At 49.3% G+C, this 1,130,564-nt stretch overlaps 2 protein-coding genes, 1 long non-coding RNA gene and 1 other non-coding gene across 6 annotated transcripts in view; 2 read left to right on the top strand and 2 right to left on the bottom strand.

The window, feature by feature from the left end:
- LOC140385322 (TGF-beta receptor type-1) overlaps positions 1-126,378 on the top strand; it is a 151,745-nt gene extending 25,367 nt beyond the window's left edge. For 2 of the 3 annotated variants that reach the window (XM_072467381.1, XM_072467383.1), the window contains exons 2-9: positions 60,134-60,379; positions 69,751-69,993; positions 85,959-86,189; positions 87,733-87,900; positions 88,263-88,419; positions 89,547-89,671; positions 90,051-90,181; positions 122,368-126,378. In XM_072467381.1, coding sequence (XP_072323482.1) covers positions 60,134-60,379; positions 69,751-69,993; positions 85,959-86,189; positions 87,733-87,900; positions 88,263-88,419; positions 89,547-89,671; positions 90,051-90,181; positions 122,368-122,493 — 1,427 coding nt within the window. In that variant the 3' untranslated portion in view covers positions 122,494-126,378. Of the gene's footprint in view, positions 1-46,454; positions 46,499-60,133; positions 60,380-69,750; positions 69,994-85,958; positions 86,190-87,732; positions 87,901-88,262; positions 88,420-89,546; positions 89,672-90,050; positions 90,182-122,367 lie in introns of all 3 variants that reach the window. The other variant, XM_072467382.1, reaches the window with a different exon arrangement.
- A 29,649-nt stretch (positions 126,379-156,027) lies between these two features.
- LOC140385324 (collagen alpha-1(XV) chain-like) lies at positions 156,028-687,684 on the bottom strand. The gene is given in 42 exon segments (XM_072467384.1): positions 156,028-157,777; positions 188,985-189,097; positions 225,357-225,554; positions 226,667-226,708; positions 226,804-226,863; positions 226,946-227,074; positions 233,464-233,528; positions 233,739-233,883; positions 242,836-242,964; positions 244,262-244,290; positions 257,842-257,931; positions 270,465-270,507; positions 272,932-272,973; positions 273,116-273,184; positions 273,921-273,980; positions 274,678-274,731; positions 279,701-279,736; positions 279,863-279,937; positions 302,946-302,999; positions 311,884-311,919; positions 356,772-356,846; positions 364,909-364,944; positions 373,782-373,844; positions 380,923-380,958; positions 391,589-391,666; positions 411,259-411,396; positions 417,177-417,221; positions 419,557-419,619; positions 425,082-425,231; positions 435,983-436,045; positions 438,528-438,608; positions 442,277-442,339; positions 454,326-454,352; positions 454,796-454,957; positions 537,206-537,232; positions 596,563-596,666; positions 611,052-611,232; positions 622,704-622,802; positions 622,908-622,982; positions 675,982-676,134; positions 676,136-676,530; positions 687,216-687,684. Coding segments are annotated over 42 exon segments (4,143 nt in total). The 5' UTR covers positions 687,556-687,684; the 3' UTR covers positions 156,028-157,557.
- Positions 687,685-719,270: 31,586 nt separating this feature from the next.
- LOC140385325 (uncharacterized) lies at positions 719,271-949,779 on the bottom strand. The gene is made up of 3 exons (XR_011933336.1): positions 949,518-949,779; positions 949,318-949,397; positions 719,271-719,363 (listed from the first exon to the last, which is right to left on the bottom strand). It is a non-coding gene; the product is annotated as an uncharacterized lncRNA (long non-coding RNA).
- LOC140386111 (U2 spliceosomal RNA) lies at positions 853,514-853,708 on the top strand. The gene has a single exon (XR_011933579.1). It is a non-coding gene; the product is annotated as a U2 spliceosomal RNA (small nuclear RNA).
- Positions 949,780-1,130,564: the final 180,785 nt, after the last annotated feature.

The raw sequence follows: 1,130,564 nt of genomic DNA, 5'->3' as shown, positions 1-1,130,564 counted from the left end.
TGGGAAGGAGAGAATGATGTGCTTTCTGGATCAGCTGGAATTTACTAAGGTGGAGGAGCAGGAGAGGGCGGGACTGGGAGCACAGATTGAGACGGAGGAAGTAGTGAAAGGGGATTGGGAGCATGCAGGCGGGGAAGGCCCCGGGACCAGACAGATTCCCAGTTGAATTCTATAGGACTTGCTGGCCCCGCTACTGATGAGAACCTTTAATGAGGCGAGGGAAAGGGGCAGCTGCCCCTGACTATGTCAGAGGCAACGATATCGCTCCTCCTAAAGAAGGAAAAAGACCCCGCTGCAATGCGGGTCCTATAGGCCTATTTCCCTCCTGAATGTGGACGCTAAGATTCTGGCCAAGGTAATGGCAACGAGGATAGAGGATTGTGTCCCGGGGGTGGTTCATGAGGACCAAACTGGGTTTGTGAAGGGGAGACAGCTGAACACAAATATACGGAGGCTGTTGGGGGTAATGATGATGCCCCCACCAGAGGGGAAGTGGAAATAGTGGTGGCAATGGATGCCGAGAAAGCATTTGATTAGAGTGGAGTGGATTATTTGTGGGAGGTGCTGAGGAGATTTGGCTTTGGAGATGGGTATATCAGATGGGTACAGTTGCTGTATAGGGCCCCGATGGCGAGCGTGGTCATGAATGGACGGGGGTCTGATTATTTTCGGCTCCATAGAGGGACGAGGCAGGGATGTCCTCTGTCCCCGTTATTGTTTGCACTGGCGATTGAGCCCCTGGCCATAGCATTGAGGGGTTCCAGGAAGTGGAGGGGAGTACTCGGGAGGAGAAGAACACCGGGTATCTCTGTATGCGGATGATTTGTTGCTATATGTAGCGCACCCGGCGGAGGGGATGCCAGAGATAATGCGGATACTTGGGGGAGTTTGGGGATTTTTCAGGGTATAAATTGAACATGGGGAAAAGTGAGTTGTTTGTGGGTGCATCCAGGGAAGCAGAGCAGAGAAATAGAGGATTTACCGTTGAGGAAGGTAACAAGGGACTTTCGGTACTTGGGGATCCAGATAGCCAAGAATTGGGGTACATTACATAGGCTTAATTTAACGCGGTTGGTGGAACAGATGGAGGAGGACTTCAAGAGATGGGACATGGTGTCCCTGTCCACTGGCAGGTAGGGTGCAGGCGGTTAAAATGGTGGTCCTCCCCGAGATTCCTTTTTGTGTTTCAGTGCCCGCCCGGTGGTGGTCACGAAGGCTTTTTTCAAAAGAATCGAGAAGAGTATTATGAGTTTTGTGTGGGCCGGGAAGACCCCGAGAGTGAGGAGGGGATTTTTGCAGCGTAGTAGGGGACGTGGGGGCTGGCACTACCGAGCCTAAGTGAGTACTACTGGGCTGCCAATATTTCAATGGTGTGTAAGTGGATGGGAGAAGAGGAGGGAACGGCGTGGAAGAGATTGGAGAGGGCGCCCTGCAGGGGGACTAGCCTACAAGCTATGGTGACGGCACCTTTGCCGTTCTCACCAAAGAAATACACCACAAGCCCGGTGGTGGTGGCTATATTGAAAGTTTGGGTGCAGTGGAGACGGCATAGGGGAAAGACGGGAGCCTCGGTGCGGTCCCCCGATAAGAAATAACCATAGGTTTGTTCCGGGGAGAATGGATGGGGGATTTGGAGCATGGCAAGGGGTAGCACAATTGAGAGATCTGTTCGTAGATGGGACGTTTGCGAGTCTGGGAACGCTGACGGAAAAATATGGGTTGCCCCAAGGGAATGCATTTCGGTATATGTAACTGAGGGCTTTTGCGAGGCAACAGATGAGGGAATTCCCGCAGCTCCCGACGCAGGAGGTGCAGGATAGAGTGATCTCAGAGACATGGGTGGGGGATGGTAAGGTGTCGGACATATATAGGGAAATGAGGGACGAGGGGGAGATCATGGTAGATGAGCTGAAAGGGAAATGGGAAGAAGAGCTGGGGGAGGAGATTGAGGAGGGGCTGTGGGCTGATGCCCTACGTAGGGTAAAGTCATCATCCTCGTGTGCCAGGCTAAGCCTGATACAATTTAAGGTGTTACACAGGGTGCATATGACTGGAGCACGGCTCAGTAAATTTTTGGGGGTAGAGGATAGGTGTGGGAGATGCTCGAGAAGCCCAGCGAATCACACCCACCTGTTCTGGTCATGCCCGGCACTACATTTTGTTTTGGGTGGGGGTGGCAAAGGTGCTTTCGAAGGTGGTGGGGGTCCAGGTCGAACCAAGCTGGGGGTTGGCTATATTTGGGGTTGCAGAAGAGCCGGGAGTGCAGGAGGCGAGAGAGGCTGATGTTTTGGCCTTTGCGTCCCTAGTAGCCCGGTGCAGGATATTGTTAATGTGGAAGGAAGCCAAACCCCCGGGTGTGGAGACCTGGATAAACAACATGGCAGGGTTTATAAAGTTAGAACGGATTTAGTTCGTACTAAAGGGTTCGGCTCAAGGGTTCACCAGGCGGTGGCAACCGTTCGTCGACTACCTCACAGAAAGATAGAGGAAATGGAAAAGAAGACAACAGCAGCAACCCAGGGGGGGGGGGGCGGGGGGGGAATCGGACGGACTCTCAGGGATGTTATTGTATATGTATAGGCACTTGTTTTAGGTAATGTATATTGGACTGTTGGATTGTATCTTTGGAGAATATTTATTTTTGACAAGGCAGTTGCCATTTAGTTTGGTTTTTGTTTCTGTTCATATATTATTTATTTATTTGTTTAAAACTGGCCACTGTTATTTATATTGCTTTATTGTTGTTTAAAAGAAACACTACGTACTGTTATGTTTGGCCAAAAAATTTTGAATAAAATATATTTAATAAAAAAATAATAAAATATATATTTGATTTTGAATTAGGCTTCGAAGTAAAAGTTCCAATTGTTTGATATGTCAACCAGTGCCAGTGTTTACCATTGTTAAATCTGGTTTCTTAGTTTGGAAAGTCTCAGAAACTCAAAAGATCTTCTAGTCTGCTGACAACCTATAAAATCCATAATATGGATGTTGTGTCCCCAGAACCTGAATTTCTAAAAGAATATCAATATAAAACCTCCTTATAAGGGCTGAAGGCACTGGATACTGCAGAGGCTATGGGCCCTGTAAATATTCCGGTGCTAGTTCTAAAGACTTGTGCTCCAGAATTAGCTGTGCCCCTAGCCAGGCTATACCAGCACAGCTGCAAAAAACTTTGTGTTACACCGCAGAATTGTCATTACAGCAAATAGAATTTACCATATTAAAACATTAACATTTAGCTTAGTACAATGTGATCATTCACACAGACATGTGAATATTAAGGAGCAGGTTGAGGATTGAACCCCTCGCCCTGGTTTTGGATGCATGGCTAAAGCACAACAAAGTTTTTCATAAATTTACAGTACCCAATTCATTTTTCCAATTAAGGGGCAATTTAGCTTGGCCAATCTACCTATCATGCACATCTTTGGGTTGTGGGGCAAAACCCACAAACACGGGGAGAATGTGCAAACCCCACATGGACAGTGACCTGGGGTCGGGTATGCACCCGCTGCTAACCACTGTGCCAACGTGCTGCCCAAAGCACAACAAAGTTGAGGTGATGCTAATAAATGTAGACTTAATACTTAAGGCCTTTTACATTTCATTGCCGTTTTTCCAATTTCTTACCATTAATAATTTTGGATGTCATTGAGATTGTGACTATGGTTGTTGGTGTCAACCTGCTCTGCCAATAGTCTGTCACTCAGTTGGAAATAAATGTGTCGCCCGTTTCAAAGAACTTCTGTTTGAAGTATCTTTTCCTTAAGTGTGCATTTATGTGGTACTTGTATAAGGTGCCCGAGGACATGCTGAATCTAAAACCTAGGAGGCTGCTACAAGACAAGTAATTCAGGTTTAAGGCTGACTGTTAAATTACAGTTACGTAACACATGTTGTGTCCACATTAACATCTTGATATTTGGTTTTAAATGGCAAGTTAAGATCATGCATTATACGAGGTTGAAGTTGGGGCATTGTGATGCTGATGTAGCTATGTTGTGTCTGACCCAGGCACAATATGTCCGAACTCGGCTATTGCAGGAACATTGTGTAGGAAGAGAGGCTACACATTGTTCGAAGTTATGGAGAAAGTGAATTGGAGAATTGTGGGAGAAATAGTATCAAGGTGTATAGAATCATTAGAATCTGCGTGGGTTTCCTCCGGGTGCTCCGGTTTCCTCCCACAGTCCAAAGATGTGCGGGTTAGGTGAATTGGCCAATGATAAATTGCCCTTAGTGTCCAAAATTGCCCTTAGTGTTGGGTGGAGGTGTTGAGTTTGGGTAGGGTGCTCTTTCCAAGAGCTGGTGCAGACTCAGTGGGGCCGAATGGCCTCCTTCTGCACTGTAGATTCAATGATAATCTAGGATTAATCTAGGACAAAGGTTCGGCACAACATCGTGGGCCGAAGGGCCTGTTCTGTGCTGTATTTTCTATGTTCTATGTTCTATGTTCTAATTTACAGTGCAGAAGGGGTCCATCGAGTCTGCACCAGCCCTTACGAAGAGCACCCTACTCAAGCCCACATTTCTTCCCTATCCCCCCACTTAACCTTTTTGGACACTTAAGGGCAATTTATCATGGCCAATCCACCTAACCCGCACATCTTTGGACTGTGGGAGGAAACTCTGAGCACCTGGAGGAAACCGACGCACACAGGGAGAATGTGCAGACTCCGCACAGACAGTGACCCAAGCCGGGAATCGAACCTGGGACCCTGGAGCTGTGAAACAACTGTGCTAACCACTGCTACCGTGCTGCCCTGGAGGACTCGGCTCTCGTATGGAGGACTAAGCTCTCAAATATAAGTGGCAGAGAGATTAGAGTTGCCTGAGGCACCAAAATTAAAAGTAGTCGTCGGCTTTGAAAATGGACAGAAACAACTTGCAAGTGAGGACAGATGGGGTGTGGTAGAGACCCCAAAGTGGTATCTGCGGGATTTTCTGTTTCAACGCGTAAGTACTGATTCCCTCTTTTCTTTGTATGAAGTTTATTATTTATGGTCAAACACCTGGAGCAATCTTCTGAATTTACATAATATTGGGAATACCTGTGTGTGGTGAACGTATTGCTGCTACAATTCACCACTGCATTGTGTTGTATTATGTTGATGCCCTTGTGGGCTCTCCTGTGGCTCTGACCCCTCGGGGCTGGTATATAAATCTGCAGTCTTTAGGTGGCACTCTGTGCAGAGCAGTTGCAGGCAGGCACAGATCTAACTTATTAAAACCACTGTTCACTTCTACTAATCGTCTCGTGTGAATTGATGGTTGCATCAATTTAATAAGCTAAGATATCGCAATGGAAGCCGCCCTCAAACCTGATCGACTGGAACTCGACCCACAGGCAGCTGAAGCCAAAAGAATCTTTTCACACTGGCTCCGCTGCTTTGAGGCCGACCTCGCCGCCTCCTCCTCCCCTGCTGTCACCGAGGCACAGAAGCTGAGTCTCCTCCACGCCCGGGTGAGCCACAGAATCTGTACTAATCGAAGACACGACCACGTATGCAGACGTGGACGCAATCCTGAAAATACATTACGTGAGGCCGGTGAACGAAGTGTTCGCGCGGCATCTCCTCACCACATGTTGTCAACACCCCAGGGAATCGCTGGAGGAATATCTACGCGACCCGAGGGTACTCCCTCGAAACTGCAACTACAAGGACGTCACGGCCTCGCAGCACTTGGAACTCTCCATCCGGGACACCTGTGTGGCTGGAGTCCAGTCCAGCTATGTCAGATAGCGCCTGCTCGAAAAGGGCGCCCTCGATCTAGAAGAGATGGTAAAACTATCCACCTCATTAGATGTAGTCTTCCAGAGTCTAAATGCTTTCCCCTCCGACTACGCGACTTCCTCATGGGCGCCGCAGGCGTGACCATCACCCGACCCGAGGGTGTCCCAGGCCTGTGCCGCGTGGCTGCCTGCCCAACCCGGGGGGCTGCCTTACTATTTCTGCGGTCAGAACCAGCACCCCAGGCAGCGTTGCCCAGCTCCGAACGTGACCTGCAGCGACTGCGGCAAGACAGGACATTTTGCCAAAGTCTGCTTGGCCCGACCCAAGTTCCGAACTCACAGGCCCTCGACCCCAGCGTGGCTGCATGCCTGCCAGTAACGCCCCCTTCTGACGCGTCATCTGCCTCGTGCTGTCCGTGGGGGCCGCCATCTTAAACCCGACCCGACTCATGGGGCCGCTATCTTCAATGCCACCCGACACGTGCGACCGATGGGGGCTGCCATCTTGGGACCACGCCGTCTACACGCAGCTTGGCGCTGTCACTCTCGACCAGTCACGGCCCAAGCACCTCAAGAACTCCTTGATGACCGTCCGGGTCAATGGGCATGAAACGCCCTGTCTGTTTGACTCTGGGAGCACGGAGAGCTTCATCCATCCGGACACGGTAAGGCGCTGTTCCCTCCAGATTTCCCCCGCATCCCAAACAATCTCCCTTGCTTCCAGATCACATTCAGTGCAGATCCGGGGGTACTGTGTCACGAACCTCGCGATACAGGGCGCCGAGTACGCCGATTTCAAACTCTATGTCCTCTCCTCTCTCTGCGCGCCTCTCCTGTTAGGACTGGATTTCCAGTGCAACCTCAGAAGCCTGACCCTGAAGTTCGGCGGCACCCCACCCCCTTTCACCATATGTAGCCTCGCGACCCTTAAGGTCGCCCCCCCCCCCCCCTCGCTCTTTGCGAACCTCACCTCCGACTGTAAACCCGTCGCCACCAGGAGCAGGCGGTACAGTGCCCAGGACAGGACTTTTATCCACTCGGAAGTCCAGCGGCTCTTGAGGGAGGGGATTAACGAGGCCAGTAATAGCCCCTGGAGAGCCCATGTGGTGGTCGTCAGGACCGGGGAAAAGAACCGGATGGTTGTAGACTACAGCCAGACTATAAATCGTTACACGCGATTCTATGCGTACCACCTTCCCCGCATAGCGGACATGGTTAATCAGATTGCACACTTCCGGGTTTTCTCCACGGTAGATCTGAAGTCCGCATACCAAACGGGCAGCACGGTAGCATTGTGGATAGCACAATTGCTTCACAGCTCCAGGGTCCCAGGTTCGATTCCGGCTTGGGTCACTGTCTGTGCGGAGTCTGCACATCCTCCCCGTGTGTGCGTGGGTTTCCTCCGGGTGCTCCGGTTTCCTCCCACAGTCCAAAGATGTGCAGGTTGGGTGGATTGGCCATAATAAATTGCCCTTGGTGTCCAAAATTGCCCTTAGTGTTGGGTGGGGATACTGTTATGGGGATAGGGTAGGGTGCTCTTTCCAAGAGCCGGTGCAGACTAGATGGGCCGAATGGCCTCCTTCTTCACTGTAAATTCTGTGATACCACCAGCTTCCGATCTGCCCGAAAGACCGCCACTGCACTGCCTTTGAGGCAGACGGCCGCCTCTTCCACTTCCTCATGGTCCCCTTCGGCGTCACCAATGGGGTCTCGGTATTCCAAAGAACGATGGACCGAATGGCTGACCAATACAGGCTGCGGGCCACGTTCCCGCACTTGGATAACGTCACCATCTGCGGCCATGATCAGCAGGACCACGACGCTAACCTTCAGAAGTTCCTCCAAACCAAACCACCCAAGCCGTCAATCTCCCCTACAACAAGGAGAAATGCGTTCTCCGCACAACCCGACTAGCCATCCTCGGCTATGTCGTGGAAAACGGAGTCCTAGGGCCCGACCCCGACCGCATGTGCTCCCTCCTGCAACTCCCCCTTCCCCACTGTCCCAAGGCCCTGACGAGATGCCTGGGGTTCTCTTCATATTATGCCCAGTGGGTCCCCAACCATGCGGACAAAGCCCGCTCACTTATCGAAGCCACCATCTTTCCCCTGACGACTGAGGCCCGCCTGGCCTTCAGCCGCATCAAGGCAGACATTACGAAGTCCGCGATGCACGCGGTGGATGAGTCCATCCCCTTCCAGGTGGAGAGCGACGTGACGGATGTTGCCCTGGCTGCTACTGTTAACCAGGCAGGCCCGTGGCCTTTTCCCGTACCCTCAGCGCCTCCGAGATTCGACACTCCTCTGTCGAGAAGGAAGCTCAAGCCATTGTGGAAGCTGTGCAGCATTGGAGGCACTACCTAGCCGGTAGGAGGTTCACCCTCGTCACCGACCAACGGACGGTAGCCTTTATGTTCAACAACACACAGTGGGGCAAGATCAAGAATGATAAAATCTTGAGGTGGAGAATCGAACTCTCCACCTATAATTACAATATCGTGTATCGTCCTGGGAAGCTCAATGAGCCCCCAGATGCCCTGCCCCGCGACACATGCGCCAGCGCTCAAGATGACCGACTTCGGACCTACCACAATAGCCCCTTGTCATCCAGGGGTCACCCGGCTCCTCCACTTCATCAAGGCCCGCAACCTGCCCCACTCCACCGAGGAGGTCAGGGCCATGACCATGGACTGCCAAGCCTGCGCAGAGTGCAAGCTGCACTTCTATTGGCCAGACAAGGCCCACCTGGTGAAGGCATCCCGCCCCTTTGAGCACCTCTGCGTCGATTTCAAAGGGCCACTGACCGCAACGTGTATTTTCTCAACGTCGTTGACGAGTACTCCCGTTTCCCCTTTGCCATCCCATGCCCCGACATGACCGCGGCCACTGTCATTAAAGCCCTGCACAGCATTTTCACCCATTTCGGTCTCCCCATTTGCATCCACAGTGACCGGGGCTCCTCATTTATGAGCGATGAGCTGTGTCAGTACCTGCTCGGTAAGGGCATTGCCTTGAGCAGGACTACCAGCTATAACCCCTGGGGAAACGGACAGGTGAATGAAAATGAATGAAATGGAAATCGCTTATTGTCCCAAGTAGGCTTCAAATGAAGTTACTGTGAAAAACCCCAAGTCGCCACATTCCGGTGCCCGTTTGGGGAAGCTGGTGCGGGAATTGAACCGTGCTGCTGGCCTGCCTAGGTCTGCTTTAAAAGCCAGCGATTTAGCCAGTGTGCTAAACCAGCCCCATGTGGAGAGGGAGATGGGAGAGGGAGAACGTGACGGTATGGAAGGCCGTCCTTCTGGCCCTACGGTCTAGAAGTTTCCCGCTGGCAGGAGGTCCTCCCCGACGCGCTCCACTCCATTCGGTCGCTCCTCTGCACAGCCACGAACGAAACCCCTCATGACCGTCTATTTGTCTTCCCCAGAAAATCCACCTCCGGGGTCTCACTTCCATCCTGGCTGACAACACCAGGGCCTGTCCTCCGGAAGCACGTGAGGAGCCATAAGTCTGACCCCCTGGTCGAGAGGGTCCAGCTCCTACATGCCAACCCTCCGTATGCCTACGTGGCACACCGTGACGGCCGACGAGATACAGTCTCCCTCCGGGAGTGGGTTTGATTTTAAGGTGTATACCAGGGGAATTTTAATTATTCATGTCATTTCTCCAGATGAAAAAGGTTTGAAGGCACGTAGTGAACAAGGGAAGGTTTTAAAGTATCCATGCATTTTTCAGATCAAAGGAAGAGTTAAAGTTAAAGATAGTTTGGCAGTCCCTCGAGATCAAGGGTTTCCTGTTTCTACTCTGGTTCATTGGATTTATCAGCCATTTCAGAACCCAATGTGTGACCTGCAAACTCTGCCACATGTGGGGCAGGATGTGCTTGGAGGGTCGAGGAGATGGCATTTTGGAGGTTTGTGTGCTTTCTCTGACACCTGGACTTTGCTGCTGCATGTTCCTGATGGGTCTCTTGCTATGTTTGGTGCCTTCCCGAACAAGCCGTCTCTATTTTGGGTTGCTCACGAGCCAGAGACTCCTATGAGTCGGAAGGAATGAACATACAGTGCAGAAGGAGGCCATTCGGCCCATCGAGTCTGCACCGACCCACTTAAGCCCTCACTTCCACGCTATCCCCATAACCCAGCAACCCCATCCAACCTTTTTGGACATGAAGGGCAATTTATCATGGCCAATCCAATGTTTTGACATCCTCACCGGCTGCTTTTGAGGACGGCCCGAGAGCATATCTGCTGTACTTGGGTGTTTTCTCCTTTACTTCAGGAGTCTTTGGGACGCATACAATTAAAATGTCCTGTCATGAGGTATTCAAATAGATTTGGAGGATTTGCCTAGTCAGATGCTAGTGGGGAAAATCCCCAAGGAACAGGTCTCTGCCTTCAGAAGATAACTGGGAAACTAAGAATTTAAATTAATTCCTGGGAGCTGTGACACCCCTTTGGTTCTGCGGGAATTGAATGTTGCGGGATATTTTCAGTTGCCAACTGAGAATTGGAATATCTTTTAAAAATGTATTGGTCTCTACTGAGATTGTAACAGCTCTCTGGGCAGCATGGTAGCACAGTGGTTAGCACAGTCGCTTCACAGCTCCATGGTCCCAGGTTCGATTCTCCGCTTGGGTCACTGTCTGTGCGGAGTCTGCACGTTCTCCCCGTGTCTGCGTGGGTTTCCTCCGGGTGCTCCGGTTTCCTCCCACAGCCCAAAGATGTGCAGGTTAGGTGGATTGGCCATGACAAATTGCCCTTGGTGTCCAAAAAAGGTTAGGTGGGGTTACGGGGATAAGGTGGAGGTGTGAGTACAGGGTGGAGATATGGGTTTAGGTAGGGTGCTCTTTCCAAGGGCCGGTGCAGACACGATGAGTCGAATGACCTTGTTCTACACTGTAAATTCTATGATTCATACCGATGATGTGGGAACACAGCTAGATTAATCATTTAGTTGTATTGCAGTGTAACATCTGGTGCTGGATTTGAATACATCTTGGAATGATGGAGGGAATGTCTTCCCCGCCCCGACCACAAAATATTGATGGTAAAGACTTGGCAAGTGTGTGTTTAAATCTGAAGTACAATATGGAAGTTGGGTTTTATGTTAGCTGATTTTGTTAATGGTTCTCACAGATAGAACATAGAACAATACAGCGCAGTACAGGCCCTTCGGCCCACGATGTTGCACCGAAACAAAAGCCATCTAACCTACACTATACCATTATCATCCATATGTTTATCCAATAAACTTTTAAATGCCCTCAATGTTGGCGAGTTCACTACTGTAGCAGGTAGGGCATTCCACGGCCTCACTACTCTTTGCGTAAAGAACCTACCTCTGACCTCTGTCCTATATCTATTACCCCTCAGTTTAAAGTTATGTCCCCTCGTGCCAGCCATTTCCATCCGCGGGAGAAGGCTCTCACTGTCCACCCTATCCAACCCCCTAATCATTTTGTATGCCTCTATTAAGTCTCCTCTTAACCTTCTTCTCTCCAACGAAAACAACCTCAAGTCCATCAGCCTTTCCTCATAAGATTTTCCCTCCATACCAGGCAACATCCTGGTAAATCTCCTCTGCACCCGCTCCAAAGCCTCCACGTCCTTCCTATAATGCGGTGACCAGAACTGTACGCAATACTCCAAATGCGGCCGTACCAGAGTTCTGTACAGCTGCAACATGACCTCCTGACTCCGGAACTCAATCCCTCTACCAATAAAGGCCAACACTCCATAGGCCTTCTTCACCACCCTATCAACCTGGGTGGCAACTTTCAGGGATCTATGTACATGGACACCTAGATCCCTCTGCTCATCCACACTTTCAAGAACTTTACCATTAGCCAAATATTCCACATTCCTGTTATTCCTTCCAAAGTGAATCACCTCACACTTCTCTACATTAAACTCCATTTGCCACCTCTCAGCCCAGCTCTGCAGCTTATCTATATCCCTCTGTAACCTGCTACTTCCTTCCACACTATCGACAACACCACCGACTTTAGTATCGTCTGCAAATTTACTCACCCACCCTTCTGCGCCTTCCTCTAGGTCATTGATAAAAATGACAAACCGTAACGGCCCCAGAACAGATCCTTGTGGTACTCCACTTGTGACTGAACTCCATTCTGAACATTTCCCATCAACCACCACCCTCTGTCTTCTTTCAGCTCGCCAATTTCTGATCCACATCTCTAAATCACCCTCAATCCCCAGCCTCCGTATTTTCTGCAATAGCCTACCGTGGGGAACCTTATCAAACGCTTTGCTGAAATCCATATACACCACATCAACTGCTCTACACTCGTCTACCTGTTCAGTCACCTTCTCAAAGAACTCGATAAGGTTTGTGAGGCATGACCTACCCTTCACAAAGCCATGCTGACTATCCCTGATCATATTATTCCTATCTAGATGATTATAAATCTTGTCTCTTATAATCCCCTCCAAGACTTTACCCACTACAGACGTGAGGCTCACCGGTCTATAGTTGCCGCGGTTGTCTCTGCTCCCCTTTTTGAACAAAGGGACCACATTTGCTATCCTCCAGTCCTCTGGCACTATTCCTGTAGCCAATGATGACATAAAAATCAAAGCCAATGGTCCAGCAATCTCTTCCCTGGCCTCCCAGAGAATCCTAGGATAAATCCCATCATATTACGATTTCCCCTTCTTCAAAGCTTTGACAAAAGGGTCACCTGGACTCGAAACGTTAGCTCTTTTCTCTCCCTACAGATGCTGCCAGACATGCTGAGATTTTCCAGCATTTTCTCTTTGGTTACTTATAGCTTTGTTGATTTTAGAACATTTTAGTGTGATAAAAGTAAAAGATTGTTCACATTCTACCATTTACTGCTCATTACAAAATGCTCTCTTTATTTATGCTTCCCTGCCGCTACCACAAAATATTGATGGTGAAGACTTGGCAAGTGTGTGTTTAAATCTGAAGTACAATATGGGGGTTGGGTATTTTATGTTAGCTGATTTTGTTAATGGTTCTCACGAGTACCATTTCCCCTTTTTTAAAAAAAAAAAGAAGAATCCTGGACTCTTCTGTCCTTGCAAATTACCACCCACCTCATCTGGGCAGAAATATCCTCCAACTAAATACTTGGAAGACCAAATTCATTATCTTTGGTGTCCGCGACATATTCCATCCTTGCTATTTGAGGCTGAACCAGACAGCTCTTGAGCCTTTGTGACATACTTGACCCTGAGATAAGCTCCCAACCACACATCGTGCCAAACTGTGATAGCATATTTCCATCTCCACAACATGAAACTCTTCGGGGTCACTTGCTGTGGATACCCTCAGCCATGTCTCCATTATCCCGAGACTTGAACTTTTCCAACAGAGCTAGTTGACCTCCTATCATCCACTCTCCATTAATTTGAGGTCAAAACACTGCTCTGAGCATGTTTTGTTCACCTGTCATTCCATGCTCACTAACCACATTGGCTTCTTGTTAAGCAATACCTTGATTTTAAAACTATCATCATTGTTTTCAACCCCTGAAGGCACCTGCGCTCATTCAATTCTAACCTCTAATCTTTCAACATTAGCAGCCAGGCTTTCCACCCTAAGCTCTGGATTTCCCACTCTGCGTCACTACCGCTCTTTTCCTTTAAGACACTCCTTAAAAAACCATGTCTCTTTGACCAAGCTTTTGACCATCTGATGTGATTACATGGATTGGTGGAGGTACCGAACAGCGCCTTGTGTTTTACTCCTTTAAAGACAGTACACATGCAAGTTGTTGTTTTACGTCACAAATGCTATTCTTGTGTATTTATTTACTCGATTGAATAAGATGTCTTCATTAGTGATATCACTGAAGTGATAGTGGAGGTGGGGCTCTCGTTGCACTTCTGCATTAAGGAGTCAATGGTTTCTTTCTTGATTTTAGAAGAAAAAGGAATAATTTGAGTAAGTAATAAACACCAGACTTCCATTTCCTTGTATCAGTGGTATTGTCGTTTCAGTACTTGGCTCTGTGCTGTAGAAATATCCAGTCAAAACGTGGCCCCTTGTTAATATAAAAACTACAAATTCAGTGGAAAGTATTTATCCAAGTACCAGTTATTTGATTCAGCTGAACCTAGCAGTGTTATAATTTGGTTCTGTACTGTATATCAATTTCTGTATTGGAATTCATATTGAATATGGGACAATATTTGGAGTTAATCAGTTTCCTGAGCAGGGATTGTGAAGTTCATTTGATAAAAGTTGTCTCGCTTTACAGTGCAGTCCTGGTCTGCAAAGTGTTAGCAGCTTTCATTAAGTTCCATTTATTGTTTAAATAGTGTGTTTACTTGGTCCTTTGAAGTCCTGAAATCTCAGTAAAAGTACGTGGTTAAGACTTCATTTACATTGTAAGAACTGTGGATGATTAGGCAGTTATGCTCCCATAGACTTGGACATTCTTTTTCCTATACCACTACTTTACCATCAGATAGCTAACAAGTGGGGGTTATGGCATTGCTGTTTCAGCCCATTCTGCACCCTGAAACTAGCAAAAATGAGACCATCAAACTGCAGTACAATACATCTTGTCAGGGTAGAGTGGATGAGACTCAGCAGAGTTGACCGCTGGCTCGGGCAGGATGGAAGATGGTCACATACCTAGGAAAGTTCTGTCTGGAGAGGTAGCCAGAGCCAGGCAACTAGCTGAATTCCCAAAGCTCTACTTAACATGAAGTATGACGTGAAGGCCCTGAACATTGATTTATGTACTTGGGAGATACTGGCTTGCAACAGAGAAAAGTGACAATGTCGCCAGTGGGCTGGCACACATCTCTGTGATGAGTGGCTGCAGTGTCTTGGCAACTGACACCAACGTCACAAACAACAGCTCATCAACAGCACCTCATGCAGCAGTTATGACAGAGCCCACCTCTCCCAGATGGTCCTCTTCAGCCAGTAGTAAAAGTGCACCACATGAATTACCCCATCTTCTGCATGTCCATCAACTTGCAGAGGTGACAGAATGCTGAAGCCAAAACTGTAGTCATTAGTCATTTTTCATAAATTCATAGAATTTACAGTGCAGAAGGAGGCCATTAGGCCCATCGAGTCTGCACCGGCTCTTGGAAAGAGCACCCTATCCGAGGTCCACACCTCTACCCTATCCCCATAACCCAGTAACCCCACCCAACAATTTTGGACACTAAGGGCAATTTATCATGGCCAATCCACCTAACCTGCACATCTTTGGACTGTGGGAGGAAACCGGAGCACCCGGAGGAAACCCACGCACACACGGGGAGGATGTGCAGACTCCGCACAGACAGTGACCCAAGCCGGAATCGAACCTGGGACCCTGGAGCTGTGAAGCAATTGTGCTATCCACAAGGCTACCGTGCTGCTTTATATGATGCTTTAAACATTTGCTGCTTTATATAAATTGTTTTCCATCTTTTGAGCTTAAAATGGAAGTTTTATTTGGTGATTCGATCACTTTGTTCGGTGTGGGATAAATGATTAAAGCAGCCTCAAAGAATGAATGTGTATTTATACGGCTCAGAATAATTCAGCCACTTTAGTTGATAAATTAGTTTTGAAATTGCATGCCTGTTATGTATGCAAATAGCACAGCTAATTTATGCTGTATAAATTATATTAATATAATTTGACTTTTGAAATGTCACATTTTGTAATCTTGTGTGTCAATTCTTTGGTATTGATGGTTGATGCAGTAGCGCAGGCATTTCCTAACTCAAGCTTGCGACCTGCGAACGGGTGTCAGGAGGGTCCGGCGTTCCTGATTGTGGGAAGAAGAGCCCAACCACCACGACCAACTTTCAGAATGCCAGCCGTCCCACGCATGTGTGCCCCCTCAACAGTGCACAGGCCTGAAAAGGAAGTTTGAAAAACACTGCAATAGAGCACCTCAAATCTGGCTGTCCAAAGTGCAGAGTTGTCCAAAAACCAGACATTTTTGGAATGTGCCATGCATTAACTTGAGTGAAATTAAAAAAAATCCTACCTGATAATTTGGCCTGGTGTTGCATTAGCAGTGTGGCTAGCATCTGACTATCCCCTTTGCTTGTGCACCGGTATATTTTTGCGCACCAAGCCACCCTTGACCTTGTTTGACCCGAACCACCTGATCCACAATCTTTCAGGATCTGAAATTTGGCATAACCTCGGTCCTGTGGTTGCTGGTTTGGAAACAACCTGTAGCTCTAAGGAATCAAAAGGCTCTATTTTTACTATGTACCCTGTGCATGCTGTCCCACAGTGACTTGCATTCAGTTTCCACCTGTACATTAAAATCCAGTTCTACCTTTCTAATGTCTCTCTTCACCATGAACCAGTTTCTTCCAGCCAAACAGTCAGAAGGACTGAAACGGTTAGATTTGATCTGCTCCACAAATGCTGTATCCATACCACCAATTCCAATCTCTTTGGCCACTGTTTTGGGTTATATTTGTAACCGCAGTATCTGAGTTTATAGCCCTTTCCCCCTCTATTTACAGATTGCTTCTCCTACATCACCTGCTCTTGCGTCAGCTCGTCTGCTACTGAAACCTTAATTTATGCCAGTATGACCTCCACCCACAGCAATTCCAATGCTTTCCTGGCTGACTCATCATCCTCAGCTCATCCAAAACTCTACTGCCTGTATTCTCCAGCTATCTTGCAATGCCTTGTTCACCCACCATCCTGTCTTCACTGATCTCTCTAGGCTCTCAATTACATTTAAAATCCACATATTAAAATTTCGCATCATCTCTATGAAATACCACAGTACTATAATTCACCTTCCCAGGTATTCCATTTTTTCATTCTGGGCCCATTTGTACATCCCTTCACTTCACCATTGATAACCTTGCATTTGGTTGCCAAGGTCTCAAGCTGAGGAATTCATGGTGTTAACACCGCCACTGTTCCACTTTCTTCTCCACCATTTATTATCTCTTCCGCCTCTCCCCACCACAGGATTTCTCCTTTTGGTGCAGCATCTACTCTTTCGATTGTTCATCTGTGGGTATTTTTCAATATTAATGGCACCAATGTAAGTGCAATCTGTTTTGAGCTGGCTCCCTGCTGGAGCAGCTCGAGACTAATCCAATTGCTGCCTCCTCTGCCCAAGCACAGTATCTTCCTTTATTGCGTATATTTACTTCACTTAAGCTATGTGCCCAGGTCTACCTCTTTACCAGCGCCCTTGACTACCTCATTGCTGCCAGATTATCCATCGACATCAACTTGAATGAATCAAAATGTAGTTTTTGTTCTTTGATTGTTGGTGATGAATGCGTGAACACAAAAATTAGGAGGAGGTTATTCGGCTTTTTTGAGCCTGCTCTGGCATTCTATAAGATCTGATTGTGGTCTTCACGATACTTTCCTGTCTACCTCCAGAACCCTCGACTCCCTTGAATCTATCCAACTCTGCCTTGAAGGCAGCATTTATTATCCATCCCTAGGTTGCTGAGTCCATCTAAAGCCAGCCAATGCATGTGAGCCTGAGGTTGTGCAAAGGCAGGTCCAGATAGGAGTAGAAGGTTACCTGCCCGAGTGAACCACAAGTTTTCAAAAAAAGGGCAATCGGATATGAAAATTTGCCTGGTGAGATTTGAACTTGTGACCTCTAGTTTGCTATTTGGTACCATAACTACTACACTGCCATACTCGACCGTTTCCAGATCAAAATTGGGAAGACCTTTGTGATCATCCCCAATTCCTGCTGTGAACCATATTTCCGTGACCCTGTTCCCATCCCTAACTACTGTCTTGGGTTCAGCCAGACAGCTTGCAATATAGGCAATTTATTTGACCCTGTTCCTTTCCCTAACCACTGTCTTCGGTTCAGCCAGACAGCTTGCAGTATAGGCAGTTTATTTGACCATTCACTATATTTCAGACTACATTTGTTCATTATGAAACCTATCATATGTGCGTTTAACTCCTCCAGACTTGAGTAGTCTCGCCCTGCCCTTGCTGATTTCCTTCTTCGACATGCATAAACCCCAACTTGTTTTCTGAAATTTAGAATACCCAATAATCTTTTTCCAATTAAGAGACAATTTAGCGTGACCAATTCACATACCCTGCACATCTTTGGGTTGTGGGGGTGAGACCCACGCAGACACTGGGAAAATGTGCAAACTCCACATGGACAGTGACCCCGGGGCTGGGATCAAACCCTGGTCCTTGGCGCTGTGAGGCAGCAGTGCTAACCACTGCGCTACCGCAGTGGCCGCCAGAAGTTGCCTATTCGAATCCGTATTTAAAAACAAAATGTCACAGACCTTTTCTTTTGTTCTTCCTCCCACTCTCTCCTTTCACTTATTCAAATCACATTGCTTTCCCAAATTTCTTCTGTGCTGATGAAGGATCATCGACCTGAAACATTAAATCTGTTTCATTCCACAGTTGCTGATTATTGCCATCAGTTTCTGTTTTTAATTTAGCTCATTACTGTTTGTGGAGCTAATATGCAAATTGATCTTCAACAGTGGCTGCACTTCAAAATAATCTTAGCAGCTATGAAGTGTTTTGCAACATCCTGGGAACCTGACGTGGTAAATCTATGTTTATGCACTTTCTGACGAGTGCTGCTTGAACTAAATAACCATGAAATTGTCAAAAAAAAGCATCAACCCTTCATTTAGTTATCAAAGCAATAGTATATTTACTCCTCCAACTTCAAAAATGTGGCTTACTGTTTCTAACTTAGCCCCAGGAGAAGCAGCAGAGGGTAAATTAAGCCAGATGTGTTTTGATGAACAGTGGGTGCTGTCCTAACATCTGACAAGTAAGCAGTGGACATAATCTGTTAATTTGACTGGGAAGAAAGGCGGAAGAGGTGAGGAAGGGGACACCAGGTCACCTCCATTCACTTTCCAGCAGAATTCACTGGATAATAAGGAATAGGAGAAACATTATTTCTTTCTGTAGCCCTGGAGTACAGTGGTGCCCACTGGCTCAAATCGGAGTGCAGCAAAGAATATAGTTTCAGCTTTGGATCAGTCTAGTGTGCATGGCTCAGTGAGGCATCAAGACAGTATTATCTAAATGCAACCTTGTAGTCAATGCACCTCAGTTTTAATTGGGACTCGCTTCCCAATCAACTGCTGCTTCCAAGTCACTTTTTTAAAAATAAATATATTTTATTAAAGTTTTTCGATCAAACAAAAATTTCCCATTCTACAACTTTGTAATAATATATACATTGATCGTTTAAAAAAAAAAAAAAAAAAAATAATATGCTAACTAACGGCAACTGCCAACAACAAAATAAGGTTTAAGGTGAGAGGGGAGAGATTCAGAAGGGCCCCCTTAGCAGCAGCAACCCAGTTAACCCTCTCTCCTTCCCCCTCCCCTTCCCCGCCGGCGCCCACATTTCTTCGTGTGTGTCCCCCCCCCCCCCCCCCCCCCCTTCGAGGGGGAAGAAAATTTCCCCCCAAATCGGATTCACAGTCCCTTACCACCACCTCACTACTTCATTTCAAACACACTTTCTCCAATCTGGCCCAACCTCTCTTCAATAAATGTCCACGCCTCTTCTGCCGTCTCGAAGTAGTGGTGTTTACCCTGGTATGTAACCTACAGTCTTGCCGGCTGCAACATTCCGAACTTCACTTTCCTCTTGTGGAGCACCACGTTGGCCCGATTGAAACTCGCCCTCCTTCTCGCCACCTCTGCACTCCAATCCTGATACACGCGGATCACCGCGTTCTCCCACCTGCTATCCGTGTCTTTTTTGCCCATCTCAGGGCCATCTCCCTGTCCTCGTAGCGGTGGAATCTCACCACTATTTTTCGAGGTATTTCTCCTGCCTTTGGTCTTCTCACGAGGACTCTATACGCTCCCTCCACTTCCAGGGGGCCCGTCGGGGCCTCCGCTCCCATTAAGGTATGAAGCATCGTGCTCACATACGCCTCAACGTCGGCTCCCTCTGCCCCTTCGGGAAGACCCAAGATTCTTAAGTTCTTCCTCCTCGAGCTATTTTCCAGGGCTTCCAGTCTCTCCATACACCTCTTATGTAGTGCCTCGTGCGTCTCCGTCTTCACCACCAAGCCCTGTATCTCGTCCTCATTCTCGGCAGCTTTTGCCTTCACTCCACGGAGCTCCATCTCTTGGGTCTTCTGCACCTCCTTTACCCCCTCAATCGCCTGCAGCATCGGCGCCAGCACCTCCTTCTTGAGCTCCTCCACACATCACCGGAGGAACTCCTGCTGTTCCAGGCCCCATACCATCTGGCCTCCCTCCACCGCCATCTTGCTTCTCACTTCCCTTCTTTGCCGCTGCTCCAGACGATCCTCCGCAATCTGGCCACTATTAACTCTTCTGTCCATTCACATCCGGGGGGACTCCCTTCTATGTTGCCTCACAGTGGGTTTAGCCTTCGAAAATTGCCGTTGGGGCTCCCGATAAGAGCCCAAAAGTCCGTTAAAACGGGAGGTGCCGAAACGTGCGACTTAGCTGGTCATCGCCGCACCCGGAAGTTCCCCAAGTAACTGTTTTATCTGAACAGTAAGCAGTTTCTTGTTTTGAGTTCAACAGACTAGTTTAGAAAATAGTGTGTCGCTCCGCAAACTGCACATCTTAGCACTCATTTAAACTAATGCACCAGGGGCATGGGAACCTGGATTGTAGTTTTAGGGTAAGGGAGAATGAGAGTATAGAGGTCAGGAGCACAGATTTGACGTCGCAGGAGGGGGCCAGTGTTCAGGTAGGTGGTTTGAAGTGTGTCTACTTCAATGCCAGGAGTATACGAAACAAGGTAGGGGAACTGGCAGCGTGGGTTGGTACCTGGGACTTCGATGTTGTGGCCATTTCGGAGACATGGATAGAGCAGGGACAGGAATGGATGTTGCAAGTTCCGGGGTTTAGGTGTTTTAGTAAGCTCAGAGAAGGAGGCAAAAGAGGGGGAGGTGTGGCGCTGCTAGTCAAGAGCAGTATTACGGTGGCGGAGAGGATGCTAGATGGGGACTCTTCTTCCGAGGTAGTATGGGCTGAAGTTAGAAACAGGAAAGGAGAGGTCACCCTGTTGGGAGTTTTTTATAGGCCTCCTAATAGTTCTAGGGATGTAGAGGAAAGGATGGCGAAGATGATTCTGGATAAGAGCGAAAGTAATAGGGTAGTTATTATGGGAGACTTTAACTTTCCAAATATTGACTGGAAAAGATATAGTTCGAGTACAATAGATGAGTCATTTTTTGTACAGTGTGTGCAGGAGGGTTTCCTGAAACAATATGTTGACAGGCCAACAAGAGGCGAGGCCACGTTGGATTTGGTTTTGGGTAATGAACCAGGCCAGGTGTTGGATTTGGAGGTAGGAGAGCACTTTGGGGACAGTGACCACAATTCGGTGACGTTTACGTTAATGATGGAAAGGGATAAGTATACACCGCAGGGCAAGAGTTATAGCTGGGGGAAGGGCAATTATGATGCCATTAGACGTGACTTGGGGGGGATAAGGTGGAGAAGTAGGCTGCAAGTGTTGGGCACACTGGATAAGTGGGGCTTGTTCAAGGATCAGCTACTGCGTGTTCTTGATAAGTATGTACCGGTCAGACAGGGAGGAAGGCGTCGAGCGAGGGAACCGTGGTTTACCAAGAAGTGGAATCTCTTGTTAAGAGGAAGAAGGAGGCCTATGTGAAGATGAAGTGTGAAGTTTCGGTTGGGGCGATGGATAGTTACAAGGTAGCGAGGAAGGATCTAAAGAGAGAGCTAAGACGAGCAAGGAGGGGACATGAGAAGTATTTGGCAGGAAGGATCAAGGAAAACCCAAAAGCTTTCTATAGGTATGTCAGGAATAAGCGAATGACTAGGGAAAGAGTAGGACCAGTCAAGGACAGGGATGGGAAATTGTGTGTGGAGTCTGAAGAGATGGGCGAGATACAAAATGAATATTTTTCGTCAGTATTCACTCAGGAAAAAAATAATGTTGTGGAGGAGAATGCTGAGCCCCAGGCTAATAGAATAGATGGCATTGAGGTACGTAGGGAAGAGGTGTTGGCAATTCTGCACGGGCTGAAAATAGATAAGTCCCTGGGGCCTGATGGGATTTATCCTAGGATTCTCTGGGAGGCCAGGGAAGAGATTGCTGGACCATTGGCTTTGATTTTTATGTCATCATTGGCTACAGGAATAGTGCCAGAGGACTGGAGGATAGCAAATGTGGTCCCTATGTTCAAGAAGGGGAGCAGAGACAACCCCGGCAACTATAGACCGGTGAGCCTCACGTCTGTAGTGGGTAAAGTCTTGGAGGGGATTATAAGAGACAAGATTTATAATCATCTAGATAGGAATAATATCAGGGATAGTCAGCATGGCTTTGTGAAGGGTAGGTCATGCCTCACAGACCTTATTGAGTTCTTTGAGAAGGTGACTGAACAGGTAGACGAGGGTAGAGCAGTTGATGTGGTGTATATGGATTTCAGCAAAGCGTTTGATAAGGTTCCCCACTGTAGGCTATTGCAGAAAATACGGAGGCTGGGGATTGAGGGTGATTTAGAGATGTGGATCAGAAATTGGCTAGCTGAAAGAAGACAGAGGGTGGTGGTTGATGGGAAATGTTCAGAATGGAGTTCAGTTACAAGTGGAGTACCACAAGGATCTGTTCTGGGGCTGTTGCTGTTTGTCATTTTTATCAATGACTTAGAGGAAGGCGTAAAAGGGTGGGTGAGTAAATTTGCAGACGATACTAAAGTCGGTGGTGTTGTCGATAGTGTGGAAGGATGTAGCAGGTTACAGAGGGATATAGATAAGCTGCAGAGCTGGGCTGAGAGGTGGCAAATGGAGTTTAATGTAGAGAAGTGTGAGGTGATTCACTTTGGAAGGAATAACAGGAATGCGGAATATTTGGCTAATGGTAAAGTTCTTGGAAGTGTGGATGAGCAGAGGGATCTAGGTGTCCATGTACATAGATCCCTGAAAGTTGCCACCCAGGTTGATAGGGTTGTGAAGAAGGCCTACGGAGTGTTGGCCTTTATTGGTAGAGGGATTGAGTTCCGGAGTCAGGAGGTCATGTTGCAGCTGTACAGAACTCTGGTACGGCCGCATTTGGAGTATTATGAAGTATTAATGCTTCTGGTCACCGCATTATAGGACGTGGAGGCTTTGGAGCGGGTGCAGAGGAGATTTACCAGGATGTTGCCTGGTATGGAGGGAAAATCTTATGAGGAAAGGCTGATGAACTTGAGGTTGTTTTCGTTGGAGAGAAGAAGGTTAAGAGGAGACTTAATAGAGGCATACAAAATGATCAGGGGGTTGGATAGGGTGCACAGTGAGAGCCTTCTCCCGCGGATGGAAAAGGCTGGCACGAGGGGACATAGCTTTAAACTGAGGGGTAATAGATATAGGACAGAGGTCAGAGGTAGGTTCTTTACGCAAAGAGTAGTGAGGCCGTGGAATGCCCTACCTGCAACAGTGGTGAACTCGCCAACATTAAGGGCATTTAAAAGTTTATTGGATAAACATATGGATGATAATGGCATAGTGTAGGTTAGATGGCTTTTGTTTCGGTGCAACATCGTGGGCCGAAGGGCCTGTACTGCGCTGTATCGTTCTATGTTCTATTTCAGAGCAGTAGTTCCTGTTAATCTGCAGCAATTTCTTTCCTCATAAATGGTGCACTTTGTCTGAAGAGCTGTCTTGTCATCTATTTCTGGGAAATAAGATTTGCTTCACACGCAATCTTTATTTCTATTTTAAGCTAAGCATTGCCCTGCTCGCTGTACTACTGGTTAGTTGATGGTGGTGCTTAAGTACATCCCCAGGCTTCATCCATGTTGTTTCTATCCTTTGTCTGCTTGATGTCTTTTTGTTCTGAAGCCAGTGAACAAGGGATAGATAAGCCACATTGATATCCTGTGTTTGAATTTCTGTCACACCAGTGGCATGATACTTAGACACTTCCATCTGTCACATTCATAACGTTGTCAACCCTCATCTCGGGGTCAGACGTTTGTGGGTTCAAGTCCTACTCCAGAAGAGCACAAAATCTAGCCTGACACCCGAGGGGAGTGATGTGCTATTGGAGGTGCCATCATTTGGATGAATTGTTAACTGAGGCCTTGTCTTTCCCCTTGGGTGCATGTATTAGAGCCGGTGGCATTATTTTCAAGAGTTTGCCGGGTTTTCCTGGTTACCTGGCCAATATTTATCCTTCAATGAATATGACTAAAACAGATTATCTGGTTGTGATCATGTTCCTGATTGTGGGGCCTTGCTGTGTGCAAATGCTGCCATGTTTCCTAACAGTGGCTATACTTCAGAAGTATCATCCTGGAATTCGGGAAGAGACTTAATAAACACGAGACGTTTTATTTTTGGGGGGTCTAAAATGATGGTTACTTATGATTTGGAAATTGTATTGGTAAACCACAGCTCATCATAGTATATGATGGGAGCGGTGCAGTGGTTAGCACTGATGCCTACGGCACTTGAGGCCCCATGTTCAATCCCGGCCCCGGGTCACTGTCTGTGCGGAGTTTGCACGTTATCACCATGTCTGCATGGGTTTCCCCTCCACAACCCAAAGATGTGCAGGTTCGGTGGATTGGCCACGCTAAATTGGCCCTTAATTGGAAAAATAATAATTGGGTACTCACCTAGTGTATGATATTCACTTAGTGGCTTTTAGAAAAAGCCTAGTCACCTATCCTCACTTAATTTTCAGTTCAGCTTTTGTACATCAGACTGAAATGTGGGAATTATCAGTCAGACTACAGATATTTATGATGTTTTTTCGTCTACTCCTTTCATAACTGCATTGAAGGAATGTTAGGTTCATTTTAAAAATTGATGCTCCAGACTTGAATGTCCTACTTCTGTCAGTCACTTTGTTCAACTTCTTAATACCTGTGCTCTTTGTCCTGCTCCTTCCGTTTTCACAACATTAGAATATATTTTAATCTCCATTATTCAAACTTGATTTTTTTCAATTAACTTTGGTGAAAATCACTACAAATCTTGATCCTTCTGCTCTAAATTTGTTAACCTTTTAAAGTAAGATTGCTGAGATCTGTTACAAAATTCAGATCTCCAATGTTTTTAATTTTGATCCTTTTATGTGAAATAAAAGATGCTTACTGATGTCTAGTTTCCTACATCATTTCTCAGTCTTGGGTGATAATGCCTCAACAATGAGCCTGTCTTGAAATTCGCAGTGTGTCTCTCACTAGCTGTTTTACTGCATCGTGCAGGATGGAGCACCTGGCCCTCTGCTTCGGAGACACGGTTGCCAGGAAATGGCGCTCTTTAATTCTTTGTTCTTATGCTTTTATTTTAAAGGGGGTTTTGACAAATGAAAATGCATCTTTTTGCAACTCTAAACTTTTCCAGATAATAGATGCATTTCTTTGGGAGTTTATGTTTACAGGTATCCTTTTTAATTGACCACTTTACAACATTTGAGGGAATGAATTTTATGTTTAGCAAAAACTGCATACTCTTCATTTTTCTAAGCACAGTTTGGAGATCGGGACTTCTGAAAACAATGTTTTTTGTAATGTTGAATCTTATTTGAAAAATATTTTTCCAATTAAGGGGCAATTTAGCATTGCCAATCCACCTTGAGTAGCTGCAGCTGCTCTCTGTCTCTGAGTGCTGGCTGTTGCTGACTTGCCTGCAGGGAGGGAGAGGGGACAACAACAACAACAGGAAGGTGGGTGCAACAACAAGGAGTAAAGCCCCTTTGTACTGTTTGTTTGCTGGGCCCCTCCCAGGCTGAGGGCCCAGCCCTGCCCAGTTCTCCCCAACTGTCAGGCCTTCCTTATTCCATCTGGTGAGCTTGTTCTGGGACGGGGTGATCGAGTGGTTGTTGGGCCCCTCCTGGGTTGAAGATCCCATACACCAGGGAGGAGATCGGTTCCATTGGATGGTCGTTCCAGGGTGGAGCACAGGCTGTATTTTGCTGAGCCCTACTTGGGCCGAAGACTTCTTTAAACCAGCGTCACTTACCTCAGTGTGGTGACCTAGGGTGGAAGCACAGTCTGTGTTTTTTTTTTTTTGCTGGGCTCCCTTCTGGGCTGAAGATTCCCAATCCTCCCACCCTCCAGCTTCACCCGGAGTCTCGGGAGTCTCTCCCCTCGGGCACCATTCCATCTACGGTGCCCCACCCTCCTTGTTGCTGACCTCCTCCAACAGTGCTCCTTGTTCTCTCTTCCCTTTGCTCCCCCGTACACCTAACAAGGGGGAGAGTATGTCATTCCACCTCGCTCTTCCCCTGACAACCCCCTTCCCACTATCTACTTCACAAATTAAATTCCAACACGACAAAGCCCACTTTATGGTGGGCTGGCATGTGCCCTGTGGCCACTCCACCTATGCCAGTGGCGGGGCCGTCCAGAGCCACCTATGCGGGGGTGGTAGCCTCTTCGGCCTCCACTGCTCCCGCAGCCCCGCCACCTTTCCGGTTGCTGACCCGAAAGCTGGGCGTAAAGTGCTACGCTCACCCCACTGTCACCATAGAGGCGTGCGTTTGCGCGATGGTCGGGGTCCTCGGCCATCGTGGCCGCCTCTCGAATGTACGGGAAAGTAGTGTTCTTCCTGAGGGCCGAGACGGCGGTTCACCTCGCCCTTGAAAAGGGGCTTGTGGTGGGCGGGACCTACATGGCTGTGGACCCTCTTGAGGCCACTGCCGAGCGGGTCATATTGCCCAATGATCCGCCTTGCCTCCCTACCGAGCTCCTCCTCCCCCACCTCCAACTACTGGGGGAGGTTCGTTCTAAGGTAGCGCTGCTCCCTCGGCCTGAAGGACCCCCCCCCCCCCCCCCCTCTGGCACATCTACTTCCGGCGCCAGGATTTCATCCACTTGGCCTTGGAGGATATATTAGAGGGGAAATTAGAGTCTCCGGTCGGCTGCCGGAGTGGAGGAGGGAGGGCATCCACCAGGCCGCAAGGCCCGAAAGAAGGCAAGGCGGGGATCAATTGCAAATACCCCCGACCCCATCAGCCTACCCCTACGCCACGGAACTCTGGCCTGGGAGTCACTGCATACACTCGTGCTCATCCCGGGCCCATTGAGGCCTTCGCGTCGGTTACCGGGCCCGTCGTCGTTTTGGCGCAGGTCAGCAGTGCTCCCAGGTCGGCGCAGAAGACTGCAATATCTTGAACCCGGGGGGGCAAAGTGTTGAGGGAAGGGGGGTGGGTGAGAATGGAGATTTCTTTGGCGCAGTGCACCCCCACGCAAGCGGTGTCACTCAAACAAAGAACAAAGAACAAAGAAATGTACAGCACAGGAACAGGCCCTTCGGCCCTCCAAGCCCGCGCCGACCATACTGCCCGACTAAACTACAATCTTCTACACTTCCTGGGTCCGTATCCTTCTATTCCCATCCTATTCATATATTTGTCAAGATGCCCCTTAAATGTCCCTATCGTCCCTGCTTCCACTACCTCCTCCGGTAGCGAGTTCCAGGCACCCACTACCCTCTGCGTAAAAAACTTGCCTCGTACATCTACTCTAAACCTTGCCCCTCTCACCTTAAACCTATGCCCCCTAGTAATTGACCCCTCTACCCTGGGGAAAAGCCTCTGACTATCCACTCTGTCTATGCCCCTCATAATTTTGTAGACCTCTATCAGGTCGCCCCTCAACCTCCTTCGTTCCAGAGAGAACAAACCGAGTTTATTCAATCGCTCCTCATAGCTTATGCCCTCCATACCAGGCAACATTCTGGTAAATCTCTTCTGCACCCTCTCTAAAGCCTCCACATCCTTCTGGTAGTGTGGCGACCAGAATTGAACACTATACTCCAAGTGTGGCCTAACTAAGGTCCTATACAGCTGCAACATGACTTGCCAATTCTTATACTCAATGCCCCGTCCAATGAAGGCAAGCATGCCGTATGCCTTCTTGACTACCTTCTCCACCTGTGTTGCCCCTTTCAATGACCTGTGGACCTGTACTCCTAGATCTCTTTGACTTTCAATACTCTTGAGGGTTCTACCATTTACTGTATATTCCCTACCTGCATTAGCCCTTCCAAAATGCATTACCTCACATTTGTCCGGATTAAACTCCATCTGCCATCTCTCCTTGGGGGGAGGGGGGAGAGGGGAGGAGGAGGAAAGAGAAACATCATGACCCCCTTCCCCCCCAAAAAGCGGAGCTGGTGGCATCCCGACCCATGCCCCTCGACATTACACCGCGACCCTGGAAGAGATTAGACTAAGTCTATCATCTGTCAACCTTGAGCTGTCACAGCCCCCAGAGCAGGACGCCTCAGGGCCAGATGCGAGCGAGACCCCCGAGAGTCCGTCCCGCCTGGTGCCATTTTGCACCCCAGCGATGTTCCTTTTTACAAGGCCGGAGGGCTGTGACGGCTCCCTGACCTCTGGGTCATTGGGTGGTGGGGGCGAGGAGCGCCTCCCCTCTCCATCCCAGCCTCCAACGCCGGCAGATCCCATCTCCACCCCGGAGCTTTTCCCGGTACTGTTCCCAGGTCTATCTGGTGGCCCGGAAGTCGCAAGAGGTGGGGGGGAATCTGAGTCGCCACCTCCCTCTGGCCTGATACAATTAGAGGATTCTGCGAGGAACCTGTCGACAATCAGGGCAGACCCAGGGCTGCTTGAGTGTGGTGGATGGCACCATACCACCAATGTGGCGGAGGACTCGATCCCAGACGGCGACTACCTGGAGGAGGACGGTGGCGCAGTGGGGGGCACGAGGGATGATTTTGGGTCCATCAGCAGCGAGATGGTGGACTTCCTCGTGGCCGACACCGAGTTGCCCCATATCCCACGAGGGAAACTCCGGGATTTTCTGCGTGCAAACCGCGGTCGCCGAAACAGAGTGCAGCTAGCCCTCGACCTGTGGTCGGACTTGGAGCTGCTCTTCCCACGCCTAGGTTAAAGAGGCAGGAGACGTGGACGCTTCTGAGCAGTGCTGGCAGAAATTTCTCCTTGTCAGGCTCCTGCTCCTTCTGAGCACTGAAAAGGTGAAGGTAGCACTTTACTACTGGCATGGAGGTGACCATAGCCAACCTCAACATTAACGACAGCAGGGACGCGCTCCGCAGGTTCCAGAACTTCTCAGTCCTCCGCGACGGAATGTATGCGGCTTGCTTCCTGCAAGAAATCCACACGCCCCGGGAGACGAAGCCACGTGGCTCCTGGAGTGGCGAGGGAGGGTCTACATGAGTCACCTAACCTCGCGTTTAGGCGGGTGGCTAACTTGTTGGCCCCACATTTTCAGCCGGAGATCTTGGGGGTCAAGGAACCAGTGCCAGGCCGGTTGCTGCACTTGACAGTCCGCAAGGAGGTCGAGGTACTTACTGAATGTCTACGCTCCCTAGGCTGGCCAGCAGCAAACTACTTTTGTTGCTAACTTTTGGTTGGCTCTTAAATGTTGCCCGTTGTATCTTTACTTAATTTGCTCTGTTTCTATAACTTTTGCTCTAGAGTCGCCAGGTATCTTTCTGATACCGCCACGAGGTTCAAGTTCAAGTACTGATCAATAACTCAACACACCAGTTAGTAAGATTCAAATCAAAACACATTTATTATACACAGTCAGTCGCTACTCATGCATTATTTCTACTTAATAAACTATCTCTATCACTATACTTAGCGCTGGACTGGCCCACCACGTAAGGGGAACAAATGGCCTTTCGTTCAGGTCCTGAGTCTGCAGGATTCAAAGCTGGTATGGACTGGTAGCTAGGAGCGCCTATCTCGTAGCGAGCGTTGACTGGAGACTTAATTGGTTGCTGCGGCAGCTTAGACAGGTCACTCACAAGGGTTGATTCGCCGCTGAGTGACCCTGCCAAGAAGACCGATTTGAACTTGGGGGCTCTACTTTATAGTCCCCAGGGACTTCCCGCCCTTCGGGGCGGACCCCATACCTGGTTCCAAGTGATTGGACTGCGTTCCGATCACTTGGATCGATTTCTTCAATGCTAGAGTTGTTCCCTGATCGCTGGGTGGTCCCTGAGTGTCCGTTGGCCTTCCTTTGTCTTGGCTCCTACTGGCGCCGAGGAGTCTGGCTTGGCCTTATTCACCTGAAAAGTGTATCAATTGTGCCTGGGAATCGATCATTATTATGCAGATGGCTGCTGGTTTCAGTGCTGTCTGGTTTTTGCAAGTTCCAATACACAGGATTTCTGCACTTGCTGGTTTTTGCCTGTATTGGCTGAATTTCCCTTTAGTCTTTGCGGTTCTCCATTTTAAGTCGGGAAGTGGCCAAACTAGGTGGCTACACTTTCTTCGAACAAGTGTCCACCATCGCCGTGGGCGAGTGCTTCTTCCTGGGGGGGATTTTAATTGCACCCTCGGGGCAAAGGACCGCCTTGGTACCCAGTGCAGCTCTCGTGCGGTGGTGAAGTTAAGGAACCCGGTCGGGTTCTTTGACTTGGTGGACGTCTGGAGGACTCTCCATCCTGACTCCAGCGACTTCACTTTTGTGAGGCCTGGGGTTGGAGCGTCCAGAATCGACCACATCTACATTTCAAGGGTGTACCTGCCCCGTGTCCCGACAGCCTCTGTGCAGCAGGTGCAGTGCTCGGACCACCGTCTCGTGTGGGCGGGGCTCGCCATGTCTCGTGCTCAGTCGCGGTCCGCGTACTGGCATTTTAACAACCTGCTGCTGGAGGACGAGCGATTCCTGGACATGTTTCGTCACTTCTGGACTGGCTTCCCCTCTTGAGGCTATGGTGGGATGTGGGCAAGACTCGCGTGCCCATCTTCTGTCAGAAGTATGCGAGGGGGTCGGCAAAGGCAGAAATCCAGGGTCGAGGTGTTGGTAAAGGAGGTGCTCGACCTGGAGTCACGTCTCGGTCAGTCCGATGAAGACCCGGCCCTGCGGCTGGTGTACAGAGAAAAGAAGTTCTGATTAGTAAGTTTGCAGATGACACAAAGTTTGGTGGAATTGCGGATAGCGATGAGGACTGTCAGGTTACAGCAGGATTTAGACCGTTTGGAGATCTAGGTGTACAGGTCACTGAAAGGGGCAACACAGGTGGAGAAGGTAGTCAAGAAGGCATACGGCATGCTTGCCTTCATTGGCCGGGGCATTGAGTATAAGAATTGGCAAGTCATGTTGCAGCTGTATAGAACCTTAGTTAGGCCACACTTGGAGTATAGTGTTCAATTCTGGTCGCCACACTACCAGAAGGATGTGGAGGCTTTAGAGAGGGTGCAGAAGAGATTTACCAGGATGTTGCCTGGTATGGAGGGTATTAGCTATGAGGAGCGGTTGAATAAACTCGGTTTGTTCTCACTGGAACGAAGGAGGTTGACGGGCGACCTGATAGAGGTCTACAAAATTATGAGGGGCATAGAGTGGATAGTCAGAGGCTTTTCCCCAGGGTAGAGGGGTCAACTCCTAGGAGGCATAGGTTTAAGGTGCGAGGGGTAAGCTTTAGAGTAGATGTCCGAGGCAAGTTTTTTTTACACGGTAGTGGGTGCCTGGAATTCGCTGCCGGAGGAAGGTGGAAGCAGGGACGATAGTGACATTTAAGAAGCATCTTGACAAATACATGAATAGGATGGGAGTAGAGGGATACGGACCCAGGAAGTGTAGAAGATTGTAGTTTAGTAGGGCAGCATGGTCGGCACGGGCTTGGAGGGCCGAAGGGCCTGTTCCTGTGCTGTACTTTTCTTTGTTCTTTGCTTGTAAGGACGCGCTGTGGGACCTGCAACTTGTCGGGTCCAGGGGCGCATATGTGTGGTCGCAGATCCAGATCCTTACGGACATGGACTGCGGCTCCCCCTTCTACTCGCTGGAAAAAGGTGCGGGGTCCGTTAGCAGCTCCTTGCTGCTGGCCGATGAAGGGTTCCCTGTCTCTGATCCGGAGGAGATTCGGGCCCAAATCCAAAGCTTCTACAGCGCTCACTTCTCTCCGAATCTGTCCAACAAGGATGCTTGTAGAGTTTTGTGGGAGGACCTGCCACAGGTCGGCCCGGAGGGCACCGGTAGGCTTGATACCCCTATAAGCCTGGGGGAGCTGACTGGTGCCCTCGACAGCCTGTCCAGGGGCAAAACCCCCAGGGCTGGATGGGCTGACTGTGGAGTACGTCAGGGCATTCTGCGATGTCCTGGGGAGCGACTATGCGGGGGTCCTGGAGGAAAGTATCACAACCGGGAAGATGCCCCTCATGGCGCAGAGCCACCATTACCTTGCTGCCAAAGAGGGGGGATCTCCGCCACCTTAAAAACTGGAGCCAGGTCTCCCTCCTCAGCACAGATTACAAGATTTTCACCGAGGCAATGAGTTTGCGCCGTGCGTGCTGCTGGACCACATGATCCATCCTGACCAGTCCTACATGGCCCCGGGCCCCACAATCCACGGCAACATCCATCTGGTCCGGAGAAGGCATTCAACAGGGTGGATCACGAATATTTATTCGGGACTCTGCAAGCATTCGGGTTCGGGACGCAATTTGTCGCACCGATCAGACTTCTGTACACTACCGCACAGTGTCTCACCGCAGAGTGTCTCATTAAGGTTAACTAGTCCCTGATGGCGCCCCTCCGCTTTGAGAGGAGTGCGTCAGGGCTGCCCTTTTGTCTGGCCAACTTTATTCTATTTGCGTGTAGCCTTTCCTGTGCTGCCTCCGGAGGAGGCCGTCAGGACTGCTTTTGCGCGGGCCGGGCATTGGGGTCGTCCTTTCGGCTTACGCTGATGACGTGCTCCTCATGTTCACTGACCCTGCTGACCCCTGTGGAGGATGCGAGAATGCCAGGCTGTGTACTCCGACACATCCTCTGCCAGGATCAACTGGGCATAATGTTCCGGACTCCTGGTTGGTCCGTGGCAGACGGACCCCCTCCCAGAGGAGCTTGGGCCTTTCATCTGGAATAGGACCAGTCTCCTTTATTTGGGAGTCCATCTTCGCCCGGCTGAGGAATCCTGGCCGGCTAACTGGCAGGAACTGGAGACCAAGGTCACCGACCGCTGGCTTGAGGCGCTGGACAGGACTGGTCCGAGTGCTGTCTTGCAGAGGTCAAATTCTTGTCATAAACCAGCTGATAGCCTCCATGTTGTGGTACCGGCTGGTCACTTTGACCCCTCCCCCTGACTTTTTCAAGAATATCCAGAGAATGCTTGTCGAGTTCTTCTGAGACAAGAGACTGCACTGGGTCACTGCTGAGGTTCTGAGTCACCCGCTTAGGGAGGGCGGCCAGGCACTGGTGTGCCTTCGCACCCAGGTGGCGACCTTCCGCCTTCAGACCCTGCAACGATATCTTTACGTTGAGCCCCCTCCACGATGGCGTGCACTGGTGACGCATTTCTTCCGCCAGGTGCACGGCCTGAATTATGACGTGCAGCTCCTGTTCATAGATCTTCAGGGTCTTCATTACCCTCTGCAGGCGCTGCCCATCTTTTACCAGGATCTGCTCAAAAGTCTGGAACATGGTCGCCTTGCACCGCAGCTCTCCCCCCCCCCCCCCCCCCCCCCCCCCCCCCCCCCCCCCCCCAAATCAGGGGTGGTGGCTGTCATTAGGGAGCCGCTGCTCAGGAATCCGCACCTCCACCAATACCATTTCAAGAGAAGAGGCTGGCGGAGAAGAGAGCTGTGGCTGCCGGGGTGACCAGGATCAGGGACGTGCTGGCTAGTGGAGGAGTGGGCTGGATGACACCTCATGAGTTAGCACAACGTGCAGCGGTGGACGTCCGGCTTGCAGCCAATGCTATTCGAGACCTCAGAACGGTCGTGCTCGGACCCGATGGCACTCGTCGTTTGGAGGATGCGCAGGTGTGTGGTGGTATCCCGTCTGGGCGAACCCCTGCCCGGATGGAATTCCATATTGGCCCCAGGTCCCAAAACCTCCCTCGGGGGCTGGTGCCCCACAATCCTAGCCGCCTCGCGGAAATACCCTCCGTGGCTTTTTGCACTGCGCGGAGGGGTTTCCTGTATGGGCTGCTGCTGCACACCATTCACCTCCTTACCGTCGCCTGTCGTCCAGACACCATGGCGTGCCTTGTTGCCGTCCGGTGGCGGAGGTCTCCACTGGAGGTCCCTCTATGGAAGAGACCTCCCCCTCAATCTTGGGACCTGGGGTGGAGGGTGTTGCATGCAGCAGTGCGGTACAATCACCGATTGCACCGGTTCATGGACTTCCAAGAAGCCTGCCATTTTTGCAGCCTTGTGGAGTCCGTGGACCATGTCAGTGTTACATGTTTTAGGCTGCACTCCTTTTAGTTTTCTAACCAATCTTTTGCTGGAGTTTTGTTTGCACTTCAGCCCCACGCTCCTAATCTATGGGAACCCGGTGCGGAGAAGGGCAGGGAAGGCGGAGGACCCCATTGTGAACCTGCTCCTGGGCTTGGCGAAGCACACCATTTATAGGTCCAGGCAGCAGGCAACCGAGGGGGTCGTCCGGCCAGACTGTCTGCCCCTCTTCCGCAGCTACATTCGTGGCCGGGTGTCCCTGGAAAGGGAGCATGCAGTGTCCACGGGCATTATTGAGGCGTTCCGTGCCCGGTGGGCACCGCAGGGGTTGGTGTGCTTTATTGACCCCTTTAACTGACTCTTTGATGTTTTTTAACTTTCTGCTGATCTTTGTTATGTTCGGGCAGTGCCCCTAACAGGAGCGGCCCTTTTTTGCTTTGTCCCTCAGTTTGTCTTTTTTTCTGTTTTGTTGGTGGACCTCAAAAGAGTGGCCAATCCACCTACACTGCAACTCTTTGGGTTGTGGCGGTGAGACCCACCCAGACACTGAGACTGTGCAAACTCGAATCCCGGTTCTCGGCACTGTGAGGCAGCAGTGCTAACCACTACCACAGTGGTATGTTGAATACATGTGGTTAAAGAAGCACCATCCAAAGCCAAGACTTATCTTTTGACTTTCATCCTTATTATTTCTCACCCTACCCCCCCCCCCCCCCTCTGTTTTTGTCTGTCTTGTGTGTGTATTAGCTTGTTAGCCAGTTGTTGTTACTGCATGCTTCATGATAGTTCTTGGTATAAATAAACAGTAATCGTGTTTACATTTACAAATCTGGTGACTGTAATTATTGGGCAGCCAAGGTCCAAAGACTACAGGAATTTTTGTAAAAATTATGGCTTAATTCACTTATCACTCTGGGATGCGTGAGGCTGGAATTGACTGTGTACTTGCCGTGGGTGTTGTGACAGCATTAACAGCTTAACAGAGGGTAAGTATTTTGAACACTGATAAGCACGTGGATTGGATTGTCGAAGGAAACCTGTAATAAAGAATAAATTAATTCCTCCACTGCTGTGGAAAAGGACAGCGAAGTACCTCAGAAATTTGAATAGCAGGTTAAGCAAGCCACTGGGACTGTTTCTGGGGAAGGTGGGACCTGTTCAAGGGGGACAGTCTACATCTGAGCCAGTCTACATCAGAGCGGGACTAACATCCTTGCTAGTGGGTTTGCTAGTGCTGTTGGAAGGAGTTTAAGCTGATTCGGTAGGGCGAGGGGACACAGAACAGGAACACAGTGGATCTCAGAAAAACAATAGAGTCCGAGGTAACACAGCGGTAGTAAGTTTCAGGAGAGAAAACAAGATTAAATGGCCTGTACTTTAATGCCCGGAGTATTACAGGAAAAACAGATGAGTTAGGCCGAGGGTTGACACGTAGGATTATGATATAGGTAGCCATCACGGAGACGTGGTTGAAGGAGGGGCAGGACTGGCATCTCTGGATACAGATTCTTCAGGAGAGAATGGGCGGGGGGGTGGACAAGAGGAGGAGGCATTGCACTATTAGTTAAGGAGTCAATTACTGCAGGAAGGAGAGATGATATCTTGGAGGTGGTATTAAATGAAGCTTTGTGGGTAGAGTTTAGGAATAAAAAATGGTCAGCCCCATTGCTAGGTGTTTATTATCGACGCCCAGATAGTCAGCAGGAAATTGAGGAGCAAATGTGTGTGTAAAAATAATAATCTGGTATTTATATTGGGTGATTTCAACTTTCCTAACATTAACTGAGATAGTCATTGTGTTAAGGGCTTAGATAGAGCAGAGTTTATAACATAGCTCAACATGTGGAGGGTCCAAGAAAGGATGGTGCAGTGCTGGACCTAATTTTGGGAATGAAGCTGGACAGGTGGTTGACGTGATGGTGGGGGAGCATTTTAGTGATCGTGACCACAGCAGGGTACAACTTAAGTTTGTTATGGACAAGGAAGTAGACAAATTGCAGAAAAATGTCTTGGATTAGGGGGGAGAGCAGACTTTAGTAAAATAGGGCAGCACGGTAGCACAGTTGCTTCACAGCTCCAGGGGCCCAGGTTCGATTCCCGACTTGGGAAGTTTTTTTTACACGAGGTTAATAGGTGCCTGGAACTCGTTGCCGGAGGAGGTGGTGGAAGCAGGGACGCTAGTGACATTTAAGTGACATCTTGACAAATACATGAATAGGATGGGAATAGAGGGATACGGATCCCGGAAGTGCAGAAGTTTTTAGTTTAGACGGGCAGCATGGTCGGCACAGGCTTGGAGGGCCGAAGGGCCTGTTTATGTGCTGTACTTTTCTTTGTTCTTTGTCATAGAGAAGGACAAGGTTTTGGAGGTGTAGGCAGGCTTAAAAGTGGAAAAATTTCCATGTTTGGATGAATTGTGTCCCCGGTTGCTGTGGGAGGTGAGGGAGGAGATTGCAGGGGTCCTGATCCAAATTGTTAATTCTTCGCTGACCACTGGCGAGGTGCCAGAGGACTGGAGAACTGCGAATGGGGTCCGACTATTTAAGAAAGGCTGTCGGGATAATAACAGGAACTACAGGCCAGTGAGTCTCCACGTCAATGGTGAGGAAACTGATGGAGAAAATTCTGAAGGAGTCTATCTCCACCTGGAGAGGCAAGGTTTGATCGGGAATAGTCAACATGGCTTTGTCAGAGGGAGGTCGTGCCTAACAAATTTGATAGAATTTTTTGAGCACATGACTCAGTGTGTAGATGAGGGTAGTGCAGTTGATGTAGTTTACACTGATTTCAGCAAAGCATTTGACAAGGTCCCACATGGGAGACTTATAAAGATGGAACATGGGATACAGGGGAACTTGATGAGGTGGATTCAAAACTGGTTGAGCTATAGGAAAGAGGGAGGGTGATGACAGATGGCTGTTTTAGTGACTGGAAGTCAGTGTCCAGTGGTGTACCCGGGATCTGTGCTGAGTTCCTTTACTGTTTGTCATTTATATAAATGATTTGGATGCAACCCAGTGGTTAGCACTGTTGCTTCACAGCTCCAGGGACCCGGGTTCGATTCCCATCTTGGGTCACTTTCTATGCGGAGTCTGCACGTTCTCCCTGTGTCTGCGTATGTTTCCTCCGGGTGCTCCGGTTTCCTCCCCCAAGTCCCAAAAGATGTGCTTGTGAGGTGAATTGAAAATTCTGATTTCCCTTAAATGAACCCGAACAGGCGCCAAAGTCTGGCGACTAGGGGATTTTCACAGTAACTTCATTGCAGTGTTAATGTCAGCCTACTTGTGACACAAATAATGATTATATAGTCATCTTATAATAATCCTATTATATGATAGTTTGCGGATTATGCAAAGATAGGCCGGGTGGTTAACGATGAGGCTGAGAGTCTTTTGTTACAAGAAGATATAGACGGGATGGCCAAATGGGTAGAAGTGGCAGGTAGAATTTAATCTTAAAGTGTGAGGTGTTACACTTTGGAAGGACCAATTTGACGAGTAAATATTCAAGGAATGAAATGAAAATCGCTTATTGTCACAAGTAGGCTTCAATGAAGTTACTGTGAAAAGCCCCCAGTCGCCACATTCCGGCGCCTGTTCGGGGAGGCTGGTATGGGATTGGGACCACACTGGAAAGTCCTGAGGAACAAAGAGACTTTGACATGTTTGTAAATAGATCACTGAAGGCAGAAGAGCATGTTAATAGGGTGGTGAAAAAGGCATATGGTCACTTGCCTTTATCAATCGTGGCATAGATTACAAAAGCAAGAAAGTCATGTTGGAGTTATATAGAACATTGGTGAGGCCACAGCTGGAGTACTGTGAGCAGTTCTGGTCGCTAAATTATAGGAAGGATGTGAATGCACTAAAGTGGGTGCAGAGGCGTTTCACCAGGATGCTGCCTGAGATGGAACAATTTAGTTCTGAAGAGAGGTTAGATAGGCTTGGGTTGTTTGCGCTGGAGAAGAGAAGACTGAGGAACGACCTGATCGAGGTGTACAAGATTGAGGGGTGTGGCTAGGGAACAGCTGTTCCCCTTAATTGAAGGGTCGGTTACGAGGGGACACAAGTTCAAGGTGTTGAGTGGGAGGTTCGGGGGGATTTGAGAAAAAAACTTTTACCCAGAAGGTGGTGACAGTCTGGAACGCACTGCCTGGGAGGGTAGTAGAGGTGGGTTGCGCCTCATCCTTTAAAAAAGTACCTGGATGAGCACTTGGCACGTCTTAACATTCGAGGCTATGGGCCAAGTGCTGGCTAATGGGATTAGGATTGGCAGATCGGGTGCCTTTTGTGCGGCATGCAGACTCGATGGGCCGAAGGACCTTTTCTGCACGGTATTTTTCTGTGATTTCACACTGCTACTATGCAGTGGCTACATGAGTGGTATTTTCCACTAACCGGATACTGACTGCTGACGTCGGGCTTACTACATAATTGAGTCATGTTGTGTATGAATTTCAGTGCCAATGCAATGCCAGGTACATAGGCCGGATGCATCAATGATTGGTTGAGCGAATCAAGCAGCATGTTACTTTGGTTATTCATAGTACACAGATCGTAGTCAACAAGCCCATGTTTGAAAAACAAAGAACAAAGAACACAGAAATGTACAGCACAAGAACAGGCCCTTCGGCCCTCCAAGCCCGTGCCGACCATGCTGCCCGACTAAACTACAATCTTCTACACTTCCTGGGTCTGTATCCTTCTATTCCCATCCTATTCATGTATTTGTCAAGATGCCCCTTAAATGTCACGATCGTCCCTGCTTCCACCACCTCCTCCGGCAGCGAGTTCCAGGCACCCACTACCCTCTGCGTAAAAAAACTTGCCTCGTACATCTACTCTAAACCTTGCCCCTCTCACCTTAAACCTATGCCCCCTAGTAATTGACCCCTCTACCCTGGGGAAAAGCCTCTGACTATCCACTCTGTCTATGCCCCTCATAACTTTGTATACCTCTATCAGGTCTCCCCTCAACCTCCTTCGTTCCAGTGAGAACAAACCGAGTTTATTCAACCGCTCCTCATAGCTAATGCCCTCCATACCAGGCAACACTCTGGTAAATCTCTTCTGCACCCTCTCTAAAGCCTCCACATCCTTCTGGTAGTGTGGCGACCAGAATTGAACACTCCAAGTGTGGCCTAACTAAGGTTCTATACAGCTGCAACATGACTTGCCAATTCTTATACTCAATGCCCCGGCCCATGAAGGCAAGCATGCCGTATGCCTTCTTGACTACCTTCTCCACCTGTGTTGCCCCTTTCAATGACCTGTGGACCTGTACTCCTAGATCTCTTTGACTTTCAATACTCTTGAGGGTTCTACCATTCACTGTATATTCCCTACCTGCATTAGACCTTCCAAAATGCATTACCTCACATTTGCCTGGATTAAACTCCATCTGCCATCTCTCCGCCCAAGTCTCCAGACAATCTAAATCCTGCTGTATCCTCGGACAGTCCTCGTCGCTATCCGCAATTCCACCAACCTTTGTGTCGTCTGCAAACTTACTAATCAGACCAGTTACATTTTCCTCCAAATCATTTATATATACTACAAAGAGCAAAGGTCCCAGCACTGATCCCTGTGGAACACCACTGGTCACAGCCCTCCAATTAGAAAAGCATCCCTCCATTGCTACTCTCTGCTTTCTATGGCCTAGCCAGTTCTGTATCCACCATGCCAGCTCACCCCTGATCCCGTGTGACTTCACCTTTTGTACTAGTCTACCACGAGGGACCTTGTCAAAGGCCTTACTGAAGTGCATATAGACAACATCCACTGCCCTACCTGCATCAATCATCTTAGTGACCTCCTCGAAAAACCCAGAACAAAATGTCTGTTGTTACATGCGATTCTGCGATTGGACACCACTTGTTTTTTTTTCCACATTCAGAGCTGACTTGCCAACCAATCAGCACTCTTTATTTTCTTTTCTCCAGCAGTAAACATTGTTGTGATAGTTTGAAATTCTGCATTCTTGCATTTGTCCTGATGACAAAAGAGAACGCTTCAGCAACATGTCTCTCTCTTCAACAATCTTCTGAAAGTTACCTAATTATTTTTATTTGGAGGGATTGCTGTTGATGTTCTTGAAAATACCTGTTCCACTCTGAACTTCCATTAATAATGGCTAGGGAAGGCCCTTTGGACAATGTAACATCTGACTTTTCTCAACGATATATTTGATTGGCTTGGCTTGCCCGGGGGGGGGGGGGGGGGCGATAAAAGCTGACTTAAAAATTTTGAACTTTTATTTAACTATACCTGGTAAATAACATGCACGCGTACTCTGGAATCCTTCCGCCTTCCTGTGTTTGACTGTCTCTGTCTGTGTCTCTGTGTTCATAGATCATAGACTATACAGTGCAGAAGGAGGCCATTCAGCCCATCGAGTCTGCACCGGCCCTTGGAAAGAGCACCCTACTTAAGCCCACGCCGCCACCCTATCCCTATTACCCAGTGACCCCACCTAACCTTTGGACACTAAGGGGCAATTTAGCATGGCCAATCCACCTAACCTGCACAGATAAAACTGGAGCACCCGGAGGAAACCCTCGCAGACATGAGAGAGTGCAAACTCCACACAGTCACCTAAGGCCAGAATTGAACCCGGTCCCAAGAGCTGTGAGGCAGCAGTGCCTGCCACTGTGCCACTGCTGTTTTTGTCTGTGTCTCAAAGAGAATAATTAAGACACATTGGTAATAAATTTTGCAAAATTAGGCGAGCTAAGTAATTAAGATTAAGTCAAATCTGAATTTTTAGAGATGTTCCAAATGTAAAAATTGTTGTGGCAAAAGCTATCCATACATCAAAGCCGCTGCCAACTGCTATGCTGCAAGGCAGGTACTTTTTTGAATGATGCAGTATTTCAAGGGAATAAGGCTTGCTGTCTTAATGCTGTTATTCTAATCTTTCTGTTAAAATATTGGAATAATTGGTCTCCTTAGTTGTAATGGCACCTTCAGCGCATCAAGTTCATGCAGGCTCTTTGTAGAGCAATCAACAGTCCCATTCCCCCAATGGCCCTGGAAGTTTATTTCAATCAATTCACCAGGCAATTTCCTTTTGAAATAATCAGTTGTCTCCCTTTCTGCCAAATTCATAGGTAGCTGATTCCAGGTCAGTACTACTCTTCATTCTTAGTGTTCTTCCTCACAACCCCACTGTATCTCTTGTCCAAAACCTCTGTCCTCTCACCCTTCTATGATCAGCTAATGGAACAGCTGTAGCCATCTGGGATGGCCACTTACAAAGAAACATGGACATTTGCAAAGACTCAAGGGAAATATGGCCAATACAAGATTCAGGCAGGCTCAGAGCCTAAATGTATATTTGTAAGCAGAGAACCAGACAGTATTGCAACCCCCAGCCGATTTGTATTCTAATGACCCATTTACCTAAGACAAAGGACTGGTACTCGGGTATCCGATACAATTCCAGACACATCTGCGCCACTCCCTTTACTCGGGAAGCATAAACAGCAAGGTCAATGACTGCTTGGGACACGCCCAGCCATCAAGGCACCGGCCCCTTTATTGGCTCAGATCGAAGGCAGTGATCGAAGTCTGCCGAATTCTGTCGAAGTCCAAACCTAAGGACTGCCCAAAAGAGCGTGAAACCCCCCAAGGATAAAGAGAGACACTGCCATGTGTTCGATCTCTTTTGGACCTGGCGCTCTGGCAACGTCTATCTCCAACTGTAGCACCACGACCAGAAGCAAGTCCAAGTTCGACGCTCACTACCAGACGGATGAGCTAAGCTGAACCGCAGTTACTTCTCCAGACCCAGCAGATCCAGATTTGAGCAAAGGCCACTGTGCCTCTGACCTAAGCTGGGTGCCTGAAGTACGTACAGGTTGTCATAGTGTTAGGTGTAATTTAGCTCGTACAAAGAACAAAGAAATGTACAGCACAGGAACAGGCCCTTCGGCCCTCCAAGCCCGTGCCGACCATACTGCCCGACTAAACTACAATCTTCTACACTTCCTGGGTCCGTATCCTTCTATTCCCATCCTATTCATATTTGTCAAGATGCCCCTTAAATGTCCCTATCGTCCCTGCTTCCACTACCTCCTCCGGTAGCGAGTTCCAGGCACCCACTACCCTCTGCGTAAAAAAAACTTGCCTCGTACATCTACTCTAAACCTTGCCCCTCTCACCTTAAACCTATGCCCCCTAGTAATTGACCCCTCTACCCTGGGGAAAAGCCTCTGACTATCCACTCTGTCTATGCCCCTCATAATTTTGTATACCTCTATCGTGTCGCCCCTCAACCTCCTTCGTTCCAGTGGGAACAAACCGAGTTTATTCAATCGCTCCTCATAGCTTATGCCCTCCATACCAGGCAACATTCTGGTAAATCTCTTCTGCACCCTCTCTAAAGCCTCCACATCCTTCTGGTAGAGTGGCGACCAGAATTGAACACTATACTCCAAGTGTGGCCTAACTAAGGTTCTATACAGCTGCAACATGACTTGCCAATTCTTATACTCAATGCCCCGGCCAATGAAGGCAAGCATGCCGTATGCCTTCTTGACTACCTTCTCCACCTGTGTTGCCCCTTTCAATGACCTGTGGACCTGTACTCCTAGATCTCTTTGACTTTCAATACTCTTGAGGGTTCTACCATTCACTGTATATTCCCTAACTGCATCGTAGTGTTTATGTTGCATGTATAAGTTAATCTTGTGTGTCAATGAAGTATTATTGAACTTGAACTAACTAATTGGCTGTTGGGTCTTTGATCGATATCCGGTTGAACCTTGTGGTGGTATCATTTGATACCTGGCGACTCTGAAAGCAATATAATATCAATATCTAGACAAAAGAAGGGCAACCTTATTGACTGCCATACTTATAGCGGGTAAATATTGCAACACAGCTTTACTTTGTCTACCTTATACCTGTCATAATCCTGTACAACCCCAAACAAATCACTCATTCTCCTTTGTTCTAACATAGAGAACCCCAACTTCTTTTGTAGCTAAATTCCCTCATTCCAGGAAATGCCCACCGTCCAAGGACCCTCTCTAATCCGAACTGAATGCAGTGTTCTATTTGTGGCTTAACCAGTGTTATACGGTTCTGCATAAGTTCTGTGCTCTTAATAATAATAATCTTTATTGTCACAAGTAGGCTTACATTAACACTGCAATGAGGTTACTGTGAAAAGCCACGAGTCGCCACATTCTGGCACCTGTTCGGGGTACACTGAGGGAGAATTCAGAATGTCCAATTCACCAAACAAGCAAGTCTTTCGAGACTTGTGGGAGGAAACCAGAGCACCCGGAGGAAACCTACGCAGACGTGGGGAGAAGGTGCAGACTCTGCACAGACAGTGACCCAAGCTGAGAATCGAACCTCTGACCCTGCCGCTGTGAAGTCACTGCTACCATACTGCCCAGTAGCTCTATTTATATGACCCAAGATCTAAATGCTTCGCTGAGATAGAATATTCTTTGCCCTGCCGCCTTCAAAAATCTATTCACCTTCACTCTCCGGTCCTTTTTCCTTGCACACTCTTTACAATTGTGCTATTTAGTCTATCTTCCCCCTCCTGCCAAAATAGATCACCTCCTATTTATCTGTTTAAATTCTAATTGCCACCTCCCTGTTCATTCGGCTAACCTATCAATGAAAAGCGGGCAGCATAATCAAAGACCCTTCCCACCCGGCTTATTCACTCGTCCAACATCTTCCATTGGGTAGGAGATACAAAAGTCTGAGGACACGCAGGAACAGACTCAAAAACAGCTTCTTCCCCGCTGTTACCAGACTCCTAAATGACCCTCTTATGGACTGACCTCATTAACACTACACCCCTGTATGCTTCACCCGATGCCGCTGTTTGTGTAGTTACATTGTGTACCTTGTGTTGTGCTATTATGTATTTTCTTTTTATTTTATTTTCTTTGACTTGATCTGTTGAGCTGCTTGTAGAAAAATACTTTTCACTGTACCTCGGTGCACGTGACAATAAATCAATCCAGTCCAAAGACGTGCAAGTTAAGTAGAGTGGACATGCTAAATTGCCCTTCGTGTCCAAAAAGGTTAGGGTTATTGGGTTATGGGGAGAGGGTGGAAGTGATGGGCTGAATGGCCTCCTTCTGCACGATGTTCTATGATCTATGATCTCCTATGAACCGTCCTCTGTCTCCCACAAGTTTGGTATCTTTGGAAAATTTTCCTCTATCCCAATAGGTAAGCCATTCAAAAAAAGCAGTTGTCCTAGGATTGGCACTTGAGGATCATCTCTGTCTTTCAGAACGGAAGATCTTAGACAATCATTTGCCACGATTTGCTGTTTTCTGTTCTTAAGTCAGTTTTTTTAATGCAACCTGGCACTGATCCTAGTTTTGTTCACCAACCTTTTATGTGGCACTTTATCATGTGCTTTCTTAAAATCCACGTAGACCACATTCACTGCATCCTCTGTTACTTGTCAAAATATTCAGTTAGATTAGTCAATCACGATCTATCTTTTGCAAATCTTGTGCTGATTCTTGATAAACTCAATCTTGTCAGGTGCCAGTTGATTTTATTTTTTTGATTGTTTCTAAAATTGGCCCCACCACAGATGTTAAATTGATTGGCCTGAAGTTACTTGCACTGTCTTTACACTCGTTCTTGAATAAGGATGTCACATTTGCCACTCTGCACTGTTCTAGCAGTTCCCATGTATCTAGGGAAGGCTGTGAGATTGTGACAAACTCTTCGCTATCTCCATTTCCACTCCATTTAGCAACTTTGGATCTGGTCCAAGCTACCCAGACCAGGCAACCTATTCACTCTTATGCATAGTCAGCCTCTCTGATAGGTCCTGCCCATCAATTTTCATCCCATCCATTACCTCTGCTTCTACTGATTTGTTGTCAGCATCCTCCCTTAATAAACACCAATGCAAAGTACTTATTGAATATTCTCATCCCGCCCTGTATCTCTAAGCTTATAACACCCTCTTTGTCTTTAATAAGATCCATCTGTATCTTACGACTCGCTTACTCTTTGCATGCTCGTGGTTATGTATCTGCAATACAGCCGCTACATCACAAAGAGAATGCAACAAAACAAAAGAGTCTGACGCAAATTGATAAGTGTTTATTGTAAATTGGGTTTGGCTTGAAGGTAGGGATGTGGGAGCTAGCTCTTGTGTTTTATATTGTAATCTGGAGCTTCACTGGTACACTTTTACCTCCTCCCCCCCTTCTGTTTCTCCAGTATGTTGTCATGGTGTTCATTTCCCAGCTCCGATTACCTAACTAACTGTGGATAGATTAAGGCGGAGTTGATGTGTCTGGTGAAAACAGTTACCCAGTTATGGGCCCCAGTTAATGAAATGTCTCTACCGTTGAAACTCCGCAAAGAACACCAGTGTGTTTGTATTAGTTGACACGCTTGTTTGTACAAAGCTATATATATCAGGCACACCTGCAGTGTCAGAGAAGGCAAGAATTGTAAACTGGCTTTCTGGTGTTGAATTTTGTGTTTTTTATTTGTTTACGACTTGTTTATATGATTTAAACTTTGGCTCCGAATTTGTTAGAGTGAGCATCTCGTCGCATGGCCCACTTGCTAGATTTTGTTTTGCCCATGCCCTTCAAATTGTCCTGCACATTGCTCGAAATGTGGCTGAGAATGGTGAGGCCGACATGACATCTAGACCCACGGTGCACAATGGGTTCAGCATTCTATCTCGAAATAGGATTTATGAATAGAGAAAGAAAACAAGGAACAACTGCGAAGAAGATAGAGTAAATTGCAGTCAAATTAGCTACAGAACAATAAATAAAGGGGAACAAAATCAAAAGGAAATTAAATACTTCAATTCTAGTAAAAGCACCTTCTTTAAACTCTTATTTTCCCAGCAAATTCTGATTCATTAAAATAACTGCACTAGAAATTTACTTTGTTTCAGCTAATCATTTTAAAAAGAATCCAGAGGACAGCACGGACGCGCAATGGTTAGCACTGCAGCCTCACGGCCCCAGGTTTGATCCCGGCTCCGGGTCACTGTCCGTGTGGAGTTTGCACATTCTCCGTGTTTGTGTGGGTTTCGCCCCCCCCCCCCCCCCCCCCCCCCCCCCCCCCCCCCCCCCAAAAATGTGGTTAGGTGGATTGGCCACGCTAGATTGCCCCTTAATTGGAAAAAAATGAATTGGGTATTCTAAATTTATTTTAAAAAGGAAAAATAGAATCCAGGCTTGTGTGAGACCAGTGATTACAGACTACATTTTCTAGTAAGTTATTTACTAATGCAAAATGTTGCTCTACCTTGTTAGATAAATTACATACAATTGCAATCAAACATATGGATCAATGAAATGTTATTGTGGCACAGTATTGTTACAGGCTCATGGTTGGATGGATGAATGAATGAGTCAATATTCTGGATAACTGGTTGTTGCACTTTTTGCCTATATAAATGGCCTATTTCAAGTTCAATTAGCATTAATCTGGTTTTATCCTGTGTTGTCTCAAAGGTGCTAATTTGTGTTTGGCTTTGATTCTGAAGTGTTGACGGCGTTGTTTGTATCTTGCTGAATGATTGTTATGAATTTGTAAGCCTGTCAATGAGTGTCAACAGGTCTGCTTGTCGAGGGGATTACAGCTTTGCTTTGCCTGTCTTTATTCAGCATCAAGCATGTTTTTGAGCAGGACAACAGAGTAAGCCTGGAAGGTGAGTTCATAGTGTTTTTGGATCACTTTCTTTTTTTATGTAATAAATTTGCAGTACCCAATTCTTTTTTTCAATCAAGGGACATTTTAATGTGGCCAATTCACCTACCCTGCACATCTTTGCATTGTGGGGGGTGAGACACGCGCAAACACTGGGAGAGTGTGCAAACTCCACACGGACAGTGACCCAGAGCCGGGATCGAACCTGGGTACTGAGCGTTGTGAGGCAGCAGTGCTAACCACTGCACCGCCATGTCACCCTGGATCACTTAAAGTAGCATGTTCTCAAACTAACCAGAGGGCAAGCTATCCTCAACCTGATGATAGGCAATGACGCAGATTTGACTAATGACCTTGTAAAGAAAGTCTTTTGGTAGCAGTGATCATTACATGATTGAACTTCACATTCAGTTTGTGGAGAGAAAAGTGGGTGTAAGACTGGTATCTTAACCTTGTGATTGCCATTATTTAAATGTATGAGGAGAGAATTGGCAAAAGTGAACTGGGAAAATAGGTTAAATGGTATGACAATTGAGAAACAGTAGCAGACATTTAAGGAAATATTCCATAACTAAGCAAAGATATATTCCATTGAGAAAAAGACCCTAGGAGAATGATGAACCGTCCATAACTCGAATTTAAAGATCGTATCAAAGAACAAAGCATATTATCAAAATGATTAGAGTTTGCTCTAAGGTGCAAAGGGATCTATAGAGTATTGATCATCCTATTTAAAGAAGGATGTATATGCATTGGAAGCAGTTCAGAGAGATTTACCAGAAAAATACCTGGAGTGGGTGGATTGTCTGTGGAGAAAAGATTATCAAGCTAGGCTTGTAACGCTGGAGTTTAGAAGAGTAAGAGGTGACGATATTGAAAGATGTGAGATCCTGAGGGGTCTTGACAGGGTGGATGTGGAGAAGACGTTTCCTTTTGTGGGAGAATCTAGAACTTGGTCAGCCTGGTAGCACAAGTGGATAGCACTGTGGCTTCACAGCGCCGGGGTCCCAGCTTCGATTCCCTGCTGAGTCACTGTCAGCGGAGTCTGCACGTTCTCCCCGTGTCTGCGTGGGTTTCCTCCGGATGCTCTGGTTTCCTCCCACGGTCCAAAGACGTGCAGGTTAGGTGGATTGGCCATGATAAATTGCCCTTAATGACCAAAAAGGTTAGGAGGGGTTATTGGGTTACGGGGATAGGGTGGAAGTGAGGGCTTAAGTGGGTCGGTGCAGACTTGTGCACTGTATGTTCTATGTTCTACGGATGGCTGTTTAAAAATGAAGGATCACTCCTAGAAAACAATGAGGCAAAATTCTTTCACTCTGAGAATCCTGAATCTTTGGAATGCTCTTCCTGAAAAGGCGGTGGACGCAGTGTCTTTGAATATTTTTAAGGCAGGGCTGGATAGATTCTTGGTAAGCAAGGGGGATAGGTTATTGGGGGTAGGCGAGAATGTTATGGGCCAGGGTTTAGAGAACCCCAAAGTGTATCATGGAGTTCACCTGACCCACAACTTTTAATAGATTGTGGTATGGGGAGCACACAGCCCACTCTACAGGTGTGGTACAGCAGAAATGGAAAGTATTTTTTAAAGCAAAACAATGTTTATTCTATGAACTCAAGTTAACCTTTTTAAAACATACAGTGAACAAATTAGCAACCATTAATTCAAATATAACCCCCAAAGAATACAGCACTAAATAATTCTTAACTTCCCAAACAACATCCAGAAGACACAAGAAATGCCGTTTTAACAGAAGCACATTAGGTTTGCATTCACTACTGAGAACATTTATAATTCAGAATTCACCAAATGATCGAGATAATCTTTTCATGGCAGAGAGATCAACAGTACACCTGTCTGGCTTCAGCTCCCAATACTGAAAACGAAACTAAAACACGCCCTGCAGCAAACAGAGTAAAAAGCTGACAGACAGCCCAGCTCTGCCCACACTCTGACATCACTGATGAACACCCATTTCTTAAAGGTAAATTTCTTAAACACCCATTTCTTAAAGGTACTCTCACATGACACCCCCCCCCCCCCCCCCAAAAAATAAACTATCAACTTCAAGATGGTTTCCTTTCTCACCTTTTCACTATCCTTTAAGAAATGCACTCAGTAAATATACTTTTTTGTTTAAAAAAAAACACATATGCAAACAGGTACAACAATAAAGTCCATTTTTTTCTTCTTCCTCCAACTGGAATCCGTCTCGATTGACATTCTTTGAACAAGAAGCTCTCTGCACGATCCGTCCATTTCTCTATGCCTCGGCATTTCTCTTTAAAGTCAGAGACTTTAGTTCAATCTGATCACAGAGTCCCTTGTAATTCTCCAACACAGGAGCATTGCTTATCACAGCTTTCAGGCAGTCAAATGCCTGTTGAAAGTCCGCTGTCCACTGAAATTTCGACGTCTCTTCAGCAAGTCCATCAGTGGAGCAATCATGCTACAAAACCTTTGCACAAATGTTCGATCAAATTCACTCATGCCAAGAACTCTCATTATTTCCCTTCATCTTGAGGGTATCAGAAAACTCCTCAATAACTGTTGATTTCACATCCCGTGTGACCATTCGACCCTGTCCAATTGTTTGGCCAAGGAAAGTGACTTGGGCTTTTCCAAATTCACTTTTGGCTAGGTTTATCACCAAACCCGCCCCCTGAAGTCGATCGAATAACTCCATCAGATGTTTTAAATGTTCTTTCCATGTCTGCTGAAAATTACCAGATTGTTGATGTATACCGCACAATTGGGTAATCCTGAAACAAATTTGTTAGTTAACCCCATTGAAATGTGACTGGGGCGTTTTTCATGGCAAATGACATAACTTTGAATTGGTACATACCATCTGGAGTCACAAAAGCTGAAATCGCCTTCACCCTTTCGGATCAAGGTACCTGCCAGTAACGTTTAAGTAAATCCATTTGGAAACAAAAGCTGATTGTCCCACTTTCTCAATGCAATCCTCCAAATGTGGGATAGGATAAGAGTCCGTTCTTGTAACTGCATTAACCTTTCTATAGTCCACACACAATCGTTGGGTACCGTCTGGTTTAGGCACCATCACTATTTTTAAGCATACTCTCAATCTCTTTGTTAACCTGTGCCAACTTTTAAGGGTTAAGCCTATATGGATGTTGTTTGATTAGAACAGCATTCCCCACATTGACATCATGTATAGCCATTTTAGTACTTCCCAATTTATCTCTACAAACTTGCCCATGTGATATCAATAACTCTTTGTCGCCAGTTCATTTTTCCTCTGGAAGGTAACTGAACAATTTAGCCCAATTTTTAAGAACATCCGCGTTTTTCAATTTAATTTGAGGTATGTCAAATTCACAGTCATCTGGATTTGCTTCATCACTGAGTTAGAATCATTAAAACCTCCTCCTTTTCTCTCCTTCCCTTTCAAAGTACATTTTAAGCATATTCACATGACACACTCGGTGAGTTTTCCTTCTATCTGGTGTTTATACCACAATTCACCTCACTTAATTTCCTTTCAATCTGATAAGGTCCACAAAACCTTGCTTTTCAAGGTTCACCTACCACTGGTAACAACACTAAAACTTTATCTCCACTGGCAAAACTACAAACTTTGGATTTCTTGTCCACGACCCGTTTCATCCCACTTTGTGCAACTTTTAAATGTCTAACCAATTCACCTGCTCTATTTAATCGTTCCTTAGAATTTGACACATAATCCAATAATATAATTTCTGATTTCTCACCAATTTTTCCTTAATCAATTTAAGTGGTTCTCTTGCCTCATGACCAAAAATTAGTTCAAAAGGACTAAATTTGGTTGACTCATTAGGTGCATCCCTAATTGCAAACAGTACGAATGGAATTCTTTTAATCCCAATCCTCTGGATAATCTTGACAATCAGCCCTCACTATTGTCTTTAATGTCTGATGCCACCTTTCTAACGCTCCCTGCGTTCTGAATGGTATGCAGTTGATTTAAATTGTTTTATTCCTAAGCTATCCATGACTTCTTTGAATAACCTCGAGGTAAAATTTGATCCTTGATCCGATTGTATTTCTGTGGGTAGTCCATATCTAGCAAGGAATTTAAGTAACTCCTCCACAATCCTTTTAGCTGTAATATTACGTACTGTGTTGCTAACCTTTGGTTCAATTGGCTCTGTTTTATAACCTTTGCTCTAGAGTCGCCAGGCATCTTTGTGATACCGCCACGAGGTTCAAGTTCAAGTAATGATCAATAACTCAACACACCAATTAGTAAGATTCAAATCAAAGCACATTTATTATACACAAATCGCTACTCATGCATAAACTCTACTTTCTAAGCTATTTCTATTGCATACAGGCCAATACTTAGCTTCGGACTGGCCCACCAGATCAGGGGAACAAATGGCCTTTCGTTCGGTTTCTGAGTCTGTGGGATTCAAAAGCTGGTATGGACTGGTAGCTAGGAGCGCCTATCTCGTAGCGAGCGTTGACTTGAGACTTAGCTGCTTGGAGGCCGCTGGACAGTTCACTCTCAGGGGTTGCTTCGCGTTACTGAGTGACCCTGTCAAGAAGGACGATTTGAACTTGGGGGCTTTACTTTATAGTCCCCAGGGGCTTCCCGCCCTTCGGAGGGGACCCCGTACCTGGTTCCAAGTGATTGGACTTTGTTCCAATCGCTTGGTTCGATTTCTCCAATACTGGAGCTGTTCCTTGATCGTTGGGCGGTCTTTTAAGTGTCCGTTAACCTCTTTTGTGTTGGCTCCTGCTGGCGCCGAGGAGTCTGGCTTGGCCTTGTTTACCTTAAAATGTTTTGATTGTTCCCGGGGATCGCTCATTGCTATGTAGATGGCTGCTACATTACTATGCAGATGGCTGCTTGTATCGATGCTGTCCGGGTTTCTGCAGAGTCTAATACACAGTAAACTTGCACCTGCTAGTTTTTGCCTGTGTTGGGCTGAATTTCCCTTCAGCCTTTGCGGTTCTCCATTTTATGTCTGGAAGTGGCCAACTCCAGTGGCTACAACTGGAATGGCCTCTGGAAACCTAGTAGACACATCCATTATAGTCAAAAGATATTGATTCCCACTTTTCGTTTTTGGAAACATCCTATGCAATCAATTAGGACCATTGTAAAAGGTTCCTCAAATGCTGGAATGGGTATTAAGGGTGCTGGTTTTATCACTGCTTGAGGTTTCTCTATCACTTGATATGTGTGACATGATTGACAAAATTTAACTACATCTTTATGTAGTCCAGGCTAATAAAAATGTTTTTATATTTTAGCTTGAGTTTTCCTTATTCCCAAATGACCTCCCACTGGTACCTCGTGCAACTCGCAACACCTCCTTTCTATACCCTACCGGCAATACTACTTGATGAACTTCTGCCCACTTTTCATCCACCTGCATATGTAAAGGTCTCCATTTTCTCATCAAGACATCACTTTTACGGTAATAACACTCTGGTATACACTCAGATTCCTCTTCCGTGTATGCTTTCTGATACATCCGTTTTATTTCTATATCTTTTTGTTGTAACTCTGCCAATTTTCCAAAACTAAAAATATCTGCCTCATCCTCCACCTGTTCTTGTTCTTTTTCAACCATCTGACCAAAAATCGTTTCTGGTAATTGCATTTCAACTTCATCTTTACTGTTTGATTTCTCCTCTTGGCTTGACCTGTGACTTTGTGACCTTGTTACTACACAATCCGCAAAAATCCCAGGATATTCGTCCTTCAACACCTCAGTTGTCTGATTCTCCACTGGCTTATCAACCACCGTAGTCATCACTCCCACCTGCGATCCAGCTATATCATTACCCAAGATCAACTATTCCTAGACAAGATAGTTTCTCTATTACACCTACTACCACTTCATCACTCTTCACTGGACTTTCCAACCTTACCTTATATAATGGAACACCACTCCTCTCACCCTGAATTCCACATATCACCACCTTTTCTGACACCATTCTTCCCAAACTACATAATTCCTCATCTCTTACCATTAAAGATTGACTAGCCCCTGTATCTCTTAAAACTGTGACTTCTTTACCTGCTCCTCCTGATACACATGAGTAAACTTTACCCACACAAGTAAACTCTTTAAAGACATCTGGCACCTTCTTATCAATTACCTCTTGATCAGGCTGTACAATCTTTTGCACCTCCTTCGCTTCACTTGGGCTTTCCTTTCCCACTTTAACAAACCCCACTGTTTTATCTTGTTTTACCACATCAGCCTTCCCAGTGCTTTTCTTCAACCACCAACACTGTGACTTTACATGTCCTAGTTTATTATAGTGAAAACATTTGAAACTTTTAATTTCTTTTCCACCCTCCTGGATTTCTATTTTAATCTGAGGCACACTCTTCTTATTATCCCTCATCAGATCACCTTTACCACTTGAGTATTTCTCATGTCCCCAGTTTCTATCCCTCACAGGTTGAAACTGATGTTGGAAACCAAGCTTTGATTTATGAACTAATTCATAAAAATCTGCCATTTCCACATGAGTTCTCACTACATCTGGAATTGAATTTTTAAACTCCTCCAAAAGCATAATTTCTCTGAGAGCTTCATGCATTTGGTTTTTTTCAAAGCCCTTATCCACCTATCAAAATTACTCTGTTTGATCCTTTCAAACTCCATGTATGTTTGACCAAATTCTTTCCTTAAATTTCTAAACCTTTGTCTGTAGGCTGCAGGCACTAGTTCATATGCACCTCAGATGGATTCTTTCACCTCCTCATACGTCCAGGATACCCCCTCCGGTAGTGGTGCAAACACTTCACTAGCCCTACCTACCAGCTTTGTTTGAATCAGTCATACCCACATGTCCTGTGGCCATTTCATTTGTTTAGTCACCTCAAATGAAATGAAAAAGGCTTCCACCTTCTTCTCGTCAAACCTTGGCATTGCTTGGACATATTTAAATACATTCCTACCAAGCCTTCGACCATGACGCTCTTTCTCACTATCCTCATCACTATCAACGAACTGTACATTTCCCTTTACGTCTGCCAATTTTAACTGACTGTCATGTTTCATGGCCATTTTTTGAAGTTCAAACTCTCTCTCTTTAGCTTTTTCCCTGATCTGTATCTCTCTTTTTCTGCCTGGGCTATTCTTTCTGTTTCTTTCTTCCCTCTCTCTCTTTCTTTTTCCTCTCTCTCTCTCTCTCTCTCTCTCTCTCTCTCTCTCTCTCTCTCTCTCTCTCTCTCTCTCTCTCTCTCTCTCTCTCTCTCTCTCTCTCTCTCTCTCTCTCTCTCTCGTATTCAAGCTGCTTTAATTCTTTCTCATGTTCCATTTGTTTAATTACTATCTGAATTTTTGCCATTTCCAATGATTCAAACTGTATCTCAGACAACTTTAAATGCTTAGCCACCGCCAGAATTACCTCATCTTTTCGCATTTTGTCAGGTCATGTTAACTGCAATGTTTTTGCCAAATCTAACAGTCTGCTTTTAGTCTCTGTCCATAAGGTACTGCGTGTGACCGTCTCCATCCCCAAAAACTTCAGAACCTCTGAAAGAGCCATTGTCCACCACACACTCCCTACTTAAACTGAATAATCACGCCAGAAAAGCAACCACAAAATGCTCACTCCTCACTGTCTTTAAGTTCACTAAGCCAAGCTAATAGACTTTTATCCCCCTCGAACCCCCAATTTGTTATGGGCCAGGGTTTAGAGAACGCCAAAGTGCATCATGGAGTTCACGTGACCCACAACTTTTAATAGATTGTGGTATGGGGAGCACACGGCCCACTCTACAGGTGTGGTACAGCAGATGTGGAAAAGTGTTTTTTATAGCAAAACAATGTTTATTCTATGAACTCAAGTTAACCTTTTTAAACATAGTGAACATCTTAGCAACCATTAATTCAAATACAGCCCCCCAAAGCATACAACACTAAGTAATTCTTAATAACTTGCCAAACAACATCCAGAAGACAAAATAAACACCTTTTAACAGAAGCATATTAGATTTACATTCACTACTGAGAACATTTATAATTCTGAAATCACCAAATGATCAAGAGATAGTCTTTTCATGGCGGAGAGATCAACAGTACACCTGCTCTGTCTGGCTTCAGCTCCAACACTGAAAACAAAACTAAAACACCTTGCAGCAAACAGCCTAAAACGAAAGTAAAAAGCTGAGACCGCCCAGCTCCACCCACGCTCTGACATCACTGATAAATACCCATTTCTTAAAGTTTCTCTCACATGACAAGTAGCAGAGTTGAGGTTGAACATAGAACAGATTAGCACAATATAGGCCCTTCGGCCCACGATGTTGTGCCGACCATTTATCCTAATCTAAGGTCAACCTAACCACCACCCCTTCAATTTACTGCTGTCCATGTGCCTGTCCAAGAGTCGCTTAAATGTCCCGAATGACTCTGACTCCACCACCTCTGCTGGCAAAGCATTCCACACACCCACCACTCTGTGTAAAGAACCAACCTCTGACATCTCCCCCTGTACCTTCCTCCAATCACCTTACAATTATGTCCCCTAGTGACAGCCATTTCCACCCTGCGGGAAAGTCTCTGGCTATCCACTGTATCCATGCCTCGCATTACCATGTAACCTCTATCAAGTTACCTCTCTCCCTCCTTCACTCCAGTGAGAAAAGCCCTAGCTCCCTCAACCTTTCATCATAAGACATGCTCTCCAGTCCAAGCAGCATCCTAGTAAATCTCCTCTGCACCCTCTCCAAAGCATCCGCATCCTTCCTATAATGAGGTGACCAGAACAGGACACAATATTTCAAGTGTGGTTGAACCAGGGTTTTATAAAACTGCAGCAAAACCTCGTGGCTCTTAAACTCAATTCCTCTGTTAATGAAAGTCAACACACCATACACCTTATCAACCTGGGTGGCAACTTTGAGGGATCTATGTGCGTGGACCCCAAGATCCCTCTGTTCCTCCACACTTCCAAGAATCCTGCGGAGGTTGCTCTCAGATCAGCCACGATATTAAAAGGCGGAGCAGACCCGCGGAGCAGAATGGCCTTGTTCTGCTCCTTGTTCATAGGTTAAAGGAAAACATGTATAATATAGCAAAGATTAATGGTAAGCCAGGAGATTGGACAGTTTTTCTAAATCAGCAAACCATAGGTGGGATTCTGCGGGAATCGGCGGGGTGGGCAACTCCGGTGCCGAGGAGTGGCGTGAACCACTCCGACGTCGGGCCGCCCCAAAGGTGCGGAATCCTCCGCACCTTCATGGGCTAGGCCGGCGCCGGAGTGGTTTGCGCCGCGCCGGCTGGCGGGGAAGGGGCTTGGTGCCACCCCAAACGGTGCTGAAGGGCCTCCGCTGGCTGCCACGAGATGGCGCATGCACGAGAGCGCCAGCGTGTGCTGGCGTCATCCCAGCACATGCGCAGGGGGGGTTCATCTCCGCGTTGGCCATCACGGAGGACCACAACAGTCGACGCGGAAGAATAGAGTGCCCACATGGCATGGCGCCGGGGAATTCGGCAGCCGGCGGGGGCGGGATTCACGCCGCCCCCCCGGCGATTCTCCGACCCTGCCGGGGGGGGGGGTCGGAGAATTCCGCCCCATATCTTTTCGAAGAAAAGCTATGTAGAAATATTAAAACAAATGGTATGCGCATTTAACAAGGAAGAAAGTAAATACAATTAGTGTTTGTCCCTTAGAGGGTGAGACTGGAGAATTAATAATGGGATCGAGGGTGAGACTGGAGAATTAATAATGGGATCGAGGGTGAGACTGGAGAATTAATAATGGGATCGAGGGTGAGACTGGAGAATTAATAATGGGATCGAGGGTGAGACTGGAGAATTAATAATGGGATCGAGGGTGAGACTGGAGAATTAATAATGGGATCGAGGGTGAGACTGGAGAATTTAATAATGGGATCGAGGGTGAGACTGGAGAATTAATAATGGGATCGAGTGAACCAGAAAATTGAAGCATTTTTGCTGTTTGTTGTCACTGTAGAAGACATGGAAAAAAACCACATCAAGAAGACTTGAAAATCATGCGGTAAAATGGAGGGAGGAACTCCAAATAAGGGGCAATCCATCTAACCTGCACATCTTTTGGGTTGCGGGGTGAAACCCATGCAGTCACGGGGAGAATGTGAAATCTTCACACAGACTGGGATCGAACCCGGGTCCTCAGTGCCATCGGCACCAGTGCTAACCACTGTGCCACCGCTCCGGCCATGAGGAGTTTTTTTCTGTCAAGATCATTGGTATGTGTAATTGTCTTCCCCAGAGTGCACAGGGGGCTGGGTCATTATGCTGAAGTCGGGAGTTAGATCTTTGATCAGCAAAGGAGTCTAGGGTTATGGGGGTAGACTGTTAAGGCCACAATCCGATCAGCCATGACCCTGTTGACTGATGAAGCAGGCTTGAGGTCTGAATTGGCCTACTCCTTCTAATTCGTGCTGAATACCTGTTGTCATTGCTGAGCTTCAGTGGCTCCTGTTTGACATGCATGACCCAGATTCTCACTATCATCTCGCTCTCCATGACCTTGCTGCTCTCTATTTGATCTCCTGCAGTTTGTGCATTCACCTTCCATTCCTCTGGTACTGATTAGCTCTTCCATCTGTAATTACTGGATTCTGTTCTTTCTTCCTATTAAAAGGCTTTCTCTGATCATATTTTATAGCCCGTCCAAATCTCCTCTTTTCAACTTTTTCCTCTTGACTAAGTGGCAAATGCCATTCACGCCGCACATTTGGCAAGCAATAACCATCTCCAACAAGAGAGAATCTAACCATCTCTTTGGCATTCATTAGCATTACCATCACTGAATCTCCCATTACCAACAAGCTGGGATGTTTACTATTGACCAAAGCCTGAATTCAACCAGCCGCATAAATGCTGTAGGTACATAAACAGCTAGGGGCTGAGAATTTTCCAGGGAGTAATTGACTCACTGACTCCGAAAGCCTGTCCATCATTTACAAAGGTGCAAGTCAGGATTGTGATAGAATACTCTCCACTAGCATTGCTGCCTCACGGCGCCGAGGTCCCAGGTTCGATCTAGGTCACTGTCCGTGTGAAGTTTGCACATTATCCCCATGTTTGTATGAGGTTTCGCCCCCACAGCCCAAAGATATGGCAATTGGCCATGCTAAATTGCCCCTTAATTGGAAAAAATGTATTTTAAAAAAATAATACACTCCCCTTCCCTGGAAAGAGTGCTGTTCCAACAGCACTCCATGTTGAAACTTTCCAGGACCAAGAAGCCTGCTTGATGTGCACCCCATTCACCACCTTAAACATTCAATCTCTTGTGGGAGCAGTGTGTACCATATGCAAGATGAATTGCAGCAACTTGCCAAATCTTCTTCGACAGCACCTGTGATCTACCACCGAGAAAGACGAGGGCAGCGGATGCATGGGAACACTGCCACGTGCAAGCAAGCTCCTCTCCACACTACACGCCATCCTGACTTGGAGCTATATCATTGTTCCTTCACTGTTATTGGGTTAAAATCATAGAATGTATAGTGCAGAAGGAGGCCATTCGGCTCATCGAGTCTGCACCGGCCTTGGAACGAGCCCTCATCTCCACCCTATCCCTATAACCCTAGGGTGGGTTTTTAGACACTAAGGGGCAATTTAGCATGGCCAATCCACATAACGTGCACGTCTTTGGACTGTGGGAGGAAACCGGAGCACCCGGAGGAAACCCACGCAGAAAATCCTGGAACTCCCTCCCTAGCAGCACTGGGTGTGCCTACATCTTGGGCACGATAATGGTTCAAGAAGGCAGCTCAGCACCATGTTCTTCAGGGCAATTGGGATGGGCAGTAAATACTGGCTTAATGATAGACCCACATCCTGTGAAAATAGAGGAAACTTTGAAACTAATTAAATTTGAAACTTTTAAATTGAATAGACATTTATAAAACTTCATTTCAAAATGAAAATGATGTGCTAAAAAGATTGTATGGGTGGCTTAACTGTTTACTTGATGAAGGGCTGTAGTCTGGCACTGCAGCTGTCACCTGCTTGTAGTTTTGTGGCTGTTGTAGTGCTTACTTCCTATGACCTTGAAAACTAGTGTTATTGTGTCTTTGTAGTTTGGGGGCAGAGTGTTTATTCTATTAGCTTCGTTATAACTTAAGGACTGTTGGAGCGATAATGCTTTTAGTTCTGGGGTGCAAAATGGTGAGGATAGTGTGTGTTGCAGTAGTTTATGTGACTTGATATGCAGAGTTTACGCTTGTCTCTAGTTTTTGATATCAGGTCTGCGTTGTATATTGACCGACTGCTTCAGAATCCACAGAATGAAGTGTCTTGGTTAGGGGATGAGATCGCAATCTATGGAAGGGAGACTTTTTTTGTGCATTCCTTTGAAAAAATAAAAATTGAGCAGCCCGATGGCGCAGTGGTTCGCACTGCTGCCTCATGGCGCCGAGGTCCCGGGTTCGATCATGGCTCCGGGTCACTGTCCGTGTGGAGTTTGCACATTCTCCCTGTGTTTGCGTGGGTTTCGCCCCCACAACCCAAAAATGCCGGATAGGTGGATTGGCCACGCTAAATTGCCCCCTAATTGGGGAAAATTAATTGGGTACTCTAAATTTATTTTTAAAATAAAATAAATAAAAACAATGCCATATGCATGATTGTGAGCTGGAAAATTGAAAGAAAATGTGGGTTTAAGCTGAAGAGAAAGCGGCTGATAAAACCGACAGCTTCTAAAGAATGAATATGCCTGAAGAAAAATATGAATGGAGAAACAGGCGGCAGAGAAAGTAAAATCTTGCTGAATTATTTAATTTTAATGCATTTTAAGAGCTAGAAGTTTGTGAAAAAATAACAGAATTAGCATTTTTGGAAATAGCCAGGGTAAGTAAGTAACGGTAGTTCTAATTTTATTTTTCTTGTACATCATTTGAGTGCTGAAAATGTGATGTCAAATGACTTAAAAGTTAGACTCGGATCTACAGTATTTGTGTTTTATCTAATGTCTATGCAATATATAATATGTGCTCTGTGATTGGCCTATGCAATACGTTGCTACCAAAGTTTAATGTATATTTTTATCAAATCTTAAACAGGTTACATTGAATGTTCTAAGTGCTGGTGAGAATTTAAATTTAATTTATTTGACTGAATTAGATTTTGAGATACTGTACATTTGCCATTGACCTGTGTGCCACTGACATTTAAGACTATCTTTTCACCTAGACCAACTTGATTAACACTGGTTCTGATATTCCTAAACGTGTACTTAATCCATGTTTATTTATTTATTGCCGATTCGTATTTGGAATTTGAGGCCTAATTCCTAAATGATTAAAATTTATTCTCTTTACTGTCCCAAATTCTACAAAAATCCTTTTCTCTCAATCTACCTTAAAGTGGTGGATTAATTTGAATTAATGAAAGCTGATGCATATCTCTTGATTTCAGCTTGTGTTCAGTAACTACGGATGCTAAAGAATAATTATTGTGAATGGATAGCTTGGGGGACATCGTCCTCTAAAACAGTCATCTGTAATATCCAATATTCTGGATCCAAACTTGAATGATTCATTGTGCAAGTTATGTGTGGACATTGTCCCAGGAGGACAATCTAGAAGTTTCCCGACAGTTATTGCCAATAGTGAACTACTTTTATAACTGATCATTTGTTGCTTGTTTTCTCTCCTAGGATTGAAGTGTTTCTGCTCCCACTGTGCTTCAAATAACTACACCTGTGATACAGATGGACTCTGCGTGACCACTGTCACTAGCATAGAAAATCGAATCGTGCGCAGCAAAATGTGTGTTTCAAGTGCTGAACTGATACCTCCAGATAGGCCATTTCTTTGTGCTCCGTCTGTAAGTGATGCTGTATCGAGTCATTGCTGTAATTCAAATTTCTGCAATGATTTTGATCTTCCTGTGCCAACCAGAGGTAAGATTCTGGGTGGATATTTGCATGTTTTCTGTGGAAGCATGAAATAGTAGTCTAATTTTAAAAGGTGATGTAGAGTTTACTGATTTTTATGTAGGGTATGCAGGGCTCCAATGAAAGGTCATCAACGTCCCACAGATGCCGAACGACCTGAGTTTTTTCGTTTGTTTTTGTTTCAGTTTTCCATCATCTGCAGTGTTTTGCTTTTGTACAGAAACTGCATAGGAGCAAAGGCCGCAGGAGCATGCGTAGGCCATTTAAGCCCTTTTCAGCCTGCTCCACTGTCCAATAAGATTGTGGCTGATCTGGCTGTGGTCCCATCTCCATTTTGCCACCTGTGCCCCTTAACACTCTTGTACAGTAAAAATCTGTAACTCTGCCATGAATAGATGTAATGTCCTGGCCCCCACTGCATTCTGAGGAAGAGAACTTCACGGACTAATGACCCTTTCTCCTCGTCTCCATCTTAAACAGTAGACCTCAAATCTGTATCACGGTGGTTCTAGTCTTTCCCACAAAGGAAACATCCTCCAGGTATCTACCCTATCAAATCCTCTCAGGACCTGATATGTTTCAATAAGATCACCCCTCGTTCTTCTAAACTCCCAAGTGGAATAGGTTCAACCTTACTTCATAACAAAGGCCCATCATCCAAAGAATCTGAACTGCTTCTAACCTCCATCTGCATAGAACCTTAGTTAGGCCACACTTGGAGTATAGTGTTCAATTCTGGTCGCCACACTACCAGAAGGATGTGGAGGCTTTAGAGAGGGTGCAGAAGAGATTTACCAGAATGTTGCCTGGTATGGAGGGTATTAGCTATGAGGAGCGGTTGAATAAACTCGGTTTGTTCTCACTGGAACGAAGGAGGTTGAGGGGAGACCTGATAGAGGTATACAAAATTATGAGGGGCATAGACAGAGTGGATAGTCAGAGGCTTTTCCCCAGGGTAGAGGGGTCAATTATTAGGGGGCATAGGTTTAAGGTGAGAGGGGCAAGGTTTAGAGTAGATGTACGAGGCAAGTTTTTTTTACGCAGAGGGTAGTGGGTGCCTGGAACTCTCTACCGGAGGAGGTGGTGGAAGCAGGGACGATAGTGACATTTAAGGGGCATCTTGACAAATACATGAATAGGATGGGAATAGAGGGATACGGACCCAGGAAGGGTAGAAGATTGTAGTTTAGTCGGGCAGCATGGTCGGCACGGGCTTGGAGGGCCGAAGGGCCTGTTCCTGTGCTGTACATTTCTTTGTTCTTTTTGTTCATAGCAATCTTCCAGATGTAGTCTCATTAAGGCCATGTACAGCTACAATAAAATGTCTCCTGTTCTAGTCTGCTCCGCTTTACAACAAATGTCAACATTTTACTTGCTGTCCTAATCTTTTGCTTTCCCTGCGTACTAATCTTTGTGATACCTGCACCAGGATACCCAGATCGTGTGGCCAATCAGTTCTTGGCTTGTGCTGCACTCAATCATCTTGCTTTTCCTCCCCTAACTCCATCAGCATTACCCTCTATTGTCTTTGCCCTCAAATACTTATCTAGCCTCCCCTGAGATGTATTTGTACTATTGACTTTAACCACTCCACCTGCACATTCTCCACTCCACCTGCACATTCTCATCACTCTTTGGATAAAGGAAGTTTTTTCTGAATTCTCGATTTGAATTCTTGGTGACTATCTTGCATTGATGACCTCTTAGTTTTGCTCTTCTCCACAACTGCAACCACTATCTCCAGATCTACTATCAACATTTTGATTATTTTAAATGCATCTATTAGGCCATCCCTCCGCTTTGTTTCCAAAATAGCCTGTTCATCCTCTCCTGATAGGAATGCCCTTACAGTTTTGATATTATCTGTACAAACCTTTTTTTGTACTTTATCCAGTGTCTCTTGTACTCTATATAATATGTACACAATGATTTGGAGTGGTCTGACCAAGCTTTGATAAGACGTTTAGCATGACGCCATTATTTTTCAGTTTGTTCCTCCAGAAATAACAAGAATGCCAGTTTTTTTTTTTATAATGGCCCCGCTTGTCCATGCCGCCCAGTTTCTACCACTAAGCTAGTTTTCTTGTAATTTGTTGCAGTCCTCCTGCCTGCACATGCACACAATTTGGTATCGTCTGGAAATTTAGATAGTGCTTTTAAAATCCCTTCAGTGCAGAAGGAGGCCATTCGACCCATCGAGTCCGTACCGACCCTCTGCCTCTGAAAGAGCACCGTATCCCACACCCCCATCCTATATCGTACACCATAACCCCACCTAACCTGCGCATCCCTGGACACCAAGGGGCAATTTTATCATGGTCAATCCACCTAACCTGCAAAAGTTTGGACTGTGGAAGGAAACCGGAGCACCCGGAGGAAACCCCCACACACACAAGGAGAAAGTGCAGACTCCGCACAGACAGTCACCCAAGGCTGGCATCGAACCCGGGTCTTTGGCACCGTGAAGCAGCAGTGCTAACCATGCTGCCCCAACATCCAAGTTGTTGATACAATTTGTGGAGAGCAGTGGTCCTAACGCTGATCTTGTAGATGGCCCAAAGTTGTTCAACAAGATTAAATGGGTGTGATTTTTATTTGTTGTAGAGGTTCCAGTTCATAAAATATTTTCTGGTTAGTATTATTATTTAAATCTCCTGGCTTTTCCAATGGGACCACATGGATGAGAGCTTATAAACCAAGTTTGCAAATGGTTGTTAGCTAGGGTTGTTCTATCTAACCTTGTCCATTGCATTTATTCCCCTCATGTATTATTGATTCACATCTTTGATTGAATTAATGTTTATGGTGTGTAGTTTGGTTTGCTAAACATTCTGCATATTTTAACTTGGGTCTTAATACCACCACTCTGTCACTTGATGTAGTAGGTGCATCTAATGATTGGAGCAGATCAGGGCAGTCACCAGGTGGTTTGCTTCTGGAATGTTGTAGCTCAAAACATATTACAGAAATCATGACAAAAATTATTCAAATATTTTAGTTTTGCTAAATAATTTTACTACTTGATTGCTAACCAGACAGGAACTAAAGGTAACCATAAACCCAAAATCCGCTCCTTTGACCTACAATAATTTCTATAAACTCTGGTGATGTCCAACACAATAAGTGTTGTGGAATATGTTTTTTCCTTTGTTAGGAGAATGGAGTCCACGCAGGACAGGTTTTGCATGGTCCGCATCTTGTTCATAAATTGCAGGACCAAAAATATTAAGTTAGCTATTCCATTGCAACTTTAACCTCTTGAGTTTCATGCACAGAAGTGTGGAAAATACATCAGATTCCAGCAGATGTACACATGGCGTCTGGGGGGAAAAAATGAAGCTGATCAAGGACACATGGAGGGTTAATCCATTGCAGTATTTTAAGTTTTTCCCATAAGATACAGTGGCATTCAATGATCATACAAGTTCATTTGATTTATATTGTACCAAGCCTCCGAGTTGCAGCTGGGAATCTGCTTCAAGACTGGAGCAAGATATTAAAAGCAATTTTTTTATAGTTCCAATTGGACCCTACCATTGGAAAAATTGCAGGGCAGCAAAATGTTATTCACAACGGCAGGCAATATAGAATCGGCTGATTTCATATCATGTGTTTAGCAAAGGGAATAATTGATGGGGAAATAAAATGATTTCTATAATTAGTAAAATCTGACTTCCGGGTGTGGCGATGACCAGCTGAGTCGCACGTTTCGGCAGCTCCCGGTGGAACGGACTTTTGGGCTCTTAATAAGAGCCCCAACGGCAATTTTAACGGCTAAAAGTACTGTGCGGTGAACCAGAAGGGAATCCCCCCTGGATACGGATGAAAAAATGAGGAAGGTGGCCGGATTGCGGTGGATCCTTTAGAGCAGCGGCAAGGAAGGCAAGCAAAAACCAAGATGGCGTCGGAAGGTGGCAGTTTAATATGGGGCCCTGAACAACACGAGTTTCTGAAACGCTGCGTGGAAGAACTCAAAAAGGAAATGAAGAAGGAGCTGTTGGCCCCGATATTACAGGCGATCGAAGGGCTAAAGGAGGATCAAAAGACCCAGGAGCGGGAGCTTCGGGTTGTGAAGGCAAAGGCTGCCGAGAATGAGGACGACATACAGGGCCTGGTGGTGAAGACGGAGATGCACGAGGCACACCATAAACTATGTGTGGAAAGGCTGGAGGCGCTGGAGAACAACGCGAGGAGGAACAACCTAAGGATTCTTGGTCTTCCTGAAGGTGCGGAGGGAGCGGACGTCGGGGCATATGTGAGCACGATGCTGCACTCGTTAATGGGAGCGGAGGCCCCGGCGGGTCCGCTGGAGGTGGAGGGAGCATACCGAGTGATGGCGCGAGGACCGAGAGCAGGAGAAATTCCTAGAGCCATAGTGGTGAGATTCCTCCGTTTTAAGGACAGAGAGATGGTCCTGAGATGGGCAAAGAAAACTCGGAGCAGTAAGTGGGAGAACGCGGTGATCCGCGAATACCAAGACTGGAGTGCGGAGGTGGCGAGAAGGAGGGCGAGCTTTAATCGGGCCAAGGCAGTGCTTCACAAAAGAAGATAAAATTCGGAATGCTGCAACTGGCAAGACTGTGGGTCACATATCAAGGGAGGCACCACTACTTTGAGACGGCGGATGAGGCGTGGACTTTTATCGTGGAAGAAAAATTGGAATGAGCGGGTTATTTAAAAAAAAAAAAAAGAACGTTTGAAACAAAGTGGTGGGACGAGTATGGGGGGCGAAGAGGGGGGTAAAAAGGGGGGAAAGAGGAGTTTTATGTTATTAATCCTGCGATGTGGTAACTTTTCTTTCTTCCACAGGAGGTGGCGGGGGGAGGAAAGGAGGTGGAGGAGATGGGGCGTTGGCCATTGGGGGCGGGGCCAAGGGGGAAGCGCGGGCTCGGTTCACGCGCTATGATAATCATGGCGGGAATAGGGAAGCAGGAAGGAGGGGGCGTCGCACGGTGCGAGCCGAGGTCACTGGGGGAAGCCGAGGTCGGCCAGTTTGCTGACTTCTGGGAGCAACATGTGGGGTGTAACTACGCTAGTGGGGGATCTAGCGGGGGGGGTGGGAGGGGGGAATTATTGGGCTGCTGCTGCTGGGGAGAGGGGGGAGCTGGCATGGGGTGGAATGGGCGGGGGGGGCACCGTCTGGGGGGGACGCAGCTGCGTGGGAACGGGGTGAGGAGCTGGAAAAAGGGGATGGCTAATCGACAAGGGGGGGGGGGGGGGTAAAAAGCCCCCCAACCCGGCTGATCACGTGGAACGTGAGAGGGCTGAACGGGCCGATAAGGTGTGCGAGTACCTGTGCCCTCTTTAAGAAACTTAAGGCAGACGTGGTTATGTTACAGGAAACGCACTTGATGCTGATAGACCAGGTGAGACTACGCAAAGGTTGGGTGGGGCAGGTGTTCCATTCGGGGCTAGATGCGAAAAACGGGGGTGGCTATATTAGTGGGAAGCGGGTAATGTTTGAGGCAAAGACTATAGTGGCGGATAGCGGGAGCAGATACGTGATGGTGAGTGGCAAACTACAGGGGGAGACGGTGGTTTTGGTAAACGTATATGCCCCGAACTGGGATGATGCCAATTTTATGAGGCGTATGCTAGGACGCATCCCGGACCTAGAGGTGGGAAAGTTGGTAATGGGGGGAGATTTCAATACGGTGTTGGAACCAGGGCTGGACAGGTCGAGGTCCAGGACTGGAAGGAGGCCGGCAGCGGCCAAGGTGCTTAAAGATTTTATGGAGCAGATGGGAGGAGGAGACCCGTGGAGATTTAGCAGACCTAGGAGTAAGGAGTTTTCGTTTTTCTCCTATGTCCACAAAGTCTATTCGCGAATAGACTTTTTTGTTTTGGGAAGGGCATTGATCCCGAAGGTGAGGGGAACGGAGTATACGGCTATAGCCATTTCGGATCACGCTCCACATTGGGTGGACTTGGAGATAGGGGAGGAAACAGAAGGGCGCCCACCCTGGAGAATGGACATGGGACTAATGGCAGATGAGGGGGTGTGTTTAAGGGTGAGGGGGTGCATTGAAAAGTACTTGGAACTCAATGATAATGGGGAGGTCCAGGTGGGAGTGGTCTGGGAGGCGCTGAAGGCAGTGGTTAGAGGGGAGCTGATATCAATAAGGGCACATAAAGGAAAGCAGGAGAGTAGGGAACTGGAGCGGTTGCTGCAAGAACTTCTGAGGGTGGACAGGCAATATGCGGAGGCACCGGAGGAGGGACTGTACAGGGAAAGGCAAAGGCTACACGTAGAATTTGACTTGCTGACAACGGGTACTGCAGAGGCACAGTGGAGGAAGGCACAGGGTGTACAGTACGAATATGGGGAGAAGGCGAGCAGGTTGCTGGCCCACCAATTGAGGAAAAGGGGAGCAGCGAGGGAAATAGGGGGAGTGAGGGATGAGGAAGGAGAGATGGAGCGGGGAGCAGAGAGAGTGAATGGAGTGTTCAAGGCATTTTATAAAAAATTATATGAAGCTCAACCCCCGGATGGGAGGGAGAGAATGATGGGCTTTCTGGACCGGCTGGAATTTCCCAAGGTGGAGGAGCAGGAAAGGGTGGGACTGGGAGCACAGATTGAAATAGAGGAAGTAGTGAAAGGAATTAGGAGCATGCAGGCAGGCAAGGCTCCGTGACCGGATGGATTCCCAGTTGAATTTTACAGGAAATATGTGGACTTGCTCGCCCCGCTATTGATGAGGACCTTTAATGAGGCAAAGGAAAGGGGACAGCTGCCCCCGACTATGTCAGAGGCAACGATATCGCTTCTCCTAAAGAAGGAAAAGGACCCGCTGCAATGCGGGTCCTATAGACCTATTTCCCTCCTAAATGTAGACGCTAAGATTCTGGCCAAGGTAATGGCAATGAGGATAGAGGATTGTGTCCCGAGGGTGGTCCATGAGGACCAAACTGGGTTTGTGAAGGGGAGACAGCTGAATACGAATATACGGAGGCTGCTAGGGGTAATTATGATGCCCCCACCAGAGGGGGAAGCGGAGTTAGTGGTGGCGATGGATGCCGAGAAAGCATTTGATAGAGTGGAGTGAGATTATCTGTGGGAGGTGCTGAGGAGATTTGGTTTTGGAGATGAGTATGTTGGATGGGTGCAGCTGTTGTATAGGGCCCCAGTGGCGAGTGTGGTCACGAATGGACGGGGATCTGCATACTTTCGGCTCCATAGAGGGACAAGGCAGGGATGCCCTCTGTCCCCATTATTGTTTGCACTGGCGATTCAGCATTGAGGGGTTCCAAGAAGTGGAGGGGAGTACTTAGAGGAGGAGAAGAACACCGGGTATCTCTATATGCGGATGATTTGTTGTTATATGTAGCGGACCCGGCGGAGGGGATGCCAGAGATAATGCGGACACTTCGGGAGTTTGGAGAATTCTCAGGATATAAACTGAACATGGGGAAAAGTGAGTTGTTTGTGGTGCATCCAGGGGAGCAGAGCAGAGAAATAGAGGACTTTCCGCTGAGGAAGGTAACAAGGGACTTTCGTTACTTGGGGATCCAGATAGCCAAGAATTGGGGTACATTGCATAGGTTAAATTTAACGCGATTGGTGGAACAAATGGAGGAGGACTTCAAGAGATGGGACATGGTATCCCTGTCACTGGCAGGGAGGGTGCAGGCGGTTAAAATGGTAGTCCTCCCGAGATTCCTCTTTGTGTTTCAGTGCCTCCCGGTGGTGACCACGAAGGCTTTTTTTCAAAAGGATCGAAAAGAGCATCATGGGTTTTGTGTGGGCCGGGAAGACCCCGAGAGTGAGGAAGGGATTCTTACAGCGTAGTAGGCATAGGGGGGGGCTGGCATTACCGAGCCTAAGTGAGTACTACTGGGCCGCCAATATCTCAATGGTGAGTAAGTGGATGGGAGAAGAGGAGGGAGCGGTGTGGAAGAGATTGGAGAGGGCGTCCTGTAGGGGGACTAGCCTACAAGCTATGGTGACGGCCCCATTGCCGTTCTCACCTAAGAAATACACCACAAGCCCGGTGGTGGTGGCGACTTTGAAAATTTGGGGACAGTGGAGGCGGCATAGGGGAAAGACGGGAGCCTTGGTGGGGTCCCCGATAAGAAAAAAACATAGGTTTGCCCCGGGGAGAATGAATGGGGGATTTGGAATATGGCAAAGAGCAGGAGTAACGCAACTGAAAGATCTGTTTGTGGATGGGAAGTTCGCAAGTCTGGGAGCGCTGACCGAGAAATATGGGTTGCCCCAAGGGAATACATTCCGGTATATGCAACTGAGGGCTTTTGCGAGGCAACAGGTGAGGGAATTCCCGCAGCTCCCGACGCATGAGGTGCAGGACAGAGTGATCTCAAAGACATGGGTGGGGGACGGTAAGGTGTCAGATATATATATAGGGAAATGAGGGACGAGGGGGAGATTATGGTAGATGAGCTGAAAGGGAAATGGGAAGAAGAGCTGGGGGAGGAGATTGAGGAGGAGCTGTGGGCGGATGCCCTAAGTAGGGTAAACTCATCGTCCTCGTGTGCCAGGCTAAGCCTGATTCAATTTAAGGTGTTACACAGGGCGCATATGACTGGAGCACGGCTCAGTAAATGTTTTGGGGGTAGAGGATAGGTGTGCGAGATGCTCGAGAAGCCCAGCGAATCACACCCACATGTTCTGGTCATGTCCGGCACTACAGGGGTTCTGGATGGGGGTGACAAAGGTGCTTTCGAAAGTAGTGGGGGTCCAGGTCGAACCAAGCTGGGGGTTGGCTATATTTGGGGTTGCACAAGAGCCGGGAGTACAGGAGGCGAGAGAGGCCGATGTTTTGGCCTTTGCATCCCTAGTAGCCCGGCATACTGTTGATGTGGAAGGAAGCCAAGCCCCTGGGGGTGGAGACCTGGATAAATGACATGGCAGGGTTTATAAAGCTGGAACGGATTAAGTTCGTCCTAAGGGGATCGGCTCAAGGGTTCACCAGGCGGTGGCAACCGTTCGTCGAATACCTCACAGAAAGATAGAGGGAATGGAAAAGAAGAAGGTAGCAGCAGCAGCCCGGGGTGGGGGGGGGGGGGGGGGGGAGGAACCAGAAGGACTCTCAGGGTTGTTAATATATCTGTATAATATGTATAGGTCGTTGCTATAAATTATTGTATATTGGACTGTTAAATCATATTTTTGGAGAGTGTTTATCTGAGACAAGGCAGTTGCCTTTTAGTTTTAGTTTTTGTTATATATTATTTATTCTTTGTTTATAAAACAGGTCATTGTTATTTATACTGTTATATTATTGTGTAAAGGATCCACAATGTACTGTGATGGTTGACCAAAAATTTTCAATAAAATATTTTTTTTTAAAAATTAGTAAAATCTAGGACAGTTCAGACTGCTTAACTTTGTAATTCTGTTTGTGCATTATTCCTAGTGACTCGAGCAGAGCCCCCTTGGTTAAATTTGGGACCTGTGGAATTGGCAGCAGTCATCGCTGGACCAGTTTGTGTGGTTTGCATTTTACTGATGGTGGCCTTCTATTTTTTTCATAATCGCGCGGTCATTCATCATCGTGTTCCTCATGAAGAAGATCCGACCATGGATCATCCATTCATTTCCGAGGGCACCACTCTCAAAGATTTAATTTATGATATGACCACTTCTGGATCTGGTTCAGGTAAAGCTGGAATTTTATATTACAAAGAAGGGTGGATTGTGTGTGTTTGGGGGGGGGGGGGGGGTTGTTGCTTACATAATTAAACGTTGTGGGTATCGTCCTTAAATAGAACTGAGATTTTGACCTTCCATTTGTTTTTGGCTAGCTAATTACTGACTAATCTATGCATTTCCAGAATTTTCTGCTTTATTTCCAGTTTTCTATTGTATGTTTACATTATGACTTGATGCGGCATTGTTTTACACTTCAAAGTTTGGCAGTCTTTTTACTTCCGAGTTGTTTTTGAAATAAGTTTTGCCGTGTATTTGTGATGAATTGAAATAGTTAATACTTTAGCTCCTTGTCAGCAGCAGATCTAATTGTGAAAATGGGTACAAAATGGACAGACTGGTGGCAAAGGCCAATACCAGGCATTCAAAATGTCCCCAGCTGAGTTTTCTCTCTCTCTCTCTCTCTCTCTCTCTCTCTCTCTCTCTCTCTCTCTCTCTCTCTCTTCCCTCTCCCCCCCGCTCTCTCTCATCCAATTCTCTAAACTGAGTTGGTATCACAAGGAAAAAAAAAGACCAGTCAGTACAATGTTGGTTTGGAATCTCAGTGTTATCACAGCAGGCACAACTTCCAAACTGGATGTCATGGCCCTTCATGACGGCAGCCACAACAATATGTTATGTTCTGAGCACTCAGGACGAAAGAACATGAAGTAGATTCATGTGGGATGAATGCAAATAACAACGCAGGTTTATTGAATAGTTGTTTACTCAGCAACGGCTGCAAAGGCTTGGTCTAGACTGAGACGGGCCTCTGAAGCAGCCAATGATGTCACAAACTATCATAGAATTTACAGTGCAGAAGGAGGCCATTCAGCCCATCGAGTCTGCACCGGCTCTTGGAAAGAGCACCCTACCCAAGGTCAACACCTCCACCCTATCCCCATAACCCAGTAACCCCACCCAACACTAAGGGCAATTTTGGACACTATGGGCAATTTATCATGGCCAATCCACCTAACCTGCACATCTTTGGACTGTGGGAGGAAACCGGAGCACCCGGAGGAAACCCACGCACACACTGGGAGGATGTGCAGACTCCGCACAGACAGTGACCCAAGCCGGAATCGAACCTGGGACCCTGGAGCTGTGAAGCAATTGTGCTATCCACAATGCTACCGTGCTGCCTATCACATGACTAGACTCTTAAGGTGACCACGCACCAACACTACAGCAACCCCAAATATATAAAATCCATCCCCCTTTACTTCTAAAGTCCCATAGCACTTTTACATAACATCAAAACATATATACAAGGACAGGAAATGAATCATTGCACAGTAATAATACAGTTAATAGGAAAGCTGATTTGGTGGGCATCTATTCAACACTGGTTGTCTGCGTACTTCAGGGATTTGGTTGTTCTTGACGTTCGAGGTACTCTTCGGGTCTTAAGAGGATGTCTCTACGCTAGAAGACATAAGTCTCCTTTGCAGAAGGAAGACTGGTAGCAGCAGGGGGTTCTTCTGCCATCTCTTTCCACTGATTGACCAGAAGTTGCAGTTATATGATCTGGCAGTATAGATGGCAGTTTATGGAGGTAATTCTGGCATACACTGTACTGGCACATTGCGTATAAATAACAATTTATCTGCGTGTTGGCTCCACACTAGTTCATCTTCACTTTGTACTGTATAGGAGACGGGGCCAGTTTGATTCAATACAGGTGCAGGAACGGGTAGCACAAATGGGGATAGCACAGTGGCTTCATAGCGCCAGGGTCCCAGGTTCGATTCCCCGCTGGGTCACGGTCTGTGTGGAGTTTGCACATTCTCCCCGTGTCTGCGTGGATTTCCTCCGGGTGGAAGTGAGGGCTTAAGTGGGGTCGGTGCAGACTCGATGGGCCAAGTGGCCTCCTTCTTCACTATGTTCTATGAACCCAATTCTTGCTGGCGGTATAGCTGCGTGCCAAATTTTCCTTGTCAAAAACAAGCTTCTTTTGGAATTACCTTCTCTTTTTACAATTTGCACCTGCTGATTGCGTTCTACGATCTCCGACGTCTCCTGCAGTAAATGTAGATCAAATGTAGTTTTCTGTTTCCTCTTCAATAGTAGTAAAGCTGGGTAGTTCTGAGTAGTCGACTTTGTGGTATTGTGATAAGTCTCCAAGAAATTGTCCAGGCAGTGCTTTAATGAGCTTGGGGGCTTTCAGAGCATGCGTCATGGGCTGGACAAACCTTTTCAGTTAAACCATTCTTGGATGGGTGGTAAGCTTCTGATTTTGTGTTGGATATCACTCCTCTTTAGATAGTCCTCAAACTCATAAGCCATGCATTGTGGACCATTATCGCTCCCAATTTGTTCTGGTTTCCCAAATCTGGCAAAAATCTCTTTGAGCCTTTCGATGGTATGTTTCGCTGTTGTTTAGATTGGGACCACCTTGGGACATATGGAGTGTGCATTTATGACCGGCACGAACATGCGCCCCTTGTATGGACCTGCAAAATCAATGTGTAGACGTTGCCATGGCATTTTAGGTCACTCCCATGGATACAATGGGGACAACGGCGGTGCGTTCCTTATCTGTGGACATGACTGGCACAGTTCTGCTTTTTATTTGATCTGGGTGTCGATTCATGGTCAACAGAAGTAGCTCCTCACCTGTTCCTTCATTCAAACTATACCTGGGTGTCCTTCATGCAATTAATTATTACACAACACTCATCCGCCCTGTACATTCAACTCTAGTTTTCTGGAAACATAGGCCTTTGATGCCTATGTTCCTGCTATCTTCCCTTTTTAACACCCATTTCCAGTACCTTGCCCACCAAGGCTTCATTTTTGGTCTGGTGTTGGACCTGAGCTGCAGTCACTGGGAGTATTCTATCTGTGAAAACTAGAAGAGATTTTCACGACTGGATGGTACTTGACCAGGCAAATGTGAACAAACATCTGCATTGGTATGAATCTCTGACAATACTTGACCTTGTGGGAATGTGCAGATAATATTAAAGACCACCATTGCAGTCTGCTTTCTGCCAACATTCTGTTATGTGGCCCCAAAATAGTTAAGGGCCTGGTCTTTCCTCTCCTGAAGGTAATGTGTGACACCCCAACTTCACAGTGAGGCATCACAGTCAAGTTATAACGGTAACTTCGGGTTGAAATGTACCATTGTGTCTGACTTCTTCAGTCCTCCTTCAACTGACTGACATGCTTTTTCACACTCTGGTGTCCATTGCCATGCTTGCTTTATGCACAACAAATTGTGTCATAGTTTAAGCAGGATCACTAGATTCAAAACAAATTCCCAATAATATTTAATTAACCTAAGAATGATCTTTAAAAAAAAAAAAAAAAAAAATTTTAATTGAAGTTTTCACGAAATATCAACAACAAAATGAAAAAGGAACCCAATAGAATTAAATGCAAAATAAAACAACCCCCGTGCCCCCCTCCCCCTATACATAAATAATAAATTAACACCCCAAATTAACACACAGCAAATATATACACCCCCTCAGATCCCCCAGTGTAGACAAACAAAAATAAAATAGAAACACCCCCCCCCCCCCCCCCCCCCCCCCCCCCGGGATTGCTGCTGCTGACCATTGTCTACCGTTCTGCCAGGAAGTCCAAGAACGGTTGCCACCACCTGAAAAACCCTTGCACTGACCCCCTTAAGGCAAATTTCACTCTCTCCAATTTCATAAACCCCGCCATATCGTTGATCCAGGATTCCACACTTAGGGGCCTCTCATCCTTCCACTGAAGAAGAATCCTTCACTGGGCTACCAGGGACGCAAAGGCCAGAATATCGGCCTCTTTTGCAACCTGCACTCCCGGCTCCTCTGCAACCCAAATATTGCGAGCCCCCAGCCCGGTTTGACCCTGGATCTACCACCCTCGACACTGTCCTTGCTACGCCCTTCCAAAACTCCTCCAGCACTGGGCATGCCCAGAACATATGGGTGTGGTTTGCCGGGCCCCTTGAGCACCTAACACACCTGTCCTCACCCCAAAAAAACCGGCTCATCCTTGTTCCGGTCAGGTGTGCCCTGTGCAGCACCTTAAACTGTAAGAGGCTGAGCCTCGTGCATGAAGAGGAAGAGTTCACCCTCCCAAGGGCATCTGCCCACGTCCCCCCCTCGATCTCCCCCAACTCCTCCTCCCACTTACCTTTCAACTCCACCACCAAGGCCTCCTCCTCCTCCTGCATCACCTGGTAAGATGCCGAGATATATCCCCCCCCCCCCCGGGAGAGCACCCTGTCCTGTACCATATGTGGCAGCAGCAGCGGGAATTTCTCCACTTGCCGCCTGGCAAACGCCCTTACCTGTAGATACCTAAAGGTGTTCCCCGGGGGGGAGCCCATACTTCTCCAGCTCACCCAGGCTCGCAAACCTCCCATCCACAAACGGGCCCCCCAACCTTCTTATCCCTGCCCTGTGCCACCCCGAAAACCCTCCCATCTATTCTCCCTGGGACAAACCGGTGGTTCCCCCGTATTGGGGTCCACACCAAGCCCCCCCCCGGTGCTGCAACCACTGCCCCCAGATTGAGGGTAGCCGCCACCATCGGGCTCGTGGTATACCTCATTGGAGGGAGCGGCAGCGGCGCCGTTGCCAGTGCCTCCAGACCCGTACCCTCACGATGCCATCCAACCTCTTCCATGCAGCCCTCTCCATCGCCCACTTGCGCACCATCGCCACATTGGCGGCCCAGTAGTACCCACAGAGGTTGGGCAGTGCCAGCCCCCCCCCCCCCCCCCCCCCCCCCCCCCCCATCCCTACTCCGCTCCAGGAACACCCTTCTCACCCTCGGAGTCCCTCGCGCCCACACAAACCCCGTTATGCTCCTGTTGACCCGCCTAAAGAAGGCCTTCGGGATAAGAATGGGGAGGCACTGGAACAGGAACAAAAACCTTGGGAGCACCGTCATCTTAACTGACTGCACCCTACCCACCAGGGACAGCGGCAATGTGTCCCACCTCTTAAACTCCTCCTCCATTTGCTCCACCAGCCTTGTGAAATTAAGTTTATGCCGGGCCCCCCTGCTCCTGGCCACCTGGACCCCCAAATACCTGAAGCTCCTCTCCGCCCTTTTTAGTGGGAGCTCGCCAATCCCCCTCTCCTGGTCCCCTGGGTGAACCACGAACAACTCGCTCTTCCCCATGTTGAGCTTGTACCCTGAGAAATCCCCAAACTCCATGAGGATCCTCATTACCTCCGGCATTCCCCCCACCGGGTCCGCCACATATAGCAGTAAGTCGTCCGCATAGAGTGACAACCTATGCTCCTCCCCACCCCGCACCAACCCCCTCCAGTTCCTCCACTCCCTCAGTGCCATAGCCAGGGGTTCAATCGCCAGTGCGAAGAGCAGGGTGGACAGGGGACACCCCTACCTCGTCCCTCGATGCAACCGAAAGTACTCAGACCTCTTGTTCGTGGCCACACTCTCCATCGGGACCTCGTACAACAGCCTAACCCACCTGACTAACCCCTTCCCAAACCCGAACCTCTTCAGCACCTCCCACAAGTACCCGCACTCTACCCTATCAAAGGCCTTCTCAGCGTCCATCGCCACCACTATCTCCGCCTCCTCCCTCGCCGGCATCCTAATAACGTTCAGGAGCCTCCGCACATTCGCGTTCAACTGCCTCCCCTTCACGAACCCCGCCTGGTCTTCGTGGATGACCTGCGGCACACAATCCTCAATTCTCGTGGCTACGACCTTCGCCAGCACCTTGGCATCCTGGTCTAACTTTCCCCCAAAGGTTTCCTGAAAACCTTTCTGAACAGAAAGCAGTGATTGCAGCTCTGCAATCTGCTTCTGCCACTTTGCGTGATCTAAGGTGCTTTGTCTTTATTCTGTGGTGGCAGCATGGAGTGCTCTTAATGCTGCCTTGAGATCACTACACTGTTTCTGTAAGGCCTCTACCTGTTTTTCTGTCTCTTCTCTTACCAGGACTGCATGTTGCGTGTCCTGATAGGCCTTTTCATATTGCGACTGGAAACTGCTTAAATGCGCCAGACCAGACTGGTGAGCCCGTTTGGCGTCAGCCACCTCCATCTTTTGCTGACAATTTCCTCAATTCTAAATTCTCTTTTTCTACTTCACTTACATCGACCTTACTCATCCGATGTATGCCCTCAACTTCTTTGCGGAGCGTCTTGACGACCTCCTCTGTGCCTCGCAATTGTGCCAAACAGGACACAATTGCCATCGGCTTGCGAGCTTTTCCCAAGCTCTTTTTGTGAATCTCACTCAGGTTCTCCCACCAAGTATGTCCTATACTCCCGGGACCTGATTCCTTGTTATCGCAGAAATCATTCCACAGGGGCCATCCTTTCCCCTTGAGATATTTCCGGATTTCCTCCTCCCAAATGGCACACTGTCCCACTCTACTGCTGCTGGTCGCTGCAACCGCAAATTCCTCCGGGTTCATGAGGTGCTGCATTGCCATCTTTCCTATCCGACTGCTTCTTTAAAATTTGGAACGGGGGCTAAGGCGGTGTTGTAGATAGGGGTACGGCTTTCGCTACTTTGCGAAAATACAGACTTCCGACAGTTTTAACGCAACAAAAATCTATCAGTTTTACCTTATAGCCCTGTTAGTTACACACTTCTGAATTATGGGTATTGATCAGAACTGCTTGAACACTTGTGGTTTTCTGTTTCCAATTGGGTTTCTAATTCAAATTTCTTGGGTTCTCCTGGAGTGGTTTTCCACTTCTAGATCGGGTCCCGTCAGGATGTCGCCAAAATGTTGCTCGTTTTAGCCTTAGTTTAATTACTCTTGTTCTGTCACCGTTGCTCTTGAGTCGCCAGGTATCATTCTGATACCGCCACGTGGTTCAAGTCTGAGTAATGATCAATAATCCAACACACCGCTTAGTAAGAGGTAAATCAACGCACATTTATTATATACAGTAATCAATACTTGTACATTAATTCTACTTCTAAGCTACTTCCTACAACTAACAGGCCAATACTTAACTTTGGAAATGGCCCACCAGGACCGGGAAACTAATGGCCTTTCGTATGGGTTCTGAGCCTGCGGGATTCAAAGCGGGTACAGGTCGATAGTCAGAGGTGCTGAAGTTGTAGCGAGCGTTGGGAGTAAGACTTACAATTCAAGCGGTTGTTTCAGAGGGTCAGCAGAAGGCAGCAGGGGTTGCAGTAGGGTGAAGAAGGACCGATTTGAACTTGGGACTATATTCTTATAGTCCCCAGGGGCTTCCCGCCTTTCGGGGCGGACCCTGTACCTGGTTACAAGTGATTGGACTTCGTCCCAATCACTTGGTTCGATATTCTCCAATGCTGGAGTGATTCCTTGATCGATGGGCGGTTTTGGGGTGGTCATTCACCTCTTTGTGTAGGCTCCTGCTGCCGAAAAGTCTGGATTGGCTTTGTGTGTCTAATTTGTTGCACATTGTTCCCGGGGATTGCTGCTTAATATTCTGATGGTCGGTGTGTTGTTATGCTGATGGCTGCAGGTATCGATTCTGTCTGGCCTCCCCAGAGGCGAATACACAGTTTTACCTGCAGCTGCCTGTTTGAGTCCTGTTGGCTGACTTTCCCATCAGCCTCTTCCGTTTGCCATTTTAAATCTGGGTTTGGCCATTCTAATCGGGAGTTAGCCATTTTAACTGGCTACAGCCCTCAATTCTACAACGTCAAAGACGACCTAATGCTACTCCACGTCCATGGACGACACCACCTCCAGTACCAACGCCCCCGACGGATTCATCACTACATTCAACAGCCATCTTATATTATTCATGATCTGCCTGCCCTTCACGAAGCTCGTTTGACCTTCTGCAACCACCCCCGGGACACAGTCCTCCATGCTCCCCGCCAAAAACTTAGCCAAGACTTTCACATCCGTGTTCAGTAGTGAAATGGGTCTATACGACCCACATTCCGCCGGATCCTTCCCTTTTTGGGGGATTGGTGTGATTACTGCCTGCGTCGTTGGCTCCAGCAACTCCCCCTTCTCCAGTGCTTCATTAAAATCCCCAACAGATGTGGTGTCAGGTCCGTCGCAAATTCCTTCTAAAATTCTGCCAGGTGCCCACCTGGCCCAGGGCCTTTCCCCGACTTCATGCCCCTGATATTATCCAGCACCTCCCTCAGCCCCAGGGGCTCTGCAAAGCCTGCCTCTTTGCTTCCTCCACCTGTGGAAATTCCAGCTCGTCCAGAAAACGACACACATCCCCCTTCTCTTTCCCCCGGGTCCGCCTCGTAAAGTTGCTGGTAGTACTCCCTAAATGCCTCATTCATCTTTCTTGGCTCTGACACCTCATCCCCAGCCCCGGTCCCTATCTTCAATATTTCCATGGACGCAGCCTGCTTCTGCAGCTGATGAGCCAGCATGTGGCTCGCCTTCCCCCCCATACTCATTTACACCCCCCCCCCCCCCCCCCTTGCCCTACACAGTTGCCCTACCGCCCTCCCTGTTGCCAGCATGTCAAGCTGCCCCTGCAACCTTTTCCTCTCCAATTCCTCCACAGTGGACACTCTAATATTCCCTGTCCACCTCCAGTTTCTCACTCACTAGATGATCATGTTCCGCCCTCCTTTCCTTATCCCAATGAGCTGTGAACAAAATAATTTCCCCACGGACCACTGCCTTCAGTGCTTTCCCCAAAAATGGCTGCCGACACACCTCCATTCTGATTCAACTGCACATACTCCTTAATCGCCGCCTGTACCTTATCACAAAAACCTCCACCCACCAACAACCCCGAGTCAAACCTCCACCCCAGCCTCTGCTCTCGTCTCGTTCTAAACCGAATCTCCAGCCTGTGGGGTGCATGGTCCAAGATAACTATCCCCGCATACTCTGCCCCCTCCACCCCAATCAAAATCTCCCGACTCACTGCAAAGTAGTCAATCCTCGAATACACCTTATGGGTGTGTGAAAAGAAGGAATACTCCCTTCGTCCTGGGTTCTGAAAGCGCCATGGATCCACCATACCCATCCTCTCCATAAACCCCCCCCCCAAGCTGCCTCGCCATTCGTACCCTTCCCATCGACCTGGGGCTCGGCCTACCCACACTCGGCTCCAGGACACAGTTAAAATCTCCCATGATCAACTGGTGCGTGGCCAAATCCGGGGTTGTTGCCAGCAACCCCCTCATAAAACCCACATCATCCCAATTTGGGGCATACACATTTACCAACACAAGTGGTGCCCCTTCCAATACCCCACTCACAATCCCATATCTCCCACCCGGATCGCTCACCACCTTCGCACTCAAATCCCATTTTTGTGCTCATTAAAATTGCCATCCCCTCGATTTAAAATCAAACCCCAAGTGAAAAACCTGCCCCGACCAACCCCTTGCTTAACCTAACCTGGTCCTTCACACACAGGTGCTTCTCCTGCAGAAAGACCACCCCCACTTTAAGGCTCCTGAGGTGCGGGAACACCCGATCTTTTAACCGGCCCATTCAGTCACCGGATGTTCCATGTTACCAACCTTACCGGAGGCTTGCGCCTCCAATCCCTTCTACTGTCCGCATCTTCCCTACTTAACTCCCGCCCCCTTAATTCCACCCTATACCTAACCCATCCCAGATTGCCCCTTTCTCTGCCCTTGACCATGTCATCTCTCAGCCCTTGCCACATCGCAGCAACCTCCCTACCCCTCCACTCGGCCACCCCTCTTGGCCTTCATCCCCACTACCTCACTTCCATTCACCAGCATAACCTGCTAGCGTGGCTGCCCCTGCCCAAAGCACTTCACAATGCCCCCCCCCCCCCCCCCACTCAACTCCAGGAAGAAGGCTCCCTGCTGACCTTATTTATACCAAAATATAATCACTTGTAGCAGAATAGCCCTTTGTGTTATATTGGTGAGCAGGTGTTGAGATTCAGCCGCAACATTCATTTCCGGGTAGGCTTGCGATAGATCAATCTTGCTGAACATCTGTCCTGCCAGGCCTGCGAGCAAATCTTCAATCAATGGTAGTGGATCCACACACACAACTGGATTGATGGTTGTTTTGAAATCTCTGCAGTCTCGTCCTACTTCCAGGCAGAATACGAATTGCCCAGGCATAAGTGGTGATGGGTTCTAAGGCTCCTGTATCAGCAAGTTTTATTAGTTTAGAGGGCTGGTTTAGCACAGTGGGCTAAACAGCTGGCTTGTAATGCAGAACAATGCCAGCAGCGCGGGTTCAATTCCCGTACCAGCTTAAATGTGGCGACTAAGGGCTTTTCACAGTAACTTCATTGAAGCCTACTTGTGACAATAAGCTATTATTATTACTACCTTTGGACAAATGACATAGGGTATTGCTTTTGCCTTGCAACTCTTGGGCTGGCTGTTTTGTTCGATCTTAAGTGCCACCTGTACTCCTTTCATAGATCCCAGTGTATGTTCATACACTACTGTATTTCTGTTAAGATGCTCTTCTAGATCTGTTCTGGAATCAACTAACGTGTCTGCAATACTCCAGTTCAACTTTATCGTCTCTGGCCAAAAGCGACCAAAGAGCGCTCGAAAACTTTGTCGGACAACAGAGCTCCGCAGTTAGCCCACTTAACTTTATTTTGACTATGATGCGTCCTCTTAACTGCTTCCTTGGAACAAGTCCTCGGGTGGCTTTTATGGTAGGTGATTAAAGTTTTAGGAAAACGGCAGCCTCCCTCCACCGTATTGACCTCCAATTTTATTGGCTGACCATTTTAGTTTTGGAACTACTGCCATGGGAGTGTCCCTTTAAGATAGTACATTTAACTTCAATTTCGGGTCAAATTACATAAGAATATAAGAACTAGGAGTAGGCCATCTGGCCCCTCAAACCTGCTCTGCCATTCAATAAGAACATGGCTGATCGTTTTGTGGACTCAGCTCCACTTACCCGCCCACTCACCATAACCCTTAATTCCTTTACTGTTAAATATCTATTTTTGCCTTAAAAATATTCAATGAGGTAGCCTCAACTGCTTCACTGGGCAGAGAATTCCACAGATTCACAACCCTTTGGGTGAAGAAGTTCCTCCTCAACTCAGTCCTAAATCTGTTCCCCCTTATTTTCAGGCTTATGTCCCCTAGTTCTAGTTTCACCCACCAGTGGAAACAACATCCCTGCTTCTATCGTATCTATTCCCTTCATAATTTTATATGTTTCTATAAGATTCCCCCCCCCTCCCCATTCAAAGTTCTTCCAAATTGTTGTGTTGTATCTTCATTGTTCTTCTTTTTCTTTTCCACATTAAATTATTTAGGTGGAATTCATTTTGTTTTTCAGTTGTGTCCTGTTTCTTTCTGTGGACCTTCTTTTCTGGAGCAACAAGTTTATTCCTTCAAGCTTCTGCTGTGTGGCCAATTTTGCCACCGGTTTATCATTTGCTATCTTTGCTCCAGTAATCAGCCTGTGAATGACCTGTTTTGCACAGCCATGGCACACCTGTTGCTAGGTAGATGTTTCTGTAGGCGGTAGCCATTTTATGGACCTTGTGTCTGCTGCAAGCTGAGAAGCCTCCTTAGCAGCAACTCCATCAAAATGGCTATCTGAGGTTGTTTTAAGAACTAAATTTTGTTCAGTTAACAATCTCTGCTGTATGTCCTCATTCCTTAGCCCACAAACCAGACGGTCTCTAATCGTACCAACCAGAGAGTCACCAAATTCACAATATTCTTTCTAACCTCACGAGTTCTCATATCGAGCTTTTAAATACCATGACTTCACTTCTTATTGTTTAGCAGGAGAAAACCATGGTTCATCCAAAACTACATCACGGATCTTAAACTTATACAAGGAACATAAACTAATCAAGAAACTTTAATCAAGGATAGTCAGCATGGCTTTGTCAAAGGGAGATCGTGACTTAGAAATTAGATTTTTTTTTTTTAAAGAGGAGGTGACTCGGTGTGTAGATGAGGGAGGTGCAGTTGATGTAGTCTACATTGGCTTCAATAAGATTTTTGACAAGGTCTCCCTGTGTTCCACAGGGATCAGTGCTGGGACCTTTGCTCTTTGTAGTATATATAAATGATTTGGAGGAAAATGTAACTGGTCTGATTAGTAAGTTTGCAGACGACACAAAGGTTGGTGGAATTGCGGATAGCGATGAGGACTGTCCGAGGATACAGCAGGATTTAGATTGTCTGGAGACTTGGGCGGAGAGATGGCAGATGGAGTTTAATCCAGGCAAATGTGAGGTAATGCATTTTGGAAGGTCTAATGCAGGTAGGGAATATACAGTGAATGGTAGAACCCTCAAGAGTATTGAAAGTCAAAGAGATCTAGGAGTACAGGTCCACAGTCATTGAAAGGGGCAACACAGGTGGAGAAGGTAGTCAAGAAGGCATACGGCATGCTTGCCTTCATTGGCCGGGGCATTGAGTATAAGAATTGGCAAGTCATGTTGCAGCTGTATAGAACCTTAGTTAGGCCACACTTGGAGGCGAGTGTTGAATTCTGGTCGCCACACTACCAGAAGGATGTGGAGGCTTTAGAGAGGGTGCAGAAGAGATTTACCAGAATGTTGCCTGGTATGGAGGGCATAAGCTATGAGGAGCGATTGAATAAACTCTGTTTGTTCTCACTGGAACGAAGGAGGTTGAGGGGCGACCTGATAGAGGTATACAAAATTATGAGGGGCATAGACAGAGTGGATAGTCAGAGGCTCTTCCCCAGGGTAGAGGGGTCAATTACTAGGGGGCATAGGTTTAAGGTGAGAGGGGCAAGGTTTAGAGTAGATGTACGAGGCAAGTTTTTTACGCAGAGGGTAGTGGGTACCTGGAACTCGCTACCGGAGGAGGTAGTGGAAGCAGGGACATTTAAGGGGCATCTTGACAAATATATGAATAGGATGGGAATAGAAGGATACGGACCCAGGAAGTGTAGAAGATTGTAGTTTAGTCGGGCAGTATGGTCGGCACGGGCTTGGAGGGCCGAAGGGCCTGTTCCTGTGCTGTACATTTCTTTGTTCTTTGTTTGTCTCGCATGGGAGACTGATCAAGAAGGTAAGAGCCCATGAGATCCAGGGAAATTTGGCAAATTGGATCCAAAATTGGCTTAGTGGCAGGAGGCAGAGAGTGATGGTTGAAGGTTAGTTTTTGTGACTGGAAACCTATGTCTAGTTGTGTCCTGTAGGAATCGTGCAAATGGTGCTGGGTCCCTTGCTGTTCGTAGTGTACATGGTCTAGACGTGAATGTAGGAGCTATTGTCAGTTAGTTCGCAGGCGACATATATTGATGGTGTGGTAAATAGCAAGGAGCAAGGTCTTAGATCACAGGACGATATAGACGGGCTGGTTAGATGGACAGAGCAGCGACAAATGGAATTTAACCCTGAAAAGTGTGAAAAATTATTTTTGGGATGGCTAACGAGGCAAAGGAATATACAATGAACAGTAGGGCCCTTGGAAGTAAGGATCAGAGGGACCTTGGTGACCTTGGTGTGCATGTCCATAGATTCCTGAACACAGCAGGACAGGCAGAGTAGATGGATAAGAAGGCATATGCAATACTACCTTTATTAACAAGGCATTGAATACAAGAACAGGGAGGTTATGTTGGAGCTGTATAAAGCGCTGGTTAGGCCCCAGCTGGAGTACTGTGTGCAGTTCTGGTAACCACACTAGGAAGGAAGTGATTGCGCTGGAGAGGGTGCAGAGGAGATTCACCAGGATGTCACCTGGGCTGGAGCATTTCAGGTGAGACTGGATAGGGTGGGGTTGTTTTCCTTGGAGCAGAGAACACTGAGGGGGGGACCAGATTGAGGGTATAAAATTGAGTGGCATAGATAGGGTGGTTAGGAAGGAATTTTTCCCCTTGGCAGAGAGGTCAATAGAGTTAGGGTAATGGGCGGGATATTTTGAGGGGATGTGAGGGAAAGCTTTTCCACCCAGAGGGTGGTTGGAATCTGGAACTCGCTACCTGAAAAAGTCGTGGAGGCGGGAACCCTCTCAACATTTGAAAATCGCTTATTGTCACAAGTAGGCTTCAAATGACGTTAGTGTGAAAAGCCCCTAGTCGCCACATTCCGGCGCCTCTCCGGGGAGGCTGGTACGGGAATTGAACCGTGCTGCTGGCCTGCCTTGGTCTGCTTAAAAAGCCAGCTATTTAGCCCAGTGTGCTAAACCAGCCCCTTTTAAGGATGAGATGAGCACTTGAAATGCCATATCATAAAAGGCTGTGGGCCAAGTGCTGGAAAATGGGATTAGAATAGTTAGGTGCTTCATGGCCAGTATGGACTCTGTAGCCATCTGGGATGGCCACTTCCCGATTACAAAATGGACACTTTGCAAAGATTGCAGGGAACATGGACAATACTGAGAAAACAAGCAGGTTCAGGGTTTGTCTGCATATTGGAGCCGCAGCTCCCAGACGAGACCAAAACTGTAGGCCCATTAGCATACTAATGGCCCATCTCCGGGAACAGAACAGTAACATTTGAGTAACCGATACTAAGGCAGACACCCCGGCGCCAGAGGAGACCAGAACAAAGCAGGCCAACGGCCACCTAGGACACGCCCAGCCATCAGGGCACCCACCCCTTTATTGGATGAAATCGATAGGAATGATCGAGAAACAGCCCAATGGATGTGGGCCAAGTTCAAGGCCCACCCAAAAGAGCGCGAAGCCCCTTTGGGTATAAGAAGGAGCCCCCAAGAGAGAATCGTTCTCTTGGACCCGGCTCTCACCAAGGAGAGACCTGTCCACCAGCTGCACCAGAACAAGTAAGTCCGAGGTCAACGCACGCTACCAGACAGATGACCTTAGCTGTTATCCCGTACCAGTTCCACCCCAGCAGTCTCCAAACCGAACAACGGCCATTGTTCCTCTGACTGAGTGGGCGCCCAAAGCTAAGTATAGGCTTTAGCAGTAGTGATAGTTTAGTCTGTAGTATTTGTGCATGAGTATATTTAACTGTGTGTGTAAATAAATAAGCATTTGACTTTGAACTAACTAACTGGTGTATCGAGTCTTTGATCAGTATTCGGTTTGAACCTTGTGGCGGTATCGAAAAGATACCTGGCGACTCTAAAGCAAACGTAATTAGACTTGAGGAAGGCGACCATATTGACCGCCATATTCCGAGCCAACGAAAGAAATAAACATTTAGCAACAACATGATGAGCTGAAGGACCTCGTTCTGTGCTGTTTAAAAATTCTCTCACTCTGTGACTCTACATGTTGGTGGAGCTCTCTAACAACACACTGGCTTTGGAGATGAATGTAGTTGCCATCAGCATATATCTAAGCTGACCCACATCTGAAAATTTAAGCTTCAGATTTAATGCTGTCTGGACAGAGCTGTGTCCACCTCCAGGCTCAGCTGGTTCTGTATTTTTATTTTACACTTTTCAATAAGTGCAGCTTTACTTGGCCAAGATCTGGTAATGGATGTAACTGTTAGCAACTTTGAGGTTTTCTTTCCTAGAGGTAGATACAGAAGAAGGGATTTGGAAAGTTGGTGGTAAAAAATGGAAATGGCTTTGAGTGAACAAGATTAGAGGAGTAGATACACCAAGGCGAGGGTGAAATCTAAGAGTGGCCGCGATTGTAGAACACTCATACTTGTCATTTCAGCATGGCATCAACCATTGTTTGAAATGAAAAGCCCATTCTGAGTACAAAGAACCATCTTTGTGGGAAGTGAACATATCAAAACTAGTACCCAAATAATTCAGTAATGCTCTAAATACTGCATATTTTGATCTTGAGCTTTTAAATATTTCAACTAAATGTTACACCAGCGGTTTGTAGCTATATTTTGATGAGCTGCTGCACTTGTCTCACATTTTAAGTTAATGGTGAAACTGTTACCGAGGTAACATTGATGCTATTGCATGAAAGTTGGTGGAACTGTAAAGAATAAGAGAGAGAAGTGTTATTAGTCCAATGTTAGTGAGCTAGTTTGATGAAAACAAATGGGATATCTGACACAAACATTGCTCAGTCTATTGTGTTGCTTAATTATTAACTGATTATTCCTCCCTGTATTTCAGGACTGCCTTTACTTGTGCAAAGGACAATTGCAAGAACAATTGTACTGCAAGAAAGTATAGGTAAAGGCCGGTTTGGAGAAGTCTGGCGAGGGAAGTGGCGCGGTGAAGAAGTTGCAGTAAAAATCTTCTCTTCTCGTGAAGAAAGGTCATGGTTTCGTGAAGCAGAAATCTACCAGACTGTAATGTTGCGTCACGAAAATATTCTTGGCTTTATTGCAGCAGATAACAAAGGTACTAAACTATTTTCATTTGCTGTTCCAATACTGAGTTACTAAATTGGTGGATTGACCATGATTTTTTTTGTAGCTGTAATGGTTTGTTCCTTAATGTAAGAGCAAGTCTTTAATTTGGGAGCATATGTATTTTGATGTGATGTCCTGATGAGAATGAGGGATAAAGAAAACCCTACCATTGGTCTCTCACTGATAATTGACAAATGATTAATGAGCAAATTAATTTCTAATTTGAAAATAATCTAACAATAATCTAGTTTCAGAATTGGGAGTTCCAAAATTGAGTTTTTTTTGGTTCGTAAGTTGACTTTGGCTCTTTCATGTAATGCATCTAGACTTTGCAGAACATCTTTGATTAAAATTTTCAGAGGTTTTTATCGACATGGTGGCATAGGCATGTACTATGTACTGAATGAAGAGCCGAGAGAATAAGTTCCTTCAGTTCTTCATTTACATATGACATTGTAAATTTGGTAACTCATAGAATTTACAGTGCAGAAGGAGGCCATTTGGCCCATCAGGTCTGTACCGGCCCTTGGAAAGAGCGCCCTACCCAAGGCCACACCTCCACCCTATCCCCGTAACCCAGTAACCCTACCCAAACTTTTTGGACACTAAGGGCAATTTAGAATGACCAATCCACCTAACCTGCACATCTTTTGGACTGTGGGAGGAAACCGGAGCACCCGGAGGAAACCCAGTGGGAGAACGTGCAGACTCCGCACAGACAGTGACCCAGGCCAGGAATCGAACCTAGGACCCTGGAGTTGTGAAGTAACTGTGCTAACCACTGTGCTACCGTGCTTATGGGTGCTAATAGGGAGGATCTATTTGTCAAAAGCGTTTTAATGATACAGGCGCCACTCTGTCGCAGGGTTTGGATAAGGTGAGGGAAGCAATGACTAGATATTAAACATTGAAAGAATATAAAGATTATTTAATGAGTGGTATTTAATTAGCCAAATTACTAGGGATACATTGGATGCTATTTATTGTGTCCAATCATTGCAGCACAGAAATCAGTAATCTGAAGAGGATGTTGAGCTGTATCAGCCAATTAGAATATTTGTCGAAGGCAGTCATACTGAAGTTCTATATCACTCGTTAGGCCATGCTGTGAGTGCTATGGCAATCTTCTTCTTTTGGTTGCCAAAACACAAGTGAAATAACCATGTTTTGGAGTTAATGGATAGGGCCATGAAACCTAGTACAGAAGGCTGCTGAACAGTTAACGGGGAATATTTCATGCAAAGAATGCCTAAAAGTTCCACAGTGGTGGTAGAATCTCTGAAATTATTCAAGATGGTTGGATGATGCACTGAGGGGGACCGTATTGTTTTGTGGAAGATTAAGCTAAATAGCTTTTTTTTTAAACCAGCACTTGTCTTCACAAAACGATTTGGTCCTGCATAAAACCACAGTTAAAGTGCCTATTTTGCATTTCAGTCACTTTTACTAAAATTAAACCCTTGCCTGTTCACAATCACAACCTTGGTGTGGCTATGTTACGATGTACTGTCATTTTCTCCTCCTGCCATCAGACAATGGGACCTGGACACAATTGTGGCTGGTATCAGATTATCATGAACACGGCTCCCTGTTCGACTATCTGAACAGGTACACCATTACTGTGGAAGGAATGATTAAACTGGCACTTTCCACAGCCAGTGGACTTGCACACTTGCATATGGAGATTGTTGGTACACAAGGTAAGGGAATGAACTTGTATTTGTTACAAATTTTCTGTGCCCAACAGAATCAGGATTTCCCTGGGCGGATTTCCCTTTCTGTTTTAAAAGCACAAGTAAACAAAATAAGCAGGTGCTTTTTTTTTATAAATGAAAAGGACATCCTTAGTTATTCTGTGTATTTGAAATGCTACCAAAATCCATAATGCATGCTTTTATAAATATGCATGACTGGTGCAGCAGCAGGCCTCTAGTATCGTCATTCTTGGTGAATATTTAGAAAGCATCTGTATAGAATTTGTCCAGTTGCCCAAAGAAACTTGCAGGTGTATTTTTTTAAAACTCTGTTTGCATTCTAATGTGATAACCTCTCCTTTCTATAGGAAAACCTGCCATTGCTCACAGAGATCTGAAATCAAAAAACATTTTAGTAAAGAAGAATGGAACTTGCTGCATTGCAGATTTAGGATTGGCAGTAAGGCATGATTCAGCCACAGATACAATTGATATTGCTCCAAATCACAGAGTGGGAACAAAAAGGTAAAGCATGTTTATGTGCACACATCTATGTTCTATATGACTCGATGGGCCGAATGACCACCTTCTGCTCTGTATGGATTCTATAATACTGTCTTTCTCTGAAGACTGCTATTTTCCCATGTTCCACCTCATTGGTTATTTTTTTAAATATTTGTATCATCTGTGGGGTTACTTACAGATAGATAGGGACTGTGTGGTTACTGTTTACTGCAGTCTTTGGTGGTTGCATCCAGCCTTTTATACCGCAAGCTTTGGAATTCTCCAAATAAATGTCTTCACTTTCCTCTTCCTTTAAGACTCTCCTTAAAACTTACTACTTTAGCTTATTCTCTCAATTTTTTCTCCTTTGCCCAATGTCAATCTTTGTCAGACTAGACTCCTGTGAAACTTCACAGGATGTTTTCCTAGATGAAAAGTGCTATATAAGTGCAAGTTCCTAACCTACGGTGTCCATCACTATAGTGCAACAGATTTACAGTGGCAAACAAATCGAAGGACTGGGCTCCGGATTAGTCATACAATATGTTCAAATGCATACTCAGCTTCTCCCTGACTGGCCTCCCTCTGGCAGCTGGAAGGAATGCTAAAATTGCTGCTTTGAAAATCCTTTTGCACACCGTTGGTGGTTGCATCTTTGATCTTTATTGGTCTAACTTCCATTTTATGAACTCCATCCTATTCATCCCAATGCAATTGGCTCAAACATTAGTCGCAAATACAAATTTTGTCCTTCCTTTTGAAACTCATTCTGTTCTCTTCCAGCTGCAAGTGCAAGGGAGATAATCGACCATTTGAGCCACCTGTATAGCTACAGAAAATAATATACATTCCTCTAATATCATTCCTTGGAACTACTACTTGTGGTCCCCCCCCTCCCCCAGCCCTAATTGTTCTATGATAATGCAATTGCCTTCATTCCCTTTGTCAACATCCTCGTCTGCATCAAGATGTGATCCGCCCACCCATTAAATTTTATTTTGCACCTTACAAAGTAAAAAGGAGCATTGAATTCCCCAAGTAAGTGGGGTGAAATTGCTTGGATTTCTTTTAAAAACCTATCTACAATAATGATGGATTTACAGTAATGCGTTCCAGCAGTCAACAAGTCTTCTATTTCTTTTTTACAGATACATGGCTCCAGAAGTCCTTGATGATTCTATAAATATGAAACATTTTGAGTCTTTTAAAAGGGCAGATATCTATGCTATGGGCTTGGTATTCTGGGAAATTGCACGAAGATGTTCAGTGGGTGGTAAGTAAAAACAATCCAGACAATGCTGAGACGTGGGGGAGTGTGGAGCTTTTCGACATGTCCCATTGTTGGCACTGGGTAACTGAAATGGGATGTTCCCTTTCCAGGCATAAACACTCCTCACCATGAGCAAAAAGTAGGATTGTGTAATGGAATACTATGCTATGGCCTCGCTATTCTGCTCTTTATGCATGATCATGATGTAACTTTGGCAAGGCTGAATAAGAATTCAAAAATTTAGACTAGCCTTCAGGATGCATGTAATCGCCTATTTTTCCCTCTTTGCCATTTCCTTACATTACAATAGTTTGTGACTCATGGAATGTGAAGTGTACATTTTCTTTTAAATAACCTAGTTGCATTTGAACTGATGGTTTAGGTATTCATGAAGACTATCAACTGCCTTACTATGATCTAGTACCATCGGACCCTTCAATTGAGGAAATGAGGAAAGTGGTGTGTGAGCAGAAGCTAAGGCCAAACATTCCTAATCGGTGGCAAAGTTGTGAGGTAATACTTGTGAATTTCAGTGATTACATTTAAATTCTTAACTGTTTAAGCAAGCTCATCCATCTGTTAGAGGTGAAAATATTCACACGTAGGCCTATTTGAGTGAGTAAAGAAGCAGTTTATTATATCAGATCTGGGAGAAAGATTTGGACGCTCCGCAGTTTCGCAATACTCTTTCTCACTTGAGCTAAGGTTCACATTGAGTTAATATACAGATTCAAGGGGCGGAATTAGTTGCATTCTCATTTACATACAATCAATCAACTATCTTCGCGTCACAATTCATTACATGTAGTCAATCAATTTTCTTAACATCCCAGTTATCACATATATGGTTAACGTGGGTGTTGTCTTAACCGCCCCTAACTTCATGCAAAAGTCACTCAAGACTAACATAAGGATATGTCCTGTCTGCAGCTGGGGACCTTGAGCTATTAAGGATACATTGTGCTCCTTGTTCTGTGAAGCTATTATCAGCGGTTGTTGAAATACTCCCTATAAATACTCACGCCTGGTTCTCCTGAGGTAGTTTAGACAGTTTGTAACTTATTGTTCAGGAATGTGGTTAGTTCAGCCATTTTGTGTCTTTAGTATTGCCATCTTAGCTAACAGCCATTTTGTATCCTTTCTGATATTAACAAGCATTGTGTATACACTATCTATTCCTCCAAATTGTCTCTTCTAAACAGGCATCTAAGCCAATGAGTACCTTTGGTCTCAGCAGGACTATTCAAAAGTAATATCGGAGCAAAAATGTAGTTACAGAGCCAACTATAATTATATCATAGTCCAGTATCAGAAAATGTCCCCCAACACATCCATGCTGCATGAATCAAAAGATTCCATTGGTAGAAGATCCACTGTTTTAATTCCCCCCCCCCCCCCCCCCACCTTTTGTTCATGAAAGACCTTGTTCTGAACTACAGCCTTTTCGCCTGTCACTAGCGCTTTTGGTTAAATGTTGTTTTTCTTCGCAATCTAGTTTCAGAAAGTTAAAGTCGTAAACCTGTAAGCTTAATATGACATCGCAACGGGTTTAATTTTTAGCACTCTAACTTGAAAGCCCTTAAAATGCTGCCATTTAAATTTTACCGAAGTGTAAGCTGAAGGCTGGGATTTTCCAGCCCTGCCTTGGGGGATGCAGCTGCAGTGGCCCAACCTACTTCCATTGACCTGCGGTGAAACCAGACAACCCTGGTGATTGGCACGGCGGGAAAACCCTGCCCAAAGACTAAATCTATTAGATCCTTGTTGCAAATCTATTGGATCCTGGCTCAGAGGTTTCAAAGTATGAACCCCTCATTCCAATATCCAAACATGTGTTGCTTCTACATCTGTGCAGTCTGAAAATGTGTCTCACTTTTGTCTGATTTCCAGCATGCGCTAGTCAATCTTAGTCTGAGCGTTTCCTTCTTGTCATGTGAGAGTACCTTTAAGAAATGGCTGTTTATCTGTGATGTCAGAGTGTGGGTGGAGCTGGGTTGTCTCAGCTTTTTACTTTCGTTTTAGGCTGTTTGCTGCAGGGTGTGTTTTAGTTTCGTTTTCAGTGTTGGAGCTGAAGCCAGACACAGCAGGTGTACTGCTGTTCTCTCTGCCACCAAAAGATTATCTCTTGATCAATTGGTGAATTCAGAATTATAAATGTTTTCAGTAGTGACTTTAACCTGATGTGCTTCTGTTAAAGCTTTTGTTTTTAAGTCGTATGGATGTCGAAAGGAAAGCTTAAAGGATTACTTTGTGTTGTAGTCTTTGGGGGTTGTATTTGAAGTAATGGTTGCTAAGATGTTCACTATGTTTTTAAAAAGTTAACTTGAGTTCATAGAATAAACATTGTTTTGCTTTAAAAAATGCTTTCCATTTCTGCTGTACCACACCTGTGTGATCCCCATACCACTTCTATTAAAAGTTGTGGGTCAGGTGAACTCCATGATACACTTTGGGGTTCTCTAAACCCTGGTCCATAACATTCTCAAGTCGGCATTGGCTCTGTATTTGTCCAGCCAATTTTTAAAAAAAAAAATTCTTCTACAAGTTGTATTGCAATCTGGTCTAATTAAGAGAAAACATGGAGAACCATGCCCAGAAGTACAACTTAATGGGCGCAATAAAAACAGAAAAGGCTGGAAATACTCTGCAGGTCAGGTATTGTAAGGGTTGTTTAATATGTCTCATTAGAAGCTTTAGAGGCTTGTACTGTAGTGCTTATTGCTAACACACTACTTTGTACAAATGTAAAAGCCCAAACTAAGAGCTAATTTCATGTTGACTTCTTGACGCACTTTCCATATAACTCAGTCTCTCTTGCCTATTGTCATACACCTCTCTACATCATACTGTGGGCAACTCTGTTCCCCAGTCCCACATTAACCCTTGTTATGCCGAACACTCTTCTAGGCCATCACCCCCCAACCCAACATATTTACCTATGTGTCCCGGCTCCTCAAGTCTCTTCAACCTATATAAATTCAGATGGTCTGGACACTGTCAATTCCTCCTGATCTGGTTCTGGTCATATTTGGAGAAGTGGTGGGCTCACTTGCTTTGGGTGAGTTTTGTTTGCTTGGAGTTAAAATCATAGTATTCTGTGTTTCCAGCACTGGGTTGTCTCCATCTGCTACGCTTGTATGTATAATCGGGGGTTGGCCTTTTCTGCCTGATTGTGCCTGCTGGGGTATATAATCAGGTATGATCTTGGTAAATCATCGTCTCTACAGGCAATGATGCCCCCTTTATCAAGGTCTCTGATTATGTCAAATGTCTCTTACATTTTTATGTAACTCGGGCAGATTTATAGTATGGTACCTCCTATTGTCAGCAGAAGCCAGTCTTTGTCTGTTGGCCTGTTCTCACTCTTGAACCTTCCAGTAGTAGTCCTTGTCTGCCAACCCTCTGATTCATTTTGTTGATAGCATTGGTGTGATGTTTCTTCTGATGGGGCCAGTCCACATCGCAGAGGGGTGGATTTGTATGTTAAAAGTGCCATTGGAAAGTCTTTGTTTTTTTTCTCAATAGGGTTTTAATGGTGCGGATGCCTCTTTCTGCCTCAGTTTAATTGTGAATAACTTGGGGAGCTGGTACGGTGCTGAAAACTAGAACTGCTGGCAAATTGAGTGAATTGTCATTATCAAAGAACAAAGAACAAAGAAATGTACAGCACAGGAACAGGCCCTTCGGCCCTCCAAGCCCGCGCCGACCATACTGCCCGACTAAACTACAATCTTCTACACTTCCTGGGTCCGTATCCTTCTATTCCCATCCTATTCATATATTTGTCAAGATGCCCCTTAAATGTCCCTATCGTCCCTGCTTCCACTACCTCCTCCGGTAGCGAGTTCCAGGCACCCACTACCCTCTGCGTAAAAAACTTGCCTCGTACATCTACTCTAAACCTTGCCCCTCTCACCTTAAACCTATGCCCCCTAGTAATTGACCCCTCTACCCTGGGGAAAAGCCTCTGACTATCCACTCTGTCTATGCCCCTCATAATTTTGTAGACCTCTATCAGGTCGCCCCTCAACCTCCTTCGTTCCAGAGAGAACAAACCGAGTTTATTCAATCGCTCCTCATAGCTTATGCCCTCCATACCAGGCAACATTCTGATAAATCTCTTCTGCACCCTCTCTAAAGCCTCCACATCCTTCTGGTAGTGTGGCGACCAGAATTGAACACTATACTCCAAGTGTGGCCTAACTAAGGTTCTATACAGCTGCAACATGACTTGCCAATTCTTATACTCAATGCCCCGTCCAATGAAGGCAAGCATGCCGTATGCCTTCTTGACTACCTTCTCCACCTGTGTTGCCCCTTTCAATGACCTGTGGACCTGTACTCCTAGATCTCTTTGACTTTCAATACTCTTGAGGGTTCTACCATTCACTGTATATTCCCTACCTGCATTAGCCCTTCCAAAATGCATTACCTCACATTTGTCCGGATTAAACTCCATCTGCCATCTCTCCGCCCAAGTCTCCAGACAATCTAAATCCTGCTGTATCCTCAGACAGTCCTCATCGCTATCCACAATTCCACCAACCTTTGTGTCGTCTGCAAACTTACTAATCAGACCAGTTACATTTTCCTCCAAATCATTTATATATACTACAAACAGCAAAGGTCCCAGCACTGATCCCTGTGGAACACCACTGGTCACAGCCCTCCAATTAGAAAAGCATCCCTCCATTGCTACCCTCTGCCTTCTATGGCCTAGCCAGTTCTGTATCCACCTTGCCAGTTCACCCCTGATCCCGTGTGACTTCACCTTTTGTACTAGTCTACCATGAGGGACCTTGTCAAAGGCCTTACTGAAGTCCATATAGACAACATCTACTGCCCTACCTGCATCAATCATCTTAGTGACCTCCTCGAAAAACTCTATCAAGTTAGTGAGACACGACCTCCCCTTCACAAAACCGTGCTGCCTCTCACTAATACGTCCATTTGCTTCCAAATGGGAGTAGATCCTGTCTCGAAGAATTCTCTCCAGTAATTTCCCTACCACTGAAGTAAGGCTCACCGGCCTGTAGTTCCCGGGATTATCCTTGCTACCCTTCTTAAACAGAGGAACAACATTGGCTATTCTCCAGTCCTCCGGGACATCCCCTGAAGACAGCGAGGATCCAAAGATTTCTGTCAAGGCCTCAGCAATTTCCTCTCCAGCCTCCTTCAGTATTCTGGGGTAGATCCCATCAGGCCCTGGGGACTTATCTACCTTAATATTTTTTAAGACACCCAACACCTCGTCTTTTTGGATCACAATGTGACCCAGGCTATCTACACCCCCTTCTCCAGACTCAACATCTACCAATTCCTTCTCTTTGGTGAATACTGATGCAAAGTATTCATTTAGTACCTCGCCCATTTCCTCTGGCTCCACACATAGATTCCCTTGCCTATCCTTCAGTGGGCCAACCCTTTCCCTGGCTACCCTCTTGCTTTTTATGTACGTGTAAAAAGCCTTGGGATTTTCCTTAACCCTATTTGCCAATGACTTTTCATGACCCCTTCTAGCCCTCCTGACTCCTTGCTTAAGTTCCTTCCTACTTTCCTTATATGCCACACAGGCTTCGTCTGTTCCCAGCCTTTTAGCCCTGACAAATGCCTCCTTTTTCTTTTTGACGAGGCCTACAATATCACTCGTCATCCAAGGTTCCCGAAAATTGCCGTATTTATCTTTCTTCCTCACAGGAATATGCCTGTCCTGTATTCCCTTCAACTGACACTTGAAAGCCTCCCACATGTCAGATGTTGATTTGCCCTCAAACATCCGCCCCCAATCTATGTTCTTCAGTTCCCGCCTAATATTGTCATAATTAGCCTTCCCCCAATTTAGCACATTCATCCTCGGACCACTCTTATCCTTGTCCACCAGTACTTTAAAACTTACTGAATTGTGGTCACTGTTACCGAAATGCTCCCCTACTGAAACATCTACCACCTGGCCGGGCTCATTCCCCAATACCAGGTCCAGTACTGCCCCTTCCCTAGTTGGACTGTTTACATATTGTTTTAAGAAGCCCTCCTGGATGCTCCTTACAAACTCCGCCCCGTCTAAGCCCCTGGCACTCAGTGACTCCCAGTCAATATTGGGGAAGTTGAAGTCTCCCATCACCACAACCCTGTTGTTTTTACTCTTTTCCAAAATCTGTCTACCTATCTGCTCCTCTATCTCCCGCTGGCTGTTGGGAGGCCTGTAGTATACCCCCAACATTGTGACTGCACCCTTCTTATTCCTGATCTCTACCCATATAGCCTCACTGCCCTCTGAGGTGTCCTCTCGCAGTATAGCTGTGATATTCTCCCGAACAAGTAGCGCAACTCCGCCTCCCCTTTTACATCCCCCTCTATCCCGCCTGAAACATCTAAATCCTGGAACGTTTAGCTGCCAATCCTGCCCTTCCCTCAACCAGGTCTCTGTAATGGCAATAACATCATAGTTCCAAGTAGTAATCCAAGCTCTAAGTTCATCTGCCTTACCCGTAATGCTCCTTGCATTAAAACATATGCACTTCAGGCCACCAGACCCGCTGTGTTCAGCAACTTTTCCCCGTCTGCTCTGCCTCAGAGCCACACTGTCCCTATTCCCTAGTTCTCCCTCAATGCTCTCACCTGTACCCACCCCCCTGCCATACTAGTTTAAACCCTCCAGTGTGACACTAGCAAACCTCGCGGCCAGGATATTTATGCCTCTCCGGTTTAGATGCAACCCGTCCATCTTATACAGGTCACACCTGCCCCGAAAGAGCTCCCAGTGGTCCAGAAAACGGAAACCCTCCCTCCTACACCAGCTGTTTAGCCACGTGTTTGTCTGCTCTATCTTCCTATTTCTAGCCTCACTGGCACGTGGCACAGGGAGTAATCAGACACCACTTGGATGCTATGACTCAAACAAGTTCTTCAAGGACCCAATGGCTGCGGCTGCTGCAGAAGCTCTGTACCTGTGCCAGGTTGTGCAGAAATATTGCCAACTGGTTGACCATTTGGAGGTCTGGAAGGGATGATGGGATTGGGAACTCACTATTGCCTTTGTTTTGTCTGGGTCTGCCAGGATGCGTTTTGTGGTCATCGTGTGTAACTGCTTCACTCGATCCATCAGGAGAAATAGTCAATCATGATGAAGGACATAAAAGGACCTAACACTAATAAATTATAGGAGATGTAAGAAGAGGATCTGTGTGAGAGAGCTCCCAGAGATTCGCCACACTCCGGCGCCATCTTGGTTTTGGAGCACATAACTATTTGCATCTGTACAAAGTATAAATTTGCACCTGTACAAAGTATAACTGAAACTAAGAACTACACGCCGACTTCTCGTTGACTCTCCCCATACAACTCTTGTCTCCTGTCATGTGTCTCTACATCCTACTGTGGGCAGTACTATTCTTCAATCTCACATTGGCACTTGCTGTACTGAACATCCTTTACCCAGCGGGTAGCATCTGTGGAGAGAGAAACCGGATTAAACTTTTAGGCCAATGACCTTAATGAGTGCAATCTTTGGTTGTGTAGTTGGTTCCTGCTACTTTGAAATCTCTCAATACAGGAAACTTCCCACTCATTGAACAAATTATCCAAGCAAGCTTGCCTGCCCATCTTGCTGATGTCACATATGGAAGTTGAGGGGCGACCTGAAGTCGCGTCTCGGTCAGCCTGATGAAGACCTGGCCCTGCGGCTGGTGTACAGAGAGAAGAAGTTCTGTTTAGTAAGTTTGCAGATGACACAAAGGTTGGTGGAATTGTGGATAGCGATGAGGACTGTCAGAGGATACAGCAGGATTTGGACCGTTTGGCGATCTAGGTGTACAGGTCCAAAGGTCACTGAAAGGGGCAACACAGGTGGAGAAGGTAGTCAAGAAGGCATACGGCATGCTTGCCTTCATTGGCCGGGGCATTGAGTATAAGAATTGGCAAGTCATGTTGCAGCTGTATAGAACCTTAGTTAGGCCACACTTGGAGTATAGTGTTCAATTCTGGTCACCACACTACCAGAAGGATGTGGAGGCTTTAGAGAGGGTGCAGAAGAGATTTACCAGGATGTTGCCTGGTATGGAGGGCATTAGCTATGAGGAGCGGTTGAATAAACTCGGTTTGTTCTCACTGGAACGAAGGAGGTTGAAGGGAGACCTGATAAAGGTCTACAAAATTGAGGGGCATAGACCGAGTGGAGAGTCAGAGGCTTTTCCCCAGGGTAGCAGGGTCAATTACATGGGGGCATAGATTTAAGGTGCGAGGGGCAAGGTTTAGAGTAGATGTACGAGGCAAGTTTCTTTACACAGAGGGTAGTGGGTGCCTGGAACTCGCTACCAGAGGAGGTGGTGGAAGCAGGGACGACTGTGACATTTAAGGGGCATCTTGACAAATATATGAACAGGATGGGAATAGAGGGATACGGACCCAGGAAGTGTAGAAGATTGTAGTTTAGCCGGGCAGCATGGTCGTCACGGGCTTGGAGGGCCGAAGGGCCTGATCCTGTGCTGTACTTTTCTTTGTGCTTTGTTGTTCTAGATAAGACCACCACATTGAAAGTAATTGTTATTCAACATTGAAAGGGGATTGCCAATGTATAGTAATTGCATTTGGCTCCATTTGTATATTCCTGACGACTAGACTAATGTTTAATACTCTATTAGGGTAGCTCGGCAGTAGTTCTTGAAACATTTTGAGAGGTTGGATTTCATCGAAAATCTAGAATCTGCAGCTCACAGCACAAGATTGATTCTTCAAACATGTTTGCTTTCTGACCACTGAGGTCTTGTGAGTAGTAATAAGGTTTGTGATCATTTAATCAGAATACTTTCACCTTTTCCCCAGTCAATCACACTTCTGACGTGAATCCGAAACCATCTTTTTTTGGTACCAAATGCAAAACATTATACAGAAATAGTCACCTAATCATCAGACAGAATTATCTGGTTAGGAGGCTATGTTCTCCCGCCAGAGCTGAATTGCACCTAATTTGTGTTCCCATGAGGAGCACAAATCAGGAAGCAATTTCCAATCCTTAGCCATGGAAATTTTTTCATGGTGTGGATTAGAACATAGAACATAGAACGATACAGTGCAGTACAGGCCCTTCAGCCCACGATGTTGCACCGAAACAAAAGCCATCTAACCTACACTACGCCATTATCATCCATATGTTTATCCAATAAACTTTTAAATGCCCTCAATGTTGGCGAGTTCACTACTGTAGCAGGTAGGGCATTCCACGGCCTCACTACTCTTTGCGTAAAGAACCTACCTCTGACCTCTGTCCTATATCTATTACCCCTCAGTTTAAAGCTATGTCCCCTCGTGCCAGCCATTTCCATAGGCATGACCTACCCTTCACAAAGCCATACTGACTATCCCTGATCATATTATTCCTATCTAGATGATTATAAATCTTGTCTCTTATAATCCCCTCCAAGACTTTACCCACTACAGACGTGAGGCTCACCGGTCTATAGTTGCCGGGGTTGTCTCTGCTCCCCTTTTTGAACAAAGGGACCACATTTGCTATCCTCCAGTCCTCTGGCACTATTCCTGTAGCCAATGATGACATAAAAATCAAAGCCAAATGTCCAGCAATCTCTTCCCTGGCCTCCCAGAGAATCCTAGGATAAATCCCATCAGGTCCCGGGGACTTATCTATTTTCAGCCTGTCCAGAATTGCCAACACGTCTTCCCTACGTACCTCAATTCCATCTATTCTATTAGCCTGGGTCTCAGCATTCTCCTCCACAACATTATCTTTTTCCTGAGTGAATACTGATGAAAAATATTCATTTAGTATCTCGCCTATCTCTTCAGACTCCACACACAACTTCCCATCCCTGTCCTTGACTGGTCCTACTCTTTCCCTAGTCATTCGCTTATTCCTGACATACCTATAGAAAGCTTTTGGGTTTTCCTTGATCCTACCTGCCAAATACTGCTCATGTCCCCTCCTTGCTCGTCTTAGCTCTCTCTTTAGATCCTTCCTCGCTACCTTGTAACTATCCATCGCCCCAACTGAAACTTCACACATCATCTTCACATAGGCCTCCTTCTTCCTCTTAACAAGAGATTCCACTTCTTTGGTAAACCACGGTTCCCTCGCTTGACGCCTTCCTCCCTGCCTGACCGGTACATACTTATCAAGAACACGCAGTAGCTGATCCTTGAACAAGCTCTACTTATCCAGTGTGCCCAACACTTGCAGCCTACTTCTCCACCTTATCCCCCCCAAGTCACGTCTAATGGCATCATAATTGCCCTTCCCCCAGCTATAACTCTTGCCCTGCGGTGTATACTTATATACCTTTCCATCATTAACGTAAACGTCACCGAATTGTGGTCACTGTCCCCAAAGTGCTCTCCTACCTCCAAATCCAACACCTGGCCTGGTTCATTACCCAAAACCAAATCCAACGTGGCCTCGCCTCTTGTTGGCCTGTCAACATATTGTGTCAGGAATCCCTCCTGCACACACTGTACAAAAAACGACCCATCTAATGTACTCGAACTATATCTTTTCCAGTCAATATTTGGAAAGTTAAAGCCTCCCATAATAACTACCCTGTTACTTTCGCTCTTATCCAGGATCATCCTCGCCATCCTTTCCCCTACATCCCTAGAACTATTTGGAGGCCTATAGCAGACTCCCAACAGGGTGACCTCTCCTTTCATGTTTCTAACCTCAGCCCATACTACCTCGGAAGATGAGTCCCCATCTAGCATCCTCTCCGACACTGTAATACTGCTCTTGACTAGCAGCGCCACACCTCCCCCTCTTTTGCCTCCTTCTCTGAGCTTACTAAAACACCTAAACCCCGGAACCTGCAACATCCATTCCTGTCCCTGCTCTATCCATGTCTCCGAAATGGCCACAACATCGAAGTCCCAGGTACCAACCCATGCTGCCAGTTCCCCTACCTTATTTCGTATACTCCTGGCATTGAAGTAGACACACTTCAAACCACCTACCTGAACACTGGCCCCCTCCTGCGACGTCAAATCTGTGCTCCTGACCCCTCTACTCTCATTCTCCCTTACCCTAAAACTACAATCCAGGTTCCCATGCCCCTGGTGCATTAGTTTAAATCCCCCCCCCAAAGAGCACTAACAAATCTCCCCCCCACCCCCCCCCCCCCCCCAAAGGATATTTGTGCCCCTCAGGTTCAGATGTCGACCATCCTGTCTGCATTGTTAATGGTCAGCCATTTTGAATGGACTGCCTGATAGCAAGGTCCCATGACTGGGCCCTCACCTCTTGGGAAATTTTTGGGTCACTTCCAGTCTGGACTGCTCTCTAGCTTCACGATTAAAGTCCAACAGATTTGTTTTGAATCACTAGCTTTCGGAGCACTGCTCCTTCCACAGGTGAAATCCTCATTTCATCTGAGGGAGGAGCAGTGCTCGGAAAGCTAGTGATTCGAAACAAACCTGTTGGACTTTAACTTACTGTGCTCACCCAGTCCAGCGCCAGCATCTCCACATCTCTAGCTTCCAGACAAGGGTCTCTCTTCTGGGGGATTTCCTGATAGGTGTTTCTCTTCTGGGGGAGGGTCTGACGGGTTTTTCTCTTCTGGGGGGGGGGGGGTCTGACAAGGGCCTCGTTCTGGGGGGTCTTCGCAACAGGGGGTCTGTCGCCCTTCTGGCGGGCGACCAGATGGGGATCTCTGTGTTGGGTCTCTTTATTTGGGGGGTTTCGGCACTCTTGCATTTTGGGTGGAGGGTGGCCCTCTGACGGACCTGGGGATTAACTTACCCCCTTGGTCCACCGAGTCAAATACATGTTTGTCAGGACCAGCACCAATTCTCTCCCACGTGATTCCCGGCTCAGAGGACCTGGCGAATATGGTGCCCGGCCTCTCACTAGCACAGGACACGAACCTCGATCTCAATGCCAGGGGGGGGGGGGGGGGGGTTTGCTGGAACCTATCTCGTTTTCTCCACAAAAGCCGAATTCTTCGCCACATCGGGTATTCTGCTACTGGTGGCGTGAGGTGGAGAATTCAATCCAGTATCTCGAATGTGAACTTTTTAAAATAATGATCACCTATATAATGGTGGTGTTCTTGCGCTAAATAGAATGTGTCCTCAATTACATTTACTTTTTCTGTTACTTTCCATCCATTGACAATAAATGCATATCTTGCAGCATGAGATATGTATTGGACTTGGGCATTGTAATGGGTAACAGTGGAGTTTCTGGCACTTGACCAGATGTAAACTTCTAAGTTATCGCTTCTTGTACAATTCAGTGCGGGCAGGCATCACAAGTTTCCAATAATTTGTACTAACCTTTGTCATGTTGACAAAAAAACTTAAATCTGAAGGCTTGTAGTAAACTGAAAAACTTAAGTACAACCCTATCTTTGAGTGTTCCAGCGTTTATTTCCCAACCCAGCACTGTTTTTAGGTCATTGAAAGTTCATGTTGCTCTTATTTCTCTTCATCGTGAATGCTTGTAAGTCGGTATAGGGGAAAGTGTCTAATGATATCCAGATTTATGAAAGCTGCCGACAAGTCTAGCCTTTTATTTGACTGTTAGCTGTTACTTGGGATCTGAAGCTTATTTTGAGCAGTGTGATAGCTCTTTAAACCTATAGGTCTGTGATTTTAAGTTTCTCTCACTTGTGGGATTACTTAGCAGCTCTACTTTTAAATTTGAACCATCTCATGAAATGGAAAAAACAGTGACACTGACTTCACACTGGAGATTTGGCTGATCCAGGTGTCTAAAATGTTTATTTTCATCTGGTTATCTTCAATATGTTGGCTAGCTTTCTGTTTTCTCTCTTCTGGTCTAAAAGCTGGAGAATACCGTCCAAACAAATTTTCGTTCATGATATATTTTTCTTATTTGGGACTCCTCCAATGCAATGTTCTGATTGTAGCTCTTCTTTCAAGAATTATTTGATTTCCAGAAAGGCCAATTTTGAATCATTTAAGCATCACCAGTAGCAATCCGTGCCACAGCCACAAGTTAGAATGTCCTTTATTTTGGTTGTGTAGAGAATCAATCTCACCTCATTTGTATTCCTCACATTGGTTTATCCCTCTGGTTGTTTTAGTCATCTCAATTAATATTGGTTGGAGTGTGTGTTAGTTGTAGACCTCACTTTTGCTTCTCTCTTTCCCTATCCAGCCCGTTCGGCAACTTGAGTGTTTTCAGCATTGAACTGAAGATCAGTAATCCGTAAGCCAAGGCAGCCTTGCTCGCACCATAACACTTGGCAAGCTTTCTGCATTAAAGTTCCCTTGGGCTCATCTGGCATAATAATGGGACAGTTTTGTTGCCAATTTATGCTTCATGGTTCTCAAAATTAGTGACGTAGAAAGCGGAGGTTTATCTTCAGGCTAATTACTTTTTGGAAATGTGATGGTTATTAGAAGTCATTTGCTGGACTGGAATCCCGATTGTCTCCAAATTTCAATGTGGGTTTAGATGTAATGTAATGGACCAAAAGTAAAAGCCCTGCTTAAAATATCGATTTAAGGAGTGGAGAGAAAGAACATTAGAGGTTACCCAGAGAGCAGGATGTGTCTGGAAGAGGGATTGAGGCAGTTGTCACTGCAATTTTGGAACCACCAACGTGATGGAAGGTGCATGGGTAAGAGAATCCCTGTTGGTCCATCGGGGAGGATTTATGCCTGGTGGTGATAGAAGGGGAATATGGGAGAGGAAAGATGGGAATTGGAGTGGTGTGGGAAGATGACAGTCTGGTTCGTGGGAGATGGGGAGGGTAACCTTTAGGTGAGAGCCTGAGAAAGATAGTTGAAGTTTCAGATGCTCTACTGGCCAAAGAAAAAGCCATCCCAAGCCTCTGGCCTCAACTACCTTGGTTAGTACATCTGAAATCAGGATGTGGCTGTATGTGTGGAACATTTAAAATATTAGTTAAGATTCTGATTTCAAAAATTGCAGTTAAATATTGTCCTATGGTACGTATCTGCCATTGCCAGTTAGGTCAGTATGTTTAGTTAAATCTGTTAAACATGCTTATCAAGGAAATGTACTCTGCTTTTTTCTGCACAAACTATCCTTTTTAATTTAATCACCCATTTTCCCTAATGCGTTTATTTATTTTTTTTTTAGAAAATATTTTATTGAAGCATTTGTAATTTTCACAGTTTAACACATTGACATTTCTTAAACAACCACGTGGGCCGACACACGCAAAAGACCTAAAAAACAAAGAAACAATGTCCCCCTACTACCCCTGTCCTATTCCCTAATTACCAGTGTACTGAGTTCCCTGTCCTTATCTAACACTGCCATGCCTCCTGTTTCTCCCCCCCCCCCCCTTTTTTTACTGCTGACATTCCATTTTCTTTCAAGAAGTCGATGAACGGCTGCCATCTCCGGGCGAACCACTGCATTGATCCCCTCAAGGCAAACTTGATTTTCTTTTCCAGGCTGAGAAACCCTGCCATATCGCTGACCCACAGACCTGACTTCCGGGGCTCCGAGTCCCTCCATCCCAGCAAAATCCGTCTACGGGCCACCGAGGAGGAGAAGGCCAGGACATCGGCCTCTCTTTTCTTCCCCCCCTCTCCTCCTTGGCCCCCGATCATCCGATGCCCCAAATATTGCCAGTTCTGGACTCTGAGTTACCCTCCCTTCCAGGACTTCAGACATTACGTCCGCAAATCCCTGTCAGAATCCCCTCCACTTCGGACATGCCCAGAACATATGTACATGGTTGGCCGGGCTATCCCCACACCGCCCACATCTGTCCTCCACCTCCTCAAAGAAGCTGCTCATCCGGGCTACCGTCATGTGGGCCCTGTGGACCAGTTTGAACTGGATCAGGCTGAGTCTGGCACAGGACAAAGATGAATTGACTCCAAGACTTTTTCCCACTTTTCCATTTCCAGCTCCTCTGCCCACTTCCGCTTCAACTCCCTGATCCATCAACTCCTTGTATATCTCCGAAATCCTCCCCTCTCCAACCCCAGTTTTTGACATCACCTTATTCTGTAGACCCCTCAGGGGGAGGCGAGGAAAGCTTAGAACCTGCCTTTGTACAAAGTCCCGGACCTGAAGGTATCGAAACCCGCCTGGTAGCTTAAACTCCTCCTAGTACCTTCAAGGTCAGAAAGCCCTCGTGGATAAATAAAACCCCAAATCTCTCGATCATTGCCAGCTGCCACCTCCTGAAGCCCCCATCCAGCCTCCCCGGGACAAACTGGTGAATGTTCCAAATCGGAGACCACACTGACTCTCCAATCCCATGTGCTGCTTCCATTGCCCACACCCCCCCTTAGGGCTGCCACCACCACAGAACTTGTAGAGTGCCGAGCCAGCGAGAACGGCAGGGGAGCCGTTAGTAAAGCCTCCAAACTCGTACCCTTGCAGGATGCCGTTTCCACTCGCTCCCAGGCCGACCCACTTCCTGACCATGGATATGTTGGCCACCCAGTAATAATTAATGAAGCTTCGGAGGGCCAGGCCCCCCTTTCCGCGACCAAGAGTGCCCACACACAACCTGTAATCGGCACGTTTATTTTTCTAAAACCAGCCTTTGGGACAAAAATCTGACTGCATTGAGAAAAGAGCAGTCTTGGGAGGACTGTCATCTTTCCCATCTGCACCCTTCCCGCTAGCGTCAGTGTGAGCATGTCCCATCTATGGAAATCCCTTTTCAGTTGGTCGACGGCTTTGCCCAGATTTAACTTGTGGAGCTGTCCCCACTCTTTCGCCACTTGAATCTCTAAATATCTAAAACTCCCCACCACCACTTTAAAAGGTAACTCCCTCAGTCTCCTTTCCTACCCCCGCGCCTCGATCACAAACATCTCGCTCTTTCCGTATTCCCCCGCCCCCGCTCACTATCCTATCCCCCGCCACGCACTCGATGCTCCAAGGGCCATTGCTAAAGGCTCTATGGCCAGGGCAAACAGTAATGGGGAGAGCAGGCATCCCTGCCTTGTCCCTCTCCCGAGATAAAAATATTCTGACCGGGTTTGGTTGGTTCTCACATTTGCCACCGGGGCCTGATATAGCAGCTGGACCCAATCCACACATTCCTGCCCGAACCCAAACCTGCCTAAAATATCCCATAAGTATGTCCACTCCACCCAGTCTAAAGCTTTCTCCGCGTACACGGCTACTATCGCCTCATGCCCCACGGCTGGCATCATGATAACATAAGAGACCGTCTAATATTGGACGTCAAGAGCCTGCCCTTCACAAATCCCGCCTGATCCTCCCCGATTACCACTGGGACGTAGTCCTCTATTCTGGTGGCCAAGATCTTTGCCAGTAATTTAGCATCTACATTTAAAAGGGAAATTGGTCTCTGATCCACAGCTCTCCTGGTCCTTGTCTCGCTTCAGGATGTGAGAGATTGATGCCTGTGATAGCGTTGGGGGAAGCACTCCCAATTCCTTGGATTCATTGAAAGCCTTGACTAACAGCGGCCCCACTAGCCCCCAAAACCTTTTATAAACTTCCACTGGGAATCCGTCAGGTCCCGGGGCCTTACCCAATTGCATTGCCCCCAATCCGTCTATCACCTCCCCGAGCCCAATTGGGGCCCCCCAAGACTTCCACCAGCTCCTCAACTGCCTTCGGGAACTCTAGCCTCTCCAGGAATTGGTTCATTCCCTCCTCCCCCGCAGGGGGTTCTGACTCATATAAACGACTATAGAATTCACGAAACACGTCATTAACCGCCCCCGGGTCCCTCACTACTTTAGGGCAGCACAGTAACATACGTGGCTAGCACTAGCGCCAGGGTCCCCGTTTCAATTCCCTGCTGGGTCACTGTCTGTGCGGAGTCTGCACGTTCTCCCATGCCTGCGTGGGTTTCCTCCGGGTGCTCTGGTTTCCTCCCTCAGTCCAAAGACGTGCAGGTTAAGTGCATGATAAATTGCCCTTAGTGTCTGAAAAGGTTAGGAGGGGTTATGGGAATAGGGTGGAAGTGAGGGCTTAAGTGGGTCGGTGCAGACTCGATGGGCCGAATGGCCTCCTTCTGCACTGTATGTTCTATGCTCTACTTTCCTCCTCACATCTTTAATTTTCCCTATTTCTCTCTTGCCGTCTCCTGCTTCCTCAGCTGATGTGCCAACATCCTGCTCGCTTTCTTCCCATTTTCATATACTGCCCCTTTTACCCTCCTCAGCTGTCCCTCTGCCTTGCCTGTGGAATGGAGCCCAAAATCCATTTGAAGTCCATTTGAGCTCCTTCAGACCGCTTCCAATGCCTCCCACACCACCCCAGCCGCGGTCTCTCCCGTGTCGTTGGTTTTTATATACCCCCGAATGGCCTCTCACTCGCTCACATATCCTTTCTTCTGCTAACAGCCCTGCATCTAGCCTCCACTGTGGGCGCTGAGAATTTCCCGTGTTCAGCTGTAGGTCTAGATAATATGGCGCAAGGTCCGATACTACGATTGCTGAATACTCTGTGTCCACCACCCCCGCTAACAATGTTTTGCCCAGTATTAGAAAATCGATCCTGGAGTACGTCTTGTGCACATGAGAATAGAATGAATATTCCTTGCTCCTTGGCCTCTCAAATCTCCATGGATCAACACCTCCCCCATGTGATCCATGAACCCCCGCAGCAATTTCGCCATTGCTGATACTTTCCCCGACCTAGAACTCGACCGGTCCATCCTCTGATTCAAGACCGTGTTAAAATCACCCCCCATAACCAACCGGTATGAGTTGTGGTCTGGGATTTTTCACAGCATCTTCCTAACAAATGCAACATCATCCCAGTCTGAGGCATATATATTTACCAACACCACTGCCATTCCCTCCAGTTTCCCGCTAACCATAATACATCTGCCTCCCGGGTCTGTCTCTATTTCCCCCACCTCAAACGCCACCCTTTTGTTAATCAGGATGGCCACCCCCCTTGTTTTAAAGTCCAATCCTGAATGGAACACCTGTCCGACTCATCCCTTTTTCAGTCTAAATTGATCTCCCAGCTTCAAGTGTGTCTCCTGTAACATGGCCACGTCCGCCTTTAACTGTCTGAAGTGTGGGAACACACGGGCCCATTGATCGTCCCATTCTGGCCACGACCATTCCACATAACCAGTCTGGTCCGGGGGGCCGTGGGGGGCTCTTCTCCCCCTCCCCTGTCGATTAGCCGTGACCTTTCTTAGGCCAGCCCTTAGCCCATGGGCCGCACCTCCCCAGATCCGCCCCTCAGCAGCAACCGCCATCTAGTCTCCATCTCCAGCCTCCTGGAAGTCCCCTAATCATCAGCATTTTCCCCTTCCCTCCCTACCCCGTCCCTTTTCAGCTCACCCCCCACTTTGCTCCTGTGAACAGCCAGGTAGCTGTGGAACCCCTGGCACCTAGGATTCTACCACCTGCTGGATCTTCAACCCCCAACTTTCAACATAAGTTTTCAAAACAATAGGACCAAACACAGAAAGCAAACGAACCATCCACTTAAGGTCTAGGCTCAACGGCCCACCCCTCCCCCTTTACAACATCTCATCAATCCTATCACCTTCAAACAGAGCACCAAACAATGGAAGTGAAACCAAACAGGATAAATGGAAAGACAGAAAAAATTATGCATGCAAAAACTCACCGATGTCTTTCCTTCCTAGAACATCTCAATTTGAAAACTTTTCTTCACCCCCCACCCCTCCATTTTAATCTTTTTTACAAATACAAAAAAAAGGAAGAAACTGCACCGTGGCACATACACTAAAAGGTCAAAGTTAGATAACTCCGAGAAATCCATCTCTTCCCGGTCATCGCAACTCAAGTTACAGTGCACCACAGAACCTTTTGATTCAAATCGCTATCGACCAGTTTTTTCAGCCCATATGGGTCCCCCAGGTTGTTGTCTTTCATAAAGATCGCCACTTCTCCGGCGAGCCAAAATATCGTTCCCGGTCCTCGTAGGTTACTCAGACGGGCCGGGTAGAGCAGTTCAAATTTTATTCCCTTCGCATACAGGGCCGCTTTAACTTTATTAAAACTCACCCTCCTCTTAGCAAGTTCTGCTCCCAAGTCTTGGTAAACCCGGATCTCAGCTTCTTACCATACGAACTGTTTTGTCAGCCTAGCCCATCTCATGATGTGTTCTTCGTCCAGGAATCGTTGCAGCCTCACACCATCGCCCTCGGGGGCTCACGACCCTGAGGCTTGCGCACAAGTGCCCTGACCACTTCCAATGGCCTGTCAAACGCCTCTGCCCCCGTCGTTTTCTCGAACATCTTCACAACATGCGCACCGGCATCCAATCCTTCCTTTCCCGCTGGCAGACCGACAATTCTGCCTGCAGGAACGATTCTCCAGGTTTTCCACCTTTCCCAGTAGTCGCTTTGCCGATCTTGTAAAATGCCAATTTGCAGTGCCATCCCAGTGGACTGCTTCTCTTATTCTGTCGCCTGCTCCTGTAGCTTTTGGATGGACTGTCCCTGGGCCGTCACGGTCACCTCCATCTGGTCGACAGCCTCCTTAATCGAGGCTACCACCTTGGTCAGGTCCTCCGCACACTCCTTATGGTGCCGGGCGAACTTCTCATCCAGGTATTTGACAGAAATCTTTGGATCCTCAGTGTCTTCAGGTGATGTTCCGGAGGACTGGAGAATAGCCAATGTTGTTCCTTTGTTTAAGAAGGGTAGCAAGGATAATCCAGGGAACTACAGGCCAGTGAGCCTTACGTCAGTGGTAGGGAAATTACTGGAGAGAATTCTTCGAGACAGGATCTACTCCCATTTGGAAGCAAATGGACGTATTAGTGAGAGGCAGCATGGTTTTGTGAAGGGGAGGTCGTGTCTCACTAACTTGATAGAGTTTTTCGAGGAGGTCACTAAGATGATTGATGCAGGTAGAGCAGTGGATGTTGTCTATATGGTCTTCAGTAAGGCCTTTGACAAGGTCCCTCATGGTAGACTAGTACAAAAGGTGAAGTCACACGGGATCAGGGGTGAGCTGGCAAGGTGGATACAGAACTGGCTAGGTCATAGAAGGCAGAGAGTAGCAATGGAAGGATGCTTTTCTAATTGGAGGGCTGTGACATGTGGTGTTCCACAGGGATCAGTGCTGGGACCTTTGCTCTTTGTAGTATATATAAATGATTTGGAGGAAAATGTAACTGGTCTGATTAGTAAGTTTGCAGACGACACAAAGGTTGGTGGAATTGCGGATAGCGATGAGGACTGTCAGAGGATACAGCAGGATTTAGATTGTTTGGAGACTTGGGCGGAGAGATGGCAGATGGAGTTTAATCCGGACAAATGTGAGGTAATGCATTTTGGAAGATCTTAATGCAGATAGGGAAAATACAGTGAATGGGAGAACCCTTACGAGTATTGAAAGTCGGAGAGATCTAGGTGTACAGGTCCACAGGTCACTGAAAGGGGCAAAACAGGTGGGGAAGGTAGTCAAGAAGGCATACGGCATGCTTGCCTTCATTGGCCGGGGCATTGAGTATCAGAATTGGCAAGTCATGTTGCAGCTGTATAGAACCACACTTAGTGTATAGTGTTCAATTCTGGTCGCCACACTACCAGAAGGATGTGGAGGCTTTAGAGAGGGTGCAGAAGAGATTTAGATCATAGATCATAGAATTTACAGCGCAGAAGGAGGCCATTCGGCCCATCGAGTCTGTACCGACTCTTGGGAAGAGCACCCCACCCAAGGTCAACACCTCCACCCTATCCCCATAACCCAGTAACCCCACCCAACACTAAGGGCAATTTTGGACACGAAGGGCAATTTAGCATAGCCAATCCACCTAACCTGCACATCTTTGGACTGTGGGAGGAAACCGGAGCACCCGGAGGAAACCCACGCGCACACTGGGAGGATGTGCGGACTCCACACAGACAGTGACCCAAGCCGGAATCGAACCTGGACCCTGGAGCTGTGAAGCAATTGTGCTATCCACAATGCTACCGTGCTGCCCACGGATATTGCCTGGTATGGAGGGCATTAGCTATGAGGAGCGGTTGAATAAACTTGGTTTGTTCTCACTGGAACGACGGAGGTTGAGGGGCGACCTGATAGAGGTCTACAAAATTATGAGGGGCATAGACAGAGTGGATAGTCAGAGGCTTTTCCCCAGGGTAGAGGGGTCAATTACTAGGGGGCATAGGTTTAAGGTGCGAGGGGCAAGGTTTAGAGGAGATGTACAAGGCAAGTTTTTTACACAGAGGGTCGTGGGTGCCTGGAACTCGCTGCCGTAGGAGGTGGTGGAAGCAGGGACGATAGTGACATTTAAGGTGCATCTTGACAAATACATGAATAGGATTGGAATAGAGGGATACGGACCAAGGAAATGTAGAAGATTATAGTTTAATTGGGTAGCATGGTTGGCACGAGCGTGGAGGGCCGAAGGGCCTGTTCCTGTGCTGTACTTTTCTTTGTTCTTTGTATGTAACCAACCGATCTATCGACCATTGAGCCGACAGAGCCGGACCTGGCTTCTCTGCCATTTGCAGCCACCAAGCTCAGATCCACACTTCCAACCAGCTTTTGATTCCTTCTTTTGCGATTACTTTTTGGGTGTAATTCCATAAGATAGGGGTCGGCGCCTTCTCCTCCTCTCACTTTTATCCACTTATATTAGAAAACATTTCGCCGAAATTCCAGCTCAAAAGTCGTCAAAAAACCAAGAGCGGGAGCTGCTAAATGTGCGACTGTTCACAGCATAGTCGCCACCGGAAGTCCCCCTAATTTATTTATGTCTTTTTTTAAATAAAAGCATCTTTTTATTGATTTTCATGCTGTGAAGGGAGCAAGGAAACTGCAATACAGTCATCCATTCCGCTCCCTCTCCCTGCTGCAATTATACAAGACATTATACAGAAAGAAAACAGTGAGCTCAACAGTCGACAGCAATCAATTACTTGAAGAAAGAGGCAAATGGTAGTCATTTACAAAACAATTTTCAGTTGAACCCATTATGACACATTTGATCTTATCCAGATATAATAAGGACCTCAAGTTTTCTAACCAGGATGGAGCACTGGTTGGCTTGGGGGATTTCCAGGTTAATAAAATCTGCCTAAGAGTTATTAATGAAGCAAATGCAATAACATGTGCTTCAATCTAAGTTAAACTGGTCAGTGTAGATGAGATTCCGAAAATGGCTACTAAAGGACCGAGCTCTAGGTCAATGTCCAGATTATTGAAGTGTGTTGAAAAAGATGACCAGATGCTGAACTACTTTGGACAGGATCAGAAGATGTGGTCAGTGGGGGCGAGCAAACATCTGTCACAGTTGTTGGACTGTATTGGGGGGGTGGCTGCTGATTCTGGCTTTGGTAAAGTGAATTCTATGCAGAACTTTAAATTATTGAATTTAGCTTAACTGAGCACAGGAGACCGTGGAGTTAATCCTCCCACCTGTCGTCAGTGAGACAGCCAAGGTCAGCCTCCCAGTCCACTCTTACTTTCTGGAGAGGGGAGTGCCCAGAGGATATCATGAATTCATACAACTTTGAGATAGAACCACTACTGGCTTGGGGCACAGACAAAATCCACTCCGAAAAAGTACTTTGGGGCGGGGGGGGCGGATTGAGGAAAGGATAGCTAGCGTGACAGGGCAAAACCACAGTCCTGAAAATAGCAATAGGAATTGGGTAAAATGAATTTAGAACATAGAACATTACAGCGTAGTACAGGCTCTTCGGCCCTCGATGTTGCGCCGACCTGTGAAACCACTCTATTGTCCATATGTCTATCCAATGACCATTGAAATGTCCGAGTCCACTACTGTTGCAGGCAGGGCATTTCATGCCCTTACTGAGTAAAGAACCTACCTCTGACATCTTCAATGCCAGGAGTATACAAAATAAGGTAGGGGAACTGGCAGCATGGGTTGGTACCTGGGACTTCGATGTTGTGGCCATTTCGGAGACATGGATAGAGCAGGGACAGGAATGGATGTTGCAGGTTCCGGGGTTTAGGTGTTTTAGTAAGCTCAGAGAAGGAGGCAAAAGAGGGGGAGGTGTGGCGCTGCTAGTCAAGAGCAGCATTACGGTGGCGGAGAGGATGCTAGATGGGGACTCCTCTTCCGAGGTAGTATGGGCTGAGGTTAGAAACATGAAAGGAGAGGTCACACTGTTGGGAGTCTTCCAGCGGCCTCCAGATAGTTCTAGGGATGTAGAGGGAAGGATGGCGTAGATGATTCTGGATAAGAGCGAAAGTAACAGGGTAGTTATTATGGGAGACTTTAACTTTCCAAATATTGACTGGAAAAGATATAGTTCGAGTACATTAGATGGGTCGTTTTTTGTACAGTGTGCGCAGGAGGGTTTCCTGACACAATATGTTGACAGGCCAACAAGAGGCGAGGCCACGTTGGATTTGGTTTTGGGTAATGAACCAGGCCAGGTGTTGGATTTGGAGGTAGGAGAACACTTTGGGGACAGTGACCACAATTCGGTGACGTTTACGTTAATGATGGAAAGGTATATAAGTATACACCGCAGGGCAAGAGTTATAGCTGGGGGAAGGGCAATTATGATGCCATTAGACGTGACTTGGGGGGGGGGAATAAGGTGGAGAAGTAGGCTGCAAGTGTTGGGCACACTGGATAAGTGGAGCTTGTTCAAGGATCACCTACTGCGTGTTCTTGATAAGTACGTTCTTGATAAGTACGTACCAGTCAGGCAGGGAGGAAGGCGTCGAGCGAGGGAACCGTGGTTTACCAAAGAAGTGGAATCTCTTGTTAAGAGGAAGAAGGAGGCCTATGTGAAGATGAGGTGTGAAGTTTCAGTTGGGGCGATGGATAGTTACAAGGTAACGAGGAAGGATCTAAAAAGAGAGCTAAGACGAGCAAGGAGGGGACATGAGAAGTATTTGGCAGGTAGGATCAAGGAAAACCCAAAAGCTTTCTATAGGTATGTCAGGAATAAGCGAATGACTAGGGAAAGAGTAGGACCAGTCAAGGACAGGGATGGGAAGTTGTGTGTGGAGTCTGAAGAGATAGGCGAGATACTAAATGAATGTTTTTCGTCAGTATTCACTCAGGAAAAAGATAATGTGGAGGAGAATGCTGAGACCCAGGCTAATAGAATAGATGGCATTGAGGTACGTAGGGAAGAGGTGTTGGCAATTCTGGACAGGCTGAAAATAGATAAGTCCCCGGGACCTGATGGGATTTATCCTAGGATTCTCTGGGAGGCCAGGGAAGAGATTGCTGGACCTTTGGCTTTGATTTTTATGTCATTGGCTACAGGAATAGTGCCAGAGGACTGGAGGATAGCAAATGTGGTCCCTTTGTTCAAAAAGGGGAGCAGAGACAACCCCGGCAACTATAGACCGGTGAGCCTCACGTCTGTAGTGGGTAAAGTCTTGGAGGGGATTATAAGAGACAAGATTTATAATCATCTAGATAGGAATAATATGATCCGGGATAGTCAGCATGGCTTTGTGAAGGGTAGGTCATGCCTCACAAACCTTATCGAGTTCTTTGAGAAGGTGACTGAACAGGTAGACGAGGGTAGAGCAGTTGATGTGGTGTATATGGATTTCAGCAAAGCGTTTGATAAGGTTCCCCATGGTAGGCTATTGCAGAAAATACGGAGGCTGGGGATTGTGGGTGATTTAGAGATGTGGATCAGAAATTGGCTAGCTGAAAGAAGACAGAGGGTGGTGGTTGATGGGAAATGTTCAGAATGGAGTTCAGTTACAAGTGGAGTACCACAAGGATCTGTTCTGGGGCCGTTGCTGTTTGTCATTTTTATCAATGACCTAGAGGAAGGTGCAGAAGGGTGGGTGAGTAAATTTGCAGACGATACTAAAGTCGGTGGTGTTGTCGATAGTGTGGAAGGATGTAGCAGGTTACAGAGGGATATAGATAAGCTGCAGAGCTGGGCTGAGAGGTGGCAAATGGAGTTTAATGTAGAGAAGTGTGAGGTGATTCACTTTGGAAGGAATAACAGGAATGCAGAATATTTGGCAAATGGTAAAGTTCTTGGAAGTGTGGATGAGAAGAGGGATCTAGGTGTCCATGTACATAGATCCCTGAAAGTTGCCACCCAGGTTGATAGGGTTGTGAAGAAGGCCTACGGAGTGTTGGCCTTTATTGGTAGAGGGATTGAGTTCCGGAGTCAGGAGGTCATGTTGCAGCTGTACAGAACTCTGGTACGGCCGCATTTGGAGTATTGCGTACAGTTCTGGTCAACGCATTATAGGAAGGACGTGGAGGCTTTGGAGCGTGTGCAGAGGAGATTTACCAGGATGTTGCCTGGTATGGAGGGAAAATCTTATGAGGAAAGGCTGATGGACTTGAGGTTGTTTTCGTTGGAGAGAAGAAGGTTAAGAGGAGACTTAATAGAGGCATACAAAATGATCAGGGGGTTGGATAGGGTGGACAGTGAGAGCCTTCTCCCGCGGATGGAAATGGCTGGCACGAGGGGACATAGCTTTAAACTGAGGGGTAATAGATATAGGTCAGAGGTAGGTTCTTTACGCAAAGAGTAGTGAGGCCGTGGAATGCCCTACCTGCTACAGTAGTGAACTCGCCAACATTGAGGACATTTAAAAGTTTATTGGATAAACATATGGATGATAATGGCATAGTGTAGGTTAGATGGCTTTTGTTTCGGTGCAACATTGTGGGCTGAAGGGCCTGTACTGCGCTGTATTGTTCTATGTTCTATCTGTCTTATATCTATCTCCCCTCAATTTAAAGCTATGTCCCCTCGTGCTAGACATCACCATCTGAAGAAAAAGGCTCTCACTGTCCACCCTATCCAATCCTCTGATCATCTTGTATGCCTCAATTAAGTCACCTCTTAACCTTCTTCTCTCTAACGAAAACAGCCTCACGTCCCTCAGCCTTTCCTCATAAGATCTTCCCTCCATACCGGGCAACATTCTGATAAATCTCCTCTGCACCCTTTCCAATGCTTCTACATCCTTCCTATAATGCGGCGACCAGAATTGCACGCAATACTCCAAATGCGGCCGCACCAGAGTGTTGTATAGCTGCAACATGACTTCATGGCTCCTAAACTCAATCCCTCTACCAATAAAAGCTAACACACCGTACGCCTTCTTAACAACCCTCTCAACCTGGTTGACAACTTTCAGGGATCTCTGTACATGGACACCGAGATCTCTCTGCTCATCCACACTGCCAAGAATCTTACCATTAGCCCAGTACTCAGTCTTTCTGTTATTCCTTCCAAAATGAATCACCTCACACTTTTCTGCATTAAACTCCGTTTGCCACCTCTCAGCCCAGCGCTGCAGCTTATCTGTGTCCCTCTGTAACTTGTAACATCCTGTCCACAACTCCACCGACTTTAGTGTCATCTGCCGATTTACTCACCGATCCTTCTACGCCCTCCTCCAGGTCATTTATAAAAATGACAAACAGCAATGGCCCCAAAACAGATCCTTGTGGTACACCACTAGTAACTGGACTCCATTCTGAACATTTCCCATCAACCACCACCCTTTGTCGTCTTCGAGCTAGCCAATTTCTGATCCAAACTGCTAAATCACCCTGAATCCCATGCCTCCTATTTTCTGCAGTAGCTTTACCCTCATCCACCTGTTTGGTCACCTTCTCAAAGAGCTCAATAAGGTTTGTGAGGCACGACCCACCCTTCACAAAACTGTGTTGACTATCTCTAATCAAAGTATTCCTTTCCAGATGATTATACATCCTAGCTCTTATAAACATTTCCAAGATTTTGCCCACAACAGAAGTAAGACTCACTGGTCTATAGTTACCGGGGTTGTCTCTACTTCCCTTCTTGAACAAGGGGACAACATTTGCTATCGTCCAGTCTTCTGGCACTATTCCTGGAGACGAAGATGACTTAAAGATCACAGCCAAAGGCTCAGCAATCTCCTCCCTAGCTTCCCAAAGAATCCTAGGACAAATCCCATCCGGCCCAGGGGTCTTATCTATTTTCACACTTTCCAGAATTGCTAACACCTCCTCCTTATGAACCTCAAGCCCTTCTAGTCTAGTAGCCTGAATCTCAGTATTCTCCTCGACAACATTGTCTTTTTCCTGTGTGAATACTGACGAAAAATATTCATTTAGCACCTCTCCTATCTCCTCGGCCTCCAAGCGCAACTTCCCACTACTGTCCTTGACTGGCCCTACTCTTACCCTAGTCATTCTTTTATTCCTGACATATCTATAGAAAGCTTTAGGGTTATCCTTGATCCTACCTGCCAAAGACTTCTCATGTCCCCTCCCGGCTCTTCTTAGCTCTCTCTTTAGGTCCTTCCTAGCTAACTTGTAACTCTCGAGCGCCCTAACTGAACCTTCATGTCTCATCTTTACATAAGTCTCCTTCTTCCTCTTGACAAGTGTTTCGACTGCTTTAGTAAACCACGGTTCCCTCACTCGACCACTTCCTCCCTGCCTGACGGGTACATACTTATCAAGGACACGCAGTAGCTGTTCCTTGAACAAGCTCCACATTTCCATTGTGCCCATCCCCTGCAGTTTTCCTCTCCATCCGATGTATCCTAAGTCTTGCCTCATCGCATCATTATTGCCTTTCCCCCAGATATAACTCTTGCCCTGCGGTATATACCTATCCCTTTCCATCACTAAAGTAAACATAATCGAATTGTGGTCACTATCAACAAAGTCCTCACCTACATCCAAATCTAACACCTGTCCTGGTTCATTACCTAGTACCAAATCCAATGTGGCCTCGCCTCTCTTTGGCCTATCTACATACTGTGTCAGGAAACCCTCCTGCACACATTGGACAAAAACGGACCCATGTAAAGTACTCGAACTATAGCGTTTCCAGTCAATATTTGGAAAGTTAAAGTCCCCCATAACAACTACCCTGTTGCTTTCGCTCCTACCCAGAATCATCTTTGCAATCCTCTCCTCTACATCTCTGGAACATTTCGGAGGCCTATAGAAACCCCCTAACAGGGTGACCTCTTCTTTCCTGTTTCTAACCTCAGCCCATACTACCTCAGGAACAACCTCCTGTATACTGGAGCTACAATTCAGGTTCCCAAGCCCCTGCTGAACTAGTTTAAACCCTCCCGAAGAGCATTAGCAAATTTGTCCATAATTTCGCTAAAACTCGCAAAGTTTCCATCTACAAACAGGTCAGCGAAATATACAAATCCCTTCCCACTCCACAAGGCAAACGCTGAGTTGAGCATAGAGGGCAAGTTGTTGTAAATAGAGCCGAGTAGGGAAGGAGCGGAAAACAAAATGTTGACAAAATTATTTCCATATTCTTAAAGTGGCTATCACAACGGAGTTTGACATGAATTTCGAGGGGGAGAAGAGCACAGACTAAGGCAGGAAGAGGGGATGAGTAGTTGGAATGTGTCTCCATAAGGCACCAGTTCGGGCTGGGGTTATGACAACACGAAAGGATTCTATGGATATTGGCTGTCCAGTAATATGATAATTTAGGAAGAGCTTGACCACCAATGCGTCTTCCCCCTCTGAAGTATCGCTCTGGGCTTGAGGGGATCTGCCCACCTGTAAGAATACCAAAAAATTATTTTGGTAGGAAGCTGGGAAGCCATTGGAAAGGAAACGAGAATCTGGGTGGAATGATCATTTTTATAGAATGAATTCTACCAGCTAAAGAGAAAGGAAGACTATTCCAGGGGTGCAAATCCACCTTAATTTTGGCAACCAGGCTCCAGTAATTTATTCTATGATGGGTCAGAAGCGAATGAGCTATGTTGATGCCTAGGTAATGAAAGTGGGCACCAGATATGGAATGACAGAGCACCTGGGGAGAATTTGCTTGGCGCTGGAGCGAACTGGAGGAAACTTGCTTTTGTCAAAGGTTCATTGTCATTGACACAGGGAATGGGCTTTGTAATATATAAAAGGAGGGGCAGGGGCAGCAATACCTTGGCTAGAACTTTTACATCTGCATTTGGAGAGAGAGGCTGATTAGGCTTGTGTTAATGTAGAGGGTAGGGACCAATGAGAAATTGACCCATGAACATGCCTAGCAGCAAGGGCGCAAGTCGAATGGAGAAACTTTTGTAAAAATCAATAGGGTAGCTGCGAGAACATGGTGCTTTACTGCTCTGCATCAACTCAATACAATTGTTATTTCATCTAGGCACAATAGGTCATATAAGTCTCTACTCCTGTTCATATCTACAGAAGGGGTCACTAACTATTTTGGAATTTAGCCATTGCCGAACCATCTGGAAAAGATTGGATTTATCGAGGTTACAATAATCGGAAGCGAATGTCAGATTGATCTAGGAGGGATTGGTAGTGAGGTTATGAGAGGCATCATGTATCTGGGAAATAAATTGGGAAGCAGACTGGCGCCTGAGCTTTGTGCCAATAGGCGACCAGCTTTGTCCCCGTGTTCATAAAAAGCTCCCTTTGACTGTTGTAGCATGCAGGCCACTTTATTGGTGGAGAGTTAATCAAATTGAGTCTGGAGCTTTAGCCTGTCTGAAAACAACTCTGGGGTGAGAACAATGGAATACTGCTGACCTATTCTTAAAATGGAGTCCACCAATTGTTTGTTGTTTCAATTTTCATTGTTTGTTGTTTCAATTTTCTTTGTTTGATAGAAAATGCATTATGGGAGATTGTTTCCTTGAATGACTGCCTTAAGGGTCTCCCACAATAATGAAGGGGTGGTGGAATCAGATTTTTGTTTTATTGAAGACGTCTAAGCTGATGTATTAAAAACTTGGCAAAATTTCCTGTTCCATAATAGGGTTGTATCAAATCACCATAGAGGTCGACCGTTAGCCTTGGGCGTAAGAAACCAGCCCAGGGAATGAGGCACGTGGTCTGATATGACTGTGGCTGCGTACTCAACGGCTCTTGCCACAGGGTGAAGAGTTTTATCGAAGAAAAAAATCATCAATACATGAATAAGCATGGTGGACATAAATAGGAGAAGTCTTTCGTGCCAGGATGTAGGAAACATCAAGGGTGCACCCTTCCCACTTGGGTCATGAAGGAAGAGAGAGCTTTGGAAACACCAGAAAGGGCAAGCGTCTTACAATTTAAGCCATCTAATTTGGGTTCAGGACACAATTCAAATCCCCTCCAAAGATTAGATGATGGGTGTCCCAAGTTGGGGAGGGAGGATAGTGTCATGCCATCTGGAGGCATCGACATTGGCCAAGACTACCAGGGTTTGAAGAAGCGTGCCGCTAACTGTTGTGTAACATCCTTCAGGGTCTGAGATTACATTTGAGGGTGAGGACTGGACCCCCTTTTTTATCAGAGTCTCTGTTCCCCTTGCCTTGCCTTTAAAGCTAGAGTGAAAAACCAATCATGCTTTGCATAATCTGGCGTGATCTAGAGTACGAAGATTCTTTCCTGAAGGAATGCCACTTCTGTGTTGAGGTTTTTGAGATGTGCAAGCACCTTGGAGTGTTTTACTGGGCCATTTAACCCCGTAACGTTCCATGTAACTATTCTAATTGAGGGTCCCGTACTGCCCTGAGCTCCGATGCTAGCCATGACTGTGGGAGAATTTTACAAGGGTCAACAAGTGGAGATGGTAAGGAATCAAAGCCATGTGAGTCTATGGCATAGTGAGAATGGTCAGATGTAGAGAAAATTCTGGTTCCTGTCAACACATCACACTTCCAAACTGCTGGAACAGAAACTAAACCGAGAGATGAGAATCGTATAACTAAAACAAACCATGATTCAAATCCTAAACCTGTCAACAAAAAACAGGACAAGAGGCAGGTCTTTTATCTTGTAGGGAATCCATTAACTAATCAACCTTATTCTTCTGAAGAAGAAACAAGAAAAAAACAGTACTACTTAATATGTCATTAGACAGATGCTTCTTCTAACCACGTAGTGGGAACAATGGTGTAAAACTGAGCATGTCCTTGATTCAAGCATATTAAATGGCCAATACAGGTATTGAAGGAAAGAAGACACATTGAAATTATACGATAACCAGAAACAGAGAGCCGCCAATTGAATAAGCCCTTAAAGAGTCTGCCTCGTCTGGTGCTTTGAGGAAATGGTCTTTTTCATTTAGTGATTCAAAGTCAGGTCAGGTGGGTCATCCCAAAGCCAATTCCTTTTTTTGTTCAGTATGGACTTGATGCTGTTTGAATGCAGCTCGCTTAGCCAGCTCCGGGGTCATGACTCAATATATCCTGATAGGGTGGCCTCTGTAGCTGGGATTGCGGTGTTCTCTGGACCATCAAAATCCAGCTCTTTGTCTTTGTGGCTGTGGAACTGGGCTACGATGGCTCGTGAGGAGTCACCAGGGCGAGGTTTTGACCAACAAGTGCGGTGGGCCCAGTCCAAGTCTGGAGACTCGGGGAAAGAGATTTTTTTAAAGATTGAATATAAATTGAGTAGGGGTGCGACCTTCAAACCTCACAATTCATCCGTGACGTTTGGGCTGGTTCTGCGTATCATCCACTTTATTCCGCAGCGCCATATTCTCTACTCACTGCAGGTAGCTCAGGCTCCAATGAGCTGATCCTGTCGCTGTGGTCCAAGAACGCCATGTCCATATCAGTGATGATGCAGGCGTGTGAGTCAATAGTGGAGTCTAGGGAGGATCAGATGTGGCTTGTCACCTTCTCCAGTGAATTTTTCAGCTCCAGAGCCAAACGCGATCAGGATTTTGCTAAGCGTGTTAGATGTTAGAAACACGGGAGAGGTGCCTGCCATCTTAGTTGCGTCAGGATCGGCAGAGGTATTTCAATTAAAGTTTTCTGGCTAACATACTTGTTTTGGCATTTTTAGCAGAAGTTTGCTGGTTACTCATTTATAACTATTTTCATGGTCTCTTTTACGGTGCCAATAAAGGAAGAAAAGGCGAGAATGCCGGGGGGGAAATATCACTTGTGCATGCTTCACCTACATCATGCAACCGGAAGTCCATTTATTATAACTTTTTAAGAAATGTTTTTTAAAAATTTCCAGTTGAGGGGCAATTTTAGTGTGGTCAATCCACCTATGCTTCACATCTTTGGGTTGTGGGGATGAAACCCACGCAAACACTGGGAGAATGTGCAAACTCCACCTGGACAGTGACCCAGGACTGGGATCGCACTGGGTCCTCAGTGCCATGAGGCAGCAATGCTAACTACTGTACCACCATGCCGCCCTTGTCCATTTATTATAACTTGAGAATGAAAAGCCTTCATTTTGATGTGGAGGTTTGCAGTTTGTTTTCTATCTACAAAATAACCTCTTCTAACCCTTGTGTAACAACTACTACATTGTAAAAATTGTCTTGATTTTCCTCTTTCTTTGATTCCATCAAAGAAGCGAAGAATCCTGAATTAGGGAAGAGTATCTTTGCTGTACAGCAAAAACAGTTTTAAAGGAACTGCGTCCCGAGATTGCTTGATTTAAACGATTCCTTTCTCATTAAGGGTACAAAGAATGAGAAATATTTCTAACTCGCATTAATAATTTTGTAACAAGCCACGCTCCACTAAATTACTGGGGAGCATGAAGAAGAAACCAGACGGAAGTGAGTGGTAACAATTTTTGAGCATTTGAAAATGATGGCATAATATGTTCAGATGCATTCTATGTTTTGAACAGTAAGAACCTTCACTAAATTTGCTTCAGGATGTTTCCGGTTTAGACCCAGTATGCATAACCTTGATCACATTTTGTTTAACTTGGTCGTGTCTGCCCCCTCTCCTGTACTTCGATTTATGAAATAGGACCTATATAGCTTGATTGAGAAATCCAGTTGATACCAATGTTTTTCAATCTCTAGATGTTGCTGTTAAATCCAGTCTGCAGTAGCTAGGTATGGTGTGAATATATTTTTAACCTTTCAATCTCTTTATAGGCTCTACGTGTAATGGCCAAAATCATGCGTGAATGTTGGTATGCCAATGGAGCAGCCAGATTAACTGCTCTGCGGATCAAGAAAACGCTATCTCAGCTCAGCCAACAGGAAGGCATAAAAATGTAGACACTGGTGCAGTCCAGAGAACCAGTTGACAGGATGATAACTGCACTTGGATTACAGTTTTATGGAAGGGATTCTTGTTCTACCTCATCGAGGAAGCAGAAGATGGATCACACTGCCTGTACCACCATAGAAATTGCACCAAATTTTATACAGTACATAGGAAATTTCCACCCTGCCTAGCTCTCAAATGGACACTCCGGTGAGGTCCACTCTGCATTGAACACCACCTTCCCAGGACATTGACATGATATCTTACATAGCTTAGTTTTTTTAATTAACATTTTAACTTGATAAACAAAGACGTTTTATTATTGGTCTTAACTGTAGAAAAGCTGGAACACTTATAGCCTTTACCAACACTGCCCCAGTGTATTGGAGAAACTAATAATGGGGCTGGTCCCGCAACTGAATGAAATTTAAGTGCAAAATACAGTATTACACACAATTAAAGGGTACTCTTCATCCAAGGTTTGGATAATAGTTTCAATGCTTAGGAATTCAACTATTAGATTATAATTTTGCTGCCTTGCTATTTGTTTTTTTCACCTTGCGCACTGAAGTCCTAGCTTTGAGTCAGGATTACTTTACAGTTGGTTTGAAGGATTGTTCATTCCATTATGTATGAATGGCTACAAAAGTAACTCTGAAGCAAAATTGAGGTACAGTTGTATAACTGTTATTATATTTTTGTTTGGGGGAGTGAGTGGAGGGAGGAATTGTACAACCAGTTCCGAAACAAATGCAAATATATCACCCGCAATTGTCAGAGCTTTCATAAAACTGTAACCTGCATCATGGATAGTTCCCACTTAAAAGATAATAAAGTCCATAAGTTAGTGATTTTAGTTAATAGGTACAACTTTAGGTTTCAGTATTAAATAGTGTTTGCACGCAGCATCTTTACATTTTTTATATGTATAAATGCTGATTTCAGAGTGCATGCCAGGCACACACAGCTCTCCTTCAGGAGCACATGGGAGAGAATTGTGGGAAGTGTGGTTGTGGTATTCCAATATAGGCCTCCACTGGCTGTGTTTTGGATAGGAGCTGCCATTCTAATGAAAACTTAAAGTAGTGTAGAAAGTGCTTGTGATTTTATAACTTTGGCTTCTTGCTGCTAAGGCTCTGTATTGGCGGGGGGAGGGGTGGGTGGTATTTACTCATGTCTCATCTTAATTTGGTTTGTGCTGAGGAATACAAAACTGTATTTGAGTTACTAGCCTAAAATCCACCCAAGTATTTTTGTCCATTGATATGTAATGTAGCAAATTCCTTTTAATAAAATCCAAATAGTTATGCGTTTTTCAAAATTAACACTAAACTAATTGATTGTAGCCAGAAAGGTAATCTAAGTACCCTACAGGGAGCAATCTTGTCAGTTGGTCTCCTTAAACTGTTTGCAGTGAGCATTAATGACCCCTTTGACAACTTATCCAGTGCATTACATTTTTAATGTATTTTATTAGATTGTTTTTAACGTGAAAAGATTTATCATTGTTTTCAGTTTATAGGTGCAATTAAAATCAAGCTTGTTTTTGTAACTTTGAAGTTGAAATAATAGCAACTAAAATGAGTTTTGTATGGCCTGGATTTTTAAGCTTTTGAAAGATCATACATTTTGCAGGACAAACATATCGGTGAGAAAAAAGTTCGTGCAAAATTTTAATTGAATGGGATCAAAATTTATCCACAAATTATAATATCTTTTTCTAGACTTTATTTCTTTTGACCAGTTACCTGTTTTTCTTTTGTCTTGCAAAAGCTTCCATGCATTTTTTTGAAAAAATGAGTTGATGGCAAGGGGGAGGATGTTTAAGGACAATGTGCATGTCCAGAGTAGCTGTTAGATATCTTTTCCTCTGGCAGTTCTATTTATTCTAAAGAATTTCCATAACTTTGTATCTTTCAATAAAATCTCAATGGCCTTGGCCCAAGGTGCTACAATGCAATATAAATTGGTGGTCTGTTACCTTCCACAAAATCCGCAGCCCAGGCTGCTGTGCCTCTTTATTTGCACCAAAATGCCATTACGAGCCTTATGATCTTGCACAGTTAATATGTCTGCGATGAGTGAGTTCTGTGAAGCACATGTGAAGATCTAACACAAACTGGCTATCTGCTACTTGGTTCTCCTGAAGTACTCGATTAACCAAACCCCTGTTGTCTTTATTTGATTTGTAAAGGAGATTTTGGATTAGTTCCAAGTGAAAAATATTAAACAGCAATTCACAGCTTTCTGGTGCACTTTTAGAAAAAGCTGCATATATTGAAATTGGTGGGTTTACTTTGTTGCTTGAAATCAAATATAAAAATTTGGCATCCCAACTTAAAATAAACTAGGGTGGGATGTTGGTATTAAAGAGACTTTAGCAAAATTGGTTTGTCACAATTCAGCATGTGTTGATGTTATTATTTTAATTCAGCAAAGATTTAGTAATGTAAAGCATTTTATATTGCTACATTAATTGGAACCACTGTATAATTAATGAGGCTAGTCTAGCTTTTAGTTTTAACTTAGTTTATATACAATTATGTATTTAAAAATGATGCATAGAGCGCAGGGTAGAAATGTTTTTAATTTTTTAATATCACTAAACTATAGTGTGAGATTTAATTGCACAGTGACAAACCTGATAGAATGTGTAGACAAATAACCATGTAGAAAGTGTTGGCTTTAGCTTCTAACCCGAATAAATCCAGGTTCTTTCACGGTACTTAAGCTGAAAGTGTGTAGTTTCCTGGCTGAAAAAAGTGTTATAAACGCAAGTGGTGAAGGCACTTGAATGAAGTGGCATAACTGCTGCTAAACCCATAGATAAAATGCAGAGTTGCTTTGTTTTGAAGAATTCTCATCAGTCATTCCTGTTGTAAGTAATCACTGAGCATATTGTCATAGGTCTCGTGTATAGTACAGAAAAGCATCTTTTAATATATTGAGTTTTGTGTGTTAGGCTTATGAACACAGTCCAAAAGAGCACCTCCCTGTAAAACCATAATAATTACTGTCATCTTTAGCATGCTAAATGTTCATATTGGAAGTGCTAGCTTATTACTATATGGAATTTGCCCAGGACGACTCGAGGAAAGTACAAATGATTAACTGCTTCATATGTTATGTTAGTGTTAAGTTCTGAAATGCTGTTGGATGAGCTTTTTGTGTTTGAGTGCCATGACCTACCTTTCAGGACAGTCCCATTTTCTATTACACTTTGCCATGTAGCTCTTCAGTCAATCTGGGATTACATTCATTCTACAATCAAAGCATACAGTTGAATTTATGTAATTTTGCGTTAAATTAAAGATACCTCCGGAATGACCAAGTTATATTTACCTCACTGTGTGTGTGTATGTGCGCACGCGCGTGTGTGTTTGTGTGCGCTAATAGTTTCAATAACTGAGCAGGTTTGCAAACTCATTGATTTATATCAAATATGGATGCTGTATTAATTTTGAAAAGTAAAAATCCTGCATCTGTCCATGGTACTGAAGTGTCTTGTGTATGTTTTGCGCCTGGCTTATTGTATACTAGATTGTATTCTTTGTACTGTTTGTATAAAATTGCTGATCCAGGAAGTATCTATGCTGCTCTTGCAATGTTTTTCCTCCAGAAGCACAGCTTTGCAGCTAGTGTATATGGAAAAAGTGGAGATACTGGAGTGAGTAAATAGAGATTTGTGCATTCAAGTTTATCTCCTCTCTTCCCAAAATTTCATAAATTATGTAATACCCATCCCCTAAGTCTTAAGATCACGTATAGTCTTTGTACAACATGCACAGTGAAGATGGTGATGCTAAATACGGAATTAAATGGATTATTGAAAGTATTGGCATTGTATGATGCATCTAATAAAACCAGATCAAAATAAAGTATTCCTCTTCATCTGAGTGAATAGTGAATGGTTTTTTTCCCCCGCCCCTCCTTCTCCTTCCAAGAAAAAGTGTTAAGTTGGTAGCTTGGTGCTTTTGACCTATTTTGATAGCCACAGTATGCCAATCCTAGTGGGGGAAAAATCTAAAGGCACTTGCTTAAAAATATGCATAAAATGTTGTGCTATAACACATTTTCCAAAATAAAAAATGTTCTGCTCCTCCATGCAGCAACTTAATTTATGTAGAACCTTTAATATACATACTGGTGCTTGACAAATGTGTGCTTTTTGAGTGAGTTTTACATCCAAGTACAACTGTGCAATTACTACGTTTGAGAGGGAGAGAAGTGTGTGAATAAGTAAGAATTTATATTCTATCCCCAATTACTTTTACTGCTGTGAAGCACGATCAGTTTCTTGTCTACCATTTCATCTTTCCTTTTGTTTGTTCTTCCTAAACTTCAAATATACCACCATGGGGGTGGCACGGTAGCACAATGGTTAGCACTGTTGCTTCGCAGTGCCAGAGTCCCAGGTTCGATTCCTGCTTGGGTCACTGTCTGTGCAGAGTCTACACGTTCTCCCTGTATCTGTGAGGGTTTTCCCTGGGTGCTCTGGTTTCCTCCCTCAAGTCCCGAAAGACATGCTTGTTAGGTGAATTGAACATTCTGAATTCTCCCTCTGTGTACCCGAACAGGTTCCAGAGTGAGGCTTTTCACAGTAACTTTATTGCAGTGTAAGCCTACTTGTGACAATAATAAAGATTATTATTAATAAAGATTTATTATTATTGTTTAGGCTGTTTTGTTTCTGCATTTCCACTGCAATGAAATTACAGGCTAACTTATTAGTTTCTATGACTTCCCAACTGTGGAATTCAATATGTCCATATTTTTCCGCTTTGTATAATTTAACGGTGTATAAAGCCCAAGATTGAACTGCCTTTTTTCACTTTGAATCCTGTGTCTTACATTGTTGTCTTTTGTTTTAGATTCTATTCTTTTGTAAATTTTTTACAAATGAACTTGTGCTAGTCATGGTTTTTTTGTTATTTCGTTTTATTCCCCCTTTGGGCTCCAAGGATTAGAGAAGCTACTTCCTGGGGGGGGGGGGGGGGAGGCACGGAAACGGTTCTAAATTTAGAAGGAAGCCATTTAGATGTGAAATCAGAAAGCACAGCTTCATTTGAAGGATGGTAGAAACGTGGAGCTCTCTTTCTGCAAGTAGTTCTGAATAGTGAGCCATTTGAAATTCTTAAAGCTGAGCGGGGCAGACTTTTATATGGTAAAGGTATCAAGAGATATGAGACAAAAGCAGGAAACTGAAGTATGGTACAGGTCAACCATGTTCTAATTCAATAAATGGGGTTAAGTGGCTGAATGTCCATATCCTGTTACCTATCCTATCCGAGTGGGCCATTTGAGTAAATTATAATGTACCCTAATCTACTTCCTTCTCCATGTATTCTCTCCCCACTTCAACCTTTCCCCCGTGCTTATGATCTCATTAATGTACATTTATAGGATGTAACTTGTATGTTTGTTGGCCAATCCTCAGTCTTTTTTGTAGTCTTTTGTTGAGCATTGTGTTAGGTGGTCCCCCCCCCCTTCTTACTCTCCTGTATTATTAATCGTTTTCTGGAGATATCTGTGGAAGATCTGCAAAGAAATGTAGAAGGATTTCCTGCACAGGAAAAATATATTTTGCCCATTGCGTCTGTACCAGCTGGTTAAAGAATTCCATCTTTGGTCTTGATGTGGAGCCATATCCAAGTGTTTTTGAATGTGCTGAGAGTTTCTGCTCTACCATCTTACCAGCTAGTTAGTTCCAGAGTTTTAGGTACCTGAGGATTCAAGTGGCAAGGAACTGGGGTCAGCTTCATAAATTAAATTTGGGCAGGGTGATTGAGCAAATGAAAGGGGACTTCTGTCGGGGGGGGGGGGGGGGGGGGGGTGCTCCCACTGTCATTGACGGGGTGGGTTCAGACTGAAAATGGCAGTCCTCCCGAGATTGCTGTTCGTCTTTGTGTCTTCCAATTTTCATCCCTACAGCATTTTTTAGGAAGATGAATGCGGTGATCTTTGGTTTCGTTTGGGCTGGGAAAGCCCCGAGGGTGAAGAAGGTCCTTCTTGGGTGGGGGGAGAGGGCTTGGCCCTTCTGAACTTTATTAATTACTACTGGGTAGCTAATATAGCGATGGTTAGGAAATGGGTAGTGGGGAAGGGGTGGCATCTTGCTTTGCTAATGGCACCACTGCCGGTTACTTGCTTGCTTGGCACTCCAGAAACCCAGTGGTAGTGGCAGTGTAGCCACGTAAAATGGCTGCGTTCCGATTGGGACTCGGGGTCAAGGGCCGCCCCGGGAGGCGGGAAGCCCCTGGGCCCTATAAAAGTGAGGGTCCAAGTTCAGATCTCTCTCTCCTCTTCGCCTGCTCGAGACCTTCGGAAGAACAACAACCGGCAACAGTAAGTTTGAATCCAGCGATCGCTATCCGGTAGAGACACCTAGCCACCGACCTGTAGCAGCCTTTTGAATCCCGCGGGCCAGATCTGATTGGACAAGCCATTTGTTTCCCTGACCTGGTGGGCTCTTCCCAAGTTAAGTATTGGCCAGTAGTGATAGGTTTATTATATAGAAAGTAGTATTAAGGTATTAATATTGCTTGTTGTATATAATAAATGACCGTTTTAATCCTTACTAAGTGGTGTGCTGTATTATTAATCATAACCTGCACTTGAACCACGTGGCGGTATCATAAAGATACCTGGCGACGCGTGAGCAAAGGTGACGTAATCAGAGCCAATAGACTAAGGCTAAAAAGAGCAACATAATTGGTGACATCCTGACAGGACCCGACTTAGAAGTGGAAAACCACTCCGGGAGAACCCCAACATTTGAATTAGAATCCAATCGGAAACAAAACAAAAAAAAAACCCACAAGTGTTCAAGCGGTTCTGGTTAATAATTCACAATTCGGAAGTGTGTGTATGCATGCGTAACTAACAGGGTTATAAGGCAAAACTGATAGATTTTTTTGTTGCGTCAAAACTATCGGCAGTTGGTATTTCGGAAATTAGCGCAAGCCGTACCCGCATCTACCACACCACCTTAGCCCCCTGTTCCAAGTTCGAACGTAACGAGCAGATAAGAGAGAGCCATGCAGGCAATGCAAGCGATGCAGCGCCTCATGAATCCCGACGATTTTACTGTCGCACCAGTCAGCAGCGTAGGAGCGGGACAGTGTCCCGTTTGGGAAGTGGAAATCCACAAAATTCTGCAGGGCAAAGGATGGCCCATAGAATCATAGAAGTTTACAGCATGGAAACAGGCCCTTCGGCCCAACCAGTCCATGCCGCCCAGTTTTTACCATTAAGCTAGTCCCAGTTGCCCGCACTTGGCCCATAACCCTCTATACCCATCTTACCCATGTAACTATCTAAATGCTTTTTAAAAGACACAATTGTCTAAGCCTCCTACGCTCCAGGGAAAAAAGTCCCAGTCTATCCAGCCTCTCCTTATAACTCAAACCATCAAGTCCCGGCAACATCCTAGTAAATCTTTTCTGCACTCTTTCTAGTTTAATAATATCCTTTCTATAATAGGGTGACCAGAACTGCACACAGTATTCCAAGTGTGGCCGTACGAATGTCTTGTACAACTTCAACAAGACGTCCCAACTCCTGTATTCAATGTTCTGACCAATGAAACCAAGCATGCCGAATGCCTTCTTCACCACCCTGTCTCCACCTGCGACTCCACCTTCAAGGAGCTATGAACCTGTACTCCTAGATCTCTTTGTTCTATAACTCTCCCCAACGCCATACCATTAACTAAGTAGGTCCTGGCCTGATTCGATCTGCCAAAATGCATCACCTCACATTTATCTAAATTAAACTCCATGTGGATTTCTGCAATAACGACTCGGATCCTGGAAGTATAGGGCATACTTAGTGGGAGAACCTGAGTGAGATCCACAAAAAGAGTTTAGCAAAAGCGCGCAAGCCGATGGCAATTGTGTCCTGTCTGGCACAATTGCGAGGCACCGAGGAGGTAGTCAGGACGCTCCGCAAGGAAATAGAAGGCATACATCGGATGAGTAAAATCGATGTATGCGAAATTGAGAAAGAGAACCTGGAGTTAAAAGGGAAATTAGCAGCAAAAGACGAAGAGGTGGCTGACGCCAAACGGGGTCACCAATCTTGTCTGGCGCACTTGAGTAGTTTCCAGTCACAATATGAAAAGGCTTATCAGGACCTGCAGCGTGCAGTCCTGATAAAGAAAGAAACAGAAAACCAGTTAGAGACGCTCCAGAAACAACGCGGTGATCTCAAGGCAGCCTTGAGAGCGCTCCATGCCACAACCACGGAACAAAGGCAGAGTACTTTGGACCATGCAAAGTGCCGAAAGCAGATTGCAGACTTGAAAGCACTGCTTTCTGTCCAAAAGGGATTTCAAGAAACCTTTGGGGAAAGTTTAGACCAGGAAGACGGCCCTGATTGGGAAGAATTGCAAGAGACAGCGCAGAGATATGTTCAGGGAGCATGTGCGCAGGGAAAACCCCAAAGGAGGAGAGCATCCCCACCCCCCACACAACAGATAATACAGGCTCCCATGAACCCTGTAACAACCCACCGCACCGCCACAGCAGACGAGGCGGAGGTCTTATATTCCACCCCCTCACAGTGACCCAATTACGGGACGAGTGGGCCAAAATCACACCGTTCCTCCCCGCTTCAGACCCACACCATTTCTTTGCCATCGTCAAACACCAGGCGACCATGTACGGCCTGGATGAGAAAGAGCAGGTAAAGCTCACGGTCCTCAGCTTAGACCCATCGGTCGCAGCAGCCCTTCCCGACCCACAGAATGTAGGAGGAGGCACCCTTGCAGAAATGCATACCGCGATCCTGGATGCGATCGGGTACAACCGGGGCGACCCTGTAGACGACCCCCGCAGAGGGGGAGATCAGGTGGATGAGCTGAAGGGAAAATGGGAAGAAGAGCTGGGGGAAGAGATTGAGGAGGGGTTGTGGGCTGATGCCCTACGCAGGGTAAACTCGTCGTCCTCGTGCGCCAGGCTAAGCCTGATACAATTCAAGGTTTTGCACAGGGCACATATGACCGGAGCAAGGCTCAGTAAATTTTTCGGGGTAGAGGATAGGTGTGGGAGATGTTCGGAAGCCCAGCAAACCACACCCACATGTTTTGGTCATGCCCGGCACTGCAGGGGTTCTGGGTGGGGGTGGCAAAGGTGCTTTCGAAGGTGGTGGGGGTCCAGGTCGAGCCAGGCTGGGGGTTGGCTATATTTGGGGTTGCAGAAGAGCCGGGAGTGCAGGAGGCAAGAGAGGCTGATGTTTTGGCCTTTGCGTCTCTAGTAGCCCGGCGAAGGATATTGCTTACGTGGAAGGAAGCCAAACCCCCGGGGCATGGAGACCTGGATAAACGACATGGCAGGGTTTATAAAATTAGAACGGATAAAGTTTGTGCTAAGGGGTTCGGCTCAAGGGTTCACCAGGCGGTGGCAACCGTTCATTGACTACCTCGCAGAACGCTAAAGGAATGGGACGGTAACAGCAGCAAACCCAGTTGGGGGGGGGGGCCTCGGGTGGGTTTTCAGGGGTGGTGTTTTGTACAGTTTTTTGTACTTGGTTATGTATGTTGGATTGTTTGATTTTATTATCTGGAGAGTTATTATTTTTGTTATGGCAGTTGCCATTTAGTTTATATATTATTTATTTACTTGTTAAAACGGTCACTGTTATTTATATTGTTTTACTGTTGTAAAAAGGGAAAACCTTTGTATTGTATTTGCTTGGCCGAAAAATTTGAATAAAATTTATTTTTTTTTAAAAATGAAAGTAGTGCTCACCGGGTCAGGGAATGAAGACAACGCAGTTATGTGATCCTTCACGCTAGGATCACAAGGAGGGTGTGTAGCCACCTACGTTGGCCAACTCCCGATTTAAAATGGCCAACGGCAAAGGCTGAAGTGAAATTCAGCCAACACGGGCAGAAACCAGCAGGTGCTTGTTTCCTGTTTATTAAACCTCTGCAAAAGCCCAGACAGCATCGATACCAGCGACAATCAGCATAATAATGTAGCAGCCATCTACATATTAATGCGCAATCCCTGGGTGCAATTGAAACATTTGGGATAAACAAAGCAAAGCCAGACTCCCCAGCGCCAGCAGGAGCCAACACAAAAGAGGTTAACGGACACCTCAAGACCGCCCATCGATCAGGGAACCGCTCCAGTATTGGAGAAATCGAACCAAGCAATTGGGACAATGTCCAATCACTTGGGACCAGGTACGGGGTCTGCCCGAAAGGCGGGAAGCCCCTGGGGACTATAATATGCAGATGATACAAAAAGGAGCTAAGAGAAGAAGGCTATGGACTACAGAAATGTGGCAATTGGAATTTGGGGAGGACAAACAACACAGAGGAATATAGAATAAACGGCAGAATTCTGAGACTTGTAAAGGAATAGAGGGATCTTGGAGTGCATATTCACATATCCCTGAAGGTAGCAGTACAAGTAAATAAAGCATGAAGGATATAATTGACGATATTATGGGCCAGGGTTTAGAGAACCCCAAAGTGTATCATGGAGTTCACCTGACCCACAACGTTTAATAGATTGTGGTATGGGGAACACACGGCCCACTCTACAGGTGTGGTACAGCAGAAATGGAAAAGAAATTTTTAAAGCAAAACAATGTTTATCCTATGAACTCAAATGAACCTTTTTGAAACAGCAACCATCAATTCAAATACAACCCCCAAAGGATGCAACACTAAGTATTTCTTAATAACTTCCCAAACAACATCCAGAAGACAGAAGAAACATATTTTAACAGAAGCACATCAGGTTTACATTCACTACTGAAAACATTTATAAGTCTGAAATCACCAAATGATCAAGAGATAGTCTTTTCATGGCAGAGAGATCAACAGTACACCTGCTCTGTCTGGCTTCCTCTCCAACACTGAAAACAAAACTAAAACACACCCTGCAGCAACCAGCCTAAAACGAAAGTAAAAAGCTGACAGACAGCCCAGCTCCACCCACACTCTGACATCACTGATAAACACCCTTTTCTTAAAGGTACTCTCACATGACACCTCCCTCCCCTCCCCCCCCCCCCAAGAAAAAAAACAAACCATCAACTTCAAGATTCATTTTTCACCATTCTTTAGGAAATGCACACAGTAAATATACTTTTTAGTTTCAAAAAACAATGCACGCAAACAGGTATAATAATATAGTCCATTTTTGTTCGTCTTCCTCCAACTGAAATTGCTTCTGTTCATCACATTCGTGACAAAGCAGCGGCTATCGCGTTTTCTCGTCCTGCCACATGTACTATTTTTAAATGAAATGGCTGTAACAATAAACTCCAGTGAAACAGCCTCGCATTGTTATTCCGGAATCGATCCAAAAACGTCAACAGATTATGATCAGTATATATAACGGTGTCAGACGGATTGCTGGTCACATAAATGTGAAAATGTGGCAAAGCCAGCACCAAACTCCTTCTCCTTCTCAATCGTGGAATACTTTTCCTGGTGAGAACTCAATTTCTTTGAAAAATTACCAATAGGCCGCTCTAGCCCTTCGTCGTCATCTTGTAGAAGCACCGCACCTACGTCCACATCACTCGCATCAACAGCCACTTTGAATGGTTTTGTATAATTTGGGATGACTAACACAGGAGCAGTGGTTGACACAGCCTTCAGGCCATCAAATGCCTGTTGACACTCCGCTGTCCACTGGAATGTGTTACACTTCTTGAGCAAGTCCATCAGTGGAGCGACCACACTGCTAAAATTGGGTACAAATTTCTGGTAAAATCCACTCATACCAAGAAATCGCATTATTTCCTGTCGTGTCGGGGGTATCGGAAACTCCCCAATAACTTTTGTTTTCACATCCCATGGGACCATTCGACCCTGTCCGATTGTATGGCCAAGGAAAGTGTCTTGGGCTTTTCCAAATTCACTTTTGGCTAGGTTTATCACCAAACCCGCCTCCTGAAGTCAATCGAATAACTCCATCAGATGTTTTAAATGTTCTTTCCATGTCTGCCGGAAACTTACCAGATCGTCTATGTATACCACAGGCAATTGGGTAATCCTGAAACAACTTTGTTAGTTAACCGTTGAAATGTGGCTGGTGTGTTTTTCATGCCAAATGGCATAACTTTGAATTGGTATATACCACCTGGAGTCACAAAAGCTGAAATCTCCTTCGCCCTTTCGAATAAAAGGTACCTGCCAGTAACCTTTAAGTAAATCCAGTTTGGAAATAAAAGCGGATTGTCCCACTTTCTCAATGCAATCCCCCAAATGTGGCTTAGGGCAAGAGTCCGTTCTTGTAACTGCATTAACCTTTCTATAGTCCACACACAACCGTTGGGTCCCGTCTGGTTTAGGTACCATCACTATGGGCGAGCTCCATTGTCTGCAACCAACTTCAATTATGCCATTTTTAAGGTTACTCTCAATCTCTTGTTAACCTGTGCCAATTTTAAAGGATTAAGTCTGTATGGATGTTGTTTGATTGGAACAGCATTTCCCACATCTCCATCATGTATAACCATTTTAGTACTTCCCAAGTTATCTCCACAAATATGCCCATGTGATATCAATAACTCTTTCAGGTCAGTCTGTTTTTCCTCTGGAAGGTAACTCAACAATTTATCCCAATTTTTAAGAACATCCTCGTTTTCCAATTGAATTTGAGGTATGTCAAATTCATAGTCATCTGGATTTGGTTCGTCACGGAGTTAGAATCATTAAAACCTCCTCCTTTTTCTCTCCTTCCCTTTCAAAGTACCTTTTAAGCATATTCACATGACACACTCGGTGAGTTTTCCTCCTATCTGGTGTTTTTACCACATAATTCACTTCACTTAATTTCCTTTCATAGAACATAGAACATAGAACGATACAGCGCAGTACAGGCCCTTCGGTCCACGATGTTGTACCGAAACAAAAGCCATCTAACCTACACTATGCCATTATCATCCATATGTTTATCCAATAAACTTTTAGATGCCCTCAATGTTGGCGAGTTCACTACTATAGCAGGTAGGGCATTCTACGGCCTCACCACTCTTTGCGTAAAGAACCTACCTCTGACCTCTGTCCTATATCTATTACCCCTCAATTTAAAGCTATGTCCCCTCGTGCCAGCCATTTCCATCCGCGGGAGAAGGTTCTCACTTTCCACCCTATCCAACCCCTTGATCATTTTGTATGCCTCTATTAAGTCTCCTCTTAACCTTCTTCTCTCCAACGAAAACAACCTCAAGTCCATCAGCCTTTCCTCATAAGATTTTCCCTCCATACCAGGCAACATCCTGGTAAATCTCCTCTGCATCCGCTCCAAAGCCTCCACGTCCTTCCTATAATGCGGTGACCAGAACTGTACGCAATACTCCAAATGCGGCCGTACCAGAGTTCTGTACAGCTGCAACATGACCTCCTGACTCCGGAACTCAAGCCCTCTACCAATAAAGGCCAACACTCCATAGGCCTTCTTCACAACCCTATCAACCTGGGTGGCAACTTTCAGGGATCTATGTACATGGACACCTAGATCCCTCTGCTCATCCACACATCCAAGAACTTTACCATTTGCCAAATATTCTGCATTCCTGTTATTCCTTCCAAAGTGAATCACCTCACACTTCTCTACATTAAACTCCATTTGCCACCTCTCAGCCCAGCTCTGCAGCTTATCTATATCCCTCTGTAACCTGCTACATCCTTCCACACTATCGACAACACCACCGACTTTAGTATCGTCTGCAAATTTACTCACCCACCCTTCTGCGCCTTCCTCTAGGTCATTGATAAAAATGACAAAACAACAACGGCCCCAGAACAGATCCTTGTGGTACTCCACTTGTAACTGAACTCCATTCTGAACATTTCCCATCAACCACCACCCTCTGTCTTCTTTCAGCTAGCCAATTTCTGATCCACATCTCTAAATCACCCTCAATCCCCAGCCTCCGTATTTTCTGCAATAGCCTACCGTGGGGAACCTTATCAAACGCTTTGCTGAAATCCATATACACCACATCAACTGCTCTACCCTCGTCTACCTGTTCAGTCACCTTCTCAAAGAACTCAATAAGGTTTGTGAGGCATGACCTACCCTTCACAAAGCCATGCTGACTATCCCTGATCATATTATTCCTATCTAGATGATTATAAATCTTGTCTCTTATAATCCCCTCCAAGACTTTACCCACTATAGACGTGAGGCTCACCGGTCTATAGTTGCCAGGGTTGTCTCTGCTCCCCTTTTTGAACAAAGGGACCACATTTGCTATCCTCCAGTCCTCTGGCACTATTCCTGTAGCCAATGATGACATAAAAATCAAAGCCAAAGGTCCAGCAATCTCTTCCCTGGCCTCCCAGAGAATCCTAGGATAAATCCCATCAGGTCCCGGGGACTTATCTATTTTCAGCCTGTCCAGAATTGCCAACACCTCTTCCCTACGTACCTCAATGCCATCTATTCTATTAGCCTGGGTCTCAGCATTCTCCTCCACAACATTATCTTTTTCCTGAGTGAATACTGACGAAAAATATTCATTTAGTATCTCGCCTATCTCTTCAGACTCCACACACAACTTCCCATTCCTGTCCTTGACTGGTCCTACTCTTTCCCTAGTCATTCGCTTATTCCTGACATACCTACAGAAAGCTTTTGGGTTTTCCTTGATCCTACCTGCCAAATACTTCTCATGTCCCCTCCTTGCTCATCTTAGCTCTCTCTTTAGATCCTTCCTCGCTACCTTGTAACTATCCATCGCCCCAACTGAAACTTCACACCTCATCTTCACATAGGCCTCCTTCTTCCTCTTAACAAGAGATTCCACTTCTTTGGTAAACTACGGTTCCCTCGCTCGACGCCTTCCTCCCTGTCTGACCGGTACATACTTATCAAGAACACGCAGTAGCTGATCCTTGAACAAGCTCCACATATCCAGTGTGCCCAACACTTGCAGCCTACTTCTCCACCTTATCCCCCCCCCTCAAGTCACATCTAATGGCATCATAATTGCCCTTCCCCCAGCTATAACTCTTGCCCTGTGGTGTATACTTATCCCTTTCAATCTGATAAAGTCCACAAAACCTAGCTTTTAAAGGCTCACCTACCACTGGTAACAATACTAAAACTTTATCTCCAATGGCAAACCTACGAACTTTGGATTTCTTGTCCGCTACCCGTTTCATCACATTTCGTGCAACTTTTAAATGCTGTCTAACCAATTCACCTGCTCTATTTAATCATTCCCTAAAATTTGACACTTAATCCAATAATGTAATTTCCGATTTCTCACTCACCAATTTTTCCTTAATCAATTTAAGTGGTCCTCTTGCCTCATGACCAAAAATTAGTTCAAAAGGACTGAAGTTGGTTGACTCATTTGGTGCACCCCTAATTGCAAACAGTACGAATGGAATTCTTTTATCCCAATCCTCTGGATAATCGTGACAATATGCCTTCAACATTGCCTTTAATGTCTGATGCCACCTTTCTAATGCTTCCTGCGATTCTGGATGGTACGCAGTTGATTTAAATTGTTTTATTCCTAAGCTATCCATAACCTCTTTGAATAACCTGGTGGTAAAATGTGAGCCTTGATCTGATTGTATTTCTGTGGGTAGTCCATATCTAGTAAAGAATTTAAGTAACTCCTCCAAAATCTTCTTAGCTGTAATATTATGTACTGGAATGGTTATCCCCCTCGAGCCCCTAATTTGTTAACGCCCAGGGTTTAGAGAACCCCAAAGTGTATCATGGAGTTCACCTGACCCATAATGTGTAATAGATTGTGGTTATGGGGAGCACAAGGGCCCACTTTACAGGTGTGATGCAACAGAGATCTAAGAGTATTTTTTTTAAAAAAAACAATGTTTATTTTTGAATCCAGTTAACACTTTATAAACCCACAGTAAACATCTTAACAACTATCAACACCAATAACCCCCCAAAAATACAGAACTCAATAAGTAACTCTTAATCTTTCCTTGCAACATCCATAAGACAAAAGACCCTTTTTACAGAAAGACATCAGGTTTAACATCTCTACAGAAACAGATATTTTTAAATCACCAAATGATCTGGAGACAGTCTTTAGATTGCAGAGAGGGAGACTACTACACCTTCTTGCTGTGACAGCAGCTATCCAGTTCTCAAAACGAAACTAAAAGACACTGTAGCTGCCTGCTCAAAAACGAAAGTGAAAGACAGACAGCCCAGCGCCACCCACACTGACATCACTGCAGCCATCCGATAAACACCCATTTCTTAAAGGTACTCTCACATGACAGGAGAATATGCAAACTCCACGCGGACAGTGACCCAGGGCCGGGATTCATACCTGGGTCCTCAGCGATGCAGTCCCAGTGCTAACCACTGCGCCACATGTCACCCTACATTTCATTCTTCTTAGGGGAACAATACTTATCAAAGTGCTTCATCACAAATGGGTAGTTGGGGAGGGGTCGGTGTGGGAGCGAGTGGAGGCGACACCTTGCAAGGGCACGAGTCTGAAAGCTCTGTTAACAGCACTTCTTTCATTCTCGCCGGCTCGTTACTCCACAACTCCAGTGGAAGTGGCAGCCCTGAGAGTGTGGGGGCAATGGAGGCAATACATGAGGCTGGAGGTATGGTCACCGATCTGTGATAATCACAGATTTTCTCCGTGGGGGCTGGACGGGGGCTTTAGGAGGTGGAAACGGCAGGGATTGAGAGATTTGGGGATCTCTTCATTGAGGAGGGTTACCCGAGCCTGGAGGAGCTCGAGCAGGAGTTTGTGTCACCGGGTGGGAACGGATTCCGGTACTTGCTGGTACGGGGTTTTGTCCGGAGGCAAGTTCCTCGCCTCCCTCTAAGGTGATGTTCAAAACAGGGGTTGGGGAGGGGAGGGTCTCGTAAATATAGAAGGAACTGATGGAGTGGGAAGGGGCTCCAATAGGGGAGGTGAAGAGGAAGTGGGAGGAGAGTTGGAAGTTGGGCTATGGGAAAAGGCCCTGAGGAGAGTCAATGCATCCTCGTCATGTGCCAGGCTTAGCCTGATCCAGTTCAAGGTGGTCCACAGGGCTCATATGACTGTGGCCCGGATGAGTAGGTTTTTTGAGGATGTGGAGGACAGGTGTGGGCGATGCGGGAGAAGTCCGACGAATCATGTACATATGTTTTGGGCATATCCGAGGGGATTTTGGCAGGAATTTACAGATGTCATGTTAGAGGTCCTGGAAGGGAGGGTGACTCCGAGTCCAGAGGTGGCAATATTTGGAGTGCCGGAAGATTCAGGAGTCCAGAGGGGAAGAGAGGCCGTTGTTTTGGCCTTTGCCTCCCTGGTGGCCCAGAGACAGATTTTGCTGGGATGGAGGCACTCGGAGCCTTCAAAGTCGGGGGTGTGGGCCAGTGACATGGCAGGGTTACTTAGACTAGAGAAAATTAAGTTCGCTTTAAGGGGTTCATTACAGGGATTTGCTCGGAGGTGGCAGCCGTTCATCGACTTCTTTAAGGAAAACTGACCGTCAGCAGGGGGTTGGGGGTGGGGGGAAGGGGGTGCATGGAAGTGAAGAATAAGGGCAGGGAATCTAATATATGGGTAGCTGGGAGTTAGGACAAGGGGAAGTAGGGTATGATATTGTGGGTTTTCTGCGTGTGTTGGACCGCTCTGTTATTTAGAATGTTAAAATTATAAATGCCTCAATAAAATATTTTCTGAAAAAAAAGTGCTTCATCACTTCATCAAATTTCTTGCAATCCTCCTCATTATCAAACACAAACGAGATGTACAATTCGAGTGCTTGTGGACCTGCCACTGTTAACAGCAACGCAATTTGCCTTTCAATCGGCTGGGCCTGTAGGTCCACGGCCGCAACATAACGTTCAAACTGCTGTTTCAACAGCCGCCAGCTCTCCCCTAAGTAAGAAACTGGTGGGGGGCCCTCAGTCCGTTCATCTCGAGCTTCAGCATTTTCTTCCGCGTTGGGTCGCCTCAGATTGCAGTTCACCAGACCGGTCTTCCAGCCTAATACCTAATGTTGTCACTGGCATCGCTATCTTTAAATCTTCATCACTTATGATGCCATGTTGTGTTTGGTCCTTTGTACTTCACAAAGGAACTCACCAAACACTTCAACTTGTCCAAACCAGAATCTTTTATTGAGTCCCGTGTGGTAAGATTAATGGGAGAACTACCTCATCCCACCAGCCAACCAGCAATGAAAGCAGTCGCAAGTAACAAGCAACAGCATGCAAAAAATGGAAGCGAAAGTGACTGGTATCACAAATATGGCATTCTTGGACATAGGCCTTTCAAAGACACAGGACGAAGTGTAAGAGACGCAAGACGACGGCAAGCAAACCAGGCTCTGACAAGGTGGGCAACAACTCGAAAGAATGAGATCTGCGTACAGGAAATGGACACGTGCCTGGCACAGCATGTAAATGGACACTTCAGTAAAACTTGCTCACTGTACCAGCTACATATAATGAATGTATAAAGTGTAATGTTTAATATATTACCTGTAAGAAAAATTATCTCAATGTCTTGTGAGGAAGAGTATATCTGTGGTGGTATGCCTATGGGCTATATCATAGTGTGTGACCTCCAACCAGCAGGTGGTGGTACAGATACACCATGCGGTCTCTGGACCAAGGTCATGTGATCTGTGACTCGCCATAAAGGGAGACACATCTGGCCATCTGGAGAAGAAATTGAGGGGGTAATAAGATGTACATATGAATGGTCAGTGCTAAGGGCAGTGGGTAGCACCAGGTCCGATTCCCGGCATGGGTCACTGTGTGGAGTCTGAACGTTCTCCCTGTGTCTGCATGGGTTTCCTCCGGGCGCTCCAGTTTCCTCCCACAAGTCCCAAAAGACGTGCTGTCAGGTAATTTGGACATTCTGAATTCTCCCTCTGTGTACTTGAACAGGCGCCGGAATGTGGCGACTGGGGCTTTTCACAGTAACTTCATTGCAGTGTTAATGTAAGCCTACTTGTGACAAAAAGATTATAATAAAGAACAATACAGCACAGGAACAGGCCCTTTGGTCCTCCAAGCCTGTGCCGACCATGGTACCTGCCTAAACTAAAACCGTCTGCCCTTACGGAGTCCGTATCCTTCCATTCCCACCCTATTCATATATTTGTCTAGATGTCCCTTAAATGCCGCTATCGTACCTATTATTATTACTGGGTGCAAGTTCCAGAGGAGTGGTTAGCAGGTTCCTTTTAACGTGCTCTGTAACAGATTGCTATCTTACCACACAAGACTCAATAAAAGATTCTGGTTTGGACAAGTCGAAGTGTTTGGTGAGTTCCTGCCATGGTGAGTACAAAGGACCAAGGAGGCCAAATCACTGAGTATCTTTAAGACAGAGATAGATAGGTTCAAGATTAATAAGGGGATCAGGGGTTGTGGGGAGAAGGCAGGAAAATGGGGATGAGAAACATATCAGCCATGATTGAATGGTGGAGCAGACTCGATGGGCCGAGTGAGCTAATTCTGCTCCTATGTCTTATGGTCTTGTGGACCAAACACAACAACTTCCATAACATTACCCTGACTGAGCCTTTTATTTGCTGAAGACTTGGTGCCCCCATCTTTTGTAGATTAGGAGCAGCGTCTTCATTCAAATGGTTGGTGAACTTGCAAACTGGCCAATATCACTTGATGAGTTAAGAAACGTCAGATAAAGCTGATCTCAATTCGGGCTCACAGGGTCAGGGCGGACAGAGCAGAAATGGACAGATTGGATCGGGAAATTCACCGGATAGACGAGGAGCATGCGGGGTCCCCAGGGGAGGACCTACTCAGGGAGAGACGGAGATTGCAGGCGGAACTGGGGGTGCTATCCACGAGTAGGGCCATGGAACAACTTAGGAAGGCGAGGGGAGTGGAGTATGAGCATGGGGAGAAAGCCAGTAGATTGCTAGCGCAGCAACTCAGGAAGAGGGAGGCGGCCAGGGAAATAAAGAGAGTGGTTGATGGGGAGGGGAGCAGAGTGGAGGACCCGGCAGGACTCAATAAGGTATTTCGGGACTTCTATAGTAAGCTGTACACTTCAGAACCCCCGGAAGAGCCGGAGGAGATGAAAAGGTTCCTGGAGGGACTAACCTTCCCAAAAGTAGGCAGGGGACTAGTGGGCGGGCTGGAGGCCCCGATTAGAGTGGAGGAGGTATTGGGGGGCCTAAAGGCCATGCAGTCGGGGAAAGCCCCGAACCGGATGGATACCCAGTAGAGTTTTACAAGAAGTTCTCGGAGATAGTGGGACCGGTCCTGACAAGGGTTTTTAATGAGGCAAGGGACAGAGAGACCCTGCCACCGACGATGTCGCAAGCCACCATCTCGCTGATACTGAAGTGGGACAAGGACCCGGAATACAGGCAGGTCTCCCTGATCAATGTGGATGCCAAGCTCCTGGCCAAGGTCCTGGCGATTAGAATTGAGGACTGCGTAGCGGAGGTGATTGGGGACAATCAGACAGGGTTTGTGAAAGGCAGGCAGCTGACAGCTAATGCTGACATTGCTTAATGTGATCATGATGCCCCCGATGGGCAAGGGGCTGGAGGTAGTGGTGGCAATGGACGCTGAGAAGGCCTTCGACTGGGTGCAGTGGGCTATTTGTGGGAGGTGCTTGGACGGTTTGGGTTTGGGGAGGGACTGGTTAATTGGGTCAAACTATTGTACCAGGCCCCAAAAGCTAGCGTTAGGACGAACAGGATAATGTCAGATTATTTCAGACTACACCGCGGGACCAGGCAGGGGTGCCCACTCTCCCCGTTGCTGTTTGCGCTGGCCATAGAGCCGTTGGCGATGGCGTTGAGAGCTGCAAAGGGGTGGAAGGGAATGACTAGGGTGGGGGGGGGGGGGGTGGGGGTGGAACATAGGGTCTCTCTCTATGCGGACAACCTGCTCCTGTACGTGTTGGACCCACTGGCCGAGATGGAAAATAAACTGGAAACATTGAGGAAGTTCGGCCGGTTTTCAGGGTACAAATTAAATATGGCCGAGAGTGAGATGTTTGTGCTGCAGGCAAGGGGCCAGGAGAATAGACTGAAGGAGCTGCCATTTAGGCTGGTGGAGGAAAGTTCCCGGTACTTGGGGATACAGGTGGCACGAGACTGGGGCCGGTTGCATAAATTAAATTTGACTAGGGTGGTGGAACAAATGAAGAGGGAGTTTCGGAGATGGGATGCACTCCCGCTGTCACTGGCGGGGAGGGTGCAGACTGTAAAGATGACAATCCTCCCTAGATTTCTGTTCATCTTCCAGTGCCTCCCGATCTTTATCCCACGGTCCTTCTTCAAAAGGACTGGCAAAATTATCATGAGCTTTGTCTGGGCGGGAAAATCCCCGCGGGTGAGGAAGGTGATGCTTGAAAGGAGCCGCAGAGAGGGGGGACTGGCATTGCCGAGTCTGGTCAATTACTACTGGGCGGCTAACATAGCCATGATAAGGAAGTGATGGTGGGTACGGGGTCTATCTGGGAGCGAGTGAAGGCGGCTTCGTGCAGGGGCACCAGTTTGGCAGCCCTGGTCACGGCACCCCTACCGCTGTCGCCGGCCAGCTACTCCACCAGCCCAGCCCGGTAGTGGGGGTGGCCCTGCGGATATGGGGCCAGTGGAGGAGGCGTGTGGGGGTGGGGGGTGGGTGCGTCTGTCTGGGCTCCAATATGTGATAACCATCGATTCGCCCCCGGGAACATGGATGGAGGGTTTCGAACATAGCGGCGGGTTGGGGCGAGTTTGAGGGCGTTGGAGGAGAAAGCTGGGCTGGAAAGGGGAAATTACTTTAGGTACTTACAGATGCGGGACTTTGTACACAGACAGGTCCCATCCTTCCCACGCCTCCCGCCAATAGGGATCCAGGACAGAATAGTCTCTAGAGGAGAAGGAGGGTAGAGTCTCCGATATCTAAAAGGTGCTCATGAAGGCGGTAGAGTCCCAGACGGAGGAACTGAAACTCAAATGGGAGGAGGGGTTTGGCGGGGTGATGGAGGACGGGCTGTGGGCAGAAGCCCTGAGTAGGGTAAACTCAACCGCAACATGTGCCAGGCTCGGCCTGATTCAATTTAAGGTCGTTCACTGGGCCCACATGACGGTAGCTCGGATGAGCAAATTCTTTGGGGTAGAGGACAAGTGCGCTAGATGCGTGGGAGGACCAGCGAACCATGTTCACATGTTTTGGGCATGTCCTAAGCTTAGGGGGTACTGGGTGGGATTTGCGGGGTCATGTCCCGGGTGCTGAAAACAAGGGTGGTGATGAGTCCAGGGGTGGCCATTTTCAGGGTTTCGGAAGACCCGGGAGTCCAGGGGGAGAAAGAGGCAGTTGTTCTGGCCTTTGCTTCCCTAATAGCCCGGCGGCGGATACGGCTGGCATGGAGGGACTCAAAACCCCCGAAGACCGAACTATGGCTTTCGGACATGTCAAGTTTTCTGGGTATGGAAAAAATTAAGTTCGCCTTGAGGGGATCTGTACTGGGGTTCGCCCGAAGGTGGCAACCATTCATCGACTTCTTCGCGGGAGAGTGAACGTCAGCAGGGGGGGGGGAGCAAGAGGGGGGAGGGGGGAGATTAGAGTAGAGTAGGAGGGATAGATAGACAGGTAGTGTCTAGGGGAGAGGAGCGGGCATGTGCAGTATGGTTTGATTGAAGTATTGGTTTTATATTGATGTTTGCACATTTCTGTTATCTGTAACTGTTTACAATGCCAAAAAATACCTCAATAAAATTGTTTGTTAAAAAAAAGAAGGGCCAGATAATTGACCTGACAATGTGTGTTTTTTGTCCCCCAAGAGTGCATTTGCAATCCTAATGTTGTTCTCTGGGTACGTTTAATATTTTGTCCTATCTGTACAATTTCATGATGTTCCCTCAGTTTAAATTTTACCACCTCACCCGGAATGCTGTGGTGCATAAAAATGAAATTTAGGTTGGAGTTGCTCTTTTTATCAGTTTGTCAAGTTAAAAGAAACCAGAACATGAAAGATAATCTCTCTTTTAGCTGCTTCAAACAGATCATGGTATTTACTGGCTGTTGTCGGTTTGCTCTCTTGCCTGAAACTCTTTACACGTCTCATGCCTCAACATACCTTTATTTATGTCCTTATTCATCAGAGATCAGTAGTCACTTCTCTAACTCTCTGAAAATGATCTTGGACACCAATTTGGTTCAAGTGAACTCTGCTTCCATTCTTTGCTTAAATTCTGTGCTGTACTCAACCTCTCCTTCACCATTAGATTATTTAGATTTTCTCTCTCCTTGAATTACATCATCTTCTGGAGGCTCCTCTCGTGTGTCAAACCATCCTTTGCATGTCATAAATTTCGACAATACCAAGCCCTTTTCTGCTCCAAGAGCTTTTGTCATCCCATCTTTTTTGTTTCATACATCCGCCAATAGACATGAATCCCACACTGAGCTCACAATGACACCAGGATATTTTCTTTTCAATTAATCCTGAGGTGTCACTGGCAAAGCCAAAATTTGTTGCTGATCCCTAGTTGCCCTGAGAATGAGCAGGTGTGTAGATTTGATGCATTCGAGCTGCTTCTAGGCCATTTCAGAGGTAGTTGATAGCCAAACATGTTGATTTAGAACTGAGTCTCGAAAAGGCCATATCGGACAAGGAAAAGCAGATTTATTTTCCCAAACGATATTGATAGAAACATAGAAAATAGGTGGAGTAGGCCATTCAGCCCTTCAAGCCTGCACCTCCATTCAATATGATCGTGGCTGATCATGCAACACACCATCCCACTCCCGCTTTCTCTCCTTACCCCTTGATCTCTTTAGCCGCAAGGGCCATGTCCAGATCCCTCTTGAATATAATCAAACAAACTGGTCCCAAAAGCTTTCTGTGGTGGAGAATTCCACAAGTTCACAACTCTCTGAGAGAAGTTCTTCCTCATCTCGGTCCTGAATGGCTTATCCCTTATTCTGAGGCTGTGACCCCTAGTTCTCGATGTCCCCATCATCGGGAACATTCTTTCTGCATCCAGCCTGTCCAGTCCCATCAGGATTTTATATGTTTCTATGAGATTCCCTCTCATTCTTCTAAGCTCCAGTGAGTACAAACCCAGTCGATCCAGTCTTTCTTCATACGTCTGTCCTGCCATCCTGGGAATTGGTCTGGTGAACATTCGCTGGACACCCTCAATAGCAAGATTGTCCTTTCTTAAACTAGGAGCCCAAAACTGCACACAATACTGAAGGTGTGGCCTCACCAAGGCCCTGTATAACTGCAGCATGACATCTCTACTCCTATACTAAAATCCTCTCGCTATGAACCTGCTGTACCTGCATGCCAACCACCATGACACATCGGTCTCGTTGCACTTCCTCTTTTCCTAATCTGCCACCATTCAGATAATAATCTGCCTTCCTGTTTTTGCCACCAAAGTGGGTAACTTAACATTTACCCACATTACATTGATTTGCCAAGTATTTGCCCACTCACAAGCCTGTCCACGACACCCTGCAGCCTCCTTTGCATCTTCCTCACAGCACACTGGCACCCAGCTTAGTATCGTCTGCAAATGATGAACTCGTTCACTGATTTTATGACAATCCAACAGTTTCAACAAAGAACAAAGAAATGTACAGCACAGGAACAGGCCCTTCGGCCCTCCAAGCCCGTGCCGACGATGCTGTCCGACTAAACTACAATCTTCTACACTTCCTGGGTCTGTATCCCTCTATTACCATCCTATTCATGTATTTGTCAAGATGCCCCTTAAATGTTACTATCGTCCCTGCTTCCACCACCTCCTCCGGTAGCGAGTTCCAGGCACCCACTACCCTCTGTGTAAAAAACTTGCCTCATACATCTACTCTAAACCTTGCCCCTCTCACCTTAAACCTATGCCCCCTAGTAATTGACCCCTCTACCCTGGGGAAAAGCCTCTGACTATCCACTCTGTCTATGCCCCTCATAATTTTGTAGACCTCTATCAGGTCGCCCCTCAACCTCCGTCGTTCCAGTGAGAACAAACCGAGTTTATTCAATCGCTCCTCGTAGCTAATGCCCTCCGTACCAGGCAACATTCTGGTAAATCTCTTCTGCACCCTCTATAAAGCCTCCACATCCTTCTGGTAGTGTGGCGACCAGAATTGAACACTATACTCCAAGTGTGGCCTAACTAAGGTTCTATACAGCTGCAACATGACTTGCCAATTCTTATACTCAATGCCCTGGCCAATGAAGGCAAGCATGCCGTATGCCTTCTTGACTACCTTCTCCACCTGTGTTGCCCCTTTCAGTGACCTGTGGACCTGTACACCTAGATCTCTCTGACTTTCAATACTCTTGACTGTATATACCATTCACTGTATATTCCCGACCTGCATCAGACCTTCCAAAATGCATTACCTCACATTTGTCCGGATTAAACTCCATCTGCCATCTCTCCGCCCAAGTCTCCAAACAATCTAAATCCTGCTGTATCCTCTGACAGTCCTCATCGCTATCCGCAATTCCACTAACCTTTGTGTCGCCTGCAAACTTACTAATCAGACCAGTTACATTTTCCTCCAAAACATACTACAAACAGCAAAGGTCCCAGCACTGATCCCTGCGGAACACCACTGGTCACAGCCCTCCAATTAGAAAAGCATCCTTCCATTGCTACTCTCTGCCTTCTATGACCTAGCCAGTTCTGTATCCACCTTGCCAGCTCACCCCTGATCCCGTGTGACTTCACCTTTTGTACTAGTCTACCATGAGGGACCTTGTCAAAGGCCTTACTGAAGGCCTTTGACAACATATAGACAACATCCACTGCCCTACCTGCATCAATCATCTTTGTGACCGCCTCGAAAAACTCTATCAAGTTAGTGAGACACGACCTCCCCTTCACAAAACCATGCTGCCTCTCACTAATACATCCATTTGCTTCCAAATGGGAGTAGATCCTGTCTCGAAGAATTCTCTCCAGTAATTTCCCTACCACTAAAATAAGGCTCACCGGCCTGTAGTTCCCTGGATTATCCTTGCTACCCTTCTTAAACAGAGGAACAACTTTGGCTATTCTCCAGTCAAACAAAGAACAAAGAAAAAAGAAATGTACAGCACAGGAACAGGCCCTTCGGCCCTCCAAGCTCGTTCCGACCATGGACATCACCTGAAGAGAGGGAGGATCCAAAGATTTCTGTCAAGGCCTCAGCAATTTCCTCTCCACCCTCCTTCAGTATTCTGGGGCAGATCCCATCAGGTCCTGGGACTTATCTACCTTAATATTTTTTAAGATGCCCAACACCTCGTCTTTTTGGATCTCAATGTGACCCAGGCTATCTACACCCCCTTCTCCAGACTCAACATCTACCAATTCCTTCTCTTTGGTGAATACTGATGCAAAGTATTCATTTAGTACCTCGCCCATTTCCTCTGGCTCCACACATAGATTCCCTTGCCTATCCGTCAGTGGGCCAATCCTTTCCCTGGCTACCCTCTTGCTTTTTGTGTACGTGTAAAAAGCCTTGAGATTTTCCTTAACCCTATTTGCCAATGACTTTTCGTGATCCCTTCTGGCCTTCCTGACTCCTTGCTTAAGTTCCTTCCTACTTTCCTTATATTCCACACAGGCTTCGTCTGTTCCCAGCCTTTTAGCCCTGACAAATGCCTCCTTTTTCTTTTTGATGAGGCCTACAATATCTCTCGTTATCCAAGGTTGCCGAAAATTGCCTTATTTATCCTTCTTCCTCACAGGAACATGCCGGTCCTGAATTCCTTTCAACTGACACTTTAAAGCCTCCCACATGTCAGATGTTGATTTGCCCTCAAACATCCACCCCCAATCTAGGTTCTTCAGTTCCCGCCTAATATTGTTATAATTAGCCTTCCCCCAATTTAGCACATTCACCCTAGGACCACTCTTATCCTTGTCCACCAGCACTTTAAAACTTACTGAATTGTGGTCACTGTTCCCGAAATGCTCCCCTACTGAAACCTCTACCACCTGGCCGGGTTCATTCCCCAATACCAGGTCCAGTACCGCCCCTTCCCTAGTTGGACTGTCTACATATTGTTTTAAAAAGCCCTCCTGGATGCTCCTTACAAACTCTGCCCCGTCTAAGCCCCTGGCACTAAGTGAGTCCCAGTCAATATTGGGGAAGTTGAAGTCTCCCATCACCACAACTCTGTTGTTTTTACTCTTTTCCAAAATCTGTCTACCTATCTGCTCCGCTACCTCCCGCTGGCTGTTGGGAGGCCTGAAGTAAACCCCTAACATTGTGACTAGACCCTTCTTATTCCTGATCTCTACCCATCAATTAGGCCAGTGGGCCGACGAATGGCAGATGGAGTTTAATTTAGATAAATGTGAGGTGATGCATTTTGGCAGATCGAATCAGGCCAGGACCTGCTCAGTTAATGGTATGGCGTTGGGGAGAGTTATAGAACAAAGAGATCTAGGAGTACAGGTTCATAGCTCCTTGAAGGTGGAGTCGCAGGTGGACAGGGTGGTGAAGAAGGCATTCGGCATGCTTGGTTTCATTGGTCAGAACATTGAATACAGGAGTTGGGACGTCTTGTTGAAGTTGTACAAGACATTGGTACGGCCACACTTGGAATACTGTGTGCAGTTCTGGTCACCCTATTATAGAAAGGATATTATTAAACTAGAAAGAGTGCAGAAAAGATTTACTAGGATGTTACCGGGACTTGATGGTTTGAGTTATAAGGAGAGGCTGGATAGACTGGGACTTTTTTCCCTGGAGCGTAGGAGGCTTAGGGGTGATCTTATAGAGGTCTATAAAATAACGAGGGGCATAGATAAGGTAGATAGTCAACATCTTTTCCCAAAGGCAGGGGAGTCTAAAACTCGAGGGCATAGGTTTAAGGTGAGAGGGGAGAGATTCAGAAGGGCCCAGAGGGTCAATTTCTTCACTCAGAGGGTAGCGAGTGTCTGGAATGTGCTGCCAGAGGTAATAGTAGAGGCAGGTACAATTGTGTCTTTTAAAAAGCATTTAGATAGTTACATGGGTAAGATGGGTATAGAGGGTTATGGGCCAAGTGCGGGCAACTGGGACTAGCTTAATGGTAAAAACTGGGCGGCATGGACTGGTTGGGCCGAAGGGCCTGTTTCCATGCTGTAAACTTCTATGATTCTATATAGCCTCACTGCCCTCTGAGGTGTCCTCCCATAGTACAGCTGTGATATCCTCCCTAACCAGTAGCGCAACTCCGCCACCCCTTTTACATCCCCCTCTATCCCATCTGAAACATCTAAATCCTGGAACGTTTAGCTGCCAATCCTGCCCTTCCCTCAACCAGGTCTCTGTAATGGCAACAACATCATAGTTCCAAGTACTAATCCAAGCTCTAAGTTCATCTGCCTTACCCGTAATACTTCTTGCATTAAAACATGCACTTCAGACCACCAGACCCGCTGTGTTCAGCAACTTCTCCCTGTCTGCTCTGCCTCAGAGCCACACTGTCCCGATTCCCTTGTTCTCCCTCAATGACCTTCTGACCTATTGCTCCCGTGCCCACCCCCCTGCCATACTAGTTTAAACCCTCCCGTGTGAGACTAGCAAACCTCGCGGCCAGGAAATTTATGCCTATCCAGTTTAGATGCAACCCATCCTTCATATATAGGTCACACCTGCCCTGGAAGAGCTCCCAGTGGTCCAGATAACGGAAACCCTCCCTCCTACACCACGTATTTAGCTGCTCTATCTTCCTATTTCTAGCCTCACTGGCACGTGGCACAGGGAGTAATCCCGAGATTACAACCCTAGAGGTCCTGTCTTTTAACTTTCTGCCTTGCTCCTTGAACTCCTGCTGCAGGACCTCATGCCCCTTCCTGCCTATGTCGTTAGTACCAATATGTACAACGACCTCTGCCTGTTTGCCCCCACCCCCCTTCAGGATGCCCTCTACCCATTTGGAGACATCCTGGACCCTGGCACCAGGGAGGCAACATACCATCCTGGAGTCTCTGTGCCCCTGACTATAGAGTCCCCTATTTCTGCACTTTGACCCTCCTTTCTGAACATCAGAGCCAGCCGTGGTGCCACTGCTCTGGCTGCTGCTGTTTTCCCCTGATAGGCTATCCCCCCCGACAGTATCCAAAGGGATATACCTGTTCGAGAGTGGGACAACCACAGGGGATTCCTGCACTGACTGCCTGCCCTTTCTGGTGGTCACCCATTTCTCTGCCTGCACCTTGGGTGTGACCACATTTATATAACTGCGATCTATGACGCTTTCCGCCACCTGCATGTTCCTAAGTGCATCCAATTGCTGCTCTAACCGAACCATGCAGTCTGCGAGGAGCTCCAGTTGGGTGCATTTTCTGCAGATGAAGCCATCCGGGACGCTGGAAGCCTCCCGGACCTGCCACATCTCGCAGTCAGAGCACTGCACCCCTCTAACTGACATTGCGTCAATTAATTAGTAAATTAAAGTTAAAAGTTTTAAAAAAATTTTTTAAGTTACTGTTAACTATCTGTTTCCTAGCACTAGATTTCTACTATAAATGTGAAAGCTAAATATAGTACTCTCCGATCTCTGGCTTAGATACCCCTCTAAATTATAATTAAATAATTATGTTTAATTAGTTACCAATGCTTAATTTTTTTAATTTAGTGTAGATTCCCAACCAGCCACTCATGTCGCAGCTTTTCTGTGATGTCACTTCAGTCCCCCCCCCCACACACACACAATTTGAAAAGGTAATAAAAGTAAAAATGAGTAAAGATCACTTACTTACCTTCTGAGGATCTCAGATGTTCTCAGGTTCTCTCCCTGCTGATTAAAAGTTACAGGCCAGAAGAAAGAGAGAGAACAAAACAGTAGGGAAAAAGCACCTTCTCTCACTCTTCACCGAATTACCTCACTGCACCAAATTACCAAGTTTCATATTCTCACTCTGTCTGTGTCTCACTCACTCAGGCTGTGTCTCTTTGACCTGCGCAACGCTTACTAAGTGCGCTTTCTGTCTGTCTTTTATACAGACTTTAGGATGACTCACTTAAACTTCAAAGAGAAGAATACAATGTGTACCTGTGTGCCCCTAAACAGGCCTCAGGTGACTTCATGGTCACTTTTTCTTTTACCGATATCAGATTTGCTTTCAAATTGAATTTGAAATGAAAATCGCTTATTGTCACAAGTAGGCTTCAAATGAAGTTACTGTGAAAAGCCCCTGGTCGCCACATTCCGGCGCCTGTTCGGGGAGGCTGTTACGGGAATTGAACCGTGCTGCTGGCCTGCTTTCAAAGCCAGCGATTTAGCCCTGTGCTAAACATTAAATTCTCAAACTGTCATGGTGGAATTTCCACTCATGCTTTTTGGATTTTTAGTCCAGAAACATTCTGATATTTGCATGTTTTTTGAAACCTCTGAAATGTCATCTAATAGATCCACCCATCCTTTGCCTAAACAATAATGAATAGATTTTCCGTTACCAGTTCAGGGGAGATATCCTCTATAATGTGAAAAGGACAGTGATTATTGTAATTGCTATTATGGCTCAGGTATCAAAGCTTGCCAGTTTATGACGTGGCTCTCCTGACACTGAACTTTATTTGGCTAGAAGTGCAGATTGGAAAATCACTCCAGTAGGTTAGCATATTGCTGATCAAGAAGGTCAACACCATTGAGGACAAGACATCCCATCCGCCACCTTTAACATCTACTTCCTCCATCACCAGCTCACCATGTCTGCATTGTGTACAATCTACAGGATGTACTAATTCAGAATGTCTAAATTACCTAACAGCACATCTTTCGGGACTGTGGGAGGAAACCGGAGCACCCGGAGGAAACCCTTTCAGACACGGGGAGAACGTACAGACTCCACATAGACATGACCCAAGCCGGGAATCGAACCTGGGACCCTGGAGCTGAGAAGCAACAGTGCTACCCACTGTGCTACCATGCTGCCACTTAAACAAGGAGATATCGTTCGGATACTAGATCCAAATGGTGGATGGCCGGAAACTGCAAAGGTTATGAATGTAGTTGCACCACGTTCATACGTTGTTCAAACAAAAGCTGGAGTGATGTACAGAAGGAATCGAAGAGCTTTACTCAAAATCAAGAATCCAGTTCAGGGGCGTCATTCTCCAACCACCCGCCGGGTCGGAGAATGGCCGTTGGCTGCCGTGAAACCCGCCCTCGCCGAAGTCTCCGGTACCGGAGATTGGGCGGGGGCAGGAATCGGGCCGCGCCGGTTGGCGGGACCCCCCGCTCAATTCTCCGGCCCGGATGGGCCGATGTCCCGCCCAGAAATTGCCTGTCCGTAAATCCACCGTGGGGGCACCCCCGGGGTCAGATCGCCCGCCCACGCCGCCTGGTCCCGCCGGCGTAAATCAAAGCTGGTATTTCCCGGCGGGACCAGGCGGCGTGGGCGGGCTCCGGGGTCCTGGGGGGGGCGCGGGCGATCTGACCCCGGGGGTGCCCCCACGATGGCCTGGCCCGCGATCGGGGCCCACCGATCCGTGGGCGGGCCTGTGCCGTGGGGGCACTCTTTCCCTTCCGCCTCCGCCACGGCCTCCACCATGGCGGAGGCGGAAGAGACTCGCCCCACTGCGCATGCGCGGGAAACTGTCAGCGCCCGCTGACGCTCCCGCGCATGCGACGCATTTCCGCGCCAGCTGGAATGCCATTTCTGCCAGCTGGCGGGGCAACAAACGCCATTTCCGCCAGCTGGTGGGGCGGAAATCCCTCCGGCGCCGGCCTAGCCCCTCAATGTTGGGGCTCGGCCCCCAAAGATGCGGAGCATTCCGCACCTTTGGGCCGGCGCGATGCCCGTCTGATTGGCGCCGTTTTTGGCGCCAGTCGGCGGACATCGCGCCGTTGGGGGAGAATTTTGCCCCAGATTCCAGACCTAGCTCCAACACAACCGGACTCAATGTTTTGTAATGTTGAATTTCCAACAGCATTTTTGTCTACCATGACACACGAACAAAGGACAGTTCAAATAATACCCAGTGTGCATAATAAGATCCACAAGGATAAAAAAGAAGCCTAATTGTCTGAATTTGTAAAGAAATAACCAGCTACTCCGTAATTGTGATATTATGCTCACTCAAATGACATTGTAAATGCCAGATACATATTCCCATACATGTATGTATGAAATGTTTGAAAATGTTTCAAACATGTTCAAAGAAAATGGAATGTGACATTATGTTGAATGTCTAGTACATAAAGGGTTAATGTAATATCATAATCGACCAGTAGATGGAGTTGGAGAGCAGACCCATAAAAAGGAATGCCTCTCAGGCTTCTGGGAGAGAATGTAGAGAAGGCGAGAGTAGGTTAGAGAGACAAGGAACAGAGCAAAGTACAATGCAGACATCTTTGGGCGGGTGAGCATGATAGTGTGCATGAGACAAGTGTTAGTATAGTGTAGATTGTAGTTTAGTTAGAATATTGCTTGCTTTAGGAAAATTGTTCGAACCTGTATATTAAGTAGTGTAATAAATTTAGCTTTGTTTATTTGACTTAGTTTTTTGTGGTCTTTGTGTACACTGCAAATCCATCCGGAGTATAAGCAACACAAAGAACACCACAGAGTGGACCAATTAACATTGAATTGCATTGTCAGACTCGCTGGGCCGAGCGCCGAGAGACTCACGGCAATTCCCGCTCGCTACCACACTTAGACATTTTTCCAAAAATGTGTGCCATGTGACAGTGGAGGTCTGATTTTGGTTCCTCTTTGCATTGTGCCAGTTTCATTACAAAGAAGCCCTACATGAAGACCTCATCATTCAGGTGCAGAGAATTTGCCATGTACTCCCTACAAAAACCTACCCCCGCCACACCTCCCCACGCTCACCCGCCCAAAGATGTCTGCATTTCTAGACAATTGAACAATGAGGTGATTAATACTAAAATCTCTCAAAGTCAATGTGATATCCATGATGTTCTTTCCTGGGTGCTTGTTTTCTATCTGTCTGTATTAAATTTAATCCTTGATGGTTATGCCTACTTGCATAGCTTCTCTTGCAAGTCCCAAACTCTCTCCTCACATATAAGAGATCTTATCTGGGATGGATCATCTAGGCTCATTTGTCATGGAGCTCACCTTCTGAGATCATGAGCAGCATTGCCTCCATGAATCAAGTAGATCATTTTGATTAACTAACCAGACATAAGACTGTGTAAAATCCACAGCTAGATTCCCGATTACCCACACTTGGATAACCCAATGTTGATACTGGCCTAGGATAATCCTCCAATGTCCCTGAGCAACCAGCTTCTTGGGTCTCCTCCTCCCTCGGTGAGACGGCCATTTACCAACATGGAAAGTCCAGAACAACTTTCTGATTTCCGCACTGGCACCATCCGACTGCCAGCAGCTGAGCTGGGGAAACCAAGTGCCAGGGTCAGTAACTTGTTTAGTTTGTTACAAAACTAAAGTAAATAGAATCATCTGTGTAAAGATCTTACATTATGATATTCTGTGCTAATACTGACTGTTGCAACAGGACTCAAACAAAAATGTGGCAACTCATTGAAAGCATTCATCCTGAAATGTTTTGACAATGCCAGGTTGGTATAAACCAATTACATACCAAGCACAGGAAACTCCTTCCCTACTCTCCAGCATCCCATCATACATCAAAATCATATTTCAATAAAGAGACAGGAAAGAGACATACAAAAAATGTATTAAGTTTATTCAGCGTGTGAAACATCCTTCATTTCAATACATTCTGATTCAGACAATTGATTCATATATTAAAAAGTTGCAAACATTACTTTACTGATCTAGTAGTTGGATTCCATTGACTAAATCTGCAGTGTACATGGACTAAATGTGAAGTGTAAAAGAGCTCATTCTGCATTGTGAATGAAATAAACTTGGATGAAATCTGTACTGTCCATGGGCAACATGTACATTGTTACTTGACTAATGTGTACTTTAATGGGCTAATCCTGTATTGTAAATGGACTAATGTTTCAATGTCGGTGGATTCAATCTGTATGGTAAATGGACTGAATCTTCAGTGTGAATTGATTAAATCTGCGATGGAAGTGAGTGTGCTGAAAAGCTCTAAGGTTTGAACTATTTAAACATGAATTTGCTGTGAAATTGTTACTAATATCCTATCACATTTGTTTTATTAAAATAGGGAGAACGTTTAAATCTACTGAGCTGCAGGAAAACTGCATCGTATCAAAACCAATTAAGCAACTGGACGGGTCAGCTTTTTGCATAGGTGGGCTACTAGTAGAAAAGTCCTTCTGCAAGCCACATGATATCCAGAAAGCCAAGGTAGATAAATTGCTGGTGACTTGATACCCACAGCTGGCAGGTGAAGCTGTCCGCTGCCTGCTCACATCTTGGCAGTATTGATGGGCAGAAGCAATAAATACCAGGGTTGTTACTGCTGAGTAATACTGTTCTCAGAAATATTCCAAGAAAGGTGTTAAAAAGATCCCAGTTAAGGAAAAACAGCACTGTTAATTGTGCATTAAGATACTTTACTACGATATCATTATGCGGGGTTTAGTAGTAAGAATGCATGGATTTACATTGTACATTGTGTTAAAAAAAAGTTTGCGCACTGCATTTTTTGAAACATACTGATGTACAAATCACACAAAAAAGTCTTGATTCTTTGCTAAAGTAAAAGTATCCTTCATTGCAGAGCTTGGATTCAAAGACGAGCATTCCCAATGAAACATGATTGCAGTGCATTCGCCAATGGGCAGAAAATCTTGATCACCTAATAAACACCACTGGTGGGCAAGGCTCGGCAGTGGGTAGGTACAAACAGGCATGTTACCCCATTGTTCCAACTAGGCCTTGCTTTGTAACATGCTCAAGGTAAATCAAATGTGCTTCTAAATACGATCATCTTAACAGCAGTCTCATTTAAATTTTCACAAGCACCAAAATACCAAAAAACGTGATTGAGGAACTGCATGAGAGCAGTTCTTTAGAACAAATACAGTTTGTTTTTTATATTAAAAAAAAAACAGCCCATGCAGATTTTTGAGGTATGTCATCTTTGGCTTCCATTTCTGCTAACTTTCTGCAAATTGACAATCCTGTTAGAAAGCGGTATTTACATTGTCCCCACATTAACATATATATAGAATCTAACAGAATGCAACCCTTAACTGGTTTTATGATGAGATTGTAGACGCGCTATAATTCCAAACTTTTCATGTGCAGGCTCTTATTTTCTCCTCCTGTGGTCATGGAAGTAGCTGTTCTCAATGCAAAGCACGATGAAGTTATTTGCACAGTTATACGAGTGCTGATCCAGGAGCTTTCCCCTCACAAGTGGGGATGCATTTCCAGTGAGCGTCATGTCTGTTGTCCGCCATGCCCCGCAGTAGTTTGTTGTCACTCGGCCTCCCCTTTCACTGGACCCATGCCAGATTATTTTGTGTGGCCTTGGAAAAGAAAAAGAAAATTGCAGAAGAATTTTAGTTCATGGGGTGTTAGTGATGTGTAACACAATCATGCTGATTTCATATGAGACGTTAAACCGAGTTCCTATCTGGTCTCTAAGGTGGATAAAAAAGATCCCATGGCACTGTTTCAAAGAAGAGTGGGGTGGGGGGGTGAGGAAACTGTTCCCAGTGTCTAGCCCCATATTACCCCTAACCAACAGCATCTAAAACAGATGAAATGATCATTTATCACATTACTGTCTCAGGGAACATAGAATCCCTACAGTGCAGAAGGAGGCCATTCAGCCCATCCAGTGTGCACCGACCCTCTGAAAGAGCACTTTCCCAGGCCCACTCCGCTGCCTTATCTTTTGGACACTAAGGGTCAATTTAGCATGGCCAATCCACCTAATCTGCACATCTTTGGACACTAAAGGGAAATTTAGCGTGGCCAATCCACCAAACCCGCACACCGTTGGACAACAAAGGGGAATTTATTTATTTAAAAAATAAATTTAGAATACCCAATTCTTTTTTTCCCAATTCACAATTTAGCGTGGCCAATCCATCTACCCTGCACATCTTTTTTTGTGGGGGTGAGACCCACGCAGACATGAGGAGAATGTGCAAACTCCACATGGACAGTGACCCGGGGCCGGGATCGAACCTGGATTGAATCCGGCGCCCCACTGTGCCTCCTACTAAAGAAAAATTTATCATGGCCAATTCACCTAACCTGCACATCTTTGGACGCTAAAGGGAAATTTATCTTGGCCAATACACCTAACCTGCACATCTTTGGACTGTGGGAGGAAACCGGAGCACCCGGAGGAAACCCACGCAGGCACGGTTTAGCTCAGTGGGCTAGACAGCTGGTTTGTAATGCAGAACAAGGCCATTGGCGCTGGTTCAATCACTGTACCAGCTTACCTCAACAGGCACCGGAATGTGGCGACTAGAGGCTTTTCACAGTAGCTTCATACTTGTGACAATAAATGATTATTATTATTATGTGCAAACTCGACACAGACAGTCATCCAAGGTTGAAATCGAACCCGGGTCCCTGGCGCTGTGAGGCACTGTGGTGCTAACCACTGTGCCACCATGCTGTGTGCAGATTGGTTACTGCATTTCCTACACAGTACAAGAATATCTACACTTTAAGAAAAGTATTAATCATAATTCAGATAGATTGAGTGCAGTTATGATAAATGACAAAGAGAGTCTAATACTAAACTATTTAAATTGGGCAAGGCCAATTTCACTAAGCTTACATGTGATTTCACATAAGTGGATTGAAACAGCTACTTAAAGGTAAATCAGTGTCAGAACAGCAGTCAGCGAAGTCGGTGGAGAGGGTTCAGAACAAATATGTTTCCAGAAGGACTTCCGGTGGCGGCCATGTGCGGGTAGTCACGTTTTCGGCAGCTCCCGCTGCTAACCGACTAATGGGCCCTTTCAAGGAGCTTTGACGGCCCCTTTTCGATGCAAACCGGCAGGCAAATGGCGCTAGAAGGCTCCCACAGCAGTTTATGGAGGGGACCAGGAGCAGAAACGACCAGCGAGAAGCGGCAGGAACTGGCACGGGATGAGAAGATGACAGCCGGCTTGGATCAGGCAGCGTGGGCCCAGTGGTCGCAGGAACAGCAGGAGTTTCTTAGTAGCTGCTTTACTGACCTGAAAACGGAGATGCTGGCCCCAATAAAGGCCTCTATGGAGAAAATGGTTGAGACCCAGAAAATGCAGGAGAAGGCGATCAAGGAGATTGAGAAAAAGGTCTCAGATAACGAAGCCGAGATACTGGGCCTGGTCGTCAGGGTGGAGGCACACTACGCCCTACACAAGAGGTGGCAGGAGAGGCTGGAAGACCTTGAAAACAGGTTTAGGAAGCAGAACCTGCGCATTCTGGGCCTGCCTGAGGTTGCGGAGAGGTCGGACGCGGACGCATTCGTGACCACATTATTGGGGTCCCTGATGGGGCCAGAAGCATTCCCTCGGCCCCTGGAACTGGATGGGGCACACAGAGTCCTTGCAAGGAAGCCCAAAACGAATGAACCACCGAGGGCCATGGTTCCGCCGCTTCTCAGATAAGGAACGAGTCCTGCGATGGGCTAAAAAGGAGTGGAGCAGCAGGTTGGAGAACAACGTAATCCGCATCTACCAAGACCTGGGAGCAGAACTGGCCAAGAGGCGCGCTGGATTCAACCGGGCTAAGGTGGCTCTCCACAGCAAAGGGGTGAAGTTCGGGCTGCTGCACCCGGCGAGGCTGTGGGTCATGTATCAAGATCACCACCATTACTTTGATACACCGGATGAGGCGTGGAATTTCATTAAGCAAGAAAAGTTGGACTCGAACTAAAGGACAGCCACACTGGGACGTTACTCTGTTGGGGATGGTAATGTGGCGGTATCCACCTATATTAAAGGCTGATCAGAACTGATTTTATATTAAATCATATATTCACTTTATATTAAAAACTGATCAGAGCTGATGCTATATTAAATCAGTGGTGTGCCTCAGGGATCGGTGCTGGGTCCACTGTTATTTGTGATTTATATTAATGATTTGGATGAGAATTTAGGAGGCATGGTTAGTAAGTTTGCAGATGACACCAAGATTGGTGGCACAGTGGATAGTGAAGAAGGTTATCTAGGATTGCAACGGGATCTTGATCAATTAGGCCAGTGGGCCGACGAATGGCAGATGGAGTTTAATTTAGATAAATGTGAGGTGATGCATTTTGGCAGATCGAATCAGGCCAGGACCTACTCAGTTAATGGTATGGCGTTGGGGAGAGTTATAGAACAAAGAGATCTAGGAGTACAGGTTCATAGCTCCTTGAAGGTGGAGTCGCAGGTGGACAGGGTGGTGAAGAAGGCATTCGGCATGCTTGGTTTCATTGGTCAGAACATTGAATACAGGAGTTGGGACGTCTTGTTGAAGTTGTACAAGACATTGGTACGGCCACACTTGGAATACTGTGTGCAGTTCTGGTCACCCTATTATAGGAAGGATATTATTAAACTGGAAAGAGTGCAGAAAAGATGTACTAGGATGTTGCCGGGACTTGATGGTTTGAGTTATAAGGAGAGGCTGGATAGACTGGGACTTTTTTCCTTGGAGCGTAGGAGGCTTAGGGGTGATCTTATAGAGGTCTATAAAATAATGAGGGGCATAGATAAGGTAGATAGTCAACATCTTTTCCCAAAGGTAGGGGAGTCTAAAACTAGAGGGCATAGGTTTAAGGTGAGAGGGGAGAGATTCAGAAGGGCCCAGAGGGGCAATTTCTTCACTCAGAGGGTAGTGAGTGTCTGGAATGGGCTGCCAGAGGTAGTAGTAGAGGCGGGTACAATTGTGTCTTTTAAAAAACATTTAGATAGTTACACTTGCATACAAAATGATCAGGGGGTTGGATAGGGTGGACAGTGAGAGCCTTCTCCCGCGGATGGATATGGCTGGCACGAGGGGACATAACTTTAAACTGAGGGGTAATAGATATAGGACAGAGGTCAGAGGTAGGTTCTTTACGCAAAGAGTAGTGAGGCCGTGGAATGCCCTACCTGCTACAGTAGTGAACTCGCCAACATTGAGGGCATTTAAAAGTTTAGTGGATAAACATATGGATGATAATGGCATAGTGTAGGTTAGATGGCTTTTGTTTCGGTGCAACATCGTGGGCCGAAGGGCCTGTACTGCGCTGTATTGTTCTATGTTCTATGGGTAAGATGGGTATAGAGGGTTATGGGCCAAGTGCGGGCAACTGGGACTAGCTTAATGGTAAAAACTGGGCGGCGTGGACTGGTTGGGCCGAAGGGCCTGTTTCCATGCTGTAAACTTCTATGATTCTATTCTATTCTATGTATTTAACCCTATATTAAAAACTGATGAAGTCCATTATCGGTAAACCATTACTTATCGCAATAATGTTTTTAATATGTATTACAGACATTATCTTTGTAAGAGTCCAGATGCAGTGAACCCATTAAGTCTTGTCGCCTTGTCTGGAAATAAGCTCTGCCAACTTAGGATATCACTTGTAGAGGGCCTTGCCACTATGGGGCTACTGCTTGGAAAAAGACCTTGCCAAGAAGGGAGGCTGGTGATTTTCTGGAGATAGCTACCGGATAGCCTCGTATCTTTAAAACAGGTGCCTTGCTGGACCTCCTTAGAAACCAAGGTCTTGCCGACCAAAAGAGAAACTGTTCTTTGTCTCAAAATAACTGGGGAGTCAAACTCCCTAAGAAAAGGATATAAATATTTAAGCAAAGGCTGCGAAAGTTGGAGTTTCGCTTGGAGAGCTGTTTAGGATATTACTGGGTGTTTATTTGAGTAAGCTGTTATCTCGACTCGTAGAGTTCTGCTCTTGATTGAGTGTCGAACTCCGAGACTGCTAGTCGTTGTAAGTATGAACTGTATATAGCTTAAGCAATTATGTAGTTAAGGAGTTCACAGGCTAACTCATCACATATCCTGTAATTGTCAAACTGTATCATTTATCAAAACACTTGTATTACCCTTTTTTCTTTAAATAAATTACGTGTATATTTTACCATGCAGATCCGTGTCTATTTTAATAAATAAGAGTGCCATTTAATGAAGACTCATCATATTCTCACCCTTTGAGGCTATCGGAAGGTTCACTTACCCATGCCTGGCTCTCAAGAATTCGAAATATTTAGTTGAAGTAAAGGAAAAGATAGCAATCTAAGTTACAGTCTATCCTGTACACTGAAGGTAGTGAACGCAAGGCACATTGTGTATACTATAATTAGAACTCCCATATAGCGAGTCTTACTTTAGATATTCACAAGACCTTGTCTGGTAGCTTACAACCTCGACTACTCAGGAAGATCTTAGATAGAATACTCCTCAACTGTCACAGTAATTGCCGAGTAGTCGGAGGCAGCGACATTATGTTGTATCCTCTTATTTTTGTTTGTTCCCTGTTTCTTCGGCCATGTTTTTGGCTTTTGTAGAACTCGGCCGCAGAAGGAGGAGGGGGGCCCTACACGTGGGGCTGCTCTCCTGGCAGCTAGGGCCGTGTCTTTGATGGGGACAGGTTTGCGCCTCGGATTGGCTGTTTGTTTTGCTGGGGGGAGGGGGCGGAAAATGTTCTTTGGGGGCCGTTGAACCTGATAAGTTGGACTTTCTGTAGTGAGGGAGGGGCCCGCAAAATGAGGCATCTAAGTAATCGGAGACAGAGGCGTGAGCGGCCGGGGTCAGCATGGGTCAGCTGACTCACGGAAGTGTAATGGGGGGAGAGCCAGTGTCAAGCGGGTGCTTGCCTTGGGGGTTTAGGATCACGGGGTTGCTGGGGGGAGGGGGGGGGGGGGGATGCTGCTTGGCTGACAGAAAAGGTGCCAACTCGGGGGAACAGAGGGAGAGTCGGGGGGGGGGGGGCTCCAATGGGAGGGCTCGAGTAAGCGGGGGACGCGGGCTCGTGGCTTGCCGAAAAAGGGAGATGGCTAATCAGCAGGGGAGAGGGTGGGGGGGGGGGGGGGGGGGGGCTAGCCCCCCATCCAGGCTGATTACGTGGAATGTGCGGAGCCTGAATGGGCCGGTCAAGAGAGCCTGCGTGTTCTAGCACTTAAAGAGGCTAAAGGCAGACGTAGCCATGCTACAGGAGACGCACCTAAAACGTGTGGACCAAACAACATTGAGAAAAGGGTGGGTGGGCCAGGTGTTCCATTCGGGGCTGGATTCAAAGACCAGAGGAGTAGCAATCCTGGTCAGCAAACGGGTGGCTTTTGAGGCAGGGAGTATTGTGCCTGACAAAGGGGTCAGATACATAATGGTGAGTGGGAAACTTCAGGGGACCCGGGTGGTGCTAGTGAACGTTTATGCCCCGAACTGGGACGACGAGGTATTTATGAGACGCACGCTGGGTAAAATTCCAGACTTAGACTCACACAATCTGATTATGGGGGGTGACTTCAATACAGTTATAGACCCTGTACTGGACCGGTCAAACCCCAGGTCAGGGAAGCGACCAGCGGTGGCTAAAGAACGGAGGGAATTCATGGAACAGGTGGGAGGCGTAGACCCGTGGAGATTCGCCCAACCGAGGGTGAAGGAGTTCTCTTTCTGTTCCCATGTCCATAAAGTCTACTCCCGTATAGATTTCTTTGTGATCCCCAGGGTGGAGGGGACAGAATACTCGGCCATTGCAGTCTCCGATCATGCTCCACACTGGGTGGATTTGCGTCTTGGGGGAGAGAGAAGTGAGCCCCCACTATGGAGGCTAGATGTGGGGCTGCTGGCAGACGACGAGGTTTGTGGGCGGATAAGGAGGAACATCAAGAATTACCTGGAAATTAATGATACGGGGGAGGTAACGGTGTCCACGGTGTGGGAGGCCCTGAAGGCAGCTATCAGAGGGGAGTTGATCTCTATCAAATCTCATAGAGAGAAGAAAGAAAGAGCGGAGGGAGAGAGGCTAGTCGGGGAGATACTCAGAGTAGACAGGAGCTCCGCGGAGACCGGCCAAGAGGCGCACTGGATTCTACTGAAAGAGCGCCGGAGGCTGCAGGCGAAATTTTACCTGCTGACCACTGGGAAGGCGGTAGCACTTCATGAGGCAATTCATGGACCAACTGAGGTTCCCAAAGGTGGAAGAGAATCTGGTGGAGGGACTGGGGGCCCCGATAGAGCTGGAGGAGATGGAGTTTAGGGGACATGTAGTCGGGCAAAGCCCCGGGGCTGGATGGCTACCCTGTAGAATTCTACACGAAATTTTCGGAACTGCCCACTCCTGCTAAGGACCTTCAATGAGGCCAAAGAGAGAGGGACCCTCCCCCCAACAATGTCACAGGCTTTGATTTCACTCATCCTCAGATGAGAGAAAGATCCGCTACAGTGTGGATCTTATAGACCGATATTGCTTCTGAATGTAGACGCCAAACTGCTGGCCAAGATCTTAGATGCTAGGATTGAGGACTGTGTCCCTGGGGTGATAGGGGAGGATCAGACAGGCTTCGTCAAGGGCAGGCAATTGACATACGGAGGCTCCTAAACATCATCATGATGCCATCAGAGGGAGGGGAGGCAGAAGTGGTGGCGGCAATGGACGCGGAGAAAGCCTTTAGCCGGGTGGAATGGGAGTACCTGTGGGAAGTGCTAGGAAGGATTGGATTCGGTGACGGGTTCATAGGTTGGGTCCAGCTACTCTACCAGGCCCCAGTGGCAAGTGTATGCACCAACAGGGTGAGGTCGGAATACGTTAGGCTCCACCGGGGGACAAGGCAGGGGTGCCGCCTCTCCCTGTTATTATTCGCCCTTGCAATAGAGCCGCTGGCTATAGCGCTGCGGACTTCAAAGAACTAGCGGGGGTTGGTTCGGGGGGGGGACATCGATGATCTGCTCGTGTATATTTCAGACCCACTAGAGGGGATGGGGGAGGTCTTGCAGATTCTGAGGGACTTTGGCAATTTCTCGGGGTACAAACTAAACGAGAAGAAAAGCGAGATGTTCGTGATCCAAGCTAAGGGGCAGGAAAAGGGACTGGGAGAGCTTCCGCTGAAGTTGGTCGAGAAGAGCTTTCGGTACCTTGGGATACGGGTGGCTCGAAAGTGTGATGCCCTCCACAAGCTTCATCTATCTCGGCTGGTAGAGCAGATGGAGGGGGACTTCAAAAGGCGCTGCCGAACCTTTGCAGCTACTATTGGGCGGCTAACATAGCCATGATTAGGAAATGGGTATTGGGGGAGGGGTCGACGTGGGAGCGGTTAGAGGCGGCCTCATGTAAAGGTACCAGCCTAGGGGCACTTGCAACAGCACCACTGCCATTCTCCCCGGCCCGCTACTCCTCTAGTCCGGTGGTGGTGGCGGCATTAAAGATCTGGGGTCAGTGGAGAAGGCACAGGGGGGGTGGAGGGAGCCTCAGTCTGGACCCCGATACGCAACAATGACAGATTTGTCCTGGGCAGAATAGACGGAGGGTTTCAAGGCTGGCATAGGGCAGGCATTAAAAGGATGGGGGACCTGTTCATAGACGGGACCTACCCCAGCCTGAAAACGCTGGAGAAGAAATTTAGTTTGCCCCCTGGAAATGCTTTCAGATACCTTCAGGTACGCGCCTTTCTGTAAAAGCAGGTGGTATCATTTCTGCTGCTACCCCCACGCAGGATACAAGATAGGGTGGTCTCCAGCACCTGGGTAGGGGAGGGGAAGGTTTCAGACATTTACCGGGAACTTCAGGAGGCGGAGGAAGCCCCAGTGGAGGAGCTTAAGGGCAAATGGGAGGAGGAGCTAGGTGGGGAGCTGGATGCAGGCCTGTGGGCAGACGAAACAGGGTTAATTCCTCCTCATCATGTGCCAGGCTTAGCTTAATCCAGTTTAAGGTGATCCACCAGGCACACATGACGGCAACCAGGATGAGCAAGCTCTTTGGGGTTGAGGATAAATGTGTGAGGTGTGAGGGAAGCCCTGCAGATCATGTCCATATGTTCTGGGCATGCCCGGCTTTTAAGGGATTCTGGCCGGGATTTGCTAAGGTAATGTCCAAGATCTTAGGCACGCGGGTGGTGCCAAATCCAGAGATAGCGATTTTATCTAACGTAAGTGGATAAAAGTGAGAGGAGAAGAGGGCAACTCCAATCCTATGGAATTACGCTCAAAATGTAATCGCAAAAGAAGGAATGAAAAGTTGGTTGGAAGTGTGGATCTGAGCTTGGTGGCTGCAATGGCAGAGAAGCGAGATCCGGCCCCGTCGGCTCAATGGTTGATGGATCGGTTGGTTATATACCTGGATTAGAAGTTCACCCGGCACCGTCAGGAGTGTGCAGAGGACCTGACCAAGGTGGTAGCCTCGATTAAGGAGGCTGTCGACCGGATGGAGGTGACAGTGACGGCCCAGGGACAGTCAATCCAAGCTACAGGAGCAGACGACGGAACAAGAGGAGCCGTCCATGGGATGGCACTGCACATTGGCATTTTATAGGATCGGCAAAAGCGGCTGCTGGAAAAGGTGGAAGACCTGGAGAATCGTTCCCACTTGCGCGCAAGCCCCAGGGTCGTGAGCCCCCGAGGGCGATAGTTTGAGGCTGCATCGATTCCTGGACAAGGAACGCGTCATGAGATGGGCTAGGCAGACAAAATGGTTCATATGGTAAGAAGCCTAGATCTGGGTTTACCAAGACTTGGGAGCAGAACTTGCTAAGAGGAGGGTGAGTTTTAATAAAGTTAAAGCGGCCCTGTATGGGAAGGGAATAAAATTTGGACTGCTCTACCCGGCCCGTCTTTGGGTAACCTACAACCGGGAATGATATTTTGGCTCGCCGGAAGAAGTGGCGATCTTTATGAAAGACAACAACCTGGGGGACCCATAAGGACTTTAAAAAAAAGAGAGAAAACTGGTCGGTAGTGAATTAAATTAAAAAGTTCTGTGGTGCACTGTAACTTGAGTTGCGATGACCGGGAAGAGAAGGATTTATCTGAGTTATCTAACTTTGTAACTCTGACCTTTCAGTGTCTGTACTAAGGTACAGTTTCTTCCTTTTTTCTGTGTTTGTAAAAAAGAAAAAAAGGGAAAAACAAAATGGAGGGGGTGAAGAAAAGTTTTCAAATTGAGATGTTCTAGGAAGGAAAGACATCTGTGAGTTTTTGCATGCATAATTTTTTCTGTCTCTCCATTTATCCTGTTTGGTTTCACTTCCATTGTTTGGTGCTCTGTTTGAAGGTGATGGGATTGATGAGATGTTGTAAAGGGGGAGGGGTGGGCCGGTGAGCCTCGACCTTAAGTGGATGGTTTGTTTGCTTTCTGTGTTTGGTCCTATTGTTTTGAAAACTTATGTTGAGAGTTGGGGGGCAAAGATCCAGCAGCTGGTAGACTTTTAGGCATCAGGAGTGGAGCTGCTAGGCTAGCTGGTAAGGCTGGCTCACGGAAGCGAAGTGGGGGGTGAGCTGAAAAGTGCCGGGGTGGGGTGAGGGGATGGGGAAGGGGGTGGGGGGTACTGCTGACGATTAGGGGACTTCCAGGAGGCTGGAGATGGGGACTAGATGGTGGTTGCTGCCAAGGGGCGGATCTTGGGAGGTGCGGACCATGGGCTAAGGGCTGGCCTAGGAAAGGTCATGGCTGATTGGCAGGGGAGGGGGACGAGAGCCCCCCCCCCCCTCTCCGACGAGACTGGTTGCGTGGAATGTTCGTGGCCTGAACAAGCCATTCAAACTGGTCAAGTGTTCGCACACTTGAGATAGTTAAAGGCGGACGTGGTCATGTTACAGGAGACACACTTGAAGCTGGGGGATAAATTTAGACTGAAAAAGGGATGGGTCGGACAGGTGTTCCATTCAGGATTGTGCTGTGTTATGTTATTTGGAATAACACAAGCTGCCACTTGATGCAGTTTTGAGTAAAAGATGCTTCAGACTTTGAAGTGAGTTCAATGTGTTTTATTGAACTATTAGCACAGTTCTCAATGAGTTCAACTCTCATCTAAATGTAGTAATTCAGTCTAACTGATCCAGCCTTGCTCTAAGCCACTTGCTGGGGTGTGATGCTGAGGATACTCCTTGTCTCACTCTGGAGATGTTGGTCTGTGGAAAGAGGTGGGGTGTGAGTGCCTCATCCCTTTTAGAGTGAGATACCACCCCTGAGTGTCCAGACTGCTCATTGGTCGTGTCCTATTCTATGTGTTCATTCGCTGCATGTTTGCATATCATGACAGATTGGACTTTAAAACTAGGGGGGTGGCCATCCTGATTAACAAAAGGTGGCATTTGAGGTGGGGAAAATGGAGACAGACCCGGGAGCAGATTTATTATGGTGAGTGGGAAACTGAAGGGAATGGCAGTGGTGCTGGTAAATATATATGCCCCAAATTGTTAGGAAGATGCTGTGAAAAATCCCGGACCTCGACTCGCACCGGTTGGTTATGGGGGGTGATTTTAACACGGTCTTGAATCCGAGGATGGACCGGTCGAGTTCTAGGTCGGGGAAAGTATCAGCAATGGCGAAATTGCTGCGGGGGTTCATGGATCACATGGGGGAGGTGTTGATCCATGGAGATTTGAGAGGCCAAGGAGCAAGGAATATTCATTCTATTCTCATGTGCACAAGACGTACTCCAGGATCGATTTTCTAATACTGGGCAAAACATTGTTAGCGGGGGTGGTGGACACAGAGTATTCAGCAATCGTAGTATCGGACCTTGCGCCATATTATCTAGACCTACAGCTGAACACGGGAAATTCTCAGCGCCCACAGTGGAGGCTAGATGCAGGGCTGTTAGCAGAAGAAAGGATATGTGAGCGAGTGAGAGGCCATTCGGGGGTATATAAAAACCAACGACACGGGAGAGACCGCGGCTGGGGTGGTGTGGGAGGCATTGGAAGCGGTCATCAGAGGGGAATATATTTCAATTCAGGCCCATAGGGAGAGGGCTGAACGGGCGGGGATGGACAGGCCAGTAGAAAGCTTGTATGTGGATAGGAAATATGCAGAGTGTCCGAATGAAGGAGCGTCAGAGACTTCAAATGGATTTTGGGCTCCTTTCCACAGGCAAGGCAGAGGGACAGCTGAGGAGGGTAAAAGGGGCAGTATATGAATATGGGCAGAAAGCGAGCAGGATGTTGGCACATCAGCTGAGGAAGCAGGAGACGGCAAGAGAGAAATAGGGAAAATTAAGATGTGAGGGGGAAAGTAGTGAGGGACCCGGGGGCGGTTAATGACGTGTTCTGTGAATTTTATAGTCGTTTATATGAGTTGGAACCCCCTGCCGGGGAGAAGGGAATGAACCAATTCCTGGAGAGGCTAGAGTTCCCGAAGGTAGATGAGGAGATGGTGGAAGTCTTGGGGGGCCTAATTGGGCTCGGGGAGGTGACGGATTGGGGGCAATGCAATCGGGTAAGGCCCCGGGACCTGACGGATTCCCAGTGGAATTTTATAAAAGATTTTGGGGGCTAGTTGGGCCGCTGTTAGTCAAGGCTTTCAATGAATCCAAGGAGTTGGGAGTGCTTCCCCCAACGCTATCACGGGCATCAATCTCTCTCATCCTGAAGCGAGACAAGGACCAGGAGAGCTGTGTATCGTGGAGACCAATTTCCCTTTTAAATGTAGATGCTAAATTACTGGCAAAGATCTTGTGTCCTGGAGGTAATAGGTGAGATCAGACGGGATTTGTGAAGGGCAGACACCTGACGTCCAATATTAGACGACTCCTCAATGTTATAATGATGCCAGCCGAGGGGCTGAGGTGATAGTAGCCATGGACGCGGAGAAAGCTTTAGACTGGGTGGAGTGGACATACTTATGGGATATTTTAGGCAGGTTTGGGTTTGGGCAGGAATTTGTGGACTGGGTCCGGCTGCTATATCAGGCCCCGTTGGCAAATGTGAGAACCAACCAAACCCGGTCAGAATATTTTAATCTCGGGAGAGGGACAAGGCAGGGATGCCTGCTCTCCCCATTACTGTTTGCCCTGGCCATAGAGCCTTTAGCAATGGCCCTTAGAGCATCGAGTGCGTGGTGGGGGATAGTGAGGGGGGGGTGGGGGGGTGGAGCACAGGATTTCTCTCTATGCGGATGACTTGCTGCTTTATGTTACAGACCCGGTGGAGGTACTGGGAGAATTTAGGTGATTTTAAGGCTACAAGCTGAATATGGGAAAGAGCGAGATGTTTGTGATCGAGGCGCGGGGGTAGGAAAGGAGACTGAGGGAGTTACCTTTTAAAGTGGTGGTGGGGAGTTTTAGATATTTAGAGATTCAAGTGGCGAAAGAGTGGGGACAGCTCCACAAGTTAAATCTGGGCAAAGCCGTCGACCAACTGAAAAGGGATTTCCACAGATGGGACATGCTCACACTGACGCTAGCGGGAAGGGTGCAGATGGGAAAGATGACAGTCCTCCCAAGACTGCTTTTCATTTTTCAGTGGCTTCCAATTTTTGTCCCAAAGGCATTTTTTAGAAAAATAAATGTGGCAATTACAAGTTTTGTGTGGGCGGGGAAAACCCAAGAGTAAAGAGGGCACTCCAGGAGCGGGTCGCGGAGAGGGGGGCCTGGCCCTCCCGAGCTTTATTAATTATTAATTATTACTGGGCGGCCAACATATCGATGGTCAGGAAGTGGGTAGGGGGGAGAGGTCTACCTGGAAGCGAGTGGAAGCGGCATCCTGCAAGGATACGAGTTCGGAGGCTTTACTAACGGCATCCCTGCTGTTTTCGCCGGCTCGATACTCTACAAGCCCTGTGGTGGTGACAGCCCTAAGGGTGTGAGGGCAATGGAGGCAGCACATGGGATTGGAGTGGGGTTTCCGATTTGTAACAACCACCGGTTTGTCCCGGGGAGGCTGGATGGGGGCTTCAGGAGGTGGCAGCTGGCAGAGAGCAAGAGATTTGGGGATTTATTTATCCAGGAGGGCTTTCTGACCTTGAAGGCACTAGAGGAGGAATATGAGCTACCGGGCGGGAATGGGTTTCGATACCTTCAGGTCCGGGACTTTGTCCGGAGGCAAAGTCTTCCCTCGCCTCCCCCCGAGGGGACTACAGGATAAGGTGATGTCAAAAACTGGGGTTGGAGAGGGGAGGATTTCAGAGATATACAAGGAGTTGATGGAGTGGGAGGGGGCCCCGATGAGGGAGGTGAAGCGGAAGTGGGACGAGGAGCTAGGAAGAGAGCTGGAAATGGAAAAGTGGGAAAAAGCCTTGAAGAGAGTCAATTCATCCTCGTCCTGTGCCAGACTGAGCCTGATCCAGTTCAAAGTGGTCCACAGGGCCCACATGATGGTAGCCCGGATGAGCAGCTTCTTTGAGGAGGTGGAGGACAGATGTGGGCAGTGTGGGGGTAGCCCGGTGAACCATGTACATATGTTTTGGGCATGTTCGAAATTGAGGGGATTCTGGCAGGGATTTGCGGACATTATGTCAGAAGTCCTGGAAGGGAGGGTAACCCCGAGTCCAGAACTGGCAATATTTGGGGCATCGGAAGATCCGGGGGCTACCAGGAGGGGGGGGGGGGAGGGATGCCTGATCCTGGCCTTCTCCTTCCTGTGGGCACGGATTTTGCTGGGATGGAGGGACTCGGACCCCCCCGAAGGCAGGTGTGTGGGTCAGCGATATGGCAGGGTTTCTCAGCCTGGAAAAAAAATCAAGTTTGCCTCGAGAGGATCAACTCAGGGGTTCGCCCGGAGATGGCAGCCGTTCATCGACTTCTTCAGGAAAATTGAACATCAGCAGTAAGGGTGGGAGGGGGGAGGGGAAGAAAACTGGAGGCATGGCAGTGTTAGATAAGGACAGGGAACTCAGTGTACGGGTAGTTAGGAAATAGAGCTAGGAAATAGGAAATAGAAACAGTTGGGGACATTGTGTTTTTAGTTTTTTTTACATGTGTTAAACTGTGAAAATTGCAAATGCTTCAATAAAATATTTTCTAAAAAAAGAAAGCATTGAGGTGTGTGGGAAATGCATGAGTGAGATTAAAATAGGAAGGAGGCAGTTTAATATGGGGCCCTGACCAACAAGAGTTCCTGCGGCGTTGCGTGGAAGAATATGACAAGTGATTGACGGGCTAAAGGAGGAGCAAAAGACCCAGGAACAGGAGCTTCGGGTTGTGAAGGCAAAGGCTGCTGAGAATGAGGACGACATACAGGGCCTGGTGGTGAAAACGGAGATGCACGAGGCACAACACAAAAGGTGTGTGGAAAGGCTGGAGGTGCTGGAGAATAATGCGAGGAGGAAGAATTTAAGGATTCTTGGTCTTCCCGAAGGTGTAGAAGGGGCGGACGTCGGGGCATATGTGAGCACGATGCTTCACTCGTTAATGGGATCGGAGGCCCCGACGGGCCCGTTGGAGGTGGAGGGAGCTTATCGAGTTATGGCGCGAAGACCGAGGGCTGTAGAAATTCCTCGAGCCATAGTGGTGAGATTTCTCCGATGTAAGGACAGAGAGATGGTCCTCAGATGGGCAAAGAAAATGCGGAGCAGTAGGTGGGAGAACGCGGTGATCCGCGTATATCAGGATTGGAGTGTGGAGATGGCGAGAAGGAGGGCAAGCTTTAATTGGGCCAAGGCGGTGCTGCACAAACGGAAGATTAAATTTGGAATGCTGCAGCCGGCAAGACTGTGGGTCACACATCAAGGGAAACACCACTACTTCGAAACGGCAGATGAGGCGTGGACATTTATTGTCGAGGAGAAACTGGAGTGAGCGGGCCATAAAAAGAACGTTTGGGACAAAGTGGGGGATGAATATGTGGGATGAAGGGGGGGAAAAGTGGGAAGAGATGACTTCCCAAGTTGTTAATCCTGCGACCCTGTAACTTTTCTCTCTTCCCCATGTCGTGGGGGAGGGGGGGAGGGAGGATGAGGAGCTGAGGGCGCCGGCCATTGGGGGCGGGGCCAAAAGGGAAGCGCGGGTTTTGTTCCCGCGCTATGGTAATCACGGCGGGAACAGGGAAGCAGGACCTCGCACAGTGAGAGCCGAGGTCACGGGGGGAAGCCGAGGTCGGCCAGAGTTTGCTGACTTCTGGGAGCAACATGGGGGGTGCAATTACGCTGGTTTGGGATCTAGCGGGGGGGGGGGGGTTAACTGGGTTGCTGCTGCTGGGGAGAAGGGGGAGCTGGTATGGGGGGGGTGGTCGGGGCGGGGGGGGGGGCGCCGCTTGGGGGAGATACGGCTACGTGGGAACCGGGTGAGGAGCTGGATTGAAAAAGGAGATGGCTAGTTGTCAAGGGGGGGGGGGTAAAGAGCCCCCCAACCCGGTTGATGACGTGGAATGTGAGAGGGCTGAATGGGCCGATTAAGAGGGCACGGGTACTCGCACACCTAAAGAAACTTAAGGCAGATGTGGTTATGCTTCAGGAGACGCATCTGAAGCTGATAGACCAGGTCAGACTACGCAAAGGATGGGTAGGGCAGGTGTTTCATTCGGGGCTAGATGCCGAAAACAGGGGGGTGGCCATACTAGTGAGGAAGCGGGTAATGTTTGAGGCAAAGACTATAGTGGCGGCAGATACGTGATGGTGAGTGGCAAATTGCAAGGGAAGGCGGTGGTATTAGTGAACGTGTATGCCCCGAACTGGGATGATGCCAACTTTATGAGGCATATGTTAGGACGAATCCCGGACCGAGAAGTGGGGAAGTTGGTAATGGGTGGAGATTTTAATACGGTGCTGGACCCAGGGCTGGACAGATCGAGGTCCAGGACCGGAAGGAGGCCGGCTGCAGCTAGGGTGCTTAAGGACTTTATGGAGCAGATGGGAGGAGTAGACCCCTGGAGATTTAGTAGACCTAGGAGTAAGGAGTTTTCGTTTTTCTCCTATGTCCACAAAGTTTATTCACAAATAGCTTTTTTTGTTTTGGGAAGGGCACTGATCCCAAAGGTGACGGGGACGGAGTACATGGCTATAGCCATTTCGGATCATGCTCCACATTGGGTGGACCTGGAGATAGGGGAAGAAAAACAACAGCGTCCACCCTGGAGAATGGACATGGGATTATTGGCAGATGAGGGGGTGTGAGGTACTTGGAGCTCAATGATAATGGGGAGGTACAGGTGGGAGTGGTCTGGGAGGCGCTGAAGGCAGTGGTTAGAGGGGAGCTGATATCTATTAGGGCACATAAAGGAAAGCAGGAGGGTAGGGAAAGGGAGCGGTTGTTGAAAGAACTTCTGAAGGTGGACAGACAATATGCGGAGGCACCGGAGGAGGGACTGTGCAGGGAAAGGCAAAGGCTACATGTAGAATTTGACTTGTTGACTACGGGTAATGCAGAGGCACAATGGAGGAAGGCACAGGGTGTACAGTACGAATACGGGGAGAAGGATACAGGTTGCTGGCCCACCAACTGAGGAAAAGGGGAGCAGCGAGGGAGATAGGGGGGGTGAGAGATGAGGAGGGAGAGATGGAGCGGGGAGAGGAGAGAGTGAATGGAGTGTTCAAGGCATTTTACGAAAGATTATATGAAGCTCAGCCCCCGGATGGGAAGGAGAGAATGATGTGCTTTCTGGATCAGCTGGAATTTCCTAAGGTGGAGGAGCAGGAGAGGGCGGGACTGGGAGCACAGATTGAGACGGAGGAAGTGGTGAAAGGGATTGGGAGCATGCAGGCGGGGAAGGCCCCGGGACCAGACGGATTCCCAGTTGAATTCTATAGGAAATATATGGACTTGCTGGCCCCGCTACTGATGAGAACCTTTAATGAGGCGAGGGAAAGGGGGCAGCTGCCCCCGACTATGTCAGAGGCAACGATATCGCTCCTCCTAAAGAAGGAAAAAGACCCGCTGCAATGCGGGTCCTACAGGCCCATTTCCCTCCTGAATGTGGACGCTAAGATTCTGGCCAAGGTAATGGCAATGAGGATAGAGGATTGTGTCCCTGGGGTGGTTCATGAGGACCAAACTGGGTTTGTGAAGGGGAGACAGCTGAATACAAATATACGGAGGCTGCTAGGGGTAATGATGATGCCCCCACCAGAGGGGGAAGCGGAGATAGTGGTGGCGATGGATGCCGAGAAAGCATTTGATAGAGTGGAGTGGGATTATTTGTGGGAGGTGCTGAGGAGATTTGGTTTTGGGGATGGGTATATCAGGTGGGTACAGTTGCTGTATAAGGCCCCGATGGCGAGCGTGGTCACAAATGGACGGGGGTCTGACTATTTTCGGCTCCATAGAGGGACGAGGCAGGGATGTCCTCTGTCCCCGTTATTGTTTGCACTGGCGATTGAACCCCTGGCCATAGCATTGAGGGGTTCCAGGAACTGGAGGGGAGTACTCAGGGGGGGAGAAGAACACCGGGTATCTCTGTATGCGGATGATTTGTTGCTATATGTGGCGGACCCGGCGGAGGGGATGCCAGAGATAATGCGGATACTTGGGGAGTTTCGGGATTTTTCAGGGTATAAACTGAACCTGGGGAAAAGTGAGTTGTTTGTGGTGCATCCAGGGGAGCAGAGCAGAGAAATAGAGGATTTACCGTTGAGGAAGGTAACAAGGGACTTCCGGTACTTGGGGATCCAGATAGCCAAGAATTGAGGTACATTACACAGGCTTAATTTAACGCGGTTGGTGGAACAGATGGAGGAGGACTTTAAGAGATGGGACATGGTGTCCCTGTCATTGGCAGGTAGGGTGCAGGCGGTTAAAATGGTTGTCCTCCCGAGACTCCTTTTTGTGTTTCAGTGCCTCCCGGTGGTGATCACGAAGGCTTTTTTCAAAAGAATCGAGAAGAGTATTATGAGTTTTGTGTGGGCCGGGAAGACCCCGAGAGTGAGGAGGGGATTCTTGCAGCGTAGTAGGGACAGGGGGGGGCTGGCACTACCGAGCCTAAGTGAGTACTACTGGGCCGCCAATGTTTCAATGGTGTGTAAGTGGATGGGAGAAGGGGAGGGAGCGGCGTGGAAGAGATTGGAGAGGGCGTCCTGCAGGGGCACTAGCCTACAAGCAATGGTGACGGCACCGTTGCCGTTCTCACCAAAGAAATACACGACAAGCAAAGCGGTGGTGGCTACATTGAAAATTTGGGGGCAGTGGAGACGGCATAGGGGAAGGACGGGAGCTTCGGTGCGGTCCCCGATAAGAAACAATCATAGGTTCGTTCCGGGGAGACTGGATGGGGGATTTGGAGCATGGCAAAGAGCTGGGGTAGTACAACTGAGAGATCTGTTTGTCGATGGGACGTTTGCGAGTCTGGGAGCGCTGACGGAAAAATATGGGTTGCCCCAAGGGAATGCATTTCGGTACATGCAATTGAGGGCTTTTGCGAGGCAACAGGTGAGGGAATTCCCGCAGCTCCCGACGCAGGGGGTGCAGGATAGAGTGATCTCAGAGACATGGGTGGGGGATGGTAAGGTGTCGGACATATACAGGGAAATGACGGACGAGGGGGAGATCATGGTAGATGAGCTGAAAGGGAAATGGGAAGAAGAACTGGGGGAGGAGATTGAGGAGGGGCTGTGGGCTGATATTGTAGGGTAAACTCATCGTTCTCGTGTGCCAGGCTAAGCCTGATACAATTTAAGGTGTTACACAGGGCGCATATGACTGGAGCACGGCTTAGTAAATTTTTTGGGGTAGAGGATAGGTGTGCGAGATGCTCGAGAGGCCCAGCGAATCACACCCACATGTTCTGGTCATGCCCGGCACTACAGGGGTTCTGGGTGGGGGTGGCAAAGGTGCTTTCGAAGGTGGTGGGGGTCCGGGTCGAATCAAGCTGGGTGTTGGTTATATTTGGGGTTGCAGAAGAGCCGGGAGTGCAGGAGGCGAGAGAGGCTGACGTGTTGGCCTTTGCGTCCCTAGTAGCCCGGCGCAGGATATTGTTAATGTGGAAGGAAGCCAAACCCCCGGGTGTGGAGACCTGGATAAACGACATGGCAGGGTTCATAAAGTTAGAACGGATTAAGTTCGTGTTAAGGGGTTCGGCTCAAGGGTTCACCAGGCAGTGGCAACCGTTCGTCGATTACCTCACAGAAAGATAGAGGGGATGGAAAAGAAGTAGACAACAGCAGCAACCCAGGGGGGAGGGGGGGGGGGGGTGGAGGAATCAAACGGACTCTCAGAGATGTTATTGTATATGTATAATATGTATAGGTATTTGTTATAGGTAATTGTATATTGGATTGTTGGATTGTATTTTTGGAGAGTATTTATTTTGGACAAGGCAGTTGCCATTCAGTTTTGTTTTTGTTTATATATTATTTATTTATTTGTTTAAAACTGGCCACTGTTATTTATATTGCTTTATTGTTGTGTAAAAGAAACACTACGTACTGTTACGTTTGGCCAAAAATCTTGAATAAAATATATTGATAAAAAATAAAAAGAAATAGGAAAGCAAAGGGCGAGCATGAAAAATATTGACAAATAGGATCAGGGAAACTCAAAGACAGAGGGCTAAATGATAATTAAGGAAAGAGAGAGGCTGATTAGAGATCAAAAATAAGTTATGCAAGGTGGCAGAAGACATGGACATGGTTCTTAATGAATACTTTATGTCTGTCTTCACAAAAGAGGGGGAACAATACATTGGGCACAATTTAACTAAATGGGAACAAAGTCCCATAGCGAGCACATTTATCCGCATGTTTCCCGGCTCTCGCAGCGCTGAGAAACACCCCTCTTTTTAATGTGCCCCTAGTTAGATGTGAGGCCTCAGCGGGGAACTTGCAGCCGAGGCTACACATAGTCCCGTTTTGAGCACTGAGGGGTTCCGTTCGCCAGTACTTCTGAGTGTAGCGAGACATCGGGACACCATTTATAAATGACACGACCCCGGCATTTCCGGTGGCGGCTATGAAGGAGCAAGTCGCACATTTGGTGGTTCCCGCTCGGGTCGGACTTTTGGACCATTTCCCCCGATTTTCTACCGGATGAACTGTAAAACTGAAGACAGAGGCAAATGAGTTCCCACATCGGTGCATGGAGAGAAGGACTAGAAGTGCTCATAAAGGCAGAAACAGAAAGACAGAGAAGGCTTGGGCTGAAGCTGCAGCGGGAGACAGCATGGCGGAGGACCGGACCTCTGGTTTGTCGACCCAGTGGTCAATGGAGCAGCTGATGCAAGTTATTCAGGAAGGCTTTGTTAAGCAGAAACGGGACTGCTTGGACCCGATAAAAGAGTCGATTGAGCGGCTGGAGCTTAGATTGGACGCCCAAGGTCGGGTGATCCAGAAGGTGGAGAAGGCGCTGGCTGAGCAGGAGGAACATCAAACTGCGGTGGAGTTGGAGGTGGGGATGCTGTGAGACCAGCAGAAGAAGCTCCTGGAGAAGGTGGAGGACCTAGAGAATAGGTCTCACCGGCAGACCTTGAGAATCGTTGGGCTCCCGAAGGGGTCCGAACGGGCAGACGCTGGGGCATACATCGCAGACATGTTTGAGAACCTGCTGGGGGAGGGGGCATTCTCCCGGCCCTTGGAGGTGGACAGGGCTCACACAGCACTCGCGAGGAAGCCACGAAAGGGAGACCCCCGAGGGCAATGGTGGTGACATTCCACAGGTACTTGGATAAGGAGCGCATTCTACAGTGGGCCAAGCAGACACGGAGCTGTAAGTGGGACAATAGTATCCTGCGGGTCTACCAAGACCTGAGTGTGGAGGTGGCCAGGAGAAGAGCAGGCTTCAACCAGATTAGGTCGATCATTTTTAAGAAAAAGGTGAAGTTCGGACTGTTGTATCCGGCCTGTCTCTGGGTCACGTCCGGGGAACAGCACTTTTATTTTGAGTCGCCTGAGGACGCGCTGGACTTTGTGAAAAGGAAAGGACTGGTGGTGGACTGAGAACTTTTGAACTTGGCTGCAGCGTTCATGTTTTTAAAAAAAATTTGTTTCTCTGTTCTTTAAAAAAAAGTTTCTCGTTTTTCGTTTTGTGGAAGCTTTTTGTAATGCCTTCTGTATTGATTTGGGACCAGTGGCAGAACTGAGTGAGTTAAGGTTTTAATTTGCACTGTTGGGGGATGGGAGTGTGCTTGTTTAGATTTTGGTGTTTTTCTGTTGGGCAATTGTGTGGGGATTGTTTGATGTTGGAGTATGGTTGTATGAGCGGGGGTGGGGGTGGTGGGTGGGTGGGGGGGGTGGGGAGAAGCGCAGTGGGGGGGGGTGCATATGTTCGGTTTATCAATGGGGTTGGGTTACAGAGTGTTGTTACTAGGGGGGGGGGGGGAAATGTTCTGCTGACGAGGGAGGGACTTGGGCCAAGGGATAGAGAGGAGGTTGGGGGTAGAGGCTGCCTGGGGGCGGGCCGGTGGAGGTGCGGAGCATGGTCTGGAGGCGGGCCCAAAAAAGGGGATGGCTGATCAGTGAAGGGGGGGGGCAATGAGCCCCCCAACCAGGCTGATCCCCTGGAATGTTCGAGGCTTAAATGGACCCGTCAAGAGGGCATGTGTGTTCGCACATCTTAGGGGACTGAAGGCGGACGAGGTAATGTTGCAGGAGACGAACCTTAAGAGTAACTGACCAGATTAGATTGAGGAAAGGCTGGGTCAGTCAGGTCTTTCACTCGGGACTGGATTCAAAGACTAGAGGGGTCGCGATCCTGATCAATAAGCGGGTGGTGTTTGAGGCGGGTAGAATAGTTATGAATGTGGGAGGTCGGTACATTATGGTCAGTGGGAAACTGGAAGGGGTGCAGGTGGTATTAGTGAATGTATATGCGCCAAATTGGGATGATGTGGAGTTTATAAAGAGGATGCTGGGGAAGATACCGGACTTGGACTTGCACGGTTGGTCATGGGAGGGGACTTCAACACAGTTATTGGACCTGGCTTGGACCGGTCAAGCTTGAAAACGGGCAGGGTGCCAGCAATGGCATGGAGCAGATGGGGGGTCGGATCCATGGAGATTTGGGCAGCCGAGGGTGAAGGAGTTCTCCTTCTACTCACACGTGCATAAAGTGCACTCCTGGATTGATTTCTTCATTCTGAGCAGGGCCTTACTGACAGGGGTGGTGGACACGGGGTACTCGGCGATCACAATCTCAGACCATGCTCCGCACTGGGTTGACCTGCAGGTTAGTAAAGACAGTAACCAGCGCCCGCACTGGAGGTTAGATGTGGGACTTTTGGCTGATGAAGGGGTGTGCGAGCGGCTGACGAAATGTATTCAGAACTATCTGCAGGTCAACGATACGGGGGAAATTTCAGCAGCGATGGTCTGGGAAGCACTGAAGGCGGTGGTCAGAGGGGAGCTCATCTCGATCCGGGCCCACAGGGAGAAGGTGGACAGGGCAGAGACGGACTGACTGATTAAGGAGATACAGATCGATAGGAGGTATGCGAAGACCAGAGAGACAGGGCTTTTAAGGGAACGGCGGAGGCTATAGGCGGAGTTCGGCTTGTTAACCACAGGGAGGGCGGTGGAGTAGTTGAGAAAGGCGAGGGGGGCGATCTATGAACATGGAGAGAAGGCCAGCAGAATGCTTGCACAGCAGCTTAGAAAGAGGGAGGCAGCCAGGGAGATAGGGAAAGTAAATGACGGAGATCGGAACCTGGTTGGAGATTCAACAGGGATTTCCCACTGACCAGCAGGGGTGAATAAGGCGTTTAGGGATTTTTACAGTAGGCTGTAAATATATAGGTCCTTTTATAGGTCGGAACCCCCAACGGGGCCGGAGGGGAAGAGATAGTGGAGGGTCTGAAGGCCATGCAGGCGGGTAAAGCCCCGGGGCCGGACAGGTATCCAGTGGAGTTTTATAAAAAGTTTCCTGGGATATTGGGGCCGGTGTTGATGAGGATGTTCAATAAGGCAAGGGAAAGAGGGGTGCTGCCCCTGACGATGTCACAGGCCACAATTTCGCTGATTCTGAAGCGGGACAAGAATCCGGAGCTGTGTGGGTCCTGCAGGCCGATATCCCTGTTGAATGTGGACACCAAACTATTAGCTGGGAGGGTGCAGACGGTGAAGATGACGGTCCTCCCGAGATTCCTGTTCGTGTTTCAATGTGTCCCCATCTTTATTCCGCGGTCCTTTTCTAAACGGGTCAACAAAGTGATCTCTGGCTTTGTTTGGGCGGGCAAGACCCCGCGGGTAAGGAAGGTAATGCTTGAGCGGAGACGGAGAGATGGCGGGCTGGCGCTGCCAAATTTTAGTAACCATTACTGGGTGGTGACAATAGCCATGATCAGGAAGTGGGTGGTGGGGGAGTGGTCGGCATGGGAGTGTATGGAGGCAGCTTCATGTAAGGGCACCAGTTTGGGGGCGTTGGTAACTGCGCCTCTGCCGTTTTCACCGGCACGGTACTCCACCAGCCCTGTGGTGGTCGCGGCCCCGAGAGTCTGGGGCAATAGAGGAGACACGTGGGAGCAGAGGGAGCATCGGTCTGGTTCCCAATCTGTAATAATCACCAGTTTGCCCCGGGAAGTATGGATGGGGGGTTCCGGATATGGCAGAGAGTAGGGATTGAGAGGATAGGGGATATGTTTATAGAGGGGAGCTTTCCGAGTATGAGTGCGCTGGAGGAGAGGTTTGGGTTGGCGAGGGGAAACAAATTCAGGTATCTGCAGGTGCGGGACTTCCTACGTAAACAGGTGTCAACCATCCCACTCCTACCGCTAAGGGGGATTCAGGACAGGGTAGATTCCAGAGGGTGGGTAGGAGAAGGGAGCATCTCAGACATTTACAAGGAGCTTATGGGGTCAGAGGAGACGTAGGCCGAGGAGCTGAAACGCAAGTGGGAGGAGGAGCTGGGAGGAGAGATAGAGGATGGTCTATGGGCGGACGTGTTGAGTAGAGTCAACGCGTCCGCAACATGTGCCAGGCTCAGCCTGATACAATTTAAGGTTGTTCACCGGGCTCACATGGCAGTGGCCAAACAAGCAGATTCTTTGGGGTGGAAGACAGGTGCGCAAAATGTGCGGGAGGACCAGCGAACCAGGTCCACATGTTCTGGGCATGTCCGAAGCTTAGGGGATTTTGGCAGGGGTTTGCAGATGTCATGTCCACGGTGTTAAAAACAAGGGTGGCGCTGAGTCCAGAGGTGGCGATTTTCAGGGTGTTGAAAGACCCGGGAATCCAGGAGGAGAAAGAGGCAGACTTTCTGGCCTTTGCTTCCCTGGTAGCCCGGAGACGGATATTATTAGCTCGGAGGGACTCAAAGCCCCCGAAGTCGGAGACCTGGCTATCTGACATGGCTAGCTTTCTCTGTTTGGAGAAAATCAAGTTCGCCTTGAGAGGGTCACTGTTAGGGTCACCCGGAGGTGGCAACCGTTCGTCGACTTCTTTGCGGAAAATTAATCGTCAGCAGAAAGGGGGTGTGTGTGGTTAATTTAGCTTAGAGTAGGGGGTTAATAAATGTGGGACCTGTAAGGGAGGGAGACGGCTTTTGCACTATGTTTATAGTTTCATGTACATTGTTTATTGTGTTGTTGTGTTGTTGTTATAACACCAAAAAAACCTCAATAAAATGTTTATTAAAAAAAAAAAGACACGACCCCCGACACCTCCACAAGCCCCAACAAACTATGGGTGGATCCGCAGGCCCCCGCATCCCGCAACACCTGCGGAGGGCATTCCGGCCCCATCGCCACCATGTGGAAAATAACAGCCTGTCACCCTGGCAGTGCCCTGACAGCTAACAGTGCTACTGGGCACCTTGACAGTGCCAGGGTGGCACCCAGGTGGCACTGCCAGGGTGCCAGGTGCTAGGATGCTCAGGTGGCACCAGCAGTGCCAGGGTACCACCTGCCCAAAGGGCATGCATGTGGGGGCCTCCAATCACCTGGGATTCCCCCACAAATGTCCTTCTGTGCGGTCCCTGTTGGTGGAGGCCTGTACTGAATGGCACTCACACGAGGTTTCCGAGGCGAAGGAGAAAGATCCCACGCCTCAGGTACCTCGGGAATCTGCATATCAATGTGAGACCAGTTGTCTCACTGTGATATACACCTTTTCCTAAAGGTGATCCTGCCCACAATGGGAGGATTTACATCACAACAGGGTGTTGCGAACCGGGTAGATCCCAGGAGCAGGATCTCCCGGCTTCTATCGGCCATGCTGCGCAGCTGCAAGCTGTTTTTCGGCCGCAGTGTAGCCGTAATATCACGGCCATTGTATGCAGTAAACATGGTAAGAGTGGAAACATGAAGGAGTTTAGCATCTTTGAAAGTGAATAAATCACAAGGTCTGGATGACATGTATCCCAGGTGGCTAAGAGACGCAAGGGAGGGCATTCTACAGTATCTGACTATCTTTTTCCAATCCTCTCTGGTCACATGTATAGTTCTGGAAGACTGTACCATTGTTCAAAAAATGAAGTTGAGATAGACTGAAGGCTGTTGTGTTCTGTGATCTTATCTGGTAATGATTCTACAGAACTGCTGGTGACTTAGCCAGAATGATGATTTACTAATGCACACGTGGCTAGGCAACGATATGAATCTTATGCAGACCAAGTTATTACAGAGTTACTTTAGACTCTCCTGGAACTACCCACATGCGCGACTGTCCTTACAACCTTCTGCTGGTAGCCTTCTGCTATAGCCGGATGTCATCTGACTGATGACTGATGCCACCTGCTGGTGGGAGGTCACACTACTGAGTACATGCAATATTCTCTACTGGCTATCACTACATCCCCCTTCCTTAGGAGATATTGATATTTGTGTACAAACATGATTACCATTTTTCTATATTTGTGATATGCAGAAACAATATAAACAAATTTAACTAGGGTGTCCAAGGACATGAGATGCAAGGTCAGTGTCCCTCACGGGATCGCCTCTGTGATCACTTGGGCTGTTGCCAGCCTTTTTGAAGACTGGTTTGCATATCCTCTTTACAATGTGCCTTTGGAAGGCATGTTTCTGTGATGGCCACACATATGCCACCAGCTTCTTCTTTTTTCATTTCTTCCCACAATGCTTCATTGTATGTTTTCTGTCTCTTCTGTCTTTGGCTTGTCAATCATAACATCAACTTCTTCTCTTTTGTTTTTGTCAGTGGGATGAGCTAGCTCTCCCAGTCTTCTCCTCTTCCTCTTTTTTGTTTTAACAATTATCTTGCAAATTATTTTCTTTTTATGTTTGGGTTTGGCAATCCCTGTTCTAGTGCTGGTCTGCACCCTGTGCATAGAAGTATGCGGATTCTCAGTTGGGACCTGTGGAGCCTGTGTGTCTCCAAGAGATTGTGTGGCCGCGCCCAATTCTGCACCCTCATCTGGAGGTTGGAGTGTCTCGCTCACTGGTGCCTGGGTGGAAGTCACATCTGTAACATCAGGTGCTGTCCCTTCTTGGCTTGCTGGAGCAACGATCGATGGCTCCGCATCACTAGAAATGATGATGCAAACATTCTCTGACCCGGCAGATGTAGGTGATGGGTCATCCTGGCCTTGCTCTAGTATATAGTGTGATCCGTCAAGCTGCATAGTGATAGTCATCAGCTCCTCCAACTCAACTTCCAGTGGAGAAGCCTCGGAGATCAGGGAGTTGTCTACCGGAACCACGTCAGAGGCCTGAAATGATTTCCCAAGTGCCTCTGGAGTAAGCTTCTTCAAGACTGGTTTTATGTTCAGTGCTATTACTTCATCATGCCCTCGAAACCATCTTATTCGCACTTTATCATTGTCCTCCGCTGATTCACTCTCGGAGTTGTCATTTTCTTCAACATATTCATGTTCATCGTATGTGTCCTCATAATCTTCATCATCAGAGTTAATATCGTCATAATCATTCATCATCAATCTCCTTGTACTCATCATCAATCTCCTCGTACTCACCATGAACATCCTCGTACCCATCATCATCATTTTCTGTGAAGTCTAAAACTGCTTGTGGAAGCATGCAGGAATTGACCTATTTTAAAATCAGCAGCGAGTCATGTTGCAGCACTTCCATCTGATATTCCATGTTTCGGAACCTCAGGGGGAGAGAAGAAATTGAAAAAAGAGTAATGTAGCACAGTGTTCGTGACTGCTTTATGGGTATCCTGCGACTGGTTCAATCTAATGGTTTGTATTGTGACATTATTTTCATGCTTCCAGTGAATATGGCAGCCTGTGCACCCCGTAATTGTAAATACAAAGAAGCCTGCCCCATCAGGCTGCCACGCCATCTGGGATGTTTTTATGAGCATTTAATTCGTGAAGCACTCATTCGACTCAAACTTGAACTCCAGGGAAACCTCATTGGTTGTCCAGGATCCAAAAGGTGTATTGCAACGCCCTTTTATAATGGGCTCATCATGGTTCTGTATCATGTGGCTGAGCCTGTCCTCATTTTCAAAGACCGATAACGGGAACTCTGCAGAATCCTTCGGGTTCTCCATTACCACCTCTGGCTGAACTTCCTCCACTTTCACTATTGCTCGTATCTCATCAGATAATTGAGCTACTGTATCTGGCTGCGAGTTGGTGTTGGCTCGCTGACTGGGATGTAACAACCGCTCTACTAGGTTCAGAGTCTCACATGCACTAGGTTAGGCACCCGTTTTGTGTCCACAATGGAGAATAGTATGACGTGTTTTCTATTGTGGACCCATGCTTCTCAGTCACATTCCCCCAACGTCTCAAATTCATTCCTACTGTAGTCGACTAACGTTCTTGGCCGTTTTACGACTGTCGGCGGCACTCGCAGGTCGTGCAGATCACCCACACTGAGGAGGTTTTCCTTTGCCCCAGTGTCAAGTTTGCATTTTATCAGTGTGTCATCAACATCACTGCAATGGTCCACCTGCTTTCGAAGGTATCAGCTAGATTAGAACTGTCCATGCAATTGGTCATCAGAACTTCTTTCTCGTCCATTTTCGGACTCATCGTCTTTGGTTGAGATTAAATCCATGAAAAATAATTAATCAAGGGTCATCTCATTAACTGCATTTATCGACTCTATCTGGTCGACTGATCTACTTTGGTCCACTGTAGGACACACAAAACGCTGTCTTGCAAAATGACCAACATGGCCACACCTGGAACAAACTTTTCCAAAGGCCGGACATTGCCGTGGGCCATGTCGATTGCCACATTTCTGGCACAAGATGGCTGCTCCTGTCTGCTGCTTAAAATGGCCGCCCGCACTGAGACCACGTTTCTTTATGACGTGTGTCACAGCACTAATGGCACTGGCGGCTTCCTCTATGTTGGCACCAAAATGCTTCGAGCAGAGTGCGCTAATTTGATGTGCAGCTAACTCACTAGCATGGCAAATCTTTACTGTTTGTTCCAATATCAAATCTTCTTCCCGCAGCAACCTCTCACAGAGTTTATCATTTGATATGCCAAATACAATTTGGTCGTGGATCATTGAAGATTTCAGACTGCTGAAATTGCAGGACTGGGCCTTCAGCCTCAAGTCAGTGACAAAACTGTTCAAAGATTGGCCCGGTTTCTGGTATGCGTACGAAAAATGTATCTCTCAAATGTTTCATGCATTTTGGGGGAGCAATGCCAATCAAAGTACCCAATGACTTAATTGTATTTCTTGCTCTCCTCTTCATTATCAAAAGCAAATGCATTATATATTTCAATTGCTGTGGACCCGCCACCGTGAGCAGCAACGCAATTTGCCTTTCGTCAGGTTGTGCCTGCAGGCCAAGGGCTGAGACATAGAGTTTAAACTGCTGTTTGAAGACACGCCAATTTTTGTTGAAGTTACCCGATACTTGAAGCTGGTGGGGTGCCTTTAAACCTTCCATCACGAACTTCAGTGTCATTTATTGAGCTGAGTCGCCAATGGTCGCAGTTCACCAGGTCAGTTCTTCAGCCGATTTAACTTTCAGTTCAAAATTACTGTCAAATCTTCAACACTTCTGATACTATGTTGTGTTCCATGATCTTGTATAGCAATTATTCTACAGAACTGCTGGCGACTTAGCCCGAACAATGATTTATTAATGTACATGTGGTAAGGTAACAATACAAATCTTATACAGACCAAGTTATTACAGAGTTACTTTAGGCTCTCCTGGAGCTACCCTTATGTGCGACTGGCCTTGTGTATGCCTTACAACCTTTTGCTGGTAGCCGAATGTCACCAAACTGTTGAGTTATTCCACCTGCTGGTGGGAGGTCACACTGCTGAGTACATGCAATATTATCTGCAGGCATATCACCACAAAGGCCGGTCAGTCTAACCTTGGTGGTGGTAAATTATTTGATAAAGTTCCAAGCAAGAGTATTACCTGTCATTTAGAAATCAAGGATGGCCAGCATGAATTTGTAAAGCAAAGTTTGTGTCTGACTAACTTAACTGAATTTTTTCAGGAGATAACAAGATGGGTTGATGAGGGGATCATGTTTGGAACATGGATTTTCACAAAGCTTTTGAAAAGGTTCCACATGGGACACTGAAACAAGGGAAAGGGGAAAGCTGGATCCAAAATTGGTTCAGTAGCAAGGGCAGTGTTCATGTGATAAGAACATGGTTTTCAGTTGAGTTTTGTAGTCCTTAGTACGAGGTCCTTTGTTATTTGTGGCATATTATCAATGAATTGGCATTAAATATAGAAAGCATGTTTAAGAAGTTTGCAGATGGTACAAAATTATTTGTGTGGAAGAACTCTGTAAATGCAGGAAAATATCAATGGACTGGTCGAGTGGGACAGAAAAGTGACAAACTGAATTAAATCTGGAGAAGTGTAAGGTAATGCATTTGGAGAGGGAAAATAGAGCAAGGGAATATGCAAAAAATTATAGTATTCTGAGAGGAGTAGAGGATCAGAAATACCTTGACGGTTTGTCCAAACTTCTGAAGGCCGCAGGACAGGTAGAAAAAGTGGTTAAAAAGGCTTCTGGGATACTTTTCTTTATTGACAGAGGCATAGAATAGAAGAGCAGGGAGGTTATGCTGGAACTGTATAAATACTGGTTAGATTACAACTAGATTACTCTAGTTGTACTCCCCCTGGCTCTAGCAGAAGCCCCCCCCGACCAGCAGCACACATGTCAGCAAACTATGGCGATGTTGGACATTTTCCGTATCCCCTCTCTGTCCCTCATCAGCCACAGTGCCTGTTTCATGATTTTTAAAAGTGCAAGTGAACCTCGCTATCAGGAATTGAAATGAAATGAAAATCGCTTATTGTCACAAGCAGGCTTCAAATGAAGTTACTGGGAAAAGCCCCCAGTCGCCACATTCGCCTGTTCGGGGAGGCTGGTACGGGACTTCGGCCCATTGGAGACAGAGAATCGCAGAGGCCCTGGAGAATACCAGGTCAGGCCCACTAATGATATGGCAAGGGTGTTTACTGCAGGCTGGAACGCATTGACGCCGCTGTCAGGGTGACGGAGAATTGCGTTTTGGCGTGAAATTGGCGACCGCTGTGATTTCGGTGTCGGAACCGATTCTCCACCCAATTGCATTTCCCGATTCCGGCGTCGGCCAACAGAGAATCCTGCCTTTGGTGTGTAAATATTTGAGGGTCTAGATAAGGGATACGAAAGACCTAATTCCCGTTTGCAGAGCAATCAATAACCAGAGGGCATAAATTTAAAGTAATTGGCAAAAGATCAGAGGGGATTTGAGGAGAATTGAGGGTGGTGGTCGAGGCAGAAACCCATACTGCTTTTAAGTACTTAGATATGCACTTGAAGTGCCATGGAGGGCCATGGAGCAAGAGCTGGAAATTCAGATTCGGCCGGATGGCTTTTTCAACCAGCACAGAAATAATGGACCAAATGACCTCCTTTTTCTTGCAAATTGTTCTGTATTTCTATGTTTTAAAGGTACCTATTGGCTGGACGGCAATTTGATATATCCTACGGCTGGGAACAGTGCTACATAATTGCAAATCCTTTTTTCCATATTTCCATACAGAGAGAATTTTGCAAAATGTTTCTTGGGTGAGCAGAGACTTACCAGGAAGAATCTTTCATGATGTTTCGACCATCAAACGAATAAATAGGAGTGTCTCTGTTGAAAGTAGCATGGCTTTTAAAGATGGACTCCCAACTGTCAAAAAGCACTTCCCCCTGTGAGAAAAAAGACCAGGAGTTTTATTAATTCATAGAAATAAGCTGGTGTTTCAGTCAGAGTGCATTCCACTGACAGGCATGAGCTGACATTTCCTTTACGCTCTGGGACAAAACAACTCAATTAGATCCTGACAGGAACAACGAGGGTATCTGGAGTTAACAGCCAAACATGAAAGTAAGATTACGGAGCGATGCAAGACATTAACAGTGAGAAGTTAGTCAGTATTTGGAGCGTGAGTAAACCATCTGAATCTTCAAGCCAGCCGTCCCATTCAAAAAGATTATGGTCAAACATTGCGGAATACATGGCCTAACAGTCAATTATGTCACAAACTACCATCACATTTAACCAATCCCTGAAACGCTTTGACTGTAATCTGCATGGATTTTGTAACTGGACGTAACATACTTCAGTGTAACTGAAGCAAGAGAAGTCTGAAGGGTAAATTGTGCACTCCTAGGCTGGGCCCCACCACGTGGGTTGCATCAGGCCAGCCAAAAGTCCACTGACTTTCGGAGGGACTGGAAGACCCTGGTGACAGGCGGGTTTGGAAAATCCTGCCCCTAGCTTCTATCTCCATCCTATCTTCACTCTGAGTGTCATTCCATGTCGGACGTGTAGCTTTGATCACATTCATTTTATAGTGCTGCAATCTCCATTTATAGTAAACTTGGATACCAGGGGCGCGATTCTCCGACCCCCCCCCCCCGCCGGGTCAGAGAATCGGCGGGGGCTGGCGTGAATCTCGGCCCCGCCGTGTCCCGAATTCTCCGCTACCAGAGAATCGGCAGGAGCGGGAATCGCGCCGCGCCGGTCGGCGGGCTCCCCGCTGGCGATTCTCCGGCCCGCGATGGGCCGAAGTCCCGCCGCTGTCGACCCTTGCCAGCCGGCGTAGATTGAATCACCTACCTTACCGGCGGGAGCAGACGGCGTGGGCGGGCTCCGGGGTCCTGGGGGGGGGGGGGGCAATCTGGCCCCGGGGGGTGCCCCCACGGTGGCCTGGCCTGCGATTGGGGCCCAACGATCGGCGGGCGGGCCTGTGCCGTGGGGGCGCTCTTTTCTTCCGCCTTCGCCATGGTCTTCACTATGGCGGAGGCGGAAGAGACCCCTTCCACTGCGCCTGTGCGGGGATGCCGTGAGCGGCCGCTGACGCTCCCTCGCATACATCGCCCGGCGAAGTCCTTTCGGCGTCGGCTGGCGTGGCGCCAAAGGCCTTTCCTGCCAGCCGGCGGGGCGGAAATCACTCCGACGCGGGCCTAGCCCCTCAAGGTGAGGGCTAGGCCCCTAAAGGGAGAATTCCACACCTTTGGGGCAGCCCGACGCCGGAGTGGTTCCCGCCACTCCATTACGCCGGATTCCCCCGCCCCGCTGGGTAGGGGAGAATCCCGCCCCAGGTATCTTCATTTACCTCAAAAATTATGAAGTCCTAGCTCACTCATCGTATAACCAGATGGGTGCTGTATATCTGGTATAATTACATAACCATCAATTTATCTCAGCATTAATCTCTTGTTTATACACAGGGAATAGCTAAATGGTCACCTTTGCCAAGCAACACTTAATCTCAGTCTGTGTGCTGAATAAAACTCAGATTAGCCTTCTCTAATCGGTAATTTGAGTTGGGTACACTTTAAGCTGCCTAAAACCGTTGTTCTGTAAATACTGACAAGAACATGAGGATAAGAAGCAATAGGGGAAAGAAATAATCTCATTGTTGTACCATCAATTCACTGCAAGACGATAAGAACGAGTGAACAGAGGCTTTATTCACCGAGAACGTGCCTGTGTGAGATCAGTAACAATGAGTGCCGCCCACTATATACAGTGCCGGGGGGCGGAGCCAGAGGCGGAGCCCACCGGGGCTCCTGTACAATACATGGTCGTAGATCGTATTACTATTTCCTGGTCATAAGCCACAGTACTCTTCAGATAGGGTAGATCGTATTACCATTTCCTGGCCATAGGCCACAGTACTAAACAGACAGTTTATACTATGGTGAATACATTCACCACACTCATCTAGCCTACCTCTTTTTCTCAACCATGGTTCTTCTGGTAGCATTATCATCCCTGAGTCAGAAGATTATGGGTTTGAGTCCCACTCCATGGTTTAGATTACTTGACATTCCAGTGCTACTACAGAGTACCACACTTCCATTGATGCCATTTTGTGGATAATGCCACCATTTTGAAAAAGATGGGGGCGAGTTCTCCCTGTTGTCTTAGCCAACATTTATAACTCAGTCTCTATCACTAAACAGATGATCTGAACCTTTTTCCCATTGCAGTTTCCGGAGTCTTGCTTTTGCAAATTGGCTACCACACTCCCTTTTAAAAAATATATATTTTATTCCAAACATATTCGAAGGTCAGAAACATAAATAAATCAAAGAACATTTTTCACACCAAACAGATCATAGTTTGTGCAAGTTTTACTCCCTTTTCACCCCTCCCCTCCCTCCTCCACAACGAACAATTCCTCAAACATGGTCATGAACAGTCCCATCGTGTCTCAAAGCACTCCGCTGATCCCCTCAATTTGAACTTCAGTCTTTTCCAGCCGGAGAAAGTCATTCATGTCCCTCAGCTAGGTTGCCAACCCCGGTGACGTTGTCAACCGTCATTCCAACAGAATCCTTCACCGGGCAACAAGAGAGGCGAAGGCCATAAGGCCAGCCTTCCTCCCCTTCAACAGCTCCGATATTTCCGTTACCCCACAAATCGCCACAATAGGGTCCGGCCAGGCCTCTACCCCCACAATCTTAAATAATGTCCCAAAGACTCCCTCCCAGTATCTCTCCAACTTGTCACAGTCTCAGAACATATGGGCATGATCTGCTGGCCCTCGTCCACACTTCTCACACTTGTCTGTCACTCCCTGGAAGAACCCACTCATCCTTGCCCGAATCATATGCACCCTATATGCACCTTGAACTGAATCAAACTCATCCTCGCACACAAGGAGGTCAAGTTCACCCTATGCATTGCCTGATTTCACACTCCCCAACCTATCTCCCCCCCCCCCGCTCCGCCAGCCACCCGTATATATCCCCATTCCTACACTCCCCTTCCACATCTGAGAGCAGCAACCGCTCCAATAAGGAAAACTCGGCAGCTTGGGAATCCCTCTCCATTCCTTCCACACACAGTCCCTCACTTGCATATACCTGAACTCGCTTCCCTACGGAATGTCCACCCTCTCCCTCAGCTCTTGCAGACTTGCAAACCTCTCCCCCAGATATAAATCCCTCGCCCTCACCAGCCCCAACTCTCTCTACTTCCTGTACATACCATCCGTCTCCCCCAGTTTAAACCTATGGTTTAAACGGTGTCAGCACTGGTCTCTCCTCCATCCTATATTGTCTCAACTGGTTCCACCCCCTAATCGTGGACTGTACAACCGGGCTCTCAGTTTATCTCCTTGGTGACAACGGTAGCGCTGCCGTCACCTTGGCCCTCAGGCTGGACCCCCTACAGGATTCCTCTTCCATCCTAACCCCCTCCTTCGCATCACCACTTCACTTTTTCTGCATTCGCCGCCCAATAATAGTGCAGCAGATTCAGTAACGCCATTCTGCCTTTGCCTGTGCAGCAGGGCCCTCTTCACCCTATATAAACACCAAAATCGCTGCATCCAGTTTCTGGAAAAAGGCCCTCGAAATGAAGACCGTCTGGAATACAAATAGGAACCTTGGCAGAACATTCATTTTTACCACCTGGACCCTCCCTGCCAGTGTCAGGTGTAACGTATCCCATCTCCTGAAGTCCTCCCTAACCTCCTCCACAAACTTTGTCAGGTTCCATTTGTGCATCGTCGCTCATGCCCCCGTCACCTGATATCCCAAATACCTAAACCTGTCCCTGGCAACCCTAAATAACAATACCCCAAGATTGGCTCCCTGACTCGCCGCATTCACCGGAAACACCTCACTCTTTCCGACATTCAGCTTATAGCCCGAGAAGGCCTCGAACCTCTCTAGTATGTCCATAATTCTCCCCATACTTTCCAATGAGTCCTATATGAACAGCAGCAGGTGGTCTGCGTATAGCGACACCTGGTGTTCCCTTCTCCCTCTCACAATCCCCTGCCACTCTACTGACCACCCTAAGGTCATTGCCAAGGGCTCTATTGACAGCACAAACAGCAGTGGCCACAGCGGGCACCCCTGCTTCGTTTCCCTGCGCAACCCAAAGCTCTTTTTTAAAAGTTAAAATACACAATTTGTTTTCCAAATAAGGGACAATTTAGCGTGGCCCATCCACCTATCCTGCACATATTTTGGGTTGTGATGGTGAGACACACCCCAACAAGTCCTTCCCCCTCTTCGGGATTAGTGTGATCGACGCCTGAGTGTCTCCAGCAGCTCCCTCTTCGCCAGCGCCTCACTAAACATCCCCAATAAAAGGTGGCGCCAATTCTGTCATAAATTCCTCATAGAATCTGCCGGGTAACCGTCCGACCCAAGGCCTCCCCTGACTTCATCCCTTTTATGCTATCCATCACCTCTCTCAGCCCCTCCAGTGCCTACCTCCTCTCCTCATCCAGTGCCTGCCTCCTCTCCTCATCCAGCTTTGGGAATTCCAGCTCATTCAAAAGCTGCCCCCTATCCCCTTCCTCACCACCCGGATCAGCCCTATATAACTTCTCATAGTATTCCCTGAATGCCTCGTTAATCTCGGACACTACCTGGTCCATACCCTCAGAACTTCCCCGGATATGGCCTCTCTCCATAGCTGCTGGGCTAACATGTGGCTTGTGTTCTCTCCATATTCATACTGCAGCTCCCTTGCCCTCCGGAGCTCCCCACTGCCTTCCTTGTAGTCATGATGTGGAGATGCCGGCGTTGGACTGGGGTGGGCACAGGAAGAGGTGTAGGAGCTGAGGAAGGATCTGCGCTCCAAAAGCTAGTGATTCGAAACAAACCTGTTGGACTTTAACCTGGTGTTGTAAGACTACTTACTGTTCCTCGTAATCAGCATGTCAAATTGCCTCATCATATCTCTCTGCCAACCCCTCCTTGGTGGGGACATTTGGATATTTCCTGTCCACCTCGACTATAGAACATAAAACAGTACAACACAGTACAGGCCCTTCGGCCCACAATGTTGTACCGATCATTTATCCTAATCTAAGATCAACCTAACCTACACCCCTTCAATTTACTGCTGTCCATGTGCCTGTCCAAGAGTCACTTAAATGTCCCTAATGACTCTTGACTCCACCACCTCTGCTGGCAGTGCATTCCACACACCCACCACTCTCTGTGTAAAGAACCTACCTCTGACATCTCCCCTGTACCTTCCTCCAATCACCTTAAAATTATGTCCCCTCGTGACAGCCATTTCCACCCTGGCGAAAAGTCTCTGGCTATCCACTCTAACGATGCCTCTCATCACCTTGTACACCTCTATCAAGTCACCTCTCTTCCTTCTTCGCTCCAGTGAGAAAAGCCCTAGCTCCTTCAACATTTCTTCATAAGACATGCCCTCCAGTCCAGGCAGCATTCTGGTAAATCTCCTCTGCACCCTCTCCAAAGCATCCACATCCTTCCTATAATGAGGCGACCAGAACTGGACACAATATTCCAAGTGTGGTCACCGGCCCGTTCAATCCCTGTATTTTCCATGTTACGAACCTGACCAGAGGCTTGCGCCTCCATTCCCCTCTACTATCCGCCATCCTCCCCTTCCAATTCTGCCTCCTTAAATGTTGGCCTAACCCGGGCCCATCCAATATGGCCCCCATCTCCGACCATGACCCCGATCTGACTCCAACACTACCATGTTGCATCCCCTCTACGCCCCAACCCTTCCCCTACTTAGCCAACCCCCGCGCACACCGCCCCCTACACCCCCCCTATCCCCCCACCCCCCGCTCACCTCCGTTCACCAGCATTACCTGCCAGCATGGCAGCTGCTGCTTAAAGTTACTCCGATCTAACTCCTACCCAACCACTCCCCCACCTTTCCCTCCTAGATCTGTGCAAAGGGCGCCCTGTGGACCCCACCCTCGCCCACACAAACAAAGACAAATCCAAAACCACAGGTCACACCCTCCAAAGAAAAAAACCCCACAAACTGCAGGGGGAGGGGGGATGCAATTGCCCCCTTACAAACGGGAGGGTTTAAACTAGTATGGCAGGGGGGTGGGCATGGGAGCAATAGGTCAGAAGGTGAGAGCATTGAGGGAGAACTAGGGAATAGGGGCAGTGTGGCTCTGAGGCAGAGCAGACAGGGAGAAGTTGCTGAACACAGCGGGGCTGGTGGCCTGAAGTGCATATGTTTTAATGTAAGAAGTATTACGGGTAAGGCAGATGAACTTAGAGCTTGGATTAGTACTTGGAACTATGGTGTTGTTGCCATTACAGAGACCTGGTTGAGGGAAAGGCAGGATTGGCAGCTAAACGTTCCAGGATTTAGATGTTTCAGGCGGGATAGAGGGGGTTGCAAAAGGGGTGGCGGAGTTGCGCTACTGGTTAGGGAGGATATCACAGCTGTACTACGGGAGGACACCTCAGAGGGCAGTGAGGCTATATGGGTAGAGATCAGGAATAAGAAGGGTGCAGTCACAATGTTGGGGGTTTACTACAGGCCTCCCAACACCCAGCGGGAGATAGAGGAGCAGATAGGTAGACAGATTTTGGAAAAGAGTAAAAACAACAGAGTTGTGGTGATGGGAGACTTCAACTTCCCCAATATTGACTGGAACTCACTTAGTGCCAGGGGCTTAGACGGGGCAGAGTTTGTAAGGAGCATCCAGGAGGGCTTCTTAAAACAATATGTAGACAGTCCAACGAGAGAAGGGGCGGTACTGGACCTGATATTGGGGAATGAGCCCAGCCAGGTGATAGAAGTTTCAGTAGGGGAGCATTTTGGGAACAGTGACCACAATTCAGTAAGTTTTAAAGTGCTGGTGGACAAGGATAAGAGTGGTCCAAGGGTGAATGTGCTAAATTGGGGGAAGGCTAATTATAACAATATTAGGTGGGAACTGAAGAACATAGATTGGGGGCGGATGTTTCAGGGCAAATCAACATCTGACATGTGGGAGGCTTTCAAGTGTCAGTTGAAAGGAATTCAGGACCAGCATGTTCCTGTGAGGAAGAAGGATAAATACGGCAATTTCCGGGAACCTTGGATAACGAGAGATATTGTAGGCCTCGTCAAAAAGAAAAAGGAGGCATTTGTCAGGGCTAAAAGGCTGGGAACAGACGAAGCCTGTGTGGAATATAAGGAAAGTAGGAAGGAACTTAAGCAAGGAGTCAGGAGGGCTAGAAGGGGTCACGAAAAGTCATTGGCAAATAGGGTTAAGGAAAATCCCAAGGCTTTTTACACGTACATAAAAAGCAAGAGGGTAGCCAGGGAAAGGGTTGGCAAGGGAATCTATGTGTGGAGCCAGAGGAAATGGGCGAGGTACTAAATGAATACTTTGCATCAGTATTCACCAAAGAGAAGGAATTGGTAGATGTTAAGTCTGGAGAAGGGTGTGTAGATAGCCTGGGTCACATTTAGATCCAAAAAGACGAGGTGTTGGGTGTCTTAAAAAATATTAAGGTAGATAAGTCCCCAGGGCCTGATGGGATCTACCCCAGAATACTGAAGGAGGCTGGAGAGGAAATTGCTGAGGCCTTGACAGAAATCTTTGGATCCTCCCTGTTTTCAGGTGATGTCCCGGAGGACTGGAGAATAGCCAATGTTGTTCCTCTGTTTAAGAAGGGGAGCAAGGATAATCCAGGGAACTGCAGGCCGGTGAGCCTTACTTCAGTGGTAGGGAAATGACTGCAGAGAATTCTTCGAGACAGGATCTACTCCCATTTGGAACAAATGGACGTATTAGTGAGAGGCAGCATGGTTTTGTGAAGGGGAGGTCGTGTCTCACTAACTTGATAGAGTTTTTCGAGGAGGTCACAAAGATGATTCATGCAGGTAGGGCAGTGGATGTTGTCTATATGGGCTTTAGTCAGTAAGGCCTTTGACAAGGTCCCTCATGGCAGACTAGTACAAAAGGTGAAGTCACACTGGATTAGGGGTGAGCTGGCAAGGTGGATACAGAACTGGCTAGGTCATAGAAGGCAGAGAGTAGCAATGGAAGGATGCTTTTCTAATTGGAGGGCTGTGACCAGTGGTGTTCCACACGGATCAGTGCTGGGACCTTTGCTGTTTGTAGTATATATAAATGATTTGGAGGAAAAAGTGACTGGTCTGATTAGTAAGTTTGCAGACGACACAAAGGTTAGTGGAATTGTGGATAGCGATGAGGACTGTCAGAGGATACAGCAGGATTTAGATTGTTTGGAGACTTGGGCGGAGAGATGGCAGATGGAGTTTAATCCAGACAAATGTGAGGTAATGCATTTTGGAAGGTCTAATGCAGGTAGGGGATATACAGTGAATGGTAGTACCCTCAAGAGTATTGAAAGTCAGAGCGATCTAGGTGTACAGGTCCACAGGTCATTGAAAGGGGCAACACAGGTGGAGAAGGTAGTCAAGAAGGCATACGGCATGCTTGCCTTCATTGGCCGGGGCATTGAGTATAAGAATTGGCAAGTCATATTGCAGCTGTATAGAACCTTAGTTCGGCCACACTTGGAGTATAGTATTCAATTCTGGTCGCCACACTACCAGAAGGATGTGGAGGCTTTAGAGAGGGTGCAGAACAGATTTACCAGAATGTTGCCTAGTATGGAGGGCATTAGCTATGAAGAGTGGTTGAATAAACTCGGTTTGTTCTCACTGGAACGACGGAGGTTGAGGGGCGACCTGATAGAGGTCTACAAAATTATGAGGGGCATAGACAGAGTGGATAGTCAGAGGCTTTTCCCCAGGGTAGAGGGTTCAATTACTAGGGGGCATAAGTTTAAGGTGAGAGGGGCAAGGTTTAGAGTAGATGTACGAGGCAAGTTTTTTTACACAGAGGGTAGTGGGTGCCTGGAACTCATTACCGGAGGAGGTGGTGGAAGCAGGGACGATAGTGACATTTAAGGGGCATCTTGACAAATACATGAATAGGATGGAAATAGAGGGATATGGACCCAGGAAGTGTAGAAGATTGTAGTTTAGTCGGGCAGCATGGTCGGCACGGGCTTGGAGGGCCGAAGGGCCTGTTCGTGTGCTGTACATTTCTTTGTTCTTTGTTCTTTGTTGATGCTCTTTAGCAAACAATCACGATGCCTAAATCACCCCACCGGAGAAAGAGCACTCACCCTCCGCCCCCCACAATACCCGCTTCTTTCGATCACTGTTGTTCCAACTTCTCCATCTCCCATCAACGTTCAGTTCTCCTCTGGCATTTCAAACTAGTACTCCTGGCATTCAAAAGTCACCCACAGTTATGCCAGGAACAGTACTCCAAACTGGATGTGCCAACGGTATAAAAACGCTTTGGCCTTGTTGAACCCCGTGCGCCTTTATGCCAGCTCCGCTTCAATGTCCTGATAGACATGCAAAGGTCGCCCAGGAGCCCCAACTCCATCTCCAATGCCACCACCCAATCACTGTGGTTGGACATCACCTTCTCCATCTCCTGGATCTGCGACCCCTGTGCCTCCAGACACTTCCCGACTCTCTCCAGCGACCCTTTCAGGGGTTCGACCAACCTTCCTGCTGGCGGAATTCATAGAATTTACAGTGCTGAAGGAGGCCACCCGGCCCATCAAGTCTGCACCGGCTCTTGGAAAGAGCACCCTACCCAAGGTCAACACCTCCACCCTATTCCCATAACCCAGTAACCCCACCCAACACTAAGGGCAATTTTGGACACTAAAGGCAATTTATCATGGCCAATCCACCTAACCTGCACATCTTTGGACTGTGGGAGGAAACCGGAGCACCCGGAGGAAACCCACGCACACACGGGAGGATGTGTAGACTCCGCACAGACAGTGACCCAAGCCGGAATCGAACCTGGGACCCTGGAGCTGTGAAGCAATTGTGCTATCCACAATGCTACCGTGCTGCCCCTACTCTCTAATAAACACCATCTGCTCCATTTGGGTTTTCCAGCCTGCGACAATACTTCACAGGACAACCCTTCCCCCTCTGCCATCTTCCCAATTGTTACTGCGCCACAGGTCTCCTCCAATTCCTTGGCCAGGTCTTCAACCTTTTTCTGCCGGGTCTGATAACCAGCAGACATACCACTCACAGGGGGAACTTCTCCTCCACACCTTCAACTACACTTTCCTGTCGAAATTCCCCCACTGTTGGGTAAAAAGAGTTCAAATCAACGGCTTCAAGCCGGAGCTGCACTGTGTGGATGCCAGTCCATGGACGCCACCGGACGTCCCGGCTGCTACATTGCCAACCAAGAGTGGCTGCACTAAAAGCCGTTTTAGCTCAGTTGGAAGGTCATCTGGTTTGTGATGCAGAGCAAGGCCAGCAGCGTGGGTTTAATCTCCATACTTTCTTCTCAACCTTGTCCCTCACCGGTAGTTAATTGGCTGTAAAGCACTTTTGGATGTCCCAAGGCTGTGAAAGGCATTCTTTTTCAAATGATTTTATGCCTTTCACAGCCTTGGGACATCCTAAAGTGCTTTACAGCCAATTAACTACTTTTAGTAAAGCAAGAAAGTCACCATAGTCCCAGATGACCATAGGCTGCATTTCCCTTTGAGAGCGAGTGCTGACTGTAGGGATTTAACCTGAGGGTCACTGCACAATGAGAATCTGGTGGGAATCTCATTGTTAGATTGGAAGAAAGGAAAAAGAATGTTGGATTCCATGCTGTGGACCTGCTTTGAACCTGAATACCCTATCCAAAGTTACTGCCAAGCTCGCATTGTATTTCCAACTCTGTCAATGGATCCATTTCATTTCTTGAATTCTGTAATCCTTCAAGCAACCCTACATTCAATTTGCAGATAGTCTATATGTCAATAAAGTTTAAATATAATATTGTTAATCCATGTGTAACTCCAAAATCATCCTTTCCTCAGTTCACCTCTTGGATTTACCAGTAAATTTGAATAATAGGGCAACCAGTTTGGGAATGTCAGTGTCTTCATCAATGCTATTGAATAAACACCATGGCAGTGAAGCACAATCCTTTAATAATCCAATTTTCACCAACTGATAGTCTAATTACCAAATTTATTTCATGTCAATTGCCAACCTCCAGCAAAACTGTGACTCCTCTGAATTCATCAGTCTGACTTTGTCCTTAGTGAATTCTAATAAACATTGTGGACCTTCTAATCTTATTTAATCATGCTTCGAAGCAACTTGTGTTGGCAATTGAAACTTTGTATTTGAAAAGTTTTATGTTGCTTCTTCAGTTTGTAATATGTTGGGAACGACTTGAGCAGCTGCATTTTGTTCATTCATGTGTATCTGAGAGAGAACACAAGAACATCAGAAACATGACTAACTTAGAGGATTGAAATGCGCCGTCCACGTGTGATCTTACCTGGCGGGACCTCGACGTGTATCCATCCGGGGGCGGCCTGGTGGGGGGTGAGGGAAGGTCCGACCCCGGGGGGAGCCTCTGCTGTGGCCTGGCCCGCGATCGGGGCCACCGATTGGTGGGCCGGCCTCTCACGCAGGGGGCCTCTTTTGTTGCGCGCCGGGTCCCTGTAGCCCTACACCGTGTTGCATCGGGGCCAGCGCGGAGAAGGGAGCCACCGCGCATGCGCAGACCTGCGCTGCCCATTTGACGCCGGCATCAGCAGCTGGAGCGGCATGGGCCGCTCCAGTGCCGTCCTGGCCCCCTGTAGGGGTCAGAATTGCTGCTTCTGAGGGCATGTTGACGCCGTAGTGAAATGCGACAGCCTCAACACTTAGCCTCAGGATCAGAGAATCCCGCCTCCTGCCTTCCCTGCTGTATTATGCCCCGGCAACATGATGTCACGATGGTAGGGTTGAGAACAGGACCTGACCAGCAGGGACCTGGTGAAATAAATCAGCCGGGGGGACATGCAAGTAAGCACATGCCCGGGAGGAGGGGGGGGGGGGGGGAGGGGGGGGGGGCCCAGTCATCACGATTCGCTGCTGTAATCCCCTCATCTCCTCTTTGGATAATTTGCCAATGATCTTAAACTGTACTCAGGCCAGTGGAAAAAGTTTCTCCTTGCTTACTCAATCAAAACACCTCATAATTTCGAACATTTCTATGAAATCTACTCAGAACTTTGGAAAACAATCCCAGATTCTTTAGCCTCTCCTTATAATATTATTCAAGTAAATTTCCTGAGAAGTCTTTCCAAGGCCTTCTAAAACAGTGCTTTCCACAACTGAACACAATACTACAGTTAAAGCTCAGATGATGAAAAATCTAGGGCTAGATTCTCCGTTCCTGAGACCACGTCTTATCGCTGGGGCAGGATTCATGGACTTCCACGACTGCTCTGGACCTGGACTGATTCAGCGACCGTGGAGGGGTTAGCACCGGTGCCATGTGGAACACAATCGATTCCAATGGGAAAGGGTGCAGGGTTCGGCAGGTCCATGATTAACACTCAGGAGGCTGACAAGCTGCAGCCACATATACACATTACAATCCCCACACACACTCATCCCAGCCAACAAGATGGCACTTGTTGGCCTGGAGCGCTCCCTCCCACTGATGGGTTGGCTGGGGCCAGAGGGCACCTACGACCCGTGGTCCTAGGTTCACAGTGGGCAGTCAACGGGGTGAGCAGCTTGGTGGGATGCTCCATGCCCGTCCACCGCAACCTCACAGCCGACATGATATGCCAAACAGCATTTTATCGAATTTACAGTGCAGAAGGAGGCCATTCGGCCCTTGGAGTCTGCACGGCCCTTGGAAAGAGCACCCAACTAAACCTCCTCCACCCCATGGAACAGGTGTAACGGCACCTGGGGGGTTCTCCCAGTCCATTGGAGATCCCCGGGTAGTCGGGCACTGGATAGGGTGACACCCTGGCACTCTCTCTGGCAGCCAGTCACCTTGGCACTGCTGGCCTAGATCATGGATCATAGAATTTACAGTGCAGGAGGAGGCCATTCGGCCCATCGAGTCTACACCAGCCTTTGAAAGAGCACACTACTTAAACCCACACCTCCACCCTCTCCCCATAACCCAGTAACCCCTCCTAACCTTTGGATACTACGGGCTATTTAGCATGGCCAATCCACCTAACCTGCACATTTTTTGACTGTGGGAGGAAACCTGAGCATCCAGAATATGTGCTATAATCCATGCATTCATGAGAAGGGGGTGCATTTTATTTAGACACCTGGGGTGAAATTCTCCCCCAACGGCGCGATGTCCGCCGACTGGCGCCAAAGACGGCGCCAATCAGACGGGCATCGCACCGGCCCAAAGGTGCGGAATGCTCCGCATCTTTGGCGGCCTAGCCCTAACATTGAGGGTCTAGGCCGACGCCGGAGGGATTTCCGCCCCGCCAGCTGGCGGAAATGGCGTTTGTTGCCCCGCCAGCTGGCGCGGAAATGCGGCGCATGCACGGGAGCGTCAGTGGCCGCTGTCAGTTTCCCGCGCATGCGCAGTGGGGAGAGTCTCTTCCGCCTCCGCCATGGTGGAGGCGGAAGGGAAAGAGTGCCCCCACGGCACAGGCCCGCCCCAGGACCCCGCCCACGCCGCCTGGTCCCGCCGGTAAATACCAGGTTTGATTTACGCCGGCGGGACAGGCAATTTCTGGGCGGGACTTCGGCCCATCCGGGCCGGAGAATCCAGCGGGGGGTCCCGCCAACCGGCGCGGCCCGATACCCGCCCCCGCCCAATCTCCGGTACTGGAGACTTCGGCGGGGGCGGGATTCACGGCGGCCAACGGCCGTTCTCCGACCCGGCGGGGGTCGGAGAATGACGCCCCTCTTATTTTGTTTATATGTAAAGATAAAAGTCGCCATAGTCCCAGTTGACTAGAGGCTGCTTTCCCCTTTTGAGGCAAAGAGCTGACTGGTAGTAATTCAACCTGAGGATCACCACACCTCAGACGAGGGGCAAGGTAACCTCAGGCAGGTACAGGAATTGAACCCATGATGCTGGCCTTGCTCTGCATCACAAACCAGCTGTCTGGCCAAGTGAGCTAAACCAGTCCGCTATAGAGAAGCTGACTGGAGCCGCAGTGGGATGACGGGTGGATGGTTGGTGTGGTAGTGGGTGATAGGGTTAGATTAGTACTAACTGGGATTGTGGATAGTCCCCCAGTTAGAGCTAATTGTATTGGGCTTTTATTTTGCTTTTTTTTTTTGTTGCTTTGAAATTTTGAGAATCCATGCTGGTGACCTTTGAAGGCCTGGCTAGACCATGTATCCTGAAGAAGATTGGGTTCCTTGTGATTCTTTTTAGTAGTTTGCATTTTAAGAGCTCTTGGTGTAGGGGTACACGAGTGTGGTTAGTTAATCATTGTTCTATTTGTTGAAGTGAGAGACTGTATGCTATGCCATGCGTTGTTGGAGCCCTTCTTTGGTTTGGGGGTAGGCTTGATGGGGGAATTAGGTGCCCTCCTCTGTACAGCCACTATACAGTAGCTTCCTGAGTGCCCTCCTCATTGTGGTTGGGTAAATAAGGGAGAGTCAGTGCTTTTATCTCGCTTGAGGCAATGTTGCTTCATCCCTTAGCAACCTTCTTGTGATAACACACAGTGCAGGTCTGTGTCTATTGGGTTTTCCAGGTGTTCTTCTTTCGGGCCGGGGGGGGATTTTTCTCTTCACCTGAGTGAGCAGCGTACCGTTATAAGCTGTGTTTTGGTCCACTGGATTATGGGGGGGGGGGGGGGGTTCCCCTTATCGATTGGAAGGGGGGGGGGTTAGGGGAGTGGGAATTGTCCCCCCTCCCAAGATGCCAAATTATTGGGTATCTTGACGATTCTCCTTCTCTTCGGTGGTGGGGTGTCCTCGATCGAGATTGATGTGATTATTCTAATGTTGGTGGGGTTGGCGCACTGCCCTGGGTGTGGTCAGTAAGGTGCAGGGCTGGCTGGGTGTTGGGTCCTGACATGTGCTGCGTGCTCTGGGGGTACTGAATCCTTTGCGTCCGGGTGTGCTGGACTAGGTGTTTGGTATCCTGTTGCCTCCTTATGCTTGGAACATCCCTTCTCGAATGCACTTATTAGGGACATCCTGAGAGGTTGAGTTTTTGATGTGCTCTGAAAATCCTTGGTTTATTGACACCTAAGTGCATGAGGGCATCGGGCTGAGCCGGTCCTGTACTGTACGCGCCCAAACCCCCACCACCACCATGGTTGGGCCGTTCCCTTGTCTGAATGAGCAGCTTTTTCTTTTCTTCATAGAATCTATGGCACGGAGATAGGCCCTTCAGTCCAAACAAGTCCATGTCAACCAAAAAGCCCATCTAAGCTAACCCCATTTGCCTGCATCTGGCCCATATCCCTCTAAACCTTTCCTATCCATTGGGCCTGCACCGGAGGAACATGGACTTATGGTTGTACCTTGGTCCTCTTTTATCCACAGACCTTTTGCTCTTGGTAGTTCTACCTTATTTATCGTGTCTCGATTTAATATGTTGGGAGGCACTGACCATAATCTGAGTCTCCAGCTGCTGGTCCTCTCTATATAAATATGTAGAATGTACTATGCCTGAGGTTGGGATTATGTTACGTTCTTTGGTACATTTAAAATATCCTTTTAGAACTGGGGTTCTCACTTATTTTCTTTGTTTTTTTTGTTGTGATGGGATTTAAGAATCCGTGAATGGCTCCTCGGGAGGGGAGCCTCTGGTATTTTTGGAGTTGAGGGAGATATATGTTGGTGCCTGCCCGAACATGGTGCGAAAAACCTATCCTGAATTCTTGTGGTCATTACGAACAATCGCCATGTGGGAAGGTGTGTTATTTTATTTCTTTTCATGACCTTATCCTCTCCTTTGTTCTCTGGAGGTGCGTAGAGAGGCTTCTAGTTGATTCTAATGATTATACTGAGCCAATTATACTGCTGTTCCCCTCTGTATCCATGTACGTTGAGCCTTTTTAAAAAACTGAGCTATACCAATCCTATGGTTTTGTTGCGTTATTTGTTCAAATGAAAAACTTCAATAAAAATACTTTCAAAAAAAACATTGGCACAAGAGCAAACCATTTCCATTTTTTATTTCCGATTCCCAGTATTTTGCTTTCTTAGTAATTTTATTATCTTAAAATTAGACTTTGCCTACCTCGGAGGAAAATCAGGAAGTACTTTTTAACACATGTAATAATAATAACCTTTATTAGTGTCACAAATAGGCTTACATTAACACTGCAATGAAGTTACTGTGAAAAGCCCCTAGTCGCCACATTCCGGCGCCTGTTCGGTACACAGAGGGAGAATTCAGAATGTCCAATTCACATAACAATACATCTTTCGGAACTTGTGGAAGGAAACTGGGGTACCTGGAGGAAACCCATGCAGGAACGGGGAGAACGTGCAGACTCCGCACAGACAGTGACCCAAGCCAGGAATCGAACCTGGGACCCTGGCGCTGTGAAGCAACAGTGCTAACTCCTGTGCCACGTGCCGCCCCATTTGGTACTCTCTCAGCCCAATAGGCTTCAAATGCTGGGCAAATGGGGTTTTCAAGGCTGAAATTATTAGAAAGCAGTGGTCATGTATCTCCGCCCCGTTTTCGGCAGGTAGCAAATCCAGTGGGGGTGGAGAATCCCATTGGAGTCCCCAAACGGCTTTCACCATGGTGGGATTTCCCGTTCTTGTTGTCCCCATCCCCTGCCAATGACATAATGGAGTTCCAGCCATCAAAGGTCAGGAACCCCATTACCATACATTTAAATATCAGCAGTGGGCTTCCCCGCTGTGTCTCATCTTCCCATCTCAGAATCCCTCCCCTGCACCGGCTTGCTGATGTGACATCATGTCGGTGGGATTTACAGCAGCTTTTGCTAAATGGAGACTTGGCAAAGCCCCACTGGGGGACCCACAGTTTAAAAAAATATATATATTTTATTCAAATTTTTCGGTCAAACAAAGACAGTACAAAATTTTCCCCTTTTGCAACTTTAAAACAATATAAATAATGATGATGACCGTTTTTTTTTAACGAATAAATAATATACAAACTAGACGGCAACTGCCAGCAACAAAAATAAAAACTAACCAATATCCAAAATAATAAAGTCACAAAAACCAATATAAATAACTCATACACAAACACCTGTACAAAACCCCTGAGGGCCCGGAGGGCATCTCCCGCACCTATCCTCCACTCCAAAAAATCTACTTAACCTTGCTCCAGTCATGTGCGCCCTATGTAGAACCTTGAATTGTATCAGGCTGAGCCTGGCGCATGAGGACGAAGAATTTACCCTACTTAAGGCTGCCCACAGCCCCTCCTCAATCTCTTCCCCTAGCTCCTCTTCCCATTTTCCCTTCAGCTCCTCCACCATCGTCTCCCCCTCGTCTCTCATTTCTCTGTATATATCTGACACCCTACCCTCCCCCACCCATGCCCCCGAAATCACTCTGTCCTGAATCTCTTGCGCCGGGAGCCGCGGAAATTCCCTCACCTGTTGCCTCGCAAAAGCCCTCAGTTGCACATATTGAAATGCATTCCCCGGTGGCAACCCATATTTTTCTGTCAGTGCTCCCAGACTCGCAAACGTCCCGCCTAGGAACAAATCCTTCAATTTCACAATCCCTGCTCTCTGGCAAGCTTTAAATCCCCCATCTATCTTCCCCGGGACGAACCTGTGGTTGTTCCTTATCGGGGACCACACTGAGGCACCTGTCACTCCCTTATGCCGTCTCCACTGCCCCCAAATTTTCAGCGTTGCCACCACCACTGGACTTGTGGTGTATTTCTTCGGGGATAATGGTAAAGGCGCCGTCGCTAATGCTTTTAGGCTGGTTCCCCTACAGGACGCCATCTCTAGTCTTTTCCACGCCGCTCCCTCCCCTTCCCCCATCCACTTGCATACCATTGATATGTTGGCGGCCCAATAATAGTCACTTAAACTCGGCAGTGCCAGTCCCCCCCTATCCCTACTATGCTGCAGGAACCCCCTCTTCACTCTTGGGGTCTTCCCAGCCCACACAAAACTCATAATGCTCTTAACCACTTTCTTGAAAAAGGCCTTTGTAATCATCACAGGGAGGCACTGGAACACAAAAAGAAACCGCGGAAGGACCACCATTTTAACCGCCTGCACCCTACCCGCCAGTGACAGGGGCACCATGTCCCATCTCCCAAAGTCCTCTTCCATCTGCTCCACCAATCTTACTAAATTAAGCTTATGCAAGGTTCCCCAGTTCCTGGCCATCTGGATCCCTAGGTACCGAAAATCCCTTGTTACTCTCCTCAATGGCAAATCATCTATTCCCCTGCCCTGTTCCCCAGGGTGCATCACAAACAGCTCACTCTTCCCCATATTCAATTTATATCCTGAAAATTCCCCAAACTCCCTGAGTGTCTGCATTACCTCGGGCATCCCCTCCCCTGGGTCCGCGACATACAACAACAAATCATCCGCGTATAATGACACCCGGTGCTCTTCTCCTCCCCTAAGTACTCCCCTCCACTTCCTAGAGCCCCTCAGCGCTATGGCCAGTGGCTCAATTGCCAACGCAAACAGTAACGGGGACAGAGGACATCCCTGTCTTGTCCCTCTGTATAGACGGAAGTGGTCAGATCTTTGCCTATTTGTAATCACACTTGCCACCGGGGCCCTGTATAGAAGCTGAACCCATCCAATAAACCCCTCTCCAAATCCAAATCTCCTCAACACTTCCCACAGGTAATCCCACTCCACTCTATCAAATGCTTTCTCTGCATCCATCGCCACCACTATCTCCGCCTCCCCCTCCGGCGGGGGCATCATCATCACACCCAACAGCCTCGGTATGTTAGTGTTCAATTGTCTCCCCATAACAAACCCCGTTTGATCCTCGTGAACCACCCCCGGGACACAATCCTCCATCCTCGTCGCCATCACCTTGGCCAGAAGCTTGGCATCTACATTCAGGAGGGAGATAGGCCTGTAAGACCCGCACTGCAGCGGGTCTTTGTCCCTTTTCAAGAGCAGCGATATCGTCGCCTCCGACATTGTCGGGGGCAACGTCCCCCTTTCCTTGGCCTCATTAAAGGTTCTCGTCAGAAGCGGGGCCAGCAGGTCCACGTATTTCCTATAAAATTCCACCGGGAACACATCCGGTCCCGGGGCCTTCCCTGCCTGCATGCTCCCAATCCCTTTTACCATCTCCTCCACCTCAATCTGTGCTCCCAGTCCTGTCCTCTCCTGCTCCTCAACCTTCGGGAATTCCAACTGGTCTAGGAAGTGCATCATTCCCTCCTTCCCTTCCGGGGGCAGAGCCTTATACAGCCTCTCATAAAATGCCTTTAACACCCCGTTCACCCTCTCCGCTCCCCGTTCCATCTCACCCTCCTCGTCCCTAACCCCTCCAATCTCCCTCGCCGCCCCCCCTCTTCCTCAGTTGTTGGGCCAGTAACCAGCTCGCCTTCTCTCCGTACTCATACTGCACTCCCTGTGCCTTCCTCCATTGTGCCTCCGCCTTGCCCGTGGTCAACAAACCAAATTCCGTGTGCAACCTTCGTCTTTGCCTGTATAGTCCTTCATCCGGGGCCACCGCACACTGCCTATCCACCCTCAAAATTTCTCTCAACAATCTCTCCCTCTCTTTGCTCTCTTGTTTCCGCTTATGGGCCCTTATGGAAATCAGTTCCCCTCTGACCACCGCCTTCAGTGCTTCCCAGACCACTCCCACCTGAACCTCTCCATCGTCATTAATCTCCAGACACCTTTCGATACATCTCCTTACCCTTACACACACACCCTCGTCCGCCAACAATCCCATATCTAATCTCCACAGTGGGTGCTGTTCCTTTTCCTGTCCTACTTCCAGATCTACCCAATGTGGGGCATGGCCTGAAATGGCTATAGCCGAGTACTCCGTCCCGGCCACCTTCGGGATCAGCGCCCTTCCCATGACAAAGAAGTCTATCCGAGAATACACCTTGTGGACATGGGAGAAGAAGGAGAACTCTTTACTCCTAGGCCTAGTAAATCTCCAGGGATCCACTCCTCCCATCTGCTCCATGTAGTCCTTAAGCACCTTGGCCGCTGCCGGCCTCCTCCCGGTCCTAGACCTGGACCGGTCCAGCCCTGGATCCAGCACCGTGTTGAAGTCTCCCCCCATTACCAACTTTCCCGCCTCCAGGTCCGGGATACGCCCCAGCATACGCTTCATGAAGTTGGCATCATCCCAGTTCGGGGCATATACGTTCACTAGAACCACCGCCTCACCTTGCAATCTGCCACTCACCATCACGTATCCACCCCCACTGTCCGCCACTAGGGTCCACGCCTCAAACAATACCCGTTTCCCCACTAATATTGCCACCCCTCTATTTTTCGCATCCAAGCCCGAGTGAAATACCTGTCCCACCCATCCTTTTCGTAATCTGACCTGATCCGCCAGTTTCAGATGCGTCTCCTGCAGCATGACCACACCTGCCTTTAATTTCTTTAGGTGCGCAAGTACCCTTGCCCTCTTAATCGGCCCATTCAGCCCTCTCACGTTCCACGTGATCAACCGGGTTGGGGGGCTCTTTACCCCCCCCCCTCGTCGACTAGCCATCCCCTTTTTAGACCAGCTCCTCACGCGGTTCCCCAACGGTGTCCTCCCGTCCCGACCATCCCATCCCGTAGCAGCTCCCCCTTCCCCTTAACAGCAGCAATCCAGTTACCCCCCTCCCTCCCCGCTAGATCTCCCTCTAGCGTGATTGCTCCCCCCATGTTGCTTCCAGAAGTCAGCAAAATCTGGCTGACCTCGGCTTCCCCCGTTTATCCTCAGCCTCCCATTGTGTAAGGCTCCCTCCTTCCTGCGCCCCCTTTTCCCGTCACAATTACCATAGCGCGGGAGCAAAGCCCGCGCTTCCCACTCGGCCCCGCCCCTAATGGCGCAGCTCCCTCTCTCCTTCCCCCTCTCCTTCCCCACCGGCGCCCACAGTTCACCGTAACCCCTCCCCATCGAGGGGAAAGAGAAATTTCCCCCCCCTTCCGATTCCCAGTCCCATGCAATCACACCACTACTTTATTACAAAAGTTCTTGCTCTCTCCAGTCTAGTCCAGCTTCTCCTCTTCAATGAATGTCCACGCCTCTTCTGCCGTCTCGAAGCAGTGGTGTTTCCCTTGATGTGTAACCCACAGTCTCGCCGGCTGCAGCATACCAAATTTAACTTTCTTTCTATGGAGCACCGCCTTGGCCCGATTGAAACTCGCCCTCCTTCTCGCCACCTCTGCACTCCAATCCTGGTACACGTGGATCACCGCGTTCTCCCACCTGCAGCTCCGTGTCTTTTTCGCCCATCTCAGGACCATCTCCCTGTCTTTATAGCGGTGAACCCTCACCACTATAGCTCGAGGTATTTCTCCCGCCTTCGGTCTTCTCGCAAGGACTCGATACGCTCCCTCCACTTCCAAGGGGCCCGTCGGGGCCTCCGGTCCCATTAAGGAATGAAGCATCGTGCTCACATATGCCCCGACGTCCGCTCCCTCTGCACCTTCGGGAAGACCCAAAACTCTTAGGTTCTTCCTCCTCGAGCTATTTTCCAGGGCTTCCAGCCTCTCCATACACCTCTTATGCAGTGCCTCGTGTGTCTCTGTCTTCACCACCAGGCCCTGTATTTCGTCCTCATTTTCGGCAGCCTTTGCTTTCACGCCACGAAGCTCCAATTCTTGGGTCTTCTGCGCCTCCTTTAGCCCCTCAATCGCCTGCAGCATCGGGGCCAGCACCTCCTTCTTTAGCTCCTCAACACATCTCCGAAGGAACTCTTGCTGTTCCGGGCCCCATACCAAACGGCCTCCCTCCGGCGCCATCTTGCTTCGTGCTTCCCTTCCTTGCCGCTGCTCCAGAGGATCCTCTGCAATCCGGCCACTATTATCTCCTTTCTCCATGTACATCCGGGGGGATTCCCTTCTATTTCACCGCACAATGGGTTTAGCCGTCAAAAATTGCCGTTGGGGCTCCCAATAAGAGCCCAAAAGCCCGTTCAAACGGGAGGTGCCGAAACGTGCGACCTAGCTGGTCATCGCCGCACCCGGAAGTCCTGGGGGACCCACAGTTAAGTACATGCCCCAGCAGTGATAGGTTATGCCCTGACACTGCCCCATGGCTCCGCCGGGAAGGTGAGCTTCCTTTGGGGAGATCAGTGGGGAAGGTTCCTTTGTCCGTGCGTGGGGCGGGGTAGGGTGCAGTCCCATGCTCGTGTGTGGAGCCGTGTACATGGGGTGGGGCTTTACGGGGGAGGGGGCGGTGTCTCCATGTCTATGGGGGGTGATCCTTTTTGTTAGATCAGGACAGCGGTTTGGGGCAGGCTTATTTAGAGCCCACCCCGCCAGCGTGACATCATGGGACTCGAGGCTTTGATTTTTTAAAATTTTGTCTAAGTGTCACCCAATATGGTGGGAAAGGCCAGCAGTGGAGCCAGCGGACACACACCCCGTTTCCCACCTGAGTTGACACTGATTTTTAAAATGATCAAGTTCCACCCAATGTTAGTGTTTCAGGATGGAACTCAAGAAAGGTCATTGAACTAAAATGTTAACTTTGGGTGCGATTTACTGGGACATAAACAGAGTCCCGTTTTGGGCGCGTTTAGCCGGGTGTTTCTCGGCACCTGCAGTGCCCAGAAAGACACCGTTATTTAACAGGGCTTTTTTTTTACCTTGGCGAGGAACATCCCACTGATCAGCACTTGCCTCATTTCCTGCATTGACGCGCTCAACTCACCAGTACAGGAAGAGTATTTGCGGATCGGGGCGCCATATTTAAATGCAGCCCTGATCTTTCGACCTTCCTCACCATGGCCTTCCAACCTTCCACTCCACCCAACTTACCTCTTAGGGGAATCCTCGAGCTACCTCTCACCCTCTCTTAAGGGCAACGCACTCCAGGGCCCGATCCTTGGCATGGGCACTTGACCCCCAAACTCCTTGGCACTGCAACCCTGCTACCCTGGCAGTGCCCCTGTCATCTTGGGTGCCAAAGGGCCAGACTGGTAATGTCCAGGTGCCAGTGGGAGCGCCAGGGTACCACCCTGCGCAGAGCCCGACCACCCTAGGTCTCTAATGACATTAGAAAGACTCCTCGCAGATCGGGGCACCATTTTATCCAGCGGCCTCGATCTCTCCCGCCCATGCTCTTTTGACCCCCTAACCCCACCCTACCTTAAGGAAGCCCCAGGGAACAGCACTTCACCCTACCCCCCTGTACTTGGCAAGACTCCCCCCTCCATCCCCCGAGAGCAACCTCTAGCAGCGCCAACATGGGCAACCTGGCATTTCCAGCATAGGCGGGAGAGATGTGTCACTTGCACATTAGTCTATGTACAAACTACACTTTATTGATCCAATGTACTATGGAAAAGACCCATTGTTTTTCTCATTCCAGCACTTGTTAATATTTTGCACGTGTAACAACTGGCACTGAGTCTTACAAGCAATGAATGCAATTTGGAGCATGGAGCCACAGTCGGCCTCTCTCAAGATCACTTTGTAACCTCTCCATTACATTTGTAAACATACCATTTGTAGGTTCATGCTTTATTTTGCTTAATGAGTTCCACAATTTATCTTCATGCCTAAGTCCATCTCTTACTAGTTCGCTCACTTTGTTATTTCTTATTCAGATTAGTTATGCCACTAGGCAAGTAAGCAAGAGGCTTGGACTAATAATCTAGATAATTGGAGTTCAAATCCTACCAGGGCAGTTTGAAAATTTGAATTCCATTTGTTTAAACAGAGAAATAGAAGTAACCAAGTAGTTAAAAACCCAACTGGTTCACTAATGTCCTTTAGGGAAGGAAACCAAACATCCTTACCTGGTTTGGCCTATATATGATGAGAGCATCATGATTAGGCATTTCCAACCAACACCAAGGATTTTGTGGAAGATGATTCTTGGGTATTGTGTGTGGATAGTCTGGGTCATGTTGACATCAAAAAGGAGGGTGTATTGGGTGTTTTGAAAGACATTAAGGTAGATACGTCTCCTGGGCCGGATGGGATTTATCCCAGAATACTGAGGGAAGCAAGGGAGGAAATTGCTGGGATCTTGACTGACATCTTTGTATCCTCATTGGCTACAGGTGAGATCCCAGACTGGAGAATAGCTTATGTGGTACCGCTGTAGCAGGGATAATCCAGGAAACTGTAGGCCAGTGAGCCTCACATCAGTAGTAGGTAAATTATTGGAGAGAATTCTCAGCGACAGGATTTATATCCATTTGGAAACAAACGGACTCATTAGTGATAGACAGCATGGTTTTGTAAAGGGGAGGTCGTGCCTCACTAACTTGATCGAGATTTTTGAGGAGGTGACAAAGATGATTGATATGGGGAGGGCGGCGGATGTTGTTTACATGGACTTCAGTAAAGCGTTTGACAAGGTGCCACATGGCAGACTGGTACAAAAAGTGAAGTCACACGGGATCAGAGATGTCAAGGTGGATACAGAACTGGCTCGGTCACAGAAGGCAGAGGGTAGCTGTAGAAGGGTGTTTTTCTGAACAGATGTTTGTGACTAGTGGTGCTCCACTGGGATCGGTGCTGGGGACTCTGTTGTTTGCAGTATACATTCATGATTTGGAGGAAAATGTAGCTGGTCTGATCAGTAAGTTCGTGGATGATACCAAGGTTGGTGGAGTGGCAGATAGTGTTGAGGATTGTCAAAAGATACAGCAGGACAAAGCTAGGTTGGAGACTTGGACAGAGAAATGGCAAATGGAGTTTAATCAGGACAAATGTGAGGTCATCCATTTTGGTAGGTAAAACATAGAGGCAAAATATATAGTAAATGTCAAAACTCTTAGGAATATAGAAAGTGAGAGAGATCTGGGCATACAGGTCCACAGATCTTTCAAAGTGGCAACACAAGTGGACATGGTAGTCAAGAAAGCATATGGAATGTTTGCCTTCATTGGACGGGGCATTGAGAATAAAAACTGGCAAGTCATGCTGCAGTTGTATAGAACCTTGGTAAGGCCGCACATGGAATATTGCACACAATTCTGGTCGGCACACTACCAGAAGGATGAGGAGGCTTTGGAGAGAGTGCAGAGGAGGTTTTCCAGGATGTTGCCTGGTCTGGAGGGTGCTATGCGGAGAGGCTGAATAGATTCGGACTGTTTTCATTAGAAAGATGGAGGTTGAGGGGTGACCTGATGTTAAGTAATGGGTTGAGAGACATTCCAATTAGTTGTCTTATTTATGTTAAGTATTCAATAATTGACACTGATATGTAAAGGGGCTTCAGGTGGCCTTTGTGTCAGGTGATGTGATGTTAGAGTTTTGTGCAGAGTCTGTTGAAGTAAATTAAAGGTGTTTGTGGAAAAGGAGCAGAATCGTTGACTCTTTATACAACAGCAGCTAAACAATTAACACATGGTAGCAGAGGATGGTTGCTGTGCAAATGTGAAGGATTGAAAGATACACTTTTCCAGACCAAACCAAGGAGTGAGTGAGAAGAAAAACCCCCCCAAAGATATATGGCTGAACCTAGGATAAAGATGGCTGGATATGACTAAACCCCCTTATTGTACTGCGTATTGCGTGCAGTTCTGGTCGCTGCATTATAGGAAGGATGTGGAAGCATTGGAAAGGGTTCAGAGGAGATTTACCAGGATGTTGCCTGGTATGGAGGGAAGATCTTATGACGAAAGGCTGAAGGACTTGAAGCTGTTTTTGTTTGAGAGAAGAAGGTTAAGAGATGACTTAATAGAGGCATACAAGATGATCAGAGGATTAGATAGGGTGGACAGTGAGAGCCTTTTTCCTCGGATGGTGATGGCTGGCACGAGGGGACACAGCTTTATATTGAGGGGAGATAGATATAGGACAGATGTCAGAGGTAGGTTCTTTACTCAGAGAGTAGTAGGGGTGTGGAATGCTCTGCCTGCAACAGTTGTGGATTCGCCAACATTAAGGGCATTTAAATGGTCATTGGATAAACATATGGATGATAATGGAATAGTGTAGATGGGCTTTAGAGTGGTTTCACAGGGCGGCGCAACATCGAGGGCCGAAGGGCCTGTACTGTGCTGTAATGTTCCATTGTTCTATTGTACGACCAATGGAGAAGTGCAGTAGTTATGTGGACTAAGGTAACTGCCTTGGAGAAGAGAAAACAAGGTATGGCATTGGCTCTTTCTCTATCTTATGACAGTAAAATCTGGAGCAAAGTGTTTTCTGAGCTGGAATTGGAAGAGTTAGACTCAGAAGAAGGTCTGCAGACTCTAGTACATTATATGGATAAGATTTATAAGAAGGATGACTTGTTAAGTGCGTATGAAGCATGGTCGGATTTTGATAGGTTCCGGAAAATAGAAGATTTCTCCATTGAAGACTATACAATGGAATTTGGCAGACTATATAAAAGGCTGCAGAAACACAACCTGGAATTTCCACAGTGTGTGTTGGCTTTTAAATTACGTGACTATGCTAGAGTGAGCAACATGGATAGGCTCCTGGTTTTGACAGGAGTCCAGTTTGCGGAGAAGAATACCTTATTCGATCAGATGACAGAAGCTTTAAAAAAGTTTCTGGGGAAACATTCGATCGGGACCCGGAAATTATGAAGACAGAAACCAAGTTAGAACCTACTATAGGAAGATGAACCCCAGAAATGCACGGGGCATGATAAATCGATGTTTTCGATGTGACTCTCAATACCATTATGCTTTCAACTGTCCAACACGTTATAGTAGAGTGTTTGAAGCGACACATGACACGGAAGAGTCAGAAGAGGAAAAAGATAGTGACCAGAAAGAAGGCATTGTCTATTAACATGTAGTTTTACACTGGTAATGAGGGTGTTGGTTGCAGAATCCTTCAATTGTGCTGTATTGGACAGTGGCTGCACATCTACTGTGTGTGGAATTGACTGGTTAAAATGTTACCTGGACTCCTTGAATGCTGAAAATTATAACAAGGTTAAGGAATTTGAATGTTCCGCAGGTTTCAGATTTGGGGATGATAATACTCTGAAGTCGCTGAAAAGAGTGGTGATCCCTTGCAATATTGCCGGAGTGAATCATTTCATTAGTACGGATGTTGTATCAAGTGAGATACCTTTGCTTCTGAGCAGACCGTCGATGAAGAAAGCACACATGAAACTGGATATGGAACAGGATAAGGCAACAGTTTTTGGAAAGACGGTGGACTTACAATTTACACAGTCGGGACACTATTGTATTCCATTACTGCCAAATAATATTTCAAGTGCAGTTGTTAAGGATTTGTTAATGGCAGTTGAAAATGGGACTTTAGCTGATAAAAAGCTTGTTGTATTAAAACTGCATAGGCAATTTGTGCATCCGTCTCCTCAGAGGCTGAAACATTTATTAAAGGATGCAGGGATAAGGGATGAAGACTATACTAAGCTAATAGAACAGGTTAGTGATCGCTGTGAAGTTTGTAGGAAGTACAGAAGGACACAGGCACAACCGTTAGTAACCCTACCTTTGGCCAGGGATTTTAACAACATTGTGGCCATGGACATTAAGATCTGGGATAAAGCCAATAATATATTTATTTTGCATTTTGTAGATTTAGCAACCAGATTTAGTCAATCAATGACTGTACGAAGTAAAGAAAAGAGAGTAATTCTGGATCAAATCGTGGAAAAATGGATCGGGGCAGGAATGGGCCCACTGGCAAAATTCCTTACGGACAATGGGGGAGAATTTGCTAATGATGAGTTTAGGGATGTGTGTGAAAACGTGAATATCACAGTTCTGAATACGGCTGCAGAAAGCCCATTTAGTAATGGTGCGAGTGAAGGAAACCATGCGGTAATAGATTACATGCTCCAGAAAACTTTGGCTGATAGACCAAACTGCAAGCTAAATTCAGCTTTAGCATGGGTGGTACATGCAAAGAATTCATTGCAGATGGTTGGGGGCTATAGTCCCTATCAATTAGTGTTTGGTAGAAATCCTAAAATTCCATCCATTTTGAATGACCAGCCTCCAGCTTGGGAAGGGACAACAATTAGCTCTGCCTTTGCTGAGCATTTAAATGCATTACATAGCAGTAGAAAAGCTTTTTTGGAAGCAGAAGTCCCTGAAAGAATCCTTGCGCTGGTCAAGGAGACACAGCCTGAGTGAGTGAGACACAGACAGAGTGAGAATTTGGTAATTTGGTGCAGTGAGGTAACCAGGAAAGGTTAATCTAATTTTGTTGTTTTTCAGTTAAAAGTGAAGTGTAGATTAGTGTCTGATTGGCTGAAGCTGCCCCCACCCTAATTGCTGAGAGGCAGTGATCTGGCAGTCACCTGAGGCCTGTTAAGGGGCACAGAGGTACACATTGTATTCTTCTCTTTGAAGTTTTAGTGTGAGTCATCCTAAAGTCTGTATAAAAGACAGACAGAAAGCGCACATTAGTAAGCATTGCGCTGGTCAAGGAGACACAGCCTGAGTGAGTGAGACACAGACAGAGTGAGAATTTGGTAATTTGGTGCAGTGAGGTAATTCGGTGAAGAATGGGAGAAGGTGCTTTTCCCGACTGTTTTGTTCTCTCTCTTTCTCCGGGCCTAATTTCGGGAGCCGTTCGGAGGAGGAGGAGCAGTCTCTGTGAGTATAGAAACCTAACGGTAACTTCATTTTCCAGTTTTTCCCGCCAAAAGTGACGTCAGAGGGAAGCTGTGATATGATTGGTTGATAGCAAATCTGCCCCAAATTTTAAAAAAACACAGCTAAACTCGTAAACGTAAATTAAACTAATTAATTAATTAGTGATGGCTGGTCAGGTGATGTGCTTGAGCTGCTTGATGTGGGAGCTGGCAGATCCCATTGCGAGCTGCAGCGACCACATCTGCAGTAAGTGTTGGCTGCTCGAAGAGCTCCGGCTCAGAGTTGATGAGCTGGAGTCTGAGCTTCAAACACTGAGGCACATCCGGGAGGGGGAGACTTACCTGGACACTGTGTTTCAGGAGGCAGTCACACCTGTCAGAGTAAGTAGTTTAAATCCTGCCAGTGGCCAGAGACAGCAGGGTGTGACTGCAAGTCAGGCAGGTAAAGGGAACCAGCAGTCAGGAACTCAGGAGCCTCAGCCCGTGACCCTGTCCAACAGGTATGAGGCACTTGCTCCCTGTGTGGATGGCGAACAGGGCTGCAGGAAGGATGAGTCAGCTGACCAAGGCACCATGGTTCAGCAGGCCATTCAAGGGGAGGGAGTAAATAGGCAAGTTGTAGTTGTAGGGGATTCTATTATCAGGGGGATAGATAGTATCCTTTGTGAGCAGGATAAAGAGTCCCGCATGGTATGTTGCCTGCCCGGTGCTAGGGTGCGGGACATCTCTGACCGGCTTGAAAGGATACTGGAGAGGGAGGGGGAGGATCCAGTTGTTGTGGTCCATGTCGGTACCAACAACATTGGCAAGTCTAGAAAAGAGGACCTGTTTAGAGATTATAAAGAGCTAGGATTCAAATTAAAAAAACAGGTCCTCAAGGGTCATAATCTCCGGATTACTGCCCGAGCCACGTGCAAATTGGCATAGGGAGGCAAGAATAAGGGAAGTTAACACGTGGCTGAAAGAGTGGTGTGGGAAAGAGGGGTTCCTTTTCATGGGACACTGGCATCAGTTTTGGGACAGGGGGGACCTATACCGTTGGGATGGTCTCCACCTGAACCGAGCTGGGACCAGTGTTCTGGCGAAAAGAGTAAATAGGGTGGTCAATAGGACTTTAAACTAGAGATTGGGGGGGGGAAGGGAAAGTCAGGGAACCAAGAGGTGAAGTAATCAGTGGGAAGCGTAGCTGCTTTGGAATACAAAAAAGCACAAAAAGATAGAACTCAGGAGAGGTTACGATAGTCCCCATCCCACAAAATATGACAGTGCATGGAAAGGCTCAGTAAACCAAGGTCCACCACACTAAGAAAACAAAAAGGGACGGTCAATAGAGAATTAAAGGTGCTATATTTAAATGCGCGCAGTGTACGGAACAAGGTAGATGAGCTTGTGGCCCAGATTGTGACTGGCAGGTATGATGTGGTAGGCATCACAGAGACGTGGTTGCAGGGGGTTCAGGACTGGCATTTAAACATCCAGGGATTCACAACCTATCGAAAAGACAGAGAGGTGGGCAGAGGGGGCGGGGTTGCCTTGTTAATTAGGAATGAAATTAAATCAATAGAACTAAACGACATAGGGTCAGGTGATGTGGAGTCTGTGTGGGTCGAGTTGAGGAACCACAAAGGCAAAAAAACCATAATGGGAGTTATGTACAGGCCTCCTAACAGTGGTCAGGACCGGGGGCACAAAATGCACCACAAAATAGAAAGCGCATGTCAGAAAGGCAAGGTCACAGTTATCATGGGGGACTTCAATATGCAGGTGGACTGGGTACATAATGCTGCCAGTGGACCCAAGGAAAGGGAATTCATTGAATGTTTACAGGAGGGCTTTTTGGAACAGCTTGTGATGGAGCCCACGAGGGAACAGGCCATTCTGGACTTAGTGTTATGTAATGAGCCAGACTTGATTAAAGATCTTAAAGTAAGGGAACACTGAGGAGGCAGTGATCATATGGTAGAATTCAATCTGCAATTTGAAAGAAAGAATGTCGAATCAGATGTAAAGGTGTTACAGTTAAATAAAGGTAACTACAGGGGCATGAGGGAGGAACTGACGAAAATCGACTGGGAGCAGAGCCTAGTGGGAAAGACAGTAGAACAGCAATGGCAGGAGTTTCTGGGAGTAATTGAGGACACAGTACAGAGGTTCATCCCAAAGAAAAGAAAGGTTATCAGAGGGGGGATTAGGCAGCCATGGCTGACAAAGGAAGTTAGGTATCAAAGCAAAAGAGAAAGCCTATAATGTGGCAAAGAGTAGTGGGAAGTCAGAAGATTGGGAAGGCTACAAAAACAAACAGAGGATAACAAAGAGAGAAATAAGGAAAGAGAGGATCAAATATGTAGGCTAGCCAGTAACATTAGGAATGATAGTAAAAGTTTCTTTAAATACATTAAAAACAAACGGGAGGCAAAAGTAGACATTGGGCCGCTCCAAAATGACGCTGGTAATTTTGTGATGGGAGACAAGGAAATAGCTGAGGAACTAAATAAGTACTTTGCGTCAGTCTTCACAGTAGAAGACATGAGTAATATCCCAACAATTCAGGAGAGTCAGGGGGCAGAGTTGAATATGGTAGCCATCACAAAGGAGAAAGTGCTAGAGAAACTAAGAGGTCTAAAAATTGATAAATCTCCAGGCCCAGATGGGCTACATCCTAGAGTTCTAAAGGAGATAGCTGAAGAAATAGTGGAGGCGTTAGTTATGATCTTTCAAAAGTCACTGGAGTCAGGGAAAGTCCCAGAGGATTGGAAAATCGCTGTTGTAACCCCCCTGTTCAAGAAGGGAACAAGGAAAAAGATGGACAATTATAGGCCAATTAGCCTAACCTCGGTTGTTGGCAAGATTCTAGAATCCATTGTTAAGGATGAGATTTCTAAATTCTTGGAAGTGCAGGGTCAGATTAGGACAAGTCAGCATGGATTTAGTAAGGGGAGGTCGTGCCTGACAAACCTGTTAGAGTTCTTTGAAGAGATAACAAATAGGTTAGACCAAGGAGAGCCAATGGATGTTATCTATCTTGACTTCCAAAAGGCCTTTGATAAGGTGCCTCACGGGAGACTGCGGAGTAAAATAAGGGCCCATGGTATTCGAGGCAAGGTACTAACATGGATTGACGATTGGCTGTCAGGCAGAAGGCAGAGAGTTGCGATAAAAGGTTCTTTTTCGGAATGGCAACCAGTGACGAGTGGTGTCCCGCAGGGTTCAGTGTTGGGGCCACAGCTGTTCTCTTCATATATTAACGATCTAGATGATGGGACTGGGGGCATTCTGAAAAACGGTATTTGATGGCTGTACATTATGCCTCATGGCTAAGTTTGCCGATGATACAAAGATAGGTGGAGGGGCAGGTAGTATGGAGGAGGTGGGGAGGCTGCAGAAAGATTTAGACAGTTGAGGAGAGTGGTCCAAGAAATGGCTGATGAAATTCAACGTGGGCAAGTGCGAGGTCTTGCACTTTGGAAAAAAGAATAGAGGCATGGACTATTTTCTAAACGGTGACAAAATTCATAATGCTGAAGTGCAAAGGGACTTGGGAGTCCTAGTCCAGGATTCTCGAAAGGTAAACTTGCAGGTTGAGTCCGTAATTAAGAAAGCAAATGCAATGTTGTCATTTATCTCAAGAGGCTTGGAATATAAAAGCAGGGATGTACTTCTGAAGCTTTATAAAGCATTAGTTAGGCCCCATTTAGAATACTGTGAGCAATTTTGGGCCCCACACCTCAGGAAGGACATACTGGCACTGGAGCGGGTCCAGCGGAGATTCACACGGATGATCCCAGGAATGGTAGGCCTAACATACGATGAACGTCTGAGGATCCTGGGATTATATTCATTGGAGTTTAGGAGGTTGAGGGGAGATCTAATAGAAACTTATAAGATAATGAATGGCTAAGATAGGGTGGACGTAGGGAAGTTGTTTCCATTAGCAGGGGAGACTAGATCCCGGGGGCACAGCCTTAGAATAAAAGGGAGTCACTTTAGAACAGAGATGAGGAGAAATTTCTTCAGCCAGAGAGTGGTGGGTCTGTGGAATTCATTGCCACAGAGGGCGGTGGAGGCCGGGACGTTGAGTGTCTTTAAGACAGAAGTTGATAAATTCTTGATTTCTCGAGGAATGAAGGGCTATGGAGAGAGAGCGGGTAAATGGAGTTGAAATCAGCCATGATTGAATGGTGGAGTGGACTCGATGGGCCGAATGGCCTTACTTCCGCTCCTATGTCTTATGGTCTTATGGTCTAATCCGCAGAGCTTTGAGGCATAATGTACAGCCATCAAATACCGTTTTTCAGCAAGGAGACATAGTATACTATAAGAGAGACAATTTTAATGATGGAAAGGCCCAGGGAAGATCATAGGCATGGATGGCAAAACAATTATTTTGCAACATGGCAATCAAACTGTTAGGGTACATTCATCAAGGATAATGGGTACAGATTACAAATTTTCAAATTTAGACAGAGCAGACAGACATGATAAGGAACCAGAGTCATCTGGTACACACGTGTTACAGAACTATGAGGACCAGTTAACTGATATAGACAGGGTTTCTGTAGAGGAACACAACACTTCTGATGATTTAGAACAGGCCATTTTTCCGAAAGGACAACTACCAAAAGTTGGTACAAAAGTGACATACTTGTCTGAAGGGTCTCGTCAATGGAAGGATGCAACTGTTATTAGTAGAGCAGGGGAGGCCACTGGAAAGTATAAACATTGGTTGAATGTACAGCATTCAGGGGAGGGAGTCAAGACCATGGATTGGGAAAACCAAGTTCAAAAATGGAGGGCACAGAAACGCAGTGCCAGTTCAGATAGCACATTGGATAGTGAACAGGTCTGCAGGAAAAGGTCGAGAACTATTGAAAGGACATCCCACAGCAGAAGGGAATGATCAAGCAGTACCAGTACAGAATGAGATACCAGGCGGTATAGGGGACGTAGTTTATCAAGGTCTCGGAACATGAGTAAGACTACAAATACTAATAGGAGTAGAAGCCCACATGCACGTGAAATTTTGGTGGCTTCCAATAAGTTAGATGAAAAAGTTATCAAAGATGCCAAACAGCAAGAACAGCAAGTAAATTTGGGGCATACACAGAAGTACCAGATAGGGGACAAAGAGCTCTATCCCACAGATGGATTTGCATGGAAAAAGTTCTTCTGGATGGAACTTATAAGGCAAAGGCCAGGCTTGTAGCGAGGGGATTTGAAGAAAACTTAGAAGATCAGGATTTAAGGGTAGATTCAACTACGGCAGGAAAGGTTATTTTAAAGATCTTCTTGGCTCTATTAGCCACAAGGGCATTGGAATGCAAATCTATAGATATAAACGCTGCCTTCTTGGAGACATTTTTCTCCGTCCTCCTAAAGAGGCAGCTAATACAGAAGGGGTACTCTGGAAGTTGAACAAATGTGTATATGGATTAAATGATGCGTCTAGAATCTGGTATTTTTCGGTAAGGTCAGTTTTGTTAAAGTTAGGCTGTTGCCAGTTGAAAGCAGAACCGGCACTGTTTTACTGGCACTATAAAGGAAATCTTTCTGGTATCTTTATGATGCATGTCGATGATTATTTGTGGGGTGGGACTAGTGATTTCGAAGCTATTGTAATCTCTGGTTTGAGGAAAGAATTCAGGGTTGGAAGTCAGGCTGGTGCATTTAAATATATTGAACTGGAAATCGGACAGACTAAGTTAGGGGCAACTTTACGTCAGCAATCTTATTTGGAAAGCATCAGCCCAATAGCAATGAGCCGTGGTTGGGTTTCACAAAAAGACGCAATGGTTTCAAAGGTGGACAGAGGTCAGAGGTAGGTTCTTTACGCAAAGAGTGGTGAGGCCGTGGAATGCCCTACCTGCAACAGTAGTGAACTCGCCAACATTGAGGGCATTTAAAAGTTTATTGGATAAGCATATGGATGATAATGGCATAGTGTAGGTTAGATGGCTTTTGTTTCGGTGCAACATCGTGGGCCGAAGGGCCTGTACTGCGCTGTATCGTTCTATGTTCTATGGAAAAAGAGCAACTGCGAAGTTTAATTGGGCAACTGGATTGGTTAGGTAGCCAGACTAGACCGGACATGAGTTTTGATGTCTTAGAGTTGAGTACAAAAATGAATGATCCCAAAGTGGAAGACATAATAAGAGCAAATAAAGTGTTGGTCAAACTAAAAATGCAGGAGTGTGTTTTGAGGTTCCAGGTTATGGTGACCTTAGGCACTTGAAACTCTTAGTTTGCAGTGATGCGTCCTATGCAAATTTATGTGATGGGGTTTCAAGCGCAGGAGGTTTTATAATTTTCCTTTTGGGGAACAATGGTAAATGTTGCCCTCTTGTGTGGGAAACAAAGAAAATAAGGAGAGCGGTCAAAAGCACTTTGGCTGCTGAGACGTTAAGCCTTGTAGAGGCGGTGGATATGGCTTTTTATATATCTCAGATATTGACAGAAATTTTGGGATTAGGCGATTTGGGTAATATACCTATTGAATGTCACATGGACAATAATTCCCTGTGGGAAAATGTGCACTCTTCAAAAAGTGTCGATGAAAAAAGGTTAAGGATAGACATCGCAAGTTTGAAACAGATGTTGGACAGAGGGGAAATAGCAAAAATTAAATGGGTTGATAGTAGCTATCAATTATCAGACTGTTTTACAAAAAGAGGGGCGAGCTCACAGAAACTTTTGGATATTGTTAATGAAGGGCGCCTGTTTCTGTGACTGTTTTTTTCTTCTTCCAAAAATAAAAAAAAAAGAAGGGGGGAAATTGCGTGTGTGTTTTTGAGTTTCTTGTAATTTTCTTTTCACCTAATTATTTTTTTTCTTCAAGGAAGGGGAGACTGTTAAGTAATGGGTTAAGAGACATTCCAATTAGTTCCTTATTTATGTTAAGTATACAACAGCAGCTAAACGTATAACACCTGATAGAGGTCTACAAGTTTATGAGAGGCATGGGTAGAGTAGATTGGCTGGCACTCTTTCCCAGGGTGGAGGGGTCAGTCACCAAGGGGCATATATTTAAGGTCCGTGAGTTTAGAGGAGATGTGTGAGGCAGGTTATTTACACAGAGGGTGGTGAGTGTCTGGAACGCGTTGCCAGGAGAGGTTGTGGAAGCAGATACGTTAACGCCATTCAAAAGGCACCTCGACAAATACATGGATAGGATGGGTATAGAGGGATACGACACTAGGAAGTGCTGAGGGTTCTGGCCAAGGGTGGTATCATGATCGCTACAGGCTTGGAGGGCCGAAGGGCCTGTTCCTGTGCTGTATTGTTCTTTGTTAACACCCACCCATCCCAGGAGCTCCTGCTGCCATCTTGGGCCTGATTTTAACCCTGTGCGTGGATAGATTTTGAATTAGTTAAAATCAGGCCCTATGATCAATAAATCTATATTTTTTGTATTTGTTCATGGGATGTGGGCACTTCTGGCTAGGTCAACATTGACTGCCCATCCCTAATTACCCTCCAGAAGGTGAGGAGAACTATAACCTACAATAAGGTAAAGAAGAAAATTCCTCATTGACTCCCTCAGGCAGCAATGAAAAGGATTTGAGAACTTCTTTGAAATGCTAAGTTATTCTTGAGATCACCATCTCTAATTATGTGTCAATGAGCTCAAATAAATTTGAAAATAAATATTTTTCAGTAAATGTAAACATCACTTTTTCCCCTTAATATGTATAATGTTACTTTGGTTACAGTGAGTCAAATATGTATTCAAGGGTATGCGCTTACCTTTAAGTTGACAATTGGCATGTTTAATCTGTCAACTTTCCTCACCACTGTGTATAAATCCTGTAGCTGAGAGGAAAGAAAGGCTCGGTACGTTGCAATTGAGCCCATCGCTCGAGCTTGCTGGAAGCATTGCAAATCAGCCCCGCGTATACCCCGCATGTTGCCAGACAGGGGCGTGTTTAAGGCGACCAAGTGTAACTTAGGAAACAGGAAAAAATGTTTGAGTTAAAATATGCAATAGTAAATCCCTGACCCAAAGAAGTGACCAACAATCTCTCAAAAATAAGCACGTTTTTTCACTTTGCCTTAAGTCGCACTGAAGTCTGTTTTCAAGCTAGTGCTTCCTGTGAAACACAAAGGTGTGGCTCTTCCTCGGGGATTTCTCCATAGCAATGAAATGATCTAAACCACTATCTACACACCAATCCCTGGGGATTTCACCACCTTGTGCCAGGTTTTGGCAGAATATTGAGAGGGCACTATCCTTTGTGAACTTGAAACTATTACACACAAACTTCACTCTCATGAGTAAAGCAAACCTGGCAGCTAACTCCATACAGTGACGTGACTGAATCAAAGAAGGATCATTTACCCAAAGACACATTGCTGTTGGGAAAGCCCCATGCTGCCAATCAAGCATAGCATGTAACCAAAGCCTCTTCCATGATTTCCTATCTGGATCCTCTGATCCTCAATATATTTGGCTCTGGAAATAAAAGTGAAGTGTCCCGAGAAGGGTCACATCTCGTGGTAAGCTGTGAGTGATGGATCAGTTTGAGGATGTAAGATTAATGGGCGGCATGGTAGCACAGTGGTTAGCAATGTTGCTTCACAGCACCAGGCTCCCAGGTTCGATTCCCGGCTTGGGTCACTGTCTGTGTGGAGGCTGCACGTTCGCCCTGTGTCTGCGTGGGTTTCCCCCGGGTGCGCTGGCTTCCTCCAAAGGTGTGCTGTTAGGTAATTCGGAGATTCTGAATTCTCCAAGTACCCGAACAGGAACAGGAATGTGGCGACTAGAGGATTTTCACAGTAACTTCAGTGTTAATGTAAGCCTGCTTATGATAATAATAAAGATTATATTAGATATTATATTATAATTATCAATCTCAACTATGTTGTCGGTCATTATTGATGTGTCTGTAGGTTGACTTGTTCATTGAGTAGGTACTATAACATCCACAATGAGCGGATGTTAACCTCCTCTCCATTTTCTGTGCTGTGACACATTGAATCAGCTATCGGTCAATTTTCGGAATTACAACCGATTTCTAGCACTCTGAGCGGCAACGTCAAGAAATAAATAAACTTACCGCTGGCTTCTGATCATTTATTGTTGGGAATGTGTTTGATGCCTGGTGTACAAAAAGAAACACACACAAGTCATAAACATAGGAGGGTTCCCTTGTTTCATTATAACTTAAAGGGCAAGTTAGAAGTTTGTACTTACTGAGATAGCGTTAAATGAACGGACTGGTTCATCCGCGGGAGCAGGAATGAGATCACCAAGCTGGTAACAGAATCACAAAAAACGACTTCAAACACTTATCTAACAAAAACTTGAGAATTGGAGTTCTGAATTAGAAACTTACCTGGAGCTTTCTCCAACCATTGTAAACTCGAATGTAAAGGTCACCCCGATCTGTTATGTAGCCCATGGAACCTTCAGACACTGAATAGGTTGACTTGTGCATAAGTTCCATGTTGTTGAACACTCTCACCTATTCAGCACATGAAAGAAACAAGGTTAGATACAGTCCACCATAGTAAATAAAATTATCTTGTAAGATGGAACTTAAATAAGAGAATCTTTAGGGAATTAAAGATAATTTCATTGAAGTTTCTTGATAATAATACTACAAAGGAGGCGGCAGTGGTTAGCACTGCTGCCACACTGCACCGAGGACCCGGGTTTGATCCCGACCCTGGGTCACTGTCATAGAATCATAGAAGTTTACAGCATGGAAACAGGCCCTTCGGCCCAACCAGTCCATGCCGCCCAGTTTTTACCATTAAGCTAGTCCCAGTTGCCCGCACTTGGCCCATAACCCTCTATACCCATCTTACCCATGTAACTATCTAAATGCTTTTTAAAAGACACAATCGTACCCGCCTCTACTACTACCTCTGGCAGCACATTCCAGACACTCACTACCCTCTGAGTGAAGAAATTGCCCCTCTGGGCCCTTCTGAATCTCTCCCCTCTCACCTTAAACCTATGCCCTCTAGTTTTAGACTCCCCTACCTTTGGGAAAAGATGTTGACTATCTACCTTATCTATGCCCCTCATTATTTTATAGACCTCTATAAGATCACCCCTAAGCCTCCTACGCTGCAGGGAAAAAAGTCCCAGTCTATCCAGCCTCTCCTTATAACTCAAACCATCAAGTCCCGGTAACATCCTAGTAAATCTTTTCTGCACTCTTTCTAGTTTAATAATATCCTTTCTATAATAGGGTGACCAGAACTGCACACAGTATTCCAAGTGTGGCCGTACCAATGTCTTGTACAACTTCAACAAGACGTCCCAACTCCTGTATTCAATGTTCTGACCAATGAAACCAAGCATGCCGAATGCCTTCTTCACCACCCTGTCCACCTGCGACTCCACCTTCAAGGAGCTATGAACCTGTACTCCTAGATCTCTTTGTTCTATAACTTTCCCCAACGCCATACCATTAACTGAGTAGGTCCTGGCCTGATTCGATCTGCCAAAATGCATCACCTCACATTTATCTAAATTAAACTCCATCTGCCATTCGTCGGCCCACTGGCCTAATTGATCAAGATCCCGTTGCAATCCTAGATAACCTTCTTCACTATCCACTGTGCCACCAATCTTGGTGTCATCTGCAAACTTACTAACCATGCCTCCTAAATTCTCATCCAAATCATTAATATAAATCACAAATAACAGTGGACCCAGCACCGATCCCTGAGGCACACCACTGGTCACAGGCCTCCAGTTTGAAAAACAACCCTCTACAACCACCTGTCGTCCAGCCAATTTTGAATCCAATTGGCAACCTCACCCTGGATCCCGTGAGCTTTAACCTTCTGCAACAACCTACCATGCGGTACCCTGTCAAAGGCTTTGCTATAGTCCATGTAGACAACGTCTACTGCACTGCCCTCATCTACCTTCTTGGTCACCCCCTCAAAAAACTCAATCAAATTTGTGAGACATGATTTTCCACACACAAAGCTATGCTGACTGCCCCGAATCAGTCTCTCAGAATCCTGTCTCTCAGAATACCTTCCAGCAACTTACCTACTACAGACGTTAGGCTCACCGGTCTGTAGTTCCCAGGCTTTTCCCTGCTGCCCTTCTTAAACAAGGGCACAACATTCGCCACTCTACAATCTTCAGGCACCTCACCTGTGGCTGCCGATGATTCAAATATCTCTGTTAGGGAACCCGCAATTTCCTCCGTAGCCTCACACAACATCCTGGGATACATTTCATCAGGTCCCGGGGATTTATCTACCTTGATGCGCTTTAAGACTTCCAGCACCTCCTCCTCTGTAATATGCACACTTCTCAAGACATCACTATTTATTTCCCTTAGTTTCCTAACATCCATGCCTTTCTCCACCGTGAATACCGATGAGAAATATTCATTCAGGATCTCACCCAACTCTTGTGGCTCTGCACATAGATGTCCTTGTTGACCCTTATGAGGCCCTACTCTGTCCCTAGTTACTCTTTTTCCCTTTATGTATCTGTAGAAGCTCTTTGGATTCTCCTTTGCATTATTTGCCAAAGCAATTTCATGTCCCCTTTTTGCCCTCCTGATTTCCCTCTTAACTCTATTTCGACAATCTCTATACTCTTCAAGGGATCCACTTGATCCCAGTTGTTTATGTACGTCATATGCCTCCTTCTTCTTTTTGACCAGAGTCTCAATATCTCGAGTCATCCAGGGTTCCCTACTTCTACCAGCCTTGCCCTTCACTCTAAAGGGAATGTGCTTACCCTGCACCCTGGTTAACACATTTTTAAAAGCCACTCATTTACCAGCCGTCCCTTTGCCTGCCAACATGTGGAGTTTGCACATTCTCCCCCATGTCTGCGTGGGCTCACCTCCAAAACACAAAGATGTGCAAGATAGGTGGATTGGCCACACTAAATCGCCCCTTAATTGAAAAAAATGAATTGGGTACTCTAAATTTATATTTAAAAAAATTAAAGAAAAAGAACAGCCATAAGGGATTTTGATCATAGAAGGAATGAGTTGTTGACACAAAAAGAAGCCATTTTGAAGCGTTATCACAAAAAGAAAATTAAAAATATTTGAGTGTGGAAAATGAACTTAAAAATTAAGATAAAAGCAAATTACTGAATCTGAAACAAAAACGGAAAATACTGGACAATCTCAGCAGGTCTGAGAGCGTCTGTGGAGAGAAGGGAGCGGCCGTTTCGAGTGTGGATGATGGGAACTAATGTTTCAAGTCTCATCGAATTTACAATGCAGAAGGAGGCACTGCCCTTGGAAAGCGCACCCTACTCAAGCCCACGCCTCAACCCTATCTCCGTAACCTAGTAACCCTACCTAACCCTTTGGATACTAAGGGGCAATTTAGTATGGCCAATCCACCTAAGCTGCCCATCTTTGGAATGTGGGAGGAAACCGGAGCACCCGGAGGAAACCCATGCAGACACGGGGAGAATGTGCAGACTCCGCACAGACAGTGACCCAAGTCGGGAATTGAACCAGGACCCTGGTGTCGTGAAGCAACAGCGCTAACCACTGTGCTACCATGCCGCCCAAAGTTTTGACAAAGAGTCATCTGGACTTGAAACGTTCACTCCCACCTCTCTCACAGATGCTGTCAGACCTGCTGAGATTGTCCAGCATTTTCTGTATTTGTCAAAAATTAAGATACCCCCTACAGTTAATGAAGGAGACAATTGCATTTTGAACCTGACTGAAATATTCTTTGTAGAGTTTACAAATGAGAAATGTACAGACATGTGGGACAATAAGGTTCAAGAGCTGAAATTGGACGAGTGTTTTTGAAGACTGGGCTTGAAAATTCACCTGTTCACAACAATGAGGAATCTTCTCTGTAGATGGAATTTTGGACTATAATCATTGCAAGTAGAAAATCAAGGGTGGGCAAATGAAGATTTGACCTCTGATAATAGCTGGAGCTGAGGAAAATTTGCCTGAGGATTGTGGAATACTTACGTGTGGTCCCAACTGAAGTAAATAACTTTAAGATTAATGTGTCTTACAGAGGATTCTTGGGGCAAGTAATAAGTAAACCCAAGTGTTAATTTAATCGTATTTGCTTTGTTTAATTTTTAAAAATGCAACAAAGTTTGATTGGTTAATAAAAAGTCGAATCTTGTGGCGTAGTTCTATTGGCTAAAACATGTTTTTTGGATTTCTTTTTGATATATTATAATCCCTAGCCAGATCGTAGCAACCGCTATAAAATAAAGCAGATGGGATCCTGGGCTTTATAAACAGAGGTACAGGGCAGACTCTTGTGACAGTGATGTGGTTCTCAGCCACAGACTTGAGAGCCAGCGAGACCTCCCATGTTGCCTCTTTCGAGAAGACCTGCCATTTCTGTGTCCCTCAAGCAGTTAACAGGCCAGCGACAGACCGTCCTTGGAATCAAGGACTCCATCAGCAATGCCACCCTGGCTGCTGTCAGGACTACACCCGCCTGAGGCCTCAGATCGAGGAGGGACACACACATAACTTAGGAAAGGGGTGGCAGGTTGGAGATTGTGGGAAGGAGAGTTGGCAGCAAGGACAAGATGTGATTTTTAACTCCTCCATCCCCCTCAGTCAAGCCTCCCTCCCTGGCAGTTCATAATCAAACATGGCAAGCTCCTCACCCGCCACTGGGTTTATGCAAGCAGTGGTGGATGAAGTCCTACTTTATTGCTTCAACTGGTAGTGGGGTGGGAATGGCGTCCACAAACCTTCTTGCCATGGACTGAAATAAGGTGTATGTGGGAAGGTGACAGGGTTCCCACCCACCACTTTCCTGCCTGATTAAATGCCCCCATTCCCTCTACACCAAACTTACTCACAGAGTGAAAAAGCAAGGAAGCTATCTGAAACCTTTGTAAAAATCTGGTCAGCTTCCAATTGGAGCATTAGCCCATTCCGCGTACTGCATCATAATGGGGATATTATGGCCGTGGAGAGATTGCTGACAAGATTTAAATAGAATAATAGCAGGGCCTAAATTTTCATGTTTGGGATAATTCCTGGCACTGCAAACCCAATTGGCAAAAAGTGCCGGGATGGTTTGATAGTTGGCCAATAGATGCCGGGTGGCATTGATCAGGCGTCAACACGGCTAATTGGCTTCTTAAACTCCCTTAACCACGTGAGACTGGGTACTGCCCATTGTGGGCGGGATCCAGATCGCAACTTTTTGTGAGATCTGATTAGATCTCACAAGGTGTAATGGCCATCGGGAATCCCGGAGGGGGGCTGCCTCTCCTGGGATCTACTGGCCGCGTTCCGCTCCAATTCCGGCGGACGCAGACGGTAAATCGTGCCCGTAATCATTTTTTGGGCTTGGGGAGGTTCTCACTGTCAAGCCCATACTTAGAAATGTTTTCAACAGTGGGGAGCTGAAGTCGCTGGGGAGACTGGCTCCTCAGGGATCAGGGCGCCATTTTGAAAGTGTGCCAGATCTCTGTGTGGACCTGAGGTCCACCCACAATCCCCACCAACAGGTAGTGTCACCCCCCCGCACACATGGGTGTCTTGTTATGCTCTAGGCATAGCATAAGCGGCCTCCTTGTGGTGCACTTGACAAAGGAAGGTTCAGACGTGGAGATAACTTCAACACGTTTGTTAAACTATTTACACTTCTCCTACTCGGGTTCGCCACTACTGCTAATCCTTCTATAGCTACTCAGACTGACGAACCAGTCTGCTACAATCCACGTGGTGGGTGTAATATTGAATCAACCCTGTGTCCCTCCTCACTGACTGTCTCCACTGGAAAGAGGAAGATCATGTGTATTGTGTCCTTTATATATGGGTTGGTGTAATGTCCTCCTGTGGTCGTGTCACCTCGGTGTGTATCGTGAATGCCCATTGGTCGTGTCCTATCTAACTGTTCTATTGGTTGAGTGTCTGTGTGTCATGTCTCTGGTGCTCCCTCTCATGCCTAGCTAGTCTACATGTATTTACATTAACCCCTTGTGTCTTTACAGTGATGCATATCACCACAATGGGCAATACCCCCTCCCCCCCCGCCCCCCCCCCCCCCCCCCAAGTGAGGACACCTCACTGAGGGTCCCCTCCCCATTCAGGCCACCCCACCCCCTTTTTCCCCACCCTTTCACGACCCCCACCCTTCACCGCGCCCAATCTTTATTAGGCCCCTTCATGCCCACCCTTCACCCGCCCACCCTACATACCCCACCTCATTCCCCCTTTCCATGCGCATGGGCCCTCTCAGGCCCAGACACTCACCAGTACCATCTGCCATCCTGGCACCGTGCCGGTGCCTCTGTCAGCGCCACCCGGGCACCTTGGGTGCCCGGGTGGCACTGCCAAGGTCCCAGGCTGGCAGTGTCAAGGTGCTCTGTCTCCAACCACTCATGGTTTTCAATGGCCTGGGAAACCCCCAAGGTGCCATTAGGCCTGATTCACGAAGACTAAACAGCGGCAGGTCCAGGCACACTGGCGAGGCCATTAGTTCCTGGGCCCGAAGAGAATCCAGTGCAGACATATTTAAATAAGCCTAATGGTGAGATCCAGATTGCAACGTCTCACGAGGTTCGGTGAATCTCGCGAGACTTCTCAAACGTCGAAAATCTCGTGAGAGGCCTCTTGCAAGATTCATCGGTCACATTGCGCCACCTCTCTGTTTCTCTCCACATATGCTGCCAGACCTTCTGAATTTATCCAACATTTTCTGTTTTTATTTGCAATTCTATGCTCCTGGCTCAGAACCTGGCTCATAAATGTTGGTAAGTCATGGTTCCTGCTCTCCAATCATTTTCTTCTTTTTCCACTTGAATGAACTGTACTCTTACGGACACAGAAGTCACACACTCCACCGCTCGCTATTATTGTTTGTGCTGTTTAGTTCACCATCATTTGTTGTTGCTCCTTTAACTTACTGCACTGCCAATGCCTCCTTGTCCTGGTGGTCCTGCTGGTCCGGGAGGTCCGGGAAGTGCAACAGCTGCAAAGAACCCATATACAAAGTGAAAATTGGTTTTCTGTTAGGAAATGTGCAGTGTTGCAGCAAGGAGTTCAACTGGTGTTTTAAAACTTCTCAGAGTTAACAGTGGTCATAAACTGGCACTCATGCATCAAGGCCTTTTGTGGATACCAGCAGATCTTGAATTTTCAATTCCAATAATTACCAACAAACACTTCAGTGTGGGCTCACCTGATCCGAAGATTCCTGGAATTCCTGGAGGTCCAGGGGGCCCAGGTCGACCTCTTGCACCCACAATACCATAGCCCGGCGGTCCTGGAGGGCCAGGTATTCCTGGCGGCCCCAATGGTCCGACAATGGATTCACCCTTGGGTCCCTGTGAGGAGGAAGAAAGTGGAACACGGTTAAGAAAATTGTGGGAGGCACTGAAGGTGGTTGTTAGAGGGGAGATTAGTTCTTTCAAGGCACACCATCTCATTAGATGCGGAGAAGGCAGTTGATAGGGTGGAGTGGGGCTATTTGTTTGAGGTTTTGGGGAGGTTTGGCTTTGGGCTTAGATTTATATCTTGGATCCGGCTTTTGTCCAGTGCCCCCACTGCGAGCGTCTACTCAAACGCTCTAAATTCAAACTACTTCCAACTGAAGAGCGGCACGAAACAGGGGTGTCCACTGTCCCTGCTATTGTTTGCCTTGGTAATTGAGCCTCTGGGTATTGAGGCCATCTATGAAGTGGAAGGGGACAGAGAGAGGGAGGGGAGCACAGGGTGTCATAATATGCGGATGACTTGCTGCTGTGTGTGATGGACCCTCTCTCTAGTGCAGAGGAGATAATAAGAACATAAGAACTAGGAGCAAGAGTAGCCATCTGGCCTCTCGAGCCTGCTCCGCCATTCAATGAGATCATGGCTGATCTTTTGTGGGCTCAGCTCCACTTTCCGGCCCGAACACCATAACCCTTAATCCCTTTATTCTTCAAAAAACGATCTATCTTTATCTTAAAAACATTTAATGAAGGAGCTTCACTGGGCAAGGAATTCCATAGATTCACAACCCTTTGGGTGAAGAAGTTCCTCCTAAACTCAGTCCTAAATCTACTTCCCCTTATTTTGAGGCTATGCCCTCTAGTTCTGCTTTCACTCGCCAGTGGAAACAACTTGCCCGCATCTATCCTATCTATTCCCTTCATAATCTTATATGTTTCTATAAGATCCCCCCTCATCCTTCTAAATTCCAACGAGTACAGTCCCAGTCTACTCAACCTCTCCTCGTAATCCAACCCTTCAGCTCTGGGATTAACCTAGTGAATCTCCTCTGCACACCCTCCAGTGCCAGTACTTCCTTTCTCAATCAAGGAGACCAAAACTGAACACAATACTCCAGGTGTGGCCTCACTAACACCTTATACAATTGCAGCATAACCTCCCTAGTTTTAAACTCCATCCCTCTAGCAATGAAGAACAAAATTCCATTTGCCTTCTTAATCACCCGTTGCACCTGTAAACTAACTTTTTGCGACTCATGCACTAGCACACCCAGGTCTCTCTGCACAGCAGCATGTTTTAATATTTTATCATTTAAATAATAATCCCTTTTGCTGTTATTCCTACCAAATTGGATAACCTCACATTTGTCAACATTGTATTCCATCTGCCAGACCCTAGCCCATTCACTTAGCCTATCCAAATCCCTCTGCAGACTTCCGGTATCCTCTGCACTTTTTGCTTTACCACTCATCTTAGTGTCGTCTGCAAACTTGGACACATTGCCCTTGGTCCCCAACTCCAAATCATCTAGGTAAATTGTGAACAATTGTGGGCCCAACACTGATCCCTGAGGGACACCACTAGCTACTGATTGCCAACCAGAGAAACACCCATTAACCCCCACTCTTTGCTTTCTATTAATTAACCAATCCTACTACTTTCCCCTTAATGCCATGCATCTTTATCTTATGCAGCAACCTTTTGTGAAATGAAATGAAAATCGCTTATTGTCACAAGTAGGCTTCAAATGACGTTACTGTGAAAAGCCCCTAGTCGCCACATTCCAGCGCCTGTTCGGGGAGGCTGGTACGGGAACCGTGGCACCTGGTCAAAGGCTTTCTGGAAATCCAGATATACCACATCCATTGGCTCCCCATTATCTACCGCACTGGTAATGTCCTCAAAAAATTCCACTAAATTAGTTAGGCACGACCTGCCCTTTATGAACCCATGCTGCGTCTGCCCAATGGGACAATTTCCACCCAGATGCCTCGTTATTTCTCCCTTGATGATAGATTCCAGCATCTTCCTTACTATCGAAGTTAAGCTCACTGGCCTATAATTACCCGCTTTCTGCCTACCTCCTTTTTTAAACAGTGGTGTCACGTTTGCTAATTTCCAATCAGCCGGGACCACCCCAGAGTCTAGTGAATTTTGGTAAATTATCACTAGTGCATTTGCAATTTCCCTAGCCATCTCTTTTAGCACTCTGGGATGCATTCCATCAGGGCCAGGAGACTTGTCTACCTTTAGCCCCATTAGCTTGCCCATCACTACCTCCTTAGTAATAACAATCCTCTCAAGGTCCTCACCTGTCATAGCCTCATTTCTATCAGTCACTGGCATGTTATTTGTGTCTTCCGGCTGTGAAGACCGACCCAAAAAACCTGTTCAGTTCCTCAGCCATTTCCTTCTCATCCTCGAAAGGACCAATATTTACCTTAGCCACTCTTTTTTGTTTTATATATTTGTAGAAACTTTTACTATCTGTTTTTATATTCTGAGCAAGCTTACTCTCATAATCTATCTTACTCTTCTTTATAGCTTTTTTAGTAGCTTTCTGTTGCCCCCTAAAGATTTCCCAGTCCTCCAGTCTCCCACTAATCTTTGCCACTTTGTATGCTTTTTCCTTTAATTTGATACTCTCCCTTATTTCCGAACATATCCACGGTCGATTTTCCCTCTTTCTACCGTCCTTCCTTTTTGTTAGTATAAACCTTTGCTGAGCACTGTGAAAAATTGCTTGGAAGGTTCTCCACTGTTCCTCAACTGTTTCACCATAAAGTCTTTGAACCCAGTCTACCTTAGCTAGTTCTTCTCTCATCCCATTGTAATCTCCTTTGTTTAAGCACAAAACACTAGTGTTTGATTTTACCTTCTCACCCTCCATCTGTATTTTAAATTCCACCATATTGTGATCGCTCCTTCCGAGAGGATCCCTAACTATGAGATCATGAATCAATCCTGTCCCATTACACAGGACCAGATCTAGAACCGCTTGTTCCCTCGTAGGTTCCATTACATACTGTTCTAGGAAACTATCGCAGATACATTCTATAAACTCCTCCTCAAGGCTGCCTTGACCGACCTGGTTAAACCAATCGACATGTAAATTAAAATCCCCCATGATAACTGCTGTACCATTTCTACATGCATCTGTTATTTCTTTGTTTATTGCCTGCCCCACCATAATGTTACTATTTGGTGGCCTATAGACTACTCCTATCAGTGACTTTTTCGCCTTACTATCCCTGATTTCCACCCAAATGGATTCAACCTTATCCTCCATAGCACCGATGTCATCCCTTACTATTGTCCGGATGTCATCCTTAAATTACAGAGTTACATCCTTACCACCCACTCTGTCCTTCTGAATAGTTTGATACCCTCAGATATTTAACTCCCAGTCGTGACCATCCTTTAACCATGTTTCAGTAATGGCCACAAAATCATAGTTGTTCACGATGATTTTCGCCATCAGCTCATTTACCTTATTCCGAATACTACGAGCATTCAGGTAAAGTACACTTATGTTGGCTTTTTTACCTCTATTTTGAATCTTAACACCTCGATCAGTAACCTCTCCTAAGTTATATTTCCTCTTGACTTTTCTCCTAATTTTCCTTGTCGTTGAACCCATATCTTCATGTAACAACCTGCCGCGTCGCTTACCATTAATGTTTTTACTTCCCGTTTTATTCCTTTCAGTATTACTGGGCTTATTCACTGAGCTCCCCTCAGTCACTGTACCTTGTACTGTTGCCCTTTTTCATTTTTGACTATGGCTTCTCTGCCTTACACTTTCCCTCTTACTGCCTTTTGTTTCTGTCCCTGTTTTACTACCTTCCAACTTCCTGCATCGGTTCCCATCCCCCTGCCACATTAGTTTAAACCCTGCCCAACAGCTCTCGCAAACACGTCCCCTGGGACATTGGTTCCAGTCCTGCCCATAATGAAGCTACTTGAGAGGTTTGGCTCCTTTTCGTGGCACAAATTGAACCTGGGTAAAATGAATGCTTTCCGGTGAATCTTCCAGTGAGGGGTGTCAACTTGGGGAAGTTTCCACTCGGCCAGGTCCAGTTTTCGTTATCCCCATCATTAGAGAATCCCGCCCGATGTGTCTCAAGTGAGTTGTTCATGTCAGACAAAATGCTCCTTCCCTTTCACTGACCACATGTCCCTTGTCTTGCAGGATCCCCATCTTTTGGGGCTGGGCCATCCGGAGCCATTCACCCCGCCACCAAGAGATTAGGTCACCATCGAGGCGTCACAGCTATGACCTGCACCTTCCACCAGCACAGAGACGTGCACCTCGGTGGCCGCCATTTGTGGACAGGCTTCTGGGGCACAATCTGGTGAGTACCACACAGTTGCTTATGCACATCAGGTGGAGGCAAGAGGTCTGCTGTATCCCAGAGGCAGTCAGAGGTCTGCTGTATCCCAGGACACAGCTGGGTCCCAGTCAGATGCCGAGCCTCTGGACAAGATTATTCCAGAACTGAAGCAGATGATAGGACGGAGCCGTGACATTGTGGAGGGGATGTCAGCGACATTCCAGCGAGTGCGCAGCTAATTGGAGGAGGCCCAAAGGCGATGGGCACAGGAGATGGTGCCAACAATTCATGGCATTGAGGCCAACACTGCTAGGCTGGCAACCGCAGGGGAAAACCACCTATGGTCATGAGGATAACCCAGTGCTGAAGCCCAATGCGTGCGCGTTTGACTGTTGGCTGCTGCCTCCGTGATGCTGACGCTTCTAGAATTCAGGCACAGTGTTCAGTCTTCAAAGTTTGATTGAAAGGTTATAATAATAATCTTTATTAGTGTCACAAGTAGGCTTACATTAACACTGTAATTTCATAGAATCTACAGTGCAGAAGGAGGCCATTTGGCCCCTCGAGTCTGCACCGGCTCTTGGAAAAAGAATCCTACCCAAGACCACACCTCCACCCTATCCCCATAACCCAGTAACCCCACCCAACATGAAGGGCAATTTTGGACACTAAGCAATTTATCATGGCCAATCCATCTAACCTGCACATCTTTGGACTGTGGGAGGAAAGCGGAGCACCCGGAGGAAACCCACGCACACACAGGGAGAACGTGCAGACGCCGCACAGACAGTGACCCAAGCCAGGAATCGAACCTAGAACCCTGGAGCTGTGAAGCAATTGTGCAAACCACTATGCTACCGTGCTGTCTAATGAAGTTACTGTGAAAATTCCCTAGTCGGCAAACTCCGGCGCCTGTTCGGGTACACAGAGGGAGAATTCAGAATGTCCAATTCATCTAACAGCACGTCTTTCGGGACTTATGGGAGGAAACCGAAACACCCGGAGGAAACCCACGGAGACACGGAGAGAACATGCAGACTCCGCACAGAGAGTGACCAAAGCCGTGAATCGAACCTGGGACCCTGGCGCTGTGAAGCAACAGTGCTAACACGTGTATCATGCCGCCCATAACCAAAATCACCATCTGAAACATGGCACATGTACCCACTTGTACCGACGAGAAGCCACTTGCGAATATTCTGTTTATTGAACGGTCAACAGTAACAAAGGATTGAAAGTCCACTACTTAACATTCCACATATCACACTAACCATTAAACAACAAGGAAACATCACTGTTCCATATTGGTATCAATACAAACCCTTATCAGCTAATTTTCACAAAAGAAACACATGGGGAGCGATTCACACGACGCCACTCCGACGCCGGCGCCGATTCTCCGGTCACCGGAGAATTGGCGCCGGCGCGGTTGGCACGGCGCCGGTCGGGGGCCTCTCTACACAGCCCCCTCCCGGCGATTCTCCACTCAGGATGGGCCGAGACAGGATCACAAGTGAACGGCGCCGGCGGCACCTCGGCGTGCATGCTGCGGAGGGTGGCTTGGTGGGGGGTGGGGGGGGGGGGGGGCGGGGGGAATCCGACCCCGGGGGGGGGCCTCCACCGTGGCCTGGCCCGCGATCGGGGCCTACCGATTGGTGGGCTGGCTTCTCCTGGTGGTGCCTCTTTTACTACAGGCCCCTGTAGCTCTCTGCCATGTGACGTAGGGGCCGGCATGGAGAAGGCACGTAGCGCGCTTTCGCCGGTCGCAGCGCGCATTTGCAGACCCGCGGCGCCGGTTTGGTGCCGGTATCAGCAGCTGGAGCTGCGTGAGTCACTCCAGTGCAGTGCTGGCCCCCTGTACGGCGCAGGATCGCTGATCCTGGGGGCATGTTGACGCTGTCAGAAAATGCGACATCGTTTACAACGGCGTCAACAATTCTCTGGATCAGAGAATCTGCTCCTGGGGTGGGATTTTCCTGTAAATGATGCCGAAATCGGGAAATGCGATTAGGCAGAGAATAGCTTCGCGGCAGGCACCTCAAAAACGGCATCACTGCCTTTCACTCCGCTCGCAAGGTAGACACCATTTGCATATCATTCGTGGGCCCGACCCTGTAGTCTCCGGAGCCTCTGATAGGCCCAGATTCCGACGGCATGGTTAATTTGTGCTTTTAAATATCGTGAAACCAGCGTGGCGGCTTCAGAAGGAGAGCGAGGGGTACGGAAGGTGTCCAACATTGCCATAGTTTGCTGACAGTTATGCTGCTGGCTGGAAGCTTCTGCCATGGCTTGGGGGAGTAATGAGGGGTGGCCAGGAGGTGGGTTGTGGGGTCGGGGTGGACCGGCACGGAGCACCATTGCCGCAGCCAGCAAGGCAGCAATGTAGCTGCGCACACGCTGACTACCCGCTGTGAACTTAGTGCCACGGCCCGTCTGGGTAGGCCACCCCCACTGGGTGTCCTCTGGCCCCCAGTTGACCCATCAACTGTATGGGTGCACTCCAGCAGAACCAGTGCCATCATTTTGGCTGGGATGAGTGTGTGTGGGGAGTGAGGTGTCTATATGCGGTTGCAGCTTGTCAGCCTCCCGAGTGTCAATCATAGACCCGTTAGATCCCACACCATTAGAATCGATTGTGTTCCACGTGGCACCGGTGCTAGCACCTTAATAGTAGCAGAATTTGTGCAGGTGCGGTGCTGGTTTTTGTGTCGCGAAAGTCCACTGATTCTCCAGGATGGATTTGTCATTGGCCGACTCCGAAATCGCGAAATGCAATTGGGCGGAGCATAGCCTCCGACTCCAAAATCGCGGTATGCGCCAGTTTGACGCCACATCGGCACCCGAAAATGACGTAAGTGCATCGCTCGCTGCACGCCGTTTAAGCACAGATGGCATATCATTAGCGGGCCTGACCCTCTATTCTCCGCCGCCAAGTTATTTTTTTCCGCAATTTAGCGTGGCCAATCCACCTAACCTGCACATCTTTTGGGTTGTGGGGGTGAAACCCACGCAGACACAGGGAGAATGTGCAAACTCCACACGGACAGTGACCAAGGGCCGGGGTCGAACCCGGGTCCTCAGCACCATAGGCAGCAGTGCTAACCACTGTGCCAACATGCCTCTCCCAAAAGATTACAAAAAGGTAAAAAGTGAGGAACCTTTTGGTCTGCAAGATATTTCTGGGAGGACACAAAAAAAAGAAAATAAAGAACAGTTAAAAAGGAAATTGGAAAAAAATTATTTACAGAAATTTTGGCATAGAATCCATAAATTATTTCTAAAAGGTGTTCATGTAGATTGTGCCATCTCAGAGTTGATAGGCCAAATGGTTGTTTCCATGAACAAAGAACAATACAGCACAGGATCAGGCCCTTCGGCCCTCCAAGCCTGTACCAGTCATGATACCAACCTTTGCCAAAAGCCTCAGCACTTCCTTGTGCCGTATACCTCTTATACCCATCCTATCCATGTGTTTGTCAAGATGCCTTTTGAATGCCGTTAATGTATCTGTTTCCGCAACCACCCCGGCAACGCATTCCAGGCACTCACCACCCTCTGCGTAAAACATCTGCTTTGCACATCTCCTCTAAACTTTACTCCACGGACCTTAAACCTATACCCCCTGGTGACTGACACCTCCGCCCTGGGAGAGAGTGCCTGCCCATCCACTCTATCCATACCTCTCATAATCTTGTAGACCTCTATCAGGTCACCCCTCAACCTCCGTCTTTCTAATGAAAGCAGTCTGAGTCTATTCAGCCTCTCCACATAGCTGACACCCTCCAGACCAGGCAACATCCTGGTAAACCTCCTCAGCACCCTCTCCAAAGCCTCCACATCCTTCTGGTAGTGTGGTAACCAGAATTGTGCGCACTATTCCAAGTGCGGCCTTACCAAGGTTCTATATAACTGTAGCATGACTTGCCAGTTTTTATACTCGATGTCCCGTCCAATGAAGGCAAGCATTCCATATGCTTTCTTGCCTACCTTATCCACTTGTGTTGCCACCTTCAATGATCTGTGGACCTGCACGCCCAGATCTCTCTGAATTTCTATATTCCTAAGAGTTTTTGCCATTTACGGTATATTTGCCCTCTATGTTAGACCTACCAAATGCATTACCTCACATTTGTCCGGATTAAACTCCATTTGCCATTTCTCTGCTGAAGTCTCCAACCTAGCTTTGTCCTGCTGTATCTTCCGACAATCCTCAACACTATCTGCCACTCCACCAACCTTGGTGTCGTCCGCGAACTTACTAATCAGACCAGCTACATTTTCCTCCAAATCGCTTATGTACACTACAAACAACAGAGGCCCCAGCACCGATCCCTATGGAACGCCACTAGCCACAATCTTCCATTCAGAAAAACACCCTTCTACTGCTACCCTTTGCCTTCTGTTACCGAGCCAGTTCTTTATCCATCTTACCACCTCACCTCTGATCCCGTGTGACTTCACCTTTTGTACCAGTCTGCCATGAGGCATCTTGTCAAAGGCTTTACTGAAATCCACGTAAACACCATCCACTGCCCTCCCCCTCATCAATCATCTTTGTCATCTCCTCAAAAACTCGATCAACCTCCCCTTCTCAAAACCATGCTGTAACAATGTACGTTATCTCACAGGTACAGGGCATTTAACATATTTAATACTGTTAGGTTCTGTCATAATGTACATTTTACTGCATAACATTAAGGATAAGAATAGGTTTATTTTGAAACTACTTACCACTGGCCCAGGTCTCCCATGAGGTCCAATGGGCCCTGGGGGCCCAGGGGAATGTGACAGGAACAACCCGCTGCCTGATTCTCCCTTTTCCCCTTTTTGACCCATTGCACTAGAGTCTCCTTTTTCACCCTTTATAAGTCAAAAGACAAAAACATTTTAAGATGGTTACTAAAGATGAATGCAGTTTACAAACGAATGGTTGCAAACATCGAAATAACCCATAGTCAAACTGTCAAGTGACATCAAAGATGTGAAACTATTTCTACGTAGACAAAATCATTTTGTTTATGGCAAGACAAGCATATCGCAGAAAGCAGAAGGCATACATTCAAACAACATCACTAAGATTGGTAAACTTGTCGTTGTGGGGTCAGCACAGTGGGCAGGTATAGCCTGGATATACAGGCCTTGAATATTCTAAAGGTCCAGCAGGCACAAGTGGCTGGATTCTCCATCGGCAGGGTCCTCCATTTCGCCGACAGCGCACTCACGGCCGCGGATTTCCCGACGGCGTGGGAGTGCCCACAATGGGAAACCCCACTGGCCCACTGTCGGGATGGAGAATCCCGCTGCCCGTGGGGGCATGCCATACCAGAAAACGGGTGCGGCGGGGCGGAGAATCCCGCTGCCGGCAGGGGCACGCATCACCAGAAAATGGGTACGGCAGGACGGAAAATCCCGCCCATGGTCTTCCTCCAGTAGACTACAGAGGTCCACAACCATCTGCACCTTGGGGCACTGCTCTTCAGACAAGTTAAAAAAGATGATCCTCTGTAAAATGGGCGAGGCCTTCTCTTGCTTCTGCTGCTGTCTTCCCTGTGGCCCACTTTTTAAGCTCACACATCAAGGACCTAACTCCCTCTTGCTTTTACTCCAATAGCCAGCAGAAATAATTTACCTCTCATTTTTTAACCAAGGCATATCAAAAGCACAACCTTAAGCAGACAGTGATCCATGAATTGCAGGCACAATGAACAGAGGGATGCTTTTTTTACTCAGATCAAATTCCTTTGAACTTCAGCACAATGATTTTTTAGCAGCTTGGTGAACTTGCTGACCTGTGTGAAACCTATGATACACCACTTAAATAATATTGGGGTCCTAATTGCATCACAGGACCCTGATTTACATTCATTAGTCTCCCATCTCTGCGAGAGACTTGTCGAATCTAATCCTTACTACCCGTAACATTATGAGGCCAGGAATTCAATCGTTATGGGATGAATCCATTTTGAGGATTTAGCCCCATACCTGATCCTTTATTTGCGAGTTGGTGGTATTTTTAAAAAAGCACAAATCAATGACTCTTGCAATTCAGAGCTAAATGAACATTTCATGGCAAGACGAACATTCCTGTAGGTAATGAATACTAATCAAAACAGTGGTGTGGTTATAACATTTCATTGGAAAATAAATAGTTACTTACTTTCAGGCCAAAGTATGGTGAATAAGGACCTGAAAAAGTAAAAGTCGAAATGAAATTTGCTACCAAATTATAAAGAAAATGAGTAAATATTTTGCTAGATATCTATGGGTCCATTATTTTGAAGACTGTCTCCAGAATTGTAACATTTCCATTACATTGAAACCTCTTTATGACACAGCCATTGGGAGCTGCATCAAAGGGGTACGTTGTTATAGTGATTGTCACGTCACAGATTGTATTAAGCTGTGAGCTCTGGGGGCGATTCTCCCAAATGGAGCCCAAGTATTTGCGCCGTCGTGAAAGCTGTCGCGTTTCACGACGGCGCAAAACGGGCACGGGGACGACCGATTCTGGCCCCCACAAGGGGCCAGCACGGCGCTGGAACGGTTCACGCCGCTCCAGCCTCCCTTCCCAGCACCAAATGGGCACCGCGCCAACCCGCGCATGCGCAGTTGGGCCGTGCTTCTTACGCGCGCCGGCCCCGACTCAACATGCCGTCGGTGTTCAGTAGTCGGCCCGCCGATCGGTGGGCCCCGATCGCTGACCAGACCTCATAGGAGGCCCCCCCCGGAAACGGAGCCCCCCCCCCCCCCCCCCCGCACAGGCCGTACCCCGACCGTTCGCGCAGAGTTCCCGCCGGCAGCGACCAGGAGTGAAGGGCGCCGGCGGGACTCTGTCGTATCTGCGCGGCCGCTCGGCCCACGTGGGCCGGAGAATCGGCGGCCCCGCCTATTCCAGCAGCCCGTGGCCGTGCTGCGCCACACCCGCCGGCGCAAATGGCGCCAATTCTCCGCACCTTGGAAAATCACGCACCGGAGTCGGGGCGTCGGGGCGCGGTTGCGCCGATTCTCCGTCTGGGCTCGGAGAATCGCCCCCCCCCCTATATGTTGTTTTAAATATATAAAGGGATACAGTTAGACCGAGAACTATCCGATAGGTTAACCAGAAACATTACAAGTGATATTAATCAAAAATCAGGTAACTACAGGCAAGTTGGCTTAACATCTGTCATTGGGAAAATGTTAAGAATCTATTATATAGAAAAATTTTTTTGAAATATTTTCATTCAAATTTTTACATATTTTCAACAAAACCGCCCCCTTACAGAAAAGAGATAAACAAAGAACCCATAAATAGACATCTTACAACTACATCACAAATTCCCCCAATATACCAACCAACCATTAAGCAATAATAAACACAGTAGAAAACACACCCGGGTTGCTGCTGCTGCTGACCACCTCCTAACGCCCCACTAGAAAGTCTAGGAACGGTTGCCACCGCCTGAAGAACCCTTGCAAAGACCCTCTCAAGGCAAATTTTACCCTCTCCAATTTAATGAACCCTGCCATGTCGCTGATCCAGGCTTCCACACTCGGGGGCCTCGCATCCTTTCACTGTAGCAGAATCCTCCGCCGGGCTATCAGGGACGCAAAGGCCAGAATACCAACCTCTTACGCCACCTGCACTCATGGCTAGTCCGATACCCCAAATAGTGCTAACCCCCAGCTCGGCTTAACCTGGGTGTTCACCACCTTAGACATCGTCCTCGCAATACCCCTCCAGAACCCATCCAGCGCCGGGCATGCCCAAAACATGTGGGTATGATCTGCTGGGCTCCGCTGGGCTCCTAGAGCACCTCCCACATCTATCTTCCACCCCAAAGAACCTGCTCAGCCTCGTCCCTGTCATATGCGCTCTGTGAAGAACCTTAAATTGTATCAGGCTAAGCCTGGCGCAAGAGGATGAGGAATTAACCCTACCCAGGGCGTCCGCCCACGTACCCTCGTCTATCTCCTCCCCAAGCTCCTCCTCCCATTTACCCTTTAGCTCCTCCACTGAGGTCTCCTCCTCCTCCTACATTTCCTGGTTGATCGCCGAGACCCTGCCCTCTCCAACCCACACCCCCGAGAGCACCCTATCCTGGATCCTGAGTGCTGGAAGCAGCGGGAACTCCCTCACCTGCCGTCTTATAAACGCCCTTACCTGCATGTACCTGAAGGCATTTCCGGGGGAAGCCCAAATTTTTCCTTCAGCGCCCCAAGGCTCGCAAACGTCCCATCTAAAAACAGGTCCCCCATCCTTCTAATACCTGCCCTGTGCCAGCTCAGGAACCCTCCATCCATTCTCCCCGGGACAAACCGATGGTTCTCCCTAATCGGGGACCAAACCGAAGCCTCTACTGCACCCAAATTTTCAAAGTCGCCGCCACCACCGGACCCGTGGTGTACCTAGTCGGCGGGAGCGGCAGCGGTGCTGTTACCAGTGCTCCCAGACTCGTGCCCACACAGGACGCTATCTCCAGCCTCTTCCATGCCGCCCCCTCCCCCTCCATTACCCACTTGCGTATCATCGCCACATTGGCAGCCCAGTAATACCCACACAGATTAGGTAACGCTAACGCTCCTCTGTCCCTACTCCGCTCCAGAAACACCCTTCTCACCCTCGGGGTCTTTTTCACCCACACAAATCCCATGATGCTCCTACTAACCCGCTTAAAAAAGGCCTTAGGGATCAGGATGGGGAGGCACTGGAATATAAAAAGGAACCTCGGGAGCACCATCATCTTCACCGACTGTACCCTACCCGCCAAGGAGAGTGACAGCATATCCCACCTTTTAAACTCCTCCTCCATCTGCTCCACCAGCCTCGTCAAATTGAGCTCGTGTAGGGCCCCCCGGCTCCTGGCCACCTGGATCCACAGATACCGAAAACTCCTTTCCGCCCTCTTCAGTGGAAGCTCGTCTATCTCCCTTCCCTGGTCCCCTGGGTGTACCACGAAGAGCTCACTCTTCCCCATGTTGAGCTTATACCCGGAGAAGTCCCCAAACTCCCTGAGGATCCGCATCACCCCACTGGGTCTGCCACATACAATAACAGGTCATCGGCATACAACAAAACCCGGTGTTCCTCCCCCCCCCCCACAGTTCCCAGAGGTACCCCCACTCCACCCTATCGAAGGCCTTCTCCGCGTCCATTGCCGCCACTATCTCCGTCTCCCCCTCCACTGTAGGCATCATGATTACGTTAAGGAACCTCCGCACATTGGTATTCAGCTGCCTTCCCTTAACAAAACCCGTCTGGTCCTCGTGAATCACCCCCGGGACACAGTCCTCAATTCTGGTGGCCAACACCTTTGCTAACAGCTTCGCATCCACGTTGAGGAGAGAGATTGGCCTATACGACCCATACTGTAATGGGTCCTTGTCCCGCTTCAAGATCAGCGAGACCAGCGCCCTGGACATGGTCGGGGGTAGGGCCCACCCCTCCCGGCACCCCCCTCCCTCGCCTCACTGAAAGTCCTCACTAATAGAGGGCCCATGTACTTCCGGTAAAATTCCACCCATCTGGCCCTGGTGCCTTCCCCGCCTGCATACTCCCCAGCCCCTTAGTCAGCTCCTCCAGCCCTACCGGTGCCCCAAGCCCAGCCACCTGCTCCTCCTCCACCCTAGGGAACCTCAGTCGATCCAAAAATCGACGCATCCCCCCCTCCTCCGTCGGGGGCTCAGATCTATACAGCCCCTCATAAAAGTCTCTGAATACCCCATTTATTCCCACCGTACTCCCGCACCGTGTTCCCCCCTTTATCCGTAACTCCCCCAAACTCCCTCGCTGCCTCCCGCTTCCAAAGCTGGTGTGCCAACATCCGGCTAGCCTTCTCCCCGTACACATACACCGCCCCTTGCGCTTTCCTCCACTGCACCTCTGCCTTCTTGGTGGTCAACAGGTTGAACTCGGCCTGGAGGCTTCGTTGCTCCTTGAGTAGTCCCTCCTCGGGGCCCTCTGCGTACCTCCTATCCACCCTTAAAATCTCCCCCACCAATCTCTCCCTCTCTCTCCTCTCCTTCTCCTTGTGGGCCCTAGTGGAGATTAGCTCTCCCCTAATCACCGCCTTCAGCGCCTCCCAGACCACCCCCACCTGCACCTACCCATTATCGTTAGCCTCTAGATAGCTTTCAATACACCCCCAGATCCGCCCGCTCACCTCCTCATCCGCCAGCAAGCCCACATCCAGGTGCCACAGCAGGCGCAGGTCCCTCTCCTCCCCTAGCTCCAGCTCCACCCAATGCGGGGCATGGCCTGAGATGGCTATGGCCAACTACTCCGTGCCCTCCACCCTCGGAATTAGTGCCCTGCTCATAACGAAGAAGTCTATCCGGGAGTAGGCTTTATGGACGTGGGAAAAAAAAAGAAAATTCCCTGGCCCCCGGCCTGACAAACCTCCATTGGTCCACTCCTCCCATCTGGTCCATAAACCCCCTCAGCACCTTGTCCGCCGCCGGCCTCCTACCCGTCCTGGGCCTGGAGCGGTCCAATGCTGGATCCAGTACCGTGTTGAAGTCCCCCACCCTCCATTATCAAGCTCCCGGCCTCCATGTCCGGAATCCGGCCCAACATGTGCCGCATAAATCCGGCATCGTCCCAATTCGGGGCATACACATTCACCAAGACCACCCGCACCTCCTGCAGCTTACCACTCACCATCACATACCTACCTCCATTGTCTGCCATGATGTTCAGCACCTCAAATGACACCCGCTTCCCCACCAAAATCGCCACCCCTTGATTCATTGCGTCCAACCCCGAGTGGAAAACCTGCCCTACCCACCCCTTTCTCAGCCTAACCTGGTCTGCCACCCTCAAATGCATCTCCTGGAGCATGACCAGATCTGCCTTCAGTCCCTTCAGGTGCGCGAACACACGGGCCCTCTTGACCGGCCCGTTCTGGCCTCTCACATTCCAAGTTATCAGCCGGATCAGGGGGCTGCCCCCCCCCCCCCCCCAATTAGCCACCCTCTTTTCTAGGCCAGCCACGTGCCCGCTCCTCCCGCACTCTCCATTCCCCCCAGCGGCAGACCCCCACCCCGACTCTCTCCGAGCTCCAGCTCACCATTGGCCAATGCAGCAGCAACCCAGTTCCTCCCCTCCCTCCCAAGCTAGGTCCCCCACTAGCTGCATTGCTCCCCCCATAGCACGCCCGTAAGTCAGCTGACTCCTGCTGACCCCGGCGACTTCCGCCACTCCATTGACCCCCCCAGTATGGTAGTCTCCCTCCCCCCCCCCCCCCGCCCCCCGCCTCCCGCCTCCTGTCCATCAGCGGGCTCTCCTCTTCACCACAGTCCTTCCCCCCCCCGGGAAAAAAACACGCTTTCCATCAGTCCGGCCCCGCCCTCTCTGGCGCATCTCCCTTTTGCGGCCTAATCCCAGCTCCCCCACCTCGGCCCTCCCATCTCCCCTCCCCCCAACAGGGCCCTGCCCTTCCAACCACCGACGCCCACACTCTCACAAAACCCCCCCTTCGAACCAATTCACCCTACCCCACCCAGCACCCAAGGAAACAATGCAGAACAGAACATCCCCCAAAGCACAGTAACCACAGTAGCCCCCCGCGACCTCCCCTCACAACCGACCTCAGTCCGTGTCCAACTTGTCGGCCTGAATAAAGGTCCACGCCTCCTCCGGCGTCTCAAAGTAACGGTGCCGGTCGTTAAACGTGACCCACAGTCGCGCCGGCTGCAGCATCCCGAATTTCACCCCATTCCGATGCAGAACCGCCTTACCCTGATTGTACCCGGCCCTCTTCTTGGCCACCTCCGTGCTCCAGTCCTGGTATATACAGACCTCTGCATTCTCCCACCTGCTGCTCCGCTCCTTTTTTGCCCATCTTAGGACACACTCCCTGTCCACCAAGCGGTGGAACCGCATCAATACCGCCCATGGCGGCTCGTTAGACTTGGGCCTCCTCGCCAGGACTCGATGGGCCCCATCCAGCTCCAGGGGCCTCGGGGAGGCACCCGCGCCCATCAATGTGTTCAGCATCGTGACCACATATGCTCCAGCATCCGACCCCTCCACTCCCTCCGGGAGACCCAGAATCCACAGGTTCTTCCTCCTCGACCGATTCTCCATGTCCTCGAACTTCTCCTGCCATTTCTTATGCAGCGCCTCGTGCGCCTGCACCTTCACCGCCAGGCCCAATATCTCGTCCTCATTCTCCGAGGCTTTCTGCCGCACCTCCCGGATCGCCGCCCCTTGGGCCTTCTGGGTCTCGAACAGCTTGTCGATCGAAGCCTTAATCGGCTCCAGCAGCTCTGCTTTCAATTCCGTAAAGCAGCGCTTGAGAAACTCCTGCTGCTCTTGCGCCCACTGCGCCCACGCTGCCTGGTCTCCACCCGCCGTCATCTTGGCTTTCCTCCCTCGCACATTTCGCTGCACCAGAATTACTTTTTTCACCGCTCCACTCCTGGTCCAATCCATACGGTGCCGGGGAAATCGTACTGTCACCTTCCCACACTGGGAACCGTCGAACAAATGGCGCGGGGGCCCCTCAAAGAGCCCAAAAGTCCGTTTCTGGCGGGATCTGCCGAACGTGCGACTTAGCTCAGCATAGCCGCAACCAGAAGTCAATAGTCCGTTATAAAGGATGTAATAGCAGAACATTTAGAAATACATATTATATTCAAGCAGAGTCAGCAGAGTAGTGGGGATGGTCAGGAGGTGGGCTGTGGGGTTGGAGTGGACGGGTATGAGGTCGAGCAGAACCGGCGCCATCTTTTTGGATGAGATCGGTGCATGTGTGGGGAGTGTAGGTGTACGCGAGGCTGCAGCTTGTCAGCCCTGAACATGAGCAGCATGGACCCGACGATTCTCCCACTGTTTTACGTGTGTTCTGTGGGTGTTTTACGTGGCGCCGGTGCTAGCCCCTCACCAGTAGCGGAATCGGTGCGGGTGTGGCGCCGATTTTTCCATCATGGAACACCATGGATCCTCCGTTGCACTTAGACGCAGGAGCGGGGAATTCAGCCCACTATTTTTGTGGCTGAAACAAAAATAGTGGGAAGGCAAATGGTGAGGGTGTCACAGGGTCTACAGCGAGATATAGACAGGTTAAGTGAGTGCGAAAAACTTGGCACATGGAATATAATGCAGGAAAATATGAAGTTATGCACTTTGGTAAGAAGAATAAAGGTGTTATATATTATTCAAATTGAGAAGGACTGAAGAAAACTGCAGCACAGAGGTATTTGTGGGTCCCTGTGAATAAATCACAAAAAGCTAATGTGCAAGTTTAGCAGGTAATCGGGAAGGCAAATGGAATGTTGGTTTTTATTTCAAAGGGAATGAGGTCTAAAAATAGGGAGATCTTGCTAAAGCTATACAAGGCACTAGTTGGACCATATCTGCAATACTGCAAACAGTTTTAGTCCCCTTACATAAGGAACAATATACTGGCATAGTGGAGACAGTTCAGAGAAGGTTCACTAGGTTGATCCCAAGGTAGAGAGGGATTTTCTTATGAGGAGACGTCGAGTAGATTGGGCTTGTATTCTTTGGAGTTTAGAAGAATGAGAGGTGTACTTCCGGTGGTGGCATGTAGGAGAAGGTTGCACACTAGGTAGCTCCGATCGGGGTACTTGTTCTTTTTAGTCCTTTTTCCCAAGGATTTTGGTGAACGAACTCGGCCCGTCTCAAGCTTCAGTGAGCCCATCAAGGAAAGAATGTCGAAATCTCAAAAATAGCTGGTGGAAAGAAAGTTGCAATGAAAATCCTTTGATGGATTTGGGGAGAGGGAAGATGGTGGATACAACTCCAGCGGGTGTGGCCACTCCTACCACAGCGGATATACTGACGGGGGTACTGGCCTCAGAGTTTGAGAAGCAGTTTGGGAAGAACTTCTGGAAACAAGAGTAGGTGATGTTGAATACCCTCAAAAAGTCGATTGAGGAGATGCTTGGTCGATTCGAGAGAAGGTGGAGAAAACCTTGTAGTTCTGCAACATCTGTGGCAATATTTTTGCTCAATATTGTATCAACGTCTTCTTTAATGTACAATGCAACTCCATTTCCGGGTGGGATCTATCACAGCTTACTGGGGGAGGCAAAGGGCAAAATAGCTGGGGCCTTAACCGATATCTTCACATCCTCTTTGACCACAGGCGAGGTTCCAGAGGACTGAAGAATAGCCAATGTTGTTCCCTTGTTTAAGAAAGGAAGATTGGGCACAGAAATGGCAGAAGGAGTTTAATCAGAACAAATGCAAGGTAATGCATTTTGGAGGATCAAATCTAGGTATGAATTATATTATAAATAGCAGAACCCTCAGGAACATTAACATACAGAGGGATCTGGGTGTGCAGGTCCCTAAAAGTGGCAACACAGGTGGCCAAGGCGATTAAGAAAGCATATGGCATGCTTGCATTCATCAGCCGGAGCATTGAGTCCAGGGGTTCAGAAATTATGTTCAGCTATATAAAACCTTGGTTAGGCCACATTTGGAGTACTGCGTGCAGTTCTGGCCACCACATTATCAGAAGGATGTGGAAGCTTTGGAGAGAGTGCAAAGAAGGTTCACCAGGATGTTGCCTGGTCTCGAAGGTGAAAAATGAAATGAAAATTGCTTATTGTCACAAGTAGGCTTCAAATGAAGTTACTGTGAAAAGCCCCTAGTCGCCACATTCCAGCGCCTGTTCGGGGAGGCTGGTACGGGAATTGAACCGTGCTGCTGGCCTGCCTTGGTCTGCTTCAAAAGCCAGCTATTTAGCCCAGTGTGCTAAACCAGCCCCAGGTGTTGGCTATGAGGAGAGTTTGAATAAATTAGGATTGTTTGGAAAGACGGAGGCTAAGGCAAGACTTAATAGAGGTCCACAAAATTATGAGAGGCATAGACATAATGGACAGTCTGATGCTCTTTCCTAGGGTAAGATAATCAAGTACTAGGGGACTTAGGTTTAAAGTACGTCGGGAAAAGTTTAGAACAGATGTGTGGGCAAGGTTTTTACACAGAGGGTGGTAAATATATGGAACGTGCTGCCTGGGGAGGTGGTGGGAGCAGGTATGATAGCAGCATTTAAAGGGCATCTAGACAAATATATGAATTAGGGTGGGAACAGAAGGATACGGACTCCGTGAGTGCATGCGGTTTTAGTTCAGGCAGGTACCATGGTCGGTGCAGGCTGGGAGGGCCGAAGGGCCTGTTCATGGGGTGCATTGTTCTTTGTTCATTGTTCTGTCAATCACAGCCCACTACTAGAAAGTTATGATTGGCATGCAGTTAATGGATCTGCGGGGTTGAAACACAGGTCTCAGCAGGTCTCCTTCGAAGAATGGACACATGCTGTAATTGTTTCCACTACCCCTGTCTAGACTGCTCTCTAGCTTCCAAACAGGGATTTCTTTTTTTTTGGGGGGGGGGCCGTCTGTGGAGTGGGGGGTGATGCACCACATGACGGGAGGGTGGCTCAAGCTGGACCGGATTGTGATTCCGCACACCATGCACAAGCTGGTCCTCGACCAACTACACGAAGGCCATCTGGGGGTCGAGAAGTGCAGACGGAGGGCCCGAGAGGCGGTATACTGGCTGGGCATCAGTGATGATATTGCCAATATGGTGCTCAACTGCCCCACCTGCCAAAGGTTTCAACTGGCGCAGCCTCCTGAGACGCTTCAGCCCCATGAGCTGGTGACGTCCCCCTGGGCGAAGGTGGGTGTGGACCTTTTTCACGCGCTTGGCAGGGACTATGTAATCGTCATTGATTACTTTTCCAACTATCCAGAGGTCATACGCCGGCACGATTTAACATCGTCCGCTGTCATAAGGGCCTGCAAAGACACCTTCGCTCCCCACGGCATTCTGATTACTGTCATGTCGGACAATGGGCCCTGTTTTGCCAGCCAGGAATGGTCGTCCTTTGCTGCTTCATATGGCTTCACACACGTGACATCCAGCCCTCTGCATCCCCAGTCCAATGGAAAGGCGGAGAAGGGCGTTCACATCGTCAAGCGGCTCCTCTGCAAGGCTGCTGCTGCCGGATCGGATTTCTGCCTAGCCCTGCTGGCCTATCGCTCGGCCCCACTAGCCACTGGCCTCTCACCAGCCCAGCTGTTGATGGGTCGCGCCCTCAGGACCACTGTGCCATCCATTCTGGTCCCCACAACCAACCATGCTCCGGTACTACACAGAATGCAACAGCAGCGCGTTCGCCAGAAGATGGCATATGACACACGGGCAACTGATCTTCCCGCCCTGGCGCCTGGAGACAACGTCCGCATCCACCTACCAGATGGTGGCTGGTCAGCACCTGCCGAAGTTCTCCGACGCGTGGCTTCCCGCTCGTTCCTGGTTCGCATGCCTGATGGCTCCACTCGTAGGCGCAATCGCCGGGCTCTTCGCCTACTTCCACGCTCGCTACGGGAACTTACACCGACACCGCGCCCTCCTGTTGTTCCTGATATCGACTTTGTGGAGCTTCCTGCCACCATGCCCCTTCCGTCGTCGCCCGTGGCCAGGCCCATTCCTCAGCCGGTGGATCCAGACCCACCCTTGAGGCGGTCAACCCGAATTCGTCGCCCACCTACGAGACTGGACTTATGAGCCTGTTTGTACATTGAACTCATAATACCACTGTATTAATATGTCTGTTCTTCCTTGTCATTACAGGAGTTTGTTTTTGTCATTCAACATTTCCCCGTTCTTTGTTTATGGTTCCATCTCGTTGTTATGTCGCACCCGACATCGCCCCTTGTATATAGTTTAGCCCCATGTACATGCCGTAGATATTGCACACACACACATCCAGCTGCACTCAGTACACATCTCTATTTCTAACCACATAGGCACATGTTCTTGTACAAAAGGGGGATGTCATGATATTCAGGTAAACATCATAGCACATACATACTGATGGACAGATCAACGGACCAATCAACACACACACAACACCACAGCCAATCACAGGCAAGAGCATACACAGTACAAAACAGGGAACACAACACTTCCTGAGCATTCCAGCAGGAGACAGCTCAGGGCACAGAGCTCATAGCAAGCCACTCAGACATCCACCATGTGCTGAGTGCCACTACAAGATAGCATTTGGAATAGGTCAACAGATTCTAGGTTTATGATTGAATCTCAGTAACCAGTTTACCACTGTAAATAAATGTTAGCAATAAAACTGAGTTGTACCATTCGCAACCGTGTTGGTTCGTCTGTGTAGCAGAGTACCCAACACATCAAGGGGGTCCCTATGGAGGGTCCCTCCAGTTAGGAGGTCTCTGTGGGGGGGGGGGGGGGGTCCCCTCTAGTTAGGAAGTCCCTGTTGGGGGGATCCCTTTAATTAAGGGGTTCCTCAAGGTAGGGGGTCTCTATGGGGGGGGGTCTTCCAATTAATGGGGTCCCTGGGGGATCGTCCTATTAAAGTGGTCTGGGGGTGGGGGGGGTGTCTTGCATAGGAAGGGTGGGCAGGTAGTGCATTGTGTGGGGGGGGGGGTTGGCCGTCAGATGGACCATGGGGGCAACTACACTGAGGGGTTACCCCCCTGGCCCACTGCAAAGTACACCATGTCACGGCCACACTGGTAAACACCTGGGGCGACATTCTCCGACCCCCCGCCGGGTCAGAGAATCGCCGGGGGCTGGCGTGAATCTCGCCCCCGCCGGTTACAGAAGTCTCGGGCACCGGATATTTGGCGGGGGCGGGAATCGCGCCGCGCCGGTTGGTGGGCCCCCCCGCTCGATTCTCCGGCCCGGATGGGCCGAAGTCCCGTCGATAAATTGCCTGTCCCGCCGGCGTAAATTAAATCACCTACCTTACCGGCGGGACAAGGCGGCAGGGTCCGGCTCCGGGGTCCTGGGGGGGGGGGGGGGGGGGGGGGCGCGGGGCGATCTGACCCCGGGGGTGCCCCCACGGTGGCCTGGCCCGCGATCAGGGCCCACCGATCCGCAGGCGGGCCTGTGCAGTGGGGGCACTCTTTCCCTTCCACCCAGACTCCCTCCACTGCGCATGCGTGGGAAACTGTCAGCGGCCGCTGACGCTCCCGCGCATGCGCCACCCGGAGATGTCATTTCCGCACCAGCTGGCGGGGCAACAAAGGACGTTTCCGCCTCCGGCGTCGGCCTAGCCCCTCAATGTTGGGGCTCGGCACCCAAAGTTGCAGAGCATTCCGCACCTTTAGGGAGGCGCGATGCCCGTCTGATTGGCACCGTTTTGGGCGCCAGTCGGCGGACATCGCGCCGTTTCCGGAGAATTTCGCCCCAGAAGTGATCCGCGCCCACATGGGAACCATGTGGAACCGGCTCAGGGGACTGGAGAATCACGGAGGGCCGGAGACTCTGGTGCCGGGCCCATTAAATCAATTTATTTACGTCCTCCTGTTGGCAAGCGGTCGTGAACCTCAAGCCCGGCGCCAGCAGAGGGTCAGAGCATTGTGTTCGGATCAACGCCAGGCGCCGATCCTGATTTCCCCCCCCGAAGCCCGATACTCTATCCCATCAGGAAATGCACTTCGGGCGTCACAGGGCGTAGAATCCAGCCCAGAATCTTTCACGCCCTTCTGAGAGATTAGGTGGAACTACAGTTTGACATCTCATCGTAAAGAGACATTGGTGAAACACTGCTGTCTGATATAGGAGGGATATCAGAGGTAGGTTCTTTACCCAGAGAGTAGTGGTGGCATGGAATGCACTGCCTGTGGAAGTAGTTGAGTCGGAAACATTAGGGACCTTCAAGCAGCTATTGGATAGGTACATGGATTACGGTAAAATGATATAGTGTAGATTTATTTGTTCTTAAGGGCAGCACGGTAGCATTGTGGATAGCACAATTGCTTCACAGCTCCAGGGTTCCAGGTTCGATTCCGGCTTGGGTCACTGTCTGTGCGGAGTCTGCACGTCCTCCCCGTGTCTGCGTGGATTTCCTCCGGGTGCTCCGGTTTCCTCCCACAGTCCAAAGATGTGCAGGGCAGGTGCATTGGCCATGATAAATTGCCCTTAGTATCCAAAATTGCCCTTGGTGTTGGGTGGAGGTGTTGAGTTTAGGTGGGGTGCTCATTCCAAGAGCCGGTGCAGACTCAGGGGGCCGAATGGCCTCCTTCTGCACTGTAAATTCAATGATAATCTATGATTAATCTAGGACAAAGGTTCGGCACAACATCGTGGGCCGAAGGGCCTGTTCTGTGCTGTATTTTCTATGTTCTATGTTCTATGTTCTATGCTGTCAATGTGGATTGTGTACTCAAGTCTCTGAAATCAAACTTGAGCCCACCACCTTCTGACTCAGGCAAGAGTACTGTAACTGAGCCATGGTTGAGCGATACTGAATATTCACATGTGTGCAATAATAGTGAGATTTCCTATCATGAGTGGACATTGCATCAAATATCAGGGTCAATTCCAACCTTGCCTGCCTGCCTAAATGCTGTGGTGAGGGCCTGAGCCATGCTGAAAACCAGGCCTCAGTCCAACATTGCCTGGGTGACGCTTTGGCACTCACGGACAGCTGGCCAGTTGTGGAGGGAGGGCATTTGTTGGCTTTAATGTGAAGGCAAACTGGACATTTTATGTCACATTTACGGTTGTACAGTAGCTGCCACAGCAAAACTACTCTCACAGAGCAGTCAATAAAACTTCTCCCTATAAAACATGGTTTATAACCTTTTCATAGAAGTTTACAGCATGGAAACAGGCCCTTCGGCCCAACCAGTCCATGCCGCCCAGTTTTTACCATTAAGCTAGTCCCAGTTGCCTGCACTTTATAGAGAAAACAAAAAGAATCAGTCACAATGCAGCAAAATGGAGAGCGATACCTGGCAATCCTGGTGTGCCCTGTTCTCCTTTTTCACCTTTGCTGCCAATCGGGCCAAGTAGTCCAAAAGAACCTTTTTCTCCCTTCAGTCCTTTGGAAAATGAACGGTTGTTTATTATATGTTTCAGGAAGTCTTAACAGAATATCACCACTAAACTGCTTGAAACTTGTTCACCCCTACCCTGGTTTAGAAACCAGGTGGTGCAGTATTATCCAGGTATGTTGCTTCCGCCACACACCGTGAGCACTGCTCCGAGAGGGGCAACGCCTATGTTTCTAAAGGGAAACACATCTTTACAATAAAAGGTTGCCAAAGTGGGATAATTTTGCAAAAAATTGGAGGATAACATTCCAGAAATATATATGTCACATTTGACTTTTATAATCCGTAGAATTACAAGATGTTAATGTGTGTGACACAACAACCAACTTGATTACTTTTCTGCCAGTAGCAGATCAGTCATCTCATTGCGTTGTGCAGCTGTGTGCTTTCTGATGCTTGTTTGGAGACATGTCAGAGCAAGCAGCTGGCCTACACGAAAGGTTAAGAGACGAGGAAACTCCTGCTGCTGCCTTAATCACATTCCTAGAGGTTTAAGGTTATTATATTATAGCAGATGATGACTCAATGGGACAGATGCTCCAACAAGTTTTACAGACAATCTGCTCAGCCTTTGATAAGCTCAGCTCTGCTGTTCAATTGTTCAGGGTTGTTGCAGCACCGATAACATTGACATCAATGGCTTTGAATATAAAATACATCTTTAGGAAATGGCACAAGATGTGTAATGTTGCCTCCAGAGGCATTCTGCGGGTGTACGGTCATTTCCTGGGTGTGCTGTGTCGCTGGTTGCTTCCAATGTGGCCTCCACAGCATTTCAGCAGGAAGACTTTGAATTGATGCTATCCTGATACCATACAGCTACCTGGCTGATGTGACACTGGGTACCAAATTTTGGCAAAGCCCATCGTTTGTATTTGTTCATCACGCTTCAACATTCTAGTATGTAGCAGAAAGTTGGGCCCTAGGCTAGGATTAGTCAGTCACCTTTTTAAACCTTTTCTATTGCCAAGCGTCTGGAAGTGTTCAGGAGTCTTTTGGGAGGTGCTGCGGTGAGTTTCTGGATTTGTCAAGACTGTTGCTGCACTCTCATGATGTGGAGACGCCGGCGCTGGACTGGGGTGGGCATAGTAAGAAGTCTCACAACACCAGGTTAAAGTTAAACAGGTTTATTTGAAATCACTAGCTTTCGGAGCGCTGCTCCTTCATCAGGTGAAGTGGAGGCAGATTCACAATCACAGCTTTCATAGGAGAGACACAATTGTAAGAGTTATCTTGCCTGACGAAGGAGCAGCGCTCCAAAAGCTTTTGATTTCAAATAAACCTGTTGGGACTTTAACCTGGTGTCGTGAAACGTCTTACTGCATTACCATGGCAGGGGGCTTGTCAGCGGACAGAAGGAGGAGCAGGTAATCTGTTCACAAAAACACTGCAACATTCACGGGGGCAGCAGGGGCTGTGCATCTGGGTCTGCCGCATGGAAAGGTGATGGCCTTCACCATGAATGCCTCCAGTGCTGCATTCTTCACTTTGGAATCTATCTGTGGCATGATATTCAGTTTGCCATAACTTAAAAATTGCAGCAGTATTGTTCAATGCATATTCCTTTCAAAAGGACAGTCTGCATTTAAGAGGAACAGCCTGGCTGCGCGCCCTGTATTCTAAAGTGCCACAGGACTCCCCTAACGTCCGGGCGGCGAGGCTCCTGGCAGCATTAAGGAAAAGAGAGCAGTGTGGCTCCTGCCTGATGTTGTTCTTGTCCATCACATTCTGAGAGGGTACAGGCAGCTCACGAATTCTGACCCCTTCACCCAAAAAATAAGGCTATCCAATTTCTGTTCCAAGGCTACTTTTAAAATCAATAGACTTCCACATGTTGTTAAACTGAAACTGGCCAGCCCCACATTTTAATGTCATACTTCACATTACTTTGATTAGGTTTCTTATCCACGATAAAGTTTATGCTGCACAACTTATTTTATGCGGCATTTTTAGCATTACTTTAATCCAATTGCCATCAGCAAAATGTAACTTACTCTAAGTGTAGCCTTCCTCATGTTCTACATGTTTATAGCCTTCACAACCAAATTCAACCCTAGGGACACTGTCGCTTTAAGCACTTGGAGCCATGTATGACTATATAATTCTGGTTCTCATTCTTGATGAGAAAGAACACAAGATCCAATGTGAGAAAGAAAACAGAGGGCAGGTTTGTACAAGTCTTGCATTCTAAGTATGAGGAGACAAACCAGGGGATTTAACCATCCCTTTTCATTCTTTCATCCTCCACATACCAGTGATGTTATCAACATGGTAACTGTTGTGTTATGCTGTTTCGAATAACACTACTTGATGCAGTCTTAACTAAAGGATGCTCCAGACTCTGAAATGAGTTTAACATGTTTATTGAACTATTAACACAGTTCTCAAATGAGTTTGACTCTCTGCTAATCTAACTGTAGTAACTCAGTCTAACTATACCAGCTTGCTCTCAGCCACGTGCTGGGGTGTGATGCTGCTGATCAACCCTCTCGATGTGTGTCTGTGGAAAGAGGCAGGGTGTGAGTGCCTCATCCCTTTTATAGTGTTTATGTCATGCACCCTTGTGGTAATGTCACCTGAGTGTCCTGTCTGCCCATTGGTTGTGTACTATTCTGAGCGTTTATTGGTTGCATGTTTGCATATCATGACAGGAACAAGTATTGTTGGAGAAAACCCTCTGATCTGAATGATAAAGGCAGCTTGAAACACAGCTGCACCAGAAAACTTGTCACCTTGGATGTCTGAATCATAGCATTCATGGTTGTTAAATGTATGTTGGCTACTTCAATCTGTTTCTCTGTAGATAGTCATCTGTGTCAGAACCCTCAGTATTCCAGCCCCTGATGCTCCCTTCTAAAGAAGAGAACAAGAGGGACATTCTGCAATTCAGTGTGCTGATCTCTTTTTTTTTAATGGTATTAATCCAGATACATGTTCTCATTATGAGAAAGGAATTACCTAAATTTAACAAATGTTTTGTTTTCTCTTTGTAAAATAGAAGCACTTGTAATTTAATACAGAAGTCTGTTAAAGTCACCCCACAGAGAGCATGTTAAAAGCACTCGGCCCAGAGACTGTTACACTCACTCCTCCCAGAGTCTGTGACACTCACTCCGCCCAGATTCTGTTACACTCACTCCATCCAGAGTCTGTTAAACTCACTCCGCCCAGAGTCTGTTACACTAACTCCGCCCAGAGTCTGTTACACTCACTCTGTCCAGAGTCTGTTACACTCACTCCGCCCAGAGTCTGTTACATTCACTCCGCCCAGAGTCTGTTACATTCACTCTGTCCAGAGTCTGTTACACTCACTCCGTCCAGAGTCTGTTAAACTCACTCCGTCTAGATTCTGTTAAACTCACTCCGTCTAATTTCTGTTAAACTCACTCCGTCAAGAGTCTGTTAAACTCACTCCGTCTAATTTCTGTTAAACTCACTCCGTCTAGAGTCTGTTAAACTCACTCCGTCTAATTTCTGTTAAACTCACTCCGTCTAGAGTCTGTTAAACTCACTACGTCTAATTTCTGTTAAACTCACTCCGTCTAGATTCTGTTAAACTCACTCCGTCTAATTTCTGTTAAACTCACTCCGTTTAGAGTCTGTTAAACTCACTACGTCTAATTTCTGTTAAACTCGCTCCGTCTAGAGTCTGTTAAACTCACTCCGTCTAGATTCTGTTAAACTCACTCCGTCTAATTTCTGTTACACTCACTCCGTCCAGAGTTTGTTACACTCACACTGCCCAGAGTCTGTTACACTCACTCCGCCCAGAGTCTGTTACACTCACTCCGCCCAGAGTCTGTTACACTCACTCTGCCCAGAGTCTGTTACACTCACTCCGCCCAGAGTCTGTTAAACTCACTCCGCCCAGAGTCTGTTAAACTCACTCCGCCCAGAGTCTGTTACACTCACTCCGCCCAGAGTCTGTTAAACTCACTACGTCTAATTTCTGTTAAACTCACTCCGTCTAGATTCTGTTAAACTCACTCCGTCTAATTTCTGTTAAACTCACTCCGTTTAGAGTCTGTTAAACTCACTCCGTCTAGATTCTGTTAAACTCACTCCGTCTAATTTCTGTTAAACTCACTCCGTTTAGAGTCTGTTAAACTCACTCCGTCCAATTTCTGTTACACTCACTCCGCCCAGAGTCTGTTACACTCACTCCGCCCAGAGTCTGTTAAACTCACTCTGCCCAGAGTTTGTAACACTCACTCTGCCCAGAGTCTGTTACACTCACTCTGCCCAGAGTCTGTTACACTCACTCTGCCCAGAGTCTGTTACACTCACTCTGCCCAGAGTTTGTAACACTCACTCTGCCCAGAGTCTGTTAAACTCACTCTGCCCAGAGTCTGTTAAACTCACTCCGCCCAGAGTCTGTTACACTCACTCCGCCCAGAGTCTGTTAAACTCACTCCGCCCAGAGTCTGTTACACTCACTCTGCCCAGAGTCTGTTACACTCACTCCGCCCAGAGTCTGTTAAACTCACGCCGCCCAGAGTCTGTTACACTCACTCTGCCCAGAGTCTGTTAAACTCACTCTGCCCAGAGTCTGTTAAACTCACTCTGCCCAGAGTCTGTTAAACTCACTCTCTCCAGAGTCTGTTAAACTCACTCTGCCCAGAGTCTGTTAAACTCACTCCGCCCAGAGTCTGTTACACTCACTCTGCCCAGAGTCTGTTAAACTCACTCCGCCCAGAGTCTGTTACACTCACTCCGCCCAGAGTCTGTTACACTCACTCCGCCCAGAGTCTGTTACACTCACTCCGTCCAGAGTCTGTTACACTCACTCCGCCCAGAGTCTGTTAAACTCACTCCGCCCAGAGTCTGTTAAACTCACTCCGCCCAGAGTCTGTTACACTCACTCCGCCCAGAGTCTGTTCAACTCACTCTGCCCAGAGTCTGTTAAACTCACTCCGCCCAGAGTTTGTTCCAATCACTCCGTCCAGAGTCTGTTACATTCACTTCCCGCACAGTGTCTGTTACATTCACTCCGCCCAGAGTCTGTTACACTCACTCCGCCCAGAGTCTGTTAAACGCACTCCGCCCAGAGTCTGTTACACTCACTCTCTCCAGAGTCTGTTACACTCACTCTCTCCAGAGTCTGTTACACTCACTCCGCCCAGAGTCTGTTACACTCACTCCGCCCAGAGTCTGTTAAACTCACTCCGCCCAGAGTCTGTTACACTCACTCTGCCCAGAGTCTGTTAAACTCACTCTGCCCAGAGTCTGTTAAACTCACTCTGCCCAGAGTCTGTTAAACTCACTCCGCCCAGAGTTTGTTCCAATCACTCCGTCCAGAGTCTGTTACATTCACTTCCCGCACAGAGTCTGTTACATTCACTCCGCCCAGAGTCTGTTAAACTCACTCCGCCCAGAGTCTGTTAAACTCACTCCGTCCAGAGTCTGTTACACTCACTCCGTCCAGAGTCTGTTACACTCACTCCGCCCAGAGTCTGTTACACTCACTCCGTCCAGAGTCTGTTACACTCACTCCGTCCAGAGCCTGTTACACTCACTCCGCCCAGAGTCTGTTAAACGCACTCCGCCCAGAGTCTGTTACACTCACTCTCTCCAGAGTCTGTTACACTCACTCTCTCCAGAGTCTGTTACACTCACTCCGTCCAGAGTGTGTTAAACTCAGTCCGTCCAGGGTCTGTTACACTCATTCCATCCAGAGTCTGTTAAACTCATTCCGTCTAATTTCTGTTAAACTCACTCCGTCTAGAGTCTGTTTGTTATAACCTGCCTATTGACGATTGTCTGGGGACTAATGACTATCCCACAATCCTATGGGAGTATGAACTTCCCCAATGAGGGGGCGGAGAAACTCCTACTATAAATAAGCTGGCCAGTCCAGGAACCAGGAGGAAGGAGAAGGTAGCAAGGGAAGTTACTGCCACTGTTATGTATATATTGTTATAGTAAATAAACGTTATTATTTTGTATCCTTAAAACTCGTGCTGGATTCTTCGGGGCCCTTACAAAACTGGCGACGAAGGTAAAAGTGAATAGCTGTCTACACTGCTGAAGCCACCTCCCTGGATTTTTGTTGGATACAGGTTGGAAGTTGTTTTCTATTATACCATGCCTCTGTACGGACGTTTGGATGTTTTTGATGCTGCGCTGGAAAGCTGGAACCAGTACACACAACGGATGCGTTACTATTTCCCGGCAAACAATATCACTGAAAACGAGCGCCAGGTGGTCATATTGCTCACCGCCTGCGGGCCGCATACGTTTGGGGTGATTAGGAGCCTTACGTACCCAGTTGCGCCGGACACCAAAACGTTTGACGAACTTGTGAATATAGTGGGGCAACACTTTAACCCAACCCCGTCCACGATAGTCCAGCGTTACCGGTTTAATACCGCTGAGAGGACCCCTGGAGAATCCCTTGCTGATTTTTTTTATCCAGGCTACGCGGGATTGCGGAATACTGTGACTATGGTGAGACCTTGTCAGAAATGTTACGTGACCGTTTGGTTTGCGGTATTAACAATGCGGCCACCCAGAGAAAGTTGTTAGCGGAGCCAACATTGACTTTTCAACAGGCAATACAAATAGTCTTGTCCCGAGAGAGCGCAGAGCGAGGAGTACAGGAGCTACAGGGAATGGAAGTGCATGCCTTGGGGCGCAACCCTTTCCGCTCAAAAACGTCCCCCCGCACTCCTGCGGTACCTTAGGCGAGGCAACGACCAGACCGACGCCAGTGGCCATTGGACATTCCTCCCCGAAGGGAGCCTTCTCCAGAGCCAATGGATGAGGAGCCATGTCCGTGTCAGACTTGTAGGCGCCGACCCCGTCGCGGACGGCGGTCCTGGGGACGCCAGAGGCGCCGTCGTTCCGACCGAAACTGGGACCAGCCCAGGGGCCGTAACTGGGACCAGCCCAGAGGCGGTACCTTCCATGTGGATGAACCTGCGGCGACCACTCCTGAGGATGTGGAGACGGAGGACGACTGCCTGCAGCTGCATTGTGTGGCAGCTCCCCGTGTGGCCCCCATTAAGGTGGCAGTACGGGTCAATGGCCACCCGCTGGAGATGGAGTTGGATACTGGCGCAGCGGTCTCCGTGATCGCCCAGAGGACATTCGACCGCATCAAGCAGGGTATACAGACCCTTACATTAACTGACTCACAGGCCAGGTTGGCCACCTACACGGGGGAACCACTGGACATTGCAGGAACTACAATGACCCCTGTTGTCTATGGACGCCAGGAGGGGCGTTTCCCACTTATCATAGTGCGTGGCCATGGGCCCAGCCTGTTGGGTCGGGACTGGTTGCGCCATTTGCGGTTGCAATGGCAGCACATCCTCCAAACAGTTTCTGGAGGGTTGACTGAGGTGCTAGGACGATACCCAGAGGTATTCCAGCCTGGTTTGGGGAAAATAAAAGGGGCTGTAGCCCGTATCCAAGTTGAACCAGGAGCAACGCCGCGCTATTTCTGGGCGCGCCCAGTGCCTTACGCTTTGCTCGAGAAGGTAGAAGGGGAGCTCACTCGTTTGGAGAGTTTGGGTATTATCAGGCCCGTCCGTTTTGCTGACTGGGCAGCACCAATTGTACCAGTAATGAAGCCAGATGCCACAGTTCGCTTGTGTGGCGACTATAAACTTACAGTGAATACAGTTTCCCGACTCGACCGATACCCAATGCCTCGCATAGAGGATCTCTACACGAAACTTGCAGGCGGACTCTCATTCACAAAATTAGATATGAGTCACGCCTACCTGCAGTTGGAGCTGGACCCTGCCTCCCGACCATATGTAACAATTAACACACACCGGGGCCTGTATGAATATACACGGTTGCCCTTTGGAGTATCCTCTGCCTGCGCAATTTTTCAATGTGTTATGGAGGGCATTTTGAGAGGTTTACCACGTGTGGCTGTCTATCTAGATGACGTGTTGATTACAGGGACGTCGGAGCAAGAGCATTTGGAAAATCTGGAGACTGTCCTTAAACGCCTTTCGGAGGCTGGAGTCCGTTTACGTCACACAAAGTGCGTATTTCAGGCAAAAGAAGTAGTCTACCTAGGTTATCGGGTGGACCGCGAGGGTCTGCACCCCGTCGCAGAGAAGGTGCGTGCAATTCAACATGCCCCCACCCCGACTGACACTTCGCATCTTCGTTCTTTTCTCGGTCTTGTAAACTATTACGGGAAGTTCCTCCCCAATCTGGCAACTACGCTGGCCCCCTTACACCTGCTGCTAAAGAAAAATCGCACCTGGGTTTGGGGTCAGCCGCAAGAAACCGCTTTCCGGCGGGTAAAGCAACAATTGTCGTCGTCTGGGTTACTAACCCACTATGATCCGGGAAAGCCTTTGCTCGTCACATGTGATGCATCCCCGTATGGTATTGGGGCCGTCCTGTCCCACAAGATGGAGAACGGGGCCGAGCGACCGATAGCTTTCGCCTCCCGCACATTGACTGCAGCGGAGAAAAAGTACGCGCAGATCGAGAAGGAGGGCCTGGCAGTGGTTTTCGCGGTGAAACGCTTCCACCAGTATGTGTACGGCCGCCATTTCACTATCGTGACTGATCATAAGCCCCTGCTGGGACTCTTCAGAGAGGATAAGCCAATACCGCCCATTGCTTCTGCACGGATCCAGCGCTGGGCTTTGTTGCTTGCTGCATATGAGTATTCTCTGGAGCACAAACCAGGTACGCAGATAGCAAATGCCGACGCACTGAGCCGATTGCCTTTATCAACCGGCCCCATGTCGACCCCCACGACCGGTGAGGTGGTCGCAACCCTAAATTTTATGGACACCTTGCCTGTCACGGCATCACAGATCCGTGAGTGGACCCAGACGGAGCCAGTCCTGTCAAAGGTTCGGCACATAGTCCTGTATGGTGGGCAGCATAGACAGCTCCCAGGCGAGTTGCGGGCATTTTCCTCCAAGCTGTCAGAGTTCAGCGTGGAAGACGGCATCCTCTTGTGGGGGACGCGTGTGATTGTCCCGGAAAAAGGCTAGGAGCTGATATTATCAGACTTGCACAATGGGCATCCGGGCGTGACCAAGATGAAAATGTTGGCCCGGAGTTATGTCTGGTGGCCAGGCCTCGACACCGACATTGAGAAGGTGGCCCAAAACTGCTCCATTTGCCAGGAGCATCAGAAGCATCCGCTGGCCGCGCCCCTACATCACTGGGAATGGCCAGGGCGGCCTTGGGCACGCTTACATGCAGATTTCGCAGGCCCTTTTCAGGGATCCATGTTCCTTCTGCTAATTGACGCCCAGTCCAAATGGCTGGAGGTGCATAAGATGCAGGGGACAACGTCCTGCGCAACAATTGAAAAAATGCGTTTATCATTTAGCACGCATGGCCTCCCCGAGGTGCTGGTCACGGATAATGGCACTCCATTCACGAGTGAGGAGTTTGCTAGGTTTACAAAGACGAACGGCATCCGCCATATCCGCACTGCCCCTTACCACCCGGCTTCAAATGGGTTGGCAGAGCGTGCAGTGCAAACATTCAAAAGAGGCCTAAAGAAGCAGTCTTCCGGATCAATGGACACGAGACTGGCTCAGTTTTTGTTTACGTACAGGACCACCCCCCATACAGTGACTGGGGTAGCTCCCGCAGAACTCCTAATGGGCCGGAGTCTTCGCACCCGCCTTAGTATGGTCTTCCCGGACATTGGCGCAAAAGTACGCCGCACACAAGAACGGCAGGGACCGGGATTGTCTCGGCATCGTCCGATTCGGCAGTTTGCGCCCGGTGACCCAGTATTTGTGCGGAATTTTGCTGGTGGTGCCCAATGGGTTCCTGGTGTAATCTTTCGCCAAACGGGCCCTATATCGTACCAAGTGCAAGCCCAGGGTCGTCTCCAGCGAAAACATGTAGACCACGTCCGGTCCAGAAGATCTTCCCCGCCCCCGGAGCTCAGTTCAACAGCGGCAAAGACCAGAAACAAGGGAAGGTAGTCCTCCAAATCTTCCACTGGTGCCTCACTCGAAGCCTGCACAGGTTGTGACGGGACCGAATGGGGATAGAGACGCTGACATGACGGAGGCAGCAGACTCTGACTCCGAGATGGAGATACAGGATGAATCAGAGGGGGAATCCTCGGGTCCACAGGCCGTGGATGTACAACCGCGCCGTTCATCACGGAAGCGCCGGTCTCCGTCTCGTTATACGCCGCCTGATCCAGCGCCGCGTGCAAATGGCGTCCGGCCTGCGGCCAAACGAGTTTGACGCCTTCCTTCGCCAGGGCCTACGGTGGATTCCTTGGACTTTGGGGGGGAGGGATGTTATAACCTGCCTACTGACGATTGGCTGGGGACTAATGACTATCCCACAATCCTATGGGAGTATGAACTTCCCCAATGAGGAGGCGGAGAAACTCCTACTATAAATAAGCTGGCCAGTCCAGGAACCAGGAGGAAGGAGAAGGTAGCAAGGGAAGTTACTGCTACTGTTATGTATATATTGTTATAGTAAATAAACGTTATTATTTTGTATCCTTAAAACTCGTGCTGGATTCTTCGGGGCCCTTACAAAACTGTTAAACTCACTCCGTCTAATTTCTGTTAAACTCACTCCGTTTAGAGTCTGTTAAACTCACTCCGTCTAATTTCTGTTACACTCACTGCGCCCAGAGTCTGTTACACTCACTCTGCCCAGAGTCTGTTACACTCACTCCGCCCAGAGTCTGTTAAACTCACTCCGCCCAGAGTCTGTTAAACTCACTCCACCCAGAGTCTGTTAAACTCACTCCGCCCAGAATCTGTTAAACTCACTCTGCCCAGAGTCTGTTAAACTCACTCTGTCCAGAGTCTGTTAAACTCACTCTGCCCAGAGTCTGTTACACTCACTCCGTCCAGAGTGTGTTAAACTCAGTCCGTCCAGGGTCTGTTACACTCATTCCATCCAGAGTCTGTTACACTCACTCTGCCCAGAGTATGTTAAACTCACTCCGTCCAGAGTCTGTTAAACTCACCTCGTCTAGAGTCTGTTAAACTGACTCCGTCTAATTTCTGTTAAACTCACTCCGTCTAGAGACTGTTAAACTCACTCCGTCTAGATTCTGTTAAACTCACTCCGTCTAATTTCTGTTACACTCACTCCGCCCAGAGTCTGTTACACTCACTCTGCCCAGAGTCTGTTACACTCCGTCATATTTCTGTTACACTCACTCGGCCCAGAGTCTGTTAAACTCATTCCGTCTAGATTCTGTTAAACTCACTCCGTCTAATTTCTGTTACACTCACTCTGTCCAGAGTCTGTTACACTCACTCTGTCTAGAGTCCGTTACACCCACTCCGCCCAGAGTCCGTTACACCCACTCCGCCCAGAGTCCGTTACACCCACTCCGCCCAGAGTCCGTTACACCCACTCCGCCCAGAGTCCGTTACACCCACTCCGCCCAGAGTCTGTTACACCCACTCCGCCCAGAGTCTGTTAAACTCATTCTGCCCAGAGTCTGTGAAACTCACTCCGCCCAGAGTCCGTTACACCCACTCCGCCCAGAGTCCGTTACACCCACTCCGCCCAGAGTCCGTTACACCCACTCCGCCCAGAGTCCGTTACACCCACTCCGCCCAGAGTCCGTTACACCCACTCCGCCCAGAGTCTGTTACACCCACTCCGCCCAGAGTCTGTTAAACTCACTCTGCCCAGAGTCTGTGAAACTCACTCCGCCCAGAGTCTGTTACATTCACTCCATCCATTCCACAAAAAAGCTATTTGGCGCACTCCATCCATTGCTCAATGAGCTTGTTAGATATACATTTCATGTTTGATTATCGTATTGTGGATACCTATCCCAAATGCCATAACCTCTTGATCTAAAAGTTATCTCTTCACAATTTTTCCTCTGAAAATAATAAGCAGTGCTGTGATATCGTTGTCACTATCCTCAGTATGTATTCATCCAGCTCCTATTAAAGGTGTTAATTGATACCAAAACTATTACATTCCCTGGGAATTATATTGATATCTCTGGGCGATTTTCTCCGGCCATGCCTGCCTGGCGGCCGGAAATTACCGCTCAATGTCAATAGACCTTTACATGGTCCCATCCGCCCTGTGGCGATTTTACGGCGGGCGGGGCGGAAGAATCCAGCCCTCAATCTTTCATCGCCCAGCCAGACCAATGATTCTAACAACCATGATCCCTGGATGAGATTCATATGATTGATTGCCTTTCAGAGTAAATGTCGCTCAATATGAATAGAATTGGAACAATGGGGTAGATGAGGCAAATTAAAAACTGTATAAGACTAAGTCCGATGGATGTTGAGCATTGTTGATGATTGGGAAACATGACCCCAGAAGCTTGTTGAGGCTGAAAATCTGTGTGCTGTATGGGTGAGGAAAGCGCCTGATCAGGGTGGAGAAGAGTCTTGGAAGGGACAGTCTCACAGGGTGCTTCTGTCCTATTAGACAATGGCATGCTGATTTTATGTAGAGGTTGAATCAGTGAGTGAGATATGTTCCTGCTTACATAAATGAAATTCCATTCAATTCAATGGAGTCAATTGTAAGTAGTTGCAAAGCTGAGCACAATAACTTACCCAGTGAGTTATAGTCCACTTGCTCTTCCAACTGACCATTTACCTGATAGGAAAAGGGATGGAAGAGAGAACATGCCAATGAAGGCAAACTGCATCACACCACAAGACCAGTTTGCAAACACACTTGGTAAATGCAGATTTCCATTTTATAACGTTAAGGTCAAAAAGCATCACAAAGTTGTTTTAATCGCACCTTCTTTTGCTCTAAAGAACCTAAACCCTTTATTAACAAAATAACCTGAGTCAAATTCAGAACCGATTTACGTATAATAGTTTATAAGTAGCATAATACATGGAGAGATTTGCAAGTTTAGGATCATACATGTGAATCTTCTTAACTGCGCAGCTGAATGAGAAATATTTTTCTCAATTGAGAACTTATGTGCATTAGGAGACACTGGAGAATTGTTAGACCAGTTACGTGTTTATACAGACACTGCTGTACGGCATATCTCTATGTACCAGAAACTGCACAATATACAGCCCTGTCATCACTCAGTTAGGTGTGCACTCAGGCATCACATTACACAAAACAATAAACCACCTTACAAGTGCCATGCATCATGCCAGAAACATCTTTTTTTTACGTTTCATGCTCTTTTTCAAGGTCCATTGACAAGATTTTTCACATTTCTGATAAAGGAGCCTCTGAAAATTGCTCTTGTTCTGTCTCTCACGCTGAACTGCACCAACATGAAGATTGCAGTGAATACATTGTGAATACAGTTGTGATAGTGAGCCTGTTGGTGACAATATCACTGGGTTGATGGTTGAGCTCAATGGGAACTTCAATGGGGAAATGAAATATTTGCAGGGTTAAGGAAATAGAGGGGAAGGAATGGGACTAATTGGACAGTTCCTTCAAATAGTCATGTTGGACGACAGGGATCTCACCTGTTGGCTAGAGAGCCAGGGAGAGCTCCGTGTCATCTTCTTTAGAGAAGCCACACTGCATTATGTGCCTCTCAGGCACTTAAGTGGCCAGTACCAGGCCTTCCGGACCCGGGCCAGAAATCCCACCCCCAAAGAGGTGCCAACCAATCAAGGCCGGCAGCTGTCATTGCAGGGGGTTGTCAGCAATGCAACAATTGAGATGCCTAGAATTGCCAGCAGACTCAGGCCACAGGTGAGTGAGGTCGGGTTGGGGATCGCGGGTGGGAGGGCACCTGACAACAAGGGAAGGGGGTGGCTCTCAGCCTTAATGTCTTTGAACATGGGACTCCCCCATGGGAGCTCACAAGAAGCCGTGTTTGTTATTTTGGGTTTCCTGTGTGGCGACTGCCTCGCCCACTGGCATTTGTGGCTGTGAGATGAGCTCCTTAAGTGAGTATTTACTGCCTGCTTCAGGGCCTCAACCAGCGGTGGGGCAGGAAGACCATCCACGAGCCGTCCTGCCCCAAACATAATTCAGGCAGGAGGCAGGAAGGTGGCTGCATATCCACCTGACACCCTCCTACCTGATTAAATGTCCTGCTGCCTCCAAAAGGCCTTGGGAGTAGGCATTAAATTCCAACCGACGAACCTCTGTGGCACAGCGGTTAGCACTGCTGCCTCATAGCGCCAGGGACCTAGGGGTTCAATTCCGGCCTTCCATGACTGTCTGTGTGGAGTTTGCACTCTCACCGTGTCTGCATAGATTCCTCCGGGTTTTCCGGTTTCCTCCCACAGTCCAAAGATGTGCAGGTTAGATGGATTGGCCATGATCAATTGCCCCTTAGTGTCCAAAGATGTGTAGGTTAGGTGGGGTTATGGCAATAGGGAGGAAAAGTGGGCCTAGATAGGGTGCTCTTTCAGAGTGTAAGTGTAGACCCGATGGTTTGAATGGCCTCCTTCAGCACCGTATGAATTCTATGATTTTATTCTATGATTCTAACTGCTTGGCCTCCTTCTATGCTGCACAAATTTATGAATGGCTGAAACAGACGCAAGTCATTGAACTAGCCTTTCTCAGCTCACAATGCTGCCAACCCAGTCACTGGACCTACAGAGATTTGTGAGCTAAACATTTGCATCAAACACTGTTATTCTGCAGCTTTTTTTGGTTGTCATGTAGGAAAACAAGAATGTTAGACGACAGAAAATGCCAATGAAACACATGCAGAAACTGGGACTTGTAAGGCACACTAGCTAGATTACTATCTCTCGTGCATCCATTTTATGAAACAGTTCAACTCTTCATTACGGTGTTAAAGCACAAGACATCAAGTGTGTGATCAGTCCACTGCTGTTACTTATTTAAGGCTGGGCTGCAATTTTGAAACAGGAAACGAACATACTTTCAAAGCGTTAAAATTTAAGCCCCGGCATTTAAGAAAAGACAGGCAGAAAGAAAGAGGCTTCAGTTACGTTAAACAGGGAAGAAAGCAGAAGAGCTATCAACCCATTGAAATTCCAGTTGTCGAATGGGATCTTAAATACCAGCTTTCAAATTACGGTATGTGATCAGGTGATTCTTCATTTCACTTACGGGCATTTTGCAGTGAGGTCTGGGAGGAACTGGAAAAACTGTCTATTCAAAGTTGGAGGAAAATGAATTGTAAATAAAAACAGGCACATAATGAAACACATGTGAATGATAAAAAAAAAGCAAAAGACTACAAAGGCAAAAGAAGAACAAGAATGATGAATGATCGATAATACAAATAACTTACCCCTTTTATATTGAGGATTGGACCAGGTGGTCCAGGAGGTCCTGGAGGTCCTGGTAATCCAGCAGGGCCCTAAAAATGGACATAGATCATTCAATTCTCAGTGATACTATCTCTTTTGTGAACTTTCTAAATTGCATCCACATAATTGAGTTCATTCAATTATCGATTAAAGCACAGTGTTAACTTCAGGACATTTATTGCAGATTTTCAGTTTTCCTCAAGAAGGTGGTGGGCCATCTTCTAGAATTGCTGCGATCTGTGGGATGAATGTTAGGTAGGGAGTTCCTGGATTTTGACACAGCAACAATGAAGGAACGGGCACCCAAACAAGATGCTGTGACTTTGAGATTGTGCTGCTCCTATGAACCTACTGTTCTTGCCTTGGGTTGTGCAGGCCATGGCTATTGAATATGCGGTTGAAGAAGTTGCTTCAGTGCACCTTGCAGACAGCTGTGGATTAAATGTTGGGAGTTGCAAGCAAGATCAGAGCAGATATTGAGGTTCAGGTTATCCACGGATTAAGGACTGAGGTAAGAGAAAGCATTTTTACCTGGCAGCAATGATAGTTTAAAGCAATTCCTGTATTAAACTGGGCAAACAAGGATAGTAGATAAAATGATTTCAAAAAGGAACGAGCTATTGAGCTTCAGCTCCCTCCGAAGAGTGCAACAAACTGTCTGATATTGTACAAATTAAGCACCAATTAAGTACTGCATGCAGAATGTTTAAAGGACATTTGGGAAAGCAGAAGGAATCCATTAGAAAACATTTGCTACAATATTTAGATTTACATTTGTGCACATACCAAAAGTGTTGTTGTAGGTTCACCTTTCTGACCCTTTCTGCCATTTATTCCTGGACGACCCTACAAAGAACGCATCAAAAAAATAATTATTTATATTTTACAACATTTTCATTTCTGGCCTCCAATTTTGTAGTATGGATATAAGAACATAAGAACTAGAAACAGGAGTAGGCCATTTGGCCCCTCAAGCCTGCTCCACCATTCAATGAGATCATGGCTGATCTTTTTTGGACTCCGCTCCACTTTCCGGCCCGAACACCATAACCCTTAACCTCTTTATTCTTCAAAACACTATCTACCTTTATCTTAAAAACATTTAATTAAGGAGCCTCAACTGCTTAACTGGGCAAGGAATTCCATAGATTCACAACCCTTTGGGTGAAGAAGTTCCTCCTAAACTCAGTCCTAAATCTACTTCCCCTTATTTTGAGGCTATGCCCCCCAGTTCTGCTTTCACCCGCCAGTGGAAACAACCTGCCCGCATCTATCCTATCTATTCCCTCCATAACTTTATATGTTTCTATAAGATCCCCCCGCATCCTTCTAAATTCCAACGAGTACAGTCCCAGTCTACTCAACCCTTCCTCGTAATCCAACCCCTTCAGCTCTGGGATTAACCTAGTGAATCTCCTCTGCACACCCTCCAGCGCCAGTACGTCCTTTCTCAGGTAAGGAGACCAAAACTGAACACAATACTCCAGGTGTGGCCTCACTAACCTATACTAATATATACATATACTCACTAATATATACTTACATGTCTACCAGGAAGGCCAAATTCTCCTTTAGTTCCAGGATGTCCCATTGGCCCCTAAAAAGAAATTTGCAGTTATGAAATTTTTGAGTAGTATTGAAGCTCACTTTCACTTGTTTTAAATGACAATACCAGAAACAATTTCCTATTGCATTAGTGGCAATAGAAACACTATTTTGTTTTACAAGGATATGTCTGCCAATACTGTTTCGAAACACCAAAGCGCAGATCCAAATTGTTTGCCTTCAACTACTCTAGCTTCATCTTTGAAAGATGTGCAAAATATTCTTGATGCAAAATCTGGTATCATTATGTGTAATCAAACAGGCAGATACCTCCAACACTGGAATGCTGCCTCAATGCTGCATTGAAAGTTTTGCGTTGGAGTGGGGTTGAAATTCACTGACCCAAGCAACTGACTGTAACCTGGACAGATATCTCCTATTGGCTCAGATTAGCTGTTTCAAGCTACAGCCTCACTCCAGTCTCAGTTTAATCTAACAGAAACCCTTCAATCAATCAACTTTTAACCATTCCCTTGGGTGACAATTAACTTGCACTTACTACAACCAGAGGAGGTTTTATCATGGACATTTCTTTATGGCAGCTTGCCAGGCAACTTCAGCATTCAGGTAAGAGTCAACCACATTGGCGTGAGGACAGGAGTTAAATATAGGCCAGGCAGGGTAAGCACCTGTCCCACAGCTTCATGGTCACTCTTACAGATACACAATCACTTATTTCCAGATTTTTAAAATGGATACAAATTCTCCAACTCCCATTTCCAGTAACGTAACCAATGCACCAGAATACCTTCATTTCTTCTATTTCCCGTGACCTGCCAATGGGATTTCCCATTGTGGCCACCCCACGCCGCCGGGAAACCGACAGGCGTGGGTGTGCTGCCGGCGCAATCCCACTGAAAGTGTCCACTTTTAGACAGGATGATGTGGATTGTAAGTGGACAGGTTAGATTTTTTAAGGTAATCTATTTCCTCTTAGGTCTGAGTTTTAGGATATGAAGATGCTGGCATTCAGAATCTTTAATGCATTTTGTTTAGTAATGGAGCAAATGCCAGAACTAAACTGCGATAATTCTCATATCAGGTACCGGAGTTTACCAGTACTGCCCATATGGGTGAGCATGGGGCGGTACTGTTGGGAGAATTAACTTGTGAGAGTTCTTACATGGCTTGTCACTGGAACGTGGCAGAACTAATCTAACTGAGGCTGTGAAGCATTTATACGGAATTGCTAAATCTACCCTGTCATTCTTTTGAAATGGGAAGTTGTTCCTTTTAACCAAGCATTTGGCATCAGTTGTTATTAATCCTTCTGTGCTCTAACCGTTCAATAGGTCCATGAACGTAACAAGATAAACCAGCTGAGATATATGCTTTTGCATTGGAAACCACTACCATACAACAGGAGACAGATTTTGATTCTAACTGTAAGATTTTGAGGTAATGGAAAGGAAACAAAAGTCATAGAAACAGAGGGCGCGATCCAATGGCCACACTGCACTGGAAGAGCAACTCGCTGCAGCGCAGTGTGGCTGATAAAAGCTGGGAGACACCATTCCCGAGATCTACCTGGCTCGGAAGGCCTCGCTGTCGCGATGTAATCCCTCCCATTATGGGCAGGATCACGCTTTGGCAAATCTGCATATTACAGCAAGACAGTCTAATGTGCAGATTCCTAAGGTGCATGAGGTGTTGGGTTCCATCCCTGTCACCTCAGAGACATCAGTCGAGCGCTGGTCCCCAGACAGAATGGCGCCCTTGGGGGTCGCCCATTGGATCGGAGCCCCCCCCAACCCAGCTGCATGGCCTTTGGGCAGGGTGGTGCCCTGGCACTGCTGGCACCTTGGCAATGCTACCAGGGTGCCAGGCTGGCACCTTGGCAATGCTACCAGGGTGCCAGGCTGGCACTGCTGGTGTTTAGCTGTCATTTTCTGTGCGCGTGCAATCAGGCCAGGTGCCCTGCCTCGGGCTGGGGTGGGGGTGGGGGGGTTGGGGATCACTTCGAGGGCCTCGAAGATCGGGAAGCCATTTTTAAATGGCGTTCCGATCTCTCACTACACTGGGGAGTTCCAGCAAACAGAGCTCCCAGTGTGTAAAACAGGGCTATGTGCCTCGGCAACACATTCCCCGTTCAGGCTCCTTATACAACACGAGTCGTTGAATAGCCATGTGTTTCTCGTAGTGCAAGTGCCGGGAAACAGGTGGCTAAATGCGCTCGCTATGGAACTTTGTTCCCTTTGGCAGCATCTCATCTATACAAACTACATAGGAGAGTATTGAGCCCATCATGCCTATGCTGGTTGTGAATTCCTTTTTTAAAATAAATTAAGAGTACCCAATTCATTTCTTCCAATTAAGGGGCAATTTAGCATGTTCAATCCACCTACCTTGCACATCTTTGAGTTGTGGGGGCGAAACCCAAAGATGGAGAATGTGCAAACTCCACACGGACAGTGACCCAGAGCCAGGATCAAACCTGGGACCTCGGCGCTGTGCTGCCCTGGTTGTGAATTCCTAACCCTCCCCCCCCCCCCCCCCTACATAAACTCGCCCCACCCTCTTCACACACACACACACACACACACACACACACACACATACACACAAGACAGATGAACAAAGAGGGGAGAAGAAGGATGTAAAAATAATAATGATAATATTAATGATAATAATAATTTTAAAATATAAAGTACCCAATTCATTTTTTGTCCAATTAAGGGGCAATTTAGCATGGCCAATTCATCTACTCTATTCATTTTTGGGCTGTGGGGGTGAGACCCATGCAGAATGTGCAAACTCCACACGAACAGTGACCCGGGACCGGGATCGAACATGGGTCCTCGGCGCCATGAGGCACCAGTGCTAAGTGCCCCCTCATGATGGTAATAATAATGAAAAATAATAATCTTTGTTTCAGATGGTTGCTTCCAACACATTTCTTCAACTTAGGCTTTAAGTTTGAGGTTTTCAGTGAAGATTCATTCAGGTCTCTGTACAACTATGCAACTTTTCTGGAGAAAACACGAGGGAGAGAGAAAGAGCAGCTTCTTTCCTCTGAGTGTCCAAGACTACAGCTGCTTCCCCTGGCTCTCTTAAAATCACCCCACTCAGACAGGACCCAATCACCGCCTGTTATCGGGCAGAATACGGCCTTTTGGCCAATTCATTGGCCACCAGCCAATCAAACGAACCGAGTCCCACTGATCTTTCGGGTGCTGAAAAGTCTGAGTTCTGGGGCGAAATTCTCCGGAAACGGCGCGATGTCCACCGACTGGCGCCCAAAACGGCGCAAATCAGACGGGCATCGCGCCGCCCCAAAGGTGCGGAATGCTCCGCATCTTTGGGGGCTGAGCCCCAACCTTGAGGGGCTAGGTCGGCGCCGGACAAATTTCCGCCCCGCCAGCTGGCGGAAAAGGCCTTTGGTGCCCCGGCAGCTGTCGCAGAAATGACATCTCCGGGCGGCGCATGCGCAGGAGCGTCAGCGGCCGCTGACGGTATTCCCGCTCATGCGCAGTGGAGGGAGTCTCTTCCGCCTCCGCCATGGTGGAGATCGTGGCGGAGGCGGAAGGGAAAGAGTGCCCCCACGGCACAGGCCCGCCCGCGGATCGGTGGGCCCCGATCGCGGGCCAGGCCACCGTGGGGGCACCCCCTGGGGCCAGATTGCCCCGCGTCCCCCCCAGGACCCCGGAGCCCGCCCGCGCCGCCTTGTCCCGCCGGTAAGGTAGGTGGTTTAATTTACGCCGGCGGGACAGGCATTTTAGCGGCGGGACTTCGGCCCATCCGGGCCGGAGAATCGGGGGGGCGCCAATCAGCGCGGCGCGATTCCCGCCCCTGCCGAATCTCAGGTGCCGCAGACTTCGGCAACCGGCGGGGGCGGGATTCACGCCAGCCCCCGGCGATTCTTCGACCCGGCGGGGGGTCGGAGAATCTCGTCCCTGCTGTCTGAAGTGTGCATAGTGTTCTGTTTTGTACCTTTTGAATTCCTATATTCCCCTGCTCAACTTAAAGATATGGATCACAGAGGATGGTGAGTGCCTGGAACGCGTTGCCAGGGGAGGTTGTGGATGCAGATACATTAACGGCGTTCAAAAGGCATCTTGACAAATACATAGATAGGATGGATATAGAGTGATACGGCACAAGGAAGTGCTGAGAGATTTGGCCATGGGTGGTATTATGACTGGTACATGCTTGGAGGGCCGAAGGGCCTGTTCCTGTGCGGTATTGTTCTTTGTTCTTTGATAACAACAAAAATAATTCACCTGAGGAAAGAGCAGCGCTCCGAAAGCTAGTGACATCGAAACAAACCTGTTGGACTTTAACCTGGTGTTGTAAGACTTCGTACTGAACAAAAATAAAGAAAGGGGAATAAGGGAATCAACAGGAAAGGTCCTTGCATTCCTATTTGCTCTATCAAAACCCCTTGCAATTTTGAACACCTCTATTAATTCTTCACTTAATCTATGTTTGAGCACAACCCCAGTTTATCTAACCTCCATACATTATTGAAGTCCAACATCCCCAGTACCATTCAGGTACGTTACTTCTGCACTCTCTCCAAATCTCACGATTGATTTGAAGTGCCAATAAGGAGAGGGAATTGCAGTGAATTACTGGTCAAGTATCCTTTATCTGTAAATCCAAAAACTGAACATATCCAGGATCTGCTCTTTGTTTCAACCTCATTGACCTATGGCACAGGAAGTCTAGTTGTTTGTCTACACTGTTTAACTTGTGGCTTTTGTGGTGAACATGTCAAAAAGAAACTCATTACACGTAACTTGTATTAATTATTCAGCAATACATCATACTTTTCCAGTCATTTTGGTTACTTTAGACTATAGCTTAGGCTATTGCAATGTAAGTTTATATGCAGGATCAAAAAACCAAAATGATGTGAAATCCGAAATGCAAACGGCCCCGAGGGTTTCGGATAAAGGATACTCAACCGATAGTTTGATGCATGCAGCAAAACAAGGCCTAGAGCACAAAACATTTCCTACCAGAGGTCCAGGGGGGCCCAGTGGGCCTGGTTGACCCTGTAAGAAAAGTAAGCGTATTCAATAGATTGTTCAATAGCTAGAAGTTGAAAGGAACAAAAAGTCTTGGATACAAGATTACTAATGTACAAGTAAAGATGTCATCCTCCTTTTCTCCATATCTACCTTTTGACCTTTTGATCTTATGGCCATGAGAGATCCATCTGCAGCAACAACTGCTCCAGGCTCGCCCTTTTCACCCTGTAGATGCAGTAAAAGAAAACATTGTTTATTTTCCTTAATTTTTGAAATAAATTTAGTGTACCCAATTATTTTTATCGCCCTATCCTGCACAACTTTGGGTTGTGGGGGTGAGACCCACAACCACAATGGACAGTGACCCCGGGCCTGGATCGAACCACTGATGCTAACCACTGTGCCGCCCAAAAGAAAACATTGTACCCAGTTTATTAACTGAATGCAACCGTGCTGCCTGTGCCTAATACATGGAGCCCAGTTCCACACCCACACTGCTGACAGGAAGGAGAATTAAAGGGGTGAGCAAGGACAAGAGATAAAGCAAAGGAGCTAGACACAATAATAACTTACAGATCAAAGGAGAAGGAAATAAAAGTGTACCTTACAGCACAATAGCTCGGAGTGTGGAATGTGAAATGAAGAAATAGCCTTGATGCCTTGTGCAAAGTAAAACACCCACACATCTTGCGTGCTCATGCAAGAAAGCCTGAGGAGCCATTGTTTCCTCTTACTGAGCAGACCTCACCCCCTTTGTCTGGGACAAAAACTGAATTACCACATTTATGATGGTGAACCTAAAGAAGCCACTGCAAGTGAACATCTCAGAAAATCATTTGGTAGTATTCTGCTGAAAACTCCTCATCCAAACGTTTCAAAACAATCCAAGTGTTCTGTATGTACTCAAATCCTGCGTGTATATTCAGATCCAAGGTGATTCAGATTCGGGTTCAATAGTATCCATTCAAGTATACATATGTAGTTGGATCTATTATTTAGATTGAATTTACAAACGTAGATCAATTGGAACCACTGTACATATTTGAATCCATGCATATGATCTAAGTCTGTAGGTAGAACCAAGATTGCTGATCCGTATTCATATTCACATTCTACACTCAACCACCATATATATAGGTTCATTGTATATGTCTCGATGCACATTACAGAGTTATATTCACACTATACAGTCACAGAATGGTTATAGTACAGAAGGAAGCTATTGGGCTTATTGTGTCCATGCAGGATCCTTGCAAGAGCAATTCACCAAGTGCGACTTTTTCCATAAAGACAAGTCATGATTGCCACTCAGGGGTCATGGAGGCCATTAGAGCCCCGCAGGTGATTGGGGACAGGGTAGGGCAGCACCCTGACACTCCCCTGGGCAGTGCCAGCTTGGCACTGTCAGGATGCCTGGTTGGAAATTCCAGTGTGCCAGGGGCACTGTCCGGATGCCAGGCTGGCAGTGTCAGGATGCCTGGGTGCCAGATTGGCACTGCCAAAGGTTAGAGCGTGAGGGGGCCATGTCTATGAAAGGGGTGATGAGAGGCGTACGAAGGGTGCCAGGGTGAAGGAGATGTATGAAGGGGCCTCATAAACAAAGAACAAAGAACAAAGAAATGTACAGCACAGGAACAGGCCCTTCGGCCCTCCAAGCCCGTGCTGACCATGCTGCCCGACTAAACTACAATCTTCTACACTTCCTGGGTCCGCATCCCTCTATTCCCATCCTATTCATATAAAGGTTGGGGGATGAAGGGAGGTGTCCTGAAAGGGGGTGGGAGGAAGCCTGAAAAGAGTGGGGGGGCTCAGCAACCCAATAGCGAATCCTTTGATTTTCAACGCTTCTACACACTTTCGTTTTTTAATATCTTTAATCTTTTAAAAAAATATTATAATTTTAACCATCACACACCCACCCAGTAACAAACCCCAGCCAACATGGCTTACACAAACAGGACCTCCTTCCCGAGCCCCCCTTTCCACTGGACTTCCTTGTGCGGGATTCTCCGACCCCCCCGCCGGGTCGGAGAATCGCCGGGGGTCGGCGTGAATCCCGCCCCCGCCGGCCTCCAAATTCTCCCACCCCCCCATAAACCGGCGTGGTGTGTGTTGCGACGCCCGCCTCGGAGAATCGTGGGGTCCGGCGTGACTCAATGGGCCCCGGGGCCGTCCGAAATCTCCGGCCCGCGATGGGCCGAAGTCCCGCCCGCCTGTAGACAGTCCCGCCGGCGTAAATTGGAGTTAGAATAAAAGAACAAAGAAAATTACAGCACAGGAACAGGCCCTTCGGCCCTCGCAGCCTGCGCCGATCCAGATCCTTTATCTAAACCTGTTGCAAATTTTCCAAGGATCTACTTCCCTCTGTTCCCCGCCCATTCATATATCTGTCTAGATATATCTTAAACAATGCTATTGTGCCCGCCTCTACCACCTCCGCTGTCAAAGTGTTCCAGGCACCCACCCCACCACCCTCTGCATAAAAAACTTTCCACGCACATCTCCCATAAACTTTCCCCCTCTCACCTTGAAATCGTGACCCCTTGTAATTGACACCCCCACTCTTGGAAAGAGCTTGTTGCTATCCACCCTGTCCATACCTCTCATAATTTTGTAGACCTCTATCAGGTCCCGCCTCAACCTCCGTCTTTCCAACGAAAACAATCCTAATCTACTCAACCTTTCTTCATAGCTAGCACCCTCCATACCAGGCAACATCTTGGTGAACCTCCTCTGCACCCTCTCTAAAGCATCCACATCCTTCTGATAATGTGGCGACCAGAACTGCACGCAGTATTCCAAATGTGGCCTAACCAAAGTCCTATACAACTGTAACATGACTTGCCAACTCTTGTACTCAATACCCTGTCCGATGAAGGCAAGCATGCTGTATGTCTTCTTGACCACTCTATCGACCTGCGTTGCCATCTTCAGGGTACAATGGACCTGAACTCCCAGATCTCTCTGTACATCAATTTTCCCCAGGATTCTTCCATTGACCGTATAGTCTGCTCTTAAATTAGATCTTCCAAAATGCATCACCACGCATTTGTCTGGATTGAACTCCATCTGCAATTTCTCTGCCCAACTCTCCAATCTATCTATATTTTGCTGTATTCTCTGACAGTCCTCCTCGCTATCTACAATCTTAGTATCATCTGCAAACTTGCTAATCAGACCACCTGTACCTTCGTCCAGATCATTTATGTATATCACAAACAACAGTGGTCCGAGCACGGATCCCTGTGGAACACCACTAGTCACCTTACTTCATTTTGAGACACTCCCTTCCACCACTACTCTCTGTCTCCTGTTGCCCAGCCAGTCCTTTATCCATCTAGCGAGTGCACCCTGAACCCAATATGACTTCACTTTTTCCATCAACCTGCCATGGGAAACTTTATCAAACGCCTTACTGAAGTCCATGTATATGACATTTACAGCCCTTCCCTCATCAATTAACTTTGTCACTTCCTCAAAGAATTCTATTAGGTTTGTAAGACATGACCTTCCCTGCACAAAACCATGCTGCAAATCACTGATAAGTCTATTTTCTTCCAAATGTGAATAGATCCTATCCCTTAGTATCTTCTCCAACAGTTGCCTACCACTGACGTCAAGCTCACAGGTCTATAATTCCCTGAATTATCCCTGCTACCCTTCTTAAACAAAGGGAGAACATTAGCAATTCTCCAGTCCTCCGGGACCTCACCCGTGCTCAAGGATGCTGCAAAGATATCTGTTAAGACCCCAGCTATTTCGTCCCTCGCTTCCCTCAGTAACCTGGGATAGATCCCATGCGGACCTGGGGACTGGTCCACCTTAATGCCTTTTAAGCACCTTAAAACTTCCCCTTTCCTTAAAAAAAGCACCTTAAAACTTCCCCTTTCCTTGTGCCGACCTGACCTAGAATATTTAAACATCCATCCCTAGCCTCAACATCCGTCATGTCCCTCACCTTGGTGAATACCGATGCAAAGTACTCATTAAGAATCTCACCCATTTCCTCTGACTCCACGCATAAATTCCCTCTTTTGTCTTTGAGTGGGCCAATCCTGTCTCTAGTTACCCTCTTGCTCCTTATATACGAATAAAAGGCTTTGGGATTTTCCTTAACCCTGTTAGCCAAAGATATTTCATGACCCCTTTTAGCCCTCTTTATTGTGCGCTTGAGATTTGTCCTACTTCCCGATATTCCTCCAAAGCTTCATCAGTTTTAAGTCGCCGAGATCCTATGTATGCTTCCTTTTTCATCTCAGCTAGTCTCACAATTCCACCCATCATCCATGGTTCCCTAATCTTGCCATTTCTATCCCTCATTTTCACAGGGCCATGTCCTGCACTCTAATCAACCTTTCCTTAAAAGACTCCCACATTTCAAATGTGGATTTACCCTTAAACAGCTGCTCCCAATCCACATTCCCCACCTCCTGACGAATTTTGTTATACTTGGCCTTTCCCCAATTTAGCACTCTTTCTTTAGGACCACTCTCGTCTTTGTCCATGAGTATTCTAAAACTGTGATCGCTATTCCCAATGTAATCACCGACTGAAACTTCAACCACCTGGCCAGGATCATTCCCCAATACCAGGTCCAGTATGGCCCCTACCCGAGTTGGGCTATTTACATACTGCTCTAAAAAACTCTCCTGGATGCTCCTTACAAATTCTGCTCCCTCTACGCCTCCAACACAACATGCGTCCCATTCAATGTTGGGGAAGTTAAAATCTCCCATCACGACCACCCTATTGCTCCTACATTTTTCTATAATCTGTCTACATATTTGTACCTCTACTTCACGCTCGCTTTTGGGAGACCTATAGTAAAGTCCCAACAATGTTACTGCACCCTTCCTATTTCTTAGCTCTACCCATAGTGCCTCAGTGCTCGAATCCTCCATCGTGCCCTCCTTAATCACAGCTGTTTTATCATCTCTGGCCAGTAATGCAACTCCTTCCCCCCTTTTACCTCCCTCTCTATCCCTCCTGAAGCATCTATACACTGGGATATTTAGTTGCCAGTCTTGCCCTTCCCTCAACCAAGTCTCCGTAATACCAATAACATCATATTCCCAGGTACTAATCCAAGCCTCAAGTTCATCTGCCTTACCTGCCACACTTCTCGCATTAAAACAAATGCACCTCAGACTCCCTGTCCCTTTGCGTTCATCATCTCTTCCTTGTCTACTCTTCCCCTTAGTCACATTGAGTTTATTATCTAGAACCTTACTGGCTTTAGTTGCAGCCTCTTTACTGACCACTAACTTCCTAATCTGGTTCCCATCCCCCTGCCACATTAGCTTAAAACCTCCCGAACATTGTTAGTGAAAGCACCCCCTAGGACATTGGTTCTAGTCCTGCCCAGGTGTAAACCATCCGATTTGGAATGGTCCCACCGTCCCCAGAACAGGTTCCAATGTCCCAAAAATCTGAACCCCTCCCTCCTGCACCATCTCTCAAGCCACGTATTCATTCCGACTATTGTTGAATTTCTACTCTGACTGTCTCATGGCACTGGTAGCAATCCTGAGATTACTACCTTTGAGGTCCTACTTTTTAACTTATCTCCTAGCTCCCAAAATTCTGATTGTAGGACCTCATCCCATTTTTTACCTATATCGTTGGTGCTTATATGCACCACGACAACTGGCTGTTCACCCTCCCCCATCAGTATGTCCTGCAGCCGATCTGAGACATCCATGACCCATGCACCCGGGAGGCAACATACCATTCGGGAGTCTCGTTTTCGACCACAGAAACGCCTGTCTACTCCCGTTACGATTGAATCCCCTATGACTATTGCTCTGCCGGTCTTTTTCCCACCCTTCTGTGCAGCAGAGCCAGCCACGGCGCCATGAGCCTGGCTACTACTGCCTTCTCCTGGTGAGTCATCTCCTCCAACAGTATCCAAAACGGTATACCTGTTTTGGAAGGAGATGACCACAGGGAACACCTGCACACTGCCTTCCTGCTCTTTCTTTGCCTTTTGGTCACCCATTCCCTGCCTCCCTCACCAATCCTAATCTGCGGTGCGACCAACTCACTGAACGTGCTATCCACGACCTCCTCAGCATCGCGGATGCTCCAAAGTGAGTCCATCCGCATCTCCAGAGCCGTCATGCGGTCTAACAGGAGCTGCAGCTGGACACACTTCCCGCACATGAAGGAGTCAGGGGCATCGGCCGCATCCCTGAACTCCCACATTGAGTACGAGGAGCATAACACGGGTCTGGGATCTCCTCCCATTTTTACACTTTACCGTAACTGATTACAAATATAATATCAAATAATGAATAAGTGAATCGAATAAAGATTTTACTTACCAATTACAATACTTACCAAAGCACGAAGAGTTAAATTTCTCCCAATTGCCAATTGGAGCACTTTCCTGACCAGCCAATCAGGTCACTGCTTTGCTGTGACGTCACTCATCAAGTTAAGTTTTAAAAGTTTTTAAAGAAGTAAACTTACCTTCCCGACAGACCCCTGGCCACTGCTCCCGCCGAAAATCTGAAGGTCGCTTCTCCGGCAGCTGTGTCCCCGCTGCTCTCCTCGCGCTCTTTCACTGTGTCCCCACCGCTCTCCTCGCGCTCTTTTACCCTGCGTCCCCGCCGCTCTCCCCGCGCTCTTTTACCCTGCGTCCCCGCCGCTCTCCCCGCGCTCTTTCACTGTGTCCCCGCCGCTCTCCTCGCGCTCTTTTATTCTGTGTCCCCGCCACTCTCCTCGCGCTCTTTCACTGTGTCCCCGCCGCTCTCCTCGCGCTCTTTTACCCTGCGTCCCCGCCGCTCTCCTCGCGCTCTTTTATTCTGTGTCCCCGCCACTCTCCTCGCGCTCTTTCACTGTGTCCCCACCGCTCTCCTCGCGCTCTTTTACCCTGCGTCCCCGCCGCTCTCCTCGCGCTCTTTTATTCTGTGTCCCCGCCGCTCTCCTCGCTCCCTTACCAGAGGGACCTGGCGGCGCGGGTGGCCTCCGGGGTTATTGGGGGGTCGCGGGGGTTCTGGCTCTGGCATGTGCCCCCACGGTAGCTTGGCCCGTGGTCGGGGCCCACCAATCTGCGGGCGGGCCTGTGCCGTGGGGGCACTCTATTCCTTCCGCACCAGAGGCCGTGGTCATCCACCATTCCCGGTGCGGAAGTGACTCCATGTGCGCATGCGCGGGGATGAAGTCAGCAGATGCTGATGCTCCCATGCATGCGCGGACACGTGCTGGCCGGCAGAGTCCCTTCGGCCCGGCTGGCGTGGCGCCAAGCCCCTTTCCCGCTGGCTGGCGGGGCGCAAACCACTCCGGGGCTGGCCTAGCCCCTGAAGGTGCGGAGGATTCCGCACCTTTGGGGCGGCCCGATGCCGGAGTGGTTCACGCCACTCCGTCCTGCAGGGACCCCCCCCCCCCCCGCCCCGCCGGGTAGTGGAGAATCCTGCCCCCTATCTTACCCAACACTCTCTCCACCCCCCCCTCCACCGCCCCCTGCTGACAGCTTAATGTCTCTCGAAGAAGTCAATGAACAGCTGTCACCTCCAGGCAAGCCCTTACAGCGATCCCCTCAACGCGAACTTGATTTTCTCGAGCCTAAGAAACCCTGCCATGTCGTTAACCTATATCTCGGCTTCGGGGGTTCCGAGTCCCTCCATCCTAGCAGGATCCGTCTCCGGGCCACCAGGGAGGCAAAGGCCAGAATATCGGCCTCTCCCACCTCCTGGGCTCTCAGTGCTTCCGAAATGCCAAAGATCGCCGCCTCTGGATTTGTTACCACCCTCACCATTAAAACTTCTGACATAGAGGGCGAAATTCTCCGTTATCGGCGGAAAGTCCGCCGATCGGTGCAAAAAACGGCGCAAATCCCACTTGCGTCACGTCATAAAAATGGGACGATAGTCTCCGGCCCGAAATGGGCTAGCAGCGACGTAACGGGATCCGCGCTTGCGCAGTGGTTCACGCCGTGCAGCGTCATACGCGCTGCACGGCGTGACGGCTCATAAGGCCGCGCAGCTCCCCCCCACCCGACCAGAACACCCGACCGCAACACCCGACTGGATGGCTGGCCGTCGCTCAGCCCCGAGGTTCGAGTCACGCGATGTGGAGGCGCTCCTGGACGCGGTGGAGCAGAGGAGGGACGCCCTGTATCCCGGGCACGGCCGCAGAGTTGCCCCACGCCAGCCGGCGTCTGTGGAGGGAAGTGGCAGAGGCCGTCACCGCTGTGGCCCTGACACCACGGACAGGCACCCAGTGCCACAAGAAGGTGAACGACCTCGTCAGAGCAGGCAGGGTGAGCCTCCCCCATATCCCCCCTCCCCCATATCCCCCTCCCCCATATCCCCCATATCCCCCCTCCCCCATATCCCCCATATCCCCCCTCCCCCATATCCCCCCTCCCCCATATCCCCCATATCCCCCCTCCCCCATAGCCCCCTCCCCCATATCCCCCCTCCCCCATATCCCCCCCTCCCCCATATCCCCCCCTCCCCATATCCCCCATATCCCCCCACCCCCATATCCCCCATATCCCCAAGTGAATCCAGCCCTAACCTTAACCTCTGCAATGCACGCGCAACCGATGGCGTGCATTCATATACCTGCCTAACACTGTTGCCTTTTACCCCTGCCACCACCCGCCCCCCCCCACAGGAGAAGTGCGCACACAACAATAGGGAGCATGTGAGGACTGGAGGAGGGCCCGCTGATGAGAGGCCACTGACCGTACACGAGGAAAGGGCCCTGGAACTGGCTGGCGGACCTGAGGACCGGGAGGTTGCTGATGCAGAGGTCGGGGGCCCACGAGCAAGTGAGCCACCAACAGCCCGTCCCCATATCCCCCCTCCCCTATATCCCCCTCCCCCGTATCACCTGATCACTGCCTGATGTCTAACCATGCATGCTTCATTGTGTATCGCAGGACCAAACGTCCAGGCACCCATCTCCGCAGATGCACACCGCCCGCAGGATGCCCCTCGGAGACCACAGGAGACGGAGAGACCCGCACCCTCCAGCATGCGACGCCCGCAGGATGCCCCTCGGAGACCACGGGAGACGGAGAGACCCGGACCCTCCAGCATGCGACGCCCGCAGGATGCCCCTCGCACACCACGGGAGACGGAGAGACCTGGAGCAACAGGGAGACGACACCCCCGTCACGTGCGGGAGCGACCACCCAGCGATGAGGGGAGCAGCCACAGGCCCCCGTCACATCCGAGCCAGGACACCACTACCCAGGACACCACTATCCAGGACACCCCTACCCGGGACACCACTGCCCGGGACACCACTACCCAGGACACCCCTACCCGGGGCAGCACTACCCGGGACAGCACTACCCGGGACAGCACTACCCGGGACACCCCTACCCGGGACACCCCTACCCGGGAAGACGAAATACCGGACAGTGACTCAGAGTGGATGGGTGGAGACGAACCCCCACCCCAAAGTGCCATGGAGTCAGAGTGGGACGAAGAGCACGACACAATGCCACTGCTGTCACCAACACCCTCCACCATCGCAGAAACACTCACCACGGTTGGGCACTTTAGTGATGAGGCGTCTGGTACACTCACTGGTGCGCACAACACAGCCGTCCCGGTACAGCAGGTGGAGGTAGGAGCAGCAGAGGGACCGGGCGGTCGGAGGGCAGCCCAGGCCAAGCGAACATCTGCTGCCCAGATGGATCCCGGGTTCCTGCAGTTACCACACCCACACATAGATCCGATGCAACCACCGTCACGGAGACGAGCGAATAGGGTGACGGGTGGCTTGCGGCGGCTGCGGTCGCAGGTGGAGGAGTCTACCCGCGTCCAGGAGCTGGGAGTGGTCCCGGTCATGCGTGCCACCCAGGCTGACACCGCACGGGTGGCGTCCGCGGTGGAGGCAATGGGTGCGACGGTGTCAGACATGGGGAACGGTTTGCGAGGCCTGGGGCCTTCCGTGCAGGCGGCGTCTGTGGCCCAGGAAATGGCTGCCCTCTCACAGGAGGCCATGAGCCAGTGCCAGCGCCAGATGGCAGAGGCGCTCAACGCCATAGCCCAGTCTCAACAGGCCATGGCCCAGTCTCAGCAGGCCATAGCCCAGTCTCTGCAGGCCATGGCCCAGTCTCTACAGGCCATGGCCCAGTCTCAGCAGGCCATGGCCCAGTCTCAGCAGGCCATGGCCCAATCTCAGCAGGCCATCGCTGAGGGCATCGGCGCCAGTGGCCATGTGCGAGCCGGCGTCGCACTATCACAGACAGGGTTTGACAACCCCCTGGGCTCCATGGCTGCAAACCTGCAGACCCCTGTCGATACCAGCACGGGCCTCCAGGACTGGCAGCGCCAGATGTCGGGGGCGCGTCGGATGGCCAGTCCGTTCGCATCCCCCACCCATGTAGAGGCCTGGGGGCCATCGGGCACCCCGAGGGAGGAGGAGGTGGTGTGGTCCGTCCCGGCTCCCTCTGTAGGGGAGGTCCCGGTACACCGCGACACCTCGGACTCCCCCCCCCCTTCCGTCCCAGGTGCATCGGGTGGGCAACGGGCAGGACAGGCTGGCAGCTCGCCATCCCAGTCGCCCGGGCCGCAGCCTGGCCCATCTAGGCCAGGACGCCACAGGAAACGGCTGCCAAAGGGATCCAGTGTCAGAGGGCAGGAATCACAGGAGTCCACCTCCAGTTCTGCTGTACCGTCTGGGGAACCACGTAGACGTAGTCAAAGGGCCCGTAAGGCCAAACAATTAGACACTGAGTAAGTTGGCACGGGTGCAGGGCACAGATGAGTTTTAGGGGCTAGGGCACGTGCATGAACTCCTTTGGTTATTAAAGTCAATGTTACACCTACCGAAGCTGCCTTTGTGCTCTGTCCAAAGTGTGCGGGCGTGTCATGTACGTTGAGCGCAAGTGTGTGTGTGACGGGTGGTCTTACCTCAGCCCCAGGTGAGTCTGCCCCCTTCCCCCTGGGCCGCCATCAACATCCCCCGGGCAGAGGACGGGACCGTGCGCTGCAGTGTCACAGCCGCATGCAGGGATGGTCCGGGTGGATGGTGGTACTGTGGCCATGGGTCAGACATAGTCCAACGATGTAGAGCCAGGAGCTCATCGCAGGGCGGGTTGTCATCATCCTCCATGGCCTGCGATAGACACGCGTCCACCCGCAACTGGGTGAGCCCGGCCCGTTGTGCCGCCGGTGGATCGGCAATTGGGGGGGGGGTGGTGTGCATGCGGGTGGGGTGTGTGGGGTTGGGGAGGGGGGTGAGGGTGCTGGGTGGGTGGATGGGTGGGGGGTGTGGGTGGTCGGCTGTTGCCATGGTGTGCGGTCTGTGGCCATACTACCCGATTCCCACGCCCATCTAGTCAGTGAAGCGGGCGGCTATCAGTCTGTCCCGTGCCCGCTGGGCCAACCGGTAACGGTGGACAGCCACCCGCCTGTGTCTACCGCGTCTGCCCTGACCATTGCCCCCATCCCCCTCATCTGGGGAGGACTGCGCCTCTTCCTGCTGCTCCTCCACTCCGCCCTCCTCTGCCTGCGGCACATCGCCCCTCTGCTGGGCTATGTTGTGCAGGACGCAGCACACCACAATGATGCGGCCGACCCTATCTGACCGATACTGGAGGGCGCCCCCAGAGAGGTCCAGGCACCTGAAACGCATCTTCAGCACGCCAAAGCACCTCTCGATCACTCCCCTTGTCGCTACATGGGCATCATTGTAGCGGTTCTCCGCCTCATTGCGTGGCCTCCGTATAGGCGTCATCAGCCACGATCGCAATGGGTAGCCCCTGTCGCCCAGCAACCAGCCCCTCAGCCGGGGATGGCGTCCCTCGTACATGCCGGGGATGGATGACCGCGACAACACGAATGAGTCGTGTACACTGCCTGGGTGACGGGCGCAGACGTGCAGGATCATCATGCGGTGGTCGCAGACCACCTGTACGTTCATCGAATAGGTCCCCTTCCTATTAGTGAACACGGCCCTGTTATCTGCAGGTGGCCGCACGGCGACGTGCATCCCATCGATCGCGCCCTGGACTATGGGGAACCCGGCAACGGCAGAGAAGCCCACGGCCCGGGCATCTTGGCTGGCCCGGTCCACGGGGAAGCGGATGTAGCGGTGCGCCATGGCATAAAGGGCATCTTTCACTGCCCGGGTGCACCGGTGCACCGATGTCTGCGATATGCCGGACAGATCCCCACTCGGTGCCTGGAATGACCCCGTTGCATAAAAGTTCAGGGCCACCGTAACCTTGACGGACACGGGGAGAGGGTGTCTCCCGCCAGTGCCACGCGGTGACAGGTGTGCCAGCAGGTGGCAGATGTGTGCCACGGTTTCCCGGCTCATCCGGAGTCTCCTCCTGCATTCCCGGTCCGTGAGGTCCTGGTATGACTGCCGGGGCCGGTACACACGGGGCGCCCTCGGGTGCCTCCGTTGCCGTGGGGCCGCGACGTCCTCCTCCCCCTCCTCGTCCTGTCGGTCAGGTGTCCCTCCAGCCTGGGCGGCTGCCGCCTGCCCCTCTGCGGCAGCCTGCGCCGCCTCTCTGGCACGCTCCTCCTCCTCCTCCTCCTCATCCAGGGCAACACAGACATGAGCGGCTGCCACCACGGCGGCCAACATCGCTGGCTGGTCTGAAAACATGACGGCCTGGTGGGGGGGAGGGGAACGACGACATGTCATCATTGCCCATATCCCCTCCTCCCCCCAGCCAGGTGGCATGGACCGCATGGGTCCAACTGTTGGAGGCTGGCACCTGGCCAGGTGGACCAACTCATTTGCCCTCCCATCACCCTCCTCGGCACGGACCCCCTCCCCAACCTCCACCCCGGCACGGACCCCCCCCCAACCCCCAACCTCTACCCCAGCACGGACCCCCCCCCAACCTCCACCCTGGCACGGACCCCCTCCCCAACCCCCAACCTCCACCCCGGCACGGACCCCCCCCAACCTCCACCCCAGCACGGACCCCCTCCCCAACCTCCACCCCAGCACGGACCCCCCCCAACCCCCAACCTCCACCCCAGCACGGACCCCCCCCCCCCCCCAACCTCCACCCCGGCACGGACCCCCCCCCCAACCTCCACCCCGGCACGGACCCCCTCCCCAACCTCCACTCCAGCACGGACCCCCCCCAACCACCAACCTCCACCCCAGCACGGACCCCCCCCCCAACCTCCACCCCGGCACGGACCCCCTCCCTAACCTCCACCCCAGCACGGACACCCCCCCAACCCCCAACCTCCACCCCGGCACGGACCCCCCCCCAACCTCCACCCCAGCACGGACCCCCCCCCAACCACCAACCTCCACCCCAGCACGGACCCCCCCCAACCTCCACCCCGGCACGGACCCCCTCCCCAACCTCCACCCCGGCACGGACCCCCCCCCCCCAACCTCCACCCCAGCACGGACCCCCTCCCCAACCTCCACCCCAGCACGGACCCCCCCCCAACCCCCAACCTCCACCCCGGCACGGACCACCCCCACCAACCTCCACCCCAGCACGGACCCCCTCCCCAACCTCCACCCCAGCACAGACCCCCCCCCAACCCCCACCCCGGCACGGACCCCCCCAACCTCCACCCCGGCACGGACCCCCTCCCGGCACTCCCCCGGAGCACAGCCTATTCTAACCACCCCCCCCCCCCGCCGCACACACACACACACACAAGTCGAGACACACCTCTCCTCACGCAATCAGTCTGCGGCCACGCCATTTCCTGCCCAGAGCCAACCCCTCAGGCCGTCACTCACCTCCTCGCTGGTCGGCGTGAGCCTGGAGCACCGGGTCACGCCGATGAAAAGGAGGTTTGATTCACGTCAACGTGAACGGTCATCACGTCGACGGGACTTCGGCCCATCCGGAAGGGAGAATATCGGCAGGCCGAAAATCGGCTGCCTTGCGCAGACCCGTGACATTCTCCGCGGCAGCGGCGCCATTAACGCCCCGCCGACTTTTCTCCCTTCGGAGACTTCGGCGGGGGCGGGGGCGGGATTCACGGCGGCCAACGGCCATTCTACGACCCGGCGGGGGGTCGGAGAATGACGCCCAGAATCATTGATTCTACAGTGCAGAAGGAGGCCATTCAGCCCATCGAGTCTGCACCGGCCCCTGGAAAGAGCACCCTACTTAATCCCACACATTCACCCTATCCCCGTAACCCAGTAACCCCATTTAACCTTTTTTTGACACTCAGGGCAATTCAGCATGGCCAATCCACCTAACCTGCACAGTTTTGGACTGTGGGAGGAAACTGAAGGAGCCGGAGGAAACCCACGCAGACACTGGGAGAACGTGCAAACCCACACTGACAGTGACCCAAGCCAGGAATCGAACCTAGGACCCTGGAGCTGTGAAGCAACTGTGCTAACCACTGTGCTACCGTACTGACATGACCGTCAGCAAACCTCTGCCAGAAACATGCCCAAAACATATGGACATGGTTCGCAGGTCTCCCGCACAGCGCCCCCATCTATTCCCCACCCACCCCCTCAAAGAACCTGCTCACCCGAGCCCTGTGGACCAGCTTGAATTGTATCAGGCTGAGCATAGCACACGATGACAATGCATTGACTCACCTCAGGGCCTCCTCCCATAATCCAGCTCCAACTCCCCACCCAGCTCTTATAGAACATAGAACAGTACAGCACAGTACAGGCATTTCGGCCCATGATGTTGTGCCGACTATTTATCCTAATCTAAGATCAACCTAACCTACACCCCTTCAATTTACTTCTTTTTCCCACTTTCGCTTCACCTCCCCTATCGGGGCACCCTCCCACTCCATCAGTCCCTTTTAGATCTCTGAAATCTTCCCTTCCCCTACTCCTACTCTCGACACCACCTTATCCTGTAGCCCCTAGGGCGGCAGGTGCGGGAAGATCGATACCTGTCTCTGCACAAAGTCTCTCACCTGCAGATACCGGAACCCATTCCCACCTGGCAGCTCAAACTCCTCCTCTAACTCCTCCAAGCTCGGGAAGCCCTCATCAATAATCCACCTCCAAATCTCCCAATCTCCACCTGCTGCCACCTCCGGAACCCCCCCATCCAGCTCCCCCCGGAGCGAACTGGTGATTATCACATCTCGGTTCCCACATTGACGCTCCCTCCAGCCCCATATGCTGCCCCCACTGTCCCCACACCCTTAGGGCTACCACTTCTACTGGGCTTGTGGAGTACCTGGCCGGCGAGAACAGCAGAACAGTGCCCCTAAACTCGTGCCCCTACATGAGACTGTCTCCACCCGTTCCCAAATTGACCCCTCCCCTGCTTCTACTCACTTTCAAAGAGAAATGGCTTTTAGTAGGTTGTAATTGATGGGGTAATAGCTTCCAGACAGCCAGGTGTCTGGATTGTTTATTTTTAGTTGCCTTCCTGCTTGAATGCATTTAACGTAACCTGCCTTGAAGTCAACCACAATGTTTAAGAACAGCTAGGAGATCAGTTCTCTTTTTCGCCGTTCTTTTGATGAGGAAAGGAACTTTCAATCATCGCTAGAGTACTTGAGAAGGGGTTTAAAGCCTTGTGATATGTTTTGGCTTTCTATGAAGCCTAGGACACTTGTAACAGCTGCTGTTTGCAACACCTTTCATTGAATTTACAGTGCAGTAGGAGGCCATTTGGCCCAACAAGTTTTGCACTGTCTGCAAGAGCCCCCTACCTACCCCACACCTCCACCCTATTCCCACATCTCCATCCTATCCCCGTAACCCCATCTAACCCAACCTTTTTGGTCACTAAGGGCAATTTAACATGGCCAACCCACCTAACCTGCACATCTTTGGACTGTGGGAGGAAACCGGAGCACCCGGAGGAAACCCACGCAGACATGGGGAAAATGCGCAGACTCCGCACAGACAGTGGCCCAAGCCAGGAATCAAATCTGGGACCCTGGAGCTGGGAAGCAACGGTGCTAACCACTGTGCTACCGTGTTGCCCTTCTTTCTGAGGCAGCAGGTTTATCATAGAATTTACAGTGCAGAAGGGGGCCATTCGGCCCATCGAGTCTGCACCAGCTCTTAGAAGGAGCACCCTATCCAAGCCCACACCTCCACCCTATCCCCATAACCCAGTAACCCCACCCAACACTAAGGGCAATTTTGGACACTAAGGGCAATTTATCATGGCCAATCCACCTAACCTGCACATCTTTGGACTGTGGGAGGAAACCGGAGCACCCGGAGGAAACCCACGCACACACGGGGAGGATGTGCAGACTCCGCACAGACAGTGACCCAAGCCGGAAACGACTGGAAAGTGAAAAACCAGTGATTTTTCACTGTTTCCACCTGGACTGCTCTTTAGCTTCCAAGCAGGGGTGACTGATCTCTGTTGGGGGAATCTCTGATATGGGGAGGGTCTCTGATATGGAGATCTCTGATATGGGGAACTCTGATGGGGGAATCTCTTTTGAGGGGCCTCTGATGGGGAATCTCTGATATGGGGGTCTCTGATATGGGGGTCTCTGATATGGGGGTTTCTGATATGGGGATTTCTGATGGGATCTGATATGGGGTCTCTGATATGGGGATCTCTGATATGGGGGTCTCTGATATGGGGATTTCTGATGGGATCTGATATGGGGTCTCTGATATGGGGATCTCTGATATGGGGGTCTCTGATATGGGGGTCTCTGATATGGGGATTTCTGATGGGATCTGATATGGGGTCTCTGATATGGGGATCTCTGATATGGGGATTTCTGATGGGATCTGATATGGGGTCTCTGATATGGGGATCTCTGATATGGGGATCTCTGATGTGGGGGTCTCGGACGTGGGGATCTCTGATATGGGGATCTCTGATATGGGGCCAACCGGCGCGGCGCGATTCCCGCCCCCGCCGAATATCTGGCGCCGGAAAATTTGGTAACTGGCGGGGGCAGGATTCACGCCAGCCCCCGGCGATTCTCCGACCCGGCGGGGGGGGGTCGGAGAATCTCGCCCGAGGTCTCTGATATGGGGATCTCTGATATGGGATGGCTGATATGGGGGTCTCTGATATGGGGATCTCATATATGGGGATCTGATATGGGGATTTCTGATATGGAGGTCTCTGATAAGGGGAGCTGATATGGGTCTCTGATATGGGGATCTCTGATATGGGGATCTCTGATATGGGAATCTTTGATATGGGGATCGCTGATATGGGGTCTCTGATATGGGGATCTGATATGGGGATCTGATATGGGGTCTCAGATATGGGGTCTCTGATATGGGGATCTCAGATATAGGGTCTCTGATATGGGGTCTCTGATATGGGGACCTGATATGGGTTCTCTGATATGGGGATATCTAATATGGGGGTCTCTGATATGGGGTCTCTGATATGGGGGTCTCTGATATGGAGATCTGATATGTAGAGTCTGTGATATGGAGGTCTCTAATGGGGTCTGATGTGGGGGTCTCTGATATGGGGATCTAAGATATGGGGATCTCTGATATGGGGACCTGATATGGGGATCTCTGATATGGGGACCTGATATGGGGTCTCTGATATGGGGACCTGATATGGGGTCTCTGATATGGGGATCTCTGATACGGGGATCTGATATTGGGTCTCTGATATGGGGGATCTCTGATATGAGGGTCTGTGATATGGAGGGTCTGTGATATGGAGGATCACTGATATGAGGGTCTCTGATATGGGGATCTCTGATATGGGGATCTCTGATATGGGGGTCTCTGATATGGAGAGTCTGTGATATGGGGGTCTCTGATTTGGGGGTCTCTGATATGAGGGTCTCTGATATGGAGAGTTTGTGATATGGGGGTCTCTGATATGGGGGTCTCTGATATGGAGGATCACTAATATGAAGGTCTCTGATATGGAGAGTCTATGATATGGGGACCTCTGATATGGGTGTCTCTGATATGGGGGTCTCTGATATGAGGGTCTCTGATATGGAGAGTCTATGATATGGGAATCTCTAATGGGGGTCTGATGTGGGTGTCTCTGATATGAGGGTCTCTGATATGGAGAGTCTGTGATATGGGGGTCTCTAATGGGGGTCTGATGTGGGGTCTCTGATGGGGGGGTCTCTGATATTAGTGTCTCTGTTTGGGATCTGATGGAGGTGGGGAGGGCATTATTTATATCGTGGGATCCCTCCAATGACTCATTTGCATCCTCCCACCGTTGTGGTGTGTAGGTCGCTGACGCCGTCGGCAGCATCAGAATGGGTCCCGTTTTTAGCTCGATGCTCAATTCTCCGCTGCACCAGGAAACCCGCCGCCAGTGGAGGAGGATCCACCCGATGGCCTATATTTAGATCTATGCTGTTCATTCAGATCCATGTTATACATGTTACATATTCAAATTTATGGTACAGATATGGGTGTGAAAATTAAGGTCCAACATAGCGAGCCAATGCTGGGGGCAGGAAGGGGTGGGGTTGCTAGTTCTGTTCTGTTGGGTAGAGTTGGCAGGGTAGAGCCATGGAAACATGATGAGCTTTGATTCAGAAAGAAGAAAAGCAAATCCTGGCATTGAAGGCAGAAAAAACACACGAACATCCACAAAGGGCTGTTCAGTAACTAATGGTACATACATCCATGCAATGAGTCGCCGGAATGGGGTAGATGAGCTGAGGGTACAGATAGATACTTGGAAGTATGATATAGTTATTACTGAAACATGGCTGAAAGAATGGCAGGAATGGCAACTCAACATTCCAGGTTACAGAATTTCCAGATGTGATGGGGGTTGTGGGTCGAGAACCAATCATTATTGTGAGGAAGGATGATAGGCCAAAATGATCATCAAACAAGGCTACATTGAACTGAGGAACAAAAAGAAGCACCACTGGCAGAATTTGATGGACTCTCAAATAGTCAGAATGATAGAAGAGCAAATATGTAGGTAAATTGCTGAGAAGTGTGGAAACAACAGGGCAGTAATAGTCGGAGATTCCAACTACATTAACATCAAATGGGATGAAGACAATGTGAAAGGCATAGAGGGAGCAGAAATCTTCAAAGGCACTCAGGAGAAACATTTTAGCCAATATGTACCATGCCAAATAAGAGAAGGGGCAGTGCAACATTTAGTTTTAGTGCATGAAGCTGATCAGGTAAAAGTGGCAAAGGTATCAGTGCGAGAGCATTTTGGTGGAAGTGATCATAATTCAGTGAGATTTTGTCTGATTATGAGAAAGGACAAAGATGGTCAAAGACCAAAGTTACAAAGCTGACACGTGGGCCGGGATTCTTCGCTGGGTCAGAGAATCCCCGGGGGCAGGCGCGAATCCCGCCTTGCCTCCTCGACGCCGGTTGCCTTATTCTCCGGTGCCGTTTTTCGGGCAGCGGTGGGATTCCCGCCATGCCGGTCGAGGGCCTTTGACAGCGGCCCCCCCGGCGATTCACCGGGCCCCGATGGGCCGAGTGGCCGTCCAGTTTTGGCCAGTCCCGCCGGCGTGAATTACTCACCTCACGCACGGCAGGACCTGGCAGGTAAGTCTGCGGGGGCAGTCCTGGGGGGACGGGGTGGGGGTGGGGGGGGTACGCCCCACGGTGGCCTGGCCCGCGATCGGGGCCTACCGATCCCGTGGGCGGGCTGTTTCCGTGGGTGCCTTCTTTCCTCCGCGCCGGGTCCCTATAGGGCTCTGCCATATAGCCCGGGGGCCGGTGCAGAGAAGAGAACCCCCCGTGCATGCGTGGAAATATGCCGGGCAGTCCGCACATGCGTGAGATCACGCCAGCCGTTCCTGTCTAATCCTGTTAGAATTTTATCAGTTGCTATGAGATTCCCCACTCACTCTTTTAAACTCCAATGAATATAATCCTGACAGATTTAGTCTCTCCTCATATGACAGTCTCGCCATCACAGGAATCAGCCTGGAGGACCTTCACTGCACTCCCTCCATAGCAAGAAAATCCTTCCTTAGATAAGGACATGTGCCTTCATTCGCTGAGGCATTGAGTTTAAGAGCAGGGAGGTTATGCTGGAACTATATTAAACTTTTGCTAGGCCACAGCTAGAGTATTGCGTGCAGTTTTGGAATCCACATTATAGGAGGGATGCGATAGCACTGGAAAGGGTGTAGAGGGGATTTACCAGGATTTTGCCTGGACTGGAGAGTCCTAGCTATGAAGAGAGATTGGATAGACTGGGGTTGTTTTCCTTGGAGCAGAGGAGACTGAGGGAGAACATGATTGAGATGTATAAAGTTATGAGGGGCATAGATAAAGTTGACAGGAAGAAACCTTTCAACTTGGTGGAGGGATCAATGACCAGGGGATAGAGATTTAAGGTAAGAGGCAGGAGGTTTAGCAGAGATGTGAGGATGTGGGAATCTGGAACTCACTGCCTGAAAAGGTGGTGGAGGCAGAGACCCTCATAACATTTAAAAGGTATTTAGATGTGCGCTTGCGATGCCAAGCCATACAAGGCCAAGTGCTGGAAAATGGGATTAGAATACTTTGGTGGTTGTTTTTGACCACCGTAGATGTGATGGGCTGTAGGGCTTTCTCTGCACTGTAAACCTCTATGATCTCAATGTCCAATGGAATATAGGAAATACAGAGATGAATTTTAAAAAATAATTTGAAAGGCAAGTAAAATCAAGAGAAATCCAAAGATGCTGTCATAGAATCATAGAATTTACAGTGCAGAAGGAGGCCATTCAGCCCATCGAGTCTGCACTGGCCCTTGGAAAGAGCACCCTACCTAAGCCCACACCTCCACCCCGTAACCCAGTAACCCCACCTAAACCTTTTGGACACTAAAGGCAATTTAGCACTAATTTAGCTTTATAGATACATAAAAGAAAACTAAGGGAAGAGAGGGCAGAGTACAGACTAAAAAAGTAACATTTGTGGAGTCAGATGCCATGGACATGGTTCTGAATTAACATTTTGCAACTGTCTTCATAAAAAAGGACAATGCAGAGTGTTAAGAAGGGTGTGTGAAATATTGGATGGTATAAATATAGTAAAGAATGAAATATTTTAGTATTTTTCAAAATTGATAAACCCCCATCAACCCTGGATGAAATGTATCACCAGCTGCTAACAGAAGCAATTGATGGAAATATCTGAGGCTCTGACCATCATTTTCCAATTTACACCAGCTATCAGAATGGTACTATCGGGAAGGACGATTAATATTGCAACAATGTTTAAATAGGGAGGAAGGGATAGCCTAAATAATTACAGGCCAGTCAGCCTAGGAAGTGGGGTGGACAAAGTATTGGAAAAAGGAATGAGGGACTAGTTAATTTGTCAGGTAGAAAGGCGTGGATTAATCAAGGACAGTCAGCATGGATTTGTTCAGGAATTTGTCTGCTTAACATCTTTGAATTTTAATTGGGCTTTTGACTAGATCCCATGTGGGACGTTGGTGAGAAAAGTAAAGGCTTGTGAAATCTAAGGAAAAGTAGAAATTTGAATCCAAAATAGGCTCGGTGTCAGGAAATGTGTACGAGTATGTTTGCTGTTTTCAGTGGGTTTCCTCAGTACAAGGTATCGCATTTGCGAAGGACAAACTAGGGACGGGAATACACAATTAATGGTCAGATACTGAGAAATGTAGAGGAACAGAGGGACTTTGAGTGCACGTCCACAGATCACTGACTGTGGCAGTCCAGGTAGATAGGTGGTTAATAAGACACAGGGGTAATTCCTTTATTTACCAAGGCATAGAATATAAGAACAAGGAGGTTATGCTAGAACTGTTTAAAACAATAGTTACACCACAGCTAGAGTACTGTGCACAGTCCTGGTCACCACATTATAGAAAATATGTTGCTTGCAGGAGAAATGATTCAGAGGTGATTTACTGGGATGTTGGAAGAAGTAGAAAATTTTAGCGATGAAGAAAGATTGGATAGGTCGGTATGTTTCCTTTGGAGCGGAGAAGGTAAAATACAATTGAGATGTATAAAATTGTGAGAGGCCTAGGTAGAGTAATGTATATATTTTTTTAAATTTAGAGTTCCCAATTATTTTTTTCCAATTAAGGGGCAATTTGATGTTGCCAATCACCTAACCTGCACATCTTTGGGTTGTGGGGGGTGAAACCCACGCAGACACAGGAAGAATGTGCAAACTCCACACAGTGATCCGTGGAGGTGTAGTAATATATAAGGGGGAGCTGATTTTCCTCAGCAATAAGTCAACACACTTTTCTGTCACTGATTGCCCCCCCCAACCTAAACCATGTTTTGTGCCTGCAGGAAGTGAAGGGACAGAGCTCTGACCTGCTCAACTTGTGGTTGGCTGCTTTGGGATGTCCACCGCTTTGGAATCAAACTTTAAGCTATGAAGAAAAATTGGATAGGTCGGGTAATTCTAAGTAAAAAAAAATAGGGCTGGATTCTCCATTATTAGGGCTATGTCCACACGTCGGCGTCAAAACGGTAGAGTTTTACTCCCGAAAACCCTGAATCAAAGGGACACGAATTCCCAGCCCTTCAGGGGGCTTGCATTGCAGGGACCCGGAGTAGATTTCGCATCTTTTGCTGCAGATACGGGCCCCTGCACTTCCGGGTCGAAGGCCACGCATGCGCACGGTGGCGGTCCCCAGCGGCCGCGCTGTGCTCCATGACGGACTCGGACCTAGACCCACTATACTGAGTTCGCAGCCGCCATGCGAGTATCCCGACCGGCTGGAGTTCCACGCCATCGGGACTTCGGGTGGTCGGGGGAGGAGGACGGCAGAGCAGGCCTCTGGCAATGGCCGCTGGCGGCGCGGTGTACTCCCCGAGTACGCCGCTTTTCGGGGCCTGCAGAATTGGTGAACCGCCGCTGGATTCTCCGCACCTGCGCCAGCCGTGATTTCGGTGCAAGGGTGCGGAGAATCCAGCCCATGTTTTGTTTAGAATAAATTTAGAGTACCCAATTCATTTTTTCCAATTAAGGGGCAATTTAGTGTGGCCAATCCATCTAGCCTGTACATCGTGTGGGGGTGAAACCCACACAAACACGGGGAGAATGTGCAAACTCCAAATGGACAGTGACTCAGAGCCGGGATCGAACCTGGTACCTCGGTGCTGTGAGGCAGGAGTGCTATCCACTGTGCCACCGTGCTGCCCCTTCTAAGCAAAAAATATAGTTTTACAAACAATCTTTCTGGGCCAATCAATATTTTAACATGTGGAATTGTTCCAAAACCTATATCAATATGAGCAGCCTTGGCTATGCATACAATCAAATACAAAGGCTGAGAAAGATCGACATTATTAAATCACTAAATACATTCAAGTAGATAGCCCTTAATAGGTCACTAAACCTTCAACATTTATTACGATAGATGACTTCCCAAAAATAAATAATGTTTGATTTGAAATACCTTTATTCCTGGAAAACCAGGGATACCAAGGTCACCTTTGGGTCCTTTAGGGCCCTGAAAAAAGAGGATAAAACCACACTGTTAAAAAAACTTCACCCACAATGAGCGCCAAATTTGTGAAAGGTATTTATTATTAATCAATAAACATTTTTTTTTAAATGGGCAGCTGCTTATTTCAAATGGTGAATCTGAGCTATCAAATATGGACCATATAATTTAGTATAGCATAAAAATCAAAGCCATCCTTGCCCCCTTTCCTACCTATGTCGTTGGTACCAATGTGGACCACGACTTGGGGCTGCTCCCCCTCCCCCCTAAGGACCCGGAAAACACGATCCGAGACATCACGTACCCTTGCACCTGGGAGGCAACATACCAAACGTGAGTCTCTCACGCTCCCACAAAATCTCCTATCTGTGCCCCTGACTATAAAGTCCCCAATTACTAATGCTCTGCTCCTCTCCCCCCTTCCCTTCTGAGCAACAGGGACAGACTCCGTGCCAGAGGCCCGTACCCCATGGCTTACCCCTGGTAAGTCCCCCCCCCCACAAGTATCCAAAGCGGTATACTTGTTTCTCAGGGGAACGACCGCAGGGGATCCCTGCACTGACTGTTTTTTCCCAGTCCCTCTTACAGTTACCCACCTATCTCCAATCTTTGGTGTAACTAATTCCCTGAAGCTGCTATCTATGACCCCTTCTGCCTCCCGAATGATCCGAAGTTCTTCCAACTCCAGCTCCAGTTCCCTAACTCGGTCTTGGAGGAGCTGGAGATGGCAGCACACCATTTGAGTGTGAAAGGGTGAGAGTACGTGTGTCCATCTCGCTCTCAGTTCTCACTCACCCTCACCCACTATGCCTGTTGGTATGTGAGGGTTGGCGTGAAGGAGAACCCTGAGACAGGGAGTGTGCCAAACACACACTTTCCCATCCATATCCCTCACCACACACACACACACATACGCCCGCCCATACACAAGCACCATACACACACACCCACACATACACCACATCCCCATACACAAGCACCATACACACACACATACACCCCCCACAAACACCATACGCACACACATACACCCCCATGCACACACACACCACAGAAACCACACACAAACACCGCACACATACACACACCATACAAACATACACACAATCACACAGACACGCACGTGCACATACGACACTCATGCATGCACGCACTCACACATACACACCTCACACACATGTACAGCACACTCACACATACACACACCACACACAAACATCCCCCCCCCACACAAACACATTTTGTTTTCATACGCGGGGACATAGTGATTCATTATAGATGTGAGATGATGTAAGTGATAGATCTTAATGTAGGGCAGGATACTACCATCTGTAATTATCTTTTTAACAACATTTAGAGTACCCAATTCATTTTTTTTTCCAAGGGGCAATTTAGTGTGGCCAATCCACCTACCCTGCACATCTTTGGTTGTGGGGGCAAAACCCACGCAAACATGGGGAGAATGTGCAAACTCCACACGGACAGTGACCCAGAGCCGGGATCGAACCTGGGACCTCGGCGCCGTGAGGCAGCAGCGCTAACCACTGCGCCACCATGCTGCCCGTACCATCTGGAATTTGAACCAACCAGAGTACATGGAAAAGAGACCAGCAAAGGGGACCTTGGAGGAATCAGGTGTGTAGGTGCCAAAAGTGTGGATAAGAGTTTGGTAGCAGTAAGGATTTGGTAAATAACATTAGTTAGGACTAATAGGATGTGGGGTTCGAAGCAAAACAGTGGGTTGAACTAAATGTCAAAATGTTCCATGGTCTGCTTCAACTTTAGTGAGCAGGGGAGTGGAGGAGGGAGGGCAGGTTGCAAATTGACGGTTTTGCTCTTCCAAATATTCTCTGGAGGAATAATTAGGAGGAGGTGTCTGAAGGCATAATCAAAGGCAGATTTTAGGATATTTTGCAGGAGAGAGATAGCAAATGGTTGAGATTTTAAAAGAGTATTATAATGTGCAGCTGGAAGGAAGGAGGAACTCAATGGAGCCTGAAGTCTGTGGAATGTGCCATAGGCCGTGTGTTATTTGACCAGTTCATCCTCTTCCCCGCTTGTGTATTCTCTGTCTGCCTTTCGTTCCACCAGCTGCTTCGGGCGTCGCTATGGAATTTCCTGCCTGGGTCGTCTCCACCTTTCTACCCCACATCCACCTACCCCCCCATTCCCCCGGCCCAGCAGCACCCCCCCCCCCCCCCCCAACCCAACCTCCATCCTGAGCCCTCCCTCCAGTCTGTTACAATCTTCTTTAACCAAGCTTTTGACTGAGTGTTTTGATCATTCCTTGCTAATATCATTTACTTTTGGTTCAATGTCCCATTTTCTTCTGTGAAGCACAGTGGGCTGTTTTGTTACATTACAAAGGTGCTGTATAAACATAGGCTGCTGTTGACATCATAATTTGCCATATAGTTAACTGTTTATTATTGTCTGTACGTTAGATTGAAAAACAAAACAGGTTTACTCCAATTCAATCCTTCGGCAAAAGATATCAAAATGAACTAGCACCACCTTGAAGGGTAGTGAGCACTGGATTATAATGATGATGTGTGAATTTGGATCTACTTTCCAGTCAGGGTTAAGAACTGTCACATTAAGATCTGTAAATTCCAGCACCGTTTCTGTCAACCTTGTCTCAGTATTCGTGCTCTCATCTCTGAGTCAGGTTATTCATCTAAGTTCCACGCCAGGGCCTTGAGTACATAAAGCAGTTGATAATCCAATGCAGCTTTGAGGCAGTACCGAACTGTCGGAGGTGCCTAATTTTGCTGAGATGTTAAATGGAGCCCTATCTGTCCTCTCAGGTGACTGTTAAAGATCCTACGGGCAGTATTTCAAGAAAGGCAAGGCAGCTTTCCCAATTTCTTGATCAATATTTACAACAGAAACCCGGGTTCGGATCCCGGCCCCGGGTCACTGTCCATGTGGAGTTTGCACATTCTCCACATGTCTGCGTGGGTCTCACCCCCACAACCCAAAGATGTGCAGGGTAGGTGGATTGGCCACGCTAAATTGCCCCTTAATTGGAGAAAAAAATAATTGGATACTCGAAAAAAATTTTAAAAAGTTCTCAACATTTACAACAGAAGATCTGGGACTGATAAACATTCCCGGGGATGAGTTCTGGATTGGGAACTCAGAAGTGGCTGTTGCGGGATTGCGGAGGAGATTTTTAAGCGAGGCAGCAAATTAAGAGTTCCCGGCCTCATCCAATAAAAGATAGTTCTGCAATTAGGAGGGTCAATGGGATCACCTGAAGCTCAGGGTAGCTGGCACCCTACCCTGGAGAGGTGGGTGCTGCGATTGTGGGTGGTTGGCTGCAAGGGTGCTTCTAGGTGAAGGTGATCTTTGAAGACATGGAAGACAGGGTGGCATAGTGGTTAACACTGCTGCATCACAGCTCCAGGGGACCAGGTTCAATTCCGGCCTTGGGTGACTACCTCTGAGAGTTTGCATATCCTCCCCGTGTCTACATGGGTTTCCTCCGGGTGCTCCGGTTTCCTCCCGCAGTCCAAAGATGTGCATGTTAGGTGAATTGGCCATGATAAATTGCCCCTTAGTGGGTTTACTGGATTATAGGGATAGGGTGGAGGTGTGGGCTTAAGTAGGGTGCTCTTTCGAAGGGCCAGTGTAGACTCGATGGGCCAAATGGCTTTCAGCTGTCAGACCAGCACTGTGGAGACCAAATCTCTCTACAGGATGGCCTGGCACTGCCTTTGCAACTTAGAAGTCACATATTAGGCTGCTTTGCAAAATGTGTGAGGAGCACCTTCAATAGGCACTTCAATTGGCCTAATTGGCTGTTGCCACATGGGTAGCTACGACAGCCCAAAAATTGGCTTGCTGAAAATAAGCTGGAAATAGGAACATGCTGGCAAAGCGACAAGGCGGTGGTGACATCCCAGGCTTGTGTTACGCTCCTCGTGCTCAATGTGGGAGTTCAGGAATGTGGCCGATGCCCGACTCCTTCATGTGCGGGATGTGTGTCCAGCTGCAGCTCCTGTTAGACCGCATGATGGCTCTGGAGCTGAGGATGGACTCATTTTGGAGCATCCGCGATGCTGAGGAAGTCGTGGATAGCACCTTCAGTGAGTTGGTCACACTGCAGATTAGGATTGGTGAGGGAGACAGGGAATGGGTGACCAAAAGGCAGAGAAAGAGCAGGAAGGCAGTGCAGGTGTCCCCTGCGGTCATCTCCCTCCAAAACAGGTATACCGTTTTGGATACTGTTGGGGGAAATGACTCACCAGGGGAAGGCAGTAGTAGCCAAGCTCATGGCACCGTGGCTGGCTCTGCTGCACAGAAGGGCGGGAAAAAGACTGGCAGGGCTATAGTCATAGGGGATTCAATTGTAAGGGAATTAGACAGGCGTTTTTGTGGTCGAAAACTAGACTCCCGAATGGTATGTTGCCTCCCGGGTGCATGGGTCAGGGATGTCTCAGATCGGTTGCACGACATACTGAAGGGGGAGGGTGAACATCCAGTTGTCGTGGTGCATATATGCACCAACGATATAGGTAAAAAACGGGATGAGGTCCTACAATCAGAATTTTGGGAGCTAGGAGATAAGTTAAAAAGTAGGACTTCATAGGTAGTAATCTCAGGATTGCTACCAGTGCCATGAGACAGTCAGAGTAGAAATTGAACAATAGTCAGAATGAATACGTGGCTTGAGAGATGGTGCAGGAGGGAGGGGTTCAGATTTTTGGGACATTGGAACCGGTTTTGGGGGGGGGGGTGGAACCATTACAAATCGGATAGCCTACACCTGTGCAGGACTGGAACCAATGTCCTAGGGGGTGCTTTTGCTAACACTGTTCTGGAGGTTTTAAACTAATGTGGCAGGGGGATGGGAACCAGATTAGGAAGTTGGAGGTCAGAAATGAGGCAGCAACTAAATCCAGTAAGATACTAGATAATAAACTCAATGCGACTCAGGGGAAGAGTAGACAGGGAAGAGATGATGAACGCAAAGGGACAGGTGGTGTGAGGTGCATTTGTTTTAATGTGAGGAGTGTAGCAGGTAAGGCAGATTAACTTAGGGCTTGGATTAGTACCTGGGAATATGATGTTATTGGTATTACTGAGACTTGGTTGAGGGAAGAGCAAGACTGGCAACTAAATATCCCAGGGTATAGATGCTTCAGGAGGGATAGAGAGGGAGGTAAAAGGGGTGAAGGAGTTGCATTACTGGTCAGAGATGATATAACAGCTGTGATTAAGGAGGGCACGATGGAGGATTCGAGCACTGAGGCAATATGGGTAGAGCTAAGAATTAGGAATGGTGCAGTAACATTGTTGGGACTTTACTACAGGTCTCCCAAATGCGAGCGTGAAGTAGAGGTACAAATATGTAGATAGATTATAGAAAAATATAGGAGCAATAGGGTGGTCGTGATGGGAGATTTTAACTTCCCCAACATTGAATGGGACTCATGCAGTGTTTGAGGCGTAGATGGAGCAGAATTTGTAAGGAGCATCCAGGAGAGTGTTTTAGAGCAGTATGTAAATAGCCCAACTCGGGTAGGGGCCATACTGGACCTGGTATTGGGGAATGGTCCCGGCCAGGTGGTTGAAGTTTCAGTCAGTGATTACTTTGGTAATAGCGATCACAATTCCGTAAGTTTTAGAATACTCATGGACAAAGACGAGAGTGGACCTAAAGGAAGAGTGCTAAATTGGGGAAAGGCCAAGTATAACAAAATTTGGCAGGAGCAAGGGAATGTGGATTGGGAGCAGCTGTTTAAGGGTAAATCCACATTTGAAATGTGGGAGTCTTTTCAGGAAAGGTTGATTAGAGTGCAGGACAGACATGTCCCTGTGAAAATGAGGGATAGAAATGGCAAGATTAGGGAACCATGGATGACGAGTGGAATTGTGAGACTAGCTGAGATGAAAAAGGAAGCAGACATAAGATCTAGGCGACTTAAAACTGATGAAGCTTTGGAGGGATATCAGGAAATTAGGACAAATCTCAAACGCACAATAAAGAGGGTCATGAAATATCTTTGGCTAACAGGGTTAAGGAAAATCCCAAAGCCTTTTGTTCGTATATAAGGAGCAAGAGGGTAACTAGAGACAGGATTGGCCCACCCAAAGACAAAAGAGGAAATTTATGCGTGGAGTCAGAGGAAATGGGTGAGATTTTTAATGAGTACTTTGCATCGGTATTCACCAAGGAGAGGAATGTTGAGGCTAGTGATGGATGTTTAAATACTCTAGGTCAAGTCGGCATAAGGAAGGGAGAAGCTTTGGGTATTCTAAAAGGCATTAAGGTGGACCAGTCCCCAGGTCCGCATGGGATCTATCCCAGGTTACTGAGGGAACAAAGAACAAAGAAATGTACAGCACAGGAACAGGCCCTTCGGCCCTCCAAGCCCGTGCCAACCATGCTGCCCGACTAAACTACAATCTTCGACACTTCCTGGGTCCGTATCCCTCTATTCCCATCCTATTCATGTATTTGTCAAGTTGCCCCTTAAATGTCACTATCGTCCCTGCTTCCACCACCTCCTCCGGTAGCGAGTTCCAGGCACCCACTACCCTCTGCGTAAAAGACTTGCCTCGTACATCTACTCTAAACCTTGCCCCTCTCACCTTAAACCTATGCCCCCTAGTAATTGACCCCTCTACCCTGGGGAAAAGCCTCTGACTATCCACTCTGTCTATGCCCCTCATAATTTTGTAGACCTCTATCAGGTCTCCCCTCAACCTCCTTCGTTCCAGTGAGAACAAACCGAGTTTATTCAACCGCTCCTCATAGCTAATGCCCTCCATACCAGGCAACATTCTGGTAAATCTCTTCTGCACCCTCTCTAAAGCCTCCACATCCTTCTGGTAGTGTGGCGACCAGAATTGAACACTATACTCCAAGTGTGGCCTAACTAAGGTTCTATACAGCTGCAACATGACTTGCCAATTCTTATACTCAATGCCCCGGCCAATGAAGGCAAGCATGCCGTATGCCTTCTTGACTACCTTCTCCACCTGTGTTGCCCCTTTCAATGACCTGTGTACCTGTACTCCTAGATCTCTTTGACTTTCAATACTCTTGAGGGTTCTACCATTCACTGTATATTCCCTGCCTGCATTAGACCTTCCAAAATGCATTACCTCACATTTGTGAGGGACGAAATAGCTGGGGCCTTAACAGATATCTTTGCAGCATCCTTAAGCACGGGTGAGGTCCCGGAGGACTGGAGAATTGCTAATGTTGTCCCTTTGTATAAGTGATTTGCAGCATGGTTTTGTGCAGAGAAGGTCATGTCTTACAAACCTAATAGAATTCTTTGAGGAAGTGACAAAGTTAATTGATGAGGGAAGGGCTGTAGATGTCATATACATGGACTTCAGTAAGGCATTTGCTAAAGTTTCCCATGGCAGGTTGATAGAAAAAGTGAAGTCGCCTGGGGTTCAGGGTGTACTAGCTAGATGGATAAAGAACTGGTTGGGCAACAGGGGACAGAGCGTAGTGGTGGAAGGGCGTGTCTCAAAATGGAGAAAGGTGATTAGTGGTGTTCCACAGGGATTCGTGCTCGGACCACTGTTGTTTGTGATATACATAAATGATCTGGACAAAGGTATAGGTGGTCTGATTAGCAAGTTTGCAGATGATACTAAGATTGGTGGAGTTGCAGATAGCGAGGAGGACTGTCAGAGAATACAGCAAAATATAGATAGATTGGAGAGTTGGGCAGAGAAATGGCAGATGGAGTTCAATCCAGGCAAATGCGAGGTGATGCATTTTGGAAGATCTAATTTAAGAGCAGACTATACGGTCAATGGAAGAGTCCTGGGGAAAATTGATGTACAGAGAGACCTGGGAGTTCAGGTCCATTGTACCCTGAAGGTGGCAACGCAGGTCGATAGAGTGGTCAAGAAGGCATACAGCATGCTTCCCTTCATCGGACAGGGTATCGAGTACAAGAGTCGGCAGGTCATGTTACAGTTGTATAGGACTTTGGTTAGGCCACATTTGGAATACTGCATGCAGTTCTGGTCGCCACATTACCAGAAGGATGTGGATGCTTTAGAGAGGGTGCAGAGGAGGTTCACCAGAATGTTGCCTGGTATGGAGGGTGCTAGCTATGAAGAAAGGTTGAGTAGATTAGGATTGTTTTCGTTGGAAAGACGGAGATTGAGGGGGGACCTGATTGAGGTCTATAAAATTTTCAGAGGTAAGGGACAGGGTGGATAGCAACAAGCTTTTTCCAAGATTGGCAGTGTCAATTACAAAGGGTCACGATTTCAAGGTGAGAGGGGGAAAGTTTAAGGGAGATGTGCGTGGAAAGTTTTTTACGCAGAGGGTGGTGGGTGCCTGCAACGCTTTGCCAGCGGAGGTGGTAGAGGCGGGCACGATAGCATCATTTAAGATGCATCTCGACAGATATATGAACGGGCGGGGAACAGCGGGAAGTAGATCCTTGGAAAATAGGCGACAGGTTTAGATAAAGTATCTGGATCGGCGCAGGCTGGGAGGACCGAAGGGCCTGTTCCTGTGCTGTAATTTTCTTTTCTTTGTTCTAGTATTTCCATTCACGCCTCCAAACCTCAGAAGAAAGATTCTGACCCCTGGACATTCACTTTATTGCTACTTGTGGGAACTTGTACTCAAATTGGTTGTCGACTTTCCTACATTACAAGAATGACAACACTCCGAAAATCAATTAGTTGGCTGAGGTGCAGTTTGGGACATCCTGGTATAATGACAAGTTCTGTGTACATGCAATTCTTTTATTCATTTCAGCTGTGAAAGTTCAAAGTGTTAGCTGACATTCCAAACTAAAATGTGTTGACAAGACGAAAACAAAATAAAGAAGCAGTGAATCCACTGAATCATCAGTTTTGAATACAGTTAAGTTTGTAATTAAATTAAAGAGGGTCTTACAGGAAATCCGGCCTGACCAGGCACACCTTCTGATCCCTGACGCAAAGACAAAAAGACATTTTTTAAAACATGCAAAACAGCTGAAGACCCAAAAGCAACTTCAAGCATTGCATTTGAAGCATTAAAAAGGTACTCAAGGAACAGTGGTAACATGCAATGCACATGCAGATCACCCACGTGTTGGCTTTTTACATGCCATGGTTAGTATCTTTGCAAGGTCACTGTGTACCTCCGGCTTCTAACACTCACTGGTTGGGTTGTCATGCCATTTTCTGATGACTTGCAACCCATTTCTGATGATATGGAGGCCATGGGCAGACTTCTGAGTCTGCGTTATCTTTCAGTGAGACCAGCAACACAGGCACAAAATCCTGTGAGAATTGGGAAACGTGATTCTTGCCAGCGAGATCGTGTTTCCCGATTTTCCCTGCCCCCTTCCTGATGACGTAAGGAGGTTCTCACCCTTACATTTTAACACATTTTAATATTATTAATGAGGAGAATAGCTAATGGTTACCGCTGTTTAAGAAAGGTAGCAGGAGTAATCCTGGAAACGAGAGACCGATAAGCCTCATAGAATCATAGAATTTACAGTGCAGAAGGAGGCCATTCGGCCCATCGTGTCTGCACCAGCTCTTGGAAAGAGCACCCTACCCAAGCCCATGTCACCACCCTATCCCAATAATCCAGTAACCCCACCCAACACTAAGGGCAATTTAGCATGGCCAATCCACCTAACCTGCACATCTTTGGACTGTCGGAGGAAACCAGAGCACCCGGAGGAAACCCACACACACACGCGGAGAACGTGCAAACTCTGCACTGACAGTGGCCCAAGCCGGGAATCAAACCTGGGACCCTGGAACTGTGAAGCAAGTGTGCTAACCACTATGCTACCAGGCTGCCTCAGGTTGGTTGTAGGTAAATTATTAGAGAGAATTCTTAGGGACAGGATTTATACTCATTTGAAAACAAATAGACTCATAAGCGATAGGCAGCATAGTTTTGTGAAGGGGTGGTTGTGCCTCACTAATTTGATCGTGTTTTTTGAGGAGATGACAAAGATGATTGATGAGGGGAGGGCGGTGGATGTTTACATGGACTTCAGTAAAACCTTTGACAAGGTGCCTCATGGCAGACTGGTACAAAAGGTGAAGTCACACGGGATCAGAGGTGAGGTGGTAAGATGGATACAGAACTGGTTCGGTTACAGAAGGCAAGGGCAGAAGAAGAAGGGTGTTTTTCTGAATGGAAGGTTGTGACTAGTGGTGTTCCACAGGGATCTTTTCTGGGGACTCTGTTGTTTGTAGTGTACATAAGCGATTTGGAGGAAAATGTAGCTGGTCTGATTAGTACGTTTGCGGATGACACCAAGGTTGGTGGAGTGGCAGATAGTGTTGAGGATTGTCAGAAGATACAGCAGGACATAGATAGGTTGGAGACTTGGGCAGAGAAACAGCAAATGGTGTTTAATCCAGACAAATGTGAGGTAATGCATTTTGGTAGGTCTACAGAGATGGGAAATATACCGTAAATCATAAAACTCTTAGAAATCTAGAAAGTCAGAGAGATCTGGGCATGCATGTCCACAGATCTTTGAAGGTGGCAATGCAAGTGGACAAGGTAGTCAAGAAAGCATATGGAATGCTTGCCTTCATTGGATGGGGCATCGAGTCAAAGAATCTTGGTAAGGCCGCACTTGGAATATTGCGCACAATTCTGGTCGCTACACTACCAGAAGGATGTGGAGGCTTTGGAGAGGGTGCAGAGGAGGCTTACCAGGATATTGCCTGGTATGGAGGGTGTTAGCTATGTGGAGAGGTTGAATAGACTCGGACTGTTTTCATTAGAAATACGGAGGTTGAGGGGTGACCTGATAGAGGTCTAAAAGATTATGAGGGGCATGGATAGAGTGGATGGGCAGGCACTATTTCCCAGGGTGGATGGGTTGTCACCAGGAGGCATAGGTTTAAGGACCGTGGGGCAATGTTTAGAGGAGACGTGCGAGGCAGGTTTTAAAAAAAAAAAAAAAAACATTTTATTGAAAATTTTTGGTCAACCATCACAGTACATTGTGTATCCTTTACACAATAATATAACAGTATAGATAACAATGACCTGTTTTATAAACAAAGAATAAATAATATATAACAAAAACTAAAACTAAAACTAAATGGCAACTGCCTTGTCTCAGATAAACACTCTCCAAAAATATGATTTAACAGTCCAATATACAATTATTTATAGCAACGACCTATACATATTATACATATATATTAATAACCCTGAGACTCCTTCTGGTTCCTCACCGCCCCCCCCCCCCCCCCGGGCTGCTGCTGCTGCCTTCTTCTTTTCCATTCCCTCTATCTTTCTGTGAGGTATTCGACGAACGGTTGCCACCGCCTGGTGAATTCTTGAGCCGATCTCCTTAGGACGAACTTAATCCGTTCCAGCTTTATAAACCCTGCCATGTCATTTATCCAGGTCTCCACCCCCGGGGGCTTGGCTTCCTTCCACATCAACAGTATCCTGCGCCGGGCTACTAGGGACGCAAAGGCCAAAACATCGGCCTCTCTCGCCTCCTGCACTCCCGGCTCTTGTGCAACCCCAAATATAGCCAACCCCCAGCTTGGTTCGACCTGGACCCCCACTACTTTCGAAAGCACCTTTGTCACCCCCACCCAGAACCACTGTAGTGCCGGACATGACCAGAACATGTGGGTGTGATTCGCTGGGCTTCTCGAGCATCTCGCACACCTATCCTCTACCCCAAAAAATTTACTGAGCCGTGCTCCAGTCATATGCGCCCTGCGTAACACCTTAAATTGAATCAGGCTTAGCCTGGCACACGAGGACGATGAGTTTACCCTACTTAGGGCATCCGCCCACAGCCCCTCCTCAATCTCCTCCCCCAGCTCTTCTTCCCATTTCCCTTTCAGCTCATCTGCCATAATCTCCCCCTCGTCCCTCATTTCCCTATATATATCTGACACCTTACCGTCCCCCACCCATGTCTTTGGGATTACTCTGTCCTGCACCTCATGCGTCGGGAGCTGCGGGAATTCCCTCACCTGCTGCCTCGCAAAAGCCCTCAGTTGCATATACCGGAATGCATTCCCTTGGGGCAACCCATATTTCTCGGTCAGCGCTCCCAGACTTGCGAACTTCCCATCCACAAACAGATCTTTCAGTTGCATTACTCCTGCTCTTTGCCATATTCCAAATCCCCCATCCATTCTCCCCGGGGCAAACCTATGGTTATTTCTTATCGGGGACCCCACCAAGGCTCCCGTCTTTCCCCTATGCCATCTCCACTGTCCCCAAATTTTCAAAGTCGCCACCACCACCGGGCTTGTGGTGTATTTCTTCGGTGAGAACGGCAGTGGGGCCGTCACCATAGCTTGTAGGCTAGTCCCCCTACAGGACGCCCTCTCCAATCTCTTCCACGCCGCTCCCTCCTCTTCTCCCATCCACTTACTCACCATTGAGATATTGGCGGCCCAGTAGTACTCACTTAGGCTCGGTAGTGCCAGCAGCCCCTATCCCTACTACGCTGTAAGAATCCCTTCCTCACTCTCGGGGTCTTCCCGGCCCACACAAAACTCATGATACTCTTTTCGATCCTTTTAAAAAAAGCCTTCGTGATCACCACTGGGAGGCACTGAAACACAAAGAGGAATCTCGGGAGGACTACCATTTTAACCGCCTGCACCCTCACTGCCAGTGACAGGGATACCATGTCCCATCTCTTGAAGTCCTCCTCCATTTGTTCCACCAATCGCGTTAAATTTAACCTATGCAATGTACCCCAATTCTTGGCTATCTGGATCCCCAAGTAATGAAAGTCCCTTGTTACCTTCCTCAGCGGAAAGTCCTGTATTTCTCTGCTCTGCTCCCCTGGATGCACCACAAACAACTCACTTTTCCCCATGTTCAGTTTATATCCTGAGAATTCTCCAAACTCCCGAAGTGTCCGCATTATCTCTGGCATCCCCTCCGCCGGGTCCGCTACATATAACAACAAATCATCCGCATACAGAGATACCCGGTGTTCTTCTCCTCCTCTAAGTACTCCCCTCCACTTCTTGGAACCCCTCAATGCTATTGCCAGGGGCTCAATCGCCAGTGCAAACAGTAACGGGGACAGAGGGCATCCCTGCCTTGTCCCTCTATGGAGTCGAAAGTAAGCAGATCCCCGTCCATTCGTGACCACACTCGCCACTGGGGCCCTATACAACAGCTGCACCCATCCAACATACTCATCTCCAAAACCAAATCTCCTCAGCGCCTCCCACAAATAATCCCACTCCACTCTATCAAATGCTTTCTCGGCATCCATCGCCACCACTAATCAAATGCTTTCTCGGCATCCATCGCCACCACTATCTCCGCTTCCCCCTCTGGTGGGGGCATCGTCATTACCCCTAGCAGCCTCCGTATATTCGGATTCAGCTGTCTCCCCTTCACAAACCCAATTTGGTCCTCATGGACCACCCTCGGGACACAATCCTCTATCCTCATTGCCATTACCTTGGCCAGAATCTTAGCGTCTACATTTAGGAGGGAAATAGGTCTATAGGACCCGCATTGCAGCGGGTCCTTTTCCTTCTTTAGGAGAAGCGATATCGTTGCCTCAGACATAGTCGGGGGCAGCTGTCCCCTTTCCTTTGCCTCATTAAAGGGCCTCATCAGTAGCGGGGCGAGCAAGTCCACATATTTCCTGTAAAATTCAACTGGGAATCCATCCGGTCCTGGAGCCTTCCCCGCCTGCATGCTCCTAATTCCTTTCACTACTTCCTCTATTTCAATCTGTGCTCCCAGTCCCACCCTTTCCTGCTCCTCCACCTTGGGAAATTCCAGCCGGTCCAGAAAGCCCATCATTCTCTCCCTCCCATCCGGGGGTTGAGCTTCGTATCATTTTTTGTAAAATGCCTTGAACACTCCATTCACTCTCTCCGCTCCCCGCTCCATCTCTCCTTCCTCATCCCTCACTCCCCCTATTTCCCTCGCTGCTCCCCTTTTCCTCAATTGGTGGGCCAGCAACCTGCTCGCCTTCTCCCCATATTCGTACTGTACACCCTGTGCCTTCCTCCACTGTGCCTCTGCAGTACCCGTTGTCAGCAAGTCAAATTCTACGTGTAGCCTTTGCCTTTCCCTGTACAGTCCGTCCTCCGGTGCCTCCGCATATTGCCTGTCCACCCTCCGAAGTTCTTGCAGCAACCGCTCCCATTCCCTACTCTCCTGCTTTCCTTTATGTGCCCTTATTGATATCAGCTCCCCTCTAACCACTGCCTTCAGCGCCTCCCAGACCACTCCCACCTGGACCTCCCCATTATCATTGAGTTCCAAGTACTTTTCAATGTACCCCCTCACCCTTAGACACCCCCCCCTCATCTGCCATTAGTCCCATGTCCATTCTCCAGGGTGGGCGCCCTTCTGTTTCCTCCCCTATCTCCAAGTCCACCCAATGTGGAGCGTGATCCGAAATGGCTATAGCCGTATACTCCGTTCCCCTCACCTTCGGGATCAACGCCCTTCCCAAAACAAAAAAGTCTATTCGCGAATAGACTTTGTGGACATAGGAGAAAAACGAAAACTCCTTACTCCTAGGTCTGCTAAATCTCCACGGGTCTACTCCTCCCATCTGCTCCATAAAATCTTTAAGCACCTTGGCTGCTGCCGGCCTCCTTCCAGTCCTGGACCTCGACCTGTCCAGCCCTGGTTCCAACACCGTATTGAAATCTCCCCCCATTACCAACTTTCCCACCTCTAGGTCCGGGATGTGTCCTAGCATACGCCTCATAAAATTGGCATCATCCCAGTTCGGGGCATATACGTTTACCAAAACCACCGTCTCCCCCTGTAGTTTGCCACTCACCATCACGTATCTGCCCCCGCTATCCGCCACTATCGTCTTTGCCTCAAACATTACCCGCTTCCCCACTAATATAGCCACCCCCCTGTTTTTCGCATCGAGCCCCGAATGGAACACCTGCCCCACCCAACCTTTGCGTAGTCTCACCTGGTCTATCAGTTTCAGGTGCGTTTTCTGTAACATAACCACGTCTGCCTTAAGTTTCTTAAGGTGTGCGAGTACCCGTGCCCTCTTTATCGGCCCGTTCAGCCCTCTCACGTTCCACGTGATCAGCCGGGTTGGGGGGCTTTTTACCCCCCCCCCCTTGTCGATTAGCCATCCCCTTTTTCCAGCTCCTCACCCGGTTCCAACGCAGCTGTGTCCCCCCCCCCCAGGCGGTGCCCCCCCGCCCATCCCACCCCATACCAGCTCCCCCCTCTTCCCAGCAGCAGCAGCCCAATAATTCCCCCCTCCCACCACCCGCCCCGCTAGAACCCCCACTAGCGTAGTTACACCCCCCATGTTGCTCCCAGAAGTCAGCAAACTCTGGCCGACCTCAGCTTCCCCCCGTGACCTCGGCTCGCACCGTGCGACGCCCCCTCCTTCCTGCTTCCCTGTTCCTGCCATGATTATCATAGCGCGGGAACCGAGCCCGCGCTTCCCCCTTGGCCCCGCCCCCAATGGCCAACGCCCCATCTCTTCCACCTCCTTTCCTCCCCCCACCACCTCCTGTGGAAGAGAAAAAAGTTACCACATCGCAGGGTTAATAACATAAAACTCCTCTTTCCCCCCTTTTTACCCCCCTCTTCGCCCCCCATTCTCGCCCCACCACTTTGTTTCAGACGTTCTTTTTTTTTAATAACCCGCTCATTCCAATTTTTCTTCCACGATAAAAGTCCACGCCTCATCCGTCGTCTCAAAGTAGTGGTGCCTCCCTTGATATGTGACCCACAGTCTTGCCGGTTGCAGCATTCCGAATTTTATCTTCTTTTTGTGAAGCACCGCCTTGGCCCGATTAAAGCTCGCCCTCCTTCTCGCCACCTCCGCACTCCAGTCTTGATATTCGCGGATCACCGCGTTCTCCCACTTACTGCTCCGAGTTTTCTTTGCCCATCTAAGGACCATCTCTCTGTCCTTAAAACGGAGGAATCTCACCACTATGGCTCTAGGAATTTCTCCTGCTCTCGGTCCTCGCGCCATCACTCGGTATGCTCCCTCCACCTCCAGCGGACCCGCCGGGGCCTCCGCTCCCATTAACGAGTGCAGCATCGTGCTCACATATGCCCCAACGTCCGCTCCCTCCGCACCTTCAGGAAGACCAAGAATCCTTAGGTTGTTCCTCCTCGCGTTGTTCTCCAGCGCCTCCAGCCTTTCCACACATCGTTTATGGTGTGCCTCGTGCATCTCCGTCTTCACTACCAGGCCCTGTATGTCATCCTCATTCTCGGCAGCCTTTGCCTTCACGACCCGAAGCTCCCGCCCCTGGGTCTTTTGCTCCTCCTTTAGCCCTTCGATCGCCTGTAATATCGGGGCCAACAGCTCCTTCTTCTTTTCCTTTTTGAGTTCTTCCACACAGCGTTTCAAAAACTCGTGTTGTTCAGGGCCCCATATTAAACTGCCACCTTCCGACGCCATCTTGGTTTTTGCTTGCCTTCCTTGCCGCTGCTCTAAAGGATCCACCGCAATCCGGCCACCTTCCTCTCCTTTTTCATCCGTATCCAGGGGGGATTCCCTTCTGGTTCACCGCACAGTACTTTTAGCCGTTAAAATTGCCGTTGGGGCTCTTATTAAGAGCCCAAAAGTCCGTTCCACCGGGAGCTGCCGAAACGTGCGACTCAGCTGGTCATCGCCGCACCCGGAAGTCGCGAGGCAGGTTTTTAATGCAGAGGGTGCTGAGTGCCTGGAACGTGTTGCCAGGGGAGGTTGGGAAACAGATACATTAACGGCATTCAAAAGGCATCTTGACAAACACATGGATTGGATGGATATAAGGGGATATAAAACCCTCAGCACAAGGAATTGCTGAGGGTTTTGGCAAAAGTTGGCATCATGACTGGTAAAGGCTTGGAGTGCCGAAGGGCCTGTTCCTGTGCTGCATTGATCATTGTTCTTGAGCCCTTCCACCACATGATTCCCCCTCACTTAATAATTGTACCGGGCATGATCGGGAGCAGTCCATGGCACTGCCCCCAGCAGTGTCTTCAGTGCCCCTAGCCTCTCTTCATAGCTCAAATGATCCATCCCAGTCAACATCCTGGTGATTCTCCTCTGCATCCTCTCCAGTGCAATCCTTTCCTCCGATACTGGAGCTGTGGCCTCACCAAGGGGGTGATTCTCCAAGCCCCACGCCGTGCCGGAGAATCGCCGCAATCGCGCCACGACGCCGGCACGCGATTCTCTGAGGTGTGGGGAATCGGCACCATTTGCACCGGCGCGTTTGATGCGGCACTGGCCGCGGGCCGTTGGAATCGGCCCGGATGGGCCGCGCGGATACGACAGAGTCCCACTGACGCCGTTCACCTCTGGTCGCTGTCGGTGGGAACTCTGCCTGAAGGGTTGGGGGGGCGGCCTGTGGGGCGGGGATAAGCGATCCTTCACCGGGGCGGACTCCAATGGGGTCTGGCCCGCGATCGGGGCCCACCGATCGGCAGGCCGGCCTCTCTCTCTCTCCTCCCCCCCCCCCCCCCCCCCCCCCCCCCCCCCCGCGGGCCTACTTTCTTGCGAGGCGGGCCCCTGAACACCGACGCCAAGTTGAGTTGGGGCCTGCGCACTGAAGACGTCCCCCGTGCATGCGCAGGTTGGCGCGGCACCCATTTGGCGCCGAGAAAGGAGGCTGGAGCAGCATGAACCGCTCCAGCGCCGTACTGGCCCCTTGTGGGGGGCCAGAATCCACCGAAGAATAAAGATAGATGGGTGTCGGTGAGAGGGGCTGGGAGGAAGCAGTCAGTACAGGGATTCCCTGTGGTCGTTCCCCTTAGTAACAAGTATACCGCTTTGGATACTGTGGGGGGGGGGGGGGGGCGACTTACCAGGGGTAAGCCATGGAGTGCAGGTCTCTGGCACAGAGTCTGTCCCTGGTGCTCAGAAGGGAAGGGGGGACAGGAGTAGAGAATTAGTTATTGGAGACTCCATAGTTAGGGGTTAGATAGGAGATTCTGTGGGAACGAGAGAGACTCGCGGTTGGTGTGTTGCCTTCCAGGTGCCAGGGTGCGTGATGTCTCGGATCGTGTTTTCGGGATCCTCAAGGGGGAGGGGGAGCAGCCCCAAGTCGTGGTCCACATAGGTAGGAAAAGGGATAGGGATGTAAGGCAGGAATTCAGGGAGCTAGGGTGGAAACTTAGATCTAGGACAAACAGAGTTATTATCTCTGGGTTGTTTCCCGTGCCACGTGATAGTGAGATGAGGAATAGGGAAAGAAAGGAGTTGAATGCGTGGCTACAGGGATGGTGCAGGAGGGAGGGTTTCAGATTTCTGGATAACTGGGGCTCATTCTGGGGTCGGTGGGACCTCTACAAACGGGATGGTCTACACCTGGACCAGGGGGGGTACCAATATTCTGGGGGGGGAAATTTGCTAATGCTCTTCGGGAGGGTTCAGCAGGGGCTTGGGAACCTGAATTGTAGCTCCAGTATACAGGAGGTTGAGAGTAATGAGGTAATGAGTAAGGTTTTAAAGTTGCAGGAGTGTACCGGCAGACAAGAAGGTGGTTTAAAGTGGGTCTTCTTCAATGCCAGGAGCATCCGGAATAAGGGGGGTGAACTTGCGGCATGGGTTGGTACCTGGGACTTCGATGTTGTGGCCATTTCGGAGACATGGATAGAGCAGGGACAGGAATGGTTGTTGCAGGTGCCGGGGTTTAGATATTTCAGTAAGCTCAGGGAAGGTGGTAAAAGAGGGGAGGGGTGGCATTGTTAGTCAAGGACAGTATTACGGTGGCAGAAAGGACGTTTGATGAGGACTCGTCAATTGAGGTAGTATGGGCTGAGGTTAGAAACAGGGGTTTTCTATAGGCCTCGGAAAAGTTCCAGAGATGTAGAGGAAAGGATTGCAAAGATGATTCTGGATAGGAGCGAAAGCAACAGGGTAGTTGTTATGGGGGACTTTAACTTTCCAAATATTGACTGGAAACGCTATAGTTCGAGTGCTTTAAATGGGTCCGTTTTTGTCCAATGTGTGCAGGAGGGTTTACTGACACAGTATGTAGATAGGCCAACGAGAGGCGAGGCCGTATTGGATTTGGCACTGGGTAATGAACCAGGACAGGTGTTAGATTTGGAGGTCGGCGAGCACTTTGGTGATAGTGACCACAATTCGATTACGTTTACTTTAGTGATGTAAAGGGATAGGTATATACCACAGGGCAAGAGTTATATCTGGGGGAAAGGCAATTATGATGCGATAAGGCAAGACTTAGGATGCATCGGATGGAGAGGAAAACTGCAGGGGATGGGCACAATGGAAATGTGGAGCTTGTTCCAGGAACAGCTACTGGGTGTCCTTGATAAGTATGTGCCTGTCAGGTAGGGAGGAAGTGGTCGAGCAAGGGAACCGTGGTTTACTAAGGCAGTCAAAACACTTGTCAAGAGGAAGAAGGAGGCTTATGTAAAGATGAGACATGAAGGTTCAGTAAGGGCGCTCGAGAGTTACAAGTTAGCTAGGAAGGACCTAAAGAGAGAGCTAAGAAGAGCCAGGAGGGGACATGAGAAGTCTTTGGCAGGGAGGATCAAGGATAACCCGAAAGCTTTCTATAGATATGTCAGGAATAAAAGAATGACTAGGGTAACAGTAGGGCCAGTCAAGGACAGTAGTGGGAAGTTGTGCTTGGAGTCCGAGGAGATAGGAGAGGTGCTAAATGAATATTTTTCGTCAGTATTCACACAGGAAAAAGACAATGTTGTCGAGGAGAATACTGAGATTCAGGCTACTAGACTAGAAGGGCTTGAGGTTCATAAGGAGGAGGTGTTAACAATTCTGGAAAGGGTGAAAATAGATAAGTCCCCTGGGCCAGATGGGATTTATCCTAGGATTCTTTGGGAAGCTAGGGAGGAGATTGCTGAGCCTTTGCCTTTGATCTTTAAGTCATCTTTGTCAACAGGAATAGTGCCAGAAGACTGGAGGATAGCAAATGTTGTCCCCTTGTTCAAGAAGGGGAGTAGAGACAACCCCGGTAACTATAGACCAGTGAGCCTTACTTCTGTTATGGGCAAAATCTTGGAAAGGTTTATAAGAGATCGGGTGTATAATCATCTGGAAAGGAATAATTTGATTAGAGATAGTCAACACGGTTTCGTGAAGGGTAGGTCGTGCCTCACAAACCTTATTGAGTTCTTTGAGAAGGTGACCAAACAGGTGGATGAGGGTAAAGCAGTTGATGTGGTGTATATGGATTTCAGTAAAGCGTTTGAGAAGGTTCCCCACGGTAGGCTACTGCAAAAAATACGGAAGCATGGGATTCAGGGAGATTTCGCAGTTTGGATCAGAAATTGGCTAGCTGGAAGAAGACAAAGGGTGGTGGTTGATGGGAAGTGTTCGGACTGGAGTCCAGTTACTAGTGGTGTACCACAAAGATCTGTTTTGGGGCCACTGATATTTGTCATTTTTATAAATGAGCTGGAGGAGGGCGTAGAAGGATGGGTGAGTAAATTTGCAGATGACACTAAAGTCGGTGGAGTTGTGGACACTGCGGAAGGATGTTACAAGTTACAGAGGGACATAGATAAGCTGCAGCGCTGGGATGAGAGGTGGCAAATGGAGTTTAATGCAGAAAAGTGTGAGGTGATTCATTTTGGAAGGAATAACAGGAAGACAGAGTACTGGGCTAATGGTAAGATTCTTGGCAGTGTGGATGAGCAGAGAGATCTTGGTGTCCATGTACATAGATCCCTGAAAGTTGCCACTCAGGTTGAGAGGGTTGTTAAGAAGGCATACGGTGTGTTAGCTTTTATTGGTAGGGGGATTGAGTTTCGGAGCCATGAGGTCATGTTGCAGCTGTACAAAACTCTGGTGCGGCCACATTTAGAGTATTGCGTGCAATTCTGGTCACCGCATTATAGGAAGGATGTGGAAGCATTGTAAAGGGTGCAGAGGAGATTTACCAGAATGTTGCCTGGTATGGAGGGAAGATCTTATGAGGAAAGGCTGAGGGACTTGAGGCTGTTTTCGTTAGAGAGAAGAAGGTTAAGAGGTGACTTAATTGAGGCATACAAGATGATCAGAAGATTGGATAGGGTGGACAGCGAGAGCCTTTTTCCTCGGATGGTGATGTCTAGCACGAGGGGACATAGCTTTGAATTGAGGGTAGATAGATATAAGACAGTAAGACAGACCTATCAGAGGTAGGTTCTTTACTCAGAGAGTCGTTAGGGTGTGGAATGCCCAGACTGCAATAGTAGGTTTCACAGGTTGGCGCAACATCGAGGGCTGTAGGGCCTGTACTGCGCTGTAATGTTCTATAATCAGTCATCCCCGTGCCCGTTTCGCACCGTCGTGAAACGCAAACGCTTGGGTTCCATTTTGGAGAATCGCCCCCCAAATTTTTGTACAGCTCCAACATAACCTCCCTGTTCTTATAATGTGCCACAACTGATAAAGGCAAATGTCCCATTTGCCTTCTTAAACTACCCTATTAACCTCTGGACAAGCACCCCAAGATCCTTCTGTTCCTCTGAGCTTCCTAGTGTCCAGCCATTCGCTCAGCAGCTACCCACGACTATCATTTAAATTCGTAGGTAGCACAAAGTATATGTTTGACTATGCTGCATCAATGGGCCGAATTCTGAGCCCATGTTATCCGTCAGTAAGAATGCCCCCCCCCCCCATCCCCGATGAATATACAACAGCTGCCAGCGTGATTTTACACTGATGCGATTTACAACAGCTGTATAAATGAGAACCCGGTGAACTCACCTCTGAATAGGATATCGGAGGTGAGCGCCCAGGTAGCCATTACCAACCAGGCTGCCAGTTGCAGAAGGGACAGCAGAGAGGACCCGGATAAGTTCAACTTGGGGTCATGGGGGAGGGGGGGGATGTGGGGGGAGTTGGTTGTTCAGTATCAGCATCTCAGGGACGGGGTCACTCGCAGGCCTCTGTGGCCCTTCATGGCTATGAGCCTCTAGGTTTAAAGGTGGCTGGTGTGCAGGCAGCGCTTCCAGGGTCCTCCTTGCTGGGATATCACCGCTGCGGGATTGGCCTTCCAGAGTAGCAGCTGGAAAGTAGGTGCCGAGCAGGTGAATCCATAAGGTCAGCGCAGGGGGCAACTGAGAGGTTCCTGGATGAGGTCCCATGAGATGCCAGCTGCATGGGCAGAATGGGGAATCTGTCAAGGGGTGTTTTCCAGCTTCCCGAGGACTGAAGACCCTCACACAGCGGGGAGGGCGCCTGCAGTTAGAATGAACCCCCATACTCAGGTAGCACTGTGAAGACAGGACATGAGATTTATGGAAGTTCCAGGCCACTGGTTATGGAGGCCAGGCTGTCAGCAGAATTATGAGAGGTATGGACAGGGTGGATAGCCACAAGCTTTTTCCAAGAGTGGGGGTGTCAATTACAAAGGGTCACGATTTCAAGGTGAGAGGGGGAAAGTTTATCATAGAATTCTTACAGTGCAGAAGGAGGCCATTCCGCCCATCGAGTCTGCACCGGCTCTTGGAAAGAGCACCCCACCCAAGGTCAACACCCCCACCCTATCCCCATAACCCAGTAACCCCAACCCAGTTACCCCACCGAACACTAAGGGCAATTTATCATGGCCAATCCACCTAACCTGCACATCTTTGGACTGTGGGAGGAAACCGGAGCACCCGGAGGAAACCCACGCACACACGGGGAGGATGTGCAGACTCCGCACAGACAGTGACCCAAGCCGGAATCGAACCTGGGACTCTGGAGCTGTGAAGCAATTGTGCTATCCACAATGCTACCGTGCTGCCAAGGGAGATGTGCGGGGAAAGTTGTTTTACGCAGAGGGTGGTGGGTGCCTGGAACGCTTTGCCAGCAGAGGTGGTAGAGGCAGGCACGATAGCATCATTTAAGATGCATCTAGACAGATATATGAACGGGCGGGGAACAGAGGGAAGTAGAGCCTTGGAAAATAGGTGACCGGTTTAGATAAAGGATCTGGATCGGCATAGGCTGGGAGGGCCAAAGGGCCTGGTCCTGTGATGTAATTTTCTTTGTTCTTTGTCAGGGATTAGTGTGTGGGTGGTTGGCTAGTCAAGTTGGAAGGCTCATTTAATTTGCAGCGGATGAGAGCTGGTGGAATGAAGGTGCCCTCTCAGGATGAAGCTGACATGCTAATTGTAGTCTTCGCACTCCACAAGGGGAAGCCAGGTACCTAATCAGCTCCCTGAACCTTCCTTTACACGTTAATTGTGCCAGTTTGGTCTGCATTGCCACTCAAAATTGGCACCCAATTGTTAACCCTTTGGAAGCCTAATGCCCAAACATTGAACTCCATGGCTCATAATCACATCGACATAAAAGAAAGGTGTGGCTCCCGATACAAGGCATTATGGTGAATTCTCTCATCAGTTATCTTGTTTAAGGGAGGATGGGAGTAGGTGTCTTGCTTCCCTGTAAGGTTAGAAAGCAGGTCCATTGAATGCACTCAACCGTCCATACTCTTCGCCCCTGGGGGTCATGCGGTCTGCAGAGGTTCTCAAAGGACAAAGTACTTTATTCAGGACGAGTTGAGAGGGGCAACTGTGAGGAAGAGGCTATTGTGTGATAGGGGAGAGAGCGAGGCTCAGTGGGCAGGCGCTCACATAGGTGGATTGTTCAGATCCTGAGAGGGCTGCGGGTCAGGCCATCGTCAGGATTACTCATTGCTCACTTTGATGTTCTCCTCTTTTCAGTTTTTTTATTCTGGAAAATCATGGACCAATCAAGCTGGCAATTCTTTTTAATGCGAATGACCAGCAGCAGAGACATCGACTTGTCACTGCACAAGGCCAGGACCAGCGCCCGGCTGAGGAGGGGTAGGCAGGGTCCCTTAATCTTCCAGTGGCAGGGCCACAGTTAGCGGAGTCTTGGAGGCGACACTCCCAGTCACGGGTATTCCGATGTAGGACTTCCTGCCTCCAGATGTCAGAGATCCAGTGCCGGATAAGATTGCATCTGTCCAGGGGGATGGTTGACCTATGCAAGAGTTTGCACCACATGGACTGGGAGATCACCCAGTGCCTGTGGCCCTGCAAGATGCTGCCGCTCTGAACTTCGATGCCAGTGGCTCGTTTCAATGTTGAGCAGCATTTCCCAGTCAGCAATACACAAGTGTGTAGTAAGGGAGGTCACTAATGCACTACATTCGAGGGTCCACATGCACATCAACTTGAACCAGGACCAGGCAAGCCAGAATGTCAGGACATGAACTTTGCCTGCATAACTGGCATGCCCGGGGCAGAGTGTCACCGACTTCACCCACATGCCTCTGTGTTCCCCATGACAGCATGAGGTACCATATCTGAACTGCAAGGGATACCACTTCCTCAATGGCCAGCTTATTTGTGACCACAAATGTGCATATACAGGTGTGTGTCACACCTCCTTTGATGAGGAGGATGACGAGGACGGAGAGGAGTAACCCTTGGAGAAGGAGGAGGAGGAGGAATGACCTGGAGCAACGGTTAGGGTCCGTGTGGGTCACAGGGCTAGGGGAGCCTCGTTAGTCATACAGGGAGCACAGTCGCACAGTGGGTAGCACTGTTGCTTCACAGCTCCAGGGTCTAAGGTTCGATTCCCGGTTTGAGTCACTGTCTGTGTGAAGTCTGCACGTTCTCCCTGTGTCTACATGTGTTTCCTCCAGGTGCTCCGGTTTCCTCCCACAAGTCCCGAAAGACGTGAGCTGGAATTCTCCGATCCCGTGGCCAAGTTCTGACGCCGGCGTCTAAAGCAGCGCAAGCCACTGTGGCATCAACGGGTCTCCAGGTATTCACCCCTTCCTAGGGGTCTAGTACAGCGTCTGAGTGGTGTTCGCTGCTCCGGTGCTCGAAAGCCGGCGCGCCACGGCCGGTGCGAGTCCACGCATGCACGTGGGTTCCAGTCTCCGCCCCAACCCCCGGGCAATATGGCGGTGCCCTACAGGGGCCCGGCGCGGAGGAACATAGGCCCACAATGGAATTAGCTCGTCCGCCGATCGGTAGGCCCCGATCGCGGGCCAGGCCACCGTGGAGGCCCCCCGCGGAGCCGGATACCCACGCCCCCCCACCAGGACGGCCTCTGCAGCCAGAACTGCGAGGTCCCCCTGGGTGGGACCATACGTAACCCACGCCAGCGGGACACGGCCAAACTTGACCCGTCGAGGCACGGAGAATCGCCGGGGAGGGGGGCGCTTTCATCATGCCCCGACCGGCGCGGTGGCGACCCCACGGGCAGTGGAGATTCGGCACCGGAGAATCAGCGGCCCGGTGTCGGAGTGGCGTGGCGCGATTCTCCGGCCCAGGGGCGGGATTTATCCTTGGGGGGTGGCGTGAATCCCGGCTGCCGTATTCTCTGGTGCCGGTTTTCAGGCGAGGGCGGGGTTGACGCCATGCCGGTTGTGGGCCGTTGGCAGCGGACCCCCCAGCAATTCTCCGGGCCCCGATGGGCTGAGCGGCCGTCGGTTTCTGGCCAGTCCCGCCGGCGTGGATTCGACATGGTCCCACACAGCGGGACATGACAGGTAAATTGGCTGGGGCGGTCCTCGGGGGGCGGGGGGGGGGGGCGGAGGGATCCGACCGCGGGGGCCCCTCATGGTGGCCTGGCCCGTGATTGGGGCCCACCGATCTGCGGGCGGGCCTGTGCAGTGGGGGCACTTCTTCCTTCCGCGCCGGTCCCTGTAAGGCTCTGCCATGGCTGGCGCGGAGAAGAAACCCCCCTGCTCATGCGCCAGAATATGCCTGCATGCACGGGATCACGCCGGATCTTTGGCGCATGTGCAGACACGAGCAGTCCCTTCGGCACCGGTTGGTGCGGCGCCAACCCCTCCACCGTCCACCGCTACTTTCCGTCGGCCCGACGGCAGAGTGATTCGCTCCGTTTTTGACGCCGGCTTCAGGCCATCGCGCCGATTGCGGAGAATCCCGCTGGAGGTGTCAGGTAATTTAGACATTCTGAATTCTCCTTCTGTGTACCCGAACAGCCGCCGGAATGTGGCGACTAGAGGCTTTTCTCAGTAACTTCATTGCAGTGTGAACGGAAGCCTACTTGTGACGCTAAAGATTATTAGATTATTATTAGATTATTAGATTGATGCTTGGTTTGGTGATGAACAGGACTAGGATGTGGCGTCCTGTTCCAACATGGCATCTCAATTCTTCTCACAACTGTGGGGCCTGCAGGAGGTCATTGACATAATTGCTCCATTCATGGGCAGGGCACTAAAGTGACTGACTGGATGCTGCAGGAGAATGATGATGATTTGCAGTGAGGACAGAGCGATACTCATCTTAACTCTGTGAAATGGCTGGCGGCTGCCTGACAGAGAGCTGAACACAGCTTGTCACTGAACAGGGTAATCTAGGAGTCCACATAGGCAGAATAACACATCTCAGTTGGTACTGCCTTCTCCAAGGTCAGAGGTCCTGGTATGTTTTGCCACCTCTTAATGAGGTGGACAGACTCCAGCACTTTCAGTCAATGGCATCCTCATAACTAGAGAATTCTGGCACATGTGGGGGGGGGGGGGGGGGGAAACAGGAAACATTCCATGGAAGGGGGACTGGGGGGTGTTGGGCTAGGGAGCCTGCATCGGAGGCGACTTGGAACTACAGCATTGTTAGGGAGGAAGCAGCGAGTTTGCGGGGTGGTTTGCGAAGCATGGCGCTCCATCATGACAACGTGGAGACTCTTTATGGGTGAATATACGGTGAATTTTCCCACCATTGGTGTAGTGGGGTTCTCCCCAGTTTTCTAACCTGGGAGTTTTCTATGGGCCTCCAAATAGTTCTAGGGATGTAGAGGAAAGAATGGCGAAGATGATTCTGGATAAGAGCGAAAGTAACAGGGTAGTTATTATGGGAGACTTTAACTTTCCAAATATTGACTGGAAAAGATATAGTTCGAGTACATTAGATGGGTCGTTTTTTGTACAATGTGTGCAGGAGGGTTTCCTGACGCAATATGTTGACAGACCAACAAGAGGAGAGGCCACATTGGATTTGGTTTTGGGTAATGAACCAGGCCAGGTGTTGGATTTGGAGGTAGGTGAGCACTTTGGGGACAGTGACCACAATTCGGTGACGTTTACGTTAGTGATGGAAAGGGATAAGTATACCCCGCAGGGCAAGAGTTATAGCTGGGGGAAGGGCAATTATGATGCCATTAGACATGACTTGGGGGGATAGGTTGGAGAAGTAGGCTGCAAATGTTGGGCACACTGGATATGTGGAGCTTGTTCAAGGAACAGCTACTGCGTGTTCTTGATAAGTACGTACCGGTCAGGCAGGGAGGAAGGCGTCGAGCGAGGGAACCGTGGTTTACCAAAGAAGTGGAATCTCTTGTTAAGAGGAAGAAGGAGGCCTATGTGAAGATGAGGTGTGAAGTTTCAGTTGGGGCGATGGATAGTTACAAGGTAGCGAGGAAGGATCTAAAGAGAGAGCTAAGATGAGCAAGGAGGGGACATGAGAAGTATTTGGCAGGTAGGATCAAGGAAAACCCAAAAGCTTTCTATAGGTATATCAGGAATAAAAGAATGACTAGGGTAAGAGTAGGGCCAGTCAAGGACAGGGATGGGAAGTTGTGCGTGGAGTCTGAAGAGATAGGCGAGATACTAAATGAATATTTTTCGTCAGTATTCACTCAGGAAAAAGATAATGTTGTGGAGGAGAATGCTGAGACCCAGGCTAATAGAATAGATGGCATTGAGGTATGTAGGGAAGAGGTGTTGGCAATTCTGGACAGGCTGAAAATAGATAAGTCCCCGGGGCCTGATGGGATTTATCCTAGGATTCTCTGGGAGGCCAGGGAAGAGATTGCTGGGCCTTTGGCTTTGATTTTTATGACATCATTGGCTACAGGAATAGTGCCAGAGGACTGGAGGATAGCAAATGTGGTCCCTTTGTTCAAAAAGGGGAGTAGAGACAACCCTGGCAACTATAGACCGGTGAGCCTCACGTCTGTTGTGGGTAAAGTCTTGGAGGGGATTATAAGAGACAAGATTTATAATCATCTAGATAGGAATATATGATCAGGGATAGTCAGCATGGCTTTGTGAAGGGTAGGTCATGCCTCACAAACCTTATCGAGGTCTTTGAGAAGGTGACTGAACAGGTAGACGAGGGTAGAGCAGTTGATGTGGTGTATATGGATTTCAGTAAAGCGTTTGATAAGATAACGGCTATTGCAGAAAATACAGAGGCTGGGGATTGAGGGTGATTTAGAGATGTGGATCAGAAATTGGCTAGCTGAAAGAAGACAGAGGGTGGTGGTTGATGGGAAATGTTCAGAATGGAGTTCAGTTACAAGTGGCGTACCACAAGGATCTGTTCTGGGGCCGTTGCTGTTTGTCATTTTTATCAATGACCTAGAGGAGGGCGCAGAAGGGTGGGTGAGTAGATTTGCAGACGACACTAAAGTCGGTGGTGTTGTCGACAGTGCGGAAGGATGTAGCAGGTTACAGAGGGACATAGATAAGCTGCAGAGCTGGGCTGAGAGGTGGCAAATGGAGTTTAATGTAGAGAAGGGCGAGGTGATTCACTTTGGAAGGAATAACAGGAATGCGGAATATTTGGCTAATGGTAAAGTTCTTGGAAGTGTGGATGAGCAGAGGGATCTAGGTGTCCATGTACATAGATCCCTGAAAGTTGCCACCCAGGTTGATAGGGTTGTGAAGCAGGCCTATGGAGTGTTGGCCTTTATTGGTAGAGGGATTGAGTTCCGGAGTCATGAGGTCATGTTGCAGCTGTACAAAACTCTGGTACGGCCACATTTGGAGTATTGCGTACAGTTCTGGTCACCGCATTATAGGAAGGACGTGGAAGCTTTGGAGCGGGTGCTGAGGAGATTTACCAGGATGTTACCTGGTATGGAGGGAAAGTCTTATGAGGAAAGGCTGATGGACTTGAGGTTGTTTTCGTTAGAGAGAAGAAGGTTAAGAGGAGACTTAATAGAGGCATACAAAATGATCAGGGGTTTAGATAGGGTGGACAGTGAGAGCCTTCTCCCGTGGATGGAAATGGCTAGCACGAGGGGACATAGCTTTAAACTGAGGGGTAATAGATATAGGACAAAGGTCAGAGGTAGGTTCTTTACGCAAAGAGTGGTGAGGCCGTGGAATGCCCTACCTGCAACAGTAGTGAACTCGCCAACATTGAGGGCATTTAAAAGTTTATTGGATAAGCATATGGATGATAATGGCATAGTGTAGGTTAGATGGCTTTTGTTTTTTGACTTCCCATGTCGGTGCAACATCGTGGGCCGAAGGGCCTGTACTGTGCTGTATCGTTCTATGTTCTAACCGGAACTGACACTTTGAAAAAATATGGTAAGATTCCGCACAATGTCTGAATGCATTAACCCAGCAGAAAATCAGCTCAGTGGCTGCACTCCATCACCACATTTCTTGTGAAGGCACCGAACAAGCACATCGACTCTGACAGAACATGCAGAGATGAAGTCAAAGTGTCAGAAGGTATGCACAAACCTCCAAACTCAACACCTGACTGACCCTTTAAACCCTGTATGTGGCAGAGTCTGGGTTATCTCAGAATTGGAACAGTAGCAAGTGATCCTCGCTCCCGAGGAACTGCCTGAGAAGAAGAATGTTCAACTTCAACATCAACCCGATTTGCCTTGAGATTCATCGTAGCAATCAATCTCCATCAATCAGGCTGTAACAGACCCAGACATGATGTAAGAAAAGCCCCAGCGGTGGGAGCTTTGTAAACAATGCATCCAAATAACACCCATCTTGCCATGTTTCAAAATAGCGTACCCTGAAGTGTTATTTTCTGAAAAACAAAATCTATCTGCATCTTTAATAATTGAGACTGATTGCTGGAAGGTTGATCAAGCTTTCACTGCTGACAGTTGTGTCCTTCAAAACTCTCGTCTACAACAGACAGTTGCTTCACAATAAAGAAGACCCAGTCCAGTCTGCATTAAAGAGTTGCATAGTGCTCAGACAATTCTCCAGTGATTGATACATCAGTCATCCATTGTCCCTGCCCATAATTGTCAGCTATGGAACTCAATAATAAAATGGAGAACAGCTTGTGCGTAGCAGCAGTGCAGGTCAGGCTTGGGAGTGAACCCAAAGCAAGGAAGGCAGGAGGTAGATGAGCCTCAATAGGAAGCTGGAGACAATGGGGTTGTGGACAGGTTGTCCGAAAGGAACAGGCTTGAGGCAGAAAGGCAACTGAAGATGAGGAAAATCCTCTTTTCCCTTATGTCTTGCTGGCTGCAGTGACAGAAAGAAGTTGGCAAGGGACTGACATGGTAAAGGTATCCCATCGAACATGTGTGTTTTTGTAACCCGAGGAAGGAGCTGCGCTCTGAAAGCTACCGATTCCAACAAACTTTGTTGGGACTTTAACCTGGTGTTGTAAGACTTCTTACTGTGCTCACCCCAGTCCAACGCCAGCAACTCCACATCATGTTTTGGTAAAGTGTAATTGCCAATGCTCAACCAAGGGATGGCACAGAGAAAATAATTATGCACATACAGAAGATAAATTAGAGAGTGAGGAATTGATACGTATTGGGAGTGTAAACCTACGATAAACAATTCTGTAAACTTATTGTAATCCATGCTTTGTTAAAACCTCCTGGGAATCACATGATGCAGCTGTTCCGCGTTGTTCAAATCGCATTCAGCTCTGAATGCTACAGTGGCTCAGCATCCTACTGGATCAAATTACCCTCCTCACAGCACCAGTCCAGTCAGTAATCAATCTTTATTAGTGTCGCAAGTAGGCTTACATTATGACTACAATGAAGTTACTGTGAAAATCCCCTAGTCGCCGCACTCCAGCGCCTGTTTGGGTACACTGAGGGAGAATTCAGAATGTACAGTTCACCTAACAAGTATGTCTTTTGGGAATTGTGGGAGGAAACCGGAGCACCCGGAGGAAACCACACAGACACGGGGAGAACGTGCAGACTCCACACAGACAGTGACCCAAGCGGAAACCGAACCTGGGACCCTGGAACTGTGAAGCAACAGTGCTAACCACTGTGCACCCTTATACACTGTGATTCAAAATACGTGATTGGAGGTAGAAGATGCTGTGAGGAGTTAGAGGACAAGGGTCGAAGGTTATAATTTTTCTTTTTGGTTCCGGATCATGTGTGGAAAGAGAAGTGATTTATACAGTCATCATCTTACGGGACACCTTTGATCTGCTCATCAACATAAAGTAGGTTTCGTGACAATCTCTTAAATATGGTCAGGGGTAGACACAAGAGACTCACGCCTTTACAATCTGCTGAATGGTCACTGCTGCAGTTGTTAAAAAAGCATTGAGCAGAACACTGAGGTCCAAGTTATCTTGTTGGTGGTAAATTCAAAGGATTCTGTTCGAAAGGATTGCAGCTCAGACCATCAGCACTACAAGTTCTAGCCTTATTTCTGCTCTGTGCTCTCTGCTTGCAGTGGGGGATTGGAGTGTGCTACTGTCATTTTAAAAGGCCCCGAGGGAAAAACAATGGTCTCCTCAAAAATTGGATGAAGAGAAGGGAATTTTTCATTTCGACCAGGGGTCCCAGGTTTTCTTTCTATGCTTATTACCCTGCAGGTTTTATCCATTAAGATGAAGGAGGGTGGGGAAATCGTAAACAGTGCAGATGTGAAAAAGCCCTGTGCAGAATATATTGGCTTGGGACATTTGGGAAACTTGGACTCAATCGCTGCGGACACGGGTGGTGAACCCGTCGCTACGGGCACGGGTGTTGAACTCGTCGCTACGGGCACGGGTGTTGAACTCGTCGCTACGGGCACGGGTGTTGAACTCGTCGCTGCGGGCACGGGTGTTGAATTCTGTTTTCCACGACATAGCCGCGGATGGCTAGTCGGGTTGTGCGGAAAACGCATTTCTCCTTGTTGCAGGTGAGATTGAGGGCTTGGGCGGTTTGGAGAAACTTCTGAAGGTTAGCGTCGTGGATCTGGTGATCATGGCCGCAGATGAAATGAATGAATGAAAATCGCTTATTGTCACAAGTAGGCTTCAAATGAAGTTACTGTGAAAAGCCCCTAGTCGCCACATTCCGGCGCCTGTTGGGGAGGCTGGTCCGGGAATTGAACCGTGCCGCTGGCCTGCCTTGGTCTGCTTTCAAAGTCAGCGATTTGGTGACGTTATCCAAGTACGGGAATGTGACCCGTAGCCCGTACTGGTCAACCATTCGGTCCATTGTTCTTTGGAACACCAAGACCCCATTGGTGACGCCGAAGGGGGCCATGAGGAACTGGAAGAGGCGGTCGTCTGCCTCAAAGGCAGTGTAGTGGCGGTCTTCCGGGCGGATCGGAAGCTGATGGTATGCAGATTTCAGGTCTACCGTGGAGAAAACCCGATAGTGTGAAATCTGATTAACCATGTCCGCTAATACTGGCCTCAATGATCCCCTCCCTCAAGAGCCGCTGGACCTCCAACTTGATAAAAGTCCTGTCCTGGGCACTGTACCGCCTGCTCCTGGTGGCGACGGGTTTACAGTCGGAGGTGAGGTCCGCGAAGAGCGAGGGAGGGGCGACCTTAAGGGTCGCGAGGCTACATACGGTGAGAGGGGGTAGGGGTCCGCCGAACTTCAGGGCCAGGCTTCGGAGGTTGCGCTGGAAATCCAGTCCTAACAGGAGAGGAGCGCAGAGATTGGGGAGGACATAGAGTTTAAAATCGGCGTACTCGGCGCCCTGTATCGCAAGGTTCGCGACACAATACCCCCCGGATCTGCACTGAATGGGATCCGGAAGCGAGGGAGATTGTTTGGGATGCGGGGGTAATCTGGAGAGAACAGCGCCTTACCGTGTCCGGATGGATGAAGCTCTCCGTGCTCTCAGGGTCAAACAGACAGGGCGTTTCGTGCCCATTGACCCAGACGGTCATCATCGAGTTCCTGAGGTGCTTGGGCCATGACTGGTTGAGGGTGACAGCGCCGAGTTGCAGGTAGCCGGCGTGGTCGGAGGTAGCGGGGTGGTCCCAAGATGGCGGCCCCCGTCGGTCGCACGTGTTGGGCGGCGTTGAAGATGGCGGCCCCCAAGAGTCGCACATGGCGGGCTCGGTTGAAGATGGCGGGCAAGATGGCGACCCCCATGAGTCACACATGTTGGGCAGAGTTAAAGATGGCGGCCCCCACGGATAGCACGAGGCGGATGACGCGTCGGAAGGGGGCAGTACTGGCAGGTACGCAGCCACGTTGCGGGGTCTGCGGGCCTGTGTGTCTCTGATTCGGGCCTGCGATTTAGGAGCTTTGAGTCGGATCAAGTAGACTTTGGCAAAATGTCCTTCCTTGCCGCAGTCGCTGCAGGTCGCGTTCTGGGCCGGGCAACGCTGCCGGAGGTGCTGGTTCTGGCCGCAAAAATAGCAAGGCGGCGCCCCGGGTTGGGCAGGCAGCCGCACGGCACAGGCCGGGGACACCCTCGGGTCGGGTGACCACGAGGGACTCGTGTGGTCGGAGGGGAAAGCATTTAGACTCTGGAAAGCTACTTCTAAGGAGGTGGATAGTTTTACCGTCTCTTCTAGGTTGAGGGCGCCCTTTTCGAGCAGGCGCTGTCTGACATAGTTGGACCGGACTCCAGCCACATAGGTGTCCCGGATGGCGAGTTCCATTTGCTGCGAGGCATGTTCGGGGAGGCTGATACGGCTTTATCAGCAAGTTATAGCTTCAGATTTTCGGCGGGGGCAGTGGCCAGGGGTCTGCCGGGAAGGTAAGTTTACCCTTTAAAAACTTACCTTGCAGGAGAAGCAGCCTTCAGATTTTCGGCGGGAGCAGTGGGTCTGTCGGGAAGGTAAGTAGCTGGGAGAAATTTAACTCTTCGTGGGTTGGTAAGTATAGTGATTGGTAAGTAAAATCCTTATTCCTTTCAGTTATTCATAATTTGATATTATATTTGTAATTAGTTAAGGTAAAGTGTAAAAATGGCAGGAGATCCCAGACCCGTGTTATGCTCCTCGTGCTCAATGTGGGAGTTCAGGGACGCAGCCGATGTCCCTGACTCCTTCATGTGCGGGAAGTGTGTCCAGCTGCAGCTCTTGTTAGACCGCATGACGGCTCTGGAGCTGCGGAGGAATCACTTTTGGAGCATCCGCGATGCTGAGGAGGTCGTGGATAGCACGTTCAGTGAGTTGGTCACACCGCAGATTAGGATTGGTGAAGGAGACAGGGAATGGGTGACCAAAAGGCAGAGAAAGAGCAGGAAGGCAGTGCAGGTGTCCCCTGCTGACATCTCCCTCCAAAACAGGTATACCGTTTTGGATACTGTTGGGGGAGATGACTCACCAGGGGAAGGCAGTAGTAGCCAGGCTCATGGCACCGTGGCTGACTCTGCTGCACAGAAGGGTGGGAAAAAGACTGGCAGGGCAATAGTCATAGGGGATTCAATCGTAAGGGGAGTAGGCAGGCATTTCTGTGGTCAAAAACGAGACTCCCGAATGGTATGTTGCCTTCCGGGTGCACGGGTCAGGGATGTCTCAGATCGGCTGCAGGACATACTGAAGGGGGAGGGTGAATAGCCAGTTGTCGTGGTGCATATAAGCACCAACGATATAGGTAAAAAACGGGATGAGGTCCTACAATCAGAATTTTGGGAGTTAGGAGATAAGTACAAAGGTAGGACCTCAAAGGTAGTAATCTCAGGATTGTTACCAGTGCCACGAGACAGTCGGAGCAGAAATTCAAGAAGAGTCAGAATGAATACGTGGCTTGAGAGATGGTGCAGGAGGGAGGGGTTCAGATTTTTGGAACCTGTTCTGGGGGTGGTGGGACCATTACAAATCGGAAGGTCTGCACCTGGGCAGGACTGGAACCAATATCCTAGGGGGCGCTTTTGCTAACACTGTTTGGGAGGTTTTAAACTAATGTGGCAGGGGGATGGGAACCAGATTAGGAAGTTAGAGGTCAGTAAAGAGGCAGCAACTAAAGCCAGTAAGGTACTAGATAATAAACTCAATGTGACTAAGGGGAAGAGTAGACAGGGAAGAGATGAAGAACGCAAAGGGACAGGTAGTCTGAGGTGCATATGTTTCAATGCGAGAAGTGTAGCAGGTAAGGCAGATGAATTTAGGGCTTGGATTAGTACCTGGGAATATGATATTATTGGTATTACGGAGGCTTGGTTGAGGGAAGGGCAAGACTGGCAACTAAATATCCTAAGGTATAGATGCTTTAGGAGGGATAGAGAGGGATGTAAAAGGGGTGGAGGAGTTGCATTACTGGTCAGAGATGATATCACAGCTGTGATTAAGGAGGGCACGATGGAGGATTCGAGCACTGAGGCAATATGGGTAGAGCTAAGAAATAGGAAGGGTGCACTAACATTGTTGGGGCTTTACTACAGGCCTCCCAAAAGTGAGCGTGAAGTAGAGGTACAAATATGTAGACAGATTATGGGAAAATGTAGGAGCAATAGGGTGGTCGTGATGGGAGATTTTAACTTCCCCAACATTAAATGGGACTCATGTAGTGTTGGAGGCATAGATGGAGCAGAATTTGTAAGGAGCATCCAGGAGAGTTTTTCAGAGCAGTATGTAAATAGTCTAACTCGGGAAGGGTCCATACAGGACCTAGTATTGGGGAATGATCCCGGCCAGGTAGTTGAAGTTTCAGTCGGTGATTACTTTGGGAATAGCGATCACAATTCCGTAAGTTTTAGAATACTCATGGGCAAAGACGAGAGTGGTCCTAAAGGAAGAGTGCTAAATTGGGGAAAAGCCAAGTATAACAAAATTCGGCAGGAGCTAGGGAATGAGGATTGGTAGCAGCTGTTTAAGGGTAAATCCACATTTGAAATGTGGGAGTCTTTTAAGGAAAGGTTGATTAGAGTGCAGGACAGACATGTCCCTGTGAAAATGAGGGATAGAAATGGCAAGATTAGGGAACCATGCATGACGGGTGGAATTGTGAGACTAGTTAAGGTGAAAAAGGAAACGTACATAAGATCTAGGCGACTTAAATCTGATGAAACTTTGGAGGAATATCGGGAAACTAGGAGAAATCTTAAACGCGCAATAAAGAGGGCTAAAATGGGTCATGAAATATCTTTGGCTAACAGGGTTAAGGAAAATCTCAAAACCTTTTATTTGTATAAAAGGAGCAAGAGGGTAACTAGAGAAAGGATTGGCCCACTCAAAGACAAAAGAGGGAATTTATGCGTGGAGCCAGAGGAAATGGGTGAGATTCTTAATGAGTACTTATCATCGGTATTCGCCAAGGAGAGGGACATGACGGATGTTGAGGCTACGGATGGATGTTTAAATACTCTAGGTCAAGTCGACATAAGGAAGGGGGAAGTTTTGGGTATTCTAAAAGGCATTAAGGTGGACAGGTCTCCAGGTCCGGATGGGATCTATCCCAGGTTACTGAGGGAAGCGAGGGAAGAAATAGCTGGGGCCTTAACAGATATCTTTGCAGCATCCTTGAGCACGGGTGAGGTCCCGGAGGACTGGAGAATTGCTAATTTGTCCCTTTGTTCAAGAAGGGTAGCAGGGATAATCCAGGGAATTATAGACCTGTGAGCTTGATGTCAGTGGTAGACAAACTGCTGGAGAAGATACTGAGGGATAGGATCTATTCACATTTGGAAGAAAATAGACTTATCAGTGATAGGCAGCATGGTTTTGTGCAGGGAAGGTCATGTCTTACAAACCTAATAGAATTCTTTGAGGAAGTGACAAAGTTAATTGATGAGGGAAGGGCTGTAGATGTCATATACATGGACTTCAGTAAGGTGTTTGATAAAGTTTCCCATGGCAGGTTGATGGAAAAAGTGAAGTCGTATTGGGTTCAGGGTGTACTAGCTAGATGGATAAAGAACTGGCTGGGCAACAGGAGACAGAGAGTAGTGGTGGAAGGGAGTGTCTCAAAATGAAGTAAGGTGACTAGTGGTGTTCCACAGGGATCCGTGCTCGGACCACTGTTGTTTGTGATATACATAAATGATCTGGACGAAGGTATAGGTGGTCTGATTAGCAAGTTTGCAGATGACACTAAGATTGGTGGAGTTGCAGATAGCGAGGAGGACTGTCAGAGAATACAGCAAAATAGAAATAGATTGGAGAGTTGGGCAGAGAAATGGCAGATGGAGTTCAATCCAGGCAAATGCGAGGTGATGCATTTTGAAAGATCTAATTCAAGAGCTGACTATATGGTCAATGGAAAGAATCCTGGGGAAAATTGATGCACAGAGAGATCTGGGAGTTCAGGACCATTGTACCCTGAAGGTGGCAACGCAGGTCGATAGAGTGGTCATGAAGGCATACAGCATGCTTGCCTTCATCGGACGGGGTATTGAGTACAAGAGTAGGGAAGTCATGTTACAGTTGTATAGGACTTTGGTTAGGCCACATTTGGAATACTGCGTGCAGTTCTGGTCGCCACATTACCAGAAGGATGTGGATGCTTCAGAGAGGGTGCAGAGGAGGTTCACCAGGATGTTGCCTGGTATGGAGAGTGCTAGCTGTGAAGAAAGGTTGAGTAGATTAGGATTGTTTTTGTTGGAAAGACGGAGGTTGAGGGGGGACCTGATTGAGGTCTACAAAATTATGAGATTTATGGACAGGGTGGATAGCAATAAGCATTTTCCAAGAGCGGGGGTGTCAATTTCAAGGGGTCACGATTTCAAGGTGAGAGGGGGAAAGTTTAAGGGAGATGTGCATGGAAAGTTTTTTTACGCAGAGGGTGGTGGGTGCCTGGAACGCTTTGCCAGCGGAGGTGATAGAGGCAGGCACGATAGCATCATTTAAGATGCATCTAGACAGATATATGAACGGGCGGGGAATAGAGGGAGGTAGATCCGTGGAAAATAGGTGACAGGTTTAGATAAAGGATCTGGATCAGCACAGGCTGGGAGGGCCGAAGGGCCTGTTCCTGTGCTGTAATTTTCTTTGTTCTTTGTCAGGGATTAGTGTGTGGGTGGCTGGCTATCCAAGTTGGAAGGCTCAATTAATTTGCAGCGGTTGAGAGCTGGTGGAATGAAGGTGCCCTCTCAGGATGAAGCTGACATGCTAATTGTAGTCTTCACACTCCACAAGGGGAAGCCAGGTACCTAATCAGCTCCCTGAACCTTCCTTTACACGTTAATTGTGCCAGTTTGATCTGCATTGCCACTCAAAATTGGCACCCAATTGTTAACCCTTTGGAAGCCTAATGCCCAAACATTGAACTCCATGGCTCATAATCACATCGACATAAAAGAAAGGTGAGGTAGATGTGGCTCCCGAAACAAGGCATTGTGGTGAATTCACTCATCAGTTATCTTGTTTAAGGGAGGATGGGAGTAAGTGTCCTGCTTCCCTGTAATGTTAGAAAGGTTGGAACGATTTGCAAGCGGAGGTGGTAGAGGCAGGCACAATAGCATCATTTAAGATGCATCTAGACAGATATATGAATGGGCGGGGAACAGAGGGAAGTAGATCCTTGGAAAATAGGTGACAGGTTTAGACCATAAGACATAGGAGTGGAAGTAAGGCCATTCGGCCCATCGAGTCCACTCCACCATTCAATCATGGCTGATTTCAACTCCTTTTATCGCTCTCTCTCCATGGCCCTTAATTCCTTGAGAAATCAAGAATTTATCAACTTCTGTCTTAAAGACACTCAACGTCCCGGCCTCCACCGCCCTCTGTGGCAATGAATTCCACAGACCCACCACTCTCTGGCTGAAGAAATTTCTCCTCATCTCTGTTCTAAAGTGACTCCCTTTTATTCTAAGGCTGTGCCCCCGGGTCCTAGTCTCCCCTGCTAATGGAAACAACTTCCCTACGTCCACCCTATCTAAGTCATTCATTATCTTGTAAGTTTCTATTAGATCTCCCCTCAACCTCCTAAACTCCAATGAATATAATCCCAGGATCCTCAGACGTTCATCGTATGTTAGGCCTACCATTCCTGGGATCATCCGTGTGAATCTCCGCTGGACCCGCTCCAGTGCCAGTATGTCCTTCCTGGGGTGTGGGGCCCAAATTTGCTCACAGTATTCTAAATGGGGCCTAACTAATGCTTTATAAAGCTTCAGAAGTACATCCCTGCTTTTATATTCCAAGCCTCTTGAGATGAATGACAACATTGCATTTGCTTTCTTAATTACGGACTCAACCTGCAAGTTTACCTTTAGAGAATCCTGGACTAGGACTACCAAGTCCCTTTGCACTTCAGCATTATGAATTTTGTCACCGTTTAGAAAATAGTCCATGCCTCTATTCTTTTTTCCAAAGTGCAAGACCTCGCACTTGCCCGCGTTGAATTTCATCAGCCATTTCTTGGACCACTCTCCTAAACTGTCTAAATCTTTCTGCAGCCTCCCCACCTCCTCCATACTACCTGCCCCTCCACCTATCTTTGTATCATCGGCAAACTTAGCCAGAATGCCCCCAGTCCCGTCATCTAGATCGTTAATATATAAAGAGAACAGCTGTGGCCCCAACACTGAACCCTGCGGGACACGTGCGGGACACGTTTTAGATAAAGGATCTGGATCGGCGCAGGCTGGGAGGGCCGAAGGGCCTGTTCCTGTGCTGTAATTTTCTTTGTTCTTTGCTCTAATACAATGTAATGCAATACAATGGTGAATGGTAGCAGTAATACATTCACCACACCTCCCACCTCCTCCTCCCATTTATGCCTCAGCTCCTCGGTCTGCGTCTCCTCCGCCCCCATGAGCTCCTTGTAAATATCCGAGACACTTCCCTCCCCCACCCATCCTCTAGACACTCCCCTATCTTGGATCCCCCTTAGCGTCAAGAGTGGAAAAGATAGCATCTGGCTGCGCAAAAAGTCCCGACCTGAATATACCGGAATTCATTCCCCCTCGTCAACCCAAACTTGGCCTCCAGCGCCCTCAAACTCGGGAAACTCCCTTCCAAGAACAAATCTCCCATCCGCTCAATCCCCGCCCTCCGCCATACCCGAACCCCCCGTCCAACCTCCCCAGGGCAAACCAATGGTTGTCACATATCGGGGACCAGACCAATGCTCCCGTTGCTCCCACGTGCCTCCTCCACTGTCCCCAGATCCAAAGGGCCGCCACCACTACAGGACTGGTGGAGAAGCGTGCCTGCGGGAACGGCAGAGGCGCCGTCACCAACGCCCCCAGACTGGTACCCCTACATGAGGCTGCCTCAACCCGTTCCCATGTTCAGCATGTGTAGTCGACCCCAATCCCGTGCCACTTGTATTCCCAGGTACCTGAAACTGTCTCCAACTAGCCGGAACGGCAACTCTCTCAGCCGGTCTCCTTGGCCCCTCTCCTGAACTACAAATATTTCACTTTTCGTCATATTCAATTTGTACCCCGAACACCGTCCGAATTCCCCCAGGGTCGCCATGATTCCGTCCATCCCAGAGGGAGCACCCCTGTCTCGTCCCGCGGTGCAATCTAAAATAGTCAGAAGTCGTCCTGTTTGACCTCACACTCGTCTCCAGGGACTGATATAGCAGCCTGACCCAGTCGATGAAACCCACCCCAAATCCAAACCGTCCCAGCACCTCCCATAAGTAGTCCCACTCTACCCAGTCAAACACCTTCTCCGCGTCCATTGCCACCACTACCTCCACCTCCTTTCCCTCCGGGGGCATCATGATCACATTTAGCAATCTTCTTATATTCACCACCAGTTGCCTACCTTTAACGAACCCTGTTTGATCCTCCCTAATAACACTCGGCACACAATCCTCAATCCTAGTGGCCAATAGCTTTGCCAGCAGTTTAGCATCCACCTTAAGAAGGGAGATCGGCCTATAAGACCCACATGACTCCGGGTTCTTGTCCCGTTTTAGAATCAAGGAGATGGTAGTCTGCAACATCGTCTGGGGCAGCACCCCTCTGTCCCTTGCCTCATTCAAAACATTGTCCAGCAGCGGCCCCAATATCCCGGAGAACTGTTTATAAAATTCTACCGGGTACCCATCCGGGCCCGGGGCTTTACCTGACTGCATGGCCTTTAAGCCCTCAAATATCTCCTCAGCTCTGAATCCCTACCCACTTTTGGGAATGTCAGACCGTCTAAGAAGAGTCTCATCCCCTCCGGCCCTGCGGGGGGCTCCAAGCTATAGAATTTGCTGTAAAAGTCCTTGAAAGCTCTGTTCACACCCGCCACATTTCCTACCAAGTTACCGCCTTCATCCACCACTTTGCCTATTGCCCTAGCCGCCTCCCTCTTTCTGAGCTGCTGGCTTTCTCTCCATGTTCATATACCGCACCACTCGCCTTTCTGAGCTGCTCCACTGCCTTACCCATGAACACCACCCCAAACTCCGCCTGCAGCCTCCTCCGTTCCCTCAAGAGCTCCGCACTCAAGGTCGCTGCATACCTCCTGTCAATCTGCAGGATCTCCGCTAACAGTCGGTCCGTTTCTGCCCTGTCCGTCTTGTCCCTGTGAGCCCGGATTGAAATCAGCTCCCCTCTCACCACTGCCTTGAGCGCCTCCCACACCACCGCTGCTGAGACTTCCCCCGTATCGCACACCCCTTCATCCACCAGCAGTCCCACATCCAGCCTTCACTGCGGGTGCTGGAAACTCTCTTCACTCACCTGTAGCTCGACCCAATGCGGGGCATGGTCGGAAAAGGCGATTGCCGAATACTGCGCATCCCTACTCAGTATAAAAAAATCGATCCGGGAGTAGACCCTATGGACGTGCGAAAAAAAGGAGAACTCCTTCCCTGTCGGCCTGCCAAACCTCCACGGGTCGACCCCCCCCCCCCCCCCCCCCCCCCCCATCTGCTCTTTGTCCATTGCTGACACTCTGCCCGTTCTTGAGCACGACCGGTCCAGGCCTGGATCAATAACTGCATTGAAGTCCCCTCCCATAACCAGCTTGTGTGAATCCAGGTCGGGTATCTTCCCCAGCACCCTCTTTATGAAATCCGCATCATCCCATTTTGGCACATATATGTTGACCAGGACCACCTTCCTCCCTTCCAGCTTACCGCTAACCATAAGGTAGCGACCTACCCCATCCGAAACAATACTCCCCACCTCAAACTGCACCCGCTTGTTCATCAGAATCGCAACCCCCCTGGTCTAGAATCTAGCCCTGAGTGGAATACCTGACTAACCCAGCTCTTCCTCAATCTAATCTGGTCCGCTACCTTCAGGTGCGTCTCCTGCAACATTATCACGTCCGCCTTTAAAGCCCTAAGCTGCGAGAACACTTTTGCCCTCTTCACCGGCCCATTTAGCCCTCTAACGTTCCACGTGACCAGCCAAGTTGGGGGGCACCGAGCTCCGCCCCTCCCCCCACTTGCTGGTCAGCCATCCCCTTTCCTGGGCCTGCCCCAGCCCCTGCCCCGCGCCTCTGTAGCCTCGTCTCCTGGCAGTGCCCATCCCCCATCAGCCGAACAACCTCCCCTCCCTCCCCAGCAACAACTCTCTGTAACCTGATTGTATTCACACTCCCCACTGTGCTCCCGCAGACTATCTCACCCAGCTAGCCCGGTGGCCCACGGCTCCGGCGCCAGCATGTCTCCCACCTGCCTACCTGCTCTCCCCCCACCCATCGAAACCATTGCTCTCATCAACCCAGCCCCGACAACTGACCAGTTTAAGAAACAGGCGCCAACCAAATTCAGTATAAAGAAAAACAAAGCCAAACTCTCGCCATAATACAGATCAAAGTAATACTACTCAAAATAATACAAAGTCAAAAATCCCCACCACTATCCCCCTCACAACACAGAAAACCCACCGAAATCGAATAATTCTTGAACTACTTTCCCCTTCTTAAACAAAACACAATTATTTGAAGAGAAAAGCCAAGAACGAAAACGAACAAACGAATAGATCAGTGCAAACAGCATTTAAAACAAACAGGAATAACAGTTTCTCAAACTTAGAGCAGGATGTTCTCAAGTTGGCACCAGTCCTTTCCTCCTGGAGAACTCCATTGCGTCCTCGGGTGACTCAAAGTAATGATGCTGGCCCTCATGCGTAACCCAAAGTCGCGCCGGATACAACATTCCGAACTTAACCTGCTTCTTGAACAGGATCGACTTGACTTGATTAAAGCCTGCCCTCCTCTTGGCCACCTCCACGCTTAGATCTTGGTACACCCAATGTTGTCCCACTTGCAGCTCCACGTGCGCTTGGCCCACTGGAGAATGCGCTCCTTATCCAGGTACCTGTGGAACCTGACCACCATTGCCCGAGGGGGGGTCTCTCCTCGCCAGCGCTCTGTACGCCCGATCCACCTCCAACGGTCGGGGGAAAGCCCCATCTCCCAGCAGCTTCTGGAACATGTTCGCTACAAACTCCCCGGAATCAGCCCCCTCCGGGAGGCCAACAAACCAACAATCCAAATCCTCTACCTGTTCCAGCAGCCTTTTGTGCCGGTCCCTCAGCATCCCCACCTCCATCTCCACCGCCGTCTGGTGTTCCTCCTGTTCAGCGAGCGCCTTCTCCAGTTTCTGGATCATCCTGTCCTGGGCATCTAGCCTCCGCTCCATCCTCTCCACCGTTTCCTTAATCGGGTCCAGACATTCCCGTTTCTGTCTTGCGAAGCCTTCCCGGATAACCTGCATCAGCTCCTCCGTTGATGGTTGGGCCGAAGCCCCAGGGGTCTGGACACCGGCCATCTTGTCCGCTGCTGCAGCCAACACCCAGCTCGAGCCTGTCTTTTTGTTTCTTCCCTTTCGATCCCTTCGGGCTCTCGGTTCCATAAACCAATATATACACCAGACTCTTGTTCACTGCTTCTTCAAGTTCAGCGCTTAGAAATGCAAAAAAAGTCAGGGGGAAAGGTCCGAATGTCTAGCCAGAGCTGGAGCCACCAAATGTGCGACCTACTCCCTCATAGTCGCCACCGGAAGTCGAGGTCCACATTTTCACCACCCATTGTTTGGGGAAGTGTTTTCCTGACTGTCCTGGCTCTATCCTATAAAAGATTTATTTCGATCGACTCGTCAATTCCTTTCAATATCCTAAAAATCCTGGTAACATGCTGGTGAATCTGTAATGAGTTCTTTTCAAGGCCTATATATTCTTTCTAAGACACACTGGCCAGAAATCTACACAGAGGGCGGGATTCTCTCACCCCGGGCCGGGTCGGAGAATCGGCAATCGCGCCGTTATTTTACCCGACGCCGGTCCGACGCCGTTCCGCCATTCTCTCAACCGGCGAGAACGGCGTCATCGTGAACCGCGCCGCATGGAGAATCTGCCAAGGGAACAAGTCCAGCGATTCTCCGGGCTCCCGTGGATTCTGCGGCCCGTATGGGCCGTTCTGGGGTCACGCCGGCGCTGTTCACATCTGCAACTAAAAATTGTCAGCCAGTCGTGCTGGCCGACGGTGCGGGAGAGGAGGTGAGCGGCCGGGGCTTGGGGCGAGCGGGGAGGTGGCCTCCATGTTCGGGGGGGGGGGGGGCCTCCATGTTCGGGAGGCGGTGAGGGGGGGGGGCCTCCATGTTCGTGGGGGCAGTGGGAGGGATTGGGGAGGGGGCATCCATGTTGGGGGGTTGGGAACGACATGCCAGCCAGCCTGCCATGGCAGGGCGGTGCCAAAGCCACTGCCGCCATTATGGCGGCCAGGCTGATGGGCACTGGCCCCAGGCATTGGCTGCCCGCACGGCCCCGGGCCTTGCCCATGGGTGGTGGACCCCCCAGGGGCAGACCTCCCAACAGCCAGCAACCATTGGTGGAAGGGGCGGGTCCGCACCCATGGCAGTGAGGGCATAGCCATCCAACGATAGCGCTATCAGGAGGGACGGGCAAAACTGGGCAGAGCATGGAGGGTGTGGGCAGGGGTCTGGGTGCATGCGTGGCTGTGGCGCAATCAGCCAACCAGGGCAGGCATGTAGCCCATGGCACATGGCTGTAGAGGGAGCCATGCGCCATCCCTAAACATGTTTTATACCCCCCACCCCGTGCAGATCATTATGTTTGGGCATCAGCCAGCGATGTTGGCCGCCGTGGCGGGAGCCACTGCCCTGCATGTGGCCCTGTGGCAGCGTCGGCGCAGGTGGCTCAGAGTGGCTGCTGCAGCGGCGGCTGCAGCAGAGGGACGGGCTGCCGAGGGCCAGGTGGCACCTGCTCAGGCTGCAGGGCTGCCCGCCCGACGCAGGAGGAGGCCAAGGTGGACGATGACCAGAACAACGAGAGGGAGGCACAGGATGAGGATGCCAATGTGGATGAGGAGCAGGCGGAAGAGGAGGAGGAGGAGCAGCAGGTGGTGGTGGTGCCAAGGCGCCGGAGGCGCCCCATGAGGCCAAGTGTGTACTGGCGTCACATGTCCTTCGAGGACCTGCCGGACAGGGCATGCAGGAGGAGACTGAGGAGGAGTTGGGAAACGGTCGCCCATATCTGCCATCTCATGGCACACCTGGCACCGCATGGCACTGGGGGAGGCCATGCTCTCCCGGTGGCCATCAAGGTTATGGTGGCTCTGAACATTTTTGCAACAGGGTCGTTCCAGTCGCCGAGTGCGGACCTGGCCGTCATCTCCCAGCCATCGGCGCACCGGTACATCCATGCAGTGACTGACGCCCTGTATGACATCGCGGACCGGTACATACAGTTCCCAGTGGACCGCACCCACCAGAATGCCCGGGCAGCGGGATTCGCAGCCCTGGCCAGGACACCCATGGTACAGGGGGCGATTGATGGGGTGCACGTTGCCATGTGGCCACCAGCTGAGAACAGGGACGTGTTCATGACCAGGAAGGGGTCCTGCTCCATGAACATTTAGGTGGTCTGTGACCACCGCATGAGGATCATGCATGACTGCGCCCAGTACCCGGGCAGTGTACATGCCGTATTTATCCTGGCACAATCGTTCATCCCCGTCATGTTCGAGGAATGCCCTCCCCCGGCTGAGGGGCTGGTTGCTGGGTGACAAGGGTTACCCATTGCGGTCGTGGCTGATGACAAAGAACGAAGAACAACAAAGAACAAAGAAATGTACAGCACAGGAACAGGCCCTTCGGCCCTCCAAGCCCGTGCCGACCATGCTGCCCGACTAAACTACAATCTTCTACACTTCCTGGGTCCGTATCCCTCTATTTCCATCCTATTCATGTATTTGTCAAGATGCCCCTTAAATGTCACTATCGTCCCTGCTTCCACCACCTCCTCCGGTAGCGAGTTCCAGGCACCCACTACCCTCTGCGTAAAATACTTGCCTCGTACATCTACTCTAAACCTTGCCCCTCTCACCTTAAACCTATGCCCCCTAGTAATTGACCCCTCTACCCCAGGGAAAAGCCTCTGACTATCCACTCTGTCTATGCCCCTCATAATTTTGTAGACCTCTATCAGGTCGCCCCTCAACCTCCTTTGTTCCAGTGAGAACAAACCGAGTTTATTCAACCGCTCCTCATAGCTGATGCCCTCCATACCAGGCAACATTCTGGTAAATCTCTTCTGCACCCTCTCTAAAGCCTCCACATCCTTCTGGTAGTGTGGCGACCAGAATTGAACACTATACTCCAAGTGTGGCCTAACTAAGGTTCTATACAGCTGCAACATGACTTGCCAATTCTTATACTCAATGCCCCGGCCAATGAAGGCAAGCATGCCGTATGCCTTCTTGACTACCTTCTCCACCTGTGTTGCCCCTTTCAGTGTCCTGTGGACCTGTACTCCTAGATCTCTTTGACTTTCAATACTCTTGAGGGTTCTACCATTCACTGTATATTCCCTACCTGCATTAGACCTTCCAAAATGCATTACCTCACATTTGTCCGGGTTAAACTCCATCTGCCATCTCTCCGCCCAAGTCTCCAAACAATCTAAATCCTGTTGTATCCTCGGACAGTCCTCATCGCTATCCGCAATTCCACCAGCCTTTGTGTCGTCTGCAAACTTACTAATCAGACCAGTTACATTTTCCTCCAAATCATTTATATATACTACAAACAGCAAAGGTCCCAGCACTGATCCCTGTGGAACACCACTGGTCACAGCCCTCCAATTAGAAAAGCATCCTTCCATTGCTACTCTTTGCCTTCTATGACCTAGCCAGTTCTGTATCCACCTTGCCAGCTCACCCCTGATCCCATGTGACTTCACCTTTTGTACTAGTCTACCATGAGGGACCTTGTCAAAGGCCTTACTGAAGTCCATATAGACAACATCCACTGCCCTACCTTAATCAATCATCTTTGTGACCGCCTCGAAAAACTCTATCAAGTTAGTGGGACACGACCTCCCCTTCACAAAACCATGCTGCCTCTCACTAATACGTCCATTTGCTTCCAAATGTGAGTAGATCCTGTCTCGAAGAATTCTCTCCAGTAATTTCCCTACCACTGAAGTAAGGCTCACCGGCCTGTAGTTCCCTGGATTATCCTTGCTACCCTTCTTAAACAGAGGAACAACATTGGCTATTCTCCAGTCCTCCGGGACATCCCCTGAAGACAGTGAGGATCCAAAGATTTCTGTCAAGGCCTCAGCAATTTCCTCTCCAGCCTCCTTCAGTATTCTGGGGTAGATCCCATCAGGCCCTGGGGACTTATCTACCTTAATATTTTTTAAGACACCCAACACCTCGTCTTTTTGGATCTCAATGTGACCCAGCCTATCTACACACCCTTCTCCAGACTCAACATCTACCAATTTCTTCTCTTTGGTGAATACTGATGCAAAGTATTCATTTAGTACCTCGCCCATTTCCTCTGGCTCCACACATAGATTCCCTTGCCTATCCTTCAGTGGGCCAACCCTTTCCCTGGCTACCCTCTTGCTTTTTATGTACGTGTAAAAAGCCTTGGGATTTTCCTTAACCCTATTTGCCAATGACTTTTTGTGACCCCTTCTAGCCCTCCTGACTCCTTGCTTAAGTTCCTTCCTACTTTCCTTATATTCCACGCAGGCTTCGTCTGTTTCCAGCCTTTTAGCCCTGGCAAATGCCTCCTTTTTCTTTTTGACGAGGCCTACAATATCTCTCATTATCCAAGGTTCCCAAAAATTGCCGTATTTATCCTTCTTCCTCACAGGAACATGCCGGTTCTGAATTCCTTTCAACTGACACTTGAAAGCCTCCCACATGTCAGATGTTGATTTGCCCTCAAACATCCGCCCCCAATCTATGTTCTTCAGTTCCCGCCTAATATTGTTATAATTAGCCTTCCCCCAATTTAGCACATTCATCCTCGGGCCACTCTTATCCTGGTCCACCAGTACTTTAAAACTTACTGAATTGTGGTCACTGTTACCGAAATGCTCCCCTACTGAAACTTCTACCACCTGGCCGGGCTCATTCCCCAATACCAGGTCCAGTACCGCCCCTTCCCTAGTTGGACTGTCTACATATTGTGTTAAGAAGCCCTCCTGGATGCTCCTTACAAACTCCGCCCCGTCTAAGCCCCTGGCACTAAGTGAGTCCCAGTCAATATTGGGGAAGTTGACGCCTATACTGAGGCCACAGACCGACGCGGAGACCCGATACAGTAAGGCCAATGCAGAAACCAGGGCTGTGATCGAGAGGTGCTTTGGCCTGTTGAAGATGTACTTCAGGGGCCCTCTAGTCCCATTCGGAGAGGGTCGGCCGCATCGTTGTTGTCTGCTGCGTCTTCCACAATATTGCCCAGCAGAGAGGTGATGTGCTGGAGGAGGAGGAGGGGGCTGAGCGGGAGCCCGTGGGAGGGTTCCCCTCTACAGATGAGGAGGATGGGGATGAGGGGGGCAACAGACGCGACATGGGGGCTGGATATGGACGGGAGGCTGCACGACGCCACCGGCTTGGCCAGCGAGCACGCGAGGCATTGATCGCCGCGCGTTTCACCAACTAGGGAGGTAGAGACTCCCTGAGCCGGGGCACTGGCACCACCGTACTGCCCCACCTCACCACCCAGCACCACCACCACCCGACAACCTTAGCTCCCACACCACCACATGCACAGCACCCTCCACCTGCAGCACAACGGGCTGGTCTCACACGATTGCTTCTGGAAGCGGGTGTGATCAATGCCATGGTGAATGATGACAACCCGCTCTGTGATGGGATGTGAGCTCCAAATCGTTAGCCAATGTCTGACTCATGGCCACAGCTACACCCTCCACCCTGTACGCGTTCCGGACACTCCATCACATGGACATGTTGAGTAGCTGGCGGCAGTGTACCGAGGACGGCGGGGGGAAGATTTACACACAATTGGTATCATCGTTCCACCGACCTTTGAGCACAGTGCCACTCAGTCCCCTTCACGACCCCGCGGGCACCGGACAGAGGCATCTTGCATTGGTGTAAGACTGAGTTTAATTGGAACGGTAACTATACGGTAACTACCTAGCCCCTATAACTATTCCGTGCCCTGCACCCGTGCCAACTTACCCGGCCACGGCATCTCTCAGGGGTGTGCGCAGCCCATGTGGGTCAAATGGGGGTTCTTGCACCCCTCCTGTGGGGGTAGGGGGTATACAACATGTTTAGGGATGCCGCATGGCCCCCTCTACAGCCATGTGCCATGGACTACATGTCTGCCACGGTTGGTTGTTTGCGCCTCAGCCACACATGCACCCAGACCCCTGCCCTTCCCGCCGTGTTACTGTCACATGTGTGGGCGATAGGGGTTGGGTGGTGCCAGGGGCACGTCTCGGTGTACTCACCCTGGCTACCCTCGTCAGGTCCTGCATCTTCTTGTGGCACTGTTCACCCGTCTGTGGGGTGTGCCTCACCGCACTTACGACATTGCCCACCTCACGCCAATTCCGCTGGACTGTGCTGGCAGGGTGCCGGTGGCCATGTCTAGGGCACAGGATCGCCCTCCTCTCCTCGATCGCGTCCAGCAGCGTCTCGGGTCATGGTCCCTGAACCTCGGGGTGGCACGGCGGACGGCGGCCATTTCGCCGGTCTCGGGGCCGTGCGCCGCTCGCGTACCTTTTATGCGACGCGCCTGTGCTGGCCCCTTTTGCGGGCCAGAATTAGTCCTCGGAGCGGCCCGTTCACGCTGTCGTAAAACGCGACGGCGTGAACACTCTGTGGGATTAGAGAATCCCGCCCAGTATTTCAATTGTGGTCTCATCAAGGTTTTGCAAAGTTGTAGCAAAATTTCCTTCTCTTTACATTTTTGCCCAGTATTTCTAAATACTAAATTCCACTAGTTAGTTTGATTGATTCTGGATGGATTCTCTGGCTTCCCAGCCGCGTGTTTCTCAGCAGAGAGCCTCTCGTTGGCGGCGGGTTTCTCTCCTTCTCAATGGGAGTTCCCATTGAAGCCAGGCCACGCTGCCGGGAAATTCGCGGGCAGGGTTGCGCTGCCAGTGGAACCACAGAATTGTATCGCCAGCGAATGGCCCGAGAATTACATACGTATTAGGAGCAGAAGTGGGAAATTCAGCTCTTCAAGCCTGTTTCCAGCCTTTTTTTGTACCTGATCATCGATTTCAGTACATGCCAATTATCTCCACTCTCTGCCTTCCTAGCCGAGTCAATCATTTGCTTTCCGCTCTATGTGCGTTAATTTTATGTAGAATCCTCTTAAGTGGAACCTTATGGAATGCCTTCTGGAGGTGCATAAAAACAACTTTCCCTCTTACAAGGCATTTAGTCACTGCACCGAGTTAGATGAGGAATCAATGAAAATAGACTCAGCAGGGAGAATTTGGCTATAGAACCAAAACACTAGGCCTGCAGCTCAGATAGACCCAGGACTCCTGCTCTGCCTTGTGGGAGGATCTTCAGTTCACCTTTTGCAAGCAGAAAGGTATAAGATTCGGGGTAGCTGCTGATGGGGGGAGACCTGGTAAGAGCAGACAGGAGTCAAATGATGGACGTGGGGCCCACCTAGGGAGTGTATCTAGGCTGAGAATGTATCTTGGTTTCCTGAAGTGCTTTAATAAGATTGTTACATGGAGCACTGAGGGCCAGAGTTGACAACCCTCTCAGGGTGTTCTGATGTGGATTTAACTCTTCCCAAGCAGACATGAGGCCCACCTGCAGATCCTGCTGAGGGCCGTGCCCCAGAAGTATTAGAATGATGGGTTGCAGGCAGAGACAGAGTGCTTGAGGTCAGTCTCCGAGCTGCAGGCCATCACAATATGGGCCTGTTCGGTCAGGCGCTGGTCCTGAAGCCCATGGAGCCTCTGTTTCCTGAAAAGAGCGGGAGGACAGTGGGCGGGAACCAGAGCATTAGCAGCCCAGAATGTTTCTGTAGTTCTTCAGTAAGCCATTTTTCTCCTCCCAGCTCTACAATGATAAGATTCCAGTGGGCAGAAGGCCTAAGAGATCACCGCTGGAGGCTCCAGAAAGGATAGATTAATCAGCTGGACACTGCTGAGAAAAATCATATTGGAATCCTTGAAAGGATTATCAACAGTGAACCAGCTTTATCCGCGCTAGCTTTGTACGATGCTGGAGAATCAACTGTGGTTTGAAAGGTCAAAGAAACAACGGGTGGGATTCTTCGACCCACCAGCCCCATTTTCTAGCGCGGCTTGCCCCGCCGGCAGTGGGATTCTCCATTCCCGCAGCCGTCCAATGGGGTTTCCTATTGTGGGCCAACCGACATCGGACTCGAAACGTTAGCTCTCTTCTCTCCATACAGATACTGCCAGACCTGCTGAGATTTTCCAGCATTTTCTGTTTCGTTTCAGATTCCAGCATCCGCAGTAATTTGCTTTTAACCTTCTGGTGCTTTGGCTAAGCCATTTACTCAATGCAAATCAAACCATGGCATCTTGTGCTTTGTAAATCGGGGAACTGTGTTGTGTAATGCATTTTCCTCACTTACAAATTGTGGGGAAGCAAATTATGTCCCCACCTACCATGGTGTTGGGATTTGTGTTCCTTCACCCTTGCATTGGCAGGCCACTGTGAAATCTCATTCCATCCTCTGCCACCCAATTTCAGAGCCCTAGCTTTATGTATCCAACTTTCAACATTCTACAATTTGGACTTCCCAATATATTAATCTAAGGAGATTGAAATAGATTAGTTAGCTCAACATTCATTTTCAAAGCTGGGCCAGAACTGTCCTTGTATCTGTTCCATATAAAATCAGATCAAAATTTTCTTTGCTTTAAGCAGAATGACACATTTCTGCTTAGGACCACTTATCAGAAGAGACAGTCAACAGGACCAGGAGCAAAGTACAACAAAGTCACATATTAAGTTCAATAAATTCAATTAATACAGTAATTCAATTCATGAAGTTAGCATGATACATTCACTATAACACAATCAAGTCCCATCCTCCTGCTTTACCAAAGATGCAATTGTGAGTCAATTCTTTTTAATGTAGGTCAATGTAATCAAGTTTAAATTGCTTGATTCGTTTACTTAAAAGTTGAGTTTCCCCTGTATACTTTTTTTCGAAGCAGCTTGTTCAGCCAGTTTTATGTTTAACTGGCGGTTACTCAATCCCAGGAGGTCAGGGGAAAAAGCATGGTTAAGTGGAGTCAAAGTGGCTTCACGATGGGTCAGTCGTTGATGGAAGATTGGAACTCTGACAATCCCTGTTTGCTGGACTCAGCAATTTGATATCTGAGCCAGGTAGGTCTAGAGTACATCATGGTAGTGCTTTTGATTGGCCAGCTTGCTAAGAAGTTGGGATATTACTGGGGACTTTGATGCCAGTGTTTTAATGGGTAGAGTATAACTGGTGGGAAGCTTACCCATGTTTTGTGCGAACAGTGTTGGCCCGCCTGGTTGGCTTGACAGCTGAGATCTCTAACCTGCACTTATAATCACTGGATATAGTAAGAAGTCTTACAACACCAGGTTAAAGTCCAACAGGTTTGTTTCAAATCACTAGCTTTCGGAGCACAGCTCCTTCCTTCACCTGAGGAAGGAGCAGTGCTCCGAAAGCTAGTGATTTGAAACAAACCTGTTGGACTTTAACCTGGTGTTATAAGACTTCTTACTGTGCTCACCCCAGTCCAATGCCGGCATCGCCACATCATCACTGGATATAGTTATGTAGATTTCGGAAGATCGCATAATCCTATTGGGTGAGCAGAAATTTACCTGGGTGGATTTCATAACAGTTTGGGCTGAAAATGCGCTCTCACATTTTTCAGAGTGTCAAGGCACTCAGTACTCACCCACCAAACACTTATCTTCCAGTTTGAGGAAGGCAGCAATGTAGATTTGTTTTAGTTTGAACCAGGAATGCTTAGTTATGAGCTGCATTGGAGGGGAAACAATGCTGTACATGGCTGGATGGAGCAGATCTACATCAGGCGCAGGGCCAGCTTTAGCAAGAAGATGAGGCAGGAGGGGACATCCCCAGTCCTCTGACTTCAATTCCCTCCTTTCTGCCTATGGCAAATATTGATCAAATTTGTGCTGGAATTCTCTATTTATGGGGTTCTGGGTATACTCTGAAGATCCTTCAGGCTGCTTTTAAGGCAGGAAATTTGGATGCATTTCTCCCCAAAACAACAGCTGGATCATGGCACAATCAGATTCCTGTTGTGGATTGTCAGGGATTCAGCAGGAGGTGGGAAGACGCTGTGTCTTTCATCTCTTTCATGAAAAGATAAAACAGACTTCAGTTCCTCTTAAATGAAACCCAAGCTCAGTTGACTTCTATTTTTCATCTGAGGACATTGACAAAGAGTACTGGGTCCACTATGAATATACATTTACAGCTATTGGAGATCTTGGGAAAAGACATTTTCAATTTTACTTTAGATTATTAACTGGATCACAATACTCACCATTTCTAAAATTGGGGTGGTAGCCCAATGCTAGTGTGAGACAATGCTAAATTCATTCGTTACTGACCATTGTTAATCTCTCAGATAGGAAATTCTTATCACAAGATTACAATCATTCCAGTCAAAGTGAAAATTTACAGCGCAAAAGACAATCACTGGCAACCCAGGAGATAGTTGAATTCCGTTCAAGTTCAGGTATCCTTCGGTATCATTTATCTGTAACTGGAACATTGAATCACAATAGAACAGGATGAATGGGAAATGGAATCTTACAAAAGTAGAAAACCTTCAAAGACTATCTCAGGATGTTGCAGCACTCACCTCGTGCAGCAACATGACAGGTCCTGGAGGGCCTGGCGGTCCTGGTTTACCAACAGCATCTTGACCACGTTCACCCTGTGTCAATAAAGAAATAAGTCCTGCTTTGTGAAATAATCCATGACATAACTGTCGACAAGCAATTTATTTTCAATGGCTTTAGCATCTAATGCAAATGTGGTTTTCCTTTGTATTTGATGTGGAATAAAGTTGATCAAGTTTCCTTGTTACGTTTGGTTAGAACCTAACAGACAATTCCCACATCTACACTTCAATTTACTTCTCTTCCTTCTTTGCATTGTGCCATTAGGGAGCTGTTTTCCCTGGTTGAAAGAAGTAGCTGCTATAAAAGACAACAGACTTTCACCGATGTATGGACGCGTTAATGCTTCTTCTTGATGCAGAAATGAGTAGACTTTGGTCTGGGCCCGTTGTTTTACCTCAGCTCAAGACCTGTGCGTGGCCCAGTTGAGGGTCAATAGAATTTTACCCTTGGGCCTCAACAGCATACTCTGTAGTAAGTGCTCACTGTCCCACAGGCACTTTATCCGAGTGAAGATTTCAGTTGGCTGTTCAGTTCCGGGAAGGTTGTAACAGGCTATGGGATGGAGGTGGGAGGGAGGGGGAATCATAACTCCTGCAGTCTCCAGATCCAATGGATGTTCTTGGGCATGAATGGCGGAAGCACATCATGTCTGTCAACACTCCACATGGGATGTATCCTTGCAATGTTAGATTGTAATCGTTCAATAGTCTCAAATATGGTAGCAGATTGGAATATCTCTGTGCCATCGAGCACTATTTCAAGGTAAGTAGAATATCCAGGTGATTCTTGAACTGTATTTATAGAACTGGTTCCGGGTTAGCAGCCAATCATAAAATGCAGGAAATACTCAGCTGATCAGGCAATATCTTTTAATCTGATGAAAGGTCATCGACCTGAAATGTCAACTCTGTTTCTCCCTTGCTGCCCCAATCTTCTGAGCATTTCTAGCATTTGTTGTACTAACTTCAGATTTCCAGCATCGCAGTAGTTTACATTTGCATCAGCAATTAGGTGTGAAGGTATACCCGCTGCTGCAATGACACCTGTGGTGAACATATACCAAAGCACTGCCAGTGGCAACTGTTGTGTTATGCTTATTCATGTAGCATAAGCTACTTCCTTGATGTATGCTGTGATAAAGGAAGGTTCAGACTTGGAGATCGGTTTAACACATTTATTGAACAGTTAACAATTCTCCTACTTGAGTTCGACTCTCCTGCTAATCTTGCTATAGTAACTCAGTCTAACTAACCAGTCTGCTCCAAGCCACGTGGTGGGTGTGATGCTTCTGATCTGCCCCTGTCCTTCTCTCCATGTGTCGCCTGTGGAAAGAGAAAGAGCATGTGTGCCCTGCCCTTTTATATATGGGTTTTGTAATGCCCCCTTGTGATTGTATCACCTCTGGGTGTCTTGACTGCCCATTGGCCGTGTCCTATTCTGTGTATTCATTAGCTGTATGTCTGCATGTCATGATGTCTCTGGTGCTCCCTCTAGTGTTTACTTAGTTGTAGTGTATTTACATTAACATTTACAGTGATGCATATCACCACATCCCCCCTTTTTCGTGTTACATATTTTCTGTACAGTGTTAAAGAAAAATTGAACAAAATAGGTAGATAAGTGATGAAATGTACAAGTTATGATGACAGTGATGATTACACAATACCAAATAATATTTATGAGTCCATAGTTTATGAATTTATACGGTCGAGTGGCTTTCTTGTTTTGTTGGTGAAGTGGTGATGTTGATGCTGTTATGTCCTTGTGAACGCCGAACGCCATCAGTGTTCTGGTGTTTACATAAGCAAGATGTCATCAAGAGGTGTTCAAATGGTCAAATCACTTTGTTGTCTGATTTGGACTCTTTTTTTTTCTATGCTGGTGGTAGCGATGCAGTATGTCATCTGTGTTGTCCGACCTGGACTGTTTCTTGTGATTGCGGTATGGATGCAGTACGTCATCTGCCTTGAAAGCTGTTTGCTTGTATGTAGTGGAGCAAACTTGAATCGGTGAGATTTGCTGTCATGCCATGGTGTGGCTATACTCTTGCCAGTGTTAGGAGCTGTGCTGTTACATTGTCCTTCATATGCAGAGTTGTACCATGTCGTACCAGTCGTTGTTCTAGCATCGTAGTCATTGCTGTTATTGACGTGCTTGTTGTTGAGTTTGTTGCCTCTGGTATGCTTCTTGTTGTGTCTGTTGTTGTTTTTGTAGGTTTTGTTGTTATGTTTGTTGCGCTCAATGACCACACCAAGTGGCAAATTCAAGCCCTTCACTAAGTTACTTGTGTCAGTGTCCTTTGTGGCATCTGCTGTTTCATTGAGCGTGCCGTCTCTGATTCCTCGGCGCTCCCCGTCTGGAGTCATGTCCGGTTCACGAGAATCATCTTTGGCTTGTCGATGCTCCCTGTCTGGAGTCCTTTCTGGTTCACCTGAATCAGCTTTGGTTTCTTGACACTCCCCGTCCGGAGTCATTTCAGGTTCACTTGAATCATCGGAGGCGTCACTTGAATCATCTGAGGTGTCTTGATGCTCCCCGTCCGGAGTCAAAACGTTCAGGAATGCATATTCCTGTGGAGAGGCTCGAGTGGATGAGGTTTAAATTAACGTGGTGTCACTGGAGTCACTAGTAACCTCACTTTGATTGTCGAGTGCCTCTGTACATACTAGCTGAGATCTGTCAGTCTCGCTGAGATGTCGCACATCTTGTATGGGAATTGTGAAGCCTTTTTCACTTGTCGCACATACAGTGGGTAGACCTTCAGTGTCTTTTTGTCGGTTAGATGAGCTGAGTACACTGTCAGAGTCTTCTTCTGGTGGCTCAAATAAGCTGGGTAGACGGTCATAGTCTTTTTGTTGTTCATGTGAGCGTGGTAGACTGTCATAGTCGTCTTGCTGTGCACTTGAGCGTGGCAGACTTGCATCGTCTGCTGCTGATTGCTCAGATAAGGTTGCTAGACCTTCATGGTCTTGTTCATGCAAGGACTGTGCTTTGGGATCTTGCGTTGCTTCCATTGTGGAGTCTGGCAACGAGCTCGCTGTGGAGGCTTGTATCGCTCTTTCGGTGGAGTCTGGCATCGTTCCCTGTGTGGAGTCATGCAGTGGTCTCGCTGTAGAGTCGGTCTGTGCGCTCTCAACGGAGTTGTGCAGTGGTCTCGCTGTGGAGTCTTTCTGTGTTCTCTGTGTGGAGACGTGCAGTGGTCTCGCTGTGGAGTCTGTCATCGCTTTCTGTGCGGAGTCGGGGACTCTTTGTGATGCATGGACCACTCTCTGTGTGGAGTCGGGGACTCTTCTTGGTGTGTGGAGCACTGTTCGTGGTCCGTGGACCACTGGTGTGGCGTCAGGCCGCTCTCTGTGAGCTTGTACCGCTCTCTGTTTCTTGGCTTCAGACCGCAGCAGAATTCTGTACTCATAAGAACATAAGAACTAGGAGCAGGAGTAGGCCATCTGGCCCCTCGAGCCTCCTCCACCATTCAATGAGATCATGGCTGATCGTTTTTGGACTCAGCTCCACTTTCCGGCTGAATACCATAATCCTTAATCCCTTTATTCTTCAAAAAACTATCTATCTTTATCTTAAAAACATTTAATGAAGGAGCCTCTACTGCTTCACTGGGCAAGGAATTCCATAGATTCACAACCCTTTGGGTGAAGAAGTTCCTCCTAAACTCAGTCCTAAATCTCCTTCCCCTTATTTTGAGGCTACCCCCTTAGTTCTGCTTTCACCCACCAGTGGAAACAACCTGCCCACATCTATCCTATCTGTTCCCTTCATAATTTTATATGTTTCTATAAGATCCCCCCTCATCCTTCTAAATTCCAACGAGTACAGTCCCAGTCTACTCAACCTCTCCTGGTAATCCAACCCCTTCAGCTCTGGGATTAACCTAGTGAATCTCCTCTACACACCCTCCAGCGCCAGTACGTCCTTTCTCAAGTAAGGAGACCAAAACTGACACAATACTCCAGGTGTGGCCTCACTAATACCTTATACAATTGCAGCATAACCTCCCTAGTCTTAAACTCCATCCCTCGAGCAATGAAGGACAAAATGCCATTTGCCTTCTTAATCACCTGTTGTACCTGTAAACCAACTGTTTGCGACTCATGCACTAGCACACCCAGGTCTCTCTGCACAGCAGCATGTTTTAATATTTTATTATTTAAATAATAATCCCTTTTGCTGTTATTCCTACCAAAATGGATAATCTCACATTTGTCAACATTGTATTCCATCTGCCAGACCCTAGCCCATTCACTTAGCCTATCCAAATCCCTCTGCAGACTTCCAGTATCTTCTGCACTTTTTGCTTTACTACTTATCTTAGTGTCGTCTGCAAACTTGAACACATTGCCCTTGGTCCACAACTCCAAATCATCTGTGTAAATTGTGAACAATTGTGGGCCCAACACTGATCCCTGAGGGACACCACTAGCTACTGATTGCCAACCAGAGAAACACCCATTAATCCCCACTCTTTGCTTTCTATTAATTAACCAATCCTCTATCCATGCTACTACTTTCTCCTTAAAGCCATGCATCTTTATTTTATGCAACAACCTTTTGTGTGGCACCTTGTCAAAGGCTTTCTGGAAATCCAGATATACCACATCTATTGGCTCCCCGTTACCTACCGCACTGGTAATGTCCTCAAAAAATTCCACTAAATTAGTTAGGCACGACCTACCCTTTATGAACCCATGCTGCGTCTGCCCAATGGGACAATTTCCATCCAGATGCCTCGCTATTTCTTCCTTGATGACAGATTCCAGCATCTTCCCTACTACCAAAGTTAAGCTCACTGGCCTATAATTGCCCGCTTTCTGCCTACCTCCTTTTTTAAACAGTGGTGTCACGTTTGCTAATTTCCAATCCGCACTAGTGCATTTGCAATTTCCCTAGCCATCTCTTTTAGCACTCTAGGATGCATTCCATCAGGGCCAGGAGACTTGTCTACCTTTTGCCCCATTAGCTTGCCCATCACTACCTCCTTAGTGATAACAATCCTCTCAAGGTCCTCGCCTGTCATAGCCTCATTTCCATCAGTCATTGGCATGTTATTTGTGTCTTCCACTGTGAAGACCGACCCAAAAAAACCTGTTCAGTTCCTCAGCCATTTCCTCATCTCCCATTATTAAATATCCTTTCTCATCCTCTAAAGAACCAATATTTACCGTAGCCACTCTTTTTTGTTTTATATATTTGTAGAAACTTTTATTATCTGTTTTTATATTCTGAGCAAGTTTACTCTCATAATCGATCTTACTCTTCTTTATCGCTTTTTTAGTAGCTTTCTGTTGCCCCCTAAAGATTTCCCAGTCCTCTAGTCTCCCACTGATCTTTGCTACTTTGTATGTTTTTTCCTTCAATTTGATACTCTCCCTTATTTCCTTAGATATCCACGGTTGATTTTCCCTCTTTCTACCGTCCTTCCTTTTTGTTGGTATAAACCTTTGCTGAGCACTGTGAAAAATCACTTGGAAGGTTCTCCACTGTTCCTCAACTGTTTCACCATAAAGTCTTTGCTCCCAGTCTACCTTAGCTAGTTCTTCTCTCATCCCATTGTAATCTCCTTTTTTTAAGCACAAAACACTAGTGTTTGATTTTACCTTCTCACCCTCCATCTGTATTTTAAATTCCACCATATTGTGGCGTCGGGATGTCGTCTGTGCTGGGCTGAGGATCCTCAAATCCGAAGAACTCATCCATGTCTGTGTCGGATGCTTCATTGTACAACACATCTCGTTGCGGTTCGGATTTGGTACTGAGGTCGCCACGTCCAATGATGAAATCATCTTCCGAGTCGTAGTCTTCAAGGACCGTATCATCACTTTTTATGTCGGAACTGTCATTGTGCTCGCTATGTCCAAGGAAGAAATCAACGTCTGAGTCGTGGTCTTCAAGGACTAAATCATCTCTTAGGGCGGTGCTAGCTGCTTGTTGCAGGGTTCTGTGGAGGTTACTTTCAGCTACTGGTGGAAGTTCAGGCATTCTAGGTGAAAGAATGGTGTTTTCTAGCTTAAAAATATTTTTTCACTATTTTTGGGCATTTCCCCTTTAAGTGGGCGTGGTACTCTGACACCATGATGCTTGTGACGTAGAGCGTAGCAATGGATTGCGCATGCGCAAATCGCTTTTCCTTTGCTGTGCGCTCTTTGCACAACTGCGCAAGCGCGGCTTCTCACACATGTGCAAAACACTGTTTTGCTGGTTCGCGTCTTCTGGGGAACTGCGCATGTGCGGCTCCTTTCTCAAGATGGCTGCCAATCAAAATTGCCATTTGCTGCAGTTGCAAGCCTACCTTTGGTTCGTGGTGAGTATAGACGCCAGTTTTACCGATTTCTTCTGTTGTGTTTACCTCGCAGTGGTTTTCAAACTTGTCCAGGACTGTCTGGAAGTCTCTCTTGCCTTGCCCTTTGGAGTACCTGAAGGAGTTGAAGGTTTCTGTTGCACTTTCCCCTGTAGAAGGTTTATCTTCTCAGCATCGGCCACGCCATCTAGGTCAGATGCTACCATGTAAATCTCAAATCTCTGCTTGAATGCACGCCAGTTGGCACTGAGATTGCTGTGGTATCTGAGCTGCTGAGGATCCGGAATCTCGATCCTCTTGCCTGGGTGCTGTTGCTGGTAGTCACGGATCTTTTGGAGTTGAACTATATAGATTCAACAGGCACTCACTGGTACCATGTTGTGTTATGCTTCTTCATGTAGCATAAGCTGCTTCCATGATGTATGCTCTGACAAAGGAAGGTTCAAACTTGGAGATAGGTTTAACACATTTGTTGAACAGTTAACAATTCTCCTACTTGAGTTCGACTCTCCTGCTAATCTTGCTATAGTAACTCAAGTCTAACTAACCAGTCTGCTCCAAGCCACGTAGTGGGTGTGATGCTTCTGATCTGCCCCTATCCTTCTCTCGAAGTGTCGCCTGTGGAAAGAGAAAGAGCACGTGTGCCCTGTCCTTTTATATATGGGTTTTGTAGTGCCCCCTTGTGGTAGTGTCACCTCTGGGTGTCTTGACTGCCCATTGGCCATGTCCAATTCTGTGTGTTCATTAGCTGTATGTCTGCATGCCATGATGTCTCTGGTGCTCCCTCTAGTGTTTACTTAGTTGTAGTGTATTTACATTAACCCCTTGTGTATTTACAGTGATGCATATCACCGCAGCAACAGTGGCCAACTGCTTCCTCATCGTTTCGGCCTCCAACCTTCCCGGTCTGCTGCCCAATGGTCAGGGTGCTATGGAGCAGCAAAGAGTGGAATCCGGCTCATGTAGTGTCACCTCCACTTGTCCAGGTGATGTGATCCCCTGAGCTACCACCAGGCCAAACGTGGTTTCCTGTTAATTGCTTGGGCAGCCAATGGACTTTATCACACAATACAAGTGGTGGTGGCATTTCTCTCTGCTTTGGGTCAAGATGTTCGTAGTTCAAGTCCTGATTCAGAGGCTCCAGCACATAAGCCAGGCTTCCCCTGTTTCACAGGAATGTTTTATTTAAAAATAAATGCCATTCCTCACTTTGGCTGGTGGCTGTCAGGCTCACTGAGTTTCCGGAGTTTGGCCAGGCAAGGTTCCATCCTGCTTATCGGTGACCAATTCCTGGTTGGGGGGTTTTACAACAGGAATTAGGTGCGGAATTTTCATATTTGAATGACGAACATCTTAAAAATAGGAAGCATAAATTTAGGAATATGACCAATACCTGTGCAGGGCGATGTACGGCATTCCAATCCTAAATTTTGCACCCATCTTATGATCTTTTATTCCTTTTATTTGTATTTATTTTATTTTCATGTATTTAATGATCTGTTGAGCTGCTTGCAGAAAAATACTTTTCACTGTACCTCGGTACACGTGACAATAAACAAATCCAATCAGAAACCGGCCCAACATATGCCAATTTTCAACCTTTGTTTTAGCATGTGCCTGCTGTTCAAAGTGTTGAAAAAGAACATTTATGGCAGGTGGGGGTGTTGGCAGGGTGGGGGTAAGAGAGACCACACCCTGAAGTCATGAATGGTGCTATTCAAATGTAAGTCCGTCCTCCTGCCTAATAATTGGGGTTGCAACTGATATAAATGGCAAAATCTTACCTTAAGTCCTTGTTCACCTTTCTCGCCTGTTGGTCCCTGCGGAGGTCAAATCATTGAGTGAGAACAGGTTATCACAATTTGTATTCAAAGTTGAAAGTTGAGGGGGAGGGAGGGGGTAGGGGTGATTCCAGTTACTCACTGCTTGCAGCACACCAGCGAGAGAGCCTGTTGGCCTGAGAATCCAAGTGGGGTACAGTACACCCCATAACATAGATGGGTGGGGGGAGAGGGGGGGGGGGGGGGGTGGGGGGCTTCAGGACAAGCAGATGGCCTGAAAGTGACATTCTTAAAAAAATAACCAGGGTTTAAGGCTTTGATCTGAGACAATGATCTCCTTCCCCGATGATTTTTCAGCTATGGAGGGGGCGGGACTCTCTGATCCTGAGGCTAAGTGTTGACACCGTCGCGTTTTACGACGGTGTCAACAGGCCCCCAGGAGCAGCGATCCTGCATCCTACAGGGAGCCAGCACGGCACTGGAACAACCCACGCAGCTCCAGCTGCCGATACCAGCTCGTTGCCTTCTCCGCGCCTGCCCCAAGGCAACATACCGGAGAGCTACAGGGGCCCGGCGTGGAGCAAAAGAGGCCCCCACCAGGAGAAGCTGGCCCGCCGATCAGTAGGCCCCGATCACGGGCCTGGCCACGGTGGAGGCCCCCCCACCCGGGGTCGGATCCCCCTCCCCCCCCCCCCCCCCACCAGGCCGCCCCCCGCAGGATGCACGCCGAGGTCCCGCCGGGTAGGACCACATATGAACGGCGCCGGCGGGACTCGGCCCATCCTGCGCGGAGAATCGATGGGGGGTGACCGGAGAATCGGCGAACTGGCTTTGCGTGAATCATGCACCCCCCACCCCCCCCCAACGATTCTCCGTCCCGGCCCGGGGTCAGAGAATCCCGCCCAGGATTTCTTCCGCACTGGTACTTACACTCATTGCTTCATGAGAACTGGGTTCTTTCCTACCTATTCCACAAACTCTGGGAGTGGGGACGGGGTAGTCCAGGGAGGCTACGGGTGGGTACAATCCCCATGATTTTCAGGACCATCGGGATGACTGTAATAATAATAACAATCTTTATTGTCACAAGTAGGCTTACATTAACACTACAATGAGGTTTACTGTGAAAAGCCCCTAGTCGCCACATTCCGGCGCCTGTTTGGGAGGGAGAATGCAGAATGTCCAATCGATCTAACAGCACGTCGTTCGGGACTAGTGGGAGGAAACTGGAGTACCCGGAGAAAATCCACCAGACATGGGGAGAATGTATCAACTCCACACAGACAGTGACCTAAGCCGGGAATCGAACCTGGGACCCTGGCGCTGTGAAGCCATAGTGCTCCCCACTATGCTACCGTGCTGCCCTTCTCTGCCTGGGCTGTTATACTGAATGTCTTATTTCAGCCAGGTGAGTGGAGGATTACCAGATTACCTGGTGCCACGTGACCAGAATCAATCACCAAAACAGCCCAGCAACAATATAGATGGAGCCAAAGAAAAAGGGATCTGGTGGGCGTTAGCTGACAGCCCCAGTGATGCCCTCAGCATTGCTGGAGGCTAGAACATGGCCAAGAGGTACACGGTGGACATCGATCAATTTTGAATGTGCATCCACAGTGATTAGGTACATCGCCCTTGAAAAGGCCCCTCAAAATCCACATGGACATGGGACCATGGCCGGCATGGCAAATCCCATGGGTGAAGTGGAGCTGCTGAGGGAACCTTTTGGTGTTCCTGGCACCGTGTGTATTGCATTGCTAACTTCTTGATATCTGCATCTATTATGGGCCACCACACATAGCTTCAGTCCAACATTTTCAGTTTAGAGTGGAGGTCTTGTAAGATCGTCCCTTGGCTGCACTCAGGAACTCCACAGCATGATGCCATCCACCTCGCCAAGTTCGGCCATTCTTGTGGTAAAAGGCGCAATGCTGGGCCCCGTGCAGCACTATTGGTGGACCCTGGCTAATAGTGGGTCTGTCTGTGTCCATGCCTTTACTTGGGCCACCATCACAGGTAAAGAGTCCATGAAGTGTAGGCTAGCGATCACTTGTCTGACTCGGTCGGCGTTGGCATACTGGTGGGCAGAGAGAGGCAGCTGAGGCCGCCTGCATTCGGAATCTTCGTCCCAGGGTGATGTTCCAACACGTACTCATATGCCGCCAAGAGCAGAGCTCAACAACCCTAATAGGGGTTTATGGTCTGTATAAGCTGTGAACAAGAGTAGGGCCGATCAGGGACAGTGGAGCGAACTTGTGCCTAGAGTCTGAGGAATTGGGGAAGCCCTAAATGAATACTTTGCTTCAGTATTCACAAAAGAGGGACCTTGTTGCTCATGAGAACAGTGTGAACCAGTTTAATAGACTCGAACTGGTTGATATTAAGGAGGATGTGCTGGAAATTTTGAAAAGTATCAGGATAGTCCCCTGGGCCTGATGGGATTAAAGATAGTCAGCATGGCTTTCTGAGGGGCAGGTCATGCCTCACAAGCCTCAGTGAATTCTTTGAGGATGTGACGAGACACATTGATAAAGATCGGGCAGTAGATGTGGTGTATATGGATTTCAGTAATGCATTTGATAAGGTTTCCCATGGTAGGCTCATTCAGAAAGTTAGGGGGCATGGGATACAGGGAAATTTGGCTGTCTGGATACAGAATTGGCTGGTCGAACAAAGACAGCAAGTGGTAATGGATGGAAAGTATTCCGGCCTGGAGGTTGGTGACCAGTGGTGTCCCGCAAGGATCTGTTCTGAGACCTCTGCTCTTTGTGGTTTTTATAAATGACTTGGATGAGGAAGTGGAAGGACGGGTCAGTAAGTTTGCCAATGACAGAGTTGGTAGAGTTGTAGATATTGTCGAGGGCTGTTGCAGGTTACAACAGGACATTGACAGGATGCAGAGCTGGGCTGAGAAGTGGCAGACGGAGTTCAACCTTGATAAATGTGAAGTGATTCATTTTGGAAGGTCGAATTTGAATGCTGAATACAGGGTTAAAGGCAGGATTCTTGGAAGTGTGGAGGAACAGAGGGATCTTGGAGTTCACATACATAGATCCCTCAAAGTTGCCACCCAGGTTGATAGGGTTGTTAAGAAGGCATATGGTGTGTTGGTTTTCATTAACAGGGGGATTGAGTTTAAGAGCCGCGAGGCTTTGCTGCAGTTTTATACAACTCTAGTTAAACCACACTTGGAATATTGTGTCCAGTTCTGGTCGCCACATTATAGGAAGAATGTGGATGCTTTAGAGAGGGTACAGAGGAGAATTACCAGGATGCTGTCTGGACTGGAGGGCATGTCTGATGAAGAAAGGTTGAGGGAGCTAGGGCGTTTATCACTGGAGCGAAGAAGGCAGAGAGGTGACTTGATAGAGGTGTACAAGGTGATGAGAGGCATGGATAGAGTGACTTTTCCCCAGTGCGGAAATGGCTGTCACGCGGGGACATAATTTTAAGGTGATTGGAGGAAGGTATAGGGGGAAATGTCAGAGATAGGTTCTTTACACAGAGAGTGGTGGGTGTGTGGAATGCACTGCCAGCAGAGATGGTGGAGTCAGAGTCATTAGGGACATTTAAGCGACTCTCAGACAGACACATGGACAGCAGTAAATTGAAGGGGTGTAGGTTAGGTTGATCTTAGATTAGGATAAATGGTCGGCACAACATCGTGGGCTGAAGGGCCTGTACTGTGCTGTACTGTTCTTTATTCTATGTTCTCTGTATGTCCATAAACATACTGACAAATCGGTTTACTCCGAAAACCAGCGGCAAGCCTTCTTTCTTTATTTGAGTGGAATTTTGCTCTGCTGCCGCCAAAGTGGGTGAAGCGAACGCAATGGGCTGTTCTGTACCATCGCTCATCCGGTGTGTCAGGATGACCCCAATGCCATATGGCGAGGCGTTGCATGTTAACAATAAAGGTTTTAACAGGTCAAGTGCATCAGCAGATGTGACAGTTGTTGCTTTACTTCATCGAACACTGTCTGTTGTGGAGGGTCTCAAAACCAACATAGAATAGAATTTACAGTGCAGAAGGAGACCATTCAGCCCATCGAGTCTGCACCGGCTCTTGGAAAGAGCACCCTACCCAAGCTCCACACCGCCACCCTATCCCCATAACCCAGTAACCCAACCCAACACTAAGGGCAATTTTGAACACTAAGGGCAATTTAGCATGGCCAATCCACCTAACCTGCACAACGTTGGCCTTTCTTTAACAACTGGTGCAGTCGGCCAACACCGTTGCCAAGTTTGGGGTGAACTTGCCATAATAATTTATAAGGCCCAAGAAACAGTGGAGTTTTGTTCGATCCTTTGGCATGGGTGCCTGCCAGATTGCACCTACCTTATCGTCCACTGGGTGTAACCCGTTTTTGTCCATCATGCAGCCTAGTAGACCACCTCGCTCGTGTGGAATACGCACTTTTCACGCCGTAGGTGGACCCCGACTGCCTCGAATCGACGTAGCACGTCTTCTAGGTTTTTCACGCGATCCCGGTCGGAGGAACCGGGGATCAATACGTCATCGAGGTAAACCGCTACCTGTGATAATCCTTGGAGGATAGTTTCCATCACTTGTTGGAATATGGCACATGCTGAAGAAACTCCGAATGGCAGCCTAATGTACTCATACAAATCCTTGTGTGTGTTGATGGTTACATATTTCCGTGAGGTCGGGTCCAGAACTAATTGAAGACAAGCATGGCTCATGTCGAGGTTGGTGAAGGTACGCTCTCCGCTGAGCCCGTGTATAGATCCTGGGCACCGGATAATGATCCGAACAGGTTGCTCGATTGATTGCCATGTTGTAATCTCCACAAAGGCCGATGGAACAATCAGGCTTCATTACCGGCATGACCAGCGCAGCCCAATCCGCGAACTGCACCAGGCAGATGATTCCCATCCACTCCAGGCGGTCCAATTCTGCATCGACCTTGGGTTTCAAAGCACAGGGGATGGGGTGGGCCCGGAAATACTGTGGCTGTGCCTCTGGGTCCACTGAGATCTTAGCCATGATGTGGAGATGCCGGCGTTGGACTGGGGTGAGCACAGTACGAAGTCCTACAACACCAGGTTAAAGTCCAACAGGTTTGTTTCGATGTCACTAGCTTTCGGAGCGCACACGAGTGCGGCCTCAACCGGGACCTGGGATTCATGTCGCATTACATTCATCCCCCACCACCTGGCCTGCGAAATCCTATCAACTGTCCTGGCTTGATACAATTCACACCTCTTTAACCGGGGGTTACCCCATCTCTGGATCTGTAAAGATTTAATCACCTGCTAATGGTCGCATTCCAAGCATTGTTTGGCATCTTTGAATTTGTCTATATATATGTTTCTGGAACATACCTCTTCATTCAACTGAGATCTTGGTAGAGGTCTCCAAGATGGTGCCAAGTCCTTCTAGGAAAACCCCCGGGGAGCATGCCAATACTGCATCAGGCCTGTTGAGGTAATATGGCACACTTGCTGTCAGTCCAGCCTGAGGCGTTTCAGCCAATCATGCCCCAGCAAATCTGGACCCGAACCTTCCACTACCACCAATGGTAGCTGTACGAACAATGCCCTGTATTTCACGGTGACTTCCGAGGTGCCCGCGATCCCCAATGATTCCCCCGTGTATGTCGCCAGCGAGCATCGGTGTCTCGCATATGCCTGAGCGGATTTGGTCGTAAGTGCAGCGATCACTGAGCCACAGCTCCATTTGTATTGGGAAAACATTAATCCGGACCGTCACTTGGGTGGGCCACCCATGGTGCAGAGATGCAGTAAAGGTGGTGGGCCCCTCCAGCTGGTCGTCAATGAATTGTGTCCGCCCTCTGGGGTGATCTTCGAGGTAGTGGCAGTGGGCGGGAGGGCTTTCTTGTGGGCTTCTACTAGTACCGGTGCGTTCATCCCGTATGTTGGGGGTCTCCGGTGTGGGGAGGTACAGTGTCCCTCGCTGGGAATGTGTTGCTGTTTGTCCTGGTCTCCTAGAGTGCATCCCCAATGGCGGGAGCCTGGAAGTACAGGACAGGAGAGTAGCCTCCTATAGGGTTATAACAGTACCATCCCTGGAAGTCGCTACAGCTGTGTTATTTCCTGTTAGCCACATGTGGTCGATTGGAATAAAAATGTTGTCAATTAGGAATCCAGATGTGGACTACTGGGGATCCAAATGTAATGTGGTCAATTGCCTTTCTGATTAGGAAATAAAAGTAATCGGGTGGGGGGTGCGGGGGGGGGGGGGGGGGGGGTGGAAGTCGGGGGAGGGCGATGACAATGGCTAGAAAAATTAAACTCTGGATCAATCACATGGGATTTGGACGTGCCAGCATGTGTCCTTGGAAGGTTAGTCTTTATTAGCTCAAATGGCTTAGTCCCAAGTATGGCAACGACCAACAATACCTTTGCGACACCAAACACATTTTGCAATGTAAGTAGAAAATTCAGCCAGATTGTTGAACTGTATTTGTCAATCAACAACAATCTGTTTGTTTTAAACATTTATAATCACTGAAAAGGTTATTTCCAAATGATTCTGCTTTGTAAATTCATTGCACCGTTGTGCACCAATCCTTCCTATGTATCCCCAATTCATGCATCTTCAAAATAAGGCTGTTTATTTGTGTTGCAACATGGGGAGGGGGGCGCGGGGGGGGGGGGGGGGGGGTGCAGTCTCAGTCTGCTGCTGCACTCTAGTGAACAAGTTGGCTTGGCACAAAGTCACAATACTGTGCAGTCCTTAACCAATTGCAAGTTCTTGTATCCACAGTACCTATCATTTAGCAACTGTTCCCTCTGGAAAACGCATGTCTGACGATCCAGTGAATGATGAAGATAATTGGGAAATTTCAATAACTGAGGGTGAGATTCTCTGGCTTCCCCACGGCTTGTTTCTCTGAGGTGGGAGGCGGCCCGTCGTTGGCACAGTGGCGGGATCTGCTGGTCCCCCCACTGTCAATGACATTTCCTATTGAATCCACTCCATGCCGCCGCGAAACCCACGGCATGGGCGCGCAGTCAGTGGGACCAGAAGATCCCACCAGCATGAACTACCAGAAGATCTTGCCCTGAGATTCCCATCATCAAATGAACCCAAGAGACACTGGAGAATTGAAAGTATGCGAGACACCACTGGATGGACTATCTGACTGGTAAACTGACATGATACCCTGTGAAAATTGGCAGAGATATGTTGTGCCAGATTTGCATCCCATCTAATTTTCGAGTGGGTTTTGTACTCAAACGTGTTTACAGTTCATAGATCATAGAATCTACAGTGCAGAAGGAGGCCATTCGGCCCATCGAGTCTGCACTGGCTCTTGGAATGAGCACCCTACCCAAGCCCACACCTCCACCCTATCCCCATTACCCAGTAACCCCACCCGACACAAAGGGCAATTTTGGACAATAACGGCAATTTAGCATGGCCAATCCACCTAACCTGCTCATCTTTGGACTGTGGGAGGAAACCGGAGTACCCGGAGGAAACCCACGCACACACGGGGAGGATGTGCAGACTCCGCACAGACAGTGACCCAGCCGGGAATCGAACCTGGGACCCTGGAGCTGTGAAGCAATTGTGCTATCCACAATGCTACCGTGCTGCCCATTTCATTGGCTTCCAGCAATGTAACTTATATATCCAGAAAATTTCCTGGTATCTACACTACTATGAAAGTCAATATTCTAACTGGCACTTCGAAAATGGATACCCAGGAAGTCACTTTTACACATGCCTAAATGATAGAAACTTGGGGTAAAAAGGCAACTGGAATGCAGTGAGAACCAATCTGTCCCAGGAATTGGAATCAGTGGCAAAACTGTAATGGAACAATGGGCTGCCTTTAAAGAAGAGTTTGGTTCAGTTCAGTCGAGATGCAGTCCCTCAAGGTGAAAAGGTCGGGAAAACAAAGCCAGAGCTCCCTCAATGACCAAAGCGATAGAGAGCAAGATGAAGAAGAAATACAGATGTCAGTTTTTAAAAATAAATTTAGAGTACCCAATTCATTTTTCCAATTAAGGGGCAATTTAGCGTGGCCAATCTATCGGCCCTGCACATCTTTTGGTTTGTGGGGGCAGACACGGGAAGAATGTGCAAACTCCACACTCCCAGGGCTGGGACCGAACCTGGGACCTTGGCACCGTGAGGCAGCAGTGCTAACCACTGCTCCACCGTGCTGTCCTATACAGATGTCAGGTTAATAATACAAGTGAGAATCAGGCAGAATACAGCAAGTTCAGAGGGGAAGTAAAAAAGGAAATGAGGTTCAAGCCCCAACCTAGACATAACCGGGATGACATACGAGTCAGTACTGAGGGAGTGCTTCAGTACACTGAGTTAAAACTGAGGTGTCTAACCTCTAAAGTGCCAGTGAAATATCCCATGGCACTTGTTCAGAGTGGCAGGGAAGCTCTCCCCATGGCCCTTGCCAACACGTTACCCTCTCCCAACATCACTAAAATGGATTACCTGGTCATGATTGCCTTGCTGTATGTAGGATAATAATAATAATAATATCTTGCTGTGCACAATTTGGTTGCCGCATGTCTTACATTACAACAATGCAGACACTTGAAAAGTACTTTATTGGCTGTAAAGAACTTTGAGGCATCCTGAGATTATGAAAACATATAAATGTGCACTTTCCTTTCTTGTAATACTTTGGAATTGATCATCTCTATAACAAAGACACACAAAACTTACGGAATTGCTCTAAAATGTCCTTACAACAAATTGAATGCTTGGGATCTCGGGAGCAATGGGGAGGCTCATAAGAACCAACTCATAGCGCAATCCAGGAATTTGCCTTTTCTATACAGAAGTAGTGGTGCTGTATGTAGTGGGCTGTAAGTGTTGAAACCGATCATGCAAGAAAAAATGAACCACTAACCACAGATCCTGGTAATCCAGCCTGCCCGATTTGTCCAGGTTGACCTGAGGTACCCGGAGGTCCCTGAAAAACAAATTAGACACAGTCATCAGGGTGCTCTGTTCCTTATTTTAGGTTCATTTTTAAACAAAGAGTAAAGATTATTCGATGGCCTCGATCAATGGGAAAGCAGGCTGTGTTGGATCTTTCTTTGCACACTGACTGGTACGAGCCTGTCAGAACAAAGAACAAATAAAAGTAAAGCACAGGAACAGGCCCTTCACCCCTCCAAGCCTGTGCCGACCATGCTGCCCGTCTAAACTAAAATCTTCTACACTTCCTGGGTCGGTATCCCTCTATTCCCATCCTATTCATGTATTTGTCAAGATGCCCCTTAAATGTCACTATCGTCCCTGCTTCCACCACCTCCTCCGGCAGCGAGTTCCAGTCACCCACTACCCTCTGTGTAAAAAAACTTGCCTCGTACATCTCCTCTAAACCTTGCCCCTCGCACCTTAACCTATGCCCCCGAGTAATTGACCTGTCTACCCTGGGGAAAAGCCTCTGACTATCCACTCTGTCTATGCCCCTCATAATTTTGTAGACCTCTATCAGGTCGCCACTCACCTCCTTCGTTCCAGTGAGAACAAACCAATTTTATGAAACCTCTCCTCATCGCAAATGCCCTCCATACCAGGCAACATCCTGGTAAATCTCTTCAGCACCCTCTCGAGAGCCTCCACATCCTTCTGGTAGTGTGGCGACCAGAATTGAACACTATACTCCAAGTGTGGCCTAACTAAGGTTCTATACAGCTGCAACATGGCTTGCCAATTCTTATACTCAATGCCCCGGCCAATGAAGGCAAGAATGTCGTATGCCATCTTGACTACCATCTCCACCTGTGTTGCCCCTTTCAGTGACCTGTGGACCTGTACACCTAGATCTCTCTGACTATCAATACTCTTGAGGGTTCTACCATTCACCGTATATTCCCTACCTATATTAGACCTCACATTTGTCCGGATTAAACTCCATCTGCCATCTCTCCGCCCAAGTCTCCAAACGATCTAAATCCTGCTGTATCCTTCTTAATCGTTTATTGTCACAAGTAGGTTCAATGAAGTTACTGTGAAAAGACCCTAGTCGCCACATTCCGGGGAGGCCAGTACGGGAATTGAACCCGCGCTGCTGGCCTTGTACTACATTACAAGCCAGCTGTTTAGCCCACTGTGCTAAACCAGCCCCAGTATCCTCTGACAGTCCTCATCGCTATCCGCAATTCCATCAACGTTTGTGTCGTCCGCAAACTTACTAATCAGACCAGTTACATTTTCCTCCAAATCATTTATATATACTATGAACAACAAAGGACCCAGCACTGAACCCTGTGGAACACCACTAGTCACAGCCTTCAAATCAGAAAAGCACCCTTCCATTGCTACTCTTTGCCTTCTATGACCTAGCCAGTTCTGTATCCATCTTGCCAGCTAACCTCTGATCCCTTGTGACTTCACCTTTTGTACCAGTCAGCCATGAGGGACCTTGTCAAATGCCTTACTGAAGTCCATATAGACAACATCCACTGCCCTACCTGCATCAATCATCTTTGTGACCTTCTCGAAAAACTCGATCAAGTTAGTGAGACACGACCTCCCCTTCACAAAACCGTGCTGCCTCTCGCCAATATGTCCACTTCTAAGTTCATCTGCCTTACCTGTTATACTTCTTGCATTAAAACATATGCAGTTCAGGCCACCAGTCCAGCTGTTTTCAGCAACATCTCCCTGTCTGCTCTTCCTCAGAGCCATACTGGCCCTATTCTCTAGTTCTCCCTCAATTTTTTCACCTTCTGACCTATTGCTCCGGTACCCACCCCCCTGCCATACTAGTTTAAACCCTCCCGTGTGACACTAGCAAACCTTGTGGCCAGGATATTTATGCCTCTCCAGTTTTGATGCAACCCGTCCTTCTTTTACAGGTCACACCTGCCCCGGAAGAGCTCCCAGTGGTCCAGATAACGGAAACCCTCCCTCCTACACCAGCTATTTAGCCACGTGTTTCACTGCTCTATCTTCCTATTTCTAGCCTCAGTGGTATGTGGCACAGGGAGTAATCCCGAGATTACACCCCTTGAGGTCCTGTCTTTTAACTTTCTGCCTAGCTCCCTGACCTCCTGCTGCAGGACCTCATCCCCCTTCCTGCCTATGTCGTTAGTACCAATATGAACCACGATCTCTGCCTGTTTGCCCTCCCTATTCAGGATGCCGGCTACCCGTTCTGAGAAATCCTGGACCCTGGCACCAGGGAGGCAACATACCATCCTGGAATCTATTCACGTCCACCGAAGCGCTGATCTGTGCCCCTGACTATAGAGTCCCTTATGACTATTGCTCTTCTGCACTTTGACCCTCCCTTCTGAACATCAGAGCCAGCCGTGGTGCCACTGCTCTGGCTGCTGCTGTTTTCCCCTGATAGGCTATTCCCCCCCAACAGTATCCAAAGCGGTACACCTGTTTGAGAGGGGGACAACCATAGAGGATTCCTGCACTGACTGCCTGCCCCTTCTGGTGGTCATCCCGCTGCCCTTTTCACAATGCTAGTCACAGGCAGGAGAAAATTCCCTGGATCGAATGCTCATAAAGATCTGTCAAGAAATTGTGGGAACCCAGTTCCTAATTTAATGCTCATTCCAAGGATATCAGAACAACCCTTCACACAGGGAGCTCTGCTTATTTCATATTCAGAATGGGAAATTACAATGCAAAGTTTTAATCCTTTTTTAAAAGTGTGATTCTGAAGATTGAGCATTGCTGGTAAGGAGAGTATTTGTTGCCTTTCTCTTGTTTCCCTTGAGTAGATGATGGTGGGCCTTCACCTTGAACCTTGTGGTGAAAATACTGTCATTGTGTTTTTTGATGTAGAGTTCCAGGATTTTGACCCACAAATGATGAAGGGATGGTGATATATGTCCAAATCAGGATGGGGTGCGATTTGAGGAGGTACTTGGTGGTGGTCATGCACTGGCTTCCGATGTACTTCTAAGTGATAGAGGTTGGATGTTTGGGTGGTGTTGCCAAAGAAACTGGGACCTTACCTCAGTGCATCCTGAAGACTAGTGGCCACAGCAGCCATGGTGTACTGGTGGTGGAAATGGTGGAACTCCAAGCTGGAGGTAGGAATGAGAATTAAGTGAACATTGTCAAGGACAATGTCAAACTTCTTGAATGTTGTTACAGCTGCAACATTCCAAGGCAAATAAAGTGTATTTCATTAGGCTCCTGACTTTAGCTTTGTAGTCAGGGGAAGGGCTTTGGTATGTCAGAGGTGAGACACTTGTCACAAACTCTGAAGGGCAGGATTTATTTATCCGAAGCTACCTGAGATAGAAGGTCCCTAACAGTGACACTTCCTAACAGGGGTGAATGCAATCAACGGGCCATCAAGTTGTCTGACACTCACATGTCTGCTTGGTTGCCAGATCAAGAGAGGCTGCGATAGCTGCCTGGGGCCCTGTAATTTTATACAATCATACAAATAATGATGGACAGGCAAAGACTCACTGGTCCATCTAGCTTGTCCAACACAATTGTGATTCCTTGCACTTCAAATATATGCCCTCCCTTCACATTTAAGAGTTATATGATCTCCTAGGATCGGCAGAAAGCGGATTAAAATCAGGCCAATTGGGGTTAATAAAAAAGTGGTAAGTTCTTCTCAAAGCTAGACAGCCATAGAATTTAAATTCTATGGATTTTTCTGCCAGATCTCTACTGCTGTTCATTATTGGCGATGGATGGGTTTTCTCTTATTAACAACACCTTGGGAGATTCTCTTCTTCAAGAAGAATCTGACAGAGCAGGAATTCCACCTTAGCCCTCTACGTCTGGCTCAACCACAGCACCATTAGCCGTGGATAGGCTCATTTCACATGCATGGCAGACTCATGGCAAGGTTCCCATGGTAGCACAGTGGGTGGGTGGCACGGTACCACAGTGGTTAGCACAGTTGCCTCACAGCAACAGAGTCCCAGGTTCGATTCCCGGCTTGGGTCACTGTCTGTGCGGAGTCTGCACGTTCTCCCTGTGTCTGCGTGGATTTCCTCCGGGTGCTCCGGTTTCCTCTCACGGTCCAAAGATGTGCAGGTTAGGTGGATTGGCCATGATAAATTGCCCTTAGTGTCCAAATAGGTTAGGTGAGATTATTGGGTTATCGGGTGGAGATGTGGGCTTAGTTGGGTGCTCTTTCCAGGAGGTTGAATGACCACCTTCTGCACTGTAAATTCTATGATTCTATGAATGCAAGCAAGGACACTCCAGTCGAAATGCACCAAGCAGAATCAGAAGGGGCAATGAGGGATGGAAGTGTCTTGATTAGGGGAACGTTCCCACTGAAGGCCTTGGACAAGGTCAAGGACTTCTATAGGTGTCTTCATGGCTGACTGGAGGGAGAGAAGGATATTAGGGGAAACTCAAGGCCTTTGTCTCTGCTTCCTGAAACCAATTGCCTGCTTCAGAGGTGGTAACTGCAGTAGAAGGGAGGAAAACAGTTGGAGCCTCAGGACTTGACCCTCTCTCCACATATGCATGGCCAGGGGTGGTTGCAGTGCAAGTAGGGGAGGCACACCCACCGTCTAAATTTTCAAACTTTCTTCACTGTAATCCCACGCAATGTTAGCTGGAATTGCAGAACAGAATGTCCAGCCCCTTTCTGCAGCTCTTTTAATCTGCAGGAATGGGCCGAAAAATATTTTTGAAGGAAACATCCATGATGGGAAAGGATGGAAAGTCCAATTGAGCGAAGAAGAAAAGAGGCTGAGGGAGTATACAAAGTGGAAGGTTTTGAGAAGGTGAACAAAGACAGACGTGACATGAGAAAGCACTGGAGAAATGGAGCAATTTAAGTCTATACTTGATATTAATAATCTTTATTAAAATAATAATAATCTTTATTATTGTCACAAATAGGCTTAAATTAACACTTTAATGAGTTACTGTGAAAATCCCCTAGTCGCCACCCTCTGACACCTGTTCGGGAACACTGAGGGAGAATTCAGAATGTCCAATTCACCTAACAGCACGTCTTTCTGGACTTGTGGGAGGAAATCAGAGCACCCGGAGGAAACCCATGCAGACACGGGGAGTACATGCAGACTCCGCAAGCCGGGCAGCACGGTAGCACAAGTGGTTAGCACAGTTGCTTTACAGCTCCAGGGTCCCAGGTTCGATTCCTGGCTTGGGTCACTGTCTGTGCGGAGTCTGCACGTTCTCCCCGGGTGCTCCGGTTTCCTCCCACAGTCCAAAGATGCGCAGGTTAGGTGGATTGGCCATGGCAACTGCTCGGCCCGGGACCGCAAGAAACTTCAGAGAGTCGTGAACACCGCCCAGTCCATCACATGAACCTGCCTCCCATCCATTGACTCCATCTACACCTCCCGCTGCCTGGGGAAAGCGGGCAGCATAATCAAAGATCCCTCCCATCCGGCTTACTCATTCTTCCAACTTCTTCCATCGGGCAGGAGGTACAGAAGTCTGAGAACACGCACGAACAGACTCAAAATCAGTTTCTTCCCCACTGTCACCAGACTCCTAAATGACCCTCTTATGGACTGACCTCATTAACACTACACCCTGTGTGCTTCACCCGATGCCGGTGCTTATGTAGTTACATTGTATATGTTGTGTTGCCCTATTATGTATTTTCTTTTATTCCCTTTTCTTCCCATGTACTTAATGATCTGTTGAGCTGCTCGCAGAAAAATACTTTTCACTGTACCTCGGTACACGTGACAATAAACAAATCCAATCCAATCCATTAGTGTTCAAAAAGGTTAGGTGGGGTTACTGGTTAACGGGGACTTGGGTAGGGTGCTCTTTCCAAGGGCCGGTCCAGACTCGATGGGCTGAATGGCCTCCTTCTGCATTCTATGATAACATGTACAGCTTCAAATCAAACCAATAGAGACAGCTTTTCACAAGATGGAGTCTTGGAATGATGAAGCCATAGTGATAGTGAGGGAGATGCAGAGATAGATAGTAGCAGGAGAGATCAAGTGGGGGTAGGAGTTGGGTTTGGGCATTATAACAGAACTCTTAAAACTGAACCTAAAGTTACCATCAGAAAGGTTAATGGATTCAAAGGTCATGTCAGGTAGATACTGCTGAGAGCCAAAGGCAGTCCATGTGAATTTGGCAACATTTGCTGAACTCTTGCCCTCAGTCAGGTTATATACTTTCTTCTTAAACATACAAGATAGAAACAGAGAATTCAGAAACTTCCTCCGCAGAGCCAAATCATGGCCAGAGGCAACAGTCACATTGTGACAGTTGCCATAGGAATGTTTATAGAGAAATATTTTTAGTAAAATAGGACCTAAAGCTGTAGACAACAGGAAGCAGGATTTGCGGATAGCAAGTGCGCGCCATTACCACAACTCAGTAATAGGTAAGCAGTTTCATGTCGAAGGTAGCCTGGATCCCGGAGTGGGATGAATCTTAAGTCCAGGCTTTTTGGGCAGGGGAGGATCAGGTGGGTGTGGGATTTGGAGGTTGGGGCGCAAAACTGTTGGGTTGGGGGTGGTTACCATCTTGTGGGGGGGGGGGGTTACCATCTTGTGGGGGGCTTGCCTTGTGTGCATCGGGGTGAGCCCCCAAATGTGATATCCCCCCCCCCGCAACACACACATTTGTTCATGTTTTCACCTCAGATGTTGGATAAGCAGCCTTCCCATTCTCGTCCACCCTCCACTGCCCAGTGTACCAAGGCAATGGAAGTGGAATGAGACCCTTAACTGCCACTCAGTTGGGCAGTTAAATGGCCTCAATAGGCCTATGGGCAGGCAGCCTAGTGGATGCCTTACCCACTCACTGTGTTATGGAAATGGGTTGGCGGTAGGCAGGAAGGAAGGTGGAGGGCTGCAAAATCCAGCCGTGATTCTCAGTATTCTTTGATATTTTCATTCTGACTGTTCAAGGTATGAATGTACAGGAGAAGAAAAAAACCATCACAGCCCCTAGTGCTGCCAAATCGGTGTTGCTGGCTGAATAATAATTGGATCTTCAAAATGCCCAAGGAATGAATTGTGATCTTCTATATTTGCTCAGGTGGCTGCAATGAGGAGAAAATGGGGTTAAGAAACATTTCTCAATTGGGCTGAACTTACTTTTTCACCTGGAGAACCTGGTTCACCCTTTTCACCCTAAAAATAAAGAGAGAGCCAGTCAATTTGTTGAACTAATATTTGAGGCCTGCTACATAACCTGTGAATCAGCTTTCTGAGACTCAACAGCAGTGCCAATGCATGTTGGGAAAGTCATAGAACTTAGAACATGCAGTGCAGAAGGAGGCCATTCGGCTCATCAAGTCTGCATCGACCCACTTAAGCCCTCACTTCCACCCTCTCCCCACAACCCAAGAACCACTCCTAACCTTTTTGGTCACTAAGGGCAATTTATCATGGCTAATCTACCTAACCTGCACGTCTTTGGACTGTGGGAGGAAACCGGAGCACCTGGAGGAAACCCACGCTGACCCGGGGAGAACATGCAGTCTCTGCACAGAGAGTGACCCAACGGGGAATCGTACCTGGGACCCTGGTGCTGTGAAGCCACAGTGCTAGCCACTTGTGCTACCGTGCTGTCCTCAATCCTGTCCACAGTATTACTCAAGGGCCTTGCATCTAATTGCGCTGGGTGAATCTGTGCTTGCAATCCCTCACACAGGGACTAGGTTCATTCACTCTTCTCTGGGCGATAGACGAGGTCAGTGATTTTCCCCAAAGGAAGGATACATAGGATCAGAAATGTTGTGCCTGCCTAGTGGTTATGGTGTTGGATTAGAAGCCCTGAGATTATGGATGGGGTTTTCCAGCTGTTCGCGCCTGATCTTCTGCTCCCGTTGACGCCGAGCCCCTGCCGTAGGATCCCTGGCGGCGGAGGGGGAAAACAATGGGAAACTCTGTTGGCAGTGGCATAGAACATAGAACATTACAGCGCAGTACAGGCCCTTCGGCCCTCGATGTTGCGCCGACCTGTGAAACCAATCTAAAGCCCATCTACACTATTTCCTTATCATCCATATGTTTTTCCAATGACCATTTAATTGCCCTTAATGTTGGTGAATCCACTATTATTGCAGGCAGGGCATTTCACACCCTTACTACTCTCTGAGTAAAGAACCTACCACTGTCATCTGTCCTATATCTATCTCCCCTCAATTAAAAGCTATGTCCTCTCGTGCTAGCCATCACCATCCGAGGAAAAAAGCTCTCACTGTCGACCCTATGTAATCCTCTGATCATCTTGTATGCCTCAATTAAGTCACCTCTTAACATTCTTCTCTCTAACAAAAACAACCTTAAGTCCCTCAGCCTTTCCTCATAAGATCTTCCCTCCATACCAGGCAACATTCTGGTAAATCTCCTCTGCACCCTTTCCAATGCTTCCACATCCTTCCTATAATGCGGCGACCAGAACTGCATGCAATACTCCAAATGCGGCCGCACCAGAATTTTGTACAGCTTCAACATGACCTCATGGCTCCGAAACTCAATCCCTCTACCAATAAAAGCTAACACACCATACGCCTTCTTAACAACCCTCTCAACCTAGGTGGCAACTTTCAGGGATCTATGTGCATGGACACCGAGATCTCTCTGCGCATCCACACTACCAAGAATCTTACCATTAGCCCAGTACTCTGTATTTAGGACTGGAAAATCCCACTGGTGGGCCGCCTCCGCCGTCACAAAACACACCACGAGGGATGTGGAAAATCCTGCCCGTTAAGTTTCTAATTATAGTTTACCAGTTTATAATTGTAAGTTGTGCAACTGAATGCAATAAAGCTGGTCATGTGTTTGCTGGTACCCAATGACTGTGACAGCTCCTGGATTATTATAAAAACTAGGAAAGGAAATCTTCTACACCCAAACTGCAGGCCAACATTATGACATTGAATTTAATGGGCAATAACTCCTGCCAGTGTTGTCCACATCACAAGCACCAAAACAAACTTGGACCCACTAAACTTCATTCATTGAAGCCATTTCACGCTGGCCACTATGCAGTAGCAACATGAGTGGTATTCTCCACTAACACAATGCGGCCGTCAAACCAAAAAGACATTCTGCCTATCACACAAATCAGTCATGTGGTTACATGAATTTCAGTGCCAGTGTGATGTTTGGTATGTCGGCTGTATATCCCAATGACTGGTGGATCGTATCAAACAGCATGTCCCTCGGGCTGCTTACAACAGGCAAAGTACTGACAGTACTAAAACAATCCAGGCTCACAAAACTCACAACATGGAGTGAGATCTTCCACTGTTCACACTGGCGGATCTGCTGGTCCCACTGCTGGCGCACCCTTGTGTCATAATATCCACTCATGTATATAATGAGATGCAGACAGGCAATGATTGACACACAGGATGACCAGTAAGCACACAACACAGTGCAGCCAATCACCAGACAGGACACTACCACTATAAAGCCAGAGGGCACTAGGTTTCCCGTTCTCTCGGGACCCAGCCACTGAGACAGTCAGAGTCCATGAGCTAGCAAACACCATGCGGTAGCTAATACGTCTGGTCAGGCTACTACAAGGTCTCCAGTCAGTTCAGTATAGTGTCTACCCACAGCGGAATATGTATATCAGTTCTATCGTTGAATAAAACAGTGTTGGATCTTCTCCAGTGTTAGACGTCTGTTTCTAGCTTCCCTGCATCGAGTGCAGTCCACATTGAACATACCTGCCTAACACATCACCCTGGTGGCGAGGAGTGGATTCAATGGGAAATCCCATTGACAGTGGAAGGACCAGAAAATCCCGTCACCAACAAATGGGGTGGCCAGAGAATCTCACCCATAGTGTCCAACATCTGATGTGATTCTTCAATTAGACAACATTTGCTGAACATCTGCTCAGTGGGTAAGAATGACACTGACAACTTATCTGACAATTTATCAGTTGGGCTCGAGGTGTGGCTAAATGAAGTGTGCTGGAAGCTGCCTATGTTCACACACAGGACCCTGTCCTTTGTCCGCACATTGCACCTTTTTCAACTAAATAAAATCATGTAGGTACATTCACTGGTTCATTCCCAATGGTTAACCTGGTCATAACAACATACATATGTCTGTGTAATTTTAAAATATCATTAGGCCTGACTTTAACTTTGTGTAAGTGAGTGGATTGTGAGTGAGTTAAAATCTGTCCATTGACTCGCTATGGATCTGACGATTAGAGTAACTAGCCCAGCTGTCTTTGTTTCTTAATCTATTCATTTGATACAAACGTCACTGGCTCGGTCAGCATTTGGTATTCATCCGAATTGTGTTTTAGAAGGTGGTGTTGAATCCCTTGCTTGAACTGCTGCAGTCCATGTGGTATACCCATATAGGAGCAAGAGTAGGCCATTTGGCTATTTGAGCCTGCTCTGCCAATTGACAAGATCATGGCTGGTCTGACTGAGGTCCCAACTCCATTTTCCGATCTGCCCCCCATAACCCTTGACTTCCTGGTCTGTCAAAAATCTCTCTAACTCAGCCTTGAATAAATTCAATGACTCAGCCTTCACTGCTCTCTGGGGAAGTGAATTGCACAGACTATTGCCCTTCTGAGAGGAAATAATTCTCCTCATCCGTGTCTTAAAAGGAAGACTTTTTAATTTCAAACTGTGCCCCTCGTTCTCGTCTCATCCACAAGAAGAAATATCTTCCTGGTATCCCTCCAACGAAGTCCCCTCAGGACCTTATATGTTCTTATATGTTTCAATAAGTTCAACTTTCATTCTTCAAAACTTTAATGAGTATAGACCCAACTTGTTCAACCTTTCTTAATAAATCCTTCATCCCAGGAATCAGTTGAGTGAACCTTCTTTGAACTGCTTCTCACGCATTTAAATACTTTTTCATATAAGGAGGAAAGCTGTACACAGAGGTAGTTTCACCAGTGCCATGTACAACTGCAGTAAAACGTGCCTACTTTAATGCTCCATTGCCCTTGCAATAAACACCAACATTCCTAATTTGCCTTCCTAATCACATGCTGTACACATTGACTAATTTTTTGTGATTCATATACAGGGCGCCAGATCCCTCTGAGTTCTGCAATCTCTCTCCATTTTAATAGAATACTGCCTTTGTATTCTTCCTACCAAATTGGACAAACTCATATTTTCCCACATTATACTCCATCTACCAAATATTTTCCCATTCACTTAACCTATCTACATCCCTTTGTAGGCTCTTTACCTCCTCTTCAAACTTACTTTTCAACCTATCTTGGTGTCATCAACAAATTTAACTACCATACATTTGATCCCACAGTGCTGTTAGGGAGACAATTCCAGGAATTTGACCCGGCGACAGTGGAAGAATGCTAATATGATTCCAAATCAGGATGCTGTGTGACTTTGAGGGGAATGTGCAGGTGGTGATGTTCCCATGTATCTGCTGCCCCTGTCCTAGTAGGGTCTACTCATTTGTAAGGTACTGCTGAAGGAGTCTTGGTGAATTACTGCAGTGTATCTTATATAAGGTGCACTGATGGGGAGAGTGTATGTTTCAATTAGTGGATGGGGTGCAGATCAAGCTGTTGAGCTTCCCGAGTGCTGTTTGAACTGCACTCATTGAGGCAAGTGGAGAGTATTCCATCACACTCTCAGCCTGTGCTTTATAGATGGAGGAAGGGCTTTGGGGAATCAGGAGATGAGATACTCAGCGCAGGATTCCTATTTAAAAAAAATATATTTTATTAAAGTTTTTCGATCAAACAAAGACAAAAATTTCCCATTTTACAACTTTGTAATAATATATACATTGATCATTTTTGAAATAAATAATATGCTAACTAATGGCAACTGCCAACAACAAAATAAGAAACAACAGAAATAGTAACTAAAATAGTAACTTCGTAAAATCTAATATAAATAACTAATATATAAACACACACATAAAAACCCCTGAGGACCCAAATGAGTCCTCCCCCTGGGTTGCTGCTGCTACCTTTCCTATTTTCCCTTATTGCTCTGCGAGATAGTCGAGGAACGGTTGCCACCGCCTGGTGAACCCTCTTAGTGCGTACTTTATCCGCTCCAATTTTATGAACCCTGCCATGTCGTTTATCCAGGCCTCCACGCCCGGGGGTTTAGCTTCTTTCCACATAAGTAGAATCCTTCGCCTGGCTACTAGGGACGCAAAGGCCAAAACATCGGCCTCTCTCGCCTCCTGCACTCCCGGCTCATCTGCAACCCCAAATATAGCCAACGCCCAACCTGGTTCGACCCGGACCCCCACCACCTTTGAAATCACTTTTGCCACACCCAACCAAAACCCATGCAATACCGGACATGACCAAAACATGTGGGTGTGGTTCGCCGGGCTTCCCGCGCATCTCCTGCACCTATCCTCCACTCCAAAAAGTCTACTCAGCCTTGCTCCAGTCATATGCGCCCTGTGTAGAACCTTGAATTGTATCAGGCTGAGCCTGGCACGCGAGGACGAAGAGTTTACCCTACCTAGGGCATCTGCCCACAGCCCCTCCTCAATCTCTTCCCCCAGCTCCTCCTCCCATTTTCCCTTCAGCTCCTCTACCATCGTCTCCCCCCCTGCATTCCCAGGTGGCAACCCATATTTTTCTGTCAGTGCTCCCAGACTCGCGAACGTCCAGTCTAAAAACAAGTCCTTCAATTTCGCAATTCCTGCTCGCTGCCAAGATTTAAATCCCCCATCTATCCTTCCCGGGACGAACCTATGGTTGTTCCTTATCGGGGACCGCACTGAGGCACCCGTCACTCCCTTATGTCGTCTCCACTGCCCCCAAATTTTCAGAGTTGCCACCACCACTGGGTTTGTGGTGTATTATTTCGGGGAGAACGGTAACGGCGCCGTCGCCAGTACTTTTAGGCTAGTTCCCCTACAGGACGCCATCTCCAGTCTTTTCCACGCTGCTCCTTCCCCTTCCCTCATCCACTTACATATCATTGACACGTTGGCGGCCCAATAATAATCACTTAGACTCAGCAGTGCCAGTCCCCCTCTGTCCCTACTGCGCTGCAGGAACCCCCTCTTTACCCTTGGGGTCTTTCCAGCCCACACAAAGCTCATAATACTCTTGTCCACCTTCTTAAAAAAGGCCTTTGTAATCAGTACAGGGAGGCACTGGAACACAAAAAGAAACCTCGGAAGGACCACCATTTTAACCGTCTGCACCCTGCCCACCAATGACAGGGGAGCCATGTCCCACCTCCTAAAGTCCTCTTCCATCTGCTCTACCAGTCGTGCCAAGTTAAGCTTATGCAAGGTTCCCCAGTTCCTGGCCACCTGGATCCCTAAATACCGGAAATCCCTTGTTCCCCTCCTCAACGGTAAATCATCTATTCCCCTGCCCTGTTCCCCGGGGTGCATCACTAACAGTTCACTCTTCCCCATATTCAATTTATATCCTGAAAATTCTCCAAACTCCCTGAGTGTCTGCATTATCTCAGGCATCCCCTCCACTGGGTCCGCGACATACAACAACAAATCATCCGCGTATAATGACACCCAATGCTCTTCTCCTCCTCTAAGTACCCCCCTCCACTTCCTAGAGCCCCTCAGCGCTATGGCCAGTGGCTCAATTGCCAACGCAAACAGTAACGGGGACAGGGTATATCCCTGTCTTGTACCCCTATATAGTCGGAAGTGGTCAGATCGTTGCCTATTTGTAATCACACTTGCCACCGGGGCCCTGTACAGGAGCTGAACCCATCTAATGAACCCCTCTCCAAATCCAAATCTCCTCAGTACTTCCCACAGGTAGTCCCACTCCACTCTATCAAATGTTTCCTCTGCATCCATCGCCACCACTATCTCCGCCTCCCCCTCTGGTGGGGGCATCATCATCACCCCCAACAACCTCCGTATATTAGCATTCAATTGCCTCCCTTTAACAAACCCCGTTTGATCATCATGCACCACCCCAGGGACACAGTCCTCTATCCTCGTCGCCATCACCTTGGCCAAAAGCTTGGCATCTACGTTCAAGAGGGAAATAGGCCTGTATGATCCGCACTGCAGCAGGTCCTTGTCTCTTTTCAGGATCAGCGATATCGTCGCCTCCGACATCGTCGGGGGTAGTGTCCCCCTTTCCCTAGCCTCATTAAAGGTTCTCGTCAGAAGTGGGGCCAGCAGGTCCACGTATTTCCTATAGAACTCCACCGGGAACCCATCCGGTCCCGGGGCCTTCCCTGCCTGCATGTTCCCAATTCCTTTTACCACCTCCTCCACCTCAATCTGCGCTCCCAGTCCTGTCATCTCCTGTTCCTCAACCTTCGGGAACTCCAGCTGGTCTAGGAAACGCATCATTCCCTCTTTCCCTTCCGGGGGTTGAGCCTTATATAGCCTCTCGTAAAATACCTTAAACACCCCGTTCACCCTCCCCGCTCCCCGTTCCATCTTTCCCTCCTCGTCTCTAACCCCTTCCGATCTCTCTCGCCGCCCCCCTCTTCCTAAGTTGTTGGGCCAGCAGCCGGCTCGCCTTCTCTCCATATCCATTGTGCCTCCGCCTTACCCGTGGTCAACAAGTCAAAGTCCGTGTGCAATCTCCGTCTTTCCCTGTATAGCCCTTCATCTGGAGCCTCCGCATATTGCCTATCCACCCTCAAAATCTCCCTCAACAATCTCTCCCTTTCTTTACCCTCTTGTTTCCCCTTATGGGCCCTTATGGAGATCAGCTCCCCTCTAACCACCGCCTTCAGCGCCTCCCAGACCACACCCACCTGGACCTCTCCATCATCATTAATCTCTAGGTACCTTTCAATACATCCCCTCACCCTTACACATACCCCCTCGTCCGCCAACAGTCCCACATCTAATCTCCAGAGTGGGCCCTGTTCCTTTTCCTCTCCTACTTCCAGATCTACCCAATGTGGGGCAAGATCTGAAATGGCTATAGCCGAATACTCCGTTCCTGCCACCTTCGGGATCAGTGCCCTTCCCAGGAGAAAGAAGTCTATCCGGGAGTACACTTTGTGGACATGGGCGAAGAAGGAAATCTCCTTACTCCTTAGCCTAGTAAATCTCCAGGGATCAACTCCTCCCATCTGCTCCATAAAGCCCTTAAGCACCTTGGCCGCTGCCGCCCTCCTCCCGGTCCTAGGTCTGGACCGGTCCAGCCCTAGATCTGGACCAGTCCAGCCCTGGGTCCAGCACTGTGTTGAAGTCCCCCCCCCATTACCAACTTTCCCATCTCCAGGTCCGGGATGCGCCCCAACATACGCTTCATAAAGTTTGCGTCATCCCAGTTCGGGGCATATACATTCACCAGCACCACCGCCTCACCTTGCAATCTGCCACTCACCATCACGTATCTACCCCCACTGTCCGCCAGTATGGTCTTCGCCTCAAACAATACCCGTTTCCCCACCAGTATTGCCACCCCTCTATTTTTTGCATCCAAGCCCGAGTGGAATACCTGTCCCACCCATCCTTTTCTTAATCTGACCTGATCCGCCAGTTTCAGGTGCGTCTCCTGAAGCATGACCACGTCTGCCTTTAGCTTCTTTAGGTGCGCAAGTACCCTTGCCCTCTTAATCGGCCCATTCAACCCTCTCTCGTTCCACGTGATCAACCGGGTTGGGGGGCTCTTTACTCCCCCCTCATCGACTAGCCATCCCCTTTTTTAGACCAGCTCCTCACCTGGTTCCCATGCACCCGCTTATCCCCCCGACGGCGTCCTCCCGTCCCGACCATCCCATCCCGTAACAGCTCCCCCTTAGCAGCAGCAACCCAGTTAACACCCCCCCCCCCTCCCCCCGCTAGATCCCTCTCTAGCTTAGTTGCTCCCCCCATATTGCTTCCGGAAGTCAGCAAACTCTGGCTGACCTCGGCTTCCCCCGTTTATCCTTAGCCTCCCATTATGTGAGGCCCTCTTTTCCCGCCACAATTTCCATAGCGCGGGAACAAAGCCCGCGCTTCCCTCTCGGCCCCACCCCTAATGGCGCAGCTCCCTCTCTCCTTCCCCCTCCCCTTCCCCACCGGCGCCCACATTTCTTCGTGTGTCCCCCCTTCGAGGGGAAAGAAAATTTTCCCCCATCTGATTCACAGTCCCTTACCACCACCTCACTACTTCATTTCAAACACTCTTTCTCCAATCTAGTCCAACTTCTCCTCTTCAATAAATGTCCACGCCTCTTCTGCCGTCTCGAAGTAGTGATGTTTACCCTGGTGTGTAACCCACAGTCTTGCCGGCTGCAACATTCCAAACTTCACTTTCCTCTTGTGGAGCACCGCCTTGGCCCGATTGAAAGTCGCCCTCCTTCTCGCCACCTCCGCACTCCAATCCTGATACACGCGGATCACCGCACTCTCCCACCTGCTGCTCCGTGTCTTTTTCGCCCATCTCAGGGCCATCTCCCTGTCCTTGTAGCAGTGGAACCTCACCACTATTGCTCAAGGTATTTCTCCTGCCTTTGGTCTTACGAGGACTCGATACGCTCCCTCTACTTCCAGGGGGCCCGTCGGGGCCTCAGCTCCCATTAAGGTATGGAGCATCGTGCTCACATACGCCCCAACGTCCGCTCCCTCTGCCCCTTCGGGAAGACCCAAGATTCTTAAGTTCTTCCTCCTCAAGCTATTTTCCAGGGCTTCCAGTCTCTCCATACACCTCTTATGCAGTACCTCGTGCGTCTCCGTCTTCACCACCAAGCCCTGTATCTCGTCCTCATTTTCGGCAGCTTTTGCCTTCACTCCACGGAGCTCCATCTCTTGGGTCTTCTGCGCCTCCTTTAACCCCTCAATCGCCTGCAGCATTGGCGCCAGCACCTCCTTCTTGAGCTCCTCCACACATCACCGGAGGAACTCCTACTGTTCCAGGCCCCATACCAACTGGCCTCCCTCCGCCGCCATCTTGCTTCTCACTTCCCTTCTTTGCCACTGCTCCAGAGGATCCTCCGCAATCTGGCCACTATTATCTCTTCTGTCCATTCACATCTGGGGAGACTCCCTTCTATGTCGCCTCACAGTGGGTTTAGCCTTCGAAAATTGCCGTTGGGGCTCCCGATAAGAGCCCAAAAGTCCGTTAAAACAGGAGGTGCCGAAACGTGCGACTTAGCTGGTCATCGCCGCACCCGGAAGTCTCAGCGCAGGATTTCTAATCACTGATCTGCTCTTGCAGCCACAGTATTTATATGGCTGGTCATGTTTGGTTTCTGGTTAATGGTAACCCTCAGGATTTTGAGGGATTATTAACCTGTGAGTATTGAATAGTGTTTGAAACTTTTCATCTTGCAGTCATCAGGGCAAATGCAAGAATGGCATATTTCAAATGGTCACAATAATTTAAACCACAAGAAAAAAGGGTGCTGATTGGTTCACAAGTCGTCTTCGATTGGCCGAGACATTCCCATGAAGAAAGCAAAAGGTCCCCACAAGCTCTAATTCAAAAAATGTGCAAGGCTTGCACGTATACCTTTTGTTTGCAGAGAACATATCCCTGCACATGACTGGGTAAGTTACTACGATGGTTTGAAATTTGGCACTTGTGTTTTGTCCTGATGAGTGCAAGCCTCAGTAAAATTTCTCTCTTCTCAGCAATGTTCAAATACTAGTTTGCTGCAATTGGCCATTGCAAACAACCACAGGTTTTATCTGTACTTCAGAGGATCTTTTGTGGGAGCGCGGTGGCAGAAAGCTCACGGAAATACATGGCCATATATTTTTTAATTGAAGTATGTATAGGTCACCAGAAAAGCATTTCATTAATCCACCCGAGTTTGTAAAAAAAATACAAATATTGGGAATAGTTTTCTAGATTATAAGTCATGTACACATTTAAAATTCTTACTGGGGACCCCGGACGTCCTGAGGATCCAGGGGTTCCAGGTATACACGGTAGTCCAAATGCACCAGAGCTTTCCATATCCTGTTGGGATAGAGTGAAAAGAAGACAAGTTAAAAAATGCCCGATTAAAAAGAAATAAGTGAAAATGTAAGCAGTGTAACTTTAAAATACCAAGCACATTTTTTCTGCACCTGAGATGCAAAATCAAACCTGCTCCAATTTTGCTTGCAGTAGGCATTGTAGAATTTCTTTTTAATTGATTCCAACATCTTGGGAAACATTGGAAGAGGTAGAGGCTATTCAGTCCATCAAGATCATTCCACTATTGAATTACATCATGGCTGATCTGTACCTCAACCTGTATCCTTGTCTTCCTCCATCTCCCTTGGTATCCTTTTTTAAAATAAATTTAGAGTATCCAATTATTATTTTTCCAATTAAGGGTCAATTTAGCGTGGCCAATCCCCCTAACGTACACATCATTGGGTTGTGGGGGTGAAACCCACGCAGACATGGGGAGAATGTGCAAACTCCACACGGACAGTGACCCAGGGCCAGGTTTCATACTCGGGTTCTCAGCGCCGTAGCAGCAGTGCTAACCACTGTGCCACGTGCCGCCCCTTGGTATCCTTACCTAACCAATATCAATTGGTTTTTATCTTGAAAATATCAGTTGGGGGGCACAGTGGCACAGTGGTTGGCACTGCTGCCTCACGGCGCCGAGGGCCTGGGTTTGATCCCGGCACCAGGTCACTGCCTGTGTGGAGTTTGCACATTCTGCCCATGTCTGTGTGGATCTCACCCTCACAACCCAAAGATGTGGATTGGCCACGCTAAAGTGCCCCTTAATTGGAAAAATTAAACAAAAATGAAAATGACAATTTACCCAGTGTAGCGCACAAAGACTCCGAGAGACGAATAGAGTGAAGTCGATGAGGCTTTATTAAGCGTGACTGTTTCCCCCGCAGTTCGGTAGTAGACTGCCTGCGGGGGAGGACTCCAGGTACTTATACTCCGCCTTCAGGGCGGAGCTAGAGGTCAACTTCCAACCAGGACCCGGGATCTGTCAGCCAATGACATCATGGCTTCACAGTCCCACATGACTCCTAATGCATACTACCACATTCACCCCTTGTTAAAAATGAACCCGGCTGAGCAGGAACTGGCGCAGCTTGTCACTCATGAAAGAGGACCCCCCTGTCGCTGTGGACATATGCGGGGCAACCGAGCAGTGTGAATATGGTGTTCAGGGCTTTAATGACTGTGGCCGCGGTCATGTCAGAACAGATGCTTCGCATGGTGGTAAGGGTTTACAAGGCTGGTCCTGGGAGGAAAACTTTCACATGGTATAACAGTATGTACAAGGTTTTTTTTTTTGTTTCAAACTATTTACAGTAATCGTCAGGAAAAGACAAAATGTTCTCGTTAAAAGTCCACAAAGTCCACATTGTACTGTTAGAGCGATGCCACGAGTCGGTCGGGCGGTCTGGTCGTCCGTGTCGATCGCCTCGGCCCCGGTGGTGGTGGTGGTGCTTGTTTCAGTGTTGTCTTCTCCGGGAGCCTTAGGTTTCAGCTTGGGCTTTATTCCTGGTCGGGCCTGGGAGGAGGGCTGATCCTCCTGGGAAGGGGGCGGTCGCGGGGTGCGGCGGTGGCAGGAAGGGGGGGGGGGGGGGGGGGTTGGGTGATTGGTGTCGGGGGGGTGTGTGTGTTGCCGGCGGGCACTAGATCTCGCAGAGAGACCGTGTCCTGTCGGCCGTCGGGGTACTCCATGTAAGCATACTGCGGGTTCGCGTGAAGGAGGTGAACCCTTTCGACCAACGGGTCCGACTTGTGCGCCCGCGCGTGCTTTCGGAGCAAGATGGGTCCTGGGGCCGCCAGCCAGGTCGGCAGCGACGTTCCAGAGGAGGACTTCCTGGGGAAGACAAGGAGGCGCTCATGAGGCGTTTGGTTAGTGCTAGTACACAGCAGTGACCGGATGGAGTGGAGGGCGTCCGGAAGGACCTCCTGCCACCGTGAAACTGGGAGGTCCCTGGACCGTAGGGCCAGTAGGACGGTCTTCCAGACCGTGCCGTTCTCCCTCTCTACTTGCCCGTTCCCCCGGGGGTTGTAGCTGGTCGTCCTGCTCGAGGCTATCCCGTTGCTGAGCAGGAACTGGCGCAGCTCGTCACTCATGAAAGAGGACCCCCCTGTCGCTGTGGACATATGCGGGGCAACCGAACAGTGTGAATATGGTGTTCAGGGCTTTAATGACTGTGGCCGCGGTCATGTCAGAACAGGGGATGGCGAATGGGAAGCGGGAGTACTCGTCCACCACATTAAGGAAGTATATGTTGCGGTCGGTGGAGGGAAGGGGTCCTTTGAAATCCAGACTAAGGCGTTCAAAGGGGCGGGAAGCCTTAATCAGGTGCGCACCATCCGGCCTGAAAAAATGCGGTTTGCACTCTGCGCAGATGTGGCAGTTCCTTGTGACTGTACGGACCTCCTCTAAGGAGTATGGGAGGTTGCGGGACTTGATAAAGTGGTAAAACCGAGTGACCCCCGGGTGGCAGAGGTCCTCGTGGAGGGTTTGGAGGCAGTTAATTTGTGCGTTGGCACATGTGTCGCGGGATAGGGCATCGGACGGCTCGTTCAGCTTTCCGGGACGATACAAGATCTCGTAGTTGAAGGTGGAGAGCTCGATCCTCCACCTTAAGATCTTGTCGTTTTTGATTTTGCCCCTCTGTGCATTATCGAACATGAAGGCTACCGACCGTTGGTCCGTGAGGAGAGTGAATCTCCTGCCGGCCAGGTAATGCCTCCAATGTCGCACAGCTTCCACTATGGCTTGGGCTTCCTTTTCCACTGAGGAGTGGCGGATTTCTGAAGCGTGGAGGGTTCAGGAGAAAAAGGCCACGGGTCTGCCCGCTTGGTTAAGGGTGGCCGCTAGAGCTACGTCGGAGGCGTCGCTCTCGACCTGGAAGGGGAGGGACTCGTCGAGGCGCGCATCGTGGCCTTTGCGATATCCGCTTTGATGCGGCTGAAGGCCTGGCAAGCCTCTGTCGACAGAGGGAAGGTCGTGGTCTGTATTAGGGGGCGGGCCTTGTCTGCGTACTGGGGGACCCACTGGGCGTAGTATGAAAAAAACCCCAGGCAGCGTTTCAGGGCTTTTGAGCAGTGCGGGAGGGGAAATTCCATGAGGGCGCGCATACGTTCGGGGTCGGGGCCTATTATCCCATTGCGCAGTACGTAGCCCAGGATGGCTAGCCGGTTGGTGCTAAAAACGCACTTGTCCTCGTTGTACGTGAGGTTCAAGGCTTTAGCGGTCTGGAGGAATTTTTGGAGGTTGGCGTCGTGGTCCTGCTGATCGTGGCCGCAGATGGTTACATTGTCGAGATACGGGAACGTGGCCCGCAACCCGTGTTGATCAACCATTCGGTCCCTCTCTCGTTGGAAGACCGAGACCCCGTTTGTGACGCCAAATAGGACCCTTAGGAAATGGTGTAATCGCCCGTCTGCCTCGAAGGCTGTGTACTTGCGGTCACTTGGGCGGATGGGGAGCTGATGGTAGGCGGACTTGAGGTCCACGGTGGAGAAGACTTTATATCGGGCAATCCGATTGACCATGTCGGATATGCGGGGGAGAGGGTACGCGTCTAGTTGTGTGTACCTGTTGATGGTCTGGCTATAGTCTATGACCATCCTTTGCTTCTCCCCTGTCTTTACTACTACCACCTGTGCTCTCCAGGGACTATTGCTGGCCTGGATTATGCCTTCCTTTAGTAGCCGCTGGACTTCGGACCGAATGAAGGTCCGGTCCTGGGCGCTGTACCGTCTGCTCCTAGTGGCGACGGGTTTGCAATCCGGGGTGAGGTTTGCAAACAAGGACGGGGGTTGCACCTTGAGGGTTGCGAGGCCGCAGATAGTGAGTGGGGGTATTGGGCCGCCGAATTTGAAGGTAAGGCTCTGTAGATTGCACTGGAAGTCTAATCCCAGTAATGTGGGGGCGCAGAGTTAGGGAAGGACGTAGAGCCTGTAGTTTTTGAACTCCCTCCCCTGCACCGTTAGGGTAACTATGCAGAAGCCTTTGATCTGTACGGAGTGGGATCCTGCAGCTAGGGAAATCTTTTGTGCGCTGGGATGGGTGGTCAAAGAACAGCGTCTTACCGTGTCGGGGTGGATAAAGGTCTCCGTGCTCCCGGAGTCGACTAGGCATGGTGTCTCGTGCCCGTTTATCAGCACCGTTGTCGTCGTCGTCTGGAGTGTCCGGGGCCGAGCTTGGTCCAGCGTTATTGAAGCGAGACGTGGTTGTAGTAGTTGAGCGTCTTCTTCGAACCCCGTGGAGCCGTCGACACTGGGGTCCGTTGTTGCCGTCCAAGATGGCGTCGGGGTTGAACAAAATGGCTGCCCCCATGCATCGCACATGGCTGGGGGTTCACAAGATGGCGGCGGGGGTGGACAAAATGGCCACCCCCATGCGTCGTACAGGTCTGGGGTGGTCTAAGATGGTGGCGCCCTTCCCTCCCCTCGTGGTGGCCGGGACCCAAAATGGCTGCGCCTGCGGGTCGCACATGGGGCGCTGGGGGGGTTGGGGAGCGTTAGGAACGCGCGGGGCTCCCTCATCTCTGGGGACAGCGGTGGTCGGGACCCAAATTGGTAGCGCCGGCGGGTCATACGTGGGGCGCGGGGGGGGGGGTTGGGGGGCGTTAGAGCCGCGCAGAACTCCCTCTTCTCCGGGGAGAGCGGTGGTCGGGACCCAAAGTGGTAGTGCCGGTGGGTCATACATGGGGCGCGGGGGGGGGGGGGGGGGGGGGGGGGGGGGTTGGGGAGCGTAAGCGGCGTGCAGGGCTCCCTGTTTTCCCGGGACCGCGGTGGTCGGGACCCAGAGTGGCCGCGCCTGCGGGTCGTACATGGGGCGCAGGGGGGGTTGGGAGCGTAAGCGGCGTGCAGGGCTCCCTGTTCTCCCGGGACAGCGGCGACCTCGCGGGACCGGCACACAACCGCAAAATGGCCCTTTTTCCCGCAGCTCTTGCAGATCGCTGCGCAGGCCGGGCAGCGCTGCCGGGGGTGTTTCGCCTGGCCGCAGAAATAGCAGCGGGCGCCCCCGGTGCGACTTGGCGTTTGGACCGCGCAAGCCTGTGGGGTGTCCGGGGGGGGGGGGTGTGGGTTTGTCGCGATGGGTACGTATGGAGCCCAATGGGCTGCCGCGCGGTGGGGGCCGTAGGTGCGGGTATTTCGCGCGGCCACATCTAGGGAGGCTGCTAGGGCCCGTGCCTCTGAGAGTCCTAGCGACTCTTTTTCGAGAAGTCTTTGGCGGATTTGGGAGGAGTTCATACCTGCCACAAAAGCATCGCGCATTAACATGTCCGTGTGTTCATTTGCGTTCACCGACGGGCAGCTGCAGGCTCGTCCCAAAATTAGTAGCGCGGCGTAGAATTCATCTATCGATTCTCCGGGACTTTGCCGTCTCGTTGCGAGTTGATAGCGAGCGTAGATCTGGTTTACTGGGCGGACATAGAGACTTTTTAGTGCTGCGAACGCCGTCTGAAAATCCTCTGCGTCTTCGATGAAAGAGAAAATCTCCGTGCTTAACCTCGAGTGCAGGACCTGTAGTTTTTGGTCTTCTGTGACCCGGCCGGTGGCCGTTCTGAGGTAGGCCTCAAAACAAGTCTGCCAGTGCTTGAAAGCTGCTGCCGCGTTCACTGCGTGGGGGCTGATCCTCAGGCATTCCGGGATGATCCTGAGCTCCATAGTCCTTTTTAGTCACGCTTAATAAATTGCAGCGCACAAAGACTCCGAGAGACGAATAGAGTGAAGTCGATGAGGCTTTATTAAGCGTGACTGTTTCCCCCGCAGTTCGGTAGTAGACTGCCTGCGGGGGAGGACTCCAGGTACTTATATTCCGCCTTCAGGGCGGAGCTAGAGGTCAACGTCCAACCAGGACCCGGGATCTGTCAGCCAATGACATCATGGCTTCACAGTCCCACATGACCCCTAATGCATACTACCACACCCAGTATCTGTAGCCTATTGGGGGAAAGACTATCAAAGTGTGACAGACCTTTGTTACCATCATCTGTATAAACTAGGTTAAGTCCTTATTATGACCAGTAACTAGGGTGCCCAACAAATTGGCATGATGTATTTTGCATGTGGATGAAAAGAATTAGTATGCTTTTTGTTTTTATGTGTTGGTTGTCTCCTCATTTTCAACCTACACCGCTGACTAGCAGCAATGTGAAAAAGAGAGCCAAATGTGTAAGCCTCTCCCTGTCAATACACAGCCTTTCCATCAGCAAGGCCTCCATCAGCAAGGTGAGCTTCCTGTGGGACACATGGAAACTGGGTCCTCGTGGCCTCAGGCAAACGTTTCAGAGGAACTCGGAGGTTGTCTGGCTCCCCAGGCATGGAAACATGCCCACAGGCCCACAGGCATGGAAACATGCCCATAGGCCCACAGGCATGGAAACATGCCCACAGGCATGGAAACATGCCCACAGGCCCACAGGCATGGAAACATGCCCATAGGCCCACAGGCATGGAAACATGCCCACCGGCATGGAAACATGCCCATAGGCCCACAGGCATGGAAACATGCCCACCGGCATGGAAACATGCCCTGACACTCATGAACAAAACTACCAGCTTTTTATAATAATCTTTATTGTCACAAGTAGGCTTACATTAACACTGCAATGGAGTTACTGTGACAATCCCCTAGTTGGCACACTCCGGCACCTGTTTGGGTGCACAGAGTTCTCGTACCAGCCTCCCCGAACCACGTTCCCGTAGCAGCCTCCCCGAACAGGCGCCGGAATGTGGCGACTTGGGGCTTTTCACAGTAAGTTCATTTGAAGCCTACTTGTGACAATAAGCGATTTTCATTTCATTTTCATTTCCGAGGGAGAATTCAGAATGTCCAATTCTCTTTCGGGGCTTGTGGGGGGAAACCGGAGCACCCGGAGGAAACCCATGCAGACACAGGGAGAACGTGCAGACTCCGCACAGACAGTGACCCAAACCTGGAATTGAACCTGGGACCCTGGCGCTGTGAGGCAACCGTGCTAACCACTGAACTACTGCGCTATGGGCAAAGGCTCCATTGCCTTGTGTGTGCCTCAGGAGAGTTGAAAGCTAAGGGAGTAAAACCTTGACAAAAAAGCTGAAGTTGAGCCCAAAGAAAGACGGATGTCTAAATATGTCATTTTATTGGTAACAAAGATGGTGCCAAACTTAGTGCCTTACATTTCTTTATATTCCGCCTTGGAGAGATTTCTCCAGGTCTAAATCTATGAACACACTGGGCTGCCTAAACACCAGGATTCCCCATTTTGACCTCCCCATTTAAAACAAAATAAATTTTTGCAGGATGTGGGCACCGTTGACTTGGCAAGCATTTACTGCCCATCCCAATACCTTCGCAGAGGAAACGCGTGAACAATGTGTAGGGCTCATGGTAAGAAATTTGCTGCTCTCAATGATAGAACCCCCCCCCCCCCACCCTCAACAAATGTTTCAGAAAATATTCCCTCCATCCACCTCTCAGCTCAAACAGGGCCAGTTAACCGTATCTATGCTCCAAGGCTGTGCTCCACTACTACACAGACAAAATGAGGCATTTGACACAGCTTTCAGCAGAATCACTAAGGCAACTAATCACTTTACCTACTGCGGGACTTAGACACAGAGAGAGCCCTTCTGCCTTGGACATCATGGCTTGGGAAAGAATTTTGAAAATGGACAAAGACTGCTTGAGCATTGCTGCTACCATGTGCTTTTTGTAACAAACATCTTCTGTCAGAACAAACCATGCCAAGATCAAGGGGTTGGCAGCAGCCCGGATCAGATTGTCACCAGAGCTAACTCTCCAAACAGCATTCTCAACACACACAGATACCACAGTGCTGATTGTGTTACTGATCACACCCTGCTGTAATAATAATAATCTTTATTATTATCACAAGTAGGCTTACATTAACACTGCAATGAAGTGACTGTGAAAATCCCCTAGTCGCCACACTCTGGTATACTTTCCAGGTACACTGAGGGAGAATTCAGAATGACCAAATTACCTATCAGCATGTCTTTCAGGACATGTGGGAGGAAACCGGAGCACCCGGAGGAAACCCACGCAGAGTTGGGGAGAACGTGCAGAATCCGCACAGACAGTGACCCAACGGGGAATCGAACCTGGGACCCTGGCACTGTGAAACAACAGTGCTAACCACTGTGTTACCGTGACTGTACACTCACGTGAGGATGCAACCTTTTCATGCAAAGCAGAAATGATGTCCTTGTATCACCATCAGCCATATGGCCTACCCATGTAAGACCACTTCAACACTCACCCACCTCAATACCCACCCACTTCAACACTCACCCACCTCAATACCCACCCACTTCAACACTCACCCGCCTCAATACCCACCCACTTCAACACTCACCCACCTCAATACCCACCCACTTCAACACTCACTCATCTGAGCACTCACCCGCCTCTATACACACCCACTTCAACACTCACCCGCCTCAATACACACCCACTTCAACATTCACCCACCTCAATACCCACCCACTTCAACACTCACCCACCTCAATACCCATCCACTTCAACACTCACCCGCCTCAATACACACCCACTTCAACACTCACCCACCTCAATACCCACCCACTTCAACACTCACCCGCCTCAATACACACCCAGTTCAACATTCACCCACCTCAATACCCACCCACTTCAACACTCACCCACCTCAATACCCACCCACTTCAACACTCACCCGCCTCAATACACACCCACTTCAACATTCACCCACCTCAATACCCACCCACTTCAACACTCACCCGCCTCAATACACACCCACTTCAACATTCACCCGCCTCAATACACACCCACTTCAACACTCACCCACCTCAATACCCACCCACTACAACACTCACCCGCCTCAATACACACCCACTTCAACACTCACCCGCCTCAATACACACCCACTTCAACATTCACCCACCTCAATACCCACCCACTTCAACACTCACCCACCTCAATACCCACCCACTTCAACACTCACCCGCCTCAATACACACCCACTTCAACATTCACCCACCTCAATACCCACCCACTTCAACACTCACCCGCCTCAATACACACCCACTTCAGCACTCACCCACCTCAATACCCACCCACTTCAAAACTCACCCATCTGAGCACTCACCCGCCTCAATAACCACCCACTTCAACACTCACCCGCCTCAATACACACCCACTTCAACATTCAACCTCCTCAATACCCACCCACTTCAACATTCACCCACCTCAATACCCACCCACCTCAACACTCACCCACCTCAATACACACCCACTCCAACACTCACTCATCTGAGCACTCACCCGCCTCAATACCCACCCACTTCAACACTCACCCACCTCAATACGCACCCACTTCAACACTCACCCACCTCAATACTCACTCATCTGAGCACTCACCCGCCTCAATACACACCCACTTCAACACTCACCCACCTCAATACCCACCCACTTCAACACACACCCACCTCAATACCCACCCACTTCAACACTCACCCACCACAATACCCACCCACTTCAACACTCACCCACCTCAATACCCACCCACTTCAACACTCACCCACCTCAATACCCACCCACTTCAACACTCACCCGCCTCAATACACACCCACTTCAGCACTCACCCACCTCAATACCCACCCACTTCAACATTCACCCACCTCAATACCCACCCACTTCAACACTCACCCGCCTCAATACACACCCACTTCAACATTCACCCGCCTCAATACACACCCTCTTCAACACTCACCCACCTCAATACACACCCACTTCAACACTCACCCACCTCAATACACACCCACTTCAACACTCACCCACCTCAATACCCACCCACTTCAACACTCACCCACCTCAATACCCACCCACTTCAACACTCACCCGCCTCAATACCCACCCACTTCAACACTCACCCGCCTCAATACACACCCACTTCAACATTCACCCACCTCAATACCCACCCACTTCAACACTCACCCGCCTCAAGACACACCCACTTCAACATTCACCCACCTCAATACCCACCCACTTCAACACTCACCCGCCTCAATACACACCCACTTCAGCACTCACCCACCTCAATACCCACCCACTTCAACATTCACCCACCTCAATACCCACCCACTTCAACACTAACCCGCCTCAATACACACCCACTTCAACATTCCCCCACCTCAATACCCACCCACTTCAACACTCACTCATCTGAGCACTCACCCGCCTCAATACACACCCACTTCAACACTCACCCACCTCAATACACACCCACATCAACACTCACCCACCTCAATACACACCCACTTCAACACTCACCCACCTCAATACCCACCCACTTCATAGAACATAGAACATAGAACAATACAGCGCAGTACAGGCCCTTCGGCCCACGATGTTGCACCGAAACAAAAGCCATCTAACCTACACTATGCCATTATCATCCATATGTTTATCCAATAAACTTTTAAATGCCCTCAATGTTGGCGAGTTCACTACTGTAGCAGGTAGGGCATTCCACGGCCTCACTACTCTTTGCGTAAAGAACCTACCTCTGACCTCTGTCCTATATCTATTACCCCTCAGTTTAAAGCTATGTCCCCTCGTGCCAGCCATTTCCATCCGCGGGAGAAGGCTCTCACTGTCCACCCTATCCAACCCCCTGATCATTTTGTATGCCTCTATTAAGTCTCCTCTTAACCTTCTTCTCTCCAACAAAAACAACCTCAAGTCCATCAGCCTTTCCTCATAAGATTTTCCCTCCATACCAGGCAACATCCTGGTAAATCTCCTCTGCACCCGCTCCAAAGCCTCCACGTCCTTCCTATAATGCGGTGACCAGAACTGTACGCAATACTCCAAATGCGGCCGTACCAGAGTTCTGTACAGCTGCAACATGACCTCCCGACTCCGGAACTCAATCCCTCTACCAATAAAGGCCAACACTCTATAGGCCTTCTTCACAACCCTATCAACCTGGGTGGCAACTTTCAGGGATCTATATACATGGACACCTAGATCCCTCTGCTCATCCACACTTTCAAGAACTTTACCATTAGCCAAATATTCCGCATTCCTGTTATTCCTTCCAAAGTGAATCACCTCACACTTCTCTACATTAAACTCCATTTGCCACCTCTCAGCCCAGCTCTGCAGCTTATCTATATCCTTCTGTAACCTGCTACATCCTTCCACACTATCGACAATACCACCGACTTTAGTATCGTCTGCAAATTTACTCACCCACCCTTCTGCGCCTTCCTCTAGGTCATTGATAAAAATGACAAACAGCAACGGCCCCAGAACAGATCCTTGTGGTACTCCACTTGTGACTGTACTCCATTCTGAACATTTCCCATCAACCACCACCCTCTGTCTTCTTTCAGCTAGCCAATTTCTGATCCACATCTCTAAATCACCCTCAATCCCCAGCCTCCGTATTTTTTGCAATAGCCTACCGTGGGGAACCTTATCAAACGCTTTGCTGAAATCCATATACACCACATCAACTGCTCTACCCTCGTCTACCTGTTCAGTCACCTTCTCAAAGAACTTCAACACTCACTCATCTGAGCACTCACCCGCCTCAATACCCACCCACTTCAACACTCACCCACCTCAATACACACCCACTTCGACACTCACTCATCTGAGCACTCACCCGCCTCAATACACACCCACTTCAACACTCACCCACCTAAATACACACCCACTTCAACACTCACCCACCTCAATACACACCCACTTCAACACTCACCCACCTCAATACCCACCCACTTCAACACTCACTCATCTGAGCACTCACCCGCCTCAATACACACCCACTTCAACATTCACCCACCTCAATACCCACCCACTTCAACACTCACCCACCTCAGTACCCACCCATTTCAACACTCACTCATCTGAGCACTCACCCGCCTCAATACCCACCCACTTCAACACTCACCCACCTCAATACCCACCCACTTCAACACTCACCCACCTCAATACCCACCCACTTCAACACTCACTCATCTGAGCACTCACCCGCCTCAATACCCACCCACCTCAACACTCACCCGCCTCAATACCCATCCACTTCAACACTCACCCACCTCAATACACACCTACTTCAACATTCACCCACCTCAACATTCACCCACCTCAATACCCACCCACTTCAACACACACCCACCTCAATACCCACCCACTTCAACATTCACCCACCTCAATACCCACCCACTTCAACACTCACCCGCCTCAATACACACCCACTTCAACATTCACCCACCTCAATACCCACCCACTTCAACACTCACCCACCTCACTACCCACCCACTTCAACACTCACCCACCTCAATGCACACCCACTTCAACATTCACCCACCTCAACATTCACCCACCTCAATACCCACCCACTTCAACACACACCCACCTCAATACCCACCCACTTCAACATTCACCCACCTCAATACCCACCCACTTCAACACTCACCCGCCTCAATACACACCCACTTCAACATTCACCCACCTCAATACCCACCCACTTCAACACTCACCCACCTCAGTACCCACCCACTTCAACACTCACCCACCTCAATGCACACCCACTTCAACACTCACCCACCTCAATACACACCCACTTCAACACTCACCCACCTCCATACACACCCATTTCAACACTCACTCATCTGAGCACTCACCCGCCTCAATACCCACCCACTTCAACAGTCACCCACCTCAATACCCACCCACTTCAACAGTCACTCACCTCAATACCCACTCGCCTCAGCGCTCAGCCGCCTCAGCGCTCGCCCGCCTCAGCGCTCGCCCGCCTCAGCACTCGCCCGCCTCAGCACTCGCCCGCCTCAGCACTCGCCCGCCTCAGCACTCGCCCGCCTCAGCACTCGCCCGCCTCAGCACTCGCCCGCCTCAGCACTCGCCCGCCTCAGCACTCGCCCACCTCAGCACTCGCCCACCTCAGCACTCGCCCACCTCAGCACTCGCCCACCTCAACATTCACCCGCTTCAACACTCAGCCCTTCAGCAATCACCAGTTCAACAAATAGGTGTTCAACAATCGTCCAACATAACAATTCAGCTCAATGGGGCAGCACGGTTGCGCAATGGGTTAGCCCTGCCGTCTCACGGCGCCGAGGTCCCGGGTTTGATCCCGGCTCTCGGTCACTGTCTGTGTGGAGTTTGCACATTCTCCCCGTGTTTGCGTGGGTTTCGCCCCCACAACCCAAAAATGTGCAGGGTAGGTGGATTGGCCACACTAAATTACCCCTTAATTGGAAAAGAAAATGAATTGGGTACTCTAAATTTAAAAAAAACAAGAAAAACAATTCAGCTCAATAATTACTAGCCCAACATTCACCAGCTAAACAATCATCCACCTCAACATTTTTCAGCTTTACAATTTTCACGACAGACCCCACTTTAACAATCGGATTTTCGAAGAAAGATCACTGATGTTATTCACCTTCTCTTTAAAAGGTGAATTTTAGCAGTCTGTACGCATCACTTCCAATCAGATATTCCTTCTGTTTAGATGGTAAAGATGGAGAGAGTTCAAATAATATTTTAAATGTGGGCTACTCGAGTCCAACTTCTCTGGAAGTTTTTGATCAAGTACTTGTAAAGCACAAAGGAAAGTTTCCATTGAACTAAAATTAATCTTTAGCGTCTCGTCTTTCTGAAGAGAGATATTGGAAAACTTTGAAATGGGAAATGTCACCATACTCTAAAGAGAATGGCCTTGCCTTCATAGGGATTTTCTTTCCTGTAAATTATTCTTTATGGAGGATGGAGGTTAAGTTTGCCTTGAGTATCTTATATATAATAGCCAGTCTATTTGTTTGTTGCCAAACTTCTCCGAAGTCCCTGGGCCATCTCAGCCAAACTTGATGGGATGATATGTTGGACCAAGGTATATGTAGCAGGGGAGCTTACAGCGCACTACCTGCACCCCCTTTGGGTGGCCTTTGACCTCCTAGCAGGGGACCCTGCAGCCCTACCTACACTGTGTCGTCACTGAAACTCAGACATGCTTCAACCAACCTTAACCAAACATACCAAGAAGGCAACAAAGTTACATCATAGATCCCTGGTTTGCTTCCAGGTTTCAACTTTTTTCTCCGATTTCATTATCTTCAGGTAAATTATGCACTGAGACACTAGGGGGCGGATTCGCTGGTGGTGGGATTCTTTGGTCCCGCTGGCATCGCAACCCCGCACCCCCCCCGGGTTCCCCAGTAGCACGGGGTGAATCAATGAGAATTTCCCATTGACAGCAGCGGAACAGAGAATCCAGCCAGCAGCAAACGGCACGCTGCCTCCCACTACTGAAATATACGTGGCTGGGAGGTTGGAGAATCCCATCCTTAATGTTTCAACAAACACTGGAAATGCAGAGAGTGACAATGAAAATGCAGAGAGATGTTGCATTGGACACTGTTTTTGAAATATTCAGAGTATTAACATTGAGGAAATAGATGTCAATTCCTGGCTTGGGTCACTGCCTGTGTGGAGTCTGCACGTTCTCCCCGTGTCTGCGTGGGTTTCCTCCGGGTGCTTCCAATACATTACTTCATAGAAACATTTTTGTGTCAGATTTTCAGTTTTATTACCTTACTTATTGGGTAAATATCCCAGTTATTGATTCATGAAAACATTTTCTTTGTTGTAAATCATATTTTTAACTTCCGGCACTTTATTTCCTGGATGTAGGACAGCACGATAGCATGGTGGTTAGCACAATCACTTCACAGCTCCAGGGTCCCAGGTTCGATTCCCGGCTTGGGTTACTGTCTGTGCAGAGTCTGCACATTCTCCCCGTGTCTGCATGGGTTTCCTCCGGGTGCTCCGGTTTCCTCCCACAGTCCAAAGATGTGCAGGTTAGGTGGATTGGCCATGCTAAATTGCCCTTAGTGTCCAAAATTGCCCTTTGTGTTGGGTGGGGTTACTGGGTTATGGGGATAGGCTGGAGGTGTGGGCTTGGGTAGGGTGCGCTTTCCAAGAGCCAGTGCAGGCTCGATGGGCCGAATGGCCTCCTTCTGCATTGTAAATTCTATGAAATTCTATATAGGAATGGTACCTCAGCTTGTACAAATGTAAAAATAAAACCAAATTTAGGTGTCGGAGAGTGTGGTGCAAAGAAAAACCTGGTAGATTATCAAACTGTCAACGTGTAGTCCAAGCACACCAGTCGCAAAAAGGTGAACTAACTAATAGAATAGGTCCAGTGCTGAAAAGTCAATCAGGCAAATTCTAATTCAAGTGGCGGTTATTTCCTGTTTTGTGCAGTTGCTTAAGACCAATTTCACCCCTACAAAGCACAATAAATTCCTCGGAGCTGCTGTGAGTCTGTTGGAAGGGCATTGGAGACTCCATTCACGTGCAGTGACGGGGTTCCTGATGCACTTCATGCTGGATAATGGCAGCAAAGCAGAAGCAGCTCTGAGAATTTTACCAGTGTAATATCAAGTCTTGCAAATGGGGTGTGAGATTCTGAGCAAACTGTCTCTGAATGTCAAAAAGGTCAACTTTTGTCAAGCTTAGGCGACATCATAATAACTGCTGATACTTTGATAGTGTAGATAAGTGTAGAGATCAAGGTGCCTTTTAATATCTGTCAGTTAACTCTTATGCATAATACGCAGTTGACGCATAGCAATCCGGATCTTCAGGAATGCAGAACCCTGTCTGATTTTCACTCCCTAATTACTGAATGCCCAAAACTACTGCTAACAAAGCATACTCATAAAATCAAATCCAGAATGTTTTGGATGGGTTTTTCCAGACCCTCCTGTGGGTGGGATATTCTGGTCCCACAGAAGTCAATGGAGATATGAATGTCTCGCCTCATCCACTACAGGGGAACCCATCGTGGTGGGGCCAGGGAGACCCTGCCATTGTATGAAAGCAAATTACTGCGGATGCTGGAATCTGAAACAAAAGTGAAAATGCTGGAAAATCTCAGCAGGTCTGGCAGCATCTGTAGAGAGAGAAAAGAGCTGACGTTTTGAGTCCGACGACTCTTTCTCAAAGCTCCATGAAAGGATCAGGGCTTTGACATAGAGTCTGCATCGTGTCACCGAGGCAACATCTATTTTTCTGTTGGTTATATATTCTCCGTCCGTTCACGGCAGCGGGGATTCTCTGTCTGTTCACGGCAGCGGGGTTCCCCGTCCGTTCACGGCAGCGGGATTCTCCGTCCGTTCACGGCAGCGGGGTTCCCCGTGCATTCACGGCAGCGGGGATCCCCGTCCGTTCACGGCAGCGGGGATCCCCGTCCGTTCGCGGCAGCGGGGTTCCCCGTGCATTCACGGCAGCGGGGATCCCCGTCCGTTCGCGGCAGCGGGGTTCCCCGTGCATTCACGGCAGCGGGGATCCCCGTCCGTTCGCGGCAGCGGGGTTCCCCGTGCATTCACGGCAGCGGGGATCCCCGTCCGTTCACGGCAGCGGGGATCCCCGTCCGTTCACGGCAGCGGGATTCTCCGTCCGTTCACGGCAGCGGGGTTCCCCGTGCATTCACGGCAGCGGGGATCCACGTGCATTCACGGCAGCGGGGATCCCCGTCCGTTCACGGCAGCGGGATTCTCCGTCCGTTCACGGCAGCGGGGTTCCCCGTGCATTCACGGCAGCGGGATTCCCCGTGCGTTCACGGCAGCGGGATTCTCTGTCTGTTCACGGCAGCGGGGATCCCCGTCCGTTCACGGCAGCGGGGTTCCACGTGCGTTCACGGCAGCGGGGTTCCCCGTGCATTCACGGCAGCGGGGTTCTCCGTCCGTTCACGGCAGCGGGGATCCCCGTCCGTTCACGGCAGCGGGGATCCCCGTCCGTTCACGGCAGCAGGATTCCCCGTCCGTTCACGGCAGCGGGGTTCCCCGTGCATTCACGGCAGCGGGATTCTCTGTCTGTTCACAGCAGCGGGGATCCCCGTCCGTTCACGGCAGCGGGATTCTCCGTGCATTCACGGCAGCGGGATTCTCTGTCTGTTCACAGCAGCGGGGATCCCCGTCCGTTCACGGCAGCGGGATTCTCCGTCCGTACACGGCAGCGGGGTTCCACGTGCGTTCACGGCAGCGGGGTTCCTCGTGCGTTCACGGCAGCGGGGTTCCACGTGCGTTCACGGCAGCGGGGTTCTCCGTCTGTTCACGGCAACGGGGATCCCCGTCCGTTCACGGCAGCGGGATTCTCCGTCCGTTCACGGCAGCGGGGATCCCCGTCCGTTCACGGCAGCGGGATTCCCCGTCCGTTCACGGCAGCGGGATTCTCTGTCCGTTCACGGCAGCGGGATTCTCTGTCCGTTCACGGCAGCGGGATTCTCCGTCCGTTCACGGCAGCGGGGATCCCCGTCCGTTCACGGCAGCGGGATTCCCCGTCCGTTCACGTCAGCGGGATTCTCCGTCCGTTCACGGCAGCGGGGTTCCACGTGCGTTCACGGCAGCGGGGATCCCCGTCCGTTCACGGCAGCGGGGTTCTCCGTCCATTCACGGCAGCGGGGATCCCCGTCCGTTCACGGCAGCGGGATTCTCTGTCTGTGTTTTGATTTTGATTTTTGATCTGTGCTGTAACCAATCTATCATTCTATGTGCATGACACTGTTTCTAACACACAATGCACGTCCTTTGATTTTTCCTCCTGTGGAAATACAGGCTTCAAGCAAGCTCAGTTTCAAGCGGATATTGGAACACGTTTCATCTGCAGATAGAAAGAAGAGGGACAATTTTCCTCTCTTCGTCTACTGGTACCCTCATGTACCGTCAGTGGGAAATGGAGGAAATATGGAGAAAGGAAAATATGCTGGCTCATTGCCCAATGTCACTTCTAGGACTTCCTATTGGATGTCAGATAATACATCTGTTCAAAATTATTAACCATAAATGATGGAGTACGGTAGTCCTTGGACGTGTGACACCATGGACTGCCGCAAACGGAGTCGAAATGTAATTCGGAATCAGTTTTTCCACAGGAACAACTTTATAAATGGGGACTGGTTCCTGAACTAAGGCCCTATTTTCACAGAATAGTGAAATGTTTTAAGTAATTTGCCCTTCTTGCAGTTGGGAAAGGCAGGACATAAAGGAACATAACAATTGATAAAGACCAACAGTTTGCTGGCATGGCGTGTAGTCGAAAAAGGGTGTCAATTTATAAATGTTGTAAATGGCATTCATTGAAACTCGAACATTGTAACGTTGAGGATTGCTGTGGGTGCCTTACTGTTCTATTTCCTGTCTTTTGTGCTCCAGCAACACTGAGCATTCATGTGGAGAGGGGACGGAACTTGAGTTTACCTAACCTTCCATGTAGAACTTAGTCAAATGCCTTTTAGATATATGGACCGGGATTCCCCGTCCGTTCACGGCAGCGGGATTCTCTGTCCGTTCACGGCAGCGGGATTTTCCGTCCGTTCACGGCAGCGGGGTTCCCCGTCCGTTCACGGCAGGGGGGTTCCCCGTCCGTTCACGGCAGCGGGGTTCCCCGTCCGTTCACGGCAGCGGGGTTCCCCGTCCGTTCACGGCAGCGGGGTTCCCCGTCCGTTCACAGCAGCGGGGTTCCCCGTCCGTTCACGGCAGCGGGGTTCCCCGTCCGTTCACGGCAGCGGGATACCCCGTCCGTTCGCGGCAGCGGGATTCCCCGTCCGTTCACGGCAGCGGGATTCTCCGTCCGTTCACGGCAGCGGGATTCCCCGTCCGTTCACGGCAGCGGGATTCTCCGTCCGTTCACGGCAGCGGGATTCCCCGACCGTTCACGGCAGCGGGATTTTCCGTCCGTTTACGGCAGCGGGGTTCCCCGTCTGTTCACGGCAGCGGGGTTCCCCGTCCGTTCACGGCAGCGGGGTTCCCCGTCCGTTCACGGCAGCGGGATTCTCCGTCCGTTCACGGCAGCGGGATTCTCCGTCCGTTCACGGCAGCGGGATTCTCCGTCCGTTCATGGCAGCGGGATTCCCCGTCCGTTCACGGCAGCGGGATTCTCCGTCCGTTCACGGCAGCGGGATTCTCCGTCAGTTCACGGCAGCGGGATTCCCCGTCAGTTCACGGCAGCGGGATTCCCCGTCCGTTCACGGCAGCGGGATTCTCCGTCAGTTCACGGCAGCGGGATTCCCCGTCCGTTCACGGCAGCGGGATTCTCTGTCCGTTCACAGCAGCGGGATTCCCCGTCCGTTCACGGCAACGGGATTCCCCGTCCGTTCACGGCAGCGGGATTCCCCGTCCGTTCACGGCAGCGGGATTCCCCGTCCGTTCACGGCAGCGGGGATTCTCTGTCTGTTCACGGCAGCGGGATTCTCCGTCCGTTCACGGCAGCGGGGATCCCCGTCCGTTCACGGCAGCGGGATTCTCCGTCTGTTCACGGCAGCGGGGATCCCCGTCCGTTCACGGCAGCGGGATTCTCTGTCTGTTCACGGCAGCGGGATTCTCCGTCCGTGAATGGCAGCGGGATTCTCCGGTCCCACTGCAGTGAATAGAGATTTGGCTATGTGCCAAATTCTCCGTCTTCACTTGCAGCGGTAATGGGGTGGACTCGCAACGGGCAAATACGGCCATGCATTCAACTGTAATCCCAATCATTTAAAAAAAATTAGATAGCCACCAGCCCAACAACCTTAGAAACACATCTAGTGAATTACCTCAAATCCAATGTTGAAACCACCCCTGATGGGTGGTCCAGGAGGTCCTGGAAGTCCTGGTGGACCCTGTTGCCCTGTGCTTCCAGGCTGACCTGGGGGTCCTGGAGGCCCTGCTTTGCCATTATCTCCAACTTCTCCCTGCAAAGGAACAATATTACAAACTTTATGGATGGTCATGCTTTTTACCCATTCAAATTTGCCTTATCAAATTATAATTCTTCTTCAATATAATTCATTTTTCTTTTCAGTGAACAGGGAGGGAGGAAAGAATGATGAATTCAGAAGCTCATGGAATGAAGATCTTTGTTTTCTCTCCCATTTTCTGGATACCAAACATTTCTGCTCATGAGTCAATACAGTGGGAATTTCAACTTGTAGCTTCATAGAACATAGAACATAGAACATACAGCACAGAAGGAGGCCATTCAGCCCATCGAGTCTGCACCGACCCACTGAATCCCTCACTTCCACCCTACCCCCGTAACCCAATAACCCCTCCTAACCTTTTTGGACACTAAGGGCAATTTAGCTTGGCCACTCCACCTAACCTGCACGTCTTTGGACTGTGGGAGGAAACCGGAGCACCCGGAGGAAACCCACGCAGACACGGGGAGAACGTGCAGACTCTGCACAGACAGTGTCCCAGCGGGGAATCGAACCTGGGACCCTGGCGCTGTGAAGCCACAGTGCTAGCCACTGTGCTACCGTGCTGCCACTTGTTCACTTCTACAAGTCACCTTGGAAACTGCATTTATTCTGCCCAAAGAATCTTTGAAAGCAGACCAGTGCGGTGAAAGCAAATTATGAGCGGAATTTAGGCTTCAAGACTAATATAGTCACACTTATCTTGTGGCCTTTTATTTTCAATAAGCCTGGCGAGCATAATGCACACCTTGAGATATGGATGTTGGTCAACTGGTTTGCAAAAGAACAGCAAAATACAAAGGAATGCATTAAAACTAATTAAAAAAACAACTTTCATTTGTAAAACATTTTCATGGCCTCAGGATATCCCAAAGTGCTTTACAGTCAATGAAGCACTTTTCAAAATGTTGTTGGGGTAAGGATCAGCCAATTTCCTGATAGCAATCTCCCACAATCAACACTGAGATAACGACAAAGATAAGGGATGGGATTCTCTGACGCCCGAGGTCAGAATTGGGAAACGCGATTGGGCGGAGAATCGTTTCTGACGCAGAACTCGCAAAGGGTGCCGATTTGACACCAAATTGCAATTCTCCATCACCTCGACAGCGGCGTCGTTAAAATTTGTGGCCAATGAGGGAGAGAGAGGAGGAAGGACACAGAGAGGGCCAGGCAGTGACGGGAGGCAAGAGCCGTGGGGCCGGGGTGACCCCCCCATGGGACGGGGCAGTGTTCAGGCACGGACCTCCATTGCCGCCACCTGGAAGGCAGCCATCTTGCTGCGCACCCCACTGCCTACCCACCTTGGCCCCTTGTTCTGCAGAGTGACACCGGCCGTTTGGGTGCTCCTGGGTGCCCTGCCCCCTCCCCCCTTACCCAGCCGACACCTGCCAGGGCATCAGGTAGCCGACACAGGGAAACAGCCACTGTAGACCCTAGGAGAGTACTGGGCGGGGGCCGCATAGCTGCGGCAGTGCCAGCCGATAGCACCCCTGGCATTAGGGGCAGGTGCCAGGGTCAGAGGCCCCCACGGTGCCTGGCACTGACGGGAGCAGGGGTGGCAGGATGTGGGGGCTCGGGGAACATGCAGGGTCGGAGCCCACAGTGCCAACCAGGGCCATCGTGTAGCCCGTTGGACAAGATTTGGCACGGGAGAATGCACCATGCTAACATGTCAGTCTTTCAACCCCTGCTGAGAATGGATACTGGAATTCAACCAACTGCCCTGGGTTGGCAGTAACACCGGGTCTGGACCATGGGATGGAGGGTGATGACAACCGCTCAGCGATGAGCTCTGGTCATTCGCATTGTTTGCACGGTAGCACTTTCCATCAGCCACCTCGGTGATTCCTGCATGTGAGCTGGTCATTCCATCACATGGTGCCATCGGATCCCTGGGGTGACGGTGGTGGGATGGTCGAGGGGAGGAATCCAGGCCACCCACAATGTCCGTCCACTTCCCTCCACCACCACCCGGCCGCACCCCCTCTCTGGCCAGCTCAGACCAGCCCACTCTCACACCCATGTGACAGAACACCAAGGCAGGTTGTAACAGAGTGAAGAGGTGTTTAATGTGCATTAATAATCTTTATTGTCACAAGTAGGCCCACATTAACACTGCAAGGAAGTGAAAATGCCTTAGCCGCCACAATCCGGCACCTGTTCGGGCACACAGATGGGAGGTGGGATTCTCCGACGCTCCCCGCCGGGTCGGAGAATTGCCGGGGGGGGGGCCGTGAATCCCGCCCCTGCCGGCTGCCGAATTCTCCGGCGCCGGGGTTTTGGCGGGAGCGGGAATCGCGGCGATTCTCCGGCCCACGATGGGCCGAGTGGCCCCCCGTTTTCGCAACCACAACAGGTCCTTACCGGCTGGACTTGGCTCCACGGGCGGTTTGCAAAGTCCTCAGGGGGCGCGGGGGGGGTCTGGCCCCGGGGGTGTCCCCCCGGGGCCTGGCCCGCGATCAAGGGGCCCACCGATCCGCGGGCGGGCCTGTGCCGTGGGGCACTCTTTCCCTCCGCACCGGCCGCTGTCAACCTCCAACCTTTGCCATGGCCGGTGCAAACAGGTGCGGCCGTTAGGACCCGGGCACTGGGAGAATCTCGTGAACACAAATTTAAATGAGCCTAATGGTTCATTTGAATATGCACATCTGGATCATGCCCAGTGAGGGCGAGATCCAGATTCAGATGTGTTGTATGATTTCATTACATCTCATGAGGCGTTTCGAGCATTGCAAATCTTGCAAGAGGCCTCTTTCGAGATTCAAAGGCCTCGTCTCGATACCAAGTCAGGCGCGATGAGGTTCTGAAATCACGGCCCATGCTTTCAGGGCATGTTGTTGACTTGAAAAGACTGTCCTAAGCCTGAGATCATGCTTTCAGGGGCATATTGAAGAGGCTGACCTGTAGCTGAGATCATGCTTTTAGGGGCATATTGAAGAGTTAATCCTGGGGCTGTACGGGCCATTTAAGAAAGCTCTGCATGGTATGCTAGTCTTGGTCCAGGTTTTGGGCAGGGGAAGGCCTCGCTGGGCTGTGAGGTTTGTGCATAGTAAGGTGTGCAGGGTGGGGCCAAGCAATTAAGATATTTGGTCCTGGGGGGTTCAAGTCATGGTATTGTGAGGCACAGGACACAGTAATAGTCAGGGGAGGAATCTGGATCCTCTAAGCCAGTAGCTGAAAGGTCTGGGGGTTACTGGATGGTCTCATAATAAGGGGGGGCGGTCCTGAAAAGTAAGGGAGCATGTAGCCTCAAGAAGGGAAGGGATCAAGTCGACAAACGGAATGAGGACATCAACATTGAATGGATCAGGGGAGAACAGGGATATCAATATGGATAATGATTCGGTCAAGGGTAATGGGGAGGCTGCATTGTGAGATGAGGCATGAAATTTAGGAGGAGATGACTATGGAAGAGGCTGGGACCTAGTTTATGCTAGGTCTGCAGGGAGCTCACATTACTCCTACATTTTGAGCAATTCCCAGGTGCCAGAGATATTTGAGGGACCTTGGCCCTTAGAGGATTAGCTCCTTGGTAATAGGGGGTACAGCCCAGAAGATATGGCTAATGACGCACGTTCGTTGGCCATTGTATATCTGAGGAGATAGACAATGAAGCACATTCTTATACAAGGTCCTTAATAGAGCAAACTATTGGCTTTTTAATGATGCGTTTCTGATGTTTGGCTTGGCCAGGCAGGTCTCTCCAATGCTCATCATAGACAGTGACCCGCATCATTGTTTTTTGCTGTGCCCTGCACAACTCAGCGCAGCAAAGGGGGTTGTGTTGCTAGGACACACACACAGATGTCTCCTCGGACAAGGAAGACTTGGAAGAGGTTGAATCTGAAGAGCCACAGGAGGATGCCATTGCATGGGCACAATGTGGGCAGACATGCCCGTGACAACCTCATAGCTACAAGATTTCAGGAGAAATAACATAGAAACGTAGAATTTATAGTGCAGAAGGAGGCCATTCGGCCCATTGAGTCTGCACCTGCTCTTAGAAGGAGCACCCTACCCAAGCCCACACCTCCACCCTATCCCCATAACCCAGTAACCCCACCCAACACTAAGGGCAATTTTGGACACTAAGGGCAATTTAGCATGGCCAATCCAACTAACCTGCACATCTTTGGACTGTGGGAGGAAACCGGAGCACCCGGAGAAAACCCACGCACACACGGGGAGGATGTGCAGACTCCGCACTGACAGCGACCCAAGCCAGGAATCGAACCTGGGACCCTGGAGCTGTGAAGCAATTGTGCTAACCACTATGCTACCGTGCTAACCTAAACATGAAGACAAGTTTTCACGATCAAGGTTCTCTTCAGGCTTTGAGGCAGGGGACATAACAAAACCCTCATTGGTATCTCCAACATAATCAGGAAAGGTCATCAAGCTCACGATGAACATGGAAGCAGCATAATTCATCTTTAACCCGAACAATGTGCTCACCCTTGGAAGCCGCTGTAGCCGAGTGAAATGTTATCGCTGTGCAATGTAATCAGCACTCCACTAGCACATATCCTACAGCAACTACACATAGTGCAGACCGTTCAACATGGCATCAAACAGCCAGTGAACATGACAGTCCTTAAACGGTTGAAACACATTGCACACATGGATGCACTCATACTAGTCTGACAGCAGCTTAGCAAGGTGGCACTAGCAGGGAAAACATTTGATAATGGTTAGCACCTAACCGTCTCAAGAGGAAACAGCATCCGGACAACCCCATCTCTCCGAAAGCCAGCTCTCATAACTAAATAATGCAGAGGCCTCATCTTCCTACTGCACCCCAATATGCCTTTGGACATCAATTGACAATGAGCTGTTACTTTGTATCATGCACACAAAGCTGCGAGTTTTGTTCACAATATCCTCAGAGTGGCTCAGCTTGACTGTCAATTGATTATTTACAGTATTTACCCTGCATTCGTCAAAGGCCTGACAAGTCTGCATCCTGCATTGCCTTGGCATTTGGGAGAGACATGGTCCAGACAGTATTTACACAGCAGGCAATGATAGCTTCTTCTTTTCACGGACCCTGCTGAGCACACAAGAGATGTGCTGAAGAATCTCTTTCATAGCATTACACTCCTCAACATTGTCCATCCCACAAATCAATCCTTTCTCTCTACCCTAATTCATTTACCCTGTTGGAACACATCACATCATTCATCCTTTTTCAGCAGCGCAAGGTGGTCCTTATTTTGGTGGCCAGGGGTGCTAATCTCCTTGGCGATCTCCTCCCAAGCAGGCATGGTCAGGTGTTCCCATTCCGAGGCAAGAGGACCACTCTCCTTTCCTGGATGGCCTGGAGGAGAATCCCCAGGGAGGCCTCCCTGAATCATGCAGCAGAGGATCTGGTTCTGTTTGGTGCCATTGAGAAGCAGGATGAAATAACACACCTGGCCAGCAGTGAGTGAATGTTTGTGAGGATGCTATTTAAATATGGGGCAGGGAACCTTGGACCCATGAGGGTGGACGAATCCCTGTCCACGCCACCACAAGATTTGACAAGCTCCTCGCTAATGCATAATTAATGAGCTGAAAAACGGAAGATAGCACAGACTATCCTGATCCCCAGGAATCATGCTGACTTTCCTGCCCACCACCACATTTCATCTCAGGATGGAAAATTCTATCCTACATGGTTGACTGTTAATGCCCCCTCAGCTGGCACAGCAAGCGACCCGGTCATACCAACAACTGCTCTCAGGGCAAATAGGGATGGCCAATCAATGTAATGTTTTAAAGGTAAAATTTACCTTTGCTCCCTGTAGACCAGGCAGACCAATCCGACCTTGATCACCCTGCAAACAAATACATGACATTGATTTTTCTTGCGTAAAACGGAAAGTTGCAATTGATTCCAAAATCACTGAAGAGGCACAAAAAGTGTTATTATGAGGCAGCACAGGCTATCTTCTATGTAACAGTCCCAATTACACAATGGTAATGAAGAACTAGCCCACTGGGATTGAGAAATTCTTCGGTTGAACTGATGATCATCAATTGTGCAGTCAGCTTGCTAGGCTCTGATTCACAGCTTCATGTGAGAATCTTCATTTTGTGTGGGAGTACAGCATGTTTACACGTTGTTGGCTGCATTCGCCCCTAAAAATCTTCAATAATTTTTATTAGCTGCAAGCCTACTTAAAGCTTTGGCCAATTGACTCAAAATGAGCAATAATTCTGCACTGTAAATTCTATGACAATGTCTATTCTAGCTGTTCAGAATTTTCTGAAACAATATATGTGCTAATGCCTTCCGTACAAATTGACGGTGCTGCATTAATAATAAGACTCATTACAAATGACATACAATTAACAATCATCAAGGTGAATGCAGCTAAAATATTTTGCAAAACCAGGAGAATTGAATGTTGTGTGTGGGTTAAGTGTTTGTTCTTCTGCAGTTTAGCAATTTGCAGTAAACAAACACCACTGGAGCCAATCCCTTTTCCTAACACACCATTTGCTGTCTCACAGTTGGACAGGCATGAACTGCTGTGTGAGAGCAGACAAAAAGACAACAGCAGTGATGTGTACTCTCAGCCAACCAAGGGAACAGCGCTTTTTTGCATTCTCAGGAATGATTGTTCAGTAAAATTCAGAAAAATAAGCACACCACAAAGGAAATGAACACAATTGAAAACATATGAATTGCTGATGTGCTTACTTGGGCAATGCAAAATAGAAAATTTTCAATATGGCCGACATGGTGATACCACAGAGGATGAGGGTGAACTAACGAAATGATAGGCAACAAAGTCAAACTAAAAATAAGGATGATGTGGAGATGCCGGCGTTGGACTGGGGTGAGCATAGTAAGAAGTCTTACAACACCAGGTTAAAGTCCAACAGGTTTGTTTCGATATCACTAGCTTTCGGAGCGCTGCTCCTTCCTCAGGTGAAGTTACACAGATTCACCTGAGGAAGGAGCAGCGCTCCGAAAGCTAGTGATATCGAAACAAACCTGTTGGACTTTAACCTGGTGTTGTAAGACTTCTTACTAAAAATAAGGAGGAAAAGGTGTTGATGGAGGAAGAGGGGTGGAATTTTCAAAAAACAGGCTAAAAGGTATATGGGGTGCAAAGGATTACTGCAACAAAAATTAAAATATGGATACGTTTCAACTAAATGGGAACACAAACCCATAGCGAGCGCGAGTGGTCGCGTGATTCCCGGCACTCACAGCTCCGGGAAACACAAGGCTAGACAACGCCACTCATGTTAGATAAGGGGCCTCAGCGTGGAACATGCAGCAGAGGCATCAAATAGCCCTGTTTGCTACACTGCGGAGCTCCGTTCACAGAACTCCTCAGTGTAGCGAGAGATCTCCAAGGCCCCCCCCCCCCAAGCTCTATGGGAGGGTCCCCGGCCCCTCCAACACCTGCACAGGGCACCCCCAGCCTAATCGTCAGCACACAACAAATGCCATCTTGGCAATGCCAACCTGGCAGTGCCCCCACCAGTGTCACCTGGGCACCTTGGCAATGCAAGGCTGGCACCTAGGTGGCACTGGCAAGGTTCCAAGGTGGCACCAGCAGTGTCAGGGTACCATCCTGCCCAAAGGCCATGCACCTCGGGGCCTCTGATCCCCTGGGGGACCCCCACAAGTGCTGTTCTGGCTTGGCCCCATTTGTGGAGACCAGCACTGAAATGCACTCGCCCGAGGTTTCCGAGGAGAAAGGGAAAGATCTCACGCCTGCACAACAGGAATCTACACATTAAAGTGAGACTAGTTGTCTTGCTTTAATATGCAGATTTTCTGAAAAGTGATTATTACATTGTAATGTCTCGTGAGATCGCGTTGGATCTCGCGAGGCATTTCGCGGGTAGATCCTGGGGACGGTCTCCCAGCTTTTATCGGCCATGTTGTGGCACAGTGAGCTGCTTTCTGGGCGTGGCATGGCCATTGGATCGCGCCCTATATGTTTGTTTCAGTATCACACTTGCAAGAGTGATTAGGGATGAAATTGGAAGTGTAAATGCATAAATGTGATGAAGTAATTGAATATGAAAGAAAACAGCAGAATTATATAATGGAATGGATTTTTTTTAATGGACGTTCTTTGCAGAGGCAAGTGAATTGGACACCCTAGACCAAGCAGTGAATGACTTCACAATATTTGCAAGACTTACCTTTTGTCCTTTTGTCCCTGGTTCACCAAGAGTCCCATCCACTCCTGGTGGTCCCTTTGGACCCTAGAAATGATTAGTAACCAATGAATGGATTGCAGGAGAACTTAAACTTAATCTAAAGGCATGCTTTTACATGAAACCAAAAGCCTTTGCGATGTGCACTGTCATATATACCCAGATGTTCAATGCTGTGGAAACTGATACTGACAAAAATATTTGCCTAGATGTTGCTGTTGCACAAGCTTTGATTTGATAGGAGCTATGTACCAGCAATAAAATCACTTATTAGCATTATTTTGTCTTTCAGGACCACTTTCATCTCTTGATGATTTATATAAATAGTGATAGCATAGGGCCATCACTGGGTTTGTGCCAAATGTAGATGAACCCCACAACAGGCTTGTGCAAGTAGTGTTTGAGGCTGCGGTTGGATCACAAAGTCACTGCATGATGCATCGCTGGACAATGTCAACGTATCTGGGGATTTGTCAGAGCCCCAAACTAACTCTGTGGCCATCAAGCGCTGGAATAAGTAGTTGACAAATCTGTTTGGATAATAAACAAAATTAGGCCACAAACATATTAAAAAGAAGGAAATTACCAACTTCTTGACAAGATGAAATCTGCATCCACCATCAAAGTAAGGGCAGAATGAAGGGCTATGTTTGGAGGTTTTTCTTTGCCCATAGAATAATACGACTCACGAAACAGGATTCCGGCTCATGCAGTAAACACAGATTTGCCGAGTCAATGAAGTGAGACTTGGAGCTATTTCTGGCTGTGGAAGAGATCACCTCGTAAAAGCAGTAGGCATCTTGTATTGCTAATGAGGAGCACAGTGGTTTCCTGGAATGTTTTAATAACTATGGAGCTTGGAGAGGAATGCTCCTTTCTAATTGGCCTGGTTTTGTATCTCACCACCCTCCTCATGAGGGAGATTACATGGCTCTGGATGGATGTGGAGTGTCTGTAACATCACAATTGTGTAGGACAGGCTGGGTGGACCAGGAGGCCTTTGACTGCCCATTATTATTTTTATGTCCGTCGATCACCCGCAGTAACCCAATCTTCTGAAGAGGTTAATAAAAAAAAGAGAGAAATAGCTCCACAGGTTAATTTAGAGGAGAAAATGCTGGGAAATTCCTTTCTAACCCTCAGTTAAATCCAGCCAGATTAAGAACGCCATTGTTACACACCCAGCCACTGCAGCACAAGATGCCCATGGGTGGGACAGTCTTAAAAAGTTCTAAAAAACAAAAGGCTGATTTGGGGGTCTAAAGCTAAAAGCCATGTTGGTTTCACACCTCATTAAGGTTATGAAGTTGAATTATACATAAATTATTCTTTTAAAAAAAATAAATAGAGTATCCAATCCTTTTTCTTTCAATTAAGGGGCAATTTAGCGTGGCAAATCCACCTATCCTGCACATCTTTGGGTTGTGGGAGTGAGACCCACGCAGACATAGGGAAAATGTGCAAACTCCACACGGATTGTGACCCAGGGCCGGGATTGAACCCGGGTCCTTGGCACCATGAAGCAGTAATGCTAACCGCTGTGCCGCCGACAGAAATTATTCTTAAAAGATATTTGATTGTCAGCAGTATTCCATTGAACAAGTGGGACATGTGCCAGCAATAACCGAGAGCAATTAGTTATTTGCAGTTAACTGTTTCAATTTTTGTAAAAAGCAGATTTCAGCATGGACCATGTTTCACTGATCAAGCTGCTTTATGTCATTGCACAAGCCAAAGGCGGATTATGCCAAACTTGCATAATCCACCAACAGTTCAAGTCAATCTTCCCCTTTTAATAATTGCACACAAAGGTGCTTCACTTTGTGTACAGTGCCAGCGAGTATCTTCTCACGGAAGGAGCTGCATGTCTATTGAAAGCCACAATGAATGAAACCTAATGCTCGATCTGGACTGTGTAGAATACTCTTCACTGATTTTTACATTGAAGGGGATAAAAAAAGGTACAAGAACAGGTGCTCCAAAAACAAAATCCTAAACCATGTTTGGACTTGAGCTATGAGTGATTTCAATCATGAGCAGTGATAAGTGACTAATAAATAATTCACAGAGCAGGTTAGGTGTAATGGGATGAGACCTGAGGTACTTTATGTGGGGGGTACATACAGGCTATATCTATTTACATCTGATACTAGTCTGAGGGGTTATGAAATAATGAAAACTTTCAGCTTAGCTGGAATTCCACTACTTCCTACGTCCAGGCCTTGTGGTGGTGAAGAGTGTAAACAAAATGGGTAAAATCTCCATCCTGCTGTAATTCTACTTACTTTGTGCATTGATGTAGTTTCCAGTAGCCATTTTTCAACCATTGGTCTTTTGCTTGTTGTTCAATATTTTGTTTTTTCTTAATTCTGAACCTATTACTATCACTAGGCTTACCTATGGGTAGTTTGAAAGAAGAGGACCCGTGGGTGGAGGTGAGGGGCGGGGAGAGATATCAAACAAGCCCAGCAGTTCCAAAGGTGTTCTGTACCACCCAACAGTACATACACATCTAGAACTGTGGCCAGAATACACTTTGGCAGATGGAAACTCTTTAATTCCCCAAAGTAGGCTGCTACTTCCAATATTAGGATGACTAACCGGAATGCTGGATGCTTCAGAAGCACTTAGTCACATACTTTCAGTGGTATTAAAGAGGGAATTCCAGCGTGACAAGAGCCAGCATGGTCTGATTTGCTGTAACGAGTGTAGCCATCTAAGATTGCTACCTGCAAAGGACCATGGGAATTATGGCCAACCCAGGACTCAGACAGATACACAGCCTATGTGTATCTAAAACACAGGTAACCAGACCTGACCGAAACCCCCGCTCGTTTACATTTTAATGGCCCATTTACCCAGGACAATAGAACTCCAATCAAGCAACCAGTACAGCCACAGACTGATCGGCACCACTCCCTTTACTCAGAAAGCACAACTGCCAAGGTCAATGACCGCTAAGGACCCGCCCAGCCACCAAGGCACCCGCCCCGTTATTGGCTGAAATTGAAGAGACTGATCAGAGCCCTGTCGAACTATTGGGTCCAAGGTTAAGGACCGCCCCAAAGAGCGCAAAATCCCAGGGGGGTAAAAGAGAGCACAGCCATGTGTTCTGTCTCTCTTGGATCCGGCCTGTGCCTAACCCAATTGCAGCAGGAACAGCCAGCTAAGTTCAAGACCAACGATCGCTACCTGACGGATGAGCCCAGCAGAGACAGAGCCACTTTCTTCGAACCAGCCAAGTGAAATCCAGATAAAGGCCTTTCTCCATTTGCACAGTGCTGGTAGCCCTGAAGTTAAGTATAGGTTATTGTAGCTGATAGGTGTAGTTTAACTCATAGAATTTCATAGAATTTACAGTGCAGAAGGAGGCCATTCGGCCCATCGAGTCTGCACCGGCTCTTGGAAAGAGCACCCTACCCAAGGTCAACGCCTCCACCCTATCCCCATAACCCAGTAACCCCACCCAACACTAAGGGCAATATTGGACACTAAGGGCAATTTATCATGGCCAATCCACCTAACCTGCACATCTTTGGACTGTGGGAGGAAACCGGAGCACCCGGAGGAAACCCACGCACACACGGGGAGGATGTGCAGACTCCGCACAGACAGTGACCCAAGCCGGAATCGAACCTGGGACCCTGGAGCTGTGAAGCAATTGTGCTATCCACAAGGCTACCGTGCTGCCCCTAACATCTAGATGTTAACAACTCGTTGTAGATATTGTGTTTGCATGTTGAGATAACTCTTGTGTATGTAAATAAACCATCTTTTGAACTAACTAACTGGTTGAGTGGTCATTTGATCGATATAAGGGAAAGGCTTGTGGTTCACCGAGATACATAAATAAAGCAACACTAGCACCAGGATACCTGGCATTTCTGCAATCTCTGACACGCCTACCTGGCAATGACTTTTGGGAAATGCATACACTCGCTCCAGTACAACCGAGTCAGATGTAGATCCAAGCTCAAAACCAGCTCAGAAAAACACAGCCTCCACCAGCGACCATCAACTGAAGGGTCAGGTACTGGGCTACTACATCACTGTTATATGGAATCATGCCTGTACCTTGATTTCTTTTTGGGTCTATATCTTCTTTGTCCCCTGTCCTTCCAACCTCAGCAAAGACTGATAATGGAATTTTAAGGCTTTCAAAAGCTTTGAGAACTTATGTCACCCGATGAATACACTCCCTTTTAATTATCCTCATCTCAAATTTGCCTATAGTTTTCGGCCCCAACCACTCAGACGTTCACATCATCCAAACAAACCTGTATCATTAATGATGCCAATCATTTCCATTTGAGTTTATTATAAAGCTGCTCATCACCTGTCAGCTCTAAACTCTGGCAAAGGAGGAAGATCCAGACTGGTGTCTTCGAAAAATGGAAAGAATTGACATCTTCAGTGCTCCATTGACGGAGCTACAAGAATGGCATTGCAGTGTATCAGCACTGGACTGTGAGCTAATGAAGGGTTGTGTAACATGAAGGGGCCTGAGGTGAAGGAATTTTGAGAATTGAAACATTCCTGGTGTGCACATAATAGGCAAGAGCAACCTCTGTAAAAAGGCCAACACTTCCTCAGAACGTAAAGATTCAGGCAGAAATCCATGGTGCTGGGGAACTGGAAAGTTAACCAGAAACTTTATTAACTTTGAAACGGCAATAGAAGGGCAAGATGAGAAATTGAACACACAAGCTGGACACCAACAGATCTGCGAGAAGAAGGAAAAGTGGATCTGGAGTAATAGTAACTGATCAGGCACATTTGAGGATGGTGGCTGCCACTGAACAAATAGGGAGGGATTAAAGGGAAGTAAAGATTGGCTGATGTTGGGTGGTGGGTGGAGGGATGGAGGAGGAAGAGAAATACTTTCTGTTCAAAAAGTATTTCTTCATATTTTCTCCTAAAATTAATTAGTCTGATGTTCTGAAAAATAGTGCAGACATCCAATTGGACAATACTACAAGGTTAACATACATCATTGCTCAAGATGTATATATGAGTATACTTATGAGTATGTTTAGTTAAGTATGAGTATACTTAATTTAGTTTAATGATATTACCCTTTGTGATCTTATACGTATGAGCACAAAGCAACATTCCCTCCCTCAATTCTACCTCCGAGATGTAACTGCACCTTTTTACATAACACACTAGCATTTTGCCAGGTTAATGCAGAACGCATGCATCATATAGAAGAATAGCCAACAATACAGAATGTTAAGTGTCAGAAACAGGCTGATTTCTAAAAAATTAAATTTTTAAAAACTGCCTCTTTAGCCTGCTTATATAATCAAATTGGAAGTGCGAATGAATCTGAACAAGCCAGCTGAATACCTCACCAGAACCGCTAACTTCCTCATCAAATACCTGTAAAATGTTAAAGTCAGAGTACATCAATGTAACAGGCGAGTGCTATCAGGTTCTGATCAGAAAGAAAAGCAGTAAAAGGAAAGCAAATTAACAGATATGAAAAATGGGAATTGGTATTTACTTACTGGCTCACCCGATTTACCCACTAGTCCAGGTTGACCCGGGGGCCCACGTGATGCTGGGGAGCCAACAATGTTTGGATTCATCAATTCTGATTGAGCAGAGATACCTGGTGGTCCTGGCAATCCTGGAGGGCCAGGTGGCCCAGGGAGACCCTAGAAAACAGAATGGCACACAATAAACTTGTAGTATGGGAGCCAGTCGTTATGATACTGGACTAACAATCCGGAAAACACGAGTCGATAATCACACCATGGCAGTCTGAGAACTTGAATTAAGCTTCAAAAAACAAAAACGAAATCAGCAAACAAAAAGCTGATAGCATGGAGCTGTTGAATTAAATTGGCAACTAGTTCAATAACATGTCAGGAAGTCTGAGCCCTTACCGGTCTGGCCCCATTGTGACTCTCTTAACTGCTCTTTGAAGTGTCCTAGAAAGCTACTTAATTGTATGAACTGCAACCCGTGATTCAAGAACACAGCCCCCACTACTTTCCCGGTTAACTGAGGAATGGGCAATAAATACTGGCCTTGCTAGTCATGCCCATGTCCAGAATGATTGAAAGCAAACTAAATAATTTATCCCAGCTAGTAACTTCCGGGAGGAGAAGTGACGCACATTCAATGCAAGATCAATAATATAGTAAAGATTTAGAAAGGCAGAAGAGTGTGGCTGATCCAATTCAGTTTCCGGTCAATAGTAATCCCCAGGATGTTGATACTGGGGCAATTAAGTGATGGTAATGCCACTGAATGTCAAGGGGAGATGCTTAGATTCTCTCTTTTTGAAGTTGGTCGTTGCCTGGTACTTTGAGGTATGAATGTTACTTGCCACTTATCAGTCCAAGTTCAAAGGCATAGGGTGCGATTTTCCCACCGTGCCAGGCGTGAAGGGTGAATAGCGGGAGAGCCTCAAGTTGGACTTCGCATCAGGAATGAGACCTCACGCAAGTCACAACTCACAGCGCCCAGTACGATCTGGATCATGCCTACGCTGGGTGCGATCCAGATAACGATATTTATATGCGGCAAAAATATCCCAATGCCGTATTCACCTGGTGCCGGGGGGTCAATGCCACACCTGCGAGGCCTCAACCAGGCGCCGATTAGTACTGATTTCCACATGGCACCTCAGGGTGGGGGGGGGGTTCCTGCAGGCCAATAGAGCCCCCCCCCCCCCCCAGTGGTTGGGGATAGGGCAGGGTAGTACTCTGGCACTCCCCAGTACCTTGGCACTGCCAGTTGGCACCCTGGCAGTTTCACTAGGGCACCTGATTTGTACTGCTAGGTTGCCAGGGAACTGCCAGGGTGCCGGCTGGCAGTGCCAAGGTGCCCAGATTCCAGGTTGGCATTCTCAAAGGTGGGGGCCTGGGGGGTTGAGGAAGCTGGAGGATGGTTGCGGAGGTGAGAAGCAGTCCTGAAAGCGGGAGTTCCTGAAAAGGGGGGACCAGTGTAGAGATAGCGACAACCTTTTGCCCCGATCTGTGAGGAGCCTGTCCTGTGGGCAAGTTCAAAGTGTGGCCTCTGTGGTGATGTGCGTCACTGTAAATACATGTAAGCTAGACAGACACTAGAGGGAGCACCAGAAACATCACACACACACACTCAACCAATAGATAAGTTAGATGGGAGGCGACCAATGGACATTCACGATACACAAGGAGGTGACACGACCACATTACACCAACCCATATATAAAGGACACCACACACATGATCAACCCTTTTGGCCAGTGGAGACAGTCAGTGAGGAGAGGCACAGGGTTGATTCATTATCACACCCACCATGTGGAAGACAGCAGATGGTTAGTCAGTTTAGGTAGCTACAATAGGGTTAGCAGTAGTGTTGAAGTCAAGTTATAAAAGTGTACACAGTGTAAATAAATGAGTTGAAGTTATTTACACGTATCGACCTTCCTTGACAAATGCAACACAAGGAAGCCGCTTATGTTACAAAGGAAACATAACAAAACAGCCTCAACGGGGAGAAAGTCCGCAACACCCTAAAACCCCCCAGCTAAATGCCATTGAATAACGGTGTCAATCTTGGCATTGCAGCTGTCCTGAAACACCCCGCCAAACGCACCCAAAACTGAAATACTTCCGGTGAATCACATCCATGCAATTTCAAATTAGAATTTTAACCACAATAAGTCAGTTTTAAATTGCATTATTTTAACTAGTTCCACTTGAACATTATATTGCACTTTGCCGCAGGAATTCTGTTTTACCACCATTTCATGCCTGACAAGCGTGGCATTACTTGTCCTGATTGCTAGCATTTTGGAGAGGCCTCCCCGCTCCCATACCCTCCGATTCCCCGACCCTCTCCTGCCCTCCCACCCGCCCACTTTCTGGCTCCCCTACCATCTTATTCCCTACTCTTCCACTCCCCTACCATCCCATTTCCGCTACCCTCCCGCTCGCTGATCCTCCCGCTCGCTGGCCCCCCCGCTCGCTGGCCCTCCCGCTCGCTGATCCTCCCGCTCGCTGATCCTCCCGCACGCTGGCCCTCCCGCTCGCTGGCCCTCCCCCTCGCTGATCGTCCCCCTCGCTGGCCCTCCCCCTCGCTGGCCCTCCCGCTCGCTGGCCCTCCCGCTCACTGATCCTCCCCCTCGCTGATCCTCCCGCTCGCTGGCCCTCCCCCCCGCTGGCCCACCCCCTCGCTGGCCCACCCCATCGCTGGCCCTCCCACTCGCTGCCCCTGCCCCTCGCTGACCCTCCCGCTCGCTGACCCTCGGCGCTCGCTGACCCTCGGCGCTCGCTGACCCTGGTGCTCGCTGACCCTGGTGCTCGCTGACCCTCGGCGCTCGCTGACCCTCGGCGCTCGCTGACCCTCGGCGCTCGCTGACCCTGGTGCTCGCTGACCCTCGGCGCTCGCTGACCCTCGGCGCTCGCTGACCCTCGGCGCTCGCTGACCCTGGTGCTCGCTGATCCTCCGCCTCGCTGATCCTCCCCCTCGCTGATCCTGCCGCTCGCTGATCCTGCCGCTCGCTGATCCTTCCGCTCGCTGATCCTCCCGCTCGCTGATCCTCCCGCTCGCTGATCCTCCCGCTCGCTGATCCTCCCGCTCGCTGATCCTCCCGCTCGCTGATCCTCCCCCTCGCTGATCCTCCCCCTCGTTGATCCTCCCGCTCGCTGATCCTCCCCCTCGCTGATCCTCCCCCTCGCTGATCCTGCCGCTCGTTGATCCTCCCGTTCGCTGATCCTCCCGCTCGCTGATCCTCCCCCTCGCTGATCCTCCCCCTCGCTGATCCTCCCGCTCGCTGACCCTCTCGCTCGTTGATCCTCCCGTTCGCTGATCCTCCCGCTCGCTGATCCTCCCGCTCGCTGATCCTCCCCCTCGCTGATCCTCCCGCTCGCTGACCCTCTCGCTCGTTGATCCTCCCCCTCGCTGATCCTCCCGCTCGCTGATCCTCCCGCTCGCTGATCCCCCCGCTCGCTGATCCCCGCGCTCGCTGACCCTCCCGCTCGCTGAACCCTCACGCTCGCTGACCCTCCCGCTCGCTGACCCTCCCGCTCGCTGACCCTCCCGCTCGCTGACCCTCCCGCTCGCTGACCCTCCCGCTCGCTGACCCTCCCGCTCGCTGACCCTCCCGCTCGCTGACCCTCCCGCTCACTGACCCTCCCGCTCGCTGACCCTCCCGCTCGCTGACCCTCCCGCTCGCTGACCCTCCCGCACGCTGACCCACCCGCTCGCTGACCCTCCCGCTCGCAGATCCTCGCGCTCACTGACCCTCCCACTCATTGTCCCTCCCATTCCTCCCACTCACTGATCCTCCCACTCGTTGATCCTCCCACTCAATGACTCCCCCACTCGCTGACCCTCCCACTCGCTGATCCTCCCACCCGCTGATCCTCCCACCCGCTGACCCTCCGACTCGCTGACCCTCCCACTCGCTCATCGTCCCACTCGCTGATCCTCCCACTCGCTGACCCTCCCACTCGCTGATCCTCCCACTCGCTGATCCTCACACTCACTGACCCTCCCATTCCTCCAACTCGCTGATCCTCCCAATCGCTGATCCTCCCACTCACTGACCCTCCCAATCACTGATCCTACCACTCACTGACCCTCCCACTCGCTGACCCTCCCACTCCTCCCACTCGCTGATCCTCCCACTCGCTGATCCTCCCACTCGCTGACCCTCCCACTCGCTGACCCTCCCACTCACTGACCCTACCACTCACTGACCCTCCCACTCGCTGACCCTCCCATTCCTCCCACTCGCTGATCCTCCCACTCGCTGATCCTCCCACTCGCTGACCCTCCCACTCGCTGACCCTCCCACTCGCTGATCCTCCCACTCACTGATCCTCCCACTCACTGACCCTCCCACTCACTGACCCTCCCATTCCTCCCACTCGCTGATCCTCCCACTCGCTGATCCTCCCACTCGCTGACCCTCCCACTCGCTGACCCTCCCATTCCTCCCAGTCGCTGATCCTCCCACTCGCTGATCCTCCCACTCGCTGATCCTCCCACTCGCTGATCCTCCCACTCGCTGACACTCCCAGTCGCTGACACTCCCAGTCGCTGACCCTCCACTCGCTGAACCTCCCACTCGCTGAACCTCCCACTCGCTGACCCTCCCACTCGCTGACCCTCCCATTCCTCCCACAGTCGCTGATCCTCCCACTCGCTGATCCTCCCATTCCTCCCACAGTCGCTGACCCTCCCACTCGCTGATCCTCCCACTCGCTGATCCCTCCGACTCGCTGATCCTCTCACTCGCTGATTCTCCTACTCGCTGCTCCTCCCACTCACTGACCCTCCCACTCCACCAACTCCTCCCACTCACTGACCCTCCCACTCCTCCCACTCATTGACCCTCCCACTCCTCCCTCGCACTGATCTTCCCAATCGCTGATCCTCCCACTCGCTGAAACTGCCACTCGCTCACCCTCCCACTCGCTCACCCTCCCACTCGCTCACCCTCCCACTCGCTCACCCTCCCACTCGCTCACCCTCCCACTCGCTCACCCTCCCACTCGCACACCCTCCCACTCGCACACCCTCCCACTCGCTCACCCTCCCACTCGCTCACCCTCCCACTCGCTCACCCTCCCACTCGCTCACCCTCCCACTCGCTCATCCTCCCACTCCCTGACCCTCCCACTCCCTGACCCTCCCACTCACTGACCCTCCCACTCACTGATCCTCCCACTCACTGACCCTCCCACTCACTGACCCTCCCACTCACTGACCCTCCCACTCACTGACCCTCCCACTCCTCCCACTCATTGTCCCTCCCATTCCTCCCACTCACTGATCCTCCCACTCGCTGATCCTCCCTCTCGCTGATCCTCCCACTCGCTGATCCTCCCACTCGCTGACCCTCCCACTCGCTGACCCTCCCACTCGCTGACCCTCCCACTCGCTGACCCTCCCATTCCTCCCACTCGCTGACTCTCCCACTCGTTGACCCTCCCACTCGCTGACCCTCCCACTCGCTGACCCTCCCACTCGCTGACCCTCCCACTCGCTGACCCTCCCACTCGCTGACCCTCCCACTCGCTGACCCTCCCACTCGCTGACCCTCCCACTCGCTGACGCTCCCACTCGCTGACCCTCCCACTCGCTGACCCTCCCACTCGCTGACCCTCCCACTCGCTGACCCTCCCACTCGCTGACCCTCCCACTCAATGACCCTCCCACTCCTCCCACTCATTGTCCCTCCCATTCCTCCCACTCAGTGATCCTCCCACTCGCTGACCCTCCCACTCGCTGACCCTCCCACTCGCTGACCCTCCCACTCGCTGACCCTCCCACTCGCTGACCCTCCCACTCGCTGACCCTCCCACTCGCTGACCCTCCCACTCGCTGACCCTCCCACTCGCTGACCCTCCCAATCGCTGATCGGCCCAGTCGCTGATCCTCCCACTCGCTGATCCTCCCACTCGCTGACCCTCCCACTCGCTGACCCTCCCACTCGCTGACCCTCCCACTCGCTGACCCTCCCACTCGCTGACCCTCCCACTCGCTGACCCTCCCACTCGCTGACCCTCCCACTCACTGACCCTCCCACTCACTGAACCTCCCACTCACTGAACCTCCCACTCACTGACCCTCCCACTCAATGACCCTCCCACTCAATGACCCTCCCACTCCTCCCACTCATTGTCCCTCCCATTCCTCCCACTCAGTGATCCTCCCACTCGCTGACCCTCCCACTCGCTGACCCTCCCACTCGCTGACCCTCCCACTCGCTGACCGTCCCACTCGCTGATCCTCCCACTCGCTGACCCTCCCACTCGCTGACCCTCCCACTCGCTGACCCTCCCACTCGCTGACCCTCCCACTCGCTGACCCTCCCACTCGCTGACCCTCCCACTCGCTGACCCTCCCACTCGCTGATCCTCCCACTCGCTGATCCTCCCAATCGCTGATCCTCCCACTCACTGACCCTCCCAATCACTGATCCTACCACTCACTGACCCTCCCACTCGCTGACCCTCCCACTCCTCCCACTCGCTGATCCTCCCACTCGCTGATCCTCCCACTCGCTGACCCTCCCGCTCGCTGACCCTCCCACTCACTGACCCTACCACTCACTGACCCTCCCACTCGCTGACCCTCCCATTCCTCCCACTCGCTGATCCTCCCACTCGCTGATCCTCCCACTCGCTGATCCTCCCACTCGCTGACCCTCCCACTCGCTGACCCTCCCACTCGCTGACCCTCCCACTCGCTGATCCTCCCACTCACTGATCCTCCCACTCACTGACCCTCCCACTCACTGACCCTCCCATTCCTCCCACTCGCTGATCCTCCCACTCGCTGATCCTCCCACTCGCTGATCCTCCCACTCGCTGACCCTCCCACTCGCTGACCCTCCCATTCCTCCCAGTCGCTGATCCTCCCACTCGCTGATCCTCCCACTCGCTGATCCTCCCACTCGCTGATCCTCCCACTCGCTGACACTCCCAGTCGCTGACACTCCCAGTCGCTGACCCTCCACTCGCTGAACCTCCCACTCGCTGAACCTCCCACTCGCTGACCCTCCCACTCGCTGACCCTCCCATTCCTCCCACAGTCGCTGATCCTCCCACTCGCTGATCCTCCCATTCCTCCCACAGTCGCTGACCCTCCCACTCGCTGATCCTCCCACTCGCTGATCCCTCCGACTCGCTGATCCTCTCACTCGCTGATTCTCCTACTCGCTGCTCCTCCCACTCACTGACCCTCCCACTCCACCAACTCCTCCCACTCACTGACCCTCCCACTCCTCCCACTCATTGACCCTCCCACTCCTCCCACTCATTGACCCTCCCACTCCTCCCTCGCACTGATCTTCCCACTCGCTGATCCTCCCACTCGCTGAAACTGCCACTCGCTCACCCTCCCACTCGCTCACCCTCCCACTCGCTCACCCTCCCACTCGCTCACCCTCCCACTCGCTCACCCTCCCACTCGCTCACCCTCCCACTCGCTCACCCTCCCACTCGCTCACCCTCCCACTCGCTCACCCTCCCACTCGCTCACCCTCCCACTCGCTCACCCTCCCACTCGCTCACCCTCCCACTCGCTCACCCTCCCACTCGCTGACCCTCCCACTCGCTGACCCTCCCACTCGCTGACCCTCCCACTCGCTGACCCTCCCACTCGCTGACCCTCCCACTCGCTGACCCTCCCACTCGCTGACCCTCCCACTCGCTGACCCTCCCACTCGCTGACCCTCCCACTCGCTGACCCTCCCAATCGCTGATCGGCCCAGTCGCTGATCCTCCCACTCGCTGATCCTCCCACTCGCTGACCCTCCCACTCGCTGACCCTCCCACTCGCTGACCCTCCCACTCGCTGACCCTCCCACTCGCTGACCCTCCCACTCGCTGACCCTCCCACTCACTGAACCTCCCACTCACTGACCCTCCCACTCAATGACCCTCCCACTCAATGACCCTCCCACTCAATGACCCTCCCACTCCTCCCACTCATTGTCCCTCCCATTCCTCCCACTCAGTGATCCTCCCACTCGCTGACCCTCCCACTCGCTGACCCTCCCACTCGCTGACCGTCCCACTCGCTGATCCTCCCACTCGTTGACCCTCCCACTCGCTGACCCTCCCACTCGCTGACCCTCCCACTCGCTGACCCTCCCACTCGCTGACCCTCCCACTCGCTGACCCTCCCACTCGCTGACCCTCCCACTCGCTGACCCTCCCAATCGCTGACCCTCCCACTCGCTGATCCTCCCACTCGCTGATCCTCCCACTCGCTGATACTCCCACTCGCTGACCCTCCCACTCGCTGACCCTCCCACTCGCTGACCCTCCCACTCGCTGACCCTCCCACTCGCTGACCCTCCCACTCGCGGACCCTCCCACTCGCGGACCCTCCCACTCCTCCCACTCATTGACACTTCTATTCCTCCCACTCACTGATCCTCCCACTCGCTGATCCTCCCACTCGCTGATCCTCCCACTCGCTGATCCTCCCACTCGCTGATCCTCCCACTCGCTGATCCTCCCACTCGCTGATCCTCCCTATCGCTGATCCTCTCATTCGCTGTTCCTCCCACTTGCTGATCTTCCCACTCGCTGATCTTCCCACTCACTGATCCTCCCACTCACTGATCCTCCCACTCACTGATCCTCCCACTCACTGATCCTCCCACTCGCTGACCCTCCCACTTGCTGGTCCTCCTGCTCCACCAAGTCTCCCCAACACCACCCCTGCAGCTCATTGCCCAACCTGCTCCCGACCTTTCTGCTCATTGCTTTTTTTTAATCACAGAGAGCGTTCAGGAGAGGGGAGCGGCAAACATGAGGGAACAGGCGAGGGAAGAGGTGACCAGAAGAGTAGGGAAATGGGAGGGTCAATAGTGGAAGTGTGTAAAAAATCAATTTAGGTTTAGATTGGGTTGTGAACAGAAGTCAAGCATCTGCTCTCGATGCAGTTCAGTTAAAGATCTGTCTGTAGACAGACTAGCAATTTCTTTCCAAAAGTTCAGAGTTAGTTGGTTCCTGGAAATCAAACTATGAAGACAGATTCTGAAGACTGCATTGTTCTGACAGGATTCAGGTCTATGTCTTAAATCAGTCTCAAAGAACATCTCTTCAGCAAGAATGTGTGGTCTGCTAACGATATTTAAAAGTGGATGTTGACCTGAGATTGGTTTGCATTGTTTAAGGAGTTTGTATTGTTTATGGTGTAATTGTAAGCTATTTTCTTCTGTAATGTTAAAGATATTTTAATACTGTGTTGGTAATAAAGTTTGTTTTAAGATACCATATCCTGATTTATAAGAAATCACTCCTGGAAAGAGGTAGCCTTTCCTCACAGTCTTACAAAATTAAAATAAAATATTGGGGTTTCTATCCCGTATCCTCGCCATTGGGGCCTGGTCCTCCCGGTCATAATACAGGACATACCTGGGCATTTTTCAAATTGCCGATGTTGGAGCTGTACTGAAACAGTTTGGCTCGGGGTGCAGCAAGTTCTGAGCACAAGTCTTCAGCATTATTGCTGGAACATTATCAGGGCCCATAACCTTTGCAGTGTCCAGTGCCTTCAGCCGTTTCTTGATATCACGTGGGGTGAATAGAATTGGCTGAAGACTGGCATTTATGAAGCTGGGGACCTCAGAGGAGGGAAAGGAGTAATATCATTTGTTTTCAAAAAGCAATGTAAATCAGAAGACTAATAATACATGAATCTTTTCATGACTATGCTTCTGATGACAGGAATGCATACTGGGAAAACATGTACGACTTTCATCCTTCCTACTGCCAGCCAATTCCTGTCCTGCACAATAATGCAAAGTCAGGAACTGACGAATAAAGGAATAAAACGATTTGCAGATGTGAGGTTACAAATGACAGTGCAGTGGTGGTTAGGGGCCTGCTTGCTCCAATGGGTTGAAGGCCTTTTGGATATTATTGTTCTGGTTCTTCATCCGCAACCCTTCCTGCTCACACCCCAACTTACTCCACAAAGTTGCTGGCCCCTGACAACTGAGTCAAGTATATTAAAGGAGGGAGGGAAGAGAACCCGAAGGAAGCAGAGAGCGAAGCATGCGGACAAAAGGGGGGAGGACCATGCAGCTGCCTCTGCCCCTAACAATAAAAACTAAAAGCTCTAACAGAAAGAAGCGGAGCACAGTACATGGCACCCAGGGTACAAAGCAACACTAAGGGGGAGTCTAAACTACCAACGAGGGAAGGGGGGCGGATCTCATGTTAAAAGCATTGTAAATATTAGAAACAAACTTCTTTGTAAATATCAGATACACTTGAGCTGTTACTCTGTAAAAACTGGAAAATACCAATAAAAGTATTTTTTAAAAAGAGTATGTTCAAGAAGGAGGTTGATAGATTTCTACAAATTAAAAAACATCAAGGAATCTGGGGCCTCTGCAGGAAAATGGTGTTGAGGTAGATCAGCCACAATTTCATGAAATGGCGGAGCATGCTCGAAGGGCTGATTGGCCTCCTCCTGCTGCTTTTTCTCATGTTCTACTGTTCTCATGCCATACATTATTCACAAATGCCAGCAACCTGCATTAATGGCACAGTCTCATCCCAAATATTCAAACGTCCCTCTCAATGCTCCTCCTGAATCCCGGGACCTTTTCCCTCCCAACATACCATCTCAATTCCCACCCATTTTGGGCCTCAATCCCAAAGCTCCCAAATCTATAGCGCTTCATGGCCCCAGGTCATAATCCTTTTCCCAGTATTCCAAAAAACTTTCTATTCAATGTTCCTAGACATCCTGAATCTCCCTGCTGTTCAAATTACTGGTTTAATCTGGGAAACTGTGGGCAGAAAGGCTTGTTAAACACTAACATGGGCCAGAAACAGAGCAGTCGCACATCAGCTCCGATTCGCAACCTGCCCCCATCACTACTGAGGCTGTGAAATTTGGCAAATCTGCCATTTTTTTGTCAGAGTAAGATACCCACTCGTATTATCTCTGTGTCGTCTTCACTATCATCGAAACCAGAACCTTCTACACCAAGGATCCTCTGCAAGGAAAGAAAAATAATGCGATCAAAAGCTGGATTTGACAATATTTCCATCATCTATAGTATCAACTTCCCTCTGGCATGATTTGCTTCATTGTCCGATTTTATTTAATTTATTGATATTTATATAGTTTTCATGAGGAAGCATCCCAGTGTGTGATCCCTGCTTTTACATAGTGGTGACATAAAGTTCCATATTGAAGACTCCCCGGCTGGCTGGACTTTCCACTAGCTGCTTCCACACCCAAATCACTAATATGACCCTACTCTTTCTTTGTGCATCTCAACTTGTTCCACCCCCACTTGTCTCTCTCTTAAAATCCTCTTTTTCTACTGCACCCTCTATAAGCTTATTTTCAAGTATCTCACCGAGATATCCACACTGCCTTCCTTTCTGATCCTCTGTGATGATTGGCTCCTCATCTTTGGCGATTGCAATTCACAACTCACCCCCTCTCCTCTGACTTCAGCGTCACTGTGTCTCCCCTTAACTTGTCCCTCCTGCTACGAACAGGGGAGAGATGGGTAGAATGGTTCCCCAATGCACAATACAAAGAACAAAGAAAAGTATAGCACAGGAACAGGCCCTTCGGCCCTTCAAGCCCGTGCCGACATGATGCACTAACTAAAAAAAATTTCATGCCCTTACTCGGTTCATATCCCTCCCTATTCATATATCCATCCAGATGCCTCTTAAAGGTTGCTTATGTGCCTGCTTCCACCACATCCTCTGGTAGCATGTTCTAGGCACTCACCACTCTCTGCGTGATAAACCTACCCCGCACATCTCCCTTAAACGTCCCCCTCTCACTTTGAACCTGTGCCCCATTGTAATTGACACTTCCACCCTTAGAAAAAGCCTCTGACTATCTACCTGGTCTATGCCTCTCATAATATTGTCTATCAGGTCTCCCCTCAGCCTCCATCTTTCCAGTGAAAACAATCCTAGTTTATTCAATCTCTCCTCAAAGCCAACACCCTCAAGATCATGCAACATCCTGGTGAACCTTCTTTGCACTCTCTCCAAACTTCCATGTCCTTCTGATAATGTGGTGACCAGAACTGAACGCAGTACTCTAAATGCGGCCTAACCAAGGTTTATGTAGCTGCAACATGATTTCCAAACTCTTGTACTCAGTGCCCCGACTGATGAATGCAAGCATGCCATATGCCTTCTTAATCACCTCGGCTACTTGTGTTGCCACTTTTACGGAACTGCACGCCCAGATCTCTCTGTATGTTAATGTTCCTAAGGGTTCTGCTATTTACAGTATAATTCATACCTCGATTACATCCTCCAAAATGCATCACCTCGCATTTGTGTGGATTCAACTCTATCTGCCATTTCTGTGCCCAAGTCTCCAATCTATCTATATCCTGTTGTATCCTCTGACAATCCACGGCACTATCAGCAACTCCGTCAATCTTCGTGTCATCTGCAAACTTACTAATCAGACCGCCCACTTTTTCCTCCAGATAATTTATATATACTACAAACAACAGAGGTCCCAGCACTGATCCCTGTGGAACACACTAACTGCAGATCTCCATTCTGAAAAACACCCTTCCACCGCAACTCTTTGTCTTCTACAACCAAGCCAGTTCTGCATCCATCTGGCCAGCCCATCCCGAATCCCATGTAATTTTAGTTTTAGTGCCAGTCTGCATGTCAAATGCCTTACTAAAGTCCATATAAACTACATCCACAGCCCTTCCCTCAACAATTTTTTTTGTCACCTCTTCAAATAACTCAATCAAGTTGGTGAGACATGACCTTCCCCATACAAAACCATCCTGCCTGTCACTAACTAGTTCATTTTCCTCCAAATGTGCATACATCCTATCCCTCAGTATCTTTTCCAAATGTTTCCCCATCACTGATGTCTAGCTGACCGGCCTATAATTTGCTGGATTGTCCCTGCTTCCTTTCTTAAACAAGGGAACAACATTGGCTATTCTCCAGTCCTCTGGAATGTCGCCTGTGGTCAAAGAGGATTTAAAGATATCTGTTAAGGCCCCAGCTATTTCTGCCCTTGCCTCCCACAGTAACCTGAGATAGGTCCCATCCGGCCTCGGGGACTTATCTACCTTAATGCAATTTAGGATACTCAACAATTCCTTCTTTGATATATTGACATTCTCCAGAGTGTTCACACACCTATCCCTGACCACAAGATCCGTGATGTCCTTCTCCCTGGTAAATACCGAAACAAAGTACTCATTAAGGATTTCACCCACTTTGTTCCACGCATAACTTCCGTCCATTGTCCTTAAGTGGGCCTACCCTTTCTCTTGCTACACTCCGGTACCAATGACCTAACTTTCATTTGAAGAAAGAAAATCTTTTATTAAAGCTTCCATTTATGTGGCATTAATAATTATTAGTAAATTCACAAAAACAGAGTTATACATTGGGAGAAAAAGTATGGCCACATAATCAAGGCCCAAATCGTTCACAAAATTGGTACCCATATTTACTCACAGGTCTGTGTTTTCGCCCAGGTGGACCAGGAAGGCCAGGTGAACCAGGAGGACCTGGTAAACCAGAAATCCCAGGATCGCCCTGAGGAGAGAACGGGGTGATAATCAACCACAACATGAAATATTTTACTGAAATCAAGGTCACATAAACTCTAGAACAGGAAAATCTGCCCCATTAGCTCACCACAAGCACATCGGGCGATATTCGCCGACTCCCCGCCGGGTCGGAGAATTGCCGGGGGACGGCGTGAATCCCGCCCCCACCTGCTGCCGAATTCTCCGGCGCTGTGTATTTGGCGGGGGCGTGAATCGCGCCACGCCGGTCAGCGGCCGCCGGCAGCGGCCTCCCCGGATATTCTCCGGCCCGCGATGGGCCGAGTGGCCGCCCGTTTTCGGCCAGTCCCGCCGGCGTACATTACACCAGGTATTTGCCAGTGGGACCTGGCTGCGCTTGCGGCCTCCGGGGTCCTTGGAGGGGATCTGGCCCCAGGAGGTGCCCCCACAGTGGCCTGGCCCGCGATCGGGGTCCACCGATCCGCGGGCCGGCCTGTGCCGTGGGGGCATTGTATTCTTCTGCATCAGCCGCTGCGGTCCTCCGCGATGGCCGACGTGGAGATGAACAACCCCCTGCGCATGCGCTGGGATGACGCCAGCACACGCTGGCGCTCCCGCGCATGCGCCAACTAGCGCCGGCCAGCGGAGGCTCTTCGGCGCCGGTTGTCGTGGCGCCAAGCCCCTTCCCCACCGGCCGGCATGGCGCAAACCACTCCGGTGCCGGCCTAGGCCCTGAAGGTGCGGAGGATTTTGCACCTTTGGCGCGGCCCGACGCCGTAGTGGTTCAAGCCACTCTTTCCCACCGGAGTTGCCCACCCCGCCGATTCCCGCAGAATCCCACCCAATATCTTTCCACCTGGAATCCTTTGAATTTCTCATGCACATAAAACATTTTTCCGAACTGTTCTGTGGTTAGGAAACCAGCTGCTCAGATTGTAACTGTGAATAATTAGGATCAAAGTGCGTTCTTGCCTCTTTGGTGAAATAACACTTATTATGAATTTGAGTCCATTTACTCCTCACAGTATTGCCTAATTGTGGAATCTTTTCATCAAAGTATAAATTTCATGGGATGCATTGTGTTTGACTGTTGCTGGAGATGGTACCTGAGGGGCATCAGCTTTCTTGGAAGGGAGGTGAGCTATCTTTCCCAACGGGATATAAAAATCAGATGGGAAGTGTGGAGCATTAGAATCATAGAATCATAGAAGTTTACAGCATGGAAACAGGCCCTTCGGCCCAACCAGTCCATGCCGCCCAGTTTTTACCATTAAGCTAGTCCCAGTTGCCCGCACTTGGCCCATAACCCTCTATACCCATCTTACCCATGTAACTATCTAAATGCTTTTTAAAAGACACAATTGTACCCGCCTCTACTACTACCTCTGGCAGCACATTCCAGACACTCACTACCCTCTGAGTGAAGAAATTGCCCCTCTGGGCCCTTCTGAATCTCTCCCCTCTCACCTTAAACCTATGCCCTCTAGTTTTAGACTCCCCTACCTTTGGGAAAAGATGTTGACTATCTACCTTATCTATGCCCCTCATTATTTTATAGACCTCTATAAGATCACCCCTAAGCCTCCTACGCTCCAGGGAAAAAAGTCCCAGTCTATCCAGCCTCTCCTTATAACTCAAACCATCAAGTCCCGGCAACATCCTAGTAAATCTTTTCTGCACTCTTTCTAGTTTAATAATATCCTTTGCATTGTAAGATAACTGTTTGTCAAACTGTTCTGAAGTTTGCTTAGACTGCCAATGATGTCTCTTTACATTGTAGGAGCATTTATCTTTAACTTTTGCCTACCGGGGAGAAGAGCTAGACAATTTAAGGTATCACTGGGCTATTAAATGCGAGACGACCTTGAAGAAATGGGCAGTTTAGTCATTCATATAAAATTACATCGAAGAGGGAGAAATCATGTGGCTGCATTTTCGCGAGCTCATCTTTTAATCCTTGTTTATATCCCTGCGCACATCTCTTTTCTGTCTTATTTCGGTTTGCATAAATTTTTGGTCAATGTTTCTGTGCATTTGAGTCGAGGCAATGTTCTTATATATCCTCGTTGATTTGTGGCGGCTGAGGGGAGTTGAGGCAAGTCAACCACATGACCCAAACCAACCACGTGGTGTTCAGCCTGTCCATCATCCTAAGTACCTGTGGGGAGAAAAGGTAAAAGACCGGGCCATTGGGTGACACGGTGGCACAGTCGTTAGCACTGCTGCCTCTGACGTTAAGGACTCGGGTTCGATCCTGGCCCCGGATCACTATCCGTGTAGAGTTTGCACATTCTCCCCTGTCTGCCTGGGTCTCGCCCCCACAACCCAAAGATCTGCAGGTTAGGTGGGTTAGCCACGCTAAATTGCCCCTTAATTGGAAAAATTATAATTGGGTACTCTAAATATATTTTTTAAAAGATGCGGCCTTTCCGGGCCCACACCAAGGCCAATCTCAGTGTGGCTAGACCGTGGGGGTGTGAGGCTTCACCAGTGAAACAGAAATGCCCGAGCCACCGCCGGAGCGACAGGTTCCATTCACCCCCCACCGACCACACCAGAAGGTGAACTCAACCTCGCCGACCCACGAGACCAGACCGGCCCATGTACAACCCCCCCCCCACAGTGAGCCTGACACTGCCACCATCATCCATGACTCCTCCGAAGGTAACCACTTATCTTACGTAAAGCCAGCCCTCCCATCCAAGAGCAACCGCTGACCCAGGAAGCAGGGAAAATGCACCTGTCTGAAGGTGAGACTTAAATTACATGTCTTTAAGTACCCCAGCGTACTCCTGGCGAACGTCCAAGCGATTGAGAACAAGCTGGATGACCTCAACGCTAGAATTACCTCACGAGAGAGAAGTGAGGAACTGCTGTGTGCTCTCTTCACCGAGACATTGCTTTTATTTTCCTCACACTATAAACAAAGGATAACCAGGTTGCCACTCCGTAGGTTACTTAACCAGTTGTCAGAGTTTATTTACAGAGGTGTTGCTTGCTCACAGTCTAAGTTGGGAGTAGAGGGAAAATCTCCCAAGTGCCTCTGATGATGTCACCATATAATCATGTGACACACTATACAGAGGGTATTGGTCACAATATATATCAGTTATGATACCAGATTAATGATCCAGTGAATAGAATTCAAAGCCCGCCAAGGTATTTTCAAAATTTCAATTCACTTTTAGTTTGCGAGATCCAGCAGGGCTGTGAAACTATCATGAAAAACCACTGATTCACTACTATCATCCAGGAAAGGAAAATTGCCTCGCCTATTCAGTCCGGTCTATGTGACTCCACCTCATATCAATGTTGTTGACTTTTAATTGATCTCTGAAGGTGCTCGCAAGCCACTCACGAGCATCATATTGCTACCAGTGGTCCAAATAGAGGGCTCATTCAGGACAAGGAGTGATGGTTAATAAATGCTGGCCTTGCCAACAACATTTACATCCCCCACCGAGAGTTAATTTTTAGAACATCTCCTGTTCTCATCCAAGGGCATCAAATCTGTGGTAATTCTTATCTCCATTGGCCTTTCCTTCCTCCTGCAACATGCAGTTTTTCAAAGCCCAATTGGCATCACCACTTCCAGATTCATCCTTTCCTTTCTATTATCTGCTTCAAGTTTGGTCATGTCTTGCCCCCATGGATCCTTCTTTGAAGCTGCTCGACAAAATGAACCATTAGATGTACCTTCGCTCCTTTGAGTCCTGGATCGCCTTTTGTTCCTCTAAATCCCTGAGATCCTTCTTTACCCTGAATTTAAATAAAAATAAAGATACATTTAAAAAACATATTTATTTAGAACATAGAACAGAGAACATAGAAAAATACAGCACAGAACAGGCCCTTCGGCCCACAATGTTGTGCCGAACCTTTGTCCTAGATTAATCATAGATTATCATTGAATTTACAGTGCAGAAGGAGGCCATTCGGCCCTTTGAGTCTGCACCGGTTCTTGGAAAGACCCAAGGTCAACACCTCCACCCAACACTAAGGGCAATTTTGGACACTAAGGGCAATTTATCATGGCCAATCCACCTAACCTGCACATCTTTGGACTGTGGGAGGAAACAGGAGCACCCGCAGGAAACCCACGCACACACGGGGAGGATGTGCAGACTCCGCACAGACAGTGACCCAAGCCGGAATCGAACCTGGGACCCTGGAGCTGTGAAGCAATTGTGCTATCCACAATGCAACCGTGCTGCCCTTAAGAACAAATTAATCTACACTATATCATTCTACCGTAATCCATGTACCTATCCAATAACTGCTTGAAGGTCCCTAATGTTTCTGACTCAACTACTTCCACAGGCAGTGCATTCCATGCCCCCACTACTGTCTGGGTAAAGAACCTACATCTGACATCCCCCCTATATCTTCCACCATTCACCTTAAATTAATGTCCCGTTGTAATGGTTTGTTCCACCTGGGGAAAAAGTCTTTGACTGTCTACTCTATCTATTCCCCTGATCATCTTATAAACCTCTATCAAGTCGCCCCTCATCCTTCTCCGTTCTAATGAGAAAAGGCCTAGCAAACTCAACCTTTCCTCGTAAGACCTACTCTCCATTCCAGGCACAATCCTGGTAAATCTTCTTTGCACCTTTTCCAAAGCTTCCACATCCTTTCTAAAATGAGGCGACCAGAACTGTACACAGTACTCCAAATGTGGCCTTACCAAAGTTTTGTACAGCTGCATCATCACCTCACGGCTCTTCAATTCAATCCCTCTGTTAATGAACGCTAGCACACCATAGGCCTTCTTCACAGCTCTATCCACTTGAGTGGCAACTTTCAAAGAAGTATGAACAGAGACCCAAAGATCTCTCTGCTCCTCCACATTGCCAAGAACTCTACTGTTAACCCTGTATTCCGCATTCATATTTGTCCTTCCAAAATGGACCACCTCACACTTTTCAGGGTTAAACTCCATCTGCCACTTCTCAGCCCAGCTCTGCATCCTATCTATGTCTCTTTGCAGCCGACAACAGCCCTCCTTACTATCCACAACTCCACCAATCTTCGTATCGTCTGCAAATTTACTGACCCACCCTTCAACTCCCTCATCCAAGTCATTAATGAAAACCACAAACGGCAGAGGACCCAGAACTGATCCCTGCGGTACACCACTGGTAACTGGGATCCAGGCTGAATATTTGCCATCCACCACCACTCTCTGACTTTTATCGGTTAGCCAGTTCGTTATCCAACTGGCCAAATTTCCCACTATCCCATGCCTCCTTACTTTCTGCATAAGCCTACAATGGGGAACGTTATCAAATGCCTTACTAAAATCCACGTACACTACATCCACTGCTTTACCTTCATCCACATGCTTGGTCACCTCCTTAAAGAATTCAATAAGACTTGTAAGGCAAGACCTACCCCACACAAATCCGTGCTTACTGTCCCGAATCAAGCAGTGTCTTTCCAGATGCTCAGAAATCCTATCCTTCAGTACCCTTTCCATTACTTTGCCAACCACCGAAGTAAGACTAACTGGCCTGTAATTCCCAGGGTTATCCCTCGTCCCTTTTTTGAACAGGGGCACGACATTCACCACTCTCCAATCCCCTAGTACCACCCCTGTTGACAGTGAGGATGAAAAGATCATTGCCAACGGCTCTGCAATTTCATCTCTTGCTTCCCATAGAATCCTTGGATATATCCCGTCAGGCCCGGGGCTCTTGTCTATCCTCAAGTTTTTCAAAATGCCCAACACATCTTCCTTCCTAACAAGTATTTCCTCGAGCTTACCAGTCTGTTTCACACTGTCGTCTCCAACAATATGGCCCCTCTCATTTGTAAATACAGAAGAAAAGTTCAAGTTCAAGAGTTCAAGACCTCTCCTATCTCTTCAGACTCAATACACAATCTCCCGCTACTGTCCTTGATCGGACCTACCCTCGCTCTAGTCATTCTCATATTTCTCACATATGTGTAAAAGGCCTTGGGGTTTCCTTGATCATACCCGCCAAAGATTGTTCATGCCCTCTTAGCTCTCCAAATCCCTTTCTTCAGTTCCCTCCTGGCTATCTTGTATCCCTCCAGCGCCCTGTCTGAACCTTGTTTCCTCAGCCTTACATAAGTCTCCTTTTTCCTCTTAACAAGACATTCAACCTCTCTTGTCAACCATGGTTCCCTCACTCGACCATCTCTTCCCTGCCTGACAGGGACATGCATATCAAGGACACGTAGTACCTGTTCCTTGAACAAGTTCCACATTTCACTTGTGTCCTTCCCTGACAGCCTATGTTCCCAACTTATGCACTTCAATTCTTGTCTGACAACATCGTATTTACCCTTCCCCCAATTGTAAACCTTGCCCTGTTGCACGCACCTATCCCTCTCCATTACTAAAGTGAAAGTCACAGAATTGTGGTCACTATCTCCAAAATGCTCCCCCACTAACAAATCTATCACTTGCCCTGGTTCATTACTAAGTACCAAATCCAATATTGCCTCCCCTCTGGTCGGACAATCTACATACTGTGTTAGAAAAGATTCCTGGACACACTGCACAAACATCACCCCATCCAAACTATTTGATCTAAAGAGTTTCCACTCAATGTTTGGGAAGTTAGTCACCCATGACTACTACCCTGTGACTTCTGCACCTTTCCAAAATCTGTTCTTAATCTGTTCCTCCACATCTCTGCTACTATTGGGGGGCCGAGAGAAAACTCCTAACAAGGTGACTGCTCCTTTCCTATTTCTGACTTCAACCCATACTACCTCAGTAGGCAGATACTCCTCGAACTGCCTTTCTGCAGCTGTTGTACTATCTCTAATTAACAATGCCACCCCCCACCTCTTTTACCACCCTCCCTAATCTTATTGAAACATCTATAACCAGTGACCTCCAACAACCATTTCTGCCCCTCTTCTATCCAAGTTTCCGTGATGGCCACCACATAGTAGTCCCAAGTACCGATCCATGCCTTAAGTTCACCCACCTTATTCCTGATGCTTCTTGCGTTGAAGTATACACACTTCAACCCATCTCCGTGCCTGCAAGTACTCTCCTTTGTCAGTGTTCCCTTCCCCACTGCCTCACTACACGCTTTGGCGTCCTGAATATCGGCTTCCTTAGTTGCTGGACTACAAATCCGGTTCCCATTCCCCTGCCAAGGAGTACTCCATCCCGAAGAGTACTAGAAAGCCTCCCTCCCAGGATATTGGTGCCCCTCTGATTCAGATGCAACCCATCCTGCTTGTACAGGTCCCACCTTCCCCAGAATGCGCTCCAATTATCCAAATATATGAAGCCCTGCCTCCTACACCATTCCTGCAGCCACGTGTTCAACTGCACTCTCTCCCTATTCCTAGCCTCGCTATCACGTGGCACCAGCAACAAACCAGAGATGACAACTCGATCTGTCCTGTCTTTTAACTTCCAGCCTAACTCCCTAAACTCGTTTATTACCTCAACACCCCTTTTCCTACCTACGTCGTTGGTACCAATGTGCACCACGACTTCTGGCTGCTCGAGGGGCCCCCTTAAGGATCCTGAAGACACAATCCGAGACATCCCTGGCCCTGGCACCCGGGAGGCAACATACCTTCCGGGAGTCTCGCTCGCGACCACAGAATCTCCTATCTATTCCCCTAACCATTGAATCTCCTACTACTATTGCATTTCTATTCTCCCCCCTTCCCTTCTGAGCCTCAGAGCCAGACTCAGTGCCAGAGACCTGGCCGCTAGGGCCTTTCCCCGGAGGTCACCCCCCCAACAGCATCCAAAACGGTATACTTGTTTTGAAGGGAAACGGCCACGACGGATCCCTGCACTGTCTGCCTGTTTAGAACATAGAACGATACAGCGCAGTACAGGCCCTTCAGCCCACGATGTTGCACCGAAACAAAAGCCATCTAACCTACACTATGCCATTATCATCCATATGTTTATCCAATAAACTTTTAAATGCCCTCAATGTTGGCGAGTTCACTACTGTAGCAGGTAGGGCATTCCACGGCCTCACTACTCTTTGCGTAAAGAACCTACCTCCGACCTCTGTCCTATATCTATTACCCCTCAGTTTAAAGCTATGTCCCCTCGTGCCAGCCATTTCTATCCGCGGGAGAAGGCTCTCACTGTCCACCCTATCTAACCCCCTGATCATTTTGTATGCCTCTATTAAGTCTCCTCTTAACCTTCTTCTCTCCAACGAAAACAACCTCAAGTCCATCAGCCTTTCCTCATAAGATTTTCCCTCCATACCAGGCAACATCCTGGTAAATCTCCTCTGCACCCGCTCCAAAGCCTCCACGTCCTTCCTGTAATGCGGTGACCAGAACTGTACGCAATACTCCAAATGCGGCCGTACCAGAGTTCTGTACAGCTGCAACATGACCTCCTGACTCCGGAACTCAATCCCTCTACCAATAAAGGCCAACACTCCATAGGCCTTCTTCACAACCCTATCAACCTGGGTGGCAACTTTCAGGGATCTATGTACATGGACACCTAGATCCCTCTGCTCATCCACACTTCCAAGAACTTTACCATGAGCCAAATATTCCGCATTCCTGTTATTCCTTCCAAAGTGAATCACCTCACACTTCTCTACATTAAACTCCATTTGCCACCTCTCAGCCCAGCTCTGCAGCTTATCTATATCTCTCTGTAACCTGCTACATCCTTCCACACTATCGACAACACCACCAACTTCAGTATCGTCTGCAAATTTACTCACCCACCCTTCTGCGCCTTCCTCTAGGTCATTGATAAAAATGACAAACAGCAACGGCCCCAGAACAGATCCTTGTGGTACTCCACTTGTAACTGAACTCCATTCTGAACATTTCCCATCAACCACCACCCTCTGTCTTCTTTCAGCTAGCCAATTTCTGATCCAGATCTCTAAATCACCCTCAATCCCCAGCCTCCGTATTTTCTGCAATAGCCTACCGTGGGGAACCTTATCAAACGCTTTGCTGAAATCTATATACACCACATCAACTGCTCTACCCTCGTCTACCTGTTCAGTCACCTTCTCAAAGAACTCGATAAGGTTTGTGAGGCATGACCTACCCTTCACAAAGCCATGCTGACTATCCCTGATCATATTATTCCTATCTAGATGATTATAGATATTGTCTCTTATAATCCCCTCCAAGACTTTACCCACTACAGACGTGAGGCTCACCGGTCTATAGTTGCCGGGGTTGTCTCTGCTCCCCTTTTTGAACAAAGGGACCACATTTGCTATCCTCCAGTCCTCTGGCACTATTCCTGTAGCCAATGATGACATAAAAATCAAAGCCAAAGGTCCAGCAATCTCTTCCCTGGCCTCCCAGAGAATCCTAGGATAAATCCCATCAGGACCCGGGGACTTATCTATTTTCAGCCTGTCCAGAATTGCCAACACCTCTTCCCTACGTACCTCAATGCCATCTATTCTATTAGCCTGGGTCTCAGCATTCTCCTCCACAACATTATCTTTTTCCTGAGTGAAAACTGACGAAAAATATTATTGATGAAAGTATCTCGCCTATCTCTTCAGACTCCATACACAACTTCCCATCCCGGTCCTTGACTGGTCCTACTCTTTCCCTAGTCATTCGCTTATTCCTGACATACCTATAGAAAGCTTTTGGGTTTTCCTTGATCCTACCTGCCAAATACTTCTCATGTCCCCTCCTTGCTCGTCTTAGCTCTCTCTTTAGATCCTTCCTCGCTACCTTGTAACTATCCATCGCCCCAACTGAAACTTCACACCTCATCTTCACATAGGCCTCCTTCTTCCTCTTAACAAGAGATTCCACTTCTTTGGTAAACCACGGTTCCCTCGCTCGACGCCTTCCTCCCTGCCTGACCGGTACATACTTAACAAGAACACGCAGTAGCTGATCCTTGAACAAGCTCCACTTATCCAGTGTGCCCAACACTTGCAGCCTACTTCTCCACCTTATCCCCCCCAAGTCACGTCTAATGGCATCATAATTGCCCTTCCCCCAGCTATAACTCTTGCCCTGCGGTGTATACTTATCCCTTTCCATCATTAACGTAAACGTCATCGAATTGTGGTCACTGTCCCCAAAGTGCTCTCCTACCTCCAAATCCAACACCTGGCCTGGTTCATTACCCAAAACCAAATCCAACGTGGCCTCGCCTCTTGTTGGCCTGTCAACATATTGTGTCAGGAAACCCTCCTGCACACACTGTACAAAAAACGACCCATCTAATGTACTCGAACTATATCTTTTCCAGTCAATATTTGGAAAGTTAAAGTCTCCCATAATAACTACCCTGTTACTTTCGTTCTTATCCAGGATCATCCTCGCCATCCTTTCCTCTACATCCCTAGAACTATTTGGAGGCCTATAGAAGACTCCCAACAGTGTGACCTCTCCTTTCATGTTTCTAACCTCAGCCCATACTACCTCGGAAGATGAGTCCCCATCTAGCATCCTCTCCGCCACCGTAATACTGCTCTTGACTAGCAGCACCACACCTCCCCCTCTTTTGCCTCCTTCTCTGAGCTTACTAAAACACCTAAACCCCGGAACCTGCAACATCCATTCCTGTCCCTGCTCTATCCATGTCTCCGAAATGGCCACAACATCGAAGTCCCAGGTACCAACCCATGCTGCCAGTTCCCCTACCTTATTTCGTATACTCCTGGCATTGAAGTAGACACACTTCAAACCACCTACCTGAACACTGGCCCCCTCCTGCAAAATCAAATCTGTGCTCCTGACCTCTGTACTCTCATTCTCCCTTACCCTTAAACTACAATCCAGGTTCCCATGCCCCTGCTGCATTAGTTTAAACCCCCCCAAAGAGCACTAACAAATCTCCCCCCCTGGATATTTGTGCCCCTCAGGTACAGATGTAGACCATCCTGTCTGTAGAGGTCCCACCTTCCCCAGAAAGAGCCCCAGTTATCCAGAAATCTGAATCCCTCCCACCTGCATCATCCCTGTATCCACGTGTTTAACTGCTCTCTCTCCCTATTCCTCATCTCACTATCACGTGGCACGGGCAACAACCCAGAGATAACAACTCTGTTTGTTCTAGTTCTGAGCTTCCATCCTAGCTCCCTGAAAGCCTGTAAGTTTGTTTTCTTTCCCCTGACTGTAACCCAGCTATTCTTGTCCTGTACCTTGGGTGTGGTTACCTCCCTGTAACTCTTCTCTATCACCCACTCTGCCTCCCGGATGATCCGAAGTTCATCCAGCTTCAGCTCCAGTTCCCTAACACGGTCTTTCAGGAGCTGGAGTAGGGTGCACTTCCCGCAGGTATAGTCAGCGGGGACACCGGTGGTATCCCTCACCACTCACATCCTACAGGAGGAGCATGCAACTGGCCTAGCCTCCATCCCCTCTTACCTTACAGAATATAGATGCCCTGTGGACCAACTGGACCTCCGCCCTCCGACTCTGCTCCCAGTCAGCTGCACTCTCTGTAAACTCCTGGCTCCCTTCTCGCTCTTTGCGGAAATGTAGGAAACAAAATGAAAGGAGCACCTTACTCCCTCCTCACCTAACTCCCTCAGTCACCAAACTCTCACTATAGCACTCAAAATGCACCAAATTCAGCACTCAGTGGGATAGAATCGTCTGCACCTCCGTCCCATACCCGTAACCCACCAACCCCACCCGACCCGTTTGGTCGCTAAGGGCAATTTATCATGGCCAATCCACCTAACCTGCACGTCTTTGGACTGTGGGAGGAAACCCGGAGGAAACCCACGCACACACGGGTCAGTAAAATTGCTGAAGAGGAGCTTTAAAAAGGACCCCTATCAATGCCTGATTTAACCAAACTTCAAACAGTTCTTTACAATGAAGAATGTACCCATCACTTCATGACACTGGAGGAATTCCAGATGTCAGTGGTTAGCACTGTCACTTCACAGCTCCAGGGTCCCAGGTTCAATTCCCGGCTTGAGTCACTGTCTTTGCGGAGTCTGCACGTTCTCCCCGTGTCTGCGTGGGTTTCCTCCGGGTGCTCCGGTTTCCTCCCACATCCAAAGACGTGCAGGTTAGATGGACTAGACATGCTAAATTGCCCTTAGTGCCCAAACGGGTCGGGTGGGGTTGGTGGGTTACGGGTATGGGACGGAGGTGCAGACTATTCTATCCTAAGTATTAGAGATCGCCCTGGGCGAGCAACAAATATTCGGGACCCCCAGAAAATTATACCATCCTCAAGACTGAGCTCGGCTTTCTTAATCAGATAGTGTTTCATTTCTTCAGAGGGTTGCCCTCGGACTCCCCCATTCAGGATAATGGGGCTGGATTCTCCGCCATCGGGATGCTCCCTTTTGCCGGCAGACCGGGTTTCCCAGCAGCGTGGGGCTGCCCCACAACGGGAAACCCCATTGACCTGCCGGCGAAATGGATCAGCCCGCCAGCGTGTAGAACCAGAAATCAGGCATTGATAGGGGCCCTTTTTAAAGCTCCTCTTCAGCAATTTTACTGACCCGTGTGTGCGTGGGTTTCCTCCCACAGTCCAAAGACGTGCAGGTTAGGTGGATTGGCCATGTAGGAGAATCCAGCCCATGTACTTCAGTTTAAACAGAGTTGAATCTTTTTGCGACCAAGCCTTAATTTGCCTTGCGGACATCAAAATTTTGCATCTTCCAGGGCTGGTAAAGGGGCCGGGCTTGTGGGAAGTGACACAAAGCATCAGCGCTAGATATCCAGGTTGCAGGGTGGTGCTCTAAAGGATATTCATAAGCTTCAAGTAACAGGGCCCAACACTGTATCTGGGTGGAGGCAATAGGGGAACAATTCCCCCTATCAAGTCAATACTTATCCTCTTTGAATAGTCCCAATAAGGGCTTGTGATTGGTTACTTTTATGAAATGCCTATAGTAGACATATTGATGGAACTTTTTTAACACCAAACACAACCACCAAGCACTCTTTCTCAATTTGAGAATACCTTCACTCGGCATCCAAAAGAATCCTGGATGCGATAGGCCTTTCCGTTTCATCTTTACAGCGGTGGGAAAGTACCGCCCTAAACCCATAAAGAGTTGTGTCACATGTCCGAATGAGTTTCTTCTCAGGGTCGAAATGGGCCAATACCGCAATTGTCTAATTTAGCCTTCACCTGTGGTGCCTCCCAAGACTATCTTTGATACTTCCGTAGTAGGGTATAGGGTAGTAGGGTAGGCTACAATGCAGAAGGAGGACACCCTGCCCACCTAGTCCACATCGACCCGCCCCCCCCGAAAGAGCACCTCACCAGGCCCACTTCCCCTCCCCACCCCCGTAATCCCACCCAACCTTTGGACACTAAAGAGCAATTTAGCATTACCAATCCACTGAACCTGCACATCTTTGGACTGTGGAGGAAACCAGAGCACCCAGAAGAAACTCACACAGACATGGGAAGAATGTGCAAACTCCACTCGACTCTATCACCCAAGGTCAGAATTGAACCCGGGTCCCTGGCGCTGTGAGGCAGCAATGCTAACCACTCTGCCACCCTGCTGCCCAGAAAATAAAGTCGCTGCAGTCCCAGATGACCATAGGTTGCTTGGCCCTAGAGGATGAGAGCTGACTGGTGCTGATTTAACCTGAGGATCACCACACCTCAGGCTAGAGGTAAGGTTGAGAAGGAAGGATTTTAACTCCGTGATGTTTCTTGAAGTTGGTGCTTCCTTGATGGCCTTTACCGTGTCTTCTTTTTTATCCATCCAAAGCCAAGTAAGTCACTTCATTTGCTTGAAAACACATTTTCCTTTCTTCAGGTGTCCCCAGCCATTGAGAATCTCTGCAAGACCTCTTCTAAATTCACCAGCTAAGTTCCTGTTCTGAAGTCCCCATGGCCAGGACATCATCCAAGTACGCCACATTGGGTAACCCTTGGGGCCAATTCTCCATGATCTGTTGGATTATGACACATGCTGATGAGACCCTGAAGGGCAAGTGAATGTATTTTTTACACAGAGGGTAGTGGGTGCCTGGAACGCGTTGCCGGAGGAGGTGGTGGAAGCAGGGACGATAGTGACGTTTAAGGGGCATCTTGACAAATACATGAATAGGATGGGAATAGAGGGACACGGACCCCAGAAGTGTAAAAGATTTTAGTTTAGACGGGCAGCACGGTCGGCACAGGCTTAGATGGCAGAAGGGCCTGTTCCTGTGCTGTACTTTTCCCCCATCATCTGGCCTGCGAAATCCTACCAACTGTCCTGGCTTGACAGAATTCACACCTCTTTAACCTGGGGTTACCCCATCTCTGGATCTGTAAAGATTTAATCACCTGCTAATGCTCGCATTCCAAGAATTCTCCGCTCATCGGGATTAATTTTCCCGCTGGCATTGCACCCCCGCCAGGGGGTTTCACAGAAGCATAGGGTGGTTTCAATGGGAAATCCCAGCGCCAGCGAATGGTGTGCGGCCGAGAAACATGCGGCTGGGGAACCGGAGAATCCGCCCGTGACCTCCTTATTTTTCTTACCCAAATGTAATATCTCACGCTTATCTCTCTATATCAAAATTTTTTTATCAATTATATGCCCATTCTGTATGTTTATTATCAACACAAACTAAGGTCCTCTTTATCTTCTTTACCACTGTCACACACAGTGCCAGTCATTCCAATGGCATAATCACCATAATGACCAGTATCCCAGATGCCTCTCCTGTGTTGTTCCCTTTCCCAAATGTTATGACCATGCAGTCTCCCCATCAAACAACATCTGCCACTTGTCAGCCCAATTCCCTAATCTATACAAATCTCCTGCTTTGCTTCACTGGGTTCATGTTATCTTCAGCTTCCTGGTTCCAATCATTAGAATGCATAGACCATTTCAAATCCTAACTCCATCATTAAATGGTTACGCAACCAATAATGAGTCCATGCTCATCCTTGGAACACCTAGTAACCCTCTTACTCCATTCTCAAGCAGTTCCATCGCCAGCAGCTTTCTCTTTCAATTAATTTCGGATCCACTCCACGTTCCAACACGTACTCCACCATCTCATGGATCATATGCTCCTGCGTCACAGTGTGAAATGATATGTGAAAATCTAAATACAGATGAGAAATGTTTGACTTGGCCCAAACCAGGGGTGAGGTCACTAGTGAGTCCGCAGTACCTGCCCAAAGGTCATATAAACAGTACCTGAGCTGTTTTCACACCTAAAACTGCATGCTGGAAGATCAAGAGTAGGAGGAAAATGGTAAGAAGCGTTCTTGATGCTTCGCTCCCCACATAAATTCCCCCTCCTTGGCTGTTTATGGAATATATGCTCCTGGTCCTTTTAAGACTACTGGTTAGGCCTTTCAATGTCTGATTCAATTGGATCTAGTATGCACTTTGCCTATTCGCACATGAGTGTGACAATCAGTGTTCTACAAGCAGCTTAGAATCCCAGTGTACAGGTTTAGATACTCTTCCGTCTGGGCAGGAGTGCTGGGCATTCATTTGAAGGCTTGCCTGAAAATTGAATCAGGTATACTTTGGTGTCGGGGGGGTGGGGGGGAATGTTCAATATACTAACCCGATGATTGGCTTCTGGTTACCAATTTTACAAGCGGATTGCAGGTGAGCAGAAGTTGATAATGGTTCCATTATACATCTTGTGAGTTTTTCTCGAAGTATATTATCAATTTGGAGAAAAACAAATTCTGCAATAAGAACCTTTGTCACGTGGAGCTCTGTTATGGAGCATCAAACCAAAACATTGATCCGTTAGTGTTGTGCACTATTTGTATTTTGTCCCGGCTAACCACCTTCTGGATAATGACTGAGATAAATGAAACACTTACAGGCAATCCATCTTTTCCAGGTACACCCTGTAACAAGAAAGTACAATTAGAAAAAGGCGCTACACTGTCAATCCTATTGAAAGTACATAAAATATTTCTTTAAGGCCAGTGACACAATGGTTAAGCATTTTTGCCTTAAGGTTTTGATCAAAGTTCAGATTTCAGCAGAGATAACACGGAATATGGTACTATGTAAATGCTACGGTAGCAGATTGTTGGGGAGTTTCATTCTGGCCCACTAATATTTGAGTTGGCCACTCAACAGTGCAGCCCGTATCAGTTGGCCAGCATCCCTATTGGCCACCACAAACCCCCTGGTGTACACTGCTCTAAAGTAGCAATTGAAACGTGGCTATACAGTTTGACAGACGTTAGGATACTTTGACCACAGGGATTTCTTTTATCCAAGGTTAGTTAAACAACAGAACAAGCAACACAGTGGCATTAAAATCCACCATTAATTTACTCACTTGTTTACCATCTTTTCCAGAAGGACCTGGTGGGCCCCTTGGCCCTGCTGGGCCAGGTTCTATAGGATTAACTTCTCTCACTGTGGGAAGGCTGGGAGGGCCGGGGATTCCAGGTTCACCTTTGTCACCCTTGAATCCAGGAGATCCTAGTCCATTTTCACCCTATATATAAATCAACATCAGTATTTAAATAAGACAGGGGCTAACTGGCCAGAAGCAGCAGTAAATATAATTTCCATAAAAATAATAAAATATATTAGTGATAAGATAATAAAAGACAAGTTCCACCGACTCCAGCAAGTTCTCACCACCAAACAAATCTTCCCCTCGACATCCCTGTTACCATTCCGCAAGGACCGGTCCCTCCGGGATACCTTGGTCCATGCATAGGCTTAAGTAGGGTGCTCTTTTTAAAGGTTGGTGCAGACTCGATTGGCTGAATGGCCTCCTTCTGCACTGTAAATTCTATAATCTATGGTCTTGTCCATTACCCTCAACCCCTCACCCTCTTACCACGGCACTTTCCCATGCAATCGCTGAAGGTGTAACACCTGCCCCTTTACCTCCTCCCTGTTCACCATCCAAGGGCCTAAACACTCTTTTCAGGTGAAGGGCTTCACTTCCACCTCCTTCAATCTAGTCCAGTGATTTTCAAACTGGGGGTCGCAACCTGCGATGGGTCACTGAATAGTTTAACATGGGTCGCCAAAAGGTCACCAAAATGATGTCAAATACCGTCTGACCATGTTTACCGTTTTCTCTCTGGGTAAATTCTCACTGCGTTACTGTGTATGACCGCGGGAGGCTGATTAAAAAGCCGGTGCAGTGGACTTCCTTGTCTCTCTGGACCAATATGTAGTTGGGCACTTTGCAGTGATAGACCTGTAAAATTCTCTTTGGGTGGCATTTCCTGCTACTGTGCGCAACGTGAGAATCTGTATTATTTCTTGAGTTCAGTGTGGTATAATTTCTTGATTTCAGTGTATCGCTGACCAACCCAGTGTGTATTTTATCATTCTGTCAGTTAAGCTGGACATACAGCCTCCTCCACCCCTACACGCCCCTATGTCCACCCCATCCATTTCCGAATTGTCTCTCCACACCGGGGCTCTTGTCCTTAAAGGACGCATCTTTTTTTGATCACGTTTTGAGTGTACTTTCCCATCCGAGGCCGTGTTAGGTTTTGATCGCCAGGACATGACGTTGTTAAAACTGTGCAATACTGAGTCTATTAATCTTTCCAGCGCTTGAATGCAATTTTCCAAATGAGAGCAATGGGTGTGAAGAAATAAAATAGTCAAATAATTCTGCGTTACACCCTTTAGCAATGTGTCAGGGTAGAGCTCTCGTTTAAGGTGAAACAGCTGCTCAATTTACAAATTTACATTCAATGATACAGAAGTGCCAACAATGCGTGACTTTTTAACAGTAATTATGGAAAACATTTTGAGAATGTGGTGTGGGTCGCAATAGTCGGCTATTCCATAAAAGTGGGTCGCTCGAAAAAAAGTTTGAAAAACACTGACCTAGTCTATTGCATTCACTGCTCCCAATGCGGTCTACGCTACATTATGGAGAGACTAAATGCAGACTGGGTGACCGCTTTGCAGAACACATTTGATCAGTCCACAAGCAGGACAAGCAGGACCAGACCTTCCTGTCGCTTGCCATTTAAACTCACCATTCTTTTTAAAAAAAAAAAATTTTCTTCTCCTTTTTCACATTTTCTCCCAAATTTACACCCACCAACAATAAACAATAATCAGTAACAAATATGTCAATCCCCATATCAATAACAACGATCCCATCCTCCCACCAAACCCCAAACATTACCCCGCATGTTCACATAAATAAATGACAAATAGTCACCATTAACACACACAGCCCCCCACCCTCCCACCCACACGCCCCAACTGATGTTCAATGTTATCCAGTTTAAACTCACCATTCTGCTCTCCTGTCTACATGTCTGTCCCCACGCCAGCCGCAATGGCCGTGTGCCTTGGCCACTGATGCCATCAGCTGCCCAAACCCTGGGCTGCATGCACCGGACTGTCTAACAGTGTCATTGTTTGTGTTTCCCCGACAGGACAAGGCCGTGCACATCCACCGGAGTGGGAGAAGACTGGAGGGGGATCACCAGACCTGCGTCCCGTCACCGTGTCCGAGCAGAGGCCGCTGGACGTGGTCGGCGGCCCGGAGGAGAGAGGTCGCAATAGTTGTGGATCCTCATGACACGTGTGCCTCCCCCAACCCCCCTCACCCCACCCCCAACCCCCCTCACCCCATCCCAACCCCCCTCACCCCACCCCTACCCCCCTCACCCCACCCCAACCCCCCTCACGCCACCCCTCATCCCCTCACCTCAGACCTCACCACATCACGACTCACACCCATCCGGCTGTCTAACCATACATGTCGTCTTGTGTCTGACAGGACCTGCCAGAGATGGGCCCGGCCCATCCGGAGCACCCTGCCCCCAGCCAGTGCCAGAGCGGTGCCCCCCGGATGGCAGAGCACCGACAGGGAGAGCAGCCAAAACACCAGCCGTCTGCCTGAGACTCAGAAGACCCCAGAGTTCGGGTCAGAGGAGGACACGGACTTTCCGTCACTGACATCTCCAAAACCCTCCACCATCTCAGAGACTATCACCTCGGTTGGGCACACTAGTGAAAAGGCTCCTTTTGCCCAGGTGCAGGCCGGCGTGGCACACACAGAGGGAGGTGATCCAGTCCTGAAGGGATGTGGCCCACTCACTGGCTGATGTGGCACTGACCCTCAGGGTGGTGGCACAGTCGCAGAGTAATGTGTTGCAGTCCCAGACGGAGATGGCCATTCCCTATGCTCCATGGCCGCTAACGTTCAGACCCTTGTCGATACGAGAGCGTGCCTCCAGGACTGGTGGGGCTGGCTCCAGTCACACCCCCGTCCCATGGAGAAGCCCAGAGGCCATCGGGCAACACGAGTGAGGAGGAGGTGCTGGGGCCTGTGCCCGTTACTCCTGCAGAGGTGGTGCCAGAACAGCGCAGCACCTCGGACTCCTCCACTACTGTCCCTGGTAAATCTGGTGGGCAGCGGGCAGAACAGGGTGGCACCACGCCACCCAGGGCGCCCGAGCAGCCGGGCCCATCCAGCTCGGTCGCCCCAGGAGACATAAGCCAATGGGGACCCTCTTCGCAGGGCAGGAGTCACAGCAGTCCGCCTCTATTCCTGCTGTACCGTCTGGGGAACCACAGAAGTGTAGTGGTAGGACCCATAAAACTAGAAAGTTACCAGTTTAGTTGGCACGGGTGCAGGGCACAGTTTAGTTATAGAACATAGAACATAGAACAATACAGCGCAGTACAGGCCCTTCGGCCCACGATGTTGCACCGAAACAAAAGCCATCTAACCTACACTATGCCATTATCATCCATATTATAGGGGGCTAGAGCACAGATTGTATATATTTGTTCACAATAAACACATGTTTATGTGGGCAGCACAGTGGTTAGCACAGTTGCTTCACAGCTCCAGGTTCGATTCCCCGCTGGGTCACTGGCTACACATTCTCCCCGTGTCTGCGTGGGTTTCCTCCGGGTGCTCCGGTTTCCTCCCACAGTCCACATATGTGCAGGTTAGGGGGATTGGCCATGGGAAATTGCCCTTAGTGTCCAAAAGGGTTAGGAGGGGTTATTGGGTTAGGGTGGAAGTGAGGGCTTAAGTGGGTCGGTGTGGACTCAATGGGCCGAATGGCCTCCTTCTGCAATGTATGGTCTATGTTCTATGTTTACACTGTTAAAACCAGACTTGGTGCTCTGCCTGATGGGTATGGGGGTTGGGGTGGTCAGTGCTGGCTACTGGGAGTGGGGGCGGTGGGGGACGGATGAGGCCCATTGGTGCACCGCGTAACCCGCCCCAGCACCTCCTCCCCAGCTATTCGACAGGGCCATATGATGGACTGGCCAGCTCGCATGCAGGGATCACCCAGGTGGAAGGTGCTACTGTGGGCATGAGTCAGACATTGTAAGACGATGTGGAGCACCCAGTACTCATCCTCCGCCCCATGGGCCACAGCCGCTGTCACTGCCAATGCAGTGCCCCCAGCTCGTAGGGTGGGTATATAACGGAGGGGGTGTGCATGCGAGTGGTTTGGTGGTGTGGGACGAGAGGGTGTTTGGTGGTGTGGGAGGAGAGGATGTTCGGTGGTGTGGGAGGTGAGGGTGTTCGGTGGTGTTGGAGGTGAGGGTGTTCAGTGGTGGGGGAGGTGAGGGTGTTCAGTGGTGGGGGAGGTGAGGGTGTTCGGTGGTGTGGGGGGTGAGGGTGTTCGGTGGTGTTGGAGGTGAGGGTGTTCAGTGGTGGGGGAGGTGAGGGTGTTCGGTGGTGTGGGGGGTGAGGGTGTTCGGTGGTGTGGGAAGTGAGGGTGTTCAGTGGTGTGGGAGGTGAGGTTGTTCGGTGGTGTGGGGGGTGAGTGTGGTCGGTGGTGGGGGAGGTGAGGGTGTTCAGTGGTGTGGGAGGTGAGGGTGTTCGGTGGTGTTGGAGGTGAGGGTGGTCGGTGGTGTGGGAGGTGAGGGTGGTCGGTGGTGTGGGAGGTGAGGGTGTTCGGTGGTGTGGGAGGTGAGGGTGTTCAGTGGTGTGGGTGTTCGGTGGTGTGGGAGGGGAGGGTGTTCAGTGGTGTGGGTGTTCGGTGGTGTGGGAGGGGAGAGTGTTCGGTGGTGTGGGAGGGGAGGGTGTTCGGTGGTGTGGGAGGTGAGGGTGTTCAGTGGTGTGGGTGTTCGGTGGTGTGGGAGGGGAGAGTGTTCGGTGGTGGGGGAGGTGAGGGTGTTCGGTGGTGTGGGAGGTGAGGGTGTTCGGCGGTGTGGGAGGTGAGGGTGTTCGGTGGTGTGGGAGGTGAGGGTGTTCACTCGTGTGTGAGGTGAGGGTGTACACAGGTGTGGGTGGAGAGGGTGTTCAGTGGTGTGGGAGGTGAGGGTGTTCAGTGGTGGGGGAGGTGAGGGTGTTCAGTGGTGTGGGGGGTGAGGGTGTTCAGTGGTGTGGGAGGTCAGGGTGTTTGGTGGTGGGGGAGGTCAGGGTGTTCGGTGGTGGGGGAGGTCAGGGTGTTCGGTGGTGTGGGAAGAGAGGGTGTTCGGTGGTGGGGGAGGTGAGGGTGTTCGGTGGTGTGGGAGGTGAGGGTGTTTGGTGGTGTGGGAGGTGAGGGTCGTCGGTCGTGGGGGAGGTGAGGGTGTTCGGTGGTGGCGGGGTCAAGCCTCTGGGGGTGGAGTCGAAGCAGTGTCTGAGGACGGGCTGGACTGGTTGGGGGAGGGTAGGAATAGGTCGTTCGTGGGCGGGGCATGTTCATTTGCTGCTGCAAGCGAGGTGTGGTGTGAGTGGTTGTTCTGTGTGTCAAAAGCTTGTTTATGTGAAACTATGCAGACTTGCCATTGGGATAAGTGATTTTATATACGGAGGGGCTGACTTTATCAGAAATGGAGTATGGTCCTGCAAATTTGGGGGAAAGGAATAAGCTGGGGTTGTATAGGGATAGCATGACCTGCTTACCTACTACAAATTCTGTGGCGTGTACTGTCTTGTCAAAGCAAACCTTGCTTTGCTTCTTGCGTGTCCCAAGCCTAATAGCTGCAGCAAGCTGGGCCACTTTTACACTCTCTATAATCTGTTGAACTGCTTTCTCATGGGTGAGGGCGGTGACTGCGGGGCTGGCCAAATCGAGTCCTGACAAATATTCTGTCCCTTTCATGGGTCGTCCGGTCATGAGGGTGTGGGGGGTGTATCCTGTCGACGTGGATACCGTGTTCCTTATGAACATCAGTGCAAAGGGGAGAACTGTGTCCCATGTGCTATTGTGCTGTTGCACCATTTTCCTGAGGGTTGCTTTTAAAGTCCTATTCATTCTTTCTACTATTCCGCTGGATTGGGGGTGGTATGCAATGTGCAATTTCTGTTTGATTCCGAAAAATGTGAGGACGTTTTTCATCACTTGTCCTGTAAAATGTGAGTCTTGGTCGGACTCTGTGCTAGGGGGAAGACCCCATCTTGTAAAGATGTGCTGTGTGAGGATCTTGGCTGTCGCTTTAGCCGTGTTCGTTCTGGATGGAAAAGCTTCCACCCATTTTGTGAAGGTGTCGATGACCACCAACACGTACTTAAAACCATTCTTGCAGTGGGGTAGGGGTCCTATATAATCAATTTGCAAATTCGTCCAGGGGCCGTTAACGGGGCGGATGTGACTAAGCTGACCTTTCCTTGCATATCTGTCTGGATTGTTCTGGGCGCAGATTAAACAGTTTTCAATGTAGTGCGTTATATTGACAAATAATTTGGTTTCTGTCCTGACTGGGGACCACTAAATACCTTCTTTTAAAATTACACCGTCATGTGTTGTCAACATGTTCTTGTATTTATCATAGGGGGCTGGGAAGTTTCCTTTTAAAACTTCCCTGAGCTTCTCATCTTTTTGGGTCTGTGCTAAATCCTGAATCAGGAATGTGAGACCTGAACCGCGTGTACTGGTGCACTCTCGGGAGGATTCCAAAAATGACCGTGTCTGGAACCTGCCTTTGTTGGGGCGTCTGCCTTAATGTTACCAGGGGGGGAAGAACGATGGTGGCTACGAACTTTTATAATGCCATATTTCCGATCTTTTGCTGTCTTTAGGATATGCTGGCGTAATGGGGCTGAGGGTAGGGGTTTTCCATCTGCGGAAATTAAACTTCTAGATTCCCACAGGGGTAGGAATTCTGTCAAACTATTACAGACAGAAAGACTGTCGGAATGTATGTCGTCTGGGGTCAGGAACGAGTCGGGTGCTCTACAATATACGCTACGGCTGCTAGTTTTGCTGCCTGTGAGCCTAAATGTCCGGGCAATTTTTGTATATTTCTTCTAATGCGCGTCCCTGCGCGTCCTCTACATATATACCGCAACCGGTAATCCTTTTTCCGTTCAAAACTGTGGAGGAGCCATCCACATAAATACTAAGGGGTGCGCCAATGGCTGTGGGCTGGGGTGTCTGGGGTGTAGTACCTGGTTTCGGGGGAGCTGACTTTGGTACAAAGGGTCCTATGTTGTGTTTGGTGGAGATGATTTTACATTCATGTGGGGTGCCGGCATCGTGTAAATTGTCTGCGAGGAAAGTGTGTGTTTTTGTCCTCTTTGCTGTAATTTTTCCTCCCCTGTAAGAGAAGGGTCCATCGGGCTGCGCAAATTTGGCTGACTGTGCCGTCCTTTAATCTACCATCAAGTAGGAGTTGTGTTGGGGTGTGCTCAGTTAAAATGGTGATGGGGTTGAGTCCTGTAATGTCGGCGAAGTATTGGACTGCCACAAAAACTGCAAGCAGGTGCCTTTCGCAGTCAGAAAATCCTTGCTCAACTGGATCAAGTACTCGTGAGGTGTGTGCGACAGGGCCTAAACAATCATGTCTTTCCTGGAGGTGCACGGCCGAAAGGGTTCAGTCGGTGGTTGCAACTTCAATTGCGTACGGGGAGAGTGGATCTGGGACCTGTAATACGGGGGCTGTGCTGAGAGCTCGTTTTAATGCATCCACGGCATCGGCTTGCTTCTTTAGAAGTTCGGAGAGGGGGGCTGGCTTTGCGGAAAAACCGTCGATGTGATTCCTACAGTAGCCAACCAGTCCTAGAAATGACCGGAGGGCTGTGACATTATGGGGCAGGGGTAATTTGACACTTGAGTCGATTCATTCCTGCTCGATCTCGCGTTTGCCATGTGTGATTACTGTTCCTCGGTAAATCACTTTTTCTTGTAGAATCTGGGCCTTTTTGGGGTTCACTTTACATCCAATTTGTTGAAAAAGTCCTAATAGTTCGGCGAGAAGCGAAATGTGCTCTCCCTTAGTGTCCATCTGCAGTCGCAAATCATCTACGTACTGCACCAGGCAATCGGATCGGGAAAACTTGGCTAATTCAATCACCAGCTGTCGGTGGAAAACGGAGGGGGAGTTGTGGAAGCCTTGTGGAAGGCATGTCCATGTCCATGTATATTGCTGTCCCTGGAAGGTGAAAGCAAATTTATATTGGCACGCTTTATCCAATGGAATGGACCAAAAGCCGTTGCTAATGTCCAAAACCGAAAAAAATGTTGATAGGAGTCCCTGTTTTAGCATTGTCTCGGGACTTGTGACTATCGTGGGGGCTGCTATGTTATGTTTCTCGTTGTGTTTGTTGTTGTTCTTGTAGACTTTGTTGTTGTTCTTGTTTCTGTTGTGCTTCTTGTGGATTTTGTTGTTCTTGTTGCGCTCAATGACTGTTCCGTGTGGATAATTCGAGTCATTCTCAAAGTTATTTGTGTCAGTGTCCTTTGTGGTATCTGATGTTTCATTGAGCGTTTCTTCTTGAGGATTGTGTGAATGATCTGATGTTGCATTGATCTTTGTGACATCACTCCTTTGTGGTTGATGTGATTCCACTTTGATTCCTTGGTGCTCCTCCTCTGGAGTCATTTCTGGTTCACTTGAATCATCATTGATTTCTTGGTGCTCCACTTTTGGAGTCATTTCAGGTTCATTTGAATCATCTTTGATTCCTTGGTGCTCCTCTTCTGGAGTCATTTCTGGCTCATTTGAATCATCATTGATTTCTTGGTGCTCTACTTTTGGAGTCATTTCAGGTTCATTTGAATCATCATTGATTTCTTGGTGCTCCTCTTCTGCAGTCAAAATCTTCAAGATTTAATTTTCTTGTGGGTAGTTTAGAGTAGATGAGGTTTTAATTGACGTGGTCTCACTGGACTCGAGAGTAGTTTCACTTTGATTGTTGAGTGCTTCTGTACATACGAGCTGAGATCTGTCAGTCTCGCTGTGATCTTGCACATCTTGTATGGGAATTGTGATTTCTTCGTCACGTGTCTCACACACAGTGGGTAGACTTTCATAGTCTTCTTCTGGTGGCTCAAATAAGCTGGGTAGACGTTCATAGTTTTTTTGTTGTTCACGTGAGCTTGGTGGACTTTCATAGTCTGCTGCTGGTTGCTCAGATAAAGTTAATAGACTTGTGTGTCCAGGAAGCTTTTCTAACACAGTATGTAGATTGTCCGACCAGAGGGGAGGCAATATTGGATTTGGTACTTGGTAATGAACCAGGGCAAGTGATAGATTTGTTAGTGGGGGAGCATTTTGGAGATAGTGACCACAATTCTGTGACTTTCACTTTAGTAATGGAGAGGGATAGGTGCGTGCAACAGGGCAAGGTTTACAATTGGGGGAAGGGTAAATACGATGTGGTCAGACAAGAATTGAAGTGCATAAGTTGGGAACATAGGCTGGCAGGGAAGGGCACAATTGAAATGTGAAACTTGTTCAAGGAACAGATGCTATGTGTCCTTGATATGTATGTCCCTGTCAGGCAGGGAAGAGATGGTCGAGTGAGGGAACCATGATGACAAGAGAGGTTGAATGTCTTGTTAAGAGGAAAAAGGAGACTTATGTAAGGCTGAGGAAACAAGGTTCAGACAGGGCGCTGGAGGGATACAAGATAGCCAGGAGGGAACTGAAGAAAGGGATTAGGAGAGCTAAGAGAAGGCATGAACAATCTTTGGCGGGTAGGTTCAGGGAAAACCCCAAGGCCTTTTACACATATGTGAGAAATATGAGAATGACGAGAGCGAGGGTAGGTCCGATCAAGGACAGTAGCGGGAGATTGTGTATTCAGTCTGAAGAGATAGGAGAGGTCTTGAATGAATACTTTTCTTCTGTATTTACAAATGAGAGGGGCCATATTGCTGGAGCGGACAGTGTGAAACAGACTGGTAGGCTCGAGGAAATACTTATTCATAGAATTTAGAATTCATAGAATTTACAGTGCAGAAGGAGGCCATTCGGCCCATCGAGTCTGCACCGGCTCTTGGAAAGAGCACCCTACCCAAGGTCAACACCTCCACCCTATCCCCATAACCCAGTAACCCCACCCAACACTAAGGGCAATTTTGGATACTAAGGGCAATTTGAGCATGGCCAATCCACCTAACCTGCACATCTTTGGACTGTGGGAGGAAACTGGAGCACCCGGAGGAAACCCACGCACACACGGGGAGGATGTGCAGACTCCGCACAGACAGTGACCCAAGCCGGAATCGAACCTGGGACCCTGGAGCTGTGAAGCGATTGTGCTTGTTAGGAAGGAAGATGTGTTGGGCATTTTGAAAAACTTGAGGATAGACAAGTCTCCCGGGCCTGACGGGATATATCCAAGGATTCTATGGGAAGCAAGAGATGAAATTGCAGAGCCGTTGGCAATGATCTTTTCGTCTTCACTGTCAACAGGGGTGGTACCAGGGGATTGGAGAGTGGCGAATGTTGTGCCCCTGTTCAAAAAAGGGTCTAGGGATAACCCTGGGAATTACAGGCCAGTTAGTCTTACTTCGGTGATAGGCAAAGTAATGGAAAGGGTATTGAAGGATAGGATTTCTGAGCATCTGGAAAGACACTGCTTGATTCGGGATAGTAAGCACGGATTTGTGAGGGGTAGGTCTTGCCTTACAAGTCTTATTGAATTCTTTGAGGAGGTGACCAAGCATGTGGATGAAGGTAAAGCAGTAGATGTAGTGTACATGGATTTTAGTAAGGCATTTGATAAAGTTCCCCATTGTAGGCTTATGCAGAAAGTAAGGAGGCATGGGATAGTGGGAAATTTGGCCAGTTGGATAACGAACTGGCTAACCGATAGAAGTCAGAGAGTGGTGGTGGATGGCAAATATTCAGCCTGGATCCCAGTTATCAGTGGCGTACCGCAGGGATCAGTTCTGGGTCCTCTGCTGTTTGTGATTTTCATTAATGACTTGGATGAGGGAGTTGAAGGGTGGGTCAGTAAATTTGCAGACGATACGAAGATTGGTGGAGTTGTGGATAGTGTGGTTGTTGTCGGCTGCATTGAGACATAGATAGAATGCAGAGCTGGGCTAAGAAGTGGCAGATGGAGTTTAACCCTGAAAAGTGTGAGGTTGTCCATTTTGGAAGGACAAATATGAATGCGGAATACAGGGTTAACGGTAGAGTTCTTGGCAATGTGGAGGAGCAGAGAGATCTTGGGGTCTATGTTCATACATCTTTGAAAGTTGCCACTCAAGTGGATAGAGCTGTGAAGAAAGGCTAGCGTTCGTTAACAGAGGGATTGAATTTAAGAACCGTGAGGTGATGATGCAGCTGTACAAAACTTTGGTAAGGCCACATTTGGAGTACTGTGTACAGTTCTGGTCGCCTCATTTTAGGAAGGATGTGGAAGCTTTGGAAAAAGTGCAAAGGAGATTTACCAGGATGTTGCCTGGAATGGAGAGTGGTCTTACGAGGAAAGATTGAGGGTTCTAGGCCTTTTCTCATTAGAACGGAGAAGGATGAGGGGCGACTTGATAGAGGTTTTGTAAGATGATCAGGGGGATAGATAGAGTAGACAGTCAGAGACTTTTTCCCCGGGTGGAACAAACCATTACAAGGGGACATAAATTTAAGATGAATGGTGGAAGATATAGGGGGGATGTCAGAGGTAGGTTCTTTACCCAGAGAGTAGTGGGGGCATGGAATGCACTGCCTGTGGAAGTAGTTGAGTCGGAAACATTAGGGACCTTCAAGCAGCTATTGGATAGGTACATGGATTACGGTCGAATGATATAGTGTAGATTAATTTGTTCTTAAGGGCAGCACAGTAGCATTGTGGATAGCACAATTGCTTCACAGCTCCAGGGTCCCAGGTTCGATTCCGGCTTGGGTCACTGTCTGTACGGAGTCTGCACATCCTCCCCGTGTGTGCGTGGGTTTCCTCCGGGTGCTCCAGTTTCCTCCCACAGTCCAAACATGTGCAGGTTAGGTGGAGTGGCCATGATAAATTGCCCTTAGTGTTGGGTGGAGGTGTTGACCTTGCGTAGGGTGCTCTTTCCAAGAGCCGGTGCAGACTCAATGGGCCGAATGGCCTCCTTCTGCACTGTAAATTCAATGATAATCTATGATTAATCTAGGACAAAGGTTCAGCACAACATCGTGGGCCGAAGGGCCTGTTCTGTGCTGTATTTTTCTATGTTCTATGTTCATGGTCTTGTTCATGCATGGACTTCGCTATGGAGTCTTGCGTTGCTTCCATTGTGAAGTCTGTCAACGATCTCTCTGTGGAGGCTTGTAGCGCTCTCTCTGTGGAGTCATCGCTATCTGTGTGGAGTCGTGCAGTAGTCTCTCTCTGGAGTCAATCTGTGCACTCCCAACGGAGTCGTTCAGTACTCGCTGTGTGGCATCGATTTCTTCTTAGGTATTTGACAGGTTGCTGTCATCCAATGTATCGACGATCTGCCATTGCATCATGGTATTGGATTCATCTACCATGAGTAGAGCCGTGTTGAGCTTTTCAACCGTGGCACTGATGCTTTTAGGATCATCATAACCGAATAACTCAGCCATGTCTGAGTAGTATTGTTCGATAAACAAATCATCTTCTTTTGTTTCGGATTTGTCTTCGTGCTCTTCATGTTCATTGAACAAATCATCTTCTTTGGTTTCGGATTTGTCATTGTGCTCTCACTTCGGGTGGTGAAAACTGCTTGTTCCAGGGTGCTGCGGAGATTATTTTCAACTGCTGGTAGAAGTTCAGGCATTGTTCTGTCTTTCGAGGTGAAAAGATTGTGTTTTGTAGCTTTAAAACTCTTTTTTTCAATTTTTGGACATTTCCCCTTTCAGTGGGCATGATCCGGGGCCTCTGACGTCACGACGTTTTGCGCCCAAAACGGCTTTTTTCAATTGCTCCTGCGCGGTTGCTGTTTCCTGCGCATGCGCAGACCCAGAGTTGCGTCTTTTGTTCCCTGGAGAGTTTAAAATGTGCTCAGGCGCCATTTTAACTGCACCAGACCCGTGGAAAAGAACTTTTTTGCTGTTTTTTTTCTTGTTAAAAACTTTAAGTTATTTTTTTCTTGCGATCTGCACTTGTCAATCCCGATTTCCAGCATTAAACCTTTTTGGCCTGATGAGTGTTTGAGTTTCACATCACTGTGCAATTTGGTCTCTGAGCATTGAATGTCTTGAAGCAGCATTGTTACTGGTGTTACAGTAAGCTTCAATTTTTTTAAGTAACACTTTTAATTTGGTGTTGTCTTCACCTTTCAAGTAATTAAAGCAGTTATTGATTTCTCTAGTTTCATGTCCTGCTCGGAGAAGTGCTATTTTCATTTCTTCTGAGGCCGCACTCAACTCATTAGCTATGATATGCACTTCGAACGTTTGTTTAAAGATTTTTCATCTGTGACTTAAATCACCTGTTGTTTTCAGCTGCAGTGGAGTTCCAATGAGTTGCATCGACTCCGCTAAGTCTCCCCACGTCCGAGTTTTCTTCTGTTTTCGATCGTGCTTTGTCTGCATCTTGTATAACTTTTCTAGTAAGCGTTCTGAAGTCACCTGATCCTGGTACCATGTATTACTCCTTGTGTCTGAATAAAGCTCGTAGTCTTACAGTTGAAGTAGAAGCTTTATTTCTGTGAGTTTGTTCTCTCTCCAGCGCTTAGACTATGTTACATCTGAGCAGCCTGTCTGAGTCCTGGTCACCAGCTGCTGTTCCTGTGAAGAGAGAGAGGCTACTTCCTGTTTGTCGATGTACATCTCTGGTGCTCCCTCTAGTAGTCACTTAGTTATAGTGTATTTACCTTAACCCCTTGTGTACATACAGTGATGCATATCACGACACGCGACACACTCATAAACACATGTTTCGCAGACTAGGGGGGAGGAGGGTCATTGGCCAGGGGCAAGGACACCACCATACCACACCCCCTCACCGTACACACCACCTCAAATCCCACACCACTGAACACCCTCTCCTCCCACACCACTGAACACCCTCACCTCCCACACCACTGAACACCCTCACCTCCCACACTACTGAACACCCTCACCTCCCCCACCACTGAACACCCGCACCACGGAACACCCTCACCTCCCACACCACCAAACACCCTCACCTCCCACACCACCGAACACCCTCATCTCCCACACCACCGAACACCCTCGCCTCCCACACCACCGAACACCCTCGCCTCTCACACCACCGAACACCCTCGCCTCCCACACCACCGAACACCCTCACCTCCCCACACCACCGAACACCCTCGCCTGTCACACCACCGAACACCGTCGCCTGTCACACCACTGAACACCGTCGCCTGTCACACCACTGAACACCCTCACCTCCCACACCACCGAACACCCTCGCCTCCCACACCACCGAACACCCTCACCTCCCCCACCACCGAACACCCTCACCTCCCCCAACATGGAACAACCTCACCCTCCCCACCGCTGTTCACCCTCACCTCCCCCACCACCGAACACCCTCACCCCCCACACCACCGGACAGCCTCACCTCTCCCACCACCGAACACCCTCACTTCCCCCACCACTGAACACCCTCACCTCCCACACCACTGAACACATTCCCCGCCCAGACCACCGGACACCCTCGCCTCCCACACCACCGAACACCCTCGCCTCCCACACCACTGAACACCCTCACCTCCCACACCACTGAACACCCTCACCTCCCACACCACCGAACACCCTCACCTCCCACACCACTGAACACCCTCACCTACGACACCACTGAACACCCTCACCTCCCACACCTGTGACCACCCTCACCTCTCACACCAGTGAACACCCTCACCTCCCCCACACTGAACACCCTCACCTCCCACACCACTGAACACCCTCACCTCCCCCACACTGAACATCCTCACCTCCCCCACACTGAACACCCTCTCCTCCCACGCCACTGAACACCCTCACCTCCCACACCGCCGAACACCCTCACCACCGAACTCCCTCACCTCCCACACCACCGAACACCCTCCCCTCCCACACCACTGAACACACTCCCCTCCCACACCACTGAACACCCTCACCTCCCCCACCACTGAACACCCTTACCTCCCCCACCACTGAACACCCTCACCTCCCCCACCACTGAACACCCTCACCTCCCACACCACCGAACACCCTCACCTCCCACACCACCGAACACCCTCACCTCCCCCACCATCGAACACACTCACCTCCCCCACCACCGAACACCCTCCCTTCCCACACCACCGAACACCCTCCCTTCCCACACCACTGAACACACTACGCTCCCACACCACCGAACACCCTCTCCTCCCACACCACTGAACACACACACCTCCCCCACCACTGAAGACCCTCACCTCCAACACCACCGGACACTCTCCTCTACCACACCACCGATACACCCTCTCCTCCCACACCACCAAACCACCCTCACCTCCCGCACCACCGAACACCCTCACCTCCCGCACCACCGAACACCCTCACCTCCCACACCACCCAACACCCTCACCTCCCACACCACCGAACACCCTCACCTCTCACACCACCGAACACCCTCACCTCCCACACCACCGAACACCCTCACCTCCCACACCTGTGAACACCCTCACCTCCCACACCTGTGAACACCCTCAACTCCCCACACCCCCGACCATCCTCACCTCCCACACCAATGAACACCTTCACCTCCCACACCACCGAACACCCTCACCTCCCACACCACCGAACACCCTCACCTCCCACACCTGTGAACACCCTCAACTCCCCACACCCCCGACCATCCTCACCTCCCACACCAATGAACACCTTCACCTCCCACACCACCGAACACCCTCACCTCCCACACCACCGAACACCCTCACCTCCCACACCACCGAGCACCCCCACCTCTCACACCACCGAACACCCTCACCTCCCACACCACCGAACACCCCCACCTCTCACACCACCGAACACCCTCAACTCCCCACACCCCCGACCATCCTCACCTCCCACACCAATGAACACCTTCACCTCCCACACCACCGAACACCCTCACCTCCCACACCACCGAACACCCTCACCTCCCACACCTGTGAACACCCTCAACTCCCCACACCCCCGACCATCCTCACCTCCCACACCAATGAACACCTTCACCTCCCACACCACCGAACACCCTCACCTCCCACACCACCGAACACCCTCACCTCCCACACCACCGAGCACCCCCACCTCTCACACCACCGAACACCCTCACCTCCCACACCACCGAACACCCCCACCTCTCACACCACCGAACACCCTCACCTCCGAACACCCTCACCTCCCCCCACCACCGAACACCCTCACCTCCCACACCACTGAACACCCTCACCTCCCCCACCACCGAACACCCTCACCTCCCACACCACCGAACACCCTCCCCTCCCACACCACTGAACACACTCCCCTCCCACACCACTGAACACCCTCACCTCCCCCACCACCGAACACCCTCACCTCCCACACCACCGAACACCCTCCCCTCCCACACCACCGAACACCCTCTCCTCCCCCACCACTGAACACCCTCACCTCCCCCACCACCGAACACCCTCTCCTCCCCCACCACTGAACACCCTCACCTCCCCCACCACCGAACACCCTCACCTCCAATACCACCGGACACCCTCCTCTCCCACACCACCGAACACCCTCACCTTTCACACCACTGAACACCCTCACCTCCCACACCACCGGACACCCTCACCTCCCACACCACCGAACACCCTCACCTCCCACACCACCGAACACCCTCACCTCCCGCACCACCGAACACCCTCACCTCCCACACCACCAAACACCCTCACCTCCCCCACCACTGAACACCCTCACCTCCAACACCACCGGACACCCTCCTCTACCACACCACCGATACACCCTCTCCTCCCACACTTCCGAACACCCTCACCTCCCACACCTGTGAACACCCTCACCTCCCACACCTGTGAACACCCTCACCTCCCCACACCCCCGACCATCCTCACCTCCCACACCAATGAACACCTTCACCTCCCACACCACCGAACACCCTCAACTCCCACAGCACCGAACACCCTCACCTCCCTCACCACGGAACACCCTCACCTCCCCACACCACCAAACACCCTCACCTCCCACACCACCGAACACCCTCACCTCCCACACCACTGAACACCCTCACCTCCCACACCACTGAACACCCTCACCTCCCATACCACTGAACACCCTCACCTCCCACACCACTGAACACCCTCACCTCCCATACCACTGAACACCCTCACCTCCCACACCACCGATTACCCTCACCTCCCACAGCACTGAACACCCTCACCTCCCATGCAACTGAACATCCTCACCTCCCCCCCCCAACGAACACACTGGCCTCCCACACCACCGAACACCCCCACCTCTCACACCACCGAACACCCTCACCCCCCACACCACCAAACATCCTCACCTCCCTCACCACCGAACACCCTCACCTCCCAGACCACCGACCAGCCTCACCTCCCCACCACCGAACACCATCATCTCCCACACCACCGAACACCCTCCCTTCCCACACCACTGAACACACTCCCCTCCCCCACCACTGAACACCCTCACCTCCCCCCCACTTAACACCCTCACCTCCAACACCAGCGGACACCCTCCTCTACCACACCACCGAACACCCTCACCTCTCACACCACCGAACACCCTCACCTCCCATACCACTGAACATCCTCACCTCCCCCCCCCCCATCGAACACACTCACCTCCCACACCACCGAACACCCTCACCTCCCTCACCACCGAACACCCTCACCTCCCTCACCACCGAACACCCTCACCTCCCCCACCACCGAACACCCTCACCTCCCACACGGCCGAACACCCTCTCCTCCCACACGGCCGAACACCCTCACTTCCCCCACCACCGAACACCTTCACCTCCCCCACCACCGAACACCCTCACCTCCCACACGGCCAAACACCCTCTCCTCCCACACCACCGAACACCCTCACCTCCCCCACCACCGAACACCCTCTCCTCCCACACCACCGAACACCCTCACCTCCCACACCACTGAACACCCTCACCTCCCCCACCACCGAACACCCTCTCCTCCCACACCACCGAACACCCTCACCTCCCACACCACTGAACACCCTCACCTCCCACACCACCGAACCCCCTCACTACCCACACCACCGAACACCCTCTCCTCCCACACCACCGAACACCCTCTCCTCCCACACCTGTGAACACCCTCACCTCCCCCACCACTGAACACCCTCACCTCCCCCACCACCGAACACCCTCACCTCCCACACCACCGATCACCCTCCCCTCCCACACCACTGAACACCCTCCCCTCCCACACCACTGAACACACTCCTCTCCCACACCACCGAACCCCCTCACTACCCACACCACCGAACACCCTCCCCTCCCACACCACTAAACACACTCCTCTCCCACACGACCGAACACCCTCACCACCCACACCAGCGAACACCCTCTCCTCCCACACCGCCGAACCCCCTCACTACCCACACCACCGAACACCCTCCCCTCCCACACCACTGAACACCCTCACCTCCCGCACCACCGGACACCCTCACCTCCCACACCACCGAACACCCTCACCTCCCACACCACCGAACACCCTCTCCTCCCACACCGCCGAACCCCCTCACTACTCACACCACTGAACACCCTCCCCTCCCACACCACTGAACACCCTCACCTCCCACACCACCGGACACCCTCACTTCCCACACCACCGAACACCCTCACCTCCCACACCACCGAACACCCTCACCTCCCACACCACCGAACACCCTCACCTCCCACACCACCGAACACCCTCACCTCCCACACCACCGAACCACCCTCACCTCCCGCACCACCGAACACCCTCACCTCCCACACCACCCAACACCCTCACCTCCCACACCACCGAACACCCTCACCTCCCACACCACCGAACACCCTCACCTCCCACACCACCGAACACCCTCACCTCCCACACCACCAAACCACCCTCACCTCCCACACCACCAAACCACCCTCACCTCCCACACTCCCCAACACCCTCACCTCCCACACCACAAAACCACCCTCACCTCCCATACCACCGGACACCCTCACCTCCCACACCACCGAAGACCCTCACCTCCTACACCACCGAGCACCCTCTCCTCCCTCACCACCGAACACCCTCACCTCCCCACACCACCAAACACCCTCACTTCTCACACCACCGAACACCCTCCCCACTCAAACCACCGAACACCCTCACCTCTCACACCACTGAACACCCTCACCTCCCACACCACTGAACACCCTCACCTCCCACACCACCGAACACCCTCACCTCCCACACCACCGAACACCCTCTCCTCCCCCACCACCGAACACCCTCACTTCTCACACCACCGAACACCCTCCCCACTCAAACCACCGAACACCCTCACCTCTCACACCACTGAACACCCTCACCTCCCACACCACTGAACACCCTCACCTCCCACACCACCGAACACCCTCACCTCCCACACCACCGAACACCCTCTCCTCCCCCACCACCGAACACCCTCACCTCCAACACCACCAAACCACCCTCACCTCCCACACCACCCAACACCCTCACCTCCCACACCACCCAACACCCTCACCTCCCACACCACCCAACACCCTCACCTCCCACACCACCAAACACCCTCACCTCCCACACCACCAAACCACCCTCACCTCCCACACCACCGGACACCCTCACCTCCCACACCACCGAAGACCCTCACCTCCTACACCACCGAACACCCTCTCCTCCCTCACCACCGAACACCCTCACCTCCCCACACCACCAAACACCCTCACTTCTCACACCACCGAACACCCTCCCCACTCAAACCACCAAACACCCTCACCTCTCACACCACTGAACACCCTCACCTCCCACACCACTGAACACCCTCACCTCCCACACCACTGAACACCCTCACCTCCCACACCACCGAACACCCTCACCTCCCACACCACCGATACACCCTCCCCTCCACACTACCGAACACCCTCACCTCCCACACCAGTGAACACCCTCACCCCCACACCACTGAACACCCTCACCTCCCCCACCACCGAACACCCTCACCTCCCACACCACCGAACACCCTCACCTCCCTCACCACCGAACACACTCACCTCCCTCACCACCGAACACCCTCATCTCCCACACCACCAAACACCTCACCAACCCCACCACCGAACACACTCACCCCCCACACCACTGAACACCCTCACCTCCCCCACCACCGAACACGCTCACTCCCACACCACCGAACACCCTCACCTCCCTCACCACCGAACACACTCACCTCCCTCACCACCGAACACCCTCACCTCCCACACCACCGAGCACCCTCACCTCCCTCAGCACCGAACACTCTCACCTCCATCTCCACCGAACACCCTCACCCACCCCACCACCAAACACCTCACCAACCCAACCACCGAACACACTCACCCCCCCCACACCACTGAATACCCTCACCTCCCAGACCACCGACCAGCCTCTCCTCCCCACCACCGAACACCCTCACCTCCCACACCACCAACCATCCTCACCCCCCACACCACCGAACACCCTCACCTCCCACACCACCGAACTCCCTCACCTCCCACACCACCAAACACCTCACCAACTCCACCACCGAACACACTCACCCCCCACACCACTGAACACCCTCACCTCCCCCACCACCGAACACCCTCACTCCCACACCACCGAACACCCTCACCTCCCTCACCACCGAACACACTCACCTCCCTCACCACCGAACACCCTCACCTCCCACACCACCGAGCACCCTCACCTCCCTCAGCGCCGAACACCCTCACCTCCATCTCCACCGGACACCCTCACCCACCCCACCACCAAACACCTCACCAACCCAACCACCGAACACACTCACCCCCCCACACCACTGAATACCCTCACCTCCCAGACCACCGACCATCCTCTCCTCCCCACCACCGAACACCCTCACCTCCCACACCACCAACCATCCTCACCCCCCACACCACCGAACACCCTCACCTCCCACACCACCAACCATCCTCACCTACCACACCACTGAACACCCTCACCTCCCACACCAACGAACACTCTCCCTTCCTCCAACCAGCAGCGACAGCGATAGCGATAGCCCCAGCACACCACGCTACGATTACACCCCTGCACCAGGCCCCACTCCCAGAGACTCCGAACACGATTCCAGCGACCCCTTCAAGATAACGTACATTAAAGCCCCTGACCCAGACCCACCGCCCGACATTTATGGATTGCCCCCTACCAGCTCCAACCTCGACACGAAACACTGGCACCGAGATAATTCGTACAGACTCATCCAGAATGATGAGATGGACCCCAATTCGCCCCAAGCAGCTTTGGCACAGCTACTCCATTCATCAGTATGGCAACCGGAAGAAGATGATGACTTAGAGTCTGTCTCCCACCAGATGAACCCCATTGCGACTCTGTTCGCTATAGAGCAATGAGGTGTCCAGATGATGGAAAAAAGGAGCTGATGGAGATTTACGGTGTCCTTTCTGATGGAACCTGCACTATTTTTGTTATGTTTGTGTGTTACGTGAAATGTTTGTTACTGTAAATGTTGAATGTTGTTTGTCCACTTAAAGATTTTCATGGCCCTATGCCACCACTCTTTTAACGCCCACTGGCAGTTAAAGGAACTAGATTGTCGGCAGACAACCGATCATAACTACTCTCCTGATTTGAAGGTAATCACGAGAAGCAACATCCACGGCGAACACAAATTCTTACCATTCTTGTCCGGTCGCACAGGTAGTGGAGAAACGGCACTGGTCCCCGCCCTGCATGAGGACCCCCATCTGGTCAGCTACGCTCGGGTAGTGCACATACGGCACTGGTCATCGTCCTACCCGGGGATTCCACCCATTCTTACCCGCCGCGGCCCATACGCACCCCATTCGGAACTTTTGGTTCAAAACCCCTTTGTTTGTTTTACGGCGACCCTTAGGTTGCTCTCCATATGCTATTTACATCCTCAAACACTGGGATGGTACGCTCACTGCATCAATCGCACAGGCTGCGAGACGGCTCGCGCTGTGACAGTATTTTCTTCTGGGATGTCTTGTCCCAAAATATTTGGTTTAAAAAAAAAAATGAGGGAGTCACAATTGGTGACCAATTATAATGAATAATTCGTAATAAGAGGACAGACAAACATACGAGATCTTAAGCAAGATAATAGCAGATATTATGCTTGTGTCCACAGAAATCCAGAACCACAGATGCAACAGGATGACCGCGGAAGAAAGAAGAGGACATGAAGACAAACATCATGCTCTACATTTGGATCTTCGCGGGATCACTCCAGTTGCGCGCGGACGCGATCCCCCTGACCCCTACCACACAGGCCGTGAATGTTTCCCATCCCTGCCATACATTACACCCAGAGACAGTAACTGACACACCAACCTGGTGTGACAAGTTCATCACCTGGTATTCCCTGTCCTACATTGTAGAAGCACTACTAGTTATTGCAATACACTGCAGTGTCATCCAGACATGGAGACTTAGGAAATGGCGAAGGAAAGCCTCCTGCACTCCGGTATATACCTTCAGACCCCCTATTTTCGGACTTCAGCAAACCCCCCACTCTCTTTAAGTGAATTAAAGTGCATCGATTTTTTTTGTTTGTTTGTTCTAATAAAAAGATGTAAGACTCTGTGCTTGACTGCCAAGCTACAGAGACCGGTATTGCTGCTACTGTATAGTTTATAATGTTGTAAATTCTTTTACTTGACTAAGGATAGTTTAGATTAAGAATAGATAGAGGTTCCCGTGTTTTTATTTTGTAATGCATGAATGTCATAGAGCCCCGTAGAATTTTATAATAATGTGTGTCGATAAAATAATTTAGGTAAAGTTCCAATCCATAGGATAGAGTAGAGTAGAGCCTGTCCCTGCTTACGGGTGCTCGACTTAGGAAGAGAACAAAGACGATGCAGTAATATGATCCTTCACGCTTCGCGTTGAGGATCACAAGGAGGGGGTTGGCCACTTCCAGAATACAAATGACGCTCGCAAAGAATATAGGGAACAGTGGACAATGCCAGAAAACAGGCAGGCACTGATCCTGAATATATATTTGGGAAAAATCTCCCAGACGGAATTGAAACTATGGGTAAATTAGCATATTGATGGCCCACCTCCGGGAAACAAAGGAATGACACTCAGGTAACCTATACTATTGCAGACATCCCGGCGCCAGTTCCCCAACCGAAAAGCACAAACAAAGCAAGGCCAACGGCTACCTAAGACACGCCCAGCCACCAGGGCACCCACCCCTTTATTGGTCAATATCGATAACAGTGATCGAGAACAAAGAACAAAGAAATGTACAGCACAGGAACAGGCCCTTCGGCCCTCCAAGCCCGTGCCGACCATGCTGCCCGACTAAACTACAATCTTCTACACTTCCTGGGTCCGTATCCCTCTATTCCCATCCTATTCATGTATTTGTCAAGATGCCCCTTAAATGTCACTATCGTGCCTGCTTCCACCACCTGCTCCGGTAGCGAGTTCCAGGCACCCACTACCCTCTGCGTAAAAAACTTGCCTCGTACATCTACTCTAAACCTTGCCCCTCTCACCTTAAACCTATGCCCCCTAGTAATTGACCCCTCTACCCTGGGGAAAAGCCTCTGACTATCCACTCTGTCTATGCCCCTCATAATTTTGTAGACCTCTATCAGGTCTCCCCTCAACCTTCTTCGTTCCAGTGAGAACAAACCAAGTTTATTCAACTGCTCCTCATAGCTAATGCCCTCCATACCAGGCAACATTCTGGTAAATCTCTTCTGCACCCTCTCTAAAGCCTCCACATCCTTCTGGTAGTGTGGCGACCAGAATTGAACACTATACTCCAAGTGTGGCCTAACTAAGGTTCTATACAGCTGCAACATGACTTGCCAATTCTTATACTCAATGCCCCGGCCAATGAAGGCAAGCATGCCGTATGCCTTCTTGACTACCTTCTCCACCTGTGTTGCCCCTTTCAGTGACCTGTGGACCTGTACTCCTAGATCTCTTTGACTTTCAATACTCTTGAGGGTTCTACCATTCACTGTATATTCCCTACCTGCATTAGACCTTCCAAAATGCATTACGGCCCAATTAATTGGGACCAAGCCTAAAAGCGCACGAAGCCCCTCCAAGTATAAGAAGGAACCCCCACAAGAGATTTGTGCTCTTAGATTTGGCTCTCAAAGCGGAGAGACCCGTCCACCAGCATCACCAGAAGCAAGTAAGTTCAAGGTCAACGCTCGCTACCAGACGGACGACCTTAGCTGTTCTGTATATCTTCGAACCCAACAGCCTCAGATCCGAACAACGGCCATTGTTCCTCTGACTAAGTGGGCACCCAAAGTTAAGTATAGGCGTTAGCGTTAGAGATAGTTTAGTTTGTAGTACTGTTGTGCATGAGTAGATCTTACTGGGTGTGTAAATAAATAGTATTGACTTTGAACTAACTAACTGGTGTATGGACTCTTTTGATCAGTATTCGGGTTTGAACCTTGTGGCGGTATCGAGAGATAGCCGACGACTCTAAAGTAAACATAATTAGGATTAAGGAAGGCGACCATATTGACCGCCATATTTATAACCAGATAAACAGAGCAACAATGTACGTTTGTTGGATCTCATATGACTACAACTTCTTCCTGCTCATTTTGGTCACCCAGGTATGGAGTAACGGCACTAATCCCCACCTGAGGCCCCCAGAATTATCCAGGGCCGGTCACCCCGAAGTTAAGTAAAGGTCATCTTAGTTATTAGGTATAGTTTAGTGCGTAGCCGTGTGTATCATTGCGCATAGAGATAAGTCTTGTGTTTATTAATAAACTGTCTTTTGAACTAATATACTGGTTGTGTGGTCATTTGGTCAATATAAGAAACAGCTTGTGGTTCACATAGAAATAAAGAAGTCAACACCCCATGTCCCGCTCATTATACCCCTCCCCATCATCCTCCTCGTCTAACGAGGCCTGCCCTTCATCCTCATCCTCCTCCAGCACATCACTACTCTGCTGCGCAATGTTGTGGAGGATGCAGCAGACCACCACAATGCGGGCGACCCTCCTGCCCTCGTACTGGAGGACCCCCTCAGAGTGGTCCAGGCACCTGAAGCGCATTTTCAGGACCCCAAAGCACCTCTCGACCACACCACTGGTCGGACAATGGGCATCATTGTAGCAGGTCTCCGCGTCGTTCTGTGGCCGCCGTATCGGCGTCATCAGCCATGACCGCAACGGGTAACCACTGCCGCCCAGCAACCAGCCCCATAGCCAAAGGGGGGGGGGGCTGTCCCTCAAACAGGTTGGGGATCACCGAGTGCTCCAAGCTGAAAGAGTCATGTACACTGCCCAGGAATCGGGCGCAGACGTGTAGGATCCGCATCTGATGGTCACAGACCACCTGAATGTTCATGGAATGGTAGCCCTTCCTGTTGGTGAACAGCGGCTTGTTATCCGCCGGTGGCCACAGGTCGTCGGCAGCGAAGCCCACTGTTTGGGCACCCTGGTGGGCACGGTCCACAGGGTACTGGATGTACTGACCCGCCTGGGCATGCAGGGCGTCGGTGACGGCACGAATGCACCTGTGCGCCGATGCCAGACAGGTCCCAACTCTGCGACTGGAATGGCCCCGTCGCGTAAAGGCGTTAGCGTTACCTTGACGGCCACCGGGACCGGCTGTCCTTCCACATACCCATGCAGTGCCAGGTGTGCCATCATGTGGCAGATGTGCCACACTGTCTCCCTGCTCATCTGCAGTCTCCGTCTGCATGCCTGGTCCGGAAGGTCCTCAAAAGACATGCAGTCGCGGTAAATGCGTAGCCTAATCCGGCGCCTCCTTGGCACCTCCTCCTGCTCGTCCTGTTGAACGGCTGTCACCTGCCCCTCTGCAGCCCGCTCCTCTGCTGCAGCCTCCGCTTCCTCTCTGAGCCGTCCCCTCTCACGCAGCCACAGGGCTGCATGCAGGGCAGCGGCCATGGCCACGGCGGCCAACATCGCTGGCTGATGTCCAAAAGCCATAATTATCTGCAGGAGGTGAAAGGCAAACATGTAATCATGGCGCATACAGCCGTGCCCATCCAGGTACTATGGACTACACAGTGGCCCCGATTGTCACTGCGCCACCCAACCATGCATGCACCTTATCTCCACACTCCGGCCCCGTCATTGCCCCCGGTCCTGGTGCCCATCCCTACTGCCAGGGGCACCGTTGGATGGCACTGCCCTCACTGGGGGCTGCCGTCGGCGTGGCCCTGGGTGGTCCCCACGTGGGTGTTGCCGGTTGGGTTGGGTGGTGGGGGGGCTGCACCCAAACGGCCAGGCTGCACCCAAACGGCCATTTTCACTGCATGCACCCAGAGACCAGGGTGGGTGGTCAGCAAGATGGCTACCGTAATGGCGGTTCGTACCAGGGCACCACCCCCTGCTCTGTTGGGGGCTCCCCAGCTGCTCGGCCTGTTCCCTGCCCCCCACCCCCCCACCCCCAACACCATTAATGTATCTGCTTCCACAACCTCCCCTGGCAACGTGTTCCAGGCACTCACCACTCTGTGTAAAAAACCTGCCTCGCACATCTCCTCTAAATATTCCCCCATGGACCTTAAACCTATGCCCCCTGGTGACTGACCCCTCCACCCTGGGAAAGAGTGCCTGTCCATCCACTCTATCCATGCCCTCATAATCCTATAGACCTCTATCAGGTCAAAATATTGATATTGAGGGCAGGAGCCCAACGGACTATGTGGCCCAAATGCTGGTCAACTTAGTCGGGAGAGACAGCTTCCCCAAGCTGCCAGAGATCGACAAGGCACACTTATCGCTCCGACCGAAGCCCAAGGCTGGGGGCCAGCAAAGGGCAATAATTGCCAAATTACATCGTTATCAGGATCGGGAGAAGATCCTGCAAGGCAGACGAAGTAAGCAGTTGGGAAGGACATGGAGTACGAGTGCACCAGGGCATTGGAGCAGACCTGGCAAAACGCAGGGCCGAGTTCAACCAGCCAGAATCGGCCCTGTAGAAGAGCAGAGTGAAATTTGGAATGCTGTTCCCAGCCAGGCTCTGGGTCACGTTCCAAAATAAGGAATATTATTTTAACATCGCGGCAGAGGTGGACAGGTTCGTATGGACGAACGGCCTGGACAAGGGGCAGACAAGACAACGTTAAGGATGAAGCAGAGGAGGAAAATGAGAAAAAGAATAAGATGGACTGATACTGTGTTTGTGCGGGACAGTACTGCCTCACTTTGAACAGAACTGTCAGACCCCAGGGAAGGGCGCGGGCAGCGGAATGCAGAAGAGGGTGAAGAGGAGACAGAGGGAACAGCTATCTGGTGGGTATAGGAAAGATCAGCCCCGAGAGGGGGGCCACCACACTAGCGGGGAAAGATAACGCTAGGAAGCATGATAGCAAGGGTGCCGTGGCGCGGAGCGTCTGGCGCACGGGGGACCACAGGGGCAGGGATGGGGAATGTAAGGGGGGAGATAGGGAGGGGGGACATGGGGAGGGGGATAGCAGGGGGGACAGAGAGGGGAAGGGGAAAAAAAGGAAAATACAAGTGTGAACAGTGTCAGGGAGGCCCGGCAACCCCACCCACATGTTCTGGGCCTGACCCAGACTTGTCGGGTTCTGGACAGCCTTATTCGAGGCGATGTCCAAGGTTGTGGGGTTGGTGGAGTAACGGCATTTCCCCCGCCCTACCCGGGGACCCCACACGTTCTTCGCCTGCCGCGGATCATACGCACGTCTCTCACCACTAATTCCTCCTTCCCTCTGATCCCCTCGATCTGGAATGGCTACCTACGGTACCAAACACTTGGGCAACCTTTGCCCCACACCCCACTGTTTGGTTGTGGGACGGACAATGTATTCAGTGTCTCAGGTTACAACTCAGCCTCTACTTCACTCTCCTACAGAGGTCCCTTTGGACCCACCCCACAGGCTATTTGCACTAAGCAACCCGACGGTGAATGCTGCTGTGAAGGATTCGGGCTGATTCGCTTCCCTCCCTCCTCAGGTCAGACCTCTGTGTTCCTGGGGTGAAACTGTATACAGCTGGCTGCCTTGGAGTTCGGCTGGTTAAGTCAGACCTCAACCTATATACAGTTGGGTTAAGAAGGGGGTGGTCGAATACAAGTTCCAACCACTCCACGCCTCAGCCAAGAGAAAGCTGTGTTGGGTTTGAACGTGTTTAGATGAAATGCAGAAAGGGGGGGGGATCACAGATGGTGACAGTATGATAGAATGAATGCAGACATTAGGCGTGCGATAATAACAGAAACTATGTTTGGTCCCCCAGGACGCCCGGAGACAGCAAGCCCAGGATGTCAGCCGGCAGATGCAGAAGGCACAGCCAGAACTTGGTGGGATGATCCCTGGGATCAGGGCTCTGACCTTCGGAGACACCCCATTGTTCCACTCCGTTGATCCTGTTTACCTTGATCTACCTCATCATCCTCACGGTCCAATTCTATAGGTGGACAGCAGAGATCACATAACGGCAAGACATGGGACCTATGTTTACTGCAAATATCATTTAATCCAGCCAGGCCAACGATCCCCGGGGAATGATACTTGTTTTGCACTGAGTATCCAGGTTGTCTTGTATATGACCTTTGTAGAACTGTAAATTCTTACGGCCAGCCTGTTTATATTGATCTGCACTACCGTCTGTATGTTCTGCAGTTTGTCCGGACTGTATTCCTCCACTTCTTACATACAGTGCAGAAGGAGGCCACTCGGCCCATCTAGTCTGCACCGACCCACTTAAGCCCTCACTTCCACCCTATCCCTGTAACCCAATAACCCCTCCGAATCTTTTTGGTCACTAAGGGCAATTTATCATGGCCGATCCACCTAACCTGTACGTCTTTGGACTGTGGAAGGAAACCGGAGCACCAGGAGGAAACCCACGCAGACACGGGGAGAACATGCAGACTCTGCACAGACACTGACCCAGCGGGGAATTGAACCTGAGACCCTGGTGCTGTGAAGCCACAGTGCTAATCACTTGTGCTACCGTGCTGCCCAAAGTGTGCTTCTGTTTCAATATTGTCTTACCTCTGCATTAGACTGCCAATTGTATCTTACAGTAAGGACACTTCCATTTCCCTGACCGTATTAGGTCCGTTATGGGATGTATATTTATATTTGTCATTGTTATTCGTGTATTCTGTATTAGGGAGTTGTGCATGTAGAGTTAGGGTCCTACCTGCGGACAGGTGACTGGGGATGCAGGGCAGGTATTGGTCCGAGTGTGTGTTCCACCACGTGTCGCCTTAAGGATCGGGAGGGGGAATCTGTGGACTTATGAAATGGCCGCCCCCAAAGACATAATAATATAATAATTGCTTATTGTCACAAGTAGGCTTCAATGAAGTTACTGTGAAATTGAATCCGCGTTGCTGGTATTGTTCTGCATTACAAGCCAACTGTTTAGCCTTCTGTGCTGAACCAGCCCCCTCATTGGACACCACATGGATACGCACGGACTGCAGCTTGCAAATGTTCAAAGGCTGCAGGCCAGATGGTGTCTCGGGACATAGTGGTTGAATGCAGGAGGGGGCCATTTGCAGGATGGCCGAGAGGGGTGTTGAGGGGGGTGCGGGGGGGGTGTCCACACATGCGTCATGGTGATGCGCAATTAAGCAGGGTCTCACTTGCTCGCCTACCGCAATGGCACAATCACCAATAAATGCTAATGACGTGTGACAGTATCATAATATGGAAAGCATAGCAGCAGCTCAAATCAGGGAATACGGGCTGTTCAAAAATGGGCCCACTTGGCTGTGAGTTTCATCTCTTTCTAACTGTATGGAAGTGTTGGATCCTTGCAAGTGGGCCTATGCCCCAGTCCCCAGCTTATAGAAATCATTCTGTTACTCACTCAGTGCGTGAAACTAACAATTCACTTCCTTTCTGTGCCTAACATGAGTAATAATAAACAAAGTGCGTGAAACTAACAATTCACTTCCTTTCTGTGCCTAACATGAGTAATAATAAACAATGCTTTCTGACTCAAATTCTGCAGGGAATTCTGGCTGATAATTCCCGAAAAACATCTGTTTGCAATTGCAACCCTGTTTCTCATATCTGTTCGACAAGAGTGGCCCTGATTCAGAAGCTCATTTACCATTCAAGTAAACGCAGGTTGGTGAACTGTGAGGAGGATGCAAGGAGGCTGCAAAAAGAATTTGGATGGGTTTGGTGAAATTTGAAGATGTCCACTTTGGTAGGAAAAAATAGAAAGGTGGGATATTTTTTGATAGAGACTGGGAAATGTTGTTCTTCAGAACGACCTGGACGTCCTTGTACACAAATCACAGAATGATAATGTGTTGGTATAGCAAGACATTAGGAAAGCAGTTCATAGGTTAGCTTTTATTACAGAGGGATTAAAATGTAGAGTTTAGTCTCACTGCAATTGTATAATGCTTTTGTGAGGTCACATCTGGGCCAGGCGTTTACAGCCCCTTCCGCATGGCGGATACCACGGTCCCATCAAAGTAGACGGTAATTTAAATGACCTGTCACATCCACTGTGGGGGAGACACGCAACGGCCAGACTTTAAAATTCTGGCCCTGGAGTTCTGTGTATAGTTTTAGTCTTCTTACTCAAGGAAGGACATACTTGCCTGAGAGGAAGTGGAACAAAGATTGACTGATTCCTGGGATGAGGGCATTGTTCTATGAAGCGAGATTGAGCAGGTTTTGGTTTCTGCTCCATGGAGTTCCCTGCTCAAAGCTCACACGTAGGGCAGGATTTTCTATGTGTGGTGGTGGAGGCAGCTCACAATTGGCTGTCAGCATGGTCTTCCAGTCCTGCCGATGTCCATGTGGCTCACCTCTCTCCTTCGGCAGGACCGGAAGATGGCTGAAAAATCCCATCCATAGGTTATAATTTCATTGCTTCCTACAGTACATCTCGTCAAGGAGACCCAATCTGTCCACTTTGAAGTTGGCTGTGATTCTCAACAGGGGCAACCAAAAACTCACTGCAGATTGAAGCTTAGCTAATTCCCAATCATCTTGCAGTACGGGGACAGAATCACAAGTAAAGTGCTGAAAGGTTATTTGGCTTAACAGAAGGTCAAGAATATATAGTCAGCATGAGGTTATTAAACGTTGCTGTTTATATCTGATAGCTGGGGTTGACAATTAGTGGGGTTGACAACCAAAAGTGGTATCACTCTTACCCAAGTTCGAAAGTCAAGGTTGAAGTTGCATGTTAGACACTTGAATACATAATCCAGACTGTCACTATAGGGAAGGAAGAGATCAGCCATGATCTAATTGAATGGCGGAGCAGGCTTGAAGGGCTGAATTGCCTACTTCAGCTCCTGATTCCTTTGTTCCGAAAGCGTGCTGCATTGTCAGAGGTGTCATTTCTTTGATGTGATGTCAACCCCAGATTATTCTTCCTCGGACATATAAAAATCCTAAAGCATAATTTGAAGAAGCTCAGAGGAGGTCTCCTCAGATTCCTGGCCAAAGCTTATCCCTCAAATAAAGGATGGGAGATATGAACTCTTCAGAGGACGGTAATAGCTTTTTAAATGTGCTTATAGTGGAGTTTGATCAGGATCCACTGAATGGACAGAAAGACAATGAGTGGGTTAGATCAAGGGAAGAAAATCAGAAATTAAAAGTGTTGCTAAGTGCAGTTTGAGAGAGAAAAATAGCCAAGTATGGACATTGGAAACAAAGACACAACAGATTTGTCCTGGCAACAATTGAAAAGGAAAAATTGAAAGTGGAATCAAAAGAAGGCGAAGAAAAATCGGATGTGTGGACAACATTGAGACATGGAGTGATGGAAGCTTGAAAAGCCACAGAAGAAGAAAAATTATGCCATAGGCCCCAAGAAGTCTATGGTGAAAACAAACAAATGAATATCAGTGCAAGTACTGCTTTCCATTATCTCACGGTGGACCTATCGCAATGCTGTTTGAGGGACCTTTCTGAATGTAAACAGGTTGTGTTTCCTACATTAGAACAGTGAGTCTGCTTCAAAAAGCATCCACTGTAAGGGGCTTTGGGTCTTGAGGAAACACACTAATGTGGAAACACATTAATGTACGTTTGTCCTTTCTGAGGTCCCAAAGCTGCACATTTTTCTGCAGCCAGTTATCCTCCTTCAATAAATTTGGGCTGCTTCCTGTGATTTTTTTAATTGTAACTCTCCTACCAATTTTCTGCACTGAGTCTTTTCCCCAGTCGGTGCAGAGATACAGTTAGTTTTCTGGTGGCGTTCGCGAGCGGAGCGGCCGCGGGAGAAGCTCCCGCCGGTCCGCGATAGCGACATCTTTTGTGAGCTCACATCATAAAAGACCGCATTTTAAAAAAAATGTTAACTTCTCCGGGGTCAGCCCTGCCTCCTTCGCCCTGTTTCACGGAGCTGGAGGGTTGGAAGGGCGGGAGAGGAGAAACTGGTCCCGGTGGGTTCGGCGGAGCGGCTGCAAGTGGAGGAGGAGCGGGGATCGCGACTTTGTTCCCGAAGACACAACCTGAAAGCCGAAGGGCTCAAAGAGCACAGAGAGATTTTTTTCCCCCCCTCTCTCCTGAAACCCTGAAAGGAGCAGTGGGGGTGGAGCCAAACGGAGGCCGAGGCTTCAGGCCCAAAACCAGGGCGTGATGTAGGTGAGATATCCCACATCGGATGGCTCCCGCCTAGAATATGGTAAGAAGACTGAAGCCCGGTCCCAGGGAAATTCTGGAGGAATGCAAGAAAGAAGAGAAAGACATTTTCAAGAAATTTGAGATTGAAGAAGGAACGGTGAAAAAAAGCAAAAGGAAGAATAATAAGCCGTTAAAGGATGCGAAAAGCAGCGTTGAAGAAGGGAGGAAACGCGGGTTCGCTGTTGAATGAGAGGGCCAGCAAAAGTGCTGATAAGATGGCGGATGCAGGCCCGCGTGGTGGGGCCGCACTACTTCCGGTGGAGAAGATGACCGAGGTGATGGCGGTGGAGCTGGAAAAGCAGTTTGTGAGGCACATGGAGGCTTTGAGGAAGGAGATGGCGGTCACATTGAAGTCATTGGTGGAGGAGACAATCGCCCTGGTGAGAGTAGCTGTGGCAAAGACATAGGCCGAGGTGAGAGAGCTGGGCAAGAAGATGAAGGAAGTGGAGGAGGCCGTGTCGCAGCACAGCGACCAGCTCACCTCGATGGGGGACGAGCTGCGGAGGGTGGTGGAGGTCAACGGAGGACTCCGAGCAAAGCTCGAGGACTTGGAGAACCACTCGAGGCGGCACAATCTGAGAATTGTGGGCTTGCCCGAAGGGACAGAGGGTCCAAGGCCAACAGAGTACTTTGCTAAGAAGTTGGCGGAGCTGATGGGGGAGAATGAGAACCCCTCCTGGTATGAGCTGGACGGAGCTCATCGGTCATTAAGGCCGAAGCCCAAAGAGAATGAGCCGCCAAGAGCAGTAATTATCTGTTTCCATAAGTACTGCATGATCAGCCACCACCATCTGGAAGCGTACTCTTTTGCTGACCATTACTGCATGAAGGAGAAGGTGTTCAGCTGGGCAAAGCAGAAGCGCGAGGTGCAGTGGGATGGTGCTGGAGTTCGGATCTACCAGGACTTGACGGTGGAGTTGGCAAAAAGACGAGCGGCGTTCAGGCGAGTGAAGGCGGCACTGTACAAAAAGGGGGTGCAATTTGGTATGGTATACCTGGTGAAGCTGAGGGTGACGTATGATGCCAAAGGCTTTTATTTCGAGACAGTGAAAGCGGCTGAGGCATTCGTGAGGGCAGAAGGCTTGGGACAGACGTGAGGAGCGGAGCTGGAAGAGAGACTGTGGACTGTGATTGGGGAGCTGGAAAATGTATAAATGCTATAACTTTCTTTTTACTGATGTGTATTGTAATTTACTTCTCTTCACATTGTGACAGAGTTCAAGTTATTGGTTGGGTTGATTGGCATTCTGTGTTGCGACGGTTATATCTTAGTTTGGTGAATTGTATGGGTTGGATTGTTGTTTTTCTTTCTCTAGGACTAGGTGGGAGGGGACGGTATATCTTGGCGGGGGTGCCACCCGCGCTAGCTAACTAAAGTCATCTAGTGAACGGAGGTGAGGTGAGAGGAGGGCTGCGGACATTGGAGCGTGATTAGCAGGTTTCGATGGGCCTACGAGGCGAGCGAGGGGATTGATGCTGGGAGATGTTTTTTCAAGAGGAAATGTAGGGGGGTTTTGTGGGAGGTGGGGGAAGGGCCCGGTGGTACGATGATGGTGGATAAGAAGGGTGAGGAGAGTGAGAGACCCCCAGTTAGGATAGTCACGTGACCCGTGAGGGGGTTAGGAGGTCCGGTCAAGAGGTGCTTGCGCATCTTCAAAGTTTGAAAGCCGATGTAGCAATGCTGCAGGAGACTCACTTGAGGGTGAAGGCCCTAAAAAGGGCTGGGTTAGTCAGGTGTTTTACTCCGGATATGACGGAAGGGCTATAGGGGTAGCGGTAATGGTCAGCAAAAGAGTACACTTCCAGATGGAGGTGGTGGTGGCAGATCAGGGGGGTAGGTATGTGATTGTGACAGGGGCGCTGGGGGGGGGGGGGGGGGGGGGGAATGTTAGTGGCACTGTTAAGTGTATACGGCCCCAATTGGGACGATGTGGGATTCGCAAAGAAGGTGTTTGGGGTCATCCCCGACTCGGACACACACAAACAGATAGTGGGGGGGGGGGACTGGAACTTGGTGCAGGAGTCATGGTTGGACAGGTCACAGCAGCACTCGCTGGTCCTGTCCCGGGGGGGGGGGGGGGGGGGGGGGGGGGGGGTGAAGGCGTTGGCTGGGCTAATGGTGGAAATGGGAGGGGTGGACCTTTGGAGGTTTCTGCGTCCGAGGGAACGGGTGTGCTCATTTGTTTCAGCGGTCCACAAGGTATACTCGCGGATCGACCTTTTCGTGGTGGGGAAGGCTTTGCTGGCTGGAGTCAAGAGGTTGAAATACTCGGCAATTGCAGTGTCAGATCACGCATTGGGTGGATATGGTGCTGGAGAAGGGGGTAGCGCAGAGGCCGGGGTGGAAACTGGATGTGGGGCTTTTGGGGAACCAAGTGTTCTGTGAGAAAATTGAAAAGGTAATTAAGGAATATGTAGGTTTCAACTGTACGGGTGAGGTGTCGAAGGCAGTTGTCTGGGAGGCTCTAAAGGCGGTGGTGAGGGAGGAGATGATTTTGTTTAATTCCACGGTGGACAAAGAGGAGAGGTTGGAGCGGCAGAGGGTAATAGGTGAGATGTTAGAGGTAGATAGGAATTATGCAGAAGATGGGGACCCCTCAAAGCTGGAAAAGCGGAAGGAACTGCAGGCGAGCTTTGACCGACTATCTACCAGGAAGGCGGTGCGCCAACTGCTATGAGGAGCGGTTGAATAAACTCGGTTTGTTCTCACTGGAACGAAGGAGGTTGAGGGGAGACCTGATAGAGGTCTACAAAATTATGAGGGGCATAGACAGATTGGATAGTCAGAGGCTTTCCCCCAGGGTAGAGGGGTCAATTACTAGGGGGCATAGGTTTAAGGTGAGAGGGGCAAGGTTTAGAGTAGATGTACGAGGCAAGTTTTTTATGCAGAGGGTAGTGGGTGCCTGGAACTCGCTACCGGAAGAGGTAGTGGAAGCAGGGACGATAGTGACATTTAAGGGGCATCTTGACAAATACATGAATAGGATGGGAATAGAGGGATACGGACCCAGGAATTGTAGAAGATTGTAGTTTAGTCGGGCAGCATGGTCGGCACGGGCTTGGAGGGCCTGTTCCTGTGCTGTATATTTCTTTGTTCTTTGAGAAGAGCAAGGGGTGGCAGTTTACGAACATGGAGATAAGTATGCTAGCAGGTCAGCTCCGGAGGGAAGCAGCGGTAAGGGAAATTGTTCAGGTGAGGGACAGGGCAGGGAAGTTGGTGGTGGCTCCGGATCTGATTAACAAGGGTTTTGAGGAATTTTATGAGAGCTTGTACAGGTCAGAGCCACCTGGGGGAGACCGGGAGATGCAGGAATTTCTAGATGGGTTGGAGTACCCGATGTTAGGGGAGGGGGACAGGGCTACATTAGAAGGAGCGATAGTGGAGCAGGAGATAAAGGATGCGATTGGGAGGATGTAGTCGGGGAAGGTGGCAGGGCCGGAGTGTTTCCGGTAAAAAGTTCAAGGATAAGCTGGCACCCCTGATGGTGGGGATGTTTGAAGAGGCGATAGGGAAGGGGGTGTTGCCACAAACCTTGCGGCGGGCATCGATTTCCCTGTTGCTAAAAAAAAGATAAGGATCCGACGGAGTGTGGGTCGTATAGGCCCATATCACTTCTGAATGTGGACGCAAAAGTATCGGCGAAGGAACTGGCGGGTAGGCTGGAGGAGTGCCTCCCGAAGGTGATAGGTGAAGATCAGACGGAGTTCGTGAGGGAGGCAGCTCTTTTCAAACGTTAGAAGGGAATTGAACGTCGTGATGGCACCGGCAGAGGGGAAGGAAACAGAGGTGGTTGTGGCATTGGACGCTGAGAAGGCGTTTGACCGGGTAGAATGGGGGTACTTGATGGCAGTTCTGGAGTGGTTTGGGATTGGACCAAGATTTGTGAACTGGGTAAAACTACTATATAAGGAGCCGAGTGCGAGTGTCCGCACAAACAACATCAGCTTGAGATACTTTTCTCTCCACCATGGGACTAGGCAGGGATGTCCTATGTCCTCCCTGCTGTTTGCACTCGCGATTGAGCCATTGCCCATCGCATTAAGAAGTTTGGGGGTATGGAAAGGGATAGTGCGGGGGGGGACAGAACATAGGGTGTCCTTATATGCCGATGACTTGCTGATATACGTGTCGAAACCGAGTGTGTCGATCGGGGGAATATTGGAGCTGCTTAGAGTGTTTGGGTCTTTCTCGGGGTACAAACTAAATCTAGATAAGAGTGAGTATTTTGTGGTATCTCGGCCGGGGGTGGGGGGGGGCTGCCATTCCGTAGGGCAGGGACTCACTTTAGGTACTTGTGGAGGGGGGGGGGGGGGGCTCCGCATGTACAACATTTCTAGTTTGCTGGAGAGTGAAAGTTGATCTGGCAAGGTGGGATGGTCTTCCTCTGTCACTGGTGGGTCGAGTACAGGCGGTTAAAATGAACGTGTTGCCGCGATTTCTGTTTATTTTTCAATGCCTGCCGATTTTCCTGCCAAAGGCTTTTTGCAGAGAGATTGAGGGAAGGATTATGTCGTTCATATGGGGAGGGAAGGTGGCCAGCGTCAGAAAGGTGCTGCTACAGAGGGGAAGGCAGGCAGGGGGTTTGGATCTTCCGAACTTGATGTATTACTACTGGGCGGCAAATGTGGAGAAGGTGCGGAGCTGGGTCAGAGGGGTTGATTCCCAGTGGGTCAGAATGGAGGAGAGTTTATGCAGAGGGTCGGGACTGAAAGCACTAGCAACAGCGCCGCTCCCGATAGCCCCAGGGAGGTACTCAGGGAGTCTGGTAATAATAGCTTCATTGAGAATTTGGAGGCAGTTTCGCCAACACTTCGGGTTGGGGGCAGGGTCAAGGGAAATGCCGATTCGGAGGAACCACAGATTTGAGCCAGGGAGGTGGGATGGAAATTTTCGGAAATGGGAGGAGAAGGGGATTAAGACACTAATATTTTTTCTAAGAGGTTAGTTTGCAGGACTGAAGGAGCTGGAAGCGAAATATGGGCTGGAGCAGGGGGGAATGTTTAGATACATGCAGGTTCGAGATTTTGCCAGAAAGGAGTTACAGAGCTTCCCGGTGGAGCCGGCCTTCACATTGCTGGAGAAGGTGCTGACAACAGGGGGACTGGAGAATGGGGTTGTGTCAGCGGTTTATTTTGGAAGAGGAGAAGGCACCAGGGATCAAAGCAAAGTGGGAGGAAGAGTTGGGAGAGGGTATGGAGGAGGGGTTCTGGTGTGAAGTGCTCCGGAGAGTGAACGCCTCCACCTCGTGCGCGAGGTTGGGGCTGATACAGCTGAAGGTGGTATATTGAGCACACCTCACAAGGGCGAGGATGAGCCGATTCTTTGAAGGAGTAGATGATGTGTGTAAATGTTGTGGGAAGGGGGGCTCGCTAATCACGTTCATATGTTTTGGTCCTGGCCAAAGCTAGAGGATTACTGGAAGGAGGTTTTTAGGGTAATTTCTAAAGTGGTGCACGTGAAACTGGACCCGGGCCCCCGGGAGGCCATATTCGGGGTGTCGGACCAGCCAGGGTTGGAAACAGGTGCGGAGGCAGATGTTGTAGCCTTCACCTCGTTGATCACTTGAAGGCGGATCCTAATGGGTCTCCAGAGCAGCCTCTCCACCCTGTGCCCTAGCGTGGCGGGGAGACCTGTTGGAATTCTTGACTCTTGAGAAGGTTAAGTATGAGTTGAGGGAAGGATGCAGGGGTTCTACAATTCATGGGCATTATTAATTGTGCACTTTCAAGAACTGGATAACAATGAATATTAGTTGGGGGGTGGGTGGGAGGGTTGGGGGGAGGGGGACTGTGTGTGTTAATGATGACTATGGGTGATTCCGGATTCCTTTTTGTCATTTGTTTATGTTAACATGCGGGCTAATGTTTGGGGTTTGGTGGGAGGATGGGATCGTTGTTATTAATATGGGGATTGACATATTTGTTACTGATTATTGTTTATTGTTGGTGGGTGTAAATTTGGCAGAAAATGTGAAAAAGGAGAATAAAAAATATTTTTAAAAAAAAAAGATAGTTAGACGACTGACAGTCAACAGCAGCTACCAGGTCACCGGTACATAGAACATAGAACATAGAAAATACAGCACAGAACAGGCCCTTCGGCCCACGATGTTGTGCCGAACCTTTGTCCTAGATTAATCATAGATTATCATTGAATTTACAGTGCAGAAGGAGGCCATTCGGCCCTTTGAGTCTGCACCGGCTCCTGGAAAGAGCACCCTACCCAAACTCAACACCTCCACCCAACACCAAGGGCAATTTTGGACATTAAGGGCAATTTATCATTGGCCAATTCACCTAACCTGCACATCTTTGGACTGTGGGAGGAAACCGGAGCACCCGGAGGAAACCCACGCAGACACGGGGAGGACGTGCAGACTCCGCACAGACAGTGACCCAAGCCGGAATCGAACCTGGGACCCTGGAGCTGTGAAGCATTGTGCTATCCACAATGCTACCGTGCCGCCCTTAAGAACAAATAAATCTACACTGTATCATTTTACCGTAATCCATGTACCTATCCAATAGCTGCTTGAAGGTCCCTAATGTTTCCGACTCAACTACTTCGACAGGCAGTGCATTCCATGCCCCCACTACTCTCTGGGTAAAGAACCTACCTCTGATATCCCTCCTATATCTTCCACCTTTCACCTTAAATTTATGTCCCCTTGTAATGGTTTGTTCCACCCGGGGAAAAAGTCTCTGACTGTCTACTCTATCTATTCCCCTCATCATCTTATAAACCTCTATCAAGTCGCCCCTCATCCTTCTCCGTTCTAATGAGAAAAGGCCTAGCACCCTCAACCTTTCCTCGTAAAACATACTCTCCATTCCAGGCAACATCCTGGTAAATCTTCTTTGCACCTTTTCCAAAGCTTCCACATCCTTCCTAAAATGAGGCGACCAGAACTGTACCCAGTACTCCAAATGTGGCCTTACCAAAGTTTTGTACAGCTGCATCATCACCTCACGGCTCTTAAATTCAATCCCTCTGTTAATGAACGCGAGCACACCATAGGCCTTCTTCACAGCTCTATCCACTTGAGTGGCAACTTTCAAAGATGTATGAACATAGACCCCAAGATCTCACTGCTCCTCCACATTGCCAAGAACTCTACCATTAACCCTGTATTCCGCATTCATATTTGTCCTTCCAAAATGGACAACCTCACACTTTTCAGGGTTAAACTCCATCTGCCACTTCTCAGCCCAGCTCTGCATCCTATCTATGTCTCTTTGCAGCCGACAACAGCCCTCCTCACTATCCACAACTCCACCAATCTTCGTATCGTCTGCAAATTTACTGACCCACCCTTCAACTCCCTCATCCAAGTCATTAATGAAAATCACAAACAGCAGAGGACCCAGAACTGTTCCCTGCGGTAAGCCACTGGTAACTGGGATCCAGGCTGAATATTTACCATCCACCACCACTCTCTGACTTCTATCGGTTAGCCAGTTCGTTATCCAACTGGCCAAATTTCCCATTATCCCATGCTTCCTTACTTTCTGCATAAGCCTACCATGGGGAACCTTATCAAATGCCTTACTAAAATCCATGTACACTACATCCACTGCTTTACCTTCATCCACATGCTTGGTCACCTCCTCAAATAATTCAATAAGACTTGTAAGGCAAGACCTACCCCTCATAAATCCGTGCTGACTATCCCTAATCAAGCAGTGTCTTTCCAGATGCTCAGAAATCCTATCCTTAAGTACCCTTTCCATTACTTTGCCTACCACCGAAGTAAGACTAACTGGCCTGTAATTCCCAGGGTTATCCCTAGTCCCTTTTTTGAACAGGGGCACGACATTCGCCACTCTCCAATCCCCTGGTACCACCCCTGTTGACAGTGAGGACGAAAAGATCATTGCCAACGGCTCTGCAATTTCATCTCTTGCTTCCCATAGAATCCTTGGATACATCCCGTCAGGCCCGGGGGACTTGTCTATCCTCAAGTTTTTCAAAATGCCCAACACATCTTCCTTCCTAACAAGTATTTCCTCGAGCTTACCAATCTGTTTCACACTGTCCTCTCCAACAATATCGCCCCTCTCATTTGTAAATACAGAAGAAAAGTACTCGTTCAAGACCTCTCCTATCTCTTCAGACTCAATACACAATCTCCCGCTACTGTCCTTGATCGGACCTACCCTCACTCTAGTCATTCTCATATTTCTCACATATGTGTAAAAGGCCTTGGGGTTTTCCTTGATCCTACCCGCCAAAGATTGTTCATGCCCTCTCTTAGCTCTCCTAATCCCTTTCTTCAGTTCCCTCCTGGCTATCTTGTATCCCTCCAATGCCCTGTCTGAACCTTGTTTCCTCAGCCTTACATAAGTCTCCTTTTTCCTCTTAACAAGACATTCAACCTCTCTTGTCAACCATGGTTCCCTCACTCGACCATCTCTTCCCTGCCTGACAGGGACATGCATATCAAGGACACGTAGTACCTGTTCCTTGAACAAGTTCCACATTTCACTTGTGTCCTTCCCTGCCAGCCTATGTTCCCAACTTATGCACTTCAATTCTTGTCTGACAACACCGTATTTACCCTTCCCCCAATTGTAAACCTTGCCCTGTTGCACGTACCTATCCCTCTCCATTACTAAAGTGAAAGTCACAGAATTGTGGTACACATGGGTAAATGTTAATGGTGAGCATTGTCAGGTTATGCCCATAGCTGATGCCTTTTCAAACGTACCCTTTCAACAGGGGTCACTGGCAGGGCTGGAGCCCAGCATACGTCATTCATGTCGAGATGGTTCTACAGAGATTACTAGGGTAGGGTTGACCACCCTCGAGGTCCACTTCTATTGTCCTCCTGCAGCAACTGACAGCAGAGGGTGAGGAAAAGTCAATGCAAGAATTAGCGCCACATTAAATTCAAATAGGATGTGATTAAAGCAGAGGCTTCCACTGTATCGAACTGTGGATTATCACAAAAGCTGTCAGCAGATATTTCCACTTCTCGCCCCATGAACGTACATTAGAAATTCTCCTCTTGTACCTTCACCACTTTTTATTCATCAAATAGAGTTATTTATAACGCAGGGGCTTGATCAGTTTCTGTTGTTGGCTGAGGGGGATTGGGAGGAGTGCAAACAGAGCAAGTCAGTGCCCTCTTTGCATTTCAATGAGAGTCGACCGTTACATTGGCAAACTGAGCTGAGCCTCAGGGTCTTCTGTCTGCATGCCTTCCTGTGTCCCCAGAGTACCAATGCAACTGATCACACTATCTTGCATTAACTAGCACGATGTGATGCCCAGGAAGACATACAGTGATTTGAATTGTTTGTCAGAATATTCCACTTTATTTGACCGACTTTGAATGTAAGGATTATCGATAAGAGTGAATCAGGGAATGATCAAATGAGTGGGGTTTATGTCAGGAGCCAGGTATAGAGCTGGATATAAAAGAGAAAGAAAGGAAGTACTTGGATTAATATAGCACCGCTCACTTCCTCAGGATGCCCCAGAGCACCTCACTGCACTGGTGTAAAATAGGGACATGCAGCAGCCAATTTATGCACAGCAAGCTCCCACAAAAGGCAATGTTATAAATGACCACATCATTGGATGTTGGGGCCACCTCAACTCTTCTCTGAATTCAGCCATGAGACCTTTCACTGTCAGCTGAGAGGGCAACCAGAGCCTCAGTTCAATGATTTAGCCAAAAAAGGGCACCTATGCAATGCAGCACTCCCTCGGTACTATTGTCAGCCTAAATTATAGCACAGTGGTTAGCACTGTTGCTTCACAGCTCCAGGGTCCCAGGTTCCATTCCTGGCTTGGGTCACTGTCTGTATGGAGTCTGAACGTTCTCCCTGTGTCTGTGAGGGTTTCCTCCGGGTGCTCCGGTTTCCTACCACAGTCCAAAGATGTGCTGTTAGGTGAATTGGACATTCTGAATTCTCCCTCAGTGTACCCGAACAGGCGCCGGAATGTGGCGACTAGGGAATTTTCACAGTAACTTCATTGCAGTAAGCCTACTACTTGTGACAATAATAAAGATGATGATTATTATTATTAGTTTGCGCTCAGGTCTCAGGGTGAGCTTGAACCACAACCATCTGACTGGTGAGTGCTACCACTGAGCTAAAGGCATCAAAAGCAAAGACATAATGTGGTGGGCAGAGGCACTGGCATTGACTGTGTTGGAGAACATGAGTTCTGGTATCTAGGGACTGACTCTCAACAGCTGCTTGAAAAACTTTGAATATTGAAAAAAAATGTCACTGCCAATTTTTTTGCTTGGCTAGAAAGATTAAATTAAGGGGTATCTGCAATCGTGCTGCTGAATTGTCTCTTATACCATTCTTCCACAACACAACACGTTTCTGCAATACAGTGTTTGTTGCCACCAGAGGGAGCTCCATCCATTAGTCACAGTGAGACATTTACTGGACTCCGAGAGCCACTGGATGGAGAACACTGGTGTTACAGCACAATATTCAATATAGATATACCGGAGTCTTTTTATTCTTAACACACCAACATCATATTCTCAAGGAAAAGAATGCTTAACAGCATTAGAATAGGTTAGAATTGATACAACAATCTCTGCAGTAATGCCCCATTCACCAAGGCTGAAGCAGTGTTTTTCACAGTAACTTCATTGCAGTGTTAATGTAAACTCACTTGTGACAATAAAGATTAATTTTATTATAGAAATCCCTCTAAGCATTCCTTGCACTCTTCTTTGTCCTACCATTGGAGCCTTGAGCGAAGAGTGCTTCGGTCTGCCAGGGATCCATGGTCATCTCAGGGCAACACATTGGCACAGCAGTTAGCACTGCTGTCTCTCAACTTCAGAGATCCAGGTTCAGTTCCAGCCTTGGGTCACGGTCTGTGTAGAGTCTGCACGTTTTCCCCGAGTCTGCGTGGTTTTCCACCGGGTACTCGAGTTTCCTCCCACAGTCCAAAGATGTGGAGGTTAGATGGATTGGCCATGCTAAATTGCCCCTTAGTGTGCAGGTTAGATGGGGTTATGGGGATAGGGCCGAGGTAGAGTGCTCTTTCAGAAAGACGGTGCAGACCCAATGGGCCAAATGGCCTCCCTCTGCACTATAGGAATTCTAGATCACATACTGGAAGTAAAAAGGGGTGAATTTAAAACAGTGGGCAGCACGGTAGCACAAGTGGATAGCATTGTGGCTTCACAGCGCCAGGATACCAGGTTCGATTCCCCGCTGGATCACTGTCTGTGCGGAGTCTGCACGTTCTTCCCGTGTCTGCGTGGGTTTCCTCCGGGTGCTCCGGTTTCCTCCCACAGGCCAAAGACGTGCAGGTTAGGTGGATTGTCCTTAGTGACCAAAAAGGTTAGCAGGGGTTGTTGGGTTACGGGAATGGGGTGGAAGTGGTGGGTCGGTGCAAACTCAATGGGCCGAATGGCCTCCTTTTGCACTGTCTGTTCTATGTATGTATTACCATTACTGATTCACTACCCCCTGCTGGGCACACCGTTCCTTCCAAGGAATCACTTCACAGTCAATGAGGCACTTTTGAAGTCAAGTCACTATTGTGGTGCTGGGAAATGTGCAGCTAATCTGCACGCAGCAAGTTCCCAAAAACATTCGCCAAACAGCGAATCGGTTTTAGTGATATTTTGTCCCTGTTGGTTGGGGGATAAATACTGGCCTGGACAACTAGCTGAGATATTCCTATTTGAAATAGTGCCAGGGGATTTTTGACATTTAAAAAAAAAATTCAGTTACGGGATGTGGGCGTCGATGGTTATGCCAGCATTTATTGTCCATCCCTAGTTGCCCTTCAGAAGGTGGTGGTGAGCTGCCTTCTTGAATCGTTGCAGACCCTGAGGTGTACATACACCCACTGTGCTGTTAGGGAGGGAATTCCAGGATGTTGCCCCAACAGCAATGAAGGAGCGGCGATATATTTCCAAGTCAGGGTAGGAAGTGACTTGGAGAGGAATCTCCTGATGGTGAGGTTCCCAGGTATCTGCTGCTCTTGTCCTTCTAGATGATCATGGGTTTGGAAGGTGCTGCCTAAGGGACCTTGACGAGTTCCTGCAGTGCATCTTTAATAATAATAATACTCTTTAATAATCTTTATTATCGTCACAAGTCGGCTCACATTAACACCGCCACATTCCGGCGCCTGTTTGGGTACACAGAGGGAGAATTCAGAATGTCCAATTCACCTAACAGCACGTCTTGCGGGATGTGTGGGAGGAAACCGGAGCACCCAGAGGAAACGCACGCAGACACAGTATTAATATGGCTAGTCCAGTGCAGTTTCTGATCAATGATAACCCCCAGGGTGGGGGGGATTCAGCGATGGTAATGCCATTAAATGTCAAGGGGCGATGGTTAGATCCTCTCTTGTAGGAGATGGTGCGAATGTAACTTGCCACTTGTCAGCCCAAGCCTGGATATTGACCAGGTCTTGCTGCATTTGGACATGGACTGCTTCATTATCTGACGAGTCACGAACAGTGCTGAACATTGTGCAGTCATATGTGAACCTCCCCACTTCTGATCTTACGATAGAAGGGAAGTAATTGATGAAGCAGCTGAAGATGGTTAGGCCTAGGACACTATCCTGAGGAACTCCTGCAGTGATGTCCTGGAGCTGAGAGGATTGGTCTCCAACCACCAGAACCATCTTCCTTTGGGCCAGGTATGACTCCAGCCAGTGGAGAGTTTTCCCCCTGATTTCCATTGACTCCAGTTTTGCAAGGGCTCTTTGATGCCATACTTGGTCAAATGCTGCCTTGATGTCAAGGGCAGTCACTCTCACTTCAGCTCTGGCATTCAGCTCTTTTGTCCATGTTTGAACCAAGGCTGTAATGAGGTCAGGAGCTGAGTGACCCTGGTGGAACCCAACTGAGCAGCCATGAGTAGGTTATTGCGGAGTAAGCTTGATAGCACTAGTGATGACTCCTTCCATCAATTTGCTGATGATGGAGAGTAGACTGACAAGGCGGTAATTGGTTGGGTTGGATTTGTCGTGTTTCTTGTGTACAGGCCACACCTGGGCAATTTTCCAAATTGCCGGGTAGATGTCAGTGTTGTAGCTGTGCTGGAACAGCTTGGCTAGGGGTGCGGCAAGTTCTGGAGTACAAGTCTTCAGCACTATTGCCGGGATATTGTCAGGGCCCATAGCCTTTGCAGTATCCAGTGCCTTCAGCTGTTTCTTGATATCACATGGAGTGATCGTATTGGCTGAAGAACATCATCTGTGATGCTGGGGACTTCTGGAGGAGACCGACATAGATCATCCACTCGGCACCTCTGGCTGAAGATTGTTGCTGGGCTCCTCCATTATTGAGGAAGGGGATATTTGTGGAACCTCCTACTCCAGTGCGTTCTTTAATTGTCCACCACCGTTCATGGCTAGATGTGGCAAGACTGCAGAGCTTAGATCTGATGCATGCATTGTGGAATCGCTGAGCTCTGCCTATGACTCGCTGTTATGCTGTTTACACCCAAGTAGACTTGTGTTGTAGCTTCACCATTTGACACCTTATTTTTAGGTATGCCTGGTGTTGCTCCTGGCATGCCCTCCTGAACTCTTCATTGAACAAGGGTTGATGAGCTAGTTTCCAGTGGAGCATAAAGCAGTGCATATAAAGTAACTTACCTCAGGGATTCGCGGCCCAGTGTCCAGGGAGCAGTCTTGGACAGCGGAGCATCGGGCAGTAAGTATAAAGTAACTTACCTCGGGGATTTGCGGCCTAGTTCCAGGCATTGGACTTGGAGGAGACGAGTATCAGAGCTGAGAGTATAAAGTAACTTACCTCAGGGATATGTGGCCTAGTCTCTAGGAAGCGGACTCGGAGGGCCGGAGTATCAGAGCTGTGAGTATAAAGTAACTTACCTCGGGGATTTGTGGCCTAGTCTCCAGGGAATGGATTCGGAGAAAAGGTGTATCGGAGCTGTGAGTATAAAGTAACTTACCTCAGGGATTTGTGGCCTAGTCTCTAGGAAGCGGACTCGGAGGGCCGGAGTATCAGAGCTGTGAGTATAAAGTAACTTACCTCGGGGATTTCATTGAAACGGAACCCCCCCCCCCCCCCGCCCCCGCCCCAGGAAAAAGTAATGTGACAGTAAAACTGACCTGATTGGCTGGTAGGGAATCTGCACTAAAAATACATCACAAACGAATGAATTAACTAAGTTGAGATGGCTGGGCAGACGAATGTGCTGTAGCTGCATGATGTGTGAGCTGGTAGATCCCACTGCGAGCTGCAGTGACCACATTTGCATTAAGTGTTTGTTGTTCGAGGAATTTCAGCTAATAGTTGATAAGCTGGAGTCAGAGCTTTGGACACTGCTGCACATCCGGGAGGGGAAGTATTATGTGATGTTTGGGTGTTCTGGATCACATACAGGTCACCAACACTTGAAACAGTGCAACACTATTTTATTGAATCATTAACTGTTTAAACATACCAGACTGTGGGTGAATACGATACTAGCTTGAACTAAAGACCTTGGCCTTGTCCCAACCAGTCGATGCACTCAGCACATGGTGAATGTCTGTGTTACAGGCCGAGAGCTCTGTCCTCCTAGCTAGCGGGAACTCTGATGAGCGGGAACTCTGATGCCCCCTGTCTTTATAATGCGTGCGCTCTCACTGGTGATTGGCTGCGGTGTTGTGTGTGTTGATTGGTCCCACTGTGTGTCCATCAGTGTGTCTGCACCATGATATACTGGTGTATATTATGACATCCCCCTTTTATAAAAAATGTACCTGCGTGGCAATAAATAGTGTATGGTGAATGTTCCTGACTACGTGTGCGCAAATTATTTACAGGACTATGTACATGAAAACTAAGCTATTTACATGGGAAGGTGCCTGGAGCAGAAGAATAACGAGGTGAACACTATATACAAACCACTTGAACGATTAAACGGAAGCCCAGAACAAATCAGAAAGTCCGTAAGTCCACAAAGTTCACAAATTAAGTCTCTGAGGTGGGCGACGAATTCTGGATGACCGCCTCAAGGGTGGGTCGGGAGCCGCCGGCTGAGGAGCGGGCTGGACTGCGTCAGTATGAGGAGGATGCAGAGTGACCGGAATCTCTGCATAGTCCAGGTCAGGGACAACAGGAGGGCGTGGCAATGGTTGAGGATCACGTAGCGAGCGTGGAACGAGACGAAGGGCACGGCGATTGCGGCGCAGAATGGAGCCATCCGGTAGACGAACCAGGAACGTCTACCTGGTGAATGGTGAAGCTACAACACAAGTCTACTTGGGTGTAAACAGCATAACAGCGAGTCATAGGCAGAGCTCAGCGATTCCACAATGCATGCATCAGTAGCCTTGTGGATAGCGCAATTGCTTCACAGCTCCAGGGTCCCTGGTTCGATTCCGGCTTGGGTCACGGTCTGTGCGGAGTCTGCACGTCCTCCCCGTGTGTGCGTGGGTTTCCTCCGGGTGCTCCGGTTTCCTCCCACAGTCCAAAGATGTGCAGGTTAGGTGGATTGGCCATGATAAAAAAATTGCCCTTAGTGTTGGGTGGGGTTACTGGGTTGTGGGCATAGGGTGGAGGTGTTGACATTGGGTGGGGTGCTCTTTCCAAGAGCCGGTGCAGACTCGATGGGCCGAATGGCCTCCTTCTGCACTGTAAATTCTATGAACGAGCGGGGAGCCACCTGCCGAAGAACCACAGCGGTTGCAGACCAGCCACCACCCGGAAGATGGATGCGGACGTTGTCACCTGGAGCCAGAGCAAGGAGATCAGCTGCACGGGAGTCATGAGCCGCTTTGTGCTGTGCACGAGACAGCTGCATTCGTTGAAGGACCGGAACGTGGTCGAGGTCTGGGACATGAATGGACGGCACCGTCGTCCTCAGGGTGCGACCCATGAGCAGCTGGGCTGGCGACAGGCCAGTGGGCAGTAGGGCCAAGCGATAGGCCAGCAAGGCAAGGTAGAAATCGGACCCAGCATCGGCAGCCTTGCAGAGGAGCCGTTTGACTATGTGGAGGCCTTTCTCCGCTTTGCCGTTGGATTGGGGGTACAGGGGACTGGATGTCACATGCACAAAGTTGTACCTCCTGGCAAAGTTGGACCATTCCTGCCTTGCAAAGCAGGGGCCATTGTCCGACATCACAGTGAGTGGGATGCAGTGTCGAGCAAAGGTGTCCTTACAGGCACGGATGACTGCAGACGATGTGATGTTGTGTAAACGTACCACCTCCGGGCAGTTTGAAAAGTAGTCTACAATCAGGACATAGTCCCTGCCCAGCGTGTGGAACAGGTCGATGCCCACCTTGATCCAAGGGGACTTGACCAACTAATGGGGCTGTAGGGTCTCACGTGGTTGGGCCGGCTGGAAGCGTGATAAGTGGGGCAGTTGAGCACTGTGTTGGCTATGTCGTCATTGATGCCGGGCCAGTACACTGCCTCTCAGGCCCGTCGGCGGCACTTTTCCACGCCAAGATGGCAACCGTGTAGCTGTTCCAAGACGAGCTGGCGCATGCCATGCGGGATGACAATGCGGTCCAGTTTCAGGAGAACACCATCTACTACTGCCAGATCATCTGTGACATTACAGAACTGCGGGCATTGGCCCTTGAGCCACCCGTCCGTTAGGTGGCGCATGACATGTGGTAGCAAAGGGTCAGCCGCCGTCTCGCGGCAAATTTGGACGAGGCGTTCCATCCATGGCAGGTAGATTGGAGGCCACGAACGCCACATGGGCGTCAACCTGGCAGACGAATTCCGCTGGGTCACACGGAGTGTTGACAGCCCTGGAGAGAGCGTCGGCAATCATGAGGTTTTTGCCTGGGGTGTATACCAGCTGGAAGTCGTATCGCCGGAGCTTGAGAAGAATACGCTGGAGGCGAGGTGTCATGTCGTTCAAGTCTTTCTGTATTATATTGACCAGCGGGTGATGGTCGGTCCCGACGGTGAATTGAGGAAGACCGTACACATAATCGTGAAACTTGATGGCACCGGTGAGAAGGCCCAGGCACTCCTTTTCTATCTGCGCGTAGCGCTGTTCCGTGGGGGTCATGGCGTGTGACGCATATGCAACGGGGGCCCATGATGAGGCCACATTGCGTTGCAGGAGCACTACCCCAATGCCGGATTGGCTGGCATCGGTCAAAATTTTGGTCTCTTTTGCTGGATCAAAGAAAGCTAAGACCTTAAAAAGCTTAAAAGCTAAGTTCTCTCCATTCGCGCTCATGGGCAGGAAGCCATTGGAAGTCTGTCGTCTTCCTGACCAGGTTCCTGAGGCGAGGTTAGGGATGAACGTCCCTAAAAAATTGACCATGCCCAGAAATCGGAGGACCGCCTTCTTGTCCTCTGGCGTTTTCATGGCTGAGATAGCAGCCACCTTGTCCGCATCCGGCCGCACACCCAACTGGGAGATGTGGTCCCCTAGGAACTGGAGTTCCGTCTGACCAAACGAGCATTTGGCTCTGTTGAGGCGTAGGCCCTGCTCACGTATGCGTTTGAAAACGCGCTGGAGGCGACTGACATGCTCAAATGATTATGTCGTCGACATAGACGCGAATACCTTCAATGCCTTCCATCATTTGTTCTCATTCAGCAGAGGGCAGTAGAGCGGAGCTGCTGATTGGTGTATGCAAATTTCCCCCACAACAGCCATTGTGCTCACCCTAACTTGAAGGTGTACCTGAGCAAGAGACCCTAGCTGTTCAAGTGAAGACAAGCATCCAGCAGAGGGCAGTAGAGCGGAGCTGCTGATTGGCTGTTGCGGGCAAATGTGCTCACCCTAACTTGAAGGTGATTTGTGGAGAAGCTGTTGTCAAGTGACACTTAAACCCGAAAAACCAACTGCTGTAAAGATCAAGAGGATGCTCGAGGGCAGGTAGAAGTAGAAAGAAGTTGAACCGTGACGTCACGGCCTGCAGGCAAGGGATTGGCTGGTGACTGGCAGGAGGTTTTCTTTTATTTTCCCTCAGGTGTTATCGTGCAGGGGTTGCTGAATGAGTGCTTGCTGAGAAGGAGAGTGAATAACAGGTAAGCGCTTTGTTTCTTTTACTTTTTTTATCTAGAGGGGATGGCAAGGAAAGTAGTGCAATGTTCCTCCTGCAGAATGTTTGAGGTGAGGGACCCAGTCAGTGTCCCTGCTGATTTCATCTGTGGGAAGTGCACCCATCTCCAGCTCCTCAGAAACCGCGTTAGGGAACTGGAGCTGGAGTTGGATGAACTTCGGATCATTCGAGAGGCAGAGGTGGTAATAGATATAAGTTTCAGGGGTGTAGATACTCCGAAGAATAAAGATAGATGGGTGACGGTGAGAGGGGCTGGGAGGAAGCAATCAGTACAGGGATCCCCTGTGGTCGTTCCCCTTAGTAACAAGTATACTGCTTTGGATACTGTTGGGGGAGTGGGGGGGGGGGGGAAAACTTACCAGGGGTAAGCCATGGGGTACAGGTCTCTGGCACAAAGTCTGTCCCTGTTGCTCAGAAGGGAAAGGGGGAGAGGAGTAGAGCATTAGTCATTGGAGACTCCATAGTTAGGAGGATAGATAGGAGATTATGTGGGAACGAGAGAGACTCGAGGTTGGTATGTTGCCTCCCAGGTGTGATGTCTCGGATCGTGTTTTTGAGATCCTTAAGGGGGAGGGGGAGCAGCCCCAACTCGTGGTCCATATAGGTACCAACGACGTAGGTAGGAAAAGGGATAGGTAGGAAAAGGGATAGGGATGTAAGGCAGGAATTCAGGGAGCTAGGGTGGAAACTTAGATCTAGGACAAACAGAGTTATTATCTCTGAGTTGTTACCCGTGCCACGTGATAGCGAGACGAGAAATAGGGAGAGAGAGGAGTTGAACACGTGGCTACAGGGATGGTGCAGGGGGGAGGGTTTCAGATTTCTGGGTAATTGGGGCTCATTCTGGGGTCGGTGGGACCTCTACAAACGGGATGGTCTACACCTGGACCAGAGGGGTACCAATATCCTGGGGGGGAAATTTGCTAATGCTCTTCGGGAGGGTTTAAACTAGTTCAGCAGGGGCTTGGGAACCTGAATTTAGTTCCAGTATACAGGAGGTTGAGAGTAGTGAGGTCATGAGTAAGGTTTCAAAGTTGCAGGAGTGTGCCGGCAGGCAGGAAGGTGGTTTAAAGTGTGTCTTCTTCAATGCCAGGAGCATCCGGAATAAGGCGGGTTAACTTGTGGCATGGGTTGGTACCTGGGACTTCGATGTTGTGGCCATTTCGGAGACATGGATAGAGCAGGGACAGGAATGGTTGTTGCAGGTGCCGGGGTTTAGATATTTCAGTAAGCTCAGGGAAGGTGGTAAAAGAGGGGGAGGGGTGGCATTGTTAGTCAAGGACAGTATTACGGTGGCAGAAAGGACGTTTGATGAGGACTCGTCTACTGAGGTAGTATGGGCTGAGGTTAGAAACAGGAAAGGAGAGGTCACCCGGTTAGGGGTTTTCTATAGGCCTCCGAAAAGTTCCAGAGATGTAGAGGAAATGATTGCAAAGATGATTCTGGAGAGGAGCGAAAGCAATAGGGTAGTTGTTATGGGGGACTTCTTTCCAAATATTGACTGGAAACGCTATAGTTAGAGTACTGTAGATGGGTCCGTTTTTGTCCAATGTGTGCAGGAGGGTTTCCTGACACAGTATGTCGATAGGCCAACGAGAGGAGAGGCCATATTGGATTTGGTACTGGGTAATGAACCAGGACAGGTGTTAGATTTGGAGGAAGGTGAGCACCTTGGTGATAGTGACTACAATTCAATTACGAAAGGGATAGGTATATACCGTAGGGCAAGAGTTATATCTGGGGGAAAGGCAATTATGATGCGATGAGGTAAGACATAGGATGCATCGGATGGAGAAGAAAACTGCAGGGGGTTGGCACAATGGAAATGTGGAGCTTGTTCAAGGAACAGCTACTGCATGTCCTTGATAAGTATGTACCTGTCAGGCAGGGAGGAAGTGGTCGAGCAAGGGAACCGTGGTTTACTAAAGCAGTCGAAACACTTGTCAAGAGGAAGAAGGAGGCTTATGTAAAGATGAGACATGAAGGTTCAGTTAGGGTGCTCGAGAGTTACAAGTTAGCTAGGAAGGACCTAAGGAGAGAGCTAAGAAGAGCCAGGAGGGGACATGGTCTTTGGCAGGTAGGATCAAGGATAACCCGAAAGCTTTCTATAGATATGTCAGGAATAAACAAATGACCAGGGTAAGAGTAGGGCCAGTCAAGGACAGTCGTGGGAAGTTGTGCTTGGAGTCCGAGGAGATCGGAGAGGTGCTAAATGAACATTTTTCAATCAGTATTCACACAGGAAAAAGACAATGTTGTCGAGGAGAATACTGAGATTCAGGCTACTAGACTAGAAGGGCTTGAGGTTCATAAGGAGGAGGTGTTAGCAATTATGGAAAGTGTGAAAATAGATAAGTCCCCTGGGCCAGATGGGATTTATCCTAGGATTCTCTGGGAAGCTAGGGAGGAGATTGCTGAGCCTTTGGCTTTGATCTTTAAGTCACCTTTGTCTACAGGAATAGTGCCAGAAGACTGGAGGATAGCAAATGTTGTCCCCTTGTTCAAGAAGGGGAGTAAAGACAACCCCGGTAACTATAGACCAGTGAGCCTTACTTCTGTTGTGGGCCAAATCTTGGAAAGGTTGAAAGAGATAGGATGTATAATCATCTGGAAAGGAATAATTTGATTAGAGATAGTCAACACGGTTTTGTGAAGCGTAGGTCGTGCCTTACAAACCTTATTGAGTTCTTTGAGAAGGTGAATGAGGGTAAAGCAGTTGATGTGGTGTATATGGATTTCAGTAAAGCGTTTGATGAATTTCCCCACGGTAGGCTACTGCAGAAAATACGGAGGCATGGGATTCAGGGTGATTTAGCAGTTTGGATCAGAAATTGGCTAGCTGGAAGAAGACAAAGGGTGGTGGTTGATGGGAAATGTTCAGACTGGAGTCCAGATACTAGTGGTGTACCACAAGGATCTGTTTTGGGGCCACTGCTGTTTGTCATTTTTATAAATGACCTGGAGGAGGGCGTAGCAGGATGGGTGAGTAAATTTGCAGATTACACTAAAGTCGGTGGAGTTGTGGACAGTGCGGAAGGATGTTACAAGTTACAGAGGGACATAGATAAGCTGCAGCACTGGGCTGAGAGGTGGCAAATGGAGTTTAATGCAGAAAAGTGTGAGGTGATTCATTTTGGAAGGAATAACAGGAAGACAGAGTACTGGTAAGATTCTTGGCATGTGGATGAGCAGAGAGATCTCAGTGTCCATGTACATAGATCCCTGAAAGTTGCCACCCAGGTTGAGAGGGTTGTTAAGAAGGCTTACGGTGTGTTAGCTTTTATTGGTAGAGGGATTGAGTTTCGGAGCCATGAGATCATGTTGCAGTTGTACAAAACTCTGGTGCGGCCGCATTTGGAGTATTACGTGCAATTCTGGTCGCCGCATTATAGGAAGGATGTGGAAGCATTGGAAAGGATGCAGAGGAGATTTACCAGAATGTTGTCTGGTATGGAGGGAAGATCTTATGAGGCAAGGCTGAGGGACTGGAGGCTGTTTTTGTTAGAGAGAGAGAAGAAGGTTAAGAGGTGACTTAATTGAGGCATACAAGATGATCAGAGGATTAGATAGGGTCGACAGTGAGAGCTTTTTTCCTCGGATGGTGATGTCTAGCACGAGGCGACATAGCTTTAAATTGAGGGGAGATAGATATAGGACAGAGGTCAGAGGTAGGTTCTTTACTCAGAGTAGTAAGGGCGTGGAATGCCCTGCCTGCAACAGTAGTGGACTCGCCAACACGAAGGGCATTCAATGGACGATAAGGGAATAGTGTAGATGGGCTTTAGAGTGGTTTCACAGGTCGGCGCAACATCGAGGGCTGAAGAGCCTGTACTGCGCTGTAATGTTCTATGTTCTATGATCCTGTGGAACACTTCTGAAGCAGATATGATCCCAAACGGCATCCTGTTGTAACAATATCTGCCAAAGGAGGTGTTAAATGTACACAGTTTCCTGCTGGATTTGTCGAGCTGGATTTGCCAGAATCCTTTCGAGGCGTCGAGTTTGGTGAATAGCTTGGCGCGAGCCATCTTGCATGTGATCTCTTCGCGCTTGGGAATTGGATAATGCTCCCTCATGATATTGTGATTCAGATCCTTGGGATCAATGCAAATTCTCTGCTCGCTGGAAGGCTTTTTTTTCCTCACACACCATGGAACTGAGACCCAGTCGGTTGGTTCCGTAACTCTGGAGATCACTCCTTGGTTCTGGAGGTCCTGCAGCTGCTGCTTGAGGCGGTCCTTAAGGGGTGCTGGGACCCTGCGAGGTGCATGCACCACAGGCGTGGCGTTCTGTTTGAGTAGGATCTTGTAAGTATATGGGAGCGTGCCCATGCCTTCAAAGACGTCGCGGTGCTGGTCGATGATGGCGTCGAGTTGCGCCCTGACGTCAGCGTCCTGGAAGGCAGACATGTCATCAAGAGAGAGCACGAGTGCACTCTCTGAACGAGGTTCAACAGCTTGCATGCCTATACACCAAGCAGAGAGTCTTTCGAGGAGCCCACGATCTCGAAAGGAAGGATGGCTTTGCGTGACCTGTGCGTCACTTGCTAGCAAGAATGACGTTGCCATTATAATCCAATAGCTGGCAGGCTGATGGAAGGATGGCTGGTTTGACACACAGGCTTTGGAAGTCAGACCACACCATGAGATTGGCGGAGGCACCAGTGTCCAGGCGGAATCATATTTGGGACCGGTTGACCATCAGGGTGGCACACCACTCATCGTCTGGATCGATGCTGTATACTGACAGCGGCTGGTGTGTTTGCTTCGGGGACAGCCTGTTTTTCGTTACGACAACGACTCGAAAAGGCGCCTTCGGGTCCTCGGTGTCACTGCTGTGTGGGAGGTCCGCATCGGACTCGGTGACCATGGATTGAATTGCCCGAACATTCCTGCGAGGCTGGCTGAAGCGATAAGAATTGGTAGGCGGAGCTGCTCGGCAGAAGGCAGCATAGTGGCCAAGTCTGCCACATCGTAGGCATTGTCGAGATTTGGCAGGGCATTGCTGCTATAAATGGGCGGAGCCACAGTTGCCGCACGTCGTGATGTCAGCACGTTCGCTGCGCCACCGCGCATGCACGGTGCGGTCATGCATGGTGCGCGCCTGCACATTACGTTCCTCCACGTCGCCGTCCCCTCGTTTGCTGCATTTTGGAGTCCGCGAAAAGCGCGCGAAATGGCCGCCCTCATCCAGACTGAGGCCCTGGAGGTGCTCAATCACTTGGACCCATTCTGCCTCGTGGGGACCTTGCCGCGCCGTTTGTATATGGGAATATTGACACGTGGCGTTTTCATGTAAGACACAGGTCTCGATGGCGGTCGCTAGGGTGAGTTGCTTTACTTTGAGGAGCTGCTGACGTAGGGGGTCCGACTGAACACCGAAAACGATCTGGTCACGTATCATGGAGTCGGAGGTGGGCCCATAGCTGCAAGACTGCGCAAGGATGCTGAGGTGCGTGAGAAAGGATTGGAAAGGTTCATCCTTACCCTGCAAACGCTGCTGGAACACGTAGCGTTCGAAACTTTCATTCACCTCTACGCTGCAGTGAGTGTCAAATTTGAGGAGAACCGTCTTGAACTTTGTTTTATCTTCATCATCCGCAAAGGTGAGAGAGTTGAAAATGTGGATGTCATGGTACCCGGCCGTGGAGAGGAGAAGAGCAATCTTCCTGGTATCCGAGGCGCCCTCCCTGTCTGAGGAAGCGCTGTTTGAAAATCTTCCAATTGGCCCCTAGGTTGCCGACGATGCGGAGCGGTGGCGGCGGGCAGATGTTGTCCATGTTGCAGGATGACGGAATGCTGGTGGAAGGCAGATCACTTGCAGGTAGGTCTAAGAAGTGCTAATATCCCTCAACTCCTGGTATCATGATGTGTTGGGTGTTCTGGATCACATACAGGTCACCAACACTTGAAATAGTGCAACACTATTTTATTGAATCATTAACTGTTTAAACATACTTGAACTGTGGGTGAATACGATAGTAGCTTTAACTAAAGACCTTTGCCTTGTCTTAACCAGTCGATGCACTCAGCACATGGTGAATGTCTGCGTAATAGGCTGTGAGCTCTGTGCTCCTAGCTAGCTGCAACTCGAATGAGCGGGAACTCTGATGCCCCCTGTCTTTATAGTGCGTGTTCTCTCACTGGTGATTGGCTGCGGTGTTGTGTGTGTTGATTGGCCCCCACTGTGTGTCCATCAGTGTGTGCCTGCACCATGATATACTGGTGTAAATTATGACAATCTGGACGCTTTGTTTCAGGAGGCAGTCACACCCCTTGGATTCAGTGGGAGGCGGCGGTGCAGATGCCAGCTCTGCCCCCGCCACCTGGTCACTGGAAAGCCCCGAAAATAACTCCGGAAACAGGTCCGGGATGGTAGCAGTGTGGAATGCCTGCCCATCGTTCCAAAATTTACTTCAAAAAGGGAAGATGTCATAATATCCAATCATGTATATAATCAGATGCAGACAGGCAGTGATTGACACACAGGATAACCAATGAACACACACAACACATAACAACCAATCACCAGACAGGCCACCACCACTATAAAGCACACAGGGCATTAAGACTCTCTCTCTACAGGACACAGCTACTAAGATAGTAAGAGGGCACAAGCCAGTGAGCACTATCACCATGAGGTAGAGAGTTAGTCTAGTCTGGTCAAGCCAGTAGGAGGTTATCAGTTAGATTGATAGAGTGTCAACTCACAGCAAACTATGTACAGCAATCAGGAAGTTCAAGAAAACAGTGTTTGACCATCTCCTGTGCCAGAAGCCTGTTTCTAGCACTGCATCCAGTTGCAGTCAACATTGAACCAAGTTACTTAACACATCATGGTACCAGAGTGCTATTAATCCTAACGAACCTACCTCGAGTGCACCTGCAACAACCAGCAAGCAGCCATCCAGCGGCATGGAGAACGTCCAGCCTCCTCCGCAACTCCGGAGCCAACTGGAAAGTCTTCAAACAAAAGTTCCTTCTGTACATAGAGGCCTCCGACCTCGAGGCAGCATCGGATGCCAGAAAGATCGCGCTGTTTCTGTCGACTGCGGGGGATCACGCCATCCACATCTAGAACTCGCTTACGATTGCCGATGTCGAAGACAAGACAAAGAAGTTCAAGACAGTTCTGCTGAAATTCGACAGCCACTGTGACATTGAGGTGAATACGAGCTTTGAACGGTACATCTTCCAACAGAGGTTTCAGGGTAAGGATGAACCTTTTCAGTCCTTCTTGACCCATCTCCGCATCCTAGCGCAGTCATATAATTATGACTCGATGACTGATTCCATGATCTGGGATCAGATCATTTTCGGGGTCCAGTCCGACTCCCTGCGGGAGCAGCTCCTCAAAATCAAACAGTTGGCCCTCTCCTTCGTCATTGAAACGTGCGTTGTTCATGTGAATGCCAGAAATCGCTACTCCCGCATCAGGGCGGTAGAAACTGCAAAACTGACCTCCCACAAGGCAGAAAGGGTGCAGGCCATACCAAAAATGCAAGGCCTGAGCATAGAGGAGAGTGGCCGTTTCGCGTGCTTTTCTCGGGTCCACACGCATGCGCGCCACAACCGGGTGGACGATGAGGCCAAAGACCCTGAGGCGCATGCACGGACGTCGGCCGACCGCACTGCGCATGCGCGATGGCGCACAGAACGTGCTGACGTCAGCGTCATGACGTCTGAATTGTGGCTCCGCCCATTAAAAGCGGCAATGGCCAGCCAACGGCAGGCGATGTCTACAGTGTGGAAAGCCTGGCCTTCTGCAGATCCGCTCCACCAAACAACAGCCAGCGATCCCAGCTGCAGTGCAGACTTGTCCGCTGCGTACAACAAGGCATGCTGGATTCTGATCCAGACAGCCCAACGGACCCTGATGCTGACTGCCTCGAGTCTCCATATCGGGTGGACATCATCACCACACGCGAGTGGGTCTCTACCGTGCCTGCCAACCGCCTTTCAATCCTGAGTGTGGATCCCGACGACGAGTGGTGTGCTGTCATCATGGTCAACCAGTCTCACATCCGATTTAAATTGGACACTGGCGCATCTGCGAACCTCAGATCACAGTCGGACCTCGACAGCATCCAACACCAACCTAGCATTCTTCCACCAGCCTGCCAGCTCCTTGACTACAATGGTAATGCCATAGCTGCCAGTGGGTAGTGTCAGCTAGGCGTCTCTCACAAGGCAATCAAGGTAACGTTGAGATTCGTGATTGTCTGGCCTGACAAGGCATCCCTGCTCGGTGCTCGCGCATGCAAACTCCTAAATCTGGTACAGCGAGTTCATGCCATATCCTTGACACCGGCAACGGCCACGCCCAATGAGAATCTCCAGGCTGAGATAGACGACATTCTCACACAATACCACGGTGTGTTTGATGGGATGGGCACGTTCCCATATCGCGACAAGATATTGCTCAAGCAGAATGCCACCCCAGTCATCCATGCACCACGCCGGGTGCCGGCTCCTCTCAAGGGATCGTTTGAAAACGCAGCTACGACAGCTCCAAGACCAGGGCATCATCTCAAAAGGTCACGGAACCCACTGACTGGGTCAGCTCCATGGTCTGCGTCAAGAAACCCTCTGACGAACTTCGCATTGATCCCAAAGGCCTGAATCGCAACATCATGAGAGAGCACTACCCGATCCCGAAGCGTGAAGAATTAACATGTGAGATGGCTCACGCCAAATTTTACCAAGCTGGATGCCTCCCGTGGCTTCTGGCAAATTCAACTGGACGAGTCCAGTCGGAAGCTGTGCACTTTTAACACTCCGTTCGGCGGGTATTGCTCCAACCGCATGCCTTTTGGTGTCATATCAGCTTCCGAAGTATTTCATCGCATAATGGAGCAAATGATGGAGGGCATCGAGGGGGAGAGAGTCTCTGGACGACGTGATCATCTGGTTCACAACGCCCAAGGATCCCATTGCTCGCCTCAAAACAGGTTTTCCAGAGGATTCATGAAAATGGCCTCCGGCTCAACAGGGCCAGTTGCTCGTTTGGGCGGTCCCCTATCAAGTTTTTAGGTGACCACATTTCACAGCAAGGTGCACAACCGGATGCCGACAAGGTGCTGGCAATCAATGCATTAAGACACCAGAGGACAAAAAGGCGGTCCTCCGCTTCCTCGGGATGGTAAATTTTCTCAGAAAATTCATTCCCAACATGGCACCCACACCAGGGCCCTCCGGCATCTCGTTAAAAAGTTGACAGTGTTCCAGTGGCTTCCCGCACATCAAGCGGAGTGGCTTGAGCTGAAGGCAAAGCTCACCACAGCTCCAGTACTGGTGTTCTTTGACCCAACCAAGGATACCAAGATATCCACAGACGCAAGCCAGGACGGCATTGGGGCGATGCTCCTCCAGCGAGAAGACTCCTCGTCCTGGGCTCCAGTGGCATATGCCTGCAGGGCCATGACTCCGACCGAACAACGGTATGCCCAGATCAAAAAGGTGTCTCTGGGTCTCCTGACAGGAATAGTCAAGTTTCAGGATTACGTATACAGTCTGCCGAAGTTCACGGTGGAAACAGACCACAGGCCTTTGGTCCACATAATCCAGAAGGATTTAAATGACATGACACCTCGGCTGCAGCGAATTCTTCTTCGTCTCCGCCGATATGACTTTGAACTCGTCTACACACCGGGCAAGGAGCTGATCGTCACGGATGCCCTATCCCGATCCATCACCATGCCGTGTGAACCGGGTGACTTCATTCGCCACATCGAGGCACAGGTGCAGATGTGTGCCAGCAACCTCCCAGCCACTGATGAACGAGTTGTCCAGACATGCGAAGAAACTGCCAAAGAACCTCTACTGCAGCGCGCGATGCAACACCTTGCCCATGGCTAGCAAAAGGGGCAGTGCCCCCAGTTCTTCAACGTTAAGGACAAGTTAACGGTTGCAAGGGGATCCTTCTTAAGCTAGATAGAATCGTCATTCCCAAAAGCATGCAAGCCATGGTGCTCAGACAGATCCATGAGGGTCACCTTGGGGGGTCGAAAAATGTCGACGCAGAGCTCGGCAGGCAGTCTACTGGCCTGGCATCAGCCAGGACATTGCCAACACGGTCCTCAACTGCGCAACATGCCAGAAGTTTCAACCAGCTCAGCCCAAGGAAACACTGCAACAGCACGAGATTGTGACTTCTCCGTGGTCCAAGGTGGGGCTAGACCTCTTTCACGCAAATGGGCGCGATTACGTGCTCTTGGTCGACTACGTCTCCAGCTACCCGGAAGTGGTGAAACTGTCGGACCTCACATCCAAGTCAGTGATTAAAGCCTGCAAAGAGATGTTTGCCAGGCACGGCATACCACTCACAATAATGAGTGACAACGGTCCATGTTTCTACAGCCAAGAGTGGTCCGACTTTGCACGATCCTACCACTTCAGTCACATCACATCCAGTCCCCATTACCCGCAATGAAACGGGAAGGCCGAAAAAGGGGTCCATATTGTCAAGCGGTTGCTGTGCAAGGCTGCAGACTCAGCCTCGGACTTTAACCTGGCGCTGTTGGCATACAGGGCAACCCCTCTGTCGACTGGTTTGTCTCCGGCGCAGCTGCTCATGAACGCAACCTGAGGAATGTTCCAGCCATCCATGTTCCAGACCTTGACCGCCTCATGGTGCTGCAGAAGGTGCAGCGATCCAGGTACCAGCAGCATATCACGTGATGCTCATGCCAAGGATCTACCTGGCTGGCTCCAGACAATGTTGTTCGTGTCCAGTTGCCTGAGGAGGTTGGTCAGCCCCAGCTATGGTCATCAGGCAGGCTGCCCCCAGGTCCTTCTTTGTCCAAATGGCTGATGGCTCCATTCTACGGAGCAACAGGAGGGCGCTACGAAAAGTTCCCTGCCCACCGCCTGGCCGCACGTCATCATGCCTCCTCCGGAGATCTCGCACCACGAGACCACCGACATGGCAGCAATCCCGCCTGTCCAAGTGCCGGCGTCCCACCCTCCGCCTCTGAGGCGATCGACAAGAATTCGTCGCCCGCCACAAAGACTGAATCTACAGACTTAAATCTTGTAAATTTTGTTCAGTTTGCACTGTATCTGCACGATAGACACCAAAAGACATATGAGCGGAAGTAAGGCCATTTGGCCCATCGAGTCCACTCCACCATTCAATCATGGCTGATTTCAACTCCATTTACCCGCTCTCTCTCCGTAGCCCTTAATTCCTCGAGAAATCAAGAATTTCAACACCTTCCCATGTACATATGTTCATTCACTCACCACTTGTATATAATCATGTATATATATCGCCACGTTCCAAAATTTACTTCAAAAAGGGAAGATGTCATAATATCCAATCATGTATATAATGAGATGCAGACAGGCAGTGATTGACACACAGGATAACCAATGAACACACACAACACATAACAACCAATCACCAGACAGGCCACCACCACTATAAAGCACACAGGGCATTAAGACTCTCTCTCTACAGGACACAGCTACTAAGATAGTAAGAGGGCACAAGCCAGTGAGCACTATCACCATGAGGTAGAGAGTTAGTCTAGTCTGGTCAAGCCAGTAGGTTATCAGTTAGATTGATAGAGTGTCAACTTACAGCAAACTATGTACAGCAATCAAATAAAATTCAATAAAACAGTGTTGGACCATCTCCTGTGCCAGAAGCCGGTTTCTCTGTTCACTGCATCCAGTTGCAGTCAACATTAAACCAACTTACTTAACACATCAGCAGTTGTCGAGGATTCACCCCTACAATCCAAAGATGTGCAGGGTAGGTGGATTGACAATATCTTTTTATTAAAACAGTAAAAATATATACAAGGCCAAACGGTACAAACACTAATTTTGTGTTGGAGAAACACGGTACCCTCCCCTCAGTACCAACGTACGGGGAGGGGCGGTGGATACTCTGATCATTAAAAACAGTTCACAACACGTTTCTACAAAAAACAAATGGCACAAGCACTAAACCTTGCGCCAGATACCCTGGTGGGGAGAGGGGGGAAAGGAGGGTGGTGGGGAGGGAGGGAGTCGGAGTGTTGGTGAAGGGGGGGGGGGGCAAATAGGGCACTGCCTGAAATATCTGTAGTGGCAGAAAAACAAAAGAACCTTCAATTATGATGTGCCAGATTCCAGGAGACCCCCAGAGGGGGTGAGGAGCGACATAGTGTCAGGCACGAGTGAGACCCGCACCCCGCTACAGAGCGTCCCGTGCACCCTGCACTCCCGACACTGGGCGGCTGACAGCCTTCGGACAGTCGCCCTCCAGGCCCGATTCCTCCACCACACAGTGTGGCGGGTGACACGGGCCCACCAACCAACTCAGGGGCTGCCTTGATCCCGCCACCGGGATCATCGACCGGCGGGATCTGCTCAGGCTCCTCCCGGAGTCCCGGTCCGGTCCAGTGTGAGGTGGTGGTGCAGATGCCTGCTCCGCCCTCGCCGCCTGGTCACTGGAAGGCCCTGAAAATAACTCCGGAAACAGGACCAGGATGGTGGCAGAGGTGCCCGAAGACAGCGGTTGGGACAGAGGGTCTTCAAACCATAACCCGCTAAGAACCGAAGAAGCAGAGGGTTATCGCTGACCCCCTCCCCCTGAGAAATTGATCAAGTCCGGGGTGCGAAATTGTACTGGGTGGAACGGACCCTCTCGGGTCCCGTCCGACCCCAAAGCACCCTGCCTGGGGGACAGCGGCAGCTGCTGGGATTTCCTCACTATCCCCCCCGTCTCTTTTCTTTCGGGGACTGGGCGTGACATCAATGGAAAAGAACCTGGATTGACGCCGTTTGCGGGGGGAGGATCACACACCGGGGCAACCTCTATCTCTGGAGGCTCCTCCAGGCAGACTCCTTGTCCCTCAATGCTTCTCTCCAGAATTTGTGGCAGGGACAGAGCACCCTCTGATTAGAGGTCACACACCTCACTACCGCCACCCACAGGGGCCTGCGCAGAAGTGTCGCTGTGCCCGGCATCCAATGGCGAAATGTCACCGGGCTGAGGGTGTTGCTGGGGTGAGTCGTAACGGCTGCACCCGGGTCAGTAGCCAGGGGAACTGGGTCAGTCAGGGTCAGAGGGGCCCAAACCTGACTGCTGACGAATGGTTCTGCTGGTCTTCCTCTCAGCCTTCCGGCCACGGGGCTGGCCCCTCACCTCCACGACAGTGGAAGTAGAGGGGGCGGCGGCACCATCAGCGGCAGTGTTAGAGGTGGGGCAATTTTTCCTAATATGTCCCACCTTCTTGCAGGTGTGGCACCGCACGCCCCCCGCGGACCAGAAGGTGCGATAGGTTTTGTCCCCAAAAGGAATCTCAAAAGTCCCTTCCAGGGCCTCCTCCCGGGCCAGGCAAACAAAGACCTGGCACCGGAATGAGAAAATATGCTTGAGGGTGGGATCTTTGAGGCCGAGCGGGAGCGGGATCACCCCTGACCGTACCTCACCCAGTTGATGGAGGTGGGTGAGGAGGAGCTCCGTGGGAATAAAAGGCGGGATATTACAGAGGATAACTCTCTCGGCTGTGTCCTCCAGCGGGTCCACCGCCAGGTAGATCCCGCCAACCGTGAGCCCTTTTTCCAGGGCGAGGTGGACCGCCCGCTCAGCTCTCAAAAAGACAGCTTTGCCATACACCTGCGAGGCTGCAACTATGGCTGAAGGGCCAACAACCTCGCCATAGCACAGACGCAGCCTCGATTCACATGGTGGGGTGGGCGTAGCACTTTACTATAAGTTTTGTGGGGTGAAACGGTGACCTAACCCCGAACAGTGGGGAGGGTGGAGGGCACCACTGCTGTAGAGGGTCCCACCACCGGCGTAGGCAGCGTTGTTGCCATCATGGTCAGTGGTGGACAATGGGGGAGAAAGGAGAGGGAGAGTGTAACTGAAGGGGAGGAGTGAGGGGGGGGGAAGGCACAGGAGGATAGGGCACAGGGGATCAGACCGCAGTGTGCCTCGAGTAGTTTATTGGATAAACATATGGATGATAATGGCATAGTGTAGGTTAGATGGCTTTTGTTCCGGTGCAACATCGTGGGCCGAAGGGCCTGTACTGCGCTGTATCGTTCTATGTTCTATGAGTACAAGGGAGGGAGGAGCAGGAAGTTAAGGCACAAAAAGACAGGCCGGTGCCGAGGAAATTCTTGTGGGCTGTTCCCCCAAAAGGACTTCAATCCAGCAGCGGGTGGGTGTGTGAGGGACAGGGCCTTCAGCCCAGCAAGGGCCCAGCAAAACAGTCCACGGATATTATCCCATCTCAGCGTTATCGGCAGATGAAAACAAGATAAAGTCCAGCTGCACCAACCTTCTTCTCCTCTTCGTCCCCTTCCACGTGTTGCAGCAACCTCCTGTTTGCTGGGAGGCCTCAGGCCCGAGGGCTCTGTAGGTGAAACAGGCAGCAAACTGCAAACAGTCCCAGCTCCAAGGGCCCTGTAAATGGAACCTAGCAAACAGTCCCGGCCCCTCCTCCTCTCCTTCTGCTGCAGGCTCTGGAAATGCAGGGAGGCAGGCAGTGTTTCAATCCAGTCCCAGGCTGGAACTCTATCCACTCCAGGCCAAACCTTCACCTATGAAGACTGCTTTGCCTCTCTTGCAGCTCCCTGTAACATCTGTTGAGCTTCAGATAAACCAGGCAGCAGCAAATGTCATCCTCCCGCTCTCCTTTCTCCTTCATCCAGGCAATTCAGCAACCACCAGCTCTGGACACAGCAGCAAACAGAGCAACAGAGAGAGCAGCTGCAGCCACCCAAGGTGAATTGGCCAACCTAAATTGCCCCTTAATTGGAAAAAAATAATTGGGTAGTCCAAATTTATTTTAAAACAAGGTTCAGCAAAAAGCTTCTAAAACTAAAATCAAAAGAGCTAAGATGACCTACAAAAGGAAAATAGCAGAAAACATAAACACTGATACTAAAATCTTCGATAAGTAAAAAAAAGAGGAAGAGAATAGCTCAAGTAAATGTTGGTTCTTTAGAGGACGATACTTGTGAGGTAATAATGAGGACCACAGAGATGGCGGAGGCACTAAACCAATACTTTACCTCTGTCTTCATGGTAGAGGATTTTTGTGAGGTCCACAAAGAATCCAGCACGAGTTTTAAGGATACAAAGTAATAACATTTATTTACAATAACATATATATAACAGCAGCGGCAACTTCCCTTGCTGCACACTCCTTCCTGTTGGTTCCTAAACTGGCCAGCTTTATTTATACTAGGAGTTTACTAATGGTTTCTCCACCCCCCTCATTGGGGAAGCTCATACTCCCACAGGATTGTGGGATTGTCATTAGTCCCCAGCCAATGGTAAGTAGGCAGGTTATAACATCCCTCCCCCCCAAAGTCCAAGGAATCCACCGAAGACCCTGGCGAAGGAGGGCGTCGGACTCGTTTTGCCGCAGGCCGGACACCATTTGCACGCAGCGTGGATCAGACGGCGTGTAACGAGACGGAGACCGGCGCTTCCGTGATGAACGGCGCAACGGTTGTACATCTACGGCCCGTGGACCCGAGGATTCCCCCTCTGATGCATCTTGGAGTCAGAGTCTGCTGCCTCCGTCATGTCAGCGTCTCTATCTCCATTCGGTTCTGTAACGATCTGCGCAGGCTTCGAGTGAGGCACCAGTGGAAGATTGTGAGGACTACCTTCCCTTGTCTCTGCGGCTGTGGAAATGAGCTCCGGGGGCGGGGAATCTTTTGAGGGGATAATCTTCTGGACCGAACGTGGTCTACATGTTTGCGCTGGAGACTACCCTGGGCTTGCACCTGGTAAGATATAGGGCCCGTTTAGCGAAAGATTACACCAGGAACCCACTGGGCACCACCAGCAAAATTCCGAACGAACACTGGGTCACCGGGTGCAAACTGCCGAATCGGCCAATGCCGAGAAAATCTCTGTCCCTGCCGTTCTTGTGTGCGGCGTACGTTTGCGCCAATGTCCGTGAAATCCATACTAAGGCGGGTGCGAAGTCTCCGGCCCATTAGGAGTTCTGCGGGAGCTACCCCAGTCACCGCATGGGGGGTGGTCCTATACGTAAACAAAAAGCGAGCCAGTCTCGTGTCCATTGATCCGGAAGAATGCTTCTTTAGGCCTCTTTTGAATGTCTGCCAACCCATTTGAAGCCGGGTGGTAAGGGGCAGTGCGGATATGGCGGATGCCGTTCATCTTCGTGAACCTCGCAAACTCCTCACTCGTGAATGGAGTGCCGTTATCCGTGACCAGCACCTCGGGGAGCCCATGCGTACTAAACGACAAACGCATCTTTTCAATTGTTGCGCAGGACGTTGTCCCCTGCATCTTTTTCTCCGCTGCAGTAATATGCGGGAGGCGAAAGCTATCGGTCGCTCTGCCCCGTTCTCCATCTTGTGGGACAGGACGGCCCCAATACCATACGGGGATGCATCACATGTAACGAGCAAAGGCTTTCCCGGATCATAGTGGGTTAGTAACCCAGACAACGACAATTGGTGCTTTACCCGCCGGAAAGCGGTTTCTTGCGGCTGACCCCAAACCCAGGTGTGAGTTTTCTTTAGCAGAAGGTACAAGGGGGCCAGTGTAGTTGCCAGATTGGGGAGGAACTTCCCGTAATAGTTTATGAGACCGAGAAAAGAACGAAGATGCGAAGTGTCAGTCGGGACGGGGGCCTGTTGAATTGCACGCACCTTCTCTGCGACGGGGTGCAAACCTTCGCGGTACACCTGATAACCTAGGTAGACTACTTCCTTTGCCTGAAATACGTAAACGGACTCCAGCCTCCGAAAGGCGTCTAAGGACAGCCTCCAGATTTTCCAAATGTTCCTGCTCCGACGTCCCCGTAATCAAAACGTCATCTAAGTAGACAGCAACACGTGGTAAACCTCTCAAAATGCCCTCCATAACACGTTGAAAAATTGCGCAGGCAGAGGATACTCCAAAGGGCAACCGTGTATATTCATACAGGCCCCGGTGTGTATTAATCGTTACATATGGTCGGGAGGCAGGGTCCAGCTCCAACTGCAGGTAGGCGTGACTCATATCTAATTTTGTGAACGAGAGTCCACCTGCAAGTTTTGCGTAGAGATCCTCTATGCGAGGCATTGGATATCGGTCGAGTCGGGAAACTGTATTCACTGTAAGTTTATAGTCGCCACACAAGCGAACTGTGGCATCTGGCTTCATTACAGGTACAATTGGTGCTGCCCAGTCAGCAAAACGGACGGGCCTGCTAATACCCAAACTCTCCAAACGAGTGAGCTCCCCTTCTACCTTCTCGAGCAAGGTGTAAGGCACCGGGCGTGCCCGGAAATAGCGCGGCGTGGCTCCTGGTTCGACTTGGATATGGGCTACGGCCCCTTTTATTTTCCCCAAACCAGGCTGGAATACATCTGGGTATCGTCCTAGCACCTCAGTCAACCCTTCAGAAACTGTTTGGAGGATGTGCTGCCATTGCAACCGCAAATGGCGCAACCAGTCCCGACCCAACAGGCTCGGCCCATGGCCGAGCACCACGATAAGTGGGAAACGCCCCTCCTGGCGTCCATAAACAACAGGGGTCATTGTAGTTCCTGCAATGTCCAGTGGTACCCCGTGTAGGTGGCCAACCTGGCCTGTGAGTCGGTTAATGTAAGGGTCTGGATACCCTGCTTGATGCGGTCGAATGTCCTCTGGGCGATCACGGAGACTGCTGCGCCAGTGTCCAACTCCATCGCAAGTGGGTGACCCGTACTGTCACCTTAATGGGGGCCACACGGGGAGCTGCCACACAATGCAACTGCAGGCAGTCGTCCTCCGTCACCACGTCCTCAGGAGTAGTCGCCGCAGGTTCATCCACATGGAAGGTACGGCCCCTGGGCTGGTCCCAGTTACGGCCCCTGGGCTGGTCCCAGTTTTGGTCGGAATGACGGCGCCTCTGGCGCCCCCAGGACCGCCGTCCGCGACGGGGTCGGCGCCTACAAGTCTGACACGGACATGGCTCCTCATCCATTGGTTCTGGAGAAGGCTCCCTTCGGGGAGGAATGTCCGACGGCCACTGGCGTCGGTCGGACGTTGCCTCGCCCAAGGTACCGCAGGAGTGCGGGGGGACGTTTTCGGACGGAAGGGGTTGCGCCCCAAGGCATGCACTTCCATTCCCTGTAGCTCCTGCACTCCTCGTTCTGCGTTCTCTCGGGACAATACTATTTGAATGGCCTGTTGAAAAGTCAATGTTGGCTCAGCTAACAACTTTGTCTGGGTGGCCGCATTGTTAATACCACAAACCAAACGGTCGCGTAGCATTTCTGACAAGGTCTCACCATAGTCTCAGTACTCCGCAATCCTGCGTAGCCTGGATAGAAAATCGGCAAGGGATTTTCCAGGGGTCCTCTCAGCGGTATTAAACCGGTAACGCTGGACTATCGTGGACGGGGTTGGGTTAAAATGTTGCCCCACTGTATTAACAAGTTCATCAAACGTTTTGGTGTCCGGCGCAGCTGGGTACGTAAGGCTCCTAATCACCCCAAACGTATGCGGGCCGCAGGCGGTGAGCAATATGAGCACCTGGCGCTCGTTTACGGTGATGTTGTTTGCTCGGAAATAGTAACGCATTTGTTGTGCGTACTGGTTCCAGCTTTCCAGCGCAGCATCAAAAACATCCAAACGTCCGTACAGAGGCATGGTATAATAGAAAACAACTTCCAACCTGTATCCAACAAAAATCCAGGGAGGTGGCTTCAGCAGTGTAGACAGCTATTCACTTTAACCTTCGTCGCCAATGGTAAGTAGGCAGGTTATAACAAGGATAATAGAACATTTCTCCAAACTACAGTTAATGCAGAGGAACTTGGTGAATAAACTTCAAGAGCGAGACAGTATTCTTAGGATTTCATAGAATTTACAGTGCAGGAGGCCTTTCGGCCCATCGAGTCTTCATCGGCCCTTGGAAAGAGCACCCTTCACCCTGTCCCCGTAACCCAGCTAACCTTTTTGGACACTAAGGGCAATTTAGCATGGCCAATCCACCTAACCTGCACATCTTTGGACTTTGGGAGGAAACCAGAGCACCGGGAGGAAACCCACGCAGATACCGTGCCGACCAGGTGAGTCAACCTGATGAAGGAGCTGCGCTCCGAAAGCTAGTGATTCCAAACAAACCTGTTGGACTTTACCTGATGTTGGAAGACTTCTTACTGTGGTTTTATGAAGGGTAAGCCATCCTTGACAAATTTGCCTGAGACGAGCAGCACGGTAGCACAAGTGGATAGCACTGTGGCTTCACAGCGCCAGGTTCGATTCCCCGCTGGGTCACTGTCTGTGCGGAGTCTGCACGTTCTCCCCGTGTCTGCTTTGCCCTTACAAAGTCAAGCTGACTTTCCCTAATTAGCCCTTCCCTGTCTAAATGCCTGTAGATCCTGTCCCTCAGAATACCTTCTAACAATTTACCGACGACAGAAGTAAGGCTAACCATCTATAGTTCCCAGGCTAATCCCTAATGCCTTTCTTAAACAAGGGCACAACATTTGCTACCCTCCAATCTTCAGGCACCTCTTCTGTCACTGTCGATGATTCAAATATCTCAGCTAGGGGGCCGGCAATTTCTTCCCTGGCCTCCCACAACATCCTGGGACACATTTCATCAGTTCCCGGGGATTTATCTATCTTGATGCGCTTTAATACCTCCAGCACCTCCTTCTCTGTAATATGTACACTCCTCAAAACATCACTTTTTATTTCCCCAATTTCCCTAACATTCGTGCCTTTCTCAACAGTAAATACTGACGAGAAATATTCATTTAGGACCTCTCCCATCTCTTGTGGATCCGCTCATAGATGACCTTGTTTATCCTTAAGAGGCCCTACCCACTCCCTAGTCACCCTTTTACCCTTTATGTATCTGTAAATGCTCTTTGGATTTTCCTTTGCCTTATCTGCCAAGACAATCTCATGTCCCCTTTTTGCCCTTTTGGTTTCTCTCTTAACTCTCCTCCGACAAGCCCTATACTCTTCAAGGGATCCACTTGATCCCAGCTGCCTATGCATGTCATATGCCTCCTTCTTCCTTTTAACCATGGCCTCAATATCCCGAGTCATCCAGGGTTCCCTCCTTACCAGCCTTACCCTTCACTCTAAGAGGAATGTGCTCACCTTGAACCCTAGTTAACACCTTTTTGAAAGATTCCCACTTACCAGCTGTCCCCTTGCCGGAAAAGGCACCCCCAATCAACTTTTGAACGTTCCCACCTCATGCCCTCGAAATTGGCCTTGCCCAAATTTTAAATTTTAACTTTTGGGCCAGAACTATCATTCTCCATAGCTATCTTAAAACTAATGGAATTATGGTCACTGTTCCCAAAGTGATCCCTCACTAACACTTCGGTCTCCTGCCCTTCCTTATTCCCCAAAGGAGGTCAAGTTTTGCCCCCTCTCTAGTTGGGCCATCCACATACTGAATGAGGAATTCTTCCTGAATACATTTCTCTCCATCCAAACCCCTAGTGCTATGGCTGTCCCAGTTAATGTTGGGAAAGTTAAAGTCCCCAACTATTACCACCCTGTTTTTTCGGCAGCTATCTGCAATCTCCTTACACATTTGCTCCTCAATATCACGCTGATGTTTTGGGGGCCTATAGTACAGTCCTATCAAAGTGATCTCACCCTTCTTATTTTTCAGTTCTACCCATATAGACTCAGTGGGCGAACCCTCGGATATATCCTCTCTCTGTACTGCCGTGAAACTGTCCCTAATCAAAAACGCAACTCCCCTTCCTCTCCTATCTCCTGGTCTATCTTTCCTATAGCATCTGTACCCCGGAACATTGAGCTGCCAGTCCTGTCCCTCCTTTAGCCAAGTTTCGGTAATAGCTATAATATCCCAGTTTCATGTACCTATCCATGCCCTGAATTCATCTGCCTTGCCCGTTAGGCCTCTTGCATTGAAATAAACGCAGTTCAATCCGTTTCGCTGTCTCCCACTTTTCTCCTTACTGACTTTTGCTTCTATCCTCCCTTTACTACCCTCATATAAAAGTAGAGAAGTGTTGTTGCAATTGTATAGGGTGCTGGTGAGGCCACACCTGGAGTATTGTTTCCATTTGGATTTGAAACCAGGAAGAGATCAGCCATGATCTGCTCGAAGGCGAATTGCCAACCTCTGCTCCTAATTCCTATGTTCCTATCCCTGGCTCGGTGGTAATGGTAAAGTGAGGCATATGCCGGGCCATGGGGATGCAGATTGTGGTTGAATACAACTCCGCTGCTGTTGATGCCCACAGTGCCTCATGGATGCCCAGTCTTGAGTTGCTAGATCTGTTCGAAGTCTATCCCATTTAGCACGGTGGTAGTGCCACACAACACGATGGAGGGTATCCTCAATGTGAAGACGGGACTTTGGCTCCACAAGGATTGTTCAGTGGTCACTTCTACCATTACTGTCATGGACAGATGCACCCGCAGCAAGCAGGTTGGTGAGGATGAGGTCAGGTATGTTTTTCCCTCTTGTTGGTTCCCTCACCACCTGCTGCAGTCCCAGTCTAGCAGCTATGTCCTTTAGGACCCGGCCAGCTGGGTCTATGGTGGTACTACCGAGCCACTCTTGGTGATGGACATTGAGGTCACCCACCCTGAGTATATTCTGTGCCCTTGCCACGCTCAGTGCATCCTCCAAGTGGTGTTCAACATGGAGCAGTACTGATTCATCACCTGATGGTGGTGTAGCCGCTTAAAATGGCTAACTCCCGATTAGAATGGCCAAACCCCGATTTAAAATGGCGAACGGAAGAGGCTGATGGGAAAATCAGCCAACAAGACTCAAACAGGCAGCTGCAGGCAAAACTGTGTATTCCCCTCTGGGAAGGCCAGACAGAACCGATACCTGCAGCCATCAACATGACAACACACCAGCCTCTGCATATTAATCAGCAATCCCCAGGAACAATTGATACAAATTGGACACACAAAGCCAACCCAGACTTTTCGGCGCTAACAGGAGCTGACACAAAGAGAGGTGGATCCCTCGATCAAGGAATCGCTCCAGCATTGGAGAATATCGAACCAAATGATTGGGACCAAGTCCAATCACTTGGAACCAGGTACAGGGTCCGCCCCGAAAGGCGGGAAGCCCCTGGCGACTGTAAGGATAGAGTCCAAGGTCAAATCGCGCTCTTCCCCTTCGTCTCCCGGCTGCACCCTTCTTCACTCTCTCCATCCTCTCCGCACCCTTCGAGACCCTTCTGTTGACCTTCTACAACAGCCGAAAGAAACAGTAAGTCTTACTCCAACGCTCGCTACGAGATAGACATTCCTGACTATCGACCTGTATCAGCTTTGAATCCCGCAGGCTCAGAACCCATACGAAAGGCCATTTGTTTCCCTGACCTGGTGGGCCATTTCCAAAGTTAAGTATTAGCCTGTTAGTTGTAGGAAGTAGCTTAGAAGTAGAATTAATGTATAAGTATTGATTGCTGTATAATGAATGTGCGTTGATTTAACTCTTACTAAGCGGTGTGTTGGATTATTGATCATTACTCGGACTTGAACAATGTGGCGGTATCAGAAAGATACCTGGTGACTCAAGAGCAAAGGTGACAGAACAAGAGTAATTAAACTAAGGCTAAAACGAGCAACAGTGGTCCATACGTGGAAATCAGCAGGAGGTTTCCTTGCCCATGCTTAACCTGCTGAAGCCATGAGACCTCATGGGTGCCACCACTTCTGCTGGGTCTGTCTCGCTGGTGAGACAGGACATACCCAGGAATGGTGATAGTGGTATCTGGGACATTATCTGTAAGGTATGATTACGTCAGGCTGTTGCTTGCTTGGTGGTCCGTCTGACTTCATTCCTTTTTCGTGTTTTCGTAGCGGTTGAATATAACTGAGTGGCTTGCTAGACCATTTCAGAGGGCATTTAAGAGTCACCCAGGTTGCTGTGAGTCAGGAGTCACATGTAAACCAGGCCAGATAAGGATGGCAGATTTCCTGCCCTTAAGGGCAACAGTAAACCAGATGAGTTTTGTGACATTCGTTTCCTGATCGCCATTAGACTTGTAATTCCAGATATTGTTGTTGAGTTTAAATTCCACTATCTACCATGGTGGGATTTGAACCCCAGATCGTTATCCTTGGTCTCTGAGGATTGCTATTCCAGTGACAATACCACTATGCCACCGTCTCACCTGAGAGGGTGGATGAGACCTTGGCTTAGATTAATCAAACCAGATAGAAAATGAAAAGAAAGGTATACAATTCTTCGAGTGGCCCCATGGTCTTCTCCTGGATGGTTTGCAGTCAGGTCCCAGAGCTTAGTCTTCAGGGCCAAAATGGAGACTGACACTCCTGTCAGTGATTTCGAGTTTGAGCAACCACCAGGCAATTCCCATTAAGCCTGTACAACTGGCTGCCGGCTTCTTTGATAAATGTTGATTCATTGAACTCCGAAAAATGAGGGTCTGAGACAGATTATCCCCTACAACAGAAGGTAACTTATAATGTTAATCAGGATTGCTGTCGTTATTTTTAGTCCCTGAAAGGAATGAAGAAGAATTTTAAATTTTTTCCCGCCACCTTGACAGGGTTGGTTTTTTTATCTGGCTTTGTCCTCCCCCCAAGAGATTACTGGGCTCTGGGAGAGAAGTGTGATGCATATGGCGACTGTCTGGATCAGTACGCTTTTAACTGTGCATCATTGTTCATTTGTACAAGAGTCCTTTTCCCAACTGTCCAGCTTACTGTTTATTCAGCAATCTCTACAAAAGTGAAGTGTCCTCTTTTTCCTCTCTCCAAACTGTTCTAATGAAGCACAACACGCAGGTGAAGAACAGTTTCTCATCTCCCGACTGGACACTTTACAGCTTTCTGGCTGTAATATCCCGCACGGGACTTGCAGGGTGGGAATTAAAGTGCTGGTGGACAAGGATAAGAGTGGTCCTAAATTGCTAAATTGGGGGAAGGCTAATTATAACAATATTAGGCAGGAACTGAAGACCCTAGATAAGGGCGGATGTTTCAGGGTAAATCAACATCTGACATGTGGGAGGCTTTCAAATGTCAGTTGAAAGGAATTCAGGACCGGCATGTTCCTGTGCGAAAGAAGGATAAATACGGCAAATTTCGGGAACCTTGGATAACGAGAGATATTGTAGGCCTCGTCAAAAAGGAAAAGGAGGCATTTGTCAGGGCTAAAAGGCTGGGAACAGACAAAGCTTTGTGGAATATAAGGAAAGTAGGAAAGAACTTAAACAAGGAGTCAGGAGAAGGGTTTAGGTACATGCAGGTTCGGGATTTTGCCAGGAAGGAGATACAGAGCTTCCCAGAGGAACCGGCCTCCACATTGCTGGAGGAGGTGTTGACGACAAGGGAACTGGAGAAGGGGGCAGTGTCAGCGGTGTACGGAGCTATTCTGGAAGAGGATAAGGCACCACTGGAAGGGATCAAAGCAAAGTGGGAGGAAGAGCTGGGAGAGGTTATAGAGGAGGGGGTCTGGTGTGAGGTGCACCGGGGAGTGAATGCCTCCACCTCATGTGCGAGGTTGGGGCTGATACAGCTGAAGGTGGTATATAGAGCGCACCTCACGAGGACGAGGATGAGCCGATTTTTTGAAGGAGTAGAGGATGTGTGTGAGCGTTGCGGGGGGGGGGGGGGGGGGGGGGAGCCTGCGAATCACGTTCATATGTTTTGGTCCTGTCGAAAGCTAGGGGAGTACTGTAAGGAGATGTTTCGGGTAATTTCCAAGGTGGTGCGTGTGAAATTGGACCCGGGTCCCCAGGAGGCCATATTCGGGGTGTCGGACCAGCCAGGATTGGAAACGGGAGCGGAGGCAGATATCATAGTCTTCGCCTCGTTGATCGCCCGAAGACGGATCCTGCTGGGATGGAGAGCAGCCTCTCCACCCAGTGCCCTGGCGTGGTGGGGGGACCTGTTGGAATACTTGACCCTTGAGAAGGTTAAGTTCGAACTGAGGGGAAGCTCGGAGGGGTTCTACAAGTCATGGGCACTATTTATTATTCACTTTCAAGAACTGGATAACATCGAACATTAGTTGGGGGGGGTGGGTGGGGGGGTGGGGTGGGGGGGAGAGGGGCTGTGTAGATTAAGGGTGACTATGGGTAATCCCTGATTCCTTTTTGTCATTTGTTTATGTAAACATGTGGGCTGAGGTTTGGGGGTTGGTGGGCGGATGGGATCGTTGTTATTATGGGGATTGACATATCTTGCTGATTATTGTTTGTTGTTGATGGGTGTAAATGTGGGAGAAAATGTGAAAAAGGAGAATAAAAATATTTTTTTTTTAAAAAAGCAAGGAGTCAGGAGGGCTAAAAGGGGTCACGAAAAGTTATTGGCAAATAGGGTGAAGGAAAATCCCAAGGCTTATTACATGAACATAAAAAGCAAGAGGGTAGCCAGGTTGGCCCACTGAAGGACAGGCAAGGGAATCTATGTGTGGAGCCAGAGGAAATGGGTGAGGTACTAAATGAATACTTTGCATCAATATTCACCAAAGAGAAGGAATTGGTGGATGTTGAGTCTGGAGAAGGGTGTGTCGATACCCTGGGTCACATTGAGATCCAAAAAGACAAGGTGTTGGGCGTCTTGAAAAATATTAAGGTAGATAATGGGATCTATGGGACCTGATGGGATCTACCCCAGAATACTGAAGGAGGCTAGAGAGGAAATTGCTGAGGCCTTGACAAAAATCTTTGGATCCCCACTGTCTTCAGGTGATGTCCCGGAGGACTGAAGAATAGTCAATGTTGTTCCTTTGTTTAAGAAGGGTAGCAAGGATAATCCAGGGAACTACAGGCCGGTGAGCCTTACGTCAGTGGTAGGGAAATTACTGGAGAGAATTCTTCGAGACAGGATCTACTCCCATTTGGAAGCAAATGGATGTATTAACGAGAGGCAGCATGGTTTTGTGAAGGGGAGGTCGTGTCTTACTAACTTGATAGAGTTTTTCGAAGAGGTCACAAAGGTAGGGCAGTGGATGTTGTCTATATGGACTTCAATAAGGCCTTTGACAAGGTCCCTCATGGCAGACTGGTACAAAAGGTGAAGTCACATGGGATCAGGGGTGAGCTGGCAAGATGGATACAGAACTGGCTAGGTCATAGAAGGCAGAGAGTAGCAATAGAAGGATGCTTTTCTAATTGGAGGGCTGTGACTAGTGGTGTTCCGCAGGGATCAGTGCTGGGACCTTTGCTGTTTGTAGTATATATAAATGATTTGGAGGAAAATGTAACTGGTCTGATTAGTAAGTTTGCAGTCACAAAGGTTGGTGGAATTGTGGATAGCGATGAGGACTGTCAGAGGATACAACAGGATTTAGATTGTTTGGAGACTTGGGCAGAAAGATGGCAGATGGAGTTTAATCCGGACAAATGTGAGGTAATGCATTTTGGAAGGTCTAATACTGGTAGGGAATATACAGTGAATGGTAGAACCCTCAAGAGTATTGACAGTCAGAGACATCTAGGTGTACAGGTCCACAGGTCACTGAAAGGGACAACACAGGTGGAGAAGGTAGTCAAGAAGGCATATGGCATGCTTGCCTTCATTGGCCGGGGAATTGAATATAAAAATTGGCAAGTCATGTTGCAGCTGTATAGAATCTTGGTTCGGCCACACTTGGAGTATAGTGTTCAATTATGGTCGGCACACTACCAGAAAGATGTGGAGGCTTTAGAGAGGGTGCAGAAGAGATTTACCAGAATGTTGCCTGGTATGGAGGGCATTAGCTATGAGGAGCGGTTGAATAAACTCGGTTTGTTCTCACTGGAACGACGAAGGTTGAGGGGCGACCTGATAAGAGGTCTACAAAATTATGAGGGTCATAGACAGAGTGAATAGTCAGAGGCTTTTTCCCAGGGTAGAGGGGTCAATTACTAGGGGGCATAGCTTTAAAGTGCGAGGGGCAAGGTGTACGAGGCAATTTTTTTTACGCAGAGGGTAGTGGGTGCCTGGAACTCGCTACCGGAGGAGGAGGTGGAAGCAGGGACGATAGTGACATTTAAGGGGCATCTTGACAAATACATGAATAGGATGGGAATAGAGGGATACGGACGCAGGAAGTGTCGAAGATTTTAGTTTAGACGGGCAGCATGGTTGACACAGGCTTGGAGGGCCGAAGGGCCTGATCCTGTGCTGTGCTTTTCTTTGTTCTTTCTTTGTTCTTTTGATTATCTTCCCTGTAGGCCTCAGGGAGTATGAGCTCCCCTGCTGAGGGTCGGGGGATCTCCACTAACCATCTTATGAAAGGTCGGCCAGTAAGGCACCGACCAGAATAGGAACCCAGTAGGGATCCACCGGGAAGTGTGTATGCCGTTACTGTAAATAAATCAAAGTTATTTATTTCACTCGGTGTGGCCAACCCGTGTCCTTATAAAACTGACCTCAACACTGAGTTCAATCACTTTAGATCTGTTAGACAGCAATTCAGACGAGATGCTGAGAAGCAGTGAACCGATGCTTTAATAAGCTAAATATGTGCCGACCTGTAGCTCCTCCCGCACTGCAGGGCTGACCCAGGTCTACAGGCTTTATACCTCCACAGCTGGGCGGAGCCACAGGCTGAGCCAACAGTACAACAGCAACAACCAATAACAGAACAGCAATAACAATCTCTACAACAGTGGAGATAACAATACTAATAGAACAGTAGAACATATATACAACAGCCTTACGTAGCCATACGTGGCTCATTACAAGATCCTAGTCTCTGAGGAGACTAAACTGCTATTTTCTCTCAGAGGCAGATACTGGTAGCCAAGGATGGCTGCCTCAGAGCCACAGGGAATGGAGGATGCGAGGCCTGGTGCCCAATGAGTACACAGCTGGTGGATGAACTGCACTCTAGAGTCAGTCCACCTTTCTTCTGTCATATTCTCAGGCAATGGGGCCCTTCTCACCTAATAGAACATAGAACTGTACAGCACAGTACAGGCCCTTCAGCCTACGATGTTGTGCCGAACTAGCCTGAAACTAAGATCAAATCAACCTACTCCCAATCATGCTAGTGCACTCCATATGCCTATCCAATAACCACTTGAAAATTCCTAAAGTGTCCGACTCTACTACCATAGCTGGGAGTGCGTTCCACACCCCAACCACTCTCTGAGTAAAGAACCTACCTCTGACATCCCTCCTATATCTTCCACCATGAAACTTATAGTTATGCCCCCCTGAAACAGCTACATCCACCTGAGGAAAAAGTCGCTGAACGTCCACTCTATCTATCCCTCTCATCATTTTATACACCTCAATTAAGTCACCTCTCATCCTCCTTCGCTCCAATGAGAAAAGCCCTAGCTCCCTCAACCTTTCCTCATAAGACCTACCCTCCAATCCAGGCAGAATCCTGGTAAATCTCCTTTGCACCCTTTCCAATGCCTCCACATCCTTCCTATAATGAGGTGATCAGAACTACACACAATACTCCAAATGTGGTCTAACCAAGGTCTTGGCATATCCTCACGGCTCTTAAACTCAATCCCCCAGTTAATAAATGCTAACACACTATAGGCTTTCGTCACGGCTCTATCCACTTGGGTGGCAATTTTCAGAGACCTATGGACATGAACTCCAAGATCTCTCTGCTCCTCCACATTCTTTGTTAACCCTGTAATCCGCATTCAAATTTGTCCTACCAGAATGAATAACCTCACACTTATCAGGGTTAAACTCCATCGCCACTTTTCAGCACAGCTCTGCATCCTATCAATATCTCTTTGCAGCCTACAACGGCCCTCCACATTATCCACTACTCCACCAATCTTGGTGTCATCATCAAATTTACTAACCCAACCTTCAACTCCATCATTCAAGTCATTGATAAAAATCACAAATAGCAGAGGACCCAGCACTGATCCCTGTGGTACACCGCTGGTGACTGGGCTCCAGGATGAAAATTTACCATCTATCACCACCCTCTGTCTTCTATGTGATAGCCAGTTACTGATCCAATCGGCCAAATTTCCCTCGATGCCATGCCTCCTTACTTTCTGCATGAGCCGACCATGGGGCACCTTATCAAACGCCTTACAAAAACCCATGTGTACAACATCAACTACTCTACCTTCATCCAAGTACTTAGTTACCTCCTCAAAGAATACAATCAAACTTGTGAGGCAAGACTTGCCCCTCACAAATCCGTGCTGACTATCCTGGATTAAGCTGTATCTTTCCAAATGATCATAAATCCTATCCCTCAGGACCCTTTCCAATAATTTACCTATGACCGAAGTGAGACTAACTGGCCTATAATTCCCAGGGTTATACCTACTCCCTTTCTTGAACAAGGGGACAACATTCGCCTCTCTCCAGTCATCTGGCACTATTCCTGTAGACAGTGAGGACATAAAGATCAAAGCCAAAGGCTCTGCAATCTCATCCCTCGCCTCCCAAAGAATCCTAGGATATATCCCATCAGGCTCAGGGGACTTATCTATCCTCAGGCTTCTCAAAATTTCTAACATATCTTCCTTCCGAATATCTACCTCCTCCAGCCTACCACCCTGTATCGCACTATCCTCCTCAACAACATGGCCCCTCTCCTTTGTGAACACTGAAGTAAAGTATTCATTTAGAGCCTCTACTATATCTTCAGACTCCATGCACACGTTCCCACTACTGTCCTTGACCGGCCCTAACTTCACCTTGGTCATTCTTTTATTCCTCACATAAGTGTAAAAAGCCTTGGGGTTTTCCTTGATCCTACCCACCAAGGACTTCTCATGCCTCCTCCTAGCTCTCCTAAGCCCTTTCTTGAGCTCCTTCCTAGCTATCTTGTATCCTTCAAGTGCTCTAACTGAACCTTGTTTTCTCACCCTTCTTCCTCTTGACAAGACATTCAACCTCTTTTGTAAACCATGGTTCCCTCACTCGACCATTTCCTCCCTGCCTGACAGGGACACACATGTCAAGGACAGACAGTATTTGCTCCTTGAACAAGTTCCACATCTCAATTGTGCCTATCCCTGACAGTTCCTGTTTCCATCTTATGCTCCCCAATTCTTGCCTAATCGCATCGTAATTACCCTTCCCCCAGTTATAAACCTTGCCCTGCCGTATGTTCCTATCCCTCTCCATTGCTATAGTGAAAGTCACCGAATTGTGGTCACTATCTCCAAAGTGCTCTCCCACAACCAAATCTAACACTTGGACTGGTTCATTACCCAGTGCCAAATCTAATGTGGCCCCGCCTCTTGTCGGGCTATCCACATATTGTGTGAGGAAACCCTCCTGCACACACTGGATAAAAACAGCCCCATCCAAACTATTCGAATTATCGTGGTTCCAATCAATATTTGGAAAGTTAAAGTCACCCATGACAGCTACCCTGTGACTACCGCACCTATCCAAAATCTGCATTGCAATCTTTTCCTCCACATCTCTGTTACTGTTTGGGGGCCTATAGAAAACTCCTAACAAAGTACCCGCTCCTTTCCTATTTCTAACTTCAGCCCACACTACCTCAGTAGACAGATCCTCCTCAAACTGCCTTTCTGCAGCCATTACACTATCCTTGATTAACAATGCTACTCCTAATCTTACTGAAACATCTAAACCCTGGAACCTCCAACAACCATTCCTGCCCCTGTTCTATCCACGTCTCCGTAATGGCCACAACATCGTAGTCCCAGGTACCAATCCATGCTTCAAGCTCACCAACCTTATTCCTGATACTCCTCGCATTGAAGTAGACACACTTCAAACCACCTTGATGCCTGCAGGTCCACTCTTTTGACCTTGGTACCTTCCTTAGTACTGCACTACCCACAACTTCCTGAACTCCAGCAACGCTATCTCCTGGACTACAAATCAGTTTCCCATCCCCCTGCCAAATTACTTTAAACCCCCCCGAAGAGCTGTAGCAAATTTCCCTCCCAGGATATTGGTTCCCCTCTGGTTCAGGTGTAACCTGTCCTGTTTGTACCGGTCCCACTTTCCCCAGAATGTGCTCCAATTATCCAAGTAATTGAAATCCTCCCTCCTACACCATCCCTGTAGCCACGTGTTTAACTGCACTCTCTCCCTGTTCCTCACTTCGCTAGCACGTGGCACTGGCAGCAAACCAGAGATGACAACATGGTCTGTCCTGGCTCTCAGCTTCCACCCTAGCTCCCTGAATTCCTGTTTTACATCCCTGTCCCTTTTCCTACCTATGTCGTTGGGACCGATGTGTACCACGACTTGTGGCTGCACTTCCCAGAGGTGAACTCAGCAGGGCCACTGACTGTGTCCCTCACCTCGAAAATCCTGCAGGATCATTGCACTGCCCGCTCTGTTATCCCTTCCATTTATCCACTTGACAATTACAGAGAGAAAAAAAAAGCTTACCTGATTTTCACACTCCCCGCAGGTTAGAAGGTTTCAATACTGCCCTCATCCATTGCTGTTCCATTGTAACCACCTACACCTCCTCAGGACTCATCTTTTTTTCCTGAACATATTCATTCCCAGCCACTTTTGACTTGCACATTATCACTTGTGTGTCACTCAATCATCTCTGCCCTCTCCTTCCCCTTTGTTCTTCCCACGCACAGCTGCACAACTGCCCACGCCCCGCCTCAAGTTGCCTGGCTCTGCACTTCGAAGCTGTTCATTTATTAACATCTTTCAGTTTTGATGAAAAGTCTTCAACCTGATAACTCTGTTTCTCTTCCCTACACATGCTGCCGGAGTTGCTGAATATATCCACTGTTTCCTGTTTATCTCTGACTGTTTATGTTTCAAACCCTGTGTGTTTCACAGTGCAACGTGTAACAGGTAGGACCCAGGCATTACTGAGCAGAATTTACAAATCCCAATACAAGTGCAGAGCCTAGTTTGCTGGCAACATATACCCCAGCTTTGTCAGTTTCATATCTATTACATTTTAATATATGGTATTAAACATCCACGTACCTTACTTCCTGCATCACCCTGTTCACCCTAAACAAGAAGAAAACAATTCTTGTCAGCTGGAAAATCCCATCAGATCAGCCAATATATACTTATGTAACTTGTAGCTAATGTCAATTCATGGCCCCGACTGCAAAATAAATGGTCTCCCAATAGGGAGGGATACCCTCGCACAGGAAGGTGATCATACAACAAAGGCCTTCGTACGCAGAGACACTTTTACAGAGGCACACTTATATAGCAAGACCCTCACAGTGAAACTTTCATAGAGAGAGAACTCAAGTCAGAACAATTCTCATAGTGAGAGGCCCTCATAGAGTCCCTCACACAGAGACCCTCACACAGGGACCCTCATAGAGAGACTCCTACAGAGAAACCCTAAGAGAGAAAGACCCTCACACAGAGACCCTCACACAGAGACCCTCATACACAGAGACCCTCATAGAGAGACTACTACAGAGAGACCCTAAGAGAGAAAGACCCTCACACAGAGCCCCTCACACAGAGCCCCTCACACACGGACCCTAACACAGAGACCCTCACACAGAAACCCTAATACACAGAGACCCTAATACAGAGACCCTCACACAGATACCCTAATACACAGAGACCCTAACAGAGACCCTCACACAGAGACCCTAATACACAGAGACCCTCACACAGAGACCCTCAGACAGAGACCCTCAGACAGAGACCCTCACACAGGGACCCTCACACAGAGACCCTATACACGGAGATCTTCACATAGAGACCCTAATACACAGAGACCCTCACACAGAGACCCTCACACGGAGACCCTCACACTGAGAGCAACATACAGAGAACCTCACACAGAGACCCTCACACCAATACCCTCATACAGAGACCCTCACACAGAGACGCTAATACACAGAGACCCTAATAGAGAGACCCTCACACAGAGACCCTAATACACAGAGATCCTCACACAGAGACCCTCACACAGAGACCCTAATACACGGAGACCCTCACACAGAGACCCTCACACAGAGACCCTCACACAGAAATCCTAATACACAGAGACCCTCACGCAGAGACCCTCAGACAGAGACCCTCACACGGGGATCCTCACACAGAGACCCTAAAACATGGAGATCTTCACACAGAGACCCTCACACAGAGACCCTCACACGGAGTCCCCCACACTGAGAGCCTCATACAGAGACTCTCACACAGAGACCCTCACACAGACCCTCATACAGAGTCCCTCACACAGAGACCCTCACACAGAGACCCACACACGGAGACCCTCACACAGAGACCCCCACACAGAGACCCTCACACAGAGACCCTCACACAGAGACCCTAATACACAGAGACCCTCACATAGAGCCCTCACACAGAGACCCACACACAGAGACCCTCACACAGACCCCCTTACACAGAAACCCTCACACAGAGACCCTCACACAGAGACCCACACACAGAGACCCTAATACACAGAGACCCACACACAGAGACCCTAATACACAGAGACCCTCACATAGAGACCCTCACACAGAGACCCTAATACACAGAGGCCCTCACACAGAGACCATCACACAGAGACCGTAATACACAGAGACCCTCATACAGAGACCATCACACAGAGACCCTAATACAGAGACCCTCACACAGAGATGATCGCACAGAGATCCTCATACAGAGACCCTCACTCAGAGACCCTCACACAGAGACCCACATACAGAGACCCTCACACAGAGATCCTCATACAGAGACCCTCACACAGAGACCCTCACACAGAGACCCTAATACACAGAGCCCCTCACACAGAGACCCTCACACAGAGAGCCTAATACACAGAGACCCTCACACAGAGACCCTCACACAGAGCCCCTCACACACAGACCCTAACACAGAGACCCTCACACAGAGACCCTAATACACAGAGACCCTAATACAGACACCCTCACACAGAGACCCTAATACACAGAGACCCTCACACAGAGACCCTCACACAGAGACCCTAATATACGGAGACTCTCACACAGAGATCCTCACACAGAGACCCTCACACAGAGACCCTCACACAGAAATACTAATACACAGAGACCCTCACACGGGGACCCTCACACAGAGACCCTAATACATGGAGATCTTCACACAGAGACCCTCACACAGAGACCCTCACACAGAGACCCTAATATACGGAGACCCTCACACAGAGATCCTCACACAGAGACCCTCACACAGAGACCCTCACACAGAAATACTAATACACAGAGACCCTCACACAGAGACCCTAATACACAGAGACCCTCACACAGAGACCCTCACACAGAGACCCTCAGACAGAGACCCTCACACAGGACCCTCACACAGAGACCCTAATACACGGAGATCTTCACACAGAGACCCTAATACACAGAGACCTTCACACAGAGACCCTCACACGGAGACCCTCACACTGAGACCCTCACACTGAGAGCCTCATACGGAGACCCTCACACAGAGACCCTAATACACAGAGACCCTACTACAGAGACCCTCACACAGAGACCCTAATACACAGAGACCCTCACACAGAGCCCCTCACACGGAGACCATCACACGCAGACCCTAACACGCAGACCCTCACACAGAGACCCTAATACACAGAGACCCTCATACAGAGACCCTCAAACAGAGACCCTAATACACAGAGGCCCTCACACAGAGACCCTCACACAGAGACCCTAATACACAGAGACCCTCACACAGAGGCCCTCACACAGAGACCCTCATACACGGAGACCCTCACACAGAGATCCTCACACAGAGACCCTCAGACAGAGACCCTCACACAGAAATCCTAATACACAGAGACCCTCAGACAGAGACCCTCAGACAGAGACCCTCACACGGGGACCCTCACACAGAGACCCTAATACATGGAGATCTTCACACAGAGACCCTCACACAGACACCCTCACACGGAGACCCTCACAATGAGAGCCTCATACAGAGACCCTCACACAGAGACCCTCACACAGAGACCCCCACACAGAGACCCTCACACAGAGACCCTCATACAGAGACCCTAATACACAGATACCCTCACACAGAGACCCTCACACAGAGATCCTCACACAGAGACCCTCACACAGAGACCCTCACACAGAAATACTAATACACAGAAACCCTCACACAGAGACCCTCATACAGAGACCCTAATACACAGAGACCCTCACACAGAGATCCTCACACAGAGACCCTCAGACAGAGACCCTCAGACAGAGACCCTCACACAGAAATCCTAATACACAGAGACCCTCAGACAGAGACCCTCAGACAGAGACCCTCACACGGGGACCCTCACACAGAGACCCTAATACATGGAGATCTTCACACAGAGACCCTCACACAGACACCCTCACACGGAGACCCTCACAATGAGAGCCTCATACAGAGACCCTCACACAGAGACCCTCACACAGAGACCCCCACACAGAGACCCTCACACAGAGACCCTCATACAGAGACCCTAATACACAGATACCCTCACACAGAGACCCTCACACAGAGACCCTCAGACAGAGACCCTCACACAGAGACCCTCACACAGAGACCCTCACACAGGGACCCTCACACGGAGACCCTCACACTGAGAGCCTCAGACAGAGACCCTCACACAGAGACCCTCAGACAGAGACCCTCACACAGGGACCCTCACACAGAGACCCTAATACACGGAGATCTTCACACAGAGACCCTAATACACAGAGACCCTCACACAGGGACCCTCACACGGAGACCCTCACACTGAGAGCCTCATACAGAGACCCTCACACAGAGACCCTCACACAGAGACCCTCATACAGAGACCCTCACACCGAGACCCTCACACAGAGACCCTCACACAGAGACCCTAATACACAGAGACTCTCACACAGACATCCTCACACAGAGACCTTAATACACAGAGACCCTCACACAGAGACCCTCACACAGAGACCCTAATAAACAGAGACCCTCACACAGGGACCCACACACAGAGACCCTAATACACGGAGACCCTCACACAGAGGCCCTCACACAGAGACCCTCAGACTGAGACCCTCACACAGAAATCCTAATACACAGAGACCCTCAGACAGAGACCCTCACACAGAGACCCTCACACGGAGACCCTCACACTGAGAGCCTCATACAGAGACCCTCACACAGAGACTCTCACACAGTGACCCTTATACAGAGTCCCTCACACAGAGACCCTCACACAGAGACCCACACACAGAGACCCTCACACAGAGACCCTCACACAGAGACCCACACACAGAGACCCTCACATAGAGACCCTCACAAAGAGCCCTCACACAGATATCCACACACAGAGACCCTCACACAGAGATCCTTACACAGAGATCCAAATACAGAGCCCCTCACACAGAGACCCTCACACAGAGACCCACACACAGAGACCCTCACACAGAGACCCTCACACAGAGACCCTAATACACAAAGACCCTCACATAGAGACCCTCACACAGAGACCCTAATACACAGAGGCCCTCACACAGAGACACTAATACACAGAGGCCCTCACACAGAGACCCTCACATAGAGACACTAATACAGAGACCCTCACACAGACCCTCACACAGAGATGCTCGCACAGAGACCCTCATACAGAGACCCTCACTCAGAGACCCTCACACAGAGACCCACATACAGAGACCCTCACACAGAGACCCTCATACAGAGACCCTCACACAGAGACCCTCACACAGAGACCCCCACACAGAGACCCTAATACACAGAGACCCTCACACAGAGACCCTCACACAGAGACCCTAATACACAGAGACCCTCACACAGAGACCCTCACACAGAGACCCTCACACACAGACCCTAACACAGAGACCCTAACACAGAGACCCTCACACAGAGACCCTAATACACAGAGACCCTAATACAGACACCCTCACACAGAGACCCTAATACACAGAGACCCTCACACAGAGACCCTCACACAGAGACCCTAATACAGAGACCCTCATACAGAGACCCTCACACAGAGACCCTAATACAGAGACCCTCACACAGAGACCCTCACACAGAGACCCTCACACAGTGACCCTAATACAGAGACCCTCACACAGAGACCCTCACACAGAGACCCTCACACAGAGACCCTAATACAGAGACCCTAATACACGGAGACCCTGACACAGAGATCCTCACACAGAGACCCTCACACAGAGACCCTCACACAGAAATCCTAATACACAGAGACCCTCACACGGGGACCCTCACACAGAGACCCTAATACATGGAGATCTTCACACAGAGACACTCACACAGAGACCCACATACAGAGACCCTCACACAGAGACCCTCATACAGAGACCCTCACACAGAGACCCTCACACAGAGACCCCCACACAGAGACCCTAATACACAGAGACCCTCACACAGAGACCCTCACACAGAGACCCTAATACACAGAGACCCTCACACAGAGACCCTCACACAGAGACCCTCACACACAGACCCTAACACAGAGACCCTAACACAGAGACCCTCACACAGAGACCCTAATACACAGAGACCCTAATACAGACACCCTCACACAGAGACCCTAATACACAGAGACCCTCACACAGAGACCCTCACACAGAGACCCTAATACAGAGACCCTCATACAGAGACCCTCACACAGAGACCCTAATACAGAGACCCTCACACAGAGACCCTCACACAGAGACCCTCACACAGTGACCCTAATACAGAGACCCTCACACAGAGACCCTCACAAGAGACCCTCACACAGAGATCCTAATACAGAGACCCTAATACACGGAGACCCTGACACAGAGATCCTCACACAGAGACCCTCACACAGAGACCCTCACACAGAAATCCTAATACACAGAGACCCTCACACGGGGACCCTCACACAGAGACCCTAATACATGGAGATCTTCACACAGAGACACTCACACAGAGACCCTCACACGGAGACCCTAATACACGGAGATCTTCACACAGAGACCCTAATACACAGAGACCCTCACACAGAGACCCTGACACGGAGACCCTCACACTGAGAGCCTCATACAGAGACCCTCACACAGAGACCCTCACACAGAGACCCTCATACAGAGACCCTCACACCGAGACCCTCATACAGAGACCCTCACACAGAGACCCTAATACACAGAGACCCTACTACAGAGACCCTCACACAGAGACCCTCACATAGAGACCCTCACATAGAGCCCTCACACAGATACCCACACACAGAGACCCTCACACAGAGACCCTTACACAGAGATCCAAATACAGAGCCCCTCACACAGAGACCCTCACACAGAGACCCACACACAGAGACCCTCACACAGAGACCCTAATACACAGAGACCCTCACATAGAGACCCTCACAGAGAGACCCTAATACACAGAGGCCCTCACACAGAGACCCTCACATAGAGACCGTAATACACAGAGACCCTCACACAGAGACCATCACATAGAGACACTAATACAGAGACCCTCACACAGACCCTCACACAGAGATGCTCGCACAGAGACCCTCATACAGAGACCCTCACACAGAGACCCTCACACAGAGACCCCCACACAGAGACCCTAATACACAGAGACCCTCACACAGAGACCCTCACACAGAGACCCTAATACACAGAGACCCTCACACAGAGACCCTCACACAGAGACCCTCACACACAGACCCTAACACAGAGACCCTAACACAGAGACCCTCACACAGAGACCCTAATACACAGAGACCCTAATACAGACACCCTCACACAGAGACCCTAATACACAGAGACCCTCACACAGAGACCCTCACACAGAGACCCTAATACAGAGACCCTCATACAGAGACCCTCACACAGAGACCCTAATACAGAGACCCTCACACAGAGACCCTCACACAGAGACCCTAATACAGAGACCCTCACACAGAGACCCTCACACAGAGACCCTCTCACAGAGACCCTAATACAGAGACCCTCACACAGAGACCCTCACACAGAGACCCTAATACACGGAGACCCTGACACAGAGATCCTCACACAGAGACCCTCACACAGAGACCCTCACACAGAAATCCTAATACACAGAGACCCTCACACGGGGACCCTCACACAGAGACCCTAATACATGGAGATCTTCACACAGAGACCCTCACACAGAGACCCTCACACGGAGACCCTAATACACGGAGATCTTCACACAGAGACCCTAATACACAGAGACCCTCACACAGAGACCCTGACACGGAGACCCTCACACTGAGAGCCTCATACAGAGACCCTCACACAGAGACCCTCACACAGAGACCCTCATACAGAGACCCTCACACCGAGACCCTCATACAGAGACCCTCACACAGAGACCCTAATACACAGAGACCCTACTACAGAGACCCTCACACAGAGACCCTAATACACAGAGACCCTAATACAGACATCCTCACACAGAGACCTTAATACACAGAGACCCTCACACAGAGACCCTCACACAGAGACCCTTATACACAGAGACCCTCACACAGAGACCCTCACACAGAGACCCTAATACACAGAGACCCTCACACAGAGACCCTCACACAGAGACCCTAATACACGGAGACCCTCACACAGAGATCCTCACACAGAGACCCTCAGACAGAGACCCTCACACAGAAATCCTAATACACAGGGACCCTCAGACAGAGACCCTCACACGGGGACCCTCACACAGAGACCCTAATACATGGAGATCTTCACACAGAGACCCTCACACGGAGACCCTCACAATGAGAGCCTCACACAGAGACCCTCACACAGAGACCCCCACACAGAGACCCTCACACAGAGACCCTCACACAGAGACCCTCACACAGAGACCCTAATACACAGAGACCCTCACACAGAGACCCTCACACAGAGGCCCTCAGACAGAGACCCTCACACAGGGACCCTCACACAGAGACCCTAATACACGGAGATCTTCACACAAAGACCCTAATACACAGAGACCCTCACACAGAGACCCTCACACGGAGACCCTCACAATGAGAGCCTCATACAGAGACCCTCACACAGAGACCCTCACACAGAGACCCCCACACAGAGACCCTCACACAGAGACCCTAATACACAGAGACCCTCACACAGAGACCCTCACACAGAGACCCTCAGACAGAGACCCTCACACAGGGACCCTCACACAGAGACCCTAATACACGGAGATCTTCACACAGAGACCCTAATACACAGAGACCCTCACACAGAGACCCTCACACGGAGACCCTCACACTGAGAGCCTCATACAGAGACCCTCACACAGAGACCCTCACATAGAGACCCTCATACAGAGACCCTCACACCGAGACCCTCATACAGAGACCCTCACACAGAGACCCTAATACACAGAGACCCTACTACAGAGACCCTCACACAGAGACCCTAATACACAAAGACCCTCACACAGAGCCCCTCACACAGAGACCCTCACACGCAGACCCTAACACAGAGACCCTCACACAGAGACCCTAATACACAGAGACCCTCACACAGAGACCCTCACACAGAGACCCTCATACACGGAGACCCTCACACAGAGACCCTCACACAGAGACCCTCACACAGAGACCCTCACACAGAAATCCTAATACACAGAGACCCTCAGACAGAGACCCTCAGACAGAGACCCTCACACGGGGACCCTGACACCGAGACCCTAATACATGGAGATCTTCACACAGAGACCCTCACACAGAGACCCTGACACGGAGACCCTCACACTGAGAGCCTCATACAGAGACCCTCACACAGAGACCCTCACACAGTGACCCTCATACAGAGTCCCTCACACAGAGACCCTCACACAGAGACCCTCACACTGTACCCTCATACAGAGTCCCTCACACAGAGACCCTCACACAGAGACCCCCACACAGAGACCCTCACACAGAGACCCTCACACAGAGAGCCACACACAGAGACCCTCACACGGAGACCCACACACAGAGACTCTCACATAGAGACCCTCACACAGAGCCCTCACACAGAGACCCACACACAGAGACCCTCACACAGAGACCCTTACACAGAGACCCTCATTCAGAGACCCTCACACAGAGACCCTCACACAGAGACCCTAACACAGAGACCCTCACACAGAGACCCTAATACAGACACCCTCACACAGAGACCCTAATACACAGAGACCCTCACACAGAGACCCTCACACAGAGACCCTAATAAACGGAGACCCTCACACAGAGACCCTCACACAGAGACCCTCAGACAGAGAACCTCACACAGAGACCCTAATACACAAAAACCCTCACACAGAGACCCTCACACAGAGACCCTCACACACAGGACCTCACACAGAGACCCTAATACACAGAGGCCCTCACACAGAGACCCTCACACAGAGACCGTAATACACAGAGACCCTCACACAGAGACCATCACACAGAGACCCTAATACAGAGACCCTCACACAGACACTCACACAGAGATGCTCGCACAGAGACCCACATACAGAGACCCTCACTCAGAGACCCTCGTACAGAGACCCTCACACAGAGACCCTCATACAGAGACCCTCACACAGAGACCCTCACACAGAGACGCTAATACACAGAGACCCTAATACACAGAGACCCTCACACAGAGACCCTAATACACAGAGACCCTCACACAGAGACCCTCACACAGAGACCCTAATACACAGAGATCCTCACACAGAGACCCTAATACACAGAGACCCTCACACAGAGACCCTCACGCAGAGACCCTAATACACAGAGACCCTCACACAGACCCTCACACAGAGACCCTCACACAGAGACCCTCACACAGAGCCCCTAATACAGAGACCCTAATCCACAGAAACCCTCACACAGGGACCCTCACCCAGAGACCCTAATACACAGAGACCCTCACACAGAGACCCTCACACAGAGACCCTCACACAGAGACCCTCATACACACAGACCCTCACACTGAGACCCTCACACAGAGACCCTAATACATAGAGACCCTCACACAGAGTCTCTCACACACACAGACTCTCTACAGAGACCGTCACACAGAGACCCTCACACAGAGACCCTAATACACAGAGACCCTCACACGGATACCCTAATACACAGAGACCCTCACACAGAGAACCTCACACAGAGACCCTAATACACAGAAACCCTCACACAGAGACCCTCACACAGAGACCCTCACACAGAGACCCTCACACACAGACCCTCACACTGAGACCCTCAAGCAGATACCCTACTACACAGAGATCCTAATACACAGAGACCCTCAGACAGAGACCCTCAGACAGAGACCCTCACACGGGGACCCTGACACCGAGACCCTAATACATGGAGATCTTCACACAGAGACCCTCACACAGAGACCCTGACACGGAGACCCTCACACTGAGAGCCTCATACAGAGACCCTCACACAGAGACCCTCACACAGTGACCCTCATACAGAGTCCCTCACACAGAGACCCTCACACAGAGACCCTCACACTGTACCCTCATACAGAGTCCCTCACACAGAGACCCTCACACAGAGACCCCCACACAGAGACCCTCACACAGAGACCCTCACACAGAGAGCCACACACAGAGACCCTCACACGGAGACCCACACACAGAGACTCTCACATAGAGACCCTCACACAGAGCCCTCACACAGAGACCCACACACAGAGACCCTCACACAGAGACCCTTACACAGAGACCCTCATTCAGAGACCCTCACACAGAGACCCTCACACAGAGACCCTAACACAGAGACCCTCACACAGAGACCCTAATACAGACACCCTCACACAGAGACCCTAATACACAGAGACCCTCACACAGAGACCCTCACACAGAGACCCTAATAAACGGAGACCCTCACACAGAGACCCTCACACAGAGACCCTCAGACAGAGAACCTCACACAGAGACCCTAATACACAAAAACCCTCACACAGAGACCCTCACACAGAGACCCTCACACACAGGACCTCACACAGAGACCCTAATACACAGAGGCCCTCACACAGAGACCCTCACACAGAGACCGTAATACACAGAGACCCTCACACAGAGACCATCACACAGAGACCCTAATACAGAGACCCTCACACAGACACTCACACAGAGATGCTCGCACAGAGACCCACATACAGAGACCCTCACTCAGAGACCCTCGTACAGAGACCCTCACACAGAGACCCTCATACAGAGACCCTCACACAGAGACCCTCACACAGAGACGCTAATACACAGAGACCCTAATACACAGAGACCCTCACACAGAGACCCTAATACACAGAGACCCTCACACAGAGACCCTCACACAGAGACCCTAATACACAGAGATCCTCACACAGAGACCCTAATACACAGAGACCCTCACACAGAGACCCTCACGCAGAGACCCTAATACACAGAGACCCTCACACAGACCCTCACACAGAGACCCTCACACAGAGACCCTCACACAGAGCCCCTAATACAGAGACCCTAATCCACAGAAACCCTCACACAGGGACCCTCACCCAGAGACCCTAATACACAGAGACCCTCACACAGAGACCCTCACACAGAGACCCTCACACAGAGACCCTCATACACACAGACCCTCACACTGAGACCCTCACACAGAGACCCTAATACATAGAGACCCTCACACAGAGTCTCTCACACACACAGACTCTCTACAGAGACCGTCACACAGAGACCCTCACACAGAGACCCTAATACACAGAGACCCTCACACGGATACCCTAATACACAGAGACCCTCACACAGAGAACCTCACACAGAGACCCTAATACACAGAAACCCTCACACAGAGACCCTCACACAGAGACCCTCACACAGAGACCCTCACACACAGACCCTCACACTGAGACCCTCAAGCAGATACCCTACTACACAGAGATCCTAATACACAGAGACCCTCACCCAGAGACCCTCACCCAGAGACCCTCACACACACAGACCCTCACACAGAGACCCTCACACAGAGACCCTCACACAGAGACCCTAATACACAGAGACCCTCACACGGATACCCTAATACACAGAGACCCTCACACAGAGACCCTAATACGCAGAGACCCTCACACAGAGACCCTCACACACAGACCCTCACACAGAGACCCTCACCCAGAGACCATCACACAGAGATCCTCATAGAGAGATTCCTACAGAGAGACCCTCAGAGAGAAAGACTCTCGCAGAGAGACACTCATACAGCGATCCCCATACATAGAAACCCTCATATATAGAGACTCTCATACGGAGAGACTCACATACAGAGTGACTTTGACACAGAGATCCCATACATAGAAACTCTCATAGACTCTCAGACAGAGAGACTCTCATACAGAGATCTCCATGCATAGAAACCCTCACACGTAGAAACCCTCATACATAGAATCCCTCTTACAGAGAGACCCTCAAAGAGAATCACTCACGTAGAGAGACTCTCACTATAGACCCCCACACATAGAAACACTCATACAGAGAGACCCTCATACAGAGAGACTCTCATACAGAGAGACTCGCATACAGAGGGACTCTCATACAGAGATTCCCATACAGAGAGGCTCTCATACAGAGATCCCCATACAGAGAGACCCCCATACAGAGATCCCCATACAGAGATCCCTATACAGAGATCCCCATACAGAGATCATCATACAGAGATCCCCATACAGAGAGACGCATACAGAGATCCCGAGACAGAGATCCCCATACAGAGAGAACCCCTTACAGAGATCCCCATACAGAGAGACCCCCATACAGAAAGACCCCCATACAGAGAGACCCATACAGAGACCCCCATACAGAGATCCCCATACAGTGAGACTCTCATACAGAGAGACTCTCATACAGAGATCTCCATACAGCGATCCCTATACAGAGATCCCCATACAGAGATCCCCATACAGAGAGACCCTCATACAGAGTGACTCTCATACAGAGAGCCCCTTACGTAGAAACCCTCATACAAAGAGACCCCCATACAGAGATCCCCATACAGAGAGACTCTCATACAGAGATCCCCATAAAGAGAGACCCCCATACAGAGATCCCCATACAGAGACCCCCATACAGAGAGACCCATACAGAGATCCCGATACAGAGAACCCCATACAGAGATCCCCATACAGAGATCCCCATACAGAGATCCCCATACAGAAACCCCATACAGAGATCCCCATACAGAGAGACCCCCATACAGAGATCCTCATCCAGAGATCCCCATACAGAGAGACCCCCATACAGAGATCCCCATCCAGAGATCCCCATACAGAGAGACCCATACAGAGATCCCCATACACAGAGACTCCCATACAGAGACCCCCATACAGAGATCCTCATACAGAGATCCCCATACAGAGAGACCCCCATACAGAGAGACCATACAGAGATCCCCATACAGAGATCCCGATACAGAGACCCCCATACAGAGATACCGATACAGAGATCCCCATACAGAGAGACCCCCTTATAGAGATCCCTATACAGAGATCCCTATACAGAGATCCCCATACAGAGATCCCCATACAGAGATCCCCATACAGAGAGACCCACATACAGAGATCCCCAGAGAGACCCCCATACAGAGATCCCCATACAGAGATACCCCCTTACAGAGATCCCCAGAGAGACCCCCATACAGAGATCCCCATACAGAGACCCCCATACAGAGAGACCCCCATACAGAGACCCCCATACAGAGATCCCCATACAGAGATCCCCATACAGAGATCCCCATACAGAGACCCCCATACAGAGAGACCCATACAGAGATCCCCATACACAGAGACTCCCATACAGAGATCCTCATACAGAGAACCCCATATGAGAGACCCCCATACAGAGAGACCCATACAGAGATCCCCATATAGAGATCCCTATACAGAGACCCCCATACAGAGATACCCATACAGAGATCCCCATACAGAGAGACACCCTTACAGAGATCCCTATACAGAGATCCCTATACAGAGATCCCCATACAGAGATCCCCACATACAGAGATCCCCAGAGAGACCCCCATACAGAGATACCCCCTCACAGAGATCCCCAGAGAGACCCCTATACAGAGATCCCCATACAGAGACCCCCATACAGAGAGACCCCCATACAGAGACCCCCATACAGAGATCCCCATACAGAGACCCCTATACAGAGATCCCCATACAGAGACCCCCATGCAGAGATCCCCATACAGAGATCCCTATACAGAGAACCCCATACAGAGAGATCCCCATACAGAGATCCCCATACAGAGAGACCCCCTTACAGAGATCCCTATACAGAGATCCCTATACAGAGATCCCCATACAGAGATCCCCATACAGAGAGACCTCCTTACAGAGATCCCCAGAGAGACCCCCATACAGAGACCCCCATACAGAGAGACCCCCATACAGAGAGACCCATACAGAGACCCCCATACAGAGAGACGCCCATACAGAGATCCCATACAGAGAGACCCCCATACAGAGAGACCCATACAGAGATCCTGAGACAGAGATCCCCATACAGAGAGAACCCCTTACAGAGATCCCCATACAGAGAGAACCCCTTACAGAGATCCCCATACAGAGAGACCCCCATACAGAGAGACCCCCATACAGAGAGCCCCATACAGAGAGACTCTCATACTGAGAGACTCTCATACAGAGATCTCCATACAGAGATCCCTATACAGAGATCCCCATACAGAGATCCCCATACAGAGAGACTCTCATACAAAGAGACTCTCATACAGAGATCCCCATACAGAGATCCCCATACAGAGAGACACCCATACAGAGATCTCCATACAGAGATCCCCATACAGAGAAACCCTCACACAGAGAGACTCTCATACAGAGAGACTCTCTCACAGGGAGACCCCCATACAGAGATCCCCATACAGAGATCCCCATACAGAGAGACCCCCATACAGAGACCTCCATACAGAGATCCCCATACAGAGATCCCATACAGAGAGACTCTCATACAAAGAGACTCTCATACAGAGATCCCCATACAGAGATCCCCATACAGAGAGACACCCATACAGAGATCCCCATACAGAGATCCCCATACAGAGAAACCCTCACACAGAGAGACTCTCATACAGAGAGACTCTCACAGAGAGACCCCCATACAGAGATCCCCATACAGAGACCCCCATACAGAGATCCCCATACAGAGATCCCCATACAGAGAAACCCTCACAGAGACTCTGATACAGAGAGACTCTCATACAGAGATCCCCTTACATAGAAACCCTCATACAGAGAGACCCTCATACAGAGAGACCCTCAAGAAGAGAGACCCTCATACAGAGAGACCCTCATACAGAGAGACTCTCATACAGAGAAACCTTCATACAGAGACCCTCATACAGAGAAACCCTCATACAGAGAGACCCTCATACAGAGAGACCCTCATACAGAGAAACCCTCATACAGAGAGACCCTCATACAGAGAAACCCTCATACAGAGAGACCCTCATACAGAGAGACCCTCATACAGAGAGACCCTCATACAGAGAAACCCTCATACAGAGAGACCCTCATACAGAGAGACCCTCATACAGAGAGACTCTCATACAGAGAAACCTTCATACAGCGACCCTCATACAGAGAAACCCTCATACAGAGAGACCCTCATACAGAGAAACCCTCATTCAGAGAAACCCTCATACAGAGAGACCCTCATACAGAGAAAATCTCATACAGAATCACCCCGTAGAGAGACTCTCATATGCTGAATTTGGGTGCAGTTGAGTGCTATCGTGAGAGTTTGGTGACTGAGGGAGTTAGGTGAGGAGGGAGTAAGGTGCTCCTTCCATTTCATTTCCTACATTTCCTCAAAGAGTGTGAAGGGAGCCAGGAGTTTACAGAGAGTGCAGCTGACTGGGAGCAGAGTTCCAGTTGGTTCATAGGGCAGCTACATTCTGTCAGGTAAGAGTTGTTTGTTTGTTTTTGTTTTGTTGTTTGTTTTTGCTTTTTGGGGGCAGCAAGCTATCGTTGCATCATTGAGCAGAATCACCAATTTTAGAGGGTTCACTTGAGAGAGTAGAGGCATTACGTATAAAGAATTTTAAGTGTCTAATGGGTGTTTAATCTTTTTTTTCCTTTTAAATCTCTTTGGGAATTCAGATCAGAGGGGATGGAAGCTAGGGCAGTTGAATGCTCCTCCTGTAGGATGTGGGTGGTGAGGGACACCACTAGTGTCCCCACTTACTACACCTGCGGGAAGTGCACCCAACTCCAGCTCCTCGGAGACCGCATTAGGGAACTGGAGCTCGATGGATCCGGGAGGCAGAGGGGGTGATAGAGAGGAGTTACAGGGAGGTATCCACACCCAAGGTGCAGGACAAGAGTAGCTGGGTTACAGTCAGGGGAAAGAAAACAAACAGGCAGACAGTGCAGGAATCCCTCGTGACCGGTCCCCTTCAAAACAAGTTTTGGATGCTGTTGGGGGGGCTGATTCTCCGGGGAAGGCCCTAGCGGCCAGGTCTCTGGCAGTGACCCTGGCTCTGTGGCTCAGAAGGGAAGGGGGGAAGAATAGAAATGCAATAGTAATAGGAGACTCAATGGTTAGGGGAAGGATAGGAGATTCGGTGGTCGCGAACGAGATTCCCGGAAAGTATGTTGCCTCCCGGGTGCCAGTGTCGGGGATGTCTCGGATCGAGTCTACAAGATTCTTATAAGGGAGGGTGAGCAATCAGAAGTCGTGGTGCACATAGGCACCAATGACATAATTAAGAAAAGGGATGAGGATCTTGTGGTGTTGGGCGTTCTGACACACAGATGAGCCAACACAGTTGTATTTGGTACAACGCTGTTTTATTCAAACTTACTATCTACAGTTTTGTCTTGATACTCTGCACGTGGGGACTCCCTGTCTGTGATGTTAAAACAGGTCTTGTCGTTGTCCTTGTCCCCAGATCTACTGCCCACCAGGTGTCGTGTTTGTCCTTTTATACTGTCCCTGTCTTTGTCTGTGATTGGTTGTGGTGTTGTGTGTTCTGATTTGTCTGTTGGTGTGTCTATCATGATGTGTGTGTTTGAATATCATGACATCCCCCCTTTTTACAAATATATGTGCCTACGTGGTTATAAATATAATCGTGTCGTGAGTGCATCTAAGAGTGTGTGTGTGTGTTGTGTACAGCATGTGCATATGACGTAACTATTTACATGGGGCGATGTCGGGTGCGTCATGCTAACGAGGTTGTACCATAACAAAACATGAATGCGGAAAAAAAAACTTTGAATAGTGGTCTGATCAAACGATATCTGGAACGATAAACAACAACAGGTTATAATACAGTAGTGTTTAACTTTTTAAACGTATGAACAGTGTTATAAGTCCAGTCTAATGGGTGTGCGACAAATTCGGGTTGACCGCCTCAAGGGTGGGTCAAGAACCACCGGCTGACGTGCAAGCCTGGCCATGGGTGGCGATGGAAGGGGCGTGATCTGCGGCAGCTCCACAAAGTCATCCTCGGAAGCCTGTTGAGGATCCGGCGTGTGTGTACAGTGTGGTTGCGAGCGTGGAAGTCGGCGAAGGGCGCGCCGATTGCGGCGACGCACTGAACCATCCGGCATGCGTATCAGGAACGAGCGGGGAGCCACACGTCGGAGAACTTCGGCCGGTGCTGACCAGCCACCATGCGGTAGATGGATGCGTACTTTGTCTCCGGAGGACAGGGGGGGAAGGTCCATTGCCCGTGTGTCGTACAGACTCTTCTGGCGATCACGCTGCATTTGCATCTTACGAAGAACCGTATCATGGTCCGTTGTTGGTGCCAGGATGGATGGCACCGTCGTCCTGAGGGAGCGACCCATCAGGAGCTGTGCTGGCGAGAGACCCGTGGCTAGCGGAGCCGATCGATAGGCCAGCAAGGCGAGGTTAAAGTCCGATCCGGTAGCACCCGCCTTGCAGAGGAGCCGCTTGGCAATGTGAACGCCCTTCTCTGCCTTCCCATTCGACTGTGGATGTAGAGGGTTGGACGTCACATGAGCGAAACCATATGCTGCGGCAAAGGACGACCATTCACGGCTGGTGAAAAAGGGTCCATTGTCCGACATGACAGTCATTGGAATGCCATGGCGAGCAAATGTTTCCTTGCAGGCCCCAATGACTGCGGACGACGTCAGATCATGTAGAGGTATGACTTCCGGGTAATTGGAATAGTAATCTATAATAATGATGTCATCTCTGCCGAGCGCGTGAAATAGGTCAACACCCACCTTCACCCAGGGGGACGTCACCATCTCGTGTGGTAGAAGCGTCTCCGGAGGTTGCACCGGCTGAAACCTCTGACAGGTTGTGCAATTGAGCACCATATTGGCTATGTCTTCATTAATACCCGGCCAATATACCGCCTCTCGGGCCCTCCGTCTGCATTTCTCGACTCCCAAGTGGCCTTCGTGTAGTTGATTAAGAATCATCTGGCGCATGCTGTGCGGAATGACAATCCTGTCTAACTTCATAAGGACCCCGTCAATGTTGGTAAGGTCATCTTGCACATTATAAAACTGCGGGCACTGCCCTTTGAGCCACCCTTCCGCCATGTGGCACATCACTCGCTGTAGAAGGGGGTCAGTCGCTGTCTCTGCGTGTATGCGGGCCAGACTTGGGTCGTCAGCCGGCAGATTTGCTGCTGTCAGAGTAACGTGTGCCTCAATTTGACAGACGAACCCCTCCGCCCCGGATCTGGTGGTGTACTCACTGCTCGGGAGAGCGTGTCCGCCACGATGAGATCCTTCCCCGGAGTGTAGATCAGTTCGAAATCATACCTCCTGAGTTTAAGTAAGCTGCGCTGGAGGCGAGGGGTCATGTCGTTCAGGTCCTTGTTTATTATGTTGACCAGTGGTCAGTTTCGACTGTGAATCGTGGAAGACCATACACATAATCGTGGAACTTGTCCAATCCAGTTAACAAGCCCAGGCATTCTTTTTCTATTTGCGCGTAGCGCTGTTCCGTAGGGGTCATGGCTCGTGAGGCATATGCAACCGGGGCCCATGGCGACGTGCTATCTTTCTGCAAGAGTACTGCTCCAATACCAGATTGGCTGGCATCCGTTGAGATTTTATTGGGCGAGCCGTGTCGAAGAACGCCAACACTGGTGCCGTGACCAGTTTGTGCTTGAGCTCCTCCCATTCCAGCTGGTGCGATTGTTGCCATTGGAATTCTGTTGATTTCTTCACGAGATGGCGCATAGCCGTTGTATGAGAAGCAAGGTTGGGAATGAACTTCCCAAGGAAGTTGACCATGCCCAAGAATCTTAGGACAGCCTTCTTGTCAGCCGGCCGTGGCATGGCTGTGATGGCGCTAATTTTGTCTGCATCGGGACGGACCCCTGATTGTGAGATGTGGTCCCCGAGGAACTTCAGCTCAGTCTGGCCAAAAGCACACTTGGCGCGGTTGAGACGCAGGCCATTTTGTCGTATGCGGGCGAAGACGCGTCGTAGACAACGCATGTGCTCCTGCGGAGTGGTGGACCAAATGATGATATCGTCCACATATACACATACCCCTTCGATGCCTTCCATCATCTGCTCCATGATTCGGTGGAAAACCTCAGATGCCGAGATGATGCCAAATGGCATCCGGTTGTAGCAGAATCTGCCGAAAGGGGTGTTTAAACGTGCATAGCCTTCGGCTGGCCGGGTCCAATTGGATCTGCCAAAATCCTTTGGACGCTTCCAGTTTGGTAAATATTTTGGCTTGGGCCATCTCGCTGGTGATTTCCTCTCGTTTGGGGATGGGATAGTGTTCCCGCATAATGTTGTTATTTAGATCTTTAGGATCTATGCATATGCGGATCTCGCCAGAGGGCTTTTTTACACAGACCATGGAGCTGACCCATGGCGTGGGCTCCGTGACCCTGGATAGGACCCCTTGGTCCTGAAGAGCCTGCAGCTGCAACTTGAGGCGGTCTTTGAGTGGCGCAGGAACCCTGCGAGGTGCGTGAACGACTGGGATGGTGTCCGGTTTGAGGCGAATCTTGTAAGTGTGTGGCATTGTCCCCATGCCTTCAAATACCTCCTGGTTGTGAGCAAGGAGGGAATGGAGATTTGCGTGGAACTCAGCATCCGGGAAGTCGGATATCTCATCTGGAGAGAGAGGCATAATGCGCTGTACCAGGTGAAGGACCTTACACGCCTGTGCGCCCAGTAACAAATCTTTTGATGAGCCAACAACTTCGAAGGGGAGTGTGGCCGTGTGCGTTTTGTGAGTTACCTGTAGCTGGCAAGAACCCATGGACGGGATGACGTTCCCGTTATAATCAACCATCTTGAGCCGGGATGGCGTGATGAGTGGTTTAACTTTCATGGCCTGGAATTCAGAATATGCAATCAGGTTGGCGGATGCGCCGGTGTCCAGACGGAAGGTGACGTGTGATCGGTTGACCGTTAGGGTGGCACTCCACTCATCGGCCGGATTGATGGCGTTGACCCTGTTTACATCGATGATGGAAACCCGGAAGGCATCCTGGTCATCTGCATCATTTAGCTGGAAGTCTTGATGCGTGGGCTGGACGGTCCTGACATGTCTGCGAGGTTGTCGGAGATGTGTAGGATCCATGGGTTGAGCCGCACGACAGTAGGCAGCATAGTGGCCCATCTTGCCACATCGGAGGCACTGTCGGTTTTTAGCAGGACATTGCCCTTTTAAGTGTACAGCTCCACAGTTGCCGCACGTCATGACATCACGGCGTTCGTTGCGCCACTGCGCATGCGCAGTGCGATCTTGCATTGGGCGCGCCTGCGCGGTGCGTCCCTCGATGTTGCCGTTGGTTTTGGCGCGCACAAGCGCGGGAGACCGCGAAAAGCGCGGGAAGCGGCCGCACTCGTCGGGGCCGCGGGTCGGGAGATAATCGATGGCCTGGATGCGTTCGGCGTCGTGGGCAGCCTGGCTTGCCGATTCGACGGCTGGGGACCCCCTCCGTGCCAATTCAGACGCCTGAAATCGGACAAAACGGCTGGTTGCATTCTCGTGGAGGACACAGGCTTCCACTGCAGACGCTAAGGTGAGGCTTTTGATTTTAAGAAGCTGCTGGCGTAGGCCACTGGAGGCAACGCCAAAAACAATCTGGTCCCTGATCATGGACTCTGAGGTGTTGCCATAACCGCAGGACTGCGCTAGAATTCGGAGGTGCGTCAAAAAGGGTTGAAAAAGCTCCTCCTTACCTTGCAGGCGTTGCTGAAAGAGATATCTTTCAAAACTTTCATTCACTTCAACATTAAAGTGCTGGTCTAGCTTGAGAATGACTGTGTCATACTTGGATTGGTTTTCGCCTTCTTCGAACACCAGTGAGTTGAAGACGTCGAGGGCGTGCTGACCTGCGTAGGAGAGGAGCATTGCAATCTTTGTTTCGTCCGAGGCACTCTGTTTCTCGTTGGCTCTGATGTACAGGTCGAATCGCTGCTTGAAGAGCTTCCAATTGGTACCAAGGTTCCCCGCGACTTGCAACGGCTGCGGTTTATTGGTGAGGTCCATGTCCAGAATGGCAGGTATCGATCCACTCCTGTACCATGTGGTGTTGGGCGTTCTGACACACAGATGAGCCAACACAGTTGTATTTGGTACAACGCTGTTTTATTCAAACTTACTATCTACAGTTTTGTCTTGATACTCTGCACGTGGGGACTCCCTGTCTGTGACGTAAAAACAGGTCTTGTCGTTGTCCTTGTCCCCAGATCTACTGCCCACCAGGTGTCGTGTTTGTCCTTTTATACTGTCCCTGTCTTTGTCTGTGATTGGTTGTGGTGTTGTGTGTTCTGATTTGTCTGTTGGTGTGTCTATCATGATGTGTGTGTTTGAATATCATGACAGATCTAAAAAGTGATTTTAGGGAGTTAGGTTGGAAGCTAAAGAGCAGGACAAGCAGAGTAGTAATCTCAGGATTTCTACTGGTGCCACATGCTGGTGAGGCAAGGAACAGAGAGCGAGTGCAGCTGAACACGTGGCTACAGGGCTGGTGCAGAAGGGAAGGCTTCATATATGTGGATCATTGGGATACCTTCTGGGGAAGGTGGGATCTGTACATGAAAGACGGATTGCACCTAAACTGGAGGGGCACCAATATCCTGGGTGGAATGTTTGTTAGAGCTCTTCGGGAGGGTTTAAACTAGTTTGGCAGGAGGATGGGAATCAGAGCTAAGGATCAGAGGATAGGGTAGCTGTTGAACAGGCAGAAATAGTATGCAGTGAGTCTGTGATGAAGGATAGACAGTTGATAAGACAAAGTTACACTCAGTGGAATGTGTTAAAGTGTGTCTGTTTCAATGCAAGGAGTGTCAGGAATAAGGAAGATGAACTTAGAGCAGGGATCACTACTTGCAACTGCGATGTTGTGGCCATTACGGAGACATGGATTTCACAAGGGAAGGAATGGTTGTTAGATGTTCCGGGGTTTAGATGTTTTAAGAAGAATAGGGAGGGAGGTAAAAGAGGAGGGGGAGTAGAACTGTTAATTAGGGAGTGCATCACAGCTGCAGAAAAGGAGGTTGTCGAGGAGGGTTTGTTTACTGAGTCAGTATGGATGGAAGTTAGAAACAAGAAAGGAGCAGTCACTTTATTGGGAGTTTTCTATGGACTCCCCAATAGCAGCAGAGAGAGATGGAGGAACAGATTGGGTGGCAGATTTTGGCGAGGTGCAGAAGTAACAGAGTTGTTGTCATGAGTGACTTCAACTTCCCTAATATTGACTGGAACCTCCTTACTGCAAATGGTTTGGGTGGAGCAGATTTTGTCAGGTGTGTACAGGAAGGATTCCTAACTCAATATGTCGATAGGCCGACTAGGGGAGAGGCCATATTGGATTTGGTGCTTGGCAACAAACCAGGCCAGGTGTCAGATGTCTTGGTGGGAGAGCATTTTGGTGACAGTGACCACAACTCCTTGACCTTTACCATAGTCATGGAGAGGGATAGGAACAGACAGTATGGGAAGGTATTTAATTGGGGAGGAGAAATTATACTGCTATTAGACAGGAGCTGAGGAGCATAAAGTGGGAACATTTGTTCTTGGGGAAATGCACAACAGTAATGTGGGGGTTATTTAAGGAGCACTTGCTGCGAGTGCTGGATAGTTTTGTCCCACTGAGACAAGGGAGGAATGGTAAGGTGAAGGAGCCTTGGATGACAAGAGAAATGGAGCTTCTAGTCAAGAGGAAAATTGAGGAAGCAAGGAACTGGCACGGCTCTAGTGGGTTACAAGATAGCCAGGAAGGAACTCAAAAATGGACTTAGGAGAGACAGAAGGGGGCATGAAAAAGCCCTTGTGGGAAGGATCAGGGATAGTGGAGGGAACTTGCGCCTAGAGTCTGAGGAGATAGGGAAGGCCCTAAATGAATATTTTGCTTCAGTATTCACGAGAGAGGGACCTTGTTGCTCATGAGAACAGCGTGAATCAGGTGAACAGACTCAAACAGGTTGATATTAAGAAGGAAGATGTGCTGGAAATTTTGAAAAGCATCAGGATAGATAAGTCCCCTGGGCCTGACGGGATATACCCAAGGTAACTACGGGAAGTGAGTGAGGAGATTGCTGCGCCGTTGGCGATGATCTTTGCGTCCTCACTCTCCACTGGAGTAGTACCGGATGATTGGAGGGAGGCGAATGTTGTGCCCCTGTTCAAGAAAGGGGAAATCCCTGGGAATTACAGACCAATCAGTCTTACGTCTGTGGTGAGCAAATTATTGGAAAGGATTCTGAGAGCTAGGATTTATGATTATTTAGAAAAACATAGTTTGATTAAAGATAGTCAGCATGGCTTTGTGAGGGGCAGGTCATGCCTCACAAGCCTCATTTGAATTCTTTGAGGATGCGACGAGACACATTGATGAAGGTTGGACAGTGGATGTGGTGCATATGGATTTCAGTGAGGCATTTGATAAAGTTCCCCATGGTAGACTCATTCAGAAAGTTAGGGGGCATGGGATACAGGGAGATTTGGCGGTCTAGATACAGAATTGGCTGGCCGAAAGACAGCGAGTGGCAATGGATGGAAAGTATTCCGCCTGGAGGTCGGTGACCAGTGGTGTCCTGCAGGGATCTGTTCTGGGACCTCTGCTCTTTGTGGTTTTTATAAATGACTTGGATGAGGAAGTGGAAGGCTGGGTTAGTAAGTTTGCCGATGGCACAAAGGGTGGTGGAGTTGGAGATAGTGTTGAGGGTTGTTGCAGGTTACAACAGGACATTGACAGGATGCAGAGCTGGGCTGTGAAGTGGCAGATGTAGTTCAACCTGGATAAATGTGAAGTGATTCATTTTGGAAGGTCGAATTTGAATGCTGAATACAGGGTGAGAACAAACAAAGAACAAAGAAATGTACAGCACAGGAACAGGCCCTTCGGCCCTCCAAGCCCGTGCCGACCATGCTGCCCGACTAAACTACAATCTTCTACACTTCCTGGGTCCGTATCGGGGGCTGGGGGGGTTTAAAGGCAGGGGGCGTCATTCTCCGACCCCCTGCCGGGTCGGAGAATCGCCGGGGGCTGGCATGAATCCCGCCCCCGCCGGTTGCCGAAGTCTCTGGTACCGAAGATTTGGCGGGGGCGGGAATCGCGCCGCGCCGGTTGGCGGGCCCCCCCGCTCGATTCTCTGCCGATGAAGTCCCGCCGATAAATTGCCTGTCCCGCCGGCGTGGATTAAACCACCTTTTGAACGGCGGGACAAGGCGGCGTGGGCGGGCTCCGGGGTCCTGGGGGGGGCGCGGGGCGATCTGGCCCCGGGGGGGTCTCCACCATGGCGGAGGCGGAAGAGACTCCCTCCACTGTGCATGCGTGGGAAACTGTCAGCGGCCGCTGACGCTCCCGCGCATGCGCTGCCCGGGGATGTCATTTCCGCGCCAGCTGGCGGGGCAACAAAGGCCGTTTCCGCCAGCTGGCGGGGCGGAAATTCCTCCGGCGCCCGCCTAGCCCCTCAATGTTGGAGCTCGGCCCCCAAAGATGCGGAGCATTCCGCACCTTAGGGGCGGCGCGATGCCCGCCTGATTGGCGGCGTTTTGGGCACCAGTTGGCGGACATCGTGCCGTTTCGGGAGAATTTCGCCCAGGGTTCTTGGAAGTGTGGAGGAACAGAACGATCTTGGGGTCCATGTAGATATATCCCTTAAATTTGCTACCCAGATTGATAGGGTTGTTAAGAAGGAGTATGGTGTGTTGGCTTTCATTAACAGGGGGATTGAGTTTAAGAGCCATGAGGTTTTGCTGCAACTTTATAAAACCCTGGTTAGACCACACGTGGAATATTGTGTCCAGCTCTGGTCGCCTCATTATAGGAAGGATGTGGATGCTTTGGAGAGGGTACAGAGGAGAATTACCAGGATGCTGCCTGGACTGGAGGGCATTGTCTTATGACGAAAAGTTGAGGGAGCTAGGGCTTTTCTCACTGGAGCGAAGAAGGCAGAGAGGTGACTTGACAGGTGTGTACAATGTGATGAGAGACATGGGCAGGATTTTACGTCTGGGGACTAAGTCATGACGCCCGACGGAAAACGGTTGAGAATCACTCTGGACTTTTTCCTTGAAGATCCGGGGTGATTCTCTGTTTTCCAGGGGGCTAGCAGGGTCCCGGCGAGCGTCCCACAGCTCAGGCTGCCGCGGGGCCCTGCTAACCAGACCGTGCGGACGCGCATTCGGATCCGCGCATTCGTGGCCGCAAACGGATCCGCGCATGTGCGCGGCGGCCCACCTTGGCGCGGGCGCCGCCGACATGGCAAAGCCCACAGCGGGCCCACGCGGAGGAAGGTAGGTCCCTCCCAAATCACGATGGTCTACCGATCAGTGGCTGAACATACGGAGACCCCCATGCATAGAAACCACCACACAGAGAGACTCTCATACAGAGACCCCCATACGTAGAAACCCTCAGACAGACTCTCAGACAGAGGGACTCTCATATAGAGATCACCATACGTAGAAACCCTCAGACAGACTCTCAGACAGAGGGACTCTCATACAGAGATCCCCTTACATACAAACCCTCATACAGAGAGACTCTCATACAGAGATCCCCACAAATCAAACCCTCGTACATACAAACCCTCGTACAGAGAGACCCTCATACAGAGAGGCTCTCAAACAGAGACTCTCATGCAGAGATACCCATACATAGAAGCCCCATACAGAGAGACTCTCATACAGAAATCCCCATACGTAGAAACCTTTGTACAGAGAGACCCTCATACAGAGAGGCTCTCATACATAGAGACTCTCATTCATAGAGACTCTCATACAGAGAGACCCTCATACATAGAGAATCTCATACATAGAGACTCTCATACAGAGAGACCCTCATACATAGAGATTCTCATATATAGAAACTCTCATACATAGAGACTCGCATACAGAGAGTCCTTCATACAGAGACCCCATCCATTAAAACCCTCATACATAGAGAGTGTCGTACAGTGTCCCCACACAGAGATCCCAGTGTTTACCAGACTGATTCCAGGGATGGCAGGACTGTCATATGAGGAGAGATTGACTAGGTTGGGTTCGTTCTCGCTGGAGTTCAGAAGAATGAGGGGGGATCTCGTAGAGACTTATAAAATTTTAACGGGACTATACAGGGTAGATGCAGGGAAGATGTTACCAATGATGGGTGTGTCCAGAACCAGGGGTCACAGTCTGATGATTCAGGGTAAACTATTTCGGACAGATGTAAGAAGACATTTCTTCAGACAAAGAGTGGTGAGCCTGTGGAATTCATCACCACAGGAAGTAGTTGATACTAAAACTTTGAATATATTTAAGAGGCGGCTGGATATAGCACTTGGGGAGAGTGGGATCAAAGGCTATGGAGAGAAAGCAGGATTAGGCTATTAAGTTGGTGATGCACTATCAATTACGACGAGGCGAGAGTAGAGAGTAATCGAGGCTTTATCAAGCAGAGATGTGTAGCCTCCTGCAGCTGCTGCTGAAATGGCTGCAGCTCGGTGAGCACACACATTTATACTCCGCCTACTGGGCGAAGCCAGCAGGCAGGGATCTACCCCCGTACAGGAGCCTTACCGTATTATATCTCGTATGTGATCTATACAACAGTGGTGACTATGACAGTTGGATGATCAGCCATGATCGTGATGAATGGCGGAACAGGCTCGAAGGGCCAAAAGGCCTCCTCCTGGTCCTATCGCCTATGTATGTATGCACTTTGGAAGGAGGAATTTAGGCATAGACTATTTCTCAATGGGGAAATGCTCAGGAAATCAGAAGCACAAAGGGTTTTGGGAATCCTTGTTCACGATTCTCTTAAGGTTAACATGCAGGTTCAGTCGGCAGTTAAGAAAACAAATGCAATGTTAGCATTCATGTCAAGAGGGCTAGAATACAAGACCAGGGATTTACTTCTGAGGCTGTATAAGGCTCTGGTCAGACCTCATTTGGAGTATTGTGAGCAGTTTTGGGCCAAATATCTAAGGAAGGATGTGCTGGCCTTGGAAAGGGCCCAGAGGAGGTTCACAAGAATGATCCCTGGAATGAAGAACTTGTCGTATGAGGAACGGTTCAGGACTCTGGGTCTGTACTTGTTGGCGTTTAGAAGGATGAGCGGGGATCTTATTGAAACTTACAGGTTACTGCGAGGCCTGGACGTGGAGAGGGTGTTTCCACTTGTAGGAAAAACTAGAACCAGAGGACACCATCTCAGACTAAAGGGACGATCCTTTAAAACAGAGAAGAGGAGGAATGTCTTCAGCCAGAGGTTGGTAAATCTGTGGAACTCTTTGCCGTAGAAGGCTGTGGAGGCCAAATCACTGATTGTCTTTAAGACAGAGATAGATAGAAGGGGGGTGGTGAGAGTCCCCGAGTTAGGATAGTCATGTGGAACGTGAGGGGGTTAGGAGGTCTGGTCAAGAGGTCAAAGGTGCTTGCGCGTCTTAAAAATTTGAAAGCCGATGTAGCAATGCTGCAGGAGACTCATTTGAGGGTGAAGGACCAGGTGAGACTTAAAAAGGACTGGGTTAAACGAACAAAGAACAAAGAAATGTACAGCACAGGAACAGGCCCTTCGGCCCTCCAAGCCCGTGCCGACCATGCTGCCCGACTAAACTACAATCTTCTACACTTCCTGGGTCCGTATCCTTCTATTCCCATCCTATTCATATATTTGTCAAGATGCCCCTTAAATGTCCCTATCGCCCCTGCTTCCACTACCTCCTCCGGTAGCGAGTTCCAGGCACCCACTACCCTCTGCGTAAAAAACTTGCCTCGTACATCTACTCTAAACCTTGCCCCTCTCACCTTCAACCTATGCCCCCTAGTAATTGACCTGTCTACCCTGGGGAAAAGCCTCTGACTATCCACTCTGTCTATGCCCCTCATAATTTTGTAGACCGCTATCAGGTCTCCCCTCAACCTCCTTCGTTCCAGTGAGAACAAACCGAGTTTATTCAATCGCTCCTCATAGCTTATGCCCTCCATACCAGGCAACATTCTGGTAAATCTCTTCTGCACCCTCTCTAAAGCCTCCACATCCTTCTGGTAGTGTGGCGACCAGAATTGAACACTATACTCCAAGTGTGGCCTAACTAAGGTTCTATACAGCTGCAACATGACTTGCCAATTCTTATACTCAATGCCCCGGCCAATGAAGGCAAGCATGCCGTATGCCTTCTTGACTACCTTCTCCACCTGTGTTGCCCCTTTCAATGACCTGTGGACCTGTACTCCTAGATCTCTTTGACTTTCAATACTCTTGAGGGTTCTACCATTCACTGTATATTCCCTACCTGCATTAGACCTTCCAAAATGCATTACCTCACATTTGTCCGGATTAAACTCCATCTGCCATCTCTCCGCCCAAGTCTCCAGACAATCTAAATCCTGCTGTATCCTCAGACAGTCCTCATCGCTATCCGCAATTCCACCAACCTTTGTGTCGTCTGCAAACTTACTAATCAGACCAGTTACATTTTCCTCCAAATCATTTATATAGACTACAAAGAGCAAAGGTCCCAGCACTGATCCCTGTGGAACACCACTGGTCACAGCCCTCCAATTAGAAAAGCATCCCTCCATTGCTACTTCTGCCTTCTATGGCCTAGCCAGTTCTGTATCCACCTTGCCAGCTCACCCCTGATCCCGTGTGACTTCACCTTTTGTACTAGTCTACCATGAGGGACATTGTCAAAGGCCTTACTGAAGTCCATATAGACAACATCTACTGCCCTACCTGCATCAATCATCTTAGTGACCTCCTCGAAAAACTCTAGCAAGTTAGTGAGACACGACCTCCCCTTCACAAAACCGTGCTGCCTCTCACTAATACGTCCATTTGCTTCCAAATGGGAGTAGATCCTGCCTCGAAGAATTCTCTCCAGTAATTTCCCTACCACTGAAGTAAGGCTCACCGGCCTGTAGTTCCCGGGATTATCCTTGCTACCCTTCTTAAACAGAGGAACAACATTGGCTATTCTCCAGTCCTCCGGGACATCCCCTGAAGACAGCGAGGATCCAAAGATTTCTGTCAAGGCCTCAGCAATTTCCTCTCCAGCCTCCTTCAGTATTCTGGGGTAGATCCCATCAGGCCCTGGGGACTTATCTACCTTAATATTTTTTAAGACACCCAACACCTCGTCTTTTTGGATCACAATGTGACCCAGGCTATCTACACCCCCTGCTCCAGACTCAACATCTACCAATTCCTTCTCTTTGGTGAATACTGATGCAAAGTATTCATTTAGTACCTCGCCCATTTCCTCTGGCTCCACACATAGATTCCCTTGCCTATCCTTCAGTGGGCCAACCCTTTCCCTGGCTACCCTCTTGCTTTTTATGTACGTGTAAAAAGCCTTGGGATTTTCCTTAACCCTATTTGCCAATGACTTTTCGTGACCCCTTGACTCCTTGTTTAAGTTCCTTCCTACTTTCCTTATATGCCACACAGGCTTCGTCTGTTCCCAGCCTTTTAGCCCTGACAAATGCCTCCTTTTTCTTTTTGACGAGGCCTACAATATCACTCGTCATCCAAGGTTCCCGAAAATTGCCGTATTTATCTTTCTTCCTCACAGGAACATGCCGGTCCTGTATTCCTTTCAACTGACACTTGAAAGCCTCCCACATGTCAGATGTTGATTTGCCCTCAAACATCCGCCCCCAATCTATGTTCTTCAGTTCCCGCCTAATATTGTTATAATTAGCCTTCCCCCAATTTAGCACATTCATCCTCGGACCACTCTTATCCTTGTCCACCAGTACTTTAAAACTTACTGAATTGTGGTCACTGTGACCGAAATGCTCCCCTACTGAAACATCTACCACCTGGCCGGGCTCATTCCCCAATACCAGGTCCAGTACCGCCCCTTCCCTAGTTGGACTGTTTACATATTGTTTTAAGAAGCCCTCCTGGATGCTCCTTACAAACTCCGTCCCGTCTAAGCCCCTGGCACTAAGTGAGTCCCAGTCAATATTGGGGAAGTTGAAGTCTCCCATCACCACAACCCTGTTGTTTTTACTCTTTTCCAAAATCTGTCTACCTATCTGCTCCTCTATCTCCCGCTGGCTGTTGGGAGGCCTGTAGTATACCCCCAACATTGTGACTGCACCCTTCTTATTCCTGATCTCTACCCATATAGCCTCACTGCCCTCTGAGGTGTCCTCTCGCAGTATAGCTGTGATATTCTCCCGAACAAGTAGCGCAACTCCGCCTCCCCTTTTACATCCCCCTCTATCCCGCCTGAAACATCTAAATCCTGGAACGTTTAGCTGCCAATCCTGCCCTTCCCTCAACCAGGTCTCTGTAATGGCAACAACATCATAGTTCCAAGTACTAATCCAAGCTCTAAGCTCATCTGCCTTACCCGTAATGCTCCTTGCATTAAAACATATGCACTTCAGGCCACCAGACCCGCTGTGTTCAGCAACTTCTCCCCGTCTGCTCTGCCTCAGAGCCACACTGTCCCTATTCCCTAGTTCTCCCTCAATGCTCTCACCTTCTGACCTATTGCTCCCATGCCCACCCCCCTGCCATACTAGTTTAAACCCTCCCGTGTGAGTTAGTCAGTGGGTTAGTCAGGTGTTTCACTCCGGATTTAATGGAAGGGCTCGAGGGGCAAAAGAGTATGTTTCCAGATGGAGAATGTGGTGGCAGATCAGGGGGGTAGGTATGTGATTGTGACAGGGGCGCTGGAAGGGGAGTTAGTGGCGCTGCTAAGTTTATATGGTCCCAATTAGGACGATGTGCGATTCACAAAGAAGGTGTCTGGGGCCATCCCCGACTTGGACACATACAAATTGATAGTGGGGGAGGGACTGGAATTTGGACAGGTCACGGCCACGTTCGCTGGTCCCATCGGGGGCGAAGGCGTTGGCTGGGCTAATGGCGGAAATGGGAGTGGTGGACCCTTGGAGGTTTCTGCACCCGAGGAAACGGGAGTACTCGATTTTCTCAGCAGTCCATAAGGTATACTCTCGGATCAACATTATCGTGGTGGGGAAGGCTTTGCTGGCTGGGGTTAAGGGGTCGGAATACTCGGCAATTGCAGTGTCAGATCATGCTCCACATTGGGTGGATATGATACTGGAGAAGGGGGTAGTGTAGAGGCCGGGGTGGAAATTAAATGTGGGACTTTTGGGGGACCAAGGGTTCTGTGACAAAATTGAAAAGGTAATTGAGGACTATGTAGGTTTCAACTGTACGGGTGAGGTGTCGCGGGCAGTTGTCTGGGAGGCTCTAAAGGCGGTGGTGAGGGAGGAGGTGATTTTGTTTAAGGGCAGGGTGGACAAAGAGGAGAGGTTGGAGTGGCAAAGGGTAATAGATGAGATGTAGGTAAATAGGAGTTATGCAGAAGATAGGAACCCCGTGAAGTTGGAAAAGAGGAATGAACTACAGGCGAGCTTTGACCGACTATCTACCAGGAAGGCGGTACGCCAACTGAGACGAGCAAGGGGTGCAGTTTACGAGCATGGAGATAAGGCGGGAATATTAGCAGGTCAGCTCCGGAGAGAGGCAGCGGTAAGGGAAATTGTTCAGGTGAGGGACAGGGCAGGGAAGTTGGTGGTGGCTCCGGATCTGATTAACAAGGTCTATGAGGAATTTTTTGAGAGGTTGTACAGGTCAGAGCCACCTGGGGGAGGCCGGGAGATGCAGGAATTTCTAGATGGGTTGGAGTACCTGAGGTTAGGGGAGGGCGACAGGGCTACATTAGAAGGAGCGATAGTGGAGCAGGAGATAAAAGATGCGATTGGAGGATGCAGTCGGGGAAGGTGGCAGGGCTGGATGGGTTTCTGGTGGAATATAGAACATAGAACATAGAACAATACAGCGCAGTACAGGCCCTTCGGCCCACGATGTTGCACCGAAACAAAAGCCATCTAACCTACACTATGCCATTATCATCCATATGTTTATCCAATAAACTTTTAAATGCCCTCAATGTTGGCGAGTTCACTACTGTAGCAGGTAGGGCATTCCACGGCCTCACTACTCTTTGCGTAAAGAACCTACCTCTGACCTCTGTCCTATATCTATTACCCCTCAGTTTAAAGTTATGTCCCCTCGTGCCAGCCATATCCATCCGTGGGAGAAGGCTCTCACTGTCCACCCTATCCAACCCCCTGATCATTTTGTATACCTCTATTAAGTCTCCTCTTAACCTTCTTCTCTCCAACGAAAACAACCTCAAGTCCATCAGCCTTTCCTCATAAGATTTTCCCTCCATACCAGGCAACATCCTGGTAAATCTCCTCTGCACCCGCTCCAAAGCCTCCACGTCCTTCCTATAATGCGGTGACCAGAACTGTATGCAATACTCCAAATGCGGCCGTACCAGAGTTCTGTACAGCTGCAACATGACCTCCCGACTCCGGAACTCAATCCCTCTACCAATAAAGGCCAACACTCCATAGGCCTTCTTCACAACCCTATCAACCTGGGTGGCAACTTTCAGGGATCTATGTACATGGACACCTAGATCCCTCTGCTCATCCACACTTTCAAGAACTTTACCATTAGCCAAATATTCCGCATTCCTGTTATTCCTTCCAAAGTGAATCACCTCACACTTCTCTACATTAAACTCCATTTGCCACCTCTCAGCCCAGCTCTGCAGCTTATCTATATCCCTCTGTAACCTGCTACATCCTTCCACACTATCGACAACACCACCGACTTTAGTATCGTCTGCAAATTTACTCACCCACCCTTCTGCGCCTTCCTCTAGGTCATTGATAAAAATGACAAACAGCAACGGCCCCAGAACAGATCCTTGTGGTACTCCACTTGTGACTGTACTCCATTCTGAACATTTCCCATCAACCACCACCCTCTGTCTTCTTTCAGCTAGCCAATTTCTGATCCACATCTCTAAATCACCCTCAATCCCCAGCCTCCGTATTTTTTGCAATAGCCTACCGTGGGGAACCTTGTCAAACGCTTTGCTGAAATCCATATACACCACATCAACTGCTCTACCCTCGTCTACCTGTTCAGTCACCTTCTCAAAGAACTCAATAAGGTTTGTGAGGCATGACCTACCCTTCACAAAGCCATGCTGACTTTGTGAATATTATAAAAAATTCAAGGATAAGCTGGCACCCCTGATGGTGGGGATGTTTGAAGAGGTGATAGGGAAGGGGGTGTTGCCACAAACTTTGGGGCAGGCATCGATTTCCCTGTTGCTAAAAAAAAATAAGGAACCTACGGAGTGTGGGTCGTATAGGCCCATATCACTTCTGAATGTGGACGCAAAAGTATTGGCGAAGGTACTGGCGGGTAGGCTGGAGGAGTGCCTCCCGAAGGTGATAGGTGAAGATCAGACGGGGTTTGTGAGAGGGAGGCAGCTCTTTTCAAACGTTAGAAGGGTATTGAAGGTCGTTATGGCACCGGCGGAGTGGAAGGAAACAGAGGTGGTTGTGGCATTGGACGCTGAGAAGGCGTTTGACTGGGTAGAATGGGGGTACTTGATGGCCGTTCTGGAGCGGTTTGGGATTGGACCAAAATTTGTGAACTGGGTAAAGCTACTGTACAAGGAGCCGAGGGCGAGTGTCCACACAAACAACACCGGCTCGAAATCATAGAATCATAGAATTTACAGTGCAGAAGGAGGCCATTCGACCAATCGAATCTGCACCGGCTCTTGGAAAGAGCACCTTACCTAGGCCCACATCTCCACCCTATCCCCATAACCCAGTAATCCCACCCAACACTAGCCAATTTTGGACACTAAGGGCAATTTAGCATGGCCAATCCACCTAACCTGCACATCTTTGGACTGTGGGTGGAAACCGGAGCAGCCGGAGGAAATCTACGCACACACGGGGAGAACATGCAGACTCCGCACAGACAGTGACCCAAGCTGGGAATCGAACCTGAGACCCTGGAGCTATGAAGCAATTGTGCTAACCACTATGCTACCGTGCTCTCCACCTTTCTTTTCTCTCCATCGTGGGACTAGGCCGGGATGTCCTATGACCACCCTGCTGTTTGCACTCGCGATTGAGTCGTTGGCCATCGCATTAAGAAGTTCCGGGGTATGGAAAGGAATAGTGTGAGGGGGATAGAGCATAGGGTGTCCTTATATGCCAATGGCTTGCTGTTATACATGTCGGAACCGAGTGTGTCGATAGAGGGAATATTGGAACTGCTTCGGGTGTTTGGGTCTTTCTCAGGGTACAAACTAAATCTAGACAAGAGTGAGTATTTTGTGGTGTCTCAGTCGGGGGTGGGGGCAGAGGTGGGGGGGGGGGGGGGGAGGGGGGGCTGCCATTTTGTAGAGCAGGGACTCATTTTAGTACCTGGGGGTGAAGGTTGCCTGGGAGTGGGGGGGACTCTGTAGGTACAACATTTCTAGTTTGGTGGGGAGAGTGAAAGCTGATCTGGCAAGGTGGGATGGTGTCCCTCTGTCACTGGCAGGTCGGGTACAGGCGGTTAAAATGAACTTGTTGCCGCGGTTTCTGTTTATTTTCCAATGCCTGCCGATTTTCCTGCCACAGGCTTTTTTCAGAGAGATTGAGGGAATGATTACTTCGTTCATATGGGGAGTTCATATGGCCAGAGTTAGAAAGGTGCAGCTACAGAGGGGAAGAAGGCAGGGGGTTTTGATCTTCCAAACCTGATGTATTACTACTGGGCAGCGAATGTAGAGAATGTAGAGCTGGGTCAGAGGGGTTGATGCCCAGTGGGTCAGAATGGAGGAGAGTTTGTGCAGGGGGTCGGGATTGAAAGCACTAGCAACAGCGCTGCTCCTGATGGCCCCGGGGAAATACTCAGGCAATCCGGTAATAATTGCTTCATTGAGAATTTGGAGGCAGTTTCGCCAACACTTCGGGTTGGGGGCAGGGTCAAGGGAAATGCCGATTCGGGGGAACCACACATTTGAGCCAGGGAAGTGGGATGGAAATTTTTGGAAATGGGAGGAGAAGGGGATTAAGACACTAAAAGATTTTTTTCTCAGGGGTTGGTTTGCAGGATTGAGGGAGCTGGAAGCGAAGTGTGGGCTGGAGCAGGGGGAAATGATTAGATACGTGCAGGTTCGAGATTTTGCCAGAAAGGAGATACAGAGCTTCCCAGTGGAGCCGGCCTCCACATTGCTGGAGGAGGTGCTGACAACAGGGGGACTGGAGAAGGGGGTAATGTCAGCAGTTTACGGAGCAATTTTGGAAGAGGAGAAGGCACCACTGGAAGGGATCAAAGCAAAGTGGGAGGAAGAGTTGGGAGAGGGTATGGAGGAGGGGTTCTGGTGTGAGGTGCTCAGGAGAGTGAACGCCTGAACCTCGTGCGTGAGGTTGGGGCTGATACAGCTGAAGGTGGTATACAGAGCACACTACACGAGGATGAGCCGATTCTTTGAAGGAGTAGATGATGTGTGTGAACGTTGCGGGGGGGGGAGGGGTGCTAATCACGTTCAAATGTTTTGATCCTGTCAAAAGCTGGAGGATTACTGGAAGGAGGTTTTTAGGGTAATTTCTAAAGTGGTGCACATGAAACTGGACCTGGGCCCTCGGGAGGCCATATTCGGGGTGTTCGACCAGCCAGGGTTGGAAACGGGTGCGGAGGCAGATGTTGTAGCCTTCGCCTTGTTGATCGCCCGAAGGCGGATCCTGATAGGTTGGAGAGCAACCTCTCCACCCTGTGCCCTGGCGTGGCTGGGGGACCTGTTGGAATTCTTGACTCTTGAGAAGGATAAGTTTGAGTAGAGGGGAAGTATAGAGGGGTTCTACAATTCATGGGCATTATTCATTATGCACTTTCAAGAACTGGATAACATTGAACATTAGTTGGGGGGGTGGGTGGGAGGATTGGGGGGAGGGGGGCTGTGTGTGTTAATGGTGACTATGGGTGATTCCTGATTCCTTTTTGTCATTTGTTTAGGTGAATATGCGGGCTATTGTTTGGGATTTGGTGGGAGGATGGGATCGTTGTTATTGATATGGGGATTGACATATTTGTTACTGATTATTGTTTATTGTTGGTGGGTGTAAATTTGGGAGAAAATGTGAAAAAGGCGGAAAATAAAAATATTTTTTAAAAAGACAGAGATGGATAGGTTCTTCATTAATAAGGGGATCAGGGTTCTGGGGAGAAGGCAGGAGAATGGGGATGATAAAATATCAGCAATGATTGAATGGCGGAGCAGATTCGATGGGCCGAGTGGCCTAATTCTGCTCCTATGTCTTATGGTCTTATACTTAGAAACCCTCATACAGAGAGACTCTCATACAGAGAGACCCTCATACATAGAAACCCTCATACAGAGAGACTCTCATACAGAGACCCTCATACATAGAAACTCTCATACAGAGACCCTCATACATTGAAACTCTCATACAGAGGGACCCTCATAGTGGGAGATCCTCACACAGAGATCCTCATTCCGAGAGACCCTCATGCAGAGGCCCTCATACAGAGGAACCCTGATGCAGAGACCCTCATGCACAGAGGCCCTCATAGACAGAGACTCATATACAGAGACCCGTATACAGAGACCCTCATCAAGAAACTCCCATAGACGAAATCTCATACAGAAAGACCCTCATACAGAGAGACCCTCCTATTTGGAGATCCTCCTATTTAGAGACTCTCATTCGGAGGGACCCTCATAATGATAGACCCTCATTCAAAAAACCCTCATTCAAAGAGACCCTCTTGGAGAAAGTTCCTCCCTAGCTGTCTTTGAGCTAATAACATTATTTTAAAAATTTATTTATGGGATATGGGTATCGCTGGGTCAGGCTGGCATTTATTGTTTATCCCTAATTGCCCACGAGAAGGTGGTGGTAAGCTTCCTTCTTGAACTGCTGCAGTCCATGTGGAGTAGCTACATCCACAGCATTGTTAGGGAGTTCCATGATTTTGACCCGTGATAGTGCAGGAACGACGATATCTTTCCAAGTCAGGATGGTGAGTGGCTTGGAGGGGAATTTCTAAGTAGTGGTATTCCCAGGTATCTGCTGCCTTTGTCCTTCTAGATGGTAGTGGTTGTGGGTTTGTAAGGTGCTGTCACAGGAGCCTTGGTGAGTTCCTGCAGTACATCTTATAGATGGTACACACGGCCGCCATTGTTCGTCAGTATTGGAGGGAATGAATGTTTGTGGAAAGAGTGCTAATCAAGCAGCACCTTTGTCCTGGATGGTGTTGAGCTTCTTGAGTGATTTTGGAGCTGCTCTCATCGAGGCAAAGGTAGAGTATCCCATCAACCTCTGACTTGTACCTTATGGATGATGGACAGGCTTTGGGAAGTCAGGAGGTGAGTTACTGACTCCAGGGTTCCTAGCCTCTGATCTGCTCTAGTAGCGACAGTATTCATATAGCTGGTCCAGTTCAGTTTTGGTGAATGGTAACCTCCCCCCAGGATGTTGATAATGGGATATTCAGCGATGCTATTGCATTGAATGTCAAGGGCAATGGTTTGCGTCTTTCCTGTTGGACACTTATTGCCTGCCCCTTATGTGGTGCAATCTTACTTGCCATTTGCCAGCCCAAGCCTGGATAACTTGTACATAAGGGGAAATTTAGTGTGGCCAATCCACTTACCTGCACATCTTAGGTATACCGCTTTGGATAGTGTTGGGGGGAATAGCCTATCAGGGGAAAACAGCAGCAGCCAGAGCAGTGATACCACGGCTGGCTCTGATTTTCAGCAGGGAGGGTCAAAGCACAGAAGTCATAGGGGACTCTATAGTCTGGGGCACAGATAGGCGCTTCTGTGGACGTGAAGGAGACTCCAGGATGGTATGATGCCTCCCTGGTGCCAGGGTCCAGGATGTCTCCGAAGGGGGAGGGCAAACAGGCAGAGGTCGTTGTACAAATGGGTACTAACGACATAAGCAGGAAGGGGCATGAAGTCCTGCAGCAGGAGTTCAGGGAGCTAGGCAGAAAGTTAAAAGACAGGACCTCTAGGGTTGTAATCTCGGAATTACTCTCTGTGCCACGTGCCAGCCTCCCGTCTCAGCCTCCCCGAACAGGCACCGGAATGTGGCGACTAGGGGCTTTTCACAGTATCTTCATTTGAAGCCTACTTGTGACAATAAGCGATTTTCATTTTCATTTCAGTGAGGCTAGAAATAGGAAGATAGAGCAGCTAAACATGTGGCTAAACAGCTGGTGTAGGAGGGAGGGTTTCCGTTATCTGGGCCACTGGGAGCTCTTCCAGGGCAGGTGTGACCGGAAAAGAAGGATGGGTTGCATCTAAACTGGAGAGGCATAAATATCCTGGCCACGAGGTTTGCTAGTGTCACACGAGAGGGTTTAAACTAGTATGGCAGGGGGGTGGGTACCGGAACAATAGATCAGTAGGTGAAAAAATTGAGGGAGAACTAGGGAATAGGGCCAGTATGGCTCTGAGGAAGAGCAGACAGGGAGATGTTGCTGAAAACAGCGGGACTGGTGGCCTGAACTGCATATGTTTTAATGCAAGAAGTATTACGGGTAAGGCAGATGAATTTAGAGCTTGGATTAGTACTTAGAACTATGATGTTGTTGCCATTACAGAGACCTGGTTGAGGGAAGGACAGGATTGGCAGCTAAACGTTCCAGGATTTAGATGTTTCAGGCGGGATAGAGGGGAATGTAAAAGGGGTGGAGGAGTTGCGCTCCTGGTTAGCGAGAATATCACAGCTGTACTGCGGGTAGAGATCAGGAATAAGAACGGTGCAGACAGAATGTTGGGGGTTTACTACAGGCCACCCAACAGCCAGCGGGAGCTAGTGGAGCAGATAGGTAGACAGATTTTGGAAAGGAGTAAAAGCAACAGGGTTGTTGTGACGGGAGACTTAAACATCCCCAATAATGACTGGGACTCACTTAGTGCTAGGGGCTTGGACGGACAGAGTTTATAAGGAGCATCCAGGAGGGCTTCTTAAAGCAATATGTCGATAGTCCAACTAGGGAAGGGGCTATACTGGACCTGGTATTGGGGAATGAGCCCGGCCAGGTGGTAGAGGTTTCAGTAGGGGAGCATTTCGGGAACAGTGACCACAATTCAGTAAGTTTTAAAGTGCTAGTGGACAAGGATAAGAGTGGAGAAGGATGTGTAGATAGCCTGGGTCACATTGAGATCCAAAAAGACGAGGGGCGGGATTCTCCCCTACCTGGCGGGGCGGGGGGTCCCGGATATCTCTGCACCTTTAGGGGCCAAACCCTCACCTTGAGGGGCTAGGTTTGCGCTCCGCCGGCTGGCGGGAAAGGCCTTTGGCACCACGCCAGCCGGGGCCAAAAGGTCTTCGCCGAGCGACGCGGGTCCGCGCATGCGCGGGAGCATCAGCGGCTGCTGACGTCATCCCCGCGCATGTGCAGGGGAGGGGGTCTCTTCCGCCTCCTCCAGAGTGAAGACCATGGCGAAGGCGGAGGAAAATGTTTGCTCCCATGGCACAGGCCCGCCTGCGGATCGGTGGGCCCTGATCGTGAGCCAGGCCACCGTGGGGGCACGCCTCGGGGCCAGATCGCCCAGAGCCCCCCCCCAGGACCCCGGAGCCCGCCCGCGCCGCCTTGTCCCGCCGTTCAAAATGTGGTTTGATTCACGCCGGCGGGACAGGCATTCCAGCAGCAGGACTTTGGGCCATCGCGGGCCGGAGAATCAGCGGGACCCGCTGACCGGCGCAATTCTCGCCCCCGATGACCGGCGCGGCGCGATTCCCGACCCCGCCGAATCTCTGGTGACGGAGACTTCGGGACACGGCGGGGGCGGGATTCACGCCAGCCCCCGGCGATTCTCCGACCCAGCGTGGGGTCGGAGAATCTCGCCCGAGGTGTTGGGCGCCTTGAAAAATATCAAGGTAGATAAATCCCCAGGGCCTGATGGGATCTACTCCAGAATACTGACGGAGACAAGAGAGGAAATTGCTGAGGCCTTGACAGAAATCTTTGGATCCTCACTGTCTTCAGGTGATGTCCCGGAGGACTGGAGAATAGCCAATGTTGTTCCTTTGTTTAAGAAGGGTACATAGAACATAGAACATAGAAAATACAGCACAGAACAGGCCCTTTGGCCCACAATGTTGTGCCGAACCTTTGTCCTAGATTAATCATAGATTATCATTGAATTTACAGTGCAGTAGGAGGCCATTCGGCCCTTTGAGTCTGCACCGGCTCTTGGAAAGAGCACCCAACCCAAACTCAACACCTCCACCCAACACCAAGGGCAATTTTGGACACTAAGGGCAATTAATCATGGCCAATCCACCTAACCTGTACATCTTTGGACTGTGGGAGGAAACCGGAGCACCCGGAGGAAACCCACGCAGACATGGGGAGGACGTGCAGACTCCGCACAGACAGTGACCAAAGACGGAATCGAACCTGGGACCCTGTAACTGTGAAGCAATTGTGCTATCCACAATGCTACCGTACTGCCCTTAAGAACAAATAAATCTACACTATATCATTTTACCGTAATCCATGTACCTATCCAATAGCTGCTTGAAGGTCCCTAATGTTTCCCACTCAACTACTTCCACAGGCAGTGCATTCCATGCCCCCACTACTCTCTGGGAAAAGAACCTACCTCTGATATCCCTCCTATATCTTCCACCTTTCACCTTAAATTTATGTCCCCTTGTAATGGTTTGTTCCACCCGGGGAAAAAGTCTCTGACTGTCTACTCTATCTATTCCCCTCATCATCTTATAAACCTCTATCAAGTCGCCCCTCATCCTTCTCCGTTCTAATGAGAAAAGGCCTAGCACCCTCAACCTTTCCTCGTAAGACCTACTCTCCATTCCAGGCAACATCCTGATAAATCTTCTTTGCACCTTTTCCAAAGCTTCCACATCCTTCCTAAAATGAGGCGACCAGAACTGTACACAGTACTCCAAATGTGGCCTTACCAAAGTTTTGTACAGCTGCATCATCACCTCACGGCTCTTAAATTCAATCCCTCTGTTAATGAACGCGAGCACACCATAGGCCTTCTTCACAGCTCTATCCACTTGAGTGGCAACTTTCAAAGATGTATGAACATAGACCCCAAGATCTCTCTGCTCCCCCACATTGCCAAGAACTCTACCGTCAACCCTGTATTCCGCATTCATATTTGTCCTTCCAAAATGGACAACCTCACACTTTTCAGGGTTAAACTCCATCTGCCACTTCTCAGCCCAGCTCTGCATCCTATCTATGTCTCTTTGCAGCCGACAACAGCCCTCCTTACTATCCACAACTCCACCAATCTTCGTATCGTCTGCAAATTTACTGACCCACCCTTCAACTCCCTCATCCAAGTCATTAATGAAAATCACAAACAGCAGAGGACCCAGAACTGATCCCTGCGGTACGCCACTGGCAACTGGGATCCAGGCTGAATATTTACCATCCACCACCACTCTCTGACTTCTATCGGTTAGCCAGTTCGTTATCCAACTGGCCAAAATTCCCACTATCCCATGCCTCCTTACTTTCTGCATAAGCCTACCATGGGGAACCTTATCAAATGCCTTACTAAAATCCATGTACACTACATCCACTGCTTTACCTTCATCCACATGCTTGGTCACCTCCTCAAAGAATTCAATAAGACTTGTAAGGCAAGACCTACCCCTCACAAATCCGTGCTGACTATCCCTAATCAAGCAGTGTCTTTCCAGATGCTCAGAAATCCTATCCTTCAGTACCCTTTCCATTACTTTGCCTACCACCGAAGTAAGACTAACTGGCCTGTAATTCCCAGGGTTATCCCTAGTCCCTTTTTTGAACAGGGGCACGACATTCGCCACTCTCCAATCCCCTGGTACCACCCCTGTTGACAGTGAGGACGAAAAGATCATTGCCAACGGCTCTGCAATTTCATCTCTTGCTTCCCATAGAATCCTTGGATATATCCCGTCAGGCCCGGGGGACTTGTCTATCCTCACGTTTTTCAAAATGCCCAACACATCTTCCTTCCTGACAAGTATTTCCTCGAGCTTACCAATCTGTTTCACACTGTCCTCTCCAACAATATCACCCCTCTCATTTGTAAATACAGAAGAAAAGTTATCGTTCAAGACCTCTCCTATCTCTTCAGACTCAATACACAATCTCCCGCTACTGTCCTTGATCGGACCTACCCTCGCTCTAGTCATTCTCATATTTCTCACATATGTGTAAAAGGCCTTGGGGTTTTCCTTGATCCTACCCGCCAAAGATTGTTCATGCCCTCTCTTAGCTCTCCTAATCCCTTTCTTCAGTTCCCTCCTGGCTATCTTGTATCCCTCCAGCGCCCTGTCTGAACCTTGTTTCCTCAGCCTTACATAGGTCTCCTTTTTCCTCTTAACAAGACATTCAACCTCTCTTGTCAACCATGGTTCCCTCACTCGACCATCTCTTCCCTGCCTGACAGGGACATACATATCAAGGACACGTAGTACCTGTTCCTTGAACAAGTTCCACATTTCACTTGTGTCCTTCCCTGACAGCCTATGTTCCCAACTTATGCACTTCAATTCTTGTCTGACAACATCGTATTTACCCTTCCCCCAATTGTAAACCTTGCCCTGTTGCACGCACCTATCCCTCTCCATTACTAAAGTGAAAGTCACAGAATTGTGGTCACTATCTCCAAAATGCTCCCCCACTAACAAATCTATCACTTGCCCTGGTTCATTACCAAGTACTAAATCCAATATTGCCCCTCCTCTGGTTGGACAATCTACATACTGTGTTAGAAAAGCTTCCTGGACACACTGCACAAACACCACCCCATCCAAACTATTTGATCTAGAGTTTCCACTCAGTATTTGGGAAGTTAAAGTCACCCATGACTACTACCCTGTGACTTCTGCATCTTTCCAAAATCTGTTTCCCAATCTGTTCCTCCACATCTCTGCTACTATTGGGGGGCCTATAGAAAACTCCTAACAAGGTGACTGCTCCTTTCCTATTTCTGACTTCAACCCATACTACCTCATTAGGGTGATACTCCTCGAACTGCCTTTCTGCAGCTGTTATACTATCTCTAATTAACAATGCCAACCCCCCATCTCTTTTACCACCCTCCCTATTCTTATTGAAACATCTATAACCAGGGACCTCCAACAACCATTTCTGCCCCTCTTCTATCCAAGTTTCCGTGATGGCCACCACATCGTAGTCCCAAGTACCGATCCATGCCTTAAGTTCACCCACCTTATTCCTGATGCTTCTTGCGTTGAAGTATACACACTTCAACCCATCTCCGTGCCTGCAAGTACTCTCCTTTGTCAATGTTCCCTTCCCCACTGCCTCATTACACGCTTTGGCATCCTGAATATCGGCTACCTTAGTTGCTGGACTACAAATCCGGTTCCAATTCCCCTGCCAAATTAGTTTAAACCCTCCCGGAGAGTACTAGAAAACCTCCCTCCCAGGATATTTGTGCCCCTCTGGTTCAGATGCAACCCGTCCTGCTTGTACAGGTCCCACCTTCCCCAGAATGTGCTCCAATTATCCAAATACCTGAAGCCCTCCCTCCTACATTCCTGCAGCCACGCGTTCAACTGCACTCTCTCCCTATTCCTAGCCTCGCTATCATGTGGCACCGGCAACAAACCAGAGATGAAATCTCTGTCTGTCCTGGCTTTTAACTTCCAGCCTAACTCCCTAAACTTGTTTATTACCTCCACACCCCTTTTCCTACCTATGTCGTTGGTACCAATGTGCACCACGACTTCTGGCTGCTCACCCTCCCCCTTAAGGATCCTGAAGACACGATCCGAGACATCCCTGGCCCTGGCACCCGCGAGGCAACATACCTTCGGGGAGTCTCGCTCGCGACCACAGAATCTCCTATCTATTCCCCTAACCATTGAATCTCCTACAACTATTGCTTTTCTATTCTCCCCCCTTCCCTTCTGAGCCCCAGAGCCAGACTCAGTGCCAGAGACCTGGCCGCTAGGGCCTTCCCCCGGTAGGTCATCCCCCCCAACAGCATCCAAAACGGTATACTTGTTTTGAAGGGGAACGGCCACGAGGGATCCCTGCACTGTCTGCCTGTTTGTTTTTTCCCCCTGACTGTAACCCAGCTATTCTTGTCCTGTACCTTGGGTGTGGTTACCTCCCTGTAACTCTTCTCTATCACCCCCTCTGCCTCCCGGATGATCCGAAGTTCATCCATCTTCAGCTCCAGTTCCCTAACACGGTCTTTGAGGAGCTGAAGTTGGGTGCACTTCGCGCAGGTATAGTCAGCGGGGACACCGGTGGTATCCCTCACCACCCACATCCTACAGGAGGAGCATGCAACTGGCCTAGCCTCCATCCCCTCTTACCTGACAGAATATAGCTGCCCTGTGGACTAACTAGATCTCCACCCTCCGACTCTGCTCCCAGTCAGCTACACTTTCTGTAAACTCAAGGCTCTCTTCTCACTCTTTGCAGAAATGTTGGAAACAAAATGAAAGGAGCACCTTACTCCCTCCTCACCTAACTCCCTCGGTCACCAAACTCTTACACTCAAAATGCACCAAATTCAGCACTCAGTGCAAACAAGGGTAGCAAGGATAATCCAGGGAACTACAGGCCGGTGAGCCTTACGTCAGTGGTAGGGAAATCCCTGGAAAGAATTCTTCGAGACAGAATCTACTCCCATTTGGAAGCAAATGGACGTATTAGCTAGAGGCAGCACCGTTTTGTGAAGGGAAGGTCGTGTCTCACTAACTTGATAGACATGATGTAGAGATGCCGGCATTGGACTGGGGTGAGCACAGTAAGAAGTCTTACAACACCAGGTTAAAGTCCAACAGGTTTGTTTCTAACACTAGCTTTCGGAGCACTGCTCCTTCACCTAAGGAGGAGCAGTGCTTCGAAAGCTAGTGTTAGAAACAAACCTGTTGGGCTTTAACCTGGTGTTGTAAGACTTCTTACTGTGCTAACTTGATAGAATTTTTCGAGGAGGTCACAAAGATGATTGATGCATGTAGGGCAGTGGATCTTGTCTATATGGACTTCAGTAAGGCCTTTGACAAGGTCCCTCATGGCAGACTGGTACAAAAGGTGAAGTCACACGGGATCAGGGGTGAGCTGGCAAGGTGGATACAGAACTGGCTAGGTCATAGAAGGCAGATAGTAGCAATGGAAGGGTGCTTTTCTGATTGGAGGGCTGTGACCAGTGGTGTTCCACAGGGATCAGTGCTGGGACCTTTGCTCTTTGTAGTATATATAAATGATTTGGAGGAAAATGTAACTGGTCTGATTAGTAACTTTGCAGACGACACAAAGGTTGGTGGAATTGCGGATAGCGATGAGGACTGTCTGAGGATACAACAGGATTTAGATTGTCTGGAGACTTGGGCGGAGAGATGGCAGATGGAGTTTAATCCGGACAAATGTGAGGTAATGCATTTTGGAAGGTCTAATGCAGGTAGGGAATATACAGTGAATGGTAGAACCCTCAAGAGTATTGAAAGTCAAAGAGATCTAGGAGTACAGGTCCACAGGTCATTGAAAGGGGCAACACAGGTGGAGAAGGTAGTCAAGAAGGCATACGGCATGCTTGCCTTCATTGGCCGGGGCATTGAGTATAAGAATTGGCAAGTCATGTTGCAGCTGTATCGAACCTTAGTTCTGATTGGAGGGCTCGGACCAGTGGTGTTCCACAGGGATCAGTGCTGGGACCTTTGCTGTTAGAACATAGAACATAGAACATTGCAGTACAGGCCCTTCGGCCCTCGATGTTGCGCCGACCTGTGAAACCACTCTAAAGCCCATCTACACTATCCCCTTATCGTCTATATGTCTATCCAATGACCATTTGAATGCCCTTAGTGTTGGCGAGTCCACTACTGTTGCATTTCTCGCCCTTACTACTCTCTGAGTAAAGAACCTACCTCTGACATCTGTCTTAAATCTATCTCCCCTCAATTTAAAGCTATGGCCCCTCGTGCTGGACATCACCATCCGAAGAAAAAGGCTCTCACTGTCCACCCTATCCAATCCTCTGATCATCTTGTATGTCTCAATTAAGTCACCTCTTAACCTTCTTCTCTCTAACAAAAACAGCCTCAAGTCCCTCAGCCTTCCCTCATAAGATCTTCCCTCCATACCAGGCAACATTCTGGTAAATCTCCTCTGCACCCTTTCCAATGCTTCCAAATCCTTCCCATAATGCGGCGACCAGAATTGCACGCAATACTCCAAATGCAGCCGTACCAGTGTTTTGTACAGCTGCAACATGATCTCATGGCTCCGAAACTCAATCCCTCTACCAATAAAAGTTAATCACTTCTTAACAACTCTCTCAACCTGGGTGGCAACTTACAGGGATCTATGTACATGGACACCGAGATCTCTCTGCTCATCCACACTGCCAAGAATCTTACCATCAGCCCAGTACTCTGTTCGTAGTATATATCAATGATTTGGAGGAAAATGTAACTGGTCTGATTAGTAAGTTTGCAGATGACACAAAGTTTGGTGGAATTGCGGATAGGGATGAGGACTGTCAGAGGATACAGCAGGATTTAGATTGTTTGGAGAATTGGGCGGAGAGATGGCAGATGGAATTTAATCCGGACAAATGTGAGGTAATGCATTTTGGAAGGTCTAATGCAGGTAGGGAATATACAGTGAATGGTCGAACCCTCAAGAGTATTGATAGTCAGAGAGATCTAGGTGTACAGGTCCACAGGTCACTGAAAGGGGCAACACAGGTGGAGAAGGTAGTCAAGAAGGCTTACAGCATGCTTGCCTTCATTGGCCAAGGCACTGAGTATAAAAATTGGCAAGTCATGTTGCAGCTGTATAGAACCTTGGTAAGGCCACACTTGGAGTATAGTGTTCAATTCTGGTCGCCACACTACCAGAAGGATGTGGAGGCTTTAGAGAAGGTGCAGAAGAGATTTACCAGGATATGGCCTGGTATTGAGGGCATTAGCTATGAGGAGCGGTTGAATAAACTTGGTTTGTTCTCACTGGAACGACGGAGGTTGAGGGGCGACCTGATAGAGGTCTTCAAAATTATGAGGGGCATAGACACAGTGGATAGTCAGAGGCTTTGTCCCATGGTAGAGGGGTCAATTACTAGGGAGCATAGGTTTAAGCTGCGAGGGGCAAAGTTTAGAGGGGATGTACGAGGCAAGTTTTTTACACAGGGCAGTGGGTGCCTGGAACGTGCTGCCGGAGGAGGTGGTGGAAGCAGGGACAATAGTCACGTTTAAGGGGCATCTTGACAAATACATGAATCGGATGGGAATAGAGGGATACGGACCCCAGAAATGCAGAAGATTCTAGTTTAGACGGGCAGCATGGTCGGCACGGGCTTGGAGGGTCGAAGGGCCTGTTCCTGGGCTGTACTTTTGTTTGTTCTTTGTTGTGGTGGTGAGACCCATGCAGACAATGTGCAAACTCCACATATACAGTAACCCGGGGCCGGAATCGAATCCAGGTCCTCGGCGCCGTGAGGCATTATTGCTAACCACTGCACCACCATGGCATTCCAGCTGAATCACTTCTTAACAAGAAATGGAATATATCCATTTCACTAAACGTTCTCAACATATTGGGCGGGATTCTCCCCCAACCGCCGGGGCGGGCTGTACCGGCGCCGAGGAGTGGGGTGAACCACTCCGGCGTCAGGCCGTCCAGAAGGTGCGGAATCCTCCGCACTGGCTCTTAATTTATACACAAAAGATGAACAAATTAATAATCAGAACCCGCCTGAACATGCTGCTTCATCTGCAAAAACAGTATTAGTCCCAGTATGTGCTAATGCACTATTTGTTTTTATTAAAGTTTGATTTTTAAATTGTGTAAAATCCAATCCCATTTTATTCTGCAGTTCAGAAGAAAACATTAAAATCATGGGTTCATCTGAAATTCAGCAAAAACAGGCTCTTGAAGATATCCTTTTATACAATAACAACAAAGCAACACCATGTCAACCTTCCAGAGAAAGCCAATTTGATTGTTGTAAACTGAGAGTGCGGTTAGTGAGGGAAATGGAAAGTTCAGTTTCGCATGTGGAGAGAGGAATGGAAGGCGGGCCAAGTGTGATGAGGGAGGTGAGGAAAATATTACAAAATGTCTGGGTGGGGGAAGATGTGTAGTACTGGCAACACTAATCTGGTGGGCATGGAGAGAGTTGTTTCTACTTGTTGATGAATTATTAACAAGACAGCTGAGAACGAGGATTCCTACTCGAAAAATGAAGGAGGAAGTTGGACAATATGTTTTTCCTACAGAAGGGAAATTCGAAATGGAGTGTTTTATCACAAGAGATTTTTGGAGTAAAGATAGAAACATCATTTAAAAACGGGAACTAGATCAACATTTGAAAATTAAAAAATAAAAGAATACATGGAAAGGTATTGGGATTAGAAACTACAGTTGAGACTTCCGGGTGCGGCGATGACCAGCTAAGTCGCACGTTTCGGCAGCTCCCGGTGGAACGGACTTTTGGGCTCTTAATAAGAGCCCCAACGGCAATTTTAACGGCTAGAAGCACTGTGCGGTAAACCAGAAGGGAATCCCCCCTGGAAACAGATGGAAAAAGGAGTGGGAAGTGGCCAGATTGCAGTGGATCCTTTGGAGCAGCGGCAAGGAAGGCAAGCAAGAACCAAGATGGCGACGGAAGGTGGCAGTTTAACATGGGGCCCTGAACAACAAGAGTTTTTGAAATGTTGCGTGGAAGAACTTAAAAAGGAAATGAAGAAGGAGCTGTTGGCCCCGATATTACAGGCGATCGAAGGGCAAAAGACCCAGGAGCGGGAGCTTCGGGTCGTGAAGGCAAAGGCTGCCGAGAACGAGGACGATATACAGGACCTGGTGGTGAAGACGGAGATGCACGAGGCACACCATAAACGATGTGTGGAAAGACTGGAGGTGCTGGAGAATAACGCGAGGAGGAATAATTTAAGGATTCTTGGTCTTCCTGAAGGTGCAGAAGGAGCAGACGTCGGGGCATATGTGAGCACGATGCTGCACTCGTTAATGGGAGCGGAGGCCCCGGCGGGTCCGCTGGAGGTGGAGGGAGCATACCGAGTGATGGCGCGAGGACCGAGAGCAGGAGAAATTCCTAGAGCCATAGTGGTGAGATTCCTCCATTTTAAGGACAAAGAGATGGTCCTTAGATGGACAAAGAAAACTCGGAGCAGTAGGTGGGAGAACGCGGTGATCCGCGTATATCAAGACTGGAGTGTGGAGGTGGCGAGAAGGAGGGCGAGCTTTAATCGGGCCAAGGCGGTGCTTCACAAAAAGAAGATAAAATTTGGAATGCTGCAACCGGCAAGACTGTGGGTCACATATCAAGGGAGGCACCACTACTTTGAGACGGCGGATGAGGCGTGGACTTTTATTGTGGAAGAAAAACTAAGCGGGTTATTAAAAAAGAACGTTTGAAACAAAGTGGTGGGGCGAGTATGGGGGGCGAAGAGGGGGGAAAAAGGGGGGGAAAGATGAGTTTTATGTTATTAATCCTGCGATGCGGTAACTTTTCTCTCTTCCACAGGTGGTGGTGGAGGGAGGAAGGGAGGTGGAGGAGATGGGGCGTTGGCCATGGGGGGGCGGGGCCAAAAGGGAAGCGCGGGCTTTGTTCCCGCGCTATGATAATCATGGCGGGAATAGGGAAGCAGGAAGGAGGGGGCGTCGCATGGTGCGAGCCGAGGTCACGGGGGGGAAGTCGAGGTCGGCCAGAGTTTGCTGACTTCTGGGAGCAACATGGGGGGTGTAACTACGCTAGTGGGGGATCTATCGAGGGGGGTGGGAGGGGGGAGATACTGGGTTGCTGCTGCTGGGGAGAGGGGGGAGCCGGAATGGGGTGGGGTGGGCGGGGGGGGGGCACCGCCTGGGGGGGGACACAGCTGCGTGGGAACTGGGTGAGGAGCTGGAAAAAGGGGATGGCTAATCGACAAGGGGGGGGTTAAAAAGCCCCCCAACCCGGTTGATCACGTGGAATGTGAGAGGGCTGAACGGGCCGATAAAGAGGGCACGAGTACTCGCACACCTTAAGAAACTTGGGCACTTGAAACTTATAGACCAGGTTAGACTACGCAAAGGATGGGTGGGGCAGGTGTTTCATTCGGGGCTAGATGCGAAAAACAGGGGGGTGGCTATACTAGTGGGGAAGCGGGTTATGTTTGAGGCAAAGACCATAGTGGCGGATAGCGGGGGCAGATACGTGATGGTGAGTGGCAAATTACAGGGGGAGGCGGTGGTCTTGGTAAACGTATATGCCCCGAACTGGGATGATGCCAATTTTATGAGGCGCATGCGAGGACGCATCCCGGACCTAGAGGTGGGAAAGTTGGTAATGGGGGGAGATTTTAATACGGTGCTGGAGCCAGGTCGAGATCCAGGACTGGAAGGAGGCCGGCTGCAGCCAAGGTGCTTAAAGATTTTATGGAGCAGATGGGAGGAGTAGACCCGTGGAGATTTAGCAGACCTAGGAGTAAGGAGTTTTCGTTTTTCTCCTATGTCCACAAAGTTTATTCGCGAATAGACTTTTTTGTTTTGGGAAGGGCGTTGATCCCGAAGGTGAGGGGGACGGAGTATACGGCTATAGCCATTTCGGATCACGCTCCACATTGGGTAGACTTGGAGATAGGGGAGGAAACAGAAGGGCGTCCACCCTGGAGAATGGACATGGGACTAATGGCAGATGAGGGTGTGTGTCTAAGGGTGAGGGGGTGCATTGAAAAGTACTTGGAACTCAATGACAATGGGGAGGTCCAGGTGGGAGTGGTCTGGGAGGCGTTGAAGGCAGTGGTTAGAGGGGAGCTGATATCAATAAGGGCACATAAAGGAAAGCAGGAGAGTAGGGAACGGGAGCGGTTGCTGCAAGAACTTCTGAGGGTGGACAGGCAATATGCGGAGGCACCGGAGGAGGGACTGTACAGGGAAAGGCAAAGGTTACACGTAGAATTTGACTTGCTGACAACGGGTACTGCAGAAGCACAGTGGAGGAAGGCACTGGGTGTACAGTATGAGTATGGGGAGAAGGCGAGCAGGTTGCTGGCCCATCAATTGAGGAAAAGGGGAGCAGCGAGGGAAATAGGGGGAGTGAGGGATGAGGAAGGAGAGATAGAGAGGGGAGCGGAGAGAGTGAATGGAGTGTTCAATGCATTCTATAAAAGATTATACGAAGCTCGGCCCCCGGATGGGAAGGAGAGAATGATGTGCTTCCTGGACCGGCTGGAATTTCCTAAGGTGGAGGAGCAGGAGAGGGTGGGACTGGGAGCACAGATCGAGATAGAGGAAGTAATGAAAGGAATTAGGAATATGCAGGCGGGGAAGGCTCCGGGACCGGATGGATTTCCAGTCGAATTTTATAGGAAATATGTGGACTTGCTTGCCCCGATACTGATGAGAACCTTTAATGAGGCGAAGGAAAGGGGACAGCTGCCCCCGACTATGTCAGAGGCAACGATATCGCTTCTCCTAAAGAAGGAAAAAGACCCGCTGCAATGTGGGTCCTATTTCCCTCCTAAATGTAGACGCTAAGATTCTGGCCAAGGTAATGGCAATGAGGATAGAGGATTGTGTCCCGGGGGTAGTCCATGAGGACCAAACTGGGTCTGTGAAGGGGAGACAGCTGAATACGAATATACGGAGGCTGCTAGGGGTAATGATGATGCCCCCACCAGAGGGGGAAGCGGAGATAGTGGTGGCGATGGATGCCGAGAAAGCATTTGATAGAGTGGAGTGGGATTATTTGTGGGAGGTGTTGAGGAGATTTGGCTTTGGAGAGGAGTATATTAGATGGGTACAGCTGCTGTATAGGGCCCCGATGGAGAGCGTGGTCACGAATGGACGCGGGTCTGCGTATTTTCGGCTCCATAGAGGGACGAGGCAGGGATGTCCTCTGTCCCCATTATTGTTTGCACTGGCGATTGAGCCCCTGGCAATAGCATTGAGGGGTTCCAGGAAGTGGAGGGGAGTACTCAGGGGAGGAGAGGAACACCGGGTATCTCTTTACGCGGACGATTTATTGGTGTATGTGGCGGACCCGGCGGAGGGGATGCCAGAGATAATGCGGATACTTGGGGAGTTTGGAGAATTTTCAGGATATAAGCTGAACATGGGGAAAAGTGAGCTGTTTGTGGTGCATCCAGGGGAGCAGAGCAGAGAAATAGAGGACTTACCGCTGAGGAAGGTAACAAGGGACTTTCGCTACTTGGGGATCCAGATAGCCAAGAATTGGGGTACATTGCATAGGTTAAACTTAACGCGGTTGGTGGAACAGATGGAGGAGGACTTCAAGAGATGGGACATGGTATCCCTGTCACTGGCAGGGAGGGTACAAGCGGTTAAAATGGTGGTCCTCCCGAGATTCCTCTTTGTGTTTCAGTGCCTCCCGGTGGTGATCACGAAGACATTTTTCAAAAGGATTGAGAAGAGTATCATGAGTTTTGTGTGGGCCGGGAAGACCCCGAGAGTGAGGAAGGGATTTTTGCAGCGTAGTAGGGATAGGGGGGGCTGGCGCTACCGAGCCTGAGTGAGTACTACTACTGGGCCACCAACATCTCAATGGTATGTAAGTGGATGGGAGAAGAGGAGGGAGCGGCGTGGAAGAGATTAGAGAAGGCGTCCTGTAGGGGGACTTGCCTACAAGCCATGGTGACGGCGCCGTTGCCGTTCTCACCGAAGAAATACACCACAAGCCCGGTGGTGGTGGCTACTCTGAAAATTTGGGGGCAATGGAGACGGCATAGGGGAAAGACGGGAGCCTCGGTGTGGTCCCCGATAAGAAATAATCATAGGTTTGCTCCGGGGAGAATGGATGGGGGATTTGGAACATGGCAAAGAGCAGGAGTAACACAATTGAGAGATCTGTTTGTAGATGGGACGTTTGCAAGTCTGGGAGCGCTGACCGAAAAATATGGGTTGCCCCAAGGGAATGCATTCCGGTATATGCAACTGAGGGCTTTTACGAGGCAACAGGTGAGGGAATTCCCGCAGCTCCCGACGCAGGAGGTGCAGGACAGAGTGATCTCAAAGACATGGGTGGGGGACGGTAAGGTGTCAGACATATATAGGGAGATGAGAGAAGAAATGGGAAGAAGAGCTGGGGGAGGAGATTGAGGAGGGGCTGTGGGCTGATGCCCTAAGTAGGGTAAACTCATCGTCCTCGTGTGGCAGGCTAAGCCTGATACAATTTAAGGTGTTACACAGGGGGCATATGACTGGAACATGGCTTAGCAAATTTTTTGGAGTAGAGGATAGGTGTGCGAGATGCTCGAAAAGCCCAGCGAATCACACCCACATGTTCTGGTCATGTCCGGCACTACAGGGGTTTTGGGTGGGGGTGACAAAGATGCTTTCGAAGGTAGTGGGGGTCCAGGTCAAACCAAGCTGGGGGTTGGCTATATTTGAGGTTGCAGAAGAGCCGGGAGTGCAGGAGGCGAGAGAGGCCGATGTTTTGGCCTTTGCGTCCCTAGTAGCCCGGCGCAGTATCCTGTTGATGTGGAAGGAAGCCAAGCCCCCGGGTGTGGAGACCTGGATAAATGACATGGCAGGTTTTATAAAGCTGGAACGGATTAAGTTCGTCCTAAGGGGATCGGCTCAAGGGTTCACCAGGCGGTGGCAACCGTTCGTCGAATACCTCACAGATAAGAGTGGTCCGAGGATGAATGTGCTAAATTGGGGGAAGGCTAATTATAACAATATTAGGCGGGAACTGAAGAACATAGATTGGGGGCGGATGTTTGAGGGCAAATCAACATCTGACATGTGGGAGGCTTTCAAGTGTCAGTTGAAAGGAATACAGGACAGGCACGTTCCTGTGAGGAAGAAAGATAAATACGGCAATTTTCGGGAACCTTGGATGACGAGTGATATTGTAGGCCTCGTCAAAAAGAAAAAGGAGGCATTTGTCAGGGCTAAAAGGCTGGGAACAGACAAAGCCTGTGTGGCATATAAGGAAAGTAGGAAGGAACTTAAGCAAGGAGTCAGGAGGGCTAGAAGGGGTCATGAAAAGTCATTGGCAAATAGGGTTAAGGAAAATCCCAAGGCTTTTTACACGTACATAAAAAGCAAGAGGGTAGCCAGGGAAAGGGTTGGCCCACTGAAGGATAGGCAAGGGAATCTATGTGTGGAGCCAGAGGAAATGGGCGTGGTACTAAATGAATACTTTGCATCAGTATTCACCAAAGAGAAGGAATTGGTAGATGTTGAGTCTGGAGAAGGGGGTGTAGATAGCCTGGGTCACATTGTGATCCAAAAAGACGAGGTGTTGGGTGTCTTAAAAAATATTAAGGTAGATAAGTCCCCAGGGCCTGATGGGATCTACCCCAGAATACTGAAGGAGGCTGGAGAGGAAATTGCTGAGGCCTTGACAGAAATCTTTGGATCCTCGCTGTCTTCAGGGGATGTCCCGGAGGACTGGAGAATAGCCAATGTTGTTCCTCTGTTTAAGAAGGGTAGCAAGGATAATCCCGGGAACTACAGGCCGGTGAGCCTTACTTCAGTGGTAGGGAAATTACTGGAGAGAATTCTTCGAGACAGGATCTACTCCCATTTGGAAGCAAATGGACGTATTAGTGCGAGGCAGCACGGTTTTGTGAAGGGGAGGTCGTGTCTCACTAACTTGCTAGAGTTTTTCGAGGAGGTCACTAAGATGATTGATGCAGGTAGGGCAGTAGATGTTGTCTATATGGACTTCAGTAAGGCCTTTGACAAGGTCCCTCATGGTAGACTAGTACAAAAGGTGAAGTCTCACGGGATCAGGGGTGAACTGGCAAGGTGGATACAGAACTGGCTAGGCCATAGAAGGCAGAGGGTAGCAATGGAGGGATGCTTTTCTAATTGGAGGGCTGTGACCAGTGGTGTTCCACAGGGATCAGTGCTGGGACCTTTGCTGTTTGTAGTATATATAAATGATTTGGAGGAAAATGTAACTGGTCTGATTAGTAAGTTTGCAGACGACACAAAGGTTGGTGGAATTGCGGATAGCGATGAGGACTGTCTGAGGATACAGCAGGATTTAGATTGTCTGGAGACTTGGGCGGAGAGATGGCAGATGGAGTTTAATCCGGACAAATGTGAGGTAATGCATTTTGGAAGGGCTAATGCAGGTAGGGAATATACAGTGAATGGTAGAACCCTCAAGAGTATTGAAAGTCAAAGAGATCTAGGAGTACAGGTCCACAGGTCATTGAAAGGGGCAACACAGGTGGAGAAGGTAGTCAAGAAGGCATACGGCATGCTTGCCTTCATTGGCCGGGGCATTGAGTATGAGAATTGGCAAGTCATGTTGCAGCTGTATAGAACCTTAGTTAGGCCACACTTGGAGTATAGTGCTCAATTCTGGTCGCCACACTACCAGAAGGATGTGGAGGCTTTAGAGAGGGTGCAGAAGAGATTTACCAGAATGTTGCCTGGTATGGAGGGCATAAGCTATGAGGAGCGATTGAATAAACTCGGTTTGTTCTCACTGGAACGAAGGAGGTTGAGGGGCGACCTGATAGAGGTATACAAAATTATGAGGGGCATAGACAGAGTGGATAGTCAGAGGCTTTTCCCCAGGGTAGAGGGGTCAATTAGTAGGGGGCATAGGTTTAAGGTGAGAGGGGCAAGGTTTAGAGTAGATGTACGAGGCAAGTTTTTTACGCAGAGGGTAGTGGGTGCCTGGAACTCACTACCGGAGGAGGTAGTGGAAGCAGGGACGATAGGGACATTTAAGGGGCATCTTGACAAATATATGAATAGGATGGGAATAGAAGGATACGGACCCAGGAAGTGTAGAAGATTGTAGTTTAGTCGGGCAGTATGGTCGGCACGGGCTTGGAGGGCCGAAGGGCCTGTTCCTGTGCTGTACATTTCTTTGTTCTTTTTTTTGAAAGATAGAGGCAATGGAAAAGAAGAAGACAGCAGCAGCAGCCCAGGGGGGGGAGGAACCAGAGGGATTCTCAGGGATGTTAATATATAAGTATAATATGTATAGGTTGTTGTTATAGATAATTGTATATTGGACTGTTAAAACATATTTTTGGAGAATATTTATCTGGGACAAGGCAGTTGCCATTTAGTTTTGTTTTTTGTTTTTGTTTATATATTATTTATTTCTTGTTTATAAAACTGGCCATTGTTATTTATATTGTTATATTACTGTGTAAAGGATACACAATGTACTGTGATGGTTGGCCAAAATTTTTCAATAAAATATTTTTTTAAAAAAAGAAATTACAGTTGAAGTTGTGCTGGACCAAATGGCCACCTTGTGTACTGTAATTTATTTTTAGATACTGGAGCAACAACTGTAGCTCACTGAGCATGCCAGTGCTAATAACTTCTGGAAGGTAAATAAAAGTTATGGGGCACGATTCTCCACTCCCACGCCAGTTGGGAGAATCGCCAGGGCCGCCAAAATATCCGGGGCCGCCGGTCCGACGCCCTCCCGCGATTCTCCCATGCGGCGGGAACGGCCCGGTCAAATTTCGCGGGCCGCAGGCCGGAGAATCGCCAGAGACACTGAAAATGGCGATTCTCCGGCACCCCCGCTATTCTGAGGCCCGGATGGGCCGAGCGGCCAGGCCAAAACGCCGGGTTCCCCCCGGCGCCGTCCACACTTGGTCGCTGCAGTCGTGGGCGGTGTGTGACCGCTGGGGGGGCGGCCTGTGGGCGGACGAGGGGGGATCCTGCACCGGGCTTCACCTGCAATGTGGGGTGGCCCGCGATCGGTGCCCACCGATCGTCGGGCCGTCCTCTCTGAAGGAGGACCTCCTTCCTTCCGCCGCCCCGCAAGATCCGTCCGCCATCTTCTTGCAAACTTAGAGAGGACGGCAACCACGCATGCGCGGATGACGTCTGTTATGCGGCGCCGGCCGCGTCATCTATGCGGCGCCGCTTTTACGCGGGCGACAAGGCCTGGCGCGGGTAGATGACGCGGCCCCGATACTGGCCCATTGTCAGGGCCTGAATCGGTCGGGACCGGGGCCGTTCCGCGCCGTCGTGAACCTCGACGGCGTTCACGACGGTGCGGCCACTTCGGCGTGGGGGTGGAGAATTCCGCCCATGGTGTGAACAAAGGACAAAGAACAATACAGCACATGAACATATGGGGCGGAATTCTCCGGAAACGGCGCGATGTCCGCCGACTGGCGCCCAAAATGGCACCAATCAGACGGGCATCGCGCCGCTCCAAAGGTGCGGAATGCTCCGCATCTTTGGGGACCGAGCCCCAACATTGAGGGGCCAGGCCGACGCCGGAGGATGTTCCGCCCCGCCAGCTGGCGGAAATGGCCTTTGTTGCCCCGCCAGCTGGCGCGGAAATGACATCTCCAGGCGGCGCATGCGCGGGAGCGTCAGCGGCCGCTGACAGTTTCCCACGCATGCGCAGTGGAGGGAGTCTCTTCCACCTCCGCCATGGTGGAGACCGTGGGGGAGGCGGAAGTGAAAGAGTGCCCCCACGGCACAGGCCCGCCCGCGGATCGGTGGGCCCCGATCGCGGGCCAGGCCACCGTGGGGGCACCCCCGGGGGTCAGATCGCCCCGCGCCCCCCCCGGACCCCGGAGCCCACCCGCGCCGCCTTGTCCCGCCGGTAAGGTAGGTGATTTAATTTACGCAGGCAATTTATCGGCGGGACTTCAGCCCATCCGGGCCGGAGAATCGAGCGGGGGGTCCCGCCAACCAGTGTGGCGCGATTCCCGCCCCCGCCGAATATCCGGTGCCGGAGACTTCGGCAACCGGCGGGGGCGGGATTCACGCCAGCCCCCGCCGATTCTCCGACCCGGCGGGGGGTCGGAGAATGTCGCCCATGGTCTCAACCTCCGCCACATAGTGGAGTCATTGATTGATTATATTTTAACATAAAGGGCGAGAGCAAGCTTTATCTTTCCTATTTAGTGGTCTGCTAAGCTCCAACAAAATTACTTGTGTACCAAGTGGGAAATTAGTATCATGTAATATAAATCAGGGTTAATGTGGTCTCATGGATTCGCTTCAATCACTTAGAGGAATTTTTCACATTTTTGTCCTCGAATTGGCATGGATGCTTAGTCTGTTTTCTTCACCTCTCCCAAGAGAATACGTAGCTCTGGGATGGTGATGTGGGTGGATTATATTGTGGTGATATATTGTGATATACTATGATGATATTTTGTGATATTTTATGATACTGTGATACAAGGTGATGATACTGTGGTGCACAAGTCAGCACAACTGTATGGGACAAATTGGATGGATAACTGGTCTTCTGTCCATCATTTTAGTATGTTCTGGCACTGTGTGCACCTCCCACTGCCTTGGGAAAGCGGGCAGCATAACCACAGACCACTCCCGCCCGGATTATTCTTTCTTCCAACCTCTTCCATCGGGCAGGATGTACAGGAGACTGAGAACATGCACAAACAGGTTCAAAAACAGTTTCTTCCCCGCTGCTCCTAGACTCCTGAATGACCCTCTTATGAACTGAACTGATCTCTCCACGTATTGTCTCCACTGAGTAGTGCTACACTCCAGATGCCTTCTATGTGTCTATGTATTTATACTGTGTTTTTATGTATACCCTATGTTTTTCATGTATGGAATGATCTGGCTGGACTGTAGACCGAACAATACTTTTCACTGTACCTCGGTACACGTGACAATAAACCCAAATCCAAATTTCTGCTTCTAACCAGAGAGAATTAAACTTTCATCATGGCTACTGTCCAATTGCCAATCACAGCAAAGCAATGTCTCCATTCTTTGTAACAGATTCAGAACTATGCATTTTTTTACAAGTTGGATTTATTTCTTAAGATCCCACACCCAGTGAGCCATGAGAAGTTTCTGGTAAAACACACACAAACAATATTGGCCCACCATTATCAATCCATCTACCCATATAAATTGATAACCCTTCCTGATAGCAGAGTGTGCAGCTCGTGGAATTTAGGTCTTGTTCCTGATAATCTGGAATTTAGCAGAAGGCAACTCATTTCAAACATTCTCAGTTCCCAACAAATGTGAAAAGTAATCTGCTTTCATAAAAAACAGATCTAGGCCTCCCCTATCCACCCGCAATATTGTTCTTCCAATTCTCAGGTTAATAATTTACCTTTGTGCCTTTCTCGCTGTAAAGGTCTTCACTTCCAGATCCAATTTCTCCTTTAGGACCTGGCAGGCTGTGGTCATCCTCTGCACCGCTTTGGCCAGGAGACCCTAGATACAAGCTCAATTCAGTAAATTAACATTAAAACTTGTATGAAGGGGAAAACATTAGCTCTCATGTCACAGTGATTTTTCTTGGTAAATTTTTTTAAAAGATCTTTTTATTGGCATTTTCAAAATTATATACATTGCTGTTTGTTTTCATTTATTGTACAGTACAAAAAGGCTTCTTCTCAGGTTTATCTATTTACAGACTGTTTTATTCCAAAGTAATGAACAAAGAGTAATTCCCTGGTGCAACTAGCCCCACGGATACTTAAAAAAAATATATTTTTAGTAAATTTTCAAATTTTAACAATTAAACATATAAAGCACATGGGCGCGATTCTCCACTCCCACGCCGGTTGGGAGAATCGCCAGGGCCGCCAAAATTTCCGGGGCCGCCGGTCCGACGCCCTCCCGCAATTCTCCCAAGCGGCGGGAACGGCCTGGTCGGGTTTCGCGGGCCGCAGGCCGGAGAATCGCCGGAGACACCCAAAATGGCGATTCTCCGGCACCCCCGCTATTCTGAGGCCCGGATGAGCCGAGCGGCCAGGCCAAAACGGCGGGTTCCCCCCGGCGCCGTCCACACCTGGTCGCTGCAGTCGTGGGCGGTGCGTGAACGCTGGGGGGACGGCCTGTGGGGGGTCGAATGGGGGGATCCTGCACCGGGCTTTACCTGGAATGTGGGGTGGCCCGCGATCGGTGCCCACCGATCGTCGGGCCGTCCTCTCTGAAGGAGGACCTCCTTCCTTCCGCGGCCCCGCAAGATCTGTCCCCCCATCATCTTGCGGGGCGGACTTAGAGAGGACAGCAACCACGCATGCGCGGGTTGGCGCCGGCCAACCCGCGCATGCGCGGATGATGCCCGTTATGCGGCGCCGGCCATGTCAAATATGCGGCGCCGCTTTTACGCGGGCGACAAGGCCTGGCGCGTGTAGATGACGCGGCCCCGATCCTGGCCCATTGTCAGGGCCTGAATCGGTCGGGACCGGGTCCTTCCGCGCCGTTCACGACGGCGCGGCCACTTCGGCGTGGGAGTGGAGAATCCCGCCCATAACATTTACAAAATAAAACCTCCTAACCCTTCCCCAACAAACCCTCCCCCACCTTGCCCCTAGCAGTTGGCGTCAACCAGCTCCTCAAAATGCAATTAAAACAAACCCCATCTCAGTAATAACTTCGTTGAGAATTTGGAGGCAATTTCGACAGCAATTCGGTTTGGGGGCAGGGACAAGGGAAATGCCGATTCGGGGAACCACAGATTTGAGCCAGGGAAATGGGTTGGAAATTTTCGGAGATGGGAGGAGAAAGGAATTAGGACACTAAAAGATTTGTTTCTTGGTGGTTGTTTTGCAGGATTGAAGGAGCTGGGAGCAAAGTATGGGCTGGAGCAGGGGAAATATTTAGATCATGCAGGTTCGACACTTTGCCAGAAAGGAGATACAGTAGAGCCGGCTTCCACATTGCTGGAGGAGGTGCTGACGACAGGGGGACTGGAGAATGAGGTAGTATCGGCAGTTTACGGGGCTATTTTGGAGGAGGAGAAGGCGCCGCTAGAAGGGATCAAGGCAAAGTGGGAGGAAGAGTTGGGAGAGGAATGGAGGAGGGGTTCTGGTGTGAGGTGCTCCGGAGGGTGAACGCATATACCTTGTGTATGAGGTTGCGGCTGATACAGCTGAAGGTGGTGTATAGAGAGCACCCTACAAGGGTGCGGATGAGTTGGCTCTTTGAGGGGGTAGAAGATGTGTGTGAACATTGTGGGGGTGGCCCGCAAACCACGTTCATATGTTTTGGTCCTGTCCAAAGCTGGAGGATTACTGGAAGGAGGTGTTTAGGGTAATCTCTAAAGTGGTGCACGTGAAACTGGACCTGGGCCCTCGGGAGGCCATATTCGGGGTGTCGGGCCAGCCAGGGTTGGAAACGGGCGCGGAGGGAGATGTTGTAGCCTTTACCTCGTTGATCGCCCGAAGGCGGATCCTGTTAGGGTGGAGATCAACCTCTCCACCCTGTGCCCTGGCGTGGCGGGGGGACCTGCTGGAATTCTTGATGCTTAAAAAGGTCAAATATGAACTGAAGGGAAGGATGGAGGTCTTCTCCAATTCATGGGCATTATTCATTATGCACTTTTGAGAATTGGATCACATCGAACATTAGAGGGGGTTGGGGGCTGGGAGGGTTGGGGGAAGGGAGACTCTATGTGATAATGGTGACTATGGGTGATTCCTGATTCCTCTTTGTCATTTGTTTGTGTTGACATGCGGGCTGATGTTTGGGGTTTGGTGGGAGGATGGGATCGTTGTTATTGATATGGGGATTGACATTACATTCGTTACTGATTATTGTTTATTGTTGGGTGTAAATTTGGGAGAAAATGTGAAAAAGGAGAATAATTGTTTTTAAAAAAAAAAACCATCTCTTGTGGAACCCCTCACTCGCCCACCTCAGAGCAAATTTCACCGTCTCCAAACACAAGAAATGTATTAGATCCCCCAGCCATACCGAAGCACAGGGTGGAGAAGCTGACATCCACCCCAACAGGAACCACGTGCGAGCGATCAATGAGGCAAAGGTTAAAACATCTGCCCCCGCTCCCACGGATCTTTTGTTGGTAACACTGCAGCACCGTACAGGGTAGCATTGTCACAGACTGCGGGAATATATTATAGGGCGGGATTCTCTGATCCTGAGGCTAAGTGTTGACGCCGTTGTCAACGCCGTCGCGTTTCTCGACGGCGTCAACATGGCCTCAGGAGCAGCGATTCTGACCCATACAGGGGGCCAGCACGGCACTGGAGCGATTCACGCGCTCCAGCTGCCGGTCTCCGGCAGCAGATGGGCGCCACGAGTCGGCGCATGCGCAGTGAAACCGGTGCCAACGCGCGCATGCGCAATGGGCCGGCGTGATTGCCGCGCATGAGCAGGGGCTCCTTTCTCCGCACCGGCCCCAACGCAACACGGCGTAGGGCTACAGGGGCCAGCGTGGAACAAAAGGGGCCCCCAGCCCGAGAGGCCGGCCTGCCGATCGGTAGGCCCCAATCGCGGGCCAGGCCACAGCGGAGGTGCCCCCCGGGGTCGCATTCCCCCCCCCAAGCAGGGCGCTCCCGGATGCACCCACGCCAAAGTCCCGCCGGGTAAGAGCAGGTGCGAACGGCGCCGGCGGGACTCGGCTTTCTTTGCGTGGCCGCTCGGCCCATCCCGAGTGGAGAATCGCCGGAGGGGTGCCAATCGCGCCGGCGCTAATGCCGCCGATTCTCCGCTCTCTGGAGAATCTGCGGACCAGCGCCGGGGAGCGATTCCAGTGCAGCATCTCGAAAGCAAGGTGCCCTCTCCCTTGTCTGCTGAGACATCTTTTCAATCCTTCCATAGATGTGAAGGCACTATGACATACAAGTTATTGGGTTTTTATAGAGCTCAAAATCTATATGGTGTTATGGAACAGATTGGGGAGAGTTAGCTCTGAAGTTATCCACCACTGGGAATTTTCCTTGCCTTCAGTCTGTTTGTTATAGACTAATTGATGAAGGGTCAACATCACCCATCTGGGCAGCACGGTAGCATAGTGGTTAGCACTGTGGCTTCACAGCGCCAGGTTCCCAAATTCGATTCCCGGCTTGGGTCACTGTCTGTGCGGAGACTGCACCTTCTCCCCGTGTCTGCGTGCGTTTCCTCCGGGTGCTCCGGTTTCCTCCCACAGTCCAAAGACGTGCAGGTTAGGTGGATTGGCCATGATAAATTGCCTTTAGTGTCCAAAAGGGTTAGGATGAGTTATTGGGTTTGGATCCAATGTCGGAAAAGGTCCATGGGCTTTATTCTGTCTGGCAGGGTGAGTGCAACAATAACCCTCACTGGGGGTTTGGGTATTCAGCATCCAGCAGACCTGCTCCTCAATATGGGAGGGGTGTGTGCCCAAGGCACTGACCCCTCAGCAAGGTTCAGAACCATAGTATGGCTGAGGATCTGACAGCACTGAGATATGCAAGCTCCCATGTCCATGAGTCCCACCTGCACCAGGATGGGCTTTAACAAATGTGCTCAAACAAAAAGAACAAAGAAATGTACAGCACAGGAACAGGCCCTTCGGCCCTCCAAGCCCGTGCCGACCATACTGCCCGACTAAACTACAATCTTCTACACTTCCTGGGTCCGTATCCTTCTATTCCCATCCTATTCATATATTTGTCAAGATGCCCCTTAAATGTCCCTATCGTCCCTGCTTCCACTACCTCCTCCGGTAGCGAGTTCCAGGTACCCACTACCCTCTGCGTAAAAAACTTGCCTCGTACATCTACTCTAAACCTTGCCCCTCTCACCTTAAACCTATGCCCCCTAGTAATTGACCCCTCTACCCTGGGGAAAAGCCTCTGACTATCCACTCTGTCTATGCCCCTCATAATTTTGTAGACCTCTATCAGGTCGCCCCTCAACCTCCTTCGTTCCAGTGAGAACAAACCGAGTTTATTCAACAGCTCCTCATAGCTTATGCCCTCCATACCAGGCAACATTCTGGTAAATCTCTTTTGCACCCTCTCTAAAGCCTCCACATCCTTCTGGTAGTGTGGCGACCAGAATTGAACACTATACTCCAAGTGTGGCCTAACTAAGGTTCTATACAGCTGCAACATGACTTGCCAATTCTTATACTCAATGCCCCGGCCAATGAAGGCCAGCATGCCGTATGCCTTCTTGACTACCTTCTCCACCTGTGTTGCCCCTTTCAATGACCTGTGGACCTGTACTCCTAGATCTCTTTGACTTTCAATACTCTTGAGGGTTCTACCATTCACTGTATATTCCCTACCTGCATTAGACCTTCCAAAATGCATTACCTCACATTTGTCCGGATTAAACTCCATCTGCCATCTCTCCGCCCAAGTCTCCAGACAATCTAAATCCTGCTGTATCCTCAGACAGTCCTCATCGCTATCTGCAATTCCACCAACCTTTGTGTCGTCTGCAAACTTACTAATCAGACCAGTTACATTTTCCTCCAAATCATTTATATATACTACAAACAGCAAAGGTCCCAGCACTGATCCCTGTGGAACACCACTGGTCACAGCCCTCCAATTAGAAAAGCATCCCTCCATTGCTACCCTCTGCCTTCTATGGCCTAGCCAGTTCTGTATCCACCTTGCCAGTTCGCCCCTGATCCCGTGAGACTTCACCTTTTGTACTAGTCTACCATGAGGGACCTTGTCAAAGGCCTTACTGAAGTCCATATAGACAACATCTACTGCCCTACCTGCATCAATCATCTTAGTGACCTCCTCGAAAAACTCTAGCAAGTTAGTGAGACACTATTTGCTAATGACTTTTCGTGACCCCTTCTAGCCCTCCTGACTCGTTGCTTAAGTTCCTTCCTACTTTCCTTATATGCCACACAGGCTTCGTCTGTTCCCAGCCTTTTAGCCCTGACAAATGCCTCCTTTTTCTTTTTGACGAGGCCTACAATATCACTCGTCATCCAAGGTTCCCGAAAATTGCCGTATTTATCTTTCTTCCTCACAGGAACATGCCGGTCCTGTATTCCTTTCAACTGACACTTGAAAGCCTCCCACATGTCAGATGTTGATTTGCCCTCAAACATCCGCCCCCAATCTATGTTCTTCAGTTCCGCCTAATATTGTTATAGTTAGCCTTCCCCCAATTTAGCACATTCATCCTCGGACCACTCTTATCCTTGTCCACCAGTACTTTAAAACTTACTGAATTGTGGTCACTGTTACCGAAATGCTCCCCTACTGAAACATCTACCACCTGGCCGGGCTCATTCCCCAATACCAGGTCCAGTACCGCCCCTTCCCTAGTTGGACTGTTTACATATTGTTTTAAGAAGCCCTCCTGGATGCTCCTTACAAACTCCGCCCCGTCTAAGCCCCTGGCACTAAGTGAGTCCCAGTCAATATTGGGGAAGTTGAAGTCTCCCATCACCACAACCCTGTTGTTTTTACTCTTTTCCAAAATCTGTCTACCTATCTGCTCCTCTATCTCCCGCTGGCTGTTGGGAGGCCTGTAGTATACCCCCAACATTGTGACTGCACCCTTCTTATTCCTGATCTCTACCCATATAGCCTCACTGCCCTCTGAGGTGTCCTCTCGCAGTGTAGCTGTGATATTCTCCCGAACAAGTAGCGCAACTCCACCTCCCCTTTTACATCCCCCTCTATCCCGCCTGAAACATCTAAATCCTGGAATGTTTAGCTGCCAATCCTGCCCTTCCCTCAACCAGCTCTCTGTAATGGCAACAACATCATAGTTCCAAGTAGTAATCCAAGCTCTAAGTTCATCTGCCTTACCCGTAATGCTCCTTGCATTAAAACATATGCACTTCAGGCCACCAGACCCGCTGTGTTCAGCAACTTCTCCCCGTCTGCTCTGCCTCAGAGCCACACTGTCCCTATTCCCTAGTTCTCCCTCAATGCTCTCACCTTCTGACCTATTGCTCCCGTGCCCACCCCCCTGCCATACTAGTTTAAACCCTCCCGTGTGACACTAGCAAACCTCGCGGCCAGGATATTTATGCCTCTCCGGTTTAGATGCAACCCGTCCTTCTTATACAGGTCACACCTGCCCCGGAAGAGCTCCCAGTGGTCCAGATAATGGAAACCCTCCCTCCTACACCAGCTGTTTAGCCACGTGTTTATCTGCTCTATCTTCCTATTTCTAGCCTCACTGGCACGTGGCACAGGGAGTAATCCCGAGATTACAACCCTCGAGGTCCTGTCTTTTAACTTTCTGCCTAGCTCCCTGAACTCCTGCTGCAGGACCTCATGCCCCTTCCTGCCTATGTCGTTAGTACCAATATGTACAACGACCTCCATTGAGAAAGTGGCCATTCTCATGCAAAGCCACATGCAGCAGCGCTCAGAGTGGATCAGAAGCAGCGCACTGACACTAACAAGATGCATGCTACATTCTGTGGCATGGCCTGGTCAGTGGCGCTGATACGGCACAGAGATGGTTAGAGGGTATGCCAACTGGTAGCTCCCTCCAGCTATTTGAAGCTAAGGACTGAGGTCATCACCAAGGAATTTGAGGGCAGCACACATCTTGGGGTAGTTGGGGGGCCATCATCATCCAGGATTGCCTGCTCCCCTCGCTGAAGTACCATGGATGCAGCAGGGCCCCTTGACAGAGGCTGCCCCTGTAAAATTTCCACGGTATCAGCCTGTGGAGATCCCAAAACTGGCAGCTGCACGACAAGTACGACTGCCATGTGTGTCATGATATCCACATTAACATATCATGGTGCAATCACACACACACAATGATGGACAGGTCGCTGGACCAACCAACACACAAACAACATCGCAGCCAATCACCAGTGAGAGCACACGCACTATAAAACAGGGAACACCACAGTTCCCACTCATTCTACCAGGAGATAGCTCAGAGCACAGAACTCACAGCGCAGAGCACAGAGCTCACAGCGTGCCACTCAGACATACACCATGTGCTGAGTGCCTCACCGAGATAGTGAAAGGGTTGGGTCCACAGGTTAGCTGGTGAAGCATGAACCTCAGCCAGCAGTTATTAGTTGTTATTGTTTAAGACAATAAAACAGAGTTGTACCATCTGCAACCGTGTTGGATCATTTATGTATCGGAACACCCAACACGACATGATACCAGTAGTGGAAGCTAGCCAGCGACTGTGAGACCTACCTGCACCCTTTCAGAAATCCGCCATCCTGCTCCATGGAAACCATCAGCCCGCCGCAGCCACACCGAATCGCTGGAAATCTTGGCATCAACTGGAAGCTGTTTAAACAGCGCTTCCAGCTCTTCCGAGAAGATACAGACAGGGAGAATGCATTGGACACCAGGAAGATTGCCCTCCTCCTCTCCACGGCGGGGCAACATGCCATCCACATCTACAACTCCCTGGCATTCACGGAAGGCGAGGACAAGACAAAATAAAAGACGGTGCTTCTAAAGTTCGATGAACACTTCAGCGTGGAAGTTAATGAGAGCTTCGAGGGGTACCTTTTCCAGCAGCGCCTGCAGGGTAAGGATGAGCCTTTTCAATCTTATTTGACACACCTCCGTATCCTCGTGCAGTCTTGCGGCTATGAGGCCACCTCCGACTCCATGATTCGGGATCAGATAGTTTTTGGGGTCACCTCGGACACCCTATGCCAGCAGCTCCTCAAAATAAAGCGCCTCACCCTAGTGACTGCCATCGAGACCTGTGTCCTCCATGAGAACGCGACCAGCCAGTACTCCCAAATCCAGGCGGCCGACTCGGCATGGCAGGGGTCCTACAAGGCGGAGCGGGTCCCGTCAATCAAGTTCCTCCCGGCCCACGGCCCGGACGAGGGCGGCCATTTCACGCGCTTTCCGAGGCCTCCCGCGCTTGTACGCGCCAAAAGGGGGGACGTCGACGCAGAGGGACGGGATGCGCAGGCGCGCTCTACGCAGGACCGCACTGTGCACGCGCGGTGGCGCAACAAACGCCATTACGTCACGATGTGCGGCAACTGTGGCTCCGCCCACTTAAAGCGGCAATGTCCGGCCAAAGCGCGACAATGTCTCCGCTGTGGCAGGATGGGCCACTACGCTGCCTGCTGTCAAGCAGCACAACCTGCCCACTCTCAACAATTCCGCCAGCCTCGCAGGGACGTACGGGCCATTCAGCCCCCATACACTGAGTCATATCCGGACAACATGCAGACCAGTGATATCGATGACCGGGAACCCTTACGCGTTGCGGTAATAAACAAGTACCGGATGTCCCCAAGTCGGAACCACCAGCCGCTGCCAGTGCACAGCATTGATCCGGGTGATGAGTGGTGTGCCACCCTTACGGTCAACCGATCACCGATCATATTTCGCTTGGACACTCCGCAAATCTCCTTGCATGGTCAGCATTCCAGACCTTGAAGGTTAAACCACCGATTCTGCCATCCCACTGTCAGCTGGTTGACTATAACGGAAACGTCATCCCGGCCACGGGGTCCTGCCAGCTCGAGGTTACACACAACTCACATAAAGCCACATTGTCTTTTGAAATAGTTGGATCCTCGAAGGACTCTCTGTTAGGCGCACAGGCGTGCAAGATCCTCCACCTCGTTCAGCGGGTACACACACTGTCTCCAGAAGGCACATCCGATTTTCCGGATGCAGACTTTAGGGCGCAGCTCCACTCACTCCTCGCGCACAACCAGGAGGTTTTCGAGGGCATGGGCACACTGCCCTACACGTATAGAATACAGCTCAAACCGGACGCCACCCCGGTCATTCACGCACCTAGTAGAGTCCCAGCACCACTCAAGGACCGCCTCAAGCAGCAGCTGCAGGACCTGCAGGACCAAGGAGTGCTTTCCCGGGTCACGGAGCCAACGCAATGGGTCAGCTCCATTGTGTGCGTCAAGAAGCCCTCCGGCGAGCTCCGGATCTGCATCGACCCAAAAGATCTGAACAACAACATTATGAGGGAACGCTACCCCATACCCAAACGAGAAGAAATCACGAGCGAAATGGCTCGGGCAAAAATATTCACCGAGCTTGATGTCTCAAAAGGTTTTTGGCAGATTCAACTGGATCAGTCCAGCAGGAAGCTGTGCACTTTCAAACCTCCATTTGGCAGATACTGCTACAATAGGATGCCGTTTGGCATCATCTCGGCCTTCGAGGTGTTCCATCGCATCATGGAACAGATGATGGAGGGCATCGAAGGGGTACGTGTCTATGTAGACGACGTTATCATCTGGTCCACCACACCACAGGAGCACATCAGTCGTCTCCAGCGTGTCTTTGCACGGAGACGAGATCAGGGCCTGTGCCTCAACCGAGCCAAGTGCTCTTTTGGCTAGACTGAGCTAAAGTTTTATGGGGCCCACATCTCCCGGTCAGGGATGCGGCCGGATGCCGACAAAGTGGCAGCCATCGCAGCCATGCAGCAGCCGGCAGACAAGAAGGCAGTGCTGCGCTTTCTCAGGATGGCCAACTTCCTGGGGAAGTTCATTCCCAACCTTGCTTCGCACACGACTGCTCTTAGCCACCTGGTCAAAAAGACAATGGAATTCCAGTGGCTGCCCGCACACCAGAGTGAATGTGAGGAGCTCAAGGTCAAGCTCACCACCGCCCCGGTACTGGCGTTTTTCGATACCACTCGGGATACAAAGATCTCAACTGACGCCAGCCAGTCCGGCATTGGGGCGGTACTCCTCCAACGGGACGACACCGCATCATGGGCCCCGGTCGCCTATGCCTCGCGCGCCATGACCCCCACAGAACATCGCTATGCGCAGATTGAAAAGGAGTGCCTAGGCTTGTTGACCGGCATAGACAAATTCCACGATTATGTGTATGGTCTTCCGCAGTTCACTGTGGAGACCGACCATCGCCCCCTGGTCGGCATCATTCAGAAGGACCTCAACGATATGACGCCTCGCCTCCAGCGCATTCTGCTCAAGCTCCCTCCGGAGGTATGACTTCCAACTTGTCTACACCACGGGGAAGGACCTCATCATCTCAGATGGTCTGTCCAGGGCGGTGAATACACCGCCCGACTCGGAGGAGTTCGTTTGTCAGGTCGACGCACAAGTAGCCTTCACATCGGCCAATCTGCCGGCCACTGACGCACGTCTAGCCCACATTCGCCGTGAGACTGCGGCTGACCCCCTTCTACAGCGTGTAATGCGCCACATGACGGAAGGGTGGCTCAAGGGGCAGTGCCCACAATTCTACAATGTCCAGGACGACTTGGCCGTCATTGATGGTGTCCTCTTGAAGTTGGACCGGATTGTGATCCCACACAGCATGCACCGGCTTGTCCTCGAACAACTGCATGAAGGCCATCTCGGAGTTGAAAAGTGCAGGCGGAGGGCCCGAGAAGCTGTGTACTGGCCGGGCATCAGCGACGACATCGCCAACATGGTGCTCAACTGCCCCACCTGCCAAAGGTTTCAGTTGGCGCAACCCCCTGAGACACTTCAGCCCCATGAGTTGGTCACGTCCCCCTGGGCGAAGGTGGGCGTGGACCTCTATCATGCGCTCGGCAGGGGCTACATCACTCTGATTGACTATTTTTCAAATTATCAGCAGGTTATATGTCTGCATGACGACATCATCAGCTGTCGTCCGGGCATGCAAAGAAACCTTCGCTCGTCATGGAATTCCGCTCACCGTCATGTCTGACAACGGGCCTTGTTTTACGAGCCAAGAATGGTCTTCCTTTGCCACTTCATACAACTTCACGCACGTGACGTCCAGTCCCTTGCATCCCCAGTCGAATGGCAAGGCGGAAAAGGGCGTCTACATCGTGAAGCGGCTCCTCTGCAAGGCTGCTGATGCCGGATCTGACTTCTGTTTAGCCCTGCTGGCCTATCGCTCGGCCCCACTTCCACGGGCCTCTCGCCAGCCCAGCTGTTGATGGGTCGCACCCTCAGGACCACTGTGCCCTCCATTCATGTTCCTGAACCCGACCATGCTCCAGTACTGCGAAGGATGCAACAACAGCTTGCTCAGCAGAAGGTGGCATATGACGCTCGGGCAACTGATCTTCCTGCCCTGACGTCCGCAGACACCTACCGGAGGGTGGCTGGTCGGCAACCACCAAGGTTCTCCGCTGCGTGATTCCCTGCTCGTTCCTGGTTCGCATGCCTGATGGCTCCATTCACCGGTGTAATCGGCGGGCCCTTTGTCTGGTTCCGCGCTCGCTACGAGATCATGCACCGGCGCCACGCCCTCCTGTTGTCCCTGATGTCGATTTCGTTGAGCTTCCTGCCACTCTGCCTATTCCTCTCTCGCCCGTGGCCAGGCTCATTCCTCAGCCGGCGGATCCTGACCCACCCTTGAGGCGGTCAACCCGAATTCGTCGCCCACCTGATAGACTTGACTTTTGAACCTGTCAGCACATTGGACTCACTGAATTGTTTTACAGTATTGTTAACGTGTTTCTTTCTTGTCGTTCCAGAAGTTCTCTCTCGTCGTTTGCTGATCGCACTTGTTTTGTTATTGGTACAACCTCGTTGCTCTGTTGCACCTGACACCTTCCTCTGCATATAGTTTAGCCTCATGTACATGTTGTAAATATTGCATACACATACTCAGATGCACTCAGTACACACTTATATTTATTTGCATGTAGGCACACATCCTTGTGAAAAGGGGGGATGTCATGATATCCACATCAGCATATCATGGTGCAATCACACACACATTGATAGACAGGTAGTTGGACCAACCAACACACACACAACATCACAGCCAATCACCAGTTCACATGCCCTATAAAACAGGGAACACCACAGTTCCTGCTCATTCTACCAGGAGATAGCTCAGAGCACAGAGCTCACAGCACGCCACTCAGACATACACCGTGTGCTGAGTGCCTCACCAAGATAGTGAAAGGGCTGGGTCCACAGGTTAGCTGGTGAAGCACGAACCTCAGCCAGCAGTTATTAGTTGTTATTGTTTAAGACAATAAAACAGAGTTGTACCATCTACAACCGTGTTGGATCATTTGTGTATCGGGACACCCAACACGACAATGTGCACCTCAGCCACAAGCGGAAATAACTGAGTGGGCTGCCTCCCGCTTATCTGAGGCCACTTGGGGATCACAGCATTAAAAATGTCTGAGAGCGGAGCCCATCACATCATGCTGAGCACTGTCAATTTGCTGGTGATAAAAGCGAAAGTTTGTTCCTCCTCCCATAATAAGAGAATAAAAATACAGCAAGTTTATTCACAAATATCAGATACCAACACTAATTCCAGCTTTTATCACAGACCACAAAATGCAATGTCTTCCCAACTTGTTCAAATTAATTCCACAGCTCAATGCAAACTTGGGCCAATACATAAGGATTAGGAGTAGACACCTCGAGCCTGCTCTGCCATTTGATAAGATATTCACAGATCTGATTATGATCTCAACTCCACTTTCCTGTCTAACCCCTTGGCTCCTTTGTCAATCAAGAATCCATCTAACTCTGCTTTAAAAATGCAAATGACCAACTTTTAAAAAATAAATTTATAGTACCCAATTATTTGTTTTTCCAATTAAGGGGCAATTTAGTGTGGCCAATCCACCTACTCTGTACATCTTTGGGTTGTAGGGATGAGATCCACGCAAACACGGGAAGAACGTACAAACTCCACACAGACACATTGCCAGCTTTAAAATTTGTTCCATACCTGAACCCCTAAGAGCCCCAAGTAAATTGAAACACAAAACTAACAGAGTGACTTCCACCTGGAATCTATCCTGACAGTGCGGCACAGCGGCACAATGCTTATTTAGCACAGCTGCCTCACAACAGCAGGAACCCATGTTCAATTCCGGCCTTGGGTGATAGCGAGGAGTTTGCACATTCTCCCCGTGTCTGCGTGGGTTTCCTCCGAGTGCTCCGGTTTCTTCCCACAGTCCAAAGATGTGCAGGTAAGGTTAAGGGTTTAGGGCAGGGAAGTGGGTTTGGATCAGAGGATTGGTGCAAACTCGATGGGCCGAATGGCCTCCTTCTGCACAGTACGAATTCTAAATAGCATTTCCTGGAACACCACATGTGCAGGGGTTTCGGAATCTTGTTGTGAAATATTGTTTTATGGGTGCAATATTTCAATCCACCATCAGGGGAGGGTTATTTTGTAGAACTTCCACTTGATTGCAGCCAGCAGAACACCAGAAGCATTTCCCTTGATTTTCTTCTTAATTCTTACCGTCAAATGCAAAATCTGCCATGCACCAGCACAAATGGGAAGTTTTTTTTTTTAAAAACCTTTCAAAATATTCCCTGATATGTTTCAGAGTTGTTACCAGGCAGTGCCTGCTTGATACTGCTGAAAATGGATTTATCACAAATTTAATCATAGGTCCAATCCAACACTCGAGGAGTAATCCGATTTTAAATGACTTTTAAAAACCATTTGCTTGTTACATTGGGAGAGTCAGTCAATTAAAAAGAATATTCCAATTTTTTACTGAAATATTCCTGTTAAGTCACCTTGCCTCTGGAGCAATCAGCTTAATTTGAGGAATTTCCTTGAAGACTTGCAGACAGCAGAATCCTGTGTGGATGGGGGTTTAAGTGGAGCAGTTTTGTGTGCGGAGCTGGCTTCCAGAGCACGGTTTCTAATCTAATGGAAAAGATCATGGAAGCCTGAGCTGAGTGTTCATGTACCTTGCACTGGAAATTCCCACATTTGTTAAACCAGTTAAGTCGATTTTGGCCAAATTACACCAAAATAAAATTTCAGATCAACAATGCCATAAAGTATGCAGAGCTCTGCTTTCAGCTCAGCAGTCAGGAACGCTGAGGGAAGACATCATTGTTCCTGTTTTCCAGCAGTGCCTTGCAACAGCAACAGGGAGTGTTAGAACTATTGTAAAGATACAATAAGAAATACCATTTTTGGAATCAAGACAAGAAAATGATTACTGTCGTACCTGTTGTTGCCTTTACTCCAATGTCTACTTCTTGAAGTGGCATTTTTCCCGAAGTGCCTGATATAATCACATCCTGGAGTACAGATTCCCGTTGTCCGGAGAAACCCTCAATTCCCTCGGTGACAGAAGCTTCAGTTGGTGGCTCTTTGACTGGCTCACTGAGCAAATAGTCATCAATTACCTAAAAGTGCCAAAAAGTGTCAGCAATAGAACATCGAACATTACAGCGCAGTACAGGCCCTTCGGCCCTTGATGTTGCGCCGACCTGTGAAACCACTCTAAAGCCCATCTACACTATTCCCTTATCGTCCATATGTCTATCCAATGACCATTTGAATGCCCTTAGTGTTGGCGAGTCCACGACTGTTGCAGGCAGGGCATTCCACCTGCATCAATATCTTCTTCTTCATTTCTTTCTCATATCTTCCACCGTATTTGTCTGTTCCTATGTCCAGTTTGTCCTGGAACAGCTCACTAACCTCAAGGCTATAGCTTGAGGGGCACCACACCCATGAAGCACAGCTGACCATTGGAAACTCTTACTGCTTGTCACAGACCTACAGGAAGTATTTACAGATCGGTTGATGATCAACCTGTTTGGTCACATTAATAAGCACAACTTCTGCGGCCATCAAGTCCTGAAGTGATACTTGAACCCAGAACCACCAGCTCGGACACTACCCACTGTGCCACAAGACCCTCCCTCCATTAATATAGGTGTCTCAAGAATTGAAATCGATGGGCAAATTAATTCTGAGGCTGACGAGGCAGGGGATGAGGGGGAAGCAGGGAGGAGGTATTAGGTGGGGCGAACATTACAGAAAGGGTGTAATTGCTCTGGAGAGGGTGCAGAGAAAAACAGAAGAACATAAGAACATGAGAACTTGGAGCAGGAGTAGGCTATCTGGCCCCTTGAGCCTGCTCCATCATTCATTAAGATCATGGCTGATCTTTTTCTGGACTCAGCTCCAGAGCTATTAGAATGTTGCCAGAGCTGGAGAATTGTAGCTACGCGGAGAGATTGGAGAGGTTGGGGTTGTTTTCATAGTCATAAAATTTACAGTGCAAAAGGAGGCCAGTAGGCCCATCGAGTCTGCACTAGCCCTAGAAAAGAGCACCCTGAAGTGTTGGGTACTCTGACACACAGACGAACCAACATGGTTGCGTATGGTACAACGCAGTTTTATTTCATTGAACTATAAACATAGTAAACTCTGGTATTCAGCACATGGTGAACCTCTGAGTGGCTGGCAATGAGGCCTGTGCCCTGAGCCCTCTCCTGCTCGAGTGCCCAGGAAGTGTCGTGTTCCCTGCTTTTGTACTGTGTATGCTCTTGTCCGTGATTGGCTGTCGTGTTGTGTGTGTTGATTGGTCCGTTGATCTGTCCATCATTATGTGTGTATGTATGTGCTGTGATGTTCACCTGAATATCATGACACACCCTACTTAAGTCCACACCCACTCCCCCATCCCCGTAACCCCAGCTAAACCTTTGGACACTAAGGGGCAATTTAGCATAGTCAATCCACCTAACCTGCAAATTTTGGACTGTGGGAGGAAACTGGAGCATCCGGCGGAAACCCATGCAGACACGGGAGAAAGTGAAAACTCCACACAGTCACCCGAGGCCGGACTGTGGGAGGAAACCGGAACACCCGAAGGCAACCTATGCAGACACGAGGACAAGGTGCAAACTCCACACAGTGCGGGGGGTTGCTGCCCGGGCTGGGCACAGTAGCAGGTAGTGACTTGCTGCCAAGTTTGCAGACTTGGGATGTACCCCTCGGGATCGGGGTGGCCTGACTCAGACTGCTATGCTGCAGTCTGACTTCACAACGCACCCTTTTGATACTACTTACAGGCTCCTGGCTGTTCACACTGCTAAGTGCTGCCTGTGTCCTTTAAATGCTCAGAAGGACTCTGGTCTTCTGGGAGCCCACCTAAGCTGCCTGTTATAACCTGCCTGCTTACCATTGGCTGGGGACTAATGACAATCCCACAATCCTGTGGGAGTATGAGCTTCCCCAATGAGGGGGGGGGGGGGGTGGAGAAACCATTAGTAAACTCCAAGTATAAATAAAGCTGGCCAGTTTAGGAACCAGCAGGAAGAAGTGTGCAGCAAGGGAAGTTGCTGCTGCTGTTATATATATATGTTATTGTAAATAAATGTTATTACTTTGTATCCTTAAAACTCGTGCTGGATTCTTTGTGGCCCTTACAAAACTGCCCCTCTGGGTACCCTCACACCCAAGCTGTATCATCAAGGGCCAGGTGTTGACACTCCTCAGAAGCGCTGCCCCATTGCAAAGGAAGCAGGGGATCAGCAGAGCTCGCCCCAACCAGAGGACACCTGCACACATCCTTTAGAACCGTCCCTGGTTCTATGTCCCTCTCAGGGTTGAAGTGACCCCTACCCCTACTGATCACCAGCTGTCTCCTCCTGGTGAGACTGGCAGCACTGACTGCCACCACCTCCCAGGCAGTTTTTAGGAGGGCAGGCTCGAGTCTGGGAAAGAGGGTGTCCTTCCACTCCTCACTGGCATGGAAATGTGGGTCCACCTCGGACTCCCAACCTCGAGGGGTAAGGTCTTCTCTGAGCCATCTTGGTGGCTGCATTGAGTGTGTGGTAAACAGAGCAATTAAAAACAGCCCCAGCTGCCAAGCACTTTGGCGTTAACTCCAGCTCCAACGGTTAGAACGCCCGCTGGGCCCGGAATTGCTTGGAATTCGCACCAGCAGAGTGCTAGTCCATTAGCATCTCCTGAATTGCTCCACAAAATGGGAACATACGTGACATGCAATTCAGTCACTTTTTAAAAATTTCTTTATCAGAGTTAGAAATCTCTAATCCAGTTCCTTGCCTGCTCCAAAAATCAATTCAAATTGAATCCAATTCATGGTCCCCACAAGAGAGACATACCATATCCAGGCACCATATCCAGGCATGACACCTGACTCACACTCATCATAGCCAATAGGCCGAGAAGCGATACAATTCAGCCACTTAGGACACGTCGAATGATCTTGTCGCACCCAACTCTGTGACGTGATGAGGCCGTTAAATCTCGTGAGGGGCCTCTCGCGAGATTTGCGATGGTCAGAATGCCTCATGTGATCTATGGAGATCTCGCGAGAACAGATCTTGTGAGATGTCGTGATCTGGATCCATCCCTCACCGCGTGAGATCCAGACTAACATTTTTAAATGAGCCATTAGGTTTGTTTAAATATGTCGCTGCCTGTTATTTAATGGAGTCTCGGAGCCTTTGTTCCGAGGCTCGGGAACAAATGCCTGAGCCTGGAAGACCTCACCATGGCGCTGTTTAGCACTGGTCCACATAAACGTGGGCCAGGCGTTCCAGTACCTGGAGTGGGGGTCTCCCAGGCCATCAGAGGTCCCTGGATGATCAGGGTCTGGGCAGGGTGGTATCTTGGCACTCCTGTTGCTACCCTGGCACTGCATTCCTGGCACCTTGGCACTTCCACCTGGGCATCCTAGCAATACCACCCTGCTGCTGACAGGGTGCCTGGTGGGCACTACCAGGGATTGGGCCCAGAGGCGCCCTCCCTCTGGGGTCAGGGGGACTCAAGAACCCCCTAAGAGGTAAGTTGGGGCAGTGGGGACTCTGGAGGCCGTGGTGGAATGTCCCAGTGAGGTCAAGAGATCGGGGTGGCATTTAAAAATGGCGTCTCGATCTCTTCCTGCACTGACGAGCAGTTGCTGAGAAATATCCCGCGTTAAATCGGTTCCTTAAGTCTCCCAAATGGAGAATTTTGCCCATTGTCACATGAAACAACAACAGCTACTCATGAAAAAGAAGTTTGAACTGAACAACAATGAAAATTGGAAATCATTTGCTTGCTTTCAAGCTCAATGTATTAAATTAAATAGCGGTTTGTTTAGTATCGAGGATCTGTGGGAAAAGGAAATGGAGGTATCTCGAGGGCAGATGCTGACAATCGTTCATTTAAAATGTCAATAATTAAAAGTCAGAACTGTACATGTTGCTGACCAGAATATAAAATGTAGACTGTCCTTGAATTTGTGGCTCTCCTTGTACTTTGTCGCATCCAATCACTAATCCCAATGCCTCTCAGAGCTACATTCAACATATGTTTTCCTACTATGTTAATACATACTCGTCAGCTTTTATGCTGAATGAAAGACTATAAAAGTTCTCCTTTGTAATCACTTTCTTTTCTCTCCCCATATATATTCGTTCAAACATTCATTGACCACATTTAAGCTTGCATCAACACTGCAAATTATTGGTTGGCACAAGAGAACTAAATGTGAGAATAAGTGGGGCTGTGCAGCTTTAACCGTTCTCTAAATTAGCTACCAATTAGAAGCCTTCCAGGCATATGACCATCAGGCAAGCCGAACCATATAGCGTGATGATGGGGTGATTTAGCTAATCACAAAGAGCCTCACTGTAGCTGTACCCCGTGCTTTATACACAGTCAGCTTTGTTTTTCAATTGCTGGCAACATTCTTTTCAAAGCCGAGTTACTTAAGCTGCAGTCAACGAACGCAACTGGTCGGGATGGTGAATCCTCCGTGAAGGGAATCTGCAAAGGGTTATTTGTTGGACATAACTCTCTGAACAATGGGTTTCCCCATTTATTCGGGACCTAATCTCACAACGTAGCATGGGAGAAATGTATCTGCCTGTAGCTTTACGTTTTCATTTTTAAAGTCAACCAGCTTAAATCCTTACTTCACCCGACGCGCTGAAAGAATTTATTTATTTTCAGCGTGTGTAGTAATCACCAAGCCAGGCAATAACCCCCGCATTGGCTAAATGGAGCTCACTGAGCCCTCCGCTGAATTCTGTCAGGGAGAGTCTTCAATAATGTGAGTTATTGTTAGGGTTCACCACAGCTGCAGTACTGGTTCCCTGCAAGCCCCACTTGGTCCAATTTGGTGCACAGAAGCCTTGGCCAGGCTGAAAGAAATTAAAACAAAATACTACAAACGTTAGAAATCTGAAATAAAAACAGACTGAAATAAAAACAGTAAAATAAAGGAAGATAGGAAGAGTTTTTTCAATATATAGAAGGTAGGAGAGATTCAAAAATAGACATTGGACCACTGGAAAATGTGGCTGGAGAAGTAATAATAGGAGGTAAAGAAATGGCAGACGAACTGAATAGTTACTTTGCATCAGTCTTCACGGTGGAAGACACCAGTGGAATGCCAGAGCTCCAGGAGAACCAGGGGGCAGAGGTGAGTGCAGTGACCATTACTCAGGAGAAGGTTCTGGGGAAACTGAAAGGTCTGAAGGTGGATAAGTCACTTGGACCGGATGGACTACACCCCAGGGTCCTAAAAGAGATAGCTGAGGAAATTGGGGAGACATTGGTGATGATCTTTCAGGAATCATTGGAGGCAGGAAGGGTCCCAGAGGACTGGAAAGTGGCAAATGTAACACCACTGTTTAAGAAGGGAGGGAGGTAGAAGACGGGAAATTATAGGCCGGTTAGCCTGACTCGGTCATTGGTAAGATTTTAGAGTCTGTTATTAAAGATCAGGGGCGTCATTCTCCGACCCCCCGCTGGGTCGGAGAATGGCCGTTGGCCGCCGCGAATCCCGCCCCCGCCCCCGCCGAAGTCTCCGGTACTGGAGATTGGGCGGGGGGCGGGAATCGGGCCGCGCCGGTTGGCAGGACCCCCCGCTCAATTCTCCAGCCCGGATGGGCCGAAGTCCCGCCCAGAAACTGCCTGTCCCGCCGACGTAAATCAAACCTGGTATTTACCGGCGGGACCAGGCGGCGTGGGCGGGCTCCGGGGTCCTGGGGGGGGCGCGGGGCGATCTGACCCCGGGGGGTGCCCCCACGGTGGCCTGGCCCGCGATCGGGGCCCACCAATCCGCGGGCGGACCTGTGCCGTGGGGGCACTCTTTCCCTTCCACCCCCGCCACGGCCTCCACCATGGCGGAGGCGGAAGTGACTCTCCCCACTGCGCATGCGCGGGAAACTGTCAGCGGCCGCTGACGCTCCCGCGCATGCGCCGGGAAACTGTCAGCAGCCGCTGATGCTCCCGCGCATGCGCCGCATTTCCGCGCCAGCTGGCGGGGCAACAAACGCCATTTCCGCCAGCTGACGGGGCGGAAATCCCTCCGGCGTCGGCCTAGACCCTCAATGTTGGGGCTCGGCCCCCAAAGATGCGGAGCATTCCGCACCTTTGGGGCGGCGCGATGCCCGTCTGATTGGCGCCGATTTGGGCGCCAGTCGGCGGACATCGCGCCGTTGGGGAAGAATTTCGCCCCAGATCGCGAAGTACTTGGAAGTGCATGGTAAAATAGGACTGAGTCAGCACGGCTTTGTCAAAGGGAGGTCGTGTCTGACAAATCTGTTAGAGTTCTTTGAGGAGGTAACAAGGAAGTTAGACAAAGGAGAATCAGTGGACGTAATTTATTTCGATTTCCAGAAGGCCTTTGACAAGGTGCCGCATAGGAGACTGTTAAATAAGTTAAAGGCCCATGGTGTTATGGGTAAGATCCTGGCATGGATAGAGGATTGACTGACTGGCAGAATGCAGAGAGTGGGGATAAAGGGGTCTTTTTCACGATGGCAGCCGGTGACTAGTGGTATGCCTCAGGGGTCTGTGCTGGGACTACAACTTTTTACAATATACATTAATGATCTGGAAGAAGGAACTGAAGGCACTGTTGCTAAATTTGCAGATGATACAAAGATCTGTAGAGGGACAGGATGTATTGAGGAAGCAAGGGGGCTGCAGAAGGATTTGCACAAGCTACGAGAGTGGGCAATGAAGTGGCAAATGAAATACAATGTGGAAAAGTGTTAGTTATGCACTTTGGAAGGAGGAATTTAGGCATAGACTATTTTCTAAATGGTGAAATGCTTAGGAAATCAGAAGCACAAAGGGACTTGGGAGTCCTTGTTCACGATTCTCTTAAGGTTAATGTGCAGGTTCAGTCGGCAGTTAAAAGGCAAACGCAATGTTAGCATTCAAGTCGAGAGGGCTAGGATACAAGACCAGAAATGTACTTATGAGGCTGTGTAAGGCTCTGGTCAGACCCCATTTGGAGTATTGTGAGCAGTTTTGGGCCCCGTATCTAAGGAAGAATGGGCTGGCTTTGGAAAGAGCCCAGATGAGGTTCACAAGAATGATCCCTGGAATGAAGAACTTGTCGTATGAGGAACAGTTGAGGACTCTGGGTCTGTACCCGTTGGGAGTTTAGAAGGATGAGCGGGGATCTTATTGAAATTTATAAGATACTGCGAGGCCTGGATAGAGTGGACGTGGAGAGGATGTTTCCACTTGTAGGAAAAACTAGAACCAGTGGACACCATCTCAGATGAAAGGGACAATCCTTTAAAACAGCGATGAGGAGGAATTTCTTCAGCCAGAGGATAGTGAATCTGTGGAACTCTTTGCCTCAGAAGGCTGTGGAGGCCAAATCACTGAGTGTCTTTAAGACAGAGATAAATAGGTTCTTGATTAATAAGGGGATCAGGGGTTATGTGGAGAAGGCAGGAGAATGAGGATGAGAAAATATCTGCCATGATTGAATGGCAGAGCAGACTCGATGGGCAGAATGGCCTAATTCTGCTCCTATGTCTTATGGTCTTATAATCAGGAGGTCTGATGGCATTTATTGGAGAAATAATAGGCAGAGTTTTACAGGTGGCTGGAAGGGGATGGAGGCTAAAATTCCCTGGGTGGTATTCCTGATGCCAACCCTCTCTCCTCAAACTTTCCACAGTTTTACATGAGGGCGGGAGGAGCAGAGCAGCTGAGACCTATTGCAGCTCACCAACTGTGTCCCTCAAAGGGCCACGCATTAGTGGCCCAGTCACCCCACCCAAACCTTTGGACACTAAGGGGCAATTTAGCATGGCAATCCACCTTACATGCACATCTTGGACTGTGGGAGGAAACAGGAGCACCCAGAGGAAACACACCCAGACACAGGGAGAACATGCAATCTCCACACAATCATCAAGACCGTTATTAAACGCAGATCCCTGGTGCTGTGAGGCAGCAGTGTTAACCATTGTGCCATCGTGCCGTCCCTTGGCCTCATGAATTGCACCCCCCCCCCCCCGGCTGACGTTGGTGGGAATAAAGAGCTGCTGGCATATGCAATTGGCCATCAGCTCTCAAAGGTGAGACTTCCTTCTAAGTTAGAGGCAGAAGTTTTGCCTTAAGGCAATTAATGCTGCTGCCAGTATCAAACTGCTGTGTGGAAACCATAGGGATAGTGACAGGCTCCCCTCAACATTTTAGTGAGGAGGTTGGGGGTGGCGGGGGGGAGGGGGGGGCCATGATGCCCCGTAAAGTCCAGCCCATGGCATAGAAGGCAGGAGTGTTTAAATAACAAATGGGATTGTCGTGCTGGGCAAAAGGAAGTGTTTCTATATCTGTCCCATTATTATCTCATTTACACTTCCAATAAATTTTGGTGTTTGCAATCTAGGAGAAAGATCATCAGTGGACATTAAAGAAGGTTTTTTTTTTCCTTTTCTTTGAATATTTCTGTTCATCAAATATAAAAATGGGAAAGAGGCTGTTTGTTGACAGTCAAGCATCATCCAATTGGATAATGATTCATTTTGCTTTCCAATTGGTGTAGGAAGGCAGTGTGTCACAAAGGTGGATGTGTTGGCCAACTAATGTCTGGTCTGTGGGGCAAATCATGTGATGAAATCACCAGGAATACATGTAACGACAACCCTAGTCGCAACCGAAAGTAGGAACCTTTAGGATTATTTTTGCTATGCTTTCTTATTCCTAGCAAGCAGTCCCCACTTATATATATCAGATTTGCACTGTTTCAGTGTTGCTTTTAAGCTGTCTATGTCTCTGGTGCTGTCCATCATTAAATTGTTTTCCAGTTGTCAATGCACCTAAAAGATATTCTTCAGGATTTGTTCATAAGAGATTTATAGCACATGACCTGAGCACAATAGCTGTGCCTTCATGCGCATCACCTCTCTGCAGGCATGTCAGCTTTCTTAAGAAATTTAGTGTCAGGGATCTTGACTCATTGTCTGATCTTCAATAGTTGTCTTCGTCAGCTTAGGTGAAGCTGATTCCATTTATTAATGTAATATAAATATGTAGCTCAGGTTTCATTGTTCCAAGATCATTGGAACAGCCGCCTTTTAAACTCAGACCCATTGTTTATTTCTTTACTTATCTGCCTATCACCCCTTTTGCCTTGTTCCATCATCCTTTCTAATCACTCCTGCCTTTCATCCTGTAAAATACCTTCCTTTTTGTTCTTTAATCCCTTCTCTGCTCTGGACTTGCTTCAAACCTGTTATATCTGTAATATTTTCCAATTCAGACTTAGGTTTGTCAATCTGAAATGTTTAAACTCCATTTGTCTCGCCACCAATGGCGAGTATTTCCAGAATCATCTGCTTGTTTCACATTGACTGGATGTGCAGTATTTTGCCATTTTTATAGTTTGTTTTTCCTTTTAATTTGTCTGTAGATATTCATGGGATGTGAGTGTCACAGGCAAGATCAACACTTGTTGTCCATACCTAACTGACTTTGAGAAAGTGGTGGTAAGGCACCTGTAATGTTCTTGTCAGATGGCCTGATTTATTACAAGAACACTTGTAGCTAAAGCTATAAACGATTTATTAACATTAACTGTGGGTAAACTATACACAAGCCAACTGATCAAAAACAGCAAAATCATGCCAAGCAACCTCTCTCTTCAACTTCCTCCAGCCAGTCTGAGGTCAGGGTGAATTACAACACAATCAGGATATCACTATATCCTCTTTCCTTTGAAAGAATAAATTAATATATTATCATCAGTATATTAGAATACAGGAGGGAGATAGGGAACCTAATGGAGTGGCGCAGCGATAACAATCTATCTCTCAATGCCAGCAAAACTAAAGAGCTGGTCATTGACTTCAGAAAGCAAAGTACTGTACACACCCCTGTCAGCATCAACGGGGACGAGGTGGAGATGGTTAGCAGTTTCAAATTCCATGGGGTGCACATCTCCAAAAATCTGTCCTGGTCCACACACGTTGACGCTACCACCAAGAAAACACAACGGTGCCTATACTTCCTCAAGAAACTAAGGAAATTTGGCATGTCCACATTAACTCTTACCAACTTTTCCAGATGCACCATAGAAAATGATCTACAAAATGATCAGAGGGTTAGATAGGGTGGACAGCGAGAGCCTTCTCCCGCGGATGGAAATGGCTAGCACGAGGGGACATAGCCTTAAACTGAGGGGTAATAGATATAGGACAGAGGTCAGAGGTAGGTTCTTTACACAAAGAGTGGTGAGGCCATGGAATGCCCTACCTGCAACAGTAGTGAACTCGCCAACATTGAGGGCATTTAAAAGTTTATTGGATAAGCATATGGATGATAATGGCATAGTGTAGGTTAGATGGCTTTTGTTTTTTGACTTCCCATGTCGGTGCAACATCGTGGGCCGAAGGGCCTGTACTGCGCTGTATCGTTCTATGTTCTATGTTCTAAAGCATCCTATCTGGCTGCATCACAACCTGGTATGGCAACTGCTCGGCCCAAGATCGCAAGAAACTTCAGAGAGTCGTGAACACAGCCCAGTCCATCACACGAACCTGCCTCCCATCCATTGACTCCATCTACACCTCCCGCTGCCTTTGGAAAGTGGGCAGCATATTCAAAGACCCCTCCCATCTGCCTTACTCACTCTTCCAACTCCTTCCATCGGGAAGGAGATACAAAAGTCTGAGAACACACACGAACAGACTCAAAAACAGCTTCTTCCCCACTGTTACCAGATTCCTAAACGATCCTCTTATGGACTGACCTCATTGACACTACACCCCTGTATGCTTCACCCGATGCCGATGTTTATGTAGTTACATTGTGTACCTTGTGTTGCCCTATTATGTATTTTGTTTTATTTTATTTTCACGTGCTTAATGATCTGTTGAGCTGCTCGCAGAAAAATACTTTTCACTATACCTCGGTACATGTGACAATAAACAGAATCCAATCCAAATCCAATCCAATATTTACAAGTGATATCATGAGCCTATGAGTCTAACAGGATTAATATTTTTTTAAATTTTGCCGCATGAAACACCAGCAGAACACACAAAAAATGGTGCGGGAATCACCGGGTCTGTGTTGGACACTCGCAGGACTGACAAGCTGCAGCCGCGCTTATGGAATATACACCCCCCCACACACACACACTGATCGCAACCAAAAAAGTGGTAGACCGTCCACTCAGCTTTTTTAAATAAAGCTGCTCCTAGGAAGGAGCAGCGCTCCAAAAGCTAGTGATATCGAAACAAACCTGTTGGACTTTAACCTGCTGTTGTAAGACTTCTTACTGTAACTATCTAACAGATGGGCACTGCAATTTGAAGATTGGGGAAAAAACTGGTATTGGTACTATGCAGCTGTCAAAATTGTCATAAAAAGCCAAATGATTCATTAACATCCTTTGGAGAAGGAAACCTGCCATCCCTATTGTTCAGGAACAAAATCATGACACAGCCCTACTCCACCCTAATTAACTGGATGTGTCAGCAAGCTGGGGGCTTAACTGTAAGAAGAGTTTGAGCCACAAAGGTCAAAGATAAATTTAAAGAAATAGAAATGAAACTCCACAACAGAACAGTAATCTTCTATTGTCACTCACAGGGCTCGGAGTGATGTGCTGAATTTGGGGTTTGATGCCTCCCTGCTCCTGTGGAATATATTGGCCACTGCCATCACCGCTAGCGTCTCCAGAAGATCCCTGTGGAAAAGCATTAAATATTGAAAAAGAAAAATTTGTTAGATCAAATAAAAAAGCGTTAGATCAGTCTTGAGGGGGATACAAAGAAATGGAAAGTTTACTCACATCAGGTTCAACCTCATAACATTGTTCTTCGCTGGCGCGTGGGTCTGATTTAATCGTCAGTTCTTGGATGGACCCCTGGAAAACATGAAATAAGATTAAAGATTTCAACAGTGTTAAACTGAAAATCCAGAGTGCTGGCATGACTGATTTCTGTACTTGCTGTTTGCATATCTTCACCATCCTCCCTTGGAGACTAGCGTGAAAGATTCACAGACTGATGTGAACACCGTTACACGATGGTGACCATCATGATACCAGTTATACCCCCAGCTGGCACGCTAGTTAGTCCAATACAGTTAAAGGGTTTTTCTCCATTCTCACAACTGATAGTGAGCTGGGGTGTGGTGGAATCTCCCATCCCCACCAGATATGACCTAGTAATCAGAGCTGGACTCCAGTGTTCACTTGGCAAGACTGTCCGGAGTAGCATTTGAATCTTGCACTTTCTGAATCAGAGACCGGAATACTGGGCTGGATTCCCCAGTCCCCCAGCCATGTGTTCCTCGGCCGCACGCTGGAGGTAGGATTCTATGTTCCCACCGCATCAGGAAATCCACTACCATTGGGGGCAGCAGAGAATCCAGCATCAGGCAGAAAATGGAATCTATGCCGATCCAGTTCCGATGCTCTGGTCCACCACTGGCCTTGGGATCAAGGTTCGTGCCCCGCGCCAGCAGGAGGATGCAAATGGGTCATTACGACCCATTTGCATTCTATTAACGGGCCAGGCACAATATTCTCCGGGCCCTCATGATTCTCCAGTCCTCTGGGTCAGGAGTCACGTGGCCCAGAATTGGTGCAGGTCTTGACAAGCGTGGCTCTGATGCAGTGGACCTGGCGGTGGGCCAAGGGCGTAACACTTGAAGGGAATTGCCCCTAAAGTTCATCGGAGAGCCACCTTCCCCCCACAATGCAAGAACAGCCCCCCCCCCCCCCAGACCACCTAATTAAAGAACCCCCCCCCCCCGAACTCCCTAATTAAAGAGACCCACCCCAGAGACCCCCAAGTCAAAAAGACCTCTACCAGAAGAGAAAAACCCCTGTATGGAAGACCCCCAGAAGCGAGATCACTGTCTGGAAACTAGTGAGCAGCCCAGACAGAAACTAACAGAAAGCACTCAACTCTCTTTGATGTGGCCCAGCAAGTGTCAATTAAAGCTGGATCTTTATAAACATCACAGCTGACTACTTCAAAGCCGCTCATGCAATGAAGAGAGATGAACAGGGCAGCACGGCAGCACAGTGGTTAGCACTGTTGCTTCACAGTGCCTGGGTCCCAGGTTCAAATCCTGGCTTCGGTCACTGTCTGTGCGGAGTCTGCATTTTCTCCCTGTGTCTACGTGGGTGTCCTCCGGTTTCTCCGGTTTCCTCCCACAAGTCCCAAAAGACGTGCTGTTAGGTAATTTGGACAATGTGGCGACTAGGGACTTTTTGCGATAACTTCATTGCAGTGTTAATGTAAGCCTACTTGTGACAATAAAGATTCTTATTATTAAATGAAACCATACAGACAGCTAGGGCTGGATTTTCCGCCCCCTGAAACTGAAATCGCCTTCGACAACAGGGCGGAGAACGGTCGTCTCTTACTTCCTCAGGGTTCCCTTCGGCGTCACTAACGGGGTCTCGGTCTTCCAAAGGGAGATGGACCGAATGGTCGACCGGTACGGTTTGCGGGCCACCTTTCAGTACCTAGACAACGTCACCATCTGCGGCCATGATCAGCAGGACCACGCTGCCAACCTTGCTAAATTCCTCTGCACCGCCACTCTCCTCAACCTCACCTACCACCCCTCACTGTGTGCGGCCTCGCGGCCCTAAAGGTCGACCCACCCTCCCTTTTTGCCAATCTAACTTCGGATTGCAAACCCGTTGCCACCAGGAGCAGACGGTACAGCACCCAGGACAAGACCTTCATCAGGTCCGAGGTCCAGCGACTGCTTCGGGAAGGCATCATCGAGGCCAGCAACAGCCCCTGGAGAGCTCAAGTGGTAGTCGTTAAAACTGTGTACCCCTTCATTCTTCCTCACGTAGTGCTGTGAACCCCTTCATTCTTCCTCACATAGTGCCGTGAACCCCTTCATTCTTCCTCACATAGTGCCGCAAACCCCTTCATTCTTCCTCACATAGTGCTGTGAACCCCTTCATTCTTCCTCACATAGTGCCGCGAACCCCTTCATTCTTCCTCACATAGTGCCGTGAACCCCTTCATTCTTCCTCACATAGTGCCGCAAACCCCTTCATTCTTCCTCACATAGTGCTGTGAACCCCTTCATTCTTCCTCACATAGTGCCGCGAACCCCTTCATTCTTCCTCACATAGTGCCGCGAACCCCTTCATTCTTCCTCACATAGTGCCGCGAACCCCTTCATTCTTCCTCACATAGTGCTGTGAACCCCTTCATTCTTCCTCACATAGTGCCGTGAACCCCTTCATTCTTCCTCACCTAGTGCCGCGAACCCCTTCATTCTTCCTCACATAGTGCCGCGAACCCCTTCATTCTTCCTCACATAGTGCTGTGAACCCCTTCATTCTTCCTCACATAGTGCCGTAAACCCCTTAATTCTTCCTCACATAGTGCTGTGAACTCCTTCATTCTTCCTCACATAGTGCCGTGAACCCCTTCATTCTTCCTCACATAGTGCCGCGAACCCCTTCATTCTTCCTCACATAGTGCTGTGAACCCCTTCATTCTTCCTCACATAGTGCTGTGAACCCCTTCATTCTTCCTCACATAGTGCTGTGAACCCCTTCATTCTTCCTCACATAGTGATGTGGACCCCTTCATTCTTCCTCACATAGTGCCGCGAACCCCTTCATTCTTCCTCACATAGTGCCGCGAACCCCTTCATTCTTCCTCACATAGTGCCGCGAACCCCTTCATTCTTCCTCACATAGTGCCGTGAACCCCTTCATTCTTCCTCACATAGTGCCGCGAACCCCTTCATTCTTCCTCACATAGTGCCGCGAACCCCTTCATTTTTCCTCACATAGTGCTGTGAACCCCTTCATTCTTCCTCACATAGTGCCGCGAACCCCTTCATTCTTCCTCACCTAGTGCCGCGAACCCCTTCATTCTTCCTCACATAGTGCTGTGAACCCCTTCATTCTTCCTCACATAGTGCTGTGAACCCCTTCATTCTTCCTCACATAGTGCTGTGAACCCCTTCATTCTTCCTCACATAGTGCCGTGAACCCCTTCATTCTTCCTCACCTAGTGCCGCGAACCCCTTCATTCTTCCTCACATAGTGCTGTGGACCCCTTCATTCTTCCTCACATAGTGCTGTGAACCCCTTCATTCTTCCTCACATAGTGCTGTGAACCCCTTCATTCTTCCTCACATAGTGCTGTGGACCCCTTCATTCTTCCTCACATAGTGCCGCGAACCCCTTCATTCTTCCTCACATAGTGCTGTGGACCCCTTCATTCTTCCTCACATAGTGCTGTGAACCCCTTCATTCTTCCTCACATAGTGCCGTGAACCCCTTCATTCTTCCTCACATAGTGCATGAATCAGTTTTTTCCACCTGAGAAAGTAGACAGTTTATGACCTCATCTGAAAGCCAGCCTCTCCAACAAAAATACACTCCCTCAATCACTGCAGTGAAGTGGCAGCCAAGGTTCTGAGCTAAGGACTTCCGGGTGCGGTGATGACCAGCTGAGTCGCACGTTTCGGCACCTCCCGTTGGAACGGACTTTTGGGCTCTTATTAGGAGCCCCAACGGCAATTTTTGACGGCTAAAACCATTGTGCGGTGAAATAGAAGGGAATCCCCCGGATATATATGGAGAAAGAAGAGAGTAGTGGCTGGATTGCAGAGGATCCTCAGGAGCAGCGGCAAGGAAGGGAAGCACAAAGCAAGATGGCGGCGGAAGGAGGCCGTTCGGTGTGGGGCCCGGAACAGCAAGAGTTCATGTGGCGCTGCGTGGAGGAGCTGAAGAAGGAGGTGTTGGCCCCGATGCTACAGGCGATTGAAGGGCTAAAGGAGGCACAGAAGACCCAGGAGTTGGAGCTTCGTGATGTGAAGGCAAAGGCTGCTGAGAATAAGGATGAAATACAGGGCCTGGTGGTGAAGACAGAGACGCACGAGGCACTGCATAATAGGTGTGTAGAGAGGCTGGAAGCCCTGGAGAATAACTCGAGGAGGAAGAACTTAAGAGTTTTGGGTCTTCCCGAAGGTGCAGAGGGGGCGGACGTCGGGGCATATGTGAGCACATTGCTTCACTCGTTAATGGGACTGGAGGCCCCGACGGGCCCCTTGGAAGTGCAGGGAGCAGATCGAGTCCTTGCGCGAAGACCAAAGGCAGGAGAAATACCTCGAGCCATAGTGGTGAGGTTTCACCGCTATAAGGACAGGGAGATGACAGGTCCTGAGATGGGCGAAAAAGACACGGAGCTGCAGGTGGGAGAATGCGGTGATCCGCGTGTACCAGGATTGGAGTGCGGAGGTGGCGAGAAGGAGGGCGAGTTTCAATCGGGCCAAGGCGGTGCTACATAGAAAGAAAGTTAAATTTGGAATGCTGCAGCCAGCGAGACTGTGGGTTACACACCAAGGGAAACATCACTACTTCGAGACGGCAGAAGAGGCATGGACATTTATTGAAGAGAAGTTGGGCTAGACTGGAGAGAGAAAGAGTTTCTGTATTAAAGTACTGGGGGGATTGTATGGGACGGGGAAGGGGGAAGGGGGGGGGAAATTTTCTCTATTCCCCTCGTTGGGGGGGGGGGGGGGGTATGGTGAACTGTGGGCGCCGATGGGGAAGGAGAGGGGGAAGGAGAGAGGGAGCTGCGCCATTAGGGGCGGGGCCGAGTGGGAAACGCGGGCTTTGTTCCCGTGCTATGGTAATTGCGGCGGGAAAGGGAGCGCAGGATAGAGGGGGCCTTACACAATGGGGGGCCAAGGATAAACGGGGGAAGCCGAGGTCAGCCAGAGTTTGCTGACTTCTGGGAGTAACATGGGGGGAGCAATTACGCTAGAAAGGGATCTAGCGGAGGGGGTGGGGCGGGGTGGTCGGGACGGGAGGACACCGTCGGGGGGACAAACGGGAGCGTGGGAACCGGGTGAGGAGCTGGTCTAAAAAAGGGGATGGCTAGTCGACATGGGGGGGGGGGGGTAAAGAGCCCCCCGGCCCGGTTGATCACATGGAATGTGAGAGGGCTGAATGGGCCGATTAAGAGGGCAAGGGTACTCGCACACCTAAAGAAATTAAAGGCAGATGTGGTCATGCTACAGGAGACACATCTGAAACTGGCGGATCAGGTCAGATTACGTAAAGGATGGGTGGGACAGGTATTTCATTCGGGCTTGGATGCGAAAAATAGAGGGGTGGCTATATTAGTGGGGAAACGGGTAGTGTTTGAGGCAAGGACCATAGTAGTGGACAGTGGGGGTAGATATGTGATGGTGAGTGGCAGATTACAAGGGGAAGCGGTGGTTCTGGTGAACGTATATGCCCCGAACTGGGATGATGCAAACTTCATGAAGCGTATGCTGGGGCGTATACCAGACCTGGAGGCGGGAAAGTTGGTAATGGGGGGAGATTTCAACACGGTGCAGGATCCAGGGCTGGACCGGTCCAGGTCTAGGACCGGGAGGAGGCCGGTAGCGGCCAAGGTGCGAAAGGACTTCATGGAGCAGATGGGAGGAGTAGACCCCTGGAGATTCACTAGGCCCAGGAATAGGGAGTTTTCCTTCTTCTCCCATGTCCACAAGGTGTATTCTCGGATAGACTTCTTTGTCCTGGGAAGGGCACTGATCCCGAAGGTGACAGGGACGGAGTATTCGGCCATAGCTATCTCGGACCATGCACCACATTGGGTAGATCTGGTAGTAGGAGAGGAAAAGGAACGGCACCCACTCTGGATATTAGATATGGGACTGTTGGCGGATGAGGGGGTGTGTGTAAGGGTGAGGGGATATATCGAAAGGTACCTGGAGATTAACGATGATGGAGAGGTTCAGGTGGGAGTGGTCTGGGAGGCACTGAAGGCGGTGGTCAGAGGGGAACTGATTTCCATAAAGGCCCATAAGGGGGAACAAGAGAGTAAAGAGAGGGAGCGATTGTTGAGAGAAATTTTGAGGGTGGATAGGCAATATGCAGAGGCTCCGGATGAGGGACTGTACAGGGAAAGACGAAGATTGCACACGGAAGTTGACTTGCTGACCACGGGCAGAGCAGAGGCACAATGGAGGAAGGCACAGGGAGTACAGTATGAGTACGGAGAGAAGGCGAGCCGGTTACTGGCCCAACAATTGAGGAAGAGAGGGGCGGCGAGGGAGATAGGTGGGGTGAGGGACGAGGAGGGTGAGATGGGACGGGGAGCAGAGAGGGTGAACGGGGTGTTTAAGGCATTTTATGAGAGGCTGTATAAGGCTCAACCCCCGGAAGGGAAGGAGGGAATGATGCACTTCCTGGATCAGCTGGAATTCCCGAAGGTGGAGGAGCAGGAGAGGACAGGATTGGGAGCACAGATTGAGGTGGAGGAGGTGGTAAAAGGGATTGGGAGCATGCAGGCAGGGAAGGCCCCGGGTCCAGATGGGTTCCCGGTGGAATTTTATAGGAAATACATGGACCTATTAGCCCCGCTTCTGACGAGAACCTTTAACGAGGCCAGGGAAGGGGGGGACGTTGCCCCGACGATGTCGGAGGCGACGATATCATTGCTCCTGAAGAGGGACAAAGACCCGCTGCAGTGCGGGTCTTACAGGCTTATCTCCCTTCTGAATGTAGATGCCAAGCTCTTGGCCAAGGTGATGGCGACGAGGATCGAGGATTATGTTCCAGGGGTGGTTCACGAGGATCAAACTGGGTTTGTTAAGGGGAGACAGTTGAACACTAATATACGGAGGCTGCTAGGTGTGATGATGATGCCCCCACCAGAGGGAGAGGTGGAGATATTGGTGGCGATGGATGCTGAGAAAGCATTTGATAGAGTGGAGTGGGATTACCTGTGGGAAGTGTTGAGGAGATTTGGATTTGGAGAGGGGTTTATTGGGTGGGTTCAGCTTTTATATAGGGTCCCGGTGGCAAGTGTGATCACAAACAGCCAGAGATCTGATTACTTCGGTCTATATAGAGGGACAAGACAGGGGTGTCCCCTGTCCCCGATACTGTTTGCGTTGGCAATTGAGCCACTGGCCATAGCGCTGAGGGGCTCTAGGAAGTGGAGGGGAGTACTTAGGGGAGGAGAAGAGCACCGGGTGTCATTATACGCGGATGATTTGTTGTTGTATGTCGCGGACCCAGTGGAGGGGATGCCCGAGATAATGCAGACACTCAGGGAGTTTGGGGAATTTTCGGGATATAAACTGAATATGGGGAAGAGTGAGCTGTTTGTGATGCACCCTGGGGAACAGAGCAGGGGAATAGATGATTTGCCGCTGAGGAGAGTAACAAGGGATTTTCGGTACCTAGGGATCCAGATAGCCAGGAACTGGGGAACCTTGCATAAGCTTAATTTAGGAAGATTGGTGGAGCAGATGGAAGAGGATTTTAGGAGATGGGACATGGTGCCCCTGTCATTGGCGGGCAGGGTGCAGGCGGTTAAAATGGTGGTCCTTCCGCGATTTATTTTTGTGTTCCAGTGCCTCCCTGTGATGATTACCAAGGCTTTTTTCAAAAAAGTGGATAAGAGCGTTATGAGCTTTGTGTGGGCTGGGAAGACCCCAAGAGTGAAGAGGGGGTTTCTACAGCGTAGCAGGGATAGGGGGGACTGGCACTGCCGAGCTTAAGTGATTATTATTGGGCCGCGAATATATCAATGGTATGCAAGTGGATGGGGGAAGGGGAGGGAGCGGCGTGGAAAAGACTGGAGATGGCGTCCTGTAGGGGAACCTGCCTGCAAGCATTAGTGACAGCGCCTTTACCGTTCTCCCCGAAAAAGTACACCACAAGTCCAGTGGTGGTGGCAACATTAAAAATTTGGGGGCAGTGGAGACGACATAAGGGAGCGACGGGTGCCTCAGTGTGGTCCCCGATAAGGAACAACCACAGGTTCGTCCCGGGAAGGATAGATGGGGGATTTAAATCTTGGCAGCGAGCAGGAATTGCAAAATTGAACGACTTGTTCTTAGACGGGACGTTCGCGAGTCTGGGAGCACTGACAGAAAAATATGGGTTGCCACCTGGGAATGCATTTCGCTACATGCAAGTGAGGGCATTTGTGAGGCAACAGGTGAGGGAATTTCCGCAGCTCCCGGCGCAAGAGATCCAGGACAGAGTGATTTCGGGGGCATGGGTGGGTGATGGTAGGGTGTCAGATATATATAGGGAAATGAGAGATGAGGGGGAGACGATGGTAGAGGAGCTGAAGGGTAAATGGGAGGAGGAGCTGGGGGAAGAGATTGAGGAGGGGCTGTGGGCAGATGCCCTAAGTAGGGTAAACTCTTCGTCCTTGTGTGCCAGGCTCAGCCTGATACAATTCAAGGTTCTACACAGGGCGCATATGACGGGAGCAAGGCTGAGTAGATTTTTTGGAGTGGAGGATAGGTGCGGGAGATGCGCGGGAAGCCCGGCGAACCACACCCACATGTTTTGGTCATGTCCGGTATTGCATGGGTTCTGGGTGAGTGTGGCAAAAGTGATTTCAAAGGTGGTGGGGGTCCGGGTCGAACCAGGCTGGGGGTTGGCCATATTTGGGGTTGCAGATGAGCCGGGAGTGCAGGAGGCGAGAGAGGCCGATGTTTTGGCCTTTGCGTCCCTAGTAGCCCGGCGAAGGATTCTACTTATGTGGAAAGAAGCTAAACCCCCGGGCGTGGAGGCCTGGATAAACGACATGGCAGGGTTCATAAAATTGGAGCGGATAAAGTACGCACTAAGAGGTTCGGTTCAAGGGTTCACCAGGCGGTGGCAACCGTTCCTTGACTACCTCGCAGAACGATAAGGGAAATGGAGAAGGTAGCAGCAGCAACCCGGGGGGGAGGGGAGGGCCCACGCGGGCCCTCAGGGGTTTCCTATAGTTGTTTGTATATTAACTATTTATACTGGCGTGTGGGATTTTATTGTCTTGGAGAGTTATTATTTTGTTGTTGGCAGTTGCCATTTAGTTAATATATTATTTATTTGTTAAAAAAAACGGTCATTATTATTTATATTGTTTTAAAGTTGTAAAAAGGGGAAAATCCTGTACAGTTCTTGTTTGACCGAAAAAAATTTGAATAAAATATATTTAAAAAAAAAGATTCTGAGCTAAGGTTTGGAGTTGGATTTGAACACACAACCATCTGATTCCAAGATGAGGGAGACAAGGCCGACAGGTGCATTTAAACTGTATTTTCACCTTCTGACCATGATTGTACCCTTGCCATGGGAGATAGGTTTAGCTTTGTGTACAGTAACTGTGCTATTATGCTATAAACAAGAGAGTCTCTTTTTAGGGAGTGTGATGTGATGTTGCACATCTAGCTCGTCGAAGCTGGTTCATAATGTCACTACAGATTCCAACATGTTCTTGAAAACTGGTCAACATTTTGCTCATTGGTGAGGTAGGAAAAGAGACAGTTAGGGTCGGAGGGAGTAGGAGGTGAGAGGGTCTATGTCCAAAAACCTTTGAAGGTGACAAGACAAACTGATCATGCCATTAAAAAAGAGATCCTGGACTCCATAAATTGGGGCATTGCATTGGAGAGGAAGAGTGTTATACTCAGACTCTATAAATCAGTGGCAAGGTCTCAGTTGATATTCCGCACAGGTACTAGACTCTATGAAGGATGTCAAAGCCTCGCAGAGTGTGTAGACAAGAATTATACCTGGAACTCAGTATCTAAAAGCTTAGCAGAGACAGAAACCCTCAGCTCATTTCAAAGGGGTCTGAGGGCGGCACGATGGTGCAATGGTTAGAACTAAGGACTCAGGTTCGATCCCGGCCCCGGGTCACTGTCTGTGTGGAGGTTGCACATTCTCCCCGAGTCTGCATGGGTCTCACTCCCACAATCCAAAGATGTGCAAGTGGATTGGCCACGTCAACTGCCCCTTAATTGGAAAAAAAAGGAATTGGGCACTTGAAATTTATTTTTTAAAAAGGGGTCTGGATATTCACCTCAAGTCTCATCACCTCCAGTTTTATGGACCAAGTGTTGGAAAATGGAATTAGGCTGGGTGGCTTGTTTCTCCGCTGGCATCAGAGATGAGCAGGGTAGCAGAGACAGAAACCCTCAGCTCATTTCAAAGGGGTCTGCTTTTGGTGATGTAAATTTTCCCACATTTTCTAAATATCTGAAAAGAAGGAATGTGCAGGAGAGGGGTGGGGAGTGGCAGTGCGTCAAATGCTCCTTAGGAGAGCCAGCCTTCACAGGGTGGGTTGAATGGCCTTCTTCTGCACTGTAATGTTTCCCTGAGGAACTTCAGTTTTTGGAGATGCTGGAGAAACTGAGATGGTTCTTTGAGCAGAGGAGGATTCGAGGGATAGATGATTAGGAGTTTAGATAGAATCAATGAAGCCAAACACTTTCCACTTGCAGAAAGATCAATAGCAAACAGAAGGCACACAATTAAGATACCATAGAATTGCTGCAGTGCAGAAGGAGGTCCTTTGGCCCCTCGAGTCTGCACCAACCCTCTGAAAGAGTACCCTACCCAGGCCCACTCCCCTGGCCTATCCCGTAACCCCCATAGCCTCACCCTAACCTGCATATCTTTGGACACATTAAGGAACAATTTATCATGGCCAATCCACCTAACCTGGACATCTTTGGGCCATGTGAGGAAACCAGAGCACCCGGAGGAAACCCACGGAGACACGGAGAGAAAGTGAAAACTTCACAGTCACTCAAGGCCAGAATTGAACCTGTGTCCCTGGCGCTGTGAGGCAGCAGTGCTACCCACTGTGCCACCATGCTGCCCTACTTGGTAAAAGAGCGAGCGGGGACATAAGGAGAATGATTTTTGTACAGCAAATTATTCTGAGCTAGAATGCACTGTCTGAATGAGTGGTGGAAGGAAGTGCAGTGATAATTTTCAAAAGGGAATTTGACATATGCTGGAAAAGGAAAACTTAAAACAGGGCATTTGTAAGCACATCTTCTCATCCACACTCTTATTTTTACTCGTTTGGGGAACATTAGTGGAAGGATTCCCGAGCTGATTATCAGCCCATTGAGCCATATTATGACAGTTCCTTCCGTTGCCAACATGTCCTGACATTGGACTGGAACCTGGAACTCCTGATCCAGAGGTAGGGATTGCACCACAAGGCCTTCTGGTAGGGCTATGGCGAAGGAGCAATGGAAGTTGGACTAATCAGACAGCTTTTTCAAAGAAGTCAGACAAGATAGGCCTAGGTCTCCTACTCGTGGAAGATCCTTGACCAAGAAAATTGAAATTTGTGAGTTAAGAGTAAAACTGGATTGGCATTAACCATTCATCTTCCACTGATCCAAAAAACGATTCTTCACTAAATTCTTCCTCATTATCTGAACCGTTTTACATTGAGTTCAGTTGGTACAAATCTTTCACTGCTCCCAGCAACCGACCCAGCCAATGTTAGCGAAACATCTGTCCAGGCACAGCTGCGACTTCCTCTTTTAAAGAAACCACAACAAGATGAGGATGAAGCTGTGAGTCTGAGGGAATCTGAGCTCGCCCTTGCTCAAACAAGTTTCCACAGAAACCTCACTAATGTTTACCCAACACAAGCAGCAGCCATGACAGGACTCGGAAACACTTGCCTGCAGAGTGCAGTGGACAAACCAGACCCAATGCTGAGCTAAATTTGGGCCAAGTCAGTGGTTTGGACAAGTACTTCAAACAAACAGCCAAACCAATAGCACAGGAACAGGCAGAAAACAGTGATCATACTGTAGTGTAAAACTAAAATGGTACTTTCTGTGAAGAAGCTTAGTAGTTTTCAGCTTTTCTCTGTTGTAAAATAATTTTTACTGGGTAGCAAAATTGTCCCTTAATTGGAAAAAAATAATTGGGTATTCTAAATTTTAAAAAAAAGTAAAATAATTTTTACAAGTAATTGTTTTGGTCAGGACAAATTGTATTCAGGAAGTGGCTAATCATGTTCTTCGAATTCCAAATTGCATTGAATTACTAGGTTGAATTTTATGTTCGGGTCAGAGGGCGCGATTCTCCGATAATGAGGCAGAGTGTCTGCGCTGTCGTGAAAGCCGTTGTGTTTCACGACGGCGCTAAACGGCTGTGGGCACGATCAATTCATACCCAGAAAAGGGGCCAACAGCGGGGCTGCAAGAAACGCAGTGGGCGTGGCGTCTGACGGCGGCGTCATCGCGCGACGCCTGGCTGACGCCGCGCCGCATCATTTAAAGTGCGCGATCCACGCACAGAGGACCCGAACGATCAAGATGGCTGAGCCCCGCCGTGCCGCTCCCAGGTTCAGGGACAGTGATCTGGACACACTGCTGGACGCTGTAGAAGAGCGCAGGGCCATCTTGTGTCCAAGACGTGGGCACCGGCAACCAGCTAGCACTGTGAGGCACGGCTGGCATGAGGTGGGCACTGCAGTAAGCGCTGTGGGGCACACCCCCCGGTCTGGAGCTCAGTGCCACAAGAAGCTCCACGACCTCACGAGGGCTGCCAGGATAAGTACCCCGAGGGTTCCCCTGGGCCATACCCCACCCCAACCCCGCCCATCACGTATCGCGGCCCCCCCTCTGCCCATGCAGGGGGGGTGGGGGGGTTGGGGACACCACGTTGTACCCGACCCACATGGGCAACACCCCCGCCTGAGAGCTGCCATGGCGTGGTGCCCAGGGCACCCCACCCAGTCATAATGGTGACAACTTCTGCACTGTAGATTCTGTGATCTATGAACACCTGTGCGTCTTGATGCTGACCGCCTAACCGCAGAGCGGGTTGTCACCATTCAACATGGCACTGATCACACCCGCTGACACAAGCAACTGTGTTAAAACATTCACGATGTGCAGCAGGTGTAAGGTGCTGTGAAAGTGATGGTGGTAGGGTTGTGCGATGTGCGGGAAGTGGGGGGTGCTGGGTGGTGCGGTTGTGCGCGATCCGTGGTGCAAGTGCCTAGCTCAGTGATGCCCTCCCCCTAGTTTGTGAAACATGCAGCGATCAACGCCTCGCGTGCTCACTCTCCTAGCCGGTGTCGTTGTGCAGCCTCCCGGCCATATCCCGCCCCCAGGTTGTGTCTGTGCCCCCCCCCACCCCCCCATCCTCCTCCTCCTCCTCATGTGCAGAGGTGTCGCCCTCATCGGGCTCCCCATGTGCATCCTCCTCCAGGACCTCGCCCCTCTGTTGGGCAATGTTGTGCAAGACGCAGCAGACCACAACTATGCGCCAGACCCTGTCGGGGTGGTACTGCAGGGCCCCTCCAGAGCTGTCCAGGCACCGGAACCTCATCTTCAAGAGGTCAAAGCACCTCTCCACAACACCGCTGGTCGCTGCATGGGCCTCATTATAGCGTGTCTCCGCGTCGGTCTGTGGCCTCCGTATAGGTGTCATCAGCCACAACCGCAACAGGTAACCCCTATCGCCCAGCAACCAGCCCCTCAGCCGGGGGGAGGGGTCCCTTGAAAATAGCAGGGATGAACAAATGAGCTAGTATGAATGCATCATGCACTCTGCCAGGGTACTGGGCGCACACGTGCATAATCTTCATGCGATGGTCGCAGACCACCTGAATTTTAATCTGTTCAGGAAAACGTCCCTGTTATCCGAGGGTGGACAAATGTCGACATGCACCACATCAATAACTTCCTGGACCATCGGCATCCCGGCCACGGAGGCGGATCCTGCTGCCTGGTCAGACTGGTCTGCGCGGTCCTCCGGAAAATCTATGTATCTGTCGGCGATGTCATACAGGGCATCGGTGACGGGCCGGATGCACCGGTGCACCGATGCCTGCGAGATTCCAGAGAGGTCCCCACTCGGCCTAGAAGGACCCCGTTGCAATGAAATTGAGGGCAACCGTGACCTTGACAGCCACCGGGGTACATGTCCGTCCCCCGTTCCATGTGGTGCCAGGTGTGCCACGAGGTGGCATATATGTTCCATGGTCTCCCGACTCAATCAGAGTCTCCTCCTGCATGCCGTATCTGGAAGCTTCTGGAACGACATGCGGTCCGGTACACTCGAGGCCGCATGGGGCGCCTCCGGCGCCTTGGCACCACCACCTGCTTGTGCTCCTCTCCCTGCGCCCCATCAGGATCCGAATCATCGGTCTCCGCATGCCCGACGATGTGGTGGTCATTGTCACCCTCCGCCTCCTCATCACTTGTCGGGCGGGAGGGCTTGCAGCATGAGCGGCTGGCTCGGGGCCCTCTGCAGCCAGTCCCTCTGAAGCTCTGCGCAGGTCAAGGAGACACAGCCGGAGTGAGACACATCCAGAGTGGGAATTGGAACTTGGTAATTTGGTGCAGTGAGGTAATTCGGTACAGAGTGGGAGAAAGTGCTTTTCCCCTACTGTTTTGTTCTCTTTCTTCTGGCCTGTAACTGTTAATCTGCAGGGAGAGAACCAGAGAGCATCCTGGGAACGTAAGTGATTTTTATTTATTTTTTTACCTTTTCAAATTGTGTGGGGGGGCTGGGAAACTGGAGTGACATCACAGTAAAGCTCTGATCTGATTGGCTGGTTGGGAAGCTACACTTCATTAAAAAAATTAAGCATTGTTAAACTGATTAAACATAATTACTGAATTACTTAATTATAATTTAGAGGGGTATCTAAGCCAGAGATTGGAGAGTACTGTATTTAACTTTCATATTTATAGTAGAAATCTAGTGCTAGGAAACATATAGTAACTTTTAAAAAAAATTTTAAAATTTAATTTACTAATTAATGGATGCAATGTCAATTAGAGGGGTGCAGTGCTCTGACTGTGAGATGTGGCAGGTCTGGGAGGCTTCCAGCATCCCGGATGGCTTCATCTGCAGAAAGTGCACCCAACTGGAGCTCCTCACAGACCGCATGGTTCGGTTGGAGCAGCAGTTGGATGTACTTAGGAGCATTCAGGTGGCGGAAAGCGTCATAGATAGTAGTTATATAAATGTGGTCACACCCAAGGTGCAGGCAGAGAAATGGGTGACCACCAAAAAGGGCAGGCAGTCAGTGCAGGAATCCCCTGTGGTTGTCCCCCTCTCGAACAGGTATACCCCTTTGGATACTGTCGGGGGGGAAAGCCTATCAGGAGAAAACAGCAGCAGCTAGATCAGTGGCACCACGGCTGGCTTTGACGTTCATCAGGGAGGGTAAAAGCGCAGAAGAGCAATAGTCATAGGGGACTCTATAGTCAGGGGCACAGATAGGCGCTTCTGTGGACGTGAAAGAGACTCTAGGGTGGTATGTTGCCTCCCTGGTGCCAGGGTCTAAGGTGTCTCCGAACGGTTAGCGGGCATCCTGAAGAGGGAGGGTAAACAGGCAGAGGTTGTTGTACATATTGGTACTAACGACACAGGCAGGAAGGGGCATGAGGTCCTGCAGCAGGAGTTCAGGGAGCTAGGCAGAAAGTTAAAAGACAGGACCTCTAGGGTTGTAATCTCTGGATTACTCCCTGTGCCACGTGCCAGTGAGGCTAGAAGTAGGAAGATAGAGCAGCTAAACGCGTGGCTAAACAGCTGGTGTAGGAGGGAGGGTTTCCATTATCTGGACCACTGGGAGCTCTTCCGGGGCAGGTGTGACCTATATAAGGACGGGTTGCATCTAAACTGGAGAGGCATAAATATCCTGGCCGCGAGGTTTGCTAGTGTCACATGGGAGGGTTTAAACTAGTACGGCAGGGGGGTGGGCACCGGAGCAATAGGTCAGAAGGTGAAAGCATTGAGGGAGAACTAGGGAATAGGATCAGTCTGGCTCTGAGGCAGAGCAGACAGGGAGATATTGCTGAACACAGCGGGTCTGGTGGCCTGAAGTGCATATGTTTTAATGCAAGAAGTATTAAGGGTAAGGCAGATGAACTTAGAGCTTGGATTAGTACTTGGAACTATGATGTTGTTGCCATTACAGAGACCTGGTTGAGGGAAGGACAGGATTGGCAGCTAAACGTTCCAGGATTTAAGTGTTTCAGGCGGGATAGAGGGGGATGTAAAAGGGGTGGCGGAGTTGCGCTACAGGTTAGGGGGAATATCACAGCTGTGTTACGGGAGGAAACCTCAGAGGGCAGCGAGGCTATATGGGTAGAGATCAGGAATAAGAAGGGTGCAGTCACAATGTTGGCGGTTTACTACAAGCCTCCCGACAGCCAGCGGGAGATAGAGGAGCAGATAGGTAGACAGATTTTGGAAAAGAGTAAAAACAACAGGGTTGTTGTGATGGGAGACTTCAACTTCCCCAATATTGAGTGGGACTCACTTAGTGCTAGTGGTTTAGACAGGGCAGAGTTTGTAAGGAGCATCCAGGAGGGCTTCTTAAAATATGTAGACAGTCCAACTAGGGAGGGGGCTGTACTGGACCTGGTATTGGGAAATGAGCCCAGCCAGGTGGCAGAAGTTTCAGTTGGGGATCATTTCGGGAACAGTGACCACAATTCAGTAAGTTTTAAAGTGCTGGTGGACAAGGATAAGAGTGGTCCTAGGGTGAATGTGCCAAATTGGGGGAAGGCTAATTATAACAATATTAGGCGGGAACTGAAGAACCTAGATTGGGGGCGGATGTTTGAGGGTAAATCAACATCTGACATGTGGGAGGCTTTCAAATGTCAGTTGAAAGGAATTGAGGACCGGCATGTTCCTGTGAGGAAGAAGGATAAATACGGCAAATTTCGGGAACCTTGGATAACAAGAGATATTGTAGGCCTCGCCAAAAAGAAAAAGGAGGCATTTGTCTGGGCTAGAAGGCTGGGAACAGATGAAGCCTGTGTGGAATATAAGGAAAGTAGGAAGGAACTTAAGCAGTTCGGAGTCAGGTGGGCTAGAAGGGGTCATGAAAAGTCATTGACAAATAAGGTTATGGAAAATCCCAAGGCTTTTTACACATACATAAAAAGCAAGCGGGCAGCCAGGGAAAGGGTTGGCCCACTGAAGGATAGGCAAGGGAACCTATGTGTGGAGCCAGAGGAAATGGGCGAGGTACTAAATGAATACTTTGAATCAGTATTCACCAAAGAGAAGGAATTGGCGGATGTTGAGTCTGGAGAAGGGTGTGTAGATAGCCTGGGTCACATTGAGATGAGGTGTTGGGCGTCTTGAAAAATATTAAGGTAGATAAGTCCCCAGGGCCTGATGGGATCTACCCCAGAATACTGAAGGAGGCTAGCGAGGAAATTGCTGAGGCCTTGACAGAAATCTTTGGATCCTCACTGTCTTCAGGTAATGTCCCGGAGGACTGGAGAATAGCCAATGTTGTTCCTTTGTTTTACAAGGGTAGCAAGGATAATCCAGGGAACCACAGGCCGATGAGACTTACGTCAGTGGTAGGAAAATTACTGGAGAGAATTCTTCGAGACAGGAGGACTCTGTCTATGAGGGGCATAGACAGAGTGGATAGTCAGAGGGTAGAGGGGTCTATTACTAGGGGGCATAGGTTTAAGGTGAGAGGGGCAAGGTTTAGAGTAGATGTCCGAGGCAAGTTTTTTTACACAGAGGGTAGTGGGTGCCTGGAACTTGCTACCGGAGGAGGTGGTAGAAGCAGGGACGATACTGACATTTAAGGGGCATCTTGACAAATACATGAATAGGATGGGAATAGAGGGATACGGACCCAGGAAGAGTAGAAGATTGTAGTTTAGTCGGGCAGCATAGTCGGCACGGGCTTGGAGAGCCGAAGGGCCTGTTCCTGTGCTGTACATTTCTTTGTTCTTTGTTCTAGGATCTACTCCCATTTGGAAGCAAATGGATGTATTAGCGAGAGGCAGCACGGTTTTGTGAAGGGGAAATCGTGTCTCACTAACTTGATAGAGTTTTTCGAGAAGGTCACAAAGATGATTGATGCAGGTAGGGCAGTGGATGGTGTCTATATGGACTTCAGTAAGGCCTTTGACAAGGTCCCCCATGGTAGACTGGTACAAAAGGTGAAATCACACAGGATCAGGGGTGAGCTGGCAAGGTGGATACAGAACTGGCTAGGTCATAGAAGACAGAGAGTAGCAATGGAAGGGTGCTTTGCTAATTGGAGGGCTGTGACTGGTGGTGTTCCGCAGGGATCAGTGCTGGGACCTTTGCTGTTCGTAGTATATATAAATGATTTGGAAGAAAATGTAACTGGTCTGATTAGTAAGTTTGCAGACGACACAAAGGTTGGTGGAATTGCGGATAGCGATGAGGACTGTCAGAGGATACAGCAGGATTTAGATTGTTTGGAGGCTTGGGCGGAGAGATGGCAGATGGAGTTTAATCCGGACAAATGTGAGGTAATGCATTTTGGAAGGTCTAATGCAGGTGGGGAATATACAGTGAATGGTAGAACCCTCAAGAGTATTGAAAGTCAGGGAGATCTAGGTGTACAGGTCCACAGGTCACTGAAAGGGGCAACACAGGTGGAGAAGGTAGTCAAGAAGGCATACGGCATGCTTGCCTTCATTGGCCGTGGCATTGAGTATAAGAATTTGCAAGTCATGTTGCAGCTGTATAGAACCTTAGTTAGGCCACACTTGGAGTATAGTGTTCAATTCTGGTCGCCCCACTACCAGAAGGATGTGGAGGCCTTAGAGAGCGTGCAGAAGAGAGTTACCAGGATGTTGCCTGGTATGGAGGGCATTAGCTATGAGGAGCGGTTGAATAAACTCGGTTTGTTCTCACTGGAACGACGGAGGTTGAGGGGGGACATGATAGAGGTCTACAAAACTATGAGGGGCATAGACAGAGTGGATAGTCAGAGGCTATTCCCTAGGGTAGAGGGGTCAATTACTAGGGGGCATAGGTTTAAGATGCGAGGGGCAAGGTTTAGAGTAGATGTACGAGGCAAGTTTTTTACACAGAGGGTAGTGGGTGCCTGGAACTCGCTGCCGGAGGAGGTGGTGGAAGCAGGGACGATAGTGACATTTAAGGGGCATCTTGATAAATACATGAAGAGGGTGGGAATAGAGGGATATGGACCCAGGAAGTGTAGACGATTGTAGTTTAGTCGGGCAGCATGGTCGGCACGGGCTTGGAGGGCCGAAGGGCCTGTTCCTGTGCTGTACTTTTCTTTGTCCTTTGTTCTTTGTTCTCTGCTGCAGCCGCCGCTCCAGCTGCTGCGCGGAGCCACGTTCGTCGGCGGTGCCGAGTGGCCACCTGCAGGGCAGCCCCTCCCGCCATGGCGGCAAATATTGCTGGATGGTGCGCAAACATGACGACTTACACGATTGGGGGGCTGGGGGGGGGGGGGGGGGGGGGGAAGGGGTTTGAGAAGGAGAGACAATAACATGTTTAATGATGGCGCTTTGACATCTCGACTGCCAGGGCCTATGGGATACATGGGTGTCCCGGCTACCTTGTACCGCTGCAGACAGACATGCAACCTTCGCCCTGCCCACAGTATCCGTCCACCACCCACTTACCCCGTCCCCCCTCATTGAGGCACCACTTGCCTCGGCCCATCAGCATGACCTGCATTGGAAGCATGTCTTCGCCACCGTCCTGCCATGGATGGCTGGCTGGCATGTCGCTCCCACGGGTAACCGTGCCCGCCCTCACCCACCACCCCAACAGCATAGTGGCATCATTTCCTCAAACCCCTCCCCCTTCCTCCACCCCCTCTCCCTTCCTCCACCCACTCCCCCTTCCTCCACCCCCTCCCCCTTCCTCCACACCCTGCTCCTTCCTCCACCCCTCCCCTTCCTCCACCCCCTCCCCCTTTCTCCACACCCTCCCCCTTCCTTCACCCTCTGCTCCTTCCTCCACCCCCTCTCCCTTCCTCCACCCCCTCCCCCTTCCTCCACCCCCTGCTCCTTCCTCCACCCCCTCCCCCTTCCTCCACCCCCTCCCCCATCCTCTACCCCCTCTCCCTTCCTACACCCCCCTCCCCCTTCCTTCACCCTCTGCTCCTTCCTCCACCCCTCCCCCTTCCTCCACCCCCTCCCCCTTCCTCCACCCCCTGCTCCTTCCTCCACCCCCTCCCCCTTCCTCCACCTCCTCCCCCATCCTCTACCCCCTCCCCCTTCCTACACCCCCTCCCCCTTCCTCCAACCCCTGCTCCTTCCTCCACCCCGTGCTCCAACCCCCACCCCCCTGCATTGCGGCATCCTTCTCTGAGACCCCTCCCCCCCCCCCCCCCCCCCAGTACTGGCCGTGGACACCACCTCCTGCTGCCTACGGTGATGCCGGCTACTCACCTCCTTCCTCCACATCGTCAGCCAGACGATGGGTTCACGCCGTCGGGACTTCGGCCCATCCAGGCCGCTGAATAGCGGGGGGCCCGGGGAATCACCGTAATTAGTACCTCAGGCGATTCTCCGGCAGGTGCGGCACCAATCTCGATGAAGCCGTTCTTGCCGTCTGGGAGAATGGAGGAACAGCGTCGGACCGGCGACGCAGGAAACAATGGCGCGAATGGCGATTCTCCCATACGGCGCGGCATGGGAGAATCGCGCCCAGAGTGTCTGCACCCTCAGTGTAAAGGTTGCGTGCAAGCCTGTCTCAATCTATTTGGTTGGCTGTGACAGCCATTAAACAACTGTCAGGCCACCAGATGTGCCAGTCAGTTGATCGCTTGTCCCAGCAGTGCCACCAGGAGCAATGACCACTGCTGGAACTGCAGATCATTCTCATAGAGGACATGCAGCAATGAAGCTGGACCTAAAATGTAAATGCCAGAGCACTGCAGGCCCTGGTGTATTGTGTTTGGTGGGGGGATCAAGATAGACACAGGGGCCCGAAAATAGGGTCAGATCTCTGCTTGCCCAGCCACTTCATATATTTGTGTATGTCCTACGTTTCTTTCATGTATGGAACGATCTGTCTGAACAATACTTTTCATTGTAACTCAGTACACATGAAAATAAATCAAATTGGGGCTGACCTTCCCTCACTGTGGGGAAAATCCCAGTAGTGGTGGGCCTCAACTGGCCCACAACTGCATAAGCTGTCCGGCGCCTCGCCCACCACTGGCACCACTGGCAGAATCGCAGCAGGGATGGCGGGGGCCAGGTAGGTGTTGGGCACTATTTTACGGAGTCTTCCTGCCTACCAGCCCAGCCCCAGGGGGTGGGTCATACAATTCCAGCCAGGAGGTGAGGGGCAATAATGTCTGCTTTCGGAGACAAGGGCAGAATCTTACTGAAATTATTTTAAAATACGGGCTAGGACCATTTCCAGATCCCAACCTCAATGGTGTCTGAGGTCCACCCGCCAGTGTAATCTTCCCGGAGTGGACAATAGCAGGATCCCTCCACGTTTGTTGGCTAATTAAGGACAAAGGGGGCTTGTGGACCCCACAGGAAGCTCAGTGACTGTACCTATAGCAGGCTGATGCCTGCCACTCCAAAATGAGGGTATTTAAAAGAATTGCCAGCGATTCCCTGTTCTGCTAATGCTAGGCTGCATCCAGGCACCTGTTGGGCTTTGGCCTCATTAGGGGCCCTGTCGACCTTCAGGAAAGTCCTGGCAGTGTCACAAATTTGTCCCCCAAGTGGACACTGAATTGATCCTATCAGACAACTGGTGTATTGTCAAACTACGACATTGGCCTTCCCACAGCTATTATGCCAAGACCTAGGTGGTGCAGGGGTCGGGGTAGGAGTTTATTGTTCTGTAGCTCTCATCATTTCTATCGCGTCACTGGTGGGATTGTGGATTTATTTTAATGTTGTTCTGTATGTGCGTGTCTGTGTGTGAGAGTCAGTGCAAACTTGATGGGCCAGCCGAATGGCCTCTTTTTGCCCTGTAGGGATTTTATGAACTATGATCTGCTGATAATTGCCAATAATCGATTAATTGTTGCTGGGTGGGGAACCGGCGCTGGTGTGATCCCAACTCCAGCAAGATTGGTCGGAAGCAGTAAGGTAGATGACCCAACAAGCAAATTTCAGAAACCTTGCTCTTTTGCCTCCAAAGCTGTCTTCACATGCCTGACAGCTTTCTGCCAAAAGACATACAGCAACTAATCTTCAAGACCCCAGAAAATCTATATGAAGTGAACGATCAGTTAATGCGTTTTTGATGGTTAATGGTGTTGTTGGTTGGGTCAGAATGTTGGCCAGGGCCATGGGGAAAAGTCCACTCTCCTCTTCAAATAGAGCCAAGAAATATTTTGCATTTCTGAAAGGGTTCAACATATGGGGCGAAATTCTCCGGTATCGGCGCGATGTCCGCCGACTGGCGCCCAAAACGGCGTAAATCAGTCGGGCATCGCGCCGCCCCAAAGGTGCGGAATGCTCCGCATCTTGGGGGGCCGAGCCCCAACCTTAAGGGGCTAGGCCCGCGCCGGACGAATTTCCGCCAGCCTTTGGTGCCCCGCCAGCTGGCGCGGAAATGACATCTCCGGGCGGCGCATGCGCGGGAGCGTTGCGGCCGCTGACGGCATTCCCGCGCATGCGCAGTGGAGGGAGTCTCTTCCGCCTCCGCCATGGTGGAGACCGTGGCGAAGGCGGAAAGGAAAGAGTGTCCCCACGGTACAGGCCCGTCCGCGGATCGGTGGGCCCCGATCGCGGGCCACCCCCCAGGACCCCGGTAGGTGGTTTAATCTACGCCGGCGGGACAGGCATTTTAGCGGCGGGATTTCGGCCCATCCGGGCCGGAGAATCGCGGGGGGGGGGGCCCGCCAACCGGCGCGGCGCGATTCCCGCCCCCGCCGAATATCCGGTGCTGGAGAATTCGGCAATCGGCGGGGGCGGGATCCACGCCAGCCCCCGGCGATTCTCCGGCCCGGCGGGGCGTCGGAGAATCTCGCCCCTGATCTGAAAGTTGTCGAGCTGGAATTTCCACAGGAAAATCTCTCAGGGATGGCCAACAAATACTGACCTTGACAGTGATGCTCACAGCTCATAATAAATAAAAAAGAAATGGGTCATCAGAAACCCTGGAGAAATGGTGCAAACCATCAGGAGTACCTTAAGCCCAAAGGATCATCTTATCCTGACATGCCTTGGCTAAACTAAGACTCCCTCATTTCACGATGTGCAGGTTAGGTGGATTGACCATGTTAAATTGCCCTTTAGGGTGAGGCTACAGGGTGGGAGATTGCACCAAGGAAAGGGGGTCTTTCGAAGGGTCGGTGCAGGTTTCATGGGCCAAATGGCCTCTTTCTTCATTGTAGGGCGTGGTAGTCTCTGTAGAGGTATTACGATACCTGGTAATGCTGGAACACCATAGGTAGATATTGTATGTTTCCTATTGGTCAAGCTGTATGGTAGCACCGCCCTGCAAGGTGGGGTATAAGAGCCCGTGCCGCCCCAGCAGCCTTCTTTCTGTACCTGAGCTGCTGGGGAAAACATCTAGCAGATTAAAGCCTTCTGTTGGACTACAGTAGTAGTCAGCACGGTAGCACAAGTGATTAGCACTGTGGCTTCACAGCGCCAGGGTCCCAGGTTCGATTCCCTGCTGGGTCACTGTCTGTGCGGAGTTTGCACGTTCTCCCCGTGTCCTGCGTGGGTTTCCTCCGGGTGCTCCGGTTTCCTCCCACAGTCCAAAGACGTGCAGGTTAGGTGGATTGGCCATGATAAATTGCCCTTAGTGTCCATAAGGGTTGGGAGGGGTTATTGGGTTGCGGGGATAAGGTGGAAGTGAGGGATTAATGTGGGTCGGTGCAGACTCGATGGGCCGAATGGCCTCCTTCTGCACTGTATGTTCTATGTAATCTATGTACAACCTCGCTTTAGTGGTCATTGATCGTGCATCAATTTAATAAGCTATATTTAAAAGGATGGAGCTGCGAATCAAGCCGGAGTGTCTGCAACTCAGCCCCCACGCAGCGAACTCAGCGGCAACCTTCAAGCACTGGCTGGCGTGTTTTAAAGGATATCTCGGAACGGCCGAAAACACATCCACGGGAGAACAGAAATTGCAAGTCCTGCACTCAAGGGTGAGCCTGGAAATTTACACCCTCATCGAGGACGCAGACGACTTCGATGCAGCAATGGAGCTGCTAAAAGGACATTATGTTCGCCCGGTAAACCAGGTCTACGCCTGACATCTGCTAGCAATGAGGCGACAAATCCCTGGGGAATCGCTGGAAGAATTCTACCGTGTGCTCCTGCTGTTGGGGAGAAACTGCAGCTGTCCGCAAGTTTCGGCGAGCGACCACACAGAACTCTTGATCCGGGACGCTTTCGTGGCAGGTATGCTGTCCTCCCAAATCCGCCAGCGATTGCGAGAAAAAGACACCCTAGGCCTCAAGGAGGCACGGGCTCTTGCAGGCTCCCTGGATGTGGCCTCCTAAAAGGCCAGCGCTTACGTTCCCGACCACGCGGCAGCCCCCTGGGCAGCGTGGAACCCTTCCGCAGCCGATCCCGAGATATCTCCCATCCCCCCACAAGCTTGTGCTGCAAGGCGGCCTGGCAACCCCGGGGGGCCCCACTGCTACTTTTGCGGGCAGGTCAAGCACCCCCGGCAGCACTGCCTGGCTCGCGCATCCACCTGCAAGGGATGCGGTAAAAAGGGCCACTTCGTGGTGGTAGGCCAGGCCCGTGCGGTCGCCGTGGTCTCCGGTGGCGAATGCGGACCGCCACCACAAACCTCTCCACGGTCCCCATGCAGCCAGCGGGCGCCACCATGTTCCTCCTCCAGGGCCACATGCGGCCCCCGGGCCCTGCCATCTTGTCTCATGGACGCCACGTTCGTTGGATAGGCGCCGCCATTTTGTGAACCCCCAGCCATGTGTGACCAATGAGAGCCGCCACTTGGATGGACTCCCAGGACCCCAGCTCGGCTGACTGCTCACCGCCCGAAGAGAACACTCAACTGCTGCGATTAGCGTCGGTGACCCTGGACCAGTCCCGGCCTCGAACACTCTCAACTGCTACAACAACAGTACTAATCAACGGGTACGAGACGTCCTGCTTAATCGACTCTGGGAGCGCGGAGAGCTTCATACACCCCGACACGGTAGGGCGCTGTTCTCTCCTCCTCCACCCCGATAATCATAAAATCTCCTTGGCCTCCGGTTCCCACTCAGTAGAGATAAAGGGGTTTTGTGTAGCAAACCTCACGGTCCAGGGAAGGGAGTTTAAAAATTACCGGCTCTACGTCCTTCCCCACCTCTGCGCAGCCCCACTCCTAGGTTTAGACTTCCAGTGTCATCTCCAAAGTCTAACTTTCAAATTTGACGGCCCTATACCCCCTCTCATTGTCTGCGGCCTCACGACCCTCAAGGTCGATGCGCCTTCCCTGTTTGCGAACCTCACCCCAGATTGCAAACCAGTCGCCACCAGGAGCAGACGGTACAGTGCCCAGGATCGGTTCTTTATAGAACGATACAGCGCAGTACAGGCCCTTCGGCCCTCGATGTTGCACCGAAACAAAAGCCATCTAACCTACACTATGCCAATATCATCCATATGCTTATCCAATAAACTTTTAAATGCCCTCAATGTTGGCAAGTTCACTACTGTTGCCGGTAGGGCATTCCACGGCCTCACCACTCTTTGCGTAAAGAACCTACCTCTGACCTCTGTCCTATATCTATTACCCCTCAGTTTAAAGTTATGTCCCCTCGTGCCAGCCATTTCCATCCGCGGGAGAAGGCTCTCACTGTCCACCCTATCTAACCCCCTGATCATTTTGTATGCCTCTATTAAGTCTCCTCTTAACCTTCTTCTCTCCAACGAAAACAACCTCAAGTCCAACAGCCTTTCCTCATAAGATTTTCCCTCCATACCAGGCAACATCCTGGTAAATCTCTGCACCCGCTCAAAAGCCTCCACGTCCTTCCTATAATGCGGTGACCAGAACTGTACGCAATACTCCAAATGCGGCCGTACCAGAGTTTTGTACAGCTGCAACATGACCTCCTGACTCCGGAACTCAATCCCTCTACCAATAAAGGCCAACACTCCATAGGCCTTCTTCACAACCCTATCAACCTGGGTGGCAACTTTCAGGGATCTATGTACATGGACACCGAGATCCCTCTGCTCATCCACACTTCCAAGAACTTTACCATTAGCCAAATATTCCGCATTCCTGTTATTCCTTCCAAAGTGAATCACCTCACACTTCTCTACATTAAACTCCATTTGCCACCTCTCAGCCCAGCTCTGCAGCTTATCTATGTCCCTCTGTAACCTGCTACATCCTTCCTCACTGTCGACAACACCACCGACTTTAGTGTCGTCTGCAAATTTACTCACCCACCCTTCTGCGCCTTCCTCTAGGTCATTGATAAAAATAACAAACAGCAACAGCCCCAGAACAGATCCTTGTGGTACGCCACTTGTAACTGAACTCCATTCTGAACATTTCCCATCAACCACCACCCTCTGTCTTCTTTCAGCTAGCCAATTTCTGATCCATATCTCTAAATCACCCTCAATCCCCAGCCTCTGTATTTTCTGCAATAGCCTACCGTGGGGAACCTTATCAAACGCTTTACTGAAATCCATATACACCACATCAACTGCTCTACCCTCGTCTACCTGTTCAGTCACCTTCTCAAAGAACTCGATAGGGTTTGTGAGGCATGACCTACCTTTTACAAAGCCATGCTGACTATCCCTGATCATATTATTCCTATCTAGATGATTATAAATCTTGTCTCTTATAATCCCCTCCAAGACTTTACCCACTACAGACGTGAGGCTCACCGGTCTATAGTTGCCGGGGTTGTCTCTGCTCCCCTTTTTGAACAACGGGACCACATTTGCTATCCTCCAGTCCTCTGGCACTATTCCTGTAGCCAATGATGACATAAAAATCAAAGCCAAAGGTCCAGCAATCTCTTCCCTGGCCTCCCAGAGAATCCTAGGATAAATCCCATCAGGCCCCGGGAACTTATCTATTTTCAGCCTGTCCAGAATTGCCAACACCTCTTCCCTACTTACCTCAATGCCATCTATTCTAATAGCCTGGGTCGCAGCATTCTCCCCCACAACATTATCTTTTTCCTGAGTGAATACTGACGAAAAATATTCATTTAGTATCTCGCCTATCTCTTATTAGGCCAGAGGTCCAAAGGCTACTGAGGGAAGGAGTCATTGAAGCTAGCAACAGTCCCTGGAGAGCTCAAGTAGTGGTGGTAAAGACCGGGGAGAAGCATAGGGTGGTCATCGACTACAGTCAGACCATCAACAGGTTTACGCAGCTGGACGCGTACCCTCTCCCCCGCATATCCGACCTGGTAAACAGGATCGTGCATTACAAGGTCTTCTCCACGTTGGATCTTAAGTCCGCATACCACCAGCTCCCCATCCGCACTAGTGACCGCACTAGTGCCTTCGAGGCAGATGGGCGGCTCTACCACTTCTTAAGGGTTCCCTTCGGTGTCACTAACGGGGTCTCGGTCTTCCAGCGCACGATGGACTGAATGGTTGACCGGTACGGTTTACGGGCAACATTCCCGTATCTCGATAATGTCACCATCTGCGGCCACGACCAGCAGGATCACGACACCAACCTCCGAAAATTCTTCCTGACCGCAAAGATCCTTAACCTTATGTAGAGGGCAGCACAGTAGCCTTGTGATTAGCACAATTGCTTCACAGCTCCTGGGTCCCAGGTTTGATTCCAGCTTGGGTCACTGTCTGTGCGGAGTCTGCACATCCTCCCCGTGTGTGCGTGGGTTTCCTCCGGGTGCTCCGGTTTCCTCCCACGGTCCAAAGATGTGCAGGTTAGGTGGATTGGCCATGATAAATTGCCCTTAGTGTCCAAAATTGCCCTTAGTGTTGGGTGGGGTTACTGGGTTATGGGGATAGGGTGGAGGAATTGACCTTGGGTAGGGTGCTCTTTCCAAGAGCCGGTGCAGACTCGATGGGCCAAATGGCCTCCTTCTGCACTGTAAATTCTATGATAATAATTTTTTAAAAATAACAAGGATAAATGCGTGTTTAGCACCGACCGCCTAGCCATCCTCGGCTACGGAGTGCGAAATGGAGTTATAGGCCCCGACCCTGAACGCATGTGCCCCCTTATGGAGTTCCCCCTCCCTCACTGCTCCAAGGCCATGAAGCGCTGCCTAGAGTTTTTCTTTTACTCTGCCCATTGGGTCCCCAACTATGCAGAAAAGGCCCGTCCCCTGATCCAATCCACAGTTTTTCCCGTGTCGATAGAGGCCCACCAGGCCTTCAGCCGCATCAAAGCAGAAATTGCAAAGGCCACGATGCACGCTATCGACGAGTCCCTCCACTTCCAGGTCGAGAGCGACGTGTCTGACGTAGCTCTGGCGGCCACACTCAACCAAGCGGGCAGACCCATGGCCTTCTTCTCACGTATCCTCCATGCTTCCGAAATCCACCACTCTTCAGTCGAAAAGGAGGCCCAGGCCATAGTAGAAGCTGTGCGACATTGGAGGCATTACCTGGCCGGCAGGAGATTCACTCTCCTCACTGACCAACGGTCGGTAGCCTTCATGTTCAACAACACGCAGCGGGGCAAGATCAAAAATGATAAAATCTTGCGGTAGAGAATCGAACTCTCCACCTATAATTACGAGATTCTGTATCGCTCCGGCAAACTCAACGAGCCCCCAGGCGCCCTATCCCGAGGTACATGTGCCAGCGCACAAGTAGATAATGCACAGCGGGGCAAGATAAAAAAACGATAAGATCTTGCGGTGGAGGATCGAACTCTCCACCTACAATTACGAGATCTTGTATCATCCCGGGAAGCTAAACGAGCCTTCTGCTGCCCTGTCCCGCGGCACATGTGCCAACGCACAAGTGGACCGCCTCCGTGCCCTCCAAGAGGACCTCTGCCACCCGGGGGTCACTCGCTTTTTCCACTTTATCAAGACCAGCAACCTGCCCTACTCCATCGAGGAGGTCAGTGTGGTGATGTGCATCACTGTAAATACATGTAAGCTAGACAGACACTAGAGGGAGCACCAGAAACATCACACACACACACTCAACTAATAGATAAGTTAGATGGGAGGCGACCAATGGACATTCACGATACACAAGGAGGTGACATGACCACAGGGGGGCAATACACCAACCCATACATAAAGGACACCACACACATGATCAGCCCCTTTTGGCCATTGGAGACAGTGAGTGAGGTGAGGCACAGGGTTGATTCAATATTACACCCACCACGTGGAAGACAGCAGCTGGTTAGTCAGTTTAGGTAGCTACAATAGGATTAGCAGTAGTGTTGAACTCAAGTTATAAAAGTGTACATAGTGTAAATAAATGAGTTGAAGTTATTTACACGTCTCGACCTTCCTTGACAAATGCAACACAAGGAAGCCGCTTATGTTACAAAGGAAACATAACAAAACAGTCAGGACAGCCACCAGGGACTGCCAAATCTGCGCGGAGTGCAAACCGCACTTCTACCGGCCAGAGAAAGCGCACCTGATAAAGGATTACCGTCCCTTTGAACGCCTCAGTATGGACTTCAAAGGCCCCCTCCCCTCCACCGACTGCAACGCGTACTTCCTGAACATGATGGACGAGTACTCCCGGTTCCCATTCACCATCCCCTGCTCCGACATGACCGCAACCACCGTCATCAAAGCCCTCCATAGCATCTTTGCACTGTTCGGGTGCCCCGCTTACATACATAGTGATAGGGGGTCCTCCTTTATGAGCGACGAACTGCGTCAATTCCTGCTCAGCAAGGGCATCGCCTCGAGCAGGACGACCAGTTACAACCCCCGGGGTAACGGACAGGTAGAGAGGGAGAACGGAACGGTCTGGAAGACCGTCCTACTGGTCCTACAGTCCAAAATATCCCAGACTCCGGCTGGCAGGAAGTCCTCCCGGACGCCCTCCACTCCATCGGTCACTGCTTTGTACCACGACCAACCAAACACCTCACGAACATCTCCTTGTCTTCCCTAGGAAGTCCTCCTCTGGGACCTCGCTCCCGACCTGGCTGGCAGCTCCCGGACCCATCCTGCTCCGAAAACACGTGCGGGCGCACAAGTCGGACCCGTTGGTCGAGAGGGTCCATGTTCTCCACGATAAACCCCAGTACGCCTACGTGGCGTACCCCGACGGCCGACAAGATACGGTCTCCCTACGAGACCTGGCCCCCGCCGGATCCCCATGCACACCCCAGCCACCAGTCCCACCCTCCCTCCCACCGGTGCATCTTACAGGAGAATCGGTCCTTCCGCCGGCCCAGTATAGGCCCCCCCCACCCACCGACACACCCCGCTGACGCTCCCTTCCCAGGTCAACTGTTTTCCCCACCAGCGCCGTCTAGGGGTGTTGAAGCTGCCACAGAGATCGAGGCCACGCTCCTAGAGTCACAGACGCCCGAGCCTTCACCACCATTCACCACCAAAGCTTTGACGATCACAGAGGACGACCAGGGCCCCCGATCGACTGATTGCTTCATTTTAAAGTGTATATAGTTAATTGTGAATCTGTAAATAGTTACAAAACGCTGTACGGAGGCATTACGGTACCTCCATAACTATAATTTCTAGCACGTTACCATGTTGTAATATCAAGCCACCACCCCCGGCGGACTCCTTTTTAACAGGGGGTGAATGTGGTAGTCTGTGTAGAGGTATTACGGTACCTGGCAATGCTGGAACACCATTGGTAAATATTGTATGTGTCCTATTGGTCAAGCTGTATGGTAGCTCCGCCCTGCAAGGCGGGGTATCAGAGCCCATGCCGCCCCAGCAGCCTTCTCTCTGTACCTGAGCTGCTGGGGCAAACATCTAGCTTATTAAAGCCTTCAGTTGGACTACAACGTCGCTTTAGTGGTCATTGATCATGCATCATAGGGATTCTATGATCTGATGACTCTGCAATTTTCTAATTGCTAAGAACTGTTTTGAAACAATGCCAGCCTTCACAATTAGCACTGGCTCCTTCTTTCCTATTGATGAATTTTGCGGTAATTCTAGGCCCTAATTATCGAGTCAAAACTTATCAATCAAACCTACCAATTTGTCCTGTAGTTTAACTTAACTTCCTAGAGTTTTAACTGAATTCTAATATTTTACATTTGCTTTTTTCTCTCATTCATAAGATATTTTGATCACTGTTTCCTATTTCTCTCTTGCCAAATGCCATAACATAATTCCCACTGTCTAAACCAGTCGAGTTGGAACAATGAGGGTACATTTCCACAGAGGTTCTCCTTGTTGGTCCATTCAGTGTAAAAGCTATGGGAAAATGGAAAAGTGATCATGGATGAGCAGGAGACTCCTCATCAGTCACAGCTCTACACCCAAAATGTTGCTGGTCAGGATCCCACTGGACCACAGCCACCGATGGGGATGCTTTCTTCATTAGGAATACTGTAGGATCAGCTTGAAGAGGGCTGAGTGTTATCTGAGGAAAGACATGAGAATCAAGGGCATCACTTTGCTGGATCCTCCCAACGCCCCAACTTACCTCTCAGGGGGTCCTCGGGCCCACCCTCACCCCACCTCAAAAGGGCAGGGCATCCCCGGGCCTGGTCCCTGGCACGGGCAACCTGGCACCTGAGCAACTTGGTACTGCCAGCCTGGCAGTGCCACCCAGGCACTCTGCCAACGTGCATGAGTGGCAGTGCCAAGGTGCCAGGCTAGCAGTTCAAGGTCTTGTTAGATCTTGTGAGGCATTCTGAGTGTCGCAAATCATGCGCGAGTGGCATGATGAGACCGTTTGATCGCACCCGTAGAGTTGTACTCACAGCATAGTTTTGCTGATTCAGTGAAGTTGATACTAGCCACCAAAATGTCGAGTGAGAAGTTAAAATTGTAAAAATCTGAAACAAGTACCCAACTCGCCTCACTCAAATGCATCTACCTCCATTTTAATTGTAGTTCGAGGAAGGTGACAAATCTGTTCTCAGGAGGCAAATTTATGGTTGAAACCGTAAGAAATTGCATTCCTTCATTTTAATAGGATTTCTATTTTAAACCCATGTCACAAGAACATAAGAAATAGGAGTAGGAATGGGCTACGCCATGGAACATGATCATGGTTGATCTTCTGTCTCAACTCCATCTTCCCACCCTTATTCCTCATGTCCCTTCAGCGACAGCGGCCCCCCTGGCAATTCTCCGGGCCCCGATGGGCCGAGCGGTCGTCGGTTTCTGGCCAGTCCGGCCGGCGTGGATTGGACATGGTCCCACACGGCGGGACCTGGCTGGTAGGCCGGCTGGTGCGGTCCTTGGGATGGGGGGGGGGTACGGGGGGGGGATCCGGCCCTGGCGGGGTACGGGGGGGGTTCCGACCCCGGGGAGCCCCCACGGTGGGCTGGCCCGCGATCGGGGCCTACCGATCTGCGGGTGGGCCTGTGCCATGGGGGCACTCCTTCCTTTTGCGCCGGCCTCTGTCGGGCTCCGCCATGGCCGGCGGGGAGAAGACACACACCCCTATGCATGCGCTAGAATATGCCGGACGGTCTGCGCGTGCACGGAACCACGCCGGCGGTTCTGCGCATGCGCTAACTAGATCCGGCCCTTCGCCGTCGGTTGGCACGGCGCCAACCCCTCCGCCGCCGGCCTAGCCCCAGGAAGTGCGGAGGATTCCGCAACGTCCGGTCGGCCCGACGCAGGAGTGGTTCGCGCCGCTTTCTATGCCGGCGTCGGGCCATCGCGTGGATACGGTAGAATCTCGCTGTAGCAATCTGAATAATTAAGCAGTAAATACATTATCTCATGGGATCAGAAATCCAAAGATATCCAACGTTTTGAGAGGAGAATTTTCGAATCTCAAAATGACCTGTGTTCTAGATTCCCAGCCAAGGAAAACCTCCAGTGTCGACACTATCAAACCCCTTTTGAACCTTGTATATTTCAATCAGATTGCCTCTCATTCTTCAAAATTCCAGTGTGAATAATGTGCTCAATTTACTCTGCCTTGCATCATAGGCCAGCCCTCAAATTCCAGGAAGTCTATAGACTATAGTCTATAGACTATTGAACCTTTGCTGTACCACCTCCAAAGCAAGTATATCCTTCCTTAAATATGGAAACCAAAATGTACTCAGTTCTCCAGGTGTGGAACGGGAATGTTGCTGGTTGGACTAGTATTTTTGCACATCCCTAATTACCCTTGAGAAGGTGGTGAGCTCACTTCTTGAACTGTTGTAGTCCATGTGGTGTAGGTACACCCACAGTGCTGAGAATGGAGAAAATTCCAGAATTTGACCCAGTGACAATGAAGGAACAGTGATATAATTCTGAGACAGAATAGTGTGTAATTGGAGGGAGAGCTTGCAGGTGGCGGTATCTCAGTGTGTCTGCTACCCTTATTCAGTTAGGTTGTGGCTTTGGGAATTACAGTCAAGGGAACCTTATTGTAAATGGTACACACTGCTGGCAATTTGTGCCGATGATGGAGGCAGTGAATGTATAAGGTGGTATCTCGACTGCCAATCATGGTGAGAGTTTTCCATCACACTCCTGGGGCGAGATTCTCCGACCCCCCGCTGGGTCGGAGAATCGCCGAGGGCTGGCGGGAATCCCGCCCCCGCCAGTTGCCGAATTCTCCGGCACCGGATATTCGGCGGGGGCAGGAATCGGGCCGCGCCGGTTGGCGGGCCACCTCGCGCGATTCTCCAGCCCGAATGGGCCGAAGTCCCGCCGCTAAAATGCCTGTCCCGCCGGCGTAGATTAAACCACCTACCTTACCGGCGGGACAAGGCGGCGCGGGCGGGCTCTGGGGTCCTGGGGGGGGCGCGGGACGATCTGGCCCCGGGGGGTGTCCCCACGGCGGTCTGGCCCGCGATCGGGGCCCACCGATCCGCGGGCGGGCCTGTGCCGTGGGGGCACTCTTTTCCTTCCGCCTTCGCCACGGTCTCCACCATGGCAGAGGCGGAAGAGACTCCCTCCACTGCGCATGCGCGGGAATGCCGTCAGCGGCCGCTAACGCTCCCGCGCATGCGCCGCCCGGCAATGTCAGTTTCGCGCCAGCTGGCGGGGCACCAAAGGCCTTTCCCGCCAGCTGGCGGGGAGGGAGTCAGACCGGCGCAGGCCTAGCCCCTCAAGGTTAGGGCTCGGCCCCGCAAGATGCGGAGGATTCTGCCCCTTTGGGGCGGCACGATGCCGGACTGATTTGCGCCGTTTTTGGCGCCTGTCGGCGGACATCGCGCCGAATACGGAGAATTTCGCCCCTGATTTGTGTCTTACAGATAGTAGGTAGGATTTGGGGACTCAGGAGATGAGTTATTCACTTCCGTATTCCCCAACCTCTGACCTGCTGTTGTAGCCACAATATTCATAAGGCTAGTCCAGTTGAGTTTCTGGTCAATGGATGTTGTTGGTGGAGGATTCAGTGATGATAATGCCCTGAATTTCAAGGCAAGATTGTTAGATTCTCTCTTGTTGGAGATGGTCATTTCCAGGCATTTCTGCAGCATGAATATTATCAGCCCAAGCCTCAACGTTGTCCAGATTTTGCTGCATGTGGGTACAGATTACTTCAATATCTCAGGAGTTGTGAGTGGAGATGAATACTGTGCAATCATCAGTAAACATCCCCACTGCTGATCTTACAAAGCAGGGAAGGTCATTAATGAAGCAGTTGATAATGGCTGGACCTGGACTTCCGGGTGCGGCTATGCAGAGCTAGGTCGCATATTCGGCAGCTCCCGCTTGGAACGGACTTTTGGGCTCTTTTACAGGGCCCCCACGGCATTTGTTTGACATTTCCCGGTGTGGGAAGAAGGCTGCAGCATTCCCCTGACAGTGTCCCCCAGGAATGTTGTGTCTTTTGGCTATCAGACCCGGCAGAAACAGTGAAAGATTTGGCTTGAGCAGCAGCAGTAGACGAGGGCCTCTTCCAGCATGCAGGCGGGGGAAGGGCAAGCTTAAAGCTGCAATCTGGCTTGACTCTATCAAAGGTGAATTCTAGCAGCAGAGGGAACAACTGTGAAAAGATCTACCAGGGCCATTGAAGAAGCAGGGACGAGGCTTCTGGTGGCGGCCATGGAGGAGTAGGTCGCGCATTCGGCAGCTCCCGCCTGGAGCCGACTCTCAGACCTTTTTCAGGAGTTTCCATAGACCTTTTGGGGCAGACTGGTGAAGCAAACACTGCCAACTTCTATGAAACGGACCAGAAGTGTAACGGCCAAAGGAGCGGCACTGGAGCAACGGGAGAAGCGAGGGAAAGAAAACAAAATGGCGGCAGCCAGGGATAAAGGGGAGCTGCAGGAGTTCATCAAGCGCTGCTTCGAGGATCAGCGCGAGGAGATGCGCAAAGAGATGTTGACGCCAATGCTTTCGACAATTGAAGGACTCGGGATCACGCAGGAGGCCCACGAAGCTAAGATCCAGGAGGTACAGAAAAGAGTCAGTCAGAACGAGGACGAGCTCGTGGGCCTGGCGGTGAGAGTGGAGCAGAACGAGGCGCTACACAAGAGGTGGGCGGGAAGACTCGAAGACCTGGAGAACAGGTCGAGGAGAAAGAATCTGCAAATCCTGGATCTCCCTGAGGGAGTGGAGGGGGCTGATGCCGGGGCATACGCGAGCACGATGCTCGAGGCGATGATGGGCAGGAAGGCCCCTTCGAGGCCGCTGGAGTTGGACGGGGCACATCGGGTGCTGGCGAAGAAGCCCCAGGCAAATGAGCCGCCAAGGGCGATGGTGGTGAGGTTCCACTGGTTCATGGACAGAGAGCGGGTCCTGAGATGGGCCAAGAAGGAGCGGAGCAGTAAGTGGGACAATGCAGAGATCCGAATATACCTGGACTGGAGCAAGGAGGTTGCAAAGCGGAGAGCGGGTTTCAACCGGGCCAAAGCGGCGTTGTACCGGAAAGAAGTGAAATTCGGAATGCTGCAGCCAGTGCGACTGTGGATCACATACAAGGGCCAACACTATTACTTTGAAACGCCTGAAGAGGCGTGGACCTTTGTACAAGCCGAAAAGTTGGACTCTAACTGAGGGTTTGTGAGGGTGGGGGGGTTGTTTTGGGGTTTGATGTGTGATGGTTGTTGTATATAGGGGGTCAATCACGCGCAGGAAATGTTACATGGGCTGGGGGAGAGAGACAAGGCCGCGACAGGAGCTGCGCCAGAGGGAGCGGAGTGGGCTTTGGAAAGCGCGGGGTTTTTTCCCGCGCGCGGGAAGAAAGGCAGGAAGGGGAACGAAGGAATGCATATGGATTGGGAGACTCCCACGCGGGAGGTCAATGGGACGGCGGGGGAAGCCGGGGTCAGCAGGTGTCAGCTGACTTACGGGAGTGACATGGGGGGAGCAAGAAAGCTAGACAGGGGTCTAGCGGGGGGGAGGGGAGGGGGGGGAAGGGGGGGGGGGGGTAAAAGGGTTGCTGCTGCACTGGCCGAAAGGGAATGGGACACAGAAGAGGTGGTCGGGACGGGGGTCCCCCCTCTGGGGGACTGGACGGTGAGGGAGGCGTGGACACGGTTCTGGCCCAGAAAAGGAGATGGCTAGTCGGCGGGGCGACGGGGTGTTGAGAGCCCCTCCAATCTGGCTGATAACGTGGAATGTGAGGGGCCTGAATGGGCCGGTGAAGAGGGCTCGAGTGTTCGCGCACTTAAAGGGACTGAAGGCGGACGTGGCCATGCTCCAAGAGACACATCTGAAGGTGGCGGACCAGGTCAGGTTAAGAAAGGGATGGGTAGGACAGGTATTCCACTCGGGACTGGACGCGAAGAATAGAGGGGTGGCAATATTGGTGGGAAAGCGGGTGTCATTTGAGGCCAAGACAATTGTAGCGGACAATGGAGGGCGATATGTAATGGTGAGTGGTAGGCTGCAAGGGACGTGGGTGGTGTTGGTAAACGTATACGCCCCGAACTGGGATGATGCAGGATTCATGAAGCGCATGTTGGGGCGCATTCCGGACCTGGAGATAGGAGGCCTGACAGAGGGGACTTCAATACAGTGTTGAATCCAGCACTGGACCGCTCCAAATCAATGACTGGAAAGAGGCCGGCGGCGGCCAAGGTACTTAGGGGGTTTATGGATCAGATGGGGGGAGTGGACCCATGGCGGTTTGCAAGGCCGCAGGCCAGGGAATTTTCTTTCTTCTCCCATGTACACAAAGCCTACTCCTGGATAGATTTCTTTGTTCTGGGTAGGGCGCTCATCCCGAGGGTGGAGGGGACGGAGTATTCGGCTATAGCCATTTCGGACCATGCCCTGCACTGGGTGGAACTGGAGCTGGGAGAGGAGAGGGACCAACGCCCGTTGTGGCGGCTGGATGTGGGACTGCTGGCGGACGAGGTGGTGTGTGGGAAGGTGAGGGGGTGTATCGAAAGGTACTCGGAGGCCAACGACAACGGGGAGGTGCGGGTGGGGGTGGTATGGGAGGCGTTGAAGGCGGTGATCAGGGGAGAGCTAATTTCCATTAGGGCTCAGAGGGAGAAGACAGAGGGTATGGAAAGGGAGAGGTTAGTGGGGGAGATTTTGAGAGTGGACAGGAGATATGCAGAGGCCCCGGAGGAAAGATTACTTGGGGAAAGACGACGGCTCCAGACGGAGTTTGACCTGTTGACCACAGGGAAGGCGGAGGCACAGTGGAGGAAAGCGCAGGGGGCGACCTACGAGTATGGGGAAAAGGCTAGTCGGATGCTGGCACACCAGCTCCGTAAGAGGATGGCAGCGAGGGAAATAGGGGGAGTCAAAGATGGAAGGGGAGCCACGGTTCGGAGTGCAACGAAAATAAACGAGGTATTCAAGGCCTTTTATGAAGAGCTGTACAGATCCCAGCCCCCAGCGGGGGAAGAGGGGATGAGACGATTCCTAGATCAGCTGAGATTCCCGAGGGTGGAGGAGCAAGAGGTGGCTGGTTTGGGGGCACCAATTGGGTTGGATGAGCTGAGCAAGGGTTTGGGGAGCATGCAGGCGGGGAAGGCCCCGGGACCGGACGGCTTCCCGGTGGAGTTCTACAGGAAGTACACAGACCTGTTGGCCCCGCTACTGGTGAGGACCTTTAATGAGGCAAGAGAGGAGGGGACCCTGCCCCCGACAATGTCGGAAGCGACAATTTCTTTGATCCTAAAGCGGGACAAGGATCCACTGCAATGTGGATCGTACAGGCCGATCTCGCTCCTCAATGTGGATGCAAAGTTGCTGGCAAAAGTGCTGGCCACGAGGATCGAGGACTGTGTCCCGGGGGTAATCCACGAGGACCAGACGGGATTTGTAACGGGCAGGCAACTAAACACCAATGTGCGGCGGCTCTTAAACGTGATAATGATGTCATCGGAGGAGGGAGAGGCGGAGATAGTGGCAGCTATGGACGCGGAGAAGGCCTTTGACCGAGTAGAGTGGGAGTACCTCTGGGAGGTGCTGCGTAGGTTTGGGTTCGGGGTAGGGTTTATCAATTGGGTTAAGCTCCTTTACAGAGCCCCGATGGCGAGTGTAGTGACGAACCGGCAGAGGTCGGAGTACTTTCAACTGTACCGAGGGACGAGGCAGGGGTGCCCCCTGTCCCCCCTGTTGTTCACATTGGCGATCGAACCATTGGCCATGTCATTGAGGGAGTCTAATAAATGGAGGGGGGTGGTCCGAGGGGGAGAAGAGCATCAGGTGTCGCTATATGCGGATGACCTGTTGCTGTACGTGGCGGATCCAATGGTGGGGATGGTGGAGGTCATGCAGACTCTTAAGGGAGTTTGGGGAGTTTTCGGGCTATAAGCTCAATGTAGGGAAGAGTGAGCTCTTTGTATTACAGGCAGGGGACCAAGAAAGAGGGATAGGGGACCTACCGCTGAGGAGGGCGGAGGGGAGCTTTCGGTATCTGGGGATCCAGATAGCCAGGAGTTGGGGGACCCTACATAAACTGAATCTGATGAGGTTGGTGGAGCAAATGGAGGAGGATTTCAAAAGATGGGACGTGTTACCGCTCTCGCTGGCGGGTAGAGTGCAGTCGGTCAAAATGGTGGTCCTTCCGAGGTTTCTGTTTGTGTTTCAGTGCCTTCCCATCGTGATCACTAAGGCCTTTTATAAGACAGTAGGCAGGAGTATTATGGGGTTTGTGTGGGCCCGAGAGTAAGGAGAGGGTTCCTGGAACGCAGGAGGGACCGAGGAGGGTTGGCGCTGCCAAACCTGGGGAGCTACTACTGGGCAGCAAATGTGGCGATGATCCGCAAGTGGGTTATGGAGGGAGAGGGGGCGGCATGGAAGAGGATGGAGATGGCGTCCTGTAAAGGAACGAGCCTGGGGGCGTTGGTGACGGCACCGCTGCCGCTCTCGCCAACAAAGTATACCACGAGCCCGGTGGTGGCGACAACGCTAAGGATCAGGGGCCAGTGGAGACGGCACCGGGGTGCAATGGGAGCATCGGTGTGGTCCCCGATCAGGGGTAACCACCGGTTTGTCCCGGGGAAGGTGGACGGGGGGTTCCAGAGCTGGCATCGGGCGGGGATTGGAAGAATGGGGGACCTGTTCATCGACGGGACGTTTGCGAACCTAGGGCACTGGAGGAGAAGTTTGAGTTACCCCCGGGAAATGCCTTTAGATATATGCAGGTGAGGGCTTTTGTGAGGCGACAGGTGAGGGAATTCCCGTTGCTCCCGGCACAAGAAGTTCAAGATAGGGTGATCTCGGGTGTATGGGTCGGGGAGGGCAAGGTGTCGGAAATACACCAGGAGTTGAAAGAAGAGGGGGAAGCGCTGGTAGAAGAGTTGAAGGGTAAATGGGAGGAGGAGCTGGGGGAGGAGATCGAGGAAGGTCTGTGGGCTGATGCCCTAGGTAGGGTTAATTCCTCCTCCTCGTGTGCCAGGCTCAGCCTGATACAATTTAAGGTGGTCCACAGAGCGCACTTGACGGGGGCGAGGTTGAGTAGATTCTTTGGGGTAGAGGACAGATGTGGAAGGTGCTCAGGGAGCCCGGCGAACCATGTCCATATGTTTTGGTCATGCCCGGCACTGGAGGGGTTCTGGAGAGGAGTGGCGGGAGCAATATCTCAGGTGGTGAAAGTCCAGGTCAAGCCAAGCTGGGGGCTAGCAATATTTGGAGTAGTGGACGAACCGGGAGTGCAGGAGGCGAAAGAGGCTGGCATTCTGGCCTTTGCGTCCCTAATAGCCCGGCGAAGGATCTTGCTAATGTGGAAGGAGGCGAAGCCCCCCAGCCTGGAGGCCTGGATAAATGATATGGCTGGGTTCATAAAGTTGGAGAGGATTAAGTTCGCCTTGAGAGGGTCTGCGCAGGGGTTCTACAGGCGGTGGCAACCGTTCCTAGACTATCTCGTGGAGCGTTAGGGGAAGGTCGGTCAGCAGCAGCAGCAACCTTGGCGGGGCGGGGGGGGGGGGGGGGGGGTATATCCTGGGAGGGCGGGGGGAGGGGGGTCTGCCTGGGAGGGTGGATGAGCAAGAGATAACATGAAGGGTTGGGGAAACTGGCACGTACGGGTGAGGGCCAGTGTACAAAGCTGTGTAAATATATCATTTTGCCATGTGTATATCTTGCTCTGCGCGATTTCTCGTTTTTTTTGTTACGGGGGTGGGGGGGGGGGGTTATTGTTTGTAAGGGAGAAAAATTGTGTTAAAAAACTTTAATAAATATATTTTTTTTATTGGGACAAGGGGTTGCTGCAGCATATTGGATACAGCAAAGACAATAGGTGCTGACAGCATTGTGGCTGTAGGGCAAAAGACCTGCGTCCCTACTCCTGCCCCTAGCCAAACTGTTCCAAACTGGTTACAGTCACAATGACATCTATGCGACTATGTGGAAAATTGTTCAGATGTACCCTACCCACAAAAAGCAGGAAAATCCCAATCCAAATGCAGGACAAATAATCCAGCCAATTACCACTCCATCAGTTTACTCTCAATCAGCAGCAAAGTAATGGGAACGGTTGTTGACAGTTCTATCAAATGGCACTTACCCAGCAACAACTTGCGTAGTTTGGGTTTTGCCTGGACTACTTGGCTTCTCGCCTTATTATAGCCTTGGTCCAAACATGGACAAAAGAGCTGAACTCAAGAGGTAAGGTGAGAATAACTGCCGTTTCAGCAAAGAAGGATGAAGGTAGAAGGGTTTGATTAAGAAGGGGAAAGTACAGTACGGAAGGAAGCTTGCAGGGAACATAAAGACTGACACTAAGAGTTTCTATAAATATGTGAAGAGAAAGAGATTGGTAAAGAGAAATGTAGGCCCCCTACAGACAGAAACAGAGGAATGGATAATCAGGGATAAAGAAATGGCTGAGCAATTGAATACATACTTTGGTTCTGTCTTCACAAATGAGGACACAAATCAGATCCCAGAAATGTTGGAGAGGGAAGAACTGAGGGAGATCAACATTAGTAGAGAAATGGTGCTGGGAACATTGATGAGATTGAAGGTGGATAAATCCCCAGAGCCTGAGAATCTGCATCCCAGAGTGCTTAAGGTGGTGGCTCTGGAAATAGTGGATGCATTGGTGGTCATCTTCTGGGATTCTATAGACTCTGGAACTGTCCCTGCAGATTGGAGGGTAGCTTGCGTCACTTCGATATTCAAAAAGGGAGGTAGAGAGAAAGCAGGGAATTATAGACCTGTAAGCCTAACATCAGTAGTGGGGAAAATGTTTGAATCCATTATCAAGGACTTTATAGCGGAACATTTAGAAAGCAGTGGCAGGATCGGGCAGAGTCAGCATGGATTTATGAAGGGAAAATCATGCTTGACAAATCTGTTGGAATTCTTTAAATATGTAACCAGTACAGTCAGTTGACAAGGGGGAGCCAGTCGATGTGGTATATTTGGACTTTCAGAAAGCATTTGACAAAGTCCCGCAGAAGAGATTATTGTGCATAATTAAAGCGCATGGGATTGGGGGAAATGTATTGAGGTGGATAGAAAACTGGTTGGCAGAGAGGAAAAAAAGAGTAGGGATTAATTAACAGGTTGGGCGAGTGGGCAAATCAATGGCAGATGCAGTATAATTTGGATAAGTGTGAGGTTATTCACTTTGAAGCAAAAACAGGAAGGCAGATTACTACCTGAATGGTTGTAAATTGGGAGAGGGGGGTGTGCAGCGGGACCTGGGTGTCCTTGTGCACCATTCGCTGAAGGTAAGCATGCAGGTGCAGCAGGCGGTAAAGAAGGCTAATGGTATGTTGGCCTTCATTGCAGGAGGTTTCGAGTATAGAAGAAGGGATGTGTTGCTGCAATTGTACAGGGCCTTGGTGAAGCCACATTTGGTGTGCAGTTTTGGTCTCCTTCTCTGAGGAAGGATGTTCTTGCTCTCGAGGGAGTGCAGTGAAGGTTTACCAGACAGATTCCAGGGATGGCGGGACTGTCATATGAGGAGAGATTGACTAGGTTAGGATTGTTCTCGCTGGAGTTCAGAAGAATGAGGGGGGATCTCATAGAGACTTATACAATTCCAACAGGACTAGACAGGGTAGATGCAGGGAAGATGTTACCAATGATGGGTGTCCAGAACCAGGGGTCACAGTCTGAGGATTCAGGGTAAACCATTTTGGACAGAGATAAGGAGATATTTCTTCACACAAAGAGTGGTGAGCCTGTGGAATTCATTATGTTATGGGCCAGGGTTTAGAGAGCCCCACAGTGTATCATGAGTTCACCTAGAACATAGAACATTACAGCGCAGTACAGGCCCTTTGGCCCTCGCTGTTGCGCCGACCTGTGAAACCACTCTAAAGCTCATCTACACTATTCCCTTATCATCCATATGTCTATCCAATGACCATTTGAATGCCCTTAGTTTTGGCGATTCTACTACTGTTGCAGGCAGGGCATTCCACGCCCTTACTACTGTCTGACTAAAGGACCTACCTCTGACATCTGTCTTATATCTATCTCCCCTCAATTTAAAGCTATGGCCCCTCGTGCTAGATATCACCATCCGAGGAAAAAGGCTCTCACTATCCACCCTATCCAATCCTTTGATCATCTTGTATGCCTCAATTAAGTCACCTCTTAACCTTCTTCTCTCTAACGAAAACAGCCTCAAGTCCCTCAGCCTTTCCTCATAAGATCTTCCCTCCATACCAGGCAACATTCTGGTAAATCTCCTCTGCACCCTTTCCAATGCTTCCACATCCTTCCTATAATGCGGCAACCAGAATTGCACGCAATACTCCGAATGCGGCCGCACCAGAGTTTTGTACAGCTGCAACATGACCTCATGGCTCTGAAACTCAATCCCTCTACCAATAAAAGCTAACACACCGTACGCCTTTTTAACAACCCTCTCAACCTGAGTGGCAACTTTCAGGGATCTATGTACATGGACACCGAGATCTCGCTGCTCATCCACACTGCCAAGAATCTTACCATTAGCCCAGTACTCTGTTTTCCTGTTATTCCTTCCAAAATGAATCACCTCACACTTTTCTGCATTTGCCACCTCTCAGCCCAGCGCTGCAGCTTACCTATGTCCCTCTGTAACTTGTAACATCCTTCCGCACTGTCCACAACTCCACCGACTTTAGAGTCATCTGCAAATTTACTCACCCATCCTTTTACGCCCTCCTTCAGGTCATTTATAAAAATGACAAACAGCAGTGGCCCCAAAACAGATCCTTGTGGTACACCACTAGTAACTGGACTCCAGTCTGAACACCTCCCATCAACCACCACCCTTTGTCTTCTTCCAGCTAGCCAATTTCTGATCCAAACTGCGAAATCTCCCTGAATCCCATGCTTCCGTATTTTCTGCAGTAGCCTACCGTGGGGAACCTTATCAAACGCTTTACTGAAATCCATATACACCACATCAACTGCTTTACCCTCATCCACCTGTTTGGTCACCTTCTCAAAGAACTCAATAAGGTTTGTGAGGCACGACCTACCCTTCACAAAACCGTGTTGACTATGTCTAATCAAATTATTCCTTTCCAGATGATTATACACCCTATCGCTTATAAACCTTTCCAAGATTTTGCCCACAACAGAAGTAAGGCTCACTGGTCTATAGTTACCGGGGTTGTCTCTACTCCCCTTCTTGAACAAGGGGACAACATTTGCTATCCTCCAGTCTTCTGGCACTATTCCTGTAGACAAAGATGACTTAAAGATCAAAGCCAAAGGCTCAGCAATCTCCTCCCTAGCTTCCCAGAGAATCCTAGGATAAATCCCATCTGGCCCAGGGGACTTATCTATTTTCACACTTTCCAGAATTGTTAACACCCCCTCCTTAGGAACCTCAAGCCCTTCTAGTCTAGTAGCCTGAATCTCAGTATTCACCTCGACAACATTGTCTTTTTCCTGTGTGAATACTGACGTAAAATATTCATTTAACAACTCTCCTATCTCCTCGGACTCCAAGCACAACTTCCCACTACTGTCCTTGACTGGCCCTACTCTTACCCTAGTCATTCTTTTATTCCTGACATATCTATAGAAAGCTTTAGGGTTATCCTTGATCCTACCTGCCAGAGACTTCTCATGTCCCTTGGCTCTTCTTAGCTCTCTCTTTAGGTCCTTCCTAGCTAACTTGTAACTCTCGAGCGCCCTAACTGAACCTTCATGTCTCATCTTTACATAAGCCTCCTTCTTCCTCTTGACAAGTGTTTCGACTGCCTTAGTAAACCACGGTTCCCTTGTTCGACCACTTCCTCCCTGCTTGACAGGTACATACTTATCAAGGACACGCAGTAGCTTTTCCGAGAACAAGCTCCACATTTCCATTGTGCCCACCCGCTGCAGTTTTCCTCTCCATCCGATGCATCCTAAGTCTTGCCTCATCACATCATAATTGCCTTTCCCCCAGATATAACTCTTGCCCTGCGGTATATACCTATCCCTTTCCATCACTAAAGTAAACGTAATCGAATTGTCACTATCAGCAAAGTGCTCACCTACCTCCAAATCTAACACCTGTCCTGGTTCATTACCCAGTACCAAATCCAATACAACCTCGCCTCTCGTTGGCCTATCTACATACTGTGTCAGGAAACCCTCCTGCACATTGGACAAAAACAGACCCATCTAAAGTACTCGAACTATAGCGTTTCCAGTCAATATTTGGAAAGTTAAAGTCTCCCATAACAACTACCCTGTTGCTTTCGCTCCTATCCAGAATCATCTTTGCAATCATTTCCTCTACATCTCTGGAACTTTTCGGAGGCCTATAGAAAACCCCGAACAGGGTGACCTCTCCTTTCCTGTTTCTAACCTCAGCCCATACTACCTCAGTAGACGAGTCCTCATCAAACAAACAACAAAGAACAAAGAAATGTACAGCACAGGAACAGGCCCTTCGGCCCTCCAAGCCCGTGCCGACCATGCTGCCCGACTAAACTACAATCTTCTACACTTCCTGGGTCCGTATCCTTCTATTCCCATCCTATTCATATATTTGTCAAGATGCCCCTTAAATGTCCCTATCGTCCCTGCTTCCACTACCTCCTCCGGTAGCGAGTTCCAGGCATCCACTACCCTCTGCGTAAAAAACATGCCTCGTACATCTACTCTAAACCTTGCCCCTCTCACCTTAAACCTATGCCCCCTAGTAATTGACCCCTCTACCCTGGGGAAAAGCCTCTGACTATCCACTCTGTCTATGCCCCTCATAATTTTGTATACCTCTATCAGGTCTCCCCTCAACCTCCTTCGTTCCAGTGAGAACAAACCGAGTTTATTCAACCGCTCCTCATAGCTAATGCCCTCCATACCAGGCAACATTCTGGTAAATCTCTTCTGCACCCTCTCTAAAGCCTCCACATCCTTCTGGTAGTGTGGCGACCAGAATTGAACATTATACTCCAAGTGTGTCCTAACTAACTACAGCTGCAACATGACTTGCCAATTCTTATATTCAATGCCCCGGCCAATGAAGGCAAGCATGCCGTATGCCTTCTTGACTACCTTCTCCACCTGTGTTGCCCCTTTCAATGACCTGTGGACCTGTACTCCTAGATCTCTTTGACTTTCAATACTCTTGAGGGTTCTACCATTCACTGTATATTCGCTACCTGCATTAGACCTTCCAAAATGCATTACCTCACATTTGTCCGGATTAAACTCCATCTGCCATCTCTCCGCCCAAGTCTCCAGACAATCTAAATCCTGCTGTATCCTCCGACAGTCCTCAACGTCCTTTCTGCCACCGTAATACTGTCCTTGACTAACAATGCCACCCCTCTTTTACCACCTTCCCTGAGCTTACTGAAATATCTAAACCCCGGCACCTGCAACAACCATTCCTGTCCTTGCTCTATCCATGTCTCCGAAATGGTCACAACATCGAAGTCCCAGGTACCAACCCATGCCGCAAGTTCACCCACCTTATTCCGGATGCTCCTGGCATTGAAGAAGACACACTTTAAACCACCTTCCTGCCTGCCGGTACACTCCTGCAACTTTAAAACCTTACTCATGACCTCACTACTCTCAACCTCCTGTATACTGGAGCTACAATTCAGGTTCCCAAGCCCCTGCTGAACTAGTTTAAACCCTCCCCGACCCACAGCTTTGAATAGATTGTGGTTATGGGGAGCACACGGCTCTACTCTGCAGGTGTGATGCAATAGAACTCTACAGAACTTTTAAATTAAAACACTTTATTTATGAAACCAGTTAACTTTATAAACCCACAGTAAACATCTTTACAACTATCAGCACCAATAAAACCCCCAAAGAATACAGTACTCTCTAAGTAACTCTTAATCTTTCCTTGCAACATCCAGAAGACAAAAGCACCCTCTTTACAGAAAGACATCAGGTTTAACTTCACGACTGAGAACAGTTACCACTTTGAAATCACCAAATGAACATTCATAAGCTTGCAGAGATTCATACACATCTTGCTGTGATTGCAGCTTTTCCAAATCGAAAACGAAACTAAACACACCCTGTAGCAAAGAACATAAGAACATAAGAACTAGGAGCAGGAGTAGGCCATCTGGCCCTTCGAGCCTGCTCCACCATTCAATGAGATCATGGCTGATCTTTTGTGGACTCAGCTCCACTTTCCGGCCCGAACACCATAACCCTTAATCCCTTTATTCTTCAAAAAACGATCTATCTTTATCTTAAAAACATTTATTGAAGGAGCCTCTACTGCTTCACTGGGCAAGGAATTCCATAGATTCACAACCCTTTGGGTGAAGAAGTTCCTCCTAAACTCAGTCCTAAATCTACTTCCCCTTATTTTGAGGCTGTGCCCCCTAGTTCTGCTTTCACCCACCAGTGGAAACAGCCTGCCCGCATCTATCCTATCTATTCCCTTCACAATCTTATATGTTTCTATAAGATTCCCCCTCTTCCTTCTAAATTCCAACGAGTACAGTCCCAGTCTACTCAACCTCTCCTCGTAATCCAACCCCTTCAGCTCTGGGATTAACCTAGTGAATCTCCTCTGCACACCCTCCAGTGCCAGTACGTCCTTTCTCAAATAAGGAGACCAAAACTGAACACAATACTCCAGGTGTGGCCTCACTAACACCTTATACAATTGCAGCAGAACCTCCCTAGTCTTAAACTCCATCCCTCTAGCAATGAAGGACAAAATTCCATTTGCCTTCTTAATCACCTGTTGCACCTGAAAACCAACTTTCTGCGACTCATGCACTAGCACACCCAGGTTTCTCTGCACAGCAGCATGTTTTAATATTTTATCATTTAAATAATAATCCCTTTTGCTGTTATTCCTACCAAAATGGATAACCTCACATTTGTCAACATTGTATTCCATCTGCCAGACCCTAGCCCATTCACTTAGCCTATCCAAATCCCTCTGCAGACTTCCAGTATCTTCTGCACTTTTTGCTTTACCACTTATCTTAGTGTCGTCTGCAAACTTGGACACATTGCCCTTGGTCCCCAACTCCAAATCATCTATGTAAATTGTGAACAGTTGTGGGCCCAACACTGATCCCTGAGGGACACCACTAGCTACTGATTGCCAACCAGAGAAACACCCATTAATCCCCACTCTTTGCTTTCTATTAATTAACCAATCCTCTATCCATGCTACTACTTTCCCCTTAATGCCATGCATCTTTATCTTATGCAACAACCTTTTGTGTGGCACCTTGTCAAAGGCTTTCTGGAAATCCAGATATACCACATCCATTGGCTCCCCGTTATCTACCGCACTGTTAATGTCCTCAAAAGATTCCACTAAATTAGTTAGGCACGACCTGCCCTTTATGAACCCATGCTGCGTCTGTCCAATGGGACAATTTCCATCCAGATGCCTCGCTATTTCTTCCTTGATGATAGATTCCAGCATCTTCCCGACTACCGAAGTTAAGCTCACTGGCCTATAATTACCCGCTTTCTGCCTGCCACCTTTTTTAAACAGCGGTGTCACGTTTGCTAATTTCTCATCCGCCGGGACCACCCCAGAGTCTAGTGAATTTTGGTAAATTATCACTAGTGCATTTGCAATTTCCCTAGCCATCTCTTTCAGCACTCTGGGATGCATTCCATCAGGTCCAGGAGACTTGTCTACCTTTAGCCCCATTAGCTTGCCCATCACTACCTCCTTGGTGATCTCAATCCTCTCAAGGTCCTCACCTGTCATAGCCTAATTTCCATCAGTCACTGGCATGTTATTTGTGTCTTCCACTGTGAAGACCGACCCAAAAAACCTGTTCAGTTCCTCAGCCATTTCCTCATCTCCCATTATTAAATCTCCCTTCTCATCCTCTAAAGGACCAATATTTACCTTAGCCACTCTTTTTTGTTTTATGTATTTGTAGAAACTTTTACTATCTATTTTTATATTCTGAGCAAGTTTACTCTCATAATCTATCTTACTCTTCTTTATAGATTTTTTAGTAGCTTTCTGTTGCCCCCTAAAGATTTCCCAGTCCTCTAGTCTCCCACTGATCTTTGCTACTTTGTATGTTTTTTTCCTTCAATTTGATACTCTCCCTTATTTCCTTAGATATCCACGGTCGATTTTCCCTCTTTTTACCATCCTTCCTTTTTGTTGGTATAAACCTTTGCTGGGCACTGTGAAAAATCACTTGGAAGGTTCTCCACTGTTCCTGAACTGTTTCACCATAAAGTCTTTGCTCCAGTCTACCTTAGCTAGTTCTTCTCTCATCCCATTGTAATCTCCTTTGTTTAAGCACAAAACACTAGTGCTTGATTTTATCTTCTCACCCTCCATCTGTATTTTTAAATTCCACCATATTGTGATCGCTCCTTCCGAGAGGATCCCTAACTATGAGATCCTGAATCAATCCTGTCTCATTACACAGGACCAGATCTAGGACCGCTTGTTCCCTCGTAGGTTCCACTACATACTGTTCGAGGAAACTATCGCGGATACATTCTATAAACTCCTCCTCAAGGCTGCCTTGACCGACCTGGTTAAACCAATCAACATGTAGATTAAAAATCCCCATGATAACTGCTGTACCATTTCTACATGCATCTGTTATTTCTTTGTTTATTGCCTGCCCCACCATAATGTTTACTATTTGGTGGCCTATAGATTACTCCTATCAGTGACTTTTTCGCCTTACTATTCCTGATTTCCACCCAAATGGATTCAACCTTATCCTCCACAGCACCGATGTCATCCCTTACTGTTGCCCGGATGTCATCCTTAAATAACAGAGCTACACCACCTCCCTTACCATCCACTCTGTCCTTCCAAAAAGTTTGATACCCTCGGATATTTAACTCCCAGTCGTGACCATCCTTTAACCATGTTTCAGTAATGGCCACTAAATCATAGTCATTCACGATGATTTGCGCCATCAACTCATTTACCTTATTCTGAATACTACGAGCATTCAGGTCAAGTACACTTATGTTGGCTTTTTTTACCTCTGTTTCTTAATCTTAACACCTCGATCAGTAACCTCTCCCTAAGTTATATTTCCTCTTAACCTTTCTCCTAATTTTCCTTCTCGTCGAACCCATATCTTCCTGTAACCACCTGCCGCGTCGCTTACCATTAATGTTTTCACTTCCCGTTTTATTCTTTTAGTATTCCTGGTCCTATTCACTGAGCTCCCATAGTCACTGTACCTTGTACTGTCACCCTTTTTGATTTTTGACTATGGCTTCTCTGCCTTACACTTCCCCTTACTGCCTTTTATTTCTGTCCCTGTTTTTACTACCTTCCAACTTTCTGCATTGGTTCCCATCCCCCTGCCACATTAGTTTAAACTCTCCCCAACAGCTCTAGCAAACACATCGGTTTCCAGTCCTGCCCAGGTGCAGACCGTCGGTTTGTACTGGTCCCACCTCCCGCAGAACCGGTTCCAATGTCCCAGGAATTTGAATCCCCTCACTCTTGCACCATCTCCCGAGCCACGCATTCATCCTATCTATCCTGACATTCCTACTCTGACTAGCTCGTGGCACTGGTTAGCAATCCTGAGATTACTACCTTTGAGGTCCTACTTTTTAGTTTAACTCCTAGCTCCCTAAATTCAGCTTGTAGGACCTCGGTCCCCTTTTTTACCTATATCGTTGGTACCTATGTGCACCACGACAGCTGGCTGTTCACCCTCCCCCCCCCCAGAATGTCCTGCAGCCGCTCCGAGACATCCTTGACCCTTGCACCAGGGAGGCAACATACCATCCTGGAGTCTCGATTGCGTCCGCAGAACCGCCTGTCTATTCCCCTTACAATTGAGTCCCCCTATCACTATAGCCCTGCCATTCTTCTTCCTGCCCAGCTGCGCAGCAGAGCCAGCCACGGTGCCTTGAACCTGGCTGCTGCTGCCGTCCCCTGGTGAGCCATCTCCCTCAACAGTATCCAAAGCAGTATATCTGTTTTGCAGGGAGATGACCGCAGAGGACACCTGCACTGCCTTCCTACTCTTGCCTCTGTCTTTTGGTCACCAATTTACTATCTCCCTCAGTACCTTTCACCCTGCGGTGTGACCAACTCGCTAAACGTGCTATCCACGACGTCCTCAGCATCGCGGATGCTCCAAAGTGAGTCTATCCGCAGCTCCAGAGCCGTCAAGCGGTCTAACAGGAGCTGCAACTGGACACACTTCTTGCACGTGAAGGAGCCAGGGACAGTGGACGTGTCCCTGAGCTCCCACATCGCACACGAGGAGCATGACACGGGTCTGAGATCTCCTGCCATGTCTTAAACCAATTCCCCCCCCAAAAAATGTAAATAAATAAATAAACAACGAAGAAGAAAAAAAATAATAAATAAATAAGCAAACAGCCTAAAGTGAAAGTTAAAGCAGACCGACAGCCCAGCTCCACCCACACTCTGACATCATTGATAAATACCCATTTCTTAAAGGTACATCCACTACAGATATTTTTATAAACACTAATTTCACATGACATTTACCACAGGAAGTAGTTGATGCTAAAACTTTGAATATATTAGAGGCGGCTGGATGTAGCACTTGGGGTGGGATCAAAGGCTATGGGGAGAAAGCAGGATTAGGCTATTGAGTTGGATGATCAGCCATGATCGTGATGAATGGCGGAGCATGCTCAAAGGGCCAAAAGGCCTCCTCCTGCTCCTTCTATGTATCTATGTTTACATGACATCAAGGAGCCCTTGTGAAATTGAAAACAATGGGATTCAGATAAATCTCTCCACTGGTTGGAGTCACACCTCGCACAAGCAAATTACTTGTGATTGTTTGAGGTTAATCATCTCAGTCTCAAGACATTGCTGTCGGATTTTCTCAGGGTAGAGTCGGCCCAACCACATTCAGCTGCTTCATCAATGACCTGCCCTCCATCATAAGTTCAGAAGTACAGATGTTCGCAGAGGAGCTGCCAATCATAGCAAGAGTGTTTGTAGACATTGCGGTTAGCTTCAAAGGAGGGTAATTGAGATGTATTCAAGTGTGCAGGAAAATATAAATAAACACACCCCCTAAGCAGTTCAATCTGCACCAATAAAACTGTCAAAGACTGGCTAGTGAAATGCATTGTTCTCTGAAATTGAATGGAAGATTTGCATTTCAACCACTGTCAAGGGATTTGTAGCCCTTTGAAATGTACTTGGATTTAGAGGAAGTCTCTGACACTTGTAACAGTTGCTGCTTTAAACACTTTTGTCTGAGGCAGCAGACATTAGGGAAGGATAAGTGAAAAGGCAGTGATTTTTCATTCTACCGCCTGGATTGCTCTTCAGCTTTCAGACAGAGGTAACTGATCAGGGTCTCTGATGGAGATCCTCTGTTGGGAGTTCCGATGGGTGAAATCTCTGATGGGGGTCTTTGATGGGGGGGGGGGGGGGGGGGGGGGGGTTCGGGTCACCCGCAAGCGTGCATGCGGTGAGGGTGGGTGACCCATTATTCCTGTGGTGTGGGCGAGGATACCCCTACTAGTCAGCAGGGGGTAGGATTTGCAATCTGGGAGGGAAGGGGGGCTTCTGATGGACTTGGGATGGGGGGGGGGGTCTCAGTTATGCATTGACCCCCTTGATCCATCTCAGGGTCCACCACGTCAAGGCCACACTTGGCAAAACTTGCACCAAAGCCTATCCGGTGGATTTCTCACTGTGGGGACTAGTGCTTAACGGGGGGGGGGGTGGGAGGGGGGGGGGGGGGGGGGGTGGAGGACCTTGAAGGGAAATTAGGAATGAGTAATAAATGTTGGCCTTGCCAGTGCTGCCACATCCCATTGGTAAATGTTTTAAAAAGATATGAAACTACCAGGTAAGTGCCTTTACAACACTACCCAACTCAACAAGCTGACCTGTAACTGCACTTCCACCCCCACAATCTCCATTCAACTTCCTTCCATCATCAATGTCCAATCTTCCCCAGGATCATTAACCACTGACCGTACTGCCCCAATCTTTCCATCACAACTCAATCACTGTCCCAATTTCCAACCCCAGTTTGAACCCTCTCCAAGCTCACTTCACACTTTTACCTCCTTCAATCACGCCGCCTTCTGACCTCGCACCCCCCCCCCCCCCCCCCCCCCCCCCCCCCCCATCCCCAACCATACTATATGAAGACCCCACCCCAGGAATCTCTTCAAAACCTACTGCTCCTGGATTACAGCCTATTCTGGGGCATTTCTCACCCACTAGGTAGCTGAGACTGTCAATGAAGCTGGTTCGTAGGTGGGGAATCTATTTGAAAACCACGCCTGCACATGGACATCTGGATTTCATATCTTGTGCTCCAAATCACCACTCGGGTAAATATTGAAGCCATAAATTCTTTTCATAAATATTCCAATCTGAATAATTAATATCCAGGCTAGTAAAATAAAACATGAGACTTTGACCCACTAGTTTTAAGATGCATAGCAACAACTGTTTCACTAATGTGAGACAAATGACAGTCATTAAAATAGAAAACATTAAAATTTTTAGCATTTAACACAGTTAAAAAAAATCTCTATGCCACTTACTATAAACTTGTTCAACCCTGCCCCTCCGGCATTCCCAATGAAAATTCCTGAACTTGGTTCAAAAAATAATGCCTGTCGTGATCGTGTGAAGGTACTCTGATGATACTCATCGCAGTCCAAGTACAAGGTGACAAGCTCGTCCTCAATGGACAAGGGCAAACCGGGTCCATTTGTTAGTCATGGGTGGCACTTCAAATGAGGCAACCTCATGAGAGGTTTGAGAACCCGATTCTGTGTAAAAGAGTACGATCCGTTGGCTGTCGTTCCAAACTGCGGTCAGCTTCACTCCCAAATAAATAATATTCTGATAGGAATTTGTAATCGCAAACAACACTCCACCATCTCCATTAGCTGGCTTGATGGTCACGAGGATAGCAAAGTCTCTGTAGAAAGACTGAGGTATCATGGTCTTAGTCAATCGACCAATGTTTGCCCCTGGCCCAAAGCTGTACGCAGGAAAGCCTTCATATCCTGTGATGAATGCAACCGATGGTGGTAGCGGGACTCCAATTAGGCCTGTTAGGTCAATGTGATCATTGGATCCTCTCTCTGCAATACAAGAACAAAAAGGTAATTGGTTTCCTGTCACTGTTAATCAATATGAATTCATTTACATGGGGATATTTTATTAAATATGCACCACAGTGGATTTCCTGATCAGGTGTTTGTAACTATGGCAGAAACTCCCACCAGGTACACCGCTCGCCATCTGCTGAGATTACAGGGACCTGAGTCTGAGCGGAGTCTACACGTTTTCCCCGCGTCTGCGTGGGTTTCCTCCGGGTGCTCCGGTTTCCTCCCACACTCCAAAGACATGCAGGATAGGTGGATTGGCCATGATAAATTGCCCTTAGTGTCCAAAAAAAGGGTAGGTGGGGTTCCTGGGTAACGGGGATAGGGTGGAGGCATGGGCTTAAGTAGAGTGCTCTTTCCAAGGGCCGGTGCAGACTCGATGAGCCGAATGGCCTCCTTTTGCACTATAAATTCTATGATTTTATGAGTAGATGAGTTTCTGGGCACTGATTGCCTGTTATCTGCTCTGTAACGGTAACGTTGATAGCGTGGGTTTTACCAGGCTGCTTACTTGCACAAAGTGGTGTGTTTGACCACTAGAAACAGGGCGGTATTTAATACAGTTTACAGGAGTCTTGCTCGTGGATAACAGCAGGCCTCTCCTCCATTCTGATGCCCAGTCCCTCGATCAGACACTAAGTGCCTGATAATGAGAGCACTCCCCACTCCACAAAGGAACTGGCAGACAACCCAGGCAGATATGCTTTTTGGGTTCCCTGCATGGCAAGTAATACCACCGGTGGCAGGATGAGGCCTTTAAGTGTTAACAGCCTCAATCAGTGGCGAGATGGGAAGGCGGGAAGCCTTTCCGCCATGGACATAATTGGGACGGACGTGGAAGGCGGTGAGATCCCCACCCGTTACCTCAATTAATTAAATATCCCCCCTCCCCCCACCAACAAACCCACCTCAAGGGAGGACATTAAATCTCACCCACAAGTTAATGAGGCACTGCTAATAAACATGCACCATTTATGGACAGGGAGGGTGAATGTCCAGACAATGAGTAATCATCATTGGAAAGACAGGCATGTTGGCACCATGGTTCCCATGGCTTGATTTGAAGATGGCGTTGTGAGCTGATTCATAAATGCTCTTAAAGGTTTGTAAACTTCTATGTGGTGGCAGATTTTTTGTTTGAATATGATTGTTGGAATTGAGACAATCTGTAATGCTTGCAGCAGACTTCTTGGGCTGGATTCTCCGTTCCTGAGACTAAGAGTTGACGCCGGGGCAGGATGCGTGGACTTTCACGACAGCAAAACCGGCGCCGCACCTGGGTCGATTCAGCAAATGTGGAAGGGCTAGCACTGGCACTACATGGAACACAATCGTTTCCAATGAAAAAAGTGCAGGGTCCGTGATTGACACTCAGGAGGCTGACAAGCTACCGCTGCATACACTCCCCATATACACTCACCCCAGCCAACAAGATGACACTGGTTGTGTTGGAGCGGTGATGGGTCGGCTGGTGCAAGGGGGCACCTGGGGGGTGGCCTGGGGAGGGGGGGTGGGGGTTGGGGAGACACCTATACGACCCGTGGCCCTAGGTTCCCAGTGGGCTGTCAAATGCATGCACAGCTGCATGGCTGCATTTCCGGCTGCTGCAATGGTAGTCCATGCTCGTCCACCCCGACTCTACAGCCCACCTCCTGGACAACCTGCTCCTCCCCGCGGCCCTGGCAGAACCCCCACCCCCGGCCAGTGGCACAACTGTCGGCAAACTACGGCGATGTTGGACACTTTCCGTACTCCCTCTCTCCCCCTCAGCAGCCACAACGTCGGTTTCATGGTTTTTAAAAGCACAAGTGAACCATGCCTCTAGGAATTCAGCCCATCAGAGGGGCAGAATCGCTGAGGCCTCGGAGAATATCGGATTAGGCCCGCTAATGACTTGCAAACGGTGTTTACTGTATTTGCGTTCCAAACCGCATTTACGCTGCTGTCGAGGTGACGGAGAGTTGCGATTTGGCGTCAAATCAGCAGCCCACCCTATGATTTTGGCGTTGTAACCTATTCTCCCGCTCAATGCTGCTTCCCGATTTCGGCGTCAGCCAATGGAGAATCCCGCCCCTTGCCTCTTTGGAGCTGGTTGCCGCATCGTATAATTGCAATGAGAAACACTGAAAACAAAGACTTGTGAAAGTTCTGGATGGCATTTGTTATTTGTGATGCAAAGGCTCATTTTCATTGAGTACAGTTTCATCGCCATTTTTATTTCCTTCAGGGGAATCAATTTAAAATGAATCTGCAGATTTGTGCTCGCTCGATGGGACACACAGTAGAAGCAGGCAATATAGATTAATGCAAATGTAAATGAGATATATTTTCTTCAGAAAATAATATTTTGGGATACACTATATGAGTAATTTGAGGGGGCGGCACGTGGCGCAGTGGTTAGCACTGGGACTATGGCGATGAGAACCCGGGTTTGAATCCTGGCCCTGGGTCCATATGGAGTTTGCACAGTCTCCCCGTGTCTGCGTGGGTTTCACCCCACAACCCAAAGATGTGCAGGTTAGCTGGATTGGCCATGCTAAATTGGAAAAAAAACTGCTTAACCACTTCCTTACCTTGCAGGTCAGCTGTTCGGGAGAGAGAGGGAGCCGGGACCTTGGAAACAGCGCGGGAGTTTCAAAAAGCGCGGGAGCTGCGAGGCAGAGGGGACAGTTTAAAAGGGCGCGCCGTGGGTGAGGTAAGTACTGCTTAACCACTTCCTTACCTTGCAGGTCAGCTGTTCGGGAGAGAGAGGGAGCCGGGACCTTGGAAACAGCGCGGGAGTTTCAAAAAGCGCGGGAGCTGCGAGGCAGAGGGGACAGTTTAAAAGGGCGCGCCGTGGGTGAGGTAAGTACTGCTTAACCACTTCCTTACCTTGCAGGTCAGCTGTTCGGGAGAGAGAGGGAGCCGGGACCTTGGAAACAGTGCGGGAGTTTCATAAAGCGCGGGAGCTGCGAGGCAGAGGGGACAGTTTAAAAGGGCGCGCCGTGGGTGAGGTAAGTACTGCTTAACCACTTCCTTACCTTGCAGGTCAGCTGTTCGGGAGAGAGAGGGAGCCGGGACCTTGGAAACAGCGCGGGAGTTTCAAAAAGCGCGGGAGCTGTGAGGCAGAGGGGACAGTTTAAAAGGGCGCGCCGTGGGTGAGGTAAGTACTGCTGAACCACTTCCTTACCTTGCAGGTCAGCTGTTCGGGAGAGAGAGGGGGCCGGGACCTTGGAAACAGCGCGGGAGTTTCAAAAAGCGCGGGAGCTGCGAGGCAGAGGGGACAGTTTAAAAGGGCGCGCCGTGGGTGAGGTAAGTACTGCTTAACCACTTCCTTACCTTGCAGGTCAGCTGTTCGGGAGAGAGAGGGAGCCGGGACCTTGGAAACAGTGCGGGAGTTTCATAAAGCGCGGGAGCTGCGAGGCAGAGGGGACAGTTTAAAAGGGCGCGCCGTGGGTGAGGTAAGTACTGCTTAACCACTTCCTTACCTTGCAGGTCAGCTGTTCGGGAGAGAGAGGGAGCCGGGACCTTGGAAACAGCGCGGGAGTTTCAAAAAGCGCGGGAGCTGCGAGGCAGAGGGGACAGTTTAAAAGGGCGCGCCGTGGGTGAGGTAAGTACTGCTTAACCACTTCCTTACCTTGCAGGTCAGCTGTTCGGGAGAGAGAGGGGGCCGGGACCTTGGAAACAGCGCGGGAGTTTCAAAAAGCGCGGGAGCTGCGAGGCAGAGGGGACAGTTTAAAAGGGCGCGCCGTGGGTGAGGTAAGTACTGCTTAACCACTTCCTTACCTTGCAGGTCAGCTGTTCGGGAGAGAGAGGGAGCCGGGACCTTGGAAACAGCGCGGGAGTTTCAAAAAGCGCGGGAGCTGCGAGGCAGAGGGGACAGTTTAAAAGGGCGCGCCGTGGGTGAGGTAAGTACTGCTTAACGATAGCGACAGCCCCCTTGCGACCTCCCTATGGAACATGAAACACTGGCACCGTGATAATTCCTGTCGTCTGACAAGGAATGATGAAATGCACCCCACATCAGCACACGTCGCGTTAGCACGCAAACTCCATGAACAAGTTTGGCACCCGGGAGATGGTGACAACTCCGAGTCTGACTCCCACCATGGTAATCCCTTTGAAAATCTTTTCGGAATGGAACCTTGAGGTGTCCAGGTGATGAGAGTCAGGAACCGATTGAGATTTACGGTGTCCTGTACTCTGATGGGTCCTGCCTGCTTTTCTTGTTTAGTTTCTTTAAATGTTGTTCGTTCTCTCTTGTATGATTTTGTGTGTCAGCCTCACGGACACTGTCTTGATACAGTCATAACTACTCTTCTGACACCACATGGCAGTTAAAGAAACAGGTTTGTTGGAGCCCATATATTTACAAATTCTTACCGCTCTTGGAAGGTCACTCAGGCAGTGGAGTAACTTATCCCCGCCCTGCCTGAGGACCCCCTATACATTTGGTCAGCCAAGCTCGGGTGGTGGAGCAACGGCACTGATCACCCCCCTACCCGGGGATTCCACCCATTCTTGCCCTGCCGCCGATCATACGCACCACCCCATTCGGAGAATTGTTTTCGAAACTCTTTTGCTATTCTTTTTCATTCCTGTGGTTTAAAGAAGGCACTTTGCTGCAACTTTTGCCTCTTTCCGGCAATCCTTCGGTTGCTATCCCCCACCTACTTATTTACATGTCAGAATCACTTGGTTGGAAAAACGAGTTTGCAGAGGATGGAAAAATTGTCCGCCCACTCAGCCCATCAAACACAGGCTGCGAGAGTGCTCGAACTGTGACAGAATTTTGTTTTCGGATGTCTTGTCTCCGCAAATGGTTGTTTAAAAAAAAAAATGAGGGAGTCACATATAGAACATAGAACATAGAAAAATACAGCACAGAACAGGCCCTTCGGTCCACGATGTTGTGCCGAACCTTTGACCTAGATTAATCATAGATTATCATAGAATTTACAGTGCAGAAGGAGGCCACCCGGCCCATCGAGTCTGCACCGGCCCCCGGAAAGAGCACCCTACCCAAGATCAACACCTCCACCCTATCCCCACAACCCAACCCAACCCTAAGGACAATTTTGGACACTAAGGGCAATTTATCACGGCCAATCCACCTAACCTGCACATCTTTGGACTGTGGGAGGAAACCGGAACACCCGGAGGAAACCCATGCAGACACGGGGAGGATGTGCAGACTCCGCACAGACAGTGACCCAAGCCGGAATCGAACCTGGGACCCTGGAGCTGTGAAGCAATTGTGCTATCCACAATGCTACCGCTAATTCTAATGGGAAATTGACGTGAAGGAGAAACAGACAGACAAATGAGATATTAAACAACAAGATTATAACAGACACTATGCTTGTTCCCCAAGGAAGATATGAAGACACTCAATGGCGAAGGAAAGCCCGAACAAGATGAAGACGACCCTGGTGATCGGCATCATGATCGTCGCTGGAACACTACAGTTGCGCGTGTTACCTACCTCCACCTCCCTCACCACATGAGCCCCGCACACGACTACCCAACACAACACCACCAGCCCGGATCTCGTTAAGTGGTATTCCCTGTCCTACACAATTAGGGAAATTTAGGTGAATGTTTCTGACCCATAGGACAGAGTAGGGTAGAACCTGTCTTTGGTTGAGGGCATTTCAGGGAACAAAGAAGACCCAGTATTGTGATCCTTCACGCTTCGCGTTGAGGATCAAGAGGACGGAGTGTAGCCATCTGGGATGGCCACTTACAACTAGGTACAGAGAAACTCGCAAATCCTAGCGGGTAAAATGGACAAGCCAAGACTCAGGCAGCTCAGAGCCTGAAATGCATATTTGCAAGCAAGAAGTCCAGACGGTATCGAAACTCCGTCCAATTAGCATTTTAATGGCGTCGATTAGCGTTTGATGGCCCATCTTCACCAAAACAAAGGACTGGTACTCGAGCGACTGGTACAGTCCCAGACATTTCGGCGCCACTTCCTGTTCAAGGGAAACGCAAACAACGGGGTCAGTGACCGCTTGGGACACGCCCAGCCATCCAGATCCCCGCCCACTTATTGGTTAGGAATCAAACAGGGATCACCCAATTAGTAAGGCCCAAACAGAAGGACCGCCCAAAAGAGTGCGAAAACCCCCAAGTATAAGAAGAAGAGTTTGCCACATGTTCGTCTTCTCTTCGACCTGGTACCCCGGTCACGTCCATCTCCAATTGCAGCAACACCAGAAGCAAGTACAAGTTCAACGCTCGCTACCAGACAGATGAGCCTAGCTGAGCAGCAGTTACTCCTTCGGACTCGATAGATCCAGAATCAAACAGCGGCCACTGTTTCTCTGACCTAAGCTGGGTGCTCGAAGTTAAGTACAGGTTGTCTTAGTCGATAGGTGTAGTTAACTAGAAGTGCTTATGTTGCATGACTAATTGTGTGTAAATAAAGTACCCTTGACCTTGAACTAACTAACTGGTGTTTGGCTCTTTGATCGATAGCCGGTTGAAACTTGTGGTGGTATCATTCGATACCTGGCGACTCGAAGCATTAAGACATAGATAACATAGAAAGAAGGGCAAATTCACTGATTGCCATAATTGGAACAGAGCCACAGAAAGGACAGAGTAAAAGAGTATAAGAAGAAAAGGCAACACCTCCACCAATGACGTAACAGGATTCCTGACGTTCAACATCAGGAACAGTATTATAATACATTTACATCTCATTTACATCAGGCCTCTATGCCCGAATCATCCATTCCCATAAGAAAATCCATTCATATCAGCGTGAGGGCAGACCAGCGTAAATTCTGGCTGGTCTCCCACGACGTATACCTGGCAGGCAAACCGCCCAGAGTAATTCAGGTGAGTGAATCGCTTGAGGGGGAGAGGGGAGGGAGGGGGGTGGGGTCATTTCCGGGCATTGTCTCCTCACATTGCAATGTCCCGGGCAATGCCGGTAGATGTGCTCAGACAGCATTGCGGGGGGGGGGGGTCCAGGTTAACTTGTGTGCACAGGGGCAGCCATAGAAATGGTGCCACAATCAGAGCCGGCCCCACCAGCGTGCGGTCATGGGACACGCCCTTGCCATTTTTTTTCAATGTTCCAATGATACGGCGGAGAAAGCCGCCATTGGTGCCGATGGCTTCAAGGAGCTTTGCCCGCCCGCCATCGCACTCTGCCAAATACAGGATAATTCCAAGTATTATATTATACTTAATCACTTGGATATTTTAATCACAAGCCAATTCCATCCAATCAAAGGGCCTGGTTCTTTTTCAAATCCAGAAGCACCAGCATCTGCAAAAATGAGACAATCAAGTTGCTGCACTCTTTCTTCGGCGATATTTGGCTGCTGTTTTGTTTCTGGACTACGATCAGTCAATACAACTGAAAATGACCAGCCATAATTTGCTGCAGGGGGACATTAAACAGCAATCACTGCCACCTTTGCATGGTTACATTTTTAGGTCACTGATGCTTTGAACCGACAACATCGCAACGTGAGAAACAGGGCATCCAGCACCTTCAGATATTTGTGAACTCATATTGGGGGGGAAATCATGTACATATTGAATGTCATAGGTGTCATAGCACAAGTGATTAGCACTGTGGCTTCACAGCTCCAGGGTCCCAGGTTCGATTCCCCGCTGGGTCACTGTCTGTGCAGAGTCTGCACGTTCTCCCTGTGTCTGCGTGGGTTTCCTCCGGGTGCTCCCCGTTTCCTCCCACAGTCCAAAAATGTGCAGGTTAGGTGGATTGGCCATGCTAAATTGCCCTTCGTGGCCAAAAAAGGTTAGGGGGGTTATTGGGTTACAGGGATAGGGTGGAAATGTGACGGCTTAAGTGGGTCGGTGCAGACTCGATGGGCCGAATGGCCTCATTCTGCACTGTATGTTCTATTAAGATATTTACAGCATGGAAACAGGCCCTTTTGCCTAGCTGTCCATGCCACCCAGTTTCTATCACTAAGCTAGTCCCACTTGCCCGCATTTGGCCCATATCCCTCTGTACCCACCCTGCCCATGTAACTGTCTAACTGTTTTTTAAAGGAAAAAATTGTACCCGCCTCTGGCAGCTCCTTCCAGATGCTCACCACCCTCTGTGTGAAGAAATTTCCCCTCTGGTTTCTTTTGTATCTCTCCCCTCTCACCTTGAACCTATGCCCCCTAGTTCTAAACCCCTCCACCATTGGGAAAAGATGTTGACTATGTACCTTATCTATGCCCTTCAGTATTTTATTGGTATCTATAAGATCACCCCTCAGCCTCCTGCATTCCGGGGAAAAAAGTCCCAGCCTATCCAGTCTCTCCTTATAGCTCAGACCATCAAATCCTGGTAGAATCCTCGTAAATCTCTTCTGTACTCTTGCTAGTTTAACAATATCCTTCCTATAATAGGGTGACCAGAACTGCACACAGTATTCCAAGTGTGGCCGTACCAATGTCTTGTACAACTTCAACAAGACGTCCCAACTCCTGTATTCAATATTCTGACCAATAAAACCTAGCATGCTGAATGCCTTCTTCACCACCCTGTCCACCTGCGACTCCACCTTCAGAGAGCTAGGAACATGTACCCCTAGATCTCTTTGTTCTGTAACTCTCCCCAACTCGCTACCATTAACTGAGTAGGTCCTGCCCTGATTTGATCTACCAAAATACATCACCTCACATTTATCCAAATTAAACTCCAACCGCCATTCATCGGCCCACTGGCCCAATTGGTCAAGATCCTGTTGCAATCTTATATAACCTTCTTCACTATCCACTATGCCACCAATCTTGGTGTCATCTGCAAACTTACCAACCATGCCTCCTACATCCTCATCCAAATCATTAATATATATATATATATATGTATATATAATAATTCTATATAACAAATAACAGTGGACCCAGCACCAATCTTAAATTTTGGATTTTAAGCTCTGGATGAACCTTTTGACTGCATGTATTTACCTGAAATTGTGCAGGCTGGCTTAAAAGAGAGTGACTCATGCAACCGGTTTGAACTGACTCATAACTGATAGTATGTATAAATCACATCACGTCAGGAAGGGGCCAGGACAATGTTAATCACATCAAGTTCAAATCACATCGATGAGGACTGTCAGAGGATACAGCAGGATTTAGATTGTTTGGAGACTTGGGCGGAGAGATGGCAGATGGAGTTTAATCCGGACAAATGTGAGGTAATGCATTTTGGAAGGTCTAATGCAGATAGGGAATATACAGTGAATGGTAGAACCCTCAAGAGTATTGAAAGTCAAAGAGATCTAGGAGTACAGGTCCACAGGTCATTGAAAGGAGGCTCAGAGGTGGAGAAGGTAGTCAAGAAGGCATACGGCATGCTTGCCTTCATTGGCCGGGGCATTGAGTATAAGAATTGGCAAGTCATGTTGCAGCTGTATAGAATCTTAGTTAGGCCACACTTGGAGTATAGTGTTCAATTCTGGTCGCCACACTACCAGAAGGATGTGGAGGCTTTAGAGAGGGTGCAGAAGAGATTTACCAGAATGTTGCCTGGTATGGAGGGCATTAGCTATGAGGAGCGGTTGAATAAACTCGGTTTGTTCTCACTGGAACGAAGGAGGTTGAGGGGAGACCTGATAGAGGTATACAAAATTATGAGGGGCATAGACAGAGTGGATAGTCAGAGGCTTTTCCCCAGGGTAGAGGGGTCAATTACTAGGGGGCATAGGTTTAAGGTGAGAGGGGCAAGGTTTAGAGTAGATGTACGAGGCAAGTTTTTTACGCAGAGGGTAGTGGGTGCCTGGAACTCGCTACCGGAGGAGGTGGTGGAAGCAGGGACGATAGTGACATTTAAGGGGCATCTTGACAAATACATGAATAGGATGGGAATAGAGCGATACGGACCCAGGAAGTGTAGAAGATTGTAGTTTAGTCGGGCAGCATGGTCGGCACGGGCTTGGAGGGCCGAAGGGCCTGTTCCTGTGCTGTACATTTCTTTGTTCTTTGTTTGTTCTTTGTTTCTTTCACCTCTGGAAACGTTACTTATTTGGCTGTAAAGGTATGTCAGTGGTTGAGAAAAATGCTATATAAATGTATATCCTTCCTTCCTTTGTTAAATCTGGTCCTGTTTAATGTTGATTCACAAAATCTTATCCCATGTTAACATTGCCCTTGTCGGCTAATCACCCGATCTGGCTCTCACAGTGTGTAAGCAACAATTGCAGGGAGCGCTGTTGGGGAAATCAGGGCTCTCCAACCCCTGTGAGCACTGAATCCTGCCAGATGAGGCGGGCGCAGAATGAGGAGAAAATTGTAATTACTGGAAGGCTGCAATTTTAAAGAGCAGAAAATGCTGGATAAAGATTATAAAGATTATAAAAAGAACCATTAGGTGTAACAAAAGTCTTCGCCCACTAGGTTAATTTACCTGTTCTCTTCACAAGGTGCAAATGGACCTAGTGTACATTTCCAGCAGCACCTGCTTTAATTCACCCAGCAACTCTATGTTGAATACTTTAGGATTAGCACTGACATTTTAAAAATGCAAATAAAACAGCCAGAACCTCAGATACTCAGCACGTCGAACATTGTTACTGAGGCTTTGTTATTTCTGCAAGCACCAAACGTGGGTTCCAGTGCTGTGTGTGCAGATCGGATCTAATCCTGTTGAAAACAGCCCAAGCATCCACTAATGTCCCACGATCATTTAAAGTGTGTCTTACCTGTCAGATTCCTTTGCTGGAGCTGGCCAACGCTCTTAAATTCGGTCCGTCCGCCTGCTGAGTTTTTCCTCAGAGCTGAGGACTGTTTCTCCAGGCGAGAACCCAGAGATTGGGTGTGACCAGCTTGTTTGGCCACTGGTATGGATTGGGCTTCCAGTCCCACCACAGTTCCTGGCAGGTGGCCGCTGGTAGGTGGTTGCAGGCTCGCACGAATTGTTGTGCTGGGTGCTGCTGTACTTTGGTCTGTGCCCCACAGCCTGGACCACCAATTCCACTGTCCATGTACCCTGCTGCTGCAGAGAAGCAAACAGACGGAGACAGCAACAATCCCCACAGGCATTGCTTCTTTTTGTAAAACACTGATTTTTTTTTTTATAAAGCTCCTAACAATGGTGAGGCTCACAGTTATCCCTGGCTTTGTAATTTACTTTTCTGCCATTCTGCCTTGCTCTTAACTGCCTTCAGCTGCTCGGAGTCTAGCTTGAGCATCCAAGCAGCACTGCATTGTAATTCCAAGTAGTTCAATACAGTGCCAACATGCTGTTGCACTTGGCCTAGCTCCATAGGTGCCCAACCAAATAATTCCAAGCCAGCTAAGACGCTGCGCAGCCTGTTAGTTGACTTGATCTTAAATACAAACTAAAGAGGATCAGCAGTTTCTCTTTCTCTAGAATGCAAGTGCAATCAGATTGAAATGACTAGTCAGAAAGGAAAAAGATGCAAATAATTTTCATGCAGGATTCTCCACTAGTTTTCCATCACACCTTCGGAGTACCTAAGTCAAATCAGGGGAATAGTGCATCATGCTGTTTCTCCACTGTGTTCCCACTTCATCCCTATTTTCCCAACAGTGGCCGCTGTGTGGTGGCAGAGGCTTGCCTGACTGCAATGGGAAGCCAATAGAGCTTATTAAATTGCCAATTGGCAGAAAATTCCTGTGATTAATCCAAGTGATGCAATTTTGAGAGGATCACAGTAAAGGGGGAAAGACCTGCCCAACATTGCCACTACTTTGTGTGGCTGCATCAAGCTGTGTGTAGATCCTCGATATCCTCGTGTCACTACGTGTCGAGCTTCAACATGTCCCCGGTGTTGCGAAGGGTGGGTCTGGCCACTCTGCCGCAGACCGCTCCAAATAGTTGGACCGTGCCGTACCACCTGTCCCTCGTGGAAAGATCTATGCAGAGAAACGCCTTTGACCACAAGTCCATTAGGCCATGGTCTGCATGTAACATCCCACACGTCCTTCATAGAAGGAAATGGTGGATCCTGACGGATGGTTCCCTGAGCAGATTGTCAAGGTAATTTAGCAGAACCTTTCATCGCCAGAACTTTCAATCACTTACCAAGACCTAGCTTGGTTGGTGGTGAGAAAGGCCCTCCCAGTCTGATCCTTCCTACATGCCTGGAGTTTCATCCCACCTGCACGTTGCCCTTGAGGTGACTGTGGTGGGTAAGAGACCGTTGTCCACCTCCTTGTGGAATATGCCTTTGAAAAGATAGTCTGGAGAGAGATGAGGTGGTTATTGTCGAAGTTCATCCCGAGCAGCTGTGTGACACAGGATTCTGTGCTCTACGGGCTGTCTCCAGGGACGCACACCGAGACAAACATCAGCTGTTGCTGCAGGATCAACAACTCCATGAAAAACATTCCTTGGTTTGTCCGAAACTTGGTTGGTTTTCCAGGACAAAGAGTTGTCCCCGACCGAGTGTTGCAGTCTGGCACTTTCCAAAGCCCAGGACCACGTGCTGAGGGATACACTAAAGCTTGGGACAGCCACTGCAGAGGCGCAACGGCAGATGGTCGCTGTCTAAGACCTTTCAGCCACAGTGAACTGAGAGGAGTGAAATTGTACAGAACCCCCTCGGGCCGGATGATTCACATTGAATGTATACACTGAATATTACATGTATCACAATTGTATTGAAGAACTTCAAAATGCAACTTGATTTAAGTAGGCAACTTAAGTACCTTAGACTATTTGTTAACGGCCATTTTGAAATGTCTGTAACATTTTTTTGACTGTATGGAAGCACTTCAAGAGGGCAACATGATATATGTAGAGAACCTGAATATTGCTGCACTTTCTGTGATGACCATTTTGAAATGTTTGCAATGTCCTTTCAGATATTTTTCATGTAAAATATATTTTTGCAACAAAAACAAAATCAAGGCTGCCCCACACTGTCTCAGAACCTTGGGTTCTCGGAGGAGGGAGTTGCACAGTGGGAGGATGGAGCATGAAAATAAGAGGCAATGTGGTTGTTTAATGGTCCCAGTGGCAAGATTGAGAGCATCCGCAGACATCTATGCCACGAAAGAGCTCTGCAGTTTTCCAGAAACATAACAATGGGCTGAATTTTCTGGTTGGAGAATATTTTTCGCCATCAGGAGCATTTGCGGGCCTGTAACCAACTGTTACTGCAACAGGCTTTCTGGAATTTACCAGAAAATGACCAATTGGCAGCACGTCTTCGGGTTTCATTGCCCACTTTGGGACAGCAGGCAGGTTGAGGAGGAGAGGGGATCAGTCAGTGTACCAGTATCCTTCGGAGTGTCTGCAACGTCAGTGCACCACTGAGGTGAAAGTCTTATTGGAGGGCCGAGTGAAATGGCTACAAGAACAGGATGTGGGAACCGGCAGCCATCTCTGCACCCCAAGGACTGTTTGTGACAAAAGTATCCGGGTGTTGCTCTTGTAATGGCAAACCTCTGTCTGCAGTTGCCCTGAAATTTCTCACTGGCACCATTAAACAGTCAGATTTTATTTTCATGCCGTTCCAATCTCCAGCTGCGCAGTGTCCTCTGAGCAATCAATTTCTGACACAGCGTGGGGGGCCCTGTCATGTTATCAAAATTGCATATTGCTGAAAAAAAGAGGCATGCTGTCAAAGCTTTTTCTTTGCGCTCATTAGGACAGACACAAGAACAGCAAATTTCAAAGGGAACATGCGTCTGTCTTGATGAGTGCAAGATGAAAAGCTTCAACAGCATGCCTCCTTTTTCAGCAATATGCTCAAGTTCTTTACAACCACGCAACTATTTATCAATATTGCACTGCCTTTAGACATTTACTCTGAATTTCCCATTTAACAAGTTTAACTGGCTTCCCCGCTGCTGCAGGGCAGTTGCCATCACCACACAAAAGCTTTCCAGGAAAATGAGATGAGGTGGGTACACATAGGGGACCCCAAACAATTCATGTATTTTTCTCCACCAAAAACAGAAAATGCTGGATAAACTCAGAAGGTCTGGCAGCAGCTGTGGAGAGAGAAACAGGAGTCCATATACTTCTATAGATGGATCATATTGGACTTGAAAAGTTAACTCTGTTTCTCTCTCCACATGCTCCCGGACCTGCAGAGTTTATCCAGCATTTTCTGCTTTTATTTCAGATTTTCAGCATTCACGGTATTTTGCTTTTATTTGAGTATTTTTCTCCAATTTTGCTCACAGCCCCCACCCCTTCCACGCGCACCCCTCCCACACACACACCCCCACCCCAAACACATCTCCAAAAACCTGGAAAATGTCCTCATAATATTCCACCTGTGTGGTAGGAAGTAAGCACAGACTTGCATTTCTATAGTGCCTTTCACAACCTCAAGACATCTCAAAGTACTTTACAACCAATGCAGTACCAATAAAGTTTCCCACTGGCACCATTGGTAGCATGGTAACACAAGCAATTAGCACTGTGGCTTCACAGCGCCAGGGTCCCAGGTTCAATTCCCCGCTGGGTCACTGTCTGTGCGGAGTCTGCACGTTCTCCCCGGAACTTACTGTGGAAAAATTGACTGCTGTGCTTCCGACATTACAATTGTGACCACGCTCGCTTCTTTGTTGAGTGCTTTGGGACATTCTGAGGTCATGAAAGGAGCTATATAAATGCAAGTATTTTCTACTGGGGCATTTTGGGATATAGCATATGACTCATTTGAGACAGGGACATATGCTAAACAGAATGCTTGGGAGGGACTGATAATTTTGTGCCCACGGATCCAAAAGTTATCCACCACTGGGAATTTTCCTTGCCTTCAGTCTGTTTGTTGTAGACTAATTGATGAAGGGTCAACATCACCCATTTGGGCAGCACGGTAGCATAGTGGTTAGCACTGTGGCTTCACAGCGCCAGGGTCCCAAATTCGATTCCCGGCTTGGGTCACTGTCTGTGCGGAGTCTGCACCTTCTCCCCGTGTCTGCGTGCGTTTCCTCCGGGTGCTCCGGTTTCCTCCCACAGTCCAAAGACGTGCAGGTTAGGTGGATTGGCCATGATAAATTGCCCTTAGTGACCATAAAAGGTTAGGTGGTGTTACTGGGTTACGGGGATAGGGTGGAAGTGAGGGCTTAACTGGTTTGATGCAGACTCAATGGGTCGAATGGCCTCCTTCTGTACTGTAAGTTCTATGTTCTATGTTCTAATGTGTAATCATGATTGTAATGTAGAGAAATAGAGCAGCCAATTTATGTAAAACAAGCTCTCAAAACAGTAATGAGATAAATAACATAACGTGTATCAGTGATGTTTATTGAGAGATATACTTTAACTAAGACACCAGGGAGAGCTTGCCCACTTCTCTTAAAATGCTAGCATGGGATTTCTGCGTCCACCTGAAATGGGGAATGGGCCTCTCAGAATGTATTACTTTTAGCCAAAAGCCACTGAATATGCAGATTGTGCTACTTAGAGAACCTAGCTTTGTTACAATTAAGGCTTTGTCCTTGTTTAAGCAGTCTTTAGGCCTTTAGAATGTCTCCAACACACTCCCATAACAGCCCTGAGCCTTCTCTTTACAACATTGTGTAAAGTAAACATATCCAAGTTCGAATTTGTTTTGCCTAAAGAGTTTCAGGAACTCCCCTCAGTGTTGTCAGTGGTTCACCCCCTTCTTTCCTTGTTAACATTCTGATTCCAAACACATCTTTCTTTGAGAAATGCAGAAAAAGATTAAGAAGAAATAAATCTTTGTAACACTTTGTTCGCTTGTGTCACTCAAAGGAAATACCGAGCAGACAATTAAAACAGATGAGGCCAAATAAAAGGCATGGCTTTTCATAAATTACAGACAAATATAATGCTTGAGCGACACAATGAACTGCAGTAACCCCAGTAACTACTGGACTGCTCCGGAGTATTTAGAACATAGATCTATTGCTCCCCGTCCATGTTCTCCACACATTTAGTCAGATTATATCCCACTGTGTGATCATGGGGCTATGGATTTTACAAGCTTGTAAATGGTAGAGGCAGGGATCAGTTTCCTGTCATGCAGTGGAATAATTGACTACACTTGCAGGCAACACTGTTAGTCTCACTTAAAGTTATCCGTTTGTTGGCACAAAGGCACGTCGGGTCTCTCAAATGAAAACACAGAATTCTGGAAATATTCAGCAGGTCAGATACCATCTGTAAGGATGGAAGGCGAGGCTAAGTTTCCCTTTCATCAGCATCCAGGAACAGAGGAATGTAAGTCAGATTCTATGTGGAAGGGTCAGAGCCTGAGTCAGCTGCTGAACAAACAAACAGAGCACTAGAAAGGGTAAATGAGCAGGATAAATGAGGCATTCGTAAACCACCAAAAGAGCAAAATTTCTTCACAGTTGGTGCTCTCAGAGGGAAACAGGAAATGGTGGGAGCACTCAGCAGGTCAGACAGTACCTATGGAGAGGCAAAGTAAGGGCCGATGACCCTTCTTCAGAACAAACAAAGAACAAAGAAAAGTGCAGCACAGGAACAGGCCCTTCGGCCCTCCAAGCCCGTGCCGACCATGCGGCCCGACTAAACTACAATCTTCTACACTTCCTGGGTCCGTATCCCTCTATTCCCATCCTATTCATGTATTTGTCAGGATGCCCCTTAAATGTCACTATCGTCCCTGCTTCCACCACCTCCTCCGGTAGCGAGTTCCAGGCACCCACTACCCTCTGCGTAAAAGACTTGCCTCGTACATCTACTCTAAACCTTGCCCCTCTCACCTTAAACCTATGCCCCCTAGTAATTGACCCCTCTACCCCGGGGAAAAGCCTCTGACTATCCACTCTGTCTATGCCCCTCATAATTTTGTAGACCTCTATCAGGTCGCCCCTCAACCTCCTTCGTTTCAGTGAGAACAAACCGAGTTTATTCAACCGCTCCTCATAGCTACAACATTCTGGTAAATCTCTTCTGCACCCTCTCTAAAGCCTCCACATCCTTCTGGTAGTGTGGCGACCAGAATTGAACACTATACTCCAAGTGTGGCCTAACTAAAGTTCTATACAGCTGCAACATGACTTGCCAATTCTTATACTCAATACCCCGGCCAATGAAGGCAAGCATGCCGTATGCCTTCTTGACTACCTTCTCCACCTGTGTTGCCCCTTTCAGTGACCTGTGGACCTGTACTCCTAGATCTCTTTGACTTTCAATACTCTTGAAACCTGTCTGTTTTTATCTCAAGAATTTTCTACGTGGACATTCCAGACAGGCCGGCAATGAAGCATGGAGCAGAGACAGGTTTAAGGGGATCAATGTTCACCTTCATAGCCTACATATACTACCAGTTCCATCTTCTAACATGCCAGATATATTCTACATTTAAATGCAACAATGTTGATGGCATGACATCATAACACCTAAGAAGGTGCAGACTGCATTAGAAAATCTAAACAGACACTGAAATGAATAGACAAACAATTGCATTATTAACAAATCTCTGGTCATGAAAATGAAATGAAAATCGCTTATTGTCACGAGTAGGCTTCAAATGAAGTTACTGTGAAAAGCCCCTAGTCGCCACATTCGGCGCCTGTTCGGGGAGGCTGGTACGGGAATTGAACCGTGCTGCTGGCCTGCCTTGGTCTGCTTTAAAAGCCAGCGATTTAGCCCAGTGAGCTAAACCAGCCCCTCCCACCACCACCTCATGGGTGGTGGGGGCAGGGGACAGGATTATCTTGAAGGTTGCCTGCCACTTAAAGCAGCTGCAAGCATTACAATGGTAGAGCAATAGCCTTCCATCAACAACATCAGCCCTCCCCACTGGCAGGGGCAAGTTCACAATGGGTAGTAATACTATCAGGTGCTCCTCCTCCTACACTGCAAGAATGAAACTGACTCTGGAAAACCAACAATGATCCACGCCAATTACGTTGGGTGGTGATGGATGTAGTGATATCATGGTTATGTTGTAATTCACTGACTGACCACTGGGTATCTCATTAGTATATAAGTGAATGTTAGAGTCAGGTGACCTCAGACTGACTAGAGAGCTTGAAGAGAGATAGTGGTTTATGCATGTTCATACTGTTATTCATCTGTTGTTTTGTATACAGTTGACCCACAGTTAATATTAATAAATTGTTTATAGCTTTAGCTACAAGTGTTTTTGCAATATAAATCAGGCCATCCGACAGGAACATTACAATGGGGTGGGGAAAGTCTACATTCATGTGACTGTGGCATTGATCCCAAACCTTTGTATTAAACTTTGTGTTAAACCTGACCCACAACATCCAGCATCTAGTTTTATTCAATTTGTTCATGAATGTAAGGGTCACTGGCTAGACCAGCATTTATCCCTAATTGCCCTTGAGAAATCTGTTATGCAGATGTAATTTAATAGAATCAATAGAATCCCTACAGTGCAGAAGGAGGTCATACGGCCCATTGAGTTTGCACCGATCCTCCGAAAGAGCACTCTACCTAGGTTCTCTCCCCCACCCTATCCCTGTAATTCCGTGCATTGATCATGGCCAATCCACCAAATCTGCACATCTTTAGATACTAAGGGACAATCTAACATGGCCAATCCACTTAACTTGCACATCTTTGGTCTGTGGGAGGAAACCAGAGCACCCAGAGGAAACCCACGCAGTCATGGGGAGAACGTGCAGACTCCACACAGAGAGTCACCCCAGGCTGGAATTGAACCCGGGCCTCTAGTGCTGTGAACCACTGTGCTGCCATTGGATGATGTCATTCATGACTCATATCGGTTTTAGGAATATAACTTTTGGTTTGGAGATTTACATCTTTAAATGCAATGAGAACATCATGGTTTGGGAAGCTGGTAAACAAATCTAGGGTAAGTGCAATTCCAATGATGGCCTGTGTTTATTTAATAAGGTCAGATTTGGAAGTTTGAAAACCATAAACAATGGGTGACCTCTTTCTGAGTCTTGGTGGAGAAATAAGTGGTTTAAATTATTTATACGGGTTCCCAGATCTAAGGTTTGAAAAGGGCAGGTTTAATATTAGAGCTAATTGGTTTAAATTTCTGACTGGGATATCCCAAGGATGCCACGTTGCCCTGGGGATGAAATTCAAGGGAGCTTTTTTTTTGTTTTGGGTTTTTAATCTGTGATTTTTCACAGAAATGGACAATTGGAGTTTTGGTCAACCTGGAAGCCACTTTGAGACAAACAGAGAAGTCTGCCAGAAGCTGTGGACCAGTGGCAGAGGATCATCAGAAACCAAGGGTTGGATTTTACAGCTCCTGACGGCACGGTATCACAGTGGTTATCACAGTTGCTTCACAGCTCCAGGGTGCCAGGTTCAATTCCTGGCTTGGGTCACTGTCTGTGCGGAGTCTGCACATTCTCCATTCTCCCTGTGTCTGCGTGGGTTTCCTCCGGGTGCTCCGGCTTCCTTCCACCGTCCAAAAATGTGCAGGTTCGGTGGATTGGCGATACTAAATTGCCCCTTAGTGTCCAAAAAGGTAGGGCGGAGATAGGGCGGAGGTGTGGGCTTAAGTAGGGTTCTCTTTTCAAGAGCCGGTGCAGACTCGATGGACCGAATGGCCTCCTTCTGCACTAACTTCTATGTAAGGGGGGCAGGACGTAAAGTGAGTGGTCTCCTTTCTCGCCTCAGCTCAGTGACGCAATCATCGGTCAGCCAATTAGCAGCTGCCTGGCAGAACGTTGGCCACTTAGCAGTGCGAAGGACTGAATTGGACTTCTGAATCGGGGTTTTAAGTGTGAGAGGGAGGGGTTGTGCTGTGAACATGAAGTTGGTCACAGCCACCCCTATCCACTTAATATTTCTTTATTTCTTGTGAGGTGATGATGCCGTGAGGTGATGATGCAGCTGTACAAAACTTTGGTAAGGCCACATTTGGAGTACTGTGTACAGTTCTGGTCGCCTCATTTTAGGAAGGATGTGGAAGCTCTGGAAAAGGTGCAAAGAAGATTTACCAGGATGTTGCCTGGAATGGAGAGTAGGTCTTACGAGGAAAGGTTGAGGGTGCTAGGCCTTTTCTCATTAGAGCGGAGAAGGATGAGGGGCGACTTGATAGAGGTTTATAAGATGATCAGGGGAATAGATAGAGTAGACAGTCAGAGACTTTTTCCCCGGGTGGAACACACCATTACAAGGGGACATAAATTTAAGGTGAAAGGTGGAAGATATAGGAGGGATATCAGAGGTAGGTTCTTTACCCAGAGAGTAGTGGGGGCATGGAATGCACTGCCTGTGGAAGTAGTTGAGTCGGAAACATTAGGGACCTTCAAGCAGCTATTGGATAGGCACATGGATGACGGTAAAATGATATAGTGTAGATTTATTTGTTCTTAAGGGCAGTACGGTAGCATTGTGGATAGCGCAATTGCTTCACAGCTCCATGGTCCCAAGTTCGATTCCGGCTTGGGTCATTGTCTGTGCGGAGTCTGCACATCCTCCCCGTGTCTGCGTGGGTTTCCTCCGGGTGCTCCGGTTTCCTCCCACAGTCCAAAGATGTGCGGGTTAGGTGAATTGGCCAATGATAAATTGCCCTTAATGTCCAAATTGCCCTTGGTGTTGGGTGGAGGTGTTGAGTTTGGGTATGGTGCTCTTTCCAAGAGCCGGTGCAGACTCAAAGGGCCGAATGGCCTCCTTCTGCACTGTAAATTCAATGATAATCTATGATTAATCTAGGACAAAGGTTCGGCACAACATCGTGGGCCGAAGGGCCTGTTCTGTCCTGTATTTTTCTATGTTTGTGTCAGGCTCAGAACAGTGAAAAAAGTCAGAAAATATCCAAATGCATCCTCATTCACCAGAAGTCTCTGCTGCTACATGCAGCTAATGTCTTGTTGGAAAACCTTTCCTTCCTTGCACCACCTCCTCATACCTGGCATAAAGCACTCCCAAGTTTTTTCCCATCCAATGCCTGAAAAATGCAGGGACAATGAAAAATTGCATACAGTTGAGCCATTAACAAAATCAACAAGCTTGTCAACTGCTTATTTCAAAATGATGGGCAGATTTCTGATTTTAATGCCTGTTCACCTGTTCATCGGAGACTGGCATGACGACTTCAGATTGCTGAGCTAATGTCATCGCACTGTACTTTTGTAAGTATAGGCATGCGACCCACCCGATATGTGGCCATAAAATCCAGCCCTCCTCAGTGATTTTTGATTTGAAGTGACTAATCAAGAATGCATGTTTGGACTGAGAATTCCACAATTGTGAGGTGCTTAAAGAGTGCTGGAAGATTGTCTAGCTTAAAGCTAATGGAAAGATAAGGGGCGGGATTCTCTGTTAGCCTACGCCGAAATCGGGAAATGCGATTGGGCAGAGAATGACCTCCGATCGAGGCACAATCGAGGCAGGCGCCGATTTGACGCCGAGTCGTGATTCTCCGTTACCTTGAAAACGGCATCAATGTGTTTCACTCCGCAAGTACAGGGGGCACCATTGCTGAGGGAGAGAGGGGGTCACGGAAAGTGCCAAACATCGCCATTGTTTGCTGTTAGTTGTGCCACAGGCCAGGGGGCTTCTGCAAGGGCTGGGGGAAATAGTGGGGGGTGGCCAGGAGGTGGGCTGTGGGGTCGGGTGGAAGAGCATGGAGCACCATTGCCGCAGCTGGCAAGGCAGCCATGCATCTGCACACATTGCTATCAGCCCACTTTGAACCTGGTGCATATAGATATCCCCCCAGAGCACCCTCCAAGGTGCCCTCTGGCCCCAGACGACCCATCCGCTGTATGGGCGCGCTCGAGCACAACCAGTGCCATCTTGTTGGCTGGGATAAGTGTGTGTAGGGAGTGTAATGTGTATATGCGGCTGCAGCTTGTCAGCCTCCTGATTGTCGATCACGGAACCGATGAATACAGCACTGTTTTTCATTGGAATCGATTGTGTTCCATCCGGCACTGGTGCTGGCCCCACAACGGTAGCGGAATCGGTCCAGATGCGGCGCCGGTTTTTCTGTCGTAAATGTCCACAGATTCTCCGTTGGCGTCAACACTTAGTCTCAGAAATGCAGAATCCCGCTCAAGAAATCTCATATCTCTCAGCAGTAAAAGTAAAAGTAGTGTTAGGGGTAGCACGTTGGCGCAGTGGTTAGCACTGCTGCCTATGGTACTGAGGTTCGATCCCAGCCCTGTGTCACTGTCTGTTTGGAGTTTGCACATTCTCCCCGTGTCTGCATGGGTCTCACTCCCACAACCCCCAAAAAAAGATGTGCAGGTAAGGTGGATTGGCCATGCTACATGGGCCCTTAATTGGAAAAAAAATAATTGGGTACTCTAAATTTTTTTTAAAATGGGTAGTGTTCTTAGAATCCCTACAATGCAGAAGGAGGCCATTTGGCCCATCGAGTCTGCACAACCCTCCGAAAGAGCACCCAACTCGTTCCACTCCCCTGCCCTATTTCTGTAACCCCACCTAATCTGCAGATCCTTGGACACTAAGAGGCAATTTAGCATGGCCATTCCATCTAACCTGCACATATTTGGATTGTGAGAGGAACCCAGAGCACTCTGAGGAATCCCAAGTAGACATGGGGAGAATGTGCAAACTCCACAGTCACCCAAGGCGAAATTGAACTCTGGTTCCTGGTGCTTTTTGCTGAGATTTTAAGATTTAAAGTATGATTGGTTATGAAATATGGTGTTAAGTTAGCAGTGCTTGCTTTGTTGAACTCTAGCTCATGTTTAAAACATGAAATCTTGTGGCATATTTCTTTCAGTTCAGCTTGAATTTCCTTTGAAAAATGGCTGGTGTCCCTCGAGGTAACACAGCTTACATGATAAAGTAACTCCAGAGAGAATTTAACCATGCATCCCCATGAACACACACACTGGATATTTGGGGCCAGATTTTCATGGGGACCCAGATGTGTAAGTCCCACCGTTATTTCTGACAGATCTCACGTTCACAGGTAGGGGAAAGGGGGTAATTTGTGATTCAAAGGTTTGTGCTTGTGATCTGGAATGGGGCTTGAACCATGACTTTCTGAGTCAGAGGTGAGGGTAGAGCATTGAGCAAGAAACATCCTTCAGGACAGTTAAGAAATAAAAGGCATGAGACAATCACAGAGAACGTATCAATGGCTAAGGTTAGAGTTCGTGTGAAGGGGGTACATGGTGCATTGGGAGGTGAGAAAGGAAGTATGATAATCTGGCAAAGTGGAGCAGGCCCCAGCCGATTAGGAGCTTGACAGAAGGAAAAAGCAGCTCTGTGCCAATGGTGCAGCCTACCTCATCAATAAGCTGTTCTGGCTCAGAGTCTACAAGACAAGTGCCAACTCATTCCTTTCCTTGAACCACTAACCCACCCATCCTTACATTCCCAGCACTGCTTGGCAGAGAGAAAATAGGAGCTGTGGACAAAGTCTGAAGTTCTTAAAGTACGTTTAAGGCGCCAAGTTCCAACCACGGTATTGGTTAATAATTCCTGTAATAAATGTAAACAAATGATGCTGAAAGATCTAGCTACAATGTATTCTTTAACCTTCATTATAATCGCATTACAGCAGCTCTCTCTATGTTGGAATTCAAACAGTAATTTTGAGCCAGAAGTAATTAAGTTTTCTACTACATTAATACTCTGCACACCAAGGGATTAATCCGGCCAGCTGCATCCCATCAGTTGAATACTCATATGATTTGCATGTTTTGGGACCCGGGGAAAATACAGTCCAGGTTACTTCTCTGTGAAGTTTTACCCCAAATGTATTCCTTTCAAAGTATTCTTGCCCTTCTGAAATGATGTCTTCGAAACGCGACACTTTGGCAATTAGCCTGAGCTCCCGTACCTCCTGCCCCTTTTAAAGTGAAGAGTGAAGGAGATGGGTGCAGGCAGCGATGAATGCAGGCTAGTTGAGAATTCTCCTGTTGCTGTGAGATACTCTCGCAACCAATGGGTGATGTGTTGGGTGTTCTGGATCACAAACAGGTCACCAACACTGGAAGTGGTGCAACTCTATTTTATTATAAGGTTAACTATATTAACATACTTGAACTGTGGGTAAATGCAATACCAGCTTTAACCTTTGCCTAGTCCTAACCAGGTGATGCACTCAGCACATGGTGAATGTCTGTGTTGCAGGCTGTGAGCTCTGTGCTGCGAGCTGGCTGCTACTATAATGAGCGGGAACTCTCCTGTCCCCTGTCTTTATAGTGCGTGTGCTCTCACTGGTGATTGGCTGCGGTGTTGTGTATGCTGATTGGTCCCACTGCATGTCCATCAGTGTGTGTGTGTGTGTCTGCACCATGATATACTGGTGTATATTATGACGTCCCCCCTTTTATATAAAGAATATGTGCCTGCGTGACTATAAACATCGTGTAGTGAATGTACCTGACTATGTGTGTGCGTGTTATTTACATGACTATGTACATGAGGCTAATCTATTTACACAGGAAGGTGCCTGGAGCCGAGAAATAGGGTGTCACACCAACAACGAAATTAACATTATGTACAAATTACTAGAACGATGAAACAGGATAACAGAACAGATCAAAGAGTCCAACATCGTAAAACTCATAAGTCAAGTCTCTGAGGTGGGCGACGAATTCTGGTTGACCGCCTCAAGGGTGGGTCAGGAGCCACCGGCTGAGGAACGGGCTGGGCTACGGCAGAGTGAGGAGGATGCAGAGTATTCGGAATCTCCACATAGTCCAGGTTGGGGACAACAGGAGGGCGTGGCACCGGTGGAGGATCACGTAGCGAGCGTGGAACGAGACGAAGGGCATGCCGATTACGGCGGCGAATGGAACCATCTGGCAGACGAACCAGGAACGAGCGGGGAGACACCTGCCGAAGAACCACAGCAGTTGCAGATCAGCCACCCTCCGGAAGATGGATGCGGACGTTGTCATCCGGCACCAGAGCAGCGAGATCAGTCGCCCGAGCGTCATGCACCACCTTGTGTTGTGCACGAGACTGTTACATCCGCTGAAGGACCGGAACGTGGTCGGGGTCTGGGACGTGAATGGACGGCACCGTGGTCCTGAGGGTGCTGGGACTCTGCGAGGTGCATGAACCACAGGCGTGGTTCTTGTTTGAGCAGGATTTTGTAAGTGTATGGAAGCCTGCCCATGCCTTCGAAAACGTCGCGGTGCTGGTCGATGATGGCATTGAGTTGCGCCCTGAAGTCCGCATCCTGGAAGGCAGACGTGTCCTCTGGAGAGAGAGAGTGCACTTGTTGAACGAGGTTTAGGAGTCTGCATGCCTGTGCGCCTAGCAGAGAGTCCTTCGAGGAGCCCACGATCTCAAAGGGAAGGGTGGCTTTTCGCGAGTTGTACGTCACTTCGAGTTGGCATGAACCGGTAGCAGGAATGACGTTGCCATTGTAGTCCACTAGTTGGCAGGTTGACGGAAGAATGGTTGGTTTAACCCCAGGGGTCTGAAAGGCTGACCACGCTAGGAGATTAGCGGAAGCACCAGTGTCCAGGCGGAATCGTATCTGGGATCGGTTGGCCGACAGGGTGGCACACCTCTCGTCGTCTGGATCAATGCTGTGCACCGACAGTGGCTGGTGGTTTTGATTCGGGGACAGCCTGTTCTTTGTTATAACAGCGACTTGAAAAGGCTCCCTCAGGTCCTCGGTGTCACTGGTCTGCGGGAAGTCGGAATCGGACTCTGTTTGGGGGTAGGTAACTGCTTGTTGCAGGGTTCTTCGGAGATTTATTTAATTTCCTGGTTCAATTTGAGGCATTGTGTTGTCATTCCAGGTGAAGGAAGGTTGTTTTACAGCTTTAAAAGATTTTTTCTTTGATTTGGGACGTTTCCCCTTTAAATGGGCGTGGTCCGGGGCCTCTGATGTCATGACGCACGTGAAGTAGCACGTAGGAGGCGTTTGCACATGCGCAGATCGCGGTTCCTTTACTGATGGCCGTTTTCGTGATTGCGCATGTGCGGCGTCGCGCAACTGCGCAAGTGCAGTCCCTTTAGAAAGATGGCCGCCGACCAAAATCGTTTTCTGCTCCGGGATTTCGGCCTCGAGGTGAGTACTGGCGCTTCTCTTACCTTTCCTTGCTGATTGGAGTGTTTGCTCACAGTATCCTCACAGTACTGTGTCCTCACAGTATTTGCCGAATTTGTCCAGGACTGCCTGGAAGTCCCTTGGAGAACTTGAATTTTCCCTTGTTTTGCCCCTTGGAGAACTTGAATTTTTAAAAGATTTCTTCTGCTCTGGCACCGGCAATGGTGAGGAGAAGCTCTATTTTTTTCAGGATCGGCCAGGTCTTCTAGTTCGGCTGCCAGCAGTAAGATTTCAAACTTTTGCCGGAATGCCCGCCAGTTTTCGCGGAGATCGCCGTGGCACTGGAGCTGCTGCGGAACCCGGATCTTGAACATCTTGCCTGGGTATCATTGCTGGTTGTCACTGTACGCTGAGGTGCCGGCGATGCGGAGCGGCGGCGGGTTGATGTTCCCCATACTTCAGGATGCCGGAATGCTGATTAGTTGCAGGTGGGTCTCAGAAGTGCGAGTATGCAATCACTCCTTGTACCATGATGTGTTGGGTGTTCTGGATCACATACAGGTCACCAATACTGGAAGTGGTGCAACTCTATTTTATTATAAGGTTAACTATATTAACATACTTGAACTGTGGGTAAATGCAATACCAGCTTTAACTGTTGACCCTTGCCTAGTCCTAACCAGGTGATGGACTCAGCACATGGTAAATGTCTGTGTTGCAGGCTGTGAGCTCTGTGCTCCGAGCTGGCTGCTACTAGTATGAGTGGGAACTCTCCTGTCCCCTGTCTTTATAGTGCGTGTGCTCTCACTGGTGATTGGCTGCGGTGTTGTGTATGCTGATTGGTCCCACTGCATGTCCATCAGTGTGTGTGTGTGGGTGTGCACCATGATATACTGGTGTATATTATGACAATGGGGTTGATTGAAAGTTTCTTTTTTTTTGTACTTGCCAGAGTTCAAAAGAGATAAGTATTTGGGGAGAGAATGGTTTTAAGCAGCGAGCTATGATCTGGAATGATTTGCCGGGATGCCTCCTGCTGTAAGATTCTGTGGTTATAGGGTCATTTTGAAAAACAAATTGTTTACACGTACTCAAGAATAAAGGCCCGGCGATCTTTACCCCGGGCCCACATATCTAGCAAATTTAATTTTCACCCCAGTTCTCGACGATCACAAATCAAAATACAAAATGCAGCAGTTCAGGTTCACTGAATTGAAATACTGGCCGCAGTTTGATCATTGAAGGCAGGGTCCCGAGAGCATCTGGGAACCGGCTGCTGGTCACCCCCTCCAGCTTATGCGAGGCAGCTCGCGACTAAGCTGCGGCTGGGTTCTGCCGCCTCTGCCCCTGGAGCTGCGAGGCCAATCAGAGGGGTCTCCGCAGTGCCACCAGGAGCCCTGGCCACTGCTCAGGAAGGTTGGGGCTCTGCCATCTACAGTAGGTGGGCTGAAGAAACTTAAACATTTAAATTGTCTGAATGGAAGGGAAACAGCCTCTGAGCAATACACCAGGTAGTTACTTTCCCAGTCCAGACTGTTACAGTGAGGCTAACTGCATTTGGCTGACAACCTCCCCACCTGGCAACTTCCTGGTAAAGTGGCCGTTAATATGGAGGACAGTAATAAGTCTGCTCTTGGACTTTAACCTGGTGTTGTAAGACTTCTTATTGTGCTCACCCCAGTCCAACGCCGGCATCTCCACATCATCGTTAATTGCTCTGTGAAACTGAACATTTACATTTGCTTCCTGCATCCTTTTGATGGGAAGCCTGTCAGCAGCGGTCCCACTATTGGTAAAATACTCCGGGTGCGGGACAGCATCGGGGAGCCGATCCGACCTGGCATCCCATAATTTTACCGACCTCCCCATCAGGATCCTGCTTCCTGACAGCGGGGATATAATTCTCCCCAATAACTCTGTTACACTCTTCACAGATGCTGTCTGACTGGCTGAACATTTTCTGTTTTCACTTTCAGATTTCCATCCTCAACGATGTTTTGCTTTGGCTCTGTATAAAATATCTGTCTCTGTTGATTGGACCCCAAAGCTTCAGTAGAAATTTTGCAAAGCTTCTCTCTGCTGTTTTTTCCACTCCAAGCTGGAGAATCCAAATTACAAATGCCCTTAAACTGTTGCAAAGGTTCCCCAGTCAGCTGTGGATGTTTTTGGTGCCTAGCAACAGATTGCAATGCAGCTTCCTGTGAGCTCTTGCAAGTTGGCTGGGAGGTTGGTTAAATCAGAGGAGGTCATCATGGAATAACATTGGGAGAGGCAGGGAAGCGCTTGGCCAGTATCACCAGCAGAGCTCTAAAGATTACACTTCAGCTTCCCCTCCTTCTGTTGCCACCTATACATCGATAAATCAATTCACAAACATTAGGGGTGGTTATTGTTGAAGTCACGGGTCAGATTGATATTCCTACCCATTGCTGCCAGCCCTCTCAGGTTATCCCTTAATATAAGTGAAAAAAAATCAACGGCTAGGATTCCCGTTTGGGTGGAAAATGGGTAGTCGACAGAAAAATGGGATCGGCTGCAGGCATCAGACCGGTTCCCATTCTATGCTCCCTCGCTGCCGGCGGTAGCACGCTACCTGCCCCGCACCAGCAGGAAAATTCAAAATAGTGATTTGCGTGTATCGGCATGCAATCAATCGGCTGGTAGCCTGCTTCTCCTCACCATCCCCGCGTGTTATTTCATCCCCCACCACGGGAAATCCACTGGACGGGCTTTGGTGTAAGTATGGCCAAGCACAGCCCGGCGCAGTGCACCCCAAAGGGGTGGGGTCAGTCCATAAGCCCTGTGTCCCTTTGTTGCTGCCAAGTTTCAGGGTGTGTGTGGGAGGGGGACGGGGGACGGGGGGGACCACTGTGCTACCATGCCACCCTCTGTGCTAACTATCATGCTGCCTATTGGAAAAGAGTAAGAAGTCTTACAACACCAGGTTAAAGTCCAACAGTTTTCATAGATTTCATAGAATTTACAGTGCAGAAGGAGGCCATTCGGCCCATCGAGTCTGCACCGACTCTTCGGAAGAGCACCCTACCCAAGGTCCACACCTCCACCCTATCCCCATAACCCAGTAACCCTACCCAACACTAAGGGCAATTTTGGACACTAAGGGCAATTTATCATGGCCAATCCACCTAACCTGCACATCTTTGGACTGTGGGAGGAAACCGGAGCAACGGAGGAAACCCACGCACACACGGGGAGGATGTGCAGACTCCGCACAGACAGTGACCCAAGCCGGAATCAAACCTGGGACCCTGGAGCTGTGAAGCAATTGTGCTATCCACAATGCTATCGTGCTGCCCTATTTGCCTGATTTGTTTCGAATCACTAGCTTTCGGAGCACTGCTCCTTCCTCAGGTGAATGAAGAGGTGGGTTCCAGAAACATATATGTATAGACAAAGTCAATGCTGCAAGACGATACTTTGAATGCGAGTCTTTGCAGATAATTAAGTCTTTACAGGTTCAGACGTAACAACTGGAGAGAGGGATAATCACAGTTTAAAGAGGTATGAATTGTCTCAAGTCCAGGCCAGATGGTGGTGGGTGAATGTAAGGTGACATGAATCCAATATCCCGGTTGAGGCCGTACTCATGTGTGCGGAACCTGGCTATAAGTTTCTGCTCGACGTATCTGCGTTGTCGCGCGTCCCGAAGGCCGCCTTGGAGAACACATACCCGAAGATCAGAGGCTGAATGCCCTTGACTGCTGAAGTGTTCCCCGACTGGAATGGAACATTCCTGCCTGGCGCTTGTCCATTCATCCGTTGTCCCAGCGAATGCATCAAAGCAGGGACATGAGATGCATTCAAGCGTGAAGAAAAGATAAATGAACAAACCCCCTCAGCAGCTGTGTCTGAACCATTAAGCTGTCAACCACTGGCTAGTGAAAGGTATTGCTCTGTGAAACTGAATGGATACTTAGCTTTACAAGGGTGTATCAGCCCCAACCTCGCACACGAGGTGGAGGCGTTCACCCTCCGGAGCACCTCACACAGAACCCTTCCTCCATATCCTCTCCCAACTCTTCCTCCCACTTTGCCTTGATTCCTTCTAACGGTGCCTTCTCCTCCTCAAAAATGGCCCCGTAAACCTCCGTTCCTACCCCCTTCTCCAGTCCCCCTGTCGTCAGCACCTCCTCCAGCAATGTGGAAGCCGGCTCTATTGGGAAGCTCTGTATCTCTTTTCTGGCAAAGTCTCGAACCTGCATGTGTCTAAATATGTCCCCCTGCTCCAGCCCATACTTCGCTTCCAGCTCCTTCAATCCCACAAAACGACCACCAAGAAATACATTTTTTAGTGTCCTAATTCGTTTCTCGTCCCATCTCCGAAAATTTCCATCCTACTTCCCTGGCTCAAATCTATGGTTCCCCCGAATCAGCATTTCCCATGACCCTGCCCCCAACCCAAAGTGCTGTCGAAACTGCCTCTAAATTATATCCGCAGTTTAAGTATATTTTTGTACATGGTTAATAAAACCTTATGTTAGTCAGATGATAACAATTAGAGAAAAAATTGTTTTCAAGTTACATAGATAAAACCATTGAGAAATGGATAAGGGCCTGACTTGGGTCTGACTGATAATGGAGAAACTTGGCAATGGTGAGTTCAGAAACAGGTGAGTAAACATGAATACTGAATGTCCTTTCAGCAATGTGAAAAGAATCACGCAGGCATTGATGAAATGTTGCATAACTTTTTAGCTGAGGATAGAGAGTCCCTATCAATTAGAATCTGGGTGAAGTTCCAGATTACCCTCTGCCTGCTTCTGAAAGTAGTTCCATTTCTGTTTTGCCCATTTGAATGCATTACATGCAGGGAAATGGACTTTCACCAAGGTGGAGGTCTCAGAAAATTCAGAGAGATCACAGGCATCATACAGGATCATCTGAGCCAGAATTTAGTTTCGGAGATTTGGTGTATTATAAAAGAAAGGGTCATAAATCACATCCTAAATATCCTGGGAGGGTTACCAATGACCAGAAACTGTACTGGACGAGCCATATAAATACTGTAGCTACAAGAACTGACAAAAGACTGAGAGTTCTGAGGTGGATAACTCATTTCCTTACTCCCCAAAATCTGTCCACCTGGCACAAGTTAGGAGTATGATGGAATACTCTCCATTTGCCCCAACAACACACAAGAAGCTCAACACCATCTATGACGAAGCAGCACACTTGATAGACACCTCATCCACCACCTTAAGCATTAACACCCTTCACCACCAATGTATTGTGGCATCAGTGTGTACCATCTACAAGATGCACTACAGAAACACAAAGCTTCCTTTGACAGCACCTTCCAAACCTGTGACCTCTGCCGCCTAGCAGATGATTGAAACACCACCACCTGCATGTTCCCTTCCAAACCACACGCCATCCTGACTTGGAACTATATTGCCGTTGCTTCACTGTTGCTGGGTCAAAATCCTGGCACTCACTCCTTCACAGAAGTGTGAGTATACCAATGCTGCAGCAGTTCAGGAAGACAGCTCATCACCACCTTCTTGCTGTGGGGGAGATGACGATGTTGAGTACAGAAATGTAAATTGGGGAATGGGAGGTTCACCGTATCGGGACGATAGATGGGGAGGGGAAAGGGAAGAGAAGAATCCCTTTTTTCTTTGATGGGGGGACACGGAGGAATGTGGGCGCCGGTGGAAAAAGGGACATAGGTGGGGGATGGGGAATGGGAATGGGGCTGTAGGGGGAGCTGCGCCATAGGGGGCGGGGCTGATCTAGGAAAGCGCGGGTTTTTTCCCGCGCTAGGGAGATGATGGCGGGAAGATAGGCGCAAGGAGGATGAGAGTTCCACACATGGGGGGTGTCAAGGAGAGAGCGGGGGAAGCCGGGGTCAGCTGACGTTCGGAAGCATTATGGGGGGAGTAACCATGCTAGATGGGGATCTAGCGGGGGGGGGGGGGGATAACTGGGTTGCTGCTGCTGGGATCGAGAGGGAGCTGACAAGGGAAGAGGTGGTCGGGACGGGAGTGCGCCACCTGGGGGACTGGTGGGTGCGCAGGACCTGGACGTGGGACTGGCCTAGAGTAGGTGATGGCTAGTCGGCGGGCAGCCCCCCAATCCGGCTGATCACGTGGAATGTGAGAGGCCTAAATGGGCTGATTAAGAGGGCCCGAGTGTTCGCGCACTTAAAAGGACTGAAGGCAGACGTGGTCATGCTTCAGGAGACGCATCTGAAGGTGGCGGATCAGGTTAGGTTAAGGAAAGGATGGGTGGGACAGGTGTTCCACTCAGGGTTGGACGCAAAAAATAGAGGGGTGGCTATATTAGTGGGGAAACGGGTGTCGTTCGAGGCTAGGAATATAGTAGTGGACAACGGTGGCAGATATGTGATGGTGAGTGGCAGACTGCAGGGAATGGAGGTCGTGCTGGTAAATGTATATGCCCCGAACTGGGATGATGCGGGATTTATGAAGTGGATGCTGGAATGTATCCCGGACCTGGAGGTAGGAAGCCTGGTAATGGGGGGGGGGGGGGGGGGGGATTTCAATACTGTGCTGGATCCAGGGTTAGATCGGTCTAGATCCAGGACCGGAAGAAGGCCGGCAGCGGCCAAGGTGTTCAGGGGGTTTATGGAGCAAATGGGGGGAGTGGATCCGTGGAGATTTGCTAGGCCGTTGGCCAAAGGGTTTTCCTTTTTCTCCCATGTTAATAAGGTTTACTCCCGGATAGATTTCTTTGTTTTGAGTAGGGCACTGATTTCGAGGGTGGAAGGAACGGAGTACTCGGCCATAGCCGTTTCAGATCATGCCCCGCACTGGGTGGATCTGGAACTAGGAGAGGAGAGGGAACAGCGCCCACTGTGGCGACTGGATGTGGGACTATTGGCGGATGAGGGAGTCTGTGAAAGGGTGCGGGGATGTATTGAAAGGTACCTGGAGGCCAATGATGATGGTGAGGTCCAGGTGGTGATAGTATGGGAAGCGCTGAAGGCGGTGGTTAGGGGAGAGTTGATCTCCATTAGGGCTTACAAGGAGAAAAAAGAGGGCAAAGAAAGGGAGAGATTAGTGGGGGAGATATTGAGTGTGGATAAAAGATATGTGGAGGCCCCGGACGAAGGACTATATAGGGAGAGGCGAAGACTTCAGACGGAGTTTGACCTGCTGACCACAGGGAAGGCAGAGGCACAGTGGAGAAAGACACAGAGGATGAGATACGAATATGGGGAAAAGGCGAGTCGGCTGCTGGCCCACCAGCTTTGTAAGAGGATAGCGGCGAGGGAAATAGGGGGAGTTAGGGATGAAACAGGAACTACGGTGCAGAGTGCAGGGAAGGTAAATTAGATGTTTAAGACCTTTTATGAGAGGCTATATAGATCCCAACCCCCGAAGGGAAAAGAGGGGATGCAACAGTTTTTGGACCAACTAAGGTTCCCGAAGGTGGAGGAGCAGGAGGTGGCAGGTCTGGGGGCGCCAATCGGGGTGGACGAGGTGACTAAAGGGCTGGGGAACATGCAGGCAGGGAAGGCCCCAGGACCAGACGGGTTCCCGGTGGAATTTATAGGAAGTACGTGGACTTGTTGGCCCCGCTGTTGGCAAGAACCTTTAACGAGGCCAGAGAAGGGGGGACTCTACCCCCGACAATGTCGGAGGCGACGATATCATTAATCCTGAAGCGAGATAAAGATCCGCTGCAATGCGGGTCATATAGGCCTATCTCGCTCCTGAATGTAGACGCCAAGTTGCTGGCAAAAGTGCTGGCGATGAGGATCGATGATTGTGTCCCGGGGGTGGTGCATGAAGACCAGACAGGGTTTGTAAAGGGGAGACAACTGAATGTTAACATGCGACGGCTGTTGGGGGTGATAATGATGCCCCCAGCGGAGGGGGAGGCAGAGATAGTGGCAGCGATGGATGCAGAGAAGGCATTTGATAGGGTAGAGTGGGAGTATTTATGGGAGGTGCTGAGGAGGTTTGGGTTCGGGGAGGGGTTTGTCAGTTGGGTTAAACTCCTCTATGGGGCCCCAGTGGCAAGTGTAGTCACAAATCGGCAGAGATCGGAGTATTTTCGGTTACACAGGGGAACGAGGCAGGAGTGCCTTCTGTCCCCATTACTGTTCGCGCTGGCAATTGAACCACTGGCCATAGCGTTGAGAGACTCTAGGAAATGGAGGGGGGTGGTTAGAGGGGGAGTGTCACTCTACGCAGATGACCTACTGCTGTATGTGGCGGATCCTGTGGAGGGGATGACAGAGGTTATGCAGATATTGAGGGTGTTTGGAGATTTTTCGGGATATAGGCTTAATATGGGGAAGAGTGAGCTTTTCGTAGTACACCCCGGGGTTCAGGGAAGAGGGATAGACGGTCTGCCATTAAGGAGAGCGGAAAGGAGCTTCCGATATTTGGGGATTCAGGTAGCCAGGAGCTGGGGAACTTTACATAAACTCAATCTGACGCGGCTGGTGGAGCAGATGGAGGAGGATTTCAAGAGGTGGGATATGCTGCCGCTCTCATTGGCGGGCAGAGTGCAGGCGGTCAAGATGATGGTCCTCTCAAGGTTTCTTTTTGTGTTTCAATGTCTCCCCATTTTGATCACTAAGGCCTTTTTTAAGAAAATAGATAGGAGAGTTATGAGTTTTGTGTGGGCAGGGAAGACCCCGAGGGTAAGGAGGGGGTTCCTGCAGTGCAGCAGGGACAGAGGGGGACTGGCGTTGCCGAATCTGGACGATTATTACTGGGCCGCCAATGTGGCGATGGTTCGCAAGTGGATGAGGGAGGGAGAGGGGGCGGCATGGAGGAGGCTGGAGATGGCGTCCTATAAAGGAACGAGCCTAAAGGCGCTGGTGACGGCCCCGCTACCGCTCTCCCCGAAATGGTATACCACGAACCCAGTGGTGGCGGCAACCTTAAGGATCTGGGGGCAATGGAGGCGACATAGGGGTGTGACGGGTGCCTCGGTGTGTTCCCCGATCAGGAACAACCACAGGTTTGTCCCAGGAAGGCTGGACGGAGGGTTCCAGAGCTGGCATCGGGCAGGAATTAGGAGATTGGGAGATTTGGTTATTGACAGGATGTTTGCGAGCCTGGGAGCGCTGGAGGAAAAGTATGAGTTGCCCCCGGGGAATATCTTTAGATACATGCAAGTGAGGGCGTTTACGAGGCAACAGGTGAGGGAATTTCCGCTGCTCCCGACACAAGGGATCCAGGATAGAGTGATTTCGGGGGTATGGGTCGGGGAGGGCAAAGTGTCCGAAATATATCAGGAGATGAGAGAGGAGGGGGAGGCTCTGGTAGAGGAGCTGAAGGGAAAATGGGAAGAAGAGCTGGGGGAGGAGATTGAGGAGGGTCTGTGGGCCGATGCCCTAAGTAGGGTAACTTCCTCTTCCTCGTGTGCCAGGCTTAGCCTGATACAATTCAAGGTTCTACACAGAGCACACATGACGGGAGCGAGGCTGAGCAGGTTCTTCGGGGTGGAGGACAGGTGCGGGAGGTGCTTGGGAAGCCCGGCGAACCACACACATATGTTTTGGTCGTGTCCGGCACTGGATGAGTACTGGAGGGGAGTGGCAAGAGTGATTTCAAAGGTGGTGAAGGTCCGGGTCAAGCCAGGTTGGGGGTTAGCGATATTTGGGGTAGCGGATGAGCCGGGAGTGCAGGAGGCGAAAGAGGCCGATATTGTGGCCTTTGCGTCCCTGGTAGCCCGGTGAAGGATCTTACTCATGTGGAAGGAAGCGAAAACCCCCTATTAGTTATTGTGTTATTTTTTTTTGTTGATTTGTAAGGTGGAAAAATTGTGTTTGAAAACTTTAAAAAAATATATATTTTTTAAAATAAATTAATGATTGACAACTGACCATCTAACCAAATGCATTTGAGACCCATCCAAGCCAATCAGCACATTGCAGGGGTAGGGACAGATGGAGTCAGACTGATAACATTCTCCTTAAACATAGAGGTCCGGGCAGACATTTTCCATCCAGGATCACTCTATACCTTTTACCTAACTATTCGCTATCCTTATTTCGTATTTCATATTTCCAATCTAACTCTTAAAGTCTGCGCAATCTGTTTTGTTTTGAGCAAAGAACCATTACTGTATTTTGAAAGTTAAATCTGTTTGTAAACCATTCAGCCAATTATATCTCTTAAAGTCTTTTGCTGGCAAGAGCTTTATTGAGAATATTTGATTTGTAACCACGAGAAGGTTTCAGTCTCTCAATTACAATCAATAGACACAATAAAAGATTTCTATTTCACATCCGAGAAGTGTAACTTAAACTTCTACTGAGTTTTGAAGTGTATACGAGGCTACACTTAAACCGCCTGGTAGATTCCTACAATTGGTGCCGTTGGCAAAAGGGGAGCGCAGTCGGAACAAATCAGAAGACCGAAGAAAGACCAGAAGGACGGAAAACCCAAAGACATCCATCCGAAAAACGGCTAGACTGGGCTAAGAAAATCTTTTTTTCACTTAAACCGCATGGTAGATTCCTACAGAAGGTGATGATGGTAAGACATACTTAGCGAATAAGAAAATAAGCTGGTTACGTACGGTTCATTACTCATCATCCTTCTTCAGTTGTCTTCCCAAAAGTAGGCTTTTGTCCATTATTCACCAAACTACAGCAAAGTGCTGTGAAATGTCACTACAAATAGGCTGAGGAGACAGATCCTAAGTCTACCTCTGCCAGAACAGGATTGTACTCCATGCTGTTCATACTAATATGAATCACACACTAGCCATCTAGCCAGCTGAGCTAACTGGCTACCCCACAACTCCCTCCCTCCCCCCCCCCCCCCCCTCCCCCCCCCCCCCCACCAACCCCCACGATTAATTAGAATTAATTGCAGAATCTCGGATCCTGAGCTGCTGATGGAAGTAAACAATCACCTTATACCTCCAATGCCCACGTACTTTGTGATTGGAGGCACCAAGGAACAGAATTCGGCAGGAAGATCAAGAGCTGAATAGTGATGAAAGTGATCATGGCACATGTGACAGAGCATTCACATCCACAGGCTACTTTCCCAGAGTAGGTATCTGGGTGGCATATATTCCAGAGGGGTCTAGTGAATGGAGGAATGGGACAATTGTGGGATGTGGAGAAAAGCTACTTGTAATTTGAAACATTGGTTGAATGTTCAGGATGATGAACAAGAAGCAATGTTCTGGCAGAATGGACTGGCAGAATGGGGTGAAAGGGTCGACAGTAAGTAAAGTGTGAATACTGATAGCGTGTCCAGAATTGACTCTTGCCAGAAAACAATCACAATGAGAAAGACCCTCTGATAGTCCAAGAGGGCAATCTTGCAGCAGTGGCCACAACAGACATAAAAGTGCAAGTGGAGACTGTAGCTTGAATACATTGGACAATGAAATAAACACACCCAAATTGTCACATAACAGAGCTGGAGGCAGATGTTCTCAAGATTATGAAGTTTTGTGGCTGCCAATAATTTTGAGATGGAGATGCCGGTGTTGGACTCGGCGGCGGCGGGGGGGGGGGGGGGGGGGGGGGGGGGGCCACAGTAAGAAGTCTTACAACACCAGGTTAAAGTCCAACAGGTTTGTTTCGAATCACTAGCTTTTGGAGCTCAGCTCCTTCAGCAGGTGAATGAGAAAGGAGCAGTGCTCCGAAAGCTATTGATTCGAAACAAACCTGTTGGACTTCAACCTGGTGTTGTAAGACTTCTTAGAATAATCTTGAGGATTAACCAATAAGAGTGGCAAAACAAAGGGAGAAAGGAAGAAGTCTAGAGTTTATTCTGAGGTACTAAATAAGGGACAACCAGCTTTGTTGCACAGGTGGGCATGCACTAAAAGATCCTTTCACATGGGATTTGTAAGACTAATTGCAAGAGGTTTTGAAGAGTGACTGAATGAATCGGATGTTAGAACCATCTGGAAAAATAACCTTGAAAACCACTTTTGGCCACATATTTATGGCATACAGTGAATCAATACAAAAGCCACATTTCAGCAGGGTGATACTTTTCTGAGAGAATTATTTATGGAACCACCCAAAGAGGGAAAACTATACAAATGCCTCAAACCAGAATGTGGTATTTTTGAAGGAGACCTGTTTTGCTCAAAGCCAATCTTACAATGTTTTATTGGTATCAGAAAACAAAACCTTCAGGCATCTCCATAATGCTTATGGGGTGGATCTGTGATATTTGAAAAATGGGTTCTTCATTAGATAAGAATATAACTTAAACTTGGAAGTTGGGCTTGTGGGTGTTTAAATATATTGGTTTAGATATGAAGTAGAGTATGTCTGGAATAACTTTAAATTGACAATCTATTTAGAGAGTGATACCCCCATCCTGGTTAATCATACTCGGTTATCACAGAAAAATGATGTTATATCTCAGGAGGAGACAGAGCAATTGTGAAGCTTGATGGGTCAGTTGATCTAGTTCGACCAGCTGCCAGTTTTAATCTGCTGCAGAAGCAAGACAAAACATCCTGAAGTATTTTGCTTGAAGGGCAAATAAAACATTTAAAACTTAAGTCTATAATATTACATATCTAAGTTCCTATCCTTAGATAACCCAAAGGACATGAAAGTAATCATTTTTAGCAATGCTTCATCAGCTAATCTTCCTGATGGGTATTGTGTTACAATTGGTTTCATAATAATTTTAATGCCTCAAAGTGGGAAATGTTGTCCTTTAGTGTAAGATGTTAAGAAAATATAAAGAGTTGTTAGTACCTTGGCTGCTTAACTATTATGGAGCCAGTGGGTCTGGGGTTCTATTCATCAAAACATTTTAATGAGATTCTGAACAAAGAACAAAAGATAGTATACCCATGGAACAATGAACATTGTGTGGATAATTGTTTCTTGTGGGATAATGTACAGTCCAGGAAAAGTGTGAGTGAGAAATGGTTACAGATTGACCTTACTGGCTTGAAACAATGTTGGAAAGAGAGGGAATCTCCAAAATTAAACAGGTGGATGCCCGCCACCAATTGTCAGATTGTTTTACCCAAAAATAAAATACATGCATGAAGAGGTCCTGGAAGAGAGGCATTTAGTAATGTAAAGCTTTGTACAAAATGTGAAGTTTTAAGATTGAATTGTTTTGAAATTTTGGTTGTGCATATTAACTGTACTTTTTATTGAAGTGAGAGAATGGAATCAGTTAATTGTACATTAATTGTATTCAGATGGTGGGCATGAACACTTGAGCACCCTAAAAGTACACAAGGGCTAAAATGGTAGTTTAGTCAGGAGGTACACGCTTGTAATATGTAACTGTAAATAAACACAAAAGTGTTTAAAGATTGCCTGCAGTTCTGCCCTTCACCAACTGGCTTTCTGGGGCTCAAGATTAGCACTGTATGATTGCAAAGTTGCATAGACTGAGCAAAATCCTCTCCCCAACCTCCATCGCTAATTGGATTGGTTCCCCACCCCCATCACTTTGTGATTGGAATGGTTTCCCACCCAACCTCACCCGTTACTGTGTAATTGAATGGGTTTACCCCCACCCCCTCAGAATGTTTAACTTAAGTATTTGTCACAAAATGCTAGGATGCTGTTAAATTTAATGTATTATTTTTGCACAAGTAAAATCAAACTGCCATATATTTTGTAAACCATGGGGCGCAATTGTCCCACCGGGAGACTAAATGCCGACGCCGGAGTGAAAACCGGAGTGTTTCACTCCGGCGTCGGAGGCGGCTCCCAATTCCCTATTCTCCCGCCCCCGGGGGGCTAGGAGCGGCGTCACAGCATTTACGCGCGCTGGGCCTTGGTACCGCATAAAAGCAGCGCCACGTAAATGACGTGGCTGGCGGCGCATAAATTGCGCCGGAGTGGTTTGCGCCCCGCCGGCCGGCGTGGAAGGCCTTTGGCGCCGCACATGAGCGGGAGCGTCAGCAGCTGCTGACGTCACCCCGCGCATGCATGGGGGGATGGGTGGTTCACGTTCGCGCAGGCCATCGCGGAGGCCTACATGGCCAGCGCGTAGGAAAAGAGTGCCCCCACGGCACAGGCCCGCCCGTGGATCGGTGGGCCCCGATCGCGGGCCACGCCACCGTGGGGGCACCCCCCCGGGGCCAGATCGTCCCGCGCCCCCCCCCAGGACCCCGCCTGCGCCGCCAGGTCCTGCCAGTTAGGGACCTTGTCCACTTTACGCCGGCGGGACCTGTATTGAACAAGCGGGCCTTCGGCCCATCGCGGGTCGGAGAATCGCCGGGGGCCGCTGCGAGCGCGGCGCAATTCCCGCCCCCCGCCAATTCTCCGGCACCGGAGAATTCGGCGGCTGGCGGGGGCGGGATTCACACCACCCCCTGGCGATTCTCCGACCCAGCGGGGGCTCGGAGAATCCCGCCCCTGGTATCTATTCTTAAATATTTTGGACAATCTCTGTCCAGCCTGCCTGTTAACAGATGGATTGTGTATATTTTTTTGCCTTTCGCAATTCAGGTTGTACAGTAGCATCAGAGCAGCCAGTAACCAGCAGGAGTTACACAGCTATCTCACAGAAAGCTGGCTTGCGTTATATCTGAACAAACATTCAGGTGTACCTATCTTACAGGATGCAGGAGGATGAGCGCAAGAAGGTAGAACTGGGTGAACCACCAAGTAGAATTGTACGTGATTCTGCTGGTGAACCCGAGGTGCCGTGGTGTCATTTACATCCACTTCAGAGGGTAGATGAGGTCTTGGTAGAACTTCTCATCCGAAGTCCAGTGACAATACAGCAGTCCCTCAGGACTAACACTAGAGTTACAGAATTATAGAATCACTACAGTGCAGAAGGTGGCCATTCGGCCTATTGAGTCGGCACCAACCCTCTGAAACAGCATCCTAACCTCAGCCCGCAGTATCCCAGTAACACCACCTAACCTATGAGTCAATTTTAACATCGCCAATCCATCCAATCTGCACATCTTTGGACTGTGGGAGGAGACTGAAGCACCCGGACGAAACCCACGCAGACACGAGGAGAACGTGCAAACTCCACACAGACAGTGACCCGAGGCAGGAATTGAACTCAGGTCCGTGGAGCTATGAGGCAGCAGTGCTAACCACTATGCTGCACCGTGAACCTAGACTGGACCCATCCACCCCCAGCCTGGGACAACCAACCAACAACTTTATTCTCATATTTCTGGAATCAGGGGTGAACTCATAACACTCTAACTTAGAAACGGGAATGGAACCACTGAGTGAAGACTGACACCTCCCTGACAGACTGCTGTCTAAATAAATCATCTACCTGGGTTTAGGCAAAATATCCTACAAAGCCTGGGCAGGGTTGTGGAGGAATCCACCAGCTGCACCTTATATACATGAGGGAGAAAAGAGTAGGGGGATACAGGGCAGGGGGAAGAGAGTGAACAATAGAGCAATAGAACATTACAGCGCAGTACAGGCCTTTCGACCCTCGATGTTGCACCGACCTGTGAAACCACTCTAAAGCCCAGCTACACTATTCCATTATCATCCATATGATTATCCCATGACCATTTAAATGCCCTTAATGTTGGCGAATCCACAACTGTAGCAGGCAGAGCATTCCACACCCCTACTACTCTCTGAGTAAAGAACCTACCTCTGACATCTGTCCTATATCTATCTCCCCTCAATATAAAGCTGTGTCCCCTCGTGCCAGCCATCACCATCCGAGGAAAAAGGCTCTCACTGTCCACCCTATCTAATCCTCTGATCATCTTGTATGCCTCAATTAACCTTCTTCTCTCTAACAAAAACAGCTTCAAGTCCTTCAGCCTTTCCTCATAAGATCTTCCCTCCATACCAGGCAACATCCTGGTGAATCTCCTCTGCACCCTTTCCAATGCTTCCACATCCTTCCTATAATGCGGCGACCAGAACTGCACGCAATACTCCAAATGCGGCCGCACCAGAGATTTGTACAGCTGCAACATGACTTCATGGCTCCGAAACTCAATCCCTCTACCAATAAAAGCCAACACACTGTACGCCTTCTTAACAATCCTATCAACCTGGGTGGCAACTTTCAGAGATCTATGTACATGGACACCGAGATCTCTCTGCTCATCCGCACTACCAAGCATCTTACCATTAGCCCAGTACTCTGTATTCCTGTTACTCCTTCCAAAATGAACCACCTCACACTTTTCTGCATTGAACTCCATTTGCCACCTCTCAGCCCAGCTCTGCAGCTTATCTATGTCCCTCAGTAACCTGCAACATCCTTCCGCACTGTCCACAACTCCACCGACTTTAGTGTTATCCGCAAATTTACTCACCCATCCTTCTACGCCCTCCTCCAGGTCATTTATAAAAATAACAAACAGCAGTGGCCCCAAAACAAATCCTTGTGGTACACCACTAGTAACTGAACTCCAGGCTGAACATTTCCCATCAACCACCACCCTCTGTCTTCTTACAGCTAGCTAATTTCTGATCCAAACTGCTAAATCACCCTCAATCCCATGCCTCCGTATTTACTGCAATAGCCTACCGTGGGGAACCTTATCAAACGCTTTAATGAAACCAATATACACCACATTAACTGCTTTACCATCGTCCACCTGTTTGGTCACCTTCTCAAAGAACTCAATAAGGTTTGTGAGGCACGATCTACCCTTCACAAAACCGTGTTGACTATCCCAAATCAAACTATTCCTTTCTGGATGATTATACGTCCTATCTCTTATAAGCTTTTCCAAGATTTTGCCCACAACAGAAGTAAGGCTCATGGGTATATAGTTACCGGGGTTGTCTCTACTCCCCTTCTTGAACAAGGGGACAACATTTGCTATCCTCCAGTCTTCTGGCACTATTCCTGTAGACAATGACGACATTAAGATCAAAGCCAAAGGCTCTGCAATCTCCTCCCTAGCTTCCCAGAGAATCCTAGGATAAATCCCATCTGGCCCAGGGGACTTATCTATTTTCACACTTACCAGAATTGCTAACACCTCCTCTTTATGAATTTCAATCCCGACTAGTCTAGTAGCCTGTATCTCAGTATTCTCCTTGACAACATTGTCTTTTTCCTGTGTGAATACAGACGAAAAATATTCATTTAGCGCCTCTCCTATCTCCTCAGACTCCACGCACAACTTCCCACTACTGTCCTTGATGGCCTTACTCTTACCCTAGTCATTCTTTTATTCTTGAATACCTATAGAAAGCTTTATGGTTTTCCTTGATCCTACCTGCCAAGGACTTCTCATGTCCCCTTCTGGCTCTTCTTAGCTCTCTCTTTAGGTCTTTCCTGGCTGACTTGTAACTCTCAAGCGCCCTAACTGAACCTTCACATCTCATCTTTACATAAGCCTCCTTCTTCCTCTGGACAAGTGATTCACCTACCTCAGTAAACCACGGTTCCCTCCCTCGACCACTTCCTCCCTGCCTGACAGGTACATAGTTATCAAGGACACGCAGTAGTTATTCCTTTAACATGCTGCACATTTCAATTGTGCCTATCCCCTGCAGTTTCCTTCCCCATCCCAAGTCTTGCCTAACTGCATCATAATTGCCTTTCCCCCAGCTATAACTCTTGCCCTGCGATATATACCTATCCCTTTCCATCGCTAAAGTAAACGTCACCAAATTGTGGCCACTATCAGCAAACTGCTCACCTACCTCCAAATCTAACACCTGGCCTAGTCCATTGCCTAGTACCAAATCAATGGGGCCTCGCCTCTCGTTGGCCTATTTACACACTGTGTCAGGAAACCCTCCTGCACACATTGGACAAAAACTGACCCACCTAAAGTACTCAAACTATTGCGTTTCCAGTCAATATTTGGAAAGTTAAAGTCCCCATAACAACTACCCTGTTACTTTCGCTCCTGTCCAGAATCATCTTTGCAATCCTTCCCTCTACATCTCTGGAACTTTTCGGAGGCCTATAGAAAACTCCCAACAGGATGACCTCTCCTTTCTTGTTTCTAATATCACTCGATATTATCTCAATAGACGAGTCCTCATCAAACGTTCTTTTTGCCACCGTAATACTGTCCTTGACTAACAATGCCACACCTCCCCCTCTTTTACCACTTCCCTGAGCTTACTGAAACAACTAAACCCCGGAACCTGCAACAACCATTCCTGTCCCTGTTCTATCCATGCCTCCGAAATGGCCACAACATCGAAGACCCAGGTACCAACCCATGCTGTAAGTTCACCCACCTTATTCCGGATGCTCCTGGCATTGAAGTAGACACACTTGAAAACACCTTCCTGCCTGCCGGTACACTCCTGCGACCTTGAAATCTTACTCATGACCTCACTACTCTCAACCTCCTGTACACTGGAGCTACAATTCCAGTTGCCATCCCCCTGAAGAATTAGTTCAAAGCCTCCTGAAGGTCATTAGCAAATTTCCCCCCCCCCCAGGTACCCCTCTGGTTCAGGTGTAGACCATCCCGTTTGTAGAGGTCCCATCTACCCCAGTATGAGCCCCAATTATCCAGATATCTGAATCCCTTCCTCCTGCACCACGTGTTCAACTGTTCTCTCTCCCTATTCCTCGTCTCGCTAGCACGTGGCACGGGTAACAAATCAGAGATAATAACTCTGTTTTTTCTAGCTCTAAGATTCTACCCTCGCTCCCTGAATACCTGCCTTACATCCCCATCCCTTTTCCTACCTATGTCGTTGGTGCCTATGTGGACCACAACTTGGGCTGCTCATCACCCCTTAAGGATCCCGAAAACACGATCCGAGAGTGGGAGGGGTTCCAAGCAGAACATGAAGACCCGCGTAGATTGTTGAGCTGTGTAGTCCCTATGTGCAGTGATTCACAAAGTCTGCAAAGGAGTGCACAATAACTCTAGGAGTATCTGTGGCAGAGGGCCCTTAGTCCTAAACACAGAGGAAGCAGCTCCCTTGAATGATTGAATTATCAGGTTGCTCCTACAGTCCCAGGCCTCCAATCTAGCAGAGGCTTTAGCATATTGATGGGGGAATCAGATGAAGAGCATCGTGGACAATGTTCACTTCAAGCTGTGCATCAACCTGAAGGTTCCTTCACAAGGCACCACTTTAAGTTCCTGCGTGTGTTGCCACACAAAAAAATGTAAAGTGGCCGCACAACACAAAAAAAACGTTGACAGTATTTGGTCAATTGGCAAGACTTTGCAGACCCCACTGCTTCGCTCAGATCTACTCCCTTACAGGTCAATGGCGACCTTAAGAATCAAGATTATGGCTGAAGTAGCAACAGGCAACATTTCTGTCAGCTCACTATCACGGGAACACAGCAGTGGCTGTGGTTGAATCAACTGAAGCTTATCGAGCTATCTGAATCCCAGCATCTTCCTATTAAAACTTGACAGTCGATCAACATAAGCAGTCCTTCCAATCACTTAGGGTAGTTCACCTTTCCTAGAATTGGGAGTCCCTCAAGGATCTAACTTTTGCCCTCTCCGAATTCTAATTACCCATTAGCCCTCGGAGACGTAATCTGGAAACACTCCAGATTCCACATTCATGTTGATGACTCCCAGCTCTGCCTCACCATCCTCTCTGTCGATTCCTACAATGTGATTTGTCAAGCTATTGGCCTGACATTCAGCATTGGATGAAAAGAAATTTCCTGCAATTAAAATACTAAGACGACTTAAGCCACTGTCTTCAGCCCTGGCCACAAACTCTGTTTCCTACCCTATTGTTCTCCCTTCCCCCTGTTTGAGGTCCATCCGGACTTCACAACCTCAATGTCACATCTGACTCTGAACTGAGTTTTCAACTACATATTCTCTCCCACACCAAGATCACTCCTGCTATGCAACTTGGCATTTTTATTCTGTTAAACTATCTAAATATATATTGTCCTTATTGTCACGAGTTAGAGGTTAGAGGTTAGATACTGAACACAATGAACTGGAACTAAGTGCTGTGTGAAAAAGCAGAGCATAGGACACAAGATGGGTGAATAAACTAGTAGATCTGTATCTGAACTGTCCGCAGAGTTTTATTCTTGGCAGGAGGTATGAACATGTTCAAGAACATCCAACTGCCCCCCCCACCCCCCCCCCCGCCCTGCGTGACGTCTATCAGTGTAACCATGCTGATCAATCAGAATGACCAGACTAAAATATTATAATGGCCAGGCTGAAGGTGGAACACCTGCACGGACACCCTTCTGATCCAAGAATGTGGCTCACTTAATCTTATTTGGATCAATAATACCAGTTAGCATTAAATCTAGGGGCAGCACGGTGGTGCAGTGGGTTAGCCCTACTGCCTCAAGGCGCCGAGGACCCAGGTTCGATCCCGGCTCTGGGTCACTGTCCGTGTGGAGTGTGCACATTCTCCCTGTGTTTGCGTGGGTTTTGCCCCCACAACCCTTGTGATCACACCCAAGGTGCAGGCAGAGAAATGGGTGACCACCAGAAAGGGCAGGCAGTCAGTGCAGGAATCCCCTGTGGTTGTCCCCCTCTCGAACAGATATACCCCTTTGGATACTGTCGGGGGGGATAGCCTATCAGGGGAAAACAGCAGCAGCCAGAGCAGTGGCACCACGGCTGGCTCTGATGTTCAGAAGGGAGGGTCAAAGCGCAGAAGAGTAATAGTAATAGGGGACTCGATAGTCAGGGGCACAGATAGGCGCTTCTGTGGACGTGAAAGAGACTCCAGGATGGTATGTTGCCTCCCTGGTGCCAGGGTCCAGGATGTCTCCGAACGGGTAGAGGGAATCCTGAAGGGGGAGGGCAAACAGGCAGAGGTCGTTGTACATATTGGTACTAACGACATAGGCAGGAAGGGGCATGAGGTCCTGCAGCAGGAGTTCAGGGAGCTAGGCAGAAAGTTAAAAGACAGGACCTCGAGGGTTGTAATCTCGGGATTACTCCCTGTGCCACGTGCCAGTGAGGCTTAGGAAGATAGAGCAGACAAACACGTGGCTAAACAGCTGGTGTAGGAGGGAGGGTTTCCGTTATCTGGACCACTGGGAGCTCTTCCGGGGCAGGTGTGACCTGTATAAGATGGACGGGTTGCATCTAAACCGGAGAGGCATAAATATCCTGGCCGCGAGGTTTGCTAGTGTCACACGGGAGGGTTTAAACTAGTATGGCAGGGGGGTGGGCACGGGAGCAATAGGTCAGAAGGTGAGAGCATTGAGGGAGAACTAGGGAATAGGGACAGTGTGGCTCTGAGGCAGAGCAGACGGGGAGAAGTTGCTGAACACAGCGGGTCTGGTGGCCTGAAGTGCATATGTTTTAATGCAAGGAGCATTACGGGTAAGGCAGATGAACTTAGAGCTTGGATTACTACTTGGAACTATGATGTTGTTGCCATTACAGAGACCTGGTTGAGGGAAGGGCAGGATTGGCAGCTAAACGTTCCAGGATTTAGAGAGAGGACACCTCAGAGGGCAGTGAGGCTATATGGGTAGAGATCAGGAATAAGAAGGGTGCAGTCACAATGTTGGGGGTATACTACAGGCCTCCCAACAGCCAGCGGGAGATAGAGGAGCAGATAGGTAGACAGATTTTGGAAAAGAGTAAAAACAACAGGGTTGTGGTGATGGGAGACTTCAACTTCCCCAAAATTGACTGGACTCACTTAGTGCTAAGGGCTTAGACAGGGCAGAGCTTGTAAGGTGCATCCAGGAGGGCTTCTTAAAACAATATGTGGACAGTCCAACTAGGGAAGGGGCGGTACTGGACCTGGTATTGGGGAATGAGCCCGGCCAGGTGGTAGATGTTTCAGTAGGGGAGCATTTTGGTAACAGTGACCACAATTCAGTAAGTTTTAAAGTACTGGTGGACAAGGATAAGAGTGGTCCGAGGATGAATGTGCTAAATTGGGGGAAGGCTAATTATAACAATATTAGGCGAGAACTGAAGAACATAGATTGGGGGCGGATGTTTGAGGGCAAATCAACATCTGACATGTGGGAGGCTTTCAAGTGTCAGTTGAAAGGAATACAGGACAGGCATGTTCCTGTGAGGAAGAAAGATAAATACGGCAATTTTCGGGAACCTTGGATGACGAGTGATATTGTAGGCCTCGCCAAAAAGAAAAAGGAGGCATTTGTCAGGGCTAAAAGGCTGGGAACAGACGAAGCCTGTGTGGCATATAAGGAAAGTAGGAAGGAACTTAAGCAAGGAGTCAGGAGGGCTAGAAGGGGTCATGAAAAGTCATTGGCAAATAGGGTTAAGGAAAATCCCAAGGCTTTTTACACGTACATAAAAAGCAAGAGGGTAGCCAGGGAAAGGGTTGGCCCACTGAAGGATAGGCAAGGGAATCTATGTGCGGAGCCAGAGGAAATGGGCGAGGTACTAAATGAATACTTTGCATCAGTATTCACCAAAGAGAAGGAATTGGTAGATGTTGAGTCTGGAGAAGGGGGTGTAGATAGCCTGGGTCACATTGTGTTCCAAAAAGACGAGGTGTTGGGTGTCTTAAAAAATATTAAGGTAGATAAGTCCCCAGGGCCTGAAGGGATCTACCCCAGAATACTGAAGGAGGCTGGAGAGGAAATTGCTGTGGCCTTGACAGAAATCTTTGGATCCTCGCTGTCTTCAGGGGATGTCCCGGAGGACTGGAGAATAGCCAATGTTGTTCCTCTGTTTAAGAAGGGTAGCAAGGATAATCCCGGGAACTACAGGCCGGTGAGCCTTACTTCAGTGGTAGGGAAATTACTGGAGAGAATTCTTCGAGACAGGATCTACTCCCATTTGGAAGCAAATGGACGTATTAGTGAGAGGCAGCACGGTTTTGTGAAGGGGAGGTCGTGTCTCACTAACTTGATAGAGTTTTTCGAGGAGGTCACTAAGATGATTGATGCAGGTAGGGCAGTAGATGTTGTCTATATGGACTTCAGTAAGGCCTTTGACAAGGTCCCTCATGGTAGACTAGTACAAAAGGTGAAGTCACACGGGATCAGGGGTGAACTGGCAAGGTGGATACAGAACTGGCTAGGCCATAGAAGGCAGGTAGCAATGGAGGGATGCTTTTCTAATTGGAGGGCTGTGACCAGTGGTGTTCCACAGGGATCAGTGTTGGGACCTTTGCTGTTTGTAGTATATATAAATGATTTGGAGGAAAATGTAACTGGTCTGATTCGTAAGTTTGCAGACGACACAAAGGTTGGTGGAATTGCGGATAGCGATGAGGACTGTCTGAGGATACAGCAGGATTTAGATTGTCTGGAGACTTGGGCGGAGAGATGGCAGATGGAGTTTAATCCGGACAAATGTGAGGTAATGCATTTTGGAAGGTCTAATGCAGTTAGGGAATATACAGTGAATGGTAGAACCCTCAAGAGTATTGAAAGTTCAAGAGATCTAGGAGTACAGGTCCACAGGTCATTGAAAGGGGCAACACAGGTGGAGAAGGTAGTCAAGAAGGCATACGGCATGCTTGCCTTCATTGGCCGGGGCATTGAGTATAAGAATTGGCAAGTCATGTTGCAGCTGTATAGAACCTTAGTTAGGCCACACTTGGAGTATAGTGTTCAATTCTGGTCGCCACACTACCAGAAGGATGTGGAGGCTTTAGAGAGGGTGCAGAAGAGATTTACCAGAATGTTGTCTGGTATGGAGGGCATAAGCTATGAGGAGCGATTGAATAAACTCGGTTTGTTCTCACTGGAACGAAGGAGGTTGAGGGGCGACCTGATAGAGGTATACAAAATTATGAGGGGCATAGACAGAGTGGATAGTCAGAGGCTTTTCCCCAGGGTAGAGGGGTCAATTACTAGGGGGCATAGGTTTAAGGTGAGAGGGGCAAGGTTTAGAGTAGATGTACGAGGCAAGTTTTTTACGCAGAGGGTAGTGGGTGCCTGGAACTCGCTACCGGAGGAGGTAGTGGAAGCAGGGACGATAGGGACATTTAAGGGGCATCTTGACAAATATATGAATAGGATGGGAATAGAAGGATACGGACCCAGGAAGTGTAGAAGATTGTAGTTTAGTCGGGCAGTATGGTCGGCACGGGCTTGGAGGGCCGAAGGGCCTGTTCCTGTGCTGTACATTTCTTTGTTCTTTGTTCTTTGTTGATTGGCCTCGCTAAATTGCCCCCTAATTGGAAAAATGAATTGGGTACTCAAAGTTTATAAAAGAAAAAAAAAAGTATTAAATCTAGGATGAAGTTGAACTGCTACAGCTTTACTCGAGGAACACTTTAGCCTCACGTCAACTCCTGGTGGCTCCACTTTCAACTTCAGACAGTCTGGAAATGGCACAGCTGTTGAGTCATTGAGGTTTTATGAAATTAACTCCCTTGAGGTAGGTTAGGCCAAACCCTCCATTATGTGGGCTAGTACTTGCTGTCGGCCAGCACCACATCAGAACTGCAATATTTCACTCCCAGCATTTTCTTACACATATCATAAATAACTTTGAGAACTTGTATGAGTAATCAGAATGCCTCTGTTTTTTTGGGAAGTAAGAATATCACAATTACATTCAAAAAAATGTTTTTCTCAGGAGGAAAAAGTGTGGTAGATACACTGGTGTTATGGGCCAGGGTTTAGAGAACCCCAAAGCGTATCATGGAGTTCACCTGACGCACAACTCTTACTAGATTGTGGTATGGGAATCATACGGCACATTCTACAGGTGTGGTACAGCAGAAATTTATAAGTAATTTTTAAAGCAAAACAATGTTTATTCTATGAACTCAGTTAACCTTTTTAAAACACACAGTGAACAGTTTAGCAACCATCAATTCAAATACACCCCCAAAGAATACAACACTCTAAGTAATCCTTAAACTTTCCTTTTAACATCCATAAGACAAAAAATCCTTTTTACAGAAGCACATCAGGTTTAAATTCTCTGCTGAGAGCAGTTATCACTCTGAATTCACCAAATGATCTAGAGATAACCTTTAGGCGGCAGAGAGATCAAAATTACACCTTCTTTGGCTGGCTTCAGTTCCAATACTAAAACGAAACCAAAAAACAGACACACCCAAGCTTTTCTCAAAGCTAAACTAAAAAGCAGAGCCAGAGCTCAACTCTACCCAGAATCTGACATCACTGCAGCCACTTGAGCAGACAAACATTTCTTAAAGTGACATTCCCATGACACTGGCCAGAGGAAAATCTTCCCCGGAATGAGAAACCGCCTGCCACAGTAAATGCAGGGGGAATATCGGTGACAACCACACAATTTCCCAGTAGGGGCTTGTAACCAGCCCCACTGCAGACTCTTGAGCACAGAATGTAGACTGACACTTCAGTGCAGTACTGAGGGTGTGCTGCATTCAGAGAGACTGGATGCAATTTAATGTCCAAAAAACAGGGTCCCGTTTTGGGCGCATTTGGCGGGATCTTTCTTGGCGCTGACCGCGCTATCAATTGGGGCTCTGTTGTTATTTTTGGCCTCAGCTCGTCAGTACATGAAGAGATTTTTGAATGCTGCCCTGATCTCTTGATCACCCTCAGCATCACCACCGTAGCAACTGCAACCCACTGCCCAACGTACCTCTGAGGGGGTCCTCGAGCCACCCCTCACCCCACCGCACCAGGGCAGGGCACCCCAGGCCTGATCCCTGGCATGGGCAACCTGGCAAGCTTGGCACTTCCAGCCTGGCACCCTCTGGTCTGGAGGTTCGTGTTGGGGAGGGTGTTGGGAGATTGGGACGTCATTTAAAAATGGCGTCCCGATTTCAGTGGCGGCCATAGAGTGAGTGGTTGCACATTGGGTAGCTTCTGCTCGAGGTGGAATTGTTTGGTCCTTTTCACCCGCTATAGGGGGGTGTTTGCTGGTGCAAAGTACATGAACAGTGAGAGACAGGAATTATCCTCCATGTGGGGCCGGTTTATGGCTTATCAGAGGAGGAGTGTAACGAGCAAGGGGCAGCAGTCTGGCTGGGAGGACTTTCAGAGTGCGACAGCGGGAAAGATGGCAGAGGGCTCTGGATGTCGTTGGCTGCCCAGTGATCTACTGAGCAATTGGTGGACTTTTTGAATGCCAAGTTTCAGTAGCAGAGGCAAGAAGCCTTGGAGGACCTGGCTAAGGTGGATCAGAGCGGCCATTCAGAGAGTGAAGCAAAGGCTGGAGGTGCAGAGTTTGGCGCTCCAGAAGGTGGAGAAGTTGGTGGTGGATCAAGAGGATCGGTTGGCCTTGTTGGCGGCAGAGACGGTGCTGATGGCAGAGGGCCAGAAGCGGATGAGCAAACAGATGGAGCACCTGTGACTCACTCCAGGAGGCAGAATCTCCCGATTGTGGGACTGCCTGAGGGGATTGAATGAACGCAGGACACAAAGTATGTGGTGAAGATGTTTGTGAAGCTGGTGGAGTGCTCGATCCTACTCGGCTGTGGGTCAAGAACCAGAATCAGGAATTTTATTTTGATAGGCAGGAGGAGGAGAGTAATTTTATGAGAGACCATGGACTGGGAGGCTTGTGAGGCCACTAAACTTTGGAGATGCCAGTATGGGGAATGAAGGTGTGTATGCTGGGCAGATTTTTGTAGTTACCATGTATGGGTGTGGATGGGTAAGTGTGTTCAACTGTTTTGGGGGGATTGCAGGTGAGGGGTGCAAGAGGGGAAGGAGGGTTAGACAGTTGCCTCGAGTGTAGGCCACCATGCTAGCAGGCAGGCTGGTTAGCGGGAATGCAAGTGGGGCACAATTCATGGAGAGTGTGGGGGAAGGGGTGTGGGTTGGTTGTTTTTTTTGTTTCTTTGCTTATGGGAGGGAGGGGGTGGGGGAGGAGGTGATACTGACGTGGACGGAGCGGGTGTGGTGAATTTGGTTAAGGGGAGATGGCGGTGGACAGGGGGGGTGGGAATGATTTTAAACGGTGCTGGATCCTAGGCTGGACCGGTTATCGCCAAGGTCCCATGGGGGTCGGCCATGGCAAAAGGGCTGTTAGGGCTATGGTACGCATGAGAAGGGCAGACCTGTGGTGGTATGAGAAGCCAAGGGTGAAGGAATTTTCATACTTCTCGCACGTCCTCCGGGGGTACCCCCGAATTGAATTCTTTGTTCCGGGCAAGGTGCTGTTGGTGGAGTTGGCTGGATCGGTGTATTCGGTGATGGTGGTGTCTGGCCACATGCCACATTCAGTGGATTTGCAGATGGCAAAGGGGAGTTCCCAAGGGCCACAGTGGAGGTTGGATGCGGGGTTATTGGCGGATAAGAACTATATGGAACAGAGGGAGGTTTCTGCGTCCACGCTTTCAGAGGCACTGAAGGTGGTGGTAAGGGGGGAGTTTATCTTGATCCGGGCAGACAAAGAGAGAGTGGAGCGGGATGAGGTTGAGGTTGGCATAGGCCATTCTGAGTGTCGATCAGAGATATTCGGCGGTGCTTGAAGGAGAGACAGAAGCTCCCAGTAGAGTTTGGGCTTGTGTCCATGGTAAAGGCGGGGGCGGGGGATATATGAATATGGGGAGAAAGCCAGATGGATGCTTGTGCATCAGTTGAAGAGGCAGGTGGTGGTGAGGGCAATTGCCTGGTGATTGACCCCTTGGCAATGGTGCTCCGGGTCTCGAGAAGGTGTAGGGGTATTGAGCAGGGGAGCGCGATTTTCTTTGTACATGGATGATCTCCTGCTGTATATTGAATAATAATCTTTATTGTCACAAGTAGGCTTACATTAACACTGCAATGAAGTTACTGTGAAAAGCCCCTAGTCGCCACATTCTGGCGCCTGTTCGGGTACATGGGGAGAATTCAGAATGTCCAGATTACCTAACAGCACATCTTTCGGGACTTGTGGGAGGAAACCGGAGCACCCGGAGGAAACCCACGCAGACACGGGCAGAACATGCAGACTCTTCAGAGACAGTGACCCAAGTGGGAATCGAACCTGGAACCCTGGTGCTGAGAAGCAACAGTGCTAACCACTGTGTTACCATGCTATCCATGACCGGATCGGGAGCTTTGGCAGGATCTTGGGGATTTTCACCCCAGGTCACTGTTCATGTGGAATTTGCAACATTCGCTCCACGTCTGCGTGAGTCTAACCCACACAACCCAAAGATGTGCCGGGTAGGTGGGTTGGCCATGTTAAATTGTCCCTTAATTGGCAAAAAAGAATTGGGTACTCTCAATTTATATTTTAAAGCATGAGAAAAACTGAGATATTCCCAATTAATGCACAGGGACAAAAGAGGAGTTTGGGAGGGCTGCCACTTCAGTTGGTATGGGCGGGGTTAAGTTATCTTGGGATACAAGTGGTGCGGAGTTCGACTTAGCTGCGTAAGTTGAATTTGGCGCAGTTGTTGAAGCAGATGAAGGCAGACTTTAAAAGGTGGGATATGAGTCTTTGTTGTTGGCTGGTCAGGTCCAGATTGGAAAGGTGACGGTGTTGCCAAAGTTTCTGTTTGTGCTTCCGAACCTCCCGATCTTTGTGCCTAAGTCCTTTTATAGGAAGGTGGGATGATTTTAAGGTTCCTGTGGGTGTCAGGTTCTGCGGGCTGGGGGTATGTTCTTGGAGGGAAGGGGGGTTGGCATTGCCAAACTTTGGGCAGCAAACATTGCAATGGTCAGGAAATGGGCAGTGGAGGATCAGTCAGTATGGGTGGTGGATGGAAACAGTCTTGTGTAAAGAGACCAGTTTGAGGGCACTATTGTTGCCATCCCTTTCTGTTCTCGCCAGCCAGGTACTCCACGAGCCTGGTGGTGTATCAGCTTTGAGGGTGCGGAACCAGTGCCAGCAGCATTTTTGATTGGAAGACGTGGCCCTGTGGGCACCGATCTGCGACAATCATAGGTTCACTCCAGCGGGGAAGGATGCGAGGTTCCAGGGGTGTCGGCAGGTGAGGATAGAATATTTTTGGGAGTTATTTGTTGGTGGGAGGTTTGCAGGCCAGGAAGAGCTGAAGGGCACATAGCAGTTGCCGAATAGGAATGGGTTCAGGTATCTGCAGGTGAGGGACTTTATCAGGAAGGAGGTGCCTTCGTTTCTGGCGCTGCCACCCCCGGTGCTGCAGAACAAACCTCTGTCTGAGGAGGAAACAGGAGAGGGCAAGTTCTCGGATTATATATGGGAAGCTGTTGAAAGGAGAGCAAGCACCCTGGTGAGGGGGTGAGGCATAGATGGTAAGCGGAGCTGGGGTGGGGTGGTGCTGGGGCGGGAGTATAGAGTGAGGCTTTGCGGAGAGTTAATGTATCCTCGTCGTATGCAAGTCTCATCCAGTTTAAAGTGGTCCACAGAGCCCACATAACGGTGTCCAGGATGAGTCGGTTCTTTTCAGGGGTGGCAGATAGGTGTGGGCAGTGTGAGTGGGGGGGCGCACAAACCACGTTCATATGTTTTGGGCGTGTCGAGGTTGAGGGAGTTTTGGATGGGAATTGCAGGTATGGGGCGAGATTCTCCGACCCCCCGCCGGGTCGGAGAATCGCCGGGGGCTGGCATGAATCCCGCTCCCGCCGGTTGCCGAAGTCTCCAGCACCAGAGACTGGGCGGGGGCGGGAATTGCGCCGCGCCGGTTGGCGGGCCCCCCCGCGCGATTCTCCGGCCCGGATGGGCCGAAGTCCCGCCGCTAAAATGCCTGTCCCGCCGGCGTAAATTAAACCAACTACCTTACCGGCGGGACAAGGCGGCGCGGGCGGGCTCCGGGGTCCTGGGGGGGGGGGCGATCTGGCCCCGGGGGGTGCCCCCACGGTGGCCTGGCCCGCGATCGGGGCCCACCGAACCGCGGGCGGGCCTGTGCCGTGGGGGCACTCTTTCCCTTCCGCCTCCGCCACGGTCTCCACCATGGCGGATGCGAAAGAGACTCCCTCCACTGCGCATGCGTGGGAAACTGTCAGCGGCCGCTGACGCTCCCGCGCATGCGCCGCCCGGGGATGTCATTTCCGCGCCAGCTGGCGGGGCACCAAAGGCCTTTTCCGCCAGCTGGCGGGGTGGAAATTCGTCCGGCGCCGACCTAGCCCCTCAATGGGCGTCATTTTCCGAACCCCGCCGGGTTGGAGAATCGCCGGGGGCTGCCATGAATCCCGCTCCCGCCGGTTGCCGAAGTCTCCGGCACCGGAGATTCGGCGGGGGCGGGAATCGCGCCGCGCCGGTTGGCGGGCCCCCCGCTCGATTCTCCGGCCCGGATGGGCCGAAGTCCCGCTGATAAATTGCCTGTCCCGCCGGCGTGGGTTAAACCACCTTTTGAACGGCGGGACAAGGCAGCGTGGGCGGGCTCCGGGGTCCTGGGGGGGTCGCGGGGCGATCTGGCTCCGGGGGGTGCCCCCACGGTGGCCTGGCCCGCGATCGGGGCCCACCGAACCGCGGGCGGGCCTGTGCCGTGGGGGCACTCTTTCCCTTCCGCCTCCGCCACGGTCTCCACCATGGCGGAGGCGGAAAAGACTCCCTCCACTGCGCATGCGTGGGAAACTGTCAGCGGCTGCTGACGCTCCCGCGCATGCGCCGCCCGGGGATGTCATTTCCGCGCCAGCTGGCGGGGCAACAAAGGCCGTTTCCGCCAGCTGGCGGGGCGGAAATTCCTCCGGCGTCGGCCTAGCCCCTCAATGTTGGGGCTCGGCCCCCAAAGATGCGGAGCATTCCGCACCTTTGGGGCGGGTCGATGCCTGTCTGATTGGCGCCGTTTTGGGCGCCAGTCGGCGGACATCGCGCCGTTTCGGGAGAATTTCGCCCAATGTTGGTGCTCGGCCCCCAAAGATGCGGAGCATTCCGCACCTTTGGGGCGGCGCGATGCCCGTCTGATTTGCGCTGTTTTGGGCACCAGTCGGCGGACATCGCGCCGTTTCCGGAGAATTTCGCCCATGGTGTCCAAGATTTTAAGGGTAACAGTAGCTCTGATCCAGAGGTGGCTGTAACTACACATTTCATTATCTCCAAAACACTTTGGGAAATACTGTTGTTCTGAACCATCCAATATAAATGCTACTTCATTCTTTCTTTCATAATTAGATCATTCTCACTTTTTACTCCACACCAATGCTAACCTCTCCTCATGATTCATCAATAATATTAAATGATTTTTAATTCCATACCCGTCATCTGAGTTACATGTGCCAATATTCTCTGAGTGTCTGGCAGTTTTATGTACCCTTGGAACTGAGTTAGGACGACTCAAAAGTCAGAGCTGTGTGGGAGGAGAGAGGCTTCATCCCCTCAGTCTGACTGGATTCAAACAATGCTGCTTTTGTCTATTTCCCTGAGGGAAGCACTGCCAAACACAACTGGATTTCCTTCCAATGGTACAAAATGTTATGATCGGTTGCTATCAACATATGCAAGGTAATGTTTTAAATCAGTTTCCCTCATGTTCAAAAACAATCCTTTCTCCAATATGCACTAATTTTAGGTATTTTGAGTGACAATATATTTTAGAGTTCTCATTTTGTAAATCTAGAAGCCATAGAACAATGAAGCAATAAAGAGAAATAATGGATATACTTCTTGGTGAGGAGCCTTGTCATTGGAAATGTTGATTATAAAATCATGGGAAATCAGGGGCTGGATTCTCCTTTCTCGGGATTCTCCGTTGCACCGGAAACCCCATTGGGTGGCTGTCGAGTCGGAGAATCCCGGGGCGCGCCGCACGGGGATGGAGAATAATCTGTCCCGAGATATCAGTGCTACATAGATACATACATACCTAGAAGATAGGAGCAGGAGGAGGCCTTTTGGCCCTTCGAGCCTGCTTCGCCATTCATCACGGTCATGGCTGATCATTTCTGATGGTTGCATAGATTCTTGACCTGTACAAGTCAGAGGACTACTGCACTAAGCAGAGAGCAATTTAAAATGTCATTTATGAAATCCTCCTGTTCCTCGGTGCTGTGTGAAGCTGACTGAGGGGGGACAGAGATGCAGAATCTTACAGCACAGAAGGAAGCCATTCGGCGGATTGGTTAAAAAGCTATTCAATTGGTCCCACTACCTCAAAGTTCCAATGGAAAAGAAAAACTTGTGTCTTTTATAACCGTGGGATGTCCCAGATGGTTTTACAGCCATTTCGTTACAGCTACATCGCAGGAAGGGCAGCAGATGTTTTGGAGCAATAGTCCCATATTCAGCAATGTGATAATGACCAGATAATCTGTTCCAGTGAAGTTGGAACGCAAACACTGGCCAGGGGATTGGGGAGAACACCCTTGCTCTTTTGCAATTAAGCCGTGGGAACTTTTACATCAAGAAAGTCAGCCTGGGTTTACATGCTGCTCATGTCTCTAATTATTAATGAGTTCCACATTCAAATTATTTAGCCTGCGTTAAATCCTAGCCTGTGCTTACAAAAAAGCACTTAAAATTCACTGTTCCTTTTCATCTACTGCCCTCTGCTGCTGAAGTATTTCTAGCACCCTAAAATAAACTATGACTGAGTCCATCCATGACACTGGTTGTCATTTCAAATGCTGCATCAAGGCAGACCAAGATTTCAGGATGCTGTGAGATTCATATGGTCACTTTAAAAGCAAAATTGGCAGCCCTCAGGGAATCCACACGCAAATGTTTTCTTATCACCTGCAGACAGATCCACTGGATAGTGCCGGGCATGAGGAAGTGGCTGCTGGTCCCTTCAGCAGTATGGTGCCTCCACCTTGTGCCACCCTCTTGTTCTCCATTCATCTCAGCAGTAAACAGCGTCCACACACAGTCTGCTTTGATTGGCCCTCAGGCTTCCTGCCCACCCTAATTGAACGGGTTGTCGGAGGCAGCTTCCTGATTGGCCTTCGCTGGAAAGCTGGAGTCTCATGACCCAACATGCTCATGTCCAGGTTTGTGACCTGGATGTCAGGCCGAGACTGGGCCTCGAGCCTTCGACCAGAAAATTCAACCCAACATTAGAAGTGGTTGATGGGGATATTGCTGTGTAGGTCCTCACTGCACTCTGGGCTGGTTTTCCCTAAACTTTGAAAAAGGAGATCAGGCTAACAACAGATACATTATTATGGTGTCAGGAATAGGGCAAAAGCTTGAAGGAATCCTTAGGGATGCAATTCATGACTACCTATAAACTTAAACACAGACTAACTTCAGATATATTGTACTGTATGTATTAGGTGCAGTAAGGGTTAAAAACTTGGGTTAATGTGTTTATGACTGCTGCTTTTAAAAATCCTTGTTCGCAAGACAGCTAGGCTTTTTAGGAGCCAGAGGTGCAATTAAAGCATCGCAAAGGCTTGAGTTTATGGATTTTTGTTTGGGTTCACAGGGATCCCTGTGGAGTAGTTCATTAGAGACCTTGGGTGGGATTCTCCGTCGTGCCGGCAGTGCACCCACACCCGCAGGTTTCCCGATGGCGTGAGGCGGCCACATTGGGAAATCCCATTGGCAGGTGGCGAAAACGGCGAATCCCACTGCCGGCGAGGGTGCGCCGCCCAGGAAAACGTGGCTGGCGGACCGGAGAACTCGCCCCTTGTGCTTCAGCTTGGTAAGATAATGTAACTAATGGGAGGAGCTAGAGTACCAGGCATTTTGCAGAAAAGCTGGCATTTAAGCTGGGAGTTGGATGAGAAACTATGAAGACAGTTTCTGAAGACTTAATCTAGAGAACCTGCATTGTCCTGACAGGGTCAGGTCTTTTCTTTAAAGCAGTAAAAAGATCGGTCTTTCTTAAAGTGGAGTATCCAGACATCATTAGACAGCAAGTATTCCTGAGTGTTAACTGTATTTAAAAGTGGATGAGGATCTGCGATGATTCTGTTGTTTGAGGAGAAATAAAGATAGCAATGAAATGTCATTGTGTCACTTTATTGATTAGCATTATTTTAATATACCATGGCTCTATTTTGCAAAAAATCACTCCTGAAGCGAGATATACTTTCCTCACAGTCTTTCAAAATTAAAATAAAATATAATAATAATCTTTATTGTCACAAGTAGGCTTACATTAACACTGCAATGAAGTTACTGTGAAAATCTCCTACTCACCACATCCGGCGCCTGTTCGGGCACACAGAGGGAGAATTCAGAATGTCCAATTCACCTAACAGCAAGTCTTTCAAGTCAAACATCACGCAGACACAGGGAGAACTTGCAGACTCCACACAGATAGTGACCCAAGCCAGCAATTGAACCTAGGACCCTGGAGCTGTGAAGCAACAGTGCTACCCATTGTGATACCATGCTGCAAATATTGGTGTTTCTACCCAGTATCTTAGCCACTGTTGGGGCCTGGTCTGGGATTGTAATACATCTAACATGATTTGGCAAATCAAGGAGATGGATGAGCTGCACATCTCTGATGAGGGGGGTGACAAGAGGGCTGTGCTAGATGAGGGCGAGGAAACTGAGGCTCTAGAAGAAGAGGCCATAGATGGGCTAGATGAGGAGGTGTGCACATGTGATGCTTATGTCCACCAGGTTCCGGGAAGATGACAATGGCTGGCTCAAATGAGCCATCTCACTTGTACCCTCCATGATGGGTCCGCCTTAACACCCTTGTTACTACCCTCATATCTCAAGATGTGGAGATGGCAGCACGGTGGTGCAGTGGGTTAGTCCTGTGCCTCACAGCACCGATGTCCCAGGTTCGATCCCGGCTCTGGGCCACTGTCCGTGTGGAGTTTGCAAATTCTTCCCGTGTTTGCGTGGGTTTCGCCCCCACAACCCAAAGATGTGCAGGGTAGGTGGATTGGCCATGCTAAATTGCCCCTTAATTGGAAAAAATTAATTGGGTACTCTAAAAAAAATTTAACAATTTAAAAAATAAAAAGATGTGGAGAGGGCGTTGGACTGGGGTGAACACAGTAAGAAGTCTTACAACACCAGGTTAAAGTCTAACAGGTTTGTTTCGAATCACAAGCTTTCGGAGCACAGCTCCTTCCTTAGGTGAATGAAGAGATGGGTTCCAGAAACATGCATATCGACAAAGTTAATGATGCATGATGATACTTTGAATGTGGGTCTTTGCAGGTAATTAAGTCTTTACAGATCCAGACAGAGCAACTGGAGAGAGGGATAATCACAACTTAAAGAGGTGTGAATTGTCTCAAGCCAGGACAGTTGGTAGGATTTTGCAACCCAGGCCAGATGGTGGGGGGTGAATGTAATGCAACATGAATTCAAGGTCCCGGTTGAGGCCGTACTCATCTATGTGGAACTTGGCTATAAGTTTCTGCTCGGCGATTTTGCATTGTTGCCCATCCTATAATAATAACTTATTGTCACAAGTAGGCTTCAATGAAGTTACTGTGAAAAGCCCCTAGTCGCCATATTCCGGCGCCTGTTCGGGGAGGCCGGTACGGGAATTGAACCTGCTCTGCTGGCATTGTTCTGCATTACAAGCCAGCTCTTTAGCCCACTGTGTTAACCAGCCCCTGAAGGCCGCCTTGGAAAATGCTTACCCGAAGATCAGAGGCTGAATGCCCTTGACTGCTGAGGTGTTCCCCGAATGGAAGGGAACATTCCTGCCTGGCGACTGTTGCGCGATGTCCGTTCATCTGTTGTCGCAGCGTCTGCATGCACTCATCAATGTACCATGCTTCGAGGCATTCTTTCCTGCAGCGTATGAGGTAGACAACATTGGCCGAGTCGCACGAGCACAGCTCCTTCCTCAGGTGAATGAAGAGGTGGGTTCCAGAAACATATACATAGACAAAGTCAATGATGCAAGACGATACTTTGAATGTGAGTCTGTGCAGGTAATTAAGTCTTTACAAGTCCAAACGGAGCAACTGGAGAGAGTGTCATGTGAGAGTACCAAGAGGAAATGGGTGTTTATAAATGGATATGTATATAAATATCTGTAGCAAGAGTATGTTTAGGAAATGGGTGTTTACTACTGCAGTGATGTGAGAGAATGGGTGGAGCTGGGCTGTCAGCTTTTTACTTTTGTTTTAGGCTGTTTGCTGCAGGGTGTGTTTTTAGTTTCGTGTCCAGAGCTGGATAGCTGCAGTCACAGCCAGAAGGGGTATTCGTCTCTCTCTCTGTAATCTAAAAACTGTAAATCGATCCTTTAGTGATTTAAAACTAATAACTGCTCTCAGTAGTAACTTTAACCTGATGTGCTTCTGTTAAAAGTTCTTTTTTAATTTTTATGGATATTAAAATTGGCTTAGTGAACTTAATGACAGTGAGGGGTAAGCATATTGTGGTTGCTTTTCAGATGTGGTATTCTAGTTTAAGTAGGGAGTCTGTTGTGGACAATGGCTCTTTCAGAGGCTCTGAAGCTTTTGGGGGTGGAGATGGTCACACGCAGTACTTTACGGACAGAGACTGATAGATTTTGCAAAACCATTGCAGTTAACATTACCTGACAAAATGCGAAAAGATGAGGTAATTATGGTGGTGGCTAACCATTTAAAGTTGCCTGATACAGTTTGACTCATTGAAAATGGCAAAAATTCAGTTACAAATTAAACAAGTGGAACATGTGAAAGAATTAAAGCAGCTTGAATACGAAAGAGATAGAGAGGAAAAAGAAAGAGAAAGGGAGATACAGATCAGGGAAAAAGATAAAGAGAGAGTGTTTGAACTTAAGAAAATGGCCATGAAACATGACAGTCAGTTAAAATTGGCAAGCGAAAAGGGAAACGTACTGTTGCCTGATAGTGATGAGGATATTGAGAAGGAGCGTCACAGCCGAAGGCTTGGTGGGGATCTATTAAAATATGTCCAAGCATTGCCAAGGTTTGATGAGAAGGAGGTAGAAGCCTTTTTTATTTCATTTGAGAAGGTAGCTAAACAAATGAAATGGCCACAGGGCATGTGGGTATTACTGATTCAAACAAAGTTGATAGGTAGGGCTAGTGAATTGTTTGCATCACTACCGGAGGAGGTATCTGGGACGTATGAGGAGGTGAAGAAATCCATCTTAAGTGCTATGAAGATTACAGACAAAGGTTTAGAAATTTAAGGAAAGAACCTGGTCAAACATACATGGAGTTTGAAAGGATCAAACAGAGTAATTTTGATAGGTAGATAAGGGCTTTGAAAATAGACCAAACGTATGAAGCTCTCAGAGAGATTATACTTTTGGAGGAGTTTAAAAGTTCAATTCGTGATGTAGTGAGAACTCATGTGGAAAAGCAGAGGGTTAAAACTGCGAGACTAGCAGCAGAAATGGCAGATGATTATGAATTAGTTCATAAATCAAAGTTTGGTTTCCGACATCAGTTTCAGCCTGTGAGGGATAGAAACTGTAGACATGAGAAGTACTCAAGTGGTAAAGGTAAAGGAGATCTGATGGGAGATAGTAAGGCGAGTGTACCTCAGACTACAAAAGAAATCCAGGACAGTGGGAAAAAAATGAAAAGTTGTAAATGTTTTCACTGTAATAAACTAGGCCATGTAAAGTCACAGTGTTGGAGGTTAAAGAAAAGCACTGGGAAGGCTGATGTGGTAAAACAGGATAAGACAGTGGGGTTTGTTAAAGTGGTAAAGGAAAGCCCAAGTGAAACGAAGGAGGTGCAAAAGATTGTACAGCCTGATCAAAAGGTGACTGATAAGAAGTTGCCGGATCTCTTGAAATAATTTACTTGTGTGGGTAAAGTTTACTCATGTGTATCAGGAGGAGCAGGTAAAGAAGTCACAATTTTAAGAGATACGGGAGCTAGTCCATCTTTAATGGTAAGAGGTGAAGAGTTATGTAGTTTGGGAAGAATGTTGCCAGAAAAGGCGGTAATATGTGGAATTCAGGGTGAGAGGAGTAGTGTTCCATTATATAAGGTAAGGTTGGAAAGTCCAGTGAAGAGTGGTGAAGTGGTAGTAGGAGTAATAGAGAAACTATCTTGTCCAGGAATACAGTTTATCTTGGGTAATGATATAGCTGGATCGCAGGCGGGAGTGATGCCTACAGTGGTGGATAAGCCAGTGGAAAATCAGACAACTGAAGTGTTGAAGGACGAGTATTCTGGGATTTTTCTGGATTGTGTAGTAACAAGGTTGCAAAGTCACAGGTTAAGACAAGAGGAGAAATCAAAGAGTGAAGATAAAGTTGGAGGGTAATTATCAGAAACGCCTTTTTGATCAGATGGTTGAAAAAGAACAAGAACAGGTGGAGGAAGAGGCGAATATTTTTAGCACAGGAAAATTGGCGGAGTTGCAACAGAAAGATGTTGAAATAAAACGGATGTATCAGAAAGCGTACACGGAAGAGGAATCTGCGTGTATACCAGAGTGTTATTAAATGGAGACTTTTACATATGCAGGCGGATGAAAAGTGGGCAATAGTTCATCAAGTAGTATTGCCGGTAGGGTATAGAAAGGAAGTGTTGCGAGTTGCACATGAGGTACCAGTGGGAGGTCATTTGGGAATAAGGAAAACTCAAGCTAAAATCAAAAAACATTTTTATTGGCCTGGACTACATAAAGATGGAGTTAAATTTTGTCAATCATGTCACACATGTCAAGTGATAGGGAAACCTCAAGCAGTGATAAAACCAGCGCCTTAATACCCATTCCAGCATTTGAGGAACCTTTTACAAGGGTCCTAATTGATTGCGTAGGACCGCTTCCTGACACAAAAAGTGGGAATCAATATCTTTTGTCGATAATGGATGTGTCTACTAGGTTTCCAGAGGCCATTCCAGTACGTAATATTACAACTAAAAAGATTGTGGAGGAATTACTTAAATTTGTTACTAGATATGGACTACCCACAGAAATACAATTGGATCGATCAAATTTTACCTCAAGGTTATTCAAAGAAGTTATGGATAGCTTCGGAATAAAACAATTTAAATCAACTGTGTACCATCCAGAATCACAGGGAGCATTAGAAAGGTGGCAAAGAAATCCAAAGTTTGAAGTTTTGCCAGTGGGGATAAAGTTTTAGTATTGTTACCAATATTGTTGGTATTGTTACCAGATGAACCTTTAAAAGCTATTGAACCTTATCAGATTGAAAGGAAATTAAGTGAGGCGAATTACATGGTAAAAACACCAAATAGAAGGAAGACTCACCGAGTGTGTCATGTGAATATGCTTAAAAGATACTTTGAAAGGGAAGGAGAGAAAAAGGAGGAGGTTTTAATGATTCACACTCAGTGACGAACAAAATCCAGATGAGTGTGAATTTGACATACCTCAAATTAAATTGGAAAACGAAGATGTTCTTAAAAATTGGGATAAATTGTTGAGTTACCTTCCAGAGGAAAAAACAAACTGACCTGAAAGAGTTATTGATATCACATGGGCAAGTTTGTGGAGGTAAATTGGGAAGTACTAAAATCATGCTATACATGATGTAGATGTGGGAAATGCTGTTCCAATCAAACAACATCCGTAGAGATTTAACCCTTTAAAATTAGCACAGGTTAACAAAGAGATTGAGAGTATGCTTAAAACAGGGACAATTGAAGTAGGTTGCAGCTAATGGAATTCACCCATAGTAATGGTACCAATACCGGACGGTACCCAACGGTTGTGTGTGGACTATAGAAAGGTTAATGCAGTTACAAGAACGGACTCTTATCCTATCCCACGTTTGGAGGATTGCATTGAGAAAGTGGGACAATCAGCTTTTATTTCCAAACTGGATTTACTTAAAGGTTACTGGCAGGTACCTTTACATCGACGATCTGGTATTCAGCCAGACATGGAAAGAACATTTAAAACATCTGATGGAGTTATTCGATCGACTTCAGGAGGCGGGTTTGGTGATAAACCTAGCCAAAAGTGAATTTGGTAAAGCCCAAGTCACTTTCCTTGGCCATACAATTGTACAGGGTCGAATGGTCACACGGGATGTGAAGCCAACAGTTGTTGAGGAGTTTCCGATTCCCTCGATACGGAAGGAAATAATGGGATTTCTTGGCATGAGTGGATTTGATCGAACATTTGTGAAAAATTGTTGTAGCGTGTTTGCTCCACTGATGGACTTGCTCAAGAAGCGTAACAAGTTCCAGTGGACAGCGGAGTGTCAACAGGCATTTGACTGCCTGAAAGCTGTGATAACCAATGCTCCTGTGTTGGAGAATTACAACAAACTCTGTGATCAGATTGAACGAAAGTATCTGACTTTAAAGAGAAATGCCGAGACGTAGAGAAATGGATGGATCGTGCAAAGACCTTCTTGTCCAAAGAGACTGTCAATCAAGAAGGATTTCAGTTGGAGGACGAAGAACAAAAATGGACTATACTATTATACCCGTTTTTTGAAACGATAAAGTATATTTACTGTGAGCATCTCTTAAAGGATGGTGAAAAGGTGAAAAATGAAATCATCTTGAAGTTGATGGGGATTTTTTTCTTGGGGGGAGGTGTCATGTGAGAGTACCTTTAAGAAATGGGTGTTTATAAATGGGTATGTATATAAATATCTGTAGTGAGAGTACCTTTAAGAAATGGGTGTTTACTACTGCAGTGATGTCAGAGACTCGGTGGAGCTGGGCTGTCTGTCAGCTGCTTACTTTTGTTTTAGGCTGTTTGCTGCAGGGTGTTTTTTTTAGTTTCATTTTCAGATCTGCAGTCACAGCCAGAAGGGGTATTAGTCTCTCTCACTGTAATCTAAAATCGATCCTTTAGTGATTTAAAACTAATAACTGCTCTCAGTAGTGACTTTAACGTGATGTGCTTTTGTTAAGAATTCTTTTTTAAGTCTTATGAATGTTAAAAGGACAGCTTAAGGATTACGTCGTGTTGTATTCTTTGGGAGTTGTATTTGAATTAATGGTTGCTAAGATGTTCACTGTATGTTTTAAAAAGGTGAACTTGAGTTCATAGAATAAACATTGTTTTACTTTAAAAAATACTTTTCCATTTCTGCTCTGCCACGCCTGTAGAGTGGGCCGTGTGCTCCCCATACCACAATCTAGTAAAAGTTGTGGGTCAGGTGAACTCCATGATACACTTTGGGGTTCTCTAAACCCTGGCCTATAACAAGAGGGATAATCACAGGTTAAAGAGGTGTGAATTGTTTCAAGCCAGGACAGTTGGTAGGATTTCGCAAGCCCAGGCCAGATGGTGTGGGGTGAATGTAATGCAACATAGAACATAGAACAATACAGCGCAGTACAGGCCCTTCGGCCCACGATGTTGCACCGAAACAAAAGCCATCTAACCTACACTATGCCATTATCATCCATATGTTTATCCAATAAACGTTTAAATGCCCTCAATGTTGGCGAGTTCACTACTGTAGCAGGTAGGGCATTCCACGGCCTCACTACTCTTTGCGTAAAGAACCTACCTCTGACCTCTGTCCTATATCTATTACCCCTCAGTTTAAAGTTATGTCCCCTCGTGCCAGCCATTTCCATCCGCGGGAGAAGGCTCTCACTGTCCACCCTATCCAACCCCCTGATCATTTTGTATGCCTCTATTAAGTCTCCTCTTAACCTTCTTCTCTCCAACGAAAACAACCTCAAGTCCATCAGCCTTTCCTCATAAGATTTTCCCTCCATACCAGGCAACATCCTGGTAAATCTCCTCTGCACCCGCTCCAAAGCCTCCACGTCCTTCCTATAATGCGGTGACCAGAACTGTACGCAATACTCCAAATGCGGCCGTACCAGAGTTCTGTACAGCTGCAACATGACCTCCCGACTCCGGAACTCAATCCCTCTACCAATAAAGGCCAACACTCCATAGGCCTTCTTCACAACCCTATCAACCTGGGTGGCAACTTTCAGGGATCTATGTACATGGACACCTAGATCCCTCTGCTCATACACACTTCCAAGAACTTTACCATTAGCCAAATATTCCGCATTCCTGTTATTCCTTCCAAAGTGAATCACCTCACACTTCTCTACATTAAACTCCATTTGCCACCTCTCAGCCCAGCTCTGCAGCTTATCTATATCCCTCTGTAACCTGCTACATCCTTCCACACTATCGACAACACCACCGACTTTAGTATCGTCTGCAAATTTACTCACCCACCCTTCTGCGCCCTCCTCTAGGTCATTGATAAAAATGACAAACAGCAACGGCCCCAGAACAGATCCTTGTGGTACTCCACTTGTGACTGTACTCCATTCTGAACATTTCCCATCAACCACCACCCTCTGTCTTCTTTCAGCTAGCCAATTTCTGATCCACATCTCTAAATCACCCTCAATCCCCAGCCTCCGTATTTTCTGCAATAGCCTACCGTGGGGAACCTTATCAAACGCTTTGCTGAAATCCATATACACCACATCAACTGCTCTACCCTCATCTACCTGTTCAGTCACCTTCTCAAAGAACTCAATAAGGTTTGTGAGGCATGACCTACCCTTCACAAAGCCATGCTGACTATCCCTGATCATATTATTCATATCTAGATGATTATAAATCTTGTCTCTTATAATCCCCTCCAAGACTTTACCCACTACAGACGTGAGGCTCACCGGTCTATAGTTGCCGGGGTTGTCTCTGCACCCCTTTTTGAACAAAGGGACCACATTTGCTGTCCTCCAGTCCTCTGGCACTATTCCTGTAGCCAATGATGACATGAAAATCAAAGCCAAAGGTCCAGCAATCTCTTCCCTGGCCTCCTAGAGAATCCTAGGATAAATCCCATCAGGTCCCGGGGACTTATCTATTTTCAGCCTGTCCAGAATTGCCAACACCTCTTCCCTACATGAATCCAAGGTCCCGGATGAAGCCGTACTCTTGTGTGCGGAACTTGTAAAGACTTAATTACCTGCAAAAACTCACATTCAAAGTATTGTCTTGCATCATTGACTTTGTCCATATATATGTTTCTGGAAACCCACCTTTTCATTCACTGAAAGCCAGTGATTCGAAACAAACCTGGTGGACTGAAATCTGGGTTTTTAAGACTTCTTACTGTGCTCATATTTCAATGCAGCACATCAATCTCTGAATAAGTGGTTGCACTCTCACATCACAAATTCCTCATGCTTGGAAGGCGAGGCAGCCTCTGGAGCATGTGGCTTCTGTTGTGGGATAATGTCTGAAACAGCAGAGTGCAGAAAGTGCAACTTATTCAACTATCTCACCAACATTCCAGCAACTTTCAGGAGACAGGAGCAGCATTGCAATCCTCTGTGAACTCGTGGCAGTGTGCAAGGCACGTCAAGGAGAACGATCAACACTCCGTGGTTCTCGCCTTGAAGCCTGAGGTCTAATCTGAATCTCCACACAGTCAATCATTCACATGAGACAAGTGTTCAGAACTCATCATCTTACTGAGTCCCCAGCGTAAGATCTATCTTCAGGACACAGCCATCTGTAACTCTCAGTTGGATGCGAGTCTGCACTTCAGCTCACCTTTCAGTTCACTGTGAAAGTTTCAGCAGCAGCATCGTCTGATATCTGTTCAGCACTCGTGACCATGCATGTTCCTGTACAGCCCAGTCATGGCATCTGTGGGCCTGAAAAAACCGACACCCCATCTAGACATTAAGTACTTTCATCTTTGATAATAACCATCACACGTATTGGACCTTCCCTCTGATCCCATTTGAGGCCTCCACATTTTCATTCCACCAGTCTGACATATCCGCATGGAAACCAAGCAGACTGATGCCATTGTAACTAGCACATGGCCATGCCGGCTGACCATCTGAAAGTTGACACAGGGTTCATTTCAAAACATGCTAGCCAGACTTTCTGGCCCAGCCATAGCATCCTCCCATGTTGAAGTCCAGCATCTGCGGCCTTTACACACACCTTCTACCTCACATAGTTTTAACCAGCTAGCTGGAATCGGGAGGCTCAACATATGTCAGTGAGGTCCATAGCTCTACAGCATTGGGCTGGTTTAGCACACTGGGCTAAATAGCTGGCTTTTACAGCAGACCAAGGCAGGCCAGCAGCACGATTCAATTCCCGTGCCAGCCTCCCCGAACAGGCGCCGGAATGTGGCGACTAGGGGCCACAGTAACTTCATTGAAGCCTACGTGTAACAATAAGCGATTTTCATTTCATTTCATTGAGGTGGAGACTAATATTGGGGTGCTATTTAGATGTACACGTGGACAAGAGACAACTCAGCAGGTTGCCAGGAGTGCATAGGAACTCCAGGTTTTAGTGCACACATAAAGCTCACTCAAGGCTGACAGAAATTACATGGAAACCAGTGAAAGAAGTATTGACTAAGATTCACTGCTTTGTGCATTGATATTCAATCCTCTAAGATTCACATTGTGTACACTTCAGAGCAGATTAAACCAGCCTGCAGCTTCTAAACTCATGAGGCAACATTATATATACCTGTGAAGCAGGTCTCAGGGATGCATTGCCCGACCACCAGGTTTTTAGAGATGGAAACTTCACTTACACCGATACTGTGCCGAGGTCGGTCAGACACTACAATGAGAGCTGTGGCAGATGATGGGACTTCTGGGAGCAGGAGGCATCTGTGGCACTTGACTGACCATGGAGCATATCAGATAGAAGTGACAGAGTAACAAATTCGATTTACATCTGTGCAAATAGACACAATGTGAGCAGAATGGATGCCGAAGCAGATGATAAGCATGCCTTCTTTGGGTGCTCAGTGGACCTGTATAAGGACTGAAGGTGTGAGCTGTACTGGATGTCAGAAGAGATGAAGATGTCAAAGTGTGTGTGCAAGGGAGTCAGTAGTGATGCCCCTTGTGCTGGTAATGTGTGGACTGCAACCCTACGAATGCCTGATGGGCCTGTGAGAATGTGAGTTGCGTTTGAGGAGAAGGTTGACTTTGGCGGAAAGGATGAGATTGTTCATCCTCTTCCTGCTTTGGATGGCGGTGCTCTTCTGAGGAGCCTTGGCACTGACCTCCTTGGCGACTCATTGCCAAGCTGGTGTGGTGAGATTGATGAACCTGCAGCTCCCATCACAGAAGGAAAGAATGTCCTGCCGTTTCGCAACTGGGTCGAGGAACACCCCCAGTGCATTGTCAAACAACTTTGGAGCAGCATGTTTTTCTCTCCCAGGGGCCACTCAGGTGTTTGCAGCAACCAGTCCTGGGCTGCAGAGAGTGAATATGTGCACAGGGGGGGGGCTTAAATAATGGCGCCTGGAAGAATGACCCAATGAGGTAACAGTGGGGCGGGTGAATCCTAGCCCACCCCGCAACGAGACTTAACATGCTTCATACATAATAATCTGAAAAGAGGTGATCTGGCACAGAAACCCCCCACGACAACCAGCAGGAAATGTGCCACTTATCCAGCCTGCCACCTCACTTAGGCTGCGGAGCAAAGCATTCCACGCCTCACCAGCCCAGTGATGACATCTGAAGGTCTGAATCATTTTGAAGGTTTGGCCTGATTTAAAACTTACTGCAAAGTGTATTGAGGTTGGCGAGCATGGAAGCCAAATGGTCTCACTTTAATCATCAACTTCCTCTGTACAGTGGCTGCAGTGTATATTCTCCACACAACACACTGCAACAACTCACCAAGGCTTCATCCACCCAAACCCATGACCGTTCCCATTTAGAAGGACATGGGTAGCTGGTGCACACCATCACCTCTAATTCCTCTCTAAAGTACACACCCTCCTAAATTGGACACGTATTGCCATTCCTTCACAGTCACTGGGTCAAAATCCTGGAACTCCCTATCTAACAGTACAGAGAGTGACTTCACCACACGGATGCAGGGGTTCCAAGAAGGCAGCTGGCTACCACCATCTCAGGTGCAGCCTGGAACTCATGACGACTACATCCCAAGAATGAATTTAAGAACAAGGCGTTCGGCTTTTTTCATTTTCTCCTTTCTCAAACAATCGCACTGACATGATTACAGTTGCCTCTCATCTGCTAGCACTTTCTCTTTCCATTTATTGCTGAACCTTGCCTCAGTGCCATTTCAAGGTTCTTTGGATGACTCAGTCCCTGCAACTGTTGTATATTTTTCCATCTTTGAGGTTCCCGTACCAGCCTCCCCGAACAGGCACCAGAATGTGGCGACTAGAGGCTTTTCACAGTTACTTCATTTGAAGCCTACTTGTCATATCATAGAATTTACAGTGCAGAAGGAGGTCATTCGGCCCATCGAGTCTACACCGGCCCCCGGAAAAGTAGCCTACCCAAGGTCAACACCTCCACCCTATCCCCATAACCCAGTAACCCCACCCAACACTAAGGCCAATTTTGGACACTAAGGACAATTTAGTATGGCCAATCCACCTAACCTGCACATCTTTGGACTGTGGGAGGAAACCGGAGAACCCGGAGGAAACCCACGCACACACGGGGAGGATGTGCAGGCTCCACACAGACAGTGAACCAAGCCAGAATCGAACCTGGGACCCTGGAGCTGTGAAGCAATTGTGCTATCCACAATGCTACCGTGCTGCCCACTATGCTACTGTGCTGCCCACAAACTTGTGACAATAAGCGATTTTCATTCATTTCGTGGCGCACGGGTTTCTGTGTGTCACAGGTTTTATTCATTGTGCTTTTAAATGTCTGCCCCATGCTTAAACCTCTAGCTTCCAACAACTTCTACCGTGTATTTACTTTTCCATGGGGCCACCAAGGCTTAACTAATATTGGGGTAATATTTTGATGTACATGTGGACATGAGATAACTCAGCAGGTTGCCAGGGGCGCATAGGGGCTCTAAGGTTTGGTGCACATATAAAGCTCACTCAAGGCTGACATGAATTACATGGAGGCCAGTGAAAGAAATATTGACTGAGATTCACTGCTTTGTGCATTGATATTCAATCCTCTATGATTCACATTGAGTACACTTCAGAGCTGACAAAACCAGCCTGCAGCTTCTAAACTCATGAGGCAACATTATATAATCCTTTGAAGCAGGTCTCAGAAGTGCATTGCCCAACCACCAGGTTTTTAGAGACGGAAGTTTCACTTACACTGATACTGTGAAGAGACCCGTGAAGAGACCCGCCTGGCACTACAATGAGAGCTGTGGCAGACGATGAGACTTCTGGGAGGATCGTGCATCTGTGGCACTTGACTGACTATGGAGGATATCAGATAGAATTGACAAAGTAACAAATTCTATTTACATTTGTGCCAAGCATGTTTCCTGAGGTCTACCTATGGTGTACTGGGCAATGGGCATGAGAGTCTAAAGACAAAGGGGCATGTGTTGCCAGTAAATTGGCATAGGGACTATAGGAGGCCATGAGAATGAGTAGGGGAGTATCAAGCACAGTGAGCACCAATAGTAAACAGGCTCACATATTCAAACACAGAACAATTTTTTTCTTAATTTTTTCCAATTAAGGGGCAATTTAGTGTGGTCAATCCACCTACCTTGCACGGCTTTGGGTTGAGGGAGCGGAACCCATGCAAACATGGGGAAAATGTGCAAACTCCGCACGGACAGTGGCCCAGAGCTGGGATCAAACCTGAGACCTCGGCACGTGAGGCAGCAGTGCTAGCCATTGTGCCACCGTGCTGCGCCAAACACAGAACAATTGACCATGATGGAAACCACACCGCTGGAGATGGGGAGGCAGGAAGTGGTGTGGGGGAAATCTGCTGAAGATATACTGCCCCTCATTCAGACCTTCCTAAGCACTGTCACACAGATCAGCACTCTCTGAGGTCTGGGTTTTGAGTTAAAGAGTACAGCACAGAGTGATTCAGTCACCAATAGTGAATAGGAGTGGGTACAAATGGGAAAGATGTTCCTGGGGCTGTCCTGGGCCGGGGGATGGGGAAATGGTGCTGTACATCAGGTCTTATCTCTCCACAGATGATGCCTGACTTGCTAAATATTTTCAATGTTGTCTGTATTTATTATGAGTTTTAGGTGCTGGTTCTGGGTTAGGTTTGGCCAGACCACCAGGGAAAACTCCCCTGCTGGCCCTCACTACGTTAAATATAGTGTAGATATATGTCCTTTTCAGGGTGCAAGATGATAATTGCTCTGTATTCTTGAAATGAAGTGGGGTTGACATATAGGTTGGGTTTGATCACATCTGATTTCAAAGATGATACATGTGACAGGTTCGAAAAGGTGGCTGAAATACATAGAGCAGAAATCTAGGATCCAGAAGTCTCACCCCCATTTCCGGCCGATCCTATTTTTGTTGTTGGGAAAGGGGTCAGGGTGTAAATTCACACATTGAGGGAACCTTGAACCAAGCAGAACCATTTGAATTCAGAGCTGAAGTCAAACAGATCCCATTTTTGCTGGGGAGGGGGTCCATTTCCCAGAGTGTGTGACTTATGATTTTTAAGAGCCGGTATGAATGTTCATAAAAGCTGGATACTGTCAAGCTGTCAAGTTACCTAAATCCCTTGCCCTTTAAATTTTGACAAAATATCAGCCAGCTGTGTCCCTGAGTTGAAAAGAAATCTGTGCTTACAGTTTCAATAGCTGTTTGATATAGCCCTAAGTTCTATCACTACACTATTATTATGGCTTGACTGGTTCCATAACCTGTCATTATCAGGGGGTGGGTGCTATAAATTCACAGTTTGATTGACAGCTCGAAGAGATTATTACCAAATTAGCTGTCTTTGATATGTGACGATGAATACAATGTTTGGTTTTATTAGGATTAATTACGTGAGAGGATTTAAATTTAATGAATACGTTTTTACCAATTAGAGTGTTTTTACAGAGTGATCTCTGTGATAAACACTTCAAACTTTATTTTATTTCAACTCAGCATGGTTCTTGAGGTTTACCTATGGTGTACTGCGCTGTGGGCATGAGGGTCTAAGGACAACGGTGGGGGGCATGTGTTGCTAGTATGTTGGCATGAGGGTCATGGGGGTGGGGAAGGGCCATAGGTTGGCTTAACGGCTATGAGGGGCAATTGGGGGGGATGAGGGCATGGATTAGCATGGGATGGGAATGCGGAGTGGTTGGGAGTGAGGAAGTGTAAGCAGTGGAGAATAACTGATTTTATTACAACTGGGACAAAGTGTGGGGATGAGATGGACCTATGGAACAGCCTGCTTTGACACTTGGCAACCTCTGTGCCTGCTTCCAAATTGCTTCCCGGAGTGACAGGCCCCACCCCAGCACTGACCCCCAAAACCAAAATCTGGCTATACAAGGCAGCTTTTCCCAAGGTAGATTTGGTGAGTCGGAAAACTTCCCAATTATGCGTACAGGCGTAAAAATCTGGACCGCGGCATTCAAATATTGCTGTTGCATCAAAAAGGAAACGAGCCGAGGGCTGGAAGCAGTGAGCATAAATGACTGAGAGCTATTGCTTCAGAATATTACCATTTACATCTAACGTTGAACTGCTCCACTGTTCATAGTATGTGTCTGACCCCTAACCCCATCAAATCTAATCCAACCAGCATAACTTGATGGAACAGAAATCTAGTTAAATGTGGAGTTGCAATTCTCGGGGTTGTTTCTATTTCTCTGAATAGGAAATTGTTGTTTATTCTAAAAGAATATTATTTGAAAGGAATTTAGAGAAACGTTTGGATGGAAAATGGTCTTTTGTGACATCTAACGCTTAAGACAAACACTGACAAGAAGAATCTTAGTCCAAGCATCAAAAATATTTCCACTGGAAATTCTTACAAAATCAATAGTTTCCAAATTTGAAAATATAATTGTACAATTCTACAATGGGACTGATCTCAAAGAAGGACTTGTTAGGTTCAGAATCATTGGCATTAACAGTTACTCTCTGAGAACTATGGCATGTCATGGATCATAGAATTTACAGTGCAGAAAGAGGCCATTCGGCCTATCGAGTCTGCACCGGCTCTTGGAAAGAGCACCCTACCCAAGGTCAACACCTCCACCCGATCCCCATAATACAGTAACCCCAGCCAACACTAAGGACAATTTTGGACATTAAGGGCAATTTATCATGGCCAATCCACCTAACCTGCACATCTTTGGACTGTGGGAGGAAACCGGAGCACCCGGAGGAAACCCACGCACACACAGGGAGGATGTGCAGACTCCGCACAGACAGTGACCCAAACCGGAATCGAACCTGGGACCCTGGAGCTGTTAAGCAATTGTGCTATCCACAATGCTACCGTGCTGCCCGTTAGATAAAGTGAGCTTATATTGTACTCTTCAGGGCATCTGTATTTTAATGGTTTTACTTCCAGATTGTGGTCCCATCGGCGATGACAACCACATCACACCCGACACTTCACTTCCCCCAACAGGGCTTACAGCCTCCCGGCACTGCTCACCGTCCCCACCGCAGCCCCCAACAGCCTCTCCCAATATGCGTCACGCACACCGAAGGGGCTCACACCCAACAAACACTGCTCGTCCCCCGACACGACTCAACCCCCTTCCCATACTAAACACCCTCACCACTCTGCTCACCTCCTCCCTACACTGATCACCCCCTCCCACACTGCTCACCCCCTCCCCACACTGCTCACTCCCTCCCACACTGCTCAACCCCTCCCCACACTGCTCACCCCCTCCCCACACTGCTCACTCCCTCCCCACACTGCTCACCCCCTCCACACACTGCTCACCCCTCCCACACTGCTCACCCCCTCCCTAAATTGCTCACCCCCTCCCCGCACTGCTCACTCCCTCCCCACACTGCTCACCCCCCCACACACTGCTGACCCCTCCCACACTGCTCACCCCCTCCCCAAATTGCTCACCCCCTCCCCGCACTGCTCACTCCCTCCTCACACTGCTCACCCCTCCCACACTGCTCACTCACTCCCACACTGCTCACCCCCTCCCCACACTGCTCACCCCCTCCCACACTGCTCACCCGCTCCCCAAACTGCTCACCCCCTCCCACACTGCTCACCCCCTCCCCACACTGCTCACCCTCTCCCACACTGCTCACCCCACCCCACACTGCTCACACCCTCCCCACACTGCCCGCCCCCTCACACACTGCTCACCCCCTCCCCACACTGCTCACCCCCTCCCCACACTGCTCACCCGCTCCCCACACTGCTCACCCCCTCCCACACTGCTCACCCGCTCCCCACACTGCTCACCCCCTCCCACACTGCTCACCCCCTCCCTACACTGCTCACCCCCTCCCACACTGCTTACCCCACCCCACACTGCTCACACCCTCCCCACACTGCACACCCCCTCCCCACACTGTTCACCCCATCCAAAACTGCCTGCCCACTCCCACAATGCTCACCCCCTCCCTGCACAGATCATCCCCTCCCACACTGCCCACCCCCTCCCCACACAGCTCAGCCCCTCGCCGTACTGCTCAGCCCCTCCCACACTGCCCGCCCCTTCCGACACTGCTCGCCCCCTCCCCACACTGCGCACTCCCTCCCCACACTGCTCACCCCTCCCCACACTGCTCACCCCCTCCCACACTGCTCACATCCTCCCCACACTGCTCACGCCCTCCCCGCACTGATCACCCCCTCCCCACACTGTTCACCCCATCCAACACTGCTCACCCCTCCCCACACTGCTCAACCCCTCCCACACTGCCCGCCCCTTCCTACACTGCTCGCCCCCTCCCCACACTGCTCACCCCCTCCCCACACTGCTCACCCCCTCCAACACTGCCTGCCCCATCCCACACTGCTCACCCCCTCCCCGCACAGATCACCCCTCCCACACAGCTCACCCCGTCCCCGCACTGCTCACCCCTCCCCACACTGCTCACCCCCTCCAACACTGCTCACCCCCTCCCACACTGCTCACATCCTCCCCACACTGCTCAACCCCTCCCCGCACTGCTCACCCCTTACCCACACTGCTCACCCCCTCCCCGCACTGCTCACCCCATCCACGCACTGATCACCCCCTCCCCACACTGCTCACCCACTCACACACTGCTCACTCCCTCACACGATGCTCACCCCCTCCCAACACTGGTCACCCCCTCCCCGCACTGCTCACCCCCTCCCCACAGTGCTCACCCCCTCCCCGCACTGATCACCCCCTCCCACACTGCTCACCCCCTCCTCACAATGCTCACCCCCTCCCCAAATTGCTCACTCCCTCCCCACACTGCTCACCCCTCCCCACACAGCTCACACCCTCCCACACTGCTCAGACCCTCCCCACACTGCTCACCCCCTCCCACACTGCTCACTCTCCCCGCACTGCTCACCCACTCCCCACACCGCTTACCCCCTCCACACATTGCTCACCCCCTCCCTGCAGTGCTCACCCCCTCACGACACTGCTCACCTCCTCCCACACTGTTCACCCCTCCCCACTCTGCTCACCCCCTCCCCACACTGCTCACCCCTCCCCACACGGCCCACCCCCTCACCGCACAGCTCACCTCCTCCCCACACTGCTCACCCCCTCCCCACCCTGCTCACCCCCTCCCCGCACTGATTACCCCCTCCCACACTGCTCACCCCCTCCCCACACTGCTCACCCCTCCCGACACTGCTCACTCCCTCCCACACTGCTCACCCACTCCCCACACTGCTCACCCCCTCCCCACACTGCTCACCCCCTCCCCACACTGCTCACTCACTCCCCAAACTGCTCACCCACTCCCCACACTGCTCACCCCCTCCCCACAGTTCACCCCCTCCCACACTGCTCACCCACTCCCCACACTGCTCACCCCCTCCCCACACTGCTCACCCCCTCCCCACACTGCTCACTCCCTCACCCACACTGCTCACCCACTCCCCACACTGCTCACCCCCTCCCCACAGTTCACCCCCTCCCACACTGCTCACACCCTCCCCACACTGCTCACTCCCTCCCCACACTGCTCACCCCCCTCCCCACACTACTCACCTCTCCCACACTGCTCACCACCTCCCCAAATTGCTCACCCCCTCCCCACACTGCTCACTCCCTCCCCACAATGCTCACCCCTCCCCATACTGCTCACTCCCTCCCACACTGCTCACCCCCTCCCCACACTGCTCATACTCTCCCCACACTGCTCACCCCCTCCCACACTGCTCACCCTCTCCCCGCACTGCTCATCCCCTCCCACACTGCTACCCCCTCCACAAATTGCTCACCCCCTCCCCACACTGCTCACTCCCTCCCCACACTGCTCACCCCTCCCCACACTGCTCACTCCCTCCCACACTGCTCACACCCTCCCACACTGCTCACCCGCTCCCCACACTGCTCACCCCCTCCCACACTGCTCACCCGCTCCCCACACTGCTCACCCCCTCCCCACACTGCTCACCGCCTCCCCACACTGCTTACCCCCTCCCACACTGCCCGCCCACTCCCACACTGCTCACCCGCTCCCCACACTGCTCGCCCCCACCCACACTGCCCGCCCCCTCCCACACTGCTCACCCCCTCCCCACACTGCTCACCGACTCCCCACACTGCTCACCCCCTGCACGCACTGATAACCCCCTCCCACATTGCTCACCCCCTCCCCACACTGCTCACCCGTTCCCCACACTGCTCAACCCCTTCCCGCACTGCTCATCCCCTCCCCACACTGCTCACCCCCTCTCCACACTGCTAACCCCCTCCCCGCACTGCTCACCCCCTCCCCACACTGCTCACCCCCACTCCACACTGCTAACCCCCTCCCCGCACTGATCACCCCCTCCCACCCGCTCCCCACACTGCTCACCCCCACCCCACACTGCGCACCAGCTCCCCACACTGCTCACCCCCTCCCACACTGCTCACCCCCTCCCCACACTGCCCGCTCCCTCCCACACTGCTCACCCCTCCCACACTGCTCAGCCCCTCCCCACACTGCTCACCCCCTCCCACACTGCTCACATCCTCCCCACACTGCTCACCCCCTCCCCGCACTGCTCACTCCCTCCCCACACTGCTCACCCCCTCCCCGCACTGCTCACCCCATCCACGCACTGCTCACCCCCTCCCACACTGCTCACTCCCTCACACAATGCTCACCCCCTCCCAACACTGCTCACCCCCACCCACACTGCTCACCCCCTCCCCACAGTGCTCACCCCCTCTCCACACTGCTCACCCCTTCCCCACTGCCCGGCCCCTCTCACACTGCTCACCCCCTCCCCACACTGCTCACCCCCTGCCCGCACTGCTCACCCGTCCCACACTGCACACCCCCTCCCCGCACTGCTCACCCCCTCCCACCCGCTCCCCACACTGCTCACCCCCTCCCCACATTGCTCACCGCCTCCACACACTGCTCACCCCCTCCCACACTGCCCGCCCCCTCCCACACGGCTCACCAGCTCCCCACACTGCTCACCCCCTCCCTACACTGCTCACCCCCTCCCACACTGCTCACCCGCTCCCCAAACTGCTCACCCCCTCCCACACTGCTCACCCCCTCCCCACACTGCTCACCCTCTCCCACACTGCTCACCCCACCCCACACTGCTCACACCCTCCCCACACTGCCCGCCCCCTCCCACACTGCTCACCCCCTCCCCACACTGCTCACCCCCTCCCCACACTGCTCACCCGCTCCCCACACTGCTCACCCCCTCCCACACTGCTCACCCGCTCCCCACACTGCTCACCCCCTCCCACACTGCTCACCCCCTCCCTACACTGCTCACCCCCTCCCACACTGCTCACCCCACCCCACACTGCTCACACCCTCCCCACACTGCACACCCCCTCCCCACACTGTTCACCCCATCCAACACTGCCTGCCCCCTCCCACACTGCTCACCCCCTCCCTGCACAGATCACCCCCTCCCACACTGCCCACCCCCTCCCCACACAGCTCAGCCCCTCGCCGCACTGCTCACCCCGTCCCCGCACTGCTCACCCCCTCCCCACACTGCTCACCCCTCCCCACAATTCTCCCCCATCCCTGCACTGCTCACCCCGTCGCCGCACTGCTCACCCCCTCCCCACACTGCTCACCCCTCCCCACATTGCTTACCCCCTCCCCACACTGCTCACCCCCTCCCCACACTGCCCGCCCACTCCCACACTGCTCACCCGCTCACCACACTGCTCGCCCCTTCCCACACAGCTCACCCCCTCCCCGCACTGCTCACCCCCTCCCCGCACTGCTCACTCCCTCCCATCACTGCTCACCCCCTCCCCACACTGTTCACCTCCTTCCCACAGTGCTCACCCCCTCCCCACACTGTTCACCCCTTCCCCACTGCCCGGCTCCTCTCACACTGCTCACCCCCTCCCCACACTGCTCACCCCCTCCCCGCACTGCTAACCCCCTACCCGCACTGCTAACCCCCTACCCGCATTGCTCAACCCCTCCCCACACTGCTCACCCCCTCCCCGCACTGCTCACCCCCTCCCACACTACCCGCCCCCTCCCACACTGCTCACCCGCTCCCCACAGTGCTCACCCCCTCCCCACAGTGCTCACCCCTTCCCCACTGAACGGCCCCTCTCACACTGCTCACCCCTTCCCCACACAGCTCACCCCCTCCCACACTGTCAGCCCGCTCCCACACTGCTCACCCATTCCCCACACTGCTCAACCCTTCCCCACACTGCTCACCGCCTCCCCACACTGCTCACCACCTCCCACACTGCCCGGCCCCTCCCACACTGCTCATCCGCTCCCCACACTGCTCACCCCCTCCCCACACTGCTCACCGCCTCCCCACACTGCTCACCCCCTCCCACACTGCCCGCCCCCTCCCACACTGCTCACCCGCTCCCCACACTGCTCGCCTCCTCCCACACTGCCCGCCCCCTCCCACGCTGCTCACCCCCTCCCCACACTGCTCACCGCCTCCCCACACTGCTCACCCCCTCCCAGCACTGATCACCCCCTCCCAGCCGCTCCCCACATTGCTCACCCACTCCCCACTCTACTCACCGCCTCCCCACACTGTTCACCGCCTCCCACACTGCTCACCCGCTCCCCACACTGGTCACCCCGTCCCACACTGCCCGCTCCCTCCCACACTGCTCACCACCTCCCCACACTGCTCACCCCCTCCACGCACTGATCAACCCCTCCCACACTGCTCACTCCCTCACACAATGCTCACCCCCTCCCAACACTGCTCACCCCCACCCACACTGCTCACCCCTTCCCCACAGTGCTCACCCCCTCTCCACACTGCTCACCCCTTCCCCACTGCCCGGCCCCTCTCACACTGCTCACCCCCTCCCCACACTGCTAACCCCCTGCCCGCACTGCTCACCCGTCCCACACTGCACACCCCCTCCCCGCACTGCTCACCCCCTCCCACCCGCTCCCCACACTGCTCACCCCCTCCCCACATTGCTCACCGCCTCCACACACTGCTCACCCCCTCCCACACTGCCCGCCCCCTCCCACACGGCTCACCAGCTCCCCACACTGCTCACCCCCTCCCTACACTGCTCACCCCCTCCCACAGTGCTCACCCGCTCCCCAAACTGCTCACCCCCTCCCACACTGCTCACCCCTCCCCACACTGCTCACCCTCTCCCACACTGCTCACCCCACCCCACACTGCTCACACCCTCCCCACACTGCCCGCCCCCTCCCACACTGCTCACCCCCTCCCCACACTGCTCACCCCCTCCCCACACTGCTCACCCGCTCCCCACACTGCTCACCCCCTCCCACACTGCTCACCCGCTCCCCACACTGCTCACCCCCTCCCACACTGCTCACCCCCTCCCTACACTGCTCACCCCCTCCCACACTGCTCACCCCACCCCACGCTGCTCACACCCTCCCCACACTGCACACCCCCTCCCCACACTGTTCACCCCATCCAACACTGCCTGCCCCCTCCCACACTGCTCACCCCCTCCCTGCACAGATCACCCCCTCCCACACTGCCCACCCCCTCCCCACACAGCTCAGCCCCTCGCCGCACTGCTCACCCCGTCCCCGCACTGCTCACCCCCTCCCCACACTGCTCACCCCTCCCCACAATTCTCCCCCATCCCTGCACTGCTCACCCCGTCGCCGCACTGCTCACCCCCTCCCCACACTGCTCACCCCTCCCCACATTGCTTACCCCCTCCCCACACTGCTCACCCCCTCCCCACACTGCCCGCCCACTCCCACACTGCTCACCCGCTCACCACACTGCTCGCCCCTTCCCACACAGCTCACCCCCTCCCCGCACTGCTCACCCCCTCCCCGCACTGCTCACTCCCTCCCATCACTGCTCACCCCCTCCCCACACTGTTCACCTCCTTCCCACAGTGCTCACCCCCTCCCCACACTGTTCACCCCTTCCCCTCTGCCCGGCTCCTCTCACACTGCTCACCCCCTCCCCACACTGCTCACCCCCTCCCCGCACTGCTAACCCCCTACCCGCACTGCTAACCCCCTACCCGCATTGCTCAACCCCTCCCCACACTGCTCACCCCCTCCCCGCACTGCTCACCCCCTCCCACACTACCCGCCCCCTCCCACACTGCTCACCCGCTCCCCACAGTGCTCACCCCCTCCCCACAGTGCTCACCCCTTCCCCACTGAACGGCCCCTCTCACACTGCTCACCCCTTCCCCACACAGCTCACCCCCTCCCACACTGTCAGCCCGCTCCCACACTGCTCACCCATTCCCCACACTGCTCAACCCTTCCCCACACTGCTCACCGCCTCCCCACACTGCTCACCACCTCCCACACTGCCCGGCCCCTCCCACACTGCTCACCCGCTCCCCACACTGCTCACCCCCTCCCCACACTGCTCACCGCCTCCCCACACTGCTCACCCCCTCCCACACTGCCCGCCCCCTCCCACACTGCTCACCCGCTCCCCACACTGCTCGCCTCCTCCCACACTGCCCGCCCCCTCCCACACTGCTCACCCCCTCCCCACACTGCTCACCGCCTCCCCACACTGCTCACCCCCCTCCCAGCACTGATCACCCCCTCCCAGCCGCTCCCCACATTGCTCACCCACTCCCCACTCTACTCACCGCCTCCCCACACTGCTCACCGCCTCCCACACTGCCCGCCCTCTCCCACACTGCTCACCCGCTCCCCACACTGGTCACCCCGTCCCACACTGCCCGCTCCCTCCCACACTGCTCACCACCTCCCCACACTGCTCACCCCCTCCACGCACTGATCAACCCCTCCCACTTTGCTCACCCCCTCCCCACACTGCTCACCCGCTCCCCGCACTGCTCACCCCCTTCCCGCACTGCTAATCCCCTCCCCACACTGCTCACCCACTCCCCGCACTGCTCACCCCCTCCCCGCACTGATCACCGCCTCCCACACTGCTCACCCCCTCCCCACACTGCTCACACCCTCCCCGCACTGTTCACCCCCTCCCACACTGCTCACCCCTTACCGCACTGCTCACCCCCTCCCTGCAATGCTCACCCCCTCCCCGCACTGATCACCGCCTCCCACACTGCTCACCCCCTCCCCGCACTGCTCACCCCCTCCCTGCGCTGCTCACTCCCTGCCACACTGCTCACCCCTTGCCGCACTACTCACCCCATCCCCGCACTGCTCACCCCCTATCACACTGCTCGCCCCCTCCCACACTACGCACCCCCTCCCCACACTGCTCACCCCCTCCCACACTGCCTGCCCCCTCCCACACTGCTCACCCGCTCCCCACACTGCTCAACCGTTCCCCACACTGCTCACCGCCTCCCAACACTGCTCACCCCCTCCCACACTGCTCACCCCCTCCCCACACTGGTCACCCCCTCCCCACACTGCTCACACGCTCCCCACACTGCTCTCCACCTCCCACACTGCCCGCCCCCTCCCACACTGCTCACCCCCCCCACACTGCTCACCCCCTCCCCTCACTGATCACCCCCTCCCACATTGCTCACCCCCTCCCCACACTGCTCACCCCCTCCCCACACTGCTCACCCGCTCCCCACACTGCTCTCCACCTCCCACACTGCCCGCCCCCTCCCACACTGCTCACCCCCTCCCCACACTGCTCACCACCTCCCCACACTGCTCACCCCCTCCCCGCACTGATCACCCCCCTCCCACATTGCTCACCCCCCTCCCCACACTGCTCACCCCCTCCCCACACTGTTCACCTCCTTCCAACAGTGCTCACCCCCTCCCCACACTGTTCACCCCTTCCCCACTGCCCGGCTCCTCTCACACTGCTCACCCCCTCCCCATACTGCTCACCCCCTCCCCGCACTGCTAACCCCCTCCCCGCACTGCTAACCCCCTCCCCGCATTGCTCACCCCCTCCCCACACTGCTCACCCCCTCCCCGCACTGCTCACCCCCGCCCACACTGCCCGCCCCCCTCCCACACTGCTCACCCGCTCCCCACACTGCTCACCCCCCTCCCCACACTGCTCACCCCCCTCCCACACTGCCAGCCCCCTCCCACACTGCTCACCCGCTCACCACCCTGCTCACCCCCTCCCCACATTGCTCACCGCCTCCCCACACTGCTCACCCCCTCCCACACTGCCCGCCCACTCCCACACTGCTCACCCGCTCCCCACACTGCTCACCGACTCCCCACACTGCTCAACCCCTCCCCGCACTGATAACCCCCTCCCACATTGCTCACCCCCTCCCCACACTGCACAACCCCTTCCCGCACTGCTCATCCCCTCCCCACACGGCTCACCCCCTCTGCACACTGCTAACCCCCTCCCCGCACTGATCACCCCCTCCCACCCGCTCCCCACACTGCTCACCCCCTCCCCACACTGCTCGCCAGCTCCCCACACTGCTCACCCCCTCCCACACTGCTCACCCTCTCCCACACTGCTCACCCCCTCCCCACAGTGCCCGCTCCCTCCCACACTGCTCACCCCTCCCCACACTGCTCAGCCCCTCCCCACACTGTTCACCCCATCCAACACTGCTCGCCCCCTCCCCACACTGCTCACCCCCTCCCCACACTGCTCACCCCCTCCAAGATTGCCTGCCCCCTCCCACACTGCTCACCCCCTCCCCGCACAGATCACCCACTCCCACACTGCTCACCCCCTCCCACACTGCTCACCCTGTCCCCGCACTGCTCACCCCTCCCCACACTGCTCACCCCGTCCCCGCACTGCTCACCCCCTCCCCACACTGCTCACCCCTCCCCACACTGCTCACCCCATCCCCGCACTGCTCACCCCCTCCCCACACTGCTCACCCACTTCCCACACTGCTCACCCCCTCCCACACTGCTCACATCTTCCCCACACTGCTCACCCCCTCCCCGCACTGCTCACCCCCTCCCCACACTGCTCACCCCCTCCCCGCACTGCTCACCCCATCCACGCACTGCTCACCCCCTCCCACACTGCTCACTCCCTCACACAATGCTCACCCCCTCCCAACACTGCTCACCTCCTCCCCACACTGCTCACCCCCTCCCCACAGTGCTCACCCCCTCCCCACACTGCTCACCCCTTCCCCACTGCCCTGCCCCTCTCACACTGCTCACCCCCTCCCCACACTGCTCACCCCCTCCCCGCACTGCTAACCCCCTCCCCGCACTGCTAACCCCCTACCCGCATTGCTAACCCCCTACCCGCACTTCTCAACCCCTCCCCACACTGCTCACCCCCTCCCCACACTGCTCACCGCCTCCCCACACTGCTCACCACCTCCCACACTGCCCGGCCCCTCTCACACTGCTCATCCCCTCCCCGTACTGCTCACCCACTCCCTGCACTGCTCACTCCCTGCCACACTGCTCACCCCTTGCCGCACTGCTCACCCCCTCCCCGCACTGCTCACCCACTCCCCACACTGCTCGCCCCTCCCCACACTGTTCATCCCCTCCCCACACTGCTCACCCCATCCCGCATTGTTCACCCCCTCAACACACTGCTCACCCCCTCCCACACTGCTCACCCCCTCCCCGCACTGATCACCCCATCCCACACTGCTCACCCCCTCCCCACATTGCTCACCCCCTTCCCACACTGCTCACCGCCTCCCCACACTTCTCACCCCCTCCCCACACTTCTCACCCCCTCCCCGCACTGCTCACCCCCTCCCACACTGCTCACCCCGTCCCACACTGCTCACCCCTCTCCACACTGCTCACACTCTCCCCACACTGCTCAACCCCTCCCCATACTGCTCACCCCCTCCCTACACTGCTCACCCCATCCCACACTGCTCACCCCTCCCCACACTGCTCACCCCCTCCCACACTGCCCGCCCACTCCCACACTGCTCGCTCCCTCCCCACACTGCTCACCCCCTCTCACACTGCTCACCCGCTCCCCGCACTGCTCACCCCCTCCCCGCACTGCTCACCCCCCTCACACTGCTCACACCCTCCCACACTGCTCACCCCCTCCCCACACTGCTCACCCCCTCCCACACTGCTCACCCCCTCCCACACTGCTCACTCCCTCACACACTGCTCACCCCCTCCCCACACTGCTCACCCCCTCCCCACACTGCTTACCCCCTCCCACGCTGCCCATCCCCTCCCCATCCTGCTGAACCCGTTCCACACTGCAGACTCACTCCCCACACTGTTCACCCCCCTCCCCACACTGCTCATCCCCTCCCCACCCTGCTCATCCCCTCCACACCCTGCTCATCCCCTCCCCATCTCGCTGAACCCGTTCCACACTGTAGACTTACTCCCTACACTGCTCATCCCCTCCCCACCCTGCTCATCCCTTCCCCATCCTGCTGAACCCGTTCCACACTGCAGACTCACTCCCCACACTGTTCACCCCCCCTCCCCACACTGCTTACCCCCTCCCACGCTGCCCATCCCCTCCCCATCCTGCTGAACCCGTTCCACACTGCAGACTCACTCCCCACACTGTTCACCCCCCTCCCCACACTGCTCACCCCCTCCCCACCCTGCTCATCCCCTCCCCACCCTGCTCATCCCCTCCCCATCCTGCTGAACCCGTTCCACACTGCAGACTCACTCCCCACTCTGTTCACCCCCCTTCCCACACTGCTCACCCCCTCCCCAACCTGCTCATCCCCTCCCCACACTGCTCACCCCCTCCCCACCCTGCTCATCCCCTCCCCATCCTGCTCATCCCCTCCCCATCCTGCTGAACCCGTTCCACACTGCAGACTCACTCCCCACACTGTTCACCCCCCCTCCCCACACTGCTCACCCCCTCCCCACCCTGCTCATCCCCTCCCCATCCTGCTCATCCCCTCCCCATCCTGCTGAACCCGTTCCGCACTGCAGACTCACTCCCCACACTGTTCACCCCCCTCCCCACACTGCTCACCCCCTCCCCACCCTGCTCATCCCCTCCCCACCCTGCTCATCCCCTCCCCATCCTGCTGAACCCGTTCCACACTGCAGACTCACTCCCCACACTGTTCACCCCCCTCCCCACCCTGCTCATCCCCTCCCCACACTGCTCACCCCCTTCCCGCATTGCTCATCCCCTCCCCACACTGCTCACGCCTTCCCCACACTGCTCACCCCCTCCCGGCACTGATCACCCCCTCCCAACACTGCTCAGCCCCTCGCTGCACTGCTCACCCCCTCCCCGCACTGCTCACCCCCTCCCCACACTGCTCACCCTCCGCACATTGCTCACCCCATCCCCGCACTGCTCACCCCCTCCCGCATTGTTCACACCCTCCCCGCACTGCTCACCCCATCCCCGCACTGCCCGCCCCCTCCCACACTGCTCACTCCCTCACACAATGCTAACCCCCTCCCAACACTGCTCACCCCCTTCCCACACTGCTCACCCCCTCCCCACACTGCTCACCCCCTCCCCACACTGCTCACCCCCTCCCCACTTCCCGGCCCCTCTCACGCTGCTCACCCCCTCCCCACACTGCTCACCGCATCCCACACTGCTCACCCCTTTCCACACTGCTCACCCCTCCCACAGTGAAATGAAAATGAAAATGAAAATCACTTATTGTCACAAGTAGGCTTCAATGAAGTTACTGTGAAAAGCCCCTAGTCGCCACTTTCCCACACTGCTCACTCCCTCACACAATGCTCACCCCCTCCCCGCACTGCTCACCCCATCCCTGCACTGCCCGCCCCCTCCCACACTGCTCACTCCCTCACACAATGCTCACCCCCTCCCAACACTGCTCACCCCCTTCCCACACTGCTCACCCCCTCCCCACACTGCTCACCCCTTCCCCACTTCCCGGCCCCTCTCACGCTGCTCACCCCTTCCCCACACTGCTCACCGCATCCCACACTGCTCACCCACTTCCACACTGCTCACCCCTCCCACACTGAAATGAAAATGAAAATCACTTATTGTCACAAGTAGGCTTCAATGAAGTTACTGTGAAAAGCCCCTAGTCGCCACATTCCGGCGCCTGTTCGGGGAGGCTGTTACGGGAAATGAACCGTGCTGCTGGCCTGCCTTGGTCTGATTTCAAAGCCAGCGATTTAGCCCTGTGCTAAACAGCCCCCTCCCCACACTGCTCACCCCTCTCCACTCTGGTCACCCCTTTCCACACTGCTCACCCCTCCCCACACTGCTCACCCCCTCCCACACTGCTCACCCCTCCCCACACTGCTCACCCACTCCCACACTGCTCACCCCCGCCCACACTGCTCACCCCCTCCCCACACTGCTCACCCCCTCACACAACGCTCACCCCCTCCTACACTGCTCACCCCCTCCCACACCGGTCACCCCCTCCCACACTGCTCACCCCCTCCCACACTGCATAACCCCTCCCACACTGCACAACCCCTCCCACACTGCTCACCCCCTCCCCGCACTGCTTACCCCCTCCCACACTGCTCAGCCCCTCCCACACTGCTCACCCCCTCCCCGCACTGCTCACCCCCTCCCACACTGCTCACCCCCTCCCACACTACCTGGCCCCTCCCACACTGCCCGACCCCTGCCAAACTGCTCACCCCCTCCCACACTGCTCACCCCCTCCCCGCAATGCTCATCCCCTCCCACACTTCTCACCCCCTCCCCACACTTCTCACCCCCTCCCCACACTGCTCACCCCCTCCCCTCACTGCTCACCCCTCCCCACACTGCTCACCCCCTCCCCGGACTGCTCACCCCCTCCCACACTTCTCACCCCCTCCCCACACTTCTCACCCCCTCCCCGCACTGCTCACCCCCTCCCACACTGCTCACCCCGTCCCACACTGCTCACCCCCTCCCCACACTGCTCAGCCGCAACCCACACTGCTCACTCCCTCACCACACTGCTCACTCCCTCCCACACTGCTCACACCCTCCCCACACTGCTCACCCCTCCCCACCCTGCTCAACCCCTCCCCACACTGCTCACCCTTCCCTACACTGCTCAACCCTTCCCCACCCTGTTCACCCCCTTCCCACACTGCTCACCCCCTCCCCACCCTGCTCATCCCCTCCCCACACTGCTCATCCCCTCCCCACCCTGCTCATGCCCTCCCCATCCTGCTGAACCCGTTCCACACTGCACTCACTCCCCACACTGTTCACCCCCCCTCCCCACATAGCTCCTCCCACTGACATGGAACAAAATTACCCACAATTCCCCACAGAGGTATAACCACAACAAGCAAAGCAAGGTCTTTGAGAGGGTTATCAACATTTTGATCAAGATGAGCGGGGAGAGGGGGTTAGAGGGAAGAGACAGGGAACAATAGAGGAGAGCCAGTGAGAGGAGGGGGGGGGGGGGGGCGGTAGGCAGGAAAATGTTAAGAAACTTAACGTCCACAGGAACAGAGAAAACAGGGAAGACGGGAGGGCCGCAGAAGCGGAAGTGCGCAGAAGCGGAACGAGACGACAACGGCAGCAAACTCCGTCTGGGAGAAGCAAGGGACGGCAACACCACAAACAGATGCTTACTTATGTGTGTAAATAATTTTGCCAAGTGTACAGAGCTGCTGCTGTTGAGCGGGGGCATAATACCGTCCGATGGCTTCTCAGGGAAAATTAAAACGTCAGCAGCAGCAGCGACCCGTAGGGGAGTGGGGGTGAGTGCTCCGTTGGGAGGGTGTGGGAAGACTGAGGCGCGTGAGGTCACGTCTAGTCAATTGCTATTGTATATTCTCTTTTTGCACTATGTTAATGTTCACTCTATTTTGCTGTGTTAGGATTATTACTATTTATTATGAAAAACTTTGCAAACTTTTATTTTAAAAAATATTTATAAAAAAGGAACATTTTGATCAAGGAGGTTCTTAAAGAAAGAAAGAGAGTGAAGTTTGTAAGGAGGTCATTCCAGTGTGGAGCCTGGTGGGCAGCTGAAGGCACAGCCCCAGTGGTGTGGGGAGGGTGGGGTGAGGCTCTTTACCTTTCTTATAATGGGTCACAATGGGAGCCTATTCCATTTTTCACCAAGTGGCAGTCCTCTGTCGCCGAACTCGTCATGCTGCATAGCATTCACTTTGTAGCCTGGCCCATCTCTTACATTTCCTGCTCTGCAGTTGTTGTTGCTAACTGTGCCAGGACAAACATACAAAATTAAACATTGCTTATAAATGGGAAATGCTGGAGTGGTTGATCTTGGCTTTTGCTTTTAGAAGTATCTAACCATTCAATCAGGAACACATCCTGTGGCCATACAATCAGTTGTGGAATAGAAGCAAGGTTTGTGGTAAAGGACGGTACCCTCATAACAAGGTGAGACTTCAGATAAACTCTTTCACTCATGTGCCCCTTTGCAACATTGGAACCTTCACTCACCAACAATCTATTTATTAGAGAACCCTTTCACTGGATGAAAGTAAACTTCCATTTACTCTCTTATTAACCATACTATAATGAATGTGCTCAGCGCTATTTCAACTCAGCGAAATGAGTGAGTGTCACATCACAGTCAATTAATCTGTGCTCCAGTCAAATGAAACGAAAAAAAGACTTGCATTTATATTGTGCTTTCTACAACCTCAGGATATCCAAAGTGCTGTACAGGCAATGAGGAGCTTTAGAAGTGTTGTCATTGTTGTAACGGGTGAACCGTTCGAAAGTAAAAGTGATGGCAAACTACAAAACTACAACTGCCAACCCTGCTGCATTCCACTACACTACTCATCAAAGAGAGCTTAATATGAGTTAACCCAGTTCAAAGAGATCTCATTAACACTTCAATAATAAGTGCGCAAAGCGCTACAAATTTGCAGGAAATGTATTAATTGGTAACTATAATGTGTATTTGCACAGTACCATGAATGTAGAAAAAAGTACCAAAATGTTTCACAGAGGAAAAATCAAAAATAGACTGAGCCAAAGAAGAGATTATGAGGGAGAGACTTGCTCAAAGGTGGATTTTAATGTGGAAAGATAGGTGAGGAGGTTAAGCAGGCAATTCCATAGCGTGACACATCGAACCAACCCAGTCACACAGTATAGTGCAGTGTTTTTCAAACTTTTTTCCCCGGGGCCCATTTTTACCCACCGGCCATCATTCGCAAAACACGCCGGCCGACCTTCGTGACCCACACCGGTCAACCTTTGCGACCCACGCTGACCAAACTTTTGCTTACCTTTAATGTGACAGGTGAGCCTGCTTAGACTTCGCAACCTCACTTGCTTTCAAAGTTACATTTCTGCTAAGGGCTTCAGCTGATGCTTTAAGATCTTACTGCATCCATTGAAAAAAATCAAGAGGTTTGTCCTCAAACTCGCTGTCATGATATACAAACATGCAACCAATGAACACTCAGAATAGGACACAACCAATGGGCAGTCAGGACACTCCGAGGTGGCATCACCACAAGGGTGCATGACATAAACACTATAAAAGGGATGAGGCACTCACATCCTGCCTCTTTCCACAGACACACATCGAGAGAGTTAGACAGGGTTGATCAGCAGCATCACACCCCAGCACGTGGCTTAGAGCAAGCTGGTACAGTTAGACTGGGTTACTACAGTTACATTAACAGAGAGTCGAACTCATTTGAGAACTGTGTTAATAGTTCAATAAACACGTTGAACTCATTTCAGAGTCTGGAGCATCCTTTAGTTAAGACTGCATCAAGTAGCAGCCTCTGTTACCCGAAGCAGCATAACACAACACTCACCATGCTTAGTCTTGAAACACTTTGGATTTTCCGCAGTCTCGCGCCAAAATCACTTTCGGCGTGGGTTGGGAGAATCCAATTTCACGGCAAAATCGGGTCCGGGGCTGGTCCGGCGATTCCCCGGGACCCAAGAATCGGCGTGATCGCGGAGTACGGCGCGTGACTGGGGCCCATTGCCAGAGGCCCACTCAGCATTCCTCCGCTCCCGACCGGCCGAGTTCCCGACGGCGTGGTTCTAACCACCTATTGCGGTCGGGATGCTTGCGTGGAGTCCTGGAGGGGGGCAGGGGGATCGGACACGGGGGGGGGGTCTTATAGGCGGCCGGGGGACAGATGTGTGTGGTCAGATGCTCGGGCGCATGTGCGGACTCAAAACCGGAAGTGCGGTGGCCTGTATCCGCAGCTAAAGCTGCGTGAATTACTCTGGGTCCCTGCAGGGCATTGAATCAGCTCATCTTTTCTGCAGGAAACTCTAGAGCGAATCACCAGCATTTGTACGCCGGCATGGGGACATAGTCCCATTTTGGGAGAATTCAGCTGATGAACTTTGGACCCTGGGGCAAAATACTCCGGTTTCGGCACGCTGTCCGCCGACCGGCGGCAAAAACGGCGCAAATCAGTCCGGCATCGCGCAGCCCCAAAGGTGCGGAATCCTCCGCATCTTGGGGGGCCGAGCCCTAACCTTGAGGGGCTAGGCCCGCGCCGGACTGATTTCCGCCCCACCAGCTGGCGGAAAAGGCCTTTGGTGCCCCGCCAGCTGGCACGGAAATGACATTGCCGGGCGGCGCATGCGCGGGAGCGTTAGCGGTCGCTCACGGCATCCCCGCGCATGCGCTGTAGAGGGAGTCTCTTCCGCCTCCGCCATGGTGGAGACCGTGGTGAAGGCGGAAGGAAAAGAGTGCTCCCACGGCACAGGCCCGCCCGCAGATCGGTGGGCCCATATCGCATCTTGGGGGGCCCCTCCACATCTTGAGGGGCCGAGCCCTAACCTTGAGGGGCTAGACCCGCGCCGGACGGATTTCCGCCCCGCCAGCTGGCGGAAAAGGCCTTTTGTGCCCTGCCAGCTGGCGTGGAAATGACATTGCCGGGCGGCGCATGCGCGGGAGCGTTAGCGGTCGCTCACGGCATCCCCGCGCATGCGCTGTGGAGGGAGTCTCTTCCGCCTCCGCCATGGTGGAGACCGTGGCGAAGGCGGAAGGAAAAGAGTGCCCCCACGGCTCAGGCCCGCCCGCGGATCGGTGGGCCCCGATCGCGGGCCAGGCCACCGTGGGGGCACCCCCCCCCCCCAGGATCCCGGAGCCCGCCCGCGCCGCCTTGTCCCACCGGTAAGAGAGGTGGTTTAATCCACGCCGGCGGGACAGGCACTCTAGCAGCGGGACTTCGGCACATCCGGGCCGGAGAATCGCGGGGGCGGGCCCGCCAACCGGCGCGGCGCGATTCCCGCCCCCGCTGAATCTCCAGTGCCGTAGAATTCGGCAACCGGCGGGGGCGGGATTCCCGCCAGCCCCCGGCGATTCTTCGACCTGGCGGGGGGTTGGAGAATCTCGCCCCTGATTTGCAGTAGCACAATTAATAAAATCATAACTTAAGAAATCATCTTTATACTGCTTTGTTCCTGTTTTCCACTCCTTCTTCATGGGTTATTCATCAGAAAGGGTTTCTGATGAAAAACCCATAGCTCACTGCTGGCGGCTACTAAATGGAGGAATTTCTCTCCCACCCAGAGCACGTGACGTCAGTGTTCGGGGCGCGTGACCTGTTCTCTGCCTCCACTTCTGGAGAGAAGACAGAGACAACCCCGGCAACTATAGACCGGTGAGCCTCACGTCTGTAGTGGGTAAAGTCTTGGAGGGGATTATAAGAGACGAGATTTATAATCATCTAGATAGGAATAATATGATCAGGGATAGTCAGCATGGCTTTGTGAAGGGTAGGTCATGCCTCACAAACCTTATCGAGTTCTTTGAGAAGGTGACTGAACAGGTAGACGAGGGTAGAGCAGTTGATGTGGTGTATATGGATTTCAGCAAAGCGTTTGATAAGGTTCCCCACGGTAGGCTATTGCAGAAAATACGGAGGCTGGGGATTGAGGGTGATTTAGAGATGTGGATCAGAAATTGGCTAGCTGAAAGAAGACAGAGGGTGGTGGTTGATGGGAAATGTTCAGAATGGAGTTCAGTCACAAGTGGAGTACCACAAGGATCTGTTTTGGGGCCGTTGCTGTTTGTCATTTTTATCAATGACCTAGAGGAAGGCGCAGAAGGGTGGGTGAGTAAATTTGCAGACGATACTAAAGTCGGTGGTGTTGTCGATAGTGTGGAAGGAAGTAGCAGGTTACAGAGGGATATAGATAAGCTGCAGAGCTGGGCTGAGAGGTGGCAAATGGAGTTTAATGTAGAGAAGTGTGAGGTGATTCACTTTGGAAGGAATAACAGGAATACGGAATATTTGGCTAATGGTAAAGTTCTTGGAAGTGTGGATGAGCAGAGGGATCTAGGTGTCCATGTACATAGATCCCTGAAAGTTGCCACCCAGGTTGAGGTGGTGAAGAAGGCCTATGGAGTGTTGGCCTTTATTGGTAGAGGGATTGAGTTCCGGAGTCAGGAGGTCATGTTGCAGCTGTACAGAACTCTGGTACGGCCGCATTTGGAGTATTGCGTACAGTTCTGGTCACCGCATTATAGGAAGGACGTGGAGGCTTTGGAGCGGGTGCAGAGGAGATTTACCAGAATGTTGCCTGGTATGGAGGGAAAATCTTATGAGGAAAGGTTGATGGACTTGAGGTTGTTTTCGTTGGAGAGAAGAAGGTTAAGAGGAGACTTAATAGAGGCATTCAAAATGATCAGGGGGTTGGATAGGGTGGACAGTGAGAGCCTTCTCCCACGGATGGAAATGGCTGGCACGAGGGGACATAACTTTAAACTGAGGGGTAATAGATATAGGACAGAGGTCAGAGGTAGGTTCCTTACGCAAAGAGTAGTGAGGCCGTGGAATGCCCTACCTGCTACAGTAGTGAACTCGCCAACATTGAGGGCATTTAAAAGTTTATTGGATAAACATATGGATGATAATGGTATAGTGTAGGTTAGATGGCTTTTGTTTCGGTGCAACATCGCGGGCCGAAGGGCCTGTACTGCGCTGTATTGTTCTATGTTCTATGTTCTAAGACTCCATCGATATTTTTAAAGAATCTGCTCCTGGATCGGCATGCTGACGTCAGGAGGAGGCAGTCTGCCTTGCTGGGCTCCGGGCCTGTGAACTGCTGAGGAGGTATTCATGCGCGGCATTTTGAAAGACAGTCACGCTGGCATTTTTAAAAGCTGGTAGCGGCCGTTGGGCACTTCTTCCCGCAGTCGGGAACACCGCAACTGATTGCCCCCCACGACCCTCCCGACACCCACCTGACCCTGACTTTGAAAATGACTGGTCTCGTGAACCCCCAGTCACACAGTAGACTGAGACCAGAGCTTTCAACCGACTATAGATATGTGTTGGTCTGTGCTGTGTATTAGGCATAATGAAGTCTATTAATGGCACAAAATCGCAACTGGAGCCAAGGCAATTAATGAACTACTCAGTGGCACATTTTAGCACATGGAGGAAGTTTAGTGGTTATCCTAAGTTATCTTTTCGAAATAGGTAATCCATGTACTAAGTATGGGGCTTTTAATGAAACAGATCATGTTGCTGTTCTGATATAAGGCAGTGTCAGTTCTCCTGCTCAATTTGTAGTTTGACCGGAACTATACAAGGTAACTGCTTGTATAGAACAGAAATTTTCACGTCAGAAAAAAATTCATTTGGAGCACTGAAGTCAACTTGTTTCCTGACAACTGTGAATTGCCACTTTGACTACAATTCCCAGTTTCAACCTTACAGTGATGTTGTTTAGTGCACGATAGAAACATTCCTCGCTAGGTTTCAGGCAGAACTTTAATATTCAGAGTATATTTGTTAATATGTCAAATTTTCCATTAATTGCTAGATATCTGGCCTCACTCTGGTGAGTGCAACACAAAAATGCATGTCTACATTTTCCTATTACATGAGGTTTGAATTTTGGCCCTTTTTGGCCAGTTTCCTCCTGGCAGTCGTCTACATACTGACCCCACTCATCTAAAGACTCTTGGGAGTCTGTAAGGCATCATTGTTTGAGAAACAAGAGCTTTTCAGTGGTTGCCATTTCTGAAAAGTAGGACTTTTTGCCTCCCACCTTTTTAAATGTCTTCATAACGTCAACAAGTCTAACCTTTCTGGATGGAAATGAGGGAGTTTTAAGGCCTTTCTAAAATGCTCAAAGCCCATGTATTACAATCGGATTACAATCCCATGAGCAGCTTTCAGACAGAATGCAATGCTTTGTGCTGATGTAGTGATCTTTCAGCCGAGTTTCTCAGTTGGGTTCCTACAGCTCAAATGGAAAAAATTGCTCAGCTAAAAGCTGCTAACGCCCATCCGTGGTATTTATACAACCCTTCTCTCGCTTTATAAATGAACAAGTTCCAAGTAAAGCACCAAATCCAAGCAGTGGAACTTGCTTGCTTTGCATTGATTAGTCTGTCAGTTTTTGCATTTAAAATTTTACCCAATTTTACTCTCTTCTCATAGTTCAATGGAGTTAGTGTCAAGATGTTGAGTTAAAGCATATATATTTAGCTCCTTCTTCACACGATTCAAACTCTGCTTATAAAATGAAATATGAAACAGACCCCATGGTCTGCTAGTCAGGGGACCATACAAGGTAACAAGCAGCTACTGAGAGAAAACTGGTGAGGAAAGATGGAAGTAATTGATCTGGATCGGTGCAGGCTGGGAGGGCCGAAGGGCCTGTTCCTGTGCTGTAATTTTCTTTGTTCTTTGTACGAGGCATGGTTCAGTCACACATGATCTGAAAACTGAGGGTCTTTTGAAACAAAAGTGACACAGATTTATTCTTGGCCTTTCTTTTCTGCAACTTGTAACTCAGTCTGACAAATTCGCCTCGGTGCCTTTTGAAAAATGATGCTATTGAGAATTCAGGTCCAAGTAAACAGCAGCTGACACCGAGAAAGGGGAAAAGCAGAATGTATGTTGGTTGTGGAGAGGTGCCGCATAGGAGACTGTTAAATAAGTTAAGAGCCCATGGTGTTCAGGGTAAGATCCTGGCATGAATAGAGGATTGGCTGACTGGCAGAAGGCAGAGAGTGGGGATAAAGGGGTGTTTTTCAGGATGGCACCCGGTGACGAGTGGTGTGCCTCAGGGGTCTGTGCTGGGACTACAACCTTTTTACAATATACATTAATGATATGGAGGAAGGAACTGAAGGCACGGTTGCTAAGTTTGCAGATGATGCAAAGATCTGTAGAGGGGCAGGTAATATTGAGGAAGCAGGCGGGCTTCAGAAGGACTTGGACAGGCTAGGAGAGTGGGCAAAGAAGTGGCAGATGGAATACAATGTGGAAAAGTGTGAGGTTATGCATTTTGGAAGGAGAAATGGAGGCATAGACTATTTTCTAAATGGGAAGATGCTTAGGAAATCAGAAGCACAAAGGGACTTGGGAGTCCTTGTTCATGACTCTCTTAAGGTTAACGTGCAGGTTCAGTCGGCAGTTAGGAAGGCAAATCCAATGTTAGCATTCATGTCGAGAGGGCTAGAATACAAGACCAGGGATATACTTCTGAGGCTGTATAAGGCTCTGGTCAGACCCCATTTGGAGTATTGTGAGCAGTTTTGGGCCCCATTTCTAAGGAAGGATGTGCTGGCCTTGCAAACGGTCCAGAGGAGATTCACAAGAATCATTTGTAGTCCAGCAACTAAGGTAGCCAATATTCAGGACGTCAAAGCGTGTAGTGAGGCAGTGGGGAAGGGAACACTGACAAAGGAGAGTACTTGCAGGCATGGAGATGGGTTGAAGTGGGTATACTTCAACGCAAGAAGCATCAGGAATAAGTTGGATGAACTTAAGGCATGGATCGGTACTTGGGACTACGATGTGGTGGCCATCACGGAAACTTGGATAGAAGTGGGGCAGAAATGGTTGTTGGCGGTCCCTGGTTATAGATGTTTCAATAAGATTAGGGAGGGTGGTAAAAGAGGTGGGGGGGGGGCGGGTGGTGGCATTGTTAATTAGAGATAGTATAACAGCTGCAGAAAGGCAGTTCGAGGAGTATCTGCCTACTGAGGTAGTGTGTGTTGAAGTCAGAAATAGGAAAGGAGCAGTCACCTTGTTAGGAGTTTTCTATAGGCAGATAGTAGCAGAGATGTGGAGGAACAGATTGGGAAACAGATTTTGGAAAGGTGCAGAAGTCACAGGGTAGTAGTCATGGGTGACTTCAACTTCCCAAACATTGAGTGGAAACTCTTTAGATCAAATAGTTTGGAGGGGGTGATGTTTGTGCAGTGTGTCCAGGAAGCTTTTCTAACACAGTATGTAGATTGTCCGACCAGAGGGGAGGCCATATTGGATTTGGTACTTGGTAATGAACCAGGGCAAGTGATAGATTTGTTAGTGGGGGAGCATTTTGGAGATAGTGACCACAATTCTGTGACTTTCCCTTTAGTAATGGAGAGGGATAGGTGCGTGCAACAGGGCAATGTTTACAATTGGGAGAAGGGTAAATACGATGTTGTCAGACAAGAATTGAAGTGCATAAGTTGGGAACATAGGCTGTCAGGGAAGGAAGTGAAATGTGGAACTTGTTCAAGGAACAGGTACTACGTGTCCTTGATATGTATGTCCCTGTCAGGCAGGGAAGAGATGGTCGAGTGAGGGAACCATGGTTGACAAGAGAGGTAGAATGTCTTGTTAAGAGGAAAAAGGAGACTTATGTAAGGCTGAGGAAACAAGGTTCAGACAGGGCGCTGGAGGGATACAAGATAGCCAGGAGGGCACTGAAGAAAGGGATTAGGAGAGCTAAGAGAGGGCATGAACAATCTTTGGCGGGTAGGATCAAGGAAAACCCCAAGGCCTTTTACACATATGTGAGAAATATGAGAATGACTAGAGCGAGGGTAGGTCCGATCAAGGACAGTAGCGGGAGATTGTGTATTGAGTCTGAAGAGATAGGAGAGGTCTTGAACGAGTACAGTTCTTCTGTATTTACAAATGAGAGAGGCCATATTGTTAGAGAGGACAGTGTGAAACAGACTGGTAAGCTCGAGGAAATACTTGTTCGGAAGGAAGATGTGTTGGGCATTTTGAAAAAACTTGAGGATAGACAAGTCCCCCGGGCCTGACGGGATACATCCAAGGATTCTATGGGAAGCAAGAGATGAAATTGCAGAGCCGTTGGCAATTATCTTTTCGTCCTCACTGTCAACAGGGGTGCTACCAGGGGATTGGAGAGTGACGAATGTCGTGCCCCTGTTCAAAAAAGGGACTAGGGATAACCCTGAGAATTACAGGCCAGTTAGTCTTACTTCGGTGGTAGGCAAAGTAATGGAAAGGGTACTGAAGGATAGGATTTCTGAGCATCTGGAAAGACACTGCTTGATTAGGGATAGTCAGCACGGATTTGTGAGGGGTAGGTCTTGCCTTACAAAGAACAAAGAAATGTACAGTTTTATTGAATTATTTGAGGAGGTGATCAAGCATGTGGATGAAGGTAAAGCAGTGGATGTAGTGTACATGGATTTTAGTAAGCATTTGATAAGGTTCCCCATTGTAGGCTTATGCAGAAAGTATGGAGGCATGGGGTAGTGGGAAATTTGGCCAGTTGGATAACAAACTGGCTAACCGATAGAAGTCAGAGAGTGGTGGTGGATGGCAAATATTCAGCTTGGAGCCCAGTTGCCAGTGGTGTACCGCAGGGGTCAGTTCTGGGTCCTCTGCTGTTTGTGATTTCATTAATGACTTGGATGAGGGAGTTGAAGGGTGGGTCAGTAAATTTGCAGAAGATACGAAGATTGGTGGAGTTGTGGATAGTGAGGAGTGCTGTTGTTGGCTGCAAAGAGACATAGATAGGATGCAGAGCTGGGCTGAGAAGTGGCAGATGGAGTTTAACCCTGAAAAGTGTGAGGTTGTCCATTTTGGAAGGACAAATATGAATGCGGAATACAGGGTTAACGGTAGAGTTCTTGGCAATGTGGAGGAGCAGAGAGATCTTGGGGTCTATGTTCATACATCTTTGAAAGTTGCCACTCAAGTGGATAGAGCTGTGAAGAAGGCCTATGGTGTGCTAGCGTTCATTAACAGAGGGATTGAATTTAAGAGCCGTGAGGTGATGATGCAGCTGTACAAAACTTTGGTATGGCCACATTTGGAGTACTGTGTACAGTTCTGGTCGCCTCATTTTAGAAAGGATGTGGAAGCTTTGGAAAAGGTGCAAAGGAGATTTACCAGGATGTTGCCTGGAATGGAGAGTAGGTCTTACGAGGAAAGGTTGAGGGTGCTAGGCTTTTTCTCATTAGAACGGAGAAGGATGAGGGGCGACTTGATAGAGGTTTATAAGGTGATCAGGGGAATAGATAGAGTAGACAGTCAGAGACTTTTTCCCCAGGTGCAACAAACCATTACAAGGGGACATAAATTTAAGGTGAATGGTGGAAGATATAGGGGGGATGTCAGAGGTAAATTCTTTACCCAGAGAGTAATGGGGGCATGGAATGCACTGCCTGTGGAAGTCGTTGAGTCGGAAACATTAGGGACCTTCAAGCAGCTATTGGATAGGTACATGGATTACGGTAGAATGGTATAGTGTTGATTAATTTGTTCTTAAGGGCAGCACGGTAGCATTGTGGATAGCACAATTGCTTCACAGCTCCAGGGTCCCAGGTTCGATTCCGGCTTGGGTCACTGTCTGTGCGGAGTCTGCACATCCTCCCCATGTGTCCGTGGGTTTCCTCCGGGTGCTCCGGTTTCCTCCCAAGATGTGCAGGTTAGGTGGATTGGCCATGATAAATTGTCCTTAGTGTGCAAAATTGCCCTTAGTGTTGGGTGGAGGTGTTGACCTTGGATGGGGTGCTCTTTCCAAGAGTTGGTGCAGACTCAATGGGCCGAATGGCCTCCTTCTGCACTGTAAATTCTATGATAATCTGTAATTAATCTAGGACAAAGGTTCGGCACAACATCGTGGGCCGAAGGGCCTATTTTGTGCTGTATTTTTCTATGTTCTATGTTCTATCGCTGGAATGAAGAACTTGTCGTATGAGAAACGGTTGAGGACTCTGTGTCTGTACTCGTTGCGAGTTCAGAAGGATGAGGGGGGACCTTATTGAAACTTACAGGATACTGCGTGGATTGGATAGAGTGGACGTGGAGAAAGTGCTCCCACTTGTAGGAAAAACTAGAAGCAGAGGATGTAATCTCAGACTAAAGGGACGATCCTTTAAAACAGAGATGAGGAGGAATTTTTTCAGCCAGGTGGTGGTGAATCTGTGGAACTCTTTGCCGCAGAAGACTGTGGAGGCCAAATCACTGAGTGTCTTTAAGACAGAGATAGATAGGTTTTTGATCAATAAAGGGATCAGGGGTTATGGGTGGAATGGGGATGAGAAAAATATCAGCCATGGTTGAAAGGCAGAGCAGACTCGATGGGCCGAGTGGCCTAATTCTGCTCTATGTCTCATGGTCTTAGTTCAGATTCAACCAAGGAATAGCTGAGAACGATGAGGAAGACCGCCGGAATTTTCGGTCCACCCAGATTAAAACTATAAGGACTCAGTAACTTCATGAATAGGCTTTGTTTGGCTGGAGCCCAGCGAGGGGTACGTTAGACGTCAGGGAGATTAAATTACAATGATGCCATGGGCAGCATGGCGGTATAGTGGTTAGCACTGCTGCCTCATGACGCCAAGGACCCATGTACAATCCTGGCCCCAGGTCACTGCCCGTGTGGAGTTTGCACATTCCCCCTTGTCTGCGTGTGTATCACCCCTACAACCCAAAGATGTGTAGGGTAGGTGAATTCGCCATGCAAAATTACCCTTTAATAATAAAAAAAATTACAAAGATGCCATGGAACAAAAAGCAAAGAGAATGGGAATGATAGTAGTAAAGAGTAGTCCAGAGTAGGTGTTAATAGGTCAGTGCTGTCTGAAAGCAAAACATGAGAATAAGATACAGACCGGAATGAAAGGAAAAAGACAGAGTTTATGGTCTGAAGTCATTGAACTCAATGTTGAATCCAGAAGGCACTAAAGTTCCTAACTGGAAGGTGTGCTCAAATGCCCCAGCACTGGAAGCAGTTGAAGCCAAAAATGGGCTGGATTCTCTGTCGCCGGGATCCTCCATTTCACTGGCAGCGTACTCACAACTGCGGATTTCCCGACGGCATGGGGGAGCCCACAATGGGAAACCCCACTGGCAGGCTGCCGGGCCGGAGGATCCCACTGTCGGTGGGGGTGCGGCGCACCAGAAAACAGATGTGACGCAATGGAGAATCCCGCCCTGTATGTTTTCAAGAAGGAGTTAGATATAGAACATAGAACATAGAACGATACAGCGCAGTACAGGCCCTTCGGCCCACGATGTTGCACCGAAACAAAAGCCATCTAACCTACACTATGCCATTATCATCCATATGTTTATCCAATAAACTTTTAAATGCCCTCAATGTTGGCGAGTTCACCACTGTTGCAGATAGGGCATTCCACGGCCTCACTACTCTTTGCGTAAAGAACCTACCTCTGACCTCTGTCCTATATCTATTACCCCTCAGTTTAAAGCTATGTCCCCTCGTGCCAGCCATTTCCATCCGTGGGAGAAGGCTCTCACTGTCCACCCTATCTAACCCCCTGATCATTTTGTATGCCTCTATTAAATCTCCTCTTAACCTTCTTCTCTCCAACGAAAACAACCTCAAGTCCATCAGCCTTTCCTCATAAGATTTTCCCTCCATACCAGGCAACATCCTGGTAAATCTCCTCTGCACCCGCTCCAAAGCCTCCACGTCCTTCCTATAATGCGGTGACCAGAACTGTACTCAATACTCCAAATGCGGCCGTACCAGAGTTTTGTACAGCTGCAACATGACCTCCCGACTCCGGAACTCAATCCCTCTACCAATAAAGGCCAACACTCCATAGGCCTTCTTCACAACCCTATCAACCTGGGTGGCAACTTTCAGGGATCTATGTACATGGACACCTAGATCCCTCTGCTCATCCACACTTCCAAGAACTTTACCATTAGCCAAATATTCTGCATTCCTGTTATTCCTTCCAAAGTGAATCACCTCACACTTCTCTACATTAAACTCCATTTGCCACCTCTCAGCCCAGCTCTGCAGCTTATCTATATCCCTCTGTAATCTGCTACATCCTTCCACACTGTCGACAACACCACCGACTTTAGTGCCGTCTGCAAATGTACTCACCCACCCTTCTGCGCCTTCCTCTAGGTCATTGATAAAAATGACAAACAGCAACGGCCCCAGAACAGATCCTTGTGGTACGCCACTTAACGGAACTCCATTCTGAACATTTCCCATCAACCACCACCCTCTGTCTTCTTTCAGCTAGCCAATTTCTGATCCACATCTCTAAATCACCCTCAATCCCAGCCTCCGTATTTTCTGCAATAGCCTACCGTGGGGAACCTTATCAAGCGCTTTACTGAAATCCATATACACCACATCAACTGCTCTACCCTCGTCTACCTGTTCAGTCACCTTCTCAAAGAACTCGATAAGGTTTGTGAGGCATGACCTACCCTTCACAAAGCCATGCTGACTATCCCTGATCATATTATTCCTATCTAGATGATTATAAATCTTGTCTCTTATAATCCCCTCCAAGACTTTACCCACAACAGACGTGAGGCTCACCGGTCTATAGTTGCCGGGGTTGTCTCTGCTCCCCTTTTTGAACAACGGGACCACATTTGCTATCCTCCAGTCCTCTGGCACTATTCCTGTAGCCAATGATGACATAAAAATCAAAGCCAAAGGTCCAGCAATCTCTTCCCTGGCCTCCCAGAGAATCCTGGGATAAATCCCATCAGGACCCGGGGACTTATCTATTTTCAGCCTGTCCAGAATTGCCAACACCTCTTCCCTACGTACCTCAATGACATCTATTCTAATAGCCTGGGTCTCAGCATTCTCCTCCACAACATTATCTTTTTCCTGAGTGAATACTGACGAAAAATATTCATTTAGTATCTCGCCTATCTCTTCAGACTCCACACACAACTTCCCATCCCTGTCCTTGACTGGTCCTACTCTTTCCCTAGTCATTCGCTTATTCCTGACATACCTATAGAAAGCTTTTGGGTTTTCCTTGATCCTACCTGCCAAATACTTCTCATGTCCCGTCCTTGCTCGTCATAGCTCTCTCTTTAGATCCTTCCTCGCTACCTTGTAACTATCCATCGCCCCAACTGAAACTTCACACCTCATCTTCACATAGGCCTCCTTCTTCCTCTTAACAAGAGCTTCCACTTCTTTGGTAAACCACGGTTCCCTCGCTCTACGCCTTCCTCCCTGCCTGACCGGTACATACTTATCAAGAACACGCAGTAGCTGATCCTTGAACAAGCTCCACTTATCCAGTGTGCCCAACACTTGCAGCCTACTTCTCCACCCTACCCCCCCTCCCCAAGTCACGTCTAATGGCATCATAATTGCCCTTCCCCCAGCTATAACTCTTGCCCTGCGGTGTATACTTATCCCTTTCCATCACGAGCGTAAACGTCACCGAATTGTGGTCACTGTCCCCAAAGTGCTCTCCTACCTCCAAATCCAACACCTGGCCTGGTTCATTACCCAAAACCAAATCCAACGTGGCCTTGCCTCTTGTTGGCCTGTCAACATATTGTGTCAGGAAACCCTCCTGCACACACTGTACAAAAAACGACCCATCTAATGTACTCGAACTATATCTCTTCCAGTCAATATTTGGAAAGCTAAAGTCTCCCATAATAACTACCCTGTTACTTTCGCTCTTCTCCAGGATCATCCTCGCCATCCTTTCCTCTACATCCCTAGAACTATTTGGAGGCCTATAGAAAACTCCCAACAGGGTGACCTCTCCTTTCCTGTTTCTAACCTCAGCCCATACTACCTCGGAAGATGAGTCCCCATCTAGCATCCTCTCCGCCACCGTAATACTGCTCTTGACTAGCAGCGCCACACCTCCCCCTCTTTTGCCTCCTTCTCTGAGCTTACTAAAACACCTAAACCCCGGAACCTGCAACATCCATTCCTGTCCCTGCTCTATCCATGTCTCCGAAATGGCCACAACATCGAAGTCCCAGGTACCAACCCATGCTGCCAGTTCCCCTACCTTATTTCATATACTCCTGGCATTGAAGTAGACACACTTCAAACCACCTACCTGAACACTGGCCCCCTCCTGCGACGTCAAATCTGTGCTCCTGACCTCTATACTCTCATTCTCCCTTACCCTAAAACTACAATCCAGGTTCCCATGCCCCTGCTGCATTAGTTTAACCCCCCCCCAAGATATAGGTCTTGGGGCTAAATGGATCGAAGGATATGGGGGGAAATGGGAACAGGATACTGAGTTGGATCATCAGCCATGTTCATGTTGAAAGGCGAAGCAGACTCAAAGGGCCCACTCATGCTCCTAGTTGATAGGGTTGTGAAGAAGGCCTATGGAGTGTTGGCCTTGATTGGTAGAGGGATTGAGTTCCGGAGTCAGGAGGTCATGTTGCAGCTGTACAGAACTCTGGTACGGCCGCATTTGGAGTATTGCGTACAGTTCTGGTCACCGCATTATAGGAAGGACGTGGAGGCTTTGGAGCGGGTGCAGAGGAGATTTACCAGGTTGTTGCCTGGTATGGAGGGAAAATCTTATGAGGAAAGGCTGATGGACTTGAGGTTGTTTTCGTTGGAGAGAAGAAGGTTAAGAGGAGACTTAATAGAGGCATACAAAATGATCAGGGGGTTGGATAGGGTGAACAGTGAGAGCCTTCTCCCGCGGATGGAAATGGCTGGCACGAGGGGACATAGCTTTAAACTGAGGGGTAATAGATATAGGACAGAGGTCAGAGGTAGGTTCTTTACGCAAAGAGTAGTGAGGCCGTGGAATGCCCTACCTGCTACAGTAGTGGACTCGCCAACATTGAGGGCATTTAAAAGTTTATTGGATGAACATATGGATGATAATGGCATAGTGTAGGTTAGATGGCTTTTCTTTCGGTGCAACATCGTGGGCCGAAGGGCCTGTACTGCGCTGTATCGTTCTATGTTCTATGTTCTATGTTTCTATGGTCTTCACTGTAGCAGACCAAGAAATGTGAGCATGGGAACAAGGTGGTGAAGTGAAATGGAAAGCGATGGAAGGTTGAAAGAACTACAAGTGAATTGCTGCTTCACCTGGAAGGTGTGTTTGGGGCCTTGGATGGTGAGGAGGGATGAGGTAAAAGGGCAGATGTTGCATTTCTCTGATTGCATGGGAAGGTGCTGTGGGAAGGAGATGAAGTGTTAGGTGTGACTGAGGAGTGGACCAGGGTGTCTCGGAGGGACCGGTCCCTTGAGAATGCTGACGGGTGGGGGAGGGGATGTGTTTGGTAGTGGAAGCTTGCTAGAGTTGGCAGGAATGGTGGATGATAATCATTTGAATGCAGTGATTGGTGGGTTGAAAGTGAAGACAAGGGGAACCCGATCATGGTACCATGAGGGGCAGGGAAGGGTGAGTGTCTAAGTACAACGAAATAGGTCCGACATAGTTGAGGGCCCTGTCAACCACACTGGGGGAGAATCCTTGGCTGAAGAAAAAAGGAAGACATGTTGGAAGCGCCTTTGTGGTAAGTAGGGTCATCAGAAGAAATGTGATGGAGATGGAGAAAGTGGGAGAATGGAATGGAGTCCTCACAGGAAGCAGGATATATAGCAGTGTAGTTGAGGAAGCTGTTGGAGCCGGTAGATTTACAATGAACATTAGTAGGCAGTCTATCCCCAGCAATAGTGAAGTCATGGAAGGGAAGGGTAATGTTGGAAATGGACCAGGTGAGGATGAGAGAAGGGTGGACATTGGAAGCAAACTTGATTAATCTTTCGAGGTTCAGACGTGACCACAAAGCGGTACTGATATTGTCATTAATATACCTGAAAAAGTGTGGGGAGGCTGAGGAGGACTGGAAAAAAGAATGTTCGACATAATCTGCAAAACAACAGGCATAACTGAGGCCCATACGTGTACCCATAGCCACATTTTGAGAAAGTGAGACAAGTTAAAGGAGAAATTGGTGGTGGGTGGGGAGTTCAGACCCTCCTGGTGGGGGATGGACGTATAGAGGGATTGGAATTCCATCGTGAAAAGGAGGCTGATAGAGCCAGGAAAACTGGACATTGTTGAAATTATGTAGGGCAGCAAAAGAATCATGAATGTAGGTGTGAAGAGACTGGACAAGAGGGAGAAAAGATAGGGTCAAAATAGGAAGTAGTAACGTCAGTGCGGCAGGACCAGACTGAAATGGAAGATCTACCAGGACATTCCTGTTTGTGGATTTTGGGCTGTTTGTGATTGAAGGACTGAGATGAGAAGCTGTAGAGGAAAGACCTGCAGAGTCCATGAGGTCACTGATGTTCCTGGAAACAACTTGATGTTTAGTGGTGGGGTAATGATCGAGAGGGAGGTACAGTAAGGAGTCTTTTGACACCAGGTTGCAAGACTTCTTACTGTGCCCACCCCAGTCCAATGCCAGCATCTCCACATCAGAGGGAGGTAAGAAGAAGTCTGAGAGTTGGCGCTCAATATTGCCCGGTAGAAATTGGTATGCTAGACAGAACCACCTTTGTCAGCAGGTTTGATGTCTATTTTAGTGATATCGGCTGAGGGTTAAACAGGTCACAGGTGGGAACACATCTGCTCATCTTCAAATAATGTCAGTTTAACATCTTTTCTGAAAGACATCAGCCGGAATTCTCAGGTTGTTGCAATTCACTTTTCCCGCGGCAGCGCACCCCCGCCTGTGGGTTTCCCGGTGGCGTGTGGTGGTTACAATGGGAAATCCTATTGAAAAGTTGCAGGAAGATAGAACCTTGCCAACAGGGAATGGCACGCTGCCAAGAAACACACGGCTGGGGGACAGGAGAATCCAGCCCATCATCTTTAGCAGTTCAGCACTCAGTAATGCATTTTAATGTCAGCCTAGACTATGTGCTCAAGTCTCTGGGGTAAGACTTGAACCTACACTGTTTTGACTCAGGAGCAAGGATGCAACCCAGAGGTGAATTATGTCCTTCAATAGAATATGGGAGGCCTTGTGGCACAGTGGTAGCAGCTCTCGCTCTGAACCAGAAACTCCGGGTTCAGGTCCAACGGCAGGACTTGATGGCCATGGAAGTAGTGTTCATAACGTGGTTCCCCGGGCTAATAATCAGTTTGGGAATCTTTCCATCGCTGTTCCCCGATGAACAACAGTGAGGGTGTGAAGAGGCCAGTAGTTCCCGGGAGCCGGTTAGATCCAGCGCGGCAGAGTTTTAAAAAAATAAATTTGGAGGGGCAATTTAGCGTGGCCAATCCACCATCTTTGGATATAGAACATAGAACTGTACAGCACAGTACAGGCCCTTCGGCCTGCGAGGCAAAACCCACGCAAAGACGGGGAGAATGTGCAAACTCCACACGGACAGTGATCCAGAGCCTGGATCGAACCTGGGACCTCAGCGCCGTGAGGCAGCAGTGCTAACCACTGTGCCGTCGTGCTGACCAGCGTTGGCAGAGTTAAATGGGCTTTTGAGTTCACTTAACTCTGCAAGTTAATCTGTTGTGCGGGATTGTGGGCGGGATCCAGATCACAACATCTCATGAGATCTCGTTAGAGGCCTCTCCCATTATCTACTTGCCGCATCCCATCCCAATTCTGACAGGCTGCAGCGGGTAAATCGCGCCCTATATTAGTGACTTGGATGAAGGGACAGACTGTATTGTAGCCAAATTTGCTGATGATACAAGGATAGGTGAGAAAGAAAGTTGTGAGGAGGATACAAAGAGCAAAACTTTCAGACCTCACAGAAGTTGGGAGTGGAGGTGAACGGGCCTGAAAATACTGGTACCAGTCAGAGTAACAGTTTCCCGACCTTGTACGTGGCATCTCACATCTCGGTAAAGGCAGATTTGGAGCCAGCAGGATTGTCTGCCCCCTGAGGTGGGCAAGCATTTAGAGTCATTAAGAAGCTTGTTAATGGCACATAAAGGAGGACAAATAGGATTTTCCAGTCGGTCTCTAATTTCCTGAAGCGATGGGGGGGCAGTTCAACTGCCTAGATTTGTGTACCCAGTGGTGGGTCAGAGTCATTTCTCACCAACTGAAATTATTTGCAGCTTTTGATAAATTTATACGTATAAAAAACCTCATGTGCTACAAGATCTCATAATTACTCCAGGGCATTGGCCAAGCACACGGGCCAGGAGCAGAACACAGCAAGGCCCTTTCTGGATCTAAGTCAACACATGAAGTGCTTTCATTTTGCTGGCTCAGACAAGGGGACTACAGCTTCAATGTTCCATCATATACCAATTACATCACACTGCATATCATGGACTTGCAAAGCAATTAATTTTATGAGTTATAAATAACAGGTCAAAGTTACTGACCTTAAGCTGCAATTAGAGCACAACACCGACAAGACATTGCAGAAACATATTGACTGATAATCATAATCACATGTGTTGTAAAGCCCAATGCAAGTCCCTTGTTACCTTGGTGCCGTAGCAACAAAAGATATAGTTATAAACTATGAAGTGCCTGGGGATGTTTTTACGATGAATATGGTGCTATAGATTTGCAAGTTACTCTTATTTATTTAGTTTCTCTCAGGAGTCTCTCAAAGTTCTTCACACCCAATGAATGGCCTTGAGATGAAGACGCTGTTGGGCTGAATGTCAATCCCTCCCCATCCCCGCTGCTATATTTGAAAGTGGAAGGGGCATAAAATAGCGTGTGGTCTGCCCACCTTTACTCGTTTCCCAACAAGTGGAGTGGTGGGGGGGGGGGGTTTAGGCCTATTGAGGCCTTGAGTGGACAATTAACTTCCACCTCAAGGCCACATTACACCTCTGCTCTAATATTTCTGTGCGGGAAGCCAGATGAAAAGTGAACAGACTGGCAGCTTTCACTGGGGAAGCAAGTTGGGTGCCTCCTTTGGGGGGAGCCCTGTGCCCATCAAGGGCACCCACAAGATGGTATCCTGCCCCCCTTTTTGCCTCCCCCACACCTTGGCATCCCTAACACGGCCAGCAACCTCCGCTCGATCGATCTTGCAGCAGGGCCCACCCAAAAACCCCAGACTTACTTTAATTCCGGTATCCATCTTCTCTTCCTCATGTTTTAATTATTTTTATTATTGTCACAAGTAGGCTTACATTAACACTGCAATGAAGTTACTGTGAAAACCTCCTAGTCACCACACTCCGGCGCCTGTCCGGGTACACAGAGGGAGAATTCAGAATGTCCAATTTACCGCGTCTTTCAGGACTTGTGGGAGGAAACCAGAGCACCCGGAGGAAACCCACGCAGACACGGGTAGAACGTGCAGACTTCGCAGACAGTGACCCAAGCCGGGAATCAAACCCGGGTCCCTGGCCCTGTGAAGCAACAGTGCTAATCACTGTGCTAACGTGCCGCTCATTTTTGTAGTCCGAACGTTGGTCGCTACTGCCTCCTGGTGCTGCTGGGACTACAGAGTTGCACAGTACTTCCTCTCAACTAATTAAGGCCACCCCAGAGCCATCTCGCTGCAGGACAACCAGATGTCTGGTCGGCATGGTGCCAAAAATACTTTTAGGGCGGGGGGGGGGGGGGCAGAGGCCATCCATCCCCCTTAAAATCCATCCCATTGTTACGTAGAGAAAAGTGATTCATCTCAGACCAAGATCCCCAAACATCAATGAAAGATAAAACGCGCAGAACCCCTACAGTACAGAGGACGCTATTTTGTGCATCAAATGCACGGACACTCCAAAAGAACACCCTACCTAGGCCCACTCTCCCACCCCACGCCCGTAACCCCAACTAACCTGCACATCTTTGGGCACTAAGGGACAATTTACCATGGCAATCCACCTAACCTGCACATCTTTGGACACTAATGGGCAATTTAGCATGGCAATCCACTAACCGGCACATCTTTGGACTGTAGGAGGAAACCCGAGGACTCAGAGGAAACCCACACATACATGAGGATCTGATTAATTTTCCATGTTGTCGGACTAGCACTGTTTTTCATATTTGCAACATCAGAATGATGATCTCCTGCACATCATGGCTAGATGGGACTGTGGACCTAATCCCAAAAGAATGGAAAATGCTGGAGAGGATCTGGAGAAGCACAGCACCATTTGGGTTTGAATTTCTTTTGAATGGTTCTTCACCCTTCCCCTTGCAACATAGGCTCCCTGTCGGCTGAGGGTCCTGCTTTGAGTTATCTGGCAGGTGCAGGACGGGCAGGACACGATCATCGATTGGGAGTTCAACATAGGATGGCAGTGGTCCATTATAACAGGAGCAAGGTGGAGCTACTCCGCACCTCTCAATTTTCTAAAAGAAATGTTGTTGGTCTTTTCCTAAGAGGCAGTCCTTTTGAGGGCCAATGTTTAGGCCACTGGACCCTTATGCAAAATGGATGGCGCTTGCATGACATGCGCTCAGCTCGTTCTTTTAAAAAGCATTTTTTTTAGAGTTCCGTTTTTTTTTCCTATTAAGGGTCAATTTAGCGTGGCCAATTCACCTACCCTGCACATCTTTTTAGATTCTGGGGGTGAGACCCCCACACAGACACGGAGCGAATGTGAAAACGCCACACGGACAGTGACTTGGGATTGAACCCGGGACCTCAGCGCTGTGAGGCAGCAGTGCTAATGCTTATGCATTTACGTGGCATGCCTGAAACTGCATCAATGGAGAGGCTAACTGTAGAATCCACACAAGTGTTCACATGAAACGAAGTGCAGGATGAAAAAAATCAAGGTTTATTAACACACACATTACTCCACTCCCTGAAGGGTTCTTCTGCCCCGACCGTCACCCAGGTCGGGGTTTGTATAATGCACAGGCTCCCCTTGTTAAAAGGGACACCCCACCTTGTTACCAGGGAAGTTTGTACTCAGTCCCCGTGACCTCCGTGGGGGTCGTAACACCAACGTCACCCCCCACCCACTCCCACCCGGCACCAACTGCTAATTGCAACTGGCAGCCATCTATCTTTACATGCAAGAATGCTGGCTGTTGAAAATCATTCCCATTATTATTATTGTAGCCTCCTCCACACAACAATCAAGTCATGAATAGTTCAACAATTTCATAAAAGTCTTTCACAAAGAAGTCTAAAACCATCATTGAATTGTGTGAACAAATATAATCTCCACTGAAAACAGTGACTCTTGAAAGAATACTCTGCTCAAATCAAGGAGACACAGCCAGAGTGAGATGCATCCAGAGTGGGAATTGGAACTTGGTAATTGAACTAGGTGCTTTTCCCCCACTGTTTTGTTCTCCCTCTTTCTTCTGGCCTGTAACTTTTAATCTGTAGGGAGAGAACCGGAGAGCATCGGAGAACCCCTGGGAATGTAAGTGATTTTATTACCTTTTCAAATTGTGTGGGGGGGGGGGGGGGGGGGGGGGACTGAAGTGACATCACAGTAAAGCTGTGACCTGATTGGCTGGTTGGGAAGTTACACTAAATTAAAAAAATTAAGCATGGTTAAACTAATTAAATATAATTACTTAATTATAATTTAGAGAGGTAACTAAGCTAGAGATCGGAGAGTACTGTTTTTAGCTTTCACATTTATAGTAGAAATCTAGGGCTAGGAAACATATAGTTAACAGTAACTTTTCTTCAAAAAAAATTCATTTAATTTACTAATTAATGGACGCAATGTCAATTAGAGGGGTGCAGTGCTCTGACTGTGAGATGTGGCAGGTCCGGGAGGCTTCCAGCGTCCTGGATGGCTTCATCTGCAGAAAGTGCACCCAACTGGAGCTCCTCACAGACCGCATGGTTCAGTTGGAGCAGCAGTTGGATGCACTTCGGAGCAAGCAGGTGGCGGAAAGCGTCATAGATAGCAGTTATATAAATGTGGTCACACCCAAGGTGCAGGCAGAGAAATGGGTGACCACCAGAAAGAGCAGGCAGTCAGTGCAGGAATCCCCTGCGTTGTCCCCCTCTCGAACAGGTATACCCCTTTGGATACTGTCGGGGGGGATAGCCTATCAGGTGAAAACAGCAGTAGCCAGAGCAGTGGCACCACGGCTGGCTCTGATGTTCAGCAGGGAGGGTCAAAGCGCAGAAGAGCAATAGTCATAGGGGACTCTATAGTCAGGGGCACAGATAGGCGCTTCTGTGGACGTGAAAGAGGCTCCAGGATGGTATGTTGCCTCCCTGGTGCCAGGGTCAAGGATGTCTCCGAACGGGTAGCGGGCATCCTGAAGGGGGAGGGCAAACAGGCAGAGGTCGTTGTACATATTGGTACTAACAACATAGGCAGGGAGCTAGGCAGAAAGTTAAAAGACAGAGACCTCTAGGGTTGTAATCTCAGGATTAATCCCTGTGCCAAATGCCAGTGAGGCTAGAAATAGGAAGATAGAGCAGCTAAACAGGGGGCTAAACGGCTGGTGTAGGAGGGAGGGTTTCCGTTATCTGGACCACTGGGAGCTTTTCCGGGGCAGGTGTGACCTGTATAAGAAGGACGGGTTGTATCTAAACTGGTGAGGCATAAATATCCTGGCCGCGAGGTTTGCTAGTGTCACACGGGAGGGTTTAAACTAGTACGGCAGGGGGGGTGCACTGGAGCAATAGGTCAGAAGGTGAGAGCATTGAGGGAGAACAAGGGAATAGGGCCAGTCTGGCTCTGAGGCAGAGCAGACAGGGAGATATTGCTGAACACAGCGGGTCTGGTGGCCTGAAGTGCATATGTTTTAATGCAAGAAGTATTACGGGTAAGGCAGATGAACTTAGAGCTTGGATTAGTATTTGGAACTATGATGTTGTTGCCATTACAGAGACCTGGTGAGGGAAGGGCAGGATTGGCAGCTAAACGTTCCAGGATTTAGATGTTTCAGGAGGGATGGAGGGGGATGTAAAATGGGTGGCGGAGTTGCGCTGCTGTTTAGGGAGAATATCACAGCTGTACTACGGGAGGACACCTCAGAGGGCAGTGAGGATATATGGGTAGAGATCAGGAATAAGAAGGGTGCAGCCACAATGTTGGGGGTTTACTACAGGCCTCCCAACAGGCAGCGGGAGATAGAGGAGCAGATAGGCTCCCACAAACTAATTTGGCAGGGGAATGGGAACCGGATTTGTAGTCCAGCAACTAAGGTAGCCGATATTCAGGACGCCAAAGCGTGTAATGAGGCAGTGGGGAAGGGAACACTGACAAAGGAGAGTATTTGCAGGCGCGGAGATGGGTTGAAGTGTGTATACTTCAATGCAAGAAGCATCAGGAATAAGGTGGGTGAACTTAAGGCATGGATCGGTACTTGGATCTACGATGTGGTGGCCATCACGGAAACTTGGATAGAAGAGGGGCAGAAATGGTTGTTGGAGGTCCCTGGTTATAGATGTTTCAATAAGATTAGGGAGGGTGGTAAAAGAGGTGGGGGGGTGGCATTATTAATTAGAGATAGTATAACAGCTGCAGAAAGGCAGTTCGAGGAGTATCACCCTATTGAGGTAGTATGGGTTGAAGTCAGAAATAGGAAAGGAGCAGTCACCTTGTTAGGAGTTTTCTATAGGCCCCCCAATAGTAGCAGAGATGTGGAGGAACAGATTGGGAAACAGATTTTGGAAAGGTGCAGAAGTCACAGGGTAGTAGTCATGGGTGACTTTAACTTCCCAAATATTGAGTGGAAACTCTTTAGATCAAATAGTTTGGATGGGGTGGTGTTTGTGCAGTGTGTCCAGGAAGCTTTTCTAACACAGTATGTAGATTGTCCGACCAGAGGGGGGGCAATATTGGATTTAGTACTTGGTAATGAACCAGGGCAAGTGATAGATTTGTTAATGGGGGAGCATTTTGGAGATAGTGACCACAATTCTGTGACTTTCACTTTAGTAATGGAGAGGGATAGGTACGTGCAACAGGGCAAGGTTTACAATTGGGGGAAGGGTAAATACGATGTTGTCAGACAAGAATTGAAGTGCATAAGTTGGGAACATAGGCTGGCAGGGAAGGACACAAGTGAAATGTGGAACTTGTTCAAGGAACAGGTGCTACGTGTCCTTGATATGTATGTCCCTGTCAGGCAGGGAAGAGATGGTCGAGTGAGGGAACCATGGTTGACAAGAGAGGTTGAATGTCTTGTTAAGAGGAAAAAGATGACTTATGTAAGGCTGAGGAAACAAGGTTCAGACAGGGCATTGGAGGGATACAAGATAGCCAGGAGGGAACTGAAGAAAGGGATTAGGAGAGCTAAGAGAGGGCATGAACAATCTTTGGCGGGTAGGATCAAGGAAAACCCCAAGGCCTTTTACACATATGTGAGAAATATGAGAATGACTAGAGCGAGGGTAGGTCCAATCAAGGACAGTAGCGGGAGATTGTGTATTGAGTCTGAAGAGATAGGAGAGGTCTTGAATGAGTACTTTTCTTCTGTATTTACAAATGAGAGGGGCGATATTGTTGGAGAGGACAGTGTGAAACAGATTGGTAAGCTCGAGGAAATACTTGTTCGGAAGGAAGATGTGTTGGGCATTTTGAAAAACCTGAGGATAGACAAGTCCCCCGGGCCTGACGGGATATATCCAAGGATTCTATGGGAAGCAAGAGATGAAATTGCAGAGCCGTTGGCAATTATCTTTTCATCCTCACTGTCAACAGGGGTGGTACCAGGGGATTGGAGAGTGGCGAATGTCGTGCCCCTGTTCAAAAAAGGGACTAGGGATAACCCTGGGAATTACAGGCCAGTTAGTCTTACTTCGGTGGTAGGCAAAGTAATGGAAAGGGTACTGAAGGATAGGATTTCTGAGCATCTGGAAAGACACTGCTTGATTAGGGAGAGTCAGCACGGATTTGTGAGGGGTAGGTCTTGCCTAACAAATCTTATTGAATTCTTTGAGGAGGTGACCAAGCATGTGGTTGAAGGTAAAGCAGTGGATGTAGTGTACATGGATTTTAGTAAGGCATTTGATAAAGTTCCCCATGGTAGACTTATGCAGAAAGTAAGGAGGCATGGGATAGTGGGAAATTTGGCCAGTTGGATAACAAACTGGCTAACCGATAGAAGTCAGAGAGTGGTGGTGGATGGCAAATATTCAGCCTGGATCCCAGTTACCAGTGGCATACCGCAGGGATCAGTTCTGGGTCCTCTGCTGTTTGTGATTTTCATTAATGACTTGGATGAGGGAGTTGAAGGGTGGGTCAGTAAATTTGCAGACGATACAAAGATTGGTGGAGTTGTGGATAGTAAGGAGGGCTGTTGTCGGCTGCAAAGAGACATAGATAGGATGCAGAGCTGGGCTGAGAAGTGGCAGATGGAGTTTAACCCTGAAAAGTGTGAGGTTGTCCATTTTGGAAGGACAAATATGAATGCGGAATACAGGGTTAACGGTAGAGTTCTTGGCAATGTGGAGGAGCAGAGAGATCTTGGGGTCTATGTTCATACATCTTTGAAAGTTGCCACTCAAGTGGATAGAGCTGTGAAGAAGGCTTATGGTGTGCTCGCGTTCATTCACAGAGGGATTGAATTTAAGAGCCGTGAGGTGATGATGCAGCTGTACAAAACTTTGGTAAGGCCACATTTGGAGTACTGTGTACAGTTCTGGTCGCCTCATTTTAGGAAGGATGTGGAAGCTCTGGAAAAGGTGCAAAGAAGATTTACCAGGATGTTGCCTGGAATGGAGAGTAGGTCTTACGAGGAAAGGTTGAGGGTACTAGGCCTTTTCTCATTAGAGCGGAGAAGGATGAGGGGCGACTTGATAGAGGTTTATAAGATGATCAGGGGAATAGATAGAGTAGACAGTCAGAGACTTTTTCCCCGGGTGGAACACACCATTACAAGGGGACATAAATTTAAGGTGAAAGGTGGAAGATATAGGAGGGATATCAGAGGTAGGTTCTTTACCCAGAGAGTAGTGGGGGCATGGAATGCACTGCCTGTGGAAGTAGTTGAGTCGGAAACATTAGGGACCTTCAAGCAGCTATTGGATAGGTACATGGATTACGGTAAAATGATATAGTGTAGATTTATTTGTTCTTAAGGGCAGCACGGTAGCATTGTGGATAGCACAATGCTTCACAGCTCCAGGGTCCCAGGTTCGATTCCGGCTTGGGTCACTGTCTGTGCGGAGTCTGCACGTCCTCCTCGTGTCTGCGTGGGTTTCCTCCGGGTGCTCCGGTTTCCTCCCACAGTCCAAAGATGTGCGGGTTAGGTGAATTGGCCAATGATAAATTGCCCTTAATGTCCAAATTGCCCTTGGTGTTGGGTGGAGGTGTTGAGTTTGGGTAGGGTGCTCTTTCCAAGAGCCGGTGCAGACTCAAAGGGCCGAATGGCCTCCTTCTGCACTGTAAAATCAATGATAATCTATGATTAATCTAGGACAAAGGTTCGGCACAACATCGTGGGCCGAAGGGCCTGTTCTGTGCTGTATTTTCTATGTTTTCTATAGGCAGACAGAGTTTGGAAAAGAGTAAAAACAACAGGGGTGTTGTGATGGGAGACTTCAACTTCCCCAAAATTGACTGGACTCACTTAGTGCTAAGGGCTTAGACAGGGCAGAGCTTGTAAGGTGCATCCAGGAGGGCTTCTTAAAACAATATGTGGACAGTCCAACTAGGGAAGGGGCGGTACTGGACCTGGTATTGGGGAATGAACCCGGCCAGGTGGTAGAAGTTTCAGTTGGGGAGCATTTCGGGAACAGTGACCACAATTCTGTAAGTTTTAAAGTGCTGGTGGACAAGGATAAGAGTGGTCCTAGGGCGAATGTGCTAAATTGGGGGAAGGCTATTTATAACAATATTAGGCGGGAACTGAAGAACCTAGATTGGGGGCGGATGCTTGAGCGTAAATCAATATCTGACATGTGGGAGGCTTTCAAAAGTCAGTTGAAACGAATTCAGGACGGCATGTTCCTGTGAGGAAGAAGGATAAATACGGCAATTTTCGGGAACCTTGGATAACGAGAGATATTGTAGGCCTCGTCAAAAAGAAATAGGAGGCATTTGTCAGGGCTCGAAGGCTGGAAACAGACAAAGCCTTTGTGGAATATAAGGAAAGTAGGAAGGAGTCAGGAGGGCTAGAAGGGGTCACGAAAAGTCATTGGCAAATAGGGTTAAGGAAAATCCCAAGGCTTTTTACACGTACATAAAAAGCAAGAGGGTAGCCAGGGAAAGGGTTGGCCCACTGAAGGATAGGCAAGGGAATCTATGTGTGGAGCCAGAGGAAATGGGCGAGGTACTAAATTAATACTTTGCATCAGTATTCGCCAAAGAGAAGGAATTGGTGGATGTTGAGTCTGGAGAAGGGTGTGCAGGTAGCCTGGGTCACATTGAAATCCAAAAAGACGAGGTGTTGGGCGTCTTGAAAAATATTACGGTAGATAAGTCCCCAGGGCCTGATGGGATCTACTCCAGAATACTGAAGGAGGCTAGAGAGGAAATTGCTGAGGCCTTGACAGAAATCTTTGGATCCTCACTGTCTTCAGGTGACGTCTCGGAGGACTGGAGAATAGCTAATGTTGTTCTTTTGTTTAAGAAGGGTAGCAAGGATAATCCGGGGAACTACAGGCCAGTGAGCCTTACGTCAGTGGTAGAGAAATTACTGGAGAGAATTCTTCGAGACACGATCTACTCCCATTTGGAAGCAACTGGACGTATTAATGAGAAGCAGCATGGTTTTGTGAAGGGAGGTCGTGTCTCACTAACTTGATAAGAATTTTTCGAAGAGGTCATAAAGATGATTGATGCAGGTAGGGCAGTGGATGTTGTCCATATGGACTTCAATAAGGCCTTTGACAAGGTCCCTCATGGTACAAAAGGTGAAGTCACACGGGATCAGGCAAGGTGGATACAGAACTGGCTAGGTCATAGAAGGCAGAGAATAGCAATGGAAGGGTGCTTTTCTAATTGGAGGGCTGTGACTAGTGGTGTTCCGCAGGGATAAGTGCTGGGACCATTGCTGTTCGTAGTATATATAAATAATTTGGATGAAAATGTAACTGGGCTGATTAGTAAGTTTGCAGACGACACAAAGGTTGGTGGAATTGCGGATAGCGATGAGGGCTGTCAGAGGACAGCAGGATTTGGATCGTTTGGAGACTTGGGCGGAGGGATGGCAGATGGAGTTTGATCCGGGCAAATGTGAGGTAATGCATTTTGGAAGGTCTAATGCAGGTAGGGAATATACAGTGAATGGTAGAACCCTCAAGAGTATTGAAAGTCAGAGAGATCTAGGTGTACAGGTCCACAGGTCACTGAAAGGGGCAACACAGGTGGAGAAATTAGTCAAGAAGGCAAACGGCATGCCAGGTCATTGAGTATAAGAATTGGCAAGTCATGTGGCAGTTGTATAGAACCTTAGTTAGGCCACACTTGGAGTATAGTGTTCAATTCTAGTCGCCACAGTACCAGAAGAATGTGAAGGCTTTAGAGAGGGTGCAGAAGAGATTTACCAGCATGTTGCCTGGTATGGAGGGCATTAGCTATGAGGAGCGGTTGAATAAACTCGGTTTGTTCTCACTGGAACGACGGAGGTTGAGGGGTGACCTGATAGAGGTCTACAAAATTATGAGGGGCATTGACAGAGTGGATAGTCAGAGGCTTTTTCCCCAGGGTAGAGGGGTCAATTACTAGGGGGCACCGGTTTAAGGTGCGAGGGGCAAGGTTTAGAGGCGATGTACAAGGCAAGTTTTTTTACAGAGGGTAGTGGGTGCCTGGAACTCGCTGCCGGAGGAGGAGGTGGAAGCAGGGACGATAGTGACATTTAAGGGGCATCTTGACAAATACATGAATAGGGTGGGAATAGAGGGATACGGACCCAGGAAGTGTAGAAGATTTTAGTTTAGTCGGGCAGCATGGTCGGCACGGGCTTGGAGGGCTGTTGTGGCCACTTAAAATGGCCAACTCCCGATTCAAAATGGCGAACGGCAAAGGCTGCTGGGAAAGTCAGCCAACAGGACAAAAACGAGCAACTGCAGGTTGACTGTGTATTTACCTCTGGATAGGCCAGACAAGATCGATACCAGCAACCATCAGCATAACAAAACACCAGCCATCTGAATATTAATGAGCAATCCCCGGGAACAATGTGCAACATTTAGACACACAAAGCAAAACCAGACTCTTTGGCGCCAGCAGAAGCCTACACAAAAGGAGGTGAACGACCACCTCAAGACCGCCCATCGATCAGGGAACCGCTCCAGCATTGGAGAAAATCGAAAGTCCAATCACTTGGAACCAGGTACAGGGTCCGCCCCGAAAGGCGGGAAGCCCCTGGGGACTATAATAATTGAGCCCCAAGTTCAAGGCGTGCTCTTCCAGCTCTTCTCCACCTCTCTTCAACCGCTTCCAGCTCTCTTAACTCTTCAACAGCCGCTCAAAATCTGTAAGTCTTACTTCAACGCTCGCTACGAGATAGGCGCTCCTAGCTATCAATCTGTACCAACTTCGAATCCCGCAGGCTCAGAACCCGAACAAAAGGCCATTCGTTTCCCTGACCTGGTGGGCCAGTTCCAAGTTAAGTATAGGCCTGTTAGTTGTAAGAAGTAGCTTAGACGTAGAATTTATGCATGAGTAGTGATTACTGTGTATCATAAATGTGCTTTGATTTAAATCTTACTAAGCGGTGTATTGGATTATTGATCATTACTCGGACTTGAACCACGTGGCAGTATCATAAAGATACCTGGCGACTCAAGAGCAAAGGTGATAAAACAGAGCAATTAAACTAAGGCCGAAGTGCCTGTTCCTGTGCTGTACTTTTCTTTGTTCTTTGTTTGTTCTTTAATACCACGTTGTCTTTGCAAAGGACCAAATGCCTACTTGAGGCATAGGTAAAGGAGATTTCTTGTTTGTGGCTTGTGGTTCCTGCCTGCCATTTTGGGGCCTCACTGTACTTTGTAGCACCTGGAAAACAGGTGCTCCATTTTCCAATTCTTACGCTGCAATTTAAAAAATATTATATATTATTCGGCTTCTTCATAGTAAAGTATTTTTGATTGGGTCGTAAGTGTGTAGCATGACAATCATAGATTATCATAGAATTTACAGTGCAGAAGGAGGCCATTCAGCCCATCGAGTCTGCACCGGCTCTTGGAAAGAGCATCCTACCCAAGGTCAACACCTCCACCCTATCCCCATAACCCAGTAACCCCACCCAACACTAAGGGCAATTTTGAACACTAAGGGCAATTTATCATGGCCAATCCACCTAACCTGCACATCTTTGGACTGTGGGAGGAAACCGGAGCACCCGGAGGAAACACACGCACACACGGGGAGGATGTGCAGACTCCGCACAGACAGTGACCCAAGCCGGAATCGAACCTGGGACCCTGGAGCTGTGAAGCAATTGTGCTATCCACAATGCTACCGTGCTGCCCCAAGCAAGTTACATATTTCATAATAGTTTGTAGAAGCGTAAACGATTCGGCTGTGTTCAGCTTCAAATAGTCAGAGTACAAGAGCTTTTGAGTTCAGTTTAAAAAACAATAGAAAACTGGGCACCTTAAATATTTACATAACATTCAGACCAGGTGTAATGAATATAAAACTTCTGAAAGGAATTAGACCAGAAGGCGAGCTGTGGAAGAAATCTTGCACAGCTTGTTGAACTCCGTTCAGTAACAGGAGACTTGAAAATAAGGCAGGTTATTCCAATTGCTTTTAAGGAAGAGGCCAGAAGCCTGATCCTTGGCTTCTTGGCCTGACATAAACACAGCTCAAAGAAAAGTTTCTTCGAAAGGAGACAAGTCAAGTACAGTTTTTTTTTACAAATTTAGAGTACCCAATTCATTTTTTCCAATTAAGGGACAATTTAGTATGGCCAATCCACCTAAACTGCACATCTTTGGGTTGTGGGGGCGAAACCCACGCAAACATGGAGAATGTGCAAACTCCACACGGGCAGTGACCCAGAGCAGGGATCGAAATGGGACCTCGGCGCCATGAGGCAACAAGTCAAATACTCCGCAACGACCATGGGGAAGATAATCCTTCCCGTGCCATAGGCCCCGTGCGGGCCAATACATAATCCAAAGATTGAACAAAGCTTCTCTCTGGGAGGAGTCTATCAGCCAAAGCGGAGATCAAAGAATTTGGCATGGAGATCAGCTTACCGAACTGTGGTTTTCTAATGGCCTGAAAATCAAGAGCTTCCTGAATCATTGCTCAAATACATGTCTCTGGGAAAATACATATATGTATATATTGCAGATGAAGATATGCATGTGAAACTACACTAAAGTTTGCTGGAAGGAGATATATCAATAAAAAATGGCACTTGGTACAAGAAGGTTGTTACCCCTGGGGTTTTATGAGCCCATGGCTTTATTTTACTTGGCACCATTGGCAATATGTGAAGTCTTAGGAATGTCTGCATATTGTTGGCTGTTTAAGAAAGGCCTTTAGAGCTGAAAAAACAAATACAGCTGTATTTTCTAAATACCTTGAGGGTCAATACAAATATTGCACGCAAAGCACTGAGGCGGAAGGCACTCTCTCAGCACTCACACATCTAACTTACATTAAAACCCAAATTCTGTCCAGCAACAAGACAACCTTTTATTCTGAAACAGAAACATGACACAAAAGCATTCCTTTTATTCTGAAACAGAAACGTGACACAAGACTCATTATTTTGTTGTTGCAAATAAGCCGCTGGCTGAGTATATTTTTGTGAAGTGAGATTCCTTAATTTAGTAACAATACTGAAAAAACATCACCTACTGCTGTGAGTTATGTTCCTCACAGCAGATACGGTACTTGGGTAAATCTCTAAAAGCTTTATATAGCCAGATGTGGAGAACATGAAAGGATTAGAAGGTTCTCAGTTTCCAGTGAAGAAAACAAGATCAAGCTGCTGGAATTTCCAAAGAGCTGCAAGGGCCTGCGCAAAGCTACAAGTGGAGAGGAAACCCTCCAAAGGCCTACAGGAAGAGACAAACAAAACAGTACACAACACAGATGATGAACTCGTGGGGAGGAAAGTGAAAAATAAATCATCCAGCCTGTGGAGCACCACAGTAAAGAATGAATGTGCCATACAATGAAATCAAAATCTCGGTCCAAACTTGGGTGCCATAAATACAAGATAGAGGCAGCACGGTGGTGCAGTGGTTAGCACTGCTGCCTCACAGCGCCAAAATCCCAGGTTCGATCCCAGCTCTGGGTCACTGTCTGTGTGGAATTTGCACATTCTCCCAGTGTTTGCGTGGGTTTAGCCCCCACAACCCAAAGATGTGCAGGCTAGGTGGATTGACAACGCTAAATTGCCCCTTAATTGGAAAAAATGAATTGTGCACTCTAGATTTATTTAACAAATAAATAAATAGCCACTTACAAATCCAATGAAGAATTCAAGAGAAACATCTTTAACATGGAGATTGTTACCACAAGGTGCAACTGAAGTAAATAGCATAGCTGTATTAAAGGGGAAGCTGGATAAACACATGAGGGAGAGCAGAATAGATGTCATTCAGATAGATGTTCACATGTATACACTTGGTGACCATAGCCTGGATTTTTGCTCCCAAATCGGTGAAGAAAGTTTGCAGGCTCATTGCACCTACCTCGGGAAAAAGTGTGCTAAATTTCATAGAATTTACAGTGCAGAAGGAGGCCATTCGGCCCATCGAGTCTGCACCAGTTCTTGGAAAGAGCACCCTACCCAAGGTCAACACCTCCACCCTATCCCCATAACCCAGTAACCCCACCCAACACTAAGGGCAATTTTGGACACTAAGGGCAATTTATCATGGCCAATCCACCTAACCTGCACATCTTTGGACTCTTTGGGCGAGATTCTCCACTCCCGCGCCAGTTGGGAGAATCGCCTGGGCCGCCAAAATTTCCCGGGACGCCGGTCCAACGCCCTCCCGCGATTCTCCCAAGTGGCGGGAACGGACCCGTCGAGTGCCGTGGGCCGCAGGCCGGAGAATTGCTGGAGACACCCAAAATGGCGAATCTCCGGCACCCCTGCTATTCTCAGGCCCGGATGGGCCGAGCGGCCAGGCCAAAACGGTGGTTCCCCCGGCGCCGTCCACACCTGGTCGCTGCTGTCGGGAACAGCACAGGAACGCTGGGGGGGCGGCCTGTGGGGGGGGGTGGGTGGGGGGCGGGATCCTGCACCGAGGGATACCTCAAATGTGGCATGGCCCGCGATCGGTGCCCACCGATCGTCGAGCCGTCCTCTCTGAAGGAGGACCTCCTTCCTTCCGCGGCCCCGCAAGATCCGCTCGCCATCTTCTTGCGGGGCGGGCTCAGAGAGGACGGCAACCACGCATGCGCAGGTTGGCGCCAGCCAACATGCACATGCGCGGGTGACGTCAGTTATGTGGCGCCGGCCGCGTCATCAATGCGGCGCCGCCTTTACGTGGCGACAAGGCCTGGCGCGTGTAGATGACGCGGCCCCGATCCTAGCCCATTGTCGGGGCCTGAATCGGTCGGCATTGGGGCCGTTTCGCGCCGTCGTGAACCTCGACGGCGTTCACGACGGCGTGGGCACTTCGGCGCGGGAGTGGAGAATCCCGCCCTTTGTTCGGGATTGGGGAGGTGGGGGGGGAGGCGATATGGAATAGGGTGCACTGTCACCGACACAGGTTGGAGGCAAGTACAGGAGCTGCTGCATTCCAAGGATGGGGAGAAGCTCATCTGGAGCGCTAGTTTGAATCAATTGGGCGGAATGGCCTTTTTGGGCTATAATTCAATGTTATTTATGTATGTAATTATGTAAGTCACTGATCAGCTACAGATTTGGCTGTGTGAACATTGTTTTAGCCAGATGTGCTATTTTAGTAGAAAGTGTTTTCCATGCCCATGCAATGTACTTTACATGTGTATATTTACTTAATTCAATAACTAAAGAAGTAATACTTGCACTATGGTCAAAAAAACACACTGCTTATTTTTACCAACACCTAAAACGGTTAAAAAACATTCACATGTTGGTTGGCAGGATGGGATGGATGGTCAACAGCTAGAACAGATTTGTCGTCCAGTATTTCCCCGGAGCGGAGAAACTATGACATCTTCTTCACAGCCTTCAACACGTCATCGATGAAGACGAACACCTTGCCAAGGCCATCCCCACACCCCACTACTTGCCTTCAAACAACCGGGCAACCTCAGACCGTTGTTTGCAGCAAACTACCAAGTCTTCAGGAGAACAGCGACCATGACACCACACAACCCTGCCATGGCGACCTCTGCAAGACGTGCCAGATCATCAACATGGGTACCACCATTACACGTGAGAACACCACCCACCAGGTACGTGGTACATACTCGTGCAACTCAGCCACCATTGTCTACCTCATATGCTGCAGGAAAGGATGTCCCAAGGCGTGGTCCATTGGTGAGACCATGCAGAGGCTGGGACACAGTAGCACAGCTCCAGGGTCCCAGGTTTGATTCTCGGTTTTGGTCACTGTCTGTGTGGAGTCTGCACGTACTCCCTGTGTCTGCGTGGGTTTCCTCCTGGTGCTCCGGTTTCCTCCCACAGGTCCCAAAAGACGTGCTTTGTTAGGTGAATTGGATATTCTGAATTCTCCCTCTGTGTACCCGAACAGGCGGCGGAATGAGGCTTGTGACAATAAAAGATTATTATTATTATTACAACGGATGAACTGACATCGCGTGACAATCACCGGGCAGGAATGTTCCCTTCCAAGCGGGGAACACTTCAGCAGTCAAGGGCATTCAACCTCTGATCTTCGGGTAAGCGTTCTCCAAGGCGGCCTTCAGGACGTGCAACAGCGCAGAATCGCCGAGCAGAAACTGATAGCCAAGTCCCGCACACATGAGTACGGCCTCAACTGGGACTGTCTCATTACATTCACCCCCCACCATCTGGCCTGGGCTTGTGAAATCCTACCATCTGTCCTAGCTTGAGACAATTCATACCTCTTGAACCTATGATTATCTCTCTCTCCAGTCGCTCCGTCTGACCTGTAAAGACTTAATTACCTGCAAAGACTCGCATTCAAAGTATCATCTTGCATCATTGACTTTGTCTATATATGTGTTTGTGGAACCCACCTCTTCATTCATCTGATGAAGGAGCTGCCCTCCTAAAGCTAGTGATTCAAAACAAACCTGTTGGACTTTAACCTGGTGTTGTAAGACTTCTTACTGTGCTCACCACAGTCCAACGCCGGCACCTCCACATCATGTATACAGTTTGAAAGAGGAGGAGACTAAGAAAGACAAGAGTGAGGAACCCTACAGCCAGAGGAGCCAAAATATATATGCAGGCTGATTCTGCAATCATAGTGAGGATGACCTTACAGGGGATGCCTTAAAGGAAATTGCAGGGCTCACAGCTCTGGCCATAGAAAGTGTGGATCCCGGCTTGGTTTATGACATCGGAGTCAGGCAGGGCTGTCTTCTCTCACCTTTATTTGTTATGTATTGTACTGAATATTTTGCTGAGTTCATCAGGAAGGATGTGGACAGAAGACGGGAGGCACTCAGGTCAATTTCTTCACCCAAAGGGTTGTGAATCAATGAAATGTCCGTGTACATGGATGGAGTTGAGTCTACTGCTCAGATCCATTGTTTATGTACAGACTGGTGAGCATCTGCACCCAGTTCAAACTGGTCCCAGGAGCCAAAGTAAATTTGTGGCAAGTCATGTTCTTTGGGAACTGGGTCGACTGATCTTTGTCCCCCTTCACTGTTAGCTCAGATTACCCAAAGGTGCTGCTGAGGGTGTAGTTTGAGGGGCTGGGGTGTGAACCAAAAACTGGATGGACTCATGGTAAAATGAAAACTGGCATATGGGAGAGATGCTCAGTCTCCATTGTAGTTAAGAACATGGCCATCAGGTGTGAGAAGTTCTCAGTGTTACCGTACTTTTTAAAATATTCGTTCAAGTGTGGAAACACCAAGAGTCACAACTTGCTGATGTTCTACTACGGAAGATGGATCGGGCCATGTTGCCCTGGAAAACTCCATTCAGCTGGACCTTCTTGTACCATCAGTCCCTTGTGGAGAAGTTTATGCAGCGAACACCTTTGACCACAAGTGCATAGTGCAGTTGTCTGTAAGTAATGTCCGAGAGGCACTGCAGGAAAAGGAGATGGTGGATCCAGTCGGATGGTTATCTGAGCAGATTGTCCAAATTTTTGGCAAAATCCCTCATTGCCAGAACTTTCAAAGAAGCACCAAGATGTTAGCTTGGTTGGTGATGATCAGATCCTGCCTGCACCCCTGGAGTCGCATACCTTCCACATAGTGCCCTCAAAGTGGGAGTGGTCGAGAACTGACCACTTGTCCTCCTCCTTCTGGGGTGTGAATTTTCAAATTAGGTGTGCAAAGAGATGCAGTGGTTTTTATTGAGGTTCATCTCTAGTATCTCTGTGATTTAGGACTCTATGCTCCACAGGCAGTTCCCAGGGACATGCACCACACGCCTGCTGGTGGACCATCAACTCAGCGAAAGACCCTCTTAGGTCTGCCTGAAACGTTTGAGCCTTCCAGTGCAAACAATTTGTCCACAACTGAGTGTGGCAGACTGGCACATTCCAAGGTCCAGTCCGATGTGCTGAAGGATGCACCATAGCTTGGGGCACCAGGCACAAAGATGCAATAGAGAAAGACCACTTTACATAAGAACTAGGAGCAGGAGTAGGCCATCTGGCCCTTCGAGCCTGCTCCTCCATTCAATGAGATCGTGGCTGTTCATTTGTGGACTCAGCTCCACTTTCCCACCTGAACACCAAACCCTTTATTCCATTATTCTTCAAAAAACTATCCATCTATAGCTTGAAAAATCTTCAATGAAGGTGCCTCAACTGCTTCACTGGGCAGGGAATTCCATAGATTCAAAACCCTTTGGGTGAAGATATTCCTCCTAAGCTCAGTCCGAAATCTACTTCCCCTTATTTTGCGGCTATGCCCCCTAGTTCTGCTTTCACCCACCAGTGGAAACAACCTGCCCGCTTCTATCCTATCTATTCCCTTCATAATTTTATATGTTTCTATAAGATCCCCCCCCACATCCTTCTAAATCCCAATGAGTACAGTCCCAGACTACTCAACCTCTCCTCGTAATCCAACCACTTCAGCTCTGGGATTAACCTAGTGAATCTCCTCTGCACATCCTCCAGTGCCAGTACGTCCTTTCTCAGGTAAGGAGACCAAAACTGAACACAATACTCCAGGTGCGGCCTCACTAACACCTCATAGAGTTGCAGCATAACCTCCCTAGTCTTAAACTCCATCTCTCTAGAAATGAAGGACAAAACTCCATTTGCCTTCTTAATCACCTGTTGCACCTGTAAACCAACTTTTTGCGACTCATGCACTAGGACACCCAGGTCCCTCTGCACAGCAGCATGTTTTAATATTTTATCATTTAAATAATCATCACTTTTGCTGTTATTCCTAGCAAAATGGATAACCTCACATTTGTCAACATTGTAGTCCATCTGCCAGACCCTAGGCCATTGACTTAAACTATCCAAATCCCTCTGCAGACTTCCAGTATCCTCTGCACGTTTTGCTTTACCACTCATCTTAGTGTCGTCTGCAAACTTGGACACATTGCACTTGGTCCCCAACTCCAGATCATCTATGTAAATTGTGGACAATTGTGGGCCCAACACTGATCCCTGAGGGACACCACTAGTCACTGATCGGCAACCAGAGAAACACTCATTAATCCCCACTCTTTGCTTTCGTTTAATTAACCAATCCTCTATTATCCATGTTACTACTGTACCCTTAACGTCATGCATCATTATCTTATGCAGCAAACTTTTGTGTGGCACCTTGTCAAAGGCTTTCTGGAAATCCAGATATACCACATCCATTGGATCCACGTTGTCTACCACGCTGGTAATGTCCTCAAAAAATTTCACTAAATTAGTTAGGCACGACCAGCCCTTTATGAACCCATGCTGCGTCTGCCCAATGGGACAATTTCCATCCAGATGCCTCGCTATTTCTTCCTTGATGATAGATTCAAGCATCTTCCCTCCTACCGAAGTTAAGCTAACTAGCCTATAATTATCCACTTTCTGCCGACCTCCTTTTTTAAACAGTGGTGTCACGTTTGCTAATTTCCAATCCGCCGGGACCACCCCAGCGTCTAGCAAATTTTGGTAAATTATCACAAGTGCATTTGCAATTTCCCTAGCCATCTCTTTTCGTACCCTCGGATGCAGTCCATCAGGGCCAGGAGACTAGTCTACCTTTAGCCCCATTAGCTTGCCCATCACTACCTCCTTAGTGATAACAATCCTCTCAAGGTCCTCAACTGTCAGAGCCTAATTTCCATCAGTCACTGGCATACTATTTGTGTCTTCCACTGTGAAGACCGACCCAAAAGCTGTTCAGTTCCTCAGCCATTTCCTCATCTTCCATTATTAAATCTCCTTTCTCATCCTCTGAAGGACCAATATTTACCTTAGCCACTCTTTTTTGTTTTATATATCTGTAGAAAACTTTGCCATCTGTATTTATATTCTGAGCAAGTATACTCTCATAATCTATCTTACTCTTCTTTGTAGCTTTTTTAGTAGCTTTCTGTTGTCCCCTAAAGATTTCCCAATCCTCTATTCTCCCACTAGTAGAACATAGAACGATACAGCGCAGTACAGGCCCTTCGGCCCACGATGTTGCACCGACATGGGAAGTCAAAAAACAAAAGCCATCTAACCTACACTATGCCATTAGCATCCGTATGCTTATCCAATAAACTTTTAAATGCCCTCAATGTTGGCGAGTTCACTACTGTTGCAGGTAGGGCATTCCACGGCCTCACCACTCTTTGCGTAAAGAACCTACTTCTGACCTCTGTCCTATATCTATTACCCCTCAGTTTAAGGCTATGTCCCCTCGTGCTAGCTATTTCCATCCGCGGGAGAAGGCTCTCACTGTCCACCCTATCTAACCCCCTGATCATTTTGTATGCCTCTATTAAATCTCCTCTTAACCTTCTTCTCTCTAACGAAAACAACCTCAAGTCCATCAGCCTTTCCTCATAAGATTTTCCCTCCATACCAGTCAAATATCCTGGTAAATCTCCTCTGCACCCGCTCCAAAGCTTCCACGTCCTTCCTATAATGAGGTGACCAGAGCTGTACGCAATACTCCAATTGTGGCCGTACCAGAGTTTTGTACAGCTGCAACATGACCTCATGACTCCGGAACTCAATCCCTCTACCAATAAAGGCCAACACTCCATAGGCCTTCTTTACAACCCTATCAACCTGGGTGGCAACTTTCAGGGATCTATGTACATGGACACCGAGATCCCTCTGCTCATCCACACTTCCAAGAACTTTACCATTAGCCAGATATTCCGCATTCCTGTTATTCCTTCCAAAGTGAATCACCTCACACTTCTCGACATTAAACTCCATTTGCCACCTCTCAGCCCAGCTCTGCAGCTTATCTATGTCCCTCTGTAACCTGCTACATCCTTCCGCACTGTTGACAACACCACCGACTTTAGTGTCGTCTGCAAATCTACTCACCCACCCTTCTGCGCCCTCCTCTAGGTCATTTATAAAAATGACAAACAGCAACGGCCCCAGAACAGATTCTTGTGGTACGCCACTTGTAACTGAACTCCATTCTGAACATTTCCCCTCAACCACCACCCTCTGTCTTCTTTCAGCTAGCCAATTTCTGATCCACATCTCTAAATCACCCTCAATCCCCAGCCTCCGTATTTTCTGCAATAGCCTACCGTGGGGAACCTTATCAAACGCTTTACTGAAATCTATATACACATCAACTGCTCTACCCTCGAGATTTCGTATCTCGTCTATCTCTTCAGACTCTACACACAACTTCCCATCCCTGTCCTTGACTGGTCCTACTCTTTCTCTAGACCATCCTTTCCCTAGTCATTCGCTTATTCCTGACATACCTATAGAAAGCTTTTGGGTTTTCCTTGATCCTACCTGCCAAATACTTCTCATGTCCCCACCTTGCTCGTCTTAGCTCTCTCTTTAGATCCTTCCTCGCTACCTTGTAACTATCCATCGCCCCAACTGAAACTTCACACCTCATCTTCACATAGGCCTCCTTCTTCCTCTTAACAAGCGATTCCACTTCTTTGGTAAACCACGGTTCCCTCGCTCAACGCCTTCCTCCCTGCCTGACCGGTACGTACTTATCAAGAACATGCAGTAGCTGTTCCTTGAACAAGCTCCACATATCCAGTGTGCCCAACACTTGCAGCCTACTTCTCCAACTATCCCCCCCAAGTCATGTCTAATGGCATCATAATTGCCCTTCCCCCAGCTATAACTCTTGCCCTGCGGGGTATACTTATCCCTTTCCATCACTAACGTAAACGTCACCGAATTGTGGTCACTGTCCCCAAAGTGCTCACCTACCTCCAAATCTAACACCTGGCCTGGTTCATTACCCAAAACCAAATCCAATGTGGCCTCTCCTCCTGTTGGCCTGTCAACATATTGTGTCAGGAAACCCTCCTGCACACATTGTACAAAAAACGACCCATCTAATGTACTCGAACTATATCTTTTCCAGTCAATATTTGGAAAGTCTCCCATAATAACTACCCTGTTACTTTCGCTCTTATCCAGACTCATCTTCGCCATCCTTTCCTCTACATCCCTAGAACTATTTGGAGGCCTATAGAAAACTCCCAACAGGGTGACCTCTCCTTTCCTGTTTCTAACCTCAGCCCATACTACCTCGGAAGAAGAGTCCCCATCTAGCATCCTCTCCGCCACCGTAATACTGTTTTTGACTAGCAGCGCCACACCTCCCCCTATTTTGCCTCCTTCTCTGCGCTTACTAAAACACCTAAACCCCGGAACCTGCAACAACCATTCCTGTCCCTGCTCTATCCATGTCTCCGAAATGGCCACAACAGGTACCAACCCATGCTGCCAGTTCCCCTACCTTATTTCGTATACTCCTGGCATTGAAATAGACACACTTCAAACCACCTACCTGAACACTGGCCCCCTCCTGCGAAGTCAAATCTGTGCTCCTGACCTCTATACTCTCAATCTCTCGTACCCTAAAACTACAATCCAGGTTCCCATGCCCCTGCTGCATTAGTTTAAACCCCCCCAAAGAGCACAAACAAATCTCCCCCCAGGATATTTGTGCCCCTCAGGTTCAGATGTAGACCATCCTGTCTGTAGAGATCCCACCTTCCCCAGGAAGAGCCCCAGTTATCCAGAAATCTGAATCCCTCCCGCCTGCACCATCCCTGTAGCCACGTGTTTAATTGCTCTCTCTCCCGATTCCTCATCTCATTATCACGTGGCACGGGCAACAACCCAGAGATAACAACTCTGTTTGTTCTCGTTCTGAGCTTCCATCCTAGCTCCCTGAAAGCATGCCTTGTCCCCTTTCCTACCTATGTCGTTAGTGCCAATGTGGACCACGACTTGGGGCTGCTCCCCCTCCCGCTAAAGGACCCGGAAAACACGAGCCGAGACATCACGCACCCTTGCACTTTGAATGATTTTTTTTCAATTTGATACTCTCCCTTATTTCGTTAGTTATCTACGGCCAGGGCAGCACGGTGGCGCAGTGGGTCAGCCCTGCTGCTTCACGGAACCGAGGTCCCAGGATCGATCCCGGCTCTGGGTCACTGTCCATGTGGAGCTTGCACATTCTCCCCGTGTTTGCGTGGGTTTCGCCCCCACAACCCAAAGATGTGCAGGCTAGGTGGATTGGCCACGCTAAATTGCCCCTTAATTGGAAAAAATTAATTGGGTGCTCTAAATTTATTTTAAAAAAGAAAGATATCCACAGCCGATTTTCCCTCTTTCTACTGCCCTTCCTTTCTGGGCTTTATCGCTGTAGTACACCCAGGAGTTGGAAATTAAACTCTCTTTGACATGTAATGAACACTAAATATTGGCTGCAATTGTAAATGTAGGGAGAAAAATAGAGTACCAGAAGAAACAGATTTGCTTTGCACTTTATGTTATCTTAACTTGGAACTGTTCTGTAATGTCCTTTTATACATTTTATGAATAAATTATATTTTTGGCTGCAAGCAATTTGGCCTGCTAATTAGCCTCGGCCTAACCAAGCTCGGGTCCTGAGAGAAGGGGAAACAAACACCACCAACACATCCATCAAAGTTAAACCTGTACAAACACACAAAGCAGGATATCAGGATGGCAGGAACACAGACAAAGTAAAACATACAGAATGCCTCAGACTTCTGACAAGAACACACAGCTCCTACCAAAAAAAAAAGCCCTTCTCATCCTTGCATAGGTATGTCAATTTGATCAATTTAATGCTCAGCAGAATTACACCTCTGAATCCTGGTTTTCATTTCAGCTGAATTAAAAACATGTGCCGTGAATTGGTGCTTTACTGTGAAACCTGTTTTTTTAACAGTCAATATATTTTTTTTTTAATAAATATTTTATTGAAAATTTTTGGTCAACCAACACAGTACATTGTGCACCCTTTACACAACATTATAACAATACAGATAATAATGACCTGTTTTATATAAACAAAAAACAACAAATAAATAAATATTGAATAACAAAAATGAAAACTAGCCCTAATTGGCAACTGCCTTGTCACAGGCTATACCCCCCCCACCCCCCCCGCCCCCCCCCCCCATCCCCCCCCCCCCCCCAAGTCCTGAGCTGCTGCTGCTGCCTTCTTTTTTCCCCCATCTATCTTTCCGCAAGATATTCGACGAACGGTTGCCACCGCCTGGTGAACCCTTGAGCCGACCCCCTTAGGACGAACTTAATCCGCTCTAGCTTTATGAACCCCGCCATATCATTTATCCAGGTCTCCACCCCCGGGGGCTTGGCTTCTTTCCACATTAGCAATATCCTGCGCCGGGCTACTAGGGACGCAAAGGCCAAAACATCGGCCTCTCTCGCCTCCTGCACTCCCGGCTCTTGTGCAACCCCAAATATAGCCAACCCCCAGCTTGGTTCGACACGGACTCCTACTACTTTTGAAAGCGCCTTTGTCACCCCCACCCAAAACCCCTGTAGTGCCGGGCATGACCAAAACATATGGGTATGATTCGCTGGGCTTCTCGAGCACCTCGCACACCTATCCTCCACCCCAAAAAATTTACTGAGCCGTGTTCCAGTCATATGTGCCCTGTGTAATACCTTAAACTGAATCAGGCTTAGCCTGGCGCACGAGGACGACGAGTTTACCCTGTTTAGGGCATCTGCCCACAGCCCCTCCTCGATCTCCTCCCCTAGCTCTTCTTCCCATTTCCCTTTTAGTTCGTCCACCATAGTCTCCCCTTCGTCCCTCATTTCCCTATATATATCCGACACCTTACCATCCCCCACCCATTTCTTTGAGATGACTCTGTCCTGCACCTCTTGTGTCGGGAGCTGCGGGAATTCCCTCACCTGTTGCCTCGCAAAAGCCCTCAATTGCATGTACCTGAATGCATTCCCTTGGGGCAACCCATATCTCTCGGTCAGCGCTCCCAGACTTGCGAACTTCCCGTCCACAAATAGATCTTTCAGTTGCGTTATTCCTGCTCTTTGCCACATTCCATATCCCCCATCCATTCCCCCCGGGGCAAACCTATGGTTGTTTCTTATCGGGGACCCCCCCAATGCTCCGGTCTTTCCCCTATGTCGTCTCCACTGTCCCCAAATCTTCAGTGTAGCTACCACCACCGGGCTCGTGGTGTAGTTCCTCGGTGAGAACGGCAATGGGGCTGTCACCATAGCCTGCAGGCTGGTCCCCCTACAGGACGCCCTCTCTAATCTCTTCCACGCCGCTCCCTCCTCCTCTCCCATCCACTTACTCACCATTGAAATATTAGCGGCCCAATAATACTCACTTAGGCTCGGTAATGCCAGCACCCCCCTATCCCTACTACGCTGTAAGAATCCCTTCCTCACTCTCGGAGTCTTCCCGGCCCAAACAAAACCCATGATGCTCTTTTCTATCCTTTTAAAAAAAGCCTTCGTGATCACCACCGGGAGGCACTGAAACACAAAGAGGAATCTCGGGAGGACCACCATCTTAACCGCCTGCACCCTCCCTGCCATTGACAGTACTACCATATCCCATCTCTTGAAATCTTCCTCCATCTGTTCCACCAACCGCGTTAAATTTAGCCTGTGCAATGTGCCCCAATTCTTAGCTATCTGGATCCCCAGGTAACGAAAGTCTCTTGTTACCTTCCTCAACGGTAGGTCTTCTATTTCTCTACTCTGCTCCCCTGGATGCACCACAAACAGCTCACTCTTCCCCATGTTCAATTTATACCCTGAAAAATCCCCAAACTCCCCAAGTATCCGCATTATTTCTGGCATCCCCTCCGCCGGATCCGCCACATATAGTAGCAGATCATCCGCATATAAAGATACCCGGTGTTCTTCTCCTCCCCTAAGTATTCCCCTCCATCTCTTGGAACCTCTCAGCGCTATCGCCAGGGGCTCAATCGCCAGTGCAAACAGTAATGGGGACAGAGGACATCCCTGCCTTGTCCCTCTATGGAGCCGAAAATATGCCGATCCCCGTCCATTCGTGACCACACTCGCCACTGGGGCCCTATACAACAGCTGCACCCATCTAACATACCCCTCTCCAAAACCAAATCTCCTCAACACCTCCCACAGATAATCCCATTCCACTCTATCAAATGCTTTCTCGGCATCCATCGCCACTACTATCTCCGTTTCACCCTCTGGTGGGGCCATCATCATTACCCCTAACAGCCTCCGTATATTCGTGTTCAGCTGTCTCCCCTTCACAAACCCAGTTTGGTCCTCGTGAACCACCCCCGGGACACATTCCTCTATTCTCATTGCCATTACCTTGGCCAGGACCTTGGCATCCACATTTAGGAGGGAAATTGGTCTGTAGGACCCGCATTGTAGCGGATCCTTTTCCTTCTTTAGGAGAAGCGATATCGTTGCTTCAGACATAGTCGGGGGCAGTTGTCCCCTTTCCTTTGCCTCGTTAAAGGTCCTCGTCAGTACCGGGGCGAGCAAGTCCAAATACTTTCTGTAAAATTCAACTGGGAATCCATCCGGTCCCGGGGCCTTTCCTGTCTGCATGTTCCTAATTCCTTTCACCACTTCTTCTACCGTGATCTGTGCTCCCAGTCCCACCCTTTCCTGCTCTTCCACCTTGGGAATTTCCAGCCGATCCAAAAAATCCATCATTCTCTCCCTCCCATCCGGGGGTTGAGCTTCATACAATTTTTTATAAAATGTCTTGAACACTTACATAGACATAGAACATACAGTGCAGAAGGAGGCCATTCGGCCCATCGAGTCTGCACCGACCCACATTAATCCCTCACTTCCACCCAATAACCCCTCCCAACCCTTATGGACACTACGGGTAATTTAGCATGGCCAATCCACCTAACCTGCACGTCTTTGGACTGTGGGAGGAAACCGGAGCACCCGGAGGAAACCCACGCGGACACGGGGAGAACGTGCAAACTCCGCACAGACAGTGACCCAGCGGGGAATCGAACCTGGGACCCTGGCGCTGTGAAGCCACAGTGCTAATCACTTGTGCTACCGTGCTGCCCGTTCACTCTCTCCGCCCCCCGCTCCATCTCTCCTTCCTCATCCCTCACTCCCCCTATTTCCCTCGCTGCTCCCCTTTTCCTCAATTGGTGTGCCAGCAATCTGCTCGCCTTCTCCCCATATTCATACTGTACACCCTGCGCCTTCCTCCATTGTGCCTCTGCAGTGCCTGTAGTCAGCAAGTCAAATTCCACATGCAGCCTTTGCCTTTCCCTGTACAGTCCCTCCTCCGGTGCTTCCGCATATTGTCTGTCCACCCTCAAAAGTTCTTGCAGCAACCGCTCCGTTCCTTACTCTCCTGCTTCCCTTTATGTGCCCTTATTGATATCAGCTCCCCCCTAACCACCGCCTTCAACGCCTCCCAGACCACTCCCACCTGAACCTCCCCATTGTCATTGAGTTCCAAGTACTTTTCAATACATCCCCTCACCCTTAGGCACACCCCCTCATCCGCCATTAGTCCCATGTCCATTCTCCAGGGTGGGCGCCCTCCTGTTTCCTCCCCTATCTCCAAGTCTACCCAGTGTGGGGCATGATCCGAAATGGCTATAGCCGTATATTCCGTTCCCCTCACCTTCGGGATCAATGCCCTACCCAACACAAAAAAGTCTATGCGCGAATAGACTTTATGGACATAGGAGAAAAACGAGAACTCCTTACTCCTAGGTCTACTGAATCTCCACGGGTCCACACCTCCCATCTGCTCCATAAAATCCTTAAGCACCTTGGCTGCTGCCGGCCTCCTACCAGTCCTGGACTTCGACCTATCCAGCCTTGGTTCCAACACCGTGTTAAAGTCTCCCCCCATTATCAGCTTTCCCGTCTCTAGGTCCGGGATGCGTCCTAGCATTCGCCTCATAAAGTTGGCATCATCCCAGTTCGGGGCATACACGTTTACCAAAACCACCATCTCTCCCTGTAATTTGCCACTCACCATCACGTATCTGCCCCCGTTATCCACCACTATAGTCTTTGCCTCGAACATTACCCGCTTCCCCACTAATATAGCCACCCCCCTGTTTTTCGCATCCAGCCCCGAATGGAACACCTGCCCCACCCATCCTTTACGCAGCCTAACCTGGTCTATCAGTTTCAGGTGCGTTTCCTGTAACATAACCACATCTGCTTTAAGTTTCTTAAGGTGTGCGAGTACTCGTGCCCTCTTTATCGGCCCGTTGAGCCCTCTCACGTTCCACGTGATCAGCCGAGTTGGGGGGCTTCCCACCCCCCCCCTTGCCGGTTAGCCATCATCTTTTTCCAGCTTCTCACCCAGTTCCCACGCAGCTGTATCTCCCCCAGGCGGTGCCCCCCCGCCCATCCTCTCCCGTACCCACTCCCCCCTTTCCCCAGCAGCAGCAACCCAGTAATTCCCCCCTCCCACCGCCCCCCCGATAGACCCCCCGCTAGCGTAATTACTCCCCCCATGTTGCTCCCAGAAGTCAGCAAACTCTGGCTGACCTCGGCTTCCCCCCGTGACCACGGCTCGCACCGTGCGACGCCCCCTCCTTCCTGCTTCTCTATTCCCGCCATAATTATCATAGCGCGGGAACCAAGCCCGCGCCTCTCCCTCGGCCCCGCCTCCCATGGCCAACGCCCCATCTCCTCTCCCTCCCCACCTCCCCCCATCACCACCTGTGGGAGAAAGAAAAGTTACCATACCGCAGGATTAGAACATAAAACCCCTCTTCGCCCCCCCCATTCGCCCCACCACTTTGTCCAAACGTTCTTTTTCATAATCCACTCATTCCAGTTTTTCTTCTACAATAAAAGTCCACGCTTCATCCGCCGTCTCAAAGTAGTGGTGCCTCCCTTGATATGTGACCCACAGTCTTGCCGGTTGCAGCATTCCAAATTTTATCTTCCTTTTGTGAAGTACCGCCTTGGCCCGATTAAAGCTCGCCCTCCTTCTCGCCACCTCCGCACTCCAGTCTTGATAAACGCGGATCACCGCGTTCTCCCATTTACTGCACCGAGTTTTCTTCGTCCATCTAAGGACCATTTCTCTATCCTTAAAACGGAGGAATCTCACCACTATGGCTCTGGGAGTTTCTCCTGCTCTCGATCCTCGCACCATAACTCGGTACGCTCCCTCCACCTCCAACGGACCCGTCGGGGCCTCCGCTCCCATTAACGAATGCAGCATCGTGCTCACATATGCCCCGACGTCCGCCCCCTCCACACCTTCAGGAAGGCCAAGAATCCTCAGGTTGTTCCTCCTTGCGTTGTTTTCCAGTGCCTCCAACCTCTCCACACATCGTTTCTGGTGTGCCTCCTGTATCTCCGACTTCACCACCAGGCCCTGTATATCGTTCTCATTCTCGGCTGCTTTCGCCTTCACGACCCGAAGCTCCTGCTCCTGGGTCTTTTGTTCCTCCTTTAGCCCTTCGATCGCCTGTAGTATCGGGGCCAACAACTCTTTCTTCATTTCCTTTTTTATCTCCTCCACGCAGCATTTCAAGAACTCTTGTTGTTCAGGGCCCCATATGAAACTGCCACCTTCCGACGCCATCTTGGTTTTTGCTTGCCTTCCTTGCCGTTGTTCCAAAGGATCCGCTGCAATCCAGCCACTTTCCTCTCCTTTTTCCATCCGTGTCCAGGGGGAACACCCTCCTGGTTTACCGCACGGTGTTTTTAGCCGTTAAAATTGCCGTTGGGGCTCCTATCAAGAGCCCAAAAGTCTGTTTCACAGGGAGCTGCCGAAACGTGCGACTCAGCTGGTCATCGCCGCACCCGGAAGCCGCCTTAACAGTCAATTTATGTGGAACGTCTGCAGTTTCTCCCCTCTTGTTTCTCCCCTCAACACAAGTTTAACTCGTCACCTTTTGTGTTCATAGAATCTTGCAGCAACAGAGATAGGCTGTTCAGCTACTGGTTCTTCAGTTGAAACATCCATTTAGTCTCATTGCCCACCTCTGCCCTTAATCTCACTAAATTATCCTTTTCGAATAGGTATCCAATTCTCTTCGGAAAGCTATGTAATCTGCTTCTACCGCTCTTTCGTACACTGCATTCAAGATCATACCACGTTGTTGCATTGGTCCTCATCTGATCTCAGGGGCGAAATTCTCCCGAAACGGCGCGATGTCCGCCGACTGGCGCCCAAAATGGTGCCAATCAGACGGGCATCGCGCCGCCCTAAAGGTGCGGAATGCTCCGCACCTTTGGGGGCCGAGCCCCAACATTGAGGGGCTAGGCCGGCGCCGGAGGAATTTCCACCCCGCCAGCTGGCGGAAACGGCCTTTGTTACCCCGCCAGCTGGCGCGGAAATGATATCCCCAGGCGGCGCATGCGCGGGAGCGTCAGCGGCCGCTGACAGTTTCCCACCCATGCGCAGTGGAGGGAGTCTCTTCCGCCTCCGCCATGGTGGAGACCTTGGTGGAGGCGGAAGGGAAAGAGTGCCCCCACGGCACAGGCCCGCCCGCGGATCGGTGGGCCCCGATCGCGGGCCAGGCCACCGTGGGGGCACCCCCCGGGGCCAGATCGCCCCGCGCCCCCCCCCCCCAGGACACCGGAGCCCGCCCACGCCGCCTTGTCCCGCCGTTCAAAAGGTGGTTTAATCCACGCCGGCGGGACAGGCAATTTAGCGGCAGGACTTCGGCCCATCCGGGCCGGAGAATCGAGCGGCGGGGCCCGCCAACCGGCGCGGCGCGATTCCCGCCCCTGCCGAATCTCCGGTGCCGGAGACTTCGGCAACCGGCGGGGGCGGGATTCACGGCAGCCCTCGGCGATTCTCCAACCCGGCGGGGGGTCGGAGAATGACGCCCCTGGTTCTTGTTAAACCCATGTCCTCTGTTAACCAACTTGCTTACCAGTAAAATATAGTTTCTTCTCACCTGCATCATTGAAACCCCTCACAATTGAGAACACCTTGATTAAATTGTTTCTGCTTGAAGGAGAACAATTTCAGCTTCTCTGGTTGTAACAATTGAAGTTGTGTAGCTCTAATATGATGCATGCTCCATTACAACAGACTATTCTTCAAAGTATTCGATCGGCTTAAGCACTTTGAGACATCCTGAGGTTATGAAAGGCACCATATTAATGTCAATCTTTCTCTCTTGAACAAAACCGCTGTTTGGATTTGTGATTACTGAAAGGCACATACACACTATCTTCAATCTGAATGTGTGTGTGTGTGCAGACGTGGGGAGTGGGGAAGGCAGGGGGGCAGGAACAGGTACAATAAACTCATAGCAAACACACACAATGGAACGTGGCTGAACCACACATCAGTCTCTCAACAGATAACGAGTTCCTTCTTGGCCAATTCAGCACATGGTCATGCTCAATCAATTCTGAAATGTCACTGCGTTTGCTCTTTACTCAATGAGTTTAAAAGGACGGTGCCCCGAAAGATTGCTGCAGGGACAAGAACAAAAACCCTGAGATCAAAATACTTTCCTTTGCAATTAGGCTGCAACATGTCAGGTTGTCTCCACGGAGATCTTAATTGTCTGCAATCAACAGCTGTCCATTAATGAAAGACTTGATGAATAAGGTTATCCATGATTAAAAGGCACAAGGGAATTAATTGTGGTGCTACACAAAGTCAACTCATGAATACAAGTTTTCCTTCTTTACCAGAAGGTAAGAATTGGGAGAAAGATTTCAGGGCGGCACGGTGGCACAGTGGCGGCTTCACAGTGCCAGGGACCCGGGTGCTATTCTGGCCTCGGGTGACTCTGTGTGGAGTTTTCACTTTCTCCCCGTGTCTGCGTGTGCTTCCTGCCACAGTCCAAAGATGTGCAGGTTAGGTGGATTGGCCATGCTAAGTTTCTCCTTCGTGCCCAAAAGATCAGGTGGGGTTGCTGGGATATAGGGTGGAGATGTGGGCCTAGGTAGGGTGCTCTTTCCAAGGGTCAGTGCAGATTTGATGGGCTGAATGGCCTCTTTCTACACTGCAGGGATTCTATGAATGCCAGTTAGTGGCCAGAGCCTGCAACTACAGTGTGACAGTTAACCATGCAAAGCCAAAAATATATGTCGCAAATTACACTGATAAATGTTGACAGAAAAGAAAGGATGGAATGTTTGGGCCCCACAAAAGATTTTAATAATCTATAAATGAGGAAACAAGAGCAAAATTAAATTGGATTCCCGTCAAACAACCCTCTCCACTCTCAAAACAAGACTGCATAAAATCTTTTTCCGTGACTTTTTTATTTGATTTGTTTATTTCATAAGCTTGCTAGATTGTTCTCTTGTTAATTCATCTCATAAAACTCCTGGTCAATTTAATACTGCTGGGCAAAAACCAACTCATATACTTGACAACAACGGAGCATATTGCATCCAAATTGGTATGTGATCATTATGTAGGACATACTTAATAGAGTTTGCAACATCTCATTATATAATATCTCATCTCATAATGTCAGTTGAGCTAGGTTGTGAAGTTTGGTTGAGATTTATTTATATTCAAACATTTTTTTTGTTCTTGGGATGTAGACAAGGCAGTACCTATTGCCCATCTCCAGTTATCCACTGGGGGGCTTTAAGAGTCAGTGACGGCATTGGTGAACCCATTGGAATTTTTACAATTGTCCAAGTTCCATGATTAACTGACTGAAATTTCACCACTCACAACCTCTACCGACATCCTTAGCTCAGTGGCAGAACTCTTGTCTCCATGTCAGAATCTTGTGCGTTGAAGCCTCGCTCCAGAGACTGGAGCACAAAATCTAGAGTGACACATCGGTGCAGTACTGAGGGAGGGCGATGCTTTTAGAAGTGTCATCTTTCACATGAGGTGCTAAATCCTCTCAGGTTGACGCAAAACATTCCAGCACACTATTTTGAAGAGCATGAAGTCTGTACTCCCCAGGGTCCTGGCCAATATTTATCCCTTAACCAACACCAAAAACAGATTAACTGGTCATTATCCCATTGCGGTTCATGTGAGTTTGCTGTGTGCAAATTGACTGCCATGCTTCCCGACAACAGTGAGTGCCCTTCAGAAGTATTTCATCGGTTGTAAAGCACTTAGGGCATGCTAAGGTTGTGAAAGGCGCTATATAAATGCAAGCCTTTCTTTCTTCAGTAAGAAGTCTTACAACACCAGGTTAAAGTCCAACAGGTTTGTTTCGAATTACTAGCCTTCAGAGCACTGCTCCTTCCTCAGGATTCACCTGTGCTCCGAAAGCTAGTGATTCAAAACAAACCTTTTAAAAAATAAATTTAGAGTACCCAATTATTTTTTTTTTCCAATTAAGGGGCAATTTAACGTGGCCAATCCACCTAACATGCACATCTATGGGTTGTGGGGGTGAAACCCATGCAGATATGGGGAGAATGTGCAAATTCCATACGGGCAGTGGCCCAGGGCCAGGATTCGAACCTGAGTCCTCAGCGCCACATTCCCAGTGCTAACCACTGCGCCACATGCCGCCACTGATTTGAAACAAACCTGTTGAACTTTAAACTGGGGTTGTAAGACTTCTTACAGTGCTCACCCCAGTCCTACGCCGACATCGCCACATCATTCCTTTCTGTAGGTTGAGTCAAATGTCCCACAGCACAACATGAAGAACAGTAGAGGGTTTCCAAGCATTCTGGTCAACACTCATCCCTCAACCAAAAGACAGAACGGTGTTTTAGTGAACGTTGCTTGCACTGAATGAATGATGAAGGAATTCCAAAGGGACAATATTAAAAAATCTGAATTGCAGCCAGTAGAAGGCACTGAGTAACCATTAGTTCTGAGGTTGATCAGGCAGCCCCAGGGAACTGCTCACAGTCCTTTTTACACAAGAAAGGTAACTTTACAAAATCAAATACATGACAGGAAAGACCATTGGTGCAATTCAAAGAACAAAGAACAAAGAAATGTACAGCACAGGAACAGGCCCTTCGGCCCTCCAAGCCCGTGCCGACCATACTGCCCGACTAAACTACAATCTTCTACACTTCCTGGGTCCGTATCCTTCTATTCCCATCCTATTCATATATTTGTCAAGATGCCCCTTAAATGTCCCTATCATCCCTGCTTCCACTACCTCCTCCGGTAGTGAGTTCCAGGCACCCACTACCCTCTGCGTAAAAAACTTGCCTCGTACATCTACTCTAAACCTTGCCCCTCTCACCTTAAACCTATGCCCCCTAGTAATTGACCCCTCTACCCTGGGGAAAAGCCTCTGACTATCAAAATTCCCCGTTCCTGAGACTAAGTATTGACGCCGAGGCAGGATTCGAGGAGTTCTATGACAGCAAAACTGACGGCACACCTGGACTGATTCTACAACCGTTAAGGGGCTAGCATCAGTGCCACATGGAACACAACCGATTCCAAAGAGAAGCGGTGTGGGATTTGCAGGATTCGTGATTGACACTCAGGAGGAGGATGAGCTGCAGCGCATATACACATTTCACTCCACACACACACCAACCCAGCCAACAGGATGGCAATGAGGAGAGCGGCACCCCGTTTAACAGAAACCGAGCTCAAGACCCTGCTGAATGCCATGGAAGAGAGGCAGGTGACCCTGTACCCCACCCGGGAAGGAGGCTGCCAGCCACCGCTATTCGCTGTGTCTGGGTGCAAGTGGCTGAGGCAGGAAGCGCCGTGAGCAACACCGCCTGCAGTGCCATAAAAAACTGTACGACATCCTCAGGGCAGCCGGTGTCGGAAGGCAGCACCGTGCCCCTGGCTCCAACCCCCATTCCCTACGGCGACAGCAACACAGACACGGACACGAGCCACATACCCTGGATACAAGCCCTGGAGCTTGTATCCAAGTGTAGCCATCTGGGATGGTCACTCACAAAGGGAAATATGGCCACTTTCAAAGAATCAAGGGAAATGTGGCCAATGCAGGATCCAGACGAACTCAGAGCTTAAGTGTATATTGGCCACTAGATAACCAGACACTATCGAAACCCCCAGCCGATTTACATTCTAATGGCCGATTTCCCCAGGACAAAAGACTTGTACTCAGGTATCAGATACAATTTCAGACACATCGGCGCCACTCCCTTCACCCAGGAAGCCCAAACAGCCAAGTTCAATGACCGCTCAGGACACGCCCAGCCATCAAGACACCCACCCCTTTATTGGCTCAAATCGAAGGCAGTAATCGAAGCCTGCCAAATTATTGGGTCCAAAGCTAAGGACCGGCCAAAAGAGCGCGAAACCCCCGAAGGATAAAAAGAGACACTGCCATGTGTTCGATCTCTTTTGCCCCTTGCACACCGGCACTCTTCGGCCCGGCCTATACCTGAAGCCAACTGCAGCACCACGACCAGAAGCAAGTTCAAGATCAACGATCGCTACCAGACGATGAGCCCAGCAGAACCGAAGTTCCTTCTCCAGGCCCAACCACTCCAGATCCGAACAAAGGCCTTGTTCCTCTGCCAAAGCCGGGTGCCTGAAGTTAAGTACAGGTTGTTGTAGTGTTAGGTATAATTTAGCTTGTAGTGTTTTTATGTTGCATGTGTGAGTTAATCCTGTAATAAACTATTATTGTAAATAAACTATTATTGAACTTGAACTAACTGACTGGCTGTTGGGTCTTTGATGGATATCCGGTTGAACCTTGTGGTGGTATCAGTTGATACCTGGCGACTCTGAAAGCAATATCCTCATTAATAATGGTCAGATTAATATCTGACTAAAGTAGATACCCCAGAATTGGCAACATTATTGGTGACGCTGGTGGGATAGTATTCCACTCATTAAAAGAGCAACATTATTGGCGTTCTCCGGTGTGAATTGGCAACACAAGGAAAACACTGACTTCCCATCACAGCTATCTCCAACACCCTCCACCATCCCAGAGACACTCCCCACATTTGGGCACTTTGGGAAGAGGCTCTTGGGACACTACCTGGTGCACACCACACACATGTTCCGGTACAAGAGGCGAAGGTAGGAACTCCCGAGGGGGCGGACGGACTGAGGGCGGGCTGACCCCAGGGCCCAGCTGCCATCTAGATGGGTTTCGGGCTTCTGGGACGGACGGACTCATCGATTGTGGAGATGCAGTCGCAGAGCCAGGGACTACATGAGGAGGACTACATGAGGGACTGTCAGTGAGCATCCAGCACTTGCAGGCCCAGATGGAGGAGTCCAACCACCAGGAGGTTGTGCCTACCATGCGTGTCACCCAGGCCAACACTGCACGTGTGGCATCTGCGATGGAGGCCTTGGGAGCAAGGGTTTTGGTTATGGTTCAGCATGTCCAAGGCCTGGAGAAACTGTGCAGGCGGTGGCTGAGGCCTAGGACAGGGCTGCCCTGTCACAGGCAGCCATATGCCAGAGGCACCTGGACATTGCAGCAGCGCTCCTGAGAGTGGACCAGTCACAGTGGGCCATGGCTCAGAGCATCTGTGGCATTGACCAGGCACTGGCTGATGTTGTGCAGACACATAGGGAGGTGGCCGAGAGCCATAGGTAGATGGCACAGTCACTGCCTGATGTGGTACACACCCAGAAAGTGATGGCACAGTCACTGGGTGATGTGGCGCAGGCCAAGGCGGAGGTGGTCCATTCTCTGTGCTTCATGGCCGCGAGCAAGCAGACCCTGGTCGAGACACAGCGGGGTCCAGGACTGGCAGCACCAGGTGGCGGGAGAACCTCCGGAATTATCTCCGCTCAAACCCCATGTCCCATGGAGTAGCCCGGGGGCCATCGGGCACCCCAAGGGAGGAGGAGGTGATGGGGCCAGTGCCGGTGACTCCCGCAGAGGCGGTGCTGGATCACCGCAGCACCTGGGGCATCCCCCCCACCCTGCACAGTCCCTGGCGCATCTGGTGGGCAGCCAGCAGAACAGGGTGGCACCAGGCCACCTGGGACACCAAAGCAGCAGCCGGACCCATCCAGGCCCAGTCACCCCAGAAGATCTGACAAAGGAGACCCAGGTCACAGGGCGGGAATCACCAGGGCGGGAATCACAGCAGGCCGCCTCCATTCCTGATGTACCGTCTGGGGATCCTCCTAGATGTAGCGTTAGGCCCGTAAGGCCAGAAAAGTAGACACCAGTTAAGTTGGCAAGGGTGCAGGGCACAGTTTAGCGATAGGGGCTAGGCATGTATCTGTATATATGTTTTACCATCAAACACATGTGCACAATGTTGCAATAAACCAGACATGCCCAATCCAGCAAATTCTCAAATGACAGGCGCTGCAGGTACACATGGAGAAAGAAGGCCACCATTGCTGGTTGAATTCCAATATCCATTGTCTGCAGGGGCTGAAAAGCTGACGTGTTAGCACAGTGCTTACCCCCGTGTCAACCAGATACCATCGGCTGGCATTCCCCATGCCAGTGGTACCCTCCACAGCCCCCATCCGACGCCCCCCGGAAGGGAATAATGTGGGGGTTGCCCTTGAGCGGGTCGTGTGATGCCCTGCCGGGGGATGGCAGCCGGTTTGGGGGGGGTGGTATTAGCAGAGGGTAGGTGGGTCTGGGGTGCGGGGTCACCCATACGGCCGGTGGCACTCTGCAGAACCAGGGGCCAAAGTGGGTGGTCAGTGGGGTGCGCAGCAAGATGGCTCCCTTGCGGGCCACGGCAATGGCAGATCCCGGCTCTGCAGCAATCCCCCCTCACACCCCCTCCCCCCTCCCCCTCACCCCAGCCAGCCAGACCAGTGTTCGGACCGGCAGCCCACAATTGCACCTTTCCATGTCCTACCTCCTGTCCCTCCCTGGCGGAAGCCACGTCACTTGTTTCTCAATTTTTTAAAGCACAAGCCATCGGGAATTGCCCCTGGAGGAGGCGAAGAATACCGGGTCAGGTCCGCTAATGATCTTTAAAAACAAATTTAGAGTACCCAATTCTTTTTTTCCAATTAAGGGGCAATTTAGCATGGCCAGTCCACCTACCCTGCACATCTTTTTTGGGTTGTGGGGGTAGGACCCATTCAAACACAGGGAAAATTTGCAAACTCCACACGGACAGTGAGCCGGAGCCCTGATCGAACCCGGGCCTCAGCGCAGTGAGGCAGCAGTGCTAATCATTGTGCCACTGTGAATGCTATGGCAAAGACTTTTACTGTACACAAGGAGTGGAACACATTGATGCTGCTGTTGAGGCGCCGAAGAATGGTGATTTGGCATGAAACTGCTGCCCACCACGATTTTGGCGTCGGAACCGATTCCCCGCCCAATCGCATTTCCCGATTTCAGCTTCTGCCCAAGAAGTATCCCGCACCATTTGCTTGGAGTAACATCGGAAATAATTCAGGAGTGTGCTTTCCTCGATGTTCCCTATATAATCTGGACCACAATTCCTGGAAATGTCCTCCCAGTGGATATGGCTCCATTTCTGAGAATGTAATTTTGCAAAGCAACCTCAGGAGCCTGTACTTTTTTACAACAGGACACTAAGGCTTCCAACTTCCTCTTTCACTATGGGACTGCAAAGCATTAATCATTTTATTGAAGTATATTAAAAACTGGCCCTGATGATGGATACCCCCCACATGTTCCAATGCCAGAAGTAGCTTGATTTGCATCATTACAGGAGGAATTATTTCCTAACTTTATGCTCAAAACCACAGAAAGAACAAAACATTACATTTTCATCGGCAACGGAAGACACAGCAGTTGCCATGGAAATGAGCACTCTCTGGCTGCCATGTGTATTCTAAGCACCTTTTCATGTACAGGGATTACCTTGGAGTGGAAACTGAGCTCATGATTGCTACAGTTTCTTGACCAATTAATAATCGGGAACAGTTTTACTTTCAAACAGCTACCTCTCAGCAACGAAGGTCCAGGGCGCCGGTCACAGTCAGGCCTGCTCAGATCTTACCTCCGCTCTCTCTGGGCATGTTTTTCTCGATGGGAGCATATGGTATTGCCCTCTCTGATTACAACCAATGGGAAATTACTCTTCGCTATTCACTTCCTCAGGCTCGGGACATAAAGATGCATTTGTAGTTTACATCAATAACTTTAATCATAGGTGTCAGCCATAGTTCAGTAGAAGCAGTCATAGAATCCCTACAGTGCAGAAGCCATCGAGTCTGCACCGACCCTCTGAAAGAGCACCCTACCTAGGCCCAATCCCCCACCCTATCCATAAAACATAGGACCAGAATTAGGCCACTTGGCCCATCGAGTCTGCTCCGCCATTCAATCATGGCTGATATATTTCTCATCCCCATTCTCCTGCCTTCTCCCCATAACCCCTGATCCCTTATTAATCAAGAACCTATCTATCTCTATCTTAAAGACAGTCAGTGACTTGGCCTCCGCAGCCTTCTGCAGCAAAGAATTCCACAGATTCACCACCCTCTGGCTGAAGAAATTCCTCCTCATCTATGTTTTAAAGGATCGTCCCTTTAGTCTGAGATTGTGTCCACTGCTTCTAGTTTTTCCTACAAGTGGAAACATCCTCTCTACGTCCACTCTATCCAGGCAGTATCCTAAAAGTTTCAATAAGATCCCCCCTCATCCTTCAAAACTCCAACGGGACAACAAGGTCTTCATTCCAGGGATCATTCTTGTGAACCTCCTCTGACCCTTTCCAAGGCCAGCACATCCTTCCTTAGATACGAGGCCCAAAACTGCTCACAATACTCCAAAAGGGGTCTGACCAGAGTCTTATTCAACCTCAAAAGTACATCCCTGGTCTTGTATTCTCGCCGTCTTGACATGAATGCTAACATTGCATTTGCCTTCCTAACCGCCGACTGAACCTGCACATTAACATTAAGAGAATCATGAACAAGGATTCCCAAGTCCCTTTGTGCTTCTGATTTCCTAAGCATTTCCCCATTTAGAAAATAGTCTATGCCTAAATTCCTCCTTCCAAAGTGCATAACCTCACACTTTTTCACATTGTATTTCATCTGCCACTTCATTGCCCACTCTCCTAGCCTGTCCAAATCCTATCCCCGTACCAATCCACCTAACCTGCACATCTTTGGACTGTGGGAGGAAACTGGAGCGCCCGGAGGAAACCCACGCAGACACGGGAAGAATGTGTAAACTCCACACAGTCACCCAAGGTCAGAATTGAACCTGGGTATCGCTATAGTACAGAGGGTATAGTATACTCAGCACAGTATAAAGGGAGTATAGTATACTCGGTACAGTAGTGAGGGAGTATAGTATACTCGGTATAGTATACTCAGCACAGTTTTGAGGGAGTATAGTATACTTGGTATAATAGTGAGGGAGTATAGTATACTCGATATAAAGTGAGGGAGTATAGTACACTGGGTATGGTACTGAAGGAGTAAAGTGTACTCTGTACAGTACTTAGTGAATATAGTCCACTCGGTATAGTACTGAGGTAGTATAGTATACTCAGCACAGTTTTGAGGGAGTATAGTATACTTGGTATAATAGTGAGGGAGAATAGTATTAAGAAATAAATAAAACAAAGAAAATTACAGCACAGGAACAGGGCCTTCGGCCCTCCCAGCCTGCGCCGATCCAGATCCTTTATCTAAACGTGTCACCTATTTTCCAAGGATCTACTTCCCTCTGTTCCCCGCCCGTTCATATATCTGTCGAGATGCATCTTAAATAATGCTATCGTGCCCGCCTCTACCACGTCCACTGGCAAAGCGTTCCAGGCACCCACCACCCTCTGCGTAAAAAACTTTCCACACACATCTCCCTTAAACTTTCCCCCTCTCACCTTGAAATCGTGACCCCTTGTAATTGACACCCCCACTCTTGGAAAAAGCTTGTTGCTATGCACCTTGTCCATACCTCTCATAATTTTGAAGACCTCAATCAGGTCCCCCCCTCAACCTCCGTCTTTCCAACGAAAACAATCCTAATCTACTTAACCTTTCTTCATAGCTAGCACCCTCCATACCAGGCAACATCCTGGTGAACCACCTCTGCACCCTCTCTAAAGCATCCACATCCTTCTGGTAATGTGGCGACCAGAACTGCACGCAGTATTCCAAATGTACCCTAATCAAAGTCCGACACAACTGTAACATGACCTGCCGACTCTTGTACTCAATACCCCGTCCGATGAAGGCAAACATGCTGTATGCCTTCTTGATCACTCCATCGACCTGCGTTGCCACCTTCAGGGTACAATGGACCTGAACTCCCAGATCTTTCTGTACATGAATTTTCCCCAGGACTCTTCCATTGACCGTACAGTCCGCTCTTGAATTATATCTTCCAAAATGCATCACCTCGCATTTGCCTGGATTGAACACCATCTGCCATTTCTCTGCCCAACTCTCCAATTTATCTATATTTTGCTGTATTCTTTTTTTTAAATATATTTTATTGAAAATTTTTTCCCAAACAACAATTTTTCCCCTCTTACAAAGCAAACGTAACAATAACAATACAGAAATGTTTAACAATACACAAGTAACAAAACCCCATTATCTTTTGACCTAAACTAAACTAAACACCCCCCCCCCCCCCCTTCCCCCTGGGTTGCTGCTGCTGGTCACCTGTCTTCCCTCTAACGTTCCCCTAGGTAGTCGAGAAATGGCTGCCACCGCTTGGTGAACCCTTGAGCCGATCCTCTCAGGGCAAACTTTATCTGCTCCAGTTTAATGAACCCCGCCATATCATTTACCCAGGCCTCCAGTCCGGGGGGTTTCGCCTCCTTCCACATGAGTAGGATCCTGCGCCGGGCTACTAGGGACGCAAAGGCCACAACGTCGGCCTCTTTCGCCTCCTGCACTCCCGGCTCTTCCGCAACTCCAAATAGAGCTAACCCCCAGCCTGGTTTGACCCGGGCCTTCACCACCTTCAAAATCATTCCCGTCACTCCCTTCCAATACCCTTCCAGTGCCGGGCACGCCCAAAACATATGTGCGTGGTTTGCCGGGCTCCCACCACACCTCCCACATTTGTCCTCCACTCCAAAGAACCTGCTCAATCTTGCTCCCGTTATGTGTGCTCTATGTAGCACCTTAAATTGAATCAGGCTAAGCCTGGCGCATGAGGAAGAGGAATTTACCCTGCTTAGGGCATCAGCCCACATACCCTCCTCTATCTCCTCCCCTAATTCTTCTTCCCACTTTCTTTTTAGTTCGCCCACCGACTCCTCCCCCTCTTCCCTCATCTCTCGGTAAATCTCTGACACCTTGCCCTCTCCGACCCACACCCCTGAAAGCACCCTGTCCTGTATCCCCTGTGTCGGGAGCAACGGAAATTCCCTCACCTGTTGTCTAGTAAACGCCCTCACCTGCATATATCTCAAGAAATTTCCCCGGGGCAACTTATACTTTTCCTCCAATGCTCCCAAGCTCGCAAAAGTCCCATCTATAAATAAATCTCCCACCCTCCTAATTCCCAACTGGTACCAGCTCTGAAATCCTCCATCCATTCTTCCTGGGGCGAACCTATGGTTGTTCCTGATTGGGGACCCCACCAGGGCTCCCCGCACCCCTCTCTGTCGCCTCCACTGTCCCCAGATATTCAATGTTGCCGCCACCACCGGGTTCGTGGTAAACTTTTTAGATGAGAACGGTAGCGGCGCCGTCACCAGCGCCTCTAAACTCGTCCCTTTACAGGACTTTCTCTCCAGTCTTTTCCACGCCGCTCCCTCACCCTCCATCATCCATTTACGTATCATTGCCACATAGGCGGCCCAATAGTAATCGCCCAAGTTCGGTAGTGCCAATCGTCCTCTGTCCCTACTACGCTGAAGGAACCCCCTCCTTACTCTCGGAACTTTCCCTGCCCACACGAAGCTCGTTATGCTCCAGTCTATTTTATTAAAAAAGGTCTTAGTGATTAGTATAGGGAGACATTGAAATACAAATAAGAACCTCGGGAGGACCATCATCTTAATTGCTTGCACCCTGCCCGCCAGCGATAGAGGCTGCATGTCCCACCTCTTGAAGTCCTCCTCCATTTGTTCTACCAGCCGTGTCAGATTAAGTCTGTGCAAGGTTCCCCAGCTCCTAGCGATCTGAATCCCCAGGTATCGGAAGTTTCTTTCCACTTTCCTTAGAGGCAAGCCTTCTATCTCTCTACTCTGGTCCCCTGGATGTATCACAAATAATTCACTCTTCCCCATGTTTAGCCTATACCCCGAGAAATCCCCGAACCCCCTCAAAATTCGCATAACCTCTATCATCCCCCCCGCTGGGTCCGACACATATAACAATAGGTCATCCGCGTATAACGAGACTCGGTGTTCTTCTCCCCCTCTAATCACCCCTCTCCATTTCCTGGAGTCTCTCAACGCCATGGCCAGAGGTTCAATTGCCAACGCGAACAACAATGGAGACAGCGGGCATCTCTGTCTTGTTCCCCTATATAGTCGGAAATACTCCGATCTATGTCAACCTGTAACTATGCTTGCCGTTGGAGCCCCATAAAGAAGTCTAACCCAGCTAATAAACCCGTTCCCAAACCCAAACCTCCTTAACACTTCCATAAATACTCCCACTCCACCCTATCAAATGCCTTCTCTGCGTCCATTGCCGCCACTATCTCTGCCTCCCCCTCCACTGGGGGCATCATTATCTCCCCTAATAGTCGTCACACGTTAACATTCAGTTGTCTCCCTTTTACGAACCCTGTCTGGTCTTCGTGCACCACCCCCGGGACACAGTCCTCTATCCTCGATGCCAGTACCTTTGCCAACAATTTGGCGTCCATGTTCAATAATGAAATGGGTCTATAGGACCCGCACTGCAACGGATCTTGATCCCTCTTCAAAATTAACAATATCGTCGCCTCCGACATCGTCGGGGGTAGAGTCCCCCCTTCCCTGGCCTCATTGAACGTCCTCACCATCAACGGGGCCAACAAGTCCACATATTTTCTGTAATATTCCACCGGGAACCCGTCTGGTCCCGGGGCCTTCCCTGCTTGCATGCTGCCCAGTTCCTTCATAAACTCGTCCACCCCAATCGGTGCCCCCAGGCCTACCACCTCCTGCTCCTCCACTTTCGGGAACCTCAATTGGTCCAGGAACTGCCGCATCCCCTCCTCTCCCTCTGGGGGTTGAGACCTATACAGTCCCTCATAGAAGGTCTTGAACACCTCATTTATCTTTCCTGCCCTTCGCACCGTGTCTCCCCTTTCGTCTCTAATTCCTCCTATCTCCCTCGCTGCTGTCCTCTTTCGCAATTGATGAGCCAACAGGCGACTAGCCTTTTCCCCATATTCATACCTCCTCCCCTGTGCCTTCCTCCACAGTACCTCCGCCTTTCTGGTGGTCAGAAGGTCAAACTCCGTCTGGAGTCGTCTCCTCTCCCTGTACAGTTCCTCCTCCGGGGTCTCTGCAAATTCCCTATCCACCCTTAAAATCTCCCCCAGTAATCTTTCCCTTTCCTTGGCCTCTGTTTTCCTTTTGTGGGCCCCAATGGAGATCAGCTCTCCTCTGACCACCGCTTTTAGTGCTTCCCATACCACTCCCACAGGGACCTCGCCGTCGTCATTGACCTCCAGGTATCTCTCAATACACCCCCGCACTCTTGCACACACTCCCTCATCCGCCATCAGTCCCACATCTAATCGCCAGAGTGTTCTCTGCTCCCTTTCCCCTCCTAATTCCAGGTCCACCCAATGTGGGGCATGATCCGAAACCGCTATGGCTGAGTACTCAGCTTCTTCCACCCTAGAGATCAACGACCTTCCCAAAACAAAAAAATCTATCCGGGAGTACACTTTATGGACATGGGAGAAGAAGGAAAACTCCTTACCCCTAGGTCTAAGAATTCGCCATGGATCCACTCCCCCCATTTGGTCCATAAACCCCTTAAGTACCTTGGCCGCTGCCGGCCTTCTTCCGGTCCTTGAGCTGGATCTATCTAGCCCCGGGTCCAGCACCGTATTAAAGTCCCCTCCTAAAATCAAGTTTCCTACCTCCAGGTCCGGTATACGCCCCAGCATCCGTCTCATAAATCCCGCATCGTCCCAGTTTGGGGCATACACATTAACCAACACGACCTCCATTCCCTCCAGCCTGCCACTCACCATTACATATCTACCTCCGCTATCTGCTACGCTGTTCTTTGCTTCAAATGCTACCCGTTTCCCCACCAAAATGGCCACCCCTCTATTCTTTGCGTCCAGTCCTGAGTGGAACACCTGTCCCACCCATCCTTTCCTTAACCTAACTTGGTCCGCCACCTTTAGGTGCGTCTCTTGGAGCATAACCACGTCTGCCCTTAGTCCTTTCAAATGCGCGAGCACTCGGGCCCTTTTTATCGGTCCGTTCAGGCCTCGTGATCAGCCTCACTAGGGGGCTACCTGCCCCCCTCCTGTGTCGACTAGCCATTACCTTCTCTAGGCCAGTCCCATATCCCGCCTCCGCGCTCCCGCTCGCACCCCCAGCGTCGCACCCCATCCCCGCCCACCCACTCTTTAGCCATTTCCTTTTGGATTTCCGCAGCAGCAACCCAGTTGTCCCCCCCCCCCCCCCCGCTAGATCTCTTTCTAGCATGATTGCTCCCCCCATATTACTTCCGTAAGTCAGCTGACTTCAACTGACCCTGGCTACTCCTGCTCACTCCTCGACCCACCCGTGTGGGGAACTCCCATCCGCCTTGCGCCTGTCTTCCCTCCTTATTCTTTCTGGCGCGGGAACATCCCTTTACCTGACCCGCCTCTTATGGCGCAGCTCCCTTTCCCCTCCCCCTCTCCTTCCCCATTCTCCAACTATGTCCCGTCTTTCCCCCCTCACCGGCGCCCACATTTCCCCAATGTCTCCCCCCTTCCCAATTTACTTCTCAATTAACTTCAACCATAACATTAACAATAACATTTCCTGCAGCATCAGTCCCTCAGTTCCGATCCAATTTCTCTTCTTTGATGAAGGTCCATGCTTCCTCCGCCGTCTCGAAATAATGGTGTCTCTCCTGATACGTGACCCATAGTCTTGCCGGCTGCAGCATCCCGAACTTCACCTTCCCTTTATGCAACACCGCTTTGGCTCGGTTGAAGCTCGCCCTCCTTCTCGCCACCTCCGCACTCCAATCCTGGTATACCCGTACCACTGCATTCTCCCATCTGCTACTCCGCACCTTTTTAGCCCATCTCAGGACCTCTTCTCTATCCTTAAGGCGGTAAAATCGCACGATTATCGCCCTGGGTGGTTCTCCCGCTTTTGGTCTTCTCGCCGGAATCCGATTTGCCCACTCCACCTCCAAAGGGCCCGTAGGGGCCTCAGCACCCATCAGTGAGCTCAGCATCGTACTTGCGTACGCTCCACAGTCCACTCCTTCCACACCCTCAGGGAGACCCAGTATCCGAAGGTTCTTCCTTCGCGCTCCGTTTTCTAGGGCCTCGATCCTTTCAGTACACTTTTTATGAAGTGCCTCGTGCGTCTGTGTCTTAACCGCCAGGCCCAGGATCTCGTCCTCAATATCTGTCACCTTCTGCTCCACCACGCGGAGCTCTGTCTCCTGGGTCTTTAGTGTCTCCTTGAGCCCCTCAATTGCCTGTAGCATCGGGGTCAGCACCTCCCTCTTCAGCAGCTCCACACACCGTCTCACAATTTCATCCTGCTCAGGCCCCCATGTCGCCTGCGCTTTCTCCGCCGCCATCTTGTACTTCTCTCGTTCTGACCCTTTGGTCGACGATTCCTCGCGCTGCAGCCGCCACCGCCGGTTTTTTCCTTCTTCGTTTGGGGGGGACTCCCTTCTCACACACCCCACACCGGGTTGCGTCGTCGAAAAATTCCCCGTTGGGGCTCTTAAAAGAGCCCGAAGGTCCGTCGGAGCTGGAGCCGCCGAAACGTGCGGCTAGCTAGGCATCACCGCAACCGCTTTTGCTGTATTCTTTGACAGTCCTCCTCGCTATCTGCAACTCCACCAATCTTCATATCATCTGCAAAGTTGCTAATCAGACCACCTATACCTTCGTCCAGATCATTTATGTATATCACAAACACGTCTGAGCACGGATCCCTGTGGAACACTACTAGTCACCTTTCTCCATTTTGAGACACTCCCTTCCACCACTACTCTCTGTCTCCTGTTGCCCAGCCAGTTCTTTATCCACCGAGCTAATACACCCTAAACCCCATACGACTTCACATTTTCCATCAACCTGCCATGGGACACTTTATCAAATGCCTTACTGAAGTCCATCTATATGACATCTACAGCCTTCCCTCATCAATTAACTTAGTCACTTCCTCAAAGAATTCTATTAGGTTTGTAAGACATGACCTTCCCTGCACAAAACCATGCTGCCTATCACTGATAAGTCTATTTTCTTCCAAACGTGAAGAGATCCTATCCCTCAGTATCTTCTCCAACTCAGTTTGCCTACCACTGACGTCAAGCTCACAGGTCTATAATTCCCTGGATTATCCCTGCTACCCTTCTTAAACAAAGGGACAACATGAGTATTTCTCCAGTCTTGCGGGACCTCACCCGTGCTCAAGGATGCTGCAAAGATATCTGTTAAGGCCCCAGCTATTTCGTCCCTCGTTTCCCTTAGTAACCTGGGATAGATCCCATCCGGACCTGGGGACTTGTCCACCTTAATGCCTTTTAGAATATCCAAAACCTCCCCCTTCCTTATGCCAACTTGACCTAGAGTATTTAAACATCCATCCCTCGCCTCAACATCCGTCATGTCCCTCTCCTTGGTGAATACCGATGCAAAGTACTCATTAAGAATCTTAGCCATTTCCTCTGACTACACGCATAAATTCCCTCTTTTGTCTTTGAGTGGGCCAATCCTTTCTCTAGTAATCGTCTTGCTCCTTATATACGAATAAAAGGCTTTGGGATTTTCCTTAACCCTGTTAGCCAAAGATATTTCATGACTCCTTTTAGCCCTCTTTATTGCGCATTTGAGATTTGTCCTACATTCCCGATATTCCTCCAAAGCTTCATTAGTTTTAAGTGGCCTAGATCTTATGTAATGTTCCTTTTTCATCTCAGCTAGTCTCACAATTCCGTCATCCATGGTTCCCTAATCTTGCCATTTTTATCCCTTATTTTCACAAGGACATGTCTGTTCTGCATTCTAATCAACCTTTCCTTAAAAGACTTCCACATTTCAAATGTGGATTTACCCTTATACAGCTGCTCCCAATCCACATTCCCTAGCTCCTGCCGAATTTTGTTATACTTGGCCTTTCCCCAATTTAGCACTCTTCCTTTAGGACCACTCTCGTCTTTGTCCATGCATATTCTAAAACTGACGGAATTGTGATCGCTATTCCCAAAGTAATCACCGACTGAAATTTCAACCACCTGGCCGGGATCATTCCCCAATATGACCCCTTCCCAGTTTGGACTGTTTACATACTGCTCTAAAAAAACTCTTGGATGCTCCTTACAAATTCTGCTCCATTTACGCCTCCAACACTACATGAGTCCCATTCAATGTTGGGGAAGTTAAAATCTCCCATGACGACCACCCTATTGCCCCTACATTTTTCTATAATCTGTCTACATATTTGTACCTCTACTTCACGCTCGCTTTTGGGAGGCCTGCAGTAAAGGCCCAACAATGTTACTGCACCCTCCCTATTTCTTAACTCTACCCATATTGCCTCAGTGCTCGAATCCTCCATCGTGCCTTAATCACAGCTGTGATATCATCTCTGACCAGTAATACAACTCCTCCACCCCTTTTACCTCCCTCTCTATCCCTCCTGAAGCATCTAAACCCTGGGATATTTAGTTGCCAGTCTTGCCATTCCCTCACCCAAGTCTCAGTAATTCCAATAACATCATATTCCCAGGTACTAATCCAAGCCCTAAGTTCATCTGCCTTACCTGCTATACTTCTCGCATTGAAACAAATGCACCACGGACCACCTGTCCCTTTGCGTTCATCATCTCTTCTCTGTCTACTCTTCCCCTTAGTCACATTGAGTTTATTATCTAGTACCTTACTGGCTTTAGTTGCTGCCTATTTACTGACCTCTAACTTCCTAATCTGATTCCCATCCCCTTGTCACATTAGTTTAAAACTTCCCCAACAGTGTTAGCAAAAGCACCCCCTAGGACATTGGTTCCAGTCCTGCCCACGTGTAGACCATCCGATTTGTAATGGTCCCACCACCCCCCGCACCGGTTCCAATGTCCCAAAAATCTGAACCCCTCCCTCCTGCACCATCTCTCAAGCCACGTATTAATTCTGACTATTCTTGAATTTCTACTCTGACTGTCTCGTGGCACTTGTAGCAATCCTGAGATTACTACCTTTGAGGTCCTACTTTTTAATTTATCTCCTAACTCCCTAAATTCTGATTGTAGGACCTGATCCCACTTTGTACCTATATCGTTGGTGCCTATATGCACCACGACAACTGGCTGTTCACCTTCCCCCTTCAGTATGTCCTGCAGCCGATCTGAGACATCCCTGACCCGTGCACCCGGGAGGCAACACACCGTTCGGGAGTCTCGTTTTCGACCACAGAAACGCCTGTCTACTCCTCTTACGATTGAATCCCCTATGACTATAGCCCTGCCAGTCTTTTTCCCGCCCTTCTGTGCAGCAGAGCCAGCCACGGTGCCATGAGCCTGGCTACTACTGCCTTCCCCTGGTGAGTCATCTCCCCCAACAGTATCCAAAACGGTATACCTGTTTTGGAGGGAGATGACCGCAGGGGACACCTGCACTGCCTTCCTGCTCTCTCTCTGCCTTTTGGTCACCCATTCCCTGTCTCCCTCACCAATCCTAATCTACGGTATGACCAACTCATTGAACGTGCTATCCACAACCTCCTCAGCATCACGGATGCTCCAAAATGAGTCCATCCGCAGCTCCAGAGCCGTCATGCGGTCTAACAGGAGCTGCAGCTGGACACACTTCCCGCACATGAAGGAGTCAGGGGCATCGGCCACGTCCCTGAACTCCCAAATTGAGCACGAGGAGCATAACACGGGTCTGGGATCTCCTGCCATTTTTACACTATATCTTAACTGATTACAAATATAATATCAAATAATGAATAAGTGAAAGGAATAAAGATTTTACTTACCAATTACAATACTTACCAAAACACGAAGAGTTAAATTTCTCCCAGCTACTGCTAATTGGTGCACTTCCCTTACCAGCAGCATGATGGCATTGTGGATAGCACAATTGCTTCACAGCTCCAGGGTCCCAGGTTCGATTCCGGCTTGGGTCACTGTCTGTGCGGAGTCTGTACATCCTCCCCGTGTGTGCGTGGGTTTCCTCTGGGTGGAGGTGTTGACCTTGGTTAGGGTGCTCTTTCCAAGAGCCGATGCAGACTCGATGGGCCGAATGGCCTCCTTCTGCACTGTAAATTCTATGATAATCTATGAAGTCAATCAGGTCACTTCTTTGCTGTGATGTCACTCTTCAAGGTCAGTTTTTAAAGTTTGTAAAGAGGAAAACTTACCTTCCCGACAGCCCCCTGGCCACTGCTCCCGCCGAAAATCTGAAGGCCACTTCTCCGGCAGCTGTGTCCCCGCCGCTCACCTTTTATCCTGTTTCCCCGCTATTCTCCTCACGCACTTTGAGCCTGTGTTCCCGCCGCTCTCCTCGCGCTCTTTCACTGTGTCCCCACGCTCTCCGCGCGCTCTTTTATCTTGTGTTCCCGCCGCTCTCCTCGCGTTCTTTCACTGAGTCTCCGCCGCTCTCCTCGCGCTCTTTTATCCTGTGTCCCTGCCGCTCTCCTTGCGCTCTTTCACTGAGTCTCCGCCGCTCTCCTCGCGCTTTCACTGAGTCTCCGCCGCGCTCCTCGTGCTCTTTCACTGCAGGCTGTGACGTCACAGTTCAAATTCTTTCTACTTCTACCTGCCCTCGAGTCACCCTCTTGATTTTTACACGGCTGGGATCCTTACAGTGATTGTCTTTTTTTTTTGATTAGAGGAGGAGGCAGGGAGGGAAACACTGACGAAGTGTTTCGGGTTTAGCTGTCACTTGACAACAGCTCCTCCACAAACCACCTTCAAGATACGGTGACCGCAATGCACTGATGCAAATTTTCCCCGCAACAGCCAATCAGCAGCTCTGCTCTACTGCCTTCTGCTGGAGTATAGTACTACTGGGTATAGTACAGAGGGTATAGTATACTCAGCACAGTACTGTGATAGCACTGAGGTAGTATAGTATACTCAGTGCAATACTTGGAGTATAGAATACTGGGTATAGTACTGAGAGAGTATAGTATACTCAGTATAGTACTTAGGGAGTATAGAATACTGGATATAGTACAGAGGGTATAGTATACTCAGCACAGTACTAAGGGAGCATAGTATACTCGGTATAGTGCTGAGGTAGTATAGCATACTCAGCACAGTAGTGACAGAGTATAGTATGCTCATCACAGTACTGAGAGAGTATAGTATATGCAATGCAGTAGTGAGTGTTATGACACCCTGGGCTAGGGCGCAGTCAATTCCAGCCCACTTGACCCGGAGTCGCAACACAATTGAATTAACAAATAATTCTCAGACAAATAAACCAAGTCTTTGGCCCTTGGGCTACTCAATAATTACAGTCACCAGATTTGTAAATTTAAACACAATTACTTTTTAATAATAACTAAAATTATAATGAAGTATGCAAGTACAATTGGCTAACTGTCAAGTAATCCCTAATCCCCCACCCTCTGCACACACACGGCAAACAAACAAACACACACAGAGGGCAAGAGAGGGATGAAAACAATAACGATGAAAGCAAAAACACAAGTCTTTGTTTTTGAGGTTGTTTCTGGCACCTTTCTTCCCTTCAAACTTTGCTTTCAGTTTCAAAAATACTGCAGCTTTTCTGGAGAGAACACAAGGTTAAGCCCTTTCCTTTTTAGCGTCCAAGATTCAAACTCTATTATCCTTAGGTATCTAGATATCATCCCACTCAGGCAGGATCCAATCACCACCTGTTACTGAGCAGAATATCGCCTTTTGGCCACTTCATTGGCCACCAGTTAACTAATTGAATCGAGTCCGACCCCATCTCTCGAATGCCATTAAGCATCCATGGATTAAAAATGATAACGGCAAAAAATAAAGAAAGGGTAAATCAGGGAGTGAACAGGAAGTGCCCTCAGATGAGGCAGTATTTAATATTCAGCACAGTACTGAGGGAGTACAGCGTACTCGGCACAGTACTGAGGGAGTACAGCTTACTCGGCACAGTACTGAGGGAGTACAGCGTACTCAACACAGTACTGAGGGAGTACAGCGTACTCGACACAGTACGGAGGGAGTACAGCGTGCTCGGCACAGTACTGAGGGAGTACAGAGTGCTCGGCACAGTACTGAGGGAGTACAGCGTACTCGGCACAGTACGGAGGGAGTACAGCGTACTCGGCACAGTACTGAGGGAGTACAGCGTACTCGACACAGTACTGAGGGAGTACAGAGTGCTTGGCCCAGTACTGAGGGTGTACAGAGTGTTCGGCACAGTACTGAGGGAGTACAGCGTACTCTGCACAGTACTGAGGGAGTACAGCGTACTCGGCACAGTACTGAGGGAGTACAGCGTACTCGGCACAGTACTGAGGGAGTACAGAGTGCTCGGCACAGTACTGAGGGAGTACAGCGTACTCGGCACAGTACTGAGGGAGTACAGAGTGCTTGGCCCAGTACTGAGGGTGTACAGAGTGTTCGGCACAGTACTGAGGGAGTACAGCGTACTCTGCACAGTACTGAGGGAGTACAGCGTACTCGGCACAGTACTGAGGGAGTACAGCGTACTCGGCACAGTACTGAGGGAGTACAGAGTGCTCGGAACAGTACTCAGGGAGTACAGCGTGCTCGACACAGTACTGATGGAGTACAGCGTACTCGGCACAGCACTGAGGGAGTACAGCCTACTCGGCACAGTACTGAGGGAGTACAGCATACTCGGCACAGTACTGAGTGAGTACAGCGTACTCTGCACAGTACTGAGGGAGTACAGCGTACTCGGCACAGCACTGAGGGAGTACAGCATACTCGGCACAGTACTGAGTGTGATGAACGGTTACTGCCTTATCATCATGTAAGGTGATGTCCTCTTTAAGACCGGGCTTGGAACCCTGGGGATTCCGCCTCTGGCTCCGCCCATCTGGGAGCCATACATAAAGGGCTGCCTCATGGTCTGTATAGCAGTCAGCTCTCGTCTCTAGCTGTAGCATAGTTATTAGTCTAATAAAGCCTTCTTTACAGTTTAATCTCTAAGTGTCATTGTTGAGGGTACCTCAATTTATTAGACTAAACTAGATTCAGGATGGACGCAGGCCTAAAACCAGAGAAGCTCAATCTGGAAGCACGAACGCCGGAGGCAAAGGAAATTTTTAAATACTGGCTGCGGTGCTTCGAGGCCTACCTGGACTCCGCAGAGACTCCGATCCTAGGGCCACGCAAGCTGCGACTACTCCACGCCCGGGTGAGTCACAGAATCTCCGCCACGCTCGAAAAGGCGACGACTTATGAGGAAGCGATTGAGTTGCTCCGTAAGCGGTTTGTCAAACCCGTCAATGAGGTGCACGCCCGGCATCTGCTCTCTACCTGCCGGCAGCGCTCGGGGGAATCGCTCGACGAGTTTGTTGCGAAACTCACCGCGCTTGCCAGGGACTGTCACCATCAGGATGTGACAGGGGAAGTCCATATGAACCTGCACATCAGGGATGCTTTCGTGTCCGGAATCCGCTCGACCTACATCCGGCAGCGGCTGCTCGAAAACGGGGCAAAAGACCTCCAGGAGACGCTAACGCTCGCCTCCTCGCTGGACGTGGCCCGACATAACTTGGGTACGTACCCCGTGGACTCTGCCAGCCCCCCCCGGACTTCCTCAGACTCACCCGTATTACAGGCCTGCGCCACGCGGCGACCCGCTCACCATGAGGGCACACCATGCTACTTCTGCGGGCAGGGCCAGCACCCACGCCCACGCTGCCCAGCCCGCTCCGCGATCTGCAGCGACTGCGGGAAGAAAGGGCACTTTGCGAGGGTCTGCCTGGCCAGACCCAGGGGCCAGAAAAACAAAGAACAGCCGGCCTTAAAATCAGGCTCTCAGGCCTGCAGGCCTCGCAATGCTGCTGCGCACCGACCCGACACGCCCTCTTCTGACGCGTCATCAGCCTCGTGCGAATCATGGGAGCGGCCATCTTGTCGGCGGCCATCTTCTCGACCCGACACGTGCGACCGACGGCAGCGGCCATTTTACGTGTCCGATTCGGCTGTCGCCTCCGACTACCCGCGACTGGGTGCGATCACCCTCGATCAAACTCGGCCAAAACACCTGCAGAACTCCATGATGCAGGTCCAGGTCAACGGGCACGACACTGCATGCCTTTTCGACTCCGGGAGCACGGAGAGCTTTATCCACCCTGAAACGGTAAGGCGCTGCTCCCTACGCACCCATCCCGCATCCCAAACCATAGCCCTCGCATCTGGATCCCACTCGGTACAAATCACGGGGTACTGTATTGCGGATCTCTCGATCCAGGGTGCCAAATACACCCGTTACAAATTTTATATCCTCCCTCACCTCTGTGCCTCCCTGCTGCTCGGACTGGATTTCCAGTGCAGCTACCGAAGCCTGACACTGAAGTTCGGCGGACCCTTGCCCCCCCTCACGGTGTGCTGCCTTGCGACACTGAAAGTCGCACCCCCCTCGCTATTCGCTAACCTCACTCCTGACTGTAAGCCCGTCGCCACCAGGAGCCGGCGCTACAGTGCCCAAGATATGGCTTTTATCAAGTCAGAGGTCCAGCGTTTACTGGGAGAGGGGGTCATCGAGGCTAGCAACAGCCCTTGGAGAGCGCAAGTGGTGGTAGTCCGGTCCGGGGAGAAGAAACGGATGGTCGTGGGTTATAGCCAGACCATAAACCGATTCACGCAGCTTGATGCGTACCCCCTTCCTCGCATCGCGGAAATGGTAAATCGGATCACCCAATACTGAGTCTTTGCCACGGTCGACCTCAAATCTGCCTACCACAAGCTCCCCATCCGACCAAAAGACCGCCCCTATACTGCCTTTGAAGCAGCCGGCCAGCTCTTCCACTTCCTCAGGGTCCCCTTTGGTGTCACAAATGGGGTCTCCGTCTTTCAAAGGGCGATGGACCAAATGGTGGACCAGTACGGTTTGCGGGCTACATACCCGTACTTGGACAATGTCACCATCTGCGGCCATGATCAGCAGGACCATGACGCTAACCTCAAAAAGTTCCTCCAGACCGCCCGAGCCCTTAACCTGACCTATAACGAGGGCAAATGCGTTTTCCACACCACCCAGCTGGCCATCCTCGGCTATGTTGTGGAAGACGGGGTCCTAGGTCCCGACCCCGACCGCATCCCGACTTAAGGAACTCCCTCTCCCCCGCAGCCTCAAGGCCCTCAAATGGTGATTGGGGCTTTTCGCCTATTACGCCCAGTGGGTCCCCAAGTATGCGGACAAAGCCCGCCCACTCCTAAAGACCACCACTTTTCCCCTCTTGGCTGAGGCTCAATTGGCCTTCAACCGCATCAAGGCCGACATCATCAAGGCCGCTATGCACGCAGTGGACGAAACCATCCCTTTCCAGGTAGAGAGCAATGCATCAGACATCGCCCTGGCTGCTACCCTCAATCAAGGAGGCAGACCAGTAGCGTTCTTTTCCCGAACCCTCACCGCCTCCGAGGTTCGACACTCTGCAGTCGAAAAGGAGGCACAAGCCATTGTGGAGGCTGTGCGGCACTGGAGACACTACCTAGCCGGTAGGAGGTTTACCCTCGTCACCGACCAACGGTCGGTCGCCTATATGTTCGATAACACGCAACGGGACAAAATAAAAAACGATAAAATTTTGAGGTGGAGGATTGAACTCTCCACCTACTCGTACGATATCAAGTATCGTCCAGGGGAGCTCAACGAGCCCCCAGATGCCCTGTCCCGCGGCACATGCGCCAACGCGCAGGAGGACCGCCTGCAAGCCATCACAATGACCTCTGCCACCCGGGGGTTACCCGGCTCGTCCATTTCATCAAGTCCCGCAACCTACCTTACTCAACCAAGGAGGTCAAGGCCATGGTCAGGGCCTGCCAGGTCTGTGCGGAGTGCAAATCGCACTTCTATCGGCCAGACAAGGTTCGGCTCGTGAAGGCCTCGGGCCCCTTTGAGTGACTGAGCGTGGACTTCAAGGGGCCCCTCCCGTTCACCAACCGTTATGCCTATTTCCTCACCATGATCGATGAGTTCTCCCGTTTCCCATTCGCCATTCCCTGCACCGACATGACCTCAGCCACGGTGATTAAGGCACTGCACAGCATCTTCACCCTGTTCGGTTTCCCTGCTTATATCCACAGCGACCGGGGTACATCGTTCATGAGTGATGAACTGCGTCAGTATCTGCTCAGCAAAGGCATCGTCTCGAGCAGAACGACCAGTTATAACCCACGGGAAAACGGGCAAGTGGAGAGGGAGAACGCGACCGTGTCGAAGGCTGTCCTTCTGGCCCTGCGGTCGAGAAATCTCCCAACCACCCGCTGGCAGGAGGTCCTACCCGATGCCCTACACTCCATTAGGTCACTCCTCTGCACGGCCACGAATGAGAGCCCTCATGACCGATTGTTTCTCTTCCCCAGGAAGTCTACCTCCGGGGTCTCGCTTCCACCTTGGCTGATGGCTCCGGGACCTGTTCTTCTCCGGAGGCACGCGAGGAGCCATAAAACGGACCCCCTAGTTGAAAAGGTCCGACTGCTCCACGCCAACCCCAGTTACGCCTACGTGGAGTACTCCGACGGCAGGCACGATACGGTTTCAAACAAACAAAGAAAAAAGAAATGTACAGCACAGGAACAGGCCCTTCGGCCCTCCAAGCCCGTGCCGACCATGCTGCTCGACTAAACTACAACCTTCTACACTTCCTGGGTCCGTATCCCTCTATTCCCATCCTATTCATGTATTTGTCAAGATGCCCCTTAAATGTCACTATTGTCCCTGATTCCACCACCTCCTCCGGTCGCGAGTTCCAGGCACCCACTACCCTCTGCGTAGAAAACTTGCCTCGTACATCTACTCTAAACCTTGCCCCTCTCACCTTAAACCTATGCCCCCTAGTAATTGACCCCTCTACTCTGGGGAAAAGCCTCTGACTATCCACTCTGTCTGTGCCCCTCATAATTTTGTATACCTCTATCAGGTCTCCCCTCAACCTCCTTCGTTCCAGTGAGAACAAACCGAGTTTATTCAACCGCTCCTCATAGCTAATGCCCTCCATACCAGGCAACATTCTGGTAAATCTCTTCTGCACCCTCTCCAAAGCCTCCACATCCTTCTGGTAGTGTGGCGATCAGAATTGAACACTATACTCCAAGTGTGGCCTAACTAAGGTTCTATACAGCTGCAACATGACTTGCCAATTCTTATACTCAATGCCCCGGCCAATGAAGGCAAGCATGCCGTATGCCTTCTTGACTACCTTCTCCACCTGTGTTGCCCCTTTCAATGACCTGTGGACCTGTACTCCTAGATCTCTTTGACTTTCAATACTCTTGAGGGTTCTACCATTCACTGTATATTCCCTACCTGCATTAGACCTTCCAAAATGCATTACCTCACATTTGTCCGGATTAAACTCCATCTGCCATCTCTCCGCCCATGTCTCCAAACAATCTAAATCCTGCTGTATCCTCCGACAGTCCTCATCGCTATCCGCAATTCCACCAACCTTTGTGTCGTCTGCAAACTTACTAATCAGACCAGTTACATTTTCCTCCAAATCATTTATATATACCACAAAGAGCAAAGGTCCCAGCACTGATCCCTGTGGAACACCACTGGTCACAGCCCTCCAATGAGAAAAGCATCCTTCCATTGCTACTCTCTGCCTTCTATGGCCTAGCCAGTTCTGTATCCACCTTGCCAGCTCACCCCTGATCCCGTGTGACTTCACCTTTTGTACTAGTCTACCATGAGGGACCTTGTCAAAGGCCTTACTGAAGTCCATATAGACAACATCCACTGCCCTACCTGCATCAATCATCTTAGTGACCTCCTCGAAAAACTCTATCAAGTTAGTGAGACACGACCTCCCCTTCACAAAACCGTGCTGCCTCCGGGATCTGGCGCCCGCTGGAGCCTCCACCACAGACGCCCCTTCCCGCGCTGCTCCCCTGCAGGACCCGTCGCCCCCTACAACACACCCCCTTCCAGCCCCACCACCCATTGGTGAGTTCCTACCGTGCCCCCCCCCTTTACACACCCTGCCGGAGCCGGCTCCGCTACTCCCGGCCCGGCCTAGTTCCTCTGCCCCGACCCGGACCGAAGCACCGACCGCTGTGCTCCCGGATGTGCCCTCAATCGGGACGTCCGTGCCCGCCGCACCACCATCCGAATTGAGGAGGTCGAGGAGGACGATCCGGCCACCGAGACGGATGGACCTATGATGGCACTTCACCCCTGCCGGACTCCTTTTTAAACAGGGGGTGAATGTGATGAACGGTTACTGCCTTATCATCATGTAAGGTGATGTCCCCTTTAAGACCGGGCTTGGAACCCTGGGGACTCCGCCTCTGGCTCCGCCCATCTGGGAGCCATACATAAAGGGCTGCCTCATGGTCTGTATAGCAGTCAGCTCTCGTCTCTAGCTGTAGCATAGTTATTAGTCTAATAAATCCTTCTTTACAGTTTAATCTCTAAGCATCATTATTGAGGGTACCTCACTGAGGGAGTACAGAGTGTTCGGCACAGTTCTGAGGGAGTACAGCGTACTCGGCACAGTACTGAGGGAGTACAGAGTGCTCGGCACAGTACTGAGGGAGTACAGTGTGCTCGGCACAGTACTGAGGGAGTACAGCGTACTCGGCACAGTACTGAGGGAGTTCAGCGTACTCGGCACAGTCCTGAGGGAGTACAGTGTGCTCGGCACAGTACTGAGGGAGTACAGAGTGCTCGGCACAGTACTGAGGGAGTACAGCGTACTCGGCACAGTACTGAGGGAGTACAGCGTACTCGGCACAGTACTGAGGGAGTACAGCGTGCTCGGCACAGTACTGAGGGAGTACAGCGTGCTCGGCACAGTACTGAGGGAGTACAGCGTACTCGGCACAGTACTGAGGGAGTACAGCGTACTCGGCACAGTACTGAGGGAGTACAGCGTACTCGGCACAGTACTGAGGGAGTACAGAGTGCTCGGCACAGTACGGAGGGAGTACAGCGTACTCGGCACAGTACTGAGGGAGTACAGAGTGCTCGGCACAGTACTGAGGGAGTACAGCGTACTCGGCACAGTACTGAGGGAGCACAGCGTACTCGGCACAGTACTGAGGGAGTACAGCGTACTCGGCACAGTACGGAGGGAGTACAGCGTACTCGGCACAGTACGGAGGGAGTACAGCGTACTCGGCACAGTACGGAGGGAGTACAGCGTACTCGGCACAGTACTGAGGGAGTACAGCGTACTCGGCACAGTACTGATGGAGTACAGAGTGCTCGGCACAGTACTGAGGGAGTACAGAGGGCTCGGCACAGTACTGAGGGAGTACAGCGTACTCGGCACAGAACTGAGGGAGTACAGCGTACTCGGCACAGTACTGAGGGAGTACAGCGTACTCGGCACAGTACTGAGGGAGTACAGCGTACTCGGCACAGTACTGAGGGAGTACAGAGTGCTCGGCACAGTACTGAGGGAGTACAGCGTACTCGGCACAGTACTGAGGGAGTACAGAGTGCTCGGCACAGTACTGAGGGAGTACAGAGTGCTCGGCACAGTACTGAGGGAGTACAGCGTACTCGGCACAGTCCTGAGGGAGTACAGCGTACTCGGCACAGTACTGAGGGAGTACAGAGTGCTCGGCACAGTACTGAGGGAGTACAGCGTACTCGGCACAGTACTGAGGGAGTACAGAGTGCTCGGCACAGTACTGAGGGAGTACAGCGTACTCGGCACAGTACTGAGGGAGTACAGTATGTTCGGCATAGTACTGAGGGAGTACAGCGTACTCGGCACAGTACTGAGGGAGTACAGAGTGCTCGGCACAGTACTGAGGGAGTACAGCGTACTCGGCACAGTACTGAGGGAGTACAGCGTGCTCAGCACAGTACTGAGGGAGTACAGTATGTTCGGCACAGTACTGAGGGAGTACAGCATACTCGACACAGTACTGAGGGAGTACAGCGTACTCGGCACAGTACTGAGGGAGTACAGCGTGCTCGGCACAGTACTGAGGGAGTACAGAGTGCTCGGCACAGTACTGAGGGAGTACAGCGTACTCGGCACAGTACTGAGGGAGTACAGCGTGCTCAGCACAGTACTGAGGGAGTACAGAGTGCTCGGCACAGTACTGAGGGAGTACAGCGTACTCGGCACAGTACTGAGGGAGTACAGTATGTTCGGCACAGTACGGAGGGAGTACAGAGTGTTCGGCATAGTACTGAGGGAGTACAGCGTACTCGGCACAGTACTGAGGGAGTACAGTATGTTCGGCACAGTACTGAGGGAGTACAGCGTACTCGGCACAGTACTGAGGGAGTACAGAGTGCTCGGCACAGTACTGAGGGAGTACAGCGTACTCGGCACAGTACTGAGGGAGTACAGCGTACTCGGCACAGTACTGAGGGAGTACAGCGTACTCGGCACAGTACTGAGGGAGTACAGTATGTTCGGCACAGTACGGAGGGAGTACAGAGTGCTCAGCACAGTACTGAGGGATTACAGCGTACTCGGCACAGTACTGAGGGAGTACAGCGTGCTCGGCACAGTACTGAGGGAGTACAGCGTGCTCAGCACAGTACTGAGGGAGTACAGCGTGCTCAGCACAGTACTGAGGGATTACAGCGTACTCGGCACAGTACTGAGGGAGTACAGCGTGCTCGGCACAGTACTGAGGGAGTACAGCGTGCTCAGCACAGTACTGAGGGATTACAGCGTACTCGGCACAGTACTGAGGGAGTACAGCGTACTCGGCACAGTACTGAGGGAGTACAGCGTACTCGGCACAGTACGGAGGGAGTACAGCGTACTCGGCACAGTACTGAGGGAGTACAGCGTACTCGGCACAGTACGGAGGGAGTACAGAGTGCTCGGCACAGTACTGATGGAGTACAGCGTACTCGGCACAGTACTGAGGGAGTACAGAGTGCTCGGCACAGTACTGAGGGAGTACAGCGTACTCGGCACAGTACTGAGGGAGTACAGAGTGCTCGGCACAGTACTGAGGGAGTACAGAGTGCTCGGCACAGTACTGAGGGAGTACAGCGTACTCGGCACAGTCCTGAGGGAGTACAGCCTACTCGGCACAGTACTGAGGGAGTACAGAGTGCTCGGCACAGTACTGAGGGAGTACAGCGTACTCGGCACAGTACTGAGGGAGTACAGAGTGCTCGGCACAGTACTGAGGGAGTACAGCGTACTCGGCACAGTACTGAGGGAGTACAGTATGTTCGGCATAGTACTGAGGGAGTACAGCGTACTCGGCACAGTACTGAGGGAGTACAGAGTGCTCGGCACAGTACTGAGGGAGTACAGCATACTCGACACAGTACTGAGGGAGTACAGCGTACTCGGCACAGTACTGAGGGAGTACAGCGTGCTCGGCACAGTACTGAGGGAGTACAGAGTGCTCGGCACAGTACTGAGGGAGTACAGCGTACTCGGCACAGTACTGAGGGAGTACAGCGTGCTCAGCACAGTACTGAGGGAGTACAGAGTGCTCGGCACAGTACTGAGGGAGTACAGCGTACTCGGCACAGTACTGAGGGAGTACAGTATGTTCGGCACAGTACGGAGGGAGTACAGAGTGTTCGGCATAGTACTGAGGGAGTACAGCGTACTCGGCACAGTACTGAGGGAGTACAGTATGTTCGGCACAGTACTGAGGGAGTACAGCGTACTCGGCACAGTACTGAGGGAGTACAGAGTGCTCGGCACAGTACTGAGGGAGTACAGCGTACTCGGCACAGTACTGAGGGAGTACAGCGTACTCGGCACAGTACTGAGGGAGTACAGCGTACTCGGCACAGTACTGAGGGAGTACAGTATGTTCGGCACAGTACGGAGGGAGTACAGAGTGCTCAGTACAGTACTGAGGGATTACAGCGTACTCGGCACAGTACTGAGGGAGTACAGCGTGCTCGGCACAGTACTGAGGGAGTACAGCGTGCTCAGCACAGTACTGAGGGAGTACAGCGTGCTCAGCACAGTACTGAGGGATTACAGCGTACTCGGCACAGTACTGAGGGAGTACAGCGTGCTCGGCACAGTACTGAGGGAGTACAGCGTGCTCAGCACAGTACTGAGGGATTACAGCGTACTCGGCACAGTACTGAGGGAGTACAGCGTACTCGGCACAGTACTGAGGGAGTACAGCGTACTCGGCACAGTACGGAGGGAGTACAGCGTACTCGGCACAGTACTGAGGGAGTACAGCGTACTCGGCACAGTACGGAGGGAGTACAGAGTGCTCGGCACAGTACTGATGGAGTACAGCGTACTCGGCACAGTACTGAGGGAGTACAGAGTGCTCGGCACAGTACTGAGGGAGTACAGCATACTCGACACAGTACTGAGGGAGTACAGCGTACTCGGCACAGTACTGAGGGAGTACAGCGTACTCGGCACAGTACTGAGGGTGTACAGAGTGCTCGGCACAGTACTGAGGGAGTACAGTATGTTCGGCATAGTACTGAGGGAGTACAGAGTGTTCGGCACAGTACTAAGGGAGTACAGAGTGCTCGGCACAGTCCTGAGGGAGTTCAGCGTACTCGGCACAGTACTGAGGGAGTACAGTGTGCTCGGCACAGTACTGAGGGAGTACAGCGTGCTCAGCACAGTACTGAGGGATTACAGCGTACTCGGCACAGTACTGAGGGAGTACAGCATACTCGGCACAGTAGTGAGGGAGTACAGCGTACTCGGCACAGTACTGAGGGAGTACAGCGTACTTGGCACAGTACTGAGGGAGTACAGAGTGTTCGGCACAGTAGTGAGGGAGTACAGCATACTCGGCACAGTACTGAGGGAGTACAGTGTGCTCGGCACAGTACTGAGGGAGTACAGAGTGTTCGGCACAGTACTGAGGGAGTACAGCGTACTCGGCACAGTACTGAGGGAGTTCAGCGTACTCGGCACAGTACTGAGGGAGTACAGTGTGCTCGGCACAGTACTGAGGGAGTACAGAGTGCTCGGCACAGTACTGAGGGAGTACAGCGTACTCGGCACAGTACTGAGGGAGTACAGCGTACTCGGCACAGTACTGAGGGAGTACAGCGTGCTCGGCACAGTACTGAGGGAGTACAGCGTGCTCGGCACAGTACTGAGGGAGTACAGGGTACTCGGCACAGTACTGAGGGAGTACAGCGTACTCGGCACAGTACTGAGGGAGTACAGAGTGCTCGGCACAGTACTGAGGGAGCACAGCGTACTCGGCACAGTACTGAGGGAGTTCAGCGTACTCGGCACAGTACTGAGGGAGTACAGTGTGCTCGGCACAGTACGGAGGGAGTACAGCGTACTCGGCACAGTACTGAGGGAGTACAGAGTGCTCGGCACAGTACTGAGGGAGTACAGCGTACTCGGCACAGTACTGAGGGAGTACAGCGTACTCGGCACAGTGCTGAGGGAGTACAGCGTACTCGGCACAGTACTGAGGGAGTACAGCGTACTCGGCACAGTACGGAGGGAGTACAGCGTACTCGGCACAGTACGGAGGGAGTACAGCGTACTCGGCACAGTACGGAGGGAGTACAGCGTACTCGGCACAGTACTGAGGGAGTACAGCGTACTCGGCACAGTACTGATGGAGTACAGAGTGCTCGGCACAGTACTGAGGGAGTACAGCGTACTCGGCACAGTACTGATGGAGTACAGTGTGCTCGGCACAGTACTGAGGGATTACAGCGTACTCGGCACAGTACTGAGGGAGTACAGCATACTCGGCACAGTACTGAGGGAGTACAGCGTACTCGGCACAGTACTGAGGGAGTACAGAGTGCTCGGCACAGTACTGAGGGAGTACAGTGTGCTCGGCACAGTACTGAGGGAGTACAGAGTGTTCGGCACAGTACTGAGGGAGTACAGCGTACTCGGCACAGTACTGAGGGAGTACAGCGTACTCGGCACAGTACTGAGGGAGTACAGCGGACTCGGCACAGTACTGAGGGAGTACAGCGTACTCGGCACAGTACTGAGGGAGTACAGAGTGCTCGGCACAGTACTGAGGGAGTACAGCATGCTCGGCACAGTACTGAGGGAGTACAGAGTGCTCGGCACAGTACTGAGGGAGTACAGCGTACTCGGCACAGTACTGAGGGAGTACAGTATGTTCGGCACAGTACGGAGGGAGTACAGAGTGTTCGGCACAGTACTGAGGGAGTACAGTATGTTCGGCACAGTACGGAGGGAGTACAGAGTGTTCGGCACAGTACTGAGGGAGTACAGTATGTTCGGCACAGTACGGAGGGAGTACAGAGTGCTCAGCACAGTACTGAGGGATTACAGCGTACTCGGCACAGTACTGAGGGAGTACAGCGTACTCGGCACAGTACTGAGGGAGTACAGCGTACTCGGCACAGTACGGAGGGAGTACAGAGTGCTCGGCACAGTACTGATGGAGTACAGCGTACTCGGCACAGTACTGAGGGAGTACAGCGTACTCGGCACAGTACTGAGGGAGTACAGAGTGCTCGGCACAGTACTGAGGGAGTACAGCATACTCGACACAGTACTGAGGGAGTACAGCGTACTCGGCACAGTACTGAGGGTGTACAGAGTGCTCGGCACAGTACTGAGGGAGTACAGTATGTTCGGCATTGTACTGAGGGAGTACAGAGTGTTCGGCACAGTACTAAGGGAGTACAGAGTGCTCGGCACAGTCCTGAGGGAGTTCAGCGTACTCGGCACAGTACTGAGGGAGTACAGTGTGCTCGGCACAGTACTGAGGGAGTACAGCGTGCTCAGCACAGTACTGAGGGATTACAGCGTACTCGGCACAGTACTGAGGGAGTACAGCATACTCGGCACAGTAGTGAGGGAGTACAGCGTGCTCAGCACAGTACTGAGGGATTACAGCGTACTCGGCACAGTACTGAGGGAGTACAGCGTACTCGGCACAGTACTGAGGGAGTACAGCGTACTCGGCACAGTACTGAGGGAGTACAGAGTGCTCGGCACAGTACGGAGGGAGTACAGCGTACTCGGCACAGTACTGAGGGAGTACAGAGTGCTCGGCACAGTACTGAGGGAGTACAGCGTACTCGGCACAGTACTGAGGGAGTACAGCGTACTCGGCACAGTACTGAGGGAGTACAGCGTACTCGGCACAGGACTGAGGGAGTACAGCGTACTCGGCACAGTACGGAGGGAGTACAGCGTACTCGGCACAGTACGGAGGGAGTACAGCGTACTCGGCACAGTACGGAGGGAGTACAGCGTACTCGGCACAGTACTGAGGGAGTACAGCGTACTCGGCACAGTACTGATGGAGTACAGAGTGCTCGGCACAGTACTGAGGGAGTACAGAGTGCTCGGCACAGTACTGAGGGAGTACAGCGTACTCGGCACAGTACTGAGGGAGTACAGCGTACTCGGCACAGTACTGAGGGAGTACAGCGTACTCGGCACAGTACTGAGGGAGTACAGCGTACTCGGCACAGTACTGAGGGAGTACAGAGTGCTCGGCACAGTACTGAGGGAGTACAGCATACTCGGCACAGTACTGAGGGAGTACAGAGTGCTCGGCACAGTACTGAGGGAGTACAGCGTACTCGGCACAGTACTGAGGGAGTACAGTATGTTCGGCACAGTACGGAGGGAGTACAGAGTGTTCGGCACAGTACTGAGGGAGTACAGTATGTTCGGCACAGTACGGAGGGAGTACAGAGTGCTCAGCACAGTACTGAGGGATTACAGCGTACTCGGCACAGTACTGAGGGAGTACAGCGTACTCGGCACAGTACTGAGGGAGTACAGCGTACTCGGCACAGTACGGAGGGAGTACAGAGTGCTCGGCACAGTACTGATGGAGTACAGCGTACTCGGCACAGTACTGAGGGAGTACAGCGTACTCGGCACAGTACTGAGGGAGTACAGAGTGCTCGGCACAGTACTGAGGGAGTACAGCATACTCGACACAGTACTGAGGGAGTACAGCGTACTCGGCACAGTACTGAGGGTGTACAGAGTGCTCGGCACAGTACTGAGGGAGTACAGTATGTTCGGCATAGTACTGAGGGAGTACAGAGTGTTCGGCACAGTACTAAGGGAGTACAGAGTGCTCGGCACAGTCCTGAGGGAGTTCAGCGTACTCGGCACAGTACTGAGGGAGTACAGTGTGCTCGGCACAGTACTGAGGGAGTACAGCGTGCTCAGCACAGTACTGAGGGATTACAGCGTACTCGGCACAGTACTGAGGGAGTACAGCATACTCGGCACAGTAGTGAGGGAGTACAGCGTACTCGGCACAGTACTGAGGGAGTACAGCGTACTTGGCACAGTACTGAGGGAGTACAGAGTGTTCGGCACAGTAGTGAGGGAGTACAGCACACTCGACACAGTACTGAGGGAGTACAGTATGCACAGCACAGTCCCGAGGGAGTACAGTATGCACAGCACAGTACTGAGGGAGTACAGCGCACAGAGTGTTCAGTACAATATTGAGGGATTAGAGCATGCTCGTTACAGTATGAAGGGAATACAGAGTAGTCAATACAGTACTGAGGGAGTACCGAGTGTTCGGTACAATATTGAGGGATTAGAGCATGCTCGGTACAGTACGAAGGGAATACAGAGTACTCAGTACAGTACGAAGGGAATACAGAGTATTCAGTAGAGTACGAAGGGAATACAGAGTACTCAGTACAGTACGAAGGGAATACAGAGTATTCAGTAGAGTACGAAGGGAATACAGAGTACTTAGTACAGTACGAAGAGAATACAGAGTACTCAGTACAGTACAAAGGGAATACAGAATACAGAGTATTCAGTACAGTACGAAGGGAATACAGTATAGTACAAAGGGAATAGAGAGTACTCAGTACAGTACGAAGGGAATACAGACTACTCAGTACAGTACGAAGGGAATACAGAGTACTCAGTACAGTACGAAGGGAATACAGAGTACTCAGTACAGTAGGAAGGGAATACACAGAATTCAGTACAGTACTGAGGGAGTACATGCTCAGTACAATATTGAGTGATTGGAGCATGCCAGCACAGTACGAAGGAAATACAGAGTGCTCGGTACACTAATGAGTGAGTTTAGTATGCCCAGTACAGTCAGTATAGCCAACTGCCCTTTCAAGTGGACATGAAAAATTCCACAATCCAATTTGTCAAAGAACAAGGCTCAGTTTCCTGACCAAAGGCGATATGGTTGCAGGTTGACTAAGGTGACCACCGCTGGGGCCTTAATATTGAAGGATATGTTACATTTCAAAAAGGTGGTGGGGTAATTCTGTTAATTGAGCATGTCATTGGTATAGTAATGAAAGATGATGGTTGAAAGAGCAAGATGTAATCACTTCTCAGCCTTTTGGCTAAGATCAAGTGTCTGTAGATTGAGCCTTTGGGTTCAGATCTGGTATGTCTCTCTTGTGGGGACCATAAATTCGATTCAATTTGAATTAGTTTTTTGGAGCAGGCGAGGAGCTGGATTAGGGGTTTGCCCCTGACCCACACTCTGAGCCCTGGCTTGGTAACTCAGAAAAGGAAAAATTAAAAAAAAAGAAAGAGCAAGATGTAAAATCAATTTGTGTAGAGATGGGAAATAGGAAAGGCAAAAGTTCACTTGTGGGAGTAGTTTATAGGCCCCTCTAATAGTAGCTACACTGTAGGACAGCGTACACAAGGAGAAATAAGTGAGGTGTGTAATAAAAGTACTACAATAATCATGGGTGTCTTTAATCTACATGTCGAGTGGATGAATCACATTGACAAAGGTAGCCTGGAAAGTGAATTCATAAGAGTGTATTTGTGATCATTTCTGAGAGCAGTATGCTCTAGAGCCAACCAGGGTGCAGCCCTGATAATGAGCAATGAGACCAGGCTAATCAATAAACTCATGTTTTTTTAAGTTCATTTACGGGATGTGGGCATCGCTGATTAGGCCAGCATTTATTGCCCATCCTTAGTTGCCCTACAGAAGGGTGGTGGTGAGTTGCCTTCTTGAACACCTGCAATCCTTGTGGTGTAAGTACAGCCACTGTGCTGTTAGGATGGGAGTTCCAGGATGTTGCCCCAGCGACAGTGAAGGAACGGCGATATATTTCCAAGTCAGGGTGGTGAGTGACTTGGAGGGAAACCTCCAAGTGGTGGGGTTCCCAGGTATCTGCTGCTCTTGTCCTTCTAGACGATAGTGATCAAGGGTTTGGAAAGTGCTGTCTGAGGAACCTTGGTGAGTTACTGCAGTGCATCTTGTAGATGGTACACACAGCTGTCACTGTTCATCGGTTTGAATGTTAGTGGAAGGAAGAGCAATCAAGCAGGCTGCTTTGTCCTGGATGATATTGAGCTTCTTGAGTGTTGTTGGAGCTGCACTAATCCAGGCAACAAGTGGACAGCATTCCATTACATGCCTGACTTGTGCCTTGAAGATGGTGGCCAGGCTTTTTTGGGGGGGGGGTGGGGTGGGGGGAGGTGTCCGGAGGTGAGTTTACCTCCAACCACCACAACCATCTTCCTTTGTAGCAGGAATGACTCCAACCTTTTTTGCCCCGATTCCCATGGGCTCCAGTTTAGCTAGGTCTCCATGATGCCATACAAATGCTGTCTTGATATCAAGGGCAGTAACTCTCACCTGACCTCTGGCATTAATCCTTTTTGCCCATGTTTGAACTAAGGCTGTAATGAGATCAGGAGCTGAGTGACCCTGGCAGAACCCAAACTGTGTGTCCATGAGCAGGTGATTGCTGAGTAAGTGCCGCTTGATAGCACTGTTGATGACTCTTTCCATCACTTTGCTGATGATGGATAGTAGACTCATAGGGCGGTAATTGGCTGGGTTGGACTTGTCCTGTTTCTTGTGTACAGGACACACCTGGGCAATTTTCCACATTGCTGGGTAGATGCCAGTGTTGTAGCTGTACTGGAACAGCTTGGCTAGGGGTGTGGCAAGTCTTCAGTACTAATCTTTAAAACATTCTTTAAGTGACATCAATTAAAAGCGTGATAGAAGTTTATGTTCAGTTTGAAGGGGAGAAGTGTGGGTGTAAGACAAATAATTTACACTGAATAAAGATAATTAATTCTAAGGGTATGAAGTCAGAGCTAGCAAAGGTGAACTGGGAAACTAGGTCAGTGAAAATGCAGTGGCAGGCTTTCAAGGAGCTATTTAATAACTCAGCAAAGATTTATCCTTTGAGAAAGAAAGACTTTCTTTGTCATCGAATGTTACATTTCTGCAAGGACTTCAGCTGACTGATGTGTTAGGCAGGTTGGTTTGATGTGGACTGCACTCAATGCAGGGAAGTTAGAAACAGACGTCTAACACAGGAGAAGATCCAACACTGTTTTATTCAACTAGATGAACTACTGTACATATTCAGCTGTGGGTCGACACTATACTGAACTGACTAGTGACCTTGTAGTAGCCTGACCAGACTTACTAGCTACCGCATGGTGTTTGTGCTTGCTAGCTCGTGGACTCTGACTGTCTCAGTAGCTAGGTCCCGAGAGAGCGGGAAACCTAGTGCCCTCTGGCTTTATAGTGGTAGTGTCCTGTCTGGTGATTGGCTGTGCTGTGTTGTATGCTTACTGGTCATCTTATGTGTCAATCACTGCCTGTCTGCATCTCATTATATACATGAGTGGATATTATGACATCTCTTTTGTTTTTAGTTAAATAAATACTGAGGTATATATAAGGTGTCGATAGTGCAGATACATGGCAAACTAAGCAATATTTACAAGAGTTAAGTCGATGGATTCAGTCACAAAATTTACAAAAGTTAAGTCTACAGATTCAGACTTTGTGGCGGGCGCCGAATTCTTGTCGATCGCCGCAGAGGTGGAGAGGTGGGATCGCTGCTATTGCGGAGGTCGCGTGGGCCGGCAGGATCACTGGCAGATCGGTGGCCTCATGGCAGGGTATGTCCGGAGGAAGCATAATAGCCGGCGGAGCACTGCAGTCAGGTGGTGGGCGTGGAACTCTTCGCAATGCCCATCTGTTGTGCCGTAGCAGGGAGCCATCAGCCATGCGAACAATGAAAGACATCGGGGCAACTTGTTTGACAACAACAGCTGTGGCTGACCAACGGCCCTCAGGCAACTGGACGCGAACATGATCGGCTGGAGCCAGCTCAGGTAAATCCGTGGCATGAGCATTATGTGTGGCCTTCTGTTGGGCCCGAGACTGCTGCACTTTTTGTAGTACTGTGAGGTGGTCAAGGTCTGGAACATGGATGGCTGGAACTGTGGTCCTCAGAGTGCGATTCATGAGCATCTGCGCTGGAGACAACCTAGTTGACAGTGGGGTTGCCCTGTATGCCAGCATCGCCAGGTTGAAGTCGGAGTCTTAGTCTGCAGCTTTGCACAGCAACCGCTTGACAATATGGACCCCTTTCTCGGCCTTCCCGTTTGATTGCGGGTAGTGGGGACTGGAGGTAACGTGACGGAAGTTGTAGGACTGTGCAAAATCAGACCATTCCTGGCTGTAAAAGCATGGACTGTTGTTGCTCATTACCATGAGCAGTATCACGTGCCTGGCGAATGTTTCTTTGCAGGATTTGATGACCGCCTTCGACGTTAGGTCGGACAGTTTCACCACTTCTGGGTAACTGGAGAAGTAGTCGACCAGGGGTATGTAGTCACGCCCCTTGGCGTGAAAAAGGTCTACACTTACTATGGACCACGGAGAGGTCACGATCTCGTGCTGTTGCAGTGTTTCCTTGGGTTGAGCCGGTTGAAACTTCTGACAGGTGGGGCAGTTGAGGACCATGTTGTCAATATCCTGGTTAGTGCCCGGCCAGTAAACCGCCTCCCGAGCCCTGCGTCGGCATTTCTCGACTCCAAGGTGACCCTCATGGAGTTGGCCCAGCACCATAGCCTGCATGCTTTGAGAAATAACGATCCTGTCGAGTTTCAGAAGGATTCCCTCCACTTTTAAAAAATATACATATATTTATTAAAGTTTTTTAACACAATTTTTCTCCCTTACAAACAATAACACCCCCCCGCCCCGTAACAAAAAAAAATGAGAAATCGCGCAGAGCAAGATATATACATGGCAAAATGATATATTTACACAGCTTTGTACACTGGCCCTCACCCGTATGTGCCAGTTTCCCCAACCCTTCATGTTATCTCTTGCTCATCCACCCTCCCAGGCAGTCCCCCCTTTTCTCCCCCCCCCTCCCCTCCCCCTCCCAGGACGTCCCCTCCACCGCCCCCCAAGGTTGCTGCTGCTGCTGACCGACCTTCCTCTAACGCTCCGCGAGATAGTCTAGGAACGGTTGCCACCGCCTGTAGAACCCCTGTGCAGACCCTCTCAAGGCGAACTTAATCCTCTCCAACCTTCTGAACCCAGCCATATCATTTATCCAGGCCTCCAGGCTGGGGTGCTTCGCCTCCTTCCACATTAGCAAGATCCTTCGCCGGGCTACTAGGGGCGCAAAGGCCAGAATGCCGGCCTCTTTCGCCTCCTGCACTCCCGGTTCGTCCACTACTCCAAATATTGCTAGCCCCCAGCTTGGCTTGACCCGGACTTTCACCACCTGAGATATTGCTCCCGCCACTCCTCTCCAGAACCCCTCCAGTGCCGGGCATGACCAAAACATATGGACATGGTTCGCGGGCTCCCTGAGCACCTTCCACATCTGTCCTCTACCCCAAAGAACCTACTCAACCTCGCCCCCGTCAAGCGCTCTGTGGACCACCTTAAATTGTATCATGCTGAGCCTAGCACACGAGGAGGAGGAATTAACCCTACCTAGGGCATCAGCCCACAGACCTTCCTCGATCTCCTTCCCCAGCTCCTCCTCCCATTTACCCTTCAACTCTTCTACCAGCGCTTCCCCCTCTTCTTTCAACTCCTGGTGTATTTCCGACACCTTGCCCTCCCCGACCCATACACCCGAGATCACCCTATCTTGAACTTCTTGTGCCGGGAGCAACGGGAATTCCCTCACCTGTCGCCTCACAAAAGCCCTCACCTGCATATATCTAAAGGCATTACCCCGGGGGTAACTCGAACTTATCCTCCAGTGTCCCTAGGCGCAAACGTCCCGTCGATGAACAGGTCCACCATTCTTCCAATCCCCGCCCGATGCCAGTTCTGGAACCCCCTGTCCATCTTCCCCGGGACAAACCGGTGGTTACCCCTGATCGGGGACCACACCGATGCTCCCATTGCACCCCGGTGCCGTCTCCACTGGCTCGTGATCCAGATCCTTAGCGTTGCGGCCACCACCGAGCTCGTGGTATACTTTGTCGGCGAGAGCGGCAGCGGTGCCGTCACCAACGCCCCCAGGCTAGTTCCTTTAAAGGACGCCATCTCCATCCTCTTCCATGCCGCCCTCTCTCCCTCCATAACCCACTTGCGGGTCATCGCCACATTTGCTGCCCAGTAGTAGCTCCCCAGGTTTGGCAGCGCCAACCCTCCTCGGTCCCTGCTGCGTTCCAGGAACCCTCTCCTTACTCTCGGGGTCTTATTCGCCCACACAAACCCCATAATACTCCTGCCTACTCTCTTAAAAAAGGCCTTAGTGATCACGATGGGAAGGCACTGAAACACAAACAGAAACCTCGGAAGGACCACCATTTTGACCGACTGCACTCTACCTGCCAGCGAGAGCGGTAACATGTCCCATCTTTTAAAATCCTCCTCCATTTGCTCCACCAACCTCGTCAGATTCAGTTTATGTAGGGTCCCCCAACTCCTGGCTATTTGGATCCCCAGATACCGAAAGCTCCCCTCCGCCCTCCTCGGCGGTAGGTCCCCTATCCCTCTTTCTTGGTCCCCCGCCTGTAATACAAAGAGCTCACTCTTCCCTACATTGAGCTTATAGCCCGAAAACTCCCCAAACTCCCTTAGAGTCTGCATGACCTCCACCATCCCCTCCATTGGATCCGCCACGTACAGCAACAGGTCATCCGCATATAGCGACACCCGATGCTCTTCTCCCCCTCGGACCACCAAGGATTCCTTCCACAACCGTCAGCTCGTCTTTGACATTAAAGAATTGGGGACATTGTCCCTTCTGCCAGCCATGGGTAAGGTGCTGCATCACACGCTGCAGTAAAGGATCCTTGGCCGTTTACTCACGATTTTGGATCACCCGTTTGTCAGAGGCTGGGAGGTTGGTGGCACACAATTGCACTTGCGCTTCTATGTGGCAGATGAAGTCACTTTGTTCACACGGTGTGGTGATGGACCGGGATAGGGCATCTGCAATGATCAGCTCTTTGCCTGGCTGTAGCCAAGTTTGAAGTCATAGCGCGGAGTCGAAGAAGAATTCGCTGTAACCGCTGTCATGTCATTTAAATCCTTCTGGATTATGTTGTCTAGAGGCCTGTGGTCCGTTTCCACCGTGAATTTCGGCAGGTCGTATACGTAATCATGAAACTTGACTATTCCTGTCAGGAGACCCAGACACTCCTTTTCGATTTGGGTATACCGTTGCTCAGTGGGCGTCATGGCCCTGGAGGCAGATGCCACTGGAGCCCAGGACGAGGAGTCATCTCGCTGGAGGAGCACTGCCCCAATGCCATCCTGGCTTGCATCAGTTGATATCTTGGTTTCCTTGGTTGGGTCGAAGAACGCTAGAACTGGGGCTGTGGTGAGCTTTGCCTTCAGCTCACGCCATTCCTCTTCATGTGTGGGCAGCCACTGGAATTCCGTTGACTTCTTGACGAGATGGCAGAGGGCCGCGGTGTGGGATGCCATATTGGGAATGAATTTCCAGAGAAAGTTGACCATCCCGAGGAAGCGGAGGACCGCCTTCTTGTCCTCCGGGGTCTTCATGGCGTTGATCGCCAAGACCTTGTCGGCGTCAGGCCGCACACCCTGCCGCGAGATGTGGTCGCCTAGAAACTTTATATCAGATTGACCAAATGAGCACTTGGCCTTGTTGAGCTGGAGACCATGTTCATGAATTCGCTGGAAGATCTGCTTGAGGCGAGCGATGTGTTCCTGGGGCGTTGTGGACCAGATGATCACGTCATCCACGTATACTCGTACCCCCTCGATGCCCTCCATCATCTGCTCCATGATGCGATGAAACACTTTGGAGGCAGATACGATACCGAAAGGCATGCGGTTGTAACAGTAGCGGCCGAACGGGGTGTTGAACGTGCACAGCTTGCAACTGGACGTGTCCAGCTGTATTTGCCAAAAACCCTTGGAGGCGTCCAGCTTAGTGAAGAATTTGGCATGAGCCATCTCACTGGTTAACTCTTCACGCTTCGGGATCGGGTAGTGCACCCGCATGATGTTGCGGTTTAGATCCTTAGGATCAATGCAAATGCGGAGCTCCCCTGATGGCTTCTTTACGCATACCATGGAGCTGACCCAGTCTGTTGGCTCCGTGACCTTCGAGATGATGCCCTAGTCTTGGAGGTCCTGTAGCTGCTTTTTCAGATGATCCTTGAGGGGCGCCGGCACTCGGTGTGTTGCATGGGGCTGGTTTAGCACAGTGGACTAAACAGCTGGCTTGTAATGCAGAACAAGGCAGCAGCGCGGGTTCAATTCCCGTACCGGCCTCCCCGAACAGGCGCCGGAATGTGGCGACTAGGGGCTTTTCACAGCAACTTCATCGACTTGTCACTACTTGTGACAATAAGCAATTATTATTATTATTATTATTATTATTACAGGGGTGGCGTTCGGCTTGGGCAGTATTTTGTATCGGTATGGGAGCATGCCAATTCCATCGAAATCACTGTGGTACTGCGTGATAATGTCGTCTATGTCGGCTTGCAAATTTCCATCGGGCGAGGCCGTCGCCGGTGACGATGACATGGTGTGGACTCGCTGAACCAGGTTCAGGAGCTTGCAGGCCTGACGATTTCAAATCGTAACGTTCCCTTGATCGCCTTGTTGGATACCCCTAGTTGACATGAGCCACTGGCAGCTATGGCATTGCCATTGTAGTCAAGGAGCTGGCAGGCCGGTGGAAGAATGCTTGGTCGGGCCGGATGGTGTCGAGGTCGTATTGTGAGATGAGGCTGGCAGACACGCCGGTGTCCAGTTTAAATCGGATGCGAACCTTGTTAACTGTGAGGACAGCACACCACTCGTCGTCGGGATCCACACTGAGGATCGAGAGGCGTTTCCCAGGTGTGATGGAGGCCAGCTCATGTGTGGTATTCATGCCCACCCGATATGGAGACTTGAGGCAGTCAGCATCAGGGTCTGTTGGGCTCTCGGGATCAGAATCTGGCATGCCTTGTTGTATTGAGCGGATACTTCTTCGCTGCAGCTGGGATCGCTGGCTGCTGAGCGGTGGAGCGGATCTGCAGAGGGCTGCGGAGTGGCCACATTTGCCACACTGGAGACATCGGCGTCCTCTTGCCGGACATTGCCGCTTTAAGTGGGCGGAGCCACAATTCGGACACGTCATGACGCTGATGTCAGTGCGATCCGTGCGCCATCGCACATGCACAGTGCGGTCGGCCGACGTACATACCTGCGCAGTCGGGTTTTTGGTCTCGTCGTCCACTCGGTCGTGGCGCGCATGCGCAGGGATCCGAGAAAAGCGGGCGAAACGGCTACTCTCCTCGATGCTCAGGCCCTGCATCTGTGCAATGGCCTGCACCCTTTCTGCCTCGTGGGAGGCCAACTTTGCAGTTTCTGCCGCCATGATGTGGGAGTAACGATTCTCGGCATGCTCATGGACAACGCACGTCTCGATAGCGACAGAGAGGGTCAACTGTTTGACTTTAAGGAGCTGCTGCCGCAGGGAGTCGGAGTGGACCCCGAAAATGATGTGATCCCGGATCATGGAATCAGCCGTCGAGTCATAGTTACATGACTGCGTTAGGATGCGGAGATGGGTCAAGAAGGACTGAAAAGGTTCATCCTTACCCTGAAGCCTCTGCTGGAAGATGTACCGTTCAAAGCTCTCATTCACCTCAATGTCTCAGTGGCTGTCGAAGCTCAGCAGGACTGTTTTGAATTTTGTTTTGTCTTCGTCGTCGGCGAACATAAGCGAATTGTAGATATGGCTGGCGTGGCCCCCCGCAGTGGAGAGAAATAGCGCAATCTTCCTGGCATCCGGTGCTGCCTCGAGGTTGGAGGCCTCGATGTACAAGAGGAACTTTTGCTTGAAGGTTTTCCAATTTGCGCCGAGGTTGCCGGAGATGCGGAGTTGCGGAGGAGGCTGGATTATTTCCATTTCGCTGGATGGCTGCTTGCTGGTCGATGCTGATTCACTCAAGGTAGGCCCGTCAAGATCAATATCACTCTGGTACCATGATGTGTTAGGCAGGTTGGTTCGATGTGGACTGCACTCGATGCAGGGAAGTTAGAAACAGATGTCTAACACAGGAGAAGATCCAACACTGTTTTATTCAACTAGGTGAACGGCTGTACATATTCAGCTGTGGGTCGACACTATACTGAACTGACTAGTGACCTTGTAGTAGCCTGACCAGACTTACTAGCTACCGCATGGTGTTTGTGCTTGCTAGCTCGTGGACTCTGACTGTCTCAGTAGCTAGGTCCCGAGAGAGCGGGAAACCTAGTGCCCTCTGGCTTTATAGTGGTAGTGTCCTGTCTGGTGATTGGCTGTGCTGTGTTGTATGCTTACTGGTCATCCTATGTGTCAATCACTGCCTGTCTGCATCTCATTATATACATGAGTGGATATTATGACACTGACAATTTAAGTTCTTGCCGCATCCTTTGATAAAAATCAAGAGGTTTGTCCTCGAACTCGCCATGCCTTTGAAGTTTTGAGGGTTTGAAACTTTAATTTACCAGTACCTCCCTGCATATAACACACATGGGCTTTGCATCCTCATTTGCATTGGCACAATTAAGAAAGTCAGAAAATCAATACATAATTTTTATACTGCTTTGTTCCCGGCTTCAGTTTTTTCTTTGTTGGGTGTTCACCAGAAGCCTTGGAGCTCAGCAAAAAGCTCACGCCAGCACTGCTTTGTCCTTCCCTGAACTTTCCCGAGAAGATCTCTTGTGAGATACTGGCCTGTTTGTGACTCTGGCCCTCTCTTCCTTATTACAAAATGACTCATCTTCAGTTCTCCACACAGTCCTGTTGCTTGCTTGCTGGCAGCTACAAATGGAGGAACCTCTCCTCCATGATTTTGCATCCAAATCACGGACACACAGGGCATGTGGCGTCAGTGTACGTACCGCGCTCATGACTTGTTCTCTGCCACCGCTTCTGGCGGGAAGACTCCATCATTTGTAGTTAAAGGCCAGGCGTGCCCGCCATTCTGAAAAGCCGATTGCGGCGTTTGGACACTTCTCCCGCGATTGGGAATGCCGTGACTGATCGCTCCGCGACGCTCCCGAAATCCACGACTCTCAGTTTGAGAAACCTTGCTCTAGAGACTGAGTCTGGTGAAAGGGAAATTGTGTTCAACTACATTTTTAATTTTTTTGAGAAGGTAGCAAGTAAGGCAGATAAAGGAGAACCTGTTGATGTGGTGTACTTGGATTTCCAAAAGGCATTTAATAAGATGCCACATCAAAGTTTGTCACTAAAATAAAAGCTCATGGTGAAGGGGCTAAAAGCATATCAGTGTGATCCTATCCAATCACCACATGTTACCGGGCAGAGCACCGGCCTTTTGGACCAATTCATTGGCCACCAGCCAAGTCAGTCTAACCAAGTCACAGCCCATCCCTGTCATTGGTCAATCTCCAGTACAAACCAGCACAACGTTCTACTTGAATTAAAGGCACAGGTCGATTAATCTTCCATGGATCAAAATTGTAATAGCAAAAATCAAAGCAAGGGGAAATAAGGGAATAAACAAGGAATAAACAGGAACAAATAGAAAGGTCCCTTACACTGCAAATGAAAAGGGAGGATTTCCATTTTGCAGCTTACTGCCTTAAAGTTCCCAGGACACTATGTTGAAGAACAGCAGGGGAATTATCCCCAGTGTCCTAACCAATGTTTATCCATCGTTCAATATCACTGAAACAGATTATCTGCTGTTGATGGGAGCTTGCTGTGCACAAATTGGCTGCCGCATTTCCTACATCACAACAGTGTCAACATTTATAAACACACTCGTCTCCATCAAGGACGGTCACCTCAGCACTTCGCTTTACCGCAAACCCACGGATAACCTCACGATGCTCCACTTCTCCAGCTTCCACCCTAAACACATTAAAGAAGCCATCCCCTATGGACAAGCTCTCCGTATACACAGGATCTGCTCAGACGAGGAGAAGCGTAACAGACATCTACAGACGTTAAAAGATGCCCTCGTACGAACGGGATATGGCACTCGACTCATCGATCGACAGTTCCAACGCGCCACAGCGAAAAACCGCACCGACCTCCTCAGAAGACAAACATGGGACACAACCGACAGAATACCCTTCGTCGTCCAGTACTTCCCCGGAGCAGAGAAACTACGTCATCTTCTTCACAGCCTTCAACACGTCATTGATGACGATGAACATTTTGCCAAGGTCATCCCCATACCCCCACTACTTGCCTTCAAACAACCGCGCAACCTCAAACAAACAATTGTTTGCAGCAAACTACCCAGTCTTCAGAACAGTGACCACGACACCACACAACCCTGCCATGGCAATTTCTGCAAGACGTGCCAGAGCATTGACATGGATACCACTATTACACGTGAGAACACCACCCACCAGGTACGCGGTACATACTCGTGCGACTCGGCCAACGTTGTCTACCTCATACGCTGCAGGAAAGGATGTCCCGAAGCGTGGTACATTGGCGAGACCATGCAGACGCTGCGACAACGAATGAACGGACATTGCGCGACAATCACCAGGCAGGAATGTTCCCTTCCAGTCGGGGAACGCTTCAGCAGTCAAGGGCATTCAGCCTCTGATCTCCGGGTAAGCGTTCTCCAAGGCGGCCTTCAGGACGCGCGACAACGCAGAATCGCCGAGCAGAAACTTATAGCCAAGTTCCGCACACATGAGTGCTGCCTCAACCGGGACCTGGGATTCATGTCGCATTACATTCATCCCCCACCATCTGGCCTGCAAAATCCTACCAACTGTCCTGGCTTGACACAATTCACATCTCTTTAACCTGGGGTGACCCCATCTCTGGATCTGTAAAGATTTAATCACCTGCTAATGATCGCATTCCAAGCATTGTTTGGCATCTTTGAATTTGTCTATACATATGTTTCTGGAACATACCTCTTCATTCACCTGAGGAAGGAGCAGCGCTCCGAAAGCTAGTGACAAACCTGTTGGACTTTAACCTGGTGTTGTAAGACTTCGTACTGTGTTCACCCCAGTCCAACGCCGGCATCTCCACAACATTTATAAAGTACTTCATTGGCTAAAAACTGCTTTGGAACATCTTATTGTCATGGAAGGCACTATATAAGTGCAAATCTTTCTCTTACAAATGATGCAGTTCTATACTCTTAACAGAGTGAATCCAATAAATCCCTCCACTCACTGCTGAACAAGGAAACAAACAATCCTGATTTAACGTACTCTCCGCCATCACATTCTTATTCTCATATCTGAACTGATTAAATCATGGGGCCCCTCCAATGGTATGTTAGTTTTAACAAAAACTCCTTCTATCGATGCAGCTGAACATGATTATAAACTGGCTCCGATCCCAGAGCCAACAATGAAATGGTATCCCCTTTGGATTTTCATGAACCACATCCTAGCATGCAAGTCTGTATTGTAATCAAGGGGGCAGTCTCCATGATATGAGGCTACGGCTGGCATTTATAATTACACTCTCAGTCCCAACAGGAATCATGGAAAACTCCAACTCATCAACACTCCTCAACAACACTACATCACTACTTATGGAAGGGGTTCACATACATTAAGGATAAACCATGACAAATCTGCCACGACAAATCTGCCACAACAGTTAAACCTTCATCGCAAATACTTACTGACTCATTTAAAGACAGCAGTATGTTCAGCTGTATTCTGCGATTCAATGGTGCAGATGGTTATGGGATTCAAGTCCTACTCTCCGGCACTGTCGGAAGTGTCATCTTTTGGATAAGACATGAAATCAAAGTACTGCCTGCTCTCTCAGGTGGGTGTAAAAGATAGAATGGCATGATTTTGGAGAATTGTACTGGGTGATCTTTATCAATAAACCAACAATATCTATTAAGTCATTGCCAAATGGGGGTCTCGCTAGTGCAAATTAACCTTGGTGCCTTGTAACATTACAATAAGTGACGATTGTTCAGGTCGTCCCTGGCTGTAAAATGCTTTGGGACATCCTCAGGCTGCAAGTGATGACAATATAAAAATAAGTTCTTCCCTTCTATATCCTGTGATGCATTTACATTGGAGTGAAAAGCTGTTGTTTCACAAGACTCATCAGACCAGGTAATTGTCTTCAGATTGGGAACTGCCACCTCTTAAAACAGGCCAAAGGGGCCAAAAGAGGTGGGTGGATGGTGAGGCTGACAGGTTAGATCAGCTGCCTTAGCTTACTGAGACATTGGCCCAGTCCAATTCACGGTGGAGCAGCGACAATGTCACAGAACCGGTAATCCAGTGGCCCAGGTTAATACTCTGAGAATATGGGTTCAATTTCTACCATGGTAGCTGGTGGAATTTAAATTCAATTAATAAATCTGGAATGTGAAGCAAGTCTCAATAATGGCAACCTCAAAACTATCATCAATCATCATAAAAATCATGCGGCTCATCAATGTCCTTCAGGGAAGGAAATCTACCGTCTTTACCTGATCTGGCCGACATGCAACAGTGATGTGGTTGACTCTGAACTGCCCTCTGAAATGGCCGAGAGCAAGCCACTCATTTCAAGAGTAATTAGGGGCGGGCAATAAGTGTTGCCCTTTCGACACCCACATTTCATGCAGGAATAAAAAACACCCTCATATCTCCCATGGCCCTTCTATGCTCAGCCAAGCATTCACAATGAGGTAATCTGCCACCTGTATCAACAAAAGCAGGTTGAGCTGATGGCCAGACATCATTTTTGCCAAGGGATCTCATTATGAATGCATCGTTAAATTCCAAGAATTGACTATTGGACTCAGCCCAGCAGGTATTTGTTTACTCAGATGCAGAAGGGGAGTGTGAGCTTTGTTTGATTAATAGTTTTATTACTTTACAATAACTGATCTTTGAAGTGGTTTTGATTGCCTGTGAGTTTATTTGGACACAATTAAATGTTCTTTCATGGGGCCAAAGACTTTTTTTCGCAGAGATCAGTAGGTCCAAACATGGACAAAAGAGCTGAATGCCAGAGGTGAGGTGCGAGTGCCTGCCCTTGACATCAAGGCATCTTTTGACTGAGTTGCAGGAGTTAGGCAATTCAGCCCCTCGAGCCTCATGGCTAATCTCATCTCGGCCTCAACTCCACAAACCTGCCCATTCTCCATAGCTGTTCAACCCATTACTTTGTTTTTGAAAATATTTTACTTAGGCTTTCACATTTTGTATCCAACAATTTACAAATCAACATCAAACCGACACATTTATTCGCAATAGAAGAGCATCCCAACAACTGTGGCCATGGACCCCCACCCTCCCCCTTTAACAGGCGGACTTCTTTTTTACATATTTAATATTCTTCAACATGGCCAAGACACGTATTTACAGACACTTCAATCCTTACTAATTAAAACTCTATCTATCCCCTCTGTCCTGGCATCCACCACACTCTGGGCTAGTGAATTCTAGATTCACAACCCTTCTCCTCATCTCTGTATTAAATCTGCTACCACTTATCCTAAATCTATGACCTCTCGTTCGAGATTGCCCACAAAAGGAAGCATCAGCTCTATTTGTCAATACATTTTGTCACCTTATAAACCTCAATTAGATGGAGGCAAATGGAAGCATCATGGGTTATGTCGGTTGAGTGGTCCGATAAAGATAATTTACCATACAAATATCATGCTATATAGGGAGAGAAGGCAGGAAAGTGGAGTTCAGGATTACATCAGGGGAGAGGTTCTCCCCAAACGGTGCGATGTCCGTCGACTGGCGCCCAAAACGGCGCCAATCAGACGGGCATCACGCCGCCCCAAAGGTGCGGAATGCTCCGCATCTTTGGGGGCCGTGCCCCAACATTGAGGGGCTAGGCCGACGCCGGAGGGATTTCTGCCCCGCCAGCTGGCGGAAACGGCCTTTGTTGTCCCGCCAGCTGGCGCGGAAATGACATATCGGGGCGGCGCATGCGCGGGAGCGTCAGCGGCCGCTGACAGTTTCCCGCGCATGCGCAGTGGAGGGAGTCTCTTCCACCTCCGCCATGGTGGAGACCGTGGCGGAGGCGGAAGGGAAAGAGTGCCCCCACGGCACAGGCCCGCCCGCGGATCGGTGGGCCCCGATCGCGGGCCAGGCCACCGTGGGGCACCCCCGGGGCCAGATCGCCCCGCACCCCCCCCCAGGACCCCGGAGCCCGCCCACGCCGCCTTGTCCCGCCGTTCAAAAGGTGGTTTAATCCACGCCGGCGGGACAGGCAATTTATCGGCGGGACTTCGGCCCATCCGGGCCGGAGAATCCAGCGGGGGGGCCCGCCAACCGGCGCGGCCCAATTCCCGCCCCCGGCGAATATCCGGTACCAGAGACTTCGGCAACCGGCGGGGGCGGGATTCACGGCAGCCCCCGGCGATATGGCAGAGGAATTGAATAGTTACTTTGCACCAGTCTTCACGATGGAAGACACTAGTGGGATACCAGAGAATCAGGGGGTAGAGGTGAGTGCAGTGGCCAACACTATACCCCAGGGTCCTAAAAGAGATAGCTGAGGAGATTGTGGAGGCATTAGTGATGATCTTTCAGGAATCACTGGAGACAGGAAAGTTCCCAGAGGACTGGAAAATGGTTAATGTAACACCGGTGTTTAAGAAGGGAGGGAGGCAGAAGACAGGAAATTATAGGCCGGTTAGCCTGACTTTGGTCATTGGTAAGATTTTAGAATCCATTATTGAAGATGAGATTGGGGAGTACTTGAAAGTGTATGATAAATTAGGATTGAGAGAGCACGGCTTTGTCAAAGGGAGGTCATGTCTGACAAATCTGTTAGAGTTCTTTGAGGCGGTAACAAGGAAGTTAGACAAAGGAGAACCAGTGGACGTGATTTATTTCGATTTCCAGAAGGTCTTTGACAAGGTGCCGCACAGGAGACTGTTAAATAAGTTAAGAGCCCTGGTGTTATGGGTAAGATCCTGGCATGGATAGAGGATTGAGGATTGGCTGACTGGCAGAAGGCAGAGAGTGGGAATAAAGGGATCTTTTTCAGGATGGCAGCCGGTGACTAGTAGTGTATCTCAGGGGTCTGTGCTGGGACCACAACTTTTCACAGTACACATTCATGATCTGGAAGAATTAAGTAAAGGCACTGTTGCTAGGGTTGCAGATGATGCAAAGATCTGTAAAGGGACAGGTAGTATTGAGGAAGCAAGGGGGTTGCATAAGGATTTGGAAAGGCGAGGAGAGTGGACAATGAAGTGGCAAATGAAATACAATGTGGAAAAGTGTGAGGTTATGCACTTTGGAAGAAGGAATGAGGCACAGACTTTCTAAATGGGGAAATGCTCAGGAAATCAGAAGCACAAAGGGACTTGGGAGTCCTTATTCACAATTCTCTTAAGGTTAACGTGCAGGTTCAGTCGGCAGTTCAGAAGACAAATGCAATGCTAGCATTCATGTCGAGAGGACTAGAATACAAGACCAGGGATGTACACCTGAGGCTGCATAAGACTCTGATCAGACCCCATTTGGAGTATTGTGAGCAGTTTTGGGCCCCGTATCTAAAGAAGGATGTGCTGGCCTTGGAAAGGGTACAGAGGAGGTTCACAAGAATGATCCCTGGAATGAAGAGCTTGTCATATGAGGAACGGTTGAGGACTGTTGGGTCTGTACTCATTGGAGTTTAGAAGGATGAGGGGGGATCTTATTGAAACTTACAGGATACTGCGTGGCCTGGATAGGGTGGACGTGGAGAGAATGTTTCCACTTGTAGGAAAAACTAGAACCAGAGGACACTAAAGGAACGATCATTCCAAACAGAGATGAGGAGGAATTTCTTCAGCCAGCGGATGGTGAACCTGTGGAACTCCTTGCCGCAGAAGGCTGTGGAGGCCAAATCACTGAGTGTCTTTAAGACAGAGATAGATAGGTTCTTGATTAATAAGGGGATCAGGGGTTATGGGGAGAAGGCAGGAGATTGGGGATGAGAAAATATCATGATTGAATGGCTGGGCAGACTTGATCGGCCAAATTCTGCTCCTATGTCTTATGGTCTTGTGATCTCATTGAATGGCGGAGCAGGCTCAATGGGCCGAATGGCCTAGTTCTGCTCCTACGTCTTACTGTCTTATCATTGAAGATAATGATGCTTTCTCTTAGTTATATGCTTAATGCATATAACGGTTCTTGTCCATAATGTGCCGCTCCACAATTAGTTTTGCAAAAAATGGCATTTCGCTGGCTGAGTCTCCATTGAACTGATAAAATTACAGAATACAAAATGGACATTTGCAAAGATTGCAGGGGAAAATGGACAATGTTAAGAAAGCAAGCAGGCACAGAGCCTGTCTGCATAGTGGAGAAACAGCTCCCAGACAAGACTGAAACTGTAGGCCCATTAGCATATGGATGGCCCATCTCCGGGAACAAAGGGAGATACTTAAGTAACCGAACTGGCTCCAGGTCTCGCGGCACCAGTTCCTCAAACCGAAAGCAGAAAACAAAGCAGACCAACGGCCTGCTAGGACACGCCCAGCCATCAGGGCACCCACCCCTTTATTGGTCAGGATCAATGCAAATGATCAAGAAATGGCCCAATTGATTGGGGCCAAGTTCAAGGCCCGCCCAAAAGCGCGCGGAGCCCCCTTCGGGTATAAGAAGAAGGCCCCAAGAGAGAATTGCTCTCTTGGAATCGGCTCTCAAAGCGGAGAGACCCTTCCACCAGCTACACCAGAAGCAAGTAAGTCCAAGGTCAACGCTCGCTACCAGACGGACGACCTTAGCTGTTCCCCTGTACCACTTCGACCCCAGCAGCCCCAGAACCGAACAATGGCCATTGTTCCTCTGACTGAGTGGGCGCCCAAAGCTAACTATAGCCTTTAGCAGTAGTGATAGTTTAGTCTGTAGTATTTTGTGCATGAGTATATATTGCTGTGTATGTAAATAAATAGTATTGACTTTGAACTAACTAACTGGTGTACCAATTCTTTGATCAGTATTCGGGTTTGAACCTTGTGGTGGTATCGAGAGATACCTGGCGACTCTAAAGCAAACGTAATTAGAATTAAGGAAGGCGACCATATTGACCGCCATATTTAGAAACAACCAAAGAGAGCAACATTTACTGGCGACATCTGACAGGACTCGACCTAGAAGTGGAATAGTCACTCCGAGAGAACCCAATTTGAATTGGAATCTAATTGGAAACAGAAAAACCACAAGTGTACATAGAACATAGTAAAGTACAGCACAGAACAGGCCCTTTGGCCCACGATGTTGTGCCGAACCTTTGTTCTAGATTAATCAGAGATTAACATATAATTTACAGTGCAGAAGGAAGCCATTCGGTCCATCGAGTCTGCACCGGCTCTTGGAAAGAGCACCATTCCCAAAGTCAACACCTCCACCCTATCCCCATAACCCAGTAACCCCACCCAACACTAAGGGCAGTTTTGGACACTAAGGGCAATTTATCATGGCCAATCCACCTAACCTGCACATCTTTGGACTGTGGGAGGAAACCGGAGCACCCGGAGGAAACCCACGCACACATGGGGAGGATGTGCAGACTCTGCACAGACAGTAACCCAAGCCGGAATCGAACCTGGGGCCCTGGAGCTGTGAAGCAATTGTGCTATCCACAATGCTACCGTGCTGCCCTTAAGAACAAACTAATCTACACTATAGCATTTTACCGTAATCTATGTACCTATCCAATAGCTGCTTGAAAGTCCCTAATGTTTCCGACTCAACTACTTCCACAGGCAGTGCATTCCATGCCCCCACTACTCTCTGGGTAAAGAAACTACCTCTGACATCCCCCCTATATCTTCCACCATTCACCTTAAATTTATGTCCCCTTGTAATGGTTTGTTCCACCCAGGGAAAAAGTCTCTGACTGTCTACTCTATCTATTCCCCTGATCATCTTATAAACCTCTATCAAGTCGCCCCTCATCCTTTGCATTTGATAAGGTTCCCCATGGTAGGCTTATGCAGAAAGTAAGGAGGCATGGGATAGTGGGAAATTTGGCCAGTTGGATAACGAACTGGCTAACCGATAGAAGTCAGAGAGTGGTGGTGGATGGTAAATATTCAGCCTGGATCCCAGTTACCAGTGGCGTACCGCAGGGATCAGTTCTGGGTCCTCTGCTGTTTGTGATTTTCATTAATGACTTGGATGAGGGAGTTGAAGGGTGGGTCAGTAAATTTGCAGACGATACGAAGATTGGTGGAGTTGTGGATAGTGAGGAGGGCTGTTGTCGGCTGCAAGGAGACATAGATAGGATGCAGAGCTGGGCTGAGAAGTGGCAGATGGAGTTTAACCCTGAAAATTGTGAGGTTGTCCATTTTGGAAAGACAAATATGAATGCGGAATTTGGGGTTAACGGTAGAGTTCTTGGCAATGTGGAGGAGCAGAGAGATCTTGGGGTCTATGTTCATACATCTTTGAAAGTTGCCACTCAAGTGGATAGAGCTGTGAAGAAGGCCTATGGTGTGCTCGCGTTCATTAACAGAGGGATTGAATTTAAGAGCCGTGAGGTGATGATGCAGCTGTACAAAACTTTGGTAAGGCCACATTTGGAGTACTGTGTACAGTTCTGGTCGCCTCATTTTAGGAAGGATGTGGAAGCTTTGGAAAAGGTGCAAAGAAGATTTACCAGGATGTTGCCTGGAATGGAGAGTAGGTCTTACGAGGAAAGGTTGATGGTGCTAGGCCTTTTCTCATTAGAACGGAGAAGGATGAGGGGCGACTTGACAGAGGTTTATAAGATGATCAGGGGAATAGATAGAGTAGACAGTCAGAGACTTTTTCCCCGGGTGGAACAAACCATTACAAGGGGACATAAATTTAAGGTGAAAGGTGGAAGATATAGGAGGGATATCAGAGGTAGGTTCTTTACCCAGAGAGTAGTGGGGGCATGGAATGCACTGCCTGTGGAAGTAGTTGAGTTGGAAACATTAGGGACCTTCAAGCAGCTATTGGATAGGTACATGGATTACGGTAAAATGATATAGTGTAGATTTATTTGTTCTTAAGGGCAGCACGGTAGCATTGTGGATAGCACAATGCTTCACAGCTCCAGGGTCCCAGGTTCGATCCGGCTTGGGTCACTGTCTGTGCGGAGTCTGCACGTCCTCCCCGTGTCTGCGTGGGTTTCCTCCGGGTGCTCCGGTTTCCTCCCACAGTCCAAAGATGTGCAGGTTAGGTGAATTGGCCAATGATAAATTGCCCTTAATGTCCAAAATTGCCCTTGGGTGGAGGTGTTGAGTTTGGGTAGGGTGCTCTTTCCAGGAGCCGGTGCAGACTCAAAAGGCCGAATGGCCCCCTTCTGCACTGTAAATTCAATGATAATCTATGATTAATCTAGGACAAAGGTTCGGCACAACATCGTGGGCCGAAGGGCCTGTTCTGTGCTGTATTTTCTATGTTCTATGTTCTCTGTTCTAATGAGAAAAGGCCTAGCACCCTCAACCTTTCCTCGTAAGACCTGCTCTCCATTCCAGGCAACATCCTGGTAAATCTCCTTTGCACCTTTTCCAAAGCTTCCACATCCTTCCTAAAATGAGGCGACCAGAACTGTACACAATACTCCAAATGTGGCCTTACCAAAGCTTTGTACAGCTGCATCATCACCTCTCGGCTCTTAAATTCAATCCCTCTGTTAATGAACGCTAGCACACCATAGGCCTTCTTCACAGCCCTATCCACTTGAGTGGCAACTTTCAAAGATCTATGAACATAGACCCCAAGATCTCTCTGTTCCTCCAAGAACTCTACCATTAATCCTGTATTCCGCATTCATATTTGTCCTTCCAAAATGGACAACCTCACGCTTTTCAGGATTAAACTCCATCTGCCACTTCTCAGCCCAGCTCTGCATCCGATCTGTGTCTCTTTGCAGCCGACAACAGCCTTCCTCACGATCCACAACTCCACCAATCTTCGTATCGTCTGCAAATTTACTGACCCACCCTTCAACTCCCTCATCCAAGTCATTAATGAAAATCACAAACAGCAGAGGACCCAGAACTGATCCCTGCGGTACGCCACTGGTATCTGGGATCCAGGCCGAATATTTGCCATCCACCACCACTTTCTGACTTCTATCGGTTAGCCAGTTCGTTATCCAACTGGCCAAATTTCCCACTATCCCATGCCTCCTTACTTTCTGCAGAAGCCTACCATGGGGAACCTTATCAAATGCCTTACTAAAATCCATGTACACTACATCCACTGCTTTACCTTCATCCACATGCTTGGCCACCTCCTCAAAGAATTCAATAAGACTTGTAAGGAAAGACCTACCCCTCACAAATCCGTGCTGACTATCCCTAATCAAGCAGTGTCTTTCCAGATGTTCAGAAATCCTATCCTTCAGTACCCTTTCCAATACTTTGCCTACCATCGAAGTAAGACTAACTGGCCTGTAATTCCCAGGGTTATCCCTTTTTTGAACAGGGGCACGACATTCGCCACTCTCCAATCCCCTGGTACCACCCCTGTTGACAGTGAGGACGAAAAGATCATTGCCAACGGCTCTGCAATTTCATCTCTTGCTTCCCATAGAATCCTTGGATATATCCCGTCAGGCCCGGGGGAGTTGTCTATCCTCAAGTTTTTCAAAATGCCCAACACTTCTTTCTTCCTAACAAATATTTCCTCGAGCTTACCAGTCTGTTTCACACTGTCCTCTCCAACAATATGGCCCCTCTCATTTGTAAATACTGAAGAAAAGTACTCATTCAAGACCTCTCCTATCTCTTCAGACTCAATACACAATCTCCCGCTACTGTCCTTGATCGGATCGACCCTCGCTCTAGTCATTCTCATATTTCTCACATATGTGTAAAAGACCTTGAGGTTTTCCTTGATCCTACCCGCCAAAGATTGTTCATGCCCTCTCTTAGCTCTCCTAATCCCTTTCTTCAGTTCCCTCCTGGATATCTTGTATCCCTCCAGCGCCCTGTCTGAACCTTGTTTCCTCAGCCTTACATAAGTCTCCTTTTTCCTCTTAACAAGACATTCAACCTCTCTTGTCATCATGGTTCCCTCACTCAACCATCTCTTCCCTGCCTGACAGGGACATACATATCAAGGACACGTAGTACCTGTTCCTTGAACAAGTTCCACATTTCACTTGTGTCCTTCCCTGACAGCCTATGTTCCCAACTTATGCCCTTCAATTCTTGTCTGACAACATCGTATTTACCCTTCCCCCAATTGTAAACCTTGCCCTGTTGCACGCACCTATCCCTCTCCATTACTAAAGTGAAAGTCACAGAATTGTGGTCACTATCTCCAAAATGCTCCCCCACTAACAAATCTATCTCTTGCCCTGGTTCATTACCAAGTACCATATCCAATATGGCCTGGTCGGACAATCTACATACTGTGTTAGAAAAGCTTCCTGGACACACTGCACAAACACCACCCCATCCAAACTATTTGATAGAAAGAGTTTCCACTCAATGTTTGGGAAGTTGAAGTCACCCATGACTACTACCCTGTGACTTCTGCACCTTTCCAAAATCTGTTTCCCAATCTGTTCCTCCACATCTCTGCTACTATTGGGGGGCCTATAGAAAACTCCTAACAAAGTGACTGCTCATTTCCTATTTCTGATTTCAACCCATACTACCTCAGTAAGGCAGATACTCCTCGAACTGCCTTTCTGCAGCTGTTATACTATCTCTAATTAACAATGCCACCCCCCACCTCTTTTACCACCCTCCCTAATCTTATTGAAACATCTATAACCAGGGACCTCCAACAACCATTTCTGCCCCTCTTCTATCCAAGTTTCCGTGATGGCCACCACATCGTAGTCCCAAGTACCGATCCATGCCTTAAGTTCACCCACCTTATTCCTGATGCTTCTTGCATTGAAGTATACACACTTAAACCCATCTCCGTGCCTGCAAGTACTCTCCTTTGTCAGTGTTCCCTTCCCCACTGCCTCACTACACGCTTTGGCGTCCTGAATATCGGCTACCTTAGTTGCTGGGCTACAAATCCGGTTCCCATTCCCATGCCAAGTTAGTTTAAACCCTCCCGAAGAGTACTAGAAAACCTCCCTCCCAGGATATTGGTGCCCCTCTGGTTCAGATGCAACCCGTCCTGCTTGTACAGGTCCCACCTTCCCTAGAATGCGCTCCAATTATCCAAATACCTGAAGACCTCCCTCCTACACCATTCCTGCAGCCACGTGTTAAACTGCACTCTCTCCCTATTCCTAGCCTCGCTATCACGTGGCACCGGCAACAAACCAGAGATGACAACTCTGTCTGTTCTGACTTTTAACTTCCAGCCTAACTCCCTAAACTCGTTTATTACCTCCACACCCCTTTTCCTACCTATGTCGCTGGTACCAATGTGCACCACGACTTCTGGCTGCTCCCCCTCCCCCTTAAGGATCCTGAAGACACGACCCAAGACATCCCTGGCCCTGGCACCCGGGAGGCAACCTACCTTCCGGGAGTCTCGCTCGCGACCACAGAATCTCCTATCTATTCCCCTAACCATTGAATCTCCTACTACTATTGCTTTTCTATTCTCCCCCCTTCCCTTCTGAGCCCCAGAGCCAGACTCAGTGCCAGAGACCTGGCCGCTAGGGCCTTCCCCCGGTAGGCCATCCCCCCCAACAGCATCCAAAACGGTATACTTGTTTTGAAGGGGAACGGCCACGAGGGATCCCTGCACTGTCTGCCTGTTTGTTTTCTTTCCCCCAGACTGTAACCCAGCTACTCTTGTCCTGTACCTTGGGTGTGGTTACCTCCCTGTACCTCTTCTCTATCACCCCCTCTGCCTCCCGGATGATCCGAAGTTCATCCAGCTCCAGCTCCAGTTCCCTAACACGGTCTTTCAGGAGCTGGAGTTGGGTGCACTTCCCGCAGGTATAGTCAGCGGGGACACCGGTGGTATCCCTCACCACCCACATCCTACAGGAGGAGCATGCAACTGGCCTAGCCTCCATCCCCTCTTACCTTACAGAATATAGCTGCCCTGTGGACCAACTGGACCTCCGCCCTCCGACTCTGCTCCCAGTCAGCTGCACTCTCTGTAAATTCTTGGCTCACTATCGCACTCAAATGCACCAAATTCAGCACTCCCTCAGTCACCAAACTCTCACTATAGCACTCAAATGCACCAAATTCAGAACTCCCTCAGTCACCAAACTCTCACTATAGCACTCAAATGCACCAAATTCAGCACTGTAGGGGGATCACTTTTATACTGTGAATCTCACCTCTGAAAACTGGCCTAATCCAATTAACTAATTAACAAGCTCCAGCTGCAAGTACCTACAAGTCGAACCTTTGTTTAAAGCTGATTGAAAATTCACCTTCTTCTAAACCAAACAGCAACTTTTAAGTTAATTAACTAAATAAAAGAAAGACTAGACTTGAGATAGAAATGAAGCCTTTATATCCCTCAGTCACCAAACTCTCACTATAGCACTCAAATGCACCAAATTCAGCACTCAGTGCAAACAAAGTACGAACGATACTGATAAAAACCTCCAAGATTCAGAAGTGCGTTAATGCATACGTGCTAACAGGGATATTAGGGAAACCTTTTTAAAAAAAATTTAGAGTGCCCAATTCATTTTTTCCAATTAAGGGGCACGTTTAGCATGACCAATGCACCTAGACGCACATCTTTTGGGTTGTGGGGGCGAAACCCACGCAAACACGGGGAGAATGTGCAAACTCCACATGGACAGTGACCCAGGGCCGGGATCGAAACTGAGACCTCGGCGCCGTGAGGCAACAGGGTTAACCCACTGCGCCACCGTGCTGCCCCTATTCGGTAAACCTGAGAGATTTTGTTGCGTAAAACTGTTGGGAGTTTTGTAGGCCGGAAATTAACGTAAGCCGTACCCGTGTTTACATCACCACTTTATCATCCCCGTTCCAAATTCGGTAGAGACCACAGAGATAGAGAAAAATGGCAATGAAGGCAATGGAACGCCTTATGAACCCCAAGGAATTCGAGGTCGCAGCGACCAGTAGAGTAGGACAGTGTCCCGTATGGGAAGAAGAGATCAGAAAATATCTCAAAGGGAAAGGATGGCCCCTTTGGAGTGAATTCTGCGCCAATGATGAGACAGATCCCAGGAGTATAGGGTATACATGGTGGGAGAACCTGACAGAGATCCATAAGAAGAGCTTAGGGAAAGCTCGCAAGCCGATGGCAATCGTGTCCTGCTTGGCACAATTGCGAGGCACAGAGGAGGTCGTGAGGACGCTCCGTAGAGAGATTGAGGAGACAAGAGTAGTGAAGGAGATGTGAGTGGATATGAGAGAGGGAACAAGGAACTGAGAGAGCAGTTAGCGGCGAGGGACAAGGAGGTGGAGGATGCCAAGCGGGCACACCAATCTTATCTCGCCCATTTGAGAAGCTTACAGTCCCAATATGACAAAGCCTACCAGGACACGCAACACGAAAGTGTTGGTAAGACAGGAAACCGAACAATAGGTCGAGCAGTTGCAGAAACAGTGCAACGACTTAAAAGCAGCCCTACGAACACTCCACACTTCCACAACAGAAGAAAGGCAGAGATCGGTAGATCACGCAAAGTGCCGGAAGCAAATTGCAGAATTGCAATCTCTGCTTTCTGTTCAAAATAAATGAAATGAACTGAAAATGAAAAAATGAAATGAAAACCGCTTATTGTCACAAGTAGGCTTCAAATGAAGTTACTGTGAAAAGCCCCTAGTCGCCACATTCCGGCGCCTGTTCGGGGATGCTGGTACGCGAATTGAACCGTGCTGCTGGCCTGCCTTGGTCTGTTTTCAAAGCCAGCGATTTAGCCCAGTGTGCTAAACCAGCCCCTGCTGGGTTTCAGAGTCCGTTTGGAATCCAGTTAGACCAGGAAAACGGCCCCGATTGGAAGGAGTTAAATGAGACTGCCCATAGATATGTACAAGGGACATGTACACAGGAAAAACCCCAGAAACGAAAAGCACCCCAACCCCCGACTGCACAGGCAGAACACACCCCTATGAACCCTGTAACCACACATCGCAGGGCCGCAATTAAGAGACACGTGTGATAAAATTACACCGTTCCTACCCACATCGGACCCCCACCAGTTCTTTGCTAGAGTAAAACTGCAGACGACCATGTACGGCCTGGATGAAAAGGAGCAAGTGAAGTTCACAGTTTTAAGCCTCGACACTTCAGTCGTGGCAGCCCTTCCCGACCCACAGAATGTTGGAGGAGGCACCCTACAAGAAAGGCACACAGCGATCCTCGATGCGATCGGCTATAACAAAGGAGACCCCGTAGAAGGCCTAAACAAGTGTGGCAAAAAAAAACAGAGCACCCACAGCATTTGCTGGAAGCTCGTGGATACATTTTACTGCAGTGTTCGGAGAATTAGCCCGCGCCCATTTGTCCCCAGATAATATGGCCAAATGGACTCACATCCTAGTCTCTCATGCGACACAGGCAGGACAGAGAGCTTGCGCAAATTACAACCCCTCAGACGAGGCCCACAACGAGAAATGGGTTTTGAAAAGATTGTCCCGCACTTGGGAACAGTCCATCCAAGGCAAAACCGCATTTGTTAAAACCGAGGAAGAACAGGCAGACATGCATCCAGTTAGGACGCACCAGAACCCCGGATGGGTAAATGAGAGCATAGAACATAGAACATAGAACATTACAGCGCAGTACAGGCCCTTCGGCCCTCGATGTTGCGCCGATCTGTAGGAACAGCCCACAGCAACCCAAATCCCAGGAGTGTTATAATTGTGGACAATTAGGACACTATTCACGAGAGTGCAAAGCGCCCCAAAAGCAGCAGAGAAACCAACAGATCGGCACCCTAAATAAGAATAGGGCAAAGCCAATTCACAGCGTTAGCGCCCGTTCTGAGAACGCAGATATGAACGGTGTTCGGGCTCCCCGACTTGGGTCTGCGACACCCTTTGGGACAAGTCCGGTAGACTGGTAGTGGCAGGCACAGTCCGGGGCACCCCGTAGAATTTCTCTGGGACACAGGAGGGTCCCGCACCACGCTCAATTCCTCCATGATGTTTCAGCGAGACACGTGGCCCACCACCGACACCATTACACTCAGCGGTTTTACAGGCCATTTACAGCAGGGACACATCGCAGCCCCTGTAGCAATCCAGATAGGGAACATTAAAACAAAACACCCTGTCGTTCTGGTCGATCTACCCCAGACGAACACATCTTAGGAATTGACTTTATGAGCTCCCACAACCTCTCATAAATGTGTGTGGAGAATGGCAAAGGCAGCACGAGCCCCCGCCATGCTCACAGTTGGAGAGTATGAAAATAGGATCAGCGCAGTAGGAGACTTCTGGTTCGACTCTCGAGCCATTAGTCAGAACAAACAAGTTAGGGAACTCCTGCAGCAACACAAAGCAGCATTTGCACAGCACAAGCACGACTGTGACAAGATTGCTGGCTTGGTGAATATTACAGGTCCCGATCCCAGACCCCAAAAGCGTCTCTAAGAGGCAGAGGGAGAAATCTCAAAAGTAATACACAGTCTGCTTGATCAAGGCATACTCCGATCAGTAGCCTCCACGAATAATGCACCAATTTGGCCCAGCCCCCACCATAGCCACGAGTCCCGAGACCATGCTCAAACAGGGACTACAGTCAAAAAAAATTCGGTTTTGGACATTAGCAACGGCTTTTGGTCCATTCCATTGGATAAAGCGTGCCAATATAAATTCGCATTCACATTCCAGGGACAGCAGTATACGTGGACATGACTTCCACAAGGCTTCCACAACTCCCCCTCCACTTTCCACCGACAGCTGGCAAATGGATTAGCAAAGTTTTCCCGACCCGATTGTCTGGTTCAATATGTAGATGATCTGCTACTACAGACAGACACAAAGGGAGACTACATTTCGCTTCTCGCCGAACTTTTAGGACTCCTACAACAAATTGGCTGTAAAGTGAACCCCAAGAAGGCCCAGATTTTACAGGAAAAAGTGATTTACTTAGGAACAGTAATCACACATGGCAAACGCGAGATCGAGCAGAAAAGAATCGACTCGATCATCAAATTACCCCTGCCCCATAATGGCTCAGCCCTCCGGTCATTTCTTGGACTGGTTGGCTACTGCCAAAACCATATCGACGGTTTCGCCACAAAAGCAGCGCCCCTATCCGAACTTCTCAAGAAACAAGCACCTTGGGAATGGCTTCCACAGCACACGAATGCCGTGGATGCTTTAAAAAGAGCCCTCAGCACAGCACAGCATTACAGGTCCCAGGTCCACTTTCCCCGTACGCAATTGAGTTTGCAACTACCGACGGAACCTTTTCGGCCGTGCTCCTCCAAGAACGACATGATCGATTAGGCCCCGTGGCATACGCCTCACGTGTATCAGATCCAGTCGAGCAAGTATTTTCTGCCTGCGAAAGGCACCTGCTCGCAGTTTTTTGGGCAGTAAAAAAACTGACCACTAACACATACTTTTAAAACCATTTCTGCAGGGGTCCTATATAATCTATTTGCAAATTCATCCAGGGGCCATTAACGGGGCGGGTGTGACTAAGCTGAGCCTTTTTTGCTTATCTGGCCGGATTGTTCTGGGAAAGAAAAAAAAACACTTTGTCTACATCACAGGACTCAACCCCATCACCATTCTCACTGAACACACCCCAACACAGCTACTACTAGATGGTCGACTTAAGGATGGCACAGTCAGCCAAATCCACGCAGCCCGTTGGACCCTTCTTTTACAGGGATGGGGCATCACAGTTAAGAGAACTAAGACCCATACTTTCCTTGCCGATAACTTACAATATGCAGGTACCCCACATGAGTGTGAGATCATCACCACAAAGCATAATACAGGACCCTTTATACCAAAGTCAGCCCCCAGGAAAGCAGGTACTACACCCCAGAGACCCCAGCCCACAGACACATGCGCATCCCTTAGAATTTATGTGGACGGCTCCTCCACAGTTTTAAATGCAAAAAGAATCACTGGTTGCGGTATTTATGTAGAGGACGTGCAGGGACGCGCCCTAGAGAGATTTCGTTAAAATTGCCAGGACATTTAGGCTCGCAGGCAGCAGAACTGGCAGTCATAGCGTATATTGTGGACCACCCCGACTCGTTTCAGACCCCAGCCGACATATATTCGGACAGTTTATATGTCTGCAACAGTTTAACAGAATTCCTACCCCTGTGGGAAACTAGAGGATTTGTTTCCGCAGACGGAAAGCCCCTACCCTCAGCCCCATTACTCCAGCATATTCTGAAAACGGCCAAAGACCGTAAATATGGAATCACAAAGTTCGCAGTCTTCATCGTTCCTCCCCTCCCCCACCCCGGTAATGTTAAAGCAGACGCCCTAGCGAAAGCAGGTTCCAGACATGGTCACCTTTGTAACCCCCCCCAGTACACGCGGTTCAGGTCTCACAGACCAACATTCAAGATTTGGCAAAGGCTCAAAAGGAAGATGAGAAGCTCAGGGAAGTTTTAAAAGGCAACTTCCCAGCCCCTTATAATAAGTGTAATAATGTGATAACCACACATGACACTGTGATTCTAAAAGACGGCATTTATGTAGTCACCAGCCAGGACAGGAATCAAATTATTTGTCAGTTCCATGACAATCATGGACACCAGGGCATTGAACCCACCCTAGCCCACCTCAGACCTCTCTGCTGGTGGCCTGATTTAAAAGCCATTACATTGAGAATTGCTTAATCTGTGCCCAGAACAATCCGGCCTGATATGCAAAAAAGGCTCACCTTAGTCACACCCGCCCCGTTAATGGCCCCTGGATGAATTTGCAAATAGATTATATAGGACCCCTGCAGAAATGGTTTTAAAAGTATGTGTTAGTGGTCATCGACACCTTCATAAAATGGGTGGAAGCTTTTCAATCCAGAATAAACACTGCCAAAACGACAGCTAAAATCCGAACCCAGCACATCTTTACAAGATGGGGCCTCCCACGCAGTATAGAGTCCGATCAAGGCTCCCATTTTACAGGACGAGTGATGAAAAACATCCTCACAATTTTTGGAATAAAGCAAAAGTTTAATATAGCATACCACCCCCAGTCAAGGGGTATAGTAGAAAGGATGAACAGAACTCTAAAAGCCACCCTCAAAAAACTGGTGCAACAGCACAACAGCACCTGGGACACAGTTCTCCTATTTGCATTAATGTTCATTCGAAACACAGTATCCACGTCCACAGGATACACCCCCCACACCCTCATGACCGGACGCCCCATGAAAGGCACAGAATATTTATTAGGACTGGATTTGGCCAGCCCCACAGTCACCGCCCTCATGCAAGAGAAAGCAGTACAACAAGTTATTGAGAATGTGAAGGCCGCCCAGCTTGCAGCAGCCGTCAGGCTTGGAACCTGCAAGAAGCAAAGCAAAGCTTGCTTTGACAAAACGGTACACGCCACCGAGTTTGCAGTAGGGCAGCAAGTGATGCTGTCCCTATACAACCCCAGTTCATTCCATTCCCCCAAATTTTCCAGACCGTATCCTCTGTGTATAAGATCACCTACCCGAATTGCAAGTCTGCGTGCTTCACATAAACCAGCTTATGGCTCACAGAACAGCCATTCATAGAATTTCATAGAATTTACAGTGCAGAAGGAGGCCATTCGGCCATTCGAGTCTGCACCGGCTCTTAGAAAGAGCACCCTACCCATGGTCCACACCTCCACCCCATAACCCAGTAACCCCACCCAACACTAAGGGCAATTTTGGACACTATGGGCAATTTAGCATTGCCAATCCACCTAACCCGCACATCTTTGGACTGTGGGAGGAAACCGGAGCACCCGGAGGAAACCCACGCACACACGGGGAGAATGTGCAGACTCCGCACAGTGACCCAAGCCGGGAATCGAACCTGGGACCCTGGAGCTGTGAAGCAATTGTGCTATCCACAATGCTACCGTGCTGCCGTCACACCACATCTTGCTTGCAGCAGCAGATGAGCACGCCCCGCCCACGAACAACGTATTCCTAACATCCCCCAACCTGTCCAGACGACCCTCAGACACAACTTCAACCAGCAGCGACAGCGACAGAGATAGCGATAGCAACAGCCCCAGCACACCACGCTACGATTACATCCCTGCACCAGGCCCCATTCCCAGCGAACCGAACATGATTCCAGCGACCCCTCCGAGATAACATACATTAAAGCCCCTGACCCAGACCCACCGCCCGACGATTACGGATTAAACCCCAGCAGATCCAACCTCGATATAAGATTCTGGCACCGAGACAATTCGTTCAGGCTCATCCGGAATGATGAGTTGGACCCCAACTCACCCCAAGCAGCTTTAGCTTTAACTCTGACTCCAGTCAAGAGTACGGCAGCCGGGAGAAGATGATGACATAGAGTCTGACTCCCACCAAACCAATCCCTTTGCGACTCTATTCGCTTTGGAGCAATGAGGTGTCCAGATGATGGTAATGAGGAACTGATGGAGAGTTACGGTGTCCTTTCTGATGGATGTATGTTATGTATGTTTGTTTGTTATTGTTATTGTTAAATGTTGTTGGTCCACTTAAAGTTTTCATGGCCACACGCCACCACTCTTTTAACGCCCAATGGCAGTTAATGGAACAAGTTTGTCTGCGGACAACCAATCATAGCTACACTTCTGATTCAAAGGTTATCATAAGAGGCAGCCCCCACGACAACCACAAATTCTTACCGTTCTTGCCGGTCGCTCAGGCAGTGGAGAAATGGCACTGGTCCCCGCCCTGCTTGAGGACCCCCCTCTGGTCAGCTACGCTTGGGTAGAGCACTGGTCACCTTCCTACCCACGGATTCCACCCATTCTTACCGCCACAGCCCATACGCACCCCATTTTGGCTCTTTAAGTTCAAAACTCTTTTGTTTCTTTATGGCAACCCTTAGTTTGCTTCCAGATGCTATTTACATCCTCAAACACTATGATGGTAGATCACACAGGCTGCCAGACGGCTCGCACTGTGTCAATATTTTTCTCGAATGTCTTGTCCCAAATATTTGGTTTAAAAAAAAATGAGGGAGTGACAGATGGTGACCAATTATAATGGGTAATTGGCAATAAAGGACAGACAGACAGACGAGATCTTAAACAAGATAATAACAAAAATTATGCTTGTGTCCATAGAACTCCGGAACCACAGAAGCCTCAAGAAGACGAAAAAGGAAAGATGAAGACAAACATCATGCTCTACAGTTGGATCTTAGCGGGATCCCTCCAGGTGCGTGCGGACGCTACTCCCGACCCCAACCACACAGACCGTGAATGTTTCCCACCCCTGCCATACACTAAACCCCGAGGTAGTTACCGATACACCAACCTGGTGTGACAAGTTCATCACCTGGTATTCCCTGTCCTACGTTGTGGAAGCACTGTTAGTACTGGCGATACACTGCAGTGTCATTCAGACCCTTAGACTCGGGAAATGGCAGAGGAAAGCCTCCCGCACCCCGGTATACACGTTCAGGTCCCCTATATTCGGACTTCAACAAACCCCCCAATCCCTTTAAGTGAATTAAAGTACATCCTTTTCTTTAGCCAAGTTCCGCACACATGAGTGCGGCCTCAACCGGGACCTGGGATTCATGTCGCATTACATTCATCCCCCACCATCTGGCCTGCGAAATCCTACCAACTGTCCTGGCTTGGTACAATTCACACCTCTTTAACCTGGGGTTACCCCATCTCTGGATCTGTAAAGATTTAATCACCTGCTAATGGTCACATTCCAAGCATTGTTTGGCATCTTTGAATTTGTCTATATATGTGTTTCTGGAACATACCTCTTCATTCACCTGAGGAAGGAGCAGCGCTCCGAAAGCTAGTGACATCGAAACAAACCTGTTGGACTTTAACCTGGTGTTGTAAGACTTCGTACTATCCTTTTCTTTGTGTGTGTTCATTTCGTTTGAATAAAGAAATGTAAAACTCTGTGCTTGACTGCCAAGCCAGAGACCTGTGTTGCTGCTATTGTACAGTTTAAAATGCTGTAACCTATTTTGATTGATTGAGGTTAGTTTAGTTAAGGACAGTTAGAGGTTCCAGTTTAGTATTTTGTAATGCATGCCTGAATGTCATAGTCCCAATAGAATGTTATATTGATGTATGTCCATAAAATAATTTAGGTAAAAGTTGCAATTCATAGGACAGAGCAGTGTAGAGCCTGTCAAGTGCTTATGGGTGCCCGACTTAGGAGGAGAACGAAGAAGATGCAGTAATTTGATCCTTCACGCTTCGCGTTGAGGATCACAAGGAGGGTGTGTAGCCATCTGGGATGGCCACTTCCAGAATACAAAATGGAAATTTGCAAAGATTGCTGGGAAAAATGGACAATGTTAAGTAGCACAAGTGGATAGCACTGTGGCTTCACAGCGCCAAGGTCCCAGGTTCGATTCCCCGCTGGGTCACTGTCTGTGCAGAGTGTGCACGTTCTCCCCGTGTCTGCGTGGGTTTCCTCCGGGTGCTCCGGTTTCCTCCCACAGTCCAAAGACGTGTGGGTTAGGTGGATTGGCCATGTTAAATGGCCCTTAGTGACAAAAAAGATTAGGAGGGGTTGTTGGGTTGCGGGGATGGGGTGGAAATGGGGGCTTAAGTGGGTTGGTGCAGACTCTATGGGACAAATGGCCCCTTTCTGCACTGTATGGTCTATGATCCGGCCCAGACCTCGCGGTGCCAGTTCCCCAAACTGAAAGCAGAAAACAAAGCAGGCCAACGGCCACCTAGGACACGCCCAGCCATCAGCGTACCCACCCCTTTATTGGTCAGGATCAATGCAAATGATCAAGAAATGGCCCAATTGATTGGGGCCAGGTTTAAGACCCGCCCAAAAGCGCGCAAAGCCCCTTCGGGTATAAGAAGAAGGCCCCAAGAGAGAATCGCTTTCTTGGAATCGGCTCTCACAGTGGAGAGACACTTCCACCAGCTGAGTGGGCGCCCGAAGCTAAGTATAGGCTTTAGCAGTAGTGATAGTTTAGTCTGTAGTATTTCGTGCATGAGTATATATTGCTGTGCATGTAAATAAATAGTATTGACTTTGAACTAACTAACTGGTGTACCGATTCTTTGATCAGTATTCGGTTTTGAACCTTGTGGCGACTCTAAAGCAAACGTAATTAGAATTAAGGAAGGCGACCATATTGCCCGCCATATTTAGAAACAACCAAAGAGAGCAACAGAACTACATTGTGTTACTGTATTTGTCTTGTAGATAGGAACTAAACCCGCCAGTTAGATCCAGTCTAAAGTGACGCAATGAGCCTGTTTTGGAGAAATTTATGGTTTCTGCATATTCAGGCAAACAGGATTCTTGGATTTCTGTTCTGTAGCACTCACTAAAGGTCCTCATCCCACCACTGTTTTTATACCTGCAGCAGATTCAAGTAGGTAGGGGGGGGGCTGCTTGTCATGTGGAAACACAATAAGCACTAAAAGCGATATCCTGCCCTTTCTGCCAACACCCCCCGCACCCCCCATGTCCTGACTTCCTTCACCTGCGCCTGGATCCTCCTCGATTTGAGGCCTCGGGTGGATGAGATACCAACAGCAGCCACTGCCTCCCTGGTGGTGCTCCTGAGTACAGATGAGCGGCCGGCCTCCGAGTGGCTGACATCGCTGAGATCTCTGCTTTCTGTCAATTACTTGGTAATGAATTCATCCACTCCAATTTACACTTCCTTCAAGGTCCTCGCTGCTAAGTTCAGAATGTTTCAACTTGATTGGTTCTCACTCAGGTTTCAGGTGTCTGTATGCCTCATTGCGGCTGGTTCCACGGCGATATCATTGAAGAGACTGTCAAAGTTGTTTGCTGACTTATTTTTGTGGGGCCGGGAAAAGCTGTCGTGATGGGTAGATTCAAATGAGAAAAGATGGGAGGAGGTTGAAGTGGAGATAAACACCTGTATGGATTGGTTGGACCAAATCTCCTGTTTCTATGTCATAAAGTCGATGACTTAAAAATAACTCGGGCCACTGCAGTTCTGTGACTCTCACTCTCCGTGCTGTGAACCCATCTCCCACAATGACCATGTTGGTCGCTGCCCCTGCCCGACCCTGAGGCCTCAATCTGGGGAGTTCCACTGAGACACCCATTAGGCAGTTCACCTGCCTGAGTTAAATGAGACCAGGGCCTTAATACCACTTGGATCTTTTGGCTGCCATAGAGTCATAGAGCATGAAAACAGGCCCTTCGGCCCAACTTGTCCAGCATGAAAACAGGCCCTTCGGCCCAACTTGTCTAGCATGAAAACAGGCCCTTCGGCCCAACTCGTCCATGCCGCCCAGTTTTTACCAGTAAGCTAGTCCCATTTGCCCGCATTTGGCCCATATCCCTCTATACCTATCTTTCCCATATAACTGTCTGAATGTTTTTTAAAAGACAAAATTGTGCCCGCCTCTACTACTGCCTCGTTCCAGACACTCACCACACTCTGTGTGAAACAAATTGCCCCCCTGGTCCTTTTTGTATCTCTGCCCTCTCAACTTAAATCTATGCTCTCTAGTTTTAAACACCCCTACCTTTGGGTAAAGATGTTGACTATCTACCTTATCTATGCCCCTCATTATTTTATAGACCTCTGTAAGATCACCCCAAAGCCTCCTACACGGGAAAAAAGTTCCAGTCTATCCAGCCTTTCCTGATAACTCAAACCATCAAGTCCTGGTAGCATCCTAGTAAATCTTTTCTGCATTCTTTCTATTTTAATAATATCCTTTCTATAATAAGGTGACCAAAACTGTGCATAGTATTCCAAGTGTGGCCTTACTAATGTCTTGTACAACTTCAGCAAGATGTCCCAACTCCTTTATTCAATATTCTGACCAATGAAACCAAGCTTGCCAAATGCATTCTTCACCACCCTGTCCACCTGTGACTCCACTTTCAAGGAGCTATGAACCTGTACTCCAAGATCTCTTTGTTCTATAACTCTCCCCAACTCCCTAACATTAACTGAGTAGATCCTGCCCCGATTCGAACTACCAAAATGCATCACCTCACATTTATCGAAATGAAGCTCCCATCTGCCATTCATCGGCCCACTGGCCCAATTGATGAAGATCCCGTTGCAATCCTAGATAACCTTCTTCACTGTCCACTATGCCACCAACCTTGGTCCCAGTAAGAAGTCTTACAACACCAGGTTAAAGTCCAACAGGTTTGTTCGAATCACTAGCTTTTGGAGTGCAGCTCCTTCCTGAAGGGAAGCTGTGCCCCTAGTGATTTGAAACAAACCTGTTAGACTTTAACCTGGTAAGACCTCTTACTGTGCCCACCCCAGTTCAATGCCGACATCTCCACATTGTTGACTTCTTTATTTCTATGTGAACCACAAGCTATTTCTTATATTGACCGAATGACCACACAACTAGTGAATTAGTTCAAAGACAGTTTATTAATAACACAAGACTATTTCTCGATATGCAATGATACACGTGATTACGCACTAAACTAAACCTAATAACTAAGATAGAACATAGAACATTACAGCGCAGTACAGGCCCTTCGGCCCTCGATGTTGCGCCGACCTGTGAAACCACTCTAAAGCCCATCTACACTATTCCCTTATTGTCCATATGTCTATCCAATGACCATTTGAATGTCCTTAGTGTTGGCGAGTTCACTACTGTTGCAGGCAGGGCATTCCATGCCCTTACTACTCTCTGAGTAAAGAACCTACCTCTGACATCTGTCTTATATCTATCTCCCCTCAATTTAAAGCTATGTCCCCTCGTGCTAGGCATCACCATCCGAGGAAAAAGGCTCTCACTGTCCACCCTATCCAATCCTCTGATCATCTTGTATGCCTCAATTAAGTCACCTCTTAACCTTCTTCTCTCTAACGAAAACAGCCTCAAGTCCCTCAGCCTTTCCTCATAAGATCTTCCCTCCATACCAGGCAACATTCTGGTAAATCTCCTCTGCACCCTTTCCAATGCTTCCACATCCTTCCTATAATGCGGCGACCAGAATTGCACGCAATACTCCAAATGCGGCCGCACCAGAGTTTTGTACAGCTGCAACATGACCTCATGGCTCCTAAACTCAATCCCTCTACCAATAAAAGCTAACACACCGTACGCCTTCTTAACAACCCTCTCAACCTGGGTGGCAACTTTCAGGGATCTATGTACATGGACAGGGGCAGCAAGTTTTGGTCAGGTCTGGTTTCTTTGCACAATACACAGAGGCTGTGTACTTGGCTGTGTCCAGGTTGACCACAATTCCCATGGTCCACAACATCATGACCAATCTTGGTGTCATCTGCAAACTTACTAATCATGCCTCCCATATTCTCATCCAAATCATTAATCTATATAACAAATAACAGCGGACCCTGCACCGATCCCTGAGGCACATCGCTGGTCACAGGCTTCCAGTTTGAAAAACAAACCTCTCCAACCAACTTCTGTCTTCAAGCCAATTTTGTATCAAATTGGCTACCTCACCCTAGATCCCGTTAATTGAACCTGGGACCCTGGTGCTGTAAAGCAACAGTACTAACCACTGTGCTACCATGCACCTGTAGATCCTGGGCTGGATTCTCCCAAAATGAAGTATGTCCCCACGCCGGCGTAAAAACGTTGGGGTTTTACTCCAGAGATTTCTGGAAAAAAGGTCAGCTAATTCAATGACCTGCAGGGGGCTAGCAGGGACCAGGAGTAATTCACGCAGCTTTAGCTGCGGATACGTGGCCCCCGCACTTCCGGTTTGGAGTCAGTGCATGCAGCGGCGGCCTCGCCGAGTTCCATGGCGGACTCAGACCGCGGAGCCACACACAAAAAGTAGACCCCCTCACCGATCGGCTGTGCGCCCGATCATCTAACCATGCGGATCTAACCCCCAGCCGCCTATAAAGCCCCCGCCCCTGGTGTCCGATCCCCCTGACCCCCACCAGGGCGGCCGCAAATATCCCGACTGGCAATAGGTGGTTAGTTCCACGCCATCGCGATCTCGGCCGGTCGGGAGTGGAGGATCACAGGGCGTGCCTCTGTCAATGGGCCCCCAGCGACGCGGCGTACTCTGTGATCACACAGATTCTCGGGATCCGGAGAACCGCCATACCGGAGCCGGGCCCGATTTCGGCGTGAAAGTGGATTCTCCGCCCCTCGCGCTGAACGCGATTTTGGCACGGGCTGCAGAGAATCCAGGCCCCTGTCTCTCAGAATACCTTTTAACAACTTACCCACCACAGACATTAGGTTCACCAGTCTGTAGTTCCCAGGCTTTTCCATGCAGCCCTTCTTAAGCAAGGGCACAACATTTCCTATCATCCAATCTTCAGGCACCTCACCTGTGGCTGTCGACGATTTAAATATCTCTGCTAGGGGACCTGCAATTTCCTCCATAGCCTCCCACAGCATCCTGGGATACATTTCATCAGGTCCCAGGGATTTACCTACCTTGATGCGTTGTAAGACTTCCAGCACCTCCTTCTCTGTAATAAGTACACTCCTCAAGACATCACTATTTATTTCCCAAAGTTCCCCAACATCCGTGCCTTTCTCAACAGTAAATACGGATGAGAAATATTAATTTGGATCTCACCTATCTTTTGTGGTTCCGCACGTTGATGACCTTGCGGATCCTTAAGAGGCCCTACTCTCTCCCTAGTTACTCTTTTGCTCTTTATGTATTTGTTGAAACTCTATGGATTCTCCTTTGCCTTATCTGCCAAAGCAATCGCATGTCCCCTTTTTGCCCTCCTGATTTCTCTAACTCTACTCCGACAACCTCTATACTTTTCAAGTGATCCATTTGTTCCCAGATGCCGACGCATGTCATATGCCTCCTTCTTGTTTTTGACCAGGGCCTCAATATCCCGAGTAATCCAGGGTTCCATACTTCTGCCAGCCTTGCCCTTCACTCTAAAAGGAATGTGCTTACTCTGAACCCTGGCTAACACACTTTTGAAAGCCTCCCACTTACTAGCCATCCCTTTGCCTGCCAACAGACTCCCCCAATCACCTTTTGAAAGTTCCTGTCTAATACCATCAAAATTGGCTTAGCCCCAATTTAGAATTTTAACTTTTGGGCCACACATATCATTCTCCATAGCTATCTTACGTCAGTGGTAGGGAAATTACTGGAGAGAATTCTTCGAGACAGGATCTACTCCCATTTGGAAGCAAATGGACGTATTAGTGAGAGGCAGCATGGTTTTGTGAAGGGGAGGTCGTGTCTCACTAACTTGATAGAGTTTTTCAAAGAGGTCACAAAGGTGATGGGTGCAGGTAGGGCAGTGGATGTTGTCTATACGGACTTCAGTAAGGCCTTTGACAAGGTCCCTCATGGTAGACTGGTACAAAAGATGAAGTCACACGGGATCAGGGGTGAGCTGGCAAGGTGGATACAGAACTGGCTAGGTCATAGAAGGTAGAGAGTAGCAATGCAAGGGTGCTTTTCTAATTGGAGGGCTGTGACTAGTGGTGTTCCACAGGGATCAGTGCTGGGACCTTTGCTGTTCGTAGTATATATAAATGATTTGGAGGAAAATGTAACTGGTCTGATTAGTAAGTTTGCAGATGACACAAAGGTTGGTGGAATTGCGAATAGCGATGAGGACTGTCAGAGGATACAGCAGGATTTAGATCGTTTGGAGACTTGGCAGAGAGATGGCAGATGGAGTTTAATCCGGGCAAATGTGAGGTAATGCATTTTGGAAGGTATAATGCGGGTAGGGAATATACAGTGAATGGTAGAACCCTCAAGAGTATTGAAAGTCAAAGAGATCTAGGTGTACAGGTCCACAGGTCACTGAAAGGGGCAACACAGGTGGAGAAGGTAGTCAAGAAGACATATGGCATGCTTGCCTTCATTGGCCGGGGCATTGAGTATAAGAATTAGCAAGTCATGTTGCAGCTGTATAGGACCTCAGTTAGGCCACACTTGGGAGTATAGTGTTCAATTCTGGTTGCCACACTACCAGAAGGATGTGGAGGCTTTAGAAAGGGTGCAGAAGAGATTTACCAGGATGTTGCCTGGTAAAACTCGGTTTGTTCTCACTGGAATGACAGAGGTTGAGGGGAGCCTGATAGAGGTCTACAAAATTATGAGGGGCATAGACAGAGTGGATAGTCAGAGGCTTTCCCCAGGGTAGAGGGGTCAGTTGCTCGGGGGCATAGGTTTAAGGTGCGAGGGGCAAGGTTTAGAGGAGATGTGCGAGGCAAGGTTTTTACACAGAGGGTAGTGGGTGCCTGGAACTCGCTACCGGAGGAGGTGGTGGAAGCAGGGACATTAGTGGCATTTAAGGGGCATCTTGACCAATACATGAATAGGATGGGAGTTGAGGGATACGGACCCAGGAAGTGTAGAAGATTGTAGTTTAGTCGGGCAGCATGGTCAGCACGGGCTTGGAGGGCCGAAGGGCCTGTTTCTGTCCTGTACTTTTCTTTGTTCTTTGTTCTATGGTCACTGGTCCCAAAGTGATCCCTCACTAACACTTCTGTCACCTGCTCTTCCTTATGAGCAACTGACCAGCGCACTCCCATCCATTCGCTCCAGTGTAAAAATTGACCTCTATGGTGTTCACTTAAAGCATGTGACAATTTATTTTGGCCAAAGAAATTCGCAAACATGGAGAGGACTGCTCACTGGGATTAGAATGCACCATCCAGACTTTCACTGTTACCGATACCCTCTGCAATCTTCCCTTCAGTCCTGTAACAAACACAGTTACTGCAGCAAACACTAAGGTCACAGCCATACTTCACCACTGAGGGAAATGAAAGGATTAAACTTCAGCCTACTAACTGCTGGCAAACAGGCAACCCACTTCAGAAACTCCAAACGAATTAGAAGTAACATTGCTGAGATGTCATCAGATCTCTAGTGTGGTTCTTTGTATATTCGTGGGTATTTCTTTGCAGAATTGTAAGAAATTTAGTCTGAATGCAAAGGAGTGCCTTCCTCAGCAATTATGGGCCTCAATTCAAATTCACAGCTGGGCAAAATCACCAAACAGCAGCTAACTGCACAATGAGACTCAGTTTAAGTTTCAGGTAGAATTAAGTTTCCATTGAGAGTGTCTATGGTCATCAGCTGTGGAATGTGACCTGATATGTGTATGTTTAGGGGATGGCAAGGAAACAGCTACAAATGGGGAAAGTTTCTCTTCTGATTATTTGAAAGACTTCAAACAGATTTTAAAGATGTTATCTGCAATAAACAAATTCTTGCAACGTGACCGAAACAATTTGTAAACCCAAACTATGTGTACTCCACAGATATAAGCACTTTCAAACTCAAATGCAGTCTTTTAAAATCCTTTAATAAAGGGGAAAGTTTCAATGAATGGCACTTTATAATGAAAGTGAATCCTTGCGTTTTAGTGAAAATGCAACTTTTAACTGCAAGTTTGTGGTTTTAAATGTTCTGTAAATTAAAATGGATTGCTCTCCTGTATCCGTGCAGGCAGCAGGACTGAGGTCATCAGCATTAGATTCAATAGTCTGCTCCAAGGGGCCACAGCAAACATCAGCAGCTTGTATACCAAGATTAGGTTAGGAAACCAAACCCATAGTGCAGAAAAATAAAGCCTTTCGGAACAGAAATCAAAATGTTCTTAGCCAGTGTGAAGGTGAGTTTGGCGGTGAGTTGAAGCTTTGTAGTGTTGGTGCTTAAAAGATGCTGGCATTTTCTGCACAGATGCACATCGTTGAGGATGTTGGATTTTGATGTGGGATCATCTTTTACATAACTTGAGGGTCTACAAAATTTACATAAAGTCTAGCAAACTGAGGAATTTAATTAGTGGAGGTTAAAAAAGCCACGACTGATTGAGTGACAATATAATTCTGTTGAAGCAGGTGTATTTACAAACTACTGGGGCGGGAGTCTTCCATGCCGCGCCGTTTAGGAGAATCGCCGTTCGCGCCGCTTTTTCGCACGACTCCGGTCCGACGCCGTCCTGCCATTCTCACAACCAGCAAGAACGGCGTCATCGAGATCGGCGCCGCGCCTGCCGGAGAATCGCCCAAGATGCTAAGTATGGCGATTCTCCGGGCCCCGCGCTATTTAGCGGCCCAGATGGGCCGAAGTCCCGGGGTCACGCCGTCGCCATTCACCCCTGCTAAATAAATTTGTCATGTTTGCACACCAGCCAGCGATGTTTGCCTCCGTGGCGGGAGCCGCTGCCCTGAAGGTGGCCCTTCGGCAGCGTCGACGCAGGCTGCTCAGAGCAGCTGCGGCAGTGGCGGCTGCAGCAGAGGGACTGGCGGCAGAGGGCCCCGTGCCACCCGCTCAGGCTGCAGGCCCGCCCGCCCGACAGGTGCAGGAGGAGGCGGAGGGGGGGGGCGATGACCACAACATCGTCGGGGATGCACAGGACGAGGATTCTGATCTTGATGGGGCGCAGGAGGAGCAGGTGGTGGTGCCAAGGCGCCAGAGGTGCCCCATGAGGCCTCGTGTGTACCGTCACCGCATGTCGTTCGAGGACCTGCCGGACAGGTGATGCAGGAGGAGACTCCGAATGAATCGGGAGACCGTCGCACAAATATACCACCTCATGGCACACCTGGCACCACGTGGAACGGGGGGAGGACATACTATCCCGGTGACCATCAAGGTGACGGTAGCCCTCAACTTCTACGCGACGGGGTCATAGAATTTACAGTGCAGAAGGAGGCCATTCGGCCCATCAAATGGCCTCCAGGCGCCGAGCGGGGATCTGTCCAGTATTTCACAGGCATCGATGCATCCAGTTTCCAGAGGACCGCGCACACCAGGATGCCCGGGCAGCGGGATTCGCCTCCGTGGCCAGGATACCGAGGGTCCAGGGGGTGATTGATGGGATGCACATCGCTATGCGTCTACCATCGGAGAACAGGGACATGTTCATGAACAGAAAGGGGACCTACTCCATGAACATCCAGGTGGTCTGCGACCACCGCATGAAGATCATGCACGTCTGCGCCCAGTACCCAGGCAGTGTGAACAAAAGAAAGTACAGCACAGGAAAGTCCCTTTGGCCATGCTGCCCGACTAAACTATAATCTTCTGCACTTCCTGAGTCAATATCCCTCTATTCCCATCCTATTCATGTATTTGTCAAGATGCCCCTTAAATGTCACTATCCTCCCTGCTTCCACCACTTCCTCCGGCAGCGAGTTCCAGGCACCCACTACCCTCTGTGTAAAAAACTTGCCTCGTCCATGTCCTCTAAACCTTGCCCCTCGCACCTTAAACCTATACCCCCTAATAATTGACCCCTCTACCCCGGGGAAAAGCCTCTGACTATCCACTGTGTCTATGCCCCTCATAATTTTGTAGACCTCTATCAGGTCGCCCCTCAACCTCCTTCGTTCCAGTGAGAACAAACCGAGTTTATTCAACCGCTCCTCATAGCTAATGCCCTCCATACCAGGCAACATCCTGGTAAATCTCTTCTGCACCCTCTCTAAAGCCTCCACATCCTTCTGGTAGTGTGGCAACCAGAATTGAACACTATCATTGTGCATGATGCCTTTATACTGGCGCAATCTTACAAGTCCGCCATGTTCGAGGGACACCCCCCCCCCCCCCCCCCCCCCCGGCTGAGGAGCTGGTTGCTGGGCGACAGGGGTTACCCGTTGCAGTCGCAGCTGATGACGCCTATACGGAGGCCACAGACCAACGCGGAGACCCGCTACAATGAGGCCCATGCAGCAACTAGGGGTGTTGTGGAGAGGTGCTTTGGCCTCTTGAAGATGCGCTTCAGGTGCCTGGACCGCTCTGGAGGGGCCCTCCAGCACCGTTCAGAGAGGGTTGGCCGCATAGTTGTTGTCTGCTGCGTGCTGCACAACATAGTCCAGCAGAGGGGCGATGTCCCGGAGGAGGAGGCACAAGGGGAGCCCGATGAGGGCGACGCATCTGCACATGAGGAGGAGGAGGATGATGGGGAGGGGGTGGGGGTGGGGGAGGGGGGGGGGGGCACAGACATGACATGGGGGCTGGATATGGCCGGGAGGCTGCACGATGCCACCAGCTTGGCGAGCGAGCACGCGAGGCGTTAATCGCCGCATGTTTCACCAACCAGGGTGAGGGTGTCGCTGAGTAAGGCACTTGCACCACCGTTCCGCCCAAACGCACCACCCAGCACCCCCCCACCTCCCGCAACATCCTACAACCCTAGCTCCCACACCACCACTTTCACAGCATCTTACACCTACAGCACAACGTGATAGTCTCACACAATTGCTTGTGTAAGCGAGTGTGATCAGTGCCATGTTGAATAATGACAACCTGCTCTGTGATGAGCTGTGAGCTCCGGATCGATAGACAATGTCTTACTCATGGCCACAGCTACACCCTCCACCTCGGTGGTTCCTGTATGCGTCACGGACACTCCACACATGGCCATGTGGGGTAGCTCCTGTCGGTGTGCCGAGGACGACGGGATGTTGGGGGGGGGGAACACACACCGGCCTCACCGTTGTACCAAACATCGACCCCAGCGCCACTCTGGGCCATGAAAATGAAATGAAATGAAAATCGCTTATTGTCACAAGTAGGCTTCAATGGAGTTACTGTGAAAAGCCCCTAGTCACCACATTCCGGCGGCGCCTGTTCGGGGAGGTTGGTACGGGAATTTAACCGTGCGGCTGGCCTGCCTTGGTCTGCTTTAAAAGCCAGCGATTTAGCCCAGTGAGCTAAACCAGCCCCACATGGCTGCCTGTGAGAGGACAGCCCTGTCCTGGGCCACGGATGACGCATGCACATGAAGCCCCACACCTTGCAGAACCTGACCCATCGCTGAAACCGTTGCCCCCATTGCCTCCACCGTGGACGCCACCCGTGCGGTGGCAGCCTGGGTGGCAGCCATGACCGGCACCACGCCCTGCTCCTGATCGACTCCTCCAACTCCGTCTGCAGATGCTGGAAGGCGGCCGTCATCCCATTGTCCACTCCCTGGGTTTCCAAACGCATCGGGTCTGGGTGGTTCTGATAAGTGCAGGAACCCGGGAACCGTCTGGACGGCAGCTGGGTGCTGGGGCTGGCCTGTCCTCCAACCATCCAGCCCTTCGGCTGCTCCTACCTCCACCTGCTGTACCGGTTCAGCTGTGTGTTGCGCACCAATCAGTGTCCCAGAAGCCTCATCACTAATGTGCCCAACCGAGGTGAGTGTATCTGCGATGGTGGAGGGTGTGGGTGACAGCAGTGATGCAAGGTCCATGTCCTCATCGGAGGGGTCTCCTGGGTCGAGCCTTGGACCGATGGACGTTGTCCCCGACCCATGTGAGGTGCCGTGTGCGGTCTGTCCATCATATGTCTGGCCGTCCTCTGTGCGTCACTGTGCAGAGTCCCCGTCCACCGTCCATCACAGTCCTGGCTCTCTGTCCTCTCTTTGTCCGCCTCATGGCCGTCAGTGTCCTGACTGTCCGTCCTGTGTTCATCAGTGTCGTTTCCGTCGGTCCACTGTGCGTCCACTTCCTGTGCCCTGGCCTCGGAAGAGGGCCCTCCTGTCCGTCATCCTTCTCCTCCCTGGAGTGTGTCCCTGTGGGCGGATGAACTTAGACCTGGATGGCGGGGGCTTCTCCGAGACGTTCCAGGACGATCGGCTGCTGGCCCTGGAATACACAATAAAGCATGTATCGTTAGACACATGGAGTCGGGTGTGAGGGGGTGGAGGGGGCAGTGTGAGGGGGTGGAGAGTGAGGGGGGGTTAGGGGTTGGAGGGGGCACTGTGAGGGGGTGGAGTGTGACGGGTGGGTTAGGGGGTGGAGGGGGCAGTGTGAGGGGGTGGAGTGTGAGGGGGGAGTTAGGGAGTGGAGGGGGCAGTGTGAGGGGGTGGAGTGTGACAGGGGGGTTGGGGGTGGAGGGGGCTGTGTGAGGGGGTGGAGTGTGACGGGGAGTTAAGGGGTGGAGGGGGCAGTGTGAGGGGGTGGAGTGTGAGGGGGGAGTTAGGGGCTGGAGGGTTGCAGTGTGAGGGGGTGGGGTGTGGGGCGGGGTTAGGGGGTGGAGGGGGCATTGTGAGGGGGTGGAGTGTGGGGGGGATTAGGGGGTGGAGGGGGCAGTGTGAGGGGGTGGAGTGTGGGGGGTTAGAGGGGGCAGTGTGAGGGAGTGGAGTGTGAGGGGGGTTAGGGGGTGGAGGGGGCAGTGTGAGGGGGTGGAGTGTGGGGGGGGTTAGGGGATGGAGGGGGCAGTGTGAGGGGGTGGAGTGTGACAGGGGGTTAGGGGGTGGAGGGGGCTGTGTGAGGGGGTGGATTTTGACGGGGAGTTAGGGGGTGGAGGGGGCAGTGTGAGGGGGTGGAGTGTGAGGGGGAGTTAGGGGGTGGAGGGGGCAGTGTGAGGGGGTGGAGTGTGGGGCAGGGTTAGGGGGTGAAGGGGGCAGTGTGAACGGGTGGAGTGTGAGGGGGTTAGGGGGTGGAGGGGGCAGTGTGAGGGGGTGGAGTGTGACAGGGGGGTCAGGGGGTGGAGGGGGCTGTGTGAGGGGGTGGAGTGTGACGGGGAGTTAGGGGGTGGAGGGGACAGTGTGAGGGGGTGGAGTGTGAGGGGGTGTTAGGGGCTGGAGGGGGCAGTGTGAGGGTGTGGGGTGTGGGGAGGGGTTAGGGGGTGGAGGGGGCATTGTGAGGGGGTGGAGTGTGGGGGGGATTAGGGGGTGGAGGGGGCAGTGTGAGGGGGTGGAGTGTGGGGGGGTTAGAGGGGGCAGTGTGAGGGAGTGGAGTGTGAGGGGGGTTAGGGGGTGGAGGATGCAGTGTGAGGGGGTGGAGTTTGGGGGGTTAGGGGATGGAGGGGGCAGTGTGAGGGGGTGGAGTGTGAATGGGGGGTTAGGAGGTGGAGGGGGCTGTGTGAGGGGGTGGAGTATGAGGGGGAGTTAGGGGGTGGAGGGGGCAGTGTGAGGGGGTGGAGTGTGGGGCAGGGTTAGGGGGTGGAGGGGGCAGTGTGAGCGGGTGGAGTGTGGGGGGGGTTAGGGGGTGGAGGGGGCAGTGTGAGGAGGTGGAGTGTGGGGCGGGGTTAGGGGTGGAGGGGGCAGTGTGAGGGGGTAGAGTGTGACGGGGGGTTAGATGGTGGAGGGGGCAGTGTGAGGGGGTGGAGCGTGGGGGGGGTTAGGGGGTGGAAGGGGCAGTGTGAGGGGGTGGAGTGTGAGGGGGGAGTTAGGGGCTGGAGGGGGCAGTGTGAGGGGGTGGGGTGTGGGGGGGTAGGGGGTGGAGGGGGCAGTGTGAGGGGGTGGAGTGTGGGGGGGGTTAGAGGGGGCAGTGTGAGGGAGTGGAGTGTGAGGGGGGTTAGGGGGTGGAGGGGGCAGTGTGAGGGGGTGGGGTGTGCGGGGGGTTAGGGGATGGAGGGGGCAGTGTGAGGGGGTGGAGTGTGACAGGGGGGTTAGGAGGTGGAGGGGGCTGTGTGAGGGGGTGTAGTGTGAGGGGGAGTTAGGGGGTGGAGGGGGCAGTGTGAGGGGGTGGACTGTGGGGCAGGGTTAGTGGGTGGAGGGGGCAGTGTGAGCGGGTGGAGTGTGGGGGGGGGTTAGGCGGTGGAGGGGGCAGTGTGAGGGGGTGGAGTGTTAGGCGGGGTTAGGGGTGGAGGGGGCAGTGTGAGGGGGTGGAGTGTGGGGGGGCTTGGGGGTGGAGGGGCAGTGTGAGGGGATGTAGTGTGAGGGGGGTTAGGGGTGGAGGGGGCAGTGTGAGGGGGTAGAGTGTGACGGGGGGTTAGATGGTGGAGGGGGCAGTGTGAGCGGGTGGAGTGTGGGGGGGAGTTAGGGGGTGGAGGGGGCAGTGTGAGGGGGTGGAGTGTGACGGGGGTTAGGGGGTGGAGGGGGCAGTGTGAGGGGGTGGAGTGTGGGGCGGGGCTAGGGGGTGGAGGGGGCAGTGTGAGGGGGTGGAGTGTGGGGCGGGGTACGGGGTGGAGGGGGCAGTGTGAGGGGATGGAGTGTGAGGGGGAAGGTAGGGGGTGAGGGGGCAGTGTGAGGGGGTGGAGTGTGAGGGGGGGTTAGGGGGTGGAGGGGGCAGTGTGAGGGTGGAGTCTGGGGCGGGGTTAGGGTTTGGAGGGGCAGTGTGAGGGGGTGGAGTGTGGAGGGGTTAGGGGGTGGAGGGGGCAGTGTGAGAGGGTGGAGTGTTAGGGGGGTTAGGGGGTGGAGGGGGCAGTGTGAGGGGGTGGAGCGTGGGTGGGTTAGGGGGTGGAGGGGGCAGTGTGAGGGGGTGGAGAGTGACGGGGGGGTTAGGGGGTGGAGGGAGCAGTTTGAGGGGGTGGAGTGTGACGGGGGGTTAGGGGGTGGAGGGGGCAGTGTGAAGGGGTGGAGTGTAGGGTGGTTAGGGTGTGGAGGGGGCAGTGTGAGGGGGTGGAGTGTGAGGGGGGTTAGGGGGTGGAGGGGGCAGTGTGAGGGGGTGGGAGTGTGAGGGAGGTTAGGGGGTGGAGGGGGCAGTGTGAGGGGGTGGAGTGTGAGGGGGGTTAGGGGGTGCAGGGGGCAGTGTGAGGGGGGTTAGGGGGTGGAGGGGGCAGTGGGAGGGTGGGTTAGGGGGTGGAGGGTGCAGTGTGAGGGGGTGTAGTGTGATGGGGAGGGTTAGGGGGTGGAGGGGGCAGTGTGAGGGGGTGGAGTGTGATGGGGAGGGTTAGGGGGTGGAGGGGGCAGTGTGAGGGGGTGCTGTGTGAGGGGGAGGTTGTGGAAGAGGTGAGGGTCTGGGGCTGAGTGAGTGTAGCCAGGCAGGGGAGTCTCACTTGGTACTGCGCCTCTGATCTGGCATGGCGCCCAGGTGGCGGCTACCCCACCGAGGTCCAGAGCCCTCTGCTCATGGACAGTGAGGGGGAGAAACACAGGTGATTCCCCCTCCGGTTCTTGCACGCTCACGATGGTTGTGAGCTGTCTTGTCCTGCGGGGGGGAAACTATCAGTTAGGCGGTCAGCAGCAAGACGCGCAGATGTTGGCAACATTATGACTGGGGGGGGCACTGGGCACCACGTCATGGCAGCTCGCAAGGGGGGTGTGATGCAGATGTGGGTCGAGTGCAACGTGGTGCCCCCCCCCCTCCTGCGACACGTGGTGAGTGGGGGAGGGAGGGGTGGGGTGTGGCCCCGGGGAACTCTTGGGTACTTACCCTGGCAGCCTTCGTGAGGTTGTGGAGCTTTGTGCGGCACTGGTCTCCAGAGCGGGGGGTGTGCCCCACAGCGCTGACGGTGATGCCCACTTCACACCAGCTGCGCTTGACTGTGCTGGCCGGGTACCGGTGGCCACGTGTTGGGCACAGGATCGCCCTGCGCTCTTCAACTGCGTCCAGCAATGTCTGCAGGTCAATGTCCCGGTACCTGGGAGCGACACGGCGGGGCTCAGCCATCTCTCTCTGTCGGGGCCTGAGCGCGGATCGCGCACATTCAATGACGCGGCGCGGTATCATCCGGGCGTCGCGCGATTATGGCGCTGCACTGGTGCCACGCCCACCACGTTTCTCGCGGCCTTCGCTGCTGGCCCCTTTTCACGGCCTGAATCGATGCGCCGTTCACGACGGCGTTCACGACAGCGTGGACACTCTGACTCGCCATCGGAAAATCCCGCCCCTGAATTTCTGTTGAAGTGTGTGTGTGTGTTTGCTTGTTTCTCTGTGTGTGTCCATATGTCCGTGTACAAGCTAGGCCACACATTTTGCTCTTTCATTTATTTTCAAGCGGCTATGAAATGGAGGGCCAAACCTTTTCAAAAATGTCATCCCTGTCCTCCAGCTCGCTGTGCATTGATTGAAGTGGACATTATTGAGGTTTTTCGGCATCTCCCATGGGTTGAAAAGCACACACCCAGCCGTCTTCCCACACCCTTCAATGTTCCTCCTGCAGGATGTTTGAGGTGAGTGATGCCGTTAGTGTCCCTGCTGATGTTACCTGCAGGAAGTGCAGCCATCTCCAGCTCCTCCAAGACCGAGTTAGGGAACTGGAGCTGGAGTTGGATGAACTTCGGATCATTCGGGAGGCAGAGGGGATCATAGATAGCAGCTTCAGGGAATTAGTTACACTAAAGATTGGAGATAGATGGGTAACTGTAAGAGGGACTCGGAACAAGCAGTCAGTGCAGGGATCCCCTGCGGTCGTTCCCCTGAGTAACAAGTATACCGCTTTGGATACTTGTGGGGGGGGGGACTTACCAGGGGCAAGCCATGGGGTACGGGCCTCTGGCACGGAGTCTGTCCCTGTTGCTCAGAAGGGAAGGGGGGAGAGGAGCAGAGCATTAGTAATTGGGGACTCGATAGTCAGGGGCACAGATAGGAGATTTTGTGGGAGCGAGAGAGATTCACGTTTGGTATGTTGCCTCCCAGGTGCAAGGGTACGTGATGTCTCGGATCGTGTTTTCCGGGACCTTAAGGGGGAGGGGGAGCAGCCCCAAGTCGTGGTCCACATTGGCACTAACGACATAGGTAGGAAAGGGGACAAGGATGTCAGGCAGGCTTTCAGGGAGCTAGGATGGAAGCTCAGAACGAGAACAAACAGAGTTGTTATCTCTGGGTTGTTGCCCGTGCCACGTGATAATGAGATGAGGAATAGGGATAGAGAGCAATTAAACACGTGGCTACAGGGATGGTGCAGGTGGGAGGGATTCAGATTTCTGGATAACTGGGGCTCTTTCTGGGGAAGGTGGGACCTCTACAGACAGGATGGTCTACATCTGAACCTGAGGGGCACAAATATCCTGGGGGGGAGATTTGTTAGTGCTCTTTGGGGGGGTTTAAACTAATACAGCAGGGGCATGGGAACCTGGATTGTAGTTTTAGGGTACGACAGATTGAGAGTATAGAGGTCAGGAGCACAGAATTGACTTCACAGGAGGGGGCCAGTGTTCAGGTAGGTGGTTTGAAGTGTGTCTACTTCAATGCCAGGAGTATACAAAATAAGGTAGGGGAACGGGCAGCATGGGTTGGTACCTGGGACTTCGATGTTGTGGCCATTTCGGAGACATGGATAGAGCAGGGACAGGAATGGATGTTGCAGATTCCGGGGTTTAGGTGTTTTAGTAAGCTCAGAGAAGGAGGCAAAAGAGGGGGAGGTGTGGCGCTGCTAGTCAAAAACAGTATTACGGTGGCGGAGAGGATGCTAGATGGGGACTCTTCTTCCGAGGTAGTATGGGCTGAGGTTAGAAACAGGAAACGAGAGGTCACCCTGTTGGGAGTTTTCTATAGGCCTCCAAATAGTTCTAGGGATGTAGAGGAAAGGATGGTGAAGATGATTCTGGATAAGAGCGAAAGTAACAGGGTAGTTATTATGGGAGACTTTAACTTTCCAAATATTGACTGGAAAAGATATAGTTCGAGTACATTAGATGGGTCGTTTTTTGTACAATGTGTGCAGGAGGGTTTCCTGACACAATATGTTGACAGGCCAACAAGAGGCGAGGCCACTTTGGGTTTGGTTTTGGGTAATGAACCAGGCCAGGTGTTGGATTTGCAGGTCGGAGAGCACTTTGGGGACAGTGACCACAATTCGGTGACGTTTACGTTAGTGATGGAAAGGGATAAGTATACACCGCAGGGCAAGAGTTATAGCTGGGGGAAGGGCAATTATGATGCCATTAGACATGACTTGGGGGGGATAGGTTGGAGAAGTAGGCTGCAAGTGTTGGGCACACTGGATAAGTGGAGCTTGTTCAAGAAACAGCTACTGCGTGTTCTTGATACGTATGTACAGGTCAGGCAGGGAGGAAGGCGTCGAGCGAGGGAACCGTGGTTTACCAAAGAAGTGGAATCTCTTGTTAAGAGGAAGAAGGAGGCCTATGTGAAGATGAGGTGTGAAGTTTCAGTTGGGGCGATGGATAGTTACAAGGTAGCGAGGAAGGATCTAAAGAGAGAGCTAAGATGAGCAAGGAGGGGACATGAGAAGTATTTGGCAGGTAGGATCAAGGAAAACCCAAAAGCTTTCTATAGGTATGTCAGGAATAAAAGAATGACTAGGGTAAGAGTAGGGCCAGTCAAGGACAGGGATGGGAAGTTGTGTGTGGAGTCTGAAGAGATAGGCGAGATACTAAATGAATCGTCAGTATTCACTCAGGAAAAAGATAATGTTGTGGAGGAGAATGCTGAGACCCAGGCTATTAGAATAGATGGCATTGAGGTACGTAGGGAAGAGGTGATGGCAATTCTGGACAGGCTGAAAATAGATAAGTCCCCGGGGCCTGATGGGATTTATCCTAGGATTCTCTGGGAAGCCAGGGAAGAGATTGCTGAGCCTTTGGCCTTGATTTTTATGTCATCATTGGCTACAGGAATAGTGCCAGAGGACTGGAGGATAGCAAATGTGGTCCCTTTGTTCAAAAAGGGGAGTAGAGACAACCCCGGCAACTATAGACCGGTGAGCCTCACGTCTGTTGTGGGTAAAGTCTTGGAGGGGAATATAAGAGACAAGATTTATAATCATCTAGATAGGAATAATATGATCAGGGATAGTCAGCATGACTTTGTGAAGGGTAGGTCATGCCTCACAAACCTTATCGAGTTCTTTGAGAAGGTGACTGAACAGGTAGACGAGGGTAGAGCAGTTGATGTGGTGTATATGGATTTCAGTAAAGCGTTTGATAAGGTTCCCCATGGTAGGCTATTGCAGAAAATACGGAGGCTGGGGATTGAGGGTAATTTAGAGATGTGGATCAGAAATTGGCTAGCTGAAAGAAGACAGAGGGTGGTGGTTGATGGGAAATGTTCAGAATGGAGTTCAGTTACAAGTGGCGTACCACAAGGATCTGTTCTGGGGCCGTTGCTGTTTGTCATTTTTATCAATGACCTAGAGGAGGGCGCACAAGGGTGGGTGAGTAAATTTACAGACAACACTAAAGTCGGTGGTGTTGTCGACAGTGCGGAAGGATGTAGCAGGTTACAGAGGGACATAGATAAGCTGCAGAGCTGGGCTGAGAGGTGGCAAATGGAGTTTAATGTAGAGAAGTGTGAGGTGATTCACTTTGGAAGGAATAACAGGAATGCGGAATATTTGGCTAATGGTAAAGTTCTTGGAAGTGTGGATGAGCAGAGGGATCTAGATGTCCATGTACATAGATCCCTGAAAGTTGCCACCCAGGTTGATAGGGTTGTGAAGCAGGCCTATGGAGTGTTGGCCTTTATTGGTAGAGGGATTGAGTTCCGGAGTCATGAGGTCATGTTGCAGCTGTACAAAACTCTGGTACGGCCGCATTTGGAGTATTGCGTACAGTTCTGGTCACCGCATTATAGGAAGGACGTGGAAGCTTTGGAGCGGGTGCAGAGGAGATTTACCAGGATGTTGCCTGGTATGGAGGGAAAATCTTATGAGGAAAGGCTGATGGACTTGAGGTTGTTTTCGTTAGAGAGAAGAAGACTTAATAGAGGCATACAAAATGATCAGGGGGTTAGATAGGGTGGACAGTGAGAGCCTTCTCCCGCGGATGGAAATGGCTAGCACGAGGGGACATAGCTTTAAACTGAAGGGTAATAGATATAGGACAGAGGTCAGAGGTAGGTTCTTTACGCAAAGAGTGGTGAGGCCGTGGAATGCCCTACCTGCAACAGTAGTGAACTCGCCAACATTGAGGGCATTTAAAAGTTTATTGGATAAGCATATGGATGATAATGGCATAGTGTAGGTTAGATGGCTTTTGTTTCGGTGCAACATCGTGGGCCGAAGGGCCTGTACTGCGCTGTATTGTTCTATGTTCTATGTTCTACCCTCTGGCTGCTGTACCTTGGTTCTGTCCTTGAAACATTTAACACTATTTATAACTTTAGGTCCCAGCCCAACACCTTCAAGATTTCATTACATAATTAAACCAAGGGGCAATTTATTCATTTTTCAGGAGATATAACAGGGCAATTCCCGAAAGACGTGCTGTTTGGTGACTTGGACATTCTGAATTCTCCCTCAGTGTACCCGAACAGGCACCGGAGTGTGGCGACTAGGGGATTGTCACAGTAACTTCATTGCCGTGCTAATGTAAGCCTACTTGTGATACTATTAAAGATTATTATTAAAATTGTTCCCTATGGTGCTGAGGACCCGGGTTCTATCTCGGCCCCAGGTCACTCTCTGTGTGGAGTTTGCACATTCTTGCTGTGTCTGCATGAGTCTCACCCTCAGAACCCAAAGATACATAGATACATAGAAGTTAGGAGCAGGAGGAGGCCTTTTGGCCCTTAGAGCCTGCTCCCCCATTCATCAGGATCATGGCTGATCGTCCAACTCAATAGCCTAATCCTGCTTTCTCTCCATAGCCTTTGATCCCATTCTCCCCAAGTGCTACATCCAGCCGCCTCTTGAATATATTCAAAGTTTTAGCATCAACTACTTCCTGTGGTAATGAATTCCACAGGCTCACCATTCTTTGTGTGTAGAAATGTCTCCTTATCTCTGTCCAAAATGGTTTACCCTGAATCCTCAGGCTGTGACCCCTGGTCCTGGACACACCCATCATTGGTAACCTCTAGTCCTGTTAGAATTTTATAAGTCTCTATGAGATCCCCCTCATTCTTCTGAACTCCAGCGAGAACAATCCCAACCTAGTCAATCTCTCCTCATATGACAGTCCCTCCATCCCTGGAATCAGTCTGGTAAACATTCGCTGCACTCCCTCATCCTTCCTCAGAGAAGGAGACCAAAACTGCACACAATACTCTAGGTGTGGCCTCACCAAGGCACTGTACAATTGCAGCAACACATCCCTGCTTCTATACTCGAAACCTCTCGCAATGAAGGCCAACATTCCATTAGCCTTCTTTACTGCCTGCTGCATCTGCATGCTTACTTTCAGTGAATGGTGCACAAGGATACCCAGGTCCTAGGGCAGCACGGTAGCACAAGTGGATAGCACTGTGGCGTCACAGCGCCATGGTCCCAGGTTCGATTCCCCACTGGGTCACTGTCTGTGTGGAGTCTGCACGTTCTCCCCGTGTCTGCGTGGGTTTCCTCCGGGTGCTCCGGTTTCCTCCCACAGTCCAAAGACGTGCAGGTTAGGTGGATTGGCCATGATAAATTGCCCTTAGTGACCAAAAAGGTTAGGAGGGGTTATTGGGTTACGGGAATAGGGTAGATCTGAGGACTTAAGTGGGTCGGTGCAGACTCGATGGGCCGAATGGCCTCCTTCTGCACTGTATGTTCTATGTTCTATGTCCTATGTCCCGCTGCACACTCCCCTCTCCCAATTTACAACCATTCAGGTAGTAATCTGCCTTCCTGTTTTTGAACAAAGAACAAAGAACAAAGAAATGTACAGCACAGGAACAGGCCCTTCGGCCCTCCAAGCCCGTGCCGACCATACTGCCCGACTAAACTACAATCTTCTACACTTCCTGGGTCCGTATCCTTCTATTCCCATCCTATTCATATATTTGTCAAGATGCCCCTTAAATGTCCCTATCGTCCCTGCCTCCACTACCTCCTCCGGTAGTGAGTTCCAGGCACCCACTACCCTCTGCGTAAAAAACTTGCCTCGTACATCTACTCTAAACTTTGCCCCTCTCACCTTAAACCTATGCCCCCTAGTAATTGACCCCTCTACCCTGGGGAAAAGCCTCTGACTATCCACTCTGTCTATGCCCCTCATAATTTTGTATACCTCTATCAGGTCGCCCCTCAACCTCCTTCGTTCCAGTGAGAACAAACCGAGTTTATTCAATCGCTCCTCATAGCTTATGCCCTCCATACCAGGCAACATTCTGGTAAATCTCTTCTGCACCCTCTCTAAAGCCTCCACATCCTTCTGGTAGTGTGGCGACCAGAATTGAACACTATACTCCAAGTGTGGCCTAACTAAGGTTCTATACAGCTGCAACATGACTTGCCAATTCTTATACTCAATGCCCCGGCCAATGAAGGCAAGCATGCCGTATGCCTTCTTGACTACCTTCTCCACCTGTGTAGCCCCTTTCAGTGATCTGTGGACCTGTACTCCTAGATCTCTTTGACTTTCAATACTCTTGAGGGTTCTACCATTCACTGTATATTCCCTACCTGCATTAGCCCTTCCAAAATGCATTACCTCACATTTGTCCAGGTTAAACTCCATCTGCCATCTCTCCGCCCAAGTCTCCAGACAATCTAAATCCTGCTGTATCCTCAGACAGTCCTCATCGCTATCCGCAATTCCACCAACCTTTGTGTCGTCTGCAAACTTACTAATCAGACCAGTTACATTTTCCTCCAAATCATTTATATATACTACAAAGAGCAAAGGTCCCAGCACTGATCCCTGTGGAACACCACTGGTCACAGCCCTCCAATTAGAAAAGCATCCCTCCATTGCTACCCTCTGCCTTCTATGGCCTAGCCAGTTCTGTATCCACCTTGCCAGTTCACCCCTGATCCCGTGTGACTTCACCTTTTGTACTAGTCTACCATGAGGGACCTTGTCAAAGGCCTTACTGAAGTCCATATAGACAACATCTACTGCCCTACCTGCATCAATCATCTTAGTGACCTCCTCGAAAAACTCTATCAAGTTAGTGAGACACGACCTCCCCTTCACAAAACCGTGCTGCCTCTCACTAATACGTCCATTTGCTTCCAAATGGGAGTAGATCCTGTCTCGAAGAATTCTCTCCAGTAATTTCCCTACCACTGAAGTAAGGCTCACCGGCCTGTAGTTCCCGGGATTATCCCTGCCACCCTTCTTAAACAGAGGAACAACATTGGCTATTCTCCAGTCCTCCGGGACATCCCCTGAAGACAGCGAGGATCCAAAGATTTCTGTCAAGGCCTCAGCAATTTCCTCTCCAGCCTCCTTCAGTATTCTGGGGTAGATCCCATCCGGCCCTGGGGACTTATCTACCTTAATATTTTTTAAGACACCCAACACCTCGTCTTTTTGGATCACTATGTGACCCAGGCTATCTACACCCCCTTCTCCAGACTCAACATCTACCAATTCCTTCTCTTTGGTGAATACTGATGCAAAGTATTCATTTAGTACCTCGCCCATTTCCTCTGGCTCCACACATAGATTCCCTTGCCTATCCTTCAGTGGGCCAACCCTTTCCCTGGCTACCCTCTTACTTTTTATGTAAGTGTAAAAAGCCTTGGGATTTTCCTTAACCCTATTTGCCAATGCCTTTTCATGACCCCTTCTAGCCCTCCTGACTCCTTTTGCTTCCAAAATGAATAACCTCACACTTATCCAAATTATACTGCATCTGCCCACTCGCCCAACCTGTCCATTTTTTGCTGCGTCCTCATCACAATTCACCCACACACCTAATTTCCAAACTTTGAGATGTTACATTTTGTTCCCTCATCCAAATCATTAATATAGATTGTGAATAGCTGGGGTCCCAGCACCGATCCCTGGGAACCCCACTGGTTACTGCCTGCCAATTTGAAAAGGACCTATTAATCCCTGCTCTTTGTTTCCTCTCTGCCAACCAGTTTTCTATGCGCAGATTAGGTGGATTGGCCATGCTAAATTACCCCTTAATTGGGAAAAAAATAATTGGGTACTCTAAAAATTTCAGATATATTCTTCCCCCGACCAGGGGTCTCTGTTCCTTCTCTCCACTGGATTTGATTGGATTTGTTTATTGTCACATGTAACAGTGAAAAGTATTTTTCTGCGAGTAGCTCAACAGATCATTCAGTACATGGGAAGAAAAAGGAAGAAAATAAAATACATAATAGGGCAACACAACGTATACAATTTAACGACATGAACACTGGCATCAGATTAAGCATACAGGGTGTAGTGTTAATGAGGTCAGTCCATAAGAGGGTCGTTTAGGAGTCTGGTAACAGAAGCTGTTTTTGAGTCTGTTCGTGCGTGTTCTCAGACTTCTGTATTTCCTGCCCGATGGAAGAAGTTGGAAGAGTTAATAAGCCGGGTGGGAGGGGTCTTTGATTATGCTGCCCACTTTCCCCAGGCAGCGGGAGGTGTAGATGGAGTCAATGGATAGGAGGCAGGTTTGTGTGATGGACTGGGCGGTGTTTACGACTCTCTGAAGTTTCTGATCCACAAGGCTCTCTCTGCTCTCCATTCAGTGTGATCTCTATTTCTCCCCCACCATGGATCTCTGTTCCCTCTCTCCCCGTATCCACACGTGCCTCTGTTCCTTGCCCCACACCCCGCCCAGTGAGGTTGTAGCCACCTAAAATGGCTGATTCCTTATTAATTTGGCCAAAACCCGATTTAAAATGGCTAACCGAAAAGGCTGATGGGAAAAGCAGCCAACAGGACACAAACGGACAGCTGCAGACAGAATAGCGTATTTGACTCTGGGAAAGTCGGCCCAGATCGATACTCAAAACTATTAGCAGCACATCAACCCAGACATGTGCAGTTTAATTGGCTATCCCCGGGAATAATTGCAACATATTAGCAATTGAATGCCGGGCCAGACCTGTCGGCGCCTGCAGTGGCCGAAACAAAGACAGGTGAACGACCACCCCCCGATCGAGGAATCGCCCCATTATTGGAGCATATCGAACCCAGTGATTGGGAACAAGTCCAATCACTTGGGACTCAGGGTCAAGGGCTGCCCCGAGAGGCGGGAAGCCCCTTGGCCCTATAAAGTGAGGGGCCAAGTTCAGATCTCGCTCTCGCTCCCTTCTTCGCCTGCTCGTGACCTTCGCAAGAACCTTCAACAAAGAACCGTAAGTTTGACTCCAGCGATCGCTGCCCGATAAAGACTCCTAGCCATCGACCCGTACCAGCCTTTTGAATCCCGCGGGCCAGATCCGATTCGATAAGCCATTCATTTCCCTGACCTGGTGGGCCCTTCCTAAAGTTAAGTATTGGCCAGTAGTGGTAGATTTCATTATAGATGGTAGGATTATTGTGTAAGCATTAGTTGTTGTATATAATAAATGACCGTTGATTTCAATCTTACTAAGCGGTGTGCTGACTTATTAATCATAACTCGAGCTTGAACCACATGGCGGTATCAGAAAGATACCTGGCGACTCGTGAGCAAAGGTGACATAATCAGAGGTAATAAAACTAAGGCTAAAAAGAGCAACAAGGTCTCTTCTCCTCCCCAACCAGGGATCTCCACTTCTACCCTTCCACGCCAGGGCCTTCTGCATTTCCTCGTGCCTCCCCATCTTCCTCCTCCACCATCCACCCCCCCCCCCCCCTCATACGGCCCTTCCTCTTCCTCCTTCATGGACACCCACTGGCCCTATCTGATCCTACTGCCCTCCCCTGCTAGCTCCCTACAGCTCCTTCCCCTGCCTCTCATCCTCCATGGGAACTCACTGACATAACGTACCACAGGCACAAACCAATGGCCTACCATTTGTTAATCTACGCACTGCTACTTTAAACATCTATGGTCTTCCCGCACTCCCTCAGGCCTCCATTCACTGGCATTTTCAAAATGTTCAGCAAAACTAAAGTAAGCGGGAGCTGCAGGGCCACCCTGAATGGAGCACCAGCATAGTGAAATACCTTGGGCTGGATTCTCCGCTCCGCCATGCCACATTTCGGCCCCGACCCACCGGCGGGATTCTCCGTTACGCTGGCCGGTCAACGGGGTTTCCCATTGTGGGGCAGCCCCACGCCGTCGGGAAACCCCCGGGCGCCGGCAAAACAAAGAATCCCGCCGGCGGAGAATCCCGCCCCTTTTACTTGGCTGATCCAGCAGAGAAGCTGCAGCTCTCCATTCCTCTTGCACATCAATCCTTCCTGCAGATGTCATAATTTGAAATGCCTATGACGTTTCACATCAAAACCGTTTAATCTGCCTGCAAAAATTCAAATTTTATGCGCTCACATAGCAGCAAAACACAGAGACAACATAAGATAACACAAGAACTAGGAGCAGGAGTAGGCCATCTGGCCTCTCGAGCCTGCTCCGTCATTTAATGAGAACTTGGCTGATATTTTGTGGACTCAGCTCCACTTTCCCGCCCGAACACCAAAAACTATCTATCTTTATCTTGAAAACATTTAATGAAGGAGCCTCTACTGCTTCACTGGGCAAGGAATTCCATAGATTCACAATCCCTTGGGTGAGGAAGTTCCTCCTAAACTCAGTCTTAAATCTACTTCCTCTTATTTTGAGGCTATGCACCCTAGTTGTGCTTTCACCCGCCAGTGGAAACAACCTGCCTGCATTCCATTCATAATTTTAAATTCCAGTACAGTCCCAGTCTACTCAACCTCTCCTCGTAATCCAACCCCTTCAGCTCTGGGGTTAACCTAGTGAATCTCCTCTGCACACCCTCCAGTGCCAGTACGTCCTTTCTCAGGTGAGGAGACCAAAACTGAACACAATACTCCAGGTGTGGCCTCACTAACATCTTATACAATTGCAGCGTAACCTGCCTAGTCTTAAATTCCATCCCTCTTGCAATGAAGGACAAAACTCCATTTGCCTTCTTAATCACCTGTTGCAGCTGTAAACCAACTTTTTGCGACTCATGCACTAGGACACCCAGGTCCCTCTGCACAGCAGCATGTTTTAATATTTTATCATTTAGATAATAATCCCTTTTGTTGTTATCCCTACCAAAATGGATAACCTCACATTTGTCAACATTGTATTCCATCTGCCAAACCCTAGCCCATTCACTTAAAGTATCCAAATCCCTCTGCAGACTACCAGTGTTCTGTGCACCTTTTGCTTTACCACTCATCTTAGTGTCGTCTGCAAACTTGGACACATTGCACTTGATCCCCAACTCCAAATCATCTATGGAAATTGTGAACAATTGTGGGCCCAGCACTGATCCCTGAGGCACACCACTAGCTACTGATTGCCAACCAGAGAAACACCCATTGATCACCACTCTTTGCTTTCTATTAATTAACCAATCCTGTATCCATGCTACTACTTTATCCTTAATGCCATGCATCATTAACTTATGCAGCAACCTTTTCAGTGACACCTTGTCAAAAGCTTTCTGGAAATCCAGATATACCACATCCATTGGATCCTCGTTGTCTACCGCACTGGTAATGTCTTCAAAGAATTTCACTAAATTAGCGAGGCACACCCTGCTCTTTATGAACTCATGCTGCATCTGTCCAATGGGATAATTTCCATCCAGATGCCTGGCTATTTCTTCCTTGATGACAGATTCCAGCATATTCCCTACTACCGAAGTTAAGCGAACTGTCCAATAATTACCCGTTTTCTCCTTTTTTAAACAGTGGGGTCACGTTTGCTAATTTCCAATCCGCCGGGACCACCCCAGAGTCTGGTGAATTTGGGTAAATTATCACGTTGCATTTGCAATTTCCCTAGCCATCTCTTTTAATACTCTGGGATGCATTCTATCAGGTCCAGCAGACTTGTCTCCCTTTAGCCCCATTAGCTTGCCCATCACTACCTCCTTAGTGATAACAATCGTCTCAAGGTCCTGACCTGTCGTAGCCTCATTTCAAAGCAACATCAAGATTTATTACCATCCCACCTCCCATCTTCTTCTTGTGAGTATGTCCCTGAGCCCAATTCTATTCAAACTGACAATAAGATAGAAATAAAAGCCAATGTCTCAAACAGAGACTGATGTTTAAATCGAATTAGGGCCCCAACATTTACACGGAAGGAACAGGGGATGAAACCTGGAAAGCCCAGCAGAATCAGATGTCCTGTCAAATTTAACAGCAGTATCACAGCTATCATTTTTATTCCATTTCACCTGGTGACCGGCTGGATTGACAGACTGACTGACTGCCGGGTGGGAAAGCCAGTTCTACAAGGCCATGATCCAGGATCCTTGTGGACTCTGGCAATTAGGTGAGAGGGATAGATTGGAGCTCATTGGTGGGGAGGGGGATGTACAGCCACTGGGCAGTTAGTTCAGGATTGAAGGTTGGAAATCGGAGCAATTGGGAGCGAAGGAATGACCGGAGTATGGCGGAGTGGGTGATGGCTGCTCTCCAGTTATGACAGCAAGAAGATCTTGTGATTGGCAGAAATCTGAGGATCAAGGGTGCCACGGTGGCTCAGTGGTTAGCACTGCTGCCTCTTGGCGCTGCAACCCTGGTTCAATCCCGGTCCTGGGTCACTGTCCGTGTGGAGTTTGCACATTCTCCCCGTGTCTGCATGGGTTTCACCCCCACAACCCAAAGATGTGCAGGTTAGGTGGACTGGCCACGGTAAATTGCCCCTTAATTGGGAAAAAAAGAATTGGGTACTTTAAAAAAAAAGAAATTTAATGATCTGTGTGGGGGGGGGGGGGGGGGGTGCACTCCTGCCCTTTCCCGCATGGACTGCTCGAAACCAGGTAGCTTGCGTAACTGTGTGCTCCCATCTCCCATCAGTAACTATTACATTTAAATCAGGCTCCCGCTTGCATTGTAGGTTCACAATTTACAATATTGCGGGCGCGATTTAATGAAAAAGAAACAAAAGTCCTGTATTGGGTGCATTTAGCAGGATGCAGCACCGAGAGTAACCCACTATTACTATCTTTATATTTTTATTCACCTCCTTTTTCACATTTTCTCCTAAATTTGCACCCACCAACAATAAACAATAAGCAGTAACGAATATAATGTCCATCCCCATATCAACAACAACGATCCCATCCTCCAACCAAACCCCCAAACAACTGCCCGCATGTTAACAGAAACAAATAACAAAAAGGAATCAGGAATCACCCATAGTCACCATTAACACATACAATTCCCCCCGCCCCCCAATTCCCCCCCCCCTCCCCCCCAATGGTCGATGTAATCTAATTCTCGAAAGTGCACAATGAATAACGCCCATTAATTGTAGAACCCCTCCATCCTTCCCCTCAGTTCAAACTTAACCTTCCCAAGAGTCAAGAATTCCAACAGGTCCTCCCGCCACGCCAGGGCACAGGGTGGAGAGGTTGCTCTCCATCCCATCAGGATCCGTCTTCGGCCGATTAACGAGGCGAAGGCTACAACATCTGCCTCCGTACCCATTTCCAACCCCGGCTGGTCCGACATATGGCCTCCCGAGGGCCCGGGTCCAGTTTCACGTGCACCACTTTAGAGATTACCCCCCCCCCCCCCCCGCAGCGTTCACACACATCTTCTACCCCCTCAAAGAATCGGCTCATCCTCGCCCTTGTGAGGTGTGCTCTATATACCACCTTCAGCTGTATCAGCCCCAACCTCGCGCATGAGGTGGAGGTGGAAGCGTTCACTCTCCGGAGCACCTCACACCAGCACCCTTCCTCCATACCCTCTCCCAATGCTTTGATCCCTTCCAGTGGTGCCGTCTCCTCTTCCAAAATAGCCCCATAAACCGCCGACACTACCCCCTTCTCCAGTTCCCCTGTCGTCAGCACCTCCTCCAGCAATGTGGAGGCCGGCTCCACCGGGAAGCTCTGTATCTCCTTTCTGGCAAAATCTCGAACCTGCATGTATCTAAACATTTCCCTCTGCTCCAGACCATACTTCGCTCCCAGCTCCTTCAATCCTCCAAATCAACCCCCAAGAAACAAATCTTTTAGTGTCTTAGTCCTCCTCCCCCCATTGCTGAAAAGTTCCATCCCACTTCCCTGGCACAAATCTGTGGTTCCCCCTATTCGGCATTTCCTTTGCCCCTGCCCCCAACCCGAAGTGTTGACGAAACTGCCTCCAAATTCTCAAGGAAGCTATTACGACCGGACTCCCTGAGTATTTCCCCGGGGCCTTCGGGAGCAGCGCTGTTGCTAGTGCTTTCAATACTGGCTCCCGACACAAACTCTCCTCCATTCTGACCCACTGGGAATCAACCCCTCTGACCCAGCTCCACACCTTCTCTACATTCGCCGCCCAGTAATAATACATCAGGTTCGGAAGACCCCGCCGAATCTCCGGTGCCGGAGAATTCGGCGGCCGGCAGGGGCGAGATTCACGCCACCCCTCGCTGATCCTCCGACCCGGCGGGGTGTCGGAGAATCCCGCCCCAGAAATCGCTGCAACACGTTCATTTTAACCACCTGTACCCGACCCGCCAGTGACAGAGGGAGACCATGTCACCTTGCCAGATCCACTTTCACTCTCCCCACCAAACTAGAAATGTTGTACCTACAGAGCCCCCCCACTCCCAATCCCAAGCAACCTGCACCCACAGGTATCTAAGGTGAGTTCCTGCCCTACGGAGTGGCAGCCCCCCCCCCCACCCCTGCCCCCACCCCCGGCCGAGACACCACAAAATATTCACTCTTGTCTAGATTTAATTTGTACCCCGAGAAAGACCCAAACACCCGAAGCAGCTCCAATATCCCCCTATCGACACACTCGGTTCCAAAAAGTATCATAACAAGTCATCGGCATATGAGGACACCCTATGCTCTATCCCCCCCACCCCCACCAACCACACCCCCCCCCCTCCTACCCCCCACCCGCACTATCCCTTTCCATACCCCCGAACTTCTTAACGCGATGGCCAACAGCTCAATCGCGAATGCAAATAGCAGGGGGGTACAGAGGACCTCCCTGCCTAGTGAGGAACCCACTATTAAATGGGGCTCTGTTTTTTTGGGTGGCTTCTGCAAGGAACGCCCCACCAAGGTCACACTTTTCTTCATTTCCTGCGCTTATGGCTTCAACTCATCAGTACAGGAAGTGATCGGGGTGTCATTTGTAAATGCTGCCCTGATCTCTCGACCGCCCCCTCCGGAACCCTCCCAACTTACCGATTAGGGGGTCCTCGAGCTCTCCTCACCCAGCTCATAAGGGCAGGATGGCACTGTCAGGGTGTCAGTGCCAAGGTCCCAGGTGGCATTCGATCCCACGCCTTGGTACACTCTGGCTCAGATTGATTTAAGTGAGGCTAACTGCTCACTTCAATGTGCAAATCTGGATCCCGCCCAGTGAGGGCAAGATGTAAATCGCAACGTCTCGCGAGATTTCGTTAGAACGTGTGAGGCGTTAATTTAACGAAAACATACTGAGTACACACCTACAGGAAGGGCATTGACAGAGATTTCCCAGAATGCACTGCCAATGGGTGAGGTATATACTGCCTCTTGTAAACACAGCCCACAGTTCAGGGAATTTTCCTTGCTGTTAAATTTTATCTTTGACTGGAACTATAAGTTTAACCTTCTAACTGTTCTTTTTGGTAAGCAAAGGAATTATAATTGCCTCCCCACCCCCTCAAATTACAGATAAACTGGAAGGATTTCCACAGCTAGCAAATGAACAGGTATGTTAACTAGGCAGAATGAGCCAAAGGTTTCTTGGGTTTTATCCAGTTTTCTCTGCTTGCACGGTGCTGAAATAGTTTGTGTTTCCTTTTAAGTATATTAGCTTCCTCCTTTGTTATTTAAATGTGGGGCCCTGAATTTCCACAGATCAACAGTCTATAGTTGAAGACAGAGTCAAACATGGAGACAACTTTCATCAGCACAGGAAGAGGCTTTGGATCTTATGAAGCCAAAAGTATCACATTTTATTCTGGCACCATTCCCTGTGACTGTTTTCAGTAAGAGAGACAGAGCCAAGAGTCTGGTCACCAACAAGAGCCAGAAATCCAACCCCTTCATAACAGGGAGGAATGGAAAGTCGCCATCATCTTGTTGCTCCGAATCACAAGCTTTGTACTTTAACATGCAATACGCATTTCTAAAATTGCTGAAATAAAGTAATAAGCCTCAGAAAATGTTTAAAAGTGATTATTTTTATTATACATACACGTACTTACTCCAAATGTGGACACTGCTGGCAAGCCTGACATTCATTCCCTCTGAATGGTATCCCTAAGAGGGTAGTGATGACCCTCTTGCTGAACCACTGCAGTGAAGGAGCTTCCACAAAAGATTTCATACCTGTCTACAGAAAGCACTCTGAGAGAACCAAAAGGAAAAACCTACTTCGTCTCATCCTCACCTTATGTGGAGATGCTGCCGTTGGATTGGGGTGGACACAGTAAGAAGTCTTACAACACCAGGTTAAAGTCCAACAGGTTTGTTTAGAGTCACTAGCTTTTGGACCCCACACTGTGAGACAACCTGATGAAGGAGCTGCGCTCCGAAAGCTAGTGACTCCAGACAAACCTGTTGGACTTAACTTGGTGTTGTAAGACTTCTTACCATCCTCACCTGGCGCAGATTAATTTATGTGTAACAGAATTAGATAGTGTTGCGATCCCAGCTGATGTTACTCCTGGGAAAGACCCCAGAATGGAACCCTGGCTCAATAGACAGTGGACAGGATTCTCCAGTCCGCCAGCAGCAATTTCCTGCGCGGGCGCGCCCTCGCCGGCAGTGGGATCCTCCATTCTGGCAGCTGGCCAATGGGATTCCCCTTTGTGGCCACCCCACACCGTCGGGAAACCCACAGGCATGGGTGTGCTGCCGGCAGAGCGGAGGATCCCACACGTGGATAATTCCGCTGTGTAACGTTTACTTTTTTTTAGAAACATGGATGAACAGAGTCACAGAACTGCCATTTAGCTTTTCACAAAAGAATAAAACATTTATTAAACATGAAAACATTAACTAACACAACATCCGTCCACCCCACATATATCTTGACAGATGCACACACATTTTCAAGGGTAACTCAAATCACAGAATATATCTTCGACGATATTGTTCTCGATAAGTAAACAGTCCCTGCAAACCAACAGGCCAACAATTATCAGATACACCCCACTCTGAAACCAAGATGCCACCCAATACAACTCCTGGGGATTTCCTCTCAAATATCCCCAGATACGTATTACACTGTGAGAAAACCGATCTCACTGGAACACCACACGAGTGTTTCCAAACTCCACTCTTGACAAAACACACCTTTGAATATTCCCCAAACAATGTTTTCTTTCAGATGCTTCACCACGGATCCACTTCCAGGATTTCAATCTCTCCTTTTCAGTATTTCCCTGCCTTGAACTGACATGTGCATTCAAGTTTCCACACAATCTCTCAGGTATCCAGCCATGCCATCAAAACACCACTTCTTCACAGGTTGTCACCAGTCCTACAATTACTTCAGCTATCTGGCTTCTCACTAGTTGATTTCACCAGGTCTGCACATTTCAGTGCAGTCTTTAACTGGGAGACTCTCTCTCTGCCCCTTTCTTTAACATCAGTGAACAGCTCCAGGTTCCTTTGACTTCATTCTTCTTGGAACTTCATTTTTCATTTCCTGACCATAGAATCATAGAATTTACAGTGCAGAAGGAGCCCATTCGGCCCATTGAGTCTGCACCAGCCCTTGGAAAGAGCACCCTACTTACTGGAAACTATCTGTTCTTTAGCTTCTGGGACATGCTTTCTTGCTCTAAATCCACTGTCCTGTTTCTCCTCTGACAGTTGCTGTGAGAGTAGTTTTCTCTCCAGCTATCCACTTCCAACTGCTACTGAGTCCAGTCTAAAACTAAACTCAAAAATTATTCCTCAAGTGGCAACAGCATAGCCTTTGTATAACACTTACTTGTTTTCATGTTTAATCACAGTGCAGGCACAGTTTGAATGCACGGTAGCACAGTGGTGAGCACTGTTGCTTCACAGCGCCAGGTTCCCAGGTTCGATTCCCGGCTTGGGTCACTGTCTGTGTGGAGTCTGCACGTTCTCCCCCGTGTCTGCGTGGGTTTCCTCCAGGTGTTCCGGTTTCCTCCCACAAGTCCCAAAAGACGTGCTGTTAGGTGAATTGGACATTCTGAATTCTCCCTCAGTGACCCGAACAGGCATTGGAGTGTGGCGACAAGGGGATTTTCACAGTAACTTCATTGCAGTGTTAATCTAAGCCTACTTAATAATAATAATGAGTGGTGAGTGTCACGCTTATTGTCACAAGTAGGCTACAATGAAGTTACTGTGAAAAGCCCCTAGTCGCCACATTCCGGCGCCTGTTCGGGGAGGCTGTTATGGGAATTGAAGCGGAGTGCTGGTCTTGTTCTGCATTACAAGCCAGCTGTTTAGCCTACTGTGCTAAACCAGCCCCTTGTGACACTCATAAAGATTATTATTATCAAATTAAATTAAACCAAACTCCCCAAACATATAAACACCTTTGTTTCACATGAACTACATGAAGAACCTGTTCTTACACAGAACCTCAAAATAAACGTTACTTAAATCGATACCTTATTTCTACTATCCAACAATGCAAATCTAGATTCATAAAGTTTCCTATATTTCCTGACAACAGTTATGGGGAAAAGAAGTTCTATCTTCCCACTGAAGATGTCCTCCATCATATTGCATGGCATTAGCACTTTGCTAAATGGGATAGATCCAATAGCTCAAAACTAGGCATCTTTGAGGTGCTGCTCGCCACCAGTAGCAGTAGAACGGTATTCAATCACAATCTATAACTTAATGGCCTGAAATATTCCTCACTCTACCATAACCATCAAGCCAGGGAAAGAGCCATGGCTCAATGGAGGCGTGTAAGACAACATACCAGGAACAGCACAAGGCATACTTAAAAATAAGGTGTCAACCTCATGAAGATACAACACATCCATGCTGAACCGTGGAAGAAGCATGCTAGAAATAAAACGAAGCGATTCCACAGCAAATCGATCATATCCAAGTTCTGCAGTCCCAACACACTCACCTGTGAATTATACGGGAAAATTTAAACTCAATGAAGATGGAGGCTCCAAAAATATCTCAGCCTTAATGATGGGGAGCCCAGCAAGTCAGTGCAAAAGCCAAGGCTGAAGAATTTACAACCACCTCCAGCTAGAATTGCCAAGTGGATGATCCATCTCAACCTCTCCCTGAGGTCCCCAGCACCACAGGTGCCCGACTTCCGTCAATTCAATTAATTCCACATGATACCAAAAAACATAAAGGCATTGGATACTGCAAAGGCTCTGGGTTCTAACAACACCTCAATAACAGTACTAAAGACTTGTGCTCCAGTACTAGCAGCACCCCTTAGCCAATCTGATCCAGTACAGCTACAACACTGGCACCAAATCAAGAAAGCAGAAAATTGCCCAGGTGCATTCAACCACAAAAAGCAGGACAAATCCAACCCAGCCAATTCCCATCAGTCCACCTCAACCATTAGCAAAGTGATGGAAGGTGCCATTGACAGTCCTATGAAGCAACACTTACTCAGCAATAGTCTGCTCACTCATGCTCAGTTTGGGTTCTGACAGAGCCACTCATTACAGACTTGAAGAGCTGTATTTCTCAGCCTTTGTGACTGTGACTGCCCTTGACATCAAGGCGACATTTGATCAAACGTGACAAAAAGAAACGTCAGTAAAATTAAATTGGATGCTCTGAGGATCATTTTCCAGTCCTCACTGGATACAGGTGAGGTACCAGAGGATCGGAGGTTTGCAAATGTTGTACTGTTATTTAAAATGGGTGCGAGAGATAGGCCGGTCAGCACAACTTCGATGATGAGCAAATTTTCGCATTTTGTCAGGTAATGATAACTACAATGTTTTTGCCAAATCTAACAGTCTGTTTTTAGTCTCTGTCCGTAAGGTACTACGTGTGACCGTCTCCACCCCCAAAACCTTCTGAGCCTCTGAAAGAGCCATTGTCCACAACACACACCCCACTGAAACTAAAATACCACACCTGAAAAGCAACCACAATATGCTCACCCCTCACTATCTTTAAGTTCACTAAGCCAATCCAATAGATAGACTTTTATCCTGCACGAGCCCCCAGCCAATCCAATAGATAGACTTTTATCCTGGTCGAGCCCCCAATTGTTATGGGCCAGGGTTTAGAGAATCCCAAAGTGTATCATGGAGTTCACCTGACCCACAACTTTCAATAGATTGTGGTATGGGGAGCTCACGGCCCACTCTACAGACGTGGTATAGCAGAAAATGGACCAGTGGTTTTAAAAACAAAACAATGTTTATTCTATGAACTCAAGTTAACCTTTTTGAAACAAACAGTGAATATCTTAGCGACCATTAATTCAAATACACCCCCCAAAGAATACAACATTAAGTTATCTGTATGCTGTTCTTTTAACATCCAAAAACTTAACAAACCTTCAAACAGGAGCACATTAGGGTTTACATTCAAGACTGAAAACATTTATAATTCTTCTTAATTCACCAAATGATTAAGAGATAGTCCTTCATGGCAGAGATCAACAGCAGTGCAGCTCACAGACACTCCCAAGCTTTCTCAAACTGAAACTCAAAAAGCAGAAGTAGAGCTCAGCTCCACCCACACTCTGACATCACTCCAGTAACATGAGCAGCTCCATTTCTCAAAGGTACATTTCTTAAACACCCATTTCTTAAAGGGTACTCTCACATGACAGGCGGAGAAATGGCAAATGAAGTTTAATCCGGACAAATGTGAAGCAATGCATTTTGGTAGGTCTAACCTGAGGAAGGAGCAGCGCTCCGAAAGCTAGTGACATCGAAACAAACCTGTTGGACTTTAACCTGGTGTTGTAAGACTTCGTACTGTGCTCACCTCGGTCCAACCCCGGCATCTCCACATCATAGAGGGGAAATATACCGTAAATGACAAAACACTTAGGAAAATAGAAAGTCAGAGAGATCTGGGCGTGTATGTCCACAGATCTTTGAAGGTGGCAACACAAGTGGACAAGGGGGCCAAGAAAGCATACGGAATGCTTGCCTTCATTGAACAGGGCATCAAGTATAAAAATTGGCAAGTCATGCTACAGTTATATAGAACCTTTGTAAGGCCGCACTTGGAATATTGCGCACTATTCTAGTCGCCACACTACCAGAAGGATGTGGAGGCTTTGGAGAGGGTGCAGAGGAGGTTTGCCAGGATGTTGCCTGGTCTGGAGAGTGTTAGCTATGTGAAGAGGCTGAATAGACTCGGATTGTTTTCATTAGAAAGACGGAGGTTGAGGGGTGACCTGATAGAGGTCTACAAGATTATGAGGGGCATGGATAGGGTGGATGGGCAGGCACTCTTTCTGAGCGTGGAGGGGTCAGTCACCATAGCATAGGTTTAAGGTCCGTGGGGCAATGTTTAGAGGAGATGTGCAAGGTAGTTTTCTGCAGAGGGTGGTGAGTGCGTGGAACACGTTGCCAGGGGAGGTTGTGGAAGCAGATACATTAACGGCATTCAAAAGGCATCTTGGCAAACACATGGATAGGATGGGTATAGAGCTTGTGCTGAGGGTTTTGGCAAAGGTTGATATCATGACCAGTACAGGCTTGGGGGTTGAAGGGCCTGTTCCTATGCTGTATTGTTCTTTGTTCAAGTTCCATGCGGGGACTTAACACAAAATCAAGGCACATCAGTGGCATGTCGAGGCATTAAGAAGACCAATCCGTTCTCTCAGGTGGATATATAAGATGCCATGGCATGACTTTGAAGAAGTGCAAGGGAGATATTTTAGGCGTCCAGGTCAATATTTAAAGCTCAATCATCTTCACGAAAAATCTGATTATCTGGTAATCACCTTGCCCTTTGTGGGAACCTGTGTACAAATTAGCTACCAGGTTTCCTACAAAGGTGACTGCACTTCAAAAAGTACTTCATTGCCTGTATCGCCCTCTGCAAGGGGAAAAAGTCTTTCCTGTTTACCTTGCCTGGGCCCCTCATAATTTTTGTACACCTCAGTTAGGTTACCCCTTAGCCACCTCTGTTCTAAGGCTAGCCTATCCAATCTCTCCTCATTGCTGCAATTATCTGGCCCTGGCAACAATCTTGTAAATCTCCTCTGCACTTTCTCCAGAGCAATTATGTCCTTCCTTTGGTGACCAGAACTATACTCTGGGATGGTACAGTGGCACGCTGCATCACAGTGCCAGGAACCCGGGTTCAATTCTGGCCTTGGGTGACTGTCTGTGTGGAGTTTGCATGTTCTCCCCGTGTCTGCGTGGGTTTCCTTCCACAGTCCGAAGATTTAAAAACATAAATACATTTAGAGTACCCAATTAAGGGGCAATTTAGCACGGCCAATCCACGTACCCTATGCATCTTTGGAGTTGTGAGGATGAGGTCCATGCAGACACGGGAGAATGTGCAAACTCTACATGAACAGTGACCCGGGACCGGGATCGAACCCGGGTCCTCGTCGCCATGAGGCAGCAGTCAATCCAAAGGTTAGTTGGTTCCCCAATAAACCGTGCTGACTATCCCTGATCAATCCATGCCTTTCTAAGTGACAGTTTATTCTGTCTCTCAGAGTTGTTTTTTTAATTATATCGGTGGTTAAGCATTTAAAGTTGCCTGAGATACAGTTTGATTCATTGGAAATGGCAAAAATTCAGTTGCAAATTAAACAAATGGAACATGAGAAAGAATTAAAGCAGCTTGAATACGAAAGAGATAGAGAGGAAAAAGAAAGAGAGAGAGAGAGAGAGAGGAAAAAGAAAAGGAGAGAGAAGAAAGGAGAAAAGAAAGAATAGCCCTTGCAGAACAAAAAGAAAGAGAAAGGGAGATACAGATCAGGGAAAAAGATAAAGAGAGAGAGTTTGAACTTCAGAAAATGGCCATGAAACATGCCAGTCAGTTTAAATTGGCAGAAGTAAAGGGAAACGCACAGTTGTATGATAGTGATGAGGATAGTGAGAAAGAGCGTCAAAGCCGAAGGCTTGGTGGGGATCTATTTACATATGTCCAAGCATTGCCAAGGTTTGATGAGAAGGAAGTGGAAGCCTTTTTCATTTCATTTGAAAAGGTAGCTGAACAAATGAAATGGCCACAGGTGGGTATTACTGATTCAAACAAAGCTGGTAGGTAGGGCAAGTGAAGTGTTTGCATCACTACCGGAGGAGGTATCTGGGACGTATGAGGAGGTGAAAAAATCCACCTTAGGTGCATATGAACTAGTGCCTGAAGCCTACAGACAAAGGTTTAAAAATTTAAGGAAAGAATTTGGTCAAATATACATGGAGTTTGAAAGGCTCAAACAGAGTAATTTTGATGGGTGGTTAAGGGCTTTGAAAATAGACCAAACGTGTGAAGCTCTCAGAGAAATTATACTTTTGGAGGAGTTTAGAAAATTCAATTCCTGATGTGGTGAGAACTCATGTGGAAGAGCAGAGGGTTAAAACTGCGAGATTAGCAGCACAAATGGCAGATGATTATGAATTAGTTCATAAATCAAAGCTTGGTTTCCGACATCAGCTTCAGCCTGTGAGGGATAGAAACTGGGGACATGACAAATACTCAAGTGGCAAAGGTAAAGGTGATCTGATGGGAGATAATAAGGAGAGTGGACCTCAGATTTAAAAAGAAATCCAGGAGGGTGGAAAAGAAATGAAAAGTTTCAAATGTTTTCACTGTAATAAACTAGGCCATGTAAAGTCACAGTGTTGGTGGTTGAAGAAACGCACTGGTAAGGCTGATGTGGTAAAACAGGATAAGACAGTGGGATTTGTTAAAGTGGGAAAGGAAAGCCCAAGTGAAGCGAAGGAAGTGCAAAAGATTGCACAGCCTGATCAAGAGGTAATTGATAAGAAGGTGCCAGATCTCTTTAAAGAATTTACTTGTGTGGGTAAAGTTTACTCATGTGTATGAGGAGGAGCAGGTAAAGAAGTAACAATTTTAAGAGATGTGGGAGCTAGTCAAACTTTAATGGTAAGAGATGAGGAGTTATGTAGTTTGGGAAGAATGTTGCCAGAAAATGTGGTAATATGTGGAATTCAGGGTGAGAGGAGTAGCGTGCCATTATATAAGGTAAGGTTGGAAAGTCCAGTGAAGAGTGGTGAAGTGGTAGTAGGAGTAATAGAGAAACTATCTTGTCCAGGAATACAGTTTATCTTGGGTAATGATATAGCTGGATCACAAGTGGGAGTGATGCCTACTGTGGTTGATAAGCCAGTGGAAAATCAGACAACTGAAGTGTTGAAGGACGAATATCCTGGGATTTTTCCAGATTGTGTGGTAACAAGGTCGCAAAGTCACAGGAGAAATCGAAGAGTGAAGATGAAGTTGAAATGCAATTATCAGAAACGATTTTTGATCAGAAGTTCTGGATAGCTTAGGAATAAAACAATTTAAATCAACTGTGTACCATCCAGAACCGCAGGGCGCGTTAGAAAGGTGGCATCAGACATTAAAGACAATGTTGAGGGCGTATTGTCAAGATTATCCAGAGGATTGGGATAAAGTAATTCCATTTGTTCTGTTTGCAATTAGGGATGCTCCTAATGAGTCAACCAAATTTAGTCCTTTTGAACTAATTTTTGGTCATGAGGTAAGAGGACCACTTAAATTGATTAAGGAAAAATTGGTGAGTGAGAAATTGGAAATTACATTATTGGATTAAGTGTCAAATTTTAGGGAACGATTAAATAGAGCAGGTGAATTGGCTAGACAACATTTAAAAGTTGCACAAAATGTGATGAAACGGGTAGCGGACAAGAAATCCAAAGTTCGTAGTTTTGCCAGTGTTTTAGTATTGTTACCAATGGTAGGTGAACCTTTAAAAGCTAGGTTTTGTGGACCTTATCAGATTGAAAGGAAATTAAGTGAGGTGAATTATGTGGTAAAAACACCAGATAGAAGGAAGAATCACCGAGTGTGTCATGTGAATATGCTTAAAAGGTACTTTGAAAGGGAAGGAAAGAAAAAGGAGGTTTTAATGATTCTAACTCAAAGTGACGAACCAAATCCAGATGACTGTGAATTTGACATACCTCAAATTAAATTGGAAAATGAGGATGTTCTTAAAAATTGGGATAAATTGTTGAGCTATCTTCCAGAGGAAAAACAAGTGATGTCAGAGTGTGGGTGGAGCTGAGCTCTACTTCTGCTTTTTGAGTTTCAGTTTGAGAAAGCTTGGGAGTGTCTGTGAACTGCACTGCTGTTGATCTCTGCCATGAAGGACTATCTCTTAATCATTTGGTGAATTCAGAAGAATTATAAATGTTTTCAGTCTTGAATGTAAACCCTAATGTGCTCCTGTTTGAAGGTTTGTTAAGTTTTTGGATGTTAGAAGAACAGCATACAGATAACTTAGTGTTGTATTCTTTGGGGGGTATATTTGAATTAATGATTGCTAAGATATTCACTGTTTATTTTAAAACAGTTAACTTGAGTTCATAGAATAAACATTGTTTTGTTTTTAAAAACCACTGGTCCATTTTCTGCTGTACCATTCCTGTCGAGTAAGCCGTGTGCTCCCCATACCACAATCTATTAAAAGTTGTGGGTCAGGTGAACTCCATGATACACTTTGGGATTCTCTAAACCCTGGCCCATAACACTGCCCAAGTCTCCGACCTATCTATATCCTGCTGCGTTCTGACAATCCTCAACACTATCTGTCACTCCACCAACCTTGGTGTCATCCGCGAACTTACTAATCAGACCAGCTACATTTTCCTCCAAATGGTTTATGTACACTACAAACAACAGAGGCTCAAGCACAGCTCCCTGTGAAACACCACTAGTCACAACCTTCCATTCAGAAAAACACCCTTCTGTGACCCCATAATATTATGGTTCAGAGGCAACACTGCTGCCAACTGAACTGTGGTTGACACTGATAAAGTCAGAAGTGGGGATATTTGCTGATGATTGCAAAGGTTCTGTTCTAGTCACAGTTCTTAAAATAGGTGGTGGCATAGTGGTGTTGTCTCTGGGCTAGTAATCGAGAAACCCAGGATAATGATCTGGGGATCTGGGTTTGAATCCCACGACGGCAGGTGATGGAATTTAAACTCAATAAAATATTTGGAATTAAAATTATAATGATGACTATGAAACTATTGTTGATTGTTGTAAAAAACCATCTAGTTTACTAATGTCCTTTAGGGAAGGAGATCTGATGTCCTTACCTGGTCTGGCCTACAGGTGATTCCAAACGCACAGCAATATGGTTGCTAGAGCAATTAGAGATGGGTAATAAATGCTGGCACAGCCTGCGATGAACGTCCAATGAACGAATTTAAAAAAATTAAGCAATCATGTTTAAAAAGGAGCAAGATCTGGACAACATTCAGGCTTAGCCGTTTTTAAATTCATTTCTGGGATGTGAGCGTTGCTGGCAAGGCCAACATTTATTACCTGTCTCTAGTTTTCCTTGAGAAGGTGGAGGTGAGCCAAGTTTTGAACTGCTGCAGTCCAGGTAGTTTAGGTACACCGACAATGCTGTTAGAGTGATTCAGGATTTTCACCCAGTAACAATACAGGAACATCACTTTAGTTCCAAATCAGGAGGCTGTGTGACTTGGAGAGAAGCTTGCAGTGTTAATTACTGGAGAGAATTCTTAGAGACAGGATCTACTCCCATTTGGAAGCAAATGGACGTATTAGTGAGAGGCAGCATGGTTTTGTGAAGGGGAGGTCATGTCTCACTAACTTGATAGAGTTTTTTAAGGAGGTCACTAAGATGATTGATGCAGGTAGGGCAGTGGATGTTGTCTATATGGACTTCAGTAAGGCCTTTGACAAGGTCCCTCATGGTAGACTAGTACAAAAGGTGAAGTCACACGGGATCAGGTGTGAGCTGGCAAGGTGGATACAGAACTGGCTAGGTCATAGAAGGCAGAGAGTAGCAATGGAAGGATGCTTTTCTAATTGGAGGGCTGTGACCAGTGGTGTTCCACAGGGAGCAGTGCTGGGACCTTTGCTGTTTGTAGTATATATAAATGATTTGGAGGAAAATGTAACTGGTCTGATTAGTAAGTTTGCAGACACAAAGGTTGGTGGAATTGCGGATAGCGATGAGGACTGTCAGAGGATACAGCAGGATTTAGATTGTTTGGAGACTTGGGCGGAGAGATGGCAGATGGAGTTTAATCCGGATAAATGTGAGGTCATGCATTTTGAAAGGTCTAATGCAGGTAGGGAATATACAGTGAATGGTAGAACCCTCAAGAGTATTGAAAGTCAAAGAGATCTAGGAGTATAGGTCCACAGGTCACTGAAAGGGGCAACACAGGTGGAGAAGGTAGTCAAGAAGGCATACGGCATGCTTGCCTTCATTGGCCGGGGCATTGAGTATAAGAATTGGCAAGTCATGTTGCAGCTGTATAGAACCTTAGTTAGGCCACACTTGGAGTATAGTGTTCAATTCTGCTCGCCACACTACCAGAAGGATGTGGAGGCTTTAGAGAGGGTGCAGAAGAGATTTACCAGAATGTTGCCTGGTATGGAGGGCATTAGCTATGAGGAGCGGTTGAATAAACTCGGTTTGTTCTCACTGAAACGAAGGAGGTTGCGGGGCGACCTGATAGAGGTCTACAAAATTATGAGGGGCATAGACAGAGCGGATAGTCAGAGGCTTTTCCCCGGGGTAGAGGGGTCAATTACTAGGGGGCATAGGTTTAAGGTGAGAGGGGCAAGGTTTAGAGTAGATGTACGAGGCAAGTTTTTTTACGCAGAGGGTAGTGGGTGCCTGGAACTCGCTACCGGAGGAGGTGGTGGAAGCAGGGACGATAGTGACATTTAAGGGGCATCTTGACAAATACATGAATAGGATGGGAATAGAGGGATATGGACCCAGGAAGTGTAGAAGATTGTAGTTTAGTCGGGCAGCATGGTCGGCATGGGCTTGGAGGGCCGAAGGGCCTGTTCCTGCGCTGTACATTTCTTTGTTCTTTGTTAATGTAAACCTACTTGTGACAATAAAGATTATTATATTATAAGATGGTGGTGCCACCATGCATCTGCTGCCATTGTGCTTGTAAGAGGTAGAGGTCATCAATTTGGAAGGTGCTTTTGAAGAATTCTTGGGTGAGTTGGTGCAGAGCTTCTTGTAGATGGTACACACTGCTGTCACTGTGCATCAGTGGTGGAGGGAGCGAATGTTTAAGGTGCTGGCTGGGGTGCTGATCATGTGGGCTACTCTACCCTGGATGTTGCCTTGCTTCTTCAGTATTGTTGGAGCTTCACTCATCCAGGCAAGTGACAACTATTCTATCATACTCCTGACTGCTTTCTTGTCGATACTTGTCAGGCTTTGGGAATTCAGGAGCTGAGTCACTCTCTGCAAAATTCCTCGCCCCTCCGCTGTAACTATAACCACGTATTTACATGACTAGTCCAGTTTAGTTTCTGGTCAATGGTACCATCCAGGATGTTGACAGTGGGGCATTCAGTGATGGTGACACAGTTGAATGTCAAGGGAATTCTCTGTTGTTGAAGATGGTCATTTCCTGGCACTTTCGTGCCACCAATATTTCTGCCACTTATTAACCCAATCCTGAATGCTGCATTTGAACACAGACTGGTTCAGTATCTGATTGACATTGTGCAATTATCAGCGAGCATCCCCCACCTGACCTGATGTACCAGCGATAGTCATTGATGAAGCAGGTGAAGATGGCAAGGCCTTGGACACTTTGGTCTCCAACAAACACAACCATCTTCCTTTGTGCTAGGTATGACTTCCAACCAATGGCAGGACCAGTCATATAAATACCATGATAACAAGAGCAACTCAGAGGCTCAGTGTTATGCGGTAACGTGTCTCTATGAGTCTTCAAAGCATGTCCACCATTTCATCTACTCTTTTATTGATACCAGCTTTTCACTGCCAGACTTTTTGGACTGAATACCAATTCCCAAATTGCCGCGGTGGAAGTTGTACACAGCTGCTCCAGATTATAATAATAATCTTTAATAGTGTCACAAATAGGTTACATTAACTCTGCAATGACGTTACTGTGAAAATCCCCAAGTCACCACACTACGGCGCCAGTTTGGGTACAGAGGGAGAATTCAGAATGTCCAATTCACCTGACAAGCACATTTTTGGGGACTTGTGGGAGGAAACAGGAGCACCCGGACGAAACACTCGCAGACACGGGGAAAACGTGCAGACTCTGCACAGACAGTGACCCAAGCCAGGAATCGAACACGGGTCCCTGGCACTGTGAAACAACAGTGCTAACCACTGTGACACCATGCCGCCCACTATTAGTCCAATTCTCCAGAATAAATGCAATGTACCTGAAGTGAAATACATCTTACTGAAGGATGAATTCATTATGCAACACTGAATGAACCTCAGGTTTTTTTCACCTGAGGAAGGAGCAGCGCTCCGAAAGCTACTGACATCGAAACAAACCTGTTGGACTTTAACCTGGTGTTGTAAGACTTCGTACTGTGCTCACCCCAGTCCAACGCCGGCATCTCCACATCATGAATGAACGTAGTATAGGAAAGTCAACTATCTGGTTACATCAGTTTTCCACAATGTGGCATTGTGGAATCTTCTGTCTCGTGGGATTGCCAGTTACTTTCACCATACCTTTCAACTATCTTTTGATCAGATGCTGAGGACCCGGGTTCGATCCGAGCCCCGGATCACTGTCTGAATGGAGTTTGCACATCTCCCCGTGTCTGCGTGGGCCTCACCCCCACAACCCAAAGATGTGCAGGGTAGGTGGATTGACCCCTTCATTGGAAAAAAAGAATTAGGTACTCTAAAAATATTTTTTTTAAGGTTTTCGCTCTTCAGAAGAATTTAGGCTCTTTTATAGAGCATTTTTCTTGACCTCAGGATGACCTATTCCACTTCACTGTCAAGAAGTTATTTTGAAGTGTGGTCACAGCTGTAATGCAGCAGCCAATTTTGCACAGCAAGCTCCCACAATCATAAGGACAAAATAATTTGTGTCATTATGTATAAATTGAAAGATAAATGTTCCGGATATTGAGGAGAACTCATTTCCTCTTCGTCAAAACAGTGCCACAGGATCTTTACATTTTGCTTGAGAGTACAAAAGGTTTAACATTTCACCAAAAAGACAGCACTCAAGTGTCAGTTTCGATTATGTGGTTAGGACTCCAAAATGAGACTTAAACTCACGGTACTCTGACTCAGAGGCGAGATTGCCACGATCAAGCCACAGCTGACTCATTAGCTCATGTGCATCATTATTTCATTGTACTTCTTCTGTACTTTAATTTTAAATGAAATGAAATATTCAGCTCAAGTGCCAACATTCCAATGTTTGTTTCTTTTTGTGAGGCATTGGGATAGTTTCCTAGTAACCAGGATTAATTATTTACCTCACTGGCTGTGATCATGAAAGGTACTATATAAATGCAAGTCTTTCTTTCTTTTTAAATTTAAATAATTTTTATTGAAGTTTTCACAAAATATCAACAACAAAATGAAGAAGAAACCCAATAGAATTAAATACAAAACAAAATTTTAAAAACCTCCCCCTATACATAAATAATAAATTAACACCCCGAATTAACACACAGCAAACATAGCAAATATATACACCCCTCAGATCCCCCAGTGTAGACAAACAAAAAAAATATATAGAACCACCCCCCCCCCCCGGGTTGCTGCTGACCATTGTCTACCGTTCTGCCAGGAAGTCCAAGAAGGGTTGCCACCGCCTGAAAAACACTTGCACCGATCCCCTGAAGGCAAATTTCCCCCTCTCCAATTTCATAAACCCCGACTTCCGGGTGCGGCTATGCAGAGCTAGGTCGCATATTCGGTAGTTCCCGCTTGGAACGGACTTTTGGGCTCTTTTACAGGGCCCCCACGGCATTTGTTTGACATTTCCCGGTGTGGCAAGGAGACTGCAGCATTCCCCTGACAGTGACCCCAGGAATGTTGTGTCTTTTGGCTACCAGACCCGGCAGTAACAGTAAAAGATTTGGCTTTGGCTGCAGGTTTAGACAAAAGCCTCTTCCAGCATGCAGGCGGGGGAAGGGCAAGCTTAAAGCTGCAATCTGACTTGACTCTATCAAAGGTGAATTCTAGCAGCAGAGGGAACAACTGTGAAAAGATCTACCAAGGCCATTGAAGAAGCAGGGACGAGGCTTCCGGTGGCGGCCATGGAGGAGTAGGTCGCGCATTCGGCAGCTCCCGTCTGGAACTGACTCTCAGACCTTTTTCAGGAGTTTCCATAGACTTTTTAAACCGTCCAGAAGTGTAACGGCCAAAGGAGCGGCACTGGAGCAACGGGAGAAGCGAGGGAAAGAAACAAAATGGCGGCGGCCAGGGACAAAGGGGAGCTGCAGGAGTTCATCAAGCGCTGCTTCGAGGAGCAGCGCGAGGAGATGCGCAAGGAGATATTGGCGCCTATGCTTTCGGCAATTGAAGGACTCGGGATCACCCAGAAGGTCCACGAAGCTAAGATCCAGGAGGTACAGAAAAGAGTCAGTCAGAACGAGGACGAGCTCGTGGGCCTGGCGGTGAGAGTGGAGCAGAACGAGGCGCTACACAAGAGGTGGGCGGGAAGACTCGAAGACCTGGAGAACAGGTCGAGGAGAAAGAATCTGCGAATCCTGGGTCTCCCTGAGGGAGTGGAGGGGGCTGATGTCGGGGCATACACGAGCACGATGCTCGAGGCGATGATGGGCACGAAGGCCCCTTCGAGGCCGCTGGAGTTGGACGGGGCACATCGGGTGCTGGCGAAGAAGCCCCAGGCAAATGAGCCGCCAAGGGCGATGGTGGTGAGGTTCCACCGGTTCACGGACAGAGAGTGGGTCCTGAGATGGGCCAAGAAGGAGCGGAGCAGTAAGTGGGACAATGCAGAGATCCGAATATACCCGGACTGGAGCACGGAGGTTGCAAAGCGGAGAGCGGGTTTCAACCGGGCCAAAGCGGCGTTGTACCGGAAAGAAGTGAAATTCGGAATGCTGCAGCCAGCGCGACTGTGGGTCACATACAAGGGCCAACACTATTACTTCGAAACGCCTGAAGAGGCGTGGACTTTGTACAAGCCGAAAAGTTGGACTCTAACTGAGGGTTTGTGAGGGTAGGGGGGATGTTTGAGGTTTGATGTGTGATGGTTGTTGTATATAGGGGGTCAATCACACGCAGGAAATGTTACATGGGCTGGGGGAGAGAAACAAGGCGACAGGAGCTGCGCCAGAGGGGGCGGAGCGGGCTTTGGAAAGCGCGGGGTGTTTTCCCGCGCGCGGGGAGAAAGGCGGGAAGGGGAACGAAGGAATGCATATGGATTGGGAGACTCCCACGTGGGGAGGTCAATGGGACAGCGGGGGAAGCCGGGGTCAGCAGGCGTCAGCTGACTTACGGGAGTGACATGTGGGGAGCAAAAAAGCTAGACAGGGGTCTAGCGGGGGGAGTGGGGAGGGGAAGGGGGGGGGGGGAAAGGGTTGCTGCTGCACTGGCCGAAAGGGAATGGGATACAGAAGAGGTGGTCGGGACGGGGATCCCCCCTCTGGGGGACTGGAGGGTGAGGGAGGGGTGGACACGGGACTGGTCCAGAAAAGGAGATGGCTAGTCGGCGGGGCATGGGGGGGGTGAGAGCCCCTCCAATCCGGCTGATAACGTGGAATGTGAGGGGCCTGAATGGGCCGGTGAAGAGGGCTCAAGTGTTCGCGCACTTAAAGGGACTGAAGGCGGACGTGGCCATGCTCCAAGAGACACACCTGAAGGTGGCGGACCAGGTGGTCAGGCTAAGAAAGGGGTGGGTAGGACAGGTATTCTACTCGGGACTGGACGCGAAGAATAGAGGGGTGGCAATATTGGTGGGAAAGCGAGTGTCATTTGAGGCCAAGACTATTGTAGCGGACAATGGAGGGCGATATGTAATGGTGAGTGGTAGGCTGCAAGGGATGTGGGTGGTGTTGGTAAACGTATACGCCCCGAACTGGGATGATGCAGGATTCATGAAGCGCATGTTGGGGCGCATTGCGGACCTGGAGATAGGAGGCCTGATAATGGGAGGGGACTTCAATACAGTGTTGGATCCAGCACTAGGCTGCTCCAAATCAAGGACTGGAAAGAGGCCGGTGGCGGCCAAGGTACTTAGGGGGTTTATGGATCAGATGGGGGGAGTGGACCCATGGCGGTTTGCAAGGCCGCAGGCCAGGGAATTTTCTTTCTTCTCCCATGTACACAAAGCCTACTACCGGATAGATTTCTTTGTTAAGGGTAGGGCGCTCATCCCGAGGGTGGAGGGGACGGAGTATTCGGCTATAGCCGTTTCGGACCATGCCCCACATTGGGTGGAACTGGGAGGAGAGGGACCAACGCCCGTTGTGGCGGCTGGATGTGGGACTGCTGGCGGACAAGGTGGTGTGTATCGAAAGGTACTTGGGGGCCAACGACAACGGGGAAGTGCGGGTGGGGGTGGTATGAGAGGTGTTGAAGGCGGTGATCAGGGGAGAGCTAATTTCCATTAGGGCTCATAGGGAGAAGACAGAGGGTATGGAAAGGGAGAGGTTAGTGGGGGAGATTTTGAGAGTGGACAGGAGATACGCAGAGGCCCCGGAGGAAAGATTACTTGGGGAAAGACGACGGCTCCAGACGGAGTTTGACCTGTTGACCACAGGGAAGGCGGAGGCACAGTGGAGGAAAGTGCAGGGGGCGACCTACGAGTATGGGGAAAAGACTAGTTGGATGCTGGCACACCAGCTCCGTAAGAATATGGCAGCGAGGGAAATGGGGGGAGTCAAAGATGGAAGGGGAGCCACGGTTCGGAGTACAACGAAAATAAACGAGGTATTCAAGGCATTTTATGAAGAGCTGTACAGATCCCAGCCCCCAGCGGGGGAAGAGGGGATGAGACGATTCCTAGATCAGCTGAGATTCCCGGGGGTGGAGGAGCAAGAGGTGGCTGGTTTGGGGGCACCAATTGGGTTGGAGGAGCTGAGCAAGGGTTTGGGGAGCATGCAGGCAGGGAAGGCCCCGGGACCGGACGGATTCCCGGTGGAGTTCTACAGGAAGTACGCAGACCTGTTGGCCCCGCTACTGGTGAGGACCTTTAATGAGGCAAGAGAGGAGGGGACCCTGCCCCCGACAATGTCGGAAGCGACAATTTCTTTGATCCTAAAGCGGGACAAGGACCCACTGCAATGTGGATCGTACAGGCCGATCTCGCTCCTCAATGTGGATGCAAAGTTGCTGGCAAAAGTGCTGGCCACGAGGATCGAGGACTGTGTCCCGGGGGTGATCCACGAGGACCAGACGGGATTTGTAAAGGGCAGGCAACTAAACACCAATGTGCGGCGGCTCTTAAACGTGATAATGATGCCATCGGAGGAGGGAGAGGCGGAGATAGTGGCAGCTATGGACGCAGAGAAGGCCTTTGACCGAGTAGAGTGGGAGTACCTCTGGGAGGAGCTGCGCAGGTTTGGGTTCGGGGTAGGGTTTATCAATTGGGTTAAGCTCCTTTACAGAGCCCCGATGGCAAGTGTAGTGACAAACCGGCGGAGGTTGGAGTACTTTCGACTGTACCGAGGGACGAGGCAGGGGTGCCCCCTGTCCCCCCTGTTGTTCGCAGGGGGAGAAGAGCATCGGGTGTCGCTATATGCGGATGACCTGTTGCTGTACGTGGCGGATCCAATGGAGGCGATGGTGGAGGTCATGCAAACTCTAAGGGAGTTTGGGGAGTTTTCGGGCAAAAGCTCAATGTAGGGAAGAGTGAGCTCTTTGTATTACAGGCGGGGGAACCAAGAAAGAGGGATAGGGGACCAACCGCTGAGGAGGGCGGAGGGGAGCTTTCGGTATCTGGGGATCCAAATAGCCAGGAGTTGGGGGACCCTACATAAACTGAATCTGACGAGGTTGGTGGAGCAAATGGAGGAGGATTTCAAAAGATGGGACATGTTACCGCTCTCGCTGGCGGGTAGAGTGCAGTCGGTCAAAATGGTGGTCCTTCCGAGGTTTCTGTTTGTGTTTCAGTGCCTTCCCATCGTGATCACTAAGGCCTTTTTTAAGAGAGTAGGCAGGAGTATTATGGGGTTTGTGTGGGCGAATAAGACCCCGAGAGTAAGGAGAGGGTTCCTGGAATGCAGTAGGGACCGAGGAGGGTTGGCGCTGCCAAACCTGGGGAGCTACTATTGGGCAGCAAATGTGGCGATGATCCACAAGTGGGTTATGGAGGGAGAGGGGGCGGCATGGAAGAGGATGGAGATGGCGTCCTGTAAAGGAACTAGCCTGGGGGCGTTGGTGACGGCTCTCGCCGACAAAGTATACCACGAGCCCGGTGGTGGCCGCAACGCTAAGGATCTGGGGCTAGTGGAGACGGCACCGGGGTGCAATGGGAGCATCGGTGTGGTCCCCGATCAGGGGTAACCACCGGTTTGTCCCGGGGAAGATGGACGGGGGGTTCCAGAGCTGGCATCGGGCCGGGATTGGAAGAATGGGGGACCTGTTCATCGACGGGACGTTTGCGAGCCTAGGGGCACTGGAGAAGTTCGAGTTACCCCCAGGAAATGCCTTTAGATATATGCAGGTGAGGGCTTTTGTGAGGCGACAGGTGAGGGAATTCCCGTTGCTCCCGGCACAAGAAGTTCAAGATAGGGTGATCTCGGGTGTATGGGTCGGGGAGGGCAAGATGTCGGAAATACACCAGGAGTTGAAAGAAGAGGGGGAAGCGCTGGTAGAAGAGTTGAAGGGTAAATGGGAGGAGAAGCTGGGGGAGGAGATCGAGGAAGGTCTGTGGGCTGATGCCCTAGGTAGGGTTAATTCCTCCTCCTCGTGTGCCAGGCTCAGCCTGATACAATTTAAGGTGGTCCACAGAGTGCACTTGACGGGGGCGAGGTTGAGTAGGTTCTTTGGGGTAGAGGACAGGTGTGGAAGGTGCTCAGGGAGCCCGGCGAACCATGTCCATATGTTTTGGTCATGCCCGGCACTGGAGGGGTTCTGGAGAGGAGTGGTGGGAGCAATATCTCAGGTGGTGAAAGTCCGGGTCAAGCCAAACTGGGGGCTAGCAATATTTGGAGTAGTGGACGAACCGGGAGTGCAGGAGGTGAAAGAAGCCGGCATTCTGGCCTTTGCGTCCCAAGTAGCCCGGCAAAGGATCTTGCTAATGTGGAAGGAGGCGAAGCCCCCCAGCCTGAAGGCCTGGATAAATGATATGGCTGGATTCATAAAGTTGGGGAGGATTAAGTTCGCCTTGAGAGGGTCTGCGCAGGGGTTCTACAGGCGGTGGCAACCGTTCCTAGACTATCTCGCGGAGCGTTAGAGGAAGGTCGGTCAGCAGCAGCAGCAACCTTGGGGGGGAGGGGGACGTCCTGGGAGGGGGGGGGAGAGGAGGGACTGCCTGGGAGGGTGGATGAGCAAGAGATAACATGAAGGGTCGGGGGAACTGGCACGTACGGGTGAGGGCCAGTGTACAAAGCTGTGTAAATATATCATTTTGCCATGTATATATCTTGCACTGCGCGATTTCTCGTTTTTTGTTTTTGTTACGAGGGGGGGGGCGGGGTTATTGTTTGTAAGGGAGAAAAATTGTGTTAAAAAACTTTAATAAATATATGTTTTTTTTTTAAATTTCACAAACCCCGCCATATCGTTGATCCAGGATTCCACGCTTGGGAGCCTCGCATCCTTCCACTGAAGAAGAATCCTTCGCCGGGCTACCAGGGACGCAAAGGCCAGAATACCGGCCTCTTTCACCTCCTGCACTCCCGGCCGGCTCCCCTGCAACCCCAAATATTGCGAGCCCTCAGCCCGGTTAGACCCTGGATCCTACCACCCTCGACACCGTCCTCGCTACGCCCTTCCAAAACTCCTCCAGCGCTGGGCACGCCCAGAACATATGGGTGTGATTTGCCGGGCTCCCTGAGCACCTAACACACCTGTCCTCACCCCCAAAAAACCGGCTCATCCATGTTCCGGTCATGTGTGCCCTGTGCAGCACCTTAAACTGTATGAGGCTGAGCCTCGCGCACGAAGAGGAAGAGTTCACCCTCACAAGGGCATCCGCCCACATCCCCTCCTCGATCTGCTCCCCCAACTCCTCCTCCCACTTACCTTTCAACTCCATACAAAATGATTAGGGGGTTGGATAGGGTGGACAGTGAGAGCCTTCTCCCGCGGATGGAAATGGCTGGCACGAGGGGACATAACTTTAAACTGAGGGGTAATAGATATAGGACAGAGGTCAGAGGTAGGTTCTTTACGCAAAGAGTAGTGAGGCCGTGGAATGCCCTACCTGCTACAGTAGTGAACTCGCCAACATTGAGGGCATTTAAAAGTTTATTGGATAAACATATGGATGATAATGGTATAGTGTAGGTTAGATGGCTTTTGTTTCGGTGCAACATCGTGGGCCGAAGGGCCTGTACTGCGCTGTATTGTTCTATGTTCTATGTTCTATGTCCACCACCGAGGCCTCCTCCTCTTCCTGCTTCACCTGGTAAGTTTCTAAGATGTTCCCCTCTCCAACCCACACCCCCGAGAGCACCCTGTCCTGTACCGTGCGTGGCAGCAGCAGCGGGAATTCCAACACTTGCCACCTGGCAAACGCCCTTACCTGTAGATACCTAAAGGTGTTCCCCGGGGGGAGCCCATACTTCTCCTCCAGCTCACCCAGGCTTGCGAACTTCCCATCCACAAACAGGTCCCCCAACCTTCTTATCTCTGCCCTGTGCCATGCCGAAAACCCTCCACCTATTCTCCCTGGGACAAACTGGTGGTTCCCCCGTATTGGGGTCCACACTGAGACCCCCACTTCTCCCCTGTGCCGCCTGCACTGCACCCAGATTTTGAGGGTAGCCGCCACCACCGGGCTCGTGGTATACCTCATTGGAGGGAGCGGCAACGGCGCCGTTGCCAGCACCTCCAGACTCGTACCCTCACAAGACGCCGTCTTCAGCCTCTTCCATGCAGCCCCCTCCCCCTCCATCACCCACTTGCGCACCATCGCCACATTGGCGGCCCAGTAGTACCACAGAGGTTGGGCAGTGCCAGCCCCCCCCCCCCCCCCCCCCCATCCCTACTCCGCTCCAGGAACACCCTTCTCACCCTCGGGAGTCCCTCGCGCCCAAACAAACCCCGTTATGCTCCTGTTGACCTGCCTAAAGAAGGCCTTCGAGATAAGAATGGGGAGGCACTGGAACAGGAACAAAAACCTTGGGAGCAACGTCATCTTAACCGACTGCACCCTACCCGCCAGGGACAGCGGCAACGCATCCCACCTCTTAAACTCCTCCTCCATTTGCTCCACTAGCCTCATGAAATTAAGTTTATGCCGGGCCCCCCTGCTCCTGGCCACCTGGACCCCCAAATACCTGAAGCCCTTCTCTGCCCTTTTTAGTGGGAGCTCGCCAATCCCCCTCTCCTGGTCCCCTGGGTGAACCACGAACAACTCGCTCTTCCCCATGTTGAGCTTGTACCCTGAGAAATCCCCGAACTCCCTGAGGCTCCTCATTATCTCCGGCATTCCCCCCACCGGGTCCGTCACATATAGCAGCAAGTCGTCCGCTTAGAGCGACACCCTATGCTCCTCCCCACACCGCACCAACCTCCTCCAGTTCCTCGACTCCCTCAGTGCCATAGCCAGAGGTTCAATCGCCAGTGCGAAGAGCAAGGGGTACAGGGGATACCCCTGCCTCATCCCTCGATGCAACCAAAAGTACTCAGACCTCCTCTTGTTCGTGGTCACACTCACCATCGGGACCTCGTAAAACAGCCTAACCCACCTGATGAACCCCTCCCCAAACCCGAACCTCTTCAGCACCTCCCACAAGTACGCCCATCTACCTTATTGAAGGCCTTCTCAGCGTCTATCGCCACCACTATCTCCGCCTCCCCCTCCCTCGCCGGCATCATAATGATGTTCAGGAGCGTCCGCACATTCGCGTTCAACTGCCTCCCCTTCACGAACCCCATCTGGTCTTCGTGGATGATCTGCGGCACACAATCCTCAATCCTCGTGGCTAAGACCTTCGCCAGCACCTTGGCATCTACGTTTAACAACAAAATCGGCCTGTAAGACCCACACTGCAGTGGATCCTTGTCCCGCTTCAAGATCAAGGAGATCAGTGCCCGGGACATCGTGGGGGGCAGAGCCCCCCCCCTCCCTTGCCTCATGGAAGGTCCTAACCAGCAACGGGCCCAACAGGTCCACATATTTTTTGTAGAATTCAACCGGAAAGCTGTCCGGCCCCGGTGCCTTCCCCGCCTGCGTGCTCCCTATCCCTTTGGCCAGCTCCTCCAGCCCAATTGGGGCCCCTAATCCCGCCACCAGTCCCTCCTCCACCTTCTGGAACCTCAATTGGTCCAGAAAGCGTCCCATCCCTCCCTCCTCCAGTGGGGTCTCGGACCGATACAGTTCCTCATAAAAGTCCCTGAAGACCTCTTTGATGCCAACCCCACTCCGCACCACACTCCCTCCCCTATCCTTAACTCCCCCGTTCTCCCTAGCTGCATCCCGCTTCCGAAGCTGATGCGCCAGCATCCGACTTGCCTTTTCCCCATATTCATAAATCGCCCCCTGGGCCTTCCTCTGCTGCGCCTCCGCCTTCCTGGTGGTCAACAGGTCGAATTCGGCCTGGAGGCTACGCCTCTCCCTCAACAGTCCCTCCTCAGGCACCTCCGCATACCCTCACCATCTCCCCCACCAGCCTCTCCCTCTCCCTCTGCTCTCTCCTCTCCTTGTGGGCCCTAATGGAGATCAGCTCTCCCCTAACCACCGCCTTCAGCACCTCCCAGACCATCACCACTCGGACCTCCCTATTATCGTTGGCCTCAAGGTATCTCTCTATGCTTCCTCGGACCCGCTCACTCACCTCCTCGTCCGCCAACAGCCTCACCTCCAAGCGCCACAATGGGCGCTGGTCCCTCTCCTCCCCCAGCTCTAGGTCTACACAATGCGGGGCGTGATCTGAAATGGCTATCGCCGAGTACTCGGTATCCTCTACTTTCGCTATCAGAGCCCTGCTCATAATAAAAAAGTTGATCCGGGAATAGGCCTTATGAACATACGAGAAGAATGAAAATTCCCTAGCCCCCGGCCTTGCAAATCTCCAAGGGTCCACCCCTCCCATCTGGTCCATAAACCCCCTCACCACGTGAGGGGCTCACCCTCCCTCACGTGGCTTCCTACCCGTCCTAGACCTGGAGCGGTCCAGTGCCGGATCCAACACCGTGTTAAAGTCCCGCCCCCATTATCAGGCCCCCCACTTCCAAGTCCGGGATCCGACCCAACTTGCGCCGCATAAAACCCGCATCATCCCAGTTCGGGGCGTACACGTTGAACAGCACCACCCTCTCCCCTTGCAGCTTACCACTTACCATTACGTACCTGCCGCCATTGTCTGTCACAATGCTCGACGCCTCGAACGACACCCTCTTTCCCACCAAGATCGCCACCCCCCGATTTTTGGCATCCAGCCCCGAATGAAACACCTGACCTACCCACCCCTTCCTCAATCTTACCTGGTCTGCCACCTTCAGGTGTGTCTCCTGGAGCATGACCACATCCGCCTTCAGCCCCTTCAGGTGCGCGAACACCCGGGCCCGCTTGACCGGCCCGTTCAGTCCCCTTATATTCCAGGTTATCAGCCGGATCAGGGGGCTACCCGCCCCCCCTCCCCTGCCGACTAGCCATAACCCCTCCTCGGCCAGCCATGCGCACGCACCCCACGCCCGGCCCGTTCCCCACGGCGGCAGACCCCAGTCCCAACCCCTTCTACTCGCTCCAGCTCCCCCTTGACAATACCAGCAGTAACCCGGTTCCCCCCCACCCACCCCCAGCTAGGACCCCACCTAGCTGCCTTGCTCCCCCCATTGCACTCCCGCAAGTCAGCTGTCTCCTGCTTACCCCGGCCACTCCCGCCTCTCCTTCGACTCCTCCCATTGTGGGACATCCCCTCCTCCTCCATTACCCATCAGCAGGCTCTCCGCCTCCCCCTTCCATCCCAAGCGCGGGAAACAATCCTTGCTTCCCCGCCCCCTCCAGCCTTCAGCGTGGGAAAAAGCCCGCGCTTTCCACCTGCCCGGCTCCGCCACCTCAGACGCAGCTCCTTTTACAAGTTCCAGTCCCCTCACCCCCGACTCGGGCCTCACCCTACCCCACGGGGCCTCACCCTCCCCTGCGGGGCTCACCCTCCCTCACGTGGCCTCCCCGCGGGGCCTCACCCTCCCCCGCGGGGCCTCATCCTCCCCCGCGGGGCCCCCCATCCCCCCTACCAGCCATCCACCCCTACTCCATTTACTTGCCCCCCTCCAAGAGCCCACCCGACAGACCCAACCAAAACAGTGCCCAACCCACCCTAACCACCAACACCGAATCAAACAGAAACAAGAGCAAAAAATCCCGCCTCAAAATGTAACACACCAACAGCAATCCCTGACCACCCATCCCGACCCTCAGTTTGTGTCCAGATTCTCGGCCTGAACAAAGGCCCACGCCTCCTCCGGGGACTCAAAATAATGGTGCCGGTCCTTGGACCCAGTCACGCCAGCTGCAGCATGCCAAACTTCACCCCCTTCCTGTGCAGCACCGCCTTCGCTCGATTGTACCCGGCCCTCCTCTTCGCCACCTCCGCACTCCAGTCCTGATATATCCGAACCTCCGCGTTCTCCCACCTGCTGCTCCTCTCCTTCTTGGCCCACCTGAGCACACACTCCCGATCGACGAACCGATGGAACCGCACCAGCACCGCCCGCGGACGCTCGTTCGCCTTGTGCCTCCTCGCCAACACTCTATGGGCCCCTTCCAGCTCCAGGGGCCCCTGGAAGGACCCCGCTCCCATCAGCGAGTTCAACATGGTGACCACATAGGCCCCCACGTCCGGCCCCTCCAGCCCCTTCGGGAGGCCCAGGATCCGCAGATTCTTCCGCCTTGACCGATTCTCCATCTCATCGAACTGTTCCTGCCATTTCTTGTGGAGCACCTCGTGCACCTCCACCTTTACCGCTAGGCCCAAGACCTCGTCCTCGTTATCGGAGATCTTTCGTCGGACCTCGCAGATCGCCATCCCCTGGGCCGCCTGGGTCTCCAGCAGTTTATCGATAGAAGCCTTCATCGGCTCCAGCAGGTCCGCTTTGAGCTCCCTGAAGCAGCGCTGGATAACCTCCTGCTGCTCCTGCGCCCACTGCAGCCACGCTGCTTGGTCCCCGCCTGCCGCCATCTTGCTCTTCTTCCCTCGCACTTTCTTTGGGTTCACCACCACTTTTTTAGTCGCCCCGCTCCTGGTCCAAGCAATACACTGTTGGGGGAATGTTACAGTCTTCTTCCCACACCGGGAAATGTCGGAAAAATGCCGTTGGGGGCCCTGAAAAGAGCCCAAAAGTCCGTTCCAAGCGGGAGCCGCTGAAAGTGCGACTTAGGTCTGCATGGCCGCAACTGGAAGTCCTCTTTCTTTCTTTTTAAACCATCCACCAGAGTATACAGGGAGACACACATAGGGGGGGCGGTTTAGCCCAGTTGGCTGGACAGCGGATTTGTGATGCAGAACGAGGCCAACAACGCAGATTCAATCTGAACAGTTAAACAGTTAAACTTGCATTTGTAGAATGATACTCATTCAAGGCTCCAGGTGTGTAGTTATTCTAGTTTTGCACAGTGTTAAATATATGTGATATATTTTGGATACGAAGGGTGAGCTGATTCCGATATGAAGCGGAATGAAAGTTGTTCCTCTCAGGAATCTCATTCCAGCATCAGTTCAGACTCCCCATTCTAGTGTCAGACTGAATTTACACTGCCGTGCTAATGTGAAGCGAAACCACTCTACAATTCCGCAACCACAGTCACATAAATGCAGCCTTCGTCAAGGTTAAGTTTCAAACTAGAGTTCATCAGCTCAGTGGGCTAGACAGCTGGTTTGTGATGCAGAACAAGGCCAGGAGCATGGGTTCAATTCCCGTACCAGCTTACCCGAACAGGCGCCGGAATGTTTTCACAGTAACTTCATACTTTTGACAATAAAAGGTTATTATATTATCATCAAACTTAAGGTTTTACAGTATAAACAAAATCGTTCCTCCTTGATTAACTCCAGGAAATTAAAAAAATGGTCTTCCTTTGAAAGGCAGATGGCAAAAAAATTGTGTTTTGCCCAACTACGTTTGTGATAAAATGTCTACTGTGAATTTTACAACTAGCCCTACATGTTCAGTGGACTAGCTAGAGGATAATGTTTGCAAGCAACCTATTACATTTACTGTTTTCTAAATTGGGTTCATTGACTCTTTAAACCTTCTCACCGCCAAATGTCAACTCACAAAGTTCAACAAACTAGAGTGAACCGTCATCCAAACACAGCAAACAAGAATCTTTACAATTGGAAAACAAATTGATTCAATGTCTAGTTAACCTCACCATCGTCCACGATATTTGGACCAATTGTGTATCTTTTATTTAGTTTTGATTTAGATCAAACATACTTTTGAATACAAAATATAACCTAAAGCTTCACTGAGATATTCATGCAAATGCACAGTGAAATTCTCTGAAATTTCTTGTTGCTGTTTCAGGGTGGGGGGTGCGGCAGGGAGGAAGGGAATTATTAGGCACTGAGCTGGGCACAGAGATGGAGAGAGGTTAGGCGATGAGACTGAAGGTACAAGGAAAGAGAAGTCAGTTTTGAAGGCAGAGAAAGAGAAACGTAGAGTTTGGGCAGCACGGTAGCACAAGTGGATAGCACTGTGGCTTCACAGCGCCAGGGTCCCAGCATCCCAGGTTCGATTCTCCGCTGGGTCACTGTCTGTGCGGAGTCTGCATGTTCTCCCCGTGTCTGCGTGGTTTTCCTCCGGGTGCTCCAGTTTCCTCCCACAGCCCAAAGGCGTGTAGGTTAGGTGAATTGGCCATGCTAAATTGCCATTAGTGACCAAAAAGGTTAGGAGGATTTGTTGGGTTACGGGGATAGGGTAGAAGTGAGGGCTTAAGTGGGTCGGTGCAGACTCGATGGGCCGAACGGCCTCCTACAGCACTATATGTTCTATGTCTATGTAGTTCGGGACATTGCGATATCGATGATGCTATTGGAGGCGTCTGCATTTTGGAGGAGCGAGGGTACATATAGTGCGTAAGATTGGAGAAAATATGAAAAGTTATGGTGTAGTGAGGCCGTGGGTCAATTTAAAGTCAAAAACAAGATCTTTGAAACAGAGTATGTCAGAGAGGGTGGTTGATAAGAGTGTGTGAGATATTACAAGCCCCGAGCTAGAGATGATTTTGGAGTTTCAGTTTGTGGAACCCATTGGAGAACTTGAGCTTTAAGCTGATACGGAGACAGTGATATGGATTTCAGTAGAGATGGATGCTGCAGTGGGTGTGTAGAGGCAGGGAATGATTCAGAAACAAAAGCAAGTTTTTTGGCATTGGAGCAGATATGGGGGTCTGATAACTCAGTTCAGATTACCAAGGGAGTAAAAACTCAGCTTCAATTACTGAGGAACAGGATATAATCAGGGACATTAGATGTGACATTCCTGGGAGAAGTCAAACAGGATGGGTACAGTATACAAAGGCAGTGTGGTATTATCATGTATTGCAGTACCCGAGAGGCTGTAGACCATTGGGTAAACCTAGGAGTTTACCATTGGCTGTTTGGTATGTAGCTCCGCCCTGACAGGCGGGGTATACGAGCCAGTGCCGTCCCAGCAGCCCTCATTCTGTACCGAAGCTGCTGGGGAACAGATCTAGTCTATTAAAGCCTTCAGTTATGTTACAACCTCATCTTTGAGTTTAATTGATCGTGCATCAGGCAGCTAAAATCTGAAATTGTCATTCACTCCCTGCAGAGCAAAAAATAGGCAACATAATCGATGAATGATTTCATTGGTGGAACAGTCTCTGACTGTAACATTCACGAGTTTCGAACATTGATGAATAAACACCGGTGATTTGCCCGCTCATGTGGGTAGTGGTCTTCAAATTACAGTACAAATAAAATACAGCCACACTTTACCAACCAATAGCAGCACGGTAGCATTGTGGATAGCACAATTGCTTCACGGTTCCAGGATCCCAGGTTCGATTCCGGCTTGGGTCACTGTCTGTGTGGAGTCTGCACATCCTCCCCACGCGGGTTTCCTCCGGGTGCTCCGGTTTCCTCCCACAGTCCAAAGATGTGCAGGTTAGGTGGATTGGCCATGATAAATTGCCCTTAGTGTCCAAAATTGCCCTTAGTGTTGGGTGGGGTTACTGGGTTATGGGGTGGAGGTGTTGACCTTGGGTAGGGTGCTCTTTCCAAGAGCCGGTGGACACTCGATAGGCCAAATGGCCTCCTTCTGCACTGTAAATTCTATGGTCTATAATAGAATATTTTGACTTTCTAGATTAAAACATAAATTCAAAGCGCAAATAGTGATCAAATTCACAAGACAGACTAAATCCTATTGTTTCAGAAATGCAAATGTAAATTCTCCTTCACACTGATTTGAGACTAGGAGAGATATTGATCCCTTCCCTTTTAAAAAGATCATAGAATCAAAGAATTTACAGTGCAGAAGGAGGCCATTCAGTCCATCGAGTCTGCCCCGGCCCTTGGAATGAGCACCCTAGTCAAGCCCACACCTCCACCCTATCCCCGTAACTCAGTAACCCCACTTAACCTTTTTGGACACAAAGGGCAATTTATAATGGCCAATTCACCTAACCCGCAAAGCTTTGGACTGCGGGAAGAAACCGGGGCACTCAGATGAAACCCACGCTGACACAGGGAGAACGTGCAGACTCCACGCAGACAGTGTCCCAAGCAGGGAATCGAACCTGGGACCCTGGAGCTGTGAAGCAATTGTGCTAACCACTGTGCTGCCCAGATAAATCACTGGGCGACACGGAGGCACTTCTGCCTCACAGGCCGAGGACCCGGGTTCGATCCCGGCCCTGGGTCACTGTCTGTGTGGCGTTTGGACATTCTCCCCGTGTTTGCGTGGGTCTCACTCCCAAAACCCAAAATATGTGCAGGGTAGGTGAATTGGCCACACTAAATTGCCCCTTAATTGAAAAAATAGAATTGGGTACTCTAAATTGTAAAGAAAGATGTGCAAGAAGTAATTTATCTGTAAACCTATTTCACTAAAATTCCACATTGGTGGTGTTTTAACATGAGCACCTCTGTCACAATCTCTATGACTGAACATTTCTCCATTGCACTTCTCAGTGGCTGTGTTGTGAGTGCTGGGAGTCTGAGATGACTTTCTAACCATCACTGCCAGTGACTCGACTCCAGATAAATAGTTAAAGCAAACCAATTACAAACATGAGCGGCTAACAGGCAGTTTGAGTTTCAGTCTGTACCACACAAAGCATAAAAGCCTTTGAATGAGGAATTCCTTTCCATGTCCTCATTCATGTCCTCACCCAACCCCCGTTCCCTAAAGTACAAACATTCCATTTACCAAACTAGGAAAGTTTGTGATTGGCAAGTTGTTAAAACAAAACTTAAGGAACTCTTGAGGTGCAAGAGAAAGATGAATGTTGAATAAGCTCACTTTTACAATTAAAATATTTCTATTCCCCAAATTGAAATGTAAATGCAGGGTGCATTGTATTTTATTCACAGTATAGACTGCATACTTCATGTTTTCCCAAGTAGAATAAAAAGTCTTCCTCATAACTTGTGCAAAATGAGACTGGAAAAGCTAGTCAGGATGCACACTGCTGTTGCAGATTGACCCCCATTCCCCACCCATCTCCCTCCTGCCCTTCCTTACCTTCCAGAACCTGGGCGGCGTTGGTCATTCTACAACACCACTGTAAGAGGAGCATCTGGGCCAGGGTGGTCTTGCAGAACCTGCCACACACGCACATAAGGGGGGGGGGGGGGCAGAGAGCAAGTTAGCAAACGACAGGCAAGTTAACGGAAAACAGAAAGCTGAAGAGAGAAGGGGATTGGGCACAGCCCCTTCCTTACCTGTAGTCCATGTCTGATGTCCAGAGAACGATCCAGTTATGGCCACATCGATGGGAATTCGGAGCCCGCCTCAGCTGCCAGCGAGCAAAGTGAGTGACAAAGGCTGCGACTCAGAGGCTACTTTCTAACTCACACACACTGTAATCTGAGCTCTTCTCTTTAAAGAAAGATACAGACAGCCGCCTGACAGCCCCAGGCTGGATCCCCCCTCCTGCTGGACCTCCCTCTTTCCCCACCTCCTGATATGGAAAATCCCTCCTCCCGCCCTGACCCATCTCACTCAGCCAGGGAGCAACCAGTCCATTGGGCTGCCGGCTGCCGAGCACAGCGGGTTTCTGTAATTGGAGAGATAAAGCAGCTCCAGCATCAGTACTGCAAAGACTCGGATCCGACATTGAAACTAAGCAATGGGCACCAAATACAGGCTGCAAATACTAAAACTAACCACAGTAAGAAAAGAAGTCTTACAACACCAGGTTAAAGTCCTCTCCACATCATGGCTACCATTAAAACTAACCAGAAACACATATACCAGATAACCAGCATTAAAACTAAGCAGCTGGTATCAAACCAAAGCTCCAAACACTAGAAACAGCTAGTTTCAAAACTAAGCAAAAGTCTTCCCTGAGTTTCTCAGGTACAAGGGTAACTTGCTTCCATTCCAGTTCGATTGGTTCCAGGATGACTGGTAAGTCCAATGTGAGACCAGCAGGCTCTGCACATATAGGGCAGGGTCAGGTATCTTGAGTATTTTGTTAGTTTGTACCTTACTCTACCATACCTCGAATTCACCAGCGCGTGCTCCTGGAGTATTAACTATGTGTAGTATTATCAGGTCTTGCAGCACCCGAGAGGCTGAAGTTCCATTGGTCAAACCTGGGGGTTTACCATTGGCTGTATAGTATGTAGCTCCGCCCAGATAGGTGGGGTATAAGAGTCGGTGCCGTCCCAGCAGCCCTCATTCTGTACCCGAGCTGCTGGGGAACAGTTCTAGTCTATTAAAGCTTCAGTTATGCTTAAACTCGTCTTTGCAGTAATTGATCGTACATCAATTTAATAGACTACAACTTAAGCAGAGAAGCTGGATCTCCAAATCAAGCCGGAGTGTCTGCAATTCAGTCCCCACACGGCAAACTCAGCGACGATTTTCAAACACTGGCTGGCGTGTTTCAAAGGCTACCTTGAGACAGCTGGAGGCACACCCACAGGGGAGCAGAAACTGCATCTCCTGCACTCAAGGGTAAGCCGACACTAAATAACTAGCAACAGCCACCAACTAATCTGCTAATACGAAAACTAACCAGTAAACGCTATTCGCAAGTATCACCAAACACACACTAAACAACCCGCAGCTAGCACCAAAATTAAAGCAGAGAAAGGGTGAAAAAGAACAGCAAACTGAAATCTGATATTAGGTGGAAACATTGAGAATGCAAGCAAGGCATTGCCCAGCTTCTGTCACAAAACACAAAGGTTAATGTTTCATGTGTGGGTACATGCTCAGAGTTCCAGTCAGTACCATCCGCTGAATGAATAGTCCAACCAGTCCATGTTTACTTACGGTCTCTAAATGAGCAACTTGGAGACCTTCCTTGTGGATCTGGCCTTTGCTAATTCAGTCATTAAGACCAGATACCCTAAAGTACCAGTCACATCACCTCTGACTGCTTATTGAAGAGTTTAGGTATGGACTTGGATGACTAAGGAGCAGACAGAGGTCTTGGTATCCATTTACTCACTCAAAAGCATCAGCAATTGGTGCAGAACACACTGGACGGGATTCTCCGGTCGCCCAGCCACGTGTTTCTCGGTGGCACGCCTTTCGCTGCCGACAGGATTCACTCTTCCCATTGCTGGTCAATGGGATTTCCCATTATAGCCACCCATGCTGCCGGGAAACTCATGGGCGGGGGTGCGCTGCCAGCAGAAAAAGAGAATCCCAACGGCCGGAGAATTCCAGCCACTATCTTAATAATTCAGATTTTAGGAATGCCATTTGGATTACTTGATTCTGGTTCTCAAGGGCATTTAGGGCTGGGCAACAAATGCTGTCCTTGCCAGTGATGCTAACATCCCAGGAAATAATTTTAAAATACATTCCGGAAACACCATCACCACACAAACTACAGTCATTCAAGAAGAAGGTCCACCCCCACTTTCGCCACGGGCACTTGGGATGAATGACAATTACTGGCCTTATCAGTGATACCAATATTCCAAAGGATGACTTTCATGAAAGAGTGAGCAACGAGACCAAAGCATCCAGTAACAGCGAACACCAAATCGTCAGTGCCAAGCATTAAATAGGAGTCAATGCCAAAATAATCAGTTGAACTCTTAAGAGACCTGGCAGCGGTTTCATCAGGCTTCCAAGAACTCTGGAAGTTGTAAAGGATGTAGTTAACAGAACATTAAATTTCATATAAGTGGAAATGACCATGTCAAATCTACTCATGGGCGACACTGTTGAGTGTAGTCTTTTGAATGATATGTTCAGCTCAGGCTGCCTTCACAGGTGATTATGACGTTCCAAGAGCACAATTGCAAGAATATCCCTCCTGTTGGAAAGTACATATTTATGCTTCAGATAATATAACTAAAGCAGATTATCTAGTCATCATCACGCCATTGTGTGTAGGACCTTGCTCTGTGAAAATAGGCTGCTGTGGTTCCTACATTACAACAGTGGGTTCATTTCAAAAGCATCTATTTGGCTGTAAAGTGCTTTGAAATGCAATCCTCCCTTCCTTCCTCCAACACAGCTCAAATTCTGAGATGAGGCAGGCTAGTGAGGACCTATAGCTTATAAAGCGTAGGTCCTTCAGTGATTATCCGCTGACTGCCACTCCAGTGGTTAGCACTGTTGCTTGACAATAAGCGATTTTCATTTCATTCATTTCACAGCGCCAGGGTCCCAGATTTGATTCCTGATTTGGGTCACTGTCTGTGCGGAGTCTGCACGTTCTCCCTCTGTCTGCTTGAGTTTCCTCTGGGTGCTCCGGTTTCTTCCCACAAGTCCCGAAAGATGTGCTGTTAAGTGAATTGACATTCTGAATTCTCCCTCAGTGAACCCGAATAGGCGCCGGAGTGTGCCGACGAGGGAATTTTCACAGTAACTTCTTTGCAGTGTTAATGTAAACCTACTTGTGACACGAATAAAGATCATCATTATCCTGGTTGGTGCCATTCTTCACCAGCATCGCCAGATTGTGGATTCGGTCATTACCACTTAGTTCAATGAGATCTTCATTTTATGGTTTGAATTAAACAATCATTACAAATTTTCCGACACAAAAGGGGCACATTTTGTGAGACATTCTGTTCCACGTGTGGAATGAAAGGGCCATTTTCTCAGGTGCTTCAGAGAAGGAGCGAACAATGACCTGGGCCCAGTGAGTGAGTGCGCACACAAATGGTCATCTGCATATTGGTGCTCAATGACTGATCTTGGAGTGATCTTGGTTTGGGATTGGAGGTTGAAAAGTTTCTCATCTGATCTGCAGATTATTTCCATGATTGTGGGTAGTTTGCTCAAGGTGAGGAGCTGGTGCCAAAACACAGCTTTGTTTGATCCCTGTCTTCACTGAGATTGGGTTGTGGCAGTTCCATTGGTAAGGATTACAGCTTACATGTCATCATGGTGTAGTGAAGCATGGTGACCAATTCTGAGGGCAACCAACTTTGAGGAAGATATTCTTTAAGACTTCACAGTTGGGCTTTTGTTTCACTCAACGCCCTGACCTCTAGAATCATAGAATCCCTACCGTGCAGAAGGAAGCCATTCGGCCCATCGAGTCTGCACTGACCCTTCGAATGAGCACTGTACCCATATCCACTCACTCAATCACCCCTCCCTAGTCCCGTAACCCCATAACCTAACCTGCACATCCCTGGACACTAAGGGACAATTTAGCATGGCCAATCCCCCTAACCCATAAATCTTTGGATTGTGGGAGGAAACTGGAGCACCCGGAGGAAACCCACGCAGGCATGGAGAGAATGTACAAATTCCACACAGGCAGTGATCCAAGCTGGAATTGAACCCGGGTACCTGGCGCTGTGAGGCAGCAGTGCTAACCACTATGTCACTATGTCGCCCACAAGTCCTCTCCAACCAGCTCCCCACAGCATAACAGATCCCCACAATGGTTAAGGTCAACAGTGACATCCTGGAAAATGCGCACCATTTCTCATGAGCAGAGATTTACAGGCAAGGACCCATAAATCTGCCTGGGTGGTCTCCTGCCTGCCCCCAACTTGTCCACAATTTTATGGTGGCATGGGCGAGGCCTAGGGCGGACTACCATGCCCCAATTGAGTCCCTTGGATGATCAATTAACACCACTTAGGGCTGCTTCCTGCTAGGGTGACTGGTTCAGGCACAGGGCATGATGCCTGGCAGTTAAGCCTTTTCTGGTCTTGGGAGAAGGGAGAGTGACTCCATTACTGGTCCCCTTCTGAACTTGGTCACACCCCCGAATTTCTGGTCCCCTGTCCCCACCTGCCCTTTAAATCACAGCCCCCACCCTCCTCACCCACATCCCTGGGCCTCCCCTCTCATCCTTACCCTGACAACGCCCTGTGCAATGGCTCTAACATTATGACAGCTTATAGTTCCTTTAGTGGCCACTACTCCCAGTGATACTGATGGGATTGCACAGCTGTTAGTCAATCAAAGTGGCCGGCAGCTTTCTGAGGCTAAACCACCGCCCGAGTGAGGGCTGAGAGTATTGCCTCCAGCTAATTAATGCGCCGAGTAGCATTAAATGACTGTGCTCTCATCAACAGGAATGCCAACGTTGGAAAACATATGCACCATACCTTAGAAGCTTATTCCCTGCAATGGTAGGCGTAGACGGGATTCATCATCACCTTCAAATGTGCCAGCTTAGTCTTTGGCCGATTGAGGAAAAGAGTATCTGAAGAGCAGGAGCTCAATTCTGGGTCTATAAGTTATTGTGTAATAGGCAGCAGTGACCCCTGCACTCTTATATGTTCAATAGACTTGGACAACATACAACAGACACCTCAAAACACTGGAGAAGTACCACCATCAGTGCCTTCACAAGATCCTACCAATCAGCTAGCAAGAAAGGCAGTTAAACAGCACTGACCTCTTCCAAGCCAACCTGCCAAGCATGGAGTTGTTAATCACTCAAAACCAGCTCCGCTGGCCAGGTCATCATTCCTATGCCTGATCGCCGACTCCAAAGCTGTTCTACTCAGAACTTGGTCATGACAGGAGACTCTCAAGAGGACAGTGGAAACTCTTTAGATATGTTGTTAAAGCATTCCAAAGGGATCAAACATCCCTGCGGACTCATGGTTTATGGATAGGCATATGGAGTGCACTAGAATGATTGGGAGTAGGTTGATTTGATCTTAGTTTCAGACTAGTTCGGCACAACATCGTGGGACGAAGGGCCTGTACTGTGCTGTACAGTTCTATGTTCTATGATTGGCCCAAACTGGAGAAAGTTAATTCAGGAAACGGTAGCACAATGGGTTGCTTCACAACTCCAGGTTCCCAGATTCGATTCCCGGCTTGGGTCACTGTCTGTGTGGAGTCTACACGTTCTCCCCGTGTCTGCGTGGGTTTCCTCCGGGTGAACATAGAACATAGAAAAATACAGCACAGAACAGGCCCTTCGGCCCACGATGTTGTGCCGAACCTTTGTCCTAGATTAATCATAGATTATCATAGAACTTACAGTGCAGAAGGAGGCCATTCGGCCCATTGAGTCTGCACCGGCTCTTGGAAAGACCCAAGGTCAACACCTCCACCCAACACTAAGGGCAATTTTGGACACTAAGGGCAATTTATCATGGCCAATCCACCTAACCTGCACATCTTTGGACTGTGGGAGGAAACAGGAGCACCCGGAGGAAACCCACGCAGACACGGGGAGGATGTGCAGACTCCGCACAGTCAGTGACCCAAGCCGGAATCGAACCTGGGACTCTGGAGCTGTGAAGCAATTGTGCTATCCACAATGCGACCGTGCTGCCCTCAAGAACAAATAAATCAACACTATATCATTTTACCGTAATCCATGTACCTATCTAATAGCTGCTTGAAGGTCCTTAATGTTTCCGACTCAACTACTTCCACAGGCAGTGCATTCCATGCCCCCACTACTCTCTGGGTAAAGAACCTACCTCTGACATCCCCCCTATATCTTCCACCATTCACCTTAAATTTATGTCCCCTTGTAATGGTTTGTTCCACCCGGGGAAAAAGTATCTGACTGTCTACTCTATCTATTCCCCTGATCATCTTATAAACCTCTATCAAGTCGCCCCTCATCCTTCTCCGTTCTAATGAGAAAAGTCCTCGCACCCTCAACCTTTTCTCGTAAGACCTACTCTCCATTCCAGGCAACATCCTGGTAAATCTCCTTTGCACCTTTTTCAAAGCTTCCACGTCCTTCCTAAAATGAGGCGACCAGAACTGTACACAGTACTCCAAATGTGGCCTTACCAAAGTTTTGTACAGCTGCATCATCACCTCACGGCTCTTAAATTCAATCCCTCTGTTAATGAACGCGAGCACACCATAGGCCTTCTTCACAGCTCTATCCACTTGAGTGGCAACTTTCAAAGATGTATGAACATAGACCCCAAGATCTCTCTGCTCCTCCACATTGCCAAGAACTCTACCGTTAACCCTGTATTCCGCATTCATATTTGTCCTTCCAAAATGGACAACCTCACACTTTTCAGGGTTAAACTCCATCTGCCACTTCTCAGCCAGGCTCTGCATCCTATCTATGTCTCTTTGCAGCCAACAACAGCCCTCCTCACTATCCAGAACTCCACCAATCTTCGTATTGTCTGCAAATTTACTGACCCACCCTTCAACTCCCTCATCCAAGTCATTAATGAAAATCACAAACAGCAGAGGACCCAGAACTGATCCCTGCGATACGCCACTGGTAACTGGGATCCAGGCTGAATATTTGCCATCCACCACCACTCTCTGACTTCTATCGGTTAGCCAGTTCATTATCCAACTGGCCAAATTTCCCACTATCCCATGCCTCCTTACTTTCTGCAGAAGCCTGCCATGGGGAACCTTATCAAATGCCTTACTAAAATCCATGTACACTACATCCACTGCTTTACCTTCAGCCACATGCTTGGTCACCTCCTCAAAGAATTCAATAAGACTTGTAAGGCAAGACCTACCCCTCCTTCCTTCAGTACCCTTTCCATGACTTTGCCTACCACCGAAGTAAGACTAACTGGCCTGTAATTCCCAGGGTCATCCCCATTCCCTTTTTTGAACAGGGGTACGACATTCGCCACTCTCCAATCCCCTGGTACCACCCCTGTTGACAGTGAGGACGGAAAGATCATTGCCAATGGCTCTGCAATTTCATCTCTTGCTTCCCATAGAATCCTTGGATATATCCCGTCAGGCCTGGGGGACTTGTCTATCCTCAAGTTTTTCAAAATGTCCAACACATCTTCCTTCCTAACAAATATTTCCTCGAGCTTATCAGTCTGTTTCACACTGTCCTCTCCAACAATATGGCCCCTCTCATTTGTAAATACAGAAGAAAAGTACTCGTTCAAGACCTCTCCTATCTCTTCAGGCTCAATACATAATCTCCCGCTACTCTCCTTGATCGGACCTACCCTCGCTCTAGTCATTTTCATTTTCTCACATATGTGTAAAAGGCCTTGGGGTTTTCCTTGATCCTACCCGCCAAAGATTGTTCATGCCCTCTCTTAGCTCTCCTAATCCCTTTCTTCAGTTCCCTCCTGGCTATCTTGTATCCCTCCAACGCCCTGTCTGAACCTTGTTTCCTCAGCCTTACATAAGTCTCCTTTTTCCTCTTAACAAGACACTCAACCTCTCTTGTCAACCATGGTTCCCTCACTCGACCATCTCTTCCCTGCCTGACAGGGACATACATATCAAGTGTATATCAGGGTGCTCCTGTTTCCTCCCACAAGTCTCGTAAGACGTGCTGTTAGGTAATTTGGACATTCTGGATTCTCCGTGTACCCAAACAGGTGCCGGAATGTGGCGACTCGGGGATTTTCACAGTAAATTCATTGCAGTGTTATTGTGAGAATAAAGATTATTTTTTAAAAAGAAAGCACTGAGACGCATATCTAGAGACTTTAGCAGAAACACGTAAAAGCATAGTTAAATCATTGGAGATAGAGAAGAAACCTCCAAACAATCCATCCATCCAACATTCAAGCACCACTTGCCCCACATGTGGCAGAGTCTGCAGTTTGTGCACCGGACTGCCAAGCCATCTCGGAACCCATTGATATGCCATCAATTAAGACGGAGAACGCAGAGTGAATTAACTGTGGCTTTAATTGACTTACAACAGACCTGGCAGCGTGCCCCAGAATGAGGCAGTGTGAGAGGTCGCAGGTACCCAGGCCCCAGGGGGAGGAACCACAGGCAGAGCCAAAACCGTACAACATGTAAATATAGTGGCAATACTGTACAACACGTAATATGTGGCAGCACAATACAACACAGTGGTTTCACCACACCCATTGAACCGGAATGAAAGCAAGTCATTTTCAAACCCAATAGCCTAGCTCAGAAGAAATATGCAGAGCCCTGCACACAAGGAACATGGATTTGAAAATTAGGTATGGGGAGGCCAGGACTCCCAAACGGTGGCCAGGTAATCCACAAGCTGGCTTCAGCACCCTCATTCTCCCATCTACAACCTTGAGCTGGGAGGAAAGCATCCCAGCATGCAGCTGTGTCCCCCACAACCAGTTACACAACACAGTTCTATAAATAATGAAATAAAGAATGTGCATTTATATAGTGTCTATCTCAACCTCAGGTCAAAATAATTCTCATCTTCATGTTCAAATCATTCCATTGCTTCACCTCTTCCTATTTCTGTCACATCCTTCAGTTCTACAGGCCTCCTAGATCTTTGAGTTCCTCCAATTCTATCCGTTTATCTCTTTTGGCTGTTCAACGTGTTGTTGTTCTAAAGCAATTCACAGCTAATTAAATGCTGTGGATATGTATTCACTGGTGTAATGTTGGGAAATAAGAACAGTACAGGGTTATCAAGAACCTCAAACAAGGCCGACTCAGAGGCGGGTTTACAATGAAACACACCAAGCCTAGGCACAGTTGTGTGGCGTAACCACACTGGGCCGGGGCACTGGGAATGCCATCGGAGTCAGACTACTCTGCATTTTACTCTGATTGGTGAGTCCGAAAGAGCGGGAAAACTGGTGACGAATGGTTAAATTGAGGCGAGGCAAGACCATGAAGAGAGATCAAGCTTACGCCGGGCGCCTACACTTGCGGACCCAGGCCAGCAATCGGCACACGAGGCGGGACAGCCGAATCAAGCCACTGATGCAATGGCTGAGCAGCCGAGGTGGGCAGGCTTTGCCCCGGGCGCCGGCACTTTCGGACCCAGGCCACCAACAGGAACAATGCCCTGAATCGAGTCACGAGGAACTGGCGGGCAGAGGAGCGGACCCAGAACACGCAGGCAACGACGACGCAAAGCGACTCCAAAGCCACAGCGCGTGAGGCAGGCTTGCAGAGCCCAGGCGAGCAAGGTGAGTGAAATAGTCAGATTGGGTATTTTTGTGGCTTCTGCCTTTGTGTTCTGGGGGTGGATGGGGCCGTGGGGAGAGGGGGTGGCCAGAAATGAAGGTGAGCGCGGGGCCCACGAACTGTAAATCCGCCTCTGGCTTGAATTATTTCTTTAAATTCCAAAATGGGCGGCACAGTGGTTAGCACTGCAGCCTCATGGCGCTGAGGACACGGGTTCAAATCCGGCCCCAGGTCACTGTGCGGGTGGGGTTTGCACATTCTCCCCATGTCTGCGTGGGTCCCACCCCACAAATCCAAAGATGTGCAGGGCAGATGGATTGGCCACGCTAAATTGTCCCTTAATTGGAAAATAAAGAGGCAATTTAGCGTGGCCAATCCACCTTGGGTGGCTGCAGCTGCTCTCTGTGTTGCGCTGCTGTGTCCAGAGCTGGTGGTTGCTGAATTGCCTGGATGAAGGAGAGAGGGAGGATGACATTTGCAGATACCTGGTTTATCTGGAGCTCAACAGATGTTACAGGGCAAAGCAGTCTTCATAGGTGAAGGTTTGGCCTGGAGTGGATAGAGTTCCAGCCTGGGACTGGATTGAAACACTGCCTGCCTCACTGCATTTTCAGAGCCTGCAGCAGAAGGAGAGGAGGAGGGGCCGGGACTGTTTGCTGCCTGTTCCATCGACAGGGCCCTTGGAGCTGGGGCTGTTTGCTGTTTGCTGCCTGTTTTACCTACAGAGCCCTTGGGCCTGAGGCCTCCCAGCAAACAGGAGGTTGCTGCAACACTTGGAAGGGGACGAAGAGGAGAAGAAGGTTGGTGCAACTGGACTTTATCTTGTTTTCATGTGCCGATAACGCCGAGACGGGATAATATCCATGGACTGTTTTGCTGGGCTGAAGGCCCTGTCCCTCACCCACCCACCTGCTGCTGGATTGAAGTCCTTTTGGGGGAACAGCCCACAAGAATTTCCTCGGCACCGGCCTGTCTTTTTGTACCTTAACTTCCTGCTCCTCCCTCCCCTTCCCTCCCTTGTACTCGAGGCACCCTGTGCCCCATCCTCCTGTGCCTTCCCCCCCCCCCCCCCCCCCCTTCAGTTACACTCTCCCTCCCCTATCGTCCACCACTGACCATGATGGCAATAACGCTGCCTACGCCGGTGGTGGGACCCTCTACAGCAGTGGTGGCCTCCACCCTCCCCACTGTTCGGGGTTAGGTCACCGTTTCGCCCCACAAAACTTGGAGTAAAGTGCTACGCCCACCCCACCATGTGAATCGAGGCTGCGTCTGTGCTATGGCGAGGTTGTTGGCCCTTCGGCCATAGTTGCAGCCTCGAAGGTGTATGGCAAAGCTGTCTTTTTGAGAGCTGAGCGGGCGGTCCACCTCGCCCTGGAAAAAGGGTTCACAGTTGACGGGATCTACCTGGCGGTGGACCCGCTGGAGGCCACAGCCGAGAGAGTTATCTTCTCTAATGTCCCACCTTTTATTCCCACGGAGCTCCTCCTCACCCACCTCCATCAACTGGAAGGGACTTTTGAGATTCCTTTTGGGTCAAAACATATTGCACCTTCTGGTCCGGGGGGGCGTGCGATGCCACACCTGCAAGAAGGTGGGACATATTAGAAAAAATTGCCCCACCTCTAACACTGCCGCTGATGGTGCCGCCGCCCCCTCTACTTCCACTGTCGTGGAGGTGAGGGGCCAGCCCCGTGGCCGGAAGGCTGAGAGGAAGACCAGCAGAACGATTCGTCAGCAGTCAGGTTTGGGCCCCTCTGACCCTGACTGACCCAGTTCCCCTGGCTACTGACCCGGGTGCAGCCGTTACACCTCACCCCAGCAACACCCTCAGCCCGGTGACGTTTCGCCATTGGATGCCGGGCACAGCGACACTTCTGCGCAGGCCCCTGTGGGTGGCGGTAGTGAGGTGCGTGACCTCGAACCAGAGGCTGCTTTGTTCCTGCCACAAATTCTGGAGAGAAGCATTGAGGGACAAGGAGTCAGCCTGGAGGAGCCTCCAGAGATAGAGGTCTCCCCGGCGTGTGACCCTCTCCCCCGCTAACGGCGTCACTTCAGGTTCTTTTCCATTGATGTCACGCCCAGTCCCCGAAAGAAAAGAGGCGGGGGGATAGTGAGGAAATCCCAGCAGCTGCCGCTGTCCCCCAGGCAGGGTGCTTTGGGGTCGGACGGGACCCGAGAGGGTCCGTTCCACCCAGTACAATTTAGCACCCCGGACTTGTTCAATTTCTCAGGGGAGGGTGTCAGCGATAACCCTCTGCTTCTTCAGTTCTTAGCGGGTTATGATTTGAAGACCCTCTGTCCCAACATCTGTCTTCGGGCACCTCTGCCACCATCCCGGACCTGTTTCCGGAGTTCTTTTCGGGGCCTTCCAGTGACCAGGCGGTGGGGGCAGAACTGGCATCTGCTGGCCCGGGACCCCGGGAGGAGCCTGAGCAGATCCTGCTGGTCGATGATCCCGGTGACGGGATCAAGGCAGCCCCTGAGTTGGTTGGTGGGCCTGTGTCACCCGCCACACTGTGGGCCTGGAGGGCGACTGTCCGAAGGCTGTCAGCCGCCCAGTGTCAGGAGTGCAGGGTGCACGGGACGCTCTGTAGCGGGGTGCAGGTCTCACTCGTGCCTGACACTATGTCGCTCCTCACCCCCTCTGGGGGTCTCCCGGAATCTGGCACATCATAATTGAAGGTTCTTTTGTTTTTCTGCCACTACAGATATTTCAGGCAGTGCCCTATTTGCCCCCCCCCCCCTCACCAACACTCCGACTCCCTCCCTCCCACCACCCTCCTTTCCCCTCTCTCCCCACCACTCCCCTTCCTTTCCCTTCTGTTGGTACAGAGGTGAGGGTATCTGGCGCAAAGTTTAGTGCTTGTACCATTTGTTTTTTGTAGAAATGTGTTGTGAACTGTTTTAATAATCCGAGAATCCACCCCCCTCCCCGTACGTTGGTACTGAGGGGAGGGTACCCTGTTTCTCCAACACACAATGAATGTTTGTACCATTGTGGTAAACACCACTGGTAACACACTTTTGGATTTTGAAGTGGGTGCAGGCACTCTCTCGATCTCTGTTGCTGCTATTGTTTCTAGTGTTGAACGTTTCTAGTGTTGAACTGCATGGAGGAAGGAGAGAGGAAGGAGGAGAGCTGGAGCGGATTTGTTGCTGGAAATGGCAGACCGCAGCTGGATTCAGGCCAAGAATGGAAGGCCTAGCCGCCTGCAGCTCGAGGTGAATTGATGGTGGCCTGCTGCTGCTCCTGGAGGCTCCGGGGGTTGGCCCCTTGGACTGTTGAAGTAGACTTTGGGATTTTGGTGCCTTTCTACTGACTATTGTCTGTTTTGGAGAGTCTTATCTAGGGTTTTCCCCTAGGCGTTGCCATGTCACCGGGTGGCCATTTTCTGGATTGTTGATGAACCTTTCAAGCTGCACCGGGTGTCAGTGAGTATTGAGTCGGACACTGTTTTGTTGCACTAGGACTGACTTTTTGGACTTTTGTGTTTGATTTGTTACTGTTGTCTCTGTCCATGTTGTTAAACTGCTCTGCTTGCCGGTTGGGCAGGTTGCCACGGTGCTGTGAAGGAAGGTCCCTGTCTCCTCTGCAACGCCCGGGTGTGTATCTTTCCGGTGGTCTGTGCTCCTTGCGGAGAGAGCCCTCCGATGTGAGGCTCCCAGGCCCCGGGGGGGGGGGGGGGGGGGGGGGGGTGATGAATGAAGCGGACGTTTGCTGGCTAGAGGCCTGGATCTGTTGCTTTGGCTTTAACTGGAAACCCCTTCGGTGGGGTGGGGGGGGGGGGGGGGGGAGAACAGGGGCTTCTTGTGTACGTATATGGGTGGTTTTCTGCATTTCGTAGATGTTTCTATATGTTGATCGACTATATACGTCCTTTGAGGGAATAAATTGGCTATACGCTGGCTTTTAGCCGGTGGCCTGTTTCATGGCTTATTGTTTTGAGCCCTAATGTGGCCCCTTTGTGGGAGAGGGGGGATATTTTCTACTCTCTCTCTCGTACTGTTGCTCTTTTTAGCCTTAGTCTATTGGCTCTGATTACGTCACCTTTGCTCACGAGTCGCCAGGTATCTATGATACCGCCACGTGGTTCAAGTTCAGGTTATGATTAATAATACAGTTAATAATAATATTAATAATACTTAGTAAGGATTAAAACAACGGTCATTTATTATATACAACAAGCAATATTAATACCTTAATACTACTTTCTATATAATAAACCTATCACTACTGGCCAAATACTTAACTTAGGAAGAGCCCACTTCCTACCGGATAGCGATCGCTGAATTCAAACTTACTGTTACCGGTTGCTGTTCTTGCGAAGGTCTTGAGTCGGCGAAGAGGAGAGAGAGAGATCTGAACTTGGCCCCTCACTTTTATAGGGCCCAGGGGCTTCCCGCCTCCCGGGGCAGCCCTTGACCCTGAGTCCCAAGTGATTGGATTTGTTCCCAATCCCTGGGGTCGATGTGTCCAATGGTGAGGCGATTCCTCGATCGGGGGGTGGTCGTTCACCTGTCTTTGTTTCGGCCACTGCAGGCGCCGACAGGTCTGGCCGGGTATTCAATTGCTAATGTGTTGCAATTGTTCCCGGGGATAGCCGATTTAACTGCAGCTGTCTGGATAGATGGGCTGCTAACAGTCCTGAATGCAACTGCAAATACCTGGGTTGATGGGCTGTTGATAGCCCTGAGTATCGATCTGGGCCAACTTCCCCAGAGCCGAATATGCAATACTGTCTGTAGCTGCCTGCTTGTGTCTTGTTAGCTGCTTTTCCCAGCAGTCTTTCGGGTTAGCCATTTCAAACTGGGTTTTGGTCAGATTAATCGGAACGCAGACATTTTACGTGGCTCCAGCCCCGCCTTGTGATCCTAACGCGAAGCGTGAAGGATCACATAAATTTTGTCCTCTTCGTTCCCAGACCGGGGGGGGGGGGGGGGGGGCACCTCCTACATGGCCACTACTCTGATCCTAGCTATGCACAAAAATCTACCTAAACAATTCTTGAGGGCGCTATGTCAGGCAGGGGCATGTGTCTTTAAAAAAATAAAATAAACTGGTAACCTCTAATGTTACCTAAACAATTTTTCAAGCATTATACAATCTTATCTCTCTAAACATACAATAACAATCACAACATTTAATATATTCTTTCCTGGCTTGGCAGTCAAGCTCAGGATCATACATTTCCATACATTTTCTTTTTATTTACAGGAAAAACCGCCAGTGCATGTTTTATTATTCATATGTCGCGGGGGTCTGGGGTCTGGTCATAGCCGAATATCGGGGATTGGATCCGATATACCGGGGTTCGAGCGCGGTACGCTCTCCTTTTCCACTTGCGGAGGCGCATGGTCTGTACTGCACAACTGAGTATAGCCAATGCCAACAGTGCCTCAATGATGTACGATAGGGAGTACCAAGTTATGAACTTGGCACACCAGGATAATGCAGCGTGGTTGGTGACTGGGCCCTCGGTACTACTGGGCCCTGAAGTGTTAACAGTAGGGGTTTGGAGTGATGGGGTCCGCGTTCCCGCGCAACCAAAAGTCGAGCACAAACATGTTGAGCACGAAGAAAGGAGTCCTCATGGCTGTCTTCTTTCTTTCCTTTTCCTGTGTTCGCTGGTTTTCTCCGGACTTGGAGCTTCTGGAGTTCTGTAAGACAAGCGCAGTGTGTGTAAATACTTCGGTTTAATATCTGGTGTGTTAGTGTGTCTGTCCTTGGGGGCCAATTAAACCCTTATAATTGGTCACAGTATGTGACTCTCTTTCCCCCCCCCCCCCCCCCCCAATTTTTTCCCAAAACAAATGTTAGGACACGGCACACTTCCCAATGGTGGACCAGTGCTAGGTTTATCATCCAAATGTTCCAGGATGTAAATAGCATGTGGCAGCAACCCAAAGGTTGCCTAAATAAAATAAACTGTTTTTGAAAGAAAAGGTCGAATGAGGTGCGTGTGGGCCGCGACGGGTAAGATGTGGGTGGAGTCCCCGGGTAGGACGGCTACCAATACCGTATCTTCCCTACCCGAGCGTTTTTGACCAACGGGGGGGTCCCCAGGCAGGGCGGGTCTCACGCCGTTTCTCCACTGCCTGAGTGACCAAAGAACGGACAAAAATGTAGTCATCATGGTGGGGTTACTGTTCTGATTCTATCATCAAACCAGAAGAGTAGCTACGATCGGGTGTCTGAGGCAAGTCCTCAGAGGTATCGGCCGAATGGGCGTGTGGCAGTGGTGGGTGTCTGAGGCAAGTCCTCAGAGGTATCGGCAGAATGGGCGTGTGGCCGCGGTGGGTGTCAGTGGGACAAGTTAAAAAGTTCGGGTGAATGGGTGTGGGGTGGTGAGAAAATTCTCCTGTAGGACTAACAACATTTAACAAACAGACAGACAACATAAACCATTCTGCAGGTTCCATCAGGAAGGACAACACTTTTCACCAAGTGTCTCCTTTAAATCATCATGTGGACACCTCAGTTCTCGGTCGCTATGGGCTCTGCCTTTTTCTTATTGAGAGTGCCTGTCGGTTGGGCACTCTGTGGTTTTTTAGGGCCATTGCATTCTTTAGCAAAATGTCCCAACTGTCCGCAATTGTAGCACTCTTGAGGTTTGGCTGGGGGGCTGTTCTTTCCCTCGTTTACCCAGGCAGGGTTGTGGAGAGTGGTTCTTACTGCCTGCACGTCTGCGGCGGCTTGGTTTTCCTCGGGGGTTCTAGTTGCTGATTTGCCGTGAGCCGCTTGTTCCCAAACACGGGACAATCTTTTGACCACCCACTTCTCATTATGAGCCTCCTCAGAGGGGGTCATAATTGCGACAGGCATTCTGTCCTGCTTCCGTGGCATGGGAGATAAGGGTGCGGGTCCACTTGGCCATATTGTCTGGGGACAAATGGGCACTATCTACGTTGCCGAAAACGGCTTCAAAATGAATCCACAAGCGTCCTGCGAATGCTGTGGGGTGTTCAGACTTTTTCTGTCTGCATTTATTCAGACCGTCTCTGGGGTCGCCCCGGTTGTACCCGATCGCATCCAGGATGGCGGTATGCATTTCTGCAAGGGTGCCTCCTCCTACATTCTGTGGGTCGGGAAGGGCTGCTGCGACCGATGGGTCTAAGCTGAGGACCGTGAGCTTTACTTGCTCTTTCTCATCCAGGCCGTACATGGTCGCCTGGTGTTTGACGGTGGCAAAGAAATGGTGTGGGTCTGAAGCGGGGAGGAACGGTGTGATTTTGGCACACGCGTCCTGTAATTGGGTCACTGTGAGGGGGGTGGAATATAAGACTTCCGCCTCGTCTGCTGTGGCGGTGCGGTGGGTTGTTACAGGGTTCATGGGAGCCTGTATTATCTGTTGTGTGGGGGGTGGGGATGCTTTCCTCCTTTGGGGTTTTCCCTGTACACATGCTCCCTGAACATATCTCTGCGCTGTCTCTTGCAATTCTTCCCAATCAGGGCCGTCTTCCTGGTCTAAACTTTCCCCAAAGGTTTCTTGAAATCCTTTTTGGACAGAAAGCAGTGCTTTCAAGTCTGCAATCTGCTTTCGGCACTTTGCATGGTCCAAAGTACTCTGCCTTTGTTCCGTGGTTGTGGCGTGGAGCGTTCTCAAGGCTGCCTTGAGTTCACTGCGTTGTTTCTGGAGCGTCTCTAACTGGTTTTCTGTTTCTTTCTTTACCAGGACTGCACGCTGCAGGTTCTGATAAGCCTTTTCATATTGTGACTGGAAACTACTCAAGTGCGCCAGACAAGATTGGTGACCCCGTTTGGCGTCAGCCACCTCTTCGTCCTTTGCTGCTAATTTCCCTTTTAACTCCAGGTTCTCTTTCTCAACTTCGCATACATCGATTTTACTCGTCCGATGTATGCCTTGTATTTCTTTGCGGAGCGTCCTGACTACCTCCTCGGTGCCTCGCAATTGTGCCAGACAGGACACAATTGCCATCGGCTTGCGAACTTTTGCTAAACTCTTTTTGTGAATCTCACTCAGGTTCTCCCACCAAGTATGCCCTATACTTCCAGGACCTGAATCGTCATTATTGCAGAAATCCTTCCACATGGGCCATCCTTTGCCCTGCAGAATTTTGCAGATTTCCACTTCCCAAACGGGACACTGTCCCGCTCCTACGCTGCTGACTGGTGCGACAGCAAAATCTTCGGGGCTCATGAGGCGCTGCATCGCTTGCATTGCCTGCATGGCTCTCTCATCTGCTCGTTACGTTCGAATTTGGAACGGGGACTAAGGTGGTGTGGTAGATGCGGGTACGGCTTGCGCTAATTTCCGAAATACCAACTGCCGATAGTTTTGACGCAACACATATCAGTTTTGCCTTATAACCCTGTTAGTTACGCATGCATATACACACTTCCGAATTGTGAATTATTAACCAGAACCGCTTGAACACTTGTGGGTTTTTTTTTTTTGTTCCCGATTGGATTCTAATTCAAAATGCTGGGGTTCTCCCGGAGTGGTTTTCCACCGAAGTCGGGTCCCGGCGGAGTCGCCAATTATGTTGCTCTTTTTAGCCTTCGCCGATTGGCTCTGATTACGTCACCTTTGCTCACGAGTCGCCAGGTATCTTTATGATACCGCCATGTGGTTCAAGTTCAGGTTATGATTAATAATACAGCCCGCTGCTTAGTAAGGATTAAAACAACGGTCATTTATTATATACAACAAGCAATATTAATATTCTAATACTACTTTCTATATAATAAACCTATCACTACTGGCCAAATACTTAACTTAGGAAGAGCCCACTAGGTCAGGGAAACGAATGGCTTGTCCAATCAGATCTGGCCCGCGGGATTCAAAAGGCTGCTACAGGTCGGTGGCTAGGTGTCTCTACCAGATAGCGATCGCTGGATTCAAACTTACTGTTACCGGTTGTTGTTCTTGCGAAGGTCTCGAGCAGGTGAAGAGGAGAGAGAGAGAGATCTGAACTTGGCCCCTCACTTTTATAGGGCCCAGGGGCTTCCCGCCTCCGGGGGCGGCCCTTGACCCTGAGTCCCAAGTGATTGGATTTGTTCCCAATCCCTGGGGTCGATGTGTCCAATGGTGAGGCGATTCCTCGATCGGGGGGTGGTCGTTCACCTGTCTTTGTTTCGGCCACTGCAGGTGCCGACAGGTCTGGCCCGGTATTCAATTGCTAATATGTTTCAATTGTTCCTGGGGATAGCCGATTTAACTACAGCTGTCTGGATAGATGGGCTGCTAACAGTCCTGAATGCTCGGCACAACATCGAGGGCCGAAGGGCCTGTTCTGTGCTGTACTGTTCTATGTTCTATGTAACTGCAAATATCTGGGTTGATGGGCTGTTGATAGCCCTGAGTATCGATCTGGGCCAACTTCCCCAGAGCCGAATATGCAATACTGTCTGCAGCTGCCTGTTAGCTGCTTTTCCCAGCAGTCTTTCGGGTTAGCCATTTCAAACTGGGTTTTGGCCAGATTAATCGGAACGCAGCCATTTTACGTGGCTACAGTACTGTGCCCTATGTCGGTGTGGGGCTGCCATTCGGGGCGAGGGTGGTTGTATGTATGTATGTGCGTACTGAAGATTTTTTATCTTGTGCCTGTTTTTGTTATGTGATCATTGAAGCATGTTGAGGCCTGGTGCCTTGCGACTGTTTTTGCAAAGTAACTAATAGTTCCAGTGCTGGTGGTTGCTGAATTGCCTGGCTAAAGGAGAAAGGAGAGAGGGAGGATGACATTTGCTGCTGCCTGGTTTATCTGAAGCTCAACAGATGTTACAGGGAGCTGCAAGAGAGTGAAAGCAGTCTTCACAGGTGATGCGACCATCAATTCACACGAGACAGAGGGTTGAAGTGAACAGTGGCTTTAATCAACTAGAACAGTGCCTGCCTGCGACTGCTCTGCAATGAGAGCCACCGACAGGGCAGCTGCTCTTTATACCTCCCCTCAAGGGGGCGGAACCAGGGGCAGAGCCCACAAGGGCACCAACATGATACAATCAGTGTAGTACAGTACAGTGGTCCAAAGGTGCAGTCCACATGGGCAACAGCGTAGTACAATGTAGTAGAGTGGTGAATGGTTACTATAATACGTTCACCACAACAGGTGAAGGTTTGGCCTGGCCTGGAGTGGATAGAGTTCCAGCCTGGGACTGGATTGAAACACTGCCTGCCTCCCTGCATTTCCAGAGCCGGCAGCAGAAGGAGAGGAGGAGGGGCCGGGACTGTTTGCTGCCTGTTCCATTTACAGGGCCCTTGGAGCTGGGACTGCTTGCAGTTTGCTGCCTGTTTTACCTACAGAGCCCTCGGGCCTGAGGCCTCCCAGCAAACAGGAGGTTGCTGCAACACGTGGAAGGGGACTAAGAGGAGAAGAAGGTTGGTGCAACTGGACTTTATCTTGTTTTCATCTGCCGATAACGCCGAGACGGGATAATATCTGTGGGCTGTTTTGCTGGGCCCTTGATGGGCTGAAGGCCCTGTCCCTCACCCACCCACCCGCTGCTGGATTGAAGTCCTTTTGGGGGACCAGCCCGCAAGACTTTCCTTGGCACCGGCCTGTCCTTTTGTGCCTTAACTTCCTGCTCCTCCCTCCCCTTCCCTCCCTTGTACTCGAGGCACACCGCGGTCCGACCCCCTGTGCTCCATCCTCCCCCCCCCCCCCTTCAGTTACTTTCTCCCTCCCCTTTCTCCCCTATCGTCCACCACTGACCATGATGGCAACAACGCTGCCTACGCCGGTGGTGGGACGTTCTACAGCCACCTATGTGGGAGTGGTGGCCTCCACCCTCCCCACTGTTCGGGGTTAGGTCACCGTTTTGCCGCATGACCCAGTGAAGTGCTACTCCCACCCCACCATGTCAATCGAGGCTGTGTCTGTGCTATGGCCGAGGTTGTTGGCCCTTCGGCCATAGTTGCAGCCTCGAAGGTGTATGGCAAAGCTGTCTTCTTTTTGAGAGCTGAGCGGGCGGTCCACCTCGCCCTGGAAAAAGGGTTCACAGTTGGCGGGATCTACCTGGCGGTGGACCCGCTGGAGGCCACAGCCGAGAGAGTTATCCCCTCTAATGTCCCGCCTTTTATTCCCACGGAGCTCCTCCTCACCCACCTCCATCAACTGGGTGAGGTACGGTCAGAGGTGATACCGCTCCCGCTCGGCCTCAAAGATCCCCCCCCTCAAACATATTTTCTCATTCCGGTGCCAGGTCTTTGTTTGCCTGGCTCGGGAGGAGGTCCTGGAAGGGACTTTTGAGATTCCAATACGGTAAGGCGCGGCTCCCTCACGGTACACCCCATCAACCAGAGAATCTCCCCGGCCGTGGCGCTCCGGGGACATTGCACCGCCACCCTCCCCATCCAGGGCGTTGAGTTCGGCGTCTTCCGGCTCTAGGTCCTCCCCAACCTCTGCGCTGCCTTGCTACTCGGCCTGGAATTCCAGTGCAACCTCCAGAGCCTAACCCTGAAATTTGGCGGGCCCCTACCACCCCTTACTGTATGCGTCCTCACGACCCTTAAGGTTGACCCACCTTCCCTGTTTGCGAACCTCACCAGGATTGTAAACCCGTTGCCACCAGGAACAGACAGTACAGTGCCCAGGACAAGACCTTCATCAGGTCTGAGGTCCAGTGGGAAGATATTATCGAGGCCAGCAACAGCCCCTGGAGAGCCCAAGTGGTAGTGGTGAAAACTGGGGAGAAAAACAGGATGGTTGTTGACTGCAGTCAGACCATCAATCGGTACACACAGCTCGACACGTACCCCTCCCACGCATAGCTGATATGGTCAATCAGATTGCACAGTACCGGGTCTTCTCGACAGTAGACCTGAAATCTGCCTACCACCAGCTTCCCATTCGCAAGGTGGACCGCCAGTACACCGCGTTCGAAGCGGACGGCCGCCTTTACCACTTCCTTAGGGTTCCCTTAGCATTACTAACGGGGTCTCGGTCTTCCAACGGGAGATGGACCGAATGGTTGACCAGTACGGACTGTGGGCCACTTTCCCGGACCTGGATAACGTCACCATCTGAGGCCACGACCAGCAGGACCACGACGCTAACCTTTCCAAATTCCTCCACACCGCCAAACTCCTCAACCTAATCTACAACAAGGAGAAGTGCGTGTTCAGCACGATCCGATTAGCCATTCTCGGCTATGTGGTCCAGAACGGAGTTCTGAGGCCCTCCCCCGATCGCATGCGCCCCCTCATTGAACTCCCCCTCTCCCACTGCCCCAAGGCCCTCCAACGTTGCCTGGGGTTCTTGTACTAAGCCCAGTGGGTCCCTAACTATGCGGACAAGGCCCGCCCACTCATCCACTCCACAGTTTTTTCCCTGACGGCCGAGGGTCACCAGGCCTTCAACCGTATCAAGGCCGACATCGCCAATGCACGCGGTCGATGAGACGCTCCCATTCCAAGTCGAGAGCGATGCATCAGAATTCGCTCTGGCCGCCACCCTCAACCAGGCAGGCAGGCCCGTGGCATTCTTTTCCCGCACTCTCCATGCCTCCGAAATTCGGCACTCTGTCGAAAAGGAGGCCCAAGCTCTCGTTGAAGCTGTGCGGCATTGGAGGCATTACCTGGCCGGCAGGAAATTCATTCTCCTCACTGACTAACGGTTGGTTGCCTTCATGTTTAACAACACACAGCTGATAAGATCTTGAGGTGGAGGATCGAGCTCTCCACCTACAAGTACGAGATTTTGTATCGCCCCCCCGATGTCCTATCCCGAGGTACATGCGCCAGCGCACAAGTTGACCGACTCCGGACCCTGCACGACGATCTCTGTCACCCAGGGGTCACCCGCGTTTATCACTTCATAAAGACCCGCAATCTGCCCTACTCCATCGAGGAAGTCAAGACTATCACCAGAGACTGCCAGGTCTGCGTGGAGTGTAAACCGCACTTTTACCAGCCAGATCATGCGCGCCTGGTGAAGGCCTCCCGCCCCTTTGAACGCCTCAGCGTGGACTTCAAAGGGCCCCTCCCCTCCACCGACCGCAACACGTAATGTAGTCGACGAATATTCAAGTTCCCCTTCGTCGTCCCATGCCCCGATATGACGTCTGCCACCGTCATCAAAGCCCTCAACACCATCTTCGCTCTGTTCAGTTTCCCCGCCTACATCCACAGCGACCAGGGATCCTCATTTATGAGCGATGAGCTGCGCCAGTACCTGCTCAACAGGGGCATTGCCTCGAGCAGGACGACCAGCTACAACCCCCAGGAAAACGGGCAGGTGGAGCGAGAGAATGGGACTGTCTGGAAGGCCGTCCAGCTGGCCCTACGGTCCAGAAATTTCATGGCCTCCCCCTGGCAGGAGGTCCTCCCCAACGCCCTTCACTTCATTCGGTCGCTCCTGTGCACTGCGACTAACTAAGCTCCCCATGAACGTCTCTTGGCCTTCCCCAGGAAGTCCACCTCCGGGGTTTCGCTCCCAACTGGCTGGCAGCTCCAGGACCCGTTCTCCTCCACAAGCTCCACAAGGCGGACCCGTTGGTTAAGAGGGTACAGCTACTCCACGCGAACCCGCAGTACACCTATGTAGCATACCCCGACGGCCGCCAAGACACCGTCTCCCTCAGGGACCAGGCTCCACCCTCCCTCCCCCCAGCGCACCCCACCACAGTCCTCACTCCAGGACGATCCAGCCTCCCCTTGGTCCCACCCGGGGATGAAGATGAGGTCGACACGCTCCCGGAGTCACCGGCGACCGAGCCGATGCCTGAATCGCCACCAGAACTACGGCGCTCGCAACGACGGATCAAGGCGCCGATCGTCTAAATTTGTAACCTCTTTCTTAAATTTTAAACAACCCGTATGTAAATAGTTTTCCACCACCTCTGCTGGACTCTTTCTTTTTTTAACAGGGTTGAATGTGGTAGGGTTGAATGTGGTAGTCATCACTGTTGTATTGCATATACCGCATAGGAGGGTATTACGGTAAGGCCCCTGTGCTACAGGTACGGGGGTAGATCCCTGTCTGCTGGCTCCACCCAGCAGGCGCAGTATAAATGGGTGGGCTCTCAGGGCTGCAGCCATTTAACCAGCAGCTGCTGGAGGCTCCACATCTCTGCGTAATAAAGCCTCGATTACTCTCTACTCTCATCTCGTAATTGATAGTACATCAAACGTTCTTTTGTTTTTCTGCCTCTGTAGATAGTTCAGGCAGTGCCCTATTTGCACCCCCCCCCCCCCTTCTCCAACACTCCAACTCCCTCCCTCCCCACCACCCTCCTTTCCCCTCTCTCCCCACCACCCCCCTTCCTTTCCCTTCTGTTGGTACAGAGACAAAGGTATCTGGCGCAAAGTTTAGTGCTTGTACCATTTGTTTTTTTGTAGAAACGTGTTGTGAACTGTTTTAATGATCAGAGTATCCCCCCCCCCCCCCCCCCCCCCCTCCCCGTACGTTGGTACTGAGGGGAGGGTACCCTGTTTCTCCAACACAAAATGAGTGTTTGTACCGTTTGGCCTTGTATATATTTTACTGTTTTAATAAAAGATATTGTCAATCCACCTAACCTGCACATCTTTGGGTTGTGGGGGTAAGACCCACGCAGACACGGGGGAGAATTTGCAAACTCCAGACAGACAGTGACCCGGGGCCAGGATCAAACCCGGGTCCTTGGCATTGTGAGGCAATGCACTACCATGCCACCCTCTGGCTTGAATTAAACAATGGCATTTAGAGTTGCTTTCATTCATCCAATGTATCGTTACATTTCACTTGATGTCACTTGCTTGACAAAAGTTAAAGCTAGTAAAAAGAGGTCAATAAGTTTACTTGAACAAAGTTCACAGTTTCTCTTTGGTTACAGAGACTGCAGTAACTGTTTATAAAAACAAACCATAACAAATAGAATTCCTGTGTAAATGAAGACTTGTGGGAACCTCTGGCACTTTTATAAATTGTATAGGGTGAATTTGATTATCAGGAATTGTCCTGGTTAAAATTAATTGATGAAAAAAACTTTTTTAAATGGTCAGTTAATATTCCCCATTTTGTTTCAGGTTGCACCATGTACTGATAATTTGCCTGGACAAAGTGCCTGGTGTGGAGTCTCGCTTGTTGTGGGAGAAAATTGGAGATTAAGGGATTGAGAAGTTTGCATCCATTTCCCAGTGCTCCTGATTTTCTAGGTAGCTGGAAGAGAGTGAGGGAAGGTCTAAGGACAAATCACGGATCAAATAAATAACTTCAGTGTATTAGCAGATCCACTGAGTAGAAGTCCAAGGAAAAATAGAATTCTGTGGAAACATAGAATTCCTACAGTGCAGAAGGAGGACATTGGCTCATCGAGTCTGCGCCGGCCCTCTGATAGAGCACCGTACCTAGGACCACTCGCCCCCAATTTCCGTAACCCCATCTAACCTGAACATCGTTGGACACTAAAGGGCAATTTCTAATATGACCAATCCACCTAATCTGCACATCTTTGGACTGTGGGAGGAAACCGGAGCACCCGGAGGAAACCCACGCACACACTGGGAGGATGTGCAGACTCCGCACAGACAGTGACCCAAAGTTGGAATTGAACCCGGGTCTCTGGTGCTGAGGCAGCAGTGCTAACCACTGTGCCAGCCTTAATGGTTCATTGGGAGAAATTTTCATAGAGTTTACAGTGCAGAAGGAGGCCATTCGGCCCATCAAGTCTGCACCGGCTCTTGGAAAGAGCACCCTACCCAAGACCACACCTCCACCCTATCCCCATAACCCAGTAACCCCACCCAACACTCAGGGCAATTTTGGACACTATGGGCAATTTATCATGGCCAATCCATCTAACCTGCACATCTTTGGACTGTGGGAGGAAACCGGAGCACCCGGAGGAAACCCACGCGCACACACTGGGAGGATGTGCAGACTCCGCACAGACAGTGTCCCAAGCTGGAATCGAACCTGGGACTCTGGAGCTGTGAAGCAATTGTGCTATCCACAATGCTACCGTGCTGCCCTTTTAATTGGAAAAAATGGGTGGATTTGGCTGGAAGGATAAAATAGTAAAAAATCTGAAAGATGGACCCACCCTGCCTCAAGCAGGATGGAGTATAGTGTTCAATACTGGTTTGGAGTATCGTGTTCAATTCTGGTTTGGAGTATAGTGTTCAATTTAGGTTGCGACACTACCAGAAGGATGTGGAGGCTTTAGAGAGGGTGCAGAAGAGATTTACCAGGATGTTGCCTGGTATGGAGGGCATTAGCTATGAGCAGCGGTTGAATAAACTCAGTTTGTTCTCACTGGAATGACGGAGGTTGAGGGGCGACCTGATAGAGGTCTACAAAATTATGAGGGGCATAGACAGAGTGGATAGTCAGAGGCTTTTCCCGAAGGTAGAGGGGTCAATTACTAGGGGACATAGGTTTAAGGTGAGAGGGGCAAGGTTTAGAGTAGATGTACGAGGCAAGTTTTTTACACAGAGGGTAGTGGGTGCCTGGAACTCGCTGCCGGAAGAGGTGGTGGAAGCAGGGACGATAGTGACATTTAAGGGGCATCTTGACAAATACATGAATAGGATGGGAATAGAGGGATACGGACCCAGGAAGTGTAGAAGATTGTAGTTTAGTCGGTCAGCATGGGGCTTGGAGGGCTGAAGGGCCTGTTTCTGTGCTGTCCTTTTCTTTGTTCTTTGTCTTTGTTCAAGCCTACCCACTTCCACTTTTAGTGGAGGCGGGATGAGAGGCTGGTGACCAACCTGCTCGCAGGAGGCAGTGTGGGTCATTTAAATATTAAGACGGTTTCATACCTTCATTTTCATTTTAATCACTGTTTAACCAACAGATAAAAAGAGGCTAGAAGAACTGACTTCATCAAGTAAGTAAATTTGCAGCACTGCATGTTGGTCCTGAGGAACAGATGTTTCCCCATCCCAACCCAACAAGTTTTTCAGTAAATCCCTCCACCCCTGCAATATGTCCGTTCCCTTCATCACAATCAGATCTCATCATCCATGATTGGACATGCTGTTCACCATACGCAGGAATTAGATGAGGAAGAATGGGAGGAGGTTTCAATGAAGCATAAACACTGGCCTGGAATCTTCCTGTGCTGTATATTCAATGTGATATTAGGTGAACTTTTACACAGAGCCTTGTGAAGATCTGCCTGAATGCACTGCCTGAAAAGGTGGTGGAAGCAGATTTAATTATAACTTTCGAAAGGAAATTGAATAACTGCTTGAAAAAGAAACATTTGCTGGGCTATAGGGAAATATCAGGAGTGTGGGAAAAATGGATAGCACTTTCAAAAAGCTTGCATTAGCATGATGGCTGAATGGCCTCCTGTGCTGTAGGATTCTGGACCCCATTCTGGTCATCAGGACATGTTCCATTTCAGGGGGTAGAAGCGTTGCTCAGTTTGAACACCAGCACGCAATCACCCTGGTAAAATAACATTTCAACAACTAACACTCTATTGCCTGGTTATGAGGGGCTTTAACTCAAAACATTGCATGATGGCTAGCTAGCTCCTCCACGCAAACTAATTACTTTTTTGCACAGCCCCTTTACTCAACTTGGACTGCCTCATACCCTTGCATCTCTTACTTCATTGCATCCATGTCATTTGCTACACTCTCAGTCCATCTTCATGTCGGACAAATTGTGCAAAATGCCAGTAATAGGTAGACCACCAGAAAGGGCACCTGACATAGGAGGTGGCAAGGTTGGCATCACCTTGCTAGGACCAATTTACTGAATGAACATTTGCACTGTCGCCTTGGCATGCGATGAAGCACTGTGCAGTCACACATTCTTCCATTTTGTTTCTCTGTCTCCTTTCCACAATGGAATTAAAAGTTTAGGCGCTGAGTAAAGTATTAAAGATGAATGGATAATTCCTAGTTTTATAACATCTTTCACAATCCGCCCAAAGAGCTTTTCAGCCAATAAAGGACTTTTGAAATGCGGTCACTGTTGTAATGTAGGAAACATGGCAACCAATTTGTGCACAGCAAGCTCTCACAAACAACAATGAGATAATTATCAAATAATCTTTTTTTGGGTGTTGGCTGTTGCTTAAATATTGGCCAGAACACTAGGAAGAATTCCCCTGCCCTTCCTCAAAGGAGTGTCACAGGATATTTAGCACCAACCTGACTGGACAGATACGGCTCTGATTTAATTGTCTTATCCAAAAAATGGCTGTGATGATAGGTAGACTATCATCTGTAAATAATATGAGAAGTTCATCATCACTGTAAATTCTATCATCTGCATGTGTATTATAAGTTATATGTTTTACTGTTGTAGTTCTAGCATCCAACCAGCCGGTGGGGCGAGTCCAGAGTCCCGGGACCCGGATGCACCATGTGTTCCTTCAGAAGAAGTTTGTAAGGAGTTGATAGCAGTCGCATATTAGAGCAGCTCTATTGTACCTCAGTGTAAGTTAGTGATAGACATTTATTTCCAACTGTATTCATCTTAGACATTTTAGTTAATTGTTAGTGTAGTGTTAGTAATAAATTACTTTTTTACAAAACAAAGCCTAATGTTCTTTGTTCACAAGGCAATAGTGAGATGTCACATCAGCCCAATCAAAGAACATTACATGGTACCTTGGAGTGAATGTCGAAAGAGAACAGTTGGGGAAAGTTAGATAAGTCGAGAAGACACTAGAACAAGTGGAGACTTTGGGGGGGAGGGGAATCAGCTATAAAACGAAATACTACCAGAATCGTCAAAGCAAGATGGAATCACTGAAGACTCCCAGCCAACTGCTCCTGACTGGTAATGTAGATGCGAACTGGCGTGCTTTCAAGCAACAGTTCACTTGTTACGGGCAAGCTCTTGGTCTCCAAGAAGCTTCGGACGAGAGAAAAATATCACTTCTAATGACAGTAGCCGGTCCCCAAGCAATTGATCTGTATAATACTTTTCAGTTTGCTTCGGAGGAAGGCAAGAAGAGCTACTCAAAAGTAATTGAGCAACTCGAACTATTCCCATCCGAAAAAAACGAAACCTTCGAGTGCTACCTATTGATGGACCATCAATTCACACGAGTTGAGTTGTAGAAAAAAACAGTGGTTTTAATAAGCTAAGAAGTGTGCCAGCCTGCTGCTGCTCCCGCACTGAGAGCTGGCCACAGGTCTGCCAATTATAAAGCTCCCCCGAGGGGCGGAGCCACAGGCGTAGCCAACAGAAACATCAACACAACAACAGTAAGTAACAGTGAATAAGAACAACAGTGAACATATATACAGTAGTGGATAACAGTAGCACGAATAACGGTAAATATATATATATATTTATATATAGTAGCAATACGTGGTTCACCACATTCACCCCCCCCCCCCCCGTTAAAAACAAGTCCAGCGGGGGTGAAGTGGACTCACAGGTTGAGTCTGACTGGAGCCTTGATTTTCGCTGTGATCGCCTCAGCCCCAGCTGCGGTGTGGGCACGGGTGTCGGAACCTTCGACTCCGTGAGTGTGTCGTCTGCAGCTTCATTGCGATGTGTTGAGGGAGAGGGAGACGGTGTAGGGGCGGGGGCGGGGGTAGCAGCCCCAGGGACGGCTGCTGGTGCCAAGTCCCTCCACATTTGAGTGATGGTGATAGGCGGTGTAGGGGTGGGTGCGGTGGTGATGGTTGGCGGTGTAGGGGTGGGCGCGTTGGTGATGGCTGCTGGGGAACCTGCGGGTGCCAAATCCCGGAGGGACTGTCCTGCCGTCCGTCGTGGTGTGCCACGTATGCATACTGAGGGTTTGCATGGAGGAGCTGAACCCTCTCGACCAGGGGGTCGGACTTATGGCTCCTCACATGCTTCCTGAGGAGGACAGGCCCTGGTGTTGTCAGCCAGGACGGAAGCGGGACCCCCGGGGATGGACAAACAAACGTTCGTGAGGGGTCTCGTTAGTGGCGGTGCAGAGAAGTGACCAGATGGAGTAGAGCGCATCGCGAAGGATCTCCTGCCAGCGGGAGACCTCTAGACCGTAGGGCAAGAAGGACGGTCTTCCAGACCGTTGCATTCTTCCTCTCCACCTGCCCGTTTCCCCGGGGGTTGTAGCTGGTAGTCCTGCTTGAGGCGATGCCCTTACTAAGCAGGAACTGACGCAGCTGATCGTTCCTAAAAGAGGAGCCCCGATCACTGTGGATGTACGTGGGGAAACCGAACAAGGTGAAGGTGCTGTGTAGAGCCTTGATGACAGTGGCCGAGGTCATGTCGGGTATGGGATAGAAAAGGGAAAACTGGAGTACTCATAAATGATGTTGAGGAAGTGCACGTTACGGTCAGTGGAGGGGAGGGGCCCTTTGAAATCGACGCTGAGGCATTCAAAGGGGCGGGAGGCCTTCACCAGGTGAGCCCTGTCTGGCTGATAGAAGTGCAGCTTGCACTCCGCGCAGACTTGGCAGTCCCTGGTCATGGTCCTTATCTCCTCGGTGGAGTAGGGCAGGTTGCGGGCCTTGATGAAATGGAGAAGCCGTGTGACCCCCGGATGACAGAGGTCATTGTGGATGGCCCGAAGTTGGTCTTGCGCGCTGGCGCATGTACCGCGGGACAAGGCATCCGGGGGCTCATTGAGCTTCCAAGGACGATACAAGATATCGTACTTGTAGGTGGAGAGTTCGATCCTCCACCTCAAGATCTTGTCGTTCTTGATCTTGCCCCGCTGTGTGTTATTGAACATTAAGGCAACCGGCCGTTGGTCAGTGAGGAGAGTGAATCTCCTGCCGGCCAGGTAATGCTTCTAATGTCGCACAGTTGCCACAATGGCTGGAGCTTGCTTCTCGACAGAGGAGTGTTGAAACTCGGAGGCATGGAAGGTACAGGAAAAGGAAGCCACGGGCCTTCCTGCCTGGTTGAGGGTAGCGGCCAGGGCAAAGTCCAACGCATCGCTCTCCACCTGGAACGGAATGGACTCATCCACACCGTGCATCGTGGCCTTGGCAATGTCTGTCTTGATGCGGTCGAAGGCCAGGCGGGCCTCAGCAGTCAGGGGAAAAATGGTGGATTTGATAAGTGGGCGGGCCTTGTCCACATAATTGGTGACCCACTGGGCATAGGTAGGAAAAGAACCCCAGGCACCTCTTCAGGGCCTTGGGGCAGTGGGTGAGGGGAAGTTGCGATCGTGGTCGGGCCCCAGGACTCCGTTTTCCACAACATAGCCAAGGATGGCTAGTCGGGTTGTGCTGAAAACGCATTTCTCCTTGTTATAGGTCAAATTAAGGAGTTGGGCGGTGTGGAGGAATTTCTTAAGGTTAACGTTGTGGTCCGGCTAATCATGGCTGCAGATGGTGACATTATCCAAATACGGGAACGTGGCCTGCAGCCCGTACTGGTCAATGATTCGGTCCATCGTTCGTTGGAAGACCGAGACCCCATTGGTGACGTCGAAGAGAACCCTGAGGAAGTGGCAGAGGCGGCCGTCTGCCTCGAAGGCAGTGTAGTGGCGGTCCTCCGGGTGGATAGGGAGCTGGTGGTATGCGGACTTCAAGTCTATCGTGGAGAAGACTCGGTAGTGCGGAGTCTGGTTGACCATGTCAGATATGCGGGGAAGAGGGTATCGAGTTGCGTGTACCAGTTGATCGTCTGACTGTAGTCGACGACCATCCGGTTCTTCTCCCTGGTCCTGACAACCACCACTTGGGCTCTCCAGGGGCTGTTACAGGCCTCAATGATCGGTTCCCGCAAAAGTCGCTGAACCTCCAACCTGATAAAGGCCTTGTCCTGAGCCCTGTATCGTCTGCTCCTGGTGGCGACGGGCTTACAGTTGGGGGTGAGGTTCGCAAAGAGCGAGGGAGGGGCGACCTTAAGGGTCGCGAGGCTACAGACAGTGAGAGCGGGCAGGGGTCCACAGAACTTCAAGGTCAGGCTTAGGAGGTTACACTGGAAATCCAGTCCTAATATGGGGGGAGCGCAGAGATGGGAGAGGACGTAAAGTTTAAAGTTGGTGTACTTGAAGCCCTGCATCACAAGGTTTGCGACACAGTACCCCTGGATCTGCACGGAATGTGATCCGGAAGCAAGGGAGATTTTTGAGACACGGGGAAAATCCGGAGGGAGCAGCGCCTTACCGTATCCGGATGGACGAAGCTATCTGTGCTCCCGGAGTCGAGGAGGCAGGATGTCTCATGCCCATTGACCCGGACGGCCATCATAGAGTTCTTGAGCTGATGGGACCGGGACTGGTCGAGTGTAACAGAGCCGAGCTGCGGAAGACTGGTCCGGTCGGTGGTAGCAGGGTGGTCCCAAAATGCGGCCTCCTTGAGTCGCACATGACGGATGGCATCCAAGAGGGCGGCTCCCACGGGTCGCACGTGCCGGGCGGCGTTAAAGTTTGCGGACAAAATGGCGGCCCACACGAACTGCACGAGGTGGGTGACTCGTCAGAAGGGGGCGGTACCGGCAGGCACAATGCCACACTGCGGGATCTGTGAGCTTCAGGTCAGGCCTGGCAGGCTTTCGATTTGGGAACTATAGGTCGGGCCAGGCAGACTTTGGCAAAATGTCCCTTCTTGCCGCACTGGTTGCAGGTCGCGTTCCGAGCTGGACAACACTGCCTGGGTTGCTGGCCCTGGCCGCAGAAGTAGCAGAACGGCCCCCCGGAATTGGCGGGCAGCCGCGCGGCACAGGCATGGGACACGCCCCGGTCGGGTGATGGCCGCGCCTCCGACGTCCACGAGGATGCCGCGTGGTCAGGCGTGAAGGCATCCAAACTCTGGAATGCTACCTCTAACGAGGTAGATAGCTCTACCGTGTCCTTGAGGTCGAGGGCACCCCTTTCGAGCAGTCGTTGCCGGATATAACTGGACCGGAGGAGTTCAGTGTGTTGCACAGCCGTAACTGCCTGGCAGTTACAATTCCTGGCAAGTACCCTCCGGTCACGCAGGAATTCTGCCAGCGATTCACCAGGGCGGTGACGCTGCGTGGTGAGAAGATGTCGAGCGAACACCTCATTCACCGACCTCACGACCGTCTTCGTACGAGGCCACGTCTCTGATTGATAGGAAAATTTTGTGGCTCACCCGAGCGTTGAGACGTAGCTTGTGCACCCCGGAGACGTCGTCAGTCGAGGATTGGAGGTAGGCCTCGAAACAACTTCGCCAATGCTCAAAGATTGCAGTGGCTTCAGCTGCCTGCGGGTCGAGTTCAAGTCGGTCAGGCTTAAGAGCGGCGTCCATTGTGATATCTTAGCTTATTAAATTGATGGACCATCAATTCACACGAGTCGAGTTGTAGAAGAGAACAGTGGTTTTAATAAGCTAAGAGGTATGCCAGCCTGCTGCTGCTCCCGAACTGAGAGCTGGCCACAGGTCTGCCAATTATATACCTCCCCCGAGGGGCGGAGCCACAGGCGGAGCCAACAGAAGCATCAACACAACAACAGTAAATAACAGTGAATAAGAACAACAGTGAACATATATACAGTGGTGGATAACAGTAGCTCGAATAACGGTAAATATATAGAGTAGCAATACGTGGTTCACCACAAATGTCAAGCTAATTTATGGGCTCAAAAAGAGGTGCGAGAGCTCAAGATTGACTCTTGGATGAGTTTTGTCCTTGTGTGGGTTAAATATATTGAATGGCTTTTTCTCTTGAACATGTTTGCAGTCAACATTTAGGAGAATACTTCCAGTTGTAAATGGTAAAAATATAACTGTTCCAAAATTGTGTTCTTTTGATTGAGTAACAGTGCCATCGGGTTATGAATCTGTTATATTGTGTCAACAGATTTCTTGAAATCTGCCTGGAAAAAGGGAAATTAGATCTGTATAATCTGTCACTGTTTAAATGTTCCCACTCTTTGATATTACTTTTCAAAATCTACTGTGTCATGCACTTAGGCAGATTTGATAGAGTTTCAAAAGAAAGGTTTGATGCTCACTTATCTGTAAGTATTCATTAAGTACTTAATTAGTGATTATGTGCATGTCAAGGCTTTAAAGTGAGAATGAGTTTTTTTTTTAATACCCTTTCCAACATGAAACGGTCTTGAACACTCGTTCCCTTGCTCACAGACAGATGCCAGTTTATGCTGGTTGTCTCACATTACTCATTATTTTTTTGGTCAGTGCTACCAGTCATTTATCAGATTCATTTAACTGTTTGTGAGACCAGGGTGTAGTCATTCAGCTAGGCCCATTTTCAGGACTGCACAGGCTCCAAACAAGAGGCATGATACTTCAAGCCTTAAAAGTTAGAGAAATTAGGTTGCTTGTCTTATCAGCCACAATCTGGTGATATTTTCTTGGGGTGGAGGGGAGGGTGATTGGGATATTGTGGAATTGGAGGATAAGCTCTTTTTCCTCTTGGCGCCACTCTGCAATATCCATCTTCAGTTAGGGGGGAGGGGCGGTTGTTGCAAAAGCATGCATTGCATAAATCATAGGCGGGATTATCCGACCCTCCACGCTGGAATTGAGCCCGGCGCGGGGGCGGAGAATAGCCGTTTACGCCGGAAATCCGGGGCATCCGCGGACCCGCCAATCCCGCACGTGGGGTTGACGCGTCGTTGGCCGTTGGAACAGGCCCCAGCGGTGATTCTCTGCGGTCGACCGGCCAAACCCCCGTCGGTGTGGTTTACATGCGGGAGCTGGGACCCGCGGTGGCAGTCCTGGTGGGTGGGTATCTGACTCCAGGGGGAGGTGCCTCAGTGGTGGCCAGGCCTGCGATCGGGGGACACTGATTGGTGGGCCATCAGGATCTGGGAGGGACCTATCTTCCTCCGTGCGAATGTGTGGCTCTGCCGTGGCGGCGCCCACACCAAGGTGGGCCGCCGCACGCATGCGCGGACCTGCGTGCGGCCATCGTGCGCATGTGCAGCCGCGCGGTCTGGCTAGCAGGGCCCTGCCGGCAGCCAGAGCTGCAGGACGCACGCCAGAGCTCTGCTAGCCCCCGGGAAAACGGAGAATCGCTCCGGACCTTCGAGGAAAAAGTCCGGAGTGATTCTCGCCCGTTTTCCGGCGGGCATGGGGACTTAGTCCCCAGAAGGGAAAATACCGCCCGATGGGTTGGAAATGGGACCTATCGGCCGGGATTCTCTGAAATCCCGGCCAAGCGTTGAAGCCGGCGTCAAAACTGGTGCGAGCGACTCCGGCATCAATGGGCCTCCAGGCCCAGGCATTCACCCCTTCCCAGGGGGCTAGTACGCGCCGGAGTGGTGTCCGCTTCTCCGGCGCTCGAAAGCTGGCCTGCCACGGCCGGCGCAGGTCCGCACATGCATGCCACGGCCGGCGCAGGTCCGCACATGCATGCCACGGCCGGCACAGGTCCGCACATGCATGCCACGGCCGGCGCAGGTCCGCACATGCGCATGGGTTGATGTCTCCGCGCCAGCCCCCGGGCAATATGGCGGGGTCCCATAGCGGCCCGTCGCGGAGGAACATAGGCCTCCCCTGGAATTAGCTAGCCCGTCGATCGGTAGGCCCTGATCATGGGCCTGGCCACCCTTAAAGAGTCAGATTTCCTAAGACAATAGTGCAATAGAAGAGTCTCATGATTGTTGGATCTACTGAAAACAATTTTAATTTTATGAAGTATTATAATCGTGTATGCCCCTGCCACATCTGTTCATTGCTCCCTCCAATTCAACTTGTCATCTCCTTTGATAACAGACACTTGTGGTTAAGAATTATTTCAATGTCCGCGTCATGAATCTTCACAGGAACAATATCATTAACTGGCTTTTTCCTAAAGCCTGCAAGTAGCTGTTTTCATAGAATTTACAGTGCAGAAGGAGGTCATTCGGCCCATCGAGTCTGCACCAGCCCTTGGAAAGAGCACCCCACTGAAGCCCACACCTCCACCCTATCCCCAGTAACCCCACTTAACCTTTTTGGACACTAAAGGAAATTTATCATGGCCAATCTACCTAACCTGCACATCTTTGGACTGTGGGAGGAAACCGGAGGAAACCCACACAGACACGGGAGAACGTGCAGACTCCGCACAGACAGTGAGCCAAGCCGGGAATCGAACCTGGGACCCTGGAGCTGTGAAGGGACAGTGCTAACCACTATGCTACCGTGCTGCCCTTTTGTCTGGTTTTCATTCAGTTTAAGAGAATTGTGATTGCACCATTTTGAGAACTGATCGCCAATCATTCATATGGAGGATGAAAAGCACTGAGGCGACCCAGTATTCGTAAACACAGGCTCTGAGTAAATCCCCGAGACTAGCATTGAATGGATATGCTGGTCTTTTGAAACTGGCATCGGAAGACCTGAAACTCTTTCGAGTTTTGGCCTTACTTCAACATATTTAATAAGATGCGGGCACCAAACGGAAGCTCTGCTGCAATTTGCCAGTTCTGGAAGGATGGGAAATTTGCCAGCTCCATCCCTGAGCTGGCGAGTAAGCTGGGATTGATTGAAAGTGGGTGGAGAAGCAATTCAGGAGGATGCCAATCAATGGGCAGTAATTCTATAAAGCCATGAGGGTCCAATGGAATTAGAAAGGATAGCCGGGTGTTTTTGGGGTCGGCATGGACAAGATGGGCTGAATGGCCCCCTTCTGTGCTATAATTTTTTAATGGTTCTATGGTCCCTGTAAGAAGCACTGGTCAGATTGCTCTCAGCTGGGTAAAAATATGTAGAGCTTTTGTGGCACACATTTCATCCACTAGTGGCTGCAAATTGCAAATATAGTCCCACAACCGTGTAGGGGCCCAATTACATATTTAAGCCTGAAATGGCTGGACATTGTTATGGTCCTATGTCTTATGGTCTTATTTCTCGAGGACTTAAGGGCTATGGAGAGAGAGCGGGTAAATGGAGTTGAAATCAGCCATGATTGAATGGCGGAGTGGACTCGATGGGCCGAATGGCCTTACTTCCGCTCCTATATCTTATGGTCTTATGGACATTAAGCTTGCCAATTTACAGGCCTTGCGAAAATGCTGGGCTATTCTGCTCCGCATTTCAATGAGATCATGGCTGATCTGATAATCCTCAACTCCACTTACCCACCTATCCTCATAACTCTTGATTCCCTTACTGATTAAAAATCTGTCCGTTTCAGCCTTGAACATATTTCATGACCCATCCTCTACAGCTCTTTGCGGCGAAGAATTGCACTGATTCATTACCCTCAGAAGAAACTCCTCCTCACCTGTCTTAAATGGGTGACTCCATATACTTTGATTATAACCCTCTGGTCCTAGACTCTCCAACAAGAGGAAACATTCAGCATCTACCCTGTCAAGCCCGTTCAGAATCCTGTATGCCTCAATAAGGTCACCTCTGATTCTTCTAAACTCGAATGAGTACAGGCCCAATCTACTCAACCTCTCCTCATAAGAAAATCCCTCCATATCCAGGATCAACCTGCCGAACCTTCTCTGGAGTACCTCTAATGCCAGTATATCTTTCCTTCGATAAGGGGACCAAACTCTTCCCAGTACTCGAGATGTGGCCTAACTACTGGCTTGTATCGTTTTAGAGTTTTTAGACTCCATTCCCTTTGAAATAAAGGCCGACATTCTATTGGCCTTTCCTATTACCTGCTGAACTTGCATGCTAGCTTTTTGCTGTTTATGAATGAGGACCCACAAATTGAAAACTTCAGTGTCCAACACCAAAAGGTGCGTCAGTGGTACAGCAACAGAGCCGGCAGAATTACGAAGCAAGTTTTTATTTCCATGTTTCAACCGTGGAAATAAAGTCAACAACCAAGAGTTGAAATATTTTCTTTATTCTCCAGTTTTGAAGATAAATGAACAATGACCGCACAGAAAGCAAGTTGTAGCCTCACCACAAGCAAGCACTGCTTTTCTCGTTTGCACAACTTTGCCTGCCAACATTTATTTGGCCTAATGCTGAACTCTCACATTAACACCACTGCATATTACATTGCAGATCTGTGACCAAAATCATACCTGACACAAGAATCATTTAAACATAAGTTAAGCCTGCAACTTGAAAGACTGACACTGTATTAAATAATGCCAGCTTTAACTTTATCTGAACATCATCTTTCTTTGGAATCTTTTTAAAATTTAGATTTGACCATTTTTGTGGTCCAGACGGAGGCGGGGGTTGATTGTTAATTTACGTCTCCTTAATAATGCAGCATGTTCCTTCTTTGCAGGATAAGGTTACAAAAAGCTGTGTTTATAAAACCTTACTAGTGACTGTTCTATTTAAAAATCTCCCAGCAATTTACTTTTAATTGTGCAACTTAACAGGATCAGGGATGAGTGGGGAAAAATCTTTTTTTGATGGACACTGATCAGTCACATTCAAAACAATATTTGCACAGTTGATCACAGGACATCATTAACTTACTGAGACTTGTTATAAATCATAAATCAAACGCAGTATTCTGCAAACATTTATTGTTGGACTATTAATCCAAACAGCCATCTGGCACGTGATGGATTTAAGTATTTTCCTAACCTCTGGTAAATCACAAACTGTTCTGGGAAAGTTGCAAACTGCCACATGTTTGAGAGCTGTAGCACATTAGAGTGAAACACTGTTAGCATTCATAACATTGGTTTTAGAAATTAAATTTTAAATATTAGAGAAACAAACAAGCAATGTTTCTTGCGGTACAGTCACACTCCGCAAGGTTAGTGCCAGGAATTCAACACAAAAATGTTGTGGATTGTATGAATCAGAATCCCGATAGGGATTCGGCCCATTGAGTCTGCACCAGCCCTCAGAAAGAGCACCCTCCTTAAGCCCACACCTCCACCCTCCCCCAGTAACCGCACCTAACTTTTTGAACGTTAAGAGGCAATTTAGCATGGCCAATCCACCTAACCTGCACATCTTTGGACAGTGGGAAGAAACCCACACAGAAACGGGGAGAAAGTGCAAACTCCACTTATGACTCTCCTTCAGAACAGTTCCAGTCACCTGTTTGGAACAAGGAGTCTGTGATGAACGGTTACTGCCTTGTCATCATGTAAGGTGATGTCCCCTTTAAGACTGGGCTTGGAACCCTGGGGACTCTGCCTCTGGCTCCGCCCATCTGTGAGCCATATAGAATAGAATAGAATTTACAGTGCAGAAGGAGGCCATTCGGCCCATCGAGTCTGCACCGGCTCCTGGAAAGAGCACCCTACCCAAGGACAACACCTCCACCCTACCCCCATAACCCAGTAACCCCACCCAACACTAAGGGCAATTTTGGACACTAAGGGCAATTTATCATGGCCAATCCACCTAACCTGCACATCTTTGGACTGTGGGAGGAAACCGGAGCACCCGGAGGAAACCCACGCACATACGGGGAGGACGTGCAGACTCCGCACAGACAGTGACCCAAGCCGGAATCGAACCTGGGACCCTGGAGCTGTGAAGCAATTGTGCTATCCACAAGGCTACCGTGCTGCCTTGTGGGCTGTGCAGCAGTTAGCACATGTCTCAGCTCTAGCATAGTTCTTAGTCTATTAAAGCCTTTACCGTTACACTCTAAGCGTCATTATTGAGGGTACCTCAATTCAATAATCCTAAACTAGATCAGGATGGATGCAGGCCTAAAACCAGTGAAGCTCAATCTGGAAGCACGGACACCGGAGGCAAAGGAAATTTTTAAATACTGGCTGCGGTGCTTCAAGGCCTACCTGGATTCCGCAGAGATTCCCATCCTGGGGCCACGCAAGCTGAGCCTACTCCACGCCCGGGTGAGTCACAGAATCTCTGCCACGCTCGAAAAGGCGACGACTTATGAAGAGTTACTCCGCAAGCAGTTTGTCAAACCCATCAACGAGGTACAAGCCAGGCATCTGCTCTCTACCTGCCGGCAGCGCTCCGGGCAATCGCTAGACAAATTCGTCGAGAAACTCACCGCGCTTGCTAGGGACTGTGACCATCAGGATGTGACAGGGGAAGTCCATATGAACCTGCACATCAGAGACTCTTTCGTGTCCGGCATCCGCTCAACCTACAACCGGCAGCGGCTGCTCGAAAACTGGGCAAAAGACTTCCAGGACACGCTAACGCTCGACTCCTCGCTGGAGGTGGCCCGACATAACTTGGGTACGTACCCCGCGGACTCTGTGAGCCCCCCCCCCGGACTTCCTCAGACTCAGCCGTATTACAGGCCTGTGCCACGCGGCGACCCCCTCACCATGGGGGCACACCGTGCTACTTCAGCGGACAGGGCCACCATCCACGCCCACGCTGCCCAGCCCGCCCCGCGATCTGTAAGTCCTCAGCAGGTTTTCAGCAGCAGGCATTCGCCAACAGAGCGAGAAATGTGTTTTTCTAGCACCTCAAGTAACTTATCTGGGTACAAGGTTGACAAGTCAGGACTACACCCTTTGGAGGATCGGGCGAGGGCGACAAAAGATGCCCAGCCCCCACCATAATCCAGGAATTAAGATCTTTTTTAGGACTGGTGATGTACTACGGAAAGTTCATACGGAACAGGGCTTCCATCTTGGACCCCTTACACCAATTACTAAAAAAGGGGCAAGCCTGGGAATGGTCTGCCTGCCAAGACGGGGCTTTCAAGAAGCTCTCCTCAGAAAACATCTTGGGCACTCTATGACCCCAGGAAAGAGTTGGTGTTTGCTTCCATATGGCGTTGGGGCAGTTCTGACACACGCAGGGCAAAACAGACAGGAACGGCCTATAGTGCTTGCCTCCAGGCGAAGGTATGCCCAAATTGAAAAAGAAAGACTGGCTGTGAACTTTGTGGTGAAGAAATATCACCAGTACTTGTATGGGCGGAAATTCACGAAAATCATAGACCACCAGCCATTGCTGGGCTGGCTGAAAGAAGACACAGTGGTGCCACCAATAGCTTTGGCCCTGATCCAACGCTGGGCCCTACTACTGGCAGCGTACCAATTATCACCTGGAGCAGCAGCTGGGAACCCAGGTGACAAACGCCAAGCAGGCTGCCATTACTGGTCACCCCACCAATGGTACCCAGAATGGAAGAAACGGTGATGACACAACATTTCCTGAACACCCTTCCGGTGGCTGCACAAAACATTCGTTTGTGGTCACAAAGTTTTAGCAAAAATAAAACACACGGTGCCAACAGGGGAGATGGAAAGAGCAGATGGAATTCTACCCTTCCTGGATCAGAACATAAGAACTAGGAGCAGGAGTAGGCCATCTGGCCCCTCGAGCCTGCTCCCCCATTCAATGAGATCATGGCTGATCTTTTGTGGACTCAACTCCACTTTCCGGCCCGAACACCATGACCCTTAATCCCTTTATTCTTCAAAAAACTATCTATATTTATCTTAAAAACATCTAATGAAGGAGCCTCAACTGCTTCACTGGGCAAGGAATTCCATAGATTCACAACCCTTTGGGTGAAGAAGTTCCTCCTAAACTCAGTCCTAAATCTCCTTCCCCTTATTTTGAGGCTATCCCCTTAGTTCTGCTTTCACCCACCAGTGGAAACAACCTGCCCGCATCTATCCTATCTATTCCCTTCATAATCTTATATGTTTCTATAAGATCCCCCCTCATCCTTCTAAATTCCAACGAGTACAGTCCCAGTCTACTCAACCTCTTCTCGTAATCCAACCCCTTCAGCTCTGGGATTAACCTAGTGAATCTCCTCTGCACACCCTCCAGTGCCAGTACGTACTTTCTCAAGTAAGGAGACCAAAATTGAACACGACACTCCAGGTGTGGCCTCACTAACACCTTATACAATTGCAGCATAACCTCCCTAGTCTTAAACTCCATCCCTCAAGCAATGAAGGACAAAACTCCATTTGCCTTCTTAATCACCTGTTGCACCTGTAAACCATCTTTTTGCGACTCATGCACTAGCACACCCAGGTCTCTCTGCACAGCAGCATGTTTTAATATTTTATCATTTAAATAATAATCCCTTTGCTGTTATTCCTACCAAAATGGATAACCTCACATTTGTCAACATTGTACTCCATCTGCCAGACCCTAGCCCATTCACTTAACCTATCCAAATCCCTCTGCAGACTTCCAGTATCCTCTGCACTATTTGCTTTACCACTTATCTTAGTGTCGTCTGCAAACTTGGACACATTGCACTTGGTCCCCAACTCCAAATCATCTATGAGCAGATCACTGAGGAAGAAGGGATACTGCTATGGGGAGCATGAGTAATAGTTCCAAGTCAGGGCCGTCGAGCCAAATTGGCGAACTATATCATGGGCACTCTGGAATCTTAAAAATGAAGATGCTGGCCAGGAGCTGTGGCTGGGCCTGGACACCGACATAGTGGCATTGATCGGTCGGTGCCAAGAATGCCAACAAGGGCAGAAAGTGCCACTGGCAGCCCCGCTGCACCCATGGGAATGGCCGAGTAGACCAGGGTCGCAACTTCATGTTGATTTTGCAGGCCCGTTTATGGGTTCAATGTTTTTTGTGATAGTAGACGCCCATTCCAAATGGCTGGATGTCTACAAAATGAACTCTGCAAATACAACAGCAACCATCAAAAAACTTTGCACCTTGTTTGCAACACATGGTATGCCGGAGGTGTTAGTTTCAGACAATGGATCGGTTTTCACTAGCCAGGGGTTCACAAAATTCCTGAAGTCAAACGGCATTCGGCACATAAAGACGGAACCATACCACCCAGCATCAAATGGGTTGGCAGAGAGCCGTCCAGACCATAAAAGTCGGTTTGAAAAAATAGTCCGCAGCATCACTAGATACTAAACTGTCGCGCTGGCTATTTGACTGCAGGACAACCCCAAACGCCACAACGGAAATAGCACCGGCAGAGCTACTCATGGGCAGATGACTCCGAACCCGGCTGAGTTTACTATTCCCAAATTTAGGAGGAAGAATAGAAAAACACCAAGAGGCCCAATGCAGGGGCCACGACAACACTCGCCGAGAAAGGCAGTTCAATGCGGGTGAAAATGTATGGGTCAGAAATTATGCGAATGGCCCCACATGGGTAGCAGGAACGGTCAAGGCCAGGACAGCACCTGTGTCATATCAGATACGGGTGGGGAGAACACATCGTAAAAAAGCACCTGAACCAGGTGGGGGCCTCTGATTCATTTCCTCCCCGGAGCAGACTCAGACCAGCATATCTTGGACCGTGGAGAGTCCTCCCCGACAGACTATTCATGCCCCTCCGGCACCACTGTTCAGGCCATCAGAATCTGATATGGACACCATTGATGAAGCCGCGGCTGTCCACCTGCCACCGGAGGAAGTGTGCGAACCGCCCCTCGGCGCTCTCATCGGAAAAGATGGGCGCCTAGCTGTTATACCCCCCCCCCCCCACATCGGAGGCCGAAGTGGAGGATCTGGACCTAGCGCAGACGGGGGGCTCTGTAATGACTTCGACCAGGCTTTTGCACATGGTCGTACTGCTGTTGGTTTTGTTAATAAAAGGAATTCTGTTGAAGGGACGTCTGCCTCCGTGGACTTATTACACTCAGTGAGAACAAGGGTTAGAAAATAGCCATTGCCATTATGATAAACCCAGTGATATAGCACATGCCACCATGCTCTTCCCCAGTGTTAGCAGGTTGATGACTTGCCACTCCATCCGATTGCGACGCGGGTATTTTTTATTGAACTTCATCCCAATCCACGTAAACAGTACATTTAAGCAAAGACAAACCGTTTTATTAATCTCTGAGAACTGTTCCATCTCCTGTTCCAAATAAAATTGCCACTTATTGCCATAACCCTATCGCACTATTCTGTCACCTACCAACAGTTCAGAGTAACTGAAAATCTTCAGGGCCCGGCAGAGGTGGGTGCGCAAGGTGTGGGGAATGTCATTGGCCAGATGGCTTTTCAATCTGGCTGATTAGTATCCAAAGCAGTCAATCTGATGCCTACCCATCTCACTTGACAGGCTACTTAGCCAATGATAGTTGTTCTGAACAATAGCAATCATTGGCTGAGTAGGATGTGCTGGATTTCCCCAGTCTCTCCTTTCTTGCTTACTTCATGGATTGTTCTGTTTGGGCCTTGTCAACTGCTGCACTCTTCTGACTGCAGAAGTGTAAGATACATTAGGGCAGCACGGTAGCACAAGTGATTAGCACTGTGGCTTCACAGCGCCGGGGTCCCAGGTTCGATTCCCTGCTGGGTCACTGTCTGTGCAGAGTCTGCACATTCTCCCTGTGTCTGCGTGGGTTTCCTCCGGGTACTCCGGTTTCCTCCCACAGTCCAAAAATGTGCAGGTTAGGTGGATTGGCCATGATAAATTGCCCTTAGTGACCAAAAGGTTAGGAGGGGTTATTGGGTTACGGGGATAGGATGGAAGTGAGGGCTTAAGTGGGTCGGTGCAGACTCGATGTGCCAAATGGCCTCTTTCTGCACTATATGTTCTATGTCTATGTTACAGGGCCTAGTGCCTCCTATGTTTAGTTTACCCACACAAAGCTCTTGGCTTCCTGACCTCTCCCCTGAGAACGCCCTCTAGCTGATGATCTCTGGGTGTGGCCCCTTGCCCTTCCCGTCCTCTCCTTTGTTCCTCGACGATGGTGTGGCCATAAGCCTGGCTTCCCCTGTGAAAGAGTGTGTGAGAGTGAGACTAAATGTGTAATAATAATAATCTTTATTAGTGTAACAAGTAGGCTTACATTAACACTGCAATGAGGTAACTGAAAAGGCCCTGGTCGCCACGTTCTGGTGCCTGTTCGGGTACACGGAGGGAGAATTCAGAATATCCCATTCACCTAACAAGCACGTCTTTCGGGACTTGTGGGAGGAAACCAGAGCACCCGGAGGAAACCCACACAGACACAGAGAGAACGTGCAGACTTCGCAAAGGCAGTGACCCAAGCCGGGAATCGAACCCCGGTCCAGAGCGCTGTGAAGTAACAGTGCTCACCACTGTGCTACCGTGCATGTGTGTGAGATAGAGCGGGAACTCCCGGAGACTGGGCATGCAGGAAGGAGTGAGACATACAGGACTTGGAGTGGGGAGAAGACAAGAGATAAGGTGAGACAAAGACAGGGGGGTGGGGGGCGGGGGTCCTCAAGGATGAGTGGAAGTGTGAAAGATTGTCCAGGGGCAAGCGTTAAAAGGCTGCATGTGGAAGAGTGTCTGGGGTCAAAGGTTAAAGGAATGTCCAGGGAAGGTTCAAAGACTGACCAGGGGCTGAGGCCACGTTGTTGGGGACATATTTCATAGTCTGTTCTGAGGCTGTATCGCCATATTAGAGCGCACTGTATAGCATGCATGTCTGGTCCCAGTCTTGGGCAGGTTAAGGCCTCCCTGTGAAGTGATGGCCATGCACAGTATGGAGTGTAGGGCATGGTCAGTCACCTAAGGCATTTGTTCCTGAGGGTTCAAGTCATGATACTGTGTGCCAGAGGGCAGTGTAACATTCAAGGGAGGCCTCTGGATTCTGTATGTTTGTAATTGAAAAATCATGGGAGATATTGGATGGCGTTGTGGGCGGGTGGCATGTCCATGCAACTTCAGGATGAGGTAGGTTCAGGTCGTCAAAGGGGATGGGGAAATCAATATTGATTTTGGAGGAGAACAGAAACATCAACATGTACAATGATGGGGTCAAGGCTAATGGGAGTGGCAGGATAGTGACAGGAGGAATGGGAATTAGATGGCGGTGACTATGGAGGAAACTGGTGGGTTATGTGGGAGGTTAGAAGCTCGTCACACTTACTAAAGTGATAAGCACCATGTTCACATTCAATGATGCAGTGGAAAAAAAAAAGTTTGAAAAAAGTTGATATGGGAGGAGTCCAAAGACGTGTGGGTGAAATCCAGCACAAGAATTTTGGGCTGCTTTGTTGAAGGGACACCCTATTAATTTCCGAGTGAAACCATGGAGAACAGGACTTAGCTGAATGGTGGATTCAAGGGTCTAATGCACAATGAACAAGCTTTGCTCCTTTACTAATGATGTGTGTTCAGGCGAGAATCCAATACATTTTGATGCTGCATTGCAGTTGGTATTAATTGGCATCAAACCTCACAGAGGCATGTGAAAAGGGATGGAGAATCAAACAATCACCGGCCATGGCTACTGTGCAGAAGCTATATGGATACTACAAGCTTCAATGTTCCCAGTGTACTTGTCATGACTTTCAAGGCACCATACTTACATTCATACCAGATGACTGGAGGTGAATGATCCTGACCTGAGGGAACACGTGCGTCAATTGAGCGCAATGAAGATCCTAGTTATGAATGTGCAGTTACATCTGAGGAGCTATCCGTGGACTCCTACGCTATAATCAACCTGGGGATGCCATGTCTAGACTGGGGACAGGTCAAAGGCTTAAGATTGGATTTGTATCTTGGAGATGGAGAGGGACCATTCAAGGGGAATTACCAATGATTCCGCAACTGTCGTAGTGCGAATGCAAGCTGCAGACACTGCTGCTTTGCTGTTAGCTATGATTTAAATGAAAAGAAGAAGGGCTTGTCCCCGATTGACAAAACTCTGGGAAGACCTATTGGCCTGAGGAACAAAAGCCAGCAGGAAGTTCCAGATGCTGACAAGGAGGGGCAAAATCCACAAAGTTGTTTGACGTGACCAAGGATTTATAGAAGATGCAGCTTGTCCATGGAGATGAGCAGGCACCGTTGCTTGTCTTTGCCACCTCCTCCATGAGGAATTCATGCCACAAGGACATAGAACATAGAACAATACAGCGCAGTACATGCCCTTCGGCCCACGATGTTGCACCAAAACAAAAGCCATCTAACCTACACTATGCCATTATCATCCATATGCTTATCCAATAAACTTTTAAATGCCCTCAATGTTGGCGAGTTCACTACTGTTGCAGGTAGGGCATTCCACGGCCTCACTACTCTTTGCGTAAAGAACCTACCTCTGACCTCTGTCCTATATCTATTACCCCTCAGTTTAAAGCTATGTCCCCTCGTGCCAGCCATTTCCATCCGCGGGAGAAGGCTCTCACTGTCCACCCTATCCAACCCCCTGATCATTTGGTATGCCTCTATTAAGTCTCCTCTTAACCTTCTCTCTAACGAAAACAACCTCAAGTCCATCAGCCTTTCCTCATAAGATTTTCCCTCCATACCAGGCAACATCCTGGTAAATCTCCTCTGCACCCGCTCCAAAGCTTCCACGTCCTTCCTATAATGCGGTGACCGGAACTGTACGCAATACTCCAAATGCGGCCGTACCAGAGATTTTTACAGCTGCAACATGACCTCATGACTCCGGAACTCAATCCCTCTACCAATAAAGGCCAACACTCCATAGGCCTTCTTCACAACCCTATCAACCTGGGTGGCAACTTTCAGGGATCTATGCACATGGACACCTAGATCCCTCTGCTCATCCACACTTTCAAGAACTTTACCATTAGCCAAATATTCCGCATTCCTGTTATTCCTTCCAAAGTGAATCACCTCACACTTCTCTACATTAAACTCCATTTGCCACCTCTCAGCCCAGCTCTGCAGCTTATCTATATCCCTCTGTAACCTGCTACATCCTCCCCACTGTCGACAACACCACCGACTTTAGTGTCGTCTGCAAATTTACTCACCCACCCTTCTGCGCCCTCCTCTAGGTCATTGATAAAAATGACAAACAGCAACGGCCCCAGAACAGATCCTTGTGGTACGCCACTTGTAACTGAACTCCATTCTGAACATTTCCCATCAACCACCACCCTCTGTCTTCTTTCGGCGAGCTAATTTCTGATCCACATCTCTAACTCACCCTCAATCCCCAGCCTCTGTATTTTCTGCAATAGCCTACCGTGGGGAACCTTATCAAACGCTTTACTGAAATCCATATACATCACATCAACTGCTCTACCCTCGTCTACCTGTTCAGTCACCTTCTCAAAGAACTCGATAAGGTTTGTGAGGCATGATCTACCCTTCACAAAGCCATGCTGACTATCCCTGATCATATTATTCCTATCTAGATGATTATAAATCTTGTCTCTTATAATCCCCTCCAAGACTTTACCCACAACAGACGTGAGGCTCACCGGTCTATAGTTGCTGGGGTTGTCTCTACTCCCCTTCTTGAACAAAGGGACCACATTTGCTATCCTCCAGTCCTCTGGCACTATTCCTGTAGCCAATGATGACATAAAAATCAAAGCCAAAGGCCCAGCAATCTCATCCCTGGCTTCCCAGAGAATCCTAGGATAAATCCCATCAGGCCCCGGGGACCTATCTATTTTCAGCCTGTCCAGAATTGCCAACACCTCTTCCCTTCGTACCTCAATGCCATCTATTCTAATAGCCTGGGTCTCAGCATTCTCCTCCACAACATTATCTTTTTCCTGAGTGAATACTGACGAAAAATATTAATTTCGTATCTCGCCTATCTCTTCAGATTCCACACACAACTTCCCATCCCTGTCCTTGACTGGCCCGACTCTTACCCTAGTCATTCGCTTATTCCGACATACCTATAGAAAGATTTTGGGTTTTCCTTGATCCTACCTGCCAAATACTTCTCATGTCCCCTCCTTGCTCGTCTTAGCTCTCTCTTTAGATCCTTCCTCGCTACCTTGTAACTATCCCTCGCCCCAACTGAAACTTCACACCTCATCTTCACATAGGCCTCCTTCTTCCTCTTAACAAGAGATTCCACTTCTTTGGTAAACCACAGTTCCCTCGCTCAACACCTTCCTCCCTGTCTGACCGGTACATAATTATCAAGAACACGCAGTAGCTGATCCTTGAACAAGCTCCACTTATCCAGTGTGCCCAACACTTGCAGCCTACTTCTCCAACCTATCCCCCCCAAGTCATGTCTAATGGCATCATAATTGCCCTTCCCCCAGCTATAACTCTTGCCCTGCGGTGTATACTTATCCCTTTCCATCACTAAAGTAGACGTCACCAAATTGTGGTCACTGTCCCCAAAGTGCTCTCCTACCTCCAAATCCAACACCTGGCCTGGTTCATTACCCAAAACCAAATCCAATGTGGCCTCGCCTCTTGTTGGCCTGTCAACATATTGTGTCAGGAAACCCTCCTGCACACATTGTACAAATAACGACCCATCTAATGTACTCGAACTATATCTTTTCCAGTCAATATTTGGAAAGTTAAAGTCTCCCATAATAACTACACTGTCACTTTCGCTCTTATCCAGAATCATCTTCGCCATCCTTTCCTCTACATCCCTAGAACTATTTGGAGGCCTATAGAAAACTCCCAACAGGGTGACCTCTCCTTTCCTGTTTCTAACCTCAGCCCATACTACCTCGGAAGAAGAGTCCCCATCTAGCATCCTCTCCGCCACCGTAATACTGCTCTTGACTAGCAGCGCCACACCTCCCCCTCTTTTGCCTCCTTCTCTGAGCTTACTAAAACACCTAAACCCCGGAACCTGCAACATCCATTCCTGTCCCTGCTCTATCCATGTCTCCGAAATGGCCACAACATCGAAGTCCCAGGTACCAACCCATGCTGCCAGTTCCCCTACCTTATTTTGTATACTCCTGGCATTGAAGTAGACACACTTCAAACCACCTACCTGAACACTGGCCCCCTCCTGCGAAGTCAAATCTGTGCTCCTGACCTCTATACTCTCATTCTCCCGTACCCTAAAACTACAATCCAGGTTCCCATGCCCCTGCTGCATTAGTTTAAACCCCCCCCCAAAGAGCACTAACAAATCTCCCCCCCAGGATATTTGTGCCCCTCCGGTTCAGATGTAGACCATCCTGTCTGTAGAGGTCCCACCTTCCCCAGAAAGAGCCCCAGTTATCCAGAAATCTGAATCCCTCCCGCCTGCACCATCCCTGTAGCCACGTGTTTAATTGCTCTCTCTCCCTATTCCTCATCTCATTATCACGTGGCACGGGCAACAACCCAGAGATAACAACTCTGTTTGTTCTCGTTCTGAGCTTCCATCCTAACTCCCTGAAAGCCTGCCTGACATCCTTATCCCCTTTCCTACCTATGTCATTAGTGCCAATGTGGACCACGACTTGGGGCTGCTCCCCCCTCCCCTTAAGGACCCGGAAAACACGATCCGAGACATCACGTACCCTTGCACCTGGGAGGCAACATACCAAACGTGAGTCTCTCACGCTCCCACAAAATCTCCTATCTGTGCCCCTGACTATAGAGTCCCCAATTACTAATGCTCTGCTCCTCTCCCCCCTTCCCTTCTGAGCAACAGGGACAGACTCCGTGCCAGAGGCCCGTACCCCATGGCTTACCCCTGGTAAGTTTCCACACCCCCCCCCCCCCCCCCCCCCACAAGTATCCAAAGTGGTATACTTGTTACTCAGGGGAACGACCGCAGGGGATCCCTACACTGACTGCTTCTTCCCAGTCCCTCTTACAGTTACCCATCTATCTCCAATCTTTGGTGTAACTAATTCCCTGAAGCTGCGACCTATGACCCCCTTTTCCTCCCGAATGATCCGAAGTTCATCCAACTCCAGCTCTAGTTCCCTAACTCGGTCTTCGAGGAGCTGGAGATGGCAACACTTCCTGCAGGTAAAATCAGCAGGGACACTAACGGCATCCCTCACCTCAAACATCCTGCAGGAGGAACATTGCACTCCCTTCCCTGCCATCCCTCTAACATCCAACCAAGATCTGGCTAATAACTAAATTTTAAAAAAATAATATAATATGGCACTTACCTCACACCAATGGGTTTTATTATTAGGTTAGAGGAGGAGGGCGGGTGGGAGACACTACACGTGTAGTGTCTCGGGTTTCCTCTCCACCAGAATTTATTGGTTGGGGGGGGGGGGGGGGGAGGGGAGACCTTCCCAGAAGTCCGCGGGTCGAACTTCCGGTACCGGGTCGACATGGAGGGCATCCCATTGTGATTACTTAGAAGGTGAGCGCTGTACTGAACTTTTTTACCAGTGCTTCCTTCCAGGCTTCGACTAATGACCTTTGTGGAATCATACAATCAGCGACACACAAATACATAAGGGAGGTGACCATTGACCTTTTCAGTAAAGCTCATCATTTCATGCAGTTCTGCATGGGTGAAGCAGAGTCGGCTGTAGAGATGTGGGATTCACTGCAGGGCACCATCAACTGCACACGTGATCTTGAGAGCTCCCTGGAATCAGCCTGTGAGATTCATGAATAGAAAAGGATTTCACTCTTTGAACATCTAGCTCATTTGTGATCAGAGAAAGAAAAGTGAGCATGTTTATGCTAGGTACCCAGATAGTTCACACTACTCTTACTTTGAGTCACTTGCAGGTCTTACAGATCTTTGAGGGCCCTCCGTGCTTAGTGAATTGGCTCCTCGGTGACAAACTGTATCCCAGAAGACATCGCTAATGACACCGATTCGTCATTATTATTTTTTTAAAAATTTTTATGAAAGGTTTTCATAAAATATCAATAACAAAATGAGAAAGAAAAAAGAACCCAACAGGGTTAAGTACAAAACACAATCTAAAAAAGCAACCCCCCAAACCCCTCCCACCCTGTACATAAATAATAAATTAGCATTAACACAACAGGTGTATACACCCCATCAGACCCTCCAGTGTAAATAACATAAACAAAAATAAAGTAACCCCCCCTCCCCCACCCGCAATGCTGCCATTGACCGTTCTGCCAGAAAGTCTAAGAACGGTTGCCACCGCCCAAAGAACCCTTGTACCGACCCTCTCAAGGCGAATTTCACCCTCTCCAATTTAATGAACCCTGCCATATCGCTGATCCAGGATACCGCGCTTGGGGGCCTCTCATCTTTCCACTGAAGGAGAATCCTTCGCCGGGCTACCAGGGACGCAAAGGCCAGAATTCCAGCCTCTTTCGCCTCCTGCACTCCCGGCTCCTCTGCCACCCCAAATATTGCGAGCCCCTAGCCCGGTCTGACCCTGGATCCGACCACCCTCGACACCGTCCTCGCTATGCCCTTCCAAAATTCCTCCAGCGCTGGGCATGCCCAGAACATATGGGTGTGATTTGCTGGGCTCCCTGAGCACCTAACACACCTGTCCTCACCCCCAAAGAACCGGCTCATCCTCGTCCCGGTCATGTGTGCCCTGTGCAGCACCTTAAACTGTATGAGGCTGAGCCTCGCGCATGAGGAGTAAGAATTCACCCTCCCTAGGGCATTTGCCCACGTCCCCTCTTCGATCTCCTCTCCAAACTCCTCCTCCCATTTACCTTTCAACCCCACCACCGAGGCCTCCTCCTGCATCACCTGGTAAGTTTCCGAGATCTTCCCCACTCCCACCCACCCCCCCCCCGAGAGCACCTGTCCTGTACTGTGTGTGGCAGTAGCCGCGGGAATTCCACCACCTGCCGTCTGGCAAACGCCCTTACCTGTAAGTACCTGAAGGTGTTCCCCGGGGGGAGCCCGTACTTCTCCTCCAGCTCACCCAAGCTCGTGAACTTCCCGCCCACAAACAGGTCCCCCAACTTTCGTATCCCTGCCCTGTGCCACCCCGAAAACCCTCCACCTGTTCTTCCTGGGGCGAACCGGTGGTTTCCCCGTAATGGGGTCCACGCCGAGGCCTCAACTTCCCCACCCCCCCCCCATGCCGCCTCCACTGCCCCCAAATTTTGAGGACCGCCACCACCACCGGGCTCGTGGTATACCTCCTTGGAGTGAGCGGCAGCGGCGCCGTTGCCAGCGCCCCCAGATTCGTACCCACACAGGACGCCGTCTCCTGCCTCTTCCATGCAGCCCCCTCCCCCTCCATCACCCACTTGCGCGCCACCGTCGCATTGGCGACCCAGTAGTACCCACAGAGGTTGGGAAGCGCCAGCCCCCCCCACCCCCCCCATCTTTACTCCGCTCCAGGGTTCTCACCCTCGGAGTCCCTCGCGCCCACACAAACCCCATTATACTCCTGTTAACCCGCCTGAAAAAAGCCTTCGGGATAAACACGGGGAGGCACTGGAACAGGAACAAAAACCTTGTGAGCACCGTCATTTTGATTGACTGCACCCAACCCGCCAAGGACAGTGGCAACGCGTCCCACCTCTTGAACTCCTCCTCCATTTTCTCCACCAGCCTTGTAAAGTTAAGCCTATGCAGGGCACCCCAGCTCCTGGCCACCTGGACCCCCAAATATCTTAAGCTCCTCTCTGCCCTTTTTAGTGGGAGCTCGCCAATCCCCCTCTCCTGGTCCCCTAGCTGAACTACGAACAGCTCACTCTTCCCCATATTGAGCTTGTACCCCGAAAAGTCCCCGAATTCCCTAAGGATCCTCATTACCTCTGGCATTCCTCCCACCGGGTCCGCCATATACAGCAGCAGGTCGTCCGCATAAAGCGACACCCTATGTTCCTCCCCACCCCGCACCAACCCCTTCCAGTTCCTCGACTCTCTCAGTGCCATAGCCAGGGGTTCAATCGCCAGTGCGAAGAGCAGGGGGGGACAGGGGACACCCCTGTCTCGTACCTCGGTGCAACCGAAAGTACTCGGACCTCCTCCTATTTGTGGCCACACTCGACATCGGGACCTCATACACCAGCCTAACCCACCTGACAAATCCCTCCCCAAACCTCTTCAGCACCTCCCACAGGTACCCCCACTCTACCCTATCGAAGGCTTTCTCAGCGTCCATCACCACCACTATCTCCGCCTCCTCCTCCCTCGCCGGCATCATGATAACGTTCAAAAGCCTCCGCACATTCGCGTTCAACTGTCTCCCCTTCACAAACCCCGTCTGGTCTTCATGGATGATCTGCGGCACACAATCCTCAATCCTCGTGGCTAAGACCTTCGCCAGCACCTTGGCATCTACATTTAGCAAGGAAATCGGTCTGTAAGACCCACATTGCAGGGGATCCTTGTCCCGCTTCAGGATCAAGGAGATCAGTGCCCGGGACATTGTCGGGGGTAAAGCCCCCCCCCCCCCCTCCCTTGCCTCATTAATGGTCCTAACTAACAGCGGGCCCAACAGGTCCATATATTTTTTATAGAACCCGACCGGGAAACCGTCCGGCCCCGGTGCCTTCGCCGCCTGCATGCTTCCTATCCCTTTGATCAGCTCCTCCAGCCCAATCGGGGCCCTCAGTCCCGCCACCAGTCCCTCTTGCACCTTTGGAAACCTCAATTGGTCCAGGAAACGGCCCATCCCTCCCTCCTCCCGTGGGGGCTCGGATCGGTACAATTCCTCGTAGAACTTCCTGAAGACCCCATTGATGCCAACCCCACTCCGCACCACGTTCCCTCTCCTGTCCTTAACTCCCCCGATCTCCCTAGCTGCGTCCCGCGTCCGAAGCTGATGCGCCAGCATCCGGCTTGCCTTTTCCCCATATTCGTAGACAGCCCCCTGGGCCTTCCTCCACTGCACCTCCGCCTTCCTGGTGGTCGCCAGGTCGAATTCGGCCTGGAGGATGCGCCTCTTCCTCAACAATCCTTCCTCAGGTGCTTCTGCATACCTCCTGTCTACCCTCACCATCTCCCCCACCAGCCTCTCCCTCCGCTCCTTGTGGGCCCGAATGGCTCTCCTCACCACCACCTTCAGTGCCTCCCATACCATCCCCACTCGGACCTCCCCGTTGTCGTTGGTCTCCAAGTACCTCTCTATACTTCCTCGGACCCGCTCGCTCACCTCCTCGTCCGCCAACAGCCCCACCTCCTAGCGCCACAGCGGGCGCTGGTCCCTCTCCTCCCCCACCTCCAAGTCCACCCAATGCAGCGCGTGGTCCGAAATGGCTATTGCCGAATACTCGGTATCCTCTACTCTCGCTATCAGCGCCCTACTCAAAATGAAAAAGTCGATTCGAGAATAAGCCTTATGGACATGTGAGAAGAATGAAATTTCCCTAGCCCCCAGCCTTGCAAATCTCCAAGGGTCCACCCCTCCCATTTGGTCCATAAATCCCCTCAACACACTAGCCGCCGCCGGCTTCCTACCCGTCCTAGACCTGGAGCGATCCAGTGCCGGATCCAACACCGTGTTGAAGTCTCCCCCCATTATCAGGCCCCCCCACTTCCAAGTCTGGGATCCGACCCAACATACGCCGCATAAAACCCGCATCGTCCCAGTTCGGAGCATACACATTGACCAGTACCACCCTCTCTCCCTGCAACTTACCACTAACCATTATGTACCTACCACCATTATCTGCCACAATGCTCGACGCCTCGAATGACACCTTCTTCCCCACCAAGATCGCCACCCCTCGATTTTTGGCATCTAGACCCGAGTGAAACACCTGACCTACCCAGCCTTTCCTCAGTCTTACCTGGTCTGCCACCTTCAAGTGTGTCTCCTGGAGCATAACCACATCGGCCTTGAGCCCCTTCAGGTGCGCGAACACTCGGGCCCGCTTAACCGGCCCATTCAGTCCCCTTACATTCCAGGTTATCAGCCGGATCAGGGTGCTACCCGCCCCCCTCCCCCGCCGACTAGCCATGACCCCTCCTCGGCCAGCCACACGCCCGCACCCCACACCCGACCCGTTCCCCACAGCGGCATACCGCCGTCTCGACCCCCCCCCCCCCCCCCCCACTCGCTCCAGCTCCTCCTTGACCTTAGCAGCAGCAACTCGATTCCCCCCCAGCCCCCCCCCCCCCCCCCCCGGCTAGGACCCATCCTAGCTGGTTTACTCCCCCCATTGCACTTCCGCAAGTCAGCTGATTCCTGCTGACCCCGGCCACTCCCGCCTCCCCTTCGACTCCTCCCATTGTGTGGCACATCCTCCTCTCCCGCTCCCCATCCACAGGCTCTCCCCCTCCCCCCTCCGTTCTAAGCACGGGAAACAATCCTCGCTTCCCCGTCCCGGCCCCCCCCCCCCCCCCCAGTGTTCGGCCCGGGAAAAAAGCTCGCGCTCTCCACCTACCAGGCCCCGCCACCAACCAAAGCAGTGCCCAACCCGCCCCATCCACCATCCCAACCCACAGAGAAAAAGAAACCCAAAACAATGCAAAGGCCCCCCCCCCCCCCGAACCAAAAATAGGCATAACATATCCACCGCAGTCCCCAATCGCCCATCCCGACCCTCAGTCTGTGTCCAACTTCTCGGCCTGAACAAAGGCCCACGCCTTCTCCGGAGACTCAAAATAATGGTGCAGGTCCTTGTAGGTAACCCACAGTCGCGCCGTATGCAACATGCCAAACTTCACCCCCTTCCTGTGCAGCACCGCGTTCGCTCGATTGTACCCGGCCCTCCTCTTCGCCACCTCCGCACTCCAGTCCTGATATATCCGGACCTCCGCGTTCTCCCACCTGCTGCTCCTCTCCTTGGCCCACCTGAGCACACACTCCCGATCGACGAACCGATGGAACCGCACCAGCACCTCCCGTGGACGCTTGTTAGCCTTGGGCCTCCTCGCCAACACTCTATGGGCCCCTTCCAGCTCCAGGGGCCCCTGGAAGGACCCCGCTCCCATCAGCGAGTTCAACATGGTGACCACATAGGCCCCCACGTCTGGCCCCTCCAGCCCCTCCGGGAGGCCCAGAATCCGCCGATTCTTCCGCCTCAACCGATTCTCCATCTCCTCGAACCGCTCCTGCCATTTCTTGTGGAGCGCCTCGTGCGCCTCCACCTTTACCGCCAGGCCTAAGATCTCGTCCTCATTGTCATAGATCTTTTGTCGAGCCTCTCGGATCGCCACCCCCTGGGCCGTCTGTGTCTCCAGCAGCTTATCAATAGAAGCCATCATCGGCTCTAGCAGGTCTGTTTTAATCTCTCTCTAAGGCACCGCTGGATACCCTCCTGTTGCTCCTCCGCCCACTGCCTCCTTGCTGCCTGGTCTCCGCCCGCCGCCATTTTGTCCTTCTTCCCTCCCTTCTTCTGGTCCACCACCACCTTTTTTGTCGCCCCGCTCCTAGTTAAAGCCATATACTGACGGGGAGCTATTATTAACTCCGTCCCACACCGGGAAACTTCGAAAAAGTCCCCTTGGTTCCCTGATAAGAGCCCAAAAGTCAGTTTTTGCGGGAGCCGCCGAATGTGCGACTTGGCTCCGCATAACCGCAACCGGAACCGGAAGTCTCGAGAGGGAATCCTTTTGGCAGTGTTCGCTTCACCAATCTGCCCCAAAACGTCTATGGAAACTCCTGAAAAAGGACAGAGTCGGTTCCAGACGGGAGCTGCCGAATGCGCGACCTACCCCTCCATGGCCGCCACCGGAAGCCTCGTCCCCGCTTCTTCAATGGTCTTGGTAGCTCTTTTCACAGTTGTTCCCTCTGCTGCTAGAATTCACCTTTAATAGAGGCCCTCAAGTCAGCTTGCAGCTTTAAGCTTGCCCTTCCCCCGCCTGCATGCTGGAAGAGGCCCCTCTCTCCCCTGCAGTTCAGCCAAATCCTTTACTGTTTCTGCCGCGTCTGGTAACCAAACGACATACCATTCCTGGGGGACACTGTCAGGGGAATGCTGCAGTCTTCTTCCCACACCGGGAAATGTCAAACAAATGCCGTGGGGACCCTGTAAAAGAGCCCAAAAGTCCGTTCCAAGTGGGAGCTACCGAATATGCAACCTAGGTCTGCATAGCCGCACCCGGAAGTCCTGATTCGTCATTAATGAAGAGCGATACAATGCAGTACGTCCCATCACAAAGTCCACAATAGAGCAAACTATTGGCCTCCTGAAGATTTATTTCTGATGTTTGGACGAATCAGGCAGGGCTCTCCAATATGCACCATAGAAAATGTCCCACATTATCATTGTTTACTGTGCCCTGCAAATGGGGGATGTGTTGCGTGAGGAAGGCATTGAGGAGTTAGACATATCCTCGGAGGCGGTGGACGTTGAAGGGCATGATGCAGCAGACATCACCGTGACAATCTCATAACTACAAGATTGCAGGAGGAATAAGATGATGACAAATTTTCACAATCAAAGTTTCCCCTGCCTTCAATGCAGGAGCCACGCCAACACTTTCATTCTCAGCTTGAACGTCTCAGGAAAAGTCAAAAATCTTACAATGACCATGAAAGCAGCCTGTCGTAACGATGGGGTCATTCTTGGAAGGCTTAGTTGTCTTGGCAACATGTGGCCGGTGTGGAATCTGTTTGGGACTTTCTTAGTGAATGTCCTTAAGCAACTCTACATAGCTCAGTCTTTTCAAACATGGCGTCACCAAGTCAGTGGGCATGGCAGCTTTCAAGCAGATGAAAAGCCAATTCATACATTGATGCACTTACGTCAGTATGAATCAGCTTAGTTAGGAGGCCCAAACACAAATAAAACCAATGGTTTTTGCCTGGGTGGCAGGCATGCAATGATTGAGTGTTTGTAACTAAAGTAAACTCCATTCCAAACTGCACATTGGGGAACGATTATAACATTAGTCGTGACGACTATTTAGTCCATCCACAAAGGACAAGCCAGTGCGATAGGAAAATCACTTATCTTGATGAGCAAATCTCCTGAGCCCAAATAATGTCTGCTGAGATTTAAGGCTGACAAGTGTATTGTCCAGCCAGCATTGTCAAATGTGATGCGAAAATAAGGTTACTCACTGTGGCGAGATTGTGGGAGACTTTATGCAACCGTAGAACCAAAGTTCATTGTTGTTGGGCAGGGTGGCAGAGGTGGGGGGTACACTTTTGTCCCTTGAATGAACATGGGACATTGAATCACATTGAATAATAACTGAATCCTTGATACCAGCAGAAGGATTAATTCAACATATATTTACAAAAGTGAAATGGATATAGTGGGTGAACCAGTGTGCATTCAAAACGTCGTATATTTTCTTATCCTACCACCAGGTGCAGTCCCGACATCTACAGCTGAGGTTGAGGCATCCTGTTGACTGCTATGCCCTGTTGTTTGTAATAACTTCAGCAGGTGTCCTCTGGTGGCCCAAGGCCTTGAGAGCCCCAGCTTGCTAAGAGCCTCCTGCTCCACAACCCTTCTCAGTCTGGTTGGATGGTTCCGGGGTCTCTGGCTGGCGCTCCTCCTCCCTTTGGGCGCTCAATGGCCTCTCCCTGACCCCTTGAGGAGAAGCGGTACCTGGAGGGAGGTCGATGTGCGCCTCTTTGACTCGTTGCGGAGAAGGGGCACCTGGAGGGTGTGTGCCCCCCCCCCCCCCTTTGCCCAACCACGGCTGCCTGTACCCGTGAGTAGAGTGATGGTTTGCAGGTTTGAGTGCAGATCCAGCAGAAACAGTGCGTTCTCTGCTGGATTTATGTCTCAAAAGTAGCCAGCAGCCTTCCGATGGAGACTTCAAAGTGCACGCATGTCAGAGCCATCACATTGAATAGAACATGGACGGAATCCTCCATCCTTTTCATGTTGGTGACGGCCTCTGACAACTCTGCTTGATGTTCCCCTGCCTGTCACTACACCTCCAACATTTTCCCTGAGGGCTAATTCCAGAGGCTTGTCATTGGAATCAGACTAAGAAAGGTATTACGGAATACTGAGAGGCCTAGATAGGCTGGATTGTCGAAGATGTTTCCACAGTTCCGGGTGCGGCGATGACCATCTAAGCTGCACGTTTCGGCAGCTCCCGTTGGAACGGACTTTTGGGCTCTTAATAGGAGCCCCAACGGCAATTTAAACTGCCAAAAACACTGTGCGGTAAACCAGAAGGGAATCCCCCCGGACACGCATGGATAAGAGAGAGGATAGCGGCCGGATTGCGGAGGATCCTCTGGAGCAGCGGCAAGGAAGGCAAGCTCAAAGCAAGATGGCGTCGGAAGGTGGCCGTTTGTTTTGGGGCCCGGACCAACAAGAGTTCCTGCGGCGCTGTGTGGAAGAGCTGAAAAAGGAGTTGAAGAAGGAGTTGTTGGCCCCGATATTACAGGCGATTGAAGGGCTAAAGGAGGAGCAGAAGCCCCAAGAGCTGGAGCTTCGGGTCGTGAAGGCAAAGGCTGCTGAAAATGAAGACTAAATACAGGGCCTGGTGGTGAAGGCAGAGATGCACGAGGCACAGCACAAAAGGTGTGTGGAGAGGTTGGAAGTACTGGAGAATAATTCGAGGAGGAAGAATTTAAGAGTTTTGGGTCTTCCTGAAGGCGCAGAAGGGGCGGACGTCGGGACATATGTGAGCACAATGCTTCACTCGCTAATGGGATCGGAGGCCCCGACGGGCCCTTTGGAGGTGGAGGGAGCTTATCGAGTTTTGGCGCGAAGACCGAAGGCTGGAGAAATACCTCGAGCTATAGTGGTGAGGTTTCTCCCCTATAATGACAGAGAGACGGTCCTCAGATGGGCGAAGAAAACTCGGAGCTGTAGGTGGGAGAACGCGGTGATCCGCGTATACCAGGATTGGAGTGCGGAGGTGAAGGAGGGCAAGTTTTAATCGGGCTAAGGTGGTGCTTCACAAAAAGAAGATCCAGTTTGGAATGTTGCAACCGGCGAGATTGTGGGTCACACACCAAGGGAAGCACCACTACTTTGAGACGGCAGAAGAGGCATGGACATTCATTGTGGACGAGAAGCTGGAATAGTCTAGCGAGAGAAAGAACTTTTGGGACAAAGTGATGGGGTGATTATGGTGGGGCGAGGGGAAAAAGGGGGGAGGGATGATTTTTCAACTTGTTAACTTGGCGATCCTGTAACTTTTCTCTCTTCCCCATGTTGGGGGGGGGGGGGGGGGGGAGTAAGAGGAACTGTGGGCGTCGGCCATTAGGGGCGGGGCCGAGCGGGAAACGCGGGCTTTGTTCCCGCACTATGGTAATTATGGCGGGAACAGGAAGGAGGGGGCCTCGCACAGTGGGGGCCGAGGACAAGGGGGGAAGCCGAGGTCAGCCAGAGTTCGCTGACTTCTGGGAGCAACATGGGGGGTGCAACTACGCTAGAGGGGGATCTAACGGAGAGGGGGGGGTTAACTGGGTTGCTGCTGCTAAGGAGAAGGGGGAGCTGTTATGGGATGGGGTGGTCGAGGAGGGAGGGCACCGTCGGTGGGATATACGGGTGCGTGGGAACCGGGTGAGGAGCTGGGTTAAAAAAGGGGATGGCTAGTCGACAAGGGGGGGGGGTGGTAAAGAGCCCCCCAACCCGGCTGATCACGTGGAACGTGAGAGGGCTGAACGGGCCAATTAAAAGGGCACGGGTACTCGCACACCTAAAGAAATTAAGGGCAGATGTGGTTATGTTGCAGGAGACGCACCTGAAACTGATAGACCAGGTCAGACTACGTAAAGGATGGGTGGGGCAGGTGTTCCATTCGGGTTTAGATGCGAAGAATAGGGGGGTGGCTATCTTAGTGGGGAAACGGGTACTGTTTGAGGCAAAGACCATAGTGGCGGATAGTGGGGGTAGATATGTGATGGTGAGTGGCAGATTGCAAGGGGAGAGGCGGTGGTTCTGGTGAACGTATACGCCCCGAACTGGGATGATGCAAATTTTATGAGGCGTATGTTGGGACGTATCCCGGACCTGGAGGCGGGAAAGTTGGTAATGGGGGGAGACTTCAATACGGTGCTTGATCCAGGGCTGGACCGGTTGAGGTCCAGGACCGGGAGGAGGCCGGCAGCGGCCAGGGTGCTCAAGGACTTAATGGAGCAGATGGGAGGAGTAAATCCCTGGAGATGTAGTAGGCCTAGGAGTAAGGAGTTCTCATTTTTCTCCCATGTTCACAAAGTATACTCACGGATAGACTTTTTTGTCTTGGGAAGGGCACTGATTCCGAAGGTGACGGGGACGGAGTATACGGCCATAGCCATTTCGGACCACGCTCCACCTGGAGGTAGGAGAGGAAAAAGAACAGCACCCACTCTGGAGAATGGATATGGGTTTATTGGCGGATGAGGGGGGTATGTCTAAGGGTGAGGGGGTGTATCGAAAGGTACTTGGAGCTTAATGACAACGGAGAGGTTCAGGTGGGAGTGGTCTGGGACGCGTTGAAGGCGGTGGTCAGAGGGGAACTGATATCCATAAGGGCACATAAAGGGAAGCAAGAGGGTAAAGAAAGGGAGCGATTGTTGAAAGAACTTCTGAGGGTGGACAGGCAATATGCAGATGCACCGGAGGAGGGACTGTACAGGGAAAGACAAAGGTTACATGTGGAATTTGACCTGCTGACCACGGGTAAGGCAGAGGCACAGTGGAGGAGGGCACAGGGTGTACAGTATGAGTATGGAGAGAAGGCGAGTCGGCTATTGGCCCACCAATTGAGGAAGAGGGGAGCAGCGAGGGAGATAGGTGGGGTGAGAGATGAGGAGGGAGAGATGGAACGGGGAGCGGAGAGAGTGAACGGGGTGTTCCAAGGCATTCTATGAGAGGTTATATAAGGCTCAGCCCTCGGAAGGGAAGGGGGGAATGATGTGTTTCCTGGATCAGTTGGAATTCCCGAAGGTGGAGGAGCAGGAGAGAGCGGGACTGGCAGCACAGATTGAGATGGAGGAGGTGGTAAAAGGGATTGGGAGCATGCAGGCAGGGAAGGCCCCGGGACCGGACGGATTCCCGGTGGAATTTTATAGGAAATATATGGACCTACTGGCCCCGCTTTTGACGAGAACCTTTAATGAGGCCAGGGAAAGGGGGAAGCTGCCCCCGACTATGTCGGCGGCGACGATATCGCTCCTTTTGAAGAAGGAAAAAGACCCGCTGCAGTGTGGGTCCTACAGGCCCATTTCCCTTTTAAACGTAGATGCTAAGCTCCTGGCCAAGGTGATGGCGACGAGGATAGAGGACTGTGTCCCGGGGGTGGTCCATGTGGATCAAACTGGGTTCGTTAAGGGGAGACAGCTGAACACTAACATACGGAGGCTGCTAGGGGTGATGATGATGCCCCTACCAGCGGTGGAGGCGGAGATAGTGGTGGCGATGGACGCCGAGAAAGCATTCGACAGAGTGGAGTGGGACTATCTGTGGGAAGTGCTGAGGAGATTTGGTTTTGGAGAAGGGTTTATTGGATGGGTACAGCTGCTGTATAGGGCCCCAGTGGCGAGTGTGGTCACGAACAGGCAGAGGTCTGACTACTTCCGTCTTTATAGAGGGACGAGGCAGGGGTGTCCCCTGTCTCCGCTACTGTTTGCATTGGCGATTGAGCCCCTGGCCATAGCACTGAGGGGCTCCAGGAAGTTGAGGGGAGTACTCAGTGGAGGAGAAGAACACCGGGTATCATTGTATGCAGATGATTTATTGCTGTATGTTGTGGACCCAGTGGAGGGGATGCCTGAGATAATTCAGACACTCAGGGAGTTTGGGGAATTCTCTGGGTACAAATTGAATATGGGGAAGAGTGAGTTGTTTGTGGTGCATCCGGGGGAGCAGAGCAGGGGAATAGATGATTTACCGCTGAGGAAGGCAACAAGAGATTTCCGGTACTTAGGGATTCAGATAGCCATGAGTTGGGGAACCTTACATAGGCTTAATTTAACACGATTGATGGAACAGATGGAGGAGGATTTTAAGAGGTGGGACATGGTGCCCCTGTCACTGGTGGGTAGGGTGCAGGCGGTCAAAATGGTAGTCCTCCCGAGATTCCTTTTTGTGTTTCAGTGCCTCCCGGTGATGGTCACGAAGGCTTTTTTCAAGAAAATTGAGAAAAGTGTCATGAGTTTTGTGTGGGCTGGGAAGACCCCGAGAGTGAGGAGGGTGTTCTTGCAGCGTAGCAGGGATAGGGGGGGACTGGCACTACCGAGCTTAAGTGAATACAACTGGGCCGCCAATATCTCAGTGGTATGTAAGTGGATGGGAGAAGGGGAGGGAGCGGCGTCGAAGAGATTGGAGATGGCGTCCTGCAAAGGAACCAGCCTACAAGCACTTGCGACGGCGCCGTTGTCGTTCTCCGCGAAGAAATACACCACCAGTCCAGTGGTGGTGGCAACACTGAAAATTTGGGGGCAGTGGAGACGGCATAGGGGAAGGATGGGAGCCTCTGTGCGGTCCCCGATAAGAAATAATCATAGGTTTGTCCCGGGGAGAATAGATGGAGGATTTGGAGCATGGCAGAGAGCTGGGATTGTGCAACTGAGAGATCTGTTCATAGACGGGACGTTTGCGAGTCTGGGAGCGCTGACGGAAAAATATGGGTTGCCCCAAGGGAATGCATTTCGGTACATGCAACTGAGGCTTTTGCGAGGCAACAGGTGAGGGAATGCCCGTAGTCAGGCAGAAGGGGGGAGTACTGAACGACCTTCGGAGGCCCAAGTGACGACGGAAAGCTTCCAAGATAATCGGAGGAGGTCGGGAACCTTCGGGAAGCTTCGGAGATAATCGGAGGAGGCCCAGAAGACAGCCGGAACCCACGGCTAGACTGGGGTAAGAAATATCTTTTTCACCCATTAAAAGTCTTAAAGCCGCATCAATCAGTACTTCGACCCTTGAAAAGAACATTTTTTATAGACTGTGTTAAATAAATCAAGTGCCAGTCGGTCAGACTATGATAGACGTGACTGGAAGATGAGTCACTGCAGTAACTAAAATAAAACGGCAGTCAGCGATCAAGAAAAGTTATGGCTGATCCAAATCAAAGTGTAGATTCAGAGCCTTTAGCAGAAAGAAAATTACTCCCCACTACATCCAAGGGGGGTGCTGGAATACCAGATGTTTCTGTTGAAGATATGTTGGGGGATTGTAGATCTTTCACTCGTAGACATTTTAACCTATGTGAAACCTCAAAAAAAATTGAATCAAAGTATGATATCCCCAGAGGACAGTGGTCCTTCAATAATATCAAGAGAGCATGGGGAAAATGCACACGATTACACGGTGCAGAACGTGTAAAATGGTCCCTGGTAATTACGGGACAGATACACAGTCAGCAAGAGATCATTGTTAAAAATAAAAGTGATCATCAGCTTCAGTCCACTAAAGACCAACTAAGTGCAGTTCTTGAAGATTTGCAAGATGCAAAATCCAAACTTGAGCATTATGATGAAATTAGAACAGATTTGCAAAATAAAACCTCTGAACTCCAGCAGTTAAATGTTCAAATCGCAGAATTCCAAAATCAAGTTTTTAAAATGGAGTCAAAATACCAACAGCTGCAATTAAATACTGAACAAAGTGATGATGAGTATAGATCTACTAAAAGGCAACTAATTGCAGTTGTTGAAGTATTGCAAGATGCAAAATCCAAACTTGAAACAGAATTGCAAGATGCAAAATCCAAACTTGAGCATTCTGATGAAATTAAAACAGAATTGCAAGTTGCAAAATCCAAACTTGAGCATTATGATGAAATTAAAACAGAATTGCAAGTTGCAAAATCCAAACTTGAGCATTATGATGAAATTAAAACAGAATTGCAAGTTGCAAAATCCAAACTTGAGCATTATGATGAAATTAAAACAGAATTGCAAGTTGCAAAATCCAAACTTGAGCATTATGATGAAATTAAAACAGATTTGCAAGATGCAAAATCCAAACTTGAAACAGAATTGCAAGTTGCAAAATCCAAACTTGAGCATTATGATGAAATTAAAACAGGTTTGCAAGTTGCAAAATCCAAACTTGAGCATAATGATGAAATTAAAACAGAATTGCAAGATGCAAAGTCCAAACTTGAGCATTATGATGAAATTAAAATAGATTTGCAAGTTGCAAAATCCAAACTTGAGCATTATGATGAAATTAAAACAGAATTGCAAGATGCAAAATCCAAACTTGAAACAGATTTGCAAGATGCAAAATCCAAACTTGAGCATTCTGATGAAATTAAAACAGATTTGCAAGTTGCACAATCCAAACTTGAGCATTATGATGAAATTAGAACAGATTTGCAAAACAAGACCTCTGAACTCCAGCAATTTCAAATCCAAGTTTTTAAAGTGGAGTCAAAATATCAACAGTTGCAATTAACTACTGAGTGAAGCGATGATGAGTATAGGTCCACTAAAAAGCAACTAATTGCAGTTGTTGAAGAATTGCAAGATGCAAAATCCAAACCTGAGCATTCTGATGAAATTAAAACAGATTTGCAAAACAAAACCTCTGAACTCCAGCAGTTATCTTTTCAAATAACAGAATTCCAAAATCAAGTCTTTGAAGTGGAGTCAAAATACCGACAATTGCAATTAAAAACTGAGCGAATTGAACTTGAAAATTGCAAGTTAGTGAACGAAAGATGTGTTTTAGAAAGAAATATAACCAGCGTGACTGAACATTGCAATTCTTTGACAAACATGCTTTCTGTCCAAAAGATTGAACAAACTCAGAAAGCAGTCCAAGCCACCCACCTAGTGGCACAATCAGCAATTGCACAGCTGAGATCAATTGTTAAAAATAAATCATTTTCTCTGTCGGATGAATCAGACGAAGATAGTGTTCCTACAATACAAAATACTAAAGCAATTCGACTAGCCCCTTTAAAACGCAAACGGGTTAGAGTTGGAAGCAAAAAAATAGAAGAAGATGGTGAAACTATCACTAGAAACATATTTGACCACCAATGGGTTCATGAACAAATTGATCCTTCTAAAATTGACGAATGGTCCAAGGGTCTTCCACACCCTAAAAAGGGTGGTATGACCACATGGGATGGAATTCACAGATTACAAGCCATTTACAGTCTCCACCCACTTGATGGAGTACAAATTCTGACTATCATGCTAGGTACTCGTATAAGTTTAACCCTTAAAAATGAAGTAGAAGTTGCCCTTAGAAACGATTTGCAAAATTTAGAAGCTGGTTGGCAAGCAGTCAAGAATTGGCTATTAAAATTCCGTCCCCCGAGGACCAATTGGTCTAAGATCACAGCTTGCATTCAAAAAAATGATGAAGATATTCAGGATTTTGAGGAAAGATTTTTACATACTTGGATGGAATATTCAGGGATGACACTCGACCAGGAAAATGACACATGGGATGCAAGCACTTTAAGTCCATTAAAAAGGGCTTTTATAGCCGGTGTTAAACCTGGAATTTCTGCTGCCTTGAATTTGGTTTTACCAGCTTGGGCCACAGCTGGCACATACCGAGACATAGTTGACCGATGCATTCAGATAGATCGTGGTTTGTACAATCAGGCAACTTTTAACACTGCAGCTGCTCAAATGCAGCCTATTGCTCAAATCCACTCCATGTTACCTGCTGCTCCAGCGGCGGCTGTTGCAGCACCTGCAGGAATATCAGCAGTAACTACAATTTCACCACCGGCACCAGGGCAAACATGTACCCTTGCTCCATTAAAATCACGTAAGGAAATACCACAATGTCTTTTCTGTGGTAGAGTAGGACACTGGATGGCAAAATGCTATCAAAAACAACGGACCTCAATGGATTCAAGAGATGATAATGAAGTAGAAAATATTCATTACAATACATACCCACCTCGTGGTAAAATACGTAACTCACACAAACAAGACGCACCTAGGGTTACGTTCCAACAAGACACACCCAGACTTGCGTACAGGGATTCTAGACCCTCCCAGCCGTACCCACGTAGGGAGGAACCGTACCCACGTAGGGACGAGCTGTACCCACGTAGGGAGGAACCGTACCCACGTAGGGACGAGCTGTACCCACGTAGGAATCTATACGATGATGATAATGCTATGAATGAAATGTTAAACAGCTGTCCTCCAGCTCAAAGAAGTTCTCTGTATGATAATTCAAAAAACTACTAGAACCCACTCTTGATGATTCTCTCCATTTCTCTCTACATGCACTTGTGGAACAAAAAAATGATGGACTATATATTTCATTAAGAGTGGGAGGCATTTATATCGATTTTTTTATTTGACACTGGAGCTGAACTTACCTGTGTTACTGAACAGAGTGCTGCTTTGTTTCCCCTAACTGTAGAAAAAATTGAAGCTTTTGCTGCAGGAGGAGGCTCGGTCACTCTTCGGAAGACTAAACCACTGCTTTTAGAATTTGGACCACATCAACTGATGACATCAATATGGATAGGTCCGGTAACACAAGCACTTCTAGGTATGGACATCTTATCACAACTAAATTCTTCACTCAATTTCAATAATGGAAAAATCACCTGGTCCATTAGACACATCAAAAAAGAAGAAATACAAAGCCATCCAATTTGGGCAATTGACAAAAATGATTGTGGTCTTTTAAAAATGGAACCAGTCACTTTTATGGGATCCGCTCCACCTTGTGCCAAACAATACCCTATTAATAAAACTTCAATTCAAGGCATTCTACCTATAATAAAACAACTTGAAGAGAGGGGTATTTTAATGCGCATTCACAGTTCATCAAACAGCCCTGTATGGCCTGTAAAAAAGGCTAATGGCACATGGCGCCTCACTATTGACTATAGAAAGGCAAATCAATTCATTGTCAGAAAAGCTCCTTTAGTGGCAGATCCATCTACAATCTTTAACTCTTTAACTCCTGACCTTCAATGGTTTTCAGTTATTGACATGGCAAATGGCTTCTGGTCAGTACCACTGGCTAAACATGTACAACCATGGTTTGCTTTTACAGTCAATCAGCAACAGTACACATGGACTAGACTACCGCAAGGTTTTCATAATAGCCCAACTGTTTACCACATGGCTCTGCAGAATCATCTCAGGCAACTGCCTGATCTGCCTTCCGCCATTATTCAGTATGTAGATGATGTTCTGATAGCCTCCATCAATAAAGATGATCATGACAAAGACTTACGGGTGGTCTTGAACCACCTCAGTACAAATGGTCACAAAGCTAGCTTTGCCAAAGCACAAATTGCCCAGGAAGAAGCTGTTTACTTGGGTCAGAAAATTTCCAAAGGCAAAAGGGAACTTACTCAGAACAGAACAATTGCCATCAAAGCAGCTAAAGAACCCTCAACTGTACAGGAAGTCAGATCTTTCTTGGGCCTCTGTAATTTTAACAGAAATTGGATTGATTCTTATACTCAGTTATGCCAGCCATTAAATGATCTTTTAAAAGGAAACAGAAAAACAAAAGATCAAGTTAAACTCAATTCAGAACAAAAACAATCATTTCTGAATTTGAAAAAGGTCTTGTGTTCGGCACCAGCCTTAGGTATTCCAAACAACAGAAAACCTTTTACCATGTTTGTTCATGAAAGAGATGGTTACATGACTGCAGTTCTAGCTCAAGAACATGGTGATCAGTTAAGACCAGTTGGGTACTATTCCCTTAAACTTGACAATGTGGCACTGGCATTTGGCAGTTGTTTACGAGCCATGGAAGCTGTAATGATGACATCAGGCCTTGTTCTAGACCAAAAATTAATCATTAAATGTCCACACTCAGTCCATTCTCTACTATCCATGAACAGAGTGTCACAAGTTACATCAGCGAGATGGACTAGGTGGACAGCAGTACTGGAAGCTCCCAACCTATATTTTCACAAAGCTAGTCCTATAAACCCATCATCCTTGCTCCCGCTTCCCGAGGAACAAAAGGGAGGGGAGGGAGAAGGGCATGACTGTGTGAAAATAATAGAGGAAATGGAAGAAGTACGCGTAGTAGAAGAAGAGCCACTACAGAACCCAGATTTAATCCTATTCACTGATGGTTCCTCTTTTATTGACAAGGGTATCAGAAAAGCTGGGTGGGCAGTCACAAGCCCATACGAAGTATTAGCTGAAGGAAGCTTGCCCCCAGGTACATCAGCTCAGCAGGCCGAATTAAAGGCACTAACAGAAGCATGTCATGTGGCAAGAGATAAAACTGCTAACATCTATACTGACTCCAGATATGGTTTTGGAGTTGCACATGATTTTGGCCATCTGTGGGGAAAGAGGATTTTTCACAACGGCAGGTACACCTATCCGAAATGGACAGGAAGTACAAAATCTTCTAGAAGCTATGGTTTTACCAAAAGAAGTATCAGTTCTAAAATGCAAAGCCCATACTCATGGGGACTCTATGGAAGCAAGAGGAAATGCTCTTGCTGACCAAGCAGCAAGGGAAGCTGCCTCCCTTTGTGCCTCTCAGTGGCATCAGGAATCCAGTCACATTTACAAATTGGGAGTAACTACCTTATTACATGATTTACGTGAAATGCAGAATGATTGTACAAAGGAAGAAAAATGGACATGGTTAGAATCAGGTATTCAACCAGGTGATGATGATGACATTTGGAGAGAAGTTCAAACTTGTAAACCAGTTGCACCACAATCGCTAATGCCTTTTTTAGCTCAACAAATTCATTCATGGGGACACATATCACCTCAACAAATGATGGATCGATTCCATAGAAGTTGGTGTGGTAAAGGATTCAAAAAACATGCACAATTGGTAGCAAACCGCTGTGTAACCTGTCAAAAGAATAACTTGGGACCCATAACATCAATGCCTCAATTAAGAGCTCCTGCTCCTGCAGGTCCATTCCAGGATATACAGGTAGATTACATCAGCCTTTCTAAATGTCAAAAGTACAATGACGTCCTTGTAATAGTGGATAAATTCTCCAGATGGGTGGAAGCTGCTCCAGCTAGAAGAGGGACAGCTGCCCATACAGCCAAAGTGCTATGCAAAGACGTTATCCCTAGATGGGGAGTTCCAGCTAGCATTGACTCAGACAATGGATCCCACTTCACAGGTGCTGTTTGTAAGGAAGTCTGTAAACTACTAAACATTAACTGGAATTTACACTCTCCTTATCATCCACAATCATCAGGACAAGTGGAACGTATGAATCGAACTTTGAAAGAAAGACTGTCTGAATACAGCCAGGAAGGCATGAATTGGGTCCAAGCTTTGCCAATAGTGTTATGCAGTATTAGAGCTACACCAAACAGAACAACAGGCCTGAGTCCATTTGAAATCATCACAGGCAGACCAATGTCTCTGCCAGGAACTATTGACTTGCGGAAAGCAGACTGTCATTTAATGAGTGATGCTTTGCTGTCTTACTGTCAAGATCTAACACATGCAGTTAGCTCTGCTTCTCAACAGGTGTTAGCTGCGTGGGGAGATCCTCCAGAAGGTGGACACGGCCTGGTGAAGAAGTGTACGTTAAAAAGCTGCAAAAGGAACCCTTAGGATCAAAGTGGGAAGGTCCTTTCGTAATCCTTCTCACCACCCAATCCGCTGTGAAGTTAAAAGGAAAGAAAAGTTGGATTCACGCATCACACGTGAAGCGCGCATACAAGTAAAATGTTTGCCGCAATTTTAATTTTCAGTTATTTGATTGGCTTTGTGAACGTTGAACGTTGTATCAGAACTGAATAAGAACACATTCCTTTACACATCTACGATATATGCTAAAAACTTTAATATTTCCAATTGTTGGGTATGCATTGCAACCCCAACTAACACAGGGGAGGGTATTCCCTTTCTAACTATTCCCTTTAATGCTTCAGAAACGGCAGAATGGTACATCTATCAAAGTGTCCCTCACTCTGTGGTGATCCGTTCTGGAGCATATTCATGTGAAAAAGGAAGGTTCCAGGTTCGCATCCAAAAATATATTAAACTATGGAAATCTGCAGGTTATCCACTAAATACCTTTTTAGGATGGCACCAACTTAAATATAACCCTAACCAAAAACCTCAACATCTCAACCTCCCAACTAATGGTAAACAAAACGGATCAATTTGCTTCATGAGTAAGAACCCTAAAGGGATACAAATGGGTAATAGTATTTGTACTAATTATGTAGATGTTAACACAGCTTATAAATGTACAAACGATCTCTTACAAAGAGTTCTGCGGTCCTCAAAGATAACAGGCATACCTAATCTCAAAAATAATAAAACATTCGAAGACCGATGGTTCTTAGAAAATATTTACTTATATTCTGCTTATAATGGAACTTATTTTATTTGTGGTAATAAAGCATATCCCTGGCTCCCAACATCCTGGTCAGGATCTTGCTATTTAGGATACATTGTACCGGCCATTCGTCATGTGATTAATCTTCCTCATGCTTCAGAAGCAGTTGCTCGAAGGAACAAACGTTCCATTTTCTTAAAAGATGCAATTTTTGATAGAATGATTCCATTCTTTCAGGAAATGAGGATGGAGAATAAATTGAATAAAATAACAACCATCATACAAAACGTAGCAGATTACACCGCCACTGCCCTAGATAAAATTTCTGATGAAATGCGAGCAATTAGAACCGTGGTATTACAAAATCGAATGGCACTTGACTATGTGCTAGCTGAAAAAGGTGGCACCTGCACCCTGATTGGTGCAGAATGTTGCACTTTCATTCCCGATAACTCGAAAGAAGTTAAAGATTTGGCATTACATATCCAAAACGAAATCAAAAAACTTGATCCACCCCAATTTATCTCTCTCTGGGATAAAATTTGTGGGTGGCTTGGACCCACTGGAATGTCCACAATAAGAATAATCTCATTCTCCTGTGTAGCTGTATTCACCATTTACATAACATACCAATGTGCTAAGTGCATAAAAAACCTATTCGCTAAACGCAGGGGACCAACTATCAGAATGATTCAAACTAACCCAACGGTACCCGTAATTGATGAACTTGAGCTGAAATACTATTATTGAAATATTACTGATCAATCAACTATTTGACTATTATTAACATATTGTATAATTTATTAATACTGAATCAGTAGGATCAAATTTGATTAATTCATTAATTATAATAATTATTTTGACTGTATTATTAACATTGTATAATTTATTAATACTGAATCAGTAGGGTCAAATTTGATTAATCTATTAATTATAATAATTATTTTGAAATGCCTGTTGTATTTTAAGTGTCAATTTTATTGTTTAAAACTGCAATTATTCTTTGCGCTTTTACCTATCCTATCGCATTAATGATGTATTTTAATCTTTTCTGATATATCTCAATTTTTCGATTTATCAAAGGGCCGACTGTAGAAGCCAGGTATTTTGAATACAACTAGTATAGGTAAAAGATAGCTGTTTAAGCATAAATGTTGAGCCCCAGTTTTAATACCCATTTATACAGCATAATTCACTTATACTGAAATCCGTTGTTCTGGCAAATGCATATTTTCAAAGACAGTGTGACATTAAAAAAAGCACAGTTGCAAGATAATTTGACACTGTCTTGTGCTAATTGTCAAGGTCAAGGGATTGAATACACAGCAACATGAAGGCACCATTGTTCACAATGCAGATAACAGCTAGGTCAGAAAAGCTGATGTTGCACATTGAAGATGGACGGCTTGCCATCAAATCAAATGTGTTTGAGTCTAACCCAAACCAATTAGGATTATATTGGGGTGTAATTAGACGATTTAAGACAGATATGAAAGTGTATAACTGAAAAGTTTCTCCCGGCCATTTTAGGTTAGGTTTGGTTTTAGTGTTTAGTTTAGTCAGTTTTTGTCCTTTATAGTCTCCATTTTAGAGATGTCTTTTGGGGGTTCTATCAGCCTAACAGTCTGTGTCAGTGATGCTAGTCCACTTTTGACTTTGAGTTTGAGTTTAGCTGAAGATTAGCTTTCTCTCTCTCTTCATGTTTCATTGCCAGACTTTGACCTTTTAAAAAGTTACTTTCGAGCTGTCTGCCTCAGCAAAGAAAGATAATGTCTGTAATTCTCTGAAAGCTTCGAATTGTCTACGAATTGCCTTTTAAATGACTTTCAAATTGTAATCAAGCGACTACAAATAAAACAATTCTTTTTGGCACCTGAGGAGTTTATACTGCAAATTTCTGCTGAGTTCCAGTATTCGCAAAGTGCTACTGATAACCGAATAGCAGAGATGATATAAATTCCTTCAACTATACACAGTCGAATAATACAAGGAATCGAACAACTTAACACAGTCTACAAATAGTACAAATCTTACAACTTGTCGTATTGCGTCAGGACTTGATTCATCAACTAAGCTTCCCCCAAACTTGGCGTAGTTCGACAGGTTAAGATCCCTATAAATTAAAGATTCCTTCACCGACGCAGGAGATTCAAGATAGAGTGATCTCAGGGACATGGGTGGGGGATGGTAGGGTGTCGGATATATACAGGGAAATGAGGGACGAGGGGGAGATCATGGTGGATGAGCTGAAGGGAAAATGGGAAGAAGGGCTGGGGGAAGAGATTGAGGAGGGGCTGTGGGCTGATGCCCTACGTAGGGTAAACTCGTCATCCTCGTGCGCCAGGCTAAGCCTGATACAATTCAAGGTTTTGCACAGGGTGCATATGACCGGAGCAAGGCTCAGTAAATTTTTTGGGGTAGAGGATAGGTGTGGGAGATGCCCGAGAAGCCCAGCAAACCACACCCACATGTTTTGGTCATGCCCGGCACTGCAGGGGTTCTGGGTGGGGGTGGCAAAGGTGCTTTCGAAGGTGGTGGGGGTCCGGGTCGAGCCAGGCTGGGGGTTGGCTATATTTGGGGTTGCAGAAGAGCCGGGAGTGCAGCCGCGAGAGAGGCTGATGTTTTGGCCTTTGCGTCCCTATTAGCCCGGCGAAGTATATTGCTTATGTGGAAGGAAGCCAAACCCCCGGGCGTGGAGACCTGGATAAATGACATGGCAGGGTTTATAAAACTAGAACGGATAAAGTTCGCGCTAAGGGGTTCGGCTCAAGGGTTCACCAGGCGGTGGCAACCGTTCATTGACTACCTCGCAGAACGATAAAAGAAATGGGAAGGTGACAGCAGCAACCTAGGGGTGAGGGGCGGGGGGGGGGGGTGGAAGGGGGGGTCCTCTGGGGTGGTTTTTGTATAGATATTTGTGCTTGGTTATGTATATTGGATTGTTTGATTTTATTATCTGGAGAGTTATTATTTTTGTTATGGCAGTTGCCATTTAGTTAGTTTATATATTATTTATTTACTTGTTAAAACGGTCACTGTTATTTATATTGTTTTATTGTTGCAAAAAGGGAAAACCTTTGTATTGTTTTGTTTGGCCGAAAAATCTGAATAAAATATATTTTAAAAAAAAAAGATTCAGAACAGAGGTAAAAAAGCCAACATAAGTGTACTTTACCTGAATGCTCGAAGTATTCGGAATAAGGTAAATGAGTTGATGGCGCAAATCATCGTGACTGACTATGATTTAGTGGCCATTACTGAAACATGGTTAAAGGATGGTCACGACTGGGAGTTAAATATCCGAGGGTATCAAACTTTTCGGAAGGACAGAGTGGATGGTAAGGGAGGTGGTGTAGCTCTGTTATTTAAGGATGACATCCGGGCAATAGTAAGGGATGACATCGGTGCTATGGAGGATAAGGTTGAATCCATTTGGGTAGAAATCAGGAATAGTAAGGCGAAAAAGTCACTGATAGGAGTAATCTATAGGCCACCAAATAGTAACATTATGGTGGGGCAGGCAATAAACAAAGAAATAACAGATGCATGTAGAAATGGTACAGCAGTTATCATGGGGGATTTTAATCTACATGTTGATTGGTTTAACCAGGTCGGTCAAGGCAGCCTTGAGGAGGAGTTTATAGAATGTATCCGCGATAGTTTCCTAGAACAATATGTAATGGAACCTACAAGGGAACAAGCGGTCCTAGATCTGGTCCTGTGTAATGAGACAGGATTGATTCAGGATCTCATAGTTAGGGATCCTCTCGGAAGGCGCGATCACAATATGGTGGAATTTAAAATACAGATGGAGGGTGAGAAGGTAAAATCAAGCATTAGTGTTTTGTGCTTAAACAAAGGAGATTACAATGGGATGAGAGAAGAACTAGCTAAGGTAGACTGGGAGCAAAGACTTTATAGTGAAACAGTTGAGGAACAGTGGAGAACCTTCCAAGTGATTTTTCACAGTGCTCAGCAAAGGTTTATACCAACAAAAAGGAAGGACGGTAAAAAGAGGGAAAATCGACCGTGGATATCTAAGGAAATAAGGGAGAGTATCAAATTGAAGGAAAAAACATACAAAGGAGCAAAGATCAGTGGGAGACTAGAGGACTGGGAAATCTTTAGGGGGCAACAGAAAGCTACTAAAAAAGCGATAAAGAAGAGTAAGATAGATTATGAGAGTAAACTTGCTCCGAATATAAAAACAGATAGTAAAAGTTTCTACAAATACATAAAACAAAAAAGAGTGGCTGAGGTAAATATTGGTCCTTTTAGAGGATGAGAAGGGAGATTTAATAATGGGAGATGAGGAAATGGCTGAGGAACTGAACAGGTTTTTTGGGTCGGTCTTCACAGTGGAAGACACAAATAACATGCCAGTGACTGATGGAAATGAGGCTATGACAGGTGAGGACCTTGAGAGGATTGTTATCACCAAGGAGGTAGTGATGGGCAAGCTAATGGGGCTAAAGGTAGACAAGTCTCCTGGACCTGATGGAATGCATCCCAGAGTGCTAAAAGAGATGGCTAGGGAAATTGCAAATGCACTCGTGATAATTTACCAAAATTCACGAGACTCTGGGGTGGTCCCGGCGGATTGGAAATTAGCAAACGTGACACCACTGTTTAGAAAAGGAGGTAGGCAGAAAGCGGGTAATTATAGGCCAGTGAGCTTAACTTCGGTAGTAGGGAAGATGCTGGAATCTTATCATCAAGGAAGAAATAGCGAGGCATCTGGATGGAAATTGTCCCAATGGGCAGATGCAGCATGGGTTCATAAAGGGCAGGTCGTGCCTAACTAATTTAGTGGAATTTTTTGAGGACATTACCAGTGCGGTAGATAACGGGGAGCCAATGGATGTGGTATATCTGGATTTCCAGAAAGCCTTTGACAAGGTGCTACACAAAAGGTTGTTGCATAAGATAAGGATGCACGACATTAAGGGGAAAGTAGTAGCATGGATAGAGGATTGGTTAATTAGTAGAAAGCAAAGAGTGGGGATTAAATGGTGTTTCTCTGGTTGGCAATCAGTAGCTAGTGGTGTCCCTCAGGGATCAGTGTTGGGCCCACAACTGTTCACAATTTACATAGATGATTTGGAGTTGGGGACCAAGGGCAATGTGTCCCAAGTTTGCAGACGACACTAAGATAAGTGGTAAAGCAAAAAGTGCAGAGTATACTGGAAGTCTGCAGAGGGATTTGGATAGGCTAAGTGAATGGGCTAGGGTCTGGCAGATGGAATACAATGTTAACAAATTTGAGGTTATCTATTTTGGTAGGAATAACAGCAAAAGGGATTATTATTTAAATGATAAAATATTAAAACATGCTGCTGTGCAGAGAGACCTGGGTGTGCTCGTGCATGAGTCGCAAAAAGTTGGTTTACAGGTACAACAGGTGATGAAGAAGGCAAATGGAATTTTGTCCTTCATTGCTAGAGGGATGGAGTTTAAGACTAGGGAGGTTATGCTGCAATTGTATAAGGTGTTAGTGAGGCCACACCTGGAGTATTGTGTTCAGTTTTGGTCTCCTTACTTGAGAAAGTACGTACTGGCACTGGAGGGTGTGCAGAGGAGATTCACTAGGTTAATCCCAGAGCTGAAGGGGTTGGATTACGATGAGAGGTTGAGTAGACTGGGACTGTATTTGTTGGAATTTAGAAGGATGATGGGGGATCTTATAGAAACATATAAGATTATGAAGGGAATAGATAGGATAGATGCGAGCAGGTTGTTTCCACTGGCGGGTGAAAGCAGAACTAGGGGGATAGCCTCAAAATAAGGGGAAGTAGATTTAGAACTAAGTTTAGGAGGAACTTCTTCACCCAAAGGGTTGTGAATCTATGGAATTCCTTGCCCAGTGAAGCAGTAGAGGCTCCTTCATTAAATGTTTTTAAGATAAAGATAAATAGTTTTTTGAAGAATAAAGGGATTAAGGGTTATGGTATTCGGGCCGGAAAGTGGAGCTGAGTCCACAAAAGATCAGCCATGATCTCATTGAATGGTGGAGCAGGCTCGAGGGGCCAGATGGCCTACTCCTGCTCCTAGTTCTTATGTTCTCCCTGAATTCAGCTTGTAGGACCTCGTCCCTTTTTTTACCTATATCGTTGGTGCCTATGTGCACCACGACAGCTGGCTGTTCACCCGCCCCCACCCCCCCCAGAATGTCCTGCAGCCGCTCCGAGACATCCTTTACCCTTGCACCAGGGAGGCAACATACCATCCTGGAGTCTCGATTGCGTCCGCAGAACCGCCTGTCTATTCCCCTTACAATTAAGTCCCCTATCACTATAGCCCTGTCATTCTTCTTCCTGCCCAGCTGCGCAGCAGAGCTAGCCACGGTGCCATGAACCTGTCTGCTGCTGCCTTCCCCTGGTGAGCCATCTCCCGCCACAGTATCCAAAGTGGTATATCTGTTTTGCAGGGAGATGACCACAGAGGACATCTGCACTGCCTTCCTACTCTTGCTCTGTCTTTTGGTCACCCATTTTCTATCTCCCTCAGTACCTTTCACCTGTGTTGTGACCAACTCTCTAAACGTGCTATCCACGACGTCCTCAGCATCGCGGATGAGTCCATCCGCAGCTCCAGAGCTGTCAAGCGGTCTAACAGGAGCTGCAACTGGACACACTTCTTGCACGTGAAGGAGCCAGGGGCAGTGGACGTGTCCCTGAGCTCCCACATCGCACACGAGGAGTATGACACGGGTCTGAGATCTCCTGCCATGTCTTAAACCTTCGGTTAACTTCAACAATTACAATTTCCCCCCCAAAAATAATAGATAAATAAATAAATAAACAACAAGAAAAAAATAAATAAATATACAAATGAAAAGAAAAAGAAAACAGAAACACTACTTACCAATCACTTACCAGGGATAAAAAGCACTTCCTCCCCACCCAGCTTTGAATTCCCACCTAGATTCAAATTCCCAAACTCACTCTTTGCTGTCTCACTCTTGGCTGTGTCTTCTCTGGCTCACTGGGAGAACTCACTGGGAGTGAGTTTACAATCTGCTCTTTTTAAATTGTCCTGAATTGACTCCCCTCCCCCACCTGCTTTTCGATCAAGATAGATTTAAGTGACTGACACTTAACTGCCAACCAGTTATGTGAGTGGGTGGGGCAGCCCTTGTTAACCTACACTGCACAATTCTAGCTTAATTTAAATTAATTGAAACACCTGAAATTTAAAAGGAGCTGCCTTACTGATTTGAATCAATTCCCACCTAGAGTCAAATTCCCAAACTCACTCTTGGTTCTGTCTCACTCTGGCTGTGTCTTCTCTGGCTCACTGGGAGAACTCACAGTATCCATTTGGATACTGTCAGGGGGATGGCCTATCAGGGGAAAACAGCAGCAGCCAGAGCAGTGGCACCACGGCTGGCTCTGATGTTCAGAAGGGAGGGTTAAAGCGCAGAAGAGCAATAGTCAGGGGCACAGATAGGCGCTTCTGTGGACGTGAAAGAGACTCCAGGATGGTATATTGCCTCCATGGTGCCATGGTCCAGGATATCTCCGAACGGGTAGAGGGCATCCTGAAGCGGGAGGGCAAACAGGCAGAGGTCGTTGTACATATTAGTGCTAACGGCATAGGCAGGAAGGGGCATGAGGTCCTGCAGCAGGAGTTCAGGGAGCCAGGCAGAAAGTTAAAAGACAGGACCTCTAGAGTTGTAATCTTGGGATTACTCCCTGTGCCACGTGCCAGTGAGGCTAGAAATAGGAAGATAGAGCAGCTAAACACGTGGCTAAACAGCTGGTGTAGGAGGGAGGGTTTCCGTTATCTGGACCACTGGGAGCTCTTCCGGGGCAGGTGTGACCTATATAAGAAGGACGGGTTGCATCTAAACTGGCGAGGCATAAATATCCTGGCCGCGAGGTTTGCTAGTGTCACACGGGAGGGTTTAAACTAGTTTGGCAGGGGGGGTGGGCCGGGGAGCAATAGGTCAAGGTGAGTGCATTGAGGGAGAACTAGGGAATATGGACAGTATGGCTCTGAGGCAGAGCAGACAGGGTGAAGTTGCTGAACACAGCGGGTCTGGTGGCCTGAAGTGCATATGTTATAATGCAAGGAATATTTCGGGTAAGGCAGAATTTAGAGCTTGGATTAGTACTTGGAACTATGATGTTGTTGCCATTACAGAGACCTGGTTGAGGGAAGGGCAGGATTGGCAGTTAAACGTTCCAGGATTTGTATGTTTCAGGCGGGATAGAGGGGGATGTAAAACCAGTTGCGCTACTGGTTCGGGAGGATATAACAGCTGTACTAAGGGAGGACACCTCAGAGGGCAGTGAGGCTATATGGGTAGAGATCAGGAATAAGAAGGGTGCAGTCACAATGTTGGGGGTTTACTACAGGCCTCTCAACAGCCAGCGGGAGATAGAGGAGCAGATAGGTAGACAGATTTTGGAAAAGAGTAAAGACAACAGGGTTGTGGTGATGGGAGACTTCAACTTGCCCAATATTGACTGGGACTCACTTAGTGCCAGGGGCTTAGACGGGGCAGAGTTTGTAAGGAGCATCCAGGAGGACTTCTCAAAACAATATGTAGACAGTCCAACTAGGGAAGGGGCGGTACTGGACCTGGTATTGGGGAATGAGCCCGGCCAGGTGGTAGATGTTTCAGTAGGGGAGCATTTCGGTAACAGTTTTTCGAGGAGGTCACAAAGATGATTGATGCAGGTAGGGCAGTGGATGTTGTCTATATGGACTTCAGTAAGGCCTTAAGGTCCCTCATGGTAGACTAGTACAAAAGGTGAAGTCACACGGGATCAGGGGTGAGCTGGCAAGGTGGATACAGAACTGGCTAGGTCATAGAAGGCAGAGAGTAGTAATGGAAGGATGCTTTTCTAATTGGAGGGCTGTGACTAGTGGTGTTCCACAGGGATCAATGCTGGGACCTTTGCTGTTTGTAGTATATATAAATGATTTGGAGGAAAATGTAACTGGTCTGATTAGTAAGTTTGCAGACGACACAAAGGTTGGTGGAATTGCGGATAGCGATGAGGACTGTCAGAGGATACAGCAGGATTTAGATTGTTTGGAGACTTGGGCGGAGAGCTGGCAGATGGAGTTTAATCCGGACAAATGTGAGGTAATGCATTTTGGAAGGTCCAATGCAGGTAGGAAATATACAGTGAATGGTAGAACCCTCAAGAGTATTGAAAGTCAGAGAGATCCACAGGTCACTGAAAGGGGCAACACAGGTGGAGAAGGTAGTCAAGAAGGCATACGGCATGCTTGCCTTCATTGGCCGGGGCATTGAGTATAAGAATTGGCAAGTCATGTTGCAGATGTATAGAACCTTAGTTGGACCACACTTGGAGTCTCGTGTTCAATTCTGGTGGCCACACTACCAGAAGGATGTGGAGGCTTAAGAGAGGGTGCAGAAGAGATTTACCAGGATGTTGCCTGGTATGGAGGGCATTAGCTATGAGGAGCGGTTGAATCAACTCAGTTTGTTCTCACTGGAATGACGGAGGTTGAGGGGCGACCTGATAGAGGTCTACAAAATTATGAGGGGCATAGACAGAGTGGATAGTCAGAGGCTTTTTCCCAGGGTAGTGGGGTCAATTACTAGGGGGTTTAAGGGGCGAGGGGCAAGGCTTAGAGTAGATGTACGAGGCATGTTTTTTACTCAGAGGGTAGTGGGTGCCTGGAACCCGTTGCCGGAGGAAGTGGTGGAAGCAGGGACGATAGTGACATTTAAGGGGCATCTTGACAAATACATAAATAGGATGGGAATAGAGGGATATGGACCCAGGAAGTGTAGAAGATTGTAGTTTAGTCGGGCAGCATGGTCGTCACGGGCTTGGAGGGCCGAACGGCCTGTTCCTGTGCTGTACTTTTCTTTGTTCTTTGTTCTTTATTCTTTGTGTCCGTGAGGTGATCACCAGATTATGACCCCAAACCTCCTCCTAGAACTAGGTCCCACGTAGGAGATATATCTGCGCTGGTGGAGGCCGCAGGTGAACAAAGTGACAGGTGTTCATCAACTTTCTCCTCAGGGGTTTTCTGGGTACTAGGGTCAAGTCTTCTTGTTGACGACATCCTCCCTCTTTTCTTACAGGTTGTGATATTATCAGGTATTGCAGTACCCAAGAGGCTGAAGACCATTGGTTAAACCTAGGAGTTTACCATTGGCTGTTTGGTATGTAGCTCCGCCCTGACAGGTTGGGTATAAGAACCGGTGCCGTCCCAGCAGCCCTCATTCTGTACCAAAGCTGCTGGGGAACAGTTCTAGTCTATTAAAGCCTTCAGTTATGTTACTACCTCGTCTTTGATTGTAATTGATCGTGCATCACAGGTAGAGAGAAGAAAGAATTAGTAATTGATCGGTCAAGCTCACAGAAAAAAGATTATTCACAGTCATTGCCTGCATTTTATTGATGTATATTGGCGGAAAGTGGATATGACGGTTATCATATCAGATTAGCCATGATCTCATTGACTGACAGAGCAAACTCTATGGGCTGAATGGCCTTCTTCTGTTCCTACATCTTATGGCTACACTCTCACTCACTTGTTTGGGGAGGCTATTCTTGTCTTCCGTGCAGGAATAATCCCTATCCTCACCAGCCAGCTCTGTGGCCTGATCCTAGGAAAGTCCACAACTCTGGGGTTCCGCTATTGGTCTTGGCTTGCCCCCTTTTGTTGGATGAGATCCCGTCCTGTATAAAGACAGATGGATTGACTGTGAAAACTATGGAAGAAAGAGCATTTCAGAAGCATACATGGTTGTTGTGTGTGCTGAGCCCTTTCCAGTAAGGGATTAAGACACTAGCCGCGTTAGCCGCAGGCGCAAATCATATAAATCTCACAAGTTGTGCTGGCGAGATAACAGTTTGAGATCACCCTCCCCCTCCCGGTGTTGCCAGCATTTTTAGCCCCCGCTATTCCAACTGGCCACACCTTCCAATCATTTAGGAATCTTTCGCCCACTACCCAATCTCCAACTCTCCCTCAACCCATATCTGTGCCCTGATCTCTGACCCCTCCCCAATTTCTTCCTCACCAGCCTGTTCTGATTTCCCAACCCCCATGATCACCACACAACCTTCCACCCAGCCCCACAACATCTACATCTCTCATGAACTAACCTGATCCTGGGCTCTGGCCATTTCTGGAGCAACCTCGACCTGACAGGCATCCAAGCTTGTCAATCAAGCTGGATTTTAGGCAGGGTATTTGTTCAAAAATACACACACACATTGTGTAGCAAACCTCTAGATTTGCTGACCAGAAGTTTGGAACCACCACTCCAAACCCCAACTTCAATAAATATCAGGGCCAGTTTGTCTAATGAAGACCCGGTTCTGATAGGTTGTATTTGGTTTCAAAATAATTATGTCCCACACCCTTTGCAGAAATTGAAGTATCCACTTTAAATTGAACATCTGAAGTACATTTAAACAATTATATGACCAGGGAATCTCCAAGTCACCCAGACTCCTCCGATACAAGCCTCAAACCATCATGTCAAAGTGGGGAAATCCTGAGCAGTGATGAGAAAGGGTGTTGAATCAAGGCCTCCATCCTAATCTAAAAACATCTATGTAAATCAGAGGCTGGGGAATGGATAGCATACAAAGTAAGAGAATTAACAGCTGCGCTGTGTCCAAGTGATTGAGACAAGCATTAGATATTCCTTGCTATCTATAATAGCTTATAACATTGGAATCTGTCACTGAAGTTCTCTCATGTTGATTGTAAATTAAAGAACAAACTGCTGCTTGACTATGTTCAGGGTCATTGGCCATTGGGCCTCACAGTTGAACTACATTGACCAATCCATCTGAAGCTCTCAATCTGACTCTCTCTGAAAAATCATCATTGCACAGCTGCTTCACATTGCTGAGGAAAAGCATCTGTCTCTTGACCCTATGTTTTTAAGAGAGAGAACTTTGATATGTTTTCCAAAGAGGAAATTGTGGACAGTGATATTTAACTCTTCATGTAGTATTACAGTGTTGTCCAACACACTAGCCAGATGTGGCTGATTGGGAATCCAGATGTAGGTAACTATTTGTAAGTCTGATTAGTAAATAAATAATAGACATTGTCATTGGGCATGTGATCTTATGGTGTAGGCATGTGAAAGTTAACCGTTTTGAACAATTGTTGATAAAATGGTAAGATAAAAAGTAGAGTGCCTGAATGTTCTTTAATTGTTGGTTTACTCCCTTGGTTACTGAATGATGGCAGAGATTTAAAAATATATGGACATATCTGAATTGTTTGAATGTGTGTCAACCAATTTCTACTAAAATTAATACAAGTAGCTAAAATAGTGTCACCTTAACCAAACCTGCAGTTGATCAGCAATATCTATCAGCTCAGACTGGTACATCACAATGTTTGGTGTGATAAGTCTGTGCTCTACTGGGAAAATCACCCCACATTACCCTTCCTCAAAATCACAACATTTCCCAATTATTATGCTAACAGTGCTGTGTAAGAGAACTGCTGAATACCCTCACACAAAGATTCTTCAACCTCAGCTGAGTACGAGCCAGTCTGGCGAAAAGACTCCCCTTGTAAAGCTTAATGACATGAATCATAATTCAGATGCCTCAGAGAGTTATTAAGGCCTTTCCTGTATGGTTTGTTTTCCTTGGATGCGACTCTGAAATTTGAAAAGAGCTCATTGATGACCTGTATCCAAGAAAGAACACTGTAGAGCTAACTCTGAGACGTATGCCGTTTTTTGAAGACATTCCTACGGTTCCTTCTAATAAGGTGTTTACTTTTCTTGGATATAGGAATGTACACTGCTGTGTACTCCTTTACCACCTGGGCATTCAACATCACCAGTGCTGCCAAAAATAACAGCACTGTACAATCCTCCGAACCTGTTGGGTATTCGGTTAGTGGAAAGCAAGGGAAGGAAATTCCAGTGAGCTCAATAAAAGGAGAGCATCCCCTCCATCGCATTGGCCTCCTGTCCACTGCATTAATGCCCAGCCAGTAATCATAGATTATCATAGAATTTACAGTGCAGAAGGAAGCCATTCGGCCCATCGAGTCTGCACCGGCTCTTGGAACGAGCATCCTACCCAAGGTCAACACCGCCACCCTATCCCCATAACCCAGTAACCCCACCCAACACTAAGGGCAAGTTTCTGACAAGTTGCCTGTGGGGGACTGTTTTTATATATTGCCTTTGTCCTGCTTTGTTTTACACTGTCTACATAATGATGATTCACCCTATCAATGTCTTTACTCATTCATGAAATAAAAGAATCACCGGCATTTATTGGCCATCCCTAATTACTCCTTGGAAGGTAATGGTGCACCGTCTTTTTGAACTAGTTTGGGGGGGGTGGAGGTGCTTCTACTTGGTCTAAGCACGCTCATAGTGCAGTTAGGGCGGAAGTTCCAAAAAATGACCTAACCACTAGGAAGGAACAGCAATATAGTTCCAGGTCAGGATGGTGTGTGTCTTGGCAAGGAACTTGCAGGTGGTGGTGATCCCATGTGCCGTCTGCCCTTGTAGTGGTAGAGGTTGCAAGTTTGGAGGGTTTGCTGAAGTTCATCGTGTACTCGGTGTACACTGCTGCTACCATGCACCAATGGAGGGAGTGAATATTTAAGGTGGTAGATGGCATACCAGGGTAAATGGGCTGCTTGGCCTGGACACTGTTGAGCTTCTTGAGTGTTGTTGGAGCTCCCGAGGTTTCTCTTTGTGTTCCAGTGCCTTCCCATTATGATTCCCAAGGCCTTTTTCAAAGAGAAACCTCGGGAGGACCATCATTTTAACCGACTGCACCCTGCCCACTAGCGAGAGTGGCAGCACATCCCATCTTTTGAAATCCTCCTCCATCTGCTCCACCAACCGCGTCAAATTGAGTTTGTGCAGGGCCCCCCAACTCCCAGCCACCCGGATCCCTAAGTACCGAAAGCTCCTTTCCGCCCTCTTCAACGGCAGGTTGTCTATCCCCCTTCCCTGGTCCCCTGGATGCACCACAAAGAGCTCACTTTTCCCTACAATTAAGCTTATACCCCGAGAAGTCTACAAACTCCCTTAAGATCCACATGACCTCCGCCATCCCCTCCACTGGATCTGCCACATACAGCAACAGGTCGTCCGCATACAGCGACACCCGATGTTCCTCCCCTCCTCAGACCAGGCCCCTCCATTTCCTGGACTCCCTTAGTGCCATGGCCAGATGCTCAATTGTCAATGCAAACAGCAAGGGGGACACCCCTGCCTCGTCCCTCGGTACAGCCAAAAGTACTCCGACCTCTGCCGATTCATAGCCACACTCGCCACCGGGCTCTATATAGCAATCTGACCCAGCCGATGAACCCCTCCCCGAACCCAAACCTCCGCAACACTTCCCAAAGATACTCCCACTCCACCCGGTCGAAGGCCTTCTCCGCGTCCATAGCTGCCACTACCTCCGCTTCTCCCTCCACCAAGGGCATCACAATCACATTGAGGAGCCTCTGCACATTAGTGTTTAGCTGCGTGCCCTTTACAAATCCCGTCTGGTCCTCATGAATCACCCCCGGGACACAGTCCTCAATTCTCGTAGCCAGCACTTTTGCCAGCAACTTAGCATCCACATTGAGGAGCGAGATTGGTCTATACGACCCACACTGCAGTGGGTCCTTGTCCCGCTTCAGGATCAGAGAGATCAGCACCTCGGACATTGTCGTTGAATGTCCTCACTAGCAACGGGCCTAGCAGGTCCACGTATTTCCTGTGAAACTCGAACGGGAACCCATCTGACACCCGGGCCTTCCCCGCCTGCATGCTCCCCAATTCTTTAACCAGCTCCTCCAGCCCAATTGGCGCCCCTAAACCAGCCACCTCCTGCTCCTCCACCCTCGGGAACCTCAGCTAATCCAAAAATCGTCGCATCCCCTCTTCCCCCGCTGGGGGCTCAGATCTGTACAGATCCGCATAGAAGTCCCTAAATACCTAATTTATTCTCACCGTATCCCGCACCGTAATTCCCCCGCTATCCTTAACTCCACCTATCTCCCTCGCTGCCTCCCTCTTACGGATCTGGTGTGTCAGCATCCGACTCGCCTTCTCCCCATACTCATACGTCGCCCCCTGCACTTTCCTCCACTGTGCCTCTGCTTTTCCTGTGGTCAACAGGTCGAACTCTGTCTGGAGGTCCCGCCGCTCCCTGAGTAGTCCCTCCTCGGGGGCCTCTACATATCTCCTCTCCACCCTTAAGATCTCCCCCACCAACCTCTCCCTCTCCCTGCTCTCTCTCTTCTCCCTGTGGGCCCTGATGGAGATTAACTCTCCCCTAACCACCGCCTTCAGCGCCTCCCAGACTACCCCCACCTGCATCTCCCCGTTGTCATTGGCCTCCAAATATCTTTCAATGCACCCCCGCACACCACCTCATCTGCCAATAATCCCACATCTAGACGCCACAGCGGGCGCTGGTCCCTCTCCTCTCCTAACTCCAGCTCCACCCAGTGTGGGGCGTGGTCTGAGATGGTTATGGCCGAATACTCCATTCCCTCCACTTTCGTGATTAGCGCCCTACTCAAAATTTAAAAATCTATCCGGGAGAAGGCTCTGTGGATGTGGGAAAAGAATGAAAATTCCCTGGCCTGGGGCCTGACAAACCTCCATGGATCCACTCCCCCCATCTGGCCCCTAAGCACCTTGGCCGCAGCCGGCCTCTTACCCGTCCTGGACCTAGAGCGAGCCAGTGCTGGGTCCAGCACCGAGTTGAAATCCCCCCCCATTATCAAGCTTTCTACCTCCAGGTCCGGAATCCGACCCAGCATGCGTTTCATAAATCCAGCATCATCCCAGTTCGGGGCATATACGTTTACCAGTACCACCCGCACCCCCTGCAACCTACCGCTCGCCATCACATATCGACCTCCATTATCTACTACAATATTCATTGCCTCAAACGACACCCGCTTCCCCACCAGTATTGCAACCCCTCTGTTCTTCGCATCCAACCCTGAATGGAATACCTGTCCTACACATCCCTTTCTCAGCCTAACCTGATCTGCCACCTTCAAATGTGTCTCCTGGAGCATAACCACGCCTGCCTTCAGTCCCTTTAAATGCGTGAACACCCGGGCCCTCTTGACCGGCCGTTCAGGCCCCTCACATTCCCAGTTATCAGCCGGATTGGGGGGCTGCTCACCATCCCCCCACCGCCGACTAGTCATCTCCTTTTCTGGGCCAGCCACGTGCCCGCGCCTCCCGCACCCCCCAGTCCCCCAGACGGCGGACCCCTGCCCCGACCACCTCACCTACTTCCAGCTCCCCTTTGGCCAATGCAGCAGCAACCCTATACCCCCCCCCCCTCCCCCCGCTAGATCCACATCTAGCCCTTTTGCTCCCTCCATAACACTCCCGTAAGTCAGCTGACTCCTGCTGACCCTGGCCTCTCCCGCCATTCCATTGACCCCCTCCAATGTGAGAACTCCCCCTCCCTGGCAGTCAGTGTGTGCTCCTCTCCAGCACTGCCCATTCCCCCCCGGGCCCCACCCCCGTCCTTTCCTAGCGCGGGAAAAAGCCCGTGCTTTCCTGAGCCGGCCCCGCCCCCTCTGGCGCAGCTCCTTTTGCGGCCTTACCCCAATTCCCCAACCCCGGGCCTCCACTCCCCCTCTTCCTTCGTGGGGTCTGCCCCTCCAACACCGACGCCCACACTCTCCCACAGTCTCCCCATCCAATCCCTTCACCCATCCCCATCCAGCACCCAAACCAGAGGAACATTCCCTAAACGTAATAAACACTATATACACAGTAAACATCCCCCCACAACAAACCCTCAATTTGAGTCCAGCTTTTCAGTCCGTATAAAACTCCATACCTCATCAGGCGTTTCGAAATAGTGGTGCCGATCCTGGAACGTGACCCACAATCGCGCTGGCTGCAGCATACCGAACTTCACCCCCTTTCGATGGAGCACCGCCTTAGCCCGATTAAAACCCGCTCTCTTCTTAGCCACCTCTGCACTCCAGTCCTAGTAGATTCGGATCTCCGTGTTCTCCCACCTGCTGCTCCGCTCTTTCTTGGCCCATCTCAGGACACACCCTCTGTCCATAAAGCGGTGAAACCTCACCATTACAGCCCTTGGCGGCTCGTTGGCCTTGGGTCTCCTTGCTAGGACCCGGTGAGCCCCATCTACCTCTAGAGGCCTCGGGAAGGCTCCCGCGCCCATCAACGAATTGAGCATCGTGCTCACATATGCCCTGGCATCGGGCCCCTCCACTCCTTCAGGGAGACCCTGAATCCGAAGATTCTTCCTCCTCGACCTATTCTCCAGGTCCTCAAATCTTTCCGCCCACCTCTTGTGCAGCGCCTCGTGTGCCTCCACCTTCACCGCCAGGCCCAAGATCTCGTCCTCATTCTCTGAGGCTTTTTGCCGCACCTCCCGGATCGCCACCCCTTGGGCCTTCTGGGTCTCCACTAGCTTCTCAATCGCCGCCTTCATTGGCGCCAGCATTTCGGTTTTCAGCTCCTCAAAGCAGCGTCTAAGAAACCCCTGCTGCTCCTGCGACCACTGCGCCCATGCTGCTTGGTCTCCACCCGCCGCCATCTTGTTTTTTTCTCCCTCTCACTTTTCGCTGCTCCAAGATCACTTTTTTCACCACTCCACTCCTGGTCCAATCCATATAATGTTGGGGGAACCTTGCTGTCACCTTCCCACACTGGAAGCCGTCGAACAATTACCGTTGGGCCCCCTCTAGAGAGCCCAAAAGTCCGTTCCTGGCGGGAGCTGCCGAACGTGCGATTTACCTAGGCATAGCCGCAACCGGAAGTCAACAATACCTGGCTTCTACAGGTATCCTAGAAGATAGATGAGGGCAGTGCAATCGACGACATCGACATGGACTTTAACAAGGCCTTTGACAAGGTGCCACATGGTAGGTTGTTGCAAAAGGTTAAATCTCACTGAATCCGGGGTGAGGTAGCCAATTGGATATAAAATTGGCTAGGCTACCGAAGCCAAAGGATGGTTGTGGGCAGCACGGTAGCACAAATGAATAGCACTTTGGCCTCACAGCGTCAGGATCCCAGGTTTGATTCCCCGCTGGGTCACTGTCTGTGCGGAGTCTGCACGTTCTCCTCGTGTCTGCGTGGGTTTCCTCCGGGTGCTCCAGTTTCCTCCCACAGTCCAAAGACGTGCAGGTTAGGTGGATTGGCCATGCTAAATTGCCCTTAGTGTCCAAAAAGGTTAGGAGGGGTTATTGGGTTACGGGGATAGGGTGGAAGAGAGGGCTTAAGCGGGTTAGTGCAGACTTGATGGGCCGAATGGCCTCCTTCTGCACTGTATGTTCTATGCCAGTTGCTTTTCAAACTGGAAGCCTGTGGCCAGCGATGTGCCTCAGGGATCGGTGCTGGGTCTACTGTTATTTGTTATATATATATAAATGATTTGGATGAGAATGTGGGAGGCATGGTTAGTAAATTTGCAGATGACACCAAGATTGGTGGCACAGTGGATAGTGAAGAAGGTTATCTAGGATTGCAACGGGATCTTGATCAATTAGGACAGTGGGCCGACGAATGGAAGATGGAGTTTAATTTAAATAAATGTGAGGTGATGCATTTTGGCAGATCGAATCAGGCCAGGACCTACTCAGTTAATGGTATGGCGTTGGGGAGAGTTATAGAACAAAGAGATCGAGGAATACAGGTTCATAGCTACTTTAAGGTGGAGTCGCAGGTGGACAGGGAGGTGAAAAAGGCATTCAGCATGCTAGGTTTCATTGGTCAGAACATTGAATACAGGAGTTGGGACGTCTTGTTGAAGTTGTACAAGACATTGGTAAGATCACACGTGGAATACTGTGTGCAGTTCTGGTCACCCTATTATAGGAAGTATATTGTTAAACTAGAAAGAGTGCAGAAGAGATTTACGAGGATGCTACCAGCCCACCAACGACTCTACTTTCTCAGAAGACTAAGGAAATTTGGCATGTCAGCCAAGACCCTCACCAACTTCTACAGGTGCACCATAGAAAGCATTATTTCTGGTTGTCTCACAGCTTGGTATGGATCCTGCTCTGCTCAAGACCGCAGGAAACTACAAAAGGTCATGAATGTAGCTCAATCCATCACGCAAACCAGCCTCCCATCCATTGACTCTATCTATAATTCCTGCTGCCTCGGAAAGACAGCCAGCATAATTAAGGACCCTACTCACCCCGGATATACTCTCTTCCACCTTCTTCCATCAGGAAAAAGATACCAAAGTTTGAAGTCACGCACTAACTGACTCGAGAACAGCTTCTTCCCTCCTGCCATCAGACTTTTGAATGGACCTACCTTGTATTAAGTTGATCTTTTCTCTACACCTTGCAATAACTGTAACATTAATTCTGCAGTCTCTCCTTCCTTCCCTACGGTATGCATTGTTTGTACAGCATGCAAGAAACAATACTTTTCACTGTATACTCATACATATGACAATAATAAATCAAATCAAAAAATTGATGGTTTAAGTTATAAGGAGAGGCTGGATAGAATCATTGAGGTTTACAGCATGGAAACAGGCCCTTAGGCCCAACCAGTCCATGCCGCCCCGTTTTTACCATTAAGCTAGTCCCAGTTGCCCGCACTTGGCCCATAACCCTCTATACCCATCTTACCCATGTAACTATCTAAATGCTTTTTAAAAGACACAATTGTACCCGCCTCTACTACTACCTCTGGCAGCACATTCCAGACACTCACTACCCTCTGAGCGAAGAAATTGCCCCTCTGGGCCCTTCTGAATCTCTCCCCTCTCACCTTAAACCTATGCCCTCTAGTTTTAGACTCCCCTACCTTTGGGAAAAGATGTTGACTATCTACCTTATCTATGCCCCTCATTATTTTATAGACCTCTATAAGATCACCCCTAAGCCTCCTACGCTCCAGGGAAAAAAATCCCAGTCTATCCAGCCTCTCCTTATAACTCAAACCATCAAGTCCCGGTAACATCCTAGTAAATCTTTTCTGCACTCTTTCTAGTTTAATAATATCCTTTCTATAATAGGGTGACCAGAACTGCACACAGTATTCCAAGTGTGGCCGTACCAATGTCTTGTACAACTTCAACAAGACGTCCCAACTCCTGTATTCAATGTTCTGACCAATGAAACCAAGCATGCCGAATGCCTTCTTCACCACCCTGTCCACCTGCGACTCCACCTTCAAGGAACTATGAACCTGTACTCCTCGATCTCTTTGTTCTATAACTCTCCCCAACGCCACACCATTAACTGAGTAGGTCCTGGCCTGATTCGATCTGCCAAAATGCATCACCTCACATTTATCTAAATTAAACTCCATCTGCCATTCGTCGGCCCACTGGTTATCTAGGTTGCAATCCTAGATAACCTTCTTCACTATCCACTGTGCCACCAATCTTGGTGTCATCTGCAAACTTACTAACCACGCCTCCTAAATTCTCATCCAAGTCATTAATATAAATCACAAATAACAGTGGACCCAGCACCGATCCCTGAGGCACACCACTGGTCACAGGCCTCCAGTTTGAAAAACAACCCTCTACAACCACCCTCTGTCTTCTGTCGTCCAGCCAATTTTGAATCCAATTGGCAACCTCACCCTGGATCCCGTGAGCTTTAACCTTCTGCAACAACCTACCATGCGGTACCCTGTCAAAGGCTTTGCTAAAGTCCATGTAGACAACGTCTACTGCACTGCCCTCATCTCTCTTCTTGGTCACCCCCTCAAAAAACTCAATCAAATTTGTGAGTCATGATTTTCCACGCACAAAGCCATGCTGACTGCCCCGAATCAGTCCTTGCCTCTCTAAATGCTTGTAGATCCTGTCTCTCAGAATACCTTCTAGCAATTTACCTACTACAGACGTTAGGCTCACCGGTCTGTAATTCCCAGGCTTTTCCCTGCTGCCCTTCTTAAACAAGGGCACAACATTCGCCACTCTCCAATCTTCAGGCACCTCACCTGTGGCTGCCGATGATTCAAATATCTCTGTTAGGGGACCCGCAATTTCCTCCCTAGCCTCCCACAACATCCTGGGATACATTTCATCAGGTCCCGGGGATTTATCTACCTTGATGCGCTTTAAGACTTCCAGCACCTCCTCCTCTGTAATATGCACACTTCTCAAGACATCACTATTTATTTCCCTTAGTTTCCTAACATCCATGCCTTTCTCCACCGTGAATACCGATGAGAAATATTCATTCAGGATCTCACCCAACTCTTGTGGCTCTGCACATAGATGTCCTTGTTGATCCTTAAGAGGATAGACTGGGACTTTTTTTCCTGGAGCGTAGGAGGCTTAGGGGTGATCTTATAGACGTCTATAATATAATGAGGAGCATAGATAAGGTTTCAAAGTTGACCTCTTTTCCCAAAGGTAAAGGAGTCTAGAGGTAGAGGGCCTAGGTTTACGGGGAGAGATACAAAACAGACCAGAGGGGAAATTTCTTCACATAGAGGGTGGTGAGCATCTGGAACGGGCTGCCAGAGGCAGTGGTAGAGACGGGTACAATTTTGTCCTTTAAAAAACAGTTAGTTACATGGGCAGGGAGGATATAGAGGGATATGGGCCAAATGCATGCGGGACTAGCTTAGTTATAGAAACTGGGCGGCATTGACAAGTGGGGCCAATGGGCCTGTTTCCATGCTGTAAGCAGCTATGACTCTGAGTCACACCTGGCCGTGGCTGTTGTAAACCTCACTGATGTGACATCATGGCGGCAAGGTAGGAACATTTAGTGAGGGGTGATCATTTGGCATGGGGGCCACTAATAACATTTGAATGCATTCAAATTTATTAAAATAAGGCTCATGCCTTTGTGGGCATAAATCTCATGATGTCAGCAACGAGGGGCAGGGGCAATCTCTCTCTCTCTGAGAATCGCATTTCCCGATTCTGTAGCCATCTGGGATGGCCACTTACAACCAGGAACAGAGAAGATCGCAAAGCATAGTGGAAAAAAAATGGACAATGCGAGATTCAGGCAGGCTCAGAGCCTGAAATGTATATTTGCGAGTGAGGAATCCAGACGGTATCGAAACCCCGACCGATTAGCATTTGATGGCCCATCTCCACCAGACAAAGGACTGGTACTTGAGCGATTGGTACAGTCCCAGACATTTCGGCACCATTCCCTGTACTAGGGAGGCGTAAACAACAGGGTCAATGACCGCTTGCGACACGCCCAGCTATCAAGGCACTCGCCCATTTATTGGTTTGACTCGAACGCAATGATCATGAAATGTCCAATTAGTGGGGTCCAAACTGAAGGACCGCCCAAAAAAACGCAAAAACCCCCAAAAATAAAAAGAGAGTCCACCATGTGTTCGGCCTCTCTTGGACCTGGCGCTCCGGCAACGTCCCCTTCCAAATGCAGCACCACCAGAAACTAGTTCAAGTTCAACTCCCGCTACCAGACGGATGAGCCTAGCTGAGCAGCAGTTACTTCTACAGACCCGGTAGATCCAGAATTGAACAACGGCCACTGTTCCTCTGACCTAAGCCGGGTGCCTGAAGTTAAGTACAGGTTGTCTTAGCCGATAGGTGTAGTTAACTAGTAGTGTTTATGTTGCATGACTAATTGTGTGTGTAAATAAAGTACCCTTGACCTTGAACTAACTAACTGGTGTTTGGTTCTTTGATCGATAGCCGGTTGAACCTTGTGGTGGTATCATTTGATACCTGGTGACTCTGAGCAATAGAATATTGATATCCAAAGAAAGGAGGGCAACCTCATTGACTGCCATATTTACAGTAGGTGAAAAAGGCAACAGTTATTGGCGACCCTGGTGGGATTCGACCCAGAAGTGACTGTGTCACTCCGAGAGAACCCACAAAACGGTTGAATTAGAATCCAAATTGGCAAAGTAAAAGAACCCACAAGCGAAACCAGTATTGATCAAACCTCCAGAATTCGAAAGTGTGTAATTTGCATGCGAACTAACAAAGGGATATAAGGTAACCTCGATAGATTTTGTTGTGTGAAACATTCGGGAGTTACGTAAACCGGAAAATAGCTTGAGACGTACCCATGTTTGCACCGCCGCTTTATTCCCCCTTGTTCCAAATTCCCAGTAGAGACAGAGATAATTGTAGGGATGGCCATGAAGGCAATGGAACGCCTTATACATCCACAAGAGCCCGAGGTCGCAGCGACCAACAGAGCAGAACAGTGTCCCATATGGGAAGAAGAGATTAGGAAATACCTAAAGGATGGCCCCTATGGTTGGAATTTTGCGCGAATGAGGAAACAGGTCCTGGCAGGATAGGACAGACTTGGTGGGACAGCCTGACCGAGATCCACAAAAAGAATTTGAGTAAGGTTCGTAAGCCGATGGCAATCGTGCCCTGCTTGGCACAATTGCGAGGCAGAAGAGGAGGTCGTGAGGACGCTCCGTAGACAGCTTGAGGAGAAAGAAAGAAGTAGAGAGTCAAATGTTAGTGAATGTGAGAGAGTAAACGAGCAACTCCGGGAGCAGCTAGTGGCGAAGGACAAGGAGATGGATGATGTCAAGAGGACACACCAACCTTGTCTCGCCCACCTCAGCAGCTTTCAGCTTCAATACGATAAGGCCTACCAGGACACGCAACGTGCGGTGTTGGTAAAAGAGGAAACGGAGAACCGGTAGAGCAGGTGAGGAAACAATGTGAGCATTTGAAGGCAGCCCTCCAAACACTCCACAGTTCCACCACGGAACAGAGGCAGTGTTCGGTGGATCATGCCAAGTGCAGGCAGCAAATTGCAAGATTGCAATCCTTGCTATCCGTTCAGAATGGGTTTAGAGACACCTTTGGCCCACAGCTAGATCAGGAAGATGGCCCCGATTGGCAGGAACTCAGTGAAGCTGCCCAATGGTACGTGAATGAGACAGAAAATCAGAATAGAGCCCCCCAGGCCCCGAAAAGGAAAGCACCCGCACCACCGACTGCACAGGCAGCACCCAACCCAATGAACCCCATCACCACGCAGAGCAGGGTCACCACGGAAGACCAACCTGATTTGTGTATACAACCCCATTAACCATCACCCAGTTAAGAGATGCCCGCGATAAAGTTGAAACTTTTCACCCCACATCAGACCCACACCACTTTTTCGAACGAGTTAAGCAACAGACACTCCTGTACGGTTTGGACGAGCAGGAAGAGGTAAAGCTCATAGTGATGTGCCTAGACCCGTCGGTCAGTTCAGCCCTTCTCGACCCACAAAATGTAGGAGGAGGTAGCCTCCAAGAGATGAAAACAGCCAGTTTAGACGCCATTGGCTACAATAGAGGAGAGCAGGTAGAAGGACTCAACCGGTGTAGACAGAAAAAGGGAGAGCATCCAACAGCATTTGCTTGGCGCCTTTGGATCCACTTTACTGCGGTATTCGGTGAGTTAGCCCGCGCCCAGGTGTCGGTAGACAATACGGCCAAATGGACCCGTACTCTCGTATCCCATGCCACAGAGGCAGGACAGAAGGCATGTGCCAACTACGACACCTCAGACCCGGCACACAATGAAGTATGGGTACGAAACGATTATCCAGAGCTTGGGAACAGTCGCTGCAGAGAAAGACAGACCAAGAAAGAGTAGACGCCACAATGAATCCAGTAAGGGCACACCAAGACCCGCAAGTGTAAATGAAGGCAGAAGTAATGCACAGCACCCTAAAGCGCAGGAATGTTACAATTGCGGACATGAAGGACATTACGCACGAGAATGCAATGCCCCCCCTGAAACAGCAACGGAATCAGCACACAAAGGAACAATGCCAGACCCATCCACAGTGTTAGCACCCGAGCAGATAATTTGGCCATAAACGGCACTGATTGATGGTGTTCGGGCTCCCCAACTTGGGTCTGCGATACTCTTTGGGATAAGTCCGGAAGACCGGTAGTTGCAGGCACAGTCCAGGGACACCCAGTAGAGTTCCTTTGGGACACAGGAGGGTCCTGAACTACGTTAAACTCCTCCACGATGTACCAGCAAGATGTATGGCCCACTACGGGCACCATTACCCTTAGTGGCTTTACAGGTCACCTCCAGCAGGGACACATCACAGCCCCTGTGGATGTATAGCTCGGTAACATTAAAACAAAATGAAAAGATTTACCCCAGACAGCAGAACACATCTTGGGAATAGATTTTATGAGTTCACACAACCTTTCTTTCGACCCCGTAAATAATGTGTGTGAAAAATGGCCAGAGCAGTACGAGCCCCCGTCACGCTCACAGTAGGAGACTACGCACACAGGATTAGCTCAGTGGGAGAGTACTGGTTTGATCCAAAAACCATTACCACAGACAAAACAGTTAGAGAAATCTTGAAAAGACATAAAGCATTGTTTGCCTAGCACAAGCACGACTGCGGTAAGATCCCAGGAGTGGTTAACGTTACAGGTCCCGATCCTAAGCCCGAGAAACAATACGGCTTCCCCCAGCAAGCCGAGGGAGAGATAGCCAAAGTAATCCAGAGTTTATTGAACAAAGGAGTGATTCGACCCATAGCATCAACGAACAATGCCCCGATTTGGCCCGTACGAAAACCAGATGGTTCATGGCGACTGACCATCGATTATAGGGAATTAAACAAAGTGACTCTGTTAGCAGCCCCCGCCATTGCCACGAGTCCTGAGACTATGTAAAACAGGGACTCCAGTCAAAACTTTTCACGCTATTGGATACCAGCAATGGCTTTTGGTCCATTCCACTGGACAAAGCATGCCAGTACAAATTCGCGTTCATTTTCCAGGGACAGCAGTACACGTGGACGTGCCTTCCACAAGGCTTCCACAACTCCCCCTCCATTTTTCACAGACAATTGGCGAATGGATTATCAACATTTTCCCGACCTGAATGCCTTGTTCAGTATATGGACGACTTGCTCCTACAGACTGAAGGGAGATCACATTTTGCTTCTTTCGGAATTATTAGGACTCCTCAAAGAAATTGGATGCAAAATTAACCCCAAGAAGGCCCAAATTCTCCAGGAAAAAGTCACTTATTTAGGTACGGTCATCATGTAAGCGTGAAATAGAACAAAAACAGATAGATTTGATTATAAATTTGCCCTTGCCCCAAAATGTTACAGAACTCCGGTCATCTTTAGGACTGGTCGGTTAGTGCAGGATCCACAGAGACGGTTTCGCCACAAAAGCAGCCCCATTTTCTGAGCTCCTTAAGAAACAGGCCTCATGAGACTTCCGGGTGCGGCGATGACCAGCTAAGTCACACGTTTCGGCAGCTCCCGGTGGAACGGACTTTTGGGCTCTTAATAGGAGCCCCAATGGCAATTTTAACGGGTAAAAACACTGTGCGGTAAACCAGAAGGGAATCCCCCCTGGACACGGATGGAAAAAGGAGAGGAAAGTGGCCGGATTGCGGTGGATCCTTGAGAGCAGCGGCCAGGAAGGCAAGCACAAAGCAAGATGGCGTCGGAAGGTGGCTGTTTAATATGGCGCCCTGACCAACAAGAGTTCCTGCGGCGCTGCGTGGAAGAACTTAAAAAGGAAATGAAGAAGGAGCTGTTGGCCCTGATATTACAGGCGATTGAAGGGCTAAAGGAGGAGCAAAAGACCCAGGAGCAGGAGCTTCGGGTCGTGAAGGCAAAGGCTGCTGAGAATGAGTACGAAATACAGGGCCTGGTGGTGAAGACAGAGATGCACGAGGCACAACACAAAAGGTGTGTGGAAAGGCTGGAGGTGCTGGAAAATAATGCGAGGAGGAAGAATTTAAGGATTCTTGGTCTTCCAGAAGGGGCGGACGTCGGGGCATATGTGAGCACGATGCTTCACTCGTTAATGGGATCGGAGGCCCGGACGGGCCCGTTGGAGGTGGAGGGAGCTTATCGAGTTATGGCGCGAAGACCGAGGGCTGGAGAAATTCCTCGAGCCATAGTGGTGAGATTTCTCCGATATAAGGACAGAGAGATGGTCCTCAGATGGGCAAAGAAAACCCGGAGCAGTAGGTGGGAGAATGCGGTGATCCGCGTATATCAAGATTGGAGTGCGGAGGTGGCGAGAAGGAGGGCAAGCTTTAATCGGGCCAAGGCGGTGCTGCACAAAAGGAAGGTTAAATTTGGAATGCTGCAGCCGGCAAGACTGTGGGTCACACATCGTGGGAAACACCAGTACTTTGAAACGGCAGAAGAGGCGTGGACATTTATTGTCGAGGAGAAACTGGAACAAGCGGGCTAGAAAAAGAACGTTTGGGATAAAGTGGTGGGGTGAAGGGGGGGGGGGAAATAGGGGAAGAGATGATTTCCCAAGTTGTTAATCCTACGACCCTGTAACTTTTCTATCTTCCCCATGTCGTGGGGGAGGGAGGATGGGGAGCTGGGGGCGCCGGCCATTGGGGGCGGGGCCAAATGGGTAGCGCGGGCTTTGTTCCCGCGCTATGGTAATCATGGCGGGAACAGGGAAGCAGGAAGGACGGGGCCTCGTACAGTGGGGGCCGAGGTCACGGGGGGAAGCCGAGGTCGGCCAGAGTTTGCTGACTTCTGGGAGCAACGGGGGGTGCAATTACGCTAGAAAGGGATCTAGCGGGTGGGGGGGGGGGCGGGGAGGGGGTTTAACTGGGTTGCTGCTGCTGGGGAGAAGGGGGAGCTGGTATGGGGTGGGGTGGTTGGGGCGGGAGGGCGCCGCTGGGGGGAGATACGGCTACGTGGGAACCGGGAGAGGAGCTGGATTGAAAAAGGAGATGGCTAGTCGACAAGGGGGGGGGGGGGGGTAAAGAGCCCCCTAACCCGGTTGATCACGTGGAATGTGAGAGGGCTGAACGGGCCGATTAAGAGGGCACACCTAAAAAAACTTAAGGCAGATGTGGTTATGCTGCAGGAGACACATCTGAAACTGATAGACCAGGTCAGACTTCGCAAAGGTTGGGTGGGGCAGGTGTTTCATTCGGGGCTAGACGCAAACAACAGGGGGGGTGGCTATATTAGTGGGGAAGCGGGTAATGTTTGAGGCAAAGACCATAGTGGTGGACAGTGGGGGCAGATACGTGATGGTGAGTGGCAGATTGTAAGGGGAGGCGGTGGTTTTAGTGAACGCATATGCCCCGAACTGGGATGATGCCAATTTTATGAGGCGTATGTTGGGACGCATCCCGGACCTAGAGGCGGGAAAGTTGGTAATGGATGGAGATTTTAATACGGTGCTGGACCCAGGGTCAAGGTCCAGGACCGGAAGGAGGCCGGCTGCAGCTAGGGTGCTCAAGGACTTTATGGAGCAGATGGGAGGAGTAGACCCCTGGAGATTTGGTAGACCTAGGAGTAAGGAGTTTTCGTTTTTCTCCTATGTCCATAAAGTCTATTCACGGATAGACTTTTTTGTTTTTGGAAGGGCACTGATCCTGAAGGTGACGGGGACGGAGTACACGGCTATAGCTATTTCGGACCACGCTCCACATTGGGTGGACCTGGAGATAGGGGAGGAAAAAGAACAGCACCCACCCTGGAGAATGGACATAGGATTATTGGCAGGTGAGGGTGTGTGTTTAAGGGTGAGGGGGTGTATTGAAAGGTACTTGGAACTCAATGACAATGGGGAGGTTCAGGTGGGAGTGGTCTGGGAGGCGTTGAAGGCTGTGGTTAGAGAGGAGCTGATATCTATCAGGGCACATAAAGGAAAGCAGGAGGGTAGGGAAAGGGAGCGGTTGTTGAAAGAACTTTTGAGGGTGGACAGACAATATGCGGAGGCACCGGAGGAGGGACTGTACAGGGAAAGGCAAAGGCTACATGTAGAATTTGACTTGTTGACTACGGGTAAGGCAGAGGCACAATGGAGGAAGGCACAGGGTGTACAGTACGAATATGGGGAGAAGGCGAGCAGGTTGCTGGCCCACCAACTGAGGAAAAGGGGAGCAGCGAGGGAGATAGGGGGGGGTGAGAGATGAGGAGGGAGAGATGGAGCGGAGAGCGGAGAGAGTGAATGGAGTGTTCAAGGCATTTTATGAAAGATTATATGAAGCTCAGCCCCCGGAAGGGAAGGAGAGAATGATGTGCTTTCTGGATCAGCTGGAATTTCCTAAGGTGGAGGAGCAGGAGAGGGCGGGACTGGGAGCACAGATTGAGACGGAGGAAGTAGTGAAAGGGATTGGAAGCATGCAGGCGGGGAAGGCCCCGGGACCAGGCGGATTCCCAGTGGAATTCTATAGGAAATATATGGACTCGCTGGCCCCGCTACTGATGAGAACCTTTAATGTGGCTAGGGAAAGGGGGCAGCTGCCCCCGACTATGTCAGAGGCAACGATATCGCTCCTCCTAAAGAAGGGAAAAGACCCGCTGCAATGCGGGTCCTATCGGCCCATTTCCCTCCTGAATGTGGATGCTAAGATTCTGGCCAAGGTAATGGCAACGAGGATAGAGGATTGTGTCCCAGGGGTGGTTCATGAGGACCAAACTGGGTTTGTGAAGGGGAGACAGCTGAACACAAATATACGGAGGCTGCTAGGGGTAATAATGATGCCCCCACCAGAGGGGGAAGCGGAGATAGTGGTGTCGATGGATGCCGAGAAAGCATTTGATAGAGTGGAGTGGGATTATTTGTGGGAGGTGCTGAGGAGATTTGGCTTTGGAGATGGGTATATCAGATGGGTACAGTTGCTCTATAGGGCTCCGATGGCGAGCGTGGTCACGAATGGACGGGGGTCTGATTATTTTCGGATCCATAGAGGGACGAGGCAGGGATGTCCTCTGTCCCCGTTATTGTTTGCATTGGCGATTGAGCCCCTGGCCATAGCATTGAGGAGTTCCAGGAAGTGGAGGGGAGTACTTGGGGGGGGGGGGAGAAGAACACCAGGTATCTCTATATGCGGACGATTTGTTGCTATATGTGGCGGACCCAGCGGAGGGGATGCCAGAGATAATGCGGATACTTGGGGAGTTTGGGGATTTTTCAGGGTATAAACTGAACATGGGGAAAAGTGAGTTATTTGTGGTGCACCCGGGGGAGCAGAGCAAAGAGATAGAGGATTTACCGTTGAGGAAGGTAACAAGGGACTTCCGGTACCTGGGGATCCAGATAGCCAAGAATTGGGGTACATTACATAGGCTTAATTTAACACAGTTGGTGGAACAGATGGAGGAGGACTTTAAGAGATGGGACACGGTGTCCCTGTCACTGGCAGGTAGGGTGCAGGCGGTTAAAATGGTGGTCCTCCCGAGATTCCTTTTTGTGTTTCAGTGCCTCCCGGTGGTGGTCACGAAGGCTTTTTTCAAGAGAATCGAGAAGAGTATTATGAAGTTTGTGTGGGCCGGGAAGACCCCGAGAGTGAGGAGGGGATTTTTGCAGCGTAGTAGGGACAGGCGGGGGCACTACCGAGCCTAAACGACCATTACTGGGCCGCCAATGTTTCAATGGTGTGTAAGTGGATGGGAGAAGGGGAGGGAGCGGCGTGGAAGAGATTGGAGAGGATGTCCTGCAGGGGGATTAGCCTACAAGCAATGGTGACGGCACCGTTGCCGTTCTCACCAAAGAAATACACCACAAGCCCGGTGGTGGTGGCTACATTGAAAATTTGGGGGCAGTGGAGATGGCATAGGGGAAAGACGGGAGCCTCGGAGCAGTCCCCGATAAGAAATAACCATAGGTTTGTTCCGGGGAGAATGGATGGGGGATTTGGAGCATGGCAAAGAGCTGGGGTAGTACAATTGAGAGATCTGTTCGTAGATGGGACGTTTGCGAGTCTGGGTGCGCTGACGGAAAAATATGGGTTGCCCCAAGGGAATGCATTTCGGTATATGCAACTGAGGGCTTTCGCGAGGCAACAGGTGAGGGAATTCCCGCAGCTCCCGACGCAGGACGTGCAGGATAGAGTGATCTCAGAGACATGGGTGGGGGATGTAAGGTGTCGGACATATATAGGGAAATGAGGGACGAGGGGGAGATCATGGTAGATGAGCTGAAAGGGAAATGGGAAGAAGAGCTGGGGGAGGAGATTGAGGAGGGGCTGTGGGCTGACGCCCTACGTAGGGTAAACTCATTGTCCTCGTGTGCCAGGCTAAGCCTGATACAATTCAAGGTTCTACCCAGGGCGCATATGACTGGATCACGGCTCAGTAAATTTTTTGGGGTAGAGGATAGGTGTGGGAGATGCTCGAGAAGCCCAGCGAATCACACCCACATGTTCTGGTCATGCCCGGCACTACAGGGGTTCTGGGTGGGGGTGGCAAAGGTGCTTTTGAAGGTGGTGGGGGTCCGGGTCGAACCAAGCTGGGGGTTGGCTATATTCGGGGTTGCAGAAGAGCCGGGAGTGCAGGATGGGAGAGAGGCTGATGTTTTGGCCTTTGCGTCCCTAGTAGCCCGGCGCAGGATATTGTTAATGTGGAAGGAAGCCAAACCCCCGGGTGTGGAGACCTGGATCAACGACATGGCAGGGTTTATAAAGTTAGAACGGATCAAGTTCGTATGAAGGGGTTCGGCTCAAGGGTTCACCAGGCGGTGGCAACCGTTCGTCGACTACCTCACAGAAAGATAGAGGGAATGGAAAAGAAGAAGAGCAGAAGAAGAGAAGAGATAGGGCAGCACGGTAGCATTGTGGATAGCACAATTGCTTCACAGCTCCAGGGTCCCAGGTTCGATTCCGGCTTGGGTCACTGTCTGTGTGGAGTCTGCACATTCTCCCCGTGTCTGCGTGGGTTTTCTCTGGGTGCTCCAGTTTCCTCCCACAGTCCAAAGATGTGCAGGGTAGGTGGATTGGCCCTGCTAAATTGCCCTTAGTGTCCAAAATTTCCCTTAGTGTTGGGTGGGGCTATTGTGTTATGGGGATAGGATGGAGGTGTGGACCTTGGTAGGGTGCTCTTTCCAAGAGCCGGTGCAGACTCGATGGGCCGAATGGCCTCCTTCACTGTAATTTCTATGATTTCTATGAAGACAACAGCAGCAACCCAGGGGGGAAGGGGGGGGGGGGGGGAACCGGACGGACTCTCAGGGATGTCATTGTATATGTATAGACACTTGTTATAGGTAATGTATATTGGATTGTTGGATTGTATCTTTGGAGAGTAACTATTTTTGACAAGGCAGTTGCCACTCAGTTTTGTTTATGTTTCTGTTTATATATTATTTATTTATTTGTTTAAAATTGGCCACGGTTATTTATATTGCTTTGTTGTTGTTCAAAAGAAAAACTATGTACTGTTATGTTTGGCCACAAAATTTTGAATAAAATATATTTAAAAAAAAAAGAAACCGGCCTCATGGAAATGGCTCCCACAGCACACTGATGCCGTGGATGCATTGAAACACGCCCTAAGCTTTGCAAGTCCCAGATCCACACTCCCCGTATGCGATAGAGATAGCGACCACCGACCAAACCCTTTCGGCCGTACTCCTGCAGGAAAGGCACGATCATTTAGGAGCCGTAGCCTATGCCTCACGAGTTTTAGATCCAGTGGAGCAGGGATTTTCAGCCTGCGAAACGCACCTGCTAGCAGTTTTCTGGGAAGTACAGTACTTCACGTACATAACCGGACTCAACCCCGTAACCATTTTGACCGAGCACATCCTGACACAGCTTTTATTGGACGGTAGACTAAAAGACGGCACAGTAAGTCAAATTCGAGCAGCGTGATGGACCCTATTCCTACAAGGACGCGACATTACCGTAAAACGGACAAAAAAGCACACGTTTCTGGCCGACAATCTACACTATGCAGGAACCCCACATGAGTGCGAGATCACAGCACCCAAGCACAGCCAAGTCGGTACCGAAAAACACAGGCATCCGACCACAGACGACCCAGCCCACAGACAAAGCTTTGAAAATTTATGTAGATGGCTCCTCCACAGTCCTTGATGGAAAAAGAATCACAAGATGTGGGATTTATGTAGAGGACGCACAGGGACGCGCTTTAGAAGAAATTGCATTAAAGTTGCCTGGACATTTAGGTTCTCAGGCGGCCGAGTTAGCAGCCATCGCTTACATCGTCCAGCAACCAGATTCGTTCCCGACCCCAGCAGAAAATATTCAGACAGTTTGTACATCTGCAACAGCCTCATAAAATTCCTGCCCCTGTGGGAATCTAGAGGATTTATATCCAGCGCCATTACTCAGACAGATCCTCCAGACAGCGAAAGGTAGCAAATACATAATAGTTAAAGTTAGAAGTCACCATCGTTCCTCCCCACCCAGTAATGTGAAAGCAGAGGCCCTAGCAAAGGCAGGCTCACGACATGGCCACATTTGGCAACCCCCCGAGAGCGCCCCAGTACACGCGGTTCAGGTCTCACAGACCAACATTCAAGGCTTAGCCCAAGCACAGAAAGAAGACGAGATACTAAAGGAAATTTTAAAAGGAAACTTCCCAGCTCCCTACGAAAAGTTTAAGGATACTTTGACGATCCATGAGGGAATCGTTTTAAAGGACGGTATTTATGTAGTCCCCACCCAGGATAGGAACGAGATCATTTGGAAATTCCATGACGGACATGGACACCAAGGGATAGAATCCACCCTTGCCCACCTCAGATCTCTTTGCTGGTGGCCTGATTTAAAAACCGACGCATCTCATTAGAACATAAGAACTAGAAGCAGGAGTAGGCCATTTGGCCCCTCGAGCCTGCTCCACCATTCAATGAGATCATGGCTGATCTTTTGTGGACTCAGCTCCACTTTCTGGCCCGAACACCATAACCCTTAATCCCTTTATTCTTCAAAAAACTATCTATCTTTATCTTAAAAACATTTAATGACGGAGCCTCTACTGCTTCACTGGGCAAGGAATTCCACAGATTCACAACCCTTTGGGTGAAGAAGTTCCTCCTAAACTCAGTCCTAAATCTACTTCCCTTTATTTTGAGGCTATGCCCCCGAGTTCTACTTTCACCCACCAGTGGAAACAACCTGCCCGCATCTATCCTTTCTATTCCCTTCATAATTTTATATGTTTCTATAAGATCCCCCCTCATCCTTCTAAATTCCAACGAGTACAGTCCCAGTCTACTCAACCTCTCCTCGTAATCCAACCCATTCAGCTCTGGGATTAACCTAGTGAATCTCCTCTGCACACCCTATAGTGCCAGTACGTCCTTTCTCAAGTAAGGAGACCAAAACTGAACACAATACTCCAGGTGTGGCCTCACTAACACCTTATACAATTGCAGCATAACCTCCCTAGTCTTAAACTCCATCCCTCTAGCAATGAAGGACAAAATTCAATTTGCCTTCTTCATCACCTGTTGCACCTGTAAACCAACTTTCTGCGACTCATGCACTAGCACACCCAGGTCTCTCTGCACAGCAGCATGTTTTAATATTTTATCATTTAAATAATAATCCCTTTTGCTGTTATTCCTACCAAAATGGATAATCTCACATTTGTCAACATTGTATTCCATCTACCAGACCCTAGCCCATTCACTTAGCTGATCCAAATCCCTCTGCAGACTTCCAGTATCCTCTGCACTTTTTGCTTTATCACTTATCTTAGTGTCATCTGCAAACTTGGACACATTGCCCTTGGTCCCCAACTCCAAATCAGCTATGTAAATTGTGAACAGTTGTGGGCCCAATACTAATCCCTGAGGGACACCACTAGCTACTGATTGCCAACCAGAGAAACACCCATTAATCCCCACTCTTTGCTTTCTATTAATTAACCAATCCTCTATCCTTGCTACAACTTTCCCCTTAATGCCATGCATCTTTATCTATTGTAGCAACCTTTTGTGTGGCACCTTGTCAAAGGCTTTCTGGAAGTCCAGATATACCACATCCATTGGCTCCCCATTATCTACCCCACTGGTAATGTCCTCAAAAAATTCCACTGAATTAGTTAGGCACGACCTGCCCTTTATGAACCCATGCTGCATCTGCCCAATGGGACAAGTTCCATCCAGATGCCTCGCTATTTCTTCCTTGATAGTAGATTCCAGCATCTTCCCTACTACCTAAGTTAAGCTCACTGGCCTATAATTACCCGCTTTCTGCCTACCTCCTTTTTTAAACAGTGGTGTCACGTTTGCTAATTTCCAATCCGCCGGGACCACCCCAGAGTCCAGTGAATGTTGGTAAATCATCACTAGTGCATTTGCAATTTCCCTAGCCATCTCTTTTAGCACTCTGGGATGCATTCCACCAGGGCCAGGAGACTTGTCTACCTTTAGCCCCATTAGCTTGCCCATCACTACCTCCTTGGTGATAACAATCCTCTCAAGGTCCTCATCTGTCATAGCCTCATTTCCATCAGTCACTGGCATGTTATTTGTGTCTTCCACTGTGAAGACCGACCCAAAAAACCAGTTCAGTTCCTCAGCCATTTCCTCATCTCCCATTATTAAATCACCTTTCTCATCCTCTAAAGGACCAATATTTACCTCAGCCACTCTTTTTTGTTTTATATATTTGTAGAAACTTTTACTATCTGTTTTTATATTCTGATTACTCTCATAATCTATCTTACTCTTCTTTATATCTTTTTTAGTAGCTTTCTGTTGCCCCTAAAGTTTTCCCAGTACTCTAGTCTCCCACTAATCTTTGCTACTTTGTATGCTTTTTCCTTCAATTTGATACTCTCCCTTATTTCCTTAGATATCCGCGGTCGATTTTCCGTCTTTCTCCCGTCCTTCCTTTTTGTTGGTATAAACCTTTGCTGAGCACTTTGAACAATCGCTTGGAAGGTTCTCCACTGTTCCTCAACTGTTTCACCATAAAGTCTTTGCTCCCATTCTACCTTAGCTAGTTCTTCTCTCATCCCATTGTAATCTCCTTTGTTTAAGCACAAAACACTAGTGCTTGATTTTACCTTAACACCCTCCATCTGTATTTTAAATTCCACCATATTTTGATCGCTCCTTCCGAGAGGATCCCGAACTATGAGATCCTGAATCAATCCTGTCTCATTACACAGGACCAGATCTAGGACCGCTTGTTCCCTCGTAGGTTCCATTACATACTGTTCTAGGAAACTATCGCAGATACATTCTATAAACTCCTCCTCAAGGCTGCCTTGACCGACCTGGTTAAACCAATCGACATGTAGATTAAAATCCCCCATGATAACTGCTGTACCATTTCTACATGCATCAGTTATTTCTTTGTTTATTGCCTGCCCCACCATAATGTTACTATTTGGTGGCCTATAGACTATTCCTATCAGTGACGTTTAGATGGGATAGATAGGAGATTCTGTGGTCGCGAGCGAGACTCCCGGAAGGTATGTTGCCTCCCGGGTGCCAGGGCCAGGGATGTCTCGGATCGTGTCTTCAGGATCCTTCAGGGGGAGGGGGAGCAGCCAGAAGTCGTGGTGCACATTGGTACCAACGACATAGGTAGGAAAAGGGGTGTGGAGGTAATAAACAAGTTTAGGGAGTTAGGCTGGAAGTTAAAAGCCAGGACAGACAGAGTTGGCGGTGCTGGTTTGTTGCCGGTGCCACGTGATAGCGAGGCTAGGAATAGGGAGAGAGTGCAGTTGAACACGTGGCTGCAGGAATGGTGTAGGAGGGAGGGCTTCAGGTATTTGGATAATTGGATAATTGGAGCGCATTCTGGGGAAGGTGGGACCTGTACAAGCAGGACGGGTTGCATCTGAACCAGAGGGGCACCAATATCCTGGGAGGGAGGTTTGCTAGTACTCTTCGGGAGGGTTTAAACTAATTTGGCAGGGGAATGGGAACCGGATTTGTAGTCCAGCAACTAAGGTAGCCGATATTCAGGACGCCAAAGCATGTAATGAGGCAGTGGGGAAGGGAACACTGACAAAGGAGAGTATTTGCAGGCACGGAGATGGGTTGAAGTGTGTATACTTCAACGCAAGAAGCATCAGGAATAAGGTGGGTGAACTTAAGGCATGGATCGGTACTTGGGACTACGATGTGGTGGCCATCACGGAAACTTGGATAGAAGAGGGGCAGAAATGGTTGTTGGAGGTCCCTGGTTATGGATGTTTCACTAAGATTAGGGAGGGTGGTAAAAGAGGTGGGGGGGGTGGCATTATTAATTAGAGATAGTATAACAGCTGCAGAAAGGCAGTTCGAGGAGTATCACCCTATTGAGGTAGTATGGGTTGAAGTCAGAAATAGAAAAGGAGCAGTCACCTTGTTAGGAGTTTTTTATAGGCCCCCCAATAGTAGCAGAGATGTGGAGGAACAGATTGGGAAACAGATTTTGGAAAGGTGCAGAAGTCATAGGGTAGTAGTCATGGGCGACTTTAACTTCCCAAATATTGAGTGGAAACTCTTTAGATCAAATAGTTTGGATGGGGTGGTGTTTGTGCAGTGTGTCCAGGAAGCTTTTCTAACACAGTATGTAGATTGTCCAACCAGAGGACGGGCAATATTGGATTTAGTACTGGGTAATGAACCAGGGCAAGTGATAGATTTGTTAGTGGGGGAGCATTTTGGAGATAGTGACCACAATTCTGTGACTTTCACTTTAGTAATGGAGAGGGATAGGTACGTGCAACAGGGCAAGGTTTACAATTGGGGGAAGGGTAAATACGATGTTGTCAGACAAGAATTGAAGTGCATAAGTTGGGAACATAGGCTGGCAGGGAAGGACACAAGTGAAATGTGGAACTTGTTCAAGGAACAGGTGCTACGTGTCCTTGATATGCATGTCCCTGTCAGGCAGGGAAGAGATGGTCGAGCGAGGGAACCATGGTTGACAAGAGAGGTTGAATGTCTTGTTAAGAGGAAAAAGGTGACTTATGTAAGGCTGAGGAAACAAGGTTCAGACAGGGCATTGGAGGGATACAAGATAGCCAGGAGGGAACTGAAGAAAGGGATTAGGAGAGCTAAGAGAGGGCATGAACAATCTTTGGCGGGTAGGATCAAGGAAAACCCCAAGGCCTTTTACACATATGTGAGAAATATGAGAATGACTAGAGCGAGGGTAGGTCCGATCAAGGACAGTAGCGGGAGATTGTGTATTGAGTCTGAAGAGATAGGAGAGGTCTTGAATGAGTACTTTTCTTCTGTATTTACAAATGAGAGGGGCGATATTGTTGGAGAGGACAGTGTGAAACAGATTGGTAAGCTCGAGGAAATACTTGTTCGGAAGGAAGATGTGTTGGGCATTTTGAAAAACTTGAGGATAGACAAGTCCCCCGGGCCTGAAGGGATATATCCAAGGATTCTATGGGAAGCAAGAGATGAAATTGCAGAGCCGTTGGCAATTATTTTTTCGTCCTCACTGTCAACAGGGGTGGTACCAGGGGATTGGAGAGTGGCGAATGTCGTGCCCCTGTTCAAAAAAGGAACTAGGGATAACCCTGGGAATTACAGGCCAGTTAGTCTTACTTCGGTGGTAGGCAAAGTAATGGAAAGGGTACTGAAGGATAGGATTTCTGAGCATCTGGAAAGACACTGCTTGATTAGGAATAGTCAGCACGGATTTGTGAGGGGTAGGTCTTGCCTTACAAATCTTATTGAATTCTTTGAGGAGGTGACCAAGCATGTGGATGAAGGTAAAGCAGTGGATGTAGTGTACATGGATTTTAGTAAGGCATTTGATAAAGTTCCCCATGGTAGGCTTCTGCAGAAAGTAAGGAGGCATGGGATAGTGGGAAATTTGGCCAGTTGGATAACGAACTGGCTAACCGATAGAAGTCAGAGAGTGGTGGTGGATGGCAAATATTCAGCCTGGATCCCAGTTACCAGTGGTGTACCGCAGGGATCAGTTCTGGGTCCTCTGCTGTTTGTGATTTTCATTAATGACTTGGATGAGGGAGTTGAAGGGTGGGTCAGTAAATTTGCAGACGATACGAAGATTGGTGGAGTTGTGGATAGTAAGGGGGGCTGTTGTCGGCTGCAAAGAGACATAGATAGGATGCAGAGCTGGGCTGAGAAGTGGCAGATGGAGTTTAACCCTGAAAAGTGTGAGGTTGTCCATTTTGGAAGGACAAATATGAATGCGGAATACAGGGTTAACGGTAGAGTTCTTGGCATTGTGGAGGAGCAGAGAGACCTTGGGGTCTATGTTCATACATCTTTGAAAGTTGCCACTCAAGTGGATAGAGCTGTGAAGAAGGCCTATGGTGCGCTCGCGTTCATTAACAGAGGGATTGAATTTAAGAGCCGTGAGGTGATGATGCAGCTGTACAAAACTTTGGTAAGGCCACATTTGGAGTACTGTGTACAGTTCTGGTCGCCTCATTTTAGGAAGGATGTGGAAGCTCTGGAAAAGGTGCAAAGAAGATTTACCAGGATGTTGCCTGGAATGGAGAGTAGGTCTTACGAGGAAAGGTTGAGGGTGCTAGGCCTTTTCTCATTAGAGCGGAGAAGGATGAGGGGCGACTTGATAGAGGTTTATAAGATGATCAGGGGAATAGATAGAGTAGACAGTCAGAGACTTTTTCCCCAGGTGGAACACACCATTACAAGTGGACATAAATTTAAGGTGAAAGGTGGAAGATATAGGAGGGATATCAGAGGTAGGTTCTTTACCCAGAGAGTAGTGGGGGCATGGAATGCACTGCCTGTGGAAGTAGTTGAGTCGGAAACATTAGGGACCTTCAAGCAGCTGTTGGATAGGTACATGGATTACGGGAAAATGATATAGTGTAGATTTATTTGTTCTTAAGGGCAGCACGGTAGCATTGTGGATAGCACAATTGCTTCACAGATCCATGGTCCCAGGTTCGATTCCGGCTTGGGTCATTGTCTGTGCGGAGTCTGCACGTCCTCCCCGTGTCTGCGTGGGTTTCCTCCGGGTGCTCCGGTTTCCTCCCACAGTCCAAAGATGTGCGGGTTAGGTGAATTGGCCAATGATAAATTGCCCTTAATGTCCAAATTGCCCTTGGTGTTGGGTGGAGGTGTTGAGTTTGGGTAGGGTGCTCTTTCCAAGAGCTGGTGCAGACTCAAAGGGCCGAATGGCCTCCTTCTGCACTGTAAATTCAATGATAATCTATGATTAATCTAGGACAAAGGTTCGGCACAACATCGTGGGCCGAAGGGCCTGTTCTGTGCTGTATTTTCTATGTTCTATGTTTTCGCCTTACTATTCCTGATTTCCACCCAAATGGATTCAACCTTATCCTCCATAGCACCGATGTCATCCCTTACTGTTGCCCGGATGTCATCCTTAAATAACAGAGCTACACCACCTCCCTTACCATCCATTCTGTCCTTCCGAATAGTTTGATACCCTCGGATATTTAACTCCCAGTCGTGACCATCCTTTAACCATGTTTCAGTAATGGCCACTAAATCATAGTCATTCACGATGATTTGCACTCATTTACCTTATTCCGAATACTACGAGCATTCAGGTAAAGTACACTTATGTTGGCATTTTTACCTCTGTTCTGAATCTTAACACCTTGATCAGTAACCTCTCCTCAGTTATATTTCCTCTTAACCTTTCTCCTAATTTTCCTTGTCGTTGAACCCATATCTTCATGTGACAACCTGCTGCGTCGCTTACCATTAATGTTTTCACTACCCGTTTTATTCCTTTAAGTATTCCTGGTCCTATTCACTGAGCTCCCCTCAGTCACTGTACCTTGTACTGTTGCCCTTTTTGATTTTTGACTATGGCTTCTCTGCCTTACACTTTTCCCCTGTAGCCATGTAAAATGGCTGCGTTCCGATTAATCTGGCCAAAACCCAGTTTAAAACGGCTAACCCGAAAGACTGCTGGGAAAAGCAGCCAAGAAGACACAAGCAGGCAGCTGCAGACAGGATTGCATATTCAGCTCTGGGAACGTAGCTCAGATCGATACTCAGGACTATCAACAGCCCATCAACCCAGGTATCCGCAGTTGCATTCAGGACTGTTTACACCTAATCTATGCAGACATCCACAGTTAAATCGGCTATCCCCGGGAACAATTGCAACATGGACTTGAGGTTGTTTTCGTTGGAGAGAAGAAGGTTAAGAGGAGACTTAATAGAGGCATACAAAATGATCAGGGGGTTAGATAGGGTGGACAATGAGAGCCTTCTCCCGCGGATGGAAATGGCTGCCATGAGGGGACATAGCTTTAAACTGAGGGGTAATAGATATAGGACAGAGGTCAGAGGTAGGTTCTTTATGCAAAGAGTAGTGAGGCCGTGGAATGCCCTACCTGCTACAGTAGTGAACTCGCCAACATTGAGGGCATTTAAAAGTTTATTGGATAAACATATGGATGATAATGGCATAGTGTAGGTTAGATGGCTTTTGTTTCGGTGCAACATCGTGGGCCGAAGGGCCTGTACTGCGCTGTATTGTTCTATGTTCTATGTTCTATATATTAGCAATTGAATACCGGGCCAGACCTGTCGGCGGCTGCAGTGGCCGAAACAAAGACAGGTGAGCGACCACCCCCCGATCGAGGAATTGCCTCACCATTGGACACATCGACCCCAGAGACTGGGGACAGAATCCAATCACTTGGGACTCAGGGTCAAGGGCCGCTCCGGGAGGCGGGAAGCCCCTGGGCTCTATAAAAGTGAAGGTCCAAGTTCAGGTCTCTCTCTCTCTCATCTTCGCCTGCTCGAGACCTTCGCAAGACTAGCCACCGTGTATCGTAAGTTTGAATCCAACGATCGCTATCCGGTAGAGACACCTAGCCACCGACCTGTAGCAGCCTTTTGAATCCCGCGGGCCAGATTTGATTGGACAAATCATTCGTTTCCCTGACCTGGTGGGCTCTTCCTAAGTTAAGTATTGGCCAGTAGTGATAGGTTTGTTATATAAATAGTAGTATTAGGGTATTAATATTGCTTGTTGTATATAATAAATGACCGTTGTTTTAATCCTTACTAAGCGGTGTGCTGTGTTATTAATCATAACCTGAACTTGAACCACATGGCGGTATCATAAAGATACCTGCCGACGCATGACCAAAGGTGACCTAAACAGAACAAATAGACTAAAGCTGGAAAGAGCAACACCCCTTACTGCCTTTTGTTTCTGTCCCTGTTTTACTACCTTCCAACTTCCTGCATCGGTTCCCATCCCCCTGCCACATTAGTTTAAACTCTCCCCAACAGCTCTAGGACATCAGTTCCAGTCCTGCCCAGGTGCAGACCGTCCGGTTTGTACTGGTCCCACCTCCCCCAGAACCGGTTCCAATGCCCAGGAATTTGAAGCCCTCCCTCTTGCACCATCTCTCGAGCCACGCATTCATCCTATCTATCCTGACATTCCTACTCTGACTAGTTCGTGGCACTGGTAGCAATCCTGAGATTACTACCTTTGAGGTCCTACTTTTTAGTTTAACTCCTAACTCCCTGAATTCAGCTTGTAGGACCTCGTCCCATTTTTTACCTATATCGTTGATGCCTATGTGCACCACGACAGCTGGCTGTTCACCCTCCCCCCCAGAATGTCCTGCAGCCGCTCCGAGACATCCTTGACCCTTGCACCAGGAAGGCAACATACCATCCTGGAGTCTCGATTGCATCCGCAGAACCGCCTGTCTATTCCCCTTACAATTGAGTCACCTATCACTATAGCCCTGCCATTCTTCTTCCAGCTGCGCAGCAGAGCCAGCCATGGTGCCATGAACCTGGCTGCTGCTGCCTTCCCCTGGTGAGCCATCTCCCTCCACAGTATCCAAAGCGGTATATCTGTTTTGCAGGGAGATGACCGCAGAGGACACCTGCACTGCCTTCCTACTTTTGGTCACTCATTTTCTATCTCCCTCAGTACCTTTCACCTGCGGTGTGACCAACTCGCTAAACGTGCTATCCACGACGTCCTCAGCATCGCGGATGCTCCAAAATGAGTCCATCCACAGCTCCAGAGCCATCAAGCGGTCTAACAGGAGCTGCAACTGGACACACTTCTTGCACGTGAAGGAGCCAGGGACAGTGGACGTGTTACACCCCCCATACCCTCATGACTGGATGACCCATAAGGGGTACCGAGCATTTATTTGAACTTGATTTGGCCAGCCCCGCAGTCACAGCCCTTACCCACGAGAAAGCGTTAGGTGGATTGGCCATGATAAATTGCCCTTGGTGTCCAAAATTGCCCTTAGTGTTGGGTGGAGGTGTTGACTTTGGGTGGGGTGCTCTTTCCGGGGGCCGGTGCAGACTCGGTGGGCCGGGTGGCCTCCTTCTGCATTGTAAATTCAATGATAATCTATGATTAATCTAGGACAAAGGTTCAGCACAACATCATGGGCCGAAGGGCCTGTTCTGTGCTGTATTTTTCTATGTTCTATGAAACATATTGGAGAATATTAAAGCAGCACAGCTCGAAAGCAGAGTAAGGCCTGCTTTGATAAGACAGTACACCCAATAGAGTACACAGTCGGACAGCATGTCATGATCTCCCTGTACAATCCCAGTTCATTCCTCTCCCCTAAATTTGCAGGACCCTATTCAATCTCTGACAAAGTAAGCCACTCAGTTTATAAAATCACATATCCGAATGGAAAATCAGGATGGTTCCATATAAACCAGCTTAAGGTTTATGGAAAGCAGTACAGCCACTCGCACCACCTCTCATTGGCAATGGCAGACAATGGAGACCCGCCCACTGACAACCCAATCATGCCCTCCCCCAGCAGCGACAGCACGTCCACAGACACGACCTTGACCCCGCCTCCAGAGTCAAATTTCATCCTAACACTTGATTCGGCTGCTAGCGACAGCACAACTGACGCCCTTGAGAGACCCGAACAATGGAAACACAGACCAGGCCCCAGTCACTACAGTCCCAGTGACACCAACCACGATATGTTCGGCCCCTCGGACACAATTTACTTGACGTTACCAGAACCTGACCCCCACCTGATAACAGCGACACCCCCATTGACCCTACCGTCCTACAGAATTCGAAACATTGGCACCACGATAATTCCTGTCATCTGACACGGAATGACGAGATGGACCCCACATCAGCACATGCCGCATTGGCACTGAAACTCCATTCACGAGTTTGGCACCCGGGAGATGGTGATGACTCCGAGTCTGACTCCCACCATGGTAACCCCTTTGAGACCCTTTTTGGAATGGAACCTTGAGGTGTCCAGATGATGAGAGAAAGGAACTGATTGAGATTTACGGTGTCCTATTCTCTGATGGAACCTGCCCGCTTTCTTCTTTAGTTTTTAAAAAATGTTGAATGTTCTCTCTCTTGTACGATTTTGTGTATCGGCCTCATGAAAATTTCTTGATACAGTAATGACTACTCTTCTGATGCCACATGGCAGTTAAAGAAACAAGTTTGCTGAAGCCCATATATCCTCAAATTCTTACCGCTCTTGGAAGGTCACTCAGGCAGTGGAGTAACGGCACTGATCCCCGCCCTGCCTGAGGACCCCTTATACATTTGGTCAGCCAAGCTCGGGTAGTGGAGCAATGGCACTGATCACCGCCCTACCCGGGAATTCCACCCATTCTTGCCCTGCGCACCCCATTCAGAGAAGTATTTTCGAAACTCTTTTGCTGTTCCTTTTACAACTGTGGTTTAAAGAATGCACTTTTGCCACAACCTTTGTCCCCTTTCCGGTGACCCTTCGGTCGCTATCCCCCCCGCCTGCTATTTACATATTCAAAACACTGGATTGAAACAAGTTTGCAGAGAACGGAAAAATTGTCCGCCCACTCAGCCCATCAAACACAGGCTGCGAGAGTGCTCGCGCTGTGACAGATTTTTTTTTTCCGGATGTCATGTCTCCCAAATTGTTGTTTTAAAAAAAAAAATGAGGGAGTCACATATGGTGACGATTCTAAATGGGAAATTGACGATAAGGAGAAACAGACAGACATACGAGATATTAAGCAACAAGATAAAAACAGATATTATGCTTGTACCCCCAGGAAGATACGGAGATACCTGAAGACAGAGGAAACATACAGACGCGATGAAGACGAACCTGATGATCTGCATCATGATCATCGTTGGAGCAATACAGTTGCGCGTGTTACCCACCCCTACATCCCTCAACACAGGCCCTAAACATTACCACCCAACACAACACCCTCAGCCCGGACACTACACCACACATAGACACAGCCACTGATAGCCCCACATGGTGTGAGAATATCATAAAATGGTACTCCCTGTCATACACAGTAGAAGCACTACTGGTGATAGCTATACTTTGCAGTGTCATCCAGATGATCAGACTTCGGAAATGGCGAAGGAGAGCCTCCCGCCCTCCAGTATACACACTTAGAGCCCCTTTCCTCGGACTCAAGCAAACCCCACTGAACCTTTCCTCCCTAACAAATTCCGCGGTTGTTTTTTAAATAAAGTTACTTTCTTTGTACATGGACATTAGTGATAAATAGGAATGTGATGCTGCTATTGGTTATTTTGTATTGTAATAAGTTCTTTGGTTATTAGATAGCAGCATGAGTATAGTTTAGTTAGAGACAGTAAGAGGTCCTCCTTTTATGTAAAGAGAATGAAATGTATATTTGAATGTGAAATGCCCCCTTAGGATTTTTTAGAGATGTGTGTTGTATTAGGGAAACTTAGGTAAATATTTTGACCCATAGGACAGAGTAGGGTAGAACCTGTCCTTGATTGAGGGTACCCGGCATGTCAGAGAACAGGAAAAGATCCAGTAGTGTGATCCTTCACGGTTCACGTTGAGGATCAAGAGGACGGAATGTAGCCATCTGGGATGGCCACTTACAACCAGGAACAGAGAAGGTCGCAAAGCATAGCTGAAAAAAAATGGACAATGCGAGATTCAGGCAGGCTCAGAGCCTGAAATGTATATTTGCGAGTGAGGAATCCAGACGGTATCGAAACCCCGACCGATTAGCATTTGATGGCCCATCTCTGCCAGACAAAGGACTGGTACTTGAGCGACCGGTACAGTCCCAGACATTTCGGCGCCACTCCCTGTACTAGGGAGGTGTAAAAAACAGGGTCAATGCTTGTACCCCCAGGAAGATACGGAGATACCTGAAGACAGAGAAAAATACAGACGATATGAAGACGAACCTGATGATCTGCATCATGATCGTCGTTGGAGCAATACAGTTGCGCGTGTTACCCACCCCTACATCCCCAACAGGGTCAATGCCCGCCTGCGACACGCCCAGCCATCAAGGCACCCGGCATTTATTGGTTCGAATCGAATGCAATGATCAGGAATCACCCAATTAGTGGGGTCCAAACTGAAGGACCGCCCAAAAGAGCATGAAAACCCCCAAGAATAAAAAGAGAGTCCACCATGTGTTCGGCCTCTCTTGGACCTGGCGCTCCGGCAACGTCCCCTTCCAAATGCAGCACCACCAGAAACAAGTTCAAGTTCAACTCCCGCTACCAGACGGATGAGCCTAGCTGAGCAGCAGTTACTTCTGCAGACCCGATAGATCCAGAATCGAACAGCGGCCACTGTTCCTCTGACCTAAGCCGGGTGCCTGAAGTTAAGTACAGGTTGTCATAGTCGATAGGTGTAGTTTAACTAATCGTGTCTATGTTGCATGAGTAATTGTGTGTGTAAATAAGGTACCCTTGACCTTGAACTAACTAACTGGTGTTTGGCTCTTTGATCAATAGCCGGTTGAACCTTGTGGTCGGATTGTTTGATACCTGGCGACTCTGAGCAATAGAATATTGATATCCAAAGAAAGGAGGGCAACCTCATTGACTGCCATATTTACAGTAGGTAAAAAAGGCAACAATGCCCTGCATTCTCACTATCTCCTGCTTGAAGGCCTCCCACTATTCTGACAGTTTTATCTGCAATACTCCTGCCTGCCATGGTTACCGTGCTATCTTGCCTCAGGCTTGATGCACGCTGATCATCTTCCAGTATTATAGCAGGGCTTGGGCCAAAATGTGGCTCTGCTCTGTTGACAACACACACCAACTGTAGACATAATTCCAGCTGGTCAGCTCCAGTTAGCTTTTAAATGTTAATAACAAAACCACAGACGACCCGATGCTGCATCTTTCTATTTTCTTTTGGATGATCAAAAGACCAGAATCTCCTGGAATTTCCCTTCCAATCCATTAGCACTTTTAGCAGCACTGGAAGTCTGTTACATGTTTCAGGCAGAACTTAAAAGGGCAAGTATGAAGAGGGGGGGCGGGGGGGGGGGGGTGTCGTTGATCTTCCTGTCAGTGGGCTCAAGGACAGGGCCTATACATACAAGATTAAGAGATATCAAGAAGGGATGAGGAGAATATTCTTCGCACGTTAAATGGCAGATATAACTGCACATCTTACCAATAGGCTCAGCAGTCCACTCAGATTTTGGTGATCAGGATCAAGAAACCTTCAATACCAGGAAGAGGGCCAAAGATGTGTTCCGGAGTTTGAAGATTTTATTGCCATGTGAGGAGGATGAGGTGGCCATGGAGATTGCGAGTGAGCAGGGTATTGCAGTAGGCAAGGCTGTGTTTCATTGCCGATAGAGAACAAGCAAAGAACAAAGAAATGTACAGCGCAGGAACAGGCCCTTCGGCCCTCCAAGCCTGTGCCGACCATGCTGCCCGTCTAAACTAAAATCTTATGCACTTCCTGGGTCCATATCCTATTCCCATCCTATTCATGTATTTGTCAAGATGCCCCTTAAATGTCACTATCGTCCCTGCTTCCATCACCTCCTCCGGCAGCGAGTTCCAGGCACCCACTACCCTCTGTGTAAAAAACTTGCCTCGTACATCTCCTCTAAACCTTGCCCCTCGCACCTTAAACCTATGCCCCCTAGTAATTGACCCCTCTACCCTGGGAAAAACCTCTGACGATCCACTCTGTCTATGCCCCTCATAATTTTGTAGACCTCTATCAGGTTGCCCCTCAACCTTCGTCGTTCCAGTGAGAACAAACCGAGTTTATTCAACTGCTCCACAGAGCTAATGCAAAGAGGGACTGGTTAGCCAGGCAGCAGAGTGAGAATGCCTCCATAATAGAGACACATGTGAGAATGCAGTTTCTGGACTGGCTGTGCTTCTCCTTTTAATATCTATCTTTTTGTTTTCCAATAAAGGCAGCAAACAGGGCCAATCTACTGAAGAAAGCAACAATTCCACTTCTCAGCACGAAAACCCCAGACAACGCACCGTCATCTGCCTCTCCCTCATCCTCCACAAGCTCAGTTACACTGTGTGGATTTTGTGGGGGGGGGGCTTCGTGAATAAGATTGGGGGCACATGCTGATGAACACTTCATGGATAGTCCCTGCGGCTAAGGGAGGTTGTTCCAGCCAATGGGCCTGACAGTGGAAGGACTGTTGAGGATCAGGCCTCTGCTGGGCTGCAGGCCGATGACAGGCCTCTGGTCTCGGCTGCAATAAACCTACTGGAGGTGCAGCTGGAGGCAGGGGAAAATCTGGAAGAATCCCCCCCTAGCCCCCTGCCGCTGATCCCTCAATCGATAAATGGCTTCTACCTCCAGGTAAACCCCTCTGCCAACACTCGCAGAGCAAACTCGGACCTTTTCCCAGCTGATTGCTGTTACAGTGCGGAGCGCAGTGGTTGCTGAATGAGTGATTGCTGAGAAGGGGAGTAATTTTTTTTTTTAACTTACTGTTGGGGGTTTCCAGCTGAATCCGGTTGGAGTGAGGACAGAGTGACTGCTGGGTAAGTAGTAAAGATTTAAATTGTTTGTGCGGGCCCATAGCAGCTGATTGCTGTTATCATGCGGGGCGCAGTTGTTAGAACATAGAACATAGAACAATACAGCGCAGTACAGGCCCTTCGGCCCACGATGTTGCACCGAAACAAAAGCCATCTAACCTACACTATACCATTATCATCCATATGTTTATCCAATAAACTTTTAAATGCCCTCAATGTTGGCAAGTTCACTACTGTAGCAGGTAGGGCATTCCACGGCATCACTACTCTTTGCGTAAAGAACCTACCTCTGACCTCTGTCCTATATCTATTACCCCTCAGTTTAAAGCTATGTCCCCTCGTGCCAGCCATTTCCATCCGCGGGAGAAGGCTCTCACTGTCCACCCTATCCAACCCCCTGATCATTTGGTATGCCTCTATTAAGTCTCCTCTTAACCTTCTTCTCTCCAACGAAAACAACCTCAAGTCCATCAGCCTTTCCTCATAAGATTTTCCCTCCATACCAGGCAACATCCTGGTAAATCTCCTCTGCACCCGCTCCAAAGCCTCCACGTCCTTCCTATAATGCGGTGACCAGAACTGTACGCAATACTCCAAATGCAGCCGTACCAGAGTTCTGTACAGCTGCAACATGACCTCATGACTCCGGAATTTAATCCCTCTACCAATAAAGGCCAACACTCCATAGGCCTTTTTCACAACCCTATCAACCTGGGTGGCAACTTTCAGGGATCTATGTACATGGACACCTAGATCCCTCTGCTCATCCACACTTTCAAGAACTTTACCATTAGCCAAATATTCCACATTCCTGTTATTCCTTCCAAAGTGAATCACCTCACACTTCTCTACATTAAACTCCATTTGCCACCTCTCAGCCCAGCTCTGCAGCTTATCTATATCCCTCTGTAACCTGCTACATCCTTCCACACTATCGACAACACCACCGACTTTAGTATCGTCTGCAAATTTACTCACCCACCCTTCTGCGCCTTCCTCTAGGTCATTGATAAAAATGACAAACAGCAACGGCCCCAGAACAGATCCTTGTGGTACTCCACTTGTGACTGAACTCCATTCTGAACATTTCCCATCAACCACCACCCTCTGTCTTCTTTCAGCTAGCCAATTTCTGATCCACATCTCTAAATCACCCTCAATCCCCAGCCTCCGTATTTTCTGCAATAGCCTACCGTGGGGAACCTTATCAAACGCTTTGCTGAAATCCATATACACCACATCAACTGCTCTACCCTCGTCTACCTGTTCAGTCACCTTCTCAAAGAACTCGATAAGGTTTGTGAGGCATGACCTACCCTTCACAAAGCCATGCTGACTATCCCTGATCATATTATTCCTATCTAGATGATTATAAATCTTGTCTCTTATAATCCTATCCAAGACTTTACCCACTACAGACGTGAGGCTCACCGGTCTATAGTTGCCGGGGTTGTCTCTGCTCCCCTTTTTGAACAAAGGGACCACATTTGCTATCCTCCAGTCCTCTGGCACTATTCCTGTAGCCAATGATGACATAAAAATCAAAGCCAAAGGTCCAGCAATCTCTTCCCTGGCCTCCCAGAGAATCCTAGGATAAATCCCATCAGGACCCGGGGACTTATCTATTTTCAGCCTGTCCAGAATTGCCAACACCTCTTCCCTACGTACCTCAATGCCATCTAATCTATTTACCTGGAGCTCAGCATTCTCCTCCACAACATTATCTTTTTCCTGAGTGAATACTGACGAAATAGAAATAGAAATAGGTTGCTTGTTAAGTGTTTTATTTTTACCTGTATTTAAGTTGGGCGGTTCCTAAACCCTAGACACTACACTTGTAGTGTCCCCCACCCTTCCACCTCCTCTAACCTAAGGGGTTGAGTGAATATCAGGTAAGCTGTTTCTTTCTTTCTCTTGTTTTTATCCGCAAGTTATCTAGGGGAGATGGCAGGGAAGGCAGTGCAATGTTCCTCCTGCAGAATGTTTGAGGTTAGGGACTCCGTCAGTGTCCCTGCTGATTTCACCTGTGGGAAGTGCACCCATCTCCAGCTCCTCATAAACCGCGTTAGGGAACTGGAGCTGGAGCTGGATGAACTTCGGATCATTCGGGAGGCAGAGGTGGTCATAGATAGTAGCTTCAGGGATGTAGTTACTCCGAAGAATCAAGATAGATGGGTGACGGTGAGAGGGGCTGGGAGGAAGCAGTCAATGCAGGGATCCTCTGTGGTCGTTCCCCTCAGTAACAAATATACCGCTTTGGATACTGTTGAGGGGGATGACCTACCATGGGTAAGCCACGGTGAACGGATCTCTAGCACTGAGTCCGTCCCTGTGGCGCAGAAGGGAAGGAGGGAGAGCAGGAAAGCAATAGTTATTGGGGACTCGATAGTTAGAGGGACAGGTAGACGGTTTTGTGGCACCGAAAGAGACTCACGGATGGTATGTTGCCTCCCGGGTGCCAGGGTCTGTGACGTCTCGGACCGTGTTTTCAGAATCCTTAAGGGGGAGGGGGAACAGTCACAAGTCGTGGTATACATCAGTACCAACGACATAGGTAAGAGAAGGGACGGGTATTTAAAACAGGAATCTAGGGAGCTAGGGTGGAAGCTGAGAGCCAGGACAAACCACGTTGTCGTCTCTGGTTTGTTGCCGGTGCCACGTGCTAGCGGGTTGAGGAACAAGGAGAGAGTGCAGATAAACACGTGGCTGCAGGGGTGGTGTAGGAGGGAGGATTTCAGTTACGTGGATAATTGGAGCACATTCTGGGGAAGGTGGGACCTGTACAGACACGACGGTTTGCACCTGAACCAGAGGGGCACCAATAACCTGAGAGGGAAATTTGCTACGGCTCTTCGGGGGGGGGTTTAAACTAATTTGTCAGGGGGATGGAAAAATGAGCTTCAGTCCAGAGCCAGTGTTGAGAGTAGTGAGGTACTGAGGAGGGTATCAATGTCGCAGGCGTGTACTGGTAGACAGGAAGATGGGTTGAAGTGTGTCTACTTCAATGCAAGGAGCATCCGGAAAACGGTAGGTGAACTTGGAGCGTGGATTGGTACCTGGGACTACGATGTTGTGGGCATTGTGGAGACATGGTTAGAACAGGGACAGGAATGGTTGTTGGACGTTCCGGGGTATAGATGTTTCAGTAAGAGTAGAAAAGGTAAAAGAGGTGGAGGAGTAGCATTGTTAAGCAAGGAAAGTTTAACGGCTGCAGACAAGGGGGATCTACATACTGAGGTAATATGGGCTGAAGTTAGAAGTAGGAAAGGTGCGGTCACATTGATAGGAGTTTTTTATAGCCCTCCAAATAGTCATAGAGATGTGGAGGAAGAAATTGCAAAACAGATTATGGATAGGTGTGGAGGTCTCAGGGTAGTTGTCATGGGTGACTTTAACTTTCCAAATATTGATTGGAACCTCTATAGGTCGAACAGTTCAGATGCGGCAGTTTTTGTACAGTGTGTGCAGGAGGGTTTCCTGACACAATATGTGGATAGGCCGACAAGAAGTGGGGCCACATTGGATTTGGTACTGGGTAATGAACCGGGCCAAGTGTTAGATTTGTTTGTGGTAGAGCACTTTGGAGATAGTGACCACAATTCGGTGTCTTTCACTATTGCAATGGAGAGGTTAGGGCCATACGGCAGGGCAAGGTTTATAATTGGGGGAGGGGTAATTATGATGCGATTCGGCAAGAATTAGGGAGCATAAGATGGGAACAGAAACATGGAACATAGAACATAGAGCATTACAGCGCAGTACAGGCCCTTCGGCCCTCGGTGTTGCGCCGACCTGTGAAACCACTCTAAAGCCCATCTACACTATTCCCTTATCGTCCATATGTCTATCCAATGACCATTTGAATGCCCTTAGTGTTGGCGAGTCCACTACTGTTGCAGGCAGGGCATTCCACGCCCTTACTACTCTCTGAGTAAAGAACCTACCTCTGACATCTGTCTTATATCTATCTCCCCTCAATTTAAAGCTATGTCCCCTCGTGCTAAACATCACCATCCAAGGAAAAAGGCTCTCACTGTCCACCCTATCCAATTCTCTGATCATCTTGCATGCCTCAATTAAGTCACCTCTTAACCTGCTTCGCTCTAACGAAAACAGCCTCAAGTCCCTCTCAGCCTTTCCTCATAAGATCTTCCCTCCACACCAGGCAACATTCTGGTAAATCTCCTCTGCACCCTTTCCAATGCTTCCACATCCTTCCTATAATGCGTCGACCAGAATTGCACGCAATACTCCAAATACGACCACACCAGAGTTTTGTACCGCTGCAACATGACCTCATGGCTCAGAAACTCAATCCCTCTACCAATAAAAGCTAACACACCGTACACCTTCTGAACAACCCTCTCAACCTGGGTGGCAACTTTCAGGGATCTATGTACATGGACACCGAGATGTCTCTGCTCATCCACACTGCCAAGAATCTTACCATTAGCCCAGTACTCTGTCTTCCTGTTATTCGTTCCAAAATTAATCACCTCACACTTTTCTGCATTTAACTCCATTTGCCACCTCTCAGCCCAGTGCTGCAGCTTATCTATGTCCCTCTGTAACTTGTAACATCCTTCCGCACTGTCCACAACTCCACCGACTTTAGTGTCATCTGCAAATTTAATCACCAATCCTTCTACGTCCTCCTCCAGGTCATTTATAAAAATGACAAACAGTAGTGGCCCCAAAACAAATCCTTGTGATACACCACTAGTAACTGGACTCCAGTCTGAACATTTCCCATCAACCTTTGTCTTCTTCCAGCTAGCCAATTTCTAATCCAAACTGCTAAATCACCCTGAATCCCATGCCTCCGTATTTTCTGCAGAAGCCTACCATGGGGAACCTTATCAAACGCTTTACTGAAATCCATATACACCACAACAACTGCTTTACCCTCATCCACCTGTTTGGTCACCTTCTCAAAGATCTCAATAAGGTTTGTGAGGCACAACCTACCCTTCACAAAACCGAGTTGGCTATCTCTAATCAAATTATTCCTTTCCAGATGATTATACATCCTATCTCTTATAAACCTTTCCAAGATTTTGCCCACAACATAAGTAAGGCTCACTGGTCTATAGTTACCGGGGTTGTCTCTACTCCACTTCTTGAACAAGGGGACAACATTTGCTATCGTCCAGTCTTCTGGCACTATTCCTGTAGACAAAGATGACTTAAAGATCAAATCCAAAGGCTCAGCAATCTCCTCCCTAGTTTCCCAGAGGATCCTAGGATAAATCCCATCCGGCCCAGGGGACTTATCTATTTTCATACTTTCAAGAATTGCTAACACCTCCTTATGAACCTCAAGCCCTTCCAGTCTAGTAGCCTGAATCTCAGTATTCTCCTCGACAACATTGTCTTGTTCCTTTGTGAATACCGACAAAAAATATTCATTTAGCACCTCTCCTATCTCCTCGGACTCCAAGCACAACTTCCCACTACTGACCTTGATTGGCCCTACTCTTACCCTAGTCATTCATTTATTCCTGACATATCTAGAGAAAGCTTTAGGGTTATTCTTGATCCTACCTGCCAAAGACTTCTCATGTCCCCTCCTGGCTCTTTTTAGCTCTCTCTTTAGGTCCTTCCTAGCTAACTTGTAACTCTCGAGTGCCCTAACTGAACCTTCATGTCTCATCTTTACATAAGCCTCCTTCTTCCTCTTGACAAGTGTTTCGACTGCTTTAGTAAACCACGGTTCCCTTGCTCGACCATTTCCTCCCTGCCTGACAGGTACATACTTATCAAGGACACGCAGTAGCTGTTCCTTGAACAAGCTCCATATTTCCATGTGCCCATCCCCTGCAGTTTTCCTCTCCATCCGATGCATCCTAAGTCTTGCCTCATCGCATCATAGAACATAGAACAATACAGCGCAGTACAGGCCCTTCGGCCCACGATGTTGCACCGAAACAAAAGCCATCTAACCTACACTATGCCATTATCATCCATATGCTTATCCAATAAACTTTTAAATGCCCTCAATGTTGGCGAGTTCACTACTGTAGCAGGTAGGGCATTCCACGGCCTCACTACTCTTTGCGTAAAGAACCTACCTCTGACCTCTGTCCTATATCTATTACCCCTCAGTTTAAAGCTATGTCCCCTCGTGCCAGCCATTTCCATCCGCGGGAGAAGGCTCTCACTGTCCACCCTATCCAACCCCCTGATCATTTGGTATGCCTCTATTAAGTCTCCTCTTAACCTTCTTCTCTCCAACGAAAACAACCTCAAGTCCATCAGCCTTTCCTCATAGGATTTTCCCTCCATACCAGCCAACATCCTGGTAAATCTCCTCTGCACCCGCTCCAAAGCCTCCACGTCCTTCCTATAATGTGGTGACCAGAACTGTACGCAATACTCCAAATGCGGCCGTACCAGAGTTCTGTACAGCTGCAACATGACCTCCTGACTCCGGAACTCAATCCCTCTACCAATAAAGGCCAACACTCCATAGGCCTTTTTCACAACCCTATCAACCTGGGTGGCAACTTTCAGGGATCTATGTACATGGACACCTAGATCCCTCTGCTCATCCACACTTTCAAGAACTTTACCATTAGCCAAATATTCCACATTCCTGTTATTCCTTCCAAAGTGAATCACCTCACACTTCTCTACATTAAATTCCATTTGCCACCTCTCAGCCCAGCTCTGCAGCTTATCTATATCCCTCTGTAACCTGCTACATCCTTCCACACTATCGACAACACCACCAACTTTAGTATCGTCTGCAAATTTACTCACCCACCCTTCTGCGCCTTCCTCTAGGTCATTGATAAAAATGACAAACAGCAACGGCCCCAGAACAGATCCTTGTGGTACTCCACTTGTGACTGTACTCCATTCTGAACATTTCCCATCAACCACCACCCTCTGTCTTCTTTCAGCTAGCCAATTTCTGATCCACATCTCTAAATCACCCTCAATCCCCAGCCTCCGTATTTTCTGCAATAGCCTACCATGGGGAACCTTATCAAATGCTTTGCTGCAATCCATATACACCACATCAACTGCTCTACCCTCGTCTACCTGTTCAGTCACCTTCTAAAAGAACTCGATAAGGTTTGTGAGGCATGACCTACCCTTCACAAAGCCATGCTGACTATCCCTGATCATATTATTCCTATCTAGATGATTATAAATCTTGTCTCTTATAATCCTCTCCAAGACTTTACCCACTACAGACGTGAGGCTCACCGGTCTATAGTTGCCAGGGTTGTCTCTGCTCCCCTTTTTGAACAAAGGGACCACATTTGTTATCCTCCAGTCCTCTGGCACCATTCCTGTAGCCAATGATGACATAAAAATCAAAGCCAAAGGTCCAGCAATCTCTTCCCTGGCCTCCCAGAGAATCCTAGGATAAATCCCATCAGGACCCGGGGACTTATCTATTTTCAGCCTGTCCAGAATTGCCAACACCTCTTCCCTACGTACCTCAATGCCATCTAATCTATTAGCCTGGGGCTCAGCATTCTCCTCCACAACATTATCTTTTTCCTGAGTGAATGCTGACGAAAAATATTTATTTAGTACCTCACCTATCTCTTCAGACTCCACACACAACTTCCCATCCCTGTCCTTGACTGGTCCTACTCTTTCCCTAGTCATTCGCTTATTCCTGACATACCTATAGAAAGCTTTTGGGGTTTCCTTGATCCTTCCTAGTTCATAATTGCTTTTCCCCCAGATATAACTCTTGCCCTGCGGTATATACCTATCCCTTTCCAACACTAAAGTAAACGTAATGGAAATGTGGTCACTATCACCAAAGTGCTCACCTACCTCCAAATCTAACACCTGTCCTGGTTCATTACCCAGTACCAAATATCTAAAGTACTCGAACTATAGCGTTTCCAGTCAATATTTGGAAAGTTAAAGTCCCCCATAACAACGACCCTGTTGTTTTCACTCCTATCCAGAATCACCTTTGCAATCTTTTCGGAGGCCTATAGAAAACCCCTAACAGGGCGACCTCTCCTTTCCTGTTTCTAACCTTAGCCCATACTACCTCAGTAGACGAGTCCTCATCAAACATCCTTTCTGTCACCGTAATACTGTCCTTGACAAGCAATGCCACCCCTCCCCCACTTTTACCACCTTCCCGGAGCCCACTGAAATATCTAAACCCCAGCACCTGCAACAACCATTCCTGTCCCAGCTCTATCCATGTCTCCGAAATGGCCACAACATCGAAGTCCCAGGTACCAACCCATGCCGCAAGTTCACCCACCTTATTCCGGATGCTCCTGGCATTGAAGAAGACACACTTTAAACCACCTTCCTGCCTGCCGGTACACTCCTGCAACTTTGAAACCTTACTCATGACCTCATTAAATTGTGTGTGGAGTCTGAAGAGATAGGCGAGATACTAAATGAATATTTTTCGTCAGTATTCACTCAGGAAAAAGATAATGTTGTGGAGGAGAATGCTGAGCCCCAGGCTAATAGAATAGATGGCATTGAGGTACGTAGGGAAGAGGTGTTGGCAATTCTGGACAGGCTGAAAATAGATAAGTCCCCGGGACCTGATGGGATTTATCCTAGGATTCTATGGGAGGCCAGGGAAGAGATTGCTGGACCTTTGGCTTTGATTTTTATGTCATCATTGGCTACAGGAATAGTGCCAGAGGACTGGAGGACAGCAAATGTGGTCCCTTTGTTCAAAAAGGGGAGCAGAGACAACCCCGGCAACTATAGACCGGTGAGCCTCACGTCTGTAGTGGGTAAAGTCTTGGAGGGGATTATAAGGGACAAGATTTATAATCATCTAGATAGGAATAATATGATCAGGGATAGTCAGCATGGCTTTGTGAAGGGTAGGTCATGCCTCACAAACCTTATTGAGTTCTTTGAGAAGGTGACTGAACAGGTAGACGAGGGTAGAGCAGTTGATGTGGTGTATATGGATTTCAGCAAAGCGTTTGATAAGGTTCCCCACGGTAGGCTATTGCAAAAAATACGGAGGCTGGGGATTGAGGGTGATTTAGAGATGTGGATCAGAAATTGGCTAGCTGAAAGAAGACAGAGGGTGGTGGTTGATGGGAAATGTTCAGAATGGAGTACAGTCACAAGTGGAGTACCACAAGGATCTGTTCTGGGGCCGTTGCTGTTTGTCATTTTTATCAATGACCTAGAGGAAGGCGCAGAAGGGTGGGTGAGTAAATTTGCAGACGATACTAAAGTCGGTGGTGTTGTCGATAGTGTGGAAGGATGTAGCAGGTTACAGAGGGATATAGATAAGCTGCAGAGCTGGGCTGAGAGGTGGCAAATGGAGTTTAATGTAGAGAAGTGTGAGGTGATTCACTTTGGAAGGAATAACAGGAATGTGGAATATTTGGCTAATGGTAAAGTTCTTGAAAGTGTGGATGAGCAGAGGGATCTAGGTGTCCATGTACATAGATCCCTGAAAGTTGCCACCCAGGTTGATAGGGTTGTGAAGAAGGCCTATGGAGTGTTGGCCTTTATTGGTAGAGGGATTGAGTTCCGGAGTCGGGAGGTCATGTTGCAGCTGTACAGAACTCTGGTCCGGCCGCATTTGGAGTATTGCGTACAGTTCTGGTCACCGCATTATAGGAAGGACGTGGAGGCTTTGGAGCGGGTGCAGAGGAGATTTACCAGGATGTTGACTGGTATGGAGGGAAAATCTTATGAGGAAAGGCTGACGGACTTGAGGTTGTTTTCGTTGGAGAGAAGAAGGTTAAGAGGAGACTTAATAGAGGCATACAAAATGATCAGGGGGTTGGATAGGGTGGACAGTGAGAGCCTTCTCCCGCGGATGGATATGGCTGGCACGAGGGGACATAACTTTAGACTGAGAGGTAATAGATATAGGACAGAGGTCAGAGGTAGGTTCTTTACGCAAAGAGTAGTGAGGCCGTGGAATGCCCTACCTGCTACAGTAGTGAACTCGCCAACATTGAGGGCATTTAAAAGTTTATTGGATAAACATATGGATGATAATGGCATAGTGTAGGTTAGATGGCTTTTGTTTCGGTGCAACATCGTGGGCCGAAGGGCCTGTACTGCGCTGTATTGTTCTATGTTCTATTACTCTTAACCTCCTGTATACTGGAGCTACAATTCAGGTTCCCAAGCCCCTGCTGAACTAGTTTAAACCCTCCCGAAGAGCATTAGCAAATTTCCCCCCCAGGATATTGGTACCCCTCTGGTCCAGGTGTAGACCATCCCGTTTGTAGAGGTCCCACCGACCCCAGAATGAGCACCAATTATCCAGAAATCTGAAACCCTCCCCCCTGCACCATCCCTGTAGCCACGTGTTCAACTCCTCTCTCTCCCTATTCCTCGTCTCGCTATCACGTGGCACGGGTAACAACCCAGAGATAATAACTCTGTTTGTGCTAGATCTAGGTTTCCACCCTAGCTCCCTGAATTCCTGCTTTACATCCCTATCCCTTTTCCTACCTATGTCGTTGGTACCTATGTGGACCACGACTTGGGGCTGCTCCCCCTCCCCCTTAAGGACCCCGAAAACACGATCTGAGACATCCTGGCATCTGGGAGGCAACGCACCAACTCTCTCGTTCCCACAGAATTTCCTATCTATCCCCCTAACTATGGAGTCTCCAATGACTAATGCTCTACTCCTCTCCCCCATTTCTTTCTGAGCAACAGGGACAGACTCTGTGCCAGAGACCTGTATCCCATGGCTTACCCCTGGTAAGTCGCCCCCCCCCCCCCCCCCCCCCCCACAGTATCCAAAGCGGTATACTTGTTACTGAGGGGAATGGCCACAGGGGATCCCTGTACTGACTGCTTCCTCCCAGCCCCTCTCACCGTCACCCATCTATCTTTATTCTTCGGAGTGACTATATCCCTGAAGCTTCTACCTATGACCAACTCTGCCTCCAGAATGATCCGAAATTCATCCAGCTTCAGCTCCAGTTCCCTAACGCGGTTTCTGAGGAGCTGGAGATGGGTGCACTTCCCACAGATGAAATCAGCAGGGACACTGACGGCGTCCCTCACCTCAAACATTCTGCAGGAGGAACATTGCACTACCTTCCCTGCCATCCCCTCTAGATAAAAAAAGAAAAAGAAAGAAAGAGCTTACCTGTTATTCACTACCCTTCTCAGCAAGCACTCACTCAGCAACCTCTGCACCCTGCACGATAACACCTGAGGGAAAAGAAAAGAAAAACAACTTACCAGTCACCAGCCAGTCCTTACCTGTAGGCTGTGACGTCACGGTTCAACTTCTTTCGACTTCTACCTGCCCTCAAGATACTGTCAGGGAAAGGCACAAATGAAAAGTGGAGCTTGTTCAAGGAACAAATACTACCTGTCCTTGATAGGTATGTCCCTGCCAGGCAGGGAGGAAATGGCCGTGTGTGGGAACCATGGTTCACAAAAGAGGTTGAATGTCTTGTCAAGAGGAAAGGATGAGAAAACAAGGTTCAGTTGGGTCGCTTGAGGGCTACAAGGTAGCAAGGAATGAGCTAAAAAAGGACTTAGGAGAGCTAGGAGGGGGCATGAGAAGTCCTTGGTGGGTCAGATCAAGGAATACCCCAAGGCGTTTTACTCTTATATGAGAAATAAAAGAATGACCAGGGTGAAGTTAGGGTCAAGGACAGTAGTGGGAACTTGTGCATGGATGCAGAAGAGATAGGAGAGGCGTTGAATGAATACTTTTCTTCAGTGTTCACCAAGGAGAGGCGCCATGTTTTTGAGGATGAGAGTGTGATACGGGCGGGTAGGCTGGAGGAGGTAGATGTTCTGAGGAAGGATGTATTTGCAATTTTGAAAAACTTAGGGTCGACAAGTCCCCTGGGCCAGATGGGATATATCCTAGGATTCTTTGGGAGGCAAGGGATGAGATTGCAGAGCCTTTGGCTTTGATCTTTGGGTCCTCACTGTCCATGGGTATAGTGCCAGAGGACTGGAGAGTGGCGAATGTTGTTTCTCTGTTCAAGAAAGGGAATAGGAATGACCCTGGTAACTATAGGCCGGTTAGTCTTACTTCGGTGGTCAGTAAGTTAGTGGAAAAGGTCCTGAAATAATGACCATTTGGAAAGATGCAGCTTAACCTGGGATAGTCAACACGGATTCGTGAAGGGTAAGTCTTGCCTCACAAAGTTAATTGAATTCTTTGAGGCGGTTATTAGGTGTGTAGATAAAGATAGAGCAGTTGATGTCGTATACATGGATTTTAGTAAGGCGTTTGATAAGTTTCCCCATGGTCGGCTCATGAAGAAAGTCAGGAGGTGTGGGATAGAGGGAAATTTGGCCAATTGGATAAGTAACTGGCTATCACATAGAAGACAGAGGGTGGTGGTGAATGGAAAATTTTCAGGCGGGAGACCAGTTACCAGCGGTGTATCACAGGGATCAGTGCTGGGTCCTCTGCTATTTGTGATTTTTATCAATGACTTGGAGGAGGGGGCTGAAGGGTGAGTCAGTAAATTTGCTGATGACACCAAGATTGGTGGAGTAGTGGATGAGGTGGAGGGCTGTTGTAGGCTGCAAAGAGACATTGATAGGATGCAGAGCTGGGCCGAAAAATGGCAGATGGAGTTTAACCCTGATAAGTGCGAGGTGATTCATTTCGGTACAAAAAATTTGAATGCGGATTACAGGGTCAATGGCAGGGTTCTGAGGAATGTGGAGGAACAGAGAGATCTTGGGTTTCATGTCCACAGATCTCTGAAGGTTGCCACTCAAGTGGACAGAGCCGTGAAGAAGTGTGTTAGCGTTTATTAACAGGGGGCTTGAATTTAAGAGCAGTGGGGTAATGCTGCAACTGTACATGACCCTGGTGAGACCACATTTGGAGTATTGTGTGCAGTTCTGGTCACCTCGCTATAGGAAGGAGGTGGAAGCATTGGAAAGGATGCAAAGGAGATTTACCAGGATGCTGCCTGGTTTGGAGGATAGGTCTTATGAGGAAAGGTTGAGGGAGATGGGGCTTTTCTCTTTGGAGCGGAGGAGGATGAGCGGCGACTTAGTAGAGGTTTATAAGATAATGAGGGGGATAGATAGAGTGGACGTTCAGAGACTATTTCCTCGGGTGGATGTAGCTGTTACAAGGGGGCATAACTATAAAGTTCGGTGTGGGAGATATAGGAGGGATGTCCGAGGTAGGTTTTTTACTCAGAGAGTGGTTAGGGTGTGGAATGGACTGCCTGCTGTGATAGTGGAATCGGTCACTTTCGGAACTTTCAAGCGGTTATTGGATAGGCACATGGAGCACACCAGAATAACAGGGAGTGGGATAGCTTGATCTTGGTTTCGGACAAGGCTCGGCACAACATTGAGGGCCGAAGGGCCTGTTCAGTGCTGTACTGTTCTATGTTTCCAGCCTCAGGAATTCTGCCCGTTAGCTCACCCATACTCACGCAGACAGTGACCCAGGGCCGGGATCGAACCCGGGTCGTCAGCACCTTGAGGCTCCGAGTGCTACTATCCTAGCAAAACCCGTCCCCGTGCTATCAGGCAGGCAAAGGCCAAGACGTCAGCCTCTCTCACCCCCTGGACTCCTGTGTCTTCTGACACTCCAAATATAGCCACCTCCGGATTCGGAACCACCTCACACCCAACACCTCGGACATCATGTCCCAGAACTCCGCAGTCTTGACCACGCCCAGAACATGTGGACATGATTCGCGCCCCCGTGCACCCCCACACTTATCCTCCATTCTGCAAATAACCTACTCATTCTCGCCACCAACTTATGAGCCCCATGCACCACCTTGAACTGGATGAGACATGTCCCTGTGAAAATAAGGGATAGAAATGGCAAGATTAGGGAACCATGGATGACGGGTGGAATTGTGAGACTAGCTAAGATGAAAACGGAAGCATACATAAGATCTAGGCGACTTAAATCTGATGAAGCTTTGGAGGAATATCGGGAAAGTAGGACAAATCTCAAACGCGCAATAAAGAGGGCTAAAAGGGGTCATGAAATCATAGATTATCATAGAATTTACAGTGCAGAAGGAGGCCATTCGGCCCATCGAGTCTGCACCGGCTCTTGGAAAGAGCACCCTACCCAAGGTCAACACCTCCACCCTATCCCCATAACCCAGTAACCCCACCCAACAATATGGGCAATTTTGGACACTAAGGGCAATTTATCATGGCCAATCCACCTAACCTGCACATCTTTGGACTGTGGGAGGAAACCGGAGCACCCAGAGGAAACCCACACACACACGGGGAGGATGTGCAGACTCCGCACAGACAGTGACCCAAGCTGGAATCGAACCTGGGACCCTGGAGCTGTGAAGCAATTGTGCTATCCACAATGCTACCGTGCTGCCCTATATATCTTTGGCTAACAGGGTTAAGGAAAATCCCAAAGCCTTTTATTCGTATATAAAGAGCAAGAGGGTAACTAGAGAAAGGATTGGCCAACTCAAAGACAAAAGAGGGAATTTATGCGTGGAGTCAGAGGAAATGGGTGAGATTCTTAATGAGTACTTTGCATCGGTATTCACCAAGGAGAGGGACATGACGGATGTTGAGGCTAAGGATGGATGTTTAAATACTCTAGGTCAAGTCGGCATAAGGAAGGGGGAGGTTTTGGGTATTTTAAAAGGCATTAAGGTGGACAAGTCCCCAGGTCCGGATCTATCCCAGGTAGTAAGGGAAGCGAGGGAAGAAATAGCTGGGGCCATAACATATCTTTGCAGCATCCTTGAGCACGGGTGAGGTCCCGGAGGACTGGAGAATTGCTAATGTTGGACCTTTGTTTAAGAAGGGTAGCAGGGATAATCCAGGGAATTATAGACCTGTGAGCTTGACGTCAGTGGCAGGCAAACTGTTGGAGAAGATACTGACGGATAGGATCTATTCACATTTGGAAGAAAATGGACTTATCAGTGATAGGCAGCATGGTTTTGTGCAGGGAAGGTCATGTCTTACAAACCTAATAGAATTCTTTGAGGAAGTGACAAAGTTAATTGATGAGGGAAGGGGTGTAGATGTCATATACATGGACTTCAGTAAGGTGTTTGATAAAGTTTCCCATGGCAGGTTGATGGAAAAAGTGAATTCTAGCTAGTACTAGCTAGATGGATAAAGATCTGGCTGGGCAACAGGAGACAGAGAGTAGTGGTGGAAGGGAGTGTCTCAAAATGGAGAAAAGTGACTAGTGGTGTTCCACAGGGATCACTGTTGTTTGTGATATACATAAATGATCTGGACGAAGGTATAGGTGGTTTGATTAGCAAGTTTGCAGATGATACTAAGATTGGTGGAGTTGCAGATAGCGAGGAGGACTGTCAGAGAATACAGCAAAATATAAATAGATTGGAGAGTTCGGCAGAGAAATGGCAGATGGAGTTCAATTCAGGCAAATGCGAGGTGATGCATTTTGGAAGATATAATTCAAGGGTGGACTATACCGTCAATGGGAGAGTCGTGGGGAAAATTGATGTACAGAGAGATCTGGGAGTTCAGGTCCATTGTACCCTGAAGGTGGCAACGCAGGTCGATAGAGTGGTCAAGAAGGCATACAGCATGCTTGCCTTCATCGGGCGGGGTATTGAGTACAAGAGTCGGCAGGTCATGTTACAGTTGTATAGGACTTTGGTTAGGCCACATTTGGAATACTGCATGCAGTTCTGGTCGCCAGATTACCAGAAGGATGTGGATGCTTTAGAGAGGGTGCAGAGGAGGTTCACCAGGATGTTGCCTGGTATGGAGGGTGCTAGCTATGAAGAAAGGTTAAGTAGATTAGGATTGTTTTTATTGGAAAGACGGAGGTTGAGGGGGGACCTGCTTGAGGTCTACAAAAGATATGGACAGGGTGGATAGCAACAAGCTTTTTCCAAGAGTGGGGGTGTCAATTTCAAGGGGTCACGATTTCAAGGTGAGAGGGGGAAAGTTTAAGGGAGCTGTGCGTGGAAAGTTTTTTATGCAAAGGGTGGTGGGTGCCTGGAACGCTTTGCCAGCAGAGGTGGTAGAGGCGGGCACGATAGCATCATTTAAGATGCATCTAGGCAGATATATGAACGGGCGGGGAACAGAGGGAAGTAGATCCTTGGAAAATAGGTGACAAGTTTAGATAAAGGATCTGGATTGGCGCAGGCTGGGAGGGCCGAAGGGCCTGTTCCTGTGCTGTAATTTTCTTTGTTCTTTGAGACGTAACCTCGCACACGACGAGGACCCTCCGCATGGCCTCCGCCATGTCTTGGCCCCCACCTCCTCCTCCCATTTATGCTTAATGTCCTCCACCAGGGCTCCCTCCCACTCCATCAATTCCCCTCCCCTGTTTCATACTTCAACAGCACCTTGTCCTGCAACCTCAGGGGCGGCATCGCGGAAAGGACAGCACCTCCTTCCTGACGATATCCCGAACCTGCAGGTACCTAAAGCCATTTCCCCCTGGGCAACTCATACACTTCCTCCAAGTCCTCCAGCCCTCACACTTTAATAATAATTGCTTATTGTCACAAGTAGGCTTCAATGAAATTACTGTGAAAAGCCCCCCAATAAACAAGTCCCCAAAGCGCTTAATCCCCGCCTGCTTCCACCCCCTAAAGCTAGCATCCAGCCCCGCTGGCGCAAACCTATGTTTATCACAGTTCGGTGCCCACACTCGGTGGCCTCAGGCACCCCCCAGCCCCAAATGCTACCTTCATTGCCCCCACACTCTTAGGGCCGACACCACCACTGGGCTCGCAGAGTACCTGGCGAGAATGACAAAGGCGGCAACTAAACTCGCACCCCTACACGATGCCACGTCTACCCACCCCCACACGGAACCCTCCTCCACTGCCCACTTACTCACCATCGCAATATTCGTCGCCCAGTAATAATTCATCATATTTGGCAACACCAGAAACCGCTCCCCCCCCCCACCCCCCCCCGTGCACCTGCAGGGTCTTCTCCGCCCACACAAACGCAGAAATCAGCTCATTGACTTTCTAAAGAACGACTTGGGGAAAAGATCAGGAGCTTCTGAAACACTATCAAAAACCTAGGCAGCACCATCATTTTCACTGTCTGCACCTGCCCAGCCAGTGACAACGGCAACACATTCCACCTCTTAAACTCCGCCTTCCTCTGGTCCACCAGCCGAGCCAAGTTCAGTTAATGAAACTGCGCCCAGCTCCGGGCCACCTGGATAACCAAATATCTGAAACTAGCCCCCACCACCCTGACAGCAACTACCCCAATTTCCTTTCCTACCTTTGGCAATAATCGGGAGCACCTCACTTTTTCCCATGTTCAATTTATATCCCGAAAACCGGCCGAGTTCCCCACAATTTCCATAATACCTCCAATGCTGCCCACCGGGTCCGAGATATACAATAACAGGTCACCCGCATATGATGAGGCCCTATGCTCGGCACTCCCCCAACTCAATTCTTCTCCAATCAATCATGCCCCTAGCGCCATTGCCAATAGCCCTATCGCCAATATGAACAGCAAAGAGTAGAGTGGGCACCCCTGCCTCGTCCCCCAGTGTAGCCCAAAGTACCCAAACTCACTTGGTTTGTCCTCCCACTCATCAGCTGAGCCTTGAACAGCAGCCGGATCCAATCCACAAACCCCTGTCCGAACCCGAACTGCCCCAGCACTCCAACAAATGCGCTCAGTCCACCCGGTCAAAAGCCTTCTCTGTGTCCATCGCTGCCACTGCTTATACCTCCTGCCTCTCCGAAGGCATCATAATCATATTGAGTAGCCTTCCCTTCACATCACCCCCGGCACACAGTTCTCAATCCGCGATGCCAGCACCTTGGCCAATAACTTGGCATCTATATTCACCAATGAGGCTCTGACTCGTAGAGCCTCCTGTAGAACGCCTCAAACACCCAATTCACCCCCTCCGGGTCCATCACCCTTATCATCCCTAGCTCTACCGATCTCCCTCACCTCCTCCTGCTTTCTCAACAGTTGGGCCAATATCCTACATGCCTTCGCCCCGCACTCGTACACTGGCCCTCCGCAACTGTCCCACTGCCTTCCCTGTAGACACTGACCCAAACTTCCATCAGGAGCCTCTGCCTCTCCTTCAATATCTCCTGTCAAAATCTCATCCAACAGGTTTGCCCTCTCCTCGTGCTCCGCCTTCTCCCTGTGCGCCTGATTCAACATAAACTCCCCCCTGACTACAGCCATAAGTGCCTCCCATAGCGTGGCAGCTATGACATTCCCGTGTCATTCAACTCCACGTAGCCCTGAATGGCTGTCGCACCTCTCACACACCACCTCCATATCTAGCCTCCACTGCGACTGCTGGGCCTCCCCCTGAGCCACCCGCACATCTACCCAGTGCGGCGTGTGGTCGGAAACCACAATCGCCGAATACACTGGGTCAGCCACCCTGCCAGCAGCACCTTGTCCATCACAAAAAAGTCGATCCGGGAGTACACCCGGTACACATGGAAAAGGTATGAGAACTCTTTCACCCTCGGCCTTCCAAACCTCCATATCTACCACCTGCGGCCATTGCTTGAGGCCTGTCCCACTATTCTCTGCCTCTGATCAGCCAAAGTCCCAACGGTGTATTTCTAATCTGGTCCTGCCATTTGGGCCCGCGGCTGCCATCGTCGGGGCGGGCCGATTGGAAGGCGGGGGGCCTCATACGAGACTGGGCCTTTATTGTGCGGGCAGTCCGGGTCGGGCGCGCGGCCTGGAAGTCTGGGTGGCCATACCAACAGCTGGAGCTGCGAGCTCTATGACAGCTGCCTGTTAGCCCCCTGCAAGACGGTGAATTGGTGGCCTTTTTATGCCAGTTATTCTGGCGTAAAAGACCACAGTTTTCGTGATGGCGTGGAGACATAGTCCCTGAAACAGAGAATCCAGCCCCTGTGTCTGAAAACTCACCGACAGGCGGCCTGAGGATTCACCCCCTGACACTTCACCCCCTTCTCGAGGAGGTTAACCCTGGCCCTCCTCTTCGGTGCCAACTCCGCACCCAAGTCTTGGTAGACCCACAGCTCACTCCTTTCCCAAGTATACCTCTTGACCTGCCTCGCCACTGGTAGAATCTTTTCTTTTCTTTATCCCATCGCCCTTGGCGACTTGCCCATTTGCAGCCTCTTCCTCAGCGCCCTGTGCACTCGGCCTACCTCGAGGGGCCGATCAAAGGCCCCCTCCCTCATCAAATTCTCCAGCATCCTTGCCACATACACAGCGGCCTCGGCATCTTCAATGCCTTCAGCCATCCCAACAATCCTCACAGTTTGCCTCCTGGAACGATTCTCCAGGTCCTCCATCTTCTCCCCCAGCCTCTTTTGGTTCCCACATTACGCCCAACTCCTGAATGGCTGTCGCACCTCTCACACACCACCTCCATATCTAGCCTCCACTGCGACTGCTGGGCCTCCCCCTGAGCCACCAGTGAGACCATCTGCCCCCCCCACTGCTTCCTCCACTTTCTGAATCGCCTGGCCCTGGGACTCCAGCCACTGCTCCACTCGCTCAATCCCAGATCTCAGCGGCCCCACCATCTTGGCCAGGTCCTCCAGGGCCTCTTTCCTCGGCTGCTGGAACTTGTTATTTAAGAACTCCACTAGCTGCTCAGTCGACCACTGGGCATGCCCCCCCTTGCCCCCCGCCATCGGTGGCGCACCACAAAAGCTCTCCTGCTCAAACTGCACTTTCTTTCTTGTGCCACTCCTCATCAGCTGATCCATGCACCAGCCACACCAGAGGAGTATTACCTTCCCCGGGCATGCCTGCATCTTTTGTCCTCTAATATCACAGGTTTCATGCGGGAAAAGAATAAAAATTTCCACATTGAGTGGGAGCCACCAAATGCGCGAGTACTCACTGCAGTCCTGACTTCTGCCATAGATCTGGCAATGAGTGCATGGTTTCCTCCAATAAGAGGTTGTGACTACATGGAGATGTCACAAATGTCTATCAAACTGCTCATTTTTAAAAAAAAGTATTTTTATTCCACAGATTCTCCACATTTTTACAATTTGCAACAACACCACAAATCCTCTGACCCACCATCCTCTCCCTCCCTTCCTCCCTCTCTTCCTCCCTTCCTCCCTCCTTCACTCAGCAATCAACAGTAACAAACTCCTCAAAATGCAAAATAAACAAACGCCAATAATTGTAGAACCCATCAACCCCCCGAGCAAATTTCACTTTTTCCAAGCCAGAAACTCCAACAGGGGACCTGTTCAGGCATAGGATGAAGAAGCTGACCTCCGCCCCCAACAAGACATGCCTATGAGCAATCAGCAAAGCGAAAGCTAAAATATCTGCCCCCGCACCCACCTGTATCTCCGGCCGGTCCAACACCCCGAATATAGCTCCTCGGAGACTGGTCTCCACATCCACATGGAGAACCCCCGGAATGGGGCTGAACACTGTCAAAGAACAAAGAACAAAGAAATGTACAGCACAGGAACAGGCCCTTCGGCCCTCCAAGCCCGTGCCGACCATACTGCCCGACTAAACTACAATCTTCTACACTTCCTGGGTCCGTATCCTTCTATTCCCATCCTATTCATATATTTGTCAAGATGCCCCTTAAATGTCCCTATCATCCCTGCTTCCACTACCTCCTCCGGTAGCGAGTTCCAGGCACCCACTACCCTCTGCGTAAAAAACTTGCCTCGTACATCTACTCTAAACCTTGCCCCTCTCACCTTAAACCTATGCCCCCTAGTAATTGACCCCTCTACCCTGGGGAAAAGCCTCTGACTATCCACTCTGTCTATGCCCCTCATAATTTTGTATACCTCTATCAGGTCGCCCCTCAACCTCCTTCGTTCCAGTGAGAACAAACCGAGTTTATTCAATCGCTCCTCATAGCTTATGCCCTCCATACCAGGCAACATTCTGGTAAATCTCTTCTGCACCCTCTCTAAAGCCTCCACATCCTTCTGGTAGTGTGGCGACCAGAATTGAACACTATACTCCAAGTGTAGCCTAACTAAGGTTCTATACAGCTGCAACATGACTTGCCAATTCTTATACTCAATGCCCCGGCCAATGAAGGCAAGCATGCCGTATGCCTTCTTGACTACCTTCTCCACCTGTGTTGCCCCTTTCAATGACCTGTGGACCTGTACTCCTAGATCTCTTTGACTTTCAATACTCTTGAGGGTTCTACCATTCACTGTATATTCCCTAACTGCATTAGACCTTCCAAAATGCATTACCTTGTCCTCCAAAACCTTTCCAGCTTCGGGCATCCCTTCGAAACAGGTGGCTCATCCTAGACTTTGTAAGGTGAGCCTTTGTAAGGTCAGCTGTATCAGCTCCAGCCTCGCGCACAAAGTTGAAGCATTTGCCCTCCGCAGCACCCCGCACCACAATCCTTCCAGTGTTGCCCCCAACTTTTCCTCCCACTTCGCCTTAACCTCTTTCATGTGGAACATGTCCTCCTCCAAAATCCTCCCGTATGTTGTGTTATGTAATTTGGAATAACACAAGCTGCCACTTGATGCAGTTTTGAGTAAAAGATGCTCCAGACTTTGAAGTGAGTTCAATGTGTTTTATTGAACTATTAGCACAGTTCTCAATGAGTTCGACTCTCTGCTAATCTAAATGTAGTAACTCAGTCTAACTGAACCAGCCTTGCTCTAAGCCACGTGCTGGGGTGTGATGCTGAGGATACACCCTGTCTCACTCTGTAGATGTTGGTCTGTGGAAAGAGGCGGGGTGTGAGTGCCTCATCCCTTTTATAGTGAGATACCACCCCTGAGTGTTCTGACTGCTCATTGGTCGTGTCCTATTCTATGTGTTCATTAGCTGCATGTTTGCATATCATGACATCTTACCCTTTTTTTAATGTTTTGTTGTCATATGTGAATGTATTTACATGTGAATGAGTCTGTCTAACGTGACTGACGGAGGACAACAGAACAGAGCAAACAAAACAAACGTTCACAAATCCAGTCTCTGAGGCTTGCATCTGATCCTGGTCGACCGCCAGAGAGGTGGCGGAGGGGACGACGGCGCCTTGACAGGCAGGATGGAAGCCTGACTGGTGGCCTCGTAGTGCGAGGTATCAGGAGGTGGCAATTCAATATATGGAAATGGAGGAGAAAGTGGTTGCGGGCAGGCACCTTTGCGCAGTGCCCGTCGATTCCTTTGCACGATGCAGCCATCAGCCATACGTACAACATAAGAGTGGGGTGCGGCCAGTCGAACAACGACAGCCGGGGCAGACTACCCACCATCCGGTATCTGGAACCTGACAGTGTCTGCCGGGGATAGCACGGCCAGATCGGTCTCTGAGCTGCTGCAACTTCTGCAGCACCGGGAGGTGATCCAGGTTGGGCAGGTGTATGGCTGGAAGCGTCGTCCGTAGGTCCCTGTTCATCAGGAGTTGAGCCGGCGACATGCCAGTGGACAATGGAGTCACCCTGTACGCGAGCAGTGCAAGGTGTATGTCGGAAGCAGAGTCCGCGGCCTTGCAGATGAGCTGTTTCACAATGTGCACCCTTTTCTCGACTTTTCCATTGGACTGCGGATAGTGCGGATTGGAGGTGACATACTGGAAATTGTATGACCTGGCAAACGTGGACCATTCTCGACTGGTAAAGCACGGGCCATTGTCGCTCATGACGGTGATTGGGATGCCATGCCTTGAGAACGTCTCCTTACAGGCTTTGATGACGGTCCGAGAGGTGAGGTCCGGGAGTTTCAGCACCTCAGGGTAATTCGAGAAATAGTCGATGATCAATACATAGTTGCGACCATTCACAGGAAAGAGGTCGATGCCAACCTTGGACCACGAGAGGTCACTATGTCATGCTGTTGGAGCGTATCCTTGCTCTGCGCTAACTGGAACCGCTGACAGGTAGCACAGTTCAGGACATTGTTCGTGATGTCCTGGCTGATGCCGGGCCAGTAGCCAGCTTTCCGAGCTCTGCGTCTGCACTTCTCGACACCCAGGTGTTCTTCATGAATCTGGCGCAGCACCAAGCTCTGGAGACTGAGCGGAATGACAATCCTGTCCAGCTTGAGGAGGATACCATCAATCACCGTCAGGTCGTCCTTCACATTGTAAAATTCTGGGCACTGCCCTTTCTGCTAGCCATTGGTGAGGTTATGGGTGAGGCACTGCAAGAGGGGGTCTTTGGCTGTCTCATCACGGATGAGAACAACCTTCTCATCTGTCGCCGGGAGATTGCTAGCACACAGCTGCACCTGCAATTCGATGTGCTGGATAATCTCCAATGGCTCACTGGGCGAGGTGACGGAGCGGGTCAATGCATCAACGATGATGAGCTCCTTGCCAGGTGTGTACACCAAGTTGAAGTCATACCACCTACGTTTAAGCAGGATTCTCTGCAACCGAGGCGTCATGTCGTTCAGGTCCTTGTGGATGATGTGGACCAGAGGCCTATGATCCGTCGACAGTGCATATCGGCAGGCCGTAGACATAATTTGAGGATGCCGGTGAGAAGACCCAAGCACTCCTTCTCAATCTGAGCATATCTGGTTTCAGTGGGCGTCATCGCCCTTGATGCGTAGGCTACTGGTGCCCAGGATGATGTGCCATCTTGTTGAAGCAACACCGCACCGATGCAATCCTGACTCGCATCTGTGGATATCTTTGTCTCCCGGTCCGGGTCGAAGAATGCCAGGACTGGTGCAGTGGTGAGCTTGGCTTTCAGCTCCAGCCACTCTGTCTGGTGTGCCGCCTTCCACTCAAAGGCAGTTGACTTTTTCACCAGGTTGCGTAGGGCCGTGGTGTGTGTGGCCATGTTTGGAATGAACTTGCCCAGAAAATTGACCATACCCAAGAGGCGCAGCACCACCTTTTTGTCCTCAGGGACCTTCATCGCCTCGATGGCCTTGATTTTGTCTGTGTCCCGCGCACACCATGCTGTGAGATCTGGTCGCCCAGGAACTTGAGCGTCGATGTGCCAAAACAACATTTGGACCTGTTTAAGTTTAGGCCGTTGGCATGTACACGGCGGAATAACTTCTGGAGACGGGACACATGTTTTTAAGGGGTCATGGACCATATGGTGATGTCATCCACGCACACACGAACCCCTTCAATGCCTTCCATCATCTGCCCCATGATGCAATGGAATATCTCCAATGCCGAGATGATGCCAAATGACATGCGATTGTAGCAGCATCTGCCAAAAGGCATGTTGAAGGTGCAGAGCCTTCTGCTGGACTCTTCCAGCTGGATTTGCCAAAATCCCTGTGATGCGTCCAATTTGGTGAAGAAGCACGCGTGTGCCATCTCACTCATGAGTTCCTCCCGCTTTGGGATGGGGTAGTGTTCCCGCATGATATTCTTATTGAGATCTTTGGGATCAATGCAGTGGTGAGCTTGGCTTTCAGCCCCAGCCACTCCGTCTGGTCTGCCGCCTTCCACTCAAAGGCAGTTGACTTTCTCACCAGGTTGCGTAGGGCCGTGGTGTGTGTTGCCATGTTTGGAATGAACTTGTGCAGAAAATTGACCATACCCAAGAGGCGCAGAACCACCTTTTTGTCCTCAGGGACCTTCATCGCCTCGATGGCCTTAATTTTGTCTGTGTCCGGGCGCACACCATGCTGTGAGATCTGGTCGCCCAGGAACTTGAGCGTCGATGTGCCAAAACAACATTCGGACCTGTTTAGGTTTAGGCCGTTGGCATGTACACGGCGGAATACCTTCTGGAGACGGGACACATATTCTTCAGGGGTCGTGGACCACATGATGATGTCATCCACGTACACACTAACCCATCATCTGCTCCATGATGCAATGGAATGTCTCCGATGCCGAGATGATGCCAAATGACATGCGATTGTAGCAGTATCTGGCAAAAGGAGTGTTGAAGGTGCAGAGCCTTCTGCTGGACTCTTCCAGCTGGATTTGCCAAAATCCCTGTGATGCGTCCAATTTGGTGAAGAAGCGCGCGTGTGCCATCTCACTCATGAGTATCTCCCGCTTCGGGATGGGGTAGTGTTCCCCCATGATATTCTTATTGAGATCCTTGGGATCAATGCAGATGCGCAGATCCCCCGAAGGCTTCTTTACACACACCATCGAGCTGACCCAGTCAGTCAGTTCGGTGACCTTGGATATGATGCCTTTTTGCTGAAGATCCTTCAGCTGTGCCTTCATGCGCTCTCTCAGTGGAGCAGGGACACGTCGTGGTGCATGGACCACTGGCTTGGCATCAGGTCGTAGCAGAATCTTGTATCGATACGGCAGCGTGGCCATCCCGTTGAACACATCTGGATACTGGGCGAGGATGTCATCGATGCCGGCCTGAAGATCCACATGGGAGGATGTCGAGTGTAAACCCTTTGAATGAGGTTCAGCTGCTTGCAGGCGTGCGCACCTAGTAGGGATGCCCTGTCCGGCTTAACAATTTCAAAGCGTAACCGTGCTGGTGTGTGTCGGTTGGATACGTGCAGATGGCAGGATCCCAGTGCCATGATGGCATTCCCGTTGTAATCCAGGAGCTTGCAGGCAGCTGGAAGGACCGTGGGGTCTTCTAAATGCTTCTGAAGTCTGCCTGTGAGAGGGGGTTGGCAGAAGCACCCGTGTCCAGCTTGAACTGGATGGGGCAGTGGTTGACCTTCATCACTGCTCACCATTCGTCCTCGGAATCCACAGCTAGGATTGACTGGACTTGCGATGAGTCTGGTGTGGCATATTCACAAGTTGTAATAATGCCCACACGGTAGGCGTTGGCCAGGCATTCATCATATGGATCCGTTGCACTGCCGGGATCAGAATCCTGTAGGCGTTGTTGCACACTCCAGATGCGCCGTCGTCGGAATTGGGAGCGCTGGCTCCGGACTGGTGGTGCAGATCTGCACAGGGCTGCATAGTGGCCTGGCTTCCCGCAGTTTAAACAGCGTCTGCCTCTTACAGGGCAGTGTTTCTTTAAATGGGCGGTGCCACAGTTCGGACACGTCGTGACGTCGGCGTCCTGCCGCTCCGTGAGCCATTGCACATGCGCAGTGCGGTTCTCAGGTGGCTGCACCTGCGCTGTGCGGGTTTCGGCCGCTTCGTTATCCCATTCGCATCACGCATGCGTCGGGCCCCGGGAAGAGTGCGCAAAATGGTCGCTTTCGCCAATGTTGAGGCGCTGCAGACTCTCCGCCCCGTGGGAGGCTAGTTTATCATTTTCTGCCGTTTTGTACTGGGAATAGCAATTTTCAGCATGCTCATGCACCGTGCATGTTTCAATCACGACTGGCAGGGTCATATGCTTGATCTTCATAACTGCTCTCTCAGAGGATCAGAGTGAACTCCAAAAACGATTTGGTCTCTGATCATGGAGTCGGTGATATCACCAAAGTTGCAGGATTGCGCTAGCAGTCTGAGGATAATTAAATATGAGTTGACGGATTCATCTTTACCTTGCAATTGTTGCTGGAATATGTAGCGCTCGAAGATTTTGTTGGTGTCCACCTCACAGTGGCTGTCAAACTTGTCCAGGATGGTCTGAAACTTTGTCTTGTCCTGGTCTTCAGCGAAGTGAAAGGAGTTGAATATTTCCAAGATGTGATCACCCGCTGTGGTGAGGAGAAGAGCTATCTTCCATGCATCAGACGCACCATTGAGGTCTGATGCTTCGACGTAAAGCTGAAATTTCTGCTTGAATGTCCGCCAGTTGGCACTGAGTTGCCGGAGGTCCTGAGCTGGTGAGGAGCCTGAATCTTTCCCATTGTGCCGGTATACATTCACTGGTTGTCACGGATCTTGCTGAGTTGAACTAACTAGATTGAACAGACGCCTGGTATTATGTTGTGTTATGTAATTTGGAATAACACAAGCTGCCACTTGATGCAGTTTTGAGTAAAAGAGGCTCCAGACTTTGAAGTGAGTTCAATGTGTTTTATTGAATTAGTAGCACAGTTCTCAATGTGTTCGACTCTCTGCTAATCTAAATGTAGTAACTCAGTCTAACTGAACCAGCCTTGCTCTAAGCCACGTGCTGAGGTGTGATGCTGAGGATACACCCTGTCTCACTCTGTAGATGTTGACCTGTGGAAAGAGGAGGGGTGTGAGTGCCTCATCCCTTTTCTAGTGAGATGCTACCCCTGAGTGTCCTGACTGCTCATTGGTTGTGTCCTATTCTATGTGTTCATTAGCTACATGTTTGCATATCATGACACCGTACATCGCTGAGACGATCCCTCTCTCCAACCCTACCCCCCTCCACAGCACTGCCTCCAGCAACGAGGAGGCAGGTGCTATTGGGAAAGTTAGGAAGACCTTCCTTGCAAAATCCTGCACCTGCATATAACTGAAACTTTCGCCCTGTGCCAGCTCAAACCTTTCGCCCTGCATCTCCAGAATCACAAATTGCCCTCCCAGAAACAGATCCTTCATTTTCTTGATCCTCCTCTCTTCCCATCCCCGGAACCTGGCATCCATTCTCCCCAGCTCAAATCCATGATTCCTCATAATCGGCATCCTCCCCGACTCAGCTCCAAACCAAAAATGCTGCCTGAACTGCCTCCAGATCTTCAGTGTGGCCACTACCACTGGATTCACCAAATACTTCCCTGTGGCCATCGGGAACGGCGCCATTGCCAGTGCCTGTAACCCCGACCCCCTGCAAGAGCCCGCCTCCATCTTCACCCACAGAGCCCTCCCCTTCCCTGCTCCAACCCCTGCACCTTCTCTGCATTTGCCTCCCAATAATAATACATAAATTGGGAGGCCGGGCCCCCTCACCCACCTGGCGCCCCCTCTGCAATATCACCTTCCTGATCCTGGCCACCTTCTCTGCTCAAACGAGAAGATTAGCCTGTCCTTTCCCCTAAAAAAAGCCTTGGACAAAGAGACCGACAGAACAAGAATCATGGCAAAAGGTTTATCTTTACTGCCCACCAATGACAGAGGGAGATTGTCCCACCTCAGCAAGTCAGCCGCTACCCTCCCCACTAATTGAATTTCCGAAGCCCTGCCCAACCTTGGCCACCTGCACCCCTAAATACCTAAAGTGAGATGTTGCCAGAGGAAATGACAGCCCCCCACCCCCGGAGGGGAGACCACAAAGTACTCAATTTCCCCAAATTCAATTTGTACTCTGAAACATTCAAATCTCTGAAGCAACCCCAAGGGGCTGGTTTAGCACAGTGAGCTAAATGCAGAACAAGGCTAGCAGCGCGGGCTCAGTTCCTGTGCCGGCCTCCCCGAATAGGCACCGGAATGCGGCGACGAGGGGCTTTTCACAGTAACTTCATTGAAGCCTACTTGTGACAATAAGCGATTATTATTAATATTATCATAGATTATCATAGAATTTACAGTGCAGAAGGAGGCCATTCGGCCCATCGAGTCTGCACCGGCTCTTGGAAAGAGCACCCTACCCAAGGTCAATACCGCCACCCTATCCCCATAACCCAGTAACCCCACCCAACACTAAGGGCAATTTTGGACACTAAGGGCAATTTATCACGGCCAATCCACCTAACCTGCACATCTTTGGACTGTGGGAGGAAACCAGAGCACCCGGAGGAAACCCATGCACACACGGGGAGGACGTACAGACTCCGCACAGACAGTGACCCAGCCGGAACCGAACCTTGGACCCTGGAGCTGTGAAGCAATTGTGCTATCCACAATGCTACCGTGCTGCCCCACGATATTATACTCTCCATCCAAGAGCTTGGCTCCAAAATATACCACAACAAGTCATCTGCCTATAAGGATACCCTATGTTCCATTCCCCGCCCCCGCCAACGCCCCTCTCACTGTCCCCTTCCACATCCCTGGGCTCCTCTGGCCAAGGGCTCTACAGCCAATGCAAATGGAAGGGGAGAAATAGGGCATTCCTGCTTCGTACCCCGATGCAATGCAAAGTACCCTGAGTTCATACTGTTTATGCGCACATTCGCCATCAATGCCTTATATAGCAGCTGCACCCATGCCACAAACCTCAGCCCAACCTCAAATTTCTCCAACACCGCCATCAAATAACTCCACCCGATCGAACGCCTTCTCTGCATCCAGTGCCACCACCAGCTCTGTCTCCCTTCCGTCTGCTGGAAAAAGCACCACATTCAACAGCCTCCTCACATTCATGGAAAACTGTCTGCCTTTTACGAACCCCGTCTGATCCTCCCCAATCACCCTCGGAAGGAACCCCTCTAACCTTTGCCAGCACCTATGCCAATATCGTGGTGTCCACATTCATAGAAACATAGAACAGTACAGCACAGAACAGGCCCTTCGGTCCTCGATGTTGTGCCCTGCCCCATCGTTTGAGGCAAGACACCCCTATCCATTCTGTCCTCGAACATTCCCTCCATCAACAGCACCAGCCTGTCCTTAAACCTTTTATAAAATTTGGCTGGGAAATCATCCAGCCCCACCTCCTTCCCTGCCTGCATCCTCCCAATCGCCACCTTCACCTCCTCCAACCCTGCCCTTTCCACCTACCCCCAATCTCGGGCACTTAAACCCACTCAGAAACTCCCTCATCTCGCGCTCCTCCTCTTGTGGCTCTGACTTACACAGGTCCCTATAGAACTCCTGGAACACCTTATTAATCTATTCTGGAGCTACCACCAACTCCCCCGTTGTGTCCTGCACAAGAACTATCTCCCTTGCCGCGGCCTCCCTATGGAGCTGACCTGCCAACAGATGCCGTGCCCTCTCCTCGTACTCATAGACAGCCCCCTCGCCCTTCTCAACTGACACACTGCTTTCCTCATGGACAATAGGTCAATCCTTGCCTGCAACTCCTTTACCTTTGCCAGGAGATCCAGGCCCCCCGCTTACATCCCATCCACCTCCAAAATCTCTTCTATCAGTCATTGGCGTTCCTCCCTCTCCTCTTTATCCACCTTGGCCTGAAACGAGTTCACCTCCCCCTCACCACCACCTTCAGAGCTTCCCAAACCACCTCCCCCGTGCAATTAAATCCCACACACTCCTCAATCACCTTGATACCTTGTCGCAGAGGCTCCGATCTGCCAATAACCCCACATCCATCTTCCACCCCGGCTTCTGGCTGCCACCTTCTCCAATACCATCCATTCAATCCGAATACTCTGCCCTCTTAAACTGGCCAACAGTGCCTTTCCGACCACAAAAATGTCAATCCTTAAAAATACCTTGTGCACCAGGGATAAAAACGAATATTCCCGATTCCTTGGGTGTAAAAAATCTCCACGTGTCCACCACCCCCATCTCCCTCATAAGCCCTACCAATGCCTTCACCCCACCCAGGACAGCGAGCGCGGATGGGACCTTGGCTCCAGCAGTGTGTTCCAATCTCCCCCACTATCAACTCATGGGTATCCAGTTCCAGGATCGCACCGAACACTTTCCTCACTAACTCCGCATCAATCCAATTAGGGCCATATATGTTTACCAACGCCACCAGCCTCTCCTCCAACACACCCGGCACTATCATGTACTTGACCCCTGACCCACCATCTCCTTCTCCATCTGAAACCTCACCAGCTTTCCCACCAAGGTCGCCACCCCCGAACCCTACTATCAAACCCCAAATGAAACGCCTGACTCCCCCACCCCTTCCTAAGCCGGTCCTTCACCCGCCAATGGGTCGCCAGCAGCATCACCGCATTGCTTTTAAACTCTTCAAATGCGCAAAATCTCTTGCTCCCTTCACTGGTCCCCTGAGCCCCCTCACGTATCACGTCACCATTCTGACCGGGGTCTCCTCACCCACCCCCCATTCCCAAGTCTTCCGCCCCTCCTATCCACCATCACCATTACTCCAGGTCCTGTTCATCCGGCCGGACCTACCCCATCTTTTTTTGTTACTGCGACCTGCTCCCCCTCCTTCCCAGAATCCTCCCCATCCACATCCTCTTACAAACACCTCACCCAGTATCGATCCCCCCCCCCACCATTCAAACCTCCCTGGTCCATCAAAACCTGTTCGACCAGGCCCCTCCCCCCACCACACTCCTATTCACTGGCCAACCTACATTTGCTAGCACGGTGACCCCTGCAAGAGCCCCACCCCCTCCTCAATAACACATGGAAACAGATTCATTTTCCTAAAGTGCATTAGTGAACCAGATAGTTTTTTTTACAACAGTCCAATAGCATCATGGCCAGCATTACTTTTTTTTGTTTTCAGAAATATTTTTATTGAACATCTTCAACGTTTTCACATTACCCACTCCTGCCAGCAAACAGGTCTCCAAAATGCAAAATGAATAACCCCCATCTCTGGTGAACCCATCTGCCCCTCGCAGGGCAAATTTCACCTTTTCCAAGGACAAATACTCCAACCATGCCGAGGCACTGGGAGGAGAAGCTGATCTCCACCCCAACAGGACCCGCCTGCGAGCAATCAACGGGGCGAAGGTTAAGATGTCTGCTCCCGCTCCCGCCTGCAACTTTGACACCCCGAATATGGCCTTTAGGGGACCAGCTCCAGTTCCAAATGCAGAACCTTGGACATGGCGCTAAAAAACAAACTTTAATATCTCTCCAACTTTGGGCAGGACCAGTACATATGGACATGGTTGGCTGGGCCCCTCCCACACCGCTCACAACTATCCTCCACCCCCTCAAACAGCCGGTTCATCCTCGCCTTCGCTAAGTGAGCCCTATACACCACTTTTAGCTGAATCAATCCCAGCTTCGCACATGAGGTCGAGGCATTAACCCTTCACAGCACTTCACGCTATAATCCTTCCTCCAGCCCCATCCCCAACTCTTCCTCCCACGTAGCCTTAATCCCTTCTATAGACTCCTTATCCTCCTCCATAATCCTACCATAGAAATTGCTGAGACAACCCCATGGAGTCTTGACAAGTTGTTGCATCGGCAGTGTTTCTTTTTGTTGCTGCAACTGGTTTCGTTGACCGGTTTCTCATTCGTGACAAGGTCATTAATATCTTCATTGATATTGATATTGCAAATGTTGAAAAATCAGAAGAAAGCCGCCGTGAAGAAGGGATGGAGTGAGGGTTCACCGTCGAGTGATAGGGGCAGCCCGGGAGCTGGCAAGATGGCGGAGGCTGGGTCGCTGGGTGGGGCCACACTGCTTACGGCAGAAAAGATGACTAAGGTGACGGCTTTGGATTTGGACAAGCAAAGCACATGGAGGTGTTGAGGAAGGAGATGACGGTGGCATTGAAGGTGTTGGTGGAGGAGGCAATTGCCCCGGTGAAGGTGGCTGTGTCGAAGGCATCGGCCGAGGTGCAGGAGCAGGGTGAGAAAATGAAGGGAATGCAGAAAGCCATGGTGCAGCACAGCAATCAGATAACCTTGATGGGGGAGGAGCTGCAGAGGGTGGCCAAGGCCAACAAGGGGATGCAAGCAAAGTTGGAGGACTTCGAAAATTGTTTGAGGAGGCAAAATTTGAGGTCTGTGCCTCCCCGAGGGGGTGGAGGGCCCGAGGCTGACGGAGTGCTTTGCCAAAATGTTGACGGAGTTAGTGGGGAGGGAGAGGATCCCTGGTCTTGTATTCTAGCCCTCTTGACATGAATGTTAACATTGCATTTGTCTTCCTAACTGCCGACTGAACCTGCACATTAACCTTAAGAGAATCATGAACAAGGACTCCCAAGTCCCTTTGTGCTTCTGATTTCCTAAGCATCTTCCCATCTAGAAAATAGTCTGTGCTTCCATTTCTCCTTCCAAAGTACATAACCTCACACTTTTCCACATTGTATTCCATCTGCCACTTCTTTGCTCACTCTCCTAGCTTGTCCAAATCTTTCTGAAGCCCGCCTGCTTCCTCAATACTACCTGCCCCTCTACAGATCTTTGTATCATGCAAACTTAGTAACTGTGCCTTCAACACCTTCCTCCAGATCATTAATGCATATTGTGAAAAGTTGTGGTCCCAGCACAGACACCTGAGGCACACCACTAGTCACCGGCTGCCATCCTGAAAAAGACCCCTTTATCCCCACTCTCTGCCTTCTGCCAGTCAGCCAATCCTCTATCCATGCCAGGATCTTATCCTGAATACCATGGGCTCTTAACTTATTTAAAAGTCTCCTGTGCGGCACCTTGCCAAAGGCCTTCTTGAAATCTAAATAAATCACATCCACTGGTTCTCCTTTGTCTAACTTCCATGTTACTTCCTCAAAGAACTCCAACAGATTTGTCAGACATGACCTCACCTTGACGAAGCCGTACTAACTCAGTCCTATTTTATCATGCACTTTCAAGTACTCCGTGATCTCATCTTTAATAATGGACTCTAAAATCTTACCAATGACTGAAGTCAGGCTAACCGGCCTATAATTTCCAGTCTTCTGCCTCCCTCCCTTCTTAAACAGTGGCCACTTTCCAGTCCTCTGGGACCCTTCCTGCCTCCAGTGATTCCTGAAAGATCATCACCAATGCCTCCACAATCTCCTCAGCTATCTCCTTTAGAACCCTGGGGTGTAGTCCATCCGGTCCAGGTGATTTAACCACCTTCAGACCTTTCAGTTTCCCCAGAACCATCTCCTTAATGATGGTTCTGCACTCACCTCTGTCCCCTGGTTCTCCTGGAGATCTGGCATCCCACTGGTGTCTTCCACCATGAAGACTGATGCTAAGTAACTATTCAATTCATCTGCCATTTCTTTGTTTCCTATTATTACTACTCCAGCCACATTTTCCAGTGGTCCAATGTCTATTTTTGCCTCTCTCTTACCTTTTATGTATTGAAAAAAACTCTTCCTATCTTCCTTTATATTACTAGCTAGCTTGCACTCATACTTCATCTTCTCCCGCCTTATTGCTTTTTTAGTTGTCCTCTGCTCGCTTTTAAAGGCTTCCCAATCCTCTGGCTTCTCACTAATTCTTGCCACTTTGTATGCTTTTTCTTCAGCTTTTATGCTGTCCTTGACTTCTCTCGTCAGCCATAGATGCCTTGTCCTCCCCTTAGCATGTTTCCTCCTCCTTGGGATGAATTTCTGTTGTGCTTCCCGAATAACCCCCAAAGAGTCCTGCCATTGCTGTTCCACTGCCTTTCCTGCTAGGCTCCTTTTCCAATCAACTCTGGCCAGCTCCTCCCTCATGTCTTTTTAGTTACCCTTATTTAATTGTAATACCATTACATTTGATTGCAGCTTCTCTCTCTCAAACTGCAGGGTAAATTCTATCATATTGTGGTCACTGCTCCCTAAGGGTTCCTTCACCTTAAGTTCCCTAATCAAGTCTGCCTCATTACAAATCCCCAAATCCAGAATTGCCTGTCACAAGCTGCTCCAAAAAACCATCTCTTAGACATTCCACAAATTCCTTTTCTTGGGATCCACTACCAACCTGATTTTCCCAGTCCACCTGCATATTGAAGTCCCCCATTATTATTGCAATATTGCCTTTTTTACATGCCTTTTCTATCTCCTGATTTATTTTCTGCCCCACCTCCTGACTACTGCCAGGGGGCCTGTACATAACTCCCATCAGGGTCTTTTTACCTTTGCGATTCCTCAACTCTACCCACAGAGAGTCTATGCCTTTTGATCCTATATCGCTCCTTGCTATCGATTAAACTTCATTCCTTACTAACAATGCAACCCCACCCCCTTTGCCCATCTGCCTGTCCTTTCAATAGGATACATATTCTTGGATATTTAGATCCCAGCCCTGATCCTCCTGCAGCCACGTTTCTGATGCCCACAACATCGTACCGGCCAATTTCAATGTGCGCAATAAGCTCATTTACCTTGTTCCGTATACTGCACGCATTTAGGTACAACACCCTCAATCCTGCATTGAACACCTCCTTTTTCACACTTGTCACCTTTTTTGCTCTGCCTGAGGGTGATGTTGTTCTTTTATTTTGGTTCTCTATTTCCCCTTCAGTTATTATACCTTCTAAGCTCACATTCTGGTTCCCACCCCCCTGCCATACTAGTTTAAATCCTCCCGAGTGACACTAGCAAACCTCCCAGCCAAGATATTGGTGCCCCTCCAGTTTAGATGCTACCCGTCCTTCTTGTATAGGCCCCACCTGCCCCGGAGGAGATCCCAATGGTCCAAAAATCTGAAGCCCTCCCTTCTACACCACGAGTTAGCCACGTGTTTAGCTGCACTATCCTCCTATTACTAGCCTCACTGGCACGTGGCGTAAGGAGTAATCCTGAGATTACAACGCTAGAGGTGCTGTTTTTTAGTTTGCTGCCTAACTCTCTGAACTCCTTCTGCAGTACCTCATCACTCTTCCTGCCTATGTCATTAGTACCCCTGTGTACTACGACTTCTGGCTGTTCACCCTCCCCATTCAGGATGTCCTGTGTTCGTTCAGAAATATCCTTGACCCTGGCACCAAGGAGACAACATACCATTCTGGAGTCTCTTTCCCGTCCACAGAAGCGCCCATCTGTATCCCTTACTATAGAGTCCCCTATAATTATCGTTCTCCTGCACTTTGCCCTCCCCTGCTGAGCAACAGAGCCAGTTGCGGTGCCAATATTCGGACTGCTGTTGTTTTCCCCTGATAGGCTCCAATAGCATCCAAAGCGGTATACCTGTAGGGGAGGGGGACAACCACAAGGGATTCCTGCGCTAACTGCCCTTTCTAGCGGTCACCCATCTGTCTGCCTGCACCTTAGGTGTGACCACGTCTCTATAACTCCTATCTATGATGCTTTCCGCCACCTGCATGCTCCGAAGTGCATCCAACTGTTGCGCGAACCGAACCACGCAATCTGTGAGGAACTGTCATTGGTTACACTTGCTGCAGATGTAGTCGACCGGAATGCTGGAATCGTCGCAGATCTACCACATCTCACAGTTGGAGCACTGCACCCCGCTGAGTGACATTTAAGCACTAGTTAGTTAATTTAAAATAAATACTTGAATTATTGTTAGATTGAGTTACAATTAACTATGGCCCTGACACTAGATTTTTACTGTAAAATTAAATGCTAAGTACTAATCTCTGCCCTCCGGTTTAGTTACTCCTCTACCTAGTTTATTTATAAGTATTAATTCAATTTTTTTTCAATGTTATTCATTTTTCAACTTTAACAGATTCTTCCTGCAGGTTAACAGTTCCAAGAAGGAAAACAAAATGATAGGGAAAAAGCACCTCCTCCCACTCTGCACCGAATTACCACACTGCATCAAATTACCAAGTTTCAACCTCACTCTAGCTGTATCCTCACTCAGTTCTTCCCTCCCCTTCCACATCCGGAAGCAGCAGTCACTCCAGCAGGGTGTATCCTGGTAACCTAGGGAACCCCCTCCAAACCTTTTGCGCAAAGTCCCTAACCTGCAGCTACCTGAACTCCCTCCCCATCGGCAGCTCTACCCTCTCCCTTATCTCCTCCAGACTGGCGAATCCTTCTTCCAAATACAAATCCCTCACCTTGACCAGTCCCACTTCCCTCCATTTCCTGTATACACTATCCATCCCCCTGGCTCAAACCCATGATTCTCGCACAGCGGCGTTAGCACCGACATCCCTTCACCCTAAAATGCCTCCTCAGCTGATTCCATATCTTCACCGTGGACTGCACAACTGGGCTCCCTGAATACCTACTCGGAGCCCATTGGCAATGCTGCCATCACCATAGCCCTGACACTAGACCACTTACAAGATTCCTCCTCCATCCTAACCCACTCTACCCCTTCTCCTTCCCACCACCGCCGCACCTTGTTCACATTCGGCGCCCAATAATAATGAAGCATATTCGGCAACGCCTCTGCCTCTGCTCCTGTAGCAGGGTCCTCCCCACCCTCGTGTCCACTTTCCGAAGAAAGGCCTTTGGTATAAAGATCTGGAGAGCCTGAAAGATAAATAAGAACCTCGGCAGAATATTCATTTTCACCACTTGGACCCTCCCCGCCAACATTAAGTGCAATGTACCCCACCTCTTAAGATCCTCCCTAGCTTCCTCCACCAGCTTCGTTAAGTTCCACTTCTGGAGCCCTGTCCATTCCAGCACCACCTTAATCCCCAAATACCTAAACCTATCCCTCGCTACCGTAAATGACATCCCCTCTAAATTAGCCCGCTGTGCCAGCTCATTCACTGGGAATACCTCACTTTTCCCTACATTCAGTTTGTACCTGAGAACCCTCCAAACCTCCCCAGAAGGCCCATAATCCTTCCCATACTCTCCAACGGATCCGAAACATACATCAAGAGATCATCGGCATAGAGCGACACCTGATGGTCCCTCTGTCCCCTCATAATCCCCCGCCACTCTGCCGACCCCCTGAGAGTCATCGGCAACGGCTCTATGGCCAGTGCAAACAGCAATGGTGACAGTGAGCACCCCTGTCTCGTACCCTTGTGTAAGTCAAAACTTTGTGAGCTCATATCATTCGTCATCACACTCGCCCTTGGTGCCACATACAGCAACCGCATCCACGCCACAAATCTTGGCCCAAACCCAAACCTTCCCAAAACTTCGAACAAATACCGCCACTCCACCCGATCAAATGCCTTCTCCGTGTTCATGGACATCACCATCTCTGACACCAGAGCCCCCGACGGATTCATCACCACGTTCAACAGCCGTCTTATATTGCCCGTGAGCTGCCTGCTCTTTATGACCCCTGTTTGACCTTCTGCAACCACCCCCGGGACACAATCCTCCATCCTCCCCGCCAACAACTTAGCCAATACTTTCACATCCATGTTCAATAGTGAAATGGGTCTATACGACCCACATTCCACTGGACCCTTCCCTTTTTTGGGGATTACTGTGATTATTGCCTGCAGCACGGTAGCATAGTGGTTAGCACAGTTGTTTCACAGCTCCAGGGTGCCAGGTACGATTCCCGGCTTGGGTCACTGTCTGTGCGTTCTCCCCGTGTCTGCGTGGGTTTCTTCCGGGCTCTCCGGTTTCCTCCCACAGTCCAAAGATGTGCAGGTTAGGTGGATTGGCCATGCTAAATTGCCCGTAGTGTCCAAAAAAGGTTCGGGGGGTTGCTGGGTTATGGGGATAGGGTGAAGGCACGGGCTTAAGTAAAGTGCTCTTTCCAAGAGCCGTTGCAGACTCGATGGGCCGAATGGCCTCCTTCTGCACTGTAAATTCTATGATAATCTATGATTTCATGACCCCTTTTAGCCCTCTTTATTGCACGTTTGAGATTTGTCCTACTTTCCCGATATTCCTCCAAAGCTTCATCAGATTTAAGTCGCCTAGATCTTATGTATGCTTCCTTTTTCATCTTAGCTGGTCTCACAATTCCACACGTCATCCATGGTTCCCTAATCTTGCCATTTCTATCCCTTATTTTCACAGGGACATGTCTCATCCAGTTCAAGGTGGTGCATGGGGCTCATAAGTTGGTGGCGAGAATGAGTAGGTTATTTGCAGAATGGAGGATAAGTGTGGGGGTGCACGGGGGCGCGAATCATGTCCACATGTTCTGGGCGTGTTCAAGACTGCGGGAGTTCTGGGACATGATGTCCGAGGTGTTGGGTGTGAGGTGGTTCCGAATCCGGAGGTGGCTATATTTGGAGTGTCAGAAGACACAGGAGTCCAGGGGGTGAGAGAGGCTGACGTCTTGGCCTTTGCCTGCCTGATAGCACGGGGACGGGTTTTGCTAGGATAGTGGCACTCGGAGCCTCAAGGTGCTGACGACCCGGGTTCGATCCCGGCCCTGGGTCACTGTCCGCGTGAGTATGGGTGAGCTAACGGGCAGAATTCCTGAGGCTGGAAACATAGAACAGTACATAGAACATAGAACAATACAGCGCAGTACAGGCCCTGCGGCCCACGATGTTGCACCGAAACAAAAGCCATCTAACCTACACTATGCCATTATCATCCATATGTTTATCCAATAAACTTTTAAATGCCCTCAATGTTGGCGAGTTCACTACTGTAGCAGGTAGGGCATTCCACGGCCTCACTACTCTTTGCGTAAAGAACCTACCTCTGACCTCTGTCCTATATCTATTACCCCTCAGTTTAAAGTTATGTCCCCTCGTGCCAGCCATTTCCATCCGCGGGAGAAGGCTCTCACTGTCCACCCTATCCAACCCCCTGATCATTTTGTATGCCTCTATTAAGTCTCCTCTTAACCTTCTGCTCTCCAACGAAAACAACCTCAAGTCCATCAGCCTTTCCTCATAAGATTTTCCCTCCATACCAGGCAACATCCTGGTAAATCTCTGCACCCGCTCAAAAGCCTCCACGTCCTTCCTATAATGCGGTGACCAGAACTGTACGCAATACTCCAAATGCGGTAGTACCAGAGTTCTGTACAGCTGCAACATGACCTCCCGACTCCGGAACTCAATCCCTCTACCAATAAAGGCCAACACTCCATAGGCCTTCTTCACAACCCTATCAACCTGGGTGGCAACTTTCAGGGATCTATGTACATGGACACCTAGATCCCTCTGCTCATCCACACTTTCAAGAACTTTACCATTAGCCAAATATTCCGCATTCCTGTTATTCCTTCCAAAGTGAATCACCTCACACTTCTCTACATTAAACTCCATTTGCCACCTCTCAGCCCAGCTCTGCAGCTTATCTATATCCCTCTGTAACCTGCTACATCCTTCCACACTATCGACAACACCACCGACTTTAGTATCGTCTGCAAATCTACTCACCCACCCTTCTGCGCCTTCCTCTAGGTCATTGATAAAAATGACAAACAGCAACGGCCCCAGAACAGATCCTTGTGGGACTCCACTTGTGACTGTACTCCATTCTGAACATTTCCCATCAACCACCACCCTCTGTCTTCTTTCAGCTAGCCAATTTCTGATCCACATCTCTAAATCACCCTCAATCCCCAGCCTCCGTATTTTCTGCAATAGCCTACCGTGGGGAACCTTATCAAACGCTTTGCTGAAATCCATATACACCACATCAACTGCTCTACCCTCATCTACCTGTTCAGTCACCTTCTCAAAGAACTCAATAAGGTTTGTGAGGCATGACCTACCCTTCACAAAGCCATGCTGACTATCCCTGATCATATTATTCCTATCTAGATGATTATAAATCTTGTCTCTTATAATCCCCTCCAAGACTTTACCCACTACAGACGTGAGGCTCACCGGTCTATAGTTGCCGGGGTTGTCTCTGCTCCCCTTTTTGAACAAAGGGACCACATTTGCAGTCCTCCAGTCCTCTGGCACTATTCCTGTAGCCAATGATGACATAAAAATCAAAGCCAAAGGTCCAGCAATCTCTTCCCTGGCCTCCCAGAGAATCCTAGGATAAATCCCATCAGGTCCCGGGGACTTATCTATTTTCAGCCTGTCCAGAATTGCCAACACCTCTTCCCCACGTACCTCAATGCCATCTATTCTATTAGCCTGGGGCTCAGCATTCTCCTCCACAACATGATCTTTTTCCTGAGTGAATACTGACAAAAAAATATTCATTTAGTATCTCGCCTATCTCTTCAGACTCCACACACAATTTCCCATCCCTGTCCTTGACTGGTCCTACTCTTTCCCTAGTCATTCGCTGACATACCTATAGAAAGCTTTTGGGTTTTCCTTGATCCTTCCTGCCAAATACTTCTCATGTCCCTCCTTGCTCGTCTTAGCTCTCTCTTTAGATCCTTCCTCGCTACCTTGTAACTATCCATCGCCCCAACCAAAACTTCACACCTCATCTTCACATAGGCCTCCTTCTTCCTCTTAACAAGAGATTCCACTTCCTTGGTAAACCACGGTTTCCTCGCTCTACGCCTTCCTCCCTGCCTGACCGGTACATACTTATCAAGAACACGCAGTAGCTGATCCTTGAACAAGCCCCACTTATCCAGTGTGCCCAACACTGTTCAGAGGCCAGGAGGCCAGAGTACAGCACTGAACAGGCCCTTCGGCCCTCGATGTTGTGCCGAGCCTTGTCCGAAACCAAGATCAAGCTATCCCACTCCCTGTTATTCTGGTGTGCTCCATGTGCCTATCCAATAACCGCTTGAAATTTCCTGAAGTGTCCGACTCCACTATCACAGCAGGCAGTCCATTCCACACCCTAACCACTCTCTGAGTAAAGAACCTACCTCGGACATCCCTCCTATATCTCCCACACTGAACTTTATGGTCATGCCCCCTTGTAACAGCTACATCCACCCGAGGAAATAGTCTCTGAACGTCCACTCTATCTATTCCCCCTGCACTGCACTGTCTCTGAAAGGCCAAGTGTACCCCCTTCTAGCAATCGCTGGCGGATGTAGTTTGATTTCATGCCTGCCGACATAGTCGTCCCTGATCAACAGCTCCGTGTGTTGGGTAGCCGATACCGCCTGGCAAGCACAGTTCCGGCCGAGTACCCGCAAGGCATGGAGGAATTCGGCTAGTGATTCCCCAGGACGTTGTCGCCTCGTGGCAAGAAGGTGCCGAGCATACACCTCATTTACAGACTTTACATATTGTCCCTTCAGCAGCAATATCGCCTCCGTATACGAGGGGGTGTCCCTGATGAGATGGAAAACTTGCGGGCTCACCCGTGTGTTGAGGATCTGCTGCTTTTGGAGGTCGGTGAAGTCTTCGGTGGAGGATCTGAGGTATGCTTTGAAGCAGCTTAGCCAGTGCTCGAATGTTGCAGTGGCGTTGGCTGCCTGTGGGTGCAGCTCCAGGCGATCAGGCTTGAACAATGAATTCATCTTAGAAGTTTAGTTTATTAAATTGATATGCCATCAATGAACACACGACGAGTGGTGATTGTAACTGAGGCTTTAATAAACTAAACAGAAATCCTCCTGGCCTCTGATCCCAAACTGGAGCGGAGCCTGAGACCAGCCACCTTTATACCGAGCCCGAGGGGAGGCGGAGCCATCAGGCAGTGGTTTACCACATTCCATGTAATACAGTGGCAGTTTACCACAATACACATATTATATACTACAGTGGTTCGGAGCCAGCAGGGACAAGCCCAGGCATGTAACAGTACAATACAATACAATACAGTGGTTTACCACACTATAACTATAACTACAGAACTCCACAATACACAACTACTCTCTCAAACACCAAAACACCTTCTTGCAGAATCAAGGGCTGTCACATGATCCATGTGATTGCACTTGAACACCATCTGGACATTAGATGCATTTACATGAAATTGTTAACCCTTAATCTCCCATTCAATATCCATATTGTTTCACCCAGGCCCATCGAAACCTGCCCATACAGTTTCCAACAGCCGGCCCATCCCCCCACCTCCCATTCAGTTGCCAACATTGTGTTTGCTAGCTCTCGCTGTCATTGGCGGGGAGGGTGCAGACTGTTAATATGACGATTCTCCCACGGTTCTTCTTTATCCCGCGGTCCTTCTTTAAGAGGCTGAACAATATTATTCTGGGATTTGTATGGGCAGGGAAGTCCCCGCGGGTGAAGAGGGTGATGCTTGAAAGGAACAGAGGAGAAGGGGGGCAGGCGTTGGAGAACTTCAGCAACTATTACTGGGTGGCCAACATAGCGATGATAAGGAAATGGATGGTGGGTGCGGTGTCGATTTGGGAGCAGATGGAGGCTGCTTCGTGCAGGGGCACTAGCTTAGCAGCCCTGGTCACGGCACCTCTGCCGCTGTCGCCGGCACGGTACTCCAGCCCGATAGTGGTGGCGGCTCTTCGGATCTGGGGCCAGTGGAGGAGGCATGTAGGGGAGGTAAGAGCCTCGGTGTGGACCCCAATCTGCGGCAACCACCGATTTGCCCCGGGGAGCATGGACGGGGAGGGGTACCGACTGTGGAGGAGGGCGGGGATTGTGAGGAATGGGGATCTGTTCCTGGAAGGGAGCTTTCCGAGCATGAGGGCGCTGGAGGAGAAGTTTGGGCTGGCGAGAGGGAACGACTTTAGATACTTGCAGGTGCGGGATTTTGTACGCAGACTTCCCACGTCTCCCACCGAAGGGGAGACTCTAAAAGATTAGGCATAGAACAGGCAAGCATCATCAAATGGTACCTGTGACCTGTCTAAGCTGACTGAAACCAGAAGGCTGACATGGCTTTTGGATAGAGTTGGCAACTCTGCATCACATGACATCCAGACTCAAACCACTTCATTTGGTCAAACAGCTTGTTCCCATCTCTAATGATTTTATAACTAATAGAGAAAAGCGGTGTTAGAACGAGAGGCTGCCCTTCAAGGGCCAAATAAGAATCCATTTTAATCTCACTACTGAGGGTATTCTATAGGTCTCCAAAATAGTTTGTATGAGAGAGAGAGTAGCAAATCTGCAAGAAATCATGGAGATGAGCAAGAATTATAGAGTAGTGATACTGGGGGACTTTAATTACCTGTATATTGATCAGGATAATGTTAAGTAAAGCTCAAGGAAGGGAAGGGATTTCAGGATAACTTTCTTAACCAGTATGTTCTTGGTTCAACTAGGAAGGAGGTTTTCCTGGATCTGGTGCTGGGGAATGAGAGGTGAAATTCCTTAAGTGTCTGGGTGGGCGGGAATAACGACAATCATCTTATTGTGGTGTTTATATTAGTAATGGAGAAGACCAAGAAATAATCCAAAGTAGAACTGAATTGGAAATGGGTTAACTTCTGAGGGAAGTGAGCGGATCTAGCCAGAATACAATGAAACCAGAGACAGACAGCAAAAGCAGAAAAGGAAGAATGGATAATCTTTAAGGAACAGATGTTTCAGGTACGGGCTCTGTACATTCCAACAAGATGAAAATCAAAGGAAATGAAAGACGAGGGAGATAGTAGAAAAGAAGAGGATGTATGGGGCGGCACGGTGGCAAAGTGGTTAGAACGGCAGCACCACAACTTCCGGTGGCAGCCATGGAGTGAGTGGTCGTACACAGGGCAGCTCCTGCACGAAGGTGTTGATTTCAGCCCTTCACCTGGGCTTTGGATAGTCGGCGGAAAAGTGGGGCGGAGAGTGGAGGGGAAGAAGTTCTCCCCTGGATGGACATGTTTATAGGTTCTCAGACGTGGCTGAAGACAGTGAAGGACCTGACGAAAGAGTTGGAGGAGACTCATGACATATACCAATTACAAAAATGGTGGAGGGGGACGGGTCATCATCAACAGGAAAGCTGCAAATGGGACAATTGATGGGTTTCATTAAAGAGGAGTTTCAGCAGCAAAAGAAGGAATGCCGAGCGACTGGTCGAAGGTGATTGAGGGGGCAGTGGCACGTCTTCGCGGGTCCCTGGAGTGGGTGGAAAAGTGCCTCGAAACACAGGGGTGACGTTTCAGGAGGTGGAGAAGGTGATGTCTGACCAGAGTGACCGTGTTGTGTCTTTGGAGGCAGAGGTGACGAACCTAGGGAATCTGTGCAAGTCGATGCGGTCGAAGTGGGAATGGGCAAGACAAAGCCTAAGGGTGGTGATGGCAGACACTAGAGGGGGGTAGAAGTATAAGCCTCCAGTAAGAATCGTGACATGGAATGTTTACAGGTTGAATGGGCTGGTCAAGAGGTCCGGGGTGTTGGCAAACCTGAAGAACTTGAGAATGGAGGTGATTTTCTTGCAGGAGACACATCTCTGGGTGAAAGTTCAGCTGAGGGCGAGGAAGGGATGGGTGGGATAAGTGTTTCACTCGGGGTTTGATTCAACGTCCAGGGGGGGTGACCATTTTGTTGAGCAAGAGAACAGTGGGCCAGGGTTTAGAGAACCCCAAAGTGTATCATGGAGTTCACCTGACCCACAACTTTTAATAGATTGTGGTATGGGGAGCACACGGCCCACTCTACAGGTGCGGTACAGCAGAAATAGATAAGTATTTTTTAAAGCAAAACAATGTTTATTCTATGAACTCAAGTTATCCTTTTTGAAACATACAGTGAACATCTTAGCAACCATCAATTCAAATACAACCCCCAAAGAATACAACACTAAGTAATCCTTTATTATTTCCTTTTAACATCCGCAAGACGTAAAACACCTTTTAACATAAGTACATTAGGTCTACATTCACTACTGAGAACATTTATAATTCTGAATTCACCAAATGATCAAGAGGTAGCCTTTTGATGGCAGAGCGAACAGCAGTACACCTGCATGGTCTGGCTTTAGCTCCAACACTCAAAACGACACTGAAACACATTCTGCAGCTTGCTCAAAAATGAAAGTAAAAAGCTGACAGACAGCCCAGTTCCACCCACTCTCTGACATCACTGCAGTAATAAACACCCATTTCTTAAAGGTACTCTCACTACAGATATTTATATACACACCTATTTATAAACACCCATTTCTTAAAGGTACTCTCACATGACAACAGTGTCAATGGGGGCCAGGGAGGTATGGGATCCGGTGGGTGATAGTGGGTGAGGTGTTAGAGGGGACACCGGTGGTGTTGGTAAACATGTATGCACCTAATTGGGATGATGATGGCTTTGTAAAGAGGTTACTGGGAGCGATTCCGGACCTGTACTCCCACCAGTTGATAATCGGGAGGGGGTGGGGAGGGATTTTAATTGTGTAATGGAGCTACGCTTTCCTCTTCACTGTCAAAGGCAACGGTATTGTATATTTCTGTTGCTTGAGGACCTGCTGCCGTGAGTAGCAATGCAATACACCTCTCATCAGGCTGTGCCTGCAGGCCAAGGGCTGCAACGTAGAGTCTAAATTGCTGCTTGAACACACGCCAATTTTCATCTACATTGCCCTAGACTTGAAGCTGGTGGGGTGCCTTCAAACCTTCCATCTCTAACTTCACAGTCGATTGTTGCAGATGGCTGTAGTTCACCAGGTCGGCGGAAGAATCTTCTCTTTTCATTCTTCAGCCTATTTCAGCTTGTCTTCTCCGTTGTTATATTTAAGTGTTCTGCAACCCTGGTACCATGTTGTGTTCTTTGATGTACCTGTTGTAATGATGTACACAGAACATATAGTTGATTAACTATAAAGATGATTTATTAATAAACGTGTGGAAAAGATAACTAAGGAACTATTGTACAGATGATAGCTACAAAATTCAGTGAATTCTGGAGCTACACTAAGTGCGACTGTCTTCTTGTACGTCTCACTACCAACTGGTGGGTGTCTTGAGTCATGTGATAGATCTCTATCACCACCAGCTGGTTGGAGGTCGCATTACTTACTATATGCAGAACTGTGCACAGGCATATTACCCTAATGATGTTCCCCCAACTACCGGAGTACACGCTGATGGTGGAATTACTGCTCCCAGATGAGGTGGGGAGGGCAGGATCGGGGATTTATTTGGGTGGTTGGGAGAGCAGGGTAAGGCACTGGTGGAAAGGATTAAGTGGAAGGGAGAGGGGGAGTTGGGGAGGGAGACGGGACATGGACTTTGGTGTGAGGCGATGCGGTGAGTTAACTCAACTTCCTCTGGTGCGAGGATGAGCTTGATTCAGTTTAAAGTGGTGCACAGGGTACATATGGCTCGGGCGTGGATGAGTGGGTTCTTCCCGGGGGTAACGGATGGATGTGAGAAATGTGGGTGGGGCCGGTGAATCTTGTTCACATGTTTTGTGGTTGCGAGGAGTTGTAGAGTTTCTGGGAAGCGGTTTTCAGGACCTTATCGAGGATAGTGGGGGCCAATGTGAAGCTGGACCCCATGGTGGTGATCTTTGGGGTTTCGAAGGTGCCTGAGCTACTGGAGAGGAAGGGGGTCAATGTCACGGCCTTTGCCTTCTGAATGCCTCATGACCGATTCTTCTAAACTGGAGGTCAGATAACCACTGGGAATTGCGGCTTGGCTGGGAGATCTGTATGAGTTTCTCCCCCTTTGATTTGCCTTAAGGGGGTCAGAAGAGGGCTTTGAGGTACGGCGGTACATGATGATATTTGGGGAGTTCAATGTGGGGGGATGGGGAAGAAAGCGATTAAAAGTTGTGGTATTGAAAACAGGCTGAGAAGATACACATAGGCCAGGAACAGAAATTGCCTCATGAGACTCTGGCTGGAATCAATATCCTGTCCTTCTCATTAACAAGTTGGGGGTCTGGCTCAGACAATGGCCAGTGGTGAGCGTTTCCATATGACTCAATCCAAGCTTCCCCGTGTAAAGAAAGCAGCATTGAACAGATCTTGAACGATAACCTGGGAGTTCCCCAGGCACAGCCATCGCAAGAAGAAAGGTTTTGAACCCAGAGAAGACATCAACATCGAGTGATCGTAGCTTGCCAGCCTTCTTCACTCAGTGCGGGTAAAACCCAAAGCTCAGCTGTGAGTCTGAGTCATATTTTCTTGAGTAATAGAATTGTGAATAAAATTGCGTTAAAGTGTGAACCTGTTTTGTCCTTTGTTCACCTTGCAAATAAGGGCACCTGAGTAAAAGGTTTAGGTAAACTGGTCGAACGTATCAGAGGTTTTAAGGTTCAACAAAGGGAAAAATTGCACAAACTGTTAACTCTTTTGTTGGAATGTGGTTTTGTTGTTATTGTTTATATTTGGAATAAAATATCTTTTCAAAGCACAAATGCATCACAGTGTCAGGGACCCTGGTTCGATTCCTCTGTGTGGATGTTGCACGATCTCCCCGTGTCTCTGTGGGTTACCTCCAAATGCTCCGGTTTCCTCCCACAGTCCAAAGAAGTGCAGCTTAGGTAGATTGGCCATTCTAAATTGTCCAGAGCTTTGCAGGTTTGGTGGGGTTATGGGCCGAGGTAGGTTGCTCTTTCAGAGGATCAGTGCAGACTCGATGGGCTGAATGGCCTCCTTCTGCACTGTAGAGTTTCTACGGTTCTATGATGGCAAGTAAAATTTTCAAGCAGGAATCAGGCCAAATACAATTGGCGAAATTCTCCCCCAACGGCGGGATGTCCGCCGACTGGCGCCAAAGCCGGCGCCAATCAGACGGGCATCGCGCCAGCCCAAAGGTGCGGAAGGCTCCGCATCTTTGGCGGCCTAGCCCCAACATTGAGGGGCTAGGCCGACGCCGGAGGGATTTCCGCCCCGCCAGCTGGCGGAAATGGCGTTTGTTTCCCCGCCAGCTGGCGCGGAAATGCGCCGCATGCGCGGGAGCGTCAGCGGCCGCTGTCAGTTTCCCAGCGCATGCGCGGGAGCGTCAGCGGCCGCTGTCAGTTTCCCGTGCATGCGCAGTGGGGAGAGTCTCTTCCGCCTCCACCATGGTGGAGGCCGTAGCGGAGGCGGAAGGGAAAGTGTGCCCCCACGGCACAGGCCCGCCTGCGGATCGGTGGGCCCCGATCATGGGCCAGGCCACCGTGGGGGCACCCCCCGGGGTCAGATCGCCCCACCCCCCCCCCAGGACCCCGGAGCCCGCCCACGCCGCCTGGTCCCGCCGGTAAATACCAGGTTTGATTTACGTCGGCGGGACAGGCAATTCCTGGGCGGGACTTCAGCCCATCCGGGCGGATTCCCGCCCCCGCCCAATCTCCGGGAGCGGAGACTTCGGCGGGGGCGGGATTCACGGCGGCCAATGGCCATTCTCCGACCCGGCGGGGGGTCGGAGAATGACGCCCAATAAGTTGAAAGTGAAGAGGTAAATAAGACTGGCAAAGAAAATAGAACGACAGTTAACATAAAGGGGAACCCCAAAATCTTGTACTAGCATGTAAATAGTAAATGGGTTGTAAGGACAGATTTGGGCCTATTAGGGACAACGCATTAAAGTATGTTTAGAGGCACACGTGAGGCTAGAATACATCACAAGCACTCTTATCGGTGTCTAGGAAGAAAAACGCCGAGGTCCCAGGTTTGATCCCGGCTCTGGGCCACTGTCCGTGTGGAGTTTGCACATTCTCCCCATGTTTGTGTGGGTTTTGCCCCCACAGCCCAAAGATGTGCACGCTGGGAGAATTGACCACGCTAAATTGCCCCTTAATTGGAAAAAAATTAATTGAGTACACTGAATTTTTTTTAAAAAGATACCAACAAAAATATCGGTAGAAGTGGAGCTGATCGAAGTAATGGGTGGAATGAAAATAGGAGGTATTGGAGAAGCTGGCTATGCTTAGAGTGGATAAATTGCCTGCACCGGATGGCGTGTATCGTAAGAAATTAGAATGCAGATGGTGGAAGGGCTTGCCATAATCTTGCAATGTTTCCGAAATATGAGGGAGGTGCCAGGATTGGAGAGTGTGACACCCTTTTTTCAAGACTGGCTATCAGAATAGTCCTAGTAACTACAGCTCAGTCAGTTTAACATCAGCAATGAGTAAACTCGTAAGAACAGTAATCAGGGAAAGAATCAATAGGCATTTGGAAAAGTTTGAATAAGTTAAGGAGAGTGAGTTAATTAAAGAGAGTCAGCACAGATTTGTTGGAGGCAGCTTGTGCTTGACTAACCTCACTGGAATTTTTAATGAAGTAACAAAGAGATTTGGTGAAGAAGATGCAATGGATGTTGTCTACATGGATTTTGAGAAAGCATTTGACAAAGAATCACCTAACAGATTGCTTAACAAGATTGAGGCTCGTGGAATAGGAAGATGAGTGTCAAATTGCATCAAAAATTGGCTTAAGGGCGCTTAAGGGCAAAAAACAGCAAGTCGTAATAAATGGTTGTTTTTTCGACTGAAAGTTGCTAAACTGTGGTGTACCCCAAGCTTCACTGCTTTTTTTGAGGATATTAAAATGCATATTAAACTTCCAAATTTGCCAATGATGCCAAGTTAAAGCTATATGGCAAAGAGGAAGGTGCCAATCAACTGCAACAGCTCATTGTGGTGATATGCCTGTAGATGTTGTTGTATATAGTTGGTGGTATGACCTCCAACCAACAGGTGGCAGTACATATCCACCATGCGGTCTTGAGACAGTGGTCATGTGACAAGGCACTCCGATATAAGTCCATGCAGATCCGCTGATCCGGAGAAGGTTATAAGACGTACATGAGGACAGTTGTGCATGGGGGTAGTTCCGGGAGAATATAAAGAAATTCCATGATAACTTGCTCTGTATTGGATCGTTACCGTACCACATGTGCATTAATAAAAATCCTGGTTTAGACAAGTCACAAGCAGTTCGGTAGATTCCTTGCTCGACAAAGAACACCAAACACAACAGTCATGGCTAGGCTAGTAGAATGTGCAAACAAGAAGCAGGTGGTATTCAGTGCAGAGAAATGTAAGGTGTACATGTTCTAAGATGGGAAAAGGTTTGGCAATATAAATTTAATGCCACAGTTTCAAAGAATATGCAACAACTAAGGGATGTTGGGGGTTCATACACAGAGACCTTTGAAGGTGACGGTATATTGAGAGAGTAGTTAGCAAAGAATATTGGAACTTGGGCTTCATAAGGTATTGAATACAAAAGTGCTGAAGACACGCTGGACCTCTATGAAGCTCTAATTAGGGTCCTGCCTCCAGTCCTGGTAACCACTTAAGAAAGGATGTGAGGATCCTTGTGAGGGTGTAGAGGAGATTTACCAGAGATGAGGGATTTTAGCTACAAGGTTATTTTGGAGAAGCTGGCATTATTCTCATTGGACCAAAGGAGGTTTAAGGGGACCTGATAGAGGCATACAAAATTAGTATAAATTAGATAAAATAGACAAAAGAAAAAAATGTTCCTATGAGCTAATGGTACAAGGACTAGGGGACACAGATTTAAAGTTTTAGGCAAGAGTAGTAGGGGGGATATAAGGTGGAACTTTTTTACCCAGTGAGTGGTAATGACCTGGAACTCACTACCTACGAGGATGGTGGAAGCCGAGACAATGAACGATTTTTTAAAAAATTGATTGGGCACTCGAGGAAAATAAATGTGCAGGACTTTGGGGATAGAGTACGGGAGTGGGACTAATTAGTTTGCTTCCAAGAGAGCTAACATAGACTTGACATCAGCTGTATGGGCGCTCCAGAACAACCTGTCCCATCTTTTCAACCGCGATCAGTGTGTGTGTGTGGGGGGTGTATAGTTTAAGCGCGACTGCAGCTTGTCAGCCGTACGAGTGTCCATCACGGACCTGGCAATTCCCGCACTGTTTTTTGTGTGTTTTGCTGGTGTTCCACGCGGCGCCGGTGCTAGCCCTTCACCGGTAGCGGAATCGGTGCGGGTTTGGCACCGTTTTCTGATGTGGAACTCCACGGGTCCTCTGTTGGGGTCAGTACTTAGATTCAGGAACAGAGAATCCAGCCCAATATCTCTTCTGCCACAATGTGAAATGTAGGGCAGGATTTTCCAGTCCTTCCCGCTGACAGCATCTTCCAGTCCCGCTGAAGGCAAATGTAGTGAAGGTAGTGAGGTCCCTGGTAGAAAGATGGACAAGCCATGAAAAACAGTAGATGTCAGTGGGACCGGCTAGATTCTGCCGGGGGCCAGTGGAGAGCCACCTCCTGCATCAAGAAATACCAGGGAAATCTCCACTAGAAATGTTCCACGAGACCATGACGTACTAGTAGACCATGATCTGCCAGAAGTGCCACTTTCTATGTAACTTGCTCAGAGTCACTCCTTTCTCTTTGTTTCTTTCGTAAGTTGGAACTCTGATTGGTTCTTGACTGATCGGTAACTGAATGGGATGTTGCACCCCCAGCCCAGGAAGACAATCTACTGGAAGCCGACACGCTGGAGCGAAGCCCACCCCATAGCCATAACATGCTGTGAGGAAGGGGATGGAGTAACAAGGTGAGAGTGGGACTTCAGCCTCTCAGTGGGAGGAGGTCCTTTCTTTAAGTGCTGCAGTCCAGACAGTGCAATTCTTAGTAGTGGGCACTGCCAGGGTGCAGGACATGGCCTGAAGGAGATCAATGGCTGCCACAGAAAGGTAAGTCCTGGGCTTTTTGGGCACGGAGGGATTCCGGAGCTCAAGAGGGTAGGGGGGATGCGGGGAGTGGCGTTTTTAAGGGCAGGCGGCGAGGTGATATCTTAAGCGAGTGAATGCTCCCTGGTGCACACTGCACCTTTCCTTCCTTGTGGCTTTTTTGCATCTAGGCCACAAAAAATGCCTTCTGCTGCGCGACTACCTACACCAACTGTATCATGGCATGGGCAGCATATTATCCTGGTTAATAGGCTTGTCATCAAGCCTAATTTTTTTTTGGAAAATATTTTTCTTGAGCTTTTAATATTTTATATCACAAATTCACCAGTCAAACATGACCAACACATATATCACCAAAAGAGGAAGTTCCAACCAACAACTGTAACGATAGCTCTCCTCAACTCTTGCAGGCTTTACATTTCCAAACTTGGCCAAAACACGTATTTACATTGTTTGTGTACATTGTGTTTCAGCTATTAATTTACCAGCAAACTTGTCTCTTATAGTTTCCCTCTGTACTGCCTGTCTCCTGTGTTTTTTCTTGAGTGCATTCGTTAACCCCCCTTTCTTTCTCTTCCTTGTTCCGTGACTTGCTCTGTGTCCCTCTCCCTACTTTATTGGTTGCTGGCTTTGAACAAGTCTTGAAACAAGTTGGTGAACGGCTTCCACGTCCTGTGAAAGCCTTCTTCCGAACAATGGATGACAAACTTTATCTTCTCCAGCCTGAGAAATTGCACCCGTCTGCAGCCTTGGGTAGTGCTGCCGGTCACTAGCAGGTGTCATCAGGTATCATCGGTGGGCGATCAGGGAGACAAGAGTTGGGCGTCAGCCCCCCACCCCATGAAGAGCTCTGGCTGCTCTGATACCTCGAAAGCTGCCACAGGTAGGCATGACTCCACCCTCACTCTTACAACCCTGGACTGGCCTCAAAGAAGGGTGTCCAGAAGGACAAGTCTGGGACACGCCAAGAACATGTATGTGTGGTTGGCGAGGCCTCCCCGGCACCGTTTGCATTTGTCCTCCATCTCCGGAATGAACTCAATCATTCATGTTTTCATTATGTGTGCCCTGTGCACCACCTTTGGTTGCGTTAGGCCTTGCGTGAGGTGAAGTTTGCCATGTGCAGTGCTTCGATCCAGAGTCCTTCTATCTCCATGCCTAGTTTTTCCTTCCACTTTTTCTTTGTCTCGTCCAAGGGTGATCGTACCTCTTCTAATAGTTGTCCATACGAATCCGCACAGTTCCCCTCTCCTAGGTCCCCTGCGTTCAGCAGTCTTTCTAGTAGTGATCTGATATCTGGGGGCATGTCGACATTTCCTTGCAGAGGAAGTTTTCGACCTCTATGTATCTCAGGTCGTTCCCTCTCGATAGCTGAAACTTCTCTGTGAGTTTCCCCAGAGTCGCTACTCTACTGTCTGTGTACATATCTCTAACCATCAGTGTTCCCTTCTCGTGTCTCCACCTCTTGAAGGACGGGTCCATTGTTGCCGGGGTAAACCTGTGATTATTGCAGATGGGGGCATGGTGGACATTTCGGAAGTGCTGCCTCATGTGGTACTGAAAACAGGCTAAGAAGATACACATAGGCCAGGAACAGAAACTGCCTCATGAAACCCTGGCTGGAATCGATCAAAAGCACTCAAGTCAAAGCATAAACCTATTATTGCGATATGTACTTTGATTACCCACTCCAAGTCTCTGAATATGTAACAAACTTCCAGACACAGGTGACCAACTTTGTCGCAGGACGAAGGACAGACAAAAGAAGCCATCAGACTCCTGAATGAGCTGATGGCTGGTCAGACAAAGGGAGTTTCAGAGGACAATGGGTCTTGATTGAACCACCATCGATAAACAGGAGTATCCTGTCTTTCCCATTAACCAGTGGGGTCTGGCTAGGACAATGGCCGGTGGTGGGCGTATACATATGATTCAATCCAAGCTTCCCAGTTTAAGAAAGCAGCATCAAACAGATCTTGAGAGAGAAGCTGGGAGTTGCACAGGCACAACCATCGCAAGAAGAAAGGGCCCAGGGTTTCAAACCCAGAGAAGACATCAACATCATATCCTGCTAGCCTCCTTTATTAAGTGCGGGTAAAACCCAAAGCTCAACTGTGAGTCTGAGTCATATTTTCTTGAGTAATAGAATTGTGAATAAAATTGCGTTAAACTGTGAACCTATCTTGTCCTTTGTCCATCTCGTAAATAAGGACACCTGGGTAATACTTTGAGTAAGTGAACTGGTCAAACGTATCAGAGGTTTTAAAGGTAAAACACTCATTTGATTCCACATTCGGAGCATGGCTACTACCACTGGCCAGGGAGTGGGGGGATGGGAGTGTGGTTGTGGCTAGCGCTCAAGGGGATGTTCCTGCACAGGAACCTTCCTCAAACCTCTTCCACTCCGCTCCCGGTACCTTGACCCACCCTTGTACTCTTGCTGCGGTGGCCACCCAGTGGTAGAACTGGAGATTCGGGAGGGCCAGGTCGCCTACATCCCTCCTTTTCCTCTGCAGGACCTTCTTCCTAATCCTCTGGCACTTCTTCTCTTCTCCCCCCCCCCCCCGCGCCCCCACCACACACGCACACACAAATGCCATGATTAACTTGGAGATGTAGATCAGGAGGGATCTGAACAGAAAGAGGAACCTGTGTAGTACATTCATATCTAGGAGAGTGGGAGTGAGCGCCAAATCTGCAGGTCATTTTTAACTTCTTCCACCAGACTCGTCATGTACCACTTGTGGATCCGTGTCCAGTCGTGTGCTATTTGGATCCCCAGGCAGCAGAATTTGGTCTGGGCCAGTTTGAACGGCATTCACTCAGCCCTGCTCTTCACCCCTGTGGGTTCACAGGGAAGATTTTGCTCTTAGTGAGGCTAAGCTTGTGACCTGAGAAGGCTCCGAACGTTTTCTGGAGTTTCATTATTCCTTCCATGCTGGCCAGGGGAGGTTGAAATGTAGAAGAGCAGGTCATCTGTATAGAATGAGACTCTATGCTCTCTGTCTCCCCTTTGGATACCGCTCCATTCCTTTACCGTTCTAAGGGTGTTTGCCAGTTGTTCGATTGCCAAGGCAAACAGCAGCAGAGTCAGCAGGCATCTGTGCCTCTGTGCAGTCAGACATATCCAGAGCTGGTGGTGTTGGTCCCTACACTCGCCGTGGGAGCGCTGTAAGGTAGTGCCACCCAGGAGGTGAACCCTGGCCCAAACCGAAATCATTTCTCTATTAGGTACTTTCATTCGACCCTGTTGAAGGTCTTTTCTGCATCCAGGCAGATGATCACTTCCGGTGTTCTCCCCCCCGGATGGGGTCATACAAAGAACAAAGAAAATTACAGCACAGGAACAGGCCCTTCGGCCATCCCAGCCTGCGCCGATCCAGATCCTTTATCTAAATCTGTTGCCTATTTTCCAAGGATCTACTTCCCTCTGTTCCCCGCCCATTCATATATCTGTCTAGATGCATCTTAAATGATGCTATCGTGCTCGCCTCTACCACCTCCGCTGGCAAAGCGTTCCAGGCACCCACCACCCTCTGCGTAAAAATCTATCCACGCACATCTCCCTTAAAATTTCCCCCTCTCACCTTGAAATCGTGACCCCTTGTAATTGACACCCCCACTCTTGGAAAAAGCTTGTTGCTGTCCATACCTCTCATAATTTTGTAGACCTCAATCAGGTTCCCCCCTCACCCTCCGTCTTTCCAACGAAAATAATCCTAATCTACTCAACCTTTCTTCATAGCTAGCACCCTCCATACCAGGCAACATCCTGGTGAACCTCCTCTGCACCCTCTCTAAAGCATCCACATCCTTCTGGTAATGTGGCGATCAGAACTGCACGCAGTATTCCAAATGTGGCCTAACCAAAGTCCTATACAACTGTAACATGACCTGCCGACTCTTGTACTCGATACCCTGTCCGATGAAGGGAAGCATGCTGTATGCCTTCTTGACCACTCTATCGACCTGCGTTGCCACCTTCAGGGTACAATGGACCTGAACTCCCAGATCTCTCTGTACATCAATTTTCCCCAGGACTCTTCCATTGACCATATAGTCCGCTCTTGAATTGGATCTTCCAAAATGCATCACCTTGCATTTGCCTGGATTGAACTCCATCTGCCATTTCTCTGCCGAACTCTCCAACCCTTTTGTTCTATGTTCTATTACAGTAGTGAACTCGCCAACATTGAGGGCATTTAAAAGTTTATTGGATAAACATATGGATGATAATGGCATAGTGTAGGTTAGATGGCTTTTGTTTCGGTGCAACATCGTGGGCCGAAGGGCCTGTACTGCGCTGTATTGTTCTATGTTCTATCTATATTTTGCTGTATTCTCTGACAGTCCCCCTCGCTATCTGCAACTCCACCAATCTTAGTATCATCTGCAAACTTGCTAATCAGACCACCTATACCTTCGTCCAGATCATTTATGTATATCACAAACAACAGTGGTCCGAGCATGGATCCCTGTGGAACACCACTAGTCACCCTTCTCCATTTTGAGACACTCCCTTCCACCACTACTCTCTGTCTCCTGTTGCCTAGCCAGTTCTTTATCCATCTAGCTAGTACACCCTGAACCCCATGCGACTTCACTTTTTCCATCACCCTACCATGGGAAACTTTATCAAACGCCTTACTGAAGTCCATGCATATGACATCTACAGACCTTCCCTCATCAATTAACTTTGTCACTTCCTCAAAGAATTCTATTAGGTTTGTAAGACATGACCTTCCCATGCTGCCTATCACTGATAAGTCTATTTTCTTCCAAATATGAATAGATCCTATCCCTCAGTATCTTCTCCAACAGTTTGCCTACCACTGATGTCAAGCTCACAGGTCTGTAATTCCCTGGATTATCCCTGCTACCCTTCTTAAACAAAGGGACAACATTAGCAATTCTCCAGTCGTCCGGGACCTCACCCGTGCTCAAGGATGCTGCTAAGATATCTGTTAAGGCCCCAACTATTTCGTCCCTCACTTCCCTCAGTAACCTGGGATAGATCCCACTGGACCTGGGGACTTGTCCACCTTTTAGAATACCCAAAACTTCCCCCTTCCTTATGCCGACTTGACTTAGAGTATTTAAACATCCATCCTAACCAGAACATCCCTCATGTCCCTCTCTTTGGTGAATCCCGATGCAAAGTACTCATTAAGAATCTCACCCATTTCCTCTGATTCCACGCATAAATTCCCTTTTTTGTTTTTGAGTGGGCCAATCCTTTCTCTAGTTACGCTCTTGCTCCTTATATACGAATAAAAGGTTCCTTAACCCTATTAGCCAAAGATATTTCATGATCCCTTTTAGCCCTCTTTATTGCGCATTTGAGATTTGTCCTACTTTCCCGATATTCCTCCAAAGCTTCATCAGTTTTAAGTCGCCTCGATCTTATATATGCTTCAATGTCATGATCATGTTCAGCAGGCACCTGATGTTTGCTGTAAGCTGCCGGTCCTTGACAAAGCGCATCTGATCTACCATAACTACCTCTGGCATGCACCTCTCCAGCTGCCTTCCAGGACTTTCGCCAGGATCTTAGCGTCGGTGTTAAGGAGATAGGCCGTACAACCACATTCCATTGGGCCTTTGTCTTTTTTGGGGATCAGCGATATTGCGGCCTGAGCCAATGTTGGCAGCAGGTTACCCCTTGCAAGTGAGTCTGCGAATATCTCCTACAGGTCCGAGGCCAGTGCTGGCACAAAGTATTTTGAAGAGGTCCACCAGAAATCCATCTGGCACTGGGGCCTTTCCCGCGTAAATGGAGTTAATGCTCTCCATAACTTACCTCAGTTCTAATGTTGCTTCCAGACCCTGTCCCCTATCTTTATCCAAGATTGGCATGTCAGGACATTGAGGAACTGCTTCATCTTTGAGTACCCCTCTGGTGCTCGGAGGTGTACCGCTATCGGAAGTAGGTTGATCTATACTGGCACTACAACAACTTGCTGCTCCTGTATTTTATCTGAGCTATTTCCCTTGTGCCTGCCTGCTTTCTCAGCTTATGGTCTAGCAGGCAGCGAGCCTTGTGTCCATACTCGTAAAAGATCCTCCTCGTCTGACGGAGTTGGTGCACTGCTTTCCTGGTGGAGAGCAAGCAGGTCAAAGTCCATTTGTAGCTTTTCCCTCTCTGCCAGCAGTTCTAGATTCAGGGCTGAGGTGTACGACCGGTCCACCTCCAGTATGGATCAACCAGCTGTTGTCTGGCCGCCCTCTTCTTCCTGTATTTGCACGCCTTGTATACAATAATTTCCCCTTTATCACCACCTTCAGTGCCTCACAGAACGTGGAGGGTGGGATCTTTCCATTCTGGTTGTTGGTACCGTACCTGTCTATGGCTTGTGATATCAGTTCACAGAATGTCTTGTCAACAAAGAGGACTGTGTCCAACCTCCATGGGGGGGAGGGGGCGGTGTTGGTATGCTTAGGAATCCTGAACATCTGTTGGTGTATGGAGATATGACATGGAAGGGAGCACTCATTCTAGTATCTTTGAATGGGATTGATATCTCAAATATCCTGAGCACTTTTGTCACTGTCGTAAGGGAACATTTCATAATCCCTGGTTTTTAGAGGATGGGGCAATCCCATGTTGAACATTTGTCTCCCTTGCTGTTGATAGATTGTGAAAGTGGGAAGCAATTGAATTGAACAAAGACCATATGGGAAGTGTTGGTTCAAACAAAGTTGGTTGGTGGAGCTAGTTTGCATCACTATCAAAGGAGATATCTAGGGATTATGATGAGGTGAGAAAAAACATGTAACGTGCATATTAACTAGTGCTAGAAGCCTACAGACAAAAGTTTAGAAATTTAAGGAAAGAACCAGGTCAGACATATGTAGAATTTGTGAATATAAGAACTTAAGAACGAGGAGTAGACCATCTGGCCCCTCAAACCTGCTCCGCCATTCAATAAGATCATGGCTGATCTTTTTGTGAACTCAGCTCCACTTACCCGCTCACTCACCATAACCCTAAATTCCTTTACTGTTCAATATCTATCTATCTTTGTCGTAAACACATTCAACGAGGTAGCCTCAACTGCTTCACTGGGCAGGGAATTCCCAGATTTATAACCCTTTGGGTGAAGAAGTTCCTCTTCAACTCAGTCCTAAATCTGCTCCCCCTTTAAGGTTATGTCCCCTAGTTTTAGATTCACCCTCCAGTGGAAACAACCTCACTGCTTCTATCTTAACTATTCCTTTCATAATTTTATTTATTTATTTTTTATATTTAGAGTACCCAATTCAGTTTTTCCAATTAAGGGGCAATTTAATGTGACCAATACACCTACCCTGCACATTTTTGTGGTGTGGGGGTGAAACCCACCCAAACACGGTGAGAATGTGCAAACTCCACACGGACAGTGACCCAGAGCCGGGATCGAACCTGGGACCTCGGCGCCATGAGACTGTAGTGCTAACCGCTGCACCGCCCTTTCATAATTTTATATGTTTCTATAAGATCCCTACTCATTCTTCTCAATTTCAATAAGTATAGTCCCAGTCTACTCAGTCTCTCCTCATAAACCGGAATCAACCTACTGAATCTCCTCTGCACCCCTCCAGTGCAGTACATCCTTTCACTTTTTGTTTTAAAAAATAATTTTTATTAAAGGTTTTCATAAAATATCAATAACAAAATGAGAAAGAAAAAAGAACCCAACAGGGTTAAGTACAAAACACAATCTAAAAAAGCAACCCCCCAAACCCCTCCCACCCTGTACATAAATAATAAATTAACATTAACACCCCGACTTAAGACAACAGGTGTATAAACCCCCTCAGACCCTTCCAGTGTAAATAACATAAACAAAAATTGACCAATGTCTAGCGTTCTGCCAGAAAGTCTAACAACGGTTGCCACCGCCTAAAGAACCCTTGTACCGACCATCTCAAGGCGAATTTCACCCTCTCCAATTTAATGAACCCTGCCATATCGCTGATCCAGGATTCCACGCTTGGGGGCCTCGTATCTTTCCACTGAAGGAGAATCCTTCGCCGGGCTACCAGGGATGCAAAGGCCAGAATTCCAGCCTCTTTCGCCTTCTGCACTCCTGGCTCCTCTGCCACCCCAAATATTGCGAGCCCCCAGCCCGGTTTGACACTGGATCCTACCACCCTCGACACCGTCCTCGCTACGCCCTTCCAAAATTCCTCCAACGCTGGGCATGCCCAGAACATATAGGTGTGATTTGCTGGGCTCCCTGAGCACCTAACACACCTGTCCTCACCCCCAAAGAACCTGCTCATCCTTGTCCCGGTCATGTGTGCCCTGTGCAGCACCTTAAACTGTATGAGGCTAAGCCTCGCGCATGAAGAGGAAGAGTTCACCCTCCCTAGGGCATCTGCCCACGTCCCCTCTTCGATCTCCTCTCCCAACTCCTCCTCCCACTTACCTTTCAACTCCACCACCGAGGCCTCCTCCTCCTCCTGCATCACCTGGTAAGTTTCTGAGATCTTCCCCACTCCCACCCACCCCCCCGAGAGCACCCTGTCCTGTACTGTGTGTGGCAGTAGCCGTGGGAATTCCACCACCTGCCGTCTGGCAAACGCCCTTACCTGTAAGTACCTGAAGGTGTTCCCCGGGGGGAGCCCGTACTTCTCCTCCAGCTCACCCAAGCTCGCAAACTTCCCGTCCACAAACAGGTCCCCCAACTTTCGTATGCCTGCCCCTGTGCCACCCCGAAAACCCTCCACCTGTTCTTCCTGGGGTGAACCGGTGGTTCCCCCGTAATGGAGTCCACGCCGAGGCCCTAACTTCCCCCCAATGCCGCCTCCACTGCCCCCAAATTTTGAGGGCTGCCACCACCACCGGGCTCGTGGTATACCTCCTTGGAGGGAGCGGCAGCAGTGCTGATGCCAGCGCCCCCAGACTCGTACCCACACAGGACGCCGTCTCCAGCCTCTTCCATGCAGCCCCCTCTCCCTCCATCACCCACTTGCGCACCATTGCCGCATTGGCGGCCCAGTAGTACCCACAGAGGTAGGGCAGCGCCAGCCCCCCCCTATCTCTACTCCGCTCCAGGAACACCCTTCTCACCCTCGGAGTCCCTCGCGCCCACACAAACCCCATTATACTCCTGTTAACCCGCCTGAAAAAAGCCTTCGGGATAAACACGGGGAGGCACTGGAACAGGAACAAAAACCTTGGGAGCACCGTCATTTTGATTGACTGCACCTACCCGCCAGGGACAGCGGCAACGCGTCCCACCTCTTGAACTCCTCCTCCATTTGCTCCACCAGCCTTGTAAAGTTAAGCCTATGCAGGGCCCCCCAGCTCCTGGCCACCTGGACCCCCAAATATCTGAAACTCCTCTCCGCCCTCTCCTGGTCCCCTAGCTGAACTACGAACAGCTCGCTCTTCCCCATATTGAGCTTGTACCCCGAAAAGTCCCCGAATTCCCTAAGCATCCTCATTACCTCTGGCATTCCTCCCACATACAGCAGCAGGTAGTCCGCATAAAGCGACACCTATGCTCCACCCCACCCCTCACCAACCCCCTCCAGTTCCTCGACTCTCGTAGTGCCATAGCCAGGGGTTCAATCGCCAGTGCGAAGAGCAGGGGGGACAGGGGACACCCCGTCTCGTCCCTCGGTGCAACCGAAAGTACACGGATCTCCTCCTATTTGTGGCCACACTCGCCATCGGGACCTCGTACAACAGCCTAACCCACCTGACAAACTCCTCCCCAAACCCGAACCTCTTCAGCACCTCCCACAGGTACCCCCACTCTACCCTATCGAAGGCTTTCTCAGCGTCCATCGCCACCACTATCTCCGCCTCCCCCTCCCTCGCCGGCATCATGATAACGTTCAAAAGCCTCTGCACATTCGCGTTCAACTGTCTCCCCTTCACAAACCCCGTCTGGTCTTCATGGATGATCTGCGGCACACAATCCTCAATCCTCGTAGCTAAGACCTTCGCCAGCACCTTGGCATCTACATTTAGCAAGGAAATCGGTCTGTAAGACCCACATTGCAGGGGATCCTTGTCCCGCATCAGGATCAAGGAGATCAGTGCCCGGGACATCGTCGGGGGTAAAGCCCCCCCCCCTCCCTTGCCTCATTGAAGGTCCTAACTAACAGCGGGCCCAACAGGTCCATATATTTTTTATAGAACTCGACCGGGAAACCGTCCGGCCCCGGTGCCTTCCCCGCCTGCATGCTTCCTATCCCTTTGATCAGCTGCTCCAGCCCAATCGGGGCCCTCAGTCCTGCCACCAGTCCCTCTTCCACCTTTGGAAACCTCAATTGGTCCAGGAAATGGCCCCTCCCCTCCTCCTCCCGTGGGGGCTCGGATCGGTACAATTCCTCGTAGAAGTCCCTGAAGACCCCATTGATGCCAACCCCACTCCGCACCACGCTCCCTCCCCTGTCCTTAACTCCCCCGATCTCCCTAGCTGCGTCCCGCTTCCGAAGCTGATGCGCCAGCATCCGGCTTGCC

The sequence above is a fragment of the Scyliorhinus torazame genome, chromosome 11 (genome assembly GCF_047496885.1).
Source record: "Scyliorhinus torazame isolate Kashiwa2021f chromosome 11, sScyTor2.1, whole genome shotgun sequence".
Lineage (NCBI taxonomy): Eukaryota > Metazoa > Chordata > Chondrichthyes > Carcharhiniformes > Scyliorhinidae > Scyliorhinus > Scyliorhinus torazame.
Note: the sequence above shows the minus strand (reverse complement) of the source record. Positions and strands in the feature narration are given on the sequence as shown.